Below are 1,153,433 nucleotides of genomic sequence, written 5' to 3' on the forward strand. Positions count from 1 at the left end.
TCCCATTAAACTATCAGGTTTGACAATTTCCTATGCTATCATTTGTCATCTGTCCATGACTAAAATAGTTGGCTGCTCTGCTATCATATCACACTTTTACAGGTAAACCTTGACTACATTCATGACCTGATTCTTTGATTAGTCCACAAGCTATATTGGCTTGCTGAGCCTGCTTAGGTGACTTGCTAAAAGTCACCAATCTTGGTTAGAATGAACTTGCAGGTTAAAATTAATTCTTACTTTCTAGAAAAAAATTGTGGTTTTTGCTCACTTTTCTTTTCAAAGCCTTCTTTTCAGATGCTTGGATATACTGATTTTTGTTGGAACAATGAAGCTGTAACTCATTAATATCCTAAATGCATTTGTGTTATGTCATCTTTGTGATTTAATGGCTATATGCATATAAAAATATATGAATATCATAGCTTATCATACTACATAAAGTCCTACTGATAATGGTGTTTTTAGCAACAGCCTACTGTTTACAGGGTACACCTGTGACATTGTCAGTAGAGAAAAAAGGTCTTTAAACCCCACCCACTGAGCTACCTGGGAATCTCAGAATACTGTAATTGAGGGCAATAATGATCAGTGCCACTTTTAGTACTCTGGTTTTCAAATACCATCATGGAAACTGGATTCCAGAAACCCTAAATAGATAACACATCTGATTTCCTTGCTGTAAGTCTGAAACTCTTGGAGAGTAGCACCTGCAGCAGTTTAGCAATCTAATTCATAGGGATAAAGTTCATACTGCCTACCCTGTTTTACTGAATTTCAGTTCAAGATCTCAATTCCCTTTGATGTATCTACAAAAGAATAAAAGAGAACTGGTGTAACTATGAATAAATTCAATTTTTAAAGAAGTGTCCTAAAACACTCAAGAAAAGTCAGTATACATCTCTTTCTGGATCCTTGTCTAAATTAAACAAATATACTTTCAAGACATTTATCTGCTAGATTGGTGGTGTTATGAAGCACCTCCCTGGGTCTTAAAAGATTGAAACATTGATCTCTGAATTGTTAGCACCTGCTAACCAGCTGTCCTGATAACTTCTGATGACTTTCAGCTGTCAGGAGTTAGGTAATTCTTAGCACTGTTAGAGCAACCATAAAACATTTGAGAAAGACCTAGGGCTGTGAAAGGACAGATTTTTTTGTAGGGATTATAAATTCAAGGTTTTGAGTTACTAATTTATTAATTAATCTCTTAACAATGAGATTTTTTTTTTCCTCTAAAAAAATAGATCAGAAACTAAAAAGTGTTCTAAAGGTAGCAGGAGTGCCTTTGTGGCTTGGAGAAGAAACCAGAGCAAAATGCTCATGAGAATTTGGACTACACCCAAAATGGTGAAGAAAGGTAAGAAATAGAAAGAAGAGGGCTCTACTGCTTGTTTAATATATGTTTGTGTACTTGTAGCCTTGTTGCTTAGGGGCTTGCTTTTTCTTTGCTTTTGCATCAACTTATGTTGACTTAGTGAGTTCTTGTGTATTTCTTTTTAGTTTTCATTGTGTAAAAACTCATTGCTTTTTGGAATGCTTTCATAGGGCCTGCTGGCCATTTGGTTTTGCTGCAATGGGCATCTGAAGAATTTACTTGATTAGATTTGGTTTTAGAGATTACTTTTCTAGTCTGCATTAAAATAAACACAAATTTTGAGTTTAGTGTTTCTCTTCAAGGATGAGAATGTGGGGAAACATATAGTGTAATTTGGTTAAGTAGTGAGTGAGGTTTTTAAGAGTGCTTCTGTTGACTATGGATTTAATTGCTACTTTGAATGTGTTCCTTTTCTTGGTTTTAAGTTGTTCTTGAATACAGGCTTTGTTCCTACCCTCCATGTGTTTTGCCCTGATCTTCCACCTATTTGTTGTGTTCATTTTCTTGCTGGAGGTGTAGTGTTAGGTCATGTAGTTGAGTTTCTGAAGTTTTTATGTTTTAGTGACCATGCTACCAGATTAGCTTCTTGTGACAAGCAGAAGTGATTAATTTCAGATTGGGCATAGACATATTAGCGTTGAGGTTTTTGGGTTTTTAAAATTGATTTTCTAAATCTTTTATGCACCTGAAACTGTGAGGAGAGGTAATTTGCAATGTTATAGAATCAGCATGCTCTTGCAGTTAAAATGTTTTAAAATCAGAAAACGTTGCTGTTGGCATTACTTTATGGTACAATTAATTGGCATTCTGGAGAAATATAATATCCAGATATATTCCTTATATTAATTAGGAGAGGTTTCTTTTTTGTCAGTGATGCTACCTAGCAAAACGAACCCAGAAGTGTTCATGTTTCATTTGAGAAATGGAAAAAACATGTTTTTTTCTAAAAACTTTTATTCTGAGCAATCAGAAAGTCAAATATCTTTAACACCCAGAGTTGCTTTGAGCTGTGCATATTTTAACTTGTTTCAAATTAGTATCAGACTTTTCTCAATATGTGCATCTCCGCTAATTCCAAGATGATAAAAACATTGCTGCACTTGGAAAATAATCTGCTTTTAGGGGGTGGTAGTTCCTGGATTTCAATAAATTATGATGATGCAATTATAATAGCAGGTGTTGAATAAAGTTATCTGCACTGGAAATTTTAAAAAACAATTTTGCTTGGACTATCAGTGTTACCTATAGTAACAGCATAGGTATTATGCATTAAAGGTATACAGGTTATTTTGTTTGCTTTTGTTTTGTGTTAACAGCTAGAGAGTTAGTTTTTTTTCTACAGAGAAATAACAATTTAAGATAGTAATAATTCAAAATATTTCATATGCATTGATCAGTTCTTTTATTTTTTGTCACATTTTCATAGAGAAAAGTGCTTCAATGCTGTATTCATATAGATGAAAACTTAATGCAGTGTGCACTACAGGCAGAAGAGTACAAATGCAGAGAGTTCTGTATCAACTTCCTCTCTCATCTCTGACATTCTGTATTATTCTTTTTTGACTAGTGTTGATGATTTTAAGGCAACCGGTAGAGATTTGTGAAGCAGAGTTGTGGGAAAAATAAAAGAAAAAGCACTGAATCTTGTTTTCAGAATATGAGTCAACTCTGAATGGCCAGGAATATGGGAATGCTATGCAAGATGCTTATGTTATAACATAGAAGAGCCAAAAACTTCCCTAAGGAAAGCAGTAATATTATTCCACAGCTTACTCATTTTAAATTTCAAATATCTTTAAATGAATGTTTGAAATTTTATAGTGAAAAACAGAAATGGAAATGACCTTTTTTTCTCCCCTCTTTCTGTTGTGTCTGGTTTTTAATATTTATTTTTTCTTTTTTATCCCCCTAAGCAAGAATAGACTCAAAGCACTACAAATGAAAAAAATCTGCTTAAACTTTTGCCTGTTTTGTAGAAGGGCAGTTAACTCTGTCTTAGTGTAATGTAAAGGCTGTTGAACAAGAGCATGTCTTTTTTGCATCTGAGAGGCATGGGATAGAGAACATTTAAAACTCCGGTTTTCCATTCTGTTGTGTTGTTGCACTAAAATCAGAAATTGTGCTTGAAATTGCATGATTTAAAGTCCAAACTTTGTTCTTCCACAGTAGTTCTCTGAACAAAAATTTTTCTTGTGACAGTGATCTTTCTTTCCATAGCAGAAATCTGTTTCAGTGAGAATGTGGTATCCAAGCTGCAACATGAAATGTAGCTGCTTTTATGAAATGTGGAATTTCATAAATGAACTTGGACACGTGTCTGTATATGGTCAGTTGGTCTGCAAAGGCTCTTGGAACAGAGCATTACTAGGGATGTGAAAAGAGTAACAGATGTAGCTGGGCATAAAGGCTCTGAATGTGTGAAGACTATGAAAATATAAACACCCATTAGCTTGAATGACTTGCCACGCTTGTGGGTCTGTACTTGTGCATACAGACTGACTCCTTGAGACACCAACCCTTCAGGGAATTGGATGAGTCAGAATATGGCTTCAATTCTCATGGCTGGGTTTCCTGGCATGCATGAAAGAAGATGGTGACAATTTACATGGGAGCATGATAAACCTGGTTTAGTAAACAAACTACAGTTCCTTCTTGGTCAGAATCCAGTAGAATGATTCCAAGTTTATAAAATTTATTTTCACAAGAGAGGGGATAGAAAGCAAATGCATTTCTCCCAAGAGTGTGCCTTATACCATATCATGCCCCTCACTACCCCCCACATCTCCTAATCAGTATTGTCTGGTGTATCTCTGTGATAGTTCCATGGTAGAAGTTTGTGAAAAATGGGAGAGGGAAGACACACAAGACACAACACATCACACCACAAAACAACAAATGAAACAGCAAAACACAAAAGCCAACTTGGTATCAATAAATAGCTGAAAATTCTAGTGTGAGTAACCAGGGAGTTTAAAGAACACTAGTAATGCAAGGTTTATATCTGGCAATTAAACTGGACAGTAAACTTCTGCTGAAGGCCAGGAAGGGAAGAGGTAGCGACTTTTGGCCAGCAGCCAGTGATTCTTTTGGATTGGTACTAACTTCTGTTTGAGATGGTAGAGAATGACAAAATTTTGGCCATTTATGATTTTGTAAAGTAATTTTTCAGTCTATGAAAGCCAAGTTCTTATTTAGCCAAGAAACTGTATGTATTACTTGCATACTGAATTCCTTTTATTGGTATTTCTGTCAAGTGCAAGCCACTGTGCATGTTAATGTAATTTGTTTATAACGTTCATGATTCACTCTGTGATCATTCACAAGGAAAGTGCTCTATAAACATTAAAGATGACCTATGACTAGGGTAATTTATCTTATGCTGCCTGCTAACTTCCCTGCAGTGTAGGAAATGGAATTGGATCCCATTTAGCCCTTGTTTATCCACTTCTCACAACTTGCAGTACAATAACAAACACTATAAGGTGATGTCTTCACAGCTCTTTTATGTTACTGCTTACTTATATTTTCCCCTTAAATATACACATAGCCATCCATAAAGATAAGGTATTGTACTTTATTTTGCATTCTTGTTACAAAGATGAAGACAATGCATCTAGATGATGTAGAGACTGTTGCCATTCATGTAAGAAGGCTGAATATAGCTTGGTGGTGTTGGAGAAGGAGCTCAGAGGTACCTGATGCTTTAAATTTGTGGTTAGATTATATGTGGTGGTTATATTTTAAGAATATTGGCTCCAGGGAACAGGAGAGATTAACTTCTGTGCTGGTTTTAAAACCAGCCAGAAATGAAATTCCAAATAAGATCTCACAATTCAAGAGCGGCAGCCAGCTTTTCCTGCTGAAACCACCCCTTCTTTATGAAAAGGTGCATGGTGTAGAACAACCTGGCCATGCCCATACAGTGCTCAGCTCCACCCCTTCTTTCAACCAAGACAACTTCCAAATCTTGATTAATTTGGTTTTGGTTTTGCCTGATGGTTTGCTGTAAGAATGTGGGGAGGAAAAAGAGATGGGGTGGAGCATAATCTTGAAATACTTTAAAAATACTAAGAATCTTTCAGAAGAGAGGATGCAATTCTCCATAACATTTTCCTGCCAAGATTCTCTTTGCTCTGAATATTTCCAGGTAGCCATAGGAATAGCCTAATTTGAATATTCCAGCAGCCTCTGGATATGATTTTTTTTTCTGCATTTATTACTCTGCCAAGACACATCTTTGATTTTAACATATGAATAGACTCCTTTGTTATTTGTCATGATTGTACTGTTTAGTCTCAGTATTTGACCTAATTTATATGGCAGTGATGCTCACCATGTTGCTCTTTGCTCACCACCCAGTTGCTGATTGTCCTGAGTAACCTTGAAGCAATGGTCAGTAGCTGTTCAGTCTGTGCCCCTGTTACAGGAAGGTGTTGAAGTCATATTTAGAAGGGGTTATTTTCTGTAACATGGATAAAAGGGAGTTGGTGGGCTTCTCTGCCTCATAAATCCGTAGGAATTGCAAATGCTGTGCAGTGGGTAACAGTATAGTAGGTAAGGTGTGTATAGAGAGCAAAGGAAAGAATTCTAACATTCCAATCTAGTTTGTATTTTAAGAAAATTAGGACATGGGAAGCTCCATTTTGAAACAATCATTGGGATACCTGCTCACTTTTAGAACAACCCTGTAATCATCAGTTTTTAAACAGGATCACTATTTTGATTTGCCTCTGTGACATCATTGTCATTTTTCAGTGGAAATGTTATGGCTCCAGGTAAAGAATAGGCTTCTAATGAGAAGAACTTGTTTCAATGCTAATATCCAACAGAACAAATGTAAGAACTACAAAAATAAGAAATACAGAAATGCTTCTCATAGCAAATTTTGTTGAAAATTAAATAATTGCCTAGAGAGCCTCAGTAAGGCTTTTGACAAAAGGAATAATATTCTTGATCAACACATAGGAATGTACTCACAGTGAGTGCTGCAGAAATGCTTATGTTTGCACTTGTAACAATAGGATTTTTGCTGTGCATTTTAATATTTTGAAGTACCCTTCAAACCCAACCTTTCAGCCTTGCTCTTTGTTGTTACCTTCTATTACATGGTTTTGTCTTTCCCTCACTTTCTTCCTAGTCTCATCCTTTAGGCGAAATGAAAATGGATGAAATGGTGCCTATCTTTTTATGAAATTGTACCTGAAAGTAACCATGTTAATTTATTACAGAGAGAATCTTTTTTAATGCTAAAATAAATGTACTGCTGCAAGACTTTTTACCCATATAACAGTTATTCAAATTATGTTTGGAGTGATCATGTCTCTATCCTTTCTGTAAATATCTTGGGCACACAGAAATAATGAAAGGAATCACAAATAAAATGAGCAAAGATACAAATAAATTGTATGCCAACATTTTTTAAGAAAACACAGGTGTCAAGCATCAAATACTTTGTATTCATAGTTTGTATTTACTGAGGTGTGCCTAATTCAGAAAAAAATTCAGGTAACTCTTGGGTTCTATTGTTTTTTTGTTTGTTTTCTCTAAATCTATTTCCTTGAGGAAAAATTACCTTAAGACAGTGACATTTAAGATTTTCGCAAAAAAACACCAAAACATAGAATCATTTCGGTTAGAAAAATATCTTTAGGATCATAGTTCAACATAAAAGCAGGAGGAACCAGAAATTCAGGTTAGCCAGTGGAGGTGATGAGGTTTAAAAATTTTACACTTTGCAAGAAGCAGAATTGGAGGTTGTCTTAAAGAATGTTGTATGGTACATTCTTGTGGGCCTTTGGCTTGCTTATATATCTTGCTTATATTTTAAGCAAGATCCTGATGGTTTTCTGATGGAGGAAGATGCAGTTGGGTGCCTGACCACACTGAAATGAGTACCTTTAGAGGTGTGGCATATATCAACATGTGAGCAGAGAGGAAGTGGAGCACTGCACATGGTGCTCAGCTACACCACTTTTCTCAAGAAAGTTTTGGTGTTGAAAGAAACTGGTGTCTCTGGTGAAACTTGAGATGTCATTTTTTCCTCTATGTTGGAGTAGTTGTTGTGTACCCTTTCTGTAATTTCGATTTTGCTCCAGCCTTTTAAGACAATTTTTTCCTGAAGAAAAGCAGAAGTCTTTCTCTGTTATTTCTGCATTAAGGCATAGTCTCCTAATAACTGCTCTCTGCATCTGTTGATGAAATCTGCCCCATACCAGCAGGAGGTTACAAGGACCTTGGGATATTATTAGTGTGTATCTTTCCACTACTGTGCTCCAGAAACTGTTGTGGCACCATGTAATGAATGTTTTTTCAAGCTGTCAGTATTCAGTTAATGTTCCCATTTAGCACTCCCTATACCTGAGGACTGTGTGAGAATTTATTTTAACATATTTCAATTTACTTTTACTCAGTTAAGGAAAAAAACTATTGAGTTGAAATTGCTACATGTTTTGTAGAGTTTGCTCTTATTGCAGTTACATCAATGGTAACCAGTTTATTTTTGAAGGAGAAAATATATTGGAGAAAAAAAAGGGCATGTGAGACTCAGAGGACCTTGGTGTGCAAGGACAGAAAGATTACCCAAAGCAAACACGTCTGACACTGGAGGTGCCTGCTTTTCAATGCCACAGTTTAGTTCCCTTCCCTGTACACTCAGCTCTGTGTTGCACTCAGAGTCCTTTGGCTCAGGACTTAGTAAATCATACTCTCAGCTGAGGTTAAAATGGACATGACTAACAGTTTAGGTGAGGAATGGACTGTGTTTTCTAGCCTTCATTTGTGAAAATGTGTGTGTTTGTGTGTGCAACTCATTGCTCAGAGGCACTTCTAGCACTTCTGTTGGCAGGCTAGTTTTGAATCAGATTCTCCTCCCACCTCTTACCAGTATAGCAGACCAGAAATCAAGGGTCTCTGATCAGATAAAACACTGTGCTGTGACTGGTGCTGTCAGCTGAATCTCTCTAAAAACCTTTTAGACATTCTGTAGTCTTGTGAGAGATGGGGCTTATAAGAATTTCTATTTCTGGAACCCAGCAGATGTTCACTCTTGTTAATGATGCCTGAGGCAGAGGTGCAAACAACTACTATAATGTGCCCCCTCTGTGTCTGCCACTTGGAAGTACTGTGTCACCACTGAGACTGAACATTTTTTACAGCATCAGCCACTTAAATGAAATACAAGAGTGAAGGAAACAAGGAAATAATTTAAGTACAAATGGACCAAATATAAAAAGACAAACTTCCCTATTCTGTTCTGTGAGAATAAAATATGACCTTGACCATCATTTCAGCAGTGATCTATTTGTATCCTGGATCCATCACATTGACCCCAGTCCTGCCAACTGGAATGGGAGGATGGGGAGTGATGCCTGGTTGAACTATTCTTCTTTCTGTGGAGCAGTGCAGTTTGGCTCTTTCCGGAGTTCCTATTGCTACATACATATGTATGTGTGTGGGTGACAGAAATATATAAAGGTCAGTTGTCATTAAATGTGGTTATAAAAGTGCATGTGTAGTAAATGGATGGCTCGTTGCCTTGTTCAATGGGCTATTGCATAGTTTTTTGTTGCTATTTTTGAAAAACTGTAATTGTATCTTTAGAACGAATGAGGCTGCTTTTGCTTTTCTCCTACTTTGGGTCTTGTAGAAGGAGCCTCTTAGCTGTGAGTACTAAGACTGGGAAATTCCTAAAGTGTGGATTTGAGCATGCAGAGGGGGATAGGCAACCACAGGAGCAGTGCAGACAGAGACACAGCTTCTGGGCAGACCAAGAGCTAAGCTGCTCCAAGGCAGAAGAAATGAAACTTTTATAAGGATTCAAGAGGACTCAGAATTCAACCATGAGAGCCACTGAAAGTATCAACACTAGAAAATAGAACTGGAAGAAAGGGCCCTAGGCAATACTGGACAGAGAGGACATTTTCATCTGCCTCATCAATGAGTTCTCATGTTTGTTGTTTAGAGGGCTCTTGTTTCACTTTGACTGAGACAAGTTGTCTTTAGAGAGTAAGAACACCTAAGGTAGTCTGAACTCCTGTGAAGGTAAATATGGTACAATTCTACCTCAAAGTCATACTTGTTGAGGGAAGATTGAGGATTACTGGAAATAGCAAAGTATGATCAGGAATTACCATGTTAGCAAAAAAAAAAATAAATTGCTATTTACTGGATAAAATCAGTAAACAATTTCATATACTTAGACTTCACAGTAGCAATTTAATACTTAACCTTTCTGAGCTTTGAAAAACAACATCTAACTTCAAAAAAAATCTTTTGAACTAGTTTGAATTAAAATCAAAAAGGTGATCTGCATAAATTCAGGGATGTTAGTTGGTTTTATCCTCTCAGAATTAACATTTACATTCAGGACATCTCTATCTGACACTCAGAAATGTTGCTACTCATGCTACTCCTCCACAGGACAACATCATTTTAAAATCTCTTATTTTGTAGCTCATAGTCAACCTAATAATATAAAGAATTTAATTCAAACACCAGCTAAACAATAACTTTATTTTGTCCTTGCATTGTATATTTTCAACACTTCAAACTTATTTACTATGATGTTTCCAAACGCGACTTCTTATTCTTTTCTGATGACATTTGAATTATTGAAAGATTGCATCTAGACTGCAAAACTCACTGAATGTCTGAAAGAATCTAAATCTATTCCAGGCAGTATGAATAATTCATGCCCAATTCTCCTCTCAGCTGTGGGAATGCTGCTGCTTATTTACTGCACACTTCAAGGGGAAAAAAACCCATCCTGTTTTATTAACACTTCTCTGCTATTAGATAAAGCTGGTCATATGTTCCTATAGAAGCTACTTAAATATATTTACTGTGATTAGATGTAAATGATCTTTAATTTTCTATTATAATTACTTCATTCTTCATTTATGAACCTAAATTACCAACTTTGGGCTTTTTTTCTTTTTAAATGTGATTTAAATGATCTAGTAAATGAGTGTTCTCCTGTAAGGGAATCCCCCCATTTCCCTTTTAGAACCAGATATTGAGAAGGATGTGGGAGGCAAGAGTTCAAGCTCCCCCAGGCTTTGACTTCTGTCTGCCTGCCTAAGGACTATGAATATACCCATGTTAACATGCAGGGTCTTGCCATTACTATTCATTCCACCATAGAATGAAAATAATGCTTTTGAACTTCTCTGTGAATCAAAGTTGCACAAACACTTCTCGGCTGAGTCTTAGATTTAGGGTTTTTTTCCCCTTTGTATGATTCCCTTCTTCAGAAATGACCATAAATTCCAGCCCATCCTAGCCAGTGCCCTGCAATAACTGCTGCTTGATTACCTTCCAAAAAGTTTCTCAGCAAGCTAAGAAATGTAGCTTGCTGGATTCCCTTTGGTAAAATGTGTTTGGATAGGCTTTGACTCTTGTGTCTGATTCCATCCAAAAAAATTAAGGGGAAACTAAAAAAAAAATATTTAGTATGCACTTACCAATTCTTCATTTTCTACGTTATTGGTGTAGGAATCTTGAGGAAAATGCTATGTGTAAGCTTCTAATTTGAGGTCTTTCTTTCATACTTCAGATGGGGCATCTCAAAGTGCAAATGTAGATGTAAATATTAACTATTAAAACTAACAAAGACCTCACAGATTTCATTTTACACTAATGTATGATATATTTGTAAGATAACTTAGAGGACTGATACTGGAAGGAAAGGTGCTGCTACTATCATTATGTTATATTGACACTTATAATCCTTTTCAGTTACATAAATTGATAAATCCATAGTTATAGTTCTGTTCTCTGCACCAGATGAGCTATTTCCCCTTGTAGCTATAAATCCAGATGAATCCTATCAATTAGGGGAATAAGCCACAATGAGTGTAGGACTATCCTTCTTTGCTTGGAATAGGAGTAGCTACTGTTTCAGAGAAAATTATTCCATTTGATTCTGGAAATAATGTAACTACCTTTCAAGGGCATGACATTCCCTTTTAAGGAGCTTTCCCTAATGATTGGTGTATATATATCTTAACTCCCATTTATAGATGTGTTTGTTATGCATAAAATCTCTAACCCTTTTTAGAGTGTTACTGCTTTTTGGAACTTCTCTCAGTATGTATCCCTCCACAGTGTCTTACAGGTTAACTGAGGCCTGTGGAAAAGTTCCTTGAGCATTTTGCATCCACTTTTCAGTGGCATTGAGTGGGTGCAGCAGTTGTGTCAGAATCATTCACATTTCTGTTCTCTCCATTTCTAGTTTACTTAAGGTAAATACAAAGCATTCTAATAAAATGCATCCTTTTATTTTAACCTCATTTACTTCTAGAGAGCCTTATAGATATTTTTCCGACTGACAAATAGGATTCTTTTCCTGACTAGTAAAGAATAGTACAACAAATGAACATTTAAATTAATTGATTTAATAATTAAGTTACAAGGGAGGCATTAGATATCACTCTTTCAAAATGCCTGGACGTTGAAAACAAAGTGGTATTGAGTTTTTCAAAGGACTTCTCCTTACACAATGCTTTGTGTTCCTCTGGGAATAAATTACATCCACATAATGTTCCATACTTTTCCTCTGGTCTCCAGGGCCTGGGATTGCTGATAGATGATTTTACTAGTAGAGACAAGCTGATAAGACTTTGAGTATCTCAGTCTTTTCCATGCCCTTCCTTTGGCTGCTTATGTATTTCTAGAATCCTTTCCTATTTCCCTTTGCATTGCTTGGTGGTATTGACTCCAGGTCAGACTGGAATTGCCTAACTCTATTTGTGATCCATCAGAATAACTTTATACTTCTCAGAGTATAATTGCATTTTATTAATGTACACTTAAAAGATAAGAAAAGCATGTAATTAATTTTAAAAATCATATTTAAGAATAAATCTTTAACATAGATATTTATATTCTGCTTATGTTTGCCAGTAGAAGATATTATTTGTCATCTTCTGAAAAAAATGCAAACATGAAATAAATTTATTTGATGAAAATCTACTGTCAGCTGTATGAATTCAGTTACCCTGTGCTTTTTAGTGGGGTGCTAGATTGACCATGGTATAACAGCACACAGTGTATATCCCATTACTTATCTGTTGGAAAGTAAATGTTAGAAAAATGTGATGGAGGTTCTTCCCTAACCCAGGCTGTTATTACCCATATTACTCTTCAAAAAGCTTTCAAAATCATAAAACAGCTTGGAAAGAACTTTTAGGATCATCTAGTTTCAACACCTTGCCATGGCAGGGACACCTCCCACTAGACCAGTTTGCTCAAAGACCCTGACCCTGATGCAACTTGTGACTATTTAGTGATTACCCATCTTTTCACAACGGTGGAAAGAACATTGAGCAAAGGACATAAAACAATGTCAGTTACATGGAAGCACTAAAGGGTGATTCAGATTAATAGCAGTGAAAACCACTTGTGGAGTTTTTAAGGTACTTGTTATGAAAAATTGCATGGTCAGAGAAGTGCAGTTACTATTTTCCTTCTTAGTGTTTGTTAGGTGTAAAACCTAAGTGCTAAAAAGTGAATTCAGTGTTTGATTTCAAAAGTTATTTTCAGGCAGAATCTTCAAACTTCTCAAAGTAACCATTAACTACTTCTGTTGCTGGCATTGGTGATGCAGGCAGGAACATTCTAAGGAGCAGTAAGATTACAGAGCCCTGGGGGTGGTGATAAGGGACTTGTGCTTCCAGTGGAGCCCCGTGTGCATGGGAATGAGCAGTGCTGGGGAATATGCCACCAGTGTCATCTGCCACTTCTTCTGTAGTATCCTCACAGGGATCTTTTGCTCTTGCTTAGGGTCTCAGTAGCAAGCTAGTGCTTTTCACTCTGTCCTTTGTGCTCAGCATCCTGAACACCATCGTAGTCTTTATCTCCTAAATGTAGTCATCAACTGCTGATAATCCACCTTGCTGTCATCTACTCTGATGATTGCTGGCTGAAAGCTTTCACCACATGTGCTTCCCACCTGACCATGATCAGCCTGTTCTTCAGGACTGTTCATTTTATTTATGTGCATCCCAGATCCCATTTCTCAGTGAATGAAAACAAAGTGGCCACTGTGATCTATACCTTGATGGTCCTCGTGCTGAACCCTCTGTTCCACAGCCTCAGAAACAAGAGGTGAAGGCTGCACTGAGGAGGATGACACACAGAATAATAACACCAGGGAAGAGACAGACCTTGACTCAAACAGAGCCTAACTGAGAGCCAGCTTCTCACAGCTGTATAAGCTGTTATTTCATTCTGCCATTATGTTCGGCTTGCTGAAAGATTAACATTGCCTTTCACTTGGAGAAGTATTCCATCCTCTGTAATGGAGCAGCATAGCACTGCCTGTGTTCTTCCTCCTAGTGTGGGAGCCTGGGACTCTGGCTTTGATAGCCCAGGTGAGGAGCACCTCATGTCTTATGTTCACTCCTTAACTAATACACTTGAATTTAGGATGAGTGACTTCTGGGGTCATTTTAGATATCAACACACAGGTGGGACAAAACCTTGTTTGGCTCAAGAGCACAGTTTCTACTGTTTGCATTACAGCTGGATCATTTTTTCCTCAGTAGTTGTATTACTTAATTTGGGTAATTTTATATGACAGTACATTTGGATGCAATTAATGTTCCTCTGGAAAAAAAGAAGGAAAAAACCCTAAGAAAACAAAATAGCAGAGTAGCTATTACACTTCTTCAGGGCATGAGATATCTCTGGAGACATGAAATAGAGGGGACAGAGTCTGAGTTCACCCAACATTCACATCCATACACCCAGCATAATGTGGCTCCTGCAGTCTTTCTCCACAGCTGGTTCATACCAGCTTCCCAAGTCCTCATGTAGCCAGTGCCTCCACCCACCATATCACACCATAATTTGAATTGTTCCAACTTGGGCCCTTGTCTAATACTTATTTTTCTGCCTCTTGCCCTGCTTCCTCACCAGATTGGCTTGAGGTAAGATGGAGTGAATGGTAAATTGCCAAGAGTCCTTTCTAAAACAACAAAGTCTGCCCTGAAGAAAAAGAAAACAGGACAGAGCAATTGATATTGATGTGCCTTTCTGGACCAGGATGTCTCCTGGTATAAATATCTCTTGACTAGTAAGAGCAGTAGCTAAAATGCCATCTGTATCTCTCAACTCTGCCTAGAGTCACACTGCAGCCTACAGTGCTCCCACTAGTGTCCCAATTTTTGTGTCAGCAAGAAAGATCCCCCTGAATTTACTGATGTGGAAATAGGTCTGTAGTCCTCCAGGGACTAGAGGAAAAAACACTGTCTAATCAATTCAATTTCAAAGGCTGTGATATGTGCTCCCACTCAGCTGTGCTACTTGAAGATGCGTGTAAGACGCTGGACAGTTTATTTTGTACTGTTACATATTAACAGTTTCTGTGAATTGCAAAAGTGCATTGATTTCTTTTGATCACCTTCTGAAAAAGTGCTGTGGAAGAAATAAATGCCAATATGCCTCTGTGTGTATTTATATGTATGGTATTTTGAAAACTATGGACATTTATTTTAATGCTTGTCTTAGTAGGCCTTTTCCTTGCTTTTGTTGTTGTTGAGGGTTTGTTTTGTTTTGGGGTTTGTTTGTCTGTTTTCTTTGGGGGTTTTTGGTGTTTTGTTTTTTGGGTTTTTTTGGTATTTTGTTTGGGGTTTTGGGAGGGTGTGGTATTTTGGGGATGTTTGTTTGATGGGGATGTTTGTTTGATGGGGTGTGTTTGGTTGGTTTTTTTTTGTTTGTTTTAGGTAAATTTAGTGTGTAGTAAAGAACATAGACTGACTGAAGGCAAACCAAGAGATCCTGCTTGTCACTTCACTGCTGACAGTGCAGAATTGTCTCTTGGGGATAGAGGGGAGTGTTTATTTTGTGTAGAGAAGAAATAGCAAAATTACACTTTTTGATCGTCCTTTGGAAACCTAGCCTAACACTCCACTGTCTCTGTGCCCTCCATAATTGTTGTCTTTTCCTCTATATAAATCTTGAGATGGATAGGAGTAATCTGAGTGAAGGATTTTTTAATTCATTATCATATTGCTAATCCTAAATACCATTGGTGTTTGAGGTAAAAGTGATTGCCTGCATGAATTGCTCTTTAATAGCATAATTTTGAATAATTGGACTATATTAGAATGAAACTTTCTGTTCAGAGAATTGAAAATGCCTGAAAATATTTATGCTTAATTTTATACTTGTAGAGTGAATCTGATCTTGCGTCATTTCTGGTAACATTCAGCTTTGTATTAAGCTGTGCTGTCAGTTTATACAGATTTTCAGTACAAGAATACCTGCTCTTATGGTGTCTCAGCTGTTTTTATTTCAAGGTCTTATACGAAATGTGTGTAGGAGTACAGGTATCTTTGTTTATACTGTTATTTTCTCCAAGATATCCTTTAAAGGTTCAACTAATGTGGATTCTGTCTTGGTGTAGTGTGGGATTGTACTTGTTTAATAATCAAAATAATTCTGAAATACTGCCTAATACAGAAAATTATCAATTAAGCATGGTCTGTTATGCCTTAATTTTTTGTTCCCCTTCAGTAGCTCTCTTTTCAGGGTAAGCTCTCTCTGATACTAACAATATCTCAGTAATGAAGGAACATGCCTCTTCTACAGAGAGATTCCTGAATCTTTCCCCAGTCAGATGTTCTAGTGCCTATTCAATACAGAGTCACTTCCCTTTTGATTTCTGTGTGCTCACTTTTCCCAAAAATTTGAGAGCATTTCCAGTTTTTTAGTAAAAGTAAATACTTGCTTCAGGAGAGATAGGTTCTTTCCTAGCTAAGTCTTTCCTGCCATGGATTATTTTGATTTGCTAGGTAAGCCCCTAAAATCAATGCTCAGGGCAAAAACCAAAAAAAAACAAAAAAACAAACCAAACAAAATAAAACTGCATTCCAGGCCAGTGATAGGAATATTGGAAAGCTCTTGCTCACAAAGGAAAAGCCTGTCTTTCTTCCAGGTGTTCTAAGACCCAAGTCTTGCTGGTGTCCTAAACAGAAAATATTGTTAATACAGCCTCTCCTAAATATTATCCTTCTGATAGTGGTCAGCACAAAACACTGCACATTTGAGAAGAAACAGGTAATGCCAGGTTTCTAGAAGACCTTGTTACTGATCTGAAAACTAAATATAAGGTCTATATTAGATATATCTTTTTTAAAATAAGCAGAAGAAATACTTGTTAAAGTATATTTCCTTCTGAAAAAAGCAACTGATACTTAAAGAGGAATAATAAAGAAACATGTCAAGGGCATATTTTCAAATGTCAGCATATCTTGACATCCAAGAACTTTGCTTGTTTAAAATATTTAATTTCAATTTATGCTCCATGATATATTATTTTTACTTTGCTTTCCACTTGTATTGCAATGATAAGTGCATTATAATAAAAAATTAATTTCTTGTTGCTCCTGTAACAGATGTTGTATGAAAAATGTTTCTGGGAAGGGAAGAAATACATCTTATTCATACCAATTTTGAGGGTCAGTACAGTGAAAATGCATGTGAGGAAGTAGAAAATCCTTTCAATCTTAGAGAGCTCACATAGTCCTGCCTCAAACTGTTTCAAGTCAATGTCTTCACAAAGTTGAATTTGTTTGATTCTGTTAAAAGTCACAGGAACACAGCAGATACAGGTCCTAATCAGTATTCAAGAGAGGGAAATGGACTCAGAAAAGGAGAAAGAAAATCAACCTGAAGCCATACTGTTGATGGGGAGGCCACCTTGACTCTCTGACAAGTATAAAGGAATCTTTGTGTCATGTGAAATCTCTTCAGAGTAATTCTTCTGATGTAGTGAGTTTGAGAAGAACCAGGGGACACCAGTCCAAAGATCACATTGAAAATGAATTATTCATTTCCCTGCTTGTTAAAATCTTATTTTCAATCACAGGTACATGATCTTCAGTTCTTCATTTGTTTGATGAACTGTGAAAGAGCAAACCCCCTAACTCATTTCTTGAAGTGTTTTGGGGTTTTTTTGACTGTGCTTGATCCTTGAGAGGAACAGATGAGAAGGAAAGAAAAATATATTACAGGATTATTAAATTTATTTGAAGATGGGTAGTACACTTTGCTCTCTAGCTGATATGACATAAACCAATGTCTTTCTCTCTTGATAAGGGAGTGAGGATATGTTGGGGGAAGGAGAAGGACAGAAGGGTTTGGACAATACTCTTAGACACATGTTGTAACTATTGGGGATGGTGCTGTCCAGGGCAGAAAGTTGGACTCAATGATATTTGTGGGTCTTCCAACTTTAGCTTATTCTGTGACATAAAAATATACAAAGTGATGCTATCCTAGGTTGTGTTATGTTATAAAAGATAGCTGGGATCAAGTTTAGACTTTGTTAGATTTGAAATTGATCTCTAGATGTCTCATGTCCTTGACATTACAGGTACTGGTTTTGGAACTAGCAACACTGACAGAGTGGACTAGGAGATGTGCTCTCTCAAGTTAGAAAATCACATCATTTGCAAAACAAACTAGATGCACACAGCAGTGAATTCAGAATCTACCAATACTTTTCTCACTGACACTCTTTCATAGTCAACATTAGTTACTTTCAAGTCCTCTGAGAGAAAGTGCTCATTATCTGTACAGCTAAACAATATACAGATAGGTAATATAGCTAGATAGAGATGTATATTTTAAGTTAAAAACTAGAGATAGTTTTGAAAGTACATGCCAGTACTTCAGACTACTACTGGATAAAAGTCAAGTCTTCCTCTGTGTGGTAGTAGGTCGGAAAATCCCTAAATTTTACTTCATTTTAGTATTCACTGATAAGGCAGAGTAGCAGTGCTCTGAAGTGTGAATGCACAGGCATGGGTATATCTTGAGCACAATTTACCAGTCATTTTGATATATTAGTTCTGCAGAAATTTGAACTCTGGTAACAAAAATGTAATTCCTTTAAATAAAATACTTATTGACTCTTTCTGGGGTTCCTTCATGTATTTTTTAGCTGATTACTTGTTAATTAAAAACCAGCTTAGTACTTCATACTGCTAAAGAAAAATTAATAGAATATAAGGGTGATATCTCAAAAAAGCAATGTACCGTGTTACTTTGAAAAACTCCTTTTCCATTGGATGAGTGATGCATAGCGTAGCTCTTGTAGACCACCATTACTGCCAAAAAAAATAGTAACAGGTCTTGATCTATTTCTGGCTTGAGACTGGGATGTGATCATTTTCAGGTTTCTTATGCCTCTTGTAGAGCAATATTGATTTCACTAAAACATCCTTTCAAGTGTTTGTCTAAGAACCAAGAGGTTTTTTTCTGTACCCATAACTAGTTTTAAGTATTTCGGTCTGAACATGTCTTTTATTATAAAAGTCACTGATGGAATGTAGCATAAAAGAAGGAAAAGAATGGATGGCAATGTCTTGTGGTTAGTAAGAAATTGCAGAGTCCTTCAGGTAGTGATATGTGAGGCAAGGCAAAGAAAAGTGCAAGATAGAATGTAGAACGCATTTTCACCTTCTCGGTACAAGAAAGGCTTGCTAGACTGGATCAGCAAAAGAAATGTGAGTTCCTAGTAGAGTTTTGTATTAGGCTTTATGGCCAGTATGATTATTGGTTAGGAGGATTAAACTTGATATGGGATTTTGTACACTGAAATGAAAATTAGGAGTTCATTCCTGTGTGCTGGTGTATTTACTAATTTCTGTGAGGCCCCTGGAATATGTTCCACCAGGGTAAGGAATTCTGGCTTTCTCAGGATGTTGCTGGAAATGATACATTATTCCACAAAATGGATGGAGAAATTTTCTTAATTTTATTTTCTTAGAGAATACATCAATTCCTGATTTTAATTCTACAGATTAATTTTTACACTAGAACTTGCTGAATAATTAAAAGTTTGAAGATTTTTTTTTTTTTAAGCAAAAGAAAAAAATCCCAGTCATTGGTACTACTTGGGACAATTAATCCAGACCTATGTTGTACAGATAAATCAATTAAAATAACTGTGGGTTCTTCCTGTCACAAAATATCTTTATCTGGTCCTGCTCTAAAGTCTGTGGAAGCCAAAGAAAACAGTTTTTTCGAATTCAGTATATTTATTTTTCCATTCAACATTGGTCATCCCTGTCTGTACATGACAATAATGTCTTCTGCTCATTTCTTTCTGACTGCTGTCCCTGGCCACATATGCTGTGTCTTATATGGCCAATGTGAACCTTACCATTTTAAGTATTGTGGCACCCCCGTTATATGCACGTGTCTTTGCTTGCTTGTGGAATTTTCTGTTCCATCCTGGGGGCTTTTTGCCTTGATTACCTGGCATATATTTGCGTACAAGCTGCCATTCTTAGACCTAAGCAGCAAATTGTAGGGTGTTGTCACCTTCATGTTGTTTTGGCCTGTTCTGGAGGCAAGGACAGAGAAATCATACTTAACAGTTTGGATTAGTTCTATGCTTAAACTGTAGATATCTACCAGAACATGGTGCACTTCCTTACTCATTTCTAGACAATTTCCACAGATTGTGAGTAGAAGGGCTGTTGGCGTGGCAAAGAATATTTAATTGATCTGACTTAGAGCTAGAGTTCATAATAGGTCTGACAATTTTTTACACAAGAAAGTGTGTTTACTAGAAAGTGCTTCTCTGTTAAGATCATGAATTTTCAGTAAAACTTCATTAGTTTAAAATAACATAATCTCTTTCCATGTGATGATTTAATCTCAATATTTTCAATAAATTAATGAAACTCTACTTGCTCTGTGAATACCCAAGTTAAGTGTTAGAGTTGGTCTATACCAGTGTTTCAATAAAATACTAGAAATTTTTGTAGAGCCTGCCAGTCTTGATTGAATGAGGGTTGGGAACTGACCAAGTTCCCACTCACAGTCTGCCTCTGAGGTCTTTTATTTAATCCAGAGGCTTGCCCACAAGAGAGCAGAAACCTTTGCATATAATCAGTTTTGTTTGTTCATTTCTGTATGGCTTCCACCTGCTTCTGTTAAAAATTAATAGCTGACTCTTTCCTCATAAGTTATTACTTGGTACTTGAAAATATTGATTAGTTTCATGTTATTTCTGTTTAGGTTTTTAAACCATACATAGGCTTTCAAAAAAGTTATCTATAAGTATCAAGATTCTAAGATTAAAAATTATAAAAGCATGCAAATGCCTGCAGCTTCATGTAGCAATGAAATTGAGTGGTTGTTTAATTAATAGAAGAGAAATAGGTAACCTTGACAAGCATTGTCAACTCAACTGAAATACAAACAGAAAAAATTTATAAAGCCTTTCTCAGCAAGTCAAGAAGGAGAAGGAAACATTTTAGAGCATGAAGTATGCATTAAAGAAATCGGAGGTTTAATTGATACTGCCATCTTTTTTTTCCAGTTGGTATCCAAAATTAGGCCACTTAACCAGGATGATATTCAATTTTATTGTTTGAGTATCTCTGTTGTGAGATAACAAAATAGTCATGGAAATTTTTAATTTCATCACCGTGACTCTATTTTCACTTTTTATTTTGCCTTTGCAGTTTCAGAATGTATATACTATAATATGTTTATTACAATCATCAGCTATATCACATAACTTATCCTGTTGGAATATTTGAAATGTGGAATGGGCTGTGCTATTTTCAGTGTGAAATAGTAGACCAGTTATGTGTTTTAGGGTGTTTATCTGAGTTAGAAGAATCAAGCTCATGGTGGACTAGTGAAGACTTTCATTTTAAGAATTTTTGTATTTATACAACTTTTGTTTAAGGGAGGCAACCTTCATCACAGAGTTATACTTTTAAAGTACTGATGAAACAAAAAATAACAACAAACAAACATAACGAAAACCACTTTATCTAATATATTAGAAGAAATAGAGAATGGAATAGGCAGGTATAAAAAGATAGTGTAATGTTTTAATCTCTTTTGATGTATTCAGCAGAATCTTTTGCTGACTGCGGTTTTCATCAGTGGTCACCCCAGATGTAGATTAGCCATAGGTGCTGCAGTCACAGCAGCCGCCCAAGTCTTCTACACTACAGATAATGAGTTACAGGAGCCTCTGCATATGAATAATGGAAAAGGTTTGAGTGGTTCAGTGAGGGGAGAAAAAAGGCAATGCAAATGGATTCTTCTAGTTACAGGTTTTAGGGTTCATTTCTAAAGATTTCACCCTAACAAATTGGTTGCATTTTAAAGCCCAGTAAAACTTAAAGCTCTGTTACTACACTGCATCTGTTCTTGGTACAATGGTTTGTTTTGAAGCATTTAAACTCTGCCTGTCAAGTAAATTACATACCCAAGAAATACAACCAGCAAGTACATTGGATGGAATACAATCTGAGCAGCTTTGAATTTTAAGTACTGTGATATGTGGTATTTCAGAAACTTTGTAATGAAAAATGTCCTTACCCTAGTGAAATGTTTGCATTCGTTGCTGCTCTGGTTCTAACTTGTCCTCTCACTCTGAAATCGTTGCAGGGAAGACGTCCCTATTTTCTTGGGATCTCTCCCCATTGTTTCTTGGCATGTTAGTCTTCATATTGTTCAGGAGTTTTTTTTTCCTTTTTTGGAACATGGAGAGAAGTGAAATCTCACAGACAAATTTATGGAAAAAACTTAAAAACTTATGCTTTTAGGACATCATACTTTAAGGCAATGTTTAAATTTTTTGCCTTTTATCTCTGTTGTAAGATAACAAAGCCCAGCAGCAGAGTGAATTTGAACCTCTTGATCCTTGTTTTCAGACTATCAGAAACTGATCTGTTTTAGTATAATACATACTATGATTCAGAATGTATGGTATTTTGCCATTCAGAAATCTCAGATGCTGCTTCACAGTAGTTACCATGTTACTTCAGCGTTTCTAAAGGTTACTGAAGTAACATAAATAAGTATTTCATTTACAATATTAATTTCACTATCAGTCTTACTGGGATATGGGAAGCTAGAATGCACAATGCAATGATTCTTTCAATGGGTGGTAAAGGAGGAAAAAGTCAACAGACATCAATAGGTAATTTTTGTCATACCTGGGACTTCTGCATATAATTTCACACATTGGCATGTGTGAATACCTAACTTCATTTTGATTTGCCTGCATGGTTGCTACTGTAACAGAAGGCAAAAAAATCACAAATCAAAAAGGTATAATTGTATTCCAGAAGGCTCTCCCTGGGGTTCAGCTCTAAACTACCATACTAAAAGCATAAGCCTGAATAAAATAGCAATTAACAGAGCTTAAAGATGAGAAGATAATATGAATATTCCTAGATATTAAAAGGCTACAGGGCTATTGATACTAGAACAGCTTGAATGCATGAAGATATGCAGCTCAGGTGATAGTAAGAAGCAGCATCTTCAGCCTGAGCCAAAAAAGAACACAAAAAATCCTGCAGATTGTATGTAATATCCTGAGCCTGTTGCTACAAGTTCCCTACCCCATTACAGAAAAGAGTGCTGGAGAACTCTTCTTGTTCTTTTACAATAAAGATTAATGATAGTCATTTAACAATATATTTTAATACTGAGTTTCTTAAGGCTGGTGTTCCAAAGTGGCTGAAGGGCAAGTGAAGGGTCAGACTAATTGACAAATTTAATCTGCTGTGGCTAGATTGAAGATCACAAATGGCACTTAATAATGTGGTAAAATAGAAAGGCCAGGCTCCAGCTTGTCCCAGAAGATATCTGAAGTTACCAAGATGAAGAGTTCTGCTTGACCTGGTGTTCTTCTTTTTTAAAACAAAGTATTATAGATGAAGGGTTTAGGGTACTTTGAGCACTTCTAGAGAAACGCAAGTGTTTTGTAATTGATTTCCTTTAAAGTACTACAAAAGGCATGGAATGTGGGCAAGTCCAAAACGGCCATTTCAGCCATTTTTGGAACAAGAGCACTGACTTTTCTCTGGTGTCATAGGACAGCAGTAAAATCATCAGATTCCAGTAAGGCAAACTGATGTTTCATCCTCACAATGGTCTATCAGAAAGAGCCAGAAGAAGGGAAGAACTTGAAGAAAACTTAGGTTTTTTTATTATAAACACATCACTGGAAATTACTGGGATCTTAAGAAGTTAGGGAAATCAGGACCTTTGCAGTATTTTTAGTTTCAAAAAATGTGGTATTCTAGAGACAAAGGGGTTTTTTGGAGAGTTCCCCAAGTAAAAGCTGGTTTTCAGCTTCGTCTTGGTCATCAGCCAGCTGGTGGTTGCAGGTCTCTTTTCTTCCCTCCCAATTCCCATCTCTCTGTCTGTAAGAGCTCTTCAACTGCAGGGTAAAGACTGCTCTGAGCTAGAAACCTTCCAAAGTCTTGACTGAATCAAAATTATTTCTGTTTATTGCTAAGTGCAGATACTTCACTTGATTTCAGAATGGCCATATGTATTTTTCTGCTTTGCTTTATCTATCTGTCTCAATGTTTCACTTTGTTATTAGGTCTGAAACTGCTAGAATATCAATATGCCAATTTCTTTGTCCCTTGTTTGTTTGCTTGGCATCTCCTTTTGTTCTTCTTATCAGTCTCAGCTGAGTCTAAGAACTGCATGTCAAGGATGATATGGCTAATAAAATATATAACTGTCTCCTATCACTTGCTTTTATTCTTTAAAAAAACAGAGGATTTTTCTTCTGGTTGGAGAAGCTTTGTATTACTTTCAGGAGGCAGGAACTTGATTCAGATGAACATTAATTAAGATAAATAGTCTTTCTTTTCTCATCATTTCAATTGAATGAAAAGATGATGACTGATTTCCCCCTTCCCCCTATGTCCTTTTCCTTGCTGTTCCGTATAATGAAAAATGTAATATCAGTAATGAAAGGGAATATGGACAGGAAAGTACTCACACCTGTGTTTGTGATAGTATGAAGAATTTAATGGAGACGGAAGACTCATTATTGACAATATCCAGCCAATTTTTATTTAATAAAAATGCTTTTTTTCTGGAGTATAATTGTAGTTTCAATAAGTTTTATGAGACATAAGACTGATTGAATGTTATCTATACTTACTGCTTTGAAGAAATGGCTAATTAAGACAGCATGACCCTTTCATTCAAGGCTGAATTCCGCTCAGTTAAAAGGCATCGTTTCCCATATTAATCAAGGAAAGATACAACACTATAATTCATTTTGCAGGCAACGTGAGGTGGGAATTGCATCTACTTGGACCATAATCTGACACAGATATACTGATAAACAGTACTTAAAGGAAAACTTAGTTCAGCATTTTATAAATTTTCTTTTTTTCTTAAAAATCTCTCTCTCCTGTTGCATTTTGTTATGTAACTTAGCTGACATTGCATACTGAGAAAGTCAGCTATTGAACTTTTTGATGTACTCAAAATTGTTATGTTTTAAATGTTGTCAGAAATATTGAATATATGAAAACAAAGCAATCCAGAGAGGAAAAAAAATGGGATCTTTTAAAATGGATTTTTTAAAATTGATTTTTACTTGTAAAAGTGAATTTAGGGTAGGAACCAACTCTGCTTTGTTTAAGAAACTTCAAAGGATCACTGCTTTGTGTTTTAAGTAGGCTGTATAGAAACCTGGATGCTGACTTTTTGCTTTCATCTTTTTCAAAAGTTTGTTATCAGCTCTTTAAGACTAGATTTCTTCCAAACAGACAATAAAATCCACAGTAAGTGTATGAGTATATGAGGGTATGTTGGCACAAACAGGAAGGAATTTGGGGTTCCAAGGTGCATCATGCTTATACAATGTATGGAGAGTTTAAGATGCAATGGGTTTGGAAGATCCTTATCCCTGGGTGAATTTAATTAGCAGGCAGACACATTATAATAATAGGGAATACATTTAATTCCCTTTATAGCTGTCCCCACTGTACTTTGCTATCCTCAGGCACTCACAAAACTGAAAATCTGATGAAAACCTTTTTTTATGGTTTGTCTTCAGGAAGAGCAGTTATGAATTGTTCATAACTGTTCATTAGCCTGAGCTCTTGAACTCCATTAAAATGCTTCCGTAACATTTCATTAAAAAAATTAAAGGAGAAATGAGAAATTAAGCGAAAAACTAGTATGAGTTGGAAGACATTAACATCTGTTGAGCTCAGGCTTTAGGGTATTGTAAGAGGAAAAGAGAGGACAAAATACAGTCATAGTGCATCAAGGGGTTGACAAAAGAGAAATAGGGTGAGTACAGTGTTTGGTACATGAGGAAAAAAATGGTACATATACAAAGTTATACAGTTTTAGAACAGCAATGACACAAGAGGATGAATGTAGAACTGAGAGAAGTAATGAACTAAGCTGATATGATTTCAGTCAAGTACTTAAATGCTGTCACAAGAAGCTTTGCATACACGAATGTTTTGGGTTTGTGGTTTCTTTTTCTTGAAGGGGTAGTGGTATGGTATGTGTGTTTTTGCTTTGGGGTTTTGGGTTTTTTTGGGTTTTTACTTGTGGACTGGAAAAGGGATGCTCTGGAGAGTTTCTGGTCAATGTTTGGATAAGAGCTTCTCCCCACATGTGCAGTCCCAGCCTGGCCCAGTGGATGACAGTCCTAGTGTCCACAAGAGGGCTTTACATCCCTTACCAAAGTGCGGAGTTTTCCAACTAATTTTAACTACTACTACTATTAATTAAAACTACTAATTATATAAATACAAAGAATATAAAACACATAAATCCAAAATAAGGATGTTTTTTAAATTAAAATAGGGTGCCACAGTGTTTTCTTTCAACTTTGTATAGTAATCAAGATACTCAAGTAATATGCCTTCTCATGTCTTTAATCATCAGACTTCTAACATACTAAACGGCAAGTTAAATGTGACCATATATCAATGTGCTTATCTTGTTGAAGTGTTACAGTAAGAAAAATGCACATAGAAGTGTTGCTTTTTGCAGTGTTATTCCCTGTCTGTCCAGAGGAAATACATAATACCCTCCTGAGACTTAGAGAATACAGGTGAAAAAGATAGAGAAATAATTGCTACTGCACCAGAACACTGCATCAAAGACTAAAGCAAGGTGGGGAAGTGTAACAATGTTTTTAAAATGGATTTAGAAAGCATTATTTCATGACAGCAGCATGATTACTGAGAAATGTACTGCTAACAAATTAATTCACTTTGCTGGGGTGTATTGAAGGATGATTATACATATGATATTTAGTACTTCAAACTTCTAATGTAAAACGATAAGGTGAGGAGGTGGCCAAAAATTGGAGGGAAAAAATTAGTTGGGGGGGGGGGGGTAGGGAAGCAGCAAACTTGCATATATTTTTTACACTGATTCAGTGTCATCTTTTCACTTCTATTCATTGCCATCATGACTATTGACAGCAAGACTTATCTGAGCATTTAACATCTCTAGTTGAATTTTTCCTGTCATTATATTTTGTATGAGACTTTAGAGGTATAGCCTCTGTCCTGATAATCTTATTTCTGCTTTGGTTCTCTCCAGGCACATATCTAGTCTACTCTGCAATTGATTGGCAGCTGTCTTTCATTGGTTGAATAGATATTTAGGTGATATAAAATGCAGATTGGCCACAAAATTATCTGTGTATGGGTGATATATAGCCACAGAATTTAAGGGCTGCTTGGTGTGTTCTGAACACTGAGATGTGTACTGCTATGTTAAAATTAGGTAAGCTTATCTAGGGCATGATTGTGCATTTTAAATCTGACAGAAGGCTTTAGTTGATAGTGCCTTTTGTTTAAGCAGGTGCTTAAAGCCAAAATAAAAGGCTACTGTAATGTGACTTGTCCTCTATAATACATTTTCCCCTTTCCTACAAGCTCCATTTGGGACTACAATAGTTCTACTTTAGAAGAATTTTTGAGTATAGCAATAATCAATGGAAGTTTCAGAGGGTGTCATGGAGAAGGTTTCCTGTGTGTTCAAGAAATGTGAGATGAATTGAAAAGTAGCATTGGAATGTCTATGGGATGGCATGAAATTAATCTATACTTACATGATTCACTTCTTAGAGAAGCAAACGATGAAAGACTACAGGTACCCTTCTCTTAAAACTGTTGTAGTTTTACTTTGTCCCTTACTAATCCAGTGTGTTTTGCCTTCCTTGTCAGGTAGCACCTCTCCAGGTCATCTGGAGAATCCAGTTTTCCAACCCATTGTAGTTGAAGAAAATTCTGTGATTTTTCATCAATGTGTTTTGCCACTTTCTTTTGAACTAACACCAGTAAAAATAAAAACCTAAAAATTAATCTAGGCTTTTAAAAAAAGAATTATATTGAGATCAAATAAGAAAATCAAACCCAAATTATAGTGAGAGCAAAAGAATACTTTAAATTTATATATTTTTTTCTGAGATAGGGCTCTTCAATTTTATAGACACCTGACTTCAATCTTTAATCTGCAAAAGATACTTCTTTGCACAAAATTTTATTAGAACCGAAAAATATACTTGCATTCAAATAAAACTGTATATCATAATCAAATTCTGCAAATCCCACAAAAATTCTGCATTATTTAACTTCTGGCTTAATAGTGTTTGTACAAATTAAGAACTTAGGTTTTATACTAGGTGGAATTGGGCAGAATTAATATTAATTAAAAACACTGTACAGGTGCCTCAATTCTGTGAAGCATCTTTGTAAAATCCAGCATGATGTGCACTAATAATAACTATATTAGCCTTAAAACTAAAAGAAATTCAACAAAATTTTTCTACAATGTGTTGGATGAACAGATTCCATCTCTGCTGCATAAATGTGCAAACCAAACTCAGTTTTCTTAGTCACACATAATAACAGACATAAGTTAATGGTATCAATAGTGAACCATATTGTTGTGAACTTGGGAACCTAAAGTAAAAGCTACTTGAAATTAAATAAATACATAAAATAAATGTACAGTCACATATATGCACATGTATAGAGATCTAGGACTCTTCTCCCAGGAAGAAATAAAATAAAATTTTCATTAGCTAGCCTTAAAGATTGCTAGGCTTTTTATTCATGGAAAAGTACCTTTGCTGCATGATGACTGTTTCTTATTGTTTCTCTCTTCTGAATTTCATTGTAGTGAAACAGAAATACTTATGTACTTAAAGCTCTTGCTCTTTATTTTAGAAATTACTGTGGAAGAATGGAGTAATTAGTGAGTTTCATAGGAAGATGCATATGTGCAAGACAGCACTGAAGCAAAATTAGGGCTAAGCACATCTTGAGACAGGGAAAAAAGGAGTAGTACTCATTTAGAGCAATAAGTTCTTGGGATGAAGGACAGGAGAAAGAAAGAAGAAGATGGATGACTTCTTTGAATCTAGATGCTGTTATCAGGAGATTTATCCCATTCTTGGTTATACCATTCATCAGTGTCGAGCTGGAGACTACTAGTGCTTATTGCTACCCATTATTGATCAGTGGAACTGACAACAGATTTATAACTGGACATGATTACATGGCTCCAGACAAATGAAAATATCACACCTCTCCTTCTCCCTTGTCTTCCAGTCAGGAAGTCATCTTTGTATCTTTGTTCCAGTCATCTTTGTATTCTGCAGTAAGTCTGATGGAATGGTAAGCCCGACCTTGGTTTAGTACAAAATAGCCTTTTTTAACAAAACAAAGTTATGTAAACTAAGTTGCTGTATGCCTAGTAAATTGACAGTTGTTTACCTCCTAGTAACAAGACAAATTAACTCTCCCAGTAAATCATAAAAGAGAAATAATTTCAGTGATTCTTTCAAAACCTTGTTTCTGGACACAGCTACTTACACAGATCAGTAAAAAAATTACACAAACTCAATGTACATTAATGTTGCCTGCTTTGCTGCTCTTTTCACAAATACAAGCACACATGCACACCAAAAAAAAGTTAGAAGAAAACAAAGACAAGTAGTCCATGGAAACATGACCCAGAATTATTATTCTGGTAGACTTGGTCATACAGATACAAAGCTGCAATTTCAACATTGAGTCTGGGAGTAGGGTTTCTTTTCTTTGTGATGCGAACTCTGAAGGACATGGATAATGAGTTTGTAGACTGGTTTCTGTTGAGATGTTTATTTTGGATATTGTTGATAACTTACTGTGTTGTTCTCAAGACCTATCTCAGTCTATTCAGGCTAAGCAGCCACTTTGTAGTGTCCACATGGACATTTGAATCTCTCCTGTGAAAAGGCTCTGAATTAGTTATCCACCTCTGTGTGTACAAGTAGGTTAAGTTGTTCTTTCCAAAGTACATTCCCGTGTACAAGTTTAGAGAAAATGCTTTGTCTCTCATTCTGATGACAAAATGTGTGAACCAACCTCTTCTGGACTTTTGAACAACTAGCAGACAAGCACATCTTGACAGAACATCACATATTTTTCCCTCAGAAATGAAAGCATATATATACTAGTTTAATGCATTTCATGCTTCTTCTCACATTTTCCCAATTCTCCAACAGGAATTCAACTTTTCACATCATCCAACATTTCTGTAACTATGCTGTTTATTGTAATATTAGACAAGGTCCACTTGTATGTCTTGACTTTTTACTGCTTTTTTTGTAATAGCTATACATACTGCTGTTCATGTCCTCTTCAACCTGCCTTCAGTAAGAGCAGAAATCTTGTCCCAGCAACTGTTTAACGACTTCACCAATCTTAAGAGTTCTAATATGAGCTGCAAGACCAAACTCTGACATTTTCCTCTTAAATTTACACATTTTTTTTTTGTACTCAGCTGATGAACATAGTTATTTGTATTAACTGATTTATCTAACAATTCTCTTGGCCAGTTCTTCATGGGGTCTTTGGAAGTGAAACACCTAAAAACAAGTCTCTACATGCAAAGACCCAGAACATTTCTGTGTGTTCAAGGTATATCAGTTCCCATTCTGGTGCCTGTTTTCACATTTTCCTCCCACCTGCAATCAGACTTGAGTCAAACATAAATCAACATTAATTTTGGGTGATGAATCTCTTGTTTCTGTATTAAATGGAAACTGTTTCACAGTTCCTTTTTTGTATCTCTTAGTGCTTCCAGATTCCTGTGCAGAACTTACTGACATCACTATGGTTTGGTCTCTCAGCTGGAGAACACAGAACCAAAAGTTCAGGTTGCAATACTGGCAGCTGAGGATCAAAGCTAGACAGTTTTGTTCTTGGTTGGGTTTGCTTTGGATTTTTTATTTCTTTGCCATTCTGAGATCAGGTTCGAGTTCTGCTTAAGGCAACATGAATTCCAAGTGTAAGACAGGCAACTAGGATATAGAATAGTACGTTCTAGATAAACTTACAATAGCAATACCTCTGGCAGATGTGAAAGTGAAGCTCTGTCAACTCAGATAGAAGCACAACTGAGTGAAATGGAAAAGAACATATGTGATTTGACAGTACTAAAATCCTCAAAGTTTTCTAGTCTCTGTGGCATCAACTTGATTTTCTTTTTCTTCATCATAATTTTCTTTGTTAAGAAGAAATATTTGGATTTTTTTGGCATGAGGGTGCTTTTTTGTTGTTGTTATTTTTTGGTTTTGGGGGAGATTTTTTGGTTTTTATTTGGGTTTTTGTTTGTTTTGGTTGTTTGGGGGTTTTTGGTTTTGTTTTTTAGTGGTTTTGGGGTTTTTTTGTTTGTTTGGTTTTTTTGTTGGAGGGGGAGGGGTTTGGTTATAAAATTCTTGTTTCCAAAAAGTTTTTAGGTCATGAGAGCTGAACACCGTCTCTCATTTTGGTAGGAAAGGGTCAGAATAAAAGTAATTACATTTAAGTTTACACCATAATGAGAATCAATTCTGAGCATAATTACTATCAGAGTATCACTGAACTAATAAAAAACTCAATAGTAAGGCAATAACGTGATGGAATAACCAAGTCTGTGTCTTGGATATATTTCTCCCATTGCTTTTAGTATGTCTAGGATCTCCATCAGAATAAATTATCAGCCAGCTCTGACAGCTCCCAGGTCTTGAGCAAGTTATGTAGTTGAGACATGTTTGACCTTGAATAATCTCATCCTGTGCTAATAACAGAATAGAATTCCAATATTCATAGAACACTTCTCAGGGGATTTTTTGTTGGTTTTATCATCTTTTTAAAGAACTTCCAGATAAATTTTCTAAACCTACTGTAGCTTTTCCAAGTGCTTTGAGAATACTGACCTTCACATAAATATTTGGCACTGAAGAGGTCTAAAATCTGCAGCAGTCCCTATAAGAGTTCTTTAGACTGTGCAACTAAAGGCAATGTTTATAGTGACTGCTTATTTTTGTCATTGCTAAACATTGTATTTGATTTACCACAACTGATTTTATTCACTATCATAACATGTTTTGTATGGAGTTATATATCTCAACTTTTGAATCTTTGTTTACTTCTGCCTTTTTTGCTGTGGTAAATAATATTCTGAAGACTATCAGTGTGCAATTGATAAAAGATGCATTTATCACTTAGCTACTTGAATTCTTGTTCCTCTTTTAAAATAGACAGTTTTCAGCTTGGAATGTCTCTCTATGCTCCTTTATGATACAAAATCCCAGATGATCAGAACAAGAATGATCAGCTTGCTGCTCTGATGACCCAATTAATAGCATAAAAGGAGGAAAACAAACTATGTGGTCATATCCTTAAAATTCACTTTCGATTATTCTGCTTCATAGAAATCTAAGTTTAAATGTCTAAGAAGAGGGTTTGCTGAGAAATGTGGAGGTTGGAGAGCAACTTGGGTAACAGCCAGTTTATTTAATGATCAGCTAACTTTGAAATTCAGTCTTCAGTCAGGCTCTCATTTAAATAATAAGTAACAGGCATAAAATTGAGAATTAGTAGTATGCCTAAAAAAACACCTGGTTTCAATCTAAGCTTAAAAAATTTAGTTTAGCTTTTAGTTCAGTTTAGCTTTGTCAACTTCCCCCCTTCCCAAATCAGTATTGGTAAAATCATATTTTAATTTGTTTTAAATTACAAGAAATTACTATTTTCCTCCCACGGGGAAATTTTCCGGGTTAATTTTGTTAAATTACCTCTGAAGTATTCTGGATGATAGTTCTAGGTAGCTGAGGGTCAGTTCCCTTTATATACAATAGTGCTACAATGCCAGAAAACAGTGGCAGGGTTATGCAATTACCTGAGTTGCTTTAGTCTACAAGAATCTCAAAAATTTCATCTCATGACTGGAGAGGTACAGATATACTTTTAAAGTTTCTTGTTGGTAGCAATAGTGATAAATTATCTCCAGAAACAGATATTACACCTAAATGGCACTTGAATTTTAAATCCCTCAAACTATTTAGCCCTTTTTTTCTTGTGCTCTAATTTCATTGTATGGTTTGCTTGGTTTTTTTTTCGTCCTTAGCTTTCCTCTTGGGTCAAGTAGCTCAGTAGTCTCATTCTGTCAGTGGTCAGTCAGGAAAAATTTTATGAATCAGGATCCTCCAAAACCCAAGCTTCTCTTACTACCAATCACTTCTTCAGTACTTGGTTAGTATTATGTCTGAAAAGATCTTGTTTCACTATTTGAAAAAAATGACTAAATCTTGTCTCAGCCTGTTATAGCTAACTCACAGCTATATTAATGGCTTGATGCATACCTTCTAACATAAAATATTTGTTCCTGGAAGTTTACTGATAAGCTACTTGTCTGATAGGTGACTGCACAAGGTAAACCAAATGGTTAACCTGTTCAACTTCAGGAATCTGACTTAGTCAGTTAATCTCCTTAGGCTCCCTCTAGACTTATCAACACTAAGGTTCTCAAAAGACAATTAATGCACTGATGGATCACAACTCTGATTTTCTGAACTCCTTTTCCAGAAACCCACCATCCTCACTTATGAGGTGGTAACCTCATAAAGCTTACAGGATCAAGTAGTAGCCTTTTAATTTGTGAGAATACCTGTGTGAGTCACCAGTGTAGTGTAAGAACTTGAATGAAATTCAGACTGAGAAAGCCAGAGAGATAAAGAGAAAGAAGTGGAGAGGAAGGTAATGATACATAGTATTTTAGACAGACCTGTTTCTTGTATTTTTCAGATGGAAACCATATTTTTTGGGGCCGTAGGGTGGGTTTTATTGAGTGCTTTTTAATTGTGATAGTATTTGTGAAGTTAATATTTCAGAACTGGTTTATAACAGAAAATACTCTTCAATAAAATTGAAAATCATACTTTTTTTCCCCAGAAGAATCTTTTACTTTCTATAACTAAAATAAATGAATTGTGCTGATTTCTGCTAGCTTTTTATAAAAAATATTTCATTTGAAATAACAAGTTTTTAAGGTCTAGTAAAATGTAATTTCAAAACTTATTTGCACTTTCAGTCTCTGTAGGAGTTTGTAGATCAAGATTTGCCGCTATATTTTCTGAGTATTGTAGCTCCCTTAAGAGGAGAAAATTACTTTCTCAGCCATTTTCTTCATGATACCTTTAAGAAGAGCAGCCCATTGGGTGGTGCAGATTACAAGTAAAACTGTCTGCACAGTACAGTGGGTTAATATGGAAAAAGTAATGTTTAAAGTAATTTTAAAATAGAAGTAATTTTAAAATCAAAACAATCCTAACTGTTTGAAGAAAGAATCATTTATTTGAACATTGCCACTTCTTTAAATCTGCAAGTTAAAAATAAATATCCTAACTGGGATTTTCTCTCTTAGAAAAATACACTCAAAATTTGTCCTTACCTATCTCAGTCCAAATCAGTACTATTGTTCACAGATTCAGGTTTTTGGTTTTTTCACTTCCAATTCAAGCCTGAGGCCTCATGCATTGATTGCTGTTGCCCTGAACATCTCTAATTTCCCAGCTCCTGTTGTTTAATGAGCAATAGGAACATGTGTAGGCAGGAAAAATAAAGGTCCTTCCAATTTCTTACATCAGTCCCTTGAAGTAGTTTTGCTTAATCTATTTTTGGTACAGCTGTCTTACACTGCAGGATTGCTTTTTAATTAGTTTTAGTATTCACAGCTTATCCTTCTATTCCTTCAAATCTTTCTCTGTACTTGATGTTTTCAATATTGTCAAAACCTGTGGGTCAAGGTGACCACACAAATCTTTTCATACCTAATTTCAGTGAGGTTCTATCTGTATTGCTTTTCCTTACTGTGTGGGTTGTTGTTTTTTTCGTTTTCCCTCCTTTGGCCATATTGGCTTTTTAAACTCCTCATTTTATTGCTGTATGTTATGCATTCCACATCCTTTGGGCACACTTTAATCTCATTATACACATTTCAGTTTCTCTCTGCTGTTTCCTCTCTGCCATTTCATTACACTCGATTTCACTCAACCTGCTGATTTTTTTCCCCTAAACTCTGTTATTCTGCAATCCAGTATCTTCATTTCCCCCCTTTGGTTTTACTGTAGATACAATTTTACACTTAACTAGATTAAAATTACAGTGCAAAGCACTTTACTTGTTCTGTAAACTTTGTGTCAAATACTGTCTGGAACTAAAACATTCAGCACAGTAAGAAAAACATAGAAAACCAAACCACAAAAAATAATTACATGACAAATGCATTAACTGTTCAAACCGATCTAGAAGTGGTAGAGAGTAAATAACAGGAACAGGAGAAAAGTGTAAATAATGGAACAGGATAAAAGTGTGCTCAAGAAACTGGAAAATTAAATCCAAGATGAGTGTTCTGATGTAAAAAAAATACAAAAGGTACCAAACATAAAGCAGGTAAATAATATGAATCAAGTTAACAATAAGCCCGCTAGCACCAAATGATTACAATAAGAAGAGAAAGATGTTGCTTGTCCTCACTCACTGCCACTATGAATAGCTGCTTTCTTCTCCCAAATTGTCAAGTGTTATGTAATTATCTGACTGAGAGAGAGCCAAATGGGACCTGAAAATTCTGGAGAGGATTTCCAGGTATTTGAAATTGAAATGAACTTTTTCTTCTGTGCATTATTTGGAGGGCGAGAAGATTGCTTTTTCACTTGTCCCATAGACATGACATTATTCAGAGGTGACATACCCTTACACACCATTGCCTTTTATATAATCTGCATTTTACTGTGGAGTTTATCTAATATCTTCATTTCCTTTCACACTCAGGAACATTATTAATAATTAAATTTTTATTACCCATGCTGTCTCCTTGCATGTGCTTTTCTTGTTTTCTTATAAAGAAAAGGAACTCTTTGACTAGAGCACATTGTTTTACTAGTCTAGAGTTTGACCATCACAATAATTCAACATAAATGGAGTATTTGGATCATTAGAACTTCCAGAGGAAGAAATCACTGTTATTTTCTTCAAAGAGCAGAAAAAGAATGAAAAATCACAATTTACTTTAACTGTAAACTTTGAGTATTGTATCGTTGTGTTTCTTTACAAGAAAAATTAAATTGTAACAATAAAAGGCTTAGTGCTTTGTGGAAATATTTTGATTTTTTCTTCTGTTTAGAATATCACTTCAAATTCAATTTTTTTTTTCCATCTATATACTTCTGTTTGTCTTATCTTTGCCATTTTGAGTGATTTTTTTTTTCTTTCATTCAAACATTTCTTCTAAGGAGATTCATGTTAGATGCTATATAAGAGTTCTTTAATATACTGCAATCTCTTCATATAAATTAAGAAATATGGTGACCTCTTTTTTCAATGGATGACTGTCTCCCTCATCTTTTTTGAGAACTAATGTCACAGCCATGGTCAAGTTCCTAATTCTCTCTTAACTTCTAGACTCTGGATACAATCTGAGCTTTGAGACACTGACAATAACTTTTGAGTCTGGCAGTTCAGGTTTCCACCCACCTTATTTATTTATCCCACTCATATCTCACTGAATTAGTCATAACTGGACTATAAGAGACTGTATCAAAGAACTTGATAAAAGTCAAGGTAATGGCATTCACTGACTTGTTCTTAGACACACTGCCATCCATCTCATCTTAGATAGCAATGGGAGTTAGGCAGACATGATTTGCCCTTAGTAAATTGTTCCCATTGCTCCTAGTCACTTTCTTGTCTCTTGTTTTAAGAAATAACTTTTAGGGGAAATTGCTCCATAACCTTACAGGGGCATAAGGCAAGGCTGACCAATGTGTATGTTCCTGAATCCTCCTTGCCCTTTTTGAAGATGGATGACATTGGTGTTTTTTTCCAGCAATCGGGAACCTCTGATAATTGCCATGATGATAGAGAACAGTCTCACAGTTACACAACCAGCTCCATAAACATCAATTCCAAAAACTTGAATATGTACAGGGCAATTAAATAATCCATAACTCTGGCTTTCTCTACTCCGGGTACAACTTCACGCCTTCAGATTCTGCTTGGAGGATGACTGAGAACAAGATTTACCAGGGAAAACTGAGTAGAAGAAGGCAGTGAATACCTCAGCCTTATTTTTTGTTGTAAAAGATTTCCTGCCCTAATGACCAATGGGTTCACATTTGTCTTATCTTTCTTTCCATTACTGAGGAACTTAGAAAAATCTTGCTTATTATCCTTTATCTCTTTTGGTAGTTTCAGATTGATATGGGCTTTGGCTTTTTTCTTGGTGTGATTGGTCTTATTCCTCCCATATAGCCTATTCCTGCCTTCCCCCTCTGTTTCCTTTATGTATTTAAGGTCAAGTCAGGAGCTGCACATTCATCAATGCCTGCTTAGTTTTCTGCAAATGTAAGCCTGCTTTCTGAAATCCAAATTTGTTGTTAATCTCACTCGCTATTCTTCAGATCATAAACTTCACAGTATTTTGATCACTGATGCCAAGGCTGCCCTTGACCTTTATATCATCCAGAACTTCTTGTTTGTAAGAAACAGATAGAATTGAATATCTCTTCTAATCTGCTCATCAGTCACCTGGATCACTCACCTTTCCCCTGTTGTGTGGATAATAGGACTAACTTAGCCCAAACCTGAGGTATCCTAATAAGTCTTGTTCTCACCAATGACCAGAACATTCAATACACCTGGACCTGCAGCTCTGCAGGGAGCCAGGTGCTTCCAGTCTGCCCTGCACCAGCAGCTCCCATACTACCCCAGGATGGGCAGCAGAGCACAGATGGGCTGCAGCAGGTCTTGGCAGCATTGCTTGCACCTTCTCCATGCTCTAACCAGACTCATGGATGTTCTTTGGAACTATTCTGTTTCTGCTCTTACCACTTAGAGACTAGGTAATCAAGCTGAACAAAATTTTTCAGAGACTTTCAGTCTCCTTAATTTACATAATGGAATTTTAATGTGTTTAGTGTTAGTCTCATCTCTTATGCAACCTAATACTTTCTTTGCTTTCTGACTGTTTTGAGCTGAAGTTTTCACAAAATTTCCAGAGCTGCAGTCACATCTCAGTTGTTTCGGCTCATGTTGAAGGTTATGAATGTGTATAAACCTGCTGTGCCTTAAAATCTTTCCTAGGCGAGAATGGCTTCAGCAGTTTTTCTGTAGATTTTATGATCTTGTTTTGTCGTCTTTTTCACAGGTTACTCTAAATACACTATGTAAAATACATCCTTAAATGATAAGCATGTGTAAATGGGCATGCTATATACAGAAAATGGAACTTGAACCTCATGGTATGTTTGGAGTGTATTTATTAGTACGCTGACTGTTTAGAAGTGTAAAAAAAAGAAAGGTGTGTGGTGGTCAGAAGCTAATTTGGCCAATGAAGCTTTAATACACTGCTTTACAGCTGAGTGTCCTCCTCCTACTTCTTCTAGTTTGTATAAATAATACTTTAAAATTAATAGAATAAAAGGTATAAAAAGTACTGCAAACTTTTAAAATATTGCAACTGAAAAACATAGAAAAAGAGTAAATAACCTAAGGAGCTAATATGTGTGAAAAACTTAAAATATATACTCTGCCCTCTGTTGGTCTGCTCCTCTCCCCCTTCTCTTTTGGCATACACAGACAAGACTTGCAGAACATGGCAATTTCATATCAGTGTGCTCTAGTTTTTGTGCATTGCTTCATCCTTCCTATCATTCTTACTCCTCTGCTTCACCCTAGTCAGTTTTTGCTCATGTTGACTTCCTTTTTGGTAGTAATTTTTATAAAAGAAATACTTGTGTGTTTTTTAGTGCTGCCATGATATACGTTCATTCAACAAATTTGTGGGCTGGGTGAAGAACTGTGTGATTAGCACACTGGGTGGATAGATAAGCTCGTTTCTATTTATTAAATAATGGTAAAATTGGTAAAAGCTTTATGGAAAATTGGTAGGCGTTTCAAAAGTGAGGCAAAATTTTGAAAATTAGAAGAGAAGCTGAGAAATGTTATGAAATTTGAAGGTCATATAGTTTGTGTAGAATGGTGTTTCCTTTCCTAGTGAGATTATCAGCTGTGATCTAGCTGTGACTAGTCTTAGGCTAGTTCCAAACTGGGAGTTGCCTGCATTGTAATTTTAATAAGCAGCCCAGATCTCTGAATACTATGTTGATAATTAAATATTAGACACTGGTCCTCTTCAGAGTTGCAATGAAAATGATGTGACATGTAAAGTAATTCTGTGCAAATGTTTTGAGGCTGGACACTCATGGAAAATACTGAGTGAACTAAGAAATGCTGAATGTGATGGATGCTATTTCATTGCATTTTGGGCAGGCAGATGTCTGGTATCAAATTCACTAGACATGTAATTCGATTAAAATTCTCGACTGGGAACACAAATTAGAGTTCCTTTGGAAAAAAAAAATCTATAAGGTCTTTGAATGAATGAATCCAAGCACAGAGCTGATTGGGGTCAACTGTGGCTACTCTAGGGAGATATTTAAATTCTGGGTTTTATAGACATGGGAGGTAATTTATTAAATTTGGGGTTTTAGTTCCACCAACAGCCTAATCCCTGATTCTTTAAGAAACTTTTCACATCATTTTTCTGCAAACATGCACATATACTGTAAAAGGGTATATGTTTTAGATTTGAAATAGAGGCAATTAGGGTTATGGTTACCTACTGGATATCTGCTTAGTCAGGTAGGCTACATCCTTATATAGGGAGCTCTACCTTAGGTGGAATGGGTTAAGAGCTGCTGAGAGAAATCTGAGACCAGTTCTCTGTCTCAAAAGATAATGGCAAACTTTGTGGCAGTTAGCACACACTTCTGGAGAAAAGTCTTTCTGAACAGGTCTTAACAATTAATAAATAATCAATTAATATGTAATAAAATCTGATCCAGACGCCTCAAGCTTCCCACCCACTGATGTACGTCTGATGAATAAGCAGACAAAGATGTTGGACTTTTGTAGTCTTCTGTACTTGGATTCAGATAATCCTCAGGTTTTCTACAGGGACTTGAATAACTTTAGAAGGAAGGACTGAATGTGTGGATTTTGTTCATGTTAGTGGATTTTGTAGTTAAGAAACCTTCCACTGGTGGGGAGCTGTGGCAGTTTCTAAAGAGGAAAAGGGAAACAAACCACTCTGAGTTTGAACCCCCAAGCTATAAAGAATTAAAAGAATACAAAGAATCTCCTCCCCCATGTTTAGAAAGAAATGAACAATTTTGAGGAATAGATTAATTAAACCAGACAGGTTACTCTCTGGTTTCAGTGATTTATAAATAGACTGTTCCCTTGATGTCATAAGTTAAAGCTTACTGTTCTTCCATGTGGTCAGAATTGGAGGAAAAATTGAACATACTGTTGAGCTTATTTGTGTTGCTATTTATATACATTTCTGTGAAGTTTCTTGAGTGTTGAGTTATTTGAGTGTTCTTCTTTTGTGTAACTAACTGATAGCAGTCATGTAAAATTGATATGCACTACCTTGGTAGCTGAGGATGCGGGTTGAAAGAATTCATTTCCTTTAAAACAGTATCATAAAATACAATCTAACTTTCTGGGTATTTTGAACTATTTCAAAACCAAGACTGACCAGAACATAAGTTATGAATTTTCTGCTGATTGTGCTGAGATAGAGAAAGTAATAAACCCAGAGAAGAGTGATTTCATCTATAAATCTGAGGAAGGGAAATTTTAAGAATGGTTCAATGTCTGAGCCATGAGTATATAAAAGTCACACTGCTGTGAGTCAAACATTTTTTAAAAATAAGGCCTTTAAAACTGCCAGAATCACTGTATAATGTTGTCTTCATGCTGACAATTTCTGTTGACTTATTCTATGTGCTTCATAACATCTCTATGTATATAGCTCATCTAAATGAGAGGACATGGAGAAGACTGATTATTCCACTGCCAACACTACCTTATTTTTATCAGAATCCAACCATTCTGATAAAAACCACCTGCCTAATTTCATAGAACCATGAATACCTTGAGTTAGAAGGGACCCATGAGGATTGCCCTCCTTGCTTCTCAGAGGAGTATCCGCAAAACTGTATGACTAAAAACACCATCCAGACACTCCTTGAACTCTGACAGGCTTGGTGTCATGACTGTTTCCTTGAGGACCTTATTCCAGTGACCAACCATCCTCTCAGGGAAGAACATTTTCCTGAAGTCTAGTCTGAACTTTGCCTGACACAGCTTCATACCTTTTCCATTTGATTTTTTCTTTTATTTCTTTGATTTTATCATTCAGCCATTGGTTCATGTTTCCTATATTTTTTTTAAAGACCTTGTGTTCCTTTGCTACTGTTGAGTTGGTTTTTTTCCCTGTGAAGCTCCATAAATTCTATAACTATTCAAATCTCTCAATGAGTCTTCCTGAGAGGTAGGCACACTCTGCTACCCTGTTTGTGTAGTAATTTAAATCTCTTCTGCATAATAAGTTTTTTTAAATCTCATTTTAGGAAAATATTGACTGCAGTTTTGTATTGTCTTTCAGTATTATCTCACCACTATGGAAGACAGCTATGCTATCATATCTGTATTCTAGCTCACTGGTTAGCCACTTCACTAGGTTGCTGTATTAGTCACGCAGGTTGAATCTTTTCCTAGTGGTGCTCTGCTAATGCTCCATTCTGAAAAAATGTGTAAGGTTTTTCTTTCTCTAGGCAGAAATCAGAAGAAAATTGCAATTCCTTTGTGAGCTCCATGTTTAGCATTTTCATCCCTGGGTAAGTTACCATTTCTGTGCATCATTGATTTTAGTCTCAGGGACCTACATATGCAGCACACAACATCCTTTTGACAGTGTGCTGGAGGCTGGATGGAACTTAGCCACACAGTGCATCCTGCCCTTCCATTTGGATGTCCTTTAAGGTAATGAGTAGTCTGGAGACCATACCAGTCCTGAGCTTCTGTAGCCTCCTTTCCCCAGACCACACTTAGGAACTGAAAGAGAGACACCACTAAACCAAAACTGGTAAAATATTTACAGTCTCCACTTCTGTTGAAATCCATCTGTGCAATCCATTTATGATGAGAAAATTTCCCCTCCTGAGCCTTGTAGTGCATAAGCATGTTTCACAAGAGAGTAATCTGTGTAACAGGTAAACAAATGTATAAAAGTCTTGTGATAAAAATAAAAAAAATAAGTATAATCTGGCAGTACTTTGCTTACCAAAGAAAGAATCAACTATAGAGTGCTACACTGTCTCTTGCAGAAAAAATAATTCTTTTGAGAAACATTTATTTTTCCTAAGTGGATGGGAAAGCTCAGCTGAATTTGACTATGTTTTCAAAAAAATTTTGCATCTTCTTTTAAGAACATTGATTAAAATATTAACAATTATTTACAACATAACTGGATAATACCTCTTTCATGTAAACCCTTGCAATAAAAGTTGGAAATTTGAGAAAACTATTTTATGCCACAGAGCTGGTTTTCCCTATTGCAACAGACTGAAGATACTGTTACTATGGAGGTACTGCCAGAACTGGGTCTTGGGCACTCACTGTTGTTTAGAATAACACTTTGGAAGGTTTTTGAGGTAATTTACAGGAAAACAATATACTTCAGAAATCCCTCCCATACAATAAAGGCTGAAACTATTCCCAGCTAGCAGTAATGTTGCATTGTCAAATCCATGGATACCCTTTTGCAAGTTATGCCTAGGATGAGGACATCACAGACATTTGTATAAATATATTAAATGTAGGATTTGTCTTGGAATCTGTAATTTTGATTGCCTCTTTCACTTGCATTTACTTTTGAAATAGGTGAAAAAAATTGAGAAGGTTTTTTTGAGAGTGTTTTTCACAGCCATATTTGCATTTAACTTTTTTATGCTTTTCTTTTTGAAAGAAATATAGAGCACATTCAATAGGTACAATTCTAAAGTCTATTCTTATGTTTTATTCAGGTAAACTCAAAAGAGTTTCAAAATGACAGATTAAGAAAGAAACTTGTGTTGTCTAAGTGATAAAGGCTTTGCATCACAGAATTTAGCAGAGTAACAAAGATCACTCCAAAATCAAAACCACAAGTTCCGACCAAAAGCTAACATTGATAGTAAGAAAAGCAAGTGGACTTCTGGGCTGGATGTTCATTATGAGAAAGAAAGAAATAATAATTTAAAAAGCAGTTTTCCATGGAGAGAATGTTTTAACTAACTGGAGTTCTCTCTTTAGTTTTCCTATCCTTTGGGACTCTCTTATGCTCTAAATTAAATCATGTGTATCTTCAATGAGTTACATTTCCAACATGCCAGTTCAATATCAAAGATTTGATCTCTAGAGCAACCAGTGTATAACATAACTAGTGCATATGTTTCCTTCCTGGATCCATGTATTTTATTTATAACATTATCCTTTCCTTAGAGGATTTCAGATGCATGTTGATGCCAAATGCCTTTCCAAAAGTAGCTGTCAAAAGAAATAAATACTTTTGGAGTGATTGACTAGAGAGAGAAAATGTACAGATATTAAGCAAGTCAGCAACATACATTTTTATTTTCAGATAAATGGTCTGAAATTGGTGGCTTGTCCTCCCTAGGATATTAAAAGGGATCATAAGATTTAGTGAGTGGGAAATACAGAGTGCATATTGCTTCCATGGTGCTCAAACATCTAGGGTCTTGGGGAAATGCTGTGAGCAGGTACAGTGGCCTTAATATTTTTTCCTCATCAGGAACATCTGATACCACGTGAGACTTGAAACACTTTACTGGAAGATTCTTATCCAAAATCTTGTCTCAGTATTTCTGAAAATTAAGATATTTGAAATGCTGATAAAGGCTGATGAGGTTAATGTAGAATGAGGGCCTAGGAGAGGTCTAGGTTAACATGAGATTAAAGATACCAGACAGCTTGTGATAAATTAAAATTTCTCTTTCATTTCACCTCAGTGAAGCAGTAAGAGTAAAGCCATGCTCCAAAGGAATTTTTCTTAGTGAACTTCAGCTTCATGAGAAGCCTATGCCTAAACATTACAGCATTTAAAATGTACTGCTTGGCAACAGCTTCGCAAGTCCTCCTTCATTTACATTATTGAATTTCTTTTATATAAAGAACTAAAATGATGGTCACACATTTCGCTACTGTGAAGCAAATATGAGTTCTTCAGCAGTCTTCTTTCCTGTTACTGTCTTCAAATGTGCTCCTTTTCTTTTCATGGCAGCCTTTGATATCTCCTTTAGTTATTCTCATGGTTGTCTTGGTCTCTCTGCGAGCCTCTCAGGAACCCTGGGCCAGTCCCAAGTCGGCAGACACCGGGGTGGGGGGGGGAGCAGCACCAACATGGCCGACAGCGGGGAGACACTGTCTGTGTGTGCCCCGAGGGTGCTGAGGGCACCTGGGCTGGCAGGGAGACACTGTCTGTGTGTGCCCCGAGGGTGCTGAGGGCACCTGGGCTGGCAGGGAGACACTGTCTGTGTGTGCCCCGAGGGTGCTGAGGGCACCTGGGCTGGCAGGGAGACACTCTCTGTGTGTGCCCCGAGGGTGCTGAGGGCACCTGGGCTGGCGGGGAGACACTGTCTGTGTGTGCCCCGAGGGTGCTGAGGGCACCTGGGCTGGCAGGGAGACACTGTCTGTGTGTGCCCCGAGGGTACTGAGGGCACCTGGGCTGACAGCAGGGAGACACTCTCTGTGTGTGCCCCGAGGGTGCTGAGGGCACCTGGGCTGACAGCAGGGAGACACTCTCTGTGTGTGCCCCGAGGGTGCTGAGGGCACCTGGGCTGGCAGGGAGACACTGTCTGTGTGTGCCCCGAGGGTGCTGAGGGCACCTGGGCTGGCAGGGAGACACTGTCTGTGTGTGCCCCGAGGGTGCTGAGGGCACCTGGGCTGGGGGCAGACACTCTCTGTGCCCCGAGGGTGCTGAGGGCACCTGGGCTGGGAGCCTTTGCAGCACAAGAGACACCAGAGACATCGGTAGAAGAGAAAGGGCCCTTTCTCTTAGCAGGGGTTAATCCAAGGTTTTATTAGGAGTCCCAAAGGAGCTCCTGCACCTCAGGGGCTCCTGCCGAGAGCCCCGGGAGATGTGCCAAGGTCACATTTAAAGGGAGGTGGAAACCCAAAGTAGATAACATTTTACCAACCAATAAGTGACCCTAAGGGACGGGTACTGGGGGACAGACATATAGGACAGCGTATGGGGCAAGGCTTGGGGGGCTGACCCCTGGCCTCTGGCTAAATCACTCGATGACTTGGACCGAAACTTCTGGATGGAGGGGATGGGATGCTGAGTGATTGACAGAGAGCCAGGGTGGGGGTTTGGGGATGATCTCATCCCGGGAGAGGGATAACACAGGTAAAGGGAGGGGGGTACAGTCTGGGATAAACCATTTGGGAAAAATATGGGAATACAAAACAAAACTACTTCAAAGTATTACAAAATATAAAAATGCACTACAACACATGGTAATAAGGAAGATAAGCAACCAGGTGTTTGACATGTCCTTTGGACACTGGCAAAGTATTTTTGCAGTGGAGCAGCCTCAGATCATAATGCTGGTAGCCCTTTAGTGGGATCATTTGCATGCAAATCTGTTGAATACTTGATGATACATATATTTGTTTGCAAATTTTTCTCATGTAAATTAGCTTGAGATAGAAATTGCGCTTATTACTAAAAAACAAGGGCCAGATTCTATAATTTTTACTAAATTGTCTTGTGTAATTATTATAATGATGAGTAATTTCATCCATAACAGTACAGGCTTTGGGGAACTTGGTCTTTAGCAAAGTCAAAAAAACAAATACATTTGATAAATATTTTGTGAAAAAAAATGAATGCCATCATTCAAAATAGCACCTATGGGATAAAGAAAAAATCCCTGATTCAGATATTTCCCTTAGTGATTTTCTGCTTTTCAAATTGTGGTCTATCTTTTCTCCATGAAATTGTAAAGCAGAATAAAATTTCTAAGTTCTCAACTCCAGTAAAATGCACAAAAAGCTGCTCTATATTCCCAGATTTTACCTTCCAGTGTTCAGCACTTTACCATATGCATTTGAAAAGCAGTGTTGAGTGAAAAGTGAAACTAATTCTGGCATCAGAAGGTATATTGATTGCTCTGACTCAAGTTGATTTTAATATTAATTACAAGCAAGGTGGACTGATATTCCTCTTGCAGTGTTCCATGTGCTTGAGTTCCTTCTTCTCTAGACCCTTCACCGGGTTCATTGCTGTTTTAAAATGTTTTGGAGGGTCTTTTTTGAATGCATGCCAGAACTTCAATGTCTGACTTGTAGTGAAGTGCACAAAACCAGACTATTTGAGGTGCAGCCTCACCAGTGCTGAGGATGAAAGGGGAAGAAGCAGTGGTGACCAAGCCCCCCCTCCACACCTGACAGAAACCCTTAGGGAGCATTAGCAGGCAGGAGCATCACAAACAGGGCAGGCAAACAGGAGATGGACCTGCAGCTCTGTCAGCCAGCCTGAGCAGGGAACAGTGGTCTTGATCCAGCAGAAAGTCATGGCCTCTCTGAGCTCTGCCCCCACTGTGGCTGACACAGATGCTGGGAGAAAGCTTCAGTGGGAACAAGCTGACAGCCAGGCTGTAGGACGGCCCTTGCTCCTAGGTAGGGATGGCAGCCTTAATTAGAGCTGTGCCCAGGTAGAACTCCTCCACTTAGTGGCAGGGCTCCAGGAGGAGGTGAGTAGACTAAGAAGTAGGAAAGGGAGACTGAAAGAGACTACTGGAATCATGCCCTGTCTGCCCTGGGCCAGGCCCCACAGGCAGATGAATGCATGACACATAGGCTTCCCTTTCCTCTCTCTGCTCAGCTGAACACAGCTTCTTAAGGGATGAGGGAAATGACAGTATTTACACTAAGTATCTTCCTTTGTAGCCTCTTCTGTAAATTCATGTACTCTATTTTCTCCTTGTACATTCATGAATTTTATGGCAATATTCACCTTGATGTTCACTAATCTCCTGGAAATAAGTTAAACAAGAGAAAGGTAGCGAGAAAGGAAGAGGATGGTTTCAGCAATGCCGGGTCAGTAGTGTCTGCTTCCTTGGTAAGCACATTTTCCTTGATCACCACTTGTTTCCTGCTTTGTTGACAGTTGCTCAGAAATGGAGAAATGTTCAGTGCTGCTATTTCCTCTCTGTAGCAAACTTCTTGATGTGCATGCTTGGAAGTTGCCCAGTTCCTGAATAAATGCCTTCTCTGTCCTTGTGGGCCTAAGGATTTGTATGTGATAACCATCAGCTTGAGCAATGTAGCACTTGCTTGTAACTCACAAAGATTAATTTATGGGGTGCTTTTTTTTGGTTCAATTTATTGGTTGTAATTTTTCTGTGAACAATTTTTCATGTGTATCTTTTAGATAAAATCTGATAAATGGGTCCAGTTGTATATCTGTTGTTTTTCCCCTGTTGGATCAGGATGGTTTTTTAGAAATAGAAATGGCATTACATATGCCAACATAAATTTGAAATTCTCCTTCTGCTTATCACCATTTGATAAATATGCTGAGTTTTCAGAGTTACTGCAGGAGGTCAGCCTGTCTTCTAGCACGAGAGAATGTATATCTTGTCCCATGGCAGCTTTGCCTGTGCTTGTTCACGGCTCAGAGCTGAAGAAGTTGGACAATCCCCCTGTGAGAATATTCTTGGAAGGATATTTTATCTTCTGCAATTTTCTGTTGCTTTTACTGGGATGAATGATCTTTGCAGGATAGGTTTTCCCTTCCATTTTCATTTAACAGTCTGTGTATATTATGACTATTAAAAAAAAAGCTGACTATGGTATTCTATTAAAAATAATAATAAAAAGTCTTCTAACTTGAAACAGGAGTACTTTCCCTGGAGAAATGAGAGCTTTTTACTTAAGTGAATGTTATATATATTGAGCTGGAAATGATCCAGACAGGAGATTGACTACTCAAAATAATTGCAGTCCAGTAGGACAGGCATAATTAGGTTTTTCAACAAAATTTTGGACTGGGTGGAAGCATCTGAGCTTTATCAGCCTCCTACTTTATCATTTTCAAGACAGCAGTCACGATTTCCACAATGAAATTACTGTATTTGAAAGACATGGTAGTGGTGCTGTGCTCTGACCACACAGCAGGGGATTCTGAAAGCATATTAAACAATTTGTCTCCCCTCAGTCTGACCACCCTCATGTATCTTTTTTACACTAGTGAATGGATGTATCACTTCTGAATGCTGCTTGACCTTTCTCATCCAATTGAAAACAACTGTAATATCACTGTGCTCACAGAGTATTTCTATGTTTTAAGAATTCTGGACAACCAGAAACTTATCATAGTAAGATTGTGGAAAGCTAAGATTTCCTGATATATTTAAGATACAATGGGCTCTGCTACCCAAATTGAAATAAAAAGAGTTTTTTGGGTTCCCCACTCCATAATTAATATCTTATACATTAGAAGACATAAATTATTATAGTTTTACTGACTTCCATGGCCTTACACTAATTCACAAGAGCTATGAAACTTCTTCAAAATATCAGGATTAGTAGAGGATACCATCTTAGAAATTGCAGCTCATCATGGGATGTTACAACTTGTGCTGTAATTAATTAAACCCTTTAACTATTTTGGTGTGAATAAAAGTGGTAAAATGTTATTTAAGATTTTTTCCCAAAAACTTGCAGCAATTAATATACTGTGGGCTTGAAATGAGAGGGAAATAGCACAAAAAAGGAGCTATCTGATAGATGAGATATTCAGATATAATTTAATGGGCAGAGTAGTGTAGTCTAATATTGAATGAAATATTGAATAAACACCTTTGTGAAAAAGGAGAGTGAATAAGGACATATTCTTGTTTGAGAAAGACTACAAGTTGCACACACTCCTACAAAATGAAATGTCTAATAGTTCTGTGGAACTACTAGATTTTTTTCTGTCTATAACTGAAATTTCTGATCGTGCTATAATTTCATGGCATTGGTGCAGACATCTTTTTGTCTAAAAGAAATTGCTCTCCCGGGTAAGTTTTAAAGGACACATGAGTAAGAGTGGACAAAATGAAATCAAGGCAAGCAAAGTGGTAAAACCCCTCTGCCTATCAAACATTACTAAACACTGATATGGAGATGTTTGGAGTTGCTTTTTTTGCCTGTGTTACTTCCTGTGTATGCACTCTGCAGGATTTTTGTTGTCTTGATGTTCACACTTGAACTTCATCAGTGCTCATAATGCTGATTCATCGTTTTAGGGTTGAGGAAAACTCTGTATGGGGATATGACAATTAAGTGTTATTTCTGTTAATTATAAGGTTTTATAGGCCTTGATAAAGATGAGTGGGGACAAAGTGCTTCAGTACACTGCAGTACTGAGTCCTAAGATTATTTAGATGCCTAAGCAAAATTGCAGGTGTCTACAGCATTCAGAAGAGCTTACCTCAGTAGTTTGGCAGCTAATTTAGCAAATGACTCTCCTGCAGTCTTGTTTGGAAAATAAACAAAACTGTAAGACAATAAAACAATAGAAACATCGGGGCCTTAATTCTTTGGTGAAATTAATGTATATCTATCTACAGGCAACAAAATATATTTCAAAATATTTCTGTCTCCTTCCTGTCTCGAGACCAATTAAGAGAATTCTTCTAAGGTAATTAGCAGCAGATATGCTAATCTGAACTCTAGAAAGATCAAGAATGGTCTATAAGAGCCACACAGGCATCTTTTCTACTGGACTTGGCGTTCTATCATGCTATTGAGCTGAACCCTCAAAAATTACTTTTAGCTTCAGTGTTGCATTCAAATTTTTAAGAACATTTCCCTCAGTAATGCTTTCACGCAACAGACAGCTTCTTGCCTGTTACTTTTTTAAAAGTCATTGTCTCTATACCTGAGATTTTTACTAAGTATTCCTGCTTCATAACTGGGTCTTTTAGCTCCAGAAGTTGTTTATAATGAAGCAGGCTAGACACAATGTATTTGTGTTCATTTACTGGTGCTCTCCCGAGTTACTTATTTTCCACCTTTCATTTCTGCATTTTTAAAATTCTATTTCATTTGTCTTGTCTGTTTAGATTCAAGTTGGTGATGACTATTATTTAACCTAAAAATTTTTAACCTAAAAATTTTTATTTTGAATGGATTTGAGCTTAACTCACTTTGATCTTTACTGTCACCTGTTTTTGAAATTATATAATTTTTCTGCCATTATTTCTTTCTGTTAAAATGGCCTATTATAAACTATGTCATTTGGTTGATACGACATTATGTTTCATTCATATATTGCTTCAGATGCTATATGTGAGATCTAACTAGTATCAGTAGTACAGTGAGCAGAGGTTAAGAATGTTTGACCATTCTTAAAAGTGTTAAACCAAAATTACAAACAATTTTCTGGTTCAGAACATTTCCTTGCAAAAACCACTTCTGTTATTCTATGTTTGAAGAAAGCAGCTGTCTTCTTTACTATTTCTTCATGGGGTAATGAAAACCAAAGGAGAATGTATATTTAATTTATGAACTATGTCTGCAGCACTGGACATTTGTCTTGCATTAAATTTTACCTTAATGCTGCATGAGCATTAAAGATATAGATCACTCATGCTGTGATTGCATTGAGTTCTCCAGAGAAGTGGACTCTATTTCATCAGGTACAATAGTCCTTGCCCTTTTTTGCAGGGTACACATGTTCAGGGTAAAGATAGCAGGAGAATATTTATTAGGACTGCAGAGAACACAGGCTGTGAATTACAGCAAAGGCAGCCAGTTTACCTGCAAAAACTCCAGTGTGGTGGCTCTAGTTTAAATTGGTCCTCTCAAGTCAGAGTGTGTTCCTTGTAGCCAGGCAATGGTGTTTCACAGACTGTGTTTCTTTTATATTCAACGTCTTTCTGCAAGGTCAGACACAATGCTGGTAATACTGGGAACATTTGACCCAAACTTCTTTTTCAGTTGCTGTGAGGGAACAATGTGGTCTCCTGCACACATGTACAAAAAATTATGTAGTAGAACTTCAAGGTTTTCAGTAAAGGTCAAAAATTATATGCAGATTTTGCCTGTTGATAATGGGTTTTATTTTTTCCATATTCCTCTTGGTAAGTGTAGGAATTGCATACAGATACTTCTACTTGGAAGATTATTAAATTCCTCTACCTATCTCCCACAGACTACGCATTCAATTTTATGACAGTGGCCCTTTCTTTTGTCAATCACAGCATGCTTTTAACAAAGAAAATATTTACGTTGTTTTGATTTTTGTTCAGGAGGGCATTTTATTCACCTTTGGAAAGCATGTAAATTATTAAAGCCATCCCTGATAGTCTGCAACTGAATGGAACTTCTAATCCTAGTTTAAAAATATAAATTATTCATTGTAAGATTTAATTTGAAAGTAAGCTGTGTGGTTCCTATGGTTGCTTACATTGCACTCTGGTGAAATTGAAAGCACAAATGAATTCCACTAGGTTTTGTTAGAGACTTGACTTAGTATATCTGAAGGTTGTCTTTTATTTCTTTAAATATATAATCCCTTTGTTTTTGCTTCCTGTATCAAAATAAAATATAGATAAAAAGAGAAAGTTACTAAGAGCTTTCAGCAGTAGCATTTAACTGAATGCTGTCTTCCATTCACACTGGCCACAGTTGACTCTTGGATGAAAAACATCCAAGGAAAATTGGTATCTGTAGTTGTAACACTAATACTTCCATATGTTGTGTCTCATTGTGAGCAAGAAATAAACTGATTTGCTCAGAACATGGTCATTTAAAGATAGTGAACAGTCTATACCATTCTTTTGAGAGAGGAGTAATAATGGGAGAGGGAATAGTAATGGCCTAGGGCTGAATGAAGTTTGTTTTATTCAGCATAAATACCTTTATCCCCCATTTCTATTCCATCTAGTGTTTTGGAAACATTATGGTTATAGCATTTTACACTTCTGATGTCTTTCAGTAAACTTAGTATCTTCTCTTGTGTCAGTGTTGAATGCTCTGCTATTTTATAGATCAAACTGTGTAGATCCAATGTCCCGTCCCCAACATGTAAAAATGAACCTGGGCTATGCCACACATGAAACAATTTCCTAGTAACTCTTAGAGCATGAGAGAGGAGATAGGGAATTGTCTGAGTGAGTTCTCTGTGTCCTTGTACTTTTCAAAAACAAGAAGTAGGGGAAAATGAGCTACAAAATCAAGAACCGAGCAAAAATAAATGTAAAAGCATGGCATCCAAAACAGAGAATATCCCTTTATTTTAGCCTCATAGAAAGTGAGCCAAAAAAGCAACTAAATTAAAGAGAATATACTATATGAAATCTCAAGATTTTTTTCTGATTCCATTAAATATTTTCATAAATGATAATTTTTATTGCAATTTTATTGTGCATCACTTGTTCATCTTGGAGGGTTTTTTTGTTATTATCACTATTACTTTTTCTGAGTTACATGAAATTGTTCACACCTCCACCCATGAAGTTTTTTCTGATTCTCCTCCCCATCGCACTGAGATGGGGGAATTAGTGAAATGCTGCAGGGTACTTAACTGCTGCCTGGAGTTAAACTGTGTCAAATAAGTGGAATTATGAAGGAGAAAAAGGCTCCATACAGGTTCAGTTACAAATTAGTGTGACACAAGAATCAACTAAGTTCCACGCAGAGTGACTGATACATGATAGTTTCATGGGAATCTAGGGGAAAATTGGTCCACAGAGCTGTTATTCTGTATTGAATTGTCTTTACCTGAGATCAGAATACAGCACACCGCTGCCTGGGTCTGGTTTATTTAAGTTAATTCCTTCTGTGTTCTGTTTAAACTCAGTCCTCTTGCTTTTCTGACACAAGTTCCAGTGTATACCCTTTCTGCAGTGAGATGCTTTAGCATGTTTTCTGGGAAAATGCTTAGTTTCTAATTCCTGCTTCCTTTTGATCATCCATACTTAAATATGTTTGTGGTTCTCTAGAAAGTGTAATGTAGCAGCTGGCTGTTACTCCTCAAGCAGATTGACATGCCACAATCCTGCATGGTGCCCCCACCACAGGTGGAGAGCAAGCCAATGCAGTCAGGTTTTTTATAACTCTGTCATTTCCCATCACATCAACACTTGCCTTTCCTCTTTTTTGAAAAGAAGCACTTAAGAAGAAAGTTTATTCAAAATGTCAGCTGACACAATCAAAAATCTGTGACTGAGGCTGTAGTGCAGGGAACACTCTGAGATTATGATGTGTGTCAGCATGTCTGAAAACTAAATGAAACTGTGGGAGTTTTTTAATGTTTTAGTAAAACAGGGAAGAAATAAACACCTCTTGAAAGATTTCGGGGGCTTAGTTAATTTCTTGTTTCCTTTAAGAGACATAATTTTATTAAAAAATAGGGCATTCAATTTTGTTTTTATGAAAGCTACATCCTTTTTATGAAAGGTACCCCTCACTGTGTGCAGAGTTTCCCTCCAGAGTTTCACTAATGATATTTACCTTTTGCAGTGTTCAAGAACTGTCAGAAAATGTCATTTTCTTCCCTACAGGATTTTTGTCAATTTCAGTGAAATGCGCTTAAGTAGCTTTTCACGGGGGGAAAAGATGGAGAAAAGATTTCTGTCCTCAAAAAATATGTACTGAAGTGACATGACTGAAAGTTGTGAAATGCAACTTCAGTGTAGAACAGGAACTGAAAATGTTTGGGCTTTTTCTTTGTTTTCCCTCAATGCTCTGGATGAGAGGTCTTGGATCTGTCAAATATCATGAACAACTTCTGCATGTGTAGGAAGATTTTTCTTTTTTTTCTCTTTAATATTTTTTTTTCATTAAAAAAATAGAATCATTTAGGTTGAAAATGACCTTTAATATTACCAAGCCCAACCATTTTCCTGACCTCCTTTACCACAGAAGCAATATCCCATAATTTCCAGGAGCCTTTCTGCATTGACTGTAGAACACTTACTATAACATTGTAATATGCGTTTATTTGTCAAATTTGTAGTATATATATTTGGGTTGGTGTTTGATCTTTTCTCTCCCCACCCCACATATCCCTGATTCCAGTGAATGGAACACATTATTGCCCATGGTTTTCTGCTGTGTCTGAAGGATCCTCAGTGATTTTTTTCTGTATATTCTTCTGCTTGCTCCTAAAAGTTGATTATCTCACTGTCTGTAGTTTTAAGCATGCAGCTACAGCATGTCAAATAGGCAGCTTTGCCACCCTAAGGTACTGACATTTGAATGCTCAAGTTCCTCCTCTCTGCATCATTTATGTAAAACAGAATATGGAATCCATTTTTATTCCCTATACTTATAACCAATCTTAGGTTCTCTAGGAAAAGCTAAAGCAATATCAAAAAGCAACTCTTTCACTGAATAATTTTCTGATCTTCTAACATTGCCATGCCCATGGCATGGGCATTCCATAGCATTTCTAATCATATAATAAAATACTTTCTAAAGCATACTATTAATGCTTCTGGAATCAAAAGAAGAGTTGTGCAGTGAATATGAGTTGTGAATGCTTTAAATTTTGAAAGCAAGGATAGTTTTGAGGATTTTCTGCTTCCAGACTATACTTTCTGGAACAATTTCTATTCAAAGGATAGCATACATAGTCTCTAAGGATTTGGCTTATGGCTGAGCTTTCAGGAAACAAACCTCAGAAAATAAGAACATAAGATCAGCTGTTTTGATTCAGACAAATTATTATCTAGCCTGTATCCTTTGGCTAATAGCAGATACCTGGGGAATAAGCATATAATGATACTGCCCTAAATCACTCTCCCAACACCTAGTGATTTGTAGCTCAGCTATTATGGAACCAAAGGCAGTTTCTTCCTTTTTAAGAGACTGTGCTTTATCTCCCTGTCCAGTTGTTTTTGAGCCACTCTAGTCTTCTAGCCTCAGTAATATCCTTTGGTTGGGGCTGCAAATGCAGACAGTGAGTGCTAGGCTAGTCTAAGCGTAGGCTCAAGCATATGTGCAATCACATGACAAATGAATTTTTCGTGAGACTCCTTCCTTCTTGTGTGGTAGCAAATCCATCTGTCACTGAAACTCATCAGTTATACCTTTTTTTTTTTTTCTGTTTCACTGTAAATGTACTTAATGATTATATTCTTATATACTTTTGCTGCAGAACTGTGGCTTCTGTAACTCCTGTTACACTGGAGAAGATGCTTGGGTATGACATTTCAAAATCAATGGCAGCATGTCAGATTGTACTTGATAGATACAGTATACTCAGGGTTCCTGTATTTATACTTGATGTGAGAAAGAAATTGGAGCTGGTGTCCGGGGGCTTCACAGCAAGAAATATCACTGAAACAATAAAAATTTCTCAAGGATTTCCATTAATTTACACTTCTATACACCTTGTTCTACTTTGCTAGTATGTAAAAATAGATAAAAACTGATGGAAAATTTTGTAACAAAAATCACCCCTAGAATGTCCAACTTGGTAAATACAAGTAAAAAGTTAATTCTTTGTGTATGTCAGGTTTGGAATTGTCTTCAATTCTGTGCTGACTTGCAGTAACATTTACCAATTTCTTCTATGGCGAGATTCTACTTCAGCAGTATGTGAGGAAAACTGAGTGATCTCATTAAAATTATTTTTTTTCTCAGATTTCATAACTTCAGGTTGTTTTCTCACTTATCAAATTCAGCAAGGATCTGAGGCTGATGCTGCCTCACAGTTCCATCTATCAACATTGCTAGTGATAACAGATTGCACAATCGGAACTCAGTTGAGGATATATTTGTTAGATGATAGAAGAGAGTCCCTGCATTGCTGGCTATAGTTATAGCTAGTTTATTGTCACTAAGGAAGGCAGATACATCTCCAAATCTCATAGAATACAAGTATTGTACATAAAGTGTTTCTGGAATGGCATCATTTTTTGAAAATTGCTAGAAACCATCTCAAACACATTTGATTAAATGCTTAACCATAAAGGTATAAATTTTGGTATAGTGGAAATTTACTGTGAGTATAGAATTTCAATGGTTTTCTATGAGAATGTTTCTGAAATGCATTGTGGAGTCTGGTAGCATCAATAGAGAAAAACAAAATAAAATATGTTAAGCACACATCTGAAGTTTTTTATGTAGGCTGTTTTGTCGCAGTTCTATTTTTTAAAATAGAATTAGAATTTAGGGGTTTTGTCTTGGACTCAAATGAAAACAGAGTATGAAAAGTGCCTATATGTAAAATACTTGTTTTGATTCTTTAAAAGCTCAAAATTTGATGACTCCAATCATGTTGGGGTTTTTGGTTTAATTTTTTGGTCTTTGTTTTTACAGCTAGAACTCTGGTTCTGTAATGTGTTCTTCATAGTTACATTAAAATTATGTTTTAGCAGATGCAAATTAATTTTAAAATTAGTTTCTCTTTTATGTCTATGCAAATAATACTATACTACATCAACTATACTATATTCTTTTATACTTTTATTCTTTCCTTCAGGTTTGATTTTTTTTTGTTTCTTTTTCCCATTTATTAGATAGCACAAAGTAGACACTAAATGTGATGTAAACAAAAGTCTCCAAGGACAAGTTGGTGTTTAGCTGATCTTTGTCACCAAAGACATTGCATTTGCAGACATGATGGCATAGGATCATCTGCAGGTTTTTAAACTTAACTTTGGGATTTGGGGTGGGGGTTTTCTGGTAATGCAAATTATTTCATTTTTTCCTCTTATGTGGTATACTTTTCCCTACCAAAGAAAGCAGACATACTCAGATCCCAAATGTATTCCTTATGTATGGCCTGGCAGTTAATGTGATTTATATCAAAGAACTTCACAGCATTATGTGGGTTGCTCTAAAAAAGCAGAATTTTGTATGGTTGAGCCTTGAGTTTTAGGAAAATGAATTCACAAATATCAATTTAAACATGTAAGGTGTAGTTGGAACGAGGCAAGAAAACCCATGATCTGCTTTATGCCTTGCACTCTACATAACTAAAGGAAAATCTATATTATTATTCCTAACGTTTAAGAAATATAAGAAGATGAAGATACAAGACACCCCAACAAATCTTATCTTAAATCAGTGACAAGATTGGTTAAGCCAAAAAGATTGATATAGACTTTGTCAAAATCTTGAAAGCATGTATTGTCCTGCTTTGCACACTGAATGAACTTAATTGACTTCAGTTAAGAGTTGTTCCACACCTTTAGTGAGAATGAACAGATTTTGCACTTAATGAGGTGAATATCAATTTCCTAGGAAAAAAGTGCTTGTGTAGTGAGTTTGCAGTGAGGCTAAGCAATACCAGAAGCAATGTAAAAGGTTGCATGCTTGGAGAGTGTGATGAGACTAACTACTGTTAGAATTGTCCTAGTGGAATATACTGCTTCAAATTAGAATATGTTCCTATATCCTTATCTAGAACATTTTAGTAATATTTTTGTATGATATGGCTTTCTCCCTAGAGTTTTAGTATTTATGAGAGATGTCAGTAGTATATTTGTAAGGACTCTGCACTTTCCTTGCTTATTCTTCTGCAGTTTAATACTCATGGATGCAATAATCTATTTCTTTTTTTTTCACTCTTCCATTATGTAAAAAATAACGTTTTTCCCCAAATCTTTATTCATATTTTACTACTCTATTGATATTTGGCATTTGATAGATTAACAATATTCATACCTTAGACTCTGAGAAGTTTTGATAAATTGGGGGGGATTAGTAAAAAATAATAAATTACTAAAATTAATTTTTTGCTCTTGATCTTAACTCTTTTCCCACTTGAAAAATGACACTTTTTATTTTTTCAGATTAAAATTATTTTTTGGTTATTGTATATTGAAATAATTTGACATTTCCGTTTTCTGAAACCTCAGCGTATTATTTTTTTATGGAAAAGGGGATCATTGGTATCTTTAGTTTTTTCATTTTCCTAACCACAGTGGAGAGAAGACAAAGACTATCAGTCTTCCTTTTTTCTATTGAATGGGAAATAAGTTTCTCCGTTATCCAAAGGACTGGTTGAAGTCCAGCACAACTTTGAACTCTTGCTACCTCTTTGATGCTCCAGCTTTCTAAAGCTAGTACACCAGCCAACAGTAGGAAAGTTAGATGTAGTAATTATACTAATTATTTCCTGAGCTTTCTCTACTGAAATATAAAAATTACATTGGCACTTGACAGTATAGTATTTGATCTTGAAATTACTCATAGCTTCAGTAAAACAGTGTATTCAGGAGTGGCTATTTATCAATAGGCCATCGGTAGGATGAAGCCTACAGTGGAGGGCCCCAGTAAAAGAAATTCATTCTCATGAAATTATAGAGCATAAGTCTAAGGCAATAGAAGAAAATTAAAGGGCAGCATGAAAGATTTCCCCTTTGTATATTGATTTTTACTTAAAATGGATTTGTGACATTTCTGCTGTCATCAACTTTATTTATTTAATGTATTTCTCAAGGCATTTGTTAAATGGTTAAACATAACAACTTAGGAATAAAACCTGTCTTTGTAAAAGAATGTGGACCTGAGCCAGGCTGTTTAAAACTTAGGCTACATAAACAAGAGGAAATTAAACACTGAAATGTTCCAGGCACTGGAACTTGACTGTCATTTTGATAAATTGTTGGAACTGTCTTGCCTCAGTTTTGACCCACAGGCTTGCAGATGGTTCTCAGGTGCCACATGAGTGTGTGCATTGACAGTGGCTGGTTCCAAAAAGCAGTTTGGAAATAGTCACCTCCCCTTAAAGCATAAGAGAGTTTACAGAGAAAGCAGTTTAGTGCCAGGATAGTGGCAGTGCTTGAGGATGCTCCTGAGCACATTAAATGTATTTAGTGGAAAAGCAGCTTTGCAAGCTGTGGCAAGAGTACAGGGGAAATAAAGGGAAAGCAATGCATGCAAAGTTTCTTGTCTTCAAAGAGTATGTTGCTGGGAATTTTATTTATATAACGTTATGTGAGTTATGGTTATTGCTGGAGACCTTAAGATGAATTTTGTTCTTATCAGGAAATGGCTTTCTTTCTCTCATACTTGTCTGCTGGAAGTCAGCTCTATTAAGCATCAGCTCTATTAAGGGCAAGTGGAATTAGCAGTGTTTTTTGTAACTGGCTAACTGATGTCAAGAGAATATAAAAACATTGAACCTGAATGACAAACTTTATGGGAAAAAACAAACCTAAGTCCTCTCTACTCCATTAGGAAATATATTGTAGTAACTCGTGTCCTCCTGCTGCCTCCTTTTGAAATTGGTTGAAATGAACCAAATATCAGAATTTATGGGATGGGAGGTAAGAAATGGATGGACAGACACTCTATTTCCATGAACACTCTAAGGTAGATTTAGTTTGAAAGCTAAGGATGGAGCTTGTTTTCAGTAGGAAATAAATTGACAAACACACAGTTGTCGTTTTTATGTTGCCAGCACAGAACACTCAGTAAAGTCAATATCCCTGAAGTGGGTCTTTTCACTGCCCTCAGGTTACTAATGTTTTCTGGTTATGAGTCCTCCTCTCCCCTCTCTTCTTTTTTGCTCTCTTTCCAACTTTAACTTTCAGGTGGCTAAACTAATCAATTTGCAACAGCTATCTACCTCTTAGCTTATTTACTTAACATACTTTGTAAAAAAAAAAAAGCCAAAACTAATCTTTCAATAAGATTTCAAATTTGTAAGTAGAGCATGATGAGTTGTATTTAATTGTTCATCCAGTTTACAATAGACTCAGCAGGGGCACTGTTTTGGTGAAAGAATGATTACGATTCTGATCTCTTTTTTACCCCTGGCAGCAGGCTTATTTTAAACCACATTTGTTCACTTTTCTGTGTCTGCTACATGTGATCTAGGTCAATGTGATGCTTTTGTTCTTTTTCCTCTTCCAAGTGGAAAGTTTCCAGCAGCTCCATCTTCTGCTGATCTAGGCCTTCTATTGGCAGTAACAAAGCAAAGCAGTAACACTGGAGTAGACCTGATACGTGTAGAATGGATCAATATATAAAACAAATGGATTTTTTTACTGCTGAGCTGCTGGTTCTTTGGTTTCATAGTCTAGTGATAGTTCTGATTATAATGGAGATTCTTTCTGATCTACAGAACTTTATCTTGAAAGAACTAGATATACTGTTCTTTGATTTGATATACTCATTAAGACATTTGTTATAAATCTCAGAGGCATCCTACTTTATTCATATTGTAACAAGGCAATGCTCCAAGCTATCCTTGGGGCATAGTTATGCATCTAAGACATATAATAAAACATTTATAGATAATTAGTAAAATAAATTCAGAACAAAATTTTCCAACTTTCTTGTTTTTTTTATTTTTTTAGTGGTAACGTACTTTAGGATTTCATATTTCTACCTTTTCAAACTACTTTGAAGCAGGCAGGATTCCCTGCTCTCTACTTCTAAAAGACAATGTCTTAAATAGCAATTCAGGTTTTGAACAAAATTTTACCACAATTCAAATGGAAGATTAGCATCTGTAAAGCTCATGTGCACTGTCTTGAGCTAGTGAAGTTTAGCAGTCAGACTTGTAGCACTGGATCTCCTCTTGGCTTTTCCACTGTGATGTACCTGCTTTTCTTGGTAAGGCCTGATTCAAGTAACAGGGGAAAAACAAAAAACCCCAACCTCATGTTCTTTCTAGAGGAAAAAGAGCATTCAATGAAATTAATATACAGAAACAAAATACAATTTTTCATTAAGTTTTGGTTTCCAGTGATCAAAGGTTTGCTACTCCATGCTCAAAACTCAGATTTTTCAATTTTATCTGATCTGACACATTTTATTTCTTTTTTTTTTTTTTCCAGTTCTTGGATATGTCATTACTTATATATGTCTTCTATATATAAGTAGGAAACATTCAATGTAAAACTTATTTAGGATACATTTTAATAACTAAGATTATATAGTTCACTGTTCATTTGGAAGAAGATGATATTAAATATTCCTGAAATGTCTAAAAAGAAACAAGCTTAATAATATTATTTTGCTGTTTCATAACACTGAGGAATCTCTCAAAAAGGTTGGCTGTAATTGCATTTTTATAATCTCCTAATGTTTTATTGCTTTTTTTTTAATGCATCATGATTCACAATAGTGTTTTTCCATGGCTTCCATTAGATATTTCCAAGGTCTATTAGAATAATAGATTGATTCATGCTCATTTTCTGCTCTATTTTCAAGGTAGAACCACTTTTGCTTAGAATTTTAAAACTTGATTCCAGGTTTTGCATAGCATAATTATATGTCCTATCTTTTTCCAGCTGCGTTTTCTTTGCTTTTCACCCTGCTGAGGTCTCAATTCTCTTTCATCAGATTAATTGCTGCCATTCTATGCCTTAAGCATTAATATAAATTATGAAAGAGACTCATACAAGTAGAATATCCTAAGAAACACCACTACAGTGCCCAGACCTTTGGCCAAAATTTGCACAGTGTGGTGGGAGCTCACTTAGAGCTGCCTGGATGCTGCTTCTGGTATCTGAGTCTAGATCTGTGACCTGGAACTGCCCAGGTCTGCAATTGCCCTGTCACCCCCAGGCCACCATGGTACTGCAGCCATGACTCCAGCGGGTTTTGGAATACTTTCTACATGGCTTAGAAAACAGGCATAGATCCTTTTTGCTGAGGTAGTGTACAGGTTTCAGCAAAATTCGTGATTAAGAAACTTAATGTTTTCCAGGTGCTGAAATGTTGCACAAAAATCCTTGGTCTTCAGTTCTATAAGAAAAGAAATCTCAGTCTTAACATGTTGCTCATAAAAGTTTACAAGTATGAAGTAATACTGTACTAAAGGCATTGAGGACATTGTTCCTCAGTCTAATCTGTAACAAAACCAGGCTAATCTGTAACAAAAAATAGAGCTGTCAAAAAGGGACATGATCTGAGTTTGAATTTGCTTTTTTTCTGTTTATCCCTCTGATTTTGTAGAAACAAGCTCATGATTTTTAGGGACTGCCAATTTCAAGCCAGCTGCACACCACCAAGTGTTTCACCTTTTTATAGAAAAGTACCTGTGAAACCCAGCTAGAGTTTCACTATACACTTGTATACTGCTTGAACTAAAACTTAGGCAAAGGCCCTGGGCACACTTCTATTAAATTTTGGTCACTGATAGGTGTATTTCCTTTTCTATACAATAAAAAATTGATTCCAACACTTGGAGAGGAAGTCTAATTAAAGCCTTTCTGTGGTAAAGATTGTGAGCTCCAATACTGCTTTTGATACAGATAAGGTGGGGGCGAGGATTAAAGGATTTGTTGGAGGTTGGTGAATGAAAGACTGAGCTTAGAGACAAGGTTAGAATTTACTGCTCTGTGTGACTCACTTTTGCTGCTGGAAAAATTGTGAAAAAATACTGAGGTGGAATAAAGGACTGGTTACATGTTAAAAAGTATTTGAGAAGGAAATGAAAGTATGAAGAGTTTTAATCAAAAGAGAATGGCCATACAAATGTGATTATTATCCCTTGTTAAAACAGAGAATAAAGTTAGTAGACTGCACAATTTGATTAAATTTTAAGAAATCTAAGAAATCCAGTTTTAAGAAAAACTGGGGTTTTTTTCTGTCCTGTCTTCTGTGCACTGGGGGTTTTGGTGCACTTGCATGTTTGTATATTTGCATACCCATAGCTGCATTAACAAAAGCTTAATTGGAATGTATGGAAGTGCATAATAGAAATCAGACCTCCTTTGTTCTACAGTCAGAAAAGAGATTGATTGCAAAAACCATTTGCTAGGAATTGCAGAGTCCAGGATCCTTCCAGATTTTAAACCAGCAAATCTGTTTGACTCCCAGAGAATGAGACTGATATGGTGGTGTTTATTTCTCCAACTGCCACTCTCTACCTTGCAAAGTGAAGTTTAGGTGCTGTTGTCTTAGAACTGTTTTACATTAGCAGAACACCACAGCACCCAGAAACAGGAGAGAAATCCCATTCAGTACCCCAGATTATCACCTCTGATCCAGGCTAATAAGGATAAAGGTCCAACCAACAGTGTAATGGGTGTGAATTTCACTGCAGGGTCAAGTTTTTCTGAAGGGGGTGAGGGCTTGCTGACTATGCTTGATGAGCACTTGTTTTTTTAGATATAACAGTTTTTATTGCTATTTTCTATTACTGTGTAGTTATACCCATGCTAAACATGGAAAAAATGTTTAGCTTCTACCTCTTTAATATCTTCATGAGTCCCTGCCAAGGCAACAGACCATCTACTAAAGTTCAGTGATAATGATGTGGTAGAGAGTCAGGTTGAGTAATAGGATGGTGTCCTCTGTGGGGAAAGTTGCTGAAGTTATTACAGACTAAGCAGTGCTACAATATCTCCAACAATATAAAAGCTGAAATCTGTCTCTATTTTAATATTTACTGTGGCCTCAGAAGAATTGCAAATCATGTAACTTGTAAACTCTTTTATTTATGTTTCCCCATAGCAATAGCAGCACTTACCTGCTGTAAAAATTAAGTTTGCATCACAAAGCTGAACACCAAGCCTGCTTTTCCCATGACAAATCCAGGTCCTGCCAGCTTCCTGAAGATTCAATATTATTGAGTTACATCTTCCTCATTCTAGTGGAATGAAATAAAATTAAAGCATTTGGTTGGTTTAAATTAATTTTTTTAAGTTTAAAGAAGATACTTAATTTTAGATTACTGGTGCTATGACTATTTTTATTTAAATTCTGAATTAATATTTTAATTGAGCACAATAACCTTTATGAATTCATGAGGGAAATCTGATGGCATGTCTTTTAATAAGTCAATCAACTAAATGTGCCAAAACCTCATGATTTATTTAATATATAATGAAGGGCAGAAAAGTATCTATGCAGTCTTGTCCTTGGCACAGCTAATCCAGAAAGTTTGCGAAGAATTTGTCCCAATGTAATATTAATTTTCTGATATGACTTTCATGTTGAAAGTCATAGCTCTGTGATTTTGAGGTTTGCCTCTTAAGTCAGTAATAAAATGTTGCCTCTTTTCACCTCTTTTATTTAACTGACTACTAGTAAGTAGTGACTGTGTAATTTTTTGTCAGTTTTGAGGATCCTCAAAGTATATAAAATTTACCTCTCTCTATGCAGACCCACAGAAAAAATTAATGGTTACTGGTCAGTACAATCTAGACTTTTATCCTGATGTATGCAGTTCTCCGGGTCTTTCTCCTTTCTTCTTGAAATGAAAGCCCAGGAAACAATAATCCCTGTATTAATTTTTCTAGTGCCAAAACATTAGTATTGATCTGTCTTATCCTAAACAGGCAGTGGCTGCTCTTTGTTTGTTTGCAGATCTTTTAAAAACCAGCCAGTTCAATAGGAGACACTAGTCCCTCTGCTGTGTCTGTGAAGTCTAAATGGTGGAAAAAGGGGAAAAAAAAGCAGTAGAGGAATATGATTCTTTCAGAAATGAATATGATTCTTTCAGAAATTAATATTGAGTTCTTTTTATACCTGCAGTGGGTCAATGCTGGAAGAGTAATGGGAAATAACAATGACAACTACAAATCCTTGTAATTGCTGAAGCTTTCAGTACTGTGTCCCTGTTAGCTGCTTTCTGGAAATCAGGGACCAAATCTGAGTAAATATAATTTTAAATGTAAATCCAGATATGTGCCTTCTTCAAAGAGGAACAGTTTTGGAAAGAAAATAGGCCAACTTAGGTCAGATTTATCTGATTATTCTTTACTTGCTATTGCAGCTCCAGGCCAGTAAACATAGTGGAAATTGCAGAATGTAGGGCTGCCCATTTGTTTCTATAATGACAAGGGGTCATAGGCCAACATTTAGAATGAGCTTGTGCTTATTCCAACAGGTGTAGCTGTAAAGGTTGATTTTCATCTGTCTCTGTGTTTCTTTCAGCTTTAGGTCTCCTTTTGTTTCAGCATTTTTAGTAATTTTTTTAATAATCTTTGCTTAGGCCCAGTGCCTCCTTTCTAGTAGCAAGTTCATTGTCAGGTTGAATTGCAATTGTCTTGTCCTGGGTAATTGTGTACACACCAGTAATTTGTCCTCTCCTTGTTTTTCATTTCTTTATTTTAGACTGTAATCCCAGTATCAGTTCCTGTAGTCTTTCATGGTAATCTTCCCCGAACTTCTCTAATAGTTTTAAGATTGGTTTCCAATTCTTAATTAATGAAAAATTTAAAACCCACTAAGAGCCCCCAAATGTTCTATTGGAGGTATAGGTGCTTTCTGATTTTCATCTTTCTTTTGATATCCACTGCTTACAGATACACAGTGTTTAGGTGCTCATCTTATTTTCTTTCTCTTTTAGATTTTTGACCTTTGTGGGAATTTACTTGCTCTAGCCTCATCAGCTTATTTTATTTTTAACTCTTGAGAATCCGGAAGGCTTTTTGGTGAGCTCTTCATGGTTGAATTGCTGACTATCCATCCCCATCCCTAGGAAAAATGTCTTTCTCTGATATCGTCTCTTGTTTCCGGTGTTCCTAAAAATAAAGGAACACTTCCCAAGAATGCACACCAGGTACATGGTGTAGACTCATTCAGCCAAGGACACTTTTCTATAGGCTGAGCTACACAGTTCACAGGCTGAATTTACAGCTGTACCACAGTTTAAATTGATTTCTGGAATTAATGCAAAAGAAAAAGAAATAAAAAGTAGAACAGAAAATAATAATTTTCCCTTGCCTGTTATTACCTTAGTAAGCAGCTGATGTTCTGTAACTTGAGCAAATTCTTGAACAAATGAAGCTGGTTTTCATCCTTCTGGAAAAGGATCTACTGATCGTCTAAAAACTCTTTTCTTGGTACAGGATTCCAAGTTCTGAAGTTAAAATCAGGTAGTTTATAGATTCAAAAGTGGAACAGATGAAAAAAAGGACTTCTTAGAAAATGAAATGTCTTCTCTTTCAGTATGACCTTGCTTCCTACTTTTTGAATGTACTTCTACATAAATGGAGAAGTAATGTTTCAAAGAAATTTTTAAATTCCAGTTTTACAAAAATCTTTAGGATGGATCAAATTGTGTTCTTTATTCTCTGAAGAATTCAGCAACAATTTTATTTAAATTAGGAATATGTGTTTGGGAAAGGCCTTGAAAATATATGATATGTTTATCAGTGAGGGGAAAAAATGACTTTGCAGTGTAGCATAGTAGCTATTTGAAGGAGTTAAGCAATGGATAAGAAACTATCTATGTTTGCTTTCATTAATTTTTGAATTTCTTTGTTTCCTTTCTTTATGTTTTTAGTAGGACTAAAGTGTAGTTATACATTTAGCTTGATAGATGTTCCCTCTGGGAGACATGCAACTATGCTAAGAATCTTAGTCTTAAGTAGCATTATATCTCACAGACAGTACCTTGATTAAGACGAACTTTAATTAAGATAAATGGTGGCTGCTTAGTCAACTGTTTGCCATGGTGAGACTTGTATCTTCAGATTAATGTTAGAAGTAATGAAAAATTTTCATTTTCTTAGTGAAAGCACAAATTAGATTTTTGCAGGGTTGTTGCCCACCTGTCCTGATGAGTGTGCACCTGTTAGAAAGTAAGAAATTTCATGATACAGATTTTTCTCTATAATGAAGTTGTATTATCTTCCCAGCTATCCTAGAAGGATGAAAGTCAGCAGTATCTGTTCCGGGAATAACATTATTTAATCAAGGTTAACGTTAATTGCTACTGATGCAAACAGTCTGCATTTCTTAATTCAAAGAACAGTGAGGGTGGTGGTTTTTTATTTATTTGGGAAGATGGTCCATTCAGAAACCAAGAAAAATTGTTCTGTTGAAAAAGCCTCAAAAAGTATACATTATTTAGGTTTGACGTTTCATTTTTCTTTGCAGTATTGAGTACATCACCTTGAATAGCAATCCATAAAGGTACCATTTTGTCTGTACATCCACAGATAGGTTTGGATCTTGTGCAGTCAAAAACACTGGAAAATAGTCAGTTCCTTAATGTCACCTTGAAACTGAATAGCCTCTTACTTCTGGGAGTAATTTAAAATAGCACAGTGTTATTGGTATTTAAATGAAAGCATTCTCAAGATTGCACTTAAAAAGACAAAAAAAAAGAGTATCTTTATGACCCAAATCTACCATGGCAGATTTATACATGTGTTAAATTTTTATCCAAATGTTACTTTTTTGAGCTTCCACAGTCACAGAGAAAATCTGTCCTTTTTCTGGTCTGTGGGCTCTTCACCTGAGTTCCATCTTTCCACTCGCTTGGTGCCTCAGATTTTCCAAGCATATGTTCATGAAAGATTTGAGAGCAAATGAGTAATGAAAAATACAGTACAGCTCCCTAGTAGACAAATTAGTATGGATATGACGGTTAGCTATCTTTTTTACATTTCTATGGGAATGGTGTTTGAGTTACTTGTGTATGGCTGATGCCATGAATTTGTTCTTATCCATAAAGTGATGAGAAATTATATTGGAATATAGCCAGATCAATGAACACCTTTTCTGCTACTGCTTACTTGCCTTTTTTACAGAGGAGGTTCATTTCTCCTCTTATGAGCAATTATCTTGTATTTCAAACATATGGTTAGACAAACTAATTAATGTCTGTAATAAAATTCGTATACAGGCTCTTTGGCATCTCACAGTCTTCAAGGCTGCTTTTTACTAAAACAGTGAAAATGTAAGTAGTCTGAAAAACACCAATCCAGTCTAATCTTGAGCTTGATTTAGTACAGTGTCTTTGTTCAAAAGTAGGTTATAACATCACTTACCATGGGTATATGTACTTCCTTAGATAAACAAAGCAGACTATCAAAAGTGGAAAATAAAACTCTTCAGAAAAGATTTTCTACTGCTATTGAGTATCCAGTTACCTTTTTCACTGTGCTAACATTTGAATAGTTCAATGAAACACACTCTTTCTGTAAATCTAAAGATTGTTACTACGAAGAATTAAATTGATGTTGATGGTTTCTTGATATGAGTAGTCATCCAAACAAGTTATTAGGAGTAAACAAACAATATGGTTATACAGCTTACTCCAGATTTTATTGAGAAATAGCACAGTTCTCTCAGCTTCTTGTTAATGTGCCCTGAAAAGACCAAAGACAGCAAGGCTTTGGTTTTGCACTTTGCCATATATATAGTCTTGGCTAGATAAGATTTTTCAAAGGCTATCTTTTTACTATAATCTTGAAGGAATTAAACAGTTGTCAATGATACCTAATTCTTGTAAAATACTCTCAATATAGTTTTTGAAATGACCTAAAGAAGAAATAGTCAAACAGTGTTTTGTTATAACGAAATATTTTCACTTGATTGTGAAAGCATGTATCACATTATGGTCTAAAGGACAAGTTATACAGACATGAGGATGTTGAGAAAGTGCATATTTTATGAAATTCTACAGCTGGGTATTTTATGATTTACATTTAACTATATACCATTTACTACCAATTATTGTTTTGTTAAAAGCAGGTTTTGTATCTAAAGAAGAAAAAAAGTCAAAAAGTCATATAACTTGAAAAATAAAAAACATTATTATCTTGAAATATCTGTAGAGAATATTTTGACAAGCTGTACATAGAAGAAGGAAAAAATTCTAACAATTTATGCTTTACCACTTTTTCTCCTGGGATACAAGCAATATTTTTCTAAACTATATTAATTTGGAATATTTGTTAAATACTTACACCACACAATTCAGCTGCAAAATGAAATTGTACTTCAGAAAGCTTAAAAAACCTAATAGCTTTCAATTCTGTATGAATGTTTATTTGACTTAGTTTATGGTAAATGACAAAGATCATAGTTTTATTAATTTTGTAGTTCTTGGCATATTTTCGCTGTTAAGCTACGGTTTTATGTAGTGTAAGACATGTATGTGTAAAAGTAGTGGTCCAGTAAGCTTTTTTATGGTTTCTAGGCTTCTTATTTATATAAAATTTTCATAAGAAATACAACACAATAGAGGCAGAACATTTTGGGCAGGTGTAGAGCTGAATAAGATTGCAACAGATCTCCTAAGCAGGCTATCCTGTACTTTAAAAAAATATTTGAAAATCTCTTTTTGCTTCTTGACCTCTAGTAAATATCAGCACCCTTCATCTCTTTTGCAGTGGCTTTCTAATCTTTAGTGCAGAGTAGCATTTGATATTTGGTTTGATAGCCTTGAGCACCAGTTTCACTATTTCAGTGAGGTAAAGCCTAATCTCTTCATCCTGAAGAATCTATTTCTAGAAGGGACATGGTTTAGGAAGAAATTTCAAAACAGCTGTATTTTCTAGTTCTATCAGAGACTCAGAAAACCACACAGAAATAAAATTACTTCCAAGCTCCTTTCTCTGACCTCTGGTATCTGGACTGTGTAATTCAATTTTTTTTTTTTAGATTCTCTCTCTTTTTTCTACCCTGAAAAGTTGTCTTGAATTACCTGAAAGGTTTACATTTATCTGGGATTTCTGTATATCTGGTAGTGTTAATAAACTTCATGGTACCAACCTGGAAGTGGTTTATCTGGAAGTCCAAATATTATGGCTATTTCTAGCAAAGCCATGTCTATCTAACAAGATACATACTTTTAAAAGCATCAGATGAGCTACCTGTGCATGTGTTTAGATTATGCATGCAAGGCTTAAACCCATTAAATCTGCTATATCCCAGTAGTTTGAGGTACACTTCATATGCAGAACAACCGATCAGCAGGTACAAAGGAGCCCATGTCTCCTTGCAGCACTGCATAACCTCTACACATAATGAGGCCATAATTTCCAGACAAAAGTTAGTGGGAGATGGTATTCCTAGCTCCAGAAACATCCTTGTGGGATGAACCATCATATATGATGATTCAATTATGGGTCACACACAATTTTTTGGAATAGAAGTGAGAAAGTAGGGAGGATGCCCCTGAACACCCAAGGCTGGGTTTGTGCATCACCATCTAAACTGAGCCCTGCTGTAAGGACACCTGGTGCAGGCACAGGATGACACAGGATGATTCCAGAAATTCTGCTGGAACTTCTCATGTGCTCACCCTAGAAGGTTATACAAAGGATCACAGCTATATCTGGATATGTAATGTGTACTTTTTACATGCAGTCATGCAGATTTCCTGTGGTTTCTGCTGTGGGGGTTTTGTTCCTTTGTTTGTTTAATACTGTAGCCTACTATCTTGCATTAGCTGAAGCATATGAAAATGGCTTTATACTTAAGTCATTCAACTTGGGAATATATAATGAAAAATCCCCTTATAAACTTCAAGTATTCTCATGAGGTAATGAAAATTTATTGTTCTTACTAAGCAGAGCAAATGATTATACAGGTAATACTGAAAAACAAATCCCACCTGATTTATTGGCTCTGTTTTAATAAAACAGAAAAAATACAATGAATTATTACTAAAAGTTTTAAGGTTTTAAGCAATATCTGCACTTTTCTTGTTCTGTAGGACCAGAGCTTGGTTTTAGTTATATTTATTTTATTGTTTTAAACTCATATTTTATTAGTGCTTCCCTCTCATTCTTGGCAATTGGAGAACATGGTATGCAGAGATTGACCAAAATCTTTACTTAAAAAAAAAAATCATCACAAGGAAAGAGCATGTTTTTGCATTGTTACAAAAATTGTTAAAGCCTCATGGCATACTCGTTTACAAGAAGGCTGAGCAAGGTGATTCTAGTTCTCCTTGATTGTCTGTGTGGTAAAGCACAAAATTAAAAAAGCCAAGAGATCATGAGGGGATGCAAGTAAGAAGTACGAGGACAGTTTTCCTGAAAGAAAACACTATTGGATAAAAGGGTAAAAGCTTAAAGATAGTTTTGACTACTTTGAGACTGTTGACTAAAAAAGGCAAAAAAAATCAGGATTGTTTCTTTCTAATTCCACCATGTTATGGGATTTGAAGGCTTTAAGTGGGGGGAGAGGGGGTAAAGTGAGAGTGACAAAAAATTGCAGACTATTGTGGGAAAATTTCCAACACTTTAAGACATCTTGTTTGAGTTTATTTGATGGCAAACATTTTTCTATCTTTTACTCCTCTGGCACATGTTTGATCTTCTACTGTTTCAAAATGTTTAGCAATCAAGTTGATCTGAGTTCTCACTGATGACTCCCTGTCTGCTCACCTCAGTATTTTCAAGCCACTTGTGCATAAGATTTTCTCACCCTTTCCAATGTACACCAGTTTACAGATCATAATTTCTATGACACACAGTATCTGAACATTCAGCATGTTGAAGATTTTAGACCAAGTACCCTGCAATTTGGATAACAGATGTACAGAGCTCTAAGACAAAGCCATGCCCCCTGCAAGGTACCTTTGGGATTCAATTGCTTTTTATGATTTACCTCTTTTGCTAGAAACGTCTCCTCCTATTTTCTCTCTTAAAAGAAAATCATCAACAGGCAGTTCCTTGCAGATTTTTCTTGTTCACAGTCATGTAAAAAATCTCCAGTATTCACTGTCTTCAGCATTTTAACCTCCTTTTTGTGTTTGCTTTGTCCACTCTTCAAAGATTTTAGAACAATTCAGTAACTATACAATCCATATACATTTTTTTTTGAAGCCCATCTTTTGCTGGTAAATTCAGAGTGAATTCTGGAGTTTTATTCTTCTTTGACAGGACATTTTTATGTTATCCAGTGCTCATGTTTGCCATTATGGCACGTACTACTAATGTTACTGTAAGACATTTTTACAAGGTCCACATACTTCAAGTGGTTACGATACTTGTGATGCTGTAGCATCAGTTTGTAGAGGATGAGCTATAAAGTTATAAAAAAGCTTTACACCTTTACATTATATAATGAATTTCCAAGGACTGTCTAATACTTTCTGCTTAAGGTGTAGAGAAAAATATTAAAAAAAATATATTATTGCTCTTGCTTTTCACTTCCATAATGCAAATGCCATTTGAAAGCAAATTGCATTAGAAATCACCTGTATTCTTCATCAATGTCTCTGCAAAGTCAAATGCTGGAAGTTATGTCTGGCTAATTCTTTTGTCAGCTGTCATGAGCTCTGAGTGGTGATCATCAAACCAAGGGCTGCTTTCGTTCTTTCACAGTGTACCAATTTTACTGAGGTTCAGTTTTTGGTACAAACAGTCATTTGGTTTACAAAAGCTGTAACTATGACAGACAAAATGAAAGCTGTCTGTGTGTCTTTTCAACTGGTGATGTGATTGTGTTGCTGCTGTGATAGAATATCATGTATTCACATTAGGAAGAATAGTTTTGTACTATTTCTAGCCTTGTTCTAAATGTATTCATGGTTTAACGTTCACTGTCTGTTCCAAATTTATCCGATTGTCTCAGGAAGTCTGATAAAACAACAGCTGACATCTGTGGGTGCTTTGCCTCTCACAAACAATCAGCTAAAATCAACTCAAAAAAAAAGCATCTGTCACAGTGCAGATGAAGAGAAGAGTTGTGGAAAGGATGGGAAGATAGAAGTAAAGTATACTTTGTGGGTGGGGAGTGGAACAGATGTGTGATTTAAACCTGATGACACCATTACTTTAAAATTTTATGTGGTTTCTGGTTTACTAGTTTGGTTTGTTGAAACATGGCAGCTTGATATTCCAAGTCACCCACAATGTTTTGGGTATTTTGATTAAGTGGGGATTCTAGGGGAGGGTGGGGGGAGGGAGGCAACTAAATCATCTTCTTTCAGGATGAGAACATTTTTGCAGTATTAATTGAACCAGTAGACAGAATAAAATATGACTGAATTAGAGGAGGCTGAGGGGAGACCTTATTGTTCTCTACAGCTAGCTATAGAAGATTGCAGCAAGGTAGGGGTCAGTCTCTTCTTCCAGCTAACAAGTGATGGGTCAAGAGGAAATGACTTCAAGATGCACCAGAAGAAGGTTAGCTTGGATATAGGGAAAAAATTTCCTCACCAAAAGGAGTATTCAACGCGGGAACTGGCTGCCTGGGGAAGTGGTGGGGTTACCACCCCTGGAAGTATCTAAAACTTTTCTAAATGTATCACTTAGAAATGTGGTTTAGTGGCAAACATAGTGGTGGGTTAACAGTTGGACTCAATGATCTTAGAGGTATTTTCCAACCTAAATGACTCTCTGATACTATAAATTAATGTCTGAAACTAAAACTAGTTGTAGCTCTCTTGCTTTATCAAGGCTTGAGTTTAACCAAGGTAACTAGGTCTTGATCCTGGGAGTTGTGCTTATCTAAACATCCCTTTTTTGCAGTTGAGTAATTCAAATGAGAGCGGACTGGATGAGGTATTTTTTTGTCCTTTAGAGGTCCACAGGTGAAAATCCTCAGTTTTTATCAACATACATTCCTCTTCCCAATTACCAGCAGCCCTATGAAGAGTCAAGTGAAGCTGTAGTTACAAGTTATACATGCTGCTAATCTGCAATAGCATGATCTATGCTTTTACATTCTGACTTATTATTATGTCTTGAATTAATGATTTGCTTTCAAATTAATTAATGCATTCAGTGTCTTATATTAAAATGGTTTGACCTCTGAGATGTCTTGTGGAAAGGATCAGCTGATCCACTAAAGGCTTTGGCTATAAATTTTGGGGAGCACAATGGAATCCCTTCCTGGTTGTACTAGGTGATAAAACAGTATAAGAACTTCAATAAGAACATAGGTGATGGAATAGTGTAATAATGGTTAATAAATATTGATTTTCAATTAATTCTTGCAAATTAATATATGACAATTCATGTAAGCAATATTTCAAAATAGGAAGTTAGAAAAATTATGGTGGGACATAACCTTTTGCTTTTAGCAAAGGAATACTTAAGTTTTGGGGAAAATTAGCAGAAGAACTCACACATATTGTTTGAAAGATAGAACATATAAGAATGTGATTTGTAGTACAGAAAGATTTTAACCCTTTCAGTTCAACAGTACCTGTCTCATTTTGTTGCAGTGGCTATAAATGTGTTTATTTTTTTCACTAAATTTAGACTGGCAGCAAATATTTGTGTGAATTACTGAGTCTGACATCTAATTAACACAGTCTTTACAGGTTTAACGAGCAGTGATAAATTTCTATCCTTTCTTTGGCACATTTTAATTAGTTCTAATTATGAGTGATGTGACCTGAAAAGCTTGTTGTCCCACGGATTCATCATAAATTTGTGTAATTTATATATGTATAGATAGGATGAATTCTCTTGCAATTGAAAAACCAAAGGTTGTTTAAAACATTATATCAGTCATATGGTATCCTTGTGTAAAACTCAGGTAAGCAAAGCATTGCACATAAATATTTGAGTATGCTGCAGATGATGCTTAATAAAATAAATTTATTGTGTTTTTTTGTCTGAAGAAAAAGCAGGCATGGAAATACGCTTCATCTGTTGCTCACAACAGAAACATTGCTGACATTAATCTTTAGTGACAGTATAAGTTTCAGGAAGACAGTGTATGTGTTTAAAATATATATTTATAAATATTTTTTAGCACTGAATAGTGCTAAAAATGAAATAAAAATAAATGACAATATAAGCCTAATTAAAATGATGACACATTTGTAAACTGTTTTCCTTAATATAAATATGAAAAAACTTTCTCAGCCAAGGCTTTTCTTCCTTCACAGGGAATTTGGTAGTCTCTAGACAGAGACATGAGAGAACTGCAACAAGACTAATACAATTTACATCACCTAAGATAGGATATTAAAGTAACCAAAAGATTCAATCATTTAAATAAACATGTATTTCATAAAAGTTATATAAATGAAACATGTTGACATCTTATAAAAATCTCAGCCAAGAACCGTACTTGGTATTAAAAAATATAGTTTCATAAAATGGGACTATATATAGCATTTATCTTCTGTAAACTTGATCTTTCACTTCTTGTATGAGTAAGAAGTAAAATGTTTTCAGGCCCAAACTTGTAAAGTGCTACCCTTTGGGAGCTGATAGGAACCTGGAGCATATGGCATCCTGCAGGATTCAGTGCTCTTCGTGCTGCGAAACACAGCGTCCCAGTTTTTTGGTATCTTTCATCCTAACTCCTCAAGTCTGGCAGCTACTACACAACCATGCAGAACATCTGAAGACATGAAAGACAGAAGAAACCAGGTAGGGGTTTTTTGACTGAATTAAAAAAAAAAGAGTAAAATAAATCTGTCTTGTTAATACCATGAGAAAAAACTGCCTAGTCTCTATTAAAGGCAGCTAAAATATGCATGTTGAGAAGTCAGAAGAATATGTGAGTGTATCTGCTTGCACAAGTTGGGTTCAAATGGTCTTTCATGCAATTGCCAAAGCACTGATCAAATTCCTAGCTTCAATATTAGCAGCAAAGTGATGATTCCCTTGGCATCTCTTGTTACTTTCATGTATGACAACACAAGTTTGGAGAGCCCCTGCTGAAGAACATATGGTAAAATTACCGAATAAGAGCTTTTGTTGAACCTACGCCCCATATGTGGCAGCTTGTGAATTTTTGGGGTGGAGAGGGAGCAGTTGAGAATACCTGTGCCTTTCCTTCCTAATCTGTATCCCTTCCATTATGGTTGCTTGAAATTGCTCTGTGATCTCAAGTGTAATCTCAGTCAATCCAGAGTATACCTGGACAAACCTGAAGTGAAATACATAAGAACAGACCTCTAAAAGGAATAGCCACATTAAAAAAGAACAAGGGACTAGAAGTTGAAACAGGGCATGGATTAGAAACTTTAGATACTTTGGCAAGTTGGGTTTTTTCCCTCAGAAAATCTCTTGAAGATAATATTAAAATTAAATAGTGTATACCTGTCAAGCTCAGGTCTCAGTTTTTTGTAATGCCTTATTTTAATGAACTTGCTTTTTTATTCAGCTGTTTCACAGTGTTTACTAGCTTGGCTGTCTGCCTTCGTTTTCACTTTATTTTGTTTCATTCTCTTTATGAAAGATAAGTAAATTGCTCTCAATTACTCTGCATAATGATTGATGACAGTGCCTTGTTTAATTTTTTTTAATGTTTTTGTCTGTCATTTGGGCTGTGCAAGGATGTCTAGGATTTGTTAACACAGATAGTAATTGCAAGTACAGGAAGCTCACTTTTTTATTGGTGAGAAAGTTGCACCAGGTCACATGTGCAGCTATGAGCTTTTTTCCTAGAGAATATTTACTTCTGCTTTATTAGGCTGGTTTCAAACAGCAAAAAATAGAGAGGTTTTGGCAGTTTCCTTAGATCAGATCTGACCAGATCTGATCAGGAGGACATTTTCTTTCTCAAAGTAATTCTGCATTTTATTCTTTAGGCATGGTTTGTGCATTCTTAGAAAATTACTTAGGAGTTAAATATTAACTCCAAAAGGTACGGAAAAATTTCAGAATAAATTACTCTGAAAGAAATTTATTAATAGCAGAGAACTTCTTTGCTAAGGATCATTAAGTAGTCCTTAGAAGGTAGAAAAAGTTTGACCCCATATTTTAACAATTAGTTCCTTTGTGTTTCTACAATATTTTTCTCAGGATCTTGTCCCTTTATTCATAAATATAATCTCATTCCAAGGACAGAAGTTTGTTTGATCTGTGGCCTTTCTTTTCAAGCCATTTATTCTCTTTAGTTAACTGAAGTAGCTTCAACTTTCACTTAAAATCAGTTTTTCTTCTTCAGATGCACTATTCTACAAAATGAGTAAGTTGAGTATTTTTGGTGTGGCATTTTGAAACTGGGCTATGAAGATGCAAATGAGAGCCTCAGCAGATGAACATCAGACATGTGAATACTATTTCTGAGATGGAATGTTAACTTGTCCCACTAACACTTTAAAATATAAAGTAACCAGACTGTAGTGTCTCAGTTTGTTGAGCTGACTTTATTTTATCTCCTGCTATAAACTCATCAGGAGCAAAACAAGGAAATAAAGTATTGTAAGAATCAACATTAAAATTATTCAGCCTGTGGATCTGAGAGAGATCCGGGAATAATTAAGTTTGCTTTAGTAATGCTGTCCATATATTTTCCTTTGTTCTTGATACTTATACTGTCATCAAGGAAAAAAAAAATAGTTAAATGCTACATCTCCTCCACTGTATATGAGCAAAGATATCTCCTTGGACTGTGTTGAAGGACATAATTTGACCTCTATTGTAAATTCTGTCAAAACTGCTCTGTAAATTGGGAAGGAATGATGACAGAGGATACACATCACTGTCCTTACTAATTCTGCAGACACTTAATGATGAGACACATTAACCTGGACAGGTATCACTCTCAAACAGTGGAATTTCCTTTTTGGTGTATTTCTAGTACATTTCTAGCTCAACGCATTGTGTTCAGGGCCTGGCCATGCTGGTTTGCAATGTGTATGCACATATATTTACAGTGCAAGTCAACACTTTACCATTTACAAAAGCAAGATGTGGTCTAAATGGTGCATGATCTGAAGTAAATTGATGTGTGAAACACTGATCTCAAACATGTTTGTTTGCAGTGTTGGAAAGAAGTTAATAGAAACAGCATTTGTTGCATGCCCTGTTTTTTCTAGCTTTGATTATTTATAAACAAACCTGTGTTGATGAAAGGATGAATGAATGAAATAAACCTTTCCACTTAAAAATGGCCATACCCAGCCAGACCAGTCAAGTCAGTCAAATGGTGAAGATGTTACCAATATATTTAATATTAGAAAAGGAACATCACATATATGATGTGCATTCTTATTGCTTATTAAAAAATTGCACAGTTCGTTATTCTTAAAGGTATTTATTCAGGTCATCAGAGTTTGACTGACTTAATCTAAATTTCACTGGCAACAGGTGAGACTGAAAGTTAGAGGTAGTAAAGGATTTAGGTGCTTTAAAGTTGGATTTAGGCTTTCAAGTCCAAAGTTGTTATTCAGAAATATAAACTTTATTGGTACTGTGGCTCAGGGCTATTTTCAAGTATTTATATAATTTCTTGATTAGTATAAATATTTCTCTTTAGCTGTAGAGAGAGTATTTCAGCATTTCTTAAGCCCTAACAGAATCCAATAACTACATGACACTCGTCTTCAATTTTTCAGGCCAAATTATTGCACCTCCTCAACATAGACAAGGTCTTGCTTCTCAGGAAGCACACCAATTGAGATTTTGTTTCAGGGGAGGGTATGGGATAACATTTTTATGTAACAAACTGTTGTGTAGACTATTTTCCTGGAAATAAGAAGGCAAGTGATTGTTTAGAAAATAAATAGACCTGGATGCCTTAGCTGCTAGAAGAGACCCTCCTTCCTCTTTCACTTTTTGCACTTTTTTGTTTCACTTTTATTACATTCTCTTTTCTTAGAAATATTTTACAGGTTATTTCAAATGAGAATTCCAATATGTCATACATAAGGATGTTTCCTGGCCTAAAGAGAATTTCTGCTATCTCAGCTGCATCCTTTTCATCTGTTGTAGCCATGAAAAAGAAATAGAAATTTGCCTGTATGGCAAACTTATGTGCTGATTGTTCTTATTTATACTAATGCTTAGAAGATTCTTGTTTGAAAAATGAAAATTCTGATTCGCCTGATTTATAGAGAACTCTTTTGAGAACTATTTTAGTTTTTAATGTTTTTTCACAAAGGTTTACCCAAATGAAACAAGCAAAGTGTTACTTGTGGCTTGTATAAATGAGCACTGTCCCATGATGCAGAAAAACTCTCACAAGAATTCTAATCTGCTGCTGAACTTCATTGATTAAAAAAACTGACAAATCCCACAATAACAAAACCCTATACTTATCTGTGTAGAAATTTAAAAAAGTATCTATTGATTGTTTTCTACCTGAAGGATTATTTTATTCTGATAAATTGCTTTTGTGGACTCCAAAAAAAAATATACTTGTGTAAATAATGGAGTATATATGGTTGTCTCTGAATTGTGTAAATGAGAGGAGAGAAATTTTTGAAATTTTAGTATTTAATACTATTCTATGTTGTGTGGCTGGACTTTTTCTATAACAAATAGTTTGAAGACAGTTCTGCTCTGTTCCCTCTGTGTTCAAGGAAACAAAACTGAGAGAACTAGATATTGGCCTGGAAAATGTACATGAAGTATTTAACTGGTTTTATTAGTATTATTGTTTACCAGTTATTAGTATTATTTTGTTTCATTTTCCAATCATAAGTGCCGAAAAATGAATATGCATTAAAAAGCTCTCATCAACTAAAGTACCATCACTAAATTTAAATACACTTGAGCTTTGTAATCCTTTCTCATTTATACTTAACAGTCATAATTACAGTGGTACTAGACAGGTCCAGCTTCTACTTTAAGTTCTTTATGGTGCTACTGCAGCTGTTGGGAGCAGGATTTATTCCATGATTGCTATAACTTATAGTAACTGTGGTCTGTGTATAAAGCAATAGGGTTTTTTCACTCTTTTCCACTTCCAAGTGCCTTCCAGCTTTGGTTAGCCTGCTTTCAAAAAGGCAAAGATACAGCTGGTTTATGCACTTAAAAGAAGTAGTGGCACCTGTCTCCTTAAATGAAAAAGAAAGAGTTCTCTTGTCACAACTACCTGCATGTACTGGGCAGCTGAGCAGCTAACAGTAATGTAATATACTTACAGTAGTGTAATATGCATTTACTGCTTAGCATAGACTAAATAAATTTATAAAATTCCACTCCAAAATAGACATTAACATGCAATAAATGGAGCTGCTGATACTTGAAATGTACAGGGTAAAATTCTTAGTTCTGAGCAGTTCTATTGCTGCAATACTTGGAGAGCATTTTTTTTACACCACCTTTGAGCATGTTTTTATGGGAAATGATTACTTGTGTTGGACATCAGTCTCCTTTTTTAACCCTGCTCTCTATTGGCATTGTGGACATCCCATTGCCAAGGTGCAGATTTCTGATTAGAAGTTGTAAAGATTGCTGTATTAGCCCTTCTACCTGTTTGCACTGGGAACTCTTTTTCATGGGTTTTGCTGGTACTGGAGTTGGGAGGAGGCACAGACAGGACAGCTGAAAACAACTGACCAAAGGGGCGTTCCAGACCCTGTGGGATTATGCCCAGCACATGAACTAGGGGGAAGATGTAGGAAGGAAGGATGTTTGGAGCAATGGTGTTGATCTTGCAAAGCAGCTGTTACACACAATGGGACCCTGCTTTCCTGGAGATGGCTGAACACCATGGGAAGGGGTGAATTCAACCCACCATTTTATTCTTCCCAATCCCACCAGGGGAGAGTGAGCAAATAGTTAAGTGGTGCTTAGTTGCCAGCTGGAGTTAAACCACAACAACCTGCAGTTAGATAGGTGAAGTAATTTGTGAGACATTTTAGTGTCATGGCAGGTGTAAGGTGGAATTCACATTACTACCATTCTTTATTTGCAGTAGATAAAAAAATAAAATATCACTCTTAAACAAATGAAGAGCAAAACTGTGATCTGTATTAAGATGGTTGGGAACTAGCAGTTTCAAAACCAGCAAAAAATTAAACCAACTCAGGATTAGAGGGATGGCTAGAAGAAGGCTGTAATTAGGGAAAAGGGTCGCTGTCACTGTGTACAGTCTTATTGCTGTAGTCAAAACTGGGCTCACCTATTATACACATAGCAAAGTTTGACTATAGCATGCTGAATAATAAGTGTTCTGGATTTGGAACAATCAGAGTGAATATTTTTCTTGATATAGGATGTTTTTCCCCGTACAAAATCCCAAGATTTCTCTTGGGTGTACATATGCCTAGTCTTTAATGGTGCTTAAATTAGATTTTATTTATGCTTAAATCTGTACATTAGAGAATTGTCTGAAATGCACTCAAAATGAATTTTGATGGAATTTATTTTCCTAGGTTTTTTTTATACTATACCAAGGGCACCAGACTTTATCAGAATTAAGGGGCAGACTTTTTTTTAAATCTGTCACTGTAATCACTGGCTCTGGCACTTATTCTACTGCATTTTTTGCAGATAATAGAAACAGGGGGAGTTAATGTGTTTAGCAACAGAGTGCATCATCATCCTAGAGGCTTGCCATCAAGGAAGTGAAGGTTAGAAATGCATGGGTTTTCCATGCACATCTTAACACTGCATGTGCTTCCCAAAATGCAGGAAAGTAGAAGATTTTCTAGAGAGAAAAAATTTGGCAGTAATCTCCAGGGATAGTAAGTGAAGAAAGAATGTGTGTGCATTTTGTGCCAGTAACATTAAAAAGAGGTTTGCTTGCACTTGCATACTGCTGAAAGATGGCCACTAATCCTAAAGTACTTCACTGATTTTTATACAACAGTTGAATGTGGACAATGGGTCTCTAAGCCTCCTCATCAGCTTTCTGCTTTTTACTGTGTCCAGCATGACCAAAAAGGCACACAACAAAATGAAGATAAGTAATGTAGCTGGCTTAATGCTTAAGCAGAGTCTAAAGAATGGAAACAGTCGCTGGTTTTACAGTGCTAATGAACTGATGGGATTTTGCACTTCCCAAGTGTGTAAAAGAATTGTTTTAAAGTGAAGATTGAGAGGGGGAGGAACTGGCACAAGTGTCCTAATAGGAGTTTTTTCTGTACCTTTTGTGCTACCCACAGGCAGCTGTGCTACATAACAGATAATGCAGCAAGTGAGGGATTGAATTAATGGTATTCAGCAGAGGTAGAAAGGAAGGGAAGAAGATGGGGGAATGCCATAAGATCTGTGGGGACCTCTGTATGTGATGGGAACTGCATAGGCATGGCAGAGACAGGTAAAGGAGTTGAGGTGTCAACTCAGGATCTAATGAACAATTTACCATTAGGTCTCAGGATCTAATGAACAATTAATTCATTTTCCCTTCAGGATCCTGTGGAGAAAATTATAACAGATAACATCAGTAAGGTTTCAAGTCCAAACTGCATGCATTCAGAGGGCACCCTGAATTCTACCATCTCCTAGAGTTTGATGTTCGACTCTGAAATTGCTGTAAAATAAAGCTTTAAAAAATCAATTGCTAATATTGAATTTTATTAAACTAAAATTTGTGATAATATATTAAAAAACCTGCTTTTCCATCAATATACAGTAGCTATCTGGGGACATAATCTGAACACTATATTTAATAAATACTTTTAAAATCATTCCTACAGTAATACAGAATCATAAAATCTTTTACATATCATGCCTATGCTGTATACCATAGAGGAAGTAATAAAACATAGATACAAAATGACACACTACAACAAATGAAGTTTGAACTGTTAAAACCAATGATTTATAGGACCTTTTAGTAAGCTTTCCAAATTATGAAGAATAAGCATCTTTCAGTAATTGTGTTTTCAGACACGGCAGCTTTTTAGACATCTCAGAATTGCGGCTGCCAAAGAAAAATAAAATCAAATTATTAATGAAAACATGTACTTTTCCTGTCCAAATTAAAAATAAAAAAAAAAGAAACAAAACCAAAAACCTGTTCTAATCAAAACCACTCGCTATCCATAAGGGGAGGGAAAATCTTCATTTTGTATGAGTGCAAAATGAAAAATGTCTTCAAAAATAATCCCCACATGCTGAGACATGACAGGCTCTGGAATGATGTTTGATGACTAAATGACATCCTGTGGAATCTTGCCAGATTTTTTGCAAAAATCAGCATTTTTCTGAAATAATAATGAGATGTAACTGTCAGGTAAGACAAGCTCAATGTGTCATCAGAGAAAATGACAATTGCAGTTATGTACATTACATGGTGTTTGCTTGGAAGTCTTTTCACTCATCAGCAAGGAGAGTGGAGCTCTAAAAGCACTGCAAAACTGAGTTTCTTACCAGCTTTAGAAAGATTTTTTCCATCCTTTGTATTGTCATATAATTAGAGGCTTTTCTCTTTGCAGAAATTGGGTGTGCCACAGAAAGTATGACCCAGTAATGAATGAGCTGCCAGACAAATTGACACAAAAGGTGATCCTCTTGCACTAATTTTTCTGAGCTATTGAATTTAATATGAATTCCTGTTCAGGTTGCTTGAAAGCAAAACCCGAAAACCACTTCCCACAGCTAACCACTTCACTTAGATTTGGATATATGAAGGTACAATCTGTATACATCATTGAAAGTTATTTTCCCAAGTACTTTATAAATAAATACGTGCTTTAGAAACCAAGCCAGGCAAAACAGCTGGGTCATATTCAGTTTTCACTCACAGGGGCAAAATCTTCCTAATCTCTCTTTTTATCATCAAAGAACTTATCCTTAGTGCATACTTTATTTTTGTGTCTCCTTTTTATCTCTCCCAAGTAATTCAAGGACTGCATGATAGTTTTTCAGTCTAATAAATCTTAGCAGTTGAAAGCTTTTGAGATATTATTTCACTCCAGGTGAAATCTCCTCTCCAAGTACACAGTGGGGATAAGTTTTCTTCTATGTTTCATACAGTAAGTTTTTTTTTTGTTTCATAGAAAAAAAACTCTTGTCCTCTTGTAACTCTGCTTTCTACATGCTCCCATTTATTTTTTGGTAAGAAGAAATTGAAACAGAAGACATGATTTCAATGCAATGTCACCAGTGTGGTGTGGTACAGACTTATTTGATGACATGATAGTAATGCTTGAAAAGTCACTCTTTGCTTCAATACCCATTAATTTGAATCCTATTTTCTCTTCATTTCTACCATATAAAAGACTACTGTCCTAATTTATACTCTTTTATAAAAAAATTTGTTCAGAAATCTTTCATATCTTTATCTATATTTTATGGCTTAATTTGCTTTACCCATATTTCTAATGAATCCTATACTTTTGTAGATTTATGTATTCTGACTTGTTTATCTTACTATGAATTTTATTAGTGCTTATGCAGGTGTTTAATACATTGAACAAGTGTAACTCAGACTAGACCCAGAACACCAGATTCTTATCTATATCTAGACTTATTCTGCAACATTTTATTGGAAGCCTCTTAAGAGGGTGGTGAAAGATTATTTAATATTGTTTAAAAAGCATGTCGCTGCCCCTCTGGTCTCCTTCACATTCTCATGTAAAATAGAAACATTCTGGGTCATATTTGATCTGGAATTTAATAATGTTGTGAATATCTTCAGATTCAGACTCATAGTCACTTTATCAAGGGAAATAAATGCAATCCTTCAGTGTTTCTGTTAGATTTAATTTGAAATCTGAGGCAACTATTCTATGCCAAACACTGCCTCTCTGTCAGAAATATGAAAGTGTCTGATTCAAGTCCCTACTTTACCTGCTGCATGGCAGGTTTGAAACCAGAGTTTCCTATTGTTCCACCTTTTTTTTTTCTAATTTTCCTTCAGAATTGACCTGGGAACCCAGGAGCTTGTGGGAGGTAACTGCTGCACAGCTGGCAAGAGAGCTCCTGATATCCAGTGCAGACATGATTCATCTTCTGTAAGCACATGTGAAACTGCAGCTTTATCTGACCCAAGTATGATACCCAAAGGAGACCGTAGGTTCCTTTGTTTATAGGTTTATAGGTTCATCTTTATTCATTTTTTTACTTCAGATCAGAAATGAGCTTTTAAAGCTAATATTCTGATCATCCTGATTTTCCAGCCTGGTGTTGACTGGTGATCCTATAGAACAAAAGGTGAGTTTTTGTTTATATGACAGTGAAGGATTTTAAAAATGCTATAGCAGCACACACAAGATGACCTAATACTTAATGGCTGTTTAATCAGGGTGGAGCTGAAATCAGGGTGGAGCTATGTCAAAATAAAACATGCTGAAATATTTAGAATGCATCTCAGGTCCCTGGCCTGAGGTGCTTTTTTATTAGATAAGATTTTTTAGATTCATTGCCTGCTGTTTTCTAATGTCCATATTACTACCTTATTGCCATACGGTCTCCTTATGTAGTCATTCAAGCCTGGTTTTTTATATGTTGGCTTACATGGAAGTAAATTTTACCCACTGACATTGCAGAAACCTTACCAAAATCTCATCTACACAAAAATAGCATTTTTCTATACTTCATACTGTTAGCAAAGAGGTTAAAATCAATAACATGTAAAGACCACCTTCCCTTTTAATAAGAGTTTTATTAGTGATTATATGAAGCTTTCAGGTAGTTGGAGTTTGGAGTTCTGTTTCCTAGTGATTTTATTCAATTACTATTTGATCTCCTAGACACTTATTTTGTTTTTTTTATTTCTCCCCTCCTGCTCCTGATGTTTTACCCCAAAATTATTTTCCATCCTTGCTATGAATAAGCCAGGGTGGAATCAGACTCCTCAGAAAAGCTGAAGTGAAGTGTATTGTAGGGTGGGAGTAGAAATGTTACAGCTAATAAATTATGCATAAGTATTTCAGCTTTTCCCAAGGTATCTTCCCACGTGAAAATAAATATTGATTTTTTTTAAATTAATCATTTTTCAAAGGATCTTGTTTTCATCTCTGCGAGAAGTCAGATGCTTCTAATTAAACCAGTTATAATATGCTTCAAATTTACCAGAAGGGATTAGCATAGCTTTTATAGCTCAATTTTTGTTAATAGTATTTCCAGTCAAGGTTTCTGTGATTTCAATAATAACTGAATTTTTAATAGTCATAAATCTCATAAGGTTTTCATTGATATATATTTAACGTAGAGGAAGGTCACAAAACTTTTTCCCAAATGAAATAGCAGGTGAAGAATTTGAGGTGAAGCCTCAAATTCTGCACATGAGGAAGCAAGCAAAATAAAAACGGGCAAAAAGAAAAACCACCCCCAAATCATTGTTGCAATACATTAAAGGCTCTAATAAAATGTAAAGAATTTCTGAAACAGAATGAGCAAAACACTACATTCTAAACTCCACTCTTGAACAACCTATGATTTGTCAGAGGGATCTTAAGCAACAATGTGGATAAGATATCTATAACTGTGTCCCCTTCAGTGTTTAATATTAGATAAGGAGTCTTTTTACAATTGTACTTCAGTTCACCTCCAAGTGTTTTCAGAATGCTCAAACTCAGTTCTTTCCTGATGGCCCTGAATTGGTAAGAAGTGCTGTCCTGTTAGAGCACAGCTAATGAGCTCTGAGCCCTAATGGGCATTGGCTCACAGGAGCAGAGGGGGGTGAGTCAGCTATGATCTTTTCAAATATATATATATTTTATACACACACACACATACACATATATATATATGTATGAAACATGGACTTCTGGTCTTCTGCAGTGAATTATTCACTCCACAAATTTCACTGCCACTGTGCTGTGCTACTGGCTAAATTAGACATAGTCTATATTCATCCCCTTTCTATTGATGTATTTTCTACTGCTTTAGTGATGGCAAGAATATGTCTTCTCTTTCTCGTGTGACTCAGAGGGGATCTAAAAGTGGACACAGAGCTTTTACAGAAAAACGAGAATTTTTAGATCCAGTGATCTCAGCTGGATTGAGTTTCAGAAGTATCAAGGACAACCTAAGGCAGATAAAAATAGTGGATATTTGATTTGATGCAGCTATTTTAATTCCAATATCTGATAAGAATGTTATGTTTGAACTGATTTCTTTGCTTCTTAGTAAATGCACATTTCACTGATTTCAGCAGAGATTACATGACAAGGTCAGAGATCAGCCTTCATCCAAAAACCACTTCTGCTGTGAATCTGGCACATTCAGTTCAAGATTTCTACCCCAGTAAACAAGCACATTTTAGAATTTTTTTCAACCTGCCAGTTTTACAAATTGGAATTTTAAACTAATGCATAGTTGTCAAGCATGTCAAGGTGGAATAAATTCACTAGGGAAGAACAAAAGTATAATTTATTGACTGCAGTATTTTCCAAATTATTTAAATGTTATTCCTTTCCTGTCTGCTGTCTCCGAACTTACTATACTATACCCTACTGAGGATGAAAAATACAAGGTTGTGGCAAATACCTCCATACAAATGAGTAAATTTGGTTTATTATTCAGAAAAATGAAGGACATTAGAAGGTCTTGCTATTCCCAGAAGTAATCCCACATGTAGTTTGATATGGTTTCCCCTGTCTGTGATTATGACAAAGAAAACATGAAACCCATTATGTCTGAAACTGGTTCCAGTTTAAGTCCTGTCTAAGAACTGACAAAATGCAAGTGATAGTTCTTCCTAAACTGGCAACCTGTGCCTGCTATCCTCCTGCCCATACAGAGATCCATCTTTCTCTCATTTTTTGCCTGTAGAAACTGACTTACTGGAGTGCTCCCAACAAATGCCAGGTGTAATAGTTTCGTTTTCAGTTCCTTGACTCTAAACCCAATGGTCTTCCTGTGTTTTCCAAGCTTTGTTTCACCCCACTTGCTGTCCTCAGTAACTTGGACCTGGCATCTGTTATCTGTTTATTTCTTCATTTTCAACTCTACTTGGGAAATTTTGTTTCGTGGCTGAGAACATTTTTCTACCTTCCTCATCTTCTTGGTCTGCTGCCCAAAAGCCCTATATTTCCTGGGGTCCTTTCAGCCTTGTTCACCAGTTTTGGGCTAACTCTTTCAAGGACTTTCTTCACAAACTTTAGGTTTGTTACCCCATTAATTAAAAATATCAGAAGATGAAATACTTGTTTAAGAAGCTTGCTAGTATCACTAGATATTTAGAAGAAGATGGAAGTAATGAAAGGTAGAGAATTCACACAGGATGCAATAAATATTTACCCGTTCCATATCTTGTTATAAAATTTATATAGTATGTTCTTGTGCAAATAATCTTTGAAAAATATTTCTCCTCAAAGCATTCCCTTTAATAGTTTTTGCCAGTTTTAAGGAACTATTGAAAGATGTGTTATCCATTTGGGTCTTGCTTAGTTTATCTTTTAGCCATTACAGACCTGTTAGTGTTATGTTCAAGAAATAAGTTTGGTTTAGAAATAAGAGACAGTCTTATATGGTCTTATATTGACAGTCTTATGGTTATAAGACAGTCTTATAGTTATATTAGATTGTCTCTAAGGGAGACAGTCTAATACTAAAAAGCCTCTGATTTTTTTGCCTGAAAATTCTGCAGATAATGACAAAAAGCAATTGCAAATGCTTTTTTTTTACTATCAATTTTTTTTGTTTCTGAGAACAAAGCAGACTGTTACCACCTTATAAGGCACGTGTTTGTAAGAGATGTCAGAGCTAAAGCAAACAGTATGCTCACTGTCAGTGAAGCAAACTTTGAAGGGAACTGGATGACCACTATGTTTACTATATGTTCTGCCAACTGTGTTGCAAATTAATGTACTGAAGACTGCTGGGCAGAATGATTTGCAGATTTTCAGTGCGAGTGTGAACTGCCGGCATAAATATAGGTTTATAGATCAAACGCTTGGCAGTGCTGGGAACATTGAGAGTGATAGCAGCTTGCCACAGAAGGAAATGGTTTTTTGTGTGACCTTCCAGACATCTTCCATGTAGATTAGCACAGACAAAGCCTCAGGATTGATGAAATCGGCCACAAATTCAGTAAGAAATGTATGTGTGCTCATTACTGGTGGGTAAAGGACATCTTTGCATCTTCATGGCAAGTTGTTCCCTCCCTCTAAAAAAAAAAAGTTGGTTTCTGTGTTCCAGCTCCAATTCTCAGAACTGCTCTGAGAAAACCAGACTTGACAAGAGCAATAGCCATTGGAGCCTGTGTAAAGCAGCTGAGAAACTATGATGTTGATAATGAAAAGAATTTGAATTTTGGCCTATTTTTTTCGGGCATTGAGGGCTCTCAGTTTCTCTAATAAGATCTGAGGACAATCAGCATTTTTTTGCAATGAACTCAATACCTTGCAGAAATAGTCTCTGAATGGAGTCCAATGAGATCCCCAGGACAGATAATTTCATTGAACAGATAATAAAGAAATAATTGATGATTTTGGTTACAATAAAACAGATGCTTTCTGTCTGGTCACTAACAACCAAAAAACTGTGAGCTGAACAAAGCTTTAATTACTTAAAGAGTAGGTAAATAGAAGGAATTTTTTAAATTGCCTTCCAGTTCTTTTTAAGATACCAGAGATTGTGGGGTATTGGCTTTTCTTTTTGACAAGTATTAATATAAACTGGAAATGCTCAACCATGATGCCATATTTCAAATTGCCATCTATTCAAAGAGTGTGATTAAAAAGCAGAAGAATGTGGCATCTGTTAAAAAAATAGTATCTTGGAAGATTGTTTGTCTGTCTTTAGAAATTATTTGCATTTATTTTATATTTATTGTAATAATAAAATAAAAATATCTAGGAATAAACATTGTATATATTTAAACAGCAGATTTTGTCCCAGAGCATTCTACATATAATAGCTTCCAATCCCTACCCCACCCTCTGCAGAATCTTCAATGCATAATCTCTAGTGAAATTACAAAAGTACCAATATTGATTTGTTTCCTGCTCTGATGGATATGTCAGATAACATTTTCTCTTCTTAAGTCAATACTCAATTTTTTAAAACTCTGATAATGGAAAACTAAGTAATTTTTAGTATCATTTTTGCAGCTCTAATTACTGCTGCTAAGCACAACATACTGTTTTACTGTGTAACTTGCTGTAAGATAGGAGATGGAGGCCATTTAGAATACTTTGTTCTTGCTTTTTGTTTTTCTTTACTACATGCTGTAGTAAGCAGTTACAGCATTAAGAGCAAATGCTGTCTAAATATACTCTTTTAGGTATTTTTCTTCAAGTTGGATGCAGATAGAGAGCACTGAAGACACTGGAACCATCAGTTGACCCTGGAATTTGCCCCACTTGAAGAGCCAAGTGCTTTGATTCTGTTTCATGTTTATTAATAGACCTGAGAGCTGCAGTAGCTTGTCATGAATTTCAGCAGTATGTGGCATGAACACTGTAACACAAACATGAGAGAAAGGGCAAAATATATGAACAGCTGGTTGAACTTCACCTTGGTGCTGAGAAGATGGTACTCTTTAGGACAGGTTCTCAAGTAGTTGCTCATCAATATGCTGGTTAAAAATCCTTAGAATTTTAGAAGTAGGGCTTAAGATTGGGAATGAGTAATTGATGTTAGGTGGACACCACAAATGAAGGCTTTGTGCTTCAGAACCAATTGAATGAAATGGCTAACTGCCACCGAATGTCTGATGATGAAGCCATGCATGGAGAAATGCAGGAGAGAGCTTCATAAAAGAAATAATTTTTTGCTGAAAATATAATATTCACATTGTTGTGACAGTGCTTACAAAACAGTGTAGTAATCTAATGGTAAGCCTTAATGCATGGTAATTCTTTCCACAGCACTGATTACTGTTTATCACCTCAAAGAGTACTGTACAAATTTCTTGGGTTCTCTGGGTGTGTTTCTGTAGAAATTTAAGCTCCAACCATAGCCTCAGGTTTGAATTTTTGCCTTTGCAACCAAGATGCAATCTGCCCAGTGCTGGAGCAGAAATTGTGCCAGCAACATCACGCAATGCAAGGCCTGTAAGCGGAGCTGAACTGGGACAGCTCCAGCAGTTCTAGTTGTTCTTTACTTTTCAGGCTGCTCTTACTGTTGTTTTTCTCACTCTTCCTGTGGAAGAACGTGTTTAAAGGTTCTCAGCTTCAGAAAGAGCAACCTGCCACTTAAAAAAAATGTCAGGTGCATATGTGAGAGCTAATAACATGCACTGTAACACAGTGGAGTGGAATTTAGTTCAAGCAGATGTATTCAGTGAGAGATATCTGCTCATGGGTGTACATAAAGGAATTTCCCAAGTCTTATTTCCTAATTCCTAAGAATTTAGTGATGTTTATACAGGAAACCTTACTAAATCAACAGCTAACACAGTTTTGTACTGTGTTTGTACTTGCAATTGCATGGATAGGAGAGGAGAGGAAACTGCAAAGTAGCTTGATATTATAATTATTTTGAGCAGTAGAATAATTCCATAACCTGTTATAATTTCTTTATTAGCATTGACCCATAAAATAAAGTTCTGCTGTCATGAATATTGTGAGACACAGTCTTGGTCACTCACTACTGACAAAATGTTTAAATTAGGATCAAAAGAGATTCCAAATATTCAGAGATGTATATATACAGTAATTAGTGGCAAGATGGTTTAAAAAATTTTGAGTGTAGAGATGATTTTAAGAAGGTCATAAGGAGGACAAAGACAATAGTAGCATGTCAATCCACCAAACATTTTAATTGTTTCTGCACTAATTTGAGAAGGGAAATAAACAGGAAGAGCTGAAATCTTAATTAATGATCACAACAGTGTCTCAATTGGCATATGAGACACTCAGTGAGTTAATTCATATGATTAGAATATTAGTGGATTTAATTTGCTCCAGAAACATCTGCAAGGTGGGGAAAATAAGAGAATGTATTGCTTTGCATGGCAAATAGGTCCATAAAGAGATGATACACATGTTCTTGGTAAGGATAAAATGCTCAAATCAGAAGTGAGTCACCAGATAAGGCCTGTCTCTTGGTAGGGGAAAAGACCTTAGACTAAGGCAAAAAAAAAAGAAAAGACAAAGCTTTCCATAGTACAAATGCTGGTAGTAAAAATATGATTTAGAAAATAGATAAAAGTCTCATAAATTACAGCACATTTTTATATATAAAATGGGGAGGAAGAGAATGAAAACTAATTTGAATTATATATGTAACTCTAAATATTGTAAAAACAAGGACAGAAAATATTAAAATACCAAAAATCCAGAGAATTACTGTGGAAAAAGACTGGTTACAGTTCCCCATGACTAAGAAGTTGAGTTGTTAAGCAATACCAAGAGCAATAAAAAAGTATTAGGCCTTGTGGGTACAAAATTTAGAAGATAAAATATTTAAGGCCTGTTTCTAAGCTCCTTCCAATTAACACTCAGAACTCAAAGTAAACTTCTTGTACTCTTTTCTGAGTATCAAGTTTTTTATTCAATCAAGTTCAGTTTTCAGTTTTCTTGCCTTGAAACGTTTTCCTGGGGGAAGGGGTACAGATCTGGGAAGTAAGTACTAGCTTCTTCATACAGGGGCTTGTAGTGGTACCTGTGTCTACTAGTCCTGTGTTTCCTGAAGGTGCTGAAAGCTTACAGGGGCTCAAGGGAAGGCTGGAACATCTTTGGAGGAGATAAACACTGATGGCAGTTGCATTCTTTAAAAGATATGTCTGGCTCAGGAAATCCTTGTACTGTTTGGAGCCTGGAAGGTAATTAAAAAGTACTACCAGATATACATTCCCATTCTTTCCACTTGTGTCATGGAGGCTTGCAGACACTGCTGAAAATACTGTCCTGGTTTGGAGGGGTCCTTGGTGCAACCTTGCATTCCTGTGAGCCCAGAGCCCCAACTGGTGGGTACTCTTCCCGAGGCAGGGCAAGTGGAGCCAGTGGCTCCGCTGTTCCCTAGCAGATGCAGTGCATCAGAATGGTCACAGAACTGGGAAGCTCTGTTTGACTTCTAGAGCAAGGCAAAAGAAATGGAATGATCCTAAAGGAAACAAAATAAGGCCCTGCCTGCAAAGGGCAGTGTAAGTTCTTTCCCTTTATCTGCTTGTATAAAACCCAATGGGGTCACCCTTTTTAAAAAAAGAGTATAGAAACATGTCTCTTGTATACTCTGCTTGAAGGAGGTAATAATTTAGTCCTAATTCCATCAAAGATTGACTTTTTATTCCCATTCAGTATTTTCAGTTCATAAAATTCAGGTTTTAAATAAATAAGTCGATAATGGCAATTTTAGGCTAAGCAAGCATACTTGTGGTTAGATTGGTATTGAATGAAGTTCTTTAAATTTACTTGTTGCTTTTTATTTCTTCCTTAGCCTACTGAGATTACTGTTTGTACAGTGGGTTGTTAACAATTGGACTGGGAATATTTGGAAAATATTAGATATTGTGGAGCAGATATCAACTTAGCAACATTAACTTATGTCCATAAATTTGGATTTAATGAGTTCTCTCCCTTCAGATTTTATCTTATGGTGTGACTATTCTTAGTTTATCCTTTGTTATATTATTTAATTTTGTGCATAATTTCTAAATATGCAACATTCTAAGAAATTAGCTTCAAATCCATGTTATAAATTGAGGAGTCGATCTTGTATATTCATTAGATTCTTGTCACCCCTTTTCCTGTTGTGTTCTGCTACTTCAGCACAGCAAAGCTCTAATTGCCTGAGCAAACATTGACTTTCATATCACTGATAATCCATCAGTGATACAGAAGGGAAAAAAGGGCACCATTTTTACTACAAGAAATTGCAAAAAAATGTTTCAATACCACCATTAAAATCTCAGGTCTATTTTGTGTGCATTTATGGTCCCATGCTGTCCTAGATTAGACACATGCACAATGTAAGACTAATATGTTGTGTGGTGCTCCTATGAATCTAGTGTCAGAACAAACAGGAATGGTAAGCTTTAAGCTTTTTGTAATATATCATTTCTAGCTGTGGTAAATATCCCAATTGTATAGAACATTCTAGTTTTCCCTCTTATTCATTTGTGGAAGAATTTGGGTTTCGATTAGTTCCTGAGATAGCTGCACAGACTCTTTGCGTCTCTCTTCCTCAGTCTTACAGTCTGTCAGGTGTCTCTCAGCCTCTCCTTGCCCAGGTGTAATCCTTCCAGTGGCCTAGAAGGATATCCAGCTGATGTTCTGAAGTGTTGTGATGGAAGACTGTCACTGCCTATTTGTCAGGAAGGAAGCAATGGAGAATTGGCCATTGGCAATTTCTTGTAGCAGCTTCTATTTAAATGAAAACAGGCAGGCAAAGACATTGCAAGGAACATCAGATGAAAAGCAATGCAGAGAATCTTACAGCTCAGGTTTACAGTATGGTGCTAGAAATAACATTCAGAAACTGTTTGTTTCACCTGTATGGAGTTCATGCATTGTGCCTGATTGGCTTTTGTTTCTTTTTCTTCATTGCAGGTCCAGTGGTGGTGGTGAGGATCAGACACAGCCCAGAGATCTCTCACCATGGCTGTAGTGCCAGCTCTGGATCACGAAGGTATGTGGGCAGACAAAGGCAAAGCACAGAGCAAGGGTCAATGGGATGGCCTGAAAAAGCTCCTGGATGAAGCAGGGGCAGGTCCATCCAAGACCCATAAGGTTCTTTCTTGAACACTCTTCCTTCAGAGAAGTGTGAATTTGGGCTAGCTCCTTATCAGAGAGCTGTCCTTGAGCCAGCCCACTGTACTCCTGGGAGGCAAGAGTGTAAACTTCAGGCCCTGAGAGTAAACAGGAAATAAATATGCCAGATAGTAAGGAAAATAAGACTGATAGATTATTTACAGACAAAATCAATTACCTAAAGACCTGAAATTGCAGGAAGAAAAGATAATTACTTTGTGGACCATTACAATTCAAAATAACTCTACTTCTTTTTGAGGTAGTGTTAATCCATGCAAGTCAACATATTGTAATCTATTTATTAAATTCTCCTGTGTGAAATTAACTGATGGGGAAAAAAGAGTGATCAAGACTTTAGCTGTCCCTTTGAAAGTGTTTAAACAATAAGATGTTTTTCAACCAGAAACAAGTATAATTCCTCATGAATGTGGAAATTTAAATTACACTTTTTGGTGTGTCATTGTACTACTTTACTTAAAGCAGTTGTTATTACGCTGCAAGCTAAGTAGCTCTCACCAAAGCTGGTTTGGTTTGATTTTCTGGGTCATATCTCACCACAGCTCTTTGTTTTGATAAATTATTTTGCAAAGAGTGCGGTGGCATACAATATACAATTTTCCATTTGAAATATTTGTCACAAAAAGGAGACTGAATATTTTAATGAACCATTTGGATGTTTATAACTTTTATTTTCCTGCTCCTAGGTTTATCCTAGGTATTTCTGTGATGGATGAGGAAAGAAAGTTCCAATCTATTTACCCTTTACAAAGATAACCCTTTAACTGCTCAGAATTCAGGCCAGTAGTTTTACATACATTACAGTAGGAAATAGGGTATGCACAAGGCATTACTGTGAAATGCCCTCGCCTCTTACTGGCTATTTTAGGTTCACTTAATGACAATGCCAAGACGAAGTGCAGCTCAAGATTTTCAGATATGTGAAGTGACAGTTACTATCTTAATTATCTATAGAGAGGGCTTAAAACCATGTACTTGCAGTACAAGTATTCATCTAGCAAATTTATAGGCACACACAAAAATGTTCCAAGGATATATTATGTGTACATTTTCAAAGTAATTGCCAATATGTATTTTGAAATTCAATTTTAATTTAGTATTAATAGACAGTGTGAGGGGAATTATGTATCTGCCTTTTAATATCTGTTTTACTCTTCTGTGTCTCCCCATCACTTCAACAGTCCTTCAGAGTACGTAGTGCTTATGAGCATTTTCTTTCATCCTCCCTTTCCACCCCTTTGCCATTTCATTTTCTCCTAGGTATCGGTTTTGTAATATTAATTCTCATCTTCAAAGTTTTATTTTCATTTATTTATCTCCTAATAAACAGCTTCTTTCATTTTTCCATCTTCTGTTTCTTATTGTGTTACTTTATACTTCCAAACTCTGTTTTACAACTCTGTGTTCTTGCTTTTCCTTCATCATCTCTTCATTTCACTCCACAAGGATGTGTTGGGAGAAGAGTACGGGGAAGGGATTGTGTGCTTGAAATTCTCTCCCTTTTGTTAAATCACATCTTGAGGGTTCTTGTGTTATGTTTGCAAATAATTTGTGACATAATTGTCTTACATATCATATGTGTTACTTAAAAAATCAGCACTTTGTTATCAGCTCACATCATATATGGATCAGTTTAAAATCAAGCAGAGATGATGCTTTTCAGGTGGGCTGTATTTTTATTGTGTCCAACTCTTAATTCAGTACACTTCTTTCATCTTATTCTTCAAATAATATACTCAGAAAAAGATATTTAATATAATTATAAAATAATAATGTAGTAAATTTTTCATAAACTATTTTAATTAGTTTAAGGATATTTTTTTATACAGCTTATGAGAACAAGGGCCCTTATATGGCTAGCAGCTTTGCACTCTGGCAGGTGAAATCAAAGTTACAAATATAAATTCTGTGTGATCTTTGGACACTTACTGATAAGCAGCAGCCAAGATGACAGATTTCCATGCATAATTATTTCCCAAACCTTTAAAGTAAATTAAGAATGATTACAAGGAATAAAAGCTACCTCTGTGTTACTGGAAGGGTGGGCTCTGCAGTTCTCCATTAACATTAATTTCTTGTTAAAGCACTCTGAGGCTTTTCTGTCTTGTAACTTTGCCAAATGCTAAACATTAGGGTTGATGGCTTCCATGTCATGCACCTGTCCTAAAGTTTAACTATCTATAAAAATGTAACCCTATATATGGGTCATCTTCGCAAGGCCAGGTTGCAAATATCTTATTTTGCAATAAGGAAAAAGGGAAATGCTTTTGTAAGGAAAAGAAAATTTGAAGCTATCTTTATTATTTCATTTTATATGCAAAATATATTTTATTCTTACTAGATTATTTCCTATTGTTATATGCAGCATAATTTTAGCATCTGTGGATTTGAAGTGAGAATTTCAAACTTGACCATGAAATTGTTTCTGTGAATAAAAGCCTTTTGGCTTGTGTTGAATCTACTCAAATGTGTGTAAGCCAAAAAACTTTCCATGTGCTTTGCCTGGAAGCTAAAAGCTTTGAGGTGTTCTATTGCTGGCAGGGAGTGACTGCCCTTAGTTCTCTTGCAGCTCCCACTGCAGACAAGAGAACGCTTGGTTACCACTGAGGAGCTGGACAGGACTGCAGATGGAAGGAGGACAGAAGTCTCTGTTTCCTCTGCTCATAACTGAGGCAAAAGAAAAATCAAATGCCTTGAATGACTTTCGGTTAGAGAAAAAGCAGTAGGTGGTGGCTTTGGAAGCCTGGAGCAACAAAAGCTGGGTCAGAAGGGGATAAATGTTGGAGAAGGAAAAATGGAATGGAGCATGGTAACATGGAGGGGAAAAAAGAAAATGGGACAGAGGAGTGGAAACTAGTGAGTTTGATGGAGGGAGAAATGTCTGTTTGTGATTCGGATATTCTGTTTGGCATCTTCAATGTATATTTGTTTATGTGGGTTTTCATTTTTAGTGTTCTTGTCTCTTCCAGACAGTCAGACAAATGTATGCATGGATCTGAGATTGGAATTTTTACCAAAATTGGAGTTTGCTCCTCCAAGAGCATAATAAAACTTCCATAAGATCTCCCTGACCCTGTAATCTATTAATTCCAGGAGCTCAGGGAGAAACCGCTCCAGGGTTATGCTCCATGAAATCAGAATTTGAATACAGAATGCATAAACAACACTTTAAGAAGGTAAAATCCAGACATGTACATAGAGGTTACTACTTTTGGAGTGCTTAAATGATACATGGTACTCTAAGTGTAACTTGGAAGTGTTGCTATATGATTTAATGATGTATATAATATTTAGTGCCTTATTACTCTTTCACCATATATACATTTTCTGCTACCACATGTTTAGAAGCACTCTAAGAAATACTCTGTGTTGGAAATGAAAACAGACAGAAGCAGCTGCTCTTGCTAAGTGCAATGTTTCATTTCATCCATGTGCATCTCACATGAGAACCTGTAGACGGTGGTGTGTGTGTGGATAGTTAATGGTGAGATTATGGTTAAAATGGATTTAATAGTCTAGCTGAGATGGGCACTTGGGGAAGGCAGTGAAAATTCATGAGTCCCCTGCTGCTCTCCTGAGTGGCTCAGGGTGCATTATGCTGACCAAACTGGCATGTCTGAGCTGTTGCACAGTAGTCAGCCCATTTTTATTCTACAAGTACAAGTCTGTTTTGCCAGACAGCAAAATCTCTTATTTTGTTGTTTTCTCTCCCTCTAGCCTGATTCTAGTGAAACTTATGCCTTTATGGGTTGTTTTTGAGGTGTTTTTCCTTAGAGAATATTGTCTACTCAAAAGTTCAGATCAAATCAGGAACTCCACCTTTTGCTGCTTCTGTGTTTATGCCTGGGTATAATTAGGATGGAGTTGGTGAGGCAGAAGAAAAATTATAGTTCTTACTTGAAACAGAATGTTCTGCCTTGTATTCAGTGTCCATTATGACTCTCAGAGTTTTATAATGTTTGTCCCAAATGTTTAATATGAACATCTATTTCCTTAATCAGCCGGAGTTGCCTGTGCTAAGGCAGGAAAGAAAGTAGCTGAAACCTGGGAACTAGCAGAGCAGAACACTGTGTATGTTTTTAATTGAAGGGAAACTGAACAGAATCTTTCATGTGCATGAATATTGGTCAACATCTGAAATAATTTGAAGGCAGTCTTAAAATCCAGCATGTGAATTCTTGCCTATCTCCTTGTAGATGTGAGGAAAGGTGAAGAGGGCTACAAAATCTCTGCTATTGAAATCATTGCAAATACTATCTGTTAGGGTGGTTTCATCCATGGAAAGATTGAAAAAACCTGGAAAATACCTCCCTCTTCACAGAAGGCTTTTAACAGTTGGTAACCTTTTGAGCCCAAGGCAAGATGATCTGGTGACAGAGTACCTTATTTTCATGTCAGCTGCCCTTCAAATAGCCACTTCAATTGACCTGAGACCTCCTAAAACCTGCCTTACTTCACCCTGTAATTAATTAGCCTTGAGTTTTTCTAGAGATCTGGTTTTCAAACCTACTATTCCTTTTCTCTACTTAACAACAAATGTTTATTAGACAGAACAGAAAATAACAAAAATAAAACAATTAAAACCTTCAGTGACACTTCCAGGAGTATTTCCTTTAGAAATCTGCAAACGAATAATGAATTATTAAGATTGACTAAATGGCAAAACATAGCTACCACACGGGCTCAAAACAGCAATAAACCACTTGTAATAGACACCTAGACTTGTTTTTATCTCATCAGTTCCTTGAGTCTCAAAAGAGAAATCCAGTTTCTGAAGGGTGCATAAGGTTGTCTAAGCATACATAAATAAAAACAAATCAATATATAAAATTACATGATGCAAGAAGCAGTAATTCTGGCCAGCCAAGGAATACACTGGCAGCTGTGTATATATCTTTTCATATTTACCGTGCTCATATACTGTTCAAGTTCTCAGACTGACAGAGATACAATCCTAGGCTAGACTAGCTTAATTCTCATAGACTCTTGACATCAGAGCATCAGCCTAGTGAGATGTTTGTTACACAGTCTGTATTGCTGAGTTGACCTCTTCATTTGAGGAACTGCATTAGAACTTGAAAAGTCCCTAAAGCTCTTTATGGAAACATTTTTAGATATCTGCTAGCGTAGAAATAAAACTCTTACCAAAGTAGGGCCCTTCAGAGGTTTCTTTCACACTACTGTCACCCCCATATCCTTGAACTGAAAACAATTTTTCAGCTTTAAATCAGTATCAGTTACTGCAATCATACAAATTAATAAATGGGAACACAAATCAAGCCTCTTGAAATTTTGGCAATGATATTGCCAGTGTGAGTGGCATTCTGTCAGGGTCTTGAGCATCCTACAAAATCTTAACCATCTTGACCAGCTTCAACTGAGGAGGTTGAACCATCCTGTAGGAGGTTCATTTCTGTCCTGGGCATGGAGATTTTTTATGAACTGTGTTAGATCTGGCTCAGCTTGCTGACTGATTTTCCTCAATGAACCATACACTACCTTGTAGGTTGCTTTGTCTTCAGTCCTGTTTTTGATCATCTTATGCTGTTTTTGGCTTAGCTCCCTGAATAGGTACTGGATTTCAGCCTGTTTGGATACAGTGAGACTGTGACCTTGTTCATGAGGGCTCTGTCTGTTCTGTGGTGGTTCTTGGTTTCTGGCTCATCATTGCTGTTGGAACATGCACACTCCTGTTTCTCTTTGATCAAAGTGTCAATTGTCCAGGTGTTTCTGCATATTTAGGCATGGGGATATTCAGAAGATGGAATATGATGAGGTCATGAAGGGCATTAAACCCCTGTAATTACCTAAAAGTTTATACTTGCCAGACAGCCCAGTTACCTTGTGTTAGTGAGTATATGAAAACTCTGTCTCCTTTAAAGCTTTGCTGGTGTATCTGCTTAAAAAAAGATATAATTTCAAATAATAAACTGCATTTTTTTTTTGTTTTCATAGTACATAAAAGTATGCAATCATATTGCAAATAGTAAGCATGATTTAAAGAAAGAGATGGAGAATGTCAGCATCCTTGGAAAGCTGTCAGAAAGTTGAGCATCTTTGTTCAATCTTTTTGACTCTTTCATTTCATCCTCACCAAAAGAGAATGACACTGATATAAAGGCCAAACCACCCCAGATTATTGCTGCTATGGATTGCTGGAGTTTATTGCTGTACTATAACCACTAGATATGTTACAGCAAAACTTAGTGACTTCGCTATGTTGTATTCCCAAAAAAACCCTAAAAATCTCTGAATCAAACTCTCATGTCTTCTCTGTATTGGAAATAAATCATAAGAAACTACCCACAAAAAATTTCAATGCTACATGGGAAAGAGATCCATATATATTTCTTAGTCCTTCCTTTTCCCTTAAAGGAAAGCATTTGTCAAGTGAGGAAGATTTGGTGCTGCACTTTGACAAAAAGGACTGTGTTGTATGCAATGGGAGGAATGCATTTCTGGCTGATTAAAAGCCTGAAATTTCCTTTTCCTGGGAAGGGAAAAACACAAAGTTAAAAGACAGCAAAATTATTGTCCTTGTCTGTTATTTCTTTTTCTAATTGGTTCAACATTGGCAAGTTATTTAAGGTATTGGCTGTATAAAAGTGCTCTGTAAGACATAAGTCAAGTGTTCAGTAGAAAGTCTAAAGGAGATATCCAACCACATGCTTAATATTGTTTGCATTAGATGTTTTTTCTTGTTCAATAATCACTGTTACGGTTCTCTACATTAATTACTCTTATCACATTAATCCTTGCCATGACATAAATAATATCCCTAAGTAAAAATCATGAGACAAAATGCTGTTACCTGACTCAGACTAAAATGTATTAAAGTAAATTTTTGTAATACAAAGGCAGGAAAGAAAACACAATAAAAACTTTTCAGGCAACTCTTTCAACTCAAAGCAAAGAATGTCAGATGATTAATGCTATGATAAAGCCATAGGAATGAATATTTGATAGAATACCTGAGAAAAGTGAATGATTGTTGCTACATATGACAGAAGATACCCTACCCTCAGGAAAACAGGAAATGAAAGACTGATAACACAAGCAAGGTATTTCATATCATATCAATGAAACTCATTTAATGTAACCTAAAACTTCAAAAACAAATTTCATAAAAGTAAAAAGAAACCACTCTATTTTTGAGTTAATAAGTATATCAAAAAGGCTGTTTATATTTTTAAATGCCAAACTTCCTCAGGTTCTCCATCTTTTTCACATCTTTGTGTTTGTGATGTGTTTGCAATGCTGCTTGAACTCCTAGAACACCTAGAATAGAGAGGGCACAGGGAAAACATTTTGTCCTATAGGTTATCTTAGATTTTGCCATATTCCAGGTTTTTTTCTGTAATAGAGGAGGATATGCTTGAAAAAGAAGGACAGTCACTTTATTTTTTTTCTTCTCCACATCAATTTTTGTCTGCAATTCCACTAGGTATTTCACTTGCCAAGTGAAGGATGGTGCCTTTGTGTGAGGGTCTCTATTGCTAGATGAAAAATCAAAGTGCTATTCCTTTTCAGGGGGAGATGACTGTATTTGAGACTAAAATTCAGAGGAAACAGATCTGCAAAGAAAAATGTAGGTTCAAGTTATAAGCTTCCTTGGGAAGTTCAGAGTCTTTCCTACAATGTGTAAAATTATTCTTCAAGAATCTATGAATCTTTCCAATAACTTCAGGTTTTTAAATGTCTTGCTAGACCTGAGATTCATGGATACATTCTGAGATGCAGATGTAGCTTCCTTACTCTTCAACATTTTTTTTATTCCTGACAATGATTCAAAATTTTTAGGGCTTTATTGCTACCAAGTTGTCTGTGCAGTAGCAGTAATTGCATGGTTCAAGGAACAAGAAAGAGTAGTTATTACATAAGGCAACACCTTTTAATTGCTACATCCAAAATTCATCTTACTATCTCTGCTTACTGAAAGTCAGCTGCAGCGTTTTCTCCCAAACTGGCCTTTTTAAGCTGAAATGGCAGTATTTATTATTTCCTGAAATCATCAGGAAATATTTAAAATTATATTTATATATTCCTGATTTTATATGAATTCCATTTATGCATTCCTGATTTCATACTACTAAGAATACTTCAGGAAAGTTGTATTGGAGCTTCCTTTTTTTGAATGATACAAAAAATAACTATCATGTTTCTCCCAAGGGCATATGGAACTGGAAGCTTCTTATAATGAAATATTGGTTAATGATAAGGTACTTAAATTTCCTAGGCAAAGCAAACCAAGTTATCCCAAGAGTATTGGCTCTTAGAAACTGGGAAATCAAAATAACTAAAAAAATTTAAATAGCTCTACGGTCTTGGTCTACTACAGCTAGACTCCTCTATTTATTTATAATTAGAATGAATGTTCTACTGTGCTGCTACATTTACTTGAGCTTAAATCAGTAAAGCTTTCTTTGTGTGGAGGAGTACATTAGATTACAAACTATGACTTAGTCATATTTTATAGTAACAGTCAGTCTAGAAAAAAAAATGGCAGAGGAATTTTTTTCTTTAATGAAATCTCAGTGTAAAATAGTGAACTTTTGGTATTCAGAATAGTTTATAAAATTACTCTGTAGGCCATGTCAGTGTGAGAACTGAATCCAGAGAGGAATTCAGTTAGGAATTATGCTAAACTACTTAAAAATGGTAGCATTATATTTAATTATGTGATGTGGTCAAACCTATGCTCAGAATTGTTCGGCTGACGCACACTTTGCGTGCATGAGTCTCCCTGTGGCTGCAAAACTACGTCGAGGTATTGATAACAAATCCTGAGCTCTGGGCTGCTATGGCAACAATGGTAGCATACAGGAGTCAGCTAATTTTAGACTAGCTTGGGTATGTCTACAAAGATTGTAGTTATGCTGTTGCCTCCAGTAATAACATAACCTTGGTTCACTTGAGCATTTTAAAATATGAAGTAAATCCTGAATACCTAAAAATGATATTTATATGTATATTATGTGTGACTGGATGTTTGAGCAACTTCAGACTTCTTTTTTTCCTTTTTGCTGTATATTCTAAGATATATTGCAGTAATCAAATGCAAGGCATAAAAAAAAAAGGACTTTCATGACCAGAATACATACCTGAGGCAAAACCAATCTGCTTGAGATTTCTTTCCATATTTAGTAGATTGAAAATCCAATAATCTCTTTGACAAGAATGTTAATGTCCATGCTTGTCCCCTGGGAATCGATGAAATTTTCCAGGTATAATATTCATAGGCAACAGTTATGACATGAAGATGGGAATGGAACATCTAATTTTTACATGAGTGGGGAATAACACAGTGCAGGGATGGAGGTCACCTTGAATTACAACTGATACATGTCACAGACTTCTCTGGTCTGGACAGAATGACAAAGTGCCTTGTGCAGGTAGACCTACAGATAATTTATGGCCTTCAGCAGTCTGCTTGCACTTTCTCTGTATTGCTGATGGCATGTCAAAATTAGAATTTCATTCAAGACTAATGTCAGTAAACTGTTATAGCAAGAATGGATTTTATTCAGGATGCTTGAGGAAATGAATTAGAGAATTGAGCTGAAAACTGTCACAGTAGGCTCTAGAATACAATACCAGATACTCTGACACAAGCAAGAAGAATATTGTATTGATTTTATTATTTTAATTATAGACTGATTTAACAAAACGTGCTTGCAAATCTGTCTCATCATAAAGGTTTTGATGAGCTATATATGCTATCCGTTTTGGAAGCTGCTTAAGAAACTTAGATTGGGAGACCTAAATTAAGTATGTTTTGTTTGTTTTTTCTGACATTTCCTCCGATATTAAAGCATGGTTTATTTTAATGTAAACAGAAGTTTGCCTTGATCTCACAGCTGAGACTAGCAGTGATTCCCTTGCCAACAAATTAGCTAAATAGTTTCAATTTACACACCTTATTACCATTTCATCTTGGGTTAGCTAAGTAACACTGCTATTGAGCAAACTACCTTGTTCGCAAAGAGTTGCATGTCTAGGAGGATTTAATTTCTAATAAAACAAACCTGAAATCATCACTGCTTGACTTTCACTAATGCAAGAAAAAACCTAGCTTGATTTATAAAATGCTTGGATTAAAACATTGCCAATCTACATGGCTGCACCTCCACACATGTTTTCTGAACCTGGGGAAGATGGTCTGCTGTGATGCGCCCTAAATGGCTCAGGTGACAATTGTTGCTAAACAGCACACTGTTAGAGCAGGGAATGCAGTAATGTCCCCAGTTACAGCACAAATACTTGAAGATTTTGCTGCATATTGGAAAGAAGAAAGTGACTCTTCCTTACAGTGGCAGCAGTTTTGTTGGTTGGTTTTTTATCCTTTGTGTAAGAGGGTTGTTCCAGTGTGTTGGAATGTGTTTTACAGCTTCTGAGATAGACCTTGACCAAACACATTTAGGACTATAACATTCATTCAGGTCTGGAGTGCTACATCTGGTGGTGCTCTCTTTAAGAATTGTCCATTCCTGGTTTACCTGCTGTGACAAGGTTGTAGTGGAAATGGGGAAGGTATTTTGTATGCAAGAAAGAAAGGAGAGGAAAGTTCCAGAGAGACACTTTCTGAAATTATCATCTTGACCCTCTGAGCATTAATTTTTTCTCTCTCTCTTTTTCTCCTTCTCTGTTCTCTTCACCTCACTTCACCAAGTGGTCTTCTTACAGATTTGAAGGGGGGTTCTGATGTATTTTTGATTATTATTTTCCTGATGCTACCTGAAAAATTTTGGTTTCATCATAGAAAAAAGCAGGAAACAAAGAGCTTTTGAAAAAAGATCATTTGGCCCTAGAGCTGATAGAAGAAAAGAGTTTCCCAAGTTGGATAACAGAATGCAATGTTAGGACTACTGTAACTGAAATATATCTCAGAATTTGGTAAAATGTTTGTAGGAATAGTATTTTCACTATTTGTGTTATTAGCACATTCTTTAATCTGTTTTTCAGAAATGGTCATATGGGATAATATGAAGGAGACAGAAAGCAAGGTTGGTGATTGTCACTACACAGAATATAATTTTGAAAAGGGTACTGACAGCTAAAACAGTAAGTAGCCCAACAGACTACTATACTAGAGGAGGAACTATATTAATCTCTCAAAACTAGCTCAAAATCTACTGACTTGCTTATGATCCTTTCACTGCTGAACTGAACAATCTGAATTTACCTTGTGTTGGCGAGATGACATATTAGGCATATTGGATCAATTCCTGAATGCAATTGTTTAGAAAACAACATGCAACAACAAGTTGTGTGAACAAATCCAGCACAGAAAAATGGCTTCGTCAGTTAGCAGAAACTACAATCTGATACTTTCCTTTAAGTAAAAGCTCAGAGGATCCAAAGGAGTGAATAGGAAAATAAATATTTATCTCTTTAGAGAGATGAGATGGAAATACAACCCAAACAACTTTTACTGATTACAGAGTAATAAGGTGCTACTTTCTGCTAGCCCAGAAATTTATATAGTTTTGAAAATAAGTTAGCAGAGATAGCTGGTGAGTTTGGAAAACATAAGCAAGAAATACAAAAAGGAAGTATGGCTGCTAGACTTTGAAAGAAATCTCTGAGATGTAAACTTGGCTTCTGTTCAGATTTTTTTCTGTACTAACTTGTGCAAGGTCACTTGTCTGTATGCTGTCTCTCTCATTTGTAAATTAAGAATAATACCTGCCTGCCTTAGATTATTTATGCTGAAGATTAATTAAAATTAATAAAAGCACTTTTAGAATTTAGTGCTGCAAAACTGCTAGAAGAAGACTAGTAATTTTGATAAAGAGGATACTTGTGATGAATAGTAAGAGGAAAGAAACACCACGTACCTAGATGGATAATGGAGTTAGAAGAAATGACAAAGTTTTGTTTAGCCTTTGTGGTGGACTATTTTCCTGAATTTTGTACCTTTTTTTCTGAAAAGACCTAAGTTTTATGAATTATTGATCCTTCTTTTTATTTTTTTTTCCTTCAAAATAGCCATTAGCTGTACAGCCAAACATGCACACTATGAAGCTTTTAATAATAAGGTGGCTTTTTCATGCTGCAGAAGTCTGACTATGACTTTAAATCATGGGTTGGCTACCAAAATTTGAACAAATGGGGAAACTGACTATCAATTACAGTGGAAAAGGACACCCCATTTTTCTTCAAGCAGTCCAACTTGAAAGGAATACTTTCACAGGGGAATTTTCTTTGCAGACATTGTGACCATTTTCTAATCAGGGAAGAGGAAGAGGAGACTGACTCCTTAAATATTTTTCTATATACGGTTTCCTGGAACAGCCAATTACGACCTGCTGTTTGAAATGGGTCTTTCTGTGACCAATTGTAGAACAGTGTGTAGAACACATTTTGATTAAAATGTGGTTGGGTCTGGTTGGTTGGCCTTGGATGCCAAGTGCCCCCAGGCTGCTCTGTCACTCGCCCTTCTCAGCTGACCTGGGGAGAGAAAATAAGATGGAAAAGAATTTGTAGATTGAGATAAGGCAGTTCACTGGAAAAAAAGAGGAAGGTTGTGCATGCACAAACAAAGAGAAAAAAGAAAAAGGTTTTGTTCTCTACTTCCCATCCATGAACGAAGTTCAGACATTTCCTGGGAATCAGGACTTCAGCATGTGGACAGGTTTCTCCAAAAGACAAACATTACCACTAACAAATGCCTCCCTTTAGACCTCTTGTCTTTTTAGCTTTTATATCTGAGCTGATGTCATTTGCTATGGATGCTCCTCTGAATATTTTGTGTCAGCTGGCCTGGCTGTGTCCCCTCCCAGGATCCTGCCCACCCCCAGCCCCCTGATGGGGAATGTTGGGAGGCAGCGCTGAGGCTCCGCCAGCCCTGCCCAGCAGCAGCCAAAGCACTGGGGTGTTACCAACCCCTTTCCAGCTGCCAGTGCAATGCACAGCACTGTGAGGGGAAAACACACAGGAGGTAGGTCTGGGAATATTCAAATAACAGCACTGCCTGACAGGTTCTTTTGGTCACCTAGATACTAAATATTGCAGACATAAAACTCAATAAAAAGGTAATAACTGTTCATAAATGCAGTATCTTCTTCAAGTCATTTGTGATAATTCTCGATGAATGTTAGAGTCTATTTGATTTTAGAGACATCAGGCCACAATATTGTCAGATTTTTTTAGAACACTATTTCAATTTCTTAGAAACATTAATTTGATTCTTTTTAGACTATTGTGTAGCATCTCTGCGTATATAAGTTCTAGAAAATAGCAATTTTTTAAAGTAGGACTGAAAAATCCACTCAGATGGATTTGCTACATCTGCTCTGTAGTGTTTTTATTTGCAACAAAACTAATAAAAAACCAGTATCAGTTCTTGGTTTTGAACAGAATCAGTGCTTTATAATACTACTGCAGCTTGCTTCCTTAGTGCATTTTTCCTTATATTTCCATATAATGGTATAGTAATGTATATGTAACAATATACTTTAAAAAATGAAAATTTATAATGAAGTCAGAAATATTTTTCAACAGCAAAAATGGTATCTCTTAATTTCAAATACCAAGTGATAGCACTTCTTTTTGATTTGCAAAGTTCATTGAAGGAATATTGGAGTTTTTCATATCTGAAAGTCCTAACTGTACTCTACTATCCTTTAAATTCATTTCTCTAGCCATAGATTTTCAAATTAAACTTAATATGGGTAATCTTTTAACAGCATTAAAGATTTGCTGCTAGCTCTTTTCTTCTTACAGAATTGACATCATCACAAATTATACATAGTAAAAATAAACATATGCAAACATATTTCACTGACAAATGAAAAAACCACCATTATATTATTGCAACTTTGAATTAATAGTCAATGGTTATCACCAGTGACACATTTAATTTCCTTCTTGATCCTAGGTCCTTTTCTTTCAGTGGAAAATACCTGTACATATCCTATTTTCTAAGTGTTCATTTCCAAAGGTTCAATTCTTCAACTGCAAATGATTTCCTTGCTTCTTTGCTTAAATTCTTCCTGACTAAAACTCTTTGCAACCCTTTCCTTAGTGCTGAAAAGAGGTTCTACATTTTTTGATAAATGGCTCCTTCCTTGTTAACGTTTAGAATAACCCATACATGGAACTAATAATTATTACACTCCCTATTTCTAACCTCTGTACCAACCAATTATTTCTAGGCATGGCATCTATTCAATTATAGCCAAAGTAAATGTTTACAAAGGTGCCAGGTGAGTTTTGAACAAGGTTCCTGCACTCCCAATAATATTCATGCTTTGTAAAGCACTTGCACTTGGGAGCTGCTGAGCAACAGATATTTGTGACACAGAAGGTAGGAGAAAATAGTGATTATGTCAAATTAAATAGGAAATAAATAGCAATAAACATCCTTCCTTTTTTGTATATTGAGTAAAAAATCTAGATATTGCCACAAACATTGTCCTTGCTGATTTTAAATAGATTAATTGATAGTCAGCTGATTGTGATTGTCACATTCTACTCTGCACTGATGCGGCCCCACCTCAATTACTCTGTGCAGTTTTGGGAGCTAAGACTCAAGAGGGCTGTAGAGGTATTAGACAGCATCTAAAGGAGAGCCACAGAGATGGTGGCCTTGAGGGGAAGCCATATGAGGAGCTTCCATTTGCTCTTCACACCCTTAGTAGCAACTCATTTTCTCTGCTTCATGTGAAAAAAAGCCTCCCCCTACTTTTCCAGCAAACAGTCTTTCATTAAAGCTTTATTTTTCTGTGAAGTTCTGCACAAATCTGTAATTAGTTTCTGAGTTCCAGTCTATTAAATACTGGCCTAGAATAGCTCCTGTTTAGGTCTCATGGTATTTTGGGTCTCTGTGGTCTGAGGGTTAGACTGTGCAGAAAGTAGAAAACTACAGAGGAAGCATTAGTTGGTCTCTTTGGGTTATGTAATCACTTAGTTACCTACCAAAATCCCAAAAAATGTTCATTGAGAGAGAAAGATTTGCAACAGCTGTGTAGTACAGTACGTGCCCTCCTAGTTCAACCACTTTAATAGGGATATAAACCAAGCTGTGATTTTTTTAAATGTTGAAAGGATTTTTTTTAATAAAATACAATTGCTAATACGGCATTGGTTTTATTTTTGAAAATGCAGTGTAAATTATTTTTGAAGCTTACTGTAATTGCACTTTTTCCTTGATATGAGACATGACACTCATTTTATTCAGTTCCTGTCAGTTTAACATTAACATCAACTGCATTGATTACAGTGGATTAAATGATGCATTTGTAGATGAAAGGAAGTATAGTTGATATTGCCTCAATAACAGAAGGTGTAGAGCTTACTCTATTGAAGTATTCTCAAAAAAAGAGAAAAACAGACTGAAGGTAGAAAAAAAAATATCTCTGTCATACTTTGTGCTGGGAAACAGCAATTTTATGACCTTAAAATAGGAACAAAATAATTCATAGTTCTCACATTGGGCCAACTCTTTAAACTACAATTGAAAGCCACTGATCTGACCTATTTTGTTGAATGTCTGTGTTTCAGATATGCTAATACTATCATCCACTATCTTTGTGGTCTACTAAAATTGCTATTATTACTGCTATTATGTTTTCCTATTATTAAAAAAGTGGCAAGATGCACAGCATGTTTTGCAAAGATTAATTGATCTAGCTTCTCACAACTCAATAGAAACTAGGAATAACAAAACTGAAGAGAATATAGTCCCTTTGTTGAATGATATGGGACAGAAAATTGAGCTTGTGAAAGCCCAGTTTTTGTTAAATGAAAGATTTCTGCATCCAAAAGACCATTTCCCTGTCCTGGTCAGAGCTACGGTTTTTAAGTCACAGCAAGGAAATTGTTTGGAATTTTTTTTTGCCTTTTACAAACTCTTTTCTTCAAGGTTTAGGCAAACTGAATTTACTTGTTGCGAATATAGACAAGTGAGTTGGTTTAGGATTTAACATTACTGGTAGATACTTTTCAAATGAAATGGATGCCTAATTTCTCTATACTTTTGCATTTTGTCTGAATTTTTCTTGCTTTTCTCTTTTAAAAACTCATCTTTCTGCCTAGCTTATTGTCAAGATCAGGTTAACAGCTTTGAAACTTGGATGGCTGGGAAGCTGCTCCCTGGGCACCAAAGCCAATGAGTTCTGGTTGCCTGCAGTTCTGTGTCCTTTCTCCCTCTATCCCAGCTGCAGTACCTCTAACTCTCCCTCACCCTGCACCCTACTGATCTCTTTCCTCTATTTTTCCAGGCTCCTGCTGGTGAGCATGGACTGTAACTCATTCCAAGCCAAGTGCTTAGGGCCATCTGCTAGGCTTAACAGACAGGTCAGTCTTGCAGCGTTTAATTGAATGAGACTGGAATTCCAGTGCCCAGAAATTAACTTGCAAAACTCAATTCTTTAGTAAAAGAGAACCTGATTAAAACTAGTGAGTTTGCTACAGGACATAGAGATGTCTAACTTAGAAATTAAGTCTGGATCTGGATCCTGAAAAATGTGAATGCATTTATGAATCATCCTGCTTGAGGAGTTTGGTTCTAGAAATTAAGTTAACTTATTTCCTTAATTGATTGGTTAAAATTCATATGTGTTTACTGTAGTTATAGTTAAATCTCAGCAATGCTGCTTCACTTTTATTCTTGTTAGTCAATCAATGTCTACAAATAAGTATTTTTTCAGTTTTCATATTCTCAGCTCATTTAAAACACCTAAATCTCATCAGCTGCCATTCTCATTTTTAATACTTCAGCAAGGTATGAAAATCCTATAATTTTTTTTTAATTCTCACCTGTATTTTTTGCATGCAAAAACAGTCCTTTATTTTTGAGATGTCTTTTAATGAATTAAAATTTTAAATGAATTAAAATTAAATGAATTTTAAATGAATTAAAATTTTAATGAATTCAAATTTCTGTATGAAAGAGCTCAATTGCTATGGAGAATTAAAAATAAAATATTAGTTCAACTGTCTCTTACATGCTTCTTTAGTCATTGTCTTCAAGTTTGTGTTTTGATCAATTTCTTCTTGTTCTTAATATTTAAAATTGTTTGCCTTCTTTAATTTCATTTATTGTGATCAAGTGAATAAATATTCCCATCAGCAGACTAATTATGTAGGAGAACATCTAGTATAAATAAAAAATAAGTTACTAATTTTCATCTTAATTTTATTATTGATGGTTTGAAATTTCTTGTACTTCTGGTAATTACAGGGCAATAAGAGGAATGGTCACATGGGTCAAATTCCATGACTGCTTGAAGTTTAGTGTTTGAAGTACAGAAACTCTATTAGAAGTACCTCTTACAGTCTTATTTCATTATCTTTAAGTTATCTTCAGAGAATAACTATTATATATCTTAGGACAGCCTGGCTGGCAGGGCTGTGTTATTATCTTGAGCTTCGCAGTCCTTGCAGTAGGTCAGGGACAGCAGACTGGAGCAGGTTTCTTTAGACTGAAGTAGCTCAGTCTGAAGAGCTGATAAGCACACATGCTTCATGTAAACAGGTTACTTATCAAATAAACACTGATATAAGCACGGGGTTGGCATGCAAGCTTGACTTTGTCCATGTTGTGGTATTTTCTCTTGATATTGTGGCATTTAGGGCAAGTAAGAATGTGCATATTACAATCCCACTAAAAAAAAGCTCATGATCTACTTTGAACCAATGAGGGACTTGAGGAAAATTAAATTCCAGGTATTTGGGGTTTGAGGTGCTTACAGGAGCTGAGCAAAGTTGAGACCAGGCCAGCAGTTTTTTATGATTGGAATACAAGCTATTTATGTTCCACTGAATGAGAGGCAAATAGGTACAGCTTGAGAGGCTGATTAACCAGCTGTAGAATACACTTGGCAAAACATTAGTATGAATAGATACTGAAAATCCTCATAATACACTTGAATATGCTAAAAAAAGGTGATTTCCATCCTTTAAAATTGAAACTTCCATTTCATTCTTTTTTTTGTTGTTTTTTTTTTGTTTGTTTGTTTGTTTTTATCCATTACCATTGCATGTGCAATACTTGGTATTCAATTGAGTTGATACACTATCTGAAGTGGTCAGCTTAAGAGACCTAAGTACCCAGTTGAATGCTATGCTTCTGCTTGGAATCATCTCCTGAAATTATCATTCATGTTGTAATACCTCTGCCATTTTTTATCTCTTTCCATACTAAAACTGGGAGTATTTTATTTCACCAATTCTTTTAAATGTATCACTGTAATTGAAGAGGGATTGCTTAGATATTTCCTTATAAGAGGACTCTCTGGAAAGAAATTCAGAGGCACAAACCCAAGGAGGCAAATGAAAAAATCCGTGAAGGAACAATATTGAAAAAAATACTTTACATGTCATCAGATATGACTTTAGATTATCTGCTTTCTGGGATGGATAGAGTTCAGAAACTTTTAAAAATCAAATGCTGCATTCTGTGGCATCTTTATTCCTATAATCGCTGTTTAAATGACTAACATGAATTTAGTATTTCATTTATTTTTCGATATTTAGTTTAGTATTAGGGATTTTTCCCCAATTATTTAAATGAGGTGTTGCTAATGATTACGTACATTATTTAGTTCTCAGTGTTAATTCAGATAGATCCTTGGTGTCAGAACCCGTGTCACTACTGAGTTATGTGACAATACCATTTCCTGCTCTGTTGATTGTCTTTTGGAGCTGATGGAGGACCTTCATGAATTTGTTGCAGTCTAAATATAGTTTTGTAGAGGGATAACCATGGCTTTGTGCACTTTTTCTCTTACCATATTCCTTAGCAAAATATTACTATAATTAAGGTAATATAGTCCATATTTAGTGAATTTCACATAATAGTTTAATATCTTCAATCACTTTAGTTACTGAGACTAATTTAGATAATACACGGGGTGTTTTGAATCTGCATGAAGATGTATTTACAGGATTGTAAGCAGTCATGTTCTATAAAAATGTAAGAAATCACTTCCATTCAGGAGGTATATGGTAACACTCTAATCATAATTCATTTCAATGCCAAAAAATATGGATTAGCTTCTGCAACCCATTCAATAAACCCTAGCTAATGAGCAGCTGACAGATGAAGACCTTGCCTAAGGTGGAAATTTAGGGAAGATGGGAGCCCTCAGAAATGTGAATGGTCCAGGAGCTAGTCTGAAACAGGTGCAGAAGGAACTTACCTTCTACTTTTACAATTCAGATGGGTGCTATTAATTCAAAGCAATATGCTACACTTGAATTCTTTTCCTGTTAACAATTTTGTCAAGACTCAGGTAATCCTGTGGGAAGCATCCATTATTTTTCTGTGAGAAACTTGATATTGTTCTTACTGTGAGCAGCAAATCTTCTATTGTGTAAACTGAAATTGGTTTTATTTTGTCTGGCAGCAAAAAATAGTTAACATAACAGCAGTAATAATAGGCCATCTGTACTAATGAGGGTAGTAATGGAATGCAATAGCAACTGCCATCTTATGCAATTTTTAAAGAAATAGTATCTGTTTAAAACAGCTTTGTATGAAATAAGTATTTCTATATATGTACCTCATGTGACAAGATTCTTTTCACCTATCCATCAAAATGGCAGCATTAGGATTTCTGTTGATTTTGTTAATCCCATTGACTAGAAAAGCAAAAGAAGCTTAAAAATAAAATAGTAACTAAATAGCATCAAAAGAAAAATTTGAGCTGGACTACAAAAGCAGACAGGTAAGATCATGGTTCTACTGAAATCTAAGGCAATCTAGGTTTGATCCATGTAGTCAAGGCTTCATGAAGTGTATAGAGACCTGTTTTGAAGAGGATGGAATTATAACATGGTCAGATTTTTTTAATAAAAATTGCTAGGGCAAGTGCCAGTTTCTGTAGGTGGAACAGGGCATCCCTGAAAGTGCAGATGGAGTACGGAATGAAGGGCTGGAAAGCAGCACCACAAACAGGGACCTGCAGGTATGGCAAATTGAAGTCAGCAGTGGCCTGACAGCCAAGAGGACCAGGAATGTCCTGGGGTGCCTCAGGCACAGCTTCACCAGCAGGGCCAGGGAAAGGCTCTGCACTCAGAAGTTCTTCACCCAGAGAGTGACTGGGCACTGGAACAGGCTCCTCAGGGAATTGGCCATGCCAGAGCTCCAGAAGTGTTTGGACAAGTGCATTCTGTCAGGTTTATGATGTGATTATTGAGACTGCCCTCTGCAGGGCCAGGATTTGGACTTGATGATCCTTGTGGGTCCTTTCCAACTCGCGATATTCTGTGATTCTATGAAAATGTCACTGGATTGTCTTGATTGTGAAAATAAAATGGTGAGACAACAAAAGTAGTAAAATTCTTTGCTGCTGTCACAATTCTTCACAACATGGGGCATATTCCAAGGAGAAGAGCTAAGACATGGATGATAAGGAAAAGTACCTCTTACTGTCAGTTGTCAGTCTGTGATTTGGCGTGGAACTGAAAACAATGTTACGTACCATACTAGCTCTTTATTTTAATCAAGATCTCGGGCTGTTTTCAGACACCTTATTTTCTACAGTGTTATCAGGCTACCCGATTTCTTTTTAATAGTAGTCCTTCACAAGAAAAGTTCAAGACAAATGTAGAAAGGAAATAACTTTGTGTCTTTGGCATGTAGGCATTTGCTGTAAAGGCTATGGAATTCAAGTCTAACTTTTAATTTTATGAGGTATTCTTCTCTAATATTGGCTTTTATTTTCTTGGGGGACAGGTGGAGTTGAAAAGGCAATATTGAAGCTCTGAAAGGTACAACTTTTTTATTGTTAGTTTTCAATAACTAAATAAACTTCTTGGATGTGTCCTGTGAAATATTGCTCTGCTTATTTAAAATTTCTACCTCTACTGAACAAAACAAAGGCTGCCAACAGCATGTTTTACAGGATATGGATATCAATTTATTTAAAATGCTTTCTAAGATAGGTGAGAATGCACTGTACTATAATTTAAGCATTCTTCTGTGTGGCAACTCAGGAAGCTGTTAATAAAAAGAAAGAAAAAAAGAATGAAAAAAGTCATTTCACTGATACCTGCGGGAAAATCTAGAATAGTGGTCACTCATATTAAATTTATATCAACTTTATGAGGTTTTTGTCATCTTGACACATTTATGGAGCTGTTAAGTTTTTGCTGCCTGGGGGATATAATGTACTTGATGTGACCCCACTTATTAAATCGAGATGATGCAAGTAATGTTGATGACTTGTCATTCAGGAATAAAGCAGAGCCAACCCTTCTCTGGTTCTAGAGGAAGGACATATTTGTAGCAAAATAGGTAGAGAAATGGATATGGTCATCTATATCAAGAAGACACTTAGAGGTTGAGGGAGAGACACGCAGGCATTTAATCAGGTACTCTCGAAGCTCCTGCAGTAGTTCATGGCTGGTGAAACAGGGACACATGGTACAATAGCCTGAAAGACCTTCCAGTGTCTCGACATAAAACCTAAGAGGACAAGCAAATATACAGGATTTTTAATACATTTTAGATTTCTGTATTAATTTACTTTATAGAGGCTATGTTTTCTATGTGGCTTTGCAAGTGAGTGTACATTGAATTAAAGCTCATATCATCACTGTGTTGTTGTCACTGCCTTGGAATTACCCTGATCATTAAGTAGAATTTTGTTGGAACCAGATCAAATAATCAAAGACTGTTGGTATCCACTGAAGTTCAGAGAGATCAAATTTTAAATTATTTTGCCTAGAATAACTATAAGTTAGGATTTTATTTCATTAACCATGAAGATTTCAAACTCATCAGTAAGTAAGTCATCATGAAGAAAGCATTCTGTTGCTAAATATATGAGTTTTATACTTTATTTTTCCCAATCGCTGAAAAATTTAGAGTGATTTTAAAATAAGTTAATATGTTCATATTTGAGCATTCATATTTTCTACAGGAGATGGTATTTTGGGCTAAAATTTTGAGTGAGAAGGGAACAGTTCTACTTCTCTAAATATTTGTTTAAGAACTTGTATAACCAAGACATTTTGATTAGATTCAAATGCATAGCAATACCACAATGTTGTCATTGACAGTTTTTGTTTATTATATCCAGCTAAATGGCTTTATATGTTTGGTGTTTTAAAGTGAATCAATGGGTTTATTTTCACTATTTCATTTTTTTTTTCCTTGTTTTTTCGTGGTGGAGCACATTCTTCTGGTAAAAAATGCATGTTCTCTGTTTCACAGCCAGAATCTTTCTATTTTTACTAGGCACTGACTTTCATGGTCACGCACCTATTACTGAAACAGTAGGAACCATTGATTATATAGCTTTTAGCTTTTCGTCAGGAAGTCTCATTGTAAATATTCCCATGTCTAAACATGGAGCTATATGGTATTTACTGAACTGAATGGCCCTGCAGGTTTGTAACTTGTTTGGAAGAGTCCTAAGTCCCTTCTTTTACATGCAATTTTTATCTAAAGTTATTAACACTGTGGTGATTCTCTGATACTAACATTGTGAAACTACTTACCTTGACAAACTGTTTAAGAAGTTTTACAAGAATGTGCGTTCTGGCAAGCATTTGTGGCAAAATTTTTCTGTCCAAATGAAAAGCACACTGAGTATAAACCATTCTTTAATGTTTTATTACTGTTATTTATTTTTCTAAGTAAAGAAATTCAGTGACACGTGAAAACATATATGGGAATTAATCAAAGCTTTTCTGTGTTGGAGTTGAAGAATCCATATTTCTTATCCTTTCTGCTTTTCCCATGGTCATTACTATTCTTAACACATAAAAATGCTCATAAATTATGAAAGTTCTGAAAAAAAAAGTAGTAAATATTTCAGAGTTAAATATGTCTTTGCTATTCCAACTAGTGACATTAACAAAATTCCATATGCAGCACAAAGAACTGTGTCTTTCCTGTGTAGGAGACAACCAGCTATGACTAATGGTAGAATAGCCACAAGGTTTCCTCCTGAGAGCAAATTTTTTTTTTTTTCTAAACAGGCAAGAGACAGGCAACAAATCTAGCTTAATCAATAAATCTTCTTGACAGATTATAAATTAGCATGCAGACTCTTTCATCAGGGAGATGATTGAATGAATCTGGAAACAAAGGTATTAATATTATTACATCAAAGATATATATTGAGTCATCTACCGTATATTATATATGGCACTGAAACTTCTTTCATTTATGTAGCTATAATAAAAACTTAGGAAATTACTTGAGAAGAGCAGTAGTTCTAATTTCTTGTATCAAAGCCAATTTTATCAAGCCTTCAACTCTTATGCTATTTATTAATAGAATAAAGCATTATAAGCATTTTAATTTAGGTATTGTGTTATCCTCTTTGTGGGGTTTTGGGGGGTTTTTCTGGTTGTTTTCCAAAAGGTTGCAAGTCCATTTAGAACAATTTTCCTATTTAACTTTGTGCTTGGTTTTTGAGGATAGTATCAGAATATTTGATGAAAATTGAGCAAACTTTGTATTTTTATAACCAAAAATAGAATATATAGCAAAACTGAAGTTTTATAGTTATAATTCCCTGTGTTTAGGCAAAGAAGGAATTGATTACAAAAAGACCTGTCTACTTTTTTTTCAGGTTAATGAGATTTTTCAGAATGGTTGTGCTGTGTGCCACACCTGTTTGATGTGGATCAGTAACAAAGGTAGAGGTAGCACAGAACAATTTAAAATTATTTTGTTCAGATCGTAACATGTTAACGTACTAGATAGCATGGTAGACAGAGAAGTTAGTTTGTACTTATAACTTACTCTAATTGAAAACAAAACTGTATCCAATGTCCCATTTCTGATAAGGTATACAAATGTTAATATAAAATATTTTAGAAAATAAGGCAAATATTTTGAATTTTACTTGCTTAGTCATATCTATTTGAACAACAAGCCTTCCATGTTTCCAGCTATCATGGGATCTGACCAGTCAGTTTGGAAGCATTGAACCCTATAATAAGCATCTCCAACTGCTGTCCACTGACACGTTGGCATTCTGAGTTGTCTCTACACACAGATCCAGTGCAGACTGGACCTCAATTCAAAGATCACCTCGATATTGGAAAGAGGAGCCCAGTGAAAAAAGAAAAAAGTGAGTAGTAATGAAGAACACCGGCTCTTTCCTGTCCTATCCTCTCCATTCCATGCTTTCTTACATTCATTGAAACATCCATTTTATGGCCAAATGGGCTTAGTTACAGTCTTACAGTTTTTGCAATAGTTAAGCTGCACATAAAATATGCTTAGTAGAAAGAATGTATTTATTACCAAAAATGCAAACCACTGAAGAAAACTAAACCACAGATATTTAAAGGAATGTGCATTAAACATCAGGATGTGAGACATGCTATATCTAAAATGTATTACTATCTTACCAAAATTTCAACTATTGATTGCAATAGTTGAAATTGAAAATGATGGTTTTTTTATCCTGTCTGGTAAAAGATGTTTTTATAGCTCAGTATAAGGAAGAAAATAAATTTCAAGTTTATATTTATGAGCAATTTCTCTTAATCTGTTGATTCTGTACCTGAGTTAGAAAATGTCATTGGAGTCTGGGTGTGTGGGGTGACTAGGTTAACATTAAAAAAATTCTTATGAGATATTGAACAATTACTGTTCTGACCAAAAGAAAATGAGACTTTTTCAATGACCTGATCTTCTGAATGCTGTATCAATGAGAGCTTCTAGTTACAAGATTTGTACCAGGTTTCATCTATAAGTAGGTTTATCTATTAGTTAGTTCAATTTTTTTCCAGTCTGTGCTCCCGCTGTTTATCGAAAGCCAGTCAGACAAGATGAGCCTTCTCACTAAGATAAAGTATTTCATTACAATTTCCATTATCACAGAAATAGAGAAAAATCATTCTAAACTAAAAACTCTGTCAAAATATTTAAACCAAATGTAAATTTCAAGAGTTCAAATATTTAGATTATTCATCCTGCATGAGTCTATTTTTAAAGCCAATGCTTTGAAATCTGCTTGTGGTGTTTAAATGAGCTGTTCTGTCAGGATGCTCTTCATCTGCAGGATATTTTATTTCAGCTGCTCACCTATTTTCTCATTCACTTTGTTACCAAGTGGAAATAGGTATCGAGCTATTTGAGGGGGAAAATCACCTCTACAGGAAAAAGGAAGTAAGTCTCAAATGCATCAGGTTTTATAACACTGTCTCAGTACTGGTGAAAAATACTACATTAAATAACTTATTTTAGTGGACTTTTCAGCTGCTAATCAAAGGAGTGCCATGAGCGTTTTAGGTGAAATAATGCCAATAAATGCAGGAAACATGCTTTCATCACTTGAATATTACAGAAGCAACAAATAACCATTGAAGACAAAAGGCGAAGACAAATAATATATTATTTGTCACTGAGAATACAGATTAGTTTAAGAAATAACAAAAAAAAAATCAAGCTTTCTTTTCTGTGTTTTAAACAACAGTGAGAAAACAATTGTTTGAAATGGTAATCTGAAACGGTAATTTGTGTGGCATTGAGCCTCTTACTTTCCTGTCGTAACTAACTCGTAGTGGAGGACTAGAGACTACAGCTCATAGATTTCTGTGAACTTCAGAAGAGAGAGTCCTATTTCTCTACATTTGAAAGCAAATATATGACAACTATGCAAAATATGTATCTGTATTTTAAAACTTGTTTCAGCAGCATAGCAGAACTATGGTTTTATCTGCAAAAGTAAAACCTTTGTCCACAAAACTAAATATGCTGAGACAGAAGTGACAAATGAGACCCAGTATTTGACATCTCAAGCTGGAAAAGAACTGTATTTAATGTGTAATAGAATTGCAAAGCACAAGTGTGATCTTCCTCCCTTTTGCTTGGTTTTAAGAAAAAAACCCCTGCATATTTTAGAATAACATTTAGCTCACAATAGATGGAGGAGATGCGGTAAGAACACTATTATCTCAAACTCACTATAGTCCTTTACAGTGGTGAATGAACCACAAAACTAAAGTTACATGACTAGTATTTTTTTTGCTTCTGCAGAAGAGGAAATTTCTAGGAATGTAGTTTTATTGGGTGCCTGATGAAAACAGTAACCAGTCATAAAACTTTGAGCAGTGTTAGTTTTGGATCTCAGCACCTCCCTGAATAGCTTTACAGATTCATTTTCTGTCAAATTCTGGAATTATGTCATATTTAGACATATAATCTTGTTCTTAAATTGGAGTGATTTGATTCTGGAGCTGCTGGGTAAATCAATGTGCTCAGTATATCAGGTTTAGATCTTGATATGTTTCCCAAGCAAGTAAAAGTAGAAGTGCCTTGGAACACAACCAAGATCAGGCATAGTGTCTCAGTGGAGAATAAGATTGAGCCCCAGAAGTGTTATTTTTTCATCTAGGTAGAATACCTTCCTAATTTCAGTTGCAGAAACAAGTTAATCCATGCAGATAGAAAAAAAATATTTTAAGATTTCATTTTTAAACAAATATATATAATGGACTGAACTATAGGGTTTTTTTTTTTTCATGTACCATCTGAAATTCAAAGATCACCTTTACCATTTGTATGTCTGTAAATGCAAATGTAAATTGTAACAGACATACTTAATTATAAGGATAGAAAAGCAAACTAAAAAGGGCTTGAATATCACAAAGATGCAGAAATGAGAAACTGGGGATAAGAATCTTTTTATCCTGCTCAATAATTCATGTTCTCACTTTCTTGTACAAAAATATTTATTTTGAAGGAATGCTGGCCAAAAACCCACCCAACTCTTTTTTTATTTCCCCACATAAAATAATAACTGCAAGCCAAGGTAATTAACATTATTAACATGCATAAGTGGAAATTCTCTTTTCCAGGGCATTTTCTAAGTTATACTTTTTTTCAATGAGTTTCAATATATACATCTGCATGGTACTCAGATAGCAAACTGAAGGTTTTTAACTGTTAAAATCCTTGTTTGTCATGTTTTAATTCATAATTAATTAATATGCTCTCCCTGACAGTAAAAAATTCTGTTTCTTTTTCCTGAAAGATGTAGGGAGTTGTCATTTCCTTTAATCTATGTTGGAAGAAGGACAAATCATAGACTAAATAGATGTAAAGCTGTGGCTTGGTTTTGTCTTGCCTTCTGAATTATCCCTCTGGTTACAATTTTTAAGGCAGAACTTAAATTTTAGGTTTTAAGTGAGGCAAGAGCTCACTTCTTGGGTAACATTCAGCCTGAGTGTGCTTTGTCCCACTTTGCAATATTGGCAGCACAAACTGCAGGGTTTCTCTAGTTTTGTGTTTATTTGACCCTGTGCCTTAGGGAAAAGTGCAGGCTGTTGGCCCTGGTCTGATATTCTTCCTGCATACATGAGCTTGATAAAAATAATTTTAACACTGCAGAGGGGCATATTGCTATTGAAAAAAAATTTAAAAAAAAATTAAGGATCTATGTGAAGTAACAGCACTTAAAAGCTCCACAGGAGCCCAGAAAGACATCCAGTGACCTTTGGGAAAATGTATTATATCTCTTTGGAAATGCCAGCCACGCTGCCCACCGGCAGTAACGTGTTACAAAAGCAAAGATTGACAAGGGCACAGTGTTAGCCTGAGCTCCCAAGCATGCTTCTTCCAGCCCAAGTTTGTACCTCAGATCATCATGAGGCCATGTTATTTTCTCAGCTTTTTAACAGTCCAGTATATAGGGAGGTATAACCCAGGTAAGCTTTCTGTCTCTTCATTTTAGTGCCTTCAAGATCTTACAGCAAGAAGGTCCACAGGTTAATTAAATGTGTGACCATGCAGTTATAAACAAAACCCAACAAAACAAACAAACAAAGACCTAACAAACAAACAAGTTAAAACAAAAAAACATGAACCAAACAACAAAAATTAAGCAAAACCCACTACCATTGTTTTCTATCTGCATCCTTGTTTGATTTGATCTTCCATAGTTCTTGGAAAAGGCTGCTAAAAACTCTTTTCCTTTTGTCTTTCTTCAATTTTTAAAAATAATATATAGGTGTTCATCTTCCTGTAAACTCTCTCTTTTCCAGACTGAAGAATTCTACTTTTAAGTCATACCGATTTCTTTTCTCTGGACTTTTCCCAGTTACTCCATAAATTTGCTGAGGTGAAAACCAACTGCATACAGTATTCAAGACATCAATGCATGATGCGTTCCATTGACAGCATAGCAATGCATTCCACTTTGCTCTTTTCCTTACTGTTTCTTCAACTCAATTCCTTTTTTTTTCATTGTTCCTGAGCTTTGAACCAAAGTAGTGAAAACCACTCCTGAGAAAGCACAGCATTAATTATTTTGTATGTGAAATTCAGATTTTTTTTTCCATATGTATCACTATCTTTCTACAGCTGTTTCTAACTGCCATTTTATGGTATAATTGTTCAGTCTTTTTTCCTCCCTGAAATTATGCACATTTGGCTCCTTCCTTACTATCCTAAACAACCTTGTATTGTGAAACTTAGTTCTTCACTTTCTCAGACAAGTTGTGGATATACTAAACAAACCAACAACTAGAACAAATCTGAGGTATTCTCTGCTGAAAACTGTTAATTCCTTTTACTGTTTTTTTTTTTCACTTTGAATTCATTCTTACAGAGCTTTCCCTATTATCTAAAGCTGTAAGAGGAACCTTCTTGAATATCTCATAAATAGACAAGTGGATTTTTCTTTTCCCTATGCTATTTCAGTCAAGAGACCTGGATGTTCTGTGTTCCTGATGAACCTCAAAGAAAACCTGTGTTGAGACCAGTAGAGTAGTATTTTCCCCTGTGATTGTCCCTGATGCCAATGAAATATGTACAGAGTAAAACCACTGCAGATTTAGTTACTCCTGAAATAATGCCCTTTATTTCTGAGATATTCACCCATTTGCAAGGCCTGTGGCAGTACAGATTGTATATGGTTTCTTGCATTGTACTCTTCACCAATTTCACTTAGAACTCCAGTCAGGAAGTAACAAGTGTAGCCCATTTGTCCCTAGTCATTATATATCATAAGACGTGCCAGAATGCTGACCAAATGATATGTGTTCTACTTAATGTATTACATTTTATACTTAAAAGTAAAGAGATTTATTGATAAAATTATTTTGGCAGTGTCTGAAGTTGAATTCCTTCTCATTCACTTATTCATTCTGTGCATTCATTTGTGCATATTTAAGATTTGCAGCTAAAGGACGGACCTAGATTTTCCCCTCATTTTACACTGTGCTGTATCCACTGTGTAATGGAATGAATCCAGCATGTGAAAAACATAAGTAATATTATCTTTTTCAGTAATTGTATCCCTGTGATTATATGGTTCTCTCTTTAAGGATGGCTGGGGAAATGTATTCTAAACATCATTAACAAAACAAGTTCTTTTTTTTTCTTGGTCAGAGTTGAAAAGGGACAACTTTTTTGTGAAATTGATTTGCAGTACTCTGAAAGCTATTATCCCTATCCCAATGGCAATTACTTTTGGTTATTATGTGTATGTATGCTTTAATAAGAGCTGCTTTTTGAAATCAGCTCCACCTTAGACCTAATCTAGGAATGAAGCTGTAATGCCAAGTTTATGATATCTTAGTGGGTTGCTATGGAAGTGATATTAGTAATATTAGAAATCCAGCACTGTGGGCTGTGAGGCAATAGGATGTGATAGAAACCATATGCATGGATGCAGTAGAAGAAGATTTAATTTCAACACAGATATATTCAATTCTTTGGAAAAATATGAGAGAAAAAGAAGGCAGTATATCAGAATAAGTAAGTATTTTTAGATAGTGAAGTGTATCTTGATCAGGATGTCTAGAATGTAAGAATATAAAGTTATTAATTGTCAAAAAAATGTTTTTAGCAAAATAAATTTAAATGTTAAAATTGCTGCACATGAATTAATATTATTTTTAAGAAAAAAGAAAGTGTTTTTATGGTTTGTGCTTTTGATCATAGGCTTCTTTTCCTTTCATGTTTGCTTATTATTTCTAATTTTTTTCTTTCATTTTTAATCTGCAATGGGAAGCAGATGGTAGCAACCTAGTTCTGTTCCTTTTTAGCTGTGATTATTTCCAGTGACAGTTAAGGTTGTCTTGGGCCCTTGTATAGTAAGCCTGTTGATACTGAGTGATTATTGAATAGCTCCCTAATATGTATTTATGTGTAATTTAAGATACAAAATGATCAGTGGAAGTTTTGTTACAATGTGCTTAGATGCATGGAAAGATGAAAGACTGAAGAGTGGATCAATAAAGTCATTACTAGATGGAATATGTTATGAGAACACGTTGGTGATGTACGATTAAACTGAGGAACAAAAATCATATACAATGACTGCTTCCAGCTTTTGACAGGAAACATGAGCCTTTAGGCATAAATGACTGTGAATGGCAAAATGCAGCTGCTGCCTTCATTTGAATAGCCTAAGGAAGACAGGAGAGCAATCAAAACATGCCCCAGCTATAAGCAATCATTTCAGAGCTTTAGCTGACTTAAAAAGCAATAGCAAGTTAGACTCTGAAGAGTACTAGACAGGATCCTGTGATGTGGCACTGCCAAACCCTTTGGAGGAGATACAGTGAATAAAGGAATATTCATGAGAAAAGGAATGTTCCATAGAGAATTAAGCAGCTGCACATCCCACAGTCTCTGCATGAAGCATCACATGCGTTCCAGTTTCTGCAGCTGCCCTTCAACCTCCCTTCAGCTGCTGAAGCTCTCGTCTTTGCCTCCCTCTTTCTGATCCTAATGAGTGCTCTGCAGCAGCAGCTCAGGACTTCTGGATGTTCTTCAGCAGCTGGATACTAAAATCCACTCTCAGGTGCACTGTTTTACATTTACTGCCCCGTTATTTCTTCTTTTAAATTTTATTTTGCTAAGAACTTTGAAAATGAGCATGTACCACCTGCCCTGAGAACGCACTTGAGCCGTGGGAGTGCCCACAGTAACCATCACAAATTCCTGTTGTGAGTACAATTTATCTACAGTAGTGGCTTCAGGAGGAAAGAAATTCCAGGTAAGGCAAACCAGAGGTGTCATATCTTCACAGCACAGTGCAGTTCCAAGGTTTTTAAGAGCCTTAAAATAATAGCACAGGTCTAGAAACAATAGAACCATATTAAGAACATGCCATCCCAGCTAAAATCACTCTTTTATTTTCCTTCTAGTTCTGAGGCAGAGTTGATCAGAAAAGGGGGAAGGACAGTATCATGCTGCCTGGTATGTTTTGCAGATATATGTGTAGCTATCTTTAATCTTACTGATATCAATTCAATCTTACTGATATCAAATGCAGCATTTTGGGGGAAAGTAGGACTGATGAAACAATGCAAAAAATGAAAAATGTATCTGTATCATCAGAGGAGCATATTTTGTTGACCTAGGTCTTGATTTTTCTGTTTTGCATAGTTCTATTTCTCTTCATTCACCATTCTTGCTTTTATTGCATTCCATAACTGCCAGAAACAAATGAAATCCAAAAGTTCTGTAGAGAAAAACAAGTTAAGCACCCCCAGCTGTTTGCAACAGCATAAACTGCTGCTTCATTAATTCAAATATGTATGTGCAAAGGCCTCCAGCACAGCCTTGCTCCAGCAACTGCTAGGATACAGAATTATTGTTTATAATAAATCACTGTAAGCCAATTGGAGTTCTGGGTACCCTGGTGCTGTGACACATGCTGCATTTGTGAGAATGGCTTTTCCAAATGTTAAAAAACTATGGGGAAACTTTATTTTTTATTGTCTTTGCTGAACTTACTTCTGACTATTGTCAACTTAATATTATTCTTTATAAAAAGGGGAAGAAAAAATTGGATTGCCAGTGTAAAGAAAAAGAGCTTAAGTAGCTCATAGGAGAGGAAAAATGCTGTATAGCTTTGCTTACACAGAGAAAAGTTTAGCCCAAGAGCCATAATAATTTGAGAAGGGTTAAACAATTCCTGTGCCACCATTCTTATGTTTGTTGCTTCCTGCAAGTGAGTATTCTATGAAAGCAAGACAAAAAATAGCCCTGTCCAGAAGAATTGATAAACTGAGGCTGAAGATAACATGAGTTGCTGTGGAGAATAAGGAGTTGCCCAAGGAGAATAAATAAAGAATTAGCTCCAAGTCTTTTTGAAAGGTCTGGTCATATGGAGCCATTTTTTTTCCCTTAATAGAACATTTTATAATGGTTAAGGGAGAACTCTGCTTAAAATTTGTCAAAAAAAAAATATGGCCAATAGCTGTATCATTTCATACATCTATTGTGGCAATCATAAGGATTTTTTCAGATTAATCCAGAGCCTTACATAAATGTAGGAAATACACCAATTCTAATTAGTTTGGATTCAGTTGAGCTGAATTGAAGTCTGGTTTATAAACTAGGCCTCATTTTAAATTAAGTAAATACACTTGCAATCTTTTGCAGTATTTATGTATGCCAGTTTAGATAGGACTAATTTCTTTTTTTTACTGGAAGGTGTGAAAGTCTGAAAAGCTTGTTTTGTTTATTTTGGTTTTAAAAGAAAGCCAAAATCCACTTCAATTTATTTACGTACTCCTCTCTGCTGTCAGGACCTAAGTTAAAGCAATTCTAGTTCCTTTAGCTAAAGTGAGAAAAATTAAGTTGGAATTTGCAATTGGCTTTGATATTGATGTTTAGCAACATGTTTTCACAGACACACTACTTGAGTACACACCTCAGTCTTATCATCTACACAAAGGAGCTAGGTTAATAGGCTCACCTACCCTGAGGAGAATGCAAGCAAGAGTCTAAACACTGTTTTCCAGGTGAAACCCTCTGGTGTAGTTTCAGATAATGTCAATAAGGAGCGAAGAGCCATCCAGTGCTAGTACAGGTGTCAGATTGGCTATCAATCACCTCTATGTGCAGTGAGAAGCCATGGCATATCATGCCAGTGAACATAATGAAACATTGGAGCTTGCTAGTGTGCATGGTACACTAATAATGTGAGGCTGGGAGATAGAAAATTTAACTTGTTTGGAACTAAATAAACCTTTATTTAGTTATTATTAAATATAATAACTATATTATTAGGGGGGTTATTATTAAAAAGCATTCCAAACCATGCTCGTGTCTTAAAACCTTACAAAACTGTCCATACATAAAATCTGAGTTTTTGTCCAGTGAAATGACAATTTCTACATGTGAGAGGAATTCACATTGTTAACATTTACCTGAAGATACAAATCTTAGTAAATGCAACCCATTAATTAAATAGGGAACATATGTGATTTGGGAAGAAACACAAAATAAGGCTGCAAAAATATGTTTAAATGAAAGCAAAATTTGAGTTAAATACCAAAACTGTTGAGTGAACTGAAATCAATGATACAATTGCCTTTGGAATCTGAATATATCCAAAAAAGTTTATGTCCTTTCAAGTGAAAATAAAGTAGACTCCTGCTTAAATGATACATCATTTTATAAATGGTGTACCTTGGACTGTAAATGTAAGGTGCTAAAGGAAATCTATCAAAATTAGAACTATAGCATAACAGTGCTAGGATCAGGAAGTAGTAATTATGCAGTTTATTTGACAGTTCACTGCTTTGCAGAGAGAGCCAGAGCAGGTATCTACTGATTACCAAATGTTTGGGGGTAATTGATCTGAAAAAGAGAGCAAACTTTAAAGAACATGGAAATTATCTACATTGGGAGAAAAAAGACCAAGCCAGTGTTAGTTCAAAATCCTTGTAATTACAAGTTAGTGCCTGGCACTGTGAATCTGGAAACTGCAGTAAAATTTGTCTCCTCTCAATTTAACATGAGCTTTGCCAGTTTGAGATTAACCTTTAATTCAGTGGCTGTTCCACAGCTGACCATATATGACCTTGTTTTACTTCTGTGAACTCATGAAATTCCCTATCTGTAAAGCAGATGTCATTTTTCTGCTTAAAATTGATGTTCTGAGACTTAATTAAGTGTTCTTTGCTTATAAAGAGATTCCTCTATCAACAAAGCCTATAAGCAGTCAAAGCTGATAAAAATCTTTGTGAGTATTACAAGAGAAAAGGCACAGGCTAAGCTAAATTTTGGATATGCAGTAAGTTACAAGTCATGCCTTTCCGGGATTGTTTTGATAGTTGAAAAAAACTTTCTTGAGGAATGTAGTGAGAATATAGGAAAATGTCTTCTGTGCTTGTGTGGGAAAGCTCTCTTTACCTTGGAAAGGTTTTATTTGGGTGTTGTAAGCAGACTGGAGTGAGTGTATTTTTCCTGAGTAAGGTTAAATACTGGCGCAGACTAGAATCTCATAATAGAATTGGTTTTGTTGTTGTTGTTATTGCTATTGTTACTATTATTATTAGTTTAGCTGTAATGATTCTCATTATACTGTTTTGATTGTATATTAATAAGTGAAAGGATACTTCATTTGCATTTTCACTTTTGTAGCTATGACCTCAATTTCTATACATATGCAATATGAGTTTATACATTTGATTTAAACTATCTAAAAAGTGCTCAGAACATGAAATCTGTTGATTGCTTTTACAATATTTACACGACAAAATTTTTTTAGTAGCATTGAAAAGGTCAGGCTTATTTTATCACATCCTACCTTAACAAGGACTGAATTTGCATTAGCACACAGTTGCATGAAAATGTAGATGTCTATTTTGCATATAATTTAAACAGTTAGAGAAAAGTTAATATAAACTAGAAACGTTATTGTGTGACAGTGAGTCACATTCTCATGTGAATTAGATTGCGTGGCCACAGCACTTTGAAAACACTTCAATAACCCAAAACAAAGTTCTACTTTACATTTCCAAGTGTTCTGTAATACACTTTCCCTATAAACTCAAAATGTTTTATAAAAGCTATTCTGAATCATAGGTGCAATTTAGTCTTAGCACTGGCCAAGTAAATATGACCTCAATATACTGATCTACATTGAATTTTGTGCCATGAGTGCAGAGGACAGCTTCCTCATTCATTTGTCTTACTTTTTTGTACTCTCTTTTTTCTAGCAATGCTTCTAAACTCATTCACAAAAATCTATGTGTTTTTTATTTTTCTGTATTCTGGTATTTGAGATATACATCAAATAGGACCCAGGATATTGTGGGATGTATGTTATATCTTACATCTCTCATTGGATTGTGTTATTACTGCACATCTGTTATAAGCACTCTGCTTATTCACAGTTGGGGCTCTCTGCACCACACAGGCTGACCACATCTCCATCCCAGGCACAACCCACCCACCTCCTTCAACACTCACTCTCTCTCTGATACAGCCCTTTATGTTAACCTTGCCTGATATTGCATTGTTCTGACAATGAGTTTTTGTCATCATCCTGCTGGGAAGGATGTCTCCTGGGCTGAAACCCTATGTGATGCACATATGTGATGTATCTGTACAAAAATGATAGCTTTCTTTTCCCATCTCTCCTCTCCTACATTGCAGCATATTTTATTAACTCCCTTTTGATAGTGGCTGTTGTCTTCTGGAATCCAAAGCCAAATATGAGGAAAATATAGATATGTTTTTTTTTGTTATTTTGTTATTTGGGATTTTTTCCCCTCCTTTTCAAGTGTCCTGTGCTTTTAGGAAAAAAATTAATGCACAGGCTTGAATGGTCTAATAAAGCAGCATCAAGGTCATCACCACCATAAGGGTAATATTTGTATATTAATTTCAATTACTTTTCAATGCTGAAGTCATACAGGATGCCAGCTTGAAGACATTCTTCTCCCTTTTCTTCCTCAACCAACAGCATTTGTTAGTAGGATTCTGCTGTGAATTGGGAATTTTTTACCTATCAGTTCAAGCTGGATTTATTTTAAAACTACCTATTTCTCAGCGGAGAGAATGATTTTCATTTGTATTTAATTTTTTAACTGAGTTTTGAAGCTGAGTAGTGTTTTCTAGTTACAGGAGTCTCTTTAAGTGAGCTGTTAAATACTACACTGGGCTCAGTTAGAATGCTCTACTACTTAAATGTAGAGTATGATCATTTCTGTCAGTATTTCCAATTTTTCTATATAACTTTGAAACTTGCAAGTCTTTCAAAGCAGGTGAAAATTGTTAATATTACTAAGAAATGTATTTTATCAATCTAGAGGAAAATATGAGGAATTTTGTTGATCTGTGTGTTTTTGACCTTGGCTAAAGTGGGAAATTTATATTCATTGTATTTAGGAAAGCTGATAAGCTTTTGATTGGAAGACTTAGACCTTATAATTTAGCCTATATCATGACTTTAACAGTTAGACCATGATTCTAATAAAAAAATGCTACTTTGGAGTTTAAATCTATTTTCATCACCCAGACCATCTTATCTGTCAATATCTGATTAGAGGTCCTTGCTGCTTGAGACAGCTTTTCTCTGTCTGACAGATAATCTGAGGCTCTGAGACCATCAAGTGAGGATTCATCTGTAGGAGTGGGGGGACTAAAAAAAAGGCTAGAAAGATCTAGGAGATAATTTTTGATTACACTTCAACCTATGACTTTTGCCTTGAGCCCAATAGAAAGGCTGAATCTTTTTCTTATCACTGCACAGACAGAATACTCCTGTATTGATTTAAAAATTCAAATAAGTTTCAGCTTGATTATTTCTTCATAAAATCTCATCTGAGTTGAAGGAAAACTGTAGTATTTTTTTCCTTTCAGTCTCAATTTGTTCTCATTTTAATTTTCAATGCATTAAGTATAAGTTGTTGCACTAACAGAGGCCTTTGATACCTCTGTCCACAGTGCTACCCAGACCAAGAGAAGCTTTCTGTCCAAGCAGCTTCTCTGAGGTGATTGCTTCATTACAATACAGTAACTTTCTTGAAGATGAAACAGAAACTAAATTTTCCAAGTAAGACATATGTAAAATCAGAAAGAGAGAAACTGGTTGTTGTTTAAGATCCTGAAAGGTCTTTCACACCTACTTGCTACAGTGACAAGAGTTTGTCTAATCTACTCATAAATATGTCTTTTGGGGAAAATTTAATTATAGCTCCTGGTACTTATAGGAAGAAAAATACTGCACTTAATGTTTACAAATATTCACTTTAGTTCCCAAGTCTGTATTTGTCAGTAAGTAGCACAAACATATTTTCCTGACATAGCAATTTTGAGTGCAGAATATCAGGCATTTATTTTGATATTTACCATAAATATGGGAATAGATTTCTACCTTTAGTTCTACAAGTAATTTTTAATCTAAATGCATAGTGTGCATGTATTGTTTACTCTTCCTAGAAGGATAACTGTGTGCTCTTGCTTGTACTGACAGATGTGGATACTGGATAAGATAAATTCTGAGCCCAAGAGGCAGAGATTTATTAGCTGACTATACAAAAGTTATGGCACATATTTTATAATTTTATACTCGTATCCACTGTGTTGAAATTTCATAGTGCTCTAGGTTTGAAGGTAGATTTAATGTCAGAAAGAGAAGTGTTGGTGAAAAGCAAGGTGAAACTGTGCTATGCCTGGGTGTATTTAGCCTAGACAGAGTCCAGGGTTTTATCTCAGGTCAGAATGAAAAGCCAAATTAGCCAGGGACACCAGTGAGTATCTGAGATTTCAAGATATCCAAAGATGTCGTATCTAACTTATTCAAGCCAAGCATATGTGAAAACAGGAAATACAACCACTAAGAACTTGCCAGAACTTTTACAAAGAACTCATCTCTACTGACATTCAAATTAATAATTTGATCTAATATGTAGATAGCTGGAACCCAATATAGGACTCAAAGGGGCTGTTCCTTAGTTTAGCTGTAAGGTCAGAACAATGATAGGGACCCTTAGTAATACATTTCCAAACAAATGTACCTCAGAGACACTCACAATTATTAGATAACTCATATCTAATTAAGCTCACCATTGGGTTTCTGAACTAATGACCTGATTAAATTTGACTTGCAGGCTTGCCAATTATGTGTTTTCCTTTTATACATCCTTTTTTGAAGGAAATTCACAGTATGAGCCTAGAGTAGTGGTTTGCACACATCACATAAATGCCATCATCTCCTCAACTGGAAAGTTTCCTAATCATTCTTGTGAAATGTAATACTCTGTTACTTCCAGTAATCTGAAATTTCTTTATGGAGCTATGTTTGGATTAATCTGCTTTGTCAAAAGCCTTTGAAAATAATGAATATCTTTTTTTTTTAACAAGAACGGGCAAGAATTGTTGATTTTAACCAAACATTGTGTTGAATCCGCAGGCTTTTCAAGTTTTGAAGCTCAATCACTGAAAAAAATTGTCCTGCTCATATTCTCAGTTTCAAAAACTGCCAGCTGAAGAGTAACAGGTAACTTTATTGTTAACTCAGCAAGCTGAGTCATGAAATAACATTTAATGGCAGTCTGTATTTCCCAATTCCCTGAAAATAAGGGGTTTTGGGTATCGTGATTGTAATTTTGAGTATATCAAGAAGAGAAGGTAAAAGGAACAGGAACAACAAAATTTAGTCTTTCTTTTGAAGGAAAGTAAAGCTGTTTATGCATATGCACAACATGTTCTCTGAGACTGGACTGAAAAGATGAGCATAATTATTATTGAGGAAAAAATATTTAATTCACTTTCATTACTGTAGGAATGAAAATGTCATTTCAAGTAACATATTGAATCTGATGCATATTGAATTTGATGCATGTTGAACTTCTATAACCTCAACTATAAGCAAAATGAGCTAACAAAGTAACAAAGTTAACTAAATTTCTGTATTTACATCAGTCTTTTATACTATGTTTAAATGTGCGTGAGTAAAAAGCAATTGAATAAACATTAAGACTCTTCCAGATATTATTCTGGAGAATAGGTAGAAAAAAAGTCAATTTTCCTTCTATATACTAGAAAATCCTAGAACAAAGTTAATTGAATTGAGATATTTTTTTCTTCTGTCTTTTGATTGGTCCATTGATGCATTAATTATGAACTTCAAGAAGGAAATAACATATAGGTTGTTAATCATTCAGTACAACTTCACATTATACTAATGCTCAGGGCACTTTGTTATTTTTTTTTTTTTTTAATTTGCTTTACTTGGAGAGAGAGTAAGACAAAGACTTAAGGCAGGATAGGCATCAACATATGAAGCTACCCATTTCAATTTTGCTTTTCTGTACTACCATTTGCATTGTACCAACCTATTTCAATTCCAGAATTTCCAACACTGCCTTGTGCTGCTTTTCCACAGCAAACATTCCTGCTTTGTTTTAAAAATATTTACTTTTAGATCACCTTGCAAGATGAGAAGGTGACATGCTGTCATATTCTGTCATACATGGAGATGAAGGTCAAAGTGCTACTCAGCTTGGGTGACAAACTGAGCCACCCATGACCTGCTTTGCAGAGTACTTAGCATTCCAAACAGCTCCCTGGTACAGTGGCTCAAAGCAAAGCCCCTGCTGACTTTCTGCTGCAGCATTTATTATTCACTAGGTTTGCATATTGGGTCCATAGGTCAGAAATCAGGTGATCACTAATTATATGACCTTAGTAATGACCATCCAAGAGAAATGTATTTCAAGTAACTTGCTCATTAATACATAGCACTTCAGTAGCTAAGGAAAGAATATTATTTCATTCTACAGGTTTTCATTCAGCTGTCTTAATTGTGAGTGTGGTTTTGTGATGCTGCTGTTACCCCGAGTTTGTTCTAGGGAAGCTGAGATTGGAGAGGAAAGGAAAAAGGAAGAATTGAGCCTGAGATTGGCTCCTATTATCAGTGTTAACAGGCAGACTTGGATCACATATGATCCTCAGATGCTGCTAAGAAAATATCTTATGGCCTCTGTCTGAACCATTCCTAGTATAAATGTAATTTATCAATTACAGTAAAGCTGTCTTTTATAAACACGTAAACACTTTTCTAAACATGGTTTTAAAAGCAGACAATTTGGGCAAACTTCCACAGGCATAGCCAGCTCATGATTTCTATGAGAACAGTCCCTGTTATATTTTAAATGCATACTTTGAAAGCACAGTTTTTCGAGTTAATAGTTGATGAGAATCTATCATCAATAAGAATTTATTTTAATATTAGGGAAAAACCAATTTTCTCTAAATTGTTTTTTGCCAAAATCAAGGTAAAAAAAATTCAAGTAACCTTAGATGGAAAATTTAATCTTTAATGATTCTGTTTTGTCAAAATTACAGATAATTGAAATCATTACCTTAAAATATTAATTTGTAAACACCTACATAGGTACAGTTACACCCTTTAGATTTAATGACAGTAATTTAATAAGGAGTTTTTTCGTATCTCTCCTCTTTCAACAAAATACACTGTTCTCTGAAACCCTGAAGTGAACTGAAACTATCACTAGTTTTAAATGGGCTTTAAACACAGCCTTTATTGGAGCCACAATATAACAAAATTTCTCATCACAACAGGCATTTTTCAACCCCTGTATGTTACAATTTGAAAGAACCTGTCTGAAAGTGCATTAGTAATTGCTTCCTTTTATTCCAAGGCATTCTGTCCACCAGTTCAGGTTTTTGATGCAGTTTTTATTATATTATTAAGTCAATTGGCCAGTCAACTTTCTTCACATGGGTCTCAGCAGACGGGTTGTTGGAGGTCTCACCTCGCAAATGCTCATCTTATTTTTCTATTTGTTTAAAACGTTGATCATTCATGTAAGATCTTCATTGTTCCTCTTACTGAATATTTGATATGTGCATATATACATATTTTTGTGTGTACACACCCCTATATATATGTGTGTGTGTATATATATATATGTATATGTATATATAAGGCACACACATATATAGAGAGAGGGAACCCAGGTATTCAGGGTTTAAATTTTATGTTCAAGAAAAAAGCTGTCACTGCATTGTATCTGCTCATGGCTAACCAGACTGGAAACTTTTAACTTCTCTATTCCTGTGTGCAGAGATATATAGACAGAAATGTGGGAGGTTTTTGCATCGCTGAATAAATCTGGTTTAATTTAAAGGGAAAGATGCATGTCAATTACATGACAGACTGATAGGACACATTAGGGAAATATCCATCAGGTATGCTTAGACATTTAGCTTCCAAGGCAAAGTTGCAGCTAGGAATGCAGTACTTTGATGGTTATATTAGTCAGCTTTTAAAAAATCATATTCTGATGCTGTTATGCTTCTTGGAAGACTCTTTGTTAATCTCATATTTTTGTATCTTGGTAATTAAATCCCTTAAGTTTCCAGAAAAGTGCAAAGGCTTTTTTTTTTTTTTAAATTTAGAGTTTCTTAAGTATTTGTGTCTTTTATTTAATGGTGAAAAATTCCAAGGAAAGTGTATTATTCATTACTAAACTCTACCATGTGTCATTATCTACCTGTTTTTCTTTTGCACAGTAGATGTTCATAGAGTCTAGTGAGACTCTTGAAGCTTTAAGTCTCCGCATTCCATGCAATGCTGTCTTCTTTTAATATTTGCAGGAAAATGCCAAGATATTTCCCCAAACTCAAAGGCAACTTTTCTTACTTGCCTAAAATTAAAGGTAGGAATTTTAAAAACATCTCCTTTTCTCCTTTGTGTAGGACAAAAGACTTTTGGAAAACTCAGAAATTTGGGCATTTCTAGAAATCGCTTGCTATATTTATTTAAAATAAAGCTATAAACTACAATTAAGGGTTCTCAGGATTTTGCCTGGACCTAAAACCTAGAAAATATTAAATTATTCTGATCATCAAAGAGCTGAAATATGGATACAGAAATAAAATTAACATCTGTAGGGCTTCACTTTTACTGTTCACTTTTTATGTCCATTTTAAGTGGAAATAATTATCTCCTTATCTTTTAAAACTGATGAAACCATAAATGCTCTGCATTATGCTGATGCACAGGAGATTCTGATCTATCGAGCAAGTGGACCCATTCCTATTTTTAGTTTAAAAGCTTGATCATCTAACAGAAGGTGAATAAATGATAAAGTAGATCAGTTCAGCTGGGCTTTGGTAATTTCCCATTCATTGCTGTATATAGACTGCATTTCCTGGGTGTACAAGTTCAGCTTCCACATCTGTGAACAAGAGAATCTTATTTCAGAAATGTCCTGAAGAATTACTCTTAACAGGTTACTTCAGAACTTGTGCTGAAATAGGTCACTGTGTAGATTATACTGCTATGGTGTAGACAAAGATACCACTTTGGTCTTATGTCAATAAGGATCAGGAACAGCTTTCTGCTGGAGCTGAACTTAATGTCACCCAGAGGAGTCATGCATCTCATGACAGAAGTGGAGGCTTCACAGGAAATAGAAACTGTTTGGAAAATGCAGTGTTAATTATTTCATCTTGCTGGAAAGAAAAACATTTTTCTGACATATTGATCCAATTGAGAGGCACTAGCTGGCTGTTGGGGGCTCCCTATTTTTATATCTTAGCAGTTAGCAACAAAAAGGAGTATGTGAATTTTATATGTGAAAAAAAATAAAATTGGAAAATCATACAATGTAAAGTACCTAGAAAAAGGAATTATTTAGTCAGAAACACCTCTAAATGTGCTAATGGCTTTACAAGTAAATGGCTTTGTAGTTTCATGTACAAAAGATTTTTTTTTTTCCTGGTTATTTTAATGAACTCTTCTTTAATATGTCTTAAAGCTCACTCTGTTTGACCAAGTTTTCTTTGCTGTATGTAGTTGGCCTGTAAAAATAAGCAATGTTGAGAGGGTTTTTTAATATGTCTGGTTTTAATTCCTATCTCTAAAAATCTTCTTTTAAGTTTGGATAGTTGACCTTTAGAATGGCATTTTTCTTTCATTCTGTATTAAGTCTAATACCAGGTAATGCATTCTAAATGAAGTCAATGAATCACAGAAAGAGTTACATGGTAGGACTGCTTAAGAAGTATTTGTGTTTTGTTCTGAGATGTGTAGATAAATATTCTGTAAGTTTGGAGAAAGGCATCTTTATTAAGTACTATTTTTGTGCTACTGAGATGGAGGTCATTCCATAAAATGTCCTTGTTGCATTCATCAGTCCTTAGTTGCTGTTACAGAAAATGTGAAGTTTCTGTTCTCTAAAGTGCTTTAAAGACAGTGTGAGCAGAACATTTTTCAACATGTGCCAGTGCAAATTCACGGAATCGGTGGTAACATTTTTGCATTTCAAAGTAGCACAGCTGCCATTCTGGTGTTGTGGTTGAAAGATGACAAAAGGTGTACAGTAGGAATAGATCAATGGGTAATATTTTTTTATTCATGAGCTTCACTGTTTTCTTTGCTCTGGCTAATCTGCTCTGTGCCATTCTTGGCTCTTTTCTTTTTTAGCTCAGCCTTCTTACCATTTTATAATAAAAATCCACTCTTTCCTCTCCTCAGTTCACGTCCTTGTGGGCAATTTGCCCCTTCTTTGTATCTAAAATGTGAATACTTGATAAGTCATCCTCTATGCTCATCTCTCTCTGCTCAGCTCTGGGGGTTTTGCCTTCATCTCTTGCAGAATCAAATTCAAACCCTTTGCCACATTTTTGACAATGGGTCTTGCCTGACATATTTAAACTAATAACTGCCCCTTTTCCTTTATCTCCCTTGCTTCAATTTACTGGTTTGTTTTTCATTGCTACTCTTCTTGCTTCCTGTCACATGAATAGTAGTTCTCTTATATCCTCTTATTGCAAATTCTTTCTAAAAAATTCCTTTGAGAAAATTCTTTACTCCTTTTGTATCCAAAAACTCCAGTTCTTATCTATCTGGAGCAACGGCTTCTGAAAGCCTGTAGAGGATAATATTCCTTAGAAGCAATGCTAAATTTGCATAGAAAAAGGAAGAGTAAGTGATGAGACACAAGACTGACTGGACTGGTGACATGGGTCAAGCTTCTCTGACCTGGCTTTGGCTGTTTTCCCTGACCTGCTACATTAGTTTTACAGCTTCAGTTGTTTTCGATGGAATGGTTTACAAAACATAGAACATCAGCTGCCAAAAAAATGACAGGGAGAAATGACTAATGTCCTTTTTTAGTAGGGAGGTTTGCTTTCTCTTTTTTTTTTTTTTTACCTCTCTGTCTCAGGCATGAATAATTCTATTCTATATTAAATGAATATGTAGTAGGTCTCCAGATTTTCATCACTAATGAAGACTAAGAGTAAAAAGCTGTGATCTGAAACAAAGCCCAAATTATCCTCCCTACCAAAAGAGATATTAAAGGAAACAGGAGAAATGTAATAAATGAAATCCCTCCCATATTCACCCTTGAAACAATTGGTCTTAGATATGGTGTGCTCTGCAAAGCATCAGTATTTGTGCCAGAGTAAATTGAATTAATAGTGCTGAAAAGTGAATAATGTCACAGCACACATTTTGGTTTTTTCTACTGCAATCTTTTTAAAAAAGAAAATGAGAATGTATGAACTTTCTGTCATGAATTATTTTCTTATTTTTAGTATTTAACTTCACTAGACGATCATTGTGCACATAATTTCTGATGGATAAAATATTCTTGCAGCAGCTGTATTTCTAGTTAAACTTTTTCTACTTTTGATTTATAAATTATTAGAAACATTTACATAGTGGAACAACTTAATCAGACATCATTTCCCTTTCTGGTATATTGCACTAAAAAGCCTCTATAAATATATATATTTAACATAATTTAAAATAAAATTGTGGGGTGGGAAAATAGAGTTGGGATGAAATTGCTGACAGGATTCTTTTTAGTTTTGACAGTGGAGGTTTCTTGGAGAGTGGTGGTAAAGTGCAGTTTATGAAGTAAAAGTTCTGTTTTCTGTTTACATTAAAAAAAGCTCATCTATTAAATATCAAATTGAAAATATTATTTGAGAGAGTATTAAAATCTGAGATTTTAATTTTTGGGGGAATTGTAAATATTGCTGTTAGTTTTAACCTTGAAAATTCAGTTATCAAAGTCAATTGTTGAGCAAACACCAAAATATCCAATTGAAACATTGGTGTGGCTATGCGTCATAATTAAGCAGAATGTTTTATAAACTTAATTCCACTGCTTTCAATGGGATCACTCCTTCCCAGAAAATCAGTATTTTCTTTCATGTTCCACAACGATCTCACCTTTAGAAACCACAAAAATAATTTTGTAAGTGGAGAGACTCTGTGGCAAGACAGGACACTAGCCTAAACTTCAGAGATGAACAGTGAGCATGAAACACCTGGGATGCATTGCCTAAGAGATGCTCCAGCAGCTCAAGGGAATGCATAAATTAATATTCTGTGATTGGTATATGCAGTGCAGATCCCCAGGATATGAATGTGGTGGATTTGTACTGGGGTGGTTCCACATTTTCCTGTTTATACTCTTTTTTTCCCCCTTGCATGCCAAGTTGTTCTTAGGATAGAAACAAAGCAAGTAGAGCTATCCAGCTCACTTTCCATTAGGAATTCCTCTGGAAGACTGGTAGAAAAGATAAAATCAATTCAGCTCTTTGGCCATCTCACCCAGAAAAACCTTGTGTGTTGTTTTCCACTGTTGTTTCTCCTTATTTCCCTTTCCTGTTTCATGTACAACATTAAGCATAAATCTGCCTGAGTCCTGTCCTGAAACTCAAAACCTCCAGGTTCTCAGACACAGAAATATCAACCAAAAGGACAAGTGAGTCCTCTGAAAACCAACTTTATATAGTTCCAGGTGGAAATAAATGTGACTTTTTTCCCTTTGTGTAGAACAGATTCTGCTTGCCACAGCCTTGTCAGTATTCAAAAAAACAGTCAAATTTCAAGGTCCAGTAAAGAAGTTGCTTCAGCAAACACTAAAAATTCCTTTAGAATGAAATTTTTTCTCTCAATTGAGATTCCATTTCTAAGATTTTTGTCCAAAGTTTTCTACAGATATTTCCAAAGCCTCCAAAGTATTTAAAGCAGAACAGGACATTTGAAATAACTGGAACATTTTTACTATTATTATTTTTTTTAATCCTTCATGAAAAGCAAAAGTCCTTTCTTTGAAATGGTTAGCAGAGGAAAAATGCATGTTACTGGGGTCTTGTCACTGTGCATTTACAGGTGATAGAAACAACATGCACTGTTGGAGAAAGGAGCAAAGGTGATGGACAGAAAGGAGATAATGGCTCCTCTGAGAATTTTCACATATAAGCTGGAAACTTAGATCTTGTAGTATAAAAGTGGGCTTTCCTCTTACAGATCAACTTCTTTGTATAATGGATGCATTCTGCCATCTAGATATATTCCACTGAACTGATGATAATGTCAAGTGCGTTTCTGATGCTTCATTCAGTTTGAGAATGATGGATGCATTTTGATGTTCCTTTTACCCTGCTTTACATTTATATGCAGTTGAATGGTGAACAAATAGTTCAAAGAAACACAGTTTCGAAGACAAGAGTACACCAGAATCATTGAAATGCATGCAAGAGTGTATGCCCATATACTAATGCCTTCCAAAGCACTGTTTTTATAAAATCCATAAATTTATAAATTTTAATAATTGATGGTGTGATCTTGAGTAAAGCAGTCACTGTGTTTTGAAGCCAGAGTATGACCAATATGAAATACCACCTTCAAGTCCATGTAAGAAACACAAGCAATTCAATGCTGTTGAAAGATTATGTTCTATACAATTTTTCATAGTGACATTTTAAATATTTTTCAGAGAGGAGGTAATTAGGAATTCATGCCATTGGTGAGAAAGATTGGCCATATGTTATTTCAAGTTGCTAATACAGACTGTTACATTTTACACTGTATCTTTAAGTGTAGTGTTTTAGAGCCCACACTGTCCATAGATACCCTTATTATCTCTGCTGTAAAGGGAGATTGAATCATTTTTTTTGTTCGCTCATGTATCTAAATGAGTAAGACAAAATTGTTGGCCTCTATAAAAACCCCTATTTCTCTGGATAAAGACAACTAATAATGGCAAGAGTCAAAATGATACTTGCCTGAATGGCCTGAATATTTGTTTGAATGAGAAACACTAACAACCAAAACTTTGATTCAGTGAAGAATCTTTCTCTGCAAGATACTTATTTTTATGGTCAATGTAAGTTCACTGACTATGATTAAAAACTATGAGGATCTTCCTTTAAAATGTTGTGAATGTTTTTACTTTTGCTTGTTTATTTTTTTAAAGACAATTTCTGAGTTTTATTTTCATATAAAAACATGAATCCATGAGAGAAAAATTTTGGAGAGTTATTGAGTGATGCCAAGGATTGAATGAAAGAAATTATGCTATCTCTACTCTGGTTGTCACTACTTTGCCTGATAGAGTTGTAAAGAAAAATATATGAAAGACTCTTGGATCCTTAATTGTTGGATCTATAAATTATAAGCTGTCTTTATGGTCTTGAGTTCTTGTATTTGTAAGATTAGCAATTAATGCTAAGTAGAACTCTAAGACTTATGTTTTTCACAATTTATGGTTCACCTTAGAATTTAGTCTATATTCAAATACAATGTAGATATACACAGTGTAGAATGAGCAGGGTAAAAGATTTCTTTTTCATTAAAAATGCTGCTCAGCAGATCTGTGATAAATGGTGACATTATGTATATGCCAATCCCTTCTGGAAAATTGGAGTGATTCTAGACTTTGCCAAGAATTTGACAGGCCACCCTAAATGTTTAATCAGGGATGCTGTGATATTCAATACTGCTTGTTTAAATGTGTCAGTCTAATTTTTATTAAACCTCTTCAAAATGAAAAATTTCTGCAGAAAAGAAAAATCATGAGTGAACCAAACTATTAATGTTTCTCACTGGATATGATATAAATAATCTAAAGTTAACTATGATCCTCACTACACTGAGCACAAACTTACCTAGTAAAAGTTTTGAGTTGGAATAGAACTCAGAGGAGTGCTGTGTCAAATTAATGATCATGAAGAGCATTAGTAGTCAGCTTCTGCCTTGGGTGAGACCAGGGAATAGATGCCACTCAGGAATGTGAATGGAATTTCTCTGTTAAAATTCTGTCCTTCAAAAATCAGAAGAGCCTAATGGGATTTTCCTGCGACTTCTTCATTGCATGATTCTACTCTGGCCATGGAAAATACATATTGGATTTCAGATAAGATCCAGGGAAGCCAGTTAAGAAGAATCCTTCTTAAACTGTTGCTGCTGCAGATTAAAGGGGCTATATTAGCTAGTACTTCCAATTCTGAAAAGCTTTGCTTACATACATTATCTTTCATTTTTACAGATATTCTGAGGCTTTTTGCAGTGAGACTAGATGCATTATTAAAGAGAATTTAGCAGAATTTAGGTTTATGGGTATGAATTAAATTTCACAGTATATAATGTATTTTTTAATTAATATTTGTATTTCATAATGATGCTCTTAGTGGTATTTCTTCAGATGACCTCTTCTATACATTTTATTTGCATCTCATCCCTGTTCTGGTATTGAAATAGAAAAGTAATGAGATTCTATTCTGCCATCAATAAGTGATAAATGTTTTACCATTGCCAGGTCATCCAGGCTTTAATTCCCAGTGCTTGTGAGAAAGTAATGGATCCCATCATGGTTTTTATATTGATTTTTATTTGTTCTGGCATAGGGCACTGGGACATGCTGGGTTGGGGGTGTTGTTCTTTAAACACAGAACACAAACACATTCCATAGGATAGACAAGGCAGAGGCATATGCACAGAGGAAGCCTAAGGCTAGGAGACAGTGCTGGTCAGTGTAATAAGCATTGGGGTTTTGTGCATGCTCCAAGTCTTCTGAAATTTTACAGAAAGGGTGATACTGAAGCATAAAAACACATTGTAAGACACACCTAAAATAAATGTGTATCTCTATTGCAAGAGAGGGCAAGTTTTCTCTTTATATAGCCAGAGCTTCCAGTCAATTTGAGAGGAAAAAGGAACATTTTCTTGTGCTTTTTCTCCCAATGTTTCCAACAAGATGTACCATGTTCATTTTTGGCAAAATAATGAAGACTCTAATACCTTGACCAGCTCTGGATTGTAAAGCTATTTACATACTCTTATTTAGTTAACCCAAAACTGCAGAATTGCTGTATTTGTCAGCATTCTTTCCCTCATGGAAAGTGGGTACAGCCAGAATCCCCAGGATCCTTTCTCAATGCGTCTAGATGTGTCTAGTGGAAAGAAATAATGTTGTTCTGTATTTTCTTTGATGTAATGCTGTGGCTCAGGATATGTACTGCAACACTTCTACCCAGACCTAGTATCAACCTCTGCTGCTGGGTGGAAAGAAAAGGTACAGCCCAGGATTACATTCACAAATACAGATTATGCTTAAAAAGAGGCATCAGGTAACCTGGACCTTTCATCGTTCCTGTAGATTCAAGGGTTATTTTAAAAAATGGGTAGTTATCTGTTACTACAGAGTTTTTATGATGTAAGATAAAGAAAATTCCTATTTAATTTCCTGTAGTCATGTTTCAGGAAGAATTATGATGGACATACTCTCTGAAATATTTTATATAGAAACACCAAATATTTCCATCACATAGGGGAAAAAAAATCAATAGGGAAGAGGATTTGGGGTTCTTAAGAGAGAAAAAATATTCATGGTTTATCTTGTATGAGGTCTAGTAAGATTCTAACTTTCTTATCTGGTAGTTGGATCTTTAATCTTTCCTACTCAGCAATCCTTCTTTTAATGTATCCAGTCATCATTATTCTGTCGTCAGCAAAATTTGGTATATCCAGCAAAGAACTGAAATGCAGGATTAAAGCAAAAGGAGAGCAATGAAAGATGGAAAACGTAATCTAATCTTTCCTACAGTTCTAAAACCCCTTTTGCCATGTGGCTGAAGTCCTAAACTTAGTCACAAATGCATTCTGTGACTAAGTTTAGGGCTTTCTCTGTGCTTGAGATTTCTGTAAATTATACTGTGGCAAGTCGAGAAAACAGCAGCCTGCCTGTTTGTTCTTCTCTGCTCCCCCCAGCCCAAACTGCCTCCCAGTCACCCTGACAGATGGTTAATTCATGACCTTCAATGTAATTAATGATTAGATGAAGGATGAGGATGCTTTAACATAGCTGCTGAGGGCACTATGCTTTTACATGTTGCTGGGGACACTGGAACAAAATATTGTTTGTTAAGATGCTTCTTTTTCCCCTTACAGCACTTTTAACTTTATGTTTATCTGTGTTTATGTGTAATTACAAAATTTTGAATTTTACAAATATCTCCAGCCTAAGCTGTAGAGACAGTCATATGAGTCATGTGGCTTCTTTAGGGAAGAGTGGAGAAGATTGACTAGGGACAAAATAGTATTGATTTGGTATCCAACGCTATCTTCTTTACTCTGCTTGAAATATTTAAGTTGCATTAACAGAATGCTCCATTTGGGGATTGCTTGGAGTTTGATGACCAGTTGGGAAGATAAAGAAAAAACATGCAGGCTGACATGAAACCAACTGCTGTCTGAAGGCAGTTACCTCCCAGGCCTTAAACACAGAGGGAAAAAATTCCGGACACAAAGATTCCCTTATTGAAAATGAGAGGAATAGGCTTACAAATGAGGTTTCTGAAAAAAGCCCAATGAGAATCAAATAAAAATCCAGAGAGAAGTGTTTGATATTAAAACTCCCTATGATTTGATCATGTTTGATCAAATGTTCAGCAACTGTGGAAAAGTAGATCTTATATTTTCTATATTATGGAAGACAATGAAAAACAGGAATATAAAATATATAAATGACTGGGGAAAAAAATCTTTTACTGTGGTGCAGAAAGTAATGTTTGCATTATAGGATGAAAAAGCAAGACATTGGAGAGCCCTTTTAATCATGCTAAAGACTGTATGATGATATAGCAAGCCCAGTGCTCCCTAGTTACCGCAGCAGGGTGGTAATGTCATATTTGTGATTCATGTCCCAGCAGTAAAAGTGAGGATAACTTGCCCTCGTCTTCTGGAGGCAACTTGAGCATATAGAAAACAAAAAAGGGATGAGAAAAGCTGTGGAGTCTTCAAAGTTGCCTTAGGTGTCCTTTATGGCAGAATGATTCCTAGCCTCAGAGTAAAACAACTACCTGATAAATGTATCACATAAATTGCTTTACTCTGTAATCTTACAGAGCATTGTTTAGTTCATAATTTGCTTTTGAAATGTTTTATTTTACTGCATACCCATAACAATAACCGCCATAACTTAAATGATGTTTTAACATCATGAGATCTCATTATAACACTCTGCTTATTCAGTTTTTGCTGATCAGTTAAGTAAGAATGCCAGCTGTTCTGGTTGCATTACTGGGTTCATGGATTACTAAAAATAAAATTAATATACTCATTATTCCTTTTTTTTCTATTGAGTAGCATTTAGAGGCTCTAGTCAGAATTAGTCTCATTATTATAGATGCTGTATAAACATTAAAGATGCCCTTACATGGTAAACACAACATGCTGTTATTGTTTAGTTTAATGTTGAAACAAGCTGAGCTTTGTTTACAATTTCAGAAAGAGAGGTCATGTTTAAATGTTGCCCATATTTAACTAATACATTTAACTCAGTTATCCAAAACCTGCATAAAGACTAGCAAAATATATATTTGATTACACTGAAAACTATCTAAGATGTACTTCAACGATTTTGTACTGACAGCCTAAATATTGTATTGCATACTGATCTGGGAGTGGAGAAATTGAAGTAAACAAATTGTTTTCTATCACAAAACAACACTGAATATAGTAGCACTATTTTATTGACAGTGTAGATGCTTATTAAATAAATTTATTGGTAGCAACCTAAAGAAAATTGAACCAAGGTGAAAAAATGCAGCATTTCATCACATACTGAAAGAAGGTGTGCAGAAATGTTGCAATTTATTGAAATGTACTGTATTTTGATATACATTGCATACTGCAGCCAAGGAAATTTATCTTTATATCGTATGTTATTATCATATGTGTCAAACAGAAGTTTCATTTGTCACATTTCAAAAAAATATAGGCTCATTTCAGGAAGGCAGTTATCACTCTATGTGTATGTCTGCCATATTTATTTTCAAGTTTTAACCATCACCTCAACTTGACTTTTCTTGGAGAGACAGAAAGAAACAACCATCTTTCTCACTGTTTAACAGAGAAAACTTATGGGCAAATTGGTAAAATCTCTCAAGATTGTTGGAGCATTAGCTCATCTGGAGTGTGATACCGAGAAAAAAAGGGTGCAGGGCATTTTTGCCATGGTGTTCTAGTAAACATGTAGAAGGAGCCCCTTCTTGGAATCAGCGACTTCCTCATGTAGAGAAGGGCTGTACAAACATTGTCAGTGATTTGAAGTAATTAAAACATTTTTAGCTCTGCTTCTTAAAAACCGTTTTTAAATCAGTAAATCATGCCAAAATGTCAGAATTCTTTGCAATGGAGAAGTTTCAAAATTTTTCCCAAACTTTTCTAAGGAAAAAATTTCATACTTATGCTATCATTAAGTGACAAACCTTCAATTGCTAATAACTCACTTTGATTACACTAAAAAGAAGAGATAAGCAGCTCTGTTTCTTTTCAGTTATTGGCTACAAGAAGAGAAGCTTACAATTTGTTAACCTGGGACTGGAAAGATCTCTGAGGATCTAGTAAAAATTCAAGTAGATAACAGACTTTTTCCAATTTTTACTTTTGTAAGAATAACTCCTTTTGAAAGAAAACAATGGCTACCTTGTTTTGTCAGTATTTAAAAGAAAACTAAAACTGAATATGAAAAAGTAGATTATACATTGCTTTTTCTCATTTTGCTTTCAGCTGCATATTTTCATATAAAAATTATTTTTAAATGCACTAAACTTTGAAATTATATTGTTGCAAAAACATTATTTCACACAGGAATATCAGTTAGCAATGATCACTTGGAAAAGAAGTGTAACTCGTTTATATAAATTGATAGCTCGGAGGAACCCCGGAACTATAAAATAAATACCCATAACATTATATGAGATAAATGCAGCTTCTGAAGAAATCATTTTCAAAGCTTAATTAGTAAATTTTATTTCTGACAGAAATCTATGGCTTGAATTAGCAAATGTAATAAAATATCCAGACCAAAACTTAGACTTTTTCCTTTACCCTTTGAGACATACCCTGTGTGTGTTCCATTCCCATTTAAGGTATTTTTAATGTTATTGACAGAGAAGAATCTTCACTGAAGCAATATTTTCATATTAATATATTGTCTATGCTTTAGTAGGATATTTGCAGAACAACATGTAGCATATTAGGTCACTGCAGTGTGTCCCAGATGCAACTCGTCATTTTTTGCAACAATCTGTGGCTTCAGTAGCTGGCTGTGGCCAGTACAGTGCACAGAAAGTATTTTCTGTATTCAGTTGTTTTTTTGACATTATCACATCCTTTAACACTTTGTTAACAAAAGGTCCCACTATTTTATTATACAACATAAGAAAAATGCCAATAATTCAGTTACAGAAGATTCATTCGTATCCAAAATAATTAATGTCATTTAGCAACGCCAAAGATTGAAGCTCAGCAAAGAGGACAAAAGTCCAGCAATAATATGTTTGCCTGTATCAGGCAACCTCACAGGCCAATCATTTTGTCAAAGGTTATACATGCAATAATGTATATGAGCATGTCTCAACCTTCATAATTATGGCACAACTCTCAGAATGTATAGTAGATATTTCAATTGTAGAAAAATTCCCTTTTGGGAGCATTGTGGTAAGTCTTGCTATAGCTCACTGTAACAAGATACGGAGTTTTTATGAAGATTAATCTTATGCAACACACAGATCACTCAGAGCTGAAAGGGTGAAGAAATGAAACCTGTGTTGCACTTTAATGTGATGTGATTACTGATTGACAAGTATTGCAATATGTAAACATTCCATTTTCAGCTACCAGTTAAGATCCAATTAGTGAGAGACTCTTCTGCCCAAATTAAGGTGCAAACAAGACCATATGCTGAAGTCAGTAATATGGGTTTTATTCAACAGCAAATGTGAGGTAGAGAGAAAGAAATAGAAGAGAAAGAAATAAAAGAGGGACAGGGAGGAAGAAAGAGGAAGGAAGGGGGGATAAAGAAAAGGAGAAAGAGAGAAGGGGGGAAAGGGAGGGAGGGCAGTGAAGAGAGAAGGAGAGAGGGACACAGAGAGAGAGAAATCAAGCTATCAAGAGATAGTCACCACCAGTGTCCTGTTGGTCCTTCTTCACTGCGGGCTTCTTTATGGTGGGGGTCCCAGAGCTGATCTTCTGGAGGGCACCATCTTTATGCAGTCCAAGTTCCAGGTATCCACAGAGGTGCATTCCTTTAACTTGGAGTGATCTTTGCCTGATCAGTGATATGTGCATAAGCAGTGGGAATTCTTGTCTGGGTATGTTTAACCAGAATGTTCCTACCAGATCTCACTTCTGCCAGGGCTGGAATTAGGGCTTTCCTGTCTCAGATTCCTGCCTTCTGTGCTTATCTCAAGTTGTCTCTATGGGAGCTTATGTCATGTTCCTTCTGTGGTCTTGACAGTGTTTGAGACAGGTGAGTGTACCCTTTAGGCCTTACAGTACTTCTGTAAGTATTTGTTCTTTCTGTGTTTCTTGCTAATGGCTGATTTGGTTAATCCTTACTTTCTGACATGAATTCTAATGTCAGGAATTGTCTGACAGGTGCACTTGCAACAGGTAATCTTGGAGGCACTTAAATTTGATCTCATTCAGCTAAACAGTTTCTGTCTCTACTTATTTCCTGTGTTTCTGAGCTTCAGGGTTGGAGGGGATTTTTTGTTTTACGGATTTTTGGTGGCTTTTTTGTTTTTTTTTAAATTTGTTTTGGATGGTTGGTTGAGGTTTTTTGAAGGAATAAGAATAGGTTCAGAACAGAAGTGGGAATCAGAGATGGAAATGCTCATCTCTCTTATCATATTGTATTCTATCCAAGGGTCTAGTTTTTTTATTAAAACACCCTGTCCTTCCAGGATGCATATCAGAAATGTTGATGAAATTTATTGTCTCTAAATCTGAGCCCCAAGCTACTAATTTCCCACTTTATTCATCTGATTTAAACTCCAAAAAGTGTACAGCATGGCTGTATTACAAAATGTTATATAGATTATGTCGTATTTCAACAGGCAAACACAAACCTGATGGTAGCTTCAGCTGCTCACTGGTGTGGTGATGATATTCTTTGTCCTGTTATGGCTGCTTGGATGCTCAAAAGAAAGTTGACTTTGAAGGTTTCAAAAATTATGCCTTTTATGGCAGACAGGCAAAAGCGTGGGCAATCAAAGACCTGCTGTCATTTTTGGCTGAAGACCAAGCAATTTGGAAAAATTAGCACAAAGTTGGAATTTTTCACTCCATCTTTATAGTAGAATGAGACTAATAGTCAAAATTATTTTTAATGATCAAAATTTCATACCATGGTAGGCTCAAAATACTGAAGATACATGTTACGTATTAGGAATTAAAATATCAGATTCAGAGACTTCTGGCAATGTCTTTGGTGTTGCTCTAATTTCAGCATCACCTGACAGCTATAATAAAGATCAGTGAGTTATTGCAAATAAGTTGCATATCATGTAGCTTTGCACTTGAAGAATATTTACGGAAATTAATGTCAATGTTAGTGACAGTGAAACCATTTGGCAAAGCTAGCAGAGAATTTAAAAACTAATAGAGAAATAATAGATGTATCTCGCCCTCCTTCTCCCTGTAATGTATAAACATGAGGACTCTCATGTCAGGTAAGCCTAAATCTCCCATCTAATCTAAGATAAATTTTAATAATTAATCAGATATATTTTCTGAATTCCTGATAGTGAGCTGGCCAGAGTTGCCATGTTCAGATAAACCTTAAACATATTATCTTTGACCAGTACTTCTCTCCTATTTTCTGTGAGCAGCTTATTGGCCATGAAATAACAGGCACAGTTTCTTCCATGCTTGTTAAAGATTGTCTATCCTTATTTTCTTCAGATATCAGAGTACAGTTTGGCCTAAGTGGAGAAAAATACTTCTTGTTTTCATTGCATCAGGGAAGATCAGTGCAGAGTACAAAATTTCCAAGGCTGTGTATCAAGTACAAACGTTGAAACTGGGAGTGGGGGGAGGCAGGAATACAAGGGCTGAGGCATTTAAATCACACCACAAAAGTGGGAGAGTGATCTGTACTAGGCAGAGCTCACTGGGATGCTGCTGCTGTTCACTGGATTATATCAGCCAGAATAGATCACCCAAGCAAGGCAAAGAAATTACCTGTGCTTTTGAATGTGTCTATCCACTCGTCTGTCCAAGTTTTATGTCGCATCAGGACAGGAATTAAAACTCTAAATTATAATAAAATTAAGTTTGCATCTCGGAGGGGAAGGCATTTTTTATTTTATTATCTTTTTTTTTGGCATTTCAGTTTTTTTCATGTATTGCAAAATTACCTAATTGAATAAGGTTTGATTATATTCATGTCAGGCATTCAGTATCAGATTTCTTGCCTTTCAGAATACCTTCCAAAAAGTATATAAAGGATTTAAATAAATCCTGATAAACATGATTCTAGGGGAAGTTTGCTAAAATGTAAATTCCATGTATTTGCTTCTACATTTCAAACCTTAATAGTGCAAGCAGTTTCCTTTTAGCATTCATTCTGGATTTATTTACAGATTTATTTCTCTGCTGAGAACAGAAAAAAAACCTTAGGGTGAGTTGCCTTATCTTAAACAGTGGACAATGGAGCCAACATGTAAAACCATAAATTAGCATGTCAGAGTGTTATTGTACTCCCCCAAAATAGTAGGTCTACTTCAAACAAGACTGTGATTTATGGTTCAGAATAACAAAAACTCTCCTTCTAAGCCAATAAAGAAAACATCTAGGAAGAGTCGATCTAAGCTTCTACAAAGCTCAGAGATTTTACCTTTTATAAAGTCAAATTATCTGCTTTCAGCATTGAAATAGTGCTTCAGTTTGACAAAAGGACCTGATCACTTGTGTACAACAGCCTGACTTAACCACAGGCTTCACAGGAACTGTGCAGGAGAGGTTTTGTACATATGGCATTAAGAATAACTGGTGGTTGTCTTGTTTTGGTGTGAGCAAGAAAATGAATTCAAGTAAATGTAAATGATGGTTCTTAGATAGCAGCTCCATTAAATTTGTGTCTTATATTAATAATTATACTTGTGAGAAAATGAAGGAACTGAAAATGCTATTGATTTCAGAATTTAGTTGGAGTTATAAGAACCACGGGATTTGTCACATACACAGTAAACAAAGGTGACTTGACAGATCTTCACACACCTGGAAGTCAATGTGGTTGAAGCTGAAGCTGCAGAAGGCAGACCAAAAACATAAATGACAACTGTCCTAGTGTTCACAAAGTTATCAGATGCTGGCATGACATTTGGTGATGTGATTCACAGAATCACACAATCACAAGGTTGGAAGAGACCTTCAAGATCATCGAGTCCATCCCAGCCCTAACACCTCAACTAAACCATGGCACTGAGTTCCACATCCAATCTTTTTTTAAACACATCCAGAGATGGTGACTCCACCATCTCCTTGGGCAGACAATTCCATTACTTTATCACTCTTTCCATAAAAACCTTTTCCTAATATCCAAGCTGTATTTCCCTTGGTGCAGTTTAAGACTTTGTCCTCTGGTTCTGTCAGTTGCTGCCTGGAGAAAGAGACCACCCCCCACCTGACTGCAACCACCTTTCAGGAAATTTCATTTTAAATGCCTGCTTTGTGCTGAATGTAAGGTCTGGAATGATAAAGCCAAGGATGAGGTTTCTGATTCCAGCATACTTGAGGGTAAAACTTTCACTGACTTGAGTTGAGCCAGTAAAACACCCAGCAGGTATTTTTGCAAATATAGCACAAAACATAGGCACTACATATTCTGAGATCCTGCTCAGTACATTTGAACCTCTTGCTTTGCTTTTCTTTTCTACTGACCTTGTCAGAATTCCTGCTCATCATCTTTATATCATACTTGCCAGACTATCTTAGGACAAAAAAAGAAAAATATACAGAATTTTTTGCAACATACTACCAAACCAACTTCTGAATCAGAGTGAAAGTATTTTGCAGAAGATTAAACTCACACTAAATCTGTCAATGCAAAATTCTCAGTCTTGTTCTCTGAGCTTTGTGGGGGATTTGCCTACTGAATCCAAGTGCAAACACAGCCTTCAGCATGACTTTAGTGGAAGAGGCAAAGAACTGCCTGTCAGAAATTACTAGCTTGGCACACACTGAAATCTCCAACTGTCTTCAAGTAAGAGCAGGATTTCTCTTTGGAAGAGGCATTTCCATTAGTGATGGATGCTGTAAGGGGTTTCTTACATGGGCAACTGGACACTTGGCATATATAATTGTATTTCCTTAGTATCGTTTACCTAAGTTCAGAATGTGTAATTCATTTAGTGTTTTATAAATTGTTGTTTTGAAGCAGTGCCAGAAATTAGAAGAAAAATCAGAATGACCATAATATTGTTTTGAATGTGGAGCACACATATAAATGGAAGGAACCAAATCAAGACATAATTCAAACTCATTATAAATAGCAGCTTAACACTGAAATGTGCTGATATGGAAAAAATTAAGTACAGGATTAATTATAGTGAAAAATAAAGTGAAAACGTGCAGTAAACTAATTAGATGTGAACTTTTTCATAGAAAAAAGAATGTTTACCCTGTCCAGAGACAGATTTAAGATCTACTTATAATTAAAAAATCCTGCTAATGGTCCTAAAGGACATTAAAAATTCCTGCAAAATATTTCATCAAATGATAGGATTCAAAATACAGGAAACTGCATGTGCTTTCAATTCTCTTTTAGAATCATGTCCTTCAGCAGTTATTAGATATAAAAACTATATAAAGCTATATTTTCTGAATGGTGCTGCCCTCACAATATTTCTGCTCTATGCTCGTTTTCCTGTAATGGATTTGGTAATGAAACCCTTCCAGGCTGTTTTTGAGCACTAATGCCCCTTGCACCAAATGGAAATCAACTTCTTACATGATCAAATGTCATCAGGACAACAAATTACTGTGACAAATATTCACCTGTTCTTCTTCAATTCTTCATCTTTGGAGTCCTTTGGTGTGTAATTTATGGAAAATCCAACTCTAAATGAAAAGAAAATGTAGAATTATACCAAAGGTTGGGTGTCAAGTAGTACATATCCAGTAAGAGAGCTTGTTGCCAGGGTAATGGCGAAAATGCAGCAAGGTAAATTAAATGTTTCAAAGTTTTCAAAAGGCATGTAGCTCTTAGCTTTCTTGTTAGATCAGTGTTTGCTTTAACGAATTATTGAAATTTGCCACAGTCCAAAAATGCTCATCCCTTTTAAACTGTGTGCAAAACATTCATCAATGCAATCCCAAACTCACTGCTCTAAACTGGATCTCTAAGAGATTCCAAAGCATTAAATAGAGCCAGACTCCAAGGGTCATGGCCTTATCTCTGATCTCTCATTTGAGCAGGAGGGTGGTAAAGGCTATTCCAATAAGTACATGAAGCCACTTGTCTGTACAGAGAGAGATGAGAAAAGGATTGATTTTTTTTCGCACCCATGTCTGTACTTTATATGCATATATGTGTTTCAGGAACAGATGAGAACCCTGTGATATGAAATAATTTTTGTTTTTCTTCCTCATTATATTTTATCCATAAGACTTCCCTTCCCTTCTTCCCTTCCCTTCCCTTCCCCTCCCACTTCAGGCCAAAGCCAAGACCCTCTGATTAGATGGAATGTTTTTGTGGGTTTCAGAGACACCATTTTTTAGAAGTCCTTAAGACAGCACCACTTACAGAGAGTGTTCTGGATCCTTAATGTTGTTACATGATGGTAAATTTTATAATCTACTGCTGCATAGGGTGCTAATAAATGCCTCTCTAATAGGTGAATACTTTTATTCCTAAAATGTCGATTACTCTAAGTAATTCAGAAATCCTAATGAATAGTTATGTATAAGGAACTAATTTTGAAAATGAGCCTTTGGAGTGCATGAAAACAAAAAGAAATGCAGTTTACTTAAGAGGTGCTGATGAGATCAAAGAAGTCCAACAGAAAATGGAACTCTTGGACTTGACAGGAATAATTTTGCTAAGTGTGAGCAGATATGACTCTCAAAAAGAGTAAGCATCCAAATAAGAGGCATTTAATCTTACAATAAAACAGTGCTTGAAGCATTTGCAAACATTCATCACATTCTTTCAGTATGGGCAAGGAATATTTTAAGCTGGATTGTCACTTTCCTTTCTGGCAGAATTCAACATATGAATACAAATGGCCTCTCTACCTAGCTGGCAAACAGTAGCAGGTTGGAGGGTGCCTTTGCACCCACTCCTGGCTTTAAAAAAACACAGCTGATGAAGAGGTCACAGGCTGCTTCTGGGTATAATGTTTCTTGTGGCAATAGTTAAATTTAAAATTTTGTCTGATATAATTTCCTGGTTCATATACTACAGTTCAGATCTTTATTCTTGTGCATTTCTTCCCTGGGTTCACTTCTCAGGAATTTATTTATTTTCTGAGCTCAGTGATATCCTTTTACTCTCAGGATTTCAGTAAGCCCCTTATTTTCACTTGTCCTTGAAGTAAAAACTTTCTTCAGTATTTCAGAAATTCTGCAGTGTTTCTACTATCCTGTTAAACTTCAGGTGCTGGGGAGGTTGGCCTTTATATTTTGGGTGGGGTTTTTTGGTAAAAATATAAGCCTTCCTTTTCTATAGGATTTTTTGAAATTTTCCCCAGAGTGTCTGAGAAAAATCTTCCAAACTGCTTCAGGCTTCTTACTCTTTCTTTTCAACTCTGTACACAACACATACAAAAGTTTCTGTTTTAGTCTTTTTTTCCCCTCTGTGGAAATAAAACCTTCAGAAATACCGCCTTTCTTTTTGCTTGCCATCTAGTTGTCTTAAATACTCTTTCATTTGAAGTATCCAGGTAGAGCTGAGTCTAATAGAAATGTCTATTTTTCTTCATTTGCTTTCAGGTAAAACTGGATTATCTCATGACGTCTTGCATTAAAATTTGAACAATAAAGGATGATGCTGCCTACACACTGTGCACTGTGTGCTAAGGTAGGTGCCTAAGGATTTGATGTGCCTAATGTGCAAACCTTTCTGTGATGTCCTCATGCACGTCACATACCTTCTCCTGTCCCCAGTTCAGACAGCATTCTAGCAAACTTCACATAGTACGAACTCAGCAATGCTGCAGGAGTGTGATTAGACTTGAGAGTCCTGTATTGGTAAAAGTGATCTTTTAATTGCTGGTTTTAATTCAGAAATCACACAGCAAAGCATTGTACCAGGTGTTTTAGACTGTGAAACTAGGAGAGGAACACTTGAACTGCCAACTACTGAAATAAAAATGGTTCAGTCTCATGCCTGTAGCTTTACTGAAAAGAGTATGCTATCAATATCACATTGCCATGCTGACTCCAGTGTTCATAAACTCTCACTGATAATATCACCAATGAGAGTCAGCACATAGACACAGATAGTTAGTTATCTCATATTACCTTCCTCAGGAGAGTGGGTTTTGGCAGGTGAGTACACCTAAAAACGTTCTGTGGTAAACACCTGGTCTTGTGAAAAGTGATCTGTTCCATAAAGTTTAAGTTATTATTATTTGTCATGTCACTTTCTCAGCTGGTGATCAGCTGCCAAGGATTGAAGTGACATATATTCATCTGTGGGAAGTCAGGGATGGCAGTTTGGTTGAACAGGATGTTCTGCTTTTCTTCCATTGCTATGATTCAGGAAAGCAGTGGCTGTAAGACAAAGCCCAGAAAATGCTTCTGGTGGTCAGACAGCCATTTTCTCCAGAAAGGGCAGCGAGTGATGGGTGCACCTGCAGTGAAGCCCAAGTTCATGCAGCTTCTGTCAAGAGGAACTCCAGAGCCTGACAAGTTCCATGTCTGCCTAGGGTCATGAAAGATGTTTTCAGTGCTTTATGTAGGCCTTTAGTCCTAAATGGCCTGGCTTTGTGCTCGGTGAACTCATAATGCATAGCACAGGGTTTAACTTCACTCTGTGATTCCCCCTCACTGTGTTGGGTTATTTTGCAGACTTTGCTGTCATGTATCTTTTCAGAATGTTTTCAAGCATCCAAGCTGATGACACCCAGGCAGTCACAATTCCAACTTGCTCAGAAATGCATTGAGAGCCCCATTATTGGTAATGCTTCAATATATGTTCAATATTCTGAAAGTGGTGAAAAGAGTCTTGGTTTCAGTACCGAGGAAGTGGGACAAACTTAACAGGTAGAGAGGAAGTACTGGAAATTCTGGAGTTTTCATGTAGGCATTCAACACATTTTGGATCCCAAATTAATAGCTACTAATGAAATTCTTTGACCATTCAGTTGAAGTAAAAATTTTTAAATAGCACAATATTTCTAAAACACTAAACAAGTAAAGAATTTCATTCAGGCGTTGGAATTTTTGAGAAAAGAAAACAACTTACAGTGCAGCCACTTTGGAAAACATAGTAATAAATATATCATATTATCAGTGAAAAAATGAAACAATCATAAATGAACATTTAATCTTTCCTTATGTATACACAAAGAAAGAAGCCATTCTGCATTAATCAGGGGTGGAATTGGTTTCAGTTGGCTCCAGTGATGGATCAGAATGCAATTATTTGTGACAGATATGAATTTCTTGTAGGTATTTTATACAAAAACACAGAGAAGTGACAAGAAACGTAATAGGTATTTGGACCACAGTGGAAGTTTAATCTAGCTTTGAACCACATTTAGTTCTGTAGGAGTGTACTGCACTCATCCCTGAATGAGATTTAGTTATTTTGTGCACAGATTATGATATCACCACAATAAGCATGACAAACGCTCCAATTTGAGCAGGAATCCTGTCTGAATGTTAAAGATCCCCTTCCAGGCATTGCCTCTGGATTTCTAATTTCCTAACCATATTCACTATGAAAAATATATGAGATATCAGCAAGTGCATACTTTAATAAAGAACAGGAAAAGCATCCAATTAAAATTCTCTGGGAGAAAGTATTTTAAGTACAAATGCTAAGACACATGCACGTGTGCATCCACATATACCCTTTCTCTATTCCAAAATTAGTAACTGTTTTGGGTCTCTCTCCAGTAAAAGCTCTTCATGGGGGTCCTGACCAATATTGTGTTTTGTAAGGTGTTCAGAAGTATTTCTGGTACCATCTCTGTAGACCAAGCAGAACTAGTCTGAAAAATTGAGTTCAGTATAACATGGTGAAATGTAGTGATATTTTCTGACAGCTAATTTTTTTTACATGATATGCAGGTGAAAAATTGATAGTTTTTCATCAGATCTCAAATGTATATAACCTGGTCTTCTTCCAGCTCAAGAATGATGATCACTCATAAAGCTTTACAGAGAATGGGAAGAGGAGTAACATAAAGAAAAAAGAAATATATTTTGCATTTTGATTAAGTTTATTGGAAAGGCATTATATATGAGATTAAAAGACTTGTTAAAGTTCTCAAATTTGGCATCATAAAGCATTGCTGAGATTTGTCATTAGTGATTGTAGTCACAAAATGTCCTTAATCTGATCATGCTTGTTATTTTTTAATGTGCGTACCTACCTTGCTGCGATTTTCCATTTGTAATTTGTTTTTAAACTTTCAAATTTTGTGAAATTATTCCATGGCTTGAGTCTGAGTTAGGGCTCTTATTTTGATCCACTGTGGCTTGTTCACTGTAATTTTAAACACTATCTTTTTCCTTGTATATAACACCTTTTTCATATAAAATAGCTGTCTGTAACCAGAAGATTCTACTGAAGCTGGGAAATTTAATGAACATTTGAACTGTGATACACATGGCTTGGAGTTTGAGCTGGACTGCACGATCTTCTTTATGGTAAGATGAGTTATAAAACTTAATTTTTTTTTAACATATTGTCATTAAAAACTTTAAAAGATTTCTCTTAAGATCAGTTGCATAAACCTGGTTATCCTGTGCAAAATTCAGCCCAGTCACACAAACCTCTACTTTATTTTGCCTTAATTCATATGGTACACAAAATTATACCTTTATGTATACACTATATAACTTGTATTTTCTTTTGTAAATATACTTTGATTAGCTATTTGGTGGAAGATTGAGATTTGGTGGACCTAAAAAAAAAGTAAGATGATTCTAACAGAAAAGTAAACTGTAGGACTTATTTATTCAAAACTGTAAACTTATTTATTAATAAAAATAAGTTTTTTATAATTGGAAGTGATCAGTGTGCTTCATGTAATCTGGCAGTAAATGCCTCTGCACCCACAGGGCTACTTAAGTTCAAAATCAATTTGGTAATCTTCCAGCTGGAAATTACAATAAATTAAGGTCATTTCTCCAAGCAATGACAAAAACACTAAGTAATAGAGCTCCTTCCTTTATGTTGAATCACATAAGTAGAATTAGAGCCTATTTAATTACATCTGTTGTTGAACGTTTTGATCAGGCATTTAAATACCTGCTTCAGGAGTCACAATCATATTTCTCCTTGCCAAGCTGGAAACATTAAACCTCCAAGCAATCAGAGAGGCATATCTGTTCTGCACAGAAGGACATAGGAGAAAACTGGCTAACAAGTAAAGCTACAAAGGGAGTGGTAAAAAGGGGGCAAAAAAAGACCAAGGCCTACATATTGTGGGTTTTTGCATCTCATTTAAAATATACGTTGATTTCTATTTTTATACCTTGCCATTGCATTCTGTGGTTTTTGGTTTTTTTTTTTCAAAATGTATAAAAGGCCTAGGAAATAAGCATAAGTAGGGATTTTCCCTTCTCATTTGTGCACATCTCCATGTAATTTTGCAAGATATCTCCATATCTACCATCTCTCCAAAGGAGAGGCTGATCATTGCAAAGTGATTTGGGGGACAACACAGTTAGATTGTCTTTATCCTCTCTGAACTCCAAAAACTATATTATGTAAGTACTCTCATCTTCTAATTTGACCACATGGAAAAAATCCTTTTGTTACTCAGAATTTTCCTCTTGGTACTTTTCCTTGATGTTATCTTTAATCAAACATCTAATTTATTCAGTTTCACAAAACAGATTTTTGGAATAAAGGTTCAGTCCTCAAGCATATGCAGTCCTTGATATGTTTTGCATGTGTCAGTCACAGTAGCCTGAGTATGACTTTTGAGATTTGTTCAGGTTTTCTGATAGTAGGACTGCACCAAGAAAGATGATGCAACTTGAGGCCACCCTGTCTCTTCTAAAAGAACAGACAAAAAACTTGTGGAGGAATTCTTTGCTTTCAGTTTACTCAGTAACTTAGTTTTGTACTCCCCAATCCCTTGTTTTCCTTGCTTATTTAAGGCAGCATGAATAGAAAATGTTTTCTCTAGGGGCTTGGAGAGGCCAAAAGGAAAGACAGCACTACACCGACTGGATGAGATTGCATAGAATTTATTCAGGCTATTAGGTCTTATGAGCAGTAGAGAAAAAACCTGCAAAAAGAAGTGAAATTCATGTTTTTCATGTTTAAACACTTTGGCTTATTCTGGTAAACTGAGATGCAATAAGTTGACTCAAGAAATGCAAAGAAGGACTACATTCAGATGGATTAGCTGGAAAAGCCTGTGCAAACTGTAGTTGATGTTGACAAGTGAACTATTGAGTCTGTGTTTTATTGAATTTTGTTCAGTTAAATAATGTATGAAAGTGACAGAAGGAAATGTATTAAACTTATACATATGGATGTTACAGTCATGCATGAACATTTTGGACATAAAAAGCTACTTAATCGTCTTTCTCAGATAATAATGTTTGATGTTGTTCTCAGAAGTACTTTAAATATAAGCAGATAGTATTAATAAAGTGATGGAATTGAATTTTAACTGGAATTTTAGTTAAGTTCATGAATATTCATCTGGGTAACTTCTGCCTCTGGACTAGACATCCATGATTTTCAATGCCAGCATAGCATGACTGCAGTCCTGAGTAGTCGATTAAAACCTTATTATTCATAACAATAGATGAATAAACCAAGACCTCCTACATGGATACAAGTCTATATTGTTGTAAGAGACATTCAATTTCATGTAGACAAAATTGGAAGTTTCTGAACAGTAATTATGCTTTTGCAATCTGTTATAATTGGACAAATAAGGTTGAAAATGCTTTTCTTTTTATATTGTGTAGAACAGTGGTGAGTGAGATATGCTAAAAATACATGAAATCAATTTCTCTTGCTTATTTCACATGGCATTTTATGTTCCATTGCACATTTATAATTAGACTTTGTGAGTATGCAAATGGTACAATGAGGGACAAAATGTTACATTTTTAAAAACACATTATTATAGTAATGTTTAAAAACTTTTTAAAAAAATCTATATTCCTACATTTCATTTTCAGTGAGTGAATTGTGGGTGTTTCAGAAAATGGAGGAAAAATACAAAATCCATTCATTGTACAAAGATTATAAAGGACTTTACATTTACTTAATCCTTGCTTAAGGGTTTGCAAATTCGCTCTGTATTTTATCTCACTGGTGAGGTATTTCTTCATTGAAAGAAGAAAGTTTTGCCATTGGCTTCAGCAGAAGCCAGAATTTTTCCCCATGAAGTGCAGAGCATTGTAGATATTTCACTTATTTTCTCAATAGGGTGCTTATTATAAGGTATTAGAGAACTTTCTCCAGGTCTGTACTCAAATAAATTTCACCCCATCAGTATTGAGCATCATAATGACATTCTGGGTTCCAGCAACTAAATTTTGCTTTAAGGATTGAGTGAATACATTCAAGTAACAGGAATTTAAAAATGCTGTGACTGTGTTTTGGAATCCATTTCAAACACAGATGGACTCACTTCTCTTTTCAGATTCAGCCCAACTCCCCTTATCTGGCTGAGTGGTCCCACCTACCTGAAAATTTCCACAGGGATTCATATGAATTGTGAATGTCCTGTCTGTTCTCTCATATGGTTTTTATGTGGGTGGTGCTACTTAGTGTGAATCTCATTACTCACCAGCTGGCACCTGAATAGAAATGCTAAGAAACACCAACATACATGTCAAAACAGGTTTTGGTTTAAGATGCGTGTAAATTAGTAATACTTTTTACCTGACGACTGTGTCGTCTTGAGGCATATTGTTTTACAATTGAAAAGGTTATATTTTGTGTTTCTGCATACATAGCACAGAACAGTCACCTCTAACAAGCTAATTTGAAAGCTTAGCTAAATACAATTAGATTGTAGCTTTCGTGGTAATGAACTGTGCTTTGCTGTGAGACTACTCTTTTCCTTATCCTGAGATAGAGAATAATGTATGCTTGAACTTAAGGAAATGCTTTATAGTGTGGTCAGTAGTCATGGTTCGCTTAATCCCACTTTAATTTAAGTGAGGGTTGGAAGGGCTTCTGTATTGATTGTATAGAAAGCTAAAATATAAACAAATTATTAAAACGAGCATTTGCTTATTAAGTAGTGGTGGTCTGAAACCCAGCATCACCTGCCTGAATGGTTGGTTTGGTTTCAAAGTTGCAGATCATGGAGATGATTTTAAAATTCAGGAAGTAAAATAAAGGAAAGGTTAGAATGTTTGTTGCACTTTCTCCCTCCTTTCAGTATTTCATTATTAAAGTGCTCCTGACAGAAACAGCTTTTTCATTAGGTTCTATGAATATACCTCCTTTAAGAGAGACATTTTCAGTCTTGAATGCAGAGAAAAAAATTTGAAAGAATTAGATCTCAGAAAGAGCTTAATACCCCTGCTAACTCTGCATACCATAAAGCATAAAACTGATACTTCACTTTAACTATTTGTTAGTGTTTCTATTGCGACAGCATCTCTAGAGTGTCTGATCAGTTCCTCTGGGCTAGACATTGTACCCCATTGTACAATACAATCCTTCCTCCAACAGCTTGTGATCTTATGATCTAAGGGCCTACTCTTGCAATGGATCCCAGTAACCAAATGGAGCACAGAAAGCCCAAAGAAAAGCCCATAATATCCGAACTCATGGACCTTTTAATTCCAGAACTGTAGAAGCAATGAGCAGTGCTAGCAGCAATAGGGAAGAAAAATTTCAAGCTCCTTTTGTTAGTTCCTAACAAGGACCCCATTCAGCAGTGCCTAGTGTGCCAACTAGCAGACTAGGTCACAGTACTTTATGCAATTTCATTATAAGCCCTGCTATTGAGAAATTTATAAGACTGCTATAAAACTTCACTCAAGGCTGATCAGTGCCAAAGGACATTCCTTTTCCACACAAAAATAACATGTGGCTACTCTTGATAAATGATAGGGTTGCAAAAGTGGAGACAGAGAGAAATTTGCAAAGGCATAAATTGGGGTTTGACACCCATTCTCTCTTTCTTGGAATAGCAGCCAATAAATTCAAAACAAGGAGAAGAAAAAACTTTTACACAATTCCTGTGTAATGAAACATAAATTTTGATTAATAGGGGGAAGTAACAATGGAAATTTTTCTGCATAATTCCCCCCCTGCCCCCAGACAGGAAATTCTGATCCAACTCTGTCTTTCTAAACTTAGATTAGATTTGGATCATGCTCTTTTGGTGATTGAAACTTTAAAAGGACAAGTTTGTTAGAGTTTCAAAATTATCTTCTATAACTTTTCCTTCATATAATTTTATACCTGCCCATATTGTCATTTTAACAACTTCCTGCTGTGATAAATTGTAATGACTATCTGCCCATGATCACCTGTCAGCTATAAAATATTGTAATATACATTTTGAAATTGGACAAATTAATCTTTACGTGATAGACTTTCACTGTCTTATTTTCTTACACACCTCTGTAATATTTCTTCTTCTAAATTTGACTGCCTTTTAATTAATAAAATTAAATAAGAAGAGTTAGACAAAGGAAATTAAATTTCAAGTTGCCAAAGGACAAAAAGTTTGAGCAATACGCACAAAAAGCATGGCAAATCAGAGTTCTTCTTGCACCTCTATTCTTCAAGGATTTACAGATAATTTGGGTTCTAAAATCTGTTCATTTCTTTCTGTTTTAGAAAGAATAGTGAGTATGCATGGCATTTTCAAGTATGTATTATCTGGATATGTTTTCTCATTTCCATCAACACTCTGATTTCCAGAAAGTTGCGATTGGTCCTCACTGACTTGGATATAACAGTCTCCCTGTAGGCATTCTGCCTCCTCTCCAAAAACAAATTAGTCATGTGCTTTTTCAGCATGTTCTTAACCTAGACACATGAAAAAAAATGGTAGCTACCCATGAGCACACATGGAAAAGGTGATATTTAGGAAAAGGTGTCTCTCACTATTAGTCTAAAATGAACAGCTGAGCAATACCTCTGTTAACAACTCTGCTGGTTGTTACTTCCTTTCTTTTCACTGGTGTTTCAACTCTCTGTGATGGAAGAGGAAGAGAATGCTGCTTGTGGAAGGCAATTTAGTAAGAAGGAATGAATGGAGAATGAATATCACTAGTAAAGTGACAAGTGACAGTAAGTTCTTGGAATACAACTAGAGTATGGGATGTCTGGCAAATTACCTGCAACCTTCTGAGTCCTTAGGTTTTGTTGAATGAGACTGACTTACAGAATATCTACCTTATCCCTCTAAAATTCTCTGATATTCAAAGAGAAGATTCCATAGAGTTGCTTCTGGAGAAGACATAAATTATGTCTAGATAAGTAAAATTTCTTGAAAGATCTTCTAGTAGGAGTTAAACTGCTATCCAGGTCAAATTAGGAATTAAAACCAGCCTTGTACCCCCTATTGCAAATGACAGAGTTTAGTACAAAATTCCTAATTAATTTTAGGAAAGAACAAAAGGCCTGTTAGAAATGTGAGGTTATCTAATTTAGAATTGTGTTATCTCACTGTTCTCAGATATATATTGTAATACATAGGGAATAAAGGAGCAATAACATTTTTATATTTTCCTAGACTCGTTCATCATTTCATGCATAGATTTATATGTATTAAAAAGTATTATATTTGCTGTGTGTAGAGATGTTTTGTTGTGATGTGGAAAATCTGCTTTTCATAGTAGTAAATGTGGCAGGAGTTTTTTCCCCCATATGTGATATGGCACTGAATCATTAGGAGTATGATTTTGCAGGAGAATAACAGTTTTAAATATATTACATGTTTAAAATCCCAACTGAACATAATATAACTTTACTAGCTCATTTCTCCTGAGGCATCAACGCCATTTATCACTAGTACTTCCATCTGGCATGTCTGAACTATCATGATCAGCATTTTATGGGGAAATGAAAGCATTCAATATGGTCTCTCTTCTCTAATGCTCTTAGGTCAGATACCATACTGCTGCAGGGAGCAAAGATGCATTTTTATCACACACTTGAGAGACATCTATTTGACATACTTTATATTTTCCTAGGCCAAGACCAGCCAAGATTTTCCTTATTTGCACTGACCTGGCATGGGGTCATTTGCTATACTAACAATATAAAATTAATTTCAATGGTTTTTTATACTGCAGTGTTAAAGATTTGATACATGCAGGCAAATATTTGGGAGCTGAAACCCAAACTCTAGTCATTTTTTTGCAAATTTTAAAAAGACAGTGGAATCTCTTGCCCAATATTTTGTCCCAAAGAAAATGCTGCATGTGGTTTTCCTAGCTGAGGTCTTTCTGAAGAGGTGGTAGCTGCTCTTATTTTCTCATGGAGGATTAATGGAATGTCAGCCAGTAACTTGATTAAGTGCTTCTTGTAGTTTGAGTTTAAAACTTGAATTTCATTGAGTAAAAATACTTGGCTGCTCCTTTTCACACCACAAATTCATGAGTCTCTGTTGATTTCCAAGCCTCCGTAAACCATCATGTGAAAAGCAGCATTAGCACAAATATGTTTTATCATCAGATCCTTCATGGTCATTTCTGATAATTTTAAGATGGAGAAGGAGTTACGGAACAAAATTTTAGTCTATAACTCTTCATAGATCACTGCACAATCCTTAAATTCTTTAGAACTCCTCCTAATAATGTATACCTATTTATGTAATTTCAAACTCCATTTTTCAGTGGAACATTAAAATAAAGACATTCTTTTTATTAACATAATATAAACCATGAAAAAATACAAGTAAATTTAATGTAACAAGATGTGGTGTAGCTTGCTTGGAGGTTTTGGATAAATTTTGTTCCTAGCATTGTCTTTTATTGCTTCATGTGTTTTGTTGGTAGGAAATTATTACGTTAAGGCAAAGGATCTTCCAAAAGTTGTCATTTATATAGTCACCCTCATATCTCACATTTCCCTTTCACTCTTTTTTAGTATCACAACTGAACCAAGTCCTGTCATCATCTGCTGCAAAAGGGCTAATCAGGTATGTCTTGCACAGGATTGTGGTATTTCTTTTACTTATGTAAGCATGGAATATGTCAACTAAAAGCAGCTCTTCTTTACATAAAAGAAGAGCTGTTTTTAGTTGACATATTCCATACATAAATCCAGGTCCATGTTATATTAGTGCATAGCTAAGACCAGGTTGGGGCCTGAACTCAAACACCAGCTCCATAATTGCACTCTAATCTACCAGAAAATCCAGATATATATAAAAGGAAGACTGGTGATTATTCTAAATTCCTTGTCTCTACTGTGAAACCTGAATTAAGCATTCCGTTTGAGAGGTTTGAGCAGAGGAAGAACCTCTCTCATCCCAGGTTAACACTTGTGAGAAGCAGGAAAACCATTCCAAACCTACAAGTTCTCTGCTGCAAGTGACCTCTCAGCTGCATTCCAGTCCTCTGGGTGGTGCCACATGAGTGACTTCACTCCTGCCTTATGATATTCTTGTTGGGAGAAAGGAATCCCAAAGTGTGACTCCACTGTCAGTGGAAGCATCCAAGGGAGCAGGAGCCTGAAGTAAACCACTACACATCCCACCTGTCTGGTGCAGACCAGTCACTTAGATGAGAAATCCAGTTAGGAAAACTTCCTTTTGAAAGGCAGAGTTTGGAGATGGCTTTGAAAAATCTCATGTGTCAATCAAGTGCTTAGTGTTGTGTTCAATAGCACACAGGTGACATGCCAACCCTGAGGAGAAAATGACAATCATGAAGAAATAAAATCTGTTTAGAACTCTAAATTCAGATGTGTTTATTCAGCTGGTTCTCTAATACAGACATTTAGTTTATTTTTCGATAATAGGTAATTCCAGAAGAGAGGCAAAACTGAAAGACCCTTACTGTTAATATGACTTCTGTTAATAGAGTGAAAATTGCCTCTTATATATTAACATTATAATACTACATACAAATATATTTACATTATCACAACTATTCTGCACAATTTTTTAAAACATCCATATCTGTTAATACTGAAAGAGCTGAATAACTTACTGCCTACCCATTAATACTTCCAAATAGCTTTTCACATTGTCTGGAAACATACATTTCAGTATCTGTTGAAGGAATTAAAATTAGCACAGCTTTGGAGAACTAAACCTAACTGACTAGGATAGAAAAAAGTCTTGAAGGAATGATTCTCCACAGGTTTGCAAAATACTATTAGAAACTTCTGGGAAATAACTAATCACCAAGGGTTTTCTCTAGCTTCACATATGCTTTTATACTCTTCCCAAGGGATAAACATGTTTTATATGCTCTCTAAAGGGAAGAAGGAATGGCTTGACTTATCTATATTTGTTTTTTTAAAGTCTCAGGCTTGGAGTCCTTTGAGCTTTCAAACAAAAATGAAAATTCTAAAAATCAGAATTTAGAGTTCCTAAATTTCTAGCGTTCCATACAAAAACAGGTCTCTGTGCAACAACCTGGGACAAAACTGTCAGAGGTCCTGAAAGGCTTTAGGCATTCAATCAAAAGCAGACACTTATTATAATTAAAGAAAACTTGGAATGCACTGCAAGTATTTCCTATTTTACAAGAAAAGATTAGTATAATATTGTATATGAAACAGTAATTAATCAATAGAATAATTATCATTTATATACTGATTTTTATTTTTTTCCCAATTGTTTTATGTGACTTACATGCAGTAATCATTTTGCTGTGAATGATTGTTTTGAGCTACCATCTCCCTGAAGGCTTTCAAAGTTTTATTTGAAATGCCTTTATCGTCCTCCAAACATACTTAGAGAATTTGCATTTTCTTTTGTTTGTTTGGGATTTTTTAAACACAAGTAAGTAATACAATGAGAAAAAAACTATGGAAATTACCACAGAAGAGCATGCATATTTAAGTAAAAAGTGCTTCTATGTTAAAATCTTTTGTTTAATCTGACTTCATGTACCGCTTGCCTAATATACAAGCTACTAGATGCTGACCTGTGCCCATTTCTGTAAATCCCCTGTCCTCAGGCAGAACTGAAATGTCAGTTGATGATTGGTGCACTATTACAGCTTTTGACTGGATGGAAATGGAATGTGTCTCTAAATCTACCTGTTCAGAAGTCATTAGAGATTACACCAGCAATGTAACTTGGGGTATTGCTATCCTTAGTTTGGCAATTACATGTCACATTAAAGACATTTATTAATCCAAATTTCAAATACCTATCAAATTATATACTTTTCCATGGGAGCATCAACAAGAGCTTATTTTTCACTGTTTCATGGGGTCTAACCAATGCCCTTATATTGCAGAAAATGTGCACAAACAAGATGAGACAAGCTAAGCAAACTTCTCAAAATCTAGGAATGGCATTCACTTTCCATGTGTGTGCTGTCCTTCATATAAGCCCAAATGAAATCCATTATGTCATCACTGTTCAATGAGGCTAGAGAAAGCAGAGGCATTAGCATCACTGAACTGTCAAAAAGCAGAAGTTCTTGCGAGAGTTGAGGTTGAAGCACAGAAGGGAAAATTTTGCACAGGATGACCAGTTTTGCCTGGTAGAGACACTCTTGAGATGTGGGCCAAAAGTGTCTCTGGCACCATGGCTTAAAGGACATTTTCTCCAGCACATTCAGGGCTCAGCGTTTTTATCATGTTTTAGAGCAGTATGTGGTGGAGAGATGGTACAGCTGAGGAACCACCTCTGAATTCAGTGAAAGCAGAATTGTGCCCATCACTTCATTTAAAAAGTAGGGTTTTTTAATACATCTGTTTTATCAATACTACAGTTTATAATTCTCTGTTTTAAAACATCTTGCAGCACCTAACACACAGTGCTATCAAAGTGTCAGTAATAAAATGTCACTGTGTACCTGCTCTTCAAGATCTTTTTATTGGGCTCCTCACTGTTGTCAGTGAAGCTAGTAGCTTATAATTAAAGTGTATTTAGAAAAACAAATCAAAACACAGGACTGTTTGTAGATGCAAGGTTCTTCTTAATTAATGTGCTGGGACATTTCCCACAGCAAGGTGCCATAACTCTCTCCATTACCATGAACGTACTTTGGATTTCATTTATTGGAAGAACCTTCAGCTAATAAAGGGTAATTATTTACAGAATTTGAACCTAGGTGGTTCTTCAGAGCTTTTCCCTGCAAAATGAGAATGTTATTATTTTCTTGCTTTCATTCTTTGTTTACTATATGTAAAATACAAGTAAAACATCTATACAGTGAGATTACATGGTTCTATCTTTTCTGACTAAACACCTGTCACATGAATGACCTTACTTAAAGAAATATGAAATACTTTTCTTGCAAAGCAAAGTCAATATCTGCAAAAACTGTTGCAAAAGAATTTTCCAAAATAATCTGAGTCTCTGTGTAAATAATGATAATGTCAGCAAACCATTGTGAAATTTAGAATGTGTCAGGCACAGCATTGCCAGCTGGTCGAGGGAGCTGATTGTTCTGCTGTGCTCTGTGCTGGCACAGCCTCACCTTGAGTCCTGTGCGCCACAATATAGGAAAGACATAAAGCTGTTAGAGAGAGTTCAGAGGGGACAGTGAGGATGGTGAAAGGTCTAGAGGTGAAGCTGGATGAGCAGCAGCTGAGGTCACCTGTTCTGTTCAGGCTGCAGAAGAGGAGATGGAGGGGAGACCTCATTGTAGTTACAACTTCCTTGTGAGGGGAAGAGGAGGTGCAGGCACCGATCCCTTTTCTGTGGTGACAAGTGACAAGACCCAAGGAAATGTGTGATGCTGAACAGGGGAGGTTCAGGATATCAAGAAGAGGTTTTTCACCCAGAGGGTGTTTGGGCACTGGAACAGGCTCCCCAGCTAAGTGGTCACAGTACCAAGCCTGACAGAGTTCAAGCGTTTGGAAAATGCTCTCAGGAACATGTTGTGATTTCTTAGGGTGCTCCTGTGCAGGAGCAGGAGTTGGACTCAATGATCCTTGAGAGTCCCTTCGAACTCAGAATATTCTGTGATTCTATGATTCATGATGACAATGCTGTTTTAGTGAAAAGTAAGAAAATGACTCAATACTCTTTATGGTGTCTCTATAAGAAAATGAAAGTCTGATTTTGAAAGTCAATTCTTAAAAGCACTGAACAACACAGACCAGCTTTCTGTAGTTTCATTCACATGGTTTCTGTTCTTGCAAACTTCTCCATTTCAGATAACATTTCCCATATTTTCTGCAGTTAATGTGTCTTCTGAGGTTGGATATGTATTCAACTATTCCCATCTACTTCATAAAGGCTACAATTAAGGCTATATCTCATTTTTAAAACTCATCAATTCTTTGAAAGAATTTTGAACCTCTACTAATTGGTAAATGTAGAAAAAAAATTTGGTACATTACCATCACACAGAGAAAATAATGTCGGGTACGACAACTTGGACCAATTTAATTTCACGTTTTATAGAATCTTTTATAAAATGCTATTCCATGACTGCTTCCACTTATTTCTGCTCCAATGTGACTCCTTTTCTCTACTTCTCAATCTTCCTTTTTTGCTGCTGCTTCTCACCTCCTTTCAGATTTCTACTGCTGAGTCTTTCTGGGTTTCTGTTGAAATATTTGGTTTTCATAATCCTTTGGATTAACAACTGCTACGCTGTGTCTTGCTGTATGAATACTTACCGTGGAGATAGATTAGTGCATATTTGCAATATTAATAGATCATCATGCAACTACAGTGCTGGGACTTTTTGGCATAATTTATGTAAGACAGTTCTTTATCTAATGTACTTAAATAACTGTTACTTAATTGATAGGTCTTGGAGGCTTTACTTCCAAATCTGTGTGTTATCCATATCTTCAATACTGAAGACAAACTAACGAACAAGATCATGTAGTTAGATAGCTAAAAACTGTAAAGTAAAACAGTAGGTAGTACCTTGCTGTTTCTTTAACTAAGTAGGAATCCAGAGAGTGATAGAACTGTGAAAATCCATGGATTTAATTATTCCTGGAACTGTTAAACAGTCTTGAAGATGAGCCATAGATTTTGTCCTGGAAAAGGTATGATCATGAAAACTAGAAATAAACTAGACATAAACCTAGAAAAGCTGACATAAATTTTAAACAGCTAAGTGAAAGTAATACTCTTAAAGGCCAACATGGAAGAATAATTATTCATGTTGCTCAGTTCATCATTTAATATGTTTGTGTAGTTAGAGTGCAAATAGATTTGCATCTTTTAAATAATGACCACAGATTTACACCTTATCTATCCAGTAGCAGAAATAACATTCTTTTTGTTTTATACAGGCCTAGATCTATGACCTTGCTTAGAATTGTGGACTACAAAACTGAGAATCTAATAGCTTTATCTTCAAAGATTTAAAATATGAAAAAGAGCTCTGTATAAATCCATGCTAAGTTTTACAGAGGCACTGGAACTACTTTGCTGAAATGAAGAAGATAAACCATGAGTCCTGAGCATGACACAGAGACAGCAGTATGAAAATGCTAAGTAACTTGTGTGAAAGAAGATAATAGGGAAAAGAATTCATTAGAGATAAAATTAAAGAAATAGGGAAGAAAAAACTCCTATAAACTACAGCATATCTTCACTATGCACAGGTCAAGAGTATTCTACTTAAAAGAAACCAAGTGGGTTTTGATATACACTATGTACTTCATATTTTTAAGCCTCATAAAAGAGACCAAGTATAAACATATGCTGCAAAAGTTTGAGAAGTATTGCACGGCACATATCAATGCAATTTTTATATATCTCAAAAATTTTAATAATTTTAATTGTGTGCTGAGACCTTGCTATTTCTTTCCTAGTTCTGGTTGCATAAGTAACACTCAGAATGTTGAATATTGAGTATGTGGTTTGCAGACAAGTATGGTTGTTCTACTGTCACAACCTAACAGTGAAGAAAGACTCAAAGTAATAAAAGAATGATTGGACAAAGTTGTATCATCAGAGTGAATTGAATTTGACATTGCTAATTTATAGGGCAACAGCAACCAAATGTGTGATTCAATGCTTACAGAATTTTTATGGCAAAATGGAATTTCACTGCCTGTGATAGATGCTGGTGATAGAGAAACTGAGAAATTATAGACACATTAAGACTAAGGCTGGAGATGAAAAAATTCCCTGAATTCACTTTTGCTTAGTGACAAGACTATCAATAATGGATTTTTTTTTTTTTTTTTGGTAGGGGTATGACACAAAGTAGTCACTTGGAAATTGATAAGTAAAGAAATTCCTATAACAGAGAAGAAACCAACATATTGAATTGCAAGTCATTTAGTTAGAACACTGGAAGAAGAGAGTGGACGAATTACCAAAAAGGTAAACTATTGGTTTAGAGTGGGGGGTTTTAATACGCAGCTTTTATTTCCCCTCCCTATTTCAGAAAAGGTCAGTATTTCTGAACATGCCTTTTAAGACAGCTGAGCCCCTCACCCTCATTGCCTGAAAGTGATTTTGCATCTCTTGATAGCATAAAGTATGAGTGACAGATGGCATTATGCATTTCAAAGGTTAAATGGCATTTAAAAATTCATTCAGTGGGTAGATTAAAAATATTTTGAATTGCACAGAAGAGTTCTGTAAATTGTTGTCTTCTTTGCCTGGAAAAGACTGACATGAAATTAAAACTCACATGCTCAACAAATGCCCTAAATGCCTCAATTCCATTTAAACCTCATATTTTATGCTGGTTAGATTTTTTCTGGTACCTTGGTTTGTATTGGGAATGTGAGCTCGAAGTCGCAAAAACTCACGGATAGTTTGGAGGGTATGGATCAAACTGATCATCAGTAAACAGGTACATTTCTTACAGGTATGTTGGATCCAAACTGATTTTCTACTCAGAGACAAATATCATAATATATGAGATACAAGATATCTCATATCTTATGAGATATGTAATAAAAGGAAAAGCCCCATAAGATAGAGGTCTTCGATAGCAGCCTAGCATTCATCTCTCTGGGGCTGAGTAATCAAATTTATTTAAGGTTATTCCTTCCTACATTCCTGCTCACTGTAAGATGTAGAGAATGAGAATTTAAAGTAGAATCCTCTTCTATGTAGATCTCAGTGAGGTTCAGGAAAGGCCAGACTCACCCAGGCTTCTAGAAGCTGAGGCAAACTCCTGACTAAGTTAGTATGTTGAGTTATTTCTGCTAAGTTACTTCTACTCCTTGAATTCTCAAGAAGACAGATGAATGAGCTAATTAATGCAGCCTGCTAGAGATTTAGGTTTTGACAGAGTGCATTTACATTCAGCTGTGGTGTCTCATCAAAGCCAGCCCCTGCTCTCCTGCTGCATAAACCAATCTCTGCTATAACTTCACTCAATTCCCCGTCATCGTTCTCCTCCTTTCTACCTGATACAGAGAATTGTGATGTGTTAATTACGTAATTAACACATCTTTGTAATTAACCTGGCCTTCTCTTTATCCTGACTATCCACACCATAAAGAATGATGTCAGGTGGATCAATTTACAGCAATCTTATCTGTTTACAAGCATACAGGCAGCTTAAAACAAGTGGTATGTTAAAGGGTGTCAATAGGGAAAAAAGGCATTTTATTAGCACCTACTGAAGTAGAAAAAATGGCATTTTATTAGGATAATATCTATGTTGTACTCTCAAGTGTCCATGAAAAGTTGAGGAGCATTTGCTGGGAAAAAAAAAATTGGGAAGCATCCCCACTGGACAGCAATAGGGAAAAGGAAAAGATTAGTCTGAAGCACTTGCCTGCTGGAAGGGTGCAGGTTTGGGGAAAACATTTACTGCCTGCAAGATTTGGGTGAGGCATTAGCAATTCCCTCCTGCTTGGAGCATGTTGCTATGTGTAGGTGAGTCTCCTGGGAAAAAGGGTGATTAGGAGCAAGCAGTTTTCAAGATTCGACTATTTGGTTTATTCTAGTTGATTTAGCTAGATATTACCGTGGAGGGATTTTATTTTTAATTTTTATGGTTGTGAATATAACAAACTTTAAAAAAAATAGGGCTAAATCAAAAAAGAGAGTTAGGTATCGTTACAAAATAATGCTAGTGCCTTGCTTTTAAGTCATTGACCTCCTGAATGGAAACCAAAACCTGTGAAGGACTTTTCAGTAAAGAGAATATATTATATTCACTCCCTCTTTAGAGCATACCTATCAGACCTACCTACCAGAGTAGGCTCAAAGTTTTAATTTTCTCTACTTTGGAACTCTGATGTGGAGTGCTTTGTTGATAGTTCTCCTTTAAAAAGGAACATTAAAGACAGGGAAAGGGGGAGGGATGAACCAAACAACCCAGTAATTGCAATTCTGTGATATCAATTGTAGCTGATTACTGTGAGAAGTCTAGTGTGTATGTCTGTAGTCTATTTACGTGTTTTACCCAGTTAATGTTTCATGAAAATATATAAATAATCTTGGCACCTAGAGCTTCCCTTCACAGGTAAGTTCTTTTTTTTCTTTTTTTACTATAGCTGTACTTATTCTTTTTTGTTCCATTTTTAGATGCTCTAACAATTGAGTTGCTACATGAAGGTTCTTGATGATATTTTTCTATGCAATATTTAGAAGAATTAAGAGACCTCTAGCATGACTTTATGGGTAGCTTTATTCTGAAGGCATTCTATGAAAATTTTCAAGTGGTAAGAATCACAGGGGCAGGAAAAAAAAGAAACAATTTTTAATATGGTATTAGGTTTAGGAGGGAGGTCATGTGGTCTGTCTGCTCAGCAGTGTCAGGATGGAGGTTTTATGGAAATACACCAAAGAAAAACTTTCAGTTCCTGAGAACCTACTGGGATAAAGAAGTGGAGGCAGTAATGATGAAGTGTTCTAAGTGTGCTGAGGTAGATAAACAGGGACTTCTAGAACTATAAATTCTGACTTATGTCTCCATCTTCTGTCTAAGTTGTGCTTCAGATGCTGAAGTCTTATTTTAAATCAGCCTCCTAAAGCTTAGGTAGGAGTGGTATAAATCCAAAAGAGTAATAATTCTCTATTGTTTGGGTGCAGAATAGACTGAGAGCTGGCTTTCAGAAAGATTTTTCAGCTTATTTCTATAATTTGGCCAGTGTTAAATGCAATGTAGTAATTAACTCATCCTCAAATTAGGCAATTCTTCAAACCTTTTCTAAAGATAAAAATCTTTCTATTGGAAATGAAATTTCTGGAGCACCCTCTTGAGTGCAGTGCACACTGGTGATGCATGGTGTGAAGGATGCAGCCCATATGCTGTCGTGTGGCTCACAGGGAAAAGGTCCTCTGTGCAAGAGAATGCTGTCAGCTTATCCTGCTTTTTTCATATTTGTGTTTAGCTGCTCTTCTGGAAACATGATCAACTAAAAATTAGTGCCCAAGTCACCTTTAATAGATTTGTGTACTTAGCTGCAAGAAAGCAAAATCCCAAGACATTTTTCACTTTAGTAGCAGTAATCTGTCTTGGCCAGAGCACAAGACTGAGCTGTAGATGCCAGGTGTGGTCTTACCTTCATGTCTACCGAGGTAGATAGAATGAAAACACAGTCTCTGAGAAATCAGTTTGCATTATTCCAAACTTTACCAATTCCAGAACAAATACAAAGTGCCTTTTTGAGCCATGTCATCAAGAACAGATGTTAATGAGCCCAGACAATCAGTGTGCTGCAGGACCAGACAACCAATCTCTTGTAACTGCAGGCAATGGACTTGTTCAAGCATGCACAGATCATGTTCTCTGTGTGGCCTTTGAAAGTGCATCTGTGTGATTCTGAAAGTGCTTCCCATCTCTAGGCACCATGGCAGGGAGAGCTGTTGTCTTAGGAGATGCTGGGGGTGTGCACCAGCTTTTGATATCAATTCCTTCCTTTGTTAGGATGGATCCGTACCTCTGAATCCTAGCTAAGGGCGGGCTGCCTCCAGACAGGAAGAAATTGGCTTCCCAGTGTTCATCTAGGGATGCTCCCTGCCTTACAGCTCTTCTTGTGTGTTCTTCAGTCCACTCTAAATCAGCATTAGGCATTTTCATTTATACCAGCACAAACAAATGTTGAAGACAGCAGGGGCCCTTCACCTGTACTACCTGATGGCTTTACAGCCAGCATCCAGCCCCACAGCACTTGAGAATGAGTTTCTCTGCAAGTCTCACAGTTATTTTTTTAGCAAGAACGTTACTGCTCCAAAACAAAGAGAAGCTATGACAAGTGTGGATAGTTGTGTATGTCCAAGTTAAAAAACCCTGACCAATAAAGAGTGAAATATACTGCATGTTATATCCTGGACATCAGCCAACTAAATCACCCCGATTATTCCTGACATCAGCCTCTGGGATTCCCTCTTTTCTCCTGAACTCTGTGCTCTATGAAGAATTTACAAAATAAAAAATTGCCAACTGCTATTCAAATGATAAGTGGTGCATGCTAATTACGTTTTATACGGTGATTAATTAAAAATAACCATGCAAATGTCTAATTTAAGAGTCACTCAATTCACTAAGTCTTCAGACACTGCCTAGCTACCCCAGGCATTTGGTGGTTAGGCAATTTATTCAAGCTTTCAAAATATTCTCAAAATGTCTGAGATAATGAAGGTCCTTGAAAAAGTTCCAGCTAGCTTGGAATATATAAACAGAGGTTTCAGAACAGTAAAATAGCACTGCATATATTTGCACTTTTGAGACAAAGTACTCTGTGTATACATAAAAATAGACCAGGAATGGAATAATAGAGATCCTAAATAATCTGAATATTTAGCTGCACAGCACACAGCAGACTAGTTTGTAGATTATCTCAGGAGCTGAAGAAAATTAAATATAATCTTATTTATATCTAACTTCTTTACATAGAAAGCCTTTGAGTCTCATGTAGATGGGGTCTTTGCCTTATTTACACATATAGATATAGTTTTATCAGGAGAGCTGTATCATAACTGTGATTTGGTTCAAATATACTGAACATTAATCAGTGGAGCACACAATTTGCAGAACAGATTACGATGCCCATATGATAATATGAGAGAATAAAAGATACAATATGAAGAACATTTTCAGAAAGTAATGAATAACAGGAAAAAAATGAGATATAATTTACCATTTTTGTTAATAGAAAAAATAATATTAGTACCTAAATTGCTTTTTTTATGATCTGGTTCCATATGACTATTTTTTGATAGCATTTTTATTTAAATTGATAAATAAATAACAAAAACAAGCAAAAAAAAAAAAAAAAAGGAAAAAACCCCATGCATTTAATTCATGTTTCTGCTTATGTAGAAAGTAGTACTACAATGGATATTGCCACAATTCTTCCTAGAAAAAATGCTTGATGTTTTTGTATCATGCAAGAGAGTTTATGCTGTTCCACAGCATCATACTCCCAAAACTTACCTTTCTGGTTTTAAGTCTCTCCAAAAGATACTGAAATATTTTCCACAGGGGTGAATGAGTCTTGGTTTATAACAAATGGTCTTAAAAGCACTGCACTGGAGCAGCTTCCCTGCAGTGAAGGAAAAATCAATACAGCCATCTTGAAGAAGAGAATTATGTAAGGGCTTTAGCCATGCACTTCTGGGCCAGTTGAAAACTATTTAATCTCTGAAAATTTTTTGTTAAATTCTGTGTATACAGCAAATTCATCTTCAGGAATATTCTTGTATTAAACCATAGAAAAGTTAGATCTCTACCTACTGCCTATTTTGATCTATAACTGGATGTGCTTATTTTTCCATGCATAAGGGATGTACCTACTGCTCTCCAAATATTCAATTTTTCAAAAATTAATTCAGCTTTAACAGGCACTTATTTTCTGAGACTGTTCTGTTTACAGAAAGCTATAAATGGTCTTTAAAGCCTGTCTCTGCAGACACCCCTAACTGCACACATTTTACAAGTAGAAAGGTAAAATTAATTATTTGTAGTATGAATTATGAATTATTTTTACAGGTTTATAAATAGCAGCATTTCTTGCCACATACAGTGAAACATACAATGGCTGGGATTATGCAATTGAACTTTCTGCTATTCTATAAAAGGAGTTTTAAACACAGAATAAATATTTTACTGTTGAATGTTTAAATAGAGTTTACTGTTTAAACACTTCACATAGCTGGACAGAATCGTGAATAATAGAAATGGGAAAGACATAATGTGTTAGATTTTTTTTATCTTTTCTTCATACAAATTGACTACCCTTTATGGAAAAAAATATGTATTGGGGAGGGTTTGTTTGTTTCAAAGGACTGGTATTTCAAATGATGTAATTCAGGTTACTTTCTCCAGGCAACACCCACTGTAGATGCATCAACACTGGATGCATAAGTCTATGGAATTCCCTCCTTGTGCATCCAGAAATTATGGTTGGTGTCTGTTATTCTGGTATATCCCCAAATTAAGGGAGGTTTTCCAGCTTACTAATGATCTGCCAGGGGAGGTGTCTGGTACAGTTTGAGACTTTACTAGTTGATAGTTCAAACACTGCACTAATTACAGAGAAGTATTTAATAAGCTCTGTCATCCCACAGTGTTCTCTAGTTCCAAATGAAGTTACTTCATGGAGCTAAGGTTCTGGATTTTCATAAGAAGTGCATTTAATCTAATTTCTTTAACTTCAGATGAGGCTCCAGAATATATATTTATAGCTTTCTCCGGATTTGCAAATACAGCTCAGACCCAGTGTTTGGACTCTTGATCAAAAACTCTTGTTTCTGGAGTGGCTGTTTTTTCCAATGTAGATTACTTATACAAAAATATCCTAGATCTCACCTGTATCTCACTGCAATTAGAAGTGATTCCTTGTTTCTCCAGAACATTTACATTAGAAACTAAATTAGAAAATTATTTTTAAAAAATCTATAATAAAATAACAGAAGCAAAATATAGTGCCTATCCTCAGCAAAATAATCTTTTACTCTCCCATTTTTGATCAAATTCCCTACTCTGAAAGTGCCCCAGATAGGTTACATCATAATATTAGTCAGATTAGGTTATGATCTTAGGTCAAAATGTGTGAAATATGTGACCATCTATTGAAAATATGCAGTGTGTAAACCAGAGTATTTCTATCATTTCTCTTTTCTCATGCATTTTTGGATAGTCACAGGAAGTTTTATTGCTTCAGTACCATAAGTGTGATTTATTTCCACTTGATATCTGGCAGATTGACTCTCAGCATGGAAATTATTTCCAGGGAAGCTCAAAAAGCCAATTGACCCATTGCTGAGAACCAACAAAGTAAGGAATAGGGTTGCTCTTTTTGGCAGAGCACTATATATTCAACATTAATAAGGCCTGTGTCACGTTGGTCAGCAACACAAAAGATCAGGTGAAGATCACAAAGCAGTCAGTGAATCAAAAGCCATGTCTTGTCTTGCAGCTGCTCTCTCTGTCTGTTGAAGCAGAGACAAAAGGCAGCACTCAGACTGCTCTGGGCCTCATGCCTGTGTGGTCCAGAAGTCCAGGACTTCCCTCTCTCATCCTTCCCTCCACTTCCCTAGACCACACCATCCTGGCAGCCCCTACAGGTTGGTTCCACCCAGGCTTGCTGTGGGCAAGCACAGGCTGCCAGTCTGGGAGAGAATGACTGCACTGGGCAGATGGAGCCCCCTGTCACAGGCATTGTCACCTGTGTGTGCATAGCACTGCATTTAGCTTGCAGAGCTCTGGGATTCAACAGAGTTGCTAATTCTGATGTGCCCTAAAAATTGCTGTTAGTCAAAGCAACTGCCTGACTGTGACTGGCCTTTTTTTCTTTTTCTTTTTTTAGGCAAATTTTAAAATGAGAATGAAATGGGCTAATAGGATATCTTAATGAACTTGCTCTCCCTTTCAGAGTACACAAATATTACACATGTGTTAACATATGAAGAGTGTAAACAAAATAGATGTTTATAGTTCAGAACATTAATGATCACTCTATCTCGGTATAGTTCTTTTTTTTCATACTTTATCCTCAAAATCAGTTCAAAAGAATTTTAATGGGAAAGCTGAATATAATAAATTCTTGACAGAAAAATACCTAAACATTTTGTAAGCTCATTTACCCTTTTCACAGACCCTGTTACCATAACAACTTGAACTGTCACTATAGTAATATTCTTTTATTATGAAACACACTATTTTTTGTATGCAAAGTATTTTCATTATCTACATCTCCAAAATTAACATTATTTAAAACATTTTCTGGAATATATTACACAGTTTCATAGGACAATATGTGCAAGGGACAATTTTGAAAAAAAAACAAAGGTTTGATTTCTATTTAAAAAAAACCAAAAAGCTTCTCCTAAGAGATAAATGAAAATTTACATACTTATATTGTGAGGGATTTACTATCTCCCTACAAATTTATTTTTCTACTCACTTAATTTGTTGGATTATGAAAATCAGAAAATGTAAAGATATTTTTATAAGCTTATTTTTGCTTCTCACGTGTTTCTCTTCTCACCTTTATAAGAGTGATAAGTATTACTTAAAAGTTGATAATTTCTTTTTATATATGTAAGAACCTAAGAATCAAAACAAGTGAGTGTTTAAAAATATCTTCAGTTTAAAAAACAAACCACTACTATAGTAAAATAGTAATATATTAATTTAATTGATGTTAATAATAAAATATATAATATTTCATATCATATATAATTTATAAATACTAACATTTTCCTCTTTCTTATGCAACTTCTATAGGTTCTGAGAGAAAAGTCTAAATTTTCTGGATCCAAACAACGTACTGTAAGTATATTATATTTTTCTATCAGGTTCTGTTTACTTCTCCCATTGTAGCTTCATAATTCTTTTCCCATGTGAAATCTTGTGTTGCTTTTTCTGTATGATGAGAGGCTGGTTACCAGCTTTCACACTAGTTCTCCAAGGGTAGAAGCCTATTCTAAAAAGAGCTTTGGCAGATAAATCAAAGCAGTTATAAGTTAGTCTCTATAGAGCAAGCTGTTTTTTAAAAAACAAAACCATAAAAAACCCCACCTGAAACAACAGAACTGAAGTTTTCAGAGAGATGCTATTTTTAAGCAAGTTATTTTGAATCATTTGTATATAAACTCCATCAGAATTCTAGTACACGTTAAAAAGAAAATTGGATCAGGAGGTTGATAACGCAAATGAGGTATTTTAATTTCATCAGTTCTGATTGTATTTCTGGTATCTATTGCTAGACTCATATTTTCCCTACATGTTGTGTCCTGCCTGAGGGCCACTTAATTTGAAGATGCTGTCCTCAGAGGTGAGGGGACAACTGCTGTGTTTCTCTGTGGTACTGCCCACCCCTGAAGGGCTACTCAAGCCTTATAAATAGATCCCCTGGGGCAGATGGGAGTGAAACAGCACTGAATGATCGGGGTTTGTAAATATATATGCAGGTGGTTTTATTTTGGAGCAGTTTGGTTCAGGGCTGGGGGAAGCCCACAGAACGTGGAGTTCCATGGGTTACTGTAAGTTCAGGTTTTAGGTGGGAATGCCCAAGTACCTTCCCAAAGGGGGTGTTCTGTGCTGTCTCTTCCAGCGCTGTGGATCTGTTAAAACACCAGGATCGTGCACAGTCCTCTGGTGAGGAACTCCAAGATCAAAAGCTTCCCTAGAAGGCCGTGTAATTAAACTGTTATAAGACGGAATTTGAGACAATTTGGTGCTTGAGGCTTGGAATTTTGTAGTTGAAATGCTGGAAAACTCAGCCAAGTCCTGATTCAGAAGCCTTCCTTCCTAGTGTTAGGTATAACAACTGCAGAAAGGTTAGAAGAATTGGTAAATTTTCTCTGTGATGTCATGTAGAGACTGCAGGATATCTATGTTCTGATGTAAACAGTGTTTAACAAGTGCAGCATTTCCATATTTAAGTTTTCTGGCACTGAATATCTGTTATAGGTGACATTTACTGCTTCAGTTTGGCCAAAGCTGTATCCTCCATAATGAAGCCACTAAGCTTGTTCATTTATTTCTTGTTCATGCAGCTCCTTTCTTGGATTTTGTATGGAAGACTGCAATCATTTATCAGACACTCTTTATCTGAGCAAATTTCTACTTCTCTTATTATGAATGTATTGACCTATGCATATAACAAGGTGAAGAATGCTGGAGGTCATTTCTGAATGCATTTTAATGCCACAATTGCAAAATCTACAAGAGTGTTCATTTTCTAGAAAAAAAGACTATAAAGTATACAAATTATAAAGGATTTCCAAATTACATTCAGTTATTTTCTGTCCCCACATTTAGCATTTCTTTCATACTGTACAGTCTTTTAAAAAATATTCACACTTTCAGTAATTGCATTGATAAAACACCAAAAGGACTTTTAGTACTGTCTTTAGCTATTTTTCATTTTCATCTTAATATAATTATCTCATTTCTCATTGCTGTCTTGTCTGACACTATGTAATAGGTCTTTAGGACAGAGTGGGAGCTTTCAAGTAGGTATGAGACCATTTTTATTCATAGTGTTTATCTCTATAAGTGTATATCTACTCTACAGACACTGACAATATTTGTGCATAACACATTATTAGTTATATATATAAAAATTCATAGTGGACATAACACCCAGTGTCTGTATAGTATTCTATTTCTATATAACATCTTGGATAAACTCCTGGAGCAGTACTACAGCAGCAAATTTATGGTCACAACATAGACACTCTGAAGCAGTTACACTGATAGGTCTTACTTTTAATAATGTGAAAATTCATCTTTTATATGTTGAGGGCAAAAGTCCAACAGTAGCTACTCAACTACCTTTTCTGATAAGTTCTTGTAAGAGAGGTATTAAGTCTTTAGTTTTAATGTTTACATCAGGGGGTAGGCCACATTCAACAAGGATTTAAGTAGTGTATATTTGTAAAATATTTTTATGTCTTGAAAGGGCCTGGATCATATTCAGTGTCAGTTATTCATATCCAGAAATATTTCATTTTTGTTATTGAAGACAATGAGAGGGTTCTTGCTACAACAAAAATTAATTTACTTAATGAATTGTGGGAAAAGTCAAGTCTGAAGATCAGACTCTATAAGATCAAACTCTGATACCAGTGTGAAGTCTGTACAGAACTGGTTTTTACTCACAATTTTGTCCTGTGCTCAAGTTGTCGGATTACAAGATTGTGCTTACAGTGCTGTAAGGGAAAATTTGTGTGCAGGAGCCAGAAAGCACTCCTGAGTGTAGAAGCCAGGCAGAGGTGTAACTAGCCCAAGCTTGCCACTGTATATTTATACTGCCCCTGCAGCAATATCAAATTATCAATGTCACACAGAAAATCTGAAACCTTGGAGGGGTTCCAGTAGAGGGTCTACAAGGGATGGTAAGATCTGTAAGTCAGCCTGTGCTCAGGTGGAGCAGAGTGGCTGCTCTGGATAAAACTGGGCATCATTCTGCTACAAGTGTACATGCCTGGAGCAGGGCTTAGGGCAAATGCTGAGCTGCAACCTGGTTTTTTAACATTCATAACTCCCGAATTTCCATGTTTAGTAAGTGGAGTGAACATTCACAAGGGAAAGTAGATTGACTTGATTTTTGAGTTCTGTCATCTGCTTATTCCCTTAACAAAGTTTGTGTGGAACAAACCTTCTAGCTTCCCCCATATTCTTCCACCTCTCGTTTTGCACAAGGGAAACTGTAGTAATGCTGTTTACAAGTCTGTGCTGTCCTTTGGATCTGAGGTACTAACAATGCTAATTAATTAGCTTTCTTTCCAGTCCTACCTTCCTCTTCATTGGTAAGCATTCTGTAAGCCTGCCAAAGCAGTCATGCAGTACCTGTCAAATAAGTTGGCTTGTGTTCTCAGAGTCAGTTTGTAAATTATTTTTCTTTATGTTATGAACTTCCTAAATACGGTTAAGTAATTTTTTGGGTCTTGTTTTGCTCTCTTACCATGCCCATTCACAGATTTCAATGAAAAATCTACTTATAAGCAAGGCTGTATTCACTACATTCTTTACAGCATGAAGAGAAAAATATGCAAATATGTTGGATTTTATAGGTAATCATAGGATTTTTCTACAAATAGAACAAAATGGTTGCACCTAAAATGAGTCCCACATTTCACGTTCTAAAAGTTATGTTTTATCTTGCAGTGCTGGTGGAACTAGAGACCTAGAGCACAAATTTAGTGCCATAAAATTCCACTTAGAGTTCTGAACTTAAAAATACAGTGCGTAACTATTCAAAGGATCAGTAGTTTGAAGGCAGTAGGTGATTCCACACTCCTCAGGAAGACTTACCACTTCTCCAGGTGGTCTGTGGATGAGAAAAAAGTGTCCCATCATATTACAAATATTACAATTGTGAGGGTCTTGGGCCACTGGTGTCAAAACCATGTGTCCTAGCTTGATCCAGGAGAGAGTTAATTTTTTTTCTAGTAGTTGGTATGGTACTCTGTTTTGGATTTATTTTTACCTTGTTGCATTAAAATTTTAATGAAGACACCCTACAATTTATTATCCAAGCTACTGTGAGAGTCATCTTCTCATAGAATTGTTTGGATTGGAAGGGACCTTATAGACCATTTGTTCCAATGCCTCCAACATGGACAGGGACACCTTCCACTTTGCCAGGTTGCTCAAAGCCCCATCCAACCTGGCCTTCAACATTTCCAGGGATGGGGCAGCCACTTCTCTGGGCAAGGGTTCTAGAACCTCACCACCTCCCAGTAAAGAATTTTTTCCTATTATCTAACCTAAACCTGCCGTCTGTCAGTTTAAGGCCATTCCTCCTTGTCCTATTACTTCCTGCCAATGTCAAATGTCCCTCTCCAGCTTTCTTCCCCAGGCAGAACAACCACAATTCTCTCAAACTACCTTCATATTGGAGGTATTTCTTCCCTCCTTTTCTCCTGTTTTTAAAAATAACATTCTTGAATGCTAGACAAAATTACACTCCAATTCTTTTCTGTATTTCCCAAGAAAAATTGAAAAAATTAGTTAAGTCACTTTAGCTACTCTTTCTTATACCAATATTAACCAGTGCAAAACACAATCAGGTTTATTTCTTTTCACAATTAATTGTATCTCAAAGTCATTTGTGGTACATTATGTGGTAATTTATTTTTTTCTATACAATATCCAGGTTTAGGCAAATTAAAATGTTATTTGCTGAATTTAGGAAATTCAGTTTCCCATGTAATAGTGCCCATAGGTGGCTAAGGATTATCTGAAACTAAAATGATGGAGGAGAACACTAAATCCTAAATGCTTTAGGCTATATAGAAGACCTTTAGCCATGCAAAGTAATGCTTTAAGGGACTAATCTCAAACAGCATGAGCATGATTCCTTTCTGAAGGCAGGGGATATTTGGAAAAGGTGAACAATCTTAAAATGCTTGTTAAGAATTAGAGATAAATTAGATTTTAAGGAATGCCTTAGAGGTGGATCATTGTGAGAAGGAAATAGGATGAAACTTACCTTTTTGATATTGAAATAAAAGGAAGAATTCATAAAAATATAATATACTTGAATAATTTTGGACAAATTTAGATAATACTAAATTGGAAAGAGAGGTATAACAGTAAGATTTTGATACAAATAAACTCTCCATTTTTCATTACTCACATCCTTGATTCCTAATGATTCCTAGCTCTATAAAATAAAATGAGTAAGTAATGACAGCTCAATTTCATGTTCTTCAGCAGTAGTAGCTGGGTCTTGCTCACAAATGAGAAAGCTTGAAGCCCAAATCATTCCAAAGTTCCCCCTGCAACAGTGATTGTACATTTGCATTACTGTTCATGTTTTCTGTTGAGAGCCAACAACCCATTCAGTGCCTTCTGAAGCACAAGTGTGTTATTTTTAAAAGATTAATGGTTCTGCAGAGTGGTAACATACATAATTAGGAAGCTTGTATTTCCACATTTAACCTAATTCAATGCCCTTCACTTCAAAGAAATGTAGAATTTGGCATTCTAGCTGAGTTCTGTCAAAACATGAACCAAAAGCAATGTAGTTATAAAAGAAAGTAGAATGAAAGCAAGACTGAAATTAATTTGATCTAGTTAGAATCAAAGGCACCTTTTCATCAAGTAAGACAGGTGAAATGATGAAGAACATGGACATAATTGTTAAATATGGAAAAATTAGGAACAGTATCACATAAGTAAGGCTATGCCTAATGGCAGCATTTATGATAGGTACTTGAAAGGTAATGGAGCCTGCAGTGGTTAGCATGGCAATAAGCTAAAGCTAAACCATTATATTCAAAATACTATGTAACTGTAACCAGCAGGTAGGTACCCATAAATTCTAAGATTACTGCACAGGATATTTAGAGCTGTCTGAATTGCTGTTTCTTGTTTAACCATAAGAAATAAAAAACCCAAACGCACCAGAGAGCATCAAATGTAACTATAACTTTTCTTTATATTTGTATTTTCTTTGATTAGTTTGGGAGATGGCTTTTATTTCCCCATTAATGTTTTATTTTCCCCCACTGTGTCTATATCTAAATTGGTCCTGATTATGTCTGAAACCAGGAATTGTAAGGGAATACAAATATGGTGTGTTATGATATTCAAATGTTTAGCATATTTCATCCAAAAGTCATGGTTGAAATATGGATTATAAAAACTTGTTATAAAACTTGTGTTAAACTTTTTTCTTTTACTACTATTCATCCCTGAGACTGTTTTAATGATTGAAAAGTAATTCTAAGATGTGAAAAATATTTAGGTCAGGTAATAGATTGCAGAGCAGCCCATGTATGTGAGGAAAAAGAACAGGGAAAGCATCCTCTGCAAAACCAGGATGTAGTAAGTAAAACACAGATATCGTGGGAGGTAAAGCATCTTGCAAATTTTAGGGACAAGAATTTTGGTTTGATAAACAGGCAGACAAAATTCTTAGCTAGTTCTAGAAATTCCAAGAGGAACTAAAATCTTTCTAAGTAATAGTTCTTTAATAATGGGTCTTGAGTAAACTGCCAACAAGTGCAAAACAGTGTGTCATGCACTAATATAAGGATATTGGAAAGACACAAAAAAGAAAATTCCTTTTGAAAAAGGTTTTCCTAGTTTTTAGGGGTAAAATAATAATCTTGGAAACATAGATGATTCCTCTCCCCTCTCCTGGTGTCATGTGCTCTGTCTAGGTCTGGGCTCCCCACCAGGACAAACTGAAGCCAGTCTAGCAAAGCACATGAAGATGATTAAGGGCTTGCAGCACCTTTCATATGAGGAAATGCTGAGAGAGCTGGGACTGTTCAGCCTGGAGAAAAAAGGCTCAGGCTTATCCATGTGTACAAATACCTGATGGTGAGATGGGGAGGGAAGCAAAGGCAACAGATGGTATTTACTATTGCTTGTTTTTATGAGTACCTTTAATGGATGTTGCATGAAAAAATTAGGAGTCTTGGTCGATGTATGCAGCTCAATTTAAATAATTAAATAATTACAAATAGTGTAAAAGTTATATAAGTTTAGACTAGGAAGAAAATGTTGATTTAACTAGATTAATGGAAGTGAAAAGACTTTTGGAAATCTCTTCTGTGTAACAAAATCTGCCATGGTAAAAAATGTAAGTTTTGCACAACCTCTTCTGCTCCTGAAATAAAATATGGAGTGGACATAATCTTCATAAATTGAAGTCTTTTTGATGTCCACTATCTCTATAGTAAACACTGGTAAGGCATAAGAAGAGGGAAGGAAAAAAGATAGTGAATAGTAATGATGTTTGGCAAACCTTCATAAAAGGTTTGATAATGGCAATTATGATACAAATATCTACAGCAGTGGAAAAGTTCAATAGACCTCTGATAGTAAATATAATTAGTAAGAATTCCAGAATGGACATTGACTATAATCTGTATCCTATGAGGGTTTTCTTTCTTTCTTTTTTTTTTTTTTTTTTTTTAACCAACCCTACTTACATTAATAGTTAGCACACTAATTACTCACAGGTCTTGCCTAGTTCTTGACCCAGCCACTCCAATGACTCAATTGCAATCTACTAGAGAACATGAGCTGCATTGTATTACTGCTTGTAATGTGATCTTCTTTTTACCTCTCATCCAGATGTACTACTCAAACAGTAAAACTCACACTATTTTTCAGTGTATCGCAGTTTCCACATTGATGTTATTTTCTCAAGACTACAGGTTTGGATAGCAATTCTTGATTCATGGAAGAGGTTTCCAGCTAAAATGTGCAGTCCTAAGGAGAAACAGTGTGTGAATGCTTTCATATTTTCAGCTGCTTGACTAGAGTGCTGCTTTAGACCATTAGACTTTGCTGACAGAAAAGTACAACAGTACCTTTACATCAATTCAAAAGTTCACAGAAAAGAATCACAGCAAGGCACATAGTATTTCTTTGGCTTGCTTCCTAAGTCAAGCCCTTCCTAAATACTATGACAATCTCTCAATGCCTTCAGTAAAACAAAAAGCAAGGAAACCTTGGAAGTCCACAGAAACACTTGTAGAATGAGCTAATATTCTTTCTGGTCATCAGTTGATGAGAATGTATGGTAAGGTGACTTGGGGATGTGCTAAAAAACTAAAGGAATAGACTGGAATGATGGTGCAATCTGAAAATCTGATACACAACAGGATTAAAATTAGATAATTTTAATATGTTACTTAGTTACTGTTATACCTTTCAATATTTACTTATCAAATAACACAGAAGAGGATTTTTTTTGCCATACCCACAGGAAAAATACTTGAATATGACTTGCTAAAATTGACCTTTACTTATACATAGTGACTTTTACATGACAGTATTATGATAAACTGACTCTAGCTTCAGATTTATTACTCAACCCTGACCTTTGGTTATATTAGAATATTGCTTTCAACCAGACTAAATAATAATGTCTCTGTGAATGTAAGGAACTGGCAGATCCGAGATGTCAATTGCCAGCTCAATTTTCCTTTCACCTGGGATTACAGCATGTCACAGTGCTTTATTGATCTGAGAGTCATTAGAGTTCAGTGTTATAACTCTTCAGTTTTCCACACAATGCAATACAGTGCACTGTAAAAGGCACGAAGCATGAACTGGAGCATGACCCAGTTCATGGGTCAAAATTTTTGACCCAGTCACTGGTCAAAAATTTTGATACTGGTCAAAATTTGGAATGTTTATTTCATCAGAAATAAGTGCAGTGATTTTGATTTTTTTTTTCTTAAATTGGAATATGCAGTCAAAATATCTTTGGAAATATATTCAAAATGATCCTTCCAGAATGATTAGTGAAGGGCATTGTGTTGGTTTAGGGTCACCCTAGGACAGGTATTTGGTATATACTGGAAAAAAAACCTGTTTGAGATCTAAACAGCTTAGGTTTGAAGTTACTGGAATGCTTCAAACAATAACGTCATTGCAACTACATTGTGCTCCTATTTAGTATGGCATAGTAAAATATTTTGATTTCATGATTTAATGTAATATTAATTTTATTATAATATAATGATATAATTATTTATATTATGTATCATATTTCAAATCAACTTCTTGACAACTTTTTTATTACATGTTAGTGAAGGTGATAGATTTTGCTGGTATGTTTTGATTTAGTAAAATCAGTATCCATTGTTAAAAACTGTTTAGGTAGTCAGAAAATTTTCAATCTGCTGCAAGCTAGAGTATAACAATGAATAAAAGCACCTTCTTGCAACTTCCACCCATGCTTCAGAAGAATTAATGGAATGGAATGGCGTTCAAGTGGTGCAGCAGCTTGAGGTGACTTGCTTTTCAGATAGGGACTGAAATCAGTAGGATTCTTTCTTTATGACTATGATTATAATCCCATAGAAAGTTGCATTATTGAAATAATAATTCATTTATGTAACACTTACATGCAGATTAAAGAGACTCACATATATTGGTGTCAGGATTCTTCTGGATGCCAAAGCACATCTCTGCTGCATTCAGGCCTCAAACAATTTTCAAGTATAGAACCATAGAACAGTTTGTGTTGGAAAGGACCTTGAAGATCATCAAGTTCCAGCCTCGTTGCTCGTTGCCATGGGTAGGGACACCTCCTACTATACCAGGTTGCTCAGAGCTGCATCCAACCTGTCCTTGAACACTTCCAGGGATGGAGCATTCACTGATAAGGACAGCAGAACAGAACAGTGCTTTACTTACTGGATAAGGGTAGTAGAACAAGTAACATTTACTCTTGTCAAGGACAGTAGAACACAACAGCACAGCTTTGGAGAAATAAATAAAGTATGCAACTTAGGCAAACTGAAATTATGCAAAATGTAAGCAGAATACCAGCTCAGCTCTGCAAGGCTGACAAAGCAGGAGTTTGTCAGCCTTGCAGAAAAACAATATTGCGATCACTCAAAAGCAGGGGTCAAGGAACAGCCACCTAAAAGGACACTGGACATTGAAGACAGACCCCCAAAGAACCACATAAGGACTTGTGACATATGGATCAGACTGCTGTGGTAAGGGTGTGACTATGTCAAACAAAGGCAAGGGAGTGGGGTAGCTAATGAATGTGTAATCAGTGTGTATGATAAAAACTCTGTTCCAACACTTGTCACACTCAAATGGGGGAAGGATCCCCCAAGTGGCCCGCATGCTATAATAAAGAACACCTGCTTTCTAATACTCAAAACTGTGTTAGAAAGTTTCTATCCGGCTGATTTTGATATCCCCACAGCCTCCCTGGGCAACCTGTTCCAGTGTCTCACCACCCTCACAGTAAAGAATTTCTTCTGTATATCTGACCTAAGTTTCATGTCTTTCAGTTTGAACTCATTCCTTCATGTCCCATCAGTACAGTTCCTTGTGAAGAGTCTCTCCCTGGCTTCCTTCAGAGACTGGAAGGTTGCTATGAGGCCTCCACCAAACCTTCTTTTCTCCAGGCTGAACAACCTCAACTCTCTCAGCCCATTTTCATAGCAAAGCACTAATCCTCTTATCAACTTCATTGCCTCTCCTGGACTTGATCCAGCTTTTCCATGTCCTACTTATGTTGGGGACTACAGAACTGTATGAGTATTCATAAAGCTGCTAGTTGTTGCATCATACAACTGTTTGTTATATATTTCTGACCACTCTACTGCTGCATGGATGTCTTCTCTGTCCAAATTATTTTTAAGGTATTTGCATTCATTGAACATGAAACTAAGCGGGTAGGTACCCATAATATAAATATACATATTTTAACAAGGTTGGTAATGACTTCTAGAAGACATATTGCTGGATTGCTTTCCTTGTTCAGTGAAATTTAGTTAACAGTGAAAAAAGAAAGAATTTCTTCATACATTAGGAGTGCTTTTATGGTTTAATATTTTCTTCAAATGAAATACATGTTGGTGGGGGTTTTAATATTTTAGGCATTTTTGTGTGATTAGCTTAAGTGTAAATTTTTCCTTTCTTATTCATTGTGGAAAGAAACATGCTACCAAAGCAATTTAATAAGAATAGAGGTAAAATAAAAAACATTGATCCTGTCTTATAAATAGCAATCTCCTTCAAATTCACATTTTTTAAAACCTAATTTTATAATTATTATAGTTGAAGCCATACTCAGGTATTGCAAATAATATTTTATACTTTGAAATCTTATGTAAAAAATTCACTGGCAGTCATTGAACCATCAAAAAGAGGTCTCCAGTCATCTTGTTTTAAAATCAGAACTGTTTACAACAGATATAGGATTTTACTAATTTGATTGCAGCAGCAAGGTTACCTTTAAAATGTTTTGTTAAAACAAATGTGCTTTCTTGAAAAAAATACATCATGTGATGCTTTGCAAACAGCCATCAGTCAGCAAAATGGTCATAGGAAAATATTCCAACAACTATTGTTAACTTTATTTTACTGATCTGCTAAGGCCAGTATGCCAGAAGCAGTTTGTTATACCAAGAACTCTAACTTTCATCTCACTTAAGGAAAAAAAAATTAAACAAATCAATTGTCATTCTTAGCTCTTTAGAAGACTCTGCATCTTATTTTAAAAAGCAAATACTTTTTCCTATTATGATGGAGGAAATAAAAATGCAACTTCTGTCTAGAAATTACTGCTTAGCTTATTTCTATTTTATGAGCATTTCTTCCCCCTGACTGAGAGTGCAGCTTAATTGCTCAATAAAAGTGTAAGGTTTTAAGACAAAAAACCTACTATAAAATTAAATGAGATTTAAAAAATGTATGCTAAACAATGTGTCAGTTCATTGCCTCAGAGCTGGTGGCCTTGAGAGCTGAGAATTAGAGGGTCAGATTCATTAAAGCTGTATTATGTCAGACGAAGTTGAGGCAGCATTTTGTCCTAAGTTTACAGCGTATTCCAATTCAGCAAAACACAAAAATTTTGTGGAACTGATCACTACTGGGGATATGAGGTCTTTATTCACAGATAACCACATGTTCCCAAATGAAAACAAAGTCAGATTGCAACAGTTTTTTGTTTGGGGACTTTGGGCTCTGTGGCGTTTTTTCTGTGAATTTCATTTATTGGGCAGTGACAAGGTAGACAAACTGAATTCTTCCTGTGTGCTCTGCTCTGCTGTTCAAAATTAATGAGAAAAGACTGTAATGCCTGGGTCTTAAAGGTCCTGAGAAGACGATGCTGGAGATGCACCACAGGGGAAGGATTTTTCCTGTAGCACCCTTAGAGATGCACAGATTTGTGAATAAAGCAGTCCCTGACAGTTGGAGAAGATGGCACTCCACAGAAACTCCCGTCAGCTATTGCCTTCCCTTCACGAGGCACTTGGTATTTCTGTGCTGGAAGAAATGCTCCAGCTTCTTTAACCTTCAAACCATAACCAGGGCATGTTTTCATACCCATTTCAGCACCCTGTCAAAACAAGAGTGGCTTTTCAGGGGCTGTGATCAAGCAGTGGTCAAAGGAACATGCCCAGGACTGGAGTCTAGACAAGGGTTTCCCTTTCCTCTGCCTGTGGAGGAGATGGACACTCCTGGTTCAGTGGGACTTTGGTGGCAGGAGGCCATGTCTCCTGGCAGGCTGTCACAGGGAGCAGACCCTGAGGAACCATTGATGAAACAGTTTGAGGTCAAGCAGAAGTTTCCAGTTTTATTTTGACATAAAATCACAAAACTTGGGAGTGATTGCTGTTGTGATGTTTTTTAGAATTATTTTTGTAAACCAAAGCAAAAATCAGGGGCTTTATAAGGCAATGTGATATTAAATTTTAAATTGTAAATCCTTTCCACAATCCTTGCCAGGATTAAAGAATATTGATTAACGAAGAATTATGGACATTTTAACACATATTTGCTTTCAGTTTTTTAATATATATTTAATTGTCTGTTAAATCCTTGCATCACTAGAGAGCCTAAAATAGCTTGCTCCTAAAGCTGAAGCCAAATGGACTTCATTATAGTAGAAATGGCATACTTTTATTCTACTTTTTTTTTTTGCTACCTCATATATTTCTGTCTGTCACCTCTTTGTTCTACAGTTTAGAGAAGAAAGAATTCCATACTAGTCAGCCCAAATTGAGTATCAAGTTAAACTCTCTGCCCCTAACCATCATCCTCAGTTAGGGAGACAGGACTTTTTCTTACAGATTGCACCCTTGAATTTAAGTCATGCCTGTTGTCAGAGAACTATAAATATTTACAGGAATATGCTGGCAGAATCTCTCACAGTTCTTGTAATCCGTTATTAAAATTCTGTTTTGTGGATATTTCATGAATTTATGGAATTCCTCCTCGATGAATAGTTACATCATAACACACAGCTGAGCACAAGGCGGCACAAATTTTGAGTCACTGACTGATTCAGGGTGAAACATTTACCAGTGAGGAACACTTATCTGGACTTCTGTTTTTTCTATTTGAGGCCTCTGTTCTTCTGAGATTGATTCTGTTTCCAGATGGCCTCTGAATATTTGCAGGGATAAAAACATATGCATAAAGCATGAGGGAGAATTCCTCTTAAAATAATGGAAAAGGAGGAAAATATCCCACTTGGAAAAGCTCTGGGTAAAGATAACCATTGTTGTTTCTCTCCAGGCTTGTTGCAACCTTGTAAAATGCCAGTAAGAGTAAGCTGAATTTTCAGTTCATGTTTGCAGTTCCTCTAACATATATTTCATACCTGAAAGAAAAGAATATTTTCATTTATGCTTTTTGGAAATGGTGGTTTTGAACATAGTAAAAGCAATGATCTGGTGTTGCAGTTCCACAGCAGAGAAGTGCTGCTGATTTGCATGGGAGTTCTCAGATGGCCACTGAAAAATTTAATTTTGGATTAATCTGATGCTTTTTCTCCTTCTATGTATTTCATTTTATGTATAGAAAGGTGGAGACACAAATTTTTCTGGCCACTTCTAGCACTTCAGAAAAACCCAAAAACATATCTCTGTTTTAGAATCTGGTGCCTTTCATTCAAAAAAAAAAAAAGAAGTCTTGGTATGTGGACACTACATATTAAAAACATTATGTGGATGTTGAAACTATTATGTCAATTTTTAGGACTATATGCTTTTGATTTTCTACATAAATATTTCTTTGTCAAACCCTTGCGTCACTGAAGAACCTAAAATACCTTCAGATCTATGTAGGCCAAATATTTTCCTTCTCTGTTTAACAGTCCCTAGTTGGACCAGGGGCTTTTAATAGCTCTTGATACCTGATTATATACAAAGACATAAACTATGTTTGCCACTGGGATTGTAGCTAGATATTTATTTTTGCTTAATTTTCCATTTTTTTTACATATTTTTGTGAGTCATATCAGTCAAATATTTATTAGTGTAATAAGATATGATTGTACTATAGGCATCTGAGTAAGAGGTCTATGCTTTCCTGCATAGAACCTTTATTAAGAAATGCTCTATGATTCTCTGAATAAATGAATCATTCAGAATTTCAAATGTTCTTTAAATAATATTTGAGTAACTCAGTGTATTACCAAAGAATTATTTCACCCTCTTTGATATTCCCAAGACTTTTGATTTCTTGGCACACCCAGAAAGCTTCACCACAAGTGATTAAGGTTGTGAATGCCTTAAAACATTGTGGGAATTACCTTTTATCCTGATAAAATCATATAGTAAGTAATGCGCTCATTCATTTTGAATAAACTTTCAATATTTGAAGTTAGTTGGCCCTGATTCTTCCCCAATGTCATTTTCTGAAGCAGCCTCAGTACTCAGTCTGAACCACTTTGCCATGCTTTTTGCTGCATAAATTATTAAGTTTTACTTTGATGTTTTATTTCATTTTAGAAAATATCAATCACCAGTTGGAAGGAACCCTACTGTTCTTCAGTCTGGGGGACTCAGCAGTGAAGAAGCGAAGAAACTTTTTAATTTTGCTCTGCCAAGACTGGGTCAGTCAATGAAGCAGGCAAAGTATTGCAGAGCTATCCACCTTCACCCTAGAGCAGAAAGAGATAATTCTTTGTTCTTGGCTGTTGTATTTTATGTAATTAGGATATATTTTTTCAATCATTCTGGATGCATTCAAGTTGTAAGTGGCTCAGGATGCACACAGTGAATTATTATACTGTTGGCCTATACTGGAAGCTTTATGAGCTGTTCTGCATCCTGATTTGTTAGAGGAAGATGAAACCCCATAAAAGTCAAGCTGAAAGCTACAAAAAACATTACTGCTTTGTTTTTCCTATTTATGAAGCACTGAACTGTAAAGTACTCTAATGATAGCTTGTATTAATTTTAACAAACTTGAAAATCTTGCTGACTAGTCTAACATTTAGGTCCTTTTTCATTCTCTTTCTCACCAACCTTTAGCTTTTTGCTGGAGGCACCACATTTGTTATGTTAGCGTAAGCAGATAATTACAAACAGTTGTAAAATGAAACACCACCACTGGTAAAGCTGAGAGGCTTTTAAAAGTTTCATCCCACCCAGCTACAAAAAAATCAATTTAAATTAAAATATATGGATTGTGAACATAGCAGTTTTATTAAAACAGAATCTTTTTTTTCGTTTGTTTTGCTTTTTAAATAGCTTCAGTTCTGTTAGAAAATAGAGAAAACATTCTGTTTCCTAAAACTAGCATTTTCTGCTTCTTGTTTTCTACTTACACCTGAATGGTAGAATTTACCCTCCAAAACTACCCATGGGATTTGGGGGGAAAAAAAGTATTCCCTCTTCTCACAGATTGTTTTTTAACTAAAGGTTAAACTGTGTAGCAGCTGAATCTCAGGTGATCCTGACTTGTCTGTTGGAGGTGAAGCCCTTTTGTAAGCAGGGCTTTATTTTGCAAAGGCACAGGGGATGTGTTGTAGCGGGGGTAGGTTAAAATGCCTGATGTGTTGCACTGAAGACCTGAAGAAGAGAATACTAAAGAGGGAATAATCAGTGTTAAGAGAATAGCATGGGTACAGCAAGTGCCTCCTCATCAGGTAAGTTTAGGACATGAAAAAAAACCAACTGTTGGTTCATTTGAAACCTTAACCTGCAGCTGCATCTACTGATGCTGCTTCAAACTTTATTTATGTCTAGGCAGAATATATTTTATATATGTCCTGCAAACATTACAGCTCTTAATGCTTTATTTGGCCTTTGTTCTGTATCCCATTACCCTGTGTGAAATTCATCTTGGGAGCAGACACTGGGCACAACATTACATGAGGCTCAATGAAGTTGTTATAGTAAAATTTAATGGGATGTGGACTATGTGCTGGCCCTTTTCCAAGGACGAGTTTTACCTTTTTTTGCTTGAATTTCTGATTTCTTTCTTTTTGAAAGCTCCTCTATTTCTGTTAAGGTCTCCTTACGGTCCTTAGAAATAAATACGTATTTTAGTTCTTTATTAAAAATGTGACAAGAATACTAGCAACAAGGTAATGTCTTTTCTATTCTTTTATCTTAGTGAGACTCTTTGCAGAAAAGGAAAAAGAAAGAAATACAAATTCATTGGCACTTCATAAATATTATTTGTAAATCATATCCTCAAAATCATATTCCTTCTTTGTTTTTTTCCTGTCCCATTTTAAGATCAGCACATGCCCCAGGGAACCTTGAAAAAATTGGAAATATGTTATGACCACTTTTTTATTTCCATGCTACACAAAAGGGTAATCAACATTGCAGCACTGTAGTTCTTTGATCCCCTAACTTTATTATGCATGGGGAATGTATATTGCATGCACCAGTGTTTACTAAGCTTGTCTTCATATGATTCTTGATAAAACTAAGAACAATGTCTTAAATCAGGAAATGAGGATATATTTTATAGTAATCATTTTCATCAAGTTACGGAATTCACTTTTACAGTCTTCCTAGCACTGACCTTTTAATACTTTTGTGTTATAATTTAATAATTTGCTGTCTTTTTCAACTATGGTAGTAATTTTAATGGGGTTTTTTCACACAATAAGTGTGTATGCAAGTATTTATGCATATTCAATTCTCTGTATGCTTCATGGAGGTCACATATTCAAGGAGAGCAGATAGTTCAGGAAAAAATTCCTACACATATGCACACGCACTCAAGAACAAATTATTTATGATGCAGTTTTTTCTGATAGAAACAGAAGTCAAGTATATTGAGTGAAAGGGAAAATTTTAGGCTAAAGAAAAAATGCTTCAGTTGTTGTCCTTGCATTCGGAGGATAAATAGTAACTATATGCAGTTTTCCAGGGTTAATAAAATAGCCTAGTGTTAGACTGTGTAAGCAAATGTGAATTGCAAGTGGTTGAATATCTTATTGCAGGAATTGTAAACTGATTTCACTTTAGGTCAGTTATTGATATTCCCCAGAACTCAAACCATAGCTTCAAGAATCCTTCTTCAGCAATATTCTGCATTTGTCTCAAAAATGGTGTATTGTTAATTTTTTTTAAAGGAAAAATTAGGTTTAATTTAAAAAAAAGGAAAAAATCCCTTGCATTTTCAAAGCAGTTTTAAGAGGCAAAAAGAAAAAGAAAGTGCTTTATATCAAGCTAAATAAATGACTGAAAGAAGAGAAGGTTGCTGCTTTCCAACTTCTTTCTTATGTCACAGCTTCAAAATGTGATTAACTGGTTGTTACACTGTGTAATAAATATGCTTCAACTGAAGAAGTGTTCAATTGGCTGTTAACACTTTAAATTAATCAGTGTGTACCTCACAGCCAGCTAGAATTCATTTTTGTGACTGTAAAGTGCCATCTCTGTCATCTTCTACTACAACATATATACACAGTATTCTCCACAAAACCTTTAAAATAGCTCTGAAGTGATCTCCAGGGACCACACTTGTCATGAGATAATTACTGTCCTGTGCTATATGAAACTCTTGACTGCTCTTCCTCTTCCAGGATATCCCAGGAGAATAATCACTGTATAACAATGTCTTTTCTATTGTGATTTAATATCTTCTTATGCTGATTGACAAAGCAGCCAAAGACAAAATTAATTTATCTCGTTCCAGTAGTTTTGTGGCACAGTTTGAAGCAAAAAGACATTGGGCAATGCTGTTCAGAGGTGTACAAACGTCCTCCTTTCTGAAACCAGGCTTCAGCTACCTACATTTCAAAAGGTATGCAACCTGACATCTGGTGAGCTCGTTTTTCTCAACCACTTTTTGTAAACAGGTTTAAGATCTCCCCAGCTATTTCTTAGCTGCACAAAGCATAGCTGCTGATATGGTTATTAGATCTTTACATACCAGTGTGGTATATAAACACACAGGTGGAGAAGAGGCTGATATTCAGCACCTGGCCAATTCACAGTTTGGGTCACCACTGCCAGGTGGGGTTGGGTTGTAAATCCAGATCCCCAAATATGGGAGGAGGTAAATAGGAGGAACTGTGCAGGCTGACTTCCCTGAGCAGGGAGGTGGAGGGAAATTGCTGGGGAAACCTCTGCTCATGTGTACATTTTCCTGGGAGAATGACACAACTACTTCTCTTAGGCTCTCCAAGGGATGGGGTATTCATCTTGGTCAGGCTAAAACCTGGAACACAACTTCTAGGGCTAAAAAGTTGCTGTTCCTGGCCACTTGCCACCAGCACTAAGGTTCAGGTTTGTACACCAGTATTTCACGGAACAGTTTTTCACCTCACTCCCATCCCAGCCTCTGTGGTGCCTAGGCCCCAGAACAGCACCTCCTCATTCAGGGGACAAAGTCTGCATTATTTTGTAAGATTTAATTGTATATTTTTGTAAGATTTTTAAGGATTTATATCCTTCAAAAGACATGGTATTTTGAAAGGAAAAGGGAACCAGGTCAGAGGCACCTTGAAAAGCACAGGAGTAAAAAAAAAAAAAAGCATTCACAAATGCAAATTAATATTTTAGTTGTCAAAACAAGGATGAATGCTTCTTAAATATAGGATATTAGTTTAGTGAATGTTTTTGTGCCTACACGGTCTTTTGAAATACATGCACCTCTTCACAAAAAAAACCCAAAAAACAAAAAAAACACAAAACCAACACCTTAATTTTTATTTCTTATATAATTCAGCAAGGAAACATATGAAAACAAGGCTGGAAACCATTTAAATCATTGTTTCATTTATCTGGAGGAAAAAAAAATAAGTGAAAATTTCTGATTTCTCACTCTCCAGATGAAAGACAGAGCAAAAAAAAATATACCAGTGATTTGTGATAAAGTTTTTTATTTTTCCTTAAGATATTTATGAAACTATTATCTTTATTTCCCCTTTTTCTTCTCATTTTCTTTGATTTGTGGGAAAATTAAGAAAAGAAATTACATACACAAAAGCAGCCCATAACTGCTGCATACTCAAATTGATAAATGTGAACCATACCCAGAGTGATATTTAACAGAAATGAAAATATGAAGGTACTAAAGTTATATCTCTTTTTTTTCCCTCTTCATTGGTTCTGTTATTAAATGAAAAGAAATCGGAATATGATGTATCTTCACAATGGACTCTTACATACTGAAACACCATTTAGCGTTATTAAAATGTGAATTATTCCTGTAATTGGAATTTTTTTCGACACTAAAACAATGATTGATGTGCATAATATTCACTTGATAATTCACCGAAAGTACAGTAACAGTAAATTTCTAAAAGCAATTAAGTTGTCTTTTGTTCACATTGAAATTACAAGCAAAGAATACTTATTAAATTAATAAAACTGATGCATATATAATTGAGATTGAGGTAGAAACTAATATAGACTGAATTAAAATGTACTTTTACATATAATAAGCTTCTAATAATACTTCTGCTTGCTTAGGGAGCACAAGCTCAATCTATGCACCTTGATGCAGAAGTGAAAATATATGTCTTGGTTAGGCAATGCTAAGTTAATAGTTGTACTCAATAATCTGAGTGGTGTTTTCCAGCCTCAAAGATCCTGTATCACTGAGACGCTCATGACAGAAAGGAAGTTTTGTAATTGGAAAAGCCAGCCCACTCCTTCTTTCCTTTATGCTTCAGCAGAGTGGTTTCTCTGTTTTCCATGTAGAAAATAAGAATTTTTTGTCACCTTATTGTTATGTTGGTTGTCATCAGTGTAAGATACTGAAGATGATAAAGAAGGTCTCAGATGCTACGGTAACAGTGGCTTATGAGCCTGGCCAATCACTAAAAATCACTTTATCATTTGAATAAATGAAAAATGTATTTGCTTGTAGAGACAAAGAAAATTAAAAGAAGGCTGAAAAAAACTGGAAGGACGAAGATCACAAAGCAAAGATAAGCACAGAATGTAAGTGAAACAGTGCTGTGGTGACGTGCAATGAAGAGTTTTATAGATAATTAAAAACAAGTGACTTGCAGAATCACCTTAAAAGCAGGAATTATATAAAGCCTTCCCATTCTGGTCAAGAAACAATCTGCCATACTTTGGCAATGCATATTCTATGGTTGTTATATATTTAACAGGAAAAAATGTTTAGAAAATACTGTTTTAAATTATTTTTACCACCACTCTTTTGATTAATAATACCTATTCTCAATCATAAAAACTGAATGCTCAGTATGTGAGGGAAAATATACAATAAAAATACTTTAGAAATCTCTGAAATTGAGGTGAAAGATGTCCTAGCCCATGTCAGGGGCACTGGAACCAGATGATCTTTTAAGATCTCTCCTAACCTAGGCCATTCAATGACTCTGTGATGACTCTATGAAAAGCTTCAGTCTTACTGCAATCATCTAAAGTTTTCTACCTCTTTGTAGGTTACAAAAGACAGCCTTCTTGTGCTTTTGGGAACTTAGACTTCTTGGATTCCAATTATTGTAGATACAGTGGAGTACCATGTGCTAAATATTTTTCTAATTTTGCTAGTTTAGGATTGTTTCTTGGAGAGAAAATTCTCTGAATGAAAGCAAAGCACTTTCTTTCAAACACAGTTGTTGTTTGAAACTATTACTATGTTACACCATAGCTTTGTCAAATTTTCCTAGAAAGCTTCCTAGACCTGTTTCTAAGTAAATGATGTATCTGTTGTGTGCATATGTATGAATGTTATTTCTAGGTAAATAGTGGCACTGAAGTCCTGCCCTGTTTCCTTCTGGAATTCCAAATAAACTTCCTAAAACAATGTTTTCTATCCATGCTCAGGCTTTTTGGATAAGGAGTAAGGGAACCAAAGTGCAGGAAAGGCTTTGCTTCTCTGAGACTCTAGGTTTCCCTAATTTGCTCCCAAATAGATTAATTCACCCAGATGAAGCAATAACAACAGGAGTTTTGCCATTGTTCAGTGAAATCAAAGTTGCTCACCAAACCACTGCCCACAAATCAATGGCTCAGCGTCAGCAGCAGAAAAAACCCAGCCTTTTCTTCACATACAACATGCCTGCATCTTTTCTTTCTACTGCTTTGGAAAATAAGTGAAGTATGCACACCTGAGCACCCAGCTGTTACTGTTGGCAAGCCTCCCCTTGCACAAGTTGTAGAGGTGCAGGGTTACAAATTAACACCATCATAGTGGGAAAGTGATTCCTGTGTTCTTTTTTGATTATTATTCCAAGTTTCTTCTAGCGTAGCAAAGCATATAACTATGTTTTTGTTCTATTCTGGATGGCAGGACTGACCTTCAACCAAATATTTAAGGAACTGTGCAGAGCCTGATGTGCTCCACACTGCATGATTTGATGGGAAGGAAGCCTACCTCCACAGGAGGGCATCGTGAAAGTAAGATAAAGCAGCACTCTGAAAGGAACAGCAGCAGGACATATCTCAAAATATTATCAAAGGAAAAGTGTTTTCTTAAAGGGCAGCAGTCTCTTGCAGAGGTAATACATTTGCATTGCAACATTTTAGAAGGTATGTGATTTTCAGTGTGGTATCATGGCATTCAGACAAAATGCCACACAAAAAATGAGGGTTTTATAACCTATTGTATGTCTTTAAAACCTGCTTGAAAGTGTATCTGCCACTATGAAAAACTTCAGCAGTTTAAAGTTCTGCAGCTTTCTCACCCAAACAAAAAATATTTCTTTCCCCTTTAAAGAAAGGGACACAGATAAGTATTAGAAGTATTGTCTGGAACTTTAACTATAGATGTTGTATAGAGCAGATATGGTGACAACACATTTCAAAAAAATATTTCTTTCCAGTCCCATTTATTTTCTTCAGAATGTATTTCTGAAGGGGCCATCAAGGCTCTCACATATACATGTCAGGAGCACTATTTTTAAAGAAAGGATTCATAAAACTTACTTTAAATTTTGATAGTTACATACATACTGTCATATAATATTTTAGTGTGTATTTATGAAATGTTTCAATGTTCTATGATTATCATACTTGAATGTATACCATCAAGACTGAAGGCAAAGGAATGTCAGAAGAGATAGATACATTATGAGGAATAAAAATTACATAAAACTAGCCTTCTAAGTAACAGTCAGGCATGGCTTTGGCAAATGTCAAAACATATTATGATTATCATGTTCAAATTCATATCTGAATTATGCTATTGAGTAACTGTGCCATGAACTCTGTACCTTGCCTGAATGTTATATAATCTTTCCCTCATATTTAGCCAAAATTGTTTGCATTACTCTGGGCTTTAATTGTAACATGATAAAAGGAAAATAAGCATCAAAATTTAAATGAAGTGCATAGTAGGTGTCGTGTTTTAAAACCTAATTCTCTCTCCCCCATGAAATAAAAACCCACCTCCCACATAATAAAAAATATAGCCATGACTAGATTTATTAAAAATATTAACCAAATTATTCCAGTTGTCAACAAACACATTCTGACTTCAAAATCCAAATGCAAATATATGACATGAACTCTTAACTGCCCTGGTTTATCTGAGCATGATTTGATTGCCTAAGCATCCTCTTCTGCCTAAGTGCTGCAGCAAGTCTAGAAATTAAGCAATGCAGTTGCTGTTGGTCCCACTTGTTATAGCAACAGTCCTTCACTGCTGAATCCCATCTCTGACAGGGACCACTCACAGGTGCATGGGGAAAACATACTGAACATATATCTAGAGCAGAGGCATGATCCTTCAGTATTTCTTCAAAAGTCAATAATTTATATTTTATTATTATGATTTTTTTCTCCCATATCATATACACTAGCTTTTGATGGATGTTTTTTTGTTACTTCTTATGTGCTCCACACTTCTTATACTTATGTGCTTCTTATGTGCTTATGTCTTAACTTATGTTACTTCTTATGTGCTCCATACTTCTTATTATGCCATTTTGGTTGCTGCTAAATTCCAGGGCACAGTTATCTGATTTACATTTGCTATTTTCTTTCACTTGCTTTAAATCTGTTGCTTGATAGTTTAAGGGCATTGTACAGTTCAGGTATTTCAGCATCAAAAAGTGAATAGATTTTTTTTTCCACTTAATTGAGAGCCCTCATAGTGCTCTCTATCAGATTCTCTCCAAGTCATCCCTTTTCCAAAGTGGATAATATATAGCTGCCTATATATTTTTATATAGAAACTATGCATTGGTTTGCCTCATCACCCTTTGTTTGATGTCTAGGGTTTTTTTTAATTTTTAAAAAAAAATACTAATTAAAGTGTGTGTAACAGAATGTATCAATTTTCTTTGTGCATTGTTGCAGAATAACCTAAATTTCTCTAGGAAGCTGAAATTCCAGCAGTGATCTTCCTTACCTCTGGCACTAAAGCTGATTGAAAGTACAAGTAATCTACTTAACATGCTGGCAATTTCCCATTGAAATATTGAGCAAATATCACATGATCAGTGTGATTTATTACTATTCAATTTATTGATCTCTTATTGAGAATGATTTATTAGCAAGTCTGACAGAAACAATTCCTCAGACTCCTCTCCTGTAAAGAGTGATCTGGGTACGAGCTTCCCTTAGCTTCTCTGTATTGAAATGCTCAATTTTCTTCCCATAGCATTTCTTTCTGTACCTACAGATCCATTCACCCTAAAATCAGAGGTATTTGTCACAGGATTGCAAGGCCATACAGCTGTTGGGAAGGTTCTGTGCTTATGATAAGTCTGTAAAATTATTCATAGCCTTGGACTATTTACTAAAACATTCCTCAATTTTTTTTTTTCATCTTGCATTGTTAATGGTTTCATATTAATCTTATGAAGGATAATTATTCTCCTGGTCTGATTTATTTGTAATTTTCCTATCTCTGATTTATTTTTGCTGTAATATTCTCCTCTTTCCTTATAAATGGCCCCTTTTTTTCAGGGACAGGGCCTTTTGCTGTAATGTTATTTCTATTCTGATTGGCTAGTGTGGGGCCTTTATCTATTTTCTGTGATCTATTTTACCCTGTCAGCTGCTCTATTTTATATCCTTTTTTTTTCAAGCTTCACATTTTTATATACCACTGCTAATTGAAGACAAGCAACTATGAATAGTAGATAGTTTCTCATATTTCTATAAGAATATACCAATGTCACCCTTTGATAACAGTATTATGAACAAAATCCTGCCCTTGACCCAGAACTAAATCAGGGTGTTTTTTCTCTCTTTTTGCAAGTTCTGAAAGTAGTTGCTCTAAGTAGCAGTCATATATGACATCAAAAACATGTACTTCAAATTATATACCATCTGACATTTATCCACTTTGGATTATGTTTTCATTTATTGTTTTATTGACCATTTGGAACAAGATATACATTAAGGAGTCTAACTGAGGCTTCAGTTTCTTCTGAACTAAAAATAGATCAATCAAACTTCTGATCCTGTTTACTTTTATGCAGTGAACATAGCTACTACTGAAACACATCCCAGAATTACTTTGGGAACCTTAACTTCAAAAGGGATATGGGAAATCTCATCCTCAGATAGGGAATGAAACTAATATGGTTTTTAAACAGGAAGGGAAGAAATTTCTTCCATAAGCTGAAGAATCTGATATCAAAACAATGCTTTCAGGCCCATGGTGTTATTCTTGGGGTGTCCTGTACAAGACCAAGAGTGGGACTCAACGATCCTGATGGGTCCCCTCCAACTCAGAATATTCTGTGATTCTAAGAGAATTTTAAAGCAAATTTCACCAAAGGCAGACATAGGGATAGCCCCCAGAGGAACTGTAGAGTTCCGTAAGAGTGAAATAAAGTTGCCTACAGAGAATAATTGTGAATATTGTAAAACTTACTAGGTTAGACAAGACTCTAAAGGTCCCCTTCCTCCCCAAACTGCAGGATAGAAAATTGTTTTTATGGAGAGAAATATTAGCTAGAAATTGTGCTTTAATTTAGACTTTTGCCATGTGGTGTATTCTGTAATTTCACGTGACAAGATTTCAAGATAAATAGAAGAAATAACTATCTTCCCACGCTAATAAGGTAGGTCTCTGTTGTGCTGAGTCTGTGTATTTGCTGCAAGTTAGATTTGTAGTCTAATACATAGAAAATACTCTTTCAAGAGAAAGTAGAAATAAATACTACTATCTATTTTCATAGAAATCTTTAGTATAAGATTTCTATGTATTTCTATTCTACTAGTATATATTACTAGTATAACACTAGTAATACTCTAGTATTTCTTCTCTGAAATGTCAACCATACCCATGGTACTCCACAAAAAAATGCCATTAAAAATGAAATGCTAAACTAAAGTACTCACTCTGAATTGCCTATCCATGTAATCTGTAAATTACTTTCGGTAATCCCTAAAAGGAAACAGACTGTGCCATGTTAAAGGTTTTTGCTGTATCTCAAGTAGTGCAGCTCTGCAGTTGTATTTATTCACTCTGGGAAAATTTCCTAATGCTTCACTTGAAGAAAGGTCTTCAGCATCTTATCCTTGTAGTCCAGATCTCCAAGACTGCAAGGATAAGATGTTCCTGTAGCTGTTCAGATAAAATAGCCTCCTTCTTTGACAGACAATCCTAGAATGAATAGTTGAAGTTTGGGGAATAACGTGGTACCATTGAACAGGGAAGAAATGGAAAGTGTATCGTGTCATTCTGATTTACTACATAGCATAATTGAACATTTTATATGAAAAAACTCTGCAAAGTGAAGTGGGTACTTTGGGGCCTTTCTTTTGATGATGCACTTGTAGCTCTGAAGTCACTTGATGCCATGCTCAGGGCAGTGTCATATATAACATACATCTGCCACAATCCTGCCCCTCCAAAGAATGCAACCAGGATGCTCCATCAGAAAAGGGGTCCCTTGTAAAGCTGGTGTCAGACCTTACAGCTGCTCTGCACGCTGGTCAGCCTTAGACTTTGATGGCTGCTCAAATGTTTACAGTGAATTACAAAAAAATTTACAGGATCATTGTGAGAGAGAAAAAGAACAAGCTTTTTCTTCAGAAATCCTAGCAATCATAATATAGAAAGACAAGTTTGGGTGCTTTATGATCCATACCAGAGGAAGATTTCAGCATTCAGTATTTCAGTACAGCTGCATAACAAGAAACAGTCAAAATAATAAAACTATGCAGCTAAGATACAAATATGCTCATAAAGCACAGAGCTTGGATGCTCACTGGGCTTTGTAGCCCCATAATTCTCTGTTGTGTCATATCAGAAGCCTCAGGCACTCTTGTCCTATGATGGCATCTTGTTAGCAAGCAGCAGACCCCAGCAGAAACAAAGGCTTAGGGCAGCTCTGCCTAACTGCCCATGAACTCCAGTTTCATTACAGCTCTGCCTAACAAGAGACTCAGTTACTAATTTGATTTGTAGAAGAGAAAACCCTGGCAAATTAAAAGCAGCAAACATTCCCAAGTGATTTGCTGCAAAGTAGAATAAATGAGTAACTGCTTTAAAAAAATCATATTCCATTAATTTCACATAACAGCAAAAGTAGTTGGGTTTTTTCCTTGTTTATGGGTAAGATTGTATAGTTTGAAAACATCCATTATTGGAAGTATCGGTGATAAAGGTGGTTCACAGAAAATACTTTATGGAAGTCCTTGATGCCATTCAAAAGTTTCCATTTAAACAGTAGCGTCAATGTCAGGGTACAAACAAGTCATCATTGTCTTACTCAAAATTGCTTCAGAGTTCATGAGAAATGTATTTGGAAAACAGTAGGAAGATTTTCATGCTTAATATCCTTACCACACAATTACAAGGTATGAGAAATATTTCTCCCATAGATATCTCACAGTCTAGAGAAATAATTGCTCTAACAACCAGATTCAAGATCGAGCAACCAGGGCATACTTAAAGTATATTTTGCCATTGTTTTCCCCATAAGAGTTTTACAAGACATTGCAACAAGGGTTAAGTGCAATAGAAGAAATTGAACAGATGAAAACTGGAACAGATAGGTCTATTCTAGGTTTTGACATCTAGAAGGATTTGAGAATCCAAGATGCCTTGACCTATTTTGCAGGGTCAGAGCTAAGGCAAAGATTCTCAACAATTCTTGAAATAGCAACATTCTCTTCAAATATAAAAATATAGAAAAAGGAGGGCTTCCAGTTATAATGCTAGACAGAATGAAATATTTCTCTTAAAAACAGCACTCTCTGCTCCAACTCATCATTCATTCCCCACCATCTTAATGTTTTTCTCTGCCATTTCCATCACTCTCCTGTAAGCAAAATAAAACAGATGTGCCAATTTTCACATAGAAATCTCTGCATTTGGCGGTCAGCATCATTCACTGTTTTATTTCCCTTTCTTTTCAAAAACGTATTTCCTGTTACAGCTAAGCCAAAGCTTAAGTTGTAAAACTTAATCCCCTTCTGGTTTAAAAAACAGTTTATTAATCTTTACTCACTTTAGCAGTGTCACTACAGTGTAATGCTTAATTTACATTAATAATTCCAATTAATTCATTTGGTTCCTATTCCTGGCCTGAAAACCAAACACACACTTTTAATCACATCTGATGAGCCCACTTGGTATTCTGTCTTGCAACAGGAACCAGATTAACTAATTTGGATTATTTACAAAAGTTAAACACATAGGTGTTTTCTAGACAAATAACCAATTGTCCTTAACTATTTCTCACAGTCAGTAGAAATAACTCAAGTGAATTTTGATTAATATATAATTTCTAACCATTGTGTAAGCAAAACACAAGTTCCCTCCTCAGAGACTGTTTTGGATCCTAGTACTTGTAAGGTGGTAAGAATTACTTTAGGGCCAAGCAGCTGTGGAACAGCAGCATTGTTCAGAGATGCATATTTTTATTTATTATGGTCATTGCAACACAAGAATAGAACAGTGAGAGTTGATGGTATCCACTTTTTAAATATAATCTTCTTGATAATCATTACCCACCAGAGAGAGCTGTTCTAGAAATAATTGAAAAATAGTTTAATTGTGTATTTTGGCTTCAAGATATAATTCTTCCTCACCTTCAGCCTAGTGGAATAGGGATGTTTTAGAAGTATGTGTACTGAAGTGAAAGATCAATCTTAATAGATGAAGTGTGCCTTTTTATAACCATGTGTCATGCTTTTAGCCTTTTTATAAACAACTTTCAATCCTAGGGTTCATGAGAAAAGCTAATGTGCAGGGCTCTGTGCCAGTCTAAGGGCACAGTTATTAAGATATGATATTAATGGAAATGACCCCTGTCAGTAAGACAGACTAGGCTTGCTTCTGAAGCCTTTCTGGTCTTTGCCAGTTTTATATTTCAGTTGTTCCCCTAGGCCCATCTGTGCACTGGCACATAAAGTTACAGAATTAAAGGAATGTAAATTCCACCACTAAAAGTATTCCTATAAGTAAAATAAGTTAAAAAGTTCAAACTTGAGCTAAATTTGTTGAGCCAATGACTTTTGAATACTAAAGGCTTTCTTTTCTAAATGTGAGATTGGACTCTGCAAGAATCTTCAATATTGGACTAATTTGATCTCCTATTTTGCTGGTGTGGTATCTTCCTTTTACTTTACTTCCCAATGTTCTGGATAAATCCATCCAGTTTATGAATAAAGTTTATTATCTTTATTTGCAAGTAAAGTTTACTCTTAGGAATAACTCTATCAATCCTGAAATGTAAAGACATGAACCATCATATATTAAACTGTTTGCCTTTACACCAACTATTTCCGAAATCCTCACTTTTAAGAGCAAATTACAAAGCAACTTAGGTCAGGTCCACAGTTTTTTAAATTGCAACTATTTATCTTGGTCACCCATTGGATTATTATTTCAGATATGTGTAAGTTACTAGATATTTTTTAAAAATTAGTTTCTGGGAGTGTTTGAAGTTGCTTGGTTTTCCATTGAAAGCAAATACAGACATGTTAAAGGTAATTTTAGAGTTTTTGCTTCACACTTGAGGTGGACTGCATAAATATAGGTCAAACTGAAACAACTGAAACAACTGTCTATATAAATTTTAAAGTTCCATGTATGTAAAACACAAGTGAAGTAATTGGGTGCATTTTACAGTATCTATTTTATCTGTCTCACAAAGAAATATAATTATCTCTCTCTAGGGTATTACAGGAAAAGACAAATGCCAAAATACTTTGAGAGAAATATCTTAACATACTGGGACTAAATTTCTTGGCTTGAATGATAAACCTGTAGTATCTTATTTCCTAAAGTTGTATAAAGTAGTAATATATTCTAAATATTTAGATACTTCATTATCTACAGAAAATCTGTATTTTTTACAAGCAGCTGCTGACACTCATCAATTGCTCATCCACATTTTGCTTCAAAGCCAGTGAATGTATTTTTAACTAATATCTTTTGTATCAAACTAATATCTTTTGTATCAAATTTTGTAGGCAGATTAAATGTAATTTATCAAGTTTGAGGCAGATTTGAGTCAATCTCAATTGCCAGCTGCATCTTTTTAAAAGCCTACAGGTACCTGAAGTGAGAGGCATTTAGAACTTAGAATAAGCTTAAATCTAAACAATCAGCAGCATGCCTGAGGCTGTGGTGAAAAACTAGGGCAGATTCGCTGCCTTAGAAGGCAATAAAGGCAAGTTTGCTTCATGGTACAGCAACTGGCAAGGGAGCGCATCCATTCAGCACCTGCTCTGGTTCAAGCTCCATTGAGCTTCTCCTGGGCAGCTCATCTGATAGCCCTGAAGGAGAGTTTAAATTTGAGTTAAGTTCAAAGAAAAATCAAATGTTTTGTGCCTTGAAGCACTAGACAGAAAGAAATTTTTTATATTGCATGAAGTAGTAACTAACACAGATCTGTATATGCTTTACATGACTTTAAAGGTTATTCTTCTGCTTAGCTGACAAAGGGAATGCCAGCTGACATCACAGCTTTTTTTCCCTCACCCTAGCAGAAGATGGAGGCACAAGATGGTGAAGTGTTCTTTCCTGGGAGCATCCTTAGTGGTCACCATTCTTATGAGTCCCAATCTTAGGTACTGTGGATTTTGGTCTTTAAAAGTAAATTTGTAATAGGGAAGAGTTATGATTGCTTTTACTGTTGTAATTTACACTTTAAGTTCTTTTCTGCCTTGAATCATCTTCTACATCATTGGTAAGGCATCCAGATTATGAAAGATCATCAAAGCATGTGCTTTGAAGTTCAAAATATATTGATGCAGGTGACCCCCATCATAATGGCCTTAAATTGGGACTGGTTATCACAGCTTCACACCAGATTATCAGCAAAGTATATAATTTCTGCCTTAGGCTTTCTTAACAAGAATTGTCCTTTAATTTAATTTTAGCATTATCAGCTCATTACATGGTATTCCAGAAAGAAATGTCATGTTTCAGACACAAGCTGTAATTTTTAAAAAATATTATTTGTGTCCTTTTTTCTATATTCAACAGCACAGATAAAACTGCATTACAATAACATGGGGGTTTTTTTTCCATTCCAACTGGTCAAACTAGAAAGGTTACTGAGGCCCTTACAGCAGAAAGATATTTCAGGAAAAGGAAATTTCCTTTTTCTATTAAGTTATTTTTCATAGAGGTAACTTTCTCTGAAGTGTTATTAGAGATGAAGAAAGAAGAATTGGAAAGAAATGAAATTCTGGTAAGCAGTTTCCAAGTTACTGTAGAGAAAGGGTTTTAGAAGCCTCACACAAATTTGGAGTTTCTCTCCAAAGGATATGTCTGCTCTTTCAGATTTGAGAAAAGTGAGATATGTCCGAAACCTTGAAATATGAAAAGAAGAAAAGTTATTTTCTCAGCACAGAGAAAAGCTATAGATGTTTCATAGAGATATAGAGGGGGAAAGGAATATTCTGAGACTGAGGCAATTTAGTCAATATATTCTCTAAGGGAAATTACAAAGTGATTAACAACATGAAGTAGACCCAGGGCATTCAGCCAGGGATTTATCTCCTCTAATAAGTTAGACATGAGAAGGGGTTATTGCAATGATATTATTTAAAGTTTCACTGAATGCACGTATTATTAGAACATTTGGCCTAACCATTAGAGTAACCAGTCCTTCTTTTTCACCAAGACACCCTGTATTGAATGAAAAAATATTCCTGAATAAACCAAGTCTTCAAGAAAAACAGCAGGTGGGGTCCACCTATCCTATTAATTAAAGCATGGCAATGCTTAATCCCACTCACTCTTAAAAACACATACATTTTCTCAATCGAGTGTCTGCAATTTTAGTTTCCTGCAGTGTTTTCTCCCTGTGAAGATACCTAAGCACTACTTGAATTACCACTGATGGTGTTGGGGAGGGAGGGGGGCAGATGGGAAAAAACCAGCAGCTGCAAGGTCTCTCACTGCAAGGTACTAGTTTGCCATGTCCACTAGAAGATACACCTAATTACTCATCAATTTGATGTGGTAACATTTAAATCTTCTTACTAAGATGAGTTAAGCCCATCTTACCATGATTTTTTCACAATGCCTTTAAATTCCTTTATCAGATATCTATGTCCTGCGTATGTTAAGTTTCTATTGATTTATTTTCCATTTCCTTCTCTCTGTTTTCTTATACTGTTAATATTGTCCTCACATTGTGCTGAACCAGGACATGCTTTGGATGTAATTCCTACCTTTATATTGTTACCACATGATTCTTGCTGTCTAGCAGACATCTTTTTTGAAAGAGTTTCCAAATTTTTTTTGACATCTTTCTCTCTAAATATTTTTCTCTATCCCATTTGACTTATGATGTCCTTGTTCTGGAGGAAATCACTCATTTGGGAATCTCTGTATTAACACAATTCTTAGTGTCTGGGACTATATTCTTTTTCTTTGTAGAGAAATAGATGAGCAGCTGCATTATTGCAATTGGTCTGTAGTGTTTGAAACAATATCCAATTCTGCTACTATTAATCTTCAGTGAGCATAATGATGTCCAAATTAAAATAGAATTGCAGTAAAAACAATGTCTTTTGAGCTTGAATGTTATCTTTTTATTTAGCATTGCTATAATCCCCCTGTTTGGCATCCTATATGCTTTAATCAAACTGTATTTCCCAAAATCCAATTTTTCTTTATGCATGTTGGAGAACCAGTTAAGAATTACCTTATCCTGGTAATGTTTTCTTTTAAGTAACTCTTTCAAATTATTTTTATCATCTTTCTTAATTAACACATGTTTTTCAAAACTATATTTTCTGTGATTTGTATGCATTGAGGTATTACATTATAAGTGCTTGATTTAGCTACAGATTTTTCATGTAGAGAGTGATTCCCTCTTTTTTTTTCTTTTTTTTTTCTTTTTTTTTTAATGCCACCTTCTTTATCTTGGTTAGCAGCATATTGCTGACTTTTTAGCATTCCACTGGTCTGACTTGTTCGCACAGATTTCAGGCAAATCCTTTGCTCTTCTCATGAGTCATAACAATTCTTTTCCTTAGCAAAACAACTGGCGTTGGTTACACAGCAAGTTTTATATTCCTTGTCAGCTCAGCTGAACTTGTTTGCAATATGCTGAGTAGATGTTTGCATGAGAGTGGTCATTTCAGCACCCTTTTCTCCCTGTTGCTAATGCAACAGCCTCCTTGATGTCCAGCTAGTCTCTGAGACTACAAGTTCATTATAGTGATCAGTGGAAATGCAGCCTGATCTCACTGGCTAGCCTCCTCCCTTACAGGGATGTGGGACACTCTTTGGCAGAAACAGATCTTACACCTTGTACCAGCTATGCAAACAGCAACATGTCTGTAGCACTCACAATAATAAATTGTGCTGCAATAAAAACTTTGCTAATATCCTGAAATCTTCTGCTATTGAAGTGGACTCTAGCAAAAGTATGTCATCAGAGGCAGCATACAACTTTCAAATTTCATGCAATTCAGTGTTGCATTTTTACTTTTGCTCCAGGCAATTAGCACAGTATCTTGTGCTATCCTGTGAGCCTTCACTCTCACCTGAGCTGTAGTAATGCCTCCAGCTTTTTATCTCCCATCTCTGAAATACTGCATAAATTCATACATCTCTTAACTTAAGAGCTTACCAATTAGAAGGGTATATTTTAGTTCAAACAGTACTTCTCAGGATTGATCTTACTTCAGAGCTTACTTAACCTCTAACACCAAGACAGATAGAAATTCACTCCCAACTCGCAATGTATGTTTCAGTATCTGGTGTTTAAATGAATGTTTTCAATGAATGGAGATGGACTAGGTATTATAGACCAACAGCTATGTATGAAAACGTACTGTTAGCACTCTGTATCGCCCTCTGAATAGGAAGTACCCCTTCCAAAATGAGTAGAGGATGTACATGCCTGTTGCACATGCAACCTAAAACTGGATATTCTCTCTAATTGCTGGTATACTGAGTGACTATCACACATACAAACAAAACTGGTTTTCATAGCTCATTTGCTTTTATAAGTATTTTTAAAGGTCACAGCCCTGAAAATTCTATCTCCAGAAAGTTGCAGAAGTGACACACAGTTACTACAGTTAAATGAGAAATAAATGTCATTGCTAGAGTGTTAATTACCAGTGAGGACGCTGTCAGAGAAACATGGGAGGATACTGTTAATTCTTTAAATTAGACAGGCAAAACTTAGGCAATGCCAAAGGAATCTTCTACAGATGTGACTAGGAATGAAACCTGGGCTTCTCAGCTGAGTGTGTTCTTTGCTTGCTTTAGAACAAGAAGTAACCCACTGTAATCAGACAAAAGTGAGTTGTTCTGGTAAGTTCCCAAAGTGAAGGTTCACAAAGCCATAAGGCTGTACTGTCCCGTGCAACAAGAAGCAGCCTCCTCTCTCAAAAGCTTTTAATTGGTTTAAGAGACTGTTCTCCTTTGCCTGTGACAAATAGTCTGAACTGTCTATGACACTCAGTGATGGATCCAGATTAATGATTCGCCATCTGAACTCTGTTTCAACAAGTTCATGAACAATGTAATAAACCGGTAGTGCATTTTCTTTTGGGCATCCCCAATGTGACAAGAAGAATTGCATTAGGAATCACCTATTCTCCTTCTAAGATAATCTCTCCTGAACTGGGGAGCATATACAAGCTCCCTGGCAAGGGGAGCATATTCAAGCTTCCCTCATGACTTTAGTTTTGATGCTTTTTTATTTTTCATTAAAGAACTGTACATTGCTAGTACAAAAATAACCTAGAATTGTTTTAATTTTATGTCATTATTTTTGTTCATATTTTTTTAATGTATATCTGAACATTAAAGTTTATAATGCTTAAAAAGTAATAAAGAAAAAAACAGCTTTCAGCTTTGGAAATGAGATCAATGCTTCACTAAAAATTGATGTATACAGTTCTTTGTATTTTAAAGTACATTTGTGAATAGGAAAAAAATACCCTTTGTTTTATGAAGCTAATTTTGGAATGATACTTTAGTAAATGAATGACTTGCGCACTTCATCTCAATTAAGATGCTTTATACTGAATGATGCTTTTCTTTGGCATATGAAAGTATTTATCTAAAATCAAACATGCTGATTGTCCCCAAGATACTTGATTATAATTTGAACTCTTTGTGAAATGGCTTTGTTTGTATGATTTCCTTTCTGAAATGGATTTTTTTCTCCTTGCTGTGACATGATAGAATCTACACTCAGGGGCAATGAAACTTGACTGGCACGCTACAAAAACAACTAGCTATTTCAGGTAATGAAACAGACTTCCTGACACACTTCAGCTGCAGTTTGGTTTAGGAAATCACTGTTCTGTAGGGTGTGCTGGAACTAAGTTACCCTGTAGGAAGCTGGATGCTCTCACACATTATTTTCCTGATTCTCTCAGCAGTAAGTGTAAAGCTCATGCTTTTGGCTCCACCATGGAGCTACCAATTGTAACTGCAACTGCACTGTTGACACTCATCATACCACTTGAATCCTAAACATAAGTGTCTTTATATTACTATCTCTACCCTACCTTTGTGTAGTAAACCTTCAGGGTCACAAGATTTTAAAAGAACATGATATTTTATCTGGAAATACTAAGAGTAGAAAGGTTGCTATTCTATCAAAAGTCAAGTTTGCAAAATCAATGCATTTTTGAGACAATATTTAGAAATACAAACATAACAAAAAGAAAAATTTTACATGATCAGTGAAGAAGCTGTTTTAGTACATTCCTATTCATCAAACAACTCAACTTTCTAAGATTTTTTTAACCACATCATAACTTTCCTATGTTTATGAACTTTGCTAGTCATAAAAAATATTTTCTTACTGAACTATCTCAGGATGTATATCAAAACTGCAGAATTGTAGTCGGTTTTTGTGAAGCTTTTTGTGGTTGATTCCATCTTTAAAGCTGTTATACCATTCATTTCATATTTCATACTGTGTCATTTCCACACTAGCCTCAGCTATTAAATTCTATTGCTGTCTTCCACAATGGGGCTAAGTCCTTCCTCCCATGCCTTTAAGAAAATACCTTTAAAAAGAATCTTTAATGCAGTTTGAAATACAACAAAATGATTGCACATACTGACATGACACATCTCTTAGTATTCCCTCAAATGAGGACATAAAACAGTTAACATTGTTAGGCTCACTGTATTTTAGACACAGGCAGCTGAAACAGGAGTTTTAAGACATGCTTTGTGTGTATGGGAAGGATTCATCAGTTGTTCCACCTGATACAGATTTGGGTGTGCAGCAACCAAGGAGTATTACTAACCAAGCCTGCCTGTGATAGATCATACTTCAAAACAGATTCTGCTCCAAAATATTGGCAACTCATGCATAAGTCACTTTGTGAAGTTCAGTTTTTCAGAATTTTAAGCATTTTGTAACTATGCCATATAAATAAAATAAAAGTGTGTATAGTCTAGCTCCACCTTACTTCAGGCACCCTCTTTCTAAAGTAGGCTTTCTGAGAGAGAATTTTCTGAAATTTACTTGCAATTAATGTTTTGATGAACTTCAGGGAAGCTTTGGCCATGCAAAATACCTGACATTCCACCCATGAAAAACACAGTATATGAGATCTTGTTAGACTGGGAACTTTATGATGCAAATTCCCATCAAAAGTAGAATTTTCTTGTGTGAATTTATCATGATATACACTGAGGAACTTTGGCAGTTTTCAATTTATCAAGAGTGTCCTTCTACAGTGACACTGACTGAAATTTCTCGGGCTTTGGACACAGATTTCTTACGTCAGAAATAAGCAAACAAACATCTAAAAAGCTATTTTGTGTTCTGATTCTGGACCTTTGATCTGAACCAGCTAGAGATGAAATAGTAAGCTTGTGGGATTCAGTACATAGTGAGTGACTCAATAGGGAGAAGCAGCATTATTGCTTACCTGAAAAGGCACTTTGACCCTTGGTTTCAATAGCAGTTTCTGTTGGACAGAAAAAATATTACTTTCTGTGTTATGCCTGCTTTCCTTTCTTTTCATTTAGCAGCTTATTTGTCAAAGGGACTACGCAATCAGAACCTTCAATTGTAAGTACTTTCAAAAGGATCTAGTTTAGGAATATTAATTCTTAAAAGAATAATTAGAAAACTAGGCAAGAAAGTGCTCCTGGCTCTTGACTAGAAGGGCAATACAGAATTTGGAGAATTTCAGACAGATGTAGGAGTTCCTTTAATTCTTGATGAAAGTTCCTTTCCTCTGATTCTTGATGAAATTTTAGTCTACTTGCCAAAATTTCGTTCCAAATTTTCATTATTGTTTTCTGGGCATTTTATACATGATATTGTCCCAAAATATATGCAACTCAGTGTCACTTTTAGTAGTCTAGTCCTTAAGGTATTCTGTATTTTCCTACATTCCTCAACTTCTCCTACTGGCGATGGCTCTCAAAATGTCATTTGCATATACCTCTTTTTGTGCCAAGATTTAACATAATATTCAGCAGCACTTTTACCAAAGACTGATCTTGGATCAGCCTCTACAAGAGCTGAATTTCACAAAGTGAAGGTAGATTTATGGAAAAAAAAAAGTCTATCTAAATTATAATCTGAAACAGTACATACCCCCTAAAGATGCAAAGCTGTGTATTTCTCAGTTAACTTCACAGAATACAGTCAGAAGTTGAAGAATAGAGATGAAGGAAAAACAAAATACCAAATTATTCATGCCAATAATAAAAAATGCACCTAAATAGAGACCTGTATGCACATTGGTTCCTCTTTTCTTTCATAAAAACATTTCATACAGGTTGTGGGTGAGTTTAGTAAACTATTGTCCAACACCAGACTGACCAATGACTGACATAGTATTGCATTATTAATAAAAAAAGCCAGGTAAGTTTGGGGTAAGCTTTCTTTTCTTGGAATTTTTTCCCCGTTGTCTTCTGCAGTGACAAAAAAACCCTATTATCAAACAGATAAGTGTAGTCTTTCTGAAAATTAGGTAGTATAGATGTGCCTTTTTAAATATATTTGTGCAATTATGCTTGTTAAACCTACCAAGAAAATCACTGATAGCAGGAAAAGCACTTTCTCTACATGCTGTCTGTGAGCATCTCCCCCAAAATATACCTCTCTGCTATGATTTTTGGGTACTTTCCAAAGTGTTCAAAAACTGTGCTTAGGTAACTTTTTAAGTGCAGATGCAACTGCATGGGCAAGAGCTATGTATTAAAATCTGTTGGAGCCCAGATACAGAAGAACCTTTCTTGTGAAAGCATGGGGTGTTGGTTACCAAACAGACTGGAGTGAAAAAGGTCCTTAGTTGCAGTGGCCTAGGTCAGCAATTACTTGGTAACAGCAACAAGCAGCTTCATTGACACACACAATGGCAGTTACATCTTCGCTCAAAACCAGACATAAGCAGTGCTCAGAAAACTCTTCAAACACTGAGGGATTTCCCCCCTGCCACCCTGTTTTCATCAATAAAATTTGTTCCTCTCTGCTAGATAGAAGAGTATGTGTCATTGTTATTCATGGAAACTGTCAGGCTTTTTAACTCTGCTGAGAAACAAGAAGAGTGAATGACAGATGGGGCCTGCTTTCTTGGCAAGAAAGTTCTCTGCTAGCAGAGTGCCATAGTATGAGCCCTAAAAGAGAGAAGAAATGATAATTTTACTTGTTCTTATACATAAACATCATCTGAAGAGAGGCCTTTCATTGTGAAGTAGCCTGATTTGTCATATTATCCCCTATGTATATAGCTTGATGCTGTCTTCAGTCTTAGCTTTAGATGCCGAATGGTCTTAAAAAGCTTGAAACATTTATATTAGGTGTAATGCCATAATACAAGCTGCTTTAGTGGCTTCCCAAAAGCTGGAAAGTATTTAAGTCAAGTGTGAAACCTTGAGCAGATGAGCTTGAAGATTTTGTAAGAAACTTCAGAAGTCCTACATATTGCTGAGGTGTTCAAACTGTAGTGACTCTTCATCTTTCTTAGTCTGATATCTTTTCCTATGCTTATTATATACTCTTTAGGTCAAAAACATGAATCAGGGCAATACATGCCAATATGACACATGTACATGTGCCAAGGTCCTCAATGCAAGGTCATTTAAAGCATGGGAAAGACATAAGTGAAAACTTCTCAACTAAGCATGTGTGTGTGGGAACACAGGTAGGCAGGAGAAGCAGGATGATGGCTGAAAGGAGAAACTGAAAAAGAAAATTAATTTTGGGCTAAGTAAAAATGCTCATATACATTGAAATGGATGTTGAAATAGAATACTTTCTTTGAACTTTGTTTTAAAAAGTCTAAGTTTTTTAGTTGCTTCAAATTTTAAAAGTTCCTTTACAATGTTCATCTTTTAACTTTTTTTTCCCCCAGTTTGGTGAGGGTGGGGTTTCTGACGTTTTGGTTTTTAACCAATCCATTTGCTTCTACATCAACTCAAACTCAGATTTTTTTTTTTTTTTCCCCATTGAGTAGAGTCTATAATTACAGCAGAAAGCTTCTTCCTACTTTTTTTTTTCTTTCTCCTCTACTGTATATGAAATTGTAGATGTATATAGTTGGAAAAAGTTCTAGAGATTTTGGGATTTACTACTTGACAGACTTCATTAATCACTTTATAAAGAGCTCTTAACATTAGCTATTCTTAAATTTATCATTAACTTCAGGATGAATGTTTTTTGAAAATCCATTTGGCTGTATTCTTAGCTATTTTTTATCCTTGAACATTCACTGATCATCTCAATATTGTAATAAAGGACTAAAATTAGCTCCCCAAGGTATAGAGGGTCCTCAGTATCCTAGTTATAAAAAAATATTTCCTCTAAATAATGAGGCGGGAATTTTCTGAGTTACATTTATTAGGATTGGACAATATCACAGAAAAATGTTTCTCTTACAGAATGTTAGTTTTAAAAAAATATAAGTTTGCCAAGCCACACAAACTAAAACTACATTTTACCTTTAGCCTGATACACCTCCCATTTACTCCTGATTGCTGTAGCTAAAATGAAGGGGTTCTTCTTGTTACTTTTAGGAAAAACCTCAAGCTATATGAATGTGTTCAAGAGCTCTAACTCAGAAGTGATAGAACAATACAAAATGCTTGTTGATTTACATTGCAGCAGCAGAGGATGTTATTGGCTTTCCCCATGTACATTTCAGCATTGTCTAAGCCCTATCATCTCTCAAGTAAAGCTTCTGCAGCTCCAGCAGCTGGTGCTGCTTCTGATCTTTTGGAGTCAAAACTTCTCTTTGCTCTCAGTTTCTTGATAGTTATCAGCTAGTCTTTTATTCAGAGTATGAGGACAACACTCCCCCCACAAAAAATTACCCCCCCTTAGTTTCTTTAAATTTAGGACCTCTTAGACACATGTAACCTTTTTTTACATCTGATAGTCAATAGTACTTTATTTTGTCACCTTTCTGCTAATATGAAACTCACCGAAGTTAAATATTTCAGTTAAAAATTTTCTGTCAGCTTTGGATGAAACTCTGGTTAGTTCCACCTTTATTTCCTTCATAATATCCAGTGATGTCTGTATGTCTTCTGTTTGAGCCTTTAATATATTCTGAGTCCTACTATAGTGGAATATCCTATTAGCCTGAATGTAATCTGAGACTGAAAAGACAGCTTGTGATCTTTGAATTGCAATATCTGAAAAAGTCTTCCAGTTCTTATGAAGACTATTTTGAAATATGAATAACAACTTCCACAGGAAATACAAAATATATGGTTAGTAAGACTGTAGATCAACCTGACAGCAGCTATTGGTAATAAAGATACTAGTAAGCATTTTTTCTGAGTGGCATTCTAGTCCTTTATGTTCTACCTTGGCTTATCTCTGCTCTTCAGCATTTGCATGTAAAATGTCAAAGATGTTAATCATAAAAAAGCAGAAAAATCTTACTAATATCCCTCACAAAAATACTTTCTAATATACTTATCTTCAGCGTTGTTTCTTTTAGAATTAATTTTCTTACTTGAATATTGTAGAATCAATATTGCAAATAACATTCACATAGCTCATCAGAAATCACTGGATTTAGTGATTATAATTTTAAATAAAATGAAATTTTCTTTTTAATGATGGAGCAGTATGCAGTCATTAGAACACAGGTTATGTAATTGCTGGGTTGTACCCAAAATAAAAGACCATCATCTTGCTTTCTGTGGCATCTATTATGCCTTTCTGCAGTACACGATGGCATTCAATGAACTAATGTTATAAAAATGTGCTGCTTCTTATTTGCTTCATGTTTTCATATACATGCATACTAGAAATTTTCAGTGATGGAACTGGAGCTGTCAGCATTATGATCTTCATTTAAATTCTCTTTGACAATTTCTTCATCTACAAATGCAGAAGGTTATTTATACAGCATTCATTGTCCTAGGTTGCCACAGAAATTGGCAACCATTGGTAAACTAGGGAAGTACTACATGTCATTTTGAACTCTAAGCAGCAAACCAACATTTTAGTGTGCCCACTTCTCAAGCTGTTGAGTTCTGCCTTGAGCTCTGACACAACATGGAGAGAAAAAGATGCAGGCCATTACGGTGTTTGAGGTGACATGAAGTGTCTGTGCAAGCCACTAAAGGGATTTTTTCAGACCTCAAAGACATGCAATGTACCCTAAGGAATGGCTGGAACATGACAAGGGTTTGGGTATGTGATACTCAGCAGACTGGGAATGAATGGGGATGACAGAGGTCTGAACAACCTGGTGTCATCTCACCCATTCATCCTTTTACATTTTTAACTGAAATAAACAATTCCCAGCGCAGGAGCCAGGCTTAGTCCAGCCCAGCATCCGTCCAAAACAAAACAGAAGGCAAATGAGCAGCTAAGAAATGTGGAGCTCCCTCTAGCCCATTCTGCTCCCCTGTTTATCAGTGTAGATATCTCTCAAGTTTGCTGGCGATGCCTCTGGTGAAAAATCAGAACTTAAGGTGACATCTGCTACCTTTTGATATATTCTGCACATTTTACAAGTTTGGTGAGATGAGACTTTCAGTCTTGTTAAGGAAGCTTTGCAGAATGTACTGTTTTATTTCCAGTAATGAGGCGTTATTTTAGATCCAACCTGAATCGGGTTGTGTGATGTAAGTGTGAAGGCTCTGTGCATTATCAGACAAAGGAGACTCCTGCATGTGAAAACAGTAATGTTGATGTGAGATCCTACTAGATATTTGGAAAATGTATAGCAAGGTTTCTGAAATGGAACAGCAAGAAGACTGAAAAAGAGGGCTGATCTTCAGAAGAGCAAAATGCTTTTCCTAACTATCACCGAGCTGAGTTTTTTCTGTTCTTGCAAAGCTAATGCTTCTGTTTGTTGAAAAAGATGATCTAAAAGAAGATAACTTTTTTCATCCAAATTTCTGCAAATGCCATGTTCCTGTACCATATTTAGGCCCAAATTACTGGGGATTTGTGTGAAAGGAAGAATGAGCAACTATTTTTCCTGACATCAGTGTTTTATGATTACTGAGCTATTTAGAAATATTTGACATTGTACTGATTTTGTCTCTCAAAATAAACTTTTCTGATTACCCTTACATTTCAGTGATTTCTTTTGTGCAGTAGTGAATCTGCAGCTTGTGAGGTAACTGGCAAAAAGTCTGATCCATCAGCATTTTTGTTTGCTTTCTTGAGTTTATAGTGGCACAGCAACAATGAAGAAGCAATCAACCATCATCCAGCTAGTCAAACAGAACAAAGTTGTGAAAGTGCAAATAATTCATGGTGTTGTCATTACTTATTCAAGTTCTATGTGGCTTTTCTGGAGTTTTTCTTCTAAATTGTAATCAAACTGTATAATTCTGGAATGGGAGTGATGCTGTTTTCTAAATGCCAAAGGTTTGCGGGTGGGGGCGGAAACAAAACTTCCCCAATAATATTTTCATATGATTTAGGGTTTTTTATTTTTATAAAACCTTTTTTTAAGGTAATGGACCTTTAAGAGTACTATGGCTAGAAAATTTCCACTAGCTAACAAAAGAGGTCTTCAGATTTACAAATGTTTCAATTTTAATAAAAGTTTTTAGTATACTTCTCAAGTAAATTTTCTGGATCTATGGAATATTGACAAACCTAGTAATGTAAAAAACAGAAGCCAAATTTCAAAAACCTTGATAAAATGCACTTATCTTGAGTTTGCTCTGGGAACTGAATTTCTTGATTTCCTATATGCATAGGTGGCCTCCTATCTTTCCTTTTCAGCTAAATTGCTCATTTAGTTTTGACAACAAGAGTTTGATTCCAAGAAAACCCCAACAAATGAGGTTTACAAGACATATTCCCACAGCAGCAATACAAATATGTGATGATGATTTTGAAACGTGATGACAAAACCAGAGACAGAAGAGGACAAAATTACTTAGTCAATAAAAAAAAATGTTTTATGTATTGTTATTTATAGCCAGGGTCTATATATAAAAAAGCATTTTATTTTTTGAGGCGAATATGTTGAAATGTTTCTCTGCAGAAGATATTGAAAATAAAGGTTCTCTGTGGGAATTTCGAGGATCTTGAATTTTGAACTTTTGCAAAAAAGTACTTTTTGTTTCACATCAAATTTCCATTTCTACTATGCTAGCAGCATCATGCCTTTCTCTTGAGGTTAAAGTGAAAAGAAGACAAGTGACAGAGAATGTGAGATTCTCTGAGAGACTCTTGGATGTCTGAGGATAAAAACCAGGTGTGATAAAGCATGTCAGTCCCCTAAATACCAGAATCATCAATTGTTTGCAACTCTGTTTCAGATCATGGCTGTACTAGCAAAAGAACAGATCCATTTGCCCTTCTTGCCTTTGAGAGTGGTTTGCAATGCTTTCCCCCACTAAGCAGATGAAAAAAATCATGGGAACAGACCAGGTCATTTTACATCCTGCGTTTCCCACAGGTAAATACTATAATCAAAGAAAACTCCCGTTGCATTACCTTTATGCAGTCTTTTACACAGTAATATTACAGATGGTTAATCATCATTTTACTAGATTCATCCTCTGCTTAGAGCACATCAACCTCTGATGTTTGTAACACTGAATGTGAAGGTGGGTACTTTGTCTTTCATGTGAGGGCAGAGTTTCTCTTCTGCAATAAATGCACTGAATAGTGGATTTCCTGCATGAGGAGAATTGATTAGCCATGACCTGAGGTCCCTTTTGAGCAATTCTATACATAAAGTCTTAATCTCAGAAAATTTACCTTGGAGGACTTCAGCTTCTTGGTTTGAAATGCATGTCTAAACAGTTTCTCATGTTCATCTTGCTTTGCAGTTCTTATCCCTGCTAGGGTGTTTTACACTCTTCTGTCCTAGGTCATATCAGAAATCTTAGTGGAAGTTTTGTCTTTGGAGAACACGAAGACTGGAAATGGAAATATGTCTTCAATACATTAAATTGTGGTGCCAACATGTGAATGGTTTCAGGATGCTGCTCTTTCATTATTTATCATTTATGGCTAGAGATTTCAAACATAAATACCTGAAGGTTTGAATAAATTCCCGCTGAATAAATTGTCTATTCTGCAGCTCCACTGCAAGTTCTTCTAGGGCAAGCATAAGCTATTGCTGCATGTCTTGTATATTTGCAGATTTTAACTCACACAACAGTGATGGTTTCTTTTTCCATCCTTCCTTTAAACTAGTTTAATGCTTTAAAAACTCACCACTGCCTAATAGGGCTAGGTGGCTTAAGAGTATGAGAAAAAATATTTGCTGAAAAATATGGCTTTAATTCTTTACAAAGCAGACATGAATTTGCCAGTTGTGGCCTATGACCCTTACTACAAAATCATTCTCAGGATTCAGGAAATTAAATTGAATTTCATCTCTTGAGAGTCAATGTCTGCATTCACTTCAACCTCCAGAGGCAGACATAACTGGCAAGCTGTGGAATTCCAGATGCAACATCTCCCAAATCTTTCCTGCCAGTAGTCCTACTTTTTCTACACAATTATTATATGATCTCATAGCAATCATTTCTATACTTAGGATGGTTTTAGCTATTATGCTTTTTTGCACTGAGTGGAAGAACATCAGGGCTGAATGTCTTCACACAAAAAGGCAGCTGAATCAAAATTTCCAATATGCTTGGTAAATTTCCTAACTCTGGATGATGAACTACAAAAATAAGGGAATTTCTGACAAGATCAATGCCCTTTGGTTTTCTGAGTACTTTAATCTTTGGATGGATTAATCTCTTAAGTATAAAACCAAATTTTTAAAACTCAGTTGAACTGAATAACTTCTTGGTTAGTTGCAACAATAAAAAAGTGCAAATGTTTGCATGGCCTTTTTGGTGATCTTTTGTGACATCCTTATAGCCTGGCAGGGGTGAAAAGGTAGCAGTGATGTACATCCTTTAACAAGTCTTGCACATGACAATCTTCAAAGCAAGACTAGTTTACTTAGGTATTTCAAATTGCCTGGAAACTACAGAGAGAGTAAAGTATCAATGGCATTCTCTTAAATGTAGGAACACACATTTCACAGAGTTCTGTGAGGAACTAAAGTTTTTGCTAACAGTCTGGATTGCAGAATTGAACAAATTTATTACATTTGTATATGATAGTGAAAGATAGGCTTAAATTCAAAGTGGTTTTGACAAACTGGATAAATATTTTGGAAAAAAGTTATATTCAATAGAGACAGGAGAAAATGGAGAAATATTCAACCACAGAAATGTGAACAATGGATTAGGTGATCTTGAGGGAAACAAAATTGACCAGAGCTTAAATTTTTTCACTAAGTGATACTGCTGTTACAACCAAAGCTTGCATTCCATATGGAAGCATGGAAAAAGAGTACACACTGTGACACCTGCATGATTATCCATCTTTTCTTATAAACAATTACAAGATCCCAAGTAACTTATTAGCTCCAACTTTGGACTTCAAATAAGATACAAATCAGCTGAAGATAGTCCTGATGAAAGCAGGAGCTTTCAGCTCTTGAGATGTCCTGGAGTGCCTAAAGAACAGTTTCTGGAAGTGGGCTTTACCTGTGTAAAGACTGAGGGGAATACTCTGCTTGCTCTCCCTTTGGTGGCCATGTAATACTCTGAAATCACTGCAAGGGAGGTTCAGGTTGTGCATTTAGGAATAGTTTGCAATGGCAAGCCAAAACAGGTTGCCTGAGGAGGCTGGAGTGATGCTATCGCTGGAGGACTTCAGAATGGGTTAGACAAACACTTGTCAAGAATGACACATGCATGTAGTTGATTGTGCCTTGGGGCAGAGCCACAGAGGAGCTGACCTTGCAAGGTTCCTTCCAATCCTGCTTTTTCTTACGTAAAGAGCATTATGCTGTTTCCTCCCATTCCACCTTCATCATTCAGAGTTCTCCTGTTCTGCCTTCAAGCTTTCCCTTATCTCCAGCTACTCTCCTAAAAATAACCTTTCTACTGCCTCTTTCACTATTTTATGCATATGTAGGAAATGCTTCCCAAACAAGATGGTTCTGTGGATGGACACGACTGATCCCATCCATGGAAAAGGACAGGACTACTTCTCACCATTTGCAGCTATGTACTGTGGCTACAGAAAGGAAAATCTTACTGCAGGATTAAGACCTAGACATAGAAATATTTTAGCCCCCAATAGGAACCGGGACTGTAGCTGACAGCTTTCTATATGCAGGGCAGAAAGAAAGGAAGTTAGATGTAGCTTTATTTTTCAATATTCGTTCTGAACATGTTCGCATTATGAGTCTGATACAAATTTTCCCACTGCTTGATGTGACAAAGCTGAAAGGGCAGTAGGTCCTAGTAAGCTTAACCCGAGCGTTCTCCTGTTTTGCTGAGAGGAGTTAGTTTGGGAAGACAAGGTAATTACACTACGTAGAGAAAAGCTGAGCTCAGACCAGAAGCCCAAACGGGTCCGACTGCAACACGCTGGGTACAAATCGACATCGCTTTGAACATCTCCTTCCCTCGGTGCTGCTACCCAAGTGGGGGATGACCTCGGCCCCCCGCGGTTCGGGGAAGGCTGGAGCCCCTCAGGTTGCGGCCGGGCGGGCTCCGGAAAGGCGGCGCTGCGGGGGGAGTCCGGGGAGACCCGGGCAGGTGAGCGCCCCAGCACCCCGGCAGGGAGCCGCCCGCGGGCTCTCCGCGCGGTTCCCCCCGCAATTCACGTAGCGCCGAGGAGGACGGACCGGAACGGGAATTGCCAGCCCCGTCCCCGATGCGCGGCGGCGGCAGCAGAACGAGCAGCAGCAGCAGCATCGCCCGGCTCCGGCCCGCGGGCTCCGCACCGGGCTGTCGCTCCCCGCGTCGCCCGCCGGGAGAAGGGCGCGGAGCCGGCGGAAGGCGCACCCGGGCCGGCCGGCATGAGGGGGCGCGGTGGGGCGGACCCGGCACCGCCCGTGCCCGGCCCGGCCCGCGCACGTGGTGGGGGGGGCGCGGGCCGCCCCTCCCTGCCCGCCCCCCGGCGCGGAGGGGCGCGCTGTGCCGGCACCAGCCCTCTTCTCCTGTTTTTTGGGTTGTGGCTTTTTTTGTTTTTGTTTTTTTTTTTGAAGTCTTGCTTAACAAATTGCGCGTGATGAGCTCATGATGCCGCGCCCCCCCCGCCCAGGCTGGGGCAGGCAGGGGGACGTGAGGCGGGCGGGCGCGGCCAGCGGCGGGGGCTCTGCGCGGCCGGGAGGAGGGGGAGCTCTCGGTCCCACGCTGTTTACTGGACTCGGGTTGTGAGGCTTTTCCGTCCCTTTTTTTTTCTTTTTTTTTTTTTTAATATATATATGTATATTTATTTATTTATTGCCCCTGTCCCGCTGCGTGGCGGGTTGTTTGCCGCTCTGTTCGCAGGTGGATCCATGCGCTCCCCCGAGAGCGGCTCCGCCGCCGCGCAGCGCCGCGCCGGGGCGGGGGGAGCGGCCGCCAGGTTCGGCCCCGCCGCCGCCGCTGCGGGGGGCGGCCCCGCCCGGGCTCCGGGTGGGCAGGCGTGAGGCGGGCGAAGTTTCTGCGCGGCGCCGGGCCCCTCCGAGGGACTGCGGGCAGGGAAGAGCCTGGCCCCGCGGTGCTGGGGGAGCTGACACCGCCGCCGCCAGCAGAGCAGCCCGGCTTTGGCCATGAAGAGGAAACAGAAGAGGTTTCTGCAAATGACGCTGCTCTTCACCGCGGCTCTGATTTTCCTGCCTGACATCGGCCTCTGGTCTCTGTACAAGGAGAAGCACCTGGTGAAGCCGCCCGAAGCCGGCGAGCCGCAGGTAGGTGCGGCGCCGCCCGGGAGCGCAGCCCCGCGGCGGGGCAGGGTAGGGCAGGGCGGCAGCCGCCCCTCGGGGCACGGCCCCAGTCTCGCCCCTGCGGGGCTGCGGGGCCCGGCCGGGGGCGCGGAGCGGCAGCAGCAGCAGCACGTGTGCCTGTCCGACCGCCGCGCCGGAGAGAAAGTTGTGAGAGCAGCTGAGTGTGCCGGCTGGGCTTCCCCGGCGAGGGCGAGGGGTGAGCCGGCACGGAGGCTGCCTCTGAAATTAGGAGGACGTGGGATTTTGTGCGTTGGTGAGCTGAGTGTGATGCTGGGCTCTAATTTTCATTACAAGAAGTGGAGGTTTTAGTGCAACTTTTTGTTTGCCTGCCTCTCTGCAATACTTCTCGAACTGGTCTGTGGCTATAGGTCCACTGAAATTGATGAGATCCATGTAGATGTCTTAGCACCGAGATTTTTTGTTTCCTCTTCTGTTGTAAATTCGACAGAAGTGACTGGTGGATTTTTTTTTCTCTTCTGAATATTACTATTGTGGCCTGATGCTGCAACGCTGTGTTTAACTGCTTGTCAGACTGATGTCACAAAGAACTTCCAAATATTTTCAGTTTACAGTTTTCTCGATCACTGTTATTAATAAGAGCAGTTGACATAAGCTGTTTTTTGCTCGAGTTATTCTTCAGCTTGATGGGTTTATGTATGGCTCATAAATCCCAGTATGACCTGCATTAAGTGAAGTTTAGTTTTAAGGAGTTGTTGTAATGCACTTCTTTATAACCCTGCCTTTACCAAAGCTTGTGTTTGTTCTGTTCAACAGTACAATGCTCCTACACTGTAATTGTCAGTGTAATTTAAATATAACATGAATGTTTCATAGATCATTGGTAAGAAATTATGGGATTGTATAATGTTTTAGTTTGTTTACCACTTACATAGCCTTCACATTAGAGTGTATTAGATGGCATCATATATCATTTTAGTGTATTAGTAGCCTTCATTTCAAGGGTCATCACCCATGTACGGTCAGTGGCTTCAACTGAGCAATAACATATTTGATTCTTTGTTAATAAGGGTATCCATTACAGAAGTTAGTCCTCCAAAGTGTCGTAACTTTGGTTAATGAAATATGCTGAATATTACTAGAGGAGGAAGTTAAGGATAGATTCTTAATTCAGAGCTTGCTTCATGTTTCCATGGGTTTTAAAATGCAATAGGTGTCAGGTGCTAAAATTTAGTTGGAAGTAATTTCTGCTGAAAGAAAATTATGCATGATCATAAGTGTCTGTCATTAGTTTACAAGGTGCACACTGCAGTCTTTGCAGCTTCTAATTTACTTTGTGACTTAGGAAAGCTAAGGTATTCAATGCAAGTAATGATTTCCATGTGTGCTGCATGGCTCTTTAGGACGCACATGCCTTGAAGAAATTTCTAATGTTCAAGAGTGCTCTCCAAGTAGAACATGATTTGATAACAGTGAAAGGGAGGATTTATTAAAAAAAAGGCACTGGATAAAGTGGTGTAAGACATGGATGCTAAGCATATGCAAAGGACTAGTGAGGCTTTCTAATGAGACCCCCAAAAATTTTTTCATTCTAAGTTTTCTGCAAAGGTCTTTTTGCTACCTTCCTTTTTTCTCCCCCCCCTTTTTTCTCCCCTTCCCTTTTCTCCCAGTCTGAATACTAATTGAACAGTAATGGGACTGTTTAATGGAAAAACAATAAAAATGAGCAGTGAAACTTTGAACCTTACAGCTGACTCTAATGTAATTCTGTTATTATGCTAAGTATTGAAATCATGTTGGCAATGTCATTACCCAGTGAGGATGGAAGGTTGTACAGACAAGTAATGCAATTAGGTTACTTATGTCTTTTGATGTGTACATTATAACCCAAAATACTTACAAGGAACAGGTATTGAAATACAAGTTTGAGTTCAACTCCCTGAAATATAAAGAAAATTTTAAGACATCTTTGCAACTACCCCTAAAATGAGGGTAGTTTCTTTCATACTAGGAAAGACTGCATTAGAAATAGTATCCTAGTAGAAATGTAACTTCTTTTTCCCTATTAGGTTAGTAGCAGGTACAAGAATTTAAACACTCAGCACGGTTATTCTTTGCCCTTGAGGTATTCAATTTCTTGAGACTTTGTGTGACTTAACACAAGTTTAGAGGTCAGTCCTACTGAAACTGCAGCAGACTTTTCTTATATATTCTAAGATCGTGTTAGGTTACAAAGGTACATGTGTAGAGTCAGCACATCATGCTAGTGATGTGCAGTTGGACTGCTGTGGTGTGTCCTGACCATGGGAGAGATGCAGAGCTGTCTGTGACTTCAATAATTTAGTTACAGGCTGAACTGGTTTTGCCTTCGTGAGTAAAGTGAGTGTCTAGTTGGTATTCTGACCTTGACAGTAGTGTTTATAAATGTGCTATCTTATTTTAAGAACAATTCATGTTAGAGATCATCAGGTGGTTTTGAGGAGACGGCATGGTGAAATGATGTTTTGACTACTTATAAATTAAGGTTTCCCATTCATTGCTGAAACAATCATCCCCAGCCTTCCCTGTGAATGAGGGCTTTGTCAGCCTCTCCCACCACCTCAGCTGCTTGCCGTAGCACCAGAGTGAAGGAGGGATGGAAGTCTGATGGAGCAGGTATTGATATCCTGACAGCAGTAAGCAGAGAAGCTGTTCAAAAGCAGTCCACAAGGCAAAAATAGTCTGTTTCTATCAATGGTAGAACAGTGTCCCCTGGGGACTGTGTCATTTCCCAAGCCTAGAAGAGGCACTTGCGTTCTTTACAGCTCTCTAGAAATTCTAAACTAAGAATTCCAGCAAACTAATTTGACTTTTTTTTTGTGAAAATAGTGCTGCAATAAGTTACATAAGATTTTTTTTGTTGTTCTGCAAATTCTGTTTCTGAGTAGAGGAGCTCTTCCTTAGGAAAAATTGAAAAATGAGAAGATGATACAGCTGTGATTTCAGACAACATTCATGATTTTGATCATTACAAAATTGAGCTTTACATTAATTTTATAAACATAATTAATCTCTATAAACCTTTGTTTCTATGAAACTTTTTAAAGCTATCATGTTTTCACTTGAGAACTTGATAGGCTTGATTTTTGTATTTTGGTTATTGTTATTTACTTCTGGTTTATCATATTATTTAAAGTGGAGCTTCAAGGATAAATGTACATTTAAAGGTTCTGAGTTATGTGGTGCAACAAGATTTCCGTAAAATACAGATTGACATAAATGGTAGACTCAAGGGAAAAAAAATATAGTTTATTTCTAGTTTAATCTTTCTAAGACTGCCTTCCTTGCTATACTGTGGGAATAAGGGAAATAGAATAGGGTATTTCTGTTGCCTTTTTTAAAAATAAGTCTTAGAAATTCCTTAAAACATTATGGTATCCTTGAGGTTTGATTACAGTTTTTGCAGTTAGTTTAACTTTGGAGGGGGGGAGTTTGTTTGTTTTTGTTTTGTCATTGGGATATTATGTATGTGATGTAAGTATCTTGTCTGATCTTTCTATAAAATTCCAAGATCAGGTGTATGGATACCAAGTTATACTGGTAAAACTTGTAGCTTCAGTTTTTTCTATGGAGGAAAAGCAGCAATTTAAATGGAACCGGTAGGATGTAATCCTGTTATCTCATCCCATCTAAAGCTAGTGATACTTTGTTTGGCTACAGTAAGGTTTTAACCTTGTCTGTTCATACATTGTCAGTATCTGAAGCATAACTTTGTGTAAAAGTACCCAATTTCTTGCAGCAGTTTTCCAGTGTCTGTTATGTAGGTATTGTGACACGTTTCTTTCTGTCCCCTCTGCATGGGAGGCCAGTGTGGGTGATGGCTGAAAGGAGGGCAGTCTGGTGAAGTAACCCCTAGTATATTTCAACTTCATTTTCTAATTTTTTTTTCATTTGTCACATCCCTGCTTCCTGTGTCAAACCTCCTCGCTTATAATTGAATTGAACAGCAGCATCTCTTAGTCACAGATGCTCTGTAGTACTTACAGGTGTCTTACTGAAATGCTTTATGATGTGTAAAGTAAGGAAAGAAGGTAGATTTCTGGCTTTGTTTCACATATGCTCTGGTATTTTTTTTTTATTTTCGTGCAAGCATGGTGTCCAGAACAAAGAGCAAAAGCTGTGCTATGAGGGGGGGAACATTATTCCATGGGATAGTCATGGAGCTCTCTTTACATTGTCCTGTGGAGCCTGTGCTGGTTAGCCCCAGTATTATACTTTTCTCATGGGATAGTGAGGTATGGATTTAAATGAACTCCTTAGGATAAGGAGAACTTAGTCCTTACAAATCCTAGGCCTCTATTGTAGTTGGCAAACAGGCACAAAATTGACTTGCTAAGCCTGGTGGTTATGAAAGTAGTGACTTTGTCTTCTGAATCCAAAAAGCAACTTTGGCCTGAATTCTGTCTTGCAAACAGTCATTAGTTTCTGAAGTCTGTGAGAGAAGTGAAAATATAAATTTACCCCAGAATGCAGTGTTTCCTACTGTTTAGCACACAGGTTTTGATAATCATAAATTTTCCAGGACAGTTAACCCTGTCAACTCACTATTGATGCCAGCAAAGTACAAAGCTTGGGTTGGTGAATTCTGTTTCTGGTGCATAAAAGCAGCATCTTGACAGCACAAGTTTCTTTCTCTCCCCAACCCCCACAAATTTTTTTCCCTTGCTTTTCTGGTTGATCTCAACAGCTGCAAAATCTTGTACAAAATATGGTTTGGTAAGGACATAAATATACACCTATCTTCTATTATTACACTCTTAGGACACTGTCAGTTACTTCTGTATTTAGTTCCACTGTCTCAATTATTTACCTTTGCTTTCACCACAAACTTATGAGGCAGGAGAGTTTTGTTTCTCTTTAGCAGAGGAGTAAATAAAGTATAGAGTGACAAACAGGCTCAAGTCCACAAAAGTAGCTGCTTGACTGCTGCTGATGTTTATTTCTGCTATTTTTGGAGAATACCTGTCAGACCATAAAAAATACTGATAATATGAAGCCTCAGTTTCTCTGGTCAGTTTCTGTTCATGTGCTGTTCCAAGCTAGTCATTGTTTCTCTCCTCAGAGCAGTAGCTGGACCTGTTGTCTTCAATACTCTTTTTTTTTTTAAAATTTATTAATGGTCCTGTTAATTGCTCCGCTGATTGCTATGCTGCTGTGCCAGCTCCAAGAGTCCTTGTACCTGGTGTGACAAAACAGAGTTTAGTGCCTTAAACTGCAGAGCATTGGCAACCTGAGTTTGCCTTTTAGGTGTTTTAAGTCGCACAATTAACACTTATGTAATTCAGTTCTTTTACCTAAATTGTTCATGTATAATTTCATTCCCTTGTATATATTGGAGCCTATTGAGGAAAATATAATTTGAGTTCTAAAACCTTTGTTACTTTACTGCCAAAAATAGTATTGTGTCTTAAAACAGTATGCTTCTGTTGTATTCAGTATACCAGAGGGAGCCCTCCTGTGGTTAATTTAATACCTATCAATTTTCAGGAGTGTTACTAAATAGAGTGTATCTTACAGGATAAAATAGACTGGTTTGGATATTTAATTTTCTTTCTATTTAACTCAGCATTTTTAATGCATTTCAGCTAATTTATTGTGCATAGTCATTTTGGCTTAATCCAAATCAAAACATAAGATCAAGAAACCTCAGTGCATGCCGACTCTTGGACTTGTAGAAAGGCTGCTATGACAAAGGGGATTCCATGGCTGTATTGAAGCAATGGGGTGCAAAATTGCTCAATTATGAGGGGGGATACCCAAGCTATGTTTTGTCCTCCCTCTGGGATGAGATGCTCAGTTCTTTCTTAAACTTCCTCATCTCCCTGTGTAGGCAATTCCTCTTGTGTCTGGCTGTGAAGGATTGCAGTGGAACTATAGGTGGGTCCTGGTCAGGAGCCAGACTGAACTGTGTGTGCTGTGTGTGTAGGCAGGTGTCTGTTCACACATAGAAGAAAGAACAATTCAGCTTTTCTCTTGTTTTTAATGCTCAGACAGGTAACTTATGGTCTTTGTTTATCAATATGCTGATGCACACATTTATAGCAATTGACTGCAGTAAAACTGTATGTGTACTGACTGCTTTGATGGATTTGGGCCAGGAGCAGACATCTCGGCTACTTTAAATTAGTCTGGAAAAAATTAATTCAAAGATCAACAAGTTAAATGCAATGCAACTCAGGAATCTGAAACTAAAAGTTCTGCCTGTATTGTAAATGTTCCTCATGGTCAAAAGACCAAATTGTGCTGACTGAAAGCAGTCCCATTCTTTTAATGTTTTTTTTTTTTTTTAATGTGAAAAGGCTTCATTAGGAGATGGCAACCTCTGAACCTTCGTTCTGAGAATTCCAGTGTGTCATGTTTTAACTTTGGCAGGCAAGTAAGCACCACACCACTGTGCTCCCACTCCCATCTCAGTGGGATGGAGGAGAGTATCCAAAGGGTAAAAGTGAGAAAACTCGTGGGTTGAGGTAAAGACAGTTTAATAGGTAAAGCAAAAGCCCCACATGCAAGCAAAAAACACAGAATCAATTCACCATTTCCCCTGGGCAGGCAGGTGTTCAGCCTTCTCCAGGAAAGTTGGGCTCCATTGTGCATAACGTTTACTTGGCAAGACAAATGCCATACTGACTCCTGTTGTCACCCCTTCCTTCAGTTTTATTGTGACTCTGATGCCATATGGTATAGCATATCCCATTGCTTAGTTGTTTTCAGCTGTATCTTCTCCCAGCTTCCTGTTCAGCACCAGCCTCCTCACTGTCAGGGCAGTTTAAGAAGCAGAAAAACACCGATGCTGTGTAAGCCCTCCTCAGCACCAACAAAAACATCCCTGTGGTATCAGCACTGTTTCCAGCACAAATCCAAAGTACAGCCCCCGACCAGCGGCTGTGAGGAAAACTAATTTTATGCCATCTGCAATCAGCATGTAATGTAAACATGTTTTTGAGGTCAAGCTCTGTAATGGTTCATTGATTTCAATCTGATTTTGACAATTGTCACATTTGGAAGGGTTTCACTGTGATATTCTTGTCTGGGTAGTCTTATTCAAGACATATCTTCAACAGAGAAACTCTTTCCTTGTTCTTTTTAAGAAACACCATGGGAGAGACCTGCTCGTGATTGTTTGCTCAAGAGGTAAAGAAGAGGAAGAAAATCTTTGGCAGGGATTTTGCAGGATTTCATGCTTATTTTTCAAATTCTTTACCTTCATTTCCATGATTTTCACACATTTTTCTGTGACATGGCTCCAAGTCTATGCAAACAGCCAGTGATCCAAGTCAGCTATTTAGTCACCAAACTAATAACAAAGAGAATTGCAGGAACAAAAATGATGAAGTGTATGTCCAGCTAACATAGAAATATCTAGGCCACAATATCCCACTCTCTTCTGGATGCTTGTACTCCACAGGGCCAGAGCTGTCGAGTTTCTGTTCAAGGTCATATTTCACAGGGACAGCGTTTCCTTATGCTGTCATTTTAAGATCTCTTGGGAGATACTATTGAAGGAATTTCCTATTATATCTTTCTCTGGTCGAATCCTGTTTATTGAACACCTCTGCCCTTAGGAAGCAATCACTAGCTGAAATATGAGGCTTTCTTGTCACATGTGGATTTAACAGATAACTACAGCATCCATTTCCACACCAGCACCTCCAGCTGTTGGTTACCTTCCCATGCCAGAAATTTTCAGCCAAATCCCTGATGACAGTACACAATGGTATTTGACAGATGCTTCATTGGATCATCTGAAACCACCTCAGAACAGCCTATAAGCCTAACTGCCAGACTTTTCTCTGAAGAAGCTGAAGAATATTTTTGTGTTGTCTTCAGAGACATGTGAACAGTCACCCCTATGAGAACTGTAGCAACAAGAAGTTTGGAGATTGGTGCCTCTGGCAGTGCCATGAATGCGCAGTGCCATGAAACTTGTCATGTTTGTTTCAACTGAGATAGCACATCCAGTGCAGTTTCCTGTGGGTTGACAGTTGTTGGTTTTTTTTGTTTGTTTCTTTGTAATGTGAAATTTACAGTGCAAACTGGATATAGTAGACTAGAAAATCTGGCCTGTATGACTTAAATGTTTAATTGATCAGTGATAAACCATTGATTCTGCCTAAGAAGCAGTGGCAATTGAACAGTTTTCTTCTCTGCTACACAGTGGTTTATGACAGCATGCGATACTGCTAAGAGATTTGGCTAGGCAGTGTAATTATCTAAACTAAAATTTTGTCAGGACACCAGTATTAGTACAAGGTGCTTTAGAAAATGGATTGCTCACTGAAGTGTGTAAGTGTAGATTTATCAGACTAACTTAAGGAGCTCATTTGCCTAAAGAAGCACAATTTTTCATACTTGTATTGAGAATAACATATGTGTTTATTTAGAAAATTTTAGCCTGTTTACTTATTTTTGCTCTCTGTAAGTAGTTTTCTATTACTTAAATACTAGGAGAAGGCAGGCAAATATTTAGGACAGGTAAGAACATTTCATAGCAGTCTATGACAAGTTCCATTTATAGATGAAGATAGCAAAGAGGAAGGAAGGACTCCTTATGTCTCTGTTCAGAGCCAATGCCTGGGAAATACAGGCCCTGCAGTGTTAATGGCTTCTCCACTGTGAGATTAAGTATTTTATCCCATATGTTTTTGCCTCACTGTTATTGAAATCTCCCAATTTTGCATTAGATAAAACAATTTTATGTCACAGGCAGTTTGTCTTTCTGTTTTGTCATCCAGTCCCTGGGCTAAAATTTGCAGTTGTAATGTAACTTTTGGGTGAAGTTTGTGTAACTTTGCTGAAACTTTTTGATTGTGTCCAAGGGAGCAAGGTCAAACAGTGCACATGGCCTGGAGGTGTTTGTGATGGTCGCCCCCACAGGAGATAGCTCCAGCAGATACAGGCAACTGAAATACCCTCTGTGCAGATTAACTTCATTCACCCCTGGCAAAACTTCGCTTGTCCCTGGCACAGCCTGCACAGGTGCAGCAGTAGTTAGCCAGACATAATTACTAGATAACTTGAGGAGAGACTATAAATTGCACCAAATCTAGTGCTGATGCCCCATCCTTCAGTGGTTCTCCAGTTCTGAATCATCTGTCTTGAACAGAATTCATACATCGTTTAATGCAGTAGTTGACTTTTTTAATAAGAGAGCACAATGCCTAATGTGATTTTTCAGCTCTTATTTTCAACATAGCAGCACACTTCCATCTCTTTCTGCTTTTTCTCTTTTTTATTTGCTTTTTCTTGGGGGGAAGCCCTCCACATTTCAGATTATTTAATGTTTTTGATATCCCATTTAGTTCCTGGGTGAATTACTGTATTGGCCTGAGTTGTGTAAATTTTTTAGATTGCTTTTTCTGTAGAGCAGTAGTTTCACATTAGCATGGAGAATGCACTTAAAAGACACATTAATGCCATTCAACAAGCAGTATATTTATATTTTTCTCAGACTCTGATAAATGACTACATTTTGAGTTGCATTTGTTATGGGTGCAAAATGAATGACAGACTTGAATGGATGCTGTTTTTGCAAAATTGCTCAATATAAACTAAAGTGACATTCAAATTGCTGATCAAATTTTACAATTATGACACCAGTATAAAAATGTAAATTCAGAACTTTTATGACATTGAGCAACAAATTCTCCTCTAAAGTTACAGAATCATTAAAGACACAACACAGATGAGAATAAAAAATACTTGTGATGGCTTCAAAAATTAGCAGGGATAAAAGTTACATACGAAAGTCTCACAGTGAAATATTTCTGCAGTATATGTGACCTGTGTTTCACATCAGATTAAATCTTTTCCAGCATCCTTGGGCATCCTTGGCATAATTTTCAATAATGGTGAAGCAGTGGAAACTTCTCTAAGCACACAGAGATGTTCCTCCATGGAGGTCATATTTTATTTTGAGTGATATTGTTTGAACTATGTTGAGAGGAGTGTGGTTTTATATCTCTGTCTTCCCTAAAGTAATCAATTTCAGAAATACAAGAACAATGTAAGTGCAGCTAGAACAGATATATAAGCCTATGCTTTGCTAACAAAGTGAAGTTGTGTTCACCTCCACCAACTGCTTATACTAATGGATTTTGAAATCTGCCATTTTTAGCAATGTAGACAGACGTGCCGTGTGATCAGAAGGGGCTTCAGAGGACAGGAAACTTACAGAATTCCATCTGGAAAAGCAGGAAAGCTGCAGAGGGATGGGAAATAAATTTGACTAGAAATAAGGTCCATTACCTTCTGTCATCTTCCCCATCTTCCCTGTCTTCTTCCTCCCTCAAGAGAGTGTGCACCAAGAGCAGTAAAGATGCTGAGATGTTTAAACCCTTTTCACACAAAGTGTTGAGAGAAACCATTTGACAAAATGTTGTTATTAATGTGCGACTTTCTGTTTCATTTTAGTTGTTGTAAAACTGAGGTGGTTTCTAAGTGCTGTAGTGCATGTGCAGACCCCACAATTGTGCAGTCGCTGAAGAGAAAGGTGTTTTCTTTGAAGCAACTTCAGTATGAACATGTGAGAGACATTTTTCTTCAGATGCCGAAGACTCACAACAGATGTCTCCTTCAGAAGCAATGAAGAAAAAATGCATTTTATATTGGGAACAAGGAAATGGAGATGGCATCATGCTAAGCAGCAACCTGCTTCTGCATCTGGAATGGATGTGAATGACAAATGAACACAGGACATTCTGCTGGTTTCAGATGAGGCAATTTAGAGTAATTTTCTTCATAATTTCTGGTATGGGGCTGTGTTTTGGTTTTGTGCTGAACACAGGGTTGATAATATAGAGATGTTTTAGTTGTTGCTGAGCAGAGGTTGCACAGAGCCAAGGCCTTTTCTGCTTTTCATAGTGCCACGGTGGGGAGGAAGGTGGAGGTTCATGGGAGCTTGAGAGGAGACACAGCTGGGATGGGTGACCCAGGGATATTCCAGACCATCTGGCATCGTGCTCAGTATATAAAGTGGAGGGAAGAAAGAAAAAGAGGAGCAACATTTGAAGTGATGGTGTTTGTCTTTCCAGGTAACCATTAAATATGATAGGGCCCTCCTCTCCTGGAGATGGCTAAGCACCTGCCTGCCCATGGGAAGCAGTAAATTAATTCCTTGTTTTGCTTTGCTTGTGTTCATGACTTTTTTGTTCTCTATGAACTGTCTTTATCTCAACCCATGAGTTCTCTGTTTTTTATCCTTCCAAGTCTCTACCTGATCCTGCTGGTGGGGGAGTGAGTGGCTGTGTGGGGCTTGGCTGTTGGGTAGAGTTTGACCATGGCAGAGAACAAGGCCAGGACTGTGCACTTCATAACCTCTTCAAAGACATAGATTTTAGAAAAACTTGCCACTTCTTTGTGTTGTAGAAATGTTTGTTCTGTGATCTGTAGGAGTAAAATCTTTCTGAATTAAGTTTAAAACTAAAATTCAGTGAGACTTGAAACTCTTCTTCAATGCCTTTTAAAGAAATTGTTAGTGGAATAGATTCCTCAGAGAAAGTTGTTAGTGTGGGTTTTGAGTTTTTCCTTTTACTTACATGTATATGTATGTATATGTGCACTCGTGTATGTTTGTTTATGGGCAGAAGGTGAAGAGACCATCTTTGCTTCCTGCAGGGAGAGGGTATATATTTTTCTTAGTGTAACATGCTGCCAACAGTCTTGAGAGGAATGGAACAATTTTGTGAAAAACACTATGTGAATACATGGAGAAGCATATGTTAATGAGGGTAAATTGGGCACAAATCTACAGTGTCTTTGGCATTTTTAAGTTGGGGTGTTTTTAATAAATTTGGAGGTTTTTGTTTTTGTCTCTCATCCCTCTTTAAAAACAGATTGCATGTGGGCTGACTTTGTTCAGTGTTTGAACAGCCATAACTTCCAACAATCTACTGAATGTTTTTTACTCCTCTACTTGAGAAGACTTGAAATCTGTAGTAAATAATGATGTTGGCTCATTTCATTTATGCCCTTGATTGTTTCCAGTCTTTCCTGTTAGTCATGTCTACTCTTTAGACAGTGGACTCACATACAGATTTTTTATGTGTATGTTTGTTTAGGAAACCATAGACAAGATTGTTCAAAAATAACTTGCCCAAGGCTGCTGTCCTTATAACACACTTTGCTAATCTCCTAGTTTCCTGGTATGTGTGACCAAAAATCAAACAACTGACCTTCTGTTCCATTTAGTAACCTTCTTCATATCACAGATTGATCTTCAATTTACTGATCTGGTTGTTCGAGAGACCAGCTACTATCTTTTAATAAAAATGGAGAAGCCGCCAGAATGTTAGAATGGAAGTGACAGGAAGGAAATATGTAAGTAATAAAAATATATACACCAAGGAAAATAATAAGGAAAATACAACTCGTCAAATATTCTTCTTGAATTTCCAAGTTGTGTTGTTGTGCTTCCTATGCCTTCTCTTTCATGTTCGAATCTGCATGTCTGGTATCTTTTGATACTATATTATGATTTTTTTTAAATGCATACTGACTGCAACTTTGCTTCTCTCTTTTAATTTATTACAGCATATTAGTAAAGCTGCTTTGGAATACCCTGGATTAATGATGCATTTAAACTGTTTTAAAACAACCCTAGGCTAGGTCAATTATTGAAGTAATGCCAGCAAGGAATATTTTATTTTGATTGCAGTAAGCTCTTAGTTTTATGTTAACTGCATTGTACAAACATGACCTGTGGGCTTTTAATGTTACAATGAGTTGGAAACATGTGAATAAAGCATGCTTTGCATTTGCAAGGAGCAACCCAACTCTCCTTCTTGAGAGGAGATTCTAGCTTCTATTCCTTGGTTGTACACGGGATCACGTTTTTGTGCAAGTGCTCTGAGAATACAGGGCACCGAGATGTTTTTGATATAAAGGGAGGGGATAGTGAGGTGTGGGTGCTGCTTCTGGCATGTTAGGTATCACTGCCATCACCCCTTCTGATACTGGTTGTCTCCCAAAACCTCATTTGTAAAAGCAGTGCATTTAAATTGTTCTTGTAAAATTCACATCCTCAGTTATTGCAATGTTTCTTTTCCTTTTTGAAAGTGTAAAGTGTTACTTGCTGTGCTCTGCTTTATAATTGAGTTGGAATGAGGGCTTATTATATATTTTTCAAAATGTGGGGATGTGTTTTTTCTCATCCCAAATATGTTTTAATCTAATCTACTTTTCTGTTCAAAACTGCACTGTGGTTGCTCTGCTCGATTCCAAGATGATGGGAAGCTTATGCTGCAAATTTAAAAAACGAACAAAAATCAGCTCTATATAACAAAATTTTAGTAACACAATCTCATGTATATAACACTGGTGTCAACCAGTCTTCAGTGATATTGGACTTCACAGGTTTGGCAGTGCCTGGGAAGCTTGACTGGCCCATGAAGTTTTACAAGTAACTTTAGGCTGTGGCTGTTGTTTTTTTTGTTAAATAGGTCTTCTGGAAGAGGAGCTAAAAACTGGTTCCAATCATGGCCTGAAATTGCACCTGTACCAAACTTTTAGAAATTTGCTTAAAATAAACAGATGATACGCTTCTCCAGAACAATGTTTACAAATAGTTGTGGCCTATTATCCATTTAAAGAGGGGTAAAACCAGTTCATAAAAAGAAGACTCCTACTTTGTTTAGGAGAACAGTGGTTTGACAGTGACAGAGCTGCTTGAGATGAGCAGAGATTTTGAACATTGAGCCACTTGCAAGGTAAAACAAAATGTAAACAAGACCAAAAAGATTAATTCCAATTGTTTCTGAAGACTCACAGGAAGTAAAGTAAAAACCTTTTTGGGGTTTGGAGTTGTTATTAGGCTAAAGTAATTCTCAGGTGTTTGAAAACTGAGATGTTCCATGTCTAGGAAACAAAGGCATAAAACAATGATCTGTGCGTTCAATGGCCAGTGTTTGGAATATACATTATAGTGAAAAGAGTTTATGTAATGGAGAGAAAATAAGGAAGTGGGAAGTTTGGAGTAGAATATAGGCAGAATTTTGCTGCCGTATTTCAGGATCTCTCCATATAATTTTTTTCTTTGTTTAGCCCTCTAAAGAAAAATGTGGATAAATTATAAAATAATGTTTATGGGGAAATAAATAATCCTAGGTTTGCATATGCAGCAATAACTTTTGACACAGTAATTGCTACTCAGGAAGGAGCTCTTGATGCTTATATTAGTTTTATGAAAATGTTAGCTTTCATTTCAAAGTGAATAACATTGTTATGGCTGCGGCGTAAATTAGTTGTGTACTCTCAAATATTGTACAATTCTTGTTCAATCATAGTCATCATAGATGGGATAGAAAAGATAACCTATTGAGGGAGACCTAATTAAGTAAAGGTTTCATTGTTGTCTGACTGATGAGAGATCTGAGAATATAATAGAGGTACCTGAGAAAAGAGTAACATGGAAAAGATATGCAGGCATCACTTTATTGACTCTTTCTTTCAATAGAAATAATAGCATCAAATTGAATACTGTACCAGTATCAAAAGAAATGGCAGATGCAGGTTTGTGTACAATAGATTATTAAGATATGGAGCTTTCTGAACCAGGGATTGTGGATATTAAAAGCTTACATGGCTTCAAGAAACAATTGAATACATTCATGGAGGAAAAATACATTAGGGATAAAGACAGTGCCTCTGGCTTGCGCTGTCCTTGAACCATCAGTTGCTGGAGTCTGGAAGGGTATTTTAGGGAAGTTGTTTGTTTGCCATGTATTTATATCTTTAGCTGTTGTTTGCTGTCAGAAACAGATAATTAGCTGGATAGACCTGTTTGTGTAACTTACAAAGTCATTCTTAAACTAATAATGTGTAGGTTAAAGTTGTCCATAGTTGTTGCTGATGGGAAATAAAGTTGCGGAACAGATGATTTTGAATGAGTTTCTTGATGACAGAGAATGTTCTGGTAAGTCAGATAGTATTGCCAGACAGGGTCAATGTTGCTGCTCCACAGTGAATTTGAGGTGTGGCACACTGAGAAAGTACACACCCTAGATTAAGTATAACTGTAATAATATGCCTTTTCCTATTATAAATGTGTGTCTTGGTGTATGAGTCAATATTTGAGGGAGACTAAAGATACAATTTCAAGATTGGAAACTTTAATGGATACTTATAGGGGCACTTATCTCCATCCTCTGTTGCTTGCTAACAGTAGGATCCTGGATTATTCTGTGTAGTTTGTTTGCTTTTATTTTTATGCAACTTTTTCTCTATTTGAAATAATATTAACTTTTTCCTCCTCAGGTTGAAATGTTGAACATGGGTATGTTGAATATGGTAAAATATCATAAGAAACATTTTCAGTCTGAGATCTTGGTATTGTTCAATATGTGTGAAACAGCTTGGAGGGGTTTTAGGTTTTGATTTCTGCTTTTTTGTTTAATACTGAAGGGAAATATTTTCTTAAATATATATATTGCATGCAAAGAGGAGATTATGACCTAAAAATATTCAGATTATTCTGAGGAACGTCTACAGAGTTGTACATTGATTACCCTATAGCCTCATGAATACAGATAGCTATGAAAGTGATGTAGCCCAGAATTTGTTTGGCATTCTGCTCTATAGGTGCATATTTCTGGCTCATGGCAAGCTTCTGGTCAACCAACATTTCCAAATCCTTCTCCTCTGGGCTACTATCAACTGATTCTCTGCCCATCCTGTGTTTGTACTTGGAGTTGCTTTCAGGGTCCCTCTGGATGCACCTCTCAGGTTGGTGGTGTTGGGAAGCTTACTGAGAGTGTGCTCAATCCCACTGTCCATGTTGCCTACAAAGATGTTAAATGGCGCCTGGTCTTGATACTGACCGCTGAGAAATGCTGCTCATCACCATTCTCTGTTTGAACACTGAACCCTTGACCACAACTTTCCATCCATCCATGCATGCAATTCTTTATCCACTGCGTGGTCTATCCATAAAATCCATATCTCTCCAGTTCAGAGACAAGGATTTCATGCAGGACAGCGTGAAGTGCTTTGCACAAGTCCAGAACCATTGCATATTACTTGCTAAGATCTGCTCCTAGGTTGCACTTTTATATATGGTGTAGTGTAGAAATTGGTTTAATTTCTATCTTTCTTAAGTACATGCCTGCTCTGTAGTCCCAGCTTTTACACACAAGTTGCAATATGATCCAGTCAATTATACTGTTGACCAGGTGTTAGGGTTTGAATTTAACAACTATAGGAGTTCTTGTAGAGTACTTAATAAAGATCAACAGGGTTTTGAAAAAAAAATAAAATAAACTTAATTGGCGTAATCCCCATTGCCAGAGTAAAGCTTCTGTTGCCTTCAATGGGAGCTGAGTTTTGTAATCAGTGCTGTCAGTCACCATCTGGACTGACACAATTTTGCCATGGAGAGAGTCCGTCTTTTCTGGGATGCCATCTGTTAGTCAGTTTCTTCTGACTTGTTTCCAGTATCAACCTTTATATCTTCTTTCATGTTCTCTTTTGTGCTCCAAGCAACCTCTCAAATCCTCATTCTCCCTGCTGTTTTCAAAATATATTTCTGAACACCAGTGAACACAATGAAGTAGCCTAGCAATAATGTCTATTACCAAACCCTGGGCAACATCACAGTCATCTGAAGAAAATCTGTTAGGAGGCTAAGGCTTGGAAGGCGTTGATCCCAAACCCCTTTCTCATCCCTGCAAGTGGTATTTCAAAGCAGTGGCTGAGGGAGAAGTTTGAACCTCTGATTACTTTGAGGCTTTGCTGTGGATAAAAGAAATCGGTTAGTATGACAGTTAACCTAATAATAACTTACAAAAGTATCAGCTCATATAAGTTTAAAAATAACATCAAGTAGCATTAATCTAATGGTATAACTGTTTCTGAAAGGCTTTTAGTCTGTAAAGCCAGATTTATGAAGTCTTAAAAAAATTTTTTGAGCTAATGCTTGCTAACAGTCCTGCACACAGTGTTTTCACCCTGACATAGTTAAGGTGAACAATTTATTTGGCACATCATAAGCAAATGGAATAAAGAGTGTGAATCCAAAACCTCTCCATTTGAGAGAGAAAGCAAAAGAATATATTAGAATTAATAATTACATAAGGGGTGCATCTTCTTAATAAAACAAAGAACAGTAGTTACCATGGGGTTTCATTAATAAATTTTAAATATAATTAATGCATCTTATTCATGCACGGGGGAGATGTTGATGTATCTGAACAGCAGCCTTTCTTTCACGTGGTTTCAGGGTTGTGATTTTTCAAACAAAATTTGAGTGTATTCTTGCTTTATGATTTTGATTTGAACTGTAAGCAAGGATGATTTAGAGTGCCAAAGAAATTGAAGAAGTTACTTTTATAGTAGTAGCCTTTTTTAGTGTGTGTGTGTGTATATATTTATCTATCTATATCTCTAAAAAAACACCCACCAAAGTCTTTCACATTGTGGTCTACCTGTAAATAGCCTACAGGTAGAAACAAACCAGTTGATGTGTTCATGTTGTAATCGTTCTCAGAGGAGTAGCCCTGGTATTTAAAGGTCAGAAAATGTGTCAGCAGACAATTATGTAATGGATAATTCAGATAGATTTTACAGGATCAGCCTTGCCAACACCTTATGATGCTGTATTTGCTCATAGTTATTTTGCATAAAAATTAATAGTAGAATACTATGTTAGGAAAGTATAACTACATTGCAGTCTGATTAAAACTTGACACGTAGATACTTTGATAATTGTAGATACTCCCATTTGTTTAAATGTCTGAAATGAGAATAAGCAATATTCTTTCTGACAAGTTAAGCTGTCGTAAGATAGCTTCCTTTTTTCCAGATAAAAAATCCATTTCTTGCTGGGAAATAGTGTGGATGACCAAATATTGTTGTGTTCCCTGATGACTGAGACTGTCTTCTCAACTCCTCCGTCCCTCTGTTTGTGATGTCTAGCTTGTTATTTCATCTTTGTGTGATTAGCTTCCTTTATTTTTAAAATACATCTAAGAAGTCTTCCTCTGGAAAGTGGTTCTTAATTGCAGATGAGAGTGTCACATAAGAACCAGATGACCAACGTTTACTGAGCGACTGATGTTACTGCTGAGCTTTACCTTACGATGATTTCTTGAAGGCTTTTTCCTCTCTGGTACATGTTGCACAGAGCTGGCTATATACAAGCTTTTTTTTTCTCATAGGATAAGATAGTTGTGTTTATCTTTCAGCTCCACATGTAAGGTGTTATTCTTCTACTGTTCCTCCTTTAGAGGGAAGTGCAGAAATGAGTCTGGCAGAAAATTTAGGGTTTTTTATCCAGATTAGTGACACACTGAAGTATTTTTCAGTCTTACATTAAATTTTCAAGGTTACCCAAGCAATCAATCTGAACTATTTCTGCTGTGGAAAACTGTTTCCTTCATTTTCCTTTTCCTTCTAAGCAGGCAAGTAGATATGGGGGAAAAACATTATCATTTGAACTTTGTCAGCAAATTTACTTGAGATGTCTTTCTGTGGAACAATAGTAGGTGGGAGCAAGCATGAAAAATCTGGCTGCAGTGCATCAGCTTTCAGCAACTCTGACAGGTTACTACGCTCATATTTTTAAAGGCAAAACTCCTAAGAACCAGGAGGTTCTAATTTGACTTTTTTTAGGTCGGTCATGGAATTTTTCTTATTCAATTCAAGCACTCTTAGCTGAAAAGGGAAAGAAATTTCAAGTCTGTGAAAGAGCCACTGTCCTGTTGTCACCCAACTGCCTCCCTCTTCCAAGTCAAATTCTGTAGGCTGGAATTTGCCCTCATTCAAGTGGCCTGGGAGCTTGTGATGTCATAACTGATGTGGAAGGAGCACATATGTGATCTGGTTTTCTTTCCAGGTGGTGAAATATTTATGGTTAAGATGCTGCTTGAAATTGTAATAAAGCAGTGCATGGAAGTTTTTTACATGCACCTGAAAGATTTCTTGTTCCTTCAGACTTGGTTGTATATCTCTGAGTGACCTCTTGAAGTACATTTTATCAGTATGGGGGGTTTTATTATACTTATTTGGGGGCACAATTCTATAGTTTTATCACTTTCCTTAGACCAAGTGCTGAGCAGTTAAGAGCCATGAATGCGTCTTCCTGCAAAAGCAACTGATTTTGAACACCTTCTGTGATATGGTAATCAATTATACATGTAGTCATCAGGGAATTGTAAAAAGGCATGTGATAATGGGGGATTGTATCTAGAGCTGAATGAGCTTCTCCATATAGTTTAGTAATGTGCTGTGTCTTAGAAGTCCTCTGAAGCAGAGGTCTCCCAAGGGAAGTTCCCCACTTTTCAAAAGGTCACTTGAAAAATCTGGGCAGTATTAGAAACTAGGTAAAAGTTACTTCTACTTCATTTTACTATGTAAACACATGTAAATATGGCTTATGTTTTGTTTGTAACTATTAGCTTTTATTTGTAACTTTTTGCCCTTTTCACTTTACTTACAGTGAACAATCGCAGTATATTTAAAAAATATGAACTTCTGTGTTGGGCAAATTTTTTTTTTTTTTATTTGTCTCACGGGCATCAGCTCCTCTCCAGCCCTGTCTAGTAAGAAGTGTTAGAAAGTATTATTTTTATGCTTTTTGGTTCCTGTGATGGATGGTTGTGGAATATCATGCTCACAGGGAAAATTATTTCTTCCTAATCCTTGTCAGTTAGTGGTTGGCTTATTTCCGGTAGTCTGAAGACTTATAGCCCATATTCTAGTTCATACAGTACTTCATTTTAGTTGGCTTCAAATTTTGTTCATTACTGTCTCCTAGTTTTGCAATGTCATTATTCTTTATTGTCTGCACTTGGACAAAATCAGTCAAGAGGCATCATTCTAACAGAAAGCTGTGACTGATGGCTTTAAAAATAAATGATACTTGTGCTGACACAAGAGAGAAAAAACATTCATTAAAACTCATGTTGGAGAAGTCTCATCACTCTTTTCCAATTGCGTTTGACATTGCCTGAAAGACTGTTATATATTATGTTTATTTTTAGAGACTATTGTTTTCTTTAAATCTGCTCTACAACTTGAGGAAAGCAGTAATGCTTTTGAAGAGAAATTTACAGAAGCAAGACATTGCATCTTTCTGTTGTAGTGAGGGGCTGTTTCATGAAATATCTTATTTAAATAAGTTTGACTTTGGCAGGGAAAAAACCTGCAAAATATAAGGGAATCAGAGGCTGCTTTAGGGCATACAGATTGAAAACCTGTGTGTCTTTTCTCAAGAACATAATAACATTTGTAAGTGAGACCTTCAGCATGTCATGCTTATTTTAATAATTTCTTTTGAAGTGCTGAAAAAGCAAAGTGCTTTCAGTTAGTTTACTTTTTACCCCAAAATTGGCCTAGTCTGCTGCTCAATATCCTGCTCATGTGCAGAGCTATACAAAACTAATATTTGTATTACACAAAAAAGATGTTGACCTGTCAGAATGAGACTAGAGGAGGCCACTGATTTGATTAGAGGGCTGGGACATCTCCTACAATGACAGGATGAGAAAGTTTGAGCTGTTAAGCCTGGTGAAGAGAAGGCTTCAGAGAGACATTATGGCTCTGTCCAGTACCTAGAGAGGGCCTAAAAGAGAGCTGGAGAGGGACTTTTCACAAGGGTGTGTAGTGGCAGATCAAGGGGGAATGGCTTCAGACTGGAGAAGGGTGGATTTATATTAGACATCACGCTCTTCCCTGTGATGGTGATGAGACCCTGTAACAGGTTGCCCAGAGATGTGTGGACTCCTCCCATCCTGGAGGTGTTTAAGGCCAGACTGGATGAGGTTTTGGGCACCCTGGTCTAGTGGGAGGCATCCCTGCTCATGGCAGTGGGGTTGGAATGAGATAATCTTTAAGGTCCATTCCAACTCAACTGTTCTGAGATTCTCTGATAATCCCACAGTTGGAAAGGCAAATATTCTTTCAGAGTTAAATTAATTATGTTTCCATTCCTTCTTTAAGCAATTTATTATAAGCCAATAATAAAATTACAGATTATTTTGGTTTTATCATTGACCAAAGCTAAAATACAGCCAGTTTCTATTAGAGCATATTTAAATACACTGTAAAAAGGATATGGTATAACCAGACAAATGGTAAACAGCAGGTTTCCTGTATTCTTCGGAATGGTAAACATTAAGGGGAAGCCACACATTTTTTGTGTGCTTGCCTGCTTGCCTCAGTTTCTTTGTTCTCCTCAGTGTTTCGATAACTAGTCCATTTGCAAAAAAAAAAAACAAAACACTAGTTTGAAAAATGCACTAGCTATTGCAGTGCCCTTGTTTCTCCTTTCAGGTTCCTTGTGGTTTTATCCCATACAGTAAACATTAAATGAACTACAGGGTTGTGGTTTTCAGGGGCTGTGACTTCACCTTTGCAATCCTTTCATTTCAGTCCTCAAGACTGACTTGTGACTTTTGACTTTTTTGACCTGTGTCAGGTGACACAGAACACATCATCCTACTTACCTGTAAAACACACCAGGCTTCTCTTTTTTCCCATCAATACCAGAGCATCATGTCTTGCTTTCACCTAAAATGAATATTTGTAGAGAAAAAGAGATTCGTGACTAAATAAAAATTCAGAAAGTAAAGCTGTCATTATATATTCTACATTGCTGAAACAGATAACACATTAAAACAGCTGCCAAATTACCTGTAATGAACATCCACACAATAGAAGACACTCTGCATACTGATGAAGTTGTGATTAACACCTATTAACAGGATGGAATTTGTCAATGAAAAAAATGAAGATGATTCAGTGCAATATTCAGAAAGATTTGCTGTCTGTAAAATTTCCTTATTTTGGGTATTTTTAGATTGTTGTTGGAAACCTGCTAGTGGTTTGAAAACATGCCTTGGAAAACTGTGTTCATAGCTACTAAGAAAAGGAAATGTGTTGCAAAATGATGCTTTCATGGAAAAAGTAGTGGGTCTGTCTTTCTTGCTTTTTCCCTCACCCCGATTCAATCCCCACTTCTGACTGAGTTAAATGATCAGAATTAAACCATGAGAATCTTTTTTTGGCATGTCAGGTCTGAAATTTCCATGGAACTGTCTGTCTAAATAGTTTCTTTCTCTCTTTCCTTATTTTATTTTGCATTCAAGCTCCATAAAATTTGCTGTAGTACCCTATTCTAGAAGGATACAGGAATTGCTGTGATACCAACCCTTTTAATGTCCCTGGAATAATATAGAGAGCACATGGGCTGCTCTGTGGAATAGTTAGTTGTTTTTGGTTTTTTTTAATGCCCTCAAAATCTAAGGAGATAAGCAGAAAAAAATGCATTGAGTATTCCAATTACTTCTCAAGTAGGATGTGGGACTTGAGGGCACAAAAGTCAGCTTTGAAACCTTGCTTGGGTTTTAACCAGCTGGGAACCTAGGGTGGTGTCTTGGCTCTTGTAATGCCATAGAAACCCGTGATCATCATTCTGTGAAATTCATCTTTGGAATTTGTGAGATTGCCCTTTGATTTGTTTGACTTAAGACTTGCTCTGAAAAGAGGTCTGAATGTTCAAAGTGCTGGGCTGTTTAAGGCAAGTTTAAAGTGATCCAGAAGCCTGTCTCACCCTCAGGGTTAAATGTCTTCATCATATTCTTACTTGGGACCCACATGACTTAGAGTGGGGAATGAGCCTGCATGCAGGTAGCTGCAAAAAATGCTGCTTAAGGCTGCTCAGCATGTGGTTTCTTTATGGCATCCTTCTTAAGAAGCCAAGCTGAGAGGAGTTGTTGACAGCTTTCCTCGATGCTGACCCTGGAACAGTATTTTAACATCTGTTATCTAGAGGAGATGCAGTGGCAGGGTTTTTTGTCTTGTTTTTTCCTTAGTATTTTTCTCTCAGTCATTAACATAGCAATGAGAGCATGTGTAGATTCAGGTTCAGTTCCCTCCTTTGCCTGAAGGGAGCTGGGGGTCAATTTTCATCTCTCTGGAGATGGAAACTACCAATTTTCAGGCAATTTTAAGGTAAGAATGGTTCCTTTTCTCCCTTCTGAATGCCACATGAAGATGATTCATCGTTTGTTGGTTATCACCCAGGGACAGTATGTTATTTCACTGTCTTGTCTCTCAAGTGGCTTCACTTCCAGTTTGCACAGTATCCATGTTACCTCACTGATTGAAGAAACAGGGGCTGCTGATCAACTTCCACACTGGGTGTGGGAGTGTGGGGTTCAGTGCAGCTGGGTGAGCTCCTGAGCACTGCAGAGGTAGGTGGTTTTCCCAGCTAGGGAAGCCTGCAGATGAGGTCAGCCTGTTTCACATCAGTTCTGGAAATACAGTATCAAATCTCTCAGGCTGGCAACAAAAAATTTAGCTTGCCCTCAGGGCTTTGTGAAATAGTAGGTATCAACAAAGCCTGTCCTGAAACACCCTCCCTGTGTTCTACCGAGACATCTCGTGTCAAGAGTTCCTGATTGCCTCTCTTTCTTGCAGCGTGTTTTGTCAGATACTTCTTTCGACCCATTCATTGACAACAAAGGGCTTGTCAAATCTTGTCATCATGGTTTAGAAAAGGAATAAATTTAGTAATTCTTTTGAAGATTAGTTAGTCTCTGTGGTAATCTACTGTGTTCTGCCATCAGAGTAGCATCAGTAGCCAAATTTGGTCTTTGTTTCATCTGTGTAATCCCCATTAGTGCTAACAGAGGCATGCCACTATAGCTAAGAAGAATACCTTGATCCAAAAAACATAAAACCATAAGTCATATGCAAAGAACTGTTGCAGCAATGTTTTTTTCATCACTAAATACTATGTAAATTTGTTTTGGTTGATTTAAGAATGCAGCTTTTTTTATTTTTCCCTGGGACATGACAACTGGCAGAACTCTCTCTTATCAGGCTCTGATAAGACTTTGGAGATAACTAACTTGGGCTTTGGGCTTTTTTGGTGGATACATCTGTCACTAACACTGAAGCTCAAAAATTGGAAAATTTGAAACATCTGAAATGTTTGTAAGGGACAGGGAAGAGCTGAATCTGATATTAAGTTATTAGACAAAATTGTAATGTAGTCCTTACTTTATTTTTATACATAGATCTTTTAAAGGTACAAAGAAAAATTATTCCCTGAAGTCAATGGGCATTCATGTTAAAGGAGGACAGGTTGAACTTAATATATAATGTCCAGAGTTGTTGCATGAAAATCGAGGCTGATGTTTTTAGGACTTTAGGAATTTTAAAACTCGAAGATCTCCACTCTATATGTGTATAATCCCTTAAAGAGGCAAAGAGCATAATGTGAGGCACTTAAAAGCATTCAGCTCTGTAACTCAGGTATTTTACTGCTACCAGGGTATAACATATAGTCTAAACTGTGTAGAATCTGCTGCCTCTTGTTTGTACGAGGTGTGCTTCCCCAGCCCTGGACCAGTGACAGGACCCTGATGACCCCTAAAGCCTTGGTAACTAGAATCCCATTGAGATTGTTGTGAGGTTACTCAGGGGGAAAATTGGAAGGGTGGTGGTGAGACCACATCTCAAATACTGTGTTCAGTTTTGGGCCTCTCACTACAAAAAAAAACATCCTGAGGCACTGGAATGCTTATGGAAAAGGGCAACAGAGCTGGGGAAGGATGTGGAGCACAAGTCTTATGAGGAGTGACTGAGAGAGCTGGGGTTGTTGAACCTTGAGAAAAGGAGGCTCAGAGGTCCTGCACAGTTTGGTGGGGATGGTGAGCACTGGCTGAGTTGCAAGACTTGGCTGTAGCTAAGGCTGCCTCTCCCCTCAGAGCCAGTTCATCTCTGGGCAGTTCCCTGTGCTTTGCTGCCATGCTTGTATCATTAACCTACAACGGGAATGGTTTCAGAAATGGAATAACATGATTAGTATCTTCTACATGACTACTCTGGTAGTACTTGAAGGAGCAACCTTAAAGTGTCATAATTTCTACAAATACATACGTTGAAATGTAATAAAGTTTCAGACCAAGCACAGAAAGCTAATGTGCCATCAAGGTTACTGTTTAAGTGTACTATTTTCTGCTTAGAATCTGAATAACATGCAATTAAGCAGTGTAGTTATTTGGAAAATAATTTAAAACAATGAAATATGAGATTCATCCAGCAAATGGAGATAAGCATATTACAGAGAAAGTGATTGATTTAGGGTTTATTTAGTGCTTTCAAGTTCAGTTTTCAAGGTGATTTTACATTATCAAACTTTTCTATCTATTTTTCAAGGACCAAAGGATTCAATATTAGTGCACTGAGGGGATTTTTTTTGAGGATTTTTTTTGGTTGTTGTTTCATTTTTGCTTTAATCCACATTTTAAACATAAGGGACCAATTTTCCTGTGTGTTGTTTGGAGTTTGATTTGGTTTTTAACCTTGTGTTGTCACTTTTATGCTTTTAAAGTGGATATAAAATGCTATCAGAATAGAACAGCAGTGTTTCACATCTCCTGTGCACATGGTTTAGAAGGTATAAATCTCAACATAGAGGACATACCATGGTCTCATTCTTCTTTCTTGACCAGGATTCTTTTTTTTAATGGGAAGTAGAGCAACTTAAAATATTTTTCTGTTGAGTGCTGCAGGGAGTTGCCTGATAAATGTTAACTTCTTTTATATAACTATAGTGTGGACCTTTTGCTTCTGCTCACATGAAAATTCATATATTTTAAAAAGAAATAAAATACAAGAAATAAAGTCTGATCTAGGCATAGTTTCTCTTGTTTGTTTTTGTAATGAAATAAGTATGACGTGGAAATGCATGCAATCAGCACTTGTATTTCTATATCATGGTTTGCTGTATAGGTCTTTTGTCTTTTTACACTGTGTGCTGACAAAACCAGAGCTATTAAAGATCAAGTATAGGCTGAACACCCAGGAATTTTATCAAATTTGAGGAATTTGATAAATTCAGATATTGCTGTTAGAACTCAATGCAGTAGTCCTACTTTTTTTTTTTTTTAATCCTCTTAATACTCTTGTAAGGATAATATGGGAGTATTGCAATCATTTTCCTTCCTGTAGTATCTGACTTTCTAGACAGACTAACCTGAAATCTTACTCACGGTGTTACCTTTTGGAAGACAGCAGCTGGTATTTTCTTCTCTCCTACAGGCTATGACAGTCTCTTGCCATATTGAGGTATTGTGCCTCTTGTTTTCAGATGGATTTGCTAGTCCATGAGTTTTCTGCTCTAGTGTCTGTCACCTCTTTGTAGCAGTAATCCCTCTACACCCATCTGTGCACAAGAGGTTATTCAGGTATTGGAATGAAAGGGAAACAAAATAGCAAGATGGATTAAGTGTAATTCCCAAATTATTGTGAAATGAAAAAATCTACCTGATAAAGAAACCTGTCTGGTGGAGAAGAGCACAGGAGGGGAGGGGATGTAACTGCTAAGACCAGACAGGCGTCGATTTTAATTTTGGTTCTTAACGTGTCAGTAGTTTGCCACAAAAATAAAGGGTGGGAGGAATGCCATCTCCTTGTATAAGGAAAAAGAATGTATGATCCCATAGACCTTGTAGAGCAAAATATAATAATCCATTTCTGCTTTGGAGGGCAGCTTCTGAGCTGTATGCAAATCCATGATTTGTAGAAATTGTAAACAAAAGCGTATTTCAGGAAACTGAAGTGAATTCATGCCATTGCTATTGCTGATGGACTAGAAATACTGTAAAGGGTACAGAAAATACATTATTTTAGGCTTTTTGTATTACCACACAATGCAAGACAATAAATTAATCGAAATAGTTCTGAGCAAAGTCCAAGACCTTCATTTACCTATTTGGAATGTATTTTCTGATGTAATTTTGTGTTGCCAAAGCAGCTTATTATATGGATTCTCATGTGAAAAAAGAAATAACTATTTGTTGAGCTAGATATATGAAATAAAAACCCCTACACATTAGTTGAACTTGTTTTATCATTTCATGTTTTAATATAAAGCCAGAATTTATGCAACTGGAGTAAGTAACTAAAGTTTTGCTTATCCTTAGTGATTTTCTATACTTGTTTTTTTTTCCTTTTTCTAATTTTATAATGAACTTGACACCTTTAGAGAAAGTTTAACTGTTCCCCCTTGTTCTATTGCTACATACAGTTGTGAAAAGTCCCTCTCCAGCTTTCTTGCAGGTTCCCTTCAGACACTGAAGAAAGGCTGCAATTAGGTCACTTGGAAGCCTTGTGTTTTCCTGTTATAACAATCCCAATTCTTTCAGCCTTTCCTCACAGGATAGGTGCTTTGGTCACCTTGGTGGCCTCCTCTGGACCTGCTCCAACAGGTCAGTGTCCTTTCTGTGCTGGGAGCCCAGAGCTGATGCAGCCCTGCAGGTGGGGTCTCACCAGAGCAGAGCAGAGGGGCAGAATCCCCTCTCTGGCCCTGCTGCCCACCCTGCTCTGGATGCAGCCCAGGACACGTTTGGCTTCCTGGGCTGGGAGTGCACATGGCCAGGTCATGTCCAGCCTCTCATCCACCAACACCCCAAAGCCCTTCTTGGCAGGGCTGCTCTCCATCTGTTCATCCCCAGCCTGTGTTGATACACAGAAATATGTGCACATAAATATATATACACATTCCTTTTGAAATGGAGTTCAGTGGCTCTACAAACACTTAACCATATGTAACCATATGCATGGGTTTCCATATGGTCAGTCTAATGGACTTTTGTTGAATTTATGACTTGAGTGAAAGATTGATCAAAAGGGATATGAAGACCTGTAAGCTTTGCTGAATGTAATTTCCAACACAACTATCGAGAGACATTTTGTTTCACTTTTTCTCAGAGTTTAAAATAATAATAATAAAAAATAAAACAATTAAGAGGTCTCTACCCTTCCCTTAAATCTAGCCCAAATTTCTGAACTCAAGTTCTGTTTGCTCAGCTTGGCTCACTGGTCATTAAAGCTCCATGAAGCATAAAAGCATTTGGGTAAGGTCTCCATGGGGCAATTTGAAATTAACCTATGTGAACTACAGTTCGCTTATTCCATATTGCAGATTTTGGGGGTTTTACTCCTTATGAGGCTGCAGACTTGTGGCTGCACTTACAGTTCCGGGTAAATTATATTCTGAAAATATGCTGATAAAATGATGAACTGATTAAAGTCAGTTACTGATTTATATAATTTATACAGGTTTTTTATTGCTTTAGTGTTGAATGTTAAATTTTCCTGCAGTTGCCATGTTTTGATGTATACTACCTGCCTCAAAATAAAATGATTGTTTCCTGTTGCATACATATTGGGCAGGTGGCAAAAGACATTTTTAACCCATGAGTAAGGGTACTTCACAACTGCCTCTAGAAAAAAAAATCTAAAATCCTTTAGGTTGACTTCCAGTAATGATGTTTTACTGAGCTCATGAAACATGAGTTTGATAGGATCTGCTCAGATGTATCCCTACACCATTTCATCAGTCCCTTCTCTTGTTTTTGTATTTCTCCGTGTTTTAATAAAATCATTTGCCAGTGTTGAATCCTAGATTTAATAGTCTGAGGTTCTAGTGTTTAGCTAGGGATTAATTAATTTGGTTGGCATCTGACAACTCAGTGTAATCACTAGTATTTTTAAGTGTTAATCTTGTTAGGTGTTACCCTGGCTGTGGATAATTTCCTCTACTGTTCTAATGGGGAAATGGTTGTGCTGACAGTGTTTCAGTGTCAGCCCAACTCAATCCTTTAGTTACAGGCTGTCCTGAAGATGGAAAGTCTCTTTTACAAGCAGAAGTCAGCTGTCAGGGACATGGTTTGGTGAGAAAGTGCTGACTCAATAACTTGGGGCTGTTGGCCAGCTCCTGGAGAAACAGGGGTGTGTGTGTGTGTGTGTGTGTGTCTTGTGGCCTCCGTGTTCCTCCCTACCAGCTGGTTGAGGTGATAAGGAGCAGAGGTCTTTGGGGGCATTAATCCACACCATGTCATGCACCATGCAGTACTGATGGCAAGCAGGATGGCTTTCCACCTGGTGCTATCCATGAAGGTGTTTGGACTATGTGCAGTGGTGTGCCAAGCAAGAGAAACATCTGAAGTTAGGCACACACACCAACCAAGGTGTGTGTGCCAAATCAGGTATGAAATATCAACACCAACTTCAATGATCAGCAAGATGTGAATTGCTTTTCTGCAGGCAATACATTAGCTGGTGATACACAAGCCCCATTTCAAATAAAAGAAGCTCTTTCTAGAATACAGGAGCTTGAGTTAGTCTATAAGTGCACTTCTGTTGGAAGAAGTATTTGTACAGAATATTTGCACAGAAGAATTTCATTAAATGAGTCCTGAGTGGGTTAAATTTGCAGCTTTTACAGGTTTCTCCTTTTTAAGTATGACAGCACTGAATGTATTTTGCACAGCTATCAATGTACTGTCCCTGCATATCTACTTTTTAAACAAAATCTTTTTCCTGAAAATTATTCAGTGTTGTGGACTAAGTCTTTAACTCTGCTCTGTAGCTTGAAATCATTCTGGCATTACAAAGAAATTTTTAATTGTCTTAATTGGACTCATGTAAATTTTTTTTTGCTGTGATTCTACATCAGTACTTAAGAGCTTATCACTGGCATGGCCCTTACCTGCAGGAGAGTTACAGTGGTTTAGTCATTGCCAAAAGAATAATGCACTTAAATTTGGAGATGCAAATGCAGTTGGGGCAGAATAATGAGTCAGTTCCTCAATTATGTAGACAGTAGCAGTGCTGTTGACTTCAACAGACCTGTGCCTTTATACATCAGTTGAGAATTTGACTCAAACCCTGACTAATGAACTCATTTAACTCCTGTGACTAAGAAATATGACTTTTTTTTTTCTAACTATAGCTTAAAGGGCAAGCTGTGTTTAAGCAGATTTAATTAACCTGTCCAAATTTAATCATCAGACTAACAGGTATTCCTGTTCACTCAGGAACGAGACAGAATCATTGTATTTTCTAATTAAGAACTAAACTTAAGGCTGTGTGCCCATTTGAAATATGCAGTGTTTGGACTGAAAGAAAGAGCAAGTTATCAGAACACAATACAAATGAACTTGGTGAAGAAGGAAACATAGGCATTGCTGGCCGTTACTCCAAGATAACAACAAAAGATTAGAGAATATACTTTTATTTCATGTATTTTGCAGTTGTCTTGTGTGAGGGTTTGCACACCTGGTGCACATTTACATCTCATTCGATTCCTTTGTTCTCCTTGCAAGAACTGGAGCTGTGGAAGACTGGGTTTATTTCTTTCAAGAGAGCTCTGATTCATCTCACCTCCACCTCCAGACTAAATAAAGCATTTGTGATGCTTTATTAAAGCACATGTGATTTTTTTGTTGCTATCTTCCCTGCTGGCCTTAGCTTTCTTTCCCTATTCCCCCCAGTTTCCGTGCCTGACAGCTCAGGGTCTCATTTTCTCCTCTTCTGAACTTACCCCCTGCTTCGGTGCCCTTATGTGTTTTACCACTTTCAGAGCTTCCTTGGTATTTCTCTGAATCATGGAAAAATTCTCTTTTTACTTCTCTCCCCTAGGGGTCTTTGTTAGCCCTTCAATTCCATCTGAACTACTGTTGTCTTTCTCCCCCTGTCCCCTAAACCATCATCATCATTCCTCTGTGAGCTGAAGTGACATTGGAAATGCTGTCTCTGTCTTGCTCCTGTTTGTTCTGGGGTCATTTCTTTGCCCCTGATTCCCTCTGTGGGCTCTGACCTTGTTACAGCTTCTCTTCCTATTGTTACTTGTCTCCAGGTTACTCTGGAACTAGTAGAATGGATATTTAGGACAATATAGATTAGGCATATGAACAAATCTTGGTGATCCTGTTCCTTTATAATCATCCCGATCAGAAAAGTACATTGTCTTTGGCCTCCATTTTCACTGTCTCTTATATTTGTATTTTTGTTACATAAAGTCAATCTGAATTTCTGCTTTTTAGAGCCACTTTTGCTTTGGATCCCTGTTTGCCCTGGAGCAGTGGTAGGACTTCTCTGTACTCTTCATTTCTCTCAGCTGGTGAGATTGGTTTTATTGTACTGAAGTTTGCTGTATTGAGGACTTGCTAGAAAATATATTCTTTACAGTTTGTTAGCAGCTGAAAAAGCAGGAATTTAAATTAGTTTTAAAATAGTGAATAATCCTGTACCCTTCTCATCCTCTGTATCATTAATGATTTTTTGAGATTTTCAGCATCTGTATCTTTTCTCCTCAGTCATTACATTCCCAAGTGGAGAATCACCATTGATCTAATCTTGCCTTTTAAGAAGGAAAGTTGTGTGCTTGTGATTGTCTGTTCCCAGTACTGCTATAGTGTATGAAATTTCATGCATCCTTCAAAATGTAGTCAGACCTTGATTTACATAGCAGCCAAGTAATGTTGGTTCCTTGCCTTTCTAGCAGTTCTTGGCATTTTGTGTTCTTGAATACCTGCTGAGCACTGGCTGTAGTACGTTCTTCACTTTTCCCTGGTGCAAATGTGATTTGCAATTCTGGACTATGACTGAAGAGTACATGTTAGTGCACTGACAGTTTCAGGTAGGTAAAAATGCTAAGTATGGAATTTGAGTAAAATACTGCAATTAATTGACTGGTATAACTGAGTTTTAGTTTAAATACACAGACACACACATATATGTGTGTATATATATATATATATCAGATAATGAACTAGAGATTGTGATGGGAGTGTTTAGAAGACTGATGTATCAGGCCAGTTCTAAACTTCAATTTTAAACTTAACTGAACTAGGCAAACACTAACAGCACGCCTCCTGTTAAAAGTTTCTTGTACACAATTAATCTTTATCACTGTGTTCAAAGTAGTCAGTCCTTCAAGTGTGCCTTTTGTCTATGTTGGGAGTATACAACACAACAGAGCTGGTGCAGCAGGAGATGGTAAATATTGCTTGAACAAACACTGTTAGTGTGAGCCAAGACCACTTTAGGTTTTCCCACCTTCCCATTCCGCACTTGGACTTTTCACAGCAGGTCTGGAGGAAGTTTTCATTTCTCACTCTGAATCATAAAGAGCTGCTTGTCAGAGGGAAATGCTGGGAGAAGCTGGGCAGCTCAGAAGAGCACTCAGGAGCTCAGATGCAGCTGATCTTTGGATCATTGTGACCTGACCCTACTCAAGGCAACATGGCTAGAAAGATTATCTGTTCTTTGGTGTCATGTGGGTCCTTACAGAGCTCTGCTGTGTTAGTGGTAGGTCATATGAATCAATTCACCCAAAACCCCATAAAGAAGTTCTCTCTGTGTTGGGAACATTAACTCTCAATTCAGCAGTCATTTAAGGCCAGCAGGCACTGGATGCATGGTTTGTGGCAGCCAATATTAACTTTCTTCACAATAGTAGCAGTTAACACTGGAAAATCTTTGCTAATCTTAGGTTTGTGAGATTTAACAACATGGAAAAACACCCCATTGTATTACTGGTAGATTGCTAGTGTTAGAAGAATTTTGCTTGGAAGGAAATGAAAGAAAAACAAAAAGCCAAAATACAAAAAGCCAAACCCATGCCGTGACTGATCTTTAGTTACTGTAGTTTGTAATTCCAAACTAATGGAGCTGTAAAAGTTTATACTGGCTGAGAAACTCCTTAATTTTTGTTAAGTACCTCCATAGCATTAGATTCTGTAAATATGGCATTTCAGCATCCAAGAATAAGAAGAGTGTAAGTTGATTTTCTGCACTAAACAAGCAAAACCTGCTCAGTGGGAATTCTGAATGTGATGAGCACTTCATAATAAAAATCGTATTTAGGCACTTTAGGCATGAAATCAAAATAATTTGGCTGTGTTTCTTGATGTACACCCAGGTATGTTCTCTGCCTCTTTCTCTTCTTACATTGACTTCGGTTGCATCATCTAACTGTAGCATTTTACCCAAATTGCATGGTTTGCATTTGCAAACTTAAAACTGTCAAAATGTATTTGTAAATAATATATCCATATATATGCAGAAATAGATGTTTTTGAGTAAAGATGCAAGGCTGTGTTATAATTCTTGCTAAATTCTTACCAGAACACAAGAACTACTGTATACAGAATTTTACATATGCCCTTGAGAACTGAAGCTTTCGAAGTTAAGAGGAGAAAAAGGCAGGGGGTGGGAGGGAGAGAAATAAAGAAGAAGCAGCAGCAACAATACTTAATAATGTTCTTAAAATTTTCGTTATTTTTTTAAATGGGAAAAATGATCCCTTTTTCATTCAAATGGAGAGAATTCAAGAAAGTGAGTTTAAAGCACCAGCTAATGATCTGCAGCATCTAGCAGTATACTAGGACTTGGAAGAAGGAGACTGAAGTTGCTGTGAGTTCAAACAAAATGTTTCAGGTTGTTCTGTGATTTAAAATCCTTGGGTCTGAGTTCAAAACAATTGTTTAGAAAAAAAACCCCAGATTTTCTGCTTTCAACAAAATCAACAAAATTCTCGCTGAGGAATAAAAAAAATAGGTTCTTGGAAAGCATTTTGAAACTCTCATTCCAAGTTATATTTTTTTAAATCTGTTTCATTATGCATCTTTATAAAGCTGTTAATGATATGCATATGCAGCCATTTTCAAATTCCTTTAATACTGTCAAATTGATACTGAGATACTTTTACTTGTGTATAGAGCTTATCTGTAGCTTATTCTGATCATAATGTAAGTTTTGTTGTTGGCATAAGAATTATTGTGGGAAGGGAGAGTTACCTGCTTTCTGCAAATACAATTGATTCTTCTATTATTGTTCTAATTTTCTCTTTTTTTCCCTGTAGTCACGCAGTACAAACTCCACAGCATCTGTAGGTTGTAATCACAGATGTTTGCAAAAAATTGATAATGTGGAAGTACATTTGAAAACTACATGCACAAATTTTCTATTCATGACACTGATAAACTGGTAGAACTATGTCATACTAATAATTTCATTGCAAAGTTGTGATGCTTCGTAACTATGAAGAAGTTAATTTTCTTGTGAAGTAAGGTACTAGAAATGGAAATTAAATCATATTCTACAAAGAGACATAAGGTGTTTTATCTTAAGCTTAAGAATTCTTTCAGAAAAGAGTTCATTGTCTGGAAGTGTCAGTTAAAGAACAAACTTAGTCTAATGAGGTTATTAAATAATTGCAAACTGCTGATGGGATTCTGTAGGAAAAAGGCATGTGTGACTGCAGTTTTATAAGGAAAGGGTAACGGAAGTGCTTCCACACCTGTACACATTGCTGAGAATACTGTATTTCTGAATGATCAATGTAAAAACATGTGCTGAGGGACCTCCATGGTGACCAGAGGAGGGGAGAAGGAGGCCATGGGAAGAAATTAAAAGATCCTCTTGTGTTTAATCATTGAAGAAAATGAAAAAAATAAAAAAAAGCTACAACTCACTGCAAACATCCAGCAGAGCTGCAGACTCCAAAAAAAAAAAATTTGCTCAGGGATAATCAAGTTGAAAATTTGAAGGTGGTCCTTAAATATAAAAATCATGCAGAAATAGTCTGTCAGACCAATAATTAAGGGGTGGAGAATCCTTGAAGACTATGTTTGACTAGTTTATTAAGTAGACTAAGCAATTTTTGAAGTAATAGGCAGCAGGAATCAGTGTTTTCAAGGTTTCCTTGATGTTTCTCACCTAAAAAATACTCACTTTTATACAAGACAAACTGAAAATATTCTCCAAAAAGTAGAGAGATTGTGAACTCTAAAGAGCTAATTTATTTAATACTAAAGATTTGAGTTGGACAACAACTCAAAATACAAATGAGTCATATTTTTGAATGACTTTCTAAATCAGTGTTTTGGAGCTTTGTATTGTGATGCTCTGGATGCTTCTAATGCTGCAGTGTTGTGGAAGTTCAGGGTGTCAGCCTCTTGCTTGGTTGTACTTCCTTTCATTTCTGATTTGGCTTGATTTAATTATGTTAGGTTTCTTTGAAACTGCCAAGTTACTCTGTGTGATAATACAGGTTTCTTATGCATAGGGGGTTGCAGACTTAGCATAAATATTCAGAAAGGGAATTTTAATAAGCAGATTTACTATGTGTACTGGAAACAATAATTTACAACCTAATACCAACCAACTGTGTTTCAGGACACAGCTAGTGAATTAGCACTTGCATATTTCAGTGATGGTTATGTTTTAAAGAAGTCTTCTAAGCTCCTACATGCTGTCTAAATACTTAATTATTACAGGAGATCTGCCTCCTGATTTTTATAACTTCGTCATTAAGAAAATCAGAAAAGAGGAGGGCAGTTTGCTAGCAGTCTAACTCTTGGAAATGAATTTATAAGACATTGTCTAGGGGGGTTTTGTCATAAAAGATTCAGCTTGTTTTCTGAAGCTCACAATGTCATTCTGACAGAAATATCTCATTAAAATGTTTCCACATGTCGGACGTGAAAGGATCCCTTATACAAGTTTCAGGTCTCTTAGAGTGTGCCAGAAAGCACCCAAAGTTGGCTGTTTCTGGTGTGTGTATAGGAGGGAACAAAGCCTGGGCAGTGGCCATGAAAGCTTCATTCTGGTGTGGGCATTGCAGTGTCAGTGAGGCTCCTGCAGTGGATCCTACACATCAGTGCACCCTTGTGTGCTGTAATGGTCGAAGCTTTTCTGTACCCAGTGAAACCAACGTTGTCCCTGCTGATAACTGTGCCTCGTGAGGAGAGGCATTCTGCTAACAGTGCAGGGCCCAGCCCTGGCCTCTTATTACACTAATTATCAACTAATTACGATGACTTGCTGTGCAGACAGTGTCATGGTGCCTCTTGCTGTGAGGATGATGTACAGCCTAGGGGCTGTGGTAATAGCAAAGGCTTTGAAAGCATGAGCATAGGAAGACCCTGTGCCCTGCTGATGGGCAATGAGAAGAGCACCCTGGAGATCTAGCAAAAGGCTGGTTTTGTTGAAGGATATTGGCCAAGCCAATGGGGTGAGGCAGTTTCCATGCCCTGGGAAAGGAACATCTGGTGAGCACCTTGCAGCAGGTGGTGCAGGCCACGGGGTGCCACTTTTCTGCAGAATCAAATGTCTGACAAAAGGACAAAATTGCAAGTGCAAGAAGGGGCTGATCCATGTCTTGACTCTTTCTCCTTCTGGATGAGCTCTTTTCAGTGTGTTTGCTTTGGCCTAGAGGGTTGAGACCATCAAAATTGAGGTGACCATCAGCTCAGAGGAATCAGAAGGATATGTCCGAAAAAATCCCACTTTAAAATCTTTCTTCTATGGTCTTAAGGTGAATGTGTAATGTCTCTTCATTGATAGTGTCATGTTTATGTAAGTTCTGTAGTATATCCATGTTGCACCTCACTGACAGAATACCCTTAGCTCAGATATTGCAAGTTGTGTTTGGAAGACTTCTGTTTATATCAAGCCCTGGGTTGCAGAGTAGCAGAGGAAGTCTGAAATTCAGCAAAGTCAAATGCAGGGTCCTGCACCTGGGAGGAACAACCCCATGTACCTGTTCAGGCTGGAGGCTGAGCTGCTGAAAAGCAGCTTGTGAAGAATGACAGGAGGATCCTGGTGGACACTAAGCTGTCCATGAGCCAGTAATGTCCGTGTGGCCAAGAGACCAATGGTGTCCTGGGGTGCATTAGGAAGAACATTCCAGCAGGGCAAGGGAGGTGATCCTGCCCCTCTGCTCAGCTCTGGTGAGGCCTCGTGTGGAGTGCTGTGTCCCATTCTGGGCTCCTCAGGACAAGAGAGCTTCTGGAGCACATCTGGAGCACATCCAGTGAAGGGTGACAAAGATAATTGAGGGCCTGGAGCATCTCTTTTATGAGGGAAGGCTGAGGGAGCTGGGCCTGTTCAGCCTTGGGAAGGGACAACTGAAGGGGATCTCATCAGTGTCTGTCAGTATCTGAAGGGAGGGTGTCAGAGGATGGAGCCAGGCTCTGCTCAGTGATGCCGAGCAATAGGACAAGAGGCAGTGGAAACTGATGCACAGGAAGTGCCACCTGAACTTGAGGAAGAACTTCTTTGCTGTGCAGTTGACTGAGCACTGGAACAGATTGTCCAGGGAGGTTGTGGAGTCTCCCTCACTGGAGATACTCAGGGACCATCTGGACACAATCCTGTGCCATGTGCTCTGGGATGACCCTGCTGTAGCAGGGAGGCTGGACCAGATGACCACTGTGGTCCCTGCCAGCATTGCCCATTCTGTGATTCTGTAATTGTGGGGGGCACAGACACATCTGTTAGAGCAGCCTACACTGTAGTAGTCTGTAATAGACATACATGGGAACTCGTGACTGAGGAGTAGCATGCACAAAATGCAGTAGGTACAGGTGAGCTGTAAGACTGACTTTCACATTCTGCAGAGTGCTTTGTTCTGGTCCAATGCCAGTAACCTCAATGTGGAGCCTTTTACCTGTAGGGCATTGACTACTGATCATTGCTTGCTGGCTACTAGCTGCAGGGTGGTGCCAGATCCAGTCTAGCTTCCAGCAGGAAAAACCTAGTTTGTGTGGAGAGAATTGCAATTCTAAAGGTGAAGATACTCACAATCACTAAAGATTACTCAACAGCTTCCTTATTTTTCTTCTAACCATATTTTGTTCTATTTTCAATCATTTCCCTGTCCTAGATTATAAAATAGAGAAAGGCTTATTTTTCAGCATGACTGAGAACCAGTTCATATTACTATAGGGAATCTGACTAATTTGCAAGCAAGAAGCTGGAGTGATCTGAAAGGTTCAAGAAAACAGAGTGCTTTTTCTTCATGAGTTACTGAATAGAAAAGACTGATTATGTCTTTTGTTTTTGTGGAGGACAGAACTCATCATCACAACACTACCAACACCATCAATCTGAACAACCCAACAATTTAAAAATATTCTCTCATAGCTTCTGGTTGTGTAGTTGCTCAGCTCCTTTCTCTAGAGTGAAATAATCTTATGCAGTATTGAAACTGCCACCAAGAATTGTTAATGTATAATTTATCTTTGCAATTAAAAAGCATTTTTAACCAAGTGTCACAACACAGTGACAAGTAAATTAGGCTGTGATTTACATTACAGTACTTTGCAACTTGATTTAGTGTCACCCTGGAGGAGCTGACAAACAGCCCCAGTGGAGTAAGACAGTGCTTTCAGTAAAGAATGAATTCATTTCCTATGTGTTAGCAAGGATTGAAAGATAGTTGCTGCCTGCTATTGAAACAATGATTCATATTTTTTGTTTGTTTTCTAACATGTTAAGCAATATAATAGCAAGAACTTCTAGACAGAAAGAATACTTGGCTCAGACACACGATTGATAACTCAGTGTTTTTATTAAAAAAAGGCTTAGTTAAACTTTTTCTATCTATATATAGTAAGCAAGGAAGATGAATCTGGTAATTTTATCTTTTCCTTAGTCATTGTCTTAAATTGGGAGCTTTGAAATTTCAGAATATCATCAAGAAGTCAGGTTAAATATTGCTAAATATAACTCACCAAAGGTAAATTAAGTGAAACACAGTGCCATTTGATTTAGAAAAGAAAAGTCCCTTAAAACTCATCACTAATATCAAATATTCACTACATTATTTATTTTGGGATATCATTCACTCTTGGTTTGGGGCACTTTCATGTTTTCTTAACTTCTTTCCAGTGAGAGAGTACTATTACAGAAAGTAAGTGTGAAGCTATAATGCTGGTGGGATTTTTGTTGAGAGTAAAAGACTTTTATACGAAGAGCTAAATGGGTAATTAATTCTCCTCATTAACAGTTAGCAATATCTAGGGAAACTGTATGAACAGGGATAGAGAGTGAGAAGGGCACTTCTGAGGTTTACTTGTACTGTAAACTTGCTTTGTTCTAGCTACTGGAGGTAGCTGAGTGAACTTCTCATTGTCCTGGCAATGTGAGAAATGTTCTTGTAGCCTGTGGAATACTTGCAGTTATTAGAGGTGGTTAAGCAAAACCATTCCTGCAGTGGGAAGGAATCATATAATCATAGAATATCTTGAGTTGGAAGGGACCCACAAGGATCCACATCATGAAAATATCCACAAGGAGCTTGCATTATTGTGAGAGATTCATAACAGTCAATCCTTTAATCTACAGTTACAGAGATTTTTCTTCTCAGGTCCCTTTAGATTCTCTTCAAGAAAGATGAAGAAAAAATGAGAACAGATCAATATTACCCAAACAGTTACAGACAAGTTAAAAAGGTAACGCTGGTTCCACATTCCAAGTGCATTAACTGCTTTTTACAGTGATTTATCACAGTGGATATCCATGTGCAAACACACAGCAGCAGAGTAAACTGGTGAGTGGGGGCTCTGAGGGCATGTTGTGACCTGCTTACTCTAAGGTCACAAACTCACAAGAGACTGCAAGGAAAAAAGTGTTTCTCACAGTTTATAAAAGTTAGTTTCCTCACCATTTTTTTCAAATCAGAGTCTGAGCAAGTGGTGTCAGTTTTGGCAAAAAGTCTAATCCTTTGTACAACAAAGTGATTGGCATTACTGTGACTTGGTTTCACGTGCCAGCTGTTGCTGTACGAAATACAAGTAAAAAGAAGACAGGTTTATCTCCCAGTGGTTTTTTCAAGAGCATTTTCTTCTTGATGGGTTATTCCCATTGTTCTTATTCACCTGCAGTTGCCTTAGTGCCTTAATAATATGTCCTCAAAGCCACTGAAAGAAATCGACTAATTTGGAAGGAATTACATGGCAATATTTTTCCCCATGGACTGTTGATTCAGCCCTAAATACAAGGTGAGACTTATAAGGTCTTGTTAGACAAATGTCATGTCCTCAAGAAAAAGAATGGTAGTTAGGAAGGCAAGATTAGCAATTGCGAGAAGGCAATTATTATTTTTATTTTGGTAAAGCTGTGGTGTTAATTTCCTGATTTCTCAGGGTGAAAGCTTGAGTGCTTGGCAATGCTTAAGGTGATGTGTGCCTTGGTGTTGTCTGCTCCAGATCACTGTAAGACAGAAATAAAAGCAGCATAGAGTAAATTTTCCTTCTTGAGGAAATTTATTTCTGTTCTGCTCCTGCTGTTCGTGGAGTCAATAACAGGACTGGCTTCAGAGCTGAAAGCTGAATCATCTTTGGGCTTTGCTATACAAAAGTCAGGGAGCAGAACAATTATAAGAGTGGAGCAAGAGGTGTTTATTTTATACTGACATGCCTCTGTTACAAGGACTATGCACTCTGTCTCAGTGAAGAAGGAAAACCCTTCTCTGACCTGGCCAACTAAAAAAATCTTATCTTCTGCACATTCTGAAGGTCTTGGAAGTTACTGATTTTCAAAGTTTTTCTTCCTCTCCCCATGCCCTCCACCTTTGAATTCTCATAAGATTCTTTTTTGTATGCCGATGACCTGATAAATACATTGAGAAGATGTTTAACAGAACTTGAACAGTTCCCATTCAGTGCCTTTTTTTTTCCTGGGTGATCCAATTAAAGTAATTGAGGAATAAATCCAGATGGATGGCAAGCTTTGTAAAGTGAGAGCTTCCTGCTGAAAAAGCTGGGTCGACTAATAACTCTTCTTTCACAGTTTTGCTATTAGAAAAATATATTTTCTACTAAAAAGAAAGTAGATAAGTCCTCCTTTCAAAAGCTATGAATTACTGTTGAGAGCACAGGAGCTAAGTTTGACGTTGCTGATTTTTAGAGATGTGACTTGAAAGGTAGCCAGACTTTTGGATTTTCTCTGCTTCAGTTAATGAGTGACCTGCACTCATCTTGATTTGTGCCCTCTTTTCTTTTTCTCCATGGCATCAGTCAGTATTATGGAAAACCTCTTTTATGTCTGTCTAAAGTGATTGTATTGTGTGATTGATTTATGCATGAAATATGTCTTAGTGTCCAATGTAAGATGGATTATAGGAGGGACATTACCTGACTGTGCATTGTTTTCTCAAGGTACCTAATGATATATTTTCAGTGACGATATCACAATGTGAAAAAGAAGAATATGGGTAGCAAGCACTATAGACAAAAGGCAAATCTTGTAGCTTGTTTTAAGTATTGGATAGAGGAGCTGCTAGCAAACCAAGCTGAGGGAAGGAACTGATTTTATTTACCTGTTTTGTGTGTGGCATAGAGATAGAGATATTGGTGGACTTGGATTTAGCACTGTACTTACAAAAAAAAAAAATAGGAGATATTAAAAGTTAATCTAGTTGAAACTAGCTGGAGGCACAAATGGATGTCTCCATTCCTTTATCCCTGCCTATCTCCAAAGATCTGAAAATCAGTAAGAATTAGCTGCTTGGAGCTGGGCTCCATACTTTCCATAAGACTGTGTGTGGTTTATATGTTTATATACAAAATAACCTGGTTATCTACTGTGTTTACTTTGAGAGTTTAACTCATTTTCTGATGTGGCTAGGGTAGATTAGAAACAGAAAAGAGGCAGTGGGAAGGGACAAAAAGTAAAAGTGATGGGGCAGGAGACTTCAGGAGAAAGGTGATGTGACAGTAGCAGGAAAGAATCCTTCCTTAAACAGGAAAATCTTTATTACTAGTGAAAAGATAAAGGTGCCTGGAACTGAAGATGAGCGTATTAAAAAAAAGAAAATCACAGTGCCTTAGAGTTTTCTGCTACAAAGGAGGTTATAGGACCTTCATCACAGGGCATGGTCAAGGAATGCCCTGTGGAGGCAAAAGGAAGGTGAAGGAATTTGCTCTCAGAATTGTTTTGCATGTGTCTGTTTAGTATTTTAAAATACACACCAAATACACTAATTGCACTGTTACAATTATTGTTATAACTAACAAGAAATCATGAGGTAGATTTCTGTGATACATTTTTTCCAAACAAATTTGGGAAGGTGCTAGAAGAAATAGGCATTTAAGAATTGAGGAACAAAATATTTTTACAAAGCATGTATAATTTCCAAAGCAGTTTATTTTAATTTATTATATCATAAATTGGTAATTTTTACTTAACCTCAGCTCAAGTAAACTAGAGTGCACAATCTTTGCTACAAATTTTTTGGATTATTCTTAAATTATAGGGACATTGCAACAATGCTTGCATATAATAGGAGCTTAACTTACAATAGACATACTGTATATATATAGCTGCTTTGTGTAGCAACATGTCCTTAGAGCTGTTTCATGTGTGGTTAACTATAGGAAATTTGAGGGCATTTAAATTTGTACAATGTAAAGATAGATGAAAACAGGAAAGGGTCTGCATTATTAATATGTTTGTTTTAGTAGGAAACAGCATGCTGGTAGTGATTTGGAAGGAATAAAAATTGATAAATGTTGGGATAGGTTGTGGGATAATTTTTTAAACTAGGAAATTGGTATTAGGTGGGATGAAATTGTGCTTCTGTACTCTCAAATTCAGTTTGTTTCTATATTCTGGTCTTTCAGTCTTATCCAAGTAAATGTCTTTTGTCCTAAAATTTCTCTGCATCCTCTTATGGCATGCTGTGGAAGTGTGTTATAAAGTTGCACCACTGCCTTCCCAGTGCTTCAAGTATATTGAATCAAAAAGCCCCAAATTATGTTTTGGGCCATAGAAGGCTCCCAGCTGGGGCCAAGCAGCAGCCAGGAGGGTCCTTCTGGGAGCAGCGTGCACGGGAGCCGCCCTGGCCTGAGAAGCCGCTTCGTTTTGCCCCCAGAGATTGTGCCAAGTGTGAAAATACGCAACGAGGTAGATGCATGCTGGAAAAATCTGTGATGTAATCTGTTTGATTTCACACTGAGGCGGAGTAGAGAATCGTTCTCAAAGCCAACAGCTGCTGTTCAGCATGGAGTTGGAAAGTACCAGCACAGCAGAGCCCAAATGAAATGTCTGCTGTCTCTCAGCTGATAGCTGTGCCTGTCTGCATGAGCTTTTTTTCATCTACTTCCATCCAGCTCAGAGAAGTGCTGAAGAGAGTGTATGTTAAAACAATTTGACATTTTCTAAGGCAGAGGAGAACTGAAACAGGCAGGAAACAGTCACTTTTTGTAGGAAAATACAAAAGTGTACAAATGTGCATTCAGGGACACATCTTACTGGGAAACTAACTACAAGTAATAACAGAGAAAGTGTTTGCCTGTGTGAAAGAGCAGTATTGTGTATTTTCAGGACCCAAGCTTACAATTACATTTGCTATGCAATCAAAATCATGCTTTTCTTATTGGCATTCTTTCTAATTGTTGAAAATTTATTGTTTTGTTAGATTCTAATAGTGTATCTGAAATCTCAGAGTGGTACTTAGAGCATTTTCCAGTTTCTATTGAGAAGTAACTGCAATGTTTCATTCCCTTTTTGGTCCCCATTTCTCCTTCCCTTTTCTCCATTTATCTTTCTGGAAAAAACCATGGTAGATTTTGTATTTATGTAGTATGTATGATTATGTTCACCTGTGATCATAACATCCCAACCAAAATAATTCATAATGTTGAATGCCTTGGGGGAGGAATGAGACAGGGATGATTCTCTGTGTCGTGGAACTGAAACTCAAAATATAGAAACATTTAATGTATAAGATACCTATGTTAGATATTAATATTGGTGTATATAAATCTAGCAATTATTTTGTTTATAAATAAGTTGTATTTTAGCTAAGAGAGAGAAAGGAGAGAGAAGTGCTGATAGGAGGGATGCTATAAAACTGTCTGATCTTGAATTCTTATTTTTTTAATGTACTGTAATAATCTACTCATTGTAGTTTGGTTGCAGAATTGCAAGTTCTAGCCATATAAAAGATTATGACAGCCCTAACAGTTTACACTATTCACTTTCAATAAAAATATTCCAGAGAGGTGCAAAATTGCAGACAAACACTTAAAACACCTGTATCAGATTTTAAGTTTTTAAGTGGTATAAAGTGCTGTAATTTTACTGACTTCAGGATTAATTCTAATGTGTTAAGAAACTTGTCTTTGAATCTTCAGTAATTTATCACACTAGCTGAGTTCAGGGAAAGTTGTTGTTAAATTCTACAAACCTGAAAGAAAATTCAAAACTCTAGTGGAAAAAAATATTCAAATGAATGCTTAAAATAATTGATATTTAACATCCTGTTCATGAATAAAAAAGTTTATTGATGCAGTTTCTATATCAGAAAAAGCATTGTAATTTAAAACTCATAAGGACTTCTGAAACTGCTTAAGGAGACATTGAGCAGGTTATGGTGAACTTTCTTAGGAAAAGGAATACTTCAGTGTTTGGTCTTTCAGTAGCAGTAGCAGCTTCTTTAAAAATTCATGTGCTGTTGAATTATAATTTTTGATATACCATATTAAAAAAGCTATGATTGTGAACCCTCTCACTGAATCAAATCCCTGGCATGAATACCATGATAAAACTTCTTTTTTTCCCCTGAAATTCCAGTGAGTGACCTATGTGATGCTGACTGCCCCCTTCCAAAGAGACAAACAGGAGAGTTGTTGGACTTAGAGCAAACCTATTTGACACAGGAGGAGATTTTGTGTGAATCCTCCTACGCTGAAAGCAGACCCAATGAGCATTAGCCAGAGATGCTGTGTGGTATAAGATGCTGTATGTGGAAGACTCAATAAACAAAGTAGGGACATAAAAATGGTCAGTGAAATACGCAGTTCACAGGCTGGAAAATGGACTGCATCAACAAGAATAAAATGGTTTTTTTCTTTCATATAAAAATTTTATAAAGTAAATTTACAAGTGAAAAGACTCAAATAGAATGTCCAGCAGGAGCACAACATTTTGTATGCCTCCATGAAGTGTTTTTCATGCAGTTTTATCATTTTTATAGTTTTACAGTGAGTGGCTAAGCAATCTAGTCCCTGCAGCTTTTAGACTGATTTATTTCATCCTAAGAATGATTAGGTGTGATAGTGAACGGAGGAAAGGAAGGAATAAGCAGATTATTGCATTGGTTGTTCTTAATTTGGATTCAATAGGAACTCCAATGAAGAAATATGTTCTATATAGATCCTTAGAAATGAGTGAAACAAATCATAGTCAAATCTTGCAAACTATAAACTATTTAAAGAAATAGTCAGAAATAAAAGAAAAAAATCCCAACTTTGCAGACAAGGAAGCTCTTTTGGATGCTGTGAAAATAAAAGATAATTCGCAGGAGGGGGAGTAACAGCAGTGCATTAATGAGCTCTGAAGGAGAGAGAATGGCAAAAAGAATTGTTAACTCACCGTTGCGCATATGTAGGACTTTTAATTGGGGCTGCACTTACTATTTTCAAGGACAGTGAGTAAGGGTTTAATTGTTGGTTTTATGAAGACATCAACTGGAATGCTTCAGCAATTTTATTTTGTATATCATCCCTGCAGTTTTGTGCAAGTTGGTAGTGTTCTGTCTTTTCTTCCTGAGCTTTTCATGGTCATGTCACTTCTTTCAGAGTGTAGAAGGACAACTGGGGGGAGAGAGACACCTGGTGTAATGAAACTTGTTATTAATAAATATGCATGTATTGGAAGATTAGCACCTAATATTTAGGTGTTTTTGTTGTGTGATTTTCTTCTTCTCCACCTTCCCCTCCCACTCCCAATACTTTACTGAATACTTTACTGTTCTGTAACTAAATGTAAGTTAATTTTCTTTTTCATCTTTTTTCTAAGTAAAAGCTTATTTTTCAGTTTGAAATGGGCTGTACTGCAATCAGTACAGATTTTTTTGTGTTTTTTTTGTGTATGGATACTGTTACACTGCATCAACAAGAATAAAGTGTTTTTAAATGTTTCATTCCCTTTTTGGTCCCCATTTCTCCTTCCCTTTTCTCCATTTATCTTTCTGGAAAAAACCATGGTAGATTTTGTATTACATTGTTGCACAGATTGCAACAAAATCAAATAAAGACCCCCAAGCCGGGCAGAGCCCAGCCTACATGATTATAGCAGAGGAATAGAGTTCTGAAACTCTAATCCATAAATTTGACCTGCTCATTGTTGAGAATGTCTTAAAACTTTTAGCTTCACTTGAGGGTCAGTGAGAGCGTTTTGGATGGGAACCCCAGTAAGAATTAGATTCCTTATTTCTAGTGGCTACCATTTTATAGGTTTTTAGAGAAAAGCAGCAGAGATGCAATTGCACATTTCTTCCAGTAAAAGTTAAAAGTACAACCTTCATGTTGGGAGAGAGAAGGAAGAAGAAAATCTCTGCAAACCGTAGTCTTTATCCCAAAATAGTATAAGAGATTTGCATGCTGTGAATACATTAACTGTGCATGCTAATGCAACACTATCAGTGCAGTGATCTCTAGTACTATTGAAGTGCATTCCACATTTTGGGCTTATCTAAATTTGTTAATTAAATACTGCATTTAAAATTTGAAAAAGTATGTTTTCTATGCATTAAGGTCTAACAAGTGTGACACACAGCTTATCTTCTAGTCATCAGCAATTTGTCTTAAGGCAAATTGAAAGTCTGCTCTTTCCTGAATACTTTGGAAGGAGAGTTTAAAAATAGAAGCTAGAAGCTGTACCTAGAGCCACTGGTAAAAGCAGCGAGGAACACCTGAAGAAGTTTTGTCAAATGTGGTGATTCAAAGTTTGTATTTGTCATCATAATTAGGAATGCTCGATCTTTAACTTTTCTAAATATTAGTAGCTGCAGAGACTTGGACTGGTAGTCTTTTCCTTCATAATAAGATTCTCTAGATGTGCATACTTTTTTCACTTGAAGAAAATCCCAATGACATCCACAAGCGTACAGCTGGTCCGTGTATGTGCCATTTGGCAGCAGGAGCTCTTTGAGATTCATATCTGATGAAGCATTTCAAAGCCTGCTTACCTCTAAGCACAGGGGTTTAATATGATGCTTTCAAAATAAGACAGTGTGTCAATTTTGATAAAATGAGGTGTGAGAAGTTTTAAGTTAAAGGAAAAAGGGAGAAATAAAGAACATACCTACTATTCAGGTTTTCAGATTCAGAAAGAGACTCCTCCTTCCAGACCATTGGTCTGTATATGAGCAATGCACTGTTGCTTCAGCTGAGAGGGATCCAAAATTGTATTAGCTGTGCATTACAAAGAAAGCAAAAACTTTAGTGTGTTGTTTGTAAAATGCCAAATCTTTCTCCAGTGTTTTTATTTTAACCTAGTGGTAAGGGCAGACCTGTAGCACAGGAGCGTTACAACTTCAACAAGTTCAATGTTGAACTTGATTAAAATAAGAATTATTTTAATGTCCTACTTGATTAAAATAAGAATTATTTCCCTCAGGAACCCACCTAAAATGTCAGATACTTGATTTGATACTGCCTAAGTAACTAAATATAACTGAAATCAGTAACTATGATTGGAGATTAGTAATGATGTCTAACAGAAACTGCTTCTGGGTTTGAAATTGCATCCACCTTGCTTTTTTGTAGTGTTTGGAGCTACCAGTTCATTGGGCTCTGACTCTGGTATTTTAGGCCTATACTGTGTAAACCTCACCTGAGTAGGAGCAGCAAAGACCAAAGATCTTCCCCAGGTGAAAATCCATGATCACAGATCTTAAGGGACAGAGAGCACTATTTCAGGCACCAAACCAAACAGTTGCATGAGGCAGCAGGAGAACCTGTCATTTCATAGCAGGATTTATATCCTGTGCATGGTTTCCAAGGCGGATGGAGAGAAAGAACTCCTTAACAGACAACCTGTGATAGTGGAAATACTTGCTGAGTGGGATGGATGTTTTCCACAAATGGAGTTCCAGTCTTTGCATGGAAACGAGGTTGCTCTGCCAACACTGAAATCATGTATCCAACTGCTCTAAAGTGACCATAAGAATTCCTTGTTAATGGAAGCCACTGGAGAAACACAAAACAATGAAGTTACTCATGTATGGGAGGATTTGCATATCAAATATATAACATAGGTGTTTGGTGCTTTTTTCTCTCAAAAAAATATCAATAATTCCATGGTATATGTGTATTTTAAAAGGAAAAAAAAAAAAAAAAGTGGTTGTGCAAAGTCTGGTGAAGGTGCTCTGGTTCCAAAGTACTGTAGAAGAATCTGATCTAATCAGACAAAGTAATTGGTGGCATAAGGCATATAAGGCATTTTGTCTAGACAAATGAAAATCTATTCAGAGGTATTACTTGCTTGAATATAATCTAAAAAGAAACCTCATACACACCACAGTAATCTAGTAAAATTTTATAAATATAAAGCCAAATTTTCATAAAGTTTCCGCTATCTGTCTAATGTTGCTGATGATGTAATGTGCCTTCATGCCAGACAGCCAGGGTTTACCCAGATGGATGTGCACAGCTGCTCACTCTGTTGGTAGTGACCTTCAGCATAGATGCATTTCCAGTTCTCACAGATGTTTGTTTCATGCCTGTGCTGTGAAAATATAAAGTGCAAAAGACAGATTTTTAACAAGAAAGTACCATCACAATCTTACAGCATTTCAGAGTAAACTTTGGAAATCATTGCTCCAGCATTTTAAATCACTGTTTAATTAATTCATTAATTCAGCTAATGGAAATTATATCAAGTTATTTCGCAATAAATTTAATTAATTCATTTTAGAGGAAAAAATGGTGTGGAAAAAAACCATATCTAATTATTAGCGAATGCTACTGCAGTTAATATCCTCTCTTCAAATAGGATACACTGTATGTCTTAAAACAAGATTTATTCTTGAGAAAATTTCCTCTTTTCCTGACATAGAATAGAGTTGTCTTTGTCACTTCTTAGGTCTGTCATTTTTATAACTAGGTAACATTGATGGACTTTAGCATTTTTGTTGTAGATTAATACGTATACATATCAGCCATCTTCCTAGAACAAAGTACCAAGAACATCAGCTTTGAGATACCAGGGACAGATTAGTGTATAAAGTAGGAATCTTTACAGTCCTTTCTAATATAGGCTTTGACATTATTGGTAATGTGTCTTGTTTATTATCAGCTGTTGAAAAAAACCACAATTCTGGCAAAGTTTTAAAAAAAGTTTTTATGAATCATCCTTCCCTATATATGCATATATCTGTATATACATTCAGTGGTAAAAATACCGTTTTCTAACATGTTCTGAGGCTGGAATTAAAAGTGGTCATTGCATCAACGTATTGTTTAGGAACACAGGAAAGCTACATTTTAAAAAAGTTACCCATGCTTAAATGGAGGTAGTGTATATTCCCTGATTCACAGATGATTTAAACACATAAGATCCACATCCTTAGAGAATTAATTCTTGATTTTTAAATTCAGCTTGGGAGCCTAACTCTGAATAATGGAAAACAAGATCATATGTAAATCAGTAAGACTTATCATTTTAAGTATTTCCATTTGTATTTATAAATATTTTTCTGTGTTTATATAAACAATATACATTTATCTTGGAATTTACTGAAAGACTGAATATGTTTGGTAGCTTATAAACACACCTTTTAAAATCTGAAATCATGTTAACTCATTTAATATGAATTTTTTATGCAGTTCTTGCTAATAATGGTTAATACAGTATATTTTAAGATCTCATCATTCTCTTCTAGCTGTGTAAAACTGAGCCATGCAATTTGCAGTGTGAGAGTTTAAATTATGAATTTCATCAGTTGATTACAGATTATTGCTAAAATGATTTTTTATAACCGTATATTTCTTACATTTTTAATTTTCTCAATTGCTCGGTTCTGGCAGTAAATTTCATAGGAGCCTTAAATGCCACTTGAAGCAGCTGTTCTTCCAGAGTACTGATGCTCCTTCTTGCAAGTTTGTTCTACTTTATCTTTGCTTAAATTTGTATATTGCCCAGTCCATTATTTTAAAAGAATATGGCAAAGCAGACTGCTTTAAAATTGGAGGGATCTCAAAGTTGCCTATTGTTAGGAGAATAGTGGGAAAATGACATTATTATGTCTCTTATTGGTTTTATATTTGATAAGCAGAAAAATAACTCTGATGAAGGTTTCATACTGCTGGCAGCTTCTATCACTATGACAAGATTGGCATGGCTGTTACAAGATTTGTTATCTAGGAGATATCATTGCCAAATGAGGCCTAAGCTACAATGAGGGCATCACCAGTGTTGCTATTCATTTCCAGTTATAGGATATTGTGTTCAATCTTAATTGACAGTGCCTTAAATTAAAACTGAGATTTGGTTGCATAAATGGCAAAATCTTCGCTAGGTAAGGACATCAAATAGAGAAGGGCTTTCTGTTCTGGGTTTGGATGCTTGTCTCTCCTCATTTGCAGATCTCTCAGTTTTCAGTAGTAGTAATGATAAGGTGAAAAAAATGGCTGTTTTAGTTATGTGTTGTTTGGTTATGTGTATGTATGTAGCAAAATGACAGGCTTTATGAATTAGAGTAACTGCACATTTTATCATGTGATATCCTTACCTTTAGCTGATACAGCTATACTTGCTACCTGTTTTATTGTCTGGTAGAGAAAGAATGAATAAAATGATTGCAAGCAAAAGATTCTTAGGTCTAGAGTAAGTTTTGCATTTTCAGACTGCATTTCCAGTGAAGTAAAAAAGAATGACTTAATGAGAATGGCAGCATAGTGGCAACATGGATATAGTTTGGTGGATACAACTAAAAAAAAAAAAAGTCCAAAGATCTCAAGTGCCAGATTACCCTAGCAAAGGGTCTTAAACATAATGCTTAAAAGCCATCTGGGACATAGGAAGTTGAATGTCATTATAAGAGTAAGTGTGATCATCTTCATCTTTTGTTTTGAGCACAGTGAGTATGATGAGAGTTTTAACAGGCTGGGCTATTGCATACTGTCAATTTTCAAGCAAGCATGTCATTCTAGGTATTTGTAATTGAGGGGGTAAACTCAGAATTTCTGTGTAAAGATGTAGGCACACAGTTTGTGGTCATTGGGAGTGGGGCTGTGGCCGAGCCTCATCCCCAGTGGGCTGCAGCTGTGAGCAGCAGGTGAGCAGCATTGACAGCAATGAGCCATGGAGTGCCCAGGGGCACTGACCAACCACCAAAGGGAGCAGAGGGCACACAGGTGCAGTGCATCAACATGAGGGTATAAAAGGCTGGGCTAAAGAACAAGAAGGGCAGATACAGCCTTCTAGTATGGAATGATATTACTCTCTATGGGTAGATGCTAGAAGCCTTCAGATAAGGTATGGTGTTTTCTGTGTTTGGGTGAATGTTTAGTGCCTTTTGAAATTGTGTGGTGATGCTCTGTGTATTGTGGTAGTCTCTACTGTGACATAAAGAATTAATATTTTCTGCTGTTTTGAAGTATATTTGTATATAGCTTTTTGCTTCTAGCAGAGTGTCTCTTTTCATTGCTATTTCATTAATGGAATGCCCTCTGATAAATTCTCTCTTCTGTGAGAATGATAAGTGTTCATGTTTTTAAGAGTATATTTAAGTTTGGGGAATCCTGATTGATAAGTGGTGTTCATTTTTATCTCACTAATTTTCATAGCAGTATTGTCCATGATCCCAATAGCCAGAGGATCCAGCATATACTTGTGTTTGGTACTTGATGCAAGACTGTTAAAAACTTTGAATTTAGATTATGAGTTAAAAACTGAGGAGCAAGCAGGGATGGAGTTTCTACTCCTTGAACTATTAACAAAGAGGATGCAAATTTGGGCTGTGAAGTGTGAATCTGCCTCAATCCTTGTTGTGCCTTTTGGCTTTCATGTGTTTCTTAATCCGATGTAGGATTCTCCGATTTCCCAGTGTGGTATTTATATGGTGAGCCTGATGCCCCTGGTTTATTGTGGGTGTGTTAGCACATATCTGCTAACCCTGTGTGGTCTGGGTTTGCAGGTTGAGCCTAGAAAGTCTAAGGAGTTGTGAAGGTGTTAGATTCACAACTCGGGTGTCAATCTTACTGCACAGTGAACTCATCTTGGATATGTTGGATTCACTATTAGCGCGCACCTAGTTTTGTGCTTACCTTTCTGTAAGTTGTGCTTTATCTTCTTTACTCTGGACAAATTTCTGAGGGAAATAAAAGCAACCTGCATGTTACAATTCTTACTTTAAACCCTTTTAGTGGTTGGATACATTTTTGTATTTGGAGCAAGATACACCTTTTTTTTGAAGAAATGAGCTGGTAGAATGATATTTGATTTAATATTTGTAGAGTATCAAAGGAAAGTTGAGATGGCTTGTTGTGAACTTTTCCTTTTGTATTGGGTCTGGCTGAGCTGGAAAAGTGTCAATAACACCCCAGGGTTTGACTGCTGCTGGGCAAGGCCAGCACAGCATCAGTACTGTATCTCAATGTTCCCCTGTCAAGGGGCTGGGGGTGGGCAGGAACCTGGGAGAGAAGACTCTCAGTTTATCTAGCAGCAAGCTCCTGTGTGGGACACAGAGTTTGTCAGCTGCACTACTTATCTCTCTATGTTGCGGAATTTGGGAATGTGTTAACACAAACAAGGGCTCTGTGCTTTGCCCTGACACTGACAGCCTAGTTATGTGTGGGGAGCTATCCTCTGTGGACAGTGAGGGAACAGACCTCCTTTTCCCTGCCTGAGATTGGTGTGAATGCTTTTATAATGCAGGCTCCCATGGTCATTACTCCTGTGTACTGTTTAATACTGTTAATAATGCTAATACTGTTGGCACACTGTGAGGTTTGTGAGATCTGGTGTCATCCTGGTGTAAGAGAAAACAAACCTTAGGTAAGGAGGCACTGAAATCTGCTCTGAGGCATCCAGTTCCTGGTTAGCAGGGTGTTTGGAAGGATTTAGGCAGGTTCCCAGAATGGCTATCACCTCCTATTACCTGGGACTTTACACCTGAACAGGTAAGCAACCCTGGCACACTGAGATAGAACCTGATAGAAGTCTGCCTTGCCTACCCCAGTGAAAAGCAGCAGCTTCTCACCCTGTACTGGCCCTGGCCCTGGCCTGTGCCTATCAAGCCACAGTTCAGTACTCTCAGAGGACTGTAGTACTCTGTAGAGCACTGAACTGTTGAGGGGGTAGTTGCTTCAATAACTAGTTGGGGCAGGAGCCCAAACTGCAGTTGAGGACACTATGGCTGAGACAGGGACTCAGACAACAACTACTACAGTAATTGCCCCAGTAGGCGAGGGGGAGATATGGCAAGCTACATGTCCATGTCATCCACTAGAAAGGGAGGAAGAAGAAGCAGGAGGGAAACAAGGAGAAAAGGGATTGGATCCAGAAGCCAGTCCTTCAACAAAGAAATGGAAAGGAGTGAAACAAATCAAATAGGAAACCAGTTACCTGATCTGTAGCTTCATCAGAACTTCAAGACTTGGGAAAAGATTCCAGCAGCTCACCAGGTGAGTGGTTTTCTGCCTGGCTGTTTGAATGCTGGCATAACAGGGCTGACAGCAGTTAGAAGGTCATGAAGCCCAACAGCTGAGATCGGCTGCTAGAGATCAGGGAATTGAAAGAGGAATTAAAAGAGGAAGCAATTTGCAGTCTCTGGAGATGGCTCCTCGCAAGTGTAGGAGTAAGATAGCTGTTTAAAGAAGATCTTGTGAGCTCCCTAGGGAAGTAGACTACTGCAGATGATGATATTCAGTACTTGAGAGAATCAGCAGTGCTGGAAGTCATCTACAGCAATCTAAAAAAGTGGTAAGGTCTCTAAAGATCCAGAGGATGTCTGTTGCTCAATGGCCACATTGAGGAAAGTGATTCCAAATGCCGCTGCATCGTATTCCAGCAGCTCAGTAGCATTGTATTACCCACAAAGGGATTAATCAATTAAAGAGATGGGGCCCTCCTTTCCTGTCTCTTTACCACAGAAGAAAGTAGGTACTTTAACAACTCTCTGTGCCCATGCCTCAGCTCTCAGGGCCAGCCCAAAAGATCAGAGAGTCAGCACTCACACATTTCAAAGCAGAATTCTGGACTGTTTCAGTCTTAAACTCATGTCAAAATGTGGTTCAATGGTTTGCTTTATGGCTTCAAGGATTAATTGGCAGTATAGGACAGTGAATATTTCTGATGAGTAAAGAATTTTCCCATAACAGGAAAATGTTTCTCATGCTGTCTCTAGATTTGCACGCAACTTTATTTCTAGGTAGATTGCTTAACTAAAACAGCATAAGAAAGCAATCTTTGAATGACTTAGGCATAGGGCTTGTTTTGTTTTTCCTTTTTTTAAATTATTATTTTTGTCAAGCATTAATACATAAAGAATTAATGGGCTCAGGTATTTGAGTTTTCCAGAATGGGGCATATATTTGAAAGGAGATGGTCACAAGAGTGATATGGCTAAATGTCATAACAGTAAAAGAGGAGACTGTAACAAACCCTAAGTTCCTTGTGGGATGGGATGTAAAAAAAGCTGTAGGGGAGATGTACTCTAGTTCTTTGGTCCTATCCAGATGTCAGAGAAAAAAAAGTAATAGGTGTGCAATAGATTCATTGCCCTCTAATAAGTTAAGTGGGGACTGATCATGGAGCTGAGAAAATCTGGATGGGAATTTCTGATAAATAATTCTGATAAATATTTGGTATTTTATAAAGTTAGGCTTTATAGTTAGTTTTATTTAAACTGTGCACTATGATTTCTTTAGTCATCTGATAACTATAATCAGCATCACTGTCCTACACAAAAACATGTATCCTTAAAGAAAATTGGGTTCTAGTCAGACTTGGCAGTCACTGGAAGGTTTTTAAAATCATAAGTCTTTTAATTTTAGATGTCATCTCTGAGGGGCATTGAGCAGGGGAATAGTTTGTGCTTGACTTGCTGTATCTGTCGTTGTGCTGTGTATCCACAGAGGTATTCCCTGGAGTAGAACAGTTGTATCATTCTGTTCCTGAAAAGGGTTGAAATTGTTGCCCTTTGATACCAGAAGTAATTGTTTAATATAATTTTCAAACATGCCTTTCTAATTCACAAATAGAAAATCTGAGGAAATAGGATTAAAATGTCAGGGTCTCTTCCTGACTTGGATAATGACTTGGTGAACTGAGCTCCTAAACCTGATGAAGTCATACTGTTACATCTCTAGAAGAATGGGTCAAAAAATGAGGATTTTTGATATTTTCAGTATAACTTAAGGTAGTTTCTTTCATCTTGCTGGAAGCAGCCAGAGATGGTATTAAAGACTTCCCCTCTAGCTTTCAACGTGCTTGGGGGGATTCAGAAGAACGTGGTCCTGACCCAGTTATCTTAAGGTGGTGATTTGTAGCTTCAAAGGAGTTGTGCCTCACTGCTTTTCCTTTTGAAGCACAGTTGAGCTGAGGTCAACTCTCCTTTGAAGCCCCACAATTGCCAAAAAGAGCCCAAGGTCCCGTCTGGCTGATCTAACCTCTTCTGACCAGGTGCTCCTGCCCATCTTTGTCAATATACATCTGAGAGTTCCCTTTGTGTAGTGTCTGTGTTTTGTTGTTAATTAAATGGGTGTTAATGTCTTAAATTGCTATGCAAAAAAATTCTATTCTTCTTCCTTGCCCAGTATCTGAAGAATTACATCCATAAAGACCATACTAGTACCTTGACCAATCAAGTGCTGGACAGTAATTCTGTTTAAACATAAATATATAAATACATATGTCAAGAATGTTTCCTTTCTTATATAGGGAATTTATTTCCTCAATGTTACATTTTGATTTAAAGTTAGAAATCTTTTTTCCTAGGTTAATAATTTCTTTAGGCCCTAGGCTAAAAATTGGGAGATAGACCTTTTTTTAAGGTTTGAAAAGACTAGCATTATATTGTGAATTAAAAAAAAAAATGTAAGGAAGTTCTATGAAACACTGTGGTATAAGCCTTAACCTTAAAAGCATATTATATAACTTGTTTCAGAACTGGAGACTTAAAACCCCCAAAATTCCTGTCAAAATTACTTGCAGGTTGTGTGGCAGGTGTTGGGCAATTTTAGATAAAATATGGCTATATCTTTGAGTAATCTTTAAGAGGTACTGGTTGTAAAGAGAAGCAGGCAGTGTAATAAAAGTAACTTTACCACACAGTCAGGTGTTCTTTCTGCAGAGATTAATGCCAAGTATTTGATTAGGAAAGATTTAATTTCTGTGGTAGATCACTTGTTTACACATTGCTGAAACAGTCTCGCCCTTGAGCTTGTTCCATTCAGGCAGAGCTCTCAAAGTCAGCAAGGTGGCTTACAACAGCTTGCAGAGGTGGGATGTTACATGTAAATCCAGCTGACCTAAATTCTACCCAGATCCTCACTTCATCTTTTTCTCTTTATTGACTGCCTGTAACTCTCCGGAACCAGAGGTCTTGGGAACATAAATAGAATTTAGACTATCTGAACCTGAGCTCTTGTCCTCAAGATAAAATGAGATTTGTTGCATGCACCAATTGGTGTTTGTGTCCTCTAACTGATGTTCCACATACAAGGGAATTTCATCCATTAAAAAATGCAGTAGTGTCTTCAGTTCTTAAAGGAGAAGTTTTTATCCTGAAGTTTTGGATTTTCTTTAAATAGCTTAATGCTAAACTTGTAGTAAGTAGGGAAAATTCTGCTTTGATCCACTCTCATGTGACTTTTTTTCGGTAAATAAATATCACTGAGTGAATACAGAAGCTGTGCCCCAAACAGGCAGCACATTTAATAGGGAAGCTTGGGATATTTAATCTATCTACACATTGCTTTTATTATCTGTTAGTGTATTGTTTTTGTGGAGAATTTTGTGATAACCTTCATAAGAAGTCATATTCATTTTGCATAGTCATGCCTGTGAATTCTTGCTTGAAAATAGCAGATGAGTTGTTCTTGTTCTGTTTTATATTTTAACTTAGAATAATTTTATTTTTTGAAAGGAGTATACCTTCTTTGGCTTTTGCACCAGGAGTAAACTATTTAGGGGGGAAAGAAAACCACACCTTCCAAAATATTTTGTTAAAAACAGTGCTATGCTTTTTCACTGGGCAAATAAAAAAAAGACTGAAGGCGGAATACCATGTAATTTGCAAACTTCTTTTAAATATAGTGTTTAATTGCAATATGATCTGCTGTTGTTATTTTACCCATGATAACTTCTATAGTTAAAAAAAAAATCATAATCACAGAGTAGATATAATTCCCTTTGTCTCTTTTAACTGTCAATTATAATTTAACTGAAATGGACACGAGTTTTTGCTCATTTTTTGCTCACTTGTGTCATTCGTTATTAAAATGGTTTAGTATTTAACTTTGGTGTAGATGCCTCCCAGTATTTCTTTTCCCCTCCCTGAGATTTCTAGCTCTTCCTGAGATAGTATGCTAGCAGTGTTTTTTGTTACCTGTCAGAGGATGCTCTGGAAGAGCCAGAAAGGTTCCAGCTTTGCTTTGGTCTCATTTCACATTGTTGATGCAGATAATTCAGTTGCAAAAAGTATAATATTTCTTAGATATTTTAGTCTGAAAACAATTTATTGGTTTCAGATTTTTGCACCAATCAACTTTAGAGCATGAACCAGCCAGGAAGGAGACCTGATTAGGCCAAGTGAGTTGGAAGTAGGTTATTATATGTTATCATATGACAGTGGACATCTATAGAAATACCAAGAGGATGGTGCCAGACTTTTTTTGGTGCTGCCCAGTGAGAGGATGAGGAGCAGTGGTTATAAACTAAACCACAAGACATTTCATCTCAGCATGAGAAAGAACTTCTTTACATTGAGAGTGGCAGAGCACTGCAGCAGGCTGCCTAAGGAGGTTGTGGAGTCTCCCTGCCCGGAGACATCCAAACCCTCCCAGACGTGTTCCTTTGTTACCTGCTTTGGCAGGGGTGTTGGACTGGATGATCTCCATAGGTTCTTCCCAACTCTGTCAATTTTGTGGTTCTGTGGTAATTTTTTTCCCCTCTCCTTATTCCTATAAAACAAAACTCCATGTGGTATTTTTTTTAAACTGTAAGGTCTCTGTGCATTTCCCTTTGTTTCAGTAGTTTACCTGTGTCCTTTTCCACTGGCTCAGTCAGTGAAAATGCCCCTATGGAATAAACTTTGAAAGAGAAATAATGATGTCTTACATCACCTGACAAATAAAAAATGGAATACTGGATAAATTGAGTATTCACCTGCCCGTCCTCTTGCATCCTTACAAGAAAGCCAAAGAGAAATCAGCTAGTATGTACTATCTCTTTATTTTGTAGTGGATAGGAGCAGGTTTTTTTTTTTTTGACTGAATAAAGGTAAAACAAAAAACTACCTTTTTTCCCCTCATACACTTGGAGTAAATACTGTCTTAATCTCCATTAAACTGCTGACATTAAAAAAAAGTCTTTTACTGACCATATATTAAATGTGACAAAGTATGCCAGAATCTGTTCCAGACACTCTAATGGATGAAAGGCTTTCATACAGTTATTTTTAAAACTATGGCGCTCTAAAACAGTAGTAAAAACATTAGGAAATAATTTTATTTCCTGCTTCATCTAACAGAATGTTTCTTTCTAATGTGGGGAAATAACTTATAAAAATGAGTGACTGTATTTTTTACAAGCAATAATCTGTAATTCTAGGTGCATGTGTAGTGGATGCTACAAGGAGATGACGTGTGTGTTGATAGAAGAGTAGGAGGAAAACAAACATGCCTTGCCTTCCAAAGGGGCATGGGGACCTTTTCCTGGAAATCCCCGGTGATGATCTTTAACAAAAAACAAACCAGGGTCTGTGTAATCTTTGTTGTAAGGTCAGCAAAGGTCAAGAGTACAGAAATTAGAGTGTGGTTAATAACCAAAGAGAAATGCAATGAATTGGTGGCATGGAAGCGAAGGCAGAGAATATGAATAAAGATGGAATATTTTGAAACACATGCCTAAAATGCTGTATTGATTAGAAATTGCCTAGTCTCACTTTGGACCTAACTTATTCAAATTCTGTTCTCATACTTCAGTACTAATGATATAGCAAGGTGTAATATTTAAGCTTTGTCAATACGGTTGGATGACTGACTATCAATGGAAAGGGAATGATGAAAAGTTCACTTTATTATAATCTCCCATTATCTTTTCAACTATTAAAATGCCTCATAGTGTTCTTAACAATAAAGGATTATTAATGCATCCTCAGTGAATAGAGTTGAAAAATGGATCATATGCTTTTGTTTTACTGTTGAATACTTGTTTCCAAATAAATCTGCTGCAGAAGGACAATCACTGTGAATCAGCAGCTGCTGTTATTACAAAATATGCAATGTTGGTGACTCTGAAGATAGAATTGTCTAGTCTTTGTGAGATATGCATAAGTGTTTTTCTGAACAATTATAATCTAGACATTTGGTGTTTTCATTTGGATCTTCCAGTCACTCTCTTGTATTCATACTAGACTTATCATAATGTAGAGGAAATCTACACAAATAAATAAGAACAAATCTTTTTCTTCAGTGGCTTGCATATAGGATCTGGTCTTTCTCATCAAAGTCACTGGCTATGCTTTGAGGTAAAAAACTTTAAAGAAACCCAAAACTAGGAACAAATATGGAATTTAAATTCATGTCTTTTGTTCTTGTTGCTTTAGTGAGTTTGTTCCACAAAAAGATTCATGGTCTGTGCTCTCAGCTGGTGACAGCTTTCATAAAGAAGCTCTGGCTAAGAGTCATATAATTGGAGCTTTTACAGGAGGATTTGCTTTCCTCTCAGTGTGGCAACCCCACAATAACTAGTAGCAGGTAGAGAGCACCCTGGGAAGGTTCATGATCAATGGAGAGCAGCTGAACAAGGCAGTCCAAAGCCAGCAGGCTTGTTAAAACCTTTCAAAGGCAAAATCTGTCCTGCATGGAAAACAGCTGGTAAATGGAGTGTCACATTTGTATGAAGATCTCCTGTTATATGGCTTTTCAAAGAAAGGGAACTGCTTTGCAAGCAGAATGGTCATGGAGAATTGTTTTTGCACTGTTTGTGGATTAAAACTCACGAAAAGCTGAAGAAAATGAAATCAATATTTTAAAAAAAGGTGATTAAGGAGTACTTTACCAATAATAGATCTATAAATGTAATATGTGAAATATGGTATGATGTTTCCTAAATGTGTAATAGTGCATTTAGGGGATGCAGCCTGTGGACTTTAGCAGAAGCTAAGAGGGCTTAACTCTTGTTTAAGGCTTTGAAGGCTTTCGGTTTAGGTAATCCTAAGTTTCTTAGATGATGGTGAGGATTATGGGGAGATAGGAAGGAGGATCATTTTAAAATAACTAAGTGAATCACATTTATTGCAGCAATACTTAGTGAGTTACATAGTTTTGTAACTCTATAATCCTTATCCCTCCATAACTGTGAACACAATAATTTACACTGAGAAAGGTGAGAGATACAGACTATATAATGTACAATAGCGTGCTTATTACACATTTGAGAACTGTTCTCTCCCCAGGGAGACCAGAAAAGCCCATTATAAGCTGTCACACAGAGCTTTTAGGGATAAGAGGCTGTGATTTATACCAGTGAGAAGAGTGCAAAATACTCTTCCTTTATCTTCCAAGTACTTCCATGACAGATGCCAACAATATTGATGATAACTATGGCATTTCAAAAAGAAAAAGAGAATGATAAATGTGTGGCACAACTCAATATATAAAATGATTTTAATAGAATTATTTGGTGTTTTCAGAATTGGCCTCAGTTTTATCTTGTTTAACCACCAGGGAGTGGTTAGTGAAGTCATGCTATTTCTTCTCCATGAAAGAACATGTATGTTTGCAAACAGTTCAGGAAGGAATCATGAGACGTTTCTGTTTTTTATTCTCTGGAGAATTTGGACTGCTACATTTTCATAGCTTGTTCAATGAGAAGTTGTTTCATGAAACCTATACACTTATGTACTTATGTATACACACATTAATTCCCCATTATTTCTTGGACCTCTAACTACAATGCTTTCTCTGTTCACTGCACTGAGATTTTTTGCAGAGCCAAGCCTATAATTCTGGTTAGCTTCCATGTTATAATGGAAGGTATAGTTTTTATTGGTGGTTATTAATGTTGTTTCTTCCTTCCCAAATGTAAAAATCCTGCTGAAAAAAAAAATGGAGCTGTAGATTTTTTGTTTTTCTTCCTTACTCCTTTCTTTTCCTTTTCCATTTCCCTATCTCTTCAGTTTGTGTTACTTGTAGAATCAAACCTAGAGCTAATCTTAGACTGAAATTGGTTTGTCTTTCCTAAGAAAATAGGACTTTTTTTCTTTTCACTGCTCCAACCTGCCTGGGTAGATAGGTCAATGTTTATTTCAGTCTTTTTATTCTGAAACACAAAAGAAGAGGTTTTCTGAGAAAATTATTTTTCCACAAAAGTGATGAATTAAAATAAAAAAAAAGAGAATACCTGACAATATGCAGTAGACAATACATGTACTTTGCAACTTCTATCTTCTTTTGCATATGACTCTTGTGTGGTTTTGTTATAAAATTGCAAATGTGATACAGATAAATGCTACATATATACTGGAAAAATCCAATAGTATTGATGTAATGATTGCAAACGTTATTTTAAAGGAAAGTAGGTATCTCTTTTTTACCTTTATGCTCCCAGTTTTTTTTTCCTTTTGAATAACCAAAATTTCAATTAAACCATTTTTGACTAGCTAAAATACAGTCTCTTCCTCTGTCTCTTCTTTAGCTGTATCTCAAAACTTCTACCTAACTAGGTCAGAAATTTCTGTCATATTCCGTGTGAATTCTCCGTGCAGTAAACTTTCTTTGTAACAAGTGTGAATTTGAGCAAAGAACATCTGTCACATCAGCCTTCCTCTGTGGAAAGATTTTGTATCATTGAAGCAAAATAGCTGAGATGTGGCTCACAGTTATTAAGAGATTTTGTTGTGGATTTTATTTTTTTTTTTGTCTTAGGCAGCTCCATCACACTGTTTTGTATAAATGAACATGCCATGTTTAGTAGTAATAAAACAGATGGATGTAGGACTTTCATCAAAATGGACTTTATCAGGAGAGAAGTTGTGTAGAACACCTTAGGCTAAGTACCTTCTTGTTCTTTTGTAACTGCATATGCAAATATGTATTCCCCAATATGTTTCTCTTCCAGCAGCTGGGTTTTTTTTTTGGCCTTTATGTACAAATCATTGACTAAGAAAAACATCAAAATACTGATATAAAAAAGCTTGTGAGGAAAAATACTGTGTACTATAAACATCTATACTGACAAGATTTATGGATAATCACTGCAGGCAATTTTGTTTATGTTTTTTAAGGAATAGCTTTTGAACAATTTACTTACCTACAGCGATGAATCAATAAATGTGTTACATCTGTGAACAGATTTTCAAGTGTTCACTTGAACATAAAAACCCCTCATAGGTATTAAAAGTCATTATGTTTTGAAACTGACATATCTTGAATGTTCTTAATATAATCAGAAATGTTCACCATAGTCACAAAAAATTTGATGTCAGTTTAAAAATTCAGTAATTTTCCCATGTAATGTCTGTAAACAGTTGAGGTTGTATTTATAATTATGAAGTTCTTGGAAACAAGTTTGTTTGTGTAACTTTGGCTGAGTTCTTTTAAACATGATGTGCTTTATGTTTGCTGAATGGTTATTGCTCTCTCTGGTCTCCCCGTGGTGATTCTATGCTTCCATGCAGTTCATTAATAGAGTAAGAGAACTAGTACCTGGTGTAGAAATACATAAAAATAACTTAATTTCCTTTGGTTTTTGGTTTTGTTTTTTTTAATCCGTGCATAAATGCTATATTGTTCCATATATATGCACCCTAGGCTATAACACGTCTTTCTCTCCTCAGGAGATTCCTTAATTTATTGTTGTAGAAATAATTTATTGGAGAAAGAAATCCAAGCTTCAAGTGTAATGTTATTCCTAGTGAAATGCTGTGCATTTGACAAAGACAATAATCTTTGAATGTCAGAATTATAATACTTCATTTCCCTTGACCTTGTAATATTCTGGTTTCCAAATCACAGATGACAGTGTCTTTTTACCACTAGCATTAGTTCTTTATTGCAAAGTAGTTTACACAAGGTGATGCAGAGTCATTATAGCAACCTCTAAGTCCCAAAATCTACTTTTGTCTTGGCTGCCATCTCATCCTATGTGATGTTGAGCTGTTTTAACAAATCCCAGCTTGGAGTTAAAGTGTAAATGTGTGTATTCATAAAAGTCTCATGTACACTTTAGAAAGTGATTTAGGAACAAGTAAAGTCCAAAATACAGTGCCATCTGCCCACTCTAAAACATTAAAGTGAAGAATCTTGTAAACATTGTATAAATCACAATATGTGCAGATTTCAACCTGGATTTAAGCTACATTGTTTTGTTGGGTTTTTTTAATTCGTAAAATTGCCAAATTAAAGGAATTGCAATTTTTTCAAAAGAAATGAGCTGGTCACTAATCCCTCTATTACCTCTTGTGGATTCCAAATATGCCACATTTGGTTTTAAAAGTTTTTTTCCCTGTCTCATCTGGCAATTCTCCACAAGAAAAAAATTTCTGTTGTTGAATTAATAAACAGGTAGATTTATTTTCCTTTAATCACACTGTAAAGAGTCTTTCCTCTAAAGCGTTTTGCAGGGTAGAATTCCAGTGTACTGATTACAAAGATACTCATGAAAGAAAAATACCAGTCTCATAATTCTGTATTGGTTACCTAAGCATTGGTGACTGCTGCACACTGTGTAGCAGCACAAGTGTGAATACTCTTTAAAAACTTAGTTGGCTTCAACTTGACAGTTTTATTGTCACATTAATAAATTGTCTCAAGAGAGCTGCCTTTTTTGTATCTAGAAATTCAGTTTTTGTTAACAGAACAAATGTTACATTGCAGGCATAGTCTTACCAAGAAGTGAGAAAACATAATCTCCACATGCCTAAAACTGCAGCCTGTGTGCCTGGCTACTGAATAACTGAAAATGCTTCCTGGTAGATATTTCAATATTGTCTGTGAGGGCAAATGAAATCAGTTTCCCTTATTCTTCATACCTAACCACACCCCAGAATCCTGTGATATACTGTTTTCAAATGACAAATAAGGCTATTTTTCATTATTAGTGACAATTTGTGGCTGCAGATGAGCTTTCCTCATCTAATTCCTCTTGATTTTTGTTCCTGACCTTTGCTGCTGTGCCTACTGAATGGTATCTAAACTCTGGTTCATTCTAATAGCCCAGATACCTCTTTTCATGATGAAGGCTCAGTTTTTTTATAAGTGGTGCCATTTGGGTTGTAGCAATTTTCTTACTGCTGATGCCGTAAAAAAGGTCTCCCGAAATGACAGAAATCCTTCTCCTTTTTTCCCTGCTCCCCTCTGTTGGTGGGTATTTGGTCGCTCCCAGCTTACAGCAAAGTACCACCCACATGGTTCCTCTTGGAGGAGGCAGAGCTTTCACTGCTCATCTCCCTATTATCTCCCATTGTATTTCAATGTCAAGATAAGTCAGTTCTTTTGTAGGGCAGGAAAATGTTCAAATGAAACATGATTTATTTTTTATTGGTGGTGGCCAGCAGCACAGCTCAGTAGGATTATAGTACAGTTCCTTTTATAATAAATTAAACCAATGCTCCAGCCATTCTTAGTGTTCCTAGAGGTTTTGATCTAGGTATGGCCAGTACAAATGCAGAAACTTTGTGAACAATTACAAACCAAAATGTGAAACCTCTGTACAACTGTGTAGCTAGATTTGAGCCTCATCATTGTTGTTAATTTTTAAATACTATTGTTTCTTCTTCTTTGTGTGTGTGGTAGAGAGGGGGGAGTTGTCAGATTTTATTTTGTGATGTTTTTTTAAGCTGGGGAGAGAAGTTTCTCCATGGGAAACTTAAGAGTAAGAGTATTTCCTTTTCCTCATCTTGTTTATGAAGGCATTACAAGGAAAGTAACATTAAGCATAAAATATAATTTCCTGTGAAAGTGACAGTAAATTAAAAAGACATTTTATTTCTTTTGAACCAATAGGAGACATAAAGAAAATGTTGCTTTGAAACCAAGCTTGTGGTACTTGTTTTCTGAAATAAAACTTTTGCAATGAAGTCTTTTTATTTGTTCTGACATGGCAGAATTCTTTAGTTTGAAACTAAAATAAGTAGCATACATGCCAGTGGATTTAATACTGAAATATTGAAAAAATATTACTGAGATCAGAAAATGTATGGTATATTTAGCAATGGTTAAATTCTTTAATAAGTGTGCTGACATAGACTTTTTCTTTTCTTTGAATAAAAGAGTTTTAAAAACATCTTAATTCCTTTAAATTTGCTGATAATATCAATTCAGAATGCCTGAGTCTTTCATTGGCATGGAAGAATGCATGAGAATATTGGTTTTGGGATTTACTTTTTAAAAGACATGCTCAGTTTCTAAATGTGCTTGCCTCAGTGGAGTATCAGCAGTGATTAAAGCCTGTGTGTGCATATGTGCGTGTGTGTTCCTTTGCATCTAGGGAGCAGTTATCCAATTTGTCAGCAGAACTGATTTCAAAATGTGTGTCTGGAGCAGCAAGATTTTTCTCTCCCACACTTGTAGAGTAGAAACTGGTTTGACTTCTCTGTAAACTGTTTTTCCCTTTGAAGGCTTTGGGGTTTTTTTGGGTGTTAGTTTTTTTTTTGTTTGTTTGTTTTTTTTTTGTTTTGTTTTGTTGTTGTTGTGAGTTTCTGCCAGTACCAGAACCCCAAGAGCCTGTGTTGTTGTGAATGTTTGCTGTTTGCATGATGTCTGCTGCTTCAGTGTCACTCAATAATGTCTCTGGTTCAGCAGGCTATCCAAACATCTTATTTTCAAACACCAATTTCTGAGCAATTTTGTCTTTAAATAAAAATTTAGGGTTTACTTACACTCTTTTCTAAATTGGTCAGTGTGCAAGGTGACAAAAGGACATAGGAACTCACGTTCCTAATGATGCCTAAAGAGTCTACCTGGAACAGAGGCTAGACAGAGTAAGGTTAATCCTTAGATTTTAGAAGATAAGGGTGCTCCAAAAATTTTTTTAGTTTTTTTTTTATTTTTTTTTTACTACTTCTGTGGATGTTGATATTTGAAAATGTTATCTGTTTCTTACAGATATCTCTTCTTCAAAGATAAGAACACTGGTTTAAAATCATTGTTATAGACAGAAGTAATAGATATTTGTATGTATTTTGTATTTTTGTTATTTATAATTCAGGGAAAGCTGTTTGAGAACTGAAGTGTCATGATACCTTTAAAATAGCTAATGAAGAGAACATAGATAAAGCAAATTGTTCTCACTGCCCTTTCAAAAAGAAACTAGATTGTGATCTCTGAATGAAGATTTCAAGGCTTGTTGAAATGTTATCTTATGATATATTCTTTTTTACTGACCTTTATAAATCCTCTAACTTTGTCTCATCATAAGCTAAATAATTTACCTACTGTACACTTGCATGCTAATATTGCAAAATAAGGAACGCTCTGCCAAAATATCTAAGGATATTTTTCCTCTATGTTCTTTTAGCTGACAAAGTAGGTATAATTTAGAATGGATCATTTTCCTGGATGTATTTGAAAGTCTTTACAGAAGACTAGTAATTTTCCTTTTTTCCCCCCATTTTGTTGTTTAGTTTTGTCTTCAAATAAAACAGCTCTTAATGCTTTGTTGCTGTTGTGTTTTGGTGACAGAGGTGCAGCAGAGCAAATGTCTCCACATCAGTATCAGGCTCTGCTGTAGAGGCTGCAGTTTGCTTATTTCTTTTACTAATGGAAGTAAGGCTGTAGGTTAAAAATTTATTCTTTTAAGTCACTTTTTAAATGACATCCTTATTATGGTTAAAATCTACCACTATTACTGTTTCAAAATGTTGTCAAATATCATTGATTACTTGGTAATTTGGATTAATTCCTTGTCAAAGCCATGTTTGGTCTGGAGACAGTTTTTTGGATTTCATATTTTCTTTATGGTGGCCCAATGTTTCTTTTCCCTGCAGTTTTAGCAAACCTAAATGGCAGCAGATCAGCATTCTGAGCCTAACTAAAATGTGCTATGCAAGATGATACTGATGATTTAGAGTTGACTTCTTATTTACTAAGTGTAGTGATAAATGTGTTGGGACGTTTTTCCCTCTAAAACTGAAGAATTGCTAACATGAAGGGATAAATCAATTTATCTTATGTATTGATGGAGTTTTTTGCATGGTGGTTTTTTTTGTGTGTGTGTGGCATTAACTTTTCTCTTTCCAGTGTAATTTTGAAGTTTCTCTGCATTCACTTCTACTTACTTCACTTGTTTACATGGTTTTTCTTTTACCCTCTAAACATTAGATTCCTTACTCTCCTGTGGAAAGTAGGAGGAATCTTTTTTGAGAAGTAGCCCTTTTTTCATTGAAAGAATAGCAACTTGTGGAAAGACCTAAAAGTAAAATGTAAAGTTAAGTTTCTTACATGGCAATGCTGCATCTGAGGGTCCCTAGAGTAACCTTCTGTAATCTGAAAGCTTTTTTTGTTGTTTTTTTTTTTTTAGAATATCTGAAAAAAAAATAGAAGTTTGTACAAAACATGAAATGAATTTTTACTACTATCCAATATGTAGTAACCCTTTAAGAGCCTTCTAGGAATCTTTCTTTCAAGTTATACTTTCTAAGAGCAGGCAGCATCCTTGCCTTTAGCTCAGAAGCAAAAGGGAAATAGAATTTATCTTCTTTACTGAGAATTCCTTTAACTGTAATATTCATCGATTCCCTGTTCAGTGTTTCTTCTGCTGAGATTTCCAGAAACACTTTGAATCTACAAAATAAAATGGGTTTCACTGTTTGTGTGATGTCTGAGAAAGTGTTTTGTTGTTGACTGGTTGGTTTTTTTCTGTTACCTTAAGGGTGCTGTTCTATAGTTTGCATTATGAGAAAGAATAAATACCTCATTAGCTTTTTTATAAGATTCATGATTTCTGTAGCTCACTAAGCAGAAGAATCTTGAAGCTGTTCTTGGCAGCTTTTCATGTCTTTGATCACCTTTGTTCTTTTCCTTTATACAAGGTTTCAGCTTAATTTTAGTTTAGTCACAAGTTTCTGAGAAGGGGATGAACAATCTACAGTACTCAAGGTGCTCAGCCACTGTAGTTATGTAGTTAGTGGCATAATAAATCATTCTCTCTTCCTTTATAACAATTCCAGAAGTTTGTTATCCTTCTGGCTTCTGCTGAAAAGTGATTACAATTTCTGTCTTTTTTCTAAAAGATAATAACAAATTTACAACTTATCAGAAAACTACCATAACTGTGTTATCAGCACTCAATTTTGTTTCTTGTTTTGCCTACCCCTCTTTTCCATTTAGCTTTAATTTTCTTTATTATGAATAATTTCAAAGCATTATTAAACTTTGATGTGACATTACACTTTACTTCTTCATATCCTTTGTTGAACTTCCTGAAGAATGCAGAGCTCAAGAGAGATAGTGTAAAACTTTTGGAGGTTACTTCTTGTGGAAAGGACCATAGATTCTTCTCTCTGCTTTCCCATCACTAATACATAATCTTCCATAAAAATGTTTTTGATTTTATTTCATAAGTTAGTTTCTTTAGGAAATTTTGAAAAACTAAAATAATTTTTGGAATTCTTCAATAAGGCCAACCTATTCTTTCTGTAATGTTTTACTTTGAAGAATCTAAAGAAAGACAACTTTCTCCAAGCAAATACTTACATCAAATCATTACGTAAAACACCACCTGATATGCTTTTCTGGTGGATGAAATTTACCTTTACCAGATCTTTAACTTATTACATTAAATTTACCAGACCTTTAATTTTTTTTAGAATTGTTTTATAGTGCTGTGTAATATACACATGGTGCAGGTATTGATAGGTGGTACTGCATTTCTTCTTTCTAGAGGTTTTTTGTCTGCTGGCCACAAATACTTGTATTTGCCTAACCAGGCTAAGAACCAACATTTTGACTTGACAGTTCTAGATAAATGCTGTGGTGAGGTCTCTTACTCCATCAGTGTTTCCACTGAATTATACCAATGCCAATATGATCATTCCCATCTTCAGTAGTTCAGTGGAGACAAATAGGTTCTCAGAGCTAACCTGAAAAAGTATATGTCATAGAGGTTCTGTGTGTGACTATTTGAGTGGCCTGATGTGGTGTTGCTAAAATAACTTTGAAATCAGTTGGGTCTATATATTTGTTAGATTATTAGGTGTTAAATGACACTGGTTATAACCAGTCATTACAACAAAACCCTCCACAGGATGTAAAAGACTGTGAATGATGAAAAAATGCTCTTTAAAGCATTAAAACATTTAACAGAATATAAATAAGGAATTGTCAGGCTCATAGTTAGATTTATCAGCAGTAATAAACTCCTTTAACCTTTTAAAACATTAATATCTCCTTCTCATTAACATTAAAGTAATGCTGTGAATAATTGAAAACTGTAGATTGCCATCATCCTGTAACAGGAAAATATTTTCTATTTCTTTATTAGTAAATAGGATTGCAGTAGTTTTGCTGGATTTTTTTCCTTTCTTTCCATCTGAGGTGCTCAGCTTAGCTTTCTCCTGTCTCAGTGCTGCTTGTTTTTGTTTTTATAGAAGCTCTGAACCAGTGTGACTAAGGACATAGCCTGAAGCTTACAATTTCTGTAGCTCATTACTATTCTTTAGCACCAAACATGCATATAACATAAAGCAGGTGTATTTCTTCTTTTCACTGCATCTCTGCTTTATCTGGCATCCTACAGCTAAAGACAGCTTCACAAAAAAGACTATTTAGTGGATATATTTGAAAATGTATCATTTAAATTATTATTCTGAATACCATAAATATGTGAATCAGAACAAATAATTTTCCTGTATGATGGGTTTGTTGACAGAGTCTTCTACATACAGATGATCTGATATTTTAATCACTTAGGGCCACATTTTGTCGAAACTATAGACAGACTCTGCTGTATTTGGATAGCAGATTAAGGCAGGCTTCCTGGCTTGTTCAAGTAGTTGTAGCAAGAGGGAGTGTGCCTTGTATGTCAAAGCAGAGAAATTGTCTGTGTTTGCCAGAATTTGTGGAAATTGTCTTTCATCTTGTAATTCATAACAGTATTGCTCATCCTGAAATATCTGGAACTGTTGTATATTGAGTTGTTAAAACTCAGCCAGTGGAAATGTCACATAGACACTGAATTTCTGATATTCTCTATAAGCAAAGTTGCATATAATTAAAACTGCAAGCTCATTTCAGGGGTATTGTTCTAGTTCAGCATTTTTCTGTGCTAAGAGCATTTGCTGTCTTCATAGCTTTTGGTTTTTGGCTTAATTAAAAAATGTTATATGAAAGTATGTCAAATATATATATCATTACTAGCTGGAAATCCTTTAACTTCATTAACTTCTGTGCATTTTACTTGTGTTCACACAGAGCTTTTCACTTTTTGTTGCTCGTTGTATGAGACAGCATTTATAAGGTCAAATGATACCTAGGGATATACAGAGGGACAGTAAAACTGGAACCTGGGAAAAAGCACTTTTCAGCCCACACTGTATGGATGTTGCTTCAGGATCCTGAGTACTATGTGATGAGTCAGAAAATCCTGCTTAGGGTGATTTTGGGAATCTCCAAGTTCACATCACTGTGAGATGTACATAAATTCAGGCACTGCTACAGAAATCTTGAGGTCAAAGAGGATCACATTGTCTTTGGGAAGATTAGCAGAGAAGTTTGGGAAATGAAAGAAAGTTCCTTTATGTTTCTGAGAGATGTAGCAGTTTTAACATTTTGTGTGGGAATATTTTTCTGATGTTAGCAGAATTCCTTAAAATTGCAAGACTGAGGGCATTTTCCAAAATGTTACACTAAACTTGTGGCCTGAGGGAAATCAAAACCAATTTTTTTTCTATTTTTTTTTAATTATGATTTTAAAATTATTTTACATTTGAGGACCTGGAGTGGGTGGTTTTTGATTTGTTTTTGATGATTGGGTGTGGGGGTTGAGGATGTGTGTTTTGTGGACTTTGTTTCTTTGGGCAGTGGGGTTTTTTTATGGCTGTCTTGGATAATGTAGGAAGTATGGTTTGTAGCAAGTATGAACTGGCTAATATAATGCCATATGAGTAATGAACTTCTGCATTAGAGATATCTTGACATTACTGGCATTTTAAATATGTGTGCTTTAAATGTTTATGCAAAAAGAGTAGGGCTTTTGCTTTGTGGGGTGATTTTCCGTCTTTACAAGAAACTACAGTATTCATAATCTCCGGTACTCATAGCAGCTTGGAAGAGGAATAGAAGGGAGATAGGTACTCTTGCTGCTAATCATTAACCGAGATAAAATAATTTGACAGTGGAAAAACATATGGAGGAAGCAGGACAGACAGATTAGCATGGGACACAGTGTGCTAGCATTTTTGCCAGCCCAAATGGTACAAGATGGAAATCTGTCTGCCTGAATTGAACTGCAAAAGAGATTAAAAAAATATAACTGTATAAATGCCACCCTTCCCACATGAGGTAGATTGTCTGTGTGTAATGGAGGCCAGAGAAACAAGAATGATGTAAAAATTGTTCTTTATCTGGCTGAAAACAGTGTGATTGGTAGAGTAATTACCTTGCAAAGGGCAGTGAAATGAACACTGAGGAAACAGATGTTATAGCAGTAATCTGTTGGGAGTCCAGAAGCTCGTGAAAGTGTGAGCAATAATCTATTGGAAATGACTGAGAAAAAACTGTAATTGTATTGCAGCACTCACTAAGGAACTGCACACAGATTTCTCAGTTATTTTCTCAAGTGTTGCCAAAATTTAGCAGTACAATATCTTCTGTATAAGGTGTATTTCAAATTGATAATGAGCTGCTAGTTTATCTAAATGACCCCAGCAGAGAATGCTGTGTTGGGTATCAACAGGTGAATAAGTTTTAGGATTTGACATAGTAGTGTGTGACACTTTAGATTACACCTGTAAGTAAGGAAAAAGACCCAACAAGTAGATTGTGTGTGAAGGGGCATTTTTATTTTGAGTTTTTCTGAGATATTTTCCCTGATGAACACTTGAGGTTTTGGTCCTCTGTAACCAGGACTGCTAACTTCAGATGCAGAAATTTAGAAAAAACTTAAAATTTTGCTCTGAAATGATTTCATTATTGTGTCAGGACTGGAGACAGGACTGGACCAAATGCTATACCACTAAGATTAATATCAATTTTTAACACTTCTGCTTGCCCATGACTATTCACTCCTAATATAACTGCACTTGGCACATATGGGCCTCTGTGTCAGTCTAACCAGAAAATAATGAAGTCCTCATATCCATTCACACTGGTGAACTGATAGTTTTCTCCTGCTATATTTGTCTAGTCCTCTGTGAAGAACTTCATTGGACTAAGGGTACTTTTCTGATCCTTTTTGCTAGAGCTGTACTTGCTTTGCTGTGTTTTCATGTTCAGATTTTGATCCTTGCAAAGATGAGAACATATTGCCATTGCTTGCACTGTCTTCCAAATTTGAGCACTGCTTATATGCTTAGGCTTTCCCTTGCTGCAGTTTGTGTTGCTTGACATCCATGAACTGGATTTTGTGTCTTTTTGGTTCGAATGTAGAATTTTAATCCTATTTGCTGCTCTTTTTCAGGAATATTTCTTGCAGTTCTTGGCATTATATGTCCATAGCATTGCCCCATAGCACAGTGAGGTTGCTGTCAACTGCTTCGTACACATTAAATGAGAACTAGTGGCTGTAAACTGTTGCAGAGGAATCTAATGTGGACTGTGTTTTTGTGTGATTTTTCCAGACAGTTTCAGGCTTTGCCTATTTGTAAGATATTACTCCAGAACAGATTTTTTTTGCAGATCCTATCAACTTTTTGCCCATAGCCTTCTCTTATCTCACTGGATCTCAGGTTTCTTATAAGATTAGCAAATATCAGCACACTTGTCTGGCACATTCTGATAGTTTTTGACAGATAATGGCAGGATGTGTCTTGGAGTTTTGTGGTCCAGAGCAGTCTGGTCATGTTTCATGTACTTGGTAGTCTGTGAGATTTTAGGCAGATGGCTGTATTTCTGAAATTTGACACTTTCTCAACGTGTTACTTTTAAGTTAACTGATATGTTATTGCCCATTAATAAAAAAAGAAAGAAAGTGCATAAGAATCAATTCTATGTTCATTGAGAAGAAGCATTATCTTTTTACTGGTGCTCAATAATAATTTGAAATGATATGTGAATTTGCTTTTTTTTCCATTAAATTTCTGGTCTTTCAGAGACCTTTTACTTAATATTCTTATTGAACACTATTTCAGCTTTCTATTTCCAGAAGTGGCAGAGTCATGAAGCTTGACTTTAATAGTGCCTATAGTCTAATCTGTGTATCATTGTTTCTGTATAACACAGGAACCAATTCCAATAACTAGTTTAAATGTCCCAAGCCTTGTAATGGTACTCTTCTTGCCTTATATTCTAAGTGATCACAGGGTCAGAAGTATAAATTGTTTTAGTTTGCAGAGAGGTTGTTGCTTAGATGCATGCCAGTTTTTCCATGGTAATGAGGCAATTTGTTGTTGTATGTTAATCTATTATTTTTCTATTTTAAAAGTATAATGAATGCTTGGTAGGTTGAAATACATTTGCATAAACTGTTATGAGTCAAATTCGTGGATCTTCCTCCTTCTGAGTTTGTAATGAGAAATGAAAATTCTAATGAGACTTTCTAAATAAAATAGGTTCTTAATATGATGCAATGAATGTAGCTGTGAAATGTGTTTTGAGAGATAGAACAAAACCAGAACAAGATAGTTTTTCTCTACTAAGAGGTTTTTAAACAGTCAACCTTCCTTTTTAGGACAGCTTTTTACACTGTTTCTTCTCGTACTCAATCCAAACTCCATTGAAGTCACCTTTGGAAAAAGATAAGCAATGGAAAAATCAATTGAAAATTTCATAAATTCCCTTTTTATTTTTTTATAAATGAAAGTTGTATTAACTTGTGACATGAAACAGGAAAGACATCTACAATTTTTCAGTCAATAGACAGAAAGATTTGCTAACTTAACGTAAGTAAGGGGCCAAGGCATGTCTTAGAGTGCTGGCACCCAGGATGTGATGTTGGTTATGTCAGCTACCAGTGCATCAACAAGATTCAGGGCTCAGGATGTCTGGTAACCACTGCCAAATTTATTTGGAAATGACTGTATTGATTTGAGGGTTTGCAGAGTTTGACACCTGGTGTATCAGTTAATTTTAGGGGGCAGAGAAGGATGTCTCACTAAGTTTACTTACCCATGTAGATGCAGGTTAAATGAGGGACTGCAAATCAAATAATCAGCTCACCGTTGTTCATCTTTATTAGCTAATGGTGAATTTTTGTACTTCTTATTCTAGTTTAGTGTACACAGTGTAAATACTGGTTTCTTTGAACTGAATTTAAAACTTGGACCTATCTCTGAATTTAGCTTGTAATTTCTGGAAGGTGTTGCTCACAGCATTGTGATTAAGCAACCTATTATAACAAAGAGACTAAGAAAATCTAGGTATAGATTATTTTTTAAAGTGATGAGCAATAGCACACAAGATAGCTTGTTATTAAAGAGTGTTGCAATTATAAGATATCAATCAAATTCTTTAATTTCATAAATATTGATAGAAAAGTAATTTATTTTAAAATCAAGACATTCTGAAAGATGATGAGTATCAGAAAACCTAAGTTACTGGACAATTTTCCAGAAACTCTTGTGAAAAAAGAACTGCTGAATCCATGCTGTCATCTCCTTTCAATGATGCCTGGTGTGCCAGCGCAGCTAAAAGAGTATATTTATTTTCCTACACCTCATTTGAATCCCTTATTAATGCTGACATCTGTTCAAATCTTAATTACCACATTACCACAAATAGTCCCTTGTCAAATCTAACCTAATTTAAAAATAGCTCAAAAACACAAGTGCAAAATGTGTCTCTATGTAATACAATGATGTTTTATTAATAAAGTAAATGGATACATCATCTGCATAGTATCAAACCCATCAAGATTACCAAGGTTTTTTTCCAGTTTATGGCAGTTTTTTGTCATGAAAATTCATGTTGTTGATAACCTTTGTATAAATGAAAATTGATTCAAATGCATTATACTTGGAAAGATGTCCATTATCTTCCTAGAAAAACTTTTTGTATGATATGCATGTGTTCTATAGTTAAAGTATCTCTAGAGGGTACCTTTTATAGAGCTGCAAACATTATTATTGAAAAAAAGCCCCACCACTGCTGAAGCATTTTTGTGGCCTTGATATGATACCCAAATATTGAGCACAGTATCATGTGTTTGAAGTGAGTAACTGAGTAGCAGAACCAGAATGTTAGAATATTTCCCTTTGTCAAAAAAACCGAACATCAATGGCCTTTCTTGATGTGCATGTTTTCAGATGCATGGAAAGACCCTTAAAGGTCTATACCATGTGTATGTAGCCAGATGTGCTCTTTATTTTTTTTCAATTATATTGTTTGAGCCTTTGCACAGTATCATGCCCTTTACCTATCAGGTCAAGTGGCAAAATCTTAAGACAGTCTAAATGACAGCAATAGTCAAAATTTGCCCTGTAGGGTTATATAGGTTTACTGTAGTGCTTTCAGGTTCATCTAAACCCTTGATCAGCTGTAAAAGAAGTGTAAAGAATCTCAAATGTGTGTTAGGCTAAGAATAAGGAGTGCCTTCTGGAATACTCATCTGATTGTAACGAAACAAAAACCAAAAAATGTGAAATGGAGGGGGAAAAGTATCTTTGTATATCTGGACTTTGTGCCTGGCTTTTAGAGCTTGGTTGCCAAGGCTAGTATCCAATCTGGTATTGTCCAGTATCTTTTCACCCCAGCTGTTGACAAAATAAGAGCTGTATCTGAAGCTTATAAATTGCCCTTGCTACATGGGTCATTGCTTTTGTGGAAAGTTGTGAGGTAAAATCTACCAGATTGGATTTGAGACTTTGATAATCTATAAGGTTTATTTTGTGTTCACCTTATCTGTGCAAAGGGACTTTATTAATACTTCTGTCAAACCTAAGAATACCAAAATCCCATCACTTTGTAGACTATAACTATAAAAAGTTAGTCATTTGTATATCGAGTTCAGTGAAGCTGCTTCAGAGCAGGACAGTGCTTCCCCAGTTAAGGCCCAGCTGTCTCATATAGACAACAAATTCTGTGGTGGTCTAGATGAGATTCAGAGGACTTGTAATGTGGGGATCTAACAATTTGTGAGATGAAGTGTCACCTCTGTTCTTTGGGTTGTTTTCAATCTAAAAAGCAATGATCATTTAGATATTTTTCTCTTGTTGTGTTTAGTGAATTATATGATTGTGGTCATCAAGAGATGAGCAATATTGTTAATCAACATTAGGGACAGTCGATGACAATTGTTCACTTAGTGTCTGTGCTGTAAGAGCTCAGGACAACACATTGTAAAAACCTGTGTTTTTAAACACATAAGCACTCTTAATGACCTTTGTGATTTTTCAGTCTTTTCTTCGAAATACGTTCAATATTTGTACCTTGCTATTGGGTAAGTTTCTAAATACATAGATCTTTTTGTGAAAGTACTGTACTGGAAGCAAGATAATGCTAAGGTACCATAAGCAGGTAAATGTTTAATTGTGCAGTTTGAAGCAAGCTGTTCCAGCATTAAAGACTGCCCTCTGATTGCATAAATTTTATTCCCCCAAAATGCCAGTTTTAATTGTTGTGCTTTAATTCAAAGGTAGAGCACAAATAGAGTGTTATGCTGCCTTCCAAGTTTACACATGCATTCATATTTAGTTTGCAGACCAAGAACACTTACACATTCCTAGAAAAATAGAAGTGAACAATGCCTTCAGATAACCTTGTGAAGAGAAGGAAAACCTAAGCTTAGGTCTTACATTTCCAGTTCTCTACAACATGTTTTAACTTTGTCTTCCAGCTGACTGTTAGAAGACTTAGATGATGATAGTTTTTTGGAAGGTTTTTAAACCTGAGATCATGTCTTTCAATAGATGCGATGAATGTTGGTATTGAGATAATCTATTGTGTATTGAGTATGAGGTTTATCTGCTGGCTTGTGAAACATCAATAACACTGATTTTCTTCAGTAATGCGTTTTTTGAATAAAAAGTTGCAAGAATCTTGGAAAGCTTTGAATGGGACAAATTGCGGAGCTGAAAAATCAAATAATGCCTTCCACCTAAAACTTATGATTTCTTGATTTATTAGAAATATGAAATTATGACAAAAGTAGGCAGCTGAATTTTTGCTCTGTCAGTAAGAAAGAATACATTCTCCTAATTTTTTCAAATTCTTAAGTGTACTGGAAATCAATTATTTTAAATTAGCTGAAAGGAGCACAGATCTGCTGAATGTAAGGTGATGTATCTCAACTCTTTTTGTAATGCGAAAATAATAGCAAACAAGCATTTTGTTTTATTTTTTATATCTTTTTGTTCTAAGGAAATTAACTTATTTCTATGATCCAGTGCATGCTAGATTCCTTCTGCTAAAACCAGCACACAGCTCTGCTCTTTTGCTCTCCAGAGAAAGGGACTGAAGGGTGGTGTATGCAGAGAAACAAAGGATCCTTAGCCTTGAGAAGCCTGATCCATGCTTAGTTAAATGCTATTTTTTGGCTCAACATTGCTGTGTTCTAGACTACATTTGTACAAATGATACCCAAGGTATTCAATATGTTCTGGTCCTGGGTATTTCTGTTACATTTAGTGGTGAGTTTTGTTTTCTTTATTCTAGTGCAGTTTACTACCACTGTGCATCATTGTCTGGGCAGAGTTCTCTTCCAGTGCCGTGTGGCTTACCCACAACTAATGAGTAACATCTGTGAGGCTCAAGCAAAAGCAGCTGATCCTTACAGTCCATTTTGGATTACCAAACATTTACTATGTAAAGCAAAAAAATATGCTGACCTCTATTGTCCACAGCTGGCTGCTGGGGACAAATAATCTTTTTCACATTTAAATGCAGCATATTTTTGATAGCCAGTGGGAACAGAATGTTCAGTGATGCCTAGTTTAAGAATTTAAACTTTGCAATGGATATCTAGGTAATTCCTTGCTCTTCCCTCTCAGAAGCAAGTGAATGAGGCAAGAATCAGGCAATCTACAAAATCGTTTTCTAATTGTTGAGCCATCTACCTCAAAATGTACCTTAAACTCTCAATCCCTTCTAATTTCTGTCACCTTGCATCTGCTTTCGTAGTCCTGTGAAGAGCATTTAAGAACAATGCCTTGTAATAGTCACAGCTTGCTGTCTTTATCATGAGTGCTCAGATCAATGCCATGTACTCTACCTCCAGAGATCGATGTATTTTATGCTGAAAACTGTGTTATCAACACTTTTGTTTCAGAAATGGTGATGTAAGCCTGAAGCACTGAGGACCTGGCTGAAGGCTTAGACACTTGAAGTGAGCAGCCAGTCTGCTGCTGTAATTGTAGCGCGTTGTTTCTAATTGTTATGCCTGTTGGCTGGGTTGCTTTAAATGTGTTCCTTTTTCCGTCTTTTCATATGTCAGTCTCTCAGAAATTTGGAGACGTTTTCAAAACAAAGTGAGATTCAGTAAATGTGTAGATGACATTCAGTGACTTGTGATGTGTTAAAAAGGATGTGTATTTCTAAAATAGATGATCTTTCTCATCACTGAAATATTTTGGTATCCTGGTCCTATTTACTCACTTTTGCGAGCACCACATAAAGTTTCATATTGCTGTATTGAGAAATATAGTCTATATGTCTTAGCAAGTAATTGACTGAGAAGATAATCAATCATGCAGTGATCAAAATTGATGACTTCAATGTATTGAAGTCAAGTTCTGAATATAAGTTTTTTGAGATCGGTGATCTGAAGGTTACTGCAGTGGTTAGAGCTGCAGGATCATTGCAGACCCTTGAACAAGAAGAGGTTGCAGAGTCTGCTTTCCTGAGGAAAATTACTTTCTCAAGAGTTTGTTTCAAATCCACCACGTTTTCCTAAAGGTCTTAAAAATTGGAATGCCTAGATGGTAAATAGTAAAGCTTGCTCTTCCATTAACAAATTGGCACAGTAGTTGTATGGTCTGCACACACTTTAGGGAGGCAAGTTTACTTTACTTGTGATTGATCTCCCCTGCTCATGACTTTTCTGTAGGGGTGTCCTCAGTTGGTAGAAATGATTGTGTGACCCAGTTGATTGATTTCTGAGTCAGTATCTCTGTACAGGGGCATGAAATATCTGTTGTTCCTCCTTTTCTGATGATGTTCACCTCTGTGTACTGAGGACTGTCTCATTTTAGTCCTGGCAATGATCTATTTTCCATAAATTTATGTTCTGTCCTGATGTCTTAGGTAATGTTATAGCACGCACATTCCCATCTCAGTCTTCAGCCACGGAGATTGTATTACTGGAATTACATTTCTGAAAGAACTGCTCATTCAGGATGGCCTACTGCAAAAATGAGAATAATTCAAAATAATTATTCCATCTTATTTGACTGTTAGTTTGATTTGTTACCACCTGCCCATATTTTTTATTTCTCCATATCTGGCTTCTTTTCTAGATAGGTTTATCTTTCTTTCCAATTCAGTGCTTTCCCAGTGCTGGTGAATATTCAGTCTCTTCATTCTCTTTTAATTCTTATTCTTTTCTATAAAAGGAATATCTACTCATTCATCATGGAGGCACAGTTTTCTCTGGCTTCTCAAGTGGGTATTGCTTTTCTTTGAATATAGATAATTCTATTCTAAATTCTTGTACACTGATGGAATCTTTTTTTTTCTTTAATATGATCATTGGTTCCTATCTTCTGTGGTTTGGATTTCTTTTTCTGAGTCTCTATCTACCTGTGCATATGCATTGTTGTAATTTATAGATGTTCATTCATAATTAACTACACAGGGGGATTTTTTTCTGGCACAAAACGGTTGCGGTGTGAAGCAATATCCTGTTTCACCTTTCCCAGCCCCTCAGGTGTGCCAACCTCTCCCTTCCCCTCCCCCTTGCCCCCTTGCTAAGTGCTGTCTGTCAGTCTTAACATTCCAGCAAGGGCATTGTCTGGTTGGTGCAGTTCAAAAGATGCTTCTCAGCCCTGGGGTCATTGACCCATCTAGGTGTCATTGTCCCCTGAGACTGCCCCCCTCCCACCTGGTTGGTGGCACACCTACCCCTTCCCCTCCTCCTTTCCCCAGGCTTAAAAAGACACGGGACCATGTGGTCGGCATTCTCCTGGAGCTGTTACAAGATTCAGAGATCTGGAATAAAACTCGGGATTAAACCCTACGGCAGAATCAGTCTCCTTTTCCTTCACCTCGCCTAAAGCCTTTCCACTAGAGGTAAACCTGAGTTCCTGCTTGCCTGGACTTGTTCCAAGTGCCAGCTGCAACATCCAGCCAGCCAAAGGTGTCTCTGAGGTGAAACACCACAGCTGCTGCCTCTGGTCAAGCAGCAAGGGCCGGACGAGCCCAGGCACGTTCCGCCCGGTAATATTGGGATCATATTCCAATACAAAACATTGCCCTATGAATTCCATCTTGGCTTCGCCACAGTTTTTTGTTAGACTGCCTCTTGTCTTGTCACTCTTAGCACTTGTTTTTAGCCTTTAAACAACATCCTTAGGCATAGATAGGGAGAGAGATCTTCCATGAATTCAGAGTATGATTATCTAATGGAGCACCCGTTTATTGGTGCTATTCATGAAGTTTTTGTCAATACTGAAAAGGCTGGATTATCTTTTCTTGTATCTCTGAAGGATGTTCCTCTTTGACATTAGAGTAGGCAAACCTCAGATTGGAGAGCAGCATCAGATCCATGTCCCAAGAAGTTTTCCACCCTAAGCATCAGATTCCTATTTGCTGCTGTCAAAGACAAAGTAGAATGTTGGTCTTCTTTGCAGTTGTATACATAAGCTTATTTCTTGAAACTCAGACACTATCTTGCAAGATGGAACATTTTTTTTTAGAATCTTCTTAGTAATGCAGTAGTAGCATTCATTTGACCAGTTTTGACAAAAGAATCAGTTTTTAGTGTCTGGAGCTGGAAATACCATGTTTTCAGTTTAGATTAAAATTTGCTTTGTTTTCTTGACCTCCGAGAGAAAAAAGTTCTGTGTTCCATAGCCAAAACTCTATAATTCACTCTATATTCTCTTTCCATATGTAGAACACCAGTTTTAATTCATTATGATTAGCACTAATCACTGAATATTTAAGTATTGCTATTCTTGAAATGTATACAGATATTTAAAAGAAATATAGAAGGAGTATCTTAGTTAAAAATACTTAGGGAAAAATAGGTACACCAAAGCATTTTTTCATGTGGTATTTTTCACAGCCAATTAAAAATATAATTTTTGATTGCTACAGTGTATATATTTTTTTTCCATGTAGCATACATTAGAATTAGTAGTTCAGGTAAGCATTGGTTGCATTTAGGTTATTGAGATTACTGTTTAAATTTCTGTAGCTTCAATATGTAGACAGCACCATCCAGTTTATGTTCTTTTCATTTCATTACTGACATGAGGAAAAGTTATTTTTATTAAAATGTAAAATATTTTCTAGAACAGCATCAGTTTATATGGGCTGAATAAACTTATTTATATGTAAACATTTTTTGTTTTCATGCCTTTCTTAAACGTATGAAATATTTTCTGAATTCTGTTTTATTTTAGAGATTATTTGTTTCTCATATAAGGATCCAAGTAATGGGGCTTTTGCTATTTTTCTCCCTTCAGTTTGGCCATGATTAAGCAGTTCTGCATCCTGTACAACTGTTTGTAGTTGTCTTTGTGCAAAAAAATACCCTTTACTGACTTTATTGGTCTGTGATGCCTGATATTCTATATACCAAAAGCAACTAGAAAATTTCCGTGGCTGTCAGCATTCATAAGCGAGATCAAATAGCGTATCTCCCTCCTCCTGTGTCCAAAGTGTTCTGTCTCATGGGAAGTCACAAAATAATTTTCAACAGTTTAGACTGGGTGAAGAGAGGGGTTTTTTTGTCCAGCCTGCAGGTAATAGGTGTTCTTTTCAAGATAATTGTGATGCTTTTCTATGTTCCTAAGCATGTGGTCACTCTTAGGTCCACTTGAAAAACTGTATTTGTCCATTATAAGAAGCTTTTTTCTTTTGCTGAGGGTGACATTGCTAAGTGTACACCACTGAATATAAACACAGGAATCACAAGAAAATGTTAGTAACCTTTCTTTTTGATCTATAATTTATGCTAATATATTTCCCTGGTTCTCAGGACGTTGTTTCATTGCAATAGGTTCTCCATCACAGGAAAAAGAATTCTGGATGTAAACTTAGGTTTATGAGTTCAGTAAATAGCAACTCCTAACATCTTTTGGACATGGCATGAAAAATTTACTGGTCCGTGTCATAAGACAGAGTGCCCATGGTACAGCTCTGTGGGTGCAGAGTTTCCCATTGGAATTTGCACCTATTACTTCAGTTGAGGCAGGTTATATTATCTCATAGATAAGGGCAATGGAGCTGGTGAAGGGTCTGGAACAGAAGTCGTGGGAGGAGCAGCTGAGGGAGCTGGGGTTGTTCATCCTGGAGAAGTGGAGGCTCAGGGGAGAGCTTATCACTCCCTACAACTGCCTGAAGGAAGGTTGTGGCCAAGTGAGGGTCAGCCTCTTCGCCCAAGCAACCAGTGACAGGACAAGATGATTTAGCCTGAAGCTGAGCCGGGGCGGTTCAGGCTGGACATAAGGAAGAATTTCTTTGTGGAAAGAGATTGTTAAGCGTTGGAATGGGCTGCCCAGGGAGCTGGTGGGTGGAGTCACTATCCCTGAAAGCACTCAAGGGCCGTGTGTGGCACTTAATGCTGTGGTCTTCTTGAGAGGGTGGTGATTATTTAAGGGTTGGACTTGATGATCTCGTAGGTCTTTTCCAGCTTCAGTGACTCTGTGATGATTCTGTATTCCTACCTTTTTACGACAGCCATTGCATTTGACATTTTTACTGCACTGCCCGAAGAAAAAGAACCATTTCTGTTATGCTTTGATTTCATTACCTGAGTTATTGTAAAGAATACATGTAAATTGTGGTTCAGTTGTTGGAGTATGCCACAGGAGACAGCATTTAATTCTGCTCTCTTGTTTTGTAATCGCATAAGCAGTAGCTGAATTATTTTGTTGAAATTCTCTTTATATTACATTTATTTAAAAATCAATAAAGAAGCCATATTAGTTATTTTTTTTAACTGTGTGCTTTGTTTATTCTATAATTCTGACTATGCTGACTTTTCTCCTAGGAAGTCAAACAAGCAACACCAAAAATGCTCTATGTCCCTTGTTACTTTGTGGTAATGTTGGCCAAGGTATTTATTTGTGAATTTGTTAGGAGGCTTTATGTAGGTGATAGATTTGCTTATACTGTTGAGGTCAGCTAAGTCTGAAGACGTGAAACTTTGGTACTTTTATATAAACTGTATTCACAACTGTTTTGTAATAACGCCTTGAAACACTCTGGGGAGTGTATAAGAGAGATTTGTTTTAAAACTCTAAAGCCTGAATAATATTTGTAATTAACCCCATTACACTGTCAAAAGAAGGGATTTTTTTCCCTCATAAAGGTGACCTTATATGTTTTAACTAGCTTTTTCTTCAGCTAATTTATTTTTATAGAATAACATTAAAATGTAATTACATTCTTTTTTTAACTTAGACCATTTTGATTCCGTTCGCTGGCAGCAGAATTCGGTCACTGATGTTTCTAAAACATGTATCACAATTAAATGCTTTGTCTCAGGGTAATGTGTTTTCAGGAAATGGATTTTTGAGTTACAGAGAACATAGTAAATCTGGGAAGCTTTTATATACTACTAGTGCTGTTTGTTATCTGTCAGATAGGGAATGGACTTCCATGTTTTGGAATGAAGTCAGTCTTTGTTTCCCAATTGAAGAGAATCTAAATATGGTGATTCAAAAGCATGGTAGCAGTCATACTCAGGCAAATCTTTTTGGTGCTTGTACTTATACTGGTGTATGGCTGAGAAAATTGCTGTATCTTTCTTCTTCTTCTTGATCAGTAGGAGTGGACTAAAAAAATGCACATTCATGCCTATTTCCATTTTATCTAGGAAACAGCACAGAACATTACAAAATAATTGGCAGCAGTTTTTGTACTATGAATAACCACAGAACCACCACTTTTTTTTTTTTTTACATTAGGTGGAAACTTTCTTGTATTGGTGTTTGATTTTAAAATGTTTTCTGAAAGTATCCCGTTTGTTTTTTGCACAATCTTGCAATGTTGTAGGCTTGTTGGTTTCTTGTGATGCAGTCAACTTTTAACAAACATTTCTTTCTCCTTGTGGGATGTCTGTAAGTGTTCTGATCAGTTTTGATTTGCCTGTGAGCAGTTCTTCATGTGATGCCTTGTACACCAAGGGAAGTTCTCAAGCTGTTTAGGTAACGGTTCATTTACTCTGGGAGTGGTAATGAATAAGATAATTCATGTGCAGGAACTATAGTAAATGTACTGGAAGTTCTTACCTTTTTCTCCCGCATCTTTGGTTACAGTAAAGAGACGAGCCTGGAGTGGTCAGCAGGATCCCCAGAAAGGGATTTCAGGTGTTAGCCTGGATCTCTCTAGGTGGTAGATCTTGAAGGTCTAGAGATGGCTTACTGGATGAGCCAGGCCACCATGCAGTGCAGCATGTGAAATCCTGAGCTGATTTCTCAGTAACTGGTAGTGGAAAACATTACAGCTCTATGTATTATTTGTTCTAGAATTATTTTTACTTAAATGCTACTACATGGAGGAATACCAGCAAAGTGACAAAGCTATATTAAAGCCAGGTGCAGTCTTTGAGTTGGTCTTACCACATTTCTGGTTTCAAGTTATTTATTGCTTTTTGCCAGTTTATACATCTTGTTCCTAATTACAGCCAGCTATTAAGATTAATGCTTACCTTGAGCAAGCAGTATTTGCTGGGTTTACCTTTTGTTTTGTCTGCCTGATGGATGTGCTGGAAAGAGGTGGTTTACAGGATTCCCCCTCAGAAGCAGGGAAGATTGATCAAGTGTAATGATAAGAACAGCAGCATCATTTTGGCTTTACCAGGGGATAAAAGCTTATCAAAATGATATAGCTAAACAAGAGTGAAAACCAATTAGTCAGTGACTGTAGTTTTTCTGCAGGGATTTTGTTAACCTTTTATCACCTGATTAAATATCTGATTTGTACAGCTGTAGGAAAAGGAAAAATGTGCACTGTTTTTTTAATACAGGGCTATTATCTTTTAGCATTAACTTTTAATTTATTTCACTAACAGATTGTCACTTGCATTCCTAAAGAGGAGAACACTTGCAGTCATCTCAGTGCAATAAACATACGTTAACTCCACCACCAGTGACTTCCACCACAAGTTGAATCAGTGGAGTTTTAAAATCTACCCCGGAATAGATGCAAAAAAGCCTTCAGGGCACTTTTTAATCTTTTTACCTGTGAAACCTGATGTTTCCTTACTTTGGTAGGCTCTGCATGTGTACAGAGACCTTTCCTCCTATGTGAAGAGATGTATAGTAATGTTGGTTTGTTCAGTTGGGTTTGTTCGTATTTTACTTTAATTATGTCAGAAGTTGAGCTAAAGTGACTAAAAATCTGTTCTTGTATTGTTCAAGCTAAGAGATACCTTTATTTTTTAAAAAATAACAGCTACAGTTAAATAATCTGATTATGTAATGATGTGCAGTCATAGATCTCCCTCCCTCCCTTTTTTCCAAATGTTATTGGTACAACTGAAGAACAGAGTTCAAGTAACAGCTCAAGCCTTTAGAAAATCTGCATCAACAACCCCTTTGCCTATGAATTTTCATGAGTGGGTGTGGTTGTCGTGCTGGTGCACATGAGTAGCACTCCAGTGACCATGACAGGTTTTTATTAGGATTTGACTGGCTGTCTGTGGTGCTCTTTGGGCAGTGTGGGATTCCTCTGTCAGAGAGACAAGCAGCCCCCATGTGGACAGGCACTCTGATACTGCAGCATAGAGATGGCCATGCTGCAAAAATCAAAAATGCTACCTGTGCAGGTGGGTTTGAGGAAAAGAGATGGAACAGTTGTGGTGGGTGTCGCTCGTCAGCCTGATGCAGATGCTGATACATTTGGGATGCTCCAGGCAATGATATTTCAGAATATCTTGTGCAGGAAGCACCAAGGGCCAGTTGGTTTTAATACTTCACAATAGGTCATACATGGTGTTTCAGTTCAGGAACTCTTAGCTCTCAAGGAGGAATAGTTTACAAAGTGGAGAAGGAGGCTAATCACCACTGCCAACGTAGTCCTTCTCCTCTTTATTGAAAAGTGGAGGCTGCTACAAATCTTGCAGTTTTTGTTACTGTCTAATATCCCATCTAATTAATTTTCTTGACTTCTTTAAAAATACTCTGTATTCATCTGTTGAATCACAAGGCATTGCTCCCCTAAAAGTGCCTTGACATTGCCTGGAGTTTTTAATGAGTCATAAATAGAAGCATGAATAACATTTCCTTCGTTGTAAGGAGCCATTTGCAATGAGTTCCCACACTGCATAATACATAAAAGACTTTGTTAATTAATTGCCCACCTCATTTTTTAAAAGTTTTTTCCAACACATCTCCAGACTTGCTGGGCAGCTATTTTCAGCTGTGTCCCTTATCAAACACACACTTGGGTAGCTGAAGCTTCCCAGTGACACTAAGTCTGGAATTTTGCATGCTTCTGTTTAATCATGTCAAACGAGGCTCTCACCCATGCTCCCTTGGTAGATGATCTGTATTAGAACCTTATTATGAATTAAATATAAATACTTATATAGTGGCAATTAAATTGCCTTCATTGAAAAAATGAATATGTAACATGTAGGACAGGCAAAGTTTATTTTTCTGATTGTTGTCATTTCAGAGTTGATATGCTCTTTGGAGATTATATTTTCAGAACACTTTTGTTGAAAGTATAATAATTAAAACTATTTTTAATATTATTTTAATATTGAAAGACTGTTCCATCTGGAGACTACTGAAAAAAGTTAAAAAAAATTGCCTGTTTTTTTTCTGTAAACTATTCCCAAATAAAGCTTTTATCTAATGCTTTTTATTTCTTCATAAACTTCAAATTCAACATGTTTTTTTTGTATTGTAGTGGGGATGCTCAAGTAACAGTCACATTTCCTGAAATTCAGGCAAATCAAAGTCATGTATTAGAATAATCTGTAAATGGAAAGCTACATGTTGGTTTGATGATAAGACATGGTTTTATTTAACCCAGGTTGCTCTAAGTATTATCTATGTGTATCTTAAAACTGAAACAAGTGATGTACTAAAAAAATGAGACTTCAGTAAAGGCTGAAGTAAGCTTTTGAGAATTTATTCCACCAACTATTCTTTTAACAAACGTTCTTAATAAAAATCTAATCTGCATTGTTCCTTTTTGTTGTCCTTTGTTTTTTCTCCCAAAGCTAAATGTGCCAGGCATTGTAATGAATTCATTACACATAGATGTCAGAATTGTCTTTGGCTCTTCACATTTGCTAACAGGTAATGAACTAGAACAATTGGCAATCTATGCAGATTTCTTACTGTGAAGGCAGTTTCTTTAATTTGAACAGATGACCTGAGGACAGGGTCCATTAGCATAACCATAGTTGGTGTGCAAAGGGGTATTTAGCAAGAGGAGTCTCTTAGTATTTTTCCTTGTCTTTCTGTTAACAGAAATAGATATTTAGCATGAGGAGTTTTAGTATTTTTCCTTTTCTTTCGTTTGACAGAAATAGATGACATTTGATTTTGCAGTTACTTAAAGCCAAGAGCACTTTTGTCAAGGACGGTGTTTCGCTAACAGAAAACCCTAAATAATCTTGACACCAAAATCTAGAAGTATGAATTTTTCATGTGGAGTATCTTTACTGGTAAGTTGTATAATGATCATCCCACAGTATACCACAAATAAGTTGTTTTTTGACTTAAAATAGTAAATACCCATTACAGAGCATAGGGACCAGAACCTGGAGTGTGGCACTGTCTTTTTAATTTAATTCTGTAGGCAGCAGAGACTAATTCATTTGCATCCTTCCCAGGCATTATTTCCATATAATTTCACCTGCAGTCATCTTCATAATTTTCTATTTTTCATTTTTATCTAACTATAAGGATGTTTATCTCATTTTTCCATCTATCCAGTTCTGTTTGTTGAGATTGAGTGCAGTTTTTTAAATAGCACTGAAAATACCTGCAGTCACATTTTATTCTTGAAGGGTCCAAACATGGTGTGTGAATTGCACATTGCAAGGAGTGTAAACATGGCTATTAGGATAATTTGTTAACTGCTGACAGCATAATATAAAATAGGAAGACATGGACTATGTTGTAAAAAAGCTTGTAAGGGTTAATTGCTGCCTCTGGCTAAGCAGGAATGTAAATGCAGAAAAAAACTCCTACAATTCATAGTTTGTAGTTGAATATTTCCTTGAGTGGTAGATATCAGGCTTTTTTGTAAGTGTCTAGGAAACACAAAGATAAATAGAGGGGGGAAAAGAGAGAATTGGAAGGAAGATAACAGAATCACAGCGATCTGAAGGATTGTCAAGTTTCTGTGCCAAACACTGTATTGTATTTTCCTGGTTTCTAGGTGCCCTACATGAGTTCCTAACCTCTGCCTGTAAGCTGTGGTACTGCTTCCATTGCCTTCTTTTTTTATATAATTTTAAGTAGGAAAGTGGAAAAATGAAAGCAAACACATTTTGCTTCTCATGCTGTATAAATGTTAGCACTGTGTGTGTCATCCTGTCCATGCTAACCTCCAAACTTAGCTGTCCTAAAAGAGTTTAAAAAAGGGGGGATTCTGTGTTTGCTATCCCTTGTAAGGACTTGGAGCATTTTGCTAAATGAGCATAAAGGAGTACATTGTAGTGCTGAAAATCATTGTAAGACAAAGTGTGTGTCTTCAATTAGTTCCTCTGTTGGTGAACTGCTAATGTAGAAAATAAGGAAAGAGGATCATTTTCACTAACACAAGCATAACACTTATGTCTGAAGACATTTTCATAAATGCTCTTTTCAGTTCTTAAGAAGTGCTACTTGCAGGAAAACTGGCCACCCTCTTTGTAAGCAGGTATGTTTGATGAGATAAGTTTTAAAATGGAAGCAAAAACTTTTTCATGAAGTCACTGTTTTGAATCCAGTACACTGAATCTTGTTGCATTTTATTCAACTTTTTCTCACATTCCTTTGACCTATAGCAAGATTTTCTTCTCAAAGAGAATTTTGAGTGGTATCTGTGCTTTCTCTGCTGGCTCCTGACGGCTTGTTGCAGCCAGCAAATTTTAAGGTTTCCATTTCTTCCCTTTTCTTGCCCACATGAAGCAAAAAATCTATTCACGTACCCATGCTTGTGTCAAAGTTTAAAAAAAAAGGAAACCTTTTGCTTGCATCTCTTACTGTCATGAATTTTCTTGTGTTTCTTCTTTCAAGGACTATTCTTTTTACCAACTTATTTCTGATTTTAAAATTTCCTGGATATGCTGGAACAACAGAAGATCTTTATTTTGATATAAGAAAACATAGAATTACATGTGCTACAGATGGAATGCCTGATTTAAAACACCATCTCATTCAAGCATATTAGTTTAGCAAACCTTAATATCAAATGAAGTCCGAAGTAGAGACAGGTGCTAACTAACCATTCATCTGCTCAAACACAGTGGATAAATTGGAGAAAATTACTAGATGTATGTGAAACAGTTCTGAACAAATGGAGACTCAAGTAAAACACTGGACTTCTTCAGAGTGTTAATAATCACTTGATAAGAGAAATGAAACTTTCTGCCTTTCAGCAAAAAGCACCAACAAAATCAATAACAAAGTAATTGTGCTCAGAATTAGCTCTGTAGAAAATAAGCTTCCTGTGCATTTGTCTGTGGTTTGGGATTTTTTTCATTTGTTTGGTTGTTTTCTTTTTAGCTGCGTCCCCGTTGTGTTTTTTCAGATCTAAATTCATCTCTACTTTGAAACCATTTTTTTTAATTTGTGGCCTTGCTAGTTGCATTTCTTCTGAACACACAGTGTTTCCTGCATGATGGTGGATGTCAAAGATTTGTCTTTTGGCACATTAATCACAGGTAAAATAACAGAATGGGTCCTGTAATTTCTGTTTGGTTCTTGAGTGTACAGTGGTAAAACCCATTACCAGAGAGGTGGTAGTCTAGATTCTTGCATACAGCCTTTGCAAATTTTCTAGTATTAGTGTTAAAAATATGAATTATGATTTTCTGCCTTCCCTGATGATCATGAGGTAGTGAAATGATGATCTTCTTACTGAGACAGGCTGAGACAGCTGCTTCGGTCGGCTGTGAAATACTCACTTGTTTTTGTTTTTGTGGTTGTTTGGTTTGACTTGGGTTTTTTTAATCAACTTTTTAAATGAAAGGAGGATTACTGCTGATAAATTGTTTAGATATACATTCAGAAAGGCTCACTGGAAGCTCATATCTTTCTGACAAAATTCTCACGAATACAGAATTCATTAAGAAAAAAGCAAGGACTATTTATTTATTTAGTCCTACAGTGTTATGAAATGCCATAATTGCTTATCTCAGCGCAAAGTTTAAATCCAGGTCTTACGTTGAAAGAAGGGGAAGCAGTCGCGCTACTTTTTGCGCTGCCGGTGGCAATAGGAGTTATGCTGTCAACAAGCTAAGGACAGATAGCAGTACTTAGGTGTGAAAACAAGCTGTCATTTCTCTAGATCTTTATTTAGTGCATAATCACAGAAGGTCTGTTGTAAGGAGATCACAGAACTCTGTAAATTGAGCTAGAGAACATGTGAAAAAAATTGCCATCTCTACACCAACTGTTAAAGGAAGTTAAAGGTAGCTTGTCTTGCATAATTTTCAGAAAATGAACATAAGGAAGTCATAAGAAAGATTATTCAGTCAATTGGCACAAGATTTGCTGGAAAAAATGATTGGACTACTAATTCACCTGCGGGTTAATTTTGTAAACTACATCCTATGCAAATGATTGAACTACCTTACCAATTTTTTAAAAATTAACTGCCTCAGGAAGCATGCATGAGTAATGCAAAGTAGTATAGCAAAACTATGAAATTCTTTTTATAATACAGAGATCACTACAGCAGTCATACAAAGTGCACTGCATGGAATTGAATCATGGTGGTAATTAACAAATGTAACAACTAAGTCTGTGACCATCAATCATCCTAAAGAATTAAAGAAAAATCAATTAACAATTTAATTAAAAGTCATTTGATGACCTCAGTTATTCTATTTAAATAAGATCATAAATTCACTTCCCAGTTTAGAATTTAGACCAATTATTTAATTAAAATGCCAATAAAGTATTGACCTGGTGAAACCTTTATTCTAGGTGTTTTAAATATAGATTATCAAATTACCTTAACAGCTTCATATCCCATGAGATATGAACAGTAGTGTTCCTTTTATTTTATAAAATATTTTTACTGATGGTGAATTATTACGTTATAATATAGACAACTTTTCTGGGAGAAGGGTGCTCAGGCTGTGTTTATCTGTTCTGCAAATTTTTAGCTGTTATCTGAAGGGTCTTTTTCTTTTACTCTCCTACAGTTTGTGTGCATTTTCTTTCTCCTTTTTCTAAGAAGGCACACTGGAAGTGAATTTACTATTTTTGGTCAATTATTTTCCAAATGTCTTTGCTACTGTGGGTTGTCCTTATTTACAAGAGGAATCTCAGTTATTGATTGAGTTCTGTTTCTTGTCTATGGGAATTTCTGTTTTCCTAGATTTAGATTTTGAATCTGCAAGATGTTGTTTAGTCATCTAGGTTGTTTTTAAAAGGCAAATAAATTAATTTTAAATAGACTGTTATACTGTTTAAAATATAAATTAGTTAACAAGTGTGTTGTTAGTTACTTGGTTTTTAACTTAATTTTTTAAAAAAGTTCTATGGGGCTGTAGACTTTCTTCTTGTACTTCCATCTGCCCATATTTTTACTAGTAGAGGTTAAAAAATACTTAATGTAAAAAGAAGCATTAAAACTTTGAATGCTTTCATGACTTGACCAAAGAAAATGGAGGAGAAAGACAGTCTATAAACCAAAACAGTGCATTATCAGTCCTGTCCTTCCACTGATATACTTAAGATAGTGGAGGACCTAATATGAAAGAAGAAAGAAATTACCACCCTCCCTGCCTCTGCCTTCTTCCCTGGTGACAGAAACATCTGCAGTAATGCATTTCCCCATTGCTGAAGTACAGGTTCCTGATAACAGAAGGTTATCAGCATTATCACCAGTTGTCGTGGATGGGAAGAGAAGAACTCGATCTAATTAATTTTCTAGGTATCACTTGGTGCTGGGACAGGCACAAACGTGTCAAGCAGAAATGGAGCATGCAAGCTAACAGCAGCTAGTTAACAGTTAGCAGTGGGTCTTTGCCACCATAAAATATGTTACAAAACTTGGAGTGATCTTCATGCATTTTTCTTGAGTAAATTTCAGTTCATCTTCCTTTGTATGCCTATGCTGAGATATTTTTGACAGGCCCTGCTCATCAACATTCATGGGGGTGGGAAATAGAACTTGGCCTCATCATCATCTACATTTTAAGTGTCCCTTTATGCCAGTGAAACCAGTTTGAAAGTTCTGTTTCTTGCAATCGTCACCAGTAAGATATCGGAGGACATGGACTCAGTGTAACACTTACTAAATTACTTGGAGAAAATCACTGAATTGGTAATAGAAATAGATCAAGTTCAGTGCCCCATCATCCCCTGTGCCTCTTGAAGGTGACAGAAGTACGCAGTCTTACTGCACAGCTCCTGTGTGCACAGGCTCTCTGTCCCTGCCCATCATTCCACACATAACAGGTTTTAAGTAGAAAGAAGGCAGTTTACACAATGTCAGTTTTACAGCTCCCTTCACTGACACAAGAAAGTACCAATTTTTTTTTTTTTTTAACATTTATATTACAAAGCAAGCTTGGACAATTTTTACAAAGCTCTAAAGGCTCCAACTGGTATCTGTGAGGACTTGCACTGGAAAATTAATAAATTGAACATTGTTTTTTTTCTTATATGGAAGTTATTCATTAAACAGACTTTGGGGTTTAGACTGTTAAAAATGGGGAAGATGCATAATGTGGTATCTTAGTCACTGACCTATTGAAGTTCACATTAAATATTTTCTGTGAACTAATAGAAACATTATTGAATGAGTGTCCTGGTCTTTGGGGACTATGAGCCTCCATCCTTCAATCCATGAAAGCGAATTTAACATTCATAGCTCTCCTTTCTTATGTTGCATTTTTATACAAAAATCCAACAGGTATCAAAATGTACAGCCAGGGGGCTAACGTGGTTTTGTTCTTTTAACCAAAGTCAATAGGAGTGTAAAATTTTTTAAGAGCTCAATTGTAAGTGTTCTGTATGGACATACACCCTGTGTTCAGTAGTTGTACTACAGAGTATATTAGATGCCTATGTCATGGTACATTTGGTACTTCAGATCAGTTGCTATTACATCTTGATGTCCTTCCTAAATCGTGGCCACAGTATGTGTAGTTTTGATGTACAAAAATTATAGTTGAAATATGATTAAATTGATTGCCATGTGCTTTGGAACGTTTTACATCCTCTTGTCTGTCAGTATGTCTTATGGATGTGCTCACCTTTGAACACTATTAAACATTTTGTTTCTTTTAGGCAATCATAGTCAACTGTTACTTGTCCATTTTTATTTTACTTGTAGACCTTTTATATTGCACCTTGTCATTATGTGCTGCTTTACAATTTATTTTATAACACTCAACTGTAAGACAAGGATGGTATCTTTCAGTTGTTTTGCACTAATCCAAAATGATGTACTTCTTGATTTAATAGACCAGGTCATGAGCCAGGCTTGGTTCTGCTAGGTGGAATTTATTTTTACTGTTATAAAATGTGCATTTATTCCCTTCTTTTTTTTTTCTGTCTGTAAATGTGTGATGATTTTGTGATACTTCATTTTCATTTGACTGAAATATTAATTTTAAAGCTCATCTTACTATAAGAATAAAAACTCAGTTTTTCTTTCATGATTTTTTACTTCAATTCTATCTTGCTCTTGCATGATTTAAACAGGATTTTTTTTCCTTTTTTCTGTCTAGATCCTGTTTATCTAAGTTGTTTATATGAGTGTCTGGCTACAGTTGACTAAAGATATCTTTTTACTGAAGACTGCAACCCACCAGTTCTGCTAACAAGCAGCATTTCTGTACTATGGGTTATCTAGACCCGTAACAGTACTGTGAGCAAAACACAGCACTAGTTTATCTTTGGAAGAACACAAATCCCTTGTTGCTGCATGTCAGTTACCCTAAATTAAATAGACAAGGATAAATTATCCTAAGGCTGTGCATCTGTAAGTACCAGGTACTGTAGCAAATTGATGACCAGGATATAAAGTTCTGCCTCTGCCCCATTTCCTGCTTTACCCCCTCCTATTCTGAGCCTGTTCGTCTGTTAAACTGCTCAAAATGTCATCAAAATTTTCCCTATTGCAATTGTAAATCCTCTTTTATCTCTAAATTACTTAAATTTGGGGATGTCTTCTACTGTATATAATTTTGTTGTACTGAGGATCTTTTCCTCACAGTTTGCTGAGATTGTGAAAATAATGTGTTCTCTTCTAAGCCATGTCCGAACGTAGAGTTTAAAACTTTTAGGTTTCCATAGATCACAGTTTTGTAGGGTTGGTTTGGTTTTGTTTATTTGTTTGTTTTTTAAAGAAATGTCAAGATAAATTTATTTGGCAAAGCAAGTTTTAGAAAGGTAGTTTTTTCATAAAATTGCGTGATTGTAGGAGATTAACAGGAAAAAAATCTCCTACGTTCCTTGGAAATAAGAATTGTCACTATTTTAGTAATTTTCCATGCCATTTCCTTACTTATAAACCTTCTCTATCACTTTGGAGTATGCATGTTGCTTTTTATTTTGAGCAGTTTTTGTTCTGTTTTAAGCTTAATCTTAGCTATTTATGTGTAGTCATACTTTTCTTCATCTTACAATATAAAGGTGGAGGATTTATTTGTTACATGATCTTCTACATTTCTTTATATTCCTTTTACCACTGCTATAAACTTTATTTTTTTAAATATTTTAGCGTATGCTCTCTGTGAAAGATGTAATATTGTATTAAGTTTTATTCTTCCCTGTAAGTTTGTGAAGATGTCCCGTTAAGTGTAGTAAATTGTTTTAATGTATAGTCATGACTATTAAAAATAATATGGTAACATAAACCACCAGGAACATATATTTATAGCAAAAAGTTTGGTGATAATTATCTTTCCTACTGTGTGATCAATGTTTCAGGATGTAAGTGATAGCAATTTCTAAGTGATAAATCTCTCAGGTTTTATAAAGGCTAAGAACAAAATTTTGCATCAAAAGCTGTCGTTCTCTTCTGGTACAGCTATTTGTTAAGGCAGCCTGAAAAATAAGTCTTTCTTTATAATGACATCTGAAGTTTCACAGCATGATTATTTTATTAGTATTTCATTTTCTGAACAGACCTATACTAAAGGTAGTTTACCTAGCTTCAGCCTTATTTCGAGATCATTAGTGTGGCAAAAAAAAGATAACGTGGAAAAATGATCTGTGCTGTGAATTGTATTTCTGCCACATATTGAGAGAGGAGTGACAAAAAGATTTGCCTTCCCACTGCAGTTTTCCTTCAAGTGTATGTGAATTTTACTAATCTGAAGTTTCATGATATGCTTTTTACATCATCCTTTCTATAAGATAATACACGTGAAAATCTGGACATATTTTAAGTATATATGTGAAAGTACAACTTTTCTAGATGAAGTTTTGACCTTGAAAACTCCTAGAACCAGTAGGGCTTTGTTACACAAAAGCCACTGCTTTTGCCATTAATCATAACAGACTGTGCCCAAAGCTATTGTTGCCTTTTCCAAGTGAATTATTATAGATATAGGAACATGAGGAGTATTTATTGCAGATCATTTTATCAAGCCAGAAGAGCAGGAGTCATTTGTACGGGCTACGGCAAAAGGGATGTTTTTCCTGTCTTCATTTACAGTAGACTTCTAACTTTTTAGAAGACAACAGCTTAAAATCCATCTGCTATTAAAGGAGCATTTGATAAACCAATTGCTAAATATTAGTGTCTTCATTCACAAAAGTACCTTTATTCCAATCTATGTCATCTGAAACTCCTTGCATGTTTAAGCAGTTCTTCTGTTCTATTCTGTATTTTTGGAAGCGTAGAGGATGTCATCAAAAACTTCTAGGGGCTATTTGCTAGATAAAGAAACAAATACTTGGCTGCCTTTTTATCTTAATTAAATCATCGTTGATGGAATGATGTATTGATTTATAGCTCACAGACATGCCAGGATCTTGAGGTTTTAAGTTCAAATTCTAAAAAAGCCTCTTTTAAAACAAAATGAAAATTGAATAGCAGTATTATTTTCCCAAAAAGCTCATTGTTCTCTTTCTATTGGGTTTAATTAGTTGAACCACAGCCAGAAGAAAAAAATAAAGAACTATAATCAGCAGTCATAACGAATACATCATTTATATGGCAGATAAATATAGATAGTGAAGAACTGCTGAGACAGTCAAACTGTGGCCCCTTAATGATGCCTGCCCAAGGCACTGAGCAGGTGGATAGAGTTTTCCTGGGGAGGGTATTCATGAGAATACTGAATGCTGTACTAGGATGCATCAATTAGGAATTTCCAGGAAATTTGCAGAATTCCATTAACTGGAAATGCTAATTGACGCATCCAATGTCTATTGCTATTCAGAATGGGGAGTTGTAATTTGAGACTGACTAACAGCAGTTCCTGTGAAACACCAGTTTGTTTTGTGTGTCCCTGAAGAGGTCTGTTTGCCTATTCCGCCTCAGGTACTTCAGGATTAGACTTGAGTAAAAGTAGGTTGTGGGGCAGAGGGAAGACAGGTTCCTTCAGAAAGTTCCAGAACAGAGTGGAACCACAGAGGTGAATTGATTCCTACAGAGAAGACTGGAGAAACTTTGAAACCCATTGCCACTCAGTGTTTCTGTGTCTTTGAGCTTGAACAACCAAGAGGTAAGTAAGGGGAGCTGCTAGGTACATCATTCTCTTGTCCACCCATTGAACGTGTTCCGATGGCCTGTGGGTGACATTTTATTGTTATATGTGCATAAAAACATAAAAATAGATAAGTATATATTACTGTCTATTCTTCAATCTTAGTTTAATGCCATCAGTTCTACAATTAGATGCTATTTTTATTAGTCAGTCCTTTTTATCAGTCTAGGGATGCAAATATTCCCCAAAACATGTTTATAATACCCTTTTTTTTGTCAATGTCAAACCAGGAAGGTTTTGAACTTACCATGTATGCTAATTAAATGCATAGTGACTCACAGATTATGTTTATACAAGGATGCAACAATGACACTACCAAGATGTACTCTTATAGCATGGCAAATTAAGTTGTAAAAATTTTTGTGCCACAGTTACCAGCTTTATTCAGCCTTTGAAAATCTTGGGTGTGTAAGAGGATTGCAGGTGAAAGTTACCTCATCTTTGAAATGAATTGTAAAAAAATAGAATATTCATAGTACTTAGCAGTACAGGGGCTGCTAAAGCATAGATGCTCTTTGCTTTCTTTGTGTCAGAGTAGAACTTGAGTTTGAAAAGTTTGTTGTGTGCAGTGTCTCACATAAGTTCAGTTCCCTTTTTTAATGTGTCTTACTCTAAGTATTTGGTTAATTTAGAAAGGGTTTTTTTCATGTTGTCAGTGTAAAATCAAAGCTTATTTCTCTAGAATATTGCTACTAATGTAAAACATGCTTTCAAGAACAGCATGTGGTTTTTTTTCTCTCTGGAACAAGTTTTTCTCTAAACAAACACCTATTTTTCTTTTCAAGGTGATAATTTATACATAAGGTGCTGTAAACAGATACTTATATTGCATATAATAACTTGCAGATTTGTCTTAATCTGAAAACCCAATTAAGCATTGCCAGAGAAGCTGCTAAATCCTCTTATGGATAAACATGATTTAAATTATTCTATACCTTCCTTTGAGAAGAAAACTTAGGAAAATAAATTTATTTGTACCTAGAAAGAAGACTAAAATGAAACATTACAATGTAGCTATTGAAATGTGATTATAATGTTTTTTATACATCTGTAATATTTTTAACTGGATTTTTACAATTGTTCAATATTTTAGCTTTTAAAGTTTTTAGAGGCTTTCAGTGAATCCTTTTACTAAATGAGGACAGTGCACAGTGCTGGATGAAACATCAGAATGCAGTTTTTCTGAGGGTAAAAAACAAAGGAACATTAAAGATTTGTTTCTCACACAGTGTTAGTTTAGGGGCCTCTCTTTCAAGGGAGTCTAAATACACTAAATTTGAGAGCTTGCAGTAATGTGTAGACTATTCCAGAGCTTTGTTAGATTTTTCTCATGGTCTAACCATGCATCTTTCAGCAGTTTAAAGCTATTTCTTCTTGACCTGGTCATCAGATATGTTTTTCCTTTACTTATTTTAGAATGCTCTTGCTCTTGAACTGCAGCTCAGTTTTTATTTGTGTATGACAGCATTAGTTTGGGTATGAGAATAAATTAATGATGAAGTTACCCAAAACAATGAACAGTAGCACAAAGGTGGTGACAATGATTAGAGGTGGTACTTTGAAGCCAGCACTTGGGCCCTTGGTGGGATAGTCTGAGGTCTCTTGGAAGGATTCCTGTTTTCCAGGGTGCTTCCAGGCATGTCTGAAGTCCAGGGAATAATGTCAGTCTTGTCTAGTATTTCAGGTTTAAGCAAGTAATTTTAGGCCACACAAGCTGCTGGATCTGCATGGGCGTGACCAGCAGGACACTGCTGCTTTCAGGGCCAGGCACGTGTGTTTCATACTTCTAAATGTGAATTTGATAGGAATTTAAAATATATTCAACATGTGAGTGACAAAGCAGACATCCAGATTGTTAGTGAATTGCGTGCTAGTATATAGATCGGATAACTATATTACAGGTCCTGTAGTTTTATTTAACTCCTATTATAAAATAGGTGATTTGTTTAGGTACATAAACCAGGCAGACTCAATTCATTTATTATTATACTAATTATTGTAATAATATAATTATTATAATAATTATATTATTAAAATTGGGGGAGAGGTCTAGTATTTCTGAAATACTTTGCGGACTGAGGCCAGCAAGTATGTTCTGTGATGAGAATTGAATTCTCTGAGGATTTTGCTCATCCAAAATGGGAGAACCAAAACATAGATCAAGTTTTGAAGAGCCTGAACTTTAAATTTAAAGAGTCCCTTCCTCCTGTTGTATTGTAGGGTGGACTTTATTTGTAAAAAAAAAACAGTAGATTTTTTCAGAACTAATTTATTGACTAAGTATCAGGGTCAGAAGGTATGCAAAAGAGCCACACTAGGATGCACTTCTGGCAGAGAATTCCATTATAAATAAAAATATGCACTTGGCTTAGGTAAGTATATATATCAATATTAACAGGCATTTAAAATCTTGACTTTAATATGTTTCATAAATTTCTTTCTGCCAAAGGTGGAAGTCTGTAAGCCACTAGTAATGCTTTTGAAGCTAAGTAATAGAGAAAATATAGTATAGTACTCCCGGAAGATGAAGGTGTGAATTTTCCCATACATCATCTTAATGGCAACATTTTCTACAAATTGACATGGGGCACTCCTTTCATATTTCATGACTTTTATTTGCCCAGCTTCAAAATGCCAAATGTGCCAGTGAACAGCACTTTAATATTCATGGATTTCTGGGATGGCTTTGACAGTTGTCAGCTAGAAAAATGGCTTAATTAGGAGGAGTATGACATGCAGCATGTACCTCCATGTTTGTCTTCCACAGAAAATACAGTTCACAAATGAGTGTTCTTTTCCCATCACACTTGACTATGTTGATTGAAAATGCACTTTCATTTATTTTAATTGCTGGAATAATACCTTAGAGGAAAATATACTCTAATTCGGGGGGGAAAATCCTGATCAGAATTGAAACTGATGATTTAATATTGTAAATATTAATAAAGTAGCATTATCATTAATTTGTTATCAAAGAGGCAAATGGAAAGCTAAACTACAGGCAGCCATTTTCCAGATAGCTGAGTTATTTCTGTAAGAAACAGATTTTTTAAGAGATTAGAGAGAAAGCCAGATTGTTTAGGAACAGCAGACGTTCTGGTGGGTGGTCATGTCCATACTGTATTGTTAACAGCAGGAAAGCAGAAACTAAACAAAGTTCAGAAATTAATTGCACTAGTATGTAAGAAAAAGCTTATTTAGTGGCAGAATGTGTTGTTCTTAAAGGAGGAAACAGAGTGGACCTAAGACTTATCCTAGTGGATGAAGCCCTGAGCAGTTTGGATTTTTCATAACTTTACACACGCTTTCAAGATTAAGAAAAAGACTGTCAGTGTGAAAACTTGGAAAGTATCTATAATATCAACTCCTTCTAGTTTTTCAAGTACTCACTGAAAGTGAGGTGTGAACATTTGTGTTAAAGAAAATGAGTTGTTTGGATTGCCCCAGAAGTACTTGATATAAATTAAGAATGAAAATGTAGGAAGAGTCTAAGCATCTTTAAGGAAAACATTAAGTGATCAGATAAAGTCAGAAATAGTGTGTTTTGTAAACAAAAGTATAAAAAACAGGCAGGAAGTTCTTTTTTAGTTCTGGCACAAAATATTTTAAGAAGGATGCTGAGTTTTCTCTTTCAGTGAAACAGAAAGAATTCATGTTTGGATTCTAGGTGGACTTTTTTTGCCCTTGGAGCTCACTTGATGCGAATTGAAAAAACTGTTATTTTGAGTTGGATTGTTTGTTTGTTTCTTAGGGTGGTTTTTTTTTTTTTTGTTTTAAATTTGATCTTAATCAAAGCTAAACTAACAGGCTAGATTCAAACATGAACAGGATTTAGAGATGTATGACTAGAATTTCATGAGTTCCACTGTCCAGCTCAAACCAATAGCTAACTACTTTAGACTGTTGCAATTCATGAAATTTCTTCCCTATATCTGAACCACAAGTCAGAGGAAATTTTTTCAGCGTTAGGTCTCAGTAAGAATTAAGATCCCAAGGCAGTGCAGATTTTGTTACCAAATGGCATAATGAGATGTATACATTTTAAACTTGTTCTCAACCTAGGTTGTGATCCTATTTCACTGGTGCTATAGTGTGCTGTACAGAGGTGGTTTTTTTCTCTCTGCATTTTATTCAGTGCTTGATTGGTCCTCATCACTTGTGGATTCCCACATAAAGAGTTCTGTGAAACAGTGTATCTAAACTGCGGATGCTGTACACTGCAGGCAAGTTGCAGAATGGAACATCCTTATCAGTTCTTGACCAAAAGTATTTTCTGCACTAAATTCGCAATTAATTTTTTTATTATATAAAGAATTCGTCATAATTTCTTGTCCTTTAGTGCTGTGTAATTTTTTTTTTTTGATGATGGATCCTGAGCAGTGGAGCTACTTGTGCCCTTGAGTGATTGCTTTGCCACACTGAGAGCCTTGTAGAGCTAACTTTATGCAAGACTCATTTCTGAAAAATAAGTAGCATCTTCTTAAAATCCATCTTTAGTCAGGGAAGGACTTAAAAAATTAATTAAAAAACTCAGCTTTCTTAGCAGTCAATGAAAAGGTATGTCATCTGAATTAAGTCCTGAATTCTGAACACAAGGTTAAGGCTTGATATGAAGGAGAATCAATCATGAACTTCCTCTTCAGTGGGAAAATCTGCAAAACAAAAATCTGATCTTTTCCTTGTGAAATCTGTGGCAGTCAACATTAATCTGTGCAGTAATTCAGGGTTGTCTGGGTTGTTCCATGATAATTTATTTCCCTTTTAGTTACTTTAGCAATCGAATACATGTTTATGGAGCTTCTGGAAATGTTTTAGCTTTTTATTTTGTTTAATACCTGTAAAAATGTCTTTTTGAAGAAAGGCATTTGATTTGTTGCACCTGTTTTACCATTAGAGAACTTGTGCTTGAATGCATGCATTGCTGTCAGTGCTACAGATAATTAAATCCTGAGAGAGAAGGACAGCAGGGGATTAATTGTTTTTATTAAGAAATTAACATGAAGTTTGATAAATAATGATTAGGGTAGCCATGACATGTAACTATACTGACTTACTGTTTCCATTCATCAATAATTATTGGCTTTTTCTGGACTTAAATACTGATCCTCTGTATATTTCTGTTCATGTGTATATAAATTCAAATGAACTTCCATTAACTTCAAAAGAGTTCTCATAAAATTATATATTCATAAGCTTTGTAGAAGTGGCATTTCAGATTATTAATATTCTAGATAGCAACCAGAGAATTAACTTCCACCTGGCATTAGCTGAAATAAAGCATAGATTTCTGTGATACTCAAGTGATTTATGTTGCCTGAATTTTTTTTTCCTTAGAAGTTTTTAGCTTTAATGATTGTGAAATTTTGGATTTAGTCAGTATTAGCAGTATTCAAGGTCAGTTTTGCCACATGCAGAGATGGGAGTTCAAGGAGATGATCCAGATGCCGAGGTGGCTGTGTTTATCTTGGCATCCCAAGCACACAAGTACCCTGCCTTTTTCACTGAACAGCATTATGTTACATAAGCAGTATTTCATATTCCAGAGTAATGTTTTTTTTTTTAAATATTGCAGTTCTTTAGTTGTCTGATGTGAGATAATCAAGACATTTTTCAGTGCTGTAGGACTTTCGAATAAGGAAAACGAAAGTAATTGGGCTCTCTCCTCATCTGGATGAGGAATAGGTCAATAGAGGATTTAACATTCTCAGGTGACATGCCATTATACAACAGGGACATCTCTGAGAAATTCTTTGATATGGCAGTATTTCATAACCTGATTTGCCCACAGCCATAGTCAAATTTATTGTATTCCAGCACAGCTAGTAAATCTGCCATCAGACTGTCAGTTACATCAGTAAAGGTCCTTTTTCTCAGGTGTCAGTCCATAAATCCTTCATTGTATTTATTGATTGAGCCACAGATTATTTCACCTTTGGCCTTCAAAACCACAAGAATTTGTTTTTTCATCAAAAAGAATGTTAAATATAAATTACAGTAACATTTCATGAAAAAATCTGCATTCTGTTGAGACATATTGTCCTTGATGTAATTAATCTTATTTACTTCCCTTGTGAATAAAATTAGGTAACTGTGGGAATTTTTTGTCTATTTACAAGTGATTTTGTTAAAATAAGTGGTATACTTCAGTGGCAACTCTTGGAGTTTAAATTATAGTCTAGAATGTTCCATTTAAAACATTCTAGAGAAGTACTAGAGTGGAGTACTTAGTATGTTCTCAGAAAACAACACAGAAGTGAGTGGAGGAAAGATGGAACTTGCTGCTGTTATGTGATGTATACACTAGGAAGTCATGAGAGTGTAAAATGCATTGGACTTTTGCTCCTTTTCACTTGCTAATTTTAGTGTAACTAGAACCAGTTACAGTCATCATGAATTAAAGGGGGTAAAAAGGCTGCACCAGTTAGCTCTGAAACAAAAATATCAAAAAGCTTTGAGAGCAGTTGATCACAGCAGTAACATTTTCAGTGATGTACGTTGCCCATATGGTGCTGTAATTTTCTGTGAAGCTTCTGTCTTTATACTACTGCATCATAGGTTTGGTCAAGTTTGATATTTTAGGATTTTGAGCTGTTCTTAAATTTTAGCCTTTTTATAGTGAAGGAGAACTCATGGAAGGAGGGAATTTGATTTTCTTTCAATGACAGGCCTTAATTTGTGTGTAGCTATTTTTTGGTTTTCTTGTTTTATCTAAGTAAGAATATATAATACTATTCATTTTAGTGAAGAATAAGACAATGAAACATGAAATTTTAGGAACATACACCACGGCCAGGTCCTTTTCCCTATTATTTGTCCATCTTATTAAGAATCTTCTGTATTGTTAAGAAAAAATACATTTGTTTGAATGTATTAATTTGAATATTAGTGAGTAATAACAGATAATGAGTCATGGAGCACTAGCATTACAGTGAGACAAGTGATCAGGTACAGCCTTAACCAGAGGCTGGTTTTGAGCTTTTGTGTAATCGTGAGTTTCTTGAAATTGTATGGATGTGAGATTACAAAGGGAAAACTGCAGTCTGCATGTGTTCCTTCTCTATTCCTTGGCAGCAGAAGGGTTCTTGGAAATGATCTAAAACGTTAGTAGGTATGAAGTCCATGAAGATGAGAAGATGGATTTTAGGATGTGGGCTGAATATGTGAATCCAAGCCAACACCTTTTGTTTGACAATGTACCAATTTTGATGACAGACTCAACAGAATTGCAAAAAAAGGAGAGGTTTTGGTTTATGTTTGAGAAGGCTGTGCTGAGGACTTAGCAGAGAATTTTGAATTCCAAATTTGTTTAAATGTGTTGGTTGTATATACTTGGCCTATAATGTGGTAATTTCCCCATATCTGAAGTATGTGCGTATCTTTCTTTACAAAGATGTGGTATGGGTTTACATGTGCTGTGACTCAATAAAATACTGTTCCATTTCAATTATTTATTGAGGTCCTCAGTCATGATGGACTTCTCAAAGCTGCATCTCTTGGCTCTTATTTCACCTGCTCTGCAGTCCTTATCTCCACATAGCCATCTCTGGGCCCCATTGTACCCCCTCTCTGACATCCCCCGTCCCTTAAGAGTCTCCCCTTTGATTATTCTTTGCTTTTCAATGCCCATTAATTGCTGTGGGTCTCTGGCACAGTCATTCAAAGCAGTCTGCAGCTTCTCCTTCTTTTCTAACCTTAGTTCCCCAAAACTTGCATTAGCCTTTCCTAACTATTTCTGAAACTGTTGGGACATCCCCATTACTGCAGATGTGTCATCCCTATTGCAAGGACACGTGTCTGCATAAAAACATGAAGAGAAGTTTTTACGTGGCTGTCACCAAATTAAATACATAGCAATTGGCGAGTAGAAAATAGCAAAAAAAACCCCAAAAAGGTGTTATTTTACCACATCTTTCTTTCCATATCTGCATGACTGTTTTTTAATTACTGCAATATGAAAAGTTTTTAGTATGTTCTGACTTAGTTTACTTCTTTCAGGTTGTATCCTAACACTGTAACTAGTTGAACAGTAAATCTCTAGGAAAATCCACTACCTATCTGTCTACTTCCCTGTTTGTATCTCTGTTTTCAGTTAATTCAGCTAGATTGTTCATGATAACTAAGTGGCTGTACTTGGTAGCAAGGCAAAAGTTAAGCATATAAGTAATAAACAAAGAGGTATGCAAGAAGTAAGTTGGAGTAGAGATATAATTTAGATATTTATCATAAAGCCCAGATCCTGTCATTATGCTGAAGAATTAAATGGAAAGGTCAATACTTTAATATTCTCTTTGCCTCATCACATATGCTATTAAATGTCAGGGCTTTACTAATGTGCATACTAAACTCATCTCCTGTATTTTGGTGTCTCAATCTTTGTCAGGGGCTGCTGTTTTTCTAAAGTAGACGAAGAAAGACAAGTCCATTGTTTTAACAGTTGCAATAGAAAGTGTACTCAGGGAATTTTGGAGCGGAAGATGACTCACAGGTTTTGTGTGACTGTAAAACCCTGACTAGGGACAGTGTTTCACAACATCATTACACTGAGCTTAAGCATGGAAAGGGTTCCTGTTGCCCTCCTCGGCTACTCACTGTCATTGTTTAATTGACTGACCCATCAGCTGCTCTTCCTCAGTTGCTGTGTTCCCTGCAGCTCTCTATTGATTTTCTGGTAAAAGAAAGTTCACTGAGACAGCTGCGCTTGAATGTAGCTTGGTCTTTCAAGTTTTGGCTTTGCTTTCAATTAATTTAAATTTGTCTGTTTAAACGAGATGAGTCTCTGGTCTCCTCTCTCAAGGGGGATATATATATATGTATGTATGTATATATATAGTCACCATTATATTATGATGGCTTAAAACAGTCATTAAATGTTGCTTTTTTTCTTACTCCGTAGCCTGGAAAAGAAATTCTAAATCTCTAAATTGAAGTAACTGTTATGATATACATATAATGAGTTACATTAAAAAAAACCTTATATGTTGTTTTCATAAGAATAAATTTATAGATTTTTGTTCCTTTTTAAGATTGTAGCCTGATGCTTTTATAACCAAAAATGAAATTATATTTTTCATTTATTTGTAAATTCCTTGGTAAAGGAAGTTCTAAATATCAATAGTATTCTTTCAGGAAATAAAACCATTTGAACAGTTGGATTTAAATTTATTCATTAGGTGATTCACCTCTCTTCATCTCTACATGGAATGGAAAAGCGCATGGCTAATTTTGGCTCTGTCATTATCTCCATTCACAGGTGTCTCACACCTCTGCTTACCTAGATCAAGAAGGCATTCAGGGTTAGACATGTCCAGTTTGCATGTATGAAAGACTTTGTTCCTTATCAGTCTACATCATTTTTTTTCAAGTTGCTAAAGATTTGAAAAAATCCAAATCTGTAGAAAACCTTCCTCTGCCATCTCTCATGCACTTTATTCTAGTCAGGGTAGGGAACACATGATCTCTCAAACCAGCATTGCAGCTTATCTCCTGGTGTGAAATCAGTTGTGTACCTAGGCCTTTAGATCAATAGAGTCTGAGCAGGGCAATAGAGTTGCTGATAGAGGGCAACACAGATTAAATTAAATCAGGACACATTCAACTAGGTTTAGTTGAGAGAGAACATGGCACAGAAAAGTACAGGAGAATTGTGACAGCATCACATTACTGCTGACAGCTGATATGCACCTTAAATGTCTTTTAGATCTGCCTACAGAAATATTATTTATTGATGCCTGGGCTGAGTTTTTTATGTGTGCAGTAGTAGTATAATTGCATATAAAAGCAAACAGTAATCTAACATTAGTAAAGTAGCTGTATGTAAAACACCTGATTGTTTCAAAGATACAAGTTTATGAAGCCTGTCAAACAGTTTGGTCTTTCTCAAGCATAAAAGCTCTGAGGAATGGGACAGAATTATTTTATCTGAAACTCTAAAACTACATGCTGCATGTAATATTTCAAAATAAATGAACAGAATAAAATGCAGCAACTGAAGTATTTGTTTGAATAGAGGGATGGAGTCTAGCCAAGAGTCTTTTCTTAACAAGAGAGCGTATGACAAGATTGTCCCATTGGCACTGGAAGTGATTTTAGACTGACGAATTCCTTGTTTCTCAATTGTGCACTGCTGCTATGAATTCTGTTTTGATTTTAAAAAGTCACATGTCATACTATTTTTAAATGTAGTAGATTGGATGGAGAGAGAAACAGAAGACTAACAGATGACGATGATCCTTTTTTTCAGGTTGTTCTGTTTTGGGTTTTGTTTGTTGTTTTGTTGTCTGTTTTTTTTTTTTTTTGTGCCTCAAGACTTGTAAACTTAGCCACAATATTATGTTCTTGTGTGTTTAAAGCCTTTTCAGTCATCAGCGGTGGCTGCTGTGGGCTGTTTAGTGGATATAAATACCAGCTCACTGGCAGACTGAAATTTGGCTTTTGGGCTCCCAGCCTCATCTGAGTTCCAGTCCCAGGAGTACTTGCAACTTCAGTCTCCTTGATCATACTGGCAGTGTTTTCCCTTTTTACTCCTTGACACCCTTGCTGCTCCATGGTCTGTCTGGTAAAGCAATCATAAACTTGGTGGCAGGCTGCCACAGGAGAGCTAGACATGGCCTTGGGTCAATGATGCTCAAATAAATTCTGTTATGATGTTAATCGATGTTAATTCATTGATTAATTGCAACCCCATGTCTTTTTCCCAGTAGCCTATTTCTGAATATATTGAAGGTAAAAATCAAAATCCAAAACAATTTGGATGTTACAAAATAATCTTCTTTCATCCTCTTTGCTGCTGGAAGGAAGAGCTCTAATCCTGTCTTCCAGCTGCTGCACAGCACACTGCTATTAGCTGGAAATGGAGATATGATCTATATTTTACATATTAGCATCATATATGTGAGAGTTAATCCTTGGTGTGTTGCTAAGATTCCCCTGAGCCTCTTGTTTCCCTGCCAGGTTTATCAGCCCTTGTTTTTTATCAACCTCTTGGAAAACACTTAATGCACAGCAGCAGTAAACTACATCTGTAAACTCTGCTGAATGTAAGAGCAGGAAGCTTGGACTTCAGACTTTCATTGCAGAAATTTTGTTTTGCAAATCATAATGCACAATGTTGCTTTTTTTTTTTTTTTTTTTGCAGAGTGATTTTGAAGCTATTCCTCTAGAGATTCAGAGTGCAGGTTAAGCATTTGTAAAATTCTTCATTATCTACAGAATTTTTGATTGGAGTCTTCCCTGGCCTGCACCACATGTAAAAAATATTGAGAAATTAGGTGGATGTTTTTGAATTACTGTCTCAACAGAGAAAAAAGCCCTGATGTCTGAAGTGTACACTGCTCACAGCTAGAAAGCAATTCTGTGTGATAAGTGTAAGTGTGAAATGAATATGAAAAGATTAATGAAAATAATGGGGAAGTTTAGGAGCAGCATTGGGTTTAAATTTGTTCGGGGTAAAAAAATATGTAATTATAAGTTCTATAATCTTTTTTTGCTATAATTACATTCTAGAAATTAGAAGATAATTAGTGCTAAGGAGCATTCCCTTTTATTCATTTCTTGCTACATGCATTTTACAACATTCTCAAGTCATTACATGCAGCAAAGTACTGATTTAATATGTGTAATCCATAGTATTCTAACCTCAGTGAGTTTTTCATGAGCTGAAAACAAGGAAGGACATTCTTCCTACTTTTAAAGTCAAAAAGGGGGGCTCTTGCATAGCATGTTTTCTCGTGAACATGGCTTTTTGGGGGGTGGTCTGTATGTAGAGTTCTTTAGAGGATCAAAGGTAAGGAATTTTTCAAGTTCTGAAATTTAGCCAGGTCCTCTGTGAGTTCTGCTCACCAATGTACCTTTATCCAACATACACACCTATAAAATACCATCTCCATTGTCAGCAGGAGAAAAGATCATTCAAAGTTAATTCCTGATTGAATTTGAAAACTGAATTCTCCTTTTCATTTTTCCGTAGTTGGAACTGGAACAGCATTTGCCCCTTTTTCCAATTTTATGAATGAAAATTGTCAATCACAATTGAATTTCCTTCTGAAGAGTTATAGTCAGAAATAGAAAATTTAGACCAAGATACCTAGGAGTGCTTCATGCTTCACTGCTAGTGACATCACTGGAAACTCATTTTGACAATGTTCCAGACTCGATGTTATGACATTAAATATTTTAAATACTAGAAGGTTGAAATTAATTTAGAAGTACTTTAAATTTTGCAGTTGCATTATTCAGTATATTACTTCAAATTAGGTTATCTTGTATTAATATAGTACTAATATAGTGTAATTAGTACAAAGGAGTTGCTAACTGTAATGTCTCAGTAGAAGAGAAGACGTAACAGGTTAAAGCTTCAAGAGGAAAAATGTGTGCTTGTTGCTGATGAGAAAAAAAGCTTATATTATTCTAATATCCTTTGAAAATTAATATGCTTTATTCACTTATGACATTGCCTGATGGCTTATAAATTTGCATATCTATAACTTCTCTTGACATTATAACAGAGCTGGAATTTAGGCTTTGCTCTGTTACTTTTTCCTGGGCATATGTGAAAGCTGAGCTATTTGCTTGACCATAAGATTTAGAAGTCTGAAAAGAAAGAGAGCAATTCATCTCTCAACCCCAGCTTAAGCTCTTTCAGACAGTTAGATATAATACTTCACACCTCACTAAGTGACTATTGAGTGGAGGCACTGACATCTGACACTACAAAGACTAAAATATTCATGCATATTAAAAATACAGAATGCAAGAAGTAGTGCTCTCTGCTAACATTCACTGCTAGGAGTTAAGGCAAATATATTAATCATATCTTTGGTTTCCCTCTTACCTTCAATCACTTGCCCAAAACCAAAGATATGACATGCAGCTTTTGAGCAAGTTTTCATCTTTGTTTTGAGTTGTGGTCATGTTGGAAAAGAAGGCAGAAATCTCCTTTTAAAATTTATAGTATTCATCCAAATATCTTCAAAAATGATGTAAAAGAAGGAGAGAAAAATTGAGTTTTTGTTCCTTATTGTTTTAAAGTAATGATTACAATCACTTTTTCCTCTTATTTTGGCAAATTAGAAAATCTCACCCAACATAACGATTAGATGGTGCCATTCAGAATTGGCATATCCACTCCTCAAAAAAAGTCATATGTATGAGAATTGTATCAGTCTGAAGAAGGCTTCTTCAAAAAATAGCTCTTGCACAGGGGGAAAACTATACTTTCTGTTCTGTTTTCTTACTTCTGTGCAACTATAGATTATTTTTGGAAGTAAAGAACCAGTATTTGTTCTGCATCTTTCTTTACTTTTAAACAGGCAGTGGGGCAAATAAGGCAATGTACAGAGCAAACGTACAGTACGAACTGTACCAGAGCAACAATTGCTGTTAACTATTGTTTCACTGCCCCTATAGAAATCTTCTTTTGTCAGTATTCCTCTAAAGTGGGGGAATACTTTTGGTTCTGGCAGCTCTTGTAGTGCTTTTGAAATGCTTTTCTGTTTAGTATGCTTGTGGGAAGCTTCTGTATGCTTCTGTAGGAAGGAGCTGGAGTAGAGTGGCAGAGAAGGAAAGACATTTTTCTGTCCTCACTTGGGAATCTCTGTTTTTAACTTAATGAGAGGAGCAAACAAAGCCTGTGATCCACAAAGGCAAAAAGCATTCATTTGAAATGTATTTCCAATATAAAGAAAATATAAATCAATTTTTTGTTTGTTTATTTCAGAAAGGTATATTTCTTTGCCATATCTGTGATTGAATAGAGAGGCAGATAATTACTTTTTGATTTGTAGGATCAGCAATATTGCTTTTTATAAAACTGTTATTTTTTTCCATGTCTGGTTTGTGAATTCAGTTATCTGATGGGTTTGTGCAAATGTCAGGTTTCCAAATGAATTATATGTGAATAGCTTAGATAGACCAAAGAAATGCATGAATTTGTATTAAATATTTTTGTTGTACTTGAAGTCAGTCACTGCCCACTCAGTTGTTTTATCAATTTTTTACCTTTTAACCATAGATAAAAAGGTATCAATTTTTGTCACTGTATAAGCAGCTTAAACACTTGTAAAAGGGAAACATAGGAAAATAAATTTACTTAGCTTGGAAAAGTATATTTTCCAGATTGTGTTGGGGTAATTTTCATTTTAGTAGCTAGTATGGGACTATGTTTTGGCTTTGTGCTGGAAACAGTGTTGATAGTTCAGGGATGTTTTAGTTATTGCTGAGCAGGGCTTACACAGAATCAAGGCCTTTTCTGGTCCTCACTCCATGCCACCAGTGAGAAGAGTGGGGGTGCACAAGGGGTTGGAAGGGGGGCACAGCTGGGAGGACAGATGACCCCAACTGGCCAGAGGGACAGCCCATACTGTATGGCATATCCTGTATTGGCCAGTTGGTAGTATGCAGTTGTCTTTCATTCATATTCTATGTCTATCTTGGGTTTTGTATATCTCCTTTTATTTTTTCCCCATTTTTTTTTCCTTTTAATTTGAATTTTTATCATCATCATCACTATTATTTACTATCAGCACCATTACTATAACTATTAGTGTTATCATTCTTTCAGCTACTAAATTGTTCCTATTGCAATACATGAATTTTCTTCCTTCTCCCCTTAGATTTTCTCCCCCATCCCAATGAGCAGGGGGAATGGGTGAGTGGCTGAGTGGGTTTTAGTTTTCAGCTGGGTTTACACCATGACACAGTTACACACGTCTCTGACTCCCAGCAAATTTAAGGAGGCATTAATTTTTATTTGTTTTGTGCAGAACTGAAAGGTGCTGAGCCTGCACACATGATAAATTCCTTGGTGCCCTTCCCTTTCTTTGATGAATCCTTGAAAAGTGGTACTTAGATTTAGTGTTGTTGACATCAAGTTAGACTAATAATTAACAAACAAAAGAAAACAAATAAAATCTTTATGCAAATAATTTAGCATAATTCTGAAAACCAAGAGAATGTTTATATTCAACTGAAATCTTGATTACTAAATAGAAAACATTCTTTTTCATTAGAAAACTAAGAAATACATTAATTTATTACTCAATGGAGCAAAAAATACATATAAGTAAATATAAAAATTAATAATACTCTATAAAGAACAAAAGCCATGCCACAATTATGTTCTGACACAAATAAAAAAAAGTTAATTTATAGCTTTGCATTTTTTAATAGAACCTTGTTGTAACCATAGAAGTCTAGAAATGTCTCTGTCAACTTTATTCCAAATGCAAGAAGAAACAATACTTTTTTCACCCAGAGCATCGCCTTTGTACTTAACACCACTTTTTTTTTTTTCTATATCAAGTGTCCTTGTTGTTGCTTTACTATTCAAGAAATCACAGATGAATGATTATAATGAATAAGGGTTGGGGATTTTTTTCTTTTTTGCTGTTGTTTTGCATTGAATATCTTTCCCACCCAGTAGGAGGATTTTCAAAATACTAAGCAGTTTCTGATATTTTGTGACTAGCAGAGGAGCTCTGAGAGGTGAACAGGAATAGTAACAAAGCCTAGATGACAATTCTGAGTTTGGTAAAATGATATAAATGAGACTTTTTAAAAAATAGATTCTAATGCTACCACTTGACATTCAGAAGAGTTTTAAAAAATTACTTTTCAACTTCTGATATTTAAGGACCATAAAAATACTTGCTTTAGTATACATGATTTTTGCCAGATACTTCTGTAGTACTCTTTCCTAAATATCAAATTGACTTTGCCAAAGCAGTTTTAATTGTGGCTTGAAAAGTTTCTATTGGAAAGTTAAATCAGATTTAAAACAAATTACTTGAGAAAAAAAGAGAAAATTACTACTAATATTATCTGTGCAGTAATTACTTAAATTTCTAGTTGTGCTTCTAAGATGTTTTCAGGGGTAATTATAGTCTCTTAGCCAGTTAGATTGTGAGCAGTGCTGTCTCAAGGAAATGGGCTGAAATTCTAGAGGCTGGATGTGGTGTAAACCTTTAGCTTCATGTTATCTATAAAAGTGATTATCTTTCTGTGATCTGACTTAGTGTTATAGAAAATGTTTGGAGTGCATGAACTGTGAAAGTAATTAAAAACAAACAAAAAGCCCAAGAGGTTATATTCTTTCCACTACTGAAGTGGTAACTGCACTGTAAGTTTGCTAAGTGAGACTCAAATAGCAATGACAGCTACATTCTGTAATAACCATCCTGAGAGATGCAGTTTCTTTGTGATTCATGTTCTGTCAATGCAGTCATTTCATGCACTTCTGCCATATAAATCCACTCCAAAACCACTTGTCTTGATTGGCAAACTGATTTGTTTCAGATTTAAGATGTGAGCTTGTGACTCTTGGTAAATGTAACTAAGAAAAACCTTAAGTATTCTTCAGCTAGAACATTGCCTTGAATGCCTCAGCAGTTTTTATAAGGTTATTTCCATTCCTTGTTTTTAAGTTATTTAAACTACAGAATTAGGCTTTTTGTTGTTGCTATTTGTCTGTATGAGCAGTAAAAAAATGTATGGGACTTTTTTTTTGTTTCATTTTGTAAGTGGTCTTTTAGTTTTTATTAATCCTTTTCACATAGCTTAAGTTTGGTAGAGTTTACAATTTCTTTTTATGGGTTTAGAGTTCTTGAATTTGTTGTTTTCATGAAAACATGCATTATGGCACAGGATGCATGGAACATCCCATATGATATTTGATCTCTGTATTGTGTAAAAAGCTGCGAGGTGAGGTTTATAACTGTGCAATAGTGTGTTTCCCCAAAACATGTATACAAGTCAACATGAGGTGGTGTCATAGTGTCTATGGGTCCATGACACCACTTTCCTCATTGTTAATTTTAAGTTGGAGCAAAAAGAGCTGGAGGAGGAAGCAGATACTCAAAGATACTTAAAAATGTGTTTCTTTCTTTAGTCACCTGCCTCCTGGATTGAACTCTGATCCTGAAATTACTATTCAAACCATGACCAGTGTCAGAAAATTAATTAAGGCCAGACGAAGAGTCCAGCTAACCTCCTAACCAATGTCTTATTTACTTGAATAGTCACAGACATATGGCTGTGAAAATTACTGTAATTCAATTAAAAGAATCAAGATGAGTATTTACATTTATTTCTAGATAGAGCTTGTTATTTCATTTCACATTAAGGAAAACAGTTGCATGATTAACACTACTGCGTGTCATCTGGTCATACTGCTGTGCTCCATAGAAACAGGACTGACCCTGCATAATACACTGGCTTTTGTTCTTTCCCGTTTTTGTTTTCCCCTGTGTTTCCAACAACTTCACGTGTCTTGGAAGAGCCCTTTTTTCCTTCATAGTCGCACCCTCCGTGATTCAGTACTTGCATTTGTGGATGATAGGGTTCGAAGGAAGGTCTTGTTGAATGACTCAATTCTAATGGCTTTGAAGTTATTTATAGCTTTCTACAGAATACTCATTAGACTACCCCTCTGCCTCTCTCCAGGTCTTTTGTGAACACTCTCCAAGATGGTGACCTGGTTGCCTTTCTTTCAGCTAAACAACCCAATTAGCCTCACTAAATGTGCTTGCATTTATTTAGGCTTGTTTTTCTTTTCATACTTCAAGGGCCATTTCTTCATTTGCTGACAGTAACTACTTGTCATTGTTTTCTTTAGCTCTCCTTATGTACTTATAAAGAATTGCTATACTCTTTCAATAGTATTTTTTTTCTAGTGTATATTAACTTGTTCTAATTTTGATCGTGCTTATTACTCTTGCATTACAGAACTCTTTACTGTTCTGCATCCTTGATATCACACTAATTCAACCATACAGATTAGCAGCATATTTACAGTATTCTGTGTTTATCTGTATCAATACATCAGAAAGTATGTAAAACTGCCTGTAAAGCCTCTCCATGTACAATCTCTAGCATATAGTACTAGTTTTGTAACTCAGTTCACATTCATTATATTGTATTTTTTTTCTTGTATATTTTCCTTCAATACTCTTCCCTAGTCAGTATTTTCTGTGGTTTATATGTGGTCCTGTAGAGCTTTTCCTCTCTGAGTGTATCTCAATAAAGTCTCACTCAAATTATTGTAGCATTTATCTGGTAATTTTTTGTCTTTAGTCAACATGTTAACCCCTTCAAAGTGTTTTCTCTTCCTAATTCTTGAAAATATTTTGATTTTATCTTTTCCTTGCTTACTCCACATTCTTGTTTGACAGAGCACTGGTTAAGACATAGTCTTGTTTTTTTATCACCTTTATAATAATCCTGTGTATTTTTAGTTATTCCTTTGTACTATTTTTCAAATGCCAGGGTTGCTGCTTCGTCTGGTTGTATGATGTGTGATCATGGCTATATATTTTGCCATAAATGTAGCAATTTTTGATTTCTGTAGCTATGATTTTGGTTATACAAGCATTTCTTAGGGTCTTGCTAAGACACAGAGTATTGGGTATGGATTTGCAAAATGTTTCATCCCTATAATGCCTTTGTAAACTTCCTATTAATAGAAACTGTTACTGTGGAGGGGAAAGGAAGAAATGCAGCTGCTGGCATCCTGAAGTAGCCCAGTCTAATTAGGGTAAGGGTGTCAGCAGCTCAGCATATGCAGAGGTGATCCAAGCCGCAGTGATTTTGTGGGCTGAACATTTAAATAAGATTCCTGCTTTCACTCTGCTTTGACACTTGACATTGAATCAGCTTCCCTTTCTGTGTGCTCTTCTCTTCAGCTGCACTGTGCATCAGAGCTGGGTTGCATGTCTGGCAGTGCTGCCACCTGTTTAATGTCACTCTGTTTGTTCTTCAGCAACTCTTCAGTACAGTGTAAGAGAGCTCTTGATTCTGTTTAAGAATATAATTTGGGCTCTCTTGCTAGTAATCAGTGACATATTTCAGTTGTAAATACAGTAGAAATACATAGAATTGTTTATCTTAAGGAGGAAATGGAAATCCATTAACATAATCATAAGGCTATTTAATGTCTGCAGCTACAGTGTCATCACTGGACATGGTAGGAGGTGCTATTCTATTCTACTCACATTCAGTGCCTAATATTTCTCAGCCTTTCCAACACAAATGTACAGTTTTTACACCAGCCACTGGGAGGAACCCAATATATGCCAGCTGAAGTCAGCTAGATAGCAAAATAGTGGTTGAGGTATACAGAACTGAATAGTGGTGTAAGATGATACCAGTAAGTGATTCGTTGTGTTGTAAAACACTTTGAGGTGGTGTGCAGAGGGCCCAATTTGTGTTTTTGTTGTATTAGATATTTTTTCCTTGTATCATTAATTGACAGTTATGATACTGCAACATGAATTTGAAGAAGAAAAGGTAAACTACTGAAAAAACTTCAGAATATTTATCTTCTGAATAAAAATAAAGCATTATGTTATAGTGCATTATCAATGCAGAATTGATCTCTGACTATTTTATTAATTTTTTTTCCCCTTTTAAAGTTTGTGAAGGTAACATCTCTCCTTGGATGGTTGCATCATGGAATCATCCTAGAGTAGTTTGGATTGCAGCTTTAAAGATCATCGAGTTCCATGGTCAGGGTGCCCCCCATTAGATCAGATTCCCTGATGCCCCATCCAGCCTGGCCTGATCAATTCCAGGGATGGGGCATCCACAGCTTCTCTGGAGAACTTGTTTCATTGTCCCCCCTACTGTCTGAGTGAAGAATTTCTTCCAAATATCTAAGCTAAATCTCCCTTCTTTTAGTTTAAAACTATTCACCCTTGTCCTATCAAATACGATGTGTCACGCACTGCACAACACAGAAATAAATGTAAAAGTAGGTCACTCACTGTAGTTTGCTAAGTGTAAAGAATACATATGAAAAATCCCAATATTCATGTTTCTTATAGAGTATGTCAAGGATTCAGTTATTCCTGTTATTTCCAATAGAATAATGTATGAAGACGTATTTAGTCTTAAAAAAGTAATGAATTATATTACTACTTAATTTAATGTGGCGTAGATTACAGTAGGCCAATAAATCATATGCATCCTTAGATGGGCTTTGAAACATTTTATGGCCAAGATCAGGATGTAAATTGAAAAACTGACATACCATTTTAGAATAATGATATGACTGCAGCAGAGAGAGAGATGGCCAAGGATAGAGAGGCAGACTCATTTTCAGAGGTAATTGCACCTGTTGCTTCTCTCATGGTTTTTGACATTGCAAGAGTTGAGGCCTTAGAAAGTGACTTCAGTTTATTGCCAGTGTTCTTGTCTGGGACAGGGAAAGTGCAAACCTGGAGTCACATGTCTTATGAATTAACTTGTATTCTAAAAAATACTTTTATTAATAAATTATGGATTTGTAGTTTACCAAGAAGCTGCGGGCAGTAAATAAAAAAAATACTTCAGGTCAAATGACTCAACTCTCTTTTGCTAATTGTTTTTGTGCCCTTGACTGACCAAGAGTATTCCCTCTCACACAGTTGTTAGTTTATTTTCTTTCTCCTCTACCCATTTTGAGGTTCATATATGACATAACAGGTTATCTTTAGATTTAGATATTTTGACCAAAAATCAAGTTTTTTGCTTTAGGAAACTTGCAGCTTGCATTTTTTCATTTTTGAAGAAGAGCCTTTGATTCTGTAGCTGTGAATAAGTTGAATGAGTATTAAATAAGAACATCTATTCAGGTCTTCTATTTTTTTTTCAGTCCTAAGAAAATTTGAATCATTGAGTATGTCACCAAACATGATATATGAGATGACTGTGGAGCTATGAGCCATTTTAAAAGTACCAATATTGTAAGAGATACTAATGATAATCATTATGTTTAACAAGATGTCCATGTAAAGGTAATGTGTGTACAATTTTATTTGCCTTGGAGAACAGTTTAAATGCAGATGAGCAACACAGTCTATTCACATTTGAAATATGTAAGTGGAGTAGCACTATATTCAGACTTGGGAGAAGATATTGATATGGCCTGACTGTTAGTATCTAATTCAGCAGGCTAAATTACCTCACTAATCTCCCTAGAATCTCTTCAAAGTGTATGAGAGAACATGGCTTCTCCAGAGAGCAATTCTTCAGCAAAAGCCTAATTTAAGGTGCTGAATTGTCCTCTGGAGGAGTTTATTGCTCTCCTTTGAATAAGCCAGGAACTTGGTTAGTAACTAAAACTTATTTATCATTGTGCTAAGGTAGGTATCAAAACAGGAAATCAGAATGTGTACGAGAAGTTGACCTAGTTATGCCAATTTAGGAAGGTCTGTAATTTTAGGTGAAATGGCTCACTTTGGTCTCTTTTTCCTGTAACTCCAGACTTCTTGTTGAGGAGCAGGAAAATAAGTGCTTACAATTACTTTTACCAAAATATAAGGTATGAAAACAGGTCTCACATGAGGAAATCACGAGAGAATTTCACATAGGTGTTAGATGAAATGCATGGAGGAAGATCAGAAGCAGATTGAAAGAGGCTGTTTAAAAGAACCCATCAATCTACGAATTCCTGGGTGTTACCAAGGTGAATCTTGCACAGCCTGAGAGGCATGCCATCCCCTCCCTGAAGAGTCTTTCAAAGGCACTCTCTGCAAGGGATGCAGAGGCAGCAGCACAGCCATAAATATTACCTTCCTGAAGGAAAGTGTCTTTCCTGAGACCCCATAAATAGCAGCTGCCGAGCTGCGGCCGGAGAGCTCGGCTGGGGACTGACACAGCTGCTGCCTTGTAGCTAGCAGAAGGTGTAGTGTTGGTGTGGGGATTCTGCTGGTTTGCCTTGAAATTGCAGCATGGTTGCATTAATTGAAATTAAATGCTTTCAGTAAGTCTTTAAGTTGATGTAATAATTATAGGTCGTTTTCTGCTTGGTAGGTGTTTGTTTGCTGAATGTATGCAATTTCATATACGTACAACATACATATACAAGCAAGTGAGCTCATCAGAGAAACCTCTGAGGTGAGCTCAGTTTTTAGGCTATGAAAAGCTTTTAAGCAGTACTGAGCTTCCAAAATCCAGGTGTCTTGAGATTGAGCCAGTTTATGGCCTTGTAGGATCTCCTAAATTGAATTTGATTGAATTTGAGCTAGCTCAACCTTCTGCTTAGGCTGTTTCCCAAATTGGAGTAATTGCACTAGAACTGTAAAGAGATTTATTATCCCTTCAGTTCTTCAATTTCATGAATTCTGGCCTAATTGTGTCCACCAGACTCAAAAAGATTTTAAGAAAAAGGAAAAAGTAAATGGTATAATAGTACAATACTAAAGAAATCTAGCTTTTTTATTTTATGGTTTGTTTGGAGGTTTTTTTTTTTTTTGTTCAGTGAGTGAGAAGGGGGATAGCTTTATGAAAACATTTAAAATATCACCTAGGTTTTCCTGACTGTTTTGGATACCCACAACAGTCAGGAAAATCTAGCTGATATTTTAAATGTTTTCATCACTGTACTGCAGTCAGAATGTATGACTACCAGATTAGTTAGACTCACCTCTTCTGCCTTGAATTGAGATGACCTGAATCATTGCTGGTGTCATGACTTCACAGATTTCTACATGAATTGTACTGTCTTTATTAGACCTTGTATATAAATTTCTATGTATTCACTGCTATTGCTCTTCATGTTCCTATGATACCACTCATGTCTCAGTGAAGCAATTAGATAAAACCTCCACTTATGAATTACTGCTATGTTGATTTGATCTGGAGATGTCTAACAGGTGTTTAATGTGTTAATAGCATGTCCTGTTCACTCTCTGGAAAATGAGAAACTTCTTGAATAATATTTTTTTAGGTTTGTGTAACACAACACAGCAGAGATACTGAAGCTTGCTGAACTGCTTTCAGACAGCACAAAATAATTGCAGACAGCTGCAAGTTAGCAGCTAACATAGTAGTCCACCTGGGTATCTATCACTCTGCTTGTAGTGTAGATAATTAAATAAAGCAGAAAAGATTAAATAAAATTTCCCTCTTTTATATCTCTAGGTTAATATAAGTTCTTAGTGTCCTGTTAAGTAAATGCACTTAAAATTGAAGTATTGGGAGCAATGAAACAAAAAGTTGTCTAATAATGATATAAATAGTGCCATCCTACTTTCTTTCATGAGAAGAAAGTCTTAATGCAGATGAATCATTTTGTCATTATTATTTTGGCATGTCTTGCCTGAAATAGTCAGCTATGTTTTGTAATACAGGAAGTTGTATTTTCCTAATAAATCAAATACCACAACTTTCCTGTTGTCTAACTTAACAATTTGAGTTCATGAGCTCCAGTTCCTTATCACAATGCTTTAATTTACAGTTCTAATGTGACCAATGCCAGTAAAATGTTCTAGTATATTATCTGGCAGTAAGTAAAACCTGTCATAAATGGGTAAAAAGAACAGTGCTTAACAAAAGACATATGCCTCATAAATAATATGTCATGACAACTGGCAGCCCTAGTAACATATTTGAAGGAAAATGCTTAAAAAAGTAACCAACCATAAGGAGCTAATGGGTTATTTTTGCTAGAAATCTGTGATAGAGTTTTCCTGTCACAATATTATTGCATTTGTGATAAAGCAAAGGGATTTGTACTGTGATTTTTTTTTTCTAGCATACTATAGAGATTTCAATTAGCAAATATCATATCACATTTGTTTTTATAAAGAGCAAGTCTGTCATCCTATCACTAATCCCTTCCTATATCAGTATTCCAATAATATTAGTCCTCTGTCTTAACCTCAGATCTGGCTCATTGTTTTCCAAAAGCATACGATGCACTTTTGCAAAAGGCAAAAACTATTTGGCTAATTTAACCACTTATGAATCATTAGTTCAAACCATAAAACATAACAGTTTGGAAGAAACAGGTTCTGATAGTTTGAAAATGACAAATTATTGAATTTGAGACTAATCTGTGTGTTTCACTTGACCTAACAAACTAAACTTTCAAATCTCTTGAATCTAGTGTGGGGGTTTGGGGTTTTTTTGTGGGTTTTTTTGTTTGTTAGTTTTTTAATGAGTATGCTGGAAATATTTGTAGCAAATGGAACTATTTGCTTTGATGCAGCATATGATGATGAAGTGTAAAATTGCAGTAATAGCATGGAAGAGCCACACCACCACCATCCCTCTGGAAAAAGCCCCCCAAACCCCTACGATCCTGTCTGCCCAAAGTAAGATGTAAAGGTATCCTGAAACACTAGATCTAAAAGTAAGCTTTTAGGAAGATTTCACAGCAGGAGTTAATTGGCCACTGGAATGAAGCCTGATTTGATGTCACAGAAAGCTTTGAATATGAAGGCCAAATAGTTTTTATACACAAGATGGTGAAGACATAATATAGGGGATAGGGTATAATGCAGTAGAAAATGGTAGTAAAGTGGTAATAAAATAGAATGGCTAAGGGAGGCAATTTTGAAGCTGTCATCTTGAAAGAATTTTTGTGCTTTACTCTTAATTTTTTGTCAGCTTTTCATTTAGCTGATAAATTTAAATGCAAGTCTTCCACGTGTTCTCAGATGCAAAGAAAGTGGAAAGAAAGCTGTAACATAAATACAGAAGAGTTCCTGAGTACTTAATGGGCTGGTTTATTAAAAGTTCAGTACTTGTCCAATATATCTGCATTTACTCTGTGGGTGGCAGAACAGCTATTATTGTCTTCCAGTATTAACATAAAAAAAAATCATGACATTTAAGTTAAATCTGAATCTTCTCTAATCTTAATACATTCATAGTTTTCTTTTGTTTCATTTGTGATTTTGCTGTACAAAGGACTCAGTGCTCCTGTTAACTGCTGAATTGAAAGTGTGTTATTATCACATCAGCCTTACAGAAGCTGGCATTTGAAATTATGGTAGGAGTGCAACATCACAGCCCTCCTGATGTGTGAGGTGCAGAAGTTGTGCTATTTGCTAATTATGTGCCTTTTCTTCTGTGAACAGAGATACTAAATAAGAGCAGAAATGATAAATAGCATGGGCTACCTGAATCATGCTTTGAGGTGAGCAGTAGGTCACAATTCAAACAGCAAAAAAGATCTCTTCTTAAATAAGAAATTGTCCTTTAACGATAAGGAACGTTATTTCTGTTATTTCAGAGGAGAGGCAAAATGACCCACCAGCTTCAAAGGCTGTTTTGGATGCTTTTCAAATGTATCTGCCTCAGAAGTGCTGTCTGATGGTTTTGGTGAATAGCATGATAGTGGATATGGTTTCAGTGCCTCTGTGTATTTACCTAGGAAGCATAGTGAGAAGAAATATATATTGAGAGAAAAGAGTAGTTTGGGTCATGTGAGTAATATAAAAAGGATCATCTTAGCATTCAAAGAGTCTGGTGTTCTGTGGCATTTGGGAAAAAACCTCCAAGTAGACAGAAATTTGGAAAGTTTTCTTACATTACTCCATTGATGAGAAAACATAAAATATGTGTAAGTTTTTGAATCCCCACCGATGAAAAAATATATTATGAATGAAAAAATATTTCCAGTAAAGTATCACCAAGTTTTACCTTGTAGCATTAGTACATTTAAGGATGGATCTCTCACTGTTAAGGGTTTTCTGCTGCTACAGTCAGAATATGGACATTTGTCCTACTCAAAACATAGATCTGATGGAAATGTTTGTTGTCTCTGTTGGGGTGGGACTGAGATTAATTATCTTCATTTTGACTTGTGCTATGCCTGCACGTGTCTAATGTCACATCCCAGGAATGCTTTTGGCACCTTCCACTAATACGAATGCAGAAAGCCTTGCACAGTTCTCTGTGCCAGTATTGGAAATTTAAATTAAAATATGCTCTCAGCAAGCAGTGTTGCACAGGCCAATATGTGGAATAATATCTGTTTGCAATTAGGGCAGCATGAATGGTAGCCAAAGAAACCAGCTGTAGAAAACAAAAGACAATATAAGCACTTATTAAAAAATACAAAAATCATACTTAGAAGCCTCAAAGCACTGAGTGGAACCAAAGAAAGAGATTTGAGATGTATCACTTCTAATTCTAATTTGCAGTCTGTTATTGTGATATAATCTGTGGTTCTCTTTGGGGAGCAGCAAACAGCATCTGGTAGCTCTTTGGATTCTCTCCAAACTGCTTTGAAATAGATGTGAATACAGTAAAGTGGTGTGAAGGATAGGTATTCTGTTCTTTATATTCTGGTGAAGTTTATTGTTACAAATGCTGAGTTTAAAACCCAAGTAAGCTTCTTATTTCAGGTGCTGTAGTGCTGTTTTGCAGTGTGAATCAGCCATCCTTGAAGATTCCCATCAATTGGATAACGTAGAAGTGTGGAGGCTGACTGAGCTTACTAGTTAGTCTGGGGCACTGTGCTGGAGTGACTGAGCCGCTTTGAGGCTGTGGCTGCTTTCAGTTTGCTGTCTCTTTGATGTGCCATGGCGTGCCACAGCCTCACAGCTGTCTGGTCTGGGGCTGAGGCACCATAAGTGGGAAAGCCCCTGGCAGCTGGCTGGCTGCTGCAGCCACAGCAGCCTTTAGAGCCAATAGCTCCAACTCCGCTGAAGGAAACCACGGTAACCTTTTGCAGATCGATGGGAGCTGACTGTGTCAATCATTTACACTGATGGGAATGACTCTGCTGCTGAGAATAGCTGACAGCTCTTTGGCTGTGTTTGCAGAATGCTGAATTTGTATTCAGCTGATGAAGGCCGTGCTTTAGTTTTGGCCTTTGTGGGTGGCCATCAGTGGCTAAGCTTACATCACCAAACAATGCTGATAGCACAGTGGATGTTGCTGAGCACCCAGTGCCTACTTTACTGTGCTCTAGAGAGTGAAGTAGCTCTAGACTGGTCCCATGGACTAGCTGTGAGCCAGTAGAAGACCTGGAAAAATTCCATTCTGTGAGTTAGTTCTGGGCAGTTAGTTCCTATTTCTCCCCAAAATCTGTTCAGATATAGCCTAGAAGGCCAAGCAGAGGAATACTACTTTGTAGATATAGACATATGCCACACTTTCCTTCCTTACTTTTCTTGGTGCTTTAATAAAATATCACTTTCTTTGGAAAATTATATTACAGTTTAATTAACCTAAGTGTTATGAAATACCTTTTAGTGTCCTGTCTAATGTCTTTAAATTGTCATTCTTTTAATTTCTTATAGTAATTTCGTACAAGTTCTCTGCTTTCCATGAGATGACAGTTCTTCAATCTATATAAAGAATTTATCTTCTGTATTATGTCATTATTTTCCATTTATAGTTATCTACTTTAAAAATACGAAAAATAAATAAATGGCAAACAAGTATATAAGCAATGTAAAGGCACTTTTTAAAAAATTTATTAATATTTGCCTCACACAGTGACCCTAATTGCCATTTATTTGTCAATGTGCTGATCTCCAAAGATGCTAGTGCCTGTTCAGTGACCTGATGTGAGTGCCCACTATTAGGAATAAGGTTCTTACACTGAAATCCCTACACCTTGTGATTTGTTTTTACATTCAGAAGTTCCATATTGTGTGCTTAAAACATATGTACCATATAATGCAAATCAAAGATTTAAATAAAATCCATTATAAGAAGGACGTACAGGACTTTTTGAGCCTTTTAGTGAAATCTCTGTTCTCCAAAAGTCACATGAATCATGAACATGAATAGAGGAGCAGTTAAGCTGTTTACTGCCATGTCTTGTAAAAATGCTTACAGCAGTGGGAATGTTACATAAATTCTCATAGTGAAGAAATGCAAAGAATTGGTTATTTAATTATATGAAATGTTACAGAAATGAAATAGAGAAAAACATAAAGAGCTTGTTCTTAATGCTTTCAACAGTCAACTGATTATTTTTGGCTAGGAAGTTGAAGTTGAAAGCGTAGCATCCAAACAAAAGATTTGCTTAAGATAGTCTTTACTTGTAATATGAGAAATAGTAGAATAATCTACTGGTTAAACCATGCTCTTTTAATTTCTCATCAGCTTCTTAAGATGTTCTTAAGAACATCTGAACTAGGAAATGTTATAGATGAGTGCTATTTGTAATCTTACTGGGGAAGCACAGTGACTCTGAATCCCCACTTGCGACTACTACAGTGCTCTTGTAGGGACAATACAATGATAGTTACATTTTTACTCCTAAAACCCACCCACCCCTATAGGGCTGAAAAGTAGAGTACTTCACTTTAATGCAGTGTGAGTCCAGTTGTTCCTAAAAATCTGTGAAAAATAGAATGGAAATCACTAATAAAGCAATTTTATTAGATCTTTGCTTGCAGAGCATTAGCATTAATCACTAGAAGCTGCTGGATCAGTACATTCAAAGTTTGCCCAGTCACTCAAGTAGACATTGTTCTTAACTCTGTCAGAATGTCTTACATGGGGACTTCTGTAAGGTTCTTTTTCTTCTTTGAAATTTGGGTTTTTTTTGGGGTTGGGTTTCTATTTGTTTCTTGCATAAAAAGGCATTCATACTTACAGTTTGCTCTTACATTATGTATTATATAACCCCAGGCTGAAATGAAAGGAAGTAAATCTTACCTGTGACCAGAAACACAATTGCTTATACTTTGCAAAATTGTTTTTATGTTTATAGTACACAGGTGGTATAAGTTGTGATAGACTTGAGTGAATTACTTTCTCCCTTTATTTCAAGTACTGTGAATTTCTGAATGATATAGCAGGAAGGTTTATGGCTCTTAGTGATCTTCACTCGATTTTTAAGGTCAGCATTTTGGGATTTTGTTGCTCTTACAGCCAGCTGTGTCCTGGGCTGCTTCCAAAGCAGTGTGATCAGCAGGTTGAAGGAGGGGATTCTGCCCCTCTGCTCTGCTCTTGTGGGACCCCACCTGCAGTGCTGTGTCCAGCCCTGGGGTCCCCAATGTAAGAAGGACATTGGAGCACATCCAGAGGAGAGCCACCAAGTTGATAAGAGGGCTGAAGCACCTTCACTGTGAAGACAGGCTGGGAGAGTTGGGGCTGCTCAGCTTGGAGGCTGGAAAGAAGGTTGTGTAGAGACCTCATAGCACCTTCCCAGTATCTGGAGGAAGCCAGAGAGACTCTTCATCAGGAGCTGCAGTGGTGGGACAAGGAGTAATGCGTACAAATTGAAAGAGGGGAAATTTAGGTTTGATATTAGGGGAAGATTATTTTCTTTGAGAGTGGGTAAGGCACTAAAACAGGTTGCAGTGTTCAAGGGCAGGTTGGATAAGGCTTTGAGCAACCTGGAGCAAACTTTGAGCCCATGGCAGGAGGCTTGGGACTGCATGATCTTTAAGGTACATTCCAATCCCTTAAAATTCTATGATTCTTTGAGGATTAAAAGCAGCATTTTTATTCTGTTTAGCTGAAGGAACTGAGATAATTTAAGCAGATTAGTTGATGACATTATTATTAAACTCTTCAAATTCATTATTACAAGTATTGTTTGTCTGCAAATCTTAAAGTGTTTAAGAGACAAATTTGCAAGAGGGATGCTGGTGCCTAAATGTCCCTGCAGGCATCTAAATCAAGCATTTAAATGTCAATGTATTCATACCTCACCTGTCAAGTACTGAGAAGAAAACTCCTTTGGATTTTTAGTTTCAAATTCCATATCTGTATAAGCTGATAATTTGCTGCTCCTCTGCATTTTCATGGCTTACAAAATGTGACCAGTGAGTTGAACTGCAAGGAACCTTTGCACCAGTGGCTTTATTTGTGAAAACAGTGGGTATGCAGCATGGATGCTCACAACTCATTTTCCGTAGTGATATGCAGATCATGTCCTAAAATGCACTGATGAGCTTCCAGAAAATATGGTGCAAAATGGTTTTGCTTGGAATAGTTTGCCAAAATATTTAAGAGACTGGAGTCACACTTCTTCCTTTTTTCTACAGGTTTTCCATTCAGGTTTTCATGTTAAACAATTGACTAGTCCTTACAGAGACTTTCATGAGGGAGCTGTTCTACTTAGAATTAAGTACTTAAATGTCTTTTAAGCCAGGGAGAAGAACTCTGTAACCTAGGGATTAAAGCAGCCCTTTGGGGTAGGAAAGCAGCCGTTCAGATTCCACAACAATGTACATCTCAGTACTCTAAATTAAGCATTCATAATAGCAGGGTCTTGAACTCACTCCTCCATCCTCCCAAATGAATAACCTAATCATGGAGCTATGGCAATTCCTACGTGCTCCCTGTGATCCAGTGGGAATCTTGGGATTTATTGTGGTGCAAGGGAGGTGTGCTGTGGGAGCAGTAGAATGTGTGCAGAGTCTGTTATCACGAGCTGGCTGTGTTAGTCTTCTGAAAGGGGAGATCAAGTGGGCATTGGAATAGACACCCCTTTGTTTAAAGGGGTTTTGAACCTGTGCTTTCTGTTATCTCATTGTGCATTGTAACCAGTGAGTGACCGGCTAAAACAGCGACTCCGTCATACGTGTTTTGAAAGAATTGATGCTACTTATTTTTCAGAAGGAAGATCAGGACCCTGTCTCAGAAAATTTCAGAGTTACAAATAAGGGGAAATCTGCTGCTTTCTGCCAGAGGTGAGCTGCCTGTGGAAGGGAGACAACTCAGTTGTCTTGACAGCCTTTTGTAGTGACTAGCTCAATGCTGAGTGTTCTGACTGTAGTAAACTACTTTCCTAGACACACACTTCATATATACACACACATACATATACACATGCATACACTTGTAGCCTTCTCTCAAAACAGAGGTGTAATATTGCATTCTGCAATCGTTTTTTGTAAGAAAAATTATGCATTATTTCTGTATAAGTTTCAAGTTTTGAAATGCCACTTAAAAAAAAAAAAACAAAAAAACATTTATGTAACTTTTACTGTCATCAAAACCAGTGAATTAGTTAAGTGAAATAATGATAATTGAAAGTGATTTGTATGGAATGAATGTGCACTGCTTTGTTAAAATAATAGCAGTTCTTGTGCCAAATGGTTTTAAATCTCTACTTGATTTTCAGGATTTTTGACAGAAGGTTCCTTTTGTCAGCTTTGACAATTAATATTTAGTAGAGCAATCTAGGGACTCCCAGGATTTAAGTCAAACTGTTTATACTCTAATACACTGTAGAATTTTACACTCAATTACTTTAAGTAGAACTGATGAAATGTTAGGTTTGTTCAGTATTTCTCAATAGAATTTTTGATTTTAGGTGGCTCATGGCGCTATCAAGCATAAGGCATAATGGTTGGAATTCCTTATGTAAAGTACCTGCATCAGGTTGAATATTTAAAGATTTTTCAGGCAAAATGCATATTTCAGAAACCTCAAGTAGAGAAAACAGTTTTTTGCTTATTTATACGTATTATTTTACTTTAGATAGTCTTACTGTCCTACTTTGTAGCAGGAAGATGAAGTTACTCGGAGAAGGGGATTTTATCAAATCCATCCTTATTGTTTGCTTCATAGGCCCAAAGTTGGACAAGTTTTAAAACTTTCAGTAATACCACTTTTTGCATTCCCAATGAAAATGTTTCAGTTCTTCCTAGGTAACTAGATCTGTTTGGCACTTTGCATTATTAACCTTGGCCAGTCTATGGAATATCAGAGCAGAATCCTGTGGACTAGTAGGTTGGAAACATATGTTGTCTGTGGAGCCAGGCTTAAAGTTGAATATGTGGCACACAAAGTCTGTGTCATAAGTAACATGGGAAAAGGAAGGGAGAAAATTTGGTACAAGATCTTATAAAATTTGGAGATTAATATGGGGGAAAGAATCTAGGACTGTTTACAAAGGAAAGGCAACAGAACAAAGAGAAGCAAAGAGCAGGAATAGAATCTGTACAGTTTGATCTGATGGTGGTCACTGGACTAGGTTATGTATTTTGGAAACAGGACAGTGAAAGCAGGATTTAGCATAGAAATGAGGTGAATTACTTCATAGAGTCTTGATTTCTCCAACGCTGCTGGAGATTACGTTTGGAAGGTATTGTGAGCTGATTCCTTTTTCTCCCTTACAAGACCTGATCCAAAAAACAGTCATTAGGCACTGAAGATCATATGCATTCCTGGCAATATGAAAAATGTGTTTTAAGTTCAAGAATAATGTTGCCTTATAAGCAGGACAACAGTAGACATAGAAAGACAAAGATAGAAGGGAAATTACTTTAACTTGTTGAAATTTATCATCAGTCTTGACATTGTCTCTGGAGAAGTTAGGGACCATTAATATCAGGTATATATTCAAATGTGTAGATAATACCTTATTGACTGATGGCTTATTTGATTGCAGATGAGGCTGTAAATGTATTTGTATGGCAGTGATAATGGCTACAAGGTGTAGTTCTTTCATCATTAACTTTAATTTCAAAGAGATAAAATGTCTATTTTCTTATTTGATTTTTGGAGTAGAGATGCACACTTGAAATTGATTATTTGGAATGTTAATGCTATGGGAATCTCAAAGTAGTTTAAAATAGGAAATAACATCTGTCACTGTCAGTGATTTCCCAGAGGAGGCAACCATCTTTTTTCCTTCCCTAATTTCAGCAATAAGTTCTAGCAGAATTATGTGTCCATCAATAATAATTATTCATTGTCATTAAGTTTAGTGAAGGCTTTGACAACCAATTTCACATCTAATCTACATATTTCAAATTTAGGGACTGTAAGATTTCCTTGAAATTCAGGATTCAGAGGACGAGTGATTTAATCTTTTTTCTTCACTTGGGAATGCTCATTCCCATGACTTTTACCTGAAGAGGGTAAACAATACCTTGATAAACCCATACTGCTGTCACCTGGAAGCAAAACTGCACTTTCCCTTGCTATGAAGAGGTGTGTGGGAATTGGCCACTTCCCCTCTCATCACCTCCTCCTCCAAGCTCAAGAGGTGCAGTTGTTTTTGTTTGTTTTGTGTCTGAAGCCATTCTCGTTAAGGTTTGTACATTTCGAATGGTATATACTGCACAAAAAGAAAGATAGTAAACATATTTTCGTTGAAATGTAGTTGTTAATGAGGAGGCTTTAACCATGGTTGATAAGTAGCACTATTGACGCATTACAATAGCCTAAATGATGTTTCTTACCAAGACATCACACATCACTTTTGAATGTTTAGTGTATAGTCTTGTTTTTTAGTTGGGAAAAGGGTTTTTTTTCCATAGAAGTTTCTTTTCATAGAAGAGGTAAGAATGGTTTCTTTTCATTGTTTCTGTCAATTCCCTGTAAGTCTTTGGAAGATATTAATTTTGCATGTGTAGAAAATTAGGCCAAATTTGGTGCCTTTTGCACCAAGCATAAGGTCTAGTGTAATGATAAATTTTGCTAAACTAGTAATTTTCAATTACTTCATCATTAGGAATACTAATACTGGTTTGGTTTACAGTTTACAGGTTTAGATGGATTCTCCATATTTGCATTATGTTTGAGTCCTGAAAACTAGAAACATTTTATAAATGAGCTTTTGAAAATGAGGTAGAACTATTTTTTTAATGTGAAGGAAGCATTTTGCAATTGACACAATTAATTTGTTAACAAGTCATAGGGTTTTTTTAAGAGATAAAATTCAAGATATTTTTGCAGCACAGATCAATAAAGGTGGGACAGTATATCAGTGGGCATTAACTCAGGTCCTGGAAGACAGTTTTGAGAAAAATTATATTAAGAATGAGAAAAATTTAGTTTTTGAAAGAGAACTGCATGGATTACAGGTTTCTCAGGACACTGAAATACCCTCCTTTGGGGATAGTGAAAAGCTGTTTGGACACCATCATGGGCAAACTGCTCTCAGTGGCTCTTCTTGAGCAGGGCTTTGGACCAGAGGACCTCAAGAGGTCTCTTCCAACATTAGCCCTTTTGAGAATCTGTGATAACCCTGTGGAAAGCTTGTATTGCTTGGAGGCTACATTTTTAACTGGAAAAGGTCCTTGGAAATGAAAATGACAGGTGCAAAAACCCACCGCATTTCCTTTTGTTTATTTTTAATGATCCTGCTTAACCAATATTCATGGCTTTTATTTCCTTTTGCAGGAGTTCAGAGCACAGGTGAATCTAATTCCATGTCAGGAATTACTCTCTCTACTCTGATTAATCTTGATTTTCTCAGTGTCCTGCAAATGAAACAAATACAGCTGTAGCCAGACCTTGGCCTTATTTAGAAAAAGATTTGGTTTACTTTACAATTTATTTATTTTGGGAAATTGTATAGCTCAAGACAATGGTAATGGGATATATAATCTATCACCATGTAATAACCAGTGTAAAGGTCACCATGATTAGTCATCAGAGCTGTTTTGGCATTCCATTGGGTCACTGAATAGCTTTGTGAAATGAGATTGGTCTCAGTCCAGTTCACAGAGTTTCAGTTTTGGATTTTCACCTCAGGAAACATCAGCTTTTGCTGACAATTTCCAGAGAAAGATCAAGAACTTCTACAGTTGGTCTGAGAGAAGACTAGCTTGTGTAACATAAATATGTTTTGATGCTGCCTGATGCTTTATCTATATAAAGGTGTTCAGGGCCACCAAATGTTCCTGGGGTTTGTTTGTTTTTAGAAATGTGTATGTTACTAATTTTAAGCAAATATGTATAAATTTTAATAATGCCTTATCTTTTTTTTTCTATTATAACAAATCAATTCACTTTGAAACAATTTAGTTGCAACTGTGTTGTTAGTGTTTAATTGCACACACAAAGTTGATGGATATGCTGAGCTTTTCCGCTTTTCTTTCTGCTCTTTCAAAGATTTTTGGAGGTTTTTAATTTTTTTAATAATTAGATCCTGTCAAAAATTGAGTCAGTAAACCCTTGAATTAGTAGAAATCAAAAAAAGGATGGAAACATTTCTTAAGTACAGGGTGTGAATGAGCATGATTTTCCTTAGAATTTTGAGATTTGTTAAAAAATCTTGCATATGTACTATGAGGCAGATTAAGTAATGCATACTATGAAGGCTGATGTGAGGCATAACTGTGGCAGCTTACTGGGTCAAATCTCTGTGACTTCTCCCACACCATCTAATAATTGATCAACAGAGAAAGTATAAATTTAATTTTCACTTGCTAGGGTCTGAAGTACAAGCTTGTACTGCTTTCCTGCTGCCAGCCATTCTAGAAAATAAAATGGTGACATTTTTTGAACATTCATAGCAGTGAAAGACTATAATTTACAAGTTATGCATAGATAGTTTTTATTTTGGTTGGACCATAAGCATATGAAGGATGGTTGTTTTTAAACTAAATGCTCATGAAAAATTAAACTCATTTTGCATGTAGTTTGTTCATTTTGGGTAAGAAATTAAAAACCATGGGGTTTTCACTTGCCACTCAGAGCATGGGCTACCCTTCATTTGCCTCTTTCTTTCAACTTTCTTCATCTTGAATTATTTCTAGTGGCTGCCCCTGTCTCAGATAGATTAGAGCTTGGTTCCAGTAGTCTATCTCCCCTTCTTGTTCTCTAGTACTCTTTAACCTTTCTAACTCATCCTGTAACTCTGCTACCAGGTTAAGCAGGTCACCACTTGGTTGCTGACACAGCTGCTCTCTCTGCTACAATCCAGTGAAAGAAATGGGCACTCCCTGCAACCTGATACTAGGATGGCCATATGTTGGATGGCCATATGTTTTTCTGGGGGCTCTGGCTGAGGCAGTACATCCTTTTTGGAGGGTAGGGATGACTTGGCTTCCAACTGAGTGGAAACCATACCAGAGCTCCTCCCCAGAGGGCAATGATACCAGTTGAGCTCTGGAGTGGGCAGGTTATCCATATTCTGCATGTGCTCACACTCTGTGGGGGTGACTTATGTCCAGGTGTGGGTAGGCAGTGTCCATGCTGCTGGGTCAGAGCTGCCTCTGAGTCACAGCTCCCCCACTGCCAGCTCAAGAGTAGGGTGTTGGGCCCATCTCTCTTTTCCACTGTTGAGGTCTTGCTGGCTAGGAAAGCTCTCCTCCCTCCCTCGGTGGGATCCTCAGCTCCAGAGTATTCTTGTCTGTGCAGTTGCCTCAGAATCTTCACTGAAGATTTATGTTTATGCAATAAATACAGCAACCATGATATGTTCAATGTTTTGGGCATAGAAGGAAGGAATCGCACGTAACTTCCAAAACATGTAAGTCTTTATACAAAGAGCTCAAGTGAATTACAACAGTTTGAATCTATAACAACATAGCAAGAAACATTAATCCACTTCTCTGTCTAGTAGTCTGTCTGCTGACTGCTGTTATCCAGCTATATGATTATCCAGATTTTGAATATAGTGTGTAGGAGTGAAGTAAGGATTATTTAAGGCAAACTACTCAGAAATTTTTTTGTGAGTTACGTTTCAGCTCATATTGTGTGATATTTGTGATTCAATCATTGTAGATCTGAAAAAAGATGATGCTTTTTATTTTCATCAAGTTTGTCCATTTCTGTGGGAAGAAAAGGCTTTTCTTTTACATTCTCAGTGTATGACAATGTTGCAGTTGTTGAGCTTTGAAAAGAGGAAGACAATGCCATACAGAATGAAGAGCTAAAAGGTCCCTGAGAAAAACTTGTTCAGTGTCTCCTTTGCCTAACTAGGGTAACGAAATCTCTGGGAATTGCTAGTTGGATATACCTTCCCCAGGTAAGCTTCATTTATGTTGCGGTATGCAGCAAAATAATGCCCATAAAAGGGCCATTGAGATGAAATCCATTCCAGATAGCTTTAATTATTTTATTATTACTCTTCTATTGGATTTGAAGAAAATACTAGCTGAAAAGTGGCAGTAATATTTCATCCACCTTCAGGTAATGCTGGGTGTCTGTCTACTCACAGTTTTCTATTAAGTAAAAAAGCAAAAAACCTGTGAAAGTAATTTTGGTGGCATTTATTTGCTGTATAATTTAAAATAAATTCTCTGTATCAGTGATCAGTAAGAGTACATAATTAAGATGAAGCACTTATTATACTTTTAGACATAAACCCCACACTTACGTAAGCCCACACATACAGACAGTCCTCTCCTAATCAATGTCAGAAGCAGGGGAGGATGAAAAGCAAGACAGGTTTTTATGGTAGTAGAAATAAGATGAGTAATAATAGCAAGATTACTATTGAGAAATGCAGATTGTGCTATGGGGAATGAGGCTGTGGCAGGCAGAGAAGCAGCCCTGAGATAAAACTCCTATTTATATTACTCTTATGTATACACAATCACAGTGCAACTGCGTCACAGATTTTTTATGCATAGCCTCCAAGCTGTAAATATGAAAATAGTGTAAAGTGAAAAGTAAGTCTGATGGATAAAATCATCTATAAGGAAGTATTCAATGAAAATCCATCATAACCTTTTCTTTGATAAGATAATGTTGTTCATTAACTTAAAATGAACACTAGAAAATAAAATTATAATGAGTATCAAAATTATGAAGACTACTTCTGCTCTTAACATTTGCCAGAGCATAGTTGCACACAGTTCACCTACCAAGTGCCTCACATCTCTTTTTACTGCTTTCATCACAAGTATTTCTGATCTGCCTTTCAAGATAGCCTTTTGGTGAGGTCACATGTGTAATAGACATTATGCACATTTCACAAGTAAATTACTTTGTCACCGGAGTCTGTGCTACTGTTTGTCCAATACCTGTATTCTTATCTGTATCCACAGCTGTGAACTACTTGCATTCTTTAAAGTCTCTGTGTTAATAAAGCAAAGCAGAGCACAGACTTAGCAATTGAGTGTTCTACTGAGGAGCACTTGATGCTATTGTGAATTTTACTTTTTTTAAATTGCAATAAGAATGATGAATAGAAGCTGAAGCTCTGTTTTTTAGAGGTGCTTTGGACTGTCATCTACAGATGCTGTGTTTCAAGAACCTTGAAATCCAGCTTTTGAATGTTAGACTTCACCATAACAGCAGGTTTATCTCTCTACACCTCAGTCTTTGCATTAGGTCACTTTTCACAGTGTCTTCTGGCCTCATTGGTCTTGTTTTGCTCCTGGTGGTCCATTTTGACTCCATTCTGCAAAGAAACACACCATTTAAAAAGGAAAATGGGATATGTCCCTGTTGCTGCTCTGCTGCTGACATTTACCCAGCTCCCTATCATCAGTTCCTGAGTAAATGGATGTTCAGAGTTAATGGCCATGCTGGTAGGAAACATATTACTCTTGTACAGTGAAACTGTTAAGTGTAGAAAGCTCTTGATTCCTCTGTCACAGATTCCCTGATAGAGAATGGCTGCTGGCAATCAGGCTTCTGATACAAGATGGGTACTATAATTTGCAGAGAGGGTTTTGATCATAAATAGCTCTCATGTATTAAAATAAAATTTTTAACTTGAGAAAGGGTATCTTGAAAACTCCCATGAAGATTTTGCTTTTTTGGATATAGGAAATTAAGTTTTTAGATCTCAGTTAAATGGTTGCCTTTGGCAAAGTAATTTCTGTCCTATTTTTGTGGGTTTTAATTTGTTTTTTATTTTAGGCTTTCCATAGTGCCCAGAAGTCCCCTTCTTGAAGCATATCTTTCTGCTGTAGGTAGAATAATGAAGGCTTCAAGGTCAGCTCTTGTATTCTGTTGTATCACCTTCACTACAAATGCTAAAACATTTGTAATACTGATGTTGTCCTGTTTTCTTCTTGTTGCCTATCATGAACTGTTTATACCAATTCTCAGTTGTTCATCAGGCATTAATAACTTATTTTAGGTACTTTAGTTATTTCTGCAGGAAAAATAATATACTTTATTGTTCATTAGACCTTGCAAGTAGTGTTCTTGGAAATTATAATTATCGCTATTGCAGTAAGTAATTACAGTTCTAATTATATTCCAAAAGGTATATTTTATTGTAAGAAGCTGATGTTGAAGTACGAGAAATTTATAGAGTTGAGCCTTACTTTGAAAGGTTTAAAGAATTACACCAGTAAATTGCAGGACCTGTAGTCCCTGTAAACAACAAGGTTTACAAATTAAGGAAATATTTGAAACTTGTGCCTCACAGAAAACCTAGTACAATATCCATTTTCAGTAGCTTTATGGTATCACTGTCTTAAGTTTAATTTTGCATATAATCCCTAAAAATTCTTGTCCTTTATTTCTCAGTTTAGTAGACTGATGCTTCGTGCTGCTAATGTTAGTAGGAATTAAGTATTAGAGTTGCAACTCTTTAAGTGTTTATACTTTAAACTCCTAAGTGTTTTCTCCACTATCGTGGACAGGGTTTAAAAGATCAGGGAAGATACCTAGTGAAAGAACCTATTTTCTATTCTAATAAGAACCTATTTTAACTTCTAATATTAATATAAGGAATTCTTCCTCTATATAGAAATCTTGATGCATTTGGAAGTTCTTATTGTTTTCATTCTAACAAATGTAACTTTTCAGACTAGGCTGAATTTTAATACAAAGATTTGAGACAGAAATGTGAAGAACATCTTGATGATCATAAAATCACTTTGAGATAAACAAATGAAATTTTTTAAATTAAAAGACTCTGAAGTGCTAAATGTAGAGCTTCCACAATAATAATTTATTTTCATTGCATAAAATCTGCATTTGATGGAATAGTGTGGGTCATTCAGAAATTTGACAGCTAAGACTAGAATTATTTTCTTGTGAGAGTATAGGAATGCTATCAGAGAAGGAAATAAGGCACCTGCAGAATTCTGATAAAGAAAGTGGTATATATTGATGATTTTAAGCCTGTGGAAAAAGCTTGTCTAATCTATCTCAACAGCCACTAAAGCAGCTGAACTCATTATTGAAAGCTTGACCTATGTGCTGTAAAGCCTATTCAGTTCTCTGTCTTTCAGGAATTTTTTTTAAAGGATTATGGATTTACTCTATCACATGCTTCAGTCTCAGCATCACTGAGTTTTTGGTACAGCGATTATGACCGAAAGACCTAAACCAATAAAACTCAAGTCCAGTTTATCTCCTCCTATAATTCTTCAGACACTATTAAAAAAAAAAATTACTGCCCTGACACTTATGACTCACTCACCATTTGTATTTGCTCCATCTACATTTCTTGTTACAACTGCTTGTGCATATTAATGAACATGCAAATAATATCATCAGTATTATGATGTATGAAGATGGGAAGTTTTCAGTTTAAAATATACTAGAGGTTGTTTCAGACAGGTCAAATTCCATCAGCCAGACATCATGTATTTATCTTTTTATTTATTTATCTTCTTAGGTATAAGCCTGTGGGAATGTAGTCAACCACAGATAGGGTTGTGACATCCAGGTCTTATCTAGGGATCATATGAATTAAATTAAGACCTTTGGAATTACTATTTCAAGTCTAGAATCCCCTTGATTAAATGTATTTCGATTTTATGTTTCACATTGTAATGTAAGCAATTGATGTACAGCATCAGAACAGAGCTGAAAAAAATTGGTTTTGAAAGGTTAAAAATTTGGTACTCCTGACCTCAAAGTGCTTTGTGTTACAATTTTATTTTTTTTTCATTTCAAGCAATCTGGAATTTCTGTTGTGTTATTTTGGGCACTGAACGGAGGAAAAAATGATAACCATGTCTGCATGCATAGTCATATATTTTCACACATTAGTTGGAATATTGCTAAGGATGATGGCAGGAGTAGGAATAACATTTTCTAGGTCAATGACAGATAAATTTCAATTATCAGTTTCAAAATAACATTTCCATATGTTTTCTCTTCTGTACTGTCAATGTGTATAGGGCATATCTTTTTTTTTTCTTTTTTTTGTTCTCCCTTTTATTTCCACTTTGATTTCTAGAGCATCCACTACATTTGGAAGCACATACACAGAAATGCAATATAGATGTGTATGAAAGCTGGTATAAATATTGAAAACTGGTGCAATTAATATATATTATACCAGAAAAGTAGATTTATGATTGCTTGCTATTCTAGAAAAACACATTCTTTGCATCAACAATATTCACACTTTATTATCTTTCCACTCCAAGACTTTTTGCAAGAGCTTGTAATGACAGGAATATGTAATGACTTTACAGTGACAGGAGGGTATGTTTAGATAAGGTTTTAGGAAGAAATTCCTTCTTGTGAGGGTGGTGAGGCACTGGAACAGATTGCCCAGAGAAGTTGTGGTTGCCTCATCCCTGGAGGTGTTGGAGGCCAGATTGCTGGGACTGGGAACAACCTGGTCTGGTGGAAGGTGTCCCTGCCCGTGGCAGGGGAGTTGGAATGAGATGGCGTTTAAATCCTTTCCAACCCTAGATATCCTATGATCTTTGAAAGGTCATGTACTTGTCACAATGTATAAGACTTTTAGTAACAGGAGAAAGCTGCCCTGCTTCAGTTTTACAATGCAGTGGTTCATCATCTATTCTTGCAGAACTGTAATGTGTATTTTATAGTTCCATAAGCACTGAACATGTAGATTTTTGTTAGTTTGCAGTTAAATATGCACCCCTTTAACAGAATCTACCAAGATGCAATATGATAGTCTATAATATGTAATTCACCATAAACAAAGGTCAGACATAACTTGAAACTTAGATATACACTATATGTATATCTTCCATAGATATATGTGTGTATAATATATCCATGCAACAATCTGAAATGATTTGTTACATTAGGGTAATGTAGGTCTGTTACATAATTAATACACTTTTTAAAAGTAAAAATACGTTTTAGGAAGAAAACACCATGGTCATGTCAAAAAAAGCTTTTAACTATCATGTTTCGGTGCGCATTTTCTGAATTCTGCTTTTTGTCTCACCAGATCTTGTGGTAGTGAGAGCACAAGTTTAGCTGTCCTGATACTTGCACAGGAATCCTGTGCTGCTGTAAGACATTCAAAGGTGTTCAAGACAATTTGGTGGAAAAGCAGGTGGAGAGGTTGAGATCTGATAATTATGGTTGTCATAGCCCAAAGTGGTATTAGCAGCTAAGCTATTTACTTAGCTATGGAGCTACATAAACAAGAGCTATGGCTCCAGTTTAAAAGCTCCAAATCCACTCTATCTACTCTATTTAATTTTTTTTGTTCTCCCTTTTATTTCCACTTTGATTTCTAGAGCATCCACTACATTTGGAAGCACATACACAGAAATGCAATATGGATGTGTATGAAAACTGGTATAAATACTTTCTTGGCACATCTGAAAAATAACTGTAAATAAATTCTTGTTACTCTAATTTAATTCAAACAGAAAGAGAGGATTCTGCACTATGATGTGATGCAGTGTTACCCAATTTTAATTAAAAGAAACATACTCTCATAGGTGATACTTAACCTGAGTTGAGGAAGGACAAAAGTGATAAAAATCTAAATTTGACCAGAACTCGCGAGGCTATGTGAGGGACGCAGCAATAATATATGGCAATTTGAAATTCACAGGGCTGTTGGTCTGAACTATTCCTGGCTACTCTTGTAGTCTCGGGACTCTGGTCCAATATATTTCCTTTAACCAATCTGACTGGCATGTTTGAACTCTGAAATGCATGGCTTGGGTCTCCCAGTATATCTGCCCCATTGTCACTCATCCACACATCCCCTCAGCATTTGATAGCATTCAGGCATCAAGCTTAACCCATTCATGGATACAACAGATAGCAAACCAAGTCAGCACAGCAGAGAAACCTTATGGCAAAAGCCAATTTTATTCAAAGCACTTGGAGAAAGGTACTTAAAAAATACCCTTACAGTTCAAGTTGAGTATTTGGATTGGGCAGAGAGAGCTCTTTGTCCATTATTTTTCAATATATGACATCAATACATGACATATGGTGTCAGTAGAAAACATCCTCTTATTTTAAAAGGAATCTGTTTCCCTGAGTTCAGCTGGAATTCAACTCTCTTTCCTTAGTCCCACTCATCCCATCTGTGCAAAGAAAGTGTACTGCTCTAGGGAACAGATGGAGTCAGTGGCTCTACTTTGTTGTGCTGTGGGCTCCTCATTCTGGATTAGTCACGTTCCCTGGGTAGGGCACTTTTCTGCAGTGTAAGATAGCAAGGATTGTTATGTGAGTTTATTAGGTACTCAGCATAAAAGAAAAAAAAGGGAGTTCTGAGTGCTATTAATCAGGCTTCATTCTGGCCTACGAGAATTTCTCTTTCTGGATAGAGTTGAAATGTCGTAATATCTGCCTAAATGCTATACCTATGTTTGTGGTCATAATTTTCCTTAGTTTTGCTTTTTAATTCTATATCTGCTCTGGAAAAACAAAGTCAACAACTGTTCTAATAATAAAAAATCCATCCCTTGCAGTTTGACTTTAAAAATATTTGCAGTCTCAGAAAGCACAGTATTCAACAAGCAGTAATTAGTTTCAAGAGAGATTTGTGATCAAAAGAGTGTTTTTCAGCTTGTTCAACAAGGATAGAGTCAAAAGTCATAGGAACAAATGCATAAGGAAAGCATGTGGATGGTATCACAGATGTAACATTCATCCCTTGGGTGCAGTTGAAGTTTTGTGAGAGTTCTGCTATGAGACTTGATTGAAATTTGCTATTTAGAGGAGCCACAAAGGAAACATGAAAAAACTTTCAAGAGTATGTGAGTCATCAGTACCTGTGTTCCAGTACTACTGTTGTTAAGAGAAGACTTAAGCTTGGTTATTGCAAATGTGAAGTTGTTCTAAGATAAATTTCTACATCTTCTGAGTTTGGCTGAAGTATTATATTAAATTTAAAACATTAACAAAAATATGTTTTCTTTTGTGAAAAAAAGTATTTATTTTTTTCAGTGGAATAAGCTTGCACTTTTTTTTTTTAGAGCAGATGGCTTTATTTTTCTGTGAAATAAAATAAGGAACATGGGCTTTGCAAAAGAGATCAGGGGCTCAGGGCATATGAAAGTTTTAAATCATCATGAGAAGTGAGAATACATAGCAAGGTCTTCTGTCTGTCCTCACTTCTTCAGACCAGATGCCCACAAAGGCAAGTCTTTTTTTGCATGTACAGATCCTCTTTGATAATGGTGGGTTAAGCAAGAAAAAAGCTTTATTTAATAAATTTTTCTGGATTCTTATGACACGCACTTTTCAGCGTCACTTCAGAAATGCTCATTAACAAAACTTTCTTTTAAGGGTCAAGTCCTTATTTTCAGATGACATTCTCCACTGTTGACACTTGTGTAAGCCATCCAAGAAGGTGACAGGCATTCCAATAACCTGTCAACACCTTACCTGTGGCAGCTACTCACGGGTTATATGTTCTTGAAGCATAGGTCACATTTTTCCAAAAGCAACTGTAATGTCAAATTAACGTCACAACTTTGATACAGATGTGTACAGACACGTGTCTATTACACTAAATAGTGAAAAACAGTAAGATTGCAGAAAACAATAAGATGGCATTTAGAATTTGGTAGAGACCATGAACGTTTTATTCAGTCTGCATACATTTTTAACTGTATAGTAGCTGTAATACTTCAGTATTTGTGATTGAATGGCTGTCATATTTGTAGTGCTGGTATTGAGTATGGCAAGTAAGAGGAAGATATAGGAAACACCTTTGGCACTTTAATTCTCTCTACTTTCAGTAAATAAGCATGCTATGCTTAGAAGCATCCTATCCTAAGCTGTCTATGTAGTTATGTGTAAGTGATAGACAACATGGCCTTTATTCCTGTATCTGCAAAGACTGTTTTATAGATTTAATTCTTTTTACCATTTTAGATAATATTGCTGTGTCTCTTATGTTTATTTACTCTACCGGAATTGAAATATACCAACTGATGAGTCAAACCTTGTGAACCAACTGCAGTAATGAAAATTTGTTTGTGTGCTGCTCAGTGCTCTGCTATACACCATAATAATACCTCTAGTCTCTTCAGCAGGTGTTTTGAGGGTTTGATTTTGAGACTCAAAATGAAATTTAAGAGAGTTACAGGTAATGTATTTATAATTATTTTTATTAAGTCAGTCCACTATATTTTGCAGATATGAAAGAGTTTTACTTTTTTTTATTTTTTTAGGTTTTTTTTTAACATGTAAATTTTGGAACAGAATTTGGATGATCCAGTTTGACAGTTGATATTTGACTGGTTTGCATTAATACTTTGTCCAAGCACTGCTTTTATTGCAGGTAATATACCTCAGATTATTGACACTTCTATGAATCATGACCAACTGTTACAGAGTAGCCAGCATCCTAACTGTGCAGCTCCTGGTTTCCAAAACAAGACATCTGGATAGAAAACACTGGATGTGAATTGATAATTAAGATATGACTGCTGCAGAAATAAATGTATGTGGGCTAGCTGGTAAGGGACAAAAGCATGGCAGGGATTGTTCTAATGGTTCTCTGTTATAAAAGGCCGTGTTCCTTTGCCCAAAAGTATTCCCAAGCACTTTTAAAACTGTTGCTGCACTGCATGTATACTGCAGTACAGTATGGCCTGTCACTTTTCATTATCTACAATCCACTCTGTCAGACTATTACCCTTTTAAAAGCAACAAATTACATCATTTATCAGTACTTTCATGTAGTGCCTCATCAATATCTCTGTTACCTGGACTTTTCTGATAGATGACAGGTTTTTTTTCAGTACTGATTTTCAGGCTTATATGTGGTACAATTTTTTTTTTTTTCATGATTTTCTCTTTCCTTATTGTTTTGGAGGTTTTTTTGCCTTTTTCCTCCATTTATGTGACTGAGAGGTGTTAGGGCAAGCTTATTCTGTGACATCTGGTCTTTTGCTTTTTAGTACATAGTACTGCTTCAGTGTAGCCTTGTATTTTCCTCAAAGAAAGACTGCTAAAAAGACTACTAAGACTATTAAAAAATGCTGTTTATGGCATTTCTTTTCAGGTACGTTAATTTAACTGAGTGCACTATGGCCTGAGCAGTGTGTTGTTTCTCTTGTCAATGACTCATTTTGGGTTTGGAAGTCAGCTGCCTGTGTGGTTTCACCAGAGGTGCTTTGAGGAAGCCTCTGGCTCATCATACACTCACAAGCCAAAGAAAAGTGACCTCCATCTGCTGTTGCCCTGCTTTAGCTCAGGCCAGGCTTAGCCACTCCTGAGGTGGCACTGAACGAGCCGCTTGAGCAGATGGTCTGCTCTGGGCCCTGCTGGGTGTTGGGTTTATCCCACAGAGCCCCGTGTGGATGGATGGCTCCCGAGCCTCAGGAACAGCTTTCTGGAGAGAACTTGTGACCTTCCTTAGTTCCCAGTCAGCAGGGTGGTCCTGTGGTGGTGGCTGGGTGGCCACAGCTGTTAAGTTTCTAACTGACTTTACTTCATGTTATGTAACAATTCATTAATTCAGTCATTATTGTGCTATGTATTAATTACCGTTATATAACAACCCACTCTGTGATTTCTATTTCCGTGGATAATGTACCTCCAGCTTTCTGGTGAGTTATGTATTTCTAAAGGCACTCTGAGGCCTTATGGACTTGGGAAAGCGAGTGATATTGTTGATGTAGAAATGGTCAGGAGCAGCAAGTGCCCAGCTGTAGGGCCAGGCTGCCCTTTGGGGTCCTGGTGGCGTAGTCAGGCACCAGCACACAGGTGTGAGCGTCAGGATGAGAGGAGAGCCAGGGTCAGAGGCAGCCTGGATGGCCAGGCTGGAACACAGGGATGAGCAGGCTGCCTGTGGGTTGGGACTGGCCCCAGGCCCGTGGATGTGCCTGCTTTGGCTAGAGTGGTCACTTGGGTAAGGTCTGGGTGTCCCTAACAAGATGCTACAGGGGGAGATGTGGCAGTCTGACAAAATTATTCAGTATTAACAGTACCTTACGTAGTGCAGTTTCCTAATATATCAATTCATTCTAACAACTGTGAAGCATTTAAAGATGACTGTAATGCAATTATTTGCCACCATATTATTTGCTGCCATAACACTAAGATACAGTGTTAGTGAAAAATATTTCAATATAGCATTTGTAACAATCACATTATGGTTGTCTGATTTCACCATTTTTCAGATAATATAAATTTATGAAAAAAGATAAAGGCTATGTGTAAATAAAAATTCAGATTAAATTCTTCCAAAAGATTTTTTCTGCAGTGAGTTTTTCCTTTCTACATGTGCATTAGCTATGGGAACCTGGTGATCAATCAAAGGATGATCCATCCTATCCTTTAAAGAGTTGTAGAAAACATAATTGAATTAAAAACAAGTTTCTGCCAGTTGCTAGAGAAATTGAATGAGTCTTGACTTGAATGAATTGCTTTATATGAATTTCTTATTGAAGGAATTCCTTAAGTTGCACTTGCTGCGGAGACTGATATTAGATAGAGATTATTTTTCATCTCAGAAGAAACTGTTTGCAAGAACTGCAGGGCGTTTTGCCCCCTGTGGTATGAGAAGGACAAGGTTATAATTTCTCCTAAAGCTCTTAATTCCTCTTCAGGTCAGCTTAAGGAGAATTATTCTCACTCTTAGGGAGAATGGTGTGTTGAACTGGAATTGGGTGGCAGAAACATTTAAAAGAAACTGTTCTTAAATTATTTATGTGTGGTACTAAACACAGACTATCTGACAGGTGAGCATAGATGAATGACAAGTACTGCCTTAATCGATAATGAATGGTAGTGAATACAGAGCAGCTTATGCAAATGGAACTGTGGGCACAGGACTGGTGCATGTTTACATTCCAGAAAGGAACGGATGGAGGATTTCTCCAAGTCAGAGGGAAGAAGTTGCACTGCCCAAATGATGCATTTCCTGTTGGGTTTACGTGTGCAGTATGGGCTTTGATACAGGCAATTGGTCAAATACAGACCTGACAAAGCATGCATATTCTCCAGGAAGAGCAGAGTGACATGAGGCTTTTTGTGACAATGTAGTTTGGTGTCATCAAGGCCATGTCCATATGAATGAGATAAAGAGGTACTGGAGAGGAGCAGGAATCCATGGATCTGGTTGACTGTATGAGCCCAAGAGGCATGTTTAATGATTTGTATGAAGAAAATTGTGTCTTAAAAGATTTCCAGACCAATTCCAACAAAAATTAGCAGGCTAAGGACTTAATTCTGATTGGAGGATAGTGTAGTAGGATCTTGTTTGGAGACAAATTGAAAAATTAAGGTTTTTTCCCCCCACATTTTTGGAGACATAGGACTTCCTCTATTGATCCATAGAGCTGAGTATTTGTTCAAGAATTAGCATCCCAATCCCTGTTGTCTCTTTCTCCTTAGAACTGACAAAGAACAAGGAAAAGACTACTGCCTTGACTATGTCTCAATGTTGTCTCTAATGTAAAACATTAAACATTCCATTCCTAATTTAAATCCCCAAGTGGGTTGGAGATTACCCCAGCTCTTTTATTAGATCTTCAAATACCAGTTCTCATTAGTCAATGGATCTCAGTCTAAACCCTGGTCTTTGTTTTGTGTTGCCTCAGAGGAGCAGAAGGTACAGTTCTATGAAATAATGTAACTACTCCTAAATTAGAAAGGAAATCCTTTTTGTGATGATGGATTCTTGAATTTAGCACTGGTTAGTTTCATAGTGCACTGAAAACATAGTTTTCCATGCTGAATAATTGTCTCATGCTTATATTTCTCTCCTCATTTGCTTTATTTGTAAACACATCTGGGCAAAAATTGGGTGTTGCTGCTGAGCCCTGTAGACTTATGATTCTTAACTAGGGATGTTAGATACTGTCCTAGTGAAGTATCTACAATAAAACTTTAATTGCAACTGTTGTTCATAATACTTCTGACAGTTTGATCGTGTTAAAAGCTTAATAAGATTTGCTTGCATTGTGAAATTCTGTTTGAGAAGAAATCTGTTCAGTAGATTTGCCGTTAGTATGAGTGCAGGGGTGGTGGTGTTTAATTTAGTAACAGAACTAAATCCTTTTGTTTTCCTTCTGTTAACATGGTTCATGCTGAGCACAGTTAAGTGCACAATTTCAGTTTATTCCTTCTCCTTCACCCTGACTGGGTTTGATGATTGACCTGCAATAAGAGTTTTAACAGGCTTCACCAGTCTAAACTCAGGGAGCAGGTACAGATACTGATACCTGTCTTTTGAAGGTATGTATATTGGTTACTGTAAATACAGGGGTAGATGCTGTAATGTAATAAAAATACCTTGTTATATATCCATCTCTAAATTTAATTCTGAGATATTTTACAAATTGCTGTTGAGCTGTTCATATTTTATTGTATGGTATGTGTGAACGATATTTTTGTATGGTATATCAGAATTGTATGGTATATCAGAATGATAATAGAAAGGATGTCTATCAGACTGAAAATAGAACATTTAGAAGTGAAAGTTTTCAGTTAAATTGATACTATTGATAGCCTTCAGAATGTGCTGTGCTAGGCACCACATGCTTGTAACTGATTAACTGATTTCTCAGAATTACATCCCTAAATACACCTTGGAAACCGTTCTAGTTGCTGGTTAAAGTTAAGGAGATCTGTGACTTTCAGGTTGTTTTTTTTTTTCCTATGGAACATCTAGTGTTGAATTTTGCTTCACTATATTTCTGCCAAATGTCTCCAAATATTGCCCAGGTTGTTTTTTTCTTTTGTAACTAGAAGTTTTTAAATTTGGCATGGAGGAAAGGAATATCTGCTTTTATACCTGTAGGGAGGGGTTGTGTGTATGAATAAATGATAGCGAAAGAAAGATAAATTATAAATATACAAAAAATAAGCAGTCACTTGGTTGACCTATGATCTTTTGCTTTCCTCTTTATTCTTAGATAGTTCTTTCCTTGTATTTTGTGTCTACTGTCATGCAATCAGGGCATATTACTTCACCTTTCTGTTTAATCCCTGTATGTCCGCATTTTTGCATTATTATATTTATACCTATAGACATTGATGTAGCCAGAACAGGAGTCATGGGAGGAACAGGGGAGATCTGGATGCAGCTATTACTATGATTTTGTTTGTACTTATGAATTCTTCAGTTTAAGGTTAGTCATCCTCCTCCACAAGTTGTTCTCTTAATATTTGTCGACTCTCCATTTGAATATTATATATGAATAGAACTATGTATTTAATTACTACCCATTTCTTTGTGTTTTACATGAAAATTCTGCTTGTGAAAATGTGTATGCAGTTCTTAAGAGCCCCTTTAAAATCAGATTTGCTTGAATTACTGTTTTTCTTCTATTTTATGTTCTGGTTTATGGTAATTCTGTGGTTTTGACCTTTATTAGCTTCCCTTGTGAACTTTCTTTCTCTGTATCCTAGGTAAGTCATAGCTCTCTGAAGTTTCACTTTAATATCTCTGTACCTGAAAACTCATTAATGTTTAATATTCATAGATGAAAAGTGAAATTTAATGTCTCCATGGATTCTAATATATATTAAACTGAAAATTTAATGTATTTTCTTTTAGACTCTTCCCCAGATCTGAGGAATTTAGAAGTTCAGTTTTTTTTCAGTATTGAAATATCCAGCTAAGAGAAGAGGGGGACTAATAATATTAATCCCTGTAATTGTAACAGTCATCAGTAAAAAGTCAGTTTTTAAAGAACAGCTGGTTTTAAAGAACTTCGTGGTGGTAGCTGTCATAATATAATTTTTCCTCTGTGTGTACATGGTAATAATGGCCCTGCTTGTAGAGAGAATTGGTCTTTTAGGGAGCCCTGGAGTTTGCCTTAGAGCCACTGAAGCCTAGCTGGTATCATCTCTGCTGGGGAACATAAGGACACTGAGTTCAGCTAAGGTAGTGTGAAGGGAATAAAAGTGTTTTATGTTTATGCATAGAGACTTTCCAAAGACAGAAGGGAGACTCTCCTGAGCTCCCAGGCAGGCCTGGTGGAAGCCAGCCTGCAGGCAGATGAGAGCCTGCTGGGATGAAAGGCCGGGATTAACTGGTTCTGCAGCTGTGACCCAGCAGGAGGCTGCAGGAGGGTCTGCTGCCTGGAGTTTGCTGGAAGCTGGCCCTCAGACAGGGGTCATCAAAAGGGTCTCTCACACCCTGCTGCACCTCCTGTTCTCAAGGGGCAGAGTGTGGTAACATCTCTCTGGCTGTCATGCCTTTCTGCAGCGTTTAATGGCTCTTGAGCAGACTCTGCATGAATTCCTCGGTGCAATGCCACAAGATGGTCTGAAGTACAAGATGTTTGGATGTAGTAACTACCATTAGCATTCTCAAACTTTAAAGGTAATATCCGTAGGAGTTGTGTGTATCGACAAAAATTAGGATGACCTTATTAATTTATGTAAACACAAATTAAAATACCTAGCTTTGAACATGGGATGGGTCCTAGTTCTTGAAAAACTGGACATCTTAATTAACTCAGGAAGTGAACTCACATTGGAAAACAACTGTTTTGCATTTTAAGGAGGACGTTTTCAAAATCTAAATAAGTAGCCCATAGCAAAGGTGTATATAGATCTTCTTCCAAAAGAACTATGGTAATTAAATTTAATGCTCATCTTCATTGGTTGTTGTGGGTTTTTTAAAAAAGGATTTTATGTTTAAAAACTTTCCTCATAGCTCCAGACTTATCAATTTGGAGTCTATACAGTACAGGGGGGAGAAAAATTGAAGGTCAAATCTTTGAAGCTGCATTTGAGTTACAGTAGCTTACACTGCTCAGTGATGTGTAACCTTCATTTCCTACCAAAAGAGTGGGAGATGAGGAATTGGAAATTAAAACTCAGTGTATCAATCAAAGCTGTTCACCTTACTTTAATATGCTTTTCACATTCTGGCTGTTGATAAAATTAGATTTAACTAATCACAGTACTCCTTTTAGTGAAATATACTGTGATTGGTTTTTTAATTGAAAACTATTGGCATAAAATGGAAAGGTCATCTTAAATGGCATTAGACAGAGGAGATCATCAGTTTGTCCAATATCAACGTTTTTGGTTCAAAGAAAAAAAAAAGAGGTCATTGTTTGAACTTGAAACTCTCATAAGTCTTCCCTCCTTCTACACTTGTTCATGGGGATGGATTTCTTTGCATATGTGAATTCTTTAAATATGCTCTCGCTACTGGGGGAAAACCCAGCATTTATTCAGGCACAACCAGAAGTACAAGATGTGTTTGATCCAAATTGCTGGTAGTTTGGTCATCATAAGTATATGAGTCCTGCTGAATTTCAGTGTCATTTTAGGTTTATAACATAATTTTATCTTGACAATCTTAATTATTTATAAACATTTCAGTCATTTGTCTACTTTAATTAAGAAAATTCACTGCTGCTTCGTAAAATAGTATTAGGCTGGATAAGGAAATATGAAGTATTCATGAAGCACAACATGGGTATGCAAAGCTATTTTATTCTCAGACAGGGAAAAAGCATGTTACAGTAAATAACTTAATCTTGCTTATTTTTAGGAAATGTAGCCTCCTGTTACTTGTCTTAGTTCTTCATCCATTTAGTAATCATGTTTCTTGTTGGTTTGTTTGGGAGTTTTAATAAGCATTTTACACTTGCTGTTCTTAGCCTTATCCAATTACTAACAAAGTAATGCTGTTCTCAAAGTTTCATATATTTCAGGGTTAGCAACAAGAAGTTGAAAAAATAAGAACATTTAATCTAGGAGAGAAAATAATTTTCATGTCCATGGAAATGTAGCTGCTAGAAAGGAAATATGTTATTCTTGTCCCCGGTGAAAAGAACAAAGAAATGAAAGGCTTAAATTATGGCAAGTAACGCAGGTTAGATGAAAGGGGAAATTTCCTAATTGCAAGAATAATGAAGTATTGATGAAATTGCCTTGAGTGCCTGTGCAATCTCTGCTATTGGAAATTGGCAAGGGCAGATGTGATTTAGGCATACCCAGTCCTGGTTTGAGGTGGGGTAAGATTGTCCCTCAAAGGAACTTACAGATGATGCATTTTTATGATTCTGCAACTGATTGTTGAACTTCACAAAAAACATCCTTTGAATTTTCTGTAGTAGTCCATTTATTTTGATGTTATTAATTTACCTGTTCTTGCAATTGATTGGATTCATTGAAAGGTGAGCCAAATCTAATCTGGTTTAATATGTTAAGATATTTCTTGTATCATTTTGTTATTGTTCCATTGCTAGAAAGTAAGAGTGAAAAACTTACTCACATGAAGGGAGTATAATAAACAGCGCTATTTTGTAAAATCTCCCACAATTTACTTAAATTTTAGTGAGTTACCTATAAAAAGAAGGATGTGTGGGAATAGCTTGACATAAGAACTCTTACAAAAAGGTATTGACTGGGGGACTGAGTATGTAAAAGGTATAGGTAAGATTGAGAAAGCATGATTAGACCTAAACAAAAAATAAAGTGAAAATCTAAAAAAACTAATAATAGTAGTAAAAAGAGGTGTGGTTCAGACTGGAAAAAAAATGCAATATACATGCAACCTGACTTTTCATAGGGAAGTTTAAACCATGTCTTTAGCTCAGAGCTTAGGAACTGTTTTAAGCAGACGAGTCTCAGACTTCCATGACCATCTGTGAACATGTAGAACCACCAAAAATTTTAGTTCCTTTAGGTGGAAACTTCATTATGCTGGAAGCACTAGGAAGACTGTCTTTGGTCTCAGTAAATCTGCATTGAGTTCACGCAAAGCACAGAAATTGTCATGCTTCCAAAGACCTTGCAGGAGGTCTCCTTATCAGCTTTGTGTTAAGATGATTGAACAAGAATGTAAACCTGTCAGTCCTGTTTAATGGGCTTGTTTTCTGCAGCAGCCTGTGGACTTTGCTTGAAAATCTCTTAGACAGTGGAAATTACTATCCAGTGCCCACATAAGAAAAGAATTCTGAGAGATTGAGTAATAATGCATATGCTGCAGCATCAGAAAGCCTGCTGATAAGAGTATTTTCTCTCATTTGTGCACATTAGCTTAAGGTCTTCCTTAAAGTGCAAGATAATAATTCTTTTCCAACATGGGTTCATTACTTTAGTTAACTAAACATTGGGGTTTTTTTTTTTTCTTAAATCCAATGTAAGAAAAACTGCAAATTAAAAATTCAGTTATTGATGCCAGAAGCTTGAGTATTCTGCAGATAGGTGCCTATGGAACATGAATTTTGTTGTGGCATAGATCAGCAAGAAACATTAGAAATACTATTCAAAAAAATGAGCAGACAACTTCATGAAATAAAAAGTCACTGTATTTCACCTGTATGCAGAGCTGTTTCACTGTATGGTCATGCAACTGTAGAGGTTATAATTTAATGCTTTTTAAAATATTGGTTCAAAAATCTAGTGCTTTCCTTTTTGAACAATTAAAAAATTACTTCTGGAATGCTATTAGCTTCTACATATACTTGGAGGTGTCAAATTAGGTCCTATCTTGTGTTGTAGTCAAAAATATAGAATCATCTATCTCATTGCTATAGAAAATTATTTTTTGTAACAAATTTTTAAGTTGTGCTAAAACATTCCAGGTAGGAAATTTGGCTAAAGTTAGTTTCTGCATCTGACCTTTCTCTTACAATGTTACTCCTATAATAGAATGTGAAAAAAACAAAAAAATAGCCATTTCTACTGATCAGTAATAATAATTGGTCGATATCTTTTTTCTGGTATTACTGGGTCTGCTGGATCAGTGGTTTCAGGTTTGCTGCAAAGCTGTTATCGGTTGTACCACAGAGATTTGAACAATGTTCCAGTTATGTTGCAACTCATATTTTTAAAAGAGGTGCACCAGAGGGGGAAAAAAAAAGAGAAAATGCTTCTGAAATTATTCTTGTTGCCTCATGGAGCAACACATAAGTTGAATTTTACTCATTAAGGGTAACCTTGCTGTAATGAACATTCTTCACTGTTTTTAAAATCTATTTCCTGAGAGAATACCCTTACAATAAAGGAAACGCAAAGGAAAATAGTATCAGAAGTTATCATAAGAAAATAAGATTTTTAATCACCACTGAACAAATAAAGCAAAAAAAATTGTTTCCTGCTTAAAACACCTGACATTTGAATCCTGATAAAGCACTTTTTATGTTAGTTAGTGCTGTAGCCAACACAAAACAGCATGACAGCATAGTAAAAATATAAAGACTTTTTCTAAACTTCAGGAAAAATATGTATATGAAGAGTCTATTAAGAAAAAGCACTGTCATATCTTTATTATTCAGCCTTTTAGAAATTAAAAAATTACTAACAATGGGGTTCTTTCCATGAAGATAGGGTTCTGTTTTGTTTTTTGTGATTTGGTGGTGTCTTGGTTTTCGGTTTTGTTTTTTTTAAGGAGAAGAAGGCTGTTTACATGAAAGAACATGCTTAAAATTTTCCATATCCATGTGCCATATAATTTAACACCTCAGAAATGTAGCATATAATAAACTCTTCCAGGAGTCACTCGAAGCCATTGTTTATATTGTTCATCAGAATGGTCTTACAGATCTTTTTTTGCTTCTAAACCAACCAATCCTGGCAAAAATCCTGCTGAGTTTCTTCAAACCCCTTTCAGGTCTTTTGATGTTAAAAATAATTTCTGGAAAAGATAGTTATTAAAAAAATGCAGCATTAACACGATTTCAAGTATGTTTTTTAAACTTGCTGAAAATCAATAGTCCAATATGGATGCAGGCTCTTCTGCAAGCTGAGCCTATTGTGCTTCAAAGAAGTCTTCAGTTGAAAAAGAAGACCTGGAGAAAGCAGTGCATGGTCAGCATGGGCAGTATGTATTCATTTAGGTCCATCATAAATGCTCATGTTACTGGAGTTTGGTTACTTTTCCTTGAATTGAAAATGACATAAGTGAAAATAAAACAAGAAAATACAGGTTTAGGTGTTTTAGTTATTAAGCAAATCTATCAGCAGCTTAGGTCAGCAGGTAGAAAGAGATGGGAGTTGCATGGTCTGTGGAATATTGTTTTACTGTTATTATTATTTTATTTTATTATCCTTTGAGTCTAGACTCTACCTCCTGTCCTACAGTCAGCTCAAATTGTGTCATTTGGAAAGCCAGGGTTCACTGCCAGACTTTGTAGGTCACCTTTGGCAATTAGTGATGCTTCATATTCAACAGATGTGGAGTACAAACTCCTCTGGAGTTCCATGCATGTTTTAACTTCATCTTTTTTGCTGTAGTTTTGTGACCTGAAATATATAACCATAGTCCAGCAATAACAGCTTTTTTATACCTGTCTATAAAAGTCTCTGTAATGAAATGCTTGGGGAGCTTGGCATTTTCTAAATAACATTATTAACAGCTTTGATTTGGAATTGATGGCATGATGCTACTGGGTTGTCCATGATAGTCTAGAATCTACAAGCACAAAAAGTGTGATTTAAGTGTCTCGAAAATGAAATAACCTCGAGTCATTCAGATGTCACAGACTAAATCAAGTGCTGCCCTTTTTTTGATGTGCTGGGCTAATTATTTCTACTAATGTAAATGTCAGTGCAATGAGCACTTATTTGCTGTGGCATAGCAAATAAGTGGCACAGGAAATCTGAGCATATGAAGAAATTCATCATGTCCTGAAGTCTCTATTATATGGCTTCAAGCCAAGGATATGAAAAGCAATTCAGATTCACATTTTTTTCAAGTGTTTTAAAAGTACATAAATTGGAGTAAAAATAAAAGGCAGTAATTATACAACAATGCATTTTGATTTTTTCATTCTTTTTGAAATATTCTAGATTTAGAGCATTTACCACCTTTTCTTGATAGCAGATAGTAGTTCTCTACATTTTACTGGCCAGCCTTGGCTTCATCATCGGTGCCTTTCTGATGGGGGGCATCAATTTTGGCAGGCAGTGTCTGCCCAGCAGGGGGGCAGGACCAATGGGAGCTGTCTGTGGATGCCATTGGGACCTGGGTTCCCCCTTGTATAGGGCAGCTGCTGCCCACCCCAAAGCCTGCTGCTGCAGGTGCTGCAGCCACTGCTCCCCACCTAGAGGGACAGAATCCCAGAGGAGGATCCAGACAGGAAACATGTGACCTGGAGCTTCAAAACCATCAGCTGATAGTGTTAGGCCATGCAAAAATAATGCCTGCTCCTGCTATGTTTAGGGAATATTCATGGTGGATTCAAATTGCTACATGTAATACTTTCATTTTATGGTGATGGGAGCTTCACAGGCACTTAAGGGCTGTGTTGTACCTGTTCCCTGTGTGTGGTACTTATACACAGATATCAGTTCAGATAAGGGGCCTTTTTTGTTTTTTAGTCTAACATTGAAGAGATACAGATAAGAAGAGCCACACAGGCAGGGTTCAGAGCTTAAGCATAAAGGTGTAGAGATGAGATAGTGTGATATTTGGGGTTTACACCTTTTCCATTGATCAGGCTGCCTTACATCAGCGCATCATTAGGGGAAATAATATTTTTGTTTTCATCTTTAATATCCTCACCCATTCACTGCACTGGAATGGATTTTGCTTGAGTACTTGACTTCAGATTTGGCTGCCATAGTGCTAAGATTTCATTTTGATGATCTTGTGCTAAAATGTATCATAATCAGGAAAAGGGGAAATCTTTCAAAATAAATTTTTTTCATGACTCTTCCAACTGCTGGGGACGAAGCTTCATGAAAATGTCTGTCTTCATGTACTTTTGATAATACCAGATCAGAAATTTGGTAAATGAACATACTGTGATTTTGCAACTGATATATAATGAACATATGGTCTTACACCCAGTGACACCATTTGTTAAAAACTTTTTGTTAATTTTATTTTGATGAAGGAAGGAATTTAATTGTTCAGTTCTGGTTCTTTTGTTATTGTTTTTTTTTGATCAGAGTAGTTGATCAGAGCTTAGAGTCCTGAGAATGATCTGTGTTGGAAGGGTACAAAAAAAGTAGTGAATTATGTGTTTGACACAGCACTGTTTACAAACACTATACACAAGCTCTTATTCCAAGAACAAAGAGGAATCAAACAGTGGTTATTTTTATGCTTCTCCTGAAATATCCCCAAAGGTGTCTAAGTACTTCTTCACCGCCTTCATTTCCCACGTGTCTTTTCCTGAGTGTGAAGAAGTGCTTATGTCTAAATAAGATTATTTCTCAAAATTCATTAAACAATTGGAAGTGGTTATGCTGATCATTATATGATGTTTTGTTAGTGCAGTATTCAATTATATGTTGGTGTTCAGTAAAACGTCCCTAGAGCACGTGAGCAAATCTTCAGGCTCAAAGTAATTCTGTAATTTCTGTAATATCTTTTTTTTTAAGGTGCATTTCCATTGATATATCCTCTTCCCTTGCATGAGTCCCCTCTAATTGTCTTCCTTCACAGAGTGAAATGAAAAATAAATGAATTATTCAATGAAGGCACTTGTTTCTTAGTTCAAGCTTTCAAATGTCAAAGTAGAGAAGCTTTTTTTCCCTCTCTGAGGGATGTAATAGTATGTGAGTGAGTTTTTGGTAATAGCTCTATTTTTTGTGCTTATCATATTCTCTGTAATTGAACCAGATGTTAAGTCTTCTCTGGAGGAGAAGAGTCTTCTCAGTTTATGTAGTACCATATCAGTCTTGTGTCCCAAAAGATTTGAGGTTAATGTGAAAATGAAATAGTAAGGCAGATGCTGTATGTAATGTTCCTGTAGGTGGGTAATCTCTTTTGGACTGAAACACTTAAAAACGTGTAACTCAGAGGAACATACTACATGTAACAAATGGTTGGATGATAAGTTGTTGCAGGATTTTTTTGACAGTCAGTCAAAGTCCAACACTTTGTATGCAATGGGATATTTGCTGTTGTAATAGTTCTGCAATGATGAAAATGGTTCATGAGGTCAAGGCTAAGGGCTGTGGGGACATACTACACTATTTGTGGGTGATGTACAGAAATGTTTTGGAGGGGAAACCCCTGAGTATGTTTCAGCTACTTAGCTGAGCTATTTCTCACCCATTTGTATTGATATGTCAGTAAAGAATACATGTAAGTTTTACTTTTGTGTTAGGATGAGGTACTGGGGAGAAGTGGGGCAAGTGTGCCTGAGTCTTCTCTTTTCTTATATCTTGGTTTCCACCAGAAAGAAGCCTGACTTCATGTGTAGGAAGGAACCATAATGTTCTGAAGTCCTGCTTTCCATTTCTAAGGCCCTTATGTATACCAAAAGGCTACTAATGCTCTTACAGGCACACGTAGAACTAACACCTCACATTATCCATGAAGTGCTGCTGCCATTTAATTACATAAAAACCCAGGATATGCAAATAGCAAATGTGTATTTCCAGAATACCATGTCTCCTATGAGGTATGGTTCAGTAATTTGCCTACACAGAGATAATAATCCTTGATAAATTTTTTCTTTTATTGATTGGAACCCAACCTGATTTGGTTATTTGTTTAAACACCTGAACACATTTTTGTGCTGAATTCATTATGCATTTTATAATTTTGATCTCTTTCTACATTACCCCTAAAATGAAGAATTTCTTTTGTTACCTTCTTTAGCATTTGTATCTATATGTTGTGGTTAATTTTATTTCACTTGAGTCGATCAGTTTGTGGTTAAATATGTGTTCAACACAAATTCAGAATCCAGATTTTTTGGCACACTCCATCTTTTGTTGTCATATTCACCAACTCAGAACTTGTCATTTTCAGATGGGATGTAGAGTTGTATGGGTTTTCTTGTATGCATTTTTTCAAGTAGCAACACTTGGTGGTGGTGATTATCCAGCCATTAAACCAGAGAGTCAGCCTGTGTATAACTAAATCAGAGCTGCTTCTAATTTGATGCAAAACACTTCAAATTGTCAAGATAGCAAAATGGATGGAGAACTGAGAAAGAAAAAGTATGTAGGGCGAAGACAAATGCTAAAGTAAGAATACTACGTTATTTTTCTTTTTTTCTTTTCCTTCTTCCACAGCTAGAAATTCTTTACAAGTGGGAGCTCTTCCAGTCATTATCATTTGGGTAAAAGAGGCATGTAAGCATACTTAGAGTTTTACAATGGGCCCTTTTAGCAGTTTTAAAAAATTCCAGAAATTGTGTTTTAAGGTCTTTCAAAATGTGATTTGTTTACCCTTAGGTAGAAGTGAAATGGAGAAACCCATTTTCTCAAGTTCTTTTGTATCTTGTTAAGCAATATAGCAACTTTGGAAAAAAAAGGGAAAAAACATCCTTCAGTTACAGACAAGGGAGATATTTAGTTGAGGGACTGAAGGCAGCTCATATTTTTTCAGAGCTAAAGAACTTAGCTTCTTGCCAAAACTCTTGCTTTTCCCAGAGAGTTGGTCTGTGCAACTCAGCATCCCTTCCTAAGCCCTGTTTCATGCTCACTGCACAGGTGAAACTAGTGTGTACAGAGTGAATTTGGTGAAGTCCAGTCCCTGTAGGGGCCACAGTGCTCAGTCAGATTGAGGCGGCGCTGTCTGAATGCTGGTTTTACCAAGTGACACACGAGGGCATTCTATTGAATTCCCCTTACACTGAAAGGGTGTTAGAGCTGAAAAATTGCTATGGAACAATGTGAAGGAGTTAAGGGATTTATGAAAAAGAAATCCCAGCAATCCAAATAATACTCTCAGTAGTTAAACCAGAACTTCTAATGGCACCAGTACAGTGGTTTGTTTCCTGTTTCCTCTTAGGGCAATGTTACCATTCCAAAATATGAGCCACAGCAAGACTTCCATTAGTTTTTGTCTATCATATGATATTTGGAGTTATACTTATCCTTTTGCTAGATTAATTTTAGTGGATATATTTATTTAACTATATTATGCTTGCAAGAGTCTCCTGGTACATTAGACTTGTAAATGCTATCAGGTAAAGTAGTTACATGTAATTAATATTTTTAAAGAGTAATGGTATCAAAATGCAAATAGATAACAGGAAACCACCTGTAAACTCTCCTCCTCAGCTTTCTTTGAGTGTCCTGAAAACTTGCCTTTAAATAACTACTTTGAGGGAAAGAAGCTAGCACAGGAATAAAAGGTCACAAAAGTAAACTTCAGCCTGCTTTTGATAGTTTAAATTGTTGTTCATTTTTGGTTCCAAGTGATTCACACCAGCTGTGCCCATACTGAGAAGGGTACAAGTTTAATTGAAGTGAATCTGTCTGGGTCTGACTTTAAAGAACTAGTTACTGTTTCAGAGTAGATTATTTTAGAAATTTGTGCTTAAGAATCATGATTAATGCTGTTGCAGCCTGTGTTCTACCTTATGCTTCTGACTTTAGAACCCAAGAAATTTCATATTACTATTAGAACATTAGCCTTGTTTGGACTCAAAAATTATTGCAATTAATGATTTCATTTTAATAACATGAAAGGTTAGATGTTTTGATAACCTGACATGTTTTTATCAGGATGTATTAAGTTCTTCAGTTCTTTCATGTGTGAACCTCTGACTTTTATCATATTTAAATATGTCAACAGTAGTTTCTTGGAGTATGTCTGCAGAAGTGGTAATAGAAGAATAAACAAACTAGCTTGCAGTTTGGCATTATGTAATATAAGTTACCTTTAATACTGAAACTTATAAATGTAGGCCATACTAGCCAAGTGTGATGGATTTTCCTCAGTATTTCAGAGGTTTGTTGGAGAGCACTGAGCTCATGGCACTTTGCCCTGAATATCCAGCATTCTCAGCTGACCCAAAGCAGATATTTTCAGCATATATCTTTGTCACTCAGGACTTCTAGCATCCTTTGCTTGAAGGTAACCAGTCATGCCTGGTATTCCTAACTTCTTTCTTACAAATCCAAAAGCCTTTGAAATACAGTTTAAGGATGGCTTAGCAACCAGATCTGCATCATGTAGCTTGGCAAATATTTGTCTGTCCTACAAAAAAGAAACCCTAATTGAGCGTGCTGGGACAATCTCACTTGGAGTCAGTGAGTGCTGTCCAGTTCTGTGCAGCCAGTGGTGTAAAATCAGTAAGAGAGTATGAGAGTCCAGTGTTCACTGGGTTTACAAACTTCACACATGAAGGGCAAAGCTTCAGTGTTACACAGGCATGAGATTTCTATAGGGCTTTCAGTGTTTCCTAGTAGAAGGCTGATCACATTTTGTGTCCCTGGAACTGCTGTTCAGATGTGTTTTCTCATAACTTTGAGAACGTTTCTAGCATGCATTTCATACATGCCTTTTGTTCTGGACAGCTTACTGATTAAAACCTGTAATTAGCAGAGCTAGAGTTTTCATGTTATTCTTATTAGCAACGAATCTACATTTCATGTACTTGCAATTGTACTTTTTGATTCTTAATTTTAATAAAAATACTATCTTTTTAGCAGAAAGAATCAAGAGAGCTCTAGGAAGATAGTGTTGCTTAGAAGCTAAAAGCAGTTTTTATCTTTACCCAAGAATTTGGAGTTTGGAAAGGAGAAGTCAGCTTACTAACTACACATTGCATGGGAGTTTCTTTTCTGGGTATTCTGTGGGGTTGTGTTTTGGGCTATTTTTCCCCTTACTGCTTATTGTGAAGATCTACAGGATTTGAAGGTGCTTTGAGAATTTCTTTGCTCTGGGCCTTTGATGCAGTCCTTTGACCTTGTGTGAATAACAATAACTTAGTAGCAGCTATTAAAAAAAAAAACTTAGCAAAAAATAAAAGGGGAACATTGTAAGTGCAGAGTAACTACAACTCCAATCTTGTACAAGTGATACTTTAAAGAAAAAATCCAAGTCCTTCATGTGTTGAAGGATAAGGCATTTTTGAAACCTGATCAGTTTGAGTGGTCTGTTTAATCTCCATGAGCTTCTTGCCAAGCAGTCATATTGGAACACTGCTGAAAAGAGAAATGTTTAGCTCCATACGTTTGATATACTTGAAATAATTGTTTGTCAAGAACTAAATTCGCTGTGTGTTCTCACAATATTTAGAAAAATAACTTCATTTATCACAGTAAAGTTTCAGTATTTGCATTGAATAAACTGAGTATGGCTACTGCCATATTATGAGGGTTCCTCTGTAATAACATGAACCACTTATGTATGTATATATTTATTTGTTATTTATTTACTCTTTTCACAGACACTTCCTTTGGGGCTGGGAGATGGACAGCTCTTTACCTGGACTGATGGCTTGAAAAGGAAGGACTGGCATGATTATGAAAGCATTCAAAAAGATGCTATGCGTTCAGGTATACATGAGTTCAGTACAAATTGAAGTGGCTTGTTTACTCATTCTTTCTCTCTCTGTTTGTTCTTTGAGTCCTTTAGGAGGCATTCTAACAGCTTTTTTTGATTGCAGCAATGTCACAAGGTCATCATGTTCTGAATTAAGAGGTCAGACCAAGCACAAATAGCTTATCTCTGAAAGTAGCCAAGTGACAATGTGTTCCCTGCTAGTAACTAAATAATGATTGTACAATCAGCAAAAATGTTATCAACAAATTATTTTCCCTGTTGAAGTCAGTTGTCAGACTTTGACCAAACAGAGTGTTGGTTTGCAAAAGGACATGTTACAAATAAAGCCAAATCATCCTTAAGTTGATGAACAAAACCCAAGTTGAATACCTGTAGCTGCCAAGAACCTTTGACACTTCTACCATTTGATCCTTTAGTCTTGTTAAGCAACTTCATCTCATTCTGACAGTCTACAATTATTTGAAAATGGGAGAAAATTGTGTTTGCAAATAGACTGAAGGACACTTTGTTACAGTGAGTAATGTAATTTTAATGTACCTTCATGTGCTGCATCCCATACGTGCAGAGAGTATGGTTTGTGTTCCTCTTTCTGTCATCAGAGCATGTTCAGATTTGAATTCTTCTTTTACAACATAATATACAACTATTCAACTTAAGATGAATTAAATTAGAAGGAAGGAAGAGAAACAGCAGTTGAATTACGCCTTAATCAGTGTTTGGAAGTCATTATTTTACAAAGGCCAATCTACTATTGTAAAAGAAATTACGCTGTCTTGATCCCACTGTCTTGAGACAGCCAAAACCTCCCCCAAAATATCTCTATAACTGAATCTCGTTGACAGATTCATAAGACTTGGTAAGTACTCAATTTTGCAGGAGCCTGAGCTAGTAAAATATTGCAAGTGTATGTTAATTTTTTCAGCTATTTTTCCCTTTCTCTTTTGAATCTTGATCACTAACTAAAGAAATTATCCTTTCCTCCCACATGTGTTTAGGAGGTAAAAAAGGTAGGGAGGAGAAGCAAATTATTCTTGGCAATTTGGTAGTTGTCAGATCAATAATTGCTGTGTTCCAAATTGCTACATGTAAAATGACAAATATGTAAGAGAGAATGTACAAAGCAAAAGCAGCATGTATGTGGAAACTTGCATATATGTAGGGAATATCATTGCTGGTTGGAACGGACATGCATGGATGCTTTGGCAATGTACCTTAATTTCTAAATATGTAGTGTGGACCCCATATGTTTTGGACAATAACAGTAATACTTATGATTGTCTGATGGCTAGCTTAAGGCATTGCCAGTGTAATGCAAGCCATTGCATGGAGTTGGCTGAGAAACTGAAAAAAACATGTTATGTAGCTTTGTAATTCCCAGTCCTAAACCTAACATAACTGTAGTACCACGTGAATATTAAGATATTCTGACTTATTTCCATTTTTTTATTTTACCATTTGTTGAGTTTGATATTTGAGAGCTATCTTTTAAATAATTTATATTTTTCGTCATTATTCAATAGATTAAAATACCTTGTAATGCTCTTTTCTTTGAAAATCACAATATGGTAATAGAAATGCAAAGCTAGAGCATCTCAGTGCACTCTTTTGGGACATACTATGTAATTTTTCTTCGTAATGACATTAGCTGAAATTATTAGGTAAAACAATTAGTTTAAAACTAATAATTTTAACTATTAATTAAATAGTTTCAGTAAATAGTTTAAGTAAATAGATTTTTAACTAATAGTTAACTATCTGAAAACATGATGTGAAAGGGCTTCTCAGGACATTTCAGGAAAGGCAGTCAATGCTTGTTGTACAGAAAAGAAGAAAGGAGTGAAGCATTTTTTTTAATTCAGTCTGGCTGTTTATCTGTAAAGCTTACGATTTCCTAAGCACTGAGGATTTGAATTTCATAATTTCTAATTATGGAGAGATACTAGTTTCTTCATGACTGCTACTGTTTTGTGGACAAATATTTTGATCCCTGCTCGTTCCACCAATTAAAACCCATGTTTCTGAATTTGGTCTTCCCTCTTGAAGTCAAGAGTAAACCCTTTTGCAAGATGTGCAGAAGAAAAAGGTGTTATTTCTATTTATTTTAAGTGTTTGTTACTTCACATTTTGTTAGCATGGTGGTACTAATTGAGAAGGTACTTGAGGGGAAAGATGGAGAGGAAGGCTGTACACGTAGCCAGAACTTAATTTAAAAGCACTTTTGCAAGTCTTTGTCAAGATTTACAAACCAGTTCTAACAATATTAATTGGTTAATCTTTACAGAAAAATTCAAGAAGACAGGGAAATGCTGTTGTGTTGCAGAAGGACTAATTGTTATACTGTTGGTGGGACAGGGAAGTTACCTATTTAGTTGCCAGTTATCCAAGCCCTGATTCATGCAATGTCAGAAATTCCTTTCCTATAGAATGACTTTCCTTTCCTATATAATGACTCAAATATACTTCTTCTAATCTTATCAGTACAGAATAGATGTAGTGAAATGAAAATTAAGTTATTCCGTCAACCCAATCACTTCCGTTCTTCTCTGAATATTATTCTGTCATTAGCTCAAAACCAGTGACTGAAATATAGCAAAAGAAAAGCAAAAGTTAACCTTAAACAAAAGAGTAATTCTTAAAACAGTTGTGATAGATACTTTGGAAGAAGGAAAATAAAGAAGTTTAATTGCTTCCATTTTCTAAAGTGAGCCATTAGGTCAGTCAGATATTACAATGGAGTGGGAGGGAACAAAATAAGCTAATCAGAGAAACTGACTTTAATGGAGTTTATAAGTCATGCCAGCTTTTTGACAAGAAATCAGAATTTAAAATAAGACCTAAGATCTGTTTCTATTAATTTCTTTTCCTTTGGGAATACAACTGATGGCATGCCTTGATGAATAATATGCTTAATTTGCATTAAAAATATGAGAACTGTAAACAAATGCAAATCCTACATCTGTCAGTTTTTGTTTTGGTAAGTAATAAACAATGTCTTCTGTATATCAGAAGAATGATCTTGCTTTGGTTTTCAGAGCGGTGCATGAGCGCAGCCTGCGTAGCAATGACCCAGGTAGCTCCTGGTGTGTGTGTTACCCCAGCTACAGCAGTGCCTGCTGGGTCAGGGCACTGTAAATCTACCTGTATCTCTACAGAGGGCAGAGATCCTGCATGCTGAGGCCCCTGGCTTTGCCATGAATCAGTTACTGTAGTTGCCATTTCTTCGTTTTATCAGGGACATCCCTACTTCAGTTGTATAGGGAGGACTCTGGGGACACTTCCACCAAGACATCATTTCAGGGTCATGGAAGCTGCTGTGGCTCTGATGGCACTGGTTTTCCATGGTTTCTGTGTAGAACTAGGAGTCTGAGATCGCTCAATGCTCCCATGAGGGATGAGAGTCACAGGAGAGAGCCATGAAAGCCTAAGGTAGTAATTCAGAAGCATCCATGAGAAGACATGATGTTAGTTTCACTTCTGTCTTTATGTCCTGGGTAGTGAGGCTGAAAGTCCTTAAGAATCAGTCAATGTCATTGTTCTTCTGTTTCTGAAAGTTATTTCATCTGTTTCACTCAAGAAATTCTCAGCTTTATCATCAATTACAAGTAGTAGCAGTAATGATGAATTGCAGCTCTTCTCAGGCAAGAGGAAGGATTCATATGTTTGATTCCTGGGCTTTTAAAGAAGTGCAGATTGAATGTTTATGTTCAAATATGGTGCTGTTTCTGATCATGACAATTTATTTCTAACTACTCGTGATAATTTTTCAATGTAAAGTGCTACAAAAGGGTAACAAATTGAATAGAAAAAGGGAAAAACATAAGGTTTTATTCCTGACAGCGTGCAATCAATTCTATCAGTGATATTAATAGCTGATAAGATGTACTTAGAAAGACTATATGCTGCAAGTGGGTTTTGTTTTCAATTTTTATTCTTTAAATGCAGTCTTTGATTTTTTCCTTTATAATGCTTTGGAGGTATTTTTGTCTGATTGCATGTGTATGCTGAAATGATTACATTCTATGAGGTGGATTGAAAATTTAGTGTAATAAACTAATTTCTGAGGGAATGTAATATATAAGAAGCTATGTTAATATAAATTAAAAACTTTGTCTTCAAAAGAAATCAGCTAAGGAATAGACTAAGTGGCTGTCAATATTTTTAGGTTTGACTGTTGAGCCATTTTGGTCTTGTCTGCTAATAGGATCTCAAAGGATAAAACCTTTTAGAAAGTACTGTAACACCTAGTGTCTATTCCAGCAGTTAGTGAGCCATTTGCAGTCTTTGTTCCTCCTATTTGTACATTTAAATAGCATGTGGAAGCTTTGTGGGGAGGGAAGGAATGAAGGTTGTAATTCTTTCCGGTATTCAGTATTGTCTTTACCTTTCTGCTTCTTCAGAATGTTACCTTGACTGGGAGAAGAGGATTATAAAGATCTTGACCTTTCCGTGCCTCAGTGCAGGCCTTTCATAGAGATCAGTTCTATAAACAAACAGACAGGATGTTCTATAGTTCTACAAACATTCTTACAGAACAGTTTTATAAACAACCTAAGCAGAGATGTTGAAAAATAAGTGACCTGTACATGTTTGTGATGACAGTGGAAATAGATTGGAGCTCTGTGTTCTTGGCATAGAATGTCAAAAGAAGGCAAAAGATATGGGCACTTTTGTACAGCAATAACAGGTAGTGAACAGCTGAAATATGACTTCAGTGTCACTTAAATTGTGCACTAGTGATCCTTTTCCATCACTTCTGCTCAAATATTTGGTTAACCCGTATAATAATTTTGAATAGTGCCCATTCTTAAATTCAGAAGAACTTTTCAAGCCTAGTGCCAGAGTGTTTCTAGAAGATATGAGGCAGAATGATACAGAAAGCAACATTAATTGCAATTCCCTATTTGGTATGAAAAAAATTAGCTCTGTGATGTAATAAAATTTGTGCAAGAAAATAAATGTATACTAAAATACTGGTGTACTTATGCCATATTTCATATGGAATCATGCACTGGAATTTTTTCAGCATTATATATTAAACAAGTTTACTAAATTTAATTTAGGTCTTTGAACTTGCAATTTCTTTAGAAAGAATTTGAGAATTTGCAGTATAATTGGAACTGTAGTGGTAGCCAAGGTCTTAATAAACAGCCATAACTTAATTGTTCATAGCATTAATCATGAATATGTTTCATGCAGTTTACAATATATTGTTTGTAAAAGAGAAAAATGTTTGTCAGTTTATCTTAATGCAAGTCTAATATGATTAAAAAATTCTGAACAGTAATGTTAATCATGGCTTGTCAAGGAGACAGCACATAAAGGATGTATAGTATGAAAGATGGATGCAATCTTCTGCAGTTACATAAAGTGTTTCACATATTAAAATGCATTTGCTCCATAAATAAAGTGCTGCAGACTGTGATCTGATTCTACCACTTTTAATGGTCTGGATGTCCTATTGCAAACAGTGAGATCAGCCTTTAGCTGGGTGCCAAGCTTGATTAAACTATTATACTCTAAAATAATGATTTGGAAAGAGAAATGGGTTTTTTAAGTAGGGCCTTCTTAAAAGTTTAAACCCTGACAGCTAGAAAATACAGTTTGGTGTTTTGGTTTTTTGTCACAAGGCCTTAAGGTTTTCTCTGGGTAACTATACTGACTTCCCCAGTTTGGGAAATGGCATATCACAGTATTATTTAAGCAGTAGCTTGGGTACACCTTTTCACTGGATCTCAAGTTACACTTCTTACAACAGTTACACTGCAGAAGAAGCTAGGAAGTATAAGGCTGCAGTTGTAGAGAATTTGCCTCTGTCAGAAAACTGTGTACATGATAGAACTAACTCTTGCCACTTAAATCTCTGAATAAAAACAGTTCATAGGAGGCTGTAAGTCAGAGACAAGCTTCTATTTTAAAGCACAAAGCCTCTGTTGCCTTGGCCAGATATGAGGCCCTTTTTGTGGTTGAAGTAAATGTGGTTCTTTCCCTGTTCTTCCCTGTCCCTGCCCCCTGCCAGACGCACACTTTGGAAACTCAGTTAAACCATTTAAATGTAATTGGAAAGCTAATTTTTAAGACCTACCAGGGTGACCAAAGAGAGGAAAGCAGAGTTGATAGTATGACTCCTGTTATTTAGAACACTGAAAATTATCTTCTGCATGCTTTTCTGTGCTGGGACTTGGCATGTTGTTTTTTACCTTGATAGGCAGGAAGAAAATTGTATTTCCAGAAACTTGGCAAGAACTATCTATTGCATCTCACTGTATCAGTGATACATATTCTTGAATGAAACTAATATCCAGAATTCAAGAAGTGCTCTCCTAGAAAAATTATTAAAGTTGCTAGGTTATCATCTTTCGCTGTATTTTTATCTGTGTGGGGATATGTGGTTTCAAATCCTTAACAAACCAAAGTTTACTCTCTAGTACCTTCTCCCATTGTATTTGAATGTTGATCTGAGTGCTCACACAATTTTAAAAAGAAAGAAAGAAACAAGCCAAAACAAAAATACAATTAAAAGAAAAGAAGCAGCAGATGCCATCTGCTTGTGATAGTCCAAGTATAGTATTTCCTGTTGTGCATAGCAGTGAAGACCTGTCTTCATGGACTTACATCAGTATTAGTGCTCAAGAGATGATATTGGTGAATGTATTTAATGGGTAATACTTGGGGATTTAATAGAGTTGCTGTCTTAAAAAAAAAAAAAGGAAACATGGCTTTATAAGTTTTGTGTTTGGGTTTTTTTTGGGAGGCAGGGTATGAGAGGGCCTCTCAGCTAAAATGGACCTTTTAATTTGGCATTTGCACTCTAGAATGATGGTTCATTTTTTGGCTGTTAGGCATCTTTCACTTTGTGCTTAAACATTTTCAGGGCTATCTAAGTAATATTTAGTAGGAGTTCTATGTAGATACTTGGCTGGTTTGGTTTTATGTTCGGTTGTTTTTTTAAAGAGAGATATGATTTGTAGTAATTCTGGAAAAGGGATTTTATCTGCGTAGTCTTCAAAAACATAGGGCTCATTTGCAGAGAGAGCTTGGAACAACCAAACAGCTTAGAGCCTTTCAGGACAGACTTGTCTGTGTATGAGGAGGAGGAGAGCTCTACAGACCATCTAAATTGATCATATTAGCTCTTGTGATAGGTGTAAAAATAATCAAGTTTTTCAGTTCAGGTCAATTATTACTTGACTCAGTGGAACAAAGAAATGGGCTTAGTTTGCTGTGAAAACTCAAATACAGAGAAGCAGGGGACATTCACAAAACAATTTTTGGAGTCTTGTTTTTAGCTTTTTGGTCTTCAAGAAGCCAACAAGATGCTTGGGATTCCTGAAAAAAAAAAAACACCAAACCAATCCAATAAATAGTTCCTGCTTTCCTGTCATAGCTTCATTCTTTCTTTTAAGGATGTGAATTAAGCTTGCAAGTACAAAAGTCTAGTATAGTTATCTCAATACAGTTTATGACTGAAATATGTGTAAGGTGACTTTCTTTCTTTTCCTTCCTGTTTTCATTAAATAAGCTGACAGAGGAAAATTATTGGACTGGTGAAACCATTTGTCTGACATCCAGTGAATATATGTGAAAAGGCAGAGATGTATGATTGTTTTGCTATAATTTGCTTTATAGACACTAGCTCATCAAATTATGCCCTATAATCACTGCTTCTCAAGGAACAGAGCTACCTTTTGGATGGGATTGTGTAGCACAAAGTTGTCTGCCCTGCATGCTTGCAGTGAGGTGTTGTCTAGGGAAATCCGTCCTCCTCTTAATATAAAGAAAGTAGAAAAAGAAACCACATTTCTAGGAGTGACATCTACAAACCTGTGTGACAGTTCTTCTGACTGCAAGGTATAAATAAACTTCTTTACTCTTTTTTTAGGCAATCTTGATTAAAAGTTCTGCAGGTGATGTTAAAATGTGAATAGTAAAACTTGCTGGGAGTTTCAGTGGAAAAATGCTCAGATTTTAAAAAAAAAATCAAGATGTATATTTAAGTTTCAATATAGGTATTCTTAAAACATGGAAACAGTCTTTCTCTTGAAGTTTCTCATGAAATGGTTTACTTTTTTATATTTTTAAAAGACAGCTGAAGTAATTTTAGGTTACCCTGACTATTACTTCTATTGTACCTGCTAAGTAATTGGACAGCTTGTAATTGTTTTGGAAGCCACTGTGAATGTATATGAGGTTAGTTTTACTTGCTTCTTGCATTTTCTTTCCATGCCAGATTACAAAAGATGAGACTGATCTGAAATACGGTGAGTACTGGTGTGTAAAGTGGGGAAGGAGTAGTCTCCAGAGGGCAAGTTGGTGACTTTCTATAAGGATACTGATTCTGTTGTCGTCCCAAATCTTGAATACTTCAGGGATTTCTTCCTTGAGAGAACAATCTATTTCTAATATTGTCACACAAAAAGAAAAGAAGCCTCTACATAAATAATGTTAGTTTATTTGGATTTTTTTTTTCCTGGGTATTTTGTTCCCAGCTTTCACTAAAATGGTTATACTGTAAAGAAATGCAAACTTCATGTGCCTCACAAAAAGAGTGAAATCTGTGAGTAGTTAAAGTTCTGGAGGGCTGACATTTTAATTAGCTGCTGTTAATGAGTAAGTTAAGCAAGTTATTAACATACTGACACTTCAGCCTGGTATTGAAATGACTTCCCCCCCCCAACACTTTATACACTTTTTTGGACACTTCTGAAGTCATACATGGAACTTTTGAGACCCTGAGCATTTCTTGGCAATAAGATAAATTTTCTCCAATTTGAGTCTGTTTTACCCATGACAGCAGTTAGTGATTGATCTCTCCCTGCCCTTATCTCAACCCACAAGTCTTTTATTATATTTTGTCTCCCCTGTCCAGCTGAGGAGGGGAATGATGGAGTGGCTTTGGTGAGCACCTGGCATCCAGCCAGGGTAAAATCAACACACTAGAATATCACTTCCTAATCCAGTTCAATTCCTTTGTCGTAAAGGAATTGTAAAGGTGTTGGTTTACTATTTAAGCAAGTACAGGAAAAATTAAATTTTAAATATATGTAGAAACACTTTCTCTAAGTTAAAATCACATGACATGCAGAGATGAATGAATAGCAAGAGAATAGACAGACAAAGTGGTTTTTTTCCTCTGTGGAAAATGTGAAGTGTGGAGATTTTTTTTCTTTCTACTTTTCTAGTTTTAAATATACCTGACAAATTTAATGGTGTAATTTCTGGTAATGCAGCTGAAACAAAACCTACACAATTCAAGTAAGTCTCTGATGTACATCCTATTCCTCTGTTACCTGTGGTTATGGAGGGTTGTGAATGCTTGCTCTCTTAACATGGTTGCTAAAGATTTTTCTCCTCAAAAAATGGGTTTATTGAGGGGCTCTTGATCATACAGCCATAAGTAGAATTCAGAGTTGTTGTATGCTGCATAAATACATCATAAATCTGCATAATGACATTTAACTTTTTTTTCATTTTCTCAGTAAGAAAGAAATTTTTAGGGACTTTCTTTATATACACCTGAAATTTTGAGCTGTGTACATGTGAGCCTTTGGGCTAGTACTTGACACTTTTTTCTATCTGTGATAAAATTAAAAAGTACTGTTTTCGCTCAAAACCAAAATTTTTAACTTGAATGTACACCCTTTATTAATTTTTGTCAAGTTCTATAATTTATATAAGATTTGGAAAAAAATACTGTGATTAAAAAATGTTGGCTTCCAAAATATTTTTTTGTTTCTAACCCACATATCAACAATTTTTTTAAAAGAATCAGAAAATACTTTTGGCTGAATCCAGACATCAGTTTTCAGTAAGTTTTTCAGAAAAGTTCTCAATGGACATATTGAGTTCCAACTGAATTATGCATAAATGTGGCCTTGGGATAAATGTTTAGTTCTGTTCTGTAAGTGATGAGTTGTCCTTTTGAATAGAAAATATTTTAAACTAATTAGTTGAAAATTTGTTCAGATCCTGGGTGAAGGTGGTTCATGAAGTCTCCACTTCTGCCTCTGCATGATTCTACAGCATATATTGACTGGAAATTTCAGTTGACTTTAGTACAGGAAATTTGCTGAAATTTGTGTCAGGCATTTGAAAATTAGTTGGAATTTATTAGACTTGTATTGTTCAGAAAGATGTGAATCAATGGGAGGGGGAGGAAAAGGGCTGTGGAGAGCTGTGCTGAGCTCAGAACAGGTCAAGCATTAACTTTAGCTCTCCTTACCACAGGAATGTCAGTCAGTTGAAAGGCTCTTCCAAACAAAGAATGCATTTTAAACCATTTTAAAAACCATGCATTTAAAAATGAGAGATAAAAGGCAATACTAACAATTGCAGCATTAGTATCTTTTATAAGAACAAGGAAAGGCAGTGGTTGGAAAGTGCAGTGATAGTGAATATATGGAACAGTGTATGTAGTATTGAAAGCTTTCACAAGAGTAATGTGTCTGATTTCCCAAAAGAAAACATGAAAAAAAGAATAACATTGAGATTCAAAGTGCTACTTAGGGTGTGACAGAACAAAATGCATTTTGTTCTAAGTAAAGCAGAAGGTCTTAGGCAGGCCAGTCCCAAGAACTTGGCATTACTTGTCTCACTTGTTCATCTGGGTTTTTATTGCTTGCCTTGATGATAATTCTTATATCTCTGAATTTGTAGGGGTGCCTGTTTTTATATTATCCCTAGTAATTATTTGCATACTCAGTTTATAATGTATAAATCTGAACAGACCTGAAAAAGCAATAAAACATTTCTGTACTACCTGAGAAACTTGCAAATGCTACTTGCTTATTGGCATTCTTCTCAGATTTACAGAAGGAATAAGCTTGTCCTTGTCACTGAGTCACCATGTGGGGAATCAGATGGCTTAGTTCTGCTTCTTGGGTCTGCCTCAAACTTTAACTGTGAATATTTACTATCTCCATATGTAAGAATGGTTATTTTATATATATATGTATGTATGTATATTTATGTATTTGTTGTTGCTGGTTTTTTTGCTGGTGTTCGTGGTTTGTTTTGTTTCAGGATTTTTTTTTTAGGGGTCCTACAGGTTAAATCCAAATTTACTGGGAGTTGTGACAGCTCATGTGTTTTCTGGAGGACATACATCATAATGCTTCATGTACAAGAGTGACTACATTGTTACTCACACTCATTTTTTACAGGTTATTCCATTTTTTTGTGGCAGCCACAAAGCCAGCTTCTGGAGTGAGTTTAGGTTGAATTATTGGAAAAAAAAAAAAGGAAAAAAATTCCACATTAACAAATTTGTTCTATGGAACATCCTATTTTTTTCCTTGATAGTATATGGTGAACATCACGTGATTATAATATGTCTTATAATGGAGAAAAAGAGAGGAGCAAGGATAACTCTTACGTTAATTACAGCTGCTATGACCCTATCATTTTGAATTTTGGGGTTTTCTGAAACATACCTGTGCAACTGTAATTTTGCATTAGTTTTGTGGATCTGTGTGGTTCCTGTATCTAACCCTATTAGGACACTTTAGTTTGAGCTTTTTCAATGCATCAGCTTGAGCATACACATTAATAAGTAAGACTTGCTGGTATTAGAGACTATTAGAAGGCCATTATTGACACATTTTGTATGAATTAATTCATTCAAGTACAGAAACAAACACATTACCATTATTAGTAGATTTTTTTTTCAGATCATGTTCCATAGTAGATACTTTTTATCCTAGCAGGTCCTTCAGTTACTAACTGAAACTGTGAAGCCTTTTTTATGGTTGAATTCTGTTTTTCACATGCTTGCTCATTCAGTGTTTGGCTCTGATTAATGGTCTACAGCCGGTCTAATGTTAAATGAAAAAAAAACCATTCTGGTGGCTGTGGCATTTGGTGATAAGTAGTTAGACTAAATAGAAGATGTACTGTGCATCCCTTGGCTACAGAGTTATGATTAGATTCAGCTCAGCCTGAATACTGCTGGGGATATTGCTTCTCTGCTGCAGTGATAGAGCAACTCATATCAAAACAGCATGTGTTACTGCTTATCTTGCATTGTACAGTGTGGCATTCTAAACACACTGGACAAACCAAATAGTGCAGTCTGTTTTTTTCTTTTATTTTTGCTAGATTTATTAAAGTGGAAATGAGGGGTTAGAATGAGTCTTTCCACTCAGCAAGCCATTGTAGTACTTGCAGCAAGTTTTAAAAGCCGTATCTTTTAAGAAAAATTATATTGCTTTTTTTGTGAAGTGTTCATTCAAGCCTTTGGACAGTTCACTGTTTAGGGTTCATATGCAGTCATACTTCTGCTAAAACAAAAGAATCCCAGTGGTTTACCTCATGATATATTTTAAAGCAATCACTTCCCTCAGACACATACACACTGTAATTTTACTCTGCAATGACAATGTTGGAAATTTAGAGGCTGCATTTTTAATGTTTCAAATGAATGCAAAAGGGGAGGGATACTTTAATACTCCATAAAGCACAGGTTGTAAGATTTAGAAATTAATTATTGATTAATTAATTGAAAATTACTCATTGAAAAAATGCACATATTTAAGATAAACCACAGTTTCTTGTTTTTGTATAAATAATTTCATATTGATTATTTGAAAGATACAGAGTTGGATTTTTCTAATGTTACCTGTATAATTCACTTTTTCCTGCTGGGACGCCACTGCCAACAGGAAAGGCTGGGTTGCATTTTAAAGTGACATCTAGTAAAATGCCTAGATACCTGCAAGAATTAATCTCAAGAGCACTGAGCTAATTTTTTATTCTTGCAAATTAATTAACTCAGCAAACAATATTTTATTACTGATAAACAGGTAACATGTAAGAGCTAATTCCTAGAGTTATAACAATAATAATTTTTCAATCCACTTTGTCAAGGCAACAGCTGGGCCAGCTGATTTTTCCCCATTCCTGAGCCAAAGCCTGCCTTACTCGTGGGAACTGTGGAGTCCTGTGAGGCAACAAGCCCCAGCTGAAGTTTCCAGAGCTTTGTGCTCTGACCTGGGGGTTTTGATGCTCTGCCAGATGTTGCTGTTGCTTGCTCCACTTGGTGCACTCATTCATTCTTCTGCTCACTGCCACTACTGCTCCTCATTTTTGTGCTGCTCAGCCCCGACCCACTATCATTTTGTATAATTTTCTCTTGTTTCCACTTCAAAAAAATGCACATGAAATGCTAGGATGTCCTTGATGTGTACAGAATACTGGTAATCAGCTTCTGCGGCTTCATGAAGTCCTAAAAAAAAAAGTCTCATTTCTTCCTTGCAGTTGGACCCAATCATAACATGAAGAGTTGGTCTAGGCCTGTTAAGTCTGTGGAAATCTGGAAATTATATTTAATACAGTTACAAAGCTGTAATTTACCTTTTTTTTTCCCACTTGGACGTTCTTTTTTATAAAAATGCTTCTCAAATGTGTAAAATAAGTTCATCTGAGAGGTTCCTATCTGTGCCTCTCATTTCCTCCCCTGGAAATGCTCTTCCTTTACCTACTTCCTACCCACTCTGGGTTGAGGAATGGCAGAACACCTCACCACTATTAGTAGGGATTTCATTTTGTGTTTGTAACACAAAATGGTTCCTTTAAATAAAAGGTTCCTTTAATTTTTATCTCATGTGAATGATAAGCAAACAATACTCCAAAGATCCAACTACACTATAATTTTGAATGTACTCTTCTAAATCTTTTTAGGGAGCATGTTCTTCTCTGTTGGTTTTTTGTTTGGTTGATTGAAGGTTTTCATGGACTTTTGTTCTTCTGGTTTGATTGTTCAGCACTTAGTTCTGGATGTGAGCTGGCAGTCAGATGACAAAATTTAAAGTTACATGGTTTTTCTCCCTTTTTCTGCCAACCTGTGCTATTTGTATAAAACTGTTGCTGAAGAGAGAAGCAATTTAGTTCATGTTTCTCCTGCTGACATCGTATTACTGTAGCAGCAATCCAGAGAGGACAAAGCCTCATACTTGCTCCCGATAACATCTCTATACCACTCAGCAAGGACAGCATGATCCTTGGAAGAGAAAATCTGTATCTACTACTGTCATCTGAACATAGATAAAATACTAGGGACTTAAATGCTTTCTGACAGAAAACTGAGTGAATTTTTGACTGTTTTCTGTAATAGTTTGATATTGAAACTGTAATAAATGAATTCTATTATTTAGAAAGAAATCATTTATTCTTGCTTGAAAATTTATTGTTCAGGATTTCCTTGACAAGGTTTTTGCGTAAGTAAGATTTGATAACTTCTGTAATGCTAAGAAAAAGCTTTTTATATTGCCTCAGACCTTGACAGTTATGTAATAAATAATTAGAAGTGTTGTAAATCTTACTGTAGTGCCTTTTTAAGCTGCTACAAGGTAGTGATAAAATATTTTTAAAAGATACTTTTGATCCTATTTCCATTGATGTAAAATCAATTTAATTCCTTTTCCTATAATATAAATTAGGGTAATGAAATTGTACAACTGAGTGAGATACTCTGAGAAGTTTAGGAAAAGTAGAATAAACCTGAAATAAATATACTCCAGTTTCTGATGCAATTTTTATGGACTCTGAGGGAACCTATAGTCAGTTCTCCTCCTATTTCTCATAGCATTCATAGAAATTTAAGGTTGGAATCTATCTTAATAGATGACCAGAGCTGTATCAATCATCTTTCTGAGGCATGTTATCATTTCTTGCATGCCTATACATGTTCCTGGATTGCCTATTCTATTGTTTTACTGTTCATACAGTTATAAAAAATGTTCTTTACTTTCAATCTGAAAAGCCATTTTATATACATGTAAATATAGACCTACACATTTTTTGCAAGCTGGGTAGTTCCAGTTGATATGACGAAAATTAATGATAGAAATGCAGTTTTAATTTTCTGTCTCAGTAACAAATTGTCCAAGATCATTCATGCATTTATTAAATTAAAATTTTCATCCATTTTATTGGAAATTAACATAAATGTGAAAAACCACAAAAGGCATTTGCTCGAAACAAGCAACTCCTTTTCTAATATGAAAGGAGAAGGTCATTTCTGCACCCTGACCTCCTGTCTGTGAGGAAAAGGAAAAATAAGGAGTACAATTATTTTTGTTAGTACTCAGATGGAAATTCACTTCCAAAAAAGCAGAATGTGCTGGCAGTTTGAGTTGCTAATCTGTTTTACTTATCTAAATAATATAAAGTCACTCTCTGCAGTGAAAGATGGGAGACTTACAGATAGCTGTGTACTAGGAAAATTTCAGAAATTATATAAAATACCACAGATTTCTTTAAACAGGGTTTTTGCCCTCTGACTTGGTCAGTTGCCATATCAGGGATCAAAAAGGGTTTTTTTAATGAAAATTTGTGTCAAAATGATGTAAGATCTCTGACTTAAGTGTTTTTATTCTGTTGCTGATCTTTATTTCCAATTTTACCTTCACACTCTTTCTTTGAGACTGAGGTGTGACTGCATTCATTTGGAATTTGTGTTTCTCTGTCTACCTTTGCTAAGAAACACAGTCACTCTCTCCTCAGGGGACTTCATTTCTGTATTGAAAGATTGCTCTAGGACAAGATTAAACATCTGTTCTCACTGTGAAAACTTCCATGAGAGAGGATGAGCTTGGCATTTGTGTGATGAACACAGCCAAACTGTGATAGATTCTCAGTGGAATACTTGGAGATAATTCCTAATATATATTTGAAAGAATGGCGGAATTAACTTACCCAAAATAATAAAATGGCCTACAAGTAAGAAGACTCAATTATTTATAGGTTTACATATTAAAATAAAATTCTTACATATAATAAAGCATTTAGCACATGGAGACTTCTTATTCCCTATTACTGTTTTAGGGTTAAAGGATGCTGAATTAAAGGCTGTGCTTAAATACTTGTGTGAATTATAGTCGTGACTTGGTATGGCTGGGTAGTCATGCCTGAGTAAACTAATAGCACTGGAACATATAAACAGTATATAATTCAGTGAGTATAAACAGTAAATAATTCAGATTTGTACACAGTTCTTCCCCACAGACACTGAATGGCTTATGTTCTTTATCCACTTGGTTTCCTGTGTTAAGATGTCAAGCAGCTGCTTAACTTATTAAACTTATATGGCAAAGCCATTTTCTTACCATGCCTGCTGAATTATAAATGAAGTTCATCTGAATTATAAAAACAAAACCCCAAAAGAAAACCCAAAAGTCCCTGAAATGAGAACCTGTTGCCACTTGATTTGTTATTTCTAGTTTTAAGCAAGGTCCCCTATCTATTGCATATGGAATATGCAGCACTCCTGTTGCATTTTCAAACTGATTTACAGTTGATCTATTTTGCCAACAACATCCCTGTTCTCTTTATAATTATAGTACCTGACAACTATACCAATGTGGCTGATCCAGAGCCATTATTCTGCAATTAGATTTTTGTACTGAGTATACAGAATGCTTTTTTATTTTCTTGTTTCACCTTAATCATCTTCCCTTTGAACCATCTGTTGAACAAGAGGGCTTATTCTCCTCCTGCTGTATCTGCATTATATATAAGCAGGAGATGCCTAACTGAGGTGTCCTTGAACTATGAGTTATCACAAGTTGTCAAGCATAGAACTGAACATTTTTAGGGCTGGGTATACAGTGTAGGGTTTCCTAGGAGACTGTAACATCCCTGAATAGGGCTAAAAACCCTTGTAGAGTCTCTAATACATGGCCAAGCCAGTACTTTATCTTGATGCCTTCAATATCTTACTTTATCTTTCTTTTTTTTTTTATGTGAATACCTATGGAGAATCATTTTAAGTTGGTTTATTAGAAGCCTTAAAATAACACAGTACTAAGCAATGTAGAGATGTTAACTCCAAAACCATCATAGTGCCATAAGAGGAAAACCTAGCATATTTTCATGCTTGCTTATGTTGATTACTGAAATTAAAAATCAGACTAATAATTCTGTAATCACAAATTACAGAATTAAACAAATACAGAATTGCATGAATTAAACATTGCTGTGAGCTTCCCATGCAGTGGAGCATTCTGATGGGATTTTTGGGCCCAATTTGAATCTATGTGTCCTTCTTGTGCTATTGGGTTTCTCCCTTCCTTGACAAATCAAAATCCTGAACTAAAACTTCTGATTGTCCTTAGTTTATGAGGTTATTTTTACTTTGCAATTGTAAACCAGCCTCAGAGAGTTAGTATCAAGTGTTAGTGCTGGGTTGGTTTTATCTGTCACATTTGGATGAGTCCCCTTTTGGATGTGAAGGGGCAAAAAATTCACCATTGGGTTTTTTACATTCAGTTCCTACAATATTTTATAGCCTTGTTGCACTTTCTGTATTGCTGTTTTGCCTTCAGACAGAAGAGACAGTATAAGAGGACTTACATCTGTCTATCAATTGATTTAAAGCAGTCTTCTGTAGCCAGTAGTTATACTTAAAATTATACTTAATCAGGGTCCTTTTCACCAGAATTTTACTCTTCTTGCATTGTGAAATTTCCCCTTTTTATCCTGGCATATAGGTCCACCTCCAAACCACTGTGCAGTGATGGAAATTACTGTCAGACATCTAGGAAGGTGAATCAGTGACAGGAGAGTTTTCTGTGCTTATGATGGTTTTTTTTTATGCTTAGTAGCTCACGCATGGCACTTTTCTCTACAAAGGGAATCCTTCAAGTCTAATGGTCACCAAAAGTTGTACAGATTTTTTTAATGCTTATCTTTTGAGCTCTCTATTTCTCTCCTTCCAAAGTTCTTCCTAAGGAATAGTCTCTTTTTACCAAAGCTGTTTTAGAGAAATTAGCAAACTGCTTCCAGCTGGATCTGATAGATGGCTCCCCTAGCTAATGATCCCTAGTTAATCAGGAGGAACTGCAGGGTGATAGAGCAGGCAAACAAAAAGCTGGGAGAAATAGTCATGACATTTAAAAAGTGCATAAGCCTCTGTTTTTGCCATACATGAGTATTTTGCTAAAGTGTTAGGAAAGAGTCGTGCTTTGCACCTTCTAGTGCACTTCATGGCTGAACTATACTGCATAAGTGTAAAAGCAATTTGGGCAAATACTTACACAGCATGGTAGGGGAACGTTCTGCCCATTCCTGAGTTGCTCTAGATAGCAACCATGATATCTATACTTTTGGCTTATACACAGTGATATTGCTTCTTATCTGATGGGGAAGAATGGAAAACTGTTTTAAAAATGCTTGTCTTCAGTTTCACTGGCAAGGGACTTTATGAAGAAAACTTTTAGGACAAATACTCATCTGCTGAGGAGCCAAATGCACTCATTTAAGAAAAGCAAAGCAAGAATCAACCTTCATACAGGGTGACTAGCTAGAATATACAGGAAATTTTATAGTAAAAAAATTATTTGCAATAGTATGTTTTAATCATACAAGTAGTATATTTCAGAATGTTCAAAATATTAATAACTACCTGGATAAAACTCTTATTAATAGCCAGTTAAAATATTCACTTTTGGTTTATGTAGAATATATGCTGAAAGAGAGGGGCTAAAATTTCTATGTCTTAGGTTGAATGACATTAGCTTAGTTTTACTTTATTGTGAATCATATTTGATACAATTGTACCATTGAATTTGGAGTAGTACTTTGACTCATTAGCTGCTTTTATAGAATCATAGTTCCTCCCCATTATTAGTATGTAATCATAAAGAGTCACATAGAAGCTCAGTCTCAGATTTTGGATCATGTTAGTGTGTTGCATGCATTTGGGGATAAAAATGACAAAATACCTGTTAGTAATGAAATAGCATAAAGAGAAAGGGTTTCATGATAAGAATTAATTCTCCCCCCCCCCCCTTGTAAGTAACAGTAATTATTGAGTTACTACAGCACCTTTAATTGCATATTTTGTGTTTTTAATGTCTTGTGCTAGTGCGGTGTGAAATAGGGGCACTAACAGAGCCTTATGGGCTTTAAGAATACCACTGGATATTTCCTCAGCCTCTGGTTGCTTTCCTCTTCATCCACTCCTGTAGCTGCTCCTGTTTAGCTGAGGATCACATGCCCTTGATCACTTATTGAATCCAGCTGATTAATTTCTGTATAAGAGCCCAGGTAAAAGGTGGTATTTTCTTAAGAGAGAGCCTGGTGATAGAAGGACAGAGAGGTTATAAACCGATCAATGGTGAGATGTAAAGGAAAGCATATGTTCTTGAGAACCTGTGTAGGCTTGAAGGGTTTTGAAACTCAGAAGAGTACATCCTCTGCAAGAATGGGAAGAGTAAAAGTAGTTGAGAAGAATTGAAGGGTTTTATTTTCTGATTTTCTTTGAACTGTTTTTGGTTTTTTTTGGTTTTTTTATGTTCTCTGCTCTCTTGCTGCAAGAGTTAGAGGTATAGTAGCCTGAGGTAGGTACTAAGCAAGCCAAGTGACTGATGATGAGAACTAACTTGGGAATAAAAAGCTGGAATAAAAAGTCTGTGCTTTACTAGGGAACAAGCAGATGATTTCTTTGAGGGAGCCCAAAGTGACCAGTTTCTGAAACCAACTCCACAGTGCTGTGGTGTTAGAAACTCTAAGTACATCTGTCTTGTCCCTAGGAGTGCAAGGGTGTTCAAGGAACCTGGAGCAAAACATCTGGTTTCCTTATGGTTTCTTCTGGAAGGCTGGACACCCTAAACTTCAGTGCTGAAGTTACGTTCTGAAAACATGAATTGGTGTTAGGTGTGCTGTAATGTAAAGTAACTCAGTAACCAGGTTCCTCATAGTAACTGAAGGGCATATTGCTGGAATGGATCCATTTGTGCATAATTTTGTTATGGAAAAGAAAGGTCTTAGCTTACTTTACTATTGAATTTTTTCTCTATAAAATGGCTTTAACCTGATTGTGTGTCTGAATAGAGGAAAGTTAGATGAATTGGGTGACATCAGAAGGGCTTTTGCATCTTGTTTGCACCTGCTTTCTGGTTTTGTATTGAAAGTAACAGGAGTATTGCTAAAGATAGTGCAAGAGATTTCTTTGAGGTCTTCCAGGCACAGTGTACTAACTGAAGTTCAGTGTAACTTCTTTTTGTCTTTGTAGTACATTTTTTGCTGTCAGCTTGAGGTAAATAATTGTTTTGTTTTGTTATAGGGAAAGGTGAACATGGGAAACCCTACCCTCTTACAGAGGAAGACCATGATGATTCTGCTTATAGGGAAAATGGCTTCAACATATTTGTTAGCAACAACATAGCACTGGAACGGTCCCTGCCAGACATCCGACATCCTAAGTATGTAAACAGTTTCCTGGACTATTTAATTTTTAAGATTTTATCTTTGTGTATCTCTAAATATATTTTCCAGAAAGGTAAAGCATAAACAGTCGACACAAACCAATAATTTCATTTTATAGGAACTGGAAAATTTACCACTGTTGTTAAATCATGTGCTCTGTCATTTAAAGTGACTTCTCATCTGATTAGTTACACATTAAGAATATAAAAGGCCTCTTTTCATTACAGAACGATTTTTATTAAATTTCTGTGTAGTGAATTGGGCTAAAAAGGATTCACATAGTTTCTCATGTTCTCATCTGGTTAATAGCTGCAGATCTTTGGTCTGGGGAGCTGAGTGACAACTTTTATATCATTTTCGGCTGTGATTGCTGAGTCTTTCTTCTGTTTTGTTACATAAAAAGTTAAAACAATGCAATAGCTGCTGAGTGCTGATACATCAGCTGATTTATGCTGTGTAGAACTGTGTAAAAAAAGAACATGCATGATGAACACGTAGAATTTGGGGGCACATGGTGGTATTATTCCCTAAAGCATTAATATAACACAGAGAAATGGGATGAAGGTTATTCTGGAAAATAACCACTGAGTTAAAATCGTGATACAGCAAACCTGAGTTGCTTTTCATGTTGTTTAATTTTTGGCTCCATTATACCAAGAGTAGAACTTCCTATCTGTGACAGGAAAAGGGACACCATTGCCATTGTAGGCTCCAGGCTCTTGCCCTCTAGAGTCATTCTGAAGCTGAACTCTGAAGAGGGAGCTGATTTGATTTGTCTCCCTAGCTGGTATCTTCCCACTCTTTTAATTGGATGTTATGCAACTGGTTTATGGGGGAAAGATGAGACAAAACTAGTGGTCTCCATGACTGTGTTTGTATTTTCCTGCGGATACAATTCTCTCTATTATACAAAGATCCATGTTAAGATATCGTCCTGCTTCTTAACTTATTTTGATAGGAAAAGTTGTCAGAGAACAGAGCTGAACTTCACAGCTTGACAGAAGTTCTCAGTGCAGGGAGAAGAGAAACATCATGGCAACTAGCACATTTTTATGTCAAATGTGCAACTGTCTTTTTCAAAGAATTAATACTATATAAATATTGGCATAGTAAGAGTTTAAAAAAAGAAATTCACAGCAGAGGAATTAACCTTTTTTTAGAGATGTTTCTAATTTAATTTTGATTGTTAATTGCCTAATTTAATTGTTGCATTGTTTTGAGAAAAAAAAAAAACCTGTTTCTCTCTTAATTTGTAAACAATATATTAGGATTGTTTGCATAGGATTAAGTAAAAAGAAACATATTTTTATAACAAGCTATATGTTTTACATACATTCTTTACTTTCTGCATTGACAAATTAGCTGAAATGATATAATGAGTGCTTCCAAGAAGTTTGAGTTCAAATGTACAGCTGTATAGCAGTGAAGCTGTGGTAGATTACATTGTTACTATAATTAATGTGTTCATCAAGCAACTTCCTCTGTTAGCAAAACTGCAGAGGATAATGACTAGACACAAAAGGAAGCTGTCAGGTTTGTCATCCCTTTGTGCTTTTGTAAATTGGTCTTTTGGCAACTTCTCTCTCACCTGCTGCTGTCCTCACAGTCCCTGACATTTCCATGCGTGTCCCCAGAAGCGATGTGTTGTCAGAAGTGACGTGTTAGGAACAAGTCAGTGCCACACCAGACTGTCTCTGCCCTCTTTTCCCCAGCACAAATCTTTTTCTGACTTGCACCTAAGCATCCCATTTGGGAAGCTTGTGGTGCCTGCATTGTTTCCATGTTCTAATTCAGCCAGGTTCCTGTGGCATTTAGTGAAATCTTGTGTGTTTTAGTAGTGTCCTGACTGAACTGACTGGAGTCATGGCCTTCTAACCTTCCTCATGTTAGACACATAAAACAAGTAGCCCATTAGTTAATTGACTGTATCACTTACCATCTAAAGATAAAGAGAAAAAATGTTCTTGTGCTATAATTGCCTACTAAGTAGTGTCTTAATTAAGGTGACAAAGCTGGGCTTAATTCTTCTGATGGCCATACCTTGAAGCAAGTGTATTTCTTGAACTTGCAAGAGTCACAGAAGTCTGACAGTGCTTTCTGACCTACTGTTAGAAACAAGCACATCTCTTGGCTGCTGTGTGTTAAGTATGGCCAGTCTCAAACTGCACCTCACTGTTGGAAGTGTCTCCTCTCTTCAGAAGTGTGTATGAAATGCAAAGTAGTTCACGTTGTGTCACATGACATTGTGCTGCTTTTGGCTGGGGTAGACTTAATTTTCGTGATGAATTTGTGTGTCATCTGTGCTAGAGGCTGGGGCTAAACTACGGCACTAATAGAGTTGCTTTCAGACAAACTATTGGAAAACTATGTAATGTCTGTCTTGAGAAAAGGGTTCTCTTCAGTAACATTTATAGCAGATAAATCAGGTGTGGCATAGCAGGCAGGTCTAGTTTGGCCGTCTTTTGAACATTTTAAAGGGTTTGGCTTTGTGGACCTTCTAACTGCTTTGAGGCCTTTAGCTGTCATTTTATGCAAATTTATGGGAGATGCTAGTACTGTAAACTTTGAGTTTTGACCCTCTGTCTCTATTTATTGTATGCCATTTGCACAGGGAAAATGGTTATCTTCTGCTGAAGATGTATTTCCTGAAAATACTGTCTATGATATGTTTTATAGAACCAAATAGAAATGGTTTTATTGCCCTTAGTAGAGAAAATCCACAAAATTAGCCTTCAAATGCAACAAAACTGAGTGGTAAATCCTGTAATTTGAGTAAAAACTTACTTAAATTGAAACAGCAGCTGTAGTACATTCTACATTTCTATATTCTTCTGAAATAACTTCAAAAATATTATATTCCAAAGTCAAACCAAAGAAACTTGAAGAACCACTTACAAGTGTTTGATTTTCTGGGAAGTATGCAAAGACAGCAGAAAAAACTTGTTCTTTTTAATCCAAATAAATTTTCTTTTTCTGAGTTTCTTGGTAATTTGGGCTTAGGATCTGCAAATAACACCTTCTGCAGGGGGATGGGTGGAACTAAACAAATGCTTACAGGACTGAGCTCTCAGAAATTCAAGTTTTCAAATGTGTTTAATAATACTCTTTTGCTTTTCCTGTGATATTTATAACACTTCAGCAAGATGTTATGATTGATTCTTCTTTCCTTTTTAAGGCAGCAAAATACATGTACTGTAAAAAAATTGTGTAGTGAAACATTTAACTTCTATTCTACGGCTGACTTGTCCTTTCCTGCATCTTTAATATGTTTTTATTGCATCCTTCTAAACATCTCCTGTGCTTTTTTCTGTCTCTCACAGCTGTGCTCAAAGAATTTTTTTTTCCTTTCTGAGTGGTGTTTGATGTCTTGTTTCTGTTCCACTCTTGTGTGAAAGCCTTGGCACAGTGGGTGCCAAGCTACATTAGCTAATTTTCTGTTCTCTGCCCAGCATCACCCATGTCTTTAAGTTTAAACAAAGAAACAATCAAACAAAACAACTTCTTCTTTTCCCCCTCTAATTCTAAATAACAATCTGAAAGAGGCTTATCACCTTAGTTTATTTGGTTTCAGGACTGATTTAGTGAAACTAAGAGTTCTGGTCACCCAAAGTGAAAGCTAACACTGAGTTTTGGGTAGTGTTGAGAGAAAGCAATGGAATTGATATTTAGGGGCTGGAAATTCTCTACCAATATAAGAAATATTTCAAAACCCACAAGAAGAGTGTTTTCATTCACTTCTATTTTCAACTGCTTTGTGTAGTGTAGAATACAACAAACCTGCAAATGCTAGGGAAGAAGTTGGCAGTATTATTTTCTCTTGTAGAAAGAGAAATGCTACTTATTCTGATACTGAATGTACCAGTTGAAATTAATTCTTATCTTCTCCACATTATCAAATATTCTGCTCTTCATACCAGCTTTTCAAACAAACAAAACTGAATCTGACTTGCATTTTGAATAGCGTTGTAAATGTGATTTTAATGAGACTTGGGGGAAGAATTGCAATCATCTAGTCTGAACAGTGAATATAAATTTTGTGACCTATCCTGTTTCAAGCTCTAAGTCTTTTTATACTAGACAATCGATTTTTTAAGCTTTTCATTATTGACTCAAGGAATTCAAGTTAGTCCCTGATACATTTGCAAGCTTTATAATTAGAATATTTTGTTTTGTATGTTTGTATATCTTAATTTCAAAACAGCTCTCCTTTTATCTAAAATTTGTAGGCTATTTGCCGATAACCATATCCTGGAGTGCATCAAGCACAGCATTGCAAGCTAGGCAAGGGAGGGGATTGTCCTGCTCTGTGCTGGTGCAGCCTCACTTTGAGTCCTGTGTACAGTACCACAATGTAAGAGGCATAAAAAAGCTACTGGAGAGCATCCAGAGGAGTATCATGAAGATGAAGGATGTACAGGTGAAGCTGTATGAGATGTGGCTGAGGTCACTTGGTTTGTTCAGCATGGAGGAGACAGAGTGGAGACCTCATTGCAGTCTGCCTCAGGAGGGAAAGAAGGAGGGCAGACATTGTTCTCTCTTCTGTGGTAACCAGTGGCAGGACTCTAAGGAATGGCATGAAGCTGTGTCGGGGAGGTTTAGGCTGGATATTAGATCAAAGGTGTTTTTTTCTCAGAGGGAGATCAGGCACTGGATCGGGCTCCCCAGGCAAGTGTTCACAGCACCAAGCCTGACAGACTTCAAGAAATGTTTGGAAAATGTTCTAAGACAAATGCTGTGATTCTTGGAGTGATTCCTGTGCAGGGCCTTGCTGATCCTTGTGAATCCCTTCCAGCTCAAGTTATTCTATGATTTTATGTCTTGGTAGTCTTAGATCAGATGTGCAAATACTCCCCAGTTTGCCTGAGTAATCTATCACAAGAAATCTCATCCTTTTAAGGTTTCCCTTAGATAGATTCATTTGGTAATGATATTCTTAGCATTCTTCTTGTACATTAAAAATGTCCAACTTGATTATTATAATGTCTGGTTTTTAGCCTGTATGGGCTGGAGTCAGTGTTTTCAATACTTTTCTGCTGGTCTTGCTGGTGATGTATGAAGTTCTGGCTCTTCACTGTCACTCCCAGCAATATTCCTTTTTAGAAGTCTGAACTATGATCATTTTTCTTAGGCATTAAATTTTTCACAACCTTCAGAAGAAATGCATTTTCATAATCAAAGAAATGAGAGTGTTTAGCTAAGGGCTGGTTACATCTTCTGTGTCCTGAACAGTAATGAGGTTTTATTTCTTTCTAATAACAAAACCAAATTTCATTCCATGGGTTCTGCATAACTGAAACTCTCCTTTTCAGTAGCAGAAGCTGAGAGAGTGCTTGAATGGTTCTCTCTCAAAACATTTGAATGCAGTGTGGTTGCTCTCCATTGTATTTTTAAAAGAGGCTAAAATGAGTGTGTAATGGGATTTCTCCAGGCAGTATGTTTTTTGATTGGCTCAATTTTTGTGTTTCTTTAGAGTAGTTGCAGAGTTAACAGAGTTGGAGTTGTTCTTAATCTCTATGTTTCAGTACACTTTGCAAAGAGTTCTAGTATTACTAAACTCATGGGAAAGGGATATAGTTAGACACATAGGCAGGCAGTAGTACATATCTGAATCTCCTAAAAAACTAATTATTGCATTGTATTTAGTTACTTTCTTTTTATAAATACAGTGCATTTGTCACAATCTAGCCTGTCCATATTGTCCCTAAAACTTAAATTTGTCTTTAATCCAATGCTACAAGATAAATTCTGGTTAATTCCCTCTGCAGTCTATCATCTTAGACAGGCTTTGGTTGTCCTGCCTTGCTAAGAAAAACAAAAATTAGATTAACTATTTCAGTATGCTGAACTTAAAAATATTTAATAAATCTTATGGAAGTAATTGGTTATTTCTGTTGATCTGTTGAATTTTTGATCATATGGTGAAGAAGATACAAAGATAGTAGAAGGCTTTTTCTAGTTCTCATTCATTTTGGGGAATCAGAAATGTCTTCAGGCACACATACACATTGCATTACTTCATATTGCTGATTACTTGTATTAGCTTAATTTATCTGGCCACAGAAACCTGTTTAAACTCAAGGTGTGTTTTCAGTGGGTAGTGGAAAAGCTAGAGAATGTTACTGTGCTTTTCAAACTGTTTTGTGTAGTTGCTGAATAATGTGAAAAGTCATGTGGTCCAAAACACGATAGGCAGTGTCCCCATTTCCAGATCCAACCAGATTGTTCTCTGCAATTGCTGCAGGGCATCCCATTTGAAGTGCAGCTCCTCAAAACAGGATCAGGAATATTTTATACCCAAGAAAACCTATGGCTTTCTGTCTCTGTCATGCCTGCTGTCACTTTCTCTGCAGGATATGTATTGATAGGAACAAATAACATGGAATAATTCCCAAGTGCTTTCTGGGTGCCAGTGTGTCTTTTTTATTTAGGGCAGCAACAGCAAAAATATGGCTGAAGATTGATGATTCCTCAACTCTCCTTTTATTGAGAAATGGGCTGCAGTGTTAAATAGGCCAGTGGGGAGAGTCCAAGCCTGATGGGACTGTTTCTGTTTACTGAAAATTATTTGATAAAAGAAATAATCTGTTTATTCACAAGGAGAGAAGTAGTTCTCGTGTATTTAGATGCCTTGCATGTTACTTAGACTCCAGTAAATCCTCCCACACTGCTGAGAAGATAGCAAGCTGCAGTAAACATAACTGTGAAATCTAAACTTAATGGGGACAGGAATTCTGAAGAATATTTACCCTCCAGCCAGTTCTGTACATCTGGGATAGCCAAGTCTATTAGCATTTGGCAGTGGTTAAAGCTTGAACTTTTAACTGTCAAATAATACAACAGTAAAATTGGAAAGTACATCCAGCTTTGCTAAGATTTGTGTCGAATGGGGGATATTCTGGTGTTTTGTATCTTTGAAGTTCATAGGTGAACGTGATGATGTATGTTGTTAATATAGTAGTTTTATGAAGAGCCTCAGTACACCTTACCTCAGTAAGATTGTACATTCTTGGCAGTACATTCTCAGTGGCAACACAATTAGCTGTTGCACCTCAAGTAATAAAGGACAGCAGATGTGCAGCAATGCTGGAATGGAAAAACAACTTGTATTTTGCCTGATTTGATTGTGAGTAAGCTTCTTGAGCTCAAATTTTCTGAAGGCTGTGCTGGCCACAGGATGTGGTAGTAGACATGAGAATTTACCGATCTTGTTGGCACACGTGGTCCATGAGGCCCAACAGCTTTTTCACAGCATTTGTTCCCTTGTTTACCAGCTGTGATTTCAGTATTACAAACACTGGTCAGATCTAGCTATCTTGCCCATTATCTCTTTTATTGTGTACAGGTGACGGTGTTAAGAGGTGTAAGCCTGACCACAAATTGCAGTGAAAAGGAGAGGTGAAGTGATGTGGTAAATCACAGAAAGACTGTCTTTGAAAATTACGTATTTTATGCTTAAGCCAATAGTAAGTCCATGGGCCTGAGGGGATGTTCCCCTGAATGCTGAGGGAACTGATCTCTGTTTGAGGCGCCTCTCAATGGTCTTTGAATGATATCACAGCAATTGAGAGAAGTACCTGAGGACTGATGCAGAAGTGGCTGAGGAGGGAGGAGTGGCTGAGCTTTTAGAAGGTTCCTAGAAGCCTATGGGGTGCCTTTGGAGTATAAGGGCAAGTGGTAATAAGATAACTAGGGTTTCTGGAACGGAAATTTAAAGGGTAATTGAATGTCACAGGTTGGTTTTTTCCTGAAGTAGTTTGCTTTAAAATGCACTTTGAAGTGACAAAAACCTGAATTCTAATCCTGTTTCTTCTTCAGCCATGAAAATGACCTTAAACTCAAAATAGAGGGTTGTTATTGATGGTCGTTTTATTGAGGTTGGCCTTACTTGTGAGAGACAATCAGATAAGTATGCTAGGGTTGAATTAATGAATTTTAACTAGATTTTTTTAAAGAGAAGATCAGAGAAATAACAAAGTGTTTTGAGGGTGTTTGCTTGTGTATGTATTAAATAAATTGGTATGATGTTATTTTTGAATTCACAGGTAACAAAGTGCAAGGTTTAAGCTAAAATATAATTAGAGTACTAGGGTGCCTTCCTATGTGCACTTGCTACTGAGGAATTTTGAGATAGTATAAAATGACTACATGTATTATTTCCCAAGCCTCCTAGATTTAATACATATGGTGCATAGATAAATTTCTTTAAATATATTAATGAATTTTTAAAATTTATAACATCTTTCCATAAGTGATGAGGATTTTAGAAGTCACTGTATCATAAAACAAAACTGTAAACATAAACATGCTTTAGGTCAGTATAGTTTATCTGACTCTTGGGCTCTTCCCTTGGTTAGAGGAACTTTTTGGTTTGAAGGACAAAGCAAGGCAAATTCAGACTTTGATTTCTTCAGAGACAGAGAGTGCTACTGAAGAAACTGTACATGACAGGCCAAAATGAGGCAATTTGACATATAGTAACAAGCACCTAATTCAGCTCCATCAGTTCTGATGCATTCCATGCTGAGGGAAGTCTACATAGAGCACAGGCCTTTGCCTCCTTAGTTCCCAAGACATATTGATAGTGCATTTAATAGCAATTTCACAAACAATTTCTACTGTACAATTTATTTTTCTTCTTTTTCATGAAAATCCTACTTATGTTTTGGAGGAGGTTTATTTGTTCTAGTAAAGTGTTGTGACATTTATTGAGGCCCATACGCAGTAATGCCTGCTTGCTTCCCAGCTGTGAGTCACTGTGAAAATAAAGATTACTTTCCCTGCCATCAGCTCACACCCAAGCTAATTTTACAGCCTTGTCAAATAGCAGGAGAAATTACTAGTTATCACTACTTAATCAGGCTCAGCTGACAAGACTAGATTGGAACAGAAACATGGTGTGACTGAAGCTTGTTGCTGTAAATTGAATACTTTGACATGCTAGGACAATTACTATGTAAATTTCACTGGGAAATGTTTTGTTCTGGTAGCTTATAGAGGTCTTGTCACTACCTGGGGGCCCAGTGGGTGCTGTAGTTTCTTTTAATAAAGTCAAAGAAAAGGTCAGATCTGAAAAAGCAGCTTAGTTAAGAGAGCGAGAGCTGACAAAGCCAGTGGGGAAAAAAAGCTTGAAAATCTTTCTGTTTTGCTTTAACTTTCTCTGGCACTTCCTATAAGAGAAGAAAATTAGAGGTGGGCTACTTTTATGATCCAGAAATTGCAGTAGTAGGCTGCTGCTTTGTTTCCTAAATGCAGCAAAGGGATGTCTGTGAGACACTTAACTTCTCCTATGTTATTATCTATCAGGGCAATTTTCAAGGCTTTTGATGTGTTTGGAAGGCACAGAGCCTGGTAACTTGACCAGAGCATTGCCAGTGGTATCTCTTAGGTGCATAAAACATTGTTGATATGTCTACAGGGTCAAGCAAATTGCTGCTTTTATGAATCAGCTTTTGCTGTCAATTGGCTGGAATGGTGTCAGCACTGCTCTCCTTTCTCATCATTTTAGAAGCCTATATTCTTTCATTTTGTCTTCTGCAGAGGCAGTATATTTCTGCATCTTTCTGTTAACTGTGAAGCTGTAAAGGGGGATCATTTGGAAGTTCTGCATCTTTTCTTAAACTCATGTGCTGAGGACATTTTTTCCCCCCAAATATAAAGTTATCAGGGAAGCAAGCAGAACTCTTATTCCTTGAAGCAAAAAAATACTGTTATTTGTGCCCAGTAGAGTAGGCTAACATACAAAATGAAATCATAATAGTCTTAGGATTTTTAGTACTGAATAAGAAATAAGTGTGATTTAACTCCTTTTCACTACTCTTTTTATGAATAGTCATCCTTTCAGGTTGTGTTTTAAAGGTGCCTCCTGCAGATAGCTTCATGGTGTTTCTGGAACAGTTTTTTTTTCTTCCTCAGGCAGGTTAAAATTTCAGAAATGGAGCAATCTCTGGCTATTTTCTTAACCTTCTGAAAGTCTCCATGCAACTTTGAAGCCAACTCTAAGATTATTTTGTGCAGAAACTTGGTTTTGATTCTTGTTTCAACCCCACAGAAGAATTCTGTATCTCAAAAGAAAAAAGTTGATATTGTATGTTTTAAAGCAAGTTGCAGGGTGTGTCTGTGTGTTGTTTCTATGCATAAGCCTAGAATTCCAAGTACCCAGCTCCAAAACCAAACTGTAGGAGCAACATGCAAAGCTGGTGAAAAGTTCTAATTTGTCAACTATGTGTATTTAATTTTTTACTGTAGAAATTATTTTCAGATAAATTCTACCTTTTTTTTTATAAAGTAATTTGATTTCCAAAACAGTAATGAATTACAAAATTGAATCTCATATGATTAGTGCTTAATTAAGTTTCTAATAGAAGGGAGAGAGGAAGGAGATTCTTGGGGCAGAGACTGATTTTCAAAGCAGTAAGTACAACTTCACAATGTGGATACAGCTCGTGCACTGGTAGACCAGGCCTCTGTTTGTAAAAATCTCATCCAGAAGTCTCTGAGGGACTAATTTAATGATGTAGGGATATTCTATGATAGGAAATACCAGGTATTAAGTTCTGAAATGTCATGGAAAGACTAAACTGATCAAGGAGAGCAATATTTGAAAGCATAATTCAAGGTTCATAACTTTTGATTCATTACCATCTTGAAAATGACATTGTATTTAACTAATCAGCATATTCATCATTTGATGCAAGTTTTTGGTTGTTTGGGTTCTTTTATTTTTTTTACACAAGTGTTGGCATTTATAAAATACTTTTTGGCAAAGTCCACGTTGCTAGTGTTATTTAATAATTCTGTGTATTTGTTCAGTGGCAATGCATAATGCTCCTTTCATGTCCTCTTCTAAACTCACATTGCACTGAACGGTAATGTCATAACTGAAGTAAGAAAATACAGGTGTGAGCTACTTAACTAGCAGGGTGAAGGTTGCTTATCATGGTTATATTCTTGCTAAGTATCTACCAAGACATTTCAGGCTTAACACAGAAGTTATTCTGAGACTCAAGACTTGAGTAAATAAGCTTGAAGAAACCTATCATTTATGCCAAGAAATTTTCAGTTTTTCAACCTTGGATACTGAACCTATTATTCAGCGTTGTTCCATGATGTTCTAGTGCTAGCATGCTGCACTAAAATATGTTATGTTTAAAAGCAATAAAAGAGAGACATCTTGAGGAAAGCTTCTGTTGTACATTACTAAGGCCAGTCTGCAGTATTTTGTTAAGATTATGCAGAAAAGACTTCTGCGAAGTAGATTCCTTTTCTACTTTCAATCGTCAGGTTCTTCACCCCCTTGAATAGTATTCCTGCTGTGAGTCCCAGATATGTACTGCTGCTTCTTCATCTCCTTAGCCCCACCCAACTTGTTGATCCAGGCATTTGGATACTGCCCTCTAGAAATAAATGACCTTGTTTTCAAAAGAGCTTAAAATAATAATATTTTAACCATAAAAATGGTGCCAGCCATTCATTTGTTTGGAAAAGTACAACCAAAAGGTGAGTAGTTACTTGACTGAACTCTTTCTGAACAGTTTTGCATTTCTAAGTGTCTAGGATGAGTGCATGGTGTAAAAATACCAAAATTTAAACTATACACTTTCTTTAAATTAAAAAAATTCACCTAGAGACGACAATGGGCATACTCTTCCCAGTTTGCCTGTATGACAGGACCAGCATGCAATAGGATTACATTATAGAAGGAAATCATTTTGGTTTAATAGTTAACTTGCTGTATGGAATAATGCTGAGCTAGGTTTTTCCCTTGTTTTGTGTGGTCAAATGTGTTACTGGGGAGCTCAGCAATAAAATGGATTCCCAGTCTTCAATAATGAAAGTATTGGTAAGGGATTCCATAAGGTCAGTATTACAGGTACTAAGCTCTGAAGGCCACTGCCTTTTACAGCTCTTGAGAGAAGAGCTTGCATCTGATGAGACTGTGTGGTGAAAGGGCAAGAGAGATAACATGCCCATACGTTGCTGGATTCCAGTCTTGGCTGTGAAATGGGCAAGCTATTTAAATTCACCAGCCTGGTCTGGCAGTCTGTAGAGCTAGGAACAATCCCAAATTCACCCTCTGGAGAAGACTGGAGGCCTGGGTCTATTCAGTTAGGATGAGCCACAGGATGTGCAGATGTTTACTGGTACACTGCATTGGGTGCTGATGGTGTGGCATTGCACATGCCTAGAGGTACAAGCATAGGTGTGAGCTAAGCTGACTGATCAGGATTTCTTGGAATAATTTATGGAAGACAGCATCAAACCTTGAGCACTTAGGCCTCCAGTTCTGTAAATGATCACTTACCAGCCTCTAAAGAGGAGGCTGCGTTATTCCTGTAGCTGAACAAGGTTAGCTGAGGAAAACAGTGTGAGGTTTCTGAGCAATGTGAATGAGTGGCACCTCAAGCAGTAAACATTAAAAATATTGCTGGACTGAGCTATTTGGTTAGCTGAAGAAACACAAGTATGGAAGTCAGGATTAAAAGTGAGGAAAAATGTAATGAAAACAGTGAAAGACTAGTCAAATAATGTGTTCTTAGAATCCTTAAGTATTTATCCTCTTATCAGTATGGGAATGATGAGCATACATATGTAGCCAGGGCTGATTAGAGAAAACACTTTCATGGAAATTATAGTGATCAAAGACATAGTGAAAAATCAGTTCGTTATCCTAATTTCAGGTAGACTGATTTAGTTTTCTGCCCTCAATCCCAAAATTATAAAATATCATGACAAGATTTTCTTTTGAAACTTTGTGTGTTTATACAAATATATAGCTCATTCAAACAAGCTATTTTATAATATATATGTAGATTGAGTTAACAGAGTCAAATAACCTCTCTTCAACATCATTTGCTATTTAAATCAGTCTTGTTAATGCAGAGTCCTCATATGTTATTTTAAAAGTTAATCCAGTTTAAAGTGTCACTACGGCAAAAAACTAGTCCTGATAGAAACAAGCTAAAAATAGCAAATAATAAGTTCCTATTAAAATTATTTTGAAAGACCTAGTATTTGTATCCATTTTTCAATTCCCCTCTGATTCTTTTTTCTTTTTAAATTCCTTAATCAAAATATGATGTGATACTAAAGCTGTACAGTATATATTTGCCTTTATCAGTTGAGCTATGATTTCATAATTAAGAGGAGAGCTTAATGATGTTGATTGACATCAGGTACATTGCAATCTTTTCTACACTGAGTTACATCTTGGAGCAAACCCTTACTTCACTGAAGCTGGCTGAACTGCCTATCTGTCCATCTTAAATCTACTAACCTTTTTTGAGTATTGATTTTAGGATTTATTTCCAGGCCTTTATAGATTTTCTAGTATTTCAAGCCTCAGTGAAAGTCATTGTGCTCTTTGGACACTTCATTCTGCCGTTCAAACTACCTGAATGATACTTACTGTCCACATAAAGCCTGCATTCACCTAGTGTGCAAGTTATTTGCAATTTCTTTATGTGGAGGATGACAATTGGAGTTCATGTGTGCTATAAATACGATAATTTGCTGAACTGATACAAGTTTGATTGAGTTTTCCACCGAAATTTTTAGGCTCTGGGAAGAATATTATTTTACTCAGTAGTAGTTTAAATATTTCTGTAGGTAGTCAGTTCAGTTTCATTTTACCGTAATTTAGACAGTTTTACCTAATGTATATGAGGTTATGGTAATCTTTTATATGTAGCCTTTTTCCTGTCTACAGCAAACCTTGCTTTATTTTTTATTTTAGTGAATTTTGATAATAGTGTATTCTTCAGGAAATATGTAAGAATCTTGAATTGCAATGTCTCATTTCTTTGGAGACTCAAGAATTTCCCTTTTAAAACAAGAAGCAATGTCTGTAGCTTCTAAGTAGTCTTTTTTGTAGCCTTTTTTGTATCACTTCTAAAACTCAGGATATGAAGAAGCACACTTGTGGACTTGGAACAAATGGTGCATGCATTATATATGTTTATCCTCATGAAAATACATAGCTTTATTCTCATGGTACATCCAGTGTCTCAGCTGTGGAGGTCTAACTGCATCTCTGTTGCAGTTCCTGGGACTTTTCTGAACATGACAGCTGTTCATCAGCTCTGTCCTGCAGCCCATCAGAGCACAGAGCTAGCTACCCTCTGCTATGGACCACGTTGAATAGAACTTCAAATAAAATGGATTTCATGTAAGGCTTTTTAAGACAGTGATCATCTGTTGCTGTTAGAGTCCCATGACAAGAGAGCAAGGGGCTAAAAATGAGCAGAATTCCACTTGATGAAGAAAGGCAAGTAAAGCACTGCTATGAAACCTAGCAAAAATGATTAAGTTTAAGGTTTCATTTCTATGAATTTGAAATCTGGCCAGTTTTTTTTAAAAAAGCACAAAAGAATGTTTTGGTGGTTTGTGGCTTTTGCTAGAAATCAATTCACATATACCTTTACAATGGCAATCAAAAGTAAATGTAAATGAGGATTAAAGGTCAAAGTTGAATGATGGAGAAATCTTAAGAAAGTGTTAGATGCTTTCCTCTTTTAAGTGTGGCTCTGTTTTAGATCAATCTGTTCAGCAGGAAGAATAGAATATTTGTAGACTAAATCCATCAGTGTTGCTTCTCCTTCTCAGCACTTTAACATAATGCAATTACTCTGACACTGTCAATGTGAATATCCAAATTTAATGACCTACCCAATCCTTACATGCATAAGGTTACAATATTAACCATGCAAATTTCAGTACAACTGCTTTCAAAAGTTATCTTGTACTGGAGGGCTGACTTTTTAAAAAATAAATGGCATTCTGATGTGTTTGGGTGTTTTGGGTATTTTTTTTTCCTCTTACTCTTTAGAAGTTGTTAGTCTTACATATGTGAAGTTCTTTTGCTTGGTTTGTTTTTTTTTGGCTTGGCTTGGGGTTTTATGGAGATGAAAACTTACTAGTTTGAAATCATATTTACTAGGAGTCAAAAATGCTGAAGGAAAAACTTTTGCTTTTAAAAATAGTGGGAGAGTTCCATGTATGTCTGTTAGTTGCATTTGTTCTAGTCCAAGAAGCATCACTGTTGACAGACAGCTGGCAACAATAGGTGTTGGTTTTGGTAGGTGGCTTTCTTATTTTGCTATCTGAAACAACTACGTATTAATAATGGACTTCATTTGTTCTACTTCTTCCTACAGATAAGAATAAAAAATTCTACTAAATTCTTTTGCTGCAGTGGATTTTCTTTTTTTCACAAAACATTTAAATATACATACTTAGACTTTTCTGTCACTAGATAATGAGCACTGCTTTCTCCAGAACTTCACATTATTGCAAAGCATCTGTTCATTTTCCAATGTGCATGTCTGTTTTACCAGCAAGCTGCTTACTAAAATGTTTCCACAGTGGTTATTTCAGAAAATGACTTGTCATTAAATTAATTTGCACTGGGTTTTAGTAAGAAAAGTCTGAACTACAAATTTAAATTTTTTTTTTTTAGTAAAGTATCTAAAACCTAGTTAGTTTATTTATAGCTACGTAACAGTTAATATTTTGCAAATACAACTATATTAGCTATGAGTTTTTATTATTTCTTTGGAACATTTCATCAGTGTGGTAGCTGTATAGTGTATTGGTAAATACTGATTTCTAAGTGACACTTATAAAGAGGAAATGCAAACTAAGCTGCAAATATATGTAAATCAAAACTATTCTGTAGCAGTTTTTGATATGCATAGTTACACTTTCTAACAAGGAGCAATGATATCTATACTTTTTTTTTTTAACCCTAGAATTTGCAGGGCTAAACTTTTAATTTTGTTTGTTTATTACAAAGCTGACAGGTTTCTGCTCTAGGGATACCTTTATCAGGATGTGACTTTCTTTTGAGGAATGAGAAATCGTTCACTTGATTTGTCCCCAGAGGTGAAAATGACAGGCTTTGTTAACAACAGAGGAATGTGTTCCTTTTTTCTTTTTTTCAACAAAACATGAAAGATGCAATCCTATCAGTTGCAGTAATCTAAATATTTGTCATAAAATATTTTTGGATATTAGGAGACACTGATTTGCATGGCCATTATTTATTTTTGAATGTTATGTTTTTTCTTTTCGAAATGTGTTAGAAACTCAATATTGAAAACAGTCAGGTTAAGCATGGATATTCCATAACCGCTGTGTAATTAAGATGTGGAGTGTACGGTGCTTTCCTTTCAAAGATGAAAGCTTGTTTACATTTCCTTGTTTATAAGTCTTCACTTCCAGAATTGTGTTGCTTTATGTCTATACTTAATAGGAACAGTCATTTTGGATCTGTAGATGCAAAGTTGGAGTTGTATGTGTGGATGTTGTTTGTTGTATTGTAAGCTAGTATCACCCAGGATAACACTGAATTGTTTTCTAGAGTTTATCTCTTTGTTGACCAAACGATCACTTCAGATTAGCTTCATATTATGCTCTGGAATTCTTTTTGATAAGAGGATTTGGTTTTTGTAAATGATGTCATAGAAAATATGTCATCTCTCATACTACAGGAAAAAGTTTTCAGTGAAAGAAAATAATTCCAGACAGTTAGATTTTTTTTCACTCATTCCACTTAAATTCTGTCATTGTTCCAATTTCTTTTGTGTTGTAAGCATATGTTTTAAACAATCCAGCTATTTTCACATGAAATTACTGCTTGATTGCATTGTTGGATTTTATGCCAGAAACCATGTTGGTTGGATGGCCCAAATGGATGACAAGACATGCCAACTCGGATTTTCAGTATACTTACACAATTATTTCCTTGCCTCTGCAGCTGTAAGCACAAGGTGTACTTGGAGGCACTACCCAACACGAGCATCATCATCCCGTTTCATAACGAGGGCTGGACCTCGCTCTTGCGCACCATCCACAGCATCATCAACCGCACCCCGGACAGCCTGATCGCAGAGATCATCCTGGTGGATGACTTCAGTGACAGAGGTAAGGCCCAGCTGCTTTTGTTCTAACTTGAAATTTACACTGCAGTGTGGTCCAGAGAGAAACTAAAGGGACACAAAAACAGCCTTGAAGTACCCTTTGATTGTTAGCAGGAATAAGCATTTATAAGATGCTTTTGTTCTAGGTGGCACGAGTACTGAAATTCGTGTCAAAGGGAGGAGAGACTGTCAACTGTTAATTAGGCTTTATTAATGTTGTATTTTGAATGTTATTACTGAAATACTGCAAATTTTAGTATTTCATCATTTCCCTACACTTCTCTTCTACTCTGAAAATACATCACCTTTGACCATTTTGGAAGCAACTCATTGGCTTTTGATTCTGGAATTTTATTGAGCTAGGCAGATTAACGTACTAGTACAAAATAGCCATACAGAGAAATGAGGCTTTTTTGAATGAAATGTGAAAAAATGCTTTGGAATAGTTGATCAAATTTTACATCATTTATATATAGTAAAATTAAGAAAATGTCAATCACTTAATGTCTTACGCTACCATCACTTCTTGAATGCAGCGGAAAAAATTAATGCCTCAAGTTCTTAAAATTAATTTTAACAGTTCTTTAGGTAAAATTCCTCCATGATAAGGATATAGAACTAGGAAATAGAGCTGGGGGTTTTTTTCCAATTTCAGTTCATCCCTTAGAAGTTTAAGCATGAAGACCTTTGACTTTGGTGTTTTGCAGGCTAGGTTTTCTGTTTCTGTTGAAACATCGGTTGCTGGTGTGTATGTTGGCTTTGTTATGAGTAGGCTGATAGCAAAAGAGAGAATTGCAACCTTAGCTAATGTTTTACTTAAAACCTTTGTCTCAGCTAGGAACTTAGAGAAGCAGTTTTTTGACCTACTGTTTTAAGAAGCCCCCAGGTGAGTGAGAGAAATATTAGTAGAGCGCTGCAGTAGCAGAACCATTTTTGTAAGATTTTTTTAACTTGATATTTCAGGGTTTAGAAAGATAAATGCTGCACACATCTATCTTGCCCTCTCATATCTGCTGGTTTACTTGCAATATGTCCTTTGATGAACTGCCTCTCGATCTGTAATGCAATTTAAGTGAAATTGTAAAGTGAGTACAGTTCTGACTATTCTATGTTTATGAAATCTAGACCACAGATGAAAGTTTTGGAAATCAGACCTGTAAAACAGCACACACAGGCTGTTTCTGCAGGCTAACAATTTCCTAGCAGTTAACAACTCAAAGGGAAGTCTGTAAGTTGGTTTTATGAGGTATCTGACAAGTAAAAAAGCTGTTTTTCTTTTTCTCCCCATTTTTTTTTTCTTTTTGGCTGAAATAGCAGCTATTGAGGCTGTGCTTGCTCAATATGGTGATACTGTAGCATTTTTTAATGAAGAACATAATTGCTACAGTTGATGCATTTTAAAATATGCTAGTGTTTTGTAAAGCTTATCTACTTCCAGATTATTAGAAAAATAATTAATGTCAGTAAACAGACTCTTGCTCTTACTTGCATGCTCTAACTTAGTTTCTGCTGATTGCTGAAAGAAATATTATTGCTATAACACTATAAAAATCTCCATAGTCTTCATTTCCAGTTATATAAAGCTATCTGACTTTTCAGTGGAACAGTTTTCAGCTGGAAGAAGTAGTTCATATAGCATAGAAATGCTTAACAAAAGTGTTTAATATCAATTTGAAAACCTGAAAGAAATCTACAAAGCAGACTTACATGAAGCTGGACCTAGAAGTGTGGTACTGCTAAAATAATTTACTTCTGTTTATTGGTGTTATTAAAGTAAAGTTCAGAAATGTGAATGGTTGCCAGTTTTTATCATACTGGGTACTGTATGTTTTAAGAAGAGAGATAACACAAGAAAAATCTGCTGCAGTCTCTGCTCTGAATTCAGTAACATTGACTTTGAGGTCAGGTCAGATGAATAATTTTGGTACACCTGAAGTGGGTTTAATTCTTGTATTTGTGATCCTCTAAATTTTATTTAACTGAGACTATATTGTGTTTTCTTTTGCTCTTTTTTCTCTTCTATAAGGTGGTCACACACAATAGAGTTGGATTACTTTATATTAAGAAAATGTTGACTGATATCTAGCTCTGTCCCCTCCCAGTTCATAAAATAACCTGTTTTTAGGAAGTGGCAGATTCTTTTACTGTTTAGTTACCTTTCTAAGACTGATAGGAGTAAAGCAGCATAAGATATTGAGGCTAGATTAGGCAAAAAATTAAGTTTGTATGTTCAGTTGTCAGAACTCATAGAATCATTGCAAGTCAAGTTTACTGCTGTGTTGAGGCAGTATAGTGATTAGTGATAAATTCATATCCCTTTTCCTTATTGTATAATTTCTTCATGAAGCTGCAGATGCCATGTAGCTGACAAATGGCTGTTATTTAGTGAAATCAGTTGTATGTTGTTAAAGTGAGTAAAAATGTTATTAATATGTATGCTATTCTTGTTCCATGACTTCATATTATAAGGGGAGAGTTTTCTGTTAGCAATCTAAACATCATGTGTATGGTATTTTAAAAATAGTGATTAAATGCAAACACTTTTCTTTAAAGTTTTCTATTAATCTTGCTGTTCCTTTTTACAAACATCTGGGAAGTTATGAAAAGTCAGTTCCTATTAGAAGCAGTAAATGAGGAAAAGAAGAAATATGAAAGCTGTGTAAAAGATTTTTTTAAAAAAAGGCTCCAGCATTTTTCCTTTTTTTAAACTAATGCCAGTATAAATACTGAAATGCACTGAATAAAACTTTTAATAAGAAATGATGAAAATGTTTTAGTGAACCGCTTAATACCAGGAGTTTGCTGGTTCATCTGCAGAATAACTTGTGTGCCTTCATTTTATTCATATGCACTCCTTTTGCTTTTATGATCAAAACCTAAATCTTTAGATAGTTCATGCATAATATTCCGCATAAATTATGACATTTGGATGTTAAAAAAGTAAAAGAAAAGCTGCACATCTTTAAAAATCAATATAATGCAGAATAAAAACTTGGTATTATGAGGGAGGTAAGGAAATGTTATGAAACATGAAAGTGCAATATTTGGTTATGGACAGATTTAATATTAAAAAACTACATTAATATTAGAAGTTACATGTGACAAAAAAAATGTAGATTTAGATATAGGTACACAGTTGCAAGATTTCTTTATTCATGTAATTTATAGAGAGTGTTTGTATTTAAAATGGTGAACCAACAGGTAGGAGAAAAATGTCTGATTTAGTGGAACTCCATTTCAGCAAAAATAACAGCTTTGATTTATATTGTAAATGCAAATGGCAGAATGTTGGTGGACTGGTGAGATGAAAGGGGGCTGAATCTGAAGTTCATAGGTGCTCTAATAAATGTAAAATAAATCCATTGTCACTTAACAAGCACTATAAAACAGAGGAAAATAATAGGCTTCTACTTAGCTTGCCTTAGAAAGCTATGGATACAGTAAGAGTACATTTTAATGATGTGCATAATTTTGCATACTAAAGCGTGCAAAGTGTTTCTGATTTTGTGATGGATTTGGGGCTGCAGATCCAGTACCTGATTCATATAAGCCCTGTATTTCAAACTCAAAGTTAAAGACCTATCAGTTTCAGTGTAACCTACCACAGAAAATCAGCCTTGATATTTGAGGTACCAGAACACCTCTGTGTCATTATCTGCAGTGGCTTTGTGTGCAGCTCTAGTTTTGTGATTCTGGTTCCTGGGAAAATGAGCCTTGTTGAAAGTGGCTTTTTTTTCTGGGAAGGTTTTGGGGTTTGTGAGAAGGTTGTTTGAAATGAAAGGTGGGGAGGATGGGTTTGCAGGTTTTATATTAAAGATTGGGTGTTTCTTGTTGACATAGTTTGCTCTGAAGTCAGTCTGTCAGCATACAGATATCTGAAAAGGGGCAAGAAGCAGAATATGGGCAACAGTTTTAAAGGAAAGGGCAAAATGAAAAAGAAAGCAAGTTTTCATTGGTTCAGTTATGGAACATCTTGCATTTACAGAGGAACACTAAAAATTCTAATTAATGTTTTAAAACTTTGGGGAAACATAGATTTGCATAATTCATTAGTTTAACAGTTCATGTAGGTTGTCAACATATGATAGATTTGTACATCAACTTTCATTTCTTTTTATGTTTTAATTACTTTATTATCATAGTCAGACTTGTAAACTGTTGCTAACACAGTATATGCCCATGAATGTAAATTTGACTTACAAAGGATTTTGACTTTACCCTGTAGTTCTTGAACCAGTACAGCACCTATTATAAGAAAAAATAAACAATGCCACAACCAACAATAAAATTTATTAGCAGTAACAGTTATTTGGCAGTATTTTAGTTTGAAAAAAAACCCTCAGATCTGCCAAGGGAAAAAAAGGAATTTGAAAACTTAGTAGCCTACAGCTTCTTGGTCAACTAGTTCCTGTCAATGGCAATGAACTGTTTTTTTGGTAGAAAATGACAAACTAGGAAATTTTCCTTCATGTTGATGAGCCAGTCCCTTCTCCTATTGCTGTCTATTATGTTCTCCTGTATCTGTCCCCTTGGTTAGGTCTGTTTTCTGCATCATTCATTTGAGAGTATCATGTTGTCTCCTATCAGGTACCATATGGTTTGTGTCAGACCTCTGAATAGGCCAGTTTAATAACATGGAAGTCAGTGTGCAAAAGCAACTTGTGTTTACTTTGTCAGAGCTGTAGTTGATCAATGAACTTCAGTGCCCATAATGTGGTTTTTTGCTGTGAACATGGAAGATGAGCTGATGTGTGATTGGGGTTTTTTAAACTGTAGTTCTGTAAACTACATTGGTCATATTATACAATAATGGTAAAGGAAGAGAGTTTGTGCTAAAAGCAAAGCAACTCTATCAGACTATCAGATTGTACCACTTTCCACTGAAGGAACACATGCTATTGCGTGAAGTGGAAATTCCCTGTATTTTGTTTGTAGACAGTTTGTAACACGTCATTGAAATTCAAATGTGTGGATGCTTGGCTTCAGATTATGGCTAGATGTAACTTTCTGACAAAAGGGAAGGGAAAGTTTTATATTGTATGAATGACTGTCTTGTCATAGGAAAGCTTTGCTAAAGACAGAAAGTGTCTGTATGATGAAAGCTCATGTCTCCAAAAATTGCAGTGTTAGGCATAGCTTGTGTAAGGCATCATTTGTGAGAAGGTAAGGGTGACTGTACATATAAATCTGCTAGGTTTGTAGGCAAATAGTTGTACCTGAGGCACAAAGCCTTACCAGCTGGGAAGCCTGTTGCTACAATCAAGTGATTATACAATGGTAAAGAGAGATGTTTTCTGCTTAGTGAAGAATTTGTAGTGGCTTTCTACTTGCTTAATGCAGCATCCTGGAAGCCAGGGTGACCCCAGCAACTTGAGCTGCCCTGTTCATTTCACTGATAGCATAAGCAAAACCTTCCTGGAGCAGAGTTTAATCAGCAAAGTTTTCAAGTAATGTTGACCTTAATATTAACGTATTACTGCATCATGTATACTACATCAGAAAAAAAATAAAATCTTAACTTATAAGCCTATATGAAGGTGAGCCTCACATTTTAAAGTGATTTAAAAAAAGGAAGAGGCCAAATAGAAAATGAAACAAATTCCATTTCAAGATGACTGTATTGACTAGAGATCTAACTAAATGCAGGATTTACATTTTTATACTTGTGATATTGAGCCATAAAATGCTTCTTTCATCTCCTCTACAATGCACTCAGTTACTTGAATTTCATGAAACTTGGACTTGCTTCTGGTCAAAATACTATCACTGTAAAAAGTACAACTTAAAACCTGTATGTGCATAGGTTGCAGTAACCTGACATGAATCTGTAATACCAAGTTTTCTGTTCTTCACTCGACATTCTCAGTTTTGATAATTTAACATTATAAATTCTGTTGTGGGGTTTTTCTTCTGAAATGACAGAGTACAAGATTTTACCTTCAGCTCCTTGATGTACCTTGCAGTAGCAGTTTCATTACTGAAGGCATTTTGACTTGACAGAATGGCTTTACCCGTGGTAAAAGAAAGGGTTGGCCTGAGGTTGGTGAGAGTTCAGCTCAGAAGAATAATGGTCATTTTGAAGGCAACTGCAGCTCATCTTAAAATGCATTTTATTTGCTGGACTAAAAGTATTGTCACGTTATGAGAAAGTCAGAGGTGGGAAGAATTTCAAATAACTGAAGTTTTACACTTTATCTGTACAGAATTGAGAATGTGTCTGCATTGAGATAAATTTAGGAGTATCTCCCACATCCCAATGCTGCCTGCTCTCAGGGAACTCAAATACAACTTGACTGTAAAAATGAAAACTGATGAAAATATTAATATGAAAACAAATTCTTACTTTTCACATAGTTGATCAAATCAGTTATAAAAGATAGTACTTTTGAGTACGTGTGGAGTCAGAATACAAAGCTTTTGCCTTCTACAAAATTGGTCAGTCTATCTTTAGTTGCCCACCCTATGAAATGCTTGCTGGGTCTATATCATGCCTCCACACTGCATCCCTTTTGTTTGTGAACATGTGAGGAATTCTTGAGATGGGAACTAATGAGCAGCCTGCACTTAGCAAGATTGTGTTCTCTGGGTGTCAGAGTCCAATAACTGTTATGCCGTGCTTGTTTCAAGCGTGGTTCTTGAGATACCTGGAGTAAATCTGGATTTAAAACAGTCTAGTTACTCTGAATAATTTTGTAATACTAGAAGCACATTTATTCATGTGGCAAATTTTTCTACTATGCATCTCAGCTTGGGTTTACATTTCCTTAGGGTCAAATTGAATTATGGCTGAAGTGATATTATTTTAATATTCCTCATGTGGAATACTCAAGTTTGATCTTGTAAACAGGAAGGAAAATTTCTAACTCTGCATAAACATAGGTATCTACATTGGCTTTTCTCTGAAACATGAGCTGTTTACTTTCCACTTGAAAAAGCATTATTACATTGCAGTAATAGACTAAACAACTTGACAAGAGACTTGAACAATTAGCTCACAATTATCTTCTTCAGCTTCAGTTAATGAACTGTGGCAAAGATGCACATTAGTTTCGGAAAAATTTGAGGAGATGTTGTTCTTACATTTCCTTACATTTCTTCTTTTCTAAGTTTCTTCTTAACTTCTTATTTCTCTTTATAAGCTTTAAGAATTTTTTTTGTCTTATTTGCAATAGGCAATTCTTAACTAGTATTCCAAATGTATTACTTCCACAACTTCACTGAGTAGTGTAATGGAGATGTTAACTAATTTTTACGTCTTCAAATGATATATCCCCTGAATAATCACTGTTAAAACCTGCAGAAAGGCAATGTGGGATGGAAGCTGAAGTCTGTTGCTTTGGACTTTTTCAAACATTCCATCTGATCAAATTCAAACTGATAAGTTTTTCTCTTCTTGGTGGTGCTTTGTTATTAGGAATCAGAATAGGCCTGAGATCTTATAAAGTATTGTTTTTCATAAGCTAATAAACTAGATTTTTCTGTAGTATCAAGAGAAAGGATTCTTGCCAAATACTAGTTCTCTGTTATTTCGAAAATTTCCTTTAATTTAAAATTGAAATTTATTCATGATCCTTTTCATGCATGACTGTTGCTTCAATGTTATCTTTAAATAACTCATTATCTTCTCATTGTACACAAAAAGAGATGGCAACTTTCACTTTTCAAAGTTCATTGAAGTTTAATAAAGTGTGACAAACTTTCGAATTGACATCCTAGTAGTCATCTTTCCAAAAATGGTTGTTTGTTACAGTCAAGGTTGCCTTAATTGCAACATTTGAGTTCATCTAAGTGGACTTTAAAAATATATTTCACCTTTCCTGAATGTAGACTTTCAAGTAAGCTTGTAATGATCAAGCAAAATAACATCCTTAAGGAATAGGCAATAGTATTATCCTTAGCTACTACATTTAATGTATCCTTAAGAAAATAATTCCAGAAAACCTTTTACTTCATTTTCCTGTTTTATAAATGTATTTTGTTTTGTCCTTTTTTCCTGTTTGCATATCATGGGTGAGCCTGAAACCTGCTAATATTCAAAATATATTATCAATAACATAAGAGAGGTTGTTTTCCTGTTCATTCACTGGTACTGAGCTTCACATAAGGTAAGAGGGGAAAAAGAATGTGGATGGTGCAAGGAAAGCTGTGAAATTATCAAAGCAGGGAATTATGATTGTCACTCATAAGAGAGTTTTAAACCCAGAATTCTGGTATAAAAACACTGTGTTTTACTAAAAGATCTATAAAAGTCCTTGCAGTCAGATATGGGGTATAAATAGTTTCTAATAATTTCCCTGGGAGATGAGTGGGAGAATATTGATTTGATTGCTAACTAAATGCCTCTTTGTTGTGTTTTGTCCCCAAACTACGTGCCTTTGTCTTTTCTAGACTGATTCTTACATGTAGGATTGCTACCAAGTGTTTAGTTTACAAATCCTAACACATTCTAAAGAAAGAAGAACAATCCTCTAATGAGGTTTGCAGATGAATGTCTTTAAAGCTTTATAGGTGAAAAAGAAAGGTTTGTCCTGCCCTATTTTTTTTGTAACCCTGACAAAATCAAACACGTTTAAGGAGTCCTAGTAGGTACTCTGACCTTGCTTCGCTGATGGAGTAAAACAGTTAAGAATTTCCATTCAAGTTCTGGTATATTCTATTTCTGTGAAAACAAATGAATAAACAATAACAAAAAAGCTTACAGAATGCTTTCTTAGAGTACTGAGAGCTGAAATTCATTTATATTAATTTCATCTTCATGCTTTTCTTTTGAGATAACCCAGTACATAATTTGACAGTATTTGTTTCTGATGATTCTTTCCTGGATAATCGCAAGCAGTTCTCCCATCATTTTTATTTATTTAATTTATTTATTCTGAATAAATGGATTCCCTGTTGCCAAAAGCATCTATTTGTTTAGTATTGTATATGTTTATGCAGATTTTTATTTTGTGCAGTCAAAATCCAAAGTGTACTTAATGCAATGTCTTGTTCATTGCTATGTGCATCTTCAGGGTCTCACAGGAAGCATTTGTGACATATGGAATTGTCTAGTTACAAATCTTCTTGTACAGAAATGCAATCATAATTTTGATTAACTTGAAAAGGAATGTTGTTGCTCTCAGAAATCGCTATCCAGACGTTCAGTCAGCTTTGGGGGCTTTTCTGTGTGTGCTGATTTCCCAAATTGAGCTCATGCATCTTTCAGACAGATGGGCAATTTTATGAAGCTTATAAATGGCTGAAAGCTTTAATGGCTCTGTCATGCGCAGTTTGTTTTTTAAATGCTTGTGATTTGTGAAAAAAGCATTAATAACTTGTATTGAGCAATTATAATGGATTTATTTTAATAGGACTGGGTCAAACTGTGTTTTCTAAATTAGAATAAGTTCCATATGCAGTGGGAAATTTCAGTGAAGAAGAATGAAGCAAAAGCATGATTTGCTACATGTAAAGAGATTTTAGCATTCTCCTCTGCCTTCTCAAGTTACAGATATAAACTCCGTTGACTTGGTTTTGGTGATTTTTTCCCCCTTTTTTTCCAGTTGTATGTTTTATGCATTATGAGAGCAGGTACACACTTTGGTTTTGGTGGCTTTGCAGGGCTGCTGCATAATTGAGACACCCAGCACACAGAAGCAAACAAATATGCTGATTTCATTTATGGTCAGTGACTTAGCAACCTTTGTTCACCTGCTGTAGGAACCCTCATATCTGCCCTCCTCACAAATTCAAAGAAATCTGTTTTAGGATAAATGGAAAAGTGTTTGTTGTAAGCAGAATGCACTACACAATATGGAAAATCCTAACCATTTAGAATAGGTGACTGCTGAGGATTTTGCTGTTATGTGGTATAGAAAACCCTTCTAATCACACTGGTAAAATGTACTACAAAACTGTGCGTGGCATTCAGGGATGAAGGCCTTCCAGTCTGTGCTGACTTCTGGCTTTGGAAGTTGAGTGTTACTATTGTCGGGGGGAAGGGGGGGTGGTGGGGAGGTTTTGGTTTTCTTTTTCTGAGTTTTTTAACAAAAGTAATCTAATTTCTCCTACTGTTACATCAGGATATTTTCTACAGTATCTTCTATCTTTATTGTTTTACTAGGGCTCTGATAATTCTTTAATAGGTAGAAATCTCTCGACAAATACAGAAGATTATTTCTGCCTGAGGTCTCTTCTTCCCCTTCATTTAAAGGGCAACATACTGAATTTAGAAAACAGAATTGACATTCTTTGTGAAAAGTGCTGTTATGCACATCTGTCAAAATAGCAAATGTACTGCTTTAGATTTAGCAGGATAAACATGAGTTGGCTGTCTTACTCCATTCCTGCCTCATTTAATCACAGAGGAGATACAGATTAATTGTTCTTTATTTGTCGTACACTATTTCTAGTCAACAAGGAAACCCACTCCTGTTTGTAAATATTCTAACTTCAAAAATTTCTTTTTATAAATGTTCTACAGTTCTAGTGGAAAGTGATGATGCTTTAAAACGAATTTCAGGTATAACTGATTAATTTAGGAGAATTTGGAAAAAAAATATTTAAGGGTCTTACTCCCATAGTTTTGCATAAAGCAAAGTTCCTGGTGTGGCGAAAGAAAGACATACTATGTACAAGCAAAAGTAATATTTTTGAAATCAGTATCCTTTAACACTGCAAATCAATACAGAACAGGTGTTATTCTTGTTCTTGAGTGGTTTACCTATTGCAGTTTTTAACTGTCGAAAGCATTGATAGATTATGCTAATGAAGCTGAAAATGAAAATAATCCTTACTACATTTGAGTCTAAAACTATTGCAGTTCTTGAATGTGTTAGAAAACACTAGCTGAAGTGTTTGCTTCTTATCTGCAAACCTCATTCTTATGTTTCTGTATTGGCAGCTTGATATTAACGATAAGAAAACAAGCTTTGTGCTATGAGCTTTAATAATACCTGAACATGGCATTGAAGTGTACATTGGCTGAATTCAGATATGTGCATCTAGTCAGTGTGTTATTTACAGGAGCTTACATATCCTTTTTAAATATAGTCCATGATTGTGGTTTTTTTCTTTGAAAGAAAGTTAAACATGTTCTTAGTCATTGACAATCCATGTGCCAGCTGTGAATGTAAGGGTGTGAAATGTAAAATAGGTTGATGGTGCCAATTATGCTGGAGCCTTTTTTGTGTGTGTACACCTGAAGTAGAAGTGATTAAATTTTGAAAGAAATTGATTATTACTTCTGAACTGAATTGATTATCTCTGTAGAGTCTTGTAAGTGTTGCTAGTTCAGGTAATTTAACTGAATTTAGACCTTCAGCAAGAAATGTGAGCTAATTCCTTTTCTTCTTTCTCATGTCCCGTGTTCATTTTAGTTTTTTGAAGGGCTATGTATTTCAACTTGGTTTCCTACATGGAGTGGGCATGGAGTTAAGCTGTACCTAACAAATGTCGTATTTTTTAAATGCTACGCCTTAATTATGAATGAAATAAAATTTTAAAAAATTCAGTGAAAAGCAAGTTTCCTTTACTTCAATAGGGTAGAGTTTGGGAACCCTTCAAAGAAATCTGAAATTCTGGAAAGTAAATGCCATTATTAAATGGTAAACTATTCTTGCATACTTGTTGTTCATGGTCATCTTCATTTTTTATATCAACAGTCACTTGCATTTCACTGTGCTGTAGTGGGCTTTGTTTGTCCTTGGGTACTTTTAGAGTTCATGTAGTAGGAGGGATGATCTTGTCCTAGTATAAATCAATTATGTTGGCAGAAAAAGATCTGTGATTAAGTTGCTTGTATCTCTTTTAGACTGTCCAATTAAGCTGGCATATACTGAATTTTAGCAACATGCTTCAGGTAAAAAGAAAAAAAATGTAACCTGTCCTATGCCCAAGAACAGTTGCCCCCCCAGCAAGCCCACCTGTTCCCCACCTCCTCCTCACCCCAAAGATCTGCATTCCATACCATGAAATGATATTTTATTTCAGATGATATTTTATTTCAGGATAGAGTAACCTTCTATTCAACATATTGGCTGCTTCAAAGTAGTTTCTCTATGGTGTGAAAACTGTAACTTGTGTGGCACTCCTACATTACTGAAGCAGCAGCATGAGCTGTGAGGCAAGTTGGGGTACAGCGATTTAACTGCACACTATTTGATATAAAATAATTTTCAATTCTAAGGTGTCATTCTAACCTATCTTGCTATTATAAGTGGTACTGCAGATGCATGCCTGGGTTTTCGGTAATGCATTCTTGCAGTGTTTTTGTAAAGCTGCTTAAATGCATATGCATTCTTCTTGTTAAAAGGTAAATACAAAAAGATAGCAGAATCCTGTAAGCAGAGATACATTCCTGCTTATACACAGGAGACTACTACTGGAGCAAAAACAGTGTTTTTCTGTTTCTTGTTCTCACTCTCCTCCTTCAGGCTGTGTTTTTAACATCATGATTTTCTCACTTCTCTTAGATTTTTGTCCAAAACACAGTGTCCCTGAAGCTGTAAACCCCTTCACAGCTATGGAATGTGATACCAAATCCCAGGGAACCTGAACTATTCCAGGTTTCAGGAGCTGACAAAAAAGAATAGGGATGATGGTGAAGTTATTATTGAAAAAAATGTCTGTTGATGGGATCTTCCTCAGTGCAATCTGCAGGGAGCTGAGGGACAAGAATGAGAATCTGTTTTGCAGGAAACACAGAGAGGGATCATAGGAGAAAAGGATGATTGAAAAAATCAAGACCAGGAACATAATTCTGATACATTTCTTTTAAACTTTGGGGTGCATTTGCTCCTCAAGTTTTATCTTGCTGCATAAGGTGCTTTTAGATGAGTCAGCAGTATTTTATTTAATTTCTCACTATGGAATCAGAAAGCTTCTCTTATGAAGACAGGCTTGGAGGGGTTGTTCGGCCTGTAGAAGGGAAGGCTCTGGGGACACCTCACAGCAGCCTTCCAATACCTAAATGGGGCCTACAACAGAGTTGAAGAGGGACTTTTTACCTGGGCAGGTAGTGATAGCACAAAGGGGAATTACTTTTAGCTGAAAGAGGGCAAGGTTAGATGTTCTCTTGGGAAGAAATCCCTTCTGTGAGGGTGATGAGGAACCGGAACATGTTCCCCAAAAAGTTGTGAGTGCTCCATTGCTGGAAGTGTTGAAGGCCAGGTTGGATGAGGCTTGGAGCAACCTGGTCAAGCAGAAGATGTCCCTGCCCATGGCTGGAGGATTGGAACTGAGTGATCTTTAAGGTCTCTTCCAGCCCAAACCATTCTGTTATTGATCAAGTGTCAATCACACATCTAAAAGCAAGTTCACATCTCTTGTAAAGGTAAAAGCAGCTTTTCTGATTATATTTATATACAAATACAAGGTTTAACTAGAGTTCTTCTTGTCTGCTTTAGATAGCTGGACAGAGCTTTGGAATGGTGTGGTTGTCCTAATTTTCTAATTGGAACTTGTGGTTAATTTGTTTCTATTTTGGAATGATGTGGTTATCCTAGTTTTCTAATTAGTATGTGGTGTATACATGTTGTTGATGCAATATTTTTAACATATTGTTAGAAGTACATACTGAGTGTAAATGGAATTACTTAAGCATTAGGTAGAAATATAAACAATGAAATATAAAAACTTTAGTATTCCCAATCAGAGACATACTTCAGAAAAACAAGTCCAGAATTTTTAGCAATGCTGGCTGTCTCACAGTAGCACGCTTAGTTATTTGACTGTTTTATTCAAGCAATTTTGTGAAAAGTATTATATAATGCTTTTTGAGTCATTCTTGCCATAAAAAGATTCTTATTGAATGTTCAAATCCAATTTTGTGGATTGTTGTCAGATATATGTGCTATTTATCTCTGTTGCTCTTAGAATTATTACACAAGGACACCAATAATATTAGTTCTTTTGGACATTTTTCTTGAATTCAATTACTCTTTTTTTGGTTTGTCAATGCATAAAATAAGATGTTTAACATGTGGGGGGGTTTTTTGAGAGAATGAATTGTTCTAAAATTGCTAAAATGAGCATGCCTCTTCTGTAGCATACCAGTTCTCTCCTTTAAGTGAGTTACAGAAATGCAGTGTATGAGGAAACACATTCGAGGCTTTGAGCAACACAATTCACAGAATCACAAAATTGATGGGATCACAGTGGTCATCTTGTCCAACCTCCCTGCTCAAACAGGGTCATCCCAGAGCACATGGCACAGGATTGTGTCCAGACAGCTCTTAAATATCTGCAGTGAGGGAGACTGGCTCTCTGGACAATCTGTTCCAGTGCTTGGTCACCCACACAATAAAGTTGTTCTTCTATTCAGATGGAACTTCCCGTGCAGTTTCTGCCCTTTGCCTCTTGTCCTAGTGCTCAGCACCACTGAGCAGAGCCTGGCTCCATCCTCTTGGCGCCCTCCCTTCAGATACTGACAGACTTTGATGAGGTGCCTCTTCCACTGTCTCTTCTTGGGGCTGAGCACACCTAGCTGTCTTAGCACTTGCTTTTCTCCACCTCCATGAGAAATATTACTTAAGAGTAATGAATCAGGCTTTTGATATTCTGTTTCATATTTGTATTTGGGTTTGAGTGGCAAGATTTTGGTAGTAGGAGTGGCTACAGGGGTATCTTCTGGGAGGAGCTGCCAGAAGTTTCCCCCAGGTTCAGCAGAGCTAATGCCAGCCAGCTCCAAGATGGACATGCTACTGACCAAGGCCTAGCTCATCAGCTTTGGTGGTAGCACCCTGAAATTAAGAGATTTCAGTAACTACAAGAGCTATTTCAGGCAGAGAAAAGAGAAGTGAGAATATGTGAGAGGAACAGTTCTGCAGACACCAAGGTCAGGGAAGAAGGAAGGGCAGAAGATGCTCCAGGTGCCAGAGCTGAGATTCTGTTGCAGATCATGGTGAGGCAGCTGTGCCCCTGCAGCCCATGAAGGTCCATGGGGGAGCAGAGATGTACCAAAAGGAGCCCCACCATAAATCAGGGCAGCGGCAAAGGATGCTGTAACACAATGGGGATCATGGTCCTGTCAGGATCCATGGAGACACCCCACACAATCTGGGGCAGGTTTGCTCCACTTGTGACCCCATGGGAGACCCACACAGTGCAGTCTGTTCCCTAAGAACTTCATCCCATGGAAGGGACCCATGCTAGAGCAGTTTCTGAAGAACTAAATTCTATGAGAAGGACTCAGTTTAGGAAAGTTGGTAGAGGAGTGTCTCCCATGGGAGGGACACCACAGTGGAACAGGGGAAAAGTGTGAGAAGGCCTCACTGTGAGCAGGAAGGAGTGAGTGACTGAGCCAAAGCTGATTGTGCAGCCTCCATTCCCTGTCTCCCTGTGCCATTTAGGGGGCAGAGGTAGAGAAAATCAGGATTGAAGTTGAATCTGGGAAGGGAGGAGTGGGGAGGAGGTGTTCTAAGATTTGGTTTTATTTTCTCAGTATCCTACTGTGATTTGCTGGGTAATAAATTAAACAGATTTCTTCAGATTGAGTGAGCTTTCCTCATGACAGTAATTGGTGAGTGATTTCTCCTGGTGCTTACCTTGACCCATGAGCTTTTCATTATGTTTTCTCTGGCCTTTTCAGCTGAGGAGGGAAGTGACAAGAGAGGCTTTGATGGGCCCCTGGTGTCCAACCAGGGTCAAGCCACTATTGTTTAAATAGAACTGAGTTGCTTCAGGACCAAGGTCAGTATCTCTGATGAGGAGTTGAACAGCTGCCTTGCCATGTGTCACAAAAGCCATGGTTGCCTGGCTGGCACCCAGGAGTAGCCAAGCATGGTGAATGCAGAAGGAGATGGAGTAATGTGAATCATAATAATGACCTGGAAATCTGATTTTCCTTCTTTGTGTAAGACTTAGAAAATGCTGGGGCTAATTAAAATACTTAGATTAAGCCATGAGAAATCAAAGAGATGCAAAGTGGCTCGTTTCTGGGTCTCTGATGAAACAGCTCTGGGATGATATAAAATGCTATTCTTCACTGTTTTTCCATGTGGCTTTAGGGGACTAGTAGTTGTCAAGGAGAATTGAAGTGGAGTGATTGATGTGTTAAGATAAAAAGTCAGTGATGTAATCTTCATCCCAGAAGGCTTGTTGTTCCATGGTATATCGCCTGTTTTATAGGGTAAGGCTTAGAGTAGATTGATTATGTATGAGAGAGTAAGCTAGAGGAATTAGCCAAGAGAGTATAGTATTCATCTAGCCAGTTTCCTTCTTAAATTGAACAAAAAAATCTGTGCAAGTGATGATAATGAAAAGCAAATAACCTTAGGGTGAAACATAAGCAAGGAATTTATTGTGTGGAAACAAGAAGAAATAAACTGTCTTTGTAATCATTGCAATAGGAAAGTGTGTTTCCAGCTAGTTATAGATCTATCTAATGCTTGTCTCTTCTCTGTTGGGCAACTTGTAGGGAACACTATTGGATAAGATGGCATCTAGAAAAAAGCATCAAGATGGTATTATTACATTCGTGTTGTGTATTTTGCCATTTTAATTCTAATTTCATAATTTATATGGATTATATCCTGGATATATGCGAAGGCATCTAATGCAGCATCATTATTTTCATCCTGTGTTGAGTTCATAGGCCCAACTGGCTGTGCTCCAAATGCATTTGGGAGCTAAAGAAAAAGAAAAAGAAAAACTTGGTATTTAAAGAAAAAATAGAGAATAATACATCTCATTGATTCCTATGTTGATTACATTGTTTCTTTCTGTTTGTGTCAGTGGGCTTATGTTGGAAAAAAGCATCTTAATTTTATGCTGAAAGCTAGTGAGTGATGGCTGCTTTTGATAAGTTATATTTGCTGTTTAATCAGTATAGCTAAGCACTGTGGCTTCTGCTGGTTTAGGAACAAAATGAGCAAAAATTGAAATAGAAGAAAATTGAGCAAAAAGTGGAGTAGAAGAAAAAATAAAATGTATTTAATTTCTGGGAAACAGATTTAGAAGTTCTCCCTTTTCTCTTGAGCAATCTGGTATAAGAAGCTGTCCTGGTTTAAGGCAAATTTGGGAGAAAACCTCTAAAGGGGCTCCTCTAAAAAGCAGATTCAAGCGGCCCTTCCCCCAACTGGTTTGGGAAACTATTTCCTTGGAGAAAAGTGGGGAAAAAACTGTTTATTTAACAGGGAAAGCATTCACCAGCACAAAAAATGAACAATACTAAACAACAAAGCCTCTCACTGCTCCAAAGAGAGATGACCAATTCAGCAAGTCCCCTCTGTGGGCTGTAGCTCGGCTCACCTAGTCTGTTACCAGTCACTCTGGCGCTGGGATGCTGCATCCTGGGCCTGGTGTGAGTGAGTTCCCAGCGTTTTTCTGGGTTCTTCAGTCCAGAGCAGCTTCAAACAGTTCCAAGAAAAAAAAAAACCAAACCCCAAAAAAAAAAAAAAAAAACAAAAAAAAAACAAAAAAAACCCACCACAGTCCAGGGAACTTCACTGCCTCAGCTAGCAAAAAATTAACTAAGAGCAAAGGAGAGCTCTCTCGCTATCCGTTCTGCAAGACAGCACAGTCCAGGAGCAGGAATGTGGAGGAGTGAGTGCAGTTTGTGAAAACAAAATTCTGCACTTCTTCTCTCTCCCTGCCCCTTCGCTCTCAGAACCAGTTTTAAAGGTGCAAAACTTACACAGCTACTGGATAAACAGACAAATGGAGATACAATTCAGCATCATAAAGTCACCCCAGGACAGAAAATTATTTTTAATTGGGTCATATCTTAGAGGGAGAAAGGATTTTTATACCTTAATCCTGTTTCCAGCTTTTTTAATTGTCTCTAAGATCTGTCTTGATTTTCTTCTCTGGATATTGGACATCTGTGAGCATCATTCTTGTCTAATATGGTGTTTTGATATCATGCAGTAAATTTTCCAGTGTAATAAACTACTTTGTCTGTTTTCAAATCCTTTTTCAACCAGGAAGCCAACAATATCTTATCTAATTGAGCAGAATGAACCTAGCCTCCTTAAAATTCCTATTGATTTATATGACAGTCTCATAGCAAAGAAAGCATCTCATTCACTAGTTTGCTCAGAAGTACCTCTACCCAGCTGGAATGCTAACCCAGCAGATAAGATTATGCGTTTGAGAAGCTTCATACCAAGCGAGTATCGCTGCTGTTGGTATCCAGCGATATTCCACAGGCACAGAACATCTTATGTTAACATCTTATTGTTAACATAATACAGGCTGGGAAAGGAGATTTGCTCTGGGAGCATTCTCAGGTGGGCCTCAAGATTTGCATACATTTATGCTTGTTTTGTGTTTTAAACTTGTACATGGCTCCCTGGCGCTCTGATCAGATCTCTTGCCTTGCCAGCAGATTATCACACAGCAATTGAATACATTCAGTTTGTGGTGTCTCAAAGCACATGTTAAAGACTCCAGTGTTTGAACAGTAAGACAAATGTTTGTTGGCTGAGGGATGCAAGGAAAACAAGATGTGTGTAAAGTGGGGTATACTCTAGTGGTACAACACAAACAATGAATAATGAGCAAAGTTTAAATTGCTTTTTGCACAATTTGTTGTAGAAGTTTAGTGTCTTCCCCTTGTGCTTGTATTCTATTACTGTTGAATACCCACTGTCTTGGGAATACAGCTCTAAGGTGAATGACCAAATTTTCCTCTGTTCCCTATCTTTTAATGGCCACTGCAATTTTAGCTTCTGTTTTTAAGCTCTGTTCTGTGGATGTTGCAAGCCTTAGGAGAAATATTTTGGGTGGGCATGCCTCAGGTAGGTCACTACAGGAACTAAGGCAAGACATATGTTTTTCCTAAGCCTACACTGAGCACAATTAAGGCATTTAGGGCTATTTCCCCTGCAGTTTATAATACCTTGAGGGTCACTGCTGTTACAGTAGCTATGTAAGTCCCATGTTTTGGAAAAACATTAACAGTATAAGTGCTTTTATACTGATAAAATTGTCCACACAATCTTCTGAATGGCTTTCCTTAACTGTTTAATGCAGGATAAACACTGGGGTGAATCAATGAGAAGGTCAACAATCCTAACATGAAGTGGAAGGTCAGCAGCTTTGTAGAACAAGTTGCTTCCCTAACTTGCCTGCCCTTACTGGCATTTTATCAGTGATTTATTTCAGGTTATGTCTAGCCTCAGCATAAAAGGCTTGAAAATAATTTGATAAATCATTAAAATTATAGACTATGACTGAAGAGTTGAAATGATAAAGTTATTTTGGTCACAGAACTGCAGTTGAGCACCTAATGTGGTTTTAATAGAATTATTAAACTATATTATTCTACTGCTTAATTTTTCCCTAAATTGAAGGGTGCTGCCAAGAGTGACACTTCATTGACAATACTGGTCAGTATGCCAGTATTGCATCATAGCATAATAGATTATAAAGAAAGAAAGTAAATAAGAGGACTTCCATTTGTTGCACTTGATCATTAAACCCAGTCATAGCTTTTCAATGTTTTCTCACTATGAAAATCCCTTTAAGTCTTGTTTATTTAGTTTGGGTTTTTTTCCTAAAATGTTGTGCATGGCAGGTAGAATGAAAAATGCATATGGTGGAGATTAACAGGAAAGAGTTACCTGTGGTTAGGGAAAAGGGAACCAATTGTTCAGAATGCTCTCCTAGTTCCCAGTGCTCCAGTAGGGCTTCACCACAGGCTCTGCTCACTTCTCCCCTTCTTGCCAGCACTTGCCCAGTTTTGTTTCTTGATGCTGACAGTCAGTCTGGGACTGTCTTGTGGTGTGATGGACTCTTCTATTTTTTGGTACCGAGCACAAATTGTTCCCATGGTGGCAATAAAGTATTTGTGTGTTTTCAGTGTTCCTAACTGCTGCTTTTGCAGTCTTTTCTCAGTATTGTCAGGGGTGATTTAAGCTCACTGTATGTTATGACTGAAGCAAGAAAGTGAAAAAGTAAAGGAGAAAAAGGCATAAAGAATTCTTGACATGGCTTAACTTACATCTCAGACCATTATGGCTACTTAAAACATCTTAACTTTTAAAGCACATTCTTTTATGGCAATTATATTTGTTGGATACGTGGTTTATTTTATATTCATATTATATTGTAATCTTCATATTATACTGTAGTTTGTAATGTACTGCTCTTTTGAACACTGAGCAAGAAACTATACAGCATCTACCAGACTTCTAAGACACAGATCAAGTATAATTTCTATATTAAATGTGATCACACGTCTGGAGTATGCTGCTATGGCATGAACAACCCACTCGCCTTGGGAGGTGAATGTTGATTTTTAGCTGTTCAGACACTGGAGTCTTTTGCTGTTAACCTCTTTTGCCTTCCTTTCTTGAAAGTTTTGTTCTCTGTGCAGTTTCTTCTAAAGCTTTCTCCTTATATCCAAGAATATCCTTGTTTTGCTTTTCAGTTGGAATTGTTTGTTTTGTAGTTTAATGTGTATTGACTGGCAATGGTGCATCTGGAAGTGGAGTGCTAAGGGCTTCTGACCTGACCAAGTTAGAGGAGAATAAAGCAGGTTTTTTTGAATAAAATAAAGGTTTTATTCCACTACTATCTGCTCCTTAACCACTGCTTCAATAATGCTTGAGGTTGAGGCAGTCTTTAACTTGTATGTGTTTGCATATGTGTTGTGGCAGCTAAGCAGGGTGTGTAGGCAAAATTAAAACATAATTCTAGCAGTAGTCTGTATTCCACAGGTGTATGGGCATAGTTGGCTTGCCTAATCCCTGACTTAGTTAAGCCTAATTGTTCTTGTGACTCACAATTGATTCTTATTCTAGTCATTAACTCAAATTTGGCCTTTAATGTTTTTAAAGAAATTATCTACTGAAAGGTAGAACACAGCATCTGTATTCATCCTAAATTTTTTGAGACATTTTGTGTTCTAGGTAGTTCTTAACTGCCCATTAATAACAGCAGCAAAACCCTCTCAGTTCCTCCAGAAAAGGCAGAAATTGTAAAATTATGACACAAGAAAAATTTTCTTTTTTTTTTGAAACACACTGTGAAGCTATTGCTGAAATTACATTTTAAATAATTCTTCAAAATGTTTTTGGATGCACTCAAGTGCCTAGCAAGTGAACAGATGCACATCCTGCAGCAGCAAGGTAAAATAAAAGAAAGAAATGCCAATGGCCCCTTTAGGGCTGAGTTTCTTCAGTTATCATTTTATCCTGTCATATGATTTTGCAGTCAGCTGCAGGCTCTCTGAAGCAAGAACTATTTTGAGATGTGTTTCTGTGTATGTCTGGTATGGCTCCTGTCTCAACTGATGCATTAGGAATTACTACAAAGCACATTGAAAATAAAAAGAAATGGATTGCCTCATAAACAGCTAATATTAATTGTGTCTTTTAAAGGCAACTAGTAGCAATACCTCAAATATTACACAGTGCCTCAGTCTGAATGAAGGTTGCTGTTATATGAGGCAGGCATGCCTTTCTCTTCATTAATTATCTAATTCCTTTCTCATTTTGTGTAACAGGTGGTACCTTGTTGAAAATGCTTATAGTTTTTCATGGAAATAGCTAGCAAAGTTTTCTAACACTGTATATTTCCAAAACTATGGTATTTTAAGTGGGAAGTGATCACTTAGAACAGTAAACTGTTCCTGTTTCATGCTAATGTGCACTATTAATCCCACTCCCTTGTGTGGGTGTCTAAAGTTTCCTTCTAGAGCATGAATGTCCATGTGTATACCATCAGTCTCAGTACTTCTTAGAGCACTTTTGTCAGAATTGGATCATGGTTTGGAAACTTCATTTAATTTCAATAATTCCCCATTCAGCTGTGTACAGATATTAATTCCCGGACTCTTCAGATTAGTGAGTTTTGCTCATTTTGTCTTGTCATTTTCTAGGATAAATCGTCAAGACCCAGACAACTAAATTTATTCCAGTTATGAAACAGGAGTCAAACTTAATTTTTGGAGGTGAAAATCAGTAGTGTATATCAAAGCATCATGCCACCTCCCTCTCTATTTAGCAGTTTTGTTTGCACTGTGAAGATGGCAACCAAAAGTGGTAATGCAAATTACTTTCTTTGTGATAGGAAAATGGGAGAGAATTGCTTGATTTCTGACACGAAACTGCGAGAGATAAAGAGTGGAAACATAGTATCACATTGGTAACGTTTTGTGAGAGATCTCGGAGAAACTACTGTATGCTTGAAAAATAAAAGCAGCTTAAACCTTCTTGGTGAGCTTACCCAGAAAGGAAAAACTGGTAGAAAGCAGGCAGCTCTCTTCAAAACTGAACTACAATTGCATTTAAAAAAAAAAAAAAAAGAGTAGGAAATGCAGTTATAATTTAGTATCCCTTTTATTTGATAAAGAAGATATTTAAAGAAGATATATAAAGTTTGTATTTTTTTCTATTACTTTTACATCTGTCCTTGCATGGACAGCATTTTCATGAAAGTACACAATATACACTCATTATATTTATTATATAAAGCTCTTAGGTCTGTAACATTTTTCTCAGCCTTTTGTGTGTCCCTAGGTCCACTTAGAAGTAATTGTGTTTCTATTTGTGTTTCTTTATTTATTGAGACATGAACCAAATCTGAGGGTAGCAAACTGTTCTCTTTTAATAGTTATGTTAGGATTGCATAGATACTTTCTATTGTTTTTAAAATTATATTTGATTGTGAAAGTAGCAATATCATTATTGATATTCATAATGATTTTGTGTAATTTATATATGTCTTTGTGTATATTAAATAAATTTATTAAATTTAATATAAATCACATTAATTGATTTTCAAGCACTTTATCATCCCTGCTAATCTGCATGCATTAGGTTCTAGTGGAAAGCCAAATAAATAACCCCTTTATGTGACACACCCCCTTGTAATTTTTTATCTTTTGTACATCTTGAATATGCAAATTTAAGATCTGCCAGGTCAGATCAGATTAGATTTAAGATCAAATTTAAGATCCAACCAGGTCAGGTTGGAATACTTAAACTCAGCTGAGTATTTTCCACTGTGGATATTCTGATGTGTCACTGGCTTAAGTAACAAAGTTGCTTGCAAAAGTCTCTAGACTGTACTTCTACAAAATAGCTTTTGTAGCACATTGCTACAAAATGCTTAGGATCTTTTTAAGACAGCTATTGTCAGAAACTCTATATTATTACAGATGGATTTTAAAGAAAGCATACTCTTACAAAGGTATTTAGTTGATTCTTTTTCATACTGGGTTTTTAAAAGGTTCTGAAATGTTTGCTTCTTGCCTGAGGAATGTAACAACAACTTCTTGAAGTGAAGTGAATTTACCACCAGCTGTTATATTTGTGACAAGCCCACAAAAATAGCAAATGCAAATACAGATTTTTAAGTCATATAAATCACCTAGTAAAGACATTTTAGTATCTTCTAGATGACCTAGGATCAAATGTCTAAATGCTCATGCGATGAAGAGGAGAAAGATTTTTATTTTTTTTCCTCAATGATGTAATAGTCACCAGCCAGTGTAAAATTTACAGTGTAAGTTTATAGTGTCATCATCATCATCATTATTCTTTTTGAATTTTGTATAATATTTGTCCTCGCAAAGTTGGTCTTTTTGTCATATTCTCAAGATTAGCTGTTCCATATATTTTATACTCATCTGAACAGTATACTCAGAACATGAATGTTGCTCAAAACAGGTAGTCATGCACATCAGACCTTAAATGAACACATAAAAGCAATTGGTGACTTCACTTTTCCACTTGCTTGTATCCTTTACAGTATAATAAATGGGGCTCTCTTCAGTGCTAGCTGCAGTGTTCAATTTGACTTAATTGCGATTATCTAATCTAAAAATTAAAAAAACAAGAGTACTAGCCAGATTTACAGGTAGCAAAAAGTGTTATTACTTGTCGAATATCTTTCAGTTATTTTGAAGTAACCAGAAAATGAAAAAAACTTGTGCTTTCCCCTTTTGAATGTCCACAGAAAATCAGCAATCCTCATACAGTTTCTTCTTCTGTTTTTGCTCTTGTGGTGACTGGATACCATTGGCTGTTGTTTATCATTAAAGTGGTACTGGATATCTGGGGCACAGTTATTTCTTAGTTCTGGTTGAAGATAGGTATTATGGTCTTGCTCTGCATCCCCTTCCCACAAGGCTGATAATACATTCTTGAGAGAGTAGAACATGCCAAAAAAGGAACAATGTTTAAGTGAAATACTTGTTCAGCAGTCTGTGGCTTAGTAACTTTTTGAGGCTGAAGTAAGTACTACTTTCTTTATTTTTAGAACTTGGTACCTTTTCCTTCTAGAAATTTGTGTCATTATTTTGAACAATGCTTTCTAGCATGGGTTCTGTTTTTTTAAATGCATGTGGTATAAAACAAGTATCTGTTCAGTTCAGTTGCTTGTGCTTTCCTACTTGCCAGTTCTTGCAAAAGGAGAATCAATAAACGAAAGCAGGCTTCTCACTCTACCTTTTGTCTGTCATTCATGATTTCACACATAGGGCTTGCCTTCAGTCTTCAGTCATCTCTTTTCTACACTGAAGGCTGTTGGTCTGTTTACCATTCCTATCATTCTTTGTTTCAGAATGTTTCAGAAATAGTTATTTCCAACATCTTTTTTTTTTTCCTTTTGCTGTCTTTATCTGTCTTATATCTTGGGTGGCAGTAGAGAAAGTGCTGTAGATACTAATAAAGATGGAGGCACACAACAGATTTGAGTGGATTTGTATATTCTTTGCATTCTGATTCTTGTTTTGATTCCTAGTGAATATTAAGATGTTTTTTCCACTGTGATGTCTCTTTATATCCATTGTAAATATTTTTTTCTGTGTAATAGTTTTCAGCTCAATCCAATGCATATTTGAAGTTAGCCTTTCCTTTCCCATGTGATTTATTTTATTCATCTGCATTGAAATCCATCTGCCATCCAGTTATTGATGAAAGAATTTAGTCTTTTTTACTAGACTTTTCATCAGGAAAAGGATTGTCATTTGACTATTAGCTCCTTTCTGAATCATTTATGTGTAAGTTGAAAAGCAGTGGAATTTGTGTTGTCTTTGCTCTAATGTGAAAACTAGCATTTGCCTATCATTAATCTTGTGATTAGACAAAAATTCTTTCATGAAAGGATTTTTTCCTCCCTGACATTTCAGTTGCTTTCAATTTTTATGTTTGGTAAAAACGAAGTATAGGTACTATAGTATGATAAATTATCCATATTGCATTGATACTGATTGATAGTGTATTGATTCTGTTTTTCTACTTTCTGTCAGTTTTCTTGATAGTGGTGTCAGACTTTAGGAGCTGTAGTTTCCCAGATTCTGCAAACGCACTCTTTTGAAATACTGAGGCAATATTTGCTGCCTGTTTTTTTTTCTAGTGTCCAAATGAGGATTGATAGTTGTGGGCCAGAGTTGCAATTCAGCCATTTCATGTTAGTGTTCCCTTAAATCCCACACAGCATAGCCTCTCCTCCTGACATTATGATACTGATTGCATTATGATGTTTTATAGCTTCTTGCGCAAGTGATTAATTTTGAGACCTTCCACCAGATCTGTGCTAAGGGGGAGTTGTAATGGGAAAAATCACCACAAACTTTTTTACAGTGGATGCAGATGCCACTGAATATGCAAAGATTTCTGCTCTTTTCATGTCTGATTGGTTTTATACAGTAGCCTTGCTTTTTGGCAAGCTTCCCTCTTCGGAAGAGAATTTAATATTAGGCAGATATATTTTTGCAAGCTGTTCCACAGCATATTTTTTTCTTTTTGTCCTACCCATGTGAGGTAGGACACTTGATTTTCTAGACATGAGGGTTTTTTGATTCATTTAGATTTGACTTAGAGTATAACCATATTTTAAATAGGCATTGATGCTCTGCTATTTGACCAGGTGAACTTCTTTCATTGTCTCTTTTTCTAAATTTTTGTGCATTTATTGCTTGGAGACAAGTCTAGATAGTTTCCAACAATGCAAAGACTGCTAAACCCAAAAATGCTTCCATCAGTGCTTCAGGGGTGCTTTTTATCCTTTCAGATGTTCCTTTTAACAATCTCTTACTGAACTTTTTATGTTGATCTAATTCTTATTTGTCTGTCTTACTGAAATCCTATGCAAAAATAGAGAATGTAGAAAATTCCAAAATCTGCATGGAAGTTGCATGAAATTATTCAAACACATTGAATATTCCTTATGATAAAATGAAAATTCAGTTTTCTTCATGTCGTTTGCTTCACTGTGTGCTAATGTATTTTTTTGTTATCATAAATTAGTCTTGTGTCCTGACCTGAACTTTATATAACTAGCATTGCTAATGAATCAGTGCTAATTTAGTAATTTCCTAGTCACAAATATTTTAATATCCATTAGCATGTCAGTAATTGAAGTGACTGTTTAAAGTGTAGCAAAGTACTGTTTTTCCCTGATCAAACCACAAATATCAGTCTGTATTTACTGTCTGCCAAACCCCCCAGCCCAAAAAAAAACCCAGAACAGAAAAAATCTCCAACTAACAAACCAAAAAAATAGTCCAAAAGACCCCACCAAGCCAACAAAACAAAAAGAAATCCACCAGCATGATAAAGGAGTTTTTGCTGCACAGTTGGATGCTAGATTGACAATTACTGAGAGGATTGGAGCTGTCCAGTTACACCAATAAATGTCTTACTGTGGCCTTTTCTTTAATAGTAATGAAAAACCAATGCTTTAGTGATGCTGAACAGTTCAAATCATTGTTGGTCAATATAATTTGGTCTGGGATTTTTATTTTTCAAGCAGGATCTTTAAGCATATGGACTGTAAATACCAAGCTACTTGACATCTCTTCTGGCAAGCCAACACAATCCCAAATCCCCATAGAGTGTAGTAGCCCTGCCATATAAAGGAGGGTAGCTGGTAACATTTTGCCAAAACAAAGTGGAAAAGTCGATTATACCTCATTGCTGCAGTGAATTTACCAAGCTGGCTCATAATAGCAAATATAGGACTTATTGTGGGGTTTGCCTCCTTAGTGTATGTCAATATATCAGTATCTTCCAGATATTCTCATTTCCAGCCGATCCATTAGAGTAACGTAATATAAATAATTACAGCAGACTTTTCCTCCTAAGCATGCTGGCTTCAAGAGGTTTTTCCACACATTATCATCTGTCTGCATTTCTAATATTTGTTGAGTGGTTTTGCTTCTTCATGTTAGTATGTGTCTTATAAACAACTGAATGGCAACTGAGCACTGCATTTTCCTGTATCCTTTTACAGCTTAGCCCCAAGTGATCATGGGATGGAAGAATTGCTGTTAATTAACCACTCCATTTAGGCATTTTTATGACCTTTAAGCGATTGAATTTGCATCCTCAGTTGCTTTTACTCATCCAAGAGATTGACATGAAGTCATGTACCTGGAAAGGAGACATTTCTAAAATGTTTTATGAAATGCAAGAAGCAAAAAATTATGTTTCCTTTCATTAATGATGTGCAAAAACAAAGGCATAATTAATATCTCCCTGCTCCTTTTGATCTGAATAGGCTTAAGTCTTCAGTGCTGACTGCAGAATAAATCACAACGAAGCAAAGGGTGACCCCCTTGATTGTATCTTCACTGCAATTTTAAGTGATTTCTGTATGTATCATTAGGTGTTCCCAACATGGAAGCTTAAGCTTGTGGAGGGTTTGAGGCATATAAATCTTGGCTCCTTTTTTAATTGCAAAGAATTGTGACTATTACGTAGCTGATCTTGCAAATTCAAAAATATTCAGTACTTTAATTATGCTTACTTTATTTAAGTGCTAAAGGCCACAGCAGGCCTGCAATTGCTAGCATGCTAACAGCATATAATACAGCCAATTGCAAACAGCAGTCTAATTTGTTGATTTCAACTGAGGTGTAATTATATTGCTTCATTTGCTGAGCAAATCATACAAGAGCTTCTCTAAATCAGCCTGATTGTGTAATGAAGAGCTAATTACAAACAGCAGTGTTCTTGCAGTAAATTTATGGTGACTGCTGATGCCAGGTTGGCACCACTATGACAATGGCTCATTAGTACATTTACAAAAGCAACAGTGGAATTCTGCCCAAAGCACAGCAACTGTTCTTTATTTCAGGAGGAGATGAGAGTGATTAACCCTTACATTGTTACTACTTCAAAGAACAAACAAAAGCACCACAAAGCACCACACTGTTGTCACTCCTTTTTGAAAAGAATTATGTAGCACTTCTAGAAAAGTCCACCATAAGACAGAATGACTTGGAAAGAATTTTTCCTATCATCAAAGGCTTGTAGACTTGGAAAATGTTATTTGGCTAGAGCCTGTGCATCAGTGGAGGCCTGTGCATCAGTGGAGGCCTGGTTAGTCCTTTTGCAATTTCTCTTCTTCCCTTGTACCTTTGCTGCATGAAGTCAAGGATTGTCTAGGCAGTCTCAAGGCTGAAAGAAAATTTGAGGGAGAATTATTTTTGTGTTAGCCCTGTGATTAAAGAATTTTAAATAAATAAAGAGTTTTAGATTTCTTCAATTTTATATTTTTCTGTTTAAGTTATAATTAGTGGAGACCTGCTATATCTTCTTTTATGTAATTCCAAATTATGTTTGCTGTCAGATCAACAAACTGAAGTTGAAAGATGAATTGGTCACTGTAAAAATTCACAGCACAGTATGACTTCTCTAGTCTTCCTGAAGTTTCCATTAATCTTTTGGGTTTTATTAATTTCTTTGAATTCCATGAAGCATAGATTCTTATAGGTACTTTCAAGCAATTGGAATAATTTATTTCTGAATTAGATGTGTGTAATTGCCTGTTCGATTTTAAGCCTGACACCCACAGTAGATTGAATGCTGTTTTACACAAAGGCTCCTAATCTATTAAATGGTGCACTGGGACTGATTTCCTATGAAATTGTCTGAATTACATTTTCTCTTGGCAGAATAGCACAAAATAAATTTCTTCCTCTATATCTCCATCTGGCTTCTTTCTCCTGTAACACAGAAAAATGAGGTTGTGGTCTCTTTTTATTTCTTCTCTAATTCTGTTTAGTTGCGGGTGACCCTTAATGAATGGTTTGAGTTGAACAACCACCCCAAATACAAAAATATGGATTCATTAGATCAACAGCAATGGACTTGAGTTTATAGGAAGCAGACTTCCTTGAAAAATATTTCATATTTAAGTCCAAAATAATGATGGTGTTTTTTCTCCCACAAGCACCAAAGTGGCTGTTTGCTTTCATGCCTTTGAGTTTTGGCTGTTTCTGAAACTTGTATGTAACATAAAGACAGTCCAGAGTAAATTTTTAGATCAGCACCTTTTGGTCAGTAGTGAATTTGTGGAAAAGTTATGGGAAAGCTGGTAGGAATAGTACACTAGTCACTGATAGTTATTGATATGGGCATGCATATTTTGAAATTCCAGGAAGGAAATGAAGACATGCAAATTTCATCTAACTGTACATTTATTAGGCATGAAGCACACTTTGTAAATGCTGGTTTGTTTTTTTTTTAATGGTGGTGTTCCTCATTCTTGTGAAGTGTATATTCTCAATGAGATATTATAGACACTCTCTTCTTTGGCACCATCTTCTAACATAAAATCTGTTTCACTAGCCAGATCTGCTCCAAAGCTAGTATGTTAATAGTTGTTAGTAAAACTCTCAAGGGCACCATGTTTATATTTTTCATGAGACATAGCCAAAATATTGCAGTAGAGAATCTAAGTTAATTTATATTTCCTTAATTGTTTGTTCTCTAGAGAAGAGGGGAAGGGATGGTCAGAAAGATAGAGCAAAAATTACTTTCCACAATTTTTCTCCCAGTTTTCAGACTAATATACAGAATAATTTTAACAGAACCCTATCAAATTGAGAGAAGTTTGCTTTTTGGATGAAGACTGGTCTCTGACGTAGAGGTGGATTCCAGTTTTCTCTTTTGCTTTTGGATTTGCAGGCTAGTCTCCTTATCCACACTTCCAAAGAGCACATATTTGTCTACTTCTTCCCTTGATCTTCCTAAACAAGATTTGTGTTAGAGAAAGACCTTCCATAAATTATTCTCTTACTTTGATTTCCCATTAATATGGATTTTCAAGTTAAGTTCAAAACAAATGATTCCTTTGTGTGAGGTAGGAGAATGGAACAGAAGAGCAAACAACCTCAAAGTGGGCTGATGCCTGAGGAATCTGCATGAATTTTTGTCTAGTTTCTCATAAAAGAAAAGTATCATCACTTTGCTCCCTCTGGTATTTGCATTTATCACTTTTTGTTATTGTGTTATATGAACCGTAGATCATATTTCCTCTGAGGAAAGCATCTTGGAGTTTTCTCGTTTTGGAAAATTAAAAGGACAGATATCTCTCCGTCATGCTCTCTATTTTTATCTCCCTTTGGTTTTTGTTGGTTTGGTTTTTTTTTTTTGGGTTGGATTTTTTTTTTAAAGCAAAAAAGAAAAAAAAAACCCAAGCAAACAAAAACCCAACAAAACCAAACCACATAAACACATACACACAAAAAAATCAGATCTCCACAATATATTGGAGTTTGTTGCCTATGTAAATTTAGTAAAAACTAGTTTGAGTTACAGCAAATGTAAAACAAATTCAAAGATAAGCCTGTAGATTTAAGAACTGTGTGAAAAATCATTAAATAGGATGAGATGGCATTATATAGGGAAAAAACAGAAAATAATTCCATTATGAAGTTATCATGTGAACCAGCTCGGATAAATTTGATCTTGCAGAAGTTAGGATGAAAATATTGTTGAGATTCAGAATTATTGTTATGTTACTCAAGTTTCCATATGCCCTATCTGTACCAAATCTTCCTTTGCTATTTTGTATTGCTTGCTTTTAAAAGGCCTTAGTTTTTTACACTTATGATGCCCTCCTGGATGTGCTTTACAAATGTGGTGTCGTCAGTTTGGTTTGCCGTCACTGCGAGGTTGGACAAAGGCGGGCAAAAGCCACTCTTTAATTTGCAGCCTATTTTTATACTGTTTTTGAAGTCTTTGTGTTTAATTCTAATTGGTTAGTAACTTTCTTGCCACTCAGTTCATTGGTTAGAAGGTGCTTGTGTGTTAACATGCTAAGGCTTTCTCTTTACACAGATGTTTGTTTTTTCTTCAAGAATTCTCACAGGTGAAATCTTCTTCACATGTGCGAACTGTCATTTTACAGGAATAGGTTGTTGTGCTAACTGATTCTTACTGCTACAAGATTCCATTCTCATGGGAACTTATCAGGCTATCCTATCCAGAACAGCAAGGCCTGAACCATGTTTTGCAAGGCCTTTCTATTGTAAGGTTTCACCTATATGCAACAGTTTGCTACTGAAGGAAAAATGGAGTGACATCACAAGGTTAACTAATGATTTGGCCCACAGAGAAGGATTCATTTATTCCTAAATCATAGTGACTCAGTTGACTGGAGATGATAAACACATGTAAGCTACAGAATTATTCATGCATGTTTCTGGAGCAACTATACCAGTTTAAAAGTATTGATTACAGATAATTACAGAATTACTTTTAGGAATGCTAATACAGTTGTTTTTATGTTGCAGCACTTCACAAATTCAGTTGTGTCTGATGTTTGCTGTCAGGGAATTGAAATTTTTTTATGTGTCTTGAAATAACATGAGAAATATTTTCCAAGAGTTTTTGAAGTGTATTTGAGAAGTAGAAGATATGACTTGAACTCTGATTGTAGAAGTTTTTGTTTGGGTATGGTTTGCATGTGGACATACATGTATGCACACATGATGCATGCATGGAATTTAATGGCATTATTCAGTCTAGAATATGAGACATATTCTAGACTGAATAATGCCATTAAATTCCAACCATCTTTATAAGAATTAAGTTGGTATCTTGCTTAGTGATTTCATTTAAACATTTAAAGTTATTTTCACTTGAAGAAGTGTCTCATTTTGGTTAACAGATTGCTAATCATTCTGACTGAAGTCATCTTGCAGTCATAATCCTTTTGTGGAACTGTTTGGTTTGAAGTCCCCTGGAGCTACCTGTACTTGAGAGTTATGTTCATGCTTTCACGTCTATGTCTACCCTTTAATTGTGCATTTGATAACTGAAAACCATCACAGAAATGAGCAGCTGAAAACAATCTCAAAGTGTCCAATTTGCACAGTTTAGGGAACTTAGGATTTCATAGTTAGACAAAAGTAGTACTGACAAAGAGAAGAAAGGAGGAAATTAGGTTCTTCATTTTCAGTTTGTGTTGCAGCTGCAATGAAATGAGTTCTCCAAGGAAATCTGATATTTGTAAGCAGAATTCAAGTAGAGACTAGAAACTCTCACTTTTCGGTAGTGGCACTTTCAAGTTGTTATGGTATTATCCCTGTAGCAGAAAGGTATTGTGTTAGCACTACCATAAGGGTAGACCTTGAGTCAGCAAAGGGGCCTAGAACTTTTTGGGTGAGTTGTTGGCTCACCCTTTAGGAAGTAAAATTGGAAGTTACATACTAGTGAAAGGGAACAATAAGCATAAAAAAAATTTAGAGCTACCAATGAGACATTCTGTGCATGATTTTCACAAAAGCTTTTAAAATCATACAGCTAGAGTTGTGACATGTAAATGTGTTGCTTTTCTGAATCATTAATAAAAGTTATGTAATTATGTCCACAGGTCATATATATCAGATTCTTTATGTCTGAGAGGAGAAAAAAGGCAGTGGTCAAACCATCATTCTCTCTTGGAATATATGAATTGCAATTGAAATTGTGGTTTACATGTAGGAAAATATCAACTAGAAGGTGCTGTTTTGCTTTTTTTAATTGAATGATAATTTGTTATAGGATTTGTGTCAAGGATTTGTTACTGATATGACAAACAGGACAGTGGGTTTCAAGTGTTAGAAAGATGATACTCTTTAGTTGCAATTCTATATTGTAAAATATCTGATGCACTTTTGCTGTTACAGTGTTTTCAATGCTGGGTCTAGAGCATAAATCCTAAAACATATCTAAACTTCATTAAGAAACTGTCTGAATCATATCAAATCTATTTTGAGCGTGCTTTTCATGTAGTTCCTAGTAAGTTGGCTTACTGATTAATTTTTTTTTTTAATTTGTGTGATTTCCCTTTATAAAAGTTTCTTAAACTATAATTTTGGGAAAACTATAAGCTTGCACCATTGCAGATTTGAAGCTTACTATTTTTGAATTTGAATATTTCAATGAACCCATTACCAAAAAGAAATTTCTTGTCTAAGTTAATTGGCCCATTGTTATTGGAAAGTCATGCATTTGGAGTCTTGATTAGTTCACAAATACTGCATGAACATACTGAGGGAAATAACAGATCAGTAGCAAACTTTTGGAACATTTTTGATTTTAGTTTGGTGGTATATGTAAAAATAATAAATGGTATCTCTAGCCATGCAAATGTTCTGCATTTCTTACTTACAGAGAGATTGCTGTCAAATGTTCTAAAATTCAGTGGCCAATCTTTTAAAGTGTAGTAGTTGTCCTCTAGTATCTTCAGTCATTCAGTATAGCCTTTAAGTGTGACTTTATACCACTATGTATTATTTTTTCATCACACAACACCAGAATCAGATCATGGGCAAAAAACTTTCTCTGGAAAACATCAATTCAACAGGAATCCAATAGAGTACTAGCTAAATGTTTGTGTTAAAGAAACTAGTATGGTACAAGCTGCTGAAATGGAAATCAGTTTTCTGTTTTTCTTTTGTTGGTAGTGATGTTGGTCTAAGAGGTCCCAGTACTGGTTTGCATTTGCACACCCTTTTTGTGGTGTGCTTGTAATACCTGTCTCTAACACAGTGCACCTCAAACTACTGGTGAGAGGTACTTCCCTGGGGGGAACAGCATTACCTGAATAATACAGATTGAATCTGGAGGCACAATCACAGTTTTTCTGGGATTGCTAAATATCAGCAGCAGGAGAAAGAACAGAAGCCTCATTCTCTTAGTTCTTGAAACTTAAAAAAAAGTCCCATCCAGTTTTACAAATTACTTTGTTTTGAATCCTCTCATGGCAAATTACTGGCTTGAAAATCTTGATATCTCATTCTACAGCACAGGTGAGCTCTTCATACAAATAATAGACCTTCCATTGTCCTTTTCTTTCTTCTGATACAGTATCATGTAACAAGAAAAGTAAAATTTCTCATTTAATGTTTTACCATTGGTGAACATAATTTAATATTTTCTTTAGTGTTAGAATTAAGTTGGCCTTTATATCCAGGTAAACTCAAATGCTTCATCATTTTAATATATTAGGCAAGATGTTTTACTATTTGGCCAGTCCTACTCAGTGCCTGTGATCATGAAGCTGTGTTCATTGGAGCTTTAGGAAATTCCCATTTAAAAGCCTCAGGAAAAAAAATTCTGCAGACAGACTTGTTTTGACAAGCAGTTGCTGTAAACATGCAAAGTTTCAATTCTTTGCAGCATCCAATTTGTGTGCAAGTCAGCTGGAGACAGATAAATTTTTGTGTCTAGAACAGGAGATAAACAGTACTGGATGTCAGTATCACATGTTTCCAAGACTCACCACAGATTGCATTACATCTTTGGAAATATTATTCCTTTTTTTTTTCTTACCTGTACAGTAGGATAGTATTTACTTTTGAAGCCCTTGGAGGGAAAGTGAGCAGTAGGCAGAAAATTCTCAAGGCATTTGAATTCATGTTCTTTCCTTGTAGGTCACTCTAACAAGTATTCCTTTACCTGTCTGCAAAATCTGGTTTCACACTTTGAAGGTTAATTTAGCTCACGGCAGAATTACAATGGCAGATAACTTCAATGTGACAACATATGAATGTTCTCATCTGAGAAACCCTGCCCTTGACTCTCACATTTCTAAAGCTACATGATAGTTTATTGGTGAATACTTAGAGCCATCTGTGAAGATGGCATGTAGCCCATTTCTAATAGGTGCCAAATAAACATATTCTTAGATGGTAATCCTGTGCAATACTGCAAATGCTATCTTAGCTACAGAAAGGTCATGCATTGTGACAGCTTTGCCAAGCATCTCTTTACACTTTGTGATACTTGTTGACACTAATAGGCCAGAAAAGGATGATATTTCTGAACAGTGAAACTAGGCACCTGTGCCTGCCCACAAGGAAAATGTAATTGTAGGAGTGACCTTGAACTACAGAATTAGTCAGAAAACTACCATACAAAACTTCAGTAGCAATTCTGTATTATTAGTCTAATTCCAGAGTGCATTAGGAAATTAAAGAGCAGGGCACAGATTTCAAAGACATTGATAACTGGAAATGAAAACAGTGCTTCCTCCCACAAACTGTCATTGTTGGATTTTGTTGTTGCCGTTGGATAAAAGGGGATATTACAGATTTGCTGTTTGTCATGATGCTTAGTCATCTGTATTACAGCCAGCCTAATTAGTCTCTTAATTCAGCACAGAAAAGTTGTAAGCTTTGGAAAATATCTAATTGATAAAGTGAAAATTTCTTCTCTGGTTTTGTTATCACTTTTTTTTCCTATAAATGCCTGTCTCCTTGCAGCATGTCTCAAAGAATTACTTAGTGTCATCTGCTGTAATTTTCACTGCATTTCAGTGCAGAAACTTACTAACAAGGTATATTTAAAACATTGAATTGTCATCACATGACAGAAGCCTCTGAAGTAGTTTTCATCTTGTTGATATGTATTTTTTAAAAAATAGGAAAAACCCCACCCTAGATGGGGTTAGTATTTGGAAATTGTGCTTCCATGAAGAAATAACATATGCCCAAGCATATCTATACTATACTTTTGAGCATATTTTGTCATTTCAGAACTCATCAGAAAGTTTTTCACTCATTAGAAATTAATTGCCTCTTTATAGCCTTAATAAAAATTCATGCAAGTTTTTACCCAGGAATTATTTTAGGCAGAGTTAAGAGTCCCATTTGAATGGATAGATTCTCTGTGCAGAAGCAACATCATCAGTGTTACATTAGAGTTCCACTTCCTTACTTTTTCTTTTTTTTTCTCTATTGTATAAGAATATGAGATTTTATAAATAATTCTCTTGTGATCTTAGTACTCCCCACTGCATATGCACATTTTGCCATGTCTGAATTACCAGAAAAAACGGTTAATTTTTCTAATTTGGTTATCCTACAGAGAATTATCTAACTCACTAAATGAGGGGACTGGTAGAATAATTCAACTTGTGCAACTTACTTATAAATCTGAGTGAAAGATAAATTCGTTTTTATATTGGACAGAAAAAAATTTATTATCTCTTCCACATTGATTGAGTTTTGAGTAGTGAAAATTTACAGTATAAAAATGAATGAACTGTTTCATTTTTTATGAGTTTTTCCACCTTGACTATACTGATGATCCCAAGTTGTCTTGTCATAGCTGGGAGGTATTTGTACGGGTTTTGCAGGATCTGCTCTTATTTTTCAGCAGAGGACATGATTATGGTGCAATATAAACAGTACTGCTAGGTGACATAAACTGCAGGGGCATAATCTGTACCATCTGTGGAATATCAGCAGCAATAGCAGAACATCTCTGCATTGGTATTCAGTTAAGGTATTGTCTTCAGTATTTAGGACTCAGTTGTTTTATTTACCCTCGGTACAAGAACAGTTGATGTTACTCGAATACAGCAAGTAGAATTGGTGCAAATCTGCTTTAGAGAAGGCCTAGTACAGAACTGGTAGTTGCTGATGAAACACAAGCATAAAAGAAGCCTTAATGTGGGGTTTTTGTGGACTGCTTCTTGCAGCAGCATTTGATGTTTAAGGAGGGTGGTCCCTGCAAACAGCACAAATTTGAATTGAAGCAACTCTGGGCAGTTGGGACTTCTGCCACTGACCTGCTGAGTGTGTTTTGGCAGCAATATTGGTAGCAATATTTTACCTCTTCAGCAGCCATTATTTTGGATGAAATTGTGTGTTAATGGGCAGGGACTGTTTGCACAGTTCCTGGTATATCACTGCTACCTGATTAGCTTCACCTTTTATGTTCCTATAATGGACCCTTCCTTACCCCTGCGTCCACCAAAAAATTTTTTGTAAGTCTAACTGATTTTTTTTTTCTGTTGTTACTTTTATTTCTCTCCAGTGTTGGTATCACATTTTTCAAGGATTTAAGTTAAAAGAATTAATTTTATGAAAAGTGTTTCTGTTCTTTTTAATACTGATTTTATATTTAGGTTGGAAATTGACTTTTGTTTTTAAATGTATAACTAAAGTTTTAATAGTATGTGGTATGAGCAATAATAAATAGTAAATATTTGAGCACCTAAATGTTACTAAATATGTAGTGAATGAAAAATGATGAAAACTGATATTTAAACTTGGGGTTTTGTTTTTTATTTTCTTTAGAGTGTTGTTTGGTATGTTGTCCATATATGTGGCTTTATCCACATTCTATTTAGTAGAGTCTTCAATCTAGTAGTGTTAAAAAACATTTGTCCTTTTCAAAAAGGACTAGTCATTCATAGGATTGATAGAGACTTTGAGAACCTCTAAGGATATGATCAGAATTAAAGCCAAATTTCACTTAATGTTGCTTCTTTTTGTCTTCACTCTCATTAGTTTCATCCCCATTCCATCATGGTTGGCATCTCTGAACAATAATTTTTTTTTTCAGTGTCTAACACATTTATTTTCCCTCAAGGAGACACTACATTTAAAATTAATTAGTTTCCTCACAAATGTACAAGCCAATAAAGTTGCATTATTATTATTAAAATCATGAGAATTACATCAGTCTTACAGATCTGGGAATTCATCACATGCAAATTTCGTTGGGATACAGATCATCTGCACTTCAGGCTCTGATAAGATGATTTGCTAGGACAGGGATAGTCTCCAAAAAAAAAGAAGGTCATGTTTAAAGAAACAAAAAGTGAGATGTTAATTGGTGCCAGTCTGCAGAGCTCTTTTGCTGTTTGGGCTCTCCTTTTCTTCAATTGCTTTTCTTTCATGGTTCCAGCTTTAATTTTGCTTATTTTGGAAGTGCATTTAAGTAACTTGCCCATGTACATGGGCTGGTAATAACAGGAGGGTAAGTGCCTGATCCAGTAGGGAATAACTTAGCTACAAGTTGAATATCTGAAGGAGGAAATGCACCAACAGGAAGCAAGCAGCAATTTAGCAGAAATTTCTGTGTGTCAAATGCATTTATTTTCCAAACTTCTATTTTTCACAAATATGGTTTTTTAGGAAATTCAGGACTGTGTGTGGAAAAATGTCACCCAGTATATATGTCCTCCTATATCATTAATGTATGTCAGCACATGTATAGCATTGCAATATTTAGACCTTAAAAATGAGTTTAAGGATATGTGTTTTCTATATGAATGTTGACTTCTGTAGGCTATTATCCTGTGCATGGGATTAAGCTATTTTATTTTCTACTTTATTCCTGGTATAATTCCTGGTATAAATATTTCTGAAGCTGAGATCAGTTCACAGTTCATGTTGCTACACTTTAGTAGAGTTTTAGCTAGGAATCATCACCATTCTGGCTGAGAGTGTCAAGATACAGCTTTCAGTTTAAAAACCTGTAAATTATAGTTGAATAAATTAGTAACTCATAGGTGAAGCTACTCTTGTATGTGCAACTGTGTTCACAGTGATTCTCAATGACTGCTATTCAAAATGATACGGTGTGTATGGCTCCATATGGTTGTGCTCTGCCTCTGATAACATTATCTATTTTTGGTGATGGAAAATGGAATAGAGCATGTGCCTGTTGAATCTAGTGACAGTTAAAAGCTGTGAAGGAACTAAACAGGATTGGTTGCACAACTTCAGTTTCAAAACATCTTGACTATTTGGAGAAATGACCTGGGGAAAAAATGAATTTGCAGCAAGGTGGTTCACAAAGGACAGATGCATTCCTCTTTCTTTTAATAAAAATATTCAGCATGATCAGTATAGGATAAGGAATTCTTGCTTATATGTAAGCCTCAAAAAATGTATGTGTTCCCTCTATGTACATGTGTAGACATGTAGTGAACATGTGAGACATAGCGTGAAACTAAAGCAATGAGTCAAAACCAAAAAAGGTTAGTACAAAACCAGATGTAAATTGCTTTTACCTCCACTCAGTTCTAACTTGTAAAAATTGAGAAAAAATAGAACACACTCCTCTGTACACTGCCAAACATGTTAGAAAACCTCCACTTGCGTGTTGGATTTCTTTTTCTTTTTGAAGGGAAACCATCTGGAGGATCTTTTATATCACTGATTTTCTATCATAAATGACACTTGTAAAATTATACAACTTTAGCTACTTTTATATATCTATATAAATTGACTTTCATTGTTTAAGCTGTAATTGCCAGATAGTTATAGCATGTAATTTATTAGGTGTATTTAAACAGTTTTATGTTTGTTCTAAATTCTTTAAAAGAGAGGTGACTGAATGTTGTGGGCATTTTCCCTGTGTTTTGATTGAATCCTCTGAAGTACTTAATTTCTGTCTCACTTTCAATGGCAAGCTTCCCTGGCAGTTCAGTAGCATCTCTTTTGGACAGCAGAGCTGGCCAGACAACCCTCATAATTGTCGCAGTCATGTGTGCCAAAAAACCTACTCATGTTATAACTATTTACCATGGAGGTGGATAATTTAGTGCTATCAGTACATAGCTATGCTAAATTAATGTGAAAGAAAAATCAAATACTCAAAGTTTAATTTTTTTACTGTATTTATATAAACATATACGTACTTTCCTTTCATGAAATGAATGTCGGAGATTTATTCTTCTTTTTATTTCATTTTTTAAAGTTTTAGTCTTAATTTTTAATTTAATTGACCAATAAGCAACAGCAAGATGATTTAACGGGAGTACCAAGGCCATAACTGTTATTATAGAGCTGTAATCATAGATGATGATGGACTTGTACTTCAGCCTCACAGGGTTATTCTTCCGCAGCAACACTTTAAGGAAGGGATTTCAAAAGCAGCAAGAATTAATTTTTTTTTTTTTTGCTAAGAATATATGCAAAATCTTATCAATTAATTTTGGTATTTGTTTTAGTTGTTCAAGACACATAGCTTTTAAATTACATCTTGCATTTCAGGGTGATATCTCCTGGTTTCTGCCAGGACAGGATTAAATTTTTTTGCAGTAGCTGGGAAAAGTATGGCTGAGGCTGATGTTATTCTACACCACCTCATGCCATGGTCTCTCTCTTCTGGGGAAAAGGGGTTCCCAGTCGGTGTTTGCCTATTGTGAGGGCTTTCTGTGGAAATAATTTCTTTGTCCTATACCATTTGTTATTGATGTTGTTTATAAAACTGCTTTCTTACATCATTGCTCTTTCCAGTAAATTGTTCTTATCTGAACCCATGATCCTCACCTTTAGAGTCTCCAATTTTCAAATCCATCCTGCCCAGCAGGACAGGGAAGCAAGAGAGCAGTATGTGGTTTGGAGAGTCTTAGTGGGGGAACTGAATTAGGGAGTGCCACTCCTAAACCATCACGTGTTTGCATAGAATTCTCCTTTAGAACAACTGTTCTACTACTCCTTATTCTAACTGAATTCTTGTCATTTCCTATGTTTTTTTTAATGTACTGAAATATAATTTGGTGATTTTCTGTTTCAAATGTACTGATATAAGCATATCTTGATGATAAGTAGGTATCGCAAAGTCCAAGCTTGGCTGCCAGTGGTTAAATGTACTTGCACATCCTCACATGAATATATGAGGTGAATATATTTAGCACCCATTATTTAATCAACATTATTTATTTTTAAATTATTAGAGAATATCAGTTGAATCTGGTAGAAGCTGGTTTCTAAGCAAACCAAAGGAGGAACAGGTTTTTTTATAGAACACAAGTCATGCAGCTGTATAATGTAGTGAACAATTATGTGTTTGGCATGGTGTAAATGGCTTCAAGGTAAGACTGGAAAATTCATTCAAACTACCTTTAACAAAAATTGTTAGACCCAAAGAGCACTGAGAGGAGCATTGTGTATGTTTGCCCTACTTTTTCCATATTTTTCGCTCAACATCTCTTTATGGCTTTTGAAAACAAGATAGCTAAGTCAAGGTGTTGATTAATTCTGTACACATTGCACCATGAGCCATAGCTGAGTTTGCTTTTTGAGAGTAACTTGTTGCCATCTTCCTTGCTCCCTAGATTTATTCAGTCTAAAGTATTTTTAAAATGCTCTTTGCACCAAAAATGCCTTTTTGGTCAAATTTCAGTATTTAATTTTTATATGAATGGAAGTTCTGTATTAAAAGGAAGTTGATTAGAGGATCCAAGGTTATTGTAACATCTCTTAGGCATGTGAAAAAAAGTGCAAATAAATTACACAATATATCTCACTTGTAGGGTATAGTAGATATCTGAATTTTACTTGAACAAACTTTCAGTGGAGTCCAGAAGATTATTCCTGACTCTCTAGTAAAGCATAAGTTAACAAAGGTCAAAACCTTTAAATAGACCAATTAAAAGTAACTAAAATAAAATTTGTTTAGCTATAGAATGGCAGATACACCTTTAAGTCCACCAGAAGATTAATATGTAAAATATTGGTTTAACTGTAAAATAATGTGTTTGTGCACATATATTTTGCTTTTTCTTGTCTGTGAGATTTCAATAGTCTGCATTTTCATAATTCTTATGATTTACACTGTGATTATAGTTGTAAAGTGTGCTCAGGCTTAATGAGTACAATGAACCTTATGGAATAACTGATGCAGCTATTAGGAAGAGAAAGTACCCTTCTGAGTAATACAAATCTGGGGTAATTTGGATAACAATTTTAATCCTCCCTGTGCTGCTGGGGGAATAAGACATTGTTCTGGAAGTGATGGTGAAAGGAAGCATTTGATCATTTTATACCATTTTAAAAGTCGGGGTAATATTTTCTGGAATATGAACCAAGTAAGAAATGGATCAAATTTTAAGAGCTCCTTTGATAATTTAAAAAGAGATTTGACATCAAAATCAAGTGTATTGAATTTCAGTGCAGAAGGCTTTCTTCTTGGAATAGCCGCTTGGTGCCAAAACAAGCTTCAACAGGGTCCCAACAAAAAATTTGAAGAGAGCTGCTTCAGGCAAACATTTCATGCTGGATTACCTAAACATATAGTTTAGGATCTGACAGCTTGGAGAAACACTGGATTTAGAGTCAGTTATGTAGACAACTTATCAAAAGATAGAAGGTACACTGCCTTACTTCATATCTTCACATATTCAAGTATTACAACTTGAATTTTATTGAAACAGTTGTTCCATTTTGTTACTGACATTTTACTAAACAAGGGAGTTGGAAAACCAGCTTGAGAACTTTTTGTTTTAATTGATAACATGAGTGAAACTTTTCATAAAATTGGCTTCTTTACATAAAACATTTAATTTCATAGGAAGGACAATACTCCTTTTTACCGTTCTAGTAACAAAAGAAAACTCCAAAGCGTAATTTCAAAGGGCAGGCTGAAGTGCTTGGGATTTAGTGGTCTGATTTACTTTCTATATGCTTAGTTCAGTGTGTTGGATTTCTATGATATAAATTTATAAAATCTGAGGTGTACATTTGGATTTCTGACCTGGCTGCTTGAGGGAGGCCTGTCAATAAACTATGCATCACTGTTATAATGAGTTGATATCACTGAAATTACTAAATTTTGCTAATTTCCTCCTTCCCCTGTTTGCACATGACTTGTATGATATAAGTTCTTTCTTCTGCCCAGCTCATTCCCAAGGATCTGCAAAGGGAGTAATCTGTCAGTAACCCTAGAATTAAGTGTTCAGTCTGGACTGAAATTTGAGGCCAAATGAACACTTTTGAGATCAGCATCTATGTTTATCACATTCCAAAGAGCACAAATAATTTTGTAATTGTGGAGTAAATTATAGTATAAAATTTGTTTCCAAATGGGACTTGAACCAAATGGGATATGGAGAGATTATATATTCCCATACTTCTCTGTTAATAGGCTATTTACTCTTTTTTTAGCAGCAGTGTTAAAAAATGTCAGGATACTCTGTGTTATGCTGACCCTCTCTGAACTTTAGTGTAGACAATAGCCAGTCTACTCTGAGTTTGTTAACAAACTCTACACTGTCTGAGTTTGTTATTTGAAGTACTTAGGTGCAGTATAGCAAATTAAGGTCTCTGCAGAATCTGTTCTCACCAGCAGTGGTATGGAAAGATTGTCTCCACATTTTTTACCATTTCAGATAATATTCTGTCATGTCAAGTCAAGTAGTCATTATGGGGTTTTTTTATTTTACTAATTTGTTTCTTCCTCTTTCTCTTTTTTTACTTTTTTTTTTGTATAAATGTAATGATTTCTCTAAAATTTTGTTTGTTGAACATGGTGAGCTGTTCTTCATTAGGGTTTTCAAATTTTGTAAGTGGTTTTGGTCAATGCCAACAAATTCACTTACAATTTAAACATCTATTCCCCCAAATTTAAACATGAATTGAAAACATGATGTGGAACTCAGAGTGATTATACTACTTAAGTGCTTTCTTTGCACTTGTATTGAATGCTTCTGGACTGTTGCCACAGGTTTAAGCCTTCTTAAAATAAGACTATTCAAATCTCACTTGAACAGTTATGTGAATTGTAATTATATCAGTAACTATTGAAAAAGTCATTTATAAAACATCCTAGTCAGAAATTTTGCTAATGCTAATGAAAACTAATTAGTTTCCAGACTTAAAAATTGAAGTCAAATTGAGTCCTTGAATTAGTCAAAATAATTGTTAACTTGCACAGTGAGTTCTTGCTTTTGACAAGTTCACCTTAAATAAGTATCTTCATTGATAGACAAAGGATAGTGATTTCTAGTTATTTGTTATGAACATTATTTTGACATGTTTGTTGAACATCAGTGGATTAAATCTTATTGAATTTTGATTGCCTAGCAGATTTGTAGTGAATTGCATAGCATGAGTCATTGGCTTATATTTACAGCTGTAACATACTACTTAAAATTCAGCCTCTTCATAAACAATTTCACTTAATGATTCTGTTTGGCATGTGAGTCAGCAATGAACTGCAAAAACTTGCCTATTGCCTTTCATAAGCATGCTTTTATAGAACAAGAAAATAAAAATGTGAGCTTTTTCTCTATTTGGGTGAAGGGTAAAATCTAATTTTATTATGACTGACTTAGACTATTAAATAAAGAATATATCATATTGGGAAAATGGCAAGGCCAGGTAAGCAAGAATTTAATTTGGGGTTTTTTATCTCTTTACACTGTGTGACTAAACTTAATGAAGAAAAGCTCTCCCTTTGTTTGATATTGACTTTTGATCCATGTATATAATAGCCTGCTCCCAGCAATAACTTACCAGCAGCCTTTCAGTTAGTACAAAGTTTCAGGGCCTCATTGACATTTGACCAAATCTGCTGTGTAAGTGTTGCTAGTAAATCTTCCAGTGGGTAAATTAGGTCCATCAGGCAAACTTACATTCTAGGAACTTTGCAGAGAGTCCCTGTTTGTGCACAAATGGTAGAACAACTGAGGCATCAAATGGAAAAATGAAGGGAGTCAACAGCTGTAGTAGCAGACCTGGAGTGAGACCACTGTGCATCACACAGATTTGTGTAGGAGGAGCTAACGTCCTGCTTTGGTGGCCAAAGTGCCTTGGCAGCTTGATCTGCCTGCCTTTGCCCTTAGTTTCAGGCAGATCTCCCCCAGCAGTTAGAGTCAATGGTAAAAAGTAGAAGTATTATGCCCTGATGTTGTAGGGTCTCCCTTACTAAGCTCTCCATTTAAAAAAACTCGTTGTAAAGAGCTGAGTTTCACCAGGAAGCATTCTGGTCAGCATGGTATTGATTCTGAGTTCTAGTTCATGTGCCTTCTTTCTGGCATGAATAAGGAATTTTTCTGTACATTTCAGGTCTCACAAATTCATCTTCTATTCAGGTATGTATTCTGATTTTTCAGCTGTAGAACAAGTAGTAGCAGCAGGCTGCTTTTATTGACCTTGAAAAACAGTCTCCTCGTGTTTTGCTGTATCTGTAAATGTTCTTTAAAAAATTCCTCATCTTTATTATTTTGACGTTAGTGGCCCCTGGAAAAAAGAAGCAACCTCATTTTTGGAATAACCACTTCTTTCCTTTGTAATGTGTTAAGGAAACTTCCTTGTCTGGCCATCCAGGATCCACTCTGTCAGTCACTCATACCACCTGAGATGGGACCAAGGTCCCTCTGCAGATACACACCCCACACTCGCAGTGCTTTCGTACCTAGTGCTTTTGCTGAGCTTTAGTAAATCTTTAAAGAGCTTTTCCTATTGCAGATTTAGCAATATGGTTTAGAAAGAAACAAATGACTGTACAACATCCAAGTATTTCCTGGGAGGAAGGAAGCAGTGGCTTCATCTCTTAAGCATTTTCTGTGGCACTTGCACTTGTCTTTCTAATGTGCTTCAGCAGCTTCTTTGAGAGTCAACACACATGGAGTGAGTGGCTGGAAAGCAGAGGGAGGCATTATTGTGCTTCTCAGGATGGTGATGCCCTCAAGGTTGTTTCTGCTAATTGCTGCAACTAAGAGTCAGAATGGGGCTTAGTTGCCTCACACTTCTATAGTAGAAAAAGGCTTTGGCTCTGTTAGCATTGTCTTCTCTAGGTCTGGGCTGGAGAATATCAAAAATAGCAGGGCACGAGTAGAGTTAAAAGCTTGGATTTCTTCTGCATTCTAGGGTCTTTTGAATGACACACAGCTCAGAAGAGAAAGTGACAGAAGTACTGGCTTGTGAGGAGCTGGGGGAAAAGGGGACAAAAGAGCGTTCCATAGAGAGAAGGGTATAATAGTTCATTTCTTAGAGCAAATCTGTAAAGGTGAGCATTTGCTTGACCCTTTGCCATGTCAGTCAACCATATAATGACTTTTAGAAGTCTGGTGGCTGGGAAGCCTCAACTATTGCTGCTGTTTCACTGTTGGTAACAAATTGCAACCAGAAGCTGCTAAGTTGTCTCTCTAAATGCTTTGAGTAGGAGATCTATGTGACAGCCTTTGGCTGCCTCATACAAAGAAAGCTTCCAGCCCTGGATAGCTTAGAAGTTTGGTAGTTCCTACAGAGAGCAAGTTTAAAGTTAAAATTAAAAAATAATAATCTTGGGTTTCATTTTCAGCCTATGCCAAACTTTGCAATACACACAAGTAAGTCTTGGCATATGTCTGTTTGGATTAGTTGATTATTTATATGAATTGATACTCTTATGTTTCATTCTACACACTGGTAGTTTTGCACTCCATGGGCAAATGGAGAAAGATTAAAATATGAATACTTGTGCTCTTCTCAAACAGTGGGGGCTTCTTTATTTTTGATAAAAGCCATTAAAAAAGGCATTTGTGTAGCCAGTATTTAATATAGTATGTGTTGGGCTTCTTTATTCCTTCCATGCTAGGAGGTTCTTCAGTGATTTAGTGAAAACTTCCTCAAGTATGCTGTGCCCTAATTCATTACTTGTTAGTTCCCTGCTGAGTGTAGGTGTTTATAGCATTACCTTTACATGCTAGCTGAGCATTGTATTTACCAGATTCTCTTTAATTGGCTTGGGGAGCCAGATTCTGGACTAAAACTCTGATGTACCTTTGTTTCGACATGCCACCATCGGAGTTCTTGTTTTTGGCTCTGTGCATATCTGTTAACAGCTAACCGGGCCGTTTGAATCAAATTTCCTGAATGCTAGATTCTGGCAATTCTTTCTTTCACGGTCCTTTGGGAGTAAAGAAGAAAATTTGTTTTCTTACAGGGTCTGTGTTTCCAGTTTTTCACATATAATCTAGTAAATAGAGCTCAGTTTAATATACTTACTCAGTCTAACCCTTCTGAGAGAGTGTTTCATGTCAAATAGAATTAGAGATGCATCAGACTCTTAATTTGAGGCCTCGGTTTGGCACAGAAATTACCCTTTCATCCTTTCACGTGTGAAATTGAAGGTTCCCTGCTGGCTTAACACAGTCCTTAACAGCTGAGCACTTGGCCACAGTGGAAGGCTGTGAGTAGCTTTTCACAAATACTTCCCCCCCTTCGTGTATTAATCTTGGGGGACTATGAGCAAGGCAGCCCCACAGCATGTGCCAGTTGCTGAGTCCTTCTGGCACTTAAAGAAAAAGTTGAGCTACACATTTCAGTAGATCTTTTTCCTTTGTAATGATTATTTTTAGCAGAGGTAGGCATTCAGAGGTCTGAGTATTTCCACATACATCTGTTTGATAAAGATTTTTAAATGAGAAAGTAAGTAATTAATTATTGTAGCTATATGTGAGTACCATGTGAGTCTCCAGTTTTCAATGATAGCTGCAACACTCCACATGTGGAAGTCTGTTTTGTGCTGTGTTATTTGCATCAGTGTGTAAGATCAATAGGTATAATTGCTTAATACTCTGATTATATATTTAACAAATCAGAAAATGTTTTATTTATTCATGGTAAAAAAAAATCAGACTCAGAATATTTGGGATTGGAAGGGACCTCTGGAGATCATCTGGTCCAGACCTCTGCTAAAGCAGGTTTGTCTAGAACATATTGCCTAGGATCTCTGGGCAGCCTGCTCCAGTGCTCTGTCACTCTCAAAGTAAAGAAGTTTTCCTGATATTGAGACAGAACTTCCTATGTTTCCTTCTGTGCCCATTGCCCATTATCCTGTTTCTGGGTGCCACTGAAAATGTCTGGCCCATTCTCTTCACACCTGCTCTTAAGATACATTTATGCACTGGTAAGATCTCCTCTCCAGGCAAACAGGACCAGCTCTGTCAGCTTTTCCTCATAAGAGAGATTCACCAGCCTCCTAATAATATCTGTAGCCCTCCTTTATAAGAATGGAAAGTTTTTCCAGTGTACCTGTTCCTTCTGTGAATTTTTTTTTTGTGATGGCTGCCCATCCTTTTCTCAGTTCAGTCAGGTTTGGGTTTTTTTTCATGTATGACCTAAATTAAAATCCTGACTACTGCTGGGAAGGGTCAGTCTCAGAAGAAAACAATGTGTGCCAGCTCTGGTAGTACTATAGCAAAGACATTCCTTCACAGCATTGCATCAACTAAATATTTTTCCTCATATTTTTGTACTCTCATTGACACATTCTTCCTTATAGCCTGTGATGTTCTATTTGAAACTTTTTTGTGCATAACTATTTTACTTTTAGGTAGAAATTATCTGTACTTTCTTCATCTTGTTCTTCCTTTTAAATTTGGTGGTGGTGTGGCTAGAAAGTCAAAGACTAGTCTATCTCAGATTGTCTATATTCAAGTAATAGTCTAAGAGGCTTTAGAAAATGTAAGCAACAATATTACACAGCAGTATGCAGTGATCATAGTTGTGAGAGCATCTCTTTTTCTAAAACTACTCTCATTATAAAATACATTTGTGTCGTTCATGCAAGTATGTAAAGTAGTAAAGTACAATTAAGTCAAAGGTTAATTCAAAGGTAAGATTTGTAAGCTTTTAATTGAGAGGAAGCCCTGGCTAAATTGAGTGCTTTAATAAGTTTGTACACCTTTGGGGGAAAAATTTTTTCTGTAGCACTGTTCAGCGAGGTGGGAAGAATTCACCAATTATAGGCTTGGCTCAATAGTAAAGAAACAAAGGTTGATTCAAGTTTTAATAACTCTTTAAAGAAATGGGAAACTACATGCAGTTGTTAGAACACCATAACATTTTTGTGAGGTATTGAGGTTTTTTTAGCAGAAGACAAATATTAAAAGAGCTTCAAAACATAAAACAGAAGAATGAATTGCTGCCATCCTTCATCTTTGGGATTAACAATGTAATGAGCCTCAGGATGAAATCTAAAATATCGTGTTGTTTTAACTGTATTAAGATACACCATTAAAGAATATGTTCTACTAAAACTAATAAATATAAGAGGTGATTTTATGAAGTCAGTGGTTGTATACAAAATATATTTTAGACTAAGCAATTAATTGCAAGAATAAAACTCTATGCAGGTCAATTTCTTGAGCCCTGGAGATCATATTGTAACTGTATAATTTTTTCATTATTAAAATTTAAAAAGCCCCCATTACTTGATCTGGGTCAGTGCATGCTCAGCATGTGAAGTGCTGAATGAACAGAATTCTAAGATATCTGAATATCTCAGGTATTGATATCTGAATGGCCAGAATTCTAACCATTACTGACATCTACTAACATATAAAGGCTGTTATTGATTGCATTGTCCTTTCTTGAGACTGTGTTGAAGCATGGATTGTATTCTAAAAGGCTGACAGATGAATTCTCAAGAGGGTATTTCAATGCAATTTTTATTCAATTTGAAAAATTTTTCTTCCTTTTGCTTGGTGTAAGCAGTTGCCCATCTTTAAGCCTTGTTACAGGCTTAAAACATATAGTATCTCCTGCAGATTAAAATTTCTTAGCCCATCTTCATGTGCAGCCCATTTTAATGAATCTTCAGGTGATTTTACTGTATGAAGGTGTTGAATGTCACAAGTTTGTGTGACCCCCGCCCATATAGGCAGGAGAGGGGAGTAAATGAGAGGTTGTTCTATTTGTACATGTATCCAGTCTAGTTTTTCATTTTCAGATTAACTATAGCACCCCAATATGAGCGTGAGTTCCATTCCAAACTGAAGGAATCTTTTAGGGTTTGGAATTTGGGTTTTGGTTGTTAGTTGGGTTTTTGTGTTTGTTGGGTTTTTTGCTAATCTGAAGTATATTTAATATTAGGTCGTATACAAATTAATGCCTCGTTTCCTTACACTTGTTTGGATGTTTAAGTCCTCGTTGGTATAAGTTTATGTGATATAAATTTTGGTGTTATTAGTTTTTGTGCCATTTCATTCAGTCTTCAATGCAACTTTTCTAAGAGGAGGTTAGAAACTGTAGACTTTTATTAGCTAAAAAAAAAAAAATGTCTTTATAAAGTGCATAAAAAGTATATGAGAAAAAATTGAGGACTTATTTTTATTTAAAATCTGTGAAATCCTTACAGTTTGCTTAGTGCTTGAGATTTTTAGTCTTATTCTAGCCAAAGCCTTCTATTGATACATTTCCAGGAGCAATTTCCAGTGGAGTCATGGTACTATTCATGTGCCTGAAATTACATCTGTGCTTTCTGGGAGGATTTCTGGGTCAATGAAATGATCAAAGGTAGAAGCAATTGCTTCATTATTATTTCTTTTTCTCCTTTTTCCCTCTGTTCACTAGAACCTAGTGTAAATCATTTTACTGAACTGATAATGGAGACAGAGATGACAAAAAGTCATTGAGACACATTGGGAAGAAGCTTATAGTGCAAGATAAATAGTTGTCAGTGTCCATCAAGTTCTGCTTCTAGAGAAATTAATGTCTTTGAAAACCTTTTTCTGAAAAGATCAGACTACTGAGTGCATAATGGTTAGTAAAAAAGAAAATCTAAGTTACATATCTTCTAATTCTAAAATAAAAGCACTACTTTGTTTAAAATGCAGATAATCAGGTATCCATGGTATTATTTCAGTGTTTCTTTAAATCGTGACACTGTACAAACGTTCTCTATGAGGGAGGAAGGAGAGGAGATCTGCTACCTGCACTTTTTTGTCTATTGATATATTTTTGCTTTTATTGTTGATTTTATTTTTCACTGTGATGACAAAGTGGTGAAATCATGAGTCTTAGTGACTGCAAGGAGTGTCACAAAAACTTGTCACAGTACCACATCTGACTCAAAACTTGATCTGTTTTGGAACGAGATAGGAGTGTGACTCCAGTCTGGTGTTTAGGGTATGTATTTATTCTTTTTTTAAATATAGTAACTGAAAGACTGTTGAAGACTTAAGTGTTAAAAGCTTTGTACATTTATGTAAATATCCCAGGCTTCACTTAAAATTGTGTGTCTGTTTTTGAAGCAGGCTTCTTCTTGTATTAGGCTATATTTTAATTTTTTGATGTGTATGAGATAAACATTTTTCTTATGTAGTATAACTATAATGGAAAAGAATAAAGCTTCCAGTAATGGTTAAAAAAGGACTTTGTTAAGAAAGTCCCTCAGCTCCTTTTTTTTTTTCTTTTTTTGTGAAAATACAGATCCATTCACTGGAGTCATCAGTTCTTTTTTTTTATTTCTCTGTAAGAGACTAAGAAGGCAGAATGATGTTTGAAGTAACGAGTTTTCACTTTTTACTTTTATATGCGCTTTTTTTTTGCTGCTCATGTTGAATAGTCTGGACAATGGAATTTATAACAATAGGCTCAAATTACTAAATTATTAGCTAGCCAGCCTTCTTACTTTGGATTTCTTCTATTCAAAGCTGGCAGAATTTTTCAAATCTACTTCTCTGGTTTTTGTGCTTTCATAAAGATACACTTTCCATTAACACAAAGTAGTTTTTGTAAAAGTAATTTGGAAGCTGTTTCCCTCCCCCCGCCAAAAAAAAAACCAACTTAAAATGTAATGACATTTCTGTCTCAATAGCTTTTGAATGTACTGATTTGTTTCTGTATATTAAATGTGAGTATGTTGCATTTAATTTTTTTGGGGAGGTTCACTGGCATTCATTTATGTTTTTTAATTCTTAAATATTGCAGTAAGTCTCACTGAAAAGAATCTGGCAGACATCCAGAGACACTTTGAGTAAATTTAGTCTTCTAATTAAGTGCAGCCTTCTTAGCCCCTTTATTGTCCTTGGAAAGCATGTTTTCTTCCTTAATGCAACAAAATCATTAAACTGTGCTGCAAACGAGAATAGGAGATCCGAGAAACCAGGCAATAAGCATTCAGATTTCGAATGGCATTTGGTTTTTTTTCCTTTCCATTAAACGTTCTATTTTTTAACGTCTGTGTGTGTGCTAAACAACTGGAAACTATTCTCACTTGACAGGATGAAGAGAGTTCACTGATTTCATGTACAGATATCTCAGTTTTGCACAGTGAGCATTCATCTGTTATTAGTTGCATGTGTAATCTTAGGGACCAAAACAAAAGTTTAGTTAGCGTGGAAATGCTGGTAGGACCAGGAACACATTGTCACTACACGTGACAATGCTTCCAAAGCTGGAATAGAAATATTATCTTATTGGACTAATAGCCAATACCTGTAAAATTTTTACTTACTAGGTCTCATCTGGCATGCTGAGGGGTGAGAGGCAGTTCACTGCTCAAAGTCCTCTTCAGTGAAAAATGTATAGAAGAGTAATTGATGGACTGAAGTGAACAAAAACTGCTTTGCAATTTTTAACACAGTTTGCAGAACAAATGATACTACTGGTAAACATTTTTGGCTCAAACTTAATTGTGTAGGAGGCTAAAAACTGTGAAAGACCCTTCTTTCATCATTTATGTGAAAGTAGCCAGAAGAAATGACACCATCAGTATCTCTAGACTAATGGAACTGGCTGAATAGTAGGCTGTTCTTCTTCCTTTATTGGGTGAGTTGATGTTTGGGGTACTGAACATTATGGTGCCTCTTGTCAGTTTTACTGCTTGTGGTTCCTTGTGGAAAAATAAATCAGTAAATATTTTGTATTCAACAGTCACAAAACTTGGAAGAATGAATTGAAGGAGTAGATACCTCTTCTCAATAAATGCTCTTGTTTTATATTTTTCCTTCTACTTCTCTTTCCAAATTTATTTGCTTCCTATTATTTGGGTTTGGGATTTTTTTTTTTTTATTTGGTTGGTGTGGCTTTTTGGGTTTTTTTGTTAATCACTGTGGTTCAATTTCTTTTTTTTTTATTTTTAAGACAGGGTTAATGATTTAGCCTGTGTCCCACAGAAAAGCAGAAGAGTAGAAATGCTCTTTCAGTTTCTCATGTTTTAATAATTTGTGCTGTTCGTATAATGTAATCAATGTAATTTAAAGTCAGTCAAATGAGTTCTTTGGTTTTAACTCCAGTAAGTTTTGAATTAAATAAGGAGAAAATAACTGTTAAAGCATTTATATAAACTTGTATGTGATTTCTATAGCTTTTAAACTATCAGGTGATAATAATGCTAGTACCTCAAATGGTCACCATTAAAATATATTCTTTCTTGATGCTTTGAGTTAGTTACCTCTGAAATATGTAGGTGTTGGGGTGCAGGCTGGCAGAATTTGTTCAGCTGGTACCAGGCTAGAGATTTGAATCCCTAGGAGTATGCTGGTTGCTCAGCCACTTTTTCAGACACCTTTGTCATAAACATGTCTGTTCAGAACTTTGCATCATCATAGTCATAGCCAGCTTCTTGATTTTTCAGCTTTGATTTCCGTTGCGCCTGGTAAGCCTGATTTAGATGGGAGTGAAAATTATTGGGTCAGCATTGTCTTAAAAGTTAGGCATTTTAACAGTATTGTCAAGCAGAAGATAACCTCAGTGAATTATCTTGATTCCTAGTGAACAGCTATAGAGTGCTAATTAAATTCTGCATAGTGCGTAGGCTTGTAAAGGGATTTGTGATTCAGGAATCCTGGTGGGTCTGGTCAGACCAACAGGCCAAATGTTCCCTGATACATCTGTCACACTAGATAAAGCCTGCAGTGGTTTTGTTTCTGTATTTGGTCCTTCAGCACGTTCATAGTCTGCCATCAGGAGGTGAGTTGCTTTGCCCACTGCAGTGCAGTGCACATTCCTGAGGTTCTGTTGGATGAACTAGATGGTGGACTAATGGACTAAAACAGTGACATTTCAACAGGGAAACGGGGAATTTTGCATGTGTGCTGAAAATTTCTGCTACTTTGTTGATTTAATCTCTTATATCCGTTCAAAGAGAAGGTGAGGAATTCCTTTCACATGTGTACTGTCATTTCACTCAGTTTAAACAGCAGAATTTGGGTGTTCTTTCTGTGTGTTTGCAGTAATTGGGGGCATAGTCAATGCAGGGTGAGCATGCTTTGATTTGTTCAGTTTTTCAACTCTGGTCCTCTAGAATTACATGACATAATAGCTGTGTGGAAGAGAAAGATGTAAAAATAATGCAGAGGAAATCTTTTTCTGCTTTGTGATTTCACTAGCTTACAGAAGACTCAGTCTTTGTGAATTGAAATGTCCATGCTTGTGCAGTCTATGACAGGAACTCAGGAGAGAAAATTAGCTTAAAAATGAGCACAGCAACATGTCTGCAATTTCCCTACATCTAACTTTCTCCTCCTCTGTTGATATTACTCCTGATGTGCAAAACCTGATGAAAGTATGTACAGTTCAGATGAGGGAGAGCAGAATGGTGGAAGGTGGAATTTATTTCCAATTGTAGATAGTCATCGATCTGCAAATTCACATTTTTATAAGGACATGTTTATCCACAATGCACAAAGTGATATCTTGCCAAAGGCAGTCTTATCTCCATATGCAAAGCAGTCAAAAAAACCCACCCAGTGATTGCATCTTGTGAGGGGATTGTCAGTGTTCTATTCTGACAAGTCTGTGTGTTTGTATGTGTTTACATATGTATGTCTATGCTCATTTGAAGTATTTTTCAAATATGAGCTAAATTATTTCCACTGAATCCTCAGTTAGTTTTGCTTTTCTAGGAAGACAGTGGATAGAGCTTTACCATCTAGTTTCTGGGTGAAATTCATCTGACGTGACACCATATTTAACATGACTGGGGGCAGGTCCTCGCCTGATACATTACTTAATTCTAGTCAGTCACTGGAGTTACAGCAGTACTTATAGATCAGCTCTAAATAAACTATAAAATGGCTCTTCTTCCTTTCCTGAGAATTTCTGTACCATTGTTGCATTCATCTTTCTTGTGGTCAGCTTGTGGTCTGTATCACAGTCCTAAAACGTGTACAGGTATTACATATTTTTTAGAAGTTATGGAGAAGTTATAGAGTACCAGTTCTAGCTGGTAATTTCTGCATATCCATTAAGTTCACAGAAATTTTAAAACAGTGTTGGGAATAAGGATCTGTTTTGATATATTTTGCTGTTCAGGCCTACCTTGAATTATGATGTTCCTCTATTACAATAGAAGGCTCTTCTAAAGTCTTGTCCTCATTTTTTATTAGAATGATTTCATCATTGATTGTTCATCTATATTTAGTGTATTGCAGCTGAGAACAGAATTTAACCTTTTTATTGTGCGTGTCCAAACAAAATTGCGTTTTTTCATTATTTTTAAATTATTGAGGCCAATTCTCTGTTAACTGTGAGTGAAATACCTTGACTCTTTTTTCTCACTAAGATTCAACAGGAAAATGTAGTTTTTCCAGAGATTTTACAATTGAGGTATAGAATTTCTCTTCTGTCCTTTTTATGAAAGTAAAATTCTAAAAAAATAAATTCTAACACATACAAGAAAACAACCTACTATTAATTAAGATAGTAACATGGTTGTGAATATAGAGAGGTCCTTAAAAATAAAGGAGGTCAGTGAAAGAGGTAAAAAACTGTTGAATAAAAATATTAACTTCATTTTCTTGATTTACAAAACAAACCACCTTAGATTATTGTGTTTGCTTCATTATCTTCATTATCAATGCTTGTAAGGTCATAGAGGTGGGTTTGAAAAAAGCTGCCGATGGGAGAGTAAATGGAAGCAAATCTGGCTCACACACTTGGAATTGGAGAAGTGTTCGCAAACAAGTGTGTTTACCAATATGTGTGAATGAGAGAGTCTGATGTGTGTTGTTCTTGTGCAGTGCTTGTTTGCTGCCTTCCTCAGTGGCTTCTCCATTGCAGGAGGCTCTCGAGCAGCCAAACAGAAAGCAGGAACAGCAAACTTCCCTTTGGAAACTCACCGCTGCTCATAGCAGTGACATGTTTTAAGTTTTTTCATCCATCTCATTATGCTCCAGAAGTAACTGGGAAAAATGAGTAAAAGCACTGCTATTCTGTGTAAGAGAATCCCCATGACAATGGCATCTCAACAATCCCACCTGCTGTTTCTTGGGATAAGGAAGTTGGAAACAATCTAGAAAGCCATACCAACTGTGAAAGGAGGCTCTTCGAAGAAGCTAAAAAAAATTTGGTAGCTACAAAAAGAAAAAATCCGAAAGCAAAAATTGAAAACACTGGTAGTGTCTTATTCTTACCAGAATATTCTTATAAGAACCACTGTCTTTATAAAATTAGAATATTTATTTGTGCTGTTAATGTGAGCTGCTGTGTTGAACTGTCCCAAGCTTTTTGAAGAAGCTTTTTGCTATTTCCCTTCCCCTGAAAGCCAATATCCAGTATCCAAACATTCAGCAATAGAGAGAGGAAAAGTAGAAAACCACAAATAAACCTGTGTGTCAGATTCCATATAGTTTGCATTTTCCCACAGGCCGTCAAGGTAGGCCAGTTTTCAGTTTCTGTTAGAGAAAATGAGAGAATTCCATACATTCTGTGGAGCAGAAGGTCCTCCCGTGCCCCAGTGGAGTCAGAGCTGACAGCTCATCCTGCTGTTTTCCTGTGTTGCCTCCTCCCTGGAGTGAGTGTGCATGTCCTCCTAAAGCAGAACAGACACATGGCTCTCCCACTGGGACTCTATTAGCATATTGCCCTGTGTTGTCTTTGTTTCTGATGATGTTCTGTGCAGACTGCCTGCTGCAGAACAAGGTGGGCTCTTCTCCACAGCACCTTTCCCATGGGATTTCCATCTTCACAAGTATAATATTACAGGAGGTGATATTCCTCTGTTTCTAATTGCTGTTGGTTCTCACTTTTAATTGCTTGCAGCTTGATACTGCTTTGTCTTCTGAAGTGTTCATAAAACAGAAAGTAAGGAGCTTTAGCCCTTTTTTCCAACCAGATTTAAACCATTCTTCATTAATACTCTGTATAAATCTTGTAAGGTTAGTCACCAAGAGCCCTAATCTATGTTTTATACCTCATTGCAGTATCTTCACCCTTTTTTTGATAAAAGCCCTTTTATCTGTGTTATAGTAGTTTTGCTGTAGTATTTGTGTGTGTTTATGGAAGATTCTGATTCCTTTACAGATTTCTTTTGTCCCCTCCTTGCTTCTAATCTATTGCATGCTTTCCTGATTTTTTTCTCGTTGTTCACTCTTTATCCCTTTCCTATGACATTCAAAGCCTTTTTCTTCTTGTATTTTTACTATTTCAGCCCTCACTATAACTATATTTTTACAGGAAACTAGAGGTGAGATCAATATGTTTCAGCATCTAGCAGAATCTGCAAGTATTTGCATCTGCTCTTGACTGCTAATATTTGGGGGAGAAAAAAGTTAGTAAAATGATTGCTACAATATTATCAAATCCATGGCTGCAAGTCAGCTTTAAAGTGTGTGTTTGCGTATTTGATGTTTTGTTACATGTACTTGCAGATATGTAACTACCATTTGCACCAGATACCATGTTGTATTTACTGAGTTCTCAAACATGGCCTCTTACTCAGATTGTATACATACATTTAGGAGGGCCTGTGCAAGCATTTAAAATACTGACATATGAAATTGAACGTTTTTTCAAAATGTTTTTATTGTGATTCTGTCCTTATTTTGTATTTCTCTTGTCTCTTTTTCTCATTCGCAACAAATCTTTGATTATGTCTGTTTTGTTAGTTTTCATATCCAAACTTTATTCTAGCCAATTCCTTGCTGCAGAATCTTTGTAAGCATCAGTCTGATCTGGCATGTCCTACACTGTATTTCACAATTGTCTTCAAATCTTTCTTTGATGCTTATAAATTCTATGGTACTGTTACTCATAAACAGCGTGAAGTGCCCTGTCTTCCTTGATTATGAATGAATCCCAATCTCTTTATTCTTAATTTTATGTTGCTACTGCTGTGTGCTTCTTTTTTACTTAAATATATGTGTAGATATATATATCTCTCCCTTTATATAGAGGAAAAGCAAGAACTGAAGTTACTTCTACATCATAAAGCTTTATTGTTCTGTAAAGTTTGTGGATATCAGGCAATGCTCATTAAAATCCTAGGGCATCAGGTCAAATAACCTTGCTAAAATTCACTTTCTCTACAGCGTCTCATTCAGTTGGCAGTTAATCTGTTTAAGAACAAAACTGAATTGTTTGCAATGCTTTGCTATTGGAAAACTTGAGGTTGTTTCTCATCCTATTTTATAAGTGCCTGTTTTTTTCTTTTTGGTTTGGCACTTTTTAAAATTTGCTTTAATATTTTTATTTTTTAAAGGGATCAAATCTATTTGGAATAGTCTGTAAATTCCCAGGTTCTCAATTGTTCTTGCATTTTATAAAGATAGGTATCATGTCTGCCCTCTTCCAGCCCTCTGGGATTCTCATCCTCCTTCAGTTCACAATAATGGTGTGGAGGTTGCTTCAAGTGCTGACTTAGTGTAGGGTGAGTTCCACCCACTGCTCTGGGCTGGTCTGGGCCTTTTGTCCTTATGATTCAGCTGGTTGAGTAGTAGTGCTACATAATTTATTGTTCTTACAAATACATTCTTTTGATTCAAGTCTCCTTGGGTCACAAAGATTTCCTTAAGGCAGTTACATTATGTCCTTGATACCACTGTGTTTTTCCACCACATCAGATTAGTTTTTCAGGAATTTTCCTTTCTAGCAACTTTCATCCTTGCTTGGCTGTGGTTTTCTCATCAACCGTGTTTTGTAAAACTGTGCCACGATGTTCCTCCTGATGCTGTCTCCAGTGCTGTGCTTTTGCCTCTGGTGATAATTGAATGAATCCCCACGCAGTGGAGAAAACTGAGTCTGCAACACATAATGCAGTGCAGCAGAAAATGGTTTGCAGAAGGAAACAGTAGGTGCTGACGAGCCAAAATCTGCACTGTTATTATTAGAAGGAGTTACTGAGGACTGGTTTGGGTTGGAAGGGACCTTAAAAATCATCTAATTCCATGCTCCCTGCCATAGATGGGGACACATCCCACCACACCAGGTTGCTGAATGCCCCATTCAACCTGGCCTTGAACCCTGCCAGGGATGGGGCATGCACAGCTTCTCTGAGCAACCTGTTAGTGTCTCATCACCCTCACAGTAGAGAATTAAAAACTACCTAACTAGTCCTGGTTTACACTAGGTATGTGCAAAAGAAGACAGTGAAAAAATGTTGATGGTATTTCTCATTGTCTTTATATAGGAATAGAGATAGATTTTAAAAGTTATTAGGTTCAGGGCACAAAAGGAAAAAAAAATGCACTTTGTCTTATGAAGTATAATTGAAACATGGAACTCATTCTTTCAAGATACTAGAGATGCATAAAAATGTTGTTAGGTGAGGTCATATAGATCAGATTTATTGATTACTAAGAAAAATTATATTCCAGATGCAATTTTGCCTGTGGTTCCCCCACAGGTATGAATCCCTCCCTACTGCAGAGGGATTGCTCCGTGCCCAGCTGTTTCCTTCTGATGCTCTGCTGCTGAGCAATGGCAGTGTGGCAGTGTGCCATAGTGCTTTCCTCTGGTCATGGGTTGGAGTACTTTTGCCTTGTGTGAAACCTGGGCAAAAGTGAGCCAGATCTGGTCCCTGGCAGGTGGCCCCACCCATCTGAGGTATCAGAACTAGCGCTGCAGCACTGCAGTCAGGCGCCTCTTGGACTCTCCAGAAAGGCTTGGAAACGCCAAACTCCAAAGTCAGTTTGTAACACATTTCTACCCAAATTCATCTGTTTGCTAGGTGACAGAAGCAATTCAAATTTCCTTAATAGGAACCATTTTTATGGTATGGGTGATCTGTCTGCTTAGGAAGCACCAGTTTTATTATTCTCAATTCAGAGGAGCTGAGATAAAAGGATTATATTCCAGGAAACTGATAATTTGTTTACTGATCTATTTGGTGTTTAGAAAGGGTGAACATGTAGGTGAATATATTTTTGCTGTTAAATGATTCTATGCTGCTTCTAAGAGGTCTTGTATGAATAGCTACCACTGCATTTATACCTCCACTGAAACTTTGCAAAGGCAGCTTCAATATACATTGTGTACATGGTGTTGTACATGTAATAGATAAAATCTTTGTGTTTAGTTATAGGCATAGAATGGTTTTCCCCATTTGAAATGTGTCCTAATAGGCCTGTAGAATGTTTTTATTGCTTTCCCTCCACCTCCACTGCCCAATTAATGTACAGGTGTTAGTGGTGACATTGTGCATAGTCTAGATTCATTATAGTGCAAAAGAGCTTTTTGCATGCGTAGTCTTCTTTTGGTTTAAATGAAACATTAGTACCTCAAAAAGGGCAAACACAGCATGTTGATGCTGAAGTCAGGCTGCCTTCAAAACATTATGTTAATATGTTTAGAATTCTTTAGTTCTAAAAGTATTTTATGCAGAAGATAAGTTAGACATTTCACCAGGGCAGTCTTACAGCTATTATTCTTTGACTCTGTTCAGGAGGACCATTAGCTTTGATTGTATTTCCACTGTCATTTCTCATAAACATTTTTCCCAATTAAAAGACAAAAAGACCTCAATATTGTATAGCTGTAGTAACTTCTCATAATCAGTAATACCATTAGGCTATATAAACTTACTTACTATAGCCTATAATGCTATTACAGTGATGTAAGCAGGGTCTTTTACATCAGGCAAGCCAACCGTAAACTACAGAAAATGTTTTTGATTCTGAATTCAAAATCGTGTCCCAACTGATGGTAAATTTTTATCCTTTGAAGTGACATAGGAGAAATACTATCCCCATGTTATTTGTCATGTTAATGCAATTGTTTTTATTTTCTCATAGTGATGATTCCCAGATATATTAATTATGGAAAGAAGTGCTTTTGTCTTGCCTTCCACATGTATTCTAAGTCCACATGACAATCCATCCCAGGTTACTGTTATTAGCCAACTGTATACAAATGGCCTATTCTATATCTTTATTCCATGTACTTTGATGTTGTTTTCTTTGTTTCAGCTTTCCCTCAACAAATCTGTTCAGAAATAGGCCTCGTTCAAACGGGTTTGGGACACAACTACAGTAAACAGAAATCCATAAAGTTGCCTTTTACAGTAATTGTTTCATGTTCCCAATCCTCCCGAGATTATTTTGCTTGTGCGTTTCTCAGAGTCACAAATTTGATTATTCTACTACAGTGATTTACTCTAAGAAAATTAATATAATCTCTTCAAAACTCTCAGCTGTGAGCTGTAACTCCCTGAACTGCTGTTTTACTTTCCAAGCATTATAAATGCATTTCCCTAGTTGTTCATGTTGAAGTCATCTCACAGTGAATTGTCATTTTCCCAGTAGATTGATGGCATAGAGTAATAAGTGCAAATAATATGTATTTTTAAGGCTTGTAACAGTCACAGAATGCTACCCTGTTTATGAGAAATTTTCAAATAGTAGCTTTGTAATTTAAACATTAAATACTGAGTGTGAGGTGTTGTGTGTCAAAAGGGTTCAGATCTATGTAACCTGCTGATAGAACCTCATAAATATAAACTCAGTAACTTTGTGGATAGCTTTTTGGATCATAAATTCAAAAATGAAGATGTAGGAAAAGTATAAGAGAGATGCTCACTGCATCAGAGAATATTCCAAATTTTAATGAAAAATACCGCTCTGTTGTATCCCTTTCTGTAATTGCAAAACACAAACAGCAGGCTGAAAATGTACATTTGATGCCTCAGGTTTTAGCTTTTATATTTTTCAGATTTTGGGCTGCTTCAGTGTGTAGTTCTGAGCTTCGTATTAGGAGACGGTAAGCTCTCTTCACAGAGTAGGTAGACAAAACAATTCCTTCTTTACCTGGGGACCAAGGACAAAAGATGCAAATTTCAGGCCCAAGAGCATAAATAATGGTGGACTGAAGAGAGAAAACAAGAAGGATGGAACTTCATAACCTAAAGCTGGAATTGGACAATTGATTCCAATATGTAAATTGACCAGAATTTATAAAAGTGTGAGACCCCGTGACCGGTTGTCCATTTTTGTGACCATTTTGGGTTCACCTTGGGTGTGGCCCTGCCTGGGCTCTTGTGCTGCCCAAGGTGTATCCTTTGAGGTTTTTAATAAATACCTACTCTATTCTTTAACTCCATCTAGCTCTGTTCTAGGTCAGCCTTCACAAGGCATCATACTTATTTTACTGCATATATTTCATCGAATAATTAATGAATGCCTTTAAACTGCTTTACATAGCAGGTGTTTCAAATTTTAATTTGTAATTTCTTCAAATATTATATTTTTGAATACTAGGTTACCTCAGTTATTTGATAACATTTGCATTCAGTTTTTTCAACATATGCATGTGAAAGGTTCTTCACCCAACTCTGTAAAAACTCTGAATCATGATTTCCAGAGTGATAAAAATTCTGCAAGGGAGAAAATTTCTTACAAATGGTAAATATACACATGGGTGCAAACACACAGGTATATTTTTTCCATGTCTAAAGGCCACGTTTATGCAGAAAAATACACTGTTTTCATTTTTCTTGGATTGAGTTTAAGAATCTTTAAATTAATTTGGTTTCTGTTACTAAGAAAAATGTTAGTATGTAGATGTGAGAACACAGATGTCAAAGGGTGAATGTTCTTTATAGTAGGAGGTACTGAGTTCTCATCGCATTGTTGTCATCCTGTGTGAATATAGATATTTTAAAGATGGTTAAGGTGATAAATTTAGATGGGATTATATTTTGCTGAATGTTGCCTCCAAATGTGAATTGACAAAACAAATATGTAGCTTAGCTAGAAAAACAATGCATTTGTTCTCATCAGATCTGAAATGGAGACTTTCAGGAGGAGTTTCAGAAGACTATGTTCTCTGGAAGAAGAAGTCAAAAGTATAAAAAATTTTTACTTGTTTAAAGAAAGTAGAAGAAAAGAGTTGTCATTTGCCACATGGTTGAAGGTTTTAGTTGCTGTACAAAACTGTTTTACCACACCTTAGTTTTAGACTGCCATGCTAACAGATTTCTTGCCACTATTATTGATACAGTAAGAGGCAAAGAAATTCTGGATCTAAAGTTTTGACCAGCTCTAAGAGTCAAAACAGCACCCTCTGAAAAATCATGTCTTAGTAAAGAGTAAAATAAAAATTAGGTTAGACTGCTTCTCCAGTTTAGAACACCCTACTGATTTATTCTTGTACATTTGTCCTTGGCTACAGAGATTTGGAGAACAGCCTCATACAGCTGTAAGAATTTGCATAAGCAAGCACCTCAAAACCATACCACATGTGTTTGTTTTGAGGTTGCTTTACTTTGGGCAGTGACAGTGATGTTATAATATATGTTCTCTAAGCTGCTGCCTGAACTTGGTGAGAAATCTGTTGGCACTTGCAATCACTAGGAAGCAGCTGGTCCTTTTGTCTCCCTCTTTGTCCCCCTGAAGAGCTGAACCTGACTTCTGATGTTACGCTGCTTCATCATTTTGTGACAAAATTAATTTTTTTTCCCAAGTAGGTTGTGTTTCATGTGTCTTACTCCCTTTTATTACCTAGTGTACTCCTCTTGTCAACATGTAGCATTACTTATCCAGCTCAGTTTTTATTTTCACCGTTCTTGAGAAGACATGTTTGTGTCAACCATGATTCCTAGTCCATGCTGATTCTAGCACGAGTAACCTCTGATTTCATGTTATGAAGCTCTTCCATGCACCTACGTGTGCCTACAGTACAAAATTTCTGGCACTAGGCTATAGATTGAATCAGTTGCATCTCACCGACCTCAATGTCAGAGAGAAGCTCTAGGCTAGATGGACTGACTTAGTTTGTCAGCCTTGAAATGTTGCCTTTCAAGCCTGTACAACATGGCAGTTGAGAGAAACAGAAGGTTTTGGGTGAGACTTAGAAAAAAAGAACAATAATACTGTACAAGCCGAAGTAGGGAACCTTGTAAATAGGTCAAAGTAAGACAAAAGGGAGAAAGGGCTGTTAGGTAACTGATGTCAGCATCCTTTGCAGATCTAGATTAAGCTATCATTAATAACTTGCATGCTGAGCATTTAAGTTATGTTTGCAATTGAGATGTCCTGAAAACTAATATGCTTTGTGTGTTAGTATTCTTGGGGAAAGCAATATTAAAATGTTTATTATTCCCAGTTTGCAGGGTCCAAGAAAATGCAGAGATTGACCATTCAATTTGAGAACAAATTAATTATAGGCCTGCTTCGAGGCCCTATTTGGGTGAATTGCATGAATGTCCATGTTGGAGTAATACTGAAATTCAGATATGAGCATTGTTATAATTTTGCTGTTTCATGGTATAAATGGAAATGTTAAATGAACTTTCACTGCACATATCTGCATCTTGTCAGGGTATGTTAATGTAGAATGATTACTGCTAAGCTTTTCACTCTCCACCTCCTGTTTATGTGTATTCTGGGAATGTTAAAGCAATTGATAATTTTGCTGCTGTGTACTGTTTCTGTGGATAGGTTGCTCAGCTGCATCAGATATTTATTAAATAATACAGTGATTATTTAATTTGAATTTTTTTAAGCTGTTATGTTAGCCACATAAAGTGTACCTTGATGAACATGAGTTTATGAATAATTAGGTACTGTAGGAGATGCCTGAAAATGTGGGTGAGCAGGCTGTGTTGTTCCTTTAAACATACACAGCTTGAAAAGCAGATGGAATTGTGTTCTCATGATGTTTAAGGACTTTTAGAGCACTGCATATCACCAGCATCTGGAGACCAATTACTGAAGAGTCTCCATAGGGGTTCTGCCTCAGGGTTTTTAGTTGGATGAATAATATATAAACTCTATAGTTTCCCACAGAGAGCAACTGGAGCAGTATCAGAAGGAAATAAGCCTTTTAGGAGTTCAGCTAAAAATGAAATAGCACAGGATTTAAAATGAAGCAGTTTTGCTTTTACATGCAAAGTCTAGTATTGTGTTTTAGTCACATGAATTCTGATATTTCTTTTTTTAGCCTTTATCATTTTGGAATCTTGCTTTTTCTAATTTTAGTATTCATCTATTTGAAAGCTGTAGCAAAACACTGTAAGGCTATGCAATTAATTCAAGAACTAAATTTCCTTTTGAACAAGCAGTGGAAATTAATATATACATAATTCATTTTACAGTACAGGTTCAGCATTATTGTACTCAAACCATAATCAGATTTTATCTTACCTGTTACTGTGTCTGGCTCTAGGTTTACTCAGTTTGCTTTTTACAACTAGAAATAGCTGCAAAATGGCATTTCCACTACTATTCAAAACCCTCTTTCAACTCATTGTATATTCCTTAAAAGTCTTATTCTTGTCCTCTGGTTAAATTTAATTGAAAACAGAATACATTTGAAAAGGAAATAAAAATATCTGAATGGAGATACTTGGATCTGAAAAGGAATTTTTGTTTTTCTTAAATATAATAGAAATTCTTCTCAACTGGTTTGTTTCAATACAGATACCAGTCAAAATTCACTAAGTGGGCACTTTAGAGCTGAAGAATACATTACCTGAAGAACACTACTGAGACAGACCTAGGCAGAGGAAAACAAATGAGAGTGTAGCTTTTATTAAAAAGAACTAAAAGGGCCCCAAACCAACCAACCAGAAAAAAAATCCCAGTATTGTCGTTGATGCTATGATTGTTTTAGTTAGCACTTCCACCAGATATTTTTTGGTAAATCTGAAAGTTCAGTGCCCTGAATTTCTAAGTGTGGTAGTAATCTTCATGAGACTAATGTTCCTGCCACCTTCAGTGTAACTCTTCAGCTGAATATGCAGCTGAATCACAGAATGGGTTGGGAGAGACCACTGGAGGTCATCTGCTCCAGCCTCTCTGCTATAGCAGGGTCATTCTAGAGCATATGGGACAGGAGCGTGTCCAAATGGTTTTCAGACATCTCCAGTGAGGGAGACTCCACCACCTCTCTGAGCAATCTGTTCTGATGCTCAGTTACCCTCACAGTAAAGAAGTTTTTTCCTGTATTCAGGTGGAACTTCTGTGCATGGGTTTCTGCCCACTGCCTCTTGTCCTTTTGCTTAGCACTACCAAGCACAGTCTGGCTCCATCCTCTTGGCACCCTCCCTTCAGACACTGACAGACATTTGAGTTTTCTCCAGGCTAAACAGGGGCAGCTCCCTCAGTCTTTTCTCATATGTAAGGAAATAAACTGAAGCATTTGCAGGTTTATCATGACACCAAAATCTCCTATATGAAATCAAAATAGAAGGGAAAAAGGTAGGAGTAGAATCGTGTTCTGAGAGGAAAGGATCAGGATGTATTTGGGAGCTATGTGTTTTATTAGGTTGATCAATTTGATATTTAGAGCTTCAGAAAAATAAATACAGCTTGCCCTCCAAAGGAATAGAAAATGTTTCATTATTAGTAAAATAATTATTGGCATGCAGTGGAGTGCTAGAGCCACAATAAAATCAGAGTATAGTTGTGTCTGATTGCATATCAAGTTGTATTCAAGGCATGTAAATTATCCTGCTTTTTTCCATGAGAAACAACCCATATTGTAAAGGGAAACAAAAGTAACTACCAGGACTAAGTGTTAGGCTAAACTGAACCTGGCTAAAATCAGAATTCAGGTTGCATTTTAATGAGACTAAAACAGTCCCTTGGCTTTGACTGTTCCAAAACCATATACTTGTATGAGCAGACTCGAATTGCTCATGTGCATCATTGCTCCCTAGGGCTGGTACTCTGCTTCTGATGATGTTTGGAAAAGCAATTCACCTTCTCTCCTCAGTTCCCTGTTTTAATTTGCAGCCTCTGTTTTCAGTCATGAGCATTGTATCTAATCTGAGTTGTACCCAATCATCCTTGGTCTGGTCATAGTTGGTGCACTGGGCTACTGCTTCTTTGTGAAAACTGTCTCAAGGTAATTGACCTTGAAGTGTAATGTACAATGCTAATCTCTGTGCTTCCAAGTTTACTGGGAGAGTTTAAACGGCGTTGGTCACAGCAGTGGAAATGAAAAAGGATTTAGACTGCATAGGGTAGCAGGGGAAAAAATTATGGTGTATATTGGAGGTAGTACTGGAAAATGGTGATAAAGAGAGAAGGCTTCCAGGTGTCACCTCAATTTTTTTTTTTTTTAATTAATGCTTTCATTAGAAACATAGCCTAAGGAGTATAGTTCAGTCTCTGATTTTTATTTTTTTTTTTTAATCCTGTCTGTTTCTCATCTCTTAGTTCTGAGTGTCCAATATTGGTTGATATCTGAGCTCTGCAAATCATTAAGAACTGGCCAGGATGTCTAAGATTACTCAGGAGAAATGAATGGACCAACAGAGTCATGGCAAATTCAGTTAAGATATCATACCTGTCACTATGAGGGAATGAAAGCAAGTCAAGAAGGGAATTTTGGGGGTGCTGATGTGTTGCTGTTGGGGTTGTGTTTTGTTGATTTTATTGTAACTGAGAAAACTGAAGACTTCAGAATAACCAAAACATGATTTATGTGGAAATAGCAGATCTTGGTAATTTCTAATGTGCTTCCAGAGCATGCAGGTGAACTGAACTGAAATCCCTGGGAGCACAGAAGGATGTGATTCAGGTACAAACTGTCTCTGTGATGTCACTCCTGAGCCTGAAATCTAGAGTGATGCTGCTACGAAGCAATTTAACATCTTAGGAGCATTTCAGCTTCTATGGATGCTATAAAAGAATACAGAGGGAATGAGAATGATCCCCATAAAATAATCACTATTCACACTCTCTGCAGAGTGCTGGCTTGGATCAGGCCAAGAGTGGAGGAGCTTCTGGTTTCTGCTGCCTGCATGCAGGGACTTAGCACTCCCTCTCAGGGAGGATTGTACCTAAAACGTTTCATTTCCTTATCTTTTGGTCAACCACAGATATTGGGGCTGAATACACCGCTTTTCTTCTGAGCAATTTAATAGCAAGATGAAAGCTTTGTGGGCTCAGCATAGCAAGTCCATAAAATGTGAAGTGTGTAAAAATAGTCAGTAATAAGGCACGTTTGATCCCTCAAGGCATCAGGCATAGGTCTCCTAAGCTGCTGGAACGAATCCCTCCACTCTTTGCTGTAATATAGTTACGTCTCTTGCAATGACTGTTGGACTGGATTCAGCTGCATGTGGGAATGGAAATGCAGGCACCAAAATAAAAGTAACAATAAAAAGATACGGCACATCATTTTGAATGCCTTTGTTTCTACTTATGCTGGCACTTTTACAGTGCCACTGCAGTTCCTGGGGAGACACAAGTATACCTGGTTTAGCGTGTCATCTTAGTAGCTGTTTCTGCTCCCTGCCCTTCCATCTGTGACAACTGGCTTACACCAACTTTGCACAGCAGTTGAATAGAAAAGATCTAAGCTTAGCTGCTGCAACTTCGTGTATTCTTTTTAGTATTAGATAAACTTGAGAAACTATCAATTAAACATAATTCTTACCCTAATTTGTCGAATGTGATTGCTTTGTTGTCTCTCAGTTTCTACATAATTGAAATGCATTTTCTGTTTTGCAGAAAATCATACCTTAGCAAGTTTATTTTCTCTAAAGCTGTATTTGATGCAACTAATAAAACCATAGTTAAGTTACAAAAGAAAAAGCTTTTCTACTAGCAGGAAAAATTGAAGAAATATGATTTGATTTCAGTTATGGACTTTATAGCATTGAAAATGACAAAGACGACTTCTTGATTTGTAAATTAAACAACTTCACTAATGGATCCTTTTGGAGAAAGTAGATATCAATACTGGCAAAATTCTTCTTTCCTTTTTTCTTTTATTTTTTCCTTTTTTATTTTAAGGAAATATGATTTAGTGTACTCCAGTAAGTTGAGAGATGTTTTGTTGCATGTTCTGGCTCTCAGCCTCTGGAGAGCTTACTTTCCCAGCAGCCTGTAGTGATAGCAGAGCTGTCAAGACTCTGATTTTCATCTCCTTTCAGCTTCAGTCTGCATACCTCCTTTGAAAGTTTTACAAAACATTAAAAACTTGTTTCCTCTGGCATTTCTCAACATTTCTTCAACATGTCTGCACATATTTCAAAAAGATCCCTCTCTAAACTGTTTGGGTGTTTTAGGACTACTTTTGAGCAATCTCTAATGCTAAAAGTTTAAAATGCAAAGGCAATCAGTAAATCCTAATCTCAACGGATGTTTGGTTTTTTTTAAAAAGAACTGCATGATTAAGTTCTTTTTTTCTGTTATGCATGCAAGAGGAATTTTTGAGTAAAAGAACTTCTACTTACATGTATGTGTGTATAAAGCACAATTTAGATTAGATAATAGGAATGAATTTTCTGCTGAAAAGGTTGCCAAGCACTGGAACAGGTTGTCCAGGGAAGTGGTTGAGTCACCATCCGTGGAGGAATTTAAAAGCCATTTTGATGTGGCACTTCTTGGTGGACTTAGCATTGCTGGGTTGGATTCAATGATCTTAGAGCTCTTTTCCAACCTAAGTGATTCTTTAATCCTATTTTGTCATCTTTTGTAGTGGACACAAGGTAGAACTAAGAATCCTATCTTTGCTTTTCATAGCATCAACTGCTATGTTCTACTTGAAATGACAGGTTGCTTGAAAAAATTGTTCAGCAAATTTTTAATGAAAAATTAATTATTTTATTAAATATGCTGCAGTTCTACATCTTTAAAGTCTCTAGCTTTTTAAATCTGGTTTAGCATCTTAAAGAGACAAGAGTTTCAGCTCCATATGGTAGCATATGTATGATTGTACTCCATAGTCATGCAGTGTTTACAATATGCAGTATTTTATTAAAAATAGCTATTAAATTCTTTTTTCTTTTCTGCCTATTGTTATGCCAAGAGATGTTTAGTCAAAAGCTGTCATCTTTCCAGCAAACTAGCTCCTTTGTCTGATTTATTCTTTGTCACGTGAACATTGTGACTGCTCAGCCATTTCCCAGGAGGTGAACTGTGATGTTTCATGCAATTCTACACTTCTTTCCTTATTTTTGGTGCTGTATTAAAGCAGAATGGTCTCAGAAGCAAAACTTTTCTTTCACCAGATACCCTGCAGGCTCCTTTGATAAACTACCACAGTGTGGCAGTAGTTGGTTTTGATTCCATGTGCTGCTCCTGCCCTCTGTTGCAAAGCTTAAGTATTTGCTATGTGAAACCTGTCTAAAAATTTTCAACAAATTCCAACTCTTGTGCCACTGATTGTCATGAGATTCCAGGAGCATTATAGAGATGTGATCTTTTAGCATCCAGAGTACTTTCCTCCTTCCCTTTGAAAGGATAGTCATGCCAAATATTCTTATTTATTAAATCAGTAACCAAGACTCAGACATCTCTGACAGGATTTTCTTGGGACACATCCCCCTGAAGTCCTACTGGAAGTAACTAGTTTCAGGTGCACTACTTTATATTCTTCCTTCAGGCTCTTTGTTGTTGTTTCCATCATTTCATTACTCTGTCTTGGTGGTAACAATGATCATGCCATATCTCACTCTACCATCTGATTCAACTTTCCTTTTTTATTTACTTGTTTCTCTAGCCTTAGGCAAGTATGACCTCTAGATGCAGTATTATTCTTTTAGGGATATTGCTGGAATCTTAATATTCAGAATGGCTATGGAATATGAAACCTGCAAGATGAAAAGATTCTGTGGGGGGTTTTCTTTTAGTTTGGGCAGCTGGGCTATGCACTGGGCCTGATGACTGAGTATGTGCTGGTATTACCCATTAAGTGAGGAAAGTTTATCAAGGGGATGCAGGTCTTCCTACAGAAAATGCCTTAAGCCTCTGAATCCAGGGAGTTCATAGAAGCTGAATTACAAATTTCATTAGCAGAAAAACTAACTGGAAGTAAGCTGGAGGGTTATGATAGTTCCTCAAGCTGTGTAGTAGTGCAGGCACTGGAGGGTGAAGGGACAAGAGAATTGCTGATGTCTGGGTGATGTGAATGACATAGCACCTCAAGCTGCATTACCAGTGATTAAAGCAAATAATTTCAGCTACATTGGTGGATAAGATTCGCTGACAGCTCCAGAAATGGAAGGTTTCTTAAAGGGAAAGTAGCAGTAAATTATCTCAGTAAATTTCTAAGAAGCTTTGAAAAGTTCCATAACTCTTCTCAAAGGGGAGGGAGAGAAGGAGGAGGGAATTAGAATTGTTATCCAGGAAACTGGCACTGTACAGTTGTCAAAGATCTGATGAATACTCTTTGTCATTTCTCATTTTGGTGACTTCTTCAAAGAGAGACTGTAGTTATTTCTTAGATATAAAAAAAATGAACCAGCAGCTTGAAAATAGATAGCATTTTAAAAATGCCCTCTGATGTTTTGCTGACTGAAAGATGAAGCTATGCTGTCTAAAATTAGTCCTGTGAAGAGTGCCTGGAGTTTTAGTGCATGTGTAAAATTCTGATGTAGTCTTCATATTTATATAGTTTTTACCATAAGGATAAGGTTCCTCTCAATTCCTTGAGTTATAACATCATAATTTATGGATTTTAAGGGGTTTTTTTCTCCTTGGTGTTGTTTAATGCACTGATGCCACCTTTGAGATATAGCTGAAAGCGGGAAATACTGAATGAAGGGTTAACTCTGAAATAATGGCCATAAAAGTAAATTAGGAAAGGAGTCCAGCAAACAAAATGGAGATCTTGTTATGCCATGAATGTAGCTTTGATCCAGCTGCAAGTTGAATCCTGTGTGGGACACTCTCAGTTCAGAAGTGGCAGTTCTGAATGGGGATAGTTTTTTTAGAGGAGTAGTGTGAATGTCCAACAACATGAAATTGCTTTGCTGCAAGTGTCACAAATGCTAAATGTTTGTGTTGATTTGCAAGACTGGAAAAAATTAAGGCAAATTCATTGAAGTTTCATAAATATGTAGGTATGCCCTTCACCTCAGGACACTGAGGGTCACACTTGCACAAGCAGAGAGGCATTGGAAGACATAATGGCAAATTCATCTGTTCTCATATGCTTTAGAAATTACCCTCTATCAATCTCTCAGATGATGCTGGGCTAACTAAAGCCACAAAGGACTTCTACTCCAAACTGATTCAAGATAAAAGTGAAGGTGAGAAATTTCACACATTAAAATTCCTTTTACAATAAAATAAATCATGAATGATAGACAATTAAATCCAGGTTTAGACACTTTGACACAGCTGCCTTAGGCTGGGCATGTAACCCTGCCTTAGACCATTTACATGCCCTCTCTGAAGTAAACAAAATTTTCCTGAGTTTACAACTGCAGAATTATTCAAAACTTTGTTTTTCCAAGGGAAAAATTTCTAAAGGTATGGTCTGAATAAAGAGAATATGGATTAGGAAACAAGTATTTAATGGGAGAGGAATATTTATGGGAAAAGAGATGCTGTTGTTTTAAGAAAGTGAAAGGGATTGATTTTAACAGAAAGCCATTTTTATGTTTTTCTACTGTATTTGTGGCATCATGATGATGATGTACTGTTAAATGACCATCATATTAACTCTTTATGAGAACTGTTACATTTAATTATTTGGGACTGAATTCTGCAGCTCACAAATAGAAATCTGGGGACTCATCTCAAATTATTAAACATATGCTCCAAGGTAATCAAGGTCCACTTTTTTTTCTTGGGAAAAAAGAGATGAATAAAATAATAAAAAATAGACTTTTAGACTACCCACCTAATGAAAATAATAACCTATTCTTTAAAAGATAAAAAAGTTCATATGTAGTGGGTTATTTCAGTCTTTTATTGTCACCATCTCCCTTTATTTCCACAGCAGAAATCATAGACAATTTAGTCTTCAGAAGTCTGGTCCCTTTTCAGTTCCATGAAATGTGGGATTTATCCTACTTGTGTGAAATTAGCAGTATTGTCATGGTAATTTTTCCTTTGGGTTCAGGATCTACTACAAAGACCAGGTAATTTCCCCAATGCCAGGGTTAAATATTGAGACCAATTGTCATTCATTTATTGCTCCTTTTTAGTTTATACTGTAGTTGTGTGCAGAATGTGTTAATCATTATAAAAACAGAAAGACTCTTCCTGCCTCAGGAGTTTTCTGTTTGTCTTTCAGATCATGACTTGACTGACATTTGCAGATTCTGCAACAAAGCAGCTAATTTAATTTTTGATGTTTGTTAGCCAAGGGAAGGAAAATAATTTCTGCTGTGAAAATAACACAGAAGGTCTACATAATTTTTTTGCTTCCCCTTGGAAAAATAAGGTTTTCTGCAAGTCAGTAATTCCTTCTGTGAAGAATCATGGCTTCCATTAAACACTTCAACAGTGTAACAATAGAAAATAAAAAATAAAAATAATTTTTAAAAATATGAAAAGTGAATTCAAAATCATGTTCACTTCCCCTTGTATCATAGTTTACTCTTGGACATGGAAATGTTCTCAGATTTCAGGATTGCAAATGTTTTTACTTTTTTTGGTTTTGACAAACAGTTTTGAAGTTGTTCAAAGAACTCAGTCTGTAATTATCTCTACATCTCCTTTTTATTGTTGTTGTTGCTTTGCTTAGCTTTGCTAAACAGGCAAATATAAATAAGAAAGTAATAAATTATGAAGCATCTGAACAAACACTTGTACATAGCATAATAATGCCTTGAAAACTTTGTAACAAAGACATATCAAAGAGAAGCCCCGTTGTTTTAAGACTTGGGAGATCCTGGGGTGTTTACCAATATGCTAATGATCTAACAGGAATTCAACTAGTTATTAAAGTCTAAGTTTAAATAAAGTTTAATTAAAGTTTAATGAATGTAGAAAATGTTAGTAAGTGTTGTGCTGTGTGTGTGCTGTGACAGTGTTGGCAGAAAACGGCCTTATAGAGCTTGCACCCACAGCTTTCATAAAACTTTCTTTTGATTTTGCCAGTTCTGCATATCTTTGAAAAGCATAGGTGCAGTTTGAAATGAGAGCATTGTAATCTTGTGCCCAGACTGAAAAACTGCTCTGCTTTGAGTTGCAGTCCCTCATTTCCACTGTACATTCAGTACATTTGTAGCACCTTGAATCTGCAAATGCATTTTGCTGCAGAGGTTGCTCATAGTTTGCAGTTAATTTTAAACCCACAGCAGATCTGAAAATGTTGAACTATAAACAAAAAAAGCAGTACTTTATGAAAAAGAATAAAGGCTCTCCTGGGGGTGCCTCCTAAAAGACTGTAAATGCCCCAAGATGCAGAAGGTAACCTGGGGCTCAGTTAAAGCTCACCTACATGGAATCAACCCCCAACAGCTCTGCAGCTCCCTTTGTGCTTGTAAAACAATTACTGCTTATGAAACCATAGTAGGTAGCTAAAAAATTAGAGAAAAAATTGAATAGATGTTTAGCTTTATTTACACATTTGGGTATTAGATACAATTCAGAAAGTTCAACATTTATATTAATGACAAAAATATAGAGCTATGAGATGTGTCTCTGTTCTCAAATGTACTTTATATGGGGATAAAAAGACATTTCAGAAATTTTTTCATCTCTTTTTACCTTTGGTGGTGTTTGCCTTCACATTAATTACTCTTTTTCTATTTCTTTCACCCCATTGCAAGCATTTCTTAGGCCTTTGAAAGACTGAAGAACTCCACATTTAGAATTTGGAGGGAAAAAAGCAATCTTTTTGCACAAACAGACCTTTGGCAGGTTTAGCACATCCGTAACAGCTGTTATAATTTGCCATAATTTTTTATGCAACATCATAAAGAAAAGGCCATAACTCCCATCTCTAAATGCAATTGGCATATTTCTTCCTGCTTCTCCTACTGTGGACTGCCAATTATCAAGAGTGAGTAATGAAAGAGTGAAGCCTTTGGAGCAGCCAATTCTCAGAACCATTAGTTTTCTTTTATATTTAAGCCTAATTCCAGGAATGTGCTATATGAGAAATAAGACGTATCATGTCATTTCAGGATAATACCATGTAATTTTAGGGTAATAAAGAATTCATTTCTGTAGAGAGAAGTGATCTGATATGGAAAAGTTCAATTTTGTTCTCTCCAGAGAGCTTTATCTCTTCAGATGTGACCTTGTATAACTAAATATATTCCAAACATCAAAAGAAATGGCAGCAGAGCAGACAATAGAATTCTCTATTTTATGTAGAAATGAAATGAAATTATATGAAGCAGTCAGTGTAATATAAGATGAAGTAGATTGCTACTATTCATTGTTTCCAGTGGAATTCCTGCTGTTTGATTTTATTCATTACAGCTTCATGAAAAGGCAATCTCATTGAGTCTTTGTGACTAGCTTAAGACTCACACTTAATTGCATTAATTCAGAAAGTACTGGCAAGAATCAGTAGTTAATTGCTGTTATTACTGGAATATAAAAAAGAGGCGGTGTCCACTAGACAAGAGGTTACAGATTTCACACATGAAATATCAGGTGCCTGGAGGCTGCAGTTCTGATCTGTAATAGAATACATCTTCAATGAAAGAGGATCTAAATCTTTTTCTTATTACAACAAAAATTTTAAAATATTTCAAAACAAATACAATGATTTCCAAACTACCTGTTTTTCCTAAAATCAACCAACCTCACGAATCTGAGTCAGAAAGTTTTTGCTGTTAAGAGATGACAGGCTCAGATACACAAATTCCTAAAATGAGCTGGGATTAGCTCATCATGTTTTTAAATGTTTTATTGCATGTTTATGTGTTTTATTACAGTCTTTATAATGAAGGAAAGTGACAAAAAGATAATGGCTGATCATATGTTAACTGCTAAAAAGGAGTGAGAATGGCCAAAAATATTTTTCCTGAAACAAATATGCATCTTCTGTAGTGGAAACACATTGAACATTCTGTCTTTTCGAGCTGTTGCTTAATTATAGTGGTTAATGGTGCTCAGCAAATATTTTTTTATTGTGGTTACTTTTAGAGTAGGGCATAGTGCTTTTTCTTGAGCTCCTGCTGTTTAAGGGAGCCTTGTAGCACACCAAGGGGGAAAGAAGCAGCGTGCTGTGTCCTCACCCCGTGTCTCCCCTGCTTGCAGAGTGGCAGGCTCGTCCATGGGCCACCCAGGCATGCTGCTCCTGAGTGAGCAGATACTGTGCAGGAGACAGTGTGGATTCACAGAGTCCACGTTACAGAATGCACTGAAATTCAGCTTGCACTCTGAGATGCTGTCTGGAAGGCATGGCAAAGATAAATTTTGAAAGTGTTTCCTTTAGCTCTGATTTTAAAGCTTTGGCACTGGGAATGTCAGATGCTATCTAGAAAATATTTAATAGAAGAAGCTCCTTGCAATGAATTGGCCCTAGAGCTTTCTTTAGAGAGGTGTCATTTTAAAGCAATAACATAACATGGTAACATGGAAACTTTCATTTTATAAGTTGAACCTGGTAGAAAATGAGATTTAGATTTCCATTCACTTAGGGTACTTGTGGTTAATGACATTGCAATACTCTCTGAAAAGGCAGTTTTAGAAACTTACGGTCTGAGGTATATTAATAGTACAGCAAGGTGACTCAATATTGAGATGGACTTTCTGCTTCCTTCCCAGCATATGGAATATTAATGAGTTTAAAACCTGAGCATAACAAATTTTTAATTATTTTCTGTATGAAAGAAGTGTACCAGGTCCAGCATAAAGTGGGGCAGGGTTTTGGGTTGTTTTGGGGTTTTTCCATGGCATTGATTATATATTAACCCTGCACTCTGGGGTCAGGGGAATAGTGTGTTGAAGAAAGTCTGTCTCAGAACAGTACCTTGTATTTTAAAGATAAACTCATGTTTTATACCAAGCTAAAGGCAAGTTAGACCACATTCTTGTGGAAAGCTGCTTCTTGAAGGTCCACAGCCAGGTGAACCACTAAAATCTCTTTGAACAGAAAGGCTTCTGCATCTTCTCTACTTTGGCCCAGTAACTTTATACTCAACAAAAAAAAAAAAAAAGAGAGACAGGTTTTCTGTTATTTATTTTGCGAAAGAAGACTTTAGAATGGACTGCAAAGGCGAGGCATTTTGAGCTGCTTTATTTTTTTAGTGTCTATGTTGTTGACTGATGCATCTGTCTTCAAAAGAAAGTTTCTTGCATTGCTTCCTGCAAGTGTTGAAGTCCTTCTGTAGATATGATTTAAATGAAGGTCAGAACAGGAAACAGTTGTGTTATCCAGGCCCAAATGCACAGCTGTCTTAATTCTGTCTTGTAATTTGAGAATCTAGTTTGTTGAGAAGTCAAGGGGAGGAAGAGTTTTGAAGCAAGACAGGTGGTGCAACTTCAAAATTGCTGTTGCATTCATTACCTTTTGAACTATACTGCATCCCTTGTGAAAATTGTGCTTCACAGACTATTTGCCCATTTCCATGTACACTTTTGCTGGGCTTTTGTAACTGATATATATCTCAATTCAATTCATAAAAGTTTGTTGTCCTTCTAACTCTAGTAGAAGTTAATTTTATTGGAAGTTTCCAATTCATGTATTTTTGTACTACTAAAATATTCATTTTTATTCTGTAAATTGCAGTTTTACATTTCAGTTAATTCTAAAATTATATGATTAATTTACTGTTTATTTTTTCAAAGTGCAAATTGCAACTGGGTATCTGAACATGAATTATGCAAATGCACATTCAGTTTAATATAAAAAGTCCTAGTTTAAGCTTATTAATTTCACTAATACGATTCAGTATCAACTACAGATATGAATTTGTTTGAAATGCTTTAATACTTACTCATATTAAAGCTCCTAGGAATTTAAGTAGTATTCTTTGCTCCCCCGAGGATGCTGAATGTGTAGAGTAAAAATACATGAGATGAATACATCAAGCCACTGTTATTGTGGTGGTTAGTAGTCAAATATTCAGGGATTAGAACTGAAGACTTTCATATACATACGTACATAGTTTCAATCTGTGTATTATTTCTTCCAAAGGAAAGATAGTTGATAACGTGGCCCCAGACTGCTATAAAAGATAAGAGCAAAATAAAAAGATTTTTGAATTACTGCTTAAATAAATGGCTGCTACCAGCAGGATAAGGATCTGATAGTGCATGTCATACATTTCCCCATCTGTTCCTGTGTGTTACCACAAAATGGCTGGATAATGGTAATGAAGGACTTGCTAAGATGATGACTGGTGTATTGTTTATTTTTACAAATATAAACATGAAAATATATACATGAAATTGTAGTAGTCCTTGGCAGAAAAACCTCAGTAACTGACCTTTTTTAGCTTTTCATTCATACCTCTGTATGAGCCTGTTATGCCTTCAGTCATGATAAAATCTGAAAAAAATGCAATTATTATGAAGAAGTTGTAATGACAGCACTCAGATGTAGTCCTGCACTTTTATGTGCATAAGCAAAAGTAGAAAGGAACATATTTCATTAGAGGAGTTTGAAGTAATAGTACTTTCTAAAGAAATGTTTAACATAAGAAAAAAAAACCCTCACTAATTTTTCTGTTGCCAGTATCTGAAATACAGGTAGAAATAAAGGTTGTCAATGGAAATACTACCTTCACTATAAGTTTACTTAGATAAATCAAAACAGGTTTTTAGCTACTTACTATTCAGAAAGGTTATTTGTCTGTTTTCTCTTTCTCTTTTCCTGTTCATATTTTCTTTCCTAAATAAATGTGTGTTTATGGAGAACATACTGAGGTGTGGTGGGGCAATAAATCCCAGGACGTGTGTGTGTAGCTGTCACTGAGTTCCTTGTGAAGTGAGAGGCATGGAGACAATACATGTACTTGTCTGTTATGTGCAGCATCTTCTCTGAAAACTCCTAACCCAGAGGAGTCCTAACTCTGGTTTTACTCTCCAGAAGTTCTCAAGGATGAGTGTGACCAATACTGTAATGATCCAAGTGTGATCTTCGGTCTGGGTTAATCCAAATATTATTCTTTGTTTTAGTAACTGTAAAATGGCACAATGTATGCTGCAGACTAGATTTGTAAAATGCTTGTCTTGAGCAAGGGTTTTTTGAATATTCACTAAAGCTGTGATCACAAGGAATATAAAGAAGAAAAAATGAAGGGAAGCTCCAATGAATTTAGCAGCTGAAATATACATCTCTAGGGAATATATGCAAAGTTTGTTTGAAGACTGACATAAGAATGACAAAACCCAAACTTCTACACAAGCTACACCCCCACCTGTCAAGTTTCATTTATCTGTTGTGAAAACAAAGCTTCTCAGCAGGATTTTTTTTCCTTTTGCCTTTTTTCCAAAACAAAGATGCTGAGAATTGTTTTTCAACAAAGAAATATTTTTTCTAGCTTTTCAGAAGCTGTTGAGCCATTTTCTGAAGCTGCTCTGATGATTAGAAAGTGCAGATAAATCTTCATTAAGACCATGACATAGAAGATTCCTGGACTAATCATTTCGTTTTTGTAAGATTGACATAATGAAAACAGATTTATAACAAGGAATTGTTGATTTTCAATCAACATTATCATCATCATTACAATTTTCATGGTATAAAATAATTGCATAGCACCTCCAGTGAGCACTGACTGCTTTTTAACAGCAGAGTAGTAGACCCACTGTGGATTAGTATGATATCTTTTCTTTTTAAAGGTAGCTAATTTGTGAAATGCATCATTTGTTGGGTTACCTCCAAAGGGATGATATCAAAATAGCCAGTAGAAGGGGCAATTCTTTTTCAATTCCTTGTAGTTTGACTTACCTGCACAGTCATCATGATGTATTTAAGCAAAGAATCAATTTTCTTGAACAGTTTTTCCATGACAATTCATATACAGTTATTAATTTACAAATGCAAAATAAGACAAGGTTTTATTTCTACTGTTTCTCATTCTCATTTAGAAAACAGCATACAATCTCTAGTATCAGAGGATGGAAAAAAAAAAACAGAAAAAAGTTAAATTGTTTCAGAATAACTATTCATGATCAGCCTTAACCTTAAGATACCTAATTCAAACCTTGGATCATGCTATATATAAAAGAACAGAAAAAAAAAGAAAAAAAAAAAAAAACCAAAACAAACCTTTTCATTTTTATTAATATTTTTCTTTGATCTTCCTTTTGAAAGGCAAAGGAATTTTTAATGCAGGCATTATTGTTCCCATTACCCACAGTTCTCTAGTGACTTTTTTCTCATGGGTTTCTAAGAAATGCCTTGATATATATCTCACAAGTTTTAAGACTAGAAGAGTGAAAATTAGTAATGTTCTGATCATTTTGTGAAATACTGTGTTTTGAAATGCCTTTTTCTTTGGTCTTTACCATTACCTTTTTTTGTCTTTTAGGGAGCTGTTTTTTAGGGAATTCCAATCAGTCTCATATGAAACATGAGTCTCTTCCAACTATACAGTGATGAACTGTGACATATTAAAGGTTTTATTTGAGTAATAATTTTCCAGTATTTACTTAATAGAGGAGCTAAACCAAGGGTGTGTATTTGTACTAACCACTGAATAGTACCTCTAACTACTTAGGTATTACTTAATCCTCAAAATATGATCATCAGGATGAATAAAATTAATTAACCTCAAGGTCTTAAAAATCATCTGACCCTATAAAGACAAGGATTTTTTCATCTCTGAGCACTGCACATGGATAAACCCCATTAAATAACGTGAGACTGTAGAATTGGGTACGTCTTTTTTTTAATATAAAGAAGCAAATCAGTCACAGGACAAATGACAGCAATGCTGATGTTTCACAGGGCTAATTATTTGCTTTTTAAAGTGTTTCTCTGCAGCACTTTAGAAGGGAAAAGGCAATTACTCTGAATGTTTGCTCTGATAAAAAATGTATATTGCTAACTCTGAAGATAATGCATAGGAGCGCCTTTTCCAGTTTGTAGCACAAGCTGTTCAGGTGTCAGTAGTTATCAAGGTTGTCAATCCTGTATTGATTTGAAGAGCCACAGGACCTTGGTAGGTTTGTAGAAAGTCTGTCATGTTTCAGTCAGGGTTCTAAATTTTGCATAGCAAAACTAGTTATTGTGATCATCCTTGACTAATGCATTCTTTACACCAGCAAAAAGCTGTAAGATTTGGTAAAAATGGTTGTGCCAGTTTTAAAGCAATCCCCATGGGCTGTCTTAAAGAAACTGAGAGAAGCCCACTTGAAATTCAAAGCTTGTGCCTCCTTCTGCCTTTCATTGCTGTGTTCAGACCAAAACACCTCATTACCTCCTTATTTAGCCAACCATGCAATGAGCAAATATTACCAAGTTCTTTGTTTAGTTGAGATGATTGCCAGATAGTGTTCTTGGAGGAGAGTTTAAAAGCAGCTTCTTTACTCTCTTCAATGTTTTGGGGTTTTTTTTAGCTTTAGGTGGATATGTTGAAAGACATTAAGAGTAAGGAGTCACAAATTGTGCTGTATGAAATCCAAAGGGTTTTTCATAAATATTTTTATATAGAAAGAAATAAGAAATGTCATTTCCATATCACCTATTTACATTTTTTTGAGTTTTTTAAAGTGTTCGCCAGTACTAGGTTTTTAGGTTTGTTGTTAGAGGATTTTATTTCTTGCAAAGTAAGGCTTTACCAGGCACAGTTTACCTGTGGTTTTGTTTCCTTCTGCATATCTCTGAATGCTTCTGTAGAGTTCTTTTAGACATGGACCCTTATTTCTCATATCACAGTTCCAGCTAGGGACAATGAATACTGTGATGCAGAAAGGGTTTGTGTTTAGCAGCTCTGTCGGTGCATGTGATGATTTTCTTGGCTGTGGGCATGAGCAACAATCAGAAAAGCCTTTTGAAATAGCAGTATTTATATTCCTTATAAGAAGAAAAACATATTTAAGAATACTCCACATTTATTTTCTTAAAGGTCTTGCTAGTCTGTAGTTTCTGGGTGAAAAGACTTGCTTTCAGTTAACCTTTCAGTAAATTGTTTCTCTTCCCTTGCTCTTCTCCCAGATTCTGGTTCCCTGCTGTGTCTAGAGAGTGTTACTTTGTAAACCTCTGCGTTCTTCTGATGTTTGTTGTGCTTCAACTGTCACTTAAAAAGCAGTATTTTTCTTTACAGAATTATTTCTTACCTCTCCTTTAGAATTTGCAGGGAATGGACTTACCCTGAACACTGCATTTCTATCTTTGTACCAGACCTCAAACCAAACTAATATATATAAATATATGTTTAGTAATACATAAACAAATATATATACTTTTCTAAATTTTTTTAGTAACTCATGCACCTGCATAGCATCACCTGGTGCATGGGTAAGCAATTCTATAGTTCTTAACTTTTTTTTTAATATATTGAGGCTAAAATTTTTTTATTAACTATCAGCTTTGAGCTCCTTCTGCATCTTGACAGAATAGTTTGAGCAAAGTCGTTTCCATTTCTAAGGTGAAATGAAGCCCTGAAGTAGTGCCATGCAGAAACTAGGAAGGTATAATCATTATTCTTTGTTGTGTACTGATATCCTGACCTGTATTAAGTCATAGATTAAATTCTCACTTTACATAAATAAGCACCATTCTGTTTATTTCAGTCTATCCACATGGATTAATTCCAGCTGCAGTTCTGTTCCAGGAAATTCCTCTTCAGCCTGCAAGTGTCTAAGATTGAATCATTATAATATACAGAATGACTTGGTATTATTCCAGAGGCTCAGGTTCCTTGGAGTGATGAAAGAGAAAAGCTATTCCCTAAAGGATATTCTTAAACCTTTTCTGTAACTTCGTCTATGAGACGAAAAATAGCTACATCATTATTGCCTAATTACGGTCATCACTAAGAGCACTAAATACAATGAATCTGCTACTTTATTTGTACCTTGCTGCTTCCCCACCAATATTGATTCTTTGGGCAGTGTTGATAAAGTTGATTAGGGAGACTAATTTCCGCTTTTCTCATCTCAGTAAAAGCAATTTTTAGCTGCTATCTTGGTATCTCTTTAATCTGCCACATGTTAAGAAGTTTTCCTGGTTTTCAAAGCTGTGTCTTCACAGACCCTGTAACTGCCATCTTAAGCTTATTAAGGGGCAATAATAGTTGGATATTGTCTGAATATTCCACAGAAGTGGAGTGCATGGCACCCTAGTATCCAGGATTTACAATTTTTCACTGTGATGGAATGTCCTGATATTATTCATTGGGATTTTACTTAACATAAATAAAATTAAGATGAAAGGAAAGATGTTTAACAGTGTACAAAATCCAAAGTGAGCTAAGCACAGTTTAATGAAGGAGATAAAACCATAATTAATTCACTTATACCAAAAGCAAAAAACCATTGTGGCCTTTTGCTCCTTCTTTCATGCAACAGACAATTAATGTAATCAGGAATTCAACCCTGGAACAATTCTTTTAGCTCCTAATTTTTTGGAGGGAAAATTCAAATTCCAGTTTTCCTCCTGAAAAATGTTGATTGTTCAGTGCTCTCGTCTTATATTCTGTATATAATATTCTGTAAAGTTAAGTTATAAATTAAGTTATAATCCCCAATTTTTAATGTCAACATTTTACACACAAGAATTGATTTAACTGATTTAAAAGAAATAGCATATCAGAAGAACATTGCTTACCATTTTCCTCTCTCATATCCTTCCAGAGTTTTGGTTTGGTTTTGTTTGCTAGGAGGTTTTTTTTGACTCAGAATATGGTCAGGTGAATAAAATACAGGTCTATGTCACTTCTTTGCTTTACCTGCACCCAGTAGATTGTGCTTGACAATATCTGCCGTTCTTAAATTCTTTGCACATTGTCAAGATAGGGAAAAGTAAGATCTCCTTTCTCTTCTATGCTGCTCCTGATGTCTAGCACCTCCAATTAAATCAAAGACTACAAACCCAAGAGTTTAAAATGATTCTGTCTTCTCTTCTTCATCAGAAGATACTTTTAGAAATTGCTAATTAGCAAATATTTCAAAGGCTATCTTGACACATCGAGTGGAACCTGAGTCTGCAAAGGGGTTTGCTGCTCTAGGGCATGGATTTGCTTCCCCTTGCTGGATTTCACATCTCTTGTTTCCAGTTACTCAGCACTATAGATGGGGAATGTTTCATTTACATGAGTTACTCAGCATCTATAGATTTTGGTTATTACTGCCAAATTCTCCAAAACGTGTAGAGTTAAGAATTCTAAAGGCTGGCAGTGTGATGCCTGGTATATAATCTAAGAAAAAGTCTAATTTGGACATTTTAAATGAAGAGATTTGCAAACAGGCAAACATCCAGGCCTCTTCTCAGGAAAGACTGTCAGTCCTGTATTATTTACCATTCTGGTTGTGTCTCTCACTGATGAAAAGATGCTACTAATCTTTTCAGAGCCATTTATTGTTATAAAGCAAGGATATCTGCATATCAATTGTTTTTAAATGTTTTTAATGAACAAAACTTGAAAGCAGATTTGACAGAACTATATTTTTCTTCTTTTTTTTTTTCTAAAACAGATGCTTAAATGTCTTCTGTAACACAAACAGGAAAAAAAGATGAAGCACTTTTTTGCCCTAATTATTTCTGGTTTCATTTTTCATCTTCATTATTGGAAGAAACAAAGAACTACAGGTTTCCAGAATTTTAATTGCTGTTTATTAACTAGTACATCTAGCAGGAAAACTACAGGGTTCTGTGGTCATTCCTGTAAATTTGTGATTGTGAATCAAATGCCGTATCCACTCTTGCAAATGATCCAAAGCAACCACTGACCAGTTTCAAATGGCAAAGTGGTGGTTGCATTGCAAAACAGATTCTAAAAACTAATTTTATACCTCTTAATACTATTAAACTTTAGCAGCTACAGAAGATTTAAGTTAGATCATGTTTGGTTCTAGTTCAATTTTTTCTTTGCTACATATTTTTTACTTTGTTATAATAGTCAGTATGTATCAATATTATTATATATTGCTCTCTCTTGCATGTAAAAGGTGCTTTGATAAAAACAAAGTACTTTATTAATGAATTCAGTGGTGAAAAGAAGAAGAGCCACAGAGGTGACTGTGAAGTCTCCTGCAGTTCATAGCAATTACTGTAACCTAGAGTCCTGCATGTGTAAGTGCAGAGGCACTTCTGCTGAGTGTTCCATGCTAATTAATTGGGGATAAGGTCTTTAGTCTTATCCCTTTTCATCTTCTTGTGCATTTGATACGTTATTAGTGATTGTTTTAAACACAGAAAGACTCTTTGGCTCACATAACTCAAATACATCACACAGGTGCTTTAAAAGTATTTAAAGGCTACTTACCACATAAACTGACTCATTAAGGAGTATTACCGTCTCAATATGCAATTAACATTCAAGTCAGATTCATGAAACTGCTTTTTTCACTGGCTTTTTGTCCAGTATCCTGTTATTTTCCTCATGTTTTTCAGTGCCACTAAGTAAGCAAAAATGCTACAATAAATGGAGTGGTATTTGGGCAGCTGATGTTTAATGATAGCTTTGATGTCAGGTTTTAATGGTGTATACTAGTTAGCCTTGCTTTTGGAATGAATAGTTTCTTCTTTTAAATCCTGCCCAAATATTCATGAAATACAAAATCCATATTTCCATAGAGTCATAGACTGAATCTTCTGAAATTAAAGCTTCCAATGAAGAAGATGCAAAGTGCTTTGCAGATGATGGATCACATCTTTACAGTGCAGGTGATTTTTCAAGGGATGCAAAATAAGTAACATAAAAATCTTTTAATTATTATGTATGTTTATTTGAGATGTCCTCTCAGTAATCATGTATGCATTTATTCATGTTATGCAAGATATTAGTGCTTTTGGGATGGGCCTATTCTTACCTGGAGAATGAGTACTCTTGTATTTATTTTTATAATACAGAAACATTTCAGGACTATATTTTCCTAGTAATTTATGCAGATCTCCAAAATTACATTTTAAAAAATAACTAAACCCTAAATACAGAAAGCCAGGCAAATAAACTTTTTTCCCCTTTTGATTTGCGTGGCTTAAGAATGCTAAGGATTAAGCTGCTATCAGACAAGATGGTAAAACTCATAAATTCTATTTTGTTAAATCCTTCAATATGTAGTACATATATAATATTGTGTTCTTATTGCAAAGGATTTCCCTGTGATGGAGAATAGTGTAGGGTACTCATCAGCACAAGAATGTGTGCAGCTCTATTCTTTGTTAAAAAGTAGAAAAGCTCATAGTGGTTTTTTTGAAGGGAAGAAAAATGTCTCGGTTCCTTTTTTTCTCTGTCTCTTCTCATGTTTACCGTGCCACTGTTGAGTAATCACGGTCATCTGGAAGTCAGTGTTCTGACTCTGCAAAATGGTTTAAACATTTTCATGGCTGAGTATTTGGTCCAAATTCCTTGTGAAATGGGCCTTGTTTGTTTTTCTACCTAAATCTTCCACTGACAGCACCGTTTAATCAAGGGAATTGCTGTTATTGAAACTTGGCTAATAAGAAGGGTCTAGTACCAGCAGTTACTCTCTGTCCTGCCAATAATTGTCAAGCTGTATTTGTAGCTGGACCCTCTCAATATTTTTAGATACACCTAAGTAGCCAGAATTTAGCTGAAAAGGAAAGAAAAATGCTGAAGAGAACTTGTCATGCCCAGTCTAATGCAAACGATGTAACAGAGAGAGCGTGGTACATGCTTCCTTCAAGGTCAGGCACTGCCAGTAACCATGGCAAATGTTGGATCAGAAAGAAAAAGAGAATATTTCAAGGAACTTCGACTTGAAATTTCAGTGTTTGTGGTAGAGGGGGAAAAAATATGCCTCATAATGCTTGTGTTGTAGACAAGTTCATGGTGCAACATCGCTGCAGGTCTAGTGCATAAGTTGTTGTGTATGAACACCGGAGTAGTTTACAAGATAAATGCCAGAATTGCACATCTAATTCCATATATAAAAATTAAGAAAAATAAATTGTTCAAAAATAAGAAATTCAGAAGTGACACAGGAGGAAGTCCTCAATAGATTACAGTCTCAGAGTGTATTAATTATTTTCTCAATTTTTCACGTTAGACCTGTATAAGTGTGCTTAATTACAATTCTCTGGAAAGAGATGTTGCTAGGTTGTTCAAAGCAACAAGAATTTCCCCAGAATCTAAGGTTCTCTAAAGTCTGGATATGCAAATTGACCTCTGGTTTATTTCATAATGGGCAGTAAAAGATTTCTTTTAGAGGTAGATTAATAGAACAAAAGCAAAAATTATTTATTTTAATTATTGCTATACAAAAGTTTTGCATTTGACAATCTTTTCAAAGCTTGAAAAGTTCTGTGAAAATATTCTTTTTGGATAGCTGAGATGCATCAAAAAGGCATTTATTTGTTCACATGCCCCAAAGGAAAAAAGAGCCATTGCTTTGAAGTTTTTGTATATGCAGGGCTGCTTATGAAATTTTTACTGTCAAAATGGCTTTGAGTTCTGAATACTTGCTTATGTCTAAGACCACAGAATCCTACTTTGATATCAGTTTTCATGTGACAGAATAAAGATGTAAATGCGGGGAATACAAGGGAAAGAAAGAAATAATTTTTGAAGTAGATAATTATTTTAAGAGCCTCTAGTGTACATATACATTTAGAGTTGTATCAGTAGTCTTGGGGAAAGAAAACAAACCCCAGACAATTTTCATACTTGTTTCAGGAAGATGGCACTTATCTACCCCAGAAGACTGTGAATATGAAATATTTAATATATTAGAAGTTGAAAAGAAATTTAACAGTACTAGGTTTTAAGGCTGTATTTTAAGATGCCTAGTAAAATTGCCTGGTCTCTGACTATTAAGTAAAATAACCAAAAGAGCTATATTTTGTTGTAGTAATTAAGTATTTTTTGTTCATTAGTAATAATAAATTCATATTGATACTAGACATTTCCAATTGCTTCAGTAGCATGGGGCTTCTGTGCATGGTCTTTGACTTAATGTTATTGATCTGTATAAGATATTTTAAGAAATTGGGAAGTGACCCCACTGATTAACTCACTGAAGAGATTCCCTTAAGTGGTTTTGCATTCTTAAAATGTGGCATTATTCCTTGTGGTATCTTGTCAATGTAGGAAGTCTGTGGGCTGATGATGTATGATTACTCCCATAGTTTATAAGCAAATATTTTGCATGTTATGTCTGAGTTCTGACCTTTTCTGAAACCTCAAGTCTTACTTGATTTGTTCTGTCATGCTTCTATAGATGTTTTTCATATTACTATTTCTCAGAGGCTTGGTAATGGTTATATTTGCTGCAGAAAATTTGATGCAATGTGATGTTGCAGCTACAACCTGCTGAAAGCAGAGGAAAATTCTGAAAAAAAAAAAAAGGGGGCCATTAGAACCGAGTGTCGGGAATCTTAGTTGGTGGGTGGGAAAGTGTGACAGTAGCAGGCTGATTCCAGTGGGGTAGTTTCAAGGATGAAGAGTATTTATTATAGAGGTATGAGCAGAGTCTGACTGTCCAAGCTGTCTGTCCAGCCCTCTTCCAGTTTCCTGAAGCCTTTTTTTTTTTTTTTTTTCGTATGAAAAATGGCCTAGGACTCATCCCCATGACAGAAAATTCTTTTCTGCACATTGAGCTGAGCAATGTTGAAGTGGCTCTGGCAGCTACTGAGAGACTTGTGTAAGGATCCAGCTTTCAAATTAGTGCCTGGCACTCAAACTGAAAAGCAACATGAGAAGTGCACCTCCAACAAACTGGATAGCACTGTGTTATATTTTTTTCTTTCAAATATTTGAGGTCCACTACTGAAGTACTTATTAAAGTTTGTTTTGAAATGTGGATCTTTTGTTTTGGTAGTAAATGCATTTGGAAAAAAGCAGTCAAGGTGGGGTGAGTATGTTATGGTTGGTGGTGGGGAGAGGGAAGACTCATTTACCAGAAATATTGCTGTGTTCCAAACAGAAATAATGTTACTATTATAATAGTTTATTATACAAGGCCCTGGATCACACTTCCTAATTTTGAAATTAAGTATTCCTCTCCCTGAAGAGGAAGTATTTAGTGGACTGTGTCAGTGTGGCAACCTTGTACTTTTGTAACCCTGTCTTATGTCAGAAAGTGAGCATTGTTTCTTGTTACAGACATATACCACAAATTTCAAGAAGCTGTAGGAAGTTTAAGGTCTTGATTTCTATTGTCAGCTAATGCCAGAAATTATTTTATTTCTAAGCAGTCTCCACTTTTTATGTGATGTCAGACAGGTATGCTTAGGTCCTTTTCCTTTTTGAGCAAGCAGTCTAGTTCTAAGTCTTGCATCTTTTCTTCAGCAATCTATCTCTGAAGCTGGATATGTAAAAGGAAAAAAAACCAGTGTCCAACAGGGAACATTTATTAGGACCTGTTTTGTTATAATATTAGTGGTTGGCAATCAATATTATTTAACATGAACTTTTCCTGTATGAAGCAGGCTTTCATGTGACCAGACATTTTTTGTGCTCTCAGAGCAAACTATTCTATTTTGGTATAATTAATGTGGTAAAAGTATATAATCATGTAGTATGTATTATTTTGTGAGATGCAAAACAACTGGGTTTTGTTCTACACCCTTAGAAGACTGTTGACCAGAAATATGTCATAACTTCAGTTTTGGGTGAACACACCACAAAGACTTAGTTCTTTGATTGTCTTAAAAATCTTCATCCTTTTTTATGTAGATTTCCTTTGTTAGCTAGAGAGCTCTCAGGTTGCTTCTATAGGGCAAGCAAAATAGAAATTTCTGTCAGACTCACTTCTGCAAGGAATCAGTCTCCTTATTTTGGCCACAGTCCTATCAGATATTTCTGATCCTTTTTAGAATTTTTCCATGTCTGTGGTGATGTTCTTCTGCAGATTGTAATCATCTGATTATCTTACAGCACATTGAAAGTGATTATCTGAAGTTTTTGTAGGTACAGAATACCATCCAAATGGTAAAAAAGGACAAAAGGACAATGTTGTATTTTAAGAACAAAAACTCATGTTGTAACCTGGTTATAGCACCTGATAAATCTTGCTGGCATCTCAAATATTAACCATCCATCATATTCCCTACAATTTCTCCTCATTTATTTGTTGGTAGTAAAAAATGTTCTACCCTTAATTTTTAAACTCAGAATCCCAAGCTCTTGCTGTGATGAATAAATCCTGTAACTCAGCCGTGTAGCAAAACCATACACATTGTTGCATTGTATGCATTGTTGCTCTCACCAACAATCCTACTACTTTAGCCCTAGCTTGCTAATTTTCACAATACTGCTTGATGTGATGTTACCTCATTACTCAGTTACTCAGCTGTTGAGATTCTTGGGTGTAAATATGGTGTGGTTACCTCCAGAGGCTGGGAAGACTTAAATTCTACCAGCAGCTCTCTTCTGTTTGTCTTTTTGGGGTTGTAGTGCTTGGTTGTGGATAATATTTTGCGCATTTAAGAATGCACACATCAGCAACTTACAATGAATATATCTGATTGCCAGAGGAGTTGTGAAAGGAATACACTTTTTAAACAGCATATCAGGAGTGCTAACTTGATTTTAGAACTTGGTCCTCATCAGCAGGGTGTTCCCCAGAAGACAATAAAACAAAACATGTTCAGGAGAATCAGAGACAAGGGCAATTCTGTTTATATCTTTAAATGAACTGATTCACAGTATGCTGTAGGATTTGGAGGGGAGGCAAAAGGCATCATACTAAACAGGTCAATTGTAATGAACTGGTGAGAAATAAAATGTGGGCATGAATAAGAAGCATAGTTCTTCATCCCTCAAAATAAAAGCTGCATAATTAAATCCAATTATTTATGCTATGAGGGGAGGATAGGATTAAATTTCTGATTGGTACCAGAAATGCAAAATCATAGTAATTAGACTCATGTTCTCAATATTAAAATCTAATTGTTATTCTCTGATAATATTAGCATTGTCATATGCTTAACAGTGCTTCAGTAAGGTTTATTTTCTTGCATAAGACTACCCTATATATCAGCTCTCCAAAGTTGTAATGGATTAATTAGATTTTAGTCATGCAGTAGTCCATACTTGTGTGGCCTAATAAAACACATCTTCACTGCTAATCCAGACACGTAATTAATAATAATATTGACACAAGAAAATAAATTATTCTTTGAACTGTGTACACAGAAGGGGTTACACACAGGGGGTGGAGGCAACAACTGCTTTATGGACAGCTGACACTGATGGATTGACTGAGGCAGTGATGGATGCCTCTGACAGAGGGAAGCTCTCAACCCACAAAGTGAGAGCAAGGCTGCTGCACCCTGGACTTTGGAAATGCAAAAAATGAGTCTTCAGCATACAGAAAGGCAACTGGGTTGTCAGCTGTCTCATGCTAAATACTGGGAGTCTTGGTGAGTTAGATCAGTGTTTGCACAGCAGTATATTTGATGGTGTTTCCTGTCAGGAGCTAACTAATTACTTGTTCTGAGGATCTGCTGTGTGGGTGGATCACCTCTGACTCTTCAGCTGCTTGTGCTGTGAATCTCTTCTAAAATAAGAGACTGTGCTGGGACCCCTACAAAATACCTGTCTTTCTTCTACTGGTGATGTTGGTCATTTGATTGGTCAAACTAGGTGTGCACTAGGTGTGCTGTTTTGTAAGCCAGCTGTGGCCAAGAAGGCAATGGCATCCCGGCCTTGGATCAGCAGTAGTGTGGCCAGTGGGACCAGGGCAGGGATTGTCCCCCTGAAGTCAGCACTGCTGAGGCCACACCTCAAGTCATGTGTCCAGCTCTGGGCCTCTCACTACAAGAAGGACCTTGAGGGGCTGGAGCGAGTGCAGAGAAGGGCAGTAGAGCTGGTGAAGGGTCTAGAGCACTGTGAGGAGCAGCTGAGGGAGCTGGGGTTATTTAGCCTGGAAAAAAGGAGGCTGAGGAGAGACCTTGTTGCTCTCTACTACTGCCTGAAAGGGGTCAGCATCTTTTCCCCTGGTAACAAGTGGCAGGACTAGAAGAAATGGCCTTGAATTGTGACAGGAGCTATTAGGGTAAATTTCACCAAAAGGGTGGTCAAGCATTGGAACACCCTGCCCAGGGGAGTGTTTGAGTCACTGTCCCTGGAGGTGACTGCACATTTAAAAGAGGTGTAGGTGTTGCACTTGGGGACATTGTTTAGTGGTGTACTCGGCACTGCTGGGTTCACAGTTGAACTCCATGATCTTGGAGTTTTTTACCAACATAAACAGATCTGTGTTTCTATCATTCTTATTATTCTCCTGTTGCCTTTTTGTCTTATCCATGAGCTGCAATATGTGCACTTTGTGTGGCAGTGACTAATTCTTGCTGTTCCTTCTAGAGCTGAGTCTCAGTGAAACTCTACCTATAGACTCAGGTTCTTTTGCATACATTTTGCTTTCTTTCTCTGCTTTTAGAACAGAACAGAACATTGAAGGGTAGAAATGTATAACAGGGTTGATACTCAGAAAAGTAAAGGTAACCTCTGCTTTACTTAGCAAAGCTCTTAAACATGATGCACTCTCTTGGACAGAGTCTTCCAATCTGGCTCTAATCTATCACAAAGAGCAGAAGACCTTGATACACGTTCTTTTTGAGAAATGCCCCATAACTTCCAGTATTTTGTATCAGACTGTGAGCAGTGGAATATTGCAGTAAACAAACCTGCTTCAGGTTTTGTTTAAAAATTAATTGAATTATTTATGTATGATTTGCTAGGTAACATGTCATTCTCTGTGTCTAGCAGCTCCCCGATTCTCCTGCACAGATAATGAAAATATTTCTCCTTTGTCTGCATTTCCTAAGTATTGCAGAGTTTCAGGAAAACAAAAAGCTGGAAAACAAAAAAGCTGGAATACCAAGAAACTTTTAAATTAGTTTTGCTTCTCATCAGTAATGTATTCTGCAAGGCATTAGTATTTCCTTTTCTAGTCATAAAGATTCTGTTGCTATTCCTCTGTTAAAGCTGGGTTATTTTTCTGAATTCATAGGCTTCCCTTTTTCCTTGCAGGGTTCTTTTTGTTGTTTTATTGTCTAGATTTTTCTCTGTGTGTCTTCTATATTGTATTTTAAACTCCTAAAGTAAACGGTTGCCATTTTGTATTGTTTCTAACTGTTTTAAGCCTTGCTGTTCTGAGGAGGATTTAACTGCCGTGCTCTGGTCTCTGTGCTTTCCACAGTCAGTGTAAAAAAATAGTCCCAGTGGCCCCGCTTGTAGGTAGTGTGAAATGAGAAACTGGCAAGTAGTGCTCTGTTGGGATGCAGTTATTGCACTTTGGATCCTGGATGATTAATGAGGTTTGGGTCTAGAAATGAATATTATCATAATCTGATCTCTCTTGTATACTTGTTTGCAGTATACCTGTGGTTTTTTAGAAGTCATGCTCTCAGCAGCACTAGTGCAGCTAGAATGTATTTTCTCTCCCCCTGCACTGAAAATGTCAGTTTCAGACTAAAGGACTTGCTGTGTAACCAGCCCTCTACAGAGGAGGACAAAACTTGTCTGAAGAGTCAATCTCTGACTGCCAGTGTGTCCTCATTATCATTCAGAGCAGTGATTAATTTTTCTAAGAGTTTAGAGAGAGAATAATGCCAGTATGATTTCTAGTAGTTGTATAATTAATATTGTGATGTATTCCATTTTGTGACTGCATAACTTTGTATGCTTTTGTTGAAAGTTTTTGTGTAGCTGGCATTTTTCCTATCTGTTTAATTTCAGCCTATTGATTTCTCTGAGTAAGAAAGGTTTTCCTGTCCAAAAATCAGGAGAGGGACAATATTTGTCTTCTTGTGCTAAATCCATGTTGCATAAATTTTTTATATCTGGCTTCCCTGACGTTTGTAATGCTGAGATCTCTGCAGGGTTTCTAAACCTCTCGTCACTTTCTTTCTCTTCTCTTTAAAGCTACCAAGAGATAAAACAGAGAATAATTGCTGCCATAATTACTGAAATTGTTTACACAGCTATACTATTTGTCAAATTTAATTCTGCTTAAAAATGGTTCTTTATAGATCCAATTCACCAAGCATCAATAAAGAATAAGGACAATTAAAATTGAATTTTAATGCAAATGTGGCCTTTTCCCTATTCTGCATGAATGCACATTTATCAGTCTCATAAACCTTCCTGTTGACAGCATACCATTGAAATAACCAAGAAATACCCAAACTGTTATTGTTTCATGAGCCTTTGATATCAAAATTCATTTCCCTCCAGAAAAAGATTGCAAAAGGTCAGTAACAAGTCATAGAAGTCTGTTCCAAAACAGCTTGGGGACATATTTGCCTAAATTTGCAAAGTCTGCCACACTGATGGGCCAGATCCATGCAGTGACTTGTTTGAACAAGCATTTAATATAAAAGTGGTCCAATCCTTCTTTCACATATTCCATTATTACTGAAAATTTGTGATTATTGAATCACAAAGTGGTTGGGGTCGGAAGGGACCTCTCAAGATATTTCATTAAGTGCTGTGGCTGAGCTTTAATACTTGTATTGCTTTTATTAATTAATTAAATCTATACCAACCGCTTAAAAAAGGACTGAATGAGAACTAAATTTTCTGTTTTTCTTTTAGGACTACACTTTTAAATAATATTTTTTTTCAACCCAACAGATTGTTGGATCGACTCCACTGACTAAGAATATTAAAATATATTCTAAAATTCTGTGATGGGGAAATGTAGTTGTTTAATTTTTAAGCCATGCTGTGTAGACTTATACTTAAAAGTTGAATGTTTATTTATGTACAGTAGATGCCCTAAAATGAGGCCTCTGAAAGGCAAATTATGAGTTGCAAGACTCATTTCATCTTGGAAAAATTCAGTCATGTTCTCACGATGAGATATAATATCAACTTCTGTGAATTCTAAAATCATAATTGGTATTTAATGCATTGATGTGTGTTTTGCATAGCAAAATTGGACAAGCATCAGTCTTGCTGAGACCAAGCAATTCCTTAATGTGCAGGGAGAATAGAAGTTAGAATGAGCAGGACAGTTTGTGACTGAGCATCTGTTGAGTTCCCAAATCAAGACTTCAGCTGTAGGTCAGAAACACATGCTATGCAAGTTAAGGCAGAACTGATAAGAAACTGAATGATACTTTAACCTTCTGAAGTATGGATTTATTTTTAAAAAAGCTTTACTGCTTCATGAGAGTCATGGGAATTATTTCTTTATTTTACCTTTTCTGTTTTATCAGTTAGAGACTGGCAGTGACCTGTTGCAATTCAGTACTAAAATACAATACCATAGCAGTAATTTTAGATTTCATTGTCAGGAGCTTAGACTCCTTTCCATCCAGCAGCCAACTTCTGGGGGGAATTAAACAGTCTCCCATGCTTAGAGCTAAACCTGCTCACTACAGACAATGTTGGATTTGGATTTTGTAATTGAGGTTAAACTTTGTGATTATAAGCAAGAAAAACTTGACATCCATGAGCATTTTATTACATTTAATGAACATTTTCTATTGTGTTATTTCTCTACAGTTAAGTGTAGGTGTGTTTTGGTTAGAAGAGCAAACATCACAGTTGGTCACATATAGATATGATGTGTGATCCTCCTAGCAATAACAATAGCCATGTAGAAATGTATTAGCCTCATTCCAGTAGTGATACTGCTTAATAGATTTTCATTGCAAGCATCATCATCATATTTTTACAGAAAATTTTGAACTGCTGTCCTCTGCAATGATGTGTCCACGTTGACCTGTTTGCCCACAAGAAGTAGGTGCTAAGCAGTAAGACTTGAGCTGTGCCATGTGTGCTTGTTACGTGTGAGCCCCATGGCTGATTTTGGAAGGGCAGAGCTCATCCTGCATGTGTTGGGCATGCAGAGTCATGATTGTTAGTGTTTCTCAAAATCACAAGGACGAAAGAGAGATTCTCCTTAGAACTTCAAATAATATATTAATGCTCACACTGAACTTGGAGAAAACACTGTGTCCCTAAATTTTTCCTGGTAAAATAAAAGCTACCTCTTTCAGTTACTTTACAGAGTAGTTATTGCTGCAGACAGTGACTGAGAATGTATCTACATTTGGGAATTACAGACATGGGCCCATTTAATTTTTTCTATACATGAACAAAAAAATTACAAAATTCTTTCCCTACTTTTAGAGAGAACTTGTACAATTTCCCTTCACTTTTGACAGTTGTTTCATTTATATTGGAAATTCCTCAGATCAACTTCCTATTTTTTTCCTCTTGTGCATTGTAAACCCTTTGTTTAGGGTTAACAGCATTAAATTCTACTGCTGAGGAAATGTGATGGAGGATAAAGGGATCATTTGATCTCACAAGATGAAAAGCATTTGTGAGATCAGAAGTCTTCTATGTGTTTTGAACACCAAAATGTCACCCTACTACAACATGATATATAATTTAGCCCATTGGGAAGAAAAATCTATAGCTTGATTACATAGCTATTGGAGCAGTGGATTTTTTCAATGGATCCCAATGCATTTGAATGGGGTTTTTGTAATAAATAATTGCTGCAGCTCTATAAGTGAAGGTAACATAACAAAGCCCCCAAGCATTCAGGTCAGTCAAATTTTACTTTTCACATCCAAACCCCCTCCAAAAAACAAACCCCACGGTGTAAAGATACACAAGTAACGTGATGTAGGAAGAAGATTGTTTTCTTTTTATCAGTAGATATACAGACAATAAAAATATGTGACAGTTAAAAAACAGTGTCAGGAAGAAAGTAATGGGGTTAACTTCAGTTGGGTTTCATGGAGATGGTGGAGGCTGAAAGCCAGAGCAGGCTGTAAGGGCTGGGTGTGCTGTTTAGTAGTGGTAAGGTGATCATTATTGGCAGGTTAGAATATTTTATGAAGACAGCCTGTGATGTTCTGATGATGACATGTAAACTCTTTGTGTTAGTTTCATACTCTTTAGTGAACTTTCACTGATGACATGTGCCATAATATGTTGGGTGCTTTTTTACAGGCTTTAGTAAAGATTCCAAGTGGAATTGCTAATGCATCTTTGTTGTTCAGTAATATAAATGAAAACACTAGTTAGATATATATTGCCAGTTGTAGTCATTGTTCCCAGAGTCCTATTCATTTGCATCCTCCTGAATCCCGGTTACTAAACTAACAGATTTGCTACCAGGGAACATTAATTAGGGGTGGCACTACTTTAGTTCTGTACACATTCCTATTCAGTTGTCTTTATTGTAACTTGATTACTTTTCATTCAATTCTTAAAACTGCTTTATAGAAAATTACCATAGCATAGCTTCTGACATAATTTTCTCAAAAATTAAAATACTTGTTATCAGTTTACTTGGGTTAATTTAAATCATCAATCATGCTGGATTTCATTATTCTCTAGAGGAATGCTTCAGGAATCACGAACACCCCAGGACTGCTGGGCTGTCATCATTAAATATGGGTTACCTGTTCTTTGAATAATACACAAACAACTATTTTATCATGTTAGAGGAACCAGATGTTGGTTTTTTGAAATTATGGAAAGTATTTTTTAATGGATTTCACTTAGTTTGCAAGTTTCCACTTAGTAGCTTACCTGCCATAGGAATAATTGCTGTAATGTGTAATGAATTGATTATTTGTACACCTTAATTTGATCAGCTCTAAGTTGGATGCAGGATTGATTTTTACTTATTGTACTGATAGCAAAGAGAGAGGCATATAGGACTTTCCAGTCAATGCATTCAGTATCTGTTGAACTTTTTAAGCCTAATAAAACCTTTAGTGTGTAGAATTTTACTTCAGACTGTGACAGTAACTTAGTTGCTAACAGAAGTGTTACAGAACAGCCCAGAGTGCATCTCTTTCAGAAACACATCTCATCTAGATGTCCCTGTGCTGTTGCACTGCACAAACCAATGGGACCTTGCTGAGCCCCACTGCCTTGCACAGTAATTTTCAGGCAGGTCCACTTGGAACATTTCACAGCAGATTAATATTGCTTGCATAGTGATTGGTTCTATGGGTGGATTATCTTATACATAACTTGATAGCTAAGTCATTTTTCTCTAAGAAGCTAAAATATAGTTCTGTTTTGACCTCTTTGCTTGGATCATTATCTAATCATATTTATGTTCTTCTTCACAGGGTCCTGAGACAGGCAAGCAAACTAGTACTGTTATAAGCATGGTGAACATCCTCGTGAAATGTAACTTTGATTCAGTATTAAGTTTTTTCAGATCACAGTGGTTAGTTTTATTTGCCCTGGCTTTATAAATTTTTCTCCTATATTTAGACTACAAACCTTTCTGTTCAATGCAGGGGGAAAATTCAGCAGTTTGCAGAGTAATGTAAAATGACCTACTCATCAGCAAATCGCTTCAGAAAAATATGAGGCATGACTCATATCAACTATTGAGGCAAATATCAACTATTTTTCTACATTTTAGTGCTGTGGAGGCCTCTTCAATACTGTTTAATTTGAAGCAGGTATCCACTTTTAAAGAAAATCTCCCTGTCATCCCACTTGACTTTGGTTTGGTTCACATCATGAAATGTTCCTGCTTTGAATCAGCTTACATTGGCAACCTGGTTCTCTGCAAAGCCATCACAAACTCAGAAAATGGTAGAGGTTGGGAGGGACCTCTGAAGGGCATCTTGTCCAAAATGGGGCAGGCACAACTGAAGTTGCCCAGGACTGTTAGGCAGCTTTGAAATATCTCCAAAGATGGTGACTCCGAATTGCTTCCATTGTGAGGAAAAACTGGAGAACAAAAGGCAACAAAATAGAAGTATATAAAGCAAAAAGTTTCAGTGAGTAGCCAGTTATATGGCAAAAATAGTATCATTATTATAAAGTGAAACTTGAGCCCTTCATTTATGTCATTAATGAAGATACTAATTAACACTGGTTCCAGCTGGGACACGGAGAGACTTCGCTTGTCACTGGTGTCCATTGTGATTCTGCATTGTTGAGCATTACTGAATGCAGCTGTCCAAACAATTCCTTATCCACCTAACAGCCCACCCATCACATTCTTCTCTCTCAGATTTAGAGAGAAGGATGGTAGGGGTGACCGTGCCTTTACAGAAGTTCATATCAGTGAGAGCTGTAGCCCTTCCCTTGTCCACTCATGGAGTCACACCAGCCCAGAAGGCCATTGAGTTGGTCAGGCAGGACTTGCCCTTGGTGAAGCCGTGCTGGCCGTCTCAAATCAACTCACCTTCCAGATGAGCAAAATGATTCTTCAAATCATAGTCAGCTATAATAGATTATTTGATAAAGTTTTATGTATCAATTCAACAGTTCTTTTTCTCTGTCATAATAGTTTTCAGACATCTGATGTCTGATTAGAATTTTTATTTTATTTTTTCTTTCAGTAAAATGAAAAGTAATTCAGGTCCACTACCTCTCACTACTCACAATTCTGACAACTTCTATGTACTTGATCAATAGTTTTCAGACTTTCTGGTCATGTAGTGCTTCTGAATTTCAATACCAAACCAGTGGTTTTACATAGAGCTTTTCTATTTGAAAGATGTATCCATGATGTGGTAAAGAATTAAGCTATTCTGTAGACAGAGTTTTTATGTTTCAATTTATTTTTGAAAGATGAGTAAGAACATCCTCTGATGCTCTTACTGCTAAGTTTCAATTGCTAGTTTCAATTCTGATTTTAGCAAAGGGAGGCCACGGAGTAGAACTATGACTATTCTCTTAATTGCTTAGCTAGGCAGTCTTTTTCACCTCCAATATGGGATTATGTGCTGTATATTTATAGGCATTAAGGCCCTTTCCAGGAGCAGTGGGGAACTAGGAAGGAAATTCATACCCAGACATCAGGAACTTTTGGGGCTCTGAACAAAGATAATTTCTCACTTTTCTTTATGCTTTGGTGCAGTCATAGCGATCTCGAGGTTTTCTTTCATACTACTTTTCATGTCTTCAATTACAATAAAGGCATAATTTGGAACTAAATAATTTTAAAGTAATTTTCTTGAAGCAATAGTATTCTCACTCCTTTTTTATGTACTCTTTGTAGTTTTATGTCCTCTTTTAATAATTTTTTTCCACTGCATGCTTTACAACCAGTAAAGCATGCAGTAAATCACTAATTGTTCTGTCTTCTTTTTCTTTGTGAAAAATCACAGAATTTTAGAGGGCTCTGTTTTGTTGCTTTTCCATTCTTCTGCTTGCTATCTAAAACATGAATAATGATGGATCTTTCACCACAACAGGTTTTCAGTACCTATTGAATTGAGTCTTTCATTTTTTGCTGTTCATGGCATTGTCGTTCTGCCAGACGTGACACAATATTAACAGCAGATATGCACGTAGATTCCTGAATCAGAAAATTGTGCTGTTTGTATGACAGGTGTGTTGTTTAGTGGTAAAGGAAATACTCTCTATATATTCTAATTGCAGAATCACCTCCTATTTCTGCCCCAAACGCTGTCTTTTTCTTGAGTTTATACTTTTTTTTTAAGAGTGAAAACACAGTGTAAGGTGATTAAGGGGACAGTTTAACTCTTTACATAATCTGTGTGATATCATGGGTGGGCATTCATCCCTTCATGCAGAAGGGCAATGCTTCCTCCTCCTTCTTCAAATTTCTTCTGTAAGATGGCAGTATATGCTTTAAGCACTGTTGACCCAAGGTGGAGCTTCCATCTCCTATCACTGTTTGTGTTGGGATGAAATTGAGTTGGTAGGTTTGGTTTGACCCATCTATGTCAACAAATGATGTTATAATCCTCTTAATCAGAGATCTGCAAAACATTGGATAAATGCCATTCCCATATAAGTAAGCATTCCCATATGCAAAACATTATTTCCAATTTTTGTCTTTTTGGAAAAATCTGCCTGCTGTTTTGTGAGGCCCATGAAGAGTAGAAATGCTGTTTATCACTCTGTCCTCTTTGGCTCTTTTTTTTTTTTTTTTTAGGCTGCATTTTTAGCATGTCTTTCCAATACATTTATCTAATGAGCAAAAAATTCCACTTAAACTTTTGAAGAATGAGAATTGAATATGATGTAAGCTTCATTTTGCCTTCATTTATTTCAACAAAACTATGTGGAAAAGTTGATGTACACTATTTCTAAAAAGTACATTGGGATGATAGTCTGCAATGGTCATTCAATGTAAAGCTGCTTATGTGTTTCAGGGAAGTTTATCAAAGTAACTTGAGCTGCCCCTTAACTTTGTACCCGAATGAAAGAATCTACAATATAGATTTTAAAGGTTGTCTTGCACAGAGACAAAAATCTGTGATTAGTCCTTTGAGAGGTACTGTGTCAAATTGTTTTAGTCTTCAGCAGTAGTCTTAAAATAACTGTGTGGGCTACAGTTCTGAGTAAAACAGGGGAAGCATTGTCAGCATTGTAAACTTAATAAGGTGGGTGATGTGGATCAATTTGTTCTGTCCTTGACTTTCTGCTTCTATTAGAATTCTGGAAGATCATTAGTCACCTCTGGGATGTATTTGATTAATAGGCTTCGTTAAACAAAAGAGGTGAGGTCAAGCGTGATCTGAAATTATGAAAAATGTGTATCCCAGTGGGCTTTTCACTTTCCAAATTACAAATGAGGGAAAGTGCTTTCTCTCTTTTGATTCTGATTAATTTAATTGGCTTTTATCATAATGATAGCCTGCAAGAGCTTATTTTTGCCTGTTTAATGCTATTCTGCACTGTTTAAAAGTAGTATGGTAAAGTTTGTACTATTAGTGCGCATGTTAAGGAATCATAAACTTAAATGACATTTCTAAGAATCTAGTGAACAATACATGTTCTTTAACCTAGAATAAGGCAGGGAAGTGCTTATCTTTCTGATGACCTTTTTCTATCTCTCAAGATAAGTGTAGACTTTAGTTTGTATCTACATAATTTCAGGCAGAAGATAATCCAGCCAATTCATATTCCATTATCTATGTGTGTAAATTTATTATGTGCCAGAGAAGCAGCTGTTGGCTGGATTTTACAAATGGAGATGTTATGGTGGTTTAGAAAGAGTGGAAATGAAAACACATTTTAACTGTTAACAGCCTCCGTGATTTTCTACTCCCCTTGCTCTTCAGTCCTTGCTTTTTCAAAAACTGTCAAAACACCTCATTCATTTCAAGCAGTGATGTAAAGCAGAAATTACACACACATATATAGTAATATAGGTTGCTTATCAGTGGGGTTTTTTTCTGTTGCTCCTATTTTCTTCTTCAGGTCCATTGGTTTGTGCAGATTAAGCATGTTTTATAGCTTAAAGATGCTATTTCTGTCTACTTAGTTCCCCATGAGATGAAAGCAATGAGTTTCGTTGTCTTTATTTCTGTGCAATTCAAAATTAGTTTTATGATCTATACGGAGCATGTCTGTGTTCTATAAATCCAGTCCATAACTCTCCCTTTTCTGATGGTGGCAGTGAGTCCCTGGAGATAGAATATGACTTAATTTCCTTATTATAACATCCTTTTCATCTTCTAAATTACTGCTGTCCTTAAAAACGCTGCCAACACACACCACAGGTTTGCAGTAGCTGGATCTTACTCTGGAACTTGGGTATCATTCTCTTTAACTAATAACAAGTAATTTTCCATTTATAAGGCTCCAAAGGCATGATTTTGTCTTGTAAAAGACCTAGTTTTGCCTTTTTTATGCAATTTTTGTTTACAAAATTTTGACAGTTACATCAAATGCTTTACTTATAAAGTAAAGCTTAACTTAATTTTTATCTTTTCAAAGCTTATATTACTCAGCATGTGTTTGCTTGTATCTTAAAGACCAAATTCTTCAATAAAAAGAACTTAATACTGAGTTAATTTTTCTGTATTTGTCTTGCTTGCCCCTAAACAAATTAGCTTAATTTTTATTAACACATGAAATTCAGTGTAATTATATATGTTTACTGCAACTGTTTCCTTTATTGAAAGACTTCAAAAAATCTTCCATTTGCAACTCCAGCTGCTGCTGTGAAATGAAAGCAACAGTATATTTTCTCTTCAACACAGTCACATCAGTAAAGGAAGATGTGCAAGAAACTATTAGAAGCTGAGTGTAGGGATTTCATTCAATCGTTACAGGATTTCCCAGAGTTGTTCAGTCAGCATGGACATATTGACAAATACTGTGGACATATTATGGACACTGACATGTGCAAACATTGACTCATTGTACAGTCAGATTTACAAAACAGAATGTAGATTGAGTGCCACCAAAGGGAAAACCCTAAATATAATCATAAGCAGCCATCAGATCTTAATCTAATGGATATGAGAAATCTTTGTTTTTCAGCCAAGTTGTATTATTGACTTAGATTTAGACGCTAATAATTTAGTATCTAAATTACTATAAACTTAAGCAACCATCACTTTTAGTATTTTTCTTGGTTTTATACATGGAGAATCAAATGGGGCAAAATCCTGATGAAGGAAAACCTCCCATTCATTTGACAAAAGGGCTGTTTTCCAACTGCCACCTCAGTGAAAGAGCATTTAAATTTACTTCTGGGATAGTACTGTTACAGGAGAAGAAATGATAGGTTTTTCGTAGACACTTTTTAAAAAGATGCTTTTTAAATATATATAACACTGGTTTTCAGGCATTTGCTGCAGCAGATGGGTGATGGTTCATTGGCCCAAGTGTTGCCCAAACTGCTCTTACAGATTCTTTGGGGATTCTTCATGGCTAACCATTGACTTTATTATCAGCAAACTAATGTCACCATGCATTTTAGCTCTTGGTTTTCAAGTTGTTTTTTAATATAAGGAATGGTATAGGTTCTAGAACACACTGTGGCAAAACTTCACTGGCAATCTCCTGTAAGAAATAAGGTTTTTATTTTGCCCTCAACAGAATGTATTTCAATCACAGCATATTTATACATATCAGGTTTTTCATCTTAGGCTGTGGCTTACCAAATTCCTCAGAAACATTGTGGAAGTCCAAGTGGACTGTATCAACTAAACCACCCTTGGCTGCAAAGAAGTTTGAAATTTTGGCAGGGAAGGATTTCCTTTTGCTGGAGTCATGCTTTTTCTGTATTTATCCTGGTGAGGTGTCCTTTAGCTATACATTCTCATCATTTGGTACTGAAGCCTGTAACTCCTAAGGTGTTTTTTGAAGTCTTCTCTGAAAATTTGTAGCTGAATAAGAGAGTTTGAAGATGGACAGAGTTTTAAAGCCTTTCTTCTCCACAAAGTAGGCAGCTTTCATGGCTCTTCTTACAAGCAGAGCTAATAGTGGTGTGCTTGTGCTGGTCTGAGGCATTAGTGGGACAAAAACCAGGTCTTTCCAATAAAACAAAACTGAATAAATCCTTGAACTCCTCCTTTTATGATGATCTGTCTGTAAGCATTTATTAGCCTTACAGACTCTATGTTTAATTGTATGCACGCACATATATATAATTATTCATGTATATTACATGTGGAGTATAAGTGTATATTATCTTACATAGTATGTAACCATACCTACCTAAAAGGATATATTTGTGGCTGTGCATTTAGTTGTGAATCTGTATGTTTATTTAAACTTCTATTTAACTTGTAGGTCTATTTAACAGTAGGTTTCTCTTGCCATGTAACAGACAAAAAAACCCAAGTTTTATTACGCTGGGGTTTGGAAGTCTCATGCAATTATAGAGTCTAAATCTGAGACCTTTTGAGACCCTGAAAATTAGAGACCACAGCAAAAAAAAAATCTGCCCCACCAGAGAGATAAGTTGGGTTTCATGTCATGTGCGATTTCTTCCTACGTGTCTTTTCCCCTTACTGCTGATATGGAATGCACTGCCTCTGATTGTTGAATTCTTTTTATCACTTTATTGCCAAGTGAAGGTCAAGTCATAGATAGAGCATTACCATAATGCCTCTTTATAGTACCTAATTAGGAGGCACATTGCTTCAGTTAACCATAAATTCTTCATCTACTCCATGCAAACTTAAACAGCTCTCTCTACTCCAGTTTGGATGCTATATAATAATAGTGTCAATATAATGTTGTCAAATAAGGAAATTATTACCTACATCTGTACAGAAAGAATAGATGAATACAACTTTTAAAGCGTTTAAGCAAACTTCAAATACTGCAGCACTGAGTTTCTTTTTTGTCCTTAATCCCTATCTTGTAATTACAGGAAGATTTGTAGGAATTATAAAACACATTATTTATTTGTTTTTTCTTTATATTTTAAGGAAACATTTTGGAGTTACTGCTATTGTGAGTGCCATCCAATTTTATCTGTGCCATCACACTGATAAAATTTAACAAGATTTTAATTCATATCCTCATGCATTCTTTTTCTCATAACAATCTAGTGTCTTTGCAGACACATTTCTTTCACTTTTTATTATCCATGGATTAACTTTGGAGAAAATATGAAATGGGAGAGGAAAAAAAAAAACAGGGGCGAAAAATAAAAAGGGGGCAGGGGGCAAAGGCTTATTGATTGCCTTTATATTTCTAAAATATCAAATTCCTCTAGTTTTAAGGTGTTCATCAAAATCTTTCTGTAATACCAAACAAGGAAGTTAACAGAACTAAACTGAGGAATCTCACAGTGTTCAGCTGCTGCATATAAGTTGAAAAATCAGGACATACTTATGAAGCCACAGAATTTCAGGTGTGCTGAAATGCAGAGGATCAGACACTTTACTTTTCTAAGCAAATCTAAATTATCTGCCATTAAAAAAAAAGTAGATTATTTGATAGAGAAGAAATACTGTCAAGTCCTGCAACACATTCCTTTAGTCTGCAAGTTTTATTAAAATGATTGAGAAAGGAATTATTTCTGACCATTAAGTAATCATTTTCAATACTGAAATAGATTTGACCACCATTTTTAAAATAGTTTTCACAGCTACAAATGTATCTAGAAGTTATAAAAACTGCTGGGCACTTCTTCCTGTCTGGGAAAAAACAGCTTTTTCCACTGCTCTCCCTGAAGTCAACTGCTGGCTCCCTTAAAACCTCTTGTTTAGTCTGGGCTGTCCATCATATGGTGCTTTGTTCCTGAATTGGCTCTTGACTAGATTTACATGGAAAATTGTTTCCAGGTGGTTACAGGGATAGGTGCTTTCCTTGACAGCATATAATAGAAATTAAGCTAATGGGTTGCATGTGTTTCTTTTTGGCCTGAATATAAAGGCATGGTTAACAAGCCATTACATTAAAAATTTATTTTAAGATTTTTTTATTCCTCTACATGGATGCAGGTACTTTATAAATGTAGAAAGTCCTTTTACTTCAGGTAAAGCCTGTGCAGCTTTATAGCTGTTCTACTGGTAATTTAAAACTGATAATTGAGGTGCTACAATTTAGAGTAAAAAATTAAATCTCACACTTCAAGTGGCTTAAGGTTCAATTTTAGTAAGAATACAATTAAGATAAAATTATGTGACATTTCTGCTGTGTAAGGTGGTACGATCATATATTGGTTTAAAAATTCTGACTTGCTGCTTGTGCTTGAAGAAGTTTTTATTGACTTAAATCAGTCTTTAAGAGTCTTCAAAGAAAGGTGGTACAGTCTGCAGACAAAGCAGTTAACTTTGAATGTTGTTTCTGGCCTTTCCACTTAGCCCAGAAATATAATTAGGAATTTCCCCTCTGCTAGTGTACAGCTTTAATGGGAAATCATGTATGTAAAATTCTTTGGTTTAGATGTTATTATGAAACTTTCTAAAGATCTTTAGAGAATCTTATAAGTGAGACATATTTTTATCCATTTCTAAAAAGAAAGGAGACAGACATGGAAAAATGGAAAATGAAAGACAATCAGCATAAATAGGGAGTCTTACTTTGTATACCATTGTTAAACATAGGAATTAAAATTGTAGGTGTTCGTGGTTTTCTGTATAGTGAGTTTGTACTACCTCATACCACATGCAATTACTGCTCTTCTTAAGCTCAGAAAACTTCTGTAGCTTGACATCATCAGTTGAATCTCCCTTCATGGTAATGGTTGCTTTTTAAATTATCTGGCCATATTGGGTTATAATGTTATTAGAGCAGTAACTCAAGTAGCAATAATTGAAATATTAAAAATTGTAACATTTTTAATTGAAATATTAATAATTGTAGAAATTTTAATGTGATAAGTTCTAGTGAATTTCTTGCTATGATGGGTCTAAGCTTATAAATAAGAGAATATTGGGCTCATTTTTGTTGTTTTTGAGACCTAAATTGCTTCCTTTCCTAAATAGACCAGAATAGTGTGAATTATATTGGCAATAATACATAAAAAGAGTATGCTGTATTTTTTGTACTTTTAAATCTTCAACAATGTATTCCTTGGCACATTTATGAAGGATTTGACAATAAGAATGAAGGCTACAGACAGCGTATCTGTAGGAGAATATGCTTACAGGACCTCAGTCAGTGCGTTTGTGGTTTGATTGAATTTGTATTAAAAGATGCATACAGCCCACTCACTTCTTTAAGGTGCTTTTGTGTTTCTCTGGAATTTTTCCTCCAATGCCTGATGGCTGTGAAACTGAACTTTTAGTCTCGAAATAGAAAAAATACATAGGATTTGGTCCTCTAAAAGTCAAAGATCTTCATCATAAAACATGTCAAATTACTTACTCAACAGAAATTTTATCTAAGATGTATTGATAACAGAGAAGTTTCAGTCATTACAAGAGAGCTTATTTGATTACTGAAGTTTAACATTTCTTGTGAGGTGGACCCATGGCTGGTATTTAGAGACCTCATTCCACAGGTTTCTTGTTTTGCAGAAATACTGCCATGTTTCTGTCGGTGTAGCCGTCTGTAGCCAATACTGCCATGTTTCTGTTGGTGTAGCCAACAACCTCGCCATCTCTGCTGTAGGAATAGTAATTACAAGTTTTTTTCCTGGCTGAGTATGTGCCTATTGAGTAGATATTGATAAAGAAAAGGTAGGGGTTCACAGTAAAGTTTCACAGTATAATTTTATTAAGAATGAATGAGATGTATGCTTTTTGCAACACAATATTCAGAATGGTTCTGAGCAGTTTCAAGCTGGCACTGTCCTCATGCTTTATCATGCTAATTCACCACTCAGACAGTGCTGTCATTTATTTTATAAAATGAAAAACTCTTCAATGAAACATCTTTAGTTTATAAAACAGCAACAGCAATAGAAAACTCCTTTTCATTCCTTTTTACCCACTTCATTCGATAGCAAGTAAATACCTTAAAGGAGACGGTATGAATTTCTGTATGCTTAATCTCATTTTGTAATTATGCATCTGCAGATATTAGTGAAAAAATACAAGAATATAGTATAGCTACTAAAGATGTTGCCTATGATGTAGGGAGCTCTTATCTAAGTAGGGAGCACTTAGAGTTCTTATTCCTGATTGAACCAGTTGAGAGCAGTTGGGTCCTTGAATGGCAAGTCCCCTTTTTAACCAGGCACAAGTTGTTCTTAATGCTACAGGAAAACTGCCTGAAGACATCTTTTATCTTTTTCTTTAAAATATATCTCATTTTAGCCTGTCACTCACATGTGATTAAGTTTCAATTCATGACCTAAGACTGAACTATTACAAAATAACATCCATGTAACCGCTTTCCTTGCCAGAGAATTTTTCTTCTAGAACACCAGCATTTTCATTTGTCCATAATTATTCATAATTCCATTTTAAAAAATTCTCCTCCTCCTTCTAAGAGAATAAAAAGTTGATTCTTCAATAGGTCAATTTATTAGGTGAAAATATATATGCCTACTTTTGTTTTCTGGTTATAGCAGATTGTAGAGCTGAATGCTCCTGGCTATCTCTTCCACAAAGCATTCCCTTTAGATGTCAGGCTTATAAGAACCCTGCTTTGTGTGACTGAATTTGTTCTAGACTACTGAAGGGTGAAATAGTAGATGGTGTCTAAGCCCATCAAAAAGTGTTCTGTTGTTCACCTGCTGACTTCAGTTTTAAATTCTGAGAATGAAACTTCAGCCTAAATATAAAGTAATGCTCAGAAGTTTTACAGTGTATCATGGTTCAGAATTCCATTTTTCTTTGTCATCCTAAGAAACAGCCATGGTCACTGTAAAAGTTTCTAAGTTTCATAGTTTTCAAGTGTGTTTACAATTATAACCATAATTCATTCCATCAAGGATCATAAAAAGAGACATGATTTTTAGAAATTATTAAGCAACATTCAAATTCTGAATATTGGAGTCTAAGTGTATAGAGTCTAAGCTACAGACTCAGCATCTAAAGAAGCTGCATTTCCTAAATGATTTGTTGTGAAATATTCACTCTGCTGTCAGCTATCAGTTGTTCTCTAAAGCTGAGGGATTATGTCATTCTTGTGTCTTCCTTTATCTAATTGCATTTCTTGCCCTTTCTTAAAAAGTATTTTCATGCACCTCTCAATCCTACTGGTTGGTTGCTCCACTAGCAAGGACTGTCAATGACTGTGGTTAGTAATTATGCTGATGTGGGCAGACAATCCATCATAGTGGATTTTGCATGTGGCACCTGATAATTAATCATGGGGCCATGGTGCAGAAACTACACAGCAGAGTAGAAATTTGTCTTTTAAAGGCCAGTTCAGGGTTGGAATATAAAGAATAATGAGCCCATAGCTGCTAACTCCTGTTTACCAATCAATCTTCCTATTTTGCCTTTTAAACTCTTCTGTAGGATTTGATGAAATCATCCATGGAAGTGATAGTAATAGCTTAGTAGAAAAAAATTGCACATTTAAAGATTCCACTTCTTATACTTTAGGGTGGTTTTTTATGTTTCCATCAAGAACACAGCAAGAGGAGTTAAACACTTGATAAATTGGAAACGGATATACTCGTTTTGGCACCAGGTAAAGAGGGAGAATTGTGTGCAAGATTGGAAGGTCTTGTTACTATACTTAAGACAGACATAAAGTAGGCCCCATAAGGTCAACAGAAAATGCCCAAAAATAACATAAATATTTGTGATCTTACTTTGGCAGTGTATTTGGAGATAACTGATCAATCAGCCACTCAGGTTCATTGAAAATGTTTTTGCTTCAAAGCATTAGGTATTTTGGCTATAGGTTATTGTATGAAAACAATTAAAAAGCATGAGTGATTTCAGACTTGTTCCTTGAACTTGCCTAGTACTGGCTGTTGTGGTATTTTAGCCCAGTGTTTCCATAAGGATAGGATCCCTCAGCCACACTGTATGTAGTTGAGAAGAATAGATTGTACTTATCTGCAATAATAAAAGTTTATGGAGATTGAAAACAAAAAAGAAGGGGAAAAGTCAGCATTCATTTTATTGTGTCATTATATTATATTTTGATCTATTTACATAAAAACACCACAGCGTCTTAGTAGTGCCAAATTTGATGTATGTATGTTAATTATTAACACAGGATCATTTACAAGCATTGTCTGCTCTGCTTCTTAGACAATTTCTAAACATAAATATTTTGCATCATGTATTTTATTGAATGCAAAATCCGGTGTTCATCATTTCATTATTGTTTAAATCTCCCCTCTAAGTGTCAGAGTCCACACAATGTTTATGACCCAATCTCTGTTTTGAGTGATAACTGTATTCTTCTACTATTTTTTTTTCATCCTCTCTGTTTTCTGTTCCACTGAAATCTTTTATAATTTCAGCACATAACACCAGAATGTAATTTGCTGTTTGGGAAGCTTCTTTAGCTTTCTGCTACAACTGTTCTCAAGCTATTTTACTCAGAATCTGAGTCCTTGTAATCCAGCTTGGTTATTAACAAGATTTCTGTAATACTTACATATTCTATATTAAATAGTAAACATTTTGATGAACTATGACTTTTTCAGATTTATTGTTGCCTTATGATGAGAAAATAGTGAATTTTGTCAAGCCGACTGTGGATAAAATTTTGCCTCAGAACTTTTCTGCAGCTGCTGCCTATTGTTGAGCAAGTCACTTTCCTCTCTGTGTTTGTCTCATGGTCTGTTAAGTGTGGCAAGATCAGGCTCATCTTTGACAATTCTAAAAATTAAGTGCTCTTGGTTTTGTTATTATTCAGGCACCCTAGGCAAAAATAGAAGGATTATCCATGAAAGTGATTTAGCATAGAAAAGGCCCTAATTAGAGATCTGTCATCAAGAGGGTGAAAAATTAGAGAAGAGTGCCTATTTTACCCTTTTACCAGAAAAGTAAGGGTCTCTCATATAGCCTGAGATCTTAATCTGATGAAAAGCACTGCTCAGTCAGCAGGAAGATCTGTGAGACAACTCAGGAGCAAACAGGGGAAAGTGAAATCAGGATTTGCTCTGATGAGGAGACACACATCTGGATTTCATTGTAAAAATGGAACTTTTAATATTTAAAACTTTAGTGATGCACATAGTTTTGTCATCATACATAGTGAGGGTCTGTACATAAAAAATTAGTTCTTTTTAGTGATGAGAGCCAAGATAGATTCTCTCATTTTTTTTCCTCTGTCCTGAACTTCACAGAAAGAATTCAAGGGAGAAAAGAGATCGTCTCTCCCAGTAGTTTGTTATTCCTTTACTTCTCAGTTGCAGTTCACAGCTTCTCAACAAACCAATGCTTTTTGCAGTTTGTTTAGTGCCACTTCTGCCTAATCTCTTTTAAGTCACCCTGTTTCCTGATCTGCTCACCTTCCTCCATCATTGTGTTATAATGTTAAATGTATTGAATGAGATTAGGAGTACAACTCACTGTCCAAGATCAACTCATCCTGAAATTATCATATTTTTGATCTTTTCTCTATTAACTAATAATTTGTCTATAGCTAAAGTAATATCATAATCTCCTGAAATTCCTTTTTTTAAATTTTACTACAAAAATGTTTTCAGATTTGGGTTATATAAAATTTCAGTTTTCCTCTGAAATTATAAAAGCCCTGATACTTATTAAAACATTGTCAAAATTGCCATTGTACTTCCTATAACCATGTCAAATGGCTATGCCAGTGGTCTGAGTTTACTTACTGGCAGTCTTAAAACATAAAGCAAGCAGTAAAAGTAAAGTGAGAGAAAGGGGGGAAAAAAAGATGGGGCAAGGAACAGCACCTTATTCGTTTTATTCTTCTCTTCAATGGGAATTGCATAATATGGTTAGATTAATTTCCTCTCGTGACATAAAAATTAGATAAATAATAATGTGGTACCATCATATCTACTGACTTCATTCTTTTTTTAAAGCATTAAAAATAGTATGAAATTAAACGTGTGCTAAAAATTAAAATGCACAAGTAAAAACACCACTGATGAGCACTTAATGATATCACAAGTGGTTCTGCTCTAAGGACAGCTTTAAAAACTGCAAGACCAAGACACATTTTAATTAAGGCAAAGATATCTGCAAAAAGAAGGGACTACAAAGCTGAAATAGTCTGTAAAATATTGTGTAAAATATTGAGATCTTACATGACTTGCAGCTACTATACTGCATGGTTTTGCATTTTCATTTGCTTTGCTTGAAGCACCAATCCATGTGTCCGTCCACACAGTCAGTCAGTCTCTCCATTGTATCTTTTCACAAACCTACAGCTGTCTAAGAAGGATGTCCTTTTCTCTGATCTCACCTCCATCTTGGTTTGTTTACTCATTTAAATAATCATAAATTATCATAATTTAGTCATTATGACCACAGTAAGAAATATAATAATAGTGACTCTCAAGTATTTAAAAAGATTCCATTTGCCTTACTGTTTCAAAGGAGCAAGGACATGGGTAAGTATCCCAAGACAAGTACAGGGAATACATTTAGAAGCAGCAGAACCTGGCACAACTATCAGACGTTGTCTGGCTTATATCACTAAGATTTTTGCAGACTGCTAAGACTTCTTTGAGATTCCTATGTGTGCTGTTTACATGCTGTTGGGCAAAAACTTTAAAATAATTGCCATTGTTTGAGGGGTGCAGATGTCACCCAAGAAGATTGTTTCCTGACCCTTTTTCTGGCTGCATTGTGAAGTTCCCAATGTGTATTTCAGTACCTGAGCAGATGCCCAGAGGTGACTCTGTCACAGGCAGCTGCAAAGCAGCAGGACTTAAAATATGTCAGGCTGACCTGCATGAAGCTGCATTAATTGAAGTCAGTACACTCTAAACTGGCAAACAGAATGATGGTAATTAAATTCTAAGGTTAAAAATGTATGAGTCGGCATAGCAGTTATCATTAAAATATGATGAACACAACAGTCTCAGTGTTTTGAGACTACCAAACAATTTGGGCTGCACTGTTAAAAATAGATTTGTAAAGACCCAACGAGTTTCTGTAGCCTTTTGTATTGTAGGAGTTAAAAATTTGTATGATGACACTAAGCATAAAGATTAGAAGTAGAGAATGTGTTAGTAATGCTTCATAAATTTTGACCCCACAAAGTTCCACATTTCTCCTAAGTCACTAAAGTGCTGCCTACCACTGTGCTAAAAGTATTAGCACAAATGATTATCTTCTATCTGGTATAAAATAACCCATAAAAACAAAATTCTGAGCTGTATTTGTCATGGATAAACGTGTTCTTTGGGTGTAGCAGAAAGGTCTAATACTCATTGCATCCTTCTGCTTAGTATTTCTCACTCATTATGTCCGTAGTGTCAGTTTTTAAAGGTACACTGTATCAGTTACATGTGAGGTTTTTTCCTCCACAGTAGCTGCTGTAAATAAGTGCTATCAAGCCTGTGATCCTTTTAAGTATGGCAGTTCTGTTTACACTATTGTTTTTATTAAGAGCTTTGTTGGTAGTTTTTCCTGCGGTTGAAAGAGGTGATGCTGGATTTATAGATGTGTTAAGATGAGAATATGGTTATAAGTGAGAAGGGGGTTGGACACTTGTCAGAGGGGCAGAAAGGGACTAACAGGTTGCTGCAGCAATGAGACAAGAAGAAATTGAGTCACATGTCCAGTAAGGGAGGTAGTCAGGTGGAGTTCTAGTTTCAAAGGTCCCCAAAATGTTTAGGCTTTTAAGGATGGTTTCCAAGCTTCAGTAACAGTTTTACTTGGTGGGGAGGTCTAAAAGAGAGCAAACAAAATCCTTTTGAGTTGGATCAAAAGGAGACTGGTTTGAACAGAACACCTCCTGTGACCACTGCAGAACCCAAAGGTAGAAATAGCTGTGTGTTTCTGGAAACTGCACTGCAGGAAGAAAAATGATAAGGAATTTTCTTTGTGCTTTGGGTTGAGAAAAGTAGCAAGATATTTAGTTGTAGGAAGAACATTGTGATGAATACCTTGTGTAGACAAGGGCAGAAAGATTTGAAAATTTAACCAATTACTGCTTCTTTTCCTTACCCTACAGAGTTTCTAGGACTTGAGCATAAAATTCGGTATGTAAAACAGGCTGAGAGTTGGTTAAGAACCAGCTTTTGATCTTTAAGTCAGTTCATAAGAATTTAGGAAGAGTGAGGTGGAGATTGAAGGTTAAAAGGGGCCATTTGACTTGCCTCCTGTCTTCTTTGTTTCTTCCAAGGAGAATACACTACATATAATTGCTGAAGATTTTTAAGTAGCAATAGTATAGTCCAACTTGAGGGAAATTGAGTTTCTTTTTCTTTTCCATAAAGGATATTGGACAACTGCTTTAGCAACAAACTTGAAAAGGGCATCATGTTCCCAGGATAAAGAAAATTAAGTGGCTCAAGGGAGAAAGAACTGTTCAAGTTTTCTACAGCTTGCCTCCACTTGGGGATGCTTCTGACAGTATATGCCATGTTTCTTTTGTTCTTATCAAACCTTCCCAGCAAATTGACACATCTATGGATGTTGTTCTGGGGACAGTAGGAGTATGTTCATTATCTACCAGGACTTTCTTCAGAAACAGTATAGAGGAGTCATGATTGCATGTGACAGTGCCATCAGGGGAAGTTAAGGAAGATTGTTGTATTGATTGTCCTGTAAAAACATGGTTGAAATGGTAACATGTGTCTCTAGAACTTCAATTTTTCCTTAGGCAGAAAATACTCTTCTTGGAAATACCAATAAAAAGTACAGGACCAAGTATCATTTCAGATGTAGCTCTATTTCAATGGCTACTAAAAACCTATGAAAAGAAAGAAAAAAAAAATACAAAAACAAATACTTACTTGATTTCTTCCTGAAAGCCTAAGAAGTGGGCGGCAGTGATGGTGATGTATGTATTCAGTTTTCAGGTTGTATCAAAATCCTAGCTATATAGAACCATTGGATTCTTTACTTTGGCAAGATCTTTAAGGTTATTGAGTCCAACCCTTAACCCAGCACTGCCAAGTCCACCATTAAACTACGTGCCTAAGTGCCACTTCTACACATCTTTACCTTCAGGCATGGTGACTCAAATGCTCCCCTGGGCAGCCTGTTATGATGCTTGACCACCTTTCCATGAAGAACTTCTTTCAAATATGTGCTGTAAACCTCTCCTGGCATAACTTGAGGCCATTTCTTCTTGTCCCATCTCTTGTTACTTGATAGAAGAGGCCAACCCCCACCTGGCTACCCTCTCCTTTCAGGCAGTTGTAGAGAGCGATAAGGTCTCCCCTGAGCCGCCTTTTCTCCAGAAAACAACCTCAGTTCCCTCAGCCACTCCTCACAGGACTCGTGCCCCAGGCCCTTCACCAGCTCCCTTGCCCTTCTTTGGACATGCTTCAGCCCCTCAGTGTCCTTCCTGGAGTGAGGAGCCTAAAACTGAATACAGGATGTGAGATGTGGCCTCAGCAGTGCTGAGTACAGAGGGGCAATCCCTACCCTGGTCCTGCTGGCCACACTACTGCTGATACAGGCCAGGGTGCCATTGGCCCTCTTGTCTGCTTGGGCCACTGCTAGTCTGAGTTAAACCATGATATAACTATCAAAGTAAAGGTTTGCTGTTTCCCTCAGTTTTCACAGAGTGAATTACAATGGACGTTTGTCCTTTGGGCAGTCAGAATATAGCATGCTTTGACTGTCTTCTGATAAATACTGGTACTGTGCATGTAATTTTTTCTGCAGCCTGTAAGAGCATGTTAGACTGTTTGCTGTTTTAAGTAACATTTTTAGTGGTAACGTGTATGTTATGACCCAGAAGTTAGTTTAATTAGCCTTTGTCCAGCAGGTTCATTCAAAGCTAAAATTATGGCATAATCCAGAACACTTAAACTGAGTGCACACAAATGGCTTTATAATCAAATAATTAATTGAAGACTCTTAGGGACATTAAGTGAGATAGGTGCACAGAAAGCACAGCCAAATGCCAAAGAGTCTGTAATCAGCACTCTGAATGGTTTTTTTATGAGTTTTCCATTAACTCAAAGTAAACTTGATGATTGCATAGGGAAGCACTCAAGTTTGATACCATACTGTGCAAGAGGGAAGTCCACTAGATAAACTGGGCTTGGTGAGCCTGTGGAAAATTGACAGTATGTTTTCAAGACATCAAAACAATTGTGTATAGATATGAGACTGCTGTCCTCCTTGAAGAGAAATGTGCTTTTGTATGCACACACTTGGAAAGCATTTGGGTACAAAGCCACTACACTGAAAACAATAGCCAGAGGGAAATTCCATACATGGTGTGATTCCAGCCATTAAGTACTGGGATTCTTTTGTTAGAGGTGTTCACTTTCTTGGGACACTTCCAGTTACAGGCTCCAAAGAAAGTAATTGATTTGGTATGGATGTCAAAAATAATTGAGCTTTGACAAAGTTTCCTCAAAGGATTTAGAACTACAAGAATTTTATTTCTTTTTTGAAACAGAGAGAAGTGCAAGGATTTGGTGAACTCACTAATAGTATGTGTCACATATCTGCTCATTGTATCTTGCAGATTCTTACCATTGTCAGGTGGGTTTACTGCTTTATGTTTAAAAAAATCAACTGAGATCAATCCAATTATGCATTATCCCTCAGGCTTAAATAAATATTTGTCAGGATTAAAGAGAAAAGCTGACCTCTGCACAGAGGAAAAAAATTGCCATTCATTTTTAATTATTAAGACAGAGTAAAACAAATTTTTGTCTGCAAGTATTAATATGTTCTTCTGGAAATCTGGAAATTTAATTCAAAAATCTGGCAGTTCTTAAGCAGAAAACTTTTTAAGTTCTGTAAATAAATAATTGAATCAATGGATAGCTGACTTAATTCCCCTTTGCTGTGAAGAAAATACTATTAAAAGAGAGGCCATTTGGTCAGCTGATTAAATTCTTGACTGTAACAGCTTTCATGCTTAATTTTGGCACATTTCTGATTGTCTGTACATTATTCCTTTTCCTTAGCTAAAAAATCATCAGCTTCCCTGATCTCCACCCATGCCATCAGGAGATGGCAATGCTTATAAAAGCAAAATGGCATAAAAATAAATAAATAAACAAGGTCGTTTTGACCTGGATTTCCCTACTGATTTATGCAGCTGATTTACAACATAGCTGCAGAAATGCTTGTGCTGGCATGAGAGGAACAAGATCAAGTGGTGGGGTGAAAGGGTGGACAAATTGCTTCTTTTGGAGCTACCAGCTTCAAGTGTTTATGAGACATCATCTTTAATGGATCTTAGGCTCCCTGTATGCACAAAGAGGAGTTGCAGCCTGTTTTAATCATACATGGGCAGCTCTAGCAGAAGAGGCAAGCTCACCATGACTTCAAAACAAGCAAGGTTTTAACTCACCTAAAAAAATAAAATTGCTTCAGCTGTTTCCCATCACAGCCATACAACTCAAGCTTAAATATGCTTCATAGTATACAAACTCTTCACAAGTACCTCTCAATTCCCAGATTTGGAAGCTTTTTTTGTTGTTGTTGTTGTTGTTGTTGTTGTTTTACTTCTCCAAGGATTAAAAGGTAGTTGAGTATTTCTAATTGTGAAGAACCTGCAATCTGTGTGGTCAGGTATTCAATCCATGAAACACCACTTTGACAGAAACAACACTGAAAATCAAGCATAAGAATTATACATCTTGGTAAATCCTTCCAGGCTTATCTTGTCAGTGATTTTTAGAGAACTGCTTCAGATCATTTTTATACAGTCTGACCTGTTCCCTCATCCTTCTTTGAAAATAACACCCTTTCCAGGGTCAACGTCTCTGCCTGCAGGTTGTCACTTCTGAGGACATAGCAAAGTTCAGTAGTTACCATGAAGGAAAGCTGGAGTTGGCTTTATGCAACTAATTATCTGTCACTTAATTGACAGCATGCAATACCATTTTAAAAAGTGGTGTTCATTCACAAGGAAAAAAAATAAAACAAGTAAACAGAACTATAAATTTCTTGTAAAATATGCACAATTTAGGAGACAAATAATTCCAAAGGGATTTAATTAGATAGCAATTTAGCAGTTCATTCAACTAGTATTTCTTTATTAAGTTATTGAATTTTCACGTTAACTTGTTCTATTATTGCACACTTTCTTCTGTCTCTGTTACCTGAATCAAAATGGAGTGGAGGTCTTTGTTTGCTTCTAAAACATTCTAAGTGCAATCTGTTGGGTGCTGAATCTCTCTTGTCAAGATCCCAGTATGAAAAGTTGTCTTTTAACTGTCCCACCCCAGTGTATTAAGGTGTGGCAAGCTGGGGTTTGTGAAGTTAGAGAACAGCTGTTGTGGTTAAGAGAGCTGTAACGTGTTTATCTATGGTATCAGCTGAACTGGGAGGGACTGGGAAATCTGTCAGACAGGAATCCAGCTCTCCACACTTGCGAGCTGCACGGAAAGTCTGAATGTGAGATCAGGCACCTGCCCCTTATCTTGCTTTGAGTTCTGCAGCAGATCCGAACATGGTCTGACAAGGCATCAGTACTTTGCTTTGCAATATTTACATATGGGCTTTACAAAAGCTCTCTTAAGTATTCTGTATTTCTGTGGGCTGAAAATGGGAGGTGTAAAGATACATAATGGGTTTGCTTTCCTTCCTGACTATATTAAGATATATTGGTTTTCCTATATAATTTTGTAGAGAATGCATGCAGCACTTTCTCTTTATGAGGAGAAAAACTAGTCTCACTTTTCTTACTGTTTCGGAGGAGGAATTTGTGTCTACTTTTGTAGGCAGTTATTGACAAAATAATTGCCTTCTTCCTTAAGAGAAAAAAATATTCTGTACCCATATCTCATAGGTGAAGAAATTGTAGCTTGTCTCATCCTTGGATTTTGAAAGAGAAGGAGAATAAATATAATTAATGAATTGAATTTCTTACTTTATTGGGTAGGTACGTTCAGAAGATCAAGAAAGGTTTTATAGGAATATGTGCATCTAACAGTGGTTTTCATTCACTAACTCCAAACTTGATTACATGTAATCTCAGCTTGATTAAATGTGGAAAAAAATGGATTTTTCTTCTATAAATTCTGGAATTGATCCCACTCTGTATTAAGCAGCTCAGGAAACCCAGTGTAACTGGGAATGATGTGAAAAGATCTGTTAGTGTAGATGACTGTTTCCATTTATTTTTTTAGTGATACTTGAAATATTTGTGGCAAGAGGTGTAACTGTAAGCTGAACAGTGCCAGGCACTTGTATTAATACTACAACTCAGTGATCTAGATGGATAAACACTTTAAATTTGTTGAAGGGTTCCTGGTACACATTTAGTCTGAGATAACCGACCATATGAAACAGTTCCCAGTCATGGTTTGGGAGGTACCCAGGACCAAGACTGTTCCTGTTATGCAGTTAGAGAGTTGTTGTGATGGTTTGAGAGGTTCAAAGAATTTAAGAGTATGGTTGTCACCGATCCTTAGCTGACCTGATTGCAAAATTTGGCAGTATTTCATTAGAATAGACCTGGACTGTGAGCTGTATGTCACACTGAGCCTTGATTCACAGGCTACCTGGTTTTACCTATGCACAGCCTAAGCTCCTGTACAACACACCAGTGCCTGCTAAACCAGCAGACATCCTTAGGTGCTTGAAGCTCCACCTAAGGCCCCACTTTCAACTGTAAAGTGAAGGCAGACTTGGATCTGCTCGTGATTTTGTCACACCTCGGGTGCAGCCCACCGGGCCCACCTTCCCAATCCAGATTTCTGCAGTCATGACAACTCTGGTGATAACTGAGAAGCAGATGGGGAGGATCAGGGAAAAACTCTAACAGGAAGTGTGCTAGCCATAGTCTGCATCAGTGAGAGCAATGCATATAAACTTCCATGGCTCCATCTTGTTCTTTTTCACTTCTGTCAGTCCAGTACCATGAACTCAAATGCAGATTTGCCGCTGAGTATCTTTAGAATCAGCACAATTCTGACAAATAGGCATTTGATATCCAAGTTCAGTTTGCCCTGGAATTGGAGCATTCCTACTATTTTAGACACAGAAGAGAAAATCCCTGAGTAAAATTTTGCAATCTGTATTACGTAAAGTGTTTTATTCAATGGTAGAAACTCTCTTTTTGGCTCCTAAAACCACTCTTTTATTCCTCTGAATGTGAACTTTTCTGCAGTTTCTTCACTATGCTGTTCACTATCTGCATTAATAACAATAGTTATTAATCAATGCAATCACCCAACATCCTAGTCACATAGAATTAAATATAAACAATTTGGGTTTCAAGAGCAGGAATTTAGCAGCAGAGATCACATGATTTATTGAAAGCGACAGAATCTGCCAAAGTACCAAAGCAGAAAGCAGCACAAACTATTGTGAGGTGCAGTAGACAGATATACAAATACACATATATTATAAATCAACTTTCTAGTCCAGAAGGATTACTAGTATTTAATAAGAGTGCAGCTGGAAGTCTGCTGAGCTTTTTGTAGCAGGTACAAATACAAATACCTCAGTTCCTTACTGAGGAGGGAATAATATGTCTGGTGTGATGGTTTGTTGCAGTCCAATACAGGGGTGTGTTTGTTCTCTCAGACTTTATTGTATAAACCCATAGCAAATCATGGATAGCAGGTTTGGAAGGATCCTCATGAAACCATCTTGTCTGTCTCCCACTTCAAGACAAGGATGCTTGTGTGCTTGTCCCTGCTGAGAGATGTTCAGCTAACTTGCCAGTGTGGTGCTCTCAGAATTACTTATGCTTGCTTATTCTCTACCTGCTTCCCATTCCAGTATTTCCCATTCAATACTTCTAGACTGAATTTACCCTGATGCACTTTAAATACATTCCTTCTCTTATGCACCATGGTTAAAATAAAGAGAATTCTCTTCCAATTTTAGTTTCAATTAATATAATCTTTCCTCTTGTTTTCTAGGCTCCTAATTGTTCTCATTTGTGTTTTCTGGAGCCACTCCAGTTGGCAGATATTTGTCACGAGTAGTGCCTAAGAGTGAGCACAGCATTTTACCTCAGATTGTGTCAATTCTGAAGGCAGCTTATGAATTTCTTCTCCCTGTTTTGAAAGCTAACATTATACAAATCTTATATGCTTATATTTTTTTCACAACTATAATGATTCTGTTTTCATAATAATTTAATCTTTTTTACTTCCATTCAGCTTCTGATCTACTAGGAATCAGGGAATTGCTTTAAGGAACTACTAGATGAGGGAAAGTGTTTCCTGTCCAGTCTTCATACAGCTGCTTCTTTGCCCCTCAGTGCTGGACGCTTTCCTTTGTTGAGTGAAGTCCCTTTTTCTTCAGATCATCTCTCCAATTTGACCAGATAATTTTGAATTCTAAGCCCATAAGGTTTTGATTTTTTTTTTTTTTTTTTTTTTTTTTTTTTTTTTTTTTTTTTTTACATTTTTAGGTCTCTGTCATGTAAAAATTACCTGATTTGCTTTTGAATAAGCAGTATGATCTTTTCCAGATCTTAATGGGGAAAAAAATAGAGCAAATTCTGGACAGATTGTGTCAAATCCACATATGATGCCTCTTTCTATTTTAGAAAGTGAATGATTGGCAGTGGAGGTAAAAAAAATAAAGTTATACTATGTATAATTTTCAGTGGCTAAAAAAGTTATGCAAAGTGAGATTGAGATACACATTAGTAAAAGGTGTGTGTTTCAAGTTCAGTTCATTTAACCTTCTTTAACTTAAACAAACTGTTCTGTATGAATCTGAAAGGTGTGATAGGAATGAATGACAAGTATCTGGCTCTGAAATTCAGTATTTGTTAGTTAAATGTTCATATATAGCCTGAGTTTGTCATTCCTTCCTGATAGGACAATTGCATCTTTTTAATTTTTCATTGCAGCTCCTTTCTGAGGTCTGATTTTAGGATATAGAAGTAGTATATTGAAAACTGAGGGGAAATAAGGAGGTAGTGGGACTTCTTTCTGGTCTCTAGAATCAGGAGCCATGTACAGACCACCAAGTCACTGAAAACTTTGAAGCTACAGAGAGGAGCTTAGATAGGATAAAGGTACTGTTTTATTAACCAGTCAAGTGAGAGTCTAATTTCCCCTGCTAAGCATTTTTTTAGGATGTTCCAGTATTATCCTGGAGTCAGTTTTGGTCAAAGGAAGATCTTGTGAATTTCTCATATTGAAAACAAGCAAATGATACTGGAGAACCAGAGTTTAATAACCATAATGCAGGTTTTAACATGATGAAAAGCTAAAGAACTCCTAAAGTATTTGTTCATTTGTTCATTTTGCACAAGACTCCATTACTACAAAAGCTAATTATGTGCTGTGGTACCTGTTCAATCTGAGACAGGAACAGAGCAGTTTAATCATTCTTCTGAAAGACTTGTTGAACTCATATCTGTGGTTCCTCCTGCAGACTGGACAAACTGCTTGAGAGTGGGGAGGCTTTTTTCTTTGCCTAGCAGCTATCAGATACCAAAGAATGTCAGATTTCACTAATTTCCTTAGGCTGTGAGGAAGCATCTGAGGACAACAAATTCTGTCACATATTTACAAGCTCAAAAATAAAGAAATCCCTGGTTTTCTCTGTAGAGACAGCAACTGTCTATTTTTATACCCATAAATAGAGCTGTAAGCATATTCACTGATGGCTTTATCTGATTACTGTCTTTAGCATATATCTTAAAAAAAAGCCATTATTATCTGGCATTTAAAGATAGTAGTTAAAATGCCTTTTGATATTTATATATAAAGATAAATATGCAATGGCACGCTCAGTTATAGAATATCCTACTGCTGTTTTCCCTGCACTGCATACTTTTCACCTGCATTCAGTCAGTTGTGGAGAGATTTCATTTAAATTCAGTGGAAAGATGTGGAAGCAGGTGTGCAGGAGGAAGCCTGCACAACTTTCCCAGCTGCAGAGGAACCACTGAGGACTTGTGTATAGCAGGAAGGATTTCCATTTAATGTAGTGGCTCATGGGGATTACAGAAGATGACTCTTCTGATCTGAAAATTAGTTTTCTAATGCAAAAACTTGCCTGAAGAAAGGTCTCCTAACACTGGGAAGAATCAGGAGATTACAGACCAAGGGGTTTGTTCTGCCCCACTGAGCTCATGAAAAGAGCATGTAGCAGCTCCTGGACCACCACTTGCTGCCAGAGTGTTTCTCTACTGTAAACTGGAAGAAGCTGGAGCTGGTTTTTTGCTGGCAGCTTAAAAAGGTTTGGTTTTGCTTTCAGTCAGATCAAATTACAGTAGTTGTGAAATGTCTTATGCAGCCTTCTGGGAAGATAAGCAACTTTAAATCTTAAGTCTGTAAACCTTGAAGATTTTTTTAGGCTGACCAAGCACAAAGCAAATTACTCATGCGGGAGAAGTTGTCAGATACCTATACAGACATGATTCATTATGTATTTTGGTCTAATGTGGTTTTACAAAGAAAATGTCTTCACTTTCCTTAGCCATCTATTCCAGTGCTTTATGTGAGAAAGTTTTTGCTACCATCTAATGTTAATCTACATTGCTGCAAGGAGTTAGGCCCATTTTGTTCTATCTTGTCTACCATGAATTTGAGGTGGTCCTTTCTTTACAAACAGCATTTTATGTACCCAGACACTTCTCACTCCCTTCCGTGTAGGTGTCTAACGCAGCTCATGACCTCTTCAAACAACCTCCACATGTCTAAAAGTTTGCAAATTCTGGAAGGATTTCTAGCTCAGCTATGTTGGTGACCAGTGAACAACTTCTCATATGTTTTTGTGCTTGGGGTTCACTCTTCCCAGTGTTTCACTTTCGCCTCACACTACCATAATGTACCTATGAGTGATAAAGCCTTCCATTTGAATAGGTCTTGAATCATTTATTTTATGAACTATTGAACCATAAAAGGACTCACACATACTGGGTGCTGAATCTCAATATTTTCTAAGTGCAAGCATACTCTTCTTCATGGCATCTTCTCCAGTATCTGTTAGAAAGATGATTTTCAACTTTAGCATCTGTGGATTTATCAACCTTTTTCAAGAAAGAATTCATCTGAAAAAAGAAAGTGTGAAACATTAAATTTTAAGGAAAATATATAATATTTCAAAATATCACCAAAGAAAAAATTCCAGCATTACTATAATGTCTTCCTAGCCAGAACTATAGCTCACTTCTCTTCTGACATATGAGGTTTTACAAGACCTCTCTTTATTTTCATCTTCAACAGTATTGAAGTTCTGAAGTTCTGAATGATAAATCCAGCTTACTGGGGTACTGAAGGACTTTGAGCATTCAATAACACTGAAGGTTCCTTGCCTGTATTTGAACCTCTCCTTGAGACCAAAATAATCAGAAAGAGCTAAAAGCAAGTGTGCTATGGAAACAGTAATGGCAATTTCTAGTTTCATCTGAGCACAAATCAGAACAAATAACAGTTTCCTTTATGCTCTCTGAAAATAGAAATGGTTTCCCCCTTAATACTGCACTGTCATTAAGACTCTATATTTTTGCAAATTTGCACAAGCAGAGGCATGAACCTTCAGTTCACTGCAACAACAGAGAAAAATCTTTGCTCTTAAGCAAGAAATTCTTACAAATTGTTGAATCTCTATAGATGATAGAACTAGGTGGGGCAGAATTGACAGTAGTCTAGGAGTCTCTAATTTTGTCCTCAAACAACTACTAATTGCAAGATAAAGATAATACCAAATATATATATATATATATATACACATATACTTGGGGAGAGAACAGATTGGAAAAAATCCTGCATTTCACACAGCACTGCATGCATCACTCCTTTAACAAGCAAGTCTCTAGGAGACTTTAATGGATGAGAGTTTTGTAAAATTGCCAGACAACTTTGAACTGAATTTTCACTTTGATTTGAGGAATTTTCACTTTGATTTGTGCTGTAGTACACATTAGAGGAAAATGAGCTATATCAAAAATTGAGATTAAACTTGTAATGTTTACAAGCAAAATGAGCAAAATTAAAAGTGCAGCCAATCAATGTTTGCTGCAGTTAATCTGCCTACCTGATACATATGGGAAAAGTTCATTCCAGCGTCTTGGTGGCACTTTCAAGATGTGTTGGTATTTGAAATGCAGTTTAGAGGTTCACATTAATTTGAAATATTTTTAAAGAGGTTTTTGGGGGGAAATGGGGAGAAATAATTTTGAGTAAAAACTGTGATTTTGAACTGAATTTTAGCAACCAGTTTCTACTTCATTGCCACTATTTCAAACAAATTCTGCATGGAAAACAGAGAACACTTGGAAGCAAGTCCAAGACACACAGGTAGTGGCAGAAGTAAAACCAGCAGTCTTCTTCAGTCCTGCTATCATATACTGTGTTACTGATTCTGATGATTTTCAATAACACTGTGAACCTGAATTTGCACTATGAATCACCGGACACGCCACTTCTGTCCCCATGCCCACCTACCACCCACTGGTACAGTTTGTGAGTTAACTACATTTTCTTGGTTCAATTCTATTCTAAGAATTGCTTACATAAGAATGACAGCTTCAACTGATTATGGGCTTGGGAGCTTTTTCATGCTTTCTGTCTTCAGTTATTATGATATTGTTTGTTTTGCTCTTGACTTTGCTGACATATTTTTGTTTATGAAGAACATATCTTTTGAAATGAGATCAGTAATCAGTCAGTCAACTTAAGAAGCTGTCTACTTGATGTCTATTTACTCCTGTATGGAGCAGGAACATGAGATGCCTTCTTACACAGATCAGGATGATTTTTAAGGATGCGATACCAGGTTTGTTGTAGATGAAATGTATACTGTGAAACAAGCTGAAACAAACAAAAGAAAAAAAAAAAAACAAACCACAGAGAGGTGAGCAGAGAATTGTCTGCAATTCATCAAAGGCAAATGTGTGGTCCTGTACCTGGGAAGGAATAACCCCAGGCACCCGTTCAGGCTGGCGCTGACCTGCTGGAAAGCAGCTCTGTGGAGAAGGACCTGGGAATCCTGGTGGACACCAAGCTGTCCATGAGCAGCAGTGTGACCTTATGGCCAAGAGGCCAACGGTGACCTGGGATGCATTAGGAAGAGCATTCCAGCAGGTCAGGGGAGGTGATCCAGTCCCTCTGCTCAGCCCTGGTGAGGCCATATCATGAGTGTTGTATCCGGTTCTGGGCTCCCCAGTAGGAGAGACATGGAGCTCTTAGAGATGGTCCAGTGGAGGGCAACAAAGACAATTATGGAACTGGGGCATCTCTCTTATGAGGAAAGGCTGAGGGAGCTGGGCCAGTTCAGACTTAGGAAGGGACAATTGAGAGGGGACCTCATCATCTGTCAGTATCTGAAGGGAGGGTGTCAGAGAATGGAGCCAGGCTCTGCTCAGTGGTGCTGGGCAATAGGACAAGAGGCAATGGGCAGAAATTGATGCACAGGAAGTGCCACCTGAACTTGAGGAAGAGCTTCTTTACTGTGTGGGTGACTGAGCACTGGAACAGATTGTCCAGGGAGGTTATGGAGTCTCCCTCACTGGAGATACTCAGGGACCATCTGGACACAATCCTGTGCCATGTGCTCTGGGATGACCCTGCTGTAGCAGGGAGGCTGGACCAGATGACCACTGTGGTCCCTGCCAGCATTACCCATTCTGTGATTCTCTGGTTCTGTAATTGCCAAGATGTAGTTTAAGCTGTTCCTTGCCATTGGCCACTGTTGCTGCCTCGCTTCTGTGATTAAATAATTAGCATTCATGCATTATATTGTACCATCACCTAACTCATCTTTGTTTTATTCCACCAAAGTGACATTTTTTCGTTAGATGCATTAGATTTTGCAAATCTCTCTAGCTGAGCTTGAATATCTGCTTATTACTTAGTTCTAATAGCACTGTGCTTTACTCTGAAAAGAGGAATATATTCTTCTTGGACTTAGGAGAAACTTTACCATAGATTATTTTTTCATTGAAGTCATTCAGACCCCAAAGGTCCGAGCTTTTGAGTTCATGGGGAGAGTACAAAATTGAAAACCTAGACTTCAAAGTTTCCAGCTTTCAAGTATTTATCATCTTTGTATAAATCATATCAACCCATTAATGAATTTCAATAAATTCCTTTTAAAGATTTCACATAAGAGTTATGAGCTAAAGCAGGTGACTTTCTCATGATTTGGATTTATCTGCATATACTTCACGGGGTCAGAATGTCTGTGCTATTAGTTTTTGTAGGAATTTGTGCAGGCAATTTATTTAATAAGATTTGTGTCCATATGTTGTGCAGAAAGAATCAGGAAGAGTATTTTAAGAGAGTGATGTCCAGAAAATCTGTTTGACAGTACTTAATAACTATCATTTTCTTATTTCATTTTGTTGTCTTGCTGGTCTTGCCTCAGTAGCACAAAGAACTTGTTTTTAGAGTGGTCTACGACAGATGAAAAGGATGAACCAAACTGAATGGCTAACAAAATAAATTGTTATGTTAAGCCTGAGCTGGCTCAATATTTCCTGTTGTCTTTATACTGAGATTCTGAGCTGCTGCCACTTGATGGCTTCCATAATATTCCTTTTGCATCTCAAAGGTTTTGTAAAAGCACAGACTTCACTGTTAGAGAAAAGTCAGATTTTTAGCTAAATAGCAAGCAGTAAAATGGGGGAAAGGGCTACCAAAAATCTTATCTAAGCTAATTATTTGTTTGCTTACAACTCAAAGTGTTGAAAATACCATGACAAACTTTTAGTTACTGCTGTGGAACATGGACTTAAAGGACCAATGAGTTCAAAGGGCTACTAGAATAACCAGTTATTGTATTATCTTGTCACAGTGTAGTCTAATCAGTGCCATGTAAAATAATTCAGAAAAAAATTTCCTTTTAATGTAAAACAGAATTGTAAGACTGATTTCTTGTGTGGGGTCACATAGCTGATGCTTTCATTTTTCATTCTTGCTGGCTGTGAAAAGCCAAGGCAGCTATGAATGATTGAACAGTATTTATTGTGTTGCAATTCAGCGGAATTGCTTCTCAAAACAAAGCCAGCCCAGCAAATAAATTGGTAGATGTCTTTGGCTGATATCTGAAGAATGCATTAATAAATAATACATGGCGGGGGGGGGCGGGCTAAACAAGGATGAAAATGTAAGGTATTCCATATTGTAGGAAATAATCTCTCCAGGGGTGAGGATGATAATTTTTAAACATGCTATATGTCTGAATTATCCCTCCTGAGGGTGAAGCCCTTCCTTTAAGATAGATGGAGGCACAAAGACTCTGTCAGCATCCTCTTTAGATACTTGGAGAGTGCTTTCTCTGTTCCTGTTGAGGCATTTGATGACTGCAATGTCTATGTGTATGCATGTCTGCACAGTTAGGGACTGCTGCTTTTAAGTGACATTCCAAAGAACCAGCTACAGACTTCTGCTTCTGGTAGGAAACTTCTATTTAGGGATTTATGTAATATCCCTTCATTATCTTGGGCAGGCTACAAGTGCTTGTTTGCAAGCCTTTGGCAAGAACTGCCCAGATCTGTCTCTTGGAGTTACATGCTTCCTTGCAAACAATAGGAAAGGCCAAGACCATTCTTTTAAAGTATGGTAAATGGGGGAATGAAAATGATGCCATTATACTTGCTAGAGGAAGGGAAATTTAGTGAGTTACAGGACGTAATATAGTTTCCCTATGGAAGTGCAAGTTTTTATTGCACAGACTGGTTGCATATTTTATCCAGTGGATATTTTATTATGCAATATTGGCAGCAGGGTGTGAAATAGAGACCCTTTATCAGGCAAAGCAGATCTTTGCTACATAGCTGGATATAGCATGTGCAAGCTCACACAGCATGCACACAGATATGCACAGTGCTGGGAGCCTTGAGAAATGTGTTCCTGGCTACTTAGGTGCTGCAAATGTTTAGGTGGATTCCATGGCTGCAGTCCTAGACAGGGACACACATACTTTACAGAAGAGTTTTTTGTGGGTCTCTTCTTAATATTTATTTTTATAAGTCAGGACTGAAGATCTTTTTGTGCATTGTTTGTCTAAAAGTGATAGTGGCTTTTTCAATTAGTTATGTCTATGTTGGTCACAGAAATATTTGAGAAGTATCCATACAGTCAGTATTCTTTAGTCTGACAGCAATGGATATATTTTTATTCCTACCTTCCAATTTATCATTCTCAAGCAATATTGTGGACCATGCTATCAAAATATTTTTTTCTTCAATAAATATTTCTAAAGAGTTATTTCCATGCAGGTAATTAATTCTGAAATTCAAATCACTATCATAAAAGCAATGAATTAAAAGACTTGCTTTTTTTCAAAAACACTACTGTCACAGAATCAAAATGGATATAAGCCAATATTTCTCCCTTTCAAAGGTCTCTTGGCATGAGTCTGGTGAATTTCTTGAACACTCTATAAATATAACTTATGGCCAAGTGTGGTTTACAGCTTTGAAAGCTAACTGAGGTGGATTTGTTGGACTGAGGTGTTAGGTATTACATTTGTTTGGAGCCAAATGTTGTTGTCTATGGTTTTCAACAGTTTATATTTTTATTTGTGGGAAGGAGACTTCACGCTGTGCAAGGTGTTAGTGTGTAGCTTGTACTGATGAAGATCATTTTACTACTCTTGAAGTCAGGAGTACTGAACACCAGATCTTTTCCACTATCCAGAGGGCAGCTGGACTTTTTGAGGTTTTGTTTCCTTTTTGAAGTCCTGATTCTTTGCTCTTAGGTTCATAACTCAAATATCTCCTAACTATCAGCAGCTGAATTCTTGAAAGGAAACTGCAACCTTACCTTCAACTTCTGTGTTGGGCAACTCCCTTAGGAGACATCACAAGGGGAGGGTTCGATGTTTCCTGTCTTCCTGGCAAGGTAACAATTGTTTCCCTTGTGTAACTCAAAATTATGCTAAGTCTTTGCCATGCATTTTTGCAGTGTCAACACAGGACAGTTTAGAAGATCCCTTTCTTAACTCCCACTAGTTATTTCAGTTCAAATTGATGAACTGTGTTGGTGAAGTTTGCCTTATTAAAAAATGCTAAATCATTTCACTGAAAATTAGTAAAATCTGCTTGCCTTAGCCAATGAAAAACATTGCTGGATATAAACTACTGTCAGACTAATTCTCCTACTGCATCAGCCCTTTCTTCTCACACCACTGATGGTATCAGAGCATCACTGGGGGAGCCCACGTGTTGACTGTGCTTCATCTGCCACAGCTTGTGTCACCTGCCTGCCCACCACTGGAAATGTACACCAGCCAGAATAGTGCTGCCTTTGGCTCTCCCCTGCAGGACTCACGTGCCATGAGCTGTGTTTTAGCGACTGAGCTCAAGCTTACCTGGTACTGCCCTAAATCTACAAAGCCCAATCCAGACTAACATACAAAGAAGCTCTCTGTTCTAACCTTCTTCAGATAAACACACACAAACAGCTCTGTGGCATATATCCTGTCACTCTGTACCAAAGGCACTTGACCTCAGCTTTCTGCCCTGCAAGTCCTTCATTCCCTAACTTCTCAAATCCTTGCTTTGCATCTATTTTCTGCTTCTTTTCCTGACTTCTTTTTTGTCAGAATCGAAATAAGCCTATCATCCCAGCTGTCACTAGCCCCTGTGCTCTCAAACGTGAACAATTGTTTCTTATTGCTACTTCTGAGGATGTTGGTGACAGAAGGAGCATGTGTTCTCTCCTTGGCAGTATTGATAAATCTGTTGCAGAACATACAGTAAGTCTGAAATATATCCATAGAAATATCAGAAAGTTTCCCTAGGGCTTCTACTACTTTGAGTTCACTCCTCTGTCATAAACCAAAGTCCCACTCATGGTGTGCACTGAGTGTCTTCTTGTGTTGAAAGGCATAGTGCCTGAGACCACAGAGTGCCAGTCATGCAGTGCTGACATCTCTTTTGGCAGTTGAGCAGCTGAGGCCCATGCTCATCTAGAAATACATAATCTCAATATAATGCTTAAAGAGCAGAGGAGTTCTGGTGTTTCTGAACTCCACAGTAGTTTGAGACATATGCTTGAGGCACTTGGGTTTCAGCAGGCCACATACATCCAGTGGGAACCAAAAGCTGTGCAGCAATTGTGGTCATAGCATTAAGCGCACACAAGCACAGTTCTGCTGTGCAGAAATGGTGCTGGATAGTGTAAGGTCTGTTTGCAGGGTGGCCTAAGAAAATGCACACTAAGTCTCCCATGAGGCACATAAACCTTCTGAGTGAATCTCAGTTTAAAAAGCCACTTTATTTTTAGGCCTTTCAGGTTAACTTCCAGTAGCTGGTCTTGAAGTCTCTCTGCTAGAATGTGGATGGACCAGGCTCTCTTCTGTTGATTCTCAGTACATTATTTTTTCTTGGTTTTGCCCTTGAGTTTTTTTGATGAGCAATGAGGTCTTGACCACTCAGCAGAATGGGATGTGATCTCATTTATACTGCTATATCTTCTGGCTTAGATTCAGAGGTGTTATTAGAAGGCAGGACTTCGGGCACTGTGGTTGATCTAGATTTATGTTAGAGTACAGTGTATGAAAATCTGATCTATTTTATTTAAGAGTCATAAAATTACTAACATTAGCCTTAGTAACTTGAGAATATTTGAGTTTGTGTGATTTTTTGATAGAAATGTCTATACTCTCAGTTATACATAGCAGTTTTCCCTTTCTCCTCTGAACTTGTCCCTTGAGTAATGTGCTGTAAAATATTTTTAAGCTGCTTGAGAAAACCAGTTTTTAATCTTGAGAAGCAATTCCTTTGGAGTTTAAGAAAATTCAACATTGAGTTGCATTAATATAAATCTAGGTTAACTTTACTCTGTATAACAGGTTTTCTGTTACCTGCATCATAATGATATAACCAAAGGCTAAAACATTTCTGAAACATTTTTGGAAGTCAATTTTAACTTCTCTCAGAACACTATTTTATACATGGTTGTTGGCACATAATCATGTTACACAATGCTCTGATAGGGACATCATGGATTTTCCCTAGCTTGCACACTATCTTTTTGCCCAAAATTAAAACATATATGTGATTTATGCTAGAAAATATATTGAGAAATGCTACACGCCATGGATGGGCGTACATGTTGGAAAGGCACTTTACCTCATTTTTCCTTTTCATCCTACCTGAGAATCCTGGGCATATTTAAAGCTGCCCTGGTGAGCTTTCCTTCAACCTTCCCACTTTTCCACATTGCTTATTTGTGTTTCATAGCCATAAATGCTATGCAGTGTCATAAAGGCTGAACATTGTTTGCTCGGCCAGAACCTGGAATACATTTAACAGCACATTGGGAATGAAGTCATATCAATTCAAATGTTTAGCAGCTATGCATATTAAATGGCTGTTAGTAGAATCATCAAAATCAATACTTCATTTGTGTCTCAGGATGTGAGTGCACCGTAGTTTCATTCATTCCTTGTCTAATTATCCCTAATCTGCTCCTCCACATGCTCAGCAAGTGAAGCAATTGAGATAATAAAGTTGTGTTAAGGCAATCCTGGTAATAATGCAAGTGTTTTGGATAATGTAAGAATTTTATATATATATATATATCTTTTTTTCTTCCCTGTAGGAAACCCAAAGTACAGTTTTAAAAACTTCTGCTGGTATTTTCTTAGGCTAGGCAGGAGACTGTCTAATTGGTGTGAATTCTGGCAAGAGAGGTCCGTAGAGCATGAGAGCATGATTAAGTAAGTGCATATGCATAACTTTCTATATCATGAGAATATACACATACTGTGTGAGACCACCTTTATTTGTCCTTGGGTCCCTCATGCAATGTACAGAGTAGGCACAGGAGTTTGTAGTTTTGTACAAATAGATTTTTTTGCTTCTTTGTATGATGGGAGAGGTTTTTGCAAGCCAGTGAAAAGCCCAAAAATGTACTGTTGGACCTCAGCAGCAGTTTTGTTGAGAAGAGCCCAGGACAACGCTTCAGTAAGAGACTAGAGCAGGCAGTGCTAATTATAACAGATTAAAACAATTCTTTACATAATAAGAATAATATTTTTTTAGAATACTACTAGCCTATTATGCACATAAGTTTATGTGTGCATTTATTTTACATCCTTGGCCTTACAAGACAAAATCAATTTTTGAAGTGTGATGCTGACTTCCGTACTTAGTGGAACAACCAACAGTAGAGCATATACCCCCTTGACCCATAAGAATTATTGCAGGGTGTGTTTGTGTAAAAGATCTGAAATGTGAATAAGGAGGTAGAAATCTTTGTCTTGAGTTGTAGGAGGTTTGCTGTTGACCTCAGTAAAATGACTTTACATGAGATTTGAGGGTTTCAGACAATTTCCCCCACTTAAACAGCATTATGAGAAGCTTGTAGTGGATTTGTGAGTTTTTCCATTATAAATGACTGGGCTGGAGATCATTTTCAGCATGTGTAGTTCTTCTTGGGGCAAAAGTATGTCTGAGTCATTTGCTGTTGCTACTCATCCCAAAGTAGCTTAGTGTAACATATTTTCAAGTTGTTTCAGTAGCCTTAGAATTACAGAATCATTAAAGCTGGAAGAAGTCTTCAAGATCCTTGAGGCCAACTACCAACCCAGCACCACCATAATCACCCTTAAAGCACATCCCCAAATGCCAGATGCCTCTTGAACACCTCCAGAGACACTGACTCCACCATCTCCCAAGCAGCTTATTTCAATGCCAAACCACTGTTTCAGTGAACTTTTTTTTTTCTAATATCTAATCTGAACCTCACCTGGTTCAATTTAAGGCTGTTTCCTCTTGTCCTTTCTCTTGAGACATGGCAGAAGAGAACCTCACCTCATTACAAGCTCCTTTCAGCAGAGAGCAGCAGGGCCCTCCAGCTCCCTCAATCACTCCTCACAGGACTTGTGCTCCAGACCCTTCACCAGCTCCATTGCCCTTCTCCGGACACACTCCAGCACCTCAATGTCCTTTTCGAATGGAGGGGCCCAAAACTGAACGTGGGATTTGAGGTGCAGCCTCACCAGTGCAAGTATAACGGGACCATCACTGCCCTAGTCGTGGTGGCCACGTGATTCTTGATGCAGACCAGGATGCCATTGGCCATCTTGGCCACATGCTGGGCACACGCAGGCTCATATCCAGCTAGCTGTTGACCAGCACTCCCAAGACCATCACTGCTGAGCAGCTCTCAAGCCACCCTTCTCCCAGCCTGTAGCACTGCCCTGTTGTGACCCTGGGGCAGGACCCAGCACTTGGCCCCACTGAACCTCATACCGTTGTCCTCAGCCCATCAATCCAGTCTGTACAGATCTCTCTGTAGAGCCTTTCTGCTCTCCAGCCGATCAACAGGGAGATAATAACTTATTCCACTTACTATAGTGTCTGGTAAGGGTGGAATTACTACTCCTAATCACATAATTATGACTGCCAGAAAACAAAATAATCTAACTCCAAGGTATTCTAATAACACATCCTTCTAATGAGCAGTCAGTATTTTGAGAGCAGCATTCACTCTTTCTAAATGCTGTTGACTAATAAAGCATGTGCTGAATTATGCTAGGAAATTTCATATAAATTTTTGGGGGGGGGGGGTTATGAACAGTTTGCTTTTGAATTACAGTTATTTTAAAGGTATTTTAAATAAGATTATTTATTTCCATTTTATTTCTAGTAGTTGTAAAATAATTATAGTATAAAACTTCAGTAGGAGCCAAAGCAAACTTTAGATTATTGTCTTTCAAGACACCCTGCATTACTTATGACAGCAAAGTGTAGATAGTATTGATCTTGAATATAAACTGTCTTTCTGTAAAAGGCAAAACATTTCAAAGCTGCTGAGTTCCTTCAGCATTTCTGGCAAGTCCAAATTGTTAGTGGCTGCAGTAAAAGCTCAGAATGTTTACTCTTTCCTAAAGGTCAGTCCAAAATAATTATTATAGAGAAACTAGTGCTACTGAAAAAAAGAAAAGACATATTTTTGTAGAATAGGCATTATCAACATTATTCCTGCCTTACCAGGAACTCAGTTATGATTAAATTTTCATAATTTTGGAGTTTTAGAAAAAATCCTTAATTATGAAACATTACGATTCTTGTAATAAATTGTTGAATCTTCCTGCTTTGTGTGAGAGGTCCATTGCTGGAGGACTAAAACTCAAGGTTTCACACCTTGGGTAAATCTTAAGCATTCAGAGTGAATCCCAAAAGCCACCTTCTTACTTAGTTTTCAAATAATTTTTTATTTTAAGTACATTTGATAACATCCAATTGCTCTAAGCTTTGAGACAAACTTGTCTTTTTTTTTTTTTTTTTTGGTAATTATACCATTTCCTTGTATTTTGTCTTGTTTCTTTAAAATACACTGTGAGGGTAGGATTTAAGTAGTGATTTCAGTAGCTTGTAACGTGTGTAAACGTTCACGTTAGACATGGTTTCTATTGCAAGGTGCTGAATTTTTTTTATTTCTAGTTAGTTGGGAGGTGGAATAACTGTGAAATGCTGTTATAATGACGAGTGCAAAGGAAGCTTAGATGTGCTGCCTCAAAGGTGTGGAAGAAGGGGCCTCAGTATTTTTGTAGCTACATGAGGACAGTTCCTTCTTGGGAGCTGGCTGTATCAAGTAGTAATTGTGTTCTTTGTCTTCACTGTGAGGTTTGCAACCATCCTTGAAACAAATTTGCACAGTGTTTATTTTGTCTGTAAAATATTGCTAACCCAATGTCTATAGCAGATTGCTCATAAACTTGGATCACCCACAATCTGTTCAAAGACTGGTTTTCTTCTGCATGTTTCTGTTTATTTTTTCTTACTCGGGGATGGAACTTCCCTTGCTAACATTGGTAGCAAAAGATCTTTTAATCTAATAGGTCCATATTCAATCCTTGAAATTTTTGTGTGCTGCTTAAATTATTCACAGCAATATTCATGCCAAGTCTTTCATGTCTATAAATGTTTGAGCTATTGTGATTTAGCAAGCACTGAATTTCTCTTCATTATTTTTCTATTTTTTCAAAGTGTGAGGAAAGCATTACCTTGTTTAAATACAAGAATTATGAGTTATCTTCTATAGGTCACTTCAGGACTATGTTACCTAAGAAATTAAAAATACACTGTTTTGGTATCTTTAAAACCTTGGAGGGTTTTTTTGCAAGTATGTGTTGCTAAATGCCTTGGATGTGTATCGCTTCAAATTATAGACTGCTAACTTGAATTCATCCTGCTCACTTCCTTAAAGTGAGATTATGTTTTATTAATATGTATTTTATTTATGTAACAACTTCTGTGTAGACCTGATGACCTAATTGAAAAAAAGCTATATTTTTCATATCACCTACTTTAATGAAAGATCTGATCTATATTGCAAACCTCTGTTTCCCCTGTACTCTTTGACTGTCACAGTTACATAAGACTGATGTTGGAAATTCTCATGTAAATATAATTTTCCTAAAGTATCAGAGATTCTCTTGCCATGAGTGACATTAGATAACTAAGTTACCCGTGTACTATTTAAAAGAATTTACACCAAGAGAGTGAAAAGAAACGAAACTACCAGCAGCACCAGCTTTAATAATTTTCTTCCTCTTTCTTGTTTTTGGGTTTTATCTTGTGTCCTTTGAGTCTCATAGTTTTAGACTCCTGCCTTGGCATAAAATAATGGTTGGTAGGAACTTGGTAAAACTTGCTGTCATCTTCTCAGGAGTGTTCTTCTCATAAATTAGAAATTAACCTGGATCTCTGTTATTTTGGAATAGCATTAACAGTTTCTGACATTGTGTGCGTTACATATTTTAAATTATGTATTATTGTACAAATATACTGAACGAGCTTCTCAGAATTGATTTCTCATGACATTCAATCAATATGACTCAAGTGCCCATCAGCCTGTTCTCTGATCACTCAGATCACAACTGAGCAGTAGACTATGAAATTCTTCAGCTAACTTGAGTAAGAATGTTTAAATAATATCTCTGAAAGCTTAATACTGGGTTTGATTTTTGTTTTCTTAGTTTTATCACTGACTGTAAGCTCATTAAAATTGTTTTAACTTTAAACAATAAAGTCCCATTTACCAGAGACTATCCAGATTACTAAAGCAAAGATTGAACATAAATATCTGCAAGATTAAGTCTTGTCATGGTTGTCTCAACACAGATGAGCCTGCAGGATCACACCAGACTTTCCAAATATTGTGGTAATGGAAGATGTTTCATATCCTCTGCCTTTCTTGTTAGCAAACATTTTATTCATCCCTCATAAGTCATTGTTAGGTGTAGTTGGACATAAATTGTAATGTTCTAGAATAGAAATGAGTGTGTAGATAATTGTATGAGATGTACAGTACAGAATGCAAATATGATGAAAAGTGTAAAGGTTTAAATTAACAAGAAGAAACCACCAAACTTTACGTGAATCCCAAGTTAATGTCCTACTAAAACTTCTAGTTCACACATTCCCAATTCTGTGTATGCCATGCATGATGTGTACAAGTTACTTAAGACATTTTTCAAGCTTTGAATATTGTGTGGTTGGGGCATTTTAACTCAATGCAAGAGATTGCTGAGGGGATAGATGTAGTATTCCCTGAAATGATTAGTAACTTCTGCTATTATTACAGAGTGTGTGAAAAATTATGTTCGTTATAAACACCATTATAATTATTGTCCTGTATTATCATTATTATCAGTATTTTCTTTTCCTATACCCAGCTCAAACATCATAGATCTCTGTCCTCTAGGGTCTAAGTCTTCCCCTTTCAGACCCATATCATGACTGAAGTTATGAACTCCTCTTGTTCAGTCCACAAACTGGTCTATTTTTGCAAATGTGGGCAGGGAAATATTTCATCATGGAACTAAATATATAGGGAGGAGGGGAAGAAAAAGTGAGTCTCTGTAGAAAACTTAGGAGACTTGGGCTGAAGTGAGCTACAAATCACACCCAAAAGAGCCTTACATAGCAAAGAAGGTTTTGCACAATCAAATTTGTAAGTAAGTTAGTATTTGGGCCTACAGTGAATAAATATCTATCATGTCAGTGCTTAAATAGCTGCATCGTGATTGGATTTTTAATAGGTAAGGCCTCTATTTTAAATCCCATTGTTAAATGCACTTTATCAGTGCCAAGATTTATTCTTATTTCACTTTGTTTTTCTTATTCTGATCCTTTCTTCCTGAAGTGACTTCCTCATGCATAAGACACAATGTGATAGTGAAGGTTGTGCTTCAAGTCATTAGACTCACAAGTTTCCATCAATGCACATCAGTAATTTGGAAAACCAATCTAAACTGTCATATTGGGAAACAGATTCTATGTTCATTAAGCTTAGTCCAATTCAAATTTGGAGTACTACTTTATTTGTTTACTTGTTTTTCCCAGCATGAGAAATGCAAAATTCAAATTCATATTGATACTTAGAATTCTCCATAGACCAATGTTCAGAAATAATAACCGCTGGAATTTTTATTAGGTAAAACTAGTTTCATCTGCTAGACTTAGTATGATCTTATATTCAGCCTTCACAGCCAGCCAGGGTCAAATAGATTTCAGAGCTCCAGGCATCCCTAGACTCATAAAGATATGAGTGCATGGCTGATTTTATCCTGATTTTACTGCCTGATCATTTAGCTACTGCTCTCTGGGCTCTGGTTTCCATCTACCCAGGTAGGGGCTGCAGAAGGCTGGTTCAAAATAAGGAAGAGGGAGGGATAGACCAGAATTGGATTTGTCCCCCACACAATCTGACTTTCAGCAAGCTGAGTATGAGTGAGCCACAAATGCTGACACACACAACATGGTAAGTACTCTACTAAGGCCAAATTGGCCAGAAGAACTTACTGGTTTTTCAAGTCTAATAGTGCCTAATGACAAAAAGTCATTTTTCTACTTCAATTTCCTTGTACTACATTAGATGCATCCATAGAAACTTTGTCAGAGTTAAAGCTGTTGGATCAGATTGTTAATTTGTGCAGATATTGAGCCAACTTTGCTTAAAGTACACTTACTTCTTACAGTACACTTACTTCTGACCAAAGAGTTTCTGCAATGTGATTTTATTTTAACAGTAAGTTGGGTGTGTTAAAGCAGGGGCAAAATGTTTAGTCCTGCACTTTAAATATCAGAGGCTATAAAAACATCCTTTCTGTGATGGCATATGAAATGCAGCTATGTACTATTTTGTTGAAATTTTTCTCAAAACTTGCTGAATAGTTTTTAGTCACCACAACTTGATTATGGTCAGCCAGAGAAAAAGGAAATATTTCTGTTAATTTTCTACCTCTTTCCCCCTGTTTTTGCCACTGAATAAGTGCCAACAAAATAGATTTTACTGGCTGGCTGTAAACAGTTCCAGAGAAAGATTTCCACAGTGTCAGTCAGAGTGATAATAATCTCAATAACACATGCAGCTAGCTTGGAAGCTAGCTGATGATAAAAGATGATAAATTCTGAATGTCATGAGTCATGAAGTGGTAATTATCTCTTCTAATGAAGAGAATCTTCTAAGATTTTGCTTGGGATGTGCAGATTAACATTCTTCTTTTGAGATCTGTGAAGATCTTATCTTTTTGTATGTTTTGCCAGCAATTAACTTCTTCCATAACATTAGCATTACTGGATTGTATTATCCAGTAACATTTGCAAACTTACTTGAAAAATTACAAAACCTTTTCTGAACATGCTGAACATGTCTGACTGTAGTATGTCCTCACAGTCTTCATCTCCCTGAAGCTGTGCGTGTGCACACTTTATTTCTACTTGTTACCTACAAAGCAGTTCAAAAACCTGCATGTGAAGGAACTGCATGTGAAGGAATTTTTAGTAACTACTATGTTTTGTTCATAAAGGAAGATAACTCTAAAGCATAGATGATTCAGAATGTCATGATGCAATCAGATTAATAGCAATACTCAAACTTCTGAGTTTGCTCACCACTTTCCTCCTTATCTGAGTTACTCTGCTTTGGTTAGTCAGTACTCATGCACTGGTTTTAAGCCATTGCAGTGATAAATTCTGCTCACTAATTGTATACCATTCAATTTTTCAGGTAGCTTTTACAAATGAACTTGCTGAATAAAAATAGCAGGAAGTGAGATTAGAATATTTTTACCTCTTACGGTTTTTTTGGTTATTAATGAGAGTTTTAAAAGTATTTCAGTACTTATCTCTTGTTGTTACCAAGGACTGCTCAATGCTTGAAGAGCTTTAGGATTCTGGCCATTACTTAAAAATTAGTTTATCTGACATGGTTATTTCTTGTTAAAGGATTTTCTGCATTTATTTTAGCCATATTTTTTATTGAGGACTCACGACAGTAAGCAATGAAACTTTTCTAAAAGCACCTGACTGACTACCATTAATTCTTCTCACTTCAGATAAAATGGCAGAGGGATCTTCAGAGATTAAATAAATGGCAGCCCTTTTCCTAGTGCTCTGCAACATGTGGCTGAACTGGGAAAATTTTACATTATGGAGAAAAATCTTCCTGCCTAATGTGTGCAATTCATAGCTGTCTGAAAGTTTTAATGTGAGGAATTGTTGCTAAAGCGTATCTTCATAACTTATCCTTGCACAGATGAATTGTGCAAAGTAAAAAGAACATGAATCTTTCAGTGAGGTCTTTTTGAAAGCAGTCTTTGCAGTTTTCCCTCAGCAGGGACATTTATAGGATCTCAATTATACTTGGGGAGAAATTTTTCAGTTCTAAAAGGCAGTAATTGAATTGCTGCCACAGGGCATACCATTCCAGGCTTCCTGTAAGTGTTGCTCTGTGGTAACAGCAGTCACAGTTTTCCAGCTGTATGTTGTCCTGCAGGAAGGTTGGATTCAAGAGCAGGTATTCCTGTGGCAATTACAGGGGGAAATGCAGCAACCAGGTAGAAGGGAAGTCATTTAAATGACATGAAAACTGAGGAAGCATAGATCAGTGATATAGAAAAAAAATTAAATTAAAAAAAGTAAAAATCCAAAGCCTAGACACCTGTATTTATGATTGGTGTTATGCTGTATTGTTTCAAACTGGGATGTATAACACAAAGAAAACAAATAAGTCATTCTTTATACAGAACTTTCATGACTGATGACAGAAAAATCTGAGAGAAATGATACTGTGAATCAGATGACTATTTGTGCTTTGCTATATTAGCTAAAGTTTTCCAGGAGAAATTCAGTGCAAGGTAACCGTTTTTAAAAGTACATATATTCACCTTGGGTTTGTTTTCAGAAAAAAATCAGAACATTCATAAAAATCAATTGTATGTTTAAAAGTGCCTGTGGCAGTACTATGAAATATTAAAAGGTAAAAAAAGTTCTGGGGAGTCTTTTTAGTAAGTCTTACATGACATGCAATCCAGTGCTGAATAACTAAGTGTTTCACAAAGTTACCGATAGTAACCATTCTCTGTTTTTGCTGAGGCAATCACCTCTTCAGTCAGAAATATGAAAAGGAAATTAATTTTAGCTTATAGTAATGAAAAATAACAAGTGTTGTCGTTTTTTCCTAAAACAGGGCCCACAGTCTAATTTTTTTCTTTAGTTTCATGTAAACATATCTATAATGGCAATAATGTAGAGTCTATGAATATATATTTAACTGACTTTAAAATCCCTCTCATTTTTTTTTTGCAATCAATCCATTTTTGCTCAGGAAGAGAGACCATGAAAAAATGTGAAACCTATAAAAAAAAAAAACAAGACTAAATTAATCAGAAGCATACAATAGATTCAAAGTTCCAGTTATTCCCTACAGATATGTTCAAAGCATAGGTGAAGTTTGGGAAAAACAAGCAAATTGGGTTTCACTGAAACAAGAAATGTCTGTAGCCTAACAGTTAATTTGGTGAAAACTCCAAAGTGAACAGAAATACTTAGAAAAACTCAGTCTCTGTATTAAATTGGCTCCTACCAAATAAATAGCCCTGAGTTTGAGTTGAAGCATTTGTTCTCTGCTTTAGCCACCTGAGATGGTAATTTGTTCACTTTTGTTGTCTAACCAGTCCCCAGAGTGAGACGGGAGCTTCCCAGAGAGTGAGTTTCCCCTCTGCTGTCAGCTCCCATCCTCGTGTGTATGCACACACAGGCAGAATGCCTGTATTGCTACTTGGGGGCAATGGCTTAAAGGCTTTGTGCTGCCCTGTGCAGTCCTTAGGCTACACTGGCTCACTGCAGTCAGAAATTTCCCTGCTACACCAGCAGCTCTTAAAGCTCCTTTTGGTAGTGACCTTGAGCCCTTCACAGTCCCCAGAATGAGATCCAGGAAAAGTGAGATGAGACAGGGACTCAGCTGGGGTCCCTCGGTACCTTAGCAGCCCTGGTGAGCAGCAGCTGTCAGAGAGTTAGTGCCTGGCTAGCTGAGGTTTAGTGAAGCTCATCTGAGCCATCAAATGTGGAGAATCAAATTGCTTTATATTTTATATCTACCTCCTGTTCTTTTGTATATACTGAAGCTTTCCCTGTATAGTTCACAAATTATCTGCATTATATGGAAGCCCTTTTCAGAAGATCTTGGCTTAAAACAAAGTGCATTTTCATAAATTTGATAAACTTATAAAGCAATTTCTTGTGTGTGTAAAGCTTCCTCAGTCTTATGGCAGGTACTGAATCTTACATTAACAAGCCCTAAGTCCCCTGGTAAACTGTTGTCTGATGAAATAGATAGCTCTGGTGTTTGGAGGCTGCAAAGGGCCTTAAAAGTAAAAACAATATTGACATTGACGAATAGATGAAATACTGGCCTTGCTGACTTAGTTGCTTTCAAGGTATTCTGGAGAGTTTTGCTGGAGTAGTTGCTAAACAAAACACACAGTAGGGTTATTGAAACAAGATATTATAAGAAGTTTCTAGGACATGTTCAAAGGAAACTGAAGTATTTTTGATATTCTCACATTCTGTGAGATCCTTCAGAAAGCCTGGTGTAAGTGTGCTGTTATATATACAATTTATATACAATTTTAAACGAATGAGCACGTATTTGTATCCAAGAATTAAAATGTACTGTTGATCTAATGCTTTAATTGCCTAATCAAGATATCACAGTCAGTTAACTTAGTGCAATTTAAACTGTATTTACACTTATGTAAATTATTTAATTATTCCTTGTTGTTATTAATGATGCTACTGAAGTAGTTTTAAGCCAGCATCTTATTATCTACCCTTTTCTCTGGTGATGTGCTCACCCTCCTTATGTGCTGCTCCACTGAGTTCAGTTTTTTGCCATCAGGAGTACAATGTAGGGGATGAGGATTTTTTCCTCCCAGGCCTGATTTGTTAGGTTCTTTAATCCTTCCCTGTAGATGCTATAATTTCCTTTTAGGGAGAGAACTATGCAGCAACACACAGCTAAGCAAAATGCAACTAAAAAAAACCAAATAGTGTAACTAAAGCTTAGGAACACAGAATAAGCAGCAGCCAATTTCCCATCAGTAATTGTGGTATTAGAGCTAGGGCAAGCTGGACAATAATCATCAGCTCTTTAAGCAAGTTGCAGGTATGGTCTATATTCCTTATGTATTTTACAGATACAGCAAATCAAGAAAAATAAGTTGAAGACACAGCACAAGTCTCATGTCCTGATGTGTTTAATTATTTTTTATAAAAACTGAGTTTTTATGAAAAAGCACCAAAGCACTATTGCTAGTGCTTGGCCATGCCACACTGGGTGGTCCAGAGAACTTCAACCTAAATGAGTCCTTCAATCTTTATTTCACTTGGAACTGAAATTTTCACTTGTGTAAAACTCTTACTTTAAAAAAGTTGTCTGGTAATCTTGATAAATGAAGCACATCACCTTCATACCAAGGGAAATTTCCTGTTGAGGGAGTCTCTTGTCCTAGAGAGAATTTCTTCATGGCAACCTGAACATGTGTCAGTGAAAGAAAGCAGGTAGCATGTTGTATCCTTCTTCTGAACGTCTCCAGCTGTTCTTCTGAAAATTGGGTTCTTTTGTCTGAGTTTTAAGTATTTCCCCTTTGGCTCCAAGCTGCAAAGTGAGCCAAATTACAGGATGTACTGCTAAAATACAGTGTGCTCTTTACAGCAGCACTAAAAGCCCAGCCCTACAGCAGAATGATAGTCTGGTATGAATAGAAGTCATATCCATATCAGAATATTGGTAGCTGGTTTTATTTCACCTTTTACTGATGTGGTATCTGCTGTTTTGTATAATAAAGCCTCCATTCTGGCCTTATTATCGAGCAGTGCAGGATGGCCCGGGAGCCCAGTCCTCAGGGGGACAGGGTGCCCGGAAGCTCGGCTAGCTCGAGGCCAACGCCGCAGGCCAACCCCCTTGGCAAGCTGGGTGATTGCCAGCTCTATATGGTATCAGCTCTCTTAGGATCTCAGCTCTTGCTTGCTAGGTACCCTGGCTGAGGCTGCAGCAGACGGCGAGAGAGGAGAAGGAGCGCCTTGGGCTTCCACAGCGATGTTTATTGTAAGGGAGGCCGTGAAGGTTCCAACGACAGCTCTTCTTCTGTCGAATGGGCTAAAGTAGGCCCCTTTTATAGGGTTAAGGGGGATCCAAACTTGACCAATAGTAAGGGTTAGGTAACATAGCCTATAGGGTTACAGAGATGAGCTTTGGGGCGGGGGTCAGAGAGACAGGAACTTATTTTGCTGTCTCAGCAGTTCCTATTGTCCAGTTCTCCATGGGGCCTTACCCAGGTCCATGGGGTTTACTGCAGTTTTGGGTTTTATAGTGCTCCTCTATTCAGCTTTGCCCACTGTAAGTTTTATTAACTCTTCTGTTATTTTTCTGTTGCTAGTACTTCCTTTCAGCTGCTTCCAAGAAAATATGAACACAGAAACATCACTCTAGAAAGAATTCAGAGCTCCAGCTCTCAGGTAGCTTTAAAATTAAGCTAAACACATTTCTTGGTGTTGAAGTGCTGTCACAGTTTACATTCCATAGTCTGATAAGCATCTACCACTCCAGATAATGATAAATAGATCTAGGAATGTCTTAGGTAATAAAAAAAGTTAGAAAATCTAGAAAATTCCATTTTTCTCAATTTTTCAATAATTTCTAAAAAATTCACTGCATGAGAACAGTTACAAAACTGGTACATGGGTCAATGGTGGCAGTTACTCTGTTTGCTTGTCTGTGCTTTTGCCTGTACCTATTCCATTTGTTTCCTAATTGTTCTATTTGGGCCTAAGCTATGCCCTTACAAGAAGCAGAAAAGAAGCAAACCTTTGGTAAAAGTTACAAAAAAATTAAACAAAACCTGAAAAAAGAGAGATATGTGGTTGCAATATTTCCATGGGAAAAAACTATCAACTCTACAGATCAAACTACAGCTAAATGCAAAAATACTTGTGTTTTTCCCAGGAAAGCCCTTGCTGGAGCTGCCATGGAGATGAGTAAGCTGGTTTTTGGAAAGATACTGCTGCTTGTGTAATTCTGAGTAGCTGGAGGAGGTTATCTGTAGGTAGCACAGTACATCTCTTGAAATGTGACTCACACAATGAAAAGTTTTTCCAAGGAGAATATTTTCTGCCCTGATTTTTTTGCATTGCACTTAGCTTGCTTGCAGCAGTAAATCTTCACATGGCTGGTTTTCAACTGTGCAGAGGACACATAGATTAAAAAAAAAAGTTTACAGGGAATGGCAGTAACTTTCCTGCTCCTTTTGTTGCACCTTTTTGTAAAAAACAAAACCTTGGTCTGCTAAAGGTGGGAAACCTCACACCAGCAAAAAACTGGGGAGAAGTGTGAGTGACACACAGTGTGTGAACGACACTTCCAGTTCATTGAAAAGGTGGTGATGAGGGGAAGATTCATAGAGTTCTGGTCAGGACCAGTGGAATGTCTTGGATCAGTCAAGATAATGACAGTCTACTGAATACTCAGTAAAAAGTGCTTTAAAATGAAAATTATATAATCTTTTGTTTTCCTATTCAGATATTTCTTAAATTCAAGTATTTCTATTGTAGATTTAAAGGGTAATTTTTTATATGTCGAGGAAATATCAAGGAAATATGAAATACAAAGGTGATGTTCTCTATTAAATCCATAATCTGCAGGCTTTTTTAACAGTAATATAGGTGTGACAATTGTGTTCAGAATTACAGCATTTTGTCCATCTTTAAGGATCAGTAAAATGCTGTAAAGCAGATATAACCATTCCAGTTTTGAAATAGCTTTACACTTTCTAAGAGCAAGAAGCTATGTCCATGGCAATGATTTATTTCTCACTTGATACTGGCTAGTCCATTAATCCTTTACTTATGACAGATATGAAAAGATCACTAGGACAATACTGTGTGTTTATCCAAATAAAATGTATAGCCAGATGTACCAAGCCTTGTGTTTGAATCTGGATTCATGTGGCTATCTATAGGAAGATGAAACAAGCCTAAAGCTCTGTTTTCCAGAGAGATTAGGAACAGTCCATGCCATCCTTATTCCTTGTACTCACAGGTTACTATATTACCATGAACTTTGTTGCCATGTAAAGTAAAAAATACTAGGCTATATCCTTTGTCTTTTGATGCTGCTAGACAGGCAGCTGTTTGGGTGAGGGAGAGTAGTGGAGGAGTATTCAAAATATGATGTATAGAGATGTGTGGGTGTAGTCTGAGCCTAATCCCTTTGTCATTGTAAGAAAGCTGCCTGGAGCTTGGATCTACTCATTAATATTCAATATAATATTTATTTATTTAATTAGTTAACCTTTAGGTCTTAGATGTTCATTTAATATTCAGTATGTCTTTCTCTTTCTTACCCTTAATGAGGCAACCTGCCAGACTAAAGAGAATGTGAAGAGCATTAGTGATCCTGCAGAACAGTTGTGACAACTGAGAGAGATAGGAAAAGACAGGTTGGTTCAATGTTTAAAACAAAGAGAGAAAAACATTACAAAGGAAAAAAAAGAAAAAACTCAATGTCTCCCTTTCTAAAGCTTGATTTATGTAGCAGCTCATTTATTTATTCTTTTTCTTGTTTTAAATAAAAAGTGAAAAGCGGATCCCTATATCCATGATAAAACATGGTGTTCTTGTTTGATTAATAGCTCACATTGATGTTAGAAGATGCCTAATTATGCATCAGTGTTTGCCTCATTATGTAGAGGAACATCATCATAGCAGATAGTCTGTGAACAGAAAATGGTTTCCTTTTTGCTAATTAATTCTCATACTTCAAAGTATGTAACCAAAACAACTCTTTCACTGTAAGATTTCAATTGATCTAATTTTGGAAGCAAACTGTTTGTCTCAAATAATGAAATGGGGTAAACAAGGTACCTGACCTAATCTAAAAAACATTACTTAAATTCATTGCTTTTATTTGCCAGTAGGTTGTCAGAGAATTTCCATGAACTGCAGCTTTCTGAAAACCTCTTCAGCAATAATAACTCCATCTTCTTTCACTGTGCTCCTCGATATAGCAGCAAGTGCAAAGGTTATGCAACTAACAGGGCTAACTTCTGCAGTTAAATGATTGAAACAGTTTTGAGAACTACAGTTGTAGCTTGGTAAAAACCAGAAACTTTTTCATTTCAAAGTATCAGAAGAAGAGTTGTATTTTCACTCTGGACAAAATTGAAAAAGGAAAAACTCTTGAAATAACAGCTACAAGAAGAAAATGTTTAGATGATGAAATACAGCAATTGAGAGAAGGAACTAGATACTTGCTTCATCAATAAGTGTTCCTGGATCTTATAAAGGTCTGCATTCCACCTGTAAAAAAAAAAGTCCAGTATTGCCAGGTGCTTTGTTGTAGGAAATAGAACTCAGGAGCTACAAAGGATAATTAGAAGTGTATGGCTCCATGCTTTTAGCATTTGCACTGCTAGGAATTTGAGGCTTCTTTCAGTAGGTCAGAGAAACCTCATTGAACATCTACATAGTTCATCCTGTTGCACTATGCAGAGCACGGGTAAATTCATCACTCCACAGGAAAGATTTGGTACCTCAGAACTCCAGTTCCTCTGTCAGAGAGGGCATTTTTAAAAAGAAAAATATCCGTACAAAAGTTGGAAGACAACTTTACTATATTCTTGATATAATATCACATTTCAAAGATAAGAGAGAAGATATTGCCCACGATCTCTTGTGTGTTTTGAAATCTGAGTTTCAAAGTGTATTTCAAGGGCTTATCTTATTTACATCACAAGTCCTGTGCACTCGGGGAAAAAACCTCACTGAATTCTTGAGGAAAAGGACTCACTTCAAGCTCTATTTAGGACCCGACCAGCCTGTGATGGTTAGCACGTAGAATGGAAAAGAGCTACAGAAGTACAGTGCTTTCAGTTAGTCAGGAGGTTATTCAAAGATTCTGTGAGTAGATGGCCATATTCCAATATCTTCAGATTAGTCAAGCCTAAGGTTTGCAACACTTTAGAATGTCAGTAGAATTACTCTGGGAAATAAGTGTTCCATGTAGGGAGCTGTACCAGAATCTGATGCCACTTAAAAAGTAATTATGTGTGTTCTGTGACTCCTATTTCCAGTCCTCCCAAGAACCAGTGTTACTGTCCTCTGCAAATATAAGGCCAATACCATCCTCACAGTGGTGTTTTACCAGTTCTCCAATACAAACTTTTCTTGGCATTTGAGAGGTTAAAAAGAGTGTAATGAGAGAAAACTCTTCTCTGGAGACAGCACCTATTGCAAAAGTTAGTGATATATTTTGGAGGAAGAACTAAAAGTATGTCAAAGATAGTTTTAGGCAAAACAGAGAAAATGTCAGTCAAAATACAGGTCTCAAAATCTGCAAGGCTGTTTGCAGTGTTAAAAATACATAACAGAAGTAAGTGCTGCTTGACAGGTCATCATTTACGATTTTTAAGAATCAATATTGTCAGGATGCAAAATTGTGAGTGTGAAAGAAAGAGGATAGCATGTGTGAGTAATGTATTGATCTCAAGGAAAGTTTATCTTTTATGGATTCACTTCCAAATAACCTTCTAATTGGCTTTGCAACCTGGAAGAAACCTCACAATATACTTCCCTTGGGGACAAATCACTGTATAAATACCTCTGTAGTAAACAGACCTGTTAAAAACAATCAAATTTTAATGCAGCAAGGTCACTCTTTTGACAGGTCTGTGCTACATAATTGTATTCAGAGAATGACCTATATGAAGAAATTCTTCCCAGTTTGGTTGAAGTTCTTTGCATCAGCCATGCTGCTCTTGTGGTAAAGCAATTCCAGGGAACAAAATGTTCTGCAAATGAAGGAGCCTGCTATCAGCTGTAGGAAAGACATGCTGCCATACTACAGTGCCATTGAAAGTTTCAAGAGCTACCTCATACAATTGGAGTTGGAATAAATACATTAAAAAATTTTTCATTGTTTCCTTATAAGGAAGGAAAACTTGGAGCTGTGTCAGTTCTAATAACCTGCTATCAAGCCAGCCCTAGATGCTTAGGAGGTGGTTTGATGTACTGTGCTGCATTACTGCAGCCTAAAAATGAAATGCTTCACTTCTTTTCCTGTTCAAAAACCTGAATGAAAAAGTACCTCAAGAGTTTAATGATGCTTCCATGACATCTGTGTAAGCAGTCACCGCAGCTCATATCAAGGTGTTGAATTACTTGAACACTCATCTTGTTGACAAAGACACTTCTCTGCTGGTGACAGAATGACTGGTAAGTCACAATTATTTGGGCTGAGGGAAGTGGAACAAAGGAGTAGCAGAATCTTTGAATGTCTCTATCGTTGGAGAAGTCTCAGCAAATCCAGCTTGCCTCACAGATTCTGCAGTCCCCATCACTCCTTTCATGACTATATGAAAGCCCATGTGCAGCAAAACAGATTTATTCAGAGAAGTTTACCTTAAAGTCTATCCTGAATGAAATCAAGCTGTATTCACCTGCGCTGTTCAGCCTCTTACTCTTAGTAATGCTGACCTTTCCAGGTTGTAGCAAAAGAATGTGCATTTACTATGTAGTTTGGAGATTCTTTCAACTTTAACAGGCTGTAGTTGAAATTGAACATCAAAATGAGGGTGCTGTCTGGGAGTTCATAGTCATTGAAGTGCAAGGAATGAACAGAACAATTGCATGTTCAGGATACTCTCCACAGCCTTGTAGTATATCATGCTAGGACTTTGAGTCATTATTAACATCAGAAAAAGAAACTGCATTTTATCTTGACTCATTATTAATATGAGAAAAAAGAGATTGCATTTTTGCTTGACTCAAGCCAGTTAACCCAAACATCACAGCCAAAATAAGTTTCTGAGTGTTTGGCACAAGTTTCTGTAAGCAGTGCTACTTCCAGATCAGCAATAAATACATGGTGATGTCAAGTGATCATAGTCTTAGGTGTGCAAAGCTTTTTGGAAGGAACAGGCAAAGCTTTTTGGAAAGAATGGTTTATCTAGGGCTAAAATAAGATGGCTCTTAGGAAATTGCTATTAAGTAGATACGAATTTTTCTTTTATTTATCAGTCTGTATCAGAACTTACCACACCAAATAGTTTCCACACTACCTGTCTGCTTCTGGAACTTCATTGTTGTCTGGAATGGCTATGGATCAGATGCTAAAATCTGTTCAACGGAAAAGTTCCCCATCCTTCCTCCAGATTTCCTTAGTCAGGACTAATTGGCAGAACAGCTTAGGTAAATACTGAGGTCAATGTTAGACACTGATAACCTGTATGATGAGACAACATGCCCTCAGTAAATATGCGTATGGTACAAAAATGGAGACAGTAATTGACACATTAAATAATATAGGAAGCTCAAGGATCAGGCAAAAGACATCTCATTAGGTTCAACAAGGAGTGGTAGATTCTTCACCCAAGTGAATAACTCCAATAACTCCAGTGAAGATGCAAACTGGCTAGCTGGTGTGATGTAAGGACCTGCAGAGGTCATTGTGGGTACCAAGTGAATAGGAGAATGTGTTCACCTTGTATCACAGGAAGGCAAACTGGATTGGGCTATGCTAGGATGAGAGTAATCAGATAAAATTAAATTATGCTTTTTACACCATTGGTTCTGCACAGAGCTGTAATTCTGCATCCAGTTTTGGGCTCTGCAATTCAAGGAGGACTACAGCTGGAGTCAGCTTAGCTGAGGACTGGCAGGACTGTCATGGGACAAAAGTATGTGACCTTTGAGAAGAGGCTGACAAACCTGGGCTTGTTTAGTCTGGCAAAGCAGTAGCTAAATGATGATCTAACATCTGCCCACAGTAACTTGAAAGGGAATTGCAGAGATGACAAAACTAAATTCCTCCTGATACTGGCAGATGGTATGAGGCAATAACCCCAGGATGCAGCTTGGAAGATTCAGTTTGGACTTTACAAAAGACTTATTCACAAGAACAGTAGGGCAGCAGTGGATTAGTTTACTCAGAGTTATAACCAGGGGACTTGTCCTTCTTGTAGGCTTTGACTTGGCTATGAAAAGTGGCAGCTGACCTGGTACAGACTATGCAATCATTCTGTGTTTAACCAGCACTTCCAATCAACCTTCTGCAAATAAGAAACTTAGAGGGAAACTAGAAGAAAGGAATATGATGTACTGAAATTCATAGGCTCACCTTGTATTCTGTATTCAGACTGATTGTTTTTATGGTAACAGACATACAGGCAGTGAAAGTAAAAAGAATGGCAATGCACTGGAGAGGGCTATTTTGTCAATTGCAGCACAAAACAAGGAATAACTGAATAACCATAGGCCACTCAGTTTCCTTTATGTATTTTCTGTCAAGCTTAAGTCAGTCATCAAAAGATTAAGCTGTTCTGGGAAAAAGATATGCTCAAGGCTTCAGGAAAGAAAAGGATGATATCCTCACTAATTTTACCTGGGAAGATAATCCCATCTTGCAGAAAGGAACATAATGAAGTGATGGAGGAGTTCTCACTATGAGAGCCATGGAGGGAGCATGAGTGTACTTGCAGGTTTGTCTGTGCATATTGGCACAAAGATCTTTGTTGCTAGCCAGAGAGTAAAAAAGATAGAGAAAAATCATCTTGAGGTGGCCTCAAAGAAGCTGGCCTTGTGTATGTTGCAAGGCAAAATAGCCATTTTACTGCTTTAATTTTCACCAGGAGAAATGGTGGTTTGTGTATTGTTTTACTGACCTAAGGCCACAGACAACTATAATTTTAGCCACGTTGTTTCCTCCCATATTCCTGTGCTGAGATAACAGGAGAGGCCAATATACTTTTTCTATTACTGTAAGGGGTTTTTTTGGATTATTTTCATATGGTTCATGTTGGGAATTCCAGAGCATGGAATTACATACCTCTCAGTCAATTCAGATTAGAAATAAACAGATTTAGTTAAAATTGTTTATCCAGGCATTTAGCAGACTCTGTTGCTGCTCTTCATTATTTGATAATTTGCCAGTCAGTGATCCTTAACAGAAATTGCTAGTACTTTTTGTACTAGCAGAAATTTGAGGTGCTACAGACGTGGAGAAGGGCTCTGTTACAGGCAAAGATTTGGGGTGGACTTGCCTGGCTGGACTGAAGTGGAGCTTAACAAAATGCTTTATTTTCTTTGTATTTTCCTTCCTTTTTCATGGTCCATACTGCAGTCAAGCACATCCTGAAGACCAGCTCTAGCTTTCATGTAATCTTTTAAGTCTCCCAGGCTCATTCTCAATAACCCCGGAGGAACATTTCTTGTCACATGGTAACATGGCTACTAATGTGATAATGAAATACTCTCTGTATGCGTCCCAACATGAGAGAAGAATTTCAGTTCTGCTTTTTACTATTACATGATTTTTTACCTGACAAAGGCAGAACCCTGGTTTCCAATTTATTACTGGGCACCAAATTAAGTAAATAGGTATTCTGCTTGAGTAGATCTTTAATTATTATGACTAAGCAATTGTGTCTCTGCTATTATTTTGGAAAAACTTCTCCAGACTTTAAATGAAGACACAGGAGGCCCATGCAGAACAATTACAATGGAGAATTTGTTTACAGGCTGCCACTAGAAGAGACATAATGCTTCCCTTTATCATCACTTGTCAGAGCAGTGACAGCCTGTAAACAGCTTGCCCATGCATTATTCTTTATCTGTCACCCTTGTGCCAGCTCTTGCCCTAGCAGGTGCCTGGCATGTGTCAAACTTACATTTCAGGGATTCATCTGATCAGCACTGGAAAGAAAAGTATGATGTATTTTCTTTTCAATTATGAATTAGATATTTGCTCCCATATCTAATGGAAGGGTCTTTGGCTTCTTTGTATGCAAAAAGTACCATTTATAGCTTCCTGTAGAATTTAAATACTGACTTCTCTCTCATGCCCAATTTTGAAAGTGGAATTTATGTAATTCTACTGAATATAAATTAAACCATCCTATCTCCCTGTTCTATTGTCATGGCAAATCTGTTCAAATCTGATTTCCTTTGGTAATGAATGGGCAGAATGTGCTGTCCTCTGGACATTTAAATGTCTTTTTATTACAGGTTGCTTTCTATTTTACACACTGCATTATAATTTCTTTAAAATAATTTCTCTAGAATTACAGTTTTGTGCTAACATTGATTCATGCATGTTTACTTGTCTACTTGAGTTTGCTTAGTTGTAAATGTGTATGTATAACATACAGGGTTTATGTGTGAGATGCTTCTTCTGCAGATTAGCAATAAAATAGTTGGGATCTGTGAGGAAATGCAGTTGTACTATAGGAAATAAAACATTTGGTGTTCTCTTCTGTGAGGGAAATTTATGGAGTTCTGTGAAAAGGGGAAGTTTATTCTAATAGGTTTGGTAAAAGACAAGATTTTAAAAATCTAAATTTGTTAGTAATCACAAACACTGATATTATTTTTTAATCAAAATGAATTTCTAAATGAAATATATGTTTTTAGTATTTATATTTATAGTAGAAAATACTACAGTTTTCTTTAAAACTGATACTGTTCTACTGTCTCTGGCTGTTACTCTGTGTTTATTTTTGCTTTTAGAGATTGGTAAAATTTGAAACAGATAGTGCCTCAAGACATTGTAGGACAAATTAGAGTATGAGATCACTTTTGTAATGATTTAAGTTTAAAAGATCAGTAGTTATGGATCCAAAACGAATTTGTTTCCTTCACCTTAAGATATTTTCATTCTCGCAACCATATTGGAGTTGGACATTGAACTTAAACACTTTGTGATGTTTTTATAGTTATTTTAGTTATTGAGAATTTTTTCCCAAATAAATTCCCAAACCATCTTCCTTGCCACATCTCAAAACTAAAGATAGAGTAGGTACTCTTGCAGGCCTCTATTTGACTCTTTCATGACTTACTGTTAGGATATTACTAACATGTAACTGGTCTATAAAATGTAGATACCATATGTCTCTCTAGTAATCCATATACTTTGGTTTGTATGTAGACCTGGTCTTTTAATGTCACTTGCCTAACTAAGCTGTATAAAATTCACAAGTCATTACTTTTGTTTTCTTCCTTACTACTTCCAGATATGTCTAAATGAGGAGGCATTTAGAATTCTGTGTAAAAAAGATGTGCAAATTTTATTTGTGTGTTTCGGCTTTTTTTCTACTCGTTCCTTAGCAACAAGGAGAAAATGATAAAATCATTCAGTCATTGGACTAATTAAATAGATGACAATAATTTTGGGATATGTAATTCTGGCATCAGAAGATGTGCTGGATGTTTTAATGCAGTTCTTCACAAATCAGGTGATATGCTGTCTAAAATGCATGAAGAGCTATCTGAGAGAGAGGGAGGAAGGTGGTGCAGAGCTTTTGTTTGTTCCACAGAATTGCAGCCAAAGGAAAAAAAAAATTAAAATTTGAGAGACCTTTTTCCTGAGTTTGCAAGGAATCTAAAGCAATGAAAGAACGGTATGAACTACCATCAATTTAATAAATTTCAAGCTCCAATACCACTAATGACAATCAAATCATATTATTCAACTCTATTGTTATTTAGCAATTGATATAAGAACAGAAAAGAATGTATCATAATTTGATAGTTTACATCATCTCTCCCTGAAGTGTTTTCCTGAGAAGAAAGGCACTCAGCTTTCAGAATTTGCTCACTGAAAGATGTGGAAGGAATGAAATTAATTCCTTTGCATGAGACTGAATTTCAGTGAATTAATTTGGCTCAAGACAAGTGATAACAATCAGAATGCTTTTAAAGGGTGCATTTGTATTAGTTCATTTAAACAGCAGTGGTGGCCATGTTCAAACTGCCTGCTGTAAGGGCAGTAACCATTGTGACACCCAGCTAGTGGAGGCCAACTTGTGTGCCTGCAGGCACCAGAGAGCCTACCAGCACCACAAACAATTTGGATTGTCCAAGTAAGGCTCCTGCTTCTCTCCATCAGAGCATTTACCTGCTTTCTTGGTAGCTGCCTTCACCTACAAAGAGAGAAACTGCCTAAAAACAGGAAGGAGTAAAGCAATTGTGTCTGACACGTAATGAAATTCAGAGCTATGTAGTATCTGGACAACTCCTCGATCAACCAGAGTGTCATCAGTGAGCCCATCTCTGAGGGTAGGCAGGTGATGATGGGGGATTTGTGCCATAGCCAAGGCATTTAGCAGCTGCTTCAGAGTTGGAGAGGTGTGTTCTGGCTGAGCAACCCAGTTCTTTTTTAGTGCTTGTCTGAGCAATGTGCAGCAGTGTGGCCTTGCTCTTGGTGCTGGGTCCCTATGCACCATTCAGTGCAAACAAACTGAAGACCTGTGGGTGGAAAAGGAGAAGGGTTAGGTGACCTTCGAGAACTGCAGGAAATTTCTGGTGTCTGAGGACTATCAGAACCTATGGTACCTAACTGATTAGATTTGATTTACTTTGGAAATATATAATAACCTGTCACTTTAGAGCTTTTTCATTTTTCATGGCTGTTAGATGATACAATTTACAATATAGAAAAAAATCCAGACTGACAGCCCTAACTGACTTTCTTGTATTACCTGCAAGGTCTTTGTATCTTTGTTTTTAAGGTCTATTTCCCTTCTTCTGTATTTCAGTGCTATGGGAATAGTCTCAATGGAGATCATAAAAACAGAAAAACAGTTCAATAAATATACACTTTAAACAGTTTTGCCTGTGGGCACAAAATGATCCAGGGCTTGAATAAACCTCAGTTCCGTCACAAAACTGAATTGTAGCTGCTAGCTAGAGTGAGTTAGAGTAGCATACAGGCCTTGTCCTGTGAATATGATTGGTCATACAAAACCCACCACTCAAGACACAGAACATCTCTTGGCATTGTTACTATTGGAATTTTAATGAGTGTAAATAGTGAAATGGGATGGGGAAAGGGATAATTCTTTTCTTCTTATTTAGGAATTTAAATGGGTATTCTACAGTCAGACACAGAGCAGAAAACTTTCTATATTCATCTGAATGTCATTATTTATGTTACTGTCTCAGACTTGGCTTTCCTCACTTGACCTAATACTTCTCCTGGGCAGTACAACGAGCATAAACCTCTATCTTGACTCATGATATCTCCAAAATGTTGTGTTTCTCCTCCCAGAAGCCCCAACCTGTTCTGTAGTCATTGCAGTGGGATGTTCCCAGTCCCTCTTCTGTGCCAGTGTGCATCAGGATTCCTCAGTATAAAGGACCATCCTGTGTAGTACTCTTCCACTAAGTACACATCAGTGTTCTGCTTCTTCCTTATCTGCAGGTAGCTTTGGAAAGTTGTATGTGTTTGTCAGCTAGGAAAATAGCAAGATGAAAATCAACATGTGGAGGGAGCTCTATTTCACTGGAGCTTAATTTTGTTTTTGCACAAGATTCTGTATTGTCTGTGCTGTGACTTATTTGCTCATTGCCTTAAATTTGTATGTCTGCATTATATACTCCGGGATACTGCTAAGTGGAAATCCTTTTGGCTAGTCCACAGCAAACTTCTTGCAATTTGTAATGGTGTAAGAACAGGAACAAGGCCTGTGCTGTCCATAAAAGTCCAAAGAATTAGTAGCTGATATCAGAAACAAGTATAACTTGACAAAGCCGTTTCCATGAGACTTAGCTTGCAATCCTTAGCATCACTAAATGTAGCTTTCAATTGTTTTAATTATTAGAGACTAAGCTTTTCTCTCCCTTTTCTCCTGATGAATGAAATTATCATATTTTTCCAAAGTAATGAGTGGCAAGCTGAGGTGTTATAGCAAAGACAAAAGATCAGGACTTGTATTTTAGATGTATTTAGGAAGAGGCAAAACTGTAGGGTGTTTTTTGTTGTTGGGTTTTTTTTATGATTCTTAGTGTGCATTTCTTGTCAGAAGAAAAAATATTCCCAAAGATGATGTTTAGTGATACAAACAGAACCAGATTTTGCAGATCAGAGGACCTATCAACTACTCTGCATTTCAGCCTAATTTTATTAGGAAGTCAGCTGTCTGTGTGCTTCATGCTGGTATCTAACTATTAAGCTCTTTCTTCATATCTGTTTCCCTTCCCATTACAAAAACAACCTCATTGTGCTAGTTTTATTTTTAAAATTTATTTCCGTGCATAGTACTTCACAATAAGTTCATATAGGAAACTTATAAATGGAAACTTGGAAATGTCACTGTTTATAAAATGACATGCCAGAATGTTTATGTGGCCCTGGGCTGCAGGAGCAAGAGAATGGATGAATATCCTGCAGCTGTTTTGGCCATTATACTGTGGATGGCAGGTTGCCAGTAACAACTGTGGCACAGTGTCAGTGTCTTCCTCTGTGTGATAAAAGAGAGAATATTTGCACTTTCTGAACCATCTCAGGAGGATTTATGGCAGAGTTTGGAGGACTTGAAGTGACTAAAGATGGAAGTAGATAAGCAGCTTGCAGGTTTTACACCAACCTGTTGGCTCCTCCAGGCCTGCCACTGCTGATGGTTTTTTTGCCTTTCTTTCTAGAACATTTGAAAGAGAAGCTGGAGGAATACATGGTCCGCTTTGCCAAGGTGAGGATAGTGCGCACCAAGAAACGGGAAGGGCTCATTCGGACCAGGCTGCTGGGAGCCTCGCTGGCTAGAGGAGAGGTCCTGACATTTCTGGATTCCCACTGCGAAGTCAACGTGAACTGGCTGCCACCCTTGCTCAGTAAGTGCGTGAGCATTCATCAGGCATTAAAAACAGACAAAAAACCAGTAACTGAAGCTGTGTCCCCCAGTAAGCTAGACATACACTGTGTCAAAGTGTTTGGAGTTCTGCTGAAGTTCTGATCTGTCTGAAGTGTCAGTGTGAGACAGAACTCCAAGAAATGTGAGCAGCTGCATTTTGTTTCTTGAGACAAAAGAATTTGTAAAATCTCTCAGTAATGCTTCAGCATATAGTAGTTACAATTTATTTTATTGTTACTACTACTAAATACACTGCTATATCTAATATAATGTTATGTCCTTGCTAAAGACCTGAAAGGGTTTGTTATGCAGGTATTGTACTCCTTCTTAGTTTTCCACATTGCATTAAAACAGTTTTTGCTGTAAATATATCCAAGGCCTCAGTGTTAAATCCAATAGCAATAGCATCCACAACAGGAAGCTCAGAAAAAATGATTTGCTATTGACTATTTTGCTGGATTCCAGCTGCAGCCAGCAAAGCTCCGTTAGTTAAAGGAATGGAAGGATTCAATTGTTGTAGCCTAAGATTTCACTTCTGGAAATAATGGTCTCTTTTCTGCACACTATATATACATGCAAAGTATATATGCTTTGCAAAGTGAGTGCTTTTTGCTACCATAACCGAAGAAAATTTCTGAGTTGCCTAATAAAGAAATTTGTATTCATTAAAAAAGTCTGCTGTAAGTACACAGAAGGTTATGGTTTTGCTAATTAATGGTTATTGTTCCTTGAATTCTGATGTTGGGACTCTTGGGCCACACAGTAAGCTGATAAAGCATTTGCAGCAACATGTGCATTCTTCTAATGAGCTATCAGTAGAGACCAAGAAAAATACTATTAACTAGTTTCTCTTCAGATCAGTAATAAGATAATACACAAAATTCCAAATTTTTATCCTTCTTAGCTTTCATATCAAATCATGTATGCAGTTGTTCCCCTTGTTATCTCCTTGCCCTCAAACACATCTGCATTTTTAAAAATAACCTCCATGTCTTCACGTAAAGCAGAAATGTCATAAAGGAGCAGAGAGAAATCCAAGTTGAGGCCAGTTCCCCTTGTTCTATCACTAGGAGAAGAGACCAACCCCCACCTCACCACAACCTCCTTTCAGGCAGTTGTGTAGAGGGATAATGTCTTCCATGAGCCACTTTTTCTCCAGGGTAAACAACCCCAGGTCCCTCAGTTGCTCCTCACAGGACTTGTGCACCAGACCCTTCACCAGCTCCATTATCCTTGTGTGAACTCTCTCCAGCCCCTCAATGTCCTTCCTGTATTGAGGGGCCCAGAACTGGACACACGACTTGATGTGCAGCCTCACAAGTGCCAAGGACAGCGGGACAATCCCTGCCCCAGGGACAATCCCTGCTGGCCACACTATTGCTGATACAGGCCAGGATGCCATTGCCTTTTTGGCCATCTGGGCACAGCTGGCTCATGTTCAGCCACTGTCAGACAGCACCTACAGGCCAGGCTCTTTTCCTCTGGGCAGCTTCCCAGATGTGCATCTGTAGGCCTGTAGCACTGCATGGGGTTGTTAGGACCCAAGGGCCTCAATTCTTGGTTCAGCCTGTCCAGATCCCTCTGCAGAGCCTTCCTGCCCTCCAGCAGATTGTCACTCCCATCCAACTTGGTGTCATCTGCAACCTGACTGAGGGTGCACCTGATCCCCTCATCTAGATCATCCAGAAAGATGTTAGAAAGTACTGGCCCCAGTACTGATTCCCTGGGGAACAACACTTCCAATCTTCCACCAACTGGATTTAACTTCATTCACCACGACTCTCTGGGCTGTCCATCCAGCCACTTTTTTATCCAGTCAAGAGTGCACCTTTCTAAGCTGCCACATTCTCCAGGAGAATGCTCTGAGAGACAGTATCAAAGGCTTTACTGAAGTCCAGGTAGACAATATCCATTTCCTCACATCCACTAGGCAGGTTACCTGCTTATAGAAGATAATGTTAGTCAGGCAGGACAGGACCAGACTTTCATAAACCCATCCTGGCTGGACCTGATCCCCTAGCCTATATGATCTTCCATGAGATAATCTGTTCCATACATTTAGCTAGATTTCACCATGTAAAAACCAAAGAAGAAATAGATTGGCATCAAAGGACTCACAATTGCAGCCAGGTTGCTGTTGATGTTGAACCCTCAGCCTCAAACCAGAAAACTGGAAAGATGAGAGCAACTGCATCTGTGCCCCTCTGTTGTCAAGAGGAATGAAATCTTCCTCATTCCACATCTAGTAGAATACCTGTAGATAACCAAGCAGCCAGAGGATCTAGAAATGAGTCTTGAAGAATACTGAAGCCCAGAATCAAATCTGTTGTATTTTGAAAGAAAAAGTAGAGCATTACATAAAGGACAAATAGAAAATAAACACACATCCAGTATATTTTCCCTGTGCCGTTTTTCTAAAGGAATGAGGGAATTTTCTTATAAACTTGAGATGGCATATATTTACTGTACTGAAATCAGATGACACCTGGCTGCTAGTAATAGTATAGTTAATGTATGTTTTCAAGTGTTTATCTGAAGTCATATTTTGTGATTCACTCAGCACTGCATGTGACTGAAAGGTCATTCAGGGAACCACAACAGAGGACATGTAGAGTGTTTATTGCTTTGAAGCTGCCCTGTTTTAGCTCTGACTGAATCTGGCATGTGTAGTGAAAAATCCTCAGCAGGTACATGGTTCAGCCCTGCTCTGGACCGGCAGTCTCTGCTGAGAGGAGCAGTGGTTTACACTGTTCCAAACCAGGTTTTGTTCCAAATGAGACCTTGAAAATTAGAGGTTGGGGAGGGGGGTGAGGAACCAAGACCAATCACTTACAGATGGTTCTCAGAGCTATTTAAGTATCTAACTTACATATTCAGAATGAACTATCAGCTTTTAGGCCAAAGAAAGACTGAGTTATTTCAGTACTTTTAGGGTATCTAAATGGCTTTGTGGAGCTGAGCCACAGTTGTTTTCAGTTACAGTTACTTTTGGTGTACACAACTACAAACACCCTGGTTTTATCAAAACACAAGATTTTCCTGTGGTTCCTTATGTCTAAAATATTTTGGAGGCTGAGAAGTAAGTTCTGCAGAAACACACCACGGCAGGTAAGCATCATCATACTTGCAGGATTCTTGAGAGAGTTGCAGAAATGAAGACTGGGATTGAGCTTGAGCATTGCTCAAAAAAATCTCCCCCTGGCTATCTACATGTGACTTGGAGACTTCAAATCCTTCAGTGTATTTAAAGATAGCAGCTTTTAAAGATGAAGAGAAGGATGCTAAAGCATTAAGAGTGTACCTTTGACCTGCTTCAGAAAAATCAATCCCATTTAGTTTCTCTACTCCAATCAATTTAGAAGGAGGGATCAGAGACAGATTGTTATAAGCCCTATAACTATTAGGAGGGCCATCGCAGGAAAGAGATTATGTAAAAGTGATTTTATATAATGATCACAGATAACACTGTACAATGTGCCAGTGAATGTAATTATATTTGGCCATAGCAACAGTAATGCAGCCATTATCTCTGTGATGAGTTTCCTAGAATTTTGTGAGATCCTGTGCTTTAAACTTATTTCACTATTAAAGAATAAGGATGTAAAAACCAGCTGAACTTCCAGTCACAGTAATTTCCCACTAGAAGCATTGATCCCTGATTTCTAAACTTAAACTTCTGAGAATAAATATAAAGACCCTGATGTTTTGTGAAAATAATCTTTTTTTCTTAACTCCAGTCCTGCAGAAGCATGGAAGCAGAATCTGTCTTATTAATCATTATACCAGTATTAGCTGCCTCCCTAGCTAAGTGTTCAATCCACACTCAGCCCTCTTATTATTTTTAGGGTATTATCAACCGTCAGTGAAATCTAAACAACAAAATCAAAAAACAAAAACCAAATTTTCCACATAGGCCCCAAAATGTACTAAATAATATAAAGGATCTAAGCTGCCATTCAGAGAAATAACTTTATTATACTTGGAATGTTAAGGTTTTAGGGGGTTTTTGAGGGTTCATAGGTAATTTTTTACAGTCCTTTCATGTCAACACGGCTATAGGTTTTCTCTGTACTTCCTCATTTCAAACCATTATTCCTCTGCCTAGTTCTTGATGTTGGCCTATCTTCTTTACTTGTCTTTCTTTTCAGAGGAGCTCTATAGGATTAAGCAATAGGATTCACCAAAGCAGACTCAGGCTGAGCTGAGTTTATGCTAGGGATGGGAATTTGATTTAGTCTCACAGTTCTAATTTTTTTTTTAAAAGCAAAACTAAAGTCCTTTCTTTAGAAAGCAGGTAAGAATAGTACTGTGGAGCCTTCTTTAGAACTCAAAGATTGGTACAAAAAAAAAGGACACAAGCTCTGTTTTTCTCTTTGTGTTGGAGTTTGCCTTTAATTTGGAGCATTTGATTTCAAAGCTGATGCACTCTACAGCCACAGGAACAGTGACTGAATGGTTGCAGGGGCTGAAATTCACATTTAGGAATAAATCTCTCTCTCAGGGGGTTCCCAAACACACTCCCCACAGATGAGGGAGTATTTTTACCATTTGCTTGCTGGCCTGCTCCATAGCTGACAGACTGGGGACAGCTCAGCATAGCAAGGAGAGAGAGATGCAGATGACTGGACTCCTGTGGGTCTCACAGGGATGTGCTTCCTTTTAAGGAACCATAAATACTTCTAATCACTGCCCAACTGCATTAATTCTACTTTAAATAAAGGTTTGATACAGATTGGAAAGATGAAATTATTGGGGGGCCACAGGGCACAAAGCAAGCAATCTTCAAACATCAGAAACCTGTGGGATTCACTTTGCAGTAATATGATAGATGGCTTGACTAGACATGCCGTTTCCTATTTTCTGCTTTCATTTTTCAGACCAGATTGCACTTAATCACAAAACCATCGTGTGTCCTATGATCGATGTCATTGACCACAATCACTTTGGCTACGAGGCGCAGGCGGGGGATGCCATGCGAGGAGCTTTTGACTGGGAAATGTACTACAAAAGAATCCCGATTCCTCCAGAGCTCCAGAGAGCTGATCCCAGCGACCCCTTTGAGTAAGTAGCGATAAAGGGGAGAGTGGGAACATGAAGAAGGGCAAGCAAAAAGTGTAACTGTAGCAGAATCCAAGCCCAGGCATTTCCATGTAGGCCACTTTCTGCTAATGAAATGTAATAGAAGAAAACACCTGAAAACTAGGAAAAAGATCAAGGCAACAATTTGTAGAATTCACAAAATGGAAACACAACTTGGCTCAGCGACTGTACATAAGAGACAGGCACATGCTTGTAGTTAAGTATTGGCATCAGAGAAGTGATTGCAATGGCAGGAATTCTGTTTATTTCACAGAAACTTTATTTAATGTTTTATTTGCTGGTGATTGATGCAATATATGCACCCACAGTTGAGTCCACGTTACACCAGCAGATGCTTTGTTTATAACTGGTGATGTGGCTGCTGTATATGCAGTGCTGTAACTTGAACACAGAGCTGTCAAACCTGAACACTGTCAAGATGATTTGTAAATAGTTTTAGATAAGACAGCCTCTGATCCCAGTATTGTAGAGATCAGCTCATTCACAGAAATTATCTTCCTTCTTTTCACAAAGGTACATCCTTTTTTCTTATCTCTTCTTATAATTATTCTCATGTAAGACTCAGCTTGGATTAATCCTTATCAAAAGGGAAAGGACAGACAGACAGACAGACATGGCTCTAATGTGGGAAAGTCTCCAGGTCTCACACAGGCACATCCCAGTAGGGCTGCCAGTAGGGCAGGTTCTGACATTCGTTAGCCCTGGCTGAACCTCCACACTGTAGGTTATGGCAGTTTGAAACCTCAGCGTTCTCCCCTTCCCAAAGCAAAACGTGGAAACAATAGCAACAGAAGAACTCTGACCCTAATATCCAGGGAATGACCAGCAGGGAGGAGTAGGTAACTGTGATATTTGTGGGCTCATTTTCATTTTTCTACTTGCTCATTTTTGCTTATCTCCATCCAGGCCCTTCAGTCTTCATCTTGCATTAGCATAAGTGCCAGTGAAGTACTTGACATCAGGTGCCAATGTGACCACTTGTCACTGATCGGGTGGGAGATTCAGGCAAGCCCTGCTTTAGTCTCAGATTTTTGACAGCAGTTTAAATTCAGTATGGCCCACACCTAAAATCACTCCAGCCTGCAAGTTCTAAGGACAGCAGATCAGGTTCATTATAAAATTAGTTATTCATTTAATAGGTAGGCAACCACAGTCAAAAGGCCTTAAAGAGAGCTACTTATTACACAGTATAAAACAAAGAGAACTAGTAGATTACATAAAACAGTGCACAATATCGAGGTACCTATATTTAAGCTGGCAAAGAACTAGTATAGATTAGGAGTCAATGTAATTTACTGCCAAAATAACAATAGTGTACAGAGTGCTTTCACTCAGCTCCCAGGAGGGTAACTTTAAGGCAGGCATCCCAGCTTTGGACAGAAAGCCCCACAGATTTCCAGGGAGTATGCAGAAGGTTTCTGCTTTGTGAAAGTTTGATGTAATTTTTATAGTTTGTAAAGTGAACTGTTAGTCAGAAATTCCAGCTTCCTTTCTAGATCTCACTTCCACAGCAAGATATCTATTGACAGCTGGGAACATTACTTTCATGGCGTCAAAAAAAAGTCACTGCAAGACAAGCTGTCTTGACTGAGTTATTTCACCAATTAGCAAGCTCTCTGAGTTCACCAGCTAACAAGACACAGATAAGCTCTTCTGAGGGGCCAGATGCCCTGCTACACCATTCCACAACACAGACACAGCTAGTGCAATCACATAACACTCCAGAGCTGCTAGATATTCAATTACTCTAAGCCTTCCTGGTCCTCTGAGCAGTTGTAGTTTCTTGGCACTTATTGAAAGTAACCTTTGTATAATTTGGTTCAGCTTTCAAAGTTTGTGTAAGTAAAACTTCTCTATTGCCAGCGTAGCCACAGGGTTGCTTATCAGTTGTTTCACGTTTGCTGTTTGTAGTTTGCATCTTGTAGAATCTTGTTACGAAACAAGAGAGGACTAAAGAGGAATCTCTCATAGGAAACCTCCTAGAAAGACAAGGTTTTGTGCAGTACAGAATAGATGTGGTGACTTTGCATGATCTGCTATTCCACTCAGCATGGCAGCAGCTGATAGCCACCTTGCCCTGCCAGCGTGAGACACAGGCAGATAAATGGCTTCTCAAGGAACAAGGTATAGTACAGTGCAGCCTATAAATCTCTTCTAATCTGAGTACTTGTCAGGTGGAAAGACCTCCCTGTTCTTGCACAAATCAGTGAGAGTCTTTCTTTGTTTTCCCCATAACAGGATGCACATCAGAGCGCGATGCTGCTGGGAAAGCAGCACTGCTCCAGGAACCATCATGTCTGTCCCCACTCATGCCAGTAGGACTGAAGGCTGGCTGAGCTAGGACGATATGCTTGCTTAAAAGTACCCTCTGCCTAAAATGGCAAATGGGAATAGATATGTTTTAAATAATCAGTATGAATTTTGCTTAGGGGAAAGATTATTTTCTAATTCAAAGTCAGTACTGCTTCTCTCCTATGGCCTTCTCTGCTGAGATCTCAAGTTTTTAATACCTTGCTTACAACAAATAGAGTAAATGTTGCAAACCATTTTACCTATCAGTAACTTAATTGACCAAGACAGCTTCTTTGAGTAAAAGATACAGAACAGTTTTCCTTTAGTTACATATGCACTAAAACTAGAAATTGCTTCAGCCAGCACTATAATTATTATGCTACTATTTTGTAAGCAGTAGGGATTTTTTTTTAATTTAGGTTAAATATTTTACTGTTGGTATCGTAATAGTTTTATTTCTTGCCAGCAGAGTCAGATCTGAGATGATCCCTAATGAACTGGAAAATTGCCAGCATTTTTAGTAAAATACCAGCAAATAATGGATACATGATCCAAAAAGTGTGCTGATGAGTTTTTCCCTTCACTTAAAATGCCAGCACAGTATATGTGTGAAGCAGAAAAGGTCACATCAGCCTAAGAAATAACGTACATAAAACCAGATCAAACTACAGAAAACCTAAGAGCAGTTGTTGTATTATCTGCATGGTACATTTGCTTTCCATCTGCACATGACCAAAGTCCTGCTGCATCACACACCAGCAGCGTGTTTGCAGCTGACACAACCAGCTGAAGTGTTGGCAGGTAGGCTCTTGGTATGACAGGAGCACGAATCTTACTGAGCTCCAATGCCAGCTCAGCTAGTGCTCTGGAATTAATCTTTTCCCACATTTTAATTTTTTTTTAATACTATTCCACTGTGGTCAGTTTTGACCAGATGCTCTCCCATTAGACACTGTCTATCTCAGCATGGTCTTCCAGTTCAAAATCCTTCTTGTGAAGAAGAGACATTCTCATCCATTTGTGGTGTGAGTGTAGTCTTGATTTATTGTTCCCATGCCTGCAGTGCCACTTGGGACAGCATCTTCATCCTTTGCTGTGACAGAACTTGGAGCTTCACTGCCGCTCTCAGCTTTTTCTGATGTACACTCAGAAATGGTGTTCCTCTCACCCCTTCTCAGGCCCCCTGCAGTTGTTCACAACAGGTAGATTTACACCAAGATTTGGCTTGATGTTTATGGCTCTAAGACTGTAAAACGCTCTCAAAAGCTTGCAGTGTGAAATTCAGGTACAGATGATGTACTACCACCATTTGGGCAGTCATATGACAAATTTGTAACTGCACTTGGATCTGGCAGCATTCATGCAGGAATTTTATCAGTTTGGTTTACATATAGTTTGTCACTGGCCATGCCAAATTTCCCATAGGTTTCACTGAACCGAACTACAGCCATTTAAAATGTATTTTCAGTCAAAGCTCCCATATGAATTATTGGATATTTTTCTATGCTCACTGCAGCGTATAGGAAAGCTTAACAACTATTCTATAAATGGATCTCATGTAGCTTTTAAGGTTAGCAAGTTTTTTGAAATATCTGTGTGATTATTTTTCAGGATATATTGGATCCTTCTAGGCATGGAAGCTGGATTTCTCCTCTAATAAGGTTGCCTCCTCATCCAGACACTAAGTCTGTGAACTCTTTGATTTCCCTTTTTCATGTGCCACAGAAATGAGAGTTTTTACATTGCATTTAACTGATCTGTCCCCGTTGCAGATCATCATAGTGACTGTAGTGATTTTTGTCTTGCAATTTGTGTGCAACTACCTGAATATACTCTGAAGAGTGCTTCATGCTATTTTCTTCTGCTGCATCTGGGGTTGTGCAAGCAACTCACATTGGTGTTCTGATGCATGGTGGGAAATTGTCAGACAGTTGTGGAATCATGATTATGTCATGATGATGCTCACTGTCTTGATCCCAGGATCAGTGATCATTCAGCAGAATTGGAACATTTTATTGTAGTCTATAACAGAGATGTTTATCTGCTTTGTGGCAAGGGTCATCTTGGCTTATCATGTCCTACTGCTTCGTTCCTCTGTCTCAGCAGTGGTTTGAGAGCTTGCCCTTACAGGACACTTAGGTTTGGGACATAAGAGCATGCTCCTCTGTAGCTGTTCCTTTCCATGGTGCAGGCTCTCTGGTCCCCAGCAGAGCTTACCTAACCCAAGCAATCGCCACTTAAACTAATGGGATAACCTTGCTGCTGTAATGGACTGCGATATACAGCATGTCAGTTTATATGATTTAATAGCCTGTCTGAGCTAAAAGCTCTGTGGAAGTTCAAAGTGGAGGTTGGATATGCTCAGGCCTGCTGGGGATGACCGCTCTTTATTTCCTGGCAGCACTTACATTATATCAATTCATGGTACCACATGCCTGATCTCAAAGCTGGCATCCATTTCATGCCAGCTGCAGCATACTTTTAACCAGACAAAAACCATCATTTCAACTCAAAAAACTATTTGGAAGGGGCTGCAGAACTCCTTGGAGCAGTTTTATGGTGGTGTAACTTCATGATGCAGGAAGGGGAGAAAGGTGCAGGTGAGACCTAACAACATTGCTATTGAATTGCAACTCAAGATGGAAAATTTAACCAATCAGAGAAGTGTTGTGCTATTTACTGGATGCCAAGACTCCTAGCACCTATCTGAGGAAGTTAGAAGTGTTTTAGTGTGTGGCCACTCCCTACTCTCCAAGAGTTCTTTGCCTTCCAGTGTAGAGCTGTGATCTCCAGACCTCCCTGAAGGGAGACAGAGCTGAAGACATGTGACTCTAGCAAAGGACTGGGACAGCAGTTTTGCAAATACTGGGCTATTCAAGCAAGTAGAAACAACTTTATAATATCTGACATTTTAGTTCCTATACTCAGTTTCCTATCTATAATATAGAAATAGAATCACTCCACCATCACAAGGCTCTCACAGTAATAGGAGCCACTTATGTTTAATGGATGTACTTTTGGGTAAAATTTTGGACATGCTCAAGGGATAAAATTGGGTAATCAGTACATTTTTCCTTTCCCTTGCATCACAGGCTCTCAGCCTTGAATGTAATTTATGACCCTAATGTAGCTAGTTGTGTGTAAAGATTGGAAGGTTACTTGACGTATTCTGTTGAATTGCGTACCTAAAATCACATTATTATTTTGCAAACTGTCATCCCGATGCTCTTTTTTTTTTGAATTTGATATACTCTCAGAAATACTCTTTTTCTGCAGCTCCTTATTTTCAGTATTTAAATACATACTTTTTACAACATGTTCCTGCAAAGAAAGCCTTTGCTAAGACTACGTTTCAAATCTGACAAGTACTTTTACAATTTTATTATTGTTTTCTGAAGTTCAGAAAGTGCTTTGGACAATGATTTCTGTTCTATAGCTCCCAGAGCTTTATAGCCTATGTCTTTTATGGCTGATTTCTGCCTATAAACGCATTCATAAAACCTCTCACAACCAGAAACAATCATCTATTTTTTTAAAGCCTGAGTATAATCTGCTGTTTTGAACTGTGCAGCAGGAATGTTTTATGCATAGGAATTATTCTACAGTGAAGCAGTCTCCAACTAGTGCTAGTTTGTGTAAGTTACGGTCTTGATTTATTGTTTTGACAAGCTATGGTCTGTAAAAGACTGCTGGTGGAGATAACAATAGTGGATATAAAAATAGCTTTTATAAACTGTCATCTACCCATGGCCCCTTGAAATCTCAGAATTTTTTTCAATGAGAGATATTGACACTAACACAGAATTTGTGGGTATGCGTATGCTCATATTGAATAATTTTCTCCTGCCTTTGATAGGATTTCAGTGTAGAGGTACTGTACAACCACTACATTTTCTCTGAGGACCAGTACAGAGGAGAGGATTCTACAGAGTGTGTGACCTATCAGAATGAAAAACAAAAATCAAGGATAAAATGGTGCTGGTGGTTTAATTTCAATTTTCAATCAAGGAAATCAATCACTAATCAAGTTCTTCATGCTAGCTGAATTGGGTAGATTCAGATTTGATACACAGCCTTTCACTTAAATGCTCATTGTGGCTTATGCCAGCCAAGACAGAGTACTGATTTTTTTCCTAATCAGTTAGGAAAAAAATATGAGGCTAAACTCATATTTCCAATTTTCTTTAATACTTGGGGCATCATATTTAGCATAAAAATATAAACACCTTGAGTATAATCCTTCTAGAGCTGTTAGCCTGCTATTTCACACAAGTATCAACTTTGAAGCTTGACAGTCTATATGCCCATATGCTGGGGCAGATACATAAAATGGGTCACGAATACTACCAGTAATTAGAAAATTAAGTAGCTTCTGGGCATGATTTTAATACATCTTTACATAAAAAAGACTAGGATGGTAGCCAAGAAGAAGACAGAGCTATGTTGCTCAGTGCATACAGGTGGGCTATTTAAAACTATCACCATACTGTTGATACAGATGGCTTTACTTCAAAATTATAAAATCATGTCTGAACAGTTTTCCATAAAGAAAAATGTCACCTTTTTTAAGCAATTCTTTCTATTCTTATTTGTATGTTTAGAGCCATTTTCTCTAGAACTTGAATGCAGAATTTGGTGACACCTATTGATTCTAAGAAAGAGAAAACCAACACCCCTTTCTTACATTTTATAGTGTTTATCAGCATAAATTTGGGAGCAACCTCTGCGTCCACTTGGTTGTTGTGGTTTATTTAAAGAATGATCTGCTGCTGTCTAAATCTTCAGTCTAGTGCTGCAGTTGCTTCCAACAGAAGAAAGCACAAAGCCTGAACCAATTAATTTGATGGGATTGGGCTGTGCCAAACCACTTTTAAATGTGTCCATTGATGCAAGTTCCATACATGTTCATTGGCCCAGGTTTATTAATATTCCTTAGCATCTGTCCAGGATGGGATGTGTGTGTCGTTTACCCCTTGCTTTGTGAGGTCTGCAGGAGCTCCACAGTATCACAGTCCTTTCCTTCCAGTGCCCATGGTTTGTTTTTTTTCAGAGGCAGTGATCAACTAAACATGACATAGAAGCATCCTCACTGGCCAATGTATACCTTCTGATTTTTTTTGACTCTGCATGGAATAATTCTGCCTGTCCAGCTATCTTGGTGTAGCCCTGAGGTAATGAGATATTTCTGGCTTCCACTCTGAAAAAATCAGGCTGTCAATGCAGTGTGTGCTGGAAGCATGAAAAAAGAGGAGATGGGAAAGAAATTTGAATATAGCCAGTGTTTCAGTACTGTTCTTACAATATCCAATCAGAAATTTTCCTGCCACAGCTTTAACCCCTTCACATTTTTAATCACTTAACTGCACAGTGGGAGCAGAGCTTTTAAGTACTTGAGGACTCATGTCAGATAAGTTCATTGTTCATTTTCAAGTAAATTACATTCTTTCCTTCAGCCTCTCTTAATAAATAATGGTTTCTAGATCTCCGATGATTATCTTATCTCATCTCCGATGAGAGCCTACAGCACCAGCCAAAGTCTTACCATTGCCTGGTGGAATAGATGGGTGACTTTGCCTCTCTCAGAGACTATGTTCCTGTTTGCATTTCCTTGACAGTATTGATTCATGCCAGGCTTGTGCTCTGGTGTAACCTCCACATCATTTTCTGCAGAACTGGTATCTGGCCAAGTATTCATCATCCTCCTCTTGTAATTCAGATTTTACATGTGTAAAGGCAAGGCATTTATATTCATATCTATTTCAAGTGCCTTGTCCAAAAGAGTGATCTGTCTTCATTATCCATAGATCAGTGTGATATTTTGTATCTGCACATTTGAAAATTTATCTTTTTTTCCTTTCTTTACTTCACTTTTCCAATTTGCTATGATTTTTAAATTCTGCTTAACCCTCCAGTTGTTTACAGCCTATTGCAATGTTACTTGAGCTTTACTTGAGGTTTGTGCAAATGGCAAATTCTGTTCTAAATCCCAATTATAATACTGTCTGTTTGGTCCATGCCTGAAATTGAGGCTTGCAGAGTTCCTGGCTTTCCAATAATCCATTTTCTCAGCCAGAAATGCAGCCTGTTCCACACTGTGGCCCTTGAAAATTTGTCAGCTTCCTGCTAAGCAAACCTTTATAAAATGGTACCAAAGAATTCCTTCACATCCTGTAGATGGCATCTGATTTACAGCACAATAGCAGCTTGCTCTTCGGATCCATTTCCATCCTTGAGATCAAGGCTAGGACTCCATGGACACATGTTCCAATCTGATCCAGTTATGCACAAAGCCCTCCATTCCATGGAGCTGCTGAATTGCAGCTTTCAATGCAACATTGAACTGGATCAGATACAGGACAGTGTCTGCAGATGGTCTCAAGACAATTTCCATTTTGATTTTGGATTATAGGATATCAGTAGGTTTTGCATCTCTGTTACATTAATTATGTACCTTCCATATTTCTGCAGGTTTTAATCCTGGCAGTTTGTCTGTGAATCAGGTTATTTATCTCAGACTTGAGTGAGAAAAGTGAAAACATATTTTGTTTACAATCTTAGGAGAGTTCAGTGTAGGTATTGACCTGATGAGTACCTTATTCTGAATTATCCCCAGACAAACTAGCATCTGTTTCATTTTCATGTAAGTAACCAAAATATCATTATTCTAGCTGGAAGACATGTTTTTGTCAAGAGGCAAAGGTAAATGCCTCCTCCAACCTGTGAAGTGAAAATTATGATAAACACTCTGAAATGTGCTGTGTTAGTTTATTTATAAAATGCTATGCATGTGTCTTGATAGACGAGGAAAAAATGAGACTCAAAAGAGTTGACATCAGTTCTTTGATAAACTGCCAAGACAATATCCTTTGTCCAGGAACAAGATCCTTGTATAAACTTTACTCATTTCAAAATGTACCCCTTTTGTTTGTGAGAAAACAGCACAGAAATATCTCTTCAAGTGAATTATTTGGGAAATCAGCCCCTGTGATGTTTTCTGTTTTTAAAATGGTGCATCAGTGTTATTTTGAGTGCTGGAGAGGCACTGTAGGAATGAAATCACAGAAGTCCATTTGCTCCCTACAGAGAATGAGATGCCTGCAAGGAAAGAGGAGATCCCATGCCCTCCGCTCTCCTTGTTCTCCAGCAGAAAGTTTAGCTGATGCTGCAGAACTTTCCTGGCTTTTTCATGCTAGGGCAAATAGCCAGGGAAGTTTTTCTGTTTTCCCAGGAGTGCAAATGATGTGTGGACATGCAGGGAACTGGGAGTGGAGAGATGATGGTAAGTCAGGAAGAGCACAGTGGGAGAGCAGTAACAATAATTTTCCTTTTCAAAGCACTGCAAACATGCAAAGGACCTCTCAAAATACCCAGGGGAAAAGTAAACAGCAGGGAAGAAAGTAGTTTGGAGGAGTGTTTTCAGACCACTGCCTGGGGAGCACAGGGCAGGGGTTTTGAAGAGACTCCCAAGGACCCTGAAGGAGAACAAACCCTAAGCTCTCAGACCACAGGAAATGCTTTAAGTCCCCAGCTCTTTGCTTTGCAGAAGGTTTTAATGCCTAGCCTGTCATTTAGTGATTTTTTTTTTTTTTTGACAGAATGACAGTTGAAACAGCAAAACTGTTCAAAGCACAATCTTTGTTCCTGGCTTGTTCAAAGGGCATTCAAGGAAGGTGAACAGTCCTTTGTCAGTCATATATGTGTAATTAGTCAATATAGCTTAATCATATGGGCCCCGTTATTTCCAGGGGTGTTTTCATTTGACCTTAAACCAAACAACATAACAAAAACAAAGGAATTATTATAAATGGTGAATATAAACTATATTGCATTAATTTTTACACTTACCTTACTGCATTTGCTTGCATTTCCATTTCTGCTACATAGGGATATTATTATTCTATAGAAGAGTGATGTTTAGAGATGTGATTGTGTTTTTTGTATATCACAAGGTATTATTGCTATTGCAACCAATTACCAGTATGAGTTCCTATAATGGTAAGTTAATAGATTAATAAATTTTTAATGCCAAGACAGAGTATTGTGACTGTCTTAGTGGAAGTGGTAATACTTTAAAAACATTTGTATATGTACCAGAAGGCAATAACATGCTCATAATTTCTGTAGGCATGAAAGGACTCAAAACTTATCAAAATGTGAGTATTGAAATGCCTGAGATTATGGTTTTTTTATACTGCCATGTTTTTTTAATGTGGTATAGCAGAATACTGATCCAGTTTATAAAAATTCTTGAATTTACATATTTGTTTATTAGAAATTATTTATTTTTGCCTTATTACTTTCACTAATAGTTTGTTGGAAATGAAAGTTTCCTAAACTCTGCTGGCACAGCTGGCCCTAGGCTGTAAGACAAGGAAGGCTGATAGATGGGCTTTAACTGCAGACAGATTTCATCTGTCTCATCTAATACTTATTAAGAAATCTAACCTCGGTTAAGTTGTATTATACAAACCTTCAATTGTATCAAGGACTGCCAAATAGTTGTTTTTTTTGCTTTTACTGGACTTACATCTCCACCTACTGGCTGATTCAACAAAGTCCCTTTAAAATAGTTTAAATGAAGTTGAAGTAGTGGTTTTGCCTGTTAAAGCTTTTCTTATTCATTTATAGACACATTTTTCAGGTGAGGTTTGTTCGAAGTTGCTTGGCCACCTATAATATATGAACTATATAATGAAGCCACTGATTTTAAACTTGTTGACCTATGTATATTAGCTTTGGTCTTAATAATGAAAATGTGACAGAATTTTTAAATCAGGAGAAGATTTCTCTCTCTCTCTCTCTCTCTATCCATCTATCTTTCAGTGGGAATGCATGAGTACATCCAATAGCCAAGTACACAGTACACCTATACAAAGTTATTCCTGTATAACTCAATAAAGATTAATAGCATAAGATTTATAGCAGTAGAGAAATAATTTTTAAAAAGAAAATCAGAAAAACGTCTTGTAGCAGAGCACTCAGATGACCCATTGGGTGATTATCATCAGTATTACTGCTGCATCCAGAAGGAAAAAAAAAAAGGCAAAGGAAAAAGAAAATCGTAATGTCAGTTTAGAATTTAGCAAAAAGAACAGGCTGAAATTTGGTAACAAAAAGTTCCAAGTCAAGGTGGACAGTGAGAATTTCTTTCAGAACAGTGTCATCATCCGTAGGTAGCAGTAGAGGAAGAGAACAGCTGTTTTTAGAAGCTGATGATCATAGATAACCATGACTCTCCACTGTGATAACAGCTGTGAAAAGAACAAATGCAATCCTGGAACTTATTTTGCATGTAGCCTTTGGGCCTAGTTACAAAATATTTCCAAATCCCAGCTGACCGTACTCCTTTTCCTCACAAGTCAGGATATCTCCTCGCACCCTCAGGTGGGTTCTGTCTGTTCTTCTCTTGTCTTTGAGACGCTACAACTTCACCCACATTTCCAGAGGGAGAAGGTGAGAACATTAAACAAACACAAAATTGGAGCGCAGGGTGCTCTTTCATACCTTAGTTTTCTCCAAAGGTTTTGCTTTCTCACTCTTTATGATGAGGCATTCACCTGCAAAAGCTGATGCCATGTCCTGTCTGCCACCACTTTAAAACCTTTTGACTGGCATTTCTACTTAATTTCTGCTAAATTAGCAAGTCTGTGGCTTCAGAAGGCTTCCTACTAAAAATACATTGGTAAAATCTTAACTATTGTGAGGAACCTAAAGTACACAATCTGCCTAGTGGTCATATAAAGAAAAAATACAGTACAGTGTATGGTGAAACTAGAAATCTGCTGCTTGGGCTGAGTAATAGTAATTCACACACACCCCATTAATTTTATGGATGTCAATTTAGATCTAGATTCCACATCAGGGGCATCTAGAAAAAAGTCATATGAGCCACTTAGAATTAAATATCTTTTTCTGCAGAAGTTTGTGTTAAGCAGTGCTAGAATTCAGATGCTGGTAGGTTTCTTTTCAATTTGTTTTTTTTTTCTCTGAGCAATTTCTTCAAATACTTACAAGAATAACTCAAAATAGGAGCATGCCCTGAATATAAAAGTAGCTATTACCCAGCTGGAACAGAAATATTCCAAAAATGTGGAAGATAACTGAAAGAAAATTGAAAAGCACTTTGCTTTGTATCTGAAAACAATAGGCACCAGCAGAAACCTTGAGACATCATCTCTGTAGTTCTCAACATAGCTGATGTTTGAATGCTTTCATTTGACTAAAATGGAAGAATTAATTATGGAACTTAAATGAATGTGTGAGTTTCTGCATGTTTCTGCATGACATTCCAGACATAAGAAATAAAAAATTACTCCAAAAGAAGAGGTAAAAGCAGAAAGATGTGGAGTTCAACCCATAAAGCAGGAACACCAGCAGGACTAGAGGGCTTCCTGCAACTTGACAGCAGCATAGATGATGCCTCAGTTCTCTGAAAATACTGGTCATTCTGGAAATTAATTGAACATACCAAAGCAGTCAGGCAGTTTAAAAATATTTGATCTGTCAGATGATTCCTGGTCCATTGGTAAGAGACCTCACATCCTGTTTCAGTCTTTACTTCCTTGGCCTTTTGCAGCCTCTTTTCATAAAAGACGAGCTCCATATTCCTCTGGTGGTTCTGGCACAGCTTTAAGTTTATTTTGACCTCTCCATTTTGAAAAGTGCAGGCCAGATTTGTATGCATCATACTGATTGCAATCCTCAGCACCTGAGCTATATCTGCTGGAAAAATCTTTACTAATAGATCTTAAAGTTGCGTTTGAACTTTCCAGAGCTTATCTGTTTCTTGTTTCTTCCATCCCTGAGCAATCCGACCTTGCGTATCTCAGGTAGCTGGGGCAGCTATTCTTGCAAATATTCAATTAATGCAACTGTTGCTCTGACAAAGTAAAGGGCTCAAGGTGTATGGAAGAGCAGCAAGATGAGATGTACTTGAAAGATTCCCTGAGAACTTTGATGTCACTTTTCCAATACTTGAATCCATTTTCATTCAATAAGCATTGTCCTTTTTTTCCACTTCCATTTCTAATGAGGCCTGAAATTAACATAGCTTTTTAGTTTCCTTTCTTATTTGCAACAGCATCATTGATACTAGTAGCATAGCACTAGGAATAGTTTTTGTAAAGCTAGAGGCAGAAGTCAAAAGTATTTTGGATCCTGTATGCTGGGATGAGGAGTGTTTTGAGTTATTTGGTCTATCCCAATATAACTAACACTTAACATCTCTACATTTAAGCTACAATTTGTCTGGGAGAGAGGTAGTCCATGTGAATCTTAGTTAAAACCTATTTTGAACTCCTCAGTGTCATCACCTTACCTTAACAGAGATCCTCTGTTAGTAAAAAGCTGATGTAAATGCGCTGGTTTTTTTTTGGGGGGGGGGGTTTTGGGGGGGGGGATAAATTTAATTTTTGTATTGTGATTTGTATGTGTAATGGCATGAAAAAACCCTATATTTTAAGGGAAGAACTATAGCAGTTGATAATTCTGAAATATCTGAAACCCATAGATGAGCATATGCTACTGGTGAGCAAGATTTTAGTGAGCAGTTTTAACAAGGGATTCCTACGGGGATGATTACCATTTTGATATTCAAAATGCACCTTGAAATTTCTGGTGTCTTGTATATTTTCTGTTTGTGTAAACAAAATTGGTGTTGGCTGTAAGTCAGTATGTGTTAATAATTATGTTGGACAATTCTCCTTTCTGAGCCTTTTTGTCTCTCTCTGGGTTTTGTCCCTGTAAGAGGATTGTTAACACTGTACACATCTTGCCAGAGATATAATAGTAATGGGAAAAATAAACTTAGGGGTCCATAATCCATTTTTCAGAGTGAGGTAGTTCAGTCTGAAGAATGCAGTGTTTTGGAGAGTCTCTTGTTGGGACACAGGAGATCTGTAGATGAGAACAATAGCTGGAGCACTAGAGGCTCATCACAGTGCCAGGGGCAGGGCTGGTCACTGACGTGCTGTCAGATTTGTTAGCTGAAACAGATCCTTGGGGATTTTCATGACAGCTTTCCTTTCTGCACATTGATATTCCTTATTTCTGAATTATTCAGCATTGCTGCTGCTTAGCCAGAGAGTGTCTCTGGAGCATAATTAGCTAAACAATGGATAAAAACAGGAAAAAAAGAAATGTCCCAATTATATATTCATTGTTTTGTGAGTACTTGAATAGCAGTTTAAAATACCAGCTATAGTTCACAGGAACCTGCAAGCCAGGGCTGGAAAACTCTGAAAAAGATACCCTAGCCTCAGTCAAATTAATACCAAAATTCCTATGGTATGAAACAGGGCAAAAGTTAAACCTTTCAAGACATATAAAAACAGACAGACACAGATATATCATCTATCCTACATCTACCTCATTTTTAAGAGAAACAGAAGGACAGTCCCTTTCTCCATGTGCTAAATACACATTGTTGTTCTTTTTCCATTCCTTACCTTTTTTGGAAATTGAAATTAATTTCGTTTTTAGCAAGATAATAATGAGAATCTTTGGCAAGTGTTTTATCTACTGCTCTTACTGCTGGAGATGTGTTTTGCTAAAAAGGGTTGTTTCAGGATTGGGAGCTTGGTATATTTTTGATAAGTGTCTAAGTGCTTTAATGTTTTTCTCATGGCCATTCAGACTATTCCCATTTTGTTTCCCTTCAATAAAAATAGGCCGGTTTAGTTTGAAGAGTGCTGTCTTTCTTGACAATGATTGGGACTCTCTAATCCATGGCAGAAGTTACTATGAGTGTGCAGAATATGTAACCTCTGTCTTTTCCACGACTGATGGAAGAAAGAGGCTTTCCTGCTGGTCCTTGGTCAGTGCCAAGTGACCCACTTTGGTTTTTCCTTTGGAGCACAGATGTTTGTGTCAGGTGCTTGCTGGCTAAAATGAACCCATGAAAGTCTCTGAAAAAACAATGTGCACACTTCTTGGGATGGAAACAAAATTTTAAGAAATGAATTAGAAAATTATTTTTTAATTCCATGTGCACTTAATTAAAATAAATTACTTGTTTCTTTGACCTTTCACAAGGAGTTTTTAAAGAGGATCTTTCTTAAAAGCTTTTATTTCCATCACAAGTTTGAGTGTTATGAAAGCATCCTACTGAAGTAGAAAGGTATTAATACTGGATTTTATTGATGAAGTACAGAGCAAGTGATTTACTGTAGAGCCTAAAAAACAGGAGTATCCACACAGGATACTGTTGAGGCCAAATTTTGCTCCCCTGTCTTAGGCATTCTTCCCCAGTTTTCTCCAGCTGTTAGCTTTCTTTATAACTTACTTAATTTAAATTAACTCGTTAATTAGCTCTTTGGCAGAAATAATTTTTAAAAATCAAGCATTTTCTAAAATATTTTGGACATAGAGTTGTCATGTGTATAAATTTAAATAAATAACACAAAAATAAACATCACCAATATTTAATGGCAACTAGAATATCTTTCTCTTGGTCTTCAGCTGATGGATACAGAGTTTTATTATCTTAAAAACTAGTGGAAAATACATTTCAGCTTTCTGTTTGCAGGCCTTATAGGAAAGCAAATGGCCAACAGGATATTTACACTGAAGCAAGGAGAAAGAGCAGTATCATACCAGGTGACTCAGTTGACTGGTTACAACAAAAACAGTTCAAATATGGAACTTCTGATCCATGAAGATAAATTTCAAAATGTTATTAATGAAATAGTTTTAAGTGGAAAAGATGCTCAGAGAAAAGTGCATGCAAATATTTCATAAGCCTAAGAAATAAGCTGATTTTAACAAGAAGAGTGTTTTGAATTTGAGATTTCTGAATGTAAATGTCAGTGTTATTGCAAATAAATGAGAAGAATCAGAAATGCTGGCATGAAGTCAAATGTTTTGTTAGAGTTCTTGTGTTTTATCATTGTCAGATGTAAGCTTGATGCCTGAGTAAAACATCCTGCAGGACAGACTTAAAGCCAAATTAGCCAGCCATCCATATTAGTTACCTGCAGGAGTGGTGTCAGAGTTGGCTCCAGGCACGCTCCAGCTGGTGCTCTCCAAATGAAATCCTGAGTGTCATCAATCTGAGTGCTCCTTGCAGACACACTTTCCTGCCCTCAAGGCAGGGTTACCACACTCTGATAGCAACCACAACAAGCAGAGGAGGTGAGACAGGGAAAAGTTGTTTGAGATGAAGGTTGTGTTCTCTGTGGCTTCCCCAGATTCTTCCCGGAACTGGAGTGATTGTGTGACTCTGATTTCAAGCACCCAGAAACCTGCAGGTGTGGGGCATCATTGCAGGTGCCAGTGATACTGCTGGGAAGAGGTGGGCATATTCTTCTGAGTCTCAGAAGCATCCTAAAATTCAGCATGCTCTCAGGAGCTCTCTGCCGTGTACAGCAGATGCAGGGGTTACCTCAGTGATTTGTAAATCTCATCTGGTGTGAGGAGGAGGATTTGTGTGGTGTGTAAGGTTATATATGCTTGCTAAAGAGTTTTGGGGCAGTCAAGAGAGGTTTATTGACTCACTCTGGATGAGGGAAGAAGGGAAAAGAAAAGGATGATGGTAGATACTATAGAATACTTAATCTGTGTTTAAACCACCTAATTCAGGAGTGGTTATGGTGGCATTGGGTTGATGGTTAGACTACGTGATCATGAAGGGCTCTTCCAATCTTGATGATTCTGTGATTTTGTAATCATGAAGAAGTACATAAGGCTTTCTTTGATCCTGAATCAAAAATTTGTAAAAAAATACTAAATAATGTACTTTAAGTTATCTAAAATGTAATAAAAAACATTAATACGGGCTCATCAGGAAGTGACCCTGTCACAGAACTGTAATTTCCTTCTTTGATGGGGGATGTGGTGCCATGAAACACAGGGCTAAAATGAGCTCCCTGCCACCAGGTCAAAGAGAGGATACTCCTGCTGTGGGACAGTCTGTCACACTGGTGGCTTGGTGCTGCCTCCTGTGCTTTACAATACCCACCTCCGGAGCATGTAAACTCAACAAAACCCTCTACACTCAGGAAAATTGTCTTGTTTTCTAGTGCTTGAGTGAATTCAACAATTTGAGAAAGATAAAGCTGTTGTTCTGTGGGGTAAGACCACACACCTGCAGGCTATAGCAGGGAGGGTTAGAGGAGTGAGCAGGGAGTTCTCTCCCTTTGGGAACAGCAAGACATCAGACACCTTAAGCAGTATTAGGAACTTGGCTATTTTAAAGAATAGGCAGGCAGTGATTGTGACCTCCATTCCAAGGCTTTTGCTGTTGCCATTATTCCTTTCTCCTAAAGTTGATAGAGTGTGGATACACCTTTGTCGTCTTTATTTTTCATCAGATGACCATGACAGGCTGAGAAGTTGCTGCCAAAGAGTAGCTCTGAATGGTTTGATGTTAAGCTGTGAGATTGTCTCAAATATTGGTGCAGGTCCCTGGGGGAAATGGCTCTACAGAACCACACATCCTATTGAGTGTCGTCATTAATTATGTGAAATACAAATTCAGGGGCTTACAAATCTTCGAGAAGATAAACAAAATGCAGTGTTGTTTGGTCCCAACAAATTGAAGAAATAATTAGAAAGAACTAACGTGAAATTCAGCACTAGAAAGCAAAGCGTGCCGCTGCTGAGCAGAAATTTAAAGCATGAATGCAAATAGCTAGTTAGTCAGCACTGTGACAGGAAAGGATGAAGGTGTTATATTGTTAAATAAAGCTCCGTTTTCATCGTGTGATGTGTTAATGTCCATAAAAGTTGCAGGTAGATATTCTAGTTTACGTATCTGTCATGGACACATCACCATGTCCAGATTTGACCCCCATATCTGGGAACCATGAAATAGTTATTTGGAGACTCCAGAGGAGCTTCAGAACAGAGAGGACTGAGAGAAGGAGGACATTGTACCTTTCTGATATGGAAAAAGTAATTAAAAAGAGGTTAGTGTTGAGTTGTTCCAATGGAGATTGGGCAGGTTTTTCACAGTTGTAGCGTTGTTCCCCCTTTGTTTATTTACTGAAGTTTGCATCAGGCAAAGGCAGTTTGTGATGTGATAAGGAGAAAACTTTGGCTGAAGTTCATCAGCCCTTAATATTTTACAGAGGATTGTATAAAACTTCAGTGGCAGTGGTGGTTTACTTGTGTACAGTTAATTTTTTTGCTAAGAAAATTGCTTTTCCACACACAAAGAAAAGTGCTTAGTGATTTGCTGAACTCTCCAGCTCAGTCAAGGGACTTAATTTAGTAACTGAGATGGAGGGAGGAGTATTTTTAATTCACTGATGTACTCCATTTATGTATTTGTTTCCTAAGAGGGAAACAATAATGAAATCTTTTGTGATAAAGTCAGTTTGCTAGGCTTACAATAACAGAGAATGCTTAACTTGAAAAGGTTTTATTTTAAGATTTATAATACTGTAAAGTAATTCAAAGAAAAATGCAAACAATATATTCAAAGTTAACATTTGGGGCATGTGTGAAATAATATTTTTAAAAAATTGTTTTCACTGTAGGCTCCTATATAATAGCACTAAAAATGTATTATAGGTCAGTATAAAGGCTCAGCTAGAGTGGTTTAGTGACTGGGGAAAGAACTTCTCTTGTATCAGTTTCTAAACAGACATTTTTTTGCAAGAATTGATATTTCAAAGGATTATTTATATCAGCAGACAAGACATGCACTTCCTGAAAATGGATTATTTCTGTGTTCTACTACTTACTGCAATAGATCGTATGCTGACTTCTTATTAGAAAATATATTTAAAATATCTTACATTAGTCTCCACCTAGAGTACAAATTAGCTGTGCTTCTTCAGTAGAGCTGTAGCTGGGAAACTGAACTCAAAATCTTTCATGCGAGGAAAAAAATGTTCTTGATTATATTCCTTTCTCTGAAACAGGAACTTTTTATTACTTACATTATTTGTCAAGAATATGACACATATTTCTTGCTGCATACTTGGCTGTTGGCTTTTGTCTTGATAATGAAATACATACACACAAACTGTGAATGGATCATGACAGTGAACTTCATTATTCCACAGAGAGGTGAAGGAATATTGGCTTGCTTGTGTGGTGTTCATCATGTGGACACCATTGCTCATGGCAACAGGAGTTTGTGGAGAATGACATTATTCATTTGGAGTTTTGCCCGGCAGCTATCTCTATTGTTAGTGCAGAGCAAGTAATGTGATGATCTTGAAGGACTACCAGGGATACATGCATGGATCCTGTGCTCACATCTACGGTGAAATTTCAGAGTTGCTCAATTTACTGAAACAAAAATAGGAAGTTTTTTTCACTGTCTCCTAATTTTCTTCTTAGTCATTGCATCAGATGGCACCTGTTTGTAATTAGGGTCTGTCCTACAGCAGACAGGGTGTGTCTTTGAAAACCTCAAACAGGTGGTGCATCTCCTGCATCCATTTCTCTCTGATGTATTAAATCCCCCAGAAAGTGAAATCAAGTCTCAAGGTGAATCCCTCCCGTGTGATGCAGGAAGAGGAAGGTTGCTTTGTTTGTTGCTTCTGCACTGGGATTTGGAGTATGCTGAGTTTTCTCCTTGGAAAACACAGGTGTATAAACCACTCCTAGATTAATGGCAAGGTATTGGTACAGACAGGGTGAGGTATGGAGGAAGAAAACTGCTAATGCAGAGCATGCTGTGTCAGATTTGCTTGAAGCTGTTCTTCCTGCTCTGGAAAGAGAAGCAATGAAGACAAAATGCTGACCTCTGTGAAGCTCATTCCTCTTCTCAGAAAATGTACTTAGTTTTTCTTTCTTGCTATTATTCTTTGTCAAGAAATTGTACCTTCCAGGTAGAGCAGATTTCAGCCTCCAGGAATAGTTGCACCAGCAAGTGATTGAAAGATATTGTCAGGAATCTGCTTCACCTAAGCCCAAAACACTGTTTAGTTGTGACCATTTCACTTTTCTGCCTCTGTGGAGAGATTAAGCCTCATCACTAATAAAAAAAACTAAGTTATGAAGGGAGTTCTTTTAGTAATATTTGAAAGCAGATTTTTTCCTGTTGGCTTGTTTGCTTTCCCACTTGCTCGTAATATTAATTGTTAATGGAATAACATCCTGTGTAATTACAATGGAAACATGGTTCTGCTTTTAAGTATAGTTATGAGGAGAAAATATTCATAGTGTTCATTTCACTTTATCTTCATTTATAAGTGTAGCATTTAGAAGAATAGCATCCTATGTACAGCCTTAGAATTAAAGCTTTAAATGCAACTCTGTCAATGCTAATGATTTCAATCTTTGACCTGCAGTTCTGTGTTTCATAATGTACTTATTTGTGTTTTGCAATTTGTATTTTAATTGCCTGTCGAAGAAGATTCATGCATAACATTCTTCCTTTAAATCTTTCATTAGTTGTTTTTTTTTTTTTCTTGTCAGCAGAACATGGCTGAATGTTACAGCAGCTGCTTTACAGCCATAACTCTCCAGTCTTACTGCTGGTAATGACAGCCAACAATTTACTGTGTGTATTAAGTTCAGTTCTGTGTTTTTGTACAGCTGAAGTTTTTAGGAAAATATTTTCACACATGTAGGACACCAAATGTCAGACTGACCTAATTACTGTTCTTCTCTACACTTTCAATAGGCTTTCTCCTCTTCTCTTCTGCTAGCTAGAGATGAGTGGTTTGAAAATGTTTTCTCTAGCAAAACATTCAGATGTATTATCTTGGTCTTTATGGCATCATAGTTCTCCTTTCTGGTTAGCTGTTAGTGAGGGATTGTTTTTGTTTACTAAAATAAATGTCAGAAGTGAAACCTGCTGGTGAGATCCGTGCTCCTCAGTTCCCACCAGCTGCAGAGAGAAGCATCCCCTGAGAGTTTTTCAGGGAACCTGGCAAAAAAAAGTTTCCTAGGCAGGGAGTTGGGGAATGAGCTATAGGACAGGATTGAAGCCAAGAATTCAGGAGACTCAGAACAAGAGATCAAAAAGAAAGAAGTTTATAGTGACAGTGTAGACAGTATAGATTTCTGTCCTTTGGAGATGTACAGGTTTTATTCAGTCAGCATAATCTGTGCTGACCCTGGCCACCAGATAAAGATAACAGATGATGATCTCAAAGATTAAGGGTAGATTACTGCAGCATAAACAAAGGTGATGTAAGTATTGTGGGGCTGAAGTAGTGTCCCATGGTGAGAAGTTTTTGGGCAGATGGAGCAATTTTTCTCCTTGGGGTCTGAGGCCTGAAGCCCATCTCTGTGCTGGCAGCAAGTCGGGATTGGCAGCAGCACCTGAGCCTGTCACTGAGATTGGATTCACGACCCCAGGGAGAGCCTCCACCTTTGAGGGGGAGAAGCTGGAGAAAAGTGAGGACTCAAGGCCTTAAAGTGGACCCTGAGTCATCTTTGAATCTGCATTTGAATTATTTCTCAGAGGAGCCAAGAAACCCATTGAATGAGAAGCACTGAGCACTCTTTGTGTAGTCTGTAAAATAATAACAGTATTACCAATTCCTCCTGTGAATAACATCCACTTAATGCGACTATCTGTCAGTAATGATCTAGATGATATGGATCCCATTTGTTTGAGGTGGTGGATGTGGCCACTGGTGGAGACCAAGTGAAATTACAGTTCCAGTGGGGTCAGTAGCTGCTATTTCTAACAAAGATTTTTCTGATTGTTTGTGATTAAGGATTTGCTTTTTCCGTTGTGTTTGTGTTGGTTTTTGATGGGTTTGTGGATGGTTCTTTTGTAATCTCTTAACAATAAAGCCTGTCTAGGTTAGATTAGCTGGGTTGGTTAGAACATATTGCTAATAATGGCAAGGTTGTAGGTTTGATCCCTGTACAGGCCATTTACCTGTGGATCCCTTTCAACCCAGAAGATTCTGTGATCTTCTCACCACTTACAAGAGTTCTTATTACTGTTCAGCTTACCTTCCTGCCAGTTCAGGATTTGATACACCTTTTCTTGTGCTTTCTAATGTAATTCTGAAGTGATAGGACTGTCTCTAACGCATTTTTTAAATTTATTTGGGCATCGATTGCCCAAATCAATTTCTCCAAATCTTGAGATGTTTCTTAAAATAACCATAACACTTTTTTTTTTTCGTATATTGTTAGTCTAGATAAATGCAAAAGAATATTTTTTTTCTGGAAGCAAGTTTTCTGGAGACAGGAGTCTTGGGGTTTGAGTTAATGCAGTTACATTGCTTATATGTTATTGTTTTAGTTCTTTTTTTTTTTCTTGCTGTATTTTCCTTATAGATATCTACAGGTTAATTAGGGTGACCCCTCTTGATCCATGTGCTGTTACATGGCAGGCAGTGGGACAGTGCTGACACAAGAGTATCTGGGCTGTGTGAGCATCTGGATCCAGGAGGGAAAAAACTTGCAAGGCAGCTGCAGTCTCTGTTGGTCAGTCACCTAAAAGCCAGCAATGGACCCAGTCCAGCCTGAGGCCATATCATCTCCTGTTTTCCTGCTTTTGAATTGCTCCCAAAGGTGCTAGCTGTTCTTAGAAATGTACCCTATACAGCTAGAAGAGGATTTTAGTGTGCAACCTCCTTGAGGGAAGGAGGCTGGTTGTCTCACTTGTACTGTGTAGGGATTCTTGTTCCCAACTCAGAGATCAGTGTGGTTTGCTCAGCAGTTTCCACTATGGCCTGTGTAAATTAGCAGAGCTCCATGGCAAACTGATTAGCTGTATTGCCTTCAAAGTCAGGTGCAGAGTTCACATACTTGGCTTAATTTCACTGCAATTGATAATAAACCAGGAAGGTTCATTTCTCTTATTTTCCACAGCCTGTCCATTTTTACAACATCAAATTAAAAGTAGATGCTATCATGGGATAATCAAGTGCTCAACCTCATCAGTTTTCAGCTCCTTCGTGCTCCATTGAGAAGTACTTTCCAGTGTTTTTTCTGTCAGTTCTGTACTTGAAAAGCTGCTTTCAGTGCTTCACAGATTCCACAAGAAAATATTCTTGTGCCTCTGGTGCAGACTGGGAGAAATCTAATGCCTGGATCCCCATTACCCTCTCATAATAGGGTAACACAGCAAATTATAGAGCTTTAATAAATGGCAATGATGCATCTAGGAGAACATTTCCAGGATCCCAGAATACCTTTGGCTGCATATTAGCCTCTTCAGGCATATTTTTTTTTTCCTTCTTAAAACTTAGCATTCATGAAATCTTTGACCACTGGCAAATGGATGAGTCGCTTTTTGTAGCAATGACACAGCTACAAAAGCTGTGCCAAGCTCCAGCCTCCCCCTTCCTGTCAGCATGGAATCTTTTCAGGCTTCTGCATTAATCCCCAAAGACAGACATAAATGAAATATTAAAATTACCTTTTGTCCCTGCTTCCCTGCTTGTGTTTGAAGCAGTGTTTGTGCATAAGGGTGGAGTGGGGGCACTTGCTGACAGTACTGTGGAAGAACTGATCAAAGGAATAACATTCATCCACATCCTCAGCACCATGGCAGATCACAGCCATATCATTAACTGGGTGTCTCATCTGGTTAGCCTAGTGTGAGAGCTCTGTCTGCTCGAGTCAGTCACCAGGGGCAGTCTGTGGGACCCTGAAGAAAAGCCAATTCCATCAGGATGCTAGGCAGCAGTGTTTTTAAAGACTTTGCTAAAAAATCAGGAGAAGGTTATTGTAACTATACTTCCACTTATTCAAAATCTTTGCAACTCAGAAATGTTCTGGAGATGACCTTCACTAACTATTCAGTCTGATCTGGTGTGTGAACAATGGCAGGAACAGAAAAGAAAAACCACTGAAACTCCAGGTGCCATTTCCTTGCAGTGCTTTAATTCTTACCCTTCTTATTTGCCCACCTGAATCAATTTTGTGTCACACAAAGAAAGCCAGAGCCTGAAATACTGCAGGACATCCAGAACAAGTAAAAGCTTCTCTTTTGTGTGGAGTTTATGGTGGTGATTGCAATTCAGCAGCCTTGTTGGTCTTTTTTCCAAGTCCCCAACTGCTATAAGTGTGGTGCTGTACAGTAGCATGCAGTGTATTTATCAGAAAGGCTTCTTTTCCTCACTGGTCATTCTTAAAACCACCCAAGCTGCTGGGTGTACACCTTATGTACAAAGCTATTTTGGGTGGGCTCTCATATCTTTAAATCTACTTTAATCTGCAATAAGTAGTCAAAATCATCTGTAACTTTTAACAGCAGACTCCTAACTGATTGGATTTGTAATCTAGGAATCTGCCTTGGGAGGAAAAAGTCTGAATTAAAGGACTATTTTGAAAATAAGAACCTATTTTCAGCCCAGTGGTTATGTTTCAAAAGGAATCATTTATTATCTTTAATGAAATTGAAAATTTCTCCTTGAGTTTAAACTTTGCTTATGATGCTATACTGGGCTTAATTAAATCAATAAAGCAAAAGTAAGCCCTGGAAGATAATTTTCTGGTTTATATCTTTCTGTCTAAGGAGGGGAAGAAAACATTGGGTAGCAATTCTCTTCAGATACTGCCCCCATATGTTCTGAGAGAATTTCCTCGAAAATAGTGATGGGATTTAATGAACTGTTGTTATTCATAGAAACATGGAATCAAAGCTCAGCAAAAGCCAAGAAACCTGAAGTTCCTCTTTTAGGGACAGTTGATACTTTTTTACCTCCAATCTATCTTCATTTCTACATCTAATTTTCAAAGATTATATTTTCAAGGGACAACTGTGAATGCAGATAATATCCATCAATTTGAAAAGCTGCTAAACTGACAGAGTTGTTTCAAATTGTGTTTAGAGGTTGTTTTTGTTTTCTCTAGCAGTTCTTCCTACTGATAAATTGAAGGATGTTTTGCTGCTGGTGAACCCCATGTGTCCAAGATCCATCCCTCCTCATGACATGAATGTGGCTTAGCTGAGGGGCTGCTCTCAGCTCTGCTCTCTTGCTTTTACAGCACTCAGGCCTCAATCTTGTGACACTGCTTGTGTATTAGATTTGTCTCTTTAGCATGACTTCCAGCTGTTCATTTGCTCCTTGGTTTTATCCTTCTGAACACCATTGCCTGCAGGACATTTCCAGAAGCTTCCATTTACTTTTACCTTCAGGATGCTCATTTGTGCTGACCCACTGCTTAGTTTGAGTGCTGTAGATCTCCTCTAACAATAATTCAGACAGATTTCTCTTGGATTATGAGAGGTAATTATGGGAAGGGGAAGCCTTTCCTTCAGAGTCTTCAGTCTCTACCCAGCTCACCTCTTTCTCATTAATTTTCTAATATGAGAGGAAAGGGCCTCATCACCCACATAAGGACTCATTGCTTTTTTACAATATAATTTTTTTTTAATGAAGTTTAGCAATGTAGTAAGAAAAACAAGGATCTGTGATGAAATTACAGTGGAAACTTCTATAAACTGAAAGTCAAGCACTTTTAGAAGTTTCTTTGTAGCTGACTCTCCACAGCTTTCTGGCTCACCATTTGAAGAATTGGGTTTTATCTTAATATTTCCCAAATAAAAATGGAATTTAAAAATTGCATGTGATTATAGAGAGACTTTGAAGTTGAGTTTAATACAACTTGGCTGCTACCTGTTGCAGCACAATGATCATTTGAACAGGTAGTTTACATTTATCTAGGGTAAAAGTTGTTCAGAAAAGGGGACACTTGAGTTAAAAAAGAAAGAGAAAATACCATAGGCTAATGTAACAGTGACAGATTTTACTTTCTGAATGTTGGTGCATTTGAAAATACATTTTATTACATTTTAATTATATTTGCTTAGAGAATTAAGTATATAAAGCATTCCACTTTTTTTTTACTTCTTGAGAAATTCACAAAGCCTTATCAATATTCATTCAGCTAATTTGAAATCTTTTACTATGCACAGTATAGAAACTGTCTTTAGGTGGAGCAACCACTAAATTTTTATTTTTGTCATTTACTTTCTTAACCTACATCACATCCTTGCCATCTGCTCAACTCCTCTTAATTTCAGTTCGGTTTTACTCCTGTATTCACTTCCTCCAAGTAGCCAAGTCTGTCACTAACATTACACGTACATAAATTTTAATTTTCAGGTTTTTCAAACTTTTATTTAGGATTAGTGTCAGCTTCTGCTATTTCCTTTGAGAAGCTTTGGTACAGTATGAGGACTCACTGCAGACAGAACCTGGGGCAGTCACCAGTGAAACAAGGTAACTGCATTTATTCCCCCTCCTGAGGTGGGTATCACTGGTATCACTAGGATGAAGGGACGCTTCTTGCTTAACAAGACATTGAAATTCATTATTAAAAATGCAGAAGCCTAACTCAAAGCTGCATTCAGTAGGTCACCAGTCATTTCTGGGGCTGTCACTGTGCCAGCTGCACCATGGCCCCTTTCCTCCTTTTCCATTTACATCCCTGATGCCACGAGGTCAGTAGGACCTAGTCCTGATTTCTGCTGTGGGCTATTTGCCTTGGTTTTGTATAATGTGCCAGTGGGTTTGGCACTGAAGGTCAGTTTGTCTGATGTGTCCTGCATGAGATGGACTCCTCTCTCCAGCATTCATCCGTCTCTGTTCAGTAGTTCAGCACAGAGCCTTTTATCAGTCTGGGTTGTACAGAGGGGTACAGAGTGCAGTATGTGCCATTCCTTGGATTCAATTACAATGGCCAAATTTCAGCTGTTTTGAGCGGTGATTCCTATCAGTGTACCTACTGTGCACGTCATCCAGCACAAGTGCTTTCCCATTTTCATTTCCCTCATTTTCGTTCTGCAGGCTGTCAGAGCTTCTCTTCCCTTCTCACAAATCCTTTAGTTCCACTGTGTGTATCACTCTTGCAGTGTAATGATTGTAAGCCCTGCAGTTTGTGTCTTTGTAACACACCATATTTGTTTCTATTGCAACTACCTTCATGCTCCTTTGAAGTTCATGTCATTTTACTCTTGCCTTGAAAATTCATAGGTGAAATTATCTCCTTCCTTCCTCTGCATGTTAATTGCAAGCAGTTAAAAAAAAATCTTTGCTGGCTACAGTTTGAGCTACTGCTGCACTTCTTTTAGTGCAGTTTTTTGTTTGTAATGTATCTTTTCCTATTAAGTATTTGCCTGCCTTTTTCTCAGTCTATATTTTTTGCAAAGCAAGTTTTGTGGGGTTTTACGCTCTAACTGAATCAAATTCTTTCTCTATCTCAGCACAGCAATCCTTGACCAGTTGGGCCATTTTTCAATCAGCTAGCTTTTACTTCCAATATTGTTCTTTCATGTATGTTCAGTGAGTCTGTGCAGTAGTTCTCAGGTGGAAGGATTTTTGCAAATATTTTTAAGTTTAGCAACTTTACCCTTCCAGCTTTTGTGATGTTTTAGGAGCCTTTGTCCTTTTAATGTTTTGACCGTAAGAACTTTACAGCTTTCCACTGTAATTAATCACATAATATTATGCTATAATAGCTCAAGCCTGATTGTTTAAGCATCTGAGCAGGACATTTCATGAAAAAATTACTCCTACAAACATAGCTTTGTACTTGACATTTCTATACAGAAGCCACTAAACAAGAGATTAATTCTTCTCCTTTGGGCTCAGTGCAGTTATTTTATCTGTGTAAGTGATCCTATTGATACATAAGGACTTTTCATATCAGCCATGATTGCAAGACTGGACTCTTGCCTTCATATTTTGGAGACAATTTAAGGCCTGTTCAGCAGTAGCTGCTTGTGGCATGGAGTGGAATTCATGCTGTGCCAAGCACTCAGTTTCACACAGCTTATTACTAATTCCACTCTAATGAAAACCAAAAGGCCATCCTGCTTTTCCTCTTCATTGCTCTTCCTACAAAACAACAAATGTCAGAACATCTTGTGGAATAGGAATTAATGGGGCAACATTACGTTCAATTTCTTCACTTTTTTTTTAAAGAATTGCAAAAATTATGGGTTTGCTACGGTTCCAGTCATTAGGTAGTTTTGTTAACTGCAATAAATGTTCTGAACTTTCACGTCTAAAGAACAAGGGGTTTCGTTACTCAGGATTTATCACTGGAAAAATCTATCTATTCAAATATAATTTGTAAGTACTTGCCAATTATTTTGGAATTTTAAGTCTCTGATTTTTTTATCTTCCATCTGATTTACCTGTGGTAGTTACCTTTTTTATAGGCCATTCACTCTACTGAGGGAAATGCTTAGGAAAGATATTATATCTATGAGAAGTAGAGAAATCCTGCATTTTCCCAGTGATTTCTGGGACTACATTTCTTCTGTCAGTAGCAATTTAGTTATAAGCATTCTCATTGTAAGTCCTTTATAAAAGGACATTATGTTTTGATCATTTAAAACCTGAAGTCAAAAAGGACATGTTATAATTAGATTTACTTTGGTAGGAATTGAAAATGTATCGTAGTAGTCAGAATGCTCAGGGGAAGGTTTCTAATAAAATCTCTGTTTAATTTATTCATATGTGGAAATATTGAAATATGAAATGTCAATAAAAGTAAAAAAGTATTAGCATTCAGTGTATGTTACACTGCACAGCCTTGTCAGTTCGGATTTTTTTTTCGCAAAACATTGTTTCTCAAAGTTTCTATGTGCTTTTAAAAAGAAATCTCTAAAGGAAAATGAAATTAGTCTGTAAGAGTCATGAAAATTGGTAGTTTAATTTTTTTTTTAAGCTACCATATAGAAGTGAAAGTAAAATTATCCATAATGTTTCTCATTACCATGAATGCAAATGAGGGGATAATTTTCTAACATTGGTGTGTGGGATTCACTGGCTGCCTGATGGTGGCAGAGACCAGTCAGCTGTTTGCTTGCTACTTTATCGTCTCTACTGCCTTAGATAAAAGACAGCAGCCTATAAAATTGTTAAGGCAGAGAAAATATGGCAGAATATTCCATTAACATGATGTCCTCTTCAGTAAACTTCTAACTTATGCATGGATTCCTGAAATATTTACCAGTCCCAAGTTCACTGACAAATCCTAAACCAGTGGCAAAGGGAGAAGTTTTTGTTTTCCACTCAGGGCTTCCAGGATGATACCATCTGCTCCCATAGCTCCAAACAAACCACCAGCAGTAATTCAAAACAAAATGCCCCAGGACAGAATAATTTTCCCCTGGGGCTTTATTGCTACAAGACACATGGCACAGGACCCAGTTTCATGTTAGCTCTCTGCTAAGGAAACATTGCATGGAAGCCATCCAGGTCTCCTGTGGCTTTGTCTTTTCTTCTCTCTCTGACCAGCTATCAGTATGAATGTGTTCCTTCTGGCCTCTTGCTGTAAAACTCATAAGGCTAGTGTTGATCCACATTGATGGAATTGCATAGTTGGGTTGGACTTTCTTAAGCGTGTTGTTTCCCTCCTGTTCAGCATAGATGTCCTTGTATTCCCCTTCCACCACAACTTCAAGGAATAAGTTGAAGAGCAACATTTGAATTCTGAAAGCTGTCACTGTATTTACTGCATTAGAAAGGTGTTCTTCTTGATACTGAAAGAAAATAAAAAGAGAAAATGCTTGTTTTCCAGTACAAAATTCCTGCTTATAAATTTGCAATATGTTTTTGTCGTTATTCTCTAACAATAACTTTAAATATCTCATTTGTATTCTATATTGTCTGTGGAAAAGACTGAGTTAATTTAAGAAAATGTCACATAATTATTAATGGAATAAATGGAAACATGGGAAGCATAGCAAATTATTTGCCTATAAGTCAAATTACCACTGTGAGACACATTTGAGGAGTTCTAAATGTTTAGGAAAGCAGATGTTTAACTCCCAACAGCTTCTCTTCAGCCATCCTCTTTCACCTTTCTGCCTTTCTCTAGCCAGCACATATGAGACTGAAATTAATTGAAAACTTTTGCTCACTTTCAAATGCACATTACTTCACATGGAGTACTGAGACTCATTAAGTACTTTGGCAGTTTTCCAGAGTCCCTTTCTTTCTCTGTTACTTAGCAATAAACAGAACTTTTGGGAAGGCTATTAGTTTTTTGGGCTTGGTTTTGTTGGGATTTTTTTTTTAAAAAGGAGTTTGTGCATGACTGTCTACCATTCTCCAGATCTACCACATTGCCTGTTTCTCATCTAGAGCCCCTCTTTGGATGAATAAAGGGAAATATTGTTTGGTTGCACTGCTATCATATATGTTTATCTATGCCTTTCATAGCTTCACAACTCAAACAAACATTCCTACAAACACACCCAGAGGGCACATACACACACATGGGCCAAACATCTTCATTATTGTTTGTGTTGCTTTATTCATCCTTCAGGTCTCCTGTAATGGCTGGAGGTCTGTTTGCCGTTAACCGGAAATGGTTTTGGGAGCTGGGAGGCTATGATCCAGGATTAGAAATATGGGGAGGAGAGCAGTATGAAATCTCCTTTAAGGTAAGTCATCAAGCCACTTTATAGAATACTTCCTTGCTGGTGTTATCACGATGCTTTTATTCATCTGGGTTTCTGTCTTTTTTAACTAAAATTAATTTACTACAATGCTTCTTTTCATTGGGAATTTCCACAGTGCCATAAGCAAATGCTCCAGAAGCCATATAAAAATCACACTGGGTGCAGCTCCCTCTGAAAACATGGTACCTTACCACTGTCAAAGAATGAAGTTCCACCTTTTCCCTTTTATCAAGTCTTCTCCACTTACCTTCGCTCAGATGCTGTGTTTGTGCTCAAGTGTTGAGCTCAGTTCAACAAGTCAACAGAGAACTAATGTAGCAGAAAAGAAAATGGAATAATTTTTCTGTCCAGATCAACAAGTTTAATCACCTCTGGGGATAGGGTCCCCTGTAGTCAGCTCAAGAAAATGGGTAGAAATAGAGAAAGTCATAGGAAGAAAGGCTCCTTTCAATAGCAGTGGATCACTAGAGCAGCTCAGCTGCCATGAGTTGTTATCTGCAGGCCAGCTGTTCCAAAGGAAACTTTTTAAAATTGCATTTAAATTATTGTAATGGTATATGGGTCATTTCAAGTGCTCAGGTTATGTACAACCAGCCATGTTATAGTATACCTTCATATCCTGTATGTGGACATGTGTATTGAAATCAGTTACTTGGCATTTACATGTAGACCTGAAAGTCTTGTTACTTTCTACATGTCAGACAGGTATTTTTATTAGTTTACTGAGGACTAACATGTCTAATTTTGAGTTTATTTCCCAGTATACCCAAAGACATAAAAATTTTACCTCATGGTCTCTACATGCAAAGTTTTGCAAGGGCTTGATAGAGTTTCCTGACTTAGATTATTTGAATCAAATGTATTTGGATAGAGCTTGGAACTGAAATTGCAATTCAAATTTACCTCCAGGATCTTTCCAGCCTACTTCCAAACTCTGTTAGTGTAAAGCTCTTTAAATAAATAATAACATGTCAGCCATGACTAATATCAGATATCTTGCAGCTGAGTTTCAGCTGCAATTAAAACAATGCTGAGGCCATTCTGTTGACTGAAATGTACAGTGTCACCCAGCACTGGTTTTCCAGCCTCTCTTTACAGGAGTTCCAAGAACTGCAAAATGTTTTGCATTAACTGGCTTACTCTCGTGTTTCTCCAAATCATTTTTATACTTCAGGAAAATCAAACAGGAAGGCAGGGGAAACTCAATAGCTAGACTGTATGTTTAGAATATATTGATTTACCTTCTGTCCATTTAGATTGTTTCAGAGGCAAATATAAGTAGTTACTTGCAGCTGTCACAATGGACTCTGACAGGTCACCCATGATTTTATTATCCTATTTCAAATATTCCTTTTATTCATCATCGCAAAGAATATACTTGTTGTTCTCTCCAGACTTTGTATAGAAACCATGGTAACACAACTGGAAATTGAGATACCAGACTGTCCCAGTGTTTTGTTCAAGTGATAGATTTTTTTTTTTTGGAGGCAGCTGTGGCACACTGGGTCTCATTTCAGTCATATCTCTGGATCTATCACATTAGTATATAATAACCTTAGGGTCCTTGTCCTTTCTTACTAGTGTTAAAAGAAGAAAAAAATAGTCTTTAGAAATTACTGCCAAGTAGGAGTAAATTCTTATTGGAAGAATTTAAGAGATATAAAATAAAAAAGAAAATTGTTGTTTGGTATGGAATAACAAAAAATTGGAAAAAATCACAGAGGTGGAAGAGACAAAGAACTGAGGTTTTTTATGTCAGAATCACCACAATCAGCTTGGGAAAGGTTTCTGCTTCAGCAGATTCTACTGTAGCTATAGATTGAGTTATCTTAAAACTTATTAAATGAGGACAAGTTAGCCAGACAGTTCAATTTACCAGATCTATTGAGAAAACTTGGTAAGATAGTGGACTTGCAAATTGTTCCAAGATCAGTGAAAGTCAGTGAAAAAGCCAAATAACCAGACTGGTTCAGCTTCCCTGGCTTCACTTGAGTGAATCTAGAGATGACAATTTACTCTTTCTTAGAGCATCCACATCTATGGCCTGTGGAAGTGTTGTCGGACAGGTGCTGTGTGTTGATGCCACATCTTACTTTAATTTGCTTGGCAAATAATTATTTGGAGTACTCTGGATGGTGACACAGCCACAAACTGTCTCAAAATATGACTTCTTCATTAAATAGTTTCTTAGATTAAATTTTACATAAGAAAGCATTCAGGATTTTAATTTTTGGCAACATCAGGGCCCTTTTTTTTTAATCAAAAGGTGTATGACATCTTGCTGACAGTACTCTTTGGTGTGTGCTAGACTTGTGAAAGCTGCAAAGCACTGGAGCTCACCTGATTAATAGCATTTCTTCACATAACAAGGAAAGCCACTATTTGGGAAATCCTAGATTTAAATCTATTAGACAGGCACAGTTTATGTAGTAATCACCACAATACAGAGTAGCAAAACATACTAAAACATACTAAAAAAAAATGTCCTGTGTTTCCTGAACACCCTTGTGGTTGACCTTGGCTGTTTGCCAGGTGCCCAGCAAAGCTGCTCTAACCCCCCCTCCTCATGTGAGTAAGGGAAAGGAAATATAACAAAAGGCTCCTGGATCAAGATAAGGAGAGGGAGAGATCACTCACCAGTTACCATCATGGGCAAAGGTGACCTGAACTGGGGAAAAAATATTTTATTACTGATCAAATCAGAGTAGGGCAATGAGAAATAAATGCAAATTTTAACACTTTCCCCTACCCTTCCCTTCTTCTCAACTTCCCTCCCAATTTTCTCCTCCTCCTCACTCTCAGGGGAACGGGAAATGGGGACTACAGTCAGTTCATCATGTGTTGCCTCTGCTGCTCCTTCCTCCTCAGGGAGAGGAGTCCTCACAATCTTAACCTGCTCCAGCATGAGATCCTCCAGGGGGAGCAGGTCCTCTGTGATCTCTGCTCCACCATGAACCTTTCAGGGGCTGCAGGGGCACAACTGTCTCACCATGGTTTTCACCACAGGCTGCAAGAGAATCTCTGCTCCAGCACCTGGGGCACCTCCTCCCCCTCCTTCTTCCCTGACTTTGATGCCTGCAGAGCTGGTGCTCTCAGGGATTGTCACTCCTCTCTCTGGCTGAAGTTGCACAGAAACTTTTCCCTGTTCTTAAATCTGTTATGCCAGAGGCACTACCGCCATCGCTGGTGGCCTTGGACCGGGGCATGTCCATCCTGGAGCCAGCTGGCATTGGCCCTGTTGAACCTGAGGGAAGCTTCTGGCAGCTTCTCTCAGAAGCCACCTCTATTGCCACCCTGCTACCAAAACCTGGACATGAAAACCCAGTGCAATCCTTTGCACTAGACATTCCTTAGGCATCGTAAATCATACCTTAACAAAAATGCTAATGCTGATTCCCTCTTCTCTTGAAGATAGTCATCTGTATCTACAGTTGTTTCATCCTTATCCATGCCAATGCATTTTTTTTAATTCTCTTCATCCCTGTTTTCCAAAACACACCTCCAAGTTCATTAATCCCTTTCATTATCATCATAATCACTGTTAATTCCCTCCACAGCTGTCAATCTTGGCAGCAGATAGGGAGTGGAGGAGCATTGCCACTTGTTAGTGCAGTTGTAATCTATATAAAGGACTGACAAATGTGGAATATTGCCAGTTTTCTCAGAATTTTAGAGGTGCTGGTGAGTATTGTTGAAATACCCACAGTCATCAGTTCCCAGTTTACATGGTACAGTTTTAATATTTCCTGACAGGAAATCCCACTTCACCTCCAGTAAATGGTTTTGCAATTTTCAGACCCATTGACTGTAGATTTGCTGTCAGTGATCCTATTTTTCAATTTTTCTTTCATTTAGAGGAACATTCTCACTGTGTGTAAAAGTTCACAGGAAAATATTGTTCTTTCTCCTTTTCTACAACTGCCAAATCTGTTCTTTTGGCTTATATTTCAAGAAGAGTGAAAAATCCCATAAAATTTTTATATTCTTATTTTCTACAACTTTTTCAGCCCCACTGTTGTAATACGTTTCTCCTGTTTGTAGTCCATCCCTCTTGCACAATATGAAGAGCACCAAGTTGTTGCCTTTGCATGCAATACTTTATATTCCTCTTCCACCAGTTTACAGTTTGTATTTTCCCTTCATTTCTATGTCTCTCACTGTTGTCTGTCTTGCTACTGGCTCTCAGCAGCAGTATATTTCTCAATAAGTTTTGAAGCCTAATCCAAAGTCCATTCAGTACCCTCTAAATCCTTTGAATAATTTGCTGTATGTTTATGTTCCTTTTCTCCAGCAACACATCCTCCACTGCTCCAAAATCATTAGTCTCTTACTACAGTAATTATGACTACAGTGTAGCATATGGATTGGAATCTCAGTCTTGCATGCACAGTATTTACATTTTCCAGGTAGTTTCCAGGCCGGATCACTCATAAACCAGAGAGATAAGGTGGGGGAATCACAAGAGAAGGCAGAATTCAATTTAAAAGACAAAGAAGTAATGTGAAAGGAGAGTGATTCACCCAAAATCCCACAGGAGCTCTAGAAGAGAGCCAAAAAACACATCTGTGGCATCTAAACTCCAGTTAGGAACAAAGCCACATAACCACAGCTTAATTTCTTTTAATGCTTGTGTTAATGCCTGCTTTTTGCCTTCAACCATCCCTATAAAATGCTTTGCAACATTCTGTTGGAAGGAGCCATATAAAGATAAATTGTGAGATAGTCTCTAGTTGACACATAAACTACTCTTTTGATCTTTCCAAGCTGGAATTGCATTATTTTGGTTTCATCTTTGTTTTTTATACCTCAGCTGCAGACCAGATTCATTGCTTTTGTAAGAAGGAGACATTAACGATCCTGAGAGTTTCATTGCTTTTGATATAATTTTGCCAAATGTCCCACACCACCTGAGTTTCTTTCATGGTATGCTGGAGGTCTGTAATACTTAACACAGAAGTCATTCTCCAATTTCTTGTTTTTAGTGCGTGTGACAGAAAAATGCACATTTTAAAGACAAAGTTGCCAGAATTGATCTTCTCAGGAAAGTATAAAAAATGCTTTTAATACCATTCTGAAGCTGAAAGATAAACAGGAACAGCTGCTAAATATCCTTCAAGGCAGCCCAAGATTCATTTCAATTACCCTGCACAGCATACCTCAGGTGCAGCACAGCATTTTCAGGTTTTATATCTATCAAATATAAGCCTAACACAGTGTTATTTCCTCCCACTTGTTATTGCCTCAGCATATCTGACTGGGGTTTCTTTTTTTTTTTTTTTATTTTATACTGTTACCCTACTGCTTTAGAGGAAATGCAATATATGTCTACTGCAGCTCTCATTGCCTCAGTTAAAGTAATACTGGCCTATATATATATAAATATGTATGTATGTACATATATCTGTAATTTCTGCTTTCTTGTCTTTTAAATTTTTGCTGGGGCTGACCTTTGAGTCACACTGCTATGCTGTCCTTTCTTCAAAGGCTAAGAAGCCTTGATTAATCACAGCAATAATTTGTCTAGCCTTTGAAATGACACCTCCTTTAAAAAACAAGAACAAATAGTAAACATAGGTCCACACTTTCACTGAGCACTGGGTTGTTTGAAGACAGCCACAGAGAGCAAATTTCCACTTAAAAAAATACAAATGATGTAACATACAATGGAAATACTGTTAGAAAAGTAAATAACATTATTTTAATACTCTTGCTTTTATGATATTTTACTATGTTTATGCGCGTTTTCCAGTGAATTAGCTGTCATGAGATGAAACAGGTGAGGATTTCAAGGTTAATTTAAGAGGCAGATTTTACAAAATGTTTTTTTTTTCAAGAAAATGATCCTCGTGTCTGCATGGCATGACTTCTTCCAAGATTGCTCTGGGTGGTAATAAGCTATTTTGGCATGGAGGCAGAGCATTCATTTGAGTCTCCATTCCCAATCTACCAGCGAACTTCCTCCTTAAGAAGGACTGTGCTTACTAGGAGAGTAAATGACATGTCCTGAGGCACCTACCCAGAGCTCCTATGGCTTAGTCAATTCTGTGATGGCAGACAGTAAGCAGCAGCTTCCAGAGTAGCTCTCAACTCTGACTGCACATCATTGTCCATGGAATTTAAGGACAAAGCCCCACTTCTGCTACTTTCAAGCCTTCCTTAGACATTTACATTAGTGTATTTAGGTTTGCTCTGTAATGAGATTAGATCCTCAAACATTTCATTATCAGGTCTCAGTTGGATGTCGTGGCTAATTGCTAAGGGACTGTAAGGGCTGATACATAAATGATCTGTAAGAAGCAGCTATCTAAAGCACTTTGTCATTCAAGCCTTCACTCTAACCCCTATTTTCACCATTCACAATATGAATAGCACAGTCAGTCAGGGGCTAGATTCCAGGACCAGGCAGGTATACCCACTATAACACAAACAGGCAAGCACAATGAAAGTGGTCGAACTTAAACTCCCTTCCAACCTGAACTATTCCATTCTATTCTATTCTATTCTATTCTATTCTATTCTATTCTATTCTATTCTATTCTATTCTATTCATTTCTATTTCTATTATAGTTCTATTTCTATTTCCTTTCTATTCTATTTATATATATTTTATAATTTTCTTTTGAACATACTCTGCTTTTGCACAGTGAGGTTCTGGGGGGGAGAGTCTGCCACATTACCATATCCCAGTTACCAGCATGCCAAGAAGACCACCATGACTGTGGGAGGGGTCAGCACAGAATGATGTGGTTTTTTCCCATACACGTTAGTTAAAATGGGTTTTTTTGCCATGTTTGTTTCCAGGAACCATTCTTTCTTTCACTTGCTTTCTGTCTGCTTTCCAGGTGTGGATGTGTGGAGGTGGCATGTATGATGTTCCATGCTCTCGAGTTGGACACATCTACAGAAAGTACGTCCCGTATAAAGTCCCTTCTGGAACCAGCCTTGCACGGGTGAGTAATTGGGTCTTGCTGTTTTTCATTTTCATTCATTATCAGTCTCTTCATTCCTTGTGAACCAGTTTCCAGTAAACTATTAAAATGGAAAATGAATGTTTCTTTATTTTTCTGAAATGAGATGTGCAATTACTGCAGTTATCCTGCCTTTCAGAGATAAGATTGCCAAGAATAAAATGGAAGCTTAAAATTGCAGAGTTGGACGTCTCAGTACAGAAGCACGTTTCACGCTGATTCAAAAGAACCCAGGAATAACCTAAGGCTTGTGGTTCTCAAATTGCACAGTGTTGTCAGTTGTAGTTTTTGTAAGCAGGACCAATTTGAATGCACATTTTCTTATCAGTCAGCAGAACTGGCAGAATCTCATAGAAGGGATGTTTTCTAAGGCAAAGGGACTGAGTAACAATTATTTGAGCGTCTGTCTGATTATTGTGTAAAATCTGGTTGTGGCATACAGCCAGCTTGGAGCTCTGAGAGTGAGAAATTACAAGACCTCTAGACATTTCTCAAAGACTACTGAACACATTCATATCCATGAGGGGGCTTTTTGCTCAAAAGAAAATGTTCTGTAACTTTCTGGAGATGTTCACAGGATGTCAAAAGATGGGAGATGAAGGGCACAGATGTAGCTTCCAGGAAGATACTGGTATTTATTCATGCTTGAGTTTAATCTTTTCTGGTTTAGAGGGTTTTTTTTATAATAAAATGGCATTAATATTAAAGTCTGCATATTGCCATAGGGTAATACTTTATGAACCATAGTTTTTTCTTAATAATGAAAATGTGGTATGAATAAAAGAATGAATTTCTTGCTTTAAGGGGGAGATATTCTCAGTTTCAGCACCGCAGGACCAGGCTTGCTGTACTAACTGCAGCAGAAAAAGGAGGCTGCCTGTGCTGCCTGCCTGCCAGCTGGCTAGACAGAAAGAAGAATTTGCATTAACAGGACATCAGTGGTACACAATTCAGTAATGGAATTAGTGATGGGAGCAAAAACTGTATTGACTAAACTGTGAGATTAATATCTTCCCCAGGTATAGCTCTATGTCCTGTCAGAATTGCCTCATCCAGATTTTTGGACTGCCTGAATGAAACTCCTTCATTTATGATATTCCCTGCAAAACATCACACAGAACTGGAAATAAGAAATTCAAACCTCAGTCTCTATTTTCTTCTGTTACAGCACATAGTATCTCATTAGAGAATATGCTCTCTCATGCACTACCTGTAGGAGCAAAATACAGTAATTTCTATTTGTGCTACTGGCATCTTGCACAGTTCTGTGCTGAACTGACTTCCATGGTGGCACTGTGAATGCCTACAACCATCAGGAAGCCACAGCCTGCAGCCTCCCTGTACTATTTATTTTAGCGTGATTTCAAGAAATCATTTATGAAATATTACTGAAAAAACATTTCTAGTTATAAATCTGATATCTCTGCCCATGCACAGACTGATTACTTTATAACTTGTGGGAAAAGATTTAGTGATTGGTCGTATCCTTCCGTTGGGTAATTCTGTGTTGTGACAGTCCAAAACATGATGCTTAGGTAAATTTGTGATATACAGTTATCACTAACAGAAACTTTGAATTTTCAGACTCACAGCTTCTTTCCAGTACAGTATTCTTTCCATTGCATCAAGGCTAACAAGAGCACAAGAGCATCTCTATGTTTTGGTGTTTTGGGCTATTTCAATAACTAGGCAAGAAGGAGAATTTTGTCCTTGACCTATCATATTGTGTGTAATTTTAAATCTAAAAATATACTCTTTTGCTCATCCTTGCCAGAAAAAAAAAAAAAATCAAGGACAGATTAATCTTCAGTGTGTCAGCCCTAAATGGAGCTGTTAGCCAAAATAATATTAGGCAAATATCCACAGAAGTGGCCTGGATATTTCAACTGTCTTTGCTTTATCCTCCAAATGTTATGCTATTCAAAGACTATAATCTACGCTTTATGAGTTTTTTATCAAAAACTTTGTTCTAGTTCAAATATATAATGAGTAACACACTCAAGAATATCTGGAAATATTATCCCCACTGCCAAAAGGAGTACTTTTCACTACTAAGTAGTTTCCACAATGGTTTTTACTAAATCCCTTTCTACCTTCTGCTGTTTAAAGGAGCATGCCAGAGATGCAGTTCACAAAGGAACGAGCCCAAAAAGCCCAGCTCTGGTTCTATAAATGAGTGCAAGAGACCTTTGTTAATCAAGGGAGAATTTCCCCTTGTGCAGATACTGCCTAAAAGGTTGACAAATTTTCCCATCATTTTCCCCAGCAACAGCAGAAGGGAACTGGGGACTGGAATTAGGACGAGAACAGATCTCCCAGACAAATTCAGGCACAGCCCAAATCATGCCATGGGTTTCCTTTCAAGCTGTTTCAGCTTATGTTTACCCTTAGAACATAATCTTTAAAGTGAGCATTTTAACTTCCCTTGGGATTTCACCTCTCTTTATCTTTTAGCAGTGAGTTTCAACACACAATTTCAGCCAGCTACGTAATACTTGACCAATCTCAGTATCTGCTTAGAGACCTGTAACCCGGCATGAGAATCATGTCTGCTTTAATAAATCAGAGACCTGTCAAAACCTTTGTTGCACCATCACTAAATAGTCATTATTGTACCACACATAATAGTATGGATCATGATATCAATTTTATATCTTACCTGTCACTCAAGATTGGGGAAGCTTATGCATATTGGTTGCTGCCACATCCCACATAAACTGAAAAGCATACACATATAAAACAGTTAGGAATATTGTTTGGTGGTGGAGAGCAAAATTAAAGAAAGCCGTAAACGTGTAGTTTTATAAACAGATTCTGATAATTAAATGTAGATAAAAAGATTGAATATTTTTTGTCTGAAGATGTCTTAAAATATTGCTGCTTGCTGAAAGCAGTCAGTGTTAAATTTACAGGCAACTGCTCATAAAGAAATATTAATAGGCATGCAGATGTCAACACTGATTCCACTTTTTAACCTGGAAAAATCACATAATTATTCATTCATTCCAAACCTGTAAATCTGCACAAAGCTGCAGTAAATAATAACTAATTTCACCTGTTTGTTTTTGGTAAGGCATGTTTAGAAAGCAAACCCCCAGATCCTAAAAACTGCTGAATTGTTCTACTGGATTATTTTAGTTGCTTTTTGTATTTCTGATTCTTGCTTCCCTTTTAACAGTTTCAGCTAAGCCATTTACTTTTAGCAAGTTACCTATGAAATTGGACTGCAGTGTATATTCTTAGCATTTTCTTCTAGGTGTATCTCAATTTATTATTTATTTTCTTTAGTTTTGTATTTGCTTTTTGGGTGGTTTTTTTTCTACTTGTGATCCTATAAAAGCTGTAAGAAATATATCAATAAAATCTCATTGTTCCATAGGATTTGCAGAGATGAACTAAGTTTCAAAATATATCCACAGAATTTCTTTTTCTTGCAGGTATTTTACACAGCATTTTAGGATTAGCCACAGAGCATTAGCACATTAGGCCTTTTTGAAGGGAAGGGCAATCCCACTGAAATTCAAATTGGATGCTAACTCCACAGGGTGGTGAATCCTAACCTTAAGTTGAATTCCTCCCTGTCTGCCAGGACATGGGATCCCACAGTTTAGCTATCAAAAAAGATCATAAAGGAGATGGAGAACTAGATATTCTTGGACAATAACTACATCAAAATGGTGGTAGCTACTTTTCAGGATTTACTGCATAGACTAGCACTGGAACCCAAGTTATGAGGCTAAATAAATCTATTTGAGTCAAACCCCTGAACTCTTCCAGGCTCAGCTGCTGGGATGGGCTATGGACTGTATGGGTCTGTAACACAAGCATGGCAACAGCCAGCAAATTTGTGGAGATGTTCTTGTAGTGTCATTCTGTGTTCCACAGCCACAGAGCTAGGGGCAGGCAGCATCCTCACTGGGACTGGAAACATCCCTGCCCCCAAACTCTGCAGGTTGGCCTCATTTGAGCAAGAGGTTTAGATTTTCCAGTGCATGGATCTATTTTTGTGTACCTGGTGGAGATGCAAACTTTTATAGAGAGGATGAAATCCTGTTTGTTTTCAGATGACGTCTGTGGAATTTCAAGCTTTAGGTATTTGCAAACTACTGGCTGAAAATAAATAGGCTCTTGCCTCTCTGCCAGCTGTGCTAACTCATAGAAGATTTATTTATATACCACACGAGCTTTGTCATCTAGTTAGAATACTGTCTTCCATGCAGATGCATTTCTTTTATGCCTGCAGACATCTCTTTATTTGGGTTGGGTTTTGCTGGTTCTTGGAGTTTTTTACATAAATATTTCTGAAATGAAATCCAGTTAAGTTTAAAACACAGTTATGTGTTATAAGATATCCAAGGAGGGGAAATATTGACAAATAGCACTGTGTAAATTAAGAAGGAGTTAGGGGAGAAAGGGAAAGGTATGAAACCCCCCAGCTGAGGCTTAACTGATGTGGGCAGGTTAAAGTATTAAAACCTGATCATCACAAGATTGTGGTTAATGTCCAGGAAATGTTTTATTCTTTTCTGTTGTAATAATTCACAGAAATGGTAAACTTTGTGTTCTGACACTGATGGAAGGATCTTTGCACAAAACTCAGAGTATCGTTTTTCTCCTTGTGAGTGCTCTGGAGTTTTATACCCTGCTGCTTCTGGCATATCAGTCCATACTTCTTGGATGAGCTCCTCCAGTCATTTCATTCTCTTCTCTTCTCTGTGATGATTCATTGTAACATTATGCTACCGATATTCCAGAGGAACATAGAGTTGTCTTGACTGGATAGATCCCAATGCACTTTTAAAATACATTTTGCGTAAAACAAACTGTATATTGTATTATTTCCAGCCAAATTAAATACAGCTGCTTGTAGAGGTAAACAGGGCACCCATTTTGAATTAGCCACAATACTGTGCTTCACAACAAAAATAGAAAAACTTAAATTGGTAAGATGTAGGTGAGGTGAAAATAATACCACTAGAATTTTACTAGAAAAAAAAGAGATTAATCTGCCAAGATTGTTGTGTTATTCTTGGCAAGAGAACAGTAATGTTCCCTCTTACATTTCACAACCAAAATACAGTCGGGCCTCAGACATGGTGTGGTGATTTGTATTTGACTGGCATAACTGAAAGTGATTTTGATGTCCTGTCTCATGTAACAAATACCAGCTGGTGACATCCAGCTTCCTGGAAAACGTTCAGATTAAATACAGGACAATAGGATCTCATTACAGGTTTCAAATGTTCCAGTAGTAGTTTGATATTGACAAAAGTAAAGTCTATTGATTGAGATCAGGGTCAGTTTCATGTGGTGAGATAGACACAAAAGCAGAAAAGAACCAGTTATGCGGGTGAAATGAAACAAACAATAAAACCATTGTGCTCCTTTAGAGACACCTGATAAAAATCTTTAGAACATCTGGAGAAACTAAGAACAGGAATTACAGTGTTATATTAGTTCAAGGGCTGCATCTAAAATGTTAATTGGAGCAGCTGCACCTAGAGGATGGAGGTGTGCTGGCTCACGGTATAGCTCAGGAGCTCTCTTACGAGTGCTGTCACCTCAAGCCAGCACACCTTCCACAGTGACAAAGTGAGGAACTACCCCTCTCATATTAGGAACTAATCCAGTTAAACTTTGCTTAGAGCTTTTATTTATGGACCTGTCCTTTGACATGTCCCTGTGTCACCCTGATATTCCATTCTCATGGCCAGTGTCTGCTTTCTTCTCACTGAGTATTATCACATCTCTTGAAAATGGCAGATGATCTTACACAGTTAAAAAAGGGACAGTCATTTGATCACAGAGGTGTATCTACCCTGCTCACTGAACAAAATGGCCCATGAAAAATTTTCTTTTTTCAAGTGCAGAAGTCTTCATTTGTCTCTCTCTTTGTCCAGTCAAATTGATTTAAACTCTTTTATTGAAGTCTGCTGTGCTGGCTTTGGCTGAGATAGAGTTAATTTTCTTCAGAGTAATTAGTATGGGGCTGTGTTTTGGATTAGTGCTGGAAACTGTGATCAGTGTAGAGATATTTTCCTTATTGCTCAGCAGGGCCTTTTCTGCTCTTCACACCACCACCCCCACCGAGCAAGCAGGGTAAGGAGCTGGGAAGAGACACAGCTAGAACGGCTGATCCAAACTGACCACAGGGATATTCCAGACCATATGGCATCAGGCTCTGTATATAAAGCTGAGGAAGAAGGAGGAAAGAGGGGTGTTTAGAGTGATGGTGTTTGTGCTCCCAAGTCACCATTAGGCGTGAAGGAGCCCTGCTTTCCTGGAGATGACTGAACACCAGCCTTTCCATGGGGAGAGGTGAATGGCTTCGCTTGTGTGCACAGTTTTTCCTTTCCCTGTTAAATTGTCTTTATCTCAACTCTTGAGTTCTCTCACTTTCACTCTTTGGATTCTCTCTCCCGCTCCTTTAAGGAGGACTGAGTAAGTGGCTGTGTGGTGCTTACTTGTCAGTTGAAGTTAAACCATGACATCCATGTGTCCGTGACATTGTACCTTACTGTCTTGTAGGCTATCGTTGATTAAAAATGCAAAGCAAAATTGCAGTCTTAAATGTGTGAGTTCATATAAACTTAAATAAAATTTGTCTAAATGTAAGCCCAGTGGTAAAGAATTTACCAGAGAGTAAAATTGTAACAGTGATTAAGATTATATCAAGAATGTGTAAATGAGCAACTGATGACAGCTGATGACTCAGTGTGGTTGCTGTCACTGTTGTATTCATCTCACAGTTTCTTTGTGACAGCTGTTACAACCTAACATATAGAAATATGCATCTACTGAAATACCATTGGCCTTATTTATTCTCATACAGAAATTTTCCACTGAAAATGACAAAAGAGAGAACAAATTGTCATGGGTCTTCTTGGATAGGTCCTGAGAACCTCCTCAGATGTCCACTTAGAGTCCCTCTGACTTCTTCATTTTGTGGGTCAATTCATGTAACTAGTTAATAATTACTTGATCTTCATTGAATTGTTTTTATTTAATTTTTTTCCTTTTTTTTTTTTTCCTATTAAGAGTAACCAATCTGGACATCTGTAGCCTTGCAGTGAATTTGTCAACCAAGCTAAGCTACGCCATTTTCAGCTGTAGAAACATGTTGTCAAGCATTGGAACAGGCTGCCCGGGGAAGTGGTTGAGTCACCGTCCCTGGAGGTATTTAAAAGACATGTAGATGTGGCACTTAGGGACATGGTTTAGTGGTGGACTTGGCAATAATGGGCTAACAGTTGGACTCGATGATCCTTGAGGTCAGTTCGAATCTCAATGATTCTATGATTCTGTTTTTCTTTTTTTCCTTTCCACATTCATTTACATGAGGTTTTCAGATTGAATCCAAGCAAGAGTGATCTACCACAAAGATATCCCCAAACTGGTTCTTCCTATAAGTGGTATTTGATGCCATTTGAAAAACTTTTTAAAGGAGTGTTCTGGACAAAATAACATAAATAGTAACAGGAGACAGAAATCAAGAAGATTGAAATCGAATTCCTGTAGACTCTAAATTACTTGAAGATTACTTTCACTGTGAAACTTAACTGTCTCATGATGATGAAAAGACTTTCACAAAATGCAACCTAATCTGGAAGGCTCCTAAAGTTCTTTGGCCTGCAAGTTCTGGGGGAGTATACCGACACAGAGTAAAATCCTATCAAACTGCTTAAAGCCTGGTTTACAGCTAGACTCTGTCAAGATTGGGTAGCTATTCAAAACCAGTCCCACTTGTGCTTATATGACATGCTCAGCTTGTATCTAGCCTCACCTAAGGGTCAGGCAAGGAGGAAGTGACCATTCTCCTTCCTCCATGCATTGTGTCAGACATCCACCCAAATTATAGGAATGACAGCTCTGGAAGACTTGTAAAGGACTTGACATCACATCCTTACCTTGCAGTAAGTCATTTGATTGGTAGGCCTAAAGTGCTCAGAGATGAGGGCTCTTGTTTTGGTTGTTCTCCTCAGATAGGATGAGTAAAGGCCCAGCAGCTCCCTACCATAATTGTCAGACAAGAGTTATGATCCTATGAGGTTCTCTGCAATTTATCATGCTGCTAGACAGCCACAGAATGGGAATTTTCAGCTTACAAGTTCACCCATCTCATCTTGGACAGCCTGTATTTTTGCTCTAGGAACATGCTGTGTTCTAAACAAGAAGGTAAATGATGTTTGCCTTTTCTGTGCAAGGTTGCACCAAACCAGCTTTCAGTACAGCAGCTCTTCTTGACTGCATTCAATTCAAGCATGGGGAGTTTTACTACTAGTCTGGACACATTTATGTTAAAAGAAAGTATGGTGATTTGTGAGCTTGTGTAGTGGTAATAAGGATAAGAAATCCTAACCCAGGCTAAGTGAGGTCAACAAACCTCTTTAAAATTAATTTGTTTAGATGCTGAGTGCTTGCCCCAGAAACAGCTTCTTACTACTCCAGAACACAGTTTTCTGTTTGGTCATGTTCATAAGTAGTCTGGAGATTTAGAGCTAGCAAATCAAGAGTCTGTATTTTTAAAAACAAACGTATTGAAAGGGCTGCCTCAGAAGGGTTTGGCTTATGAAATCAATATATAAACATAGTAAGGATACTATACTAGTTCATTACAGGTGATTTTTAGCATATGATGGAAAGAATGGTCTTGGAAGAACAGGAAAGCAAAGTTTTAAGTAGATTTATCCAAAGTGTTCCTACCTGATACTTGGGGAATCGTGGGAAGAACTGACTTTTTTTCTTAATACTGAGTTTGGTGGGTTTACACAAAAACACACATGAAAAAACCAAACAGTTATAAACGTGGTATTGGAAAACAAAAAGTTTTTGACCAGTGAATTAAAATTTTGAGTTAGTGACCAGGTATAATATCAAGATTTTTGTTGCACTCCTGTTTTATCGGTAACAATCATCTAAAGCAGAATGCAGTCCTTTTAGTGCAGCCAAGTAACTAAAGAAGAAAGTCCATCGGAGACTACTTCTAGTATAGGTGGTGCAAGACTTACCTTGAATTTTTCTTTCCCAAGAGAACTTTTTATTTTTTACTGTACATTCACTGTATGGCTCTTTTTATAGTATGGTTTTTAAATCCTATCAGATTAAGTGATTGCAAAAAACTATTTTATAGAACAGTCCTAAACTGCATTTGCATTTGTAGCAAATTAGGTATGCAACATTGCAGTGAAAGTTATGCTAGAAATCACACATATTTTCATTATTTTGTATTTTTGTTTAATGTTCCTAATAATATTTTTTTGCCTCATGTACAAAATCTCATCACATAATATTTGTATGTGTCAGAAAAATTCTGTGTTACAGGTTTTCTGCTAGAAAAGTGAGATTGTTATTTAGATGACGTTCTTGATTTTTTTCTGGTTTTCATTGTCCTACCCAGTTCCTGTTCTTGAATTCTAATTTCTTGTAAAGTTATTTAGGTCTTCATGAAATTACAGCACAAGTCAAACTTATGTGGTGCTCAAGCCATTTTTGAATAAGGATATGAGTGTTGTGAATTCTTACACTGCTTTAATGTTACTTGCTTTATCCCTGCAGGTTTAGCATACTTGCTTCACAGAGAGAAAGTACACAGAAACTTATCTTGCAGTGTCAGCTAAAAGTACTTCCTTTGTTCTGTGTCTTGCTGTTTTTGTATTCAGATAAGCCTTATTAGTTCAGAGACATTTAGTATACATAGATTAATAAAATTCAGGAAAAGAATTTTCCAGTGAATCTTGAAGGCAAGTCAGAGTATGAATCCAGCTTACTTAGATGCAGAGAATGTTCTGAAAAGAAACATTATCTTATGTTGATGGTAATCAGATGTATGTTGTCCTCCAGCTTATTACAGAGTGAATCTCAGCATTTTGTAGTTAGTGTTCTATAAAAAGAATATTATAAAACTTGATTATCTTGTTTTTACAATCAAAGCAATAAGAACACTCTAGTGTCTCAAAGTCATCCAGAGAGATGTTGCTTTGTTGGTGGGATAAAAGGTTATTGGGTAGCTGTGACAATATAGAATAGACCAAGCCCATACTCCACTACAACATCTGCATATAAATTTGTGTGGATTGAGTTACAGGAGGAATTTTAAAATCAAACAAAAATACAGAAAAAAATGCCCCCTTCTTGGTGGTAAATAACAATAAAATATATCTTTTCAGTCTACCCAGAACTTTTCTTTGCAATGGTATTTGTTTTATTATATAATTTGAGGCAGCTAATTTAATTAATTATAATTTGAATATATTATTATGCAGCAAAATAGGTAACTCTGTTTCCTATAAAATGCCAACAAAAATGAACTTTGTGGAACACAGCCAGAACTGGGTTTCATGGAACCTAAATAGTCTTAGATATGTTCACAGGATGAGTGAGTGCAGAAAGCCACAGGTTGTTGTGGCTCCCATTCGAGGATTGATCTTTTTCTTCAGATCAATTCCTCTTCAGGGCTGCTTGCCCCCAAACATTCACTTGTAAGATCTCACCCTAAAATTTAGGTAGGAATTGCTTGGTGACTAAGCAGTATCATGAAATTCAGATGCCTTTCAAATGCAAAGTGAAATACATCAGAAGGAAGAATTTGAACCATTCTTCCACATTAGCAGGTCTGAAAAACAGGGGCCGATGTAAGCAGCGGAAAGGAAATTTTTGTTCAACATCCATCATTAATCAAAAACCCATATGAAGAATGTGCATAAAGAATGTGAAGGAAAATAAGATGCTCAAAAGATGAAGGCTGCCTCTCACAGAGCCAGCAGGAAAGCAAGGTACTTAGTACTCTGTAGTGTTTGCTCAACAGTGCAATAAAGATAGCATACGGTTACTGGACCTCTTCCAGGTTTTTAAGACTGAGAAATGAGACCAGCTAAGTTTAAAAATTGTGTGGAATGCTGATTTCTTGTTTTGTTTAGTTTTACATTTTCCCTGTTATGAATATCATTCACTCAAAACATGAGGAAATTAAGGTTTACTCTTTTTTGTGCCCCACAGAACCTGAAGCGAGTGGCCGAGACGTGGATGGATGAGTTTGCAGAGTACATTTACCAGCGACGGCCCGAGTACAGACATCTCTCCACTGGTGACATCTCTGCCCAGAAGGAGCTGCGCAAGCACCTCAAGTGTAAAGATTTCAAGTGGTTCATGGCTGCAGTGGCTTGGGATGTCCCCAAATATTACCCTCCTGTGGAGCCTCCACCTGCTGCCTGGGGGGAGGTGAGGAATAGATTGAATTTAAATGAATCCAACATTTTAGATTGAGGGAAATTAAAACTATTAAATGAGAGTAAACCTGATGTTAAGTAGTGTTATTAAGGAAGTTCACAGAGGTTGAAACAGTCCCTGAACTATCCATTAAAATGAGAACTATCTTAGAACTATCACTGTTGCTTTTGTAACTCATTTCAACTTTGTGTGTAGAGGGCATATGATGTATGCACAATGAGGACAAGAATGAGTAAAAAAGTATGTAGCACTCATTACTGCATGTTGCAGAAGATTTGAGATTCGGAGAATCACCTTAGTAAAAAGTAGGTCTGAAGTCACTGCTTGGGATTTTTTGCATATCTACTGGTACAACTCCTGCTGTCCTTACAAGGACAGTTGTGTGCAGATGGAGTTAGGTTTGCTCACACGTGAAATGTGAAAAGCAAAGCCTGGATACTTTCCTTTTAAAATGACTGATCTTGCTCAGCTGTTCTATGAATTCTGTAGGTGCTGTCATCACTGAGTACCAGTAGCAGACAAATACAATTTCTCCATTGATGGACGAGAGGAGGGAGAGACCACAAAAGCATCACTGCAGAGCAAGGGCTGAGCAAACAGCCAGCTGTGATCAAAGATGTTCTGCATTCAGACCTTTGTGAAGAGCAGAGCTGTAGCAAACCTTGCTTTGACAGTTTGTTTTGTGCAGAAGAAATGAGAACACAAGGAGAGCCATGAGAAGAAATTACTTCCTTAGTTGCACTGAAAAATTGCTGTGGCTTTTGCCCCCAGAACTACAGCAGCTTCACACCGTGGATAGGTCATGTGCAGAAAGCTCTTTCCTCTCAGTTTATTAAGATATATAAAGAAAGTTTCACTCTTCCAGTGTATTGTGCTACTTTTTAAAAACTATAGGAATATCTGTACTGTGAGTTCCAGCCTTTTCTGATTTTTTGTGTATATTCTTGGGGCTCTCAGAAAATTAACTTTCATATTTGAAACCAGAGGCTGAAGTTGAAACTTTGACCAAAACATTTGGTAAGATCAGGCACAAGTCTGCATATTCCCAGTGGTCAAGACTGGACCATAGACTTCTAAACATAGGAACCTGTACTATTCTCCAGAATTTATATTTAGAAAGGCAAATTACCTCATAGTGAGATTTCTAAAATATATTTCTCTGGTACTAGCAATCCTTAATTCTTCTTTATAAGCGATCAGTTACAGATGTTCAAAAAACTCCAATTTATATGTGTCATACTGTTTGCTACTTCTTGGCAGTAATGAATTCCTTTGTTGTTAAAGTTTCTTCTTTTTGATGCTGCTGCCCACTTTATGAGATGAATGTGTAGTGAGAGGTAAGGAATTTATCAGTAGAAGTCAGGCTGGATCAGATTGCTGTGACTCCTACTGTGATCTTCCTTCACCATCTTTCATATTTATACATGGGCATCCTTGGAGGACTGGGATCAGGAGATGTGTAATTTCTCTGGCCAGCTGGACACAATCCTTAACTCAATCAAGAGGGTCTAAGAGGAGGAGCTTGTGATTCAGGTATTCATTCTTTTCACAGCAATATTAATATAATCTCTGCATAAACCCAAGTATTTTAACAGTAAATCAAAATCATACCAATGGTGTGAAATCTGTGCCTTAAAAGCATTTACCAAGTTCTTAGGAAGGACATGAAGACCAAAGATTTTCTTTTTTGTCTAAAACATACTTTCTCTAAAATGACAGGAAGAGAACTATCAGCCCTCCTTCTCTTGTTTTTCCTGAGATTGTCACATTCCTGTGCATTGTTGGCACTTGCAAGGACCTTGAAAGACCTTGAAGGTCAATGGCTGTGAGAAGCCGAAAGAGGGAAGCAGACTGTAATATTACTGCTTTGTAGGAATCACTCAGCTCTTGAAACCTTGCTGATTATACACACCAAAAGTCTGTGCCAATACTGACTGTCATTTAGTACCCTCTCTGCTTCCATTTTGAAATACTTTATATCAGACTGCCTGTGCCAGTCTGATAAAGAGTAAACAATGAAGTACACAGACAAATTTGACTCTAGCATTTTGATATCTAGCTAGTAAAAGCATGTGGTGTGAAAGCAGACGTCTCTTAAACAGCCTCTGCTCAGTTCCTCTTTTTTTGCAAACACATTTATTTAAAATCTGACTCTTACATTTCTTGAAAAAATCTATGATAGAAAATAAGGACATTTTGAAAACAAAAACAAAAAGCAAGTTTTTTTCTACACTTATCATGGTCTTATATCTTATGTGTGTTTGTGCCTTTGTCCTTGTAGCTGGCAGGGTCTACATACCCTTGATAATCTGTTCTGCCATGTAACATCTGAAATATGTGCAGTAGAGCAATGTAACAGCAAATCCAGATAGATTAAGGTTAGTGAGACTGGTGCTTCTCTGTTTGAGTGACGTAACTGTACTCTTTTCCACTGTGGAAAAGAGGAACATTTTCAATTAGGTTTTGTTCTTACTCTTTTGAATATTCTGGAAAGTCTGGTACAAGTTGAAAACAGTAATACCCATCCCATGCTTTTTTAAAGACAGAATAATATATTTGTAATGTGAATTTGAAGTCCTACCTAAAACAATAGGTGTGAATTTGCCACAAGGTGTTTTCTTAGGAAGTGCTCATGAATTTACAAGCTGTGATCCAGCATGAGTATATTGTGCAGATATCACAGCTTCCAGTATCTTTGAAAACACATTTTGCATTAAATCAATCATATAATATCAGACATTGTCATTTATTTTAGATTTCATGAATTCTATAGTCAAGGTGATGCAAAAAAAAGTTTTTATTCAGTCAAAAGGGAATTATTTAATCTTGGTTTCACTTGCTGTTACATGAACTTCAATAATTTAATGAGGAAATGTCTCAGTCAGTGCAGCAGTGCTAAGCTGTAGAACCTGAGAGTACTCCTTTCTCAGCCCCCAACTCATGGATTTTTACAGCACTGCCATGAAAATGTGGCATATAAAGTCAATGTGGCACATTTGAAAAAAGAAGAAAGCCTAAGAGCTGACTAACTTCTCTTTCAGTTATTTTCCTTCTTTTAAAATGTGTCATCCTCATACCCTTAATGAGTCAGTCTGAGCCCAGCAAGTGTCACACATCTGATGAACAAAAGCAATATAACCCCACCCTGCACAGACCGAGTGCTGCACAGCTGGACTGTTCAAATTCTTTTATCAGGATCAATGTCACACTGAGTAAGAGTCCCGTGTTTCTTCAGTGGGGTTTTTGGCAGTGCTTGACTTCTTTACCTTTGACTTTTTCTTTTTCATGGCTCACACAAAGGATAAATAGTTCTAAAATTACTGTGTATTGGTTGACAGAAGAAGTGGCTCATTTTTATATATTTGATCCATAGATATTGATGGCCCTAGGGTTATCTGAGTATGTAAGCAGTGCACTAAAACTGGCTCTACAAAAGAAAAGTAACATAAATGAATACTGCTAATGTCTTCTAAGAGTTAAATCCATTTTCATATTTAAGGCATTAAATCAGATGTAGGGGAGAGTATTACATAAACTGATAGTACAAGGTGCTTCTGTTGTTGCTGTATCCGTAAGCATTGTCCTAACACCATCTCCACAGTCATTGTTCACAAATGACAATATTGAACATACAATATTCTATTTGTTCTCAAATTGAGAAATGATTGAACATTCTCAAAAAGTCTTTAGATTGCTACACTTTCCCTCTTTCTGCTTTTGGCACAGAGACTATCATGTCATGGTGAGCATGCAGGGCAGCTCCCAGAACCCCTGGGAGTTTGGCTCTCCCACTCTGGCTCACCACTCCCAGGCTCCATGAAGGGTGAAGTGGGTTACACCTGGTGACAGCCTGGCTCCAGGGCAGGTGGGGCAAGGCTGCAGGAGCCAGCACATCAGCTACTACCTCAACAGCAGGTCTTGCAGGAACTCATTTACCTGGGAAAAGTTGTAGAGTTTTAGAATTACCAAAGAATATTGGTCAGTATAACTCTGGTCTCTAGGAGGCTGTATTCTCTATTCTTCTACACCTCATCTGCTCTCTGCAAGGACTACAGTGCCCATAGGGAGTTAGGGTGGCATTTCAAGAACTAAGTATGTATGATGACTTAGAGATAGCATGTTGTGCTTTTAGCAGAATTTGTTTAATTCTGAAATAGCCTTTAATATCACCACTTACCATCCTTGTCAGTGCATACATCGAAGTCCTTGGAAACATGGTTTTCCTGTATGCTTATCTGTGTGTACAAATGATGGCATTTAAGGCTGAGCAAAAAAGTTTTGTATGTAGCAACTCAATGCCTTACCTTCATGGCTGATAAAATCTGTCTCCTGTTCATCCCTGGTCTTACAATTTCACAAATAGGAATGTTGGAAACATGTTAGGATCACTAGCTATTTGTTTTCTAGTTGTATCTCATAACCTTAAAAATTCTAAATCCATTGTGTGACTGGAGACAAAGCAGTTCAAAAGCATATTGGTGTATAAATGAGAAGAAAAAACCCTGTGCTTCTGCTTTCCTTCCTTTATCCATGAAAGCATCTTAGGGGATTTGCAGGCTGTGTGGTGCTGATGCTTGGCAGAATGTTCCCCGTGGCTCTGGCTCTGGCATGATGGCTCGGTTCAGTTTCTAGCAACTGCCAAGGCCACACAGAAATGCCAGAGAACAAAAGCACAGACTTGACTGAAATGCCTTATTACAAAAGAAAACAAAAAACAAACCATGACCCCTCTGCAGCTGAAAGGATGAAACAAAAAAAGGACGAGCTAACATGTAAGCTGCAAAAAACAGAGGAAAAACTAACTCAATCAAACCTTCCAGGAGTAGAGGGAAGAGGACAGGAAATAAAGAATGTGAGACAGATTCCAGCAGTGAAGGAACTAAATGTAGCTTCAGCTCAAGCCTTTTCCAGAAATGGACTGAACACATTTACTACACAGTCCAAATGAGAGAGACTGGGATGGAGCGATGCCATCGAGACAAAATTATGAAAGCCTTTTAATGCACTAAGCATTAATTGGATGTGGAGTGTATTCACTGTCATTTTACAATTCTGAGTCACATAAATATACCCAATTATTAATGGCAATTGTTAGCAGTTCCATTTTAATTAACTTGCATGCTGTAAGAACTGAACTGATGTATCATTAAATTTTCTATTAGACTAGAAATCTTTATCTATACAATGGAAATTTAAGTGCATTGAAAAATGATTGAACATTCTCCAAAAAAAATTATACTCTGAGAAGTTATTTCACATGAAACTTTAAAAATAGGTCATTAAATTCTATTCCCCTCATTTTTCTTTCCTGCCTCTTTTGCTGGGTAATATTAAAATGAAGGTTGTTGAGAACTAATCACCTTTCATTTTTTTTACTGTGGGTCTGCCCAGTGCTGGATTTCTGTATCTGGTTGCGTGTATGAACAGCTAGTGTTTTACCTTATCTTTAGCAACTTCTATTGTATTGAAAAAACAAAAAATATCCTAGGACTGGGCTGGTTCAATTTTTTTTTTAATGTTTCTCTGAGCCCTGGTGAAAGATCAAAGGTTCCTGGAGGCAGTTGTTCAAACTGATGCTCCCCCATCTTTTGCCCAGTCTGCAATTTTCTAAGCTAAACAAATGCACCTCCTGAAACCTTTCCTGAGAGTTTTTACATTTTACATTTTTTACATTTTCTCACTACCTGTTGCGTTCCCATCTGTGTAAATCTTTCTTGAGCATGGTTAATACACTGGATCCCACTCCTGCAGAATCAGAAAAAGAGCAGAGTGGCTCTGGTATGCGTCTTGCATGCACAAGGATTTCCCTTCCTCGCAATGTTTTGCGCAATGCTGTGAAGTTTTGCATCCTTAGGATGTGTGTGAGGTATGCAGTGGCAATGTGTACGTTTGTTAGGCATATTATGGCAACAGCAGTGACTTCTAAAGTATTTTTCATTAAGAAGCACATATGACTACTCAGTTGTACTCCATTCTAGAAAGCATCTAGCTTTCTTTTTAAAAAGGATCAAAGTAGCATCCAGAATGTCAAAATATGCAGCTGCTTTCTATATAGTATATGTCTAGAATTTGTGCGTGTTTCCGTGCACTTTGGTTACTCAGTTTCTCTTTATCTCATTGAGAGGGTAAGTTTTTTTAAGAAATTCCTTTCATTATGGAGGTGTCTAAAGGATTTTTAACTAGCCCAGCTAAGGAACTCAAGGAGAAATGTGCATGGATTTGCAACACAAAGTTAGGATTTTGCTCTTTTTGGTGGCACTGGGCAAATCTACTTTTCAACCCAATGTTTCAGAGAAAATGTACATGTCAGCAGTTGTACATAACTGGTATGATTGATAGTCATAGATTAATTATTACTCAGTTGCTTCAGCCTCAAGAACAAGATTTTCCTTTTAAGAACAAGTTACACTGCAATGTTTGCAGCAGGCATGCAGGAGGAACCTCCATGGGTAAGCATAGGTTTCAGTACAGATTTGTTAAGTACTTTTTAAAAGCCTAGGTTTCAGTGCAGACTTGTTAAGTACTTTTTAATTTTATGCACTTCAGGGAGTAATGTGTGACCTTATCTACAATGGTGTTATTGTGTCAAAGTAAGAGCATGGATTGGAGCAGGGCATGCCTGAATTTCTAATGTGTGCTGACTGCTCCCATGCCTGGGAGAAACTCATACAGAAATCAGTGCCTTCTAATACTGTTGATCTCTCTTGCTCTCATAGGATGGGAGAAGCAGTCAGACAAGCTTTGAACTTCTTTTTCTCTTTAGGTTGTTTTTTTTTTTTGCGTGAAGGTATTTCCTAAGACCTACCTTCCATTTGTTAAGCAGAATATTTCAAACTTTGCTTCTTCTGAAGCTGCTCCTATAAAGAGTAGTTCATACCAGGACACAGCTCTCTACCCTGTAAAAAGTAATTCTTACCAGTTTTACTAACTGATAGTCAATCTCAAGTCCTTCAGAGCTAAACCCCTAACCCCCTAATGCTGAAAGCTCCATTCTGCAGCCCAGTTTAATGTGAAATGTTGCTGCTTGGATTTGCAGATTCGAAACGTGGCAGCCAACCTGTGTGTGGACAGCAAACACGGAGCCACAGGGACTGAGCTGAGGCTGGACATCTGTGTGAAGGACGGCTCAGAACGCACATGGTCACATGAACAGGTATTTATTTTAATGGCGGAAAGAGGAAATCAAGGTAACATTGTTGCTTCTCTTTGCCAGTTTTTAAACATTTCCTGAGGGCTTCTCCTTTTCTTAAGATAAAACAGAGTGTAGAAATAATTTTTGAATTAATCCTGACCTTCATGGCTTTTACAAAGTACTCCTTAACATAACTTCAGAAATTCCAACAGCCACCTGAGCCATCTTCATTTCCAAAAGGAATTGCAGTGCCCAGAGAGCTTTTTGAGGCCCCATTCTCTACCACCATGTCATGAAAACATGTTGATTTTGGTTGAGCTACCTGAAAATATTTTAACTATAGTACCAGGCCTTTTACAGCTCCAGTCATTGTCTGTTTTTATGCTTTTATCTCAACAAGCAGTTCTATTTTAAACAAATATGAGGCATAAATGAGATAAATGGGTAAAAGCAAGCAAAAAAGCATTTCAAAAGACAAGGAATTATAAAGACTCAAAGCTTTTATTTAGGTTGGTTAGGTAGAAAACTATTAGTTGTCAGGAGTATGGAGGAAAAGAGCTCTAATTTTTACTAATTGTGAGCGCCATAGGAAAGGGATCATGACTTACAGGCCGTGGGTCTTGCCAGTGTGAGCAAGGAGAATCCAAATGAAAACTACAACCTAACCATTTATTAGCAAATTTAGTGAGCAAGGAAAAGGTCCTTGATTAGTAAAAGATTTGTAATGCTGAGGAGAAAAATGACCTGGTATGTCACACAACAGTGTGGTATGGCAGTCACACGACACTTTGTGAAAACTGATCAGCGCAGAGAGAGGAGTTCTGAGGGGTATTTGAAGTGCTGAGGTAAAAAAAGCATGCTCTGAGGATGCAGGAGGAGAGCTGCAAGTGCATGAAACAAAGAAGCTGAAGGATTATCTCAATTTAGGTAAGTGACAACATGGCCCAGAAAAAGTTGTTGAAAGAAGACTTCTTCAGATAGCTACCAAAGATACTGCTTGGGGATTGGGTGCCAAAACTAGATAAATATAATTGTTTTATTTCTGAAAGTCATACAGTAATTCAGGGAGTTAATTGAAAGAAGTTGAATGGTCCAGACTAAATGCATCACAGTGTTCTCTGGCTTTAAAATCTGCACAGCTTCAAACCCTCCTCAAGAAGGGAGGGGGAGTGTTGAGGCTGCCAGATACGAGAAAGGAAAAAAAAAAAAGTTGGATGAAAAGGTGAGAAAATAAAAATGTTAGCAGAGAAAAGGGAGACTTGAAATATCCTTCGAAAGAGTAAAGGCTGGAACAGAGGGGAAATGACACGAAGGGAGAAAGATGTTAGGGAGGAATCCATGTTTCAGCGTACTTCAGGCTGCTGCAACCTTTGGGATCAGACTGGATCTAAAGGTCTTGCTTCTGTGCTAAGGACACAAAGTGACTTCCTTAGAATCTGCAGGTGAAGCTAGCACGAAGGGAGTTCAACCAGGCAGCTCCTTAGACCCCAGAACCAGAGCTGGGAAGCCTCAAGCACTGGGACGTGTGCCCCAGGGACAGCACAGATCGTCTCCGCCGGGCTGGCGGGGAGCAGCGCATACTCTGGCACTGCCGCAGAGCTCGGAAAACTTCCCGGGAGCGGCTCAGCCCTGCGGCGGTGCGGCTGCCGTGCGGCAGGGGGCAGCGCGGCCCAGCGGAACGGGCCCGCCGCGGCACCGGCCGCCCGCCCCTCAGGGCCGGCCGCCCTCACGGCGAGTCCCGCTCAGGGCCAGCGCCGCTCATGGCCGGCCGCCCTCAGGGCCAGCGCCCCTCAGGGCCATCCCTGCGCTGCTGTCACACTCGTCCGTGGCGCATCAAGCCCCGGGCCAGCCTCACAGCGCTCCTCTTCCTTCTTTAGGTCTCACGGAATTTGTAGCCTCGATGAGTTCTGCGTACACCAGTAGAAACTAGCAGAATTAATGAAAGTATCGAGTATTTTATTATCATATTTCGAATAACATGGATTGGCGCTGAAGTGGACTTGTAACTTTTGGTACAGATTTAGAGTTCAGTGGCAAGCTATAGTAATAGCTTAATGTGACCAGTGCGACAGGCGTCGGTGTCAGACAGAGATGATCCTTTGTGCTGCTTGATTCATGTCATGTTACCAGGGCAGGAATTAAAAGCTGACAGTCTCAGACACCACAGCACAGCCCTTTAGCAGATCCCAGGAGAGAAAGATGACTTTCCACCTTAGGGCTGTGCAAGCCCCTGGGCAAGCAGCAGTCAAAAGGTTTGTGGGGTGCTCGCAGGCTTTCTGGTAAACAGGAGATTGGTGAGAAGTGAGGATGTGTCACTGTGGTTTTGGGAAACTTCCCCAAAATTGAGAACTGGAGGGGAAGAAAAGGAATGGGAGGATATGTCATGGCACTGCATTCATCCATCTCTGTCTTCCCAAGGCTAGCTTTTGGCTTCAGGGGAAACTGAGGCTCTGCTGGACTGATAACCAACAGCAAAGAAAAATTACAAGTATCACTGTCTCATCAATTTCCCCAGCCTTGCCAAGGAATGGGTGGACAGGCACCATCTCTAACATGGCTCAGCAAATGCCCAGCTCTTTCTTCTCTACTTGGAGGTATAGTTGAAGCCAGAGCCCAGCTCTGAAATGTGGCATTTCATCTTTGGATGGGGGTACACGTTGTCCCCTCAAGTGTAATGGCACAGTCAAAGCACAGCGCCAGCTGACGGACCCCAGCCAGACAGCGAGTAATTGAGCGACGTTGCCAGGCTGGAAAGCATTAATGGCATCAAAAGGGTCTTTGTCCTAGAGACAGTCCCAGGCCAATGGCTCTATCAGGCAATCATTCTTCAGGCCCTGTGCCAATTGTAAATGAAGCTGGAAAGCTGTATTTCCCAGTTACTGCATGACAGGGCTCGGCTACATGAAAAGGCAAAGCATGAGGGCTGAGGGGTTGCTTGATTGCAAACGCAGAGGATGGGGCTGTGTTTTACAGACTCTGGTATGAGAGAAAACGAAAGAGGAGAATGAGCATCCACTGAGACAGGACAGAGGGTTTCTGGGTCCAGCGGGGAACAGTGAACAGCAGCCCCATGTGTTGCAGGTGTTGCAGGTGAAGAATCAGGCTGCTGTGAACGATGTGTCTGGGAATTTTGTGCAGCTTGTTTCAAATCAACAAGCAGTCAGAAATGAATGAAGTACAAAAAGGGTACAAAAAGTCTCAGCCATTTCTTGTAAAATCTGACACAGTTTGTTCCTAACAAAGGAGCAATGAAATCCAAAGTGACAAGTGCTGGCAAGGCAGAACATTATATACTCTGGGCTCCAGCTAATAACATGTAGCATTGTTGGACATTATGCAGCGGGGAGATAATATTTATATTGGCCAGATTCAGTTTTAACTAGAGGGAAATTGCCGTTTAAAAGAGGAAAGCTTAGAATTATGAGATTGGAAAGATTGTACACCTTCATGCTGTGTCTGTAATTGCAAGATCTTAATACCAATTGGGTGTATAGAGAAATACAACTGTTTTTCTGATTTTTTTTTCTTTTTCCTCTCTTAGTCCTAAAACTGAGTTCCTGTGCCTAAAAAGGTTGGTTTTATAATATCACTAGGGAGAAGACATACTTGTTGATTTAAAAATAAAATATTTTTTTAAATGGGAGGATAAAGAAGGAGGAAAAAGACTCTAAGCTAGTCTAAGCATTGAGATCTAGTATTCCACAGATCTTAATTTTCAGTGGAAGGGAATAAAAGCCCTCTGCTGTTACCATGTCTTGACTTGCAAACAGGACACAGCCCTGGCAGTCTTCAGAAACCACAGAGGAGTGGAAAAGAGCAAAGGAATAGTTTGGATCAGTATGATTTGATTTAAAGGCTGGCTTGAGCTCTTTCAGGTGTACCGATGCATTCAGTGGGGTACTAGTCCTCAGGCCAAGGTCCAGAGAGCAGCAAGAATTGGTCCCTCAGCTCACAGCTCATGCACAGAATGAGAAATTTGGTGAGCCACCCACTGGGAAAGATGAGGCTGGTCCTGAAATAGAATCTCTCTCTGCAGTAGTACTAATGAGAGGGAGAATATCACAGAAGCACTGTTCCACACCATTCCTCTAGGTATTTGTTATTCATCACTTTGAACTCTAGGTTTATTATGTTCCTGTAGAAAGGTAAAGGATAAGATAAAGAAAATGGCTTTTGTTGGCTTTTCGTTAAAGGAAAATTGTCTTAGGCTTCTCTTTTCCTGAAGAAACAGCAGCGTAGTTTTTTCTCTGTACCAAACCTTACTTCTGTCTTTGCTTGTGAAATGATGTTATTGTAGGGAGTCCATGATGATGCTTCAAAGAAACATGAAGAAAAGTGGGATAAGATTGAACCTTTTGAAAAGCAGAAATTGCTTTGAAAACAAGGGTAAAGCTGTCCACTGCATTTTACTGCAGATAAATGTAAAATACACTCTGGGAGATGGAAGAAATAAGCAGGACCACAGACAAATTAAGAAAACACTCTCTAGAAAACCTATAATGCAGATATAAATAGGGAGTGACAGCAGCTAACAGAGCAAACAAGGGCTTACAGTAAGAGGGGGAAAAAAGGTAAATATCCTGATATATGCTTGTATTTAGGGCCTATAAGCCAAGAGAGACAGTAAGATCTTTCAAATGTGGTATTCAGAGGATGGTACAGCATTGAAGATGCGATATTTTTAAGAGGTGTTTCTTTTAGAAAGACTATGGAAAGAAGATCACTATAGCAATGAAAAGGTTGAAACCTGGGAACCACTACAGAATTGTTCAGGATCAGACCCACATGATATTTATTAAGCTTCAGTTTATAGCTGCTTCTATCAGGGAATGTACACACTGGAGGAGCAGGGTGCTAGATAAGGGCCAAAAGGAAGCTGAGATGAGGTGTTGGAGACAGTCTGAATTCAGTCTGGGGAGCTGCTTCTCTGGATAATGAGCCTGCGTGCAGTTGCGCATGAACCATCTCAGCTGAACAGTTTCTACTAGCAAAGTTTGCTCATTTAAAGAGAGCTTCACTTTCTCAGTGTTAGTTTCTTTTTTTTTTTTTTTTCCTATGGTAAATCAAAAGTCATGCAGAAAGATGAAGAATAGCACTCACTCAAAAAATGAAAAAAAAGAAAGAAAATAAAATAACCTCACAGCTCTTGACAGAGCTTCTAGGTAGTAATTTACAGCCTGCACCTCTTTTCTGCAAGATTAGGTCCATGGAAAGGAAAATGCACTCCACGTCTTTAAATTTGATGCTGTCAGAACTGTCACCTTCATCTAATGATTGAAAGACTGCAGTGTCACAGCATCACTTCAGACAGCTGGTGTCTAATTGAGAAGGATTCCTCTATTAACTGTGACCCTCCATGACTCCTCTCAGGCAGTGAGAAAAAGGGCTTTGACAAGCTGCCTGTAGCTCACAGGTTTCAAAGTAGAAAGATGAAGATCATTTAACATGTGTTGTTTGGGGGAAAAAGACAGTTGAGAGAAGCTATGGTAACAGTGTCCCTTATAAACAGAAGGAAACTGCTCATTAAACACAGGAGAGAGGCTGTGATGGGAAAATCTCTCTGGGCAGCTTGTTCAGACTCAAATGAGGGCTAAAGGAACATCACTGGCAGCAGATTTCTGAGTCCTAGGGAGCTGAAATCCTGGTGCATACAGGTGCTGCTTTAACTGGAGTAACTGAAGGCTTTAATGCAGCATATCCCCTCTCCTCTGCAGTACTGTGTCACTGGAGATTTCTTCCTTCCCTGACATTGGGATTGTGTCTTCCTGGGATATGTTCTACATGGCCACTGATGCACTTTAATTAAGGCAGTTGGCATCACTGAATCGTACACAGGCAGGACCTATTTAACCAGCATCTGGGGTGTGCAAAAAAGGGCATCCTGCATTAAGCTTGGATGAAATTAACATTTTTCAATAATAATACATGATTGTATTGCCTGGTTGTTTTCCCAGCTCTTCACCTTTGGTTGGAGAGAAGACATCCGCCCTGGGGAGCCACTTCACACCAGGAAGTTCTGCTTCGATGCCGTCTCGCACAGTAGCCCTGTCACACTGTATGACTGTCACGGGATGAAGGGAAACCAGCACTGGAGCTATAGGAAGGTCAGAGTCACTGTGGGCTTCTCAGAGGTTCAGATTGTCTTGAGCCTGTATTCAGTTTAGCACAGGCTTGTGCTTTCCCGTCGAAAAGCAGTTCTGTTTTAAAATCCACCACATCCTATTCCAATTTTGTGGTAATCTCTGTAAACATATTCATGTTCCTTTTGAGCATTCAGATATTTAGGTCAAATTTAAATGAAAATGGATCTGATCCAGCTTGGAGGGTGTCTGTATTGGATCTGTTCCCTGAAAGGTGTTTTACCATTCTGGCGCTTCAAGATGCTTGTGTCATTTTAACAGAGGCACTGTTGGAAATATTTTCATCCAATGTGACAGCAGCAAGACATGCTGCTCATGAGTTAAATGTTCTTTACTACATTTTAAAGATTATAAGTGGCAGGAAAATCTCCCTCAAAAAACCAAAACAAACCAACAAACAAAAAAACCCCAACAAAAACAAAAACCCACCCAACATTAAAAGCACGGCTGTAAGCCCAAAGGAGGCAGGAGTTTATAAACTAAAGATAAGCAGCTTAGAAACTATTTTGATCTGCTGAATTTTAGCCCATTTTTATAAATCACTGAAAACAGGAGGTCAAGCTAGAAACTGTCAGAGTTTCAATTGTGGTAAAAAGTCCTGGTAATGCTACTGATTTGTTGTTGTTGCTGTTGTTGTTGTTAGGGTTTTTTAATAGTTTATCAGCAAGTTGTCTTGATTAAAGATTTCACTAATGATCTATGTATTTCATTCAGAATAAGGATTTCTCTGAAGCGCTGGGGATTTCTCTCACAGGTGCTCCAGTTTTCTTTGACCATTGTGCCTTGCCCTTCACCTTGTTTAAGCTGGGGCCAAAGAACCAAGAGTTGGTCTTTGCCAGATAAACCTCAATACTGTTTTCTAGCTTAAATATATATATAGTACAAAACTAATTCAGATCCACTAAAAACAGGTTTCTCCTGATGTTTTTTTTCTGAGTGCCTACTTATTAGCCTGTGCCTTTTTACCTTATTTATGTTGCAAATCGAGGTCCATCACAAGATTTTCCAGAAATGTAATCTCTTTGAAGCTGAGGTATTACTTGTAGGAAAGTTAGAATGTATGGGGCAGATATTTAGAGGATATAAATTGTGGTGGTTGTATTGCTGCCTGTCTGACTTTATAATGCCATAATAATCCCTTCTTGCTTCAAAACCCTTACAATTTATCTTTTTGCCTACCCAAGCTGCAAATCAAAAAGCTTTCATATTCTTAGCACTTCATTGTTGCTCAATATAGCCAGTTCATAAGACAAAATGCAGGTCTGGAGCTACACTCTGTAAGGCTCATCACCTTTGATGAGGACAGAATATAGCAGGTACTGAAAAAATGACATTTGGAAAAAATACACAGTGTAAGTTTTATTAAATTCTCTGCACAGCTTCATTTTTAATTTTCAGGAGGCTGACAGGGCTCATATAAAAATTCTCAATGCAAGACAGGCATTTCCATCTCAGCAAGAAACACCACAAAGTTTTGTTATGATGGAAGTACTGACACATTCTTAACCATAATCGCAACCTGACAGCAAGCTGGTCAATTTGCATAAACCTTCAAGTTAAGAAACTGCATTGGAATAATAGAACTATATATATGTGGTTTTCTTTAAGCTTAGTTTTAGTTTGCTACACAGTAAGTATTTTTTAATGTTTCCTGTAATCTGTTTCCTCAGGTAAAGGGCAGATTTATATTAGAGATTTCTGGCAGTACAGCTACACCTCCAAAAACCTTATATGTGATATAATCCTTTTCCAGCTCTGAAAGCATCTTGACAACAGAACTTCTAGTGTTTTCCCCCCTACAAAACAAAAACTGTGCTAGAGCCTTTTACCTAGGGAATGGTCTGCTAGTGAATCTGCGTCCTAAATAAATAAGAGTAATAATGTAGTTAAGCAAGAAATATTTCCTTTTAAAAAACAGAGAGCTGGTCAGCCACTCTCTTCTGTTCTCTGCACCACTTATAGATGCTGTAGCTTCCTAATGGTCATGAATCCATCCTGCCAAGAATTCTTCTCATGCTTTAGGAGAAATGACCTTGCTTGTCAATGTCTTATAAGAAGCCTAGAAACCTAATATGAAGCCTTTCTTATCATGCTCTCATATTATTTCTATAAAACTAGAAGATAAGAGGTTTTTATTCATTTAAAGATGAGTCTCATGATTATTTGCATCTTGAGCCACTGATAAAAGTTTACAGCAGTGAAATGATTACAAGGTGCTGCAAATGCTATTTGAAGCCAGGCACTATTTTCAGATTCCATGTTCTTATAGCATAGAAATCGTAACAACCTGGTTTTGGATCCTGGCGAATAAAAACAGCTTAAATATTTTAGTGGCAAGTAGAATACATTAATATTTTACTTTGGATAAGGAGTGCTCTTCTGGAAAAAATCTACAGCCTACCCCCATTACGTGCACTTTGCTTCTCATTGCAGTGCAGTCTCAGAGCGTGCAAACCACATTCTTTTCAGATGAATGAAGCCAAAACTACCACTAATAAACATGTGTCAAAAAACTGTTCTTATTCCCATACTGCTTAAACTACATCTGGGCAGCTATTTGAAAGTCTCGTAAGTCGGCAATATTAAGTAATCAATTTTCTTAGGACCAATCTGAAATACTGGTCTACAGCCAAGTATACCTTTGAGAAAACCCTGTAAGAAGCAATGGAGCAGAATAAATCCAAGCAGTACTGCAAACATTGCTGTGGGTTGTAAATAGAGGAATGTGAGTAATGCCAGGACAAAAAATATTGGCACCATATTGGAGCAATGTAAGATATTAGATAGATAAATGTAAATGGCCTGTAATTACTAGATATTTGGGAGAATGGCTTTAGCTTCCCAAGCTAAAGCTATTTCTTTGACTCTGCTTGATATTCCTAAGCATGCCAGAGCCAATGATGAGCAGTGCCTACAAATTTCTATCCCTCATAGTGAAGGAATATGCCTCTGGTTTTTAATGTAGCATTGTTCTGGTAGCCTGACAGGTAGTGCACTGATTCTGATAAAGTGTGATTCAATTTATGTGCCACAGGCCCTCTACTGCTATTTGTAGAGCAGAAGTATCCAAGAGAGGGCTGATTTAGTAGGTCTCTAAAAAGAAACAATTGTGCAAAATCAATTTCATTATATGGTAATTCTACCCTGAGCCTAGTGATTATGATAGATGCTAGACTGACAGCATCAGAACTGTGCCCAGAAGACAGGAGTTTACTCACAGTCTCCTGACAGCTGCAGGGACAAACTGTAAGAGTCAGTTCACTTGCCATGCAGGAGGTGTGTAGATTATTCCCTCAGACAGACAAAGACATGTCATAGTGATAGTGGCTTTTATCATATGGACTTCAGTCCTGCTGAAGCTGCACTGGAGCTACCAACTGATTTCAGATAAACTACTACAGCTACCAGCTGATAATGACTTCCAGTTGCTCTTGACTTTGGCCATAGTTACAGCAGTGACCTATAAGAAATGAAAGGCTCTGTGTGTCATTGCCAACCCCCCTGAACTGTCGAGACCAATTATCCGATGGAGGAGTTTCTCCTTCTGCAAATAATCTTCAGACTTGCCTTCATGCAGAAGGAAAAAAAACATTCTGCTGTTTTCAGCTGTTAGAAATGTCTCCACAAGAGTGCTTGTGGTTTCTCAATATTGGTGTAAAGAGAAATTAAGATGATAAATTAATAGGCCTTTATATATTGCTAAGTCAGCCAGAAGTTTTTCCAGAGTGGTAACTCTGTCCCTATTCTTAAAAGACACTCTTCTTTCCTAATAACCAGACTCTCTAAATAAAAGCAGCAATAATGCTTCACTCAAAAATTGCCTGCCTGTGATATTTCTGTAAGAAAGACTGCCAGCTTTCTGGAAAGGCTGGAGTGTTTTTCATAGCAAGCTTTTTGTGCTGAAGCTGTTCCCTTTCTTCTTGTACCAGCTATCTTATTAAAACTTCTAGCATTCCAACTTTGACTTCCTAATATATTGGCTGGCCCTCATGCCCAGCTATACTGCAAGAAAAACCATATGCCCCCTTCCTGAAGGTCCCACATCAGGCAGGTTGGCCATGGCACAGTCACTGTGTCCTGATTTTGGACAGTGCCACTGCATCAAGCTCTTGTTAGTACAGAAGGAGCTGGCAAGATGCAGATGGGTGCCTGCACCACCCCCTGGGGTGCCTGGCAGTTCTTGCAGGCCCACCTCATCCTAGCAGGGACACAGTAGTCTTTTGTACACAGTCCAGTTACCCCCTTCTTGCAAGCTGAAGTATCCTGCCTGCTCTCCTTGCAGAACATGAGAGAAAGGCCTCTACTCATTTGGTTTGGTCCTGTCAGCTTTGATGGCATGCCTCTGAATTTCAATCTGGTGGGGGACTGTGTATTCATCCACTGCTTTTGGGGAAAGGCCAGTGCTGAAAGTAAAACAGTGGGAAAGGCAGATGTAACACCATCCCCCTCAGCCAGAGCGCAAGGTACTTCTGACTTGGTTCTTTATTGCATATATTAATTTTAAAAAGAGGCATTGTACTTTACCATTTTTTCACAAACCACAAATCAGTGAACTTAATCTTTCCTAAATTAAAAAAAAACCTTAATTTTTCGAAGTGGTTTTAAATAGCTGCTGTTTCTATTTGTTGTCGTACTTTTTTTTGTTGGTTTTTTTTTTTTTTCAAATGTGCAGTATTTTTAAAGATAAGTTTCTATGATTGTTGCTTGCACCCAGAGTACTTGTGTCAGTTTTTAATTAATTGCAATTTGACAAATAGATTTTTTTCCTATCACAAACTGGGCAAGCAGGCACATCCTGGATTAGTATTAAAATAGTGTCAGGGCAATCATTGACATGGAGGGGAAAAGCCTGAATGTGGTTTACCAAGTGTAATCTGAAATTTATTTCAACAGATGCAGTATAGTCCCTGGAAACTTTCAAACCATCTAATGACTCCCACATCTGTCTTTCTAAAAACACTTGCCTACATCAACTAAGTATATTGAAACTACCTAACTCACCACCTGCTCAACTGACTGCTTTCACGAAGATTCACATCAGGTTACTTACTATTCGCTCCAGTTTTGTGAAGTAAAATTAATAAAACTAATCATCATAAATATGCTTTTTTAAGCAACTTAATCCATGCCTGCCCTCACAAAATCTCCATATGGAGCTAAATCAGTGTTAGGATTTCCATCTTATTAGGGGAGAGAGCGTATTTCAGTGGCTGGTCTTAGCAAGGCCACAGGCATTGAATGGGATGAGAACATCAATCCTGTGTCCATCTGTCCACCACTTCAGTTAATAATTCATTTTTAAAGACTTCAGCAAGTTGAAGATTTTACATCTCCCCCTGCCAAGAAACACAACCCTGTCAAGAGCAAGATTTCTCAAAAAAAGCCCCAAACAAATCAATTTTTCAGGTTCAGACATTTAAATGGGCTTCAAGCAAATATGTGGTATGCAAAGATATTAAAAGACATTCTGTTTTTTCATTATATTATGCAGTTGTTAGTCAAAGACCAGATGATATCTCCCTCTTTCTTGAATCCCCATTTTCATAAAGGATAATAGCCCAAGGGAAGGAAATTCCATTCTCTACAGCTTTCTAATTCTAATAATAGCTGTTGTTATTACACAAGGTTACTGCACAGAGACCAAAAAATCATTTCAAACAGGGCTCTCTTAATCCATGTTCTGTAAAATTAGAACACTTCCAATGATTTGGCATTTGCTACTTAATTCTATTTTTTTTCATTCCTGTAGGACAAAACTTTGTTCCATCCGGTAAGCAGCAGCTGCATAGATTGCAACCCAGCTGAGAAGAAGATTTTCATGAACAGATGTGATCCTTTATCTGAAACTCAACAGTGGATTTTTGAACATATTAATATGACTGTTTTAGAAAAATTTAACAGCAAGGCCAGTTCCTAGAAGGAAAAAAAAAATTGAACACACATATTTACGTACAGACTGCAGACTACATTTTTGCCAGCATCTGGGTCAAAGGAGTCAGGAATTAAATTTCCTAGATCCAGGAAATCTGTTCTGAGGATTAAGAAAATGCCACAGCAAGAGCCAGCAGGCTGTCCTTGTGGATATACAGTATCTGGAGAACTTGGCCAAGAGCCTCACTGGATGCTGCTGAGAACTTAAGGCTGAAAATTCCCTTGCTGGTCAAGGGAAAAACTTTGTTTAAAAACTGTTTAAAAGTACTCCAAGTTAATAAAGTAAAACAAAACTCTAGAGTTTCTCAGGTCAAATCCTGCTGTAGTGAGTAGCTCAGAACAGATGCTATGATTTGGGATGGGTTTATGGTGTGCATGACGCCAACAGGAACCTGAAGAAATCCCAGGTTTTAGAATTAAACATGCTGGTAGAAGAATAATGATGTCCCAGCACTCCCTAGACAAGATATATGCTCTGTTGACATTCTCTTAATAAAAGGTTGGGTTAAGCAGGTTTAACCCTCAGAACTGCTGCAATTAATTTTAAATACCTCCCTTTTGCGTTCCATTCATTACCAAAATAGGAATGGTCGAAATCTTAGGGTCTAGAATTACACTGTAGTGAAGCATGAAATGAACTGTATGGTTTTTCCCTCACATTTTTCCCCTTCAGGAAAAATAAAGCAAAGCAATCAAATTTATATATATGATATATTTAGCAATTGTGATTCAAATCCCATTGTCACACAAGGTGAGATTTTTTTTTAGTGACAAGTGTAACAGCAGCAGCTGCAGCATAATGGAAGGCTTGTGGACTATCTGTCTTTTTTTAAAGTAGAATCTTTACCAACATATAAATTAAAATGAAAATAGGCTGGGGAGAAATCAGGAGGAGAGTGGGAAATAATTGCATACTGCATGCTGAACTAGGTTAGTCAAATTAATACTGGTATGCTGCCATCACCTAAGAGCATGTTGACTCCCCGCAGTGCAGCTTAAAAGATCTTGCACTGCTCCTGACACAGAGGAGTGGAGAGAAAATTGACAGGAAATATCAGTTGGGTGGTTTTGGAGTTTTTGAAATCTGTGATGGAAATCATGTGAACTTTCCACAGTGAGCAAGTGAATGGTATTGTACATGTCATGAGGGAGGAAACAAGAAGTTAAAGCAAGTCACACATTACAATATTTTGGTACTTTAGGCACAGGCACCATTCAGGGTAACACAAACTTCCATCACACTGATGATTATGATGGGTCCCTCAAACCTATCACCCTGTTGGAGAGAGAGAGGCCTCTAAAACACTTTAGGAAGGGTGTCAATGGTTCTTCTCAGTTCGTGCTGATGTGTGGAATGTGACTGATAAGTTTGAGACTGTTCAAGGTAAGAGTGAGTGTAAATTTATATCAAGTAAATATGTGGCTTTTGCTTGAAAGATGAATTTACAAATGAAAGCACCATAAATGCAGATAGATGACGTCCTCTGTGCTGTAACTCCTTTCAGGTTCCAAAAATAACATTTGTAATTAAGTTGCTTATTTTGATTGCTGGCGAGGTGGCTGACTAACCAAAATACTGGTGTGCAATCTACCCTGTTTTAAGGGAGTGCAGTGGCTGTGTTTTGTTTATTTCTCCTTAAGCTGTGTTTATGCACAAAGAGCATTGATTTCATCCAGAGGATGGTTCTAGTACCAGTGTGCTATTTTATGGCAGCATCTTGTAGTTGCAGGTCATATGAAAGTTTTAAGAGGGGAATGAGGTCCTGTAGCATTCAGGATGTGTGCACTGGGGAAATTGTGAAATTTCCAATATATTAAGCAATTGCTGCAAGTTATTGAAAAGATCTTTCAAATAATTTAAAGGTATGTGTCCACAGAGTTGTTGTTTTATGATTTTAGAATAAGTGAGTTTGTTTAGGTATTGTTTAAATTTAATTTGAAGATATGGTGTGCTCAGGAACAGAAGTAGTAAGGTTCTGGTATGAGGATACTTCAGGTTTGTTTATCTGTCAGTACACAGAACCAGCCTAGCCTCTGCAAACTCTCAGCTTTCCCAGATGCAGTGCTCACAGCATCATTTATTTGCAGCCTTATCATGAGGAAAGAGGGTTTGGGAAAAGAAGAAGATGGCTGCCTCAAATATAAATGCAGCCCTCAAGCTGCTGATTGTAACTGGCCCCAAACTGTCAGTCCTGGAAGCAGCACTGTATGCCCAAAATAGAGAGGCAAAGGAGGATTGCTAAAGGAAAACAGATTGGTAGGGTTGTATCGTTCAGTGTCTGACTGCATCTCAGTGGTCTGATTTTGAGATGTCTGATGGGAACCAGGCTGCTCTTAGGGCAAAGAAAATCTATGCCTTTTACAGCCCTTGAGTCATATTGCACAGCACCTTACACTGCCAAAGGAAGCCTTCCACTTACTTGTAGCTGATCACAAATGGTAAACTCTAGCAGTCTTTGTCAAAAAGCAATCCATATGACTGCCGGTCAGATATTGTGGGGAAAGAGAACAGTCCTTGCACAGGACTCCTTCAGCAAAAGTTTTATTAATAATAAATGATCATCGCTACCTTTCAGTTCAAGTCTGTCTTGGGTGTTCTCCAAAGGTTTCCACTGATAAGAGTATTTCATTACTAATTTACCATTCAGAAATTCTTTAATTCTTCCTGCAACCATATCTTTTCCTGCCAATAAACTTATGAACAATTTGATAGCTTGGATAGATGTATCTTCTTCTGATAATTCTCCAGGAGCATTTAACTCTGACACGTTTTTTCAAAAGACTATGAAATTTCTTCACAGATTTATTTTTTTTTAGTACCAGGTAGTCCTGAACATATTTTAAATGTAGTGCACAGGTGGAATTAAGTAATGTGGGCTCATCATTTCAGTGGAGCTATACTGATTTCCCCAATTAATGACTTGTTCAGTTTTTTTCAATTTATTATTTTATGGTTTTAATCAAGATGTCTGAAAAGAAGATCTTTGTATCCTTAAGAGAGTTCATCACCATCTCCCCTAAATGTTTTCCATTTAAGGTTAACTGGCCTTTTTTTTTGTGGCCAGCAAAGTACTATAACTGGAGAGAGCATCTGGAGAAACTGAAGTAAACTCCAAGTGCAACTAAAACTCTAAAATAACATTTCTTTTCCTGCATATATTCCAGAATCTAAGCTAAACAGAGGCCCTGGGGGACAGGGCTCAAAGGAGAGAGGAGGAGCTGGGAAACAAAGCCTTTCATGTGTGGGAGAGTAGCCTTGCTGCAGAGACATGACAAGATTTCACTTTCATTGGCCACAGTGTTATTTCAGAAAAATGAGATTGCTTTAGAACAAATGTTTCTGCAGCAGTATGGATATTTTAATGATATAATGCATTATTCCTGAGTGTGATCCATTTATGAATAAATGGTCTCTAGCTGCTGAAATAAGTCTGCCTCATGATAAAGATAGACTTAGCTTGAAAGGAAGCTGACAAGCACTTAACAACCTTTGATTACTGGCAATTTACCAGGCATCAATGTCTCCAGTGACCTTAGGGAAATCTTATGCCACATAGAAGAAATGTGTCCAAATAGCTTGACCAAATTGATTAAATAGGTGGCAGTTCTGCAGGAATGGATGTTACCTTTGTTTTAAAAAAAAGTCATAATCACAACTCATTTGCATTTTGACTGATAACTTCTGCAAGGGACTAGGTGAGAGAGACTCTTTTAGCCTACCTGGATGGATTGGAGATGGAGCACTTTAGGAAGGCAGTACTGGCAAGCTTTCAGTGTGGCTGACACCAGGGATGCATCCATTTGCTATTTAAAGAGCATCTGTAATGCTGATAAGCCAGTGCATTTCAAGAGAACACAGCATATATGGTTTTATTAATCGTTTTATTTTTCTTTTTTAATCCATCAAGATTCGTTAGGGAAATAATTTCAAAGCCCTTGAAAACAACACAAGGTGATCAGGAGTAACATTTTTATAGCTGGTATTAGTATTATAATGTGCATTTATTCCTTTGTTTAACCCCCTCCCAAATATGTTCCATATTCTCCTAAAAAAAAGCACAAGGATCCAAGAATGCTTTTACATAAAATTTTCAGGATCTTGCACTTTCTGAAAGTTTTGAAAAGCCTTTAAAAATTAGGAAATGTAAACCAAAAGGTAACATAAAAACCCAAAGAAAAATTATTAGACCAATTATGTCTAGTGTACCAAGGGACTTTGCTAAATGTTTGCTAAGATAGTATCTTTCGACTGGAAAATTTTAGATTAATAAGTAATAGAGTTATTAAATCTTTAGTGTGTAGTGCTTTCTATTTTAGATTTGTAATTTTAAAAATGTAGTGAATTTGTGTGGTTAGTTGCTGACAGTTTGTTTTTTTTTTTAAACACATGTAATACACAAATCTGTTCTTAGGTCTCCTGAAATATTTCTCTCCTCATATTTCCTTGTTATAATTCTGAATTATGCTGGATTTATACACTGGATTTAAGAAAATCTGAACATATGAAAAAATCTCTAAAAGGTAAGAAACATATGTAAAAACAAATAATGAGAAAGTTTAGCTAGAGAAACTCAGATAAATGCATCACATTTCCAAAGCTTCAGCAGCATTCAGAAAATACATTTGCTCTGTGAAGTTGTTTTCTGTTCTTTCAGTGTATCAGTCACATCAGTGGTACTACTCTTGGGACAGGACTTCTGAAACTGGTGTTACTAGCATTTGTTACTAGCATCACGGTGCCAGAGGAGAAAAAATCCAGGAAGAGCTTCTGAAAAAATTGCATTCAAACATTGCAATCTGGTATGCCTTGAGATTTTTCTTGTTTCTAAGGTTTGTTATCTTAGTATTTTTTTCTTTTTTACAGAACCTGGCAGTGCAGTAGGTGCTTCAGTGGGCCCTATGAGAACAGTGCAGACAGCAGGGAAGCAAAGAGGACATGGGTTAAAACAATAATAATTTGTGTTTATCTAAATGTGTGTTTACCACAGCACTGTCCAGTAGGTTAATTATACACAAAGAGAAATTTGTGTATTTTGTGCAACCACTTGGGTTGGTGCTTCAGGGAATAGATGAATGAGAAGGAGCCTTGCAAAATGGGCCAGCAGAAAAGCTTGTACTCAGTAAAAGATGTAGGAAAACTCAGAATGATCCATTTCAGAGAAGCAAATGGATAAGACATTGAAATATATGTATAATGGACAGCGTACAGGATGTGAGGGGAGCTGCAGTGAGGCAAGTCTGGTGAGTGGTATTATCTTAAAGATACTAAGACATAGGAAAGGAAAACTTGGTCCTCATTAACCTTAGTCCTCATTAATCTTAGCAGGATCCCTAACACTGTGAAAGTAGTAGTTGATTTAATTAAGTTAATCCTTGATCTCCCCACTAAATGACTCAACCTGGAAGGAACCACCGTCCAAGCAAATTTCTGCTGATCACTCCGGAGCATCTAATCAGCAAAAGATAGCACTAGGCACAGTTTAGTCAAAAACCAACTGACACCAGAACTAAAACAATATTATCGACCCAAAAGATCTGTAGGCCTCTGGCATCCCTCTGTGAAAAAAAGATTTCACTTGCCTGAAGGAGTGATTGATGGTAATGATCCTAGATTAAGAAGATCAAGAATTGTGAGCTTTCAAGGAGGTGAAAGGCCAAATGGTGAGATTAGGAGATGGCAGTTTAATTGAGAGAGGAAGGAGGAAATAGGTGGTGAAAGGGAAAAAGTAGGAATCAGGTTTAATTCTGTATATGAAGGACGTATGACCTACAAGGGTCAGCCACCAATAATTTTGGATACCTCTTCATAGCAGGGCTTACATTTTTACTTCCATCACAAATATTTGGGAACTGAGAGGCAATCAAGCCCTTTTGCAAGGACCTAAATTTAGAATAAGGAGAACTGCCTAATCTGAATTGTATTGATTGTGAAATACGTGATCACAAAAGAGAAAAGCTTTGATGGACCCTCAGTTTGTTCTGAGTTTTCCACTAAAGGTATGTGTGTGTGTGTTCCTGAGGCTACTTTTTAGATAGTATGTAGAAGCAGAATATTATGGTCCACTTTTTTACCTCAGTTTAATATTTCTCTCTATCTCAGGCTTTTTTGAAAGAAGAAGAATCTTTATCTAAATTTTCCTAGGAAATGTCAACTTGGATCAGTATGAAGTAGCTCTGCCTACTCCCTTTGCAGATCAAGATAACAAGTGTTTCTCTTTGGACATCACATACAGCTCTTAAAAACAAAGAATGTTGTGGCTCTGCCTTCATGGCTCCTTGCAGCATTCACCTCTTTTATGCATTTCAGTTTTTGTATGGATTTTTTTTTCTATTTTGTGTTTCTTCCCTTCTGCTGACTTGCTGTCTGCCAGAATCCTGGTCCTCTTTCTTCCCACCTTTCTGGTCTGTGCCAAAGGTGTTTCTGCTGTTGCAGATCCCTTTCTCAAGATAAGAGTGACTAAAGCTGCTTTGATCTTGACTTGGCAGAGCCTCAAGCCCTTCCGCCTTGGGGTACCTGGCTTGTTCTTGCAGAGGGATGGGGAGGAGGAAGGCACCTGAGGAGAAGTTCTGTCATTATGGGCCAGTCTCACTACAGATTTTGTCTGTGGAAGAGTTATAGCTCATAGCACAGACAGACAAATATCTTTGAGGGAAAAGAAATTGCACTGGTGATCTACTTTTCATTCATTTTCAAAATTCAGTGTTGCCCAGAGAGGGGAGGATGTAAGAGCAGGAAGCATCTTATTCGGTGGATATACTTTGTACAGATGTTTAGAAGCAGCTGAACTTCTTGACTTCAAATTTTTAACTTTTGATTATCCCTGGTTGAGCTAATAGCGATGCAGGAAACTGAGTAGAATTATTTTTTAAACTTTTTTTTTTTTTTAATAAACCACCAAGGGGATATGACAACTTTAACTGAAGGCATTATTCCAAATCTGAAGTGGATGTGTAATCTGTGACGAGTGCATGATACAGGTTAACCTCTAGTCAAGCTGCAGAGTGTCAGAGGGGCCTTATTTACAAAAAGAGATTGTCCAATGTGCAGCAGCCTTTTGCTTACAGCTGTACAGGACTCTAGTTTATTCCTCAGCATGTCAGGAAAATCAATATCTGTAATGATTCCCATTATCAAAGTAACAGCTGCAGAGATGGCAGTAAAACATCACCTTTTCCTTCCTACTAGAAGAGAATCCTTTCACCGGTGTCCTGTATGTCTTTATGCACCACCAGGGTTTATTTGCAACCAGAACATATGGATTAAAGTTATACCCTGCCCTTTCACTAAACAAGTTCCTAGGAAACCAGAGTACCAGTGTAAAGTCTGTACAAAGGAACTGTCCAAAGGATTGTCAGCCAAGGAATGGGAGTTTCATACAAAATAAAAAAAAAGACCCCCTAAATGAACATGATCTGTCCTCACAGCCCAGAAAGTCAAACATGTCCTGGGCTGCACCTAAAGCAGCATGGTCAGCAGGGCAAGGGAGGGGATTCTGCTCCTCTGCTCTGGTGAGACCCCACCTGCAGTGCTGCATCCAGCCCTGGGGACCCAGGAAGGACATGGGCCTGTTTGAGCAAGTGCAGAGCAGGATCACCAAGTTAATTAGAGGAAGGGCTGAGAAAATTGGGATTGTCCAGCCTGGAAAAGAGAGAGCTAAATTTTTTACTTTGAGGATAGTGGGTACTGGAATCGGTTGCCCAGAGAAGTTGTGGTTGCCCCAACCCTGAAAATGTTGAAGGCCAGGTTGAGTGAGGCTTTGAACAACCTGGTCTAATGGAAGGTGTCCCTGGCCACAGCAGGGGAGTTGGAATGAGTTGATCTTTGAGGTCCCTTTCAACCCAAACCACTCTATGATTCTATGATTCTGAAGTTTGTTTTCTTTTATTCCTGTCATATCGGCCTCCAAATTGCAGTTACTGCTCTACATCAAAATATATCTTGGTAATCTACACCTGGAAGGATAGTAATGCATCAGGCCTCTGCTGCCAGTTTTTCATACAAATCTGCAGCGTGGCTATATAAACTTTTTCTTTGGAGTTGGAGATTATTCTGCACAGTTGTTATCCTAGCAAGGGATACATTTCTTCCAACTTTGGCCTCACCAGCAGTTTTCCACCTCAAACTCTGCTGGTTGATATTGCCCAGCTCTCCAGGTAATGTGGTTCATTGCATATCTCTCAACACCTCACAGCAGTCCAGTCCACACACACACACAGAGTTAACAAGTGCTAGGTATCAAAAGAGAAATATATGGTCCCTTCTGAGCCTCTGAGATGCTTCTACTTATCAACTAGTCTTTCTGATGGTCAGAGTGTTTTCCAGGCATCTCTGTGAATAAACACACTTTCCTGCAGGTATCCTGCAAAATATCCATTTCTCTCACTTTTCTGAGAGTCTGGAATTACAGCCTTCACTTGCTGTTAAACAACATTCAGGACAAAACATTTCCTGGCAATTCAACTATTATAAACTATATATAAAGGGCCAAGAAGAACTGGAGACAACTTTGTGTAACCACTGACCAATGTCCCAGTAGGCAAAACAGACAGAAATGAGCTGGGCTGATAGGCAGCTAGCTATAGTAGAGATCAATTAAAGTAAGATGGAGTTGTCTAATTTTCTGTGAAACAAGATCAAAATATTTGGTTGTTGTGATTTAGGAAAAATATAGCTCTCTAAAAAAATGGGGGAAATATTTTCAGATGTGTGCATTTGAAGTATTATACAATAGACTACAATTAGTAATATATATTATAATAAGTAAAATGAAAACATACACTTCTGTGCTGACTAGTCTGAGATAGTTGGCTTAGATGTTATTAAACAACAGCTGTAGAAACTGACCAACTTTTATGCATTAAAATAATGTTTTCAGGACATGCTTAAAGGATTTACAGAGAGCACATGCCTGTAAATTTCTGGACTGTAATTAAGAACCTGAACTATGGAATAAAAATTGTACACCTGTTCTATTTTATATTTGGATGTATTACATTGCAGGACACAGAGTAAAAGATTGCTGAACAGCAGTTTCAAAAAAATGACCATGATCTGAATGAATAAATACCTCTCAGAAGCTACAGCATAAATTTTTCAGTTTGTTGTACATCTGCTGCTGCTAAAATAAGCTGCTCTGTTGGGTGGGTGAAGAACCGGACAAGCCCAGCCAGCTGCAGGGCTGCCCAGGGACATATTGCTGCTCCCATTCCTGCAACACCGGCCATGCCAGCTGTGTAATATCAGCAGAAAGAGAAAACAAAGTCATCTCCTTTAACAACGAGCGCTGTTAGCTCTGGCAATACTGTAAATCATGTCTTGAAATGCCACCTAAATAAGAGAAATAAACAAGTGAGGACAAAACAGTTGTATACACATAATAGTCCTCAAGTGACAAGTAAGGAAGCATTGAAGAAGTTTTTGAGGACTTGATTCCAGTAAAAAGTCATGTAAGTCAAGATTTATTTGTCCCGCTTCCACACCAAAAAAAAACCTACCAACAAAGAACAACAAAAAAATCCCTAGAAATTCCCAGGACCACTAGTCCTTGTACCTACAACTGATAAGACATAAAATAAAATACATAATCTTCATAAAGAGGATTAACTGCAAAAGTTTGAATCATATAGAAAACAGTATTAGTCAATCATCTTCAAAGACTAAAGAAGAAAGAGTTGATTATTACATATTATTTATCTTTAAAGGAATTATCTTTCTTTTTTTTTTAATTTGCATCTCTTTAAGTCCTATAATTTAATTTTATGCATACCCATAAACTTCAGTTTTTCAGTGCTGTACATCTATCCTAAAACCTTCTAATCAAAAATCATTGATTAAATCCATCCCTGCCATCTACTGCATGAGTCAGAGTTGTGATAAGTGGACACAATCTAATTTTTATTTGTTTCTGAGGGAGCAGTTAAAGTGAACATTGCTTCCAAAGACCTCTGAACATCAAAACTAGCAAAACTAAGAGAACTATAAGCATTCGTTGAAAATGTGACTCCTCCTTCTCTAGAGAGCTTAAAGGATACTGTAGTCAGATGCAAACTGAAGACAGCCCAATCCGGGGAAAACATTGTGATTTTCTACCTAACCTTTCCACTTAAACTGTTTGGGATTAATTTCTTACAGGCAGTTCTATTGAAGAAACTATTGAAGATATTTGGTAAACATCTTCCCACTGTAACAGTAATTACAACAACAAAACAAATTGTAAGTCAGGGGGCTTTGACAAATAACAAAAACTTCCATCAAGTCCCTAAAGAGACTGGAGTCATTAACATTACAGGCACAACCCTTGGCAAGAGAACAACTAGGAACAGAGAAGAATTATTACTAAGAGAATAATAAAGTGGTTTAGATACATCAAGATCAATTAGGCATTGGTTTTAATATAGCCTAAAGTTAAAGCTTTAAAACAACAGAGAATTTTCTCATTTGCATCATTTAAAGTTCACAGCCCAAGGAAAATAGCATGTATAAAGAAACCAGAGAGCCTTCTATGAATTGTGTGTCAATTATCTAATTACCTTTGATAACATCAGGTGCAAACCTTCAAGGAAAAAGCTTTAAAGAGCTCTTGCAGGTATGGGTGTATTAGGAGAGTAATAAGACTTGTTGCAGGGAGAAGAGAAAGGAGGAGGTATTGCATCTTGCATTGAAATGAATGTCCTGTCCCTGGCTGCAAGAATGTGAGAGAAGAGTTACTGGAGCATGTTTATCGACTCCAAATGCAGCTTCTCAGCTTGGGAAGAGAGACAGGAGACTGGTTTCTTCTTTGATTCTCACTTCCAAGCTGAGATGCTGTTGTGTGTTCCTGCTAGTCAAGAAGGAGAGAATCCAAGCCTGGCTCCTACCTCCTGGCCTCCCTCCTTCCGCTGCAATGCCTGTGGATGAGGAAGAGTGAGAGCACTTTGAGATCCTGGTGCCTGGGCAGCTCCTTGCAGAGGTAGCAGGGCTCTCTGACTGAGGAGGTCAGGGACAAGATCTCAGCCTACAGACACAGCTCCACCTTAGGGCTTGCATAGGGCAGCTGCCCTTGAACTCCCATCAGGAAAAGCCTGTGCACCACCAGCTTGGGCAATAGCTCTGAACATTAGCTGCTCAGTGGTGGTGCTTACATCCCTGCTTCTCTGACTGCTCATTCCCTGCACCAGTTGGTGCTGCCTGTCTGCACGATGGGAATTGCTTTGAGGTCTGGACAACATGCTGCCCCAGCCAGATGGGAAGGAGATGTGTCTGCACTCCTGGTCAGCACCAGTATCTGCCCTCTGATTTTTGAAGGGAAATTGTAGTGACTTCTTCAGCTGGAAGCCTTGGTGAGTAGATGCAAAAGAGGGTGTCTGGTGGCATGTTTGTATTTGGATGATTGCTCTAATTAGCTCTTTTTTTTTTTCTTTTAATATGAGGGGGAAAAACACAGGGGTTTTTAAGTGTTTTTTTCTTCTGCCTAAGTGATTCTCAAGTGACATTCACCACTGTTTTAATTAAACATGCCTCCTGATTTAGAACTGATAAGCTTCTACTTCAAGGAAACGCCAGGGTAAACTTTTATTCTGGCAGGGAGAAGCAAAACTGGTAAGTAGACGGATAGTGTCTCCTAACAGTCAGAGAAGTGAGAAGAGTTCAGAAAGTTCAGCAAGGGGGGACTAACCCCCTTCTAGTAGCACCTGCAGACTAATCCCTCACAGCCCTTTGCCAGAGAGGTTGGCTCTGTAGCAACTGCCTGAACTAGAGGAGAAGATGTGCACTTTGTCTGGATTACTTGGTTATTGTCATCTCCTCGGTGCTTCCCAGAACTCTGATGGAGAGCAGGAAACCAGCCATCATGGGCATCCCCCTGAAGTGCCTCCCAAAGCCACCCCACATGCTTCAGGTGACCCAGGAGGGTCCATGCAGGCACCACCAGCACAGGAGACTGCAATCAGGGGCTGGAACTGCCAGCTCCTCATCAGTCCCACATAGCAACAGACCATGTCAGGGATTTATATAAAGCTTTTACAAGTACATGCTCAGGGTTGGGGTTTTTTCAGCTCTTTCACTCAGGGTCTTGTTTATACCTCCTCCTTAGCGACCAGCTGAGCCTTCTCCACGTTCGTGACAAGAAACCCACATTTGTGGCTCTTCAAGAAGGTTTGACCTGACTCCTCAAGGACTGGGACACACAACTGACATGAGACCACACCAACCAAAAATCAGGTCAGTGATTAAACTTCTTGATGTTGGCAAGTCAAGTGGTAGTATCAGAAGGGAACTCATGAGGTCATTTGCAGTTGCAGACCTGAGAATAAGAACTGTCAATTTAACTCTTCCTGAGATTGCAGCTTTTGGGAGGGGAAGGTGGGGAGGCACAGCTTTTCTGTTAAGAAATGTGTCTGTTGGTTTAGGAGCTGCTACGTCCTAATTTCCAGTAAATTAAAAACAACAACAATAAATATCGTGTCCTGTGTGACAGCTACTTTTAGTATAGGGAGTATTGCTGAATTTCTGTTCCATGAGAAAAAACCTTTCTCTTGCATTAGATCTTCACCTGACCCATTACTGAGATAATCTTCAGCTAGCTTACATCTAAAGACTGGAGCTGTGGTAATTCTGAGAAGAGTCTTGGCAATGCATATGAGATGAAATTAAGGAAAGTCTAGTCATGAATAAGGTCTATGTTTCCAGTTCCCCTGAGAGCTTCCATCAAGCAAAACTATTTCCCTTCTAAAGCATATGTTTGAAAAAGGGGAACTAAATATTTTTCTATTATTTGCCTGCTGGAATATTCTTTACTTGGTGTCTGAGCACAGCGGTGACTTACACAAATATTGCAGCTCATCTTTTAAAAAAAGCATTATTATATCAGTAATAAAGAAAACAGTTTGAATTTCAGATTAAGAGACAGCAGTATATCACAAAATATTTACTCTGCCCAGAAGAGCAGCAGTTTACAGACTATTTAACAGCAATTTGTGTATGCATTTAAAGATTACATCTTTTTTTAAATGAAGGTTTTTATTTGTGTGCTAAGTAGTTTTCTGTAAGTAAAAGGATCTTTGGATTTTTATTCTGTGATAAGCAGTAGTGATTTAGATCTGAGTTTTTATAGCATGTGGCATGTGAGGTGTGTCTATCTTCTTGTGGAGGTTTTTTAGATTTTTTTTTAACTAGATCATAGTCTTTATTTGCTTTTCTGGGGAGAACCAATATAAGCTAATAAGTGTTCTACTTTTAAGCAGTGTACAAAACCTAACCTCTTTGTTAGTTTAGTGATCTTACACCATTTGGTAACAGTCACCAAAGAACATTTTCACTGAGAATGGATCTTGGTCCCTCTCTTTCTCTGGTTTTCTTGAAAAAACTCAAAAAACCCAAACATATGATCTAATCAGTTGACCAGAGGGGAAAAAAAGAATCAAAAAATACCTCCACAGAGCACCTATTTTTCCAAAGATTATGGAGAAGTGAGGGGAGATATGAGCAGGGAGCATAGAAAGGCTAGGAAGAATGCAGTCAGTGCATAGCCCTGAGGCAGATTCTTGGTCCTTCTGTGTGCTGTGAGCTGAGTGAACTGGCACAGGGGAATTTTGTACTGCTGTCATTAGAGTGCATCTGGTCACAAAACTGGGTTGCAGGCCTCTCTCTAAGGTTTACTGATCGTAATGGTGACAGCTGTGTGCAAGGGTCAAATATGAGCTTACTTGCCTGGAGATGTTCCTATCTGCAAAGCCCCAGTGAAAGTTCTGTGGCTCTGCAGAGCAGGGTGGTTTGTGACTGACTGTGAACAGCAGCTGCTCATGTGGAGGGGGGCAATTAATCTGCTAGTTCTTAATTAAATACCTTTTACAAGGAGAATGCCTATTGGCACTTGGCTTCTCCCCAAAAAGATGGAGCTGCTGTAACTCCCCTTACAGGGTGCACCACCACTCACTGTTTTGAAGCACATATTCTCAAGCCACAGTGAAGTGTTAAGTATAGAAGAGGTCCCTAAGTGGACCTTTTGCATGACAAAATTCACCAAGAAGTAATTTGCTTCATAAATGCCATAGCTACCTATCTGTAGCAAAATAAGCCATATCAGAAAACCCAGGCAGCATCTGTATATCCTCACCTAATTGCTCTATTACTTGTGGCAATGATGCCTCAGAAGAAATCCCCCAGACTAACGCTGGGGCTCTGGCTCCCACTGCCATGGCAACAGAAGTGCTGCCTGCTGAAAAAGCCAGCTGAGTCCAGAAAAGGTCACCAGAGTTCTTTAGAAACCCTGGGAAACCCTTCATCCTCAAAGAAAGAGAAAGAGGCACAAGTCTGAAGCTGAAAAGACAAAATAGTTTGCCAATGGTGAGCATACAAAACTTCCGGTTTATCTCATAAAGCATATTTTTAATGTGTTTTAATTGCCTTTAGGGCTATTTAAGCACTTTGCATGGTTTTAGGAGGGAACTAGAGGGTGACAGGGCTTGGGAAGCAAGGATGGGAAGATTGTGGTTTTCTTCAGTTGTCAAAGCTAGAATTTATTTACAAGGCTGTAAGGACTGAGGCCTTAAGGAAAAAGCCCCAGAATTGCAAGAGCTGGCACAAAAAGCAGAAAATATCTTTGGCTCTTGTTCTGCGCTGTCCCAGTCCAGCACTTGGCAGAGTAGGTATAAAACACAGCACACTGCTTTTGGGAGTGCTTGTTATCTGGGGTTCTCAGACACAGCTTGGTCCCACCCTTTGTGACATCCTGGAGTTGTAGGAACCATTGGATCAATTTACCAGATCCAGGCAGGATCACCTTCTGAGTGAAAAGCTTTTTAAGAAGTTGCAATTCTTTCAGCACCCTTTCATGCTTAAGGCTGTATGTGATTGCAGGAGTTCACTCTTACCTGCTTAAAGCATTTGTGTAATGCTTCCTTAAACCTGTAAAAACTAGATCTGACAACAACTATGTTGGGAAGAAAAGCATTTTTTGTCCCCAGGAAAAGTGTATTAAAGCTGCTGGGGTTAATACTGGGAAGAAGGTGAATTCACAGCAGCAAAGGCAGCCTGGCTCACTGACCCGAAACATTGTGCTGGCCAAGGAAAAAAAGCCTGATTCCAGTCACCTTTCCTTTGCCTCCCCTAAAGCAGCCATGCCAAGTCACATCACTGGGCAGCAAAATGAAGCAAAAAAAAAGATGCCACTACCATACCCCTCCCCAAACTCTCTGTCTTTAAAGGGGATGAGCTAAAAGGTGCTGGATGAGAAATGTATTGAGGATTCAGACACATTATCAGTACTGCAACCTTCTCTACTCCCAGTGCATGCTAAATAAGGAGGTGATTCTGAATGCAGGAAAATTTTTTTCTTCAAAATTAAAATACTTTAAGATGCCTACAAATGCTTGGTGTGACAGTTGTATTACTAAGATGTAAAGGGTTTTAAAAAGAAGTATAAAAGCATAGTTGGTACAAGGAATAGATAAGAATGAAGCCTTCTAAACACTTTAATGTGTGGAAATATTCAACAGTTCTTAACTTATTTTTTAATTCTTCGCCTTTCTACCTGTCTTTCAGCTTTTCATGTCTATGCATGTTATTCTTGTAACCTTAACATTTTCCAAGGTCTCTAAAAGTCTGTGCCTAACAGTTCTGGTTATGTTTTTCTTCAGCAAACAGTTAATTCCAATGAATGGATATTGCTGTTTTAATTATGGAAAAGTCAATATACTTATGCAGCTTTGGGCAGCATGACAGACACAGCACAAGCCTTAATACCTTGCTTATCAAATTACTTAGGCATATGTATAAGTTTATGATAACAGGGTCATGGTAAAATGACTATCACATAATTCCTGAGGAAAGTGAAAGGGAGATGAGGCCATGTGTGAAAAACTATATGTGTACTAGATAGCTTTTTTTTTTTTTCCCTTCTTCCCTCCCTTCCAGGAGACTTCCATAGCATTCTTATTCTCCAGTGCTTTGTAATATGATGAATGGCATCGGCTAATTGAAAAGCTGCTGATGGGGCAAAACCATGGCATTCAAAATCTGGTGATATATTGAGGAAGCAGTAGCACAATATGCATTTTTAGTGTGCAAGGGGCTTCAACACATGCTTTGACTAGCTCAGAAGACAGCAGCAGAATGAGATGTGGTTTCATTGTGCCAGGGGAGGTGAAGGAAGGAAAAAAAGCAGTAATACGTGGCTGCATCCTGGATTGCATCAGGAAGTTGGATTTCAGGTTGACAAATGTCCCTCAGCACCCAGGGAGAGCACACACAGCCGCAGGTGTGGTGCAGGAGTGCCGGGCTGGCCTGAGGCCATGCAAACACTCGAGCACCAGCCGGTGCAATCAGTGAAGCCACCTCACCCTTTCGGCACGCTGATATTGCTGTGCTGCAGCATCACTGCGAGGGCAAACAAAGGTATCCGAGGTTAGACCCAGCAAACCCAGCCCAAACCGCCAGGTCAGGCAGACTGCAGGCAATAGTTGCATGAGAGGTACTGTCAGGCAGTTTGATGGGAAATAATAATAGAGAGTATCACGGACTATGAAATGTCAGGAACAGTTGTCTGCAAAACCAAGCATCTTAGATTAACATTTTGGGTATTGCTAACCTGAGAAATGTGGCCCATGATTCTACCATTTTTGACTGGACTGAGATTTTCCATAAGATATCTACAAGTTGCTGCCACTTATCAGTGGAAATGTGGTCAGGCAAAGAACGAGAATGAGTTGCCTGTTAAAGAAATGTGTAATGCAAATATTTTATGCACACAAATGCTAAGTGCAGAGTGGAGGCAAATTGGACAAAAACTGCAGCGTGTATCAGCTGCTGCTAAGAATGACACACCCTCGGGTTTTAAAGTTAAGGGTAGATGTTCACAAGCTCCTCAAGCACAATAAGTAACTTGAAAGAGAAAAGGCTAACTCTGCTGTAAAGGATCCATGCTCCAAGCACAGTGTTTACAAGTCAGCAGCACAAAGAAACTGATTTTTTAAAAATCTTTAAAGAGTAAATCTTTATAGCAGTGCAAGGGAGTCATGCCCACAAATCTCATTATTCTGAAAGCTGCTTAGAAACTTTAGCCCTTAGAGTCAACATACCACAATGCATTCAGAAATATGATTTCAGAGTTACAAATGCTTCTAACAATTAGCTAATTTTAAATTAAAAAAAAAAAAGGAAAGAAGGAGAAGAAAAATTAGGATTTAAAAGGATTTACAAGGAAATAATTGGGGGAGGGGGTGTTATAAGTAAAGAAGGAGGTAATTGAAAGGGATTGAGAGGAATACAGTAGGAAGTGGATGTGGTTAAGGCACAAGATTAAAGAAAAGCATGGTAAAACTGGAAGTAAGAAGCCAAATCCTGGCACAAATGAATATAGTTTCTTTGATGTATTTCGAGCTGCATGATTTATACATACTCAGCATCTAGCCTGTGGACTTTAAGAATGATTGGGCAAAAATAGTGATGAAAGCTTATTAAAATACTACCCAAAAAGCAGTATGCAGAATTTGATGCACAAAAGGTTCTTATACTCTCAGAGATTAAATACCTAGTCAATGGTCCTGAACAGCTGCAGGTATTTCAGCCTCAGGAGTCTTACAGAATTAAGAAATTTAACAGTAATAAAAGCTGTGACTTGCTATGCAAGCTGGTTTATTGAAAAAAAAAATTGTCACAGGATTCATTACTGCTTTAGAGATGGATTGTGAGCTTGAAACTCATTTTCAAATGTCTTCACAACAAAGCAGGATGATATGAATGCTAAAATTGGGGTGGATGAGGGCAATTTGAGGTGATGAGTAAAGCTCTGGCACGCAAATGATACGGATTCTAATTAGTGCAGATACACCTTTTGAAATTCCTGCGGGGGTTCTGTATCTATAGAAAACATATTGAAATCCTGCATAAGTAGGTTGCGTGTGCACATGTGTGCCTGCCTGAGGTCTCAGTTTCTTCCAGGATTAAGAGACATGCAAATACATGCCCCATCCTGTAGGTGCTCTAATAACAGCCTGGACTGGCCTGTGCTAGGCAATTGTGCAAACACAGGACAAGGATATACAATAGACAGTGTACCAAGCAAAAAGACAACAGAGAAAGATAAAGAAAGAGCTGAACCAGGTCAGCATAACAGTACCCAAACTTTGTACTCCTTGCTAAGCCTGCAGAGCTCCTAGGATCCTTTTGCATTTTTGCATACTGAAATCTTAAAACCAGAAGGCAAGGTAATCTCTGTTCTGATGTTAAGCAGAACCATTTCTAAGATGGCTCCTATTTCATTTGCCTTGCTTCAGAGAGCCAGTGCCATGTTCAGAGCACTGTCAGCGTTAAGGAAGAATAGATGAGCACTGAGAGTTTCATGCTCTTAAAAATAAACATTGTCAGTAAGATACATAAAATAATGTATTGAATTTGAAATGCAACATCACAGGAGAGTGAAGAAAACCAGACGGATCTGCTGAGGATTTCTGTACAGATCAATTTACATAATGATGTTCTTTATTTTAGAAGTTGGACAGGACAGCTTCAGATCTGAGGTAACCAACAATAGACACCAGGCCTTTATTATGGCAAAAGAGAAGAGAACCTGTATCCTTTATTTTTAGCTTGGCTCAAAGCTTATCAGGATGCTTATCCCCAGAACCCCTGAGCTTAGACTTGGTGGAAAGTTGGGTGTGTTCAGATGACTACATACAGATTTGTTAGCTTCATTTTCTGCCGCTTCTTTAGAGCTCAGGTTTTGGTGCACAATACAAGGATTGGTGTAATGAAGGCATGTGCTGTTATGGAGAGCTGAGGAACATCAATGTCATAAACTTAGGCAGGGTGCAGGTATTTGTTGAGGACTTTGATTGTCAGAAGCTCTTGAACCATGACATCCATTTGCTGAGTGATTCTGCCTGTTGTTTGCGTTTTATGCCAGGTCTCGGGTTTCATCAGCAACAGACTGGTATCACCCAAAGTGCTGGACACTTGTTTGGTCACTGTGAGAAGTTCCTCCTATACCTGCAAATAGCAGGGAGAAGGCTGTGACACCAGCTTTAGAAAGATCTGGCTTTATCTTAGTCTGTGTAATAGGTGTAAATGCTGATGCTGTTGCTGGTCCTTTCCATGCACCATGGTGCACGGTGAAACACTTGTCTTCCTACTGGCAATTATTGTGGATAGTTGAATGGAGAAAATCATTTAACTGTACCCAGATAATTGAGCAGGAAACTGGAATGCTGGTATCAGGAACCTAATGAGGAATTCATAATATATAAAACAATCTTTCTTTTTTTTTTTTTTTTTTTGAGGGAGTGGAAAGAATGGCAGACTAACAAAAGGGCAGTAAAAGCAAAGGAAGAACTAGGTGAAAGCTTTGAATGGTCAGAGAGGATGCTATTATGATATGAAGCAATTTCCAGCATTCAAGGCTTACAATGAACTGTTTTAATTTTTCAACAACGATGCAAGTCATGCAGGCACTTATAAAAACTTAAAAGCTCTTTTTAAAATAATAGCGTACATTTTACATGTACTATATGTACTTATTCTCTCAGAAAGTGCAAGTTATTTATCATTCTTGTCTAAGCTAATAGTGCATCTCTGTCTGGATTGCAAAGTTTAATTAACTTCCGTAGGTGTTACAAGGAAAAGTATGCCTAGCTGAGTCTAAAATCCACCTTCTTGAATGTGGGGCATTTTTAAATCAACATGACTGATACACTTCTTGAATAACAACTTCATGTTTTTCTGCTTCATACAGGGCAATAGCGTTCCAAGTTTAGACCCTGTAGAATCCAGACAAATAGCACACCTTTCTCTCTCATCAAGATGCTATCATGAAGACTATAAGGAACTCTAACAACTGTAACTGTTGCTCTTCTACTTACGGCCGAGTTTGAGATGCTGGTCACAAAAAAAGATGGTGAAAATTTAGTAGTCTAGTGGGCATTGTACATGATGGGGAATTACAAGATTAGAAAGCATTTTTGGGTCTTCGTCTTGCTACCACCACTAAAGCACAGTTTGTACAGAGTCTGAACTGGGTGATGAAGCACAAGAAGGGGTACATCTCCAAAGCAAAAGAACAAAGATGCTATAATCTCTCAATAATGGTAACTGTCCCACATAATCAAGCTTATTTTGGTGTCTTACTTAATGCGTAGCATCAGGAAGCTTGTCACAGTTAAAAACATCAGTAGAAATCTAGTTCATCCTCCTGCTCTGAGTTGAGGTGCATGACCAAAATTCAGGCAGAGCCACATATGCTTAAAGGACTCTTAGATACAGCCAGAAATTTGGGCCATGACAAAAAAGATTTGAGTCCTTCTCCTCTGGTGAAGTCCAGTATCATAGTAGGGGACCTTGGTGGAAGAGAAATGTGACTTGTGAGAGCTTACACTAAGCCGGAGTGGTTTTAATATCATATCACCAGCCAGTGTAAATTTTTCACCTGTCAAAATGACAATATTTTTTTACCTATCTGTGTGTTCAGGCTAAGACATTAAATGCAAGACAGCAGGATTTGGCAATTTCACTGCATTGGCTATGGATTGCAATACACCTATTGTACTTTTGCTGCAGGTGCACTCACCCTATGTCTAGAAAATCTGCCTTCCTCCTTCTAATATGAGATAAAACATAAGATGACTTCTCAAACACAGGTACTAAGTATGTCAATGACCCACAACTGCACATGTGGAGGGCAGGTAAATCTTAACTCAGGCAAAACTCATGACTGATACTGATCTGACTATTTTTCTAGAGATGTTAAAAAAAATGAAGTTTTGCTATATGGATTTTTTAGTGTGTAAGTAATGAGCATTTATGAATAGCATTTCCTGCTTTAGTAATCAACTTACATAGGAAAGGAAAATGAGTATGTGACAAATCTGCATCTTATTTACATTTTTAGTATTACATAATCCTGAAGGTATCAATAGAAGCATTTAAATGAAGGTCTTGACAACAATCCTGTACAAAATGCACTGAAAATCCTTTTGATGTTTAACTAAAGGAGATTGCAAGGACATAATTTGAGCAGTGGAGGGTGTAGTTTAAAAACATACCCCACCCACTGCAGAAATGCCTATGCTGTTCTTTGCCTGTGTTTTAAAGTTCATATTAATACATCTCCAATAGCAGGTATTTCTTGTTCTGCAACTAGTAAGTTGTCTTGTCATGTAGTACTTTGCCATCAGGTATAAGAAAAATTCCACTGGCTCTTTGCATAGATGAATGCATGTTTACTGAGCATTGATTCCAAAAGTCACGATACTTTTCACCCTCATTATACAAATGTGGCACTGCTTGAGACAGCCAGCACCTTGCATAATTGCATCTAAATTTTGCATTGCTAATTAACAGTCTGTTTTTAGTGCTGTGATTCTGTGCTTCACTATGGTGATACACAGAACATGGGTGCAGTGTGTCCTTAGTTCAGGAAGTGCTCTGGGTTATTTTTCAGCAGCCACCAGTTGCATATCCACTGCTCCACAGTGTTGGCTTGTCTTGATTTAAGCACCTCCCAGAGCTGTTATGTGTCTTTGCAAACTGTTTATGTAATTCTAGTAGTGAGCATGGCAGGCTGCAGCTTCAAGTGCAAAAATACAATTTAGTTCCTTAACTTTTGCTGATGTCCAGTAGACTTTTAAGTGGAATTTTTATTGTGTTTTTAGATCTTTAGTCTTTTCTGATCTTAGTTTGATTAAGCACTTTGTATTCACATTTGGCTTGGAAAAAGGAAAAAGTATGTGATTCTTTTGAATAGCGGATTCAAACTTGGAGATGAGAAGGCTGGTAAATTTCATCCTTAAAACAACTGGGGCTGAAATCTTGGCTCTGTTTAAATGTGGCAACATTCCAGTAACTTCAAGTGCAGCTATTCGCCTCTACTACTTCACATCCTAAGGGCTCTGTAAATTGTTGCATAAACATTATGTAATTATACAATGAAAGAAACCACTCCCATTTGCCTTTAGACAAGGGAAAATCTTCACCTAAGGTAAAATCTTTGCTGCCAGGTTTCTGAGGAAGAAGTTGACAGAGGTAATCCAGCAGTGATGGAATATTCTGGGATTAATTAGACGTGGCCTAGATACACACGAGAGAGTACCAGAGCTGACCTAAATGTTGGGAGGAACAGTGCCTGTATCTCCTGCTTTCTTCTAATCAGCCCTGACACCAAAGACTTAGCAGGGCAAGTTTGGAGAGACTGTTTGGATATAAACCTCAAAGAGAAGCAAATCGTTACACTCATTTTTACTCATATTTAAGTCCACTTATTTAAATATAAAATGTTTTGAAGACATTCACTCTGTATCTTGGAGGTTACTAAGAAGTCATCCAGTTTTTTCAAGCAGTTAGCTAACAGTCTACAAAAGTCCTGCAGTAAATCACCATATTTTATTCAATTCAATATTTATTGAGTATGAAGTTTTCCTATCATTTCTTCTTTGTCCCAAAGCACTTTTGGAGGGAAAAAGAAAAAACAATTAATTACACAGATGCTGTGTTCATTTTGAGATATACACAAATGTCAGAGTTGTTGATAGTAAATCAGGAACGAAATAAACTTCACTTCAGCCTAAGGTTTACAGGAGCAGCTTTCATTACTCAAAGGATCAGTGAATAGGAATAAATCAGTGATTCTTCAGTTTAATTTCAAATAATGTTAATTGGATTAGTCTTCTGCTCTATAAAGATACTTTTCAAGTTGAAACAAGTAATTTTTTTCTTAAGGACAAAACTGTAAATCAACCTTTTCCCACTTACTCTGTAAACTCTAACATCTAAACCTAAGGAATGTCCCTAATTTGATCAAACTACTCAGAACAAAGATTCATTTAAGCCAGAGTAAAAATAGAAGTACAGTCTAGAGATCTGCTTCTAGCTAATTGCACACACCTAGGAATTTAGAAAAGTTTTTAATTCAACTACTCAGCCAACTAGTTTTTAAATCATTGCATTTTGTCTTCAATTCACCCCAGCCAGCAGCCAAGCCCCACACAGCTGCTCACTCACTTCCCCACCAGTGAGATCAGGGAGAGAATCAGAAAGGTAAAAGCCAGAGAATTCGCGGACAAAATAATAAAAAAGCTAAAAACAGTTTAAGGGGGAAAGCAAAAGCCAAGCACACAAGCAAAGCAAAGCAAAACAAGGAATGAATTCACTGCTTCTCATGGGCAGGCAGCTGCTCAGCTGTCTCCAGGAGAGCAGGACTCCCTCACATCTAATGGTGACTTGGGAAGACAAACACCATCACTCCAAATGTACCTCCCTTTCTCCCTCTTCCCCCACTTTATATACTGAGCATGATGCCATATGGTCTGGAGGTCAGTTTGGGTCACCTGTCCTGGCTGTCTCCTCCCCAGCATGGCAGGATGAAAAGCAGAAAAGGCCTTGGCTCTGTGCAACCCTGGCTCAGCAAAAACAAAAACATCTCCCCATTATCAGCCCTGTGTTCAGCACAAACCCAAAACACAGCCCATGCCAGCCACTGGGAAGAGAATTAACTCTACCCCAGCCAAAACCAGCCCTCTGGTATATATTAGAAAAAGGGGAGTGAGTGGCAGTTAGCTGAGAGAGCTGGAAACCTGCAGTATTTGAAGATGGATGAGATCCTGCCATTATCCCTCTTTCTTGTCATGAGTGACTGAAAAGCAGTGGAGTTTGGCTTGCCAGGATGATGACTTTATTACAATTCTTCACTTTCATTTCAATGTCTTTTTGACATGTCTAATAATTTTTTCTGTAAAGTTGGTCGGGTTGAGGGTTTTTTGGAGAGTTGGGTTTGTTTGGGTTTATTTGCAGGGGGACATTTTTGTTGGATTTTTTGCTTGGTTTTTTGTTGTTTTTTTGTTTGTTTGTTTTTGTTGAGCTCTCAGTTTGGGAAAAAGATGGAAAACATATTAAAAAAATTGAAAAAATTATCTACCTTGATACCTGAGCTAAACCTATAAAGGTTAGAAATCATTTAATTCATACCAAGTAGGGATATCTGTCTGGAGCTTTGAACCTGAGAAAAGGGAAAACTTCCCCAGAATTCTGCACTACATGGTGTACTAAAGCCCTTATGAAATCTATTTCATTATGGTTCTATTTAGTAGAAGACTTGAATGCGTGCAGTGTTATGATACAACAGCTGCTATTGCCTGCAATTCCCACAAAACATGCCTTTTACAACAGAATCGTTTCATTGAATTACTAATCAATACAGCTTGGTGTCAGACCATACATAATAGGAATAATCTACTGTTTGAGAATTTCTCTCCAAATGGCAGCCTACTAAGAAAAGAGGCTGCTCAGCGTTGTGGTGTTTGTTTCCAACCACCAATAACATCAAACTCACAGTTTTTAAAATCTGCAAAGAATTAAGAAACCTCAGAGCTTTCTTAACCTTCAAAAGAAGAATTCACTGCATTTCAAAAGCAATGCTTTTGTGATTCACTGCTAAGATCCTTAACTTGCAGTTGCCAATTTGTGATATATATACCACAAACTTTATATGGCTAATGGCAGTAGTCTTGCTATCATTCTCTGTGGCAGACAGCATTCCCATTCCCCAGGACCCCAGTTTGAAAATCAGAGCCTGGCAGAACTCTGCAATGTTATTCAATATATAAATCTATCTACTGGACTGGTGTTTTCCAGTAATTATTCATGGGCCTTTTATGCATTTAAGTAAAATGAGGCAGGCCACTCTTTCTGGAACAGTGGCTAAGCTAAGGAACAAAAAACATAGCCTTGTTTTAGCATTTAGTAACTGTTGTACATCCACACTTTTCCATGTAACCAATTTTGAGTGTCTTTTTTTATTTGCCAGTGCAATTTCATAAGGCTTTATCTTGTGCAAATTTGACATGTTGGCTTTATTTAACTTCCCTAATGCTTTACAAATGCTTCATATCTTCAGCAGTTAGGTTTTGTTTAATTTTGAACAACATGGCAGAATATATCCTGAAAAGAGTTGTGTCAAACTTATTGAAGGTTTATAGCTGATAAATGATACTGAATTGATAACACTCAAGTTGCCAGTTATTTATTAAACTGTCAACAGTTTATCAGTAAATAACAAAATTCCTAAGAAATGCAAAAATCTAATTAATCTACAGTTCTAAAATTTTCCATTTTTTCTCTCAAAGTCACTGTGGTTCTTGTTCAGACTGACAATTTCATCAATTTAACTCCACTAACAGTCTTTAAGGAAAATAACTCAGCATTTGAAATTGTGGGTGTTTACAACATTCATTTTTTCAGCATAACAGAAATTGCAGCAACCTATTTCAATTTTCTCTGCCCTAGATTCAGGAAATGATGCAAGTTTAATTTCTGTTTGAAATGCTCAGAAATATGGCACCTTGGAAAAGGAGATTTTCCAGACCTGAGACTGGGCTGAGTATATGACTACTCATACTTTTGTCTGGCTCAAAATACAGGTAAGTTTCTCTGAAAAGTAATTTAATATATATATATTGCTTTTTAAATGGCAAAACCATGCTCAAAATCATCCCATTTCTTCTCCTACTTAAATGAAACGCCCACGTAACAGACCATCCCATCCACTATTTTAATGAGATCTAAATCTGTCAAGGATTGTCAACACTCATCAGTGTGGATATTTTGAGGACTTGTAGGTGCAAAAGAAGTTAATTTTTTCTAGACAAAAGCAGTATTAATAATACAACGTAGTTCATAAGCATTGACTGGTACTCATTATCAGAAAGGGCAGCTGGAAAAAAAATCATTTTACATTCCAATCTTGAGGACATTGGTAGAATCCAGACCAGTACAAAATAATGAGCTTGCTTACTGTTGCTGTGTGGGAAAAGAGAAGAGGAGCTAGAGGTGATACTGCAGGAATTAAACAGACTAAGTAGGCATGACAGGAGTATGGGGGCTAAATGTAATGACAGGAACTTCATAACACATTCTTCATAAAAGTGACAGGAAAAGCAAAGGAGGCGAACAGCACTCTGCCAAAAGCATCTATTCAAATGCTGAAACACTGAAGGATAATTTTTGGTAGGACATGCATGGCTAAACTGCTGGCTTAAAAGAAGAAGGATAATTGAGAATTACAGGAAGAATGGTATTAAAGACTGGAGATCATGAACACAAAACAGTGAAGATTAAGAAATCATAATCTAAGTTGCAACAGCATATATTAAGTACTCCCTAGAGGTACTTGTTTGATTAAAGTATTTTTAAAACAGTCTCAGAAATTAGGAAGAATTTAAAATCCTGTACTTCAGTTCCTTTTTGTCAACTCTGAGGTGAAATATACACACATTGTAAATATTTAGGGCATAACTTTATATTCATCATGATGTATGCCAAACTGTGCCCTTTGGATTATTCCTTGCAGTGACCACCTCATTAATCCAGAATCTGTCTTCAAATCCTTCAGTGCTGGGGGTGGTGTCAGAAGGGAGAATGAGCTTAAAATAAAGTAAGGGAGATCTGGCCAGGCAGCCCCAGCCACACATTGAGTTCCTACCTTCGCAGATGAAAACTAGGGGGAAGGTGTGTGTTGGATCCCAGCAGGACACGCCAGGACTCCGATATGCAGTACTTATAAATGTGCTGTAGGGCTAAGACACTGCACGAGCTTTCTGTAAGGGTCGATGGCCAGATCCAAAGTAACAGTGCGGGAACAGCAAAGGCTTTGTTCAGAGATGACCATCTAAATGCAAGGTCAGGATGGGAAAAGAGATTACAGGGAGCTGGAAGGTTTCACTGGAGCAAAGGTGTTGCTTGTGTTGAGAGTATTCTGTTTAGGAAGGCAAGTTACTTTCTGCCAACTGGCATTTTCCAACACTTTCTTTAATCAAAGCATGACCAAGTTTGCTGTTACATGAAGGCTAGAGTACATCATGTAGGGAAATACTGCACTTAATGAAGTGCTGGTAGTTATATCTGGAAACATCTAAGGAAAGTGTAACTGTTTGAGGTCTAGAATCCATTTGTCATGGTTTAACCCCAGCTGGCAGCTAAGCACCACACCACCTCTCACACACTCACCCCCACCAGGATGTGGGTGAGAACTGCAAGGGTAAAAGTAGGAAAACTTTTGGGTTGAAATAAAGACATTTAAATAAGTAAAGGAAAAGCTATGCACACAAGCAAAGTAAAAGAAGAAACTCATTCAATCCCTTCCCGTAGGCAGGTGGGTGTTCAGCCATCTCCAAGAAATCTGGGCTTCATCACGCCTAATGGTGACTTGGGAACACAGCATCACTCCAAATGTCCCCATACCTTCCTTCTTCTTCCCCCACTTTATATACTGAGCATAGTGCCATATGGTCTGGAATATCCCTTTGATCAGTGGGGGACAGCTGTCCCAGCTGTGTCCTCTCCCAGTGCTTTGTGTACCCCCAGCCTCCTCTCTGGTGGGATGGGGTGAGGAGCACGAAAGGCCTTGATCCTGGGCAAGCCCTGCAACAGCAGCAACAACCAAAACATCCTGGTGTTATCCTTTCCAGCACAAAACCAAAATGTAACCCCATACCAGCCCCTCTGAAAATAAACTCTACCCCAGCCAAAACCAGCACACCATTGCTGATTTCAAATATTTAATTTCAAACCTATTTACATGACAAAACAAAAAAACCAAACAGTTGTGTTTTGTGCTCTCTGCACTAAGTAGAAAGATTGTCTATATGTTGATAGAAGAAACCTCTCAAATGAGCAAAATGTGGTTTTATGTAGAATGAAGTCTTTAAAGCAGCTTGTTGTATAATGAAACTTTGTAAAACATGATTTTCACCTTGAGAGGTAAAAGGTCTGTAGGATTTTCCTTTCAGACATTATGTTCTGAACAGAGTAGTTTTTTGTGGCCAGGTATTCAGGACAGATTTAAGGGGTAGATCCACATCCAGATGCTTCTCCTCTGTGAGCAACTGTATGAGGTTTTGACATTGGCTAGTGACCCTGCTCCAGACACCATCCCCCAAATCCCCAGCAATAAGGCAACTGCATGGCTTAGGGGATTGGTAATCGGATACCTCACCTCCAGGTCATCCTAGGTCTCTGGTTCAAGAGCAGCAAGGCTTTGTAATGACTTAAATGCCATTGCATATTTATTTGGAGTCATACATGGAGAAGTGAACATATGATTTCTATGTGACAAGCAGTAGGGTGTCCATATACAGATACAAACATTGTGACAGTTGCCAGTCTGTTTGAAACATTTGAATGACTAAATATAAGTCTAACAGAGATTGATTAATTCATTAATTCCCTAATAACAGATTTGTGTTTTAATACTGCCTGTATAGTAATAGCATAATGGTTTATATATATATATATTATGTACTTCTTTTATATATACTTATATTTTTATATATAAATTTATATTTACTTACATTTTGTAACTGAGTGGGACTAAAGCCTCTGTTTAACCCTCCATCTTTTTCTCTCCAGGTTGTAAAAGACTTTGAAAAGTGGTGTTGAATAGTACTGGAGGCAATCCAAAGCCAAATTTAATTTGAATTTTCTGTCTCAGCTGATACAAATTCTACAAGAGTGAAAATATGTTCTATAGGTCTTAGGCATTTTACTACACAGGAGGAGCTGTAAGTGAAGAATTTGAAACTTCAGCAGATCCTTAACAAGGATGCAACTGAAATAAAACAATTCCAAGGTCAGTATTAATCTAATACTTCTGGAGTCAGACTGCATGGCCTGTGCGTGAGAAGAAAAAAGGTAAAAGATGCTCGCTGTTGAGGAATCAGGGCAGGCAGGTAGAGTGGTCAAACAAAAATATGACACCTTCTCCAACCTGCTGTCATTGGTGGCTGCGGCAGAGAGAGAGGCTGGCTGGCATGAAGACCCTGTCCATTGGCCCGTACTGCCTCCCAGTGGGCATCGGCTACTTCTCTTTCGGGATAAAACAAACGCTGGGGGGGTTAAAATTCCTGGTACAGAAGCCATTGTCCTCGGATAGCTAATGGGGGAGTTCACTGACAGCGAGACCTCGGCTATCTAAAACCAAAACGACAAAGCTCTTGATCATCTTCCAAGGGTGTAGCTCTCTGTGAAATCATGGATGTGTGGTTTACCTTTGCCTATGGCTTCGTGCAAAACATACACCTCTGAAAAAAAACCCCAAACCCAAACCTGGTTTCAGGAGGCAGCCTTACAAATGTGAGTTGTCATCATATCAACTTGCATGCAGAGGGCTCTGTCCCCACCACTCTGAGCTCTGAGGAGCAGCAGCAGAGCAGTGTCACATCCCATGGCTGTACCCTGCATGCAGTGCTATATCTAACTTTATTTTTCTTCTCACTTTCCTTAAGTGTGCTGAGAGCAACAGCACAGGACATTAAAAAGGGATGCCAAAAATGAAGAATGAAGCAACATGAGGAAAGAGCACTGTTTGCTGCAGTAAGGTCTCCACTAAAGACTGCAGGAAGAGTTGGAGAGATGGCTCTATACTTCCTTGACAGCCTACCTCCCTTCCCAGTTTACAGCCCCAACTTGCCTTTTCCTTCTGGGCTCAGCAAGCCAGGGGATCTGTTCAGGCACCTCAACTCTGTGTGTTTCCCATCCAAAAAACCCTAACAGTCCCTCCCAGCCCTGTGCAGATGTTGCTATCTACCTGAAAACAGTCACCTAAATCTTTGTGTTGGGATATTTATGTTGTTGCTGCAGCTGCACACAGGGAGGGGGCTTTGAGGAAAACAGCTCTGTGCTCCTGTGGAAGTCACAGGGCTGTGCAAACACTTATGAGGATTAGAGCTGTTGCTCATGCCTTAAACACTGCATTTGTCTACGTCTCATATCTTGATCTTACAGAATGAGAAAAAAAAAAAAACATCACGCAGTGCTATAGCACAAGTTATATGAATAAACAAATACTTCTGTGGCTAGGTGTGTCCAACTACAAAGGTCACTTAGGTGTGGACAGTTTTTCCTCCAAAGTTATCCTGTTCAAGGTGTAATATCCTGTTTTGTTTCTGCAGTCCTTATCATTGAAAGTTCAAGTTCCATGGATCTGATACCCTCCAGTGCATGTAAGAAATAGAATGGAAAAATATCAGAGCAAGGGGATAGTACTGAATACACAGAAAAAACCAAAAGTAATATTACATTGGAAGTACTGTTTTTGCATCACTCTGGTTTTGGGAGAGCTTACATTTTCAGGTTTCTGTGTGTGTATGCGTGCACGTGTGGCAGTCCTTCAAAGGAGGAAATAGGATGCCTAACTTTTAGTGCAGAAAATTAGTAACAAAATAACACACAAGCTGTGGGGCTGATAGCATCTCTGTAATCTTGTACTTAATCTGCTATCCCCAAGAAAAATCTGTTGACTTTCCAGTTCTACTCTGCCCAGGCTGCACGCAACAATTAATGGGCCTTACCCTTCGCCTGTATGACAACCCCTGAAGTTAAATGTTTGCACCTGAATTTTCACAAATCGGTGCCCGAGCAGCGCTGCTCACCCAGCCGGGAAAGCCGAAACCCCACTCGAGGTGTTGCTCCCCCCTTTCCCGGAGGGCTGCAGGCGCGGCTGGCCGCGCTCCGGGCGGGAGCAGGTGCACGGGAGCGCACGCCCGGCGCGGAGCCGGGGCGGGGGCAGGAGCGAGCGGCGGCCCGGGGCGAGGCGCTCCCGCCCCGGTGCGGGGCGGCCACGTGGAACCGCGCGGCTCCCGCGGCGGCCACTTCCTGCTCCGCATCACCCCGGCCGCTGCGCCCGGCGGGGAGGCAGCGCGCAGCCCGCAGCCTACCGGGGCGGCGCGGGGGTGGGAGGAAAAAAGAGGGGGGAGGAAGAAAAGAAAAAAAAAAAAGTTTGTACGTGCGGCGGCGGCGAGAGGACAGCCTCCGCAGGCGGGCGGCTGCCGGAGAGCAGCGGCGGCCGGGGGAGGCGGGGGAGCGGCGGCGGGGCCGCGCCGTGCGGTGCCGCGGGGGGCGGAAGGCGGCCGGTGCGCGGGGCCGGGCGCTGCGTGCTCGGCGGCGGGAGGCAGAGGGCGGGCGGGAGGATGCGGCTGAAGCTGGGCTTCCTGCTGCGCGCCGTGCTGCTGGCGGGCAGCTTCTTGGGGCTGCTGCTGCTCTGGTCCTCGCTGTCGCCCCGCGCCGAGGAGCCGGATCTCCCGGGACGGACGCGGGTGAGTGCGCGGCCGCGGCGGGCGCTGGGGCGGGCGCGCCGGAGCGGGTGGCGGGGCCGCCGCCCGGGATGTGACCGGCGGCGGCTGCGGGCGGGCGGGGGGCGGCTGCCCGGGCTGCGGCCTGCGGAGCCTTGCAGGCCCGAGAGGGGAGTGCGGAGCGGCGGGGCCGGCCCCATCCGGCCCCCGGAGCCGGCGTCCCTGCCCGGGCGGCGGCGCGCCCTGGGGCTGCCCGCGGCGGGGCCGGGGGGCGCCGTGCTCCGAGGGGCCCCGGGCGGCCGAGCCCGGCCGAGGTCCGGTCCGCGCCGCCCCGCCCGGCTCGGAGCCGCCGCAGCCCCCCCGCCCCCGGCGCGGTGGTGCGGGCAGCGTCCCGCCGGGGCCCGTCCGTCCCCGGGACCTCCCCGCCGCCGGTGCCCTGGGCACCCGAAACGCGTGGGATCGTCTTCCCTTTGGGGGTTTTCCATCTCTGAATAACCGCGTCGGTGTTCTCTGGGTGAGAGTCCCGCAAAGGTCCCCCAGAGCTTCAACAAAGGCTGCAGGTGTTCCCTCGCCAACTCACCTGGCTGCCGCGGATCGGCTTCCCGACGCTTTGCTAAGCAAAGGGCAGGTTTGGCCAAGCAGAAGCAGCCGATCGGGTAATTTAAGGGCTGCGCACGGAAAGCCAAAAGGCGCTGGATTTACCCAGCTGGTGGTGCAGATCTCCCATGCCGAAATGGTGGGAGCGCAGGTGATATGCGAGGAGGGCAGCGCTTCAGCTAACTTCCAGAAATGCTTCAGGAGGTCAGACAGACAAATCTGCAGTATGAGTCTTGCCGTGGCCTTGTATTAGTCAGGTGAAAATAATCTGACCCTTTGACACCAGGGTCTTAGAAGGAGTCAAAGTAATTCTTCCGTTTTCACCAGATGTTTTAGAGCTCAGGAACATAACTGGACTTAAGGAGATCTGCTTGAAGTAAGATTAGCCAAGATTAAAATAATCTTGGTAAAGTCATAAAATTTTCTAGTGATTATCTTAAAAAGGGATCTTTTATTATATGTTCACTAATGGTCTTGGACCTCTCAGTGGGCTGCTTTGGATAATTGTGTACTGCGAGTGAATTGACATAACTTGTTTTTGAAAACTGGAAATGACTTTGGACTCCTTCAGGAGATGCTCTGTCTTCTGAAGCTGTTACAGTTTGCTGTATCTTGGCAGTTACTGCTGAGATAATAGGCCATAGTAGTTTTTTTGAAGATAAGCAGTTTATTAAGTGGTGAAGTTTCTGTAATCTCTTCTTTTAGACACAATGTGGGATTTTCTGTGTGTGGAAAAATCTTCAGGAATTTATTTGTTTACCTCTGAAGAAAATATCAGGCAGTAGACATTTTGCATCAAAACCGGTCAAATTTCCAGCTCAGGAAAGGACTGTGAACAGACATTCAAAGGGACAATCTCGGGGGAAGAAAATTGTGCTTACATTGCTGTGTAGTGACCATCCTCAGATGCTTATTCTGGGGTGACCACTGAAGTATTGTAGCCCCGGTGTGCTTGTGCTGTGTCAACTTGGGTGCTGTAATGCATCATGCTGCCTTTCTCATGAGCCTAAAGGCTTTTGCTCTGGGACTTTTGAGCTGAACCCTTGTATTCACTTCCATTCACATGTGAGGTCTAATTAAGAAGTCTTTTTTAGCTGGTTTGTGTACCAGAAAAGGAATTGCAAGAGTTTTTACAGTCCTGCCCCTGATAAAGCAGCATTCTGTCTTGATTACCTGGTCTTGACCTGAGGAGGAAATGTCTGTGACAGCCATCTCAGGAAATAATTCAGTCTTTGTTGAGAGCAAATACAATTATATTAAGTAAACACTGTCAAAGATGAAATCTAAACAGAATATCTGATTAATTAGCTAGATCAGCTGTTTACTTGCCTTTGTGATATATATGAAAGTAACACATGCTGCTTCATCATTTTCTGTGGAACATTATTGTTATTACTGAGTTCATGTTTTGGGTTGGAGTGCTTTCCACCTCAGAAGCTGCTCAGGTAAGGGTTATGAATTAAACAGTAATGACTGTTTCCTACTAGTAGTGCTCTGGCATATTAGTGGGAAGCTGTCAGAGCCCAGGAGTATGTCCAGAGGTTAGGACCTGTATGCAGTGTTAGGAGCAGCTGATATCTTGGAGTGTGCTCCCTGCAGCACCTGGGAGCAGTGTGTGCCTTGGTACAGCTTCAGCATAAGGGAAGTAGGAGTTTAATCTTAGCTGCTTCTCAGAAATGCAGTGGTGTACTCTTTGTTCAGTTGTAGAAATGTGTGTGTTTGCTTTGTTGTCAGTTTCCCAAAAGTTTGTTAAGCTAAAGATGACAGATAAATCTTCTTCCCGTACAACACCCTCCTCCCTTTTCTTGCGCTAAAAGCTCTAACCAACAAATATGAAATTCCTTGTCAGACAGTACCAGCTTAAAATAGAATTTAGCTTTTTAAGCTAACTTCAGGCAGTATCCTTTTCCTCTCTGCAGTGTAACCCTGGGCACTTTTTAATAACAACAAAGCATTAAAGATGCAAAGATGAAAAGATTTGCTGTGTTGTTCTTTTTTCTGTTTATAACCTTCAACGTTTTCCTGCCCACAGCAGCAGACAATAGGCAATACAGAAAATCTTTCAGTGTTATAAATATAAACCTTTAAAAAAATATCCTTTCAAATATTGTGGTTTTTTTTTTTTTACTGATTTAAAAGATTTCAGAGGTCTTTCAGAAAGTAAAAATGGTAAATGTGCAGAGAGTTTTCAAAACAAAACTGAAAGTGGAGAAGTAGGAAGGAAATGTTAACCAAGTGGTATTAACAGTATTACACATAGCTGGAGATAGTGCCTTTCTTTCCAATAGAAGACTCTCTCTGATGCTTATGCAGAAGCTGGGAGGACAGAACTGTAATCTGCGTAACCTCACTTGGAACTTCCTCCAAGAATCCATTTGAGAAAAAAGTTCTTGTGGGATTTGGAGTGAGAGATTAAGTATTCATTTGCATTATCAGAAGTATCTAAAGACAAACTAACTGATCCTTAAGAACTTTCAGTTTCCAATCTAAATCAAATCGAAACAATGAAAATATATGAAGGTCTGTTTTCAGAGTTTTAAGTGCTTGTGTAAGTGAGGATACCTGCTTTTGTGTAAGTAAGGATACCTGCTATCTGATAGTAGGGATTGCAAGGCTGTGAGGAAAAATTAGGTAGAATCATTGATTTGATTACTATGTTGTGTCTTTTGGATGCTTTCTGATACTTTCTGGTCTTTTGGATCAAGGGGTCACAGTTCTGGAGCCATCAGGAAATGATTGAGAATCATAGAATCACAGAATATGCTGAGTTGGAGGGGACCCATCAGGATCATCAGTTCCAGCTCCTGGCCCTGTGCAGGACACCTCAGGAGTCACACCATGTTCCAATCACACCACTGAGGCCATTCATGGTAACAAGATTGCTGTAGGGATCCCAGCTACAGTATTTGTTGTTCTCCAGCGAGATGTGTTGCTAATGATCAGCCTCAGAGGTACAGCCTTAAAGCTGCTGTTGTCAAGGAGTAGGTAGTACAGCAGGCAGAACCAATGGGCTGAAACAGTAAAGAAAGATTTGTTACTGAAAAGTTGAAAGCTTATTTAAAGGAGTCGATGTACTGTCAACTTTATCTCTCCAGATCTAACCAATAAAGGTCAACGTTATCTCTCCAGATCTGACCAATTACAAATGATCCTATTCATTTGTCTATATGAAGGACAGTAAGGAAGAGTGTCCAGTGTGTTCCTAGGGCCCAGAGGGAGGTTAGTAAGGTAGTAAAAGATTTGCTGGAAATGTGTGCCTGACCTTGCATAAGGCAGAAATGTAGTGATGAGACTGCTAAACCCACAAATTAAATTCTGTAGTCTGTCCTGTTCACAGGTCTAATGAGGAGAACTTCCTGAATATTTGGCACTAGCTGCTTGGCCTTATATCTGGGAACCTGGTGCTTCAGATTTGAAGCATTACAGTAAATTCAGCATTTTCCATAACCACAACACCTGAGCCACCCATGAACTTGCCATATATTGAAGGCATTTAATTTTGTGTCTGTAGGTGACATGATTTACTGGGATTTTGTTTAGGTCTTATTTGGTTATCAGTAGTTCTCAGACTTTCTGGACCAGGCTGCAAGGGTTTTTTCAAAGTGTGCATGAGTAGTTGGACAACTGTCCCCTTCCTCCTTCTACCCCTGAAAGTGTGCATGTCTTGAGTGCCAGATGTGCTTAACAGGAGCTTGTGGGGTCAGTCTGCCAACCTTAGACATCTGTACTCCCATTTCCCTGCCAGGACAGCTAGCTGTCCTTGCTACCAGATGTCATGGCAGCCCTGCCAGAGTAAGAGAAGAGTGCTTGCCCTTGGATAGGGACAGGAGGCTTTGCTGAGTGCCCTGGTCAGGTGGCAATTCCAGCACATCCCTCTAGTTCAGGAAACCATATGATAATCTTGCAGCTGGGGCTGTGGGCCTTCACCAACTGCCAAGTTTAAACATTACAATTCCCACATGGCCAATAGAAGATGGAGAATTTATGATGTGGAGGCAAAAGCTTTAGAAAAATAAGAAGAAATAAAAGCTGAATGGACATTTTCAGAGCTTTTTGGTCACACCCCTTCTTCCCCACTTTAAGGACTGCCAATATCCTGTATACCTTGGCTTGATTGTCACTGAGATCCTAATGACAAGTTGCAGACTGAATTTCAATTGTTATTGTGGTTTAAATTAGATTCTTTGTGTGGAAATCCCAGAGGAAATTGTTCACTTTCCCTTAAGGAGTAAGTGTGCTTAGAACAGAAATTGAGACACAGCAATTTGCAGTTGATATCATTACTGGAGGAAAGGCAGGAATTGAAATAAGATAAAAAATCGGATGTAAAAGGGGCAGTAGTGTTCAGTAGTGAAGGGATGTGAGCTTTCTGAACTTGGTAAAAATGTGATGCATGGTGGTATGTAAGTGATTAAATGACAAAATAATCTCTCTCCAATTATGTTTGGTTATCTATACATAGGTCACTTTTTAAACTGGTTTGCCTTTCTGTAATTGAGTGACACCAACACAAAGGACACTGCATCAGTTCTGCTACTCTGGCATTATCTGAAAGCTGAACACAATCATTCATCAGCTGGGTTTGAAAAGCTCTATTCAGGTGCAGGGCTAGATATAGCCACACTGCCTTCTACAATCAGAGCTGTAATAAGTCACCACTTCTTGTGTGACATTCACCAGAAATTAACACCTTGGCAAACTTTCCATGCTCAACAAGTTTGGCTTGAAGACTGTGCACAGTGAGGAAATGAGCTTGCTATAGCCAAAGTATTGCTGTTGTAGAAAGTAACCATCACTTCTGACAGTAATCTTTTGTGTTGCTAGCAACATAAATAGGCAAAATGTTTTGAGATATTAAATTATATTTTTTCTTAATATGTGCTTTTATCTAAATTTTCTTTGAAAAATCTTGTAAATACCTATCACCCTTGGGAGAGTATAAAAACCCCAATCCCTATAATATTCAAAGAGAAATAATTTGACAAGTGCTTCCAGTTATGTTGCAGAATCAATGACCACAGAGCAAATAATGTGTAGAAATGGGGAAAAAAAGAAAGCCTGTATGATACCTACAATCTAGTATACAAATATAAATTATATTTAAAATTTCTTTAACTCTCTTGTCATTCAAAAACCATTGTATTGAGTTAGGTAAAGAACTCATTATCTCAAGACTGTTAATTATGTATATGTCTGCTCCTCTTCAAAGGGCAGTTTTGCACCATTTTTATGTATGTGACAATACTCCTTTTGTCCAGTTTTAGCCCCAAGTGTTACCATTTGTGAATAATGTAAAAGAACTGAACAGCAGAAAAATCAAAGATCTTAAGCTAAGACTGGCATTTGCTTTTCAAGAACTCCATTGCAGGAGAAGAGTAATCTAGGGTATCCGGGGAACATTTGGCAGCATCCTCAGCATAGGATGAAAGGTTACTCTGCACACTTAGGTAAGATAATGCAACAAAAACATAGCAGTTGTATCTGTTTTGGGGATCACACTAAAAAACTATTAATCTGTTGCAGTACCTAATGAATAAACTGTGAGTACCACAGAAACTGGAATCAGCACCATCGATTGGGTAGTCTGTAATTTGTGTTTTTGGGAGAAAAGAAAAAAAATAGAAGTGGTAATTTGTGCTGCTTAGGGGCCAAATAGTGGGGCATTGAAAATAACATGTAATAAATTCCTCTTTTAAATGAAACTCCTAGGTAATAGTTAACTTTCAGTTTTAAAGCTAGTGAATATGGATGGCTAAGCTGAAATAGTAGAAATTCTATGCTAGTAAATTTCATTATTGCAAAAAACTCATTGGGTCATCAGGAGGACAGCACTATCCAGAAGTAGATATGTAGATTTTTCTCCACATGGCCAAGCAGCATTCACCTTCCCTAACCCAAGCTCAGCAGAGTTAAAATTGCTTGTATTGAGCTGACGTTCTCTAATCAAAAATGACAGCGTCTTTGTCCTATTTTTGTCAGATATTAAATCAGCATTACAGGAGACTGCCAAGTGGAAATAGGGCAGGATAAGCTGTTACTTTAATAGGTTTGACTTTTACCTTGGGGGGGGGCTGGGAGGATGCTTTTTACAGTAACTAGGCCATATAATCTGAGAGGACTTTAAGTCTGGCAACAGTTATATTTAATTACTAGATTTACTCTGTAAGTATGGAAAACAAATGTCTGCTCTGGACAATTAGTTTAAAATTAGCAACAATTAGTTTAAAATTAGAATTAGCAACATACTCTGATTGTTCACAGAGTATTCTGAGTTGGAAGGGGCACACAGGGGTGATCAGGTCCAACTCCCAGCCCTGCAAGGTCCCTGAAAGTCACACCATGTGCCTGAGAGCATTCTCCAAACTCTTCTTGAACTGTCAGCCTTGGTGGTGTGAGCACTCCTCTGGGGAGCCTGTTCCAGTGCCCAACCACCCTCTGGGTGAAGAATCTCTTCCTATATCCAACCTAAACCTCCCCTGACACAGCATCAGGCCATTCCCTCAGGTCCTGTCGCCACTGGTGCTTTTCCAGCTGTCTGATGGATGTTTTGTCCAGATGGATGCTGAGAGATGGTATCAAAAGCTTTAGGAAAATCCTAAAAGATTACATTGCTGGCTTCCCTTGATCAACTGCTTGGGTTACTTTGTCATAAAAGAAAATCAGATTTGGTAAAGCAGGGTTTTGCTCCCCTCATGCAGTTGTGCTTGCAGTGACCAATGACTGTGTTGTCTTTCAGGCATTCTTCAGTACCTCCCAGAATAACCTCCACAACTTTACCAGTCACTGAAATGAGACTGACAGGCCCATGTTTCTAGGGCCCTCTTTCTTGGCCTTTTTGAAAATTGGAACACTGTTGAACAACTTCCAGTCAACTGGGATATCTACAGATTCCCAAGAGCTTTCAAAAATCACCCAGAGAGGCTTTGTGATGACATTCTTGGATAAATCCCATCAGGCCCCATAAATTTATATGGATCCAGGTGGAGCAGCAGATTCCTCAGATCTTCAGGGTCAACTGGCAGTTTAACATTTTCACAGCCAGGGTAGTCCATCATCAGTGTTGAAGGCAGAGGCAAAGAAAGCATTAAACATCTCCACCTTGTCAGTATCCCTGACTGTGAGGTCACCATGCTCCTCCTGCCTTTTGACAATGTATTTTAAAGAAATCATTTTATTGTCCCCCACATTTCTGGTCAGCTTCAACTCCAGTAGAGCTCATGCTGGTCAAAAGGCCACCTTCTCCATCAGTTTTCTTTCATATTTTTGTGAATCAAAGGGAATTTATCTTGCTTGAATCTGTATTGAGCAGTGCACCTCTGCCTCACAGTGCATTAGGTTAGGCACAGTTTTGATGAGTGAGGATTCCCCCAGTACTCAGTGCAATGCTCAGGTGGTGTGTTGAGGAAGGAAGATGTCCCCAGCAAAGGGGAGTAGTTAGCAGCCAGCAGCATGCATGTCCTCACAGCCTGTGCTACTGTTTAGGCTTGGATTTGGGGCTTTTCTGGCTTTTCACTTAATACAGGTTGCTGAAGAAAAAATTAAACTCAGTGGGTTTCTATAAACTTAAGTGGTTTAAGATTGTGCTTTATGGCAAATTAGGATTTATCAGTTTAATTATAGCCTCCTCCTCCTCTGTGAAGGAGCTTGTGGGGGAGATATGTGCTTTTGTGGAAAAAGTATTTTGTTGTTAATAGCTGTACAAAGATATGGAGGAGAAAGCTGATACTTGTATTCTACCTTTGTTTTTCAAACAAGCATCCTTGTTGTGTTCCCCTTGCTTGGCATCAAATAATTTTGAAATGTTTGCTTATTCATTGGAATATCATTTGAATTAGCAGTTCTGAAATTTGAAAAACCCCAAAACAGTGTAAGCTGTTTTTGAAATAGGTTGCTGCTTTCCTTCCACATGCATTTTATAGCACAAAATTCCTATTTTCTGAAAATCCATGGATTTCCCATGTGGAAATAAAATAATTTTCTTACCAGGCTGCATACAGACATTATTACTGAAACATAAATGACTACTTTTGTAATTAAGAGATGATGCTTTAAAAGGAATGGTATTAATCAGGAATTAAGCCTGTTTCTCCCTGCATAAACCTGCCTCTTTGCAAGGGAACAAATTGCTCTTTTATTTTTTCTTTCTCTTATAATAAACTAATTGCATGCTGCTCTTTCTCTTACAGTGTTTTCTTGAATCCCTCATTCTAATCCCTGAGTGCAGTAACATTTTTTAGTATTGCTCTTCCTTTCCTAGGCTACAATGTATTTTCCTTTGACTTCCTTGGTGAACGTTCAGTTGCAAATAGCAGCAGTCAGCCCTGATGTGTGAAGCTCTGAGCAGCAGGAGAGAATTGAAGGAGGGTAAAAGGTAAAAACAGTATACCAGTTTACATGTGGAAAACTTGCTTTACAGGTGTCAGTCTCAAAATATAATTGTTAATGAAATTACAGCATGAGCAGATGGTGCTCAGCCCACAAAGTTTCGTACTTATTTTTGTTGTCTTTTAAGAAATTGGCAATGAAAATGGCTCAGCAAGAACTGTTCTGATTTGAGTTGATCTTTTTAATAAGGCAGAAAGGTATTATTTTAAATACTGTGTTTTAGGAAAAAAATACAATGTTTTTCATGAAATCAAGTATAGTCTTTTTCATATTCAAGCATTTTTGCCACAGTTTGGGGATTAAAATTTGCTTTGTTTTTAACCTGCAATAAAGCATTTTCTTTTTAAGCATTAATAAATGAACAAAGGGCCAAAACATAGCATCCCATTTTATTTCTCAGTTCTTGCCTTTATGGTTTTGAGATTTTGAAGCATTGTCTTTCTTTTGAGTTATTTATTAAGGATTCTATCTATGGCAAAGAATTATTTACCATTTTAAATTTGCCGTAGAAAATGTCTCATCTGTAATAACATTTTGAAGCAAAACCTTAAAAAAGTAACGAAGCTACATCTTTAAAAAAGTTCTTTTTTCCAATTGAGAAAAGAGGATCAAAAAGGAGGCATTAAGATAATGGGGTCTTCAGAGGAAATTAATTGTTCTCTGCACACTTTATTCTTGAAACAAGTTTTGCTACATTCTCAGTTAAATGAGGACTTGAAGTCAGCTCTTCAAGGCTTGTAATATATTGCTTTTATTGGACTGCTTCTCCTGCTCTGCCTCTGCTATTCCATCTCCCAGTGTTATTCTAACATTTCAAAGTCTATGAGAAGCTTTAAACCACAGCAATGAAATATATTGTTTATTCCTCGCCTCTTCCATGTTTTCCACCCTTATTTCCCTCCCTTCTATGCAGTTTGTTCTGCCTGTTCAGAGCCAGGACCTGCAGTAGTGACAGCATGAGAACAGTGTCTCAGTAAACAGCAGGGACAGAAAGGTGCAGTAGATGGGCTTTTGTTGGTTGCTTCTCTTGATGGAATATGAGATTCTAGCCATAAGAAATGTATCACTCACTTCTAATCACAGAGTTCTTAGCCAAGAGCCCTCAAATGCAGAACAATGCTTCATGGGTTTCCTGTGCCTCAGCTCTTGTTGGTGAGTGGTAAGAATCTCCTGCTCCTTTTGGATAGCTTTTTGGAGATCTTCAGCTCCAAATTCTGATATTTCAGTCAATGCAAGTAAGGTACTCCTACAGCATTACATTAACCAAGTAGTAAAGTAGTAAGTACTCGAGTACTCTCTGCAGAGATATTTCAGCCCTGGGTGCCTGAAGTAAGACTTTGAATTAGTTTCTTGGATGCATATGTGTGATCTTGGTGAGTCTCCTGTCCCTCATTGTGCTTACTTAAATACTTGCTTATTTTTTTACTTATGTAAACACTACAGGAAAGTTTGGGCTAAGAAAGGCCAAGAAATGTTAACTTGCAAGTGAGGCTGTGAAGCTTTTTGAGCAGTTTCAGGCATAATGTCATCCTTCAAATCATCTGAAAACCATCCTCAGCAAGAGCAGCTATCCATGACACTGGAATCAGGTCTGGGACAAGACTTTGATGCCAAACTTGGGATGAATGGTTACTCTGGCCCAGCTTTGGCAGTGGATGATCAGCGCCTTGAGTGCTCATTGACAGAGCAGTGAGTAGGTGTGCAAGGTGTCAAAGTCATCACCATTATTTTGTGTAGAGAGACAGTGGGGGAGAAATCTCTGCAAGATGCAGAGTTTCTGTCTTGGAGAGCAGGCTTACCTTTTGCATGAATAGGCACATCAGTCACCTCTCAGGGAGTTAACAAGTTTTGCTCCCATTATTATCTTCTACCAAGACTGGCGATGACAGGGGAGTTGTCAAGCTGTTGTGATAAAAGGGAGCAGACTGCCAGGATAGTTCATGTAGCTTTTAATCTTTGTGTATGCCTGAGGGGCCTTGGGAAAAGAGGATGGCAGGGAGCAGGCTGGATTAATTTTTCTGGATGAAATGGATATGTCCTGGGGGTTGGCCTACTTTAAAAATAATTAGAATTCTTTGAAATCTGTTGTCCTTGAGCACACTTCATCTGTCCTATGTCCCCTTTTCTCTGATTCTCATGTGCTTAGATCTTGTGGTTGAGAGATGCCTTGTGCCTCTTTGGGAGGCATTTGTTTTGGTAATATTTCCCAGGGGTGCATAATTTCTAAATCAAAGCTGACTCACGTGTATGTGTGTGGTGAGATGCACACAGGGACTGCAGGTAATCAGAGGTATCCAGTTATGACTTTGCTCTTAAGCTGAGAACAGAGAGGCTGCTCAACTCACAGTGAGGTGTGTGAGACACTGATGCTCAGTTCTTAACATTTATATTTACTGGAAACAAGGATGTGGTTTTCTTCCTTAAAATAAGCTTTATAAAATAATCCTGCATGTTTGCATTAGGTGACAAAGGCATGGTTGGATCCTTACAAGGAGCCTTGATGGTGATCACTGATTGACTGCAGCCAGCACAAGTCCCTGTTAGTGTAGTGAGATGCATTGATCTTGCTTATATCTTGATTATTTCATGTTCTTATTCCAATCTCATCCTCGTCTGAACGATGAATACCTCATTTTACTCTGTTTCTTTTCTTCCTGTTCATTCTGGTTTTTTTTCATCATTCATTCTGTGTGGGAATTTGGGGAGTTAATTAAGCTTATTGTCACAACCCCCTGTTCAACAGCTTAAGAATTTTCCTGCATTGCAGTAAGGTATTAAGTGACATGGAAGTAAGGAAGAAAGATAAATGGTCAGACTTCTCCTCTTGACTTTACAATTGTTTAAGCAATATATTTTCCTACAGGTTTGTCACATGCTAAGGGTTTTATGCAAAAATTAAGTTTTTATTTTAAACTCTACAATTCATGTCTACAATTAAAGAAGACTTCTCACCTTAAATATTAAGCACCAAAGTGACTTGGCCAGTTAGCATTGCTGTAAAGGAGGGGCAGATTGAACAGGTTTTTGAACATGTTTTATCTCGTATGATATTTGCAAGAATTTATTCTGTACTCATAACTTGTCAAAATGCTGTTTGCAATCTAATCCTAGCAATCATAATTTTTCAAGAATGGCTTCACAGCTGTTAATTTCTAAGAAACAGACAGAACTTTTATCTATAATTTATCTAGCAACCATAATGTACCAAAGGCATAATGTTGCAAGCAGAATTCATTATCATTTTTAGCTTTAAAAATATATTTCATTAGCTTAAAAAAATAATCTTCACTCTGATGCCTTAACATGTTCATTGATGAGAATGCTTTTGCATGTCAGAAATAATTGTTTGGGTTTTTTCCTTGTTTTATTCCCCAAGCTGAGATTTCTTTATTGCAGAGCATCATATTTTTTATATATTTCCTAAAATGCATGGGCATTTATTTTAAGGCTGAGTATTACTGATGAGGACGTTAAGATTTCTGATATTCTGTAAGTCACTTTGGCTTTACATGTGGAAACTTTTCAGCAGTGTATATTTAGTAGGTCTATTCATAGCCTAACATCAAACCCCAACAGCTTTCTTGTAGGAAGTCCATTTTCTGCCCTACATGTATTTATTAATTCTGTCACTTCTTAATGTTCCTTAAATGCTTTCATACTGTACTGTCTATAGTATTCAAAGAAACTTTAAACTAAATGAAAAAGACCCATTTTGGCAACTCAAATGTTTCATAACTGGTGCTGATTTTATCCTAGTGTGTGTTAACCTCCATGATGTTCCTTTGCCATAATGTGTTTAAAATAAAGTTTTGGTTCCTTAACTTATTTTGTATGCAGACTGAAGACATACCAACACTAGGCTGACACATTCAAAATACCCTTTCTTATCTAGCTGCAGTGGCATAGAAGATTGGATACAAGAGTGAGAAAGTACATGGTAAGGAGTTATGCCTGACATTTGGGTGCACTTTCTAAGGGAAGGGTAATTTTGGACACCTAGAAATATGTGTTCAAATCATCATGCTGTGAAAAGCCACCAGTTCTATAGATATATTTTAATGAAAACTATTGAGAGTCAGAGCTTTCCTGAAAAGCAAGAAGTGCCCTCTCCTAGTGGAGGGCAAGAAGTGCCATCTCCCAGCAACTGCTGGTTATGCACGTCTTTCCTCCATGAATTTAAGAACATGCAGCTCTCCTTAATTCTGTAGTAAGAGATAAAATAATCCTATGTGTGGTGATTTGGCTTGAAAGAAGAAAGGGAGATTCCTATCACTAAGAATACTTAACAGAAACATCCTTTGTTTTGTAGAGCATAACAGTGTTCCTGCATTACCATTAATACCCAAGGAATCCCTGGGAGAGCTCATAGGCTCCTGGGGAAGAGGAGCAGCACCCCTCACCCAGACCACTCCATCTGTTTTGCTGTTGTGGGCTTCTCCTACTTGGATTATTTCCAGTTGGATTATTTCTGATACAGGATTTGGGTGTGGTGGCTCAATGAACCACTCAGCTCGGCAATTCTGCTGGGTTTTTTTCTGATGTTCTTAATACACCATGAGTATCTGACCATGAATGCATTAGGGACATAAGTGTGCTGCCTTTCCTGCCTCTGCTTTCTCAGCACAGCAATTGGGTCTCCTCCGAAAGAGGAGAATGTTTAAAGGGAATAACTTGGTGGGGAAGGTTTGTTGGTGTTTGTTTTGTTCACAAGGGCCATAGAATGGTTTGGATTGGAAGTGACTTTAAAAATCATCTGCCATGGGAAAGGACACCTTCCACAGGACCAGTTTGCTCAAAGCCCCATCCAACCTGGCCTTCAACTCTTCCAGGGATGGGGCATCCACAGCTTCTCTGAGGCCAGTGCCTCTTCACCCTTGCAGTAAAGAATTCATTCCCCACATCTAATTTAAACTGACCCTCCCTCAGTTTGAAGCCATTCTCTTGTCCTCGTAAGGAGTCCCTCTCCCTGTCTCCTGTAGGTGCCTTCAGGTACTGGAAGGCTGCTCTAAGGCCATCCCAAGTCCTTCTCTTTTCCAGGCTGAACAGCCCCAAGTGTCTCAGCCTGCCTTCATAGGAGAGATGCTCCATCCCTCTGGCCCTCCTCTGGACTCAGTGTGGTGTTGGAGTTGTGTAGTCTTGTTTTAAAGGTACAGAAGAACCAACCCTCCCAAGTGAGGCAGCTGCCACTCTGCATGTACTTGCTGTCCCTGGTGTCCCTCAGGGGTGCTGAGAGGGCTCTGAGGACAGGCAGCCCCGAGCCCCCTGTGTACCTGTGCACAGGTCATGGCTGTGGACAGCTGGGCAGGCAGCAGGGTTCTCTGTGTTTTGCTCCTCCCAGGCACTCTGGTTTTCAGCTACCCCCTGCTTCCAGCAGCTTCCCCCCTGCCCCACTCCTGTTTTGAGCTAGCTCAGAGCTGCTGTTTGCCCTGCTCATGGATGCCAAATCCATTTGGTGTGCTCATGCAGCTGTCTGTGGGGAGTCCTTGATCCAGCTCAGCCTGCAAAGGGTGTCAAGGTGCTCACACTGGCATGCAGACAGGACAAAAATGCATGGTATGGAAGTAAACTGCAAAAATGTAGCCATCCCCCTCCATAGCATCAGCCTGAAATATCCAGTACCTATCAGACAGTTTTAAATCCAAAACAAATTAGTAAAAACAAAAATTTAAAGGCAGCTCATCTGCAGCAGCTAAAAAATACAGTTTTCATAAATCGTCTGCAAGAACTAGGTGCATCTTTGTAATTCATATTTCTGCTGTTCCACAGTTCTCATTGCAGCAGAGATGGAAAATATCCCCTTCAGGTTTTGCTGTATATCTGCAGTGATGAGAAGATAAACATTCCCTCTAATGCCTCAGTGTTGACATTCAGAAGCCTTCCAAACTTTGCTTTTTAAATCAAATGGGAAAGTTAGCTTTGAGCCTCTTTACTCTGTAGGAAGAGTGGGCAAGTGTTTTTTGTTTTTTTTTTTCCTTTGCCACATCTTATATAAATCTGACATCCCTTACAAATCTGCAGTTGCCATACTGTCAGGAATTACAGAACTGGAAGTGCTATACTAAACAAAAGGAAAATATGCTATATCTAGGTAAAACACTATGTCTGAAGCAACAGCTAATGCATAGACTTATGCTCTTCATGTTCTGTTGAAATTATTAAAAATGGAAAGGTGCCTAGTACCTTATTTTTAAGCTGTTACTTTTTTAATTGAAGTGAATTGAAAAGTGAAAATTTTCAGATTGTGATGGAATTTTTGCATTGTTTGTTCGTTTTGCTTTATTTATATAATTTACTGGAACTATTTAGTGCAAGAGTGAATCAATCTGTTTTTTTCTATCTTAACTTACAATATTTGTCCAAGTCTGTATCGGATGATAAAGTAATGTATTGAGAAAATGTTTATTTGGATAACTTACATATGGCAGTCTTAAATATGCCTCTTATGTTGTGCTCTTGTCATTTGTGTGTAATAACTTCTCAAAAGAAAGCACATCATCCCAAAAGGTGACTGATTATTGACAGCAATAATACTGGCATGGTTGACAACCATGGGAATTAGGGTCTCTTACAGAAGAAGCTCTTTTATATTACTTTTCCTTTACCATTTTCTATATAAGAATTTTGCAGTTTATTGAACAGTAGCAAAGCACAGTGGATTTTGTGTGTGTGTGTGTGTGTGTTTTGATTAGAGTATCATCCTTGTGGATTTTGGTTTCTTTTGCTGATTCTGTTTTGATATACAGTAAACAATTCTGTACTGTTTACTGACCTGTCCTGGTACATTTGCCAGTTCATCCTTCTGTGGTATTTGATGCCTGATGTATGTAGTTTCTCTTCTATATTGGAGATTGCAATACTGACAATTTTCTTCTTTTGCAGTTCCTCCTCCTGGGAGGCACTGTCTCACTCCCCAGTCAGACTAAAGTATGAACTGCCTTACTGACTCTTCATTTTCCAGCTACAGGCCAGATTTTGCTGTGCTAGAGACAACAGACTCTCTTTCCCAGGGACTGCAGAAAGCTTTTGAATTGAGTTTTCTGACAGGCTTTAACAAAATTGTCTTTGTTAGAAGTTGCAGTGCAAGGCTAGCATGTAAAGGTCTTGATTGAGTGAACTGTGTTCCAATTGAAACGCTCTTTTAATGAACTGGATAGATCATAAGTAGACTTTGTAATGTCTCTTCTATGGAAGATGCAGTAAGTGAAGGGCACAGTTTTCATAAATGCAGTTATTAGCAGCTCTGTTTGAAAACCACAAGTAATGCACATGCCTAGGGCTTGTGGAAGTCACTCCAGATGGAAACAGCATTACTGGGGTGATTATACCCTGAGGAAAGGCTCACTGACATTTTGAGATCAATTTTTAGCCAATGTTCCATTCTCAGTATTTACATGGAGAGTCTGAATTGCCAGAACTTCAGATTTCATAACAAAAGTGCTAACAAGAAGTGAACATTTATTGAAAAGATTGTGTTGCTGCAGAGAAATGCCTGTTGCTATGCTGTTTGGATGCTGAGAGTATCCTGCAGACAGAGGCACTGTGCTGAGAAAACTGACTTCCATTTTTTCTGAGCAAGAAGGAGCCTCATGTCTTTGTGTGTGTTGTACACCCATTAATTTGAGCAGTGGAATGCTACAGTGCCATTGCTAGGGAGTCAGTGCAGATGGGAGAGTGCTGTTCACTTGCATCTTCCCCAGGTGTGAGGTCAGAAATGCCAGCCATAGTGGACCTGAGCTGGAAGCACAAAGGTCATGTTAAAAGTCTCTTTGGGATCTGCTGGATGTAAGGAAGTCCCTCAGAAGCTGCTCAGGGCTAGGAGTTAATCCTTGGTGCCATGTTAGGAGAAGGCAGTGGGATGTCAGTTCCCAGTGTTGATTTGGAGAGTAATGTTTTGATCATTAGTCTCATACAGCTTCAGGTTTATATTGTGGCACCAGCATGGATCATCTGCACTGGCAAAGGAAATATCAGGGCAGTCCATTACTTAAAGTTCAGGTGCAGCATGGCCACCTTTCTGATTGGCCCTGTGGTCTCAAGGTGCCCACAGTGGCTTCCACGCTCCAAGTAAAAGATTCTGCATGGCAAGGCAGAGAAATGTGCAAAGCTGAAAGCACAGGCTGGTCTAGTGGAGCCCATTTAGGAAGTTTGTGGATTATATTATAGCATTCTTGCTGGCTATCTAAAAGATGCAGATACCCCAGCTGTGCTAACACATTATGTAGTTTCTAAAGCAGGGCTGTAAGATAGATTTTTATATTCATCGTGTTTACCTCACAGCAAAACAAACAATATCACTAGCTGTATGTGTCACAGAAAGAGCAGTCTATTTACCAAGATTGATTTGTCTGTTCAATATATTGGTTTTTTATTAGTTTAGTGTTGTTGCAGGGTTTTTTGTTTGGTTTTTTTTTCCTTTTTATGCTTCAAATGCATGTGCTGTGTTGATTTTTGGGTTTTTTGAAGTATTTGGTGCAGATAAGAACTTGTCTTACCTCAATGGTTCAGTAGACTATAACTAATTTATTGGCAAACACCACACACATTCTCCTACATAGGAAAGACCAGGAATGAAAGGCCAAGGATAGATGAGATCAAATTGCAGAGAACACAACTGATCACAAGTTATTTCCCTTCACTTGTACAGTCAAGCAGTACACAAGGTAATTACATAAATACTCTGAATTTTGGAAGTCTTTTGGGAGTTCAGATGAAACTTGCAGAAGTGGGTTTTAGACTGTGTATAATTTGCATACAATGCAGTTTTTGGCTTTAGCTGGCTGTTTCATTGAAGAAGCTTTCAAAATGGTAGGGTTGATCAAATTCTAAAAAGCAATTTAAAAAAAGACAGAAGTAGACTGTGGTAAAGCTTGAGAATGGTTACAATATTTCAAGATAAATGAAAATCTAATCGTGCAGTTTGCTCCTAATAGCAAGAAATATGAAATGAGATTGACATATCTCTCTTTAAAAATTTAGGCAGACAAGATACAGCACAGAAAAGTGCATCCCTTGATCAAGTGTGTCCATTAGTGATGGATTTATTGTATTGTGAATGTCATTTACTTGCTGAGTTATATAAAAGAAATGCATGATTTTTAAATATCCATCTGTCCCAGATGATTGAGAAACAAGAATGAAGTTCCTCCACAGGCTTGAACCAGTGCAGTGTTCATTGCTGATGCCTGGGGAGCCAGAGAAGCTGGCCTCAGCCACTTGGAACATGACAATTGATGATAGTTCTTGTTTCTTTCTGAGTTTTTTCTGAAAAATAATAGAAGTTGGATTTTATCTATAGTAAAGTTATGGATTATGTATTGTAACTCTTTTAATTCAAAGTGAATGCTTGTCTTGTGGTTTAAGCTCAGTCAGCAGCCAAGCCCCAGGCAGCTGCTCCCCCTCTCCCCCGCCAGTGGGATCAGGGAGAGAATTGGATCAGTAAAAGTGAGAAAACTCACAGGCTGAGATGAAGACAGTTCAATATAGAAAGCAAAAGCTGAGCACACAAGCAAAGCAAAACAGGAATGAATTCACTGCTTCCCATGGGCAGGCAGCTGCTCAGCCATCTCCAGGAGAGCAGGGCCCCACCACAGTAACTTGGGAAGACAAACACCATCACTCCAAATGTTCCTCTCCTTCCTTCTTCTTCCCCCTACTTTACAAACTGAGCATGATGCCACATGGTCTGGAATATCCCTGTGCTCAGTTTGGGTCACCTGTCCTGGCTGTCTCCTCCCCAGCATGGCAGGATGAAAAGCAGAAAAGGCCTTGGCTCTGTGCAACCCCTGCTCAGAAATAACAAAAACATCTCCCCATTATCAGCCCTGTGTTCAGCACAAACCCAAAACACAGCCCATGCCAGCCACTGGGAAGAGAATTAACTCCACCCCAGCCAAAACCAGCACAGCTTGTTTTTACCTGCTTATCTCTGCAGCTTAAAACTTAATTACTTAAATGTTGATTGTTTCAGTCCAAAAGAAACGGTTTTATCTATTTCTTTCTTCAATTTACAGAGAACATTCATAAAATGGGCTTGGTCTTGGTAAAATTAAAAGCCTTGCTACTTCCTAGTCCACTGTGTAATAGTGCTACACAGGAAAAGAAAAATAATTTTTGCTTTTTGGAAGAAAATGAAGCTGGACAGAGGAGATCTTAGAAATTCTTAAAAATTTCTAATATCCATATGAATAAACATGAGTTCTATTTTTAAGATCTCATTGAAACATATGCATAAAATGAAGGATATTCCTAGAGTGAAACAGAACATGGAAGGAACAATGACTCAACTAGAAAGGTCACAAGCTTCATTTAATGTTGCAATGTAGTGATGAGAACAAATCTTGTATTGAAGCTCTTGAGTGATGCTGTGTTTTAAGCCTTTTCACCTTGGAGGGCACAGCTTCCCAGGAAAAAAGGATGAAGGAGGTTTTTGGGATGGGAAGGAGATGTTTGTTATTGCTGAGCTATTAAGCACTGTGGAATGAAGTTCTCAGCAATTGTAGCAAAGCACTGAGTGTGAGTGTGGTACTGGCTGAGACCAGCTGCTGGGCAGGGCAGAAAAGGTGGTGCTGCTGAGGATCCAGAGCACAGGAGTGAAATGAGAAATCACCAGAGAAAACATCCAAGTGAGAGGGGTGTTGGTGTTCTGGATTGTGGCAATATTGCTGCAAACTATTCCCTTCTCATGTCTGCTTTGTCTTTCTTCCATTTGGTTGCAAAAACTGCAGGAATTGTTTGCCAAGCACTTGACAGTGTAAACAGTGGCATCAGTAGAATAATACAGTAGAAAGAGTTAGACTACATGGATCAGCATATACTGCATGGCTAAGACATCAATACAACACTATTTCCGGGTATTCAGGCTATTTTTCCTCTTAATTTTTATTAATCAATAAAGTTGCAGATCTACATTACTAAAAAAAGTCCTCTTTTGCTAGCCTCTCATTGCAATGCAAAGACAGTTTAAAAATTTCATTCTTACCCTCTTCATTTTTTTAACAAAGAGGGTAAGAAATACTCCAGGAGTCATGAAGAACTGAAATCTGGAGGCCCTTTTACATCTTACAGTCAGCTCAGCATAGAGATGATGCAATTGTCCATTTTGTTCTTAATACTCATAATTTTTCCAGTTAAGCATTCTTAAAATCCCTCTAACAAAGAAAAGTTGTGGACAGTTGTCTAATTATGATATGTTTCCCTTTTTTCTCTTGCATCATAGGCCAAAAAGGTGTTAGTTATTCAAAGTATTGTCAAGCAATTTGCTACAGCTTAAGTATGCTTCTGACTAAACATTGTTTTCAAAATCTGATTCTATTGCTCCAAGCCACATAGCCCTGGGCAAATGTGGCACTCCTAATCACTTGGAGGAGGGAGACAGGATAGGAACACCCTGCATTTTGTGCCATCATTTCTGCAGTCCAATTTTCAGAAGAGATTTCCTGATATTTATCTTTTGCCTGCAAGAAAGAGTTGGAGAAATTTCTTACCTTCACCTTCTGCCCTTCTCAAATAGGGTAAGCAATGGCATCATCCTCATCACAGCATTGTAAACAAAACTGGAAATTTCAGAGAAATGAGAAGGGGACCAGAAAGTGGCATTTGAACTAAGTACATAGCAGTAAATGTTTACAGAAATGAGCGGTGATGATATTGATTAGATTGACCAGAATTCTGAGTATTTGGAGATTTCCCATAGCCTTCATCTGTTTAAACATTGTTCTGGCTGTGTCCCTAGAAGCCAGTTTCATGCACTTGTTTTTCAGAAATGCCTTGTTCTTCTGCTGCTTTACTCCTCCTGTGATACCTACAGCTGCTGGCACATCAGGTTCAGCAGCAAGTCACCCTGCTGATCCTCTTGTGCAGCAAGGCACCCTCCAGGTTGAGGAGTTGAAAAAGAATTATTTTCATTACATTTTTCAGTGAAAAAAAGGTTTAACTTTCTAGGCAATAAGTGTTGACCTTTCTGTGTGTAGATGCAACTTGACATCTCCTGAGATTTGATGTGGAGAGTGGCATCAGGAAAAGAAGGAAAACTGGAATTGATTGGGTCCTCAGTGTCTCTGCTCTCAAGACTAGACAAGGAACTAGACTTTATCTTGGAAAGATGGGTCAGAGTCTGATGGGCTTTGCTTACCTGGAACAGATTTTCTCCCTGGTGCTGCAGTAGAAAAGCTGTACCCCAGGGCTTGGTCTCTCCTTCTCTTCAGCCTCTTCATGGGGCTTGGCTGTTATCATAACAGCATTCTGAACAACTAAAATACACTAAAATGTCAAATGGCTGGATTTAGCATGAAATTAGTCAGCTGGCATACAAATTAGTTTGTTGGGTTTTTTTAATTGTGTGGTGTCTCATCGATGGTGTAGTAACCCATATGGTGTATTTGAGGGTAAATATAACTAACAGGTGCTTTTTTCTTGGCTTGGAGCTCTGAGTCACTGCAGTCTCTGTTTAAGAATGAATTAATGTGGGTGATACTCTACAGAAGTTTGTAGTTGAGCTACCATGCTAAATACATACTAATGACAATGTAGGCTGCAGTATATAGAAATGTATTTATCTGTTAGGCAGAGAAGGAAGGAAGGCTATGGGTGTTTGAAAAGCTTGGTGGCAGACAGTTCTGCAGTCACTGGGTCAGCTGGTGGTTTATTAGATCACTCTTAAGTGCTTAACCGAAGCTGACTTACCTTGTGTGATGTACAGTATTTGTCTTTCCTCAGTTTGTGTCAAGAAGAGAGCCAGGGTCGGTGCATGCAGGTCTCTTGTGGTCTCTGGTTCCTTGGGGACCAAACAAATTGCACTGGGATGCAACAAAGCAGCCATTTAATTAGCAAGGAGCAAAGCCACACCTGAAAAGATGTGGTGTGTGGGGAGATTCTTGCTCTTATGCTTCTTTATGTTCTGTCATACTTGATCAAGGCCAGGTTGGATGGGGCTGTGAGCAATCTGGTCTAGTAGGAGGGGGCCCTGTGGCAGGGGGGGTGGAACTGAGAGATCTTTAAGGTTCCTTCCAACCCAAGCCGTTCTGTGTTTCTGTGATTGCTTCAGCTTTCTTCTACTGAAAATGGTGATTGGTCTAGTTGTAATAAACTTGTAATAAATTCTTGCTCTTCTGAGTTTAAAGTTTTTCTGTCATCTTTAGTGTGTTGTCTGTAAGGAGAGGATTTAAGAGGCTTTGGATCATACTTCTGTCTTATCAAGGGTCCTCTAACAGCTTTTCTGTTATTCTGCAGCAAGCAGCTGCAGATAGAGTTTTGTGTTCTTTTTATTGCACAGGTTACTAGTGCCAACATATTTTCATTTCTAGAGCATGGGAGAGACTGAAATACATCCCCTTAGGTAATGCAGCAGCTTCATTTACAATTTAGTTTAAGAATATTTCTTTTACTTGGAAGTGATTGTAATCTTAATGATAAGAGACTATTTTGCTTGCTTCAAAATTAGCCTTAAGTTACAAAATCAAGCACAGATTTCTTTGATATCAGTTTATTCAGGTATTTATCTTAGACTTTCTGGTTTAATCTATCTATTAATTGCTATCCAGATTACATGGTACTCTCCATAGCCACATGGAGAGGTGCACTGAGAGGTACAAAGAGAGTGGGTTTAGAGCAGATATTAGGAAAAAAGTCTTTCCTGTGAAAGCAGTGAGACACTGGAACAGATGTCCAGGGAAGTTGTGGACACCCCATCCCTGGAGGTATTCAAGGCCAAGTTGGATGTAGTTCCAGGCAACCTGGTCTAGTGGAAAGTGCCCCTGCCCATGGCAGGGGGCCTGGAACTAGGTGGTCTTCAAGGTCCCCTTTCAATCCAAACCGTTCCATAAGACTGTGATTGCTCTGCAAAGTTCTTGGGCATAAGTGGGGGCTTTGAGTGAAATGGATCTCTGTCGGCCTTCTTTAGCACACTGTGACTGTTGAACTACAGATGGGACCAGGGGTGGTGTGACAGGACCAGGAATGGCAGGATGGGATGTGTAAAAGCTGAGTGAGAGTTGTATCTCAAGCAATCAGGAAGGAGATTGGTAGGTTTAAGAGCTGGTTCAATATTCCCCAAGCACTGAGTGCTAGTGAAGATGAGGACATTAGGACTGCTATTTTTTACAGTAATTTGTTCTGAGGCACTCAGTGTCTTTATTTTTACTTGCTTTCAGTCAGGCAGAGTCTAGTTGTGAAACTGCTTGTCATTTCGAGGAGTACTGCACCTCTCCTCAGAAGGCATCTTGTAACATAGGTAAGGTACAGGCCACATTCTATCTGTCATTCCTTGTACTCTGAAATCTCCCTGAAGGTGAGAGAGTGAAGCTTGCAAGTTTTGGGTGACCAATGGCAGCATTTTTATGAGACTGAATCTAGCACAAGCACTCTGGCCAGCTCTCTGGTTAGTATCTGCTTTCAATGGAGGTATCTGAACTTCCCAAAGTAAAGGGACTTGCTCTGGACCAGAAGTACATGAATGTCACAATTGCATTTGTAGAAGATCCAGACTCCAAGAGAGACATATCCAGCAGTAAGTTCTGGGAGAGTAGTGTCATTGGAAGATGGAGTGAGGAGCAGGGACAGGGGGTAAAGCAGTGCAAGTTGAAAGAGCAGTTGTGGCAGGATTGCATTACTTTGCATGAGTTTTTAATGATACATACACAGCAAGGCCAAAGAGGATGACAGAAGTATCCTTAGCTCCCCTTGCAAGTGAGAGATAATGTCACAACAGAACAATTTCATTTAAATGGGATGCTTAGATGGGTATCATAGTGACATCCAAATTTGGGCATGTCTTTAAACAAGATATTCTGCAAGTAAACAGCTCAAACTCAGGATTGATTATGTTCCTTCTGTTAGGTAAACAACCTGGGAATCAGGTTATTTTGACTGAAAAAAGTATTGTTCCTACTTCCATGGGGATTGTTATCTGAGGGCTTCCATAGCTTAATAGCAGTTCCTGTGCCTTGTGAATGACCTTGTGAAGTGCTGGCTGCAGAGCATGGCAGTATGCAGCACTAGCCTGAAGTCACTGTCCTAGATAAATGCTTGTGCTGTGACAAAGTAGATGACATCCAAGAGGACAGGAAGAGCTAGTGGGTCTTTTTGCCCAGGGAACTTTTGGAGCAATCATTTGAAAAATGAAATAAAGTTGATGAATTAAGCCTTATCTTCCACACTGTCTTTCTTGACCTCACAGGTTCAAACACCAGCAGAGATGGCCTTAGATGTTAGTGAATATTGTTAATTTTTAGACTCATTACTAGATAACAAGAGGTTGTTTTTATCTATTAATAGGAATCTGTGATACAGAGGCTCATGTGGATTAATGCAATTGGAACTTGAATGCTAAATTCTGTCAAACTCCTTCATTACAGCAGAACATTGAGCTGTTACCAAATTCACATCTCTACAAACAGTTCCTCTCCTTTACTATGTGCCCTTCTTATTTTTGGACATGCCGCTTTTCCACAAGCAATGCTCTCCTATCTCAGAAATGTCAGCTGTGAAATAGAATAAACTTGTTGATCTTACTCCCCACTAAATTGTTTTGTCTTGGCTAGCACAGGTAATTTGGGGTCTCAAAAGTGCTGCTACTTTACCATTCTCTCAGTGGTCTGAGTCAATATTAATGGCTGTGGTCTGCTGATATCCACTGAAAGCTCAGTAAGTTCTGTACTGCAGAAGTTATATTTACTAGTGGTTGTCCTGTTCTGCCTTATCACATAGGACATAAGGAGTGAGTGGGAAAGGGATTTCTCTCAGTGCTGATGACTAGCAGCTCTATTACAGGTATCTATTCCTGGCAAAACTGTTTCCTCTCCAAGAGCTACTTGGGATCTAAAAGAAAAATAACAAGTTGGATAAAGGATAGTGCAGGGCAATGAGTAGTGTATCACGTGTCAATCAGCTTGATAGATGCTGTGAAATCTAGGAAACAGGTTGAAGGAGGAAGTTGCTCTGCTTTTCTTTTAATTAAATTTCAAAAAAAGAAGAAATAAAATCCCACCCACAATCTTTTATTTGCCACCTCAGATATAAGTGGGAGTACAGAACACATCGGTATAAAAGTACTGCTCAATACTCATTTCTCCAAAGCTGCCTGTGGCTCTTGCACCTCATTCACACTTCAGTGTTATGTATTTTTTAGTGAGGAGAACATTTATATATATTTTTAATATATTGATATTTATATATATTTTAATATATTTTTATATATTTTATATATATGTGTAAATATGCATATAGTGTAATGCTTGATTGTTTATATCATCAATTTTTTTTTATTTGTTTGGACTTTGTGATTCATAAGTGGTTTCTGACCAAGTTTGTGCTGAAGACTCCAAAAAATAACAGATGTGGTTGTTGTCTTGTAGGGTTAGATGGCTTGCTCTTCAAAGAAGCCATCACTACAGTGTGTTTGTGGTTCAAAGCTGTATAGTCGTGGTAGTTCTATGTACCAAAATTTATTCCAGGATGGTAGATATGAATTGATCTTGTTTAAGTTTGTTCTGTTTCCCCTAGGATATTTAAGGGGGCAGAAATCTACCATGGAGAGGTAGCACTTACGGTGTAATGGACTTTTGTATTGTCAGTATATGTCCAAATTGAGGGTGACAGTGAACATAAAAATATAACTTACAGAATTCTATTTTCCTGAAACTGCTGGTGGCAAACGCCATCAACAGCATGGTTTCTCACTTGGGTTGCACAAAGCATGCAATGGAGGGATTTAGCCATCTCTTAGTTTTACAAACATGCATTTTTAAACTTCAAAAGTTTTGTCTAACTTGGTGTCAAATTGTACTTATCTCTGTGTTTCTGGAGTTCTCATAAATGATCTATTCTAATTTTCCACAAGATTTAAAAGTCGTAGGAGCTACTGAGCATGTAAGTAGCATTCCATCACTCTGAAATGCACTGAGAGGAGTCATAGCAGGATAGAGGCTGTTTTGCCCAGGCACTGGGAGAGCAAATGGCCCTTTCAAGCCAGATGGCTTGAATGTCATTGCTCATATCTGACGTAGGAACTCTCACAGTCCAACTTCAGCCTCAATTTGAGTCAGCAGGGTCGTCTTGTGACAAAATTGTTTGATGGAAAATTTAGCAAAATATGATTTAGAAGCAATGCTGCATGTGGAGCTTAAACAGACTGTTTTGTGCAAAAAGTTATAGTTTTGTTTGGGTTTTTTTAAGTGACAGCAGAAGTGCTGTTGATCTTTATCCTTGTTTTTCCATTTGTGTGTGCTTTTGGTCTGCAGGACCAGCTGTAGTGGGTGTAATTTCTGCTTGCTTGAATGGAGGCCACCATGTTAGGGGTGGGAGGTGTGAAGTCTTATGGGATGGAAGCCTTTGAGAGTCAGACAACTGTGTTGAGGAAATCATCGCTTATTTTATTTATTCTGAAGCAAATCAACTTTTCTAAAATCATTTTTTTTTTCAGACATTATTTAATAGAGAGTTTTAGGGAGTTGCCAGTCTTGAACTAGTTACTGAAGAAAAGCAGATCATGCAACTTTCACATTGGCAGTTTTATTGCCAGCTACAGCTCCAGCCCCCCACCAGATGACTGATCTTGCAGCCTTATTAAGACCTCTCATGGTCTTTCCTTTTACTTTGTATAATTTATAGGCATGTTTTCAAAGGGAAACAGTTATGTTTTCTGTACCTTCAACTGCATTCCTGTCTTCTGCAATAAGGCACCCAATTTGTAAAGTAAAATGACAATGAATAGCTCCCTTTTTTTTTATTTCCAAGTAGGATAGTGACTTTATTTATATCACGTCACTGTTTCAGAAACACCCATTGCAGTTACTCATACATATTACCCTAAGGAGTGAAAAAAACATTTAAAAAATAAAGAAGCATGCACCAAAGTGGATCTAGGAAGCTGGCAGGGAATCCTAAGTCCAACCCTATGGGAAAAAATAATGGTCTGTGGAAAAAGCTTTTTTCTGTATTATGTGTCCTTTTTATAAAGATGTAATGAGGTTTTGTTGGTTTTGTTATTTGTCATCAGATGTGAGAGAATTCATAGGTTTTGCTTCTCTCCCCTTATTTTTGGACAACCTAGAAGAGCTGTATTCAGATGCATGTTCTGCTCACTTCTTCTGAGCTCTCCCTTCACTTTGCTGTTACTATCTCCTTCAAAGCTTTTAAAATAATTTTCAGACCTTTTTTTTTTTGCCACTTTAGGAAGGTTGTTGTGCTTTATCTTTTTTTTATACACATGCCTTCTGGTTTAGCTGTTATTGTATGACTACTTTTGCCTGAGCCAAACTTGTAATCAGTGAGGAACAGTGATTAATTTTTTATTTTTTTTAATATACCATTAATTTTTTTTCCTTTAAAAGGGGGTGTGGGTCATAATTCATAAAAGAGAGAGGAAGCCCTAGAAGCTCCTGACTCTAAGGCATTGTGGTTTTTATGGTGACTGAAGTAGTTCTCTGATTGTGGTTTGACTTTGCTTTTTTTCCAGACAGTATTTGGAAAATCCTTGTCTCATTTATCTGTGAAGAAATGACCATGCACCTAAGCACTGCTAGTTCCTCTTCTGTTTTTTTTTTAATGTCCTTAAAATCCTGAGATTAAGTTCATTTTTTTCATAGCATCCTATATGATTGCTGTGTTTTAGATTTGTGTCCAGGGTTAGGGAGGAAGGAGTGAGCAGTGTCATGCTGAGCTGCATGCAGGGGTTAACCCACAACAAATGCTTTCTATCTGATTTGTCCTCTGAGCAGAGATATTGGAGGAATGGGGTCAATGAGTGTGCCTGTGTATTTAATTTCCTTGTTTTATGAAATATTTTTCCATGCCAGCAAATATAGGATATATTTAGTGCCTAGAAGGGAACTACAGATAAATGCATTATAATGCAAATTGTGCATAGCAGTGGAGGCTATGCATAGCATGAGGCTAAATGTAATCCTAATAAATGTTAGGATCCTAATGTTATCCTAATAAAGGATAAGTCAGTTCTGACAGCAGCAAAACAAATTTCTTTCAGAAGTGTTATGCTTCAGTCAAATAATTGGCAAAGTAGAAGCTCATTACTGTTTTATAGGTAATGGAAGTGTAATGAAAGGTTATTTAATTCCACACAAACCAGGGGAATAAGAAATTCCTGTCTGATTGAGACTGATGATCCAGGGTGGTTGACTGAGTGTGGCAGTGTGTAAACCTGGCTACTTTCTATGCTGCCTTCCCTTTGGACTCTTCCAGCATCTACAGCTGCTTAATTCAAATTTTCAGAGGGTTTCTCACAACAGTTTTACAGTCCCCCTATGGACCTGTCATCCATCACAGTAAACAGTGACTTTCCACTGGGTTTATCCATGACTTTCATGATATTTTAAACTTCAGTTCTATACCCCTCAGCCATTGCATCTCCAAACTGCAGGGTCTTGGAGATGAAAGATGAGTGGCCTTTCTGGTCTTTCATCTCAAGATAGCTTTCTGCCTTCTCCTTGATTTTGCTTACCCTACTCTGCACTTTCTCTGACTCCTTTTGAGATGTGGAGACCAGAACTATATATTACTGAATACGTGAATGCATCAAATTTTATGTAGTCAAAATTATGCTGTCTTTAAGCATCCTTCCTGATGATGCTGCCTGTTTTGTTGGCTTTTATAGCTGCCTCCGCACTCAGAGCAGGAATTAGATGTGAGCTGAGAGCTCAGCAGTGTTCTGACAGTCTAGTGGCAAAGCCTTCCTTTTGATTTCTAGGGTAAGTGTGAGATGATGCTCTCTTCAAAAGTCCTCTCAGGGCTTTATTTAGATCCATGACAGCCTTCGACTTTCTTGCAAAATATGCCTTTTCACATGCCCTTAAACTTCCCTTTTCCAACACTGACTTTTGAGTTCCTGAAAAAATGATGATGGAAGAACAGAATAATCTAACACTTCTGCATGTTGTATGTCCTTCCTGTTTAAACTATAACGAACAGAAAACTCAGAAAGTTTCTTGAATAAACTCCTTATTTTGAACTGGAGCCAGTCTGACTCCCACTGTTACCATGTTAACCTAGAAATATTGTATACTGTGTTTTTCTTAATTTCTGCAGGTTTTTTACGTGGAATGATGTAAGGAAAATAGTGTGATGTAGTAGGAAGTATTATGTGGTTTAATTGAAGATGGACATGAGTCAGCATTGTACCCAAGTTGCAGTAAAGGCAGAGTGCATAATGGGTGAATGCCCTAGAAAGAGCTTGGCTGTTAGGAGCTCTGTGTGCTTTTTCCTCCCACACTACCCCAGCACAGGAGAGATGTTTTCACAGATGCAGAGGACCTAGCAAAGACCTGCTAGGGAGGCTGGGTTTGGCTGGGAAATAAATCTAATGGGGAATCTAATTGCATCTTTTCACCCTAAAAAAATGAAGTTGCAGAGCAAATGGAAATAAAATGTGTGGTGCAGACTGAGAGGACAAGATGCAATATGAGAAACTTCTACTGAGGTATGAGGGAAAAAGCTTTCACTGGGTCAAGCAATTGGAACAGGTTGTCCTGAGAAACTGGACAAAGGGGTGTGACTGGACAAGCCTCTGAGTAACCCCACCTCACTGTGAACCTGCCTTCAGCAGGTTTGAATGGGTGGCATCCTTCTGATCTCAAAACTTTATTTGATTCTGAGACATTGCTAAAATGTGTGTTGTTTTCTGCAGATTTCTGAATGATCTAGCATTTGTCCTGCTTACAAATAAACAATTTTGGCAGGATATCTGAAGCTTCAGCAATATTTCCCTGTCATACTCTTGGACAGTAGTATTGGAAAAAGTTGTGACTGTGTGTTTTGGAGTGCTTTCATGGGTGGTGCTGTTGTGTTCTGGAGACTTCACACTCAGACACATCAAAGCCTTTCTGTCTCGCGTCTTCCAAAATCACCCACCCTTGTTCTAACCCCACCAGCCTCACTGATCACTGAAAATGCTGAGCAGTTTTCAAAATGCCAGCCCTGCTTCTCAGTGAGAACTTCAAATCTCTTGGTGTGGAGAGAGGGAGGAGTGCAGTAAAATTGTTTTAAACAAGGATGCAGGAGATGCCAATGGCCATGGCAGTTCTCTTCAGCGCCAGCACTGCCTCCCCAGGCAGGACTGCCTGTGTCCATGCAGCTGATCTCATTTCTGCCTGCTGTCCCCAGTGCCATCAGTGTCACCTCCCAGCTGTAAAAAAGCTGTTGCAGCAGAGGGAGGAGCTTGGTGAGAGTGAGCTGGAGGGACAGGGAGTGTGTGTGGAGGGCAGGGATGGTGTGTGGCTTGTGGCTGCCACAGATGAGTGTGCCACGTTACTTGTGGTTACAGCTCTCTCTCCCAGCTGAGGCTGATTTCTAGCCAGCTGCTTTCTTCTGAGGTTTCTAGTAACCACTGGGACCCTGCAGAGGTCTGAGGCAGAGCAGCCTCAGAAACACCCCCTGTCCGGCAGTGGGACCAAGGATGCCATGCTGTGGACTGTGGCACTGTTTGCCTCCGTGTCACCTTCTCCTTCATAAAATGTTTTGTCAGTGCCCCCTGCACATCAGTTTGAACTACAGCTCAAACTACATTCAGGTGAATGTGTCCTGCATGGCTATTTGGTCTTTGGGAGTTTTTTGGGCACTTGGCCATTTCCAGGACCAGCTCACCAAGGTAAGTGTGGACAACAGCTGGTGATGTTCTCCAGCAGTCAGTAGCTTTAGTAAAATGTGTTCACTGAACCCCTCAACAGACTTCTCCATGTTTGCTCAACATATATTTAGTACCAACTCTTAGTGCATTAAGCTACTGGATATAAATAAATAAAGGCTCATCAATTGATATGGTCTGCTGTGTCTCTGTGTGTATATAGGATGACAAAGAAGCCAACAGACCCCTGCCAAACAAAGGAGACCATGGACTAGGAAATGAGAAATTCAAACCTGTGGTACCTTGGCCTCATGTTGAAGGTGTGGAAGTGGACTTGGAATCCATTCGAAGGAAAAATAAGGCCAAAAATGAACTAAATCAGCATGGTGTTGATAACAAGCAGCAAAACATCCTCCAGAGGCAGTATCTCACATTCAAACCTCAGACATTTGCATACCCAGACCCTGTGTTACGACCTGGAGTCCTTGGTAATTTTGAACCCAAAGAGCCTGAGCCTCATGGAGTTGTTGGTGGCCCTGGAGAGGAGGCGAAGCCATATGTCTTAGGACCAGACTACAAAGAATCTGTTCAAGCCAGCATTAAGGAGTTTGGCTTTAATATGGTGGCAAGTGATATGATCTCGCTAGACCGGAGCGTTAATGACCTGCGTCAAGAAGAGTAAGCAAACCTTTTGTTTTCTTTTGGTTCTGTGCTGTACTATACCACATTTCCATACATTCTTCTTAATGCTGTTGCAATGATTCCTTCCATGAATACTTAAACTGTAGTGATTTATCTCTGGAGTCATCTATTCTAGTGTCAAATTGCATGTATTTCCATGCTCCGAGTCTAGCCACAGTCTTCATTGTAATATCTTTTCTTAGTCCATAACTTCTTAAGATTTGCCTTCAGGAAGGATTATCTTTATTAGACATCCCTCTGCTAGTTAGTTTATTCAGTTTTGATTTACCCTGATGCCTTTAAAATGGAGCATAAATAGAGAACAGAAAGAAATACTGTTCTCTTTAAAACACTGCCTATTTACCTGCAGTAAAAGAAGTATGGTCCTGCCCTGGTGATGGTTGGAGTTGTCTTCCAACAGTTTCTCACAGCATTTGCCCTAAAGAGAAAATCAGTCTTAGGAAAAACATTTATTTACTTGCTGAAAGGGTGTCTAATTTGTTGTGGGGAAAATTCTGGAAAGTTACTAACATTTGCTCAAGAGTACTAACAGGTCTACACAGTCTATTCTGACTTTTGATATTTGTTGAAGGCAATTTTGCTCTCAGGTTAATCTGCATTTGGTATAATTTTCCTTGTTAAATATCAGGGATGGGTTTCTGAGCAAACTGATTTAATGGCAGGGTATTTTTTAGTCTGTCTTTGGTTGGGGTTTTGTGGGCAGTGTATGAAGTTGGATATGATGTTAAGTACTTTGGAGTTTTCACTTCCCCCTCATCCCCAGCAATGGAGCTATGCTGATCCCTGGACTGGGTACCAGTCTCTGGGCTGTATGTTTCCAGCTGTGGTAAATAATCTGTTGGTGGTTCATTGACTGGTTACTGGGGTCTGCTCTGGGCTTTATGGTGGGTCTTGTTTTCTTTTTGCAAGGTAGGAGAGCACTGGCCAGCTGTGGGTCTGACTCATACCCATGCACGTGCAGCTGCTTGAATTTGCTATGTGGTGTGCACTCCCTGAAAGCAAATGAAGCACATGAGCACAGCATTTCCCTTTACTTTGTGCTGTGTTCCTCAGGTGACTGACTAAAGGTTTCCACTTCCTGGCAGTCAGAGGAGAGGACCATGCCTGTGTGCTGTTGGTGGCAAGGAAATGCCAGCTGTCCTGGGGTTCACTTTGCATTTCTTTCTTTGCTGTGCTCACAAGTTGGTACTTCGTACTAAAGAGATTTTTCTGAAAGGGAAGGAATGCTCTGGGTAACCTGTGTAGGTCAGCATTTTCTTTTTGGGAGGTTATTCCTTAGACACTGCTGCTCCTGCTGAAGCATTTCTTCCCTCTGTAAGGACAGCAAATCAGAGGTGGCAACGTGACACATGCAGGTGGGACTGGGCTGGCTCTGCCCTGGTGAATTCTGGCAGCAGAACTCAAGTACTCCTTCCCCTTCATTTTTAGGTGAAGGGCATCAGACAGCCTGTGGTATCTCTCAAATAGTTCCACACCTGTAGGTTCCTGAAGTATTTTTTATGTGATCTCAGAATTTGTCATCTGTTCTGAAGGACATTAATAAATAGATGTTCCCAAAAATGATTAAATACTTTGAGGTAGAGGAGGGACAGCCATGAAATGACGAATTTTAGAAACTGTTTCCTTCAAGCACAGTTGTAGATAAGCCTTTGTGAGGTTAAAGCCACCAGCTCAAATCAGTTAGGTTTTAGCATTTAATGATTTCATGTTCTAAGCAAGCAAACAAAACAGCATAAAAAAGCAACGTGAACAAAAGGTATTTTTCAGACAACATTATATCCCTTACTTTATTTATTGAATGCTTGGGATGCTTGCAATTACCTAAGTAGGTTGAAGGTTTATAGCTTCTGTGTGTCTCCTGGGAACAGAAGAGAGGGGAAACAGTGTGAGATTGGCTGATACTGCTCTATGCTTTCAGGCTCCCGCATGCTCACTTTCCTGCTCTCCCCAATACCAGAGAGAAATGCAGCAAAAGGTAGTAGATTACCTATTGGATGCACCATTTATTTTCCTCCCACTGATCTATTTACAAAGACTTTTGTGGCTGGTAAGGCCACTCAACATTTACTTGAATCCTGCCAAAGAGCAATATAGTAATTTTTTGTTGTTGCTGTTAATAGTAAGTTGGCATTGCTAATTGAGGAAGATCTTTCTGGTAAAGACTGAATTATTGGTTTATAGGTAGGTAGAGCTCCTTTCAGCCCTCTATTTCTTCAAGCATCAGGATTTTGAAGCGTTACCCAGTGCAGTCAGGTTTGTTCAGTGAAGTATGCCAAATGCTTTCCCAGGCTGTGCTAGCAAGAGTGAAATTGTGCTGCAAGAACTGTTTCTCTCAGCTTAAAAGCCATATAGCCTCAGGGCTTGTCCCTGCTGGAGGGAGAAGAGGGAAGACATGCCAATAAAGGGAGATTCAATTCTGCTATGCTTGGATTTGACTTTGTAGTCTGACATGTTGCCAGGATGATTTGCCAGCTGCCTTTATTGATTCAGGAGGAACTTTGCTGGTGATTCTGGGCAGTCTCAGCTGCTGTAAAAAGCCTTAATTCTTGCTGTATCCCATAGGGAGAAATGACACTGGATGGTGTGTTCAAGTTTTTTGTCAGGTACATCAGACTATTTCCATTTTGCCAGTACCACATACTCTTGGCTTAGGGATTTTAACCAATATATTTCAGTGTTGATGCCCAGCACTTGTGTTGACATAGAACAAGTCATAAGTTTGGTTAAAAAAACCAAGAATGTATGGGGATATGTAAAAGTCAGTGCACAAAATTTAGAAGATGGCTCATCTCACTGCAGTCTTTCAGCACTCTGCAAGAGGGCTGGGAGGAACTTAAAATGGATTAGTTGAGAAATACCTGTTTTCCACCTTATTTCTAGCAGCAAAGAAGTAGAGCAGGCTTAGCAGGCCCTGTCTAAACCTCTGCACAGTAGCTGGAAGAAACTTTTTTCTTTAAACTTGGTGATTTTTACCTTTTTCGGATCTATTTTAGTCATCCTGATAGGTGGCAGACCCTTTAGAGCAGTCATTTATATTGGATTTTGCACATTATCCCTACTTCCTAGCAGACCTGCAATAAAATAATTGTTAGCTTTTGGGAAGAAGGATATTAATTTAATTGCTCCCTGCTTTTTGTATTTAGGAGTCTGCACAGAGGTAGAGCTGAAGTAAAAATAGAGTGATAAATTTTCTGGATTATCTTGGATCCAACATAAATACACCATGCTAAGGAAATGCTAAGGGACCTAGGTTTGAGGGTGAATACTGTCAGGTAACAAGGTGTGTCCTCTCAAAAAAAAATAAACCCAAGAGATAACTGTGGAGTATTGCTGCTAAGAATAACAAGAATTGAGTTGCTTAACCAGTATAATGACCCTTCTCCCCAGAGTATTTTAAAATAAAATTTAATTTTTAAAAATTCATTTGTACTGGGTTTGAACAGTGATTGTTTCTCCTGACAACTTTAGCTCTGGCCAAAAACATATGCTGGTGAGAAAACATACAAGAATGGATAAGCGTCATTCCTGGCAACCACTGGGGCACTGGAGCCAAAAATTGCAGCAGGGTTGTCATGCTTCAGAGACCTCTTTCTGTGCACAGACTTGTCTTTTGAATGCATTTATAGTCTTGAAATTAATGACATCCTGAGTCAGTGACTGCAGAATGTGGTGCTTGTTTTAACCTCTTCTCCCAGATACAGATACTGTTATGTGCCTCTGGGACTCTGCTGCCCTGTGACATGGAAATATCAGAGATATCTCCATGAAGTTCCTATAGAAATGTTTCATGTTCCATCCTTATTATTCCTGCTGTTTCATTTCCCTTTTCATTACCTCTGAGCTAAAATTCTGACAGACCTCTCCACATTTGACTCCAAGATTTTTTTAACTTTTTTTCCCCAGTGGTAATGCAGAGTTTAGGATCTGTCACTGAGTCTATGCACTGAGTGGTCTAATACTCCATATACAATCATTTCCACTTGCACTGAGCTCTCCTGCTGGCTCATTTCCTTGATAGCATTCTTGAATTATTCTGCAGCTGTTTATAGCCATTTTAATTGCAACTACCAAGAACTTTCCTATTGTTCAGCAATGACCTGGAAGAAGAGGTGGACTGCTTAGCTCCCAGCACAGTCATGCTGCTAAAGTCACAAACTTGCTTACAATTTCAGCAATTACTACCTTAAAAGATCTGCCATAGTTTGATGAAAAACTGTTCCTGTAAAGAAAACAAAGAACTTCATCAAATGCTTTGGAAATTCAGTTACTGTATTAATAGCCTCACTCGTGTCCACAAAAATTTTGATTTCTTCAAAAGATGGTAATATTTTTCCACAAAAGCTGTGTCTATGGTTTACTAATTTTGTTATTTATTACTAGCTTCTATTCAGTACAGAAGTCAGACTTAGTGGTCTGCAATTCTTTAGAACCCCAGAGTCCTTTGATAAAAATTGGTGTTGTGTGTTCCTCTGTTTAAGACTGGAGTCAGCAGTACAATACAAGAGTTTGTTAATTCATGATACATTGTTTAGGAAATACTGGGTTTATTTTAAAAAAGGCAGTAAGGCAGCATGGCAGAAAATTCCAGTAGAAGCTATCGTGCAGATTATCTGAAGGTAGGACTATTTAGTAAGAAGTGTCACTGTGTACTTGCCCTTTATTTTCTTCTATTCTAAGGGTATCTGGCATTGGGCACTGCTGGGAGTTCAGTGGAAATACTTTATTTAGATTTCCTGCTTCTGAAGTGGTCTCTTTTCATTTTGGTCATGTATCAGCCCAACAGGCTTTCTGGCAGGCATCCTACTTCTGGTGTTTGAAAAAAATATTTCAATAGCAGCTTTCATACTTCAGTAAGCTATTTCTCCAACTTGGGTTTTGGGGGATTTGGTGGTTTTTTGGTTTTTTTTACTCTACCTCTTTATTTACATGCACTTAGCTTGAATTAATGCTCATTTCTGTTTCTCTTGTTTGGACACCATCCTGTGCATTTAAAGAATGTATGTCTTACTGCTAACAGTATCTAGTTTTTAGTCATGCTGGCTCTCCCTTCTTTACAGTTCCCCTTTTCAAAAGGAGATGTCTCCTGCCTGTGTCTTCTGTCCTGTCAGGTGCTCTGGTTCTTCCATACACATCATGATTGTTCCATACACAGGTGCTGAGTGAGTCTTTCTTGGACATCCAGTACTTCTGTGTGGTTCTATTGATGGCTTCCCCTTGTCCTCATGCTAAACAATCCCTGTCATGTCCAGACTCTAGTAAACTGGCTCTGATTTATTCTGGCAGAAAGCAGTCCTTCATGGATTAGAGTTAGCTAAAGTTAATCAGTTCCAAAAACTTCACCCGGTGCTAATGAATTCCAAGTCATCATTTGCTGGATCCTGCTTCTTGAAGGTGGGCAAGAATTTGTTTTGGTCAGTCCTCAGGAGCCACTGTCAAGCACCAGGACCTGGTAAATATGGTAGAGCATGATCTCACAATGACATCACAAACTTCTTCAATGCCCTCTGGTGCCATCCATCCAGTCCCATAGACTTGGGCTCTGTGTATCCCACTTGCTGTGATATGTCCAGGGAAGTGGTCCCTGACTCACCTCTGTGGTGGATATTCTTTCTCTTCTGCAGGCTGCCCCTTAGACTCAGGGACTTGGGAGGTGACAGCAAACCTTGCAAGTAAACAATCAAGGAAATCAGATGTTGAGTGTCTCAGTCTTTTATGTGTCTTTTGACACAAAATTTCATCTCTTTTATAGTTAAGCTCTTGTTTTCTTTAGTCTTTCTGTAGCCTACAAGCTCTTCTCATTGCCCTTTCCGTCTTATGGATTTCAACTCTACAAAGCTTTGCCTTTAATGCTGTCTTCATGGGCTCAGGCAATATTTCTGTACTCCTTCTAGGTAGCCAGTCCATGCCTCTACCTGCCCTAGTCTACCTTCTGGAGTTCTTGGTGCAGCCAGGAGGGTTTTCTGCCATGCCTGTTTGACTTACTGCATGTGGGAATGGATGGCTCCCGTGTTTTGGGGAGGTTATCCTCAAAGATGCCACTCCTGTGCCCTTTTTGACAAAGTTGTAGCAGCCAAAATCATTAACTTCTTATGGCAGATATAAGGAGACATGGAAGAATCAAAAGGGGAGAGAAAGCTGCCTGATGGTCAAAGCCGCTGATGACCACAGATGCAGAGCTCTGAGAAGAGGCTGTTCAGTGTATGGCTCACAGGAGCTGCACCTGGTTACACAAGACCAAAGCAGTGCAAGATGTTCTAAGGAATCTGTATTCAGTATTTCTAAAAAATACTTATCTAGGATGCATTAGTTGCAGTATCCTCGTTTTGTACTTCTAGCTCAAAAGCACTAAGAATCAATGTAGGTTTTCCTTTTTGAAGTCCACTTTCACAGTAGAACACTCCAGTCCACACCTGCCATTTCCATTCATGTATTTTGGTGGGTTGGAGACATGCTTATTGCACTTTTGAAGTCAAGAGGCATTTTCTTACACTATATTTTAAGTGATGCACTGTGAAACTCCCTATTTCTCCTATTAACAAACTTGCACTACTGTAGAGCCCTTAAGCCAGGGATGTTTGTAGTGCTGATCAGATTTCATGCCAGGGTAATTAACTGTGCAGGCTGAAAGAAAGGATTAGAGCTCAACATGCTTTGCTCAGACTTGATATGCTGTTGTTATCCAGTCCTTGGAAGACTTGCTTACAAAGTATTCTTACTGACCCAGAAGGTTTTAGTCTTATGACTTTATTTAAGCTAGAATTTTTTTTGACAGCTTCTTTTGACAAGTGCTGAAGGAATTTTATCTGGAATAGTTTGACTGGGAGAGGAAACATTAATGTTTATGGCATGAGACAAAATAATCTCCTTCTAGTTTTTTTTTTTTCAGTATGACAATAAATAGCTGCTGTCTACTCATCAGAGTGAGCTAGAATTTCAGCTGCATCACCCACACACATCTGTCAGTATGATTGTGGCAGAATAAATATTTTTAAGTGTTTTTTCCTTCTGTGGATTATCCAGTTTGAGTTTTCCTTTATAAGGACATTGTTGCTGTTACAGGGCATAGCCCCTGGGCCATACAAATTTGTACTTGAATAATTGGATCTGTTGCCACAGGTCACCTTTGACTTCAAACAGAACAACTGGCAATGAGCTTTTGTTGAAAAATCTGAAAAGGTAACTCTTTGTTGCTCAAGTACAATGTTGTGTGCATACAGAAAGGTATTTTTGGACAACTGTTTATGCAGCTCATTTTATAAAGCAAAAGGGAATGAGAATTGGCTTGTTTTTTAAAATCACACATGTAGTTTTGAAGGGTGTCTGTTTTATTTTTCAATTATTTTTAACATAAAAAAGAGGAAATTCTTGCCAAAAATAGACTTATAACTTTAGTAAGAATACATACATGCAGAGCTGTGTGATAGCAAGGCAGAGCTGTTAGTAAAGGTATTTATTCTATCATAGTTTGATAGTGCCAACTTGGACCCTTTTTATGGTCCAAATATTGAATTGTTAGTGTTAGACTGGAGTAAAAAAAAAAAAAAAAACAAAAAAAAAAAACAAACCCAAAATATTTAGCTTTAACTGATTACTTGTAATGAAGTAAGGCAGATGAGTCTTAGCTCCTCATTAGAAATGGACAGCCTTATTACTCTGGGCAAATACCATGAATTTAATATGTTCTCTTACAGTAAGGAGTTACTTGTCCAGTCAGTCTTGTTGTAGCTAAGAAGATTGAATACAAAGGCTCTGGAGTGGAGCCTGCTTTCTTCAGGAATGTGATTAGTTCCTTAATTATAGCACTTTGCAAATGACATATTTGATACTGTTACAAGAAAAAGGATTTCAGTAATTACTTTTGGTATCTATATCATTGGAAGCGAAACATTAGGGACTTGGTTTAATTTCACATGGTACCCTGGGAAAAATCTTTTATTCCAATGCCACATAATACACTTGAACTGTTCTGTAACAAAGAAAACTAGTTCTATAATGTGCACATAAATTTTTGTGCACCTCAGTGAGAGCTGGAGTCTAGAATCAGGTGAATTATAGTGGTCACACTAAATCAGGAAGGCTAGCTTTCCACTGCAGATTATCAGCTGCTTTACTGCTGGCAGGACTCCTGGAGGGAGGAAAAAAATGGTGTTTAAATTGTAATTAGGCATGTATTGTGAGAGCATCTCATGTGGTCAGGAAAGATTTAAATTCCAGGCATTCGCCTTAAAGCAAAACCTGGCATTTTCTGTTAACATTTCAAGTCCCAGTAATGAAAACTACAGAGAAAATGGCTCCTTTGTCTCTTTAGTGTTGGCTGCTAGCTCTTGAAATGTTAAGTTTAGAGGGAGAAATAATTCACCCAAAGAGTACAAAGAGGTTGACAGAAGCACCAGGTGTGTTATCTGTAGCTGGATTTGCTTACCTCTCTGTGTGTGCATCTGAAATGAGATGACCAAGCTCTGAACATGACCTCTTACTCAACAAAAACATATATATAGCACAGCACCTGGAGCATATTTAAATTCTGAGTTAAACCTTGACTTGGGTGGAAGGGCAGAGGAGAGTGGGAGCGATTTCCTGCAGCTGTTTGTGTAACCCTCCAGGTGCCAACCTGGAGGAATTCTGGGGCACATGGAGGACTCATTTTGTCAAGTGAGTTGTAACCTGAATGTGAAACTGAAAAATGAAATGCACTTCTTATTCTCTGTCTTGTTCCTATTAACCAGACTGTACTGTGCTAGAGCATTGAAATAAATATGTATGATACAAGTTATAATGCAGTCCAGATGAGCATGGGTAGGAACTTCAAGGTTCAATATCTGATGAGCAAGGCATGGTGGAAATGCAGCATTTCTGTGAGACTGAGCTCACTGCCTCAAGTTCCATTCTAGCTGTTTATTACATTGGGTAAAGCCTGCAAAAGTTTGATAAATCCAAAATTAGGCACAGCCTCCCTGTGATACCCACAGTGTGTCACCAGACTTCAGAAGGCCTCAAGAGCTGTGAGGTCGTCTTCTCTTTAAACCAAAACAGGAAAGCAGCGGGCTTTTGCTCCATCTCCTTCTCTGGGAGTTTCCCCTTCCCTAAGGAAAGGTTTTGTTTTAGCCACCTAGGTACCCCAGCTTTCCTGCACTGTGTTGTTATCACTTCAGTTTTTCAATGTTGGGTAAGTGATAGTATGGGCAAGAATCTTGTGATTAGAAAAATTGCAAGTATTATTCCTTTCATTCTCTTGTTACCCCTACTGTTGGGTTTCTGTGCAAACCTTGTCCTGGATTTGGATCATGATGCTTTCAGAGGTACAGTAGATACAGCTTTTGAATCCAAGGGCACTAATAATAAAATGTAGTCACATAGCCTCACAAGTTACTTCAGGAATGGAAATGGGCAAAACTTGTAGCTATTCTAAAAATAGAAAATGCTGTTTCAGTATAGGTTTAAGCTGTTTGTAGTGTGTAATAGAGGTTTTGCTGCGGTCTGCTGAAGGGAAAAAAATTATTCAGCTGATCAATCTGTCTTTCTTGCATTGTCTGTTTACTTCTCTTCCAGAAGCCCTGTTTTGTAAGTCCACTGCTATAATCTCATTTTGATGTTGCTGATGCACAAAAATGCCCCACAGGGCTTCATAGGTAGCAAATCCAGTATTAGCGTTAGATTTACTTTGTTGTATCCTAACAAAGAAATTCTGTGATCTGTTTCTGTCTGTCCTGTCTACTCTAGACTTAGGCAATGATCCCTCTGACTTGCAGGTGTTAAGCAGCCAGTCTCAGCTATGACCTTGGGGATGTCAACCATACAGATGAGCAAACAGTTGAGGGTGTTTTGTGAAAAAAATTCCCATCCATCTTCCTAGGGGTTAGATTCAGTTCACTGCAGTAGTCATAATAAATTGGTGATTTAAAATAGCAAGGAGCCCTGAATTCAGTATTAAAAGTATGTAAACATCACGCTGTCAGCTGGATGCCTGTCTCCTTGTAAGATAAGAATGGGACTTACTAGAAAAGGAAACTGAAAATGAAAGCAGATCTCCTAACTTATTTTTGGGATTTGCTTCTGCTGGACTCTTTCAAAGAGTTGAGAAAAATGCATGTTCTATAAAGCAATTATAATAGGGGATAATACAACTATGAATTTACTTGAAACATGAAATATAATTTAAAATACAATTTTAAATTGTGAACAGTTCTATATTAATGGAGAAGACAAATTCAATTTTTTATGTTGGTTACAATTTCAGGATAAATAAAAAATTGAGACCTTCAGCTTGTACTGATTCAGGTCCTTCATCTTGCAGCAGCTGATTAGCTTCTCAGGAGCTTCTTTGGCTACTGGAGTGATTTCAGGAATGTGATGGCAGCTGCCTGCCCTCTTGGAGGAATCTGTGCTGGTATGTTTTCCTCTTAGCACACAAGTACAGTGCTTTAAAATCCAGAGGGTACTGATGAGTCCTTGGTACCTGCAGGTGCAAGTTAGAGAGCTGACAGGAAGAAAATAGTATCAGGATGGAGAGTCATGATACACAGTCATGATACTCTTACTTCTGAAGCTTAGGTGCTGATATACTGGCACAGTCAGGGGTTCAGCATGGCAGGAGAAACACTTCTGTTGGCTCAAGATCTTAAATTCCCCTCTAAGTGTCTATCTGATTGGGCTCACCCTTAAATGGCTCTCGAGGTGCTCTCCTTTTTCAGCTGCTGCATTTTTGTGGGTGGTTCGATTACTCTTCCAGGAAAAGCACACTCCACTTCTGGCTTTTTTTAAGCCTGAGCCAATTTGAGTCTATATCTGCATCTTCAGTGGTAGCTAACAGGGAGCCTGTATGGCCATGCCAGCCTTGGACCATGTACTCACAGTCACGACTGTGGGGCCCCAGGACATCCTGAGAGCAAGCCAGTGAATGGAGTACAAAGCTGTAAGAGCAGAAGTTCCTCAAGCCAAGGAGCACTCCAGCCCAGATGCTCAGCTTCTTGCACAGAGCATCTCCTGTGAAAGCACTCCTCTCTGCCCTGCCTGGTGCAGTTTGTGACTGAGGGATGAGGGATCTTGCTGTGGCACAGGCTCCAGCAGAGCTGTTCCCTCCAGGGGTGTGGAGAGGGAATAGAACTAATTCACATCCTAAGTATGCAGGCTAATAGACAGAAAAAACATTACTCACCGTGTCTCAATTAGATCACAGCTGTGCCTTCTGAAGGGTTTCATCTTGCTTCACTGGTGAGTCAGTCCTGTTTTTCCCCAGCACTGCAAGCGCTGATTGCGGAATGGAAACTTTTTATTCATGGACTGCTCTGAAGGTGTTGTTTCCTTTCACCCATGAGTTCCCCGAGGAAAGGGCACACAAACAGAGCAGCTCTTCCCTGCAGCACTGCCCAGGGAAGCCCTTTGTATATCTGTGCGTGCTTGTTCCTCTTTCCCCATGCACAAACTCTTTACAGTGCTCAGGAAAGGTGATGTGAAGTGTCTAGAGGCAAGCCTGGCTTAAGAATGCTGCCTTGTCATTCCTGCATGTCTGCTACAATGTGCCATCCTTTCAGCTCCATCAATAAAAATTCAAAATACTTTTTTTAAGTGATTTTTTTCACTAATTTAGTTCCCAGTGTGTTGCCACAGCTGGCCTTCAAGCTATACCTAAAGGAGCACTGTGCTAGTGTGTGGGCAGGGGATGAAGCACCCAGGGGATGAAGCTAGAGGTTGAAACATTTAAATCCTCTTTGTCACAGACCCTTCTGTACTTTGAATCTGCTTGTGCCAGTTTTCAATAGCTTGAAGCTTTTGCCTAAACATACATATCTATTTTACTCTCTCTTTTAAAAATGAAGAGCGTTCCTGAAAATTCAGGAATATTGTTTTCCTTTTTTGGTGCCTAAAATCTACAGGGAAACCTATACTGTAAAATCCAGCTTCAAACAGAAGGAAAGTGCATTTATGGTTTCTTGGTATGTGGTGTGCCAGCCACTGGATGTCAGTGCTGCTCCACTGAGGAAAGGCTCCACTGAGGAAAGCTTTGCCTGCTTCCTTCCCTGAAGATCTGAAGGAAATTAGGCCATTGGCTTTTGTCACTCAAATACCTCAGCAACATTAACATTTCTTGAAAAAAACAGCCACAGAGATTAAAACATTTATTAATTGCACATATCTAAAACAACCACTTTATTTCAAACCTCTAATTCTCAATTCCAGATGAGGAAGAAGATTGTGCACAGGAATTACTGCAGTCTGTCAGAGTTTATGGGCTTATTAGACAGCCCACAGAGTCGGTCTGTGGGCTGTCTAATAAGTGAAATAAAGTGTCTGGAAAAAGCTGGAAGCATGATCTTACCAGAGATATAAATGTAGTGCTTCACTGCTTGTAAAGGGCACATTTAGCAACACCCAATTTGAGGAGATTTAAGTTGGCTGTGTAGCAAAAAGCCTGTCTAGACCTTTGGGTTTATGTTTCAAGACTATATTAAATTTTTGTGGAAGTGGAAGAAATAAACAACCAAAAGATTTGAATTCTTTTTCAAGGTTTTGTTTCTGTCCTTGAAAGCAAAATGAAACATTGTAGCTGTCCCTCTCTTTTTATTCAGAGATAAGCAAAAAAGTTTCCTAGCTAAACTGCAGCAGGTGCAGGTCAGGAGCACAGTGCAAGCTGCCTCAGCTCCTGCCTTCTCCTTTGAGACAAAAGTGCAATTCTGCTACCTTTTACATGGAGCTCTTGAATGGCATTCAGCTGCTATGCTGGATTTTTTGAAAGTGTAACACCCTGTTTTCCACCTTTTAACGTAACCATATCACCAAAATTAATACTGAGAATATACGTGTGAGGCAACACTGTGCTGTTATAAATCTGTTATGAAACATATTAAATTTTCCTTTTACACAGCCTACTTAACACACCTAGGGAGGGTATCCATTTTATCTCTGCAGATGCTAAGTAAGTTGTTGACAGCTTAAATGCTTGTGCTACAAGTGTTAGTACTGCAACCTGTAATCAGCTGCAATCTTTGAGAGGGATCTGTGGAAGGAAGGCATCCATGGCCTGAACCTTTTAAACAGCCAGTCTAGCATTCTTTATTGGTATACCAATATAATCATATTGGTAATTATGATTAGCTGCAGCTACTTCAGGCATAAAATCTATTGAGCTGAAGGATTTTAGTCAGTAATTTGTATTTTTAAAGATAGTGCTGTTTCAGAGGTCACTTAATGCACACCTAAGAAATGAAATGCCTCGTTAGATAAAATTTTGTTATAGTCTGTTTTGATTCTATAATTTTCTTCTCCCACAGGAACAAAATTAATGGTATACTTCTAGTAATGTCTTTTCTTTTCTGTGAGGTGATAAATGCATATTGATTCATTGAGAAGTGAAATGCATCCTTCACTAGAGAAACTCTTTAGATACCCATGGATCTGTTATGTGAATTCTTTCCATGTTTAACTGAATGTAGTTTTAGAAACTCTAGTGATCTCTGATGAGTAATGTAATTCTTTTCAAAAGTAGCAATGTTTCTGTGCACTTAAGCTTTTTATTGTATAAAGAGAACTATTACTAGGGAAGTTTGTGCATCTGTACATTTAGAAGTTATTTGCCACTTATGATTTCTTAATACATGACAGCTGTCCTTGAAAAGTCAGGATCTCTCTAGTTGAGACTTCATTTGCTGAAAGATGAAAAAAGGAAGGATTTTTCCCATTGAAATCAAAAGTGCCATGTCTCTATGTTTGGTGATAGGAACTATATTATTATAGTTGGAAAAGGGGATAGTGGTCATGTAGGGAAACTTCCAGTTAAGGAAATACTTGGACTGGTTGTAGGGAGTGAATAGTCTCACTTAGGGGTGCAGTTGGGGAAATGGACAATTGCAAATTAAATCCATTGTTGATAAATGTAATTTAGAAATATTGGAAAGTGTGGAAGGTACTGGAAGTACTCACATTGCTTGTTTCTAGATCATCTCTAACCCCTCAGGAAAAAAAGACCTGAGTTGTCTGCACTATTTTTGTTTGGTTTTTGAAATCTCTCTCTTTTCTTACATTTTTTTCTCCATGTGTTATATCTTTCAAGGAAGGAGCCCACTGAAAATGGACCAGTCTGCTTTTCTTTTTATTTGACAGTCTGCTTTTCTTTCTCTTTTTATCCGTTTCTGTATCTGTGATGCACTTAAGCTGTATTACCTTTTATATCCTGTCTCTCTTAATTCTGAAGGATAGCTGTCAGTGAAGATTTCATTTGCACAAGGATGCTGTTAAGCAGTTGTGTAAAAGACAGTGTGAAAACTAATAAAATCAACTCTTTTTGCAGATGCAAATACTGGCATTATGATGACAACCTGCTCACCTCCAGCGTTGTCATCGTCTTCCACAACGAAGGGTGGTCCACGCTCATGAGGACAGTCCACAGTGTCATCAAGAGAACACCAAGAAAATACTTGGCAGAAATTGTTTTGATTGATGATTTTAGCAACAAAGGTACATTGGAATATTGACACACTCCTTGTAGAAAGGGAATTTTTTTTTTTTTATTTTCCTGAAATAGTTTTCTTTTGATTTATTACCTGCCATGGTTTGAGTTGACTAATGGGAGAAAGGATTGCTTCTTCACAGTCCTTTGAGTTCTCTACCACAGTTTTGGGTACTATGCAGAAGAAAGCTGGGATAGCTAGTATCTCTCTTAGCTCTTGTGAAAACAAGTAGTTTGAAGAGTATCAAAGGGGTTAAGCCTGTTAGGAGTAACAGGCTTCCTTTATTGTGTAAGGTAATACAGATGTCTCTTTTTTTAACTATGATAAAAATCTACCTAGGCTATCAAATTATCCAGATTAATTTTCAATATCTTTTTCATTTCTAACATCCTTTTTTAATTAAATATCAGATTAAGCTGCTTATTGTTTCTCATTGAGGGAAGAAAGCTTTTAAGAATTTGAATATGTTTTAATTTCTGCCTTTCTTTGAGTCCTGCCAACATAAGTCCAGAGATTTTCTTCTTCCTTTGTGATTTACATTCTGATCCTGGTTTATTGTCAGGATGCATGTACTTTTCTTGTAAATGTCAGCATACACTGTTTTGTTTCTTTGCTTTCATGGTGGTATTGTCAGCATTAATGCAATACAAGGTTAAATACAAAGAGGAACTGGAAGTGGTCTCCTAGAGATAGAAACTGATTGAGACAGGGGACAACAGACTGTTTTTCAACTTTAAACAAATTTCAAAATAGTGCATCAAAGCTGCTCTTTCTGAGCAGCTAAGATTTTGTTGCAGCATGGTTCTTGAAGAGATATTGACAGAGAAAAAGAGGAGACACATAAATAAAAATATGGTTTTGACTGTGTGGGATAACAATCTCTTCCAGACAATGTTGGTGATGGCTGTGAGCAAAGGCAAGTTTGGTCAGGGGCACAGGATACTCTCATCTTTGTTTTCACATGGATTGTGTAGTGGCATAACAAACAGATGACTGTTCTGAAACTCTCCTTTTTATTAAATGATCTGGGCTTCTTCCAGTTCCAGAGCTGTTTTCTATGGGTGTATTCACTACAAATTTTAAAAATTATCTCATCACATAGCTGAGGTAGCCTTTTTTGAGTATAAGCCACTATTAAAAATAGTTATTGTGTTTTATTTTTTGCATCATACCTGTAGGTAGGTAGGTATCATTTTGTTTGTTTTCACAGGAGAGGGCAAGTTACCTGTATTATAAACTTGACTACATTTGGCTTAGTCAAATAAAGATGCTGAGTGCTAAATTATAGTCTTCTGTATCCTTTAACAGCTGTTGAGAATTTGGCTTAGATATACACACATGCTATAAACCAAAAATATTTTCTCTCCTAAGGGATATGATTTTAATAATTCAGTCAGCAGACATATGCTGTGTTTTAGCTTTTCAGCTAGGATCACAGCTTTCCTTCAGAGCTGTTCAAGGACTGACTTAGCTGTATAAAGTAACTGTGATGCTGATTGTGTCTAGAATACTTACCAGATTTTTACTAATGATAGGTCTCAATGTTTGGGTTTCACATGACTTGTAGCTGACTCTGTCCCAGAGTATATGTAGTTCATGGAATATGTTTGTCTGGTGTAGAACTTGTACTATTTTTCCAATATATGACATTTGTTAAACAAAAGCAGTATTTTTAAAGATTTTTTTTCCTAGTACAGAACATTTTTGCTTTGTTTATAAATGAATGGTTAGCAGACACAGCTAGCCTGCACCTAAGATCCAGCAGACCCTTGACTCTATATTTCTCACACTTCAATTTCCCAGATAACTTTCTTAAATCAGAAAATTCAATAAAGAAAGCTCAAGGTGCAGTTTTCTCAGGTATGGGTGGCTGCTAAGACAAGCATGGACTGGAATTACTCTGAACACCTCACTGCAATTGCACTAGTTCACCATAATAATTCTTCAAATTGCTTTAGGCTATTACTTGGTAAATATAATTAACTTAATTTCATTAGTTCAGTTTATGTTCTAGATGAAAAATGGCCAAGAGAGCAGAATCTTGCTCTACTTCTTTCTCCTTAGAGAGAAGGATGAGCTAGTATGGGCTGCAAAGCGTGCCAAGCTGCCTGAAGAGTTCTCCAGTTGTTAGGAGAGCTGCAAAATACAAACACTCTTAATCACAGCAGAGCTTCTGGTAGCTTTTTGCTTTTTCAGCCAGAAGAAAAGTCATGCTGACAGCACAGATACAGGATTTTCTTCTTCCCCACCTGCTTTCAGGCTGCACTTCATGTCTGCCTTTCCACCCAGCAGACCACCTCCTGCTTTTGGAGCCACACATGCTGGGTTGGCTGGATGTTTGCTCATGTAAGAGTGGCTGTCCTTATTTCTTAGCTGCCACCCTCTCAAGTGACATGAAATTAAAATGGGGCACAGCAGTTGCAAACACTTCTAAAGGCTGGCTCCTAAAAACCCCTGCCTGTCCTTCCTTACGAGAAATCCTGTTTCATCAGAAAGGAGTTACAGCTGCATAGAAGCTTATATATGTTGTGTCTTACAGGGAGGAACAGTTGCAATGCTTGGAAAATGGCCTTTTCATTATAATTCTTAGTATAAAGTCAGTTGGGAGCAGTACTTTTGCTGAATGACACTCTTTCCTTTATCTCTCCTGCAAACAGCAGGGTTTGACTGTGGAGAACTGTGCAGAGATATGTGCTGATTTCTACTCTGGTGGTTTTTTTCTTTGTCAGAGCACAAAGAGAACAGTAACAAGAAGATTGCCAAGCTAATTGAATGATTCTATCTCCATTTTCTATGGAGACCTCTGTATTAATTCATGTTAGAGTCCAAGATATGTTGCAGGAATTTCTACCACAGTGTCAATGAGGCCAGGCAGTTACACATGAGGTTTTGGGGCTTTTTTCCCCAGTTTTTCTTCTATTCTCAATAGAAGCAGTTTATTCTTCTGTGAATGCCAGCTGTGTGAAGGAAACAGCTGTTCTGGAAGGGCAATGAGAATTCATAAAACTATATTTTCTAAAGCTTCCTACAATTACAGTTGTGTGTATGGGTCTCCAGCACTTGTTATGTATTTTGGCCCCAGCTTGCTTGTTTTCTGAAGCACAGAGGCCAATATCTCATCTGGAACTGCCTTTGTAGCCCATGCACCTGTAAAGGGTGGCTGTGAGGTAAAAAATACCAGTGCTCCTAGTAGCATTTAAAGGCTTTGTCTAGCTTTTGTGTTCACTTATATGTTCTTTATTATTCCCTGTGTTTCCACCTGCTGCAGCATCCCGGGAGATAACCAAAGGGGCAGTAATGAGCATGGACAGGCAGCAGTATTTTTGTTAACCTCTGTAGTGGTGCTTGCCATGGGGAAACTGAAGCAGTAATCAGTGCTTGTGTTGGAGCTGAGACCCCACCTCAGCTGTATTACAGCCCAGGGTACTCCCAGGCAGGAGGCAGCTGCTCTAGGGAGCACCTCTGATACCTTTTTTCTACTTCTCAGACTGCTGTCCATGAGTTGAGGGAGCAAAAACCTGCTTTCCTCCTCCTCCTCCTCCTCCTCCTCCTCCTCCTCCTCCTCCTCCTCTCTCTTTGTAATCTGCAGTGCCTAAGATCCTTTGGAGAAACCATGTGTTTTTAAAAGACACTGATTCATGCTTTAATCATGCACTTAGACATGAGAGAGGAACTCAAACAGGGGAAGGCCAGATTGCTGATTATAATATTTTGAAAGGTAAAATATACATTTTTGAACAAAAACCAGATTGCTGTAAGGCTGCTGACAGATGTCATAAATACACACTCTAGGTGAACAGAATTTAATGCTGGCCAAACAATATTTTTGACTGTAAAAGTATCGGGATTTTTTACACTACTGTCGTGCAGGCTTTGTAGTATGGGAAGGAAGAAAATTTCAGCTTTCCTGTGGGAAACAGCACTTGCTGCTAACCCTGGCATGGTTTCAGATAATGCACTGCAAAGTCCTGAGACTTGTACTGTAGAAAAGCTTTACACAATCAATATGACAGGTTTTTACAGCTCCCTGTGAGCCTTACATAGTTGAACGTTTGATAAGTAAAACATTTGGCTTCATAGGCAGGAGCGCTGGAAATAACTTCAGGTTTTAAATCTTTAAAACATTCCTGACAGTCCTTCTGTAACACATACTTGGAATTTGCAGCATAAATAATGGTGTGGTATAAAGATTCTCTTACTACCACTTCAGGATGACCTCAAAACTCTGTTGATTTTATCCTATAAAAATTTATATCACAGCTATCAAATAATATATTCTCTATTTATTACATGGCATGTTCTTCTGTACAGCATATGTGATAAAATTGTTCTTTCTCTAGTTTGACCTTTGTGTAACCTTGAAGTTTTCCTAATGCACAAGGATTTACAAAAGAAATTTTTAAATTGTGTGGGAAAGGAGAATACATTAAACTTGGTTGAGAAAACTTTTTTCTTTTATAAAGGTGGAGAGGAAGGATAATAAGAGTATCAAAAGATAGTGATTTCTTTGTTCTTTGGTAGAATTGCTGTATTTTCTATATTGGAAACTTCATTTCCAAGAAACACCGTTTCCTTTTCAACTACATGTAGCTTTTTTTGAAACTATTTTTTTAATACTGCTGACAAGAGTACAAAACCTACTGAAACATAAGTTGTGGAAGTCTCTAGCTTCATCATTTTCATTCAGGTTGCAGGAAGTGTTTCTGCTGAAGTAACCTGATGGAATGTTGCTGCTGAAAGGGACATCCTCCTCTACATGTCCCCCCCATTCTGTTGGATCAGCACTATGCCTTAGGATTTTAGCCTTTATATTTTTCAAATCCTGTACTGCATTAGTGCACAACTCTAAACTCCATTTGAAGTGTTAGTTAATTGTCTTCATTTTTGGTCAGACAAAACAATCCCTCTGGGCCTGAGATTCAAGGGTGCCTTACAGCCTCAGGTCCCAAAAAGTATAAACAGAAGTGAACTGGGGGGGAGCAAACTGGGGGAATATGACTTCATCACCTGAAGCTGTGATTGGAGGATTAACCCCTGATCTGTAAACGGACCAAACTTGTATCTGTCTGAAAAACTCATGGCCATCATCCCCCTTGGGTGTAGCCTCTCTTGGAGGCTTGGACTGCCCAAGGTGCCTGTATTGAAGGCCTTTAATAAATACCCACTTTGTTCTCTAAGTCCTGCCTAGCCTCTGTTCCAGGCAGCCACTCCCAGGCACCAAGCACAGGAATAGTGGCAATCGGCCCCTCGGAGCTGGTGCAAAGCAAACCAGGGCATGGGTGCCTCAGCTGTAGATTAGGTGACCTATTTTGGTTCCCAGCTGAGAGAAACTGAAGCTGTAGACAATTCTTTTGAGCCTTTGAGTACAAAAATAGATTTTTAACAAACACAGCAGCTAAATCAGCACAGCCACAAACAGCAGGCACCTGATTACCAGCCTTTCTGCCTTCATGAATTTTCTCAGCAGAATCATCTGGGCAAAAATGCTAAGCAACACTAGGATCCTTTTCTGAAACAGTGTGGCAGGAATGTGGTTTCCAGAGAAGTTTGGCCCAGACAAATACAAATCTGCAAATACAAATCTGAAACCATTTAAGCATAGCTCATCTTGATTCTTGTGTGGTTACTCATCCTTTTACTGATGGAAGTCCCTTTAGCTAAAGATTTGTTTTCTTCTCAGTATGATGCACTTCTGGCCCTCCAATTATTGTCATTAATCTCATTAGAAGATCATCCTAAAACCTCCACAAGAGGGAACAGGTCTAGATGAAGGAGAGCAATAATTTGAACATGGTGAGACTCTGCCTCAGGTTTCCAGATTATTAATAGACTCACAGAAAACTTTGTGAGGGTGAAAGTGAGTGAAGGGAAATGTTTGAGTGAAAAGTGGTGCCTTCAGCTGTACATGTGACATCATCTGATGAGGAAAGATGTGTGCTGAAGTGTAGACACTTCTCTGGCTGCTTGGAATGCAGATGAAAAGCTGAAAGCCACTCTGTGATATGTACAAGTGAGTGTGGGTTGTCCACCCAGCTCCCTGTGGTGTGGCCAACCCCTTCAGCTGCCGTTTCTTCAGATGTGCCAGACACAAACCCGTGCCATGAGGTCAGTGGTCTTGATCTCCTCAGTTTTAGTGTTTGTGAGTAGTTGAATTAAAGGTTCTTGTAAATGTCTGTAGATATTTTTGGTTTATATTAAGAGAACAAAACTCTTTTTTATTAAACCTCCCCAATTTTTTTTTCTTTGTTATCTGATAGCACACTTACAAGAGAGGCTGGATGACTACATAAAGCAGTGGAATGGCCTTGTAAAGGTATTTCGAAATGAGAGGAGAGAAGGTTTGATCCAGGCTAGAAGCATTGGAGCCCAGAAGGCTAAACTTGGACAGGTAGGAGCCAGTTCACTCACAAGTCTGTTTTTTTTCTTTTTGGGGGGGGGAAAGGTTGTGGTGGCTCCAATAGACATGTGGAAATTATTGATATTGTTTTAAGAAGAGCTTCATTTTACTCATTTAATCTTCATTTTCTTGTTTATAATATAAATGTTTCTCAATGTAAGGAAGCTTAATTAAGTAACAATGTTGTACACAAAAATATAAGTTACTTCTTTTTTTTCTTCCTTCAAAGGTTTTGGTTTACCTTGATGCCCATTGTGAGGTGGGAATTAATTGGTATGCACCACTTATAGCTCCTATATCTAAGGACAGGTAATGTTCTCCTGTTACTTCCAGTTTCTGGCCTTTTAGAAAGTAGAAGTCACAGTAATAATCTTCACTTTTCAAACTGCAGTCGATATGTTTTATATCTATATCAAGCTACATCAATATTTTCCATGTGATGATTATATTATCTCCCAGCATAAAAGATACATAATGAGGAAGGAATATAGTCAGGGAAATTAATCTCCAGGCAGTTTATTTTAATAGACATACTGAATATTTTGTCTAGTGCAGATTATATGTAACTCTTGTCTTTTACAATGATCCGAGGCACTGATTTTGAAATGTTCTAGCTGAATAAGGAGCATGATTGAACAAAATAACAAAAAAACTGGGGCTTTTGGTAGAGAAAAAATAGCAATAAATGTTTTGATTTAATGGGAGTTTAAAGCCTCTGTGATCTCAAGAGTTTATGACTTTCTCATCTTTGGTCTTGATGTCTGGTCGTATTTGTTTCCTCTGAAGTGCTTTGGAGCACTGTCTGCAGCAGAGTGAGGCCAGGCTTGAGCTGTCTGTGCCACTGACCCAGGCACTTGCTGGGAGTCTGTGAGGGGTGCCAGAGGAGAGACATCCCCAGGGCTTTCCTTCCTTCCAGCTGTTGAAATGTTGTTGTTGCTGGGTGCTACTGCACTCGTGGCTTGTGTGGTCAGTGCTATGTGTGTTTAGGAAACCATGTACAGGATTAAACTCTTTAATCCCATAAAATAGCTCCTTAATCCTAAAAACTATTTGTTAACCTGCCATGCTACCAGAACTCTCTTGAAGAATTTGGGTTTGTGTGTTTTAAAGGCTGTAACAACCAAGACTAGGGAGAAGATGGAAATGCGTTTGTGCTCCCATTGAGTGTGTATTGCTGTTTCACACAAGAAAGACTGGTGAGAAGAGGGGGTTTTAGAGGCATCCTCCAGCACTGCCCACAGAGGGGAAGGCTGCAGGATGGTGACCAGAGGTGCTGAGACACACAGTGCCAGCAGACAGTGCTTGGCAGCCTCCTTCCATGCCCTGGTACCCAGGGTGCAGCCTGCTGCTGCTTCTGCCTCAAAGAACAGCAAGGTGTTAGCATGTCTCTTCCCCCCTGCCTTTTCTATCTCTTGGAGCTTCATTTAAAAAGGTGGGAGTGCTCCAGCCTGGGTCACTGGGAAACTCATTTGGAAAATGTGGGGAGAAAAACAAGATAATGTCTTTTCCTTGGTGAATGTTGTGTGTGATAGATCACAATGAGGAGAGTATTACAAATCAAACAGGAAGAATTCTACTGAAAACTGCTTCTAGGAGAGCACTAGTAATGTTTTTTTATCCTTAGAGTTTGGTGGGTTTTTTCAGGGCATTTGAATAGGACAGTATAAGGAAAATCTGTGTTAACACTAGTAAAAGCTATGTGTTTATCTTACTTGTTGACAGCTAAGATCTGATATGAATAGAAATTACAGGAAATAACTGTACTGTGAGAACCCTGGCCTCATGAGGGCTCCTCTGTTTACTCCAGCAGTGCTTTATTAGAAGACTGGTATCAAGAATTCCACATAAAGAAAAATGTACTGATAAAACAATTGATATATTAGCATCTCAAACATAACTTTTCTGGTTTTAGAACATCTTAAAACAATGTAAAGAAAAGACCATCTCTTTTTTCTTCTATTGAGGGTTCATTTTTTTAATAGTGTGTTTACAAGTGAATTTTTATATACAGTGCTCTATGAACTTAATTAATGGTGTACATTTCAGATTAGACAGATGACTCTTCTGAAATTGTATTTTGCTCTTTCTTTCCCTTCTATAAATGTTTCAGAACTACATGTACTGTACCTCTAATAGATTACATAGATGGGAATGATTATTCCATTGAGCCACAACAAGGTGGGGATGAAGATGGTTTTGCCAGAGGGGCCTGGGACTGGAGTTTGCTATGGAAACGAATTCCGTTAAGCCACAAGGAAAAGTCCAAACGAAAACATAAAACTGAGCCTTATCGGTAAAGAGAGCTGTTTACCTACTGTGAATCCTAAGGAATGATTGTCTAAACCCTGTCCTTTTTCCCTCCCCCCTGTCTCCCCACGAACCTCGGCGGGCGCACGCGCGCCCCGCGCCCTGCCCGTAACCGCGCCCGGCCACCCGCCCGCAGAACCACATGCACGGTGCCGCTCATAGATGTCATAGATGGCAACTCTTTTAAGATTGTGCCACAAGGGGGTGGTGACGAAGATGGGTTTGCTAGAGGAGCGTGGGATTGGAGTATGCTATGGAAGAGGGTTCCCTTGACCAAGAGAGAGAAGGAAAGCAGAAAGACAAAAACTGAACCGTATCGGTAATCACTAAATCACTTACCCGTTTCTTTTTTTTGTTTCTGAAGTCAATATTGATCCACTAAAACTTGCATGTACTTCTAGCCTGAGCACCTTCATGTTTCTAACCACACTAGCTGCTTTGTTTAGTCAGACCTGTTTGCCACAACTGACTATTCGCTCAAAATATCTTTGCTACCTTGTGTTGCCTCTCTAGTCCTGCTCTTGTGTGGTTAATAGGGTGCACATTAGAATTTCTGGGTTCTGTTTGGCAAAAGATTGTATAATTGTATATTTCCCTTTGTTGCCAGGGAAAACTTTAATAAGCTGTGATATTTTTTTCAAGCACTGTTGGAAACAGCAGTGCTTGTTTAACAATTTGGTTTGAAATAACGAGCATGCTGGAAGTATTTCTGATAGATGGTAATGCATAAAATCTGTAGCCTGCTGTCATGGCCTGATGCATGCATACAGCTGGAGGATTATGCATGTGTATCAAAAAAAATCCCTTTTGTCATATATCTGCCACTTGCTTCACAATGGATCACATCTGACAAAGAAGCATATTGTTTAAGAATCTTGGCTAGATATTTCCTAAGAATTTTAATTTAATACACATACCATTAAAAAAAAAAGGAAGAAAGATAAAAACAGCACCTTTTATTATGGGAAAATTACAATAATTTTCATGGAATTTCTGCCTTTTTATTATGCTTTGTAGTGGGATATGTTTTCTTCCCAGAAAACAAAAACTGCCTAGAAACCCTAGCTTAGAAACTATGGTTTCTGGATGGGTTTGCAATACTGGGAGACTGTGGTTCTGCTGGTTTTTTATTACTTTCCCCTTCACACTTAACTAATCATTTTACTACATTTGAAAGCAATCTTCACATCTTCAGAATCTAATGCCCTCTATTGCTTCTATATATGATTTAAACATCGTAAGAACTGATGTTGGTAGTTCCCTATCCCCACCCATGATTGTTCTTTGCTAAAATGGCAACACATGCAAGCAATATGAAGCTTTGATATGTTTTGTATACAGTTTAAATAATACCATTTTCTGATGAGGCTGTCCACATTGGAACTTTAATATTCACTTAGAGGGGGATAAACTATTTCAAACATTGCTGTAGTGTTCTGTGTTTACCATCCAAACAGGTCTTAAAATCGTTTAAACTGTTCCCAGAAACACAGAACACATGTTCTCAGAATGTTTTAAAAGATGACTTTATTTTCAATACCTTCAGATGTACAGTGCTTCCTTTAAAAAGAGACATGCCCTGCATCTGTTTGTCTCTAGGCTGTGTGCCTTTTCTTGCAGCAATACCAAGGCAAGTAATACCAAGTAAAAGTCTTGCTGAAACCATAGCCAGGATTGCTTAGCTTAAAAAGAAAACAAAAAGATCCTCAACAGCTTAAAGCAGCAAGGAAACGTTTTTGTAACGTGAGAATTGCCCCAGGACTGAATCCTTCTTTCAGTAACAGTGCTTACCTCTTTGTATCCTATGAAGTAAACTGCCTAGCTTATGTGGCTCTTACTTTAACACACTTGGCAGCATCTTGGAGGCCAAGCCTGAAACTGCAGTATCTGAGGCTTCTCCACTTGCCAAGTCTTTATGGTGCTGAGGAAAACCAAAAGTGCAGGAAAGCTGTGGTGCTGTGCTGTGCAAAGTGCTTTCCCCTGCTGTGTCTTCTGGCTTTTTAACCCCAGGATACAAAAGCAGTGTTGGAGGAAAATACTGCAGGCAGCAAGTAGAAAGGGACATGTAGCAGTACTTTGGCATGTGATCACCTAATTTGGACAGCAACTAAACTGATAATTAATTATGCTGAGAGTCAGCACACACACCCAAGCAAAGCAAAACAAGGAATGAATTCACTGCTTCCCATGGGCAGGCAGGTGCTCAACTGTCTCCAGGAGAGCAGGGCCCCATCACATGCAACAGTGACTTGGGAAGACAAACACCATCACTCCAAACATTCCCCCTTCTTCCTCCAATTTTCATATGTTGAGCATGATGCCACATGGTCTGGAATATCCAGCCAAACTGTGGTCAGGAATATCTGACCAAACTGTGCTCAGTTTGGGTCACCGTTCCTGGCTGTGTCCCCTCCCTGCCTCCCATGCACCCCCAGTCTCCTCCACAGCATGGCAGGATGAAAAGCAGAAAAGGCCTTGGCTCTGTGCAGCCCCAGCTCAGAAATAACAAAAACATCTCCCCATTATCAGCCCTGTGTTCAGCTCAAACCCAAAACACAGCCCATGCCAGCCACTGGGAAGAGAATTAACTCTACCCCAGCCAAAACCAGCACAAGCTGTAATCCAGACCACAGCATCTTTTTGACACATTAAAACTTGCTAATTGAATCATGGCATATGGGAAGGGATTTACAAAGCCATTAAAAGGAAAAGGGTAACAGCAAAAAGACTAAACCAAAATGGAAACCTTGGACTACTTCATCTAGACCCTCCTTAAAATTTTACCGAGTATAGTGTAAAGTGTCTCCTAATAGGACAAAAGGAGCTAGAAGATCAGAAAGCTGGAAAAACTCTGTTACTTGTTTAATAGACAATGAGTTTCAATGTGGCAGCTCTTCAGAACATAAACCTGTTTGCAGTTTCATATTATCTCAAAAACTAGAAAAAATTTTAAGAGAGAAACATCTCATCACACTGATTCTCATCTTGTTTTTTATTTTAATAGAAGGATGTTGACTGCCTGAATGGAAAATTCAGACCAAAATTTTCTATAATCAAATTAATTAATTAAATAAATTACTTGTAGAAGAAAACTCACAACATAATAAGAAACTGTGACCTCACTAAAAATTATATAGATGCCACTTCAGAAAATTGCTGCAAGCTGATGACAAAGCTTTATGATTTTTCAGTGTATTGCCATTTACCTGATCTTTACTTTACATGTTAGCTGAATTGCTTTCTTCCCTAAAGCTTTCTCTGAGTGCTATTGTTTCCTTTTGGAAGAAGGAGTTACACTGTCTTCCTCTTCGCAGGTCCCCTGCAATGGCTGGTGGATTGTTTGCCATTGAACGAGATTTCTTCTTTGAGCTGGGTCTCTATGATCCAGGGCTTCAAATCTGGGGTGGTGAAAATTTTGAAATTTCTTACAAGGTAACACCAATATTTGAGAATTCATTCAATTAGATAGATTTTTTTTTTCTGTAAATACTTCTGTTTGGAGTTTAGACAGACCTACCTCTTCGCCATGAAGCCCAGGTTTTGATATGAGGAGATGTGACAGAGATGTGTGTCCTCAGTGTTTCCTTGTGGACTTTGGGACAGAAGCGTTCAGAGAGGTGGCTTTGTGCTGAAACTCAAATGATGCGTAATCTAGGTTTTGTAAACAGTTTGGGATTGCACCCCTAATTTCCCAAATATCCAATATAAAACCAGACTGGCAAATTTTATGGGAGGAAACTGAATGTTCTCATAGTGAGTATAGAAAAAAATTTCCAATTAAAACAGTATTAGAGAACAAGTAGTCCTCATAGTCCTCAGCTTATGCATGTGCACTTGGAAAGTATATAATGGTGCAACAAAAAGTAATCTGCTTCCTCCCTGCCATTTTTGTGAGTGAAAAATTATTTCATATGCTTTTCAGCATTTCAAGAACTTCTTCATAAGAGAAGTCTTCATAATTGAAATACTAACTGCATAATTCATAATCACAGGGAGGATTTTACTTTCACTCCTAGGCATACGCATGCTCTTCAGTTTGCAGGAAACACAGGATGATCCATTAGCTTCTTGTTGCTTCAGTATTTGTAATGGCACAAGTGCAGGCAGCAGGAATCAGGCCCGATGAACAGACCAAAGTGAAGATGTCTTATAGCCTCAGCAGCAATCTGTGAAACCGTACCTGAATTTTACAAAAAGTACATTCAGAGCTCCCTTAGTTACTCTTGCTCTGAGTTCTTTACTCTTAATAACAGTGGAAAGCTTTTCATGAGTTAGAGGAAAGCCCTGAGTGCACTTGCTCAGCTGTAAATCCATATGCAAAGGGTATTTATTGAAGGTTATGCACACAGGGTCTTTATCCACATCATTCTCCATCTTGCTTAGATCAAAATCATGACTGAAATTACTTACAGTAATTCTGTGATTGAAATGCTCATTATGAGGACACCTCCAAAGTGGTTTCATGTAGATCACAACCAATCTTCAGAAGTACTAAACATTTATCAGCCTTGCTCACTCCTAGATAGCAAATAAAATTAATATCCTTGCATACCTGAGGAGGTTTTTTGATGAAACTTTGGAAAATTAATATCATGATGCAATGAAGAAAGTAAGATACTCTGCCCATCTTCCCTGATACTGGTAAATCATATGTTTAATCTGGAATTTAGAATAATTTGAAACATTCACAAGGTTTGCTTGAATTAGAATTTGGTGCTACAATTAAACTTCTCCAAACTAGGAGCAACTAAATTCTGATTTAAGTACATTTTCTTTTCCCCATTAAGGGATTATCCAAAGATACGTGGGAGTGGGGGAATTTCAGAATGGTATTTTTTTCATTTTCAAATAGTTCAAATATTTTTTTATTTTCAGCTACTGTAGTCAAATAAATATCTGTTTCTGCTTGGAGCAATGAGTTACCTAACACATCCTTATCTCCTACTAATATTTATTAAGAAAAACTTAAATGTGAATGGGCATCTAACCAAAACCCATCTTAATGATGGCATGTGAATTACTTCAATAAAATCAAAATATCAATAATTCTGTCATCATAAAAATTACCCAGTTTCTGATTTTGGGCACTCATTCATTACCGTTGTTCTGAAATAGTGATGGAAGGAGATGCCCAACTTTTTAAAAAGCTTTTTCAAAAATTGCTTTAGTTGAGTAACTTCCTGGCTGAGTTGAAAGTGTACTCAGTATACCTCTCATTTCAAAGACCTATTTTCTTTATGCTTACATCTGGAGCAAAAAATATGTAAATATATGATAGCATAGTAAGAAATGCAGCTGACATTTCTTCCATAATTTATTATCTATTTGTCTGTCTTAAATTCCTGTGCATATATATTAATAATACCTTTGTTTTACCTTGTAGATCTGGCAGTGTGGGGGAAAGCTGCTCTTTGTTCCCTGTTCTCGTGTTGGACACATCTATCGTCTGCAGGGCTGGCAAGGAAATCCACCCCCTGTGTACGTTGGCTCTTCTCCTACATTAAAGGTACAGCTCTAAAGCAACCTGGAAGGTGGTTTTTGATTTCAGATAAGAACAGTTTTAGATAAATGTGTATAAATTACCAGTAACAGTTTAGAGAGCTCTTCATCCAAAGTGATTTAGTATCTTAAGCTCGGATGGTCATTCCCACAGGAGAGAAATCTTTGTGTTAATCCCACTGTTGTTAAGAGTAGAGAATCCTGGAACCTATCTTCTTGCTCTAAAGCCTTGCCCCACTATCTTTGAGGCACAAAAGCACTTCCCCTTACTTAATGTCAGCACCTCCAGCCTTTGCTGCGCTGTGCCCAAGTGTGTATGAACAATTCTAGTAACTACAGCACACTCCTGGAGATGAAGATCATGGGTTTGAAATCCCCTTTTATCTTGATAAAGACAGGTATGATTCTAGGCCAAGTTAGTGAACTCTGGAATCTAGCATCTCTCAGACTTTTGTGTCTGCATTTTTTAATTAAGAAGCAGTAAATGACACCTGGGAAGATGGTATGCTCTGCCCTACATCATGAGGCTTTGCAGCTCCTCAGGTACCCTGCAGATTGTAGAAGTGTTATTCAAGCCCTGAAATTAAAATTAGACATCAATTCCAGAGAGCAAATGAGCCAGCTCTGTATCTGAAGAGAGAATTTGAATCAAGAAAAACTGTTTATATCAGTTTTCATCTACCAGCAGGGAGAGAGACAACCCTCCTGTTAAGTTTTTCTATTGCCCAGTTTAGGCTTTCTCTTGGGCTCAGTTCTGGCCATCAGTAAATCCCACTCCCAAAGACCCAGCTCTTTGTGATTAATTCCAATCCCAGAACAATCTTCCTAGACAATGAGTACCTGTAGGGTTATAGAGTTTGGCTTGAGCCAGCCTAACTAGCCAGTTCCAAAGGCAATGTCCCAGCCTAGCTGAATGGTAAAAACTATCCTGGCATGCACACCCCCACATCCCCACAGCCCCCAAAAAAGTCCCGTGTTAGTAATGTGAGTTGATTAACATTTTGGTGAAACAAGGACTGGGACCAGTACAAGGGAGCCCAGGGGGACATATCTGGGGTTAGAGACAGAGGAGTGGGCAACAGGACAGCAAATGATTGGTCTATTGCTCAGTGCAGGCAAGATGCTAGTTTGCCTTGTCTGAAGTAATAAAAATCATTTTAGTGTTCTTAAAAGATGTTAAAAAATATTTGTTGAATATCTTAACACCTTACATGAGTCTGCTGGCCTGCTTACTGAATATAAAAAGCACTGCTGAGTGTTCTTAAATATTAAGTTCCGTCTCTGTACAAGGCAGGATGTAGAAATAGCTTTTCCCCTTCTTCAGGCACCCTCCTGTCCTCACAGTAAATGTCCTTTTTTTATAGCTTTGTTCAGTTTATGCCAGATGTGGATTAAAGTCTGAATAATTTGTGCCTTCAGTCAAATCTTTTAAGACTGTTTTAACATAGGTAATTAACACTAGAAGAATTTAACAAAGTGAGGCATCTAGAATGTGTGCATTCTATATAGAGATAGGAGTCATCAAAGAGAATAAGAAAGATGTGAGGGAGAGGCTTTTTACCAAGTGAGCTATCTGATTTTCCCCCTTCTCCAAGTAGCTGACCCATTTAATTTTTTTCCCTGTTAGTGGACCAATGCATATCATTCTCTTCATTCAAAATTGTAGAAGGTGAATAGAAACCATGAATTACAGTTCTAACAGAAGCAAATAAATGCAACATGTTGTTGCACCCATTACTGAAAAGTCTTCATTTTCAAAGAAACAATCTCTAATCTTGGAAAAAGACTTTGCACTCACATTAAGCAGCCCAATTTAATTTGCTGGCTTCAGTCCTAAACTATCCCTTGAAAATAATATTCATGTGTCTTGTATAGTGTGCTGATAGTGACAGATTATTAATGCTGTATAACAATACTATGCTGTCACTTTCTAAGAGGATAAATCCTTAAATGTCTGTTCTTAACAAGGAGTTACTTCTGGCCTGTTTTTGTGTGCTTTGAGGTCACAGCAGTGTCTTTATTCTTCACAGAACTATGTCAGGGTTGTAGAAGTGTGGTGGGATGAATACAAAGATTACTTCTATGCCAGCCGGCCGGAGACAAAGGCGCTGCCCTATGGAGATATATCTGAGCTGAAGAAATTCCGTGAAGATCACAACTGCAAAAGTTTTAAGTGGTTTATGGAAGAAATAGCATATGATATAACTTCTTATTACCCCTTACCACCCAAAAACGTGGACTGGGGAGAGGTAGGTACACCTGTGTAGGAGCTTTTTTAAAAAAACTATGAATTCAAAAGGAAGCAATTGTGACTTGCCATGTGAACAGGCTATTTGATTACTTCTGTACTAAGCTATATGATACTAACCAGAGAGCTATAAAGATGTAACCCAGGAAAAAAATTATATCTACTTTTGCAGGTGTGATTTTTTAATTAGTTCCACAGATCCTTGAAGGATAATTTATGTCTAGTCCTGTCCAAAGCACTTTTTTCTATAATTAGAATTTAAGTTTTTTCAAAAGGAAAACATTTGAATCCTGCATATAGGAGTATTGATGAAGATTGATCAGTGAAAATATCTTTTGTGTGAAGGCCTAGAGAACAGATCATTAAATCCAGGTGGAGTTCATTCTGGAGTTCATTCTGCCTGTGTTTGCTAGACTGGGATGTACTCATACATTTACAGCCTCAGCTAGCCCCGTACCTGCATGTAAGGATTTTATATGATTCTGTCACCATTGTTTCCAACATCAGTGTATACAATTATGACTTCACTAAATTAAGAATGTGGTTGCAAATACAGCACTTTCAAGTGGTTGGCAGAGGAAGTTGGGATATCACAGGTGAGTGCAGGACTCCTCACTGAACTCTGCCTGTCTCATTCTGGCATTTAGCCCACACCTTGGCAAGCACATACTGCAGGTCTCCTGCATGCTTTCAGATTCTTTCCCCCTCTGCAATTGATTACTTTTTTGCCCTGTCTCTCCTATTTATTTCACTTTTGCAGACTGTTGAGGGAAATTAAGATCTTCTTACTAGCTGAGGAGAACTCCTGTGTCCCCCCAAATTTAGCAACCTTCTTTCCCAAGATATGATGAATATGATACATGGTTTTGCAACTTCAAAAGCACGTTAGAAAATACAGATCTCTGCTGTCTCCTATCACCGAGCAAGTGTCACCTCTAATTTCTTAATGCTAGAATTAGTGATACAGAGCATGTGTGTGGTGAAAGGGGGTACAAATAATCTTTTGTCTGACAGACCAGATGAATAATGCCACCTTGACTTCTTCCCTAAAAGCTAGCACAAAGCATCAGCTACTAGATGAGCCTTAGACCTCCTCAGGTGTCTACATAAAGAGTTTGGAAGGTACACTAAATATTGCTGTTCACCAAGGTGAAAGCATCTGAAAAGTATAAAATAATACTGGTGACCTTGCAGGAAATCATCCCTGATAAAAGCAAGTGGGTCTGGTGAAGCAACAGGAAAATTCTGAGTTCAGAGACTTCTCTGAAGTTTTCTTCTTATGTAGGATAACTAGCACCCTCTTCTTCACAGGCTGCTAGTTATCCTACATCTGAGAAGTCCTGTCCCTCCTCCTCCCATTTGTAGCACCACACTGATTGCATTTCCAAACTCTAGGGTATGAAAGTGTGGGTTCATCTTCCCTAGCACTCCCTGGAAGAGTCTAAGCTTAGTCCTTCAGACTTTTCATACCATTACAAAGAGGAAGGAGGCTCTGGCAAAGAAAATAGGTCTGGAAAAAATGTTATTTGTGTCATAAAATCTTTGTAAGGCTGCTTGTTGGCCCTTCTGAGAAGGGAGTGAGATAATCAGCAGTTGAGACGTGCTTTATGACAGGACTTCTGTTCTTTATCCCTGTGCCAGTGCCTGTCCCTCATCAATTTTATTTCTTTTTTTTTTTCCTGTGTAATTGCTGCTGCAGAAGGTCCATCTGAGCAGCTGGGTCAGTGGGCTGTGTCTGGCTGTGGGTAATTGCTGCTGTGCATAACTCCTCTGCATCCTGTTTCTCTTCATCCACAAGTGAGAGCGACTTACCTGAGTCCCTGAGCTTATTTATGAAGATGTAGGAGATGGAACATGCTCTGATAGGAGAGTGCATAAATTAAAATACTTGGCAGTCCTATATTTAGGTGTTATTAATTTGGAATTGAGCTTTGCAACTCTGGCTCTATCAGCATACTGTGGGTCATAAAAGAGCCTGCAAATTAGCATGGGCAAGTGGAAGCTCCATCTCCCAGAACAGTTAACATCAGTACTTAAATTTCATACACGGGTTTGTCTAATCTCTCTGTCAGATACCTGTTTCTGGTTTGAGAGATAAGTGAGAATTTTCTGAACTCCTTAGTATTTATTTTTCCCTTGAGACTAACTCTGAGTGCAAAACCTCTTTTCCAGATTAGAGGCTTTGAAACCTCTTACTGCATCGACAGCATGGGGCACACCAACGGTGGCTTTGTTGAGCTTGGGCCGTGCCACAGAATGGGAGGAAATCAGGTAAGGAGCTTGGAGGCAAGTCTGAAGGAGAATTGCTTGCTGTGGATTGATAACAGGCAGGTTTTCTGTTAAGCCTGTACATCAAGTCACCTAGGTGCCAGCTACAAAAGTGGGAATTAGGGTTTTCTGGGAGCATACTGATATTGCTGAAGTACAGCAGCCTGAAAATACCATTTCAAACATAAATGGTATGAAATTGAAGGTAAATTCATAATCAATTCTTCAGGGAAAGCGGTACATGAAGAAGCAACAGTATCACTGCTTCAGCTCTTAGCATTGCTCCTGATTCACCACTTACCCTTATTTAATAATTAATCCTTCAGGAAAAAAAGCTTTACTGAAGCTCAAGTATGTGATGAAGTTGTTTTGGTCCAAGCTAAAACACTTTTATGCAGTAACTCATCTTCCACTACATTAGAGAAGAAAATGAGCAGAAATTTATCTCTGCTTCATTTACAAATTAATTGACAGAACATAATTACTATTAGAGGGTTGCAATCAAAGCTTTTATTGTGTTTGACCTGTATCTTCACAAATGTGCCCACACTACCACACAGACCTACTGTTCTGTCTTTATATCTTCTTTTCTGGTTGGAAAATTTTTCAGAATTTAGTCCTTATTTAAGCCCATGTAAATTTAAACCAGGCAGTTTTTTCATGGCAATCATAAAATTGCATTTAGGATGATGTTTTTAAAAAATCCTATATGGATTAGGTCTTAGTAGCCCCTAGAAATGTCTCTTTTATTCTGATATGTAATGAAAAGGTTCCCTAAACTACTTTTTCTGCATATGCTACCCAAAAAACCCTGTTGCAATTATTCTGTAAGAAGTAGCCAGGATAATTTGTATCTGGATGAATTAGATTGATTTCCTCCATGGGTAAAATGCCAAAGTTTTAGTGTCGTCACATGAAATTACTGTCCAGGATCAAGGACTTGCTATCAGGCAACCCATTATAAAGATAATGGGTTGTTTGGCCATCAAATCATACAAAGGTCTGTAATTAAACACTTTTAGAAGTCTCTTTAATATGAATCCCTTTACCATTTTTGTCTTTCTGGTTAAGTTTCTTGGCCTTCTAAGTCCTACAGGAAAGTTAACCATGAAATTTAGTATTGTGATAGTAAAGGTGTGTTATTCAAAATAAAGAACCCTCCTGAAAGACAGGTGTAATAAAACCAGAAAATGTTTTGAATGTTATAATTTCATTGTATTTGCAGTGTTTATAGAATGCTCATTGAGTCAACTGTTGTGAAAATGGCTTTTTCTTTCCCGTTAGCTTTTCCGAATCAATGAAGCCAATCAACTCATGCAGTACGATCAGTGCTTAACTAAAGGACCAGATGGATCCAAAATTATGATTACACACTGTAATCAGAATGAATTCAAGGAGTGGCAATTTTTCAAGGTATGCAACAGATATATGGAAGAAAATACACTTTTAGATTTCATAGTGGGTTTTTTTCAGCTTTAAAATTTGTTTTATGTGTATCTGAAATTAAAGATCTGTAACAGGGTTGACTGAATTGAGTAAATTTTTAATGGCACATTCTCAGAAATACACGCATGCTAGAGAAACTTCCTGTAGTGAAAGATCCTTTTATTTAGTGAATCTAGTTGCTGTCTTCTATAGCAAAATCTTTAAGGAAAAGTCCATGAGGCTACATTTGTTGCCACAGGGATATTAGGAGTTAGCACATGTCTCAGAGGAAGCAAAGAGCATGTCCACTCCTAGTGACAGGCTTTATAAAAGCTTTTAGTGCCATCACCCTTTCTGCTTGTATGCTCTGTTTTAAGAAAGTCTCTGCTGGAGTGCATTTAGAAGCTAGGGTCAGTATTAGGTCTCATTTTGGGCAATCTAAATGAAGTGTTTCTCTGTTTAAAGACAAGATATTTTTAAGCCTACATAGAAGCAGGTAAATGTAAGATTACTCTGCCTTTTCATGTTGTCTTTGTCTTCTTCAGTATTTCACTTCCTTTTCGTTAGGCATTCTCTAGTAACAATAACATGCTCTGTTCTTAATCCTGGGTGTGGTGCTGTTATAGTGCTGTTGCAAAATCTATAAATTTTTAATAAGGACTTGGAATGTTGGCTGATGTACATGTGAGGGCTGCTACAACCTATTTAGTTATTATATCTGTAAGTTCACTATTCATGTAAGTTTTGTTAGTGTTGTTTTAAAAATGCCTACATTTCTATTTCTTTTTGTGTCTTAAGAAAATGAGACTGAATAGTCCAGGGGTGACGTTATCCTTGGATATAGTCACATATAGCTTGGTTCTACATCTATGAAACTATTCCATTTTTCTTCAGCTTATATAGCTAGCATATTGCATATTTATTAATTCATTAGCTGGTTATCTGGATTCTTTATTGTTGTCTGAAAGATGCACAGTTGAGTGCAGTGAAATCTATTTGTTATCCTTTAAGCTACTCCACATTTTCTGGTGTTTGCATAGAGCTAGGAAATATCAGGTACCATAATGCCATTTCCATCCAGCTCAGCTTCCTTGTGCTGGATAGACAGACAAATTTCTTTAAACCTGAAATGTAAAAATCAGTAAGCAGTGGCAGGTAAGGGCCAACTTCAGCTTTAATATTTCAGGAGAATAATATGTAGCAGTTTTTAACTCTCCAGCCATTCTAGTTCATACCAGCATGTTACTTGGCTTCTCTCTAAGAATTTCATTTATGCAAGATCCATTTCCTCTGCACTAGCACTGGTGGTGTAATTGTTTGCTTATTACCACAAGTTAAAGGAAGCTCAGTAAGCACAGTCTGGGTTGTAGAACAAAACACTGACTGGCTTCTGGAAGGAAAAAAAGGGAGGATGAGAATGAAAGGACCACCAAGGGTGTGTAACCAAATACCAGGAATTGGGCACACTGCTGTGCAATACCAAGGGTATAACTGTTTCTTCTAATGGTGAAGGTGTGAGGAATGAGACACTTATGGACTGTTGAAAAATGTTGTGGCCTTCTGTAAATTAAGGCTGTAAGGAGATTTTATCTGGTTGGTCTGTTGGCTGTCTCTGAAACAAGCAGTGTGCCAGTTTGGTGAGTGTAACATGTGCTGCTTGAGCACTGAGCAGTAGCAGGGATTGAGAACAGGGCTGGTGGTGGTCTGCCTGTTGCTTTTGTTTAGACATCCATTTTTCTCTCCAACTAGATGACCCCCATATTTGGCCACACAGCAGGAGCCAGGTATTGATCTGAACCAACATTTGGCTGTGCACATGTGTGTGGGGTGGTGGAGAGGGTCCCCATGCCAGGGGTGTGTGTGCATGGGGCAGGGCTGCAGAGCCCCCACAGAGCCATGGGCTTGCTGCTGCTCCCTTCTCCTCCCCTCTGGATGCAGCCAGTCAGAGTCAGGGCTGCCTCTGGCACAGGGGGTCAGCAAGCAGGAGAGGAGCCACAGACCAAAGGCAGGAGACAGGAGCATGGCAGCATGGTGGGTGTGGAAGGAGACAGATGTGTGAGAGTCAGCCTGAACATGCTTGGCTCAATAGGTTTGCACTTCCTTGGGCAGCCTCCTGCTGCTCTGGAAGGCAGACTTAGCTCTCATACTCTTTATCCCTTCTTCTGCCAGCCAAACAGGGAGCCAAGTTAGTACTTTTTTTACCCCTGTGGTGTTAATGTTGGTGTTGTTCATTTGTTTTCTGTGAGGGCTGATTGGAGGAGGGCCTGCCCCGTGAAGTCCTCATAGAGCTGTCCTCAAGAGTTAATCTTCTGGTTTGGTTACAGGATGGATGAAAAGGCTAGAAGCATTTTAGATAGAACTTTGCTCATTTTGTTAGCAGTTTGTTGCCTAAGAGAAACAGGAGGCATCTCAGGAGGACCTACAGGAACCAAAGATTTAATATGAAGGCTGCAAAGTGCTATGTTTAACAAATAGTAAAATGAGTGTAGAACTGATCTGTTTTGGGATGCTGAAACCTGGTTTTTTAAATCACTATATTGCAGATGTAAAGAAATGTTAAAAAAAACCCCAAACAAATGAAAATAAACCCAACACAAAAACCCAACACGTTTTCCTGGTGGTTTTGTCTTTCAGAATCTGCACAGATTTACTCACATTCCGTCAGGGAAGTGCTTGGATCGCTCCGAAGTCCTCCATCAAGTTTTCATTTCAGAGTGTGACTCCAGTAAAGCAACACAAAAATGGGAAATGAACAACATCCTTAGTGTGTAGACAGACAAAACCTACCTACTGACGCGTTCATTTGTACAGGACTGAAAATAGCCTGAAAACTGCTGCAGTTATTAACTTTGTACAGCTGTGAGCCTCCTGGCTTGGATGAAGGACATAGAGGAACTGTGATTATTACAATAACATTATCATCCGCAGTTAATGTTTACAAAACTGCTTTACCTTAAACTCTGTAGATGTTTACATCTTTTTGTTTCAAGATGTTGGTAAATTAATGTGCTGTTAGCTATGGTTCATAGGAACATAGTTAAAAGCGTTGTCGTCTTCTTTGGGATTACACTCAGGGGTCTGAAGGCAGTTTTTTTACACACACTTGAAAAGGTTGTAGTAATCAGATTTTCATAGAACTTGGTGATTATCAACCTGTTGTATATTTTTATTTAATTTTACATCTTACTAAGCACTGCCACAGGTTATTAGCCAGGGTGGCCTTCTCTCACAATCATGCTGCTTTTTTGGAAGATGAATTTGAACATATTTAGTGCCTCTTTCATTTCTCTCTTTCACAAGGAAAGCATTTGTTGGAAATTTGCAGTGGGTTGCTCTGAGCTGTCACCAGGGGTAGGGACCAGCCGTACCACCCTGTGTAATTAGTGTGCTAACAAAGACAAATTTCTATTGCCAGTTTGGCTGCTCTGCTTCGACGGAGTGCTTGGTACATTGGAAGGAAGACTGTCCAGTTTAGTGCTAATGTGGTACAATTTGATGGAGGTAAGCACCCTCACAAATCCAAGAATTAAGAATTTATAAGCACTAATTTGCTTGTTTAAACCATGCCTTACATAAAAACAATTAAAATAAACAGTAACAACAGAAAACAGGCTGCACAATTATGTAAAACTTGGAAAGAGTCAAATACTTCATTTATACTGCTATTTTGAATGGAAATCACTTAGAGGTGGACTAAAACTTATAATTAGGAAAAAAGCATCCAGCTACTTAACACATCTGCGTAATTCATCACAAGGACATCTGTCAGCCAGTTTGGATGCCAGATTTTGATTCCAAAAGAGAAATGGAAATCCTGAAATCACACTTGTTCGTACTAATCTTCTTGTTATTTCTGTCATTCACAACTCCTCCAGAGGGATTACAAACACGAAAAACCAACTGCTTGGTGCTACAGTGTACAGAGTAGAATGTGAAGAAGTTGTTTCTAAAAATGTTCTGGAAAGGAGTTGATGCAGACTCCCTTAGGAATATAAATAGTGACTCCGAACAAATAGAGAGGTGGAGAGGAAATGACTTATCCTCACTTCCTTTGTCCAGATTTTGTAACTTAAATGTTGACATCAGTGTACTGATTCCATAACTGTTGTCCCTATAACGTCACACAATTAAGTATGACTAAATACTTCCCTGAAGTCTAGAATAGCATTGCATGCAGCTTCCATTGATGTTAACAAGAGTTATGTATCATATTTGGTGACAGACTTGGATCTTTATAGGGCTGTCAGCACTGATCTATTAGTTTGGGATCTTTCCTAGTTTCTTTAAACTTTTCATCTATCCTTTCAGAGCTATGAAAAATAGAAAATAAAGGAGGGAGAAACTGGGGAAAAAAAGGAAAATAAGGTTTTGTGCTGGTACTTGTTCCTTGTGTGTGTGAAAACTGACTCCATTTGTGTGTTGGGTAGATTAATTTAATCATACAACTATGCATAAGAGAAAGAATGGTGGCACATAGATTGTGCGGGTGTGCATTTTAAATGGGTATTATGTGCAATTCATTGAAAGCTGATGCTGTGTGTGAATATGAATCTGTATGTGAGACTGAAACCTTACAAAACATGAGATCATAAGAAGCTGTTGCTGTAATGACTTTTTCCTACTAGATCTGGCTTGGAAAAAAATAATTCCCATTTTCTTGCTTTGTAAGTTGATGATAATATCACTATGCATTTCTACATATTTTATAAATTTGATTTATGCAGATTTTGATACACTGTATGTTTCTGTAGAAATTGTATAAATCTTTAAAAAATTTATTAGGGAAAAATCTGGGAAGCCTATGTATATCTTATGGGTTGCTTGTTTTTTAGGTGAAGTAAATAAAATATTTGAATTTTTTGTTTTACTATACTTTTACAGAGTAAAAATGGATTATTATCTTTTTAGAAACACCCATATCTCAAAATCTAGGAAACTTCAATGTTGCAGACTTACAAATATTAAATGTGGTTTATTTTAAATTTTATCTAGGTACCTTTTGTTCCATCTGTGGGGACTCAGGTTTTTCCCAGTGAAATGAAAACTTAAATTCCCACTGAGGACTGACACATGGACATATCACCTGCCTGATATAATTAGGTAGATTTAATATGTTCATAGAAAATGAATTTGAGAGTAGAACCAAAGGCCAGGTCCAGTTTATATTGTTTTTACCGTGTCTTATCTTAGTTCATTTATGTTTCCACCAAGAAACATGTTTGAGTCAAACTTTATTTTTTCCTGGGAAGGTTCCTTAGCAAAGGAGGATGTAAATAAATCAGGGCATGAAAGACACAAGTTCTAAGAGTAGTGCTGAAATCTACAGGGCTTTTTCTACAAATGGGATTCTTGCTTCCCAGCCATATCTGTCAGTGCACTTTTGAGTATTCAGATTTCAAAAAGCTCTTTTGACAAAACCCTGGAGTTATGTGACAGACTATTCATGTAGGCAACACCCTTTTATGTATGGAAACAGGGAGCAATAGGAAGGAGGGGACATCTTTCTTTATTACCAGAGATCCTGGCACCAGGATAATCTACAGCAGAACCTACAGGAGTACCAAAGACGTTGTCCCCACTGATGGGTTCCTAGAATCAGTGCATTCCCTTTCCCTACTGCCAGTCAGTCTCCTTCACTATTGCCTGCTTCTTCCATACCATTTGCCTCCAAACAGTCCCTAAAGCCAAAACTTATCAACTTACTGCTCTAAAACTACATCAAGAAACTTGAGATCTATTACACCATGTCAGAGATGTTAAAATTTTATGCTTAACTCTTGATCTGTGAGCCTTCTTGCAAGGAAAAGCAAAACATACCACTGCCTGTAAAAACACAAAAGGTGCTTTCGTAGATTTTTGCTGTATATAAATCACAATTTTCCTTTTACCTTAAAAAACATCAAATTGTGCAAGAATCTATGAAGGCAAAGTAATAAGGAGATCTTAAGAACATGAAGAAGAAATTATCTACACTTTTGAACACAAACTTTGTTTCTGTAAAAGCATTTATTGTTTGTTCCCTGCTGGTGAGCTTAGATCCATCAACTGTAATACGTGTAAAGAAATAGGGGGAAACAAATTGGCAATGTTTCTGTTTCTGGTTGTTCTCGTTCCTGTGAAAGGCATGAGAATGCTAGCTCTTGCTGTGTTCTGAAATTCTACCCTGCTTACTTTAATGAGAATAATCTGAGAAGTGTCAGTGGCTATCTTCCAGGGTAATATGTACTTCCAGGGAACATCAGAAGTGGTTGCCAGCATTTGGTCCTCTGGCTGTTGGCTTTACTTACCCTGCAAGCCTCCTCTGAACTCCTGCAGTGCTGGATCTGTAAATTGTGTGGCTTGGCTGGCACTATATAAAAGGACTCTCTACGTAGAACGAATCTAGTTAGGCAAAGTGATATAGGCTGTCAAAAAAATGTAGGTGATTTTGGCTCCCTTGGGTTTTGAATAAACCCTAAAGCATAAACTGTGAGTGACCCTGAAGTCTGAAAGCAGTTTGGCCCTCCTGTCACGGGGAGCCTCAGTCCCTGCTGCCCCAGGTGTGTGCGCTGCTGTGAGCTGTCCCCCGCGTCACGCTCCGCTGCAGGAACTGCTGCGGAGCTCACAAAAGCAGGAAGAAGTGTTCATGTGGATTTTACATCCCAGTAACCCAGGTAATGCTTAGTTACCTTTGTTTTTTAAAATCCTAAAAATCTAAACCATTCTTTATATGGAGGAACTAATGAAGTGTTCCCCATGACCACATAATGTGGGGCCTGTGATATTAAAACTAAGGTGTCTGCACAACCTTTGGGATTTTTACCTCATTGCACTGCTCTGTGGCTTTTCTGATCAACAGTCTGTGTGGATGGAGCCTCTCCAGCAAAGTAGTGATCTGTGGTGGCTGATGGGCCTGAGCTGACTGATGAAAAATGCATGTTCCTTCAGTCAACAGGTCAATGAAGGTGACAAGCATCCAAGTCTGTAAGGAGGAGCTAGAGCTGCTGAAACACCAAGATGAAAAGGTTTGTTTGCATGTTAGAGCCTTACTTTTTCTTACTAATCAAAGAAACACGATTGTTTTAGGGATAGGAACAATGTCCTTTCTGAAGTGGACAGCAGCTAAAGCAGGGCTGAGGGCTGGGTGTGTCCAGCAGCTCTCGTGAATGCAATTGTTCAGTGTGAAAACAGATCTGCCTCCAGTGATCTAACATTCAAATGATGTTTCTTGTGCAAGAGTAATGCCTCCTGCACAAAAAAAAAAAAAAAAGAAAGAAAGAAAAAAAAAAAAGAAACAGGTGGGGGAAGCAGCATAGCTCTAACTCATAATAAAAACCAAACAAATGCCTGAGATGAGAGTGATGGCAATAGCAGCCTTCTGAGCCTTCTGGCTGAATGTCCCTGGCAAAGGGAAAATGAATGGAGAGATGATATTTTACTTCCCTGGAAAGGGCTGCTGGTGGCAGTGTGTGTCAGCTAAGAAGGCAGCATGCCCAGACTGCTGTTAAACTACAGCCTTCAGATGAAGAAGCACAGCTTGGAATGGGCTTTCTGAACCATGTGAAGGCACTAAGGTGGAAATGGGAATCAAAATACAGCCTTTCCCCTTGAAATTTGTGGGAGGATTTCCCCAGGAAAATAATGTAGGGCAGTATCTTTCTAGAAGCCCTGAGATAAGGCAGGAGTAGGTCTTTGGGTACAATGTCTTCTGTCCCACTGTGTCATTCTGCACAGGACACCCCAAGCCCTGCCTGGCAATGCAAGCTTTGCCAGCCTGAGCCTGTGAGATGGCTGCAGCACCTTGCCAGAGCCCTCAAGGTCATCACAACTGCCCAACAGACAGCTACAAATGCAGTTTTTATGTTTTTATTTCTCAGACAGCAGAAACTGTGGAAGAAAAGTAGGACTGGATGAAAGTAGAAGCTTTCTGGAAGATTCTTATGAGTTCATAAGAAGCAGAGATTTGGGAAAAGCTGACCAAGAGAAAAAGCATGGCCAGTTCTGGAAGTGCTGCTATTCATGCTGCTCTTTTGATTGCACTGGGGAATGCACTGAAGTCCTGCCTGTCCTGAAGATGCCAAGGAACCTCTAGAGATACAGCTGATCAGCCTGGCAGTGGGAAGGAAAGCTGTCTGTCCTGCCATCTGGGAGAGAAGGTAAGATGGTGTGGGGTGTTGCTGAGGAAAACAATTCTGTAACCCTGTAGCAGAGTGGGGTCTGGTTACCATTTATACTAAAGCTTTTGAGGATAAAGTGATACTGAACAGGTCATTTCCAGCTGGAGATAAGAAACACTCCTGGGTGTTTTTTTCCTGTAACATCATCCCATTATCTTCCAAGTCAGTATAAGAAAAATGGTTTATGTCTATGTTCCAGAATTATCATGGGCAAGCTGAAAAATATTTTTAATTAGGATAAGAACCGAATGTGACATTAAAACATTAAGCACATGCAAGATCAGATCAAAAGTCCAGGTAGCACAGCAGCCTATCTCACTCAGAGGTCAGAAGGATCAGTGTGGTCAAAGAGTGCAGGGCAGAGTGAAAGGTTGCTGCAAGGATACTTGTATGACCTTGTCTCTGCTTCTGGCATTACATAACTCAAACACTTTCTGACGAGGGATGGCATTTCTACTTAACAGTATTAATTCCTCCAACTGCTGCTTCAATCTAGGCAGACTTTAGTCATGTGTCATCTGATTTATGCAAAAAAGTTTTAATGTTTCTGAAGAGGCATGCTGGCTCTGCAGTGCACTCCTCTCCTGACAAATCAGTGAGATATAGGTGAATTATGAAGCCTTGTTAAAGGTCTTAATTCCTGAAGGGGTGGTCAGTGCTGGGTCAGTGCAGAGTTCAGCCAGCCAGGAGCTGCTTCCAAGGTAGCAGCACTGACAATAGCAATAAACATTCATTTTTCAAAGGGCTTTTCAGAATGTTGTGGTCTTGTCCGTACAAACATCATCCCTCCAGCTCTGCTGAAGGAATTATTTATGGGTAGAAACTTTACCATTAGATGTTTAGGCTAGGAAATTCTGACAATAGCCATACAACTTACAGGTGGAACACTGGATCTGCTAGCTATAAGGATTTTTCTGGTGGTTGACTTCATATTCAGTCCTGGAATATCATGAGCCTCTCCAACAATGAGGCCAAGGGAGATTGTTGGTTTCAAGATGTCAGGATAATCAGAGCAATGTACAGATTCACTTACTAATTGGTGCTGGCCTGTGACAATTAAGTAATTTGAGGAATTTGTGTAGGAAATCATCTTTTTTATCAGGTAGATCTGAATCTTATGTTATTCCACAGTGAGGAGATTTAATGCATCCCTGAGGGGCTGAGTGCATTGGAGAATGCAGCAGTGAGCTCAGCATCTGGGCTCTGTTATGGGGTTCTTGACACTGGATTCAAATAGGATCACAGAAAAGCAGATGGGTTGTGATGCAGCTCAAACAAGAGGCCCAGCAATTTTTGGAAATGCAGAGCCTGCTGGCCAAACACTTTGATTTTTCAGGATGTGTAAAGAAATAGAAGCCAAAATGAGAAAACAAACAGAAAAATCTATGCTAAGGCAACCATCACTAGCACAGCAAATAATCCATGACTGAACAATATATACTAGATTATGTACCAATGTTATAGACCAGATGCCTATGATAAACTGTTATGAAAAAGTTCAGTACATCATTGGCTATTCAAAGGTAAAACTCCTATTTCATTCTTTTTCTGATTTTCTCTCCACAATCATTTGCAACTTATTTAGTGTTCTAGGAGTTTTAAAGCCTATATATACTGAATCTGTACAGTTCCCAGGTCTGTAGCTGTTCTAATCAAGACACACACACACACATGCATATTTACAATTTTCCAGGCCATAGGTTTAGCTTTGGAAAAATAGGACTTTGTATATAGGCTTTGTTCTTTGATGTCCTAAGAAAAGGGAAACCTTCTATTCTTCTAGGAAAACGATAAGGCAGTACTGAATATGTGTTTTGTTTGTAACTCTTTTAGCTGATAATGCCTAACAATCTGTTTGCTTTTCTAGCAAACATTCATTATGTCTTCACAGAGTTATCTGTTACAGCTCCAGCATCTCCTCCAGACTAATGTAATATTATCCCATATTACCCAAAACTTGAATGTTAGGCCTGCTTTTCCCCTTTCACATGTGATAGGAGAGCACATATTAACATGTAATACGATTTGTACTAGAACCATATTTCACCTGCTGGTTTTCCTGTTCTGTCGCTTCAGACTGCAGTCTGGCTTTGCACATCTTCACTGTTAGCTCTTCTTATTCATGCAAGATCTTCCATGGTGACTTGCTTCTTTTATGAGAAGTAGAAAAGCTCAAGTAGATCAAACCTACCTGATCTCCTTTACCTCAAGGTTTGCAGATTTCTTCAAAAAATATTTACAGCTCTATGGAACATGATTTCCCCTTGTGGAATCACAAGTTCTGTTTAGCCATTTGTCCAGCAACTCTCAGCTGTACTGTGGCTCCCACCAACTTGTCATGTGGTCATTCCTGGTCCAAAGCTCTCTGCATCTCCACTGAAGGTTTTCTAAAAATTAGTGTTGTGTTTGTGACCTTCCATTCATCTAGCACTTAAGACAGTTTTAAGTGAAAAAAATATAAAGCATGGTTCAAAGTTCAGCCATTTCATCACTTGAATTTCCTTAGAACTCTTGGATGAATACCATCTGTCTTGTCATTTTGCTTCAAATTCTTTTACACTTGGATTTGAGACAGATGCTTCACCATGCCTCTTCCATTAAAAAATTTTGTCATGAAAACTGCCTGAAACCTCTCTCTACAAGGTTAAAAAGTTTTCTTCTAGGCATTGCTACTGTATCTTGAGCATGCATGTCCCTGGGAGTCTGGCAGCCCTCTTGGTGCATGCATAGGCTTTGGATGAGTTAATTTTCTTCCCAGTAGCCGGTACAATGCTGTATATTGGATTTAGGGGGAGGATAACGTTGATTTCATTGTCACTGAGCAGTGTTTACACTTAGTCAAGGACTTTTCAGCTTCTCATGCTGCCCTGGCAGCCAGGAGGCTGGGGATGCACAAGGAGCTGGAAGGGGTCACAGCTGGGACAGGTGACCCCCACCACTGACCAAACAGATATTCAATGCCAGAAGAGTCAGCATATAACTAGGGTGAAAGCTGGCTGAAGGACACTCTTTGGAAAATGGCTGGGCATTATTTGGTTGTTTTTCATTTGCATCACTTCATCTGCATTTTTAAATATTTTTGTTATTTTCTTTTTTACTATAATTTATTCATTTATTATTATTTTATTTCAATTATGAAGCTGCTTCTATCTCAAGGCATGAGTTTACTTTTACCATTCCAAGTCTCTCCCCCATCCCACCGTTTGGGGGAGTGGCTGTGTGGGGCTTGGTTGCTGGTTGGAGCTCAGACGCAACAGATGTGTTTGAAAGTTGTTAGTCTGTTTTCTCATGTTGCTCTGATGCTCTTTTGCTTTGCCACATATTGCTATGTCTGGCCTGTTGATGTGTGGGGTTTTTTTTGGCTTTCTGGTTTAGAAATAACTTGAACTTTCTAAAAATTGCTTTCCTACATTTGTTATTCTCTCATTCTTCCTCTTTATCCACCTCAGACTTATTTTTGGCGGACTTTTGGTCTGCTTTACTGTGTGGGATCTTTATGCTGAATGTCTAGTGCAAAGTGAGAGTTCTTCCCAGTGCCTGCAAACCATTTTGGGCATTCCTTTTAGTTTTGGTTTTAGACCTCCCAGTTCACCTCCAGTGAGTTATTTCATAAGTTTGTCCGTATTGAGCAGTGATGTGAAAAACTAATTTAGCTTTTCTTCTATGGCCTTATCTTTACTGAACATTCCCTTTATACCTTGATTACTTATTAGTCCTTTCAGCAAGCGCTCACAGACAGGCATTACATGAACTCCCTGACCTGACACATCATATTTTAGAAACCTTAATTTGAAAGCAGTAATTTTCATGTACTCTTTTCCATTTGCTTTTATATTGAACATCCTTCTTGCAAAAAGGACAAAATATGGGGTTTTTAAAAAATTTTTAATTATCTTTAGTCATGGCATCATTCTCAGTTGATAGGTCAGCCTGGGGCAGTTTTTGGTGTGCAACTTGTAAGGACACCTGAAGGGTTGTATTTTGTTTCAATTTAAAAAAAAAAAAAAAACAAGCATTTCAAAAAATCAAATTAGTCAACATACTCTGACTTTACCCCTCCATTGCAGAAAATTTAAATAATCTTATCAGAAAGACTCCGTGAAGCATCACTGTTCTGCCCAGGGACAGAATGTTGGAAGTGAGAGGATGCGGGAAGTCTGAACAGGATGTGGTAACAAGATCAGCATGATCTTGGATACACACTATAACAGGGAATTGCCTCTAGATTTTTTGAGTTGAGGATGCAGGTGCTGTAGGACTGTGAATTCTACAGCAAAACATGTTCTTGAGCACTGGAGGTGCTGTTCTGCCTTTCACTTCTGGTTTATGCCTGTGGCTTCAGGAAATCTGAGCCTGAAAAATGGAGCCATTGATCTCACCTGTGCCAAGTTATCTCTGGCAGGTCCAACATGTAAAACAGCAGCTAATCCTTCTGATGGCACTTAAATATCTCAGGGGCACAGTGGGGAGGAAAAAGAAACTCTTGGTGTTCTGAGGCTCTCTAAGATTAACACCTACTCCAGTATAAAAATATTTGAATTGCCTTTACAGTTACTTAATTTCCATGCTTACAAGAATATACTGTTTTTCTCTAGCCTCTTGTTTCAGAAAGTGCTGTTATCTTTGACCTATTCAGTGACATTTACCATAGTAAAGTCCTGAAAACACTTTTTATCTTACACATAGTACAATGATGGGACACAAACTTACTTCATAAGCTAATGGACAATAGGGACACATTTTAAACAAAATCTTGGAAGCCTGCCCTTTATATTACTTAATTTTTTAGACATTACACATTTCAGGGCTGGGCTTTTCAAGGCCTAATAAAAGTTATTTCCTGGTATTTAGCTCAACAAATTAAACTTGAGCTATTTAGTTTAACTGTAGGATCTCAAATTTCCCAGTTGAAAATATTGTTAGGTACCTAGATTTAAGCCTTTATATATATTAAATTAAAGAGTGAGAGCCAAGAATAGTATAACTGGTGACACTGTTACAACCACGAACAGGAACGCATCAGGAGCACTTGTTCTTTACAAATGCCTTCTCTTTCTGCAGCAATCTACTGGGGGTAGACATTCCAACATTTTTCATGCAGTTCTGCAAGCTGTGTATTTTATGAGAAGCCAGTAATACTAGAGCCAGGGGGAGAGGGAAGGAGTAGCAACATCTGGGAAGACATGCCCCTAACCACATCTGTCTTATAGCCAAGGCCAGCGACCCTGAGCTCTGGAAGAGAAGGTTCCAAACATTCACTCATTATCAGCTCCTAAGGCAAAACAAAGGCCTGTGCTTCAGCAGCCTGGGGAAAGATAATCCAGGAGTAACTATCCAGAACTTCACTACTTGAGAGATTTTTTTTCACCCACAAGGTAACACAGGCAAAGGCTACTGTAAGGAAAGCATCAGTTTTAACAAATGGCAGTGGGAGAGGAAATCAGTTAAAGGAGTTTAAGTGGCAGCAAAAGCTCCAGGAGTCAATGCCCAAGGGATTTGCCAGTTCTGCAGTAACAGCAAGAGCACAGGAACATTGCATGTTCCCACAGAGGATTCCAGTATTCTGGGGGTGCCCAGCCTCTCGGAAACATCATGAACACAAAAAGAATAATGTACAACATTTTATTACAAAACTGTTAAAAAAGTAATACAATGCAACAAAATACTACAAAATATAAGATCAGCTATTAAGCTACCTTTGTTTTACTTAGCTAAAAAGAAACACCTGGCTATCAGTCACTGAATTTCAATAAAACCATTAAATATGCAGAAACAGCAGAAACATTCAACAACTTTTGTTTTTCCAAACCAAACTGTAGCAGCCATTGGCTACTGCTTACGTTATAAATTGAAGTCTCCCTACAAAGAACCACATTACCTATACACAATTCTGTACAGATTTTTATACTGAAGCTAACAATGAGCTGCACTTGAGTTCACATTCTTAGCAAAATATTGGATCCCGAGCATAAATCTTTACAGCAGGACATTCATTTATTCTTCATCCTCATCATCTTCTTCCTCTTCTTCCTCCTCTTCCTCTTCCTCCTCCTCCTCCTCCTCTGGCTCTGCTTTCTTCTTAGATCCTGCAGGCCTACCTGGGCCCTTCTTTCCTGCATCACTCTTGCTCTTGGCACGATATGCTGCAATGTCCTGCAAGAAAAATGCTTTTAAGTTGCTAGCACTAGAACACTGAAGACAAATCTGCACTGCTTTGGTATTTCAATGCTACTGTACTGCATAGGTCAGATACAGTAATTGCAAAAAAGCAGAATTTCCACCTTGGGACTTTCATGCTTAAATCTTTAAGCAAAAGAACATGCAATGCAGACAGTTTTAAGAATTTTATGACCATGGTGCTTTGGAGTCTGACTACATTTATTTTAGCAAGCAGGTGACCTGTTTTCTGGTAGTAAGGCATCTTGCTGGTAAAATCTCTAGACATGCAAACCCACACCCAGGCTCACTGTAAGGGTTCCAGATACCTGCCCTGCCAACCTTTCCATGTCTTCTAAAGGCTGATAGAAAGCATTAAGCCCCTTATAAGCCCCTTATGGTGTGGGTGCAAGACACAAGTCATATATTTACAGTGAGCTCCACAACTTTAACTTTTTTGTATTACTTTTACTGTACCTTTTCATACTTCTCCTTTAGTTTTGCAGCCTTCTGTTCGTATGGCAGTTTATCTTTAGCCGACTGTTCAGACCACATTTCACCTAATTTCTTTGCTGTATCTCCAATAGACAAGCCAGGATGGTCGTTTTTGATTTTCGGACGGTGCTCAGAACAGAAAAGGAAGAACGCAGATCTACATCGAGAGACAGTGATTGAAGTTAAGTATCTAGCTATTGAAATACGTTTTTCTGTGGGGGAAGGGAGTCATAGAAACACTCACGGTGGTCTTTTAGGAGCGTTGGGGTCCTTTTTCTTTCCCTTCTTCTCGCCTTTGGGAGGAACATAGTTTTTCATCTCCCTGTCATAGCGAGCTTTGTCTCCTTTAGCCATTTCTTCAAACTTTCCTTTTTCCTTGCTTGACATTGTCTGTGGAGACACGGAAGGGAAAGAAGAGGCTGGATGAGATAAAGCAGCTACTGACCCACTAACGCCTAAGCAGCAGCTGCTCCCAGGGATCTTTTCCCAGCAGCCCGCAGCAGGGGCGGGGGCTGGCCCGCCAAGGGCTCAGCACGGCTCGGCCCGGCCCGGCCCCGCTCACCTTCCACCGCTCCGAGCACTTCCGCGAGAACTCTGCGAAGTTGACGGACGAGTCCGGGTGCTTCTTCTTGTGCTCCTCGCGGCACGTCTGCACGAAGTAGGCGTACGAGGACATCTTGCCCCGCGGCTTATTGGGGTCGCCTTTGCCCATGGCGAGGTCGGCGCGGGTCCCTGCGGGAGGAGGTGTGTGGGGAGGCAGCGTGAGGCGGGGCCGCGCCTCAGGCCGCTCCCGCCTCTCGCCCGCCGGCGCCTTCCCGCCCCAGCGCGCCCGGCCCCGGCCCCGCCCCCGCCGCGGCCCCTCTGCCCGCGCCCCCCCGCCGGGCCCGCGGCCCCTTCCCCGCCGGGCGCCTCTCCCCGCCCCCCGCGGAGGCTGCGGCGGGCAGCCCGCCCGGCCCCGCCGCCCGCGCCCCAGCCCGCCCCGCCGGGGCCGGAGCCGCCGCCGTCCTCCCGGCCCCACCCGCTCGCCAGGAATCCTCCCCTCAGCCCCGGGCGTCCCGCCCGCCCGCCGCGGGAGCCCCTCGCTGTCCCTGCGCCCGGGACAGCCGCTGGTGTCCGCTCCCCCCCGCGCTCCCTCCGTCCCTCCCGGAGCGCTGCCGCCCCGCGGACGTGGGCCTTGCCTGGCTGGGCGGAGCGGGCGGCGCGGGCGCTGCTCCCTCAGGTGCTGCTACCGAATGGTGCCCGGCCGCGCTCTTACCGCCTCTTGTTTTCCGCGGCACTGCCCGCCACAGCAACCCGACCCGCGGCGCCCGAGAGCCCGCCCCCCGCTGCAGCCCATTGGCTGCCGCGCACGTTCAAACTGCCCGAAGCTCCGCCCCTTGGCGCGGAGACTGGACGGGATTGGCTGCTTGCCGCTCTGACGTTAGCGGCCGAGCTACTCCCGGGCTAGGTCGAGCGCGAGGGGGTCGTTGGCGCTTATACCCGTTGGAACCGGTTGGGGCGAGGAGAGCGGGGGGGCGGGGCTGGGCGGAGCGCGCTGGGCGGTGATTGGGAGAGAGGGACGGTTTAAAAAACCGCGGGGGCCGCTGCCATTGGCCGGCGGGGGCTGCGACCGATCTGATTGGGCGGAGCGCGGGGGGCTGCAGCGTGGTTTAAAAATACAAAGGGAGTGGGGTTGGCGGCGGCTCCCTCAGCTCTGCCTGCCCCTCAGCTAGGCCTGCCCGGCTCGGGGCGGCCGGGGCAGCAGCCCCGCCCTTTGCCTCCGTCCTTCCCTCCGTGGGGCAGCGGCTGGCTGTAAAACTGGGCTGAAAGTTGGGTATCGGTGCCCAGGCGAGCCCCGTTTCTGGGGGCCCCCCAAGCGGCCCGGCCCGCCTCGGGGTAGGGGATGCGGTGGTGCCCGCTCCTGGCTTCAGTCCGGGTTCCCCCGCGGAAGGAGAGTGTGTGGTTTGTAGCGATGCCTGGGCAGAGAGAGCTCCTGCTCCCCTCTCCCCGGCTAGAGGGGCTTGGAAGAGCGTGGGGCTGACTGTGAGCGGTGCGTTCCCCCAGTCAGGCCGGAGCAGCGGCAGCGGCGCTGGGAAGGGAAGGTGTCGGCTCTCCGAGCTTGGCGCTCTCTGTAAAGTGCAGCTGCAGCAATGGAAAGCCGGGGACCTAGTCTCGGTCGAACTGAGGTCTTAATGCAAGCCACGCCCGTGGTTTGCATGAGTGCTTTCAAGTGTACCGCTAGTAGCAAATCTGGCCCTTTGAGTTTGGGGAGAGAACTGAAGTTTCCATATAGTCACTTGGACTGCGATTCTCACCCTACATTATACTGGTTTTGCTGACGTTGGGTTTTTTTCTGTCTGATTATTTTCATTCAATTTTCAACTTTGGGTAAATATTCTTAGTAATCGAAGTGGTTTTTATTGCTCTTGTTTTTTCAGGTGTAGTTTATAGCCCTAGTGAGAAGCAGGTTATTACTTTGTTTACTGAAGATGCGGTGCCTTCAGTAGAACTTTCATCATGTTACCCTTCCTCAATGGTAAGAAAAAACAAATCCCTAAGCTATGTGAGAGTATTGAGTAGCTGCAGGTGTGACAGTGGCCAATGTTTTGATCTCCAGTCTCCCCAGCTCAGAGTTGCTCAGTATAAGAACTTACTAGGTACAGTTCTTCAAGCTTTTCTTCTTTTTCTTCTGACAAGTGTACGTTCATGTGCAACAGTTCACTAATGTGGTAGTAAATGCCTCCTTTATCCCTGTTTCATTTTAAGCTTTGTGTGTTTGCCCAAACTGCAGCCCTAAAAGCCAAAATCCACTACAGAAGAGGGTAATTGGCAGGTAAATTAACAGAGCAACCCACAGATTATGCATTCCCTCTGCAGATGTCAAAGCCTTCACAAGCCAGTTATTCAAAACCTTGTATCAGTTCACTTAATGTGGCTATTACTTTTGATAGTGTTTAGCATACAAATAAAGCTTAGCCTTCCTTACCTCCTAAAATAAACATTTACATGGGGAATGTTTCGTGTTCTGGTTTGGGCTTGTTATTGCTGTATTCCACTGCTTCTCTGTAGCAAATTAATGTTCTGAGTTCTCTGTAGGTCTGTCTGTCCACTTTGCAGAGAGTTGTTTTGTCATGCAGCTTTAAAAATGCCTTTACTTCATATTTTACATGGAAAGCACTATTTTATTTCATGAGTTAAGCTGCCAGATGGGTCACTCATTTACTTTGTGGTGAACTACCTCTGTATAAAAGCTATTTGTGAAGTGTGTTCTTGTTAATAAAGTAATTTTGTGAAAGATGGTAGAATTTTACAATACTGGTGTGAGTGAATTGTAGTACAGCCATTGGTATCTGGTGTAAAAGCATTCCTTGTATGCCAGACTGACCTAGACCTCTCTGACAGTTATTGGAGGAGAGGTGGGGGGAAAAAAGTTTTAGGTCAGTTTTATTAACATTTTCACTCTTTTAACATTAATATAGCACGTTCATGGAAAAAAAATTACTTTGGAACACTCTTTGGAAATTTTGTGATGTAATTGCAGTAAGGCTTCCGCTGTTGCATCTGTTTTTATATCTGCTCTAAGAATATGAAGGAAATTATTGTGGAAAAGCAGGTGGGGTGAGAAAGTGTAATTATTGCTATGGGAATAAATGAGATCTGCCTTTCAAATGATTTAATCAAATGTTTTAAGAAAGAAATTAGGATCTTTAAATGTTCTTACCTGGAAAAGAAAGCTTTTGTACACTTTGCTAGACCCACAGTGTGTTACATCATGCTGTCTCATACAACACAGGGCACATGAGAGAAACCAAAGTAACATCTGTCTGTCCTCCAACAAGAAAGGCAGTATTGAGAATTTTCCATGCTTGAACATGATACTGGAAGCTTCCCACAGCAGTGCCAATGCTGAAAGCCCCACCACACAAGAATGCTGATGTTAGGAACTTGTCATTCCCAAAGCTGTGCCTTCCTCCCAGCGCCCTCGTGACTGGAAAAGCACTTCTCTGCTTCCACAATAAGCTGTCACTGTTTGTCATTGTTCCACACTGTTCCTTTTCAGACAAAAACACAGTTTGTGTCTCCAGGGATTCAGTCACTGTTACTCTTCTGAAGCAGTGATCTATGCAGTATTGACTTTGGTCGGTACGCGTGGTTAATTTATTAACCACATGTGCATGACAGTTGTGGGGAAGAAGCATAAACTCCAGGACTTGGAGTTACTTCAGTGTGAATAATTCTGCTCATGAAATGACTCCTTGGTTTTATAGCTCCCTGGCTTTGAGCCCTTCTGAGTTTCTAATCTGCCCCACAATTTGGGGTGCTATTGTTAAGTTGGCTTAATCTTCAGTAAACTGCAAGTGAGAGAGATAAGCAGTGAGGCTAGAAATGCTGGATAGAAGGTAGAGAAAAGACCAGATGGGTGAGACCAGGTTATGGAGCTGAGAAATGGATTTAAAGAAAAGTATGTCACGGACAACAAAAATGTGTGATTGGAGTGATGCTGCTTTCTGTCATAATGTATCTCTTGGCTTCTGAGGGCTGCTGCTTCTAGAGCTTTTCTGGACAGTGGTGTCAGTGTGGACAAAGTAAGGGAAGAAAGGAACAAAGGCCTTTTATTTGAATTAAATCATCAGCAGCTCCATTACAACAGATACTGTTCAGCTGAGGAGATTGCAAACTACAGTTGCGTGACCTTAGCTCTGACCAAACTTGCATTCTGGTGTATTTATGTAGTGATGCTGTCAGTTTTAATTCAGTGACTTGGATAAGGAAGGCCTGCTGTCATTTCCCAGAATATCTCCTACAAGCCAAATTCCTGTATGGAATATGCCTTAATGTAGCCTAAAATTAGGCAGTAAAATTCTGCTTTGGAAGGCTATCACTCTAAACTGATAGGAAATTTCTTTTTCCAGGCCTGAGAAATCAGTGGATGAATAATAAATGTGAGGTAAAACTGCTTAATCAAACCAAACTTCACTAATAGGAATGGAAGATGTTGAAAGAAAGCAAATTTAGCTTTAATCAGCAGGTTTCTTTGTTGCAGAAAAAAAAGATTAAAATTCAAGACACAAAAAACATTTAAGTAGGTCACTGCTTTGAAAACCCTTTTAATGCAAGTTACAAAGTCTACAGACAGCAACAATGTTTTAGGCTTATTTTTTGTGAGCATCTCTTACTAGATATGTGGTAGGACCTTTAGGATGAAAAGCAAAAATCAAAAGTATTTAAGCTACTGCTTATCTAAGTTCAACACAACACAATTTTGTTGTAGTGTACCAGTTATAAGGAGTTATTTTCTTGTACTTTGATAAAAACACATATAACTGCTGCTGCCTAAAAGTTTACAAAACTGGTATTTCTGTCAGTATCTTAAAGAATTACATTTAAGACAGTGTGTTAGAAGTTCCCCAGGTTGTTTTTTGGGTTTTTTTTTTGGTGTTGTAGAACATCTAAATAACATGTATGTTGTAAAAATGAAATATATTTACCCTTTAAACATTAGGGTTTTATTATGTGTGCCACTGTAAAGCCTGCATAACCAGTTCAGCAGCTCATAGGCAAATGCAGCTGTGTTAGTTACACCAGGCTGGGTTAGTCTGAAAGCTCAGAGCTTGTTTTGACTTTGTGCTGTGTACCCAGTGCCTAAAACAAAGGCAGCCTGCATGGACACTATCTGGGACAGCTGCAGAGCAAAGGCTGAAACTGCAGCAGTCATATGGTAAGAAATAAACACAGCAGATCTCGTCTGGTACTAACACAGATAATATCAGGAACAATAGCAATTCCTGATCACAATAATTGTTACCTGAACTTTTTCAGTCTTAATTTGTCAGTAACTTTTTTTTTTTTTTTTTGCATTGGGTTGACAAGCTTTTAACTTTTTAAAACATGTTTTTGCTTTTCTATTCACCTGGCTTTCACTCGCTTTCTTGTTTACATTCAAAGTAATACTCATGCAACATTTTCCCCTCAAGATATCTAAAAATTTCTTTGTTTTGCTATACTGCTAATCCCTTTTTACAGGTGTGAGAAGAAAGCAGCAATGTGTCTTTATATAGTGGATAGTTTCCTAGGGAGCTTAGAGGGGCTCTAAAATGTGGATAGCCCTTATTTAGAGCAAGAATATTGTTTAAATGGGTAAAAAAACTTTCCATTCTTCTCTCCCCACCTCCAGACTCTTCCAGTGTTAGTAACATTGGTACTTTGCCTGAAACATATACACAACTTACTCTTAAGAAATGAAATTTAATTGCCAATAAAATTGTCCTGTCTTTTGTGAGTTGCAGAGCATCATTTGAGAACTTTTTTTCTCCTTCTAAGCTGTAAGACAAAGGGTTGGACTGCATCTGGCCCTGGAGGTGAGACATCTAGTGAGGAGATCCGAAGAGGTTGTAGTCACAGTCCAGCTTCTGAATAGTCGTGTTTGACACTAGCTGCTGGAGCTTGCTGCTGCCAGAATGAAGTCCCTGTCAACCCACGGTGACTTACAAATATTGACAAACCAGAATGCTTTGTTTGTTCTTTTGTCCAGTCTAAGGAACTGTTTCCTTCTGTGGTCATGTGGGCTAGAAACTTGAAATGAGGCTGAACCTGACAGTAGGATGTGTTTGCTATGTCACTGCAGCTCTAAAGTCTTCTGGGAAAGAGAATAGTGGGAAATGACAAGGCTGTGTGTCGTGGGCTGCAAGAGGAAGGAGCCAGCAGAGATAAGCAGGTTTGGCTGGTAACAACCAAGCACCAAGTACCACAGTAAGCACTGTGATGTTCATCAACATACTGGTCTTTGTCTTGCATCCAGATAGTGGAAAAGCTTAAATTAATTTCAATGGGTCTCATTAAACTTCAATGGGTTCTCAAGTGTTGGTCATGCATCATTGTTAATGTAGACATTGCCGGGAGAATAATTTATTCTGTTATTTCTGGCAACTAATGCTGTGATATGTGTCATAAAAATGACCACAGGATACATAGGTGATCCGAGACTAGAAAGAAAACACTCATGAAGTTTTGAAATTGTTGATTGAATCATCAGTCTCATTTTAGTCATGGTTCCCATGGGATCTTCCAGCACCTGATGATATAAATGTATCATTTCCTTAGCACCCCATTGCATACCCTACTCTATACTGCTAAAGAACTTTACAGTAACAGGGGAGGTTGAGTTTGTTGGAATATAATCTTATCTGTATCTTTTATCCAGAAGGAGCTCTGCAGGAGGTCAGGAAAACATTTAAACCCCAAACGCACTTGTAATTTTATTAATTTTATTTTTATGAAAGTGTCTGCATTAGTATCAGACTATTTTGTTTTTACTGAGGGAATCCAAGTATCTAACTGATGGTTTGGTGGAAGAAGTGTTCACCTGCTCCCAAGAGGCACTTAAAACCAGTTGTTAACTTCAACTAGAGCTAAGTCAGACCTAGAGATGGTTATAACTGTACTGCAAAGACAAGGGCACTCAAAGAGGCTCTTAAGGCTGCAGAACTTTCCTGTTTTCCTTTCTGTAAAATGAATATGTATCAGAAGAGGATATGATGGTGTAACAGAGCCCTGTAGACTCTAGGATCCTCTGACAAAACCTGAAATCTGAAGATAGTGTAGTATGTGTTATACAAAGCAAGAGGTCCAAGCCATTGTCAAATCTGAATTCCTATAACAAGAAAACAGTAGCTCACAAAATGCAAGACTGTAGCACAGAGTACAGTATGTGCAGTATGTACAGTGCTTTTTGTGGTATCAAGAGTGCATTAGAGACCAGCAAAATTTACTGAAAAGATGACAGTTTATCTTACATGGAAAAAAATCTGAGCAAGTTTTTTATTTCATTTCAAAGGATTGAAGAATAATTCTTAAGCACTATACTACATTGGTCTATTACTAGTAGTTAAATTTTTATTGCATCACACAAAACCTCTGGGGGCGATACTTTTCCACAATATGTTTCAGATAGCTGCTTTATATTTCTGAAGAGTATGAGTTGAGTGATGATTTAATGGAGTTTCTTTCTAACTGTGCAATCTCATATAATATGAAACAAAATGTTAATCAAAGCAACCTGGATGAACAGGAGATGAGTGACTGTGAAATAAGCAGATAGAGGTGCTTGGGTTGAGTGGAGGCTTCTGAGGAGGAGGAGGAGGGTTGTTGAAACTGAGGGGTACCTAAAGCAAAGCTGGAGGTTGGCTTCTTTGCTTCTGTGTGGTCATTGTACTTGAACTTCCTCTCCTAACACATCCTTCATTGTTTAAGCCCACTAACGAACAATTTGTCAAGTACATTTAACAAAGAACATAACATAATTTTTGCATATAAGAATGATGCCTTCTACCAGAAGATCCTCCCATGCTTCCTGTAACTAATAGCTTATTATGAAAGAGAATTTGCACAAACCATTAAAGGGAGTGTATTACAAAACTTTAAAGCTTTTACAGTACATGGGTTTAACAGTTTTAATCCTAAATTATTCTTAAAACAAAATGTGTAGTTTTGGACCTTCTTTACTGCTTTAAATCTTTAAATAAAAGCTTTTTGTTATAAATACTCTTTCATACATCTTGAGTTTCCATTGTACAAGGCCAAATGCCTATAAAAGAAAGACTGGCTTCAGCTGGATTCAGACCTGGAGATAATTCTGGTTAAAGTTATGATTCTTTTTTCTATTACTGTACTTCTTGAACCATATACAATAAGGTCTATGTGTACTAATACAGATTATGTTTTGTTATACAATTAATTATCTGAAATTATACTTTAACTATCCTAGCCCAAAACATGTAAAGAAGTAAAAAAAATACAGTCTGTAGGCAAATTCCAGTATTCCTGTGCTTTGGGTCTATGCTTTAACAAATTTGGGCAATAAATTAGAAGCAGAGCAACAGGCAGTAGCAGGTTAGGTGGTGCTGGAGTGGGAAAAGAAAATAAGGTATTAAAAAAATCAAGAAAAAAAGAAAATAAAAATAAAAAAGATAGCACTTGTTTCTGGTAAGGAAGGAGAGATTTGGTCACTGTTCTTTATCACAGCCTATGAATGCTTGCTTATCAAGTAGGTGTGCGGTGGAATTTGCAGAATTTTTCAAGTGTTTTAAAGGAATCTTTTTTCACTGAAGTAGTTATAATACATAACAAAATGTGTATTTGCTGAGAAAAATGTCTACCAATAGTTTTCCTTATTATTCCTTTTGCTAACAGGATAATTTCAGGTGCTGAACACAAGTGCATGAATGTACCCCTGGACTTCAGGTGAATGCTACCTGCTGGGGAAGGGAATCATCCTCCCCAGCTGAACTTTTTGCCATGGAAATGCATACAAAGTTGCAAGAGCCACATTTATCTTCCAGGATTGATTACCAGCAATGCGTTTGCAATGTGCTTGCAATATATCCAAGGTGATGTATCTGATTATCATTCTTCTCTCTCAAATTACAAAACACATCAATCAAAAGCTAACAGGAGCTGGGACATATGGCATCTCAGAGAAGAACAAGCTGCTGGGCTCCCACCTGTGCCTGGCCTGCCTTGGTGCCAGGAGGGGCCACTGAGTCCCACTGACTTCAGAGCCTTGGAGTTGTCAATCCAGACTTTTTGGGATGCTGTAGCTCCTGCTCTTCTGCATGTTAGTTACAAGTCATCCATGCTGTGTTCTTGGCACCCCCAAGGGATACAGATAACTGCTGCCTTCTGTACTACTTAGCTCTGCTGTGAGTACTAGTGACATGTCATGTACAGGGTAGGTGGTTTGGAGCTGCTGTTTCCTTTGAACTGATTTAATTTTTGACGTTTAATAGTATATGGTTGCAATACTGCATGTTTTTGTGTTTATTTAGAATATGTCCCTATACATGCTTTATTTATATCTGAATACTTACAGTACCCAGTACTAGAGTTTATGTTAAAAAATTGTAATTTTAGACAATATACTCCACAATGATTTTTCTTTTTATTTCATGTAGCCCAAGCCTCATGAAAGTTTGCAAATCCATTTTGTAGTAAGTAAGCTTCATACTGTCTGATAAGCCCGTGTAGCTGCAGCTCTTTGTATTTTTCATCCCACATGTGATGCAAGATTAAAAGTGACATGATTTCTTTGTTACTGTAAGCAGGCGTTCATACCAAATGAGGTGGTCATCCCCAGTCACAGTCCTGCCCTCCTACTGCACCATCCTGAGTGCTGGGGCATCCTGCAACTGAGCAGTAAAGCAGATCAGGATTAAATCCAAACGATTTTTCTTGCTGCTAGCCTAGTTGTAACCAACAGAGTTTGCTGTGCAGCCACAGCAATGTTTTTATGGGCACAAAGAGGCACAGGGCACAGGTGTGAAAACGAGCAGCTTACAGCTGAACCAGAACCATCTTTCTAAGTCCCACGACTCTCTTATTGTGACCTAATCATGAAACTATGATACTACTTTACTTGAAATTACACTTATAAATTAGCATCTTGGCAAGCACGGCTGGGTAACATAATCAGGCTTTTAACTGCTCCCAAACTGTACAAAGAGGATCAGAAACATTTAAAATGCACAAGTGATCTTTCCATCAAACCAAACAGCAGCCAGGCCCAGATAGACATATTTTATGTTCACAGTAAGGTCAAATCCATCTGAAAAAAAAAAACCAAAAAAACAAAAGGACCTCAAAAGACATAGTCCAAGAGTCTAGAAATTGCTATTCATGACCCAGATTTCCACTGAAGAATTCCTGGAACTCACCCTTGTCCCACTTTTCCCAGATTTTTACATCTGCTCTGATTGTTATTGGGGTTTTTGTTCTTTATCTTAACATTATTATAGTTTTCAAAAGTTTGAAATCACAATAAACTGAAATAGTGAGTTAAACTTTTGCTGCCTGAGATTGCTCAGCAGCAGAGCATGGAATTAAACCTAGGTATTATACAGTCTTCAGCTTGGCTGATAACAAAGCAGAGTTCAGTATTTTTTCCAACTCTCCTCCTATTCCTCTCGCTAATCACTGAAACGTGCCCCGTGGATAACTGCTGTGACTTTAGCTCAGTGCAGCTTCAGTTACTGTATCCATCATTCAGCTGCGGCAGTGGGACCGACCCTTATTCTCTAATACCAGGTTACGCAATCAGATTAAGGAGCCATCTGCAGCACAAACTGAAACTGCTCTATAATCGTGTCCCCGGCTCAGGCAGAACTTTGGCTTACGCAGGATCTGTGTCTCCTTGAATTATTCACCAGCCTCCCTGCTACTTCTCTCCTTCTTCAAGCTGGAAATGCACAGCAAGCGATACGGTCAAATATTTCAGCGATTAAATCATTGCGCTTTGAGCACGCTCAGCTCAGATGCCGCTTCTGAGATTTAAAGGAATATTTGCGGGAGTTCAAAGGGAAAGCAAAACCTCTCCCTTCCTTGTGCCTCCTTTGAATGTGCTTGAAAGGACAGTAGATCAGAGCTTGCTGCTTTTGCCACTCTGCTGTCAACAGCTGAATTGTTAAATGATTTAATACCAATGCATCTCTTATGTAGCTTTGTAAAGCCTCAAAACTAAAAATACCTGCTTTTGTCAAGTATTCTCAGAACGTCTATTTTACCTAGTCGTATGCACAGCAAGGTCTTGCATCATTAGCGAAAATAATTCTGCATTCTCAAGGGTTTTCTGTTGTTACAGTCACCTTTACTAACAGAAAGTCCTTTTAAATGACAAAACTGGAAACTCGCACTCTAAGTCGCCTTTGTCTTCAGAGGGCTTTGCCACAGGAACGCAGGACGGAGCCCTGACTACGCGTGTTGTAAAATCAGCTCTAACAAAGGCCGGAGCTCCGTTTGTTTTCTGCCGAGAGACGCACAGCCACCGGCTGCGCTGCGGCTCCCGCGGAGCTGCCTCCCGCAGGCGGAGCGGCAGGAGCCCCGCACAGAGCCCGCCCGTCCTCTCCGGGCAGCGGGAGCCGCTGCCGGCCATGGCCGACAGTCAGCGGGAAAGAAAGGAGGCAGGGAAGGAAGAGGCCGAGAGAGAAGGCAGGAGACAGACGGTCCGAAAAGAGCAGCGCGAGCAGTGCCGACTGCGGCTAAAACACTAGAGAGAGAACAAGTGAACGGGGGCAGCCGCTGCGGCACAGCGAGGCGCCGCCGAGACCCGGCAGGAGGCGGCGGAGGCCGCCGGCCCCGCGTCGCTAGGAGCGCGGGTACGCGCTCGGCCGTGCCGGCGGCAGCTCCGACCCGCGACACTCTCCGGGGCTGCCCTTCCACATTCACATCCCACGGCGGAGCTGCCGGGGAGACGCGGGAAGGGGGAAAAGAGAGCTTGACGCAGCGGGCCCAGCTTCCAGACTGGGAGGAAAAGGGAGCGGAGCGCGGCGCGGGTAAAAGCAGCGGCGGCCACAGCGTGTCCTGCCCCTGGCGATGGCTGGGCCGCACTCCCGCCGCCGCACGGTGCCCCGGGCGCTGCGGCCGCGCCGGCCGGGGCAGGGACTGCGCTTCCCGTGGGGCCGCGCGCGGCAGCCGGCATGCGCGGCGGGCGGGCGGGGCGGGGCGGCAGGTTGCTGTTGTTACATAGGAAACAGCTGAAGAGTCTCCACATGACAGGGGGGGAAGGAGGAAGTGGGGCGGCCCGCGGGGCTCTGCCGCCGCTGCTCCGGTAGTCGCGGGGCTCGGCCGGCCGCTGCTGGCGGGGAGAGTCCTTCCCGCGACGCGCGGGCTGACCGCCCTCCAGGGCGAGCTTGCGCCCCGGTGCCGCCGCTGAAGCGAGGCGGGCAGGGAGCGGGGAGCCCCCCGCCGGGCCGCGGCGCCTCGCCGGGGAAGTTTGGTGCGGGGCGAGATCCCGCCGGCCGCGGCGGTGGCGCCGGGTATGAACGGCTTCGCCCCCGAGGAGGTGACCCAGCGCGGGGCAGACCCCGCCGCCGCGGCGGTGGTGGGCAATGCGGGCTCCGCCGTGGAGGTGCCGCCGCCGCCAGCGCCGCCGGGGCTGGGTCCGGCCGTCGCCGCCGCCGCGGGCTCGGCTGGCGGCGGGTGCGCGGGCGGCCCCGGGGCCGGGCAGCTGTGCTGCCTGCGGGAGGAGGGGGAACGATGCGGCCGCGCCGCCGGCAATGCCAGCTTCAGCAAGCGCATCCAGAAGAGCATTTCGCAGAAGAAGGTGAAGATCGAGCTGGACAAGAGCGTAAGTCCGCGAGGGGAGGACGCGCCAGAGCAGCCGGCGGGGCGGGCGGACAAAAGCGGCCGGTTGGTCGCTGTGTCTGTGTCTTAGTTGGCCAGGGGACTTTTAATCAAGTTTAGTGGGGAAGGAGGGGTGTTTGGCGGCGGGGAAGTGTTCGTTCTCCCTTCCCAGCTCTTTTCCGTAGCACGGCCGAGTTTGGCTGGCGCGGCAGGAGCGCTGGCTGAAAGTCCCTCCGGGCGAGGGACAGCGCCCGCCTTTCCTGCCTGCTCCTGGGGTCTCTTCTAGCCCCAGGAGCCCGGGCATCGACTGCGAGTGCCCTCCTGTAGCCGGAGCGGGGTGAGCGTGGCCGGGAAGCGCCGCTGCTCGCCGGAGCGGAGCGCAGCCTGCATGGCTCCCGGCGCGCTAGTTTGTCTGTGTTGCTGGCGAGGGCCGCGCTCGCCGCCCCGCCTCGTGTTGCAGCGCCGCACGTCTCCTCCCGTGCCGCTTCATCTTCCGCTCGGCAGCCATCGGGCCCCGCGCGGCTCGGCTCAGCACGGCCGGGCAGGGCGGGGGTCGGCCGCCTTCCCGCGGGCCGGGTTGCCCGGGAGCCGGGAGAGCGCCCGCCCTCGCCGGGTGCCGCGGGAGGGGAGGGCAAGGCGGGCTGCAGCGTGGGGCGGCCGGCAGGAGCGCCCTGCGCCCGGCCGGGGCTGCGTGCGCCCCGAGAGACCCCGGCCCCGCTGTGCAGCCCGTCCCGAACGCTGCCCCGTGCTCTCATTTGCCCTGAAAACACGCGGACTTGGGGATTCCGGGCTCGTACGGGCCGAGATCTCCCAAAGCGTGCAGATCCCCACGAAAGGGAAACTTGTTAAAAAGAAAGAAAGTAAAAATAAGGGTGTTGCGTGATCACGCCGGGTAGCGGAAGTAAAACAAGGACGGGAGGATATAGCTGGGGAAATGAGAGCCGTCTCTCAGCCCTGCAGAGAAAGCGGAGAGCTTGTTTTTTGTTTGCGTGCTGCCCGGCCCCCGCGGTGCGATGCGCGGCCGGAGGCAGGGAGGGAAGGAGGGAGGGCTGTGCTGCGTGGCTCCACAGCCTGGCACTGCTGCATCGGCCCATTGCAGCAGCACAGCCAGCTCGGGGCCCAGCCGCCGGCAGGGAGCTGCAGCGCAGCACACTCTCCCTTTGGAAGAAGCCAGTAGAAAAGCTTCCTCAACCCTGTTAATGTGGCTGTGAGTGCTTAAGGGTTGTCTGTCTTCGTGCGCTCTAGTCTGGGAGATACACTACGTGGGTTTGATTGAAAGATGCCGTTTTATTCTTCTAGGCAAGACATCTGTACATTTGTGACTTCCACAAAAATTTAATTCAGAGTGTGAGAAATAGAAGAAAGAGGAAAGGCAGCGATGATGATGGTGATTCACCAGTGCAAGACATCGACACTCCAGAGGTAGCTAAACAGTTGTTTGGGGTTTTTTCGAGTTACCGTGTTAAGCTTCTTAATGACACCGAATCCGCACCAACACCACTCTCCCACTTTTACAGCTTATCTTACACGTGGGAAAGGGAAGATCTTTGATTTGCATTGTTCTTAATATAACAGAATTTAACTGAGTTTTGTGGAATGTTTTCTGATTAAATGGTGCAGAGTACAATGAACAAGAGTCTCTATTTTTAAGTGTCTGATGGTTCTCTCAGAAATCTACTGTTTTCAGCTTCCTCCTCCTTAGCGCTTTGCCACATACCTCCGAGCTCTTGTGTTTTACAGGAGCTGACAACCTGAAGGGAATTGCACATAATGCTTGGGATATAAATGCTTCTCTATCCTGTCCCTTTTGTGCTAAATGTATTGCAGATGGTTCTTGACAATTACTCCATTGCCCTAGTCACTTTTAAAACTGAGAGTTTAATGATGGTAGCTTTGTTTCTGCCCCACTGTGGGGGGAAGAGCCATTTGGGGAGCTCTGCTGTGAAGGAGTGGAGTACAGAAATACCATGTCTTCTCAACCTGTTTTCTCCACTGCACATCAGTGAAATCTGACCCATTAAAATAAGGGAACTAAAGCGTTCAACTTTTTTCATGGTATAATGGGTCGGTCTTTAACATAAGGCTCTCTTTCTTACACATGCTCTGGGTTATTTTTGCTACAACGTTGCTTAGCAGGTGCTCCACAGTGTGTTAATTTTGAGCAGAGGCTGTTATGCCTACGTGGTCCCTTCTGAGAGGGATTGTTTAAACATTCTTCAGAAATTGCTTTGTAAGTGTTAATTTAATGACATCCTTATGGTCAGTATCTGCAGATAACAGCAAGTAAGCAGGAAACTTTGTGCAGGAATCTGTGCCTTTAGGCACGAGGCTCCAGTCTGAAGGCTCTGGCTAAGAGGATTTTAGGAGATTGCAAGTAGTTTGATGCTGGGTGGTGTTGTCTGTCTGTTAAATATCTGGGATTATTTCTTGGAAAATTCTGTCTAAAGCTAGTGCTGTGAGTGACTTCAGGTAGCTCTCTCACACTGTGTAATTGCAGCTCTCCTGGAAGCCTGTTTTGTTTTCTTATGCCAGGATTATAAAACATGTCACAACTGATGGATATCTCCAGAACAAGAAAACAAGCTTTTTTTTCCCCTTAACAGTAGTGTTACAAAAAAGAAATCTGGGAACTGTTTTTGAGGAGTGTCAGCTGGCTGTTTGGACAAGGGCAGTATGTTCATTCCTTGTAATTCCTGTATGCCTTAGATACTTGTTTGCCCTTGACCACCTTTATTTTCAATTATTACCCAGTTTGCTAAGGAGAAAAGTATCATTCTTCTGAAGAGTTGTAAGGCTCTCCTGCTCCATCTCAGTCATGACCTTCTTTACTGGTTGGAAACAATTCCTACATGAGGAAAAAAACTTCTGCAGTACTGGTAGCTTCTGGGGCTTGGTGAAAAGCTGCTGCTCCTCCTTTGCATGATGCTGCAAGGGTGGCTTCCCCACTGTGACTTGGGAAGGGTAATTTAATGCCATGTAAACTTTAGAAACACCAAAGGATACCATCCTTTATCTTGCAAGGTGACCTCACTTCAGGCCTGGCCGGGTTGCCAAGTGTGCAGTAGCACTGCTGTTCTCAGTGTTCTGCAGTGAGGCTGTTAAATGAATTTAAAGCAAAGGTGAATGCCTTCAATGCCTTCATCAATCTTTAATGCAGTGAATTTGGAGAATTACTTCTGTAATTGCAACTGACCTAATAGAATTTCTCACTCAGCCTGCTTTCTGAGCTTGCTCTCCCACTCAGTCATCTGATTAAGCTCTCTTAGGTTGTCAGGGAGGATGGGAAGGGTAAGCTGTTGCTGGGAGAAGTGACTGATCAGAGTACATGGGATTCAAAACTGACAGAGTACTGGATTAAGGCTGTGTATTTGTGTCCCTGAGAGGACTTTGTGTAATTCTCTCAACTGTTGAATGACATTGAGAAAGAATTTTGGATGTTTATGCCCATGCACATAACTCCTGCATATTGCTTGTGTAGCAGGGATACATTTGGAGAGCAAGAGCAGTTGTTTTCTTTCCTCACCTCAAGCCAAGAATGCTTGTGCTCTAGACTCTGTCCTGATTCTAATATGTGCTCTTTCATGGTGCATGGTGTCTTGTATGTAATCTGCATAAGATTTAATGGCTGAAATTACAGTATAGGGTAATGATATAATGGCTCAATATACAGTATAGATGCTGATCCTCCTTTGGATCAGCATTTTTATAGATGTTATATAAAAGTTGCTATTGGGCTTGTGTTATCATGCTGGAACTGGGAAGCAAACAAAAAATCCAGAATGGATGCGAGTACAATAGTGAGTTCAAAATAATGTCCACAGCTAAAGGGAGGTAGAGGCATGCTCAGTAAGAACAAAACACTCCTAAACTGAGCTGGGCTATTTTCCTTTCTGCTGGAAGGTTTGTTTTTTGTCAAAATGACATCTGCTGAGCTGACTGTTTACACTTGTGTATCGTGATTTTCCAAAATGCTTTTGCAAGACGAACTATTAATGACTGAATTTTTTTCAGTTATATTAGATTGTTTTCTTCCCCTTCCCCCTCTTTTCTTCTAGGTTGATTTATATCAGTTACAAGTAAACACACTTCGAAGGTACAAAAGACACTTCAAGCTACAGACCAGACCGGGACTTAACAAAGCACAGCTTGTTGAAGTATGTATGAGTGTTTCCCATAATAGAAAATGCAACTTGCTGTGGCATGTGGTTTTCTATGCACTGTGATCCTTGCATAAAGTGCCTATATAATCTGGATTTTAGGAGAACAAAAGGGAGCTGCTTATCTAGCTTCCTTCATTGGCCACAGCTCCTGAGCCAAGTAAATCAAAAGTAAAAGCTCTTTCCAGAGGAGGGACTCTTAACTTCCCAAAGGAGTATATGCTGCTTGTAAACAGTGTGGAGCTGGAGCAGTAAGATGGTCTTCATGCCCCTGAATGTCATAGAATCACGGATTTATTCTGTCTGTGCATCAATCACAGCTTCACCTGAAATGTCCTGCTGAAAAGAACTAGAAACTGAGAGCTGTCAGTGAAGTTCTGGTGAGGTTCAGACTTTGCTTTAAAAAGCTAGTTACTGCAAACGTAGGTTTCTGTATATGTAAAGTACAGAAGCGTGAAAAAACATGCTTCTGTTGATAATTAATTCTGTTAAAACCACCGGAATCTGCTGTCAGAAAACTGGAATTACATGGAATTTACTGTTTCCAGAAGTGCTGAAGCTGCATGTCAGTACAGCTGTATGTTAGCATCTTTGCTTCACATGAGTGCTATTTTAAAGGAGTTCTTTAGTGCTGCAAAGGTGCAGTCACAGCATATTGATGTAAATAAGTGGAAGAGCTGGTGATCTTAACAGGAAGGTATAGCTACTGATTTTTCATTTTTGTGCAGTGATACATTCAGCTGTATTTAAGTGCAGACACTGTTTTCATCTCTCCTTAATCTGTGCGGATTAAAGACAAGGCTCTTAAAGGTATGGGTGATCCTAAGGCTGAACTGTAAAGGAATAGCCCTGCTGCCACTAAGTGTGAGAATGCAAAATCAGTCTTCCATTTGCTTATATCTAGGTTAGCTCTTGAATTAGAAGGACTGTGAATTGAACAAGCACAGGCAGTTTTTGTTCTGCACAACTGGTGTTTCGCAGGGTGTGCTTTAGGTACATCTCATAGGATACTTGCACTAGGTTATTCCAGTGCTGCATGGTGTGCACGGGCAATGCTGCCCTGCCACATGCTTGATTTGACTGACCTGCAGGTATTTGTGAGCCATAGCCACAGAGCTTCCTTAATACACAGTACATTTGATTCCTTGTAATCTGTCCTAACATACCATAGACACTGCTCTGGCTGTTACTGAAAATTCACTTCAAATTACTGTGTCAAACTGCTTCTCTGTGAATGCTTTTGGGGTAGAGTTTAGAAAGTTTCTTAATTTTTTAGTTAGGCTGAACATTTATCCATTTATCCCACACATATCCTGTGATGCTTAAGTGAGCAGTCCCATGTTTTTCACTTCATCCTTTTAATCTACCAGTCTGGCAAAGAGCCAGAGAACAGATTCAGTTACAGTATTTTGCAACTTTCTTTTAAAGCTGGTGTTTATTTTGATGAAGGGAAAGACTGCTGAAATGACAAGTGATTCAAGAACTGCTTACAGATTGTTATATTTCAGTGGTTACAGCATGGTGAATTTTCATTAATATCTTTGTTTTGAAGAGCTGAATGTTCGGTTATAATTTTCTGGTAATTCTTGTGTTGAGTTAAATGTTTCTGTATGTGATTTGATGCAGACACCACCTCCCAAGTTGAGTGGAGAGCAGTAGCCTCTCACAATTGTACTGTCACTGTTGATATTCCATAGTCATTACCTGTTATATTCAAGCTCTAACTAAACAAATGTACCGGTAGTCCCATGATTGTTCTGATAGCTTTGAGGGTTTTTTTCCCTGAAAAAATTCTCAGCTTTTTACTTTGGAAATTAGGGGTACAATCTGCTACATTTAGGCTACATTTAGTTCACAGTTATCAGTAAAATAGTTCCTGTTTACCTTCTTATGACTACTGAAGACTTCTGAAGAGAGGCAAAATTTCTTTTTTTGTAAACTTCTTAATCAGTCTTTTAAACTTGAATGTAGTACATTTAAATATGAATCTTCAGTTTTTGCATGTAAGAGTGATTATTTAATTTCCTTGCATTCTTCCTTTATAGATAATTGGCTGCCACTTTAGGACAATTCCAGTGAATGAAAAGGACACCTTAACATACTTCATCTACTCAGTGAAGAATGACAAGAACAAACCAGATCTAAAGATGGATAGTGGGATTCATTAGGCAGAAAAGGTTGGGACTGAGACTCAGGCTGCAAATGAAAAGACTGAGGTTTTGTTGATATGCAAAAGCTTTCTTTGTAACTTTTTCTCCTGAGAGAGTTTGTCTGTTTTATTTTTCATAACCTTGCTGATTTGTTTGAAAACCATCTCTTATGAAACAAATTTCCTCAGCAAAAGTATTTTAAATAAATATCACTGATATTGTTGCTCAAATGGGTGTGTCTGTAATTTTAATGAGTTGGACTCGATCCTGACAGGTCCCATCCAGCTCAGCATATTCTGTGATTCTATGATACTTGTACCTAATAGTTAAGCTTTAATGAACTATGTAATAATATTAAAATATTTTTCAATTGAAATGTGCCAAGGATATATTTATAAGTGTACCTCAAGTGCTTATGATGCAATGCCTTTAAAAAAAAAAAAGCTGTAGCAGACTTGGCAATAGGTTCTTTTTCCTAAGGTAAAAGGTTTTAAGTGCCAGTTCTGTTCTTAGCTGGGCAGAAATGGCTGAGTAACAATTTTTTCCCCCTTTGGAAACAAGTATTGGAGGATTTTCTGATTTGTTTATTCATTGTGTCATTGCTGAGATACGTGCTTCCGAGCACTGAGGCCTTCCTGTTCCTATATTAAAATGGAAAAAAATGCAGCTCTTGAATTTCAAAGCTGTAAGTACAGAAGAGACTGCTGCAGCTTACTGTGCTGAGAAATCCTTTGACTCAGTAAGAAATCCTTTACCTGCTGACTTCTCCATTTGTCTGCATGGACTGCTGCTAAGAACTTAATTGGAGAATGAGAGTTGAGCCTGTGTGGGGTCAATACAGCCTCTTCTAACAGGCACACTGCTTCTTTTCCACTGCATGGATTAGCTCAGGCCTGTCTAAAAGGAATAACCCCCTCTCAATAAACCCGAAACTCATGGTAGCTTATGGAGAACAATATCCAGCAATACTTATGCTTTTAATTGATTGTCTTAGAAAACTCTGATGTTGAAGATGGTGTTATGAATGACTTCTTGTGTTGCAACTATTGTGCCAGTCTAAATGTGTGGTGTATGGAATATGATTTCTTTCTGCTTAAAGCCGTGCATGTAGGATGAATAAACAGCTGAGGGAAAAGAGTTTTTATCTTAAAGCTGAGGAGGACATAGCTTCAGCTGGTCCAGTTAGCATTCATTGCAACTCCCAACCTTATCAGATGTGTATAAGCTTTTCCTTAATTTGGGAAAAATAAGAAAGCAGTATGTCTGTGATCTAATCTGCTTGATGTTAATCTTTTGAGTTTTTTTGAAAATTACTATTCTACTGGCATCACTACAACTAAGATGCTTCACTTTGCTTTTTTTGACCTGTGAGGCTTGCATAGAACTGAATGATGATAAACCCTAACCTCAGACTGGCTGCTTTCCCAATGGTATGATTTCTTTCACTTGTACTGCCTTATCTATTTCCACAATACAGTTCTGCAGTGCTGGCCTAAGTTCAAGACAGTGATATCTAGCTAGTAACAGCTGAAATTGGTGCTTCTTTGAAGATATGTTTTCATGGCCATTTCACTATAGGGACCGTCAATTTGTTTACTAGATGTCCTTTGCACACAATCAAGCTTCTTACCTTCAAAGTGCAAATTGCATAAAAAGCCAGGGAACCTAGTCATGGATAGCACATCCAAAGGATAAAGAGTTTTGTTCTGAGTGCATGATAGGGTTGAATGTTCTCACCTAGGCCTGGCAGGACCTGTAGATGAAGCTGTGTGAAGGAAGGAGAGTAGGGAAAGAAACAAAAGCAAGTTTCTATTTGTCAGTTTTAAAATAGTAACTTAAGTTGACCCTATCTTGCTGCATGTGGAAAGTGGCAAAGTTGTGGATTGTGGATTTTCCAGGAGTCTTGGAAGAAATTTTAACTGAAAGCCACCAGCTTTAGTACCCAGCCTTGTATCTGCCTTAACTTTTTTTTGCTACAGCTGTTTTGCCAAGCTGTGAATGCCAGGCATATGCAATGTGATTCTTGTAGAAACTAGATGGCACAAACAACAGAAGTTTACCTACCCTAGAAGCTTGTAGAGGACTTTACACAAGAGCACATACCATAGGTTTTGGGGTTTTTTTTGCAGAGCACTGACTTTGGATATTTTCTCTGGGTTGCCAGAGTTATGGGGTTTATTTTACTATCAATTGATTATTTGGTAGGAAGCCCAAATTATTCTGCTTGAATAATTACACAAATGAGGCTTAAAAAGCCTGGTGACAAACTGTTAAACAGTCAGTAGGGCAAAAATAGTACACACAGATTTACTTGAAACATTTATTATTGGCTGTGGATAATCACCCCCTCCCCCAGTATCCAACCCTTGTTTACTAGCAAGAAGACCAGTCATGGTGATATTTTATACTGACACATGAAGGAAGCATGGTAAGCTGGTGATAGCAGTTTGGGCCAAGGTGTAAGGTTATTGGGTGAGCAGTGCATTTTTTGAGTAGAGAGGACTGCACAGTTCCTTCAGTACTGCACACTTTCCATGGGACTGGCTTGATAGCTAAAGAGTTTATAAGTGTAAAGCAGCAAGTCAGGCTTGCTGCCTATAAGCCTGGCTTGTTCAGGTGACTGCTTAAAATTATGTGGTCACCTCTCAACACGTGCCAATACAGATTGCCATGTAACAAAAAAATGGTCAAAATTTATCTCTCTGTATCTATCTCATAGATCACAATACTTCTGAAATATTAAGATGATTATCTCTGTGTTTTCTGTATCTATTGCCTTACAGGGCTAGCCTAAAAAAGCCAGCATTTTAACTTACTTTGGAGTACTGTATTTCAAACAGAGCTTGAATAAAAAAATCTGTTGTTCTAATATTTTTAAATGTTCACTGCTAAGATTAAGCAATTTAAGTGTTCAGAGATGGCATAGTCAAGGCAGGTGACCAGGTAGACACAAGACCCAAGTGTGCTTTAGTACTGTGTACATCAATTTTTACTCTTTTTTTTTAATTCCAGTGAAATACTGTCAAATATGGAAATACAGGCCTTTTGTATGTGCATGTATTTCAAGATGCCTAAACAGAACATGGGAGCTTTTCTTCAGAAGTGCCAGGGATTGAGTGGCTTCAGCTTAAAATGGCATTAAAAATGTGATGGCAGTAATGGAATAGGAAGCTGCAGTGCCATAAGTTGCTCTGAGAGTCATGTTCCTAACAACATGAAGGCTTAGGCTTGAGGTTTCTTTGTCCAGACTAACTAAGGATATTGTGCTGAATAAGAAGAGTTATGCTTTTTGCTGGGGTATACAATATACATAAGAGCTCGTACAGTCTGTTAAACCATGGAAATGGCTTTATGGAAATTAGGTCAGCTACCAGATTTGAAAAGAAAACTTCTTAGGTATTTGATATTCTATAAAGGTATGGAAAGGAAATTCTTTTTACAGTGTAAACTGAGGCAGTGGCTTGTGATTAGAAAGGAAGTTTTTTTTGTTGGTGGTAGTTTTGTTTTACCCTTGAAAACATTATTACATGATCGTAGAATGATGTCGGTTATCTTCACTTGCAGACCCGAATCATTGACTGTTGCAGGGGATCACAAAAGATATCTTTGGTCCAAAGAAAATATCCCTGAAAGATAGGATCACATATTGAAACAATTAGATCATTGTTTATTAGAGCTTTAATATGACATGCATTTCCCACTGTGGATATTTTTTAGCATGTATCATGATGTGTGTGGGATTACTGTGTTTGTGGGATGTCCTTCCAGCAATGCAAATGCAACTGCAGATCTGGATGAAGATCCTGCATTTCTACCTCTGCTAGCCTGCTGTGGGAGCAGTGACCAAATCTTCATTGGCTGAATGGGTGGCAGAACTCCACCCTGGTATTTTAACTTTGAGAAAATAAACTTACCAAATAGGTTATATTATCAAAATAAAGGACTTTGGCATGTGCACACATACTGTTTTAGTGCAGTTTGTCCTGAGAGCACAGATGCAAAGCAGGTCCTGTGTACCTCAGGGTGCTGGAAGGAGTATTTCTTCCGTATTTTTATCAAAGGAAGAGGCTTTACTATGCTGCTCAAAGGTTGAAGTTAGAGACCCAAGGTGTGATTCAGGGTGAGGACACTATATCTGGTTTCAGGGAAAGTGAAAGATGAAAATCTTAAACCCTGCTCTCAGTTTGAAGTTTTTAGCTTTAGAAGTCTTTCCCGCTTGGTTCAACTTGAGTCCCCTACAGGAGTGCTGAAAAGTTGCCTTTATTGGATTTTAGGGGACTTGAGAAATGAGTATTAAGAGGAGCACGTATAAAAAAATAATTTTTGCTTGCCTATATAATGCCATCACATTTTGGTGCCTCTGAAGTATTAGTAAGTTTTGAACTGTTGATATTTCTAATCCAAATTTACTGAAGAAAATGTTGCTGAAGACCTGAACGAAATAATACCTCTTAATACATTTTATTACCTAAAACCAGTATGGGCTGATGGTGTTTCTTTAATTCAGTCATGTTCTTTCTATATAACAACAACAAAAACCAAAGTTCAGTGAGAACTTCACTGTTCAGCTTTGTCAGCAGTGCAAGGAAGCCAGGGAGGTGTTGGTGTTCTTGGGCTCAACCTTTGCCTTGCCTTACACAAGTATATGGGAACCCCTGTGCCCCTCCTTTGTTTTTTCTGCTTTTAACAGCTACTTTTACAGAATTACTTGTTCAACTGACTTATGTGCATGCAGTTTAGAATAGCAATACAGTTCTCTTCCATAGAACAGGGACCAAATAGGGTTTGTTTTTTTTTTTTTGTGGTCCTGAAAACTTCTTCATTGTAAAATGCTCAGAATAAGTGGTTGATGTAGTTATTCTTAGTTTGGATCAAACAGAGGAGTCAAAAGTTGGGTGATGATTCAAATGCTGAATTCCCTGTTAATAGGACGGGAAGGTTTACAAAATATGCTAAGCAAGTCCTAGGTGAGCCCCTGAAAAACAAATCCTCAAAACTGACAGTAACAGAAAATTGGCTATATCTTGATATAATTTCAAACCATCTGAAGTGAGGAATTGCTTTAAAATGATAGCCTATTCTGTGTATGGAAACCGATGGAAATAAAGACGATGGAAATATAACGGGCAGTTGCAAAGAACTATATGAGTTTACATGAAATGAGTGTCATCTTACTTTGGGCAGCAGAGCAATTCATTCAAGTTGCAGTAACAGATCACCTCACAGCCCTTCCCTTCCCAGAAGTGATGTGGCAGAGCATCCTGGACGTGCCGGAGGCTGTCCCTGCCCGCGGGGATGCTGTGGCAGCTGCGCTCCTGGAGGGGCCGCTTGTAGCAGGAAGGGCGCTGGGCAGGCACCGCGGGGGTACCCGGCAGGGAGCTCAGCAGCAGCAGCAGCAGCATCCAGAGCATCTTCATGTTTGCCAAGCTTCCCACAGCAGGGTGCTAAAGAGAAACGAGGTATGTGACACGGTATTGCTGCTGCACAGGGCTCTTTCCCTCATTTGCTTCCTGCCTTGCGTTTTTCTTTCCTGTGAAGTTTCGGTCATTTGAGCCTGAGTGCTGGAGAGCGTTCTCTCCTAGGAGGTAAATAATATTGCAGCAGAATTGATATTCATTACTTTCTGTACAACCTTGGGAATCCTTTCATTGCCAATTGAGGCTTCTGATGCTGGCAATTTTGTTGTTTCTTTGGCCTCTCACCTTGAGAAAATTGCTTTGAGCTGGCCGTGTTTTTTTGGCAATGTAAGTGATTGTATCGATTGCTACCAAACCAGGGGGAAATGTCTGGGTGTGTGTCCTTGCCTCCCTGGCCACTTTGCCTGTCAAAACAAGAGTCACTCACATAAAATAAATAGTATCCTTCCCCATCAGAGTTGTGGAAAAACTGCTTGCTGATTGAATCCTGTGTCATGGGCTGTGTGAGGAACTGAGGCATTAAGCAGTGTCTGCAGGGCTGCCACGTGCTGCTGTCCGGGCCTCTGGTATGATACAGCATTAGGGAGAATCTTCTTCATTGGGTTTTTTTAGTACTGCAGACTGCTTAGTTGAGTCTTGCTACTGGAGGTCATTATGGTTTAACTGGCTTTTTAAAGGGTGGGATAAATTATCCCTTGCAAAACTCTCCTGCTGGCCACTAGGCTTTCCTTTGTTTTGTTTAATGTGAGCTCTGCTGTTCTGTGCTGCTCTGCACAGTCTGACCATGCCACAAAGCTTTGGATCCTTGAACTTGCATTCACTTTCAAAATAGGCTTTTGAACAATGTTTCAGCTGAATTTTTATTGGTATTAGGAGAGTGGGTTTTTTACCTTTCCTTATGCTCAAACAAAATGAATCTGTTTTCTTAACTGAATTTAAACAGGAATTCTGCTCAGAAAATTAAAATAAAGAATGACCAGCTCTGCCCAGCACTCTCCCTGTGTACTCATTTTTCTTGTGTAAGACTTAAGGAAGACTTTGCTGTCCTTCATCTTGTTGGCACTCTGGAACTGGTGCCCTGACATGACATTATGGGCCAGCCCTGGTCTTCATTGTGGGGCTGAAGATTAAAATGGGCTAACCCAAAAATAACAAAGTGTAAGACAACATCTAATCAAAGACTATCAAGGTGTAAGACAATGTCTAATCAGACTATCAAAGGTGAAGTTAAGATGGTAGAGCTATTATCTAGATAAGAAAAAACATGAGGTATGCCAGCTGTAGATATGACTATAATATGAATTTGTAAAAAATCTTGAGATCACCCTTGAAAAACAAACAAAAATTTTAAATATATAAATCTACAGTATTTTTTAGTCATTTTTCTCAGATAGTTTTCTTGCCACTATAGTTATCTTCCATTTCTTTAGCCAATGAGTAAAATGCCATGTAAGAAAATCTGGAAATTTAGATTCATATTAGGGATAAAATGCAACAACTCAAAGCTTTTTAGTTATTTATTTTTATATTTAAACTTGGGTTTTTTTGAACATCAGTAGCAAAATAAAACATTAAAAAGTGGCCAATATATTAAAGAACATGAGTGAAGTGAGAATAAGCTCTTCTGGGGTTTTTTTGGCTTCTGTTGTAGACGCAGAATTCATTGAATAATTCCTTTTAGTTTCCATGAACTTGTATGGGAACTCTTAGTAGAAGACTCCTATAAACTACTAGTTATGGAGCCTTGGGGATCTATTTTTAATTACCTCAGAGTGCAGTATTGAATAACATATTGTCTTTATTAGTTTTAGACCTCAAAACTACTACTCAAATAAAGTAAACATTGCCTGGTGTTTTTTAGACTTGAGTGTAGAATCTGTATTATTATATTCATGGGTTTATTTTGTAGGAGTATAAACACTTTAGTTATGAGGGTTCTGCTCAGAAAAGTCTAATGCTTAAAGAGAAGAAATTTGTTGATACTATACCTAGATAAATGCCAGTGTCAGGGAGTAAAATTTAATCTTCTGTTCAAATAGTTTGGCTTAATTATTTAAGTATTTAATGGAAGAAAATTTCCATGAAAGAGAAAATTAGGAAGCAGGGGTTTTATGCCTTTGTTTCTTATGATTGGATTATTCTGTACTCTTCTACTGAGGATGAGGCATTCATGATACCTTGCTCTTGTGAACTTTTTTTAAATTTCTAATAATTCACGTGATCTTTCCATACCTGGAGTTCAACCTAAATGCTCATTTGACCCTGTTGCCAGCTGCCTACCTCCTCACAATTTGTAGGAATTCACTTCCTGAAAAATAGGCACATTCATCCTGAAAATAGGTGCATTCTCTATACACTGTCAATTTGCTAGATTCAAAAATCATAACCTACAGTTTTTAAGGTGATTCTGTAACTCACTTCTTGCCATTTAGTAAAAATAATAGCATATTGCTGTAGTGTGTCATCAGGAGGGTTTTTATGGGTGGGTGCCAAAATCAGTATTAGCTAAGTCAACATGCAGGACAGCTATGGATAGACAGCTCCTCTGACCAGTTATGCATTTTACCAATAATAAACATTATTATTATTCAGAAAAAAAATTATAATTTTGTTTCTGCTTAAATATTTCCTCTGGTGTTTTTTTTTTTTTTGTTTGTTTGTTTGTTTTTTGGGTTTTTTTTTGTAGATCATAACCAAACAGAAACTTTTTGTGAAAAGGCTTTTCTTCAAATGGGTATTTGTTTCCTGCGGGAGAGCAGTCCCTATTTTCAGATGAAAGGTTGCCAAGGAGCTGCAGTGTTCCATCAGCTCCCTGCACAGGATCGATGCAGACCTTTCAGATGCAGCATCTCTGTCTGACAAACTGCTGCAACTTCTTTTCCTGAGTGCTGTTGAACAGATGTTGGAGTGTCACTGATTGCCTGGGTAAAGAACAGAGCTAGTATGTGCACGTTTGTTTCAAAATGAGTGTCAAAGGCATTGTCTGCTGTTGCATAGCACAGAAGATAGGCTTTTCTCATAAAACAAGTCAGGAAAATGTGATGAACAAATCCAATCACTAATGTGGCTCAGAGACTCATTCATTGCCAGCAAGAATCCTCTTACAGTTCTTTATTTTATAAAGCCTTCTGAAAAGATAGCAATGCCAGGCATGCTAAGCCTGACCAGCTTGCTCTATCAAGATCTTATAATTTCAAATTCTAGCAGGAGTAAAGCCATCTAAAATTACCAAAAATGAGCTCCTTGCATTTGCAAAAATTCTTTTCAGTTAATTATTTTGATTATTTTGACGTGATGTAAGTAAAGTTTAACACCAAATGCACCTGGGAATACAAGTGCTTTGAAATAATTTGGAGCTTTTCCTAAAGGAAAATGGTTAGTTTGGGAATATGCATGATGAGTCAGGAATTAGTGCTGTCTCTGCTTGTTCAGCTGAGAGTGTTTGAATGATCTTGCCAGGCAATTTGGCACCATGGAGTCTTTGGATCCGCTAGTTGCAGAGGTAATCACACTGAAGAGAAAACCCCAGGTCTCAGCCTCCTTGTCCAAGAACAGCAGGGTAATAGTTCATGAGAAGTGATGTCCTTTAAAGGTCACACAGTATTAGTAGGAGCTCAGGTGTTAGAAAGAGAGATAACTGAGAAATGGCACAAAATGTGTATTTTGGCGCTTCTAGAGATCCTGCATGGTTGGGAAAACAGAAATATTTTTAGGTTGGTCCATCAACCATTAAAAATATCAATCCTTCATTAAATATATCCTTCTTTTCCCCTTAAATAGGTTATATTTCTAGTTGCCTAATGTTGAAAACGAGAAATCCATTATTGGGTACACTTGGTCTATGTTCTTTTCCAGTTTGTCCAGTGGCATGTACCAGGTTAACAGGTGGCACTTCAAAAGCATATATATATATAAATTGTTTTACTTATTCAAAATGAAATGTATTCTAGTGTTTATTTATTTGTCAAGTTTGCCTTTCACAACCACCTGTAAAATGCTGAGTATTTAGTATTTAGGTGTTAGTGCTTGATAGTTAGGTTTATTAGTGCATTACTAAAAAATCATTACACAAGAACTGCATAAATGATAATACTGTGAAGAATTTTTTCCATTAAAAAAAATGAGTTACATCTATTTTGCTTGAACAGTTGGTGCACTGTAAGGACAGCAGCTATTCCACTGAGGACGAATTCCGTGAATTACTGCTTTGTAATTTTCATCAATACCATGATTCTTTCCAGAAACTGAGTTCTCATGAAACCCCAATTAGTTTTCTTTAAGACAGCAATTCATTGTGAAGACACCTCTCTCCATATTATATTGAGAACTGGAAGGCAATTTAGTATATTTAGTGACTTCAGATGTTCATATGGAGTATCCAACCTTGAAGAAAAGCAAGATAGTAAAAGAATTATTTTGATCTGGATCCCAGCCATGCAACTGTCTTGAATGGTACCTCCTGCCTGCAATATAACAGCTTCTCCCAAATCTTCTTCTGCATGTTCCCATTTGTATTTCTAATTCTGTAATCTGTAACTAGAAGGAGCAGGTAGACAGGGATAATTGCAGGAGCAAAACGTACCTTAATCTTCTGGTTCACTCCCATCCACTTTCTTGGCAGCTGTATCCTTTGAGATGTACCCAGAGAGAGCTAGAGCTGGGATGAGAGGAGGGAGGGAGGGCTGATGGGAGATGCTGTACAAACAGCCCTTTGTTTGTCCTTACTCTGCCTGTGAGTGATGAGCACTGTTCTCCAGCAGTGGGTCACAGGATGGGCTCCTCTTTCAGCCACTGCCAGCCCAGTCTTGGGGCAAAAATGTAATATATCCCTCCCAGCAGGAAACAGTTAATTCATCCAGGATCTGATGCAAAGGTGTCTCCTCAAAGAGCAAAGCATAACACCCAGAACAAGAGAAGAGGAAAGATCCTGTGGAATAACTGTGTCTTGCTTGTGGAGTGTGAGCAGGCTGGGGGAAATGGGAAGGAGCAGTTTTCTGGGGTTGCATAGCCAGAAAAACATGGTTTCTATACAGGTGTCTTATTTTGGTGGACAAGAACAGACCTACTCAACAATCTCATGCAGTGCTTTAATTTTTGACTTTGGGATCCTTTCAAGTTTTCTGAAAATGACATAATAAAAAAAACCTTTATTATTTTAACCAGATTTCTAGTACAGCATGCTCAACGATGCCACGTTATCAAGTTCTTTGCTGAACAATGTTTAATCAACAGGTAAAGCATTACATTGAAGAGTATTTCAGAGGAAGTTATGTTAGACTAACTTCAGATTAATCAAATTATCTGGTACCATAAAAACAAGAATCTTAAATGGAATTGAAATATTATGTACTAATGAGAAAATAGTCTTGAGGGTGAAGCATGTGTCCTCATATTTCTCTTGCAATTTATCTCTTGTTCTACTGCAGCCATTCTGGACCTATTTTGCAATGGGAATAGAGAGGGATGATTGTTGAGCTGTAATTCTTCTATTTTTCTTGTGTGTGTTGTTTTGATTCTGATGTTGTGTTGTAAGAGTTTAGTTTTCTCTGTCTGTTGGTCTGCTTCTAGTACAGAGGTCTGTTAGGAGTACAAAAAAGGTGCCCCAGCTCAGCTGGTTCAGTTTACAATTTGATGTCTTGGTGCTTGTTCATCTTGATTTATTGTCTGCCAGAAGTGAGCTCAGGCCTCTGTAAGAAGTGCACGTCCCGTGTTCTGCTGCCTCAGCAAAGAGAGTGGGTAAATGGCACTTCTAAACACTTATTTAGAAGCAAACCTTTGGAAACTGAGCCTGCCTACTCATGGTGCTCCCATCCAGCAGGGTCCTGCCCGCTCTCTGCTGGAGATGGGCAGCTGGGATGGAGAGAGCAGGATGCACGGCTGTGCCTCTGCCTCTAGTTCTGGTTAGAAACGTGAGGAAGGACATTTTTGCCACTGTGCTTACACGCACATGTCCACTTCATAGGGGAGGGAGGAGATAGCTGCAGGCAGCGGCTGTCAGAGCAGGGCAGCCTTGCCTTTTCAGGGTGACAAAACGCCTGCTGCTCCCTCTGCCTTGCTCCTGAAATTCTTCTCTGGTGCAGAGCCCCAGCGTTCCGTGCCTTAAATGAGATCAGGGTAATGCCTGCGGAGTGCGCGGTGTTCCGGGGCAGCGCTCGCCGGGGAGCAGGGAGCAGGCGGGGAGCCTGCCGGCCCTGCACGGCACTGCCCAGATATAAACAGGGATAAAACTGGGAGAAGAGAGAGAGCATAGCGTGCTGAAGCTCTGGATTGGAATGCCTTTTTAGTTACTTGCAAATGAATTCTGGTCTGAGTAATTTGAGAGTTTTATCAGAAGGTGTAAGAAAAGTGTATTAGGATTATTAACTTGCTTTCTTTTTAAGTTTTCTTGTGTTTTCCAGGGAGCAGATGTGTTTTCAGAACTCTTTTTCAGAGCTCTGTCTGGACAGCAGTCCAGTGAGCTGGCAGTTTTGTACATAAATTGGAGTATGTGAGGGATAGTTTTCTTCAGGAGATGTCTTGATGCATTTTGAGAAAAGACAGTTCAAACAAATTTGGTGTTTGGCTGGTAATTTTTTTTGCTCTCCTCCATAGTTCCATGTATGATATTTTCAGTCACTGAAAACTTCCAGGAACGAGAGGAAGTTTTCTCCCTTGTGATGCTGCTACAGAGTTGAGACTGAGAAACAAAGTGGGATCTGGAGGAAGCAAAAGTTTTGAGGAATTTCACCAGCGAAATGCCACCCAAAAGGAAATCACTATGACCGCTGTAAAATAACCCTTTAAGGAGTTAAAAGTGAGGTATGGGAAATGAATGGAAGGGCTGGGGAGCCTGCATTGGGAGAGTGCATAGCAGTACTTCCAGATCTTGCCTTCCTTCCCTTTCTCCACTTTGCCCCTGACCCACTGAATATCTGTTTCTCTGCTGTCTGTCTCGCTCCTTGTCTCTCCAGCCCTGATGGCCTTTTCTTCATTTTCAGTTTCCTTGGGCCTTTCTGCTCCAGCCCCACATCCCCGTGGGCTCAGCAGCCGGTGTCTGGCACAGGCTGGCAGGGTGCCAGCTCTGACAGAGGGCTATTGAACACTGCAGCAGCCTTTTTGTTCCCTACCATGGCATCTGGGATCTACAGGGGAACCAGGAGGAAATCTTGCTTTTTCACCCTCCTTCATCTGTGTAGAGAGAGTAATCCTGAGCTGTGTTTGACTCATTTTGTTTGGAGACACTCTTTTAGATGTACATATATCCCTGTTTCTGTCTGAAGAGCTATGGCATTATTAGAGGTAGGATGCAAAGCAGAGCTCCTTTGGGTTTTTTTTTTCCTCTTCCCCAGGCTGAAATCAGTGAGAAGTGATGGCCCATGAGGAGGCAGTGGCAGATGGAGGCAGGAGGGGGTGTGACAAGGTAGCAGCAGCAATCTGTAAGAGAGAAGTAGTTTTCAAAGGAGAATGGCCCCTGGTAGGGTGAGACAGAAGAAAGAAAAGGCAGCATTAAAATTCATCTGCAAAAGCATGGCTGTCTCTGACATGTAGCATTATTCTAGACTAAATTTGTGTAACATGCCCTGGGAAAATTGTATTTTTCTTCTTTTTTTCTTTTATTTTTAAGCACCCAGTGCACTCTAAAATGTGCTTTGCATTTTTAACGTGAGCCACGCAGGTTTAGCTTTTTGCTGTCAATGAAAACCACTTTGCATCTTATTTGTATCCTTGATACCAACACTAAGCTCTTTTCAGGCTGACAGTGAGAAATAGCAATGCATCTCCACTCCCAGTAAATCTCCTTAAAAGATACCACTTTACCTTTGAGTTAACTGGCTCATTCATACATAGAGCTCATATAAGGAGATCTATAAGGAGCCCCAGAACCTGATTTTGGCAGATGATGCAGTCTAAAACTGTACTTGAAGATTATAAAAGAATATAAGTATTATAGGGATGCATAAAGACCTTGGAGACATAATGCCAGTAGTAATGACAGTGCCAGCAGAGCTAAGATATTAACTGCTGTCACCATTTGTTACAGGACCACAGTGGGTTAGGGACCTGGGATTCAATCATCAGCACAATGGGCTTTTAAGCAAAGATAAAAGTCTTATGTGTTCATTTTGCAAGTACACATAAGTGTAAAACAAATATATCTCATGCCACATTTTTCATCACTCAAATTTTATTGTATCAGTCAGAAAAAGTATTTGGAAACAGTTTTTGCCTTTTTATTTTGTGTAATTTTTTTTTTTCATTTGTTCTCTTGATTTTTTCTTTTATTTTAAAGAAAATGTGCTGTTAAATGCTCTACAATTGCCTTTGCAATTCTTGCATGTGATAATTTGCTTTATGCCTTGTACTTGCATTAGCCTGGGGGATTCATCTGAGTTTTCTGGAACACCTTCATTGTTTGTTCTGTACAGTACTTCTTGTTCATCCAGCATTTCTTCTATTCCTTGCCTTTGTTTTTGGGCACTGCTTTACTTCCAGCTGCTGTTTTCTGCACAACTCCTTTATTTCCTCTCTCTGTCTGATTTTTGGCTTACTGGTATTACTGTCAGTTTTCACAATTATTTTTTCTGCAGGTTGCAAGCTGTGCTTGGTTAAAATGGAAACCCAAAGTACAGGGCTAATCAAAGGCATCTTTTAGTGTATTTCCTCAGATCAATGGCCTCTTGGCACGCTCAGGCTGCTGCTGGCTTTTTCTCTGAAGGCAGAGAGGATGCAGTATACTCAGAACCTGCTGATGTAATGAACCATTAGTTTCAGACAGGCCAAATGAGTCAATGTTTTGAGTGTGTATATAGAAAGTTTGGTGTCTCAAGCTGGCAAATGAATCTGAATGTGTTATTGAAAAATTATTTTTAATTGAGAAACGATGCCCAGCCATCACAGATATTGCTTGTGTGATACCTAGAAATCCATGCCTGCTCTGATTCTCTAATGACTCAGGATGTTATTGGCTCTGTCGCCTGCGCTAGTTTCTGTCTAGTTAAAGAAAATAAAACTGACAATAAAAACAAAACCTGCAAACCTAATTATAAGATTTGGCGTAGTTTTCTTTAATCACCACCACCAAAACCATGGTTGCTGCACTGCCTATTGGAGGGCTGTGCCTGTCCCATGGCAGCTGTGGCCCTACGCCAGGCTGCGTGCTGCGCGCTCAGCTCTGCAGTGTTGCAGTGGCACCATGAAGGCTTGTCCAGCCTCCAGACTGGGCAGCCAGCTGAGCCCTGAAAGGCTTCAAGAGTGACCACGTGAGGCAAGAGCATCATTGCCCAGGTTGGCCAGCCTAGGGAGGACAGCCTTAAAAAGGAACAAGATGGGAAGGAAGATGGCAGCCCAAACTGCGGGAGGAAGCCATCGTAACCTTGAGAAACTTGCAAAAGAATCAGGAGCAGAGAGAGGATTCTGTGCAGCTAATGGTTAGGCTGCCACTTAAAGGGCCTGGAGAAACAGGCTGTCAGGAACACCATGGTGTTCAGCAAAAGCAAACACAAAGTCCTGGATGTGAGGAAGAATGGCCCCAGGCACTACAATGGGCTGGAGCACAGCTTTGAGAGTAACCTCTGAGCGTCCTGGATGGCACCAAGATGGATGAGCCAGCAGTGGACTCTTGCAGGAAAAAAAGCCAACAGTATCCTGGCAAGAGGAGGAGTGATGTCAGCAAGCTGGGGTGGTGATCCTTCTCTTCTTCACTGGTCAGACACACACTGAATGCTGAGTCCAGATCTGAGTGACCTAGTGTGAAAGGAATGTGGATGAACTGGAGTGAAACCAGTGAAGGGCCACAAAGGTGATTGAGGGACTGGAGCATCTATTGTACAAAGCCTCTGGAAGAGCTGGGAGTCTTCAGCCTGGAGAAAGGATCTTGTGTATCTCTCCATCTAAAAATACCTGATGTGGGTTAGGCAAAAGAAGGAGCCAGACTTTTCTTAGTGGTGCCAGTAGCGGGACAAAAGGCAGTGGACACCAGCTTGACCAGAGGAGATTGAACCTCAAAATCTAAAGAACTTTTTTATCTGTGAGCAAGGTAAAACAGTGACCACAGAGACTATGGAGATCTTTATATCTCCTTAGAGATATAAGACCCCAGCTGAATACAGGCTAAGACCAAACTGCTGCAGCTGACCCTGCCTGCAGGAGTGTTGGACTGCTTGGTCTAAAGAGGGCTCTCTCAACCTCATCTGCTCTGTGATTTCAGCCCCTCACTCAAGTGAAAATCAGCTAGCAGTGCAGCATAGGCTCTGAACTGTACTCACCCATACTGAGTGCACCATCTTGAGTGAGCTTGTGTAATTGTGGTTTTACAAAGCAAATCTTTTGTTTGCAAACTCCCTGTCTGTCCCTATTGCTTTTTGTCAGGTCACAGCCCAGATGCACTGGAAGAGCAGCAAATGTCCCTGTGTTGTGGCAAGTGATTGTGTATGCCATCATTAATTTCTGAACATTAAGTATCAATGGAAAATTTTGTTTCCTTAGGAGCCTCTGATGAGGGGTTTTTGCCAAAATCTTTCTGAAGACTGCAGATGCTGTGATAGAAGCTGAATGACTCTTAGACTTAGTCACAGTTCATGTCACAGTGATGTTCTTCCACCTGCCTTACCTGCCAGGAATAGTTTTGGGGTATAAAAGCTGAAAGGTCTTCTGCCTTTGAATCTCAACAGAACTTCTTAATTTGTTGATAGGTAATAATGAGCTCATTTTAGATGTTTATTGACAGGAAAAGGATTTGTTTGTCTAATAACTAACATAGAGTAATAGTTACAGTTCTTAAGTATTTGCCTTATTTTTGCAAAGTTGTCCCTCTGGCCTCCTTTATCCAAGGAATTATTACCCTCAGCTTCAATTACATGATCCCTTGGTACCTTCAAATTGATTTACAAAGGTTTTGCACCTGTAAAGGGCTGTAGCTCCTGAGAAGAACTGCAGCTTTTTTTTCCCAGGTCTTTATGAATCCTACAGCTATTGATAGTAAATGCTACCAGCTTTGGGGATAATACAGAATAGCTAGCATGTCCACTGGTGTTGATAGAGCTAATGGTATCTGTGGTATTTCATATTTCATGAGATGAAGACTGTAGAGACTTGTTAATTACACCTATGTGTGTACCCCAAATGAAGCCCCCCACAAGGAATTTGGAGGTTTCACCCAAGCATTACTGCTGCTGGCTGACACTGCATTCTGCAGCCCTCTGAAATATATTTTTAAAAGATCAGTCTTTGGCTCTCAGGCAGACATGGCTCTATCAGAGGATGGAAATGAAGAGAGGAGCATCTCCACAGTCTGCAGCATTCTCCAAGAGAAGTGAGACAGAGTGCTTTGCTCCTGGAAGGGCTGGGTTAAGTATGCTGTGGGCCCTGGGTGAAATCCTGCCTCTGTTTCTTTAATGTAATGAATGAAGAGGAATTTTACTGAAATCACTTTTCATTTCAGACTTTTATTCTGCACTCAAAAAACCCAAAACTTATAATGTACAAGCTACAAATTGCATCCATAACTGACATTGAGAAAGAATGGTCCCTAGACTTTTGGGTAACAAAACTGTAAATCACAGCTGAAACCTTTTTTTTTTTGAATGATATTAGGCTTGACACTCAACAGAGACAAATAATAATGGTCTTATTTGTAACATATGTCAGTGCAGCTGATTTTTAGTCAGCCTTAACTGCTAAAGGAGACCCCTTACTGTGTAGATTACTATCATCATGATCCAGAAAAATCCACAAAGAATGTTATTTGTGGAAAAATTGATTTCATCTAATCAATCTTTATTTCTGAGCAGAAGCTGAACAGGGATGACAATTATTCTCTTGCTGGGGTATACAACTTGCAATGAATACTTTTTACATTGTTCCTCTTGGTCACTATGGTTAAGTTTATTACTCTTCTGATATTATTTTATTTTTCAATATTTTTATATGCTAATTCAATAGGAAAACAAGTCATAAAATGATGTCTTTATATGCTTCTTTTGGTGATCCTCAAGTCAATAAAGAGTATATTTTGGTTTCCATGAGCAGTGGTCTTGGTAGTTCCTTCAAAAGTACTTAGGCGACTACTTCATTGTTGCATGTTTCTTGTTATCACTGTAAATAGTTTGCAGAGCTTTTAAACTTTGCATTTAATTTTGTACATCATCTTACAGTAGATCTCTGTTTTCCAAGGTTTGAAAATAATATGCGTCTTTACAAGATATCTTTCATGCAGTATATAACATATGTGTATATACAGGTCCTCAGCTGCTTCTCATGCAGTTTTCCTTAGTCGCTGGAATCACTGAAAATTTAGTCCAAAGCATTGTCAAAAATGTAATGCTTTCCAGGCTCTCCCTGCTTCAACAGAGATTTAAATGCATCATGTTCAGAATATCTAAAACTGAATTATTAGTTTATAATCCTTGCACAGCCTCTTGATTGTGTTAGCAAGACCTGACAGTAGAGTGTTGGGTGAACATTATTCAACTCTTCAACACAGAACTAGTAGAGTTCAGCATGTTTTGACACTAAGTTGCCCAAGAAAAAGGACAACTTTACATAAAGCAAAAGCAATTAAACTATTTACTATTGTTTTCTGCAACCTTGGCTCTTATTAAGCTTAAGATATACCGAACACATGGACAATAAAAAACATAATTTGACATGTGTGTATTTATGTAAATATTTATATAAAATTAATATTTTCTATATATTGCCTTAAGTCTGCTCACCACCAAATAATCAGGGCTTCCTACAGAAGATTACAGAATGGGTAAGGGTGAAAGGGACCACAGTGGCTCATCTGGTCCAGCTTTCCTGCCAAGCAGTGTCATCCAAGAGCATATTGCCTTTCTCCTTAAAATATTTCATCATCAGATTTGCAAGGCACCTCTATGGGAGTAAACTATAGCAACAGTTTCATCTGGCTTTTGTGTATGTATCTTAGCATAAAAATTTAATTGCCTGTATGACATACATTTGCAGTAGATTTCCCACTAGATGATTAACATTTTGTGTCTCTTTTTGGTTTATGTTTTCTATTTTAGTAGTTAAAAAATTGCAGAGAAATCTTTCTGTCCATAGGGTGACAACCCAAGCATGAGAATTCTTCACATTTCTTGAGGCATGCTCGTTAGGGAGAGGGCTGGTTAAAATTAGTTCAAAAGGTTACCCAGTCCCTGTTTCCCACATATTTTTGTTGGGTTTGTTGTGCTGTAATGGGAATGTCTCCCTGGGATTCACAAGTCAAGTGAAAATGATTATTTGAGTTGTACTTCCTTTTAACCCCTCTTGTCAATGCCGTTCCTCACTGTTGAACTTGTGTAATTCAGAGTCAGTGTTACCAGATTGTTTTTGTCAGTACCAGCACATTAGCATGCACAAAAGGGACTGGTTTTGTACCCTGAAATATAAACTGTCACTAAAAGAGCTTGTACAGTTTGGCAAACCTGGAAATAACTGGCATTCAAAGCAGCAAATTGACTTCTAGGTGCTGAATATTCAGTGTTTATAAAGTCATCATGAGAAATTCATGATTGAAGGCTCTTTGCATTAAATTTATTGGGTTTGCTTTCTCACCAACTTAATAAACATAGGAAGGCTTACATAAATCCCAGTTCTCATTCTGCCAGTTCTAGAGGGCTTTTAGTTATCCAATAAGAAAGTAATTTTTTGTTAGTTGTATTCTATAAAGCTGGATTTGAGGAAAAGTGTGAAGACTTGTGGTTTGAATACTCCTGCAGTGTTTACTGCAATGCTCTTTTCTTTGCTTAAATTCTACATGGTTGATCTCACCTAATTAATGAATTCTTAAATTCTCCTGTTGGATAAGGATTGACTTCTGCTCTCATATTACTTGTTGATGAGTCTAATTTCATGTGGAAAACAAACCTAAGCATAGCTGATTTACTAATTTTTCTTATCTTTATTTGTTATTCCAGTTCTATCACTGTCCTATCACATATAAAGCTCAGACAACACCACCCAAACCCCCAAGGCATTTAAAATGTAAAATTATGAATGCTGTTAACAGCACAGAGCATACCAAAGGTGGATTCTGAGGAGGAATAAATCAGCCTTGGAGTGACCACCACTTACCCCTAGCTGGTAAAGCTTAATCACTGGGTGGGTAATGATTTTTCTAAAAAGTCACTTATTCCTTTGGGCTTTTATTTTCACAGTTTATGGTTTGAAGAGGTTACATGTCATTTATAGGTTGTTTTGGCTGTTTCTGGCAGCTCATGGCTGGGATTTTTCTTAAATTTAAACCCCAGGGCTTGGTTCTGCATGGGGTGGCTAATAGATGAGGGGGATAATGCTTCCCCACACCAGCTCCCAGGAACTGAGTGCCCTTGGTCTGTTAGCACTATTAAAAGTATGTAAGACATGTATGGAAGGGGCAGTCAGAATGCTGAGGAACTTCCTTCCTTGGTGGCTTTCCTGAAGAAATGAGATTTCTAACAAAAAGGGGTTGTGAATAAAGATTAGTCTGTAAAGTGTAATGCAGTTGCCTGATGATGGAGAAGGTGTTCCTGCACAAGATTAAAATGTAAAGAAAGACTATACAGTTCAGGAAGATATAAAGTCTGTGTCCATCATGTGAGATCTTATGGATTAAATATACCAGGGCTTTCAGGGCTCTCAGAGCTAGTTTTGTGCATGTTATTAAACATCTCTCGAAAATTAGTTGGGTTTGTTTACAAAGAAAAGTGATAAGTTATAGCAAGATTCTGTAGAATATAAAATATGTTTTGATTCCAGGAGGCAAACACAGTATCATTGTCATTGAAAGTGTCTAAGTTCACATAATACACAAGAATATGGTCTTGTCATGTTCATGCAAATAGCTCTCTGAGAAAAGTTCTTTATTTGATTTGCTTGAACTTTTCATTCAAGCTTTGTAGGAATACGCCCTTGATCTTTTATCAGAGGAATCTGATCCCCACAGTTCTCCATACTGTGTGATTGGTGTCCAATCTTGCCACCTTTTGCTCATGTAAGCAATGTTTAATTATTTAAATTTGTCTTTTATGGAACTATGTGTGGATGGAGGGAGAGCAGAATTTGTTTGTTGGTGAGCCAGACAACTTCAGAGTAGGAAACTGGGAGATTGGGCTAGTAAGGAAAATAGATTCTTTAAACTTTTTCACCCTGTGGAAAGTAAAAATATAACCTAAATAATTATTTGCTTTAGATATTAATGACCACTGTAGAAAAATACAACTGCCACAGGAGAAAAAGTTATCAGTTAGTTAGTGAAGCTGGTGTTCAATTTCTTCTACCCATCATCATTACCCTGAACAGCAATCCTGACCTGCAGGCATTAAGTCTGAAGTTTGCAGAATTGCATCACTCCTTCCATCCTTCCTGAACCTCTGCTTAAAGGAAGGAAGTTACAAGAGGGCAATTTGTCTATTAGGTGGTGGAGAGAGAGAACACCCCTAATGCTACTGAATTTGGGAAGGGTGCCAGTTCTGCCACTTAAGAACACAAAATTAAAATTAAAAGTAATCCTCCCTGATTACTCATTAAGATTAAAAAAAAATAAATTAAAGTTCATGGCCTAGTTGGTGGTCTGAAGACATCTATCTTGCAGAGATTCTGATCGCTGTGATTTAAATTGTACCCCAGCAGTGTAAATAAGAAAGGAAAGAGGTGGCATCACAGGAAGAACATTGCAGAAATTGTACCTCATTACTACATGACAAGGCAGTGAATGAGGTTTATATAATCAGCTTCGCACAACTTCATCTTCAAAATGCAGAGGTAAGTATTAAAATCTAGAACTGGCTTTCCTTAATGACATTTTTAAACAGGCTGTTTGACTTCATTCAAAACTAACTCTCCTTTAAAGCTGTTTTTATTAGTTAAAGCCTGACTTGAACACAACCTTTTTTACTGATCAGACAGGTGGCTAATGTGTGACTTTGTGCTGTTTCTTTGCTTGTTCTGACAGTGCTGATCACACCCCAAACTTTCCATTGCCTGGAGAACTTACATCAGGATAAATGTGAATCTGTCCATAGGGTTAGTTTGAGAGCACAGTCACCATACAGGGTGTGTGTATAGCACAAACATCCATATTTTTAGAGGTAATGTCTATTTTATGCTGCCTCCCACTGCCCAGCCCTCCCTGTTGCTCTGCCCTGAGGCAATGGGGATGTGAATCTTCTGAGGGCTGCTAAAGACAGGCTGTGTTTTCATCCTGAGGGAGAGCAACCCTCAGCTGGGATATCCAAGCTTCATCTGTTGGACAGGCTCTAATAGCACCTTAAATTATTTTTTTTTTATGTAAGAACCTGGTTAAGTCTCTGCTTATGAGTTTATGAGAAGCCTCTGTCCTATGGAATATGTGAATATTTAAATTCTGATTGCTCCCCTTTGCATACTGCAAAGGAAATGAAATTAAATAATTGGTATCAGATTGAACACCTGCACATGTAAAAGACAATAATTAAAATAATTGTATTAACCTTGTGTAATCAGGTTTTCCTTGCCATTAGTACACCTACAGCAGTACTGTGCCTTCTCAACAGCTTACATGGTGGTCTTTGAGTGTACTTTTCTTGTGCACACACACACAGAGTCCAACCAGAATAACATTATTCATTATATTGACTGAAAAAAAGCAGAGATGCTTTGGGATTTTCACCTGAGAGGTTTCTAAAACTTCATAGCAGAAGACATTGAACTCCCTGGTCTAGCTTAAGTTAACCCTTCTTTCATTAGACAAATGCAGTCTGTGGCTTCCAAAAGTCCCCTTCAATAGTTTCATGGTTCTGTGAAACACCATGGTGCAATGCCTTCATATCAGGCACAGTTACAGTGCTTCTAAAATTACAGTTTATTATGAAAATGTAGAAAAAAGGAGTCTAAAACTTTCTCACGAGGAGAGGTGGAGGGGCAGGCAGCAATATCTGCTTTCTGGTGGCCATCAACAGGACCTGAGGAAACAGCATGAAACTGTGTCAGGGAGGTTTAGGTTGGATGTTAGGGAAAGGTTCTTCATCCAGAGGGTTGTTGGGCACTGGAACAGGCTCCCCAGGGTAGTGGTCACAGCACCAAGCCTGACAGAGCTCAAGAAGTGTTTGAATAATGCTGTCAGGCACGTGGTGTGACTCTTGGGGCTGTCCTGTGCAGGGCCAGGAGCTGGACTTCAATGATCCTTGTGGGTTCTTTCCAAATCAGCTTATTCTATGATTCTGTGAAGAAGAAAACGAGCCAGTTCATCCTCCTGTGCCATTGGTCTTCTGAGCAATATCCTGCAGGGGAGGAAGCACCACTCTTTTTTGAGAGCATGACCCATTTTTGTGCCTAGCATGTAAAGTTTGCACTTCGGCTTTTGCAAAGAATGAACTGTCCAGATGACCAAAGCACAGGGTACAAATCATGTCTGCTGGCTGTCCAGCATGTCCCATGTGCACTTACACGCCCCAAAAGCAGGATTTCTCCTTCCCCAAAACACTGGCCTTGCTCTCTTTGGCATGGCAAGATCTGATTGAGCAGTGTTATCAAATGGCAGCGACAAGGAGAGCTCCACTCAGGAATCTGGTGACTTTGTAGCAGATAGTTAGGAGGAAAATGTGGGTTTTTGTGAGCTGCTGAGATAGTTACTGCTGTAGCTATCATTCCAGGTCCTGGAATGAGCATCTGCACAGGCAGGTAAAGCCAGGACAGACGGCAGAGGGCACGAGTGAATGCCTTAAGCATCAGGGCTTGCTTCTGACAGGAACCTGAATTTCTCTGGTAGTGTAAATGTACCCTTTCCCTTCAAACTTCCCCCCCCTCTTTTTAGCATGTGCTGTCTGTGCCTGTCTGCCTGTCTGCCCCTCCAGCGCTCCCCAGTCACCACTTAGAGGAAGGCATTGCTCTTGGTGAACTCACCCCAGATTATTTCTGAAGTTTGTTAGGGCAAACAAACCTGTTTGGTTGGGTTTGCCTGTTTGGTTGGGGGCTTTTGTTTGTCTATTTGGATTTTTTTTTTTGTCTATTTTTTACACTATCACACATTTCTGCGGGACCTTTTCACCAATTTAGGAAAAAAAAACAAACCCAAAACCCCGAGAAACAAATCAGGACAAGCTAAACCAGTGCACGCTGCCGAAACTTGTTATTTGGTGCCACCTGGTGTCGGCGTGTCCGGCCGAGGCGGGCGCGGTGCAGGAGCGGTGCCGGGGCTGGCGGTGCGGAGCGGTGCGAGAGCGATGCGGGAGCGGTGCGGGAGCGGTGCCGGAGCGGTGCGGGAGCGATGCAGGAGCGGTGCAGGAGCGGGCCAGGGGCCGGCGGTGCAGGAGCGGTGCGGGAGCGGTGCGGGAGCGGTGCGGGAGCGGTGCGGGAGCGGTGCAGGAGCGGTGCGGGAGCGGGCCCGGGGCCGGCGGTGCGGGAGCGGTGCGGGAGCGGTGCAGGAGCGGTGCGGGAGCGGGCCCGGGGCCGGCGGTGCGGGAGCGGTGCGGGAGCGGTGCGGGAGCGGGCCCGGAGCGGTGCGGGAGCGGTGCGGGAGCGGGCCAGGGGCCGGCGGTGCGGGGGCTCCGCTGCGCCGCGCCCGCAGCCGGCCGGATCCGCTCCGCAAGGAACCCACCCAGCAGAGCACAGACAGCTCTGGGCTTTCCGCGGGAGAGGCGGTCAGTCCGCGCTGGAATTCGCCGGGACAGACGGCAGAGGGCATGAGTGAATGCCTTAAGCATCGGGACTTGCTTCTGACGGGAACTTGAATTTCTCTGCTAATGTAAATGTACCCTGTCCCTTCAACCTTTCCCCCCTTCTTTTTAGCATGATCATGATGATGATGTCAATGATTTGTCAAATCAATGATTTGTCATTGATCTCTGCAGGCTTTGTTTTAATTTCTGTGTATTTCTTCTGTATACCTCCTGTATAAATACAAAGCAAAATATTGCGGACAAACCCAGGTCTGTTCTGCCGGAGGGGATGGGAATGCACCCGCTGAAAAAAGACTAAAAACTGAGGCGTATGGCTGAGGGAGTCTAAGCTTGACGAGGAACAGCAAAAAGCTCAAAGCCGTTTTCCCCTCCTTACTGCTCAGTTATTGCAAAAAGAGTCAACTGAGAGGTCCTTTTGATGGGAGAATTGCTGGGTTTACCAGACCCGGTGGAGTGCCTCTTTAAATCTGTGAGACTGATCAAAAGAAAACACTCAGCTACTCTAATCCTTTATAGGCATGTTTCACTCTTGTACTATTTAATTTCTGATAGGCAAGTTCAGGACTGAACTAATTTATTCCTGGCATGAAGCCTGGGATGTAACATGCCAAAGAGCAGTATATAATAACTACAATTGGATGGAGGAGCATAGGTCAGCACATGTTTCACACCACTCCTTTTACTACTGGAGTCATGGGGTAAAATCTACTCTTTTTGCCAACTTTGGTGAAGGTGTAAATGCACATGCACAATGTAATGGCTTTAAATCTTGGAATCCTACTTGTATGCACCAGATGGATCTTGTATAAACGTTCCACTTTACAGCATGTTAGCATTTGCTAGTAGTTAGCTGGAGGTTATAGCTGCCAGACTGCTTTGTGGCAGTTTCCAGGCTTAAAAAAAAAAAAAAAAAGCAAAAAGAGAGAACACAAACAGAGAAAACAACCACCCACACAAGAGGGAATGTCCGAATAATAGATAAAACTAGTTTTAAGAATTGCACGTACCTGTGTTTGTTCATGAATAGTATTTGATTTGACTTGTCCTGATTTGAACTACCTGGGGTACATGCATATTAAGATTTTTGAGAGAAGCTACCTTATCAGTAGTGGTTGAACAAATCTTATAAATGTGTATATATATACACACAAGTGTATATATTTTTCTTAAGAACAATTCTGCAACCTAGATAGATTCCAAATTAATTTAACAATAATTTAATTTCATTATGTAGGTCAGAAGTATTTTTCAGCTTATGTACTACCATGCATAAAATGCATTTTTGCTATCTGAATTTTTAAAATGCTTTTGTCTAGGCTAACTAGAAGTCTAGCTCTTCCATTCTACATCTTTAAGACATGATAATTTGTATTTTAGGAGGCCATGAATTCTTGCCTCCAGTCCAAATTTGCTATTCTGTATACTTCAGGCATATATTAATGATCTTGGAAAATATGCTTTAGAATGTCTACTTTTCATATTTCTCCATTTCTCTTTCCTTTTCATTTTCCTTTAGAATTAAATATGTAATTGCTGATGGGAAAAAAAAAAAAAAGACAAAAGAAGGTTCCAAAAACACAGAAGAAAAATTCACCAGTTTTATGATGCATGTATATAAAACCTAAAATGCTGACTGGGCAATTGTTAGAAACAGGGCAAAGCCAGGCCTTTCTTAGCTGTGTCTTTCTCTTGTTTTCCTTCTACTGCCTAATTCCCACCTCCTCCCACAACTTTCTTGTACTCCAACCAACAACCACTTTTTTGTCCTAATGAAAAGCACGTCAACACTTCAGTTCCAACATTACTGTTACAGGTGTATAGTAAGAGGTACATGGTGCTGCCAGTGACTTCCAGGAGGATTTCATCACACTGACACAGGACAGTGGGGTGCTGTTAGTCCTGCCAAGTGTGAGGGACATCTTCATCCCTCACTCTCTCCCCTGAGTGTGTCAGAAATTCAAAGCCTTGGTATAATCTGGCTGCAACCCTGAAGAGGCAGCGCCTCTGGGCATGGAGAGGAGCATCCAGCCATGTTCGGTGCTCCCCTGAAAGTCAGTGGCTGCAAAATTCCCCCTGCCTTGCACCAAAGGCATTGGAAGTCACACTCTCGAGCTCTCAAACACAGCACATGGGCTCTGTTTCTGTGCTCATTTTAACTTAAGCAGGTACTTGCTTTGGGGGATTAGTCTGGCAAGATCTGTCTCTGTCCTCTGCTAAACCTGGACAGCACCACTCCTGGCAACTGGCTATCAGGTCATGGCGATTTGTAACATTGTGATTTCCCTCCTCTACAAGGTCATGTTCAAAGTCTTTTGTTGTGAGAGAATTTTTTTTTCCCCTAAGTTCCTCCCATACATGAAGAACAAAACACTGTGATTTCTGTGATCATAGCCAAATGTCACAATTACATCTGCTGCCTTTTCCTGCAAGGTCTTGCCACTACTCCTGCATTTAACTTCAGGGAATGGTCTCATGCAGCATTTATAGATGATAATGTCACATTTTTAAAAATGTAGTTAAAAATGTCTGGAAATTTAATAGTTACACTTCCCACCATGGAAAGCAGATTTGCAGAAGAACTAATTGTTACCAATAGCTCCAATTGCCAGCCTGGATCATTAAACTTTGCCTTAGGTCAGCCTTTCACTCTGCCTGATTATTAAGCACAGATTAAGAGGCTATTGCTAGCATTGACTTTGGACTCATGAGGCATCGCTGTTCCCAAATACTGTGCACTTTATCTGAGCGAGCTTAGCAGCACAGCACTTTTCCTAAAACTTCCATTAGGGACCAGCTTCCAGAGGGACAGAGGGCTGTAATCAGATTATTGCTTCCTGCTGGATGCAGAGGATACAGGCTTCTGCTTGTCTCACGCTGCCGCCGGGCCCCTCCCTGCTGCCTTCAACAGCTGAGGAATTGTTGAATGGCCACGGTCTGGGGGCTGTGTCCTTTTGTGCTGGGAGGGCTGGCATTCCCTGCTGCTCTCCCTACTGGATTGCTCGGTGGAACAGTTTAAGCTTTGGAAGTGTTTGTTTCTGAGCTCACCACGCGTTTTAATTCTGCGCTGCTGGCCAGGATTGGTCTATGTGGGAGACGAGAGCTTTAAAACACCTTTGGATGTGGTTTCCTAAAAGCTTATTTACCTTATGAATTGTAAAAAAAAGAAAAAGAAAAAGAAAAAAAAAGAAGAAATGTGTGTGCCACGCTGGGCCATGCAGAGTTTCCAGGCACATCTTACCAATAAAAAAAATCTTTCCTGCCTGTTGAATTTATGGCTGAGATAGCCAGATTACTAGAAACACTTATGTGTTTAATCTTTTCATGTTTTGAGCAGGAGAAGGTAAGGCAAGGAAAATGCCATAGAATTGCTTTTTATTTTGTGGAGGCTGTAAATTCTGTTATGGAAAATGTAATAAAGAAGCAGCTTAAACAAAAAGAGTGGCTGTGTGAAATCGCGAAATTTCCATTGGGTGAAAACAAATCCTAACTTTATGTCTGTTTCCCTGGAGAGATGTAATGTGAATGCTTACAGCTGGCTTTAGTTTCTTATTCCCTGATTAGGTTTAAATTAAAGGAAGGATGTCATATTGAATTATGAAAAATTACTTATTTTGCGTATTTTGGTTTATACGTACTTTCTATCACAGTCTCACTGTGGCGTTCACAAGGACCTACTGAACATGTGCACACAAATAATATTAAAAGTGAACTGGCTGCAGTGTAGTGCTTCTGACAGAAATGTGTCCACCTTCCACCAGGAAGGGAAAACTACCCTGCCATGCTGAGCCTTCCCCTGCCAGACAGGTTGGTTGCTGGCTGAGAAAGAGGGGCTGTGTCCTACCGAAACCTCACCTGCAGCTCCCTCTGCTCCAGTGGTCCTGCTGAGGGACCAGAGCCCAGAACAACTTTGCCAGCCCAGATCAGAGAGGACAAGTTCCCCGAGACTGTCAGTGTGTCCAAGGCTGAACAATACCTGGAGCAAGCTGAGCAGGAGGGGAGAAGGAACTGTCTCGACCATCTGTGCCATTCCTAAATGCAGGCTCTTTACTTTATGTCTGCTTTCAGCAAGCATTCAGGAGATCCTGAATGCTCAGAGGTTTGAAATTCACTCTCTGGGGAGATTTATGCCTCCCTTCCACAGACAAGTGCTTTTTCACTGGAGAAGATGGTATTATATGACTTACCTAAGTCGTCACAGCTATTGGTGCAGCTCAGATTGGGTGCAGATTTGGTTCTGGCACAGATGAAAAGATTACAAGAACTTGGTTCGAACAACTGGCACGCTCAAAGTCTTTGTATGGCTGCGTACAAAGACAAAAACCTAATTGTAAATTGGTTTTAAAGCATTTCATGAGATACTTCCATTATAATATTTCCAGCAAATTACCGGCTCCACAAGAGTTGTAAGACATAAAGGATTCATTAATAAAAACTACTTGGGTAAATAAATAAATAAATAAATATATATGTAAGCACATATATTTTTAAAATAGAGTATGAAAAAAAGAAAATTATATGAATTGGACAGAAAAAGTGCTGATTTGAGTGATGGTGTTTACAGAGCTATGCTGTGTACTGTAGCACACCGTTTGGGGTGGGGATCAAAGAAGAAGAGGTCTTGCAGGAGCTCTGTGCCTGGTGGGTGTCTGCAGTTTGCACAAAGAATGAACAACTTACTAGCACAGACTCTGCAGTGCAAGATGCATTAATGTATTAATCTAGAGATGCAAAATAAAATGCTGCCTTGCTGCAGCTGGAAGTCATGCTCCTCTTAGATGTGCACAGAACTGAACATCCCCTCTATATCTTTGTGCTGCTGTGATCATCTCTCCTCTTTTTCCTTCTCCACAAGAGGTTGTAGTTACCATGCTGTGTTTTTAAGTGGAGGACAAGGAGCCTGCTGCTGGCCTGCAGGGTAATTGCAACAAAAAAGGTAGGATAATATTCTGAGAAGTGGGATTCTCAAAGCTGACAGGTAAGGGAAAAGGAGGATGGAGACAATGATGTGAGAAGCAGTTTTGCCATGAGCCTCTGGGTATCCTGGGGAACAGCACATCTCAGGTGTGTTTGCCTTGGCTTCCACTGGGCTTCCCCAAATGTTCTGTCTCCCAGTCCCAACTAACATTAACCCTCCCTCCTCTACAGATAGGATATTTGGGCTAGGTCTGCTGCTGGGGAAGGGGAGACCACCCCTGGGAATGCAAACAGTGGCATAGTCTGGTGGTGGGGGTGCTGCAGCCTGTTCCAGAGCATCCTGGTGGCTGAGTTCTCCCTGCATGCCTCAGAGCCTGGGAAGGAAGAGGAGACCATGGAGCAGCATGTGAGATGAGAAAGCTGCTGGTTGCCACTGAGCTTCTTGAGACACTGCTTTAAGAAAAAAATAATAATCATGGCACTGTCATACAGCAGAGATATATGGCCATACCCTTATAATTAATTATGTGACTAAAGAGTAATTCTCCTGCCCTACCATTCTGTCTAGAACACAAGGAAGTTAAAACCCCACTCCCTCCTTTTCAATGTGCTTAGAAACATCTAATCTGAGGACTCCTTCAGTGACCATCAGCACAGCCCCTGGTTTTCATCACCCTGAGTAAAGAACAGTCTGAAGATGGTGACAATTTGCCAGTCCCAATGTGTAACACTACTTCTAATTCTCTTCAGTCAAGTCCATCTTTACATTTGATTCATGCCACAAAGCACTGGATTCTGCCACAAAACACAGCCTCTGCAGGGGCCAGCAGCTGCTTCATGGTCCTTATCCCCTAGGAACTGAACGTGTCTTAGTGTATAAGCTGTCATGTCCTATCAACATCTTATGCATCAGCTTTTTCCTGTCTGCTGGTCTAAAGACATTTGGATATCTGTAGTCTCCAGCAACACCTTTGTGTAGTAGTAGTAGTAGTAGTATTAACAAAAATAGTAATAGTAATAGTAGTAATAATAATAATAATAATAATAAAAGATTCAAACAGGCAGTTGTTTTTATTTTTGGAGAACGAGTGACCAGCAAATCACATTCTCACCCAGAAATTTCCAGATGCATTGTGCTTTATCTGTGTACATATCCCATCTTGCATCAACTCAGAATATTTCTCTGAGTTTTCCCCTCTGTAGCATGGAGGCAAAAGAGACATCTGCTTCTCAAAAGTACATTGTAAAATTAAATACCTTTCTGTTTTGAAGCACTTTAATGCAATAAGAACAGGAGCCATAAAAGTACCTCAAACTGAGTGAAAGAATCTTTTATAACACACATTTTAGAAAAAAAGCCCCTGCAGAATAGACAAAGATACTTTATCAATTTCTTTACCTTCCTTTTTTAAATAATTTATGAGAGACATAAATTTGTAACTTCACTACATTGGTGCTTTTTTTTTCTTTGATTCTCTTTGCATATCTGTAATTTATTGGAACTTCCATGCCTTCTTTCAGTCAGATTACTTTTTCCTATCAAACTGTGGTATTTTGCTAAGCAAACAGAATATCCTTAAACAATACCACTCTTCAGTCAATCAAGTCACTGATTTATTTCAACTTTGTAAAACTGACACCTTTTCAAGTTCACAACATACATGTTGCAACCCATATCATCTTTTGTCTGCACACAGCAAATGCAACTCGATTAGAGTCACTGGTACCACAGGAACTCTTAAATTTTTAGATCAGTGAGTAGAACTCTGCCCTTTCTCATGCTCAGGAAAAGAGGGCAATGGGAAAGAATGAGTGAAACAGACAGGTAACTACCAGTTCTACACATACTCATGTGCAAAAAAAAAAAAGTTTTAAAAAAATTCCCTGTGTTTTTGAAACCTGGGTTTGCTCCTGCATGTTCTTGACTGAGATAGAGACCATGAAGGATGTTGCTCCTGTAGGCTGTAGGTCCCTGCAGTCTCTAGTCCCAAAAAGGGAAAACAGAAACAAATTTTCCAGTACCAACTACTCAATTACACCCTTGCTGTCAGGCGAGGTGTTCCATGAAGTGGGTTGGTGTGTTTTGGACATGTCACTGAGTGATGCATTTAATCAAGAACACCTTGCAGTGGTGAGCCTTGGGTATTTTTCTTTTTTCCTTTCCCCCCCCGCCCCCTTTTTCATTCTTCTCTCTTTTTTCTTTTTCTGTTCCTCTTTCCTCTGTTCTCTCACCCCTCTTTTGCTTTTTCCTCTCTCTCTCTCCTGAATAACCGAATCTATTGAAAAGTAAATCCTCTCCTTCAATTACTTTAATATGCTTTCATACCATGTTTGCTCCACTTTATTTCTCAGCTTTGTTATTTCCACTCCCCAGTAAAATCTATCACCTTTGAGTGAGTTATTTGCTTTTCTGGACTGCAGCAAATACCACCCACTCTGTTAAGGTCAGGCTCCAGCTCCTTGACTTCTCTATTGTTCCATCCCTTCCTTACCCACTCTGTCATTGCAGCACGACAGCTCCAGCTGGGAGGGCAGGGAAATCACTCCCTCAAGAGCAGTTTATCACAGCAATAAATGTTGTGTGTTTTACTAGGATGCCATCAAAGTTCACCCTCACACCATCATGCTGGAGTAGAAACAATTGTTTCTTTTATTCATCTATTATATATACTTTATTTGGTAGGTGTCTATATGCTGCAGAGATCAGCATCCTGAAGGGACAAGGCACTACTTCAAGCTTCTGCTGTGTTGTGAAAATTACGGAATTTGCAGTGAGAAGCATCATAATGTTTTAAATTAATTACTGCTTCTCAGTTTTCTTCCTGTTCTCCCTACTGCCTGGGTTTTAATTACTTTGCTCTCATAGGCGTCTCCAAAGTCACTTCATTAAACAGTATTTGTAGCCTTTACGTTTCTTTCAGGTTATTTGCTTCTTTTTATAGTACTGCCTGTGCCAGCTCTATTAACTTCAAAGCATAAGAAGCTTGAAATCTTTGTGATTGCAACTGGTATTCAGCAGAATCTGGCCATCTGAATTGATCTGTCATTCATGAAACTAAATACTTTAGTTTAAATTTTTTTTTTAGATACAAGAGAGAAAAATGAAACCTTTGTGCTTACATTCCCTCCCCCATCTTCCTACTAAGTATTGATATTTCCTCAGCCAAGAGAGCTTAATAAAAGCTGAGAATACACTTTATTACATTAATTTCATACGGCAGAATTCCTTGTAGCAATATGAAAACAAGTTGTTGAATGTGTGACAGGGTAATTCACTGAGCACTAAAGGAAATTGCTAAAAACAAAAAGAAATTTGTTATACTCTAAGCTCTCAGTGACATATGAGAGCTCCAGTATTCTGTTGGGAAAAATGGTCAGCAGCATTGCATTGACATATGTTAGGTATCTCTATTCCCTGAAATGCAGGTTTGGATTGACTGAAACTATCCGAGGCTTTAGGTTAAATTCCTAACAATTTTTTCAGACAAGAATATGAAGGAAACATTTGAAACAGACTATTTAATTTCAACATTTTTCTGCAGAAACTCCTTTAATTTTTAATTTTTTGGTTTTTTAACTTTTTTCCTTCAGGACACTGTGTGTCTAAATCTGGCTCAGTCTAGTGAAGGGAAGAGAAAGCAAGTCCCAAGCCCAGTGTTTGGAGCATCTCTTTCTCTTTGTCTCTCTCTTCTCAGGCAGAACAGGATGGCTGTTTGCCCTCTCTTGCCAGTGGCATTGCAGTTACCTACAATGATCAGTGCAGAGACAACACTGTGGCTGCCAGTGCTCATGGAGACCTATTTCACCATGAAATAGAGGCTAAAAGTCAAGCTAAAACAGAGCCAGCACTTCTTAAAACCACTGTGGGCCTTTGTAAAGAGAGATCAGGGATTCAGTGATACGGCTCCATGCCCCTGTCTCCAGCGTCAGGCTAGGTACCCTTGAGAAAACTGAGTACTCTGCTTATATACTGTTGGAATCTTATTTTGGGGACCCCTGCATGGTTTATTTCATGTTATGTTATACAGGAATTCCAGCTGCAGACCAATTGGAGAAAACTTTGCTTTGACTAATGAAGCTTATCATGTATATTGGGTCTGCAGGAAGAATAAAGGAAGATGTATCACTGGGGAATGGGATTCAGCTTCAAAGAGGTAAATATCAAGTGCAAAAACAGTGGATCATTAAATGAGGTGATACAGCAGGGCTGTTCATACTGGTGTCCACAGCTGTTTTCCTTCTCCTGGTATGATCAGTGTTCACTTATTGGTGCCTGATTCAGCTGCATTAAAAGCTTTTGATCAAAAACAAAGACATATTTTCCTGCTGCATACTTTCCCAGGTTTGAGGGGGCTTTCCTGATGGAGATAGATATTTGGCCACAAATATTGTAAAAAACGTTGTGTCCTTCCTTACATGGGCTTTAAAGAAAGAATGCTGACTGAACTTTACTTTTTGGTAAATGAAAACAAGTGTAAATTCTTGAGCCTTAGAGCAGTGTTTCCTAAGCACACTCCTATTAGGATATGGTGTGACTTCCTAGTACCTTGGCTGCTGAGCAGCTACTGACATGTAGTTCCAGGAGCCAGTCAGGGTTTGGGGCTGTTTCCTGATGGGTAGTTTGGTCGTAAGCAGTTAGAACAAGAACAAGAGCTGAATGAGGTTTTTCAGGTGAGATAAGTCAACATTTGCATGGCACTGACTTGGGTCATTTCATGGTTTCCATGGGTTCAGTCAGCTTCAGTCAGCACAGACTGTCCTCCACCAAACTCCTGAGTTAGGGTTTCAGAGGCCTTTGAGTGCCTGCAGTTAGTGCACTTTAAAATGGACAAAAAATAAACTAAGAAAGGATTTGAGTGAGACAAAGAGACAGCCTCCTACCCATCTCAGCCAACTGCAAAATGGGAGATTATTCAAATTCAGTATCAGCAAAGCTTTGCAGTAAAGGCATAAATGGTTGCTGGCCAGCTCTAATGCCTTCCAAGGTCATCAGAAATTATTTGACTTCCATTTTGGTTCACATGGTCAGGTCCCAGAGACCAAGAGCTTAATGGTTCTGGGAATATGCAGGTGCTCTTCCAGTCAGCTAACTTGTATTTAATTTGAAGTGTTGCCTCTGGTCAAGGGAGTGACTATGGCTTCCTGTGTTGAAAAGCTTTTCACATCCCTTCCCTGTGTAACAAGAGCTGTTCAATAAAATTGTGCTCTTCCTGCCATTACCTTTTAGAGCTGCGTTGCAGCACATCCAAGATAGCTCACTATGTTGAACCCCAACACTAAAAACAAAAAGACAAACAAATTATGTAAAGCCTTATGAAGCTTGCAGTCCCTTTTGCATAGAATCTGCAGCTCAGCCCTCTGCCTCCTCAGTATTGAGCATGTTTGGTTAAAATGGTAGGGTCCAAATAATAGATGGAATGGCTGCATCATATCTTGGGAAAACATTTAAAAGGGTGTTTTGTTTCTGTGAGCACATTTGGGGTTTGATGTAATAGAGCTTGCAAGAGTTGATATAGAGGAAATTATTGCTTCTCAATAAAATTCTCCATTTTTATTGGCTCACATACAGAGAATGGCAGCCAGCTGATAAAATACTTGGTGGAATTTTCTTTCCATCTAGCCATGTGCTTCTCTACAGCTATGAAGTGTGTCCTTTTTTTAAATTGAGCATAATTATGATCATTTCAAAGCATTTTGAGTTTATCATACTACTCTTTAGGTAGAAGTCTGCAACCAGACTTCTTTGTCCTTTAACCAAAATTTTGTCTCTTAAACCTGCTAGCTGTAACAGTAAAGTAAAAAAATAACCATGAAAATAATAACAGAAATCTCTTATCTCTGTCAGATACTTGCTGGCAAAGAAATTGTATACAAAGATTATACTTTTGTATAATCTACCAAAGCATTTTTAGCTTTTCACATGCTATTTGGATTCCTTATAGAATGTCTAGTTAAGGAGATATATGTATACATACATATATACATAATATGGCTTTGTAAGACAGAAACTGTAAACAACATTTGCAAAATATTACTTCATCAGGGCTGTGAAAATCTAGAAAACAGATCAGCTCTACTATCCTCCCCAAGATAAACACAGACTTCCTCAGAAATTTAAACTCTGCAGCATTACTTGCATTTACTAATAACAATTCCTCAACTTTCCAGAATGGAAATTCTTCCATTTCCTACTCATTTAGTTACTGGAAAGTATGAAACATCTTATCACATTAAACTTTAGGTGTTTGGGCTTTTTTTTTGTTCCCAAGGGCGAGTTTGATTCCTAAGTATCAGGGCCAGAAGAGGACCTAGCTGTGGAGTTTTAGGTGCCTGCTCTCTAGAACAATTGCCATGCTCTCCATCTTCCCAGGCAGTGCACAGAGAAAGCTGGGTTGCCCTAGGAGAGAAGCCCCTGGATTGGAATTATGCAGACCCAGACACAGAGCACCAGGGATCTCAAGCATTGTCCTCCTGCAGTGCCACAGGAGAGGCTCCCCTCTGCATGGCATCCACAGGTGCTTCAAGGGGCATCTCCAGCAGCAGGGGTAAAGAGTCCCTTTTCTGCCCAAGACACTAAAAAGTACTGTCCTGGTGGGTATTTGTGAAGGCACCACAAAGCACCATCTGGCAATTTGCACTGTTGCTTGTGAGGAATGGAAGCCTGGCCACAGGGTAGCTTGTGTTTTTGTGGGCCTCCTGCAGCATCTTCTCTGGGCACTAATTTCTCTGGATGCTAGTTTGTCTGGCTAACAAGGGAGCTGAGCCCTCCTGCAATCCTGGCAGATGTAGCTGCCAAGGAATTGTAAAAACATTTTTAAAAGCAGGAAGGCAGTTGAACTTGATGTTACAGGCCGCAGCCTAGAAAAGATTGTGAAACCACAGTTTTGTATATAAATATCAATGTATCACCTGAACTCTGCTTTCCATGCTGTTTCCTGACCTGGCCTCCCATTTCAGTGACATTTTGGCTAGAATTCAGGAGGGGATAGGCTCAGCTAAATAAAAACCTGGCCTAACTGTACCCATCTGCTCTCTATCTAAAGCAGGTCAATGCTGTCCAGATCTGGCCTGATAAGTTGTAGGGGTACCAAGGTACTAATGTATTGCTTTCTGGGCAAGCTGCAGCTGAGAAAGGGATCTAACAGTGGGGACTGAGGTGTCTAAGCCCATTTCTTGTCTCAGCCCTCTCCACTACTTTTGTACTAGTGATACACTCAGTCTGTCCACTTCTCTGTCACTGGAAATTTACAAACTCCATTAGCTTTCTCCTCATTACCCAGTTTGGTTTGCTGGTCACAGGATGCCCCCTCTAGAAACTTCTGTGGATTAGATCCAAGGTGGAGGGGAAACCACATGAAGATGACAGCAATCATTTTCATAACACTTGTAGAGTACACCATGACTGGTCTGTCCCCATGACCATGGAAGAGGCAAATCCTCTGACTGCTCCTGCACAGGCTGGAAAAGAGTACAGCAATGGGAGAGAGCCTTAGTCATGAAAACCACTTATTTGAATGGGCAGCATCCTCTCCACAGAAGCCCTGAGGGACACATTGATGTTCCCAGCTGGTGGGTGGGATTCACCTGACTCCCTCCCTGAAGTGTATCCAGATAACATCCACATATTATGTACATAAATCAAACTTCCACCTGAAGAGTGGGAACTCTTTGTTGTCAAATGAATGTGAGCTGTGAAGAACTGCAATGTGTACTATAGCAGTCCTGAATGGTTGTCAGCTTTCCAGAGGGTTGTGCTGTTGGCTGGAAATGTCTCGTTGTTCAGCTCCTAGAGTTTTCCAGGTCTAAAGTCTCCTTGTCTGAATTGTCAAACATATCATTGTCACCAGAGACAGCTGGCACAGGAAATAATGCCATGCAAGAATCAAATGATACAGCATTTTTGCAAAACCTTTTACAAATCTGTATTAAAGCCAGTCTTTCATTTCTTATTAAATTAGCATCATACTATGCTGAAATTTTTATGCACTGGTTGAAGAGTTACAGCTAAATGATGTTATGACTCATTATGGCAATATGCAGCAGCATTGACCCAGACTTGTCTCCCAGTCCTTCAAATCTTATCCATTCCACACTTGGTTTACCACAAAAATGGCCTGCATTGCTATAAGTTTAAAACAAAAGGACACACTTTAACATGGATTCTGTGTTTCAAATGTGCAATAATGGTTTAGTTAACAGGAAGCAGATTCAAGCCTGCGCCAGACACACTGACAATTAGGCACATGTCAGCTCTCCCTTCTGCCAGAGCACAGAGTGAAAGGAGATATCCTTTCTCTGGAGCATGGAGAGAACTAATTATGATCCTAGGAAGTATTTAAAATGAAGTACTAGATTTTGAGTAAATGAACTGTAATAATAGCATTCTTTTCTGTAATGCCCACTGCTGGGAATCACTTCCTAACAGGAAGGTATAAAGAAGATTGAGTTCTCTTCTTGGGTGTGCAGAGCAGAAGGGCAACAGACATGAACTGGAAAACAGGAAATCCCAACTCAGTATAAGGAGTTGTCAGACCCTGGAGCAGGTTGTACAATCCCTGTCTTTGGAGATGTTGAAAACCTGGTTGGACAAGGTGTTGACTACCTGCTCTAAAAACCTTCTTTGAGCAGGAGGATGCTCTAGGTGAATGCCTGAGGTCCCTTCCGACCTAAGTGTTCCTCAAATTGCATCTGTGCAGGAGCAGTGTGTCCTGCAGCACTGTAGCAGTGGGAGGCTTGTTGCTGACACCATTCAGTGAAGAAAGGGAGGAAGGGGAGGGTTTTTTTTAAATTTTAAAATATTTTTTATTAATGCACTTATTCTACCTTCTGCCTCCTTCAGTGAGGTCCAAACTAAATATAAACACAGATTTTTAATGCATGTAGTCACAGAGACAAACAAACTATGTCAAATATGATTGGGAAGAAGATCCAGCTACAGCAAGAGACCAACTAACTGCTGTGAAAGGACACAGGAACATGGCGAGAAGGCAAGAAGTTGCAAGAAGTGCAAATAGAAGATACTGCCAGAGGTGGTAAAGACTCAGTGATGCCTTTGTGTTGTCTTATATATCAAGAGTTCTATTATCATTATAGTGCAGGGGTTCCATATCCTCAGAGTTTTCATACCTCCTCGATGTTTCTCATAGGCAGCTCCTCTAAGCACTGACTGCTCCAGGTCCTTGCAGTAGTCACCTGACTCCAGATCCCACCAATCCACTCTTTTATACCACTTTTTCTTATTGGCTACAGGTGTGGTCTGTTAAGATCAGGCCTGCTCCTAATCTTTAGTAATTGGTTCAGCTGCAACTCTTTAGGGGATAAGATTACATTCTATACCAGCTTCATTTACCCATACTGTATCCCCCTACACCTTTGCATTTCCACAGTGTTTGCTACAGCACAGCACAAGAGCCAATGGCATAGTCACTGAGCAGTTGTGCGGTGGTTGCTGTTGCCCACAGAATCACAGAGTGTCCTGAGTGGGAAGGGGGACTCACAAGGGTCATTGAATCCATTTCCTGGCCCTGCACAAAACAGCCCCAGCAGTCACTCCATGTGCCCAAGAACCTTGTCCAAACACATCTTGAACACTGTCAGGCTTGGTTCTGTGACCTTTTCCAGGGGCCTCTTCTAGTGCCAAACCACCCTCTGGGTGAGGAACTTTTTCCTGATATCCGTCCAAAATCTCCCCGACACAACTTCAGGCCATTCCCTCAGGTCCTGTCACTGGTCACCTGTGAGAGGAGAGATCAGTGCCTGCCCCTCCTCTTCTCCTCATGAGGAAGGTGTAACTGCAGCGAGGGCTCCTGTCAGCCTCCTCTTCTCCAGGCTGAACAGACCAAGTGACCTCAGCTGCTCCTTATTTGGCTTCCCCTCAAGGCCCTTCAACTTTGGACATTCAAATGATGCCAGCAGATTGTCAGGAATGTTTAGATAGTGGAACTAGACAATGTGATTCTTTAGAGCAATAAGTAGTATTTCAGTAACTGCTCTCAGAGAGAGTTCTAAAAGATGACTTGTGACTGCCCATACAGGGTGTATTTCTCATGTTACTCTTATTGGAAGGAGCCTCAGTTTGAAGCATTGGTGTAGTACTTCTGTGGCTTGGCTGATGACTGTCATTCAGTTCTTCAATAGATTTGGGTTAATGTCAAGGGCTTGCTTCAAGCAAGCCTCCTTAAAACAATGCTTCTGACAACAACTGAAACATTTACAAAAATGGGTATTTAAAAATTATTATAATCCTAGTACTGTAAAGAGAAGTGCTTTCTTCTTTTTTTGTCTTCAGATTCACATTCACAAGTGTATAGAGATGTCATTTATGTCCTAGACACATTAATTTCTGATTTTTTCCTTTAACCCTCTTAATTGGAAGAAAGTATGTTGCTGCTGATTTATGAACTCTTCAGAAGTGCCAGGGATCATTTTAAATGTACACAGCTGCTCCGCAGTAGTTTAACTTGGCAGATAGTATTAAACCATTGAATTGTGTCATTTATTTGTGTATGCACACAATAAGTTCCTTGTGCAGGTTCTTCAGAAAAAGTCTCAATGTTGATTCGAAAATGTGGCCTAAAAATAACCTAGCCCCATGATTTATTGTTTTGGTGCTTGTCTCCAAACAGTACATCTAAAATGAAGAATGAGATATGGTGTGTACCCCAGATAAGGCAATGGAATGGAAACCATCCGTAAGAGGAGCTATAGACTGAGGTCTGAAAAGGAAAAGTTCCCAGGGTGAATGAGCAAGACACACGATGGGAATCAACTCCTGTTGCTGGCATTTGGGAATGCTGCAACTTACTTCATTGCTAGGCCAGGGAGTGTATGACGTTGTGTAATGAGAAAGAGCAGCAGTCGTGACAGCAGTATCACTGCTTGTGATGGAGTATAAATCAGGGCAGTTTACTCTGTCATTCCATTCAGGGCATCATAAAAGTAACACCTGTCATCTGGAAAAAATCTGAACTCAGAGAATAATATAATGCATTTCGCATGAATGTATAAAATCCTACAGTACCAGAAAATAAAACACCTAGAAATCGAGTCTTTATACTAAGGGGTGACATCTGCAAATATATTCTACATCAATACCATGTGACTTGATTCATGTCTTAAACTATTCTGGGGTGGGGGGGGGGGGGGAAGTAGCAGTATAGATTCTATTATAGCTCTAAAAAATAACTTTTTAGGCCATGATACTAATCTCTTTGATCCACACCATTTAATGTATTGGAAAGCAGAAGAACTTCCCTTATTTCTCCTTTGGCTGTAAAATGGACTGAAAACAGCCTTCAGGGAATTGTAGATTCAGTTACATCCTCAACAAGAGAACCTAATGGACAGTGTTTAAAGACTGATTGATAGACATCATCTCTTGATGATCATAGCAGAACTTTTTAGGCTGATGATTGCAAGCACAGACATTCAGGAAAGCAAAATTTATGCCTGCCAGGCTTTTTGCCGTGTTTTGTCTCCTCTTTTCTTTCCTCCCTTCAAACCAGATTTCAGCAGTCAGTCCTGGAAGTCAGTAACAATGGCCAAAAAACCTGAGCCAAAGACTATTATCAGCCATGCAAGCTTCAAATATTTTTCTTTGGTAAATGGCCTAAAAGACAGAAATGTAATTTTAAATAGACATTAAAAACATTAAACATCTATTTAAAACATTAAATAGAAGGTAAGTGTGTCCTAAAGCTCTAGAAAATGGTGAAACGTTTGCACATTGGAAGCTTTAGAAACTATGGGAACTTCAGAGGCTGGATGCAGAATTATTTATATAACTGTGAAGCAGTTGTGGAGACACTCAGCTGCCTCACCCAAGTGTAAAGGAGCTCAGACCCTCTCAGGGTGCAGAACTGGAGCACCCTGAGCCTTCTGCTCTCAAGAAACTGGGCTGCTGTGCTGCCACTCAGAGAGATCAAGCAGAAAGTGCTATCAGTGATCTGAGTGAAGAACCTGAACACTGCTGCCTTCTTTTCTTACACAGCCCCTGGCCTCAGTGCAAATAAATAAGGCCCATGTGCTAACATTGGATCTCTGCACTATGGCAACTGGGTTGCATGTTTATGAACACAACATCTCTCCAGAACACTGGAGAGATCACTCAGGCCATCTAATTCATATGGGACTTCCTGATCCCATTCATCATTCCCACTAATGAGGTACAAACCACAAATCTGGTCTGTAGTATTTTTCTGGCTGCTACTTCTCCATTGCAGTGAGAGTTTGGGGTGTTTTTGGAGCAGACATTGTGCTTTTGGAGAAAAGGTTTCTTTCTTAAGGCAACAGGAAAGGAAATAAGTGTCAATATAAGTAACAGAACATATAAGAATTGCCTTGGTAGATTGGTGTTCCGTTGTTAAATCCTCTACTTTTAAGTTGGACTATCATAGTATAAGGCATTTCAGTAATTTTTTTTTGGGGGGGGGGGGGGTAATTAATACATCTTTATGTTGACATTGCCCACAACTATCTAATTTTAACATTAAAGTATAGAGGGAAAAGTTGGAAGTGTCTTCTATGCATCACTTCACTGTTACACAGGCCCAGTACAATGAGCAGAACAATAAAAATAATCAGTTTACCAAAGCTGCAGCTAGAGCCCCACTAAAATGTTGGAGAATTAAATCTTTATAGTTGTTACAAACTTAGTATTTTCAAAGCAAGCTTACAACTGGGCCAATGGTTCAGATACTCCATGAAGGGAGTATCCTGGCTCTTCATGAGTAAAAGTTGTGTACCACAAATTCAGGAACCAGTCAGAAAACAAATCCCAGAAAGCACTTTTAAACCTGAATAGAGCTAAAATTTCTTTTTTGGGGATGTCAGGTTTACAGCACTGGCATTAATGTCACACTGGTAACTTCTAGATAATTGAATAACGCCCTTATTTAGAACCAAATTTCTGTGTTCCATGGACTGGCCTGTGATACAGATAGGGTATAGCTATACCACAGACTGGAAAGCACTGCAAAAGTCAATCCTGCAAGAGAGCTTGGTCTTGGGTAATTATTCTTAAGGTAAACTCTTCAGAGAAGAGCTAGTTATCACTCTTCTTCAATCTCAGAAGGCAGATGAGAGTGTAATTCCCTTCGCCAAAGACAAATTCCACTTTTGCATCAGTGAAAATCCACATTAAAAAGCATAAGAAGGCTTAAAACATATTTTTCTTTTTTTTTTCCTCTCCCTTATGGATAACCTTAAAAAGATGTTTATAAGGCACAGGATGCAGCCTTACTCTTCATAGTCCCTTCTGCTTTTTCAGTGCTATGGTGTGAATGCCTTCTGGTGTGTTTGAAATGCAAAGGAACACTGTGCTGCTCTAACTTGCTTCTAACCTGTACTGAAGAGGGGCACACTTTTGATCATGAGTCCAAAGCCTGTCAAATATTCTACTTTGGTTTAAACATCTTTCACCAATCTGAATGAACTGGATTAATTAAAGAAAATATATGCCCCAGCACCCTAAAATATTTCTTAAATTCTCTTATTGGGCCTTTCAAATAAAAATAATAGTAGTAATTTTAAAATCCCAGCTTTTGCATGCAAACCAACAAAACAAAATGTTATTTCTTGTGCAGAAGTAAGAAAAATCAAATATCCATATCTTGGGAGGGTGTTAATGTTCTAATTTGTGCCAGAGTGTATTCCTCACAATTTTTATTAGGAAGAATCTGAGGGTACTGGAGGCAAATAGTAAGACCCTGACAGAATTTTGAAAATGCAGTTATGCTGCAGAGACCCTGCTGTGTCCACCCAGAGATATCAGATGCAGATCACTCAAATCCTGCCTATCAGCTGGAAGTGTGATCTAGAAAATAATGGATAAAACCCATAAGCCAAATATCAGCTTAGAAACCACAATATCTTCACGTGTTAGGATAGGTTAAAAGTTCTATTTCTGACAATAAATATTGTCAGTCTTGATGTTTTTTAAGATAAGTATTTTAAGGAAGGACAGAAACCAGTGCAGTTGTCATCCCTGCTGAGCAGAACCTTATTTACCTGACCACTAGAAAAAAGCCTTGCCTGCTAAAGGCTGGCTCACTGAGTATTTCTCAGTTCACTGACTATGGGCATGCAATGTTTTTACAATGAAACATAAAACCAGGCAAAACCCCACCTGGGTTCAGCTTTTTTTAATGAGATGGAAGTTCAGATTTAAGTTTACCAAAGATTGATGATTACTGGAGATAAATGTGTGTTTCAGGTTTGAAATATAATTCTCTGCACACTAAAATACACATGCATGGCAGATATAAAGTGTTCAAGTAGGGAACTTGAAATGCTGAGCTATTGCTAGAGCAAACACCTCTAAAACTTCATTTTTCCAATTCTTATTTTCTGTTCAACTGTGAGAGACACAAAATTGGTATTGTGGTAACTACAGATAAAATAAATTGCTTCTCTCCAAAAGGCCTCCCCCAGGTGTGTTTGAAAGGTCAGGTTAGAACCTTCTCAGCATTGCATGGTCTAAATTAGTCCTGAACAAGAATTGTACATTAATCAAAACGAATGAAAATTTTCCTTTAGCTGGAGTGATGAGGCCTGTGGTATGGGAGCAGAAGGATGTGATTACTGCTCATCAGGCTATATCCAGACCAAAATCTTCTCTGTTACTCTAGTGTAAGCCAGCAATAACTCAGCTAGGTATTAGGATTTATAGCACAATGCACAGGAAGTCAGAAACTGATCCATCTCAAAAAATTTTCTTGGAAATTAGCATTTGCTGATCATTTAAACATCAGTATTACTGCTGTAATAACATAATGTATAATCAGTTCAGACATCCCTTTGGTAGGCATGCTGGACAAACAAATGCAGATCCATTCAACAAATGCCCTCCATTCCTCTGGAGGGCAGAGGGATCACTCTAAAATGCCACCTTTGGACCCTTTCATGCACTTTTGCAGCTCCAGAACAACAACCTCTGAAAATCCTGCTTCCATCCTTTCCAGTATGCCTGTAAAGCAAGCCTCTTAGACGCTGTCATTATAGTGCAGAGTTCTATTATCAGTACATTGCAAAGGTTCTATATTGCTAGAGTTTCATACCTCCTCAATGCTTCTTGTAGGCAGCTCCTCTAGGCACTGACTCTTCCTTGTCCTTGCAGAAGCCAACTGACTCCAGTTCCCACCAATCCACTCTTTTATAACACTCTTCTTATTGGCTACAGGTGTGGCCTGTTAACATCAGGCCTGCTCCTAATCTTTAGTAATCGGTTCAGCTGCAACTCTTTAAGGGATAAGATTACATTCTATACCAGCTTCATCTACCCATACTGTATCCCCCTACACTTAGACCTGCTTCTCAGAATGGTAGATGACTCAGGCAGTAAGGGCTCAGCAGAAAAGCATGGATTGGAGCTTGATCCACTAGTGGCACAGTCTTGAGACACATATGAGGGGTTACGAGTCAGACAGCAGCCAAATGTTGTGTTAACATAACAGTTTTATTTATTGATACTGTGTTAATCAATAACTATTTCAAAAATTAGAACTTTCTCTACCACCTGATGCTCGGTGGTTTTAGACGTATGTGTCGGATCACTGTCAGAGCACAGCTGAAACAATCTTGAACTGCATTTTGGGGGAGGAAGGTCTGTGGAGAGCTGGGATCAGTGGTGCAGTACACCTCATGGGAGGCTATGTAGCTGCACTGGAACACTCTTTGCTTCCCTGAGAGCACAGGCCCTCAGCCAGGGAGCCTTCAGCTTCGTTATAGCTGGCCAAAGCTTGAGACTTGTTATCATTAGAAAAGTTTGCACAAACTCATTTTGGCATAAGTGTCAGACCTTCACACCCCTTCTTGAACCCTCCCTTTGTTTTTCTCCAGGTATTCCCTATAGGATCTGTGGGTGGAGGGATTCCTTTGACAATGTGGCTGCTCTCAGCTGGCAGCAAGAACCAGCAAACACCTCTGGAGGGACTGGAGATGTGCTGCCCCAGCAAACACTGAGAGTACATTCTCACTACAGATCTTCAGCTGTAATGCTGTTCTGCTGGAGCTGCTGTTGGAGATCGGCAGCATCAAAAAAAGGACAGTAAAATCAGATTTGGAAAAATCTTACTAGCTATTATTTAATTTGTTAGTCTATATTTGTTAGCTCATACATGTGAGCCAGAAGAGTAGAGTGTGTTTTGCAGTGAGACACTCATGCAAGACAGACACAATTTTTGAATGTGGCTTTTAATAACAATACAATTAGAAAGAAGTTTAATGAATACAAGTCCTTTCTTAAATGTTGCTATAAAGTATGCTGACTTGGCTATAGACAAATCATACATATATGTACTTTATTTTATATATATATATATATATATATATGTATATATATATATATAAATTGGGAAAAACAAGATACAGTTATTCAACAAAATTTGAACTTTCCCTTTTTTATGTATTTGCCCTCGTTAGATTCCAAAGAGATGGAGATTTCTTTGCCTATATTTTTGTGAAAGCTTATAAAATATAAGTCAATAATCCAGCAATCCCAGATCTAAATTCCTTGTTAAATAGATAAGTTCTTTATTCTTAAAATGAAATAAAATTAGGAAAGGCTGAGAGTTAAGAATTGCAATTAGTAGCTGTATTATTCAAGCAGCTGCTCTTCTCCCAGGAGCCTTGTAATGCTCAATGGGACTCCTATAACCTGTTCACGTTTCATTTTGAGCCTTAGCTTTGCAGTTCTTTTTCCTCCTCAGTTAGATTTTTAATGGATTGCAAGATTGCAAACTGGTATGTTAGTGCAAGTTGTGGGTCACTTCCTAGGCTGCTCTGGAAATTGAAGATAACCTGCTGATGAATAGAATTTTTAAAAATTAGAATATTCTTATCCTCTAGTATCTTATAGTTGTAGGTGTTCTTTTTTTTTTTACTGGGGTTTTTATTGTTGTTCCAGAGGAGATGGAAAGAGGTTTGCAGGTGTGAGAAGTAAGTATCTTATGTATCCTGCCCAAGGGCATGGCTGCACACGGGTTAACTTGGATAAATTAACCCAGGATGACATTGCTGTGACTGTGGGGCTTCCTCTGTCTTCTGGGTAGCTGGTTTCCTTCTCCCACAACCCAGCAATCTTTTCTCTTTTTTTTTTTTATAGATAGCACTAAACTTTGTGCTACGTTCCACAAAATAATCTCCATCTTCCGGACACGTCAACAACTTTCCATTCTCCATCTCTTACTTCATTGTGGCCAAATGCCTTGCAGTTTATGAATAATGGGTTTATTCTTCCTTTGACTATGTACCTTTATGTTATCTCTTGGAATATTTTTGCCTTGCAGGCTGGCACCAAAACAAATTTAAAAACATTAATGGAACTTCAAAACAAGCCACCTACACTTGGAAACCTTACTAGCAACTTGGTCTGCTTTATTTTCTTCATAATGTATTTTGAGATGTTTATCTTGGAAATGAGAACAGTGGCTGATTCCAGTTTTCATGGCTCTCATTAGTTTATTGCATCTAAAAATGACCACGGAAACTCAAATGTATTTCTAAGTACAATATTATGGTTCACATATCTATTTGGAATGAGCTCAGAGGCATGGCTTCCAAGCAAGCTCCCCCTTTGCTTTGGTCCTTACCCTGCCATTTACATGAGTGGAAAAGCAGCATACTGCAACACCCTGGTTGTGGGGTGCACGCCCACTTTGAGCAGACTCTGACCCATAGTTGGTTATCTGAGCAGAGTAAAACTCCTGTGCTTAGTGTAAAGAAAAACAGAAACTCTCTGGAGTCACCCCCTGTCCTCTGACAGGTACATTTGGGGGAGTTCAGGGCAATGCTGGCTTTGGAGTAAGTCCTGGCCTAATTTTCCATAAATCCCTCAGCACACTTTTTTCTAGCAGCAAAACCCTTCATTGAGCTAGCATTTGAGGGAAGCAGCACATGTTACTAGTGCCCTTCCAGAAGTGGAGAGCAACTCACAGGACTGTGTTTTGGACGTGAGGACAGCTGGGCACAAGCCATCAGATGTGCTGGCTGCCCCATATGCAGCCATCCCCTGGGCAGGAAAAGGTGCTCTGGTTTTATGCTACCAACACATCCTCCTGGGAGACTCCATTTCAATGGCATCTGAGAGCCACTGAAAAGAAAGCTGGATCGCCTTCATGAGGTTTTTGTTGTTCCCACTGTTACTATGATAATTTTCATATTTTGAATACAGTCCAAGAACATTTTGCATCTTCCCTTTTACTACAGATATGAACAGCTGTTTGAAAAGAAACTGATAAATAGATGAGATCTTGTGTGTTTTCCAAGTATTCGCTTAACTACAATGACTGCATTGGGAAAAAGCGGTTTCTGGGCTGAGACTTGATTTGTAAATAGCCAAATTATGCAAACACTTGATTTATGATCCAGTGAGTAGTAATTTATTCACTATCATGGGACTAGACTGCAAGTCTTGTATTCATTATTGATGTACATAGTTAAAGGAAAATTAAAAGAATATTCTTCAGGAAACTCTCTGTTCAAAGACAAATCTCAGGCTTGCTTTCTTCCATTGATAATTTATAATTCCCTGGAAAAACATAATTTTCACCTTGGGTTGATTCTCAGCCCTTTCACTTTGGCAGCTGAAATTCCCACTGATCTCTGTGATCTGTGGGGACAGAATTTCACCCATGTATATAACCAACTCTGGGGGCACGGATTGTGCTGCTTTTGGCTGGGACAGAGTTAGTTTTCTTCATGGTAGCTAGTATAGGGCTATGTTTAGGATTTTTCCTGGAAAGAGTGTTGATAACACAGCAATGTTTAAGCTATTGTTGAGCAGGGCTTGCACAGTCAAGGCCTTTTCTGCTCCTCAGCCCACTGTGACAGTGAGGATGCTGGGGGTGCACAAGGACATGGGAGGGGGCACAGCTGGAACAGCTGATCCCCACTGACCAAAGGATATTCCAGACCATGCAGTGTCTCAGCGGACAAAGCAGGGGGAAGGAGGAAGGGAGGCACATTTGCATTTGTCTTCCTAAACCACTGTTACATGTGATGGGGCCCGGCTTTGCTGGAGAGAGCTGAACACCTGCCTGCCCATGGGAAGGAGTGAAGAAATTCCTTGTTTGGCTTTGCTTGTCTGCACAGCTTTTGCTTTATTTATTAAACTGTCTTTATCTCAACCCAAAGGTTTTCTCACTTTTATCCTTCTCACCTCTCCCCTATTCCAGCAGGGATGAGAGTGGGCAAGTGGCTGTGTTGCCAGCCAGGATTAAACCATGATACAGGTAGAGAAGAAATCTATTTAATTCCTAATGAGAACTAAGAGCTCCTTGCTATCTGTTGTCAAGGAGGTTGTTTCTCCTTCTCCAACAACTAGTCCAGAATGATATAGGCTTTAAAGAAAAATTCCAGCAGAGGTATTCAATCTGGAGTTATTTGTCAAATTAGTCATGATAGTTGTTTGTAAGTAGTAACAAATGGAAAACTTCATGTTACATGCTATAAGGAAAAATAGGCTAAATAATTCTTAAGCAATGTTCAATGTCAGGCAGGAAATCCTGTTCACATGGGACCGTATCATGTTGCACACCTTTTTGGGGCTCTTTACCAAGAAAGGATTTCTGTTTCTTCTTAAAATATTGGAAGGGTTGCAGTAAAGAGGTGAGAGGATGCCTTTAACTCTGGTGTCTGCTGAGGGCACACTCAGTTAAGACTCATATTCCTGAGCACAGCACAATCTGGGGCTGACTGAACTGGGTGCATTTGGGGTGCAGCCTCACTGGAAGTGGACCACCTGAGCCTGACACACCACAGGGAACTTTGTGGTGTGTCCTGCAGCCGTAGGTGAAAAAAGTCTGTGACCCAAATGCTCCAGCCAGCCTGTGAGCATTGCCAGGAGATTTTGCTTAGGGCTAAGAACAGGCTTGTTGGTACCCACAACAGCAGATAAGAAAGATAAGAAATAGCACCCATATGTTATGTCACTTGAGAGCAGAAAAGATGTTGTATATGTCTCTGCTGGAAGATGGAGCTGGATCTGAAAGCAAAAGTTGGCAGGGTACAGAGCTAACCAAACATTTCTGAGGCTGGGTAGAGTACTTGTGCAAGTGTGGCCCTGCAGGGCTGCTGCCAAGCCCAGCCAGCCAAAGGACAGGCTGTGGCCTTTGGAGCTTTGCTGCATCTCCAGGGTACAAATCCTCCAGGGGTGTCAGCAGCACATGGAAATATATCTCCCAGAGATATTTTGTGTTGGTTTGCTTTTGGCTCAGACAATGGCCCAGGCTAGGACTCCTATTTGAGCCCCTGGTTCTCACCCTGCCATGGGGCTCAGGCAGGCAGGGAGGAGGAGCCATCCCAGTCACTGCTGCTGCTGGGTGCCCCAATGCCCATCCTGCCTGTGGGCAAGGAACTCAAGCCAGAGAAGGGGGGGCAGCCAAGCATGTCAAGCAAATCAAGGAGGAGTGGGGACAAAAGGCAAATGGGAGCTTAATTTTTAGTCCAGCTGTGGGTTGAGGAAGAGAGGAAACTGATCCCTTCCCCCTGTGACAATGCATATGGGTTTATTTTACATTGGATAGGAACCTGGCTTTCCCCTTGGTTACCACCAGACTGATGGTGCCAGTGCACTCCTGTCACTTTGGGCTGAAGTTTGGTGTCCCAAACTGCAGAACAGATGAGTTTTAGCTGAGAGTTGGGTGAGTGTCCCATTAGCCTGGGGTTTGGGGATCCTTGCAAGAGGGTGGGCCCTGTCAGGCTGCAGGTACACCAGACTGCATTGCCCACTTCCAGACCATGTGCTCACACCAGGACATTTGGAAAAAAGAAGCTGCTGCAAAGGCTTCTGAACTTCTGAGCTGAACTCACTGCTTCCAGGGGATGATAAGCATGCTAAGGGTAAGCTTAATGAGCCAGGACCTTCAAGGCATTAACTAACATCTCCTCAGCTAAGTCAAGAAAGGATATTATCAGCACAACCTTTGCTACCTCTGTTAAGGCTGATTCAGTGATAGACACCTATAATGTAAATTTCTGAATCTGAATTATCCTTTTAGAGTCCCTTTAGAGCAATTTGGAAGAAATATGCACTTTTAAGGAGTGGTTAATTTCTCTCAAAAGGGCTCAAACAAATGGATGACAGAGATTTCCATCCAAAGAGGAAGGACCCTTATTTGATTACCTTTATCTGCATGTGCTTTTTTTTTTCCTGGCTTGTTGTGCTGAACATAAATGCTTTTGATAACACTGAGGGGCATGGAATTCATGGGGAATTTAATCCTGAAACAGCTGCTCAGTTTAAACAGGGCTGCTTAACTAAAGACTTCCCAATGTGTGCTAGCAAAGCACTGTGTGAATATTTGTGATTGTCTGCAAAGCAACGTGATTCAGTGCAAGCCTGGATATAGGCTGAAAATGCAAGATCAAATGCCCATCAATGACAAGGCAGCTAGACAGCCCAAAGGAGCTTTTCATTTCAAGCACAGAGTTCTCACAGCCTGTTTCCATAGATGTGTGCAGGAAGCTGCACCCTGGCTCTGCCCATGCTTGTGGTTGCTTGACAAGGGTCAGTTCTGGAAGCCATTTAACACCACAGCAAAGCCACATTCCTCATGTCTCCTTAGATCTCTGCTGTGCATCCCAGAAAGCCAGTCTCTTGATCAGATTTAGTGAATAACTTTAAACCCTTCCCTCCTTCCCTTCCTCCCTTTTCCTTCCTTCCTCCTTCCCTCTTTTCTCCCCACTTTCCTCCCTTGTTCTCTCCCACCTCTCTTTCTTCTCTTCCTACCCGCCTGCCTCTGTGTAACCCAAATCATTTAAAACTGTATTGTATTTAAAACCCCAATAATTTAAATGTATTGATTTTTAATTACAAATAAATAAAGGATGGTTCTGGTTCTTTCCCCTGTGCTTCTGTGCAGTATCTATGCCATTCATCCCTGCTGTGTGACTTCTGTTTTTCCTTAAGGGAACCAAGTCATGTGTCTATGCAGCAAGCATTGCATCCATCTTCATAGACAATTTTTATTGAAATAAAACATGTTTTAGCATAGTAACAACCTTTGCATAGAAGCAACCCTATAACAATAATTTTTTTTAGGTAAAGGAGCACATTCTAACTTCTAAACATTGGTAACAAAAACAAACAGAGAAAGTACATACCTATTCACCCAAAGGATATTTAGAAGAATGATATATGAGTAGCAATGCAAATACAAATAATGTGCAGAAAGGAATGGAGACTAAAAAAACCAAAATAATTTGTTTGAATTGCATACAGCTCTTACTACAGTGCAATTTTTCTTGCTTGACGAATTTTATACTTAGTTGATGTTTCTTCCCACTTCATAGGATGCACGGACTACAGAAATTACTTTGTAAGATCTCAACTCCATTCACATTGTCATCAGACCTACAAAAATATTGGGCAGAACAACTTTGCTCGGTTTATGTTGAAGCATCATACCAAGCTTCTGAAGGCATGAGTTCTCTCCTTGCCTCACCATCTGTCCAGTGCATGACCACTTCAAGTATCTGTGCTGCATTTTCCCATCTGTAGAGTGGGGAGAGCAAAATTACCTGCTTTCTACAAAAGTAATAAAAATAAATAATTTTTTTAAGATGGCAAAGACCCTATGAAAATATGTATTGTAGTTTGGTGTTAAAAAAAATCTTTCAGATTGTAACAGCTAATAAAAGCAAATTATTTCTAGGAGCAAAATATATCTTTGTGAGACTGAAGTGTCCACATTTACAGCTTTTTGAAAGACACACATTTGTATGTGGATGGTGCTTAAACTTTGCCTGTTCACTTACAGAAGACTTTAGCATTATTCAGTAATTCAGGAAGTGAATCAAGTATAAAGGTGTCAGAGTGAAAATTTGAAAATTTCATACAGGAAGTGATGCAGAGGTCATGATCTACACCAAAAGTAATCAAGCCAAAATTTTTGAAACCAAGTTTTTTCCTGCAGAGAAGATAATGTACAAGGACTAATTTCTTACCCACAGAATTTTTTTGAGCAGAGATGTTTTTGGCCAAGTTGCCTTCCCAAAATTCGGACAGACTTGGTCAAAATGAGAATTGAAATTGATTTCCACCTCTGAATTTCTAGCTACTCTCAAGTAGACATATACAGAAATAAGCTGATTTGTTCCTGTAGCTCCATTTTGCAGCCTACTGTGCAGTTCAACACTCAGCCACAAAAAAGAGCTTTCACTCTTTCTGAAAATATGCCAAGGGGTAAATTACAATTGGCAACAAGTTAGCTTAACTCTTCATCTTGAAAGCACATCAAGCCTCCACTGCCAGTCCACTTATATTTGTGACAACTTTCTACTATAGGCAAAATTGTTCCTCTCAGTTTATTTGTGTCACAAACTGGTCTCTGTGAAGTGGGTGTGCGAAAATATGAAGTACCTAGAGTGTACCAGCAAAGATGGACCTTATTTGGTAGCTTAGGATGGTTTTTTGTTCAAATAACCCTTTTGCAAGACTCACCTGACTTTAAGTATCTGCATAAATGCAGGGAGTAAAAGTGTTGCTTTGTAAGTCTCCACAGATTACTTGTTCACCAACGTGCAGAGCTTTCTAACCTCTGTTGGCTGGAGACTGTGGTGGAGCTGAAATTGCTTAAGCAATTGTAATCTTGATTAATGTTTGAACAGAGTGCATCTGCCTGGCTCCCACCTGACCTGGCACTGAGAACTGCCTGGGCTCTGGCCATTGGGCTGGGCCAAGAAAAGTGAGCCAGCTCCAACTGGAAGTTGGTGGGGTGGAGTACACTGGAAACTGCTTAAAGAGAAAATGATTCTTTAATGGGAAAAGTGTGATTTTTCCAAGTAATTTGACCCGAGTGGAAACAAAGCTTGTCAGAGACTGTATTACGTGAAAATGTTTGCAGAATGATGTCAGTGTGTTAGCACTGTTAGCAGACAGTTGGAGCTTTATTCACAAAAAGGGCACATTTTCACTGCATGTAGTAGATTCATAAATGAGACTTTCTGTGCACAAGTGAGCTCCATGAAAATACAGCCCTTCCATTTTGAGGAAAAAGACATTTTTTGCATAGATGGGCCAAATTTCGTGGCACTCTGAATGCAAGTTATCAAAGGGCGTTCCAAGGTTTCCTCTTGGATACGAGTCCCTATGAGCAAAGGTATGGGGGGAAGATTGGAGCAGAGGCTCCAAGGCACTTGCCAGGGATCAGGTGCAGCCCACTGCTCTCACTGAGGTGGCTCAGGTCACAGATCCCCCTACCTCTGCCTCCCGTGTCCTTGGCGCTTATTTAGGGAAATGCGTGAGAAGCAAGGAATGTATGAAGTGCTTCGTTCTCAGATATACTGCTGGCCCCTGACAGTCTCCACAGCAACCACACCACACAATCCTCTCCATAAGACAATTGGAAAAAGATGGTTTCTTTGGGTGTTACCAGGCCTTCTAGCTCAGTGACGTTTTCTGCTGGAGATGATAAACTCCAACACAGTGTGGACAAGCAGCAAGCACAGGGTGAGGGAATTGGAGGGATGCTTTGAAGAATCTGGGAAGTCTGGAGTCAGTCTGAAGCTTGGAGGCAGGCAGCCAGTCCTTGGGAATATTTTGGCCATGCTCAGCCATCCATGCACACGTGAGTGGGAGTCTGTGAGTGCAGATTCACACAGGACAGAATTCACAGTGCTGGGTAAGGGGAGGCAGAGGCTACTTGCTCAGCTACTGTCTTGGTCACTTCTTTCACTTCTCCTACTGTTCTTTGCCTCAAAACCAGCACTAAGGAGCCTGTGGAGGAATTCTTCCAGGAAAATCTTCAGTAAAGCCTTTTAATTTTCTGAGCTGGCCCTTGCTCCTCCCTTTGGGAATGAGGAATGAATATTTCCTGTATCATTTTCAGCTTGCTGCCATCAGTTTCTGTGGAATAAAATAATCCCCTTTCCCCTCTGCTCCAACTTTTCTGAAAAGAAATGATATATAATCTGCAGGTGGTCTGTGGGATGGTCCCTTGCTGGTGATTTCATTTTGTTGCAGTGCAAGACATTGCTATTGTTATTTGCACATCTTCAGTAGTAACATGCTAGGGAAATACAGATATTTTTATTAGAACAGGCTGAAGCATCTTAGCATTTGGGAATGATTTTGCTTTATGGTACTTGCTGTGCCACAGGTTCAGTGCACACGTGTGCAAGCACATCTCTGACAGAAGGTAAAACTTACTTCTCCAGCGTGATTCCTATGGATGATTCCTCCCAAACAGGTTCCTATCCTGCACTGTCCACTGGTGTTTGTAGCCTGATGCAGTAGTGCATTAAGTGATGTGACTAACAGCTGTCATGAGTTGTGCTGTAAAGGAAAGTGTGTGTAGCAGATTTAAATCCCTCCTAAATGCACATGTATTTCATTTAAAAGTCTGACAAAAAAAAAATCAGCATGTTCCTACAGTCACGGTTTAATTAGTTCTTATTGTATTCATAACCCATTTCCACTTCATTATTCAAAACTGTCAGTTCACTTTTTTTCTTTCCTTGTTTAATTAAAATTGTTTAAGAGAAATCAGAGCTAGGCAAGGGTGCCTAACTTCCAGGCCTGGGGACCAAATTCTTACTGCATAGGTCAAGTACAATATAGGCAGCTGCAGTGAAAGATGATCTCTAATAATCTGCCACAGAATATGATTAAGGGAAAAAAAAACGAAGTAAAACTGCCTCTGAACTAATTTCTCCAGCCAAATTTCTTCTTCCTACCTTGGTTAGACTTGTGCCCATTGATACCTGTGTTCAGTGCATCAGCACTGTGCAGGAGAGCCTTGACTCTCTGCTTTCCTCACATCTTTCTGAAAGACAGTATAAAACAAGCAAAAGTCAAACAGAAACCTGCACAGCAACCTCTTGGCAGAAATCACGAGCCAACAGGCTTCTGACAAAACCCAAATCTCTTTACTTGTATCTCTGTGCTTGTTGATCTGTGGCACAACTCTCATGAAGGCTGGAAGTCTGCTTCCCTGGAAATTGCAGTGGTGATTGCCCAGGAGTTAGCTGTGCTTCACAGGAGCCAGCTCTGCTTCTCTTCTTTACTTTGTTTCCAGGCATTTGGGAAGACCACGTCAGGAATACCCAGGTGAGATTTCTGCCTGTGTCATTAAGAGCAGCTGGTGCAGATGCAGGGCTCACCCTGTGCCCCCAGAGCTGGCCTGGAGCTCAGTGGGCAGCACAGCAAAGGAGACAGCCAGTGACAGGGCTGGGGAGCCTGGTGAGAGGGCCTTGGGATGGGGCACTTCCCCACCTTGCACTCACTGTGGGACACTGAGAGGTGTTTCCAGGCAGGGCAGCCTGCAAGGTGCTCTTAGTCATTGATAACAGGATGAGAAGATGTGAGCAGGGATAGCTAGGGGCAGAAAGGTGAGCCCAGCCCTCAGAGTGCCCCCAGAGAAAAAGGGTCTCCTCCTCTGCTAGGGCAGAGGAACAATAGGAATGGGTTTGCTGGGGAGAGGATTGCAAGGCTGTATGCAGGGGCTGGGAGGAAGGGAAAACAATGTGCAAAAATTTGTGTGGGAGAGAACAACATTTGCTTTGCATGCAGCTCACTCAGTCCTCCCAGGGAGCAGCTCACACCAGTTTGCTGCCCATTTCCAAGCCCGGTTGACTGACCAGAGAAATTGCTTGTGCTGTACCACATGTCTCTATGGTATTGTAGCAGCTGAGGAAAAGATTTCATCTCAGCATCTGGGGGAAAGCATCCCTAGTGAGGAATCTTTAGCTACTTTCATTTTCTCCTTCCTAAAATCTGAATGCGCCTGGTCCAGTAATGCTGACGAAGTTTTATTGAGGGATAAGGGTAGCAAGAGTTTATTGGCATAGGAGAGGTTTGAAGGATTTGGGGGAGACCAGGATTTAAATATTTTCTTATAACTTTGAGCTCCTCAAAACTAACAAGACTCTGGAGTCAGCACATTTCTTTGACCTCAAAAAGTCAATGAAACTGTTACCATTGTAAAGAGCTAAACTAGGACATTACTTGGCTTGTGTATTTTACAGCGAACAATTTTTTTTCTGTGCCTTTTACACTGGCATAATTGGGCCACTGTTCAGGTGCATATTGCTCTTCAGGAAGGACACATAAGCATGTGTTTAAGACCTATGAAATCACTAGCCTTTTTTGCCTTTCCTAAATCAACAGGACTTAAGCATGTGCCTAAAGTGCTTTTTCCGAAATGGGGCCTTAAAGAGCTGAGTTAGCTTATCCACCTTCCTATTTAAAAGATGGATGTGGAAAATTTCCCAGATTATACATCTGCTCTTCCAATTTACATCGTGGAGGGTAAGGCTGAGTACAGAGGGAGCAGAAAAGGGGAAAGAAAAGTAAAAACAATCCCGAGCTGGCTGCCTGGCAAAAAGAAAGTGAAACAGCTGCCTGCCAGATTGGGAGGGCTGCATACTGTGTGCACCGTGGCAGGGCCATCTGCACGCCAGGCTTGCACCAGGTGCTGTATTTAGAATAGAAGGAGAGAGCCTGTAGAGAGAAAGCAAACCAGTTTACAGTCAAAGACTGTCTAACTTTTCAGCCTAACCTTGATGTTTGGCCTCCATCTGATACATTCCTTGCTTTTTCCCTGCAAGCTGTTGCAACGTTAGCAGTCACAGAGAGGAATAATGGGTTGAGGAAGGCTTCTGCCTTGGTTGTTCTTTTTCTCACCATCACTGTGTCTTAGCAGACCATGGAAGCACAAAGAGAACTCTTGGAATTTGAAGATGTGAAATTTGGGGCGCCCCACAGTCAGAAAGATTATTCTGCTACAAATCCAGCCTTTTTGGAGGAGTGACACTTCCTGGGGGTAGCGATGCAGTTCAGGTGTGAGGAGCAAAGGCGGCTCTGTGCCTGTGGTTGTGCACACACTGCCCACAGCCTGCACCTTGGTCCCCCTGCATGGGGAGCCTGCATCCCCTGCATTCATGCTGCCTGCATGGCCCAGGTGTGCCTGTCTCCCTGCACTGGTAGGGAGGATGTGTTTGCTCCAGCTGTCACACCCCTGCATGGGCCAAGCCTCTAGAGAACAAGACATTGTAGATACAATCTTTGATCCTCCAGCTTTTACCCTGATGTGGTTCTCATCCCAGACAGTTGCAGTGAAAGTTTTTTTGTTTACTTTCACTGTATTTCCACCCCCATTCCTGAAAATTTTCTTTCAACGCAATGAGGATTCAGCTAGTTTTTCACTGAGACTGAGATAAAATAAAATGGGGACCAATCCCAATTATGCCATAGTCAGTCTGAGTTCAATGTAGCCTGATAGGGCAAAATTTAGTGACCCAGAGCATGAACAAGAATGACACTCTGGCATCTCCTTTGCCCTTAAGCCTGGGGAATTTATGAGCCTTATCTTGGCTGCTAGGCCATCCTTCTCTTCCTTTACTTGTGCTTTACTTCCTTCCTATAAGTTTTAAAACTTTATCTGAACCTAGGCTGCTCTTTACATCACATACTCCCTCTTTGATTTCAAAGATGGAAGGGAAGTTATTTAAAAATAGGCTCCATGATTCCAGCGTTCTGGCAATTAGGCACGGAGCTAGACCTCGTGAGTACATCTGTGACTCTGAGGGAGGTCAGCATGGTTTCACTTTTGAGGCAGGGAAGAAAATCAAACTGTTCCACCATTTGTCTGGTAAGAGCCAGAGATCCCTTTGTATGAATTTCTCCATTTTGTTGTGTAGTTTGGGATTTTGTATTCAGCTTCCCACTTACTCTGACGAGGTAGTAGGTATCAAATGGAATTCCAGGGAAGAGCACTCAGTGCTGACGGGGCTGGGGGGCTGCCTGGTGCTGTGGCTGCACTTATACAGCTCCCTAAGAGTGACCAGAGTGCTGCTCTGAAAACACTTGCCTATTTAAAGCTGAGCTGAAACTGCCAATCTGATCTCTCACTAAATACCAGTTGGTCTCTCATTGCTCTCCTTTAATTATGCTGACTATGCACTGGGGCTGACTTTCTTTTTGATGCAGTATAAATTGCTGAAACCAACCATGTGTTTCTCCATCCTTCGCATTTGCGGTAGCAAAGGGTTGTGGAGGACCCAGCAATTTCAGATGGCAGGCTTTTGATCCCAGCACAGGTCACTTGACAGGGTACTGTTCAAGCCAAGCTTTGCCACTAGGCTCCAGCTTGACCCATGGGATGAATCAGCTCACCTTTTGTGCCTCCATTTCCCATCTGCAACATAACATTAAGTGCTTTGCAATCAAAGATTGGACAGCTTCATAAAACAGACATAGATTATTACTGCTTTGCACATGGCACAAGCAGCAAAGAATCAGTCCCAGGGAAACAGTGGAGGTGAGAGCAACACATGGCTATCTGTACGTCATTAGCACTCCCCAGAGCTTCTGGTACTCCCAAAGCTCATAAATGGCAATATGAATGTTTCAAAAGTAACTTTTTAAAAATGTAAAAGGCTACTTTAATTAAATGAACATATCTTTTCTCTTAGATCATAATCTTGGATCTCAATAAGTATGTTGGGAATTCAGAAGCATTTCAAATAATTTAAAAAAATAAAGAGTGAGTATGATGTTCTTTTATAGTTGGCAATTTTACAGGCTTCTTATATTAAACCAGATTTTCATTTTTTTTGAAACAAGCTGAAAAGCTTTTGTAATAAGATATTAAAAAGTGTTTAGCATGCTGGGTCATCAACAGCAATGCTTGAATGCAGACTTTAAGACTTTAAAAAAAAGCAGTGCAAATATATATATATATATGTAAGTTGCTTCAGCTACTCCCTTTTTGTTTGACAGAACAGGATCTTGCAAAAATATGAGACAAGAATCCTCTTGTTGCAGGCAGTAAGGCCCTGTCATCTGCATTTGCTTTCCTAATATTTATCTACTTACAGGTTGTCAAACTACATCCTTTGCTGTGAAAACCTGGGAAGTATATGTGAACACTGAATACAACATTTCTGTGGGCTTCCCTATCTCATCAGCATTCAGGTCTGCACAACACACAGACAGGAGTGTTAAATTGATAATGTTGTACTGTTGATATTTTTAGGTGACCAGTAAAAGCAAGAGGCTTGTCAAGGTGGATCTTATTTCCAGTTTAATTTTGGCTGAGCACTCCTCTTGTGTGTTCTTGTGAGAGGATGTGTGGAAATTGAGGTGACTTATTTAGTGCATATCTTGACCCGGAAAAATCTCCTAATTGTACAGTCCAATTTTGATAGCTTGCTTAATACCTACTGTTAAGATGTCCAGAGACCTCTCCCTATAGACACCAAGAAATTGAAATCAGATTTGGATTATCCTGAAGGGTCTTGTTTCCCACTAAGTGGGTCATTACTCCACTAAGTGTCCCCTTCCATCATGTACCTCCCTCCTGCATCAAGAAAGGCTAATGAATCATGATGCCTGGGACCTCTCTAAAGCCTGAACATCAGAATCATGCTTCTCTTCTGCTGGCAATCTGCTGTTCAGGACACAGATCTTTTTGTTCATCTTGAGTCATCAGTGCTTGTTGGTCACTGCCCACCTCACAGCCGCTGCAGCAGCTCAATTTAAGGGAGCAGTGACACTGCCTAAATAGGAGTCCATCTGCATTACATGTTTGCTGAACAGCTCTGAAGAAGCTCATTTATAAAAGTCAGCATGTTGGTAAATGGTAGCTAGTTCACAAATAAAAACAAAAAGAAGTTGGATCTTCAAGTCACTACAAATTATTTACTGTGTCCAGATTCATTTGCAGCAATGGGCTTGGGTGCAAGAAAATCTTGAGCTTTGGCCAGAAATCACTTCTTTTGTTGTTAGCAGTTACATCTGCTGCTCCTTTCTTCTAGTGCTACACAGATCTCTTTAATCCCTAGAATGTGTTCCCAATTTGATTGTATTTACTTATATGTCTATAACTTTACTGAAAATTCCAGCCTTACTCTTCATCATATTTCCATGCTGGGTTAGGGTTTTGTTTGGATAATGTCACTTCTCTTGTGCCTGGAAAATTTGGCTTCCTGTGAGGTTTTGGAATTTGACTTCTTCCTTTATATTTCCAGAGATTTTCAAAATTTTTTCTCTCTTTTTTTTTCCTTTCCCCCCCTTTTTTTTTCTTTGTAGTTCTCTTTTCAGTCTTCTAAGAGAAACAAGGATGCATACTGCATACCCTCTGGCCTGCCATGTTTAATTCAGATGAAGCTTCTGTATGAAAAGCTTACATGAGATTTTGTATTATGCTTGAAGTACTTGCAAGCCATGCTCCACAGATGAAGGAACGATCATGGACATGCAGGAAGTGACAATGAATCAATCACATCTGAACAAAATCCATTCAACCAAACAGAATCAAAAAAATCCAAACTTGTTCTTTCTGACATTTTAATGTTTGATTGCTGTGTCCAGAGCTAGTGTCGCCTCCTGCAGACTCCTGGCCAGTGCCTTCCCCATGGGAAGTGCTGCTGGTTGCAAGCTAGTGCTCAGGACATGTGATGACTCGGTGTCCCCCAAGGCTAGCCTGTGCCTCATTAGGAGATAAAGCACTCCAGAAGCCTAGCACTCCTGTTAAATACAAGGTTGTGCACTGATATCTGACACGGGCAGAGCAATGAACCCTCTCCCAGGGGCCTCAGGGCCGCGGCCCCTGTGTGTGCTGGTGGCCCTGGGGCAGAGGTGGCTGTGCCATGCGCTGCCCACCTCCCACCTCCTCCCAGCCCCTGCTGGAAAAGGAGCTGGCTCAGCCCATGTAAGCCCCTGTGAGCAGAGGGCACTCAGCAGTGGCACAGGGGCTTCTCCAAATCCAGCCCCAAGGCAAGAAGCTTGGGTGGAGAACAGGCTGCTTCCCACTGTCCCCCGGCTGAGTCCCCAAGGAGTCTTCTCCTCATTCCTCAAGTAAGGAAGGGCAATGAACATGCTGCTGCATCCCACACCAAACCTTTTTATTGTGGTAGGGCTTTTCCACACCCAGACTCCTGGGAGTGGGTTATCTAAGCATGCAAAGTCTCCACAAAGACCAATGCCAACAACTTCTTTAGAATTCAAACATATATCATGACAATCATGAGAGTATTTCTCAATATGTTTTTTTACCTGTTGGTACAGAAAACATAAAATATTTTTGTCTATGTGGTCTTAAAATTTTACACTTAGAAGAGCTGTGTTTTCAGAAAAAATACCTGACTCATCCCTCCAGGAAAATAATGACTAATCACAGCTGGTAGGGAAAAAACCCACCAACCCAGTTCTGTGCAAAACTACTAACCCAAGATTCATGGAGCAGATATATAACTTTATCCAGTTGAAGGGATTTTTCCCAAGATTTACCACAGAGATTATGAAGTAAAGGTAGATGAATTTTTAAAAGATATTATCAGCATTTTTTCACATTAAAAATCAACATATTAAGCTACATCTCATTCCCTTGAAATTTAAATAAGAACTCAGAGTTTTCCACACTCAAAAGAAGCCATTCTGCTTCTATGGTTGAACAGATCTGTTGCATCAATTTACCAGGGACATCCACTTGCTTAGTTGAAATAACACTTATAAAGTCATAAATGTTTAGTTTAAGAGAATGCTTAATGAACAAAGTTTATTACTTTCTAGAAAATCATTGAAATTGAAAGCCACATATATTTACATAAAGTATGTGGCATCTGAAAGAAATCCAAAGAATTTTGTTATTAATTTCCTGTGTTGTTTACATGTGTTAGAGCTATGTTTATTCCAGAAGAATCACTCACCAGGAGTGATAGAAATCAAAGTGCAAACTGGTTTATTTTTCTCAATAACTTATTAAGAACAGCAGCAGTTTCTCATGTTAGATAGATGATATGCAACAGACACAGATATTTTTCATCAAATATATACACAATAAATGAGAAAATAAAGCAAAGAAATGTGCAGTCAAGTGAGTTTTTTATTAAACTAAATAAAATAAGAAATTAAATACCATTTTTGCAATTTTGAATTTTTGCTATTAATACCAAAAGGTATTGCATAAGTCACAACACAATTTACAGTGCAATATTTAGTGTATGTTTCAATAACAAAATTCTTATACAATGAAGCACTAATCAAGACAATAGAAACATCAAGTGTTTCATTATGCTTTCTTAAGAACATATGAATTAAAAAATCAGTATAAAATCGACTTAACAAATCAAAGACAGTAGAATTTATAAAGTCCTCTTTTAAAGCTGGAAAGAGACGTGTATTTTATGACAAGTTACGATATGTTAAGATAATTTCTCATTTTTCTTATTTGGCATGAAAATTATCCTGCATGTTTCTAAACCTCAGACCATCTCCCCTTGATTTTGGCTTGACTGTAGAAAGCAGCTGGCTTTTTAAAACCAGCTATGAAGGAAGTAATTCATGTCCTTTCCTTAATTCCCAGTCCTAACTCCTCAATCCTTAAGTCTGCAGAATCTTCCTCAAAGAGAGTTTTGCTATGGACTAAGTACAACAGTGCAGGACTGGTTTGATCCACTTGTGAACCTGGAACAAAAAGCAGAAAGATAATAAGGATTGTGTGGCTTTTCCAAGAGTGCATATTGTATGCCTTAGAACCAGCACTTTCTTGTTTTAGTAAGGGCAGGTATGGCCAGGATTGAATCCTTGAAGAATGAGTCTTCTAACACCAGATAAATAGTTTATATTTGTATTTTATTGTGCATAATGTGGAATCCCTCTTTTCTTCATCATCTGCCAAATGTTTCTACATTTGGAGTTTGTCCTGCAACAGCTCAGATACTCTGACAATGTAAGGATTGAGTCGTCACACCACCAGTGTAAGTGCAACAATCCCTCTGCTGCCAAGGGGCTGGCCAAGCACTCCAGCGTAAGTGAGACATGGAGGGATGATGCACCCAGCCTCCCGGGAGAGCCTGGAAGCAGGGAGCTCTGCTGGCAGTGAGAAATGAGGATTTCAGTCCTGCCTGGGCTGCACAAGCCAGAGCAAGGCTCACAGCAGAGGCACAGGGGCTCCAGATCCCCAGGGGGCTGCGTGTGCCTCCTCGGAGCAGTGTCTGTGGCACCCCTCTGCAGAGGGACCAGACTCGCAGTTTCCAGCCCTGCTGCCCTGCAAACCCAGCTCTGCTGTGGGAGGTTTAACACTCACTTAATGAGGACTATGTGTATGCATACATATGGATGTGTGTATATCTGTCTACACATACACACAATATAAATTAACTAAACATGTTACTAGGATACATCAGGAAAACCACATCCAAACAAAGAGTCCAATATGGAAAAAGCTATTAAAAGATCCCAGCATTTTAGCTTGTTGTGTATAGGAATAAATACAATTACAGGATACCAATTTTACATTTTGTTCCTTTCCCAATAGCACTTACAAGAGGTGCTGCCTTCCGGGGTTAAAAGAAAGATTGCAAATGAACAAAAGCAATTCTGATCTTTGCAAATAATGTGATGCTCATAATTTAATTGCCCACCTCAGGAAAACCTGATGATGAGCTCCATGGTTAAAATTAAGAATATCAGCCCTTTCTTAAATGTCCAAGGTGCCTCAACAGGACCCAGAGCTCTGTCCATAGAGCTTTTAAAAGAAATTCAGGAAAGAAAAATTTTTGTGCTCAAGATCAGAATACCCTCACAGAAGATCAGTACTGAAAGATGAAGATAAAGATGACATTTACAATCTCCTTTTCATCACAGTTTTCATTTAGACTGACTAGTTAGCCTAAGTACTTTTACTCTTTCATCCTAAATACAAAGACCCTGATGCCTCCTTGTACTACTTCACCCAAACTCTGCACTCTACACATAAAGCTGTGAAGACAGCAAATCAGCCAAGGAACCAGAACTGCGCCAGCCAGGTTTCTATAGGAAAAAAGATCTGGGCAGTTAAAATCATTTTGAAAAAAGAAAAATGTGTTGCAAATGTAGACTCTTAGCAGTAAGTGATACAGGCCTGTGACTTCCCTGGGCACCTGGCCCTGCTCCTGTGCCTCACATGACCTGCTGCTGTAAGAGCTGGCATATCCACTGTATTCAGGCTGGTAACAGGCAATCTTTCTGGGCTACACCAAACGTGCTGTCCCCAGACACTCTGAAGTGTTAGGGCACATAATTAAGTGCTAATTTAAATGGCACTAGTCATGTAACTAAAAGTCTATGATTTTTTTTGTTTCTAGTCATGATTTTCCACACTGGAATTCCTCTTGGAACTGACTTTGAAGTCAGTAACAAGCCTCCCATTGGGTTTAATGCAAACAGAATCAGCCCTCACTGGAGTTTTTAGCGGAGCAGAGAAAAACATTTTTCCTGTTAAAAGATTTTCCTATTAGTACAAACACATAAAAGACTTCTCAAAGTTATAGTGTTAAATATTTTAATGTCTTGCCAAACCTCATCAATTCTCATTGTTTAGCAAAAATGGCACTGACATTCTGAGTTGCTAGCTATGGCATTTTCTGCGTATTAAGATCAATAATATGCTTCACAAGGAATAAAGGGTTGTCTAATGAAAAAAGTCTTTTAAAAGTCAGGACAATTCCAACTGCTATGAATGATTATAAATTATGTGGTTATTTTTATGGGGGTGGGGTAGGGGGTGATTAAGGCTTTGGGCACATGAACCATACTTCCCCCACTTTCTTTCCTTACCAGAAATTGCACTTCCCAAAACCTCCCCTTAGTATCAGCTTTGTGAATTCTAGTTATGATTGCCGGTGTAAGGCAGTAAGTTTTCTGTTTTAGCATCAACCCTGAGTTCTTAAAATATTTGTTGGAATGAATGTCTTTGACAGGCTCTAGTGACAGAAGGAAGGATTTGGTTCAGGAGGAAGATTTGGTTTCAATTTGATTGCTTCAAAGATTTGGTTCAAATGTCTCAAAAGTTGTGCTTTTTTGACGTTATGCTCTACTGCCTATTCAAGCAGCCTCAGCAGATATTAGGTGCATGGGTTTTAGGGCTTTGAGTTCCTTCACCCAAAGCAATGCAGGTGCACATTTAAAGGCCCCTTCACCTGTGCTGAGTTTGCCCTGGCTCCACAAAAACTGTACATGAGGCCAGACTAAATTACAAGGAATTTTTTTCTCAAATGTTAAGGCCACATGAGCTCTGAAGAAGAAACCTAGGGAGGATGAGGAGCCACGGCGAGGACACAGCAACATCTGTGGGTGGCAGAGGAGATGGCTGCAGGATTTGTCCCCAAGGACAGGTGTCTGATGTGTGTGCACTCCCTGGGCACTCCAGCTCATGCCAACGAAGCCTCCTTAGGTGGCATCCTGCTCTGGTGCTTTTGAGGACACACATTTCCAGCCACATGGGCACAGTTACACACTGTCCTTACCCAGGACCGAAAAGTCCATCACCACTTCATGCAACCCAAAGAAAGCAGTCCAGTTTGGACCTTTTCCAAAGCATTGACTGATTCAGACTGACATATCAGAGGCTTAAAAAACCTCCCTTCTTTCTTCCCTTGAGAACAAAATCTTCCGTCGCTTTCCTGCAAACATCTCAGCATTGCCTGGGTCTGTCAGGAATGTCTGCCCAGCTCAATGGCTTTTAGTCTTTTCTTGCATTGGGGTGGTGGAAAATAAATCTTTCTAGTCAGAAACTGAAAAATACTTCTTTTATATATAAATATGAGGCTCTGGGGACCTTATTCAGCTCCTTAGGAGGGTCAAACTTCTACTTCTCACTCTCTGTAACAGTATACTGATGTCTGGGTAGAAGCTGTTCTGGTGTTGCCACAGGAGAAGGGAAGAGGGACTTCACAATATGGAGATTAGTGCAGTGCCAAGAGAACAAAGACTGTTTCTCATCCCTGTCCTTTAGATGCCTGATATTATGTAAGCTACACACCACAGTTGTGGGCAATGTGTCTGTGAATTCCCCAAAGCAGAGAGATGAAGATGAACACTGCTAGCTCCTTCAATACCTGCATGACTAACAGCCTGCTCTGAGAAGTGAGGCTGCTGGTGCCACTGTGTTCCATGCAGATCCCTGTTTGTGTGAGCCCTCACAGGCTCCTCCAGGGAGGAGGCACACCTTGTCTGTGAATCCTGATGGCATTAGGTGCGAGATACACACTTAGCCCTGTCAAGACCAAAAGGCTTCAGCGCATGTGTGGAGCAGAACTTCAGGCATTTTAGTGGCTTCCCTGGTGCTGGGGGAGTTACTTGGTAAAGACATGATGATATGAAAAAGATAGTCTAAATTTAAACACCAGATTTCCACCTAATCCCCAGTGTTGCTCTGTTTGAGAGCTGGGCTCATGTCCCAGTTAAGTAATAGGAGCTTCCTAGGTGTAGACGGTATGAAGGATTGCAGTGACTCTTTCTAAATGCTGTGTCTTGGAATCTCTGCAGAAAGTTTTACTCTAGATTTGTTATGGCAATGAGAAATGAGCACACATAGGTACTCATGCTACACATATGTAGCATTTATTGTAGTGTACTGCAGTATGTTGATTTATGCACACTAAGAGACTGCTCTTTTTTTTTGTAACCTCTCAATATAACACAGTGTGAATGAATGCAAAATTTTAATAAATATGTAGAAACAGTCATTAAAATGTGTTACAAATTTCCAGTTTCCTCCTAAATCAGAACTTTATTTAAATTGTTACCTAAAATGTTTATAAGATCTTTTTGAATCCTCATGCAGAGCCAAATGGTCTTAATTCCATTTACCATCTCCTATCTGCTCTCCAACAGTCCATAGCCATAAAATCCTTCACCATTTCCCATTACAACCAATGTCAAATGACTCCATGTCTATGATTCCAGACCTTGGCAGATCACAGGACAGGCCACATGCAGTCATTAAGCAGAGGCAAAGGAGCATCCATCAGGTTCTTGGACTTGAGGTAGAGATATTTGCTGTGTTTAGCTGAACTAGATGCTGACTGGAGGAATGTAGATGCAAAGAAAGTCAGATATTGATTGCAAGGGATGAGTTTGGAAGTGGACTTTGAGCTGACACCTAATTTGTACAAGAAAGTAGCAGGAGATGAGTTAAATCTGCAGAGGCCCAAAAAGATAATTAAAACCACCCCTGAATGACAATGGCTACTAATTTGCTGCAAGTCACTGTATCCCCATGGAGGAAAAAGGGAAACTGGCAGCACCCGGGCTGCTTTGAGAAGCTGTATGTATGCTGTTTGTATTCACAGCTCATCTCTACAGGTCCCTGCTGCTCCTTTATGGTGCCGTGAGGGTGCTGGGGAGCCAGGTCTGATAGGGCAGAAGAACGCCAGGAAACACGTTTTGACAGAAAAGTCCTGCGAGGCTCCCATGTGCGCTCCACATTGTCTATGGCGTGCCTTTGATGTCGGGTTTGGCTCGTGGGGAGGCGTGAGGCCAGACCCTCATTCCGGGCCGGGAGTGCCAGCCCCGCACAGCCATCGCACTGACAGATGACACCGTGCAGCCCCAGGTGAGGATCCAATCCCTTGCCAGCACACGAGGCAGCCTTTTAAGGTTTTTCTTTTTTTTTTTTTCTCTTTATTTTTTATTTCACTTTTAAATTTTTTCTTTCTTTCAGCATTTTTCTATTTTTCTTTTTTTCCCTTCTTGTTTTTCTTTTTTCCCTTCTTGTTTTTCTTTTTTTTTCTATTTTTTTCCCCTTCCTTCTTCTTCTTCTTCTTCTTCTTCTTCTTCTTCTTCTTCTTCTTCTTCTTCTTCTTCTTCTTTTTTTTTTTTTTTTCCTGGAGGGGGGAGATTTTTTTCTTTTTCTTTTTTTTTTTTTTTCCTTTCACTAATGACTAGGAGTTTGCTGTGTTTCTCACTGCAAATGCGGTTCTTTCCTCCCCGAATGAAGCACGGTCTCAAATTGCTGTCTTCCCAGTAGGCGCAGGTCACAGCGTGCCCCGGGCGCTGCACCGCAGAGGGATCGTGCCCGGCGGGAAGCCTGGCTGCTGCCCGGCCCCGTACCTGCTCGTCCCTGGCCTGAAAAGCAATCCCCACCTTCCTGCGGAAAGGAAGCGCTGCTCAACAGCTCTGAGCTCCAGCTCCCTGGCTGCAGGGGCTCGGCAGCTCCCTCTGCCTTGCTCTGCGTCCGCTCTCGGCTCATCGTGCAAGACACCGACGGCAAAGTACTCATAATCAAACGGTGGGAGTTCCTCCTCTCCTCTCCTCTCCTCTCCTCTCCTCTCCTCTCCTCTCCTCTCCTCTCCTCTCCTCTCCTCTCCTCTCCTCTCCTCTCCTCTCCTCTCCTCTCCTCTCCTCTCCTCTCCTCTCCTCTCCTCTCCTCTCCTCTCCTCTCCTCTCCTCTCCTCTCCTCTCCTCTCCTCTCGATATTACTTTTATCCTTCCTTTAAACAAGAATCAGGTCTGAAATCATTGCTTTGATGTGTTACACGGTGACTTCATACAAGATTATTAATGGAGGGGTGGATTTATCCATAATTTTGTACACCACAACGTACAGTTATAGGAGAAAAGATGAAAAAAAAAAAAAAGAATAGGCAAATGCCTATTTTTAATAACGAGGTTTTTGAAAGCTCTGAACTGTGCCATGCGAATTTGGAAACGAATTTAAGGCACTTGAGTAAGTTTTGCAAGAAGAACACGAAGGAAAACCAGCCTCGCCTCTCCGCAGTGCACCGAGGAGAGATCTCATCCTGTTTGCCTACTGTCAGCTGGGAGCTGTCTCCTTCAAACAGTTTTTATTTTTTCTTGCGGCCTGAAGGGGGGTGTTTGGTATCTGCTCGTAACTCCAGGCTCCTCTTGCAGCCTCTGATGGCTTTCTCCGGGGAGCGCCGGAGGTGACACCGTGCAGCCTCTCCAACAAGGCACCCGTGTCTCGCTGCCCCACCTCGCCCGAGCAGGGACAGCGTCAGGGAAATCCTGTCCTTTTCCCACGGGATCAGGGGCGGGGGGCGAGCCACAGCTCAGCCCTGGGAGGGGGAGCCGGGCAGACCCTTCCGCGAGATCCACATCCAGAGGACATTCTTATCACACCCCATCACATGCGCATGCCCCATCCTGCCCTATCAGCAAACCGGAGCATTTCAGTAAAGTTCCCACCTGCATTTATGAATACATGTTGATATGTGGTTACATATACATTGTATATTTGTGTATGATTTTATATTTATAATATGTCAAATGTGTATTTAAAAAGTCCTCACTTTGTGTTGCTTATAGATTTGCAAGCTTATGAAACAAATGAAGGGAAATTACGTGACTAACTAACTATTCTTTAAAAAGGTAACTGGAACAATCTAATATATATTCGTCTGTAATAATTGATCATTAATTAATGGTATATATGTGCATGTAGGCACAGGCGGGGAGGAGCCGCGCCGCCCAAGGAAGCACCTGGGGCAGGGGGTGAGAAGCGGGATGTGTTTGATCCCACCGCTGCTGCTCGGGTGGCTGCGATATTCGGTTTTAAACACGAGCTCGACTCCTTCCCACCCTGTCTGCGCCTCTGCAGTGAGGGCGGCAGTGCACTGCCCTCCCGGCTCCCGGGAAGGGGAACAGGGATGCCCAGGTACCCTGCGGGCGAGGGCGGCGCGGCTGTGGGGGGCACACGGAGTCCTGCATCCCGCCGGTGCCGCCTGCCCCGCACGGGCATCCAGCCAGCGGGGACAGCTCCCCGCGGGTCACAGCTGCTGGCACGGCCCACCCTGGCCCCCGGTGAAAGCGTGCGGCTGGCTCCCCGTGCTCTCAAGCTCGTCTGCAAAGAGCATCCCTTCCCTGGAGGCCCTCCCAGCTCTCGGCTTGGGACTCCATGCGCCGTTGGAATAAATGGTAGCACCGAGATGAAACGCCCTCATCCTCGGGGTGGGCACGGTTTGCACGTATCCCTGGCCAGCTTCTGGCCGTCGGGAGAGACCCTTGGTGGTTACACCTGGGCGGCGAGGGCGCCAGCATGGCTTGTGTGGCACACCCCAGAGCAGATCCCGACTTAGAGGCCTGAGGGCCGTGAGGGAGGACGTGGCCCCATCCTACGCGGACATCCGCCCTGATGAGATGGCCGGGAGCGTGGAGTGTTTGGATCGGGCTGGGTGGACACGGGGAGGCACCGAGAGCAGGAACCAGCGGGCGAGGAGGGAAAGCCCGGAGAGGCGGGAGAGCTGCCACTTTGCGATCACAGCCCTAAAGATGCAACCCGGGTGAGGCTCCGCCGGCCCCAGGAACGTGGGGAGAGGCTGCAGCCGGCGAGGCCCTGCCTGGGGGGTTGTGCGTGTCCTGGGCAGGGACAGGGCCGGGGAAATCGCGTCCCCCGCCTGGGAATCAGCCTGTGACTCGGGAACTGTCCTGGCACCGCACCTGCGGTTTCTCCACTTGCGGAACACTCCGCAGCCAGCCCGCAGGGCATTTTCCGACGGTGAGGGAAAAAGAAAAGCCTAATCAGGGTGTGGAGTGTCCCCGCCAAGTGCGCATTACCCATGGATTTCCCTTTCCCGCCACAAGAATTTAACGGGTTTTGAACGGAGAGCAAACGCGAAGCTGAGGGATGCTGCTAAGCTTACAAGGCTGAGAGTGCTCACCAGGGGCTGGGGACGAAATAGCTAAAGGTACATCCCGCTCACATGGTGCCCACCGACCCGGTGTCCCAACCTTCCCCAGCACTATTTCAAATTAAAGGCTGATTACAAGCTGAGGGATGTAAGAAGAGGCACATAACTGTGCCTGGGGGGCTGGAGGGGAGCACGGCAACTCTGGACTCCAGAGATGCTCTCACTTTACGCCGGGGCCAAGTCCTTTGTTTTGTGAAGACGGACACGCCGGACAAATCCCTTCAGGCTCTGAATGACAGCCTACATGTCCCACTGCTTGGAAGGCTGGGCACAGCCGCCCTGACCGCTGAACATTGCAGAGTTAGGTTTGCTGGGTGAATTTTGTGCTTCTCGGAGACAAGTGCTCTTCCTGCGAGCTCGGGAGACCCCAGCCGAGCGATTTTCCTGGGGACGGTGTTTGCAGGTTTGGAAAGGAGTGGCAAGAAATCTCACCCGGCATTTTCCAGCCATTACTTCAGTGGGAAAATAGGACAGGAAATCGATCGGCTCTTTCCTGCGGTGCGCGTTCGGTTATCGCATCGTCCCTGTGAGCTCAGGGAAAAAGAGGCCCTGTCCCTGCCCTTGGCCTTGTGGGGTGACTGGAGGCGCTGGGCGAGGTCAGCTACCGCCGGAGCGGAGCGGAGCGGAGCGGCTGCTGCCCTCGGCCCTCCCCGGGGCACTCCCGCCGGCTGGGGCGGTACCGGGACTGTTACGGTCGGTGGCTGAAAGGTGCGAGGCTAAACCAAACCCGAAAAATAGCCCCCGTTAAAAAAAAAAAACAAAAAAAAAAAAAAAAAAACAAAAAAAAAAAAAAAAAAACAAAAAACCCCATTAAATTAAATAAAATCCGTCAGCTACAGGTAAGATCCCTTCTGTTTTGATACATACAGCCTCCCTCCTCCCTCACTTCCCCCCTCCCCCCCACCAGCCCCGAGTGGCTTTCCTGCCGCCCAGAGGTGCTGGTTGCAGAGTCCAGGCCACATAGCTGACCCCCAGCCAGCTCTCCATGCCGAGAGACTGGTATCTGAAATATTACCCGGGGAGCTGCAGCGGCTCCGGCAGTATCGCCCCGCTCTCCCCCAAAAGGTATCCGGGGAATCCTTCCCCTCCCTGCCCGCCGAAGCCCTTTCAAAGAAAGTCAGCCCGATGTGTTAGCCTAAGTACGAAGCATCCGAGGAATTTCCAGCGGGGAAAGGACCCTTTCGGCGGGCTGGCGGCGCTCCCCGCCCTGCGGCCCGTCCTGCCCGGGGCTGGGGGCCGCCAGGAGCAGCCCCTGCCGGGGCGTACCTTTAGGCATGGAAGCGTTTAGCGGTTTCGGCGGTATTAACTCCTAACAGGGTGTGAAAAGTATTGGGGATTGAAAAAGCTGTGGGAAAGTGGATTCTTTCCAAGTCAGGCGGGCTGGAGCTTTCCTTACTCTACTGGCGGACACCTTGCGCTGCTCCTGCCGCAGGGCCCCCCGAGGAGCAGCCCCTTCCCGGCGGCTGGGAGCCAGACAGCCCGGCAGGTGCGATGCCCCTCGCAGCTTCACCGTGAGCTTTTATAGGTGGAGAACACGGCATCGCGTTGGCCACCAGCCTGCCCACCCCTGTCACCCTGCCAGCGCCATCGCGCTGGGCGCGGGAGATGCCGCTCGGTGGCAGCTCCTCAGAAGGGGCCCTGGCCACGCCAGGCAAGGTCTTCCCGTCTTCTTTTGCTGCGGGAGCGGAGGCTGGGCCTTGCTCTCCAACACCCCGGCGTTCTTTCATCCCAGCCCCGCCGCCGCAAGCGGCTCATCGGCCAAGGCACCGCTGGGATCGCAGGGATACCTGCACAAAAGGACTCTTCCCCCAACAACTTATTTATACCGGTTTTTACCCCCTTTCTAAATTTTTCACCAGTATGTCCGTGTTGTTTTAAAGCGTGACGGGTCCGGAAAATGACCGCGGTACAAATATTTCAGACCTGATCAAATTGAAGGAGCCGCTAACACTTGCTCTAATTAAAGCGGATATTCACACCGCCCGCCCGGCCTCCCCCAAGGAGCATTACGATGTGTAACCTGTGTCCGCATTCAAACTCTACCTTCTCGCGGGGGGGAGGTAGGGGGAAATTTGAAAAAAAAAATCTTAAACCTCGGGGCCAAAAAAATAAGAACAGTGATGATGATAATAATGATAATGATTATTCTAACGATAATAATAATAATAATAATAATAATAATAATAATAATAATAATAATAATAATAATAATAATAATAATAATAGTTGCTTTCTCCTCGCCATAGAAGATAGCGGATGGCCAAGAGTTAGCTCCTGCTAACCTGCGCTCGCCCTGACCATGGCTGCCCGGGGGAGAGAAGGCAGCTGCAGGCTCCGCTGCTGCCGGCCTGCCTCCGTCGCCGCCCTGCCTTCCCGCTGGCCCAGCGCCGCCCCTCGGCTCGGGGATGGCGGGTCCCGGCGGTGGTACCGAGTGCGGGGCGGCGAAAGCCCCGCCAGGAAGGAGCCTCCAAGGGCTCCCCGGGAGGGAGCGGTGCGGGGCGAGCCGCTGGAGGGGAACCGAGCGTCGCACCGCTTACCTGGCTTAGGCAAAAGACACAGCAAGAAAAACCCTTCTCTGGGAAAAAATAAGTACAAATCTTCCTCAAGCACTCCCGGTGATGCATCACTTGGCCAGCGGAGGGGAAAGGCACCGGCCGCGGCTGTTCCGCCGAGCAGGGCGGGAGCGGCCGCAGCGTCTGGCTCGCTCAGCGGTTCCGAGAAACGCCGAGATAAAATGACAGGCTCTTTCTGTGGAGAAATCAATTTCTAAGCATCAGAGAGAGGTTTTAAACAAATAAACTTAAAAAAAAAAAAAGCCCCCCTCCGACCTGTGATTGAGAGACAGTTAAAAATAATTGCCCCTGTTAAGAGACAGGAGACCAGGTTACAGGGAAAACTACCTTCTTTCAAAGCCCGCTAATGGCCATACGATTCATTAGGTTACTTAATCCTAATAACCTTGCTAGCATCAGTCCCGGTGACCCAGCCCATTAAGCACCACCAGCGAAACCCTATAAAACAGGCAAGGGGAATGTCCAACATCTGAGCACATTTATTAGCATTATGTTCCTGAGATAACATGCCCCCGGCTCCCCTGCATGCTGCTGCGGGCAGGCTGGGGAAAGAGGGAGCTCTGTTTTCGGGAGGGCTGAGCGCAGGACCAGCGCTCCGTGAGGCGGATGGCTGGTCCCACCGTCACTGTCATTCACGGTCTCCCGTTCTCTCTGCTTTCCTCCCCTGGCCCCCGTCTCTCCAGCCAAACAATAGCTACATTTGTGGCGAGCATTTTTTCCGCCTGATTAAACCCAGGCCAACCAATGGCAGCCAGAACGAAACAAAACGCAGAGAGTAACATTTCGATCATAAACGGGAGTTAACAACTAAAAAAAAAAAAAAAAAAGGGGGTGGGGGTGAGGGACAAAAAGTCTCCCTTACACCTAAACGTGCCAGTGAGTCAGTGCCGTATCACCCTCCGTGAAGGAGCGGCTGAGGGGGAGAGAGGGAAAAGAGAAGTGAGGGAAGCAGCAAGGCCGGTTCCTCCCGTGCCTTCCAGAGCTGCAGACAAACCGGACGCCTCCCCGGCATCTCCCTGCCAGGGTGAGGTCTCTGTAATTTACGACACGCGAGTTGTGACGGTATTTGCCGCTGCTCGGAGCGCGGCTGCTCAGGGCGCAGGCACATGCAAGCGATTAGAGGAGCGAAGGGCTCTCTCTAGCCGGGGAGGGACCTCTCCCAGCGCGGCTGTCACCCCCTTCCTCCGGCCCTCTCGGGGCAGGCAGATCCACTCCGCTCCCGGCTTTGGGTGGCTCCCCGCGGCCGGAGTGAAACCCCTCCCAGGACCTGCAGAGGAGCAAACCATCTTCAGGCTTTGACTCTCTACAATCCCCCTGCCAACACTGTGCATTTTTCCTTTCCATTGCTGAAGAAGAACGTGCCCAGAGGCAGCGTTAAGAGGTGCCGGCCCGGGGTAACAAGGGCTCCCGGCGGACAGCGGTGCCAGGCTCCCGCCGCTGCCCACCCAGGCAGCAGGGAAGGGGCGGCGGCAGGAGCCGCCCGCTTGAGTCGAAGGTGATCAGGCAGCGTTCAGCCTCCACAAAGAGCTGACATGACCCCTCGCTATTTTTTGCAGTAGTTTTAACACTCTGGCAGAGACGAGAGCAAGGAAAGCGGCGGGGAGGGCACCGCTGGCCCTGCCGAGCGGCTCATTCCCGGTGCTGCCGAGGGTTTGCCGTGACGAGCCCTGCGGGCTCCCCGGGAGGAGTGACCGCCGCGCTCGCCGGGGTGCCGGGGCACGGGCGGCCGCGCCGCAGTGGGGCTGGGGCGAGGCGCGCCCCGAGCCCCGTCCCACACCTCCGCAACTGACCCCAGCGATCCTGCTGCCAAACGCTTGGCCTCTTTTTTAAAATTTGCTTGTTTTTCCTCAAGGGCTATTTTAAGTCATAAAATGTTGGTCTGGCTTGGAACTTGTCATAACAGGAGCCTGCTTTATTTATTGGGTTATTTATTTCTTTTACCAGCAACAATATCCCGAACACAGGCCGGTTGAAAGAAGGAGTTTCCAAAAACAAGGGAGAAAATAGGGCGTGAGAGAGGGGAGCAGTGAGAGAGAGAGGAGAGAAGGGAGGGAAGAGAGGGAGAGGGTGGGAGAGCAAGACAGAGAAAAAGCAAGAGATAAAGAGGGAAATCTAGAAGATAGCAAGAAGGAGGAGAGAAGCAAGAAGTGGAAAGAAAGCAAGAGAAAGCAAGAACGCAATCAAGAAAGAATGAAGGAAAGAATGAAGGAAAGAAAGGGAGAAAGAAAGAGAGAAAGAGAGAAAGAGAAAGAAAGAGAAAGAGAGAAAGAAAGAGATAAAGAGAGAAAGAAAGAGAGAAAGGAAGAGAGAAAGAGAGAGAAAGAGAGAGAGAAAGAGGGAAAGAAAGAGAGAGAGAGAGAGAGAGAGAAAGAAAGAAAGAAAGAAAGAAAGAAAGAAAGAAAGAAAGAAAGAAAGAAAGAAAGAAAGAAAGAAAGAAAGAAAGAAAGAAAGAAAGAAAGAAAGAAAGAAAGAAAGAAAGAAAGAAAGAAACCCACACATGCCAGCTTTTCAAAATTAAAACAAGAAGCCCCGAAGTATTCATTTTGGTATTAATATTATTTAACATTAAAAACTCCGGGAACTTCAAACAAACTTCTTGCAGGGAAAAGAAAGAGAAAAGAACTATTCTCTGGAAACCATTTGTTCACAGCTCGAACTGTGCCGTTTTGGCTTAGAAACAAAACTCGAGACGCCCAACCCTGTCCCTCCTCCCCCCCAGCATATATCTTTTCAGCACACATTTTAAAATAAATATCCTTACGAGTCTTTCCAAAATGCCTCCTTGTTATGAATTGATAGGATACAACACACCCCAGCTGTGTGCCTGGGAGTTGGGATTTAGCCCTTTAAATGCCAGGACAACATCTGGGGGCGAGAGAATTACGGCGGCTTCGCCCCCTCCACTGGGTGCCGCCGGCGGGGGGTGAGGGGGCTCAGCGGGCACCCCCGGGTGCCACGGCAGCCCCGCGGAGCAGCAGCCGGACACTGGGTGCTCTGGGTGCTCTGGGTGCAGAGAGCCCCGGGAGAGAGCCCCCAAATAGGCAAAGGAGAAAATGGTACTTTTTCTGACTCTCCCCGCAAGCTCTTTTAATTTTACCATGCTTTTCATCCTACATACTGCAGCATATTCAGTATCTAGTTTGCATAGAATGTTAATAAAATAGCGGAAAGGTTGTCAGGGATCTCCTCGGAGGCGTCCTGCTTGAGAAACAGGGGCCGAACAGGCGCGTTTTTCATCCCAACATAAAATTAGTTCAACCTCGAAGGTATTTTCATGGACGTTTACTTAATAAAGTTTTCCTGTAGCTATTTTGTCCCAGAAGAGTGCTTATCATTAAAAAAAAAAAAAAAAAAAAAAAAAGTCGCAGGAAGAATTTACAGTGTGATCTTCTGTTTTGGGGATTGCAACAGGTGTCAGAGCTCTCTTCGGGGAGAAGGAAATATATTTATATATATACATTAATCTACATATATATGTATATACACACACACACGTGTGTGCAGACCGTTAAATAAAATGACCGCTTTTCTTTAAACAAACAACCAAAAAAGCAAAAGAAAAATGTTACCGTTTAAAAGACCTTCTGTGCTTATGCATCTTACGCTCAAAATATATTATATGATCTTATCATGTTTCAATCTCTATTTTCTTGTCGATTTTAATGAGATGCTGTAGTGGGAAGCATCGCTACCCATCTTTAATAAGATGTACACTTTTAATCTTATGTTTGGGTACGTCTTCTTAGGGTTGGACAAGTAAAAAATACCTTTGTTTTCAGAAATAAGAAAGGCACGCGAGTAATGGCAGTGCGAATGACGAAAGACTATGGACATATATTACAATTATGGGCCATCACAATTAAAAAAGTATGATGAAGCACATGTTTGAGGTGATCTACCTGTAGAAAATGAGTTACAATTAGTTACTGTCTCTTCTCGCCTCCCTGTGTCCAGCACGATATTACCTTCTCTCCACCAAGAGCGGGGAGAAAAATTAATTTTAAAAAACCCCGAACTCGTTGTCCTTCGGGGAGCACAATTTCTAACAGCTGTTTTACAGAGGAGGAGCCAGTGACCAAAAAAACCCTGAGGAGTGAGCCTTTAACCCAAGGTGATGCACAGCTTTTTAACCCATGCTCTCACATATATGTTTATGTCCACATATTCCTACAGCTAGTGCCAAATGCACCAGCAGCGCCTTACTCTGGGAGAGGGAGTGCATACAAAATCCTCGCAGATCTAGTGATTTGAGGTTGCCGCTTGTTTTGGGGAAGCTTAAAAACCTTGTGTGGGGATAATTTTTCCATTCCTTTAGCACCGCCCGCTCGGCAGCGCAGACGCCCGCCGCGCCAGGTACGGGCAGGGCAGAGGGAAGGGGCTCGGAGGCGGGCAGCCCCGGGACCCCCGGCCACCGCCTCCTCCCGCCGGCGGATGTGCGTGGGATGTGCCCGAGGGACCCCGCCAGGGCACCGTCCGGCACTCCCGACACTGGGAAGGGGCGCGCCCCGCCTGCAGGAGCCTGCGCTCCAAACCACGGGATTGTCTCCCCTCCCTTTTACCCCGGCACTCGCACCACAGCCAAGCCAGAACCGGTTTCCTGAAAGCAAACTGCCTTCTGCAGAGCCCTTGAAATGCCAGCCCGGCCCCGGGATGCAGTGCACACGAGGATGCTGTACGGAGGATGCCAAGGCAGCCCCGACCCGGAAAGTGCGGTGGATTCAGGGAGGGAGAGCAGTGCAATATTGAAAGCACTCGTAGCTGGCAGCTCACCGCAGTACCCACGGCAGGAGGGGCTTGGGCGCACACAGCGGGTCCCAGCCCCGGGGCTGCTGCCCGCGCCCACCGCACACGCCCCAGCCAGTGTGGCAGAGGAGCTCCGGCAACGGAGAGGCAGCCCTTTTTTTGTTATTGTTTTTTTCTTTTACTTTTTTTTGTAATTTCCCCAGAAAGGGAGGAATTCACACGCAGGAAACGACAGCAGGGGAAAGAGAGGGTTCCCTGCCCTTGCGCTCGCCCAGCCACGGCAGCTCCCCGAGCCCGCCTGCACCTCCCCGAGGATGGGTGTGCTTCGTGCCCTTGTCGCGCAGGGAAACTCAGGCCATCCTGCGAACGACGTGTTGCCTAAATAAAGATAAAACGTGCTATACATCACAGGCTTTCCCGGTTATTCTCAATGACTTGTCGATTCCTCCCCCCTCCCCATCCATCCCCCTAGCCCCCGCCACACGTGCAATGATAGAAAATGGTTTTAAATGGCGAAGGGTCACGTAGAGCCATCCTGATCGTTTAGCAAAAATAACAGAGCTATTATAGAGCTGAAGGAAGGAGCCAGGGAGTTCACCCACACGTGCTTCAGTACTGTGCCTCGACTGAACGCACACGCATAGGCAAATGTATGTGTGTGTGTGTATATATATCTATATTTATATACATATATTTACATGCATACATATATTTGTGTATATATTTATATACAGGGGCACCGTCCCGTGTGACCCTCAGGACTCTCTCATTAGGCCGTAAATACGTGCACAGATGACAGTGAGCGCTCCTGTAGGGATGGGAGGAGGGGACGCGGAAGGGTTGCTTGCGTCTTTGGGATGGAAACGCACATAAAGGCTTTTATGAGAGCTTGGGAGACAGCAGTTGCTCACTAACCTACTTTTCTCTCTCTCTCTTTTTTTTTTTTCATCTCTATTGCCGAAAACTGGAAATAATTAAATTCTTTAAAGGTTTACTTTCGAAACCGTCGCCGGAGTAAACTATGATTCAGGTGTAAATAATTACCAAAGTCATGAAAGCAGCAACTGCTACATGTGGTTTATTCATTGCTTGCCTTTTTTTCGTTTTGGTTCTTTTTTTTTTTAGTCGTTTGATCATTTTCATCCCTAACTGTCTGCCAAATTCACATATTTGTAATTTACTAAACTTTATCGTTCCTACCAGGATAGGGATGTTGTACATTAGTTTCCAGACCCGTCCTGCCCTGCTCCGGTGAAGGAGCTTGGCTGGATGCTCCTCAAGAAGGGATAACGCTATTACCCCGGTTTTAGAACTGAATAAAAGATGCTTCCCCTTTCATAAACGCTACCAGACCCACTCGATTTTAGGCTCCCGAGAAGAAATGAATTATTAAAGGAAAGAAATTGTTTAAACACAATAGCTACTTGGCTAAATGAAAGCAATCCCTGGGGCAAGACTAGCAGGGTTTGGCCAGAAAGCACAATAATATTAAGTATCCGTTAAACGAAAATCTTAGAGAAATAGGACAGACTTGGACATATAATACACAGCATATAAACAAAAGCTCAGGATTTACATCATGCCTGTTTTCTTCAGCCTGCTCCTACTTTTTTTTTTTTCTTTTGCCTACACTACAACTTCAACCCATTTGACTCTTCAAAAAAGCCGTGGTGGAGAAAAGGCAGGAAACCGATTTTTTTTTCTTGCCCGTGTCTTATTTTGAAAAGTAAATTTTGCATAGTTACCCACCACTTGAACATGTTCTGGTGTTGTAAAAGTGTTTTTTATCAGGCTGTAAATTACTGCCACTCTGACAGAGCAGCCGGAAATGTAAATCACACCGTAGAACTGAAGTTATGAAAAAGTTTGTTCCCTTTTCCATGTCCCAAGGAAGATCTCGGGGCTGCTGGATTGGGAAGGGAGAGGAAAGGCTTGTTTACTATTTTCCTTCTTCACCAAACTGTTGGCTCCACGGTGCCTGGGACTTTGATGAGAAAGAATGGACAATGTGCAGAGTCCCTTCCTATGACACCCAGGCCACCGCCACTTGGGAGGTCCTTTGGCCTAATGCAGCCACAGCTAACTGCTCCCAACAGGAGGCTCTGTGGATCAGGCAGGGTCACAATTATACTTCTGCTAAAGGCAAGAGTTGATTTAAAAAAAAAAAAAAAAAAAAAAAAAGACAAAAGGGAAGCGGGCGGGGGGAGGGGGTGTGCGAGCGGTTGAATTAAAGCCTTTCAATTCATTTGGGGAAGGAAGGACCGAGAGCGGGGTTAGCTGAAACCGTTTCCAACAGGCATGAACGAAATGAGGTTGCTTCCATCCAGAGGGAAATTAGGGGGAATTAGGTCCGGGGCGCTCCGCAAGGGGTTACTCCCACCCCAGGGCTGCCACACCAAAATCGCCCATCGGGAGCAGTGGGCCTTCCCCGCGATTCTGAGAAGGGTTTTGAGGGCTCGTTCACGGACAGGAGTTCTCCCTGGTGCCATGTATTGCACGGGCATTGCTTCTCTAAGGTAGGGAGGAGAGAGCTACACGACCACGGTCCACAACGAGCCCTCAAGCGCTGACCCATTTGCACGGAGGGGGAGAAGAACTCCAGCAGACGCTGCAGCCGATTGCCTCTGATTTGGGCACTCGGGTGACATCAATATTTTAAGGAAGTGGGAGAACAGGAATATTGCAATTTATTATAACTCTCGGAGAGACAGAGCTGTTAAAACACGAGCCTCTTGCATTTAAGAAGTGAAAAAAAGCGGGGAGGAGGGAAGAGGGGGGGGGATGTCCCGACCTCCGTCGCTTACCGGGACACCGGCTGCCGGCCCCTGTGGATTCGCAGCTGGCTCCTGGCTCCTGGCAAGCCGGCCGGGTGTGCTCCCAGCGCCCGCCGGCCAGCCTTCCCCCACTCCTCCGGCTCTTCCTCCGGTCCCCCGTTCAAAGTCCCCAAAGTCACGCCCGGTAGCCCGAGTCCCGCCGGGTCCCGGCTGCTGCCTCCCGCCGCGGCGGGCGGGACACGGCCAGGGGTCTTGCCTTGTTCCCCCATTGCCACCCCATCCCCGCGGCTGGGACGAGGGGACTCCTCAGCCACGCAGCTTCGGGAAACTCCTTCCAGGCAGCGAGATCCGACCGGGGGAGGAGGGACCGGCCCCGGGGATCGCCTCGGCCGCCGGCCCCGCTCCCGCCGCCCCCGCTTACCTGGACGGCGGTCCCCGGGCTCGGCGACGGGCTCTCAGCAGGACGGCGGTGAGAGGGGACTCCTCGGCCCCCCGGGTGCACAAGGGCCCGGTCATGGCCCCCCGCGCACCCCAGAGAGATCCGGCGGGAGGAAGAGAGAGGGAGGAGAGAGGAAAAGCCTTTTCTTCCCCCTTTCTCTCCCGTTTGAGCCGAAGTGACCCGCAGTATCTGGAGAAGGTTTTTGAAGACGTTTGGGAGGGAGAGAGAGAGTTTTCTGCTGAGAAACTCAATCTGCCATACAGTAGCGACGGCATCTGGGATCTGTCACTGCTGACAGCACCACAGGGCACAGACATGATCTTCCGCACAACACTGCAACTCCCCAAAATACCCTCCTCGCTCCCAAGGTATCTGCCGGGTTGCATCGCGCTCCTTTGCCAAAAGGGGGAAAGCAACCTGAGCCCCCGCAAACAAATACACCGAGGGGAAGGCGAGAGAGAGCAACCCTGTCTCCCCCTTCCTCTTCGCGATGCTGAGCACTCGGCCGCCGAGGACGCAAGGCGAGAGACGATGTCATGCTCGGAGGGCGCAAAGGCCATAAATGTAGGCTCTCGCGACGCTAGATTCCCGGGAATGACTTTAATGAATAATTTCGGAGACAGTTACGGCTTTAGGTAATTACTGCGCGGCTCTATGAAAACCAGATTTGGGAGAGAGGCAGTCAAGGCCGAGCCGTGCGCTTCGGCTCGCCCCTGCCAGACCGCTCCAGACGCCACCTCCCTCCCCCCATCGCCGCCCGACCCCCGGGCGTCCCCGGCCTCCCGCGCCCCCCCAGCCGCCGGGGTCCTGCTGCGGGCAGCGCTGACAGCAACGCTGCCAAGGCTACAGGCTTGTGGGGGGAGCACCTAATTTATTTATTTATTTTTTTAAATCTCTTCCGCCTCCTGTATTTTCTGGCAGGACATTTCATTGTCTTTTAGGCCAGTTTTAGAAAACTTCTCTGGGTTTTCACATGTATTTATCTTTTTTAAGAAGTTCATTATAAGCAGCTGTTGCAGCCCATAGCCACATACGGCATGCGAATAGAGACCCCTATAGGAGAGTCGGCCTCTCTATTACCCCCACATGTTCGCTCAATAGACGAGACCGGCGAAAACATCCTACTGCTCCGCATTAAAATAGAATTGTACATTTTTCTACCGAATCCTTTGGGCAACGGAGGGGCTTGTTTCTGCTTTGAACAGCCTCCACGGTTAGCAGCTGAAGGGCTCCGGGATGCGGGCCCGCTGATCCCCATTGTTCCGCTCACACATCGCTGCTGTTCCCAGAAGGCCGCTCCGGGGCAGCCGCCCCTCGCCCCAGCCGCAGAGCCCCGCGCCTCGCCCGGGCGGGATCCGCACGGCCTCTCCCGGCGGGGAGACGGCTCCTGCCTCGGGACAGGGATCTGACTCCCCGGGGAGAGGTGCCGAGACGACAGCCCCAGCCCTGCCGCAGAGCCGCCACCAGTCAGAGGTCTCCCACAGAGGGAGAAATAGGATTTTGCTGTGGGTTTTTTTGTTTGTTTGTTTGGGTTTTGTTTTTGTTTTGGGTTTGTTTTTTTTTTTTTTTTTGGGGGGGGGGCGGGGGTTTGTTATATTTTTTTGTTTGTTTTGTTTTTTTCCCTTTACTTCAACAGCATTTTAAAAATTCACTTACTCCCGCCTGACTCCCTGGGCCGGCGGCTGTGGTGGGAAGCCGAGCTCACAGCATACCGTTTGCACTGATTCAGAAAGGAAATGTTCCTTTTCCTTTCGAGATTACAGATAGACACAGAGGAGCGTTGCGGTATCTTAGGGGGTTTATTTTATTTTATTCTGCTGGAACAAAGAAATGGAAGTATTTTTAAATTTATTTTTAGGGTCACATGGGGCTTTGTTTTTCTTTTCTCCCTCCTCCTGGCAAGCGTATTTTACCGCGAGAATTTAATCCTTCAGATAAATTGTCTAGCATTATCTTTTTCCTCTGGAGACGAGATCAACTGCTTTCTCATCCACCCCCCCGCCCGTCCTTCCTGCTAGTAGCACTGATTGTAATGTACAGCTGGACAAGTGTCAGCCGTCCAAGACTGCGGACAGCCAGTGGAGGCTTAAGTTACATTTATTCAGTTATTATTTTTTTTATCTCCTCGGGGGGGAAAAAATAGAGTGATACGAAACATTAAAAAAAAATCGTAAAATAAAAAGTTTGTCAAAATAAGCGCATCAAACGTGGTTTTGTGTCCCGCTGAGCCAAGGCTGGCTGTTCAGCGCGACCGTCAGCCAGCCCCCGCTCTCAATTAGAGGCGATTCATTAGGATTTAATAGCAGGTGCAAAGCCATCTCCCTGCCAGCAGCACTGCCGCTTGGGTAGGGAACGTCTCGTTTCACAGCAGCCTCCAGCTCTCCCGGCTCGTCCTAAACCTGACCACCACTTTGGACAGCGGGGTGTCGGCGCGCCTGAGGCTGCCCGCGCGTAAGCGCTGCACTTTGTTTGGCTAATTTCTCCCTGCCAAGACACAAGGTGGAAATCTGCCTGGCTCGATATTTATTTTGGAAGACAGCGCCGTGAGCGAATGCGCTGGGAGAAATCGGGCTGAGATAAAGCAAGCGCTGGGCCGGGGGCTGGGGGCAGCGGGATGGATGGGGAGCAACCCGCCCGCGGAATGCACCGCTTTTGCTTTCTCGAGCTCCCAAACAGGCAAATAAACAAACAACCTCGGCAGCAAACTCAAAGGAGTCGGAGCCTTCGGGGTTCAGAACCGGGCTGTACCGAGGAGCTTCGGGGCTGGGGTGCCGCGTCCCACTGCACCCGCATCCCAGCTGGCGGCCGCGGCCGGGCCGGGCTTGGAAAGCGTCGCCGTGATTACACCCAAGTGGAGAGCAGGATGGCTCCGAGCCGTCTGATCTGACGTCAACATGTCTCTAGCTCCTCGCTGCAAGATAGAGGGAGCAGAGCCGGGGGAGGGACGGCTCTAATCATTCCCAGATGTCTCTAATAGCAGATATAAAGACTTATATAGTGTCTGAGAATAAATTTGTAATCAATGCTCTAAAATCGCATCATCAAAGCAATGGTATTTCTAGAGGAAAACGGGGTTGGGGGGAGGGAAAACTGAGGAAGAGGAAGACACACATCACGCTGGTTTGGAAGGAGGCAGGCACTGGGAACCTCAGAAATCCGCCGGCCTCGCGCATCACTCGGCTTTGCTAAAATTTATGTGAATATATAATTCAGATAACAACTCTGCTTTACTCTCCATTGTATGTGACAAGTTGAAACAGCTGAACAGTAATTGGCCAATTAGAAATAGAAAAGGTGGGAGCTGGTTTGCAAAGGCATATATTTCATGGACCGCAGGAAAAAACAATCCCAAATTAAAAATATATTAAACATTGATAAGCCCTTCGTTACAGCAGAGGGGATTATGTCCGTAGGCGTGCAAAATGCGTTTCCTTCCCATCGCTACTTGGAGATTTCTTCTGGGGGTATTTGTGAGTCGCTGGGAGAGTACGTGTGAAAAAGGAGGATTAAGGTTAGTTTTCCAAGCGCAAAAGGAGGATATTTTGCTTAGAGGTTTCACTATTAACCTTTTCTCCCCACCTCCCTGCCCACCTTTCAAGTTCATGCTGTCTCCATGGCATCACCCAGTCCTGTTTATGTCCCGCATATGGCCCAGCGCTCGCTCTGGGGGTGTCTGGCTTGGCCGAGAGGCCCCGCTGCACCTCTTTGACAACGATATCAAATGAGAAATAATTATTGCAATAATTTTTTGAGGCAAAGAAGAGCTCCTGGGAATCACGGGGGAGAGGGGAGTATGTGTGGAAAAAAAATCCCCAGACCACAAAAGTAAGCAAAACGAAGAAAAAAAGAGCCTCACCACATTTTTTTCTCTTTTGCTTGCCGGAGTGCAGGCATGGCATACACATCCGATAGCAACGAGGTCCCGCATGTTGCAGAGTCCCCCAAAACTCGGTACTGCCAGCGCCTGATAGGCTCGCTGCCAGCAGCGGAGCACAGAGCCGGCCCCTCGCTGCGTCCCCGCTTTCCAAAATCCCGACGAGCTCTAAAAATCCACGCTGCTGTCTGCCTCGGGGCCCCCAGGGGACACGCAGCCGCTGGGGAGGTCCCTGCCATCCTGCGAGGGGGTGACGGGGCTGTTTCGGGGCTGTTTGGGGCCCGCACCCCGGGGAAGCGAGGGGCCGCTCCCTGGCAGGGAGGGGAGGCGGGACGTCACTCGGGGCAGTTTGGTCGCTCTTCCTTTTCAAGGGGAGAAAAAAATTAAAATGCTGTATTCTCTTGAAAGATAGCAGAGGCCCTCGCTCCCTTAGCCGTGAAACGAGGCTACAAGCCTAAAGCACGGATCCGCGAGTCAATCTGAGGGGACAGGGCTTCAGCGACCCGGCTGCTCTCCACCCTGCCCTCCCCTCTCTTCCTCCCTGCACCCACAGAGAAAAGTTGTAGGGTGGGAAAGGCTGCTATCCCTCCTCTTACGTGCCTCTTACCTCGGTAAAAGCTCCCAAAAATGTTTTGGCCCCGAGGAATTACCGGACAGATCGGCGGGATGCCGATGCCCCCGGGTGCGGGCAGGATGCGGAGCGCAGCTCTCCGCTGTTATCAGGCCTCGGCTCCGCCGGCGGAGAGCTGAGGCCAGGGCACTGACATTTCCATCTACCATCAATTTACCTTCTGCTTCCCCATTTAGCTTTTAACGTCAAAACCTACATTTTTGTCGGCTCCGGTCTGTCTAGGGCTCCTGTGATTTAGCTGCGGGAATGGCTGCTCCTGAGAATATAGCAACATCCTCGTTAGCAAGTAATTAAAAGAGATCCTCCTTAGCGGATTCAGAGGGACTCCCGGTTCTGATAAACTGGCGTTACAAAACCGTAAAATTATTAATGTGGAAATATTGGACTGGCGATTTCTCTCCAATTCGGAGATTGGATATCGGAGCCGCCCGCCGGCCCTACCGCGCATCCCCCGGGGGAGCTGCAACCCGCTGACTTTGTCGAGGGAAGACACAGTATTTGCAGAGAGGCTGCCCATGGGGTGCCCCACCGCAGCATTCACAGCCACCCCTCACCCCTTTTATTTTTTCCTGTGCCGCTACAAAAAACCAAAAAAACAACAACAACAACAAAAAAACCCAAACCAAAACAAAACAAAAAACCCAAAAAACCCAACCAAACAAAACCAAACCAAACCAAACAAAAAAAAAATATTTGAGCAGAGATTGAGCAGGGAACTCAGAGTTGCAAGAAGCTTCAGTTCATCAGCTGGGCAACTAATAGGCAAGGAAAAGCAAACAAGGGGGCAGATTCTTCTCTCCAAGTGTTATAAACAGAGGCAAGTGTCTGTAAACACAGACCCACGGCGGATAGCAGAGCCGGGCTGCCTGACCCGACGGGAGGGAGGGCACATCACTTTTGTCTGGTTGTTGTAACCCCGCAACCTCCCCACTGTCAGCAGGGGCGGCGAAACGGCGCAGGGGCTCCCTTATCTTTTTATGGGCAATTGCACATCTACCTACGCTTACTGCTGGGTCTGGTTGGGAACCACTTCCTTAGGCGCGGTGGCACGGGAAGGCCGGCAGGTATGCAGCCCTGGACCTGGAGAGAGACCCAGCTTGGTTTAAGTAGAGGTGATTTACGTAAAACTTTAAAATACGAGCCCTAATTTTATTATGGAAAAGGTGGAAAACATTGCCCTTAATCAGGAATGGACAAAAAACACCTAGACCAGCTTCCTTTAGTGAAAACCATTCATTTTTTCCTTGCGTGCCTACGATACAGAAGGATGCCGTGCATTTCCCAGCATTGAACTCTGCAGCTCGCCCTGGTACTGGGGAGCAGAAAAGTCACCAGACTGGCACCGGGATCCTTGTAAAGGAGTCGATAGACAGGGAGAAATATTTAAGGGAAGAAAGATCCTGTTGGTGAAGCAATGAACGTACTAAAAAGAGACAGAGCATGGGCTGCTGCAGTTTGCAGCTGGATGAAAAAGGTTAGAAATAATTATACTCGCTGTGGCGTACTGGAAACGCGCAACCCAGGAGAGTTTTAGGAACCACAAAGTTAATATTAAGTTCATCGTAACTCGTTGTAAATCTTACCTATTCCCTACAGCACACCCTCCCCACCTCCCCCCCAGACCCCCGCAAATCCCTTGCCTTGTTCGCTCTTTCTTCCTTGACGTAAAATTACCTGCTACATAACCACTCCGAGCACAGCCCGCCAGCCTCCCTGGCCTGCCTCCGGCCCCTCTCCGGGAAGCCGCCCCCGCTCCGCGCCCGCGCCTGGCACCGCGGCCGCCCGCGCTCCGCGGCACGGAAACCGCGCGGCTCTGCCGCTCCCGGCCCGCCCGGCGTTTGCACCCTTGTCCATTTCCCGTTCCCAGTAGGTCTCCTGCATGGAGAACACCACCACAAGGAATTCCTATTCAGATGAACTGCCGGGTTCTGTTCAACACTCACGGGGCTGAGAGATCCCTCCCTCTACCCCTCCGTTCATTCAGTCACTTGCTTAAAAATAAAATTAGGAGCCATCTTTATAATTTAGTTTACTTCCGAATATTTTAAATATTATGAAAAAAAAAGCCATAAACAACGCTGTTATTCAAAACATTTTGAGGTATAAAACATAAAAAGATTTGGATTTTCTTTTTTTTCTTTTTTCTTTTTTTTTTCTTTTGTTTTGTAAAAAACACACACAGTGGTTTATTGAGTACTTACAACGTTTACACCTTCAATATTAATTAGATTCCACTTTTTCCCTTACGGACGGAAGTGCACATAACCAATAACTGTTGAAAACATCTTCAAATACTGAACGACCACAACAAAATTACAACACTAAATACCGAGTCAATCGAAACATTGGTGCAACTGCTTCTGTTGAAATATAGCTTTATAATCCCATGAATATTTATATCCAAAAGGCCAAGTATTAAAGATACACTTCACATACACACTAATGCCAGGGAGGGATTTTTTTTTCCTTTTCTATGGTTCTGTTTTCCCCACGTGTTTTATACAGAGCAAATAACATTCACGAAACATTTAGAGACGTTACCCCTTACCAAGCTGGAGTTTCCTCTTCATATATGGAATGCTTTTTCCCTCTCCTTCAAATATCCACATTTTGGGGGGTTGGGGGAGAAATTGCACATAAATAAACTGGATTATTCCAAATACAAAGAGTCCTCAGAGAGCTCACTACCGAGACTAAGAGGACGGCTCCTCCAGTCCTGCCGTGCTCACTGCTTGAGCTCCAAAGCCCAGACATGCTGCGGCCAGCCAGTCCTCCCTTTGGTTTTCTTATCGTTGCTGCTAACTGTGCTTTTCAAGATTTCGTTCTGGGGAGACAGGATACGAGGGGAGAGAGAGAAACAGAAGGGGGAGATGAGAGAAAAAAAGGTTAGATATATTCCTCCCCTTTCTAGGTCGCATCTGCTCTGCTTCGAGATCGAAAACTACGAGGAGACCCGAGCTCATCGAGGCCTGCGGGCTTGGAGAGACATCACGGGGACCTCCACGGCACCTCGCCGCGGGAGAAGCCGCCGCCCGTGGCGGGACAATTCCCGCTCCGCGCCACCCCGCTGCTCTGCCGCGGCCGGAGCGCGGGGCTGGAGGCTGAGAAGCGCCAGCCATCCAAGGGGACTGAGGTAAGGCCTCCCCTAAACCATGCTCTCCCTGAGTGCGGGGAGAAGCCGGGCACCAGCACGTACCGGGGCAAAGCTTCGGACTTGCTGCCGGTAACACATGCGGGAATCAGTCACCCGCGAGCACGCCATGGGGCCTGCACGGAATTGGGCTTGCGCTGCCTGGCCTAAACCGGCTCTCCCGCTAAAAATCGAAAAAGCTGAAGCGCGGAGTGCAGGGGCAGGAAAGCCTCGCGCTGCGAACCTCGGACTTGCCGAAGGCCTAAAGCCGGGCTGGGCTTGGCAGGTAATCATGCCTCCGCATTTTCATTTAAGAGAGCAGAGACTTGCCTCCTGCGAGATCACGGCTTGGGATACGGGACAAGCAGCAGCCCGGGAATAACCTCCCTGGGGGCCCCTAATGCGGCAGCCTTTTCCCCGCGGCTGCTCTCAGCCTCCGGGTCGGATCCGGGGGCCGACGGCCGCTCGTGGCTGTGCACGGTCCCGCTTTTGGCCCGCAGCTACGGCCAGGGGCCGGTGGGACCGCGGTGTCCCCCATAGACATTCCCCGGCGGCTCTGCCCAGCGAGGAGCCGGGTGCGCTCGGATGAGGCGCCGGCTGGCGACCGAGCAGCCTCCCCTGCGCGGCTCCCCCGCCCCGTCCCGCCCCGAACCGCTCCGAAGCACTGACCAGCTCTTTCTTCCTCTTCTCTTCCTTCACGTCTGTCTTCTTGATCTCTGCCTTGAAAGCCTCCGCCTCCCCGTTCTGGTCGTCCTTCGCCAGCAGGTCCATGAGGTAGGCGATGTAGCTGGTGGCCAGACGGAGGGTTTTGATCTTGGAGAGCTTGGTGTCTGCGGGCACGTTGGGGATGCACTCCCTCAGCTCCGCGAAGGCGCTGTTGATGCTCTGAGTCCTGCGCCGCTCCTTGCGGTTCGCCGTGCCCCTGCGTTTCACCGGCCGGGGCCCCCCGAGCCCGGGCGGGCCGTTCCCGGGCGGCACCCCCCCGTAATGGGAGTGGTCCATGCCCGGCGCCCCGTTGGCGTACTCGGGGCTGTAGGACAGAGCCATGCTGTAGTCGGGGGGGGACATCTCCGGGTGGCTGCTGATGAGCCAGCCGTGGAAGTAGGGGTTCTCCTCGTGGCCACAGCGGGTGGCGGCGGCGGCAGCGGCGGCGGCGGCGGCAGCGAAAGGGTAGCCCTCATGGTGCACCACCGGGTGGTGGGGGAAGCCGCCCACTAGACTCATCCCCGCTCCCTAGAGCACCCCACCCCGCCCCCCCGGGCCCCAAAACAAAGGCTTCCCCTCCCCGCCCGCCCCCCACCCCCGTCGCAGCGGCGGGAGATGCTGCCCGCCGCTCACCCCTCAGCACTGCCCCGCTGCCCGCTGCCTCTCCATAGGGCGCTGCTGCAGAGTCCCCGCGGGTGCCCGAGCGATCCCCCCTCCCCGGGCGCCGCCGCCGCCGCTCATGCGTTGTGCCTCCACCTCCTCCTCCTCCTCGCCCGGGGCCGGGTCTTCGAGGAAGCGCGCACAGAAAAAAAAAAAAAAAAAAAAGAAAAAAAAAGAAAAAAGAAAGAACAAAACTACGGAGAGATGTCGACCAAAACAAAAATGGCTTGGCTTCCCAGCCTGGGATCTTCCTCGCCTGTTGCTTCCCTCCGCTCTCGCCAAGTCCGCCGCGGCCCGGCCGGCTGGTACTTACACGCGGCCCCCCTCCATGCGCCCCCGGCTCGGGGCGGGCGGCGCTGGCTCTGCCCTGCGCGGCGGCGGGGCCGTCAGTGCTGGGCGGGCGCTCGCATCTCTGCCCGCCGCGCCGCGCTGCTCAGCGCCCCGGCGCTCCTCGGGGCATCCGCGCCGCTCGGCCGGGCGCGGCGGCGGCGGGCGGCGGGCGGCGGCGGGGCTCGGCGCGGCGCGGGGCACTGGCAGGGCTCCCCGGCCCGATCTCCATGTACAGCTACATGTTTAGGGCCGCTCGGGTTAATATATGTCGTCAGAAGCGGCGGCCGCCAATGGCCGGGGCGGGGGCGGAGCCCGCCGCCCTCCGCAATAAAACTTTTTGATGTTCGCTCTGCTAATTGCCGAGCTCCTCTTTTAGGATTGGCTGCCCCTCCGCATCCCTAATGTAATTAAAACAAGGGGGGAAAAATTATCATGGAGGCAGAGGTTAATGCAAGTGTTTAGCAGATGCCTTACAGTAAAATCTGCATTAAAAAAAAAAAAAATTAAAAAACCCCAAACAACAAAACCCCCCTACAAACTCGTTAAAACTTAAATATCGGATAATCTCAAACCAGGTACAGTATGGATCCCAGAAGTTTATTGGCAAAAGTCTATGTGAATAGGCTCTGAGGTTGCTTTGGCACAGCGTTTTGTGCCGGTCCAGTAGAGGAACAAATTAAGGCGGCTCGGAGGGCACTTCATCGGTGCCCGGCTGCTGCAGGCATGCCCCAGCAGCGCTCCGGGTCCTGCCCGTATGGCTGGTTAATGCACACCACGAGATCACCAGTTTCCGTGGGGAGGGAGGCGAAGCGGCTCTGCCTCGCCTGTCACCCGCCTTGCGACCCGGCTCAGCACGGGCTGGCTCGGGCTGCGCTCCTCCGGGCTGACCGAGGCAGGGGAGCGCTCGGGGCTCGGACGGGGATGGCTTTGTAAGAATTGTTTTGAGACATTAACAATAAGTCCGACTCTAACTGATTCTTTTCCAGCTTACTGCCTGCCCTGTGCACCTCCACCAGCCCTCACCCGAGTGACTCAAAAATCGCCTGAAATCGGTCTCATGCTTCTTGAGCTGGTATGATCGGTAAGTAACCGAATATTTTTTACAGCATGTTCCGAGCTAATTTTCTAGCTTTTACTAAGAAATATATAAATATTTCTCGCATTCCTGCTTCTGCAATAAAAAAGACCAGCACCTGCGGAAAGCAGGTTTAGTTATCGAAAGTCAGTAGTTAAATGCTTACTTATCCAGGCCAAGGAGGAAATCTCCTGTAGCTATTTAGGTGCTTTGCTTTAGTAAGCTTGAAGATATTACAAAAGAAAAATGGATCTCAAGCTGTAACTCATGGATAACACGGAGGCGAGGTGCATTTGTTGTCATCCTCAAATGGAGCCGAGCATTACTAAATAGCTGCGAAATACCAAATACCCACTCTTATTTGTGCTGGCTGACGCCTGGGCTGGTTCGGCGTATATTGTAATGCAGTTCTACAATATAGGCAGTGTGGAAAACTGTGTCAACAGGAGCTGAGAGGTCATAAATTAAAGAAAGAGAAAAATAGAGATGGAGGAGTCTGCGAAAGAAGGTAGCAAGAACTGTGGTCCAATTTCTGCAGCAGCTTAACGCGCTCTCCGGCCCCTCTGCAGAGGCCGTGGGGGTACCTCGGGGGAAGCGCTGGGTGCTGGGGAGAGGGCGAAAATCAACTCAGTGCCCGGGGAGAGGAGGCAGGCTGAGCTCGGGCGGTCCCGGCGTGAGAGGGCTGCTTGGTACGGGCCGGCTTGTTGGGACCTGGGGGCTTTGCGAGTGGTTCTGCCGGCTCTCGGCCGGGAATGCCCTGCAGGCAGTGGACGGTGTCCGCGGGTGAGGCCGGCCGCCAAGGAGCAGCCTGCTGCCGTACGCGGGGCTGCTTCCTCGGGGGAGTACTAAAGGCGAGGGCGAGCGCCGGCCCCGCGGTTCGGCGGGACGGGGAGCGCGGAGCCGGACCCAGAGAGGAGACGCGCACGGAGCACAGACATGCAGGCGTAGGTTTTTATAAGCGTATACACATATGTGTGAGCGTCTGGGTGTAAACTGAGTACGAAAGTGAAAAACTAGTCCAGATGTAGAATTGATGTATATACACATATATCTTAGACGTACACACACATGCTTGTAGCCAGCTGATGGATATCTGTATCTATATATGCACAAGCACACGTGTATTTATTGTGTTATCCCAAGGAAAGAACGTGTCTGCAGTGTGGATTTTTAAATGTAAGGAAGGCCGTGGGCAGACCGTGCAGGCAGAGCCCTGGAGCGGCCAGGCAGCGTGTCCCCGCCGTTTGGGATGATGTGTCTGCAGGGCGCAGCTTGGAAACCCACCCAGTTTCTGCAGCGCTTCCCCAGCTTTGTTTTGCTGCGATATGGGAAGAAGAAGTGGACCTTGTCGAGGCCGGAAAGTTATACTGGCTTGCAAACGGGCGTGTGTTTCTTTACACTCTCCCTGTTTGTGTACGAGCTTTGCGACACACTGCAGGTTAGACTGCAACTGTGACAGTCTCTGTGACAAGACACTACGGCCGCTCTGATAACATCTCCAATGATGAAGGAAACGGAAAACATGAGACAGAGAAAAAGTAATAAAATATACAGGAGATATCGATCAGAACACCAGTCTCCAAAGCTAGCGTCGTGATTGCTTAATTAACTTTGAAGAAAGAGAATCTCTAGATAAAGTACCCAGAAGGATCTTATATATATTTTTCCCTCTTTTCCCAGCAGTTATTTATGAGTTTTATTAAGCGAGTTTTAGAGCAAATGCAACTCTCTTGTCCTCCCTCAGCTTTTAAATGCTCAGAATTTCCCATCATGTGTTCTATGTAGCCTTTCTGTTTGATCCACGCGTTGAAAAATGCTGCAGCTCAAAGTACCTTTCCCGATACTATGCTCAAAGTCCGCTAAAAGCACCATCATTTATACCAATCTTACACTTATTTATTTGATTGGATTTTTTTTTGTGGACAAATCATATGGGTAAAAAAAAACAACAAGGAAAAAAAAGAAAAAAAACCCAGAAAAGAAAAAGAAACCCTAGTCTTATGTCACTTTATTTCCCTGCCAAAATAGTTGCATGTTAGGCGGCGATTTATTTGGATTCTGCTGCCAAACAGGACTCCCCTAGCTTGCTATAATAAAGAAATTTCGGTGGAGACTGTGCCGAGGCTGGTTTTCTCTTCCTCTCCCGGCTTTTTAGAATTTATTTTCTTTTATTTTTTCGGGAATCGGTGCGTGTGGGGGCTGTATCGTTAGCTTGTGCCCTGCGTTCTCGCCCCTCCATCCCGGCAGCCCTCGGCGGGGCCGAGCGGGAGGAAGGGGCTGCCCTTGCCCCCCGGTGTGTGCCCGGGGAGCGGGGCCGGAGCCCTGGCGGGGGGCGGCGGGGCCGGGCGCCCGCTCCGCGCCGCCGGGGCCAGCCCTGCCCTGCCCTGCCCCGGCGCTCAGCCGCCGCCGGGCCGCTTATCGCCAGGTCACTCCTCTCCTGCGGGCCAGGAGTGGGGTGGGAGCTGGGATAACAGAACAATAGAGCTGCGCTCCCCCCTCCTCCCCGCCGGGCTTGTGCGAATTAAGCTAAATTGCAAATTAGGCTAATTTCTCCGAATCAGTCGGGGAAAACCGTATGGAAACAGGGAAGAGATGCCGACGCTGGGTGGTCGGAAAGCCACATCTGCTGGGGACTCCCGGGCTGGCTGACCTGGGAACACTGAGCTGGGCCAGGCCTGTGAGGAGCAGGCCAGGGGCAGAGAGGCGCCTCACCGGTGCCTGGGCAGCGAGCCCGCTCATTTGCTCCTTGACCGCACCTTCCTTTTGAGGAGCGTCCGAAACCGGTGGGGACAGGGCAGCGGCGGGAGCGCAGGCACCGCTGAGGCGCCCGGTACCCACGCCAGACGCACCCATCCCTGCTCCGCGCAGCAGCGCCGGGATCTCCCTCCACAGTTTTCATTAAAGCCGAGAAATAATCAGACACGCGAAAGCACCCCAAGGACACCCTGTCCTTTGCTTTTGAAGCGCTGCCCTGGCCGTGCAGTTCCCTCGGCGTCTCTCCCTTCCGCAGCTCCCTGAGTACCGGGGTGCCGATTCTCCTTTCCCCCGGCTGCCCACCACATTGCTCAGCCGCCCGGTGCACGGCTTGAAAAGCCGAGACGGGTTTGAATTTATAGAGTGCATGATGTCATTGACCCGGGACCAAACGTATCAGAAAGGGGGTATCATTCTCGGGTGGATTCGGGGATGCTGGAGCATCCCGTGTCCCAGGGATGCCATGCATCCCATATCTGGGGCGTCGCTTAGGTGTTCGTGAAAGAGCATAAACATGCAAGAAAAGGGATTTTTGAAAAGAGGCACGGAGAAATATGATTTGGAGGTCAGCCTGTCAGTGCGGGTTAATGAAAAGGACTTGTGCCTAATGGGCCTGGCTTGCACCCTCTCTTGTGCTCACACAACCTGTATTTCAACGCCCAGGGCAGAGGGCGGGATCGGGCCCAGCAGGCCCGAATTAATCGCTGCCCTTGGAGGTGAAGGAACCCTGGTTTACGTTACTATTATCGGTAATGAACGCCCACATATTTCAGGCATGATAATCTCTCAGCCGTTGTGTATTAAAAAAAAGAAAAGAAAAGAAAAAAAAAAAAAGAAAAAAAAAGAAAAAAAAAGAGAAAAAGAAAAAAGAAGACCAGGAATGAGAAAAAACCAAGACACCAAGACACTGACCATTTCGTAAGTCGCAATGATTGGCAGTAAGCGCGGGACCCTACGCGTTTTACCACTGCATGTGCAAGCAATTATTCGAGGATTGCTTATATTTGTGACTGAGCATCCAGATTTGCATTTAGACCCTGGACAGGAATCAGGGAAAGAAAAGGAAAACATAACGAGTTCCAACCAAGAGCCCTTCTTTGTCAGAAGAATAGTAATAAAGACCTTACAAAATTCTGCAGTGAACACAGTGTGTCTCTATTTATTGGAGTGGTTACATGCATCTCCAATACATGCACGCATGTATAAACACGAACACGCAAACAGACAAACACGCTATTTTCCCACTTAATATTTGTTTGTATTCCCGGGAAATAACATCTTAATTTGCTCTTGAGTTCGACCCTGATGAAATAGCTCGCGAATGTAATTGCCTTCATTAACGAATATTTTGTCGTCCGGCATCTGAGGTTCAGACGGTGGAGGAAGGAGAAGGCTAGGCTGGCATCGTTTTGTGTTTAGGTTAACAAAAATCAACACTTCTATTGTCATTCTTCATGGAAAGTCTCCATTTAACGAGGCTGGGGTTTAAGGAGCCTTCATAGATCAAAGGTAACCTCGCTTGGCTTAGGAGAAAAATCCCTCTGGAGCAGTGAAAATTAGCCGCAATTTGGCCCTAACTACACTCCCCAAAATGTCGCTGTCGTCCTGCCCGTGTCCCTCGCTCCGTATACCTGCTGCGCTGCACCTCGCTCCCGCTTGCCCGGGTTCGGCTGCAACACACGGGCTCGTCCGAAAATTCAGCAGCTGAGTCCTACAAACGTCGGCTGCACACTTGTTGCAAGCAAGCATCAGCCCGTACGGCAATTCCTATATGCGTATCTCGGTGTAATTGATCTGGCTGAGTGAGGTCTTTTTGGTAATTTGGATACGCCAAGTCTCCAGTTAATGACATATAATCAGCCTTTAGGTCACTTGGTCATTCTCTTATTACAAACCCCTCCTGCTCTCTCTGATCTCCTTTCAAACTAAATTTCACACAAACAAATAAAGCAAGACAGGGACAAGTCCTTAAAATGCAAGAGTGAAATATTGGAGAATTGCTCTTGGGGAACTATAAACATTTTTTAAAAGAAAAAAGCGAACAGATAGGACAGAACATCTTATCGAGAAAGAGAGCATTGTGTACAAAACACGGAGGGAAAACCGGTCTGGCTTGTGTTAAAAGTGACATAAAATTAAAATAAAATAATTATAAACAGAAATGGTATAATGTAAACAGAATACAGGAGATTTTACTAGAAATGCACGGACGCATACCGTAATTTGTTCATTCAGATGATACGATGATACAACCTATTTGTGGATACACAAAATATTTATTTGCTGCGCTTTAGACGGAAAAAAAATATAATTCTTTATTCTTCTTTTCAGGAAAGCTAAGAAGCCGGAAAATGGAGAGGTGAATGTCATGTACCTCCCCAGACCTGGAGGGAAACAGAGCTGCGGCCAAAAGGAGCGGGTGTAAATGCGACAACAAAAATAAATACTTTATATCACCCTGAAGAACTTATTTTACTAAGCCAACATTTTGTTTTTCTGTAGCTCACCTTTTCTTTCCTCTAGGGAGAGACAATGCTCACTTTTTATTAGGTATTCCCTAAAAGTTTATTTTGATCTCCGTCCAGGTGTGTGTATACATACACACACACACACATATATATACACACATGCACACAAATATATCCAATCAACACGCAGAGGTTCACGTGTGAGCCGAGGCTGGCGCCCCGGGAAGAGGGACGTTCAGATACTCTAGGTAAGATCCCAGGGCCCTACAGGCTGCCAGCAACTCATTGCAAAGCCAAGCCCCGTTGTTCGGAGCTAAAGTTGACTTATAAAATCGAGAACGGGGAGATATCAATGTCGTTCAAGTGTTAGCACATTGAGAAAGCAGCCTGCAGAAGAGGACTGCGATCCACATTCCCTCACAGGCATTAGCGCCTTTCAAAATATCATCGACATTTTTAGCGGAGTCTCGTTCGTGTGTAATACGGGGCTCAGACAGGCGCTAATTGAGCACGAAGCGTGTGCGAGGTTGCGAGAACGAGTGTCGGGGCAGGCTCGCACCGCAACAGAAATGGGAGCGATGGATCGAGGGAAAGGAGTGCCACAGGCCCCCGCGCAGTGCGTGTTGGTGTGACACATCTCGTTATTAATTCAGTAAGTTCCCTGCCTTTTCGGCATTTCTAAGGGCCGTTTGGATTTTTTTTTCCCCCTCCCCGCCCGTCTTTGGGCTACCGTGTTGAAGCACCAGCCCGCAGCCACACGGCGATCCGACCCACTGCATCAAAGGGCGCTGGGGGTCAGGGCCCCGACGCTGCTCCCCTCTCGGGGAGCACGCTCGGGGACCCGGGCCGCCCCTCCGGGAGCCGCCGGGGATGCTCAGCCCGGCCCCGGCGCTGCCCGGCACCCCTCCCGCCGGTGCCGGGAATGCCAGAGGCCGGGGGAGGCGGCGGGCTGGCCCCTGCCCATCGCACCGCCGGGCTGGGGCCGCTGGAAAGGGTTAAGCGCTTCCCCTCCTCCTGCTGTAGCCCCCTGAATGCCGCTGCTTTCCTCTAGAGGTCTCATTAGGGAAACCCTAACTGCTATTTTCAACGTTTCCTCAATCAAGCGCCTTTAAATAGAGCTCCACAAACAAATTGGCGGCAAAAAGCGCAGATCTTGTCACGGGCGAGGCCGATTCAATATTTCACCTTGTTTGCTTAGTAATTACAGCCTGGCTTGTGGCTACCTGCGCGCTGGGGCGAGTTCCCCTCGCCAGCCCCCCCGCCGCCCCTGCCTTCCCGCCTCTGCCGTACGGCCTCGCACACACCTTTCCCTGCGCTGGGAGCTGAGCGGCACCGCCCGCGGGAGCCACTGAGCCGGTGGTCTCCGCCAAAACGAAAAAATCATCCGCAATCTCACCGGCTAAATGATGATTAAAAAAAAAAAATTTTTTTTGGGTTTTTTTTTTTTTTTTTTTTTTTGGATTTTTTTGGGCGTGTTTTGCAGCTTCTGCTCCGAAGCCACGAGCTTTCCAGCAGGAGGGATTTTCCCCGAGAGCCGCCTTGCCCGCTCATGCCGGGGTCAGGGAGCCGGCGGGCGGCCCGCCTGTCCCCCAGCAGGGCAGTACGAGCAGTCGGGTTTATCTGCCGCACTCGCTCCCTCTCTCTCCCTTAAACCCCTCTTATGATTTGTTATATTTTCCACAGCTGATTACTCTTGTTTGACTGTTGTACAGAGCCGCTTTAAATCTTCGTCAGGAAGAATAAAAGTTGGGAGTGCCTGGACGGGTTCCCGCAGGCTTGCGGGCTGGTGCAGGTCCACCCCGGAGCCTGTGCAGCGACCCCTCGGAACACGCAGGGCTCGATAAGTCTGGGTAGTGCGGCATCAGCACAGATCGGAGCTAATTCGATTGGGTCTGAAAGCCCGAGTGTGACAGAGAAGAATTTGGCGTTTATGAACTAAGCTGCTGTATTTGCTTTGCTATAAACCGACTAGAACATTTTATGATGGAAGGGAACAGTGCAACACAAAGAGGAAATATGACAATAAATCTCTTTTTATGGATTCTCTTTAGCAGCAAAACTTAAGGATTCAACGGTTTTATGACTAAACTATTTTGCAGGTACATCTAAAGATACCTACATAGAAAAGAATAATCCATAGTCCCCCTCCCAGCCCCCCTGGAACAGAGAAATCCAACTCTGTGCACTTCAGTTCAATGAGAAATTAAACTGAAATTCCCTGAGAATTTCATGGAAGCAATGCTGTCATAAGAGTTTACATCTGATCACTGCACGGATGTGATTTGATTATTTATGGTGCCACTGGCACTACCCTATCATAGTTTACTGATGCACAAAACTTTTAATCAGAAGTAATGCCCCACCTTTCTTCTCAGAATGAGCACTTAGGCTGTTTTCCTTCTAGTTACTCTAGTACTATTAGAGCTTGAGATAACTGTTGCATTAGAGCTAAAATACACTTTTACTTTTGAAGAGACTTTTTTTTTAATAGGAATGATTCACATTCAAAAATAAAGATAGGTACTTCAGGGAGAGGATTTCCAAGTGGTAAAGAGTCTAATGTTCCTTGAAATAAGTGCAGATTCTGCACTTTGAGGATTTAAATCCAATATATTTTTTCAGAGTTATGTTCCACTGTAAAAAAAACCCAAAAAACATTAATACATCCTCAAAATGTTTTGCATAATGCAAACATATTTGTATCTAAGGTGCTAAACATATTTTTTTCATCTGTCTCCATGCCTTGTTTTAGTTCCTTCTTAAGACCAACTCTTGATTTTGCTTACCCTGAGCACCTAGGTCCAGGTTAAGTCACCTAGAGATCAAGGAATAGCTGGTAGGTCCAGTGGTCTGCTGCTGGGCTGCAGTGATTTGGGAGTGCAGATTTTGAAACACTTGCTCCACAAATCACACAGTGCCGAGCTTTTCCTATCTCAGCCTGCACACATGCACAAAGTATGGCACTCTAAGAGACTGGTCACTTGAAGTCTAGCAGCTATGAAAGCAGAATGCAAATGCAGCATATGCAGTTAAACATATTCTTTTCAAATAAATCCTTTTAGTTGATTTTTTTTCTCACCTAAAGCTAAATGAAAATCACAGGTTTTTTTTCCTGTTTTTGAGTTGTTTGTGTTTTTTTTTTTTTTTTAATAAAAGAGGTAAGTGGATTCAGAACCCTGATTTTATTAAGAAATGTTGTAGAACAATCAGTTCAGATATGTCAATCCAAATAATGAGTGGAACAACATCTACAAAAGACATCCATGGGGAAAAAGATCACAAAAACTTACAAATACAAACCTCATCAGTACAAGTTGTTCTGCTTAGGACAACATTTCATCAGAGTGGCACCTATTTGTATGAATTGAAGTTTTGCATGTGCCTAGTGTTGGTGGAAAAAAATTGTACACAGTGAATCTAGCTTATCTACCATTACCAGTCTTGCCTAGGGAGGCAGACCACAGTGCAGGCTGGTTTTACTGCTTTCCATTGAGAAAAGCAGCCTGGACTGAGCTCCATTCTGTTACACTAAAGGACTGCAAGTACTTTTTTGCAGTCACTTCAAGGACGGCTACACCAGCCTGCAGTCTGCAATATGGACAGAGTAGTGGGAAAAGTGAGAATTGCACATGCATACACCTTGTTTTACCTGGAGTCCAGGGACTCTGCCCTGCATACCTTGGAGTCCAAAAGGGCTTCCCCTCTCTCCATTTGTGTGCTATTAATAAAGATATGTCCTAGCTTGTAAAAACAGTACATGCCCGTTTTGTGTGATATGTGCATGCACACATCTGGGCTGCATGTGTGGAAAAGTAAAGGCACACACTACAAAAAATTTTACATGTGCAATTTTCCAAGTATGGGTCTATGGGTCTATAATATCACATCTACAGTGAAGAAAATGTCATTCTTCTGCACAGGAGGACATTTTAAACGGTTTTCAAAGGAAAAAAATGTAGAAGTGTTCTTGGTAGCACAGTTAGAAGTTTATTTCTCCTGGTTGCTCCTGATGTTTTCTGCAAACCCATTACGATGGAGTGTTACTCCTCAACAGCAACATGCGTTCAGTGATCAGAATATTTCAGATATTCATTACTATAGGCTGATGTTATTAAAATTAAAAACATCTGCTTCGAGGAATGCAGATTTTTTGGATGTAAATACTTTACTCCCACAGTAGTTTCAGCTACTCAGGGAAACAAAACGTAATGCTAAACAGTCGTCGTATTGTTTGACACAGAAGCAAATGGAACAATGTTGCTCTTAATGTTGTTGTTGTTCAGTGGACAATTGAAATTGGATAAAGGCTTTCATCTGGGAACACTTTTCTAATATCCCTGCAGGTAATGGGAGTCCTATTGCCCTGCACACTGGGCAAGGTTCACCCCCATCTCGCCAAGACAGCTCCTGAGGAGAGGAGTTTGTGCCTGCAATAGGATTTTAAGTGCTTGTCTGTTATCAGTTCACCGACACGGTTTTGCAGCTGAGGGGAGCGGCGAATGGAGCCCCAGCTGCCTGTGTCTCAGATGCTATCGCCTAATCCTGATTAAAGGCACCCCGCGTTAGAAATTCCTCCGCAAAGCCACGTGAGAGAAACCTCCTCCCTTTCGCACACCCCTTAAAGATCACTGGCAATATCTCCGATGCTTGTGTCAGCTTCTCTTGCACTGAAGCTGAGCTGGGCATGTTTGTTTGAGAAAGAGTAATGATGTGTATTGGCTGCCACACAGCACCCTGATTGCTGTGCTAATGACATGAGTGCCACCAATATCAAAGGTGGAGCTGCGCAGCGTACCGTGGTGTTTCCATGAGGTATTCTGTCACTTTTGCCAGTCAGGCTGACTCTAAACAGAGAAATACACCAAACGGGGGGTTGCAAATGGGAAGTATCGATTCTGATCATATGGGAATAAAGGAAAACAGAAGATAATCCAGGGGAGGGCATTTCCCTAAACTACACGAAGTGTGTGACTGAGAAAGCATTTTCTGACATAGGAGTGTGCATGGTGCTACCCAGAATAATAGCAGTTAATGTCATTTTCTTATTCAGATTCCTTAGAAATCTGCCACTCAGTAAATCTGGGTGTATCAGAAATTACGTATAAGTGGAGCCCATTAACACACAGATTCATTGCAGTCATAGGGATGTTTCCTAGGAGGATAGATTCAACTAAAAAAATAAACCAAAAAAACCCCCAAAACCCCAAACCTTGGTACAATTAAAAAAAAGTTTTTTCAGTGACTTAAAAATACTACAATTAAAACCATTATTAAACTAGATTAAATGAAGCAGAAATTTGCTTTCAGGCTTTAGAGCCAAGAATGTTCTTTGTGCCTCTGTCCATTTTTGTGCTCAGTGTACCCTGTGCTGTTTACATAAGGATTATCTTGTTTATTTTACAGATATTATGCTTCATAGAAACTAATCAAGAGAATATTTCTTTTTTCTTATGACAAAAAGTGGATGTCGTATTGCTCAAGTTGCTTTTATACAACATTCTTGGGTTTGTGATAGTGTGATATTTAATAAAGTGTTTATAAAGTCAGATATAATAGTTTATCAGATCTTGGGCAGTCAAAATAACAAAACTGCCCTTACCCTGAGTGCTATGTACTGTACTTTGTAATTTACAACATAGCACTTGCTAAATTACTTCATAAACCAAGAAAGTTGCCTACCAAAGAATCAATGTTATAAGGACTATTTTCCTAAATGTTTTTTTCTGTTACTTAGTCTCCATACAAACCTCTAGTAATAGTTTGGAATCAGACAAACACTGCACTCCCTGTAGCACACAACACATGCCTGCTGTGAGATATTTTCCTGCAGTACAATCTATTTGAATTTCCAGTGGAAGACACCTTTCAACTTAAAATACTACATGTCTAAAATGCTATCCTGCACAAATAATCAGATAAAGTGAAGGGAAAAGACCAAAAGAAAGCTGAAGATTTTACAGTGGGAATCTAATGGAACAATTCAAGTGGGAGTTAATAGTTTATGAGGCCATGAATAGACAATGGAGCCTTTCATTTCTGTGTTGCTAGTCCTAGTCCCCACCAGTTTATGCCAAGTGTGTTTGGTGGATTTGCTGTAACAGCATGTGTACAGGCTTCTTGAGCAGGAAGCAAAGTCTGTGCCAATGAGTCCAGTCTTCCTCTCTGCTGCAGGACCTGCCCTGAGAAATCCATCTGGCAAACAGCAGAGGACCTGGGTACGCATCCCAGCCTACCCACTCTCCCCACTCTTCCTCAAATTCCAGTCTTGTTATTCCCTATGCACACTCTGTTTGCTCTTGCATGGGAAAGAAAGAGAAGATAGACATTTGCAAGCAGAGAACTCTTATGTGGAACTCGTGACTGATTTTTGGTCTGCAAATAGGCAACTACCTCCTTGATAGTCTAGCATTTTCTTAATCCTCACACTTTAAGCAGCTTCTGCAGTTATTCCTGACATGCATTTCTAGATAAAAAACATCCTTATGGTCACTATGTAACCATCATCAAATTACACTTTCACCTTCCATATAGTTTTCACTTTACCCTCTATATAGTTAAGACACAAAAGTATAATTCATATTTACATTGCTAATTGTGTCATTTTTATGAAGCATAAATAAACATCAAATTCACATTCCCTTCTAAGCAGGTGTGTCTTCTCTCTGGACAAATCTAGTCTTCGTATTTCTAATAAGAAGTCTGAATGCACAAAAATGGCATCACTCTTTTCAAAAAGAAATGTGAATTTTAATTATTGATCAGATTTTGATCTGAGAGAAGTGCAGAAATTACACTCTGTTGGAGTCTTCTCTCACAAAAAAAAAATCAACAAGGGTTAAGGGATTCCTGACACATCTAAGAATTTCTTGTCAAATTGCAAGAAATCTAGGAAGGATGAGTGATTTTTCTCCTTATTTCTAGTTTTAGAGGAGATGTATGGCAGCCCAGGGGAATTATTTAATATCAGAGAGAAGGAGCAGAGAAAGGGTAAGGTTTTGTGGTTGAACATAACATAGGCAGATAAATATTTTTCACCCATAAGACTTGATAAAGCATATTCCTAAAGGGTTTTGAGGGAGACTGTCAAATACATCTGATTTGTTGAATGATTTTTAGAAATCAAGGATTGCACTCAAGATCCTATCAGGATGAGAAGTCAGATGCTTGGTTTCTTGCAACATTTCCATGGATTCATGTCACACTGTTAGCAGGAGAGAGATTGAAGTATAAGCATCAACACTTTACATGGTGTCTCTGAGGAGGGACTCTAAAGCACCAGGTGTATGAACAGGTGGTTTTCTTATCCTCCATGGAAAGATATGCAATTGAAAAGCTGCAGACTTGGAATTTGTTCATAGATAATTTCTTGCAAGCCCATATATACTTCAAAGCTTTGTTTTCCCAAGTTTATACAACCTGGTTAGAATAATATAATTATTTCCCCATTCTATATCTACTGTTAATTTTGCAACAGAATGATCATTCCACAACCTTGATAGCAGAAAATACTTGTGATAATCAAACCCCTTCAATTCTAGATAGAAAATACATAGGATTCCTGATGAATTCCATGGCAAAATTGCCTTTGTCTTAGACTTCTTGACCAATAAGAGTTCTTGCATGCCAGGAGGTTAAAAAATGTAGGCAACAGATAAATTTTTCCTGATGGGGAAGGCACAGAAGAGAACTGCAGAGGATTTGATGACAACTTTGAAGATTTTTGAGTAAATTTATCATGGCATGCTGTTTCCTTTAAGAACTGATGGGATGGAATAGCAGGGCAGGTTGTGAGTGAGGCACCATCAGATGAACAGATACCATAACAGTAGAGAAGAAGGTGACATTTGGAACTGGGTAGAGTGTGACAATTTAGAATTTAAAAAATGTGACTTGAAGATGCAAATCAGAGAAATTAAGAATTTTGGTGAAAGCCAAACTTATAATTAAAGTGTAGCCTGAAAGGAGCAGAAAATAATTGATTTATTGAGTGGTAGTGAGATTACAGACTTTGAAGAGAGAATCGGAGACAGAAACTGAGTCAAAAAAAGGAAAAGGAAATAAGAATAAAGAGAGAAAAGAGCAAAGACAGAAGACTGAAGAAAGGTTAAAGTGCTACAGGGAAAGGACAGGAAAAATGTAGATAAGATCTGAAACATGGGAAGAGGATATGGTGTTAAAACTGGGAAAAGTGGGGGAAGTGACTGAAGAGCTGAAGCTAAGGCTTAAGCTGCTCCTACCTGGGGTGTGCCCAGTAGGATATTGGGCAAGCCTGCTCACACAGTGCCTCCACAGGGCACTGAGACCCTGGTCTCTGTAGCCACCTGATTACTCGTGTTCCAGCTCAATGGCAGCTGCTGTGCAGCATTTCCTATTTTGGTTGCCCCTTGCTCTAAGCTCTATCAGTTCTATGCCTGCTCTAATAAGGTCACCACCGTGGACACCAAAGACCATTCCCACCTTGAGAACCACACATCCACATTCTGGCTTCCGTTTTTTGATGGCGCTGTGAAACTGGTATTAGTGATGAAATAAAAAAATCACCACTGCTACTCCTTCTGTGGGCCCTCTTTCCAATCCTTGTAACTCCTCAGTTGGAGTTGGAATTGGATAATCCACCATACCTGGTGCTGCTGGCTCAGAATAGTCCCAGAGCCATTAAAAATGTGCCCAGTATAAGTATTTAACATTTCTTCTGGCTGCCTGTTCTTGTGGAAGGTGATTCCACTTCAGCTACACAGAGCTTTGTTACCTCCCACATGAAATAAAGCAGTACCAGCAGGTCTCTCCACAGTAGCCCCTACTCACCGTGCACAGTCTTTGCTGGCTTCCTGGGGAGTGGCACAATCATGGTCAAACACCTCTGGGCACTGCAGATAAAACCACTGACTGTAACTCCAACACAGACAGCCTCCCAGGAAAGTTCTGTCCTTCACCTGAGATGCTGATTTTTGTCAAGATGAGAAAATTAGTCTGTGGAAGAGGCAGAGTTTTCTTGGGCAAGAGACTCCTGTGAGAATTTTTCAGTTTTGTAACTGTTTCCACAGCAACAAACTTCATCAGAAAGGTGAAATCACCAGCTCTAATATATAAAATTTTCTTCCTTTTTTGCTCCTTCAGATCTCACCCCTTAATACATGTAGCCTTAGAAACAAAATAGCATTAAAAATCTCCCGGTGAAAAGTCTAATACACACAGGAGACAGAATGAAAATTGCTTGGTCTTTTGGGCAACAAAATTGTTAGCATGGGTCACTCCAGTTCTGCTCCAGAGATTCTCTGCTATTTTGGGATGGGTGTGTCACTTTGGGCAAGCCAAAATACAAGTGCCTAAATTCTCAAGCCAATATTTATCAGCCTGGAAATCATTCTTAGTTTATAATTAGGTGGAGTCCTGAACAAGTGCTGTAGGTATTTATTTGAATGCAAAGGTTGCCAATCCTTCCACTGATGCTATAAAATCACATATTTTTCAGAAACGTCATCCAAACTGGGAAAAACCAGCTTCCTTCACTCCCCAAGGTGGCGTTTAGACCATGGAGATGGGGGTAGAGGGTCACTTATCCCAGGGTGAGGAAAGAGATGCAAGTGCAAGGGCTGAAGAGGAGACTGTAAACTTCAGGGACAACCTAGTAAACTTAGGCTTTGTAGTCTAAAGGCTACCAAACGGTTGGATTTCCTGAACACATTCTCTTTTTCAGCCCAGAAACATTGTCTGGGCAGATGTTGATAAATTTATACATTTGTTACAATTTCAAGCTGTTTAGAAGCTGTGGCAGGTCAGATTCTCTGCCCAGGATGCTCTACAACAGGTTGTATTCAGCCTGGTGATAACCACAAGACTGCAAGAACCCTCATAGTCAGGCCAACACTTTAAGAGAGCCTCATATTTATTATGCACATGTGATGAAGTCACTGCATGCCTGCACAGTAAGACTTACACTTCTGGGGATTGTCTGACGGCCCTAGTGCCCATGTGCTGCCCAGTCCCTGGGAACACGCACGGAAAAGCCGCTGGGAGTCAGATTTACTGGGAATCTGCAGAGCAGTGAAATGCTGCATGTGCAACAGGACGTGTTGCTTCCTGAAGTGTGGGGTGGAGTGCACATACGCTGCACAGATTTCTCAGGCTGGAATGTGGGATTTCTATGCTGGCCAAACACTCAGGTCTTGATGAGGGGCAAAATCCTGAGATCTGTTATGCACGAGTGCCACAGGGAGTTTGCTGCTTGGCACGGTGCTTCTGTCGACCTTGTGGCAAGGTGCTTCATGTGCACTGAGAAAAAGATGCTCAGTGCCTGACTTGTACTGGTAGACTCAGATTCCTCTATCAGGCAGGCATTGCAGCTGTAGGAGATGCAGAGTTTGTGTTGCTCTGTGGCATTGATCCATTTATGGGGAAGTTTCCCATCTGAATAGGAATATATACGGGTTCACGATAACAAGGATGCCTAATAAAAATGCTGCTAACATAAATAAAGATTATGAGTCTTTCAGATTTCATACTGAGTAGGCACTATACAAATTATTTTTATTTCAAGAACAGCAACAGTGCCTGAAAAGCTGAGAACACCTTTATGGTAATCCTCAACCCCTTATAAGGTAGCATTTGGTTACAATTAAAGAGAAAGTCTCCAACTACTAATTCTTACCTTCCTGAACTTCAGACAAAAAAGGATCCTGATGTGAACCACCTCAGGGTATTTGTTTTACAAAAGAAAAATAAAATTAATGAATTTTTTAAAACCCAAACCATCCCAACTTTTGATTACCTTCAGTTTCAATACAATTTGCTGTTTCTGTTCTACTATTTTTGTGCCCACATAAGAAAAATGTGAGCAGACTACAAGTTAGGTTGATTCTTTGAGGTTGAGCTGAGGTCAGTGAAAAACTGATAGCAACTTTTGAGAAGAAAAAAATCATCAAAGCTAAAGGAAGTTTCTCAAAGTGGGATTTAATAGCAGCTATCATATTGCCTTCAATGGCTTGACCATTTCTTCTGCAGCTGTTTTATTTTAAAAGATTTCACCCCCATCCCACATGTATAGGCCTATACACTGACCTAAGTACGCACATCCAAGTGCTTTGGTCACTCATGATAACTATAAACCCTTCAGTGAACTACCAGAAAGGTAGTTCAAATGGCAGTGGTGAAATTCAATATAGCGTTTAACTAAGTCACTGTCTAAGGTTAAGCCCAAGGAACAATTAGTAACACTGGAAGGGAGGACAAATATATTAATTAGTGTGCAGACACCAGATATGTGTCTTTTCTGGAAGCTGTAAAACAACCACAGGGGTATTTCAATGTGAGTGGAACAAATGAATCTATTCAAACAGTTTAACTTATTTCTACCTTTCTCTGTATGCATGTGTGTGTGTGTGTGTGTGTGTGTGTGTGTGTGTGTGTGTTTGTGAGTGCAAACACCAAGATTCAGATTTAGATGCAGAAGAAAAATTAAAAGACAAAAGGCTAAGTTTAGCTGGTAGTTCTGCTTCTTTTCTGCATGTCTAATCATAGACAGAGTCAAGTTCTCAAAAAATCCTATGTAGCAGGTGACCAAGCTCCATTGACTCTGCGTGGATTAGATTTCTGACTTAATATGGACTTTTTGAAAGCTGATTTTGTGTGTTATTCGTGACATAACTGAGACCCTTATCTGTATCTCATACAAAAGTATCACCTTTTATAACAGTAAACATAGTTTAAGTAAGACAGAGGGAGATTATCAAGATGATAAGATGATGGAAAGCATGTGCATGCCAATGGAAAATAATGGGTCCATATATGTATTTATTATGGAATATTTCCATTGTTATATATTGCTAAAAGGATATCAAGCAGCATTCCTTAATCTCAGTGAAGGATTAGCAAAATTTAAAATCCAAATTTGATTAACTAAAAACATGGTACTGTTTACTATTATTTCTATATTATTATATTACAATTTACTGTTTACTATTTATTCTCCCCCTTTGATATGAAAAACATAGCAGTAATTTTGATGCAGTCTTGCACATGGAAATAGGATGGCACAATGTCTGCCATAAAGCTGAGGCTAGAAGAAGAACTGAGAAATGACCTCTTCACTACAGACTGACTGATCCCTGAGATTTTTGTGGCATTGGGCAATGCCTCCTTTTACATGCAAACTTTTATCAGTAGCGACAACAAAAAATTAATTTCTAACTAATTTTGAAATTAATTTCAAAAAATTAATTTCTAATTTCTAAATTAATGTCAAATTCTTTGCTTATTCTCCACTTCAAAATCAAACAGCACTCCTATAAAGTCAGCTAGTTAGTTTCTGCTTTAAAAATGGGAATTTTAGTGTCCTGTGAAAAGTAAACAAATTGTAGAATCATTGTAGAAGGAATGGTATGCCAACAAATAGACAAATATTCTCAAGGTTAAATTTTTTTCAGGGCATTATTTTTTCTTCCTGCACATCCAAGTGAGCTGCTGGCATGTGATGGAAAATCTGTGAAACATCTGACCTGTTTCCTAGCCTCCCATGTAAGTGAGTTTAGAAATTGTCTGAAATGACTTGAGATGTCTTCATGACCATTGTATTTTTGAGATGCTACTGATTGCTACTATCTGCATTCATCTGTGACCACTGAACAGTCAAGGCTGGTAGTGCTTGTGGAGGTGTGTAGCCTAGACTCTGTCCCAGAGCAGAATGAACTATGGGGGCAGAACAGGATGCTCAGGGCTTTGTCCATTTGAGCCTGAGAACTCTTGAGAACAGATTGCACATCCTCTTTGCTCAACCTACCCCACTGTTTAACTCTCTTCATATCATCTTTTTTTCCCACAACATCCAGAACATCCTGTGCTTCAGTCCTGTTCAAGAAATAGTTTTGGTGGCCTTTTCCTGGACAGATGTGTCTTCATTGGCTGTGCTATTTCTCTATAATATTCTCCTATTCATTTCTGAATGGTCACTGGTAAGATTTACAGCTTGAAATACATTGAACTTGAATACATGGATCAGGCTAAACTAATTTGAGAGATATTTTTTCTTCTTTCCCATGCCTTGTGCTTCTGTGATTGCTCAGCTGCTGATCTAGCCAGCTTACTCTCACTCAGAACCCAGAACAACTTAGAGGGTACCAGGAAACACCATTATCATTCAGTTTGTTAAATGATTGCTGTGACCAAACAAAATCATTAATCTCTATCATGCCAGCTCTTCAATTCTTACAGCATAACAATAGGAGTATCTCACAAAGAGGTGGGAGGATTGTATTTATGTTCACTTTTTATTCTGCTTTACACCTAGTAGAAAGATACTTTACTGCAGCTGAATATTTCCTGCACTCTGAATGGAAACAGATTCAACTTGCTGGTTGATATTTTGTGGAGTATAAGACATTATAGAAGAGACCACTGAGTCTTGCTTAGTTTTGTCAGAAAGGGCACCTAGATCTAGGTAGTGTGGCCTCTTTCCCACTCTGTAAGTACAGCAGATATATTCCTCAAAACAAGCTGCCACCTGAGACCACCAATATCAGGACTGGTATATTTGCCCCTATTTGTGGCAGGAAGAATGATTAGTGATGCTAGAGAATATATTAGCCTAACCCTGTTTAATTGGAGCTACTTGAATCTGTTTATTCACAGACATGGTTTTTAAAAAACTCACAACAAAAGATCCTATTTGATAAAATAATAAACTTCTTTTTTTCCTGTGTGCCATGGAATGCTTTTAAAATACATGAAAGAGCTTTGTATAAGACACTGAATGTGTGGAAACCACATTGAGCAGAATCTTCCAACCTGTAATCTAGCACCTGAGCTTTGATTCATCTTTCTTTTTCAATTCTTATGCATTTGTGGAGTGCATTAATGTCAGAAAATCTTAGGTAATACAGCCACCAACACTTTCCTCTTTGTGAAATCCTGTCTCTAGCATAAGACTATATGGTGCTTCATCTTCACTCAGTAGTTTACTCATAACCTCTCTTTTTTCTGTAAAATAAACAATTCAAGTTAATGCTTGATGCATCATTATTTTAAAATTACCTTGCTATATATTAGCTCTTCTATTCAGATATTTGGTACTGTTTGTGATGAGATTTACAGGTCAAGATGCTTTTAGAAATCATGTGTAAATACCAGAGGGACCTAATTTGTCACTTGGAAGTCTGATTAATAAAGTCTGAGATTTGGATGCACAAGAAATGCAGTTATTTAATAGCTGAGACATTATGAAGTAATGATATTTTCTTTGATATCTGATTTTGAAATAACAAAAGATGTCTCACCTTGGTTTATAGGTCCTTTTTACAATCACAGTGACAGCCACTAGGATTATCCTTTCAGTGCTTTCAGGGCTTTTATGAAGTTTTAAAAATAGTATCTTGTGGCTGTTCCCAACTGAGCAGCAAACTGACTGTGTGATAGTTATCTGTGTTTAAAGATAAAACTGTGAAGTTATTAAGCTACATTTATCTAAACAGCCCAAGAAGATGACATAGATTTAAAGGGGCAGGCCAAGATCAAAGAACACAATAAATGATGCAGGAAATAACAATTTAAATGGGAAAATTTCTGTAAAGCAAAAGCTCATTTGTTAACTTGAAGACTAGTTTTAAGGTGAAGAAGAGACACAATTTTTAATAGGACTTAAAAAAAAAAGAAGGTTTTTTTCTGTGCAAGTTATTCAGTATTAGACTTGTATTTTTTGTAGAAGTAGGATTCTGTCATAGTTTTTAATTTCAGTTCCTAAGGCACTTTGAAGCTGCTCCAACAGCCACTGATGACCAGAGGGTGACATCAAACCTTTTGAATGGGGCCCCTTGAAGCTCAGGGCTGTTTTCCCTTTGTTTTGCTGGAGGCTGGGGAGCTGCCCTGCTTTTCTGCTCTCCTGGCTGCCGGTTCCTAGGCAAGAGAGCATGCAAGCGTGGTGGTGGAGTACCTGAAAGCTTGGTAAAGCCAGACTGACCAGCATCCATCTTGCTGCTGGAAAAACAGCAGCACCCAGGGAGCAAGCAGTGACATCTATGGTATGCTGCAGGATTAGCCTGCTCTTGGGCAAGATGAGCTACCATTCTTCCACTGAGAGAGAAATGAACATTTCAGAGGGTCTAGATGGAAAGTGTTTACTCCAAAATAGTCTAAGATCTTGGAGAGCCTGCACTGTCTTTTTCACGTGGCCTGATGAAAATTCTTTCATTTCTTCAGCTTTTAGAAATGTGATGAATTTGTGTCTAAACAAATTTCCCATTTTTGGCCACATATAAATGGTGTTTCAGGTATGTGTTGAGAGCTGAGCACACAAAGACATACACAAATGTTTATGTTTATTTTTCCTAGGCTAGTTGCAAGCTTGACTTCTCTCTATTGTCCTCTCCTCTTGTGAGCCCAGTGACCAAAATCCAGTGGGAAGTTACTAGGTTATGCTTATCTACCAACAAATAGAAACACTGGTTATTTACTTTTCCTGAGTTTTAATCACCCTGGTTTGCTGTAGATGCTGCTGAGGTCTTTATTGTACTCAAAGGAATCTCTTTTCAGCTTTCATTTTAGCTCTGAACTTGTTAATCCACTGCTCAATTTGCTGCCAGTTTTGTGTCTGTTGTTATGTTGTCCTCGGGCCTAGGTCATTCTCTTTTCTTTTTCCCTGACAAAGATATTTCTCTGTTTCTCTGCAGCTGGAACAGTTTTGGGACAATAACTGCTTTTCTTCATATATCTGTACATGCAATGTAAATTTGGCCCTGACTCTAATAAATGTATGATATTCTACTGGCAAGAGATAGGATGATTTTTCCTGGAACCACTATTCTCATATGACAGATCAAATGTACTGAAGTTCTCCCATGTCTTTGAACCTGCCATTCTGATGTATATCAGTACCATTTGGGAACTCTTTATCTGTGCTAGTAATTGTTTAATGTTTCGCTGACTAAGATTTACAATGTTTTAATATTAGAAAACAGTAAAATATTTGCAGAAATAAATTGGCAATTTTGTTAAAATCCAGATGTCTCATCAGGCCAGCTGGGTGAAGGCACATCAGTTTGGTAGGAAGTGGCATAGACAGGATTGCTGTAGGTGGTACGCTGTCTTTTAATCACAGAATCATTAAGGTTGGAAAAGGCCTCCAAGATCATTGAGCCTGACATTTGAGTGATCACCCACATGTAAACAAAGCCATGGCACTAAGTGTCATGTTCAGTCATTTCTTGAGCACTTCCTGGGGTGGTAACTCCACTACCTCCCAGGGCAGTCTGTTCCAATGTCTGACCATGCTAACAGTGAAGAAATTCTTCCTAATAACCAAACTGAACCTCCTCTGGCACAGCTCAAGGCCATTTTGTCTTGTCCTGTTGTTTCTTTCTTGGGAGAAGAGTCCAATGCCCACCTGGCTAAATCTCCTTTTCAGAGAGTTGTGGAGTGATAAGTCTCCCCTAAGCCTCCTTTTCTCCAGACTAAACAACCCCAGCTCTCTCAGCTGCTCCTCATGTGGCTTACTCTCTAGACCCTTCACCAGCTCATTTGGTGCTTCTCTGGACTCACTCCAGCCCCTCAATGTCTTTCTTGCAGTGGGGGCCCCAGAACTGCACACAGGATTGAAGGTGTGGCTTCACCATTGCTGAGTACAGGGGGAACACCACTGCCCTTGTCCTGCAGCTCACACTATTGCTGATACAGGCCAGGATGCCACTGGCTTTCTTGGCCACCTGGGTGCACACTGGCTCATGTTCAGCCAGCAGTTCGCCAGCACCCACAGGTTCTCTTCTGCTGGGCCGCTCTTGCCCCAGTCTGGGGCTCTGTCTGGGATTGTTGTGACTGAAGTGCAGGATTTGGCACTTTTCCATATTGAACCTCAATGAGATATTAAACAGGACACTTAGGACTGGCCAGCAACTGGATGTGAATCCATTCACCACCACTCTCTGGGCTGGGCCATCTACCAGAGAGATGACCAGTGATGACTGTACCTGTCCAGTGTTTGACTGATACATCTTGATACATCTTGATGACCAAGAATCAATTAATTAATGCAATATGTGAAAGCAACCTTCTCTGGAAGCTTGGAGACTATGGTGCATGCTTCGGTATCCAGAGGGAGATTCATTAAGAACAAGGGCATATATTTAAATCAAGAACATACATTAGGTAATAGGCACAGGAAAAGAAATAAAAAATACAAATTTAACTTATGTGTGGATACAATGTATTTAAAAGAAAGATACTAGAGCTTCCAGTTGTTTTTCAGAGGTGGCAGTGAACTTGCTTTTTGCAAGAGCAATCTCCCAATCCTTACAGTGACTTATTGTAATTTCACCTGCTTAAAAGTTAACAGTATGAAATTACCACTTCTGTAACTTTCTGCTCTATAATTAGTTAAATCTGCCATTTGTTTCAGTACTAGTCACAATATTTATGGGCTTTATTTTTTGCAGTTATTCTGCTGTATGCAGAACTACATAAATGCAATTGAAGACCCAGTCTTCTCATACTTCTGTTTTTCCTTTGTCAAATTATCTTCTCTCTTACCCTGATGTAGATATTATTTGCAGTTAATTGTCCCCAAAATTTTAACACGTAACCTATTTTTTTTTATTACAACTACAAAATCTACTTTTGAAATACTAATAACCAACTCACCATCCCAAAAATATACCACTTCCTTTGACTTCTACTGTCCATTTAGTCTGCTTTTTTCAAAATTGTTTAGCTTCACATGTTCTGTAGGTAAGCTTTAATTTGCATTATGTAAAAGCTGTTTGCAGTAAATCCAATTGCCTTAGCATGTGGATATATTGTACCACTTGAAGCAGAAAATGTTTTTGTCTTCCTTCTGACTACTACAGAAGTTAATAATACACCCCCATTTTCTGTTTTTAAATAATGGCTTAGTAAGGTTGGATAAAAGATGTGATAAAACAGATGGTCTTGGATGAGCTCCTAAGTGTGCCAGATCTGATCTTTGTTTGACTCCTTAAGAAGGAGTACGATGTACAATAATAAGGAATTCACTGAGAGGGCTTAGCGGGAGGAACAGAGGTCGTGGATATTTAATATCGGTAAGAACAAAAGTACTTGTGTAGGACAAGGGGGGTTTTTTAAACTATGGTCATTTTCTACATGAATACAAAGGAAGAGCAAAGGACTTAAGGCAGGATTAATGACAGTGGGTAAGGGCTAAAAGGGGAACTGGGAGTATACTTGTGACTGTAAGTAAACAAAAACTGCACCAAAGTTTTATCCTCAGTGAAGAACCTTCATAGACATAAATACAAATGACTGTTGAATGCAGAGACCAAAAAAAAAAAAGCAATTCCTGATTAAGAGGAGCAACGTTTATGATAAGGAAAAGAATATTAGAATATTTTAGGGGAGGAAAAAAAGAAGAAAAAAGAGACTAAATATTTTTTTCCAGTTCCAATAACCTCCAGTTCCAATAACCTCCTCTAGGTCTAGTTCAATGAAATTCTGAGCAATATAAAATATTTTTCAAATGTTTCAAACACTCTGCAAAGCTGTTGCTACAGAATACATAGTCAGGCTTCTCATGAACATTTTACAGTTCCACAGCATAAAAATTACTGGGATGTAGGTATGACTGTATGTAGCAATGGGTGTATTTATTTGTCATTCAATTTTTACTATTAGAGACTTGAACTATACTACACCTAAGCAATATATTATAGTGTTCTTACAATTAACTTTTGTTGAATATGATACATCAGTTTTATCTTCTTGTTTTATACCAAGCATGGCAGAACCACAACTACCATGAAATGGAAACAGTCTTTGTTGAAATTTATTTTGTAAGTAAAAGAAGATCTTTTTATTGTAGGTATTATCTCAGGGCTAAGGCAACTGCAAGTGTTAGGGGAAAATTAGTAGAGTGCTTCAAGAGAAAGGTAATGGCTGTAACCTGCAAAATATTTTCTGCTAGTATCATTCTAAGGGAAATTAGAATCGTCCTTCATTCATCTTATTTGTGAAACATGCTGATCTTAAGGGAATTGCACAGGAGCCCAATGTTCCAAAAGATATTTTATGTGAGGTGTCTTTAAACATCTGATATTTCACCTCTTGCATATGAAGGAAAGAGCTGAAGTGAACTTGCAAGCAATGAGATCCACTCTCAGAGCTATTCACTGTTAAATCAATTAAATTTATGAAGTTTTTCTGTATTAAATGACTAGACAGTATATTTTTTGCTGATTTGACAATAAAGAAATAATTTGTCTCTTCCTTTCAAAAAGCGCTGTCTCTTTTTCCTCCCTGTACAACAAATCTTGAAGAGGTAGTTAAAGAATCAACACCTGTTAGAGAAAATGGAAAGAATACATCACTGGAAATCTTGGAAACATTTCAGCAGCATGTTTGTTTCAGAATAAATTAAGACCTCTGAACTAATCTTCAGATGAAAAGAGGTTCATATACGTCTTTAATTAGATCATGTTATTGGAACACAATATTGTGATAAAGAAGATTTAATAAAGCATTTTGTCTTTTTATTACTTTCGTTTCATGCAACATATCTCCTTATCCAAGCAAGATGTTTCACTTCAAAGGAAGTGCTATCCACCCTCCCTTTGCTCAATAAATAACTCCCAGAGGAGTAAAAACAATAAATGTTTGTAGCTTTGCTGATGCTGCTGAGTGGTGAGAAGATCAATCGTTGTTCTTCTCTGTAGCTGTTGGTCTAAGATGAATCTCTTCCTTAAAGAAATTTCTGTATACTTTGGTGTGTCATTAACCCCTCACCTTCATGAGAGAGTGCCTTAACAATAAAATGAAATCAAGTGATTTCTATTGCTGGTGAACTTTAATCTGAGCTGGGATGAGCCTGAGCAGAGACACTGTTCAAAATTAATACTAATACAGGGACTGAAAGGTAGCTGAAGAAATGTGTTGGATGTATGGGCAGAAAATGATGACAATCTTATTTTTCTTTACTATGAAAATGTTGACTGTGCTATCACCATGCCGAAATAGTCCTCCCCTTCAATTTTCAAACGGAGTCTTTTCAGAAAGAAAGATTGGACTCTAAGGTTGCCAGTGCTAAAGTTGGTTTGACAAGGGATCTCAGCTTACACTGTAAAGCCTAAAAGAAGCCAGAGCAAACAGAAGGCTGGATGGTGTCTGAAGAGGCAAATATTTCACCTTTTGCTGCAAGATATTTTCAGCTGTCAAAACCAGCATTCCTGGCAGTGGCTTGTATACTCACAGATTTCCAGAGATTATTCCTTTCTTCTACAGGACATTTATTTCAGTATTCAGGCACATTTATTTCAATATTTATTTCTTTCTTGCAATAGTTGTTCCCAAATTTTCACTGAGTTTTCTGCTGCTGTGACTGAAGTTCATTTTGTTTTCTAGTTGCTGTCAACATGGAGCATGGTTCATTCTTTTCTTCTTTGTGTCTGCCTTCCATGTATTTGATTAGCATGCCTCTCCTTAGCATTCTTTTCTCTACACCACTACACAAGAAAATGAATGTTTTATTTTTAAAAATTATTATTATTACTCTTCTTAAATGTCTAGTGTGTTTTCCTGGTGCTTTAATTAAGCTGTACTTGTATTTCTTGAAATAGTGTAGTTAGTGTGACCTTTCCTGCACTGAGCAGAATTGGAGGTTTACCTCACCTGTCTTATAGCCTGCTTTTTTGTTAATACCTACTCACTCTTTTTTTTGTGGTAATTTGATAATGATGGTTTATGTTCAGACTGTGTTCCACAATAACCAGTAAATCATTCCCTAAAATGTTCCCCCAGTCTGGGATATCATCTTCTTATTATGCCATTGATTACACTGAAAAGTGTAATTACTTTCTATTTTCCCCCCAACCACATCTTAATTTTATTGAGATAATTTTGAATTCCAGTCTTGCCCTTTGATCTACATTGAGTTCTTGGTAGCTTGATGCCACCTTCTGTGTATAAAATATATGCATGAACTGTATTCATATTCTTTAGTTTATAATTTGGATAACTCATGAAGGGCTGACAAGAATCAATTCCTGGATTAATCTCTCCAGAATTCCACTTGATCCACCTTTCTGTTTGCAAAACAAACTATTGATAAGTATTCTGTGGATACCATTTTCCAGCCACTGAAACCTAAAAGTCAGGAATGCAGGGAAATTAATATCCATCTACCACATGATTAATGAAAACTTCCAGATAAAGTGGTTTGAAAACATGTAAACTGTAAAACTGAAAAAAACCCCTAATGAAACTCCGTAAAAAGCTCAAACTGAAGAAGATTTTTTTTGTGCTCAGTTTTTATTCCTCAGCCCTGCAGCTCCCCAGGACTTGCATGGAACTTGGAAAATCTGGCTAATTATTTGTACATTACATTGTTTGTGGAATGGAAAAATTTGCAGTAGGTATAAACCTGTGGTTACCATTTGGAGTTTTTCAGTCTAAATTAGGTACAAGATTGCATCTGAGAGAGATACATGGTGTCAGACAAACAGGAGTGAAAGAAGATTATGAGCTGGTTGTTTTGAGATTGTGATTTTCCATTCTTTGTTTTACAGTTTGTTTTTAAATGATGTAGAATTTGGCAGGGTTTTCTCTGAGGGAGTGTGTGCTTTGGCAGTGGATTTCAAGGAGGAAACAGGATGGAAGAATGAAATTACCTATTACAATTTAACTATAACTAGAGAAAGAAGGAGAAAATTCTGCTTTTAGTTGTTTTAGTAGGAATTTCAGATCTTGTATAGGTATGTTAAACTCCTGTGTCATGTCATGTTTGTTGCTTAAATTAAAACTCCTATCAAATTTTAATTTACCTGTAATCCTCAAAATCAATTGTAATGAGATAAACTTTTTAAGGCATCCTTGTGCATTACTTTTCCTCATTTATTCAGGTTGTTTTAATATTTGCTTTTCACTTTGCATTTTAACAAGTTTCTTCTTCAGTTTTAGAGTAATTTGTGATCAGCCCCAAATGGAAATGTATTTTATTTTAGTGTTTCTTTCACAACTAATATGAACTTACATCTGGATTTAAAGAAATATTTAGATAGAAATAACAGAAAATTACATGGTATAAATGTAGTGCCATTCAACTATGTAAATAGCAGCAAATATGTTTAATTGATTATAAAACTCTGGCAAAAGGTAAACATTGCTTGGTTTGTTTCCAGTTGCTTTATCCTTGAACTTTATGATACAAATGAGGAGCACTAATTGATATTGGAAGTTACAGTTTGATGTGTGTTCTCAAAACTACACTTTGCATGTAGAAATATATTCTGCAAATGCCAGTTCCCCTGTTTCCATTGTCTTTAGGGTATTCAGTTCCCTATTTATATATCATATAATAATATTTACATATAATATACATATCTACATAATATATATATTTGTAACTAGTAATCACAGTGCAAAGTCATGCACTACCTGTTTGGTTTTATGGACAGTAAACCTGGGCCCAGCCACCCAGCCCTTTCAAAGCTGTGTGCTGAAATAACAAAAGCTTCAAGATGCAGATGATTCTGTGACCATTTTTTAAACATGATTTTAGTTGCATCTACCAAATTTAAGGATAGATAAAACCCCAGGATCACAGCTGAAGGGAAAGTTGGCCAAACAAAAGCAGTAAAGTCTGGGCTTCTGACAGTGAGTGAAGACTGTCACCTTCTGCTGAGGTCACTTTAGGCACCACAGTCTAAATTTTTGGAGTCAGAGGGGCCAGTGCTGTGAGAGATGATTACGACCCTAAGCACTGTGATCCAGAGGAATATCTCTGCTTTTAATTGAAGGTTTCACCCATTAGTTTTACCTTGCTGAAAAGCATATCCACCTCTTTGACCTGGGAGGGTCTTTTGTTGCACAGGACTGGCAATCAGACTTCTTCTTCTGTCTGTCTGCACTCATGTCTCATCACTGCTGTGATTCATGGCATGATTTTCACAGCTTCAAAGGAAAGTTTAGAGACATCTGAAGGCAGTGAAGTGTGGAGCTGTCAGGTTAGACAGCTCCATCATGGAAGAGGAAGAAAAAAATGAGGGCAGAAGACCAAGGGCAAAGAGTGTCCGTACATACTCGTTCCCTTTCCCAGTGCTCTTCTTTCCCAGCAGGCTCTACCAATGACACTGGCTGGCATGTCAAGGTGCTCTGTCTGCTTTTGTTATGAGTTAAACATGAGGAAGGATCAGAACACAGAACAGAACTACAAATGGAAGGCTCACAGGGCAGGACAGGGCACCCATCTGTACCAGGGCTTATGGAATTCCAGCCAAACCATCTTCTGGTGAGGCAGATTAACCCAAGGGCAGAACCCCAGCAGAACATTTAGAAGACATTTACTTTTGTATTTATTCTCAAATTTTGTACTTAAACCTATTCACATTCTTACCTAGCAATCCACATATTTTTGGCAAGAAATAGAATTTGCTGATTAAAAAGTTATCTCAGAAATATGACTTCACTTCTAAACCTTTCTTTTTTCTTTAATTCATGGTCCTGTGATATTCAGTTTACACTATTCTGTCATCTTCATACTATCATCTTCTTTGCACATTGGAAAGCTGTTCATTAGGCTTTCAGCTGCTGCCACAGTAAATGGCACAACTCAGTGTGGTAGGCACGGAATTACTGCAGGAAAGAAAATGCCAGTGTGTACTGCTCTTTGTCCAGTTGATTTACAGTAGGGCAAAAGACACTGGGTAGGGCAGTGCAGCACCATAGTTATTACCAAAATTTAACAATTATTGATTTTTTTTCCCTTATGATAACTGGCTTTGATGTTTACATGAATAAACATCACACTGTTAATTCTCCTTCAATTAAACCTACATGGAAGCTGTGGCCAGAGAGATACACAGACCCATTACATGGCCTCCACACTGAGGTATCATTTTCCAGGGAATGTTCTAACAAACAACATTTCCTGAAAGATGGCTTCTTAAAGTGAAAATTATTGAATAATCACAACTTTTTAGAACTGAATGTGAAATTCTGTCAGGATAAGTTAATTCAGAAAATCATAATCACCTATCAGGTCACATTGTTACTATTTAACTAATAAAACACAGTAGTGCTTCTAACTGAAGCCTTTTTTGCTGTACAAAATATGGAAAATTCATGCCTCTACATCACAAGAATAGTGTAAGACAAGACTTAAGATTTACATGGAAATGAGAAGATGAAGCAAAGACAAATAGATGTCTTAAGCAAAAAAATATAATAAATCAGAAAAGAAAGGTAAGTTAATCTTATCAAATCATGCAGCTTGGTCATAAAAATATGGTTGGTGCATAACCACACTAGCTTCCAGTTTTGTGTTTTGTATGCTACATGTGGAAAACCTGCTAAGTAATTGGTGAAGAAAATGGATTATGAATTTTAAATAATATTAATCAAGTAATTTTGAGAAATGAATATTGTTTAAATCAATAACATCTATTTTGTGGATTAATTTAAAAGACAAAATTAAATTGAATTGTGCCAAATTATTTTCATCTATTACTTACCCATATCTAGTTAAGATTTATCAGCTATGATATTCTTTCAAATTAGAAGTTATATAAACACCTAAAACCTATTAAAACTCTAAGATTCTTGCAGATGCTTTTATTCTGGACATCCATGCCCAATTGTTTCTACCTTTACTATTATACAAGGTATTTCTTTAATGGTTTTTTTTTTTTCCTTTCTGACATTCTGTATAGCTAGACAACAAGAAAAAATGTTGGTTTTATTAAGCTTATTGACCTTAGCCCAGAGAAGCAATCCCGCTCAAAATTAAGACTATAACTTGATGTTTTACCAGTGCAATTGTATCTTAACAGAACAGAAACTATAAAAAGAAGTGCTTTTCCAAGCCTTATTAGTCTTTCAGAAAATGGATTTCAAACAGAGTGAATCAAGGATAAAGTTGTGTATTTCCCTTAATTTCTTTCAGCTTTTCTAGCATTTGTCAATCTTTGCATTATGTGAAGAGTAATTAAATTTATAGATGATTTTAAAGCATGTGTTTAAAAAACAGCATGTCTGTGGTGATGTTATTAGTTTGGGTAAATGCAGATAATTCTGCATGTCAAAGACAATTAACACATATCCTGTGGTCTTAATTACCAGGTTCAAGGAAATTCTGCCCAGGAGAAATTTTAGTAAAGCCTCATGGAAAGTTAAAGACCTGTGCCCTACAATTAAAAGGGGAAGGTAACAGACCCCCCACTTTTTTGGTGATTGACTATAAACCTTGGCTTAAGGGACTTTTCTGAGAGGTTAGGATTAAAGCAGGCAAGAATAAAAAGAGTTTGTTTTAGTTGTGAATGTTTCTACATCCCTTGGTTGCTCTTCTTACAAAAACCCTAAAACCTTAAAAATAAAAGTAGATAATGCCACACTAAGTCTTACACAGGAAGAACAGGCAGGAAGGGCCCTAAATGTAGGTCAGGCACATTTGTACTTGGACCGTATGAAAAGTCTTTTCTTTCTGTGTGCTACACATAAAAGTAAGTCACTTTATATACCTGTTCCAGAATAAGCAGTCTATTTCTCATAAGCCCTTTAAAAAATTAAATCATTAACTGACATCAAAAGAAAACAATCTAGAATACCTCTTCCATGGCTAATATTATTTTAGCCCATTGGCAAAAATTAATCCTTAAGTGTGCAGAGAAGACACCTTAAAAACTGAATCTTAGCCTTTTTGAGTCAAGAGCCAACTGGGCTGTTACCAGGCCTTTTTCCTGTTGGGAAACTGCTCTAGTCCATGGTAGGATGATGTCAGTTGCAGGAGTTCAGCTCCTCTCCTGCACAGGGTTATGCTGTGCTTATTTTGCCTGATGTTAGAAATCTAACCTAGAATTAGTGCTGGTCAACCTGGCCAGCCAGGAAGAGCTGAGTATCAGATAAGACAATAAATTTTCAGTGTGAATTGCTTTATAGTGAAGGGACATAAGGTCAGGAGGTTTGGAGAAAGCTTTAGGTAGTCAAATTGAAAGATGGAGGGATTGGACTTGAGTTTTGGGCTAGGATTTGCCTGAGAAAGACATACAAGAGAAGGAGCATGGGGGATAAGTCATTGGTGGGGGGGATGGGGATAAGCCAATGTAATGGAATTAGCAAGAAAAAGGGGAGAATGTAGAGATGTAACATGTCTACTTTTGCTGGAAGCAAGGGAAGGGTGTCCCATGGCACTCACATCAAACGTGATCCCATGAGCTGCTCTGCCCATGGTTAGCTCCTATTGCTTTTCCAGCAGCCACCCAGCAGCCTGGCCAACCTCATTCTGTCTGGGTGCATGCAGACCCATCCCTGCTCCCCCTGGGATGTCTCTGTGCCGTGCCCAGCCAGGTCAATGCCAGTGTGGAGGGCTCAGGGGGAACAGCACAGCCTGAGCAGCGTTTCCAAGCCTGAAAGTGCAGGGCAGGACAGGGACATTGCAGAGGTCAGGAGCAGAGTGGCTCAGAGCTATTGGGTTCATTCAGAGGACTCTTGTAGAAAGAGACATTTGCTGAATGGTTTCTTGAGAGGGAAAAGGCTGGTGCCTGGTCCCTGTGCAGCTGCCACTGATTGCTCTGCCCCAAAGGGCAGGCAGAGGGCAAACAGCCACTATTAGCTATTAGCTAAAGTTAGGGTGCATTCGAGTGGGGAACTTTTGTCCGAGGGGAAACTCTGTAATCCACAGTGAAGTTACTGCTGGTTGGACTCAGGAGCCTTCAGAATAGGCTGTGCTCAAAAGTAGGATTTCTCAATCTCTGACTGAGAGATGAGATATGTAAAATCCTCTGGGTTTCTGTCCTGAGAACAAAAGACGGCCTTGGCCTTGATATTCATTGAGTCTCATTGTGGAATTTTTTATTGCAAAAAAAGAGGAGAAAGTGAGGAAAGCATTATTACTCAGTCGTAGGGGATAAAAGTGAAGGAAGTTTCAAGAAGCTCACAGTTTCAAGAATCAGAGTTTGTTCCCACATCTTGAAGGTAGCAGGGATTTCAGTAAAAGGAGTGGGATCTGATGAGGGAAAGGTTTTTAGTCACTTTAACGAGGGCAGTAGAGAGGACAGAAGCTAAATCAACATACTATCAATGTTAATGCCTAGAGCAAGTTTAATAGCCTCTCAGGAATACATTTCTGCCCCGTAGAGTTTTTCTTTGGACACAACCCAAAGGTGAGCTCAGCTCCTCATACCATACAAGGATAAAGCCTTCACTGGATGATTAGTTTTACATCTACATCCTCAGACAAAAAAAAAAACCAAAAAAAAAAACCAAAAAAAACAAAGAAGAAGGAAAACCTTGTGGTTTCAGGGGAATGAATTACAGGCTTTAATGACATTGAAAGTAAAGCAGTAGCCTTTCCATTGTACTTAAATAAGGAAATAAAACAAACAAAAAGAAAGGCAACATCAGCCTTCATTGATGAATAGTACAGGTTAGGTGTTTTTCACTTCTGGTTAATTTTTTTTATAAGCTAATTGTATGTGTTGTGCCTATGTGCTCAATTTATTGGTGTGAATCTCCCTGTTGAAAAATTCATTACTTGTATGAGAGCAATAGGTGTTTGTACTTCCCAGTTTGGCCCCACAGCACTGCATGCACACAGTTGCCCAGGGTTCACTTTACAAATCTAGCCTGCCAGCTGCCAGCCAGCTTCTATGGGTTTTCTGCAATGTCAGTGGCACTTACTAGGAAAAATTGTCAGGAGGAAAAACAATGGTGCTATCAATCAGCTATACCATTCCCTACAAAACAATGGCAACAAATGTCATGAGTAGAGCAGTGGAAATATATTTATGGTTTATTTCCTATAGACCCACTTTTTTCTTCAAGTGAATGCATATTGCTGTGAAATCTCTTTGTAGAGGTGTTAGAGGAGTGAACTGAAAGCACAGCAAATAGGAAATCTGCTGGGCTGTGCAGTCTCTTTCAAATGTGCTCTTTTTAAGAGCTCTGCTTGCACATACTTTATCATCAGGATTTGTGCTAAGGATGTGTACTCTTTAAAGACTAGTTGCTAGTGAAGGCATAAAGTCACTCTTAAAATCTATTAGTTTTGTTTGTGCTGAAAGCATATATTTGCCATTCAGGCACAATGCTCCATTTGTATAGCTTTCAGCAAATGTGCTGTCACATAGTTAGCATAATGATTAAGGGCTCTTTGAGAAGCTTACCACCTTTGCTTGTAGAGGTGGGGTACCTTGACCTATTAAAAAACCCAAGTGGTACACTTAATAAATATATCATTTGCTAGATGAGTCCATCCATGGTCATTTTATTTATAATTCATTGTTATTAGAACTTTTCTACAATGAATTCTTGAGTTAACTCTTAGCTCTCCCTTAAGTCTATTTTGAAGAACTCATTGGTGAACAAGAGACAGCACAGCTCAATGAATTCTTCTGTTCTTATGAGAGGAAAATGAATGGAGAGTGCAATTTTGAAAATCAAGACCTTCACATGAAAGGCACAGTATTACATAATCTCAGGTACTTTGAAAAACACTTTCTTCCAACAGAAGTGAAGGAGAAACAAAATGCTTTCTCCACACAAATTAGTCTCTCATTTCCCATATGTAAAATGAACACTGATGTATTAATTTCCAAATAATTATAAATATTCTGGCAATAAACTGACTAGAATCTTTGAAGCAGCGATTTCTGTGGTAACATTTAGCTACAGAAAAAGGTGAAATGCAAAAGAAAAAAGGAAGCGTCTTTTTCAAGGTGCCTTGCCTTTAAAGGAGGGATACAATAAAGAACTCATGAGCTTGAAATGGTTTACCTTTGAGATTCAATGACATTATGTCAATTACCAATCGAATGCTACCTCATTTTTTCTGGTTGGAAAACCCTTTCCCATTGAATATCCAAAGTTTCTGGGTTTCAGGCATGGTCAAAATTTAAAGGTTGATTTTCTTCCAATTTTTTTATTATGTGTCAAGCTTTCAAATAGAAGGCAGCATGCTACACATGTGATGACAACCAAACAAAGCATTTTTCACAGAAATAGATGGCTGGTAGTCTCTGTGTGTCTAAATATCAGTCAGAGCAAAGGCAGGCTAAGTAATGGTAGCACTGGTAATGACTGTGGGTGTCTTGTGCATATCTCAAATCAACAATGACAGAGGCAGTATAAAATCAATTTATGAACCACATTCCTCTTGGGAACTACATTTCAAGCCATAATTTCATCTAAACTGTTTATCGGCTGCTTTTATTTAATGTATGGAGTGTCAAAAATTTTCTTTGACATTAGGCTTGTTATTGTCTTTTGATTTATGTATTAAAGGAAAACATAATAAATACAAAGATTGTTTAGTGGATTTGTGCTTGAAAAAATATTGGAAACATTTGCTATGGTGGTAAAGTCATTCATACAGTAGTTAAAAATTAAGAAATTGGTCATGAACTTTTAAATCTTAAATAGCTTATGACAGAGAAGATGTGAGCTATAAATTTTTTTACTATCCAAGGCCTCTTTTTCACATAGAAATGTTTATGTTGTGGACACCTTCATGGCCATATCTATGGAAACAAATAGCTGGGCATGGCTTTCAGAGTTTGGAATGCAAAACATTCCCTGGTAGGTGTGCATGAAGGAATAAATACAAGTACCCAGGAATGCCTGCCCAGATCTCTGCATTTGGCATTTATTTAACTTGACTGATGGCTGTGTGCATTCTCTTATCTGTGAGGTTTTGATTTTAACAGCCACTGAAATATAGTTACAGTGAAAAAGACTTGGGATGAAATTTCTTGGAACCACACAGAAATCCGTCAGTGCGTACCTTGGCTGCACCCACCTCTCATCTCTGGGAAGTGTGGATGACAAAGCCACCAGAGAGGTGCCCCAGTGCTCCAGCTGAGGATAGACAAGGGGAGAGCTGTCCCCATATCACCAGATGACTATTGCATGGAAAGTGCAAGTGGCAGCCTTGGATAGCAAAGTGTAGTGGGATATGGCAGCTACTCAGCTGCTGGGGAGGCAGAGCACCACACCAGCTCAAAACCCTCCAGAGAGGTGATCCCAACTACAAGAGGTGATCACAGCAGGTGATCCCAACTACAAGCCAAACTCCTGTGGATGTATTTCCCATATAGCTGCATTTGTATTAGGCATTTACTTCAATTGCCCTTGAAGGCTGGCCCATAAAGAAGTGTATAAAGAACTTTAGACTTGCAGTAATTTAACACATGAAATATCAAATATGGATCTGGAGGACGAAACTCTCTCAGTATCCCTCCTTTCACAATGCTGAGTAGGAGCTTTTCCAAGATCAGATGCATTTCTCTGAAGGATGGGAGACACTCACCCTGAGGATATGAAGGGGACAACCTGCTACAGATCTCCATAAGCAGAGACAAAAGAGACTATCATTTTGGGATGATGGGGTAAATGTCTAGAAGGAGGTGACTGCTGTCAAGCCCATCATCATGTGGCATGGGCAATTTGGGCAGTGATTTGCTAAGAGCTTTCCTGGAACTGGCTGGGGAGCTGCTGCACTTAGAGAGACTTGATGTGGGACAATGGATTCATATAGTACAGAAAAGTCAGGCTGAAATGGGAGAAGACAGCTTGAGCATTCAAGTTGCAACTTGAGCATTTAAGGAGCATCTTGCACTCCATGTTCAGCTCATCCTTGGAATATTAAAGCACCTGTTTCCTATGGTTTTTTTTGCTAGGATTTTTTTTACTTGGCATGTTTTTCCTACAAATGTATGACCTGCAAGAACAAGTAGAGGAGTGTAAAGAACAGCCAAACCGAGGACTTGGTTTTTGTACAATCTATAATCATTATGAGTAAAGTTCATAAAACACCAGAAAGACTTATATTTAACACTTGTGCAAACTGAGATGTAAGGTAAAATTATGATGAGCTGTCTGATCTTAGTGTTTACACAGAATTTATCCAGTTTTTATGTTCACATTCTGGCTTCAAGGAGTATCTTACAGATATCAGGTGGAGGGAACCTCTGTTTAGCAGCCTGTTATGCTTGTCTTGGTTTTTGAATATCCTGCATGAAGAAGAACATCACTGTTGACCCAGAGAGTGTATATATTATGAAATTATCGTATGCAAATGATTAAATTAGCATAATAGCTTTTAAGTTGGCACATGTTTTGTCATTTTCATACTGTAGATTTACTGGTCTTCAGCCTACATGGAATTGCATCTGAATATTTGTTCCTTGTCATCCTTTGAAACAAGAGTGGTTTCAGGCTTGGACCCCCTGTGAATAGATCTCTGAGATGACTCATAGATGGAAGAACTGCTAATCAGTAAGGTTAGCAGCTGCAATAGACTGAAAATGGAAGTATGGTTTAATTATATTTTATGCTCACCTTGCGTGTCTTTCAGCTTATCACTGTTCTTTTTATTTGTGAAGGGAGGCTCTCTGGGAACTGGGAGATATTCACTCTCACCCTGTGAATAGAACTGGTCTGAAAACTCATAAAATCTGGTGGGTTTGTGCAGCTCCTAAAGCCCTCTATCCTGTAAAAGCACATTTTTAATTATTTTGCTGGATCCAGCAGCTTTTGTTCATTTAGCAAAGGAGAAACTCACTAAACCACTAAACACCAATTCAATTTGATTTACTTAATAGGAAATGAGAGTTTTGACAAATAGGTGTTGGGATTTTTTTTTTTAAAGATGCATAAAGTCCACCTTTCCACGTGGCTTTTAGGATCATTTGAAATGTTTCAATTATTTTTCAGAATTAGGCACTAAATGCAAGAATCTTTTGCAATCCAAAGAGGCTTAGAGTATAAACAAGAGAGGTTCTGGCTGTGTTTGGGAAATTCCTCTCTTCCCTTTTCTATAGATTTCACAGTTCTATACTATACTTGCAAGGAGACTTCTCATGAGGCATTTATTACCAATCTTTTCGTAACCTAAGACTGTCAGAAAAAGCCCCAACAACCCACAAAACCTACTGAGGACAGAGAAGTGACTTGCCAGGTGAAGGCACAGGTTTCTTTTTCTCCATAAAGAAAAAGATATTTCACACCACAATTTCTTTATACTAAGCAATACCATATATAAACAGACATTAATACCCTTCACATAATAATTTAGCTGGCTGCATGTTTTAAAGGGATGTAAATATCTAGAAAATATGTATGAGCCCTAATTTTTATGTAGATTTTCAGGAGAATATAATCTTAGCAGACATGACAAAGTGTCTAAGGCTGGTCTCATTACAGCTGTACAAAGCACTCATCTTTGACCACACTGGATAAGACTCTTCACCTTTTGGACCTCCATATTTTAAAAATAGATTTGTTAAAATTGATCACGTATGTAAAACCAGCCTAAACTGAATCAGTCCTTCTAGGCCTTAGAAGTGTGGTAAAACTGCAATTGTGAAGTGTTGCTGACGAGTGCACACACACATAATTGTATTTGGTGCATGTTATGGATGACAAAAGTGAAAAAAAGCATTCCTTACTTTTCAGTTTTTAATGGGCTCTGGTGTAATGTACATTTTTTAAAAAAATCAAAGATCTGTGAATGTCTTTGGCAAGCATGGTGCTTTGGGCAGGAGCCTGCAGTACAAATGGAGAAGGATAGCATCAGGCTTTCACCAAAAAATTAAAGACATCGCATTAAGTGCCTACAAGTATGCTTTGTCTTTAACAGGAAGGTATATCTGGGAATATCCTTATGCATATTTGGAAAAAATATTATTTTCAGTTGAGGAAATACATTCTATAACATTTTCAAAATCACACTATGGAATACAAATTGAAACAGTGAGCTTAAATTGGAACAGCAAATTCTTTGGGGAAATTAATCAGAACACCATTAAATGGAGGTATTAAGTTGTAAACTGCTTACAAGTCAAAATTTTCTTAGTAGAAAAATTTTCCTTTGTAAAATGTTGACCTGGCAGTTCAAGAAGTTTAACAGAAAAATAAATATTTTGCTGACTTTTTGTAAAAATGTAGGAAAATATGTTATAAAAGAACCGAAAACCTTTACATGCTATTTTGTGAAGATGTCCTATATTCACTTTGGTTTTGTTCTTCAAGCTTTCAAATTCATGCAAATCCACAGATTATAAATACAGTCTGTTACTAAGTTCAGAATTAATGAAATGCATTCAATAATTCCTTAATTTTGCTGTGGATTTCATTAACTCCTTGTATTTAGGCAGTCTCAAAGCTGTGTCTTTTCCATCTTGGTGCTATGAAACAGCAAAAGGACCAGAAAGCTGAACTGCTGCAGCTCAGTGTGTGATCTTAATGTGTCTGCAAACAACAAGAAGAGAAACACAGTTTTCTCCAGAGTACTATTTAGTGTTGAAGTGATTTAGGTCTGGAAAATCAATCTGTTCATCCTTCTGGACAATTTCTGAAACAAATATTTAGCAAGATTTATAGAGTTGTACATATGCAGGCCAAAGGATTCCACTGGAAGGCAGATTTTTGTAATACCATATAATCAACTACTCAATAAGATGTTTTATTGTTTTGGAGCTTTTTTTGTGTGTAATAAATGCAATTCTGCAACATGTTTTAAGGTCATATAAATATAACGAATCATTCAACTTTTCATTTCTTCTGTAAATAGATGATTTTATATTATCCTGTTTATAGAATAGATACGAAAACACTGGAGGCCTATAGATGAAAGCAAACAAACAAAAAACTAAATGAAACACCTCCCCTTACACGAACTTTAATTACTGAAATTTCATTTTCATCTTAGTCATTTGAACCCATTAAAGTGTAGACTTTTCAGAAATGCCTAAATAACCTAAGTTCAGCTGGAACCTTAGCACATAAATATCATGGGAAAACCAGGTTTAAGAATGAGAATCATTAGGTTGCTTTTAACATACTAAGGCTGTTTGCTTATTGTTAATAGTACTCGTGGCTCGCTCCAATCTCATTGTCTGGGAGTACTGTTGCACAGTGGAATGCCCTAGCAGGCTTCCCTTCAAGAATCACCTGAAAGCCTTTACACTTGTGCAGGAGGTGATGGAAAATAGATAAATGCACGTGTGCAGCCAGAAGAGCCAGAAGAGTCTGGGGTGGGGGGTGAAGTTTGCAATTGCCATTGAGAAGACTGAGAGCACAGGTGGAGACTCGGACAGGGAAATCCTGCCAGGGGTGAGGAGATGCACAAGAAAGACTTCAAGGCTTCAACTTTAAAATGCAAGTGGTTAATGAGGCTCAGGGCAACCTTAATCTCTTGGGCAAGCAGGAGCCCCAAGGGCCACTTTGGTATGAGTTTGCAAAAAGAATCGAAGGCCCAAGCAGTCTTTTGTCCACCCCTGAGGGCTGTGAGGGTTTGATATTTTTAGTTTGGCTTATGCTGGTCACTTGTAGTCTCCTCAGGCAAGCATTTTAGCTGCTGCAAAGTGGAGGGGAGGAAGAAGATGAGGTGGGATGAGTCCATGCACAGCCCTAAGCAGAGAGCCCCAATTTGCTGATGGCACCGTTTGCAGAAACAGAAGCTATAGCAAATCTGTGGGTATAGCAGGTGGACATTATTTTTCAAAACACAAACCCAGGACACTTTTGTATCAGTAATTTTTCGGGCTGTGAAGCGCTCAGGTGTTCTGCACTCAGCTTACTCTGATCAGTTTTGTGGGGACGGGGAATATCCCTCTCATGGGATCTGATTTTGAAAGCCCTCAAAGGTATCCCCATCCCTGTCATGGCCACACTTGTCTCTCCCTGCAATGGCAAGCTGTGGCATGGCAGTGGCAAAACTCCTCCACCACCCTTGACTTTGCTGCCTTGCAAGGGATGATGCACCTTAGGCTCAGGTTGGAGCATGGGCTCATAATGCCTAACAGGAAATTTACAGGGGCAGAAATGAGAGCAAATACTTCATAACTAGGCAGTTGTGAAAAAATATTTAACTGCCATGAGTTTCTCTAAATTTATAGAAAATTTTCATGCAGCTATAAATTGGAATGTGCTCAGAATTGCACAGGTAAAATATGCAGCATTATAATAAGTAGAGGAGAGAGTCCTGGTAAAATGAGGATGTGTCTGCATCCAGGCTTCTCCTCCATTTTCTGCATTTTGATAACAGCAGCAAAGCTAGTCAGGTGCCAAGACACCACCATATAGAAGCATGAAAATGTCTGCTGTAGGCATAGCCAACCAGAAGTTGGTTTTGAAGCCAGGGAAAATAATTAATGCATCTGATGAACTCTTTAAAATGGTTAGAACAAACCTCACTGAAGAAAGTTTATTCTTCTCACTCTGAACCTAGTGCTTTAGTTAAAAAAAAAATAAAAGTATAATAAAATAAAAGAACAAAGAATGTAAAATTTCTCTGAAAAACAATGGGCTTTATAATCAACTCTTGAAACTCTTAAGAACCATAGAAGAGACCAAAGGATTTTGAATCTTAGAATTACTGCTTAGTCTTAAGTATGGGGTGAATAAAAGAGCAATTCCTTCCTCAGTTTTGAATTTGTTAACGTTTTGTTTTCACTGAACTTTCTCTAGCTGTTATATCATTTGAGACCAGACCAAAAGATCCTTTTAGTTAATCTTACTGGGTTTTTTTCAGCATTTTTCAACTATATTTTAATAACACAAAAAATCTTGCCACTTTCTCCTTATATGAGAGTTTTCCTGGAAAGAGCAGCACTTAGAATTGTTAATTAACTAATTCTAGTTCTTCAATAGCATTTAAAAGTGTTTTGAACATGGCTGCTCAGATTACCACAGTCACTGAACACCATAATCATAATCATGCATATCTGTATCTCAGAAAAGTCTGTGTTCTCCTCTAATCAGTTGTGCATCTGTCTAAGCAGTGTATTCACTTTTTTGATCACATTGGCTCATCTGGAACAATTTTTATGCAACACCATCCTTTTTTCTTTTAATTATGATGAGCTAATAATCCTAAAAAGTGGAAGAATCAGCTGAATTTTTCACTTTATAACCAATGGAAAGGTTTCTCTGTGTTCTGCGTCTTCAACATATTGCAATTAATTGCAGAATCAACTAGATGAAGTGAGAAAACACAGCTCTTTGCCATTAAGCAAATAGATCTATTTGTTAATGTCTGAATAGTAGCATTTTGGAAACATTTGTTGGTCTATCTCTGTCTTAGAGCAGCTCTCTCCCTGTAGCTACTTATATCCCAAGCAATACATCTTCTTGGTGGTTTTTCTTATTAATTATGACCAGCCACAATCTTTTTTTCTGCAATTATTTCAGCAAGAGTACAACTGAACTGAATTGAGTCTTCATTTTTGATGATGATGGTTATTCATCAACATGCATCTGCGATATAATTATGTCTTCCTTTGTCACCAAGAGAAACTCTGAAGATTCACCAGAGCCATTTGGTAAATACTTCTATTGTTTCCTATTCAGCTGCATCTTTTTCTCCTGATCTACACCCACAAATTGCTCTGGGTACCTTCTTTACCAGGTGAACCTTTCTATCTTTTGAAATACTCATCCCACGTTTTATTTTAAACTCAGATGTCCCTAGGTGGTGCGCGGAAATATGGCAAGATAGTGTTAATTTGTATATAAATTATGTTATTGTTTTCTTTGTTTATTTGTCAACTTTGAGAGTAAAGTTTTGCTTTTTCCTGAAGAATTGCTGTTGCACTGATCTTTGTTGTGCCTCTGTGCCACTTTCTCTGGATTAAGGCAGCCAGTGGAGGGATGAAATGGAGTTTACATGTTTTTCTTTGCCATTCAGTTTCCATGAATAATCACTGGCCGGCTATTTTCTGCTCCCAGCGTGGCTTATTTTCAGCTACACACACGTCAGGAGGTCAGCCCTGCCGGCTGGATAGCTCACCACTGAGCAATGCCACTGACTGCCCTGCAAATGCACACTGTCATCTTTGGTAAGGCAGGGATGGCCCTGCGGGTGCAGAGCTATTTGTATAAACTGAGGCTACAACGAAAGGCATTCAAATACACTCTGGAGGTGAAAAGGCAGATGTAAATTCAGGCTCTTTTCCAACAGAGTGCATAAGCAGGTACTTAAGTTTAAGCCAACGGGTTGTAAGTGTGTGCTTCTCCCCTAGGGGTATCAAAACCTCAGTAGTGTTTTGATAGGGTTAATAGCTAATTTTCAAATATGCTGAACCTCCATTAAATTTGTTGAAGTAAACAGAAGCTGCATATGATCAGAGAGTATTGAGGCAGAACAAGTCCCACCAAGGGGAGAAAAACATTCTGCCCAGCTTTCCAGAATGTCAGGGTTTTGAGAGAATAGATTTGTTTTTAACTTGGAACACTCTTTTCTAAAATAAAATACCAATTCATGCTGACAGCAGACAAGCAACCTAAATTGTAGATGAGCTTCAGTGTCATGCACACATATTGCTATATTTATGGATTGTTTTAAAAATGCTCATTTTAGGAGAACTGAGAAGCAAATCCATGCATGTACATTGCAGCAGTTGGTCAGAAAGCAACCACATGATTGGCAATTTTCCAGGGAGACCTGAACGGGGCAAGTTGCATTTATGCGATCTAAATCCACTGGTTGCATTCAGGGGGGATTAACATCTGTTAAAAGTATTATGTTTATCATGCAGGTGTTTCAATATTTGTATTTATTATGTGTTGCAGCAACAGTCTGAGAAAACATTCATACAACAATCTGGTTGTTTTATTGTCTGAATCTGTCAGGACAGTCATTTTCTTACTCCAACATTGTGATCCCCTTGCAAGCTGTAAACTATTTAATGAAGTGAGTATATGGAGAAAGATGACAGACTTTCAAACTTTTAGAAGACAGTTTTACATCAGTGACATTAGGTTTTACACTTGGGATTATTCCTAATACATGTATGGCAAAAATGTTGAATTAGTTTGAAAATTTCCAGAATTCCAATGTATTCCCCTGTGGAGTTCTGTATTTGACATTGCATTCATTTTTTTCAATAAACAATAGACATAAATTCCGAGATTAATGGAAATAAATATTATATAAAGTGCTGGATAGAAGGGATAATTATATCTGACTTTGAAGAACTTTGCTTCATGTGTCTATAATGCTTTTATTGCTCAAAAAGTAACTCTGCATTGTGACTTGCAGAAAAGGCTGTTGCCTGTTAAAAAAAATAAAAAAAAAAATTCAAAAGCTATACATCTGCTGATTTGCATTGCAGTGTAATGTGACGCTGCCAGTAACACAGACAAAACAGCTATGTTAAAAATTTTAAGGGAGCAAAATCAAGTGCTCAAACCCATGAGGAAATACAACAGTTTAGGTCATCTGTGTGATCTTAATTTGGTTCCCTTGAGTGATGAAGTCTTTATTATATTATCATGGATGTTTTTGTTCACAGGACCTCTTGAATCTGATCCAGCTCATACTGGAGCTAATGGAAATATTTTCATTGACTTCAACGAGTTTCAGGCTGGGTTCCAAATGGCCACTTTTTTTTCTTATTTAACCCATATTTCTTGAAATAACATAGGTGTATATAATGACAAAGTTTATCCAGTGAATAAGACATGATCCTTGTCCTGAAAAATTTACAAAGTCCCTGTTCATATAATGAAAGGAAGGTGATTCATTCCCTTTGCCTAAATACATTGCTATTTTCCTTTGATTAATCCACAAAATGTAAGCTTATTTCTATGTAGAGTTAATTGCTTTACCAAAACAAACAAAAAACCCCCAAACTTAAAAGAAAAAAAAGGCACCAAATTGGGTTTTTTATTTGAGCAAGTAATTTATACCAAGGACAAAGACAACACAGTTCAGCTGTAGAATGGTCTATAGTGGTGACTGGTTATGAAAAAGGGATAAAGTAGAGCTGAAGGAAGAGGTGGGTTTTTTTCCCTTTAAACATTTGTAGATAAGTAGGTTACATAAAATATAATGACTACTTTGGAAAGAGAATTTTCAATAATAAATGTCCAGCTGAAAATGGTATTTAAGTGAGGTATGATCGACCAGGAAATGACAGAATTACTGTCAAAGATTGAGAAGGGATGAGATCTGTACCAGTCATTTATGCTAGAGAAGTTCTCCAATGTGCATGCCATTTTGCATGGATCGAAAATCAGCAAATTTATAATCATATTGGTCCTAACATTGGCCAGGCACTAGATGCAATTTAATAACTTGCCTTAAATTATTAGAATTACATTGAAATCACAGCCCTGAGGAACACATTTCCATTTCCCACCCAGTCTGCTGAGAACTGAGATGATTTGATATGTCACCCCCTTACCATAACACATCCCTTTATATATATTCTTTCAGGTGATTTACACTTATTTCTATTGAGGCCTTCAGAAAAGAAGAATCACAATTTATTTTCTATTTTCCATCAACAATTTAACTTACTGCATTCAGTCCTCATTCAGTGGGACTCTTTCCTGACCATCCAGATCTTCCAAAAAATATCAACAGCAGCAGCATTAATTTCTTTTTAACTTTTGCACTTATTGGTTCTATCATCAAAAGAATATGACTGAAATGTTTATATGTATTATGTGCTTATAATTTTATTCTTTCTTTTGGCCTTCTGAATTAGTAACATCTGTTACCACTGATGGAAAGTATCCTCTGGGCCACGGAGGAATCACAGTCACATGTTGCCGCTGGAACAGCCGGTGTGAATCAGCGGTAAGATAGACTCATCACTCTGCACCTAACAGATATAACATCAAAATGGAGCCAAGACATTCCTGTCCAAAGTGGGAGGTAACGGCCTAGCCTCTAACTTGAAAAGCGAAGCCTCAAACCATTTCCCAAGTGCTTGCAGCCTTAGAGGCAGCACTTACTTAGTATGATTCACTGTAAACTTCTCATTTTCATCAGCATTAACCTCCCTCGTTATTATAAGGAATAATGTGGTCCATAAGCTAACTGTAATAACAATGACAAAGAGATTCAGGAATACAGAGTGCACAGCATAACAGGCCCCTGAGTCCTCATGTTTTTTTGGTTCTAAAGGATGGCTTTGGAGTACTTTTCAACATTTTTCATTCATGGCAGGTCTAAAATGTCAAAGATCTTTAAAACAGCATGCAATGGGTCATTGCCCCAGGGGGCTGCAACAAGCAGTCATCTAAATAATACCTTGTATGATGCTGATAGAGAAATAAATAAAAAAAATTTTGGTTTGCAAAGGGGCAAATTTTTTCCATCTTCAGCAAAATGACCCAGGATCTTTCCAGTATCCAGAATCACTCTGTTGAGTACAAAATGAGTAACAGTCTCTTAGAGCAGTGTTGTTCTAAAAGTAGTGTGCATCAAGTGCAATGCACCCCAGTGAATAAGGTAGTAATCAGGTGTTTTGTTTTATGTTTGTACAATACCCAGCACACTCACAACTGGAGCACGTGACCAGCTCAAGTTCCTCGGGTAAGCCACATGTACTCTAAGCCTCTTAGTCAGGGAGTAATCAAAGCATGAGTTATTATTTCGGTTTCAGAAGTTTTTCTGAAAGACCCATGGCTCTTTCAAGGGAGTCTACATGAGATTGGAGTTCTACATTTGCAAAGAAGACAACTATTTGTGCAGATTCATCCGTGTAGATCACAAATGATCAGTAAGAGAATATTTTATATATATATATATATATATATATATATATATATATATAAGTATCTATCTATATGTTGGATATAATTCATAAAGAGTCTCTATTTCTGTGCAAAGCTTTAGGTGTGTTATATTATTTAACAAAATCTGTAAAATAATATGGCATCCAAAGAGAATGATGATTTAGCTACTTTATTCCAAGTCTACAAATGCAGCAACTCCTTCTGGGCCATTTGTATGTACTTTTGCAAACAGATTTCTTCATTTCACTCGATATATATAGTAATCTTTCATTAATTTATGTAATTAATTTTTAATATTTTTCTTCTACCTCTCTTTCTTTCTCCTTTACTTCTGTATTTATCTCAAATGTTACCATTTTGGGTGAACAACCTCCAGAGCATATACAATAAAAGTGAACAAACATATTTGAATTTGATTAAGTCAAATTGAATCACTAAATGCCATGAGACACTTTTCCTGACTCTTTGTAATATCATTTATATTGCAGAGAAACAAAGGCTTGAAAAATATCAAAACCCAACTCTCAACACTCTGAGTCAGTGTAGGAAACCTAGATTGTGTCCCCAGAAGTGTTTGGCATTGGTTCGTTACATACTTGTACTAATTCTCCCTTGCTGTTATCTCTTGAGCAATATCACAGCAACATATTTTGCATGGTAGTAAATTATCAAAAACGGAGAGATGTGATTTATGGCTAAAAATAATGCCTGCATTTTGCACAGCTGTTGAGTTTTAACTGAAAAGCTTAAGCAGCTCTTCAGAAAGTCACAACATCTGATCTGTAAGGTGCCATCCACCTTTGCTTTCAGTGGGGGTTGAGGACGTACAGTTCTCCAGAGACCTGACACCTATAGAGGATATTATAGAAGTCAAGTAACTGCCGTGCGATAGCATGGCTCATCCAATAAGGAATGGATTGTTTAACACAGACAAAGTGGAGTGAGCAACCAGCTATCAGAGACATTTTTGACATAGAGCCATAAAGTGGGAAGCAGCATGCCATTTTAGCAGGCATTAATGCAGCAGGCAGACTGCTCTAATGATCTATAGATAAAGCAGAAAAAATGTCTTCCTGCCTTAAGTGAATTATTGTTGCCATTAAAGATGATAGTGTGACACGGGAGGAAAGGTAGTGCTACTTTAAAATGGAGTATTCCTCCCGCACACTCATCATTAACTCCAGCTAGAAATTGGAGTAGAACAAACTCAACCTTCTTTTGTCCAGGTTTGACATTACATCCACACAAAAGGAAAAGATAACTTTTTTTAACCTGGAAAAAATCCATGCAGCCTCTATAATATCTGTAATTGTTCTTTCCCAAAACAAGATGCAAATAGGGAAACTTTCATACAAATATCTACCTGTATTTTATCTGCATTCTAGTAGAAATGATGGTTCCATTGTGTTGGGAACAGCACAACAACAACTTTTTATAATTTGTTACTCTTTAGCAATCAAATAGCTGGATGTTTGTTTTCTTGTTTTGTCTTCAAAATACATCTTTTAAGTCATGTTGTCTCAGTTGAAATAAGAAATTTAATGGTACCATCATAGGTTAGGCAGGAAGGTCATGAGTATCCAGTGTTATCTCCTGAAGAAAAAAGGGGGGGGGAAACCAGCATCATCCATGAGATCAGACCAGGTTACTCTGGGTATATCCAGCTGAGTCTTGAAAACACTCAAGGATGGAGCCTGTACAATCTCTTTGGAAACATGTTCCTACCACATAGTCATGTGGCCTGTGGGGTGATTTTGAGTGGATTTTTTTTTGGGCTATGAGTTAGGAGATAGGAGTGATCTCTTTGACTTCCCTATTGCTAAGCAGAGTGAAGAGATTGTCATGAAAAAATAATTTGATAAGACTGAGGATGACATTGAAGCAACATGTCTTGATCATACCTAGCAGAGAGAAGATTGAGCTGGCTTTATTTTTGCTGATATTCCTTTTTTGATTGAGTGGTTAGCACTGTAAATCTACCAAAAATTTTATTTTATCTTACTCCAAGCATTTCTACACTCCTGTGTTTCTTCTATCCTTTGTCTTTTCTAAAGCCCATGTTTGCAATTTAGAAATAGCAAAGGGGAAGGTGAGCTTGATGGGTTTCTGATACATGGATCATCTATTCAAAGTCCTTCTCTTAGGACTCTCCATTCACTTAGATTTGGTTTTTGCACTCAGTTGTAGGCCAGAAGAACACACAAATGATAGAATTTTTTTCCATTTAATGGATAGATACTCACTGCAGTACTTAAAAAATTTAAATAATAAACCTATTCCTCTCTCCAGGGGGGCTCTGAGGGTGCCACTACCTGATGTTCTGGGTGCCACCAGATGTAACCCTAGGCACCAGCTCATGTCCTCTGCTGTTTACATTCTCCAGTTTCATTGCTTCACATGGTCGTGGAGGTTTCTCCCTGGTATGGGACATCTGTGTTGCTTGTCTAGTTTGAAAAAAAATCTGTTTTCCCAGTATTTGTACATATAAATTTCTCTTTTAATTGTAATCAAATGCAGAAAGCTTGAAGTGTTGTATTTAAATAGATCAAAACTCAAAGTCTTGGACTGGGTATTTAAGATTGTTAAAATACCCCAATCATTTTCATGTTTGTGTCTCTAAAATTTAATTTTATAATTCAAAAGGCTATGGATTTTCTTAATTTGAAAAATATGGATGAAAAGAGTAATTCCCTTGTCTTAGGCCTGCTTTCTTAACCTAGAGATCAGTTCAGTAAATCATACGAAGTGCCCCTCAGCACTTTTCCAACGTTTTACAGTGCTTCATTACTGCAGATAAATGTAGTTATAGTTCACATAATACGAACACAGAATTCTTGTACAGGTACTTAATTGAAGCGGATAAATTTTTATGCAGCAGTACTTTGTTCCTCCTAAATCTTTAGTAGTCTGTGGGCAATAATATAAGTGGTAGTAGTGTTAGGTGAACTTTTCTAATGAAAAGAAAAAATACTCCACTTTGTTTTGTGTTTTCACTCTCTGACAACAAATGAAATGAAGGAGGCTTATATTCCAAGGAATTATAAAGGGCTAAAAAAACATAGATCTCCATAAAGAAACAACATTTGTAAGTTTTATGGTTAAATCAGCCATTGCTTTGCTGACCAATAAAATGGAAAATGTGTGCTTTTATAGGTTTATAAAAAAGGCAAACTCCAGTTGCATGAAAAATAACTTTCACCGATTGAGTACAGGTGGTGACTTGTTTAAACTCTGAAGATGTAAAGGCTTAGTATGCATGACTGAAAAAGGGAACATGGCACAATAAAAAGTCTTCCTTTCTTTACTCATCAATCCTTTGGGTATTCCATGTCAAATAAATGTTACAACAATTTACAGTAAAAGTATACAGTGGAAGTGCCAACGTTAACACTTCTTAGGATTGGACAGGGTCCAAATTTTTCACACCAATATTTAATGTGAAGTAAAATGTCTTTTCCATTGGAAGTGTCAGCTGTAACATGCTTTCCTATATTTGGCAACATGCTCATGTGAAGTATAAAGTCAAATGCACATGATGTTCCTTTTATTTCAACCATGATAAATTGTGTTCATTTGTTTAAGTGCAAGTGGCAGTTTTAGTGTTCTTACTATAAATTTTGGTTAGCGTCTATTGACATGCTGTATTAAACTTAAGAAAAACAAATTACACTTCACCCGTTTTAATTGACTAAATGTGTCAAAAACACAATAAGTATAACACGAAGGGTCAGAGTCTCAGACTTCACCATAATGGGTGTCATGGCAAGGATCCAGCTTTTTGCGCATTTCATTTTTCATAAAGTTTTAGTAGGAGGCATACGTTTAACATTCACTTCCACTTCAGATTTGTAGCTTAAAACCAACAAATCTCGTGTTCTGTTCCCATTGCATTCCTGGTAATATTGTTAAAAGTTTCTGTTTTTTTTTTTTTTTTTTAAGGTGATAGTACTGATGAATATAGATGAAATGTTATAAACATAAGATTTCAAAATCGGCTTTGGTATTTGAAGGAATGAATTCATGATTTATATAGTATAAATGGATTTGTGTCAAAACCCATAGTTGAGACCATGGTTAGGAATCCCTGACACCAGCTTTCTAAATAGACAAGTGTGGTTGAGTGCCAGATGAAACTTGGCATGCCCTATTCCCCAAGGATTTGAATGGAGCCTGCCACTTTTAATGCATGAATTTCATGCTAGAGAACTGATGTCTATTTTTGTCTTCTGGAAATCTTTACCTGTTTTCGGGATTTTAACAATTGAAAATTAAGGAAAACCTCCAATAGATTGTATGAGAATTGGCGGAATGCCCCTAAGCACTGGAATACCTTCATGGAGTCTAAGCCCTTTGAATGTCTCAGTGTGGAGTCATTCTTATGAATTGGGAACAAGGGATCAGCACTTGTTGCAAGTGCCAGAATACTTTTTTTTTGCTCTCATTGATGGATAAACCTGCATCCACTGGAAGAGTTTTGTTCTCAGTCTGAATCTCTGCCTGGTTAGGTGTAGCAAGGTGGAATGGTTGGAGAGGAGACAGGCTCAGACTTCACATAGGACTTTCAGCAAGGTTTAGCAGCTTTCTTGCGCTTCCAGCAAATCCTCTCAACTACATTCATCTTTTGGTGAACAGCATGAAGGGGATGTCACGTGCTGCCAAATACTGACAGGCTGAACTCACATGAACAACACCATCTTTCTGTTTTGCACATTAACATCTGGTGAACTCCTGACATGGCTATGCAAGGGCAGGCAAAGCCTTTTCCTGCTCCTGCTTGCTCTCATTTGTTGTGTGGCTGATGGTGGAAAGACATTCCTCTGACCTGGGCAGTAGCAGAGCCTGACTCTAATGCAAGTGGTAAAAAAAGATGGGTAGAGATATACATTGGGATTATCTGAAAATAAGAAGCAACATTTTCAGCTGCAATGGGCGGTTCTTTAGCCTTCAGTGTTTTCTACCTTCTGGAAATTTGATAAGATGTATGAACTCCATAACTGTTAAGGAAGAATTAAGAGGTACCAGAGGAGCTGGGAACTATTTGGAGGCAGTTTATTTCTACTTCCCTAAATAAGGGGAAACAGCTGGGAGTAGATCCCTCACCCTGAGGGTGGTGCAGGTCTTAGTCTGTCTGTGGAACAGGAGTGAGAGGAGTGTTGGGCTGCCAGCCTGACTGCTGCCAGCATGGTTGCACACTTATGCACAGAGAGCAAGGTGCTTGAGGAATGTCCAGGAGTAACCTGAGCCCTCAGCCTGTGCCAGAAACCCAAATCCAGACCCTGCTGGAAGGAGTCCAATGAGACAACTGGGCATTATCTCTCTGAAAAGGTGATTTATTCTCGTACTTGTGGCCTTCTGCACTTGTGCTGAGCAATGCTCCTTTAGCCACAGTTTTGCAGTTGTATCCTGTTGTAAGTGCTTCCACGGTAAGTCAGCTCCTAACATGCAGCATGTGGAACATTTCTTTATTTTTGATTTTTTGATGTGAAAGATTTCTCTTTTTTTCAGAGGCACCTGGCCGTATCCATCCAACTAGAAAGTGTTAACGTGGGTGTCTTTTGTTTCAAGGTATATTTTATTTGCTTTTGGGGGTTTTATGATCCTGTAACAACTTAAACAACTCATTTCATAAAGGTATTTTTAGCTACCAGAAAAAGCTATGCATTCCTCAAGACTGAAAATACATCAGCTGGGATCATATATATACACTATCCCAAAGGGAACTTAAAACTTTCTTCATGAGAGACTGGATGACAAAACCTCTCAAAAGTTATAGTTCTGGAGGTAGGAAACCTAACTAACTCCATGAATACTGTCAACAGAACAGGCAGTGCTGTCTTTAGCTTCATTTCCATGCCACTTTTACTGTAGAATTACAAAATATTCTGTTTTCAATATGATTTTGCCAAGCTAACAACAGAATCCTTCTTTGTTGGTGTTTTTTTTTTCACCTCTGCTGGAATATACCTCTTTAGGGAGTTAGCTCTTTCAAAAAAAAAAAAAAAAAAGGAAGGAAAAGAAAGAAAAAAGTTTATTGAAAATCTCTCCTGTAACCAACCCATGCAGCCTTAAAACTTGGAAAAGAAAAATATTGCATCTGCTGCTCAGAAAGTGCCTTTTACTGGGTTTCTAATGATATGCCTAAACTTGGCCAAGCTAAGCACATTCAACACCTTCCACTTCAGCAACAGCATCAAAGAAACTCTATCTGCTGGGATCCCCCCTTAGAGTTTAGCAGTTAATTTGCTGAGTATTTCGTTGGAGCTGAGTGTGCTCCAGGCCAGAGCTGGCAGGTTGACAGTTTTCCCTGGAACTGCAGACTCTGGCTGCTGTGGGACAATGTGAGTATGGGGACTGGAAGCAGAGACTACCTCACTCGTTTTCTTTCCGTTCATACTTAGGCAGTATAAAGAAAAAAGAAGAAATTGACTGTAATGAAAAGAGCTCATCTGGGTGTAATAGACTGCAAAGGTACAGAGGGCAGGACTGGGAGCTGATATTGTAAAGAAAACCTTTGTTTTTACTGCATAGTCAAAATTATTCAGTAATGCACAAGCCAAAAAAAGGCAAAATAAAAATTTGAAAAGGGCAATTGAATTGTGGTGATTCCTCTCTTCTGGTGCTTCACTTTCCTTGAATTGTTCCTTTGAAGTTTCTTGTGTATGTGTTTTATATTTCACTTTTGTTTTGTGGATATATACAAATACAATTTGTCATTTATTGCTATAAAGAAAGATAAATTATGAATATTATACTATCACACAATTATAATATTGCAATAAATACTGTGGCAATTGAACTTTTGACAGGTGTAGGACCCATGGGCTGCAGCAGCCATTCATAAATTTGACCAAAAGATTTATATATATATATATATATATATATCAGAATTTTGTCAGAAAGATACAAATACCTGAAGGATCATTCTGATATTACAGTAGGAAAACGATGACTAAAACAAGCAATTATTTCTTTCAATAGCACCAGTTGAGGATATTTGTCTCCAATGTTGCTTTACAGAAAATTTGCTTTATTTCCACCTCTCAAATTTGAAAATAGTATATATATCCAGTTTTGATAGCAATGATTTTTTGTTATCTTGATCTTTGAAAATCTTGACATAGGATATCTAGATGAATGGGATATCTTAAAAGTTTTGGTTTTGAAAATCTTAAGAATACAGTTTTACTTTTTCATTGAATTGCCAATTCCTTTGAAAGGAATTTTCAAAGGAATTTGAAAGGAATCTTCCTGGCTTTATGGTACACTTAGTGCCAACACAACACTGCAGAGGTCTCTGCCCACCAATAAAGCACAGTCCTACAAGAAATTGTGTAATCAGACTGCAGCAACCAAGTGCCAGGGAGATAAATGGGTTCACACACAATCCAACTCTTATAGAGAAACACTGGAGTCTCAAAAGCTCAGAAATTATTTTGACAAACCAGAGTGAAAGAAGCATGACAAATAGTCAGTGCCATTGGAGCACTCTGACACTGATAATACAGACTTCCACATTTCTCCTTCACCTCAAGGTTAAAGGCAAAACCTATCTGACCAAAGTCAAGTTCCTGCTGTGTTTAATATAGTGCCCCCGCTATAAAAATTCTGGAAAATATTCTGCATTGTGATCTAGGTATTTCTAGGGGGTGTGCCTCTTGAGTTCTCTGTAAGATAATTTTTTATCCTACAGTATCCATTTTTTTCTTTTCTACACACAGTATAGCAAAAGATCTAAAGTGCACTCACTCACTCACTCACTCACTGCTCTGCCTGTGTGAGTGTAGAAATTATTCCTTATGATATTTTTCAGTTCTTTCCTCTGCTTTGGATCCTATTATGGGTCCAGAACTCAGCTTGACACTAGCTATAAAAATGTACATGCTTCTTTTCCTGCCAATAACATTGAATTATAAAACTGTAGTCCCCAGAAAATAAACAAAGCTTTCCATTAATCTAGAAAATATTCTGCCAAGTAACCAGTAGAAAATTCCATAGATTTCTTATAGTAAGATGTAATAACTGTTGGCCTTTATAATATTCTTCTCTTAGATCAAGACAGTGTCGGTATTTTAAGGTTGATTTTTTTTCTCCTTTTATACATGAAATCAAAAGTCATCTTTACCTTTTGTATTTCAACAGAGTAAACCCAGTGTAGAAACACTGGATAAACTATACAAAAGAATGATTTTTTTCCTTCCTTAATATCTGCATAGAATATTTTAACACATAAATATTAGTAACTCTTGTGTTCTCAGTAGAATAAGTATAACAAATGGACTAAAAGCTAACTAGATGACAAAGTTATCAAAGAGGCATGTAGGAATATGAAAATTTCTCCGACTACAAGCTTTGAAGCAAGTAAATGGAGGTTGCATATGGCATCACTGCACAACAGAAACAGCTACACTCCTTCTGTCTGCCCAAGATGTAATCTATTTATCTATTTAAAGTTGTTGATACACTGACAAATTTGGACAGGGAAATGCAAGAATGCTGCTTATGGCAGGATGGGCTCCAGCCCCTTTGGAAATTTGTCCATAAAATATTATTGCAATGCATCTGTATGCATTTAAGTGGATGTGCCTGAGATTTAGCAGGGATTGGTAGATAGAAAGAGGCTACTCCAGATCTGTGAGCTTCTGCATTTCTGGGAGACTTGTTTTTCCAACAAGCTTATACCACTAAAAACCCAAACACACATCAGCAGGAATGAATGATCTTCAGTCACTCAAATAGTTATCCTACAGTGGAAGCCACTTCAAGATTTTTGAGGTATTAGAGGCTTTCATTAGTATTTATATTAAATTGTTAAGTGGTTTATTACAGAAATAAGACTCAAGTTTTTTTTTATTTTGTGTGTCATTATTTATTATTAATTTATAGACTATTGTTGTTGGCAATGCTGAAACTTATAGATAATTATTGCTCCAAAGAATTAACTAGAAGGAGCTGAAGATATTTTCCTGCTTGGAACATTTGCCAAATCAGGGAAATTAATTAATTTGCAGGTTTTTATTACTGAAAGCAGGCCCTGGTGAACGTAACAGGTTTGATAAGTTGTGAATATAGGAGAACTGTAGATGTGCCTAACTCACAGGTGTGCCTCGCAGAAGTGCTCACAGCAGACAGCTCCCACAATATTGCCTGGAAAGGCTCCTCAGACTTTGCAGGTTGGAAGCATTGACATGGATGGGGGACCCATAAGTTGGTCTCAGATATCCAGAAGCAAAAGATATGTTTTTCAATCCATCCAACTGTAGTTGCCTTGGTCCGGGAAGAATGATGTAGTTTAATAGGGCAATGTATAGAGATACCAAAGCCAACACATTTGGGTATGGATACTAGATGTTGCCATGGGGAACTGGGCATCACGAGTTTCTGTGGGAATGCTTTGGTAGAAATCTGTGTTCAAGCAGTTCATTTGTTCACATATAGTGGTCACTTGCTCACAATTTTCATATGTTCAACAGCCCAGTTAAATTATTGAGGCTTTTTTCTTTTCACTGTACCAGATGTCTAGAATGTACAAAGAAACAGACAAACTCTTCTTCAACAAAATAAAATTCATAGACTAAAAAGGAGAGTTTTTCCTCCAAATAAAAGTAGTATGATAACCTAGTTTACAGTAGATATTGTGACATGGACTAGATTTCAGGTCTGCAGGTTCTTTATCTCACTGAAAATTATCAAGCACCTGAAAGCTTTTCAACAAAATCTGGCATAGTGCCACAAAATTTCAGTTTTGATAAATTGCTGTCTTTCTAGTAAAACAAGGTTACATTGGAACATTCCTGACTCACTAGATTCATCTAAACAGATGCTGACAATATGGTTCAAACATACGGGTTATGGGGGAAGACAGAGCAAATTTCAATTTGTATTGGGACTCTAATCCCACACTAAGAAATGTGTAGCTTCACTCCTGAGCACTGGTAAAGCCTTAATGTGGGATTCAGGTCGTGGCCATGGTCAGTTATGACTGAAATTCTTCCCAGAAGAAATTTGTAGCAGCCTCGGTGTAATTCTGCCATCACCTTCTCACCTCTGCGGTGCGAGCGAAGGCATTCAGAGGGTGCCTTTTACCATATCTGCCCTGGCCACAGACATGAGAGTGTATCTGGCAAAGTTGCAGGCCAGATGTATGGCTCTTCAGCTTTCCTTTTGGGATATCTGGCAGGGCTTCAGTGATGTAACAGTGTACTGCCTTCTAAACCTTGATGCACATGACAGACCAAGACTAATGGTTTCCTTTAAATCTGGGGCTGAATACCATTGTTGGCTTTGAAAATTCCAAGAAATATAATTTCACTTTAGATCACTATAAATTTATAACCTGTTGTACAGTGAAGGAGTAATCTCATGGGAAATGAGCATAAACCTATTATATTTTCATTAACAAATCTGTTTTCACCATTGACTTAATCCACATTTACTGTTGTGGAATTTGATTATACATTATAAAGCACCATAAAACAAAATTAGGCATGTATCAAAGTATCCATTTTCCTGGTCATGTTGAGTTACTCATTTCCTTTGTTTAAAATCTTGGGTCCTTTCTATCTAACTCAAACAAAGACAGTCTGTGTGTTTGCTGTCATCAACCTGAAAAGCAACATAGCAACTTCTGTTTTCTTTTATCTTTTCATTAATGTCTCTTTTCTACGAGAAAAGATAATAGAAAGGAAATGGAAAGGAAAATGGAAATAAATATTTAAATGGATTTAGTATATTAGTCAGATTTGGAAGCGTATTTTATACTCTACATCTTTCTTTTTATTTGATTGTGTAATAGTTAAACATGAAGACTCCCTCTCAGACATAAGTCTACAAAACACACCAAAAAATATTGACCTATACAGTGTAACCCAGTTCCTTGAGCCTGTCTCAGAGGTGTGGAATGATCAGGGGTTTGGGAAGAAGCAGTTAGGAAGGCTTTAAATTTGGCATGCATGTGGTTTTGGAGTAAACCTATATTTTAAAGTATGATGTGTATTTCAGTGTCACTGTTGCTTGGATGGTTACTCTGAAGTCTGAAATTCCTCAGTGTCACACAGTTATAGCTTCTGTGTTTTGTGAATTAGAGAAAATAGTCCACAGAAATGTCAGGCTACTTTTTATGTACTTCATTGCCTAGTGGTCAAATAGTTTTTCTGCATTTAAAAAATACTATTTTTAAAAAGTATTGTATCTGGTAAACCATTAACACAGGAAGTCAGCTACTTGAAAATGAGCTCATAGATCAGCATAAAGTAAATTAAATATGTTTCACATAGTCCTCAGATAGTTGGCTGGTATTTCATAGCAGCAAAGGACTGGAAGGAATTTAATGTTAGTGTTACAGTTTTGCAAACAGCATTTCAGGTTGGTTAGGTGCACCAGTTTTATAGCAAAAATCAAATCTGATGGTATTTACCTCTATTTTTAAAAAAATTGCTGAAGAGTCTGTGCAACATAGAATCATGTGATTGTGCAGAATATTTTGCATGCACCAATGAACCAGGAGAGAAATACAGGATAGAGTATAATTTCAGGGAAGAGATTTTATGCATGAAAAGAATTGTACTTTCTTTATGACTGTTCAAAATGGATATAAAAAGATAGGTAAAAAAGAAGCAAAATGCTAGCAAGTTTTCTATTTAGCAACTTGCTTTTACCTACTTTGATAATAGCACAATGTTCAAGTACAGAGGAAAAAAGGGGAAAGGTCTTGGAAGTTATATTGATAAACTATGTGTAGATCCCACAGCTGGCATAAAATATCTTGTTTGGGCTGTAAAAATATATTAGTATGTCATGTTATCTTCATAAATTCTTCCAACACATAAGGTGGGTAGTGTCCCCCCGAATCCCAGGGCTCATTACCATTTCTGCCCGCTCTTGCCATCCATCAGCCTCTCTGTCACACAGAGCAGGCGCGCGGCTGGGGCCGCAGCATTACGGTTCTGCAGGGGTAGATACTGAGTGAGTTATTAGCTGTGGCAGACAGCCCTGCTCCCAAACACTCCTGAGAAGGTTCTTCACTTAGGCAAGCAACAATTACGATGGCATTCCCAACCCGGGGAATGCCAGAAAATTCTGAATAGGGCCTGTGGGTTTCAGTTTTCCCTTTACAATGACTCTGATTAGACATTAATCATGATTTCCAGAGCTTTCCAAAGTTCACCAAAGAAGTTCAAGCATTTGGGACATTCACAAGTATTTGTGTTCCACTAAAGCAATCCAATTTACATGTTATTCTTGTTTGTAAGAAAGCTATAAATCCTATTTCTGTGTGAAAAGTTATAATCTGAAACGCCAAGCAACTGAGAATTTGTCTCCAGCTTAACGTGAGACAGAAAGGAAACCTGTAAATTAACACATGAATTATATTGCTTCTCACAGTTGCATTAGCTTAGAAGCATCAGACCATTTTCCTTTTCATCTTCTTTTTAAAGATCTTCCATTCCATCTTCCTTTTTCCATCTTCTTTTTAAATTTTGTGTTTCTCAAATTTACGCATTTAAAAATAGCTATATTTAAGAGGACTGTCTTTGCTCTAATGTTTATTGTTTGCTCTAATGATGAACATTTGATTTATTTAAAGTAAAACTATTACTTTTTCTTACTTCCTTATTTGAAGGACGGACAATGGAACACTCTTCCAGACAGCTAATACCAGATTAAAGATTAATAAGGTATTTTTAAAAAGTGAATGTAGATTGATTTTAATAGATAAAGCCTGAGTGGTCTAGGTATGTGACTATCTTATTTTCAAATTACTTAGGAGGTAAATCAGTTTTAGCAGGAAATTAACTAACTTTGGCCTATAATATCGTTAAAATTTAAACCCCCTATTTTTTTTGTTTAGGATTTCACTGATCTGGTATGATGAAGTGACATTTGCTTTTAGTCAAATCAGCTTTGCTGTTTGTTTCACTGCAGCACTAAATCTTGCAGAACTAACACTGGTGACAGCTTTCAGTTTTCTGTTTAATACACTACACATTGTCAACAGCAAGATGAGTACTTGAAGCAGGAGCACCACAGAAGAATTTTTGGTTAAAATATCTTTGCTTTCATATTTTCAGAGATGTGCTTAAATTATGTACTAATTCTTATTCTTGGTTCTTATAAATGAAGTTTTTACTTAAACTACTTAAATTGGTCTGCTGATTTGCAGTATAGGATATATATAGATGGGAAAATACCCAAGAAATGCTATGATAAAATTAAGAATAGCAGTTTAAAAAGAAAGCATGAGTCAATTTATGAGATTTTATCCTAAAAGGCATTCCCTTTGATAGTAAAGGAAATTTTCTCATCAACTTTGATGCATAACTCTCAGTAGAGCACATATAAATATTAGTCATTTTCAAAGCACATCATACATTACACAACTGCAGTTTTCATATCCATTTTTACATATTTCAGTTCTAATTTGGTCTCCTTCCACTTCCAAACAAAGACAAAAGAAATACCTACATTTAAAACTGTTTCCCACATATCATTCTCTTGAGCTATGAAGTTTGAGAGTAGAAGGGAACAGAAATGCATTCAGATGTTCATGAAAAATACTTTCCATTGCACAAAAACTGAGGAAAGCTGTATACTGATTCTTTCACTTAATATGAAGAATTTTTTTTGCGTGAAAAAAAAACATAATCTGCCTGGAAAAACACAATTCCAATTTTGTCTCGTTAGCCAGTGTGGGTCTTGTAATTGTGCTCTCCCAATGGTTTTCTTGCCTTTTCCAGTGAGTGCCATGGGCAGTATGCTGTGCTTGACTCTCTCTGCCTTGGTGACAAGCAGTTTTGGGGAGAGTGCAAAGTATCTTATACACATTCCTGCCTCTGTCCTGGCAGTGGTGACATGGAAAGCCTTGATGTCAGCCTTTCTACCGATGCTGCAGCCCAGGCTACAGGAAATTCCTTCCACAGAATTTTATATAACTCCCTGCATTGTGATGGTCTAAGTCTTTAGTGGTAACTGGTATTCCTAGACCTCAAACACTGCAGTTAGCAGATATTATGGGCTCTTGCTTCTTAGGAGGTAATTTTTCAATCACACTCATTTTCTTAAGCATAGCAATTATTACATATTACTTAAATTTTTTGCCCCTGTTACTTTTTTTCCCACCAAAGTACTTTACTGCGACTTACAAACATCTCTTTCAAAGTTAGACTCTCTAATCACATTGGAAAGAAACAAATCTTTCTCACTCTCTTCATATTGGATTATGTCAAAGATTAGCTTCGATTTAAGCAACGTTGTACGAAGTTTTGCGAAGGATTTTCTTTTTAAACTACAACCATATGTTTTTCTCCATTGAAACAGCTTACATATTGAGTATATGAGATTGATTGATGACATTTGCTCCAGTCATTTCACTAGTCATTTATTCATTTAAGGTTAGGTTAAGGATGTTTATTAAATGATTAGCAAAGCAACTCATTGATCATTGTTCCCTGTTTCTGTCTAGAAGCAACTGAGAAGCAATGAAGTTAAACAAAAAATATACTAGTTTGTTATAACATGAATAATTCATGATATTAATTATTGTTCTGCAATTTCTTTATCATAAATACTTACAACAATTACAGTTTCCCCTAAGAAAAGATCCCAAACAAGGCTACAGAATGAACAGCCACTGGCCCAACAGCAGCCAAATCCCAAGCCTCCCTCTTTCCTCTGTTTCCCACTCACCAAAACAGATCGTAGTACACAGCACCCTAGTTTTCAGTTTCCTTCATTGGCACACAGTTGAATATTTAGAATATCCTTCTTTCTATATAATTTGAGGAAATGGATCCAAGATGCTGAAGAGGCCACCTTGCCTCTCAAAGCTACAGCCTCCCCCTTGATGCTCTCCCTCTCAGTTCCTCAGCATTTGAGCTTTTTCTGTCCTTAGTGATGTTTTCAATGGAGTGGAGCTTGGTCTTTCCTGGCAGATTGCCTGACACAACAAAATTCCTTTTTCCAGGAAGGAAGAGCAATGTGGGGAGTCATTATTTTCAATTCATATGTAGATACTGCTTTCTCTGGTCCTGGTCTTCCAAAAAGCAAAAGGAATTGAGAAAAGGGAAGGGGAAAGGAAAAGAAAAACCCAGAAGTAAAAATAAATCCTCTAAGGAGGATGGAGACTATGACGTCCTCCTACATAAATGTTCTCTGAAACAGGTTTAAGGTAATTCCTGAGTAGGGCAGAGGAAGTACAAAAAGGGGAGGGAACAGACAGGCACAGGGAATGTCTGCATAGCTGAATGGTGAGGAGGTGAGAAGAAAAGACTGGCTTATGATCACAACCAGTGGGTTATGGTTTCAGGACTCTGTGTCCATCTCCAGTCTCCATGGATACTGAAGCTCACTGCAATGGCTGGGCCTAAATCCACAATGCTAGCCATATTTTTATGGCTAGCATAAGGCTTTATGCACTAATAGACCAATAAACCTGACTTCCATTTCCTGAAAATACCAGAATCAATAATGTCTGCAAGCAGAAATAAGAGTACAAGATTATAAGAGGCAACTTGTAGGGATTTGTCAAGAATAAATACTGTCAAGAAATATTAATCTGATTCTTTCTGCTAATGGCATTGAATAGGAACAAGCAGTGGATATTATACAGATTTAAGATACCAAAGTTTTTGGCACAGTCTCAAGTGGTCTAAAAGCAGTGAAATATGGAGGAACTGAAACTGTTGTCAGGTGGGTGAACAGTGGGTGAACTATCCTGCGGGAATAGTCATCAGAACAGTCCTGCTTTGTTTAAAGAGTTTAGAGTGGGAGAGTTCCATGAAAAAGTTTGAGAGCTGAGGACCAGTTTTGAAATCTACCTTGTCCAGTGCTTTGGGTGGCTTCAGAGTGGTTGTAGGCTGACCCAGGCAAAGAGTTTAGAAAGTCCCATCCTGCTAGAAGGTGTTAGAACGCAATGGCAAAAATAGCAACAGGCCACACTGCTTGTATATAAATGTGGGTTGAGTTTGATATGACTGCCAAACAATTTGCCTTTCAGAGTGTTTCAAGGACTTTTACAACAAGTAGAGGGATCTCTCTATAGTGTCCATGTGGGTACATTTGGGGAAGTTCAAAGTTGGCACATGGGGGCTGCTAGATGGGACCTGAGTGCACTCCAGCAGCAGAGGCAGGTGCTCAGGTGGCCCTCAGCAGTGTATTTGTGGCCTAAAGCTCAGCCTCTGCAGAGGGCAGACTTTCACAGAGCAGGCCTCAGATATTAGGGAAATAATATAATGGGAATTATTACTTTATTTTCACAAGTATATTTTCCATGTCGTAATTTTATTTGTGTGAAATACTGTATAAAGAGCAAATACACTCCCTACAAACATAAAGGCCAGACTAATTTACGCCAGAGGAATTTTGCACTTAATTTCAGAATGAAGAGAATTTTATCATAAATGATATTTTAACTCTATATTGTTTCATATAGGAGGAGCTTTCACCAACTAGAAAATAAATTTAAGGAAAATATTATTTATCCATGTCTATTCAAAATTGCTTAATACATGCTTATGCATGTAGAAGCTATGTTGATAGTTAATACATGTAAATAATGCTGAAAATAAGGAAAGAACAGTCTGGTGAAGGACTGCCAATATTTTAGTCTATCTGCTCCAAAAAAGCAAGTGTAGCCACTGTATTTGCATATGTAAAAATGTACATTTTGATATTTTGAAAAACTCATTTACAATGTTTATAAAATTTGGAATTTGTCATCAGAAGGAAAACCAAGGCATAGCAGCTTCCAATGCACTGAAGGGAGTGTACAAATTTTACATTTTAAGTTACTACTAATAAGTAGTTTGTTAGGTTATTGAGGAACGTTTAAAGATAGAGGAAATTAATAGGCATGAAGTACAGCTGGTATATTAAAAGGGAACTTACATGACAACTGCCAAATACCCTGCAGCAAAGAGGTTTAATAAAACAAATAGAAAAACCACCAGGATGCTTTCTTTATTGCAGCACTTCCAAAGTGTAATAAAGAAATCAAACACACAACAAACAAAGTAAACTAAAATGCTGATCCTACATTATTGAACTGGTAATAAATCCTACTGATGGCTCTCTGTTAAATGCAAATGGATCTGCGAGCAGTAGGTAACAAATAGGAAAACTCATCTAAGATAGTGTAGATACTGTTGAAGATAATGCCTTCTGGGAAGTAAACACTGTAAAATAATGGGGGAAAAAAATCCAACTATTTTGATAGCCTATTTGATGCAGCTGGTGGGGAACCTAAACAGCACACTAGACTTTGGATTTACCGCTCTCTGAGGACTTCACCACCACCAATAAACTGGGTGTGAATTCTGGGCGATGGCTCCTAGTCAATGCAGTACTACTCCCTGCATCATTAAGGGCTTGACCAGGTGAATGTTGCCTCCATGGCTGCCAGACCACACTAAATTAAAAAAGAAAATAAACTCCATGAGCCACTGGGGACCTGCAGCTACAGAAGCTTCTTGTGACTCCAAGAGCATTATTTCCCCTGGTGACCACAGAATGCTGGATGGAGAATGAACCAGCGTGGCTGTAGAGCCGGAATCTGCTCATTTGATTACTGGGCTGTACCCAGAGCACAGGCTTTTCAGAGTGCTACTATGGGTCTACGCTGAATAAAGTTAGAGAAAGCCAAATTTGCTAACGTGGCCGTGGCTCATGCAGTCACACAACACATGAGCAGCAGAGCTGAAAATAGAATTCACTAAGTCCTGCTTCCTAATACCATCCTTCAATCAGCAAAATAAAGTGAAAAAACCCTCCTTCTCCCTGTAGATACCGGCCAAATCCATTTGTGCTTTTTTATAACACCATTGTTCCACAGTATCAGGAAATCTTATAATCCATGGGCACATGGGTAGTTTATAAATTTAAAAAATTGCTTGACATTCAATCCTTTCCAGGATTTGAACCCAATTCAAGTGTATTTCCACAAATGTCTTTGCCTGAAACTTTTACAGAAGGCTCAGAGCTACAGGTTTGGCCATTAAAAATACATTTCTGTGTTAAAGTCATCGTTCCTATTAAAATTGACAGCCAGGTCCATATGTTCCATAAAATAATGGAAAGGGTCGTTGTGAACAATGCTGAAATGGATCCCAAAGTTCTCATAACCCTTTGGAGTGTGCTTGCACAGTAAATTCACAGGAACCTTTCAAAGAATACTGCTTTGCCTTTCAGTCCTACCTCTCACTTCCACATCGCAGAAAACCCAGCCAAACCCAAATATTCACCTCATTTTCTTATACAGGAGCCCAAATATGCACGATGAATTGCTTTCCAATTTGAGAAGGCAGAAAACTTTTCTGTCATGTTGGGTTAGGAGTTTTCATGCAGTTTAATCCAGTATTCCTTGATAGTCCAATTAGGGTCTATCTACCTCTGCCTTCTACCTTACTGTTTCTCCTTTTCTCACCAGCTAAGCTCAAATTCTCCCTCATTCTCATCTAATGTGGAAGGTCACTCTATGCTGTTAATAGAGATTTTGAGAAAAGGTTGGAGCATTTTTCATTTGTAAGAAAAACTGACTGCTGTCAATGCAACTTCGAAATCTCTGATTCCTGCCTTTGTTTTTGCCCAGAGATTATGCAGCCATGGTAAATTGAGGAGTTGCAGTGTTGTCTGACTGGCTTTTCACACATTTAGTTAGCAGTAGATCACGCTCAAGATTTCAATCATGAATATAGTTTGTCCACAGTCTGTTTGCCTGGAAATTATATTATTCCTTTTAATTTGAAGATCTAGGATTCATTTTACAGGGAATTGTTGTCATACATTCTGGCAAAAAACCATAAGATGTTAGAAGAACATACCTCAGTAATCAGCAATAGTGTCCTGCATTTTTCCAAATCAGAACAATAACTACAGTAGCCAGTCTAAAGCTGAATCAGTAGTTCATTTAACCATGCACATATCTAATGTAATTAAAAGATCTTAGAACTTCAACACCTTGGGTAACAATGTTTTCACTATCTGCACTGACAACTGAATATGCTGCACTTGTATCAGCTCTTGTGGGCGAGGTGAAAGCATCAGTTGGAACTGCAGCAGCAGCTGCTGCAGAAAGTTGTCTTTACTCTTCTGTAACATCTAAAAAACCAAGCTCCATGATGATATGAAAAGTATACACTAACAGAGGCCCAACACTTTATCTAAAAGGACAAACATGTTTTGTCAGGAATACTAATTGAATTCTTTCCTTGTTGCCTCGTATACTTGGATTTTTTTTTCTGAAGGTTCATGGAGTTCTTTCTTGGGATTAGTGGTACCATTTTACTATGAATTTCTCACTAGCCATCACTCTTTTAATCGAATTTCTTCCAATGCAACCTTTCCCTAGGCTTGGCTCAGCACAGAGAAGGTGCTTTGTGAAGAATACCCTTTGTGCTTATTGCTATGCCAAGAAAAGGCACTCAGGTGCAGAATGTGGCACTGTCAGCTACTGCTTCCACCACACTATTTACTCACTCAATGCCATTTCTCTTACACTGCAAATAGTGCTATGATCTCATTCTGCTTCTCTATCTCTTCAAGAAGAGAGGTGTGGACAATCCTTCTTCTCACCCATATGGGAAGAATGCAGCCTAGGCTTGTCCTCATCTTCTGCCACTGAATGCTAGGAAGCACAGAAACCCCTTCAGATTCTCTATCCCAGATCTACTCCTAAACTGCTGGATTGTCATTTATTTATTGCCATGTATGACCTGTTGTACATCTTAATTCAGCCCACTTGCTTTTTGTCATTGTTTTGCCATTTTTATTTGGTGAAGGATTTTTTTGCTGATGATACTGAAACATTTGAGATAATTCTGTTTCCTCAACTGCCAGTGATTCCTTTTCTTGTCTGTAACCTCTCAGCAGCTTGCCACACAAAAAAAAAATCTGCTAAAATGCCTACTCTCTTCTTCCAGGAGATCATCCTCTGCCGTCTTAGGTAATCAGGAGCCTGTAGCAGACCAGACATATTAAAAATTAGTGATTTACTGTAGCCAATGCTATGCGATCATAGTATTTTAGCAGCTAGCACATTTCTTTTGTGTGTTCTATGTAACAAAGTCCTATTGTGTTCAATGTGGGAAGGCAAATAATTTTTAAAATGTGATTATTGTGTAAGTATGGACCTTTTAAGTACATGTGGCAAGCCCTATGCTATGGGAATGGCACTTACTGCTCTCTCAGCATGAGTCTGACGAAGTAAACAAAAAGTTAAAATACAGCCCATAGTCTCCCTGGCATTCATTAACATAGCATAGAAAGCAGAAACTAGCCACATTTTATATAAAAAGACTTCAGAAATCTGTGTCTACTCACATTAACATTAGCCAATTGGTGGGTGCCAACTATGCACATAGAATGTTTTATTTATAGGTCTATATAGTAGTCAAAAACATTCTATCATGGAAATGTGTTATTCATTAATTCATATTTTGCTCAGCCTTACTTTACTTTTTGAACCCATCCAGGTGTTTTTTAAATGATGAGGGTAATTTAATACCAGACAGCATTCGCATTCACCCTATTTTTCAATTCCATATAACTAAATATTCCTTCTAATTTTGTCTATTTTTTACCTAATTAGCTCACATATACTGCAAACTAGAATTTCCCTGTGTTTTTATGACAAAATTCCAGACAATGGTAAAAAAGAGGTGGAACAAATCATCAACTTACTGAACAGAGTATTTGACATTACCTTTTTCTCAAATATCCATTCTTTACATCAACTGGAATGGCAAAGATTGCAACAGATATATATTTCTGAGCCTAATATGTTTTAAAGTGTTCATTTAAAATGTTTAAAATGTTTGTTTGAGCCTACTGTTTAAAAGCTTCATATGAGATCTAGTCACACATTGCAGAACATAGATCATATCAAATGACCTCAACAAATCCAGCAACAAGCAACGTGTATATGTTTTCACTAAAAGAGCTTTATAGGTTTCCATGACTTAATCTATGAGGTTTAAGGGAGTTTAAGGAGGAAAACAAAACCCTTTTCTTGTTGGTTCCTTTTATCTTAAATGGGAATGTGAGCTCGGCATAATCTAATTTTAATCATGAGGAAAAATTAAACAAAGTTAAACCAGGAACAATATATCAACAGTAAAATGCTGTCAATTATTGCTTGTCACATATATCAGTCATATAGGTCATTTATGAATAGCCATAAAGAAACTTCTTCCATTTGCAAGGCACACACCCTCTGCCATTCAGTGCTGTATGTAAATACTGATGCCAGAGCTCCTTCTGGAACACCACCACTGGGGAGAGAGAGGGGAATCTCACTGCCATTAAGGCACACAATCCTTCAGCCTCTGAAGAAAAAGAACAGCTAAGACAGAAGTAACTTCTTATAACTAGGCTTGATAATAGAGAAAATGTCAACATTGCAAATAATTTCTACTGAGGAGCAGAGTGTTAAAATGGGGTCAAAGGCTTTTGAAGAAAATTCACAAGTTATTGTTAATCTCCTTGAAATACAGAACTATTTTTAAGCCTTGCAGGACAAGTAAATTTTTTCCTGTTAGATATTTTTGTTTTCTTTAAGTTTATATTTGGATTTAATTTATTTTCAGTTCTTTTAGACTAATGACCATTTTGTCGCATCTTCTACATATTCCATTTCTGAGATATAGGGACTGAAAAACCATGTTTTTCCTCTTCTGTGGAAACCATAAATTTTCAACCACTTACAATATCCTTCCTGAGGTTCACAGCCCCAGATAAACATTTAGTAAAATAGTACAGCATTTTAGAAGGGTTTCAGGTATAGCCAATATTTCCTGAAATTCTCTACAGACCTTCCAGAAGGATTTCAGAGGATACAACTAGTTATTTGGAAAGATAAACAGGACAAGTTCGGTTCTGCAACACCACTTAAAAACTTGAATGTTGTGTTTCACAGTTTAACTTTTAGAAGTCTCCAAGAATGGTATCCCCTGACTTGTTTCTCATGTGATTCTTAAGGCAAAAACATTTAAAAAAACCAGGCTGATGTTAGCACTTTGTATTTCCTCAGGACATATGTAATTGAAAGGCTCATCTCCTCAGACTTACCCAGTTGCAGCAGTTGTTACAGCGATTCTGTTCCTTAGCTCAGAGTTTCTAGATGGGAAGCCTGCAGCTGCTCATGTATTCGGAAAAGGCAAAATCAGGGTCATATTCTACAAAATGAAGGTTAGTTAGACTAGGTTAAGTCTGAAGGACCTATCAATCAGACTGGAGGACAGCAGAAGAAAGCCAGAGAGTTTAGATAGAAACATTGTCTTGGGGAAAACCTTCTTATTAGGAACTCTATCCCTGGTTTTATCAGCTGCCTGAAGTCTTGAATGAGGGACCCTCTGCTACTCCAGTGAAAACCAGACTTTTTTGAGCAGTGTTCCCCTATAAATAATAGTGGTTATAGTTATTTGAGAAACACTCACTTTAGGAGTCATGAAAAGCATTTGAGTCAAGCATGCAATTTAGGCAGAGATTAGGTTTCCATGTCCAAAACAACCAACCTTAATCATTACACATCCTGCATTTTCCTATTATTCATGTCTACATGGATCATAACCTTAGTCAGATTGAGCCTATCTCTAAAACAGTTTAGGATATTTGGAAGTCCCTTGAGAGCACCGGTGTCTTACACACTGGCAGAGGAATCCCAAAACACTTTGTCAGCAGCAGCAGGCTCTGCACAAAGCAGAGCACCAGAGCCATTTTCACTAAGTAAAATAATTTCAGAAAGAGTAACCCTTCACTGTTTGCATGATTAGTGACTGTTAGTTAGTGATTAAAGCACTTTCCCAGGAAGAGGGAGGCTTGATTTCAGCTCCCTTGCCCAGTCCAAGACATCCAGACTTCCTTCTGTCAGGAGAAAGGGAAAGTTATGCCCACAGCGTAAAAAAAATTGCATACCTCTGGTGCAGAATTGTATCCAAGATGCAACAAATTAGAAAGAAAACCGAGTAAGTACTTACCTGGTAGGACACACTACTGAAATGGGAGCTACCTGATGACAGTGGTCCTCGTCTTTGAACAGTGTAACTGCTTAAGATAATTTTTGAAAGGGAAAATAGTTTTAAATGCTGCTGAGGCTGTTGCTGTTCAAAGTCCACAGTGTTTAGTCAACAGCTAACACTGAGAATACATCCAGAATTTGCATCAGTGTTTCCTCTTCCAGCAGGAGGGTGGCCCTAGATATATGCGGAAGGGCAAAATAGTTTTTTGCACAGAAAGAGGTGAGGAAAAAGGTAATATTTTTCCTGTCTTTGGTTACATACTATGTATAGTTTTGAGCCTGATACTCCAAGAGAGATGAGCCTCATATAATACATATATCCAGTATTTTTCTAACAGGTGTTTAATGCAGAATTAGCAAGTGTGACTCCTTCTAGATACATATGTAATCACTGCACTTGAGATCCAATCCGACCTTAGTTTCCCCTATTGCCTGGAGATATCATCTAGTGCAGTCAGCCATACCAAATGAAGGTGATGATAAAGAAGTGGATGAATCTTCTGGGAGCTGGTCAAGCCCTGACTTCAACAATGGGGATTCATGTACACAAAGAGTATCCATATCAGCTGCTTACGCTGCTCTCTGTGTTTTGTCTGATGTTCCTCAGTAACATCTACTGTCAATGCTGAATCATCCATAGTATACCTGCAAACACTTAAGCTGCAGGTGTTTTTCAGGTTCTGCCACACTGAGATGCTGAGGACTCTGCCCAATTCAGTTTCTGATTGTTTACAATCTCCTGCTGTGCCTGCAATATGCTTGAATTGTACTTAAAACACATAAATCTGCCTTCAAAGGCAGCTTGGGAGGCAAAAGTGTGGCTAGGGAATTTTAAATGGAAGGGACAAGCAATGGCTACAAAGAGCTCACTTTTTAGTAGTAGGTGTTGCAGTTTGTTCCAATTACAGCACGCATTAGAGTGTGAAATGTTCATGCCAATCCAGTAAAAGGAAAAAGTACACGCAATGCTGAAATTAACACCTTTGTAATTACAGACAAGCTTCTTTACTACTACCCACCAAGTGCAGCTGAGGCAGGTTTAGAGAAAAGCAAACATAAGGGGTTGTGGGAGAGCAAATGTGACTTTTTCAATCTGACTCGATAATTGGAACCTTCCTTGGCAGTCAGATAAAATCATTTGCATTGCTGAGGAGAAGAATTTAAGAGTGTACTGCATCTATACTTGTCTCACTGAAAGCAAAAAAAGGGCATTTTTTAAATTACAATTGCCTTTCTTTCCCTCAGATACAGTTGAAATCACAGAGCTATGCATTTGGCATTCTTCAACATAATTTATAGCTTTTTTTTGCAAGTCAAGCTAGTAACAGACCATCACAGGGGCGAACATGCCTTTAATTTGCATTAAGTGAGTTATCTCAGACTCATGGCAAAATGAATAGCTGGATATCCCCCAATAATCCCAGTCCCTTACTATTCACACACATTCTCAGTGACTCATCCAGGAAAATATCACTGAGTGCGTCTTTTAATTTTATTCATGTTTCCACTATAACCCTGCAGAGGCTTCTTAGTGATTGTAAGATTATTTTAGTTAGCTTCACTTGCCAAACAGATCTTTCCCCACTTTATTATATCATCATTATTATTTCTGCTATATAGGAAGTATATCACTGCATATCATATATCAAAACATTACTAATGCCATTAAGACAATGCCAAGACCAGTCACATAACACACATGAAAAGGCAACTCAGCTCTTTAGAGAGCCTTGAGCATTGGCTGACCAACTGCAGTGCAACTAGTTTTGCATGTGCATGCCAAAGCCAGAGACAGACATCCTGCCCAGGACAGAAGGAACCTTTCTCTTCTGAAATAAAGCATGAGAGGCAGAGATACCACCTTCTATTGAGAATCTTTTGAAAAAGCCTTTGGATGAGAGCATGCTGATTTTTAGATTTTGTCAGTGCTAGAATAGATGTTTCCAAGGAAGACATAATTTGACAAGGGATATGCAGAGAAAACTTTTGACACAGCTGTAACTTTTAACTTGCAAAATTGTTTTATCCTTTTATTTTTTGTGAAGGGGACAAAAAGAGTGTTCATTTATATCTCAAAGGACAGAAATAAGGTCACTGTCAACCACGATTCTGACATTTCCTAACCTCTTAAACGCTGCCTCTACAACTTTATGATCCCTTTGACAATGTATCTTCTTGCAACTTAATGAGAAATCTCTTAACAACATGTCCTTCTCTGTCTAGGTCTCTAAGCCCAGATATTTCCATCTGCTTATGTGGGTAACTGAGGGCACTACAGTTCTGATCTTTACTGCTGACTTTTTTTTTTGTGGGGCATCTGAAAGCAAAATACAAAATGGTTTAATTTTTACACTTTGTTTTGTCTAGTTCATGTTTTCAGGTAATCATACTACATAATAAACAAGAAATGGATATCTATCTTTTAATAATGACCATCAGTGTTGGCAGGACCCCAACTATTATTACAACCTAGGAAAAATCAGGGTTTGGTCTTCCCTTGCTGCAGTTCACGTTACTTTTCATTTGTATATCTTAGCAGAAAATACAGTGTATCTAGTCACCATAGGAACACATTCCCCATCTGTTCTATTATCACATTTTTCCCCCTTGACTTCTGTAGATTGCAGTCCTCTCTACTGTGTTGTCAAGATATGTAGGGGCCACTTTCCTCCCCATCTAAAAGGAGTTATAACAGGCATGAAAGCAGCCCTGTTTCTTAACTCTTGGAATTCCATGCCTTTTCATGTAGACAAGATTTTCAGCAGTATACCTGCAAACCATCTCCTCCTTTTCCAGCAATACAGCTTTTGAAGAAAGCGGGCTAGGAATTGTTTCAAATGCTTTTTAAGGGAGAATGCAGTTGTTGCTAAAGTTTATGTCCCATTATGCACCATGAGCTTCCCTCTGTCTGAGCCATATGGCTCATCATTAGAGTCACATGCTGTGGTGCAATGGGAGAGAGTTTGCCAAGAAGCCTGGCCCATATGAAAGCCTGGGAACTGGGGGGGCATTGCTCAGATTCCCATGAGGCACAATAGGCCAAAACAGCTTAATGCTGAACTGACTTGAAACACAGCCTTCGGGTTCAGTTCAAGAAAATAAAACATTTTGATTTAGTAAGTAAAAACTAAACATAGACATTTCCAAATTGAATTATTTTGCTGCATTTCATTTAGAAAAAAAATGGTGATATTTCAACTTTTTGTTCCTTTTCTAAGGAAAATTATATTGAAATACTGTTTTTGCCTGTGGGATATTTTTTGTTCCCAGTAAGGAAAAAATAGCTTATACAAAACAACAAAATAATTCAAAGTTCATCATATCTTTTTATCCAGTATATTGTATCCAGTGCTTTCTTCACTAATTTTTTTTACAGTTTAAAAAGCAATGAGAATTAGTGCCCATGCATAAGGAGAAGTGGATAAAAGAACTTTTCTGCATTACTGGAATGTGAAAAAGGCTTATGCTACATCCATATAAGTCAATTAGAAAATTTGAATTAAAAAATGAAAAATATTTTATGGAAAGACACAATATAACCACAGGAATAAATTCACCCATTTAAAGTTTTGGTTTCGACAAGTTCTGGTTTGCTCTTGTAAAGGAAGCTAAGATAGTTTTAATAATTCATTAGGTTCATGAATATGGAAATACCAGCCTGAATTTTCATCTCAGGCTGATTGAAAATCAGCCTCTGCTATCACAGTAATCATACTGCATATTTTTCTTGCATGGATTAATGATGCTTGATCTTAACACTATTTAGGTTTTGCTTCTACTAATCCTAATTAGGAACAGTAATCCTTTTCTTCTACAAACCACTTAGCAGGAAGCCAAAATTCATTAACAACTAATATTCACAAAATATTATTGCAATTATATGCCTTCAGCAAAATAATTTTCTTCCTCCTCAGTGACCTTCCCAATTTGCTTTGGCTCCAAGACTACACATCTGCTCTTGAGGCCTGGCTTCACTGAGAAAGCTGAATCCATCTCTACACCTTCCTCAAGGCTGGCTGGCTTTCAGATTTGCATCTGACACTCCCCAAGTGCATGCCAGAGTGCCTCCTATTTATTCTCCATCCAGGTGAGATAAAGACTTGTTTTCACCACCAAAGAACATTCAAAATTTTCTCAGTTTAAACAATATTAATCAGATTAACTCCTGGCAGGCTTTTTTTCCAAACACAGTGCATCTCTATGGAAACACAAAACTGCATGGAAAACTGAATATTGAACACACATAGTAAAAACTCATTTAAAATGCTATTGAGGAACATTTACTATTCTTATACAGAGAAGCTATTCACGGGTAAGCTCATATAATTTACAAAGCTAACACTTGCAAGACCACTCCAAAGACTTGGATAGTTAAGTTTTCCAACTTTTAGGAGGATTTAACTATTTTGGCACAGTATTCAAAAGTGCCTGTCAGCCAGTTTGGATCCAGAGTGTACTTCTGAATTCCACTCAACAGGACTTTGGTTCACACCCTGGAGTAGTCTAGGAGTGAGCAAAACTAGATCCTGAAACTGGAAACAGGAAAATGTGCCCTAGGCATACTCATGACTGACCTTGAGCAGAAATTTGGCCCCAGGATGAGGCTAACACAAGCCAGAGTGACACTTTTGGGCAGCACCCCTGTGTCCCTCCACATCTGCTCCTATCAGGACATAGTAGTTGCTACTGATCAGAGCCTCAGCATCTTGTCTTGTGTGCTTTGCTATCTTAGATGTTTTGCACTCTTAAGTATAATCAAATAAAGCTCTAAACCCAGGTATAACCACTTTCTCATTTTGAAACCTTGGGCAGGAACTAGTACTTTCTTTTTTGGCCCAGTTTTTCCAATACAGAACAGACGTGGCTGACTATTTAATTTACTTGATATGCAACCCCAGAAGAGCAAATAAAGCCCTTTCAAGACCACGACTATTTAACTTATTCATACATATTTGTTGATACAATATTTTTTTCTAATCATAATGTTGAGACTTTTTGCATTTTATATGCCTGCCCAAATCATAACATATTCCTAACTTGGAGTAGAAACTGAGTTGAAAAATCAGAACATAAAAGGATATAGGGAAACAAAATTATTCAGTCATTAAATATATTGGACCATCTCACCTGAACAAAATTCTGCTTGTTGAAAGGTGTCACAATCAAGGTAACCACTATATGCAGAGCAACACCATACAATTTCAGAAAGCTTCAACTCATACAGAGTAAGACCATACCACATCAGAAGGCTTCTGATGTCTGCCCATACAAAATAACATCATTGCATTCCCAAAAGCTGTAAGCATCTGCCCTTGTTCTTTAGCCCAGCCTTTTATACCCTCACGTTGATGCATTGCACCTGTGTGCCCTCTGCTCCCTTTGGTGGTTGGTCAGTGCCCCTGGGCACTCCATGGCTCATTGCTGTCAATGCTGCTCACCTGCTGCTCACAGCTGCAGCCCATTGGGGATGAGGCTCAGCCACAGCCCCACTCCCAATGACCACAAACTGTGTTCCTGCAGAAAGGTATGCCCTAAAATCTGCTTATTTTTAACCCTTTTTGAAATCAATTAAGAGCTGTAGTCAGCAGAGTTGTCATTCTCAGGCCCTTATTGGTGAAAAGCAGATTCCCTACTGCCTATATTGCAATTATCCTTGTTTCTATAATTATACTATGCAATCATCAGCTGTCCAGGACAAGATCCTTATTAGGTTAATAGCAGAAGTTAAAGGGGTCAGGATGCCCTTTTTGGCATGTTTCACACACCCTGTGCTTTTGTGGAGAAATGAATCCACTAAGGAAATGTTATACATTGATCATAATTAAACAGCCACCCCAAATTTTCCCATGATTAGTTTATAGTTATAGTCTAGAGATTACTTTTAATCCTGTTTTTTTCTTTGTGTGCTTGCTTGCTACTGAGAGAAATGTTATTGCTTTCAGCCATAATTTGGAATAAGCTGTTAAACTTCTGCAACTTTGGTTCAGAACTCTCCCAAATAATATGAATAGAAGCAGCTCATCCAACTCTCGAACACTTTTGTTTATAACATTTTAAATAGTTAAATTAAGCAAATGTTGGCTCTACTCCAGTTGGTGCTAACAGTGGAGATAAACTAAGCTTTAAACCATGTGAAGAATCTAGTTTTTTTTCTGCACCAAATCTTCACTACTATTACATCAGGTATCTGAGATAGAAAATTGAGCATTAAAAATTTTTTGACTTTGCACATTGCTTTTATATAACAGGCCAATTAGAAATATGTGGGGTTGGAAAGTGGGAGTAGATTGTGATAACTTTTAGTGAATGGCAGGGTTTTCTCATTTCTGACTCTTTACAATAGGTGTGTCAAAAATTGTTAGGTGAGGCTTTTCCTGGTGTTAGCAAAGTGCTTAGGTTTTCCTGTTCCTTCTCTGTGAAACACACAGGTAGACCAGAAAAAACATCATCATCCTCATGGTATTCAAATGTCTTCCCAAAGGCTTCATAAGCCATGATATTTCTCCTCATTCAGATAGAGCATTTATATGCTGCCAAACCTGTCTCTATGGATCTTAAAAATGTCTGACTATTGCTAGTTTTAAAAAAGATAGATGGTGAGTATGCTGACACATGGTCTGCTCCTGACAGATGTCTTGTTTTTTGTCACATAATTCACATCCACAGCCTTTGCTTGGACTCAGTGCTACCAGGTGAGTTACAAGATGTTGTTAGGATGTAATAGCAATATTTTGGTGATAGGCTGTGTGCACCATATTACTGCATATCATAGAAAGCTCATGTGCATACAAATGTTTTTCCAAAATGCATAAAACTTTGTTTACTTCTGGAGGTTGATGATGATGGTGGAATTTTAAAATTTATTTCTTTGGACCAAAATATTATGAGAATATTTGCACATTCAAAGGCACCAACAGAGAAATGAAATGAGCTCTTTTTACCTATTTTAAGTTCCTGTCCTCCTAAGGACTCTAACATAGCATGAAGAATTCCAATGATATATGAGCTATAAAAAAGAATTATTTCAGTCACCATTGAGACACAATTTATTTCTAAAGACAAGAATTTCTTAGAAGAACAAGCAACTGAAATTTTCAAATGAGATTTCCTGGACTTAGCAGGGTCAGTACATTGAACATTCTTCCTTTTACAAAAATGCTAAATGTCCAGGAAGCCCCAGATAACTGGGAATGAACTCTGGACACTGGTCTGGCAGCTTATCTAAAAATTGGCATCATCCTTAGAATGACTATGATCTTTCAAGTTCTTTTGGGAAAAACTCTACCACTAGAAATGCCAGCATAATTTGTGTCTTTTTTTGCAATTTCTAAAAGAAGAACCATGTCAGCGGTTAGGCTTGGTGTTGATACTTACCAGAGAACAGGTTAACATTATCATTAGTTTTGTAGGATACATAAAAATTTTAGGCAATTCAGGTAAAATATAGGAGGCAAAAGTGATTTGATGTTTTACAATGAAACTCCTTTGCTTGCTCCACAATGGTTTTCTTAAGTGTGTATCTTAGAAGAGAAAAATCAAAATAAAGTCTGTATTTTTTAAGGCGGCTTAACACAAAGCTATTACATTAAGTTTCACACCAGTGTGATCTCTTGTCATGAAATAGTTATAGTATTTTAATTAACTTTTAAATTAGTCTTGAATGTCTTTATTAAATTTCTCCTAATGGAATATTTTAATTAGGACTCAAGTATTAGTGTCATAAATTAATCAAGAGCCTGACTAGCTCCATGAAGAAATAAATATAGTACAATCTGAGGTCTAACATTAAAAAATCTGACAAAGTGCTATGGAGCCAGCCATTATGTTATAATGCCTCATTTTCCAGCAACTATCAAAATACACATTTGATGAGTTATTTAAGTTCACTGTCTGGTCAGCAACAGAATTACAATGAAATTCATTATTAATAATACATTGTAAATATTATGACTACTAAAAAAGATAGACATATTACACTGTCAGACTTGTAGGAGAAGATGTACACTCTTCCTGAAGGCATTTTCTGACCAGAAGTAACTCAATCTAATCTCCGGCACAGCGTGTCCAATCTGTTGTCACATGTAAGTGAAGATTTCTTCTGGGGAAATAAGCAAGAAAAATCCTAAACTAAATCACTGCCCAAATTAATGATACAACATAGGATAACTTTTGTGCTTCTTGTAAAAATAGTAAGTTGTATGCTAATCTGGTCCACTAAACTACTGCAGAAACTCACAATTTGTCTGGAACCCCCTAGTTTACAGGAAGATTTTGAGAAGAAAAAAAAGGTGTTGAAATTATACACTGGGTATATCTTGGAGTTGTAAGGAGATACAAATAGGATATGGCAAGATCCTCAGAATTGTCTAAGGAAGAAACTGAGTAAGAGTGTCTATTTGATATGGATACTTCATCTCTGGAGTCCTAAAAGTGAAGATACTCACTTATATTGTCTGATACTTAAAACCTGCAGATAACTTTAACCTATGTGGGCTCAAAAATGGTTAAATCAGAAATAAAGACATGGCTACAATTTTTACAACAGCAATCCTCCTTCCAAGCAGTTAGGCATAGTGTGGCTGTTTCAACATGTAGGAGTCATGACACAAGCCAGGAAGTTTAAAACATTCCCAGTGCTTTGTTTTGCACGGTATAATTCAAGGCATTATAGCAGACAAAGGAGAAGTCTTTACAGGACTATGGTGCTTGCTGATGCTAGAGGGATACATTCTGAGTGGGTTTTCTCCCCAAGGTATGTTTGAAAAAGTGCCTGAGTAATTGCATCATTACTTCAGTAAAGGCTTTGCTTCTGATTACTAGAGTTTAAAACAGAATTCAGTGTTTAAACGAGTATTCTCTTTGGCTGCTATGCATCATCTGGAAAGATGTGAATTTTTGGAATGGCTCAGCAATAAACCCCGTCTTAGTCAGCAAGGTCTTTTTCTTGGGATCATTTGTGAAGGCTAGAAAGCTATGTTCACACCCAGAGAACAGCACAGTTCAACACATGAAGAAAATAAACAGGCCCTCCAGCTTCAGCCCAGTCCCATGACCCCTGGGTACAGAGCTTAACCTTCCAAAAGGCATTCAACTTTGCTGGGTCACCGGAGGAGGGGTGAAGATGTCCTGCTTACTGGAAAATGACACTGTGACCAGGGAAATCTTTTGTGAGACAATATCCTGATGGCAAGCATTTACCTTTGTGCCATTTACCTATGTTATTTCATGCCAAAGTTCAAGAAATAACACTCCCTTTGGGGGAACAATTATCCATTGAGTGCTACTTGTTCAATCGCTTTTGATAGAGTTGTAGTCCCATACCTCAGAGACTAAAAGAGAAATGAAGCGCCTCATGCAGCATAATCATTGATTTAAAAAAAACCCCAAAAAACAAACAAGTATTAGAAATCACAAGCCCATTTAAATTAGGAACTGTAAACACTTTAAACTTTAATTAAAAATGTATCTTTTATGTAACATGGGATAGTAACAGATACCTTTGATGCAGTGGAAAGATCTGCTTAATATGGATGTCATTTTTACTGCTGGAGATCTGGATTGAAATTTCCACTAGAGGATACCTTTACAGATCTCATTTTAGTATATTGTAGTCATGCCATTATAAAACCATCAAATGCAATTTGGCACAGCATGATACTTAAATGGTGGCCTGAAATTAACAGGCTGAATTACTCTCTACAGGCAGCCAAGGTTATTTATAAATTGGAATTCGGATAACTCAGCGAAGGGCCTAACTGAACTTTGTGTTTTTATACCCCCAATCTGTTTTCTGTGCTTTGAAATAGTTTTTCAGTCATTCTTTACTTGAACTTCCAGAATACTTAATCACTTAAAATTGGAGTAAAACTGAAATCAGGATGCTGAATTAGGTACCTATGAGAGACAGTGTTTTTACATTTGTAAACTATCTTGTAAAAAGTTTTAATTAAAAGAGCTACATCTTGGCATCTGTGAGGTCTAGTGCAATTAGTTGCTTTAAACTCCATTTTCTCGTCTTGCTGCCAATTAAGCAAAACTTGTGTGCAAGAGTAATGGTTGCCCCAGTGACAAAATCAGAACATGCTAAATAATGTGATTAAACTTGTTAAAAACCAAAATAAACACTTATAATTATCTCAAGAAAACCTGCATAGCCAAGTGAGAGCTCTATAAAGTGAAACTCTGCATCCATAATTTCAGACTTTCCTACACAATAGATCATAGTTAAAGATCTGTTAACAGACCTCTGACTGCTGAACTGGGCAGCTTGTGGTTTTCTTCTAAACCTATTGGCAGTATGTGGATTTATGCAAGAGGTGCAAATTGGAAGTTGTCTGCTATTGGAGCCATTGGCAGAACAGAAATCATACTGTAGGGTTAGCAGCATGAAGTACATTGCTTTGAAATTACACAGCAGGGTTTCAGCTTGTTGCTCCGCTTGCCTTTAAGACCAAGGTCTTATACTGTCTGGCCATGATTAAAATCAAAGTGTGGACCTCTTTGCTGGGTGCCAGTAAATGAAGGTGAAAAACAGAAACAATCTGGATTCTTAATTATTTTAAAACGCAACATAGGCAAAAAACTAAGATGAAAGCATTTGTTACTAATCTATCCTAATTATTGCACATAAAATGATTTCCTAAAGAGGTCTATATCTTGAGATAGTCATTTTCTGTGAGTATGCAGGATCTTTATTTACCATATAGCATCTTTTACTAAACCCATGCATGTATACAGAAAACAAAAAGTGACAGTCTAAATGGTAAGCTTATTTATATTCAGGTTTAAGGGTACATCAAGCCTTGAAATACACCAATACACACTGAATTTAATGAAAATGGAATGATCACTAGCTTGGTCCACTGGCAAAAAACCACACATTTGGAAATGCTCCATTCTGCTGCCATACAATAAAGATAAAATATAAGCATGTACATACTGGCAAGTGGGATCAGAAAAAAAAAAAAAAGTGACAATAGAAGATAAAGATGCGGCAGCAGCATAGGAGCCCTCAGTATAAATCCCAAGCTCTCTACTCTGAGACTCTCACTCTTGTTTCAGTCACTGTGGAACATTTGCAGTAAAACCATAGCAAAGTAATGGCATTTGACAGAAAGTCAATGCTAAAAGGGAGCACAGTGAGGGCTATCTACACTACTGTGAGTTTTACATAGGTGGACGAAGGGGCTTTTTCCTTACTTGTCAGCATATTCCAAAGTACTTACTGTCAGGATGTTTTCCCTAATCAGCTCTTGGAGGTCTTACTGATAGACAGACCTCTTGACTGAAATGAAGATGCTGCATATCTGGAGATAGTCAAGGACGAGCATTAAAACTAATGTGAACATCACTTACCCACTTTAGCTTTGGACTTTTCAAATGTGTAATCTCTTGATTTAGACTACAGTGCCTGGAAGTCACCTTTTTGGCCTCATATGAAAAATACCTTATTTTTCCTAGTCTAGGTTTCTTGTTCATGGTGCCTTTTCTCTCAGGAAACAAACACATGCTTTCCATGTTTCCAGCACAAGAAATATATTGGATATAACGGAATAAAGGATTCAAGAATTCACTTTGAGATGTATTGTATTTTGTCTGTTCTTTTAATATAGTTTTAATGGATTTTGAGTACTTTTTTTCTTAATAATTAAAAATCCATTTCATATCATCCATCTTGTTGAGTCCTAGGCAAATACCTACAAATACATTTTCCCCTGCCTTCAAATCTATAGCAAAAAGAGGGAGATGTTTCTTTCGTGCTCTAGATCAGAGCAGTTCCTGATGTTAAATTTATTCCTAACTCACAACAACACGTATGTGACCCACTGAAGCCAGTTTTATTAACTGGGCTCGTGTCTGGTCCAGCTGTGGCAAGATTCTATCAGGCAATGTTGGTGAGAGCTGGAAAGGTGAGCTCCTTGCTCACTCCCTTGCTGGGAGGTCATTTGTACTGATTGCCCAAAACCATACTCGAATACAAACATATATTTAAGACCACCCTGGGTAAGAAATTAAGAGCAGTATTACTGCCTCAAGTTTCTACTTCTTTAGGAAAACCCTTGTCATTTTTTCCTATTTTGCCCTTTTCCCTTTAAAAAATCTCATTACTGTTAAGAAACCACACTGTTTGGATTTTGCCCAGTATCCAAGTATGTTGAGCACATACTGTGGCAGATTTAGCCACATAAAAATTGGTGCCCTGCCTTAACTTTCAAAGCACATAATGCAATGCTCCACTGGAGAGCTTTAAAGTGACTTAGAGAAATATATTTCCCATCTTTGGAAGCTGTAAAAGCTCAAAATAATTTAATAAACTGAATTAAAAAGTAGGTAGACAAAATCCCTACTAATGCTAGTGAAACTTGTTTTCTGCAAAACACTCCTTTCGCCTACAAGACAGACATGGAGATCTGACCTATAATATTTCAGCTCTGGTGCTAACAGTAGAAATTGTGGTGGAAGCAACACCCTGCCCACCACTGCTGCCAGTAGTGCCAAGAACAGATGCAATCAATGCTGGTGCAAGAAATTCACTGTCAGACAGGATTTAAGGACTGCATGGTATCCACGGCCTCTTTGCACAGCTGCTGCCATGAGAACAGCCGTATGAGGGATAAAAAGGCAAGGCCAAGCGGAAGCTCTGTCAGGAAGGAGGTGCTCACTTCACATCACAGCCCATCAGAAAGGAAGATGAAAGAAAACAGCTGTGAAGAACAGATCTATTTCATGCAAATTCTGTCAGGAAAATACTGAGCACTTTTTTTTGAATTATTTCTCCATTTCTCTCTTTCTTCAAGTCCCTTCGGGCAATCTGTCCTAAGGTAAAGAGAGGTCTGCAAGTTAAGACTTAGGTGTTTCTCCTGCTGAGCATTCTTGGCAAAATAGTTTTCCTAAGCATTAATTCTCATTCTTCTCCCTGTGCTTGGGCCATACTCCCTGTGAGACAGGCACCTATCTCTCCTTCCCTCTCTTCCAACTTTTTCCACACTCTGCAGATTGCATCCAGTGGATTCACTGGTAGATGAATCCCACAGTATCCATCAGAGGCTGTTCCTGAAAGGGAATCCACTGTGGGATCATTGTTACAGGCTGCTTGAGTCCTTGCAATATTGACTGAACCTGATGGGCAGACAGAAAATGCCATTTTTATAGGTGTACCAATCTCAGAGACTTTTTTTGGACTCGTGATCTGCTAGCTGGACACTCAGAACTTCGCAATACAATGCTGAGAACAAAAACTGGCATTCCTTCTTCACAAGTTTTGTTTTGGTACACATAACCTAACTTCAGAAATAATGCATTCCCAATGAAATTAATGTATCTTAAAACAGCTAATTCTATTTGCAAAAACCTGGAAATTAATCTCAGCTCCAAGTTAAATAATAAAAAACCTAAACACATAAAAAAGCCAAGGACAAAATAGTGAATTTATCCCTAAGAGTACTATTATATTATGTTATGAGTGATATGGCCACTGAGCCCTGCTATCCTCTGCATCCCAGTCCTGGCTTCTATCCTTGAACAAGTCATTGAACATTTCCCCCTCAATACTTATAGGATGGGATAAAATACTCATCCTGGTGTGATATGAAGATCAGGAATACTTATTTTATTTAGTATTTTTAAGCAATGAAGGGGAAAAGAGAGAAAAAAATAAACAGAAGTTATTCCTAAACCCACATGGAGTATGCAATATTGAGTGGATAAAAATAAGTGTTGCCAGCAGATTTTTATGCTCTTTAGGACAATTTCAAAATTAATGATAAAATGGAAAAAAGTAGCTTAACATACATTATCTTAGCTCAAGTACTTAGTAAAATCTCATGGCCCATAATTTGAAAACATAATTCAATCTTTTATTTAAATGGGGCCAGAGAGATTAGAAAGCAGGATAATGTTAAGTGGCAAAATATCTAACTGTCCAAGCCAATGGAAGGATCAATGTAAGAACTGTTTTTAATTAACATCTTAGTGGTTTGGAAAATGGAATAAAGATCATATTAACTAGATTTGATGCTGATGTTGCACTGAAAGATCTTGCCAAAAGTAAAGCCAGAAAAAATACAATGGACCAGAGAGGTTAAACAAATATGGCAAGGGAAGCTAACTCTCAACCTGGGGGGAAAAAAAGCAAGTTAGCATTAGATAAAGAAGATAAAACATACATGGGGGAGAAAGCAATGGAAGTGAGCAATTCCTTTGGTTCATGCCAAAATCAAGTTAGATTTGTGGTTTTAGCAAGATCAGACATCAATGGAGTAGTTTTACTCGGGCTGTCTTCAGCCATGGCAGGCGCAAAGGAAAGTGTCTCTGACCGCAGTCTTGTGCCAGTAAGAATTGATAGAGTGCCTGCAAGAAACTTCAATGAATGTAAGTTGCTAACCCCAAGAATTAAAGACTTGTCATTCAGGCTCTCTCCTTTTCTTCTTTATTGCAAGTTTTTAAAAGCACCACATTTTAAAAGCAGGAAGCGCTGTGATTCTCCTTCATTTGGAAACATTAAGCATTGCGTTTTAAGGTTTTCAGTGTGGGAGAAGGCTAGCAAAAAAAACTCAAATCAACTGTCTTTGTTATTGTTGGTTTTGTTCCCAGAGATGGAAGAAAAAAAGCTAAGATTTGCTCATTCCATGTAATTGCAGGAGCTGGTGCCTTAAAATAAACAAGTACTATGAGGCAAAATCATTGGATCTTGCAAAAGTATAATATCTTGCAAACTGTGGCATTCACTTGCAGAACCTATGACTGAAGGCTGGTGATTCACCTATGAGAATTTCCAAGAAAGTAACTAAATTAAGATGAAAGGAAATCTTATTCCAAAGGTCTCCTGGTAAAGTGGCTGTTATTGAGCTGTTGCTGTGCAGTGATATGGCAGATGCTGACAGAGGTCAGAAACATCTTCTGTGTCTGGCTGCTCACTTTGAGCATCCCCTGAAGAAGCTCAGCTCTGGCTGAATCTTAGAGAAGACTTTGTATTTATTACAAAACAGTTCTTTATGCAGCACATTGCAGCTCAGAAGAGCTCAAGAAATGTATTTAATCCACTTAATATCTGGACATTATTAAATATTATTACCAACATTTCTTTTGCTTGGAAAACTAAAGTGGACTGGTATTGATGTCACAAGTGGTAGTAAGTGGATTAGAATGCAAAATAGAGCCAACACTGAAGTTCTATGTCCAAGTTAATGTTTATAATTAAAGCTGAATTTTGGCACAGTGCTGTTGAAAATTTAGGACTCTGTTTTGTTTTTGTGCAGCCCACTCTCTCTGCTTATGCAAATGAGCACATCCTCCTTGCTATATTTCTGATCTGTTCTTCCCTCAGCATTCACTGCCATCATTGAGAGCCAAAAGCATCCATGGATGTAGCTGATTCTGTCCACCTCTTCCAAAGTATTTGCAAGTCCTTGTACAAGCAATAAATTAGAAGCTGTTCTTTAATGTAAAATACTCCTTGCTCCAACACGAGGGAGAGCTGTTAAAACATGCTACATAATCCCCACCCTTAAACAAAACTATCTGAAAACAAAACAGATTTAGAAACAAATTTAGTTTAATAAATTAAAATCAAGAAAAAGAATGAGACACACTTGTTGGTGACTAAAGGATAAAGACTTAACAAAAGTAAATTTAAAGGATATGAGTATGTAGAAAGGATGGAGGCAAAGGTTAAATTTAAATTCAACTTACAATGCGCTTGTGTTACCTGTAATATTCTGATTCTTTATATAATTTTAAAAAAGCATAAATAAATAGCTTTATAGCTCAACCTTTATTTTTAAAGTATGTAAAATCACCTAGAAAAATTATTTTACCAAAATAATAATAGAAAGAAGTCTCATCATGATTTTTTTTATTTTTGAGAAAATCTGTCAACATTGAATGACCTAGTAAAAGACAAAAGGACCTATAACTTCATGTTTTAAAGATTTTTGAAGCAGAATTCAGAATCCTCATTGAGGTATTAACCTACACCTTAGAGAGTAAAAGAAAATGGACATAAATACACAAGTTGAATTTATGTGCACCTTCTCAAAGCACAGCAAGCAGGAAAGACTGAGGACAGACACACAATTTACATCCTTGAGCAACTTTGTTCCAGGAGCAGAGTGGCTGTATTCCAGATGCCTAAACCCCAAGGCTGAGGGAGCTCTGACAATTGCATCTCTAGTGTCTTTAGCCCTTTTTGAATAATGCAGGAAAATTCTTATTCTTCTGTAATGCCCAACACTGTAGAGAGATGTGCCAGACAAACCAAAATTCTTACTTTAACACAGTTTTTAAATTCCATTAATTCATGCTTAAATGAAATAGAAATTGACTCTTCTGATATGGAATATATATAGTTTAAAAACTTTGTGTGCAAATATTTTCTCTTCATCTCTTTAAAGTAGAGTCTTAAATGTAAAACCACATTTAGACACCACATTAGACAGGCCAAAAATTGTTAAGCAACTGGATGAAAGAAAAGTGCTAATAATAAAAAAACTTTTTCCAGTGAATTCAAAGAAAATATCCTTTCAAAAAAAAGCTGGGAATGTTGGATTATCTTGATATTAGACAGTCTAGGAAAATCCCAATCACTGCAAGAACCAAAGTGAATTCCTTGCACTAGTATTCATTACAGAAAATACTGTACCCACAAATTGTTCTTTACTGAAGTAGAGTATGAAGAACTATCTCTAGCTGAAACATGCGTTGGAGACATCTTGTCATGTAGTGAAAATTGAGGAAGAAAAGTTTTTCAGTACCTAAATGATATTTCCTAGAGTGTCAAAAATAGGAAAGTCCTATACTGGTAATTGAGAAGTTTTAATTATTGCTTAAATTTGCCTCAATGGCCACCTCAAAGTGTTGCAGTTTAGGAATGGCACTCCCCAGTTTAGTACTGTCCCTTCTCCCTGAGACTGACCCAAAACCAGATGCTGCTCAGTCTCCCCACCCTCACCCCTTTCCTGCTCTGAGAATTGAAGGCACAAAAGGGCAAAAATTATGGGTTGAGATCAGACTAATTTACTGGGAACAGCAGTGAGATAAGAAAATAAACAGTAACAGCAACAATATCAACAACAAAAGGCGTAAGACAAAGAAACTATGTCAAAGGAAAGCCCAGGTCAGATACCTACCAGCCCCCACACACCATGTTTTGTCCTGACTGGAAAAAGGAAGAACACTATGAGAAATGAGAGCCCCTTTTCCCCAGCCCCTGGGATGGTGTAAGATGGTATCAAACAGCAGCCCTGTCTTGGTCTTGGCACAGCCACTGCAGCCCAGAACCCTGGGAGCAAGTGAAAGTGATCTGCTCAGCCTTCCTGGGAACAGAGGTGTGTGCCACTGCTCCTGGCTACTCCGAAAAATTACCTCTGTCCTGGGCAGAACTAGAGCAGATACTGAGAGAATATGACACAAACCTTTGCTATCAGATACTAAACACTAAATTTTATTTCTAGATGTCTTCATGTAAGCCTAGATAAATTGATAGAGAACATATTGGAATATGATGCTTGCATATGACGCTTTGGGGAAGAGCTAGTAAGTTTTGCAGATGTAGAAATGATTTGCAAGAGCAATAAGGTTATTTGAAAGGATGATGAATAAGGGTAAATCCAGCTTGTACAGTGTAGCTGGACTTTCACTTGACCTGTGCCCTTACAGAGTAAAAGGGAAGGACTTGTCACACAGTGACAACTGAGTGACAACTGCTTAAATGATAAGAAACAAAGGGTAGGAATAAGTGGTCATTTTTTTACTGTGAGGAATGTTAGGAATATTCTCCCTCAGGACTCTCTATTGATCCCTTCACTGCTAAAATGGTCAGGATGATTGCCAAGAACAAGTGTGACAGCTAGCAGGTGACATGGAATTATTTTAGGACAGTAGATGGGACACTAGTAGGGACTAGTAGGCTCAGGACTACCTTGTATTTGTCAGAATAATTATACACATTTAATTTCTGTGATACTGTTCAGTTCTTTAAGGTGCAACAACTTGGTCACTGGTGTGGATCCTCTATTTTCAAGAGCTCTGAGACAACAATCCTATCACTGCAGGATAATTATTATTTCGGTGGTGCCCCTGAAATATTAGCATGCAGCAGTATAAAACCAGGTATCTGGAGCAGTTTAAACAAGAGTTACAGGATATTTTTGTTTTTCTTAAAAAAGAACATGTGTTTTGTTCTCTCATAGGATGTATTCAATGCAGAGGTCACAATAGGATAAATAGGAGGGAAAAATTATACTATGAATTTAACAAAAGTGTTTAAGCAGATAATTTCTTAAAATCATTAAGAAGTAAGGAATAAAGTAATCTGAAAGGCGTCTTGTTTTCTTGAAAATGTTGCTATGTGAACACAGGAAAAATTGAGATAAATACCTTGGGAATTCACATAGAGCTTGTGAGTTTTCTGACATATTTCCTTCATGCATGGAATCTCTCTTTTCAAGGAAGATTTGATTAAAAACATGTTTTCTAACATAAATGCAACTCCCTGGTAACTCTTAAAAATGAAATAAAAATTGTCTGCATCTATTTACTTCTCCAGAAAGGCACAGAGGATTAGTGGGCTAATGCTTCGTGTTCTTAAGGAGACAGATAACTAAATAATGACAATGGAAAATTGTCATTGCTAATAAATTGGTAATTTATGAAGAACATGTTAAGAGAAAAAATATTCACAAACTATTATTGAGACCAAATGTATACAATGATATATTAGATCCTGGAGATGAGAGGACAATAAAAATTCTGCACATGGACACTGAAAATAATTTAGTCTGAAAAGTAAGATCCAACAAAAAAAGTCAAGCTGCCAGAGGTTTTCCACTGCTTGGCAATAGGTGCTACACTGTGAGATTTCCATTTCCAGTCCCTTTCTCACAGCCTCTCACTGAGTGCAATGCCACCAGTGGAAGTGAGAAACCACAACAACCAATCCTACAAGTTTTCACTTTTAGCACCTGCAGTCCTACAAAATGTTACAGAGAGAAAAATCTCCCACTAATGCTTGAAGTTGAGCTCTTAAAATAGCTTTTACAATTTGCATTCAAACACAAGATTATGGTACATTCAAGGGCAATTTGCATCATAGTATTCAATATTCAACACTGTGACAGGCTTTCACATGTGGTTTATCACAGTGATAGGTGTATTTTACTGTCCCTACATCAGTTTGAGCTGGGTATAATTTCTTTCTTATATTTCTTTCTTATATTTCTTTCTTGAGGGGAAATAATCCTTCCCCTCAAGAAAGTTTATTAGTGATGTTCATGAATGGTGGGTGAGCCCATGAGCTCTGTTCAAATCTTGAGCTTCCTGCTGTCCTGAGTGTCATGTCTGGGCAACAGACATGGTGTGCAAGCTGAGCCCACCTGTGCATACAGACCTGTCTGGAGTACTGCTAAATCTTAAAATCTTTTTTCAGCTTATATCAGTTGAACACTGCTTTTGCAAAATAGTTCTGTAGCCAAAAATGTGGGAAAAAAATTATGTGTAGAGAGTAATGTGTTCGTTTCTATCTGGATTTATGCAAACCCATGCAAAACCTATGTTATGTCTACTGACACTGTGGAAAAAAAGACAAAAATACACTCCAGCTGTCTGATAAGTTCAGGGCCAAAGTCTCTCCTTCTATTCTGACACAAATGTCATCCAGTGAGGTTAATGGGGCTGGGGTGCTTACACTATAGGGTGCCTAATTGTTTCTTGGCGGGCTAGCACTCGCTATCAATACACATACAGACAGTATTAAAATAGATGTGTCATATCAGCATGATCAGCTACATGATAAACAATACCCTGGCATTAGCTCTGAATGGAGAAAGTGTGCAATCAGGGAAAGGAGTTGTTAGAAAGGTAATGATTGCATGCAGCCCCTTGATGAACACTAAGCTTCAAGAGCAAGCCTAGCATGATTTTATGGGCTGCAAGCCAGCAATCAGGTAGCAAAACTGAAAGTTCTTGTCCCTGAAATTTTAAGTGGCTTTAGACCTTCAGAGGAGGATGAAATATTTTTTATGCTGTTTTCATGCATCTTTTTTGACAGCTTTTGCTTTTTTCGTTGTGAAAATAATGATTCAGCTGTTAGTATCAACACTTAGTATCTTACTAAAGCTAACATGTCACTTATCAGAAAGGGTGCAGCATATAAGAATCAACTGAATGACTTTTATAGGGTGACTTCTGTAATAGCTCTGAGATCATTGCACGAAAGCATGAGATAATTCTGCTGCTTCAGTAAACTGCAAAGTATCTGGCCTAAATGTAGTCCAATCCATCAAAAAACCCAGCAAAATACTGGGTGATGGATAATATAAATAATACATGGGTCAGAATAGATCTTTGCTGGGCATGAGTTTTCTTCAATTTATAATTAAGCATGTAAAGATTTTTGGAGTTTTGTATGAGCTCTAATTTTTACTTTTGTAATAAAAACCCTCAATGTGTATTGCTCAGTTTTGCTTATGATAAAAAAGAAAAATTTCAGGAAATGTACCTGAGGTATCCATGAATGAAAAGAAATATCTGCCATATTTATTCCAGTCATTTAATCACCTGAAAAACTCTCAGGACCCAGGTATTTTATGGGTTCCTTCACTTATAGCAAGATGGCCTTCTTACAGGTAGATTAATTGTTCTTTTTTTTCTTCTTTTAGCTTTTCAACAATGTTTGCAGGGCTGTCCTTGAAAGGCAGAAGCAGAATATCTATGTCAAGCTATTGCAATATTCTTATTACAGATTAGACAAGTCTAGTTGTCCCTATGGAAATACTAGCTTTTGGCCAGATTCATTTGGAATTATGATCAATCTGAAGTATAATTCCTTTTTTTTACACTTAGTTCCCAGCTATGACCTCATTAGGGTATATCATATGAAATCAGAGAGATATGAATGTTGAGCAATAGCTCTGGCATGCAAATCTATGAAAATCATCTGTTAGTCTGATACTCTCCTGCAGATTGCTTAAACTCTCTCACAGATGTCATTCCTTACGTCAGGATATACACGTCAGTTTATATTTTGGCTTTATTTAAAAGTCCAGGTTTCTGAGGTGTCTCTTTAAGTCCTGTTCCTGAGAATGGAAATAGTTTGTCAGCTCAGTGGTCTCAGTTTCTTCCACTTCCTCACTCACCACTGAATGTGAGATGTTGAGCTGGCATTGAGTAACTCATGAGTGCTCAGCAGCTGCTTCCTTCCTATGGATCCAGGCTGCTGCTGCTCCAGTAGGCCAAGTTCCTGAATCTCCTTCCTCCAGCAGAGCTTCAGGACGTGCTGCCACTGAGATGGATGGATGAAGTGGGGAGAAGAGTGTGGCTGGACTCATTGGATCCCATGGATGAGGATTCCTATGGATGAGAATTTTAGATTTAGGTTTTGCTCTTCAACAAGCAGCCACATTGGCTACAAACACTGCTGAATGCTGCCAGCTTGGTATGTATCACCTGATTTAGTGCCAGAGGAGGAACCATTTCTAAAACAGAAGAGTTTTGTTTAATGTTTTACAAGTGTTAACAGCGTTCCTTTTTTCAAGTTTTTTAAGGTTCTCATGTGCAAACCCTTCTATACTGGAACAGAGCAAATGAATTTGTCAGGATTATTCCAGTGGGTCAACAAGATAGGACTGTAAAACTATAATAAATTAACTACTTCCTCCAAAACTTTGTAAGAACTTCTGAGAAAGAGATATTCACCCTGTCATACACCACTAACAGCCACACCACTGCATGGGCCTGTGCTGTCTTCAAAACATGACATGGAAGGACACATCGTGCGTGTTAAAAATCATGCAGCAGAGGAAAGCCTGCACCATAAATACAGTCTAATCTGGAAAGGAAGCTACTGGGTCCAGTCCTACAGGGCTCAACAAACAAAAACTTCCACCAAAGTTACAAGGGAAAAATAATTTTTTCCGAAATGAGCATGCCTCTTTAGATCAGCAAAAATGTGTCTCCAAACCAGTAGATTATGCATTCATCATGCTCCTCCTACATCCTACTGGGCAGAACGTACCTAACAGAAATTTAAGTAAGGGGAATAAAATATTTTAGCACTTTTTTTTTCCTTGCATGATACAAAGCTGTGATTTCATGTGGGGAAAAAAAAAATATCAGAGGGTTAGTGGAAAATGGAATCTTTCCGAAGAGGAGAAGTTAAGCTTAACATGGGCATCTGATGTTTGTCTTACAGAATACAAAAGGACAGAGAATTCCAGTTAAGATTTAAGTTGACTTTTTGAAGTATTACGGAAGTCTAATGACTACTCTGCATAAATTACTTCCAGATGCTGACCTGCTTGAAAATGGTGGGATAGGATAATTCCATGTTTTAATCAGCACCTGTAACAGGTGAGATATACCAAAATTTGTTTCAAGAAATTTAAATATATTAGTTTTTTTTCGATGTGGAGGGGAAATGCAATAAAATATAAATTTTTTATGAGCAATTTTTTGAAACAGTATTCTGTATGGCTTTTTACATCCTAGAGGAATATTTAGTCTCATTTTTGTCATCACAAAGTAGAGTAAAACCCCCCAAAACACAAGCGTAAGTCATTAGAGCTGTGGTTATCAGTTTACAGAGATTAAGAATAAATACAATCTGCAAATATTTTCTTATTCCCTTTGTTTCACTTTTCAAATAACTTGCAATGAACCAAACAAACTCAGTTCCAGGGCATAGGCCTCAGTGTGCTGAGCTCCTCTGCAACTGGCCTAGTTGGGAGAACTTTACCAATGATAATGTTGCTTCTGATCAATGTCCTGCAAGTGCACTTGACTGTTTTCTTCAGAGATTGGGAACCAGATGTGAGAACGATAAGCATAACAAACAACCTCAGAAAAACAATGTTTATCATAATCAAAGAGTAAAATCACCATTTTGAAAGTTGTATCTGCTCCAAGGCAGTTTTTAGAGGCCAACAACACTGAGGCACTAAGGATGCTAGGAAGTAAAGGGTTCCTTGCTCGTGAAGGGACTTATTTCTCATTTTTCATTTCTGTTTGTAATCGCTGTCATTTTTGTTTCTCATGCTTTGGATAAAAAAGGTGACTTTTATATTTATTAGAACTGGGTTTCAATAAACATTATGCAATATGGTAGACCAGGGAATGATTTATTGATAATTTGTCACTTATATTTATGGAAGTGTAGACCCTGGAGCCCTAGGGCTGGTAAATCATATTATGCAGCTACAAATGTTTTTTTATTCTTTGCTGCCAAAAGTGCACCATGTAAACTGATTGCCTCACCAAACCCCCAGGGCCTGATAATGATGCACTTGCTAATACAAAAGCAGGAGGGGTGAGTAGAAGACAACTAATTATAAGTTTATTTTTGTTTCAATATGTTTGCCATTTAATCTAGAGTTCCATAAACAACAGATTGATGAAATATAATTAGGAGGAAGATTACTGTTTAATGAGGGAAAAGATTGGGAAAGAATGTAAGTGGAGCAGTGGGCTGTGCAGAGTTTTTAGCTGTTTATTATTGTACAGCTGTAAGGCACTTTCACACAGTTCCCAGATGGAAGCAGCTGTTAGCTCTTCGCCATTAGAAAAAAGGAGGTTCATAGTTCATTTTTATCCACTTGTTCCAGCCTAGTAACTCTCACTACAACACTTCACCAAGTCACAACTCCCATCTACAGCTGAATCTGTCAGGATGGGCACCCTGTCTTCATTTGCCACTTTGCCATTCACTTATCACATCTGGCAACCTCTCAAGCAACAAGCTGTTCCACTCCTTGTAATATGTTTATCTCCCGTGGTGATGTCAGCAAAAGTCAGCAAAAGTCAGCAAATCTAATATTCATGTTCAAACAGATTTGTTGGTGCTCTTTGTTTATAAGAAAGAGCTCTGTATCACCCCTGCAGCTGCTTCCTCTTCAGCAAGCTTTGTTTTTGTACAGTACTCCTCTGATAGGCCTTGGGAGCAGTACAAAGCATGGGCCCGGCTGACTTAACAGGTTTTTGGGTTTTTTTTAATATCTCTTTTCTCCCCAAAGCATGTTATGAAGCCTGCCTTTTCCCCTCAGCTTGAAAAGGGCTCATACACAAGACAGAATGTAAAAGGCAAATAAAACAGGAGTTTCTTTAAAAAGCAGTAACTGGGAAAGAAAAAAAGTAGGCAGACTTTCAAAAATGAATACTACAGTAACATTTCTCTTGCAGCACTTAAACAATTCCACATTATGGGCCAAGATATCCACTGCCCTGCACAGGCATTTACATTAGTGCAAAGTGAGTGTAAATCTTTACTGCTTCAGACAGGTTGTATGTTATATTTGGTGCCGAGATATTGCACATGCTACGGGGAATTAGAGAATTTGGTGCTTGTTTTTGTCATGATTTATACATTTCACTCTTCTCATTTCACAGTGTTTGGAGCTATCTCAGATGCTTTCTATGGCGTATTGTGTTTGGTTTATAGAAATTTATATTTCTGAGGTATGCTATGCATGATAGTCCTATCAGTCAAGGCAAAGGCAGTGTTTATTCCAGGCTGGCATTATCCATAATGTTTCTGAACAGCTTCTCAATCTGGGTGAGGTATGTTCTTCTTCATTAGTTTCTGTTTTGAGATTAGAATTTCTAAAATTTCTTTTAGGCTACTTCACCATTTATTCAGATGTTTGGCTAGAGTTTCATTCCAATTCCACAATTTATTTGTTGCCAGCACAGGATCAATTTGGAGATCTGGGTTTAACTAGGTGGCAATTGTGGCACTTCCTTTTCCACTAATATAAACCAGTCTGTTTCTAAATCTCTCTCTGTCTCTCTTTTTTTTTCTTTTTTAAGGAAAAACCAAGAGTATTTCTTTAAGCATTGAATTAAATTCTCGTATCTTAATATTATTTTGTTATTAGCTGCCAAAGGACAATTTATTTCACAGTTTCCAAAACACATTTCAACATTAATATACACTACATGTTGCAAATTTAACATTTAGGTGAATCTCAGGAGTAGAATTATATCCTGACCTGTAAAAAGAAAATGAAAAAAATACATAGTACAAAAAAATTCCAACAGTATAAAATTGGGTTTTTTTTAGTTATTTTAAATTGTACCACTATCAACAGGCCACCCACATGCTCAATCTAGAAGAACCACCTCTAGGCTATGAGGAAATCTCTGTGGCCCCAGAAAACTTGGCTATTTCACAGACAAGGATGCTGGTTAAAGCCAATTATGGTGGAGAATTTTATGTTCCAAACAGCTGTCCAGTTGGAGTTGGGCTAAGACCACCAAGTTATTTCATGTGTCACAAATAGCCATCTGATTGGTTAAATAAAGCTGCATATATATTTTTATGAATAGAAGTGGAAGGTTTAATTTGCTTTTGTTTGTGGGGTCTTATTTATTGCTCGAAAGTGTTTGGATGCCTGCTGGGTATTTGTGAAAAAGGGTTGCAAAAGCTGCATGTATTTCACCTGCAGGCCAGGAACAGAGGTACAGTGTTGTGGTTAAGGCTAACCAAAGCAGAAAAACTATGCTGGAGCAAGATAAGAAAACTACTCCCAAGGTTGTGGACCAAAGCTAAAAATCCACTTACCCAACTAAAAACCCCAGCTAGTATTTATGTATGCTTTCTGTTTATGTATGTGTTTAATATTAAGGAACAATTTATGCTCAAAAATTTTGCTTCCAGTTTAGGTATGCTACTACTTAAAATTACAGCAGTTTAAATTACTTCCTTACCTGCTCTTTAATGCCTGTTTTCTCTTGTTTGATTAGTTCATGCTCCAAGAGCACTTTCCTATGTGCAGTTTTTACTGTTTCCCCTGTTTAGCCAGTCTGTTTTTTCATCCTGTCTGTAACGTGAAAGCCCTATGCAGCAACTTAGGAGAGCAAAACACTTTTAAATCTCAAAATTATTAATTTTACAGAAAAATTAAGATGCAAGAGCAAAACTGGAAATGCTAGCAAAAGAAGTCCAAGTTAGCCTGAGTGTCTGCAGCTATGTCTAACTTCTAGAAAAAGGGCTTTGTTAGTCTAATAGTCATTGGCATCACTTTAAGATACTGACCCCAAAATTCCTAAATTGATGGATCACATTCATATTTCTCATTAGACTATTAACATTACTAAACATTTATAATTCAGCCAACATTTCTGAATTTTCTTTTAAAACATTTTAAAGTAAATTGCTCGTCCATGGCATAGAATTAAAGCTCCCTGAGGTTATATTTGTTATTTACTTCCCAGCTCCGTGACACAAAACCAAAAAGATTTATTGCAAAATATTTGATTGTCTCTAGAATCAATGCTCTCTTAATGTTTGCTTCCTCTCATAGGACAACTATATTCAGCTTCTTCTTCTGTCTCACTGAATCTTTCTCTTCTTTTCCTTCAGATAGTTTACTTTTTTCTTCACCTTCTCCATCCTTACTTTAATTTAATTAATTTAATTTAATTTGATTTAAATTACTCCTCTGTTATCATCTGACCCGCTCATCTCTTGTCAGTCTGCAGTTTTCAAGTGCAAAAAATTGCTCATGATTTCAAAATGATATTGCAAATAAGGTATAGGGAGTATCTAAATCAAAAGCAGTGTATCCAATAAAACATATCCTTACATATTAATAAAAAAATCCTTCCCTTTTTCTATCTTATTACTGCTGATAATCAACAGTCAAGAGCAAGATTTCTGTGACTTGAGACAATTGTGTTATATGAAACCAATAATTACAATGGTGATTTATTACCTCACTCAAGAAAGAAGAGTTGTGATAAGAAACACAGGAAAAGATTTTCTACAATCCTGTTTTTCTCTGTGTTAAATTTTTGCAGTATGGGAATGGTTGCATGGATCCTAGTGAGGAATTTTATCTCAGGATGCCACTCAGCTGGAAATAACTTTTATAACCATTTAGCCTGTTCTTTAGGACACCCTAATAGAAAGAACTGACTTAATCAATTAGGTTCCTTTAAAGTCCATGAAATACATTGGAGATTAAATATAGCTTTTTTTACTTACAGTAAAGACCATAACTAATGGAAAAGCCACTACCCCCCTAGCTAACCTTGACTTGACCAAAAAATAAAGCTCCTGTGGAGGCAGTCTTAACCAGATGAACAAAGTGTGTGACACATTTTGGTTTACAGTGAAGCTGCAAGAAGCTTCCCAAAACTAAGCAGGAATGTTTTCCGCTCTAAAAATTTCACAAGAGTTTTCTTAAATGTTGTGGTCTTGAACATATACTGACACATGGTAGCTATTAACTGGAAGGCATGAGTCTGATATCTTTGATAAGAAAAAAAAGAGACCAGAAAAGAAACGGAAGATTTCCAGGCTTTTCCTTTATAACAAACCTCTACTCACCCAAAAAATCCCACAATAACCCAAGGAAATTTTTAGCTTAAAAGCTTTAAAAGACACAAAAAAGCTCTGTCTAAGTATGATCACTAAAATAGCCTGGGTGTATGATTCACCTGCTACTTAGGCTATACTTTGCAGTATAATAGTCAAACTTAGCAAATCACTATACCATGGCCATCAATAAGGACACACAGGTTTTAAAACCCACCAGAAATGGAGACTTTCTATGTATGTGCCTGAATATCTGCCACTTGGCCTTAAGGCCATTTCAAGTCCTCAAGTAAGCTGATATTTAACACCTCATAAAAAAGCTGTGTACACCTAAGCAGAGGAAAAAAGTGACATTTGTTGGTGGTTTGCATGCAGGATCAGATTACCTCTTTTAAAAGCAAGAAAGATCTTCTTCTAAGTGTTTAGAAGGAGAAGGGGAAGGAAGAAGGGTGGCATTGCAAAAATCTTTGTTTTGGAGAAGGTGTTAAAAAAAGAAATGGGTTTGTACAGCTGCAAGCAAGGATACCATTTTAGAAAAGTGCACAAACTTGCATTGCTTGTTGGTGAATTAAAGGATTTACAGTAGACACCTAAGAAAAATTATAGCTACTCTGCACATACCCTCCAGGTACTTGGTGGCTTTTTGACTGTCCTGTGCTCAGAAAGATATCTCTCTGAATATGCCCAGATGCATGTAATGGGTCTGCTTTCTTTAAGGCCAAACAAGAATGCAATGAGTTGCACAGTCTGCCCTACTTTGTTTTCCTCAAGTGAAATATGATTTTAAACTTAAATGCTGAAATGGCACCAAATATTTAAAATATTTTATAGTTGGTGAGGTTTTCCACAGTGCCGGTTTGTTTTCCATTCCCCCCATGACATCTCACAACTCTAAGTGCTCAATGACAGCCTGTAGAGGTTTCGCCATAATCCACCTTTATCCATTAACAGACACTCAATCACTAAAGTGCTTACTAGACTAAACATATTTATCCAACCAAATCACACTTTACAATGCAATGCTGCCAATCAGACCCCAGCTATTAACGAGGAACTGCTTTAAGGGGATTTTGGTGTTTGTGCTGTGAAGAGCATGCTTACCTCCAACAAACCACTAAACCAAATTAACATAGCTGTATCCTCATAAAAGAAACCAGATATCCTGTTGTGAAAATAGAAAGCTTGGTAGGACAGGGCTCTTTTGATGGCTAACAGTGTGGCAGACGAAGGCTTCAGACTACAAATCTGGTTACCACAGGCTCATTACAAAACTCTAGCATTAAGCTTTTGCTGACTTTAAAAACAAAATAAAAATTTATCATTTGGGTAAGTCAGTAAGTCATCAACTTACTAAGTTACTATAATAATTGCAATAAGTGCTGTAATTGTTGGATAAGGCTCCTTAATTCTAATTGCTCCTTTGTCCAAGATCATGTTGTAAAAATGCTTGCATTAGCCAAAATAAAATCCAAGAGACACAAATGTGGTAGTAATAATAATTCTTTTTATTAGCCTGGAAAAGAGGAAGAGAACAAAGCTTTAAAAAGACTTCAAAGTTCTGACCAAGAGAAAAAAAAATCTAAAATCGGAGAAACATGCGTACACTCTGCCCTTTTATTAGACTCATACAGACTAAGTGCCATCACCACAACTTAGAGCTTGACAGCATTTCTTTCCCAGGCAGCAGGAAAAGTTACACCATCCATGTTGCAGGGCTAATTTAAGTTCTCTGTCAAAAACTACATAAACCAGTCCTGTATATTCTCACTAGGAAGCCCTAATAGTTTTAGACTTATTGGTATTATACATACTTTAAATCCCAATATTTTAAAGCTGGATTCAACATTGGCCAGGACTTGATGTATTTTCCCTCCACTTAGCCATAGCTAAAAGAAAGGTTTAAAGTTTTCAACTCTGAGGTAAGTGACTCATGAAAATTCATGTTTTTAAGAAACACTTATCAGTTTAAAAATGCATATATATCCTTCTTTACTCCCAAATAGCTTTAGCTCTGTTATTGAAATATGTATTTCCAATCCTTCACTGCTTATCAAAAATAATGAGCACTTTCTTTTTTATTAGCTTTTATAAACACTTCTGGGGAAAATTTTATGAGCAGCTAGAACAAGTTTTACTTCTTGCAAAGAAGGCTTCATGCTGGAATTGTATCCAAAATGAGCAAACCACAACATGAACAGATTTTCCAAAAAAATCACTAGAGCAAACTTCTAAGTTAGAGTTGGAAACATGTAGAATACAAATTAGGTTGTCAAGTAACAGAGTAGTATACTTTTGTATGGTAGATCCATGCACAACAGTATGTATCCATCCTCACTGTTTCTGTAGTCTTACATTTGTTCTGAACAGGTATAAATGACACAAAAATTTCCAAGTTAAGGTTTTCCAAGTTTGTGTGTAAGAATGCTAATATATGTTTCTATATAAAAGGAACAAATTCAGGTTTTCAATGCATAATGATACCACTTAGAAAGGGAAAAACATCATAATACTAGAAGTACAAGAAGAAAAGAACAAATTACAATACAAATTAAGAACAGGAATCATTGTAGACCACAATGAATCTCAGCATTTAGGAAATACTTGTTGTGGTACATGAAAAGTACATGTTTTCACGCCTTTGCTTCATATTCATGTCAATATATTTTATACTCTTTATTGTTTATATGTGTCACAGAAAGCAATGAAAATACACGCAGAAATCTGCCAGAAAGAGCTTTCTCCTGATTAACTGAGAAAGCAGCATTAATAACTGTAATGCTGCCAATTCAGTTCTGTACCACCAATTTGAAACAATTTGTTGTTCCATGGAACATGAATTTCTCAATGTTCCACTTAGTTATTTTTAATTGGTGTTTTGTTTTTAAAGGTACCACATGTAGCATATTGAAACTTTTCAGCCAGCAGAAAGTGAAGAACAGTGCAAACATTGGGGCAACAAAATATTTCATTCTTTCATAACTTTGTTATTTAAGTAAAAAACACAGCCACATAATTAAAGCATTTTACTTGAATACTCTTGCTATGTTTAGAGGCCAGAGATGTTAATGAAATGCATGCCAACTCCTTGAGCACACGGGGAAGGGAGGGAACAGATCATCTGTTGAATTACATGATGCAACTCATACCTGTAATGTGCACAAGTAATAAGAGAATACTGCCCATAGTTCTAAGCACCATGCCCCCAGGTTTTATGTACAAGGGCAGTATTATGCCTTTTCACTTGTGACGCATGAAAGTGTCAAACTTCCCATTTAGTTTCCAGTTGTGTCTTTAAATAGACATAATACATCCAGCCAGATTGCCTATATTTTCCACCACATGGCCAGCACTGCCTGATTTGTCTTCTGGAAATGAGATTATTCATTCTTTAAAGTTGCTCCACTGAAAGGCTTTTCCACATGTTACCCAGTACTGATAATCTCCACAGAACTATATTTGTTGGAGGTACAGTAAATAAGAAAGTGCAAAATTTGTAGCTGCCTCTAAACATTTTTGACATAAATAATAAACATTTTCTGTAAAATACTTTGAAGTTAAAGTAGTTTCAGGACCCCTAAATCCCTAAAAAAATTCTAAATTTACTAATATATGATGTTTGTATTTAACCTAAAATGGATAACATTATATAATATTTTGGAATTATTTTATTCAGGCTGAAGATAGAATCTGAAAATAATTAAAAAATAGATTACCAATAACATGATGGGTCTTATTTATAGTCTCTTTTGCAGTTTCTGCTTAATTCATTTCCATAGTACAGGTGTCATCATGGCATGTTGGCCAACAAATCTGTAGCACAAGCTCAGATGCTCCTATTAAGCTTGTTTACTATATGAAGTGTTTTTAGCTTATTTAATACAGCTTTACAGGCTACTGAAAATCTCAGAAGTCATTGCACCTATTCTTTAGGTCCTTAATATACTACGATCAAGATATTTTTTCTGTGGGTAATTGGCCTAATATGGGAGGATAATTATGATATTAATTCTTCATTACCCAGGCCAATATAGGCAAAAAAGGTAGGCAGCAGAGGCAGAATTTGATATTATGGGGACTGCTGTAACTGACCATGGGGAGTCAGGTCCTTTGGGGTTTTCAGGTCCTCCTTGGTACTATTTGTGCTGGGCCACATCTTTCTCTGGCAGAGACATCCATGTCTATCTGTGGTTTGTTCTTTATCTCTCCAAACACAGGAGGGCTCAGTATCTTTAATTGAGCAGAGTATGCTTGTGATGACAACTGTGGACTGGCTCCTCTACAGGCTAATAAGGTCTATATATACACCTACACATATGTGTCTGAATACCTACAAAAAACCAGCTGGCCCAAACTGGCAGGTCAAGAGGAGAAGGCACTTGCTGGCTGGCCAAGTGGTCAATCAAGACACATTCTCTTGGCTACCCCAAACTTGTTTCTTTCTCCTTTCATGCTCAAGAAACTTGGTCAAAAACTTTGCTTTGTGTAACCCTATTTCAGGGTACTTGATGGACTAGGTTACTCTCCCTTCTGGGTAAACAGATGGGGTCACCAGTAGGTGTTCTCTATCTGTTTGATTAAATTGTTTTAAAAATAAGATGTTTTCTTAACAAAATTTAAATTCTGTCTCTCTTTTATTATATTAAATAGCATAACAAATGTCTGGTAAATAAGTTAATATCTTTAGTCTAATGTTTTGTTAATTATTTAGCGAAAGCACTGCTGCAGTCTGTCTGAAAAGAGGCTCCAGAAAGCAATATTATCATAACAGAGAGATAGCATCTAATCTAATATTTGGTAGGAACATTTCACGTAAGAAACCTTCAAACTGTATTTTTCCTTTTGCTAAAATACTAAAGAAAGATGATAAACAGTTCATTATCACCTGCCCTTCTCAGTCTACAACAGAATCTAGAAGTGTATCACATTCCCTCCACAGTTCAATGGCAAATGGATCCTAAAATAAACAGTGCTTTACCTCAAGTGGATGTTACAGGCACATATGGATGGAACATACTGTTCCTCTATGCTTTAGTTAAGCTTTATAGGAAAGTACTTCAGAAGGCAAATTCACAGCAGAAATGAAATATATGTTCCAACTGGAATGCATATAAACAGTGTCTTTTAAAATTTCATCATTCTGACTTGTCAAATTTTGACATAATATAATGCATTTAAAATTTTGTAAGTCAAATAAGTCAGTGTGATACCAAAAAGGGAAGACATTTGGGAGCCAGAACTGTACCTTGTTGAGCCTTTTGATATTCATAACTTTTTTTCCTATATGTATACAAAAATACATAGTTTCAGTTTAGACATATTCTAATTCAATGTTGTTGGAAAACTATTGAAAGAAATGTTTATTTCATTTACATTGACACAGGAAGGGAAGAAATGTTTTTTTGGTCATACAGTGCGTCTTTCAGACACATTTGTTCTACTATCTGGTGTCCGAGCAAAGGGCTGCTGCATTCTCACTGTTGTGACAAACTTGAACTTCAATTTTTTACTCAGAAATTTGCTCTGTTTTAGTAGAGTCTGAAGCATTTCTTCCCTTTTTCCTGCGTCTAAATATCCACAACATACAGTCTACCATATGTATATTTAAAATATATAGACAGATTGATTGACCTGTTTCTCTCAATACTTCAATTTGAGTTAATGAGAAGGTCCAGAGAGATCTGACTAGTCAAGTCAGGCTTCATTGGGCTCAAAAATTTTGGTAATATCTCCATGGGAAAACACAGTACACTTGTTAATTAAAAAAACCCCAAACATCTGACAAGTCATTGCTGTTATAACTCTGTTCCATGGCCATTTCACCCCACTGCTGCAGCAGCCACATGCAGGCTTCATAACATTCTGTGAGGTTGATCAGGATGATGTCCACTGACATGTCACAAAGCAGTTTGCATTTAGTAGCTATTGCATTTTTATGAAGTCATGCACTTTCTCCCCCAAATCATATCCCACAACAGTCATCTTCATGTACTATTTCTTTCCTCCTCCATATTTATTTTAGAAGTTGGCAGTATTAAAAAAAAAGGCCATCCCTCTTCTAGATACTAAATCCCTGAAAAACTGCCATGCAATATTGTCTCACTTTTTTTTCTGCTGTGAAACAAAATGAATCTATAATTTACATAGGTTTAAGAATGAACATTTCTTTACTGATGGAAGGCCAAATCTTTTTTTTTTGGTTCACTTTGTTTGTTCCAAAATAATATTTATCAGGTTGCCTGTTCCATAATCCTTTACTGAAAGGTCAAAGATTAAAACTAAGCACTCTTGTCCTGTGCCCTCAAAGCAAGCATAGCAGACAACCTCTGTTGTCTTGGTTTCCTGCTACTCAGTGTTTGTCAGACACTGATTACGAATAACACCCTGGGCAGTTATCTCTACATGGTATGTTTCTAAATCAAATGTCATAACCAATGAGTCACCATGAGTAAGAGAAATAAGATTACCTTTTAAAATACGTTTACAGTAATCCTTTCCTTAAATGTCACAGCTAACAACTCATTATTTTGCATGACATGCAACTTTGAAGTAAAACCCATTTGTGAACGTACAGTGACTTGGTATTTCCATGATGAAGAAAGGAGTGCATTGCTTTTTCCATAGACCTTTATTCTGTACATTATGGAGCTCAGATCTCTTTGCCATGCAGACCTAAATTCAAGAGTATCAGAATAAATACACTACCACTTCTTTCATAGATCTCTCTTTTTTTTTTTTCTTTCACAACACTTGATAGATGGAAAGGAAATAAGTCAGACTATTGAAAATTTGAAAGCTTTAAAATAAAATAATGAGCAAAGAATTTTCCAGTGGGTGGGGCAATAAAAATGAAAGGCGAGTCCCCCAAGAGTCACAAACATGGAAGATTATACCATGATTATACCAGAGGAAACAGCCAAGATTGGATAAGCTGGCTGACCAGAGAGAAACAATACCAGAGACACAGGCTAAATGGTTCCACAAAGGAGAATGCAAAGGGAATTTTGAATTGGTGATAAAGTTATCTATTTTCTTTAATTGGCTGATGTAATGATGAATGCAAAATAAAAAAAAAACCACAAGGAATCCAATAGAAACCACTAAAATTCAAATAAGAGTTTTGAGGGAAAGGCTCAGAGAAAGAAATTCACTTAGTCTGGTACAGTTTGGGCAAGATCTGTATCTGTTTCCAGAAATGGTGGTATTATAGAGACTAAAAACTCTTTGCTCATGAAAATCCCATAGGCTTATTACTCCATTTAGGCAATTTTTTATGTGCAATAATTTGCATTGTTGCTGTGTCTGCCAGAGTTTTGCAGACCTCAGAGACAGATGCTGGCATCCAAGCCCAGGTGCAACTGGGCAGGCTCAGAGGTGCTGTTAGTTCCCATATTTCATACTCAGGGTGAGCAAAGCTTCCATCCAGCACCAGGGGAGCTCTGGGCAACAGCCATGCTCCCTGGCAGGATCCTGCTCTGCTCCAGCACTGAGGGCCCCTGCCTGGAAAGTCTTGCAAAACTTGTGAACCTTATGTTCCTTATCTTGGAAACAAGCATATTTAAAATTTAAAAATTTTAAATATTTAAATTTTAAATATTTTCACCACACACAATACACTGTAGGGGCAAGCAGTTTTTTGCTCCCTGTCATACAAAACTGTACACATAGATTTGTGAAATGGGTGTGGGTCTGGGACTGGGAAAGTCCTTCAGTCTAATCCCACCTACGGACAAGCTTTATCAAATTTTTTGCTTAGATAGCTCTCTGAAAAAGATTACTTCAAATGGACAAACATTCTTTCTATTTTTTCAGACAGTCTCAGGAAGTTTTCTGTGAAAACCTAAACTTTCAAACGGAAATATCTCCAGGAAATGCAAATCTTCTGACAAACTTTAGGCTTCCTTCACCACCACACAGTGATCCCAAAGTGGGCTTTGGGGGGTTTTTGTTTGTTTGTTTTCAGGTTTTATTTTTTGGTCTGGTTTTTGCTGTTTTTAGGGTTTTTAAATCATCAGGATGCAAAGTTATTGAACATTTTATCAATTTTTTGAAGATATGCATGTCTAAAAATTTTGAAAAACTTTAGAAGTAACAGATTCAGTGGACAATCTATGAAGGATCATCAAGTCTGACTCCTGGTCCTGTGCAGATACCCAAGAATCACACCATCACTGTGGGGGAAGCAGTTCCAGAAACAGTGAACTGTCATTGCTGGAAGCAATTTTTGATTTTTGCATTATTTATGAAACTGAACTACTTTTCTCTTTCAGTTCAGTTTCAAAACCCTTGTCACACCACTTGTTCCCTTTCAGTCATGCCCAAAAACCATTGAATGTAGGAAGTGCTCTCCTGGGTTAGGCTAGTGGCCCACCCAGCATTGTAGTCTGCCTCAAAAAGTAGCATTATGGGGTATTTAACAAGAGGTTGCAAGGCTGAATACATCATGCAATTCTTTTAAATTGTGTTTCTCCAGCATTCATGATTGATGCATTTGGGATATTAGAGGGAACATCCTTCCCAGTCATTTTGGAATCCATTTATGGACCTGTTTTTTTCTAATAAATTTGTTGAACGTCTCATCTTCTACTGCTTTCCTCCACAACATCCTTGGACAATAAGCTCTAAAATTTCCTGATCTGCTGAGAAAAACACTTTTTTGCCTGTTTTAAACCAACTTTATACTAGCTTCATGGACACTGCTGATTCTTATCCAAAATGACCAGCTGAATAACAGTTCCCTGCTTAGCCCACAGTATATAAATGACTTTGTGAACCCACATTTTATTCCTGTTTAGGCTTTTTTCTCTAAATTGTAGATTGCTATCAATTGATAGTCTTGCCTCCAAGGGTCCCATCTTCTTAGCCTTTCTTTTGTTGCCCTTCTCAACACCTTTAATTACAATGAACTTTTTCTCAAGTTATAAATATAATAAACAAACATATAAATGTCACTAACAGATGTCTTTCTTGTGACTTAGTGAAAAGTTGGGGTTTGAGCTGCAGGTATCAGTGACTGCAGAAGACCTGCTCTTTCTCCACCTGGCACTCATCAGTAGGACAGCAGGTTGGTGCACAGCAAATGTGAATCCTTGGCACCTCACTCAAAAAAGCCTCTCCAGAACAATTACAAAGTTTCCATGAAAAATCTTTTCTCCTTATTCATAAGAGAGTAATTTTTCCCTTTGTATGTTTAAAGAATATACAGTAACTCAATCAGACAATTAAGTTTCGTTAAAAGTATTTTAAGGCAGTAAAACAACTCTGTAACTTGTTGTTGCACTGGCACAATTAAGACCAGGCCCAATTATTTCAAACCTTAAACAAATGCAAAACACATTTAGAGTTGGGAAGCCTGTACTATCAATGGTGTCTGCAAAAATTATAGCTAAATGTTTCTGATTATATTAGTTCAGCATTTTAGTGAAGTCATTCAATGGGCAAGTCCACACACAGTATTTCCTTTTAGGAAGCTAACAGATTCTGTTTCCAATTCAAATGAGAAGGTTTACAGCCTATGCAGCACTGACTCCAACCATCTCTGTAGAGACTGTGTGTGCTTTATCTTTGTGTGATTTGTTGTATGACACTGAGCAACAGTGGACATAGAGACCCCAACAGCACAAACCATTCCTCAGGGTCAAATCTCTACTTTCACACAGAGTTCAGAGCATAAAGCTGTCCCTTCAAAAGGAAGTTTCTGTAGATGTGAGCTCAAGTCAACCTAAAAGTTTGATGGGACCTTGTAATCCAGTATTAAGAGATGTTCAGGGAGCAAGAAATTTGAGAGAAATTACTAATATCCACTATGCTTCTCCTTTTGTCAAAATCTGTCCCCAGTGCGTACCCTGTCAAAGTAGCAAAGGTTCAATTTTCCTCTAATACATGTTATCCCTTTTAATCAAGAACTAATGCTCATCTATTGACTCTCTACTGAAAGACTATTAAAGTTCTTCTGTGGCAGCAGACTTATTCCTGATTTAAGCATCTCTCAACTTCCTTTCTCAGTCAGAAACCTGTAAACTGCATCTTCCTAAGAGGAAGAAAAGGTTATCGTAATTCAGACTTAGAGAACCTGTGCTGATTAAACCACAATGAAGTCCTACTGGAGATAAGATTGTTGTAGGCTCAATCTTGTCATTTAGTCAAGAAAAAAGCTAAGATATTAATCTCTAAATTTTATAATATGAAACTAAATGCAGTTTGTTAAGGTGCCTTAAATAAGGTAGGCTTTCTGAGGAAAACAAAGTTTTAACTTGCTCATTAAAGAGATCTCTTGAAAAAGTCAGTAAAATAAATGTCAAATGGTTCTGTTACTTAGAATATTAAAATGCTTTTTGTTCATGATTCTGCACTGTAGAGAACTTAATTTTGTAAGAAAAAACTTGAATTTTGCATGTCCTTGTTTTATTAATATAAGAACTAGGAATGCAGTGTCCACAAGCAATGAAGACTTATTTAAACTTGGGTGATATTTAGCTTTTTTTGATTTAATTTCTTTATTTCCATATTCTTTTGTTTTGACAGTAGAAATCTTCCCATATACTGTAATAAACAGGAAACAAAACTGTGGAGATTTGGAAATCAGTAAAGCCAATGCTAAAATATTCTTTCAATAAGAATTTTCCTATTGATGAAAGAGAAGTATTTTGCTACAGTATACTTGAGGTGAAGGAATTCACATTAATCCCTGGTGACTTTTGAAAGTTACTCGATTTCCTTGCTGCTGCTCTGCCTGAATCCTGCCCTGTCCAATGTGGTGAGGGAAGCCTGGAAGCTCAGCTGCCTGTCACTGAGCATGGCCACAGCCTGGCTCTGAGGGCTTTCTAGTGCCCTGCCCTGTACTAGCCAGCACATTGCTAAAGCTGAAGATGCCAGATCCACCTGTACTTCATGCTAGAGCAGCTGTTAGGGAAAGTGAAATAAAAAGGGGCTTAATTTAAGTTTATAAACGCAACAAAGCAAAATGTGAGGAGATCAGAATGTTACGGAATTAAATTTCCCCACAGAACACTACAATGAAAAGAGAGTTGTCCTGGATGGAAATCTTTATTTACTTGATGCATCCAGACAATGGGAATCCTCTTTCCACTACCTGGCCAATTGGCTGACATAAGTAGTGCTTAGATTAGCTCTCAGGGAACATTAGAGAACAAGGTCTTTCTTTTATGTTATTTATTATCTATGTTGGCTGGTCTTCAATATTTTCATCATCTTCATAGTGATTGTGTTTCCTTCCACTGTCTCTCATCATCCTTGGGGACTCTTAAACATTTATGTCTGCACTCAACAGCAGAAATTGAAGATTTTGTACGTGACTTCAAGCTAAATCCTAGGGTAATGTATTATTAGGGAAATCATGACATTCTGGCAGATCTGCCAATTTTATTTGCAAGAAGAGCTATGGAAAAATTTTACTTGCTGCAGTCAAGAAGCAGATGTTCACAATAGCATAATAAAGTGTAAGGCAAGTATTTAACAAATAATATAATTGTTTGCACTTCTGGCTTCTGTAGATTGCAATTGGCATATCAGCATTTGTACTCTTGAATTAAAGGGGAGACTGGTAGTCTTATCTCAAAGATACCACAATTATTTTCCCTCTAGCATTCTAAAATTTCAAAAGAGAAATGATAAGGTCAAACCAGAATTATCAGAGAAACCTGATTTTTAGTATGTAGGTACTCAACACTTTTTTGAGACTATCAGACTGTTTTGAGGGCAAGGATTTGGGTTATCCATTAGTCATGTTTCTAAAAATATTTGGCATCACCTATTATCTTACCCATGAGCAACTGAGGAGCCAGAACAGCCTTTGTTGGTTTTTTTTTTTTTTCAGAAATGACTAAGAATAGGTGGCTAACTTGGAGCTGTTATCAGCCTATTAAGAAATATGGGATTTTTCACCAGTGAAATATGATTATTACACAACTATGATATATTTTTCACCATGCTTATTCATTTACGAAACACGCTTTACTCAGCACAGTTGAAATCCAACTTTTAATTTCTTGTGTTACATGACTGAATTTAGTGTTCCATTAAAATACTAAGTGACAAAATATTGTCATTGTCTTCCAATCAAACTTTTTGTAACTAACCCAATAGTGTTACTGATTCCCTTAGATCCTCTAATGACACTAGCTACTGCAAACGAAGAGTGAAAATACAGTAAAGCTCCACAGTAATTATTGAATGAATTCAAAGGACCTAATTTTATTGCAAATTAATCTCAGACAACTTAAAAAAAAGTATTTGTGCATTTGTGCACTAGACCTTCTATGGTCTAGTGAGGGTTCTACTGACAGATTGGTCTGATTTCAGACGAATCTGGGACAGTCTGAGAGCTATGGGGTCACAACCATCTACCTTATTTTTTCTGCCATTGTGAGTCATAAATGGCTTCAATAATTTTAACCCTGATGCAGTGCATTCAGGGGGAATGATCCTATTAACTTTAGTGGAATCACAGTATGTTTTGGAAGTTAAAGAAAAAAGTTCCCTGTTTCCTTTGACAAATCATAATGTAAGTAAAAAAAATCATTTAAATTTTAGTGCTGTGTGAAAGAGGAAATACAGGAGATTGACCACAATTTTATTTTTCTACTTTTCTTCTTTTTTGTAAACATTTCTGTCACAGAAAAGATGCTGTGTTCCAGGTTCTCTGGAGTCTGAATAACATTTTAAAAGGAGCCTAAGTGTTTCAGGAGTACCAGAGTCATGAGAAATTAAAAAAACCACTTCTAAATCTGTACAAAAACTCATTAATGCTTATACAATGTATTTAATGTAGCAACAAAACAATACTATGAACAAAAAAAAAAAAAGTGCCCAGATGTGAGCATTGTAAAGGGGAAAAATTTAGTATTTCATGATTAGATATTTTAAAAATCTTGTAAGTCTAAATACGTGGATGTTTATGAATGAAAGAAAATGGTTTTGATTTTCAGGTAATCAATTTGTGTCTCTCACAGAAAACACTTTCTCAGGGTCCTCTAAAATATAAAGGACAAAATACTTTTGTCCTTTAACACATTTGCATTATGAAATTTATTTAAAGGCAGTCATGAAGAAGTAGAATGATCATTCTATGAATATTTTTATTACCTCATCTTTACTGGAAATTCTTTAAAATTCATTTTCTCAGATTTTGTACTATTTTCCTTTCTACCACTTGTTCATCTCCACTTTCAGAAGGCTACGTCACTTGAATATTTTCCAAAATATTTTTAAGTTCATATTTTTGACTGCTTGTGAAAAACAATGCTTTGAATATTTTACATTGGTTTGGTTATTTCATTATTTGAATTTCAAATATGGCCTCTGACTCCTGGCCATAGGTCTAGAAGGATTATCATGCAAATTCTTCTTTCTTTTCCTTGTCAGCAAAACTTAGTTAATTTGTTGTGAGGTGAGTGTCCTCCACTACCAACTTTGAGAATGTTTCTGATGAGTGCATTGGTAGTTTTGCAGTCTTAATTATTGTACTTACATAGCTCATCTTCGTCATTAAGTACTGTGTAAATATTAACTTATAATTTTATGCCATGTACAGAAAATAATTTAAAAATTGTTGTCTCAAAATACTATTTAGAGAAGAAAAAAATGTCAAATAAGTTGCTATATCTCTTGCCTCTTCCAGCTTTACACTGAATCCACATTGTAGAAGCAAGGTTCTAGTTTTCCACAGACTTATCTTGCTACAGATACAACACTGTATCAGAACAATAAACTGTTTGTGTTTTATGATAAGATAAAGACCTTTTCCTGAGGTTTTGTTTTGGGGTAAAAATATTTTGCGGAACTGATAACTCAGTGTGAGCCATTTTCTTATTTTCCTTCACCTGAACCCAGCTGTAGTGAGCTATTCAGATTTATTCAAGAACCTAGTTAACTCTCAGCTTCCTTGAAATAGGAAACTTGTTCTTGCACTTGGATCAGTTTCACCAGCCAAGTGTAGGGAAGCAGGAGTTTTCCTGCTTTTAGCCTATGAACCACATTTTTACAAGCCAATCGACATTTGGCATGGAGATTAGGGAGAAAGTCGGTAAGATTTTTTCAGACCTGTTAATCCTGTGTGCATGTTGTGATCTATACCGGTGCTGTGCTCAGCAGAGAAGATCAAGAGCACAATGTCATTGTACTATTTTTCTTCTGCATAAAATACATTTCTTCTCCTCTAATGTCCATTAACCAAGACTGTAAAGAGCAAACATTTTTCTGTATGTGGAAGTGCTTCCCTGGATAGGCATGATTTGGGTACTGCTATCCAATACCACTGCACAAAGTCCAGAAACTCTAACTTTGTGATGGTTAGAAATAATTTACATAAAGAAATACTGCTGTAGACACTTAACTTCCAAAACAAAACCAAAACCCCAGGGAAAATTTAGTGTTTTTTTTAAAACTGAAGAACCTATATGCATATGATCCACATTTTTCTTTTTTTTTCATGCAGCTGTAATATTGTATGAGATTAAATATATTTCTTGAGTATGAAATATCAGAAAAAAATTCTAACTTGTTATTTTCTGTGCTGGCCGAAAAGCTGCTCAAAGAGGATTTGCTCTGATTTCTCTCCAGTCAAAATAGAATGCAAATAGCTGAAAGATCTTAAACTATGTAAACAACAACAGTAAGGGTACTATTAAAAATATCTGGCTGTAAATTTAGCTTTAAAACTCTGTTTTTAATTTTCCTTTCATGCTACTGGCAAAAATGAAAGCTTTTGTCTTTATAGGAACAAATAAGAATGTAATTAAAATATGAACAGGTATCTCTTTATATATTTTGACTTATATTTTTCACTCAGTTTCCTACTTCAAGACAACTGCTGTCTGATAATTCACCATCTCAGTCCTTGCTTTATGCATTTCATGTAATTGCTTTCTTACTTTAAAACCTAACAAGGAATGAAGCTTATTTAAGCTGCATAACAGTGAAAATATTCTCCTGATGCTCTCCAGATCTCCCTTGGAGAAGGAGGCGAACCCACTCTGCCCCTGCTGACAGCACCTAGGACAGGGAAATCTGTGTCCTGTCTTTAGGAAGCCACTGACACTTAATGAAGTCTGCTGTGATTGTTTGCCATCTTTTCAGTTCACACCACCATGCTTACCATTGTCTGAAAAAGATGTTCGAAAATTTCACTTTATAAACCTCCAGTTTCACAGCTAAGCTAGGTAAGAAAGAGATTTTGTGAATGGAGTAGTAGAAGGTGAGCATGCATGACTTACCATAAATAGGTTTGTTCTACCAATTCTCAAGCTTATAAAAGGGGTTGTCCTGGTGTTTAGAACTTATTGTACAGTGGAAAATTTGCTTCTGAATTTTGAGCTTTCAGACTCCTTTGTTCTTCTGTAAAACAAAAAAGAAAATATTCCCTAGTCCTAAATGATTTCACTTTTGTTAGAAGTATTATTAACCCTCTGCAGTCTCAAACCTGCAAAAATGAAGGCTGTTCAGGTCAGTTTTGAGGAAGAAGGAAAGCTAAGATTGCTAGAAGGACAAAACAATCAATTACAGTTTTACTCTGACCTTTCATAGAGGCCTGCAAAAATGTTACAAATTATGAGATGGCAATAGATTCTCTTACTTTGAAAGCCTTACAGTAATTTCTGTATCTAAAGGAACAAAAAGCTTCACAAATTTTAACATTTATTTTGCAATTGGAAACTTAGACCATAGAGACACGCAGAAATATCATAGTCTGTCTGTTCACTAACCACAACACTGTTATTAAGAAATTTTTATTGTTGAACTTCAATATTTTTCTGTCAAGAGTAGTAGTGTTAGTGTTGACTTAAAATTTGTGTAATAGAAAAGAATAAACTTCCCCATCATGGTTGAAAATACTGCTTCCAGCATCAATCTGTGGGCCTGAGTTCTTCTGGGAAAAGATATTAATATTTATTGATGAAGCAATTTGCTAAATATAACAGTCAAATTTTTTCTGTTTATGTTTTGTGAGGATATGATAGGTAGCAGAGAGACCCAGGTTCTGCAAAAGAGGGAATTCAGATCTCAACCTCTAAATATTTCAAGGTTATGTCTTTTCAGTCACCTGCTGTTTACCAACATAGGAAGAGGAGAGATAAAACAGTTTGTGGAAAAAGTCTTTTCAATCCTTTCATATTACTTTAAAGTTGTGTGTGTTGTGTATTATGAAGGAAATCTTCAGAATTCAAATATATGTGAATATGGTTGATACCATTATTTTTCATTGATAGTTTTTAAAATGTGACTCTGGTTACTGACATTGTCAGCAATAATATGCAGTTATTTTTAAGTGTTTTTGCATAAGCATCAATGAAAAGGAAGAAGGTTTCAAGTTTAGTAAGACAAAAGCAATAAAAGTTAAAAAATAAAGTGTAATTTCTGATATTTTGTGCTCTCTCTTTTGATGCACATGGTATAGTAGAATATTTAACTATAATGCTGACAATGTTCAAAGAAAGTTTTGAAATTTTTTCTATACATAAGTTTAGATAGATGATCAGTTTAGGCAATATGTGGCAAGAATAGGAATGCATGCCACTTGAGGGGCACATGATTATAAATAAAAGCATTCAGTGTTTGAAGAGATTTTTACTGATGATTGGTAAAGTTAAAATCAAGGTTTCTTTTAGTGGTCATTCCACTGTGATCCCTGTTTTTTTGTCTTCCAGGTTGTCTTGTCTTGAAAATAAGTTCCTTGCAGCAGAGCTGCAAACTCTTCATTTTGCTCCAAAGAAAACTTAAAATATGGGTCAAACTACTAATGCCATGGTACATTCTTCTTTCCATGTTCTGGACTGTAATCCCACTCACTGGCCACATGCACCAATTTTGTAAATTCAGTATTGTGTTTAAGTCCCAGTGAGATTGCTCAAGCTATGCAAACATAAATCTTTCTAAGACTGGGGCCTAAGGCTGTGTAGTCCCAGGGCAGAAAAAGTTTTTAGCTTTTCTTCTAAACGGCCAAGCTCACTGTCAGACATAACAAATAAATAATACAGTGGAAATATCATTATCTGAATTGCAAGCCTATTTTTACAAAAGTATCATGTTCCCTGGTGGTTGAAACATTATTCCAAGGCTAGACCAATCTTGAGTTCGTATTTCAACATTACATGTCATAGCATAGACAAATACTATGTAATTCATCCAAGAATCAGGAATCCAGGAATTCTTATTTACCATTGAAACCAGCATAGCTTTTTTTATTTTTCAAGTAAACAATTATGATTATATAATTTCCTTCCCATGAATATAGTGAATATAGCATTAAAACAGAAAAGATCTACAAATACCTCCTTTCATTTTCATGATATGCTCTGACCTAAAGTTATTGATAATTCCAACTTCACTGTATTCAGTTTTTCATGGTATCTGAAGCTGATTACCATGCATGTCCTTATGCTTACATATGCACAAGTTACCTCCACAGTGACACTTGAGATCAGCCCAGCAGTGACACCCTTTCCAGGTAAGTGAGAACTGAAAAATCCTATAGATCTCAGAGTCTCTTTTAAGTGTTTATCATCCTGGACTGTAAGAAATTCTGTCAGGGGACTGAAAGAGTATCATGTGTTGTTGAAGAAGACTATTCCTCCCCTGTAAGACAGAATCTGCTGCACTGCTGTCACCAACAGGTTTCTTTGAAAGTTATTATGAGAAAAATAGTGGAGACCACTCCACCTCTGTGGAATATACTTCATAATCTTCACCACCAGAGAGTCTTCTTTCATATCTAACCAAACTCTTTCCTTTGTTTTTAAATGTTAGTAATTATATTCTATTTTCACACTCTACTTTTTCCCCTTTTCCAGTCATGCCAAGCCTTTGAAATTTTTTACACAGAAACAAGACTTCAGCAGCTAAGAATAAAGCAGTGAAATGCTAGGTGATTCAGCTCTCTGGAATCTTAAAACTGCATATCAAAAATGTTTTATCTCTCATTCTTTGATACCCTTTTTAGACAGAACTGAAAATATGGGTATGAGGGTTCAATCTGCTTAATTTCCTCATCACAATAACCACTGGTATTCCTATTTTGTACTTAATTTCTAAATACTTTATTTCCTAATCAAAATATTACTTCAAATCTTTCTTATACAAAATTATTCTGAATTACATTAACTTTTTTATTCTACTTTGTCTAGAGGTATCAGCTGGACAATCCTCTCAAGTACCCTATTGGTGTTCCTGCTCTCCAGCTACCTGACAACGAGCTCCTTGTTACCAGTCATTTAGTCAAGGAGAAAGGGAACATGGAAAGGAAATGGGTTTTGTGTTGTGACTCTGGAACCACAAACCCAAGTCTTCAGGGATGTGGTGTCAAAACCAGAAATAAAACCTCACCCCCACCATTCCTAATTTTGTCAAGCCATTCCACTTTCTGAGAAGTGTTACCCAGAGAATCCCCATGTGTTTTCTTTTCCTGTCCTGAGAGCACTTCTGCAGATACATCCACAGATCACCTTTCTCTGCTCTCCTTCACCAAACTGAGAGATGGCAGCCCAGAATCTCTTTGTCACACACCATCTGATTTTTCAGCTGGAAGTCACCAGCCCTGTCCAGTCGAGGTGGAGGCCTGAGTTGCCATGAAAGAAAAGACTAGCTCAACATCTGGGTTTCTCAGGTACATACTGTGATTCACCCTCTCTTTCATGACTGGTCTACTCCAGCTGATATTTCTGTCCTGGTTACATTTCTGATGCAAGAATTCCTGTCAGTCCTTACCCACTTCCTTCCATCACAGACTTCTCCCTCTTCTCTTTCCATGATGTTTATTCTAGATAGAGATTACTGTTTAATTACTCCTTCTGGGACCTGGTTGCTGTTGATTTTTACCCTGTTTCCTCATGGTTCAAACAATGAAATTAATGATCAGGTCTAAATGGTAACACAGAATGTGTTGTATTCACCACTTGGATGGAAGTGACTGCTCAGTGAGCAGAATGTTGGTGAGCTGAGTCCACCAGCCCTTTCTGCTTTCAGATATGTCATGCTTCCTTCCTGTAGAAGTTACCTCCAATTCCTTGTGAACTGGTGAGTTAATGAATTCTGTTTTGAAATAGGCTTGTTAATGGAAACATGATTACTGTCAAAACAGTAAAACAAATACAAAATTCAGCTCTGTGAAACATACAATGAAAAACAAAGAAGGGGAGAGTACAAAACATTCTGAAGTCTTCAGAGCAGTGACTTGCTTAGTCAATAGGCAGAGGCAGCATTACCTAAGACAGCTCTGCCATTAGCAGTTTGAAAACCTCTGCACCCTTTGAACCAGCTTGGAAGGAAAAGTTATACCAAGTCTTGTTTCATGATAGTGTTTTCTGTGAATATGCAATCAACAAGAAAAAATCTAGTTTAGGGATCTAGTGAGACTTAGCAAGCAGGAGGTCTCTTAGCAACAGAACCCCATAAGTAATGTGAAGCAGCTGTGGTAATTTTAGAAAATGGCTCAAACTGTTGAAAAGCCATTAGGAAGCTGATATATAGAGAACAAAAGGAACCACTCAACTTTAAAAAGATTTCCCAATATGGAGTGTTATGTTATTTTATAACCAAATCTTAGTCATCCGAAGTTTACACGCCACAAAATTCTATTTATGACCACGTGGCTGGACTTTCTACAAGTAGCTGGAATTCCATCACATATCTGAAATTCCCCCTGAAAAAAGAAATGGCCAATGGCTAAGCACATATTCTCCAGTGGTAAAGGTGCTATCGCTATATTTTAGTGAGACCGATGCCACTTATGGTTTGATTTATTATTTGCGCTTGGAATGGGATCCTAAATAATTGGAATCAATTTCTTTAATCATGTAACTTTCAGTCTCTAGTGGAAATAATGAAAGCCACTTGCTCTTGGTAAAGCTTTGCACATGGCTGATTGTAAGACATTAGCTAACAAGCTTTCTAGCTTATTTGACTGTTTCTTTAATTGGAAATATCCAGTAGCTTGACAAATGACATATTTTAAAAACTGTAACTGGAGCAAAAAATTAGAGGTGTCAGGAATAACAGATTTTATTGGTTTACTCTTCAGGCTGCTGCTGATTGATGAAAAAATAATGATATTTTATTTCTTATATTTATTATTATACTGTGGTCTCATAGCAGCCTAAAACTTCAGGCAGGGAAAAACTGTTCTCAGTCAGTAAGTCAGCTGTCTCCTACTGGATTCAAGTAGGCTGAAGTACTATTTTGGATAAAGGCCAAAGGTTATAAAAGTACAGAATATTAATTAGGCAGTCTTCATGAGACAGAAAAAGCCATACAAGCTGAGTTGGATGGGCTTTCAGATATTCATCAGACCTAGATAAAGGTGGAGGAAGCTGCATAATTAATCTGTGTGTGCAATGTGAAAAACTGCTGTGTGCAACCTGGGGACATGAGGCTTACAGTTTTTGAGCCAACCCTTGCCATCAGGCCTGACTGCACAACAGGAGAGCAGTGTTCAGTCCCACTCACTTGTGTGAGCTCCCACTTGCTTACACTGAAAATAATTGTACTTGGAGATTTGATCACAGCTAAACCTACTCAAAGGACTGTGGGCAACTTCTATTTGTCAAGCCTTGTCTTTTTCCTAGCAGAGGGATTTTTTTTGGAAAAGCTGTATTAATGGACATCAGAGGCATGATATATGCTAGCATGCTATGGTATTGAATGATAACTATTAGGAAATCATATATCTAATCAGCTTTATTAAAATAAAGTTTTGAAGGAAATAATTGAGAAATATGATCAGATGGTAAAAATAGCATAAACAGAGTTTCCAGCTCTGATATCTACCCAGTCAGGAGCCCAAAGATTAGCATTACTTATAAAAAATGCAAAAGGAAACAGGTTTCACAAGTATATCAATTCTTGAAAACTCAGTAAATTGTTTTAAGTATTCTCCAGCAAACAACAGGGAAAGCTCCACTTTTGAGTATCATATTCATGTCTGCCTTTTTAGATTTTCTGTTTTATGGCCCCTGATGTTAAGTTGAGAATGGACAGGTGTAAAACAAGTGATGAGACACAGAAGAGACCATACAAAATTTTAAAATCTTATGGTTTATGCCATTTCTAATTGGACTGACTCATACAGTCTCTTTTATCTGTTATATGATAATAAATTTAGTAACGCTAAAAAAAAAAATCAAGATCACCAGAAAAATAAACTAAATCAAGCAAAAGTTATGGGATCATAGGGAAACTTTGTATTTAGTGGCTTTGACTCAAAGTTGGAAGGAAATTGATAACACTGGCAAAGCTTCACTTTTGGTTCTAAGCCAGTTTAGAAACCAAAAGAAGTCAAGTAAACTAAAAAGAAAATACTTGTCTAGGAATGTCCATAAAACTCAAGCTATCAGGTTTCACATACCTGATATAAGAGACATCTTCAACTCTATTTATTAATTAAGTTAATCATGAAGAAAAAGTAGTGAACTTTTTATAACCTGCATATTGAAAAATATGCAGTAAACAATTATCTAAATCACTCTTATATGTCTAAATCACTCTTATAAAAGCTAATTTATTATAAAGTCAACAAATTTTGGATGAAATTTTTCTGCAAATGTAAATTGCATAATTATGTAAATGAAATACAGGGACCATCACCTGAGGTAATGTGATGACCACAGGGAAGAGGTAAAATTCATGTCTAGCTACTCTTTGTTTAAAAGTTGATTAAATTTCCAAATTTACTGTCAAGAAGAACTTGATGATTGCTCTTGAACTCAATCAAAACTCAGTGTTGCTATGTGATGTAGTAGATAAGACTTTATTCAAAGTAAGATCAATTGGTTTGTTTTTAGTGGCCTGCTATACATCTGGCAGTGAATAATGTAAAAATATATTTGTTTATATTGCTACACATACATCTGTATTTGTTTACATTGTTAATAATGTTAAAAATCTACTGCTCACTATCAAGTAACAGTGCAGCAACTTAACAATAAAGCCAGGTAGGCAAAAGCAATCTGTTCCACCATTTAGAAGCTTCCTGAAATATTTACCTTCTCTTACCACTGTCTTTGCTAGGCTGTATCTGTTGCCACCTAATTTCTATTTCTCTCATACAACTACTAATTTCTTTAAAATAATTTATTCTAATTTTTTCTGTGTTTTTCTTTAAAATTCGCTTTCATTCTACCACCCTTTGCTCTTTCTCCTTCAATACCATACAGATGGAATTCCCAGACTAGAAAAGCAGACTACCTTGGATTTTGCTTGTGTCTTGTGCTTGTGTCAGTTTTATTTTATATTGAGTTTAGTAATCCATCTTTTCTCTTACCAATATAAATAATTATCATGAAGCTACAAAAACTCCTGCATGTGTTAAGGCCAAGTGTGTTAAGCATTCATATTTTTTGAAAAGTCAGGCTCTTTGGAACATATTCAGCAAAACACTTAAAGTTCTCAAGAAGACAATCTGCAAGTGCCTTGAAGCCCACTTCTGTGATATACAATACTAAATCTTAGCAACCATGCTTAAACTGATATCCTTTCACAGACAGGAAACCATCACAGGATGAAACTGTCATACTTGGCTGCTAATTAACCAACTTTTGGAGTAGTGTAATTTGAGAGTAATAATAGAATAAGAGGTCTCTTTCAGTACTCCTGAGTGATGTATTGACTTGAAATTGTGCCACTGGCCTAACTGCATGCTTTGGAAATGTATTCAGAACAGTCTTGTTGAGCACCAATACTGTGTTTGCAACATACTAATGAATTATTTATTAATAACAAAGCTACAAGATGCTCAGCTGAGAAACCAGAGTCCACATTCATTAATTCAAACTTCATAGGAGTTTTGTGATAATATCCTTACCATTTATAAGTGATCTTATTCTCTGTGATATGATTCTTTTCTATGTAGTATTTTACATATCAGATATTCTGTCTTTAGATGTCTGATTTAAGAGTCCAGCCTCTCTTGTACTCAGTGGACAAAAGTTAGTCTCTTTCCAAATTTAACTGTGCATCAATAAATTAGGGTTCTGATTTGAATGACTATCTGGGAAAATACTATACCCACCTGTAAATAAAATGGAGGCTTATTAGCCATTTTTAGTTACTGGTATGAATATCAACCTTAATTTTTACTCTGGTCTTATTTGTTATGTATATTATATAAAATATTCAGAAGATTTAAATGGTATTTGCTTTCCATTAATGGGCCTGCAGGACCATACTACAAGCCTCTAGGGACGGGGAGGTTGCGTGTTTTTCCAAATACCAGCAAGGAAATGCCTGGATGAAGGATGGACTGAATCTCCTTTATGCCATCTTAACATTTAAACTGATTTCTTAGTTTTGACTTCTCAGAGTGAGACTTTCAAGATGGCTTTTCTTTAACTAAAATTGCAAAATACATCATGACTAAGAATACTTTAAAGAATTTATCCAGCTGACTTTTAACTCTGTTTTAATATGTTACTGATATGTCTTAATTTGTGAATGAAAAAAATTATGAGATCTATAAATCAAATGGGAGAGAGGATAAGCAGTCCAAACTGACAATTTGATTAATATGAATTAGTACAAGTCTAGTTTAGTACTTCATTAGTTCATGTCAGCAATGATAAAAAACATTAATGATGGTACTGGAACGCTAAACTTTTAAAGTTCTAACTCAAGTATTGTGCATGCTACAAAATAGCCTTGCTGACCCTCAGACCTTAGCTGTAGTGGATGTTTAGTTGGGTTGGAGATCTATAAGTCAACTAATGTTTTCACACATCTTCATGATATTATCATTCTTAGTTTTTAATGAAAAAAATGATCAGTTTTGTTAAGCTGGTCTCATTTAGATGTGTTATAATCCTGTCTCTGGGTCTTTGAAAGAGAATTAACTGCTTTAGTGACTGCTGGGGGAATTACTCAGGGGAATGACAGAAAACTTTCAGCATGTGAAAGTCTTGGTCCCAAGTTCATAGTTCTTATCAAGAGAAAATTCTTATCACCAGATACTGATGGAATCACATTTAGGGAGAAACATAAGGAGCAATCAATCAAATAATTTCATTTTACATTATGAAGAGGTCTATGTGTCAAGACTAAAATGGATTTGTTGGCACAGTGGCAGCAATTACAGAATAGTGTGTAGGAGGTAAGAAGCTTCTTTACTGCTTTCACATAATAAAATACATAGGGTGACGGTTTGAGGATCCAAGATAATTTGTAAAATAATTCAACTCTATACTGCTAGTCCAGTAGGATGATAAGAGTGTAGAGACAATGGCAAACTTTGTGCATGAGAGAAATACACGTGAGATTACGATGACAGGAGTTGGATTTCCATGTTGACAGTGTGAGCATCCATCATCTTTTCACTGTGACTGTGCTAGGTCTGAATGTTGGAGAGAGTTTCAAATGTAGTCACCAGCCAAAGAGACAGCTCAGGGATTAAATAAGATGAAAAATAAAAAAGTCATTCATAAAAATTGCGTTGGAAAGAAGCCAGATTCTTTGGGGGAAGAGAGCCCCCCCATATAATGGAATTGTTATAATTTCTTGGTTTCCATCTATTGGGAGCTTTGGGAGGACACCTTGTCAATCTCTTCACAGTCCCACCACTGCCACTGGTGGTCACTGATAAGAATAGCCAAAGTGAGACTTCATTTCCTAAGGAGATAAAATAATGATGATATGTCCTTTTTTTCCCAGGACCCAGTTCCTGTAAATGGTGCTACATGCAGTGACTACTAGCATCTTGGCAGGGTTCTGCTTGAACCTCAAGTTCTCTGCAGGGCCCACAGGGTTGATTCCTGTATGGCTGTCTGGTCAGGGCTGAAGCAGTCCTCCACAAAATATAGGAGTATGTACACACATGCTTGTACCTTTAAATTTGTCTAATATGGAAGCTGAAATCAATGCATTTGAAGGTTTATCTCAAAGTTCTTGAGTCATTTAGTAAATTTTGAAATGTTGTGAATAAAGTGAATGTGAACAGGAGTATGAATAAAGTATAAAAAAAATCTAATCTTGTTGGCATCAAAGATGGAATCTCCTGATTTCAGTGGGCTGATCTATAATTCTGATCTGGTTATAAGGTAATTATCCCATGTTCATGGAGAAGACTTCAGCTTAAAATCTGAAGAACTAAACCTTAGAGTTTATTGCTTATTTTCCTCCTTGCAGGTTTATTTTATGAGTGAGTTGTTTGCATTTTTTTGAAAAATCCTTTTTCTTATGTGCTACCGTACTAACTATTTAAAGTAAATCTATCTTATATATGGAGTCACTTCAGTGTTTTGTTGTTAGTGTGGTTTATTTTTTTAATCGGTGCAATATTACATTATTTGATATAACAAAAATAAACTAAAGATTTTTCTTCCAGAAACCAACTTCAGTATGCTTAGAGATATATAAAGGGTTAGCCTTGGGCTTTTATGATGTAGAAGCAAAAATTAATAGCTAAGTGGTATGTTATACTTTGTCTAAAAAGCTCATTTAATTTTATGGCATGGGGTTTGCATCCGTTTTCTTTTTCCCAATGATATTTTACAAAGTTTTGTGCCACAGCTTTCAAAGTCACTTATATAACACAAAAAGCACTTTAAAAACACGTAAAGAGCTATTGTGGCAAAAGAATAAAGAATTTCCTCATGTTCTCTAGTAAGTATCCTGTTAAGTATCCTGTATGTTATTGAGAGTTCCTTCATCATGGAGGGTGGTCCACTGGTAATGTACAAAAAAAGGATAGTGTACAAAAATTAAATTATTATTTGACCCCACATCATTATATGCCACATTACTAATTAAAGCACACTTTAACAATGTACTCTTAATGTGCCGTCTGTTACTTGCATGACTCACTCATCTTTCACAAAGAATAAGTGATTTGTATTAGATGAGAGTTGCGAAGGATGTTTTTGGGGCTAGCAATTGCTGTCATTGCTATGTTAAATCACAGGCCCTAGCCTGGGATAGAAAGAGACAGGCTTATCTTGAGCCAGGAAAACAGCACCACAGGACTGATAGCTCTGACTTAGGGCCTTGTTTAAAAAGTTATGACTCAGTGCAAGCAGCCAAGGATCCTTAGCCTTCCTCAGTTCACTCCAAAGCAGCCATTAAGAGCCCTAATGTTCAGGTTGCGTGCCTCACTCTGATTATTTTTGGGAAGTTGATCACAGCAAGCCCTTTTTTTCCTAATAAGCATTCATCTTCATTTACTGGATGAAGGGAGCTCTTAGTGAAAGCTTTATACATGGTGCAGGATAATGGTAACTTCTGCCAAGCTCTGTAACTGTGTGCATGGACTGTGAGCTTCTCTTTTCTTTCTTTGAATTGTAAAGCAAAAAGCACATATCATAATAGCTCCCCCAGATAAAAGTATAAGCAAATTATAGATATGGATAACAATTTGTGAGGGGATGAAGCTTTTTGGTCTAAATTGGCAATTGGTGATGCTAAAGCTGTATCATACAAATGCATAGAATATATAAGAGTATCTTGTGCAACAGTAACAAAATTTTAGAAACTGCTGAAAATGAATTAATTTTTTTTTTAAATGGAAACTCTTTTCCTTACTGCCTCATTCTTAGATTTGTTCTGCAGCATGAGTGAGGATAATGCAGGGAAAACTTTTGACAATTACTAAATTTGACAGATTGCAAAAGTAACCTTTAATAACTTGTTTATGCTTAAGAACATAATTATTTAAAACTCTAGGAGAGCTAGTAGTCCTTGGGAGTTGTGAGAATGAGGTTTATTTTCCTCAGGAAGTCTTAATTTCCAGTACAATAGTATTGCGAGACATCTGAATTTAATAGCTTTCTAGCCTGGGACTGAATGTTGGCTACCTGAGCATTAAGACAGCATAACTTTGAGATTAAAAACTCATAGATAAGAAGGTAAAATTCAAATTTTCAAGGGCGTAAAAGTTTTTCTGAAGTTATTGAATCCCTTCAACGCCAAAGTGATATTTTAACAGACAGATGGTAAATGCAGCAGAGATAGAAGATAAGCAAGGTTGGTACACCACTTTGCACATACAATACAAGCTGATGCCTACCTATTTACATGTGAGAATATGTAGCTATTCTAAAGCAAAAGGATTGTCTGGGTGATTATAGTGTAAAACACATAGAAATTTATGAATTCAACACTAGAATTCTTAAACTCTGCCCCTTGAAAGTATGAGCGTCCAAATGGTTCCTACACTTTTAAATAATGGGATATGATATGTCAGAAAAGATGGTACTGTTTAAAGGGCAGAAATCTGAGGCATTAGGCATAGTAATACATGCAAGTTCTGATTGTGAAAATATTAAAATATAAAATATTTAAGCAAAAAATGAAAATACCCAAGGCTACTGAAGCACTGCAGAAGCTACAATTGAAATTAATGTTTCTAGCATGTAATTTACTAGTAAAAATATTTTCTGTTTAATAGAAAGTAAGCTCTCTGAGTACTGTCTTATGGGAATTAAAAATATAATAACATGCAAAAGAATGACAATATAATCTCTTCATTCTCATCACTCACCTGCGAGCAAACACACTTAGTCTAAAAACCTGAGGAGTCCAAACTGGTAAAAATATGAAAACAGTTTTTTCAACATAAGGATAGTTGCTAAAATTTTTAAAGGGAAAAATAAAATCTTTGTTTCATTCTAAAGACATTTGTTTGGCTTACATTTTTCCCCAACTCAAAAGAAATCTGTCTTAATTTTTCTGCCTTTTATTTTCTTCTTCCACTTTCCCATTTTCCCCAAAATAATAGGCTTGCAAGAGGAAACATAAAAAGGTTCTAATGAAAGAGGAAATTACCACTGTTAAAAGTGATTTTTCACTTCCATGTCTGTTGCATAGTTTATGTATTCTCTTATAAAAATAGAAGAAGGAGATAAGAAGCTTTCACAAGACATCTAATTATTTCCTCTAAAAAAAGAACAACCAGTGAACCAAAGATCCTTGTGAATTTGGACTATCTGGAATACATAAATTCCTGGCTCCGCAGTCAGTATAGACCTCCTTTTGCACATCTTTAATGCATTTATATTTTGCTCTTCTCTTTTGATTTCCATCATAGGTCTTTATCTTTCACTTTTCCCTGGAGGTGTCCATACTGATGTAATAAAGCGGATTAAGGGGGCATTTCAGCATAACTTTCCAGAGGCTCTGCAAAGGGTCTCAGAACAGCATGGGCTAGGTTCCTTTCAGGTAAAACAAATTCTGGAAGATGCCCTAGCCTCAAAGAGATAGGCAGAGAAGGACATCAGGCAGAGAAGAACATCAGCTCTGAGCCTCGTAAAGTAATAGGAAATCCAGAAATGCATATATTCATATATTGCTTGCATTAAACCCTCAGTAACAACTCTTGTACTCTACAGATTTACTCCAACAGTGCCGTGTTTCTTCCTTAAAAGGGAACAATAACACCTATCTAGGTAGTATGTCCTAAATTCAACTCTCCTCTCTCTGCTCAGCACTATGATCTAAAGTTGTCCTCTGAAGCAGCGAACAGAACTGGTGTTTAAGGCAGTCTTGGTGTTTTTACAGACTTCCCTCCTGCCAGCATATTTACTTTGAGGAAAAAAAAAAGTGGGATGTTTGGCAGGTGTGCAATTTGAAGACAACATGCTTCCTGCTATGTGATCTTAGTATCTTTTACTGTCTATCACATAAGTCCATGTTGGCTCAGTGCAAAACCAGAGAAAAAACCTCAACCCAGTCCTGGTGCTAAGAGAAGTTTCAGCCTGTACCTTGTGCTGTGATGTGTCAACAGCTGTTGGTATTTTACCTTTTAGCCAGATTGACTCTGCTCTACTGCACTTCCATTTATGCAGTAATGCAGGTGATGGTAGAGGTTATGTTAACAGAAAGTAACCATAATAAGCAAGGAATTCCAAAATGAATTTGTAGCATTTTTACTTGTATGTCTCTACATGTGTTTTGTCTCATTTGGTTTTTTTTCCACTCTATCTTTCAGAAAGCTATAAGATCAAAAGACCAAACTGTTACAAGCTTGTTGGGAAAGAACATAATTTCTGGCCACAAGCCAGAACGTCAACTTCAGCAAAGGCTGCGGGGAGAAGAAGACAAAGAAGAAAGAAAATAGGGCTAGAAGACATTTCCATTAATTTTAGAAAGTCTTCTTTAGGAGGACCCCATGATGGATAGCAAGAAAAAACATACAGCAATAACACCCAGGGAACAATAACATCTATAGAAGCTATGTGTACTGTAGGGCAAACAGTGACAGAAATGAAACAAAAGCTTCAGGTCAGTGTTCAGTCTGAAATAAGAAGGCAATCATGGTCACTTTTCAGCACGTTCTTCAGCTGGATAATAAGAAGTTTAGATGAATTGGAAGACATGACTTTGGATGATGGAGAGCTAAACTCCTCAGCCCGCTGATAACAATGTACAAGTGTCAGACATGCTTGACCCATGCTTGGTACTTTTATTACATTGGACATCGGTCAATTCCAACTCATAAATGCCAAGACGACAGAGCAGATGAAATTCAGTGAAGTAATAAATCATTACAGTGCTGAAATGCAGCTGTGGTGAAGCTGGAAGCAAAGTCTTACATACATTTAGTAACATCAAGTGCCAACAACTCCTCCTGGACTGTGAGCAGCTGAATTGGAGGCAGTTGAAGGGGGCAAGAAGGCAGTTTTCTGAAAAAGGAAAGATGTGAAATGGAATGGTTTGATTTAAAAGTCAATGTTTAGTACTGGTTATACCTGAAAAGAATGGCATGGGCAGTATCTACTGCTGAAAACTGAGAGGGGGAAAAAAGCAAAAGACAAGCACATATAAATGCAGCCAAGGTAATTTTGAAGCAAGAATCAAGAAATATTAGATTGGGGTTTATTATACAATATCAAAGTTGTGCTTAATTGAAGGAATTGTCCTCAATGAGAATGACCATCAAAACTATACCCCAAAACCTGACAGAAGATTAAAAGGTAAAACTAATTTAGTAGATAAGTTGATGTGTACTTGAACCTCTGTAAGAAGATAATCCTGATTCTTGCTGGTTTGTTACTATTTTGGGTAAACTACAAGTACAAGGCATTATAAAAAAGCAGATCCTAGCATTTTTGAGCTGCAGAGGCCTTTTTTTTGCAACATTATTCAGTAAGACACTGACCAGCACATTCTTCCAGGCTCTTTGCTTCTTGGTTATTATGGAAAAGCATTCTAATGTGGGTGTTTTAGACTTCAGCTTGCTACCCTTCCCTCTTGTCTTCCTGAATTTTCTTCATGCCTGGTTTCTTTGTCTGCTTTCCTGGTAGAAGTCATTGTTTACAACAACCACACTATGAACTGCTTGAACAATCTTCCAAATGTGGCAGAACTGGTGTCTTCCAGAGCACAGATCACAGAATAAGCAGGTTCTAGCATCAGATGTTGAGAGAGCTTGCTGCTGAAGTTCTCTGATATAAGGTTGTTTAGGGAAATGAGGTTGTCTTTCACCCCATCAAAAAAGACATGGGTGGGTATATGCAAGTTTTGGGGAACTCCCTGTGGGGTTCTGTTTTAACCTGTTCTGATAGTGATGCAGGAAAGAAATGAGCTACATAGTGTATATAACAGATGTTTAATTGCATCTGGGGAAACATTCATTATGAATATCATTCACACCCTACTTTACCTGCTCTTCTGGTGAACACCTGTGTGTTAGTAGTGCATGTGGTGGTAATGTGAGAAACTCCCACTACCAGCCTTTTAAATTTTACTATTCCCTCTTTTTAAAAATGTGCTAAATTAGATACAGAAACAAAGAAACACACCTAAATAAACAAAGGAACATAAGGAACTAGAGCAATACCACACTGCCAGAAAGAGCAGGTGGAAATGTAAGTTTAAGGGCCATTAAAGCACTGTGAAATTTTTCAGTGTGTCACAATTACAGGAACACCTGGGTCAAATAAATTAGGACTAATCCATTGGGGATGTTCTTTACAGTCTACTCTGGTCTCAGAATGGCTTGACCTTAACCTGCAATTCTCAACCAAAAAAGAAAAAATTACAAGGGAAATCTTGCCAGTTCAGGTGGCTGTTGTCAAGGTAATCCATTAATTTTTAATAGAATACAAAGATGGCAGGGAGAGAGTACAGATAAGGAAAAGTCTCCATGGGCCTTAAAGAGGAAATTCAACATGTATATATGTTTGGCTAGAGTGTAAAGCTTGATAAAGGCCCTACCTCTGATTTCTATCTAATTTCAATCATAAGGAATGCATCACTGATGTAAATCTAAAGAAAAGTTTGTAAAGGAGACCTACTTTATGAAAATTACTTTAAAACTAGATTAAGCTTCTTGATTTCCAAAGGCTGAGAAAACATTCTGGTTCAAGAATGTATTTGGCTCCTATGTTCTATAGGAACATCCATTACCTTTGCTCCTTGGAAAGAAAAATGAATCAGTAGATATCAACTACCCCAGAGGACAGGGAAAGCTGAAGACTTTCTATACTACGTGTATATGTACTACACATACCTCATACACTGGTCCCTCCATCAGGAACACCACAATCTCCAATTTTCTTGCCAAGAACTAATGGACCATTTTGGGTTCCTTACCTTCATTTTATCCACCATGGCAGAGTAGTAGCAGACTTCCCTTGGACCTAAAAGAGAGTCAGAGAAAGGTCAGAAACTGTTGCCCACTCCTCAAAATTCTGCTGAAGATACTGTTTTCCTCTTTAGAAAAGTGATGATTAGTTAAGAGAACAGACAATCACCTTTGTACATTCTTTTTCCATGTCAAGAGTTTTCGCCAAGAAATCTGTTGCAGGATAATTTTTCAAGGGCACAAAGCTTGATTTAATTGAAGGCTTAAAAATAGTTAAAAAGCAGCCTCAAATCTCACAGCAGCTGTTTACGTATTAAGTGTACTCTAATATCCTACTGTATTAGGTAATAAGAGTTTCAACAACTAGAGAATAAATGCAATAACTGCTATTCTAGCATTTTTATACATGAATCTTACCTAAAGTGATAATAAAAAAAGTAAAAGCAAACCAGTTTCAAATCTGTGAATTCTGAAAGCAGAAGCATATTAACAGCTAAGCAAGAAATGATGTTTTCTTTATTCAATGATACAAAAGAGTCTCAATAAACAAATATATGAATGCCTAGAAACATGCTGAGCTTCATTTATAAAGTTTTAATATATCTAAGGAAATTAAAAGAACATAAATTCAACCTTTTTAATAACTATGCCAGCACTTAAAGGACTTTTTAAAACAAGAGTTTCTCCTTTTTTACAAGAGTTCTCCTCCCTGTTAGATTTAGGCAGCAATATGTCTGATTCTGAAAACAGATCATCTAAAATTTATTATCCTAATCTACATGGAAGGAGTCCTAATAACACAAACTGAATCATGGTACTGCGAGACATTGATAAATGGCAGTTGAAATGAAAGAAAGAGAAGACTGTACCAAGTGAAACAGTATAATCATGTTCTTTACTTCAAGCTAAAAAACTGAGCAGTTCTCAGCAGGATGTGATCATTATCTCTTTAGAAAGACCAGAAAACCAGTTTCACTAAAATGTGGGCAAGGTCGAAAGATGACCCCTCACTTGAACAGAAGCAGAACCCATATTCAAATAATCCTCATTTCAAAACAGACTTCTTTGAAGGCTGGTGTTTATGAAGGGATGGACAGTTGAAGATGATCTTAGGGATCACAGACTGAATCCATAAAGGATGCAAATGGTACATCAGGAATCTAAACTCAGCATTTATCTACTGTGAAGCCTTTCAGAAGTTCATATAATTACAGGCAGAAGTCCACCAGTTTTTACTGGAAATCTAAAGAAACATCAAAGTCTTGATCTAAAAAACACCCATGTTATACCACCTCCTGTAGCTGTCTTAAATGTGGCGTTGCTAAGCTTTTCTTGCCAGGGGAAATCTATTTTGATTCCTCAAGTATATGCATATAGATGATATTTGACATGGTTATGCACCAGTTTAAATTTTTATGCGGTGTTATAACTACAAAAGTTTAGACAAATAACATATTTACTTATGCTCAGCACCTACAACAAATTAATCTGAACTAGAATACAAATGCTTGTAGAGTTCACAAGACTATACATTAGCTTTACTTCAAGGTTAAAGGAAAATATTTTCACATCACAGAATTTTCATGTGATCTATACATAGAAGGTATTGTGGCACTATAATTTGAAACAATATTAGAATAATGAACTATACATAAAAAGACAGTTTTACCTAAAATGAGATTCTAGGGCATTGGATATGATGTAATTTTGGAATTTCCACAGAAATGTTCTATTCCCAGGGAAGTGGCCAAAGTGCTAAGAAGCATTCGGACAGCATGCATCTTAGAAGCATTCTCAGGCACATGGTGTGCTTCATGGGGCAGTCCCCTGAAGGGCCGGGAGCCAGACTTTGATGATCTTAACAAGTTCGTTGTAACTCAGAACATACTTGAATTCTATGATTGTAAATTAGGAAGAATTTACATCTTAACTCTGGTGCATGAATCAATTCACAGGTGCTTTTACATGTCCATAATAAATAGGGTTTTTTAGATAGAACCCAAAATTAAGCCAGCCAAAAATACTTGTGAAGTAGGTACATTTAATATAAAGGAATTTCCTCACAAAAATTTGACTTTAAATACTTGGCATGGTGTCTCAGCATACATTGCAGTCCTGACAGCCACGATACACAGAGTGCCACAAGTTCAGAAGGCTCTAAGGATTCACCCAAACAGAGTAACACCATACCACATCAGAAGGAAGGCTTCAGGCATCTGCCCATACAGAGTAACACCATTCCACTCCAGAAAGCTGTAAGCATCTGCCCTTCTTGCTCTTCAGCCCAGCCTTTTATACCCTTATGTTCATGCACTGCACCTGTGTGCCCTCTGTTCCCTTTGGTGGTTGGTCAGTGCCCTGGGCACTCCATGGCTCATTGCTGTCAATGGTGCTCACCTGCTGCTCACAGCTGCAGCCCACTGGGGATGAGGCTTGGCCACAGCCCCACTCCCAGCTACCACAAATTGTGTGCTTACAGTGTTCCAGAAAGAAATCCCTAAAGAAAAATGAATTTGCATTGCTGTTTTTTCTAACAGCTTTCCTTGTAGAGGCTGAATCTAGAAAGAAAAGGAAATTCTGACTAACCTCACTCAGCAACAGGAACGTTTTCTACAAGTGCCAGTGTTAATAAATAGCTATCAAGGCCCTCTTGTTCAAAACATGCCTTTTATTTTAGCTATGGACAGAGATGCTTAGCTATGTGTGAGAGCTCAGGTACATGTAAATTGTTTCCATTAATGGAAAAAGAAACTTAGGGTTCTTGGAAAGACATCAAAGATTAAGCTGCTTAGAGCTGGAATTGTAGAACAAAACATCTTGATGTTCTGTTAACAGACAGCTTTTGGCAATAGCACATCCTTTGGTCTCAGTGTTTCCAGTGGGGAGATTTCCGCATTGACTGTGGTGGAATGGTCAGATGGCAGAAAAAAGATTAAGGCAAGAACAGAAAGGACACTGCAGGTTTTTATATCCAGTGAATATATTTAATCAGAAAACCATCTTGCAAACTCATGGCCCAACTCTTTAGCTGCTACTGATATCACCTTAGTGAGGCTCTAATACCTCTGGGCAAACCGTGCTGATTTACATTAACTGACAGAACTCACCAGCACTTCTATTTCTGCAAATTGTGCTGATGGAGAAAGTTCATGCTTTTCTTTATGTTCACTGAGTATTTAATTCTTGTGGTGGGAGAGGGGAAATTTGGAGAGGTTCTGACAAGGGCCAAACGAAATTTCTTTTTCTGCGCAGAGTTCTATACTTTTTTGGGCTGGCCAGACCAGGTGAGATATCAAATGAAGCAGTCCTCTGTTGGATTCCTTGCTTACAAAAAGTGCAAAGTGTGGAAATACAAGCAAAAGAAGTTCCACATGAAATGTTGGTACAAGTCCCACCAAATTGAAAATCTCAAGGAATATGGACTAAAAGTTTAATATCTGAGTCTAAACAATTTGATCTTTTAATATCTTTTCAGTCATTTCAGCAAAAAGCCCATTATGAAATTGTAGGACACAAATGTCAGGAGCTGTGTGCCTCCCATACATAACTAGAACACTTCTGGTGGATAGGATAAAGGATGAAAATGCAGAAGATGGGAGCTCAGTTTAAGGCCAAAGGGTCAACTTTATCATGAGAATAAGAGACAGAGGAGAGCATGTCAAGTAAGATGCTATTTAGTTAGAGGGACAGGGAGAGGAATCAAGGACTGAAAAACAGTTTCTAAGAGAAGAGAGGAAAGGAAGAGTATAAGAAATTTGAAGCCAAGACATGTTAATAAAGGAAATTCACACAGAACCTGAAGAAAACCCAGTTGAAGGAAAGAATCGATGTTAATTTAAATTAGAAAGGCACAATGAGAACATTGTTATGTTTTGTCACAATCACCAAAAACCTGAGAAAACCAACATAACAGCACTGGACAGTGCTATAGGAGTTGGTATAGATTTTGTCTGCCTTGAAAAACAATTTTTCTTACCTAACCTACTGTGTTTTTAAAGAAAGCCTTTCTAGGACTATTTTACAGCAAAGCACAGAATATTTTCTTTTACTATAATGGTAATGATAGTGCTTGAGAATGGGTCAGAGTTTATTGATTATGAGTTTAAATAATTTGCATTGAAATGCAGACTTATGCAGTTCCTAGTTGTCAAATCAGGTGGCTTCTGTTAAATGCTGTGAAGACAGCTCTGAAGTCTGTCAAGTTATAACTGTTACATGATAAATGCACAGATAGAATATGATTGCTTACCCAATGTTTAATGGATAATAAAAATGTTTGTATTCCCAGAAGCTATTAAAATAATGAAAATGAATGGATATTGGCAGATATTTAAAGATTGTCTAGGAAAAGCAAAATGCTAATTAAACCAGATTCATGCTATGTATGCATATCTGTGTGAATTTATTTATTGTTTTGGCTGTTTAGTTTAATATTTGCAAAGGCTGTGGTTTTAGTTTAAATAAGGGCTAAATGTTCCTGCAGCTTTTTTAGCCAGGTCTTTAGGTATGAAGTTATCTACAGGAATAAGTCATTGAAGTAATTGTAACTTTTAACTTCAAAGGGATAGAATGAGCAGGATGAAGAGAACTAAAGGAATGTGTTCTGTCATAAAGGAGATTTTATCTCCCCTCCTGCTCCTCTTCCATTCCACCATGGCCATTCCTAATCTACATTTCCTAAACTGTGCAGTAGCCCCTTGCAGGAAGTTGCAGGCACAAAGGAGCAGGAGTGGAACCATGTTTCACCAAAGGAATGACGCTGTCACTCCTTCTGAATGAAGAGCTGCAAAAAATAATTTGCAGCTCTTCATAATAATAATTTGCATCCATGCTGGCGCTGGCAAGGGCAAGCAGACCTGAAATTCAGACAGAAAGACTCATTCTCAACCACTAGCTAGTTAGTTTTGAGGAGTTAATCACAAAAAAGAGATTATGCAGGGAAATTTAGGGCATCCCAGCTCTGGAGGGTCTTTAGGTACAAGCCAAACAAACATTTTCAAAAATAGCACAGCTAGAGCTGATCATATCCTGGGGCAAGAAATAGACCAGATGACTTTTCAAGCCCCCTTCCCAGTCTATTTTTCTGTGGCTATAGCTGCTCTGACACCTCTTGTACAGACACTATCTGTTATAGTACTGGCTATTAAGCAGTAATACCCAATATTCCATCACTGAAGAGGCTGATCATTCCTTATTCTGGCCAATGGAACAAGACCAGAAACTATTTTTCTGTTTCACCTCTATACAAGGATGTCACTAACAGCAATAATTTCCAGCAGAATGTCATGTGTCTGCCAAGGGATGGGAGTGTAAGTCTCTACCTATTTCTAATATTGATGTATTTTCACACAGTCTTTTCCCTCCAAATGGAGACAGTAAAAACCCCAAAAGCTACAAGTAATAATGTTTGCTCTGAAAGGCAGGCAATAAACCCTTAACAAACAATGTCACTGTAACCCCTAAATAGTAATTGTACTGCCTAAGGCATCTGATAAAGGATTCTAGTGTTCTTGCTATATTGTGTCAGGCAGATACATCAATCAAACTCCATAATGGTCTAAATTGGAAAATAGGGGAGTGGGAATAAACAGTTCCAAAAAGTGGTGAAACTTTGTGACAAGCAGCCTTAACAGACCAATCTTGATTCTAAACATAGAAGCAATTTTAGGGCTTCTCTGGAGGCAGAGGACAATTATTGCCTAAACAAATAAACTAGTGTCTCAGTACCTCCGGCATTCTCTAAAGTTAGTTTGAAAGAGTTTTGAGCTCTGAATAGTAAAGCTTCAGGGACATTGTAGCTTGACTCATTAACTTTCATTGAACTGTATATGGACATCCTTTCAGATAATCCATATACTAAAGTGGAATAGAATGAGAAAACTGGAATGTGTTATGATTTTAGCACCAATTCTTCTGCCAACAAAAATAACTAGATCTGAATGTAGATTAAATATGTATGTCAGGCTCTGAATTTGACTCCAGATGAAGACTGCTCACTTAAGGTTCTTAGGTTCAATACAAGACCCGAACTTCAGATTCTACTGGGAATGTTTATTTTAATCTCTATGGCAGAAATGGACTTATCTGAGCATTTATATCCTACTGTGCTGAGGGCCTCTTTACCTTGTAGGTGAACATGGAATCCAAAGCCAACAGGCTCATGCTTGCATTCACACTTGCACCATGTATTGAATGGAGTCATACTCCATTCAGGAAAAAGTTTCCCAAGAGTTTTTCTTCCATGGAAGTGGTTATTCAGACTCCTAGAAAAATTTTAAATGTCACAGGGATTTAGGTTTCTCTGAAATAGCTTAGCCTCTGTTACTTAAGTTGAATTTTTTGTGTGAAGTACTCACACCCTGTTCCAAGACTAACTGAAGAGATTTTCTGTAAGGATTAATCAATATACACAGACTGTCTTCCCTGCTATGTGAACAGTATCTAATACTGTACTACCATCTTGTGAAGTATTATTACAGCAGGGCAAAAAAAGCTTCCTCTTTCTTGAAAATGATAGAGCTAGGGAATGTATCCTGGATTTAGAGGTCAGTTTTGGTGTGGATTTTGCTAAAGCGATTCCTACATGTGGTGTATGCTGATTCTTCTGATCAGTCAGGTAATTGATCTGGCATGAAGGAGATTAACATTTCCACCCAGTTGTGATCACTCAAACCTTTTAAGCACCAGTGCAGAGCAAGCAGACTGGGAAGCCCCATGGCGAAACCATCCTCAGTTCCAGACTGATAAAGCATTTGGCACTTAAGAGTTACTGGGTAATAGTATATAAGTCAAGCAAAATATTTTGGCCTAAAGATACTCAATGGGATTAAGTTGCATTAACTTTTTTCTTTTTCAAAAATAACTCTATTTGAGCGATTTTGATGCAGATTAAAAAGAAAAACAAGAACTTTACCTCCAGCATTGTCATGCATATTTATGCTTTATTGCAGATATATACTAGAACTATATAAAAAGTACATGTTTTTCTATGGTTGAATCCTGTAATTTCTTTTATATGCTCCTGTTCTTGAATATTTTGCAGTGTCTGCTAAATGGAGTGACAAATTACATATATGCACTCATATTTCTTTGAATCTTCTTTGCCTCCCATTTTTCTTTAAATATCTATTGTAATTTCTGAAACAAGTCCGAACAATTCCTGTTGAGTCCTGAATATAATCAGATTGATAATTCTGGTTTTTGCTTATTTTTAAACTATTTTTCTGCTGATTGGTCTTACACATTTAGTGTGGATCTGTCCATTGTAGGCAATTTATTGTGGATTATTCACTTAGGTGAGCAGAGAACCCCCATTTCACAAAAGAGCTGGCTCATGGTGGACAATTAGAGCCCTGGAAGAGTTGGGAACATCTCCTTTGAGGAAGCACAGACACTTCCCTTCTTCCACTGTAATGGTTTGTGCCATGTTCAAGCCCCCTGCCTTCACTGTAAGCAAGAAAACCCCTTGGAACATTAGTAGTACTCCAGCTGAAGAGAGCCCCCCATTCCTGTGGCCTCCCATTCATCTGTGTGCTAAGAAGTCTGAAATTTCTCTTGAACCTTGAGTCAAAAAGGGAGCAGAAAATGCTCTTTTCACTCCTTAAGAGACAGAAGTTCAAGGATGGAGGTGTTAATTGAAGACAGGCAGCATGGGAAGCAGTGCAACCACTGAAGAAAGCTCTGAAAAAGCTCTGAAGGACTGTGCCCTGGGGTTTGGAAATTGGCTCCTTATTCTGCCTCATCCCAGCTTTCACCATATGATCTTTTCAAGACACCTGACTTGAGTCTCTGAGATTGTCATTGCTGAAGTGGCAAGTGCCCACACATCCCTGAAGCTGATGGGAGTTTGTCCTTGAAGGTACAAGCTTCAGGGAATGTTACTTTTCCTACGTTAGGAAGAGGGAAAAATGTCAGCTAGGCTCATCTTATATGTAGCAGCTCTTTATATACTTCCTAAAATCAAGTACCTGAGAACCAATATATTTCAGTTTAGATAGCCATCCACAATATCTTTAAGGAACATTTTATTATTTGTCAGTTTTCCCTTCCTCGTTCCTCTTTCAATTCTTTCCCCCTCTTTTGTCCACTTCCAAGGGGTGAAATTTCCCACAAGGCTGTGTGCTCTTCCACACTACAGCTAAGGGCTATATAATAAAGCAACCTCTCCTTCTCTTGTCTTGCTGAGAAAGCCTGTGCTGCAGAGGAAGATGGGAACAGTAAGATTATAGACTACAGCTGCCTGAGGTATTATGGTAGTATTTCATTACTGAAGTATTTTAATTGCGAGCCAAAATATTTCAGATTTTGTTTACTTTTGAAGTTGAAATTTTCCACTGTTTAATTTCCCTAAATAGCTTTAATGTTACGCAGTCTGAAAATGGTCCTAGATATCTCACACTGGACATCCAAAATTAATTTAGGTGTTTTTCCTAGTTTTGCCACTTTCCTGGTCTTAACAACAGACATAATAATGGAACATCATCATTAAGAAAACTTAAGTAAAGTGTGGTACTAGAGTAAAAATAGTTTGAATAATGGTTGTAAAACTAGAAATACGTTCAAAAAAGATTGCTGAAGAATCTTAATTCTGGAACCAAAGAGGATTTTGGTTGGAATTTATGTAGGCATTCAATTCAGGAAAATTTTAATTTGTTGCTACAGATATTAGGATTTTGTAATGCTGCAGTAAGAGCATCACAAATAGAAAACAACTACTGCTAGAAAGTACTTTTCTACTAAATAAAAAAGTACTGCTGAAAATGTTTTACAGCAATCTTTACTCAGGAGCTGTCTTTTTAGTAAACATAAACAAAATTTTCTACACACTTCTTGTTCAGAATTAAATTGCTCTTCACATATACAGTGCCACAATATTTGCTAACAACTATTGTGATCTTTAGCAAGTTTATATCTGGATTTCACTGTTTCAAAGTTAGTGGTGGGGAGAAATAAGTAATCAGCCAAACCTTTCAGCCTGTTTTAATGCTGTCAGGTCAAATGTATGATCCCACTGCTCTTCCTTAGGATACTGCTTTGCCCATGCTGATGCACTCTCAGGTTTGGATTGCAGTGACAATGAGGTTTTGGGTAATGTCATACCTACTCATGTACACAAGTGACATAACCCAATCAAGATACCCCTGGTGACTCAGAAACTTCAGAGTCTGATGATGAAATAACTCTCAGTTTTGTAAACATCATTGTTTTCCACAGTGGCACATGCTTGTCTGTCAGCATGGCATATTAATGATACATATTCTTTGGTCAGGGCTGCTTTTAATGTGTCTGTAAGGGATTTTTACTGTATGTGTTTACAGTGCTTGCTCCTTGTCAATTAGAGGAGACACTGCAGCTTAGTAGGCTCATGCACAGATTGTTATAGGATGTCAGAACAAAATGATTTTTTATTGACGAAGGGTCAAACAAGTTGTGCTTTTTGTTATGTCACACTAAACAATATGAGGAGCATGTTAAAAAAGCTCACTAGAAAGCAAAGACTAGGAGAAATGATTTAAAGCTACATTATCCTGTTTCTAATTCCTTTTCTTTCTTCCTGCGGAAATGTAATTGCAAGAGGCTGGGAGAAAGGACTGGAGCATTGGCTTCTATGTCAGCCTTGAAGAGAGTCATAAAGTCTCTTTTATGGGTTTCTCTCTAGCCTACTTCTACTTTGCCAAATTAGAGGAGACAATATGACAATCTTAGCCAGCTCTGATCTTACATCTTAATTTGAAAACTCAGCAGCAACATCAATGCTCAACTTTAGGGGATATGAGGAAATATTTTTGAATTTAAACAATTTCCCATCGACCTGCAGTAAAGGCCCTTTTTACAATTGTCGGCACATTGCTTTAAAGACTTCCTCTCCCCCAATTTTATAGGTTCTGATAATAAATATTCTGGATATCTAATGTCTGTCTCAGTTAAGCTGTCTGGTAGATCTTAGATATAGGAATCAAATATGCATCTGGAAGTTGTGCTGAAATTTTTCTGAATTGACTACAGCAAACATAAAGTACTAGAAATTATAAATCTGTGATGCAGTTGAAGGATTTTTTTAATCATAATTTGCTGAGGTCTAGCTCTGGCTGTTTTACATATTTTGAATTATTTTCAACTAATATGTATATGTTTTATACCCCATGAACCTTACAGTACTGTGTATCACCTATTCCTTAGCATTTCCTGGCATCACTTAATAAAATTCCTGTAGCTGCAGCATGCTGCTGGCACTGGTGTACCTTGGTCATGACCTGGAAGGACCACCCACTCCTGTAAGAGAGAGGGTAAGTCTGTCTCTATGCTAATTCGATTTTAGACCTCCTTTGAAGAAAATGTATGTGTGTCCTTCAGCCAGCTTCAGTCTGGGCTCAGCTGCTTCTGTGGTGCAAGATTAGGAGTTCAGGAGCCATTTATAGCTGTGTGCATAAGGCAGAGGGTATTTTGTGTGTGTAGGTGAGAAGGAGAAGGGAAACATTTATTGGTGCTTTTGTGTCCTTTTTGAGTTGAAGAAACCCTGGATATTTTGCCACATATATTTGAAAAAATATTAAAGAAAAATAAGAGCATTAATATTAGCAAAATGAATTTTTAGTTAATGAGATGTGATTGATCACTATGAAAGGAAAGAAGTAATATCCTGTTACATATAAATCTATGTGTGCTTTTTAAAGATCTAAATAATTTTATTTGCCACAAAAAAAGCACTTGCAATTAGGCATGAAAAATGCAATAAGTCAACGAAGAGAAAATAAATTTATTGAAATGACTTTGCAAATCACAGTTAATTGAGCCACAAACAAAGCAGCAAATAAAGGAAATAATGTGGTAATTGGAATCCTTATCCCTTATTGGCATAGATTATGGCTTGCTATCTTTTAGCAGTATTAAATCATTGCATGTGAATGTTGCCAAAAAAACTCTTCATTTCCTTTTAGTGACTTCTTACTGCCCTCAGTTGAAGTTTAATAGAAAAGGAAGGACATGATGTAGTTTTAATGACAGGAAACTCATGGCTTCCAAATGAATAAATTCCATCACTGGCTGCCACAAAGTGTGCTAATTATTTCCTTTGATAAATTAAAAGCCGTAAAAGTCCAAAGTATATAGCATGTGGTTTACAGTTATAGTCTGCCTGTCTGCATTATTGAAAGTTCATATAAACCTCATTATTTTAATTTAATAAACATTATAATTATTTTTTACACCAGTAGGCTATATAGAAAGCACATGTTGAAGACAAACTTGTCCGACAGAAGCATAAATAGCCCACGAACAGAATAAGCAAGGAACTTGATGTGTCATGTGTCATAATAGCTTGGGTTTCTTGTGATACTTTCAAATGAGCAGATACTTACTTTTTTAGCTTTATAAACAAGAGAGTAGTGACTAGCTTTATCTTGTGAATAAGTATCTCATTCTGCAAAGTGTGCTCTGATGAACAATACAGTCCTTTACATTTTACAACAGAGTCTGAGAAAACTTGGGAGAAGTCTAGGGAAATGTGGAGAGGGAAATGGAGGTTTTAGAATAAACATTGCTGGGCAAAAAAGAAAAAAAAAAACCACCAAAACCCACCAAAAAACAAAAACAACCCTCACCCCTCACCCATTTTATCTAAAAGAATTAAAGATGTCCAACAGTGATGTAAAATATCCAAGGATGGTTTGGTGCTGTTTGGTTTGGTTTTTTCTTTTTTTTTTTTTTGATTCAAAAAAAGACCATATCCAATGACAGAATGAGAGCCTGAATATTTTTAATGACTATTGTGCTAATGACATTCAGGCCTGCTCAGTCCCTCATGGGATTAGACTTTTACCTTAATGCAAAAAAACCCAAACCAAAACAAAAACTGAAGAAACTGAAGAATGAGTAACAAGGCCAGTTTTTATAGGTTATGAAAGCTCATTTTGGCTTATTGTTCTAAAACATTTTAAATGGCAAATACTTTACTTTCAGGCTAGTCAGACAACACAGTAAAAGAAATATGCTACAGTGCCAAATATTTTGCTGTGTCCTGATCCAATACACCTGACTGCAGCTGTAAACTGACTCAAATGCACTTTTAAAATAAAAAAATATTTAGCAGGGCTCCACGCTAATTTTGCTAAGTGTATTCATTTGGTAATGAGACCAGGAGTTTCTGGAGACACAAGACAGAAATGGCATGCCAGAACAGAGGGCATAGGTTCACACAGCAAATATCAGGAACCAGCAGGAGGATGAACAGAACTAGGTCTGACAGGACCAGGAAAAAGCAAAAAACAGGCAAATCATTCTGCCCTCTCAATTTAAAATGCATGTTAAGGAAAGCAACCACAGACACGGATTAAAATGACAGGAACGGGAGCACATATTGTTTTTCCATTATATCTGATAAAACACATTCCAGAGGTGGGTATGCACAGATATCTGTGTCTTGCTGAGGGACAGCTGCAGCTCCTAAATGACTGATCCCTGTCAGTCATGATGCTACAGCTCATAGCAGAGTTCATTTGTGCTGTTTATTGAACTGTGCTGTCCAGAAATGTGTAACTGGTATGGCTTGCTTGTGCTGGAAGTAGCTTTCCTGCAAATAGGTAGAGACCTCTGGCTATGCATGTCTTTGACCAATTCAGTAGTTCAGTGCAAAACTAAGAATGTGCCTCCCTGATTTGTATGCCTAAATTTTCTGAAGCAAATTCAGACTAGCATGTGGTACAGGGAGGAGGTCAGTGGATTGTATCAAATTGCAGCGATGCTGACTTGGTGCTGTAATGATTTGATATTTCAGCTAGAAATCATCCATTTTAAAATGATTGACACTTCATCATGTTATGGGGACAGATGTAAATTATGGGGACAGATGTAAATGTCTGTGAGAAAAAGAAAACAAAAGTACCTGACTTTATGAGAAAGTGCTCAAGTCAATTTCTGAGAAATGTTATTTTGCCTTTTGGTGAACTGACATGGAAATATCTTCAATTTTTTGTTTGATGTGTTTGCACTTTTCTGTCATTTCATTGTTACATGGTAACATGAAAAATGATTTTGAGGAAATGGAGTAAGAAGTTTTCAGAATCTTTTAGCTGAAAGGGAGGTGTTCTAATATTCTTGCAGAAGTATTTGGTGTTGCAAGGAAGTGTAGGAGGGTGAGTTCTTCCACACTGCAATATAATGCAGCCTCAGAAGTACTTAATTGTGCCATGCATTATACTTGAGGTATGCTTAATTGCAAAGAGATAAAAAAAGTACATTGGAAATACCAAATTTATAATAACACTTGCAAGAATATCACCTTGAAGTGGGGCACACTCCCTTTACATCTGGATGTCACTATGTGATAGCAAATCTATTAAAATAGAATAAAGAGCTATGAACAGCATAGTAAGGTCAAATCAAATGTAAAATAAAAATATCATAGTAAACTGTGACAAGATTGTAGTGTACAAATTACTGCTGACTAATAATTAAAGGACCTGTCATAGACTTGCTCTGTCTGTGGTACAAAATTTAGGAGACACATAGCAGTACTTTTTTGGTTTTGATTATAAAGACATATTAGTGCCTACTTGAAAAATGCAAACACATGTTGACCAGGTAAAGGAATTCTACGCCTTTTTTTTTTTTTTTTTTTAATTACTGGGAAGAAGATAAGATTACTGCTTTTTGGAGATTATTTTCTTCATTAGTTTTTCCTTCTGTAGTCATAATAAATCTGCTTATAACTGAAAATGACTCTCATAACAGATAACTGCATATTTTCATGATATCTTGCTGGAAGAATAATTAACTTTTTTAGAAATGCCATTGTGAAACTATCTATAGAGACCAAAATACATTGTAAAAGTTTTCCTTAAAAATACTATAGGTACTGAAACATCTGATTAGTATTAGCAGTATGGAGCAGAAATATTTTGTTTTAAAGAGTTTCATTGTCTCTTTAGTATTTCTTCTTGTAGTTGTTCTTCAGTTAATGATGTGCATTTTGTGTCCTACATTTTATAGGATTTTTCTCTTTGATAACATATTTTTACATGTACAGCTATGTGAACTGTGTTTGTACCTTGCAGAAAAACTGTTGTCTGTAAGCTGTGTTGAAATTTAAGAAAAATAAAGGCTTCTGTATAGTCTTTTATATATATATATACTCTTCTATATATTCAAAGGCAACAGTGATGGACATAATATTAAAGGAGTTACATAGAGAAAGGCAAGGTTGCTGTGAAAATCCTTCTGTTTTACAATTTATCAGAGTTTAAAGGGCCTAAGAGAGCTGGACAGGACTATGATCAAATGAATATGTATCCTGTCACTTCCTGGCTTCTCAGTCAAAAGCATACAGCAGTTACCTCTCTGTGAAAATTTACTGCATTTGACTATGAGAAACAGGGGGAGGAGGGGCTGTGGTTTCTTTATATACCTGCAGGAGGTCAATGTAAGCCACAGTGATGAAATTCTCTCCTTGAATTTTCAGGGCTGTTTACAGCTCGTGTGGTACAGCACCACAGCATGTGTGGCTGAGAATATGACTCAAGACCTCTCTGATGTTCTGGGGTAATCTAAAAGCATGTTCAAATGTTTTATTTTGCCCAGGCACTAGGAGAGTTCTTGATTTAGGACTATAAATCAAATGCTCCTCTATACTCTAAGCATGTCATTGGAATTCCCTGGAGAGTCAGTTGTGGCTTCTTGGTTTCAGTTTGGAAGAAGCAGTAATTTTTTGGGGGCAGTGTGATTACTTCTGCTCTATCCAAAGGGCACAGAGCAGGGAGGTGGCAAGACTGGTGTGTTTTGTGACACAGGTTCCCTGCCAAAGGAGAGGTGATTAAAGTTGGTCTTGATACATTATTGCTGCTTGGCAGAATACCATAGAAAACTACTTTCTCATCGCTAGGTGCAATGGCCAACACAGGCCAGTGTAAAGCTGTAGATGCAGTTACCACCAGAAAAATGTGAAATAGCTGAATTTGTTAAATTATGGTGTTTCTTATTGTCAGAATGTTTTATTGGTTTTTATCGAATTGCTCTTTCTTTCAAGTGAATGAGGCAGCTAAATAATATTGTTATCCTACATAACGTTTCCATTGCCATGAGGTGGGAAAGCACAAGGGTTAAATATCAAATGAGCTGCTTGCAGCTCTAATTTGAAATCCCATCAGGGTCACTTGTTTACTAGCACTAATAGTTAACTAGTGCACAGCCTTTAAATTACTGCTTATTACAGAGGTGCTGTTCACACCACTGTGCTTAAGGACCTGTCAGCATTTCCAGTGGAAATCTCTGTTAACAAAGGCTTATGACTTTGTCATGAATATTTGCTCTGAAACATGCCAAATGTCATCTCAGGTTAGAAGCAGATTATTTCCTTTATTGGAGACTGTTTGGCTGGAGTGGGGAATAAATTAGTTTTCAAATTATTTTGAACTCCAGAAGAACTGCCTGTAATGTTTCCCCACAACCATACTTTACTGTATTGAAAATAATGCAAGTGAGGAGGAGTCTGGGACACTGGGGTAAGGAAAATGTAATGCAGTGAAAAAAATGAACATACAAGTTGTTTTGTTGTAGCTTTGCGGTGGATTCTGTGCTGGTAACAAGGCACATTGACAAATTTTTCTAGCTTTTGCAAAATGTTTTTGAAGCTTTGGCTGTTAGAATTTTGGTGCTTTGATGCTTCATTTTACTTCTTTATATTGACTTTTTAAATCTCATTTATTTAACCTAGCAACTGTGGTGACTTGGGTTTGATTCTTAGCTGTCCATCAATATTTCTGTAGCCTCAGACCTGAAATATAGACAAACTTGTGTCTCATTGTCCCGTCAGAAATGGTTTCCCTCAGCTGCCTACCAATCCCTAGGGTCTGGTCAGATGCTGAGGATGTGAGAGCTGTTCCAAGACCTCAGCTTTAGTGCTGTAGATGACACCCAGAATTCTCTGACTGAAGCACAGTTATTTTTGGGGAATTTCCTCTTGTTTTTCAGAAAATAGCTGATTTCTTATGCTTTTCTTTGCTACTGATCTATATTCAAGGAATACATGATTTCTCCAGAACACAACTCAGAGCTTTTAACAGTGGACTGTTTTATGAAAGAATGGCTTTCATTTTATTGTTGATACACTGGGGGATTTTTCTTTCCTTAGTTTTGCTATTCTTTTTTCATTTTCCTTGAACAATAAATGTACCTAAACTCCTGCATTTTAAACTTTGTTAAATTTTGTTGGCTTTTCTCAGTTGGAGTTACCTGAATACTTCATGAATCAAATGAGTGTCTTTCTTGATGCCATATTGTACTAAAACTGGGCAGATAACAGCTTTGAACTTTCAAAGGTCTTTTGTTCTTTTTCTTTTTCTTTTTCTTTTTCTTTTTCTTTTTCTTTTTCTTTTTCTTTTTCTTTTTCTTTTTCTTTTTCTACTGCTTTTATATTTTCAGAACTCACTTTGTGCTCAAGCACATATAAAAAGATAACTGTTTTGGAGATTTCAATGCACATTTTTGAGAAATCTGAAAATCTGCGTTTTGAGAAATAGTTGAGTATGCTGCAGTTCCATATGGTTATCTTCAGCTCCATAGTTTGTGATGAAATTTTTTTTGCTGGAACATATTCAGGTTTTGAGGTACAATATTTCCACAGCACTATTATTCATGCTTTCTTGTTCACAGCTACACTGTGTCTTATTCAGCAGCCTTATGTCTCTTGCTGTCTGCTTGTAGGTGTTAGCCAGGAAAAAAAGATGCACATGCTAATAGATTTTTTTTCCTGGAGGAAAATATACAAGCATAAATTTCACCAAATTGTCTTTTATTTATGGAGGGGGAGCGTCTATTGCATGTAAACATGATTTTATCTCTGTATTTTGCCAAGGACTGGAAGAAGTTAATGGAATAAATACACATGCAAATTCACTAAAAAATAATTTAGAAATCTGAGTGAAATGTCAGTGTGAAAACAAGGTCTAAAGGAAAGTAAATATGACAGCTTTAAAATTAGTTTTCCATCTGATAGTAATAGATATGTAAGCTGGGGAAAGGCAAGGTCATATTCAAAACTAGGGAGTAAAAAAAGTCTGAACTAACAGGCCTCTGGACTTGCATATGTTGGGGATTTTTGAGATTAGAAACATTACAGGGGCAGGAAGATAAAAAAGAAAATTTCAAGTGTTTTTTATTATTTTTTATGTAATAAGATAGGCAAGAAATAGAAAGTAAGTAATAATTGGAAAAGCACAATTATTCCTCCACATTATGCATCCGTTAAACTGAACAGGAATGCTGGCTTGTAATAAACCAAGTTGATTGTTGATCAGATGGAGATTATTGAAGCTGAAAAGCAGAATAAAACTGAACTGTAGGAAGTTGCAGTGGAGGCTTAAAAGGAGATGAAACACCAATCTAAGGTAAAGATGCTCTGAAGCGTCAGGGCTATTGGTGAAGAACCTCATTGTTCATCAGTATCATAATCTACAATTTGGGGAATATTATTTTAACCCCTTGCCTTCACCATGCACATCTGTGTAGAATTCTTTCACTGGGTTTCTGAACACATCATGCACACTCCTGTTGCCCCCAATGTGAGTGCAAAGCTAACAATGTTGATTCATTATTGTGCTGATGATGTTCAATTCAGAAAAAAAAATTAACCTCGAAAACCAGTAAATTTATTTTCCTTCGAAATCTTAGTACCACATGCAGATGTTAATTATTTCCTATACGATTTCTGTCACTTGGGTGAAGAATCCATGTGTGCCTTCCATGACCCCAAGTAGTTGTTAGCTGCAACAGAGAAACAGGACTTCAGAGGGAGTTGCTAACCTTCACTGACTGGCCTGTCAGCCAGAGAATGATACAGAGCACCTTCAAAAGGTCCCCTAAGTAATGAGCACTAAGGAGGGTTATAATGGGCCCATCATTAGCTCCAGCTAATATTTTGACCTAATGCCCACATATACTACAGGTGTCATGCAGGGCCACCATAGGATTAATCTGCAGGATATTTTGTGGCTATATGATGACAACACATTTCTTCAGCATGTTCCTTGACGTGTAAACCCTTATATATGTATTTTATAAAATGCAAGTAAATTATGACCTCTTGAATATATTTTTTAAGTCTTTCCTCAATCTCAGTTGCCTATAGTGACCAACAAAACCAAGTAAACAGCCATATGAAAGAGAAAATCAATGGCAAGGTGTTAAAAGCTTACTCTCTAACAACGATGTAACAAAATAGATATACAGCTACTAAAAAGCTCACCCTTTCTCCTACTTTGTCTTCTTCCTTTAAATTGTTTGTTTGTTTTGACTTTTTGTGTGTATGTGTTTTCATTTCCACCCCTCCCCCCCCAAATTCTGTTACTACTTAAAATTTGGAAGAAGATGAGGCTTGTGCAATTATTGTGCACTTCTTGAGACTTGTGCACTTCTGCAAGTATTTTTGTGAGTCTCTTGTACACTTATTCCCTGCCTTCCATGGAGAGTTTATTTCATGATAAATAACTTCTTTTGCACCTTTCTCTAATGTGCTTGTCTATTATTTCACTAAACTTATTCACTTGCTCCTTCAAAGTGTTGGACTTCTCACCTGATGGTTAAAGATCCTACTCATTGTGTTTGCTAAGGAACGACCTTCTCAGAAGTTACAGCTCCTCTTCCTTTTGTTTTGATAGTATCTTTACATCACTCCCCAAGGAATAGCAGTCACTTTGTGAGATGAACTGAGCAAAATTTATATTATTTTATTCTCAACCAGATTTAGGCACAAATTCATCTCTTTGCCTGTACTCCTATCAACATGGCAAAGACAGTTAAATTTTAAGACATTTTTGCTTTGTTAACTTGTGCAGTCGAGCTGCTGAGTGAATTTCATGTGATTATAATTTGAAAATCGTATTGTAGAACACATCAAATATAAAGACAATTTGTACAGTTTTTGCCCAATACTACCAAAGAGATATTGACACTCTATGATCAGCTCATTTAGTAATTGGATATTTAATTAAGGACAATATTTGACTGATAAGTACTTTTAAATTCCTTGCAGAGATGCATCCCCCCCCCCCCCCACCATCCACAGCTCTGTGGTTTTGTATTCTTGTATCACTTATATCAAAAACGCTTGCAGCCAAAATGTTGGGTGTTGTTTAATCTTACAAAGATGAAGGAACAAAGACTGTGCATTCATGCTGAAACATCAGAAATGTCTAATAAGATGGTAAAAATCAGAAGTTATTTAAAAATGACACGAATTGAGTTAAAATTTCAGCTTAGCCTGAAAAACCTTATTCTTAGATTCACTGAAATACAGAGTGCAGGCTATATATTTGTGTGTGTGCTCACAAAGATTTTTTTTTTCTTTAAATTATGTAACTGTAGATGAACATAGGTTGGTTTTTCCTTAGGGCAGGAACTTGTTAAGAGACAGCAGAGACTAAAGAAGGAAATGTTAAGATGTTGGTTTAAAACTGAAGAATTAAATCTTACTGTATGACTATCTTTATAATAATTTAAGCTAACTATGCACATTTGATGTTGAAATATTGCTAGAAATGGATTTTACATCACTATGCCAATTTAGACAACTTATTAAAGGCGCTATTATTTTGGGAAATTGGATAATGTTAAACTCTAAAAGGCCCTTGCAAATAATTTCATTCATTGAGAAACAGCACTTAACAGAAAAGAGAAGAGAAAAGAAAGTATTTTGGATGACATTTAACTTGACTTCATTTGGGCAAGAGACCTTGAAATTCTCATATGGGCTTACTGAATACAAATCAATGTTTTGTTTGAGTTTTATTTATTTTTTTCTTCCTTTCTCAGTGGGTTATTTTCAGGGACATTCAAGCAATCTCAGCACAGCCTTTTTTTTTTTAAGAAAAAAAATGAAAACTTTTCTTGAGACAAAGATATTCAGTCCTTAAAATGATAAAGTCTGGTCAATCCATGTTTGTTGTTTCTTTCTCTATTGCTACTAAAAATAAATCCTTCAGAAGAACATTTCTTTAGGTCACTTTTTCATTATTTCCAGAGGCAAAAGCTGGCAAGGCAATTTATAATTCAATTTTTGCTAAATCCACAACACCTAATATATATGTCAGGCATTTCAACGGCAGGGTACTTTGGGGATAGGTGATAAATTGTGCTGATTATAAGTGCAAGCTGTTCTTCTAAAATATCATATCCAAAAGAAGGCAAGTATTATTAGGAAAACAAAATGTATCTTTAGAATGTCCAGAAACATAAGAGATAATCACTTCACGTGAATATATTTTCCCTTGAGTTTTACAGCTCAATATTAAGGTTTTACCATGATTTGGATAGCACTCATCTGAATGGAGGGACCATTATAAGTTGGTAGTCTTTCAGCAGCCACAGAGCTCTTAGGCCTGCAATAATTCATTTCTCTGAAAAAGAGCTTTACTATGAAACCTGAAACATGGTCATAATAATTTTCTAGTTATGCTGGGGAATGTGAAAAGTCTAAATATTATTCTGTAGTATAATCTGTCCTGATCTTTTAAACAACTTTTCAATATTTCCATGTATTTTCCTGTGGGGTACACATGGCTAATTGTTTATCAATACTGCTGAGCAAAACCAAAATCACTCTTCATAATAATCTTGGTTGTTAAAATAATTTGAAAATGAGGAAAAAGATACTATATCCTGGGAACTTTCCTGTCAGTTTCTACATTTTTAAAGCAAAAATCTATTAGTACTACAAAGATGAGATCAACCTATCAGCTACAAACAGAAGCAAAAAGTAGGTAAATGTAAATGGGTGGCTGAGATTTGGGGAGTGATGGAAACCTTTTTAATTTTATGTTGTTGGTATGAATCTAGCTTGGCTGATTTAGACTTAGCTGCTCAGCAGATGCTCCTTGTTTGTCTTGCCAACCATAATTTGTATCCTAATCAGACTCTCTGAGGAGCAGACTGATTTTGTGACTTTTTGTTTTTAATCATTTTATTACTCATCCTATATTATCATCCTGTTTTAGGCTTGTTTTCCTTGTTTTTAACTTTTCAGGAAATTGTTTCTTGCTTTAAAGGCAGGCACTCATTATTTTTTCTGAAACAGGAAAAATTCACTTTAAAGGAAAGAAAATAAAAGTACAAATTTCATATGTAACTAAGAATAAATAAAGGGTCAGTAATAAAACCAATAAGGCTCAGAGTAGAAAATGACAGCTTGAAAAGCTCCCGTTCTTTCGAGTTTCTATTTGTCTGCTACTTTTATTTCTCAGTTTCTTTCAAATTGTGTCCTAAATCTTCTCTAGAAGTTCTCCTTATTTTATATAGTATCAGCAACCTTTTGTGGACTCAAGTGCTTCAGTCCTCCTTGCCCTCAAACTCTCAGTTTTTGTATCATCTAAACTCAATTAATGAAGATGAACAAAATTTGAAAACAAATGATTACTCATGAACCAGACCAGCTTAGTGTGCACACTTGTCTGAAAGACTGATGAGATAATACCTGCAAAAGAATGGTCTGCTCTGACAGGAAAAGGAGAACCAATGTATCCAGAACACCCAATAGCTCATCTGGCAGTAAATGAGAGGTCAAAATGTCACTCTTCCAGTCCTGCCCCTTGTGGTGTTAGAAACCTACGAAAGAAGTCCCAATATCTGCTCAACAGTATTATAGGCATTCCTTTAGAATGGGTGGGAAATTAAAAGTGGGTGGAATTATGGATAGAAAAGATATATTCTCAAAGGTAAAATGAAACAACTTTGGAGAAAGATTGAAAAATACACTGCAAGGAAGTCAGTGAGAAACAGATACTCTTTAGCAAGAGGCAGGGAGACATGCTTCAAGAAATTTGAAGAAATAGAAAATAATAAAATGGGGAAGAATCATGGAAGTGTTCACCCTCTTATTTTAGTTTTTACCTTTGAGATTCAAAAATAATTCCTTAAAAAGGGGGATGAGAGAATTGTAGTTGAGAATGGCTGGCTCATGACTGATGATACAAGGCAGGCACGCTTTCTGTTTGGCTACTTTTCTTGGGCAGAGAAGGACACTGTGTTATAATACCCTTCTAGATAAAGACATGCTGAAATTTGTAAGGCTGTTAGTGGAACCTAATCTCACACTGGTAAAAGCTGTTACTACAGCAAGGCAGATTGGATCAGCTATTAATAATGCAAAGATGTCATTACTTCCCAAAAGATTCTTAGCACAGCTTGTAGGAGAGAATAATATTTTTCATGTTATTAGAAGCAGACGTAGAAGGGGACACTGTCTACTGTATGAGTAGCAAGGTTTTGGTTTTTTTTCTGAAGAGAGTTTTAAAGAGCAGGGAAAAGACACAGACTAGAGAAGCTAAATAATTCATTTTTTTCTCCTAATTTTCCATTAGATAAAATTTGGGCTTCCATTAATACAAAATTCATATTATGGATACATCCTTGGTCTTGAAGAGCGTGGTAGAGAAGAAAGTAGTTTTTTCAGAGGTAATGTTTATTTTTGAACATATTTTTCTATGCCCTGATGACACATGAAAGGACTTGTTAGAGTCCTTATGACTTTATTGGGACAGAATTGAGGCTGGCCTGTAAATATCCTCAAGCATAGTAAAAGCATGAAGTGTAAAAAGCATAATTTTCAGCCTTCTGGAATAAGAGCAGACCTTTGGTGTAGATGCAGTTCTTGGGCTTTTTTTGGTGGTTTTTGTGAGTTTTTTCCTTTTCCTTTTTTTTGTTGGCAGAGAAGAACTTATTGATTAGTTGGTGGATTTTGGGGACTCTTTATCCTATCTTCTATTCTTGTGTATGAATTTCTACGCAAAAATTTAGAATTTGAATCACTGATGCAGTATTTCTAAAACCTTTCCTGCTGAGAGGGCTGAAGAACATAGGAATGTTGTATGCTCATGTGAGTCTCAGGGACCCTGAATACAGGCAAAGCATATATTTTGATATTGAAATACAGATAACTATTTTCAAAATAAATACAAATACAGGTCCTCTTGAATATTATACTTATTAAGTGGACTGCTAAAATTGTTACTAATTGAGATTCTGTGAGATTAAGAAAGACAACTTCAGATTTCACACAGAGGCCAGCCTTCAACCAATCCCCTAATGACAAGAGTCTGTTTCTATACACTCCCTAAAATAAGAATAATTGAATAAAGATCCAGGTCTTTTCTCTCTTTTTCACAGCAATCAAAAGAGTTTAGTTTGACTTTCAAAGGATTTTGCAGAAGCATCCTGTTGGGTGCATGTGCTCTTAAAGAGGTGGTAATGCAGTATAGAAAGCAACGGGTGAAGAAGACAAGTCCAGGATCTGAGCAGCGTGATAGGAATGCCAAGGTGCCATTAAAGTAATCCATTGGCCTTTACATACTTTTCTGGTAGAAAAGAATGGACACAGACTCTGGATTAACCTTGTGTTCTCTAAATCTGGGCAGATGTAAATCTCATCTCAAAAACTGAGAGAAGATTTTTAATGAAAGAAAGCTTTTCAGGTGATGTCATAGGCCTGAAAATATATGGTAGGATCAAAAAAGTACAATTAAGGTTTTCTTAAATTACTTCAAAGTAAATATGATTTGTTTTTTTAATTAGTTCAAAGGCTTCTGTGAGAGATATTCCTCCTGGCTTTCCTATTACCACCTAAAGTTGAAGAAATAAACAGGAATTGTATCCATCTGAACATGGAAATTCAGGAACTTCCATAGAATATGCTATCCCTGTTTTGCTGCAAAAAACAGGTATTTAGGGTTGAGATTTTTGCAAGAAACATATCAGAGTCTGCTGTCATTAAGAGGGTGAAACGAGGGAAAGATACCAAGACCTTAATTAATTTTATAATGCCGAGGAAATGCTAGCAAAGTTAAAATAAATAGAGACCTTGGGCAAATGGAAATCAAACTTTCAATTACTCTAAAATGGATTCTGGCTCATTGGATCTAGCTGACACTTTGATGTGTTTAAATCCTTGCAGACGCTATGCAAGAACTGAACCCAGGCCAAATGCACCCCCCTGCCCTTGCGAACGCAGAAGCGGCGGGATCTCAATGGTAGGAGAAGCAGCTCGTTCAAGAAGGAAATTTGTAGATATAACATGAGCAGCAGCTGTCATTAAAAGTCAAATGACTACTTTTAGATATTGGTGAAGGTTATCAGAAGGCAAATATAGCTCGTTAGATTACACAACCTACTTTCAGGATTTTGCTGTGTTTTCCTGTTTAAAACAAAATCCGTGTTGTGAAAGAAGTAAAAAGGCAATGAACATAGTATTTATTTTACTGTACTTCAACAGTAATTTCATAGTCAGATGTCTCTTTAAAAGTATAAACATTTCCCATTCCTACAGTTGATATCCTAAAACTGCTGAACATACATACATCCATAACAGTACTTTTGCAATAAACAACAAAACAAATTGTTTGTGTATCAAGGTATTTACAAGATACCAGTAACAATAAAGTTTGTGCTCTGAACAATTTTTTTGGACACAAAAAAGTCAGGAAACATGAGGAAACCCTAAGACAGTATAATTCTAGCACTTGGTTTTAATTAAAAACTTTTTCTAGACCTTAAGCCACATGTTACTTGTATATACTTTCAGGATACAGGAAAGAAGAGAAATTTCACTGAGGCTTGTTAACCCAATATTCAAGGCAGTTCAGTTAAGAAAAAGAAACCAAACAATAAATGGGGAGGGCTGTGAAATGCAGGTGAAGTTCTTTCAGTGAAATAAGAATGATGGCACTTTGTAGCATGGGAGTCTGAAAAGGAGAAATATATCCTTTTTTTATTTTCATGACATATTCTCAAAAGGGTCTGAAACATCTGAAACAGCCACTTATTAGATCTAAGAAGTGATCAAATTCAAATTCAATTTTTCTTGAAGAAATAAAGGCAACTCTTTTCCAAATGCAGGCCCTATGTAATGTGAGTTTTTTTAGCTTTTTGTTTCTATGCAGTCAGTGAAGTTCAGTGTTAGTATCCCAGCTGAATTTTCTGATTGGAAAGAAAGTAAAAAATTATTTAGAATTCATTCAGAATTCAGAATATCTGAATGGCATGACACTGACTTATTCTATAAATATTCAGTATACAATGCAGGACTGTAGCCAAATAAAGCACTCTCTGACGGATTTGGAAGTACATAGGAAGGTGGATCAGCTGAAAAAAATTGTTATCTGAAAAAGGATTGACTTCCAATGCTGCTTGTGAAATAGCTTTAGAAATGAAATATGTGCTAGAACAAGAAAGGAAAACCACCAGATGACAAAATGGGATGGATAAAGTGCATGACACAACAAAACAAAAAGCCTTCCTTAAAACTCCATTGTCATAACATATTCCTCCGCTGGGTCCATGAACAAAACACTTCCCAGGAAGTGCAGTGCAAGAGCAGGAGGTCGATGAAAGTTATAGATGGGGAAGCAAATGCAGCTGAGAGGTTCAGAACGGGGTATTTAGCCTGGAGCTGTGAGCCAGAGCAGCTCTGAGCACTGTGCCGAGCCCAGGACGGGAAAGTGCACAGGAACAAGCACATTCTGGGACTGAGCCGAGTGCATACAGCTGAAGTGCTCTTGCAGACAAGCTACTTTAAGAAAAAAAATGATGTCACTCTTTTTACATTGCAAAAATGTAGGCTAGCATACCCTCCTGATGGGGAGTGCAGATACAGCGATAGGGCCAGGAGAGCTATGCTTGAGGTTAACTGAATGCCTAACATGTGTGTCCAAGTGGGAGGAAACTGTGGTGAGACAAGAAATGAGAGAAATAATTCATTTAGTGTCTGGCATGATGACTGTGAATTTCTTTAAAGACAATTTCTTTATATTGTGTAGGTTTGTGGGCTTTGGTGTCTTTCTTTATTGGTGCTGGAAAGAAGTACATCTCCTTGCTAGGACTAAATTATGATCACTTCAGTTTTGTGACTATTAATCAAGGGAAGGCATTTGCAAGCCTTTCCCAGCCACATATCCTTTGAGGGTTTTGAAAGCTATAGAATGCAGTTTGTTATCTGTCACTGCGGGGCTGTGCCAAGTTCCATGATGCAGTGAAAGCACAGTCATATGCTGCAGCTGACACTTTCCCACTGACCTCAGCTCATTGCACTGCATAAACAGAAGCTATTACGAGTCAATATGGTTCTTGGAGTGGGGCTATGCTGAAAGGAGTGCAAGAAAGCTTTCCACGTTTCTGCAAGGTTCAAAGTGAACAATGTGCTTTTCCTGTCACATCAGCAGACGAGGCTGTCATATCCTCAGTTCACCTCATAAATAATAGGCATAGTGGACAGTTGTATAAGGCTGCAGTTCAAAAGGGTTCTAATCTGACAGCAGACACTGCCTTTCCTTGACATGCTCACCTTTAGCCATGCTTAATGGTTGGTGTGTTTCAATTTAATACTGCCTGCTTGGTGAATCGATACCCAGGCTTGTAGGGAAAGCCTTGCAAGGAGAAGAAACTGGGCAAAGGACAAAAAAACCCCAAACAGGTAAAGCCTAGCAGCACTATGGCAGCTTCTGTGAGAAGACACAAATTTGGGAGTGGGTCACCAGGCTTGGGGACCTGCCACATACCTTTTCTAGTTTGGTGGCAGATGTCAGGGAAGGAGATTGAAAGGAATCAGCTGTGGCCTCTGGGAAGCCACCACCAATCAGGAGGTGGTGGTGGGCAGAGGGGTTGTTTTCTTTCCTGCCCCATCCCCGGAGGTAAATGTGAAGGATTGGAGAAATAAAGCAGGGATTTATTGGGAGGGAGCAGATTTACTAGGAACTGGTGGGCAGGGAAGCATTAACCTTCTGCTCCCTCTCTGAGCTGATCTACTGGTGGTGGGGCACACAGCTCCTGTCCCTGCCTGTCTTTCTCCTGGGGTCCTCAAAACAGGCCATGAGGCCATGGCACCCTGTATGGGGGCATTTCATTTCCTCCCTTTCCCCCGTGATCTGCCAACGTAAACAACTGCCTGCTTTCACCTAAACTGAAAACCAGATCTGCCTCTAATCATGTTGGGTGACTGTTGACATGTGTAGAGTTTGATATTTTGATAATATTATATGTCTGTGATAATACTTCATTACAGTTATGTCCTTGGCAATAATTCTTTCAACACAGTCACTTTTGTCCTGCCCTTTGAGTTACAGGAAAGCATTGTAAGGCCACATTTTGCTCTGATGGTCACATTACAATTCAGATGATTTAGAATCAATCAGCATTTGATATACCTCTGAGAAAGAGCAAGCAATGCATTTATTTCTCTTGGTTTTTTTTCTTCTAAAGGAAATTGTGCATGTGTTTGGGAGAAAGGGGAGAAGACTTTTTTTCCCCTGCTCAGATTTGCTTGTAATTTGAAACCATTACTGGTGTGTTGTCATATAATATTATACTCCTCCATTTTACAGACTCTTTACAGTTAGTTCCTGATTGCTTGCCTGCACAGAGGACATAATTAGCATGCTGATCAGCAGCTTATACAATGAATCTGTGGGAGTTTGTTCTTTTCGTATAGCAAGAAGTGTATGTTAGATTGTGCTTTTAGATCAATCTCTCCTAAGTAATATGTCTTGTGATTTGAACAGCAGAAACTTGTTTCTATGTTTTGAGTGAGTAAGGTAAACCTTTGTTTACCACTTCTTTCACAGATGGTAAATTCTCTATGTATGTTTTATCAATAGTCTGAAATCCCATAAATGCTCTAGTGGAGATAATATAATATTTAAGCATCTGCCAAAATGAAAGTTTAGGCATTGTTTGAAAATGAATTTAGTGACTTGCAAAATCTTGAAGAATATTTCTGATGCTTCCTTGAAGTAAAATTTTCCTTCGGATCGATAAAGTAAAGCATTTCCTTTAGACGAACATGAAATGTATTGTGTTGCTATTAACCAGTTTTTATTAATCATATAAAGTAAGATTAGATTGGCTCTAGAAGTAGAGCAATCTGTCACTTGAAAATAGTTACACTATTTTTGAGAATAAATGATTATATTTGCAAAGTTGCTCTATGCTTTCTAGAAATTTGTTCTGAAGATCATGGGGACAGACCGCTAATTGCCTTTGTTTTGTTTCCTAAAACCAGCAAATTAGACCAATAAAAATATATTTCTGCAAGGAAGATAGGAATAGACTAAAAGGGCATTTTTTGCAGTTGGATATAATTTCTATAAAGTTTTCAGGAAGAAGTGCCTGACATATCTCTAGCATGCACAATGTTGAAGATATTTATATTTTAAGTCTGCTAAAGCACACACCTGGTGCATCTTCCTGCCTGTAATCCTGAGCCCATAAGATTCTGGACAATGTGAATATGCCTCTCTTCCTGTTCCTGATAATGGAAGATAGAGATGAACAAACCTATGCAGGAGCAATTGGAAATGTGCTGACTTAATCCTTAATGAGAACTGTAAGAATGTTTTTCTTGTGCAACCCTTTTTTACTGTCATCAGTATTCAAGAGAACAATACAATCTTATTAGAGGTAGTCAAGATTATGGCCTTTCTTGGTTCATTTGGATTCACTTCAGTACAGAAGTTTGGCCTGAAGGCAGGGTTATTTTGATGCCTCCAGATGGCACAGTGTCTGCCAACCTGCAGAACATGCAGGTATCTTTTTGTGCATGGAGTTCAGCTTGACTCTTCACCATGCAAAGAGGATGACTCCATATAATAGTTTCGTGATTCACTTTTCCAGCAGAAAGGTGGGAGCTGTTCCCTGACCCCATGCAAATGTGTCTCTGGTGCAGGTCTGCATCTGGGTTCCCACTGTGGTTGATATGAAGGCATTAATCTCAGATATAAAGAAGGTCTGAAGATGCATGCCCAAACAATACCCACAGCTCCTCAGTATCTCTATGAGACCTCTGTAAACCCCTAAATTCAGACGAGAGGTGTGACTCCTCCCCTACAGCATTTACAATTTTCACTGTGAGGAAGTACCTGTAGGTTTGCGATAAGACTGAAGGCCTCTTATTTCTTATTTCCTGCTTTATTTCACCTTTTTATTTTAATTTCTAGTTGTTTTTTTGTGTAGTAGGAAAATCTTATAAAGACAGGTACTGACTCTGCAGATGTAGGAGCAAGAATGAATATTTTGGACGTGAAAGACATGAGGACTGAGAGTGAAACATGAGAAAAACTACTGTTATTCTTCTTGCTGGCCTAGTTGTGTTTAACCAGAGGGGAAAAGAATTGATATAAGAAACAGCCAGGAACTAGCTCCAGCTGCTGTCTGTCTTTCCCATGAATACCCAAACTCCTGAGCTTTTTGTGGAAGTCTCCCTCACATTTTTATTTAGTCCAGCATGATTTTTTTTCCCAACAGATGTTAAAACCAACCTTTTGCTTGCAAGAAGTTTTGCTTTGATGATTCATTATAGTCTGAAAAAAAGTTCCATATCAGCTGTTAGACAAGAAAAGAGTAAAGCAGTGTTCAGAGAATATAAGTGACAGAATAGTAACCTGGCTGATTACAAGGCTAGGTGCTGGTGTCCAACCTATAGATGTATCTTTTCTTTCTCAATGAACTTTTCATCCTTTTACTGACATTAGTTCTTCTTTTTATTCAATTAGCCCAGAAAGAAAGCTTCTAGCAGGGCGAGTCAGCTGTTGTCTGCTGAAAAGAGACATACAAATCTTGTCACATAGCTTTTATTTCCATGGTCAGGAACCCTCAGGCCTGTTATTAAGGCAACTTAGGCTTGTGTGGAACTTTGCTGTCTCCTGCACACTCTGAAATAAGATTACATGATGGAGAAGATCAATTTACTGAGAACATTTAAGCTCAGAATATTAAGCTTTTTGTGCAATCACATCTCCTCTCTAGCTGTGTGGCAGAAAAGCTAGCCACAAGATCCTTGACAAATTAGATATTACCACATCTAACTGTGTATATTTAAGCTTATCAAACTGAATCGTTGCATTGTGACTGTGCTCTTACATAGACAAGGACTCCATTTAATAAATGCAGTGCCATTTAATAGTAATTAATCACCCAACTAAAATGTCACATTAAGGTCAGAGAGACCAGGAGACAAAAAAGAAGAGAACATTAAATTCAGCTGACAAACATAGGAAAAGAGAATATAGAGCCAAAGAAAGTTCTGGGACATTGGCACTGGTAAAACATTTAATCCAAACTTCTTTACTTTCCGTTCAGTTCAGAAATAATCACATTCACTTGGTTCAAAGCAAGGTCATTTTTGTAACTTTTAAATGAAATTTCCTCATAGCGTGTACAGTGACAGCCCATTGCAAGCTTGGAATTGTTGGTGCATTTTACAGATGTTGTGTTCTCAGTATTTGCTGTTTCCTTCCTCCCTGTTTCTCTCTTTTTTCCTTTGCTATTATGACATTCTTCATTTGTGTGGAATTTTCCTTAATATGTCCTGCATGCAAGCACTCTAGAAAGTCTCAAGTTTTTGGAGCTTACAATGCAGAATTCGATTTCACATTACTACTGTGTAGTGCTTTAGCTTTTGTCGTGGTTTAATCATTCAACAGCAACAAAACCAAAAAGAAGTCATTCAGTTAAATAAGAGGATTATTTGTGTTCTGTGTTTCTATAAACAGAAACTCTAGCTGTTTCAGAGGAAGCATGTTTGCCATCGGCAGAAGCAAATATATATGGAATTCCTTATTCTAAAAAGTTGTATATTGCAGAAAAGGAGAAACTCCATTGTTAATTCCACTTCTTCAGAATTGTGTTAATCAATTTCAATGTAAGTGTATGAACAGGTTTATACATGTGGTTGTATGTGAATATGCTTACATTATTTCTCAGTGCCCTTTTTCTTTTCCTTTGTTTTATAGAATTTAGAAGCGAGCAATCACTATCGACTTTTAAAACACGTATTTTCAGAGGCTAAATATACTGGTTTCTGTCCATGAAGAAATGAACTTGTAAAATACAGTCAAGGATGAAAATATGGTTTTGTCAGCGGACGTTACAAAATTCAGACAAATGGCTTCTAAATAGACTTGTTTTTCAAAGCATCTATCATTTCCCCTTCCTGTTCCAGAGTTCTCAGTTTTATGTCCAAGGATTTTTGTATTAGCATTGTGAAAAAGAGTAATTCTTCAAAAGTTACTCTACATTTGGCAAGATCTGTCCTTATAACTTCTGCGTCAGTCCAAAGAATTTTGGCCTTTCCAAAGGTTAAATATTATCTTTCGAAATTGTGTAATTCTGGGTTTGTCAGGAAATGTCTCCATTTTCTACAATAACCTTTTCTTTCCTTACCTTTAATGTCAAAAAGTTCACATATGCATGCTCAAACTCATGATATTGAAATATTTGTCACTAATTTATCATACTTAGATGCATGGTAAATATTAACTTGGTACTGGTCCTGGCTCTGGCACATCTGGAGAGACATTTTCCCGTGTGAAGTGAAATCATAGTTTGCGGTGCTGGTTATCATGCATTGATGCACATTTTAGTTTTTAATGAAGGTTTTGATGATGCAAAATTCCAGAGTTTTGATGATAACATCTGAATTACCTTTGCAGGCTTTGTAGATGAGAAATTACCATTCTCTATCAGTTGTCTACATTTGTGCTGATTTCTGGAAGAACAGAGTTCACTGTATTTCCACGAGCTTCTGGGACAATCCTACAGACATGACCCCATTTCTTACACAGCCCTGACAGTTCTTCAAGACAAGCATGTTTGACAATGTAGGTTGAAATATTATCTCGTTTATTTCATAAGCCAGTGGTTTCCAAACTGTGGTCTGCATTCCAACATAGTGGGCCGTCTTTAGTAGAGCTTGGCTGGTCTGTGGTCTGCAGCAGATCCTGTGGTTAGCTGGGCTTCCATTAGGAAGAAAATTTTCTGGCTAGTAGCACAGCCTCTTCCAAAATGTGTGATCCATGACTCCTGGAACAAAACAGGATCCTACATTAGACTTTTGAAATCACAGGCCGATTTTTTTTTCCAAACCTAATTTGTGCTGTGTTGGAACAAAATAACAGTTGGCCACACAGCAATTGGTAGCTGTAGTAGTAGGTGATTTGCCTTTTTAAGGCTATTTTCAGCAGCTAGAGGAAAGCCAGTCATTTTTGTAAGCAATTTTGTAATACAGCTCATGGCAGAGGTAGTTTGGAAACTTTTAACTAAAGTAGAACATTCACCAACATTTCCAACTTTCTGTTCTGGTTCAGTTGTTTCCTTTTCTTTCATTGGCATCCCTATAATGGCACTCCACCTCCACTTGTGTCTTGCATTCATCCTTTCATACACTCTGGCTTTGGCCCTTCTCTTTTTCTTTGACTTCAACATTGGTTTCTGCCTTCAGTTCCCTTCTCACCATCCTTCCTGCCCTCTCTCAACTTTGCAACTCCTATAAAATTGCTGCATTTCCAAATATGCCTTCTACTTCTCTGGCTGTGCAGGGCACTACTTTTACTCCGTTGCCTCTCTGCCTGGAGCGCACAGAGAGTGAAAGGGCTTTGGTCTCAACTCTGTCCTTTCCAGAGACTGCTCTCTTGCTATCTGTTGCTTCAAAAAACTCCTTGTTCAGCTCCTTGTACCTCTAGATTGAAACATGCTCTTCTGACAGACTTCTTGGGGACAAACTAATTCTTGTATGTACACTCTGAGCATGAGCAGTGTGAGATTTTGAGAAGACTTTTGGCTAAATATAGGTGCAAGTATGTCACTGTTGCTTTGGTAACCTTGTCAAAATACACTGCTAAACAAACAAGTACACAAAGAATATCTTTCTTTATATCCCAGGTATTTGAAACACAATTAGAAAATGTTTCTCTGTGAAAAAAGAATCAATAAGCAAAGCTTTCATTATAAAATGTGCATTCTTTTTGCCAGAAGGTTTGGCTCCAATGTATGTAACATTGTTCAGTGTGTACATTTGCATTTTTTTGCACAATGGTATGGGTGCAACACTGTGTCTTTGCTTTCCACCTGTGATTTGCTTGTGTTCAGCACATTATTTTCCATAGAGTTGCTGCCAGAAGATAGGGCTTTCAAAATCCAAGGAAATATGGATTACTTTGCTGTCTACATGAAATGCTGTAGCTTGACTCACTATAGCTAAAGGACGGGGGAAAATGAACGCTTTTAAAGTAAATTCAATTTTAGTTACAAAAACCCTCCACAAGTCTTGTGCTAGTGTCTGTCAAACCTACCTGCATTTGACACTTTCAATAGTGACACAAACCCACCATTGCAGTTGCCTCACTTTAAACTCCTAAGAAATTATTTGGTGCAGTAGATCTCAAGGGAGAAATAAATCACTGATCTAAATGCTAATTTCATCTTCACCAAATGTTTGCATGAGGGTGATTATGTCAGTGTAGTCCCATAACTAGCAAAAACTGAGGGCTTTCCTGTCCAAACTCATAACCTCTACACGAGCAAGGCCCAGTTTAAATGGGTTTTGTTTTACAAGCTGAACTTAGTGCAAATATAACTGTGACACAATGAATTGTGACAAATACTTTTAGAATCCTTACACATGCAGCAACCTATGTATAACACAAGGAAAGAAGTCTCCTGGCTTGCAAGGGGAGGGGGATGAGTATGCCCTCAGTACTGTCCTCTCCTGAGCCTTGGGGGATACTGGTGCCTTTGAAAGGATTGCTCCCTGGATGAGGCTCACGGGGAGTCAAAGCAAACACTGCATTATGTATATACATATATGTAAAGGCTGTACGTTCTGGTCACAAAAAGGAGGAAGCAGGCTGTGCTGATGAAGTCCCTTTTCTTCCAAAATACTTGCCTGCCTCCTGAGCAATGCCATAAGGAGCTTACCTTGCTGAGGATCCCTCACCCCCTCCAGGGGACAGCATTCCCCAGCCTGTGCCTGTGCTGCAACATGCTGGGTGTCTTTTATTTGTTTTCTATCCTGGCGACACCACCCCTCTTGGGGCAGACGCTTTAGTGAGATGGATCGCACTCAGGTAACTGGCAGTTCAAGGAAGTCCTTCCCTGGGTTGTTTACACCAAGGCGTTTTAGAGCAGCCATTTAGCTTCCACCCTGTCCCACCCCGCTGACCAGCTGTAAGTGTAAAGGCCGCCAGTGGGCCTGCAGGTCGCTGATAAACTAAACCCCCATTTGGCAGGCAAGGAAGCCAGAATGATAAGGATGTTGATTTATGTTTTATCTGTCACTACATTTTCAGTAAAGTTGGGCAGTGAGCCTTAACGAAGCGAGGGCTGTTATCACCTCTCCTTAGCCCTTTAAGTGCAGCAGGCTCTTTGGTGTCTCTCGCTGAATGTCGCTTTGTTAATTGCGACGGTAAACAGGACACAGCGCTGACCATCGCACTTACCACAGAACCGCTGGGTTTAGGAAAGGAACCTGGGTCCAGGGGGAGTCACACATGAAGAAGGGTTCGTAGAAGTACTCAGCATTTCCTGGACTTGCTTCTATCATTTAAAATGTATTGCATACCTTGAAGTGAATGTAATGGCTGGCTTAATTGGAGATAACTTCACTGAAGTGGCCGTGGTTACCATTTATGTCAGCGGTGAATGTGCCCTTTAATGCTGTGCCCCTCAGGTATGGCTGTTCAACGTAGGAAAAACCTGACAACACTCATTACCGGTGAAATAAATGTTGTGAATTATATGTATGATTAGGTACCATTTTCCCCTCATTTTGGATATGTGAGCGTTATTTTTCTGAAAGCATCGTAAGATTTTACACATTATATTTAATGGCAAACACATTTTTAGTTTTGTGAAGCACCACATGCTTTTTGGGGCCAGTAGAAGTGCCCATGGAGAAGAGGGTGGAAAGAGCTAGGAAAGAAATGCAAGCAATAAAATATTAAAATATTCTGACAAAACCAGAACACGGAAAAAATCCACCCTAAGCAATTCTTGTTACATCCTATGCAGAATGGTAAAAATACACATTTTTATTTTCCTTTGTCCCCTTTAGATTTCTTTTCCTTTTTTCTTCTTTCTCTCCCTCTCCCCAAATATTTCACCTTACCTTTCAAGTCTGTCATTATATTTCTTTCTAAACAAATCTAGAAAGAGAAAAAGGAGCTAGTTCCTGCTTGGGGTCAGTGGGAACTTTGCCATTGACTTTAAATAGGTCCAGAAGTGGGCTCAACAGAGCATTTTATAGCTTCCTTTATTTATCTTAGGTTTTATTTTGAGCAATGTGTCTTTTGTATGACTGCATTATTTCCACAGTGAACACCATAATGATGGACTCATATACATTATTATATACACACGTACTGAACAAAGCGTTATTGATAGTTATGCTCTTTTAAACAAGAGTAAAAGACAGCTATGAAACTACAGCACAAGGATGCTTTTATGGTGCAGATTCAGTACAGCATTAGTGTTCTCCAAAAGTCTGTGCAAGGTGCTACTCCACACCTATTGTCAAGAAATCTGTTGATTACTGAGAAACAGGTGATTAAAAAGAAGTAATTAATGCTTTAGTCTAAGAAGCCAGGCCTGCAGTTCATTAGGTTTTGTAAATGATGCCCATAGCTGATCTGTTCTTCCTGAGAGAAATGCATAATGAATCACTGTTCTCCAACTGGAATACAGCAGGAACTGTACTGAAATGTTTGAGCTTAATATCTCTAGGCTAATGGGCCAAGGATAACAATAAAAGTTTGGCAGAAATCTGGCTGATAACTGGGGATATCAGCTATGGAGTGTGGTGGCCATTTGTTACACAAGATTCAGATGAACATATGATGGAAGGGACTATTTCTGTCTTTTGTTGATGACAGTTATGAACCTTGGGTTCTTTGCAAAGCTGTCTCCGAGGAATCCCCAAAGGGCCATCTCATGCATTGAGATAATTTTTCACAATTACAAATGCACTGTACTAAAACCGTACCAACAATGTAAATACAAGAAAAAAATGAAGATGGTTTGTTGTAAAAGTGGCTGCTGTCATGATTTAGGACCACCGGCCTCTCTCTGTCTTGTCAAAAATAAGGTAGACTCCCAGCTGGATAAAATCTTCAGCTTACAGAGATCTGGCAATGAGGATGGATCAAAGGCATGTTTTTCTCTCACAGTCATTATGAGAGATCCTCTGCATCAACTGTACTTAGGACAAACTATCATGAAAGTGCAGCACCTCTTTCACCCAAGTGAAAAGGGCCAGCTGAGCTGTGCAGGTGTGTTGCAGGAACCAGAAAATGTCATTGCTGTGTCCATTCCCTTCTGCTAGCTGAAGTCAAAAATCAATTTTCCTTCCAGTTAATGTAGTTATGTTACTTGTAAGGCAGCCTTGATGCTGCTGGGTTTGTATTCCACAATATATTACAGCAGCTGTCTGGAGAACATATAACCTATTTACTTCTGGTTGTCACGGAAAGAGATCTACTACTAGGCAAAACAGAAGCATTTATGGAAACCCATGGGCGAGGAGAGGCCGCAGAGCTTCCAGCAACTGAAGTCCTGCCCTCTGAACAGAGGCACACAGACAGTGCCTGGCACGCAGGGTGAAATACCAGCTCATGGCAACACACACAGTGGGATTGGTGCTTGCACCCAGAAAACATTTCTGAGAATGAAAAAAACCTGTAGTCATTAGTTACCACAAAAATATACTGTTGGCAACCAATTGTCACTCTAGCAACCTCAAGAGAAGAAACAACTGCTTGCTGAATGAGCAGCCCTGGCTGCAGCATAACAGTCTAGTATACTTGTTAGACTGGAGCTGAGTAAGAAATTTTATAAATATAATCTATTTCTTTAATTGATAAATTTCCCACAAGCCAACATGGCTAATCTATGGTATATTTGCTTTCCCAGGTGTTTGCTGAAAGCTTCCTGCAAACATATCTTCAGTGTTCATAATAAATTCTCCTGCATGCATAGTTTTCCAGTGTTTTTATTATTTATTTGTGGCAGAAAAAATAAATCTCTAAGGATTTGGATCATATAAAAATATATATAATGTGGAAATGTAGATGTTCTTGCACCAGCTCTGGTGTCTGTTATTTCAAGCTTTCCTACAATTAAACTGAATATTCATGGAAAATAGATTGAGAAAGGGTGTCAATAACACTGTAATAAATCCAGTATTTTATTCAACTGATTATCCAGGAACAGTTTTGGGCCACTTTCCCAATTCTTATTAAAAATAATATAAAAAAGAGAGAAAGAAGTCCTCTCATCCGTTTATGAGTTATGCCACTTTAAAAGTTGCTATATTCCATTACACAGTCCCCCACCCACTTGTTTGCCCAAAGAGACTTTGCTACTAGATGGATCCAGAGCAGCTGCCTTGCCCCAGAACAGCTGCTGGTGCTCTATATTTGCAGCTTCCTCTTGCTCTCTGATACTCTATAAAACTGTTTATATTCCCTGTAAAAGTATTTTCACTCTGTTTGCTTAGTGACCATGCACCACAAATATTCTCCTTACCACTAACAATTATGAAATGAAAATGTTTACAAAACTTTATTTAGTGCCAGTACCTAATAAACTATAGAAATGCTGTGAAGTGAATGTGTGTATGCAATGTGTATATGCATGTATGAATGAAGTATTTACCTAATTTTTCTGTGCAGCAGAGAGGTGGTGATGTACTTTTACTAGCACTACCCCAAGATTGCATGCATTTGGTGTCTACTGACTGGTTTTATAACTCTTTGAAGCTTATTTATGGTCTGTGGAAGAACTGACATGTGAACTAAATTAACTATTTTTGCAGCTTTTTTTGGAGCCTTGGCCATATCTATTCTAGATCATGTGTTTATGCTACATCAGTGCAAACTTGTTGTTTTTCCTACCTCAGATCAGGTATTTGAGCTAGTTTGTCCTGCATTGTTTTGATACTACCCATCATAAACCATTTGCACTTTTGTTCCTGTATTGCTGTAACCCGATGTGTTCTGAAAGAGGAATTGTCCCACAGCTTTTATTAAGGCCACACATTGGAAAATATTTGATTCAATATTAGGAGGGCAATTGTTTGCCTTCGAAGGAGCTCTGCTCTGTGAGAGGGAATCACAGCACATTTCAGTTCATTGAGTTAATTGCTGCTGCCCCAAGAGTCTGAGGCAGGCTTGTTTGTTCTTCTGTTTGCAGCTGGCTTGTCTTTCTCAGATGATACACAGGGTGGCTGAGCAACACTTGGTAGCTTTCATCCATTCCTTTGCTACTTTCATTTGGTATCTCACACACAGCATGTATCTCCAATGCCAAATCCTCTTTATCAAGCTCACAAAAACAGGCTGTGATGTGTTGCCAGCAGGAACAAAGTGCAATGGGGTAAAGTCTTGGAAGAGAAAGCTTTGCTTCTGCACAGAAAGTGTTCAAACCCAACAGCAGCAGGATTTGCCCTCTAGCTGATCTGCTTTCAATGCAGGGCAGGATTTAGGCAGAACCACCGCAGTACCCATCTCTCTGAACTTCAGGGACTGAGAAATGAATACTTTACCTATTGTTTTGGGTATTTTTAAAACATGCAGTTTGGCTTAGAATATTTATTGCTTTTCTTGTGATCCTGAAATCCGTGACTACTGTCAGCACAGTGCCTGTATTTATTTTATGCCTAAACTTTGTTCCCAGGGGGTGTATGTTACAGAGATTCTTTAGTTCAGTGCTTTTTACTAACATATAAGTGAATAATAATATGATGGATTCCATATTCTTATACATTCTGATAATCTTGTAAAAAGGATTTTTTCTATTTGATTTTTTTCTGCTTAATAATTTGTTTTACACTGCAAACCGAGGGTGTAACACAGAAGCCTTCAGTTGGGTGTAGTGTTTCAGTTCCTTTCCTGCCCTCATCAAGTGCAGGAATCAGCACTTGGATTGGGACTGGGAAAATTTTATTTCAAAAATACATCTCTCTTTCCTCCAGCATTACAAGTCTCACACTCAAACATTTAGAGACCTTTACCTTTCACAGCATTTATGGGTCAGTCTACAGTGGAACCAAAAATGTTGCTTGCCACCACTAACAGCCCTGCCAGAAGCACTGCCAGAACTTATGCTCACTTAACTGAATATCACAACACAGTTAATATATAAACTCAGGTAACAATAAACTATATTCTGACAGATGACTTTGGGCTACAAGAGTTTGCAACAAGACAGCACACAGTATACTTGTTTTCCCTCGTGTCTCTGTAGCTGACCTATTCTGAAAATTGAGTTTTGTGGTGTGGAGACTTTTGAGCCTTCATAACAAAATTTTTCAAAATGTTCATGAAACATGCCTCTATATGTCTTTGTCTGATGATAAATGCCTTCCATGTAAAACAGTATTTGATCTCAGTATCTTTTGGCAGTGAAGAAGTTCTTTTTCTTTGGAGGATTAAAGACATGGCACTTGCTCCTTTTCCTCTTTTTATAGTGCATAAACAGATAATATGTAATACTTTTACCTGGTATTCTTCCACAACATTCATGCTACAGCAGGTACTTCTATAATTCAATTAAGATACCACAGATTGGCTTCTGTGCACCGAGGAGCAGGGTTTGTGTTTCTGTGAGTTCCTCTTTGTCTTTGGGAAAGTAGCCAGAGCTACCTCATGTACCCTAAATTTAGAGGGGGCTTTGTTTGTCCAAAGCAGTTCAGAATATCTAATACTATAAAATGTGTGGGAGAGATGGTTTTATCTCTTAAGCATCCTTATCCATAGCTTCAGGAATAACAAACTTTTCCTTTAAATCTGTAGACTGCATATGTTTTAGATTAGTTTCATTTGTGTTTTTGTAGGTTTTATGAGCTTTTTTAAAATAATTTTCCTGTTTTCTGAGTAAATTATATGAAACATCTGCCCTAAATTTAATCTATCAAGCTCATAAAGGGAAAAGGCAGACGTTTTATGAGTGATATTATAAAATTTAGATAATTATCTTGTTTGTTTTAGCAGTTTCTATTTTGGTCTCTGTACAGTATTCTTCCATTAAAAGACAATTTTTATATGGTGTAATGGTCAAGGAGAACAGCTAGTGATCCCATAAAAAGTACATTTAATAGTGGTCCTGTTAATCAGCAATATTCTGTGTATTTTTAATGGAACTATATTCATTGTGTAAGCATAAACCTAATCTCATACCTGTTACATGGTTCTCAGATTAAAAAAGGAAGCAAAGTCTTTGTGTAGGCAGCATATAATTCCTGCAGCCTTCACTAGCTGTGCAACTTATGCAAGTTCAAGTAGGATATATCAAGTATGTCTGGAGCAATAAATGCAAGATGGACTTATGGCACCCTTTTCCTCTGCCATCTGCATCAGTTCAGTGAAGTTTTGCCATCCTGTATCCACCATATGTACAAATCATTTTAATGGAAGGTGGAAAATCATTCTGGGGGGACATCATCATGTGCGTATTCGTTCTTATCTCCTGTACTCGGCATCTGCCACTGTCTGCTGTCAAAGACAGTATCCTGTGCTAGTGTAAACCTCTGCTTTGCCCTGATGTGGTTATCCTTGCTGCTCATATGCTTATTCCTGCTCTTTTTTTGGTTTTTTTGCTGGTTTTTTTTTTGTTTTATTCCAAAGCAGCTACTTCCACTAACTTTGCAGGATAGAACCAAACAGAGGACCAAAACTGGATGACAAAAGTATTTCATTTAAGAGAGAATGCTGATGGTTTAGCTTCAAAAAAAAAAAAAAGAAGCCACTGCAGCTCTCTTCCTTGTAGTTCTCCATGAGAATACTCACCAAACACAAACAAACCCTATTGGAGCTGTAAGTGATCTTCCTTCTCTCAGAACTGGATCACAACCTTTCAAAGCTCATATGGATTTACAAGAGCGTTTTGACTATGTTGGTGAGACCTCACCTCTTCTGGGCAGTTTTTGGATGACACTTGCTTCATCTCATGCTTTCTTTATACTCTTCTAGTTCACATATTTTCTTTCCTGATTTCCACAGTACTTTCCTCAGTCAATGCATGCTCAGCTTGCCTCTTGGGACTTCGTGCAGCCCAGGAGGTCCAACATGACTACTTAGAGTAATATCTGTGCTGGCCTAGTGGGAAAGGCTGATCCTTTCTGGTTTCAAAAATTTTTGCTGTAATGTCCTGTAAAAAATAAAAGTAATTGAAAATAAAATGCCCCATAGAAATGTAACAATTCTTTGGTTCCTTGTTTTTTTGGTTAGCAATGTGAAATCAGTGTATCTTTCTGAGGGCTATTTATGTTTCAGAGGAGCTGAGAGGGGAAGGTAAGAGAAGCATGCATGTTATTTTTCAGTGCAGAGAGTCTGCATTTTTCTCCCCCCACTATATATCAGTGGATAGAGAATTCATTCATTTGGAACTTACTAAGTGGTGCCAGAAGGCAACAGAAAATAGTAGCAGTGCTAAAGGCTTAGCTGTATGAATGATATGCAGTTTGTGCCCAGAATCTATTATAGATTGTTGGAACTTCAGGGTTTAAAAGACAGATTTTTCAGAATTTCTGTTAATCCAAAGTCTATGCCAACAAGGCTCCAGGGTCACTAGTTAAAATTTAAATTTTCTCTTATGGCAGAATATACTATAGCATGCATTTGCAGTCCCTGTCCTCATACTAGAAGGTAGGAATGACTTAGTTACTCGCTGAAAATACCTGAATATTTTTTCTTGCTTTCTGTTTGAGGATTCTTTATTTCCACACAGTCTTCCATAATAGAGCTTTACTGAATTTTTTTTTCAAATTTTTCTGACCACTCATTACCTTGAATTGGGTTTTGTTAACTTCTTTTTGTTGTCTTTGCTGTTATTCCTGCTCCCCGGTTGGTTAAACACAAAAATTTTCCTTCCTGATCAGTAGTTGAAATGGAATAAGTGCTGCAGACCAAACAGAGAGATCTGTGACCCCATGTGGATTTCAGGCTCTCACTGCAGGCCAGTACCACGGCTTCAGGGGGAATCTAAACCAGGATGCCCATGAGAGGCACTGCAGCTCTCCCTGCTCTCCACAGAGGCAGTGAGGCCTTGGGCTGAGTAACACTAACAGGAAAATGTAGCTGCCTGCCCAAGGATGTGGCCACTTGAAATTTTAATTGCAATAATTTCTGGTAGCTGGATTTGAGATTTATCTTCTCTAAGCAAGTGTCTACGACCAGCCATTTAAACTTTAATTTTTAACCAAGCTGTACTGTTGTGTTGATGTGGCCTGCTTCCAAGAATGTCAGAATTCCTGAGAAATCAGTGGGCTTTCCAGTTCTTCCCAATGAAAAAGTTGTGCTTGCCTGTAATCCCATGTTGGGAGCAAGAGCACTAACTGAAATGCATATGAGAAATAGCAAGGGGCATTTTTACCTCAGAAGCCAGGGAAGGAAAGGGAGTTTAAGTGACAGGAGACTTTGGGGCTTCTGTTTTGTTGCAGTGTGAGTGGAGCCAGAGGGCAAATTCTTCCCTCCTGCTCAGTCTCATTATTCTGCCCTCTGTATATCCCACCAGCCCACTGATATCCAGAGCAGAGAGGGAAAAACACACTTCTGGGACCTAGCAGGAGAGCTGACTGTGTCTCCCTATTCTGCTGTGTGTGTGAATCTGGTATAAGCCAAATCAAAGTGGAAAATTAAAGTATATTCTCTATTATATATTTTCCATAATACCATTTCTTTAAGGATTCAAAATGCCAGAAGGGATTGCCAATGTTTCATCTGGTTAGCTCACATGCTGATTGATGACTTTGATAATATGTGTAGTTTAATGATATTTACACTGTTTGTCCAGTTAGGTATATTAAAAGAATGTTGAGAAAACAGTAGACGTGCTAAAATCCTATGGTAACAGCTCATACATTAGTGGTGTTTTGTTGTGAACAAAGTCATTTTTCAGCTGAGTCATAAAGTAGCCTAAAAACAAGTGTGGCACTGTTTGCTTCAAATGAGGCTGTTGCCATGTGACCACCATTCATCTGACATCATTACTGACATAGCTTTCCTTAGTATGATATCTGATTAAGGCTCCCAGCCCTGGTGGAGCCAGGCTAAGTAGTCTGAGTGAGGTGGCTGAGGAAAGTTAATGTGTCAATGTTACTACTGGGCGAGAGCCTCTGCTCAAAGTTTCCTTTGGAGAATGAGGAAACAAATGGCTGACGATCGTTCCAACGGGAACCTTCCGAAAATATTTGAAGGTCTGGTAGGAATTAAAGATGTGCTGAGCTCCAAAGGGAGATGTAATCAGTTCAGCAAAACATAAAGATACCCCTTCTGTGTGAGGAAATGCAAACATGGAGACGAATTAAAAAAAAATAAAATATGCTAAGAAATGAAATTAATCACACATTTGCAGAAACCAACTAATTAAATATCTGTGTAACATGGGAATATATTTCTGGTTTGTACATGTAAATAAACAATCAGCCTTTTTTTAGATCTGAATTTCTCTTTTATTAAAAAAAAAATAAGGCTTGAGATATCTTGTTACTTTAAGAAAAGACAGTTTTCAACAGGTACAGTGAAAAATAATTTGCAATGTCCATCTGAGATGGGATAAATTCCACTATTTCTGTTTGGCTTTTGAAATCCACAGAGATTACCACTGTATCTAGTAATTTGGAAAACATACTGACTAGCCTCCTGTTTTTTGAAAGCATGTGGACTAGCCTGAAAAAATATAGTCATTTTCTTTACGATGGAATGAATGGAATGATGAAATAATTTTTTTGGTAATTCCATGTCTTAAGTCTGTTGTTAATCTGTGCTCCAATTTTGGTTTTCAATAAGGGACTTCTGCTAATATTCTTCAATTTTTCCTTTTAAAATTAGAATATGGTAGGTTTTTTTCCTTGCACAGATGCCTTAATGCTTGATTTATTATTATACTTTGAAGTGCTGTGGGACTAAGACCCATCTGAGACTGTTATGGGACTCAGATCTGCAACTAAGATCTCCAGATTGCTTGAAGTATTACCTTCTCATATCTGATGCTTGAGTGATTTGGGAACATTTACATTGTCAGGGATGACAGAGAAGGATAAACCAAATAAGTTTTAGTGGGAAGTATGATTCCCAGGGCATAGGTTGTCTTGGGAAAGGATTTAGGCCAAAAAGAGAATTAGGGGTTTGATATTGGAAAGAAGCAACACTCCTCAAAGAGTAGGTTACATATAGTTTTAACAAGCACTTTTAGGTCATGGAAATCTTTAATTCTGATGCTAAATGACAGTCTGACCCAGAGTATCTGGGCACTGACTCTGTTTAGATGACCAAAATTCAGCAGTTCAGGAGATGTACTACATTTGCATGACACTTTTTCTTAAAAGCACAGTTGTTGGCACCATCAGGTGATACAGGCCATTGCAAATTCAAAAAGGGAAAAAAATCAAAGGATATGGCTTCCTGTGAAATTTTTCAGATGAGTCTTGTTTTTTCTTGTACAAATATACTTGAAGAAAAATAGAGCCTGTTTCTAAGAAATACTGAAATATTCTTGGTATGGGTTACTCACCCACATTCAAAACCTTTAATAGTCTAAATTCTGTATCATTTGGCTTGTGGCCAGCCAATGGGAAATGCTAAGATTTCATGGGGGATTAAACTGGTGCAATATGAACATTAATTCTCCAATAAAACCAGTGAAATTAATGGACAGACTTAAAGTTTATTTTTGCAAGAAAAATGTAGTAGAGTCTGCCCTATCTTCATATAGTTTGCAAAAAATGAATAAAAGATATTTGTTTCTACTCAAAGGAATAATGATAAAATCACTTTGAAATTGTTAGAAAAATGCTGGCTATTAATCTACGACAGCCTTTTAAATCACTGGTCACATACATTTAATCTTTTTTTCCTTTAATTAGAAAAGGTTGTAATGTGATAGATCCATTTGACATTAGACTCAGCAACACATTACTTAGATGAAATCACACTTAAGAGCACTGCAGACTGGATCTGAGTAGCTCAGCTGATAAGGCACTGGTTTGTCATCTACGAGACAACAGTTCAAGACTTCTCTGATTTCTTAAGTCAAATTAATTTAGTTATGTCAGCTATGCTGCCATAAGATGATAATCCAAGCTGCAGGGATGCCAGGCATACTATTACCTTCTTTGGCTAGATTGAAACTGTGTCAGAAACACTGAGGGTAGCTAGAATTCATTGCAGGTGTGGTGAGAAAAATGGAACACATGAATTTCACTAATTCTAAAATAACTGCCAATATACAATTGCTCCTTTGATTCAACTGGACTGTATTTTTTTATTTCCTGTAAGTGAAACATGTCAAACCCACCTGAACTTTGGTTGGACCTAGGATCTATCTATTAAGTTTACTTAAAGTAAACCCTCAACAATCTCACTGGAATGCCCACGTTGCTGCCTTCTCTATGCAGGGCTCTAGCATGCATTATTACCATGACTCAGCAGAGGAATTGGTAACTCTGTGTGTTTCTATGCTCAACCAATATGCTGCAAAACCTTTCTCTGAAGTCACACAGTCTCCACTGAAAAACCCTCTCTTCTAGGGTGCCTATTTCCTCCATGAATTTCCACTTGACAGTAAATCTTTACAGGAGAGATACGAGGATAACAGAGCCTAACTGCTTACAGAGAAAACACAAACATTCTTGGGCAAAAGTGACTCACTCAGTGAGAGATAAAGGGGCTGGAATTTTCCTAAGGAAATGTCTTATTAACTTATGTTTTATGTCTGTATCTCTGTCAGAAAAAACCTGTCATTCCCTCTTACTTCTTCAATAACTTCCATTTCAGCCAAAATTTTGTAGAGGGAGAAAAGATGAAAATACCCCCCCAGTTTTCTCAAAATATGTGGCTGGGTAGGGAGACAAAGTATTTTATCAGTTCCACTGACAAAAAAACGTCAACCCGGCATGAACCTTCAGAATATCCACTTAGGAAAGTATTGCTATAAAGATTCTGCAGCATATATACCCACTGTACTTCTAGCACTATGCATAGATTTCCATCCCAAAGTAAATGTCTATGAGAGAGCATGTTGACAGCATAAAAGAAGAATGAAATAATTCTGATACTGCAATACTGCCCAAATTTATGTAATATTACAGAAATCTGGAAACACTGACACCATTTAGTAATCTTAAATCTGAAGCTAGTGATGCTAAAATAACATCCCTCTCTATTTTAATGCCAAGAGAAGGTATTTAAACTTTTTGCAAAAGATTAGGATATCAGAGACAGAAAGAGAGGTGCAAATAAAAGTTTGGAAGTAGTGTTGACTGTAGAAATTCTATCAGTTTAGTGTAATTCAAGCAAGGCAACTGATAGCTCAGCTTGAAGGTAACAGATGTCCTGAAAGTGTGCCACTGTCATGCTATTTCCAGGAGACCTTGTTTGCTGTGGAGGTATGTAATTGAATTTCTAATTCACTATTAATAAATATCCTTTACATTAGTCTTCTCGTGCAACTTCTATGTCCACATCTCAATTATAGGATTACTGAGCTGGTAGCATATCTTCAACTTTTGCAACAGCTTCAGTGATGATCAAATTTCTCAGGAATGATTGTCCACAATCCTTCAGAGCTTGTAAAACTTTTACATTTATCATAGAGCAAATAATCTGGTAAGAAGCCAAGCCTTCATTTTCCATCAAAGAATACTAAAAAGAATCCAATTCCTGGAACCTGATGCAAATGTGTTTTCCGTGAACTGCTGTGTATCCATGCACAGTTTAGAATACTACATCAGAGAAGTCATTTAATGAGTAAAATATTGTTGTTTCTCCCCCTCCCTCCACTAGAATTCTACATATCAAGTTTTCCAAGACACATATGCTCTTTTTAATGACTGGAAATACTTTCCTAGTGATTAAATTCTGCTTGGCTCTAGTAGACTCTTCCAGGACTTTTATAAGCCAATATAATGTATGCATCTGATGATAGGCTATAAACATTCACTTTTAGGTCACTAAAAGCAATGCTTGAAAAACTGAGTTGTCCATAACTGGCTTTGCTTAACAGCTTGTGTGATAATCATTCCTAAAATTATATCTTGTGACTCAATAAAGACATTTGGCAGTGCAGAAGTGCTGTCCAGTTGTCCAAGGCGTCCAGCTACTTGGAACTGTGATGTCTAAATTTTTCAGTTGCATTTCCACAATACTTCTGAGTCATGAAGGGTATTTTTGGCCCTGAAGTTCAGTGGTTTCTTGAACTCAAGATGCAACTTCTTGAAGATTTGAAAAGCAAAAATCAACTCTGTAATGTGAAGGTAGTGTTTTCACAGTGGTAGGGATTTTTGGTTTCTATACTTTTCAATAACTTCCAGACAGAAAAAATGGGTAATATTTTAGTGTGAAGCAGAAGGCAAGTGTCTGGCATTTTACATCTCAGAAGCTTCAGGAGATAACTGGTATCTGTACATGCAGGTGATTGGATAAAGATCAGCTTGGCCAAAGACAAAAAATGATGGGGACAAGATACCATCTCCAGTGCAACTTCTGTGGTGAGGCAATCTGATTCATTTTCTCAATCACACAATTGTTCATTAGGGTGTGAAGTTATCAGCTCTGCTCCATGCAGGACATGGAATGTGGTGCTGTTCCTGTCAGCATCTTCTTGCTCTTTTGTCTCTCACTTCACAGTAAGTACTGAAAAGTTGGTTGCTGCTGCAAAATTAGGCATCTACCCTTCATACACAGACTGGCAGAGGTTCAACCTTCCTAAGTCATCTTCCCACAACTGCTGACAGGGAACACAAATTTGTATGTTGTGTGAGACTTTCTTTCCTGGTCCCCCACATGCTTACTTAACAAGCTGAAGCATTTGCTATAAAATCACTTTATTGTTTGCATAGTTTCCAAATGTTCCTAATGTCAAGACGACATGACACAGAGCAGTGAAGGGCATCTTAGCATGGAGATCACTGGGCTCTGGGTCACCTTCCATCCCTCCCAAAACAATTTATGTATTCATCTCTGTAGGGATTAGGAGAACCTTTCAGAATTTCATGAGACAGGGATGGCACAGGAGCTGTGCATTTATTCTGCAGCCTGAGAAGCCAACCTTGCCCAGGTTCCCTGCCATTCATTAGCACTCACATCTCTGTGCTTGTTGTGTGCCCTTCACCAGCTCTTCCTTTCAGTAACTCCTGCATGTATACCAAGAATCCTGTGGATCAATGACAGCCCAGTTTCCATCTTTTACAGAAGCAGGATGTTCATCTCCCCCATTTTTTATTCTGGTGGCCAAGTTGCTAGCTCTTCTGGCATCTTGACTCTGGATCCCTTTACTTATAAAATTTTTCCTGTTTTCCATTGAGTCTTCCTGCTCTGTTCTCTGGGTTCTTGCATTTTTTCCATGTTTCCAAATCCAGTTTTTCATTGCTTCCTCTTTACTCCACATCCGCTGTTGCTTTGTTGCCTGCTGTTTCTGTCTTCCTGTATTGAAGCTTTTGTTTCTTCCCACAGGCTGCTCTGGAAAACTCCTTTTATTTTTTTGGTAGACTCTCAGCCATTATCTGCTCACACATAAGATTAATTTGCTGCCTTTGAGGCATGCAGGCAGTAGAAAGTAGCAATAGTAGAATTAAGCAGTCTGGAGAGCATGGCTATTCCCCAAGCAAGTTTTTCTTGTGTTTTAAATTGCATTAAAATCAAAGCATCCGTGTCTATGTGTTTCTGGAACACTTTGGCACTTATCAGCCGAGCCACTCCCTGACTGTCATCTTATAAAAAGAGCAGCTTGGGCTGGTGTTGGATTTTGCTTTACCATGCCAATCAGAAGGCATGATCAGGGAGAGAGAGAAAAAATATTTAACTGCTACGGAAGTTTTGTGGAAGTTTCTTGAATGTTGTAAAATTTTCATAAGTGATCAGTGGAAGGGTTTTTTTGCAGTCTTTTACTGATATGCACAGACTCCATTAAAATATGTAGTTTCTCAAACTCCAAATCAGAATGGTTCATAATCACTTACTAGAATTTCAAAGTTCTTTAAATTTGGTGCTTGAAACCTCCAAAGGAAGGAACCATGCAAGTAAAGGTTTAAAAAAACCCAGCAACAAAGTCCAAAGTGAAAACCTGGAGTTAACTTTTGGTTTTCAACATTACTACTTGTAGTTCTTTGGAATATCTTGGCATTGTATTATGGTTTTCCCATATTTCAGATACTGCACAGATCATCTCAACCTCTACTTCATTGTACAACAGTTTAAATCCAGCTGACACCTTGAATCTCAAAACCAAATAAAGTAGATCTGGACAATATTCAGAGAAACGGGGACAGGATTGTATCAGAGCAAAGAAAGACCTACTTTGAAAAAAAGAAAGCATTTTGGGAGAGAAATAGAATGGGGGAATCAGGGAATCAGAGCATGAAAGAGATGAATAAACGAGACTAGCATGGAGAAGTTAAAAAGACATTAATTGTTTGTTATTTCTCTGAATATTGCAACTAAGGATCATCAAAGCAATCAGAGAAGAGTTTCTTAGTGCAGATGGATAGATCAGTTGAGAACTGATCTATCCATCTGCATGTAACAAACAAGAATGTAACAAATGCCAAAAAAGTTTTTGGTTTGTGGAGAAGTTTGACTTATTAATGAAGCAACTATTTGGTGTGACTATACATATAGAAATAATTTCTTAGCTAATCCCTAAATTAAAAAAAATTAGCAGATTCTGAATTTATCTTCATTTTCAGAGGATTTTAAGCTGTCCCACTCTTGGGAGCCAAGTGTCCTATATGGACTATAAATAGTGTATGTAGTACTATTTTCTTGCAATTGATCACTTCACAGAATTGTCTGACAGGTGATTTTTACTTGTTCTAACAACCATATATCTACTTACCAATTAAAAAAAAATTTATTGCAAATTTTGTAATGTGGAAGCTGAAGGCAAGAAAAAAAAGGGGAACAAGAACATTACAGTTTGTACAGATTTATTATTATGCTTGAATTGATACTTCAAAAGATCTTGTTTTCTACTGGCTGTCCTTTCTTGGCTGTCATATTTTAACAGCCTAGTTGAAACTTTATTTTCCATTTTATTTGCTCTTTTGAATGACAGATATTTAACATCCATTGCCAAAGTGATGTATTTGAGAACTTTTTGAATAGAAGCAAAAATGTGACCATGCCCCAGAAATGCAGAATACTGTTTGTGAGTAAAAGCCCAAGTTGAGAAATCTACAGATACAGCTGCTGGGAGGGTATTTCCTGTTCTAGTTCTCAAGACAGATTTGGCAAGACACAACAGTGGTAAGGAAAATAGATTGCAGGCTTTTAATCTCTGCAAGCTCTCGAAGAACTCAATCACTCAGAAAAATTGGCCCTAGAACTCAGTGTGTACTTATTATCTATTTTACTGCTCTGTTCCATTTTCTTTTAATGAGTCCTGTTAGATAACATGAAGTCTGGTAGCAATGTTGGATTTCTTTTGAAGTAAGTTTAATTTTCATCTTGATCTTTTACATTTTGCCTGCTCTTGGCTTTAGAATATTTAGCCAAAATCTTTTTTTTCTGTGTCCACTTTCTTAACAGTTTTTTTTAAGATATGAAGAAAATTGAGAAGAAAGCTACTGCAAAAAGAAATTAACAGAGCATAATACAGAAAGATATACTGGCATCAAGGGAGATACCTTTCCTAACCTATCACATTTAATACTCATATAGGTAACAAACCCAACTGTACTAATTTTTTCTTTACTAAAAGACATGTATGTACAGGTGTTTAACCAATTAGCCATTCTTAATTTGGTTTTTTAATAGCAAGCTAACAGAGAACAAAAAACCCAAATGAGCTCAATACAGCTTTATTTCTTGCAATGCTTTTTCTTATACCTGGGGAAGACCAAAAAAAAAAAAAAAAAAAAAAAAAAAAAAATAGGCTGTGTGTCCTTTCCTCTCTTGCAACCTATTTTGAATTTTTTGAATTTGGATCAACATGGGCTTGGAATTTGGGTGCCAGCTCAAAGTTTCGTTAACTGTAGACCCGGTTACTAATCTGTCCTGTGTAATTTGTCACAATCCTGAACTAGGTCTGTGTGTAGATTAGAAAAATGAAGCTGGCAGAAATTTAGGTCAAGGGATGGCAAGAAGCCCTTGTAATTGTCTCCAGTGATCACAATTAATGCTCAGAACAGCACCGAGGAGAAAGTTGCAGTGGCGAGGCCAGCAGGCCCTCACGGGATGAACAAAGTCTCAAAATGCCTGTAAGTTTTGGGAGGCAAAGGTCGTAGGAACAATATTGGGCCACTCCAAGCCTATGTCATAAACTGTCAATAAAGAGCTCTTGTGCAGGGCAGGCCTCATGTTTTCTCTGCCTATGTTTGTTTTTCCCCAGCACTCCATCAATTCACAGTGCAGGGTTAATAAAAATCCACACAAGTCTCAAGGTGTTTCCTTTAAACTTCTTTGGAGGTTGTGTGGATAGACAATAACACACATCTGACTTCATGCTCAGACCTCTAGTGGTCCATGCTCTTTTTGCAGTGCTTTTTAGCACACATTGCACATATCTGGCACGATTAAACTGTAGGGCTGCATTTTTTTATTAAGTTTATCTGGACCAAAAGTTTGCATGTAACATAAATCATAGGAATCTGTCACAAGAAGAAGACCTCAATCATCTTGGCCACACTGCCAGCATATCTAATCAAATTTATCACTGCATGACACAGACTCAGCCCCAGGTCTGGCAAAAGAGGAGATGGAGTTCTTCTCTCTGATCTTCCTGGACCTCAATTCATTTTTATTCAACTTTTAAAAAAGATATCTATGACCTATAATCTCATTTTGTCTTAAACATCTTCTGTCTGTCTTCAGATTCCATAACATTTCACAAAATTATGTTTGGGTTGAAAATTCATATTAATAGCAAGGTTGAAAGAAGAAAAGACTAATACCTTGGAAGCACAGCAGCTATTAATCAAGTTTAATTGCCATCAGGTCTCCCTAAAAGATAGCTGATTTACTTACACTGCATTGCACAGTGAAGGAGTATCATATGGAGAGCACCAGAAAGAGACAATTATTTTAGCAGGTGCACACTGATTTGTGGTTGAGTTAATTTCCAACATAATGGGATAAGTTCCCCTGTTTTATTTGGTTTTTTTCTCATAACAGTCTGGAAAAAGATACTCTTTTACAGGTCAGTTTTACCATGAATTTCTGTGACCATAAAAAAAAATTTTACATAAATGACAGAAAGCCAGATTGATGCTGTTCAAATGTGGCTGGATTTTGCAACCACTGCTTTAAGATACAGATAGAGCAACTGAAAATTATTTGATCAGTTGTCTGTCATCTCCAAAGGCTCTGTGATGTTTTATCTCCAGTTCTAGTAATTTAAAAGGTCAAATGATTATTTTAAAGAAAAAGCAGCTAAAACAGAGTGTCAGGAAGTGAGATAAAGAAAATCCTTTTATGTTTGAAAATATAGCCTTATCTTAAAATTCACTTTTCATGTAAAAATAAGGCCAGCTCTGAAACGAACAAACAATATTTTATTTTTTAAAGGAAGCAAATACAATTGGTGAATTTTTTCCAGTAGAATACAAGCATGTTTTTTTCTGCAACTGTCAGTCCTGCACCTATCATAACAACAATGGGTTTATATATATATTTTTTTTTTCTTTTTAATTTAATTATTTTTCCCTATTGAACATAATCCCAAACCTCACATCCTGACTAATCAGGAATTACCACAGTAGCACAAAGATTGACTGAAATAACCAACAAATCACTTTGATATGTTCATGGTCTGGAATTCACCATAAATTTGAAATACACACCTGGTCAACTGAAAAGTTAAATATATATTTACAAATTTTTTATCTTATATTTATTGTAATTAAGCTATCTTAAAGCCTCTCTTAAAGTAATTTAATTTACTATATTAAAAAAATCTTATAGAATATTTTTTTATTTATTCAGGGTAATTATTGGCTGCAGAGCTGTTCTTAGATGTTCCTGTACTACTTGCTGAAACCTCCTCTTCACCTTCTTATGCTCTTCATTTCACAGAACTTCTGCAAGAGAGGAATTGGAGTCCTGGCAGAGTGACCAGAAGTGTGACATTCAGGAAAAAAAAGGTATTTCTGTTAATCTCGTGCAAGAGGCATTAATGGTAATCACCTTTAAAAAGCTTGAGGACATCTACCTAGGCTGCTTCACAGAAGTCTGCTTTTAGTATAAACAATACATGAAAAATGTAAGGCAGTTAACTTGCAAACAGAACCCCTAAAAACACCTTGCTAGATGAAGACTGACCAATAGGACTCATCTCTGATGTATCTCAAGACAACATGGCACCTTACCTGCTTTTTAACATATATCCTCATCTGAAAGCAAGGTGGTTCTTGGAATTTTAATGTCTATTCTAACAGCCCTTCAGCCTTTTCTGATTTAGCCTCATATATCCAGTCACAACAACCCCATGCAGCAGTGCAGATGGGAAGTGTAGCTGGGAAGCTCCCCAGTGGAAGGGGACTTGGGGTGCTGATTAACAACAGTTGAACTTGAGCCAGCGTGTGCCACTGCTGAGGCCACACCTCGAATCCTGCGTCCAGCTCTGGGCCCCTCACTGCAAGAAAGACATTGAGGGGCTGGAGTGAGTCCAGAGAAGGGCAGTGGAGCTGGTGAAGGGTCTTAGGAGCAGCAGCTGAGGGAGCTGGGGTTGTTCAGCCTGAGAAAAGCAGGCTCTGAGGAGCCTTGGAACTCTCTACAATCACCTGAAAGGATGACAGGATATAGCCTCAAGCTGCACCAGAGGAGGTTCAGGTTGGACATCAAGTAGAATTTCTTCATGGAAAGGGTTGTTAAACATTGGAAGAAGCTTTTCAGGGAGGTGGTAGAGGCTCCATCCCTGGAAAAGTTCAAGAAATGACTGAAAATGACACTGAGTGCCGTGGTCTAGTTAACAGCATGGTGATCAGTCAGAAGCTGGACACAATGATCTTGGAGGTCTTTTTCAACCTGTATAATTCTGTTATTCCATCATATTTCACTTTTTTCAGCATTTATGCACTGAATAATAAAATATATAATATAGTAAATCTGTCAGATGAGAAGAGTTTGCAGAGTCCTTGTTCATCTATCTATACACAGTCTGAAAGGTGGTAGCATTGAGAACTTTGAGAACTTGTGTAGCAAAATAAAGGTTTTCCAACAATGTATGTTCATGTCCTAAGATATGAGTGCAGTCAATTCCTATTTGCACATTTATGTTGTTTACAGATTGTTTTCTTCTAATGACTTTATATCAGTAGAAATCATGGTATTTTTACATATCCCAATCAAGCCAATGATTCAATGGTTGCAGTTTAATTGCTGTATTCTACAAAAATATTCTGGAAATATTTGGTTGCACATCACAATAAGTAATTCTGTGAATTAGAATGTTTTTATGTGAAATTCTCACATATTTTTAACAAATATATCTTCCATCAGAGAGGTGTTTCTTTATTTATACAAGAAAAATATTTCACAGGAAAAAATGCTGGACTTTTAAAAGAAGTTACTGAATGACTAACGATGAAGCAATATTATCAGACATTATCACCACACAATTATAAATAATCAATAAATGGAGAGAATTATTTTGAGTAATTTCATTGACTTGAGAAGAATTTTCTATTAAGCTTGATAGAAAATTCCATCACCAATTTTTGCCCCTCTGGAGGAGTATTTTTAGATGAAGAAATAAGCCATACCTCTTTAATAAATTGTCCATTACTAATTATTCCCTCAAATCCAGTCATCAAGTCAAACTCTTATTATTGCCTGTCAAGATCTTTAAAATGCTTAACATGTGAAGGAGAACAATTGTCTTTGTTAGCATCCAACCTTTCAAACTGCCCAAGTCTATCAAATACATGTTTCTTTGCATTTTAGGCTAGTTAGTTTTCTACAGCAGAAAAGCGAGGAATTTTATTAAATTCCCCCAAATTACAAATATAATGCTCTCTGACCATGAAATGAAAAAGTGACTTTTGAACCTCTGGTATTGGTAACAATATCCTATTTCTCCCATCAAAACATAAAAGGCAAGTTAAAGCCTTACTTCTATACAGAGTTTCTGCTTTTTGCATTGGATATACTTTGTAAGATACATAGCTAAAACTTTCCTTTTTTTATTCAAAAGAGTGGGAAATTTTCCACCTGAGTTAATTGGAATGCAATATGGTTCACAAGGTTTTAAACTAGGGACAAGGAAAACAATTTGGCTAAAGTCATCATGGCAGGGAAATAATACAATTTTTGTCTATTCTATAAGACCTATACTCTTATTTTGGGGATCTTGATTTGGTTCAGATAATCATCCAGGTTTTTAGATGTTAATTTAATTGAACTTCTAAACTTTTTGAGTTTGCCTATCTCCAATTTAAAAATCCTCTCTGGGAAAGTTATCCAGATGTAAATTCTACAAAAGCACACCTGGCAAAACAACATCTGCCTGACAATGACTTAGTGAGCCTCAGTAAAGGCTGACATATGTGCACATGCAATTGGACCTTATACCAACAAAGTGTTTTACATATTAGTGTACACTAGGGAGTCCTGAATCCTGACAGAAAAATATGATGGCTTTTACACTTTAAATTACAGTGAAGCTGTATGCACAGGTGGTGCAGGTACAACATGTGCTCTTATACAGCTGGCAGGTAAGGGGAGGTCATTTCCCTAACAGCCTCTTCCTGATTTCTAGTGTTTGCTACGACGCAGTTGCAATTTGAGATCAGCATTCTGAGTGGAGTTAGTTCCAGCTGCTGATATAATGCTGACTGCAGGCTCCAGTACCAATGAAGAGGCTTCCGTTGATGCTTACAGATGACAAAATATCATTCCCTCTCCTTTATTTCAGAGATCTCCCATCTCTTTCACGAGGTATGTGGGGCGCAGTTTGTTGTGGTTTGGTCAGACACAGGCCTTGAGTAAGTTAGCAGAGCTTCTTTGAGATCAGTCAGCTGGAGAACTCACAGAGCCATTCCTATGTGCCAAGTGGCCATGCTTTGAAGATAGGGAAAGTAAATCTTACGCGGTCAGGTTCTTGCAAACTAACAAAGGAGCTTTAATTCTGAAGGAAAAAGGACTGGTACGTAGTCCGCTCTCTTATGCTGACCTTTGTCTTAAAACTATAACAAAAATTCCAGTAAATATTTATACTTGGCCAAATTCTGAGAACAGGACATGGCCCAGCTGACCACCAGCATCTGAGTGTGGAACAGAAGGACACTTATGTTCACCAGACAGAGCAGCAGTGCTGCACTTTTTGCTTCAGAGCTGCAGACACCCTTGAAGGCAGGATTTATTAATTTTTTTCCGATGAAAAATGCAGGGGATTCCTCTGGATACCCAGGCTGACTCATAGTCCTTCTCCTTCTCAACCTGCCCAAGACCTTTCTGCTTTTGTGAGAGTTGTGCATTACAGAGTTCAGTCTTAGAAGACCAGACCAGTACTGCTTTCAGAAGGGTGGGCCTGAACTTTTCTCAAGTATCTTCAGAGGATAAATGGGCTGAGATAAAAGTTGTCTATGGGAGCCAGGAAAATCCTCTGCCCACTTCTAGTAGGCCTAACCTAAGCCCAGAATGCACTCATCCATTTTTAAAGTAACCCTTTCCTTGTTTTGGCATCTGCAGCTCATGGAAATGTTCTTTCATTTCCAGACAGCAAGGAGTGGCTGTACCATAGCATAGGATTAACCAGGAATAGTTCCACAAACATAGTTGTACGATAGTGACTAGGAAAAAATGACCCAGAAGTGTAAGTTTGCAGAATCTACAGTAGAAGGACACTAGGTTCTGCTGGAAAAATATGATGAAAATCATTCCCCTGGTCCAAGCTGGTTGTTTATATGTTTTCTTTAATCTCTTTTACTTGGGCATTAATCTGTTCATGTTCAAAGCCTACACTATACAGCTGCCTCTTCCAAACCATTTCCAACCATTTCCTTGTGTCTCAGCATCATACTACCTCTCAGCTCGCTTCTGTACTATAGACTTTTCCAAAAGCTTGTGTTGGTCAAGTGTATGATAACATGTGACTCACATTTGGGCAATGGTGTCAGGAGACATAAGGGTTGTCAAGGTGTAAAGCTGTCTCCTTAACAAAGGCACTGCTCCTAATAGTGCGCATCACATTCATCCCTCTCTTTGCTGTATTCACGGATGCATTCTTTTTAGATGTTGAAAATTCTGAAATCAGATTTCTTTTCCTGGAAAGGGGTATAAGTAGTGAGTAGATGCAGGTTAGACTACATCTGCATCTGGAATCAAATAGCCTCTTGGGGCCTGACCTCAGAGACCAAGGCCAAATCTTTTAATGAGAACTTAGGCAGTGTCTTATAGCAACACAATTGACTTGTTGGGAGGTTTGTATAACACCTACCAAAGTAAATTTCTATCAAGTTGTGGCATTTATACACTTCAGCAGCACACCTTTTATACTTTTTTTCTTTGAATGGGTAATTAATTCTTTTTTTTTTTCACTAATAGAACAAAAGTTCTGTAAATAATTAGATTTTTATAGGTATTAGAAATAACTGAATAACTTCAGAATAATATCCCAATGTCAAAGATCAAATATAAATTTGACACAAGCCTAGACAAAGGACCCAGCCAAAAGTAAAGCTTCTCCATTTTAGCAGAAACCTCCAAATCTGACTGAATAGACTGAATATAGACTGAAACATTAGTCTCTTCTTCTGTGAATAATGAAGATTTCAATGATTGTCAACACAGTTTCTGAGAAAATCTAATAATTGTCAAATCACCAGCTTAAGTGAGATAATGAAAAGCAGTAAATATTGAGGAGAAGGTAAGGCTAATAAAATGAGATTGATCATGTAATTCACTGGCTTTGTCTTAAATTTGTTCAACCCAGAGAAAGAAAAAGTAGAGAGTGAGAATTTCAGATGTAGCCTAGAAATCCTGAGTTTCTATACTGCAGCAGGGCAGGACAGTGTGGCCTAAGCTGGCCTAAGCACAGGGAAGTTGGATAGAGCGATTGCAGAACACAGGGTAAAAGGTTACCAAAGACCTCAGTAAAGGACATTTGCCCAGCAGGAAATACCTCAGTATTTTGGGCACGTGAGTTAATTATAGTAAGGACAGCATGCTTACAAATATAGGTGGACAGAGTTATCAGTTCCTTTCTCACCTATGACTGTAGCAGAAGCCTCTGCTGAGCAAGGCTGAAAGCAGTATCTTGTAGCACTGGTACTGCTGGGGCTACAGAGGCTTGGTCCCACTGGCACAGCTATTGGCACATGGGCTCAAATACTGCTGGCTCTGGTGGTCTCAGCACTTTTTGTTGAATGGGATCAGAAGAATTTGTAAAGGACTGAGAAACTGCTGTGTTTTTTCCAAGCTTGGAGGAAGCCAGATGATGCATGCTGTGATTGCCCATGAGACTGGAGAATGAGAAACCAGACTTGGGTGGACAGGACGATGTCAATTAAGCATATGGGAATGTATTCATTGTGCTCAATTATGCCTTTAAATTTAAATACTTGAACATCAGTACAACATTTTGAAGAATGGATACTAGTAAATCTAGTCTCCAGAATGTTCTAATTAAACTTATTTTAAATAGGACTTGCAAAGTTTATATTTGAAAATGTTTCCTGTGTTGACTGCAAGATCTTTTTTCAGAGATTTCTTTATGGTAAACTTGAGATTTAATCCCATATTTTACCTTTTGAAAAACTGTAAAACACTGGATCCCCAGTCTCTGTTTCATCAAGAAATTAAATGAGGTGCAGAAAAAAAGAGCTGTAATAATTGTGCATAATATAATCTCATGACTCCTCCACCGTTTCTGTCATACCACAGATATTTCCGGATACTGTCACAGCATCTGAGGAACCATATTCCAGCTGTTCTCAGACTTTCCCATTCCTGGAAGCCTGCCCCTCCTTCAGCTCCAACCACAAATGTCCACACAATAGAAATCCAGTCATTCTCCAAGAGGTCAGTCAAAGACTGACTAAAGATTATCCCAGAATGTCTCTGTTATTTTTTCACTCCCATCTAAGGACCTTTAGAATCACGAACTCAGGCATGAACTCAATATCTCAAAGTAACACACCAACATTTTTGTGAATTTGCCCTGATAGAATTGTGTGTAAAGGTCTTTCCCAAAGTTACTAAGGTCTTTAGCTCAAGCATGTCCAAACTGAAAAGCAGGATGTCAAAATATGCAAAAAAAAAAAAAAAATTAATAAGTCACAAACCCCCCAAAATAAAGGAATTAACAGGTTTTCTGTCCTCTTTAAAATTTAGGCAACTTGCTTGATGACAATCAGCAGTCTTGTCACTTTCAGATGTCACCAGCTATCTTTTGCTGCTGCTTCACTTCAGATTTGAAGTTCCATCTGCTCTTTGCTCTTTTTTGTTTGAAAAAACCCTTCCCACCATGATGTCTAAATACTTGGGAAAGCATTTTCAAAAGACCCAAAAATGTATGTGGGATGCTTCAGATTTTGTTTAAAAAGAAAGAAAAAGGAATAAACCTTCAGAGTCCTGTTGAAAATTTGTACATCTGTATATATTTGATTCCTCATGTCTTTAACCTCAACACTAGTATATAGAACTCCACTGGAACCTAATTTCCAACAACTTTTAGTAAGTTAATATCCTAGTTCAGTTTTACAATATTACATGTTCAGCTTACCTTTATGTTGATCACTAGAACACATGTGCTATGTTGCTCAAATATGTACTTGTAGAATGCTTGTGTGTGTACCCACAAATTAAAAAAAAAATTGATAAAAAATTAAACTGCTAAACCCAAACTGCATTCAAATAAATAACTTATTCTACTTCCTAGTCTACCCTAGTCTATTTTTCTTCAGTTGATTTTCAATGGTAAGAAATCTGCTTTTGCTACAAGGTTTTTAAAAATTTTGCTACAGAATTTAGCTAATTAATACAAAATATAAAAAAAACCTAGTGCAACCCAAACCAAAACCCAAAACCCCCAAACTGGTTCCTGGAAACATTAATGTGCACTTGTTACACAAAAGAATTTAGACTTGTCTGCAGCAGGGAGCATTTTAGCTTGTACATCTCACATCTGGACTATGCCTTTGAAGAAAGAGTCTACATTTTCTTGTTTTAAACTTATGGTTCAAGCAGTTTTGATTCTTATCCATGTAAATTGCTTTTCTGTTTCTGTTCAGAAGGATGACTATCATCCATCTGAAAAGAAAATATTTTATAAACTGGTAAGCTCATCATTATACGCTATTGGATAAAATAGAGGGATTGTCACAAGGGTTTAAAGCAAATTATTATAATTATCATTGTTCTATAAAGATAAAAGCTAGGTAGATTTCATTATGGAAGGCACAGCAAATCAACCCATTTCTCCATTATCATGTTACTGAGAAGCATACTAAATGCAGCTTATTAGGAAGTGTTATTCTCATCCCTAAACCAAAAAGACAAGAATAGAACCAAAAGGGGATACTGATAAAGGGAATTATTTTCCTATGCAATTAACAGTGTTATTCCATTTTGCAAGATGACTCTGTAGCCAGGAGTTCATGAAGAGTTTTTTTCCCTAAGAGATTTTTTGGCCACAGAAAACATCCTGTGTAGTTAGGGCTAAAATAACAAGAGATTCGCAGCTCTTTGACTGCTGATCTTTAACTCACTTCTGAAAATAAGATAGATTTAAAAATCCCTTTTCTTCTAGATGCCTTTCTCTACAGCAGGCTTTTTGCATCAAATTTTTTTCCTCTTTCTTCCAAACATGAATACTGACCTTTAAAAGGAAAGTATTTCTAAACTAGCTAATCTACGGGAGAGAGGTTGACATGACAAGTGCCTTACAATATGATCAATAGCTTGGTGTAGAAAAAGGGAACACTACATAAGCAAAGTGTAGGATAAGGAGTAATATTACTGGGAGGATTACTAAAATTATAATGATATTTAGAGATTTCATTTTGCTGCTTTTTGGGCCAAAAATTAATCTTTGTCCAAAGAGCTTGACAAATGATACTGGGGTGATGAACAGACAGGCAGATATGTGAGTAATTATGGCTGCTTGCAGAAGATGCTTTGATTTTTTATTTGCTGTGGCAGTGGTTTTTTTTGTTTCCATGACAACAAAAAAGAAAGTATCTAAAAAATTGCTTTAAAATTGTTTCATTGTTTTTCCTTAACTTGTACTAAATAGGCAATGAAGGAGAATAATGGTTATTTTCCACATGGATAATCCAGGGTTAAAAAGGTATAGGAATACTGGCCTATTGTTCATTCATTTCAAATAAATTAACCTTTTTGTATAATTCCTTATTTATTGTCATGTCTCAACTGTTTGTTACATTTAGCTGCTAAAATGAAATCAGTACAAGGTGGTTGTGACAAAGTGCAGTGTCTCAATAATACCTGTCTAGAGAGGGATGAACACAGGTCCAGTCTGAATAGGTTCATGCCTGAGCTGCACAAAGGATGAGCTGAATCATACAGCACTAATAGGGAAAGAACTCTCTTAATATCAAGTCTGGGAAAGCAGTGCCTAATTTATATAAAAATAAGTGGAAGTGGGATATTGGTGATAGTGAGCTGTGTTGAAATCTCTCCTCACAAATCCTTATCACCTTGGTAGCATGTAAGCCAGCCCATTTGCTCCAGTCCACACTGAAGTCTTTGGAGTATGAGAGTTTCCTGATTTGTCTCCCAGGTTAGCCCTTATAAAAGGCAGCTCCTGTGAGGTCATAAAATCCTTGGGATGTGGGGCTTTAAAACCATTGCCAAAGTTACGTTTGGGTGAGTTAAAATAAGGAAACTGCTCCAAGCCCACTCTTGTGGAGTGGGAAAATTGCCACACTGCTGATGGTAGGTGGACTGTCTTGAAAGAAGAAGACATAGAATGCAGAATCATGTGTTGCTTTCATCAGCAAGCAACCTTTGATGCATATTTCTCCTACATCCAGCCCTTAGGTAACAGATAATTGTAGAATGTATTTAATTTTGGACACATTCCATATTTACTTGCAATAACTGCCCTGTGAGACTCATTAATGCTTTAAAGCTTCCTATTAAATAGAAACCTCACAGTACTTTCTTTCTAATAAAATAAACTGAAAGGTGAAAATATTTTCTGTTTGTTTTTAAATAATGAATGTGTGTCTCAAAAAATTACTCTTAATTTGTTGGATTATTTTAGTTTTATGTCCTTTCAGAGGCATGTAGATGAATAATGAAAGAAAGTGCAATAAAAGCAAACAATAATTATTCATGCTGACCTGAGGCATTTAAAGAAATAAAAGAAAGTCTAAGGAAACAGATTTCCTATAGTGCTACTTTCTTAAGTATACCAAGGTAATTAGCTTTAAGAGGAGATAATTTCAGTTCACTGAGGGTGCTCTTTTAAGTCTTTCTGGGAAATTTGGATTTTCCATTGATAGTAGTTTTAGCATGTCACACTGGAGCCAGAGCAAATTAAAGTGAGGAGCTACACAGTCTAAACAAATAGCCCTTCCCATGATCAGAAGCCTGACAATATAACAGCATAAATTATGTCACATGCCCACAGGTAATGCAGGAACAATTAAAAAAATAATTGCAAAACCTCACTGCAATCCATAAACAATATCTGATGTCCTTTATTGAGCTAACATTTTAAGCAGTCTAATTTTCCTATTTATCATGTTGCATTCTTATCGGTCTTAGGGAAATAAACAATAAACCTTGCCTGTTCTGTGATCTCTTATTTGCTCTGATTAAATGGTGACATAGCAATTCTCCATGAAAATAACTGGCTAAATCTTCAAAACCATCAATGAAAAACAGAAGTTCAGTTCTTTACTCACTTTGAAGCAGAGTTAGGATAGATACAATATATTTGTTTGTAGGTAGGAATATTTTAGCAACTTATTTTACATACTGAAAATTTCTATTTCAATCTCATTTATGCCTCCTCTGCATCTCTCCTCTATAACCATTTTAAAATTTCTTTTCATGCCACTTTCTAACTGAATAAGAAATTAAAGTCTCATTTCTGCTTGCTGTAAGGATTTCTCTCTCTTCGACGTGGATAGTCTCATGATTGAATGTCCTAGATATGGGCAATTTAAGAGAATTAAGGCACAAACTGGCTGAGGGCTCTGACTGCAAACAAATAATCTGACAGCGTTTTAGGGGTTGCTAGCTCCCTCACTCTACACAGGTGTTTGCTGCTATCCTTCTGTGAGACCCCTGTGCTCCACTAGAAAGGTTACATTTGACTGCTTTTAGTTCAAAGTCTTCAGTGGAGCCCTGAGATAATATCTGGAAGGTGAGGCTGAGGTGCAGGCACCATGTGGCAGCACACCCCAGCTGATATCCCTGCAAGCAGATGCCATTCCTCCCACTGTGCTTTTGTGAGCTCACCAGCAGCAACTTCTACTCAACATCAGCTGCAACAGGAATGGAAAAAAGACATCACCAATGGTAAAGTTGATGGCAGTGCCTCTCATCTTCTGTCCCGTTCCTTGTACCTACAGATAAGAGGCACTTGATAATGACAGTACCTTGATGGCTGCCCAACTGCATGGTAAGATGAAGGATAGGTTTTCCCCTACCTGAGTAGAATTTAGGGATTACTGTTTAGCACTCATGCTTCTCAACATGAAGTCCTCCAACTGGATGATGCCGATAAAAAAGGGTATTAGATCATTTCACATATTACTCTGTCCTTTCCCAACCTTAGTTTTCAGATACTGTTTTTGTAGATATGAATTGTTGATCACATAGTCATGGTCAACTATAGCTCTGGAAAATACTTTGAGAATTTTGACCAAATGCTGCAGAAGCATCATTAGAAACTACATAAAGAAAGAGAAATCACAGCATATGAATTTCTTGTTGAGGATGTAGATACTGTCCTCAAAATTGCCCTGCCTGGTACTCAGGTTTTCCAAAGTACCAGTACTACAGTGGCAAAGTTTAGAGCCTTCTATTAATCTGGTTTTTGTCATAATTTTTAATATACAAATGTTAAGGATGTATTTCACTGTTTTTCTGACTCAAACTTTTATTTTTCTGATTAAACTGTAAGAAATTATTATTAATCTCTTCTAATAAAAATTGCATATGGAAAGGATAAATGAGAGGTGAAGATCCTTAGAATACTAAAGAAAGAGTATTGTCTGTGTTGTTTTCCCTTTCTACAGAAATCATTGTGAGCAACATTAGGTAACATGTTAGTTGTATGTTTGTATGGCTCCATACCAATCATGGCAGGCATTTTTCAAAGAGAAAACTAAAATATTAAAAGTCTAAGTGAATTAGGTGCCCATCCCATTTTAGAATGACCTGAGCATTAGGAGCAAACATTTTACCCGGACTCCTAAAATCAAGACCAGATGCCTTTCTAAACACTATGCTGTAATTCAACCATATTTTTATTGGACACAGTACAGGAACTACAGGGTGAAATTCCATGGGTTCTGTTATGTAAGAAGTCAGACTACATGATGGCACGATCCCTTATGTCACTAAAATCTCTGAATAACTGAAGATGAAATCACATCTGATTTGATCAAATTTCACTTCCTGGGTTCTTGCATTGTCATAATTTCATTCAATCTCCAGCCACTGAAGCAAGCTTTGGGGTAAACAGTGTAGGCAAGGTTTGTATTTTTAATGGAACAAACAAGGAAAACCCTCAAAATGTTGGGAAAACCTTCCTGTGAAATTTCCACCATCTTTAATCTGCTTATTCCACTTCAGGATTGATCTGAAGGGAATACATGTCTGTGTTTTTGCATTCACACTAATGCTGTTATCACCAGCAAATAAATCAGAGAATTTATGCTGGGTTAGTATATTAAGCATCAGCTTTATCAGCAAAATCAAAATGCTGATAAAAAAAATAGAATCTATCTCTGGAATAGGACTTCTGTGAATCTACAAATTATAATGCCTACCAAAAAACAGAGGCCTTTCTCTTATTCTCAGGTTCAATTATGATGGAATTCACAAATTTTCTTTTGAGTGTGGAAAATACATTCTTATTTTCAGCACTCTAGAAGCCAAGTATTTAAAAGGATCCAAGTGCGTTAAAGCTTTTGAAAGAGCTCCAATGTCAAGAAAGCCTCTGCATGTTATACCATGCTCAACTATAAAATGAATTCTAAATGTCTTTTCTGTTAGGTAGGGTCACTTGAATGAAAGAAAACTGGAGATCAGTCCTGTCTAATGTAAGATTCAAGAACACAAAAACTCCCACCACTTTATCAAAAACTAACCCAGAGTAATCAGCTTCGGTGGGAAATGGAAGGAAACAATAGGTATGCTTTGACCTCAGCATTGTTTTTTCCTTCGGGTCTGTGAAGTCATTAGAAAACTCTGGTACCCTCTGCTGGCCAAGCAATAAATCTGTAGCCCCGGAGCCAAGATGACATTCCCACGGATGCTGACATGCAAACACGTGAGCAGCTCAGAAGCAAGAGCCACGTTAGCTTGAATCCTCTTAAAGAGCAAAACAAAAAACTGATGGAAGAACATATGAGAAAGTGTTAGTCAGGAAAAAGTTTCAGGCTACCAAGAGAGAGCTATAAAAAAAGGACCTAACTAAGATATTTAACACTAAGTTTTTATTAAAGCGTTTAAAAATACTAAGCCTCTACCTAAGGATGCTTGTCAGATTTCCAGAGTATATTGAGCAGTGCAATGACTGCAAGCAGGCTTGTGTTGTGTTCTTCTTGTCTTTCAGATCCTGACTCACATGCCAAGGAGCACATTTAGTACTGTGCTTAAACATCTAAAATGTGCATGTGCATATACATATTTCTTTGAAATAGAGTGATACTCTCTGTTACATGAGCTCACCTCTAAGCAGATATCAGTGAAGTTAGAACTTTGTTTTATCCATTTAAAATAATGTGTATTTGGTGCCTTACAGTTCAGGAGGTTAAAAAGGTAAATGGTTTCATGTATACCATAGGCCTCTGCTAAAAAGAGGCAATAATGATGAGCCAGACACTTTTTCAGAGGTGGAAAGTAACTAGTTAGAATAGTTAATCTTTTGAGATGCATCCCTGGCATTAAGTGGATTCTTCTCATTCAGCTGAAGGCACAACAGCTGGATTCTGTCATCCCTGACTGGGGCGGGCTTGTTAGTGTAGGATGACCTCTGGAGCACTAACACAGATAATACTGGCACCTCTCTCCACTCTAATCAACTACCAGTCTGAGCAATTCTACAGGAGATGGGGGCATTAAGGCCATATTATTCTAAACAAAATTCATTGATGGTAGCAGAGTATTGTGACAGCAAAAGACAGATTTTACCTTTCTCACCAAAGGTTTTTAGGGCTAAATTTGTGGAATGGTCTGTAAAAACAGCACAGCTCCATATTTTCTCCCTTCTCTTAAAGTCATATTTTTGCAAAACTAGACTGATTGTGTCAAGTATGTCTAAGCTAAGACTCTCACAATTTTACTGCCATATATAAAACTGTTCATTGCAACCACACATAGTTAATGTGCTCTCTCTTAGTCTCTTTCCACATAGATTAGAGCTGGCAGGAAATTTTTGGGCATTTAGCTGGAATGTGAAAGGCTCAGGTTCAAATTACTGTTCTGTCCTGCCCTGTTTCAGAGCAAGGCATTGAAAAAGGATCTTCTAGATCTGAACTGACTACTTTTGTGGCTGAACCAGTGCTGTTTTGGTGACAGAGCTCTTGTATTTTGACCATTCTTAAAGAAACTTCATTAAAAACTGACCTCTTCTCATGACGTACATTAACTTTCACTGAAAATATTTCCTGCTGTGAAGTTTTCAGTCATAGGTCATAGCTAATACAGCTAGCTATGCATGACAAAAAAAAAAAAGAAAGGCAACAAGACTATCAGTAGTTATGAAAAAGGAAAATGAAGCTACTTAGCTTTGTTGAAAGGGATTCATTTGCTATGCAGGCATTTGGTATCACACTACTTGCAGAGCACAGGCATGCTGTAGGTAAAAATGCACCAGTGAACCACATGCAAAGTACAATATGTTGATTTTATAGGCAGCAACAATTCTGCTTGTCCTTAGCATTCATTGGAAAATTACCGATATCCGCACTGTCAACTAAGTTGAGCCTTCTATTGCACTTGTACTTTTATAGTAATAACATCTGCCCTCTGAATCCTTGGGATAATGGAATGCTGCTGTCTTTTGCCTGGGTAATATAGAGGTGTTGGAATTGCTTGTGTTTGTGAGTGGCTTCAGTTGTGTTTGGGAGTGTTCACCTCTGAAATTCAGATCCCACTGCCAAAAGCACAACAGAAACGAATGCCTGCATCTGAATTAAGAGTGTTTACATTTACTTTACTGTCAGTGGAGATAAATAGGGTGTCATTTACCCCCCAAAATAAATATTAATTAATTGAAAAATGCCGCCTTTGATTTTTCCTGTCAAAAAAGAAAAGAACAGTGATCAGCTGTGAACAATTTGAGGTGCTTATTGCCAACAGTCCTTCATGTCAAAGATGGGAATAAGACCCAAATCTCCAGGGTAGATTTTCTTAATTGGAGTAAACATTGTGTTGCACTCTCTGTTGACAATTTTATTACAACAACACCAGGCTTTATCTGTCGTACAGATGCAGCTCTCTGTTGGGAGACAAATGAATTACTCAGTGTTTGAGACAGGAGTACAAAGCGTCCATGCAATTGACGACTGTGCCATGACAAACGCAGCCATGGAGGTCAAATGCAGTGGTTCTTTGGTGTGGGTGGAATGCTGTAGGAGAAGTGGTGGTATAGTTGTATAATTTCTTAAGCTTTTAAAAGATCGTGGAAAATGAAAGCCTGATCCTTTAGAAATTCATCAATACTGCTGAACTTCTTTAACAATATACCATAGTCCTTCAGCTATTAAACTAATGATAGCAGATGAAGGGAAGGTGTCATCCTGTTGGTGAATCACTAAAGAAGGCTTCTTAAAGTTTTAATTTTCATAGGTTTTCATAGAAATTAAAAGAATTTTAAAGTTCCAGTACTTATAGAGTACTTGGAGTTCACTTAGAGTGAAACTTTGTTGGGAGGTGGGAGGGGAGTCAAGAGATGAAGAGAACATGATTTTGACAAAACTTTCATCAGAGAACACAAATGCTAACAGAATCTGAGAGTTTTTTTAATAAATTTAAAAATTAAAAAAAAAAAAGGAAGAAAATATAGTCATAATGGAAATTATCACTCACTTGGTCCTTAGGACACTTATCAGGACCTCAGTTTCAGTCCCTTATCTGCCCGATGCATACCTGGCCTGTAATCCTGATGTCCTATATCACATATGAATTTTTCTGCTGTAAAGAAATTCTTGCTCTTCTTGTAAATTCTTTCAAACCCATCTCAGCTTTTGCAACCTTCCTACTCTGCTAGGAAGATCAGGTTTCGACTGCAGATTGCTCAGATCATGTAGGTGATTTGGTGATTTTGTATCTTCTGCCCAAAGAACGTTTTACTCCTTTCCTTTGTGTCTGATTTTTCCCATCTCCTTCTCTCTGTGATTTCTTCTACTGTTTGTATTTCTTATATTGACCCCATCCAAGGGGTTTGTTCTTCCCATTGTTCCCTGAATCCCTTGCAATGCATCTTCCTGATTGAACGCTGTCAGCAGGGGGAGTATCAACAGCACAGGAGACTTCCACCAGGGCTACTGGGTCTTCATGGAGGAATGGAGACTTGCAGAATCTTAAAGACATAAGTTTGGCCATCATCATGTACATCAATGGAAGAAATGTTGACTTATATGAAAAGGATAATGAGCTCTTTATACTGAAATGCAAAGAAAAAGTGCTCACCTACATACATGTCAGCGTTGCCTAAAAAAATAAAAAAATGGGACAACATAGGAAAAATAAGATTGTGCTTGAGATCTTTCTCCAATTATTTTTCTTTTTTAGATATTTACTTTTTTGTTGCATTCCTTGTCCAGTACCTCTCTAGAGAATGAGTTAGTTCTTTGCTGGTGAATTTCAAGGCTAATAAATTATGTTGATACTGACCAAATGAAAAATAAACCAATTTTGATTACACTGGCACTGAAAGAAAACCACTTGGGCAATCTTTACCGTCTGGACATGCTGTACACTTGGCTGATTCTTTCCTTTAGTGAGTCATTGTTTTCTGGTAAATGCTGATTACCACTCCATGTGCATTTGTGAAAATCTCATCAGGCTAGGCAGCTGTAATCAGTGCAAATATCAATATGCTATCAACATATGCTAAAATAATGGTGCATTCTAGATTCTATATTAAGAATTGAGAGTCAATGTATATAACACAATGTATGAATATTCCTACAAAATTATCATAAAATATTTTAACACAAAAAATTACAGTAGCTAGAGAGTTAGATAATTCACTGTAAGGATGTTACAAGGATATATAAGTTTGAATAACTTATGTACACCGAGAGTGGAATGAAAAAGTAAGTTTTAAAACTAAGTAAACTCTGACTATTCACTAAACAAAATACAAAAGTAAACTTTTAAGACTCTCTAACCACAGTGGAGTAGAGAAACCTCAAGTTTTCTGGAGTGATGTTACTTGGGTGTATAAGACTGTGGTAGGATTTGCTCCTCTGTTGTCTGAAGTGTGCAGCTGGTCTTTCACTTCATGCTTATAGCTACTTGTGAGCTATTTATGGGCAACCCAAATTTGTCCCTGTGACTGAATTCTCTGGGGAGCCTGATGAGGAAGGTATCTTTTGAATGTATTTAACTCATGCCAGTTATACTGCATTCAACCACAGCAAATTTTTTTCAAGGTAGATATAGTGCTGGCATATATGATTATGGTGTTGGTGCACATTTTTTTATTATTGCCTTGTTGGTAGAGTATTCTTCTACATTTAATTTCTCCCTAAACTTGTGGGACTTTCAGTTTATCACCCCCCAGAAGAGGGCCTGTCCTGGCTAAGGAAACTCAGTGATTCTCTTTTCTCAGACCAGCAGTGAATGTTCAGGACCAAGACCAGGGACAGATAAGAAGAGACCTGGGGTTAGGTCTTACAGCTGGTGCCAGCCCTATTTCTCCTCAGAGGAGATGGAAGGATCCCTTTCTCCTCACCACAATTATTTTCTGATCCCCAAAGCTAGAACCACCCAAGGCTTCCAGAGCTTTGGCATTGGCAAAGGAGATTGTGGGACTGTGGGATTTATTTGGTACCAGAAGAAGATGTAGGTAGATACCAGATGACTGATGTAAGTAGAGACCTTCTTTGCCTATGTTTGGGTCCCACCCCAAGTGCTTCTTGTTGCACAACATTAGAACATGCCACAGTTTTTAAAAATACTTATCTATTTGGTTTATATGCACAGTACTGCTCTATCCTACAGAAGAACAGAAGCAGATAAATTTATATGATCACATAGGAAGACTCCAGTATCGCAAAGTCTTGAATTTTTGTCTTCTGAGTCCTAAGGCCCACCCTAAACAAATAGATCATCTTTCTGCTCTGCATGTGCTTGATGCTTTGCTAGCAAACATTGTAAAGTTGTGATTTTCATTTCTCCTGGGCTGTTTTTCTTCAACATATGTATGTCTTTAGTTATGCAAGTTAAGTAGGTACAGTTTTTCATGCAGTAAACCAATTGGTATATATAGTATTCCTATGTTTAAAATGCCTTTGAAGACTCATCCAAAACTCACTGAAGCCAATGACATCTTTGTTTAATTTCAATGGAATATGAATCAGGATGTGGATTGAAAAAGAAAATGTGGTCCTGCTTCTGCACTGAGAATTAATGCAGGCATCCTTTAAAGTATAGGATGTTATTTGGCTGTAGAAATAATGAGATCACATGGGATCATGGACTTAACAGAAATAGCTGTTTCATACTTTCTGAAGTGTGCACTATAGTCTGAAGCAGTACCTGTCTGAATAAAACTTCAGCATTCATATATCATCTCTGAAAAAAGAGATTTTTTTCACCAAATTTCCTTCTTTTTTGAATTCAGCAAAACTGAAGAGAAAATATATATCTCTATTTAAATAGATTTAGAAGAATATATTAATCTACAAAAGTATTGTAAATCAAAATAACAGCCTGAGTTTGCTTAACATAGCAATATTTTCATTTGTCCAAGAGCTGCATGGAATCATAGGATAATTTGGGCTTAAAGACACATTTCAAGGTCTTCTAATCCAACCCCCCTGCAATAAGCAAGGACATTTTCAACCAGATCAGGCTGCTCACAGCCCCATCCAACCTGACCTTGAATATTTGCAAGGATGGAGGATCCACCACCTCTCTGGACCACATGTTCCAGTATTTAATCACTCACTTTCAAAAATTAGTTCAATTTTTTTTTGTCTGAATTTACCCTCTTTTAATTTAAAACCATTATCCCCAGTCCTATTTCAATAGACCTTGCTAAAAGGTTTTTTAATTACTGAAAAGCTGTAATAAGGTATCCCTTGAGCCTTCTCTTCTCCAGGCTAGGAAGTCCTTATTCTGTTACCCTGCCTTCAGAGGAGAGGTGCTCCCTTGATTATGTTTGTGACCTCTGGATTTGCTCCAATAGGTCCATATTCTTCTAATGTTGGATCCCAGAGACCTGAAAGCATGCTTCAGGTGGGATCTCATGAGAGTGGAGTAGAGGGGCAGAATCATCTCCCTCACCCTGCTGGTCACACTGCTTTGGATGCAGCCCAGTTGTGTTTCTGGGCTGTGAGTGCACATGGCCAGCCTCTCATCCAGCAGCATTCCCCAGCCCTTCTTGGCAGGGCTGCCCTCAATCCCTTCATACCCCAGCCTGTGTTGATACCAGGGGTTGCCCTGACCCTTAGTTTTGCACTTAGCTTTGTTGAACCTTGCATTGAGGTGCACGCCCCAAGATGAGCTCAGTCAATTGATTGGAGCCAATACTGTCAGTGTTGTGGGTTTGATCCCCACAGGGGACACTCACTTGAGAGCTGGACTCAGTGATCCGTGTGAATCACTTCCAACTCAGAATATTTTGTAATCCTCAAGTTTGTCCAGGTCCCTCCAAATGGTATCACATCAATTTTTAAGAATTGTTTTCAAGTTTAACAAAGCTACAGCAAACGGAAAATTCTGTTGAGCACACACATTCAAAACCATTTGGAAGTCTCCTGGACAGATTTGCAACTAATTGTAGCAGCACTGTGCCCTCTTAATTAAACAGAATGATTCAACAATAAGAAAGTTTTCATGGGTCAATTTCTGGACTGATTTTAGAACAAAAATGGATGAAAACCCCATGTGCTTTAAAATAATAGAGGCATAAAAAATCTCCACAATTTGTCAATGCATTGTTATTATTAACAGGATTGTTTATTTTTTTTAAACAAAACACCTTTCAGAGGTGTTTAGTTCCTTATTTTTTTTTAATCTGTTAAAACGGGTTGTTTTTGAAAAAGAATTTTTAAGTGAAAAGAAAAATTACAGCTTCCATTTCAGCTTCATCAAAATCTTTGAGATTTAAACTTAAAATATCTGTTTTTTTCAAAATTTATTTACTGTAAACTGTAATACAGGAAATCAAATTTGACACAAATTGTTTCGTTTTGACCTGAAACAATTTTTCTAGAGAAGAGAAGAAAATATTCACCATTCTGGAGAGTGAATACACGATGGGCTACATTGAAGTGGACTCACCAAAACCACAAAGCTTTCAGCTGCTGGCAGCAGTTCTCTCCTGATAAATACAAGATGAGTCCATTGCACTGCGAGTGCAATAGTGCCGTGAGACTGAAGAGCCAATTCTGAATTGAAAAACACTTGAATGTAAGTGCTGGTCAGATGGGATCAGACAGCACAAAAATTGCTAAAAACAGAAAGAAAATGTATTTCTGGTAAACTATAACCTTCTCTCAAACACTTCCTGTTGTCTTCAGAGCAAACCCAAAATTTCATCAATTTTCTTGACCATTAAGTCTTTTGAGCATTTTTCAGCTTTCTCAATTACCCATCTATCTCAGCAATCAGCCTATTGTTGCTGAGGAAATACCCTTCAAGAAGCATATTAGGGACATCATTTCAGTGACTATTTTCTATGGAATAATGACCATTTTGTTTCATTAATGTCTTTCTGGTTCTAATCAGACATTTATTTTTCCCATTCCCCAAACAAGGTTGCCCGGCATATGTTAAGGGAGCTGTGTGTGTACCATATGGCTAGAATAATAAATGCTGTATAAAATGGGGAGAGTAATGTAATAGAATAGATAATGAATTCAGCTACATTATATGATTTTAGCATTGTGAGGTTGCAAAGATGAAGGAGCACACATGGACTTCAAACCCCAGCAATTTTCACTTTCAGTATTCTAAACTGAAATTTCTTTTGCCCCATCTTGATCAGATGTCTCTGTAGTCATGAAATGACAGAGAAGGAAGGCTTAATTCTTGTATAGAAGTGTACTGTTTAACTCCAGTTTCAAGAGAGGTAAAGCACACTAAGTCCAAATATGTGGAAATGGAATCAGCCTGGAGACAGGCCTGTGATGTGTGGGCATTGGGGTACATTTTCTGTATTTCAAAACAGCATTCTTGTAGTTTCTAAGTAGCAAAACCATGTACTCTGGTTTATGCTAAAAAAAAAATTCACATTCCTTTTAGAACTTGGCTGGACTTCAGGAAGTGAATTTTCACATTGCTCTAATCATCTGCTATTGACATCTGAAGTCCGTAAGAATCATCAGCTCAAATCACTACAATGAAGAGTCAAAATAAAAATGTTTTGATTTCCTAACCAATACCCACTATTTTTAAAATGTGTTCTGGAAAATAAAATACTTGTTGAATGATAGCATGAGATGTAAAAGGGACATTTCAAGCTATAATTTGACACAAATTGTTATCTGATATTAGATCTATTATTTGGAGATTGGCCAGTTCTGTGATCAAAATCCCACATCATACTGAAGTTTTCAGACTACATATTAATAGTGAAGTGTGCATGTGGCTGGGCAACTCTCTGACTTGCTATCAAATAGAAATCTGAACAAATTATCTGAATGAAAGCTGGCTCTGAGCTAACTACCTTGATCCACACACAGCCTTATCCTAATAGTGCCACGTTTCATAGGTGTGTTAATGTTGAAAGTTAAACACACAGAATGCTCACCTGCTCATTCTGCTTCTGGCACATGTATTATAGTCAGGGCTGTACATCATATACTGTCTGTAACCTTGCTTACAAGGATTATAACTTGTGACTCTTACAGCTGCAAGTTATTTAATACCAATACCTAAAAGCTGTGCTCATTAGGCTCCTAACCCATGTCTCTCCCTGAAAAGCATATTATCATAGTTGGCAATATCTATAATTTTACTCAAAGTAAGTAATACAGCCCTGCCTCGATTTAATGATTTAAAGGTAGTTACTGAGAACACTTGAGTTTTTAACATATAATTTAGGATCAGCTAAATGTACACAAGACCTTATTTATTGGAGAATCAGAGGTGTATATACACATATTCATTTTTCTTTCCAACTTTTGTTTCAAGTGTACCTGGTAGATTTATGGCTTGACTGTGCTTTGGTAGTCTGACTCCCTGTGGTGATTTCCAAAGGTCTGCAGGCAGGAATATACCCTTACTGTTGCAAAAGATTATGACATCATGGATGTTAAAAAGAGAATGAATGATGTGGTTAGTCATGCATTCAATATATTACTAGAGAAGGGGTTATATAGAAACATGGCCTTTCTGTCAGGTAGAATAAATGACATATATAATGTGTTTTGTCCTTCTCTTAAAAGAACAAGGGAAAGGAGATAATCTGTCTTAATAAGGCCATGCTTAGAGTATCAACCAACAAGAAAGTAATATATTCTTAAACATCCATATGTGATCCCCTTATTAAATTAGGATGTTGAGCTAAATTTAAAGTATCAATGTATAAATCAGTCAGTCAGTTAAATTAGCCAGTTTTATACTGATAAATGGGAGTTAATAAAGCAATTACTTCTTTCTGAACCATAAGGCTCTGGTTTCCAAATCAGTTGTATGAGTTATGGATTACTGACATAATTTACAAGTTTTCATTTACCTGACTTATACCCTTGATTTCTGAGGAATTAGTCCTTTATTGTATTAAGGGCACAACAAAACAGCATTTGCGTAACATTACGGTTGGAGCAAAGCAACAAAACTCTCTGACTTCTCAATTTATGGTGACAGTGTCCCTTAGTCTAGCTGCTGTTGTTCATAACATATAGAGAGTTAAGGACAGAATTGTTGCCTTAATATTGAAGGTCATGACTTCTCAATGTGTGTGTCATGACCTGTGTTCTATACTTGTTGAGTTTTGCTTTTTCTTTCCCTCAATTCTGTGAGTACACACCACTAGCAGGCAGTTCTGCACCTATGCTGGCCATTCGCTATGAAAGAGGTGGCATTAAAACCTGTCAGTGTATTGCCACATAACCTTCATGTTTTCTGTTTTTATGAGGCTCAGCTTTGTATAGGTTGACATCATTGAAGGATTGGAAATTATTACAATGTGAACAAGGTCAGGCTTATATAAGGTGTGCCTTAAATAAATTTTCATTTTAATTTTTCACACGTTTTTCTGCTTTTAATGCTTACTGCCTGGTATTTATCTTATTATTCCATTCAGATAGAAGTAGCCTATCTCTTGGGCCACACAAGTCTTGAAGAGTTGCACAAACTAGCCAAATTTTGCTAGAATTTTGCTGGAGTCCAATCAGTTCTTTAAACAGCAGTTCTAAAATCAAGAAAGGTAATGGTTTGCAGATTAAACCATTTACTATCCTCTACCATGTAACTCATTGAGAGTACAGTAACTGCAATGGCAATGGCTGTTATGAGAGAGAGAAATAAGAAGACTTAAGGAAGAATTCATGATGCATGCTGATGGTGTCTGTGTAGCTCAGTTCATTCAGTGTTTCAAAAAAGAATCCCCAAAAACCAGCCAACCAACTGAAAAAAAAACAAATCCAAAAAATCCCAAACCAAGCCCTAAATCATAAAATATAATATCCCTAATATCATAAAATCATATTCTGATGGAAAATATAATTTTTCTCATGAAAAATTTGGTGGTGATGGAACAAGCTGAGAAATCCAAAGTGGGTAGGTAGTCCCTGAGACATCCCAGATGAAAGTGAGGAATGAATAAGAAGGTAGACAAAAAAGTCAGGTAGAAACAAAGGAACCAATAGTCCACTGTAGCAGAATTCTCAGAAGAAAAAAAGCCCCGAACAATAGAAGAATTATATGGCTAAGAGTAGGATTGCCCTGAGACCTGGCCTAAATGGCAGACTCCATTTTAAAGACTAGCACCATTGACAAGGGTCTGGTGAAAGAGTAACTCTAGTCTTCTTATTTACTTTGTTATATTTACCTTGCAGGCAATCCAGAAACTGGACTAAGTGTGGGATGAACAATTTAAGAGATTGTCTCTCATCTCCACAGTGTATCTCCATTCAAATATCAACAGTTAATAGATAGGCAAGGTTCACAACTTCTGTCTTTCTTAATGGTATGATCAGTGCTGCTGTGTGATGTGGAGCCAATAAACTTGGTCACTTACTATAAAGGAACTATTTTAATTAATAAAAGGAATCTTCCTATGACAAGAATTTTATTTTCTCCTCACTGAAATGTATTGAAACACATAAAAATTTACTCCCATAATTATTATTGACCAGTATCTGCCCAGTGCACCATGCACAGTCCAAGCTCCAAACACTAATGATCCAAACAATAACTCATGACAGAGGCAGTCAGGTGGTCGTCTCCCTGGTATGTGTTGGAGAGTAAGTATTTTTTCGGATGTCAGACTGTATAAAAATGCTTCTAAGGAGATATCATAATGGGTTTCTTTAATTTTACCAGCATTTACCCTCAAGCCTTATGTAATTGGCTAATACCTGTTATGTTAAACAGCTTCGACCAGAGCAATTTGGCCTGCACTGCTGGCATTAATATTATTGCAAGGCATCAATAGGTCTTCCAGTTATAGGCAGATAGGTGTTACCTATCACATGCCTGGATAACAGAGAAATAAATGGATTTACTCTCAAATAAGATATATTCATAATAAAATATCAAAGCATCTTAATAAACTTAATTAAAAATGCCTATTTTTGATAGACCCAACAGAAACTGGTTAGATTGACTAAACTAATCCACAGTTAACTCAGGAGCAGCCAAACTGCTTCCAGTTATACACCTTTCTTTTTGGCCTCAATGAAAATGAAAGTTATTTAATTATTTAAAAGAAGTGGCATTTTGGCAGAACTTCACATTTCCCTTCAGTCATCTATAAATTTATGAGATTTTAGATAACAGAACTTCCCTTAATGTACCTTCCAGGATGTTAAAGAAATGCTATTTGTTTACAGTATACGGAGCGATGCCAGATCTGGCTAGTCTGGAGGCAAGATTCTTCAAGCTTTTGATCTGCAGGCTCTGGTTTCCAGAATGTTGAGATCCATGTTAAAAAGGAATCTGGTGTACAGAGTCTGTTCATTGCATTCCCACAATTATAAACCAGAACCAGATAAAAAGACTGATAAGGGTGGATTAAAAGTATGGAACAATGACTGCAAGAGCAGTCACCAAAAAGACAGTGGTCTATATAGAGGAGGTATTACAAAATCAAGAAGTATGTGGAAGAGGTGAATATAAGATCTTTATTTTCTTTTCCTTTACACAAGAATTCAGCACATGAAAACAGTGACAAGAGAAGGCCTTTTTTCTCTCCCCACACAAGTAAATGGTGGTCACAGAGTACTGTGGTACAGAGTTTTAGCCACAGGATGTTAATGGAAAGCAAAATAAAAAGTATTTGGAATCAAACAGTACTAAACTAATTTCTGGAAGAAGGATCCATCAGTGACTCTTCAACATGTAGGAAACTGCTCCATGATTGCTAAAAGTGGAGAGATTGTATCAGATTGTTCTGTACATCTTTCTCATTTCCCTACATGACCCCTGTTGGAGATGGAATGCTGGGCTACAAACCATTGAGTCCATGACACTTTTGTAATGCGTAATTTCCAAGGATTTAAGGAAAGGAAAATTCTCCTTGGTTATTATTGATTATTACCTTATCTCCCTAAGCTGTCCTCCAGACCAGCTCTCCTTCTTACTCTACTGGGCTTCCTTTCTTTTCTCCATCTTCTTCTTGTCACATGCACTCCTTTTAGCATTCTTATTAGGAGGACATTGCAGATGGAAAGAACCTAATTCATGTATTGAATATTGATATTCTGTACAGCCATGTTTGGACTCCAAAGACAGTAATTTTTCCTTCAGCATAAGGAAGGAAACTATTAAGCATGTTGTGTCCATTTTGTTGACCAGATAAGAACTAGATTTTTCACACCTGGTTGTTCAGAGCCAGATTAATTATTTATACATAACTTTTGGTTACATAAGTTATAAATTTGTGTGTAACTTTTGGTTCTGTTTAGTATAGAGGATAATGGTTCTAAATAACCACATGACCGTGACATTTATTGTAAGCAAAAACCAAAACACTTTTGGTTTTGAAAAACAGAGAAAGGCAGATGAAATTCAGTCTGCATGTACTTAATATTCTCCAAAATGTTGCAGGTTGAACAGAAGGCTGATTTGAATGAATGATTGCAGCTCTGAAGCAGTGATGCAATATTTGTAAATTCCTTTGAGATTATTAGACTGGCAGTTTAGCATCTATCATTCAAGACAGACTAACATAATAATGATGACAAATAACTCATCACACTTCACTGCTTTAGCTCTTTTTACAGTATGGTTCATATTGCTGTTATTCAGCTCCTACAGGTGAATTTGATGAAGTAAATCTCAGGGAATAAGTACTTAATTCTCTCTTATATGTGTTAAAGAAAACAGTCCGGATGGGTTTTATTTTTGTTGGGTGATTTTAGTTTGTACTTCTCCCTCTGCCTCTGAGGTTGTATTCTTAGACCTTGTGCATGAAACTGGAGAAACTACAGAAAAACTTCCTAGGCTGCAAAGATGTAATGGAAAACAAGTTTGTATGCTCATCCTTTGTTTGGATTATCATGAGACATTATGTCATGGCACAACCAATGTAATCCATTTTGGATGATTCAGACACCTGGACTAGTGCAAGCCACCCCTGCCCATGGCAGAAGGGATGGACCTAGATGATCTTCAAGGCCTATTCCAATCCAAGACATTTTAATATTCTATTATTCACTTCCATTTCCCTGGAGAAGTTTGGGTGCCTTTCTTTTTGGCTGTGCTGCATTTTTCCCTCTGTGGGGAAGGGCAGACACACTTCCCTCTGGAGGTAGCACTTCATGGCATGGCTGTACAGGCCATGCAGGTGCCAGGAAGGTGCAAGATCCCAGAGGGATTTTCCTTCTGCATGCCTATAGTGGACCCTCAGATCCCATTCTTGTCACCTTTGCTGAATCTCCACTTTCCAGGGAAGATTTATATTCTTCTGACATTGAAGAGTTAAACAAGGGGAAAAAAAAGACTTTTATGCTGCCCTGTAAAAGTCATGTTTTGCTGGCAAACAGCAGCAAACTTGCTAGGCTTTCTTCATTAGAGCCTTGCCATTTAAGCCATCAGCGTCATTTTGTGAGGACATCAAACATGTGTACACCAGATGCCGGCAACTCAGAGCAGCTCTAAGGACCTGACTCAACTTAACAATAATCTGCGGACAGCGGGTGTGAACCTGAGCTGGGCCAACACCTCATCAGACTGCATGGCTAATTGATTTCAAAATTAGAGTTGGTATTTCTGAACAATAATCTTAAAAGGCAGCAATAAAATACATCAGAATCCTTTGAGCTAGCCAAGCTTTCATCCAAATGGCTTATTACAAAGAGCTGGCACACCTGAACTTTGGCATAGACAAATAAATCCCAAAACAGTAAATGGAAACCACATTTGGCACTGGAGGTTTGTCAAGAGAAGTTTGTAGTCATCAGGAAACAAGATTTTGGGTTTTTTTCCTTGGTGGCAGGAAGTAATTCACTGGATGTATTTTATTCCAACTGCTGTGATTTATGCAATGAAAATATAGGTAGTGTTGAGGAGAATGCTCTTTTTGATTTTTTTTTCCTAAATTTCACAGTCTTCAGGATTCCAGAAGCTCTAAAAGCACAGGAAGGGTTACAGTTATCCCAACAGTGATAACTTAATTGCATCTGTCGGCCTCCCTCTTTGAACTTTGAACTGCTGTTTTGTGGCATCATGATCCAAAAGGATTTAGATCTGACTTTTGTGTGGCTACAATAAATTATACCCAAGTATCTGAGCAATGCCTGGAATCTTATCTTCAAGGCAGGATGAGGCATCTCACTTAAGGGATGGTATAAATTTGGAATACAAATCTCTTTGGGTACTAGCATTTCAGATCAGGTAGAAAAGATTGTTTTTTCCTTTGCAATAGATTGAATTATAAGAAAATCAAGGGTATATAAATGAAAACATTAATTTCCCTAAACATTTCCTGGAAAAATGGCTCCTCAGAACTGCTTCAAAATAGGACTAAACCAATCTTTGCAGTCAGAGGCTGATCTGTGCAGTACCTGAAACCATTTGCATTCAACATCTCCACTGCTGATAAACAGTTTTATACATTTGAATTTGATGACTAACAATGTAGCAGTCTAGAGGCATTTTCAGCTTTCATCATTAATTGGTCTAGGTGAAATGTTACTCACTGCTTGATTACTAGCTTTGTTTGTAACTGCTAGTGGTTAAGTTTTGCCGTTCTGACAGTCTCGGGTTGAGTTCGTGATAACTGAGATAGTTCTCGTTGCGGTTTTGAGTAATTCTGTTCTGTACCATTAATATTAATGTTAGCATGGTCTCAAACTTAGCTCAAAATGTGAGTCATGATGGTATGTATAACATCTTCATAAACAGTCTTAAAACAAGTGCAACTACAGAGTTATTATGCATTGCTATGCCAAGGGATGTAAGCAGTCATTTCGCTGCGCATCTGACAGATGTAGCAAGCTCAGCTTAGCTGACTCAAAGGATTGTCTTTTCTTTTGGTTTATGTTGAATTACAGTTTTCAGTGATGGCCTGATTCTCGTCTCACTTACAATGTGGGTTTCCAGATGTATCCCTGGATTTCCACAGGGTTATTCATAATGAAAAAATTGGTCTGTGATATGCCAACTTTCTGATTATCCAGGGCCCAATTCAGTTACACATGTTTAAAACAAGCCTAATTCTATTAGCTGCCAATCTGTAGTGCAGTGAGAGGATAATCAGACCTTGTAGATTCATCTTACCCTTATGAAAAATTTTGCTACGCACACTATTTTCAATCTTGTCAATATATAATTGTGCCTCCCATGGGCCAGGCATGTGAGAACACCTTTTAGTCATGTACTATACTTTAGCCATGTTTAATTTTAGAAACCTTTTCAGTTGTACAGGTTTGGGGTATGTGGGGCAATTCATATTTTTTACCCATTAATTGACTGCAAAAGTTATTCTTCTCCCTATTTCAGTCTAGTAAAGTGAGCTGAAGGAATAGAATTTTTAAAATAAAATACCTCATTTTATATTATGGGCATCTTGTCCTTCTAACATCCATATACATATTGACTTAGCATCCAATTACTTAACCATTAATGCTCATTTAATTGTTTGGTGTTAAAAGAAAATATAAATTAAACTAAGTTTCTTACATGCAAATAAATACTAATGGGAGTGATTCAGACCTCTCTTACTTCTGCTCAAACAGCCTTACTTCAGAAAGAGTTGCAGAGGTGCAAATGAGGACAGATATACCTCTAAATTCTTGCATTGCTCTTAATGCCACTTCCCTTAGCATGTGCAGCATAAAATCAAGGACTCGTTTTTGTGAAGTCGAATAAGGGATTGGCATTTGTAACTTAATCGAGCACATGGCTCTTCATGTTTTCCTCCTACTTCTACAAGCATTCATATGTAAAGCAAAAGAATACATCAAAGTGACACAAACAGCATAACAAGAGTCTGTCTACAAAGTCCTGCGCCAGCTGGGACTCTTACATGGTTTAGATTAGAGTCCAGAGAGCACTAAGGCTGGACCACCGCAGGAGAAAGAGCTAGGGGACACTGCAAGTGTTCCCATGCACAGCAATAGACAAACACCTGGGTCAAATTAATCTAGGTTTATCCACTGTGAAAATTCACAGGGTTTAATGGCTTTCCTTACCTGTGAAGGGGTGGTCTACTTATAGGACTTCTGTACAGGGTCTGATGCAGAGGGGCAGATTGCAGATTTTTGTGTGCTAAAGGTCAAAATCTATAGCAAGAGGCAAACAGGTGGGAGTTACCACACAACAAACAGAAAAATACAGCAAATATATGAATTCCTCAGTTTTCTTTTTTTTTTTTTTTTTTAGTTTTGAAAAGCAACTGCGATGCTATTAGATCAAGTTCCAAGAGAAAACTATATTTATTTGTTATGAGGAAAAATAGTAAATTGCATTCCTTCTGTATGCTTCAGGATTATTTTATTCTAGAAAAGATAATGGAACACGTGTGATGTTTGTATTTCTGTGGAATTACTTTATGGAATTCCTTTAAAGGCTTTTTCCCTGTTTATCTCTTAGGCTACTCTCTGCAGGCACTTCATTATAAGAAATTTTTCTATTTTCTCAAAGTTTGCTCACTCTCTATCTTCCTTTCATGTCAAAATATGGAACAGGATTTTGCTGTACTTAAATCTTCTTCAATTAGGTGACAAGAGAACCAAGAGAGAGGGGATATGGACCCACTCATTTGCAAAAAGAAGCTTGGTTGTATCACACATTTTTAAGAATATGCTTCAAATACATCATTAGTCCCAATAGCTGTCATGCATAACAAGAGATAATCAGTAGGTTTCCTAGCTCTAATGCTGCAGTAAAAATAGCTGTGGATTAGGGTTTGTTTGTTTGCTTTATCCATGCATTACTCTTTGATAACAATGCTGCAAACACAATGGTGCTTGTCTTCTATATGGAGATGGATGAACCGGCTTTCTCCGAAACAAGGCCAGGAATTCAACAAGATAACGAGTGAAATCAGAAAGTAACTGGAATTTTTACAGGGCTTCTTCTACCCTCTTAGTATCTCCTAAGTTTTTTGTACTGCTAGCTGGAGCAGCTTCCTGGCTTGGTATGCTTACATTGCTGAAAGACCAAGGGGTATCCCTGGCTCAGCTGGCTCTCCCAACAATATAAAAGGTTTTAATGTGACCCACCACAACTAACAGAAAGCTGTGTTGTTGTGTAGTGTTATTGCTTTATCTGTAGTGATAAAGCCACAGTCTTGTTGCTGTAAGAAGCCAGCTACTTTATCATTATAGGTAAAGGAAAAGCCTTTCCAGAAAGTTTTAATGCCTATTAAATATTATATTTACTCTGACATTGGAAAACCTGCTTCTCTGTGAGTAATTAAGACATAAGATTTGCTTCTTGTTTTTTGTTTTAAACAAGCCCATCAATCTATCAGTACAAAAAGTAGAAATGAGGCAAAGAGACAGAGCAGTTCTAAAAAAAAGTAATTCCACTGTCAAGCTAGAGGAGAGGCAGAAATGGCTAAACAAATGTGTTATGCTTTTGAAGAATAAATATTTGTGGATTGTAAAATGTTATAATTTAATAAAAACCAAACCCCAACTTGAATATCTAAATCTTTAATTGCATATAGAAACACATAATGATTTATGAATGTATATTGGTCCAAAAACTGACTTAAGGAGAGCACCAAAGGACCATGATGCCATTGCTGGTGTATAGGAAATTTGTGAGGAAGGACAGTTTCACGATTCCTAGTCAGGGGAGAAGAGAACACTTAGAAAGTCCCACAACCTGACAAACCCTGCAGACCAATATTAACTACTTGCACCATGGCAGTCAGTTGAGGTGATGTGCTGGCCCTCTGGGAAGAGAATGGAAGGGCTCTGCAGATGTATAGCTAAAAACATCAGTATGTTGGTTTTTTGCTTGATTTCTAGGCCTTGAACCTTACAAAGTTACAAATAAAAATCCCAAAAGAATAGGATGAAGCAGACATGACAACAGTTGTGGAGAAAATAATTTGTAATACTCGAAATAACATTAAGGAATATGATATATGGGTACACCACATGAATAAAACATTACATTGGCCTGGAGTCCTTTCCTTTTTTTTAACCAGATGTTGCTTTGCTAAATCATATGGGTATTTTCAGAATGCATAATAGACAAGGCACAGACTGTTAATGGCAATGCTGATATAACATTAATCCTTCTGGTGCTTCTCCAGTGTGTCTGTTTGGCTCTACTCGCCTTGAGTTCACGCTGATGGGAGTCTAAGAGACATTGAGGGAAGTGAAAGCTGCATCTGTCCCCATCAAAAACTACCTGTGACACAGTGTGCCCTGACCTCTCAAAACAAGGTCAGCAAGCTGCTGCTCCAAAGGAAAGCATCTCACAGAAAGACAGTGCATTAACAAGCGTGCTAATGACTTTTTCCTCAGATCAGAAGGGCAAAATTGTGATTTAGATATCTACAAATTAATTGTTTATGTTCTGCCAACTATTTCTAGCTACAGTAAAATGTCTGTGTTAATTTAAGACATCTGAAGACCCTGATGGCAGGGATGAAACAGGACAAAGAAAGATATTATAGTTTGAAGGTGTAGTAATGTAGAAAGACACAATAATAAGGACACCATGTTATCTAATGTGCAGTATGAGGAAAATAACATCAAGAATAAACATGCTGATTAATATGCCTTATTCTAAGCATATTATTTTCGGAATTGATTTAACTTTTCTCATTACCACTTTATCTCTCTTGCTGTGGAGATCAATCTATGCCATTTTTCTCCTTTTATAGCTTTATTTTTCCTTCTTTGTCCAGCATTATCAAACTATGACACAAATTCAATTATGATGTTGTGATGCCAAACCTGTGGTCCTGGCAAAGTGTATCATGCAGCATATCTAGGTAAGTGAATTAAAAAAGCATCTGAGCAGGTATCTGGTGTGTGTCACTGCTCATTCTTTCATAATAAACTATGTTCTTCTTCTCATTCATTTGTCAATCACAGTAACTAAAGATTATTATATGCTGTATGTACGTGACACCAGCAATTTGCAAAGTCTGTTGGCAAGAAAATCAGGTTAGAATGACAGAGTGAGAAATTAAGCAGAAGTCTGATGTAATTAGCTATAACAATCAGTGCTCTAATTTCTGATTTATTGTTTCCTGTTTTCCTGCTGTTTTCAGTCCATGCATACTGTATGTGCTTCATATAGGTCAAACAATTGTCTTATCAGTCCTGGCAAACCAAGAGGTCAGAGTTGACAATATTTATTTAAACATGCAGGATGCTTCCCACTGCAATTAGGAAATAACTATTACTAATAGATCTTTGGTGCTATTTCCTCATTTATAAGACTTTGTAAAGACATAAAAACAATAGGGAATTCAGATTCAGGCTTCTTCACAAATATTTCTTGCAGATAGATTTACTTGATGAGTAGCATTTTGGTTTGTTAAACTGACCACACTGAATTCCACCAGATGACAATCTGTTAACAAAATATCAGTATGAAACATTTGCACATACACATATCTATTCAATAACAATGGGCATGTGGCATTATGTAACGCCAGATCTTAAAAAAAAAAAGTCCAAGTCTCGGTCCCTCTGAAATCAATGAGAGCTTTGCTGCAGACTGTGATGGGATTATGGCTTGGCCCCATAAATTTGTTCTGGCTGCCTTTTTCACATTGTACAGAATTCAAGGTCTTTGGAGGAGCAATCCCTTTTCATAATCCAGGACTGAGCATAATTTACTCTTACACAGTTCTTGCAATTCCAGTGGGAATTCACATGACTGCTTGTTTTGATTGCAAATATGCATAGTAAATTGTGCATCTCACATATTTACTACATGTGTTGAACTCTTTAGTTAATAGACACATTTTCATAAATAGTGAGTGTAGGAGAGATGCTTAAAGGTCATGTAGTCTTGTCTCCAAAGTATTTATAAAAATAAACTAGAACTAAAACATTTATGACAGAAGCTGACCTAGTCTATTCTTTAAAAATTCCAGAAACAGAGATCCCACAACCTCCTTATGTAATCTATCCCACTATCCACTCCAGTACTCTTTCAGAGATATAATAGCAGGAAAGTTCTAAACTAAATACTGATGCAAATTAACACAATTATTTTTCTTTCTATAGTAGACATGGGGAATAATTTATTCTTTGTTGTAACTTTCTATGCAATTATGTCGTATTTCTTCTTAGTGTTTTTTTTTTCCTCTAAAATTATTATCTTTTAGCTCTTGTTACTTGAAATTCACATTTACTTGATGTCTGATCATCTCTTTTGTTCTGTGCTGACCCTTGTCCAGTTTTGACAGCACAATTGCAAAACTTGGTGCTGTATGTACAGCTCTTGTGTTTCTACTTCCCATTGTGGTGCTTTCATTATTGAAGTGTTAAGACACCTGTGACTCATGTGACGCACTATAATATCCAGATCCTTTTCTGTAGGACTGCTATCTGGGCAAGACATTTCTCAGAGAGTATTTGTGAAGCTGGTTGTTCCTACTTAAATATTTTATTTGCCTTGATTGAATTGCTTTCTATTTATTATAGCTTCTTTCTGCCATTTGTCTTCCTTATTTTGAATTCTAACCTTGTCCTCAAAAATGCTCGCATTCCTCCCAGCTGGTTATCATATAAGAATTTAATAAACTTATTGCCTGTTGTACTGCCCAGAGCATTAATGAAATGACTGCACAGTACCAGACTCCAGACAGATTTCACTAGAACTCTTGTTGATACAGCCTTTCAACATACTGTTTTCTAGTCTCTTCTGCATCCTTGTTACAGAGGTGTAAGGAAAGAAGTTATTTTCCTGTTTGGTTGGGGGTTTTTTCCAATGAAATTAATATTTATGCAAAGCAGCATAGACTGTTTAATAAATGAAGATGCAGTACTTTATTTTTGGTTGTTACTTTTCAGTGGTTAATTTTTAAGTACTTAGAAATAGATGCTTTGTTAGTTTTTCAACTGTCTGAAGTCATTACATGGTTCCTTGCCTGTACTTTTCCCCACTTTTAGAAATAAGCAGTATATTTTTCTCTTTTTTTTTTTTTTTTGTGCTCCAGAGCCTTGACCTCTGCAGATTCTCTAATTTCTAATGATTCCAATGATTTCTAATTATTCTAAGTTTGGTTCCCTTTTCGATATCTTTGTGAAGTCCTATGTAACTCACTGAAGACTGGAGTTTAACCTTGTTGCTTTCAACACCAATCACACAATTTGTAATGATCTCAGATCTCTTTTTTTTTTTTTTTTTGTGAGCCATGAATCAAAAGAGTACTAAATATTTTGTCCATCTTGGCATTATCTGGCACTGTTAACGGTACTGTTGTCTTTTCATCCCTGTTGATTGCCAGGATAATTTATTGCTTAGAAAATTTATTTGTGAGGAGAGGATCCACCTGTTCAGAACTTCTGGGCAACATCCATCGGTGAGATCCAGTTCTGAAGTCATCTGTCCAAGGCCCAGGGCAGTGTTGGAAAAGAGTCATGACTGTAGCATATAACAGCAGCAAATTTAGGATATGGGTAATATCAAGGAATTAGATTCTATGAGGTTCTGTAGGATTTGGTGAAATTTTCTGCCTATAGAGCTGTGTGACATTACTGAAGGGTGCATGAGAATGGAGAAGAAAGGAGGAATGAAGGTGAACAACATAAATGTGAAAAACATCAGCTATTTAGATCGCTTATATTATTCTCAAGAAATGTTGCAAAATTCCTTTCCCATTTCCCATCCTCCTGAAAATTAAGAGAAGTGTGGCGTTTTTCTCAAGAAACCTTTGCTTTCAGGATGGATACCTGTCCATGGAGCAGCTGTGTTTGGGTAGATTGCTGCCCATGTTCATGAGATTTCAATAGATACTTTGAATGATGGGGTCTGGAAGTCCATCCCCACCCCTGGGCTGAGATATGAGCACTGGCAATGGCCTGAACCTCAGACTGTTCAGGACACCCACACCAGGAAAGAGGGAACTGTTGTGCCTTCCAGTCTGTACAGTGAAGGGAGCAAGGGTCCAAAGCACAAGAGACTCACACTTTAGACAGATATATAATGACAAACTAAAGCAGAGCTTTAGCTTCAGCTTCTTTTTTTGCCTATTCTAATGGACACTGTCTTCAAGTATTTTTGTTTGCTTCTGAAGCTTCCACTTGTTTCTGATTTACTGTTACTTAAAATGATTATGATTTTGGAAACTTTACTTGTTATTATTACTTATTTTTCTTGCATATCAAAGCACTTCATAAACAGGAAGAGCCTAATTAATTGCTACTCACATGTCAAAGTTTGGATAGAAAGCAACAGTACAACTGGAATTTAGTTCTCAAATGTGTGTGCCTGTGTGAAGGTGTGTGTAGGACAATAGCACTCTGCTGGCTATCATTTAAAGATACAGGAAAATATCTTCAAAGTTCTTGGGATCACAAAAAACCCCACTGTAAGAGCCAATTTACCACTGAAGAATTTGTATTTCTTGTATTTGCAAATTAACATCCTCACCAAATATTCAGCTAGGATCAACCATTATAGTTTACCACAAGCCAATTTATACCACCTTACAGTAGATGAAGGTATCTTTAGGATATAATAAAAACAAAAGCCCCACTGATTAAAAGTTTGTGCCTGATAATCATTGCCCAAATCACTAATGCTAAATATTAGTTCAATTTTTTACAATTTCAGGAAAAGATGAACCCAACAGCATTGTAGTCTGCAACCATCCTAGTATTTACATCCACCAAATTTCAGTTTTTCTAATTTTTTCCCCTCAAAGTAATTCATCTTACTTATTTACTTCCAGATATTGATGCTAATTTTCTTTGTCAGTTAATTTGAGGGCAGAAAATACAGCTTGGGCTCAGTCCCCCTTGTTTGATAATTTAATACCAATATTATTTAGGTTATTAGTTTTACTGGTAAATCAAGAAGCAAGTTGCCGGAATACAGCTGTGACCCCAGGGCAGGAACTTTCTGCCGGCTGTCACCTTCTGACAGTTTGGGCTGTTAATTACCTCCACCAGTTGGAGCACAAGCACCTCTGTGTCTGCCAGCTGGCAGCCTCTGCCTCACACTGGCAGCCTGAGATTTAAAACCTGTAACAAAAAGCTGTTATGTAAACAGTTTATTGTATAATACACAATGGCAGCAGTAGGCCCACACTGGGAATCAAAGGTACTCTGCATTCACAAGTAGCTAGGGCTGGAATGGGTGCAAGGTCCTGCTTGCCTCTTTCCACCAGTCAGCAGACAAAGCACAAAGTCCAAAGTGAAACAGCCTGAGCTGAGGCTTCTCAGACTCTGCATACTGGGATCTTAGTGTCTGAATTGTTGTGGTACTGTTGAACTATACAAATTACTTTAACATGTGAGAATAAAAGACTTTAATTGCCTGGTGACACACCAGTCACCAGCCCAGAGAAACTGCAAAAATCATCTCTGAGGTTTCCTTCTCAGAAAACAAATGCAGACTTCAAAAGTGCATTCTCAGGTCCTCTCATTTAAGGACTCATTCCCTGAAGTGGCACAGATGTCCTCTGCAGCTTTAGCTGGTCTGTATCTGGGAAAGAGCTCATGGTTACACTTCTGAGGGAGCAGTGTCACCATGCTGTATATAAAATTTGGGCTGCTCAGAAGTGTGAGAAGCAGGTTCTTTATTCCAAATTCATGAAAGGATCTCTTTATAGTCATAATGGCTCAAAGTCTGCAGCTAAAGCAGTGCTGGAGCCACCCAATGGGACATCCCCAAAATGTGGCTTGCAATTCCGCTTCCAGAAGTTATTTCATATCTTTACTTGTCAGTTGTTTAAGTTTAGAACAGAACCACCCTAAGCAAGAGGAAGGTACCCAAACCCCCTTGTTAGCTTCAGCTGAGATGTTAGAGCACTTGCAGAGGGGCAGAACTGGGTTGTCATCTCTCCCAGACCTGAGAAGATTCAAGCCCCCATCTCATTTGTCTGCAGAGCAGCCTGATAATTTTCGGGTTAGCTATGGCCACCAGAGATGTAGAATTGCAGAGCTGATGAAATCAAACAAGAGCAAGAAGGAGCCCAGCTATGGACCATGATGAGGTGTTCTGGATCATACTTATTAACTTATTCTCTGTACTGTTCAAGTATTTTATTTGCTGGCTGCTTGGTGCAATAAGCACAGTGCTTCTGTAACAGAAATTTGTGAAATTTAAAGACATGGGATGACAACAAAATCATGAATTATCTCTCAATTTCCAATTGGGTGCATATAAATTTGAATTCAGTAAATGGAAGGAATGTAAGGAATATTCCCTACTATTAGGTTTGTATATCCAGTATAAGGGTGTTCAGACATCTGTTACCACTCTATCATGCTTAGGTAAAAGTCATTAATGCTGATGGTAAGCAAAATCTTCTTGGGGCCTTTAAATGGTATCACCAGAACAGAAAAAAAAAAAAAAAAATTAAGGATCAAGTGGAGCAGTAAGCTTGGTTTTCAAGATTTGAAAAAAGTGAAAAAGAGACTTGTAACAAAATTATTTCAGTGGAATTTTTTTAGGTGATCATTATAAAGCATTCTTTTTCTCTCTTTCTTACTAGGTTTTACACAGAGTCAAAATAAATCAATCATATCTTGATTTAAATGTTATTTCATACATGGAAATTAAATTTCACATCAGTGGCTCACTTTCCATAGATGTCAAAATGTTGTTTATTAGATTTATTCTAAGAAATACTGTACTTTATGTCCTTTGAGAGGACATAACTCCTAGAGAGAAGGAACAACTTTTTTTCTTGGAGAAAAACCAGCAATTTTTACAATAGAAGCAAGCCTGGGTTCCCTTATGTAGATACAGTTCTCAGAATTTTCAAGTATTTCACCTACCTCATCTTTTAGATAGACTTGAGCACAGAATTTGCTGTTCAAAATATTTCAGATCAGGCATGGAAGCACTCTACTTCCTTCAATCCCTTGCAGATGAAGGAAAGTTGGAACCAGCACAAAGCTGTTTAGTAAAAGAGGAGGATAATCATCAGTTTATAAAAAATTAACAATAGCAGCCCAAATACCACCCATCTGGTCTGCTGACATCCAGGTAAGTCTAAGTGTCCAGGACAGAGGTGTCCACATAATTTTAAGAAAGGAAACATCTGGGAATGGCTTTTATATCAATATGGAACATGCAATTTCATTCCTATACTTGCAATTTGTGTCTTCCTGACAGTTATTTCAAAGCTACAAGCTTTATGAGGTTTAATCTCACAATATCTGTTTAGAGCAAATGGCTGAGGTAGAATGTAGCAAACTGTAGTTTTGACTATGATGGAACTTCCCACTATTCACACCAGTATGAAGAGAGGCAAAGTTTGATCCAGTGACTTCACACAGGCATAACACATAATTTTAGGAGGATTCCATAACGTAATTTTAGAAGGATTCCTAAAATACGTATGTGTTCTGAAATTTGAAAATTAATGAAAAAGAAAAAGTAATTTAAAATCAGTTTTTGCATTATTTATACAGATGAAATATTGCTTATAAATTCTCTTTACATTGCTATTGAAGGATGCTTTAAAAAAATGCACAGAAATGAAACCAGTTGCCAGTGTAAAGAAAGCCTGCCTTCAACACTGGCAGGGCTAAAGAAACCTCCATTTCTTTGCATTCTCCTCTGTGAAGTAGTGGGAAACCTTTGAACAGTTCCCATTCCTGCAGGCAATTCCCCCCTCACAGTTAACTGCTTCACTGCTGGCCCAGCAGTCACACACGCCCTGCGTTGCCATTATCACATTGGTGCTCCCTTGAAGCTGGGGAATTGCCAGCAAGGGATACCTGGTATCTATCACCAGCAGTCAAGCTATCAGACTGGCTGGAGCAAAGCCATTTTAAAGTTCTATTACAAAAATTTTGTGATTTTCACAGATCTGAAGCACCCTGCGAGTATTGTATCTTTTTTTTTTTCATTTAAATAGACTTTCATTTTATTTAGCAGTAAGAATAGAAAATATAAAAAAAAAGTCAGCATGACTTTTCTTTTTCATTTGAAAATATTATTTAAAATGTTTTCCAGAAAGTACATATTTTCAGTAAGTCTGTCATCTTCTATCACTTATATTTGTAATAATCATTTAAATATAACTTCTTTTGCCTAAAGATTTTTGTATTCCCCTATCCTTTCCAAGGTATGTCTGACTTAATTTCTGCTAGAAGGTTTACATGAGAAAACTTTTACTATTACTTAGGCTGTTTCATAGGAAAAAATCAGAGTATTTTATAATTCTTTTTTTTTTTCCTTAAATAACCAGATATCACAGTGTATTTCATAGATACAGAGCTGAGTATTTAAGTTGTGCTGATATATGAGCTCTTTCAATGCTTAAAATGTCAAATTTCCCATTTTCATTCATATAATGTATTTTGCTTTGTGGGTTGTTTGTCTTACTGCTGGCACACACCACCTTTTTACCCAGTGTTCCTGTCAGGTGGATCTTTGAGCAGACATTACACATTTGCTATATTCCTATTTCACAGTGACCACTGCACACAGGCAGTTTTCTGCCTGTGAGTGATCCTGCCTGACCCAATGGCTTTGCCCTGCTAATGATGCAGAATTGTGAGTGCAGGAGGCTCCTGTGTTCTTGGGCACCCAGTGTCCAAAGCCCAGCATAACCTGTTGAGTGCCAGCCCTGCAGTGGGAATGAGCCCAGGGGTCTGATCATCCTGCCTGATGAGGACATAAAATTCTATGCTTGAGGTTGGAGGGGATGTAGCCTGCAGGAGAGGGATACCTTATATTGCCCCCTATTTTTTTTTATTTGTTAATGTGATTTCCAGTACCATAGAGCAGAGGGAAATGAAGGAGGGAGAAGTTCAGGAGGAAGAGGCATTGCTCAGGCTTTCTTTGATCTGCTCCAGTTGAAGCTTTTCTGACCCAGGCAGACAGATCAAAGAAAGAAGCCAGAATACAGAGCACTTGAGACATTTCATGACTGTAGAAAATACTGCCCCAAAAGTGCTTCTTTTTTAGTTTGAAAATATGCTTGCCTTACATATAAACTGTTGTGGCACTTATTACTAAAACCAGATGATCACAAATTATTGATTATTTTATATACCTCTGTCAGGAAGGCATTAGCTATATAGTGCCTCAGATAAAAAGCCTGTGACTGGTACATGAAGACTGCAATAAAACTAACAGAAACAAATGATAACAAATTACATATCTATTTTATTTCTTAATATATCTTTGCTTAAAGAGATTCCAATTTTGAATGTTCAGTAATCCAGTTATTGGTAGAAGACTTTCTTTGAATATTGGTAAATCTTAGTCTCAATAATTTAGTGAGAGGCAGCAAACAACTGCTGTATTGACATCCTCAATCTGTGGTACTGAGCAGCCTTTACAGAGTAGAGAGGTATCACTGAATAAGGACTAAATCCTGGTTTCAGTATAAGCTATGTGCTGCATGCTTTATAGTCATAATTAGACCCCATTTTGCCCCAGAGATGCCTCAAACAAGGGCTGATCCATGTGATTAACTTCCATGCTGTGAGCAGTCATGCTGATTGATCTCCACTGACTCTTCCCGAGCCTTGTTGGGATTTCTCACTGGGCTTGCACATCAAGTGCAGGACGTGGCTTCGGCACCAGCCCCAGCAACAATCCCTTCTGCTGAAAAGTCAGAATAGCCTTGTTTATGTGGCTGTCTTTTTTTCCTTGTGGGAGCTGATGGGCAGCAGCAGCAGAGAGGCTGAGTGCAGGTTCCTTCTCTGAGACAGAGAAGGGTGCCATCTACTGAGGCACTCACATCCCCTCCTGCATCCCACAGGCTGTTCACGGAAGCCTCTCCTCCGTGTGCCAAACTGGAAAGCTCATAAGACCAAAGTAAATCCATGCATTTGATGAAACTCATTAAAAGACATTTCAGGAAGAGCTGCATTTGTTCAAATTACTATGTTATTCCATTTGCTGTGTCCTAAGTGAGAGTGAGCAGCTTTGTGATGAGCAGGGACATGATGCAAAAGATCATTTTGGCACAAACATTTTAAAATAACAGATTTCATCATGAAAACTGGCTATTTACACTGTTAGAGGATGGGATGAAATGAATAGTTATTGTGTAGTCATTTTGGTTGTTAACTCTGAATTTAAACCGTGTATTTTTATGGAATTGGAGTTTCTATTTAGCCTTTGTTAAAATCTGCTTCATGCCGATAGTTATACGGCTATTACCATTTTATGGCATGCGTGGGACTTTAAAACCATTATCTGAAAATAGATTACAGAATTATTTCTGCTAATACTTTTATCTGATACTACAAAATCCATCACTGTGATATTTCATGTAGCAATGGTCACAAATAAACAGCATATTTTTCTCTTGCAGGATCATCTTTGAAAATTGTCTTCTAGCACGGTCAGTATGTTTGTTTCAAAAGCCAGATCTGTATTTTGCAGAACAGACTCGTTTCATTATCTGTTGGTATCTGTCTTCTTTAATGAGAAAAGGGCACTAAAGACACGGGAGAGACAGAGCAAATACCTTCATATGTGACTGTGAGTAAATCACCGTCTGTGTGTAAGCCCAACACATGCTTTCTGTTCATAATCCACAGGGGAGTGTACTAATCATGCATTTTTACTGCAGCTCTATGTATCCAAACATTTGACCAGGTAAAATTATTGGAGATGTCAGGGAAAAAGATATATTTGGTGTTTTTGCTTTCACCTCATCTTAGAACATAAGCCCTTGTAAATAAAAGCTAATCTTGGCAAATCATGTAGAAAAAGTCAAAATCAAGTTGTCAAAGCAATAAACAGTCCAATACAGCTGACAGGTCTCTTTGTTACAAAATAATACACACGTCAGCCGTAAAAAAGATAGGCTGAGACCTGAATGCACTGGTTTTGAAACAAGTATGAAAAGTTCTTGGTTTTGGGAACCTATACCACTGAACCATGATAAAGTACGAAAGGAATTTATTTGGTTTTTTCCCCCCCTAAACATTTTTCATCAGCCTACCTTGATCTAAGAATTTATTGCAGTCTGATAGCGAAAGGAGAGAGGAGCACTGGCAATTACTTGTACTGGCTTTGCGGGATTTTTAAAATTTTATCAGTGAATGAAAATTGTGATTGAAACGGCTTCATTCTGGTGCTCTTTGTGCCTTTTTCATTCTTACCACCAGATAATGAAATAATTGTAAATTTTCAAGTGCAGATGTTAATGCCATGAGTGTTTGGCATCAAGAAGAATTTATGGCATATCAAATAGTTCTCCTATGTTTTTGGGTTGGTTTTACAATCAACAGGTAAAGTTAACAAGAAATGTGAACTATTTCTGAAAGGTATTTATAAACAGCAGTCAAATTTATGCGTTCAGGAAGATACTGAGAAGTTTGAATAACACTGTCACCGTGCCTACAGTCTTCCTCCTCCCACTTACTACTTACTGGTAGGATTCTATTTTCAAGATAGATAAATCTCTAACCAGGTAAATAAACAATTTTGATTTAAGTTTCCAAATAAAACAGAGCATTACATCTGTTTTCCAAAGGCCGCACACTGGTAAAAGTACTTTTCTTTTTAAGTTTCTGAGCTTCCTTAAGTACTGTAATTTCTTTAATGCAGCTAAACAAGGTTCAAAATATTTAAAGCCAAGTTCATGTTTCTGAATTTAATTTAGAAGCAGTATAGCTTAAGTGTTTCTTGGTGTTTGATATCATTACCTGTGATTTTGCCACAGGTGATTGAATACTGTATTCAGAAAAAGCACTGAAGAAATAGGAGTTGAGCACACCCATTAAAAATGTAGGTGGGTGCTTTTTATTTTTCATGCTTACTTTTCTATTATTGTAATTTACAGAGTTTCTGAGCTCACAGAAGTGGTGTTGGGGCAGTCACTGGAGAGTGACTGGAGAGATACACACTGTGTGTCACTGGAGAGATACACAACAAAAGGCAGTACCAATTCAATGCACCTTGTAATGATTTATTGCCTTCCTTTTTTATTTTTTTTAATGCTCCCTGCCCCAAAATTGTGAATAATCATCACAGATTTAATTGGGTCTATCTAGGCTACTTTGAAAAAAAGATGCCAAAATGCAATAGTCTGACCATTACCAAATGATATTTTTAATAGGTTGCTATAAATCTGTTGATAAGCAGAAAATAATGAAGAAATTATTGCCTTCAAATTTCCTAGATAAATGTGAGCAATATGCATGTGAACTTTGAAACCTATTGCATGCATGAGTGCTATGAATCATGAGCTCCAGTATTTTAACTGCAGATTTTATATTCAGTCATTGTTTGGCTTGAACACAGAGTTGAGGCACTCCATGCTTTAGTTTTTGTATATTTAAGAAAAGGGAGAGATGGCAAGAGTGTACTTACCTACCTCCCCTTTTAAGGGATGATCAGTTAATGCTGCTATAACACTTTAAAGATAGGCTTTCCAGAACTTAAATATGATTAGACATTTATACAGATAATAAAACATTCATACTTACCTAGGATAAGATAGAAGGGATTTAAAATATTCATGCCTACTGGCATAACTAGCTGCTTAAGATTAAAAGGGAAACTTTTTTCCTACAGGCTGGCTATTACTTTTGGTGGTTGTGGGGTGGTTTGCATGTTACTTTGAAGTATCACACGCTGTGTTGTTTGGAACAAGGTACTAGTTTAAACAAACTGCTGGCCTCAATGAGGATGGCAGACCTTACTCTTGTGTGTTGCTAGATCCCCAGTACCTGGGGGAGATGAACCCTTTAGCTTCTGCATACGTCTTACTGATGCACAACACATCTGTCTAGGGCTACATTGCATGGCTAAGGCATGTCCCACCTTGCCAAGCCCTTAGGTACTTCAGTTTTTCATATTTTTGGATGAAATTTAAAAGCTTGTGGTTCTGATTTGGTTCAGTGGACATAATTCCAATAAGAAAAACCTTACTAGCTAAAAACTCCCCAAGCCAGCCAAGTTGCTTTGACAGAATCAGAAAGTAATTAAATAACAATTCTGGTGACAGACTTGGGGTGGGGTCATCTCCACTGACGGAACAAGAGCAGCACACGTGAGTATCCTACTGGTACAGCTCAACTCTCCTCTTACCATTGCCCATCCATTTTAGCAAGCCAAATATACATGGGCTTACTAAGAAATAAGAACATTCCTGTTTGAGAAAATGCCATTTATAGCACTATGACTTTTTAATTATTTTTTTTTAATTTTACATCTTTTTGGCAGCAAAATTACATTTTAAATACACACAAAGTTACATTTTTAAATACATGCAACTACATGCAGTATGTGTGTGGTATGTGTACATGTGTTTGGGCAATAACTAGCTTAAATTCACACATGATTAATTTTTTTAAACTTGCTTATCAGACAGCATGTCACATTTAATTTTTATTCAGTTCATAGTTTCTGTTTTACTGCCTCATTATATTCTTCACGTTTACTGGATATTTCTCTCTCAACCCTTTTCTTCCCTTTTGTTGTATAATTTTTATATATAAATACACACATATATGCACAGAGAGAGAAAAATAATTGCTCTGGGGAGATCTTGAAACCCTTTTCCTTTCCTAAACAGCAACAAGGGATTTACATTTATAAATAGGGAGCCAGGAGCCAGCAGGCAGAACGCTAACACACCACATCAGTGAAGTCACACAGATAAATTTTTCAGTTCTTTTATCTAGTAAACATCCTAATGATCAACATCAAAGGCTGAAGTAAGAAGCCGTTCTCTTTTGTGCCAGATTGAGAAAGAGTGGGCTCTTTTACATCTCATTTGGGAGATATGAGGAGCCTTTGAATGGATCATTGCTTTTTATGGGTAGTAATGAGGTGAGAAGTATTCTAGTGTGTGGCACAGGCCTTCATTAAAAGCGTGAAACAGAATGGCTTATGGTTAAAAGGAGTAATTTGTTCTAACATACTTGCTAAATTGTGCTGTAACCATGCCAGGTCACCGGACTACATTTTCCATAGGATTTCCGAATGCATTTGTGTGTAATTATTCTGCCTATACAGAGTTGAGGGATTTTTCCAATGACTTGTGCTAACTAGCTGACAACACTCATTCCTTTACTGGAAAGTTCTCTAAATGCTATATTTTAAGAGGTGTGGAAGAGCCAGATTCTTTTGCTCAAGCCTATATTTCCTGAAAAAATTAAGAACCAGCACAACAACATAAAATAAGTGTAACTGATCCAAAGGCCTTATTAACAAGACAAAAAACCAGGGAACCATCCCCACGGTCTTCACCTTCAGTCTGACAAGATTTTATCAGAGAGCTCCATGCAAACCAGAGGCAGCCAAGCTGCTGTATATCATTGTCTCTTAAGCAGCACATTTGAGCAGCCCGTTTTCCCCAAGAACTATTTATACACTTCTCTCCTCGCAGTGGACATGTGGTGATGGTCTCCACTTTGGGAAGTCAGCCACCCCTACTGAGCTGCTGCTCAGAAACATGCTGGTAATTGTGCAGGAGCATGGACACCACAATGTGCTTTTCCAAGTTCTCCTTCATGTCATGCTTGAAAACACAGGATACTTCTACCTGGAGTACAATTTTCTGCCCAGGTAATTTTTTCAGGGCATAGAAAGGTATAACCCCTGGGAACTACGCTCCTGAACTGTGAAGGACTGTAATGCAGTACTCTGGCAAAGGACAATAGGAATCCTTTTTTCAGCTAAACATTGGTAGCATCCAGAGCTATCCTTTAGGCATGAAACCCACACAATCTGATGAGGACTGTGCATCCAGTTGGCAGCAGGATATGGAAGAGGATGGAGACTACAGCCTTGTCCCCTCCAGTCACCACATAGCACCACTTCCCTGCTGTCTCCATCGTCCCAGCACCGACGGAGAAACAGCTTTAATCCTTGCCATGCAAAAAATGACAGCTCTGAGTTTTGATATAACATAGGAGTAACAGCTGACCAGAGGATTTTCTACTAAGCTCATTTAGCAGGAAGCGCTAAGGTATTAAAAAAAAAATCCACAGAAATTATTTGTTTCAGTTTGTGTCTTTAGTAACAAACAAAGAAGCAAAACCTCTGGGAAAAATCAATATGTCATCTCTCTCTTCTTTTTTTTCTGTCCCACTATAGGACAAATATCAGTATCTAGAAATAATAAAAATCCTATGAAATTAGTCTTTTCATTAACTCAAGCCAAGTTTTTGTTTTAAATGCACATTGAGGAAAAAAATTTGACATTTCAACTTTTTGGTCTGAGTCAGGCAAGGAAAGTGTTTGAAATCTCGAAACAATCTCCTTCCTAACTTTGAACTAAGGGGAAGGGACAGGACTGTGCCTGTATGTGTGTGTGCATGTGTGTTTGGCAGCAATTAAAATATGAGAGCTGTACTTAGAGCTATATGCTTCCTTAGAAACTGATAAAAGTTGCATGTGTATGTAACTGATGGAGAATTTGCCCCATAATGTTAAGACAGCTCAGTACAGTGGCTTCCTAAATCAGCTTACTATTTCTTCCTGTGCAAGTCAAGAAAGGGTAGTCCACTTTAACCTATTCATATGAATGAAAAAATAGAGTTTTGTGAAGAATACATGAAATCCAGTTCTATAACAATTTGTCTTCTGAGCATCAGACACTGAGAAAACTGAGAAACCCATAAATTATTTTCTCCACATGTTTTCTAGCCATATTGTGAAACATAGAAGGCGTCAATATTTAATGTTCATCAGTAAGTGTTGGGATCATTCCTCATAATCCTATTCACAACATTTTGTTTAAATTTGTTAGTGATTTAAATTGCTTATTTTAATGTTGTGAAAAAAAAACTAGAATAAAGCAGAGAAGTACAGTCTGCTTTAGTTAAACAGCCACTCCCATGAAAGTGATATATATATATATGATTGTTTGTATGTATATATGCAATTATAATGTATATATGTATTATTATATATGTGTATATATTATTATATAATATATATACATTACACTGTTTGGACAAACAAGAAAATACAGTCTTAGATTTTGCTATATGTTTCATTGTTTTTCCTGGCTTTTTAAGGCACAGAGATTAAATGTCAAGAAAAAAAAATGGGTAGTATGTCAATAGACATCTGGAAATTGTAAGAGTTCAGGCAGTGACTATGTTTTCTCCCTGGCTACAAGTGAGGAAACTCATCTGGTTTCTCACAACAATGAGACCAGCTCAGGTTGTTGTGAAAGTTTTTAAAGGATGCCTGAGACAAATGTCAGCTACTTGGTTATTGGGAAGGTCTGAATGTCCCTGCATTGAAAGACCTTTGTGTCAGATTGATCATGAATGTGATATTTACACATGCTAAAGTCAAGGTATCAACAGAGATTGTCAATTGTCTGGTGTTGTGAATCACATGTTTTAACATATATTTTGGCACTGATGGCTTCTCTATGGGTTTAAATAGTGTTTAAAATTAGATCTCTGTTTTGTACTGACATCTTGGAATTTAGGTCTGTAAAGCCAGTGTTGGCCACCTTGCAAACACCACGGAGTTTGTGCTGCAACTACAAATTAAATGCACTTAAAACCAAAACTGACTTGGGTATAATGTTACTTGGCTGCCAGTGTTGTCTGATCTTCCCCTTTATCCAGCTTCATCTCCACACTGGCTTTGACACCACTTGTTCGAAGGAGTTTGCTCTGTGAATAATAGCTGAATTGATAACTGCTTAAAAGGAGAAGAAAATAAAGATGAACAAAATGAAATCACTTGAGACTATCTAGGAAACAGAAAAATTAACAACTCCATCGATACGACTACTAGAAGGTAGAATCCAGATGGTAGAAACCACAGTTTGAAGCCCTGGAGTCAGGTTTACTCATGGAAAATATGAAGATCTAGAAAATGTTGGTCTCAACCCTGCCTGGATCTTCCAGATAATATTAAGATTTTTTTTTTGCTGCACAGAAACAAAGGTTTTTAAGTTTGTAAAGGACTCACTTTACAAACTCAAAGATTCTGATAACAGGACTGTGAATGCTGCTATTAATGACTTCTTTATTACCAATCATTAAAAAAGCAGGATTAAAAGCATTGTAACAAGAGTGAGTCCTGCCCTATGCCTCAGTTTCTCTTTACAGCATGGAAATCAGCAGATATCTATGTCTGAGCTTCACAGAGTTCTAATGGCTTGGTGTTATTCAAACCCTTTATTAAGAGACAGACTCTAAAAGGGATATGGTTGTATCTACAGACAGTTGTTTTGTGCAATTGTGTCACAAATTACTCCAAACCTCTCTTAATTAATCTTGAGTCAAATTATTTTCAATCATTTGTTGAGATATTTCTTGCTTTGTGAAACCTAGCAGCAACGATAAAAAACCCCAAACACATTATCGAAAGGGAAAAGTTTTACAGTGAGAGTTGTCTCCGTGCTATTTTTAGGAATTGGTGTCAAGGTCCCATTATTCATAAAACATCACACAGAGGAGGAACATATATGTGTACAATGTTTTTCTCAGACAGTCCCATTACAACCAAAATTCTGCTGTTTTCCTCCTGTTGTGTACTCCTGCTCACAATCTGGAATCAACATATCATTCAGGAAGAAACTATGGAAGTAGTTTCTTCCTCATTGTTCTAATTTTATACAGGACTGGATTTCTAAATTATGTTATTTTTCTTGCCCAGTAGAAGCTCCTCTAGAAGACAGTTACATTTTTTTTAAAGTGGCTGATCACATACTTTGGTTGAAAATTTTATTTGCCTTCTTCCCATGTCTCCTGCATTCAGACACAGGGCAAATCTTCAGCTGGCAGACTAGGCTTTATTCAGGCTGTCCAGGGCTCCTTTTTGGGTTTTGGACCCCAGTGCTGTGACATGACTCCTTCATGTGTTGAGTAAATTTCCATGAGCTACCAGAATCTTTGATTTCCTCACCCACCTCTGAAAGGCTTGAATATGTGCTGAAAAGCTCATTTTGCCTGTATAACTATTTACAAATAAAATCAATTTAGTAAGTTTTGGATGAGAAGTTGCATTTCTTTCCCTCGTCCACCGTGCTGGTGTGTGGGGCAGATCATCCCCAAGCTCAGAGGCGTGCAGGTGTGGAGTTGCATTCACTCCATCTGTCCCCTGTTGCCACATGATGTGCATTTATGATCCTTAATGACCTGCTGAGATGATAGGGAAAAAGGATAAGGGAATCACAACCAGAATGAGCACATCAGTGGTTTTAACCATTCGAAGGTTTTCCCTATCCTAGTACTAAACTTTTCTTTTTGGAAACTATAAAGTCTTGTCAGGCATAAATAAATTCCATTCATCCCTTCTGAAAAAGAGGAAAGTCTGTCCTGTAAATAGGATGTTTCTCTATTAAGTTTAGGTTTAAATCTAAGCCTGTTGCTGAGAACTCAGAGGTGCCAGAGGCTGGAGCTGGGCAGACAAATGACCTGACCACAGCAAATTCCCTCTCTAGCCTGCCTCAGGGTGAGATCTCAGCTGTTTGAATGGAAGCTGTGGGTCAGGAAGTCTCTCTCAATTGTCTGTGCCTAAAAATACATCTAAAGCAAACAAACCTTGGTGACTTTGCGTATAGATAGTGCTGAAATTTCACTAGTGTTTTATTCCTCCCATTAGAATCCCCAAATAGTGGAGTGCAATGAGAAAAATAAGGCATAGCACTAACTAAAAATGTGAAATGGAAACATAGCTACAAGAAAAGGACATAATTTGAAAATTATTCCAAAATGGTTGTTCAGTTACCAAATATAAAAAAAAAAAAAAAAAAAAAAAAGAAAAAAAAAAAGAAAAAAGTGGAAGTCAGATAAAGGGGAAATTATTATGGCTTTTTAACCTTTTTTTTTTTTTCCTAGGTCTTTCATATCATTTTATACCAGTGCACTGATATGACAGAGAACAGAGCCATATAAACAGTTACATTGGCACAGCCGGGCAGGCAATAAATTGGAACTGGGGTTGAGAGAGTAAGTAGATGAAACCAGGAAGAGCATGAACATCTTTTTCACATTTTGCTGTTGAATAAATTAATTGAGTCCAAATCTGTGCTTTACAGGGGCTTAACTTCCTGTTCTAGATTTATGCAGATTTCAAAGCACCAATGCTAGGGAAGATATCCTGGTAATGGCACTTGGACTGACTGCACCCTATAACAGTGAGGGACAGTGGACGATAGTACAGAATACTGAAGAAAATATGAAGAAAATCTGTGAAGCGCCATAAAACATGTTGATCTAATGGAACACATGGGCTGCTGCTTAAATTGCTATTTCACATAAAGGCAGCACAACTCTAATGTGTTTGCTACTATTTTTTCTTTTTAAATGCCTAGAGGAAATTAATTTTTATAAAAATGACAGCTAGGCCTGACCCTCCATCTTTGAGCTCCTACTTGAGCCTTAGAGATCCAGTACATATGGTACAGTATGTTACAACCAGCTGCTAATTGGACTCCCTGTAAACATGACTATTGAGGTCAACTGAATCAAATAAGGACAGCTCAAGCTTTAAATCCAAGGGATATATGCCCTTCTGCTGATTGCACACAGCTCCCTTTGCTACTGGTGAGAATAAAATGGATTTATCCAGAAACAATAGGCTCCTAGCCAGCTTTGATATTATTTATAATATTTCTAATATTGTTATCCACTTATAAGTGCATTTGGAGTTATACATTAGAAAGTGCACGATCCACTCAGACATTTCAATACAAAATTATATGTTCTTGAATTGTATATCATATAATACATACTGCATTTGTTCTTAAATTTCTGTCCCACTTCCTTTTAGTATGTGTAGATAAACACTGAGAGTAAAATTAGAAATTGTAACATTTTAAAATGTAATAAAATATCAGAAATCCTAGCCCTTCTGTATTGTGAGAGCATATTTCAAGCAGTACTGCAGTACTGTGTTGATCTTGCTGGCTATATCACAAAGTGAGAGAATACGACTTTTAGCAAGCTTAGTGGAGGCAAGAAAAAGCTTAGGAGAATCCTACAGGGCTGTCTAATAACAAAAGTCTTCTAATGTATGTGAAATCTTGACAGTGGCCAAATAGTGTGTTTGTGTTTCAGCCTGTTACTTTGTGAACATCCTGCCAACAAAGCGTGAACCTCGCGTATATCTCAAGCTCGACTATCAAAGTCAACAGACAACCTCCTGTTGCTCCCAAATATCTGTATTAATAAACTGTGTAAACAAAACTTTGGTGGATACCTCACTGGGTCTGAAGTCTTAGGGACCTGTTGCTGATTAAGGAGTCTCTTTACTTAACATTTGTCTTTCACATTTATTTTTCAAAGTATTTCCGTAACAGGCCAATGTGACTGAAGTTTCCTGACCCTCTGCCAATCACAATATAACCTTCAAAGGAAAGAGATAACCTCCCACTGAAATAAGATAGGAAGAAATGTTCTTCAGAAGAAAGTCCAGTAAAATTCAAATAGGGAGTACAAAACTGGAACTGGTTTAGAGAATTATAATACTGAGATTGATTTAACTCTTTAACTAGTTAGTCCTGTAGCAAAGGGGCTGATTTAAATCAGAGTTCCACCTCCCCAGCCGTGCTGTAGGGGGCAAAAGCAGGGAGAGATAAGCCCTTCTGTGGCAGACACTTAGAAAGGCAGTGAGAAGAAAGGATCTTTCAGCTAGGATTGCTTGATGTTTGTCAAAAGGGAAGAACTGAGATAAACAGGACCTGAGTCCTTGTTTGTATTGTAACTGAGTGAGCAGTGAAGCTTTGGTCCCTTGAGGTATTCTGATACACTGATATTTATTTCCATCCCAGATCATAAAGAAATTTGGAACTTCATGTTTTGTGGTTTGTTGGGAGTTTTTGTCTTTTTGTTTTTGAATGAACAATTCCTAACAAACATAATTTTAAGAATGGATTATTTTGACTCCACTTGCTTATCAGGCTACATCGCCTCTTGAGCAGTGACCCATATGCCTTGTGCCCAAATTCTTCTCATGTCCAGGTTTTCCAGTGGGATGACTTTTCTTTTCAAACCCTGATATACTGTACTCAGATAAAGAGGTAAGAGAATATTAGAAGGTGTAGCAAGAAGTGCTACTCCTGTGAGAGCACCTATGACAATGACACATCTCCAATAATAACCTCCAGAGAAAGATGGCAACCTCCCCTGATTCGAGCGACCAAATCAGTGTACTTTGAAAGGAAATTCATTTAGCAGACAATAAAAATATTTTTTATTCTTTACACAATTTTCTCTGAAAGGCTGATTTCCACTAAGTACATTTTCTTTTATCTATGTTTCCCCTCCCTAGACAAATAGCAAACTGATGCAGTTAAAATGATGAGAGACTCAGCTAGCTTCCAGGGCTATAGTCCTGTTACCAAAACATTGTTAGGGACTTTATCTATTTTCAGCATTCATTTTACCTCTTTGTTTGTTTGGTTGTTTTTGTGAATGACATTTACAAAACTCCCTAGAAACTTGACCTTTTGGACTGAAAGTTGATATTCTGATGGTCAATGTTTTTTGGTTTTTTTCTTTGTTCTGAAGGGAAACAGCTCAGAATCAGACTGTGGATGGTCCTTGCACAAAACATTGACAATGACATATTTTCTGGTTCTCAGTAACCTCCAGGAGCATGTGTGTTCATTTAGAATACATGTCTGCAAATATGGCTCCCGACCTCACTATCTTTGAGTAGAGGAAGATTAATTAGTCATCCCTGTTAAATGCCACAATAACCTATCACTGTTTTAACCAGCATCGGCCTTGATTTACAGATGTGAAACCAAAGAAGAAACTGCTGCCTTTCTTGCCTAATATTTGGTCCAAGTGTCTAAACATAATGCCGTGTTCCTTTTCACAAATCAAAGACACTTTATTTATATGAATCCAGTGCTTGCTGAAGTCTGGAGGAGGAAGAATGGAGAGAGACTGCACAATAAATGATAGTTCAGAAGTTAGCTGATTATGATCACAGAATAATTATCATATGAATAGTTATTTTTTTTCCACTGGTAATCACATTTTTCTTTCCATATTCCTCAATGATTAAATTCACCTAAATTTACCAACTTTGTAGTAAGAAACTCATCTTACTCTCTAACAGAAGATAACACAGATCTAAGTGAGGCAACAAATACGCTGTTATGACAAATGTTTAAAATTAATTGTTGACCTTGAATTTTTATTCCTTGCCCAGCTTTCAAGAAGGCCACTTAATATTCGGTTTTGATAAACACAAGGGTATATGCAAGGAGAAAAGAGGAAGAAATTCCAGCTTGTATATTTAAAGCACTGGAATGGTGCAAATTATTACAGTGGTTTCACATTTTCATGGGATCAAGGCAACAACAGTAAGCTCATAAAACAGATACCACTAATTATGCAGAGGAGAAGTCATTAAGTCACTGATGGAAGTATGTTTTATATTCATGAACACATCATTAAAATTTTAAGACACACTATCAAATTCTACATTTTAATACTACACCCAACAGCATTAAACCCTCCCAACAAGAAAATCAGATTGTTTAATGATTGTGTTTGTCACACAGGTTTCATATGTCTGCTGTTGAAGCAGATGTAGTCTTTTCTGTTGCTGGATGGCTTTTTCACTGGACAATTAAAAAATATTTTTTTATGCAGTTTGTAGAAAAACTAGTTACAAAAAAAGGAAACAAAATCACCAATAGTTAGGAATGTTTAATTGCAGAAATATTTAAATTTAGCCAGTCACATAAAATTTTTTATAGTGCTGCCAATTTGTTTTTACTTCTGTATTTTCTTTTAATGAGAAAGATGTTTTCAAATAATAGGATGGTGATTCAGGCAGGCGGCAGCCCAGCACACAAATGTTAGGTATTTCAAAGGAATTTTTAAAGTAAACTTGTCTTTACTGTAGTCATTTAAGTCAAGGGCAAATTATAATAGGAAATATTTCAGGATTGCCTGTTTGGCTGAAACTCTTGGAAGATTAAGGAGCGTCCTGTATGACTTTCATTACTGTCATGAAGAGACTGAGGCCACTGTGAAAATGTACCTAAGAATAAGGCCCCAAATTCTCTGATGTTGGAAGAGGTGCAACAGACAGCAAAGAGATGTATCCTTGTCAAGACATGGATGGCATGAGTGACACTGTCAAAGATGGTTCTGGTGATCTACCAGAAAGGGTCCTGGTTCTGGCTTTGGACTAGGAGATGCAAATAGCTGTGCAGATGCACATTCACACATGGTGTCCCTGCCCTACCCCTGGTGTGGATGCACTGTCTCACTGCTCTGTTCCCCTTCACTTCACAGTGAACTGTGCTGCTTCTTACATCCGGGACCTCCAGAAATAACTACGTCTCTAGAAAGGCTGGGCACAGTCAAGGAAATTAACAGGCAGTCTTATTCACCAGCATTAGTAACTAAAAACTCAAATACCTCATGCTGCATTTAAAGGACATTTTTTTAAATGTCTAACAACAGATTAAACTAGACCCCAAACTGGTCTAGCTCTAGTTAATTACCAGATGATATTCAAATTCCAGCTAATACCGTAGCTGAACATTTATCTGAGAAAAATGCAAGACAGAGCTTCATTTATTAACAGAAATTTCTTGAAGTGAGTTTTCATAGGACTCAGTGAAGGCTTCTGCCTAAAAAACTCCATGACTAAATGTGGTCTAATATTAGGTCTCCTCTAAACCTTTCTTCCTCCCAAGCCAATATTTGGCCTACACTATCTGCCAGCATCTTTTTAATGAGAAGCACACATCTAAAAGCTCTCACAGCTCTCAAAATTTAGGAGTAAATATTTTAAAATTAAAACCTTATGCTAAGCAGTGCAGATTTGCTGGTGCAGATGTTATTTTTGGCTCATTTTTTTTAACTGGTTCGTAACCAACGTACTTCAGCCTATTTTTCCAGATTTATTAGTAGTATTCTGAATACCACAGATATAGTGAAATAAGTTAATAGAATAATATCTCAAGATATTTTATGTGGTTTTCTACTTAGCAGCAAAGTCATGACTGAAATTCTATTAATAAGATGTATTGTTGGGACACTATAAATAGCAAAAGGGAGAAAAAGAGAAAATGGAGATAAAAAATCACTTAGACAATGGGACAAGGACCATCCTGCATGAAATTCTACACTCCACCTTTCTCAGGAGAACTCACACAATCATCTAGCATTTAATTTGTGATTGCATTATGTAGTTTCTGCAAGTCAGATTACAGTCATGTACTCTGTACAATCATGTATGCTTTTGGGTTTTTTGTTGATGGTGGTCCCACATTCATTCTAATTAATTAGGATTCATAACATTTTCTATTTATGCTGTTTACATTCATGCCTGATATCCTCAGTGTCATTCTCCCCTGAAAGAGACTGAAGTCTCTGGTGAAGGTCATAGAATTTTCCACACTCTACTAATTCTTAATTAATTCAGTATTAGTTGATTCTCTGGTTATGAGGGACCCTGTTGTCAGCCTTATTATGTTGGCCAATAATTTACTAAAGAACGGATCACATATTTTTCCAGAAGTAGATCTAATTAATTTTATTCCTTCAAATATTGGTTAGTGAGATCTTAGAACCATACTATTTAGAAAAGCAAGCTTCTCTTTCAGTTGTTCATGGAAAAACATCATATTTTTTGGATTGCAAAAATTAGATCAACTCAGTTTAACATCAGAGGAAACAGTGCAGTAACAGAAGGCTTAAAGCACAGAGCTGTCGTTGATGCCATTTATGATGATCTGTTCAGGTATTTTTCTTAGAGACCAAAGTTGCCAATTCTTCGTTCAAGCATGAATAAATCTTCTTTTTAAGCTGTATTTAAATAAGATAAATGTGTTTTTACTCTGTGTGATTATGCTGTTCTTACTGTTGTGAGAGTCTACTCTGTAAATAAGTATTTTTCATTTGCATACCATATAGGTTTAATATGGGACTAATTTTTAGCCCAAAACTTACTTAGACAATTAAAATACTAAACAACTGTGACACATAAAAGAAGAATTTTTTTAAACAAGCTGAGAAATGTGAAATTTGAGGATGAATAACTCCTCAGCCACAGACATGAAAAGAAAATAATAGACTAGAATCAATTAATTATACCTAAGAGTTACAAAGGGAGTCTGAACACAGGTTTAGAAAAATGTCTGGACACTAAGGTCCATTCCACTAAGTATCTAAGAATTGTGTATACTACTATGATAAGTAGTCCCACCACTGCTGGAGAACTGATCAAGGCAGTAAATGGCAAAAGCAGTTTTTGCAGAGTCAGGGCTTTTGGCAGAACTGCACAGGGTTTGAAGGTTTCCCATTTTTATGTCTTGAAACATTTTTGTTTGAGGTCTTTCTGTTAAGTTTTGCCAGTTATACCTTAGACCTACATAAGATACTTTACTACGATGGTGAAACAATAACTTCACAGATTTTCAAATGTCTTTAATTACTAGAAACCTGTCAAGTAGAAAAGCTAAGTTGTTATGGGGTTCTTACATATTTTAATTTTTTTTTCCAAAATTGTGGATGTTTTGCAGAGTGTCACTTTTTTTTGAAAAGAAACAAACCTCAAACCTGCAGGTCATTCATTTTTATTGCCCTCTGGAACAAAACAGAAACATGCAAGCAATGGAAAATGTCAAAACCAACATTCTCACTGAATTGTTAAAGAAGTCCTGATATTTTGGTGAGAAAAGATTCAGGAAAAAAAACCACTTTTGACTGGCATGTTTACAGACTGTCATTTCATAACCAGAAGGATCTGTATTTAAACCAGATAATTCCCTTTACTAAATCTAATAATGGCACCTTGGCTAGAGACACTGGCTAATCAGTCAGCAACTAAATCTAGGCCTAATTTATCAGACAAACTTCATTAAATAAATTTTATATTGTACACTCACTGCACAAAACCAAACTCAATAATTGGGATTAATTGCCACCTTCATCAGTATTAGCAAGGTCAAGGATTAAGCAGGCCTGCAGAATGATCTGACCTCTCATTGCAATTCTGCTTCCACTGAAATTTTTAGTTGTCAAATTCACAATTGTAGGTTTTACAGAAGATTGTCACAAAAGAGATTTTGATGTGGTATTATCCATGCCTCACTTTACCCAGCCACGGAGTAGCCAGACATTAACAAAATTGTTGCTGTGAATGGCAATGTGAAAATAATATTCAAGTGCAAGTTTTTCCAGGTTTTGATGTTTTTTGCTACAGATTAGGAACTAAAGATGAAAAATCAATCACATTAAAAAGAGAAGATATAAAACAAGCTTAAATTTTATGTCTATAGATTTTGCAGAAAAGTTTTGAATAAAATATGGATAGCTGAATATTTCCTATAAAATATTTTTCTATGGTTTATCTTTTTAACTTTTCATGAAAATGCCCCTAAACCAAATATTTTCAGCCAAAAAACTTGTCTGGTTTTGGTTATTTGGGAGGGAGGAGGTTGAGGAAGAATTAAGATTTTACAATATGGGTCTAGAAGTGCTCTTCTGCACTTGGTTATGTATATTTAAGACATATCTCCCTCCTGGCATGATTTGCAACACAATAATGGAGCAATGTTGAGAAACCCATGCTATTGCCCTCAACTTAAATTCCCAGAATTGTCAATCTGGCAGCTGTCACAGTAAAGCATTTACATAATTTTTAAATTACAGACAATTATACAAAACTTTTCTCCATCAAAGGATTGGTTTCCTTCCCCACCCTTCCCCTGAAGTCAATAGCAAAATGTCCTTTCTAGGCAGTGGGAAAAAAGTGCCTTGGTTATACTTACAGAAGAGCACAGTGTGCTTGAAATCATATTTTTGCTTTTACCTAGTACCATGATATTTGAGAAAGTATGTTAGTAATGGGGATGCTATAAATAGTGGCTATGAAGTCTTTGATGGTAAGCACAGTTCAGGCAGAGCATACATGATGCCTATTTATGGAATGCTAAGAAATAAACAGGCAAGGATGGCTTTCTGTTTTTGTAAAACTCTAGACTCCCATGATTTGGAGTTAATTATTAATCCTTTTTCCCCTTGTTTTTTTTGTTTTTTGTTTGTTTGGTTGGGTTTTTTGTTTTTTTTTTTTTTAATGAGAAAAAAATCTACATTTTTCTAAATGATTGAATATTGTAATTTTCAGTCAAGGAAACAGTTTCTCTCTTTCTTTTTTCTCACCATCATCCCTTCAGCTATATGAGAATTACATTTTTTACAGCTGTAAGAATGAAACAACACAGGATTGCTCTTATCTGTCCCTGGTGCTGTGAATTTTTTAGCCAAATCACAGACAGATGGATAGATGAATACGATGCAAGCATGAATGACCTGCCAGTGGTTTCATTTCAAATGGCAAGGTAAGCCTGAGTGTGTATGTGTATATCATGTACAATGTTTGTGTGTAGGCCCACGTACTCACATGTGCTGTGACTGGTGTTTGGCCAGCAATGTGAGACAAAGAAGTGAGAGAGACAGAACCTGAGTGCTTTTTGTACGTTTTTTACAATTATTCACAAAAGCGTTTAGCCGTAAAAAGCTAAATCCAAATGTTTTTTCTTTTGCTAAAGCAGCTGTTCATGTGGGGAAAAAAAAATTAAAAAAAAGAAAAACAGACAAACCCAGAAGTTTTCTTTGATTTTCCTGCAGGATCCATGCTCGGCTGCTCTTCTGGTGATGCCCACAGTGCCGTGGAGCAGTGGACCTTGCCCCTTTTTGTAGTTAACTGGTGAAAAAGACTGCATCTGCTTATTCTCAGGCATTAATACAGCTAAAGGAATAAGACATCAGAGGCCTGCAAATGAGAAGGTCTTTTTAAATTTACAAAGCATTTGCTCCTGAATCCACCTCAGTCAGTTTGGGGAAAGCGCTTTTGGCACCAAGTCACCCTTCAGGGAAAGACTGATAATGATCACTAGAGACATACTACGGGCTCCTGCCTCGCTCACTTCAAAGGCCTTCTCTCTTAATCAACATTAAATCATCATTTTGCCTTGGATATAGGGACAGCTGTACACAATCTATTTGTTTTAAAACAGATTAGGAATGGGTTCTCTGCCAGAGTATAAGCTGCATGATAAATGTACTTTAAAGCCATAACTAGGAAAAAACATCGCTCCCTTCGTTAGTTGGATTCCAGTACTAGCTGAGAACTCACATTGCCCCAGGACTGGACCTTTTGGTTGTTTGGCTGTCCCCAAGAGCACTCAATATGGCAATTTAGAAATATGACAATTTCAAAAAAATCCAGTGTCTGCTGATCTTAATTCTGTCTTCTGGTGAATTTTCCATGAAAAGCAATAGTCACAGGAGTAATATAAGATTGTCTTAGGTCTGCTTTCTTCTTCCTTTTTTTAAATCTTGAGTTAAAACCCCTATTTCATCCACTGACAGTCTCACAAGGTGACAACAAAGGCCTTTTATTACCCAATTAAAAGTTGATGGCCAGATAGTTGTTAAATAATTAACTAAAGACCCTAAATTACAGGGAAAAAAAAATCCCTTCTCTTGATCCATGCTGGAGATATTTTGTATGGTTGCTAAACAACTCTCTATAAGCTGCTTTTCTTGCACAATACAAATACACTGGAATGTGCAAAATTTAAAAGAAAAGTCTAGCAACTAGCAAAAAACTAACTATATTTCCAGAATAGGACATTATGTACTGAAAAGCAGTGGTTCCCAAAAAAGGTTTGGGAGTCAAAATGAGTACACAAAAGAATATTCTGAGAACATTGTAATGAAATGAACTGAACAATTTTTTCTTGAGTGGAGACAATATTGGTCACAGAAGACTGAAATGCATCCTAATTTCCACTTAAAAAAAATATTGAAAATGAAAATATAAAAGTATTACAAAGAATATGTCTCACAATGAGAAACTTATAATGTTCAATCTGTATTATAAAAAAAAAAAACCAACAAAAATATTGGCAGGCAAAGTGATTGTATGACACTAGCTCCTTCACAGTGAGCAAATAGTGCTTTTAATACTTCACTTATTAGAGAAATGCAAAATTAATTTAAGAAAGTTTAAGCAAAAGTGAGGCAAACCCAAATTAAAAATGAGGCCCCATTTCTAAAAGGGACCAGCAGAAAAATCTATCAAATGAACTAGTACCTTCTGCACTTGTTTATTTTCTTGCTGTGCTTAAGCCAAAACCAGTCAACTTTTTGGGAGGCTGTATCCCAAGTAAAAGCATTAGCTGCTTTAATTCAAATTGCACTCCACCCAGAAGAAGCTGAGGGAAATGCAGTGCCTTCCAAAATAGGAGTGATACAGTTGGACAGGATGAGCTAACATCTCATCTTGAGCTCTAGCTTTTCTTATGTGTCCTTGGTTCAAGTACACTTGGTGACACTGCATGGCATTTTCAAGCAGCTGCCTTAACTGAACATGAATCATTGGCCTGTGCATGGCAATTTCTGTGCCAGTGGATGTCACCAGTTACACAGAGAGAACACATGCAAGGGATTGGGACTGTTGTGTCTACTCAGAATGACAATAATTCCTATCTATTTGTTTGGACACTTTTCTCAAGCCAAGAAAATAAATTACGAAAAACAAAAATTCAGATTATTTACGTTTTTGTGATAAATCACAATTTTGCCTTAAGTGTCATTTTCTCTTTAAATACTCAAGACACAGAATGAATGTTTGTTCTTGATACTCTTATGACCAAATTCAGAATACTCTACTCTAAAGAAGTCTGATTGCTATTTCTGTCTTTTATTTATATATATATATATATAAATGTTCTATTTCATGATAAAGATTATTGAAGATGAGGAAATTTGCCAGAAAATTGGAACCCAGTGTAGCAAGGCAGATTTCATCACTGACTTGTTTCCACACTGTGTTTATCACATGGGAAACAGGGAGTAAATGAGAAATGCACCCTAGCTTCCTCATGTAGGTGCTGTCATAAAGAATATTAGACTTCCAAGAAGCTACAGCCAGGCATGGGAATAAAGGGAGAAGGAAAGTCAACCAGATTAAATTTTAGCTAGCAAGCAGTAGAGGGAATCAGCTAAGCAAAGAGAGATGGGGATATTAATTCAGTAAAAACTGGGTAAATTTTTGACAAAAAAAAAATTAAAGATTAAGAGTGGAAAATTCTAGTCACATGGGGCAGAAGAAAACACACCATGTGTGGAAAAACTGCCTCCTATCTAGAGAAGGGCTTCACTCAGTAGAGCAGAGCAGGAGTATTATATTGAATAAAGAGGGGCCTGATACTGTCCTGCCAGAGAACCTATTTTTCAGTGGATGAGAATGCACCAGATCATCAAGCTAGCGAGCAGGATGCGAGGAAGGAAAAGCCATATAAAATGAATCTCATGCATTTGAAAAACAACAGAATGCAAATCAAGGCAACATAAATTATACAGAGGGAGTGAAAGTTACTCCAGGGGTTTTATCCCCTGCCCCCACAGGATACAAGCTATTTCCTTAGAGTTTGCAATAGTAATTTCAAAATGCTACTCCTGGCACAGTCTGAGCCACATGTATTTTCAGCACTTGGCAAGAAGACATTTAGAAGATAGAGGTTGTTCCTTTACTTGGGAAAGGGAATTGAACTTCTTGCACTGTGACAGTAAATAATGTGCTTCTCCACCGAGGTCACCACTGCACAGAAAACAGTAAATTTGGCCTTTCCTAATTTTTTGCTCCTTGACTTTACTACCTAAATAGCTTTTTCTCTTCACTGAGTAGTTGTCCACATGGAGTCCATTTTTACATGTGTGCTCATGGCTTGCTCAGGCACAGGGAGCACGTACAGTCCAAGAATGGACTACATGTGCATAACACATTTCAAAGAAGTACAGTTCCTGAGAGGTAAATAACTCCTTACCAGTGGAAAGATTGACTAAATTAAGAGGGGATTGTCTGACAATTGCCAATGTAAATTACTAGTTTTTCATAATGTATACTAGATAGACAGGGTTCTGATTTCTCAACAAATGTTCACAACTGAGTAATTCTACAATTCTACAATTCTACAAAGTAATTTGAGACAATTAGTAATTTGACAGGACTGAAGAGTTATGTCCCTTTGTAAAGCACATCAGACTGACTAAATATTCCAAAATTAATTTCCAACAATTTCCACCAGTATGTTATAGTTCTCAGATAACTTTATCCTATTTTATATAAAAATGCTAAATGGTGTTCATAATTAACAGTCATGATGAGGCAAAGGCTATGGCTTTCATTTATGAAGGCAGTTATAGGACATAGGAATAGCCATTCTGGATTAGATGTAGGCCTGTGCCTGTAACAATGACCAGTAGCAGATGTTACAGGAATAAAAGAAAGTTGTGGCAACCCCTCCTTTCCTGTGCAATCAGACACTGTAAGTCTATACCACCAGGCTTTCCTGTGAAAGGGCACATATGCAAGAAGGTAGCAACAGGCCCATATTTACCTGCTTATTTACAAAATTCTGTTTTCCAGAATTCTTTTTGATGCTATGAAAGACTGCAGCCTCTTGCCAGAAGACAAAAGGAGTTTTTATATATCACTGATATTTTCTGAGCAAATAATATCACCCTCTTCAGAGAAGCTATGGCAAGCTGAATGCCAAGATCAAGTAAAATACCCAAGGTGTAAATCTGTATTTATTCCTATTATATCTAGTGAAACTGCTGAGATTGCTGTGCTCAGTGTCAGGGGTATAAAACTCACTGACTCACCTTGATAACTGATTCTTATTGAACAGGCAAATTGCAACTTTGATTTTCAGTTTAATCTAGTATTAAAGGTAAAAGTAAAACTGAATTTGAGAAGGACAAACCACTTCAATTTTGTGTATTTTTAATCACTGAGTAAATTAATTTCTTTCTTGTGGGAAGAGACACTTATGTTAGCTATAGTTGGACATAAGAAATATGGTTTTAGTAGTTTATGTATTTCCGGTCCTGCTTTGTCAGTAGCTATAATTTTGAAAAATTGGAAAACTTAAAAGAATTCAGATTGATAGTTTCACTTTCAAGTAGTGACCAACATACACCAACATGCAGCATCACATAGTTTGAAAACTCAAATATATACCTGACAGATACAAATAAGAAAAAGGGAGGAATCTAAATCATAGTTAGACTGTATCTGGTTTGGATCTTGTTGCTCTTTTAAAGATCTGATTAAGAGACTCTGAGCAGGCAGGTTACTTATAAGAAGCTATTCTGCAAATTATAATGGAGAGGTCAGAGTCTCAAACTTTCATGAAGTTGCTTGAATTCATCGTTGTATCTGGGCACCAGCTTAGAGACAATGTCAGGACATGTGTGGAAGTAAAGTGAATTGATGTTGCTGTCTTTCAGCTTATGTACCTCCCTAGATGAGAAAGGGTTAAGCATGAGTTAGGGATGGATGTGAAAATATATGGGTGAAGTAGGAAAAAAAAATTCTCTTCTAGCTTGAGCCACTCCATCTGTTCCCTTAATTCAGTGGCAGACCTTGATCGGACCCTGGGATCCGCTAGTCCCACACTTCATACGGCTTCTCTCTGTAAATTAAGTTGTTGGCCTATGTTACTGAGGGTTTAGGAAGGTGAGTGATGACCTTGGTTTGAGTATGTTTGTATAGAAACATGTCACTGTAGGGTGATGTCTTTCCTCCAGGGACATAGGGTCCAATACTAATAATTTGTTAAGAAAATACCAAAGCTAAACATATCCAGTGTATGAAAGGATCCAACACCCTTGCCAAGTGTAACTTACACTCATCTTTGAAACATCAATGTACACAGTATTTTAAAGGTTATTTTTAGCACTTGTCTTTTAAACTGCTTCCCATCTGATGTTAACATCTTGCAACTTTCAAACTAATATGAGTTATTTTTATTATTAAAATGGGAAATATCTTTAATATAGTGTATTATGACAATATGTTTAAGATATATTTTTAAAAGGAGATATAAAATAGTATTTATTCTCAAGAATTGGGACACATAATTCCAGAGAAGTACCACAATGCTTTCAAGTTCTGTGTTTCTTTATGTAGCTAAGATTAAAAGTAAAACTTTAATGACAATATTGTTCTCCTTTATTCCCGCTCCCCTGCAGTATTTTCCCAGCAGTGATCTACATTCCTAAGTCTGGCGCATGCCTGTTGTTGTTTGGAGAATCAGTTGTGGTTATTCAATTTTCTGAGAAAGTCCTGTTAAATCATGTGAGTTCTCTTACAGCATTTATTTTGAAATAGTAATATAAGGAGTTCAGTCAAATCAGTAATTTTCTTTAGCTAATGAAGTACACCGGAAAATGTGAAGACAGAAATTCAGATTAGAACCACAGTTTTCAAGCCAGGTAGTTTTAAACCCAGATTCCTAAATGTTGTTTTAGACTTGAACTTTAGGCATCTAAGCCTGAAAGTGTTGGCCTTGTTTCATATTCCTATTCAGGATTGATTAATGTACACTCAGGATGCTTTTCCATACAGCCTGCCTATAAACATTACCTTTCTAAAGTTCAGCCCATACTTACTTGGTATATCTTTAAATAATTCACCTTCCATCCCCACACTTTTTAAATATTTCACACTATTTCAGTTTGTGAAATTGTTGTGAAACTGATGATCTGGTGCTAAAGCTTCTCCAGGGTATGAGGGGTAGCTGGAGCAGGGAACAACCTTCGTTTAAACAGAAAAGAATAAAATTTTAGCCCCATCAGCATCAGTGGAAGCTTTGCTGCTGGCTTCCACATGGCCTGGATTTTACCCAGGTATCCACCTTTGGTCTCAAGTGATGTAAATCAGGCATGACTGCACCAAAGACTGTGAGGATGCAAAATGCAAGACTCATATGTGATGGGATATCAGGCCAAAACCAGTCAGAAGAACTATGAAAATCTGGACAAAAGAAAGTGTCTGTATTAGACAAGGGTATACTTTAACATTTTCTCCCCTGCAAAAATTTTCTCCAAAAGTATTTTTCAGGAAATACAGTCTACCACCATGTGAAACCATTCTTAATGGATATATCATCAAAAGTAAATTATATGAATGCTGTATATGTGGGATTTTAGCTTTTCCACAATAGCTAAAGTAGTTACCTAAAACTGATGATGAACTATTTCTAAATGTCTCCTTTCCTCCACAGGTAAAGAACCTTTTTTGTCTTATCCGAACTTCCATAAATTCCCAAGTCTTGCTCACTCCAAAATAAACAGAAAACCAAAAACATCTTTTAGTTGTTCTTCTATTGCAACAGTGCCATTCTATTTAAAGAACTGTATTAGATAGGAATGACAATGTAAAGAATGCACTCAAGCTCTTTAGCCGAAGATAATCTTTATTTACAATAGATTTTGGATAATTTTTTTGTAAGCTGTCATTTCATTACTTTTCACATTAATCGAAGCAGAAAAGAAATGTGTTTGAGTAGAAGTGGGAACTAAAGGTCATATCATTCAAGAAAAGGCATATGCTTTATTTGGGCCAGCCCTGAAGAACAAAATGAATGATTGAACAGATATTTGGAGAAATGTTCTGAATGTTTTCTGGGTGATAAATAAATTAATAAGTTAATAAACTTTAAAATAGAATAAAATGTTAAGTGCATTTTGTTTTATGCTGAGTGCAAAGAAGAAAATAACAAACCCTTCTAAGAGCAGACAGGATATTATTCCAAGAATAACTTCAAGAGATGCAAAAGCAGGGTTGGAGGGCATTAAGCAAAATGCTCTGCAGGAGCTGGGTGAAAACCAGCTCTACACCCCTCCTTCCAGAACACATCTCCCTTTTATGACACCTTTCAGACTCTAATGGAAAGAAACCAAAACCTTTAAAACCCTCTTAGCAGCAAAGAAATCTCTAAATTGAATTTTTTGTGTCAGAAAGAGAAGAGCAAAGCAGGGGATCCTGTGAAACCCATAGTGCTGTCAGCCGAACTCCAGAGGTGTGTGCTGGAGCTTGCTAAGAGCCTGATCTTAGCTGATTTTAATTGACATGTGGGCTGTGAGTTGCAGCAGTGGAGAAGGTGGGGTCTGCTGAGGCAGGTTTGCTTCTAAAGAAGCAGAGAAGCAGGTGGGTAGGTGAGGCAGTCACCTCTGAAGCTCCTCAGCTTGTGGTATCAAAACCTACAGACTGGGGATCTTGCTCTACTGAGCTGGTCAGAGCTCAGATTTCAGTATCCTTCTCTAGCCTATCTCCTGTGAGCTAGTTCACTTTAGCAAAAGGTTTTGTTAGCTTTTCTTTATCAGCAAGAAAACATATACAGAAGTCTCCCACAAATTAGAAAGCTCCTCACCGTTTGGGTGAGGAGAAGATGCCATAACCCGGCTAAAAATTGAAAATATTGGATGTTGGAAGATGTGCTAGATCTGAAAACACTATGACAAACCTTCTTCTCACAAGGGGCTACTCAAGTACCCACTCACCATCCCTACCTGCAGAAGGAAGGTGCTTCCTCACCTGACATCACTCCAATTGTCACAGAGATGGAACATCTTTGCATGATGGTTGGAGAACAGCTGCTCCTTCTGCTTCTTTCTTTCTTGCTCTGTTTCCTGCCATTGCTTTGTGCCTGTCAGGTCTGAGGAAGAATTAATTCCTACTGGGATAGTGATTAAATATAAGACAATGAAGAATTACTTGAATTTATTTCTCCCTACACCAATTTCTCCAAGAGCTCTGGTAGAGAACAAAGTGAATGCAGCAAATGAGATAATAGGCTCTACATTTTGAAGCATTTTGAAAAGAGATGCTACTATAAAAAAATTGAAGCATTTTGAAAAGAGATGCTCCTCTTTTTTCTTTCTTTGAGTGGTTTGGGCATAATTATAAGATATTTTTAACAATATGTTAGCTGATCTCAGTTTAAGAACCAGAAGCTTCCTTTCCTTAGGGTCAGTTTCTTTGTGCTCCCAGACAGAGGAGAGGATCATGGGCTGAACAAAGGCTGTTTATAGGTGGCACTTCACGTGAATTTACAAGCTTGTTTGAAGACTTCAATGAATTCTTGTCTACAAGAGCTCCTTGTGTGGCTCGTCATCCACTTGTCAGATATGTGTATTTTTAAGCTGATTGATGCAAATCTAAGAAAATATTGGTTTCATGGGGTTTTGCTACTCTGTCTTGATAACCTATCAGTAATGCAACATTTCTAGCATTGAATTTATTATTATATTCATCACTTGTATGGTAACTTTGATGAATAATTTTTTGCCTTGGTTAGAACCAGCATCCCTAGGTGTTGTATATTTCCATAACCACAAGTCTTGAGCAACCAGGGGGACTAAACAAAAATAGAAGTGGCAGGAAGGATATGTAAAAATCTTCTTGCATTCTGTTTATTAATGCTAAATGTAGAGAGTTACACCCTGAACACTTCAGACTTTATTTAAATATTTGGAAACAAAAATGATAGACCTATGTTTACTGCATCCTTTTACCTATTTTTGTTAGGTAAGTAAAGTATGACTCAGTTATGTCACCTTCAGGTCCTCCCTAGAATTAACTGTTCTGGTAAAGAATAAAAAGTGTATGCCTGTACCACTTGAAGGCAGGAAAATAATGGTTTCAAATTTTAAACCAGATTTTCTTCAAATGCCTTTTTAGTCATATTTTTAAGGGAAAGTCTGCAGATGTCAGGCAGTGTTCATGTGCAGATCTATGAATATATTTCTATTTTGCTAAGAGTTTAATTTTGCTTCTTAGTATTCCAAAGCTGTAGGCAAAAAAGATCAATAAAAAGATGTATTTCTATGGAAAATAAATGGCATTGTAAACAGAACACAGGCTGAGCTTTCAAAATCCAGATTTGGACTCAATTTTTTCAATAGTTGATAATTTATTTTCCTTTATCCCCTTTAAAGATTAATTTAGTGTGTGAAATTTTGGCACAATTGACACCTGAGCTTGTCACATCATTTTCCCTGACTGGGGTGTTTGGATTTGTGCTCTGATGAACTTGTTCTGTAAGAAATTATAAGAATGTTTCCTGGCAGGCTGAGTTTTTCCACAGTGCATTTATTTTCTTGGAGATAATTTGTTGTGTCTGTTAGGACTCATTTAAGAAAACCCTCCAGCAGCAGAGTACCTAAAGAGCAGTTACTTTTCAGCTCTTTTCCTTTAGAGTTTAATTCAAGCTGAATTTTAGTTTTATTACCCTTTCCCTCCCTGTATGGCAATCCTCTGGAGAAATGCTGGCATCCAGGGATGTTAACAAAGAGCATAACCCCAAGGTCCCCCCGCTGCAAAGCGAAGGGAGATGCAGCAGAGGGGAAAGAGTGAGAGCTGGGGAGCAGAGGGGCTTGGAGGGGCAGAAATCGAACCAGTCCCCTCTAAATTTCTTTCTATGTCTTGTGCCACTACATACACAGATTGCCCCCTCCTCCCTGAAACAGGGAGGAGGAAAAAGGAGCTAAATCAAGAGCACCGGTGGCCAGCATCAAACAGAAAGCAGCACTGGTCCTGCCCCTGCAGCCCTGGCACTTTGGGGTATCAGTGCTCAGCTGAACCACTGTGATAATGGCAAGGAGGAGTTCACTGCAGGACGTTTTGTTGTCCATACAGAAACAAATCTTAAAAATTATATACAAGAGCAACATTGAAGAGATGCTAAAATTGAAAAATCTAGGCTTCTAACACCAAAAATCTAACGCCAAATTCAGAGACATATTTTTTGCAGTCTGGACTCTGCAGTCCTAATTCTGTTATAGTGTGCATAAGCATTAAGATGTGACTTTTAGTTTTGCTAACTCACAAGTTTTGAAAATTACTAGTGTGACATTTTTAGTATGGTAGTGAGGTCCACATATACAAACAAGGACCTTTCCAGCACAGACACACTTGTGCTGAATTTGAAACAATGATGTCTTAATTTAAGATGCTCTTTGAAATGTAACTTCAGAACTCATTTGAAGGATAATTTTCTTCTTAATTCCCCTGTAAGGATCACCAAGATTTTAGAGCTAGAGGAAAAAGAGTATGTGGTACAATCCGAAGTTTAAGCCCGTTAATGCTTTTCAAATTGAGAAAATAGTAATTTCAGCCATCTGACTTCTATAGTGATGGCAGAGTGAAAAATTTATTAAGCACAACTGAAATTATCACAAAATTTTCAATAATGCTGAAATCATAATTGAAAACATTTCTTTTACTGCATGACATGTTCAATAATGATCTTGGGAGAAAATATGAAAATAAGTAGGAGAAATTAACATAATACAGGGATAAATCACTTATTTCCTACTAATCCCACAGAAAATTGTACTGAAATCGTAGGGGGTTTAATGATCAGTATGAAATTTTCTTTGCTTCTTTTCGAGTCAACACTTTCTTAGCTGCAATTATCAGCTCTTGGATAGCACAAAAACTGCGAGGAGGAGTAATTTATTTGAGGGGTTTCTATTGCCACCTAGTGGCTCCCGCGCCCTTCCCCTGCCCTTGTGCGCTATCCCGGCTCCCGAAAGCTCCTCAGCTGTCAGGAGTAAATGCTTTCGTTAGCTGACAGGAGAGAGAGGCGCAGTTCTTTAAACTTTGTAGACATAACAAAAAGGAAAGCTTGAATTTAAATTTCCTCATTATACGGACAAAAAAAAGAAAAAAAAAGAAATAAAAAAAGAAATTCTTCGAGTAACTAAGACATCCCCCAGCTGACATAAATTAAGAATGATACAGTAACTCAGTAATGAACACTACTTTGAAAAAGAGAAGTTTATACAAGTGTGCTTTTTGTTGTTGCTGTTGTTTGAAACAGACTATATAGATTTGATTTGATTCTGTCTTGCCTGAGTTTTAGTCTCCTGAAGGTCTCACTGATTTCTGTTTAATTGATACATTTTTATCTCTGGAGCAAAACCTACTTATACTCTTCTATAAAGAAATAGAACTCCGTGTTTGTCGTGACAGGGAACATTGAGATAAACTGTAAGAAATATAAAGTCTTCAGTTTTCTTTACTTTTTGTTGATAATGGTAAATATAAAAAAATTTATGGGCTTTCACCCCTGGAAATGCTGACATCTGAGAGTTAAAATAGAAATGAGTAAGAGTCTTAATACCTCATACTTATGCCACCATAAAGTCTGTGGTTTCCCTGAAGCCAGTGGAGGTACTCATGTCTGTGGAGGTAAGACTTGCTGTAAATTAAATTAGATTGAAACCCACAAACCTGAATAAAGTCCAGAAGCTTTTCATTGTACCTGGTCTCATGTGGATAGTACAGTACTGTAATGTAGATTATAATACATAACACCTGTATGTAAGAGCTCCTTGTATCAGAGTTTCACTTCTCCATGAAACAGTTTTTCAAAATATACTTCCTCTCTTATTAAAAACTTTCCTCCATAAAAATTTGCAATTTTTTTTATTTCAGTATAGACTAAAAAATGTGATTTTATTTCTTGAAAGTTCTATTTTAATGACAAATAAAAATCGTAGGGATTAATTTTTCCTTCAGTGCTTCAACAGAAATAGTGTGTTCTGAGTGATAACCACTCCTCCTTTTAAAATAAACCACACACTTTTGCCTTGGCAGACACTCAGCTCTAGAAGACTTATCTGCATGTAAAGTTTTCCTTTGCATACGTGGTAACTCAGTTTAAACACATTTTAAAAGTATGGAGCAAACTACAGAATGGAAAAATGTGTGAAGGCTTTGATATATATTCTATTTTTACTCTGTAAATATGCAGCTAACTCTCTCTTTTCTGGTGAATGATTCACCCCCTGGACTTGGTATGTCTTTCAGTCACAAGAACTGCCCATCTCAAACTTTGACTTCCTACAAATGGAGCCTTTTCTGAATATTTTTAATGCAGAAATTGGCTGGGAACAGGACTGCTAGGAGCCTGACATGGAACTTTGAGACACACATTAATTTTCACACTCGGGCACAGCCTTCCTCTGTAACCTTGACCAGTTCACTTAGGCTCAGATTTTCAACACCTTTAAAGCACTTTCAGAGGTACTTTTAAAATGCTCTTCTGCCTCAGTTGCCCACCTATAAAACAGCCTGCTCCATTGTGGCACCTGCATTCCCTGACTTGCGCTTGTTTGTGGAGGGTATTTAGGAAGAGCAAAGCACTTACCTGGCTTTTGTCTCTGCAAATCCCTCTGAAAGACTGAAACTTCTTGGAGGTTCAGCATGTCCTCCCACAAGATCTACCTCAGTTAAGCTGAGGAGGCCCCGTGCTGGGTTTAGGCTTTGAGTCACTGCCACGTTTCAAGCTGTAAAATAGAACAGGAAACCAATGTGAGTGGTCATTCTTCAAACTGAGTATGGCTTATTCACACTGAAACTTCTAACTGCAGAATGAGCAATTGCAATGATTCTACCCTAAAAAATGAGCACAGCTGATGGAAGAGACAGTACACTTCAGGGACTATTGCAGGGCTATCTGCCAATCCTGCACCCATGCTTGCTTGGCAGCTGCAGGACAGGAGCTAAGCTGGTGTCCCTGGGAACAGTAGCAACTCCAGCAATTCCTCAGGGAAAGCAGAGCCAGTAAGTCATCAGTGGTTTGCAATTCCAGGTTTCTTACTTCAATGCAATTGATCTATCTACCAAGATATATGTGTATTTACATAAACATTTAAATCAGGAAAAGGTTGTCAAAATTCACAGGGAAAATTTTCAGCGTTCTTTTGCATTATTTCTTCAAGTGTTTCAAAGTTCATCACTCCAATAAAATTTAGTAAGAAAATACATTTAATATCAGATTTTTGCCTGTTGCTCCCTTTTTTTTTATTCACTCTAGAGGCATTTTTTTCTCCTGAATGTCCTGCTTATGCTAATGCAATAACCATCTTTGAAGTAGACCCTAAGTGGTTTGTTTGTATCATATTTCAGTTATTTTTCTGAGTAAATTTAAACTGGGGTTTTTTGTTTGGTTTGTTGCCTGTTTTTGGGGAGAGTTTCTGATTGTTTTCTTTTTTAATGGGAAACAGGTTCCAAACGCTAGGGTATTTTTTCTCAATTAACACAAGAAAAAGCCTTTTTCAAGACTTTTAACTCATCTGTTGTGCTTCAATATAGTGAAAAGTAAAAATACCTTAGTTTTAGGAGTGGTGGCAGCCAACTGAACAATTTCCCTGGTTAAAGACAGGAATCAATGGGAATGTGAAGTTATTGTTACAGCTCAGTCATGTGTTATGTCTCCCAAGTGCTCTGTGCTGCCAGATTAAACTGTGCTTTACAGGGCTAGGCCCTTGTGCCAGGTAACTGGTATCCTGCTCCCACAGAGCAGTCACACTCCAGACAAATGTAAACTTTCCATGTGTGAGCATTGGAATGGCTCTGTTTAAACCACAGAAGCCTAAGAAAAATTTCTGTGAGGACATAACCTAGAAAAGCTCGACAGCTCCCTGATGGGGTGAGAAGGTCACAGGGAAACTCTGGTCACTTGGATGCCTGAGATTGTAAATATCTTTCTGAAACGTTAGGATGTTTTGTGTGTCTGCAGCGAGTGAGCAAAAAGGAGAATGAGGCATGTGGGAAAAGATTGAAAAGTCTGAGATACGGAGAAGTAAGTGCTTCTAGCTGCTCTCCAACAGGCTCAGTGATTGATGATGGGTTTCTGTGAGTCTCTGGGTTGCAGTGGGTATAGATACTCTGCACCACAGCACTCTGGGGTGAGCTCAGGCAAGTTCAGGAGTTGTGCCTCTCTGCACAGCAACATGATTGGGTCCTCTGCAGGTCCTCACCAGACACCCCTTCTACAGTAACTATACCATGTTGTGTGCAGCAAATATTTTCTTAATGGTTGAGGATACTCTAGAAAATGAGAAAGACAATTTAAATTAACAAAAATAGACATGATCATGGAATTTTATTTCTCTTCCATCATTTTAGAAGTTCAAATTAATACTCCAGCAGCTTCTAAGATGCATGTGCTACCAAATGGCAGTGTGTAGTTTATCTCCTAGGTAGCTCTGGGGAGCACAGTCCTTCTGCAGTTCATTTGGGTTATGCCTGGGATAGCCCCTGCTCAAAAGAGATATCAAGATGAAGATGAAGAGGAGGATCTGCTACCTCACCATCATGAGATCTCCTCATTGTCCTCACCATGACTCAGGGAATGGACAAATAATTGTTACCAGTCTTCAGGCCTCCACCATCACACCTTCTCTGGGTACTGATGTAAAAGGACATGTTGTCTCTCACCAGTGAAGTGCATAATCTAAGTGAGTAGGCAGGTGAGTAACCCCCTTCCTCCTCAGTGAGGCAAAGCATGTGTTTAAATCCTATGAAAGCCTGTTGGACTTAAACACATACTTAAAATTTGGTGAAGTTGAAACACAGAGGTGGAGTTGAAATGCAGGAGTGGAAAATGAAACTGAAGAAATGCAACTCTGCCTGCTGGTTTAACAAAAGGCTGGCTGTACACTCTGTGTGTGTGTGGATTCTAGCTGCAGTATTTTACTTACATAAATGTCCTGATACAGACAGCTAATATCTGTAAGAGGATTGCCGTGCTTCACAAGTAGATTAGGATATAGTTAGATCCTAATTGCCTTCATTACCCAGGTGATTTGCCAAAGTTGCATGCTAGGCACTAGAATGCGTTTTTGCTTCTACGAATTTTGGGCCCCATGCAAGTATTTGACAGAGAGATAGAAATGTTGGTCTATTCTGAAGATAGTTTGCATTGGGAATACATATTTTCGGAAAACTCATCTCCAGGTAAATAAACTTTGCTAAAAAAGCTCTCAAGCACAAAGTTTTAGAAGGAAAGTGAAGTGAAATCCCACACTGAGTGAAGAGATGTGTTATGGATTTTTTTAAAAATTATATTTTCTTAGGTGAAAAAAATGTCTCTTATCAAAACACCCCAAATCCAACACCACCACTGATTTTTCACTAGTTGATGATTCTGAAACCTGCTCTGGGAACAGCAAGTCAAGCTGCTGAAGTGGGGGGAAAAAAAGCACCACTGCTATCAGGCCCCCTGGGTTCTGTACTGCTTTGCTCTCTGATGACACACAGTTCATTTCCTGACCTCTGGAGAGATGACGGGGATAAAAAAAGAAAGGAAGAAAGCAACTCTTAATGCTAAGGAACGAACATGGAGTTCAACTTGAAATATAGGGAAGAGAGTCTTTCAAAAGTTGTAGCTGTATTTAGCATCAGAGTTCATGAGATCCACATGTCCCATCTTCTTTTTCTACAAATCCCAGAGGGGAAAAAAACCCATTTATTCTGATAGCCTGGAAGGAAAAAAAAATGTCTGTTCATCAATTTCCCCTTTTTTTAAGAGATAACCACTGACTCTACCCGTATGTTATCTTTATCCTGAGGCAGCAAATTTATCATAATTTATTCTGGTATATTCTAAATTTACCATGTTGATTACCACTGTATAAACAATGTCTGGCATTTGCCTCAGCCAAAGAATTGAGGCTGGCGCTGATTTGGAGTAGAGATCTGTGGAAGAGCTTCAATTTACTGAAGTGGCTGTAATATCAGTACAAACACCAGAGATAGATAGCTAAGGATATGGTGGTTTTAAAAGGAAAAAAAAGTAAGGATTCTTCTCCTGTGTGATGCTAATGAGCCACTTACTGAAATGAATCTGTTTGGAGAGGGAAGTCTGAATGACACAAGGTTAAAAAACATTAGAAAGTGGTCTGCAGGAACAGCTGACTGGAATCCTCATGGAAAAGCTGCTCTTAATTCTTCTTAGGTATCAGTGGGCAAGGGTTGAGAAAATCTTTATGTAATTACTGCATACAAATATGAGCAACATGAAAGGATTCTCAGAAGATTGGACTGAAACCGGTCCTAATCTCTGGGGACTAAAAAAAGAACTTGAAGGAGGACCAAAAAGAAGGGGAGAGACTGTCTCGACTAGAGATAAGTTTCTGTTTACAGTAAAAAAAAAAGAATTATTTGATCAATTGGCCAAATTGCATATTTACCGAAAAATACCTGAAACGCCCCCATGCAAGCAAGAAGATGAAGCAAATTTTAGGTCTTTTTCCTCATAGAATTACAATGCATTTCCTTCAAAACTCTTCAGTCATAATTCTAATTCCCATAGTAAATTCTGATATTAAAATCATTTTATGAACCAAACTTTTAAATAACATGATGAGCTCTTTCATAAAATAGCAAATTCAGGATTTAATTTCTATTTACATCCTTGAAATCACATTTTTCTGTCGTCCTGTGCATCACACTTATTCTAGAACACCACTTTGGCATTAAGATCTTGGGTGAACTGCACCTGACTTTAATGAGGCTGAAAAAGCCTTATTTATCTCCTTGGCCCACTCTTTCTTGTGGTCTTCTTTTCTTCATGTGAGAAATACTTAGTCAAGTGATATGTCTTCTTTTCTTACAAAAAACCCAAAAAATCCCAAAACCAAAACAAAAACAAACCCAAACCTCAACAACAACAAAGAAAACAACCAAAAAATACCCACCCAAAAACAAACAAAAAAAAAAAACCAACTGAAAATCCCACATGAACTTGTCATTTTGGAGTTCTATCTTGTGTGTTGGCTGATTAAAATGAAAAATTACCTCCTGTTATGTGTGGAGTGTGCACTGTCATGATCTGTGTAAACATGAGAGCTTTTAGGCAAGAAGTGTGTGTATGAGCTTAGCAAATGCTTCTTTGGAAGCATCTTAGAAAGTCTGTCTCTAATATTCTGTGGTTTTGTTTGGAATTCTTTATCTTTGCTTAATACTGTTAAGAAAATTCAGACTTAAACGATGTTTCTGATTTTCTGAGTTAAGCTAGAAAGATAATTTCAAATTGTTTTCCTCCAAATTGGCACTTTCTACTTTTTCTGCTGTACTCTGCTCTCTTCCCTTAAAGAGTTTGCTTAAATTCAGTATCAAATAGGATTCATTGCTAAGGAACAGCAAAGAGAATGGCTGAGATTATTTACAGCAACAATAATAAATGTACTTTCCTCTGTTTTCAAAGACACATTGTATCTCAAGGGGAAAGGAGATGATAAATGTGACTTCTACACAAGGGATGTGGTATCAGAAGATTCCATTTCCCCTTAGACCACAATTGCCCTGAACTCACATGTAACTTCAATCACTTCTTTAACTCATGACATTGGTTGCTTTGTGGATGAAACTGGATGGGACAAAATCTTGCAGGACTAAATATTAGAATGCATTTTTCATGCATTTTTCAGCACTCAGTTGTGTCTTTTCAGCCTCCATTTGGCATCTTTGCTTTATGCCATGCACACAGAAGCAACAGAGGTGTACCTTGTAAATAAGAACAGCAGGAAAATATGGAGATCATATCTAAATAAAAATAAAATTCACCACAATTCTGAAGTCTCTTTTGTGCCAGTTATCACATGAGTAGCAAACTCAAAGGCTGACATGAGTAAGTGCATGAGCATGCACTGACCTTTCAGCATGTCACCAGACCTGTAACATTACATGCTTGTAGGTAGGCACTCTATTTCAACATTTTGCTTTTTTGGGATCTATAAAGTATGGTGGCTTTCCACACTGAATCCAAAGAAAATTGCTATTTTTGATCTTTGCTCTTTACAGGATCGTATTCTGATATGGAGCATTCTGCATGACACAGCAGTAGTATGGAATCTAATTTTTGGGGATTTTTTCAGTACCTGTCAACCAGGAAATGTGATTATTATAAGAGCAGCTGAAATTGTACTTTTCTTTCTTTTTTTTTTTTTTTTATATTCTGAATTATTTAATGGTGTGCTAAAAGAAAGCCCTAAAACCCTACATACATAAAACCCTATTGTATGCCAATTCAGCCTCTGACCTCTATGCCTATACAAGGTAGGAAAGAAAACAAGAATTTTAGGACTCCACATAAGCACTGGGTGACTCCTGGCCCCCTCTAGCACAGATTTAAACATTTGCAGCAGGACAGAAGCCATTTGGGACAGCCAAAGGCAGCTGTGGGATATGTTTGTTAATCGGTCTGTGCAACTTTCTTGGGCGGTTTTACCAAGCTCTGTACATGAACAGTATGACTGTGATTTTTGATCTGTGTGTTTGAAACATGAATAAAAATGAGGGCACATCTCTGCAAAGATAGTTGCTTTATCCAGTCAAATAAAAATTAAATAATTTTTGCTTTAAGGTGACAACACCCAGCACCCAGCAAGTATTGCAATGTTTGTTATTCCACCATATACTGTGATTCTTTTGCCCTTCTTTATTCCTGACTCTTCAGCTTGGTTTTCTGTAAAGTCAGCAGATGTTGTGTAGACTTCTTCTGTCAGTCCTTTTCTGTGTTCTGTTCAGAATGTTTTTTCCATACTTATAAATCTAAGTACATTTTTATAGGAATTGATTTTATGGAGCATTTTGAAATGTTAAATTTCTCTTAATGCCATCATGATTTCCTCTGACTTGAAGATGGAGACATTTGCTCCTGCTTGATACCTTTTGAATAACATTCTCCCTAAATACTGTATTAACCAAGGGAAAATACAGTAACTTCTAAATGGCTTGAAGGGCTTTTTGGCTGGAAGACAGAGATTGAGTCTTTGCTAATGTATTCTTAAGAGTGCAGTACTGTGAAATAAAATATTTTGTTGATAGCAGAGAACAAACTCACTTTAGCAGGAAAAGAAAGCTGTGCTAGTCTATTCTGTGGTACTGGAGTTTCTTCTAGTTCTTCTGGTGGTTTTAGCAGCTAAGCCATGTTATTCATAAATCCATTTGGAAAGCAGTTTGAGATCATTCAGAATATTATGGTTTAAAAAAAAGGGTAAAATAATTGCATGTATTTACATTCCATTCATGTACAGCCATGTGTCTAGTAATGACGTTAAGAAAAATGTCAAGTTCTTTCACAACATATAATATGGCCTAAAAATAAATATAACGTTGTCTTGTAGTTTAGCAATTATTATAAAAAAGTGTTATCTCTCCACAAAAGAATGCAGTTTCTTTCTCCTCACAGACTGCACGCTAGGACACAGGCTAACAAGCAGAGAAGAGGAGTGCAGTGTCCAATTTAAGCCATAGAATAGAAACAGTCTCACTGCTTAGGATAAGGCTGCAAAATGCCATGGTAAGGGACACAGAGACCAGGCAGGAGCCTTTGCTTGCCTCAGGCGCTCATGATGCTGGGTGGGATGCAAGTGGTGAGCATTGCTGTGGGGCTGAGCACAGCTGTTCTGTGGGGCTGAGCACAGCTGTTCTGTGGGGCAGAGCACAGCTGTTCTGTGGGGCTCAGCACAGCTGTCCTGTGGGGCTGAGCACAGCTGTTCTGTGGGGCAGAGCACAGCTGTTCTTTCTGTGGGGCCATGGGCAGCACTGCTCCTGCTCCTCCCTGTGCAGTGCCCTGGGAGTCTGGGAGAGCTCCTCTGGCCCAGCTTTCCATGCAGACTCACCTCTGAGGGACGGCACTGCCTCCTCCCAGGAGTGCACTGGCCAACCTCTCAGCTGTGTGACAATGGCTCAGGAAGGAGAGCAATCATCCTGCAGAGCGGTTGTGGGTTTATTTCGCTATTGTGTTGGGATTTTTTTCCTAGGGCGGATGGGAGGATTTAGAAGCTGAATAGAGGAGCTCTTTGAGAATAACTGAAGCCACAGCTTGATGAAAAGTATTGAGGAATGTCTGCCAGCCCATATGTTGAATGAAATATAGTGCAGAACATGATATTACACGAAGAACTCCTCAACACATTTTTTAACTTGGGAGCAAAATGGATGTTCAAAGAATGGCTTGCTTTCTTCACACAGTGTACAAGCCACCATGCTCTGATGCCATGTAGTGAAAATGGTGGAGGTGCTAATACCAGCATTTTCGGGAAGAAATTGTTACTGGAGCCAAGGAACATTGTCTCTGTAACTAGAACTATGAGATCAAGAGCTGAGGGAAATGTCACAGCTGTCTCCTAGGAGACTGCTTTACAACATTCCAAAAAGACATGGAGTTGATTTGGGCAACCAAACACTAATCTTGGTACTTTTAGTATGAATGGAATAGGGAGAAACCTGCAGATGCCATAAATAGAATTGGCAGTCAAACAGCCTACATTTCCTGTGAAAATTGCTCTTTATGTGAATGTTGGTTTCCCCACACCTGTTTTGCATTGATGACATTTTTTTGGAAGTTTTTCTTTAAATTTGGTTGCTGAAGTTTAATCAGATGAACTTCTCAATTGACTCAGCAGGGTGGGCACAGGATCTTGAAGGTAAGAGTTTGTTTTCCCAGAATAATATCACTGTGTCTGTTTAGTTTTATCCATATATTTGAAGCTGTTTCCACTATCATGAGTCTAACCAAAAAAAGAAAAGAGAAAAAATTATCTAAGTCTGTTTATATTTTCAGCATTTAATTTAAACAAGGTATTATGATGTCCTTGAATCTAAAGGAAATTTTTGCTGCTTTGACACTGCAAAATGTGATGCTGTAAAATAACTGGATCTTTTCCAGCTCTACCTTGTGTGCCTGGGTTGGCCTAGAACCAGATTTTAATGTTACTATTGGGAGTACATTTTCAAAGTAATAAACAATTAAACAGTAGCAATGTGGTGGTGAGTAAATTTCTTTACTGTTAAACTTCAGTTGGCTCAGGTTTCTGTTTCCAGTGATTTTACAAGCAAACACTAAATTCCTTCTTTATTCTTTCCTTGGATGACTTACAACCAAAACAGAGCGGGAAAAGTTTAGTATCATAATTTTATAAAATAAAGTAGATTTTATTAATTATTTAATTCTGTGATTCTCTGACAATTACCCAGAACCAGACTTTTTCAATCAATGGTCTCTCTACTACTATTTTTATCATTGAATTATAGGACCAAGGCTACATAGTATACAAGGTCTCACTGAAGTGTAAGTTATATTAGTTTGATTGCTATGGACTGCAAGAGTCATGAAGCAAATAATATAATAGTGAATGAGAAGAAACCTTTGAGGGAATTTTTTTAAGCACTATTCAGTACTGACTTTCATACTCTAGTAGATGTGGAATAGGAAAAAGTATGTGAAAACCTATCCCCATCCTATAGTTTTGTGCAGTCATAGAGACTTATTTTCAAGAGTGTTAGACACATTCAATGCAGATTTTCTCTGTCCTGTAATTCAAATGGAATACTGTATGCTTTCCAACATATTAAAATTAAAATAGTGGGGTTCTGTGTGGGTGCTCCATGGTGCCTGTGCTCAAAAAATAATATCTGAATGTCAGTCATGTGGTGTGCTAAGTTTAATGATAACTTAATATCCAGTCAGAATTATGGATGGACTTGTTAGTGGAGAGAACCCACCCTTTAGCTAAAATACTCAAAGGACAAACATACTAGCAGAAAGACAGAAAAGAGCCAGAAAACCAAATTTCACTGGGAGGAAAAACCAAACTCAAAAGTTTCATCCTGCACTTTGGATGTATTGTTTATTATCAGTGGAAATACTAGATAGTAATGGAGGGGATGCTGGAAATCCTGGGAAGCAGTGACTTTGCTTTGGTTGCTAATTTCTTTGATCTCCACTGGTTCCAGCAGCATGGGCCTCCTGACACATTCAGCATGCCAGGGGTGCTCCCAGACCTGTGGTGCATGGATTGCTGCCCTGAGCTGCAGAATGGGCTGAGGCTGTGCTTCTACCTCACTAGAGGTCACAGACTTTGAGGTGTCCTTCCCTGGTTGCAGTGCTCATGTGAATATTACCCAAGGTATTTTATTTCCTGCTCTGGCCCTTTCTTCCACTTGATCCAGTGCCACGAAGTTTTAGAATGCTTCATTCTTGCACAGATGGAATAAAGCAATGCATGTCCTTGTAAGCTGAGATCAAGACTGTCCCACAGGTAAAAATGGTGTAAAATAATCCAGGAAACCCTTTCCCTCCCCACTTCTAAGCAGGTTTTTTTTTGTGGTGCTGCTTTCCCAGACATTTTTTCAAAGCATTTGACTGTAGTGTCACATTTTAAATCCTCATGCAGTTGATGTTCCTTCCACTGACTTTAAAGAGCTTTGGATCAGGCCCTAAGTAAATAATGAGAATTTCTTCCACCTTAATTTATGTTTAATTTCTAAACTAAGCAGTTATGTCTTTCATCTTTATTCTTTATATTTTCTCATGACTCTGCTTGTTATTTTAAGGAAGTAGTAATATATACAGCATCTATATACACAGACTGCAATATATGTATACTGCCTGAAGTACAGTGGATTGTCTTGATGAAGGGATGAATACATAACTGTAAGGAACCCTTTAGAGTTCATCCAGAATACATAGTTACTTATTACATTGTAGCCTGGATTCAGTCAAAGGTGTATTCAATAGTAATGTAAGATTTTTCTTTTTCAGCAGAGCAAATTATGATAAACGTTTTGGAAAAGATGCATATTCCAGGAGGATAAAAAGCACTCTTAGTATTGAGCTTACTGCTTAAGACTGCAAAAATCAGGAAATGTTATTAGATGTTCAATAACAAAGAATAAAGACAATTATCTCATCTACCAACCAATGGAAAGTGGTTCCCAACTGTACATTTTCTAGTGTTCAGTCCCCAAACTAAGTGCTTTCAATTCCATTCCTGTGCACGTGTGCATTTATGTGAGGGCTTTTCAGTACAAAATCACATCACACTAGAGATATTGGCTTCTCCCTTCCACTTTCCAAATTAACTGTTGTCCGTGAATGATATCATCATTGGCATGCTGGCTTTAAGCTTTTTTTGCTATAACATGAAATGCTTTGCATCATACCGTACATTTTGTCACACACCAGCTTTCATTTTCATTTCTGAGTAGAAGGATAAATATTGCCTTTGCAAAGAGTGGCAGCAGAGGAAAGAGAGAGATGGGAGATTGCTGAAGCATAGCAACCACAGCAAAGCATCCTGGGAGATGTGGCCTGCGGGCACCCCGCCACCCCAGAAGGATGGAAATTTACTCTTTCATTTGAAGTAACCTGAGCTGAGACAAGGTTACCTTCACCTTACCTCACTTTTGTTGCCTTTGAACTGCACAACTGATAGAAAGGCTTCTCCAGAGGGGAATTTGTATTCCAGGTGCCTCTCCTCACTGCTGGTGGAGAGGGTAATGGATACACCTCTGTGCCTGTGGTTAGTTGGTGTTTTGGCAAGGTGGGGTTCATTGAAATTTTATGATGCTGTGAGGAGCAACAAACATTTCAGAAAAAAAAATGTATCTAGACATTTCCAGTAAACGTGGCCAAGACATATTTAGGGGACACACAAGAATTTTTGGGTGTTTTCACTTCTGTAGATGAGGGAAACAGCAAAGCATACAAATGCTAGTATTCTCATTCAGATATTTACTTTATTTTCATAATTTCCTATTTTAACTAATATGAAAGACCTGTAGCCAGTTTTCCAGGGGCATTGAGCCTTCAATACTACTGCTGAAACTGTTCAGTGCTGACATTGAGAACCTATGTACAAAGTCAAACTTTTCACACTACTATGTATGTGAAGATTGTCTTTCAAATGTATGACTTCTCCTGGTGAATTTTTTGTTTCTTGATGAAGATTAAAAAGTTCAATCATTCCTTGGTTCTTAATAGTAAGGTAGCATGAAAATAAATCTGCAATGTACTCTGTTAAGTTAGGTGTGAGGGAGGAAGGTGGAAGTGGGTGTATCTACATGAAGTTCATTGCTTTGTATTTAAAGCAAGGCTGGATAACATGCTTCTGTGCAATGGTTAAAGATAGTGAATTTTTTTATGTTCTCGGCATTTATTCTATCATGATTTCACCAAATAACACAGGAATCCTCTTGAAAATCTAATGCAGGATCATAGAATTAAAGCTGGGTAAAAGTGAACTTGCATGAAGAGGCAACTGATGTGGGTAGATCACATGAATTTAGGCAGTATTATTGTGGCATTTCTAAAATTAAGACACCAGCCTTCATATTTTCTAAGTATCCTCTGGAGCAAGAAAGTTATAAAAGGTTTTCCCATTTTGCTCAAAATGTTGGGAAGAGTTTGCTTTGCTCTTACCCATAATACTTTGGAAGCTTAGACTCAGAAAAGTAAGGGTGATTTCGAGTAGAAGCTGATACACTTGGTAAGAACCCAACCATTCCTTGGCATCCTTTGGTTATAATTAAACATTTTTCATTTCTGTCACAGATTCTCTTCATCAAAATGCATGCAATCTTTATTAATGTTGAAATGCATTATACTATTATGAACACTCTCAGAGAAACATGTATAGACCCTTGAAATATTTAACTATCCCTGTATTTTAGTAATTAAAGAATTCAGAACACGCTGTTTGGGTGTTTGAAATTCCCCTTTTGCACAGACAAGGTGCTGAATCTGAGATTTGATACTAATAGGAAATAAACAGCAAAGCCTGTGACAGGAAAGCAACTGAGTTTCTCTGAAAATCAACTCCAACCACACCCTAGTTCCTTTTGAAAGAGGGATTCTCCCAGTCCTTCCTCCTTCTGTGACCTAGGGAGAGAAAACCTTTAACAGAAGTTTATTAAGTTCTTTATTTGTATTCTTGTACTGCCTTTAAGTCTCAGTATTGGTCATGAGGTAAAGGTGTTTCTTTGCCTAGAGACACTGACAAAAAAAGGATGTTGTGTGAAACTAAAGCACTTAAGCCAATAAATATAGTATGAGCTTGGAAATTACACAGTTTCTTTAAGGTTGCATGTTTGAGTGTGATGCCTAAGTTGTTCACAGTAGGAAATGCAGCAATTTCCTACTGTGTTTTGTTACTTTAGAAATACCATATCTGTGTAGAGAAAAGATTGAATTACTCTGAAATGTGCATGGAGTGCTTTCCTGAGTGTGGTTTTGGCACATGATATAGGAAGAAAGTGTAACACTACTGTTCTCCTGATCCCGTGTCCTGGTGAATAAATATAAAGCTTTTATAGGTATAAAGTGCCTCAGGAGTTTACAAAATAATCAGAGTTTACAAAATCAAGCTTCAGGAGGTTAAACATATGCACTTACAAATATAGTTTAGAGAATTGTGGATAGTAGTATCTGTGTAAAATAGACTTTTTCACCTCTTTCAGTTTCATTTCCATGCACAGTGTACACAACCAAGCATAGCTGATAACTTGATAGTTGCACACATAGTGGCCTGTTAAATTTGCTGGTATCATTTAACTTTCTCATAAACATGAGGGTTTTTGTGAAAGTAATTAATGAAAGGGAGATTACATTTCAGAATCTTAGCTGGTGAAGAGATAAGAAAAAAGCTGCAAGATAAATATGTCAATATCATTCCTGAAGCAGAGTAAAAAATCTCAACTCTAGCAATGTCAACAAAAACATGTTTCTCTTCAGATTTAATTTCCATGAGAAACTATGTTAAATTAAAACCTTCCAGTGCAGTGTCCTTCCATTTTTTGCATTTTTACTACCTAGAGATCAAACAGTTTGACACAGCAAAAATTCTAGTGAGTTAAGAAGAAATGCTGATTGGTTTGTTGGCTGGTGGCCGGGGGAATGTTATGACCAAGTAATTATGTGTTCTGGACAGATGTATTAACCAGGCTTCGGGCTGGAGCCACTGCATATTATTTTAGTCATAAGACTAGGGGAACTGAATCATTTTCAAAGAGCTGGCTGGCTGACACTGCCTTAGTGATGCCTGTTCCAATGATTCTTTGGCAACAACTTCCAACGCTGCACTTATGACACAGTAAACAAAAACTACATTAAAGGTTTGTTTTTTAATCATAGAGAAGTTGAACATTTCCACTGAGCTATTTTGCTATTTATCAAGAAGCGCTGAAGGTTATTGTACAGCTTCCATCCTTGTTTCCCTTACCAAAGAAGGGGAGCTGTTTAGCAAAATTGTTTTAGATCTGGTGATAGTAAAAATACTACAGAATTCAAGGTTTTTATCAATTCATTGAGTTCTTATCTCTAAACCTGCTGTGTCATGTTTGTTTATTCACTCACTTTTTGAGGTAAGAATTTTTTTTTTAATTGGACTGACAAGTAAAATGAAGGGGGCTTTCATTGTCAGCCTCAAGTTAAGAGATGGTGAGATTTCTTCTGTTCTGGTAAGTAACAACATTGTTTTGCAAGATTCTGAAATATTATATTGAGAGGCGAAGAAATAATTTGGAAGGGAAAAGAAATTTGGATAAAATGCAGTCTTTGCTAAAAAAATGTAATTTTTACATACAAAACCAGCATAATGTGTGCATACATTAATATTTAGAATCTTCTAAAAGTGATACTTGGACTATTTCAGTAAGATTTGTCACCCAATAAGCATTATGGGGCCTTTAAGTTTTGAGGAAAAGTTGCTTTATTAATTTTTCCGCCACTTGATTTTTGCAACTACTTTGTACATGCACATTGCCTGTGCATGTACAGGTGTAGTTGGTGTAGTTAATTTGCAAATGCCCATTGTACAAGGGTTATTTTTTGGGGGTGGAGTTGTTCTGTGTTTTTCACAGTTCTAACCCAACTGGTTCTTTCCCAAGGACACAACATAGAACAAGAGCAGCCCTTCATAATGAAGCGGGAAAGAGTCTGTTGTTTTGATTTCCCTCTGCAGTGATGGATTATGAATGTAAACTGTTATGTAAGGTCATTTTGAACATTGCCCTGGAGGCAGTATGTCAAGGGAAGCATAGCAAACAAGTCAAAGATTCTCTTTCTTGGAATTGCAATGGATTTAAATGAGAAAGGCTCTTTGCTGCCCTCTGATTCTAAGGGCACACTCTCTGACTGGAAAAATATAGATCTGCACCTAGAGCCCAGGCAGCTGGTTACAGCAGGCTTGAGAGGAAGCTTTATTTTTAGGTCTCTTACTTGCTGGTTTGACTGTGGTAAATGGCAGACTCTGTGCTCCAGGTTCACCTTCTGTAAAGCACAGGTGATAAAGTGGTGGGGCTAATGACAGCTACTGTAGTGCTGAATGTCGGAGGCTTGTGGGTTTTTTGGTTTGGAGGATGCTGCGACTAAATGAATAGTAAAATACACAAGGAAAGAGTGTGTTATGGTAAAATGTAAAAGTCATTCAAAACTCTCCTTTCAGAATTGTGCAGGGGTAAATTATCCTTGTCGCTGGTGATTCATGGCGTCTTTTGATGTGCATGTTGGAGTCCCTTCTAATTTGTACGCCCCAGTCAATTATGAAGGACCAATTTGGCCTGCAAATTTTTCTTCCACCCAACTCCTGTTGGCAAAAGAGGGGTTTGTCTGCAAACTTCCTTTCCATGTACCTCAGCTGCCAAAACTCCAGGGTCAGTTTGCTAATACAGTGAACAAGGGAAAAGTGAGATCCTGTTAAGGTATTTGTTCTCTCTTTCACCAGGGTAGCACAGTGTTTCAGAAAAGCATAATGTGTTTTTCTGAAAGAGGAAAAGAAAGGGAAAGATACAGTAATTTGGCTCCTGTACAAACACATATTTTATTGTTTCATTGTTTTGAAATATTTTTGATAAACTGTAAATTGTTGCTAGTGAAATATTGAGTATTGCCAATTTCTATGTATTTTTTTGGCTTGATAGAAACTTGGTGAACAGAAGACAAAGATGCTTCTCTAACATGGACCTACTGAAGGGAGACTCAAAGGATGCCTTCTGTTTCATTGTCAGATCAGTAATGAACTTGGTCACTGCTCTGATTTGGATCTTTCAAGAATCTTTTTTGTCCTGGGAAGCTTTGAACGAGAGTAGATATTTTTTCCTTTTCAGAATCATGACATGGAATCAGAAAAGCAAATGCTTAATTCTCTACATAAGTCTTCACACTCTTCATGTTTTTGTGTGTATCCACGCGTGTGCATCTGCCTGGGTGTGTGCATAAATGGTTCAGATGATAACCTGAAAGCCATTCAGTGGAAGGCTAACAGACAAAAATTAAAGCCTCAAGTGGCATCTATAAATTTGTTCCAAACTCCCAGGGTATCTGAGCCTGTCCAAGAGAAAGTCTGAAAATGTCTTCAAGACCTGTTTTCTTCAACAGGCCAAACCCAAAACACCCTAATCTGATGGGAGACCCTCCTTTTGCATTTGACTGGTTTGGAATGGGCCCAATGGATCCAACAAGTTGATGTAGTGAGAAGCTAAGGGATTGCACGTGCGTAAATAAAACCCTGCCGTCAAAATTATGTTAATTTAAATCCCCAGAATGTATATGAGTGCTCAACAGTTATTTATTAATTCCTTATCCACCAGGATGAGCTTAAATTGTGAGCTGAGTCCCTGGCAGATTTATGCAAGTTTCTTCTTTTCCTTAGTTGGAAAAATTTGTTGTGGGAATTTTTTGTTGTTGATGGTGTTTCTGTGGATTCTTTTTGTGTGTTTGACTTTTTTGTTTGGCTGGTTTTGATTTTGTTTTTTTAAGAGTGAAAATAAACCAAATCCTTCTGGTTTAACAATGATTTATTTTCTTGTAGTTACATCCGAGATGTTAACACTAAAATGTACAGCCCAGACCCTGGAGTCTCATGAGGCAAATATGTTAATGGCTTATAGATTAAAATAGCTATTATCTCATTTACTCTGGGAACAAGCTATGAGAGCTAAAAAATTAACAGTATAATGAATAAATATACTCTAAACAAGACCAAAAGTTGTTTTCTAAAGATGAAAAGTGGAAGATCACGAGACTTCAGGCTGGCACTTTTTAATAAATTGTGCTGACAATTTTGTCAGGCTGCTATAATCCTTAGACTACATTATACATACTCCTACAAATTTCTGTAAATGGAAATAAACAATGGTCCTCAGGGGGACTGGCTTAGCTTACAAAAAGCAAAGTAACTCACTGACAGTACAAATGAAGACCATCTTTTTTCCTTTATTCCTGAAGTTAATTTCTTCAAAGTGTGTGTATACTACCAAATCTATGAAAAAAATTGAAATGTAGTCTCCATTGGACATATGGGTATGTACAGAGAAAGGGATGGATAAATGCCTTCAAGCATTAGGACCAGAAATTCATGCTTCCTGGTGATTTTGAATGGTAAATGATCAATTGGTATAATCCTAGGAGATGAGAACCAATAGTGTGTTTAGTGAGCTTTTACCAAGAAGTGACATTTCATTGCTTCTTTGGTATTTGGAAGCCAAAGGAAGGCCGGGACTGCTACCTTGAAAAAAGCCAAATCCTGCTCATTTGCCAGTTGGTGACATATTTCCTCCTTCAGTCACAGCAGCTCTTGAATCCTGGTTAGCATATAAATTTAGTTTAAAAAATTTATTAATGCAACATTCACCAGTGCCCTTAAAAGTCAAAGCATTTTCATCTCGTGCACAGCATGTGCCAAGTGCCACTTCTGCTTTCCCCACTGTGTTCCCCAGCTGTAGCACCCAGCTTAGCCCAGTGCTGAGCTGCTACCTTGCTTTTCAGTGATTAGATTGAGTGTGGGATTTAGAGGCTGATTTGCTTGGTCCTGTTATCTTACAAGCTAGATTTTTTTTTCTTTTTTTTTCTTTTTTTTTTTTGTACTGGCAAGGCTCCTGATGTAGATATGTTATGGATACAAAGGAAAGCAGAGTATGAATGAAGATATTTTCTTTTGATTTTGAAACAAAGAAAAAAATACAAATTCTGATGCTTACTGGGTTAGGGATGGGGATGTTTACAGGATAATTTGAGTGGGAACTAAAACAAAAAGAACATTTTCATCCTTTCTGATTAATAGGTGTTTGTACAGCACCACAAAGATGAGAGGCATGTTAAGTGTTATTAATTAATATTCTTTCAAGATATTTATAAGATAATTATAATATTTATGTATTTATGACAACAAAAATGTTTCAATATCAAAGCGAATTATCCCAGAAAAAATGCCAAGCTTTTGATCTGCTTATACATCACATCACTGCAAACCTTTTCCTTTCAACCTAGAGTTACATTCAAAAGCAGAAAGATATACAGCTGACGTTTCGAACTGAACGACGCTACGATAAACTAGGGTTTCTCTAGAAGATAAAATACATCATAAATCGGTGTAACACTTACCTCATTTTAAATATTACTGTCTCCTTTTATCAGGTAACACTATATAACCTCCCTTTACCTCCTTTCTTCCCATATTTTATTTGGTATATTAATTCTGAACAATGATCACAAGCAGAATTTTTTTTAATTAAAATCAAATATATGGCCTTAGAGGCTTAGGTTATCTGATAAAAATATTTTAATTAAAAAGATACCAATTCTTTTGGCTCCCTGATGAATTGATAATAATTGAAATGTACAGTGTTAATTTTAATCTGCAGCCAGTTGTTTAAAAAATAATTCCTACCCTTTTTCAAAGTCAAAAATAAATAAGTAAAAAGAAATTCCTTAAGGGAAAGAGGAACCTCACCTGATGGGCTTTTTATTGCAGATTGTCAAAGAATCACTCCATATTGGATAGAGCTTATTACATTTACTTATAAAGTTATTTTATTTTATTTTTCTAAGGATAAAGAAATGTTTGTCTGACTAAAGTAACTGAGTTGTTCCTACTTTCATGGCACTCTACCTCTAGAGGGACTTTATATCTCTTACAAATGTACTTTCTTTACAAAATGCTGACTCTGTCATAATAATTGGGAAATGTATTTCACTAAAGCAAGGCTTCACACCTGGATCTTGCCCTGAGGTGTGTGCAAAAAACAAGGACAGATTCCTAATGGAGAAAATTGTTTTTATATTGGGAACGTGGCTGTTGTGCAGCAGCCCTGCAATGCCCCATTAGAGAAATGTGGTTTAAGGAGAGGATAGCAAATAGCATTCTCACACTTCAAGAAAAATATCGAGATCATACAAAAAAAAAGAAAGGAAATATCCACTTCTTATACTTTTATTTATTTATTCTCTAAACCACTTATCAGAACAACTTTTCAGGTTTTTATAAGAATTTCTGGATCAAACTTCTACAAGAAAATCAGATTTTTTTTTTTTTTTAAGATGGACCAGAAGTTTAGGAATGGCTAGTTATTATTTTAAAGGAATATCCAGTGTAACATGAATTTGAAAGCTGATACTGAAGCAAAGTATAGATATTGAGTGACAGTTACTATATAAGAGCTTCTATATAAGAAAAGTTGAAAATGCCAGGTACAGTGCATAAGTCACTAAGAAGTTTTATTTTTTCCTTTAGAGATTGTAGGACTTAATTAGATATTAATTCCAGGTGGGATGTTGCCTGGAATTCTTTCATTTATAATGATTGATTTTTAAGATCTAATCCGTTTTTATAAATCATTGGATGCGTATGGCTTCATTCAAAAGAGTGATTTAATTCTATTGTGACTGTTCTGACCTTAAATAATATGCAAACTTGGGATAGTAAGTAAAATACTTTTTTAAATAAATGAAAAGCGTAATTTTTATCTTCACAGAAATTTGAAGTTCATTTTCTAAGTTTGACAGTGGTTATGCAAAATCAACTAAATACAATCGAAATCCACTACATTCAAATAAATGATTATGTTTTTGTTTGTGATTTTTAATGTATTAACTTAGGTTGATCAAGATGTTAAAATAAAACAAAAATAATAAAATGTTTGGAAGCAGAGCCAATCTGTGTGTGCCATTTAACAACATATAAGAGTAAAAAATATTACTGTGCTACCCACAGAAAAAATAGCATCAACTATGCATGGGAGCAGACCAACTACACTGAAATCATGTGTGCAAATTTGGAGGGCTACGCCCTGCCTTCAATGTGCTCTCTGCCTAACCAAACACCTTAGCTAGGCAGTTCAATAAGTATTGCAGTTTTCAAATGTGCAGGACACTTTCCACTAACATTACTGGGAGCTGTTGGCCAGACTTCAATTGGGGGCTAAATAAGATCATGAGAGTTCAACCACAGCCATATACATCTAATGATTTTGTTCAGCAGCCTCAACTTTTAAAATTTCTTACTCTATTCACGGTTGATTACTGTCATTCTTTCCAAACATTCCTGTTTCCAAAGATTATTCTTGTGAGTTCTGTAAATAGTGCCTAAAAATTTTCTTGCATATCACTTTGCATGTTTTGCTGTGATCCTGGAATAGAGAAAGTATTTGTGCATACTATTTCTTATTTTATATGGTATTTCAGTGAAAGTTTCATGAGTTTTTATAAGATTGGTAATTTTTTAATATTTCCTGAACACATAAATGTGTTTAGGGTGTGAAAGAGGAGGGAACTTGAGCTGGTAGATTGACGAAATCAGAAACCAGAATTGTAGAAACAGGTAGGTAGCTGATTTAAATTCCTTGGCATTAAACTAATAAATATTGGTGTCTGAAGTGGTGTCGCTGTTTTATCATCATTTAATGTCATAACTTGACATTTTTGCCTTTCTTATATCTATCTAATTACAGTTATGTAACCATAATAACAGAATTAAGGAGGCAATCAGGATAGATATTTTAAATCAAGACTAATCCTTGGTGAGCAGTAATCTTTCTTTTAGATAAAATGCATTTGTTATGAATTCTACAAAAAAGTATATTCACTTGGGTTTTTAGTATCTTTTAGCTCTGTAGTAGGGAAAAATAAATTGGGATCAGCATAGAAATCTTATCTTCACTAGGTCAGTGGCATGGTTTAGAAACAGGTTAGTGGCAACCAGATATACAGTGGCTTTTACTTGCCTTTCATGTCATGTCTATAGTGTTTACTCCATAAGACAACTTCAACAGACAATATCAAGAGGCTTGGGCTGCTTAAATGTTATGTCAGTCAGTCTGTGCTTTTCTTGAGTATAGCTTAAAACAACGTATTTCTTTTCTCCTCTGTTTGGATTTTTTTTTTATCCTTTTTGAAGAATCAAAAAGGAAAATTTTATTATCTCCCTTCACAGAAGGGCAACATTTGTTTCTTTATTTTTTGTATATGAATTTACTACAACAGATAACAGGATATTGCAGTCTTTGTGATGATTTAGAAGCAAGGGGGGGTTCTTTCTTTTTCCTTTTTTTTACGTGCTGTTTCTTTACCTCCTTTGCTTTTGGTTTTGCTCATGTTGGATTGACCTGCACATGTGCTGTAGGCAGTCTTCTGGCTTGCATGCATACACACACATGTGGTGCCTATACCAAGAGGATCCACCACGAGATCTGCATGCACTCCTGCAATTAAAACTGCTCTCATTTAAAAATAAGGCTTACTGACACGTGTCACTACAGACAAACAAAAGAAAGGGAAAAAAAACAACCTCAAATTCAGCATTTCCTGAGAGAGGAATGCTCAAAAGCAATGCTAATATCTGGGGGAGAGGTCTGTTTTTGTGACTGCTTTTCACTTCCCGTTTCTCTACAGGAGGAATCCTAGGACTGTGTGAGGTAGGCTTTCAGCTTTGGAAAACACACAGAGCCTGCAGAGCCTGCACCCCAAATACGTGCTCGTTGCGTATTTTGGTTATAATCAATGCGTGTTGTTAAGATCATTTTTGGTTTTCTGATAAAGTAGTAGAAATAATCATACAGATCACAGAAAAACAGAAATTTCTAAAAAACTGCATATTCACCAGTTAAAATGGCAATTGAATAGCCTGCTGAAGGAGAGCATTGAACAGTTTATTCTAAATTTCTGAAAATAATTTTATTGTTTTGAAAAAGAAGTCTTTAAAAATTCAGAAGAAAACCATATGAATTCTTTTGAGATAACATTTATAATTTTGATTATACATAGAGCAAAAATGCAAATTCAGTGAGTTTTGCCTGAGTTCATATTTTGTTCAGAAATTAGTTGTACTAATAAAATAGGTTTTGTCTTAAGAAGGAATAAAGAAAAACCTTTTATTACCACAAAAGTTGATACCAAGTTTTGCATTTTGTAAACCGCTATAATTTTTTTCATAATTTTACTTTGTCACCAGAAAAAAAAAAATTCCCTTCTAGTTGTGCTTTACTGCTAAAGGTATGGAAATCTGTTAAAAAGGTAAATTTACTGAATTACAGAAGTGAAATGTTAAAACACTGCATTGGTATGTTGGAAGCATTTAATTTTGATAGGCATGATGTATAGCTAGGGAAGTAAATGTACTCAAATTATGCTGTCTTTGAAAGACTAGGTAATTTGAAAGTAGATTATCCAATGAGACCGAAGTAGTAGTTGTCAAATTTTCAGGAAGTAATTAAACAAGCAGAGGGTCTCTCTTTTTTACTGGCTGTTTCTGGGTTGCATAGAGATTATGAAGAGAGACAAGAAAAATGACAGAGCAGGCTAAACAGCACATCAAACTCCCCTTGAAGAAAGCTTTTTTTTCCCCTCCTAGTGGCTTTCTGAATAAGCTAGGTAATGTTTTATGGTATTTTTGTTGCAGGTATCTGGTAAAATGTGCCCTTTGGAAAAGCAAGAGACACCACAGGCAACTTCTTTGTTTTTAATACCTCTTAATGAAATCTGTGTTACTCCAAAATGCTTCTTGCCTATATACGGTTTTGTTTTGTTGTTTTGTTTAAGATTTTTGTTTAGATCTCAGTTCTTCTGGATGGCTGCCATCTGGCACTCTGCCTTTTCTTTCCAAAACTAGGGCCACAATTTCTTGTCCAGCTGCTGTTGGTGCTGCCCAAGCTTTCACACAGCTCCACACTCACAGAGCACCTCAGTCCTCCTCTGGCACACACAGCCTCACTTTTGCTCTGCTTTCCCCAGTTTGCATGCTGCAACATGAAGTAGCTGCCCCAGCAGCTACATAAAATCAGGCAATGAGCTGGGGTCTCAGTTTGGCTAAGAAATGTCAGTGCCTGCCCCTCAGAGCAGAAAGCAAGTGTCCAGAGTGGGGATGAAGTTAGATGATAGAACACAACCCTCTGGCTAGTGTAAACATGGAGGGCAGGGCTGTGCCTTTTTATTTTGCAAATTCCTATGTAACCGTTTTAGGAATCAGCCCTCAGTATCTATGTAGTAAGTGCTGTATCAAATCAAGAGGTTTTTCTAACTTCAGGGAGATGAGAACAATAAGTGTCCAGCCATTAAAATGGCTTTCATGATAATTCTCAAATCCCTCTCTCTCTGTGTATTTCAGTAGAGCAGATGCAAGAAGGGAAATCACAATGGTACCAGCTTAGAAGGTGAGGTAGCAGATCAGATTACCTTGAGAAATCAGCAGTAAAATCCACTCCTGACTTTTCAGGAAGCCTCCTGCAGTGTCCCATGCCCAGATTTGTCATTGCACACACAGAGAAGTAAGGGACCACCTGGGGCCATTGACAGGGACCTAAGGCAAATCTGATTGGCCTCCCAGAAAAGTAGGAGGAAAACATAAGGATTTTGGACAGCCAAACTGACACTACAATTACCTACAAGTAGCTGTTTCTCTCTTGACTTCTTCTTAGGCATAAAATTTCTGCTGTGAATTTTCTGTTGACCTTGCCCTTTTCAGTTGCCCAAAGAGCTAATTCTGACTCACAGCAGCCAGTGCTTCAGCCACTCTCTCACCTAGAGCTAGGACTAGTGTGGAAACTTTCCATGTTGACAATAAGGCCTTCTTCACCTCTTCCCCTTCTTTTTCTTGCCCTTTCACATGACAGACTAATGCAAGATTTCTCTCTAAGACATGAGGATTTATATGTGTTTACCTTACCTATTCACTGCTTTAAACTATGGGATGAAGACTACTGATTAATGTTGCTAACTACTGAAAAACTGCTGCTGTGCTCCCTGGAGAGGACTGGAAGTCACCAAAGGGATCTCTTGTGAGCTATAGCTGTCTGTGCATCAAATAGTCTGATAACATTTCCATAACAAAACTGATAAATTAACCAAAAATTAAATCCATGCTTTAATTTTAAAAGTGGGTATATGAGAAATTAAGTAAGAAGAATATTTTAATCTTTTTTAAACAGTCACCTTAAATATTTTTGGTTCCAGATCTCATGAGAGGGGGGGACATCTATTTTAATACTAAATTACCTTCTTTAATTATTATCTTCGTATTTCTACATGAAAACTGCATTTTCAAAAGACTATTTCTGGTAGCTGGAAAATTAAGATGATAGGAAATTATGACAGTAGATGAAGGTGATAGTTATTTTTCTGAAGGATTTCTTCAGACACAGTTGTAATATTCTAGAGTAAGCTGAGAGGCCATTGCTTTTCTGCAGTTGCACCATCTGATTAGCAGTGTATGCATGGCTCTAGATAGCACTGATGACACTAAACCCACTTTCAGCCCAGATATGCACCTGCAAATCAAGAATATTCCACACCAGTTGTGAAAGACACTTCCAACTGCATCCACAATGTACAAGGGAGGCATCAGAAAAAGCACTGATACTTGTCAGAAAGTTGCGTATGTGTACATTTAGTTTCAGGGTCCTTTACCAGACTGGTTTTTTTCTTTACTGAAACAGATGAATGGAACAGGTTGTACTGTCTTTGGAGTTACCAGCCTGATGTTTTTTATGGAAATGATGCTGGAAGCAGTGTCCAGGGAGAGGCTGACTTGAGAAGAGGCTGAATTCTTGCAAACAAGTTTGGGACTGGTGGAGAAAGGCTCCCCTTGATACCAGGAAGAGGGGTACCTGCAAGGTCACGTTTGAGAAAAGAAATGTTTGAGAGTTGCTCTGCATGTGGTAGTAACACTGAAAACTGCAGATCATCAGTATATTTTTATGTGGAGATCGTTAAGAAATAGAAAACTGGAGCTGTTAATCACAGTTGTTATTACTGTGGGTGAATGAGGGATTAACAGAAGGAATAAGATTGATTTGCATGTGTTTACACAAAAGCATGTGTCCAGAGCATCCATTGGTATTGTGCACTCCCTCAAGTTAAAGAGCTAAATTCTTCAAACAAGTGCACAGTTCTAAGGAAAGTGTTTGATGGTATTCATTATCCTCTACATTTGGGGAATTATTGGGCATTGCTTATAAACACAGGGAGAAAACTTGTGGTTGTAGTTGAGACACCAAAAAGTCTTGAGGTTTTTTTTTCAGTCAACTATCATATTTGGTTGACTTGACAAAGTTTCAGCTTTGTCCACAAATAATTAAATATAACTGGTTTTGGAGACCCTGTTGGATCCTTTGGCTTCTACGCAGAGAAGCCAAGGCACCTCATTTAAAAAGAAAAACTCCGAAAGTGCGATATCTTTTCGCCAGGTTTGTTTGCACTTTCCCAGTTCTGTTGCCCGTCTGCCCCTGGTGCTGCAGGAGCGTCCCTCTCCCGCTCGTCCCCAGCGGCACGGCGGAGTCTGCCTGCCTCCCCGCAGCGGGACAGCTCTCCGCGCCGCTCAGCCCTTCGCCCCAGCCCCTGGGCTGCTCCCGACACCTTTTTCCTCTTTCTGTCTGTCTCTCTTTGGATGGGGGAGACGGCCGGGCGCAGGAAAATCTCCCGCGGGCAGGACCAAGGGGAGCCGCTGAGCTCCCCCCGCTTTCCCCGTGCTCTGGCTTTCCTCTGCCTGAAGCCCTGTGTACACAAAGGGCTCGCTTCTGCCTTTCAATTAAGTAACCGAGATTTATTTACTTTTACTCTTTCTCCCGTCCCTACACGTATTTGGTGTCTGTAGCTCCTGTCAGTTTTGGGATTGGGTGTTCTTTTGATTTTTTTTTTCCTCCCCTCCTCTCTATGAAGTTATTTTTTTGCATTTCCCCGGAGGCAGATTTAAATCAAACGTCCGTGTAAGGGAGGGCTCCATCCAGCCTGACTCCTACACCCAGCGGACAGACGCGTCTCGGCCGCCCCGCCGCTCCGGCCGAGAGCCCGGCCCTGGCTGGGCAGTGCGGGGGTGCCCGAGGAGCCCCCGCGGGCTGGGAGCGGCTGGCGCAGCTCAGCCTCGGTACATACCCCGGGGAGGGGGGGAAGAGACACCAACAAAAAAACCCCAACAACAGAAAGCACACCAAACCCAGCGGGGCTGGAGAAGGAGGGCTCCCCGTGCTTAAGGAGCTGAGGCGGGGTTGGGTACACGAAGTGTCGGGGACAGCGCTTGGCACCGGCGGGTCCTGCGGGGCTCTCCCGGAGCGCCTTATATGGCGGGGGCGGGGGGGCCCGGCTGCAGGCTGAGCCCAGCCCGGGGAGCGGGCGCGGGGCCGCCGCGGGGTGCAGGCTTCGTGTCCTGCTAGGGGACACACGGAGCGGACGAGACGGGGATCTCCGAGGAGACTCCATCCCGCCAGAAGGAAACACCGTAGCAACCTTCCCGGCCACGAAAGGTAAATGAGATTTGGTCTCTGTTGGGGTTGTGTTGTTGTTGTTGTTGGAACTTTTTGTTTGGACTGGTGGTTTGTTTTCTTGCGGGAGTTTTTCTGTGTGCGTGACTTAAAACGAAACAAAACAAAACAAGTATATTTTTTCATTCTCTCTCTTTTTCCCTCCTCTCGTGGTTTCCTGAACGGCACGGACCTGGCGTGGGGAGGCGGCCACCGGCATCCCGGGGAGCGCCGGCTGTGTGTCCCCGCCGGCTGTGTGTCCCCGCCGGCTGTGTGTCCCCGCCGGCTGTGCGTCCCCGCCGGCTGTGTGTCCCCGCCTGCTGTGTGTCCCGCGGGGTCGCGCCCCGCCGGCGGGGGCACAGCTCGGGGGACGCAGAGCGCCCGAGTGCCCGGCGCTGCTCGCTCCCGCCGGCGGCCCCTCCGCCTCCCGTCCTCCTTCTCCGCCGGCGCCGCGCTCCTTTGCTGCCGGCCACCGCGGGCACTCCGCGTCCGCTCCGAGGCTCCATGCGTGACTTCGGGAAGAAATGAAGGGGAGAAAGTCGAGGAATTTTCTGTTCGGCATTGAAGCGGGGAGAAAGAAAACCCGCGAGTTCGGTCACCTGCCCTGCGCCCTGACCGGAGGAGAGCCCGGCCCGGCCGGGGCTGGGGAGCTTTTATTGCCCATGTATAAATAGTGTCGGGGGAGCGGCCG

The 1,153,433-nt window shown here is 38.0% G+C and overlaps 6 protein-coding genes and 3 long non-coding RNA genes across 28 annotated transcripts; 4 read left to right on the top strand and 5 right to left on the bottom strand.

Moving 5' to 3' along the window:
• Positions 1-62,752: 62,752 nt before the first annotated feature.
• LOC143693963 (uncharacterized) lies at positions 62,753-175,748 on the bottom strand. 2 transcript variants are annotated; one of them, XR_013182090.1, is made up of 3 exons: positions 175,609-175,748; positions 152,029-152,091; positions 62,753-62,938 (listed from the first exon to the last, which is right to left on the bottom strand). It is a non-coding gene; the product is annotated as an uncharacterized LOC143693963 (long non-coding RNA). The 2 variants fall into 2 exon arrangements; XR_013182089.1 differs by lacking the exon at positions 62,753-62,938 and adding an exon at positions 142,112-142,717.
• Positions 122,776-662,242, top strand: GALNTL6 (polypeptide N-acetylgalactosaminyltransferase like 6). 6 transcript variants are annotated; one of them, XM_077177322.1, is made up of 22 exons: positions 122,784-122,912; positions 131,320-131,406; positions 153,964-154,051; positions 156,747-156,852; positions 164,243-164,294; positions 170,452-170,585; positions 178,903-178,947; positions 193,365-193,468; positions 196,519-196,626; positions 198,700-198,773; positions 200,098-200,305; positions 385,568-385,676; positions 405,743-405,881; positions 422,639-422,805; positions 579,872-580,057; positions 584,955-585,138; positions 615,628-615,745; positions 622,606-622,713; positions 633,727-633,948; positions 640,994-641,110; positions 647,044-647,193; positions 652,979-662,242. In XM_077177322.1, the coding sequence occupies exons 11-22, from the start codon at positions 200,141-200,143 to the stop codon at positions 653,144-653,146; spliced, it is 1,833 nt and encodes a 610-aa protein (XP_077033437.1). In that variant the 5' UTR covers positions 122,784-122,912; positions 131,320-131,406; positions 153,964-154,051; positions 156,747-156,852; positions 164,243-164,294; positions 170,452-170,585; positions 178,903-178,947; positions 193,365-193,468; positions 196,519-196,626; positions 198,700-198,773; positions 200,098-200,140; the 3' UTR covers positions 653,147-662,242. The 6 variants fall into 6 exon arrangements, with proteins under 6 accessions (XP_077033438.1, XP_077033437.1, XP_077033439.1 ...); XM_077177324.1 differs by having other exon boundaries at positions 196,522-196,626; XM_077177323.1 differs by lacking the exon at positions 131,320-131,406 and having other exon boundaries at positions 122,776-122,912.
• Positions 662,243-684,053: 21,811 nt separating this feature from the next.
• Positions 684,054-754,901, top strand: GALNT7 (polypeptide N-acetylgalactosaminyltransferase 7). Of its 3 annotated transcripts, none has more exons than XM_054633706.2 (12): positions 684,054-684,210; positions 714,963-715,417; positions 729,726-729,892; positions 736,143-736,273; positions 736,512-736,591; positions 738,393-738,575; positions 741,904-742,021; positions 743,973-744,095; positions 746,119-746,337; positions 748,509-748,607; positions 749,889-750,017; positions 752,664-754,901. In XM_054633706.2, exons 1-12 carry the CDS (start codon positions 684,085-684,087, stop codon positions 752,799-752,801), a joined length of 1,968 nt encoding a protein of 655 aa, XP_054489681.1. In that variant the 5' UTR covers positions 684,054-684,084; the 3' UTR covers positions 752,802-754,901. The 3 variants fall into 3 exon arrangements, with proteins under 3 accessions (XP_054489681.1, XP_054489680.1, XP_077033436.1); XM_054633705.2 differs by lacking the exon at positions 738,393-738,575 and adding an exon at positions 738,726-738,908; XM_077177321.1 differs by lacking the exon at positions 684,054-684,210 and adding an exon at positions 708,869-709,290.
• Positions 754,902-763,793: 8,892 nt separating this feature from the next.
• On the bottom strand, positions 763,794-766,257 carry HMGB2 (high mobility group box 2). Of its 2 annotated transcripts, none has more exons than XM_054633151.2 (5): positions 766,092-766,257; positions 765,399-765,568; positions 765,081-765,226; positions 764,819-764,993; positions 763,794-764,338 (listed from the first exon to the last, which is right to left on the bottom strand). In XM_054633151.2, the coding sequence occupies exons 2-5, from the start codon at positions 765,546-765,548 to the stop codon at positions 764,180-764,182; spliced, it is 630 nt and encodes a 209-aa protein (XP_054489126.1). In that variant the 5' UTR covers positions 765,549-765,568; positions 766,092-766,257; the 3' UTR covers positions 763,794-764,179. The 2 variants fall into 2 exon arrangements, with proteins under 2 accessions (XP_054489126.1, XP_054489125.1); XM_054633150.2 differs by having other exon boundaries at positions 766,015-766,255.
• An 11,053-nt stretch (positions 766,258-777,310) lies between these two features.
• SAP30 (Sin3A associated protein 30) lies at positions 777,311-784,465 on the top strand. Its single transcript, XM_054632994.2, has 4 exons — positions 777,311-777,932; positions 779,228-779,350; positions 781,984-782,082; positions 784,131-784,465. The coding sequence occupies exons 1-4, from the start codon at positions 777,624-777,626 to the stop codon at positions 784,251-784,253; spliced, it is 654 nt and encodes a 217-aa protein (XP_054488969.1). The 5' UTR covers positions 777,311-777,623; the 3' UTR covers positions 784,254-784,465.
• Positions 784,466-786,541: 2,076 nt separating this feature from the next.
• Positions 786,542-794,385, bottom strand: SCRG1 (stimulator of chondrogenesis 1). Its single transcript, XM_054632995.2, has 3 exons — positions 794,235-794,385; positions 789,411-789,679; positions 786,542-787,861 (listed from the first exon to the last, which is right to left on the bottom strand). The coding sequence occupies exons 1-3, from the start codon at positions 794,256-794,258 to the stop codon at positions 787,807-787,809; spliced, it is 348 nt and encodes a 115-aa protein (XP_054488970.2). The 5' UTR covers positions 794,259-794,385; the 3' UTR covers positions 786,542-787,806.
• A 77,960-nt stretch (positions 794,386-872,345) lies between these two features.
• HAND2 (heart and neural crest derivatives expressed 2) lies at positions 872,346-873,986 on the bottom strand. The gene is made up of 2 exons (XM_054633764.2): positions 873,432-873,986; positions 872,346-872,456 (listed from the first exon to the last, which is right to left on the bottom strand). The coding sequence occupies exons 1-2, from the start codon at positions 873,984-873,986 to the stop codon at positions 872,358-872,360; spliced, it is 654 nt and encodes a 217-aa protein (XP_054489739.1). The 3' UTR covers positions 872,346-872,357.
• Positions 873,987-1,020,335: 146,349 nt separating this feature from the next.
• On the bottom strand, positions 1,020,336-1,036,998 carry LOC129120181 (uncharacterized). Of its 10 annotated transcripts, none has more exons than XR_008534209.2 (5): positions 1,036,767-1,036,998; positions 1,034,496-1,034,873; positions 1,032,455-1,032,608; positions 1,032,332-1,032,373; positions 1,020,336-1,020,350 (listed from the first exon to the last, which is right to left on the bottom strand). It is a non-coding gene; the product is annotated as an uncharacterized LOC129120181 (long non-coding RNA). The 10 variants fall into 10 exon arrangements; XR_008534208.2 differs by lacking the exon at positions 1,020,336-1,020,350 and adding an exon at positions 1,027,252-1,027,765; XR_013182091.1 differs by lacking the exon at positions 1,020,336-1,020,350 and adding an exon at positions 1,027,252-1,028,000.
• A 170-nt stretch (positions 1,036,999-1,037,168) lies between these two features.
• LOC129120329 (uncharacterized) lies at positions 1,037,169-1,062,645 on the top strand. Of its 2 annotated transcripts, XR_008534250.2 has the most exons (5): positions 1,037,169-1,037,517; positions 1,055,849-1,055,916; positions 1,058,532-1,058,710; positions 1,061,657-1,061,794; positions 1,062,107-1,062,645. It is a non-coding gene; the product is annotated as an uncharacterized LOC129120329 (long non-coding RNA). The 2 variants fall into 2 exon arrangements; XR_008534249.2 differs by having other exon boundaries at positions 1,061,657-1,062,645.
• The last annotated feature ends 90,788 nt before the right edge of the window (positions 1,062,646-1,153,433 follow it).

Source organism: Agelaius phoeniceus, chromosome 4 (assembly GCF_051311805.1).
Source record: "Agelaius phoeniceus isolate bAgePho1 chromosome 4, bAgePho1.hap1, whole genome shotgun sequence".
NCBI classification, from domain to species: Eukaryota; Metazoa; Chordata; class Aves; order Passeriformes; family Icteridae; genus Agelaius; species Agelaius phoeniceus.

Bases quoted from the DNA above. Each gene is read 5' to 3' on its own strand.
- GALNTL6 (XM_077177323.1), top strand. From the start codon at position 200,141: ATGTGCTCCACACTGCATGATTTGATGGGAAGGAAGCCTACCTCCACA. The intron at 633,949-640,993 runs GTGAGGAATAGA...TTGGATTTGCAG, and splicing joins CACCTGCTGCCTGGGGGGAG to ATTCGAAACGTGGCAGCCAA. The intron at 647,194-652,978 runs GTCAGAGTCACT...TCATTCCTGTAG, and splicing joins AGCACTGGAGCTATAGGAAG to GACAAAACTTTGTTCCATCC.
- GALNT7 (XM_054633706.2), top strand. From the start codon at position 684,085: ATGCGGCTGAAGCTGGGCTTCCTGCTGCGCGCCGTGCTGCTGGCGGGC. The intron at 715,418-729,725 runs GTAAGCAAACCT...CTCTTTTTGCAG, and splicing joins AATGACCTGCGTCAAGAAGA to ATGCAAATACTGGCATTATG. The intron at 736,274-736,511 runs GTAGGAGCCAGT...CTTCCTTCAAAG, and splicing joins AGAAGGCTAAACTTGGACAG to GTTTTGGTTTACCTTGATGC.
- HMGB2 (XM_054633151.2), bottom strand. From the start codon at position 765,548: ATGGGCAAAGGCGACCCCAATAAGCCGCGGGGCAAGATGTCCTCGTAC. The intron at 764,994-765,080 runs GTGAGTGTTTCT...CTCTCGATGTAG, and splicing joins AACGCTCCTAAAAGACCACC to ATCTGCGTTCTTCCTTTTCT. The intron at 764,339-764,818 runs GTACAGTAAAAG...TTTTTCTTGCAG, and splicing joins TAAAGGAGAAGTATGAAAAG to GACATTGCAGCATATCGTGC.
- SAP30 (XM_054632994.2), top strand. From the start codon at position 777,624: ATGAACGGCTTCGCCCCCGAGGAGGTGACCCAGCGCGGGGCAGACCCC. The intron at 777,933-779,227 runs GTAAGTCCGCGA...TTATTCTTCTAG, and splicing joins AGATCGAGCTGGACAAGAGC to GCAAGACATCTGTACATTTG. The intron at 782,083-784,130 runs GTATGTATGAGT...CTTCCTTTATAG, and splicing joins ACAAAGCACAGCTTGTTGAA to ATAATTGGCTGCCACTTTAG.
- SCRG1 (XM_054632995.2), bottom strand. From the start codon at position 794,258: ATGGGAGTGAACCAGAAGATTAAG. The intron at 789,680-794,234 runs GTACGTTTTGCT...GTTTCTCTTTAG, and splicing joins GAGTGAACCAGAAGATTAAG to CACCCTGCTGTGGGAAGCTT. The intron at 787,862-789,410 runs GTAAGATGACAC...CCTATCTTTCAG, and splicing joins GAATTGCTCTGCTGCCCAAA to GGATATTTTCTTTGGACCAA.
- HAND2 (XM_054633764.2), bottom strand. From the start codon at position 873,986: ATGAGTCTAGTGGGCGGCTTCCCCCACCACCCGGTGGTGCACCATGAG. The intron at 872,457-873,431 runs GTCAGTGCTTCG...CTGTCTCCCCAG, and splicing joins AGAAGAGGAAGAAAGAGCTG to AACGAAATCTTGAAAAGCAC.